This window comes from Lathamus discolor, chromosome 2 (genome assembly GCF_037157495.1).
Source record: "Lathamus discolor isolate bLatDis1 chromosome 2, bLatDis1.hap1, whole genome shotgun sequence".
NCBI lineage: Eukaryota > Metazoa > Chordata > Aves > Psittaciformes > Psittacidae > Lathamus > Lathamus discolor.
The window spans coordinates 16,723,180-17,698,178 of record NC_088885.1 but is presented as its reverse complement, the minus strand read 5'-3'; the positions used below and the strand labels follow the sequence as shown (position 1 = coordinate 17,698,178).

Genomic DNA, 974,999 nt, shown 5'->3' with positions numbered 1-974,999 from the left:
TGAGTCTGGACATGTCTGATGATGAACATGTGTACCTTTGATGGACAAGCAACTGCTGATAATCTTTATGATAACAGCAGGTATGAGGTTGTGTAATCTCAATTTCCACAACATTGAAAGGTAAATTAATAAAGTTAAATGAACTATATTGCAGATTAAAAGATACTCTCACATTTCAAGACAGGATGGCCTATTTTTGTTAGGAGCAATGAACATAAACCCATGAAATTAGATGGGAAATTACTAGATAAAAGGGGAAACAAATTTTAAAGAAATAAAAGTAGTCTTCTTATGTGTAAAAAGTGCAAATTAAAGACAATGCAATCAAATATCAGTTCTATATTATAGAAACTGTGAATAAATTCTGTCCTAGCCTGATTTGTTCAGGGCCCAGATTCATCCTTGCACAATAACTGCACTTTTATGAGGAGTCCAGCTTCCCAAAGTTTTGAAGAACTCAGAGAAGTGTCACTTCCCTATGCAGGACCTTAGAAGCTCCTCATGGATGGACATTGCCAATGACGTTAACAGTAACTTGCAAAGGAAAAATACCAAACTGTGTGCTTTGTATTACGTGTCAGAAGGATCTGAAAGTTCTCTGGTTTTCATTCCTGGGGGAGATTCCTTCAGTATTTCCTTGCTTCTAGATTGGTTCAATGCAGTTTTTACTGACAGATTTTCAACGTCTGCTTTTTGGGGGGCTCCCCCCCCCCTTCATTTTTTTTATAAAGAAGACATAAGGGAGTTTTACCTGAATTCCAAAATAGTGACTGCCTGCCTCAAGCTAAAGCCCATCTAGCAACATGATATTTGAAATAGCGTTTAACACACTGCAGAACAGGCTGTTGTATTCCAAAAGCTAATAGATGTGGGAGTTGGAAGATTAAAGGAATCCAAAAGCGTTGCTGCTTGTTTCCAAAGAAATCTAGGTAAGTATCTAAAAGGTTTCTCCAAACTTTCAGTGTATTAGGTTATTTCTGTACCCTAAGTATCCAGTCTTCTGCATGGTAGGATTCCTATTCAAGTTAGAGCCTATACACATTTTGTTCTCCAATAGCCAAAAATGAGTAAATACCATGGAATTACAACAAATAAGTCTTACATCCTAAGACCTGTTGAACCCAAGAGGAAACTAAATGGAATTACATTTGGAAGGACCTATCTTTCACAGTTGAATTCTGAACATGTTGTTGTGTAAGTTTATGCACAATTTCATCGTCACATGAACTGTGGTGGAATGATGTATTTTGGTAAAATTTTAGGTATAAGCAGAATGAGGACCTGCATTTGGAAAGCCATCAGTGCAAACCATAGTGACTTTGACAGCTGGGGACATACCTATGTTGCTTCTGTGCTATAGAGTGGCCTGTGGAGTGGCCTTGCTTCCCCAGCCAACTGGCAGGTACTGGTTTGTGTCCTTATTTCAAAATGAAGGCTTTGCAGAGCTGACCAGCCCCCTGCCTACTGCACAGTCATAAGTAGCTTGCAATGACTTTGTGAAGGCAAGGCAAATTCTAGGCAATAAATAGGTTTTTATGTTCCCATGTGATAAAATCAAGCAGCAAGTCACCCTTCCCCAGACAGCAGGATGAAAACCTAGAAATAACAAATAAAGGAAAGCGGGCAGGACTGCTCTGTTTTTCTTCAAGAAGCCAGATTTTTCCCTTTTGACCAAATCGCTTATTGCCTATCTAAGCATCCACACATATTTAACGTCCTGGTTTCCTGTCATTCAGCTTTAGACATAGTAGGCACTTTCACTGTGGAGGCAAAGACCTCTGCTTAGAACTTCTTTCATTTTATTGACTTGTCAGAATGCTTCCTGCTGCAATAAAAACAATCTGAAGTACAAGTATAGATGAAAAAAGATATAGGTAGGTCACTAGATAGGGTCTGTAGCAACATAAATCTCTGCATCAGCCTGGCTTACTCAGTCTGAAAGAAATTAATCTTAGGCAGACAATCATTTATATCGCTACCTTCCACCTGCTGAGGTCTCCATTATACAGGAGCCCTTCCATAAGAGACCTCCTGAAAGAGTCTGGCCTGAAATCAGTGCACCTTGAGCCTCTTCAACCATAAGCCCTCCCCATCCAATACTACAGCCAAGCTTCATGTTGACTCCTAGCAGCCAAGCCTCTGCAGATGGCTGCAGTACAATCCTTCACACCCTTCTAGTCACGATATCTCAGGTCATGTTTCTGGAACCTGGCATAATCCACTCTGTCAGACTGCTGGGTCATTACAGCAGAGTAGCAGTAGCCCACTGTGCACCGTAAACTTCTGCCTCACAGAGAGGACAGAAGTTTGAGACTTAGTTAATGAATTGATTTCAGGATGAAACTGGCAGGTATTATTTCAGTGTGAGTGTAGATAGCTTGGGAAAAAATCGGGGGTTTACTTAGTTATGCAAATTAGAGGAAAGTAAAGATGCTTGGCCCACTTCTGTGATTATGTAATACGTATAGAAATATAAATGTTCTGCACAAGACAGCAAGACATATGACACAGAGATTTATTGTTGTCAGAGACCTAAAATGCTAATCCTTCCTTTGATGTTTATATTGCTTAGCTGGAAAGGGAGGAAATGCATTATTCATTCTTTGATGTTACGAAAGGGAAAGGCCTTTATAAGCAGTATATAATCCATATTTATATACTCTCCACAGTACGTGGAAATTTTGCTCAATAAAAGCACAAGCTATAATAAGGAAAATAACCCAAAATATCAATAAATAGCAGATGCACACTGTATTTGGATATGAATAAATTATGTGAGTCGAAATGGTTGCAACAGCAGGTGGTGGTGTAGTTCAAGACTCTCTGATTTTTCGCTTTTTTTCTTGTACTCCAAAGAGGAAGGTTTGAGACCCCTAACTCCTTTTTTAGGTGCAATTTTTATGCCTGACACTTTCATTTGTGAACAAACTAGAGGTATCCACTGAACTTTATTAGCTCTGCAAAAAGCATAGAGCAAATAGGCTGGTTGTCACTTGTGAGTGCTAAACCTGCTGCTATGACTAATTTATGAACATTCATCCTATTTGTCCTTCCATCTTTCTTCCTGTCTCATACATCCTATTTTAATTAAATCTCAGATTGAGAGTTCACTGGGGCAGAGAATTTCCTTGTTATGTTGTTTTCAAAGTTTTCTATATAGTAGAGCTCCAATCTGTAATTGGAAGCTGATAAAGATTTTGAAATTACTGGAGTCAACAGCGTAACTGCCATCAGACCTGATTTAAAAAACACAGTTGTACAGAAAAAAATCTGGTGAAAATGAACTTTAACGTGTTTCTTCTTTCTTAATAATAACCAACAGCTTTCAAATACTTTGCCTCAAAGAACAGGATTTAAAAGTCCAACCTCCTTGCAGTGTAGTTCTCCTTTACATCATGATCAAGCTCTTACTTTAGAACATGACAGCATTTTGTTTAATTTTCTCCAGGGATGGAACTCGAGACTACTAAATATTTCAGTAGATGTCTAATTTTTTAGTAAACCATAAACATTCATGATTTTGGACAGTGAATCCCTTTCACTGCAAAATCCTTTTGCAGTGAATCCAGTACAGACAAGAAGCATCAGACAAGTCCAACATATATAGGAAAAGAGTAATTTTCTCCGTGTTTCTCTACTGCCTTTCTCTGAACAGAATGGGTCACATTTTAGTGTGAAGGTCATGTTTGTATAAAAGCTAGTCTCAACCTCTCTTCTATAATTATTGGATACAATAGTGCTACTGTGTAATTTGATGTAAAGTAGAGATGAAAAAGCAAGAATGGAAACAATTCTGAAGAACTTAACAACAATCAGTCTTTTCTGGATATTCTGACTTTCATGTTACTATATATTAACAAATTCAATGTGAGATATGGGCATACAGGTACTAAACTGGGATTTTCATATAGAATTGTTCCAAGCAGATCATACTTAAAACAAAGCTCCATGACATACAATGCATAGCTTTTATTAGCCTTTGGCCTTTTATCTAGACTGACATTCAAATATATTCTTTTCCTCATAGTTCAACATCTCCTCTTTCTTGAACTTATGGTAAAGTCATCATGTTGAATTCGCAGCTTCCCAATTACCATGACAATGCAGTAATACTAGAGCCCCAGCTTTACTCTTTCTTTAAGATGGAAAAAAGAGTGGGGCTCAGAACAGAGCTGCTTTAACTCTTATGTCATTTTTTTTCCTTGCATGTGAATTGTATGGGAACCTAAGAAGATTTAATTACTGAACTTATTTGCTGAACTTATTTACTGAACTTATCCAGCGTTCTCACTGCCTTTTTGCTACTAACAAAATTTTGGCTAATGGACTAATTTGACAACTGCTCAATGCAAAAATGTGTTTGAATACTCAAAATTCATAAATAATGGTGGAGCTGTGAGAATTTTTGTCTAAGTCACATGTTCTGAGCCTTTAGAAACAAAATCAGCTGTTGTCCGACATAAATTTTATTTCATCCACTGAGCTGATAATTGTGTTCATCATACTCTTGCAAAAACAAAGCTTTGCTCATTTATTTGTCAAAAGTAAATTAGTCAAACTATCTATTTGGAAGTTATTTACTTCAGATGTTCATGAATTATTTATCTGAATATTTCCCCTGTTTAACTGTGATATCAGATTCTCTTAATTTGCTACAAATATTTTAAATTATAGAGGGGCAGCTACTAGAGGAGAGTTCCCATCTTAGTGTGTTTTTTAGTTAAAAATAAAATGGTTTTCTGATCCTTTATAAAATTCTGTCTATAGGTAATTTTGTTTGCTTTGTGGTTTACTCATATAGACTGGGGTAGCCTCAAGCTTGGCTGGTTTGTTCTGAAATATGTTCAGATATGGATACTCTGTATTACATACATGAACAGAAATCTTAGAGCCTGTAACAGTTTTGCGCTTGGGTTCTTTTTTCTTCATTTATAGACTCGGGTCAAATGTAGAGATTTTGGATGTTTCATTGGACCAACATACCATTCAGCTATGTAATGCAATTTTGTAAAGGCCTACTGATATTAAGCATCCTAGATTCCAGATGAAGGCATTTCTCTTATCTTATCTACAGTTTCACCTAGAAGATAAAATCAATATATGGCTCCATGTTTCTTCCTTAGTGCTTGGACTGAAACCTTGCCTCTGCTGAAGGCAGTAGTAGTTTTTCTCACTGACTTCAAAGAGGCCAGTGTTTCACCCTTCATTTCCCTGCTGGATACTGATTTTCCCTTTAAGCTACCATGTATCATAAAAAGTGATATGCTTTGGAAACTGTAATGCACCACATTACAAACTGTAATGCTGCAAGGCAATGTCAATATATATTTTTATGTAGTAGTGGAAGGAGGAAATAAACCAGGAGATACAAATATTCCTACTCACAAAGCTCAGAGTTTTTGTTAGAAATGAAAATACACCCTTTCAAGAAATAAAAGCCCTGTACACCAACTTAGTACCATTCCACCTAAGCAGCTGTCAAATAAGCACAGGTATACCTACAAGCCTATTCTTTCCATTTCTCAGCCACAAAGAAGGTTAGAAATGGGATTTTGAGCTCTAATGGGTTTGTGAGAAAGGGATCAGTAGCAAAGTAGTTCTGCAGATCTTAGATATTGAAGCATGATCCTAAAGGATCCTAAAAGGAATCCTGGATTTTAGTAAGTTCAGCTTTAAGATATGGCATCATGTATTACTTTGCTTTAGTTCATTTTTCCAAGCATGTATATGCTTTCTGAGATCATTTGCTGTAGTTTTAAGCATCAAGTCCAAAATATATAGGGGATGATACAATGGAGTTCTACCAGAAAGTTAAAAATAATACTACCTGTATCCTGTAACCAATTCTTATTCAAATTCCCAGGAAAAAGAAGGTAAGCTTTGTCTTCCATTCAGAACTGGATAAAATTTATCTTGTAAAAGAGTATAGATTTATAGCGATGCTAAGCAATAGGGGCAGGAACTCTTACAATTTGGGCTGTTTCTGAAGTCAGGTCAATTTTAAGTATATGACAGCCCTGATTTGGAAGGAATGTTTCGTCTAAGTCCAGTGCAGTTAAACCAAAATCCTTATCAAATTCACTACCATCAAATCCTTCCTTTTTGAAACTCCCAGTAATACTTTACCAAAATCTGTATTTATAAACCTGTTAGTTTTGATTTTGGGGGACATATTTGGCCTGAAAAGCTAAAAACACAACTGAGGAAACGTTTTAATGTAATGGTAATAAAGAGTATGTCTATACAGTAAAGAACTTGATGTATCTATACATATATGTATAGTCTTTACCATAAGTAGAACTTTGATAATGTAACTGTCTAAGACTGGCAATGGAAAAAGCTGACAAAGTAAACCAATGCAAAGTCTCCAGTTCAAAATCAGCATCAGAGGTAAACAACCATGCCAGGAAAGGAACAGATATCTCCCAGTAGTCAAGCCAGGATCCTATCTGCAACACATGTCATGGCTTTCTTCTGGTTTGTTTCAGTTCAGTTGGTTGGTTTGTTTGTTGGGTTTTTTTAAGGAAAAAAGAATGCTTGATTCAGCTCATTCTTTGGCTTTACTCCATTTGGTGCATAATTAACTGAATATTGAATACTCATTTTGCATGTTATATAAAATCAGCTTAAGTGGACAGGAAAATGTTCAGGTACAAATGAGCTTTCATCAGTGACTGAAGATTTTATTGTACATGACTCAAAAGGAAAGTAAACAGAGGTGCCCATGCCCAACCTGCCTTTCATTCCCCGGGTACAAAAACAAAACAAAACCCTGGAAGTCCTTTCTTCATTATTATGCTGACATTTTGAAACAGGCAAAAACATCAAGTGAAATGCAAATTCTAGGGAATTTTATCAGAGGCAAGTGCCTCAAATGATATGATTCTACTGAATTAACGATAAAATCAGATGAAAGGGATGTAAAAGAGCTGTAAATATGTATCCGTGTGCAAATAACATTAACACATCATGAGCTTAGCTGGACAGAATGGGGGCTGTAAATATGTTGAGGGTGATTAAATTCAAGAGTCCAAGTTCTTAGCTACAGAGAACGTACAGTGCAGGATTTCAAGGTCTGGGCAGTTCCCCAGGGAATGCTGTGCAAAGAAAGTTGGATGTCATTCATTTAAACTCCTGCTGTGAAGACCAATAGAGGAATGACGACCTTTTCAGGCTCTACAGAGGTCCCATTTACAATGGTGAGTTTCCCCAAGAGCATTAGGAACACTGTGCTCTCAAAAAGTTCAGAAAATGAAGTGAAAGAGCTTACCACAGAAACAACAAAGTGCTTGTATATCTTCAGAAGGAAATGCCCTGGAAGAATGCAGCCATTGGTGGAACAACTTACTAATGACCAACCTCTTTTATCAAAGTTCATCCTGGAATGAAAATGGAAGGGGCAGGTACAAATGTTGACAAAGCACATCCGTCTACTGGAGTGCCACTGGGCAGCTGAGGAAACTTGCCGGTGACTAACCAAGATGAAACCTCTGCACTCACCAGAGTTAGAATTAAGGCAAAATGTGGCGCAGGGCATATAAGGTTATCTACCATCCCTTATTGGTTCTCTCAGCACGTTAGATCACTCAAATAAAAAAATAGGAGTTAAGCAAAATTTATCTTTCTTTATCCCTAATTGCGAAGAGCAGGCAGTGGGAAGAGCAGCAGAATTTCAGGCAGCCCTGGGCCAAGGATCAGCCTGGTTGGAAAGAAGCAACAAATGAGAAGGATGTGTTTGCATGAGTCTGTGAAACATCACCCGTATACACATCTGTGAGTGTGTGTAACACTGCTCACATACATACATACAGCCTTGGGAAAGCCAGGAACATTTCATGACTGGCTGGATATGAAGCCATTTTTCTCTCTCCACTGGCATAGAAAAAGAAATAATTTCTGTGGTCATTAGAAAGCTGCAGATAATTTTCTTGCAACATTTTGCCACATCTGGGGGTCTATTTTCCTCTCCATAGGCTGCTTAACTCTTATTAGTATCAATGGGCGTTATGCACACATGCGGAGAATAAATTAGATTCTTCATTGTTTCCTTCTGATAAAATTAAATGTTCTTTCCACATGTTAAAATTAGCTCACATACTGTTGTTTTCATGGTATTGGAAATAGAGAACATCAGTCATTAAATGAATCTTAAATTATTTTGCCTCTTAATAAAAGACCTATACTATTACTTTTAGAATCAGAAACCAGTTGTCAAAATCTTCAGACAGAACTTGATTGGAACATCAATTTTGGTATGGTTTTGTGGCTATTGATTTCATCATTAGGCTGTATGGAAAACCTTTTCTCCCAGTATCGTGCATTATACAGACTAGATTTGCGAGTAGCAATTGTTTCATACTAAACATTCAGATAAATTTTTATCTGTAAATTCTTATTTCCTTTTTTTCTTAATTTACAAGCATTGGAAGACAAATGTTTCTATCATGGTCTGTATCAGGACTGTCTTAACTCATTTTCCTCTGATGCCTGTAAGTGAAAAATACTAAATGAATTTTCACTGACACCAATTTGAGTTGCAATTTAATGCTGTCATTATGCAGGAGTCATTGTGCATGATCTGGTATATGTAAGATGCTGGGATGGATTTTATACTCTTTGAAGTGCTTTTTTTCTTAGGGCAAGTGCTTATATTTATAGCAGACCTATTAATATTTATCCTTGACATTGCATCCAAGAAATAGCTACAGAGATTATTTTGTAGACCTTTTGACATTTTTAGAATATGGAATGCTGATCATTAACATTCAACTCAGTCATAAACGCAATTCTCTGAGGGATGAGGACATCAAACAAATTGGACCATCTTCTTAGTAACTGCATCCTTTATGGATTGCAGTATCAGAGAATGATTCAGCGTTATAATTTCCTAGGACAGAACTGGAGATGCAGCTGCATTCGCAAATGGAAGAGTAGTGTGTTGGTAACATCTGCCTAAGTGTGTCAGAAGTGGTGTGAGATGGGGGAATGTCTACAACTGGGGCATTCTGTAATATTAGAAACCTCTTGTTGTAGATACACCCTTGGAAAATAATTTGACAGAACTCTATTGACTAAAACCTGTGTGAACTCAACTCTAAGCTACAGTTAAGAAAAGTGAAGAAGTCAAAAGGACTTGTACCAATGCCATAGATGGAGCCAAGTAATGGGAGTCAGTGAGGTTACTTGGTGCAAGAATCAAGCCAGTATTATCAGAGAAAAATGAATAATCAAATTATCAGAGAAGAAACTGTATAATAAGAAATAGGTTTACCAAAATCCAGAATCAGCATTTTTTCAGTGTTATTTCTTTTAGTGCTTACTAACATGAACAGTAGTTTTCCACTTCAATTTATAAGCAATTTAGACTTCAATTTTCTTCCTCAGAACTATATTTACCTGTCCTAAGCTGTAGGAGTTTGGTTTTTATTCTAAAGTCATTATGCTTCAGAATGTCTTTACAACCTTGAAGCAAGGTACAATCTTTTTGATGTCTAGATGTACTTAGTTTCAGATTTTCTTTCAGTTTTTCTTTCTAATTGCAATAATAGATCTCAAAATATGTTGGAAAAGTCAAAACTATAGTGTGTGGCTAAACAAACTATAGTTTGTGATATTAATTTTTGCTCCTTGATTTGACTTCTGAATGTCTTTCAGGCTTAACTGGGGTTTGACATGCTTTCTAGGTCATTGAATGCTCTTGTTTGAGAGATTATGACTGTGAAGTCTTGCTATGAACCATTCAAATCACCCTGTAGAGAGTGGGATCCACAATATAAGGACAGATACATTTAGACACCTAGATGTTTTAATGACTTATTTTGTCATTAAAAGATTTTGTCAGTATCATCAATGGATCTTAAAGAGCCATTCAGCTGCCCAGGTAACAGGTATTTATTTTAGAGAGAGAAGCTGATTCTGCTCTGCTGCAACTGAATCCATCAGCAGCCGAGTCCTACCCAGAGTTTTAAAGAAACTGGATGTTCTTCTAAACCTTCCATCTTATTAAACTCCAGCTATATAGCCCAGACAGCAAGATCTGGTTTACTGACTTTTGTCCACTTGGTTTACAGGGATTAGAATTAGGGATTTGTTTTATTAACCAGTCTAATCTCTGTACTGCATTTTGTTTCAGGCAATTGCCCTATGGTGGTCTTAGAATCAGAGAGGTAAGGTATGTTTTGTGCAGTCTCATTTCCTCTATTTGAGCCTTTTCATGATTGAGAATAATCTTAACCTATTTAGATGTGTTTATTTAGGGATTTGTGCCATATACAGGGAAACAGGATCCTTCACTGGCTGAAACCTCTGGGTTTGAGGAAGAACAGTCTTGGTCAGTTCAATGCCATTCCAAAACAGACATTGCTAACGACTTTCTCAGGTACTTTCCAGGTCTTGTGAAGCTCCCTGAGTCAAAGAGTTTTCAGGCCTGAGCCTGTGGTGAGAGAAGGTATTTCCTTTTCTCCACTTAAATTCTGTCCACACAATCACTGGAGTCCTGTATCCCTGTCACTTGTTTCATCCCATTGTAAGTGAAGGAATGAACTAATGAATCTTAAGCCCTGCTTAAAAGAAAATGTTTCTACCATTTTTAGCATTCAAAAATAGAAGCCGGCCAAACCTTTCCAACCAAAGTTATTGTGGAATTAGCTTTGCAAATAAATCCCAGGATGCAAGTCTATTATGAGCTTAAGGGGAGAGAATTCTATTTCAGTCTGTCCTGACAAAAAACAGCCTGTGAATGTGTTTAGAATAGAATCATAGAATAGTTAGGGTTGGAAAGGACCTCAAGATCATCTAGTTCCAACCCCCCTGCCATGGGCAGGGACACCTCACACTAAACCATCCCACCCAAGGCTTCATCCAACCTGGCCTTGAACACCGCCAGGGATGGAGCACTCACAACCCCCCTGGGCAACCTATTACAGTGCCTCATCAGCCTAACAGGAAAGAATTTCCTCCTTATAGCCAATCTAAACTTCCCCTGTGTAAGTTTTAACCCGTTACCCCTTGTCCTGTCACTACATCAAGATATATTGCAACAAGTCTGGAAGCCAACGTACCAGTTAAGCTGGTGCTGGCATAGTCTCTTTATTAATGTCACTGTCTGGAGATACCTTTCAGAGAAGAATCCTGGTACTTTGCAGAAAGTATGCAATTTTAAAATAAACAGTGGGTTGATAAGGCCTTTCCTGTCAAAGAGTCTCCACTGCCCAGAATGACTTCTTAAGTAAAGAAAGGTGGGTACAAAGTCAGGGCAGAGATCGAGAGCTTTGCACAGGAGTCAAAGCCTCCTTGTGTGCTCTACGAATAAAAAATGGTACTGGCATCTTGTAAGCTATTAGTTTAGTCATTGCTTAGTAATTTTCTCTGCACCTCTCACTGTCATATTGGGTATGTTTTGCAAGCTGATAACAAATACCAAACATGTAGCTCCAGAACCTGCAAGCAGTAGTCTATATACTTTTCTGTTCTTTCAAATGCAGACTTTTTCAAACAGATTAACACGTAAAAACAAATATAATCAGTCATCCTTGAGGGGTGAACTATTTGGTTATTGTGACCTTAATTTGAAGCTATTCTGGAGATCTTTGCCGCAGAATTACACAATAATTTCATTGCTTAAGCCTTTCAGGTTTATGCTGAGGACACAAAGCTGTGCAGTTTTGTTTATGAATGATGATTTTTGGGTTACTGTGACTTCCTCATTCAAGAAGAGCAGTTGGCCACATGCACTGATGTTGGCCACTAAGTAAAGTATTTTGGTCTTTCCTGAAGGCATGAAGAATTGCCGTCAGATAAAAAGAAGAGTAAATGATGCTGAAGTATTGCACTTAAAGATTACGTCTTAATTTTGTTATGGTTAATAAAATTCTAATTTGCAAGTCCTGATTCGCTACAGTTGATATGCGTGCAGGCAACATGAAATTCCTCTGGTTAGAGCTGCTCAAAGGAGAGGTCCAGGTGCCAAATATATTACGCAGGAGAGAGATTACTTGCATTTTTTTTTTTTTAGTTGAGGTTAATCTATACTAGCTTTCTGTCCACCAGGTATGTTTGGATTTATAACGTTGTGCTCCTAAACCCCAATTAATTATGGGCAGTTCAAGTATGTTCAGAGATGATATTGGCCCTCTGATTATTGAGCATACATTGAAACACGAGATTTCAACAATCTGAATGGATTATTTATCAGCTATACTGTAAATGTCTCCAGTGTATACTGTAAAAAAGAAATAAAAACAAGTTCTAAATCAAATACATTGAAGATTAGAAGAAAGTTTTCAAATGAAGTGCAATGCAGTGCCTTGAACTTCTTGATGCTTTTAGTATCCATTAAAATGTGTAAAATGCATTTTCAAGAATAGAGAATAGCTTCTTGCTCTGCGTTTGCATATGGCATAATGCACAGTTATGAATTATTTCTGCAGATGGATTTTAATGCACATTATCATACCTACTTTATGTTATGACTAAATTATCCTAATTCTGCAGGCTTAAACCAGAACTTCTGTAAGCTGTAGTGCAGCTGTAGACTGTCCCTGTCACTGCTGCCTTTTAGTCGCATGTCTTAACCACAAGATCCTTCCTTAATTAGAGTAGTACTTTCGCAGGGACAAACATGTATGATGACATTTCATAGTCTACTTTTTTCCGAAGGAAATAGATTGGTTCCAAGTGCAGTATCAAACTCCATGGCTGTGGATTTAACTATATAGAAACTTAGTTTCCATATGATGGATTCTTTGTATTATTTAGGACTGTGGATGGAGTGAATGGAATAGCATTTATGTCAGAGCTGTGAACTGACGGTAGTGCAGCATGCCTACCCATTTTTCACTGTGCCGTATCCACTCTCAACACAACTTTCATTTTAAGAGGTAGTAGTCTGTCATTCATATGGAAAGCCAAGGACTTCTCTGTGAGCTCATTATTTGTAGGTGAAAGGTACAGAAATCCTTAAAACAGTTGCTTAAACCAGCTTCTTGCAAGACCCCCCCATTTTGTTCTTTCCTGAGAAACATCTTTGACATAGGTAAGAAGTGTTTTGGCTTGCACTTATCTTGAGATATTCTGTAAAGTTGAAACAGTTTTGGATGCCAAATTCTTACCCTCTTCACCTTCGCAGAAGTGCTCATGAGACATGTCACTCAGTTGTTTTTCCATACCCTCTATATAGTCACATAAAAACAACAGTGGAAATAACTATCTTTAAGCAAAAAATTGGGGAACACAAAGGCTTGTGTGGTCACTTATGAACAGACTGTGTCCGATGTCTATTATCTACTGTCTTAACAGTATTTTGGTTTGCACTCATCTGAAAGACCTATTCTGGAGGAATTTTATCAGTTTTCTAAGCCAAACTGTAGCTTACTGCCCACCAAAACTTCAGAGCATTTACATGTCACTTAATGGCAATAGGAAAGACCCAAACATTTTTCCTGAAAGTCACTTAATTGATCCTTCTGTAATACTCACCTGGCACCTGCACTCTGAGATGAGGAAACCTGAATATCAACAGTTCAGTCATCTTGATGCACTTTGGCAAAACACTTGGCTGCTTTTGCTGAAATGGCGTGAAATTTCTGATGTCTTAAAGCTGAAACCAGAAATTGCTTTAACTGGAAGGGATGACAAACCACAGCGGAGGATTTTTGATGTATCTTCCTTTCCACCTGAACCTGTTTGACCTGATAAACAGCTCTAAGCTTCAACAGTGGAAGAGAATGGGGAGACAGGGATGACATTATTTAAGGGACTGAATCTCTGCCTCATGCAAAACCTTAAATGAGATTAACAGGGGAGGACAGAAATATTCATTACCAACAAAGAGGCTGAGACTGTGGAATCACCAGCCATGGTAACTGATTTATTCCTCTGTGAGCATCTCAAAGGTGACAAGGGGAAGTCTTACCTTCTAGCAGCTGTTGTAGGAGCAGTAGAATTTTGTATAGCAGTTGTGTTTAAAATTAAAGGAAGTGTTTTTTTCCAGTGACCTGGAGTCAGTCAGAGTACAAAATCCACATGCTTTCTTTTTGTGCCAAAGTAGGAGAACCAGCAACTATGAAAGGAAATTATGTTCCCTCACACCTTTCCTGCCTGTTTTCTGAAAGTAGATCTTCCACCCTGCTGGTTACAGCCTGCCAGCTTTTATTTGTGTTGGTTTCCCTTAACCGGTATTAGAGCTGGTTTTGGTGTCCCCTTCACGCTGTTACTGCATTCACACAATTTCCTGTGACTTGCTCCTGCTATGTTGTGGAAACAGTAACTGAACCAGACTGGCACATGGTGGTGTGCTGTAGCAGCACTCCCAAGAGCGTTGATGGCACCTCCCACAGACGGTCTGCTCAGGGTTATTTTCCTCATATTTGTGCTTCCAAGAAATCCCTGTCAGCCACCAAGAAAGGAAGAAATGTGGTCCTTGAGAGTGCAAGGGTTGCGTCTGCTCCCCTCTGACGTGCTGGTGTTTGTTGCCAAACCCTGCTCCGGGGGTGCAGTGCTGCGACCTCACGGTCGGGTGTAAATCCGTAATGTAAACTGCGTAAATCTCTGCCATGCTTGTTGCTGTCTCAGCCTTCTCTGAAGGGATTAATGCGCTTACCAGATGGTTAAAACACAAGCAACACACAAACACCATGCTGTCAAAATATCTAGCTGACATATTAGACACACATTTTACCCAGGTCAGAAAGCATGTCTTTAGGTGGACTGCTGAGCTAAGGGCTGACATTTTGGTGTGCATTCCACTTGCTTCCCTAACTTTGCATCAGGGACTTTATAAAATAGTAACATCTTCAGCGAAAACATCTTGCTGCATCCTTTCTTCATAAGTCAAAAGGCTGCAACAGTGTCAAATGGATTAAGAGGTAGAAGCCATATAACTTGTGTTGACCCAATAAGGTACTTACTACATGTGATTTCTAGTTTGGTGCATTCATTCAGGCCTCAGTGTTTTCCTATGACTCCCTCCCGGCCACTCCAGTCTCTAAACAAAACTATCCCAGGCTTTTCAGACCACTGCACCCAGTACAACACAGGCTTGCAACTGAAACACCACAAAGTGAATGTATTGCCACACACAAGATTAGATCAAGAATATTCAAGAAGTCACTTTATGTATTCTATACCCAAAGTGGTACTGGGCCTGTACTTCTCATACTGTTGCAAAAGCACAGTTTAGCCTTATTTTCTGATCCATCTCACTTACAGGAGTCTACAAGTAGCACGACCTTGCTGCATGGCTGGGCAAGGGGCATTTAAACAGCTTCCTGCTCACCTGCTTTTCATCAGGTATCACCATGCTGAGCTGGAGAGGAATTTAGAAAATGCTTAGAAGAACAAAAATGAACACTGGACTCATGTATGCATGGTCTAAAATTCAGCCTTTGGGAAACTCACACAGGAAGAATGCTGGGTTGACAACTCTGAGATGAAATCAGCATGAGAAATGCATTTTAGGATTGCTGGCATAAGAAAGCCACGTTGCCAGTTTGGTCTTTCTGAGAGACAAATCAAAGTGGAAAGCAATAGCTAGACCCCAATGTGTAGCCGAGCAATGCAGCATGCTGCTCTCAGTGTGTGCTCAAGCTGATGGGAAGCATGGCTTTGCCAGATCTTCTGCTCCTGTCCTGAACACCCAGATGCAGTGAGCTCATGGAGGGAGAGCTGTATGGCTGCCTCTGATGTGTGATGAGCACGACAGTCCTTAGAGCCCATTTGCAGGCTTTGTAAGGGGATAGGAAGGCCATTATTGCAATGCTGCTATCCTTCATTTGTCAGATGAAGACCGTTTAATAGACTACACTAGCAGGAGAGTAGCAAGTAGCTGCTCTGATTTGAAGAATCTGGTCTACAGTACTAAGTATGTAGCTCCATCATATTCAGTGTGTTTTACAGGGATTTGTCAAAAATAAAAAGCTGCACACTTGAACTTGAGTATCTGAAAAGATATTGCTTTAATAGTGTGACTTTAACCTTCCCTTCACATGTAACGTTAGCTTTCAATGCTGATGATGGAATAAGTGATTTGCTTAAAAAAAATATCTGCCATGTATGATTATGTTATGAGATCATAATAACTTTTAATATCTGATAGCATTAATTCATATCACCTGTAAGCAGCTGCTCCAGGAGAGAGGCAACAATATGCACTAATGTTTCTGCGGTATAGCTACAGGGTACCGATGTCTTACTAATCACACTAACCAGAGAGTTGTATTTTTGGACCGTGGTCAAGAGGATCACAGCAGGTTGCTTTTGCTGTCAAATTCTTTTAATATCAGTTAACTACCCTATGGGCAGTTATTTTCAAAACCAGGCTTCTGTGGAAATAGTGGGTCAGCAAAATCAGTCTGAGCACTACAAGAAGCTTGGTCAGAAATTAGATGTTTCTTTGAATTTTATTGTGTGACTGAAATTCCAGGAGACTGATTTCCAGCTTACTTTTGTGCCCCTATGCTGCAAGAAGTCCTAGCACAAGGGTTTGCTCTTAAAAGTCTTCTTCCTGTGGTCTGTGCAGTGCAATTAGCATTAAGCCAGTGATGAAGGACGTGACTGACTTGCATTAAATATCTTTGCAGAGCATTCTGTGCAATAGTCATGTTGGAAATTAGAATGCACTCACACGTTAAATTGTAATGGTTTGGGCTTAGTGAAAGGAGCACTCCACATTGATTTCTGCCTTGTAAAGAAGTGGGGGAGTGAACAATGCTTACTGAACAGTTAGTATCATCTTCAAATGAATCATTTCCACTAATACAGACACAGGAGCAAATTTTTTTGCAGCTTTTTCTCAGTGTTTAGAGATGTTGGAATTCAACTGCTTTCTCCTGCAATGTTTTTCTTGAAGACTAAAAATGGGAAGGCAGATCAAGTGAACAATATAAGCTCATTCTTCTGTGGCTGAGAAATATATGCAGGTGTAACCACAAACTTACTTCTGCTACAGCCTTTACAGTCCAAATGGATACTTCAGTAGGTTTTGAAACATAAAACACCTCTGTTCCAACATAACTGCTGAACCCATATTAATCTGCTGATTAACCAAGGCCTCTGTCTAACCTTTCTAAGCCTATAGCATAATCTATAAAGAATAACATGAAAGAAACAGCTTTGTTTGGAATACAGTCCAGCCTTTGTATGAATGAGGCTCCATCCACAATATTATGTAAATTTGTGAAGGTTTTCTGTAGAGTTGCAGATTAGTGAATTTTTTGTTTTTCTTGTGATGTCTCTGCTCCATGGAGTTAAAAGAGTAAACCTTGATTTCTGTTTTCTCTCTCAAATACTTGCTTGCAAACTATTTTAGAGTATTCAGTGCTGCCTGTTGTGTTCCTTTTGTATGGTCAGAAAAATCAGGACAGATCTCTCCTGCAGTACAAACAATACTGGTTTCAGCCTCTGAAAGTGGGAGAATCAATAAAATCTGGCACTCTTCTCCTGGCTTAGAGTTTTAACTAATGAGTCATTTAAACAGCACCAGCAACTGTGCAAATCCAACCTTTTCTTGAGATTGTTTCTTTTGATTCAGATCCAAAAGGGCTGAGGCTGAATGGACTATCCTGTGTCCAAAATCACCGAGTGACCATGCTTACCAGATAGTTCTTTCAGATTTTCATTTCAGCAATAGCAAATACCTTTTCCTTTTCTTTTTGCCCAGGACTTAGGCAGTCTCCAGAAGACTATCAGTTATTCACAGAGCCATATCACTACATTTTCAGGCTGTTGCCACCTTCCTTCCCATCCTCTCTAACCTCACACAGTTTTCTTGGCCCTTTGAATTAGCACACGTTTATCTGTTTTCTCTTAGCCCTCTTTGTTTTCTGGGAGGGCTGAAACAAAGTTCTCTTGGTATTTGTTCCAGCCCTCCTGTAGCATATTTTCTGGTCTCTGTTATAAATGTAATTAAAGCCTTGAATGGACATGTTAGGGTGTGGGTGAAAACTTGTGATGTTGGTTAGCTGGTTTATTTTGCAGTGTTTCAGCTCAAATAAACAGCTGCACCTCGCCATAGTTCCTGTCTTCAAATGAACAGCAGGTTTTAGTTTTTATTGCCAGCTTCAGGCATGTGGTGGTGTGGAACTACATCCATCTGTGAATTACTTTTGCCCGAACCCTGAGCTGTGAAAATGTTGGACCTTCTGCAGGGTCTGGTGTCCTGTAGTATTTAAATCCTTGTAGGAATATAAATGAACTTAGGAAAAATCCTTCCTTCTTTCCCTCTGCAAAATCTAATGTCAGAAGGCCTTAAGGAAGAGTTACTATCTATTCTTTCTTGGAATAACATCTGAAGCCAAGCTCTACAAAATATTTGCTTTCATTTGGAGGAAGTTTTTGAGCAGTCAGAAGGGTTTCAGGTTTAGATGAAACTCTATTTAGACTTTTTTATTTGATAATGTCAAAATGATGGAGCTCATTTTGCTGTATTAGGTGAATATTTATTTGAAACCAACATATGTTTGAAAACTGTGTTGGTGCTTTACATGGGAGGTTTTTTCTAAAATGTTCCTTCAGTATTCTTCCCACTGTGTCAAGGTCCGGAGCAGAGGATTGTAAGGTATTGCATACACAGAAGAAAAAGACTTAATGACCTGAATATCTTGAATCATAGAATCATTTAGGGTGGAAAAGACCTTTAAGATCGTGGAGTCCAACCATTCACCTGGCACTGCCAAGTCCCTAATCATCACATCTACACAGCTTTAAATACCTCCAGGTATAAATACTTCACCACTTCCCTTGGCAGCCTGTTCCAATGCTTGACAACCCTTTCGGTGGAGAAATCTTTCCTAATAGCCAATCTAGCCTGCCCCTGGAACAACTTGAGGCTGTTACCTCTTGTCCTATCACTTGTTACTCCTTTCAGGTAGTTGTAGAGAACAAGAAGGTCTCCCCTCAGCCTCCTTTTCTGCAGGCTAAACAACCCCAGTTCCTTCAGCCATTCCTCATGAGACTTGCTCTTTAGACCCTTCGCCAGCTTTGCCGTTCTTCCTTGGACCGGCTCCAGAACCTTAATGTCTCTCTTGTAGTGAGGGGCACAAAACTGAACACAGGATTCGAGGTGTGGCCTCACCAATGCTGGGTACAGGGGGATGATCACTGTCCCGGGAGTGCTGGATACGCTATTGCTGATACAGGCCACATGGGCACAAGCTGGTTCATGTTCAGCAGGCTCTTGGCCAACACCCCTAGCTCCTTTTTCAATACGCAGCTTTTCAGCACTCTCAGCCTTCCCAAACTTTGCTGCTTTTTTTCCTTCTCATTTCCCATTGTTTGGGAAACAATTGTGACATCAACACACAAAACCTTTGAGAAGTGCTGTGTTTAAAATTCAGAATTAGCTTGTAATGTCATGGAAAAGCAGCCTCAGATCTGTATCTGAGAGCTGAACAATCCCAAAGTGCAAGAGGTTCAGGGCATAAATGCAAATTCTGTAGCTCAGGCCTTTCTGAAGTTACAATGTACAGTTTCTGATCTTGGCTTTTAGAAATGTGTTTATGAACACTTTCCGCTTCTCCTTTAGTGATGCCAGGGGGGCACGTTATCTGCTTCCTGCTGTAAATCATCAGAAACTTTCTTTTCCTGTGCTGTATTACTGTCAAAGTGAGAACAACTTAAAGAAGTGAAGGCAATTTCGTCTGTAGGAGATACTAGATAAAGGGTGCCTAGAGGATTCTTCATACCATATTAAGATGTGGATTAAATGGAATGACATGCTAGACCATTAAGCAAAGTAAACACAGCAGCAAATACCTTTGTTGTCTCGGATCTGTGATACATTTTCCTACCTTGGATGATTAAATGATGTCTAAAGCAACAGTTTTGTTGGCTTTGCTGGGCTGGAGTGGGACCTTAGAAGTCAGCAATGGTCTGTGTTCAAAGAGATTAAGCATTGCAGGCCACCAAGAGGAGAGCCAGGGCAGCTGCTTCTGCTTACCCCTTCTTTTGAAAATGGCAACACAGTGAAAATAACTTTATAGACTCCTTGCCTAGCCTTCAGTAGGGAATTGGAGGCCCCCATCTTGCCAATTTCTGAATTAAGAATGAAAGCGAGCGATTAAATGAGTCTGCAATGATATAGCTTCATGTACTGCTCATATGGCACTAGCCGAGTTCATTAACTGTGTTTGTGCTTGAAATATTACCGAACACACTGTTAAGCAATTCATTTTTAAGGGAATTCTTAGAAACATGGGACCTCTGCTCTGAAAACTCTCTGAAAACTTGGAAAACAAAATCACGAGAGTTACAATTTGCGTTGAGCAAAGAGGTTTTCAATTTCATCCTCTCTCATAACAAGTTAAAAAGTGCTTACATTTTCCAAATTACTACTAAATATCTAGCAAAACACAGGATCCTATAAAACTAGTTCAAGTGAAATACCTCATGCCAGAAGAAATAAGATCATTAGTAACCTAAATTACCTTCTCCTTTCGCTGCCCCCCATATTACATGTTCTGTTTTAAGGGAGAATCACTTCTACTCCCCTTCTGGACCTCAACTGTTGTGCACAGTTGGAGCTGGGATGGGTAAGGATGACAACTGCAGTGATCCAGGAATGTGCTTGAGGAACAGGACCTTTCCTGGATAATATTTTCTCCAGGGGAGGTTTCGGCTGGATCCCAAGTGCTCACTGCAACTTTCACTGTACACTGGGCTGGGCATCCCACAGATGAATGGCAATAGAAGTCTTGGCACTTACCCTAAATTAAGATGTGGGTGGTGTGGATTTTTCCCTAGTCTCCATTTACTTGTAGTCCCTAAAGAAAGGATCAGCTTCTTTAAATGTGGATGCTCAAACGGTAAAGTTCGCTCAGGGAATAAGATGCAGGATGTTGTTCTGTTCCCTTCTTCTTCTCATTCCATTCACCATTATTATCTGCTGAAATCAGAGCTTTTCTTCACCTAGCCACTTTTTTTGTGGTGTGAAGTCTGAATCATCGCTGTCCCCTCAGTTAGCAGAATAAATCAGAACAAGTCTTGAGGTGGACAATGTTGTGCACAAAGAAGTGCTCGAAACTGTAAATATACTGAATTTTCAATTATGAATAAAATTGATGATGCTCTGAAAGCTTTATCCCAGTAATGTATGTGTGTGCCTTAACTAAAACTGACTTTCTCACAAACATTTTGAGCATATACTTTACTCCTTTTAAACACCTGTTTTAATTTCCTCTTGCTCTTTGGGAAGGAAATTAAGTTTGTTTGGTCCCCTTCAAGGGATAAATCTGAAAAGTTACTCTTGCTTCTCTAAACCGAGCAAGACTTGAAACAGCCGTCTCTTCTGAGTAGTCTCTGCCAAGGCAGAGTTATCTTGCGAGAGGCTGGCAGAGATAAACCCTACGGAAAAACCCCAGCCCACTCTCAAACCTCAGCATGGCAGTTCATTCACTGTTCACAATAGGAAGATGACATTTCAGAAGAAAAGCACTATACCTTAGACACCAGCTATCAAACAAGCGCAGAGAATAGTTCAGAGTTAACATCTGTGTAACGGAGACCAGATAATAGCAGCAATTCCTCGGGAGAGGCTCACTTGCACCTCATGTCCTTTCTTTCCTACCCATTGTATTCTCGCCAGCTACATGTTGGCTCCGAACTGCTGCAGGTCGATTTAAGAGGTCCAGGATGATCCCAGATCAGCTGGTGTGCGTCCATCAAACTTCGACGACCTGTCTCAGAGGGCTCTCTTTTTTTTAATAAAACCCAGGTGACAGCAGGAACAAAAAGGCTATGAGAACCTTACATTCCTTTGTGCTAATTTCCCACTGCTAATTATCTATTCTTGCTGCTATTCTCTTCCCTGCAACTCATTTCACAAACATCCTTTAGAAATTCCTGTCTTCTGTTTCTCCGTTAATCGTCCCATTACTATTCTTTAGGTGGGAATTATCACACCGTACTTGTCTGGTGCCTTCCAGGCCTTATGTACCTTTTCTCAAAAAAAAAAAAAAAAAAAGATGGGTGATTGATCCTGGTTTTTAAAGAAAGAGTCATTTTAGCTTTCCAAAGCAAGCTTTTGCAGTGCACTGTATCCTGTTACATCCTGTTAGGGTAGTGGGGTGATTCATTTAATGATGTGTGATTACAGTTTTTCTCTCCTCCTGAGTACTGAAGTAGAATATTTCATCTCATAAAGCCAGCCTTTACCAAACTGCTAGCAAAATAGATCCCTTATGAGAAATATCTAATGTGTGCAGTCTCCAAGGTTAAAGAGGAAAATAATGAAAAATAACCAGTTAGTGCAGTCCTATTGCATTTGTCCCCAAGGATCTTGATGCCCTGCACCACCGGGAGAACAGAGCCTAGCAATGACTGACTCTGGGGCAGGTACTATGAAGTCTTGAAGGGCATTTAACAGGCAGAAGCCACCACAATAAGAAGTCCTCAGCTTCTTGAAAGTGACTGACTCCACCTTAGCCCTGCCATTGACTCATTTCAGAAGTTTCTCATCTGTATGAGTCACTGTCACATGGGGGCAAAAGTGCTTGGCAACACATTGGTATCCTTAGGTTTGAAAACAGCAAAGCTGCATGTCCCCACAGGGATGGAGCTGACTCCTCTGAGCCTCATGTACTGCAGGCTTCTCCAGTTTTACCCCCATATTTGGTGTTACACTTCTCCATGCTTCATTTTTCTGCCTAAATAGGTCAGTGAGAAGGAATCTAGAACTGTTTTGCATTTTGCCTGTGCATATTGGAACAGGAAGGACTGCGTATCAGTGTGTTCATGAGGCAAGCTAAAATGAAAGCAGCTCTATTTCTTAATAGAGTAGGTATTTCGATACTACCTACAGGGCTTTTTCCTGCGAGGATTTATGCTATCCAGCATGGCCTGCAGGGGGCATCAAAAGAATTCAGTGGACACTAAACATCGTTTTCTGACTGCAACTCTTGATCTGCAGTGACCTTTAAAAGAAGTATTTTACCATTCCGTTAAAAAAGCTGAAGAATGCACTTTATTAAAAGGGAGGATGGCATTTCACTGCATCTTTTCTGTTTTTCCTGGCTGCTTGATAAAGAGGGAGTGGATTTTAAAACACATTCATCCTTCAAAGCCTTGCTATCAGAAGACTCTAAGAGAAGGCCATAGGAAAGGGAATCCCTGAATATTTCATCCACCTTTGACATTAGGATTTAGAAGATTTTAACAGTTTCTGGGAAATAAGGCAGACTATTTCAGAAATTCATGTGTTTTCTTTATATTGAAATAGGCTGCCTTTGAGTATTAAAGAATATTATTATCTCGGCAGAATCCTAGTTAAAAGAGTTTTGTTGCAGTTATGAGTGAGAAAACAACACTGTTGGTAGCATCCACATTTATTTACTGCACTGTGAGTTCAAGTATAGTGAATTTGATGAGTAACAATTGAAGAAAAATTAGCCTACACTTTCTTTTCCTGAATCTTTGCTGTTAGTTCTACCCCATACTTCAGATAACTTCCAGTCTTGTTGGTTTATTTTGGGCTTTCTTGACCAGACTTTCTCCTGACTCTGTGGTGGCCCCGAATCCTAACAGTGCCAGTAGATAGGCTTTTGATGCAAATCTTAAGTATTCGTAATGCCTTCAGATATTTTCTCTGTACTTTTCTGCAGCTTGTCAAACTTTCCTAGCTCTGCAATACCTTCTTTTTTTGGTTTTTTTTTTTTTTTGCCTACCTCTAACATAAATCACAGTTACATTTTGCCTTCAAGTAGATGTCTCTGCAGTGTGCTTCTTCCTGCCTTCCATTGTGCTGCTTGCTGATTTGTTGTTTGATACAGGTTGTTTCTTATTTAATTCTCAGGAAAGGATGATGCTGTTGATGACTTTCACTTACCTAGAGTATACCTTCTCTTTTTTTTTCCTTTTTTTGCAATGAACTCTCTCATACCTGTTTCTCTGTTACTTTTACATTTTCCCTAACATTATCGCTCCTTTGTGTTTTCTCTGCTGTACATGGGCAATCATGACGTTTCATATCCCTTATTGAGCTCCTTTTAAAATTAACATTTATCTCTGATACAGCTGGTATTAGGTGTGATTTGGGACGGGTATCATTGTACAGGAGACTAAAGGTGAAAGACATTCAGACATCCTATTTTGTCTGGTTGTTTTTCTAGCAAAATAGATTACGGCTTGTTCAGCCTTTTTCTGATTTCCTTGATTTTCAGGAAGTGCCGTGAAAGCAAACAGTTGCTAATCTGAGAGCTGTGATAAAAATACCCCAAAGAAGAGTGAGCCAGGGTTACACAGGCAGTCTTAATCAGAAACTTTATGCTTTTAAGCTTTTCACTTGACAATAACATTCTTTTAAAAGGCAGCTGTTATTTTGCCAGCGAAGCATAGGTTCTTCTGATACCTCTTTCTAGCCCCAAGTCTGACCTTCTGCTCTACCTTTCTCATCCCACCTGTTTCTTTGCCAGACCTGTCTCTTCCATAACTTTGTATCTTCCTCCACATTTTTCCAGCTTCCAGTGTAATTTTTCTTACCCACCCAATCCTTTCAGGCTTGCCATCTGAAAATTCCCCCCTGGTTATCCCAGTCTCACATCAGCATGCTCTGGGCTCCTCAGCTGCTACTACACTCTTTGTTCTGTCACCTCCACCTTCTCCCAGTGCATTGTTCCTTGTCTGGTATTTTTCCTTTCCCACTTGGCTACCTCCTTCCCAAAGTCTCCCTCCTACAGATTCTCTCCAGTTTCAGTGTTCCCCATCCCAAGACACTTTCATATCCTGCCTTACCAGGGAGAGGGACTGCTTCCACTCTCCTCGTCCCAACCACCAGTGTATTCTCTTTTTCCTTTCCCCATGCACCATCCAATCTTTTCCCATCCTCAATCCTTTCTGCATTGGCTTCATCTCCTTTGCTACATTGTGGACAGACTAACCATCCTGCCAAAGTACTTGTTTTGAAGTCCAGAATCACAGGATCTGTTTAAAACAAAAGTCACCAGTATCCTTTAAGATGACTCTTGGAAATGGTTGAACAAGTGGAGCTGAAAATGTTCTCCCCTGAATTGTCTTGGGTGAGAACCTTTTCTTGGAAAATTTCAACAACATAGCTGAAATTAGGCGACTGAAAACAGGTCTTATAATGGCAAGGGCCCAGCACTTCTAATAGGGAACCTACTGTGAAAATACAGTAGCTGCTCTGTTTTTTGTGCCCATTTTCCATGGCCATATTAATTTTATAACTGGTATTATAGCTATAGCCACTGAAATTAGTGACACACATAAGAGAAAACAGGGAAATATCTGGCTTTCGGGGATGGAAGGAAACATCTACTGCATTGTTCTGTAGTGGCATTTTTGTAGAAAAATTACTTTATTAAAAAAGAGACAAGGCTGCCAAAAAAAAAAAAAAAAAAAACTGTTAGCAGTGAAAAAATGTTTCCTTGTACATCCAGCTTTTCCATGCTTTCCATTGATAATCTTGTAAGTGCAAACACTGAATACGTATTTCCTCATTCATACCTGAAAGTAAATGGTCTATAGTTGCCAACTACCCTTTAGCAATAAGCTCTTAAGACACAAAGAAACCTTTGGAGGCAGATTGCTTTCTGAACCATGTGCATGCACAGGGAAAATGGCAGTTGCGTGTATGCTTTTACATCTATTGATGAAAGTACAAATCTATTTATAACCATCTAACCATTTTTTTGAGCACCTCTTTGGCTAAATGAGCGCCTTTAACATGCATTATTCACATGTGACCCAAAGCAGTTTGGGTTTTACTGTTTTTCAAAAAAGGCTTGATAAAATGAAATATGGATTCCCTTCTTCTTGGGCTTGTGTGGAATGCCAAGTGAGAAAAAGCACAAGTGTATCTTGACTCTGTAAAATTTATTTTCCCTGAGTATAATTTATTTTAATTTTAAGGAGCAACAAGATTCTATTTCCCTAGCTGGTAAAAAAAGAAAAGTCATCAAGACCCTACAAGTAGGGTTAGTAGAACTAGGAGCAGGCATTTCTTTTCCATGTACCCTAGATTTTCTTTTGTTTTCTGATTGGGATTTGCTTTAATTACGCTAATGCAACAGGATGTGAGGTAAATGAAATGGACATGGGAAGGGGTTTGTACAGGTAAATGCTTCTTCCTTGCTTGTATTACTTCTTTTGTCCTCAGGACTCCCAGAGCTGGTTACTGCTAGCATCTCCTCCTAAAAATCTTTTCAGTTCATATTTTTCTCCTTAACATTTCAAAGAAATTTATGTAAAAAGGGGCTGTAAAGAAGTTACTGCTTTTAGTGATAATCACTGGTGTTAAGAAATCTCTCTGGGGCACCAAATTTTCTCTAATACGTGTAATACAAATTATTATCTGAAAGAAAATCAGAAATAGAAAAGGGAAGAAAATAATTGTTAAATAATGATTCAAAATAGTAAAAGAAAATATCCATTGCTTCATACTACATTATCCTCATACTACCTGGTTCCCACAAACAAGGCGTCAAACAAGTTATCTCTAGCGAAGAAAAATAATCGATTTTTCCAAAGATATGTCTGATTTATGTCTTCAAGCTCTTCTGCTACCATCTTGATGTGTACGTTTCCTTTTTTCTTTAAAAAAGGAATTCTCCACCAGCTTTCTTGCAAGCATCTGCCTTGATCTTTTATCTAAATAAGCGCACTGTGTGAAAAGCCCACTTGTGGACTTGAAGCTGGGATCTTTACAGGCCTGTTTGAATGGCTTTCAGAACAAGACTATGATTTCAGAGTGTTAATGGTTTCTTCAGAACGGATATCAACTGTTGTCATCTAGTAAGATATTTTTGTTGGTTTGGTTTTGCTGTTTCCTTTCTTCATTCCTAGTTGAAGCAGATAGTCACCTGCTGGTTTGAGGCTTTACTGGTGTTTTGGGGAACAAAATCTTCAACTGGGTGGATTGAATTTACTGTATTAGATATATTTACTTTCCTCTGGATCTGTTGCCTCCCTGCATACCTGAGCAGCAAGATGTGAACCTGGGGGAGGCTGAATGCTGAAGGAAATAGGTTGGAAGCATTGGGCTGCACGGGGACAGAGTCTGGATTCCCCGGCAACACCATATGTTCAGGTACGTTTACACTGTGGCTGTTCTCCTCCATTAACAAACGTTTTACTCACTAAATTAACAGATGCCTTGATTTTAATGTGTCTTTTCTTAATCCCGAGGATGCTTTTAGCTCTTATTTTCCACCCTTAGATTTTGTTGCAGATTCCGACTGACCTTCTGCGTGGCTATTCACTGCGGGCATGTCACTCCTCTCCTCTTGCATGACATATGAAGAGAAGCTAATTCAAAGCGCTCATTGTTTATGGCTGGGTTTTTTAGTTCTTTTAGCTTCAGGGTTTAGAGCTGGAGAACAGCTAATCAAAGGCTAGTGCAGAAAACTGTTTTCAGCTGTCTCTTTATAGGTTTCACATTTTTTTCAGGCATATTCCCCCTCTCTAATCCAGTCCCCTTCCCTAGAACCACAAGGAAAGCAAAGGCAAGTTTGAAATTTCCAGAAAGGCATATCTAGCTACAGGAAATTAAGGGCTGGTAGGCCACTTTTAGCTTTATGCCCTCCATTCTTTCACTTAGGTATTCAGTCATTGTTGATAGTTGCTTCCAGGATTAACACACTTGGCTCACTCATAACCCCAGGGCTGTTCTCTCCAACCTTAAACATGTTTACTGCCTACTTGTAACCAGGGAGGTACATATAGCACTTCAGAGAGAAAACAGCCCTCTTTATGGCCAGGGCTTAAGCCAAAGCCAGCTACACTTCTCTCTCTGTCCTCTTGAAAGGAGAGATCTGTTTCCTAAACAATACTGTTTATAGCTTCACCAGATGAAAACTGTCTTACCAGTTTCCACTGAGACTCAGTGATAGCTATTGTCTTGCTACAGAATTAAGAAAACAGAACTTAGTTCAACTTAAATGCTTGCATAGACACCATGTGAATTTTCTTCAAATGAGCCAGGAAACTCTAAATATCATCTCATTGCAAAAGTATTGCTGTCTCCAAAGGTCAGTTTGGAAATGTCGTGACCTGCGATGTCCTGTAAAATTGGCTGCATCTCCCAGAAACTGTGTGAATTCTGGAGGGGATAACTCCTCAGGCAGGAGTTACATATTCAGCACAAAGAGAAGTTTTAAAACTACATAAACCTAGCAAAACGAGTTTTCTAACAATCAGACTACCAATCCAAACAATCATGTCCTGCAAATTTTATATGGAATACTGCTGCCTATTTCAAGAAAATGTACTTTGAAATGTGTTGCTTGAATTGGATGAACATCTATATAAGCCTGATTTGTATTTTAATTTATAGTCTAGTACATGTAGCTGGTTTTTCCAATGATTTCTGGGCTAGCAGAGAAATTATTCCTGTGTTACTGGGGAAATGGCTTCGGATAACACTGTCCCCAGTCCCTGGAAACTATCTTATTTTTTAATTACTTGGGAGCTTGAGTAATCAGTCTTTATTTCTTTACACTCAGTGACAAGGACCAGTGAGCAGAATGATGAAAGGGAAGATTTAGGATCTTATGGTAAAAAAGGGTATGAAAAATTTTCTATTGTAAACCCTATATTTCTTTTCTTAGGTGAATATGAAGCATTTGAAATGCAATGTAATAATCTGCATCAGAGTCCGCTTCTTAAGGTTTCTATTGGCATATTTCAGTTTTGTTACAAGGTTAACAAAAGTGAACCTGACAAAAGGGTGGATGTAAATTCTCTACATACCTCAAGGGGAGAGCAGTCACATGCATATATCTTGTTTATCCACATTCCTCCCAAGTTCCTTCAGAAAATTATTTCAGAGAAGCAGCCTATCAATGGATGCTACCATTACCTTTAAAGTATATGAGATAAATTACCAACCAACTTCCCCAAACTTATCCTAGATAGATTTTAGATAAAAATCTGCTTTACTGCTTCATTACTCACAGGATTTACACTTTAAGATTAGAAACCTGCCTGAAATAGAGTTTTTCAGTTTAGCTCCTTCATAGGATGTCTTTTTACAATAAGTCCATGAAACTGTCAGAGCTTTTATAATATTATCAGATTTTCATCCCATTCCCATTTTGGTAGAGCAGGCGACAGCTCCTGCTGTTAGACAAGCTTGGATCGTGAAACTTGGATTTCTGAAGCTAGGCTCCCAGCCATATTGGGAAATTAGTGAATTGTCCTGAGATCAACTAAAACTTGCTCGAAGGTGCTGCTAGACATTATGTTTGGAAATAATTTCCTCTGAACAATTTCTTCTACAGGCTGAAAGTGTATTTTGTTTTTTGTTTTCCCCATCATTCACTCCATAGGGAAGGCATATTCTTCAAGGCTCTGCTGATCTTCCTGTGTCTGATTAGAGACACAATGATATGCAAGAGTGGCCCAGATGTGTACAGGTATTTATCTAACTGTTTGACCTTAAAAATGCTGGCAGAAATCTATATGAAAAGCTGAAGGATAGCTTTTCTGTGGTCTTCACCCCATGAACCACCGTTCTTTGCACCCTGAGCACTGCCTTCGCTCACATTGCAGGCCTGGCTGGAAACTAATAATCTCCTGCTGAATGCTCCTTAAGGACTTCAGGCAAAAGCTGAGACACATCTGAGCATGGTCTGGTATCACCACTGCCTTAACAGAAATAGGGAAAAACAGGTTTCATTTGCTAGGGCTGCTACTTTGTCTCTTTTATCAACCCGCCTTCAATTCACTTTGATACTTTCTTACTCTCCTGCACCAAATTGGCCTTACCCTTGATTCATGGCATTGCAGAAAACTCTTAACAAGAATGTGAGTCCTTTCTGAAAATTTTTCAATTATTTATTTGTGAATTTAAAAATGAATTTAGTAGAATTAAGTAGAATTAAGTAGAATCAGGAATTGGTCTCTGTAGGGGTCCCTGGCAGATTGCTACGTTCTTCTGAATCCAACTGCACCTGCTAAGTTTTCTTAATTTGATTTCTAAGTCCTGTACCAAGTTGCTTACAAGAAAAAAGTGGTGTTATTTCTGCTGAATATTACCTCTATCTCAGATATGGAAAAAAATTAAAGATGCTTACTTTTCCCAGGTTGGTGTTAAAGTGAGAAAGCTGGTGTTTTAGAAGCACTTTTCAGTGCCAGTTTTGCATGGGTAAATGGAATAAGTAGATTCCTACGACATTATTTCAACTTACTTGTCTAGTATTGTCTAACACAGGCAAATATCAGGTCCCTACTGAAAAAAGGACCAAACAATACAGCGCAGCTCTTCATAAGACACTGATAAAGAAACATAAGTAATGGGAGGATTGTTCTCCAGAGAAATTTAGTTGCTACAAGCCCTATTTTTTCTTTTATTTCTTGTTGGCACCCTCCACTTACACTGAAAGCATGTAGCATTTTAATCTACCCAAAAGGTGTAAATTAAAAAGAATTATTGAATTTCCTTTGCTGACACTTCATTACCTATTTTCACTAAACACACTGAACCTGCTTTTTATTTTTATAGTAACTTAATAAGAGAAAGTAGGCTTACTACATTTCAATTAGATTTGACTAAAAAGGGAGGTAAAGAAAAGAGAGTAGTAAGCATAGGAAATAATTGAATAAAAGATAATGGCAAATAATTTTCCTTAGTAAAATCTGGTACAGAGACAAAACTGAATTTCCTTGTATTCTGAGTAAAACCTCAAATGAACCATTGCTGGGTGAATGAGAAGCTCGCTATTTGTCTATTTAAGCCTGTGCTGGGTTGTTACAGTGAATGGATTCCACAGGCTATGTATTTGAGAGCATGTGGTCAGTCCTGCGTGCTTTTCACTGAGAGAACAATGCTTAAGTAATAAAAATCCATTGAAAATAACAGTAAAAAAAATGCTTTAGGCAATTCCGTAGTAGAAAACACTATTTTCTTGAATTAATTGTAATCTCATATGAAGTGCTATAAGAGGGTACAGAATTATAGGTTCATGTTGTTTATTTAAAGTATAGAGTTATGTCAGGGTAAAGTCTAATCAAGCGTGTGGAGATTAGAAGGAAGAGTAAATGTTTGCTTTCATTTGTTATCTTTTGATACTACTGTCAGACAACTCAAGATAATACGCAGGGTCCTAAGTGGTGTTTTGCTTCTCCGCACCATACTGTTTTGTCTCTTTTTTTTTTTTGTAGAGACAAATGCACATCTTTAAATGTGTATCTTTGCACATGTAAAGATATTAGCAAGCTGCAGAAAATTCAGCCGTCAGTCGTAGCATAGCTCTGTGAAATGTTCACGAACTAACCAGCTGAGGGAGCACAAGCCATCGGTTTTGCAGCAACGGCGCAGTGGATTTCAGGGGACTTCTAGAAGAAACAATATGGCAATCGTTATGTCTGCTTCACAGACCTCTCCAATGAGACATCTGAGGGACTTTTTTTTTTATGTGGGATAGTTTGGGTCAGAGTTGATTTGACAGTAGTGATTTTTAAAGGATTGGTCTGATTTGCTCCTTTACCTAATATTCTTGCCAAGAATATATATGTATATATTTAATTGAAACTCATTCCCAGACAGCAGTGTTTGATTTTAAAGGTCTGAGGTGAAATCCTGGAATACCTGAAGTTAATGGGAAAGTATAATTTATGGGAAAACATAATTTATGGGATTAGAGCAAAGTGTTCAACCCTCATCTAAATACAGAGTCGTATCACCAGGTGAATATAGGAATCGTTGTTTCATACCAGACCTTCAGCATGCACAACCCATGGTCCCGGGGACCATGCAAACTGAGGTCTTCTCTTGAGCTTTAAACTGCTGAGTGTCCATGCAAGGGTGTGTTGTGCTGTAACTAAAGCAGTGCATGTTCCTACATAGAAAAACCCACTGAACTCCCTTTGCAGACCATGATTATGTAGATAGGCAGTACTGAGAAAAGCAGCCCTAGTAACCACTAGCACATGTGAAACACCAGTGGAAGGATATTGTTTCCATTATAGTTTTATTCTCTGCAGCTACTCTGACTCTGAAGTGTCGGATTCCAGTTTGATTTCTTCATTAGGAAAGCTGCTGTTTCAGTAGTAATGAGCAACAGAAAAAAAAACAAACCCACAAAAAAACCCTGGCAATGGTTGTTTTGTTTAAAAATGTTAGCATGGGTTAGACAGTGTCTAACGCTAATGCCTGAGATGGGTTCCTTTCATTACACTTTGCATTTATGGAAAAAAGGTCTGCCTGTTTTCACAGAAATTAGTTAATTCATCAGGACAGAAAAGACACATACACTGGTAATGCTTCTTCTTTTCAAAAGGAAATGAAATGCAAACTCCACTCTTTGTAAAGAAGCTAAGGTGTGCCTTCGTTCTGCTTAGCTACCACTATCACCCATCATTTTACAGTGACTTAATATGAAATTGGTTTCCTATTTCCTGAAACAGAAACAGGGTCTCATGTTGCTGTAAAGCACAATCCACCTACAGATCAAAATATGATGCCTTCATATATTTTGGTCATAGGAAGTATTATAGGATACCTGCATTTTTATAGTATTGAACTTATATAGCTTTCTTCAGATTTATGAGAATAAATAAGCTCCAGTTCACTCTTCTTTGTCTTTCCCTTAAGGAAATCATGCTTGAACTTATTTTTTGCTTGTGCTTCAGGAAATTTCTTCTCTTCCTGCCTTGGGCAAAAGTGGAGTTATGGAAATGAAAATATGCACATAATATTAAAGGAGAAAATCTTTGTCCAAAAGGAAATGATAAGGAATGCTTTAAGGGTAGATTAATTGTGTTTTAACTACTAAAACTTTACTCCACAGTCTCTGCTTGTGAGACCTAAACTCCTTTTGATAAGAAAAGTGCTTTCTTTAGGTCTTGTGTAATTAGTCCGGGAAATGAGATAGATGTATTTTGAGGTGACGGTGGAATGTGCAGGTTAAATGTTGAAATCTGACCAGCAGTGTTTGGAAGACAAAGAGGTGGCTGAACAGGAGGGGCGTCTGCAGCTGCCAGCACAGGTAGGCTGCATTTTTCTGCCAGAATGAGGCTCTCGACCACTGCCCCCACTTTTCCAGCATCACAAATGATGAAGCCATTGAGATCAGATCTTTGTTTACAAGGAAAGTCAAAGGCATATTTTGCTGATGCTCTAAGGATTTTATAAACTTGATGAAGGGATTAGCATGACGTAGGACCTGCATGCTGACATGAGCAGAGAGAGAGGCAAGGGAAGATAACATTTATGTATCACATACTTTTTGAAGCATTGCTTTTTCAGTCTTGACCAGAATGACTGCATTCCTGTCAGATTCAGCCTGTGCCAGATGCTTCTCATTCAGCGTTTGATTTCCTGAAGATGCTGTGGTTGAGTCACTAGATGAAATAGGAAATTTATAATAGAGACAAGTAAGTCTCACTCTATTATTTGGTGGCTCATTGATTCTGATTGTAACTGAGAGTAACAGCAAAACTTTCCTATCAGATAACCCAAAGTGTAAGTTAGGGAGGAAATAGTGGACCCCTTGCATTTTCTGCCCATGGAAGACTGTGAAATGAGATGCATGGAAGATGTGCACACTGTACTCTCATAGGAATCTGGTACAGGGACTCCATTGGGCTGTACAGGGACTCCATTGGGCTATTGGCCTTGGGTTTTAAGCAAATAGGGGCAATAATTCTCCTAAATGACAGCGATGTACGATACCATGGGAAGGTGATGGTCAGTAAACTTACCAGTGGAGTGTAGAAAGTGCTGCTGGCATAGTTACACCATGAAAGCACACCTGCACACATTAGGAATATCTCATGGGCTTAACCCCATCTAAGGGTGCCAAAAAGAGCTATCCAATCCAGTCCAGTTCAGTCCTGCTCCATCCTTGCCCCTGGATCATGCATCTCCTGACTGGGCAAATACAGGAATGAGTGTTTCATCAGGGTACTGGTGGGCACCCTCAGCTGCCAAGGAGGAGATTACAGGTATAAGCTTCTCGGAGAACTGCAGTGTACAGCATGTTATCCCCAAAATGCCCTTGCAGCACAGCAGCCTCCGTGTTAGACCAGAAGGAAGCAAAGTTCCAGGTGAGGTCCTGTGTCAGTGCAGTTCTGGAGCATCCCTCTTCCCCTCTGTCCAGGTCTGTTCCCTGCCTACTGAAGGCAGGGTCTCAGGGCAGAAGAGCAGCAAAATACTGCCGTGGCTAATGTGCTTCTGAGACCTGTTCCAGTGCACCATAGGTATGTTAGCACCATCAGAGCTTGCGCAGGGGCCTTTAACAAGGTGACTAGTATTTATGACTAGAAGGGTTTTAATTGTATACTGAGCCTTACCTAAGAAGAGAAATAACTTGCCAGATTCATACATTTTCAGGCTACAGGTTTCAAAGCTGTTTCTGTTCATCTTCTCAGTTCGTGGGGAAGAGTCTGTCCTTTCTTTCTTCCCTCTTTTATGGGATAGATATGGGTAGGAAGGCAAGTTTTCTTCCCTGTCATTTCCCTGATCTGCCTTACTCTGTGTTCAAGCAGATGCCAGAGCTGACTCTGGAAATAGTGGAGGAGGAGAGCAAGGTCGGTTTGTGAGCAGTTTGCACGTGGAGAGGCTCAGCTGTATCGTAAAACTACACCTTGGGCTCACTGGGATGAATAGGGCAGTTCAGTGGTCCTAGTGCTACTGTTCCAGGTGCTCTGCACCTGTTATTTTGCTCAGACATTGGCCTTTTTCTTTGCACCCATAACCATTATAGATGCTGGTTAAATAGACCTAATATTGTGAGTGGTGAACTAGGAGTTCAGGGAAAAAAGCTGGTTTGTCATTCCTCTGTGTTCCTGGATAATGACATAAAACCATTCAGCAAAAAGTACTTTTAAAGGTTCATATTTCTGTGTGGTTGGACTGCTCAATTTCCATTGTAAATAATGAGATTTTGTTAATCAAATTCTCCAGACAATTCAAGAGCTTTGCCCACAGAATCTTGGATCCCTTTGGTTATTATATTAAGTATATTTTTTGCTCGTTAGGAGCTGATTAGGTGAATGCTGCAAAGAAATAGAAAAGAAAAAGACTGGAAATCTACGGTCACCGTATGAAAGCTGAATTTAAAAATATTGCTAGGCAGCCTTAAAGAAACCCTCCAGCCCTACCACACAACAGACCATGCAATCTCATTTCAAATCTCATTGAATCAGTCATCCTAGTGCCCCCTCCAATCTTAGGATGGAAAATATACACCTACTAGCAGGTACCATATTCACACCTATAACCCTTACTCTCAAGTTATGATCAGCTTCAAAGGAATTGCTTATGGAGGCGGGTGGTATGTGCTTTACCTTTTCTTTGTTTCTCTATTCTCTTCTTTGCAATTAAGCAGACTAATTTGTCCTACTTTGATAAAAACCATCTTGCAAATTATTTTCTAACAGCTTTAAACCTCTAGTAAGTGCCACAAATATCCAGATGTCACCGAAGCAATTATCTGTTTTGTTGTCTAATACAAAATGTGTTCTAACACATTCCGTTTTTTGTTAGAGTTACCAAAAGCAAACAGAAATTGTCTTTGAGAAATAAAGTATCACCAGGAAGCAGTGCCAATCTTGCATGCAAGTCTGAAAGATGATGGCTACAGAGTCTCCTCTGCCATTGGCTCATGGGACAAGAGGCAGAGGGGCACATCCAGCAGCCAGCCGAGCAGATGCTTATAAATATATCCAGCAGAAGAAATGGAGAGATGCCACTAAAGTACACACTGAAGGACCTCGTGTTGGCCTTCTGCAATTAAAACCAGCTGGGCGGCTGGGGGTCAGAAAGGGGCATGGGGGAGGTCAGGAGTCGTCTGGCAAAGGTGTCCCTTGCAGTGGCGCCGTCGGGGGGAGGCAACTGAAGGGAAAGGAAGAGCTGGCCACAGCGTTTGCTTTGGCCTAATTTCAAACAGAGAGCCTTCAGACTCTGTTTATACAATCCTGTCTTTCATGAGCTGTTTTAATTTCTTTAACTAAGGGTCTGCAAGCCCGAAAGGTCTGACTTATCCCATGGAAATCAGAAGAAATGCAGTCCGGGGAGCTGATGTGGACTTGACCACATGCTTTAGAAGTTTCATATTCAAGCCGGCTCTATTTTAAGGCACAGTTGAGCAAGGACCGCATGGACGCATTGCTGATGGATACCAGGCCACAGCTTCCAATAGGGTTGTGGCACAAACATTTTCTAAGCACAAAATAATACACTCCTGATAAGTTACGGCAAGGTCTACTTTAATAATCTTATGATTTGTATGCATAATACGTAACTTTACTTTTTGATAAGTACTTGCACATCGTAAGTATATTGCCCATCCCTTGTAGCTGGGGCACTACCTGTTGAATATGCAGAAATATGTCCCTCATTAACATTTGTAAGACAAGATGGAGCTAGGCTTTTTTCAGTGATATCCAGTGATAGGACAAGGGGCAATGGGTGTAAACTGGAGCATAGGAAGTTCCACGTTAACATCAGGAAGAACTTCTTTACTGTAAGAGTGACAGAGCACTGGAACAGGTTGCCCAGGGGGGTTGTGGAGTCTCCTACACTGGAGATATTCAAGGCCCGCCTGGACAAGTTCCTGTGTGATGTACTGTAGGTTACCCTGCTCTTGCAGGGGGGTTGGACTAGATGATCTTTTGAGGTCCCTTCCAACCCTTGGGATTCTGTGATTACACTTCTTTTAAGAAAGGTGAAACTCTTTTAGAAGTCTGCTTAGAGGTCTGGCAGTACACTGCTCACTTTGGAGAGGAACACTTAGATAGTTTGATAAGGCTGGAGCCTGAAGTGTAGTCAGCAGGCTGAAAATTTTTCAATCATATGGGTGCTGAGAGCTGCACACCTACATCTTCTTGAAACTGCATGTTTGATCTGGGCCCATACATGAAGGCTCTGCTCAGAGTAAGGCTTGAGAACACCAGCCTCTTGATATCAAAAGTACCTTCTCCTGCCCTAACAGCACAGTGCTTGCGGTCTCAGCAGCTGGGCAGGGCATCCTCCGAATGCACAGCCAGCCCCAAAGCATCCCATCCATAGCACTTGCACAGCTGTCCCAGGGACAATGAGAAGCTGATATGACCCTGCCACTTGGTTAGGAGAGGAAGAAAATAGCCCAGCAAAACTGCATATAGGCTAGAGGCTTCTGCCAGCTTTTATTGCTGTGTCCTGTTTGGCTTTGGAGGGATCGCTTGCATAGGGCACACGTTTTACTGATGCGTCTGCCTCAGCACTAGCATTCCACTGTAGTGGCCCCATGTTTCAAAACCTGTAAAATCTTTCCATTAGGCAAGGCATAGATTCACCTGACCTAAATTCCCTCTCAGTCGCAGTGCTGGCTGTTTCCAATTACCTCAATGCCTTTAAAGGCTTGCAATGAGGCCATAGCCCCACACATACTAATGTCCCTGCTGTGAAGTAGGCAAAGCTGCATGTTTCATCTCATAGGGACGCTACGAAGATGAACTCTTCAAAGACAATGAAGTATTCAGACAATGTAGAAACAAGGTCAGATAAATACCTCTACATCCACATTTAGGTAACCTGTCTCTTCTGCAAAGATGAAGTGTCACTGCTGCCACTTGTTCACCTTCAGTGATATTCATATCGCTGAAGACAAAGTCTGGCTCCTCTTTGAAGGCTAAACTTTGGGGTGTCCAACTCTGAAAGTGTGAGGGGATATTTTCCAAAGGCCTACACTTTTGTTTGCATTTTTACTCACAAGAAACTTTTCCAGTAAAGGATTATACCTTTCCCAACAAATTTTGCCTTTCTTTGCTTTAGACTAACACTGCTGGAAAGTTTCCATATAGTCAATCAGATTATTCCAGAGCCTGGACTGAATCTGGATCAGTAAATTTAAGGATAATGAAATCAAAGCAGTGTGTCAAAACTCTCACAAATGCCTGTTTGTGTGGGGCCTGATGTTGTTCTCAACATCTCTGAAATAAAATGTAATCTACTTCTGTGCTTCACCATGGGGTAGTGTTTGAATCCAGACAAAGAAGGAAATTATTCTGAAACCAGATATTAAGATGCCCCAGGAATGCCAAATCCTGTATTTCGTCTCAAACCCAACAACTTCTTTATCAAAACAGGGTAGAAAAGCATCTTAGGATAAAATCCTGAAAGGTGGTAGAAGAACAGTATTTCATGATATGACTAGAAGGACCTGGTTCAGCTTTGTTGCCCTCCTCTGGATGCATTCAAGGACCTTCATGTCCTTAAATTGTGGGGCCCAGAACTGCACCTAGTACTCAGGGTGAGGCCACAGCAACGCTGAACACAGCGGGATAATCACCTCTTCCGACCGGTTGGTCATGCTGTGTTTGATGCACCCCTCAATGCAGTTCCCCCTCTTAGCTGCCAGGGCATTTTGCTGACTCCTGTTGAGCCTGTTGCTGACCAGTACCCCCATGTCACTTTCTGCAGGGCTGCTCTTGCTTTAACTTAATGTCACAACACACAGAAAAAATGAATGTTTCGAATAACAGGGTGTCAAGTAGAAAGAAAACAAATGTTTGAAGGTGGCTTTCATAACCTTGCAATAAAAAAAATGATGGACTACAAAGCTGATTTACACTATCTGTTCCATTAATCTTTGTCTCGGTAAAAATGAAGTAATGTGTGAACCTTTAAATGTAAGTAAGAGTTTTTGTTTCTGATTTAGTATATTCAAGAGATTCTTTCACATATTACACCAGTGTGAGTAATAAAACCCATCACAGTATGTTAGAAAAGGGGTATTTGTTCAGGCCAGAAGTTCAGTAGCTGTGGAGGTATCATTAATCTATTTTTTCTGAGCTTACTGGCTGGCTCAGAAAAAATAGATTAATGCTGGCTGTCATCTTAAGTGAACTACCTTGTGACAGAAATGTCATAGAGCAATACAAGATATTCCAGACCAATTCTAAACCCAGCTCAGTGATTTCTCATACAACCACAAGCTTTGGTGCTTAGAAATGGAAGCCCTGCTGTGGGATCTGAGGTGAAATACTGAACAATTTTAGAAGAGATTTAATGTGTCTGATAAGACCTCTGTTAAAACAGTGGAATAAATTGCACCATCATTCAGCTTAAATTTCAGATAATCGCAAAGACTGAATTTAATCACAATGAAAGACTTCACAGAAATGCATGCCAGACCATTTTACAAGACAAGTTCAAACTTAAGGATCACTTCTTTTTTATGGTAGAACTTTGGGGTAAATGATAATTCAGCACTTACTGGTTGCTGTTAAAGAAAATAAATTGCATTGCAGTTACTTTGAGTGACAAGTTTTGTGATAATTAGCCAACACCCAATGCAGTTGAACTTTTCTTACAAGCACAATGCATGGATACCATAGAGACTTACAAAATAATAGCTGTAAGTACCTATAAACCTATTTTTCAGCCTGTAAAGTAGTGGAAAAAACTGCATTTTTGCTCTTCACTTGCACTGTGCCTGGCATAATGGGATCTGACTCCTAATGAGTACTTTTAACTGCAATAATAACACAGGTAAAGATAGTCCACTTTCAGCCCTGCAGGCACTTGTTATTCATATGCATGTGTAAGACTTCTCTTAGTCCTCCTCTTAGGGGTGGAAACAAAGCAGAGATCCCTCTGAAAGAGATCAAGATAGTTCAAAAGGCCTCAAGCCTTTTAAACTAAAATCCAAATTGGAAAGCTTCTCTAAGAACACCTTGAACTGGGCATGAATTCAAGGGTTATTGAATGGAGGCTAAAACATGTCATAATGTCTTAAAGATCTGTATATTTCAAATTGAATTGTACCCAGAAACTAAACAGAATCTAGAGCTGGGGAGAAGGGAGGAGAAAGTGAAACCCCATTATTCATGGGAGAGCAGAGTAATCCAGTTCAGACTGTGTTTTCTCTGTGGTCCAGCACAGACTTCAGTCCCCCATAGGAAATGAAAGGCAAAAACGGAATGTTTAATGACTTGTTAAATGCAAGTAGTTACAAATATTAACAGACCTGTCCTAGAGGTGCAAATAATCCTGAATTAGTTTCTGTGGAGAATAGATAACCTTTGACTCCTCTATACAAGAGCTAGGCTGTAAATTTGAAACTTCTTAAATTAAAAAGTAACACAACTCCTTCCAGGTGTGAGGGAGCACTTTGTACAATAATATGAAAGCACGCTCCTCTCTCACTGTGGGTTCAGTAAAAGAAATATAAACAGTCATTTCATATTAATACCTGAAATGAGATTCGGATTTAAACTTCATTGGAAAATGACCTAGAAAACAAATTCAAGCAGAAGAAAATTTTTATTATAGGTTTTGTATTTTAAATACAGACATCCATCTAGATTTACAGTGATTGTTTCTCCAGATAGTATCAGTTTGGCTATATAATAATATAAACCAACTTCCTTCTCTCTCTAAGAATGTTACAGAATATAATAACTTCTATAATTCATTTTATTGCCAGGCAAACTCTCAGTGTAATTCAAACAAATGACCTTATTATGCCACTCTGTGTACAAGCAAAATAAAATAGTTTACTGTAAATAAATGTTTTATTCTTATAGCAGCACTAGAAATAGCCGAAATGTAGCTAGTGTAAAATGTAGTTTATCCTAGCCATCTACTCATGCATTTCCCAGGATGTTGATTCAAGTGTAGGAACAGCCCCACTGATTTCAAAGAGGCTGCTCATGCACATAACATTTGGCTTATGCACTCATTTAGGTTAAAGCTTGGACTATAAGACATCTTTAGTAAGGACATTAGGAAACATTAATGAGTTTCTCTATAGCTCTTGTATTCAAGCCCAGTCATGTTTTGCACTAGAGCTTTGTCTCTAGCTGGAGAGGAATTTCTTTCCATGCAGATCAGAAACAGAAACAGAACAGCTTAATTGCATGGTTGTGATCTCACTTCTCCTTTATTTCAGTTTTTGTCAAGGCATTTTCCCTTATGGTAGGGGTTATTTGAGGGCTGCAATGGACTCACTCACAAATGTGAACAAGCTTAAATAATGGGGATTATGACCTGATCTTGGTGCCTGCAGTCAAAACTGATGCTCAATATTTTTTGGCAATTGGATATGAAATTAGAAGGTGAAATGATGTATCTGATTACACCCTCCATAACTGGTGTGATCCCTTCTAGGGCCAGGATCTTTTTGGGTTCTCACAATAATGAGCCAAAATATTTGATAAGAGTATGTCATAACTGGGTGTTTGGACCCCATGTAAATGCTCTTTGAAGAGGCTTTGACACTGATCTTACAGGTATCGTTTGTTGATTACTGGTGCATTTAAATCTGTCTATGGAATTATCTGAAAAGGGGAAAACAAATTCTTGAAAGAGCCTTCATTGTACATGCTGCATCTGGGAGAAGATCAGTTATTTCATATGGGCAATAGCAGGTTTTTATATAAATGACTGAATGAAGATACAAACAAACTCTGCTATGTTTGCTGCAAAGAGCTATTTGAACAACAAAAATTTTAATTTAAAGCTCAAGTGGTTCATCTGTTTTGTTTAAAATGCATTTTTGCTTCCAATAATGCAATCCATAATGAAAGACTTAATCAGACCTAGTGAGCATCGAGTTCAAATGGCAAAGAATATGCTGGGAGAGGGTTTGATATGATTAGCTTCAATTCATTGCCTTGCATGCAGAAATTGTAAATCTAAGTAGCTATTCACTCCCTTTCTCACAGAGGGGGAGCAAAGACAGACTATGTGTGACACTTTCGCTTCATGTGGCATTTCGTCTTGAGAGAAAGTGGGATTGCAGATGTGGTGTCTGAAGCATGACTGGTTTGCAAAGACAATCTTCCACCTTCTCTTGTGTCAGAAAACATGTCATCCTTTGGCCCATGGGAGGTGTTTGGGTTACTTAGCTTTTGTTGTTTCTCCCTCTTCAGACACAAATATGATGAAATGCTTCAAGTGATTTAGAACTTTGAAGTGCTAAAAAAAGACAACAAAAATCAGAAGAGGCTTTTCTTTATTTATGTGGTAATTTTCACAATATGACATTGAACCTCTGCTTTGTGATGTTGAGAATAGGTGCTGACTGTGCTGTTTGGGGTACTTTCTATGCAGTTTACAGCAGCTTTCCCAGCAAATTTCCCTTACAGCAGGAGCCTGAAGACTTTTCATTGCTCCCAGAACTGAATAAATTCACTGATGTGAGAAACCACACTTCCCACAATGGGACTGTAGTTGCATAGTTTTTAACTGAAAATATAATGAAGACAATAAAGCCTTGTTAGCTGCATTAATGCATACAAGAGCTTTTAACCACGTAGTCTCTGGTCTTGTTTCTGTGCAGAAATAAGTTTCCTCACTGCTTACATGCTGCCTATATCCCATCTCCTGGCCCCCCACAAATCATTGATCCAGACACTGGGAAGTTTCTATCAAAGGTACTGGTGTACCACAAGGAACAGATCAAAGATCAGGTGGTTTTCCTTGATCTGGTAACCTGTTCTCTTCACTATTAAGAAAGACAATAAACTACTTGGTAGATTAATCTTGCTGGAAATTATCCTGAAAGAAATCCCACCTCCCCCAAAACAGTAGATGGGATTTGCAGTCCTGAGGTTTTTGAGTGAAATGTCTGGAAAAAGAGTTTCTAGTTCTTAGGAGGAAAGGGGGGAATAAAAAACCTCCACCAAATGAACTCTGACCAGACTCAGCTGTAGTCAAGCGGCCACTAATGCACCTAAAAATACAGCTGGATTTATAATACAGCTCGCTGTAATTCACTGTGTGGGATATGTGAAGGAATGTCCTGTAATAACTGCCGTGATGGGTCCTGGGGCCCTTGCTCTTTTATCAGGGCATAAGCAGTTGTGGATAAACTACATGCCTGGTGCTTTTTTATTTGGTACTTGAAGTTACATCAGAAAATACCCACGGCATTCTCTGGCAGGACCGCTGCTTGTTGCACCACTCTCTTTGCAAGAAATGATGTTTTTCTTTGGGGGGGTTTATATAAATAAAGTAGCTCTGGGTTTAGGTGAAAGCTTAAGCCTTCCCCCTCCCTCGAATACCCCTCAGAAAGCTGCAGTGATGTGCTTGGCACAGTGAAATGAGGGCAGGGAGGAGGCAGCAATGCAGCCCAGGATGCAAGGGGGAGCTCTGCGGAATTCAGTCCCCTGAACCATCAGTTCTGGTGTGGAAGGTGCAGCAGGACCCACGTCGCATTACGGTGATATAAATACACAACTCAGCTGTGCTCTAGGAATGCAGGATCAAATCCATCTGCTCAGTCCATGCATCTGAGAGGCCTGCCCTATGAAAATGGTTGTTCTCTGCTCCTCAGTTGGTGATGAGGAGGACCAGGCTCACCCCAGAAGGTGATGTGGGTGTCAGGTGAGTGTGTCCCTAACACACATCTTCCAAGCAGTCATCTGCCTTTATGCATCTGGGCCAACAGAGATCACTAATCATCCTGAAAGATAGACTGTAGTTATTGAATATATTGGCCACTGTTTGTGTTTTTAAGAGTTGCAGAAATACAATCATATATAAACCTAGTAACATGCATGTAATCAGCAGGCTAAGCAGTCATTCTCCCAAGACTAACCTGGCTAATGTGGTTTTACTGGAGTTCTTGTTTTGCAAAGAGTGTTCTTCCAGCTGACCGTCTTGTTGCAAAGCTATTACACTTTGCCATTGGCAGTGTGAGTATCCTGAAGCGTTTCTGGCTTCCGTTAATTGAACAGAAGAAACTAATTTAAATTTAAAAAATATAATTAGTTTGACTTCCTCTACCAGGAATTCTGTAATTGACACTATGAATAAATTATGGAATGCAATTGTGAGAGTTCTTAACTACAAAGCTTCTTAGCTGCACAACTGGTGTGCTGACGAGTGATATATGTTTTGTCCTCCAAAACGGAGCACGATCCTTGTCATAGAATAAATCTTGCATGCAGCAAGCTGGAAGTGAGAGACTGAACCTACCGCACAAATCCTGACTGAGTACTTGGTGAGGCAGGTAGCGCTCAGCTTATCTATGTAGAATGAAAATACAAAGTGAAGTAACTGGTCCAGGCTTGTCCAAAAGCCAGAAGGGGCTTTAACTTAGTTATTGCACTTAGCTTAAGCCCTGTGCAATATGCTTCAGTTTTCCATGTCTGAATTAATTTTCAGCTGTTGTCATGCTTTACAGCTTCTGAGCATGAGTTTCTTTCCTTCCAAGAAAATCATTATCTAAGAAATAATTTAGCCACTTCTCTCTCCTGTTCATAGATCAGTCACTTCCTCATCTATAAACCAAATTTTGCTTTCAAGCATTTCGTTAAGAACAAATGACATTGCATATTTGCCCTAAACTTACAGAGAAAACTTCAGAATATAGCTGCATTTAATAGTTATTAGGGGTAAAAGTCAAACAAGAAGAAATAAATCTCTCTAATGAAATGTAATTTTATTTACTATAAATGTCTTTGATCTGAACAACAATATAGAGGTTTAAACATCTCATTTAGTAAAAAATCAGTGAAATCTCGTCATTAACTGCCTCTAGGGAATGTATAATGCTTGTGTTTCCAATTTCTCACTGAGATGAAGCTACTGTTTCACAGACTTCACTTCCCATGCAGCAGACTTTATTTCTTAATCCCATGTAGAATTACCTCTTTATGTACTCCCTAGACTCAAGCTAGCATTATTGGATTGGAGAGGCCAGAAGCTATTCAATCCCTGCAGCAGAGCATCCTAACTCTTGTATCCCTATACCTTTTATCTTTTTCTCTCTCAAACCATGCGGCTGCCCCTGAACTACCCTCCTAGATAGACAGTACCGAAAAGGCAATGTCAACCAGGCAGCTCCTCCACAGGACTGACCCTGCTGCTGGAAATTGTACCCAGCTCTTGATTCATAACAGGGATGTAGCTACTGAATGTGAAGTTGAGAAATTTAGAAACACAAGGATGTCTTTTTATTTGAAAGCGGTGTTAAACTGCAGCTGAGATTGTGTATAAATCAGTCATTTAAGATAATTATCACAAGAATAAACATTACATCCTCAGGAAATCCAGACTAAGATTAAACTTCAAGGAAAATGAAACAAATATCGAAGTACATAAACAACCTTTGCATTGCCTTGGAGCATATAGGTGAAAAATGCCTTCAGTTCAGCACAACAGTTGGGATTCAAGCTCCACGCATCTGCTGATCGTAGCAGAGTATTCACTGCGTGGCAGCAAAACCAACTGAATTTAATATGAAAGCTGTTTCTGTGGCTAGCAGCATCATGCAGTCGGTTTTGAAAATTAGATGCAAGAGGTCTTATTGGTGGAGCATTATCAATATATGTAACTGTTTACTATATAAGAATGCAATAGCATTACTCAGCTAAAGAGATTCTGGGAAACCATTTTTATCTATAAATCATATTTCAATATAAATCTTATTTTTAAGAGGACTACTGGAATTACTGGAAGAAACTGGAGGGAACAGAGGGAAGGTGATTGTTTCCCAATGGTTACTCACTCTTCACCATGCACAGCTCATGCTGGAACAGGGAATGTAAAATTTCCCTCAGTTTATCTGTTTGATAAATTGCGGTTACAATGAAGCTGCTGCATTAGAGGGAACTTTGGCTGAAAAGTCTTGCAAAACAGATGACTAAATCAGACTTGGTCCTCTGAAGGGATCAAAAACCTGGTGAACTCCTTGCTGCTTCATCTTCTCCAATCATGTTAGATTCCAGCATGTTTCAGAAGGGTTTTTAACTAGTTCAATATTATTTCACTGAAGATTAAGGATGCAAAACCTTATGAAAATATTTTCACTGCCTGGGCATAGGACAGGCATTTTCTTTCTTCAAGATACTTTTCTGTGCTATGGAGGCTAGGCTGTGTTTTCTCCCTTTTACTTGGATGTATGATTGTATCAAGCTGCCTTTAAAATAGAATTTGGTACCCTTTTCTCTTGCAGCTGCTGAAAAATTTCATTGCATTGTTTACAGATTTTTATCAAGCTTTTCTGGAAGGTGTTTTATGCTGCCATTTTCAAGGAAATATTATACCAACAAGTTTAGACAGCTATTACAATATGGCATATGAGCAAACGGGCCGTCTTTCAAGGCTATCCCGCAACTTTGGCTGCATTGTTTATACTGAAATCAGAAAAAGACCTCAGGAATTAATTCACATGTATTTAATCTTCTTGCATTAAGTGTTTGGCTGCTGTTATTATAATTGAAAACAATATTAAAACAAAAAAAAAAAGGTGAATGGTACACTGTAGTCTTTAAATCCCCGTGACTGGCTGAGAAACAGGTTTTATAAAACAACATTAACAGCAAACTCCATGATTGTGCTGTGCCACCAGTATATGAGAACTGTAAAAAAATCCAGGTACTATGAGGAACAAGTAGTGATTTCCTGGTCTGTGGCCTGCCTGTGAATTGTGTGACTTTTCTGCTTATCTTCCAAAGACTGGTGGTAAATCACTTTTGAATTACTTGGCAAAAGATAATCGTACATGTTGTGGCAGTTATTTAGGAATATATTGGAATATATATTTAGGAATATGGCAGTTATTTAGGAAGTTGGATATAATCATTAGTGGTGCTTTATTCCATGGCCTTTGTGTTCCAGATTGAATTATTCAGTTGGGACATTACATGACTGTTAAAAGCTTTTGTCATAGTTGGATATTATGCACCCATCTCTGAAAGCTGTTTTGCGGAGTCTGAGAAATGTGCAAGCAAGTGGCCTGTAAAGATAAGCAAGGAAATAAAGAAAAGCAAGGCCTATCAGCAGTCCATTAATTCTGATTTTTGTGAGGGTGCATTAGGAGCAAACAGATAGACATGCCAGGGTCAAAGCTAGTAGTAATCACATGTCTCAGGTCTTTTGTTGCTTCCTTTTCCCACTCTTCCTCTCCCTCATAGCACAATGCACAGTGCTGCTGGAGAGCAGATTCCTCTTTACAAACCCTGTCCTGGGCTGGAGTTCTCTAGGCAGATGGATTATGGCCCTGCCTTTCACCCAGAGATACTTCCCAGTACAGCACGCTATTGGGCATTGCGGCCCGCAAGACTGCAACTAAATCTATGTCCTTCTCTAGTCCTGCTATTTGCCTTTGCCCACTTTCAGCTAAGAAGATAATGAGAGGCATGTCCCCAGGGATAAGGTCACTACAGAGGAACTGTGTCCTGGAGCCCTGCATGCAGCCTCCCTGTTTCCCGTTCCATCAGTAGGATGAAACAGAAGGAAGTTTATTATAGGAGAATTCCACAGCAAAGCACTTGCAGTCTTTAAATGCAAAAATCTTGCATAATCATGTGCCTCCTTGCCTAATTAATTAAATATTGGTGAGTGTGTGGCAATTTTGAATAGCTGTGGGTGTTAGTGATAGTGCAAATGAAGCATCAGTAATATTTGTCCGCGGCTGGGCCAGCTTTTCAGCACAAAAGGTAGCTGGTAATTAATTCCTAAGGATGTTAACTGAGTTGCAATTGTATTTGACTTCTTTCACAGCTAGATAAGGCCATGGTTCTCACACAGCCTCATTACACGTTATTCTTCAGATAGCGAAATTTTCTTATCGTAGTCCTCCTCCTTTGTCACATCAACTGTGCCCTTTCTGCTGCACAAACATGACTACCTGTCAGCCAGGCTGGGCACCAGATCAGGAGACAGTGTAGATAAAAAAGCAAAGTAAAGTAAAGTTTTGCTGTCTGTCCCAGAAAAACAAAACCATCCTGCATGTCAAGCCACTGGGGAAGCAGAGTGGCAGGCAGTAGAGAAAGGCCTGGTAACACTCCTGAGGATTTCCATGCCACCACACACTTCACAGCCCCAGAACTTCTGAACTACATGTTAGAACAAGTATGATCTCCTTGGAACTTTTGAGAAGTATATAGTTAGCATAATATTGGTGGCTTTATACACCCACTGTAACAGTAGAGATAACAGACGTGGCATTTGGGGAACACCATGTTTAACCTGTTTTCTTCATCACGTCCTCCCTTGCCACCCACTTTCAAAGGATGTTTTCAATTTTGAAGTCCCAAGCAGTGCCTTGCATTGTGTATATATGTGGTTTGTGTACACTTTCCATGGATGTGACCATGCCGCTGGGCTTTCTGCCAAATCCCGAGTGTTCAATGACCTACACAGAAATCTTGGACCATGATCAAGTGCAAGTTCAACCCAGCCTTTTGCTGAATGTACAGGCAGGCAGTGTCAGAGTCTAGCGAGGTCTAGGGTGCATCTAAGAACATGTGTTGCAGGAGAACAGGCTTTTTATCATTCTTATTGATCCAGATACTCATATTCTGCCAAAATCTCAGTATAGGCAGAACCTACATATTTCAGAGTTTTCCACCCATTCTTTCACTGCAGTATGTCTCAGTCTTGCTCACAATAAATTCTGTTAAAATGGAAGGACAAAACAGGGGATAGTGGCTGAAAAGAAGAAAGGGGTAAAATTCAGGCCCTGCTCCATGGAGTACCTATTGGTCATGGCAAGTATGTTCTGTGTTAAAGGAGGCAAAAGAAAGAAGGAGTTAAAAATTGTAAGTGATTGCACAGGTATGGCACATGTTACAGTTTATCTATCCTAGAAAGACTAAAAGTTAAAAGAAAATGAAATCTTTATTTGGTTTTGAGAGCATTAGGAATACCTTAGTGCCTCCCATAGGCAACCCAAGGATTTAATGATCTTCAGATAACTTTTTTATCTGTAACATTCTCCATGTTGAGATTGGCAGCAAGAATTTCAGTTGTGAAAAGTCATGGACAGCCAGAAGCAATTAGTGGTTGGAAGACAGTTGATTTTCAGACCCATACTTTCTCTAGTAGACTTTGTCCTTGATCTTCATGAATGTTACAAGTGGAGTTTTTCTGATGTTGGGTTAGCTTTCTTTCTGGGATTGCATTTCTGGTCCTCTTTTATGAGGTGTTTTATAATAGGCTTTCTTTGTGCATCCTCTCCATCACCCAAACTGTATTTGACATGGCTGTGGATACTGGATATCCTTGATATCCTATCCAACTGTGGCTACTTCAGAGGATCGTCTTGTCACCAGACAAACTCTTCTAGCCACATAAACTAGACTATAAGGAGCAGAAAAAAAGTTTAGACTAGCACAGAAAATGACGCTTGCTCTGATCAGAGTGAGAAATTGTCCTGAAACTGTAGGCATTTCCTGTTGCTAAAATATTGTGTAGGTCCTAAAAACTTTGCAAGCAGTTGTTTCTCCTCTGGGCAGCTAGAAAGGTCAATGTGCCTTGGGGTAGGATGTAGGATTGCAGTGTTTAAGAGTTCATCTAGTCAGGAAATTATGGCTTTAAAGTTACATAGCCCTGTCACTTATCATTACACAGCTCATTAAATCTCAGCTAATTGCACCTTCACCCTGCTACCCGGGTTCTAATGTTTCTGAGCCTAATTAGTGCAGTGAAATCCTAAAATCCAAGTGATTCGCCTTATTTTAGCCATTTCTTGTACGGAAAGAAATGGTATATATGGTTAAACTTGTTCAGAAAAGTAAAAATTGCATCCTCATTTTTCAATCCCGTGGTTCAATTTTTGAAGAGATAAATGCTTATTCACTGAAGTGGCTGGAAATTCAGAGGAAATTATATTTTTCTAGTGTGAGATATTCCAGTTTGTGCATGAAAGTTGATTCTTTTTCATTTATTGTTCATTGTATTTCTCTTGCTCCTCCTATTCCTTCCCATGAATAACTCTCTATAGAATTCTCTATAAATTATCTATCACATTTTTGTCATCATATGATTTGCTTGGAAGAGTCACATCTCTCTGACAAGCAAAGAAATATTTCCTGAGCAAAATCACAAGAAAAAAAAGAAGAGTGATTATTTGCTATAAATGACACACTCTTACACAGAATCACAGAATTATTAGGGTTGGAAGGGACCTCTGGAGATCATCTAGTTACATTTCAAAGTTTATTTTCATATCCAAAAATTTTTGCTGATGTCCAACTTAAAAAGCACGCTGGAATACATCATATCTTCTATTTGAAATATAAATAACATTTTTTCTCAGATGCTTTAAATAAAACTGAGTATTTTCAATTATGACAAATTAAAGCAAAAGTCATAACTCAAAATCATTTATAATTTCACATGACTTTACTTCAAGAGCAATCCATGAGTCAGAGTTGTGGCAGAGTGCTTTTTTTCTCCAAAAAAGGTCTTTTGAAGGTGGAGGTAATGTGCTCCAAACTTAGGATCATCCTCATTTGCTTTTATTTTGCAGTTAAAGAAACTGATTGCTTTTAGTCCTTCATACATGATAATGAGGCAAATATAGCTTTTTGCTTATTTTCCCCAAACTGCCTATTTCAACTGACAGAAGTCTTTTTTGTTTGTTTGTTAGTTTTTAAAACCCTGTCAATAGTACATACATTTATTATACATGTTTAAGATTTTTTTTAGCAGTGGGAATAATTCCAGTATAATTTGCATTTAGATCCTGGAAATAAATTTGAAATTCTTACATTTTTGAATGAAACTTCTGCTTTTTTAACATTTTCATAGTCATTATTCCACCTTGATATGCGAGATTCGAAGTCTCTCTTCAAATGAACAACCTCGGTAAATTAATTCTATTTGTAGCTAAACCTCCTGTTCAATGTATCTTCTTATTGTGATTCTTTGTTAAGAGCTGCACTTGTGAATAATCGTGCTAACATGTTAGCTATTGCTGTTGGGTTTGCTAGGGTTTGCTGTACTTGTTAACCTAGATTGATTCTGTTAATTACATTTTGCTTACCTGTAGGCTATCTTTTCAGGATCTCTATGTTTTTTGAAAGCGATAAAGATCACTCCTGAAGGGGGAAATCTCATAAAGTGAGGGGGAAAAAAAGGCAGTTAATCTAAAAACCCACCAAACACAAGAAGATTTCCCTAGGCTGTAATGCCGTATGCATTTAATTTTTACAGCGCTACACTTCTATGTGTAGAAAGTGGCAATGCAGTTCTGCAAGACTGACCATGAATCTTCTGATACTAAATACTGATTCCTGGATAATGATTGTTACTTGTTCCAAGAGGATCTCAGTACAGTTGTTCCTATTCAGAAACTCTGGACCCCTGATACTGTCTCATGCGATGTACATTTTCCATACCAGAGCAAGTTCATTAGGACTAACAAAACAGGTCTTGAAGAACTTGAGTGATGTATAGAATCTCTTCATTTTACAGGTGAAGAAAACCAGGAGCCTGAGAGGTTATCAATGGTCAAATTACAGGGAAAAATGTCAAAGAGCTGGTTCTAAAGCTCATGATCTAAATGCAGAGTCATCTCCTGCCACTCTTGGTGTCACATTCTCAGCTTTTACGGACCCAGAACAAAAGATGGTCTTGTAAATTGTGACACCAGATCCCATGCTTGCTGATGTGAACAGCACTAGTGTGACTGCTACTTTTAACCACTAGTCACTGTTTCAGACCCATATATGAAATATTGCTATCTAGCCATCATCAGAACAAATAAGTCTTGTAGGTTACATCTGGAATAAATGAGGCAGTGTTCCAAGCTCCCGGGAAAGCCTACAAGGCCTTCAGATGGCTGTTTGATTGCTAGCCATCTTGGAGGCTTTTCTCCTTCCTTTGTTGATTAATGCTGAGGCACTCTGCCCCTGCATACCTCCACATAAAAATACAATGTTCAGCCCTGATTTTACAGTTCATCACAGATCAGTTATTAATTTGTATGAATTTGTCATGTGCTGGAGGCCAAAAATCTTCCCTCAGACCTCCTTCTTTTTTTCGTTATTGGCTATTATGAAGGGGGCATATCAGTTGAACACTCTGGAAAAGATACTCTTGGTGCAGCCTGTTTGATATACTAAAGCACACTCATTCTGTTACTCTTCTCAAAGCTGACACTGCTTGATCTTGCTGAAATGCCTCTATTTGTTGATAATGCTGCAGCTGTTAGATAATGTGGAGAATTTGAAAGTGGTGGATCTCCAACAGACAGGTTTGTTCAACTGCCAAAGTCCCACTAGCCAGAGTGTCAGACTGAGGGCTATCTGGGTTTCCTCTGCTCTTTCAGGCATCACACTTTGTGTTGCAAAACTCTCTCCAGATGGAAGCAGTGCTGCTCAACATGCTGGTCCTCTAGGGCTTGGAAAGCCCTCAGTGAATCCTGTGCCAGGCTCCAAGGGCTGCATATGCTGCTTACAGCCTCCAATAGTTATAACAGAAATGACAGCTTTGGAGCACAGCAACATTTACTTGAATGATGGACATTTGTTACTTAAACTTTCCTGGACTTGAATCATGCAGGAATATTTATCATCATTATTTCTGAATGAACCTGAAAATGTTAAGGCTATTTCATGGTTACCTTGCTCATTAATTTCCAAAGGACAGAATCCATGATGTGCAACTGCCTGTGACCATGCACATTATTCTGAACTCATCCTGTGTCTCAGGACTGTTACTGCATTGCCTCTGACTCATTGGAAAACAATTAGCGGAAGCGTCTCTTTTTCTAATTAGGTCAGGCACTCGGGTGTCTCATTTCAAATTTTGGATCTAGCTTTGCATTTACTATAGCACTTAGGAACACATTGGTGAAAAATTGTAGAACTTCACTTTCAAAAGTCCAAAGTAAAACTAGAAGCTTTTGTGGGCTTGTGCATTTATTTCTGTTTTGGGAAACAGTGGACATACGAGATTCAAACTTGATAAATGCATTGATCATTTATTTTCTGTGTAAGAACTCCCTCTACAAATGTATAAACTCTTCCTGCCTCTGAAAGCAGATGAGTCACTAAGAAGAAAAGGTTTTGAATGGAAAGATTCAAAAGCCTGATGTTGTTTCAAAACCCCTCAGAAAGTATGTCTCTTGCCTCCTGAATGACCATAGTCTGCAGCCTTGCTTTCCTTAGAGTATTAATTCAGGTTTCTTTCTCCCCAGTTTAGACACAGCTTTTCATGAACATTGGGTTGAAGTCAGCGAGTGGGCTCAGAAGTGATTGGGTAAGGTGGAGAGAGCCAGATGGATGATGCAGCTGCAGGGGTCCCAGATCCTTCAGAAGTCAGTCTGAAAATCAAACTGCTGCTCTCCTTTACAACTCACACAAACTGGGTATTATTTGGTATTGCTTGTCAAACCGAAGCATGATCTATACATCAGTGCCTTCCTCTAAACATAAGCAGAAAGTCAGTTTCTTTGATTTGACCACATTTTTTTCCCTGAAAGGAGGAAGAACAAAGCCCTCTGCTTATTTTACCTCTTCCTGTTTTCCCTCGCTGGCCTGTCTGTGATTGTTTAGATAAGGCACAGTGTGGCCCAGTGCTGCGGGCTGGCATTTAAAAAACCAGAGGTTTGGTCTGCTCTTTTCTGCTGGCCCACCAGGTGATCTCGAGTCAATCATTTAGTCTCTTGACCTGTATTTTCCCTTCTTGTTCAGACTGTGGCTCCTTTGCATGGGTGTTTGTGGCTTTGCAGGAGGGGTGAGTCTGCGGGTGAGATGCTGGGTCTGTGGGAGGAGGAAGAGGGACAGTGAGATGAAAGTGCTGCGTTCTGACATCAGCAGGCTCTTAGACCAGCTCAGCTGCTCACCAGACTACACTGTTAGGAGTGTTTAAGAGTTTAATTGTTGATTTTAACTTCGGTAGACATCACTCACAGGTGGAGGAGAGCGGTTCTGCACAACTCCTTCTATAAATTCCCCTTAGCTGGCATGTGCAAATTTTCAGATACTAAATTTTCTGTGGAGAAATTGAGAATTTAGTTTAGTTGAGAGAGCTGGCCTCATGTGACCTAAATTACTATGACAGATTTCAGGTTTTCCATGTAAAAAGATCTCCAAATTTCTCCCATGAACTTCACCAGAGAAAAGTTTTCTGGGTGAAGAGCATCTTAGCAACTAGATTTAAACATTGCTTTCAAAATGATAGTGAGCTTTAGCACAGAAGAGATTTTTTAGCAATGACTGTTAGGAAAATCAGAGAAAGGAGATTAAAAAAAATACAAAGAAGCTTCCAGCTCTGGGACATTGTCTTTTCTCAGCATCTCGTTTCTAGTCAAGCACTCTGAGAGGGGTCAGAAAGAGTGATGGGAATGGAGAGCTATGGCAACCGGCGATATTTTGAAGATGAATTTCCAAAAGTGAAAGGTTATGGTTTATCTCTTTGTTACTAAGAGACGTGACTATAAGGATTCAACAGAGCCTTGGTGACCTAGAGGTTGCAGTTATGTTTTATCTTCTCTTGCTATTAAAGTTTTAGCTTCTTTTCAGAATATCAGAAATAACTTTCCGTGGATGGATAAATATTTTTGTTACAATATTTTTGTTTGTCCATGACGGCTGAATGCATACCTATCTTTGTTGATTTGTCTGACATGGCTCAGTGCCTCTGATGAACTCCCAATCTGCAGCTTATCTGAGGGTTTAACTGCAAAGAACTGACATTTTAAGCTGAAACTAATCTTGAACCTCTATGAAATGCCTCTAGTACAAGAGAAAAATGTAATTCAAACTTGCCATTTTTTCTGCTGTACATCTTCATTATGAACTTCTGATAAGCTTTAAATTCAAATACTCAAAACACTTGAGTTATGCAACCTGTTCCTCCACCTTTCAGAGCTCTAGGCTGAAAATGCACAAACTGCTGGTAGTGATGTATCTAAAATGCACATAATCTTAGATAGGTGACCATAAATTTGGGGTTGAAATAATTCCTGAGATTGTGTCTTCTTAGGGAAGACCATTTTGCATAAATCGGAGACTGCACTATAGCATCATTTGTCTGGGTATCACAGGTATGTGTGTACACATGCACGCACATACTTATACCCATATCGCACTTTAGTGCAGCTCTCAGAATCTGCTGTCTGATATGGCAAAATCTTGAAATTCTACCTCTAGTAAACCCACTGCAATATTATGCAAAGCCATTGCTGGTTGAAAACTGAAAAAAGAGAACCTGGACCTTACCTGACTTCTACCTTCTTAAAGCAACATACCTCAGCAGACCCAGTGGTGTAGCATGCAACTTGGCAATAAAGACAAGACAACCGCTATATAGCTCTTGTAGAGGACTTATGAAAGTCTTCTCACATCTCTGTCAGCCTTAGAGGCAGCCTGGATACGCAGTACAGGTTAGACATCAAACTTCTTGGTTGCTTATAGGCCTCTGGGAACACAAGTTTACTTTATGAATCTAAATAAATAAGAGTTATAGATCCATATGCATGTGTGTAGGTGCTCTCCTGTTGTGCTCATGAAGCCATTTCTGAGATAGTGCTGCCTGAAGCATCAGATAATATTTTGTGCTTAGTGAGGAAAAGAACCAAAGTTCACATTCATAGGCACCTGGGCCTCTGAAAGTGTTGTGAATGCTACCTGGGTCATTTTTAACCAGAATGATTGTTCTGAAAGTTCTTGAAACTGTGAGTATTCCATAATGTCCATACCCTTCTCCTTCAGACTCTTGCAAATGCAATTGCTATAGAGGCTGAATAAACCTGTTCTTGCAGTGCTGGCAGATGCAGTGCAAGCAAATGTTAATTCTGGAGGGACTTTCTTTTCTCTTATAAATTTTATGGGAAAGGAAAAATTTTATCCAGAATATTTTATTTTTCTTAGGATTGTCACATAATATAACTAAAAAAAATAATAAATACAGTTATGCTTTAAGCAAACAAACAGTAAAAGTATTGCAGGTTAATTGCTGTATTTGGTAAGATCTTCCTTGTTACACGTTCAGAGTTTGGCTCCAGGTTTAGCAAATGTTCTTTTAATACGTATTTATGCTCAGAAATTTGAGTGACTGTCAAGTACAGTCACAGGAACCAAATCTTTGCTTTAGTATTGTCGGTTCACAGCCCACTGAAACCTTAGCTATAAATCCCTAACAGCACTTTGCCGGTCCTGGTACTTTAAATTAGCCTTAATGAGGTAAATCAAGCCATTGCTGTCTAATTGGGCTTTAATGAACCAAATTCCTCAAGAAGAGATTAATGGAGAGTTTACCTGACACAAACATTGCACGAGGGAAAGCTCCTTCTCCTCTCCTTCCTCCTCCTGTACAGCAAGTCAGAACCACAGGAGGCACAAAAGAAGCTGAAACTAATTCATTGCTGTAGCCAAAAGTTCCCAATTATCCAGGGATCTCCAGCAGTAGGAGGAAGAGATATGTGCTCTTCCTTGCAGATGTCTCACTGCCATCCTGACTGTTGGCTTGCTTTGGTCAGTGATCAGAAGGTCATTCAAAAAGCAGCTACATTGCAGTCAACTGGGATCAATCTGCTGAAAGAGACGAGGCTGCTGTTCTAGCACTTCCCCATGCAGGAAACCACAAAACTTTAGAGGTTAAGGTCACTGGATCATTATGAAAGGCTCACAGTTTTGTCTGCAAACTGCTGTCATCTCCTAGAAATAGACCAAGATACAACAATGAAAACAGTTTAAAACTGCAGAAGGTGAGAATATGGATGAGTAAAACCTACTCTGCAGCAAACAGAGCCTGAACCAAACTCCAGCTGGTTTTGTATGGGTGTAGCTAAGGATGCTCAGGAAGATGTGACTTCTTTGCATGCTTTGGCCCATCACCTGCTTTCCCAGGCCATGGCTCCTAATTTCCTCTTGCTAGCTGCAGTTTATTTCAGAAGGACACTTTATCTCATAGACACATTTCAAAACTCTTTACACCAATGCTTCTGAATCTTAAATTCTTTGTTTATGCTCCAGGTAGGGCTTTATCTCCTTCAGTATACAGATTACCTTATTGACAGTTCTTATCCTCTAAATGTCTGTGGCTGCATCATAAGTAAAACTATCCATGCAAAGGCAAATCCAAATGAATATAACACGTATTTGCATGTGTGCTGTTAGCTGGTGATATCAAATGTTGAGCTAATAAATTCTTTAATCAGAGCTCCAAATACAGGCACTGTATTTCCTATCACCTAAAAGTAAATGAAGAATTCTTACTGGCAAGGCTGTCCCTCTATCTGTCTTCTAAATGGTGAATTGTGTGTTAACCTAATAAAGGTTTTATAGCACATCACAGCCTGCTGTGGATACCCAAGGATTTCTGATATGCCACTGAGCGTTCAAAAATCATGAGCCAGGCTTCAAATGTAATTGGATTGTCATAGGCTCAGGAGGCTTTCTAAATAGCAAAGGAAAAGCAATATGTGACTTGTGGCTCTTTCAATTTGCTTCTCTGTTTTTGACCTTCTCATTTACAGCAAACTTAACTTTGCAAACACAAGGGCTAAGAAAGTGTCTCCATGAAAGAGGGAGGGAGGGGGAAGGAGGGAGACTGGAGCTCATCATCACGGGATCCTTGAGCTCTGTGCTTTCAGAAAAAAATAATATCATCATATTGGACCCTGCAGCAGTTTCAAGGCAAAATGGGGATTTCCTGGTACTGCAGCAAAGGGTAACTCCTGCTACAGTAGGACGATTTTGAACAGCATGCAAAGAACCATGAGTTTTTCTGCTGAAAGGAAGATGATCAGACCTTCAGTAGCCTTCTCTTTTACTTTTTTTTCCTGGCTCAGTGTCTCCGGGCCATAGAGGAAGTTTCTACTGTGAAAGTGTGCAATAAATCTAAACCCTTTTTGCTTCAGATAGCAAAACTCCCCAAACTGCTTAATATTAAATACCTGGCATCAGACAGAGTGCAATTTGAACATGTCTTCAATCAAACTTTATTACTATTAGGCGTGGAAGGCAGAATATCTTTAATACAAGCATTACTACTTAGAAGCTGACTTGCTGCCAAGCTGCCTCAGACTTGCCTTTCATATGGTTGGCTTTCCTCGGGTCTCAGCTTTCATATGCAGCCTCAGGATAACATCCCCACCAGTGACTGTGTGCCCTCGATGGCTGGCAACACGGGAAGGAACTTAAGGCTGGAATGGAGCCCAGCCATAATACTGAATCTGCCATAACTTGGCTGCCATGAACATGTTCCCCTAAATTCCTCATCTGAAAATTAATGGTGTATGCATGGCTCAGTACCTGCATATCTAATACACATTTATATTGCTAGGGGCCAAAATACTGATATATTAATAATTACCACTGAGCGATCCTAGAGCCTTTGGAGGAGAAGAGAAACAGAAAAAATATTATATCAACTGAAAATAAAGTAAATTCTGGTAACTGATAATGCATTTAATAAGTCTCTGGCTGCTTCTGAATAACATAGCGTTAATGAGAAAATGGTTTATATGCACTGGAATTGTCTAGCTCATCTTCCCATATTGTATTCTTTTAATGAGCTGCTTAACACATACAGACCTGCACATTAGAGGTCTTGCTCTTTTCAGTAAAAATCATTAAAGTAGCATTTCAGTCTTCTGTGTCAAATAAGTTCTTATTGCAACAATTACTGATGGAGAAAATGACAGAGAAAGGCTATGATTTCTATCTGAATTGTATTCCAGTCCCACATGTGTATTACACTGGAATGCATCTTATTGTATTTTCTATGTAGATAAAGCTATGTACACTGTAATATAAACATTTAGCAGCAGCAAACAATAGAAGAAATTAATGCTAACAATGAATGTAATCTGAGTGCTTGTTAGCGTTTCAGAAAGAATGTTTTACAGAAGAATATCACCGTTAAAATGCATAACTTTGGGTATATAGTAATTTTCATTGTTCTTACTCATAAGGGAGGCTGTGAGTGCTCCATCCCTGGCAGTGTTCAAGGCCAGGTTGGATGAAGCCTTGGGTGGGATGGTTTAGTGTGAGGTGTCCCTGCCCATGGCAGGGGGGTTGGAACTAGATGATCTTGAGGTCCTTTCCAACCCTAACTATTCTATGATTCTATGGTTCTATAATGTAGTGCATAACACAGATATAATGGTGTCTATGGTGGTAAATGTAGCAAACACAGAAAATTCTCTTAAAGTTACGAGGAATCCAGATCTCTTATAATCTCTTACATATATACGCATTGCAAATATTCATTCACTGGTTGGAATGAACCTTTTCTAAAAAACTTGTGTGCCTCTCTTGGGAGTTTTAGTAGCTCCTATAGGAAAGACCTTCATATTCAACACACAAAAAGATCTCTATCTTTTTTTAAATCCTACAAAATTGCTGGTGGCTCCTGATTGATACAAAATGTAAATACTACTTCAGCCTGGAATTTAGAAAGGAATATCACCCAGTGTATTGGCTTTTGACTATTGATAAAATGCTTCTTCTAAAGTGATGTGTGCTCTCAGCATAAGCGTACAGATTTTTCTTTACTCCTGCTCCCTGGCCAACATAGAATAAAAAGCATCAGCCTCCTTCCCCCAAGCTTGGTAGAGTCCATCCGTGTTGGAGTCCAAGAACATCCGATTCACACATTTACCACAATGTCTGCTATGGATTTATGGGTCCTCATGTTGCCACCATGAACCTATACCAGGAAATGCTCAGACACACAGTCCAAGGGTTAAGTGCATTTTTTACTTTATCAGCCTCTTTTGTAAATGGTGGTTTTGAGGAAACATTAAATCTTATAGGGTGTGTAAATATTTTAACAAAGTTTTCACCCTGCTTTATTTATATGCTGAAACAGTTATATACCATGTTTTGAATGACAGTTCATCAAACGATTTCTTTTTGCACCATAATGCACTTACAAGAAGACAAGGTACCTTTTTTGCTCACTTAAATGTGCTAAGGGCATCAAAGGGTAATTTTTCAGACACAGTATTTTGTTGCTTCTACAGAGGCAATTAATTACAAAAATCTTTTCAAACACTGAAATTCTAGTTCAATTACAGTTATGAAAAAGTATGGTGAGACTGCCTTAATGTTTTTGTTTAATTAATGGCTGCATTAAACTCTCTGATTTCCTAACTGCTGTCATATGCAATCTTTCGCATTGACATTTAGAGGAGTGTTGATGGAAGCTAATCTCTCTGCGTTTCCTCTACAGGCACTGGAAAGAAAGGGGCTCCTTCAGAGGTACGATTTAGAGTGTCTGAAGTTAAGCTCCTGCTCTAAATCACCCTCCAAAACTCCCTATTGTTGACGCACCTCCCCATTGAAGTGAACCTTTGTGAATTCCTCATTTGTCATTGAAATGTGGAATGTATGAACACTATACAGGAAAATGAATATCCAGATAAAATGTTGCCATTGAAACTTCTCCAAAACAACGCTTTCTGTTTTATACATCTCTGGAGATTGTTAGAAGTCTATGGAAAATGCTGGAGCCGAGCATGCCTTGCAATATCTGGATTTTTAGTTATTTCTGATGGCAATTTGGGTCTAGCACAGTCTCTAAGAATACACTAGTGATCATCAGCTAATAATTCCACACTCAAAAAAGAGCAGGGCTAGGTACTGATGGCTTGCAGAAGCCCCAGTGAAGACAGAGAAAGGCGAAGTATACAGGCAAAGATGTCTCGAAATTATTCTCACCTTTGAAATTTTAAAGGTTAAAAAAGTGATAAAACTAATAAAGCAATTAAGCAGGAACTGGTAATATTCCCCCAGGCCCTCTACTGGGTCAAGTACTGTTCAACATGACCTGGATGATGGAGCAGACTGCACCCTCAGGAAGTTTTGCTGATGATACAAAGCTAGAAGGAGAGCAAACTGTAAAGATCTATAGCCAAGAAATTGCTTAGGATTCAAGCTTTTGCAGGTATGACTAAATGAAATTTAGGACAGGTGACTGACATCAGTTCAAATTTGCCTCTTGGTTTTGTGCTCTTTTGTAGCTTTGTTTTGGGATTGAGAGTTTAATTCACTGCTGCTCTCTGGTATTCTTTAAGGTGGTTTTCTGACAAGTGGCTTCTCAAGAATTCCGGAAAACACAGAGTGCTTTCCCAGGAAGCAAAATGTATTTAGTGAAGCCACTTGGTTTTAAACCCCCCTCCTTGAAAATGAAGGCAAGCCTGGATGGTCCGTATTGAGCCTGTGTTTGCCGAGAGCAGCGTCTTCTTGGTTTGGGAAAAGGTGATTGCAGTTCAGGCAGAGAAATCACTGCTGAGAGTCATTGACCAACACAGCCCTGGCAGAGGGCAGAAGACAGCCCACCACTTTGGACACAACCCCGCTGTGTCCTGTCCCTGCATTCAGCAAGAAACTTGTTCTCTTTCTCAAAATTAAAACAAGAGTTTGGTCCTCAGTTGAAAAAGTATTTAATAAGAAGATCCATATTAGTTTCTTTAGATTCTTCACTGCAACTCCAAACGGAATTACGGAATTAACAATGGAAAGACAAACTTCAAAATAATCCAAGCTCTTTACAAGTTTGAAGCATATTCATAAGGTTCCTGTAATATTTTTCTTCTTAAATATGATCTGTTTGTGGCCCTTGTTGTATTTATTGTTAGCTGAAATACAGTTTTAACTGTAAGTAATTTCTTTACAATGGTACAAGTGACTTGTGGATAGCTGGAGAGCAGCTGCAGAGGTGCTTAAACATTGGATATTGGGGACAAGCGCTAGCAGCTCACAGTGCTGGATTTTGCCATACTTCAGTTTAGAAACTGGAAACTTGCCAGTTTGTGAGAACACTCTAATTTTGGAATATAGCTATGAAAGCTGAGAGTCTGAGGCCTCTTATGGTCATGCTAAGAAGCTGGCAAAATGCTCCATTAAATGTCTTTAAATATGAAAGACAAGCTCTCAAAGGGGGCTGGCAACAGATGGAGATTCATATCACAGTTGATAGCTCCTCTGAGCTTTTAAGTGACCTCTCCTCAAACCCCCAGAATATATACAGGGCTTCGACAGAGGTGAGTTCAAGTTTGTGAGAGTGGAAAAAAACACACCTATTTTCTTAAATAACCCCCCAAAGCTGTTTTCTTTTTCCTTCTGAATATTCTTCCTGAACCCCATCTTGCTACAATATGCTTTAAATTGTCTGTAGTTTCTTTCTGGTTATAGTGAGAAAATTAAAACATGTTAAAAAAGAAACTTGATTTGACTCCATTCCACTTACACACAAAATGGTTAAGAAGGAAAGAGCCAGAGCACAGGCTGATCCTATAGTTAAAGCCAAGAATAATTTTGTCTGTGACCTTCAGGATCCAATTCAGAGAGGCATAAAAACAGTGTCTCTGGAGAGCACAGACATCCTATGGATTTGAAAGTGCTTTGGATTGAATTTAGTCTGTACCTACGTTTTTTATTGTGCAAATTCATGTAATCTCTTTCGAGAACTGGTCCCTAACTTTCTGTGCTGCCTGCTCCTGTGAGCTTTCCACGTGTCTCTGCTCTCCTTTTTGACCCATCTGCCCCTCCAGCCATGCAGTCTTCTGCTCCAATTCCATTTGCCACCAAGAGACAGCACAGCTCTTGGCTGAAGGCTGCTGAGTTCCTTGCCTCTGGCAAGTCACAGAAATGCCTTCTGAATGTTTTATTTGATAACAGGTCCACTCCAAGAGGAAAGATTTGTTGAGCAGCTCATCACGCAGGGTGTATTGAGCAGTTGCCCTGTCACCAGCCGTCACTCCTTGGCAGGAGGTGCTCCTGCCCCTGCTTCTGCCCTAGGAGAACATCACACTTGCAGTACATAGACAATGTACATCATGCTGGTTCAAGCATCTTCATCCTCACTGTGAAGCCCCAAGGCAGCCTGCGAGGTTGCTGTGTATCTCTATTACAACTGTTCCCAAGGGTCTCCCCAGTCACATCAGTGGTTCTTTGTAGGGCCATGGATCTACTGTTGGTCAGCAACTGAAGGATTAATAGAACTCTCTAGCCTGCCTGAATGTCCCTTATTGCTGTGTACTTTTGAGTGAAACATAACTAAGTCTTCCTAGAGTTTAATCTATTGCAGTGAGTGCAAACCATGTATTTTAAAGTTGGTTTTGTGGGGGGTTTCCCCCGCATTGTTTTGTGTTTGGAGATATATATTATGTAGAACAACAAGCTCCCTTTTGAAAACAAGGTCTTAGGAAGCCCTCAGTTTTTCTCCTGTATCTTGTTTCTGTGTATGCACCCTCTCATATTTCTGCCTGGTTTTGTGACAACTATGACAACTCTTGAAGTATTCAGCAGCCGGGAAGGCGGATCCAGTTTAAACCAGAATAAACGAGTTGCAGGTACATGAAAAGACAAGCAAATTAGTTTATGGAAAGCCTTATCAGAAACTACTGGTAGACTACAGGGTGCAATTAATTCTTTCCATAAATAAAGCACATAATCATAAATCAATACACTCTAGCTGGCTTTTTTATCATTACATTTTTCTGATGAAAATCTTGCCCAGAAAGATGCAATAGGATTTTCCCTCGTGCCTGTAACAAAGTTAAGGATGGAATATCTGGGTCTTAGAAGTCTAAGCTGAGTGATTTACCCAATAGACCACACTGCTTGTACACATATGTTGAGAAGAGATTCTAACATTTCATAACACGGAGAAATCAGGCTTAGAAGTCTAAGCCGAGTGATTTACCCAATAGACCACACTGCCTGTACACATATGTTGAGAAGAGATGCTAACATTTCGTAGCATGCAGAAACGGGGAAAAAGAGACTTACATGTGTTTGCGATAAGTAAGAAGTGTTTAGTTCTGTATCCAGGCCTTTGCATTTTTATATAGGTGATTTAAAAATTCTGGCAGAGATCCTGTCTTCTCACTGCTCAAAATCAAACAAACACGATTGTTGAGCAGTAACAAAAAAGAATTCTCCATGAAACTTGGATCTGTGGAGACTTTACAAACAGCAAACGTGTGGTAAGGGAAAAATGGGCTGTAATTGCTGTGGACTTTAATTTTAGCGTTAGTTACATAAAACAGAAGCGTACGCTTGTGTTGACCAAAATGAAAACTTACTCTGCCAAACCCTTTGGCTCATAACTTTAAAACAAACTACAGTATGACAGATGCTTACTGTCTGTGCTCAGTGTGTTAAAGAGAAGGGAGAAAATGTTATCCTAAAAAGAATCCACACAATTAAGAGCAAAGAAACATGAATCCAAGTAACTGGTTATAATTAAGTTTTGATCTTCAGTGCAGTGCAAGTTTGTTAGTTGAATGAACCAAAGGTAGCATATCATAAATGTAAGCTGTACTGGGAGAAGTCAGGCTCAGTGCAGGTAACTGTAGGTACACTTCTGGAATTCCCACAAATGGCTGATTCATTTTACAATGTATTTTACCTGTTAAAATCTTCTTGTACAGATGACGTCAAGGAAAGAAGAACATGAAGATATAAGGACATGCTCCAGCCATATGTGTTAAGTTGCTTGTCATCATCATGGCTTGACTTCGCGAACGAAGATTTGGAAGGGCTTTACCCACGCTTACTACAAGTGCACTGATGACTAAAAAGGCCAGTGTGGGATAGGCAAATCCAGTTGCAAAAAGCACAGTGAAAGGTCTCCTTGGGTGGTACAGGATTCTTTCTACGTTGTCTTTTCTCCTCAAGACTAATTCTGCGTGAGTTCTCAAAGGAGACAACAGCGTTATGGAGTGACCAGTGTTCTGGACCGCTTGCATGCAGGGTTGGGTCTGCGACTCCCAGTGCACCTTATCACCTGCAGTTTCATCCCTTGCCTGTCGCTACAGGGCTTTGCAAGTGTGGGTACACGCTTCAGGCCTGCACAGTGGATTTTTTAGGTGAGGCACAGCGTGTGCGGAACTGGCTCCAGCCTTTAAACCTGAGGTTTATGTGCCACGGCCTAGCGAGCTTGGATGGTGACAGCAAAGTCCCCAGGTCGTAGGTTTGATTAGAGTATCCTTCCTTAGATGGATGGCCTTACAGAGTTAAATGAGCTCTACCTGCCCAGGTTTGAAGTTAGAGCTGTCCTTCTCCTAGGATGGTTGCCTGAAGTCTAGTGAGCCCATCCTGCCCATGGACACACTTTGTCTGACCCTTCAAATGAGACCTGTCTGGCATGGGAGACCCTACCAGAGGCATATACCAGCATAGCTCCCAACCTCACAAGGGCACGCAAGCTCTTTCCCCACGACAAGGGGGTGTCCGTGAAAGAGCAGTCGCTTGCATTGACAATAATATGAATCTTAACACATCTGATGAGTGCATGCATCAAGTGGCACTATTGAAACTGGGTAAAACTAAAGGTCAGGCTAGCCCAAATTCCTGCCTCTGACACTGGCCAAAAGCAGATTCCCAGCAAGGGCTGTCCCACCCTGCAGCCACTGATCATTCAGGGACTGCGTGAATCAAAGGTGATGTCTATGCAATCCCTTTGACTCCCTATCAGTTTCCAGTACTCAGAGTACTGTGAGACAAAGAGACACGTACCTATGAGTTACATGTTTTTTTTTTTTTTTTAACTTTGCCTCATATCAGCTTTATTAAATATTCTATACTGCTTGCACTGAAGGCAGGGAACAATCGATTATTCTACACTCCCTTTTTGTCTCTCATGATTTGCTAGATACGTATCTGATTTCAACCATCTTCTTTTAGACTGAGCAGACTTGGTTTGTGCAGCCATGCCTTATGCGGACACTGCTCTGTTCCTCTCATGGCTCTTCCTGCTCTTCTCTACACCTACTTTAAGCCTTTCAAGTGGAGGAGGGAGTAGAAGGTAGAAAAATAAACTCATGCAGTATTCGACCTTCATGGTAATACGTGACAGAAATGGAAAACAGTTACACAGTTGTCACATGCCAATACCTTGGTAAAGTAAGAAAAACCCTGTGTAGAATGATTACACACTGAATGTCAAATCATGTTAGGGCATATTTTAGTAATAGGCTGCTACACTCGTACACTGAAAATGGGATTTTGATTAATCTTGCAGTGTCAGTTTATTAAACCAGACTAGAACAGGTCTGGATATATTGGCCTGACAGCAAACCAAAACCTAAAATTCCCCAAACAAATCCAAAATCTTTTGCCTAGACAGTTCAGTTTAATTTCAATGAAGCAACTGTGATATTCATCAAACCTTAATATTTGCAGCATAAATTTTAAAACCTAAATGTTATTGTGTGTAATGACCTTAGACCTTAGGAGGCAGCCGTGAGTTTTAACCAAAGCAACTGCATAAATAAAAGCAAATGCTTAGTAACTTTCTAAGCAAGGTCTTTTAAAGACGAAATGTACAGGTAGAAACCCAACAAATCCCAATCAAATATTTCTGCTTTTCCCCATTGCATTACATCATGTTAGTCAATCTGCAAACTGCTAAATAGATTTGGGATAATTATTGCTGGAGCACCTCTTTCTCAGGAAGAAAACCTTGATTTTATTGTGGTCATTGTTAAATTAAAAAAGCAGATGCCTGCTCTGCAAAGCATGGAACTGGATTCATATTCGCTGCTTTGGCACAGCTCTTTGAAAAGAAAACTTGGTAGATAATTTGAGTACAGCACATAAGCAGCATAGGCACATGTAGCACATGAGCTGTACATGCTGCACATATATGGATGGATGCATATTTTGTCATCCTTAGAGTCTCCTTTTCTCCCCCTGAATGTAATCCTCGGCATATGTTCATTTTGCAGTTCCACCACCAAAAAACTCAATCATGTGTACCACAGGCTGAGTGCAGAGAAGCTTAGATTTTGTTTGGGTAGTCACATACAATAGAAATTAACCCATCTTCTGCATTCTCAAGATAGCAGTGATTTTGAACAGGAAACAATTACGTTTATTAAGAAACGTCGGAACAGTAGCTTATTGTTACCGACCATATCACCTTTTAAATTTGGATTTTGAAAGTGTCTTTGGTGGTTGTCCATTCTGTCAAAATCTGTGTTTTGTTTTTTATTGTGACCCTGCTGATTTTCACAGCCTTTGTAACCCTAATGTGTTAAATAAACACTTCTTGTCCAGCTCCTGAAAAACTAACATGCCAAATGATTTGTAGCTTTCCACCTGAACTGTTTCTCATGAAGCTGGGATTATATGCCTGCAGGCCCACACATGGCAAATGACTCGTCTTGGATTCTTGGACTTCTACAGCAGAAGCTGAGGCTTCCAAGAGTAGTAAAAAGGGTGCTTACATGGTTAACACTGACATGAAACTTAGTAGCTTAACTTTCACCTTTATAGAGGAAAATATAAAAATTGAATTTTTTTTGCTGTCAATTTCTCTTTCATGTTTTCACCCCAGAAGCGGATGCAAATATCTTGCTTCAGCTACTTAAACAGATGCAACTTAATCACAAGTTACTCACATGTACCTAGAAAAACAGCACAGTCCTTCTTTCCTAGTTTCTGGTTGAGGTAAATAGGCAAGTAAACATGCAGCAAATGTTGAAAATATCCTGAAAAGACAGGGCTAATTATCATCCCATCACACTGACATACTGTATGAAACTGATCTGCTACAAGTCCTTTAGATTGGACTGAGAATTGAGTCCAAGGACCTGCTGTGGACTCTAAATAAATACTTACGCTTGTAGGTCTGTAATATGAGAAAAGTGTGCGACGGTTGTAATTGCAGTGCTTAGTTGAGCTAAGCACTTCATAAGCATTACTCTAAAATAATATTTTATGATTAAGTGATCCAGTTCTGAATGATATTCACGTAAAAAGGATTGACCTCAGTCTAGCTGATAGATGGGAGCTTCTTCGTAGAGCAAGCAAACAACTGCTCCTCTCACCTCCCCCCCAAGATTTTTATTGCATTTATTTAAAGTCGATTATTTTAACTAACTTCAAACAAGTTCTTCGTAACCTCAGTTTTATTTTGAAACTCTAGATTCGCTCAGTTAGCTGCTAAACCACCAGGGACTCCTCTGTCCTGGAGCAAGACTGTGAGTGATGCAGCTGACACAACTGCCACATACAACACAAGCGTAGGCACAATGAACAGCTTATGCAGTGTGTTCAAAACATGGCGTGTGCTGCCACCAGTTATGTGCAGAATTAAGAACTGCTACATTCATTTCAGCTGGTGAGGGTCAAACTGGACAGGCACAAGACACTGATGTATGGAAAATAGCTGAGAAGACACTTTCATTTGTGCTGGTGGAGAAAAAAAGGGGCTTTTAAAGGCACAATTTTCTTTTTCATAGAAATAAGTAGCAGTAAACAAAAAGGGTCTTTATCTTGCCTAGTATTCACAGCTGACACAGAATAGATATTGCCTTTGCAAGTTCTGACTACAGTCGGTGGTGACTCCTCTGGGAAGCAACTCCTCTGGGGTATGCTGCGGAGAGAGGAGTGAATCAGTCTTGCACACTCTTCCTTAAGGAGAGAAGGGTCCTCTTCCATTGCAATAACTCTTGCAAATAGTGAAGGAGCAAAGGAAAATAACTAGTCCTTTTCCAGTGCTGATGCAGTGAGTCAACAAAGGAAACATACTTGCTTGGTTCATAAAATATTGCCCTTGCTATTTTAAAAGGTACAATTGGTTTAGATTTTACAATGGTGTTTGACTGATCAGGATGCTGTTTCATCTTTTCCTGTTGGGTATGTGAGTCAGTTCTAATTAAATTCTCACTGTCTTTATTGCAGTGAAGCTGTTGCAGAAAGTTCAGGGTATATCCTTCAGAGAAAAGCAACTGCTGTTGTTGTATTTGAGTAGAAGTTTAAACTGAAGAAAACTTGAATATGTCTCTGGAATATTTCATACAGCTTTATCTAAAAACCCCAAAGTTTTCATAGTGTCAGTATGCAAAGATTTAGACAAAATCTGGTTGCAAAAACCTTAGCATATGGATTATGTAATGTTGATATTTATTGATTTGGTACTCTGGTTTGGTTTTCTATACCTACTGGGAACCACAGACGAGACCATAAGCCAAGACACCCATTCTGCTTATACAGGGTTATTCCAAAATCAGTCTGAGCGCTCTTGGTCATTTTTCCCTTCACACTGAGTCTCTCTGCTTCCTGAAGTTGCTAACCATCTGCTGAGGAATAAAGCTGTCTCTTATCAGAGTTTGCTCTCCAGTTTTCCCTATGCAAGGCAGGTTGCCCTCTGAGTTTTGGAGCAGAGCTCACTGCTTCCACAGCACATCCCAGCCAGGGAACAATAATTCCACATCAGGAATCCAGCTGCTCTCCCAAATGACATTGCACTGTATTACCACAAAGCCACAGGGCTGCTCAAAACACCCACTATCAGCCAACTCCATTCCCCTGCCAGAGATCAGAAAACAGAAACACACTCAGCCTTCTCTGCTCAGTGCTTCCAGCAGTTCCCCTGCCCCATTATGCTGGGGTCTGTCCACATCTGTTTTGCAGTACTCCTCTCACTGGCTTAATTGTACATGCTTACCGATATCCCAGACAAACCACAAGGAACCACTTGTATAAAGCTAGCTAATGAAGAAAGGAGAAGTATAAAGAAATATCCGCATTTAACAAAAATAAATGTAAAATCATCTTTAGTTCTGCATCATAGAAATAAATAATTTCTCTCTTTGCAGATGTTGCTAATTATACACACAAGTACATTTATTATATTTTTTTACTTAAAAAATCTGCAATCCTCATTCTAAATCTCAGACTTAGCCCTTAGCAACGAGGTTTTCTTTTTTTTTCGGGAGGAAAGGAAGGATGTCAGTGAGAGCTTGTTTTTGGTGAGACCCAGGACAAACATACTGCCCCTTTAATAATCCATTAATTCTCTAATAATATCCTTTAGGGAGTCTGGCTACTTCCACTGATTGTTTTACTACTTATTCTAAACAATACACTTACCCATTTAACAAATAATGTTAAACTTTAGAAGTCATCACTTGCAGGATGTTGACTTTGTTGCTCGTCTACGATGTGAGACAATGCTGCTCTGTGTTGGAAAAGTCCAGTGGGGAGAAATACTTTCCTCTAGCTCTTTCTTGTGCAGTGCTGCAGAAGTGCCCCAAAGACTTTCCAAAGCCTTCCTGACAGCAAGCCACTAGAGACAGCTGTTAGGACTCAGTCCATAGCTGAGCTCAATAAATAACAATAGCACTTATGCCCATAATGATCTTGGTTTCTCTACAGGAGGCATGTTGTGGATACTTGCCCACTCTTCACTAGAGCAGCACTGATCACAACTATTGGGAAGGTTCAGTCAGGTGATAATAGATGTCAAAAGTATTGGGACAAAGGAAGGGATAGAGAAATGGATATTAAAAAGATAGCTGGATGCACTTTAGACAGGAAAGGCAGACTGAAAAAAACAGTAAGAAAAAATTAGAAAAAAGCATCAGTTTCCTCTTAAATTGTGCTATTTATAAAAGAGCAAAGGCAGCTTTAAGTAAATGAAAGGTAAACATACAAGCCAGGAAAAAGCACTGGCCTGACAGTGTGCCACTGGCTGGTAGGGTCATCATGCACCAGGTCAGTAAGCTGTGGTAGGTTCCTTCATAGATACTAAACCTGTTGTCTGTTCTTGCATGTGGTAAAGCTGACATGTGGTGAAAGCAACAATTTCTATATGTAGATCCCTCTTCCTGACATACGTATGGTTTGCCACATGCAAGGCAGCATACAATCTCTCCTGCAAGTCTTAACACAACTAAAACCAGAGACGAGACTATTTTAGTCAGGATTTTTTTAAATTGGACTGTACATAACAAAAGCACAAGCAGTGAGACACACCAAAATGATGTCATTCAACCAAATTGACGTTTGTTGGTCTTATTTATATTCCTGACTATCCCCAATAATAAAATCATAAATCATAGAATTATTTAGGTTGGAAAAGACCGTTAAGATCATGGAGTCCAACCATTAACCCAGAGCTACTAAGTCCACCGCTAAGCCATGCCCCTAAGTGCCACATCTACACTTCTTTTCAGTACTCACAGGGATGGTGACTCCACCACTGCCTGGGGCAGCCTGTTCCAACGCTTGACAACACTCTCTGTGAAGAAATTTTTCCTAATACCCAATCTAAATCTCCCCAATGCAGCTTGAGGCCATTACCTCTTGTCCTATCATTTGTTACTCGGGAGAAGAGACTGACACTCACTTCAGTCCATCCTCCTTTCAGGTAATCGTAGAGAGCAAAAGGTCCCCCCTGAGCCTTCTCCACACTGAACACCCCCAGGTCTCTCAGCCATTCCTCATCAGACTTATTCTCCGGACCCTTCACCAGCTTTGTTGCCCTTTTCTGGGCCTGCTCCAGCACCTGAATGTCTTTCTTGTAGTGAGGGACCCAAAACTGAACACAGTATTCGAGGTGTGTCCTCACCAGTGGTAAGTACAGGGGAATGATCACTGCCTTATTCTTGGTACAATTCCGCATTATTGATATATTCCCACACTATTCTTGATACAGTAACACAGCTGCATCCTATATCCAGCGCTCTTCTTACCAGCGGCACAGAGGTCAAAGAGGAAGCCTGGGTCACAGCCAAGGTAAGCAGGGACACTGCATTGCACTTGGCATGAGGGTGTCAACTGCAGCCAAAGCACGCGGGCTCTGCTGGGGGACCCTCTCCTGGCAGGCTATTTCAGCAGAGCCTGCAGCAAGGGAGCTGCAGATGTTTACCCGTCTGAGCCAGCTATTGTCTCATGCCTCGAGTTCCTGCAGGCTGGTAATTAAGGCAGATATCTGGAAACCCACAGCACAGTTAGCAGCTTCTGGTCATGGTGGTGATTGGATTAGGGGAGAGAGCCCTGTCTGGAAGGATACAGCACTGGCCGCTCTGGGGGTTTAAACTGAGCCCCCAGCCAAAGGAAAATGCGCGTGGTGGCTGTGGTTTTCTTTCCGGTAACATTATCTTACAGTTTATGTCCTAAGAAGAAAGTTGGCATAGCTGGCAATACTGGAAGCAAGGCCCAGAGCTGATTTAGCATGAAGCCTGAACTTTCTCTCACTCTCTGAAGTCCAGGTTTTCCTCCTCAGTGTCAAGGTGAAGGGACAGAGAAATGCAGTACTGTTTCTTCTCCTGCATTTTCTTGTTTCGTGTGACTGTCAGAACTCCCAGAATCTAGTTATTTTTAAATAAATCTACTAATCCTCCCAAGGGAATACTTATACATTTTAAACACGTCTCCACAAAAGAGAATCTCATACCTTAGAAAGTCAGATGCAGAATTTTTCTTCTTGGAATTTAATTAAACAGATAAAATGAGTTGGAAAGAAGTAATTTATTGTTTGTTAAGGTGAAATTTATGACTTGAAAGTAATATTTTGGATTAGAGTCTTTTTTGCCAATATAAAATATAACATAAATGATAAAGGATTTAACAAATATGCTGTTGGACAAAAAAATAGCAGAGAGGTTAAAAAAAGCTGTAATTCTATAATATAAATCAGATTTTCTCTTATTTTAATTCAGCGGGCTTCACTTTTCTTTAAGCAATAACTATTAGCTAACAGACCCCCTTGCTCATTGGAAGAATCATTCAAATGTCATTTGATACTGGATATGTCTAACTGTGCTGAAGCTGTATACAATCTAATACGTACTGAGTTAACTGTACTCATTTTTTACATGATTAATCCATTCAAATTCTTTTAGCAGAGCAAATGGTATAGGAGTAATTAATTTGCAAATGTCTACTTGGTAAAGTGAATTGTAAAAGTATCTTAACCATATGAGGGGAAATTTTCAAAAGCCACTAACACCCTATTCTCAAAAGCAAGTTGGATGCATAGCATAAATCACTCATTAAAAAACCCCCACAGAATTTCAGTCTTTATATTGTTTAAAGGCATTTGAAACCATTTTCCTAATTGCCACTTCAAAATCCTCCCCTAGCCAATCAAAGAAATTCAGAAACTTCAACCCATGCCCTTTTTGTGCTGGATGGTGTTTTGGAGGGAAGAAAAATTTGCTCTGTACTTTAGCAGGCTGCAAAAGACATATTCAGTACTGTGCATTAAAAAGCAGCTCAGCAGGAAAAATCACCCATTGAATCAGAAAGATTCTGCCCCTGATTAACGCTTAAGGAGTGTCTCTGCATGATCTGAGGATGTCTTAGTTACTAACACCTCTCAGACAGAGTGAAAGATTTGTGGCTACACTTCTGAGCAAAGGGGATTTAGGAGAGGACTGGATTTCACACCAGGATGGATGGGAAAATTTGGGTTAGTAAAGATGGGGCCATCAAGGTATGTTTAGAGTTGCTACAGCCAGCTGACTGCACGTAATCGCAGCACTCATAAGAGATTTTAGGCTGAAAAATGAATATGAGAGAGGGCATAGCTCTCTTAGAGAGTTTGGGCTGATAAAAACTAGTGAGCTGCAATCCCTGCAGCTGGAGAAAGGCAACTTATTTTTGGGTGGATGGAGAGTTGTTTGCTGGCTTGTAAACACAGAACTGCTGCAGAGCTTGGACAAGTTGTCAAGCTCTACTCAGAGTAGTGATTAACAGTGACACTAATTCACTGCCCTCTGAATACAGCAGTTTTAGGGAGACTTCAGGGTTAATTAAAGGATATGGGTTGCCTGATTAACTTGATTTCTTGCCCAGCCTACAAAAAGCTGCTGAGGACCAGAGCAATGTAGCTGTAAGTACTTCTGGACTTGATGAGTGTCACTGCTTTGATTTTAGGAATGGAGTCAGCACTGCTTTCCAATGCGGACCAAAATCCTAACAGAATCTATGAGCTATCTTCAAGTATATTGGAAATCACCCACCAGTGCCTCAGCTGTGATGCTTGAGAGAAACAACAGTCTCATCCTGAGCTTCAGCCTGGAAGGTTAAATACAAGGGCTAGTTGTTATGAGCAGCAACAAACCTATTGCACACCATTTGTAACCTGGAACACTTCTTCCTATTTACATCTTCCCTTGGCAGGGGTTTCCCATAGAGTCCTGTCACTGAGCTTCCCTCAGATGAAATGGGCGATAAAGCACAAGGTTACAACTTGGAGAAGCAGAACCTTCAAGTCTTGTTACATGACTCAGTTTAAGGAAAAGGCTTTTTGTTACACTTAGGGCCAGTGTTTGCATCCTACTGTCAAAACCACAAATCTGACCTCGCTGATCTGATTAGACCAAAGAGCTGTGGTCTTGCCTGCTCATGCCAGCTTGAACACTAACATTAACACTAATCCTGAAATAAAAGCTACACCTACATTAGTAACCCCTGTCAAACTTTGAACTAAGCACAGCTCAGTGCCTCTTGCTGGTGATGATGTAAAAAGACATGTTGATAACACCCGGATTGCTATGCAGCAACACTGACTCAGTGATACACATCACCTGATCCTTCATCTTGCCCCTCATTAAAACTTCCTGTACATGAGTTCTTTACACTTACCAGCAACTCCTGCCACACCAAAAGCTAAGTATGGCTTACTAGCTCCCATTTAAAACACATTAATAATACTCTAATAGTCCCTTCTAAATTCTACAGTAAAGCGGGAGTCACTATTTAGCATCAAATCATCAGACTATTCTATATTCTTAAAACTGATAATTAATTTTGAAAAGGTACTTTTTGATGCCAAAGAATTAGTATTAATCCATCCCCTACTACCTCAAAGGTACTTGCTCAAGATTAAGAACATGTATTACCCCAGCAGCCTGAAAGAGCACTGCATGTGATGGACAGATTTGGACTCGAAGAAGATAGTGCAACGAATATTAAAAAGTATTAATCAGCCGCCCTTCCAAGTGTTTCAGAGAAATTATGACTGAACTTTAGAGAGAGCGCTGTCATGTGGAAATATCACTAAAATGAGAGAGACTAATTAAGTGGACGGAAGAGTCCTTTTCTTATTTCTTTATTCTTTGATGAAAATGCTTAAATCTGAAAAAAGAGAATCTATCAAAAGATAAAGCCCGAACGTCTGCAGTTGTATGATGTCAAGCATGGATAATTTTGAAGGCAATATAGTTTGTTCTATAGTTGGAACTTTGGCCCTTAGTCTGAGTCTGTAAACTGAAGTTTGCAATAAACTGACTTGTCCCTCAGGGATCGGTGTTGGGACCGGTCTTGTTTAACATCTTCGTCACTGACATGGACAGTGGGATTGAGTGCGCCCTCAGCAAGTTTGCCAATGACACCAAGCTGTGTGGTTCGGTTGATATGCTGGAGGGAAGGGATGCCATCCAGAGGGACCTTGACACGCTTGTGAGGTGGGCTGATGCCAACCTTATGAAGTTCAACCATGCCAAGTGCAAGGTCCTACACCTGGGTCGGAGCAATCCCAGGCACAGCTGCAGGTTGGGCAAAGAAGAGATTCAGAGCGGCCCTGCGGAAAAGGACTTGGGGGTGCTGGTCGATGAGAAAATGAACATGAGCCGGCTTCAGTGTGCGCTCGCAGCCCATAAAGCCAACTGTATCCTGGGCTGCATCAAAAGGAGCGTGACCAGCAGGTCAAAGGAAGTGATCCTGCCCCTCTACTCTGCTCTTGTGAGACCTCACCTGGAGTATTGTGTGCAGTTCTGGTGTCCTCAACATAAAAAGGACATGGAACTGCTGGAACAAGTGCAGAGGAGGGCCACAAGGATGATCAGGGGACTGGAGCACCTCCCGTATGAAGACAGGCTGAGGAAGTTGGGGCTGTTCAGCCTGGAGAAGAGAAGGCTGCGTGGGGACCTAATAGCAGCCTTCCAGTACCTGAAGGGGGCCTATAGGGATGCTGGGGAGGGACTCTTCGTCAGGGACTGTAGTGACAGGACAAGGGGTAACGGGTTAAAACTTAAACAGGGGAAGTTTAGATTGGATATAAGGAGGAAATTCTTTCCTGTTAGGGTGGTGAGGCCCTGGAATCAGTTGCTCAGGGAGGTTGTGAGTGCTCCATCCCTGGCGGTGTTCAAGGCCAGGTTGGATGAAGCCTTATGTGGGATGGTTTAGTGTGAGGTGTCCCTGCCCATGGCAGGGGGGTTGGAACTAGATGATCTTGAGGTCCTTTCCAACCCTAACTATTCTATGATTCTATGACTTGTTATGACTCACTATTTAATCACAGAATCATAGAACCATAGAATGGCTTGGGTTGGAAAGGACCTTAAGATCATCTAGTTTCAACACCCCTCCATGGGTAGGGATGCCTCACAGTAAACCATGTCACCCAAGGCTCTGTCCTACCTGGCCTTGAACACTGCCAGGGATGGAGCATTTACCATTTCTTTGGGCAACCTGTTGCAGTGCCTCACCACCCTCACAGCAAAGAACTTCTTCCTTATATCTAACCTGAACTTCCCCAGTTTAAGTTTAAGCCCATTACCCTTTGTTCTGTTGCTACATTCCCTGATGAAGAGTCCCTCTCTAGCATCCTTGTAGGCCCTCTTCAGATACTGGAAGGCTGCTATGAGGTCTCCATGCAGCCTCCTTTAACATATTTCCAAAAATGCTTAAAAAAAATTATCTTATTATGTCCACTTAGCAACAAATTTTCAGGCTACATATCTTGACTGAAGTCTACGTATCTTGAGTTTGAGAGACTGGCAAAGTTCTGAGTGCATTCACAAACTCCCCTAGACCCTCATAGGCTGAAGTAATTTGTGTGATGAGGAGAGAGGCAGCATATCTCACCAGATATTTATTTGGTCTGTCATTGTAGAACAAAATCCATCCTGCACTGCCTTCCAGATTCTTCACATTTATCAAGTGGAAAGCAGCCCAGTATATTCAACCAAAATATTTCCTACATCAAGCTGGAGCTCCCAGCTGACAGAGAACCAGTGCAGTTGGTTCCCATTCAGCTATTCCTTAGCTTATCTGACAATTTTTACAGGCTTATTTGGAGCTGTGTTGTTACAAAAAGAAATTTTCACAGATCAGAGTAGTAATATATATATAAAGCTCTAAATCTTTTAGATTTTAAGCTTTCATTTCCCCAGTGTCCAGGTCAGTCTGATACACTATAGTAAATAGTAAAAAGACCTTTTATTACTTAAATACAATGTTAACATTGACAAGCAGAGGGGAGAACAGGAATTACACATAAAGATGAAAAGATATGGGAAATCTCACTGTCTTCTTATATGTTCTTCATAATCTAGAAACATGGCATCATGGTCTAGTTAACAGCAGTTGAGTGCCAAGGTAGACCATGTGTGTTCCTTCCCCTATCACTTTAACAGAATCAGTTTAATAAAAGCAGAGGATCAAAGAATTTCAGATGAGACAAAAAAGAACCAAGAAACACTCACTGTCAGCCAAGTCACACAGATCTGTTACACAAAATATATAAGCAACCAAAAATGAGAAGAAAAAATGTTTGCACTAACCCAACGACAGTCAGTTCAGAAAGTCAATTACAAAAGCTTAATTGATGAGTTTATTATGGTTTATTGTGCAAGTAATAATTCATATTAAAACTCTTTGATTTGCAAAATTAAGTTTGAAACAAACGTATAAATGTTAAATAGCTTTAAGAGTAAATTAATTTGTACTAAAATAATTATTATTTTAATTTAGTATTATCTCAATATTATCTTAACTTACCAAACAGTCCAAATTCCTATAAGGGGACACTGTAGATACAAACGTTTGCAGTAGTTAGGCCATCAACTTACTGCTTACCTTGTTGGAGACTATACCATAAAAATTAGTGTCACAGGTGATGAATGAAAGTTCAATGTCACACTACATGATGAATCTTTTTTTCTCTTCACTAAAAAAAGGCTGCAAGAAAAAGAACCTAAATAAAGGTGGAATCCTTGAGACAGAAGATTCGTAACAGACATTGCAACAATACCTCCTTGGATGTGATATCGGCTATCGATTACAGTGAGTCCATGCCAAGCATCTGTGAAGGACATGACACTCAGCCTGTGGTTTCAAGCAATTGAACTAAATGCAAGTTTGTCCCATATGCAGCAACTCTGTGTTCTCAAAATAGTATATGTTTTTCTCTCTGGAAACAACTTCAAGACTGTGCTCATTGCACTTCACTAGAAATACACTGAACAGAATGAACATGTGCTAAATAAAGAAATCATACAACTGCAATAAGTTATTCATGATTATTAAAACATTAGGACCGTGAAAGCGAATAGAGATGTTTTTGCTTCAAAAAAAGATGATTAGACTGAGGGGCCAATTACCTTGTCCTAGAATGTAACTTAGTTCACATAACTGGTAACAAATACTGAATTAGGTGTCTTTACTTTGCAAGTATCTGTAGAAACAAGACTGGTGGAATCACAGTTTACAAATAACACCAAGTAGCCCCTCCTGCAGCAATATGACCCAATTTCCTCCCTAAAGTCAGCCAGCGTATTCTTCAAAATTCTGTATTTAACTTGTTGGCCTCTATTTCACATGGAGCACTAGGCATCTTATTTCTCACACTCTTACTGATGGATTGACAAATTAGTTCATCTTCTTTAGCTACTAAAGTAAAAGGAAACAGAGAAATATAGGCAAGATTCAAACAACAAAAGACTTGACTAAGCTTCTAAATCCACAGATTTTTAAGTTGTTCAATAATGATTCCCATATACCAAACAATTTAATTTTTTTATAGAAGTTTATAATGTTATTGTGGAATAGCATGAAGCAGACTCTGCACTCCCCTTATTTACAGGGAACAAAAGCTGATTCTGAATGAACCTGACAAAGCAACATGTGTGGCCAAAACCAGAGCTGAGACCAAGCATCAAGGCTTCTTTGGACAGAATACACATTAAGAGAACATCATTTGCAGATGTTCTTTATCCAGTTGGATTCCCTGGCTTTTCACTATCTCTGCTGACATGAGCCACAGCCAAAACAAACAAGTTGTCCTTTCCTAAGCAAAGTGCATTTGATGGTGCCGCGCGGATGGGAGGCTTCCAAAGCAACAGTTCTCAGCATTCCAGCTGATTAACTCTTCTGATTGGCTCTCTCTCCTCCCATCCTAGGATCTTCTCACAATAAATCTAGTTAGGAAAAGATGCATAAACTGCAGTATCAAGGAAGTACCAGGGAGATGATGTGAAAGTAACATTGCTTTTCAAGCTACATTCCTAGCATAGAAGACCAAGAGTTTATTTCCTCTTGGCAGATGTAGAATGTAAACAATCTTTCTTGGTCATTTTGTGGCTTGATCATCTGTTTTTATGCGTCTTATATCCTGTCTCGTCATTAGCAATATTAGGATGGAAAGCACAAGAAGAAATAAACACATTGGGCTGTGCTGGTGCTCCTCAAAGTATTAAAATCTCTACAGCCTATCTTGCCTTGCTCACATATCCCTTTAAATAAGTCACCTGAATTCAGATGAGAAGTCCTGCAGGGAATATTTTGCCTGTAGCATGTAAATATACACTATATATATATGTACACAAGATCATGAATAAACTATTGATCAAAAATTGATACCAGAAGATCCCAAGACATTTGCAATGCTTCATCTTTCTTCTTATGGCCGCCTTCTTCTTGGCCTTTCTTACAGGTTTTATAGAGTGTGTGGTGGCAAGAGGTACACATGGCACCTTTTAGATGTAACACCTATTGCACAGTTACCTACAATCACTAAGACCTGGAGCTGTCAACCAATGCTGACCAATGCTCTACTCCTTTGTCCTTATAAACGGCCAGTGCAAGTCATAGACTTTTCTTTCAGAGGGGTGAAGACAGCAGAAAGAATCAATGCTTTAGATAAACTGCAGAGTCTCCAGTATTTGAGTGAAATTATGTAAGATTACTACAAGGTGGCCCACGTGTATTATAACACTATTATAACTTTTAATGCAGCTCTGGGACCCTGATCCACAACAGCTGCCTACTAGATAAAAGCTTCTTTAGATAGCTGAGGTTTCTTGCCTTTTTCAATGAGATATAAAAGCCTTCCACTTCAGAATGGGCTCAGTTAAAGCAAACATACTTGTCTGATACAGTAGAAGAAAAGGAAATTACAATTAAACAACTGTGAAAAGGCTGAACCAGTTTATTTGATTCTCTAAAGTCCTTCATGCAAAATAAATGCATGTTCTCAATAAAAGTTTGCAGCTACGAAAGCTCAGTTTCAAATAAGAACTGTAATGAATTACAGTATTTATACATGAAATATCTTCAACAGTAAATCACACATTTCTGAACTTGAAAAAAGCATGTTAAATGTAATATTGCACTAGCCATACAGGTGGTTCCTGTGAAACTTCGAACAAACTTACCTACAGGAATCTCCAAAGGGCAATATTGTCTGAGATAAAATTTCCATGTTTTAAACAAATTCCCTTTAAATAAGTTACGTTTTCCAACACAATTCACCTGTGAATGTAGCTGTCAATTACATCAAGCCTATTAAAACTGGTGTTTATTTTGGATAGCAGTTATTTCACAGAACTACCTCTTTGTTACACACATCACTGACAAGGCATAATGATTGCATACAACCTTGGTACAACGAATAAAGAGTTTGCATTTTTAATTTCCTGTACCTCTCTTGTATTTTTCACTTGGCTATTTGGAAAGCTGATACACATAAACGCTGAATAACTTGGCATGAAAAGTGAATCAAATTCAGTCATACCTAACTATCAGAAAAACTGAACACTCACGGACTTTTTAAGAAAGTACTTCTATGTAGGGTATTTGAAATGTGTTTGCAGTTCTGACTAAATAAGAAAAAATGCAAGGACTAGTCTATAAAATCCCTTCACCACTTCGCTGATCTCTCCAATTTTCCTGATTTTCAGCATGCGGAGAAGCAGCAAGGATTAAGGAAGGGCTGAGAAAAGTCTTCATGAAGGAGAAACGGATATTTAGCCACAGAGCTGTTTGCCCTACTTACTCATTCACTTCATGCAACTTGGTAACTGTGAATACTTGATGAAAAAAAAGGGGGGGGAAAAAAAAGATAAATCCTCTCTCGAGTTTCCAGGCTTGGGAGTTGGCATGACAACTGTAAGCCGGTAGTCAAGTCAGGCACTGACTGAGAGTAAGAAGCTGAAAGAAACCAACAGAAACACAGGAAAACCAGGAATACAGAGAAGGGCTGGGAAAAGAAATGATAAAGTGCGGACATCATAGAGCTTTAGAGGTGTGGGCACTAGCACAAACAGTGAATAAATATGCTCCTGCATAGCAGTAGGCAGAGTATCACATAGCTGAGGTGGTGACTAGCTGTTTCTCCAGCGAATAAAAAGATTGTGCTACTCTAGGCAAAACTCCAGCTCTGTTGTATGCCAGCAGAAATAGCTGATCAGGCTGCACAAGAGCAGTTTCATACTGAACTGCAAGTAGCGATACATAAAGAGCTTATTAATTTTCCTTTACCACTGAAGCAAGTTTAACTTCCAGAAAATAGGTATTTATATCTACATCAAAGAAAAGAGTTAAGAACGGTGTCAAAAATAAGAATATGACATGTTTATGGGTAACTTTAAATGAAAAAGAATAGGCAGGTTTGTGAACAGAGGAAACATTTGTCAATGGGGTAGGACAGGTTATTCTACGTTTTCCTCTGTGATCTTTTTAGTTTGTTATGGTTACCTGTACTTTGACACAGTAAATCCTCTTCTGTCTCCAGCTTCCAGGCAAGTTGAGAGTAAAGCAACAACCCTACTCCGCAACACTGTACACATAGCCTTAGATTGGCCTCTTTTTATGTACTGGCATCATTGCCACATGCAAGGACAATTAAGGCCAGATTAGCCCACAGCAGAAGTCTTCAGTCTCATATTCCCTTATCCAAGGACAGTTTTTTAAATGTCCTAATTTTAATAATCTATTTCAACTGAAATTATGACCTGAAGTTGTTTGTACACAATGACAATCTTATTCCTTGCATTATTTTTTTTCTTTCAGAAACCCAGTCATTATTGTGACGTTTGTGAATTGACTAACAACATCTGTGTATTTTTATTCCACTTTTAATAATGTATCTATTTTAAACACAAACATAGCAGTGGCTTAATGTGTATTTTACTCTTTCGTCTACCAAGGTCTTCTTCGGTTTTGGTTTAGGTTTCTTCTTCTGCCAGAAGTGTGCCTTTTAATAGGAGCAAGACCAGAGGCTCTCACTGTTATTAAAATAAAGAGGGTGGACTGACCCCACTGCCACTGGCATTTCCTACTTGAGCTGAAGAGTACAGTCCCGCCTGTACTCAAGCTTTCATCCAAGCACCCTATTTTGTGTTTATTTTGCTGGTGGACTTGACAACTCTGAAATGGGAAAAAATGAATTTCCATTGAGACGGGGAAGTTTGAAAGCTTCTCACATGATAAAACAAAAGAAGTTACAGCCTTTAACTTGCAACAGATGGGAATTCTTCCATTCCTTCTGCTTCAGATATTTATTCCTGACTTATTAATACATCATTCTTTTAAGAACTGATATTTGCTAATTTAAACTTGCAAATTTCTAAATCTATTGTATTCACAATTAATTATGGCATAATATAAAATCACATTGTTTGAACTAGCAGGAAAAGAGAAGGAGCACATCCCAAAGGTTCTTCGACACACAAATTCTATTTCATGTGACATTTCAAGTGTGAAAATAACAAGCAGCAGTCCACAGAGGAAGGCTTTGCTTATTTCAAGTAAAGCCGTATTAAGGAGGAAAGCTGGAGAGGACAACCTCAAAACACAAAGTTGTACTTAACACAGATAACATTGGAGAAAAGAGGAGGAAGTCCTCTCCTTACAATTTTGAAGTAAAGGACTAATTAGAAAAGGTTGTTTACCTCACAAAGATTTACTACTACTTCATCTTTTATTAGAACCATTAAGAATTTTATGTGCTTAAACAATTCTATCGCTATATACATGGCTTTTGTGCCAGCTTGGGAAATGCTCTCCCCACAATACACATCACAAGATACTTTTATCCAGACAAAAAAAATGTTTCAATTAGTAATGAAAAAGAACTATCATGGAGGAATTAAAAAATAATCAGGATACTCAACTCACATGTTGCATCATGCAGATAGTATTTGGGGCAAAAAGAAAACATTAATAAAGTAATTCTAAGAATTTAGAATTAGGAATTAGAATTTGGATAAGAGAAGGCTCAGGGAAACCTTATCACGCTCTACAACTACCTGAAAGGACGTTCTAGTGATGGGGGTCGGTCTCTTTTCCCAAGTAATAAATGAAAGGACAAGAGGAAATGGCCTCAAGCTGCACCGACGATGGTTTAGACAGGATATTAGGAAACAGTTCTTCACTGAAAGGGTTGTCAGGCATTGGAATAGGCTTCTCGGGGAAGTGGTGGAATCCCCGTCCCTGGAAGCACTCACAAACCATGTAGATGAGGCCCTTACTGACATAGTTTAGTGGTAGTCTTGGCAGTGCTGGGGAATGGTTTCACTTGATCTTAAAGGCCTTTTCCAAACTACTTGATTCTATGATTCTATGATTCTATATATATAATGTATGCTATCACTAAAAGTGCATAATGGTTATTATACACAGTGAAGTCCTCAGCAAGTATAACAGAATGACCTGCTTCAGACACACTTTTGTCCTACAGTATGAACAAAATTGATGTTACAACTGAAACGTTGCAACTGTACTTTGCTCACCTTTCTTATTAAATTTCAACTTTGCTGGACATATTTCATTGTTATGTTAATTTGGCCTCATACATAACTCAATTTCTCCAGGTTATAGAAGATTCAAACTGTTTACAGGAGGGATTGAGTAAAAATGTAGCATGCCGACGACGAGCACTTTAACTGGTGCAAAGCTAAGCCAGTAATGGTGCAACAAATAATATGAGCTGAAGATCTGGCCTCAAACACAGGGCATATTCAGCTTAACAGAGGAGTCACTGAGGCAGAGAAATCAATACAGATATTCTGTGCTTACTGCACTTTCCCTTTAGAAAAGTATGTGTATGTTATACCACAGGCACAACTGTATTGTTTCATTAGAGAATCCAGCCAAACGGTACTTTTTAAAAAGACCAGTCCAGATCCTTTCAGGCTGGATAGCACTGGTTTGTGTTAAGCAAGTATCCTGGTGGCACTAGTGTTTACTTTCTTTTCTCACACGGACCAAATGATCAACAGTAGGTCAGCTATAACTAGTCACTGCAATATAAAATAATTTATGAAAGGACAATTAAATAAGCCACAGTAATAAACACAGATCAGAATGACTGAATTCCTGTCTTGTTGACAAACTATGTCTAGTTCTTCCTTCTACCCCTATGCCCTTCCTCTGCCTCTGAAACTTACTTTCTGAATCCACATTGAATAAGAATGAGGTATCTGTAACATGATACATTTGCACTGATCCTATAGATTGCTGTTAAGATGCAGTCCATCACAAATGTGGCTTCTATTAAGTTTCATTACTTTCAGGATGTTAATTTTGGTACAGGCTTATTATTTTTGTGATTTTGTGCAAAACCACTACCCATCACGTTAAACAAACAGAGGTAGAAGAAAAATAGGAGTTCAAACAACACTGACAGAACAATGCCCATGCAGATAACTAAACATCCAGCATTAATCTGAAATAGTTTCTTTTTGACATTTAATTTTACAGTGACTAATAGAACAAAGCCCTCTCAAAACCCTACATGCTATTCTGTTCATATTATGAAAGGCTAAAGAAATAAAAACTATATTGTATGCAACTATAAAAATTAATACTCTAACACCTGTGTGCTACATGAGAAACTTGTTAAAGTTCTAGAATATTACTTTACATCCACTGTCCAAGTAACTTCAGACTTCCCAGAGACTGTGACTTTCAAGCAGGACCATTGCGGTGATACCTGGAAGCAGGTAAGGATTGCTCTCCACAATCTGATATGGAAAAGAAAACTAGCTAATATTTAGATATTTTTCTTTTACAATGAAGAAAAATATTCTGCCACCATAGTTCACAGGAGTATTAGGGTACTTCAAATGTTAAGAACTTACTTTAAAAAAAACATAAAAAATACATTAAAACATACAATTGATTCTAAAAGTTGAACATTTACCCATGAAGAAATTCCAGAATTTAGGTTGCCATCACAACTTTGTCAGCACTTATGTATATACATTTTAACATACATTCTGATATTAAGTATTGCATAAATCTTTACGAGTAAGCAGGGGTCTTGGGGTAGTGGCATGGAAACTCTAAGGCTCGAGGAGATTGTTATCCTCAAGATAAAAGAACCTAAGAGTGTGATTGTACAGGAGACAAGAACAGGAAGGGTTAAGGAGAAAAAGGATTTCTTTAGTCCAAATACTTAAATGCTGCCACAGAGAAGTAGATTCTATCTTTGTCTCTATCACAGAACAACCCACAACCCCCACAACTTTGGAGTCCTTTATTTCATGGCTGTGTAATTTGAAACATCTGGGAAGCCTGGCTTTCAAAAGAAGTGACCTCTAAATTAAAGGTGCATGTTTAGCTAGGCAGAAGCTATATGCTAAATATTTAAATACTACATAAATTTTAATTACTGCAAAGCAGGTGATAAGCCTCCCAAATTAGACACTCAAAAATTAATCGGCTTTGATCTTCAATTAACCACCCCAAACCCAATACTTCCTTGTCTCACCAGCGTGTTTTTAAGATAAGACTTCTTACTTACAGTGCTGAAAGCAACAGACACATGCATTACACCAGCCTCTATGTCCTCTTCTACTACGGAAACTGCTGTAGCACTCATCATCCTTGCTGTCCTCCCTGCCTACATTCTACCATTCGCCATACCTTTTTTTGGGATTATGAATTACTTTTTTACTCAGACCATCTAACTGACAAGTTAATTTTGAACTCTGGCCCTACCCTCTAATATCTGCAGCTTCTCCTCTGTTTAGCATTGCCAGAAAATCAGATCAGTGTATTTTACTCCATCATCCAGATTTTTAATGACAGATAATAATGCACAGCAGCCACAGGATAAAACCTTGCAGAACCAAAGCTTATAAGCATGACAAGTTTTAGAGTAATTACCAACATAGATCAGGTGCAAGTTTTCCACCCACTTTTAGCCACACTTTAGAATCATAGAATAGTTAGGGTTGGAAAGGACCTCAAGATCATCTGGTTCCAACCCCCCTGCCATGGGCAGGGACACCTCACACTAAACCACGTCACCCAAGACTCTGTCCAACCTGGCCTTGAACACCGCCAGGGATGGAGCATTCACAACTTCCTTAGGCAACCCATTCCAGTGCCTCACCACCCTTACAGTAAAGAACTTCTTCCTTATATCCAATCTAAACTTCCCCTGTTTAAGTTTTAACCCATTACCCCTTGTCCTATCACTACAGTCCCTAGTGAAGAGTCCCTCTCCAGCACCCTGGTAGACCCCCTTCAGATACCGGAAGGCTGCTATGAGGTCTCCATGCAGCCTTACACTGTTATCATCTAGCCTACATGTTCTTAGACTCTGAGAATATCGGAGTAATTTCTTATTTATACTAGGTGTTCTTATTAACTCTCTCCTCACCAGGTCTATACATTAAACTATATGTCATAGCAAGCCCCTCTTTTTTCCACAATGTTGAACAGTATCATGTACTCTTCTTTGGAGCTAACTGGAACATATTCAGCTACAGTAATTTGTAACCCAATACTATGAAGTATAATGGAACACTACCAATAAGTCAGCCATTTTAAACAAGTCTCAGCTCCAGCACGGAGCAACAGCTTTGATCCAGGATCACATTTCATCATGTGGTATTAAGTACAATGTAATCAAAATGCAAATATTTATAAAAATAAAGAATGCAAGGGCTACGATGCTTTTGCTTCTACTTCATTTTTCTAGATCCTCTCATTTTAATTGGTAAAAGTTTAGAAAAACTCCACAAACACTTTATCAAGGTACTTACAGGACGAAGTGACTGCACAGAGCAATTCCCAATAAAAGACTGGAAATTTGTATTTCTGCTTCAAAGGCTCACTGCCTGCAGTGTTAAGAGAAAGATGTTTATGTCTGCCCCTCTAAATACACAAATATCCACAGGTCAATTTATATAGCAGTGTTCAGTGCTTAAGACTGAAGGATTATGTAACGCTGCCTTATTGCCCATTTTCACTAAAAATGATGACTCTCAGTACCACATATCGCCATATATAGCAAAAATGTGGTATTAAGAAGCAGTGACAATATTTCACAGATTTTTTAATTAAATCTCGAGGTGTCAGTGCTGACATATGACACAAATGTACAGGTTAGTGAAGAGCGTTGAATGAAATCGCCTCAAGTGATTTCAAACAGCATAATTGTAAGCATATGAAACTCTCTCCAGGCACTGAAGAGACTTCACCTGGAGCTGGGTGTAGATTTCTATCACTCATATGCAAGGAGGAGTAATTAAAACAGAGATGAGACATAGTGGCATCTACAGGGGAATCAAGAGTCTATCTGTCTATGGCAGCTTCAACCAGCTTGGATTGTTTATCACAGTAAAACAGCCTTAAGGGATAGGACTGGGCTCTTTCTAAATACCAGAACACTAACCGCCAAAAGATTAAGTAGAGTTTTTGACATTCAAGGATAATTTAGACCCCACAAAGAAATGCATATTAAACAGGAAGAAGTTATGTCTGAAATTGGAAGGTTGCCTCAAAAGATGTTCTCAAAGGATGCTTCCAGCAGCAGCAAAAGGAGAAAAAAACCCTCACCAAACTGAAATAACTTCTCAAAAGGATGTGAATGGACTCATATGACATACTGTAATAGCAGATGACTACACCTGATGATCCAGCCTTCCTGATCAAAATGTAGTCACGTGCTTAAATGGTTTCTTAAAAACCATTTAGGCCTTGAGGCTGTATCTTTGGGTGAAACACATGAGCACATGGCTCTATTAATGTCAAACATATGCTGAGTCATATCAGTTCAGGGTCTAGCATGCAATTTTCAATTATTCAAGACTCATGTACCCTAATTATGAAACAGGAGTGGGAGCACACGTTGATGAAGTGTGTTGATGACAACTTTTTGATGGCTGACAAGCTAAGTAGGTGCCCTGTTGAACCTGCTTTCATAAACAAGCAAGAATCAGTTGGGTTTGAGAAAGTTGAGGGGAATGTCAGCTGCAATGACCATTACTTTGTGGAGCTTAAAATCCTGAGTCAAGTGAGCAAAATAAATTATAAAAATTACAATCCTGGCCTTCAAGAAAGCAGATTTTGGTTTGTTCAGGCATCTGCTTGGCAGGACCCATGGGATACCGCCATGAAGTTCAAGAAGGCCAAGTCCAAAATCCTGTATATGTGTCCAGGTGATGCCAGGCACAAACAGAAGCTGGGCAGAGAACAGGTTGAGAGCAGCCCTGAAGAGAAAGACTTGGGGGAGTGCTGATTGATGAGAAGCTCAATATGAGCTGGCAGTGTGCGCTCACAGCCCAGAAAGCCAACTGTCCTGAGCTGCATTAAAAGGAGCGTGACTCCACTCTCATACACCTGCAGTACTGCGTTCAGCTCTGGCACCCCCAACACAAGAGGGGTGTGGACCTGTTGGGGCGAGTCCAGAGGAGGCCACAAAGATGTTCAGAGGGCTGGAGCACCTCTCCTATGGTGACAGGCAAAGAGAGTAGGGCTTGTTCAGCCTGGGAAAGAGAAGGCTCCAGAGACAGGGACACTGTCCAAATGGCTTTAGAGTATCTCCAAGGATGGAGACTCCACAACCTTCCAGGGCAATCTGTGCCAGCTTTCAGCCACCCTCACAGTGAAAGTGTTTCTTGATGTTCAGACAGAGCATCCTGTGTTTCAGTTTATATTCACTGCCTCTTGTTCTGTCACTGGGCACCACTGAAAAGACCCTGGCTCTGTCAATTGTGTACCCTCCCCTCAGGTATTAATATACATTGATGAGATCCCCCTGAGCCCTCTCATCTCCAGGCTGAACAGTCCAGCTGTCTCAGCCTTTCCTCATGTGACAGAAGCTCCAGTCCCTTAATCATCTTAGTGGCCCTGGGGTTTTTGCAGTTGGATTTTAGCACTGACATATTGAAGCAAGTCCAGTGAAGGACCATGAGGCTGAGGTACGTCAATGAATAAAGAGTGGCTGAAAGAAAAGGCTTTGTTTAGCCATAAGATAGCTTTGCTGTCTTCAGCTACCTAACAGGAGTCCCTGTGGTACCTCCATCCTTGGAGAGTTGACAAAGCCCTGAGCAACCAGATCTAGTTGGGAAGCTAGAGTGACACTGAGTGATCCCTTCTAATGCAATATAAGCCAACGGCATCCAATAGTGAGTTTTTTCTATTTTTCTGCATTTCTGTCAGAATGTGTTTAACCAATTAGTAAGAGAAGTCTTCATCCAAGTGGTATTTTGTTTAAGTGTTTTTCTGCTACACTTTCCAAATTACAGGAATAGAAAAGAGCATCTATCACACTAAAAGTATGGCAAGAGAGTATTAGCCATTACGAAAGAGATTAAGTATACATATCCTTTTATGGAGGAAGAGAAGAAGAAAATATTTGCAAGAACACTTGCCTGATTTGTTATCCCATTATGGAAAAAATGGTCTAACAATACTGCAAAGATTCAGTATATAAACAGATAATCATGCAAAAGAATTGCAGACACTGCAACAGCTAATTGGCCCTGCATAAGCTACATAAGCATTTGGTTTACATAAATTATACTACTCTTACCCTGACACATGTAGGTTCTCTCCTTTCTTACCATCACAGATGTTGAACTACACAAAAAGCACGTATTTCCCTTATACAGTTTCTCAAACAGAAAATAAGAGTTGGATAAACCAAAACATAGCAGCTAAAAAATTGGTTAGACTTTTGCAAGTGTTAATTCAGCCAACCTAACTGATGAAAGTTAATTTGTAAGTGATCCATACTGCAGAGATCTCTACACAGAATACAGATACCTAACTCTCCATTTATTGTTATGAAATACTAGTATTATAGCAACAACATCCATTACTTGATTTGCATTTAATTGTATAGATTGAGCTAGCTGATTTTCACTTGCAGACAGAACATGTGAATACATTGTTATCTGTGGATACAGCTACAATTCATTTCACATACTCTACACAGGGAAACACAAAAACCAGATCTGAAATTGCTTGGACAGTAAATTAATATGCACAAAGGGACAAACTGCTATCACCAACCTGGAACCACCAGCCCAGAGGAAGCCTCAGAGGCACAACCTACCCTATGTGAAATTCTGTGGGGTTTGACTGACGGATCATGCACACAATGGTAAAAGCATGTCTAGACTAGCATCATATCTCAAAAAACCAAAAATGCTTTACTCAGATGTTTAATTCTGAAAAGATTTAAAGATATGTGCAATCAGCAGAGACTTAAAGGCCACAAACCTCTATGGGTGATGGGTTCAGATATCTATTAAACATCTGGTAACTTTCATTCTGTGGAGCAGAACAGGCATGTAATATTAACTGCTGGCCTGGGAGTTATGCTTTACTTCTGAAGAACTGGATGTGGCAAGTGACATTTCATTACACGTGAACACAAACCACTGCACCAGGGAAAGGTTTTGTTTAAAAAGTTAGTTACTACAGTAAGTGCAACCAACAAATTATATAACATTGGTGAACTCTGTGCAATTTCAAAGGAGAAAAAAACCCAGCATGCTTTGTTAATGGGGGTTTCTCACTGAGTATTGCCACAGTCCAGGATACACTGGGATAGGCTACACTGAGCACTCTTCTTTCACTCCATTTCGCTTTTTGACTACAAATAACTGTTCAATCTGTTTAAACCACCAGACCTCTGACCAGTGCCTAGATAACATCTCTCGAAAAAACAACAATAAAATCACAGAGGTATTTGGTCTTAGGTGTAACAAACATATGGATACTATTTAGCCAGGAAACAATACCTTATTTAAGGTCACTTCTCTCATAATCATCATAGGGATAGATGTGTATCAGCTGACAGACAGTATTTCTGGTTTTACTCTTTGTTCTTTGCCCTTGAAAATCCTCATACTTCAAATCTTAACCATGAAGGTGTATTTTAAGAAAACTTTTAAGAACAGACTATTTTTTTAATCACCCCTCCAGTTTTTCATAGTTGATTTATGCTTTTTCAGTTGGATTTATGTTTTTTCAATTTGGGGTAAAAATAAAAAATAAAAAATAAAAAATTACTATTTCTCAATAATGCATTAAAATGTTTATTGTGTGCTTCAGTAAAGAACCAAGAACTACTGCAGCTGGAAAGCTCTTATTCCAAAGCAGGAAAACAAATGTGGCATCTTTTATCTGAACAGATGCGTTCCTAATGTATTTTGAATAAATACTTCCTACTTGAATAAAAAAAAAAAATCATAAATCAGCCAAAATCCCATTGTATTTGTTTCTAGTATAAAATATTTCCAGTGTGAGAACAAGTGTGTGATTCTCTTCTTAAGAAGCACTACTAAGATTTTTTTATTAAATTCCTGTCACTTAGAATTCCCCAAACCCAGTGAAAATAATAATGTTGGCTAAGTGTCAGAAAGCATAAATCAAAAGCAATACTTAAGACACAATTTGACTTAAGCCTTTAGTATTTGCCGTGACACGTGACTAGGAAAAGATCTATATTGCCCCTACAGGAAGGACAGTTCATAAATTGCCCTCATAAGCTTGAGCACGTTTCAAAAGAAAAGCCCAAAGGAACAGAAAATAAGCATACCATTATGCAGAATGTTTTTCTCAAATTCCACTATTTAATGTATGCCACGGTGAAGCAAATTTGTTGAGGGGAAAAGTGACCAGTCAATTGGGCTTTGCTCAGAATTAAAGAAAACTTGGAGAGCATGTCTGCCCTTGCACTACAGTGGTTTTGAGAATGAGCAAAGAAACACACAGGTTTTGTTAGGTGAAAAACTTCTACTTTGTCCTGAATATTAGACATGTGATAGATCCTGAAAAGAAAAAGCTGGTAAGTGAAAATATGTTTGATAAGGAAGGGAGGTCTAGAATGACCCATGGACATTCGAATCATGAATGAATGCTGGACGGGCTTCTTTCGTAACCTGAGGAAAGAAGAAGAAAGGTTTGTAAAAAGTTCCTGCTGTGAAACTTATTCAGATTTGATTCAGGAAAAAGAATACTTTAGTAATCAAGTGTGTACTGCTTGAAATAAAGCACTCAGAAATAATCAAAACACAAACTTTCCACTTCACTCAAGAAACAGACAAACTTCTCTCCACCCTCAGAAAACAACGCAGCGACAATTTTGGACACAATTTGAAATCAAGTTAATCTACAAGGACACTTGTTGAATGACAAGATAGTGCACATGACTTTCCTATGATGGTGCGAATATGATTTCCCACATAAGCACTATGGAATATCCACTATGAAAGATCATTCTTCATAAGGCCCAGCCTCAGCTGACTACAAGAGCTAGGAATTAAGAGGCTCACAGTGATGTTCCTTTGAGCCAAGCTTTATCCCTTCTCTTCAAGATTTCTTCAGACTGCCAGTGTGCTTTCCAGGCAAATCACTTCCATGCACAACACTGCTTCATGCTCCAGAGCAGACTCGGAGCACACTTCATATTCTCCCAACTGCTAAAAAAAAGGACCAAATCAGAGTTAGATCAAATTAACAGCTCTCCATGAAAGCAGACAACAGGGACCCAGCACAAAGTACCACACCATGCTACCTGCTCATGTTGACACTGCCATTAAAAACAAAACATCCATGAAAGCTATCTAAATTGTCTTCTGGTGAGAGAAAGGAGCATGCCTTGTAAACTGCTTTCATTCAGCCAGTGCATGCAAAGTGTGTGCAGCTGGATTCGACTTCATGTGATATCATTTTTCAATGCATTTATTACACCTGCAACATGACGTTTTGGGCATTATCTTCTTTCTCTCACCATCAATGACAGCCTTAAATATACACTTCCTATCTAGGCATTTCCTCCTGCCCTTAGACACTTATTTACCCCATTGGTGACATCTTAGGAAAACGAAAAATGCCAACAGGAAAGGCAAGTCATTGAATGAATGGGTATGAGGTCTACTTTGTTTATAGTATGCTTCCCACCACCTTCCTTTCATTCTGAATTTGTATGCTGCTGAGAGAAAATACAATCTTTAAAATGGGATTTATTTCTAAAGAGCATCTTAATCACCCTGGTGAGTCCCTCGTGGAGCTGGAGCTATGTTCAACTGCATCTTCACTGGCAGCTTTGTCGGTAACCTACTGGGCAGGATGGTGCAGAGAAAGAATGAAAGTTCAGTCTTTAATGTACTAGAGGTGGCTTAGTCCTCTGATTGCCGCTTGATTAAAACCAAACGAAGTCCTTCATCCATGGTAAACAGTAACTATTGCTTTTGACAGGTTTCTAAACACAAGCAAAAGGGGGGGGGGGGGGCACGCAAAACTACTTTGGTTGTGCTCCCTTCCCCCTCCCGATGTGCAGCTCTATCTGCAGCCCATGTGGCTGGGAGGCAGTCACAGCCGGTTCCAATTCCTACTTTCCCACTTTGCGCCCCTGCTCGCTGCCGGGACTAAATCGAGCCAGGACCGGCCGCGGGCTTCGTCCCTCCCGCCCCCCCGCCGAGCCGTCCTCCCTCTCCCCCGCTCCATCCGATCCTCCGGTCCCCCAGGGCACAGTGTGGGAAGTACGAATTTCCGCTGAGTTTTCCCGGCAAGTTTCGGAGCTCGTCTTTCTCCGGCTCCCCGCTCCGCCCGCTCCCTCCCTCCCTCCCCCCCCCCCCCACCGCTCCGCCTGCCCGCTCCGCCCGCCCCCTCCGCCCCTGGGAGAGCCGGCGGAGCAGCGGGCAGCCGCTCCGCTCCGCGGCCCGCCCCCCGCGGTACCCCCGGCCCCGCGACCGCCGAACCGCAGCCCGCTAGGGGCGGCCGAGCCCGGGCGGCGGCAGCTGCAGTGCTCCCACCGCTCCGTGCCCTCGGCGAGCCCATGGTGCCGGGCACCGCGACCTGCCGCCACCGCGCCCGCCTGCCCGGCACGGAGCTCAGCCGGGCGCGGAGCAGAGGAAGGGCCGATTAGCAGCCGCGGAGGAGGCGGGGGGATGCCGGAGAAACACAAAGCCGGCGGGGGAAGCAGCCCACGGCTCGTCCCGGGATGGGGGCGCCGCGCTGGGTCCGCCTGATGGTGCTGCCACGGGTGCTCTGGGGCTCCGTCCCCCTCTTCTTCCTGCTGCTGCCCGCGGCCGGGTCCATCTGCCCCGAGCCATGCGACTGCCAGCAACACCAGCACCTCCTCTGCACCAACCGGGGCCTGCGCTCCGTGCCCAAGGCTGCCGAGCCCCAGGATATTCTCACCTACAGCCTCGGGGGCAACTTCATCGCCAACATCTCTGCCTTCGACTTCCACCGCCTGGCAGGGCTCCAGCGCCTGGACCTGCAGTACAACCGGATCCGCTCGCTGCATCCCAAGGCCTTTGAGCGCCTGGATCGGCTGGAGGAACTCTACCTGGGCAACAACCTGCTGCCGGCGCTGGCCCCTGGCACCCTCAGTGCCCTGGCTAAGCTGCGCATCCTCTACGTGAACGCAAATGAGATCGGCCGCCTCAGCGCTGCCTCCTTCTCTGGCCTCAGCAGCCTTGTCAAGCTGCGGCTGGATGGCAATGAGCTGGGCTCGCTGGGCGACTCCACTTTCTCAGGGCTGCCGAACTTACTCTACCTGCACCTGGAGTCCAACCGCATCCGCTGGCTGAGCCGCGGTGCCTTCACTGGCCTGGCTAAGTTGCGCTTCCTTGACCTCTCCGGGAACCAGCAGAGCTCCCTTCGCCACCCAGACATTTTCGGGCCGCTGCGCTCCCTCCACACCCTGCTGCTGGCCAGCAACAGCCTGCAGCAGCTCACAGGGGGGCTCTTCCAGCACCTGCCCGGCTTGGCAAAGCTCTCTCTCAGTGGCAACCGGCTGGCTCACCTGGCCCCCGATGCCTTCACTGGCCTGGGCTCACTGAAGGAGCTGCGCCTGGAGGGAAACCTGCTGAGCCACCTGCCTGCTGCCCTGCTGGAGCCGCTGAGCAGCCTGGAGGTGCTGGATCTGAGCCGCAACGCGCTGACCTCCCTACATCCTGCCACCTTCAGCCATCTCGGCCGCCTGCGGGAGCTCAGCCTGCGAGACAACGCGCTGACCACCCTCCCCGGCGAGCTCTTTGCCTCCAACCCGGCTCTCTACCGCCTGGAGCTGGAGGGGAACGCCTGGAGCTGCGACTGCCGCCTCCGCGGCCTCAAGCACTGGCTGGGGGCCTGGCACTCCCAGGGCCGCCTGCTGACGGTCTTCGTGCAGTGCCGCCTGCCTCCCGCCCTGGCCGGCAAGTACCTCGACTACCTGCAGGACGCCCAGCTCCCCCCGCCGCAGGACGGCGGATCCTGCCACGACGGTGCCTCTTCCTCCGCCGCGTCCCCGCCGCCGTCTGTCGAGGGGCTCGGCAGCAGCAACAGCAGCGGCGCGGGACTGCCCCGCGGGCCCCCGGGGCCGCCGCCGTCCGCCTCCACCGCTCGCCTGCAGGGGGCGCCCGAGGGCCCGGCGGCGCCGCCGAGGGCCGCGGCGGAGGCCGGCAGCCCCACTCCGCCGCTGCCCGCCCGCCCCTCGGCGGCCGGACCGGCACCGCCCAGCGCGGCGTGGCCCCGGCGGGCAGGGAAGCCCCGCTCGGCGCCGGCTGCCGGGGTGCCACCGCTGGTGTCCGACCCGTGCGACTTCAACAAGCTGTTCCTCTGCAACCTGTCGGTGGAGACGGTGGGCTCCACCTCGGTGACGGTGCGCTGGGCCGTGCGGCCGCACCGCAGCCCCCGCCTGCTGGGGCCGGTGCGGTTCCGCCTTCTGTTCGACCGCTTCGGCGCCGCCGTCAAGTTCCAGCGCTTCGTCTACCTGCCGGAGCGCGGGGAACCGGCCGCCACTCTGCGGGAGCTCCGCCCGGACACCCCCTACCTCGTCTGCGTCGAGGGCATCCTCGGCGGCCGCGTGTGCCCGGTGGCGCCGCGGGACCACTGCGCCGGGCTGGTCACCCTGCCCGAGAGCGGGGCGGCGGCGGCGGGCGGGGCCCGCGGCCCCGACCAGCAGCTCCTCACCCTGGTGCTGCTGGCGGTGAACGCGCTGCTGCTCTTCGCGGCGCTCGCCGCCTGGGCCTCCCGCCTGCTGAGGAAGAAGGTGCTGGGGCGGCGGCGGCGGAAGGCCGCCCCCGTCCACGTGCGGCATCTCTACTCCACCCGCCGGCCCCTCCGCTCCATGGGCACCGGCGTCTCCAACGACTTCTCGGGCTTCCAGTCGCACCGGCCGCCCCGCGGCGCGGCCTGCGCCCTCAGCGAGGCCGACCTCATCGAGTTCCCCTGCGAGCGCTTCATGGACAGCAGCGGCGGTGGCGGCGGACGCCACGGCGACGACCACCTGCTGCAGCGCTTCGCCGACTGAGCCCGCCCAGCTACCGCTCCCGGCGGGCCCCGGGCGGCCAGGCGCACCAGGAGCAGGCGAGGAGAGGTGGCTCTGGGTCGGTGAGGGTCTGGCCTGGGCCCCGCGGGGTCGCGGCCTCGAGGTGGCGAGCTGTCGCGCAGTGGGTGAGTTCAGCCGCCCTCGCTGCAGGCCGGGGCTGATGCTGTGGTGAGGCGGGCTTGCTGGGTCACCTCTGCGGGGATGGCACCGTTTTCTCAGAAACCGACACTAACCCGAGCAAAAGCCTCGATTTACGGTAGCCATTTTTTGTCATGAGGAGAGAAAAACAGCGGGAGCCACTGCAGACAGCAGGTGATTCCTGCTTATGTGGTCTCGGAGCCATAAATTTAAGTGTGCTTTTCTACACGTGGATTTTCCCAGGCTGCAGTTGCAGCAGGTTGGAGGGAGCAGCCTGGTCCTGTGTGAGGATGCTTTGAGCAGGCCTGTCAAAGGCACTGACCCTTCTCAATCAAAAATTGGACTGGGGGTCATCTTTGAATGTTACTGTTGAGCTGTGTGTGACCAGTGAGTTATTTGGAGGGCTGGAAATGTACGATATACTCTGAACTGTTTGAAGGCTGTGCTGTTTAACTCCAAATGAATGTGAGGCCATTTACTGTGCGCGAGTGTGTTTTCATACCTTTTTGTAAACGAGAAACGATAATGCAGCTGGTTAGTTTTACAGGAATATATTGCTGACACCACTAGGAAAAACTAACAAGAGTTTTATAATATGTTTACAAATGGGCTATTTTTGAGTTGGTTTTGAATAAATACTGCTTGGTACTTGTACACAGTAATGTGTGCTGTAGTTGTCTGGGTCCACAATGGTCAGTAAGTACATCACTGACTCTCACATAATCCATCTTAATTTCTTAAATGGGTGGATGCAGAGGTGGACTGTTGATGGATAAATAATATTGTTGCCTTCCTTCAGAAACAATAATAGGTGAGAATATTTCAGGAATGTGAAACAGTCTTTATCCTAACAGGCAATTCTCTCCTAGCCTTAGCCTACTAAAGTTAGAAGCTTTATGTACCACACTGTGAAATAACACGTTTTGTATATTAATCTAGGTTCTGTGTTTTGTGTAGCTGAGTGAGTAATGCTAAAGTTAAACCCTTATGCAGTAGTATATGATGTTTGAGTTGGGTTCGTTTTTAATTTGAATTTTGCTTTTGTTTTTAGAGCAATGCTAATCATTTTATGGTCAGTTGCTCTTTACTTTCTTGGGACTTTTACTTCCCTAAATATTTACTTACAGAATGTGGTTCTGATACTACAAAATATGGTGGTTTAGTTTACATTAATAATTCTTTCAATGTGGTCTAGAAACGAGCTAATTAAAGAGGTCCAAACTGGGGCTACACTTTAGATGCAAATGTTTTAGGTGGAGTTTGGTAAATTGTTGAGAGCATTGATAGTACTTCTGCTCCTTCGAATTTAATGTGCAACCTCACATGAACTCTTGTGGAACTGAATGGCTTGAAGGAAGTTAGCGGGTTATGGAGATGCTTGTCTCAATATCATGCATTCATCGCTGACTCGGGGTGTTCGTGACTACAAGTTGTTTATTACCATAATTGCAAGTAAGAAATTTGGTTGGTCTGGGAGCCTTTTTGTGGTTTGTTTTTTCGTTTTGTTCTTTCTTTATTCCCTCCCTCCCCCCCACTTTTTTTTCAGATGAACAAGTGTTTACAAAAGACACCATAGTAACTGGTACCTTCAATTGGAGTTTGGTGACTGAAGGGAGAGACAAGACTTGGCATTTCTGCCAGAGTTTTGTTCAGTCCTTAAATTCAAATGAGAGGAAAGAAGAGAGCGTAGAGATTGTTTGCCTTAATCTTGTTGTTTTAAATGGAGGGGAAAAAAAGGTATTGTTGCTTGAGTCAGTGGCAAAAAGTCCTTAGGGATTTCATTTTGACAGGGAGTAGTTTTCACAAATATCAGAGGCCAAACTCCTTTGTCAGTGTATAGATTAAAATTCATAACTCTTGTAATGTTGAATGGAATTAAAGCTGAATGAATCTAGGATCAGGTTTTATTTTTTGTTGATGTTAAATTTCTGTTCTTCTGGACACATGGGTGCTTTCTGGCCATTTATGACTGACTGTGGAATACACCACTGTTTGTTGTTAAAAATGCAGTGGGGGTTATTGAGTAAAGCTGTGTATCACACTAACATTAGCTCTATCACTGGATATTCTTCCAATGGGAGATGCATAGATGCTGTACATGGTTATAATCAATTATGTCAATAAATCCATTTGCTGAAAAAAACGGGTGTCTTAAATTATATCTCAGAATACATCACTCTTCAGTTATAGCCTGGCTGTAACTTCTTTGTATTACTAGCACTGCTGTTTCATAGGACTGTGGAGAGTGCTTCATCATTTGTTCTCTCAGGTCTTTTCACCATACATTCCATTTTCTATTTTGGTTGTAACATGTTTGGATAGCGCAAACAGTAAAATACTTAAAATGGTCTGTTCTGAAGCAGGTAGACCACTGTTGCAAGACAGACTAATAAGGTGCCATTATGTCAGTGAACTAACAATCCTTCATAAGCAAAATAAGAAATAATGATTTCTTGGGGATAGTATCAATATTTTATGCTCACTGGAAGTTATACTTCTTAGGGCTTTTCAGTATTAGCAGGCTAATGATTTCAACATGTCCTGTTGAGCATATATGTTTTGTTCTAATTAAGAATTCGCTGCTTCTTTTTGCATTTATGCAAACGTCTGGAGAATTGCTAGAATGAAATGGAAATGGCTTTTTGTTCCAACCTATGAGAAGTAGATACACAGCAACAACAAAAACATGGTTAACAGAATGATGTTGGTGACTTCCTAAGAGTTGCAAGTTCTGTTAATCTAGGAATATTTAGGCTTTGTGTGCAGGTGTTACTTGCAGCTTTTTTTTTTGCAGAGAGGTGAGCTGTACTAGCAGGTGGTTGAGGAAAGAAATGTGACATTCAATGACTGAATGATGTAAATACTACATGGCTCTATTTTTACCAGTAATAAAGTATTTATATATGTTTGTGTCTTCTTTGAAGCAGGCTCCTTTCTAAAGGATGACTGTAAAACCAGGCCTTTCCAAATGGCTAAATCTGCCATCAGTTTGTGCTCAAAATATTTGTCCTTCTAGCAGAAATAGAGTTTTACTGCCCTGTCGTTTCCTGGAATCCATGCAACTTGGGGAAGAGTGAACAGAGTGCTGTTCTGCAAAGTAAACACCAAGCATGTTATTTTTCACAGACTGATTATCACCACAATACTGTCCCATCAAATTGAGTGGACTATTGTTTGGGGGTCTGCAGAAGGCACAGGGACTTCCCTGGTGGCAGCGCTGCTTGGTTTCGGCAGCCTCTGCCCACCTCCTGCTCTCCCCTGCAATCCCTGACCCTTCTCTGCAGTCAGCTGGCATGGTTGGTTGTGCAGCTGGAGGGTGAACTGCAGAATCGATCCTCCTGGAAAATAACCTTCCCTAGTACCTGCCCTCTCCCCTATTTTTCAGTCAGCTCCGTTTCTTTGATTCTGTTCAACTCACAGAAGCATTGGAAGTGGCAAAATGTGGGGGTGCAGTGCAGAGGCAGGGAAAAACACCCAAAGGTTGGAAGCTGCTTAAACAGGCTCAGGTAGTCTTGACACCCAGTTTATCTGCAGCCTAAAATACTCTAGACAATTCACATTAGACAAAAAACCTAAGTAGAGGATGTACCTGTACCAGAAAATTGTTAATGATCTGCAAAAGTGAAAATGCTTAAAACTTATCTGTAAGGTCCTAGAAATATTGATGTTACAGGATAGGGCTAAAGAGAAATAGTCTGAAGAGAATAGTACTATAACGTTGCCAGTAAAGGTGTACATGTGCATGAAAAATCCTTGTTGAAAAGCACCCCTTGACTATCAGGGACTGTGTTAACACAGTTGGACTTAAAAAAATACTGGTTTCTTTATGCAGTGATATCTTTAGTTTTCACAACGCACTACGAACGCCACATTTTAAAATACAGTCATCATGTTATTACCCTCACAAAAAGGGACCTGGTAAATTAAGTATGGCTCTCGTGCCTTTTCCTTTCTGCTCTTTCCTGGGAGAGATTTGAAAAATGAGGAATTGGGAGGAAAAAAAGAGTCTACCACTGTTCCATCAGGATATCTATTTAACTATAAACTTAGATTTAGATTGTAGTGGATGAGTCCACAAAACCTCATTTGTTTCCATGACAATATATGTATTTGTAGAAAACTCCTTCAGTGAGCAAGAGAAATACTACTTCATTTCCAGAAACCTGGCTGCTCACACTCATTTATGTTTCTCTGGCCACCAAGAGCATGCATATGTTGCATGAGGTCCACAAAGTGAAGCTTTGGTTTAAAAAATGATTTTTAGAATCAGATCAGCCAGATTATGTGTACACACTGATGCACTTGATTTTTCATCTGTGCAGCTTCTTTGAGACGAGTTGCTATATAAATACTGATCTATAATCTGATATTTGTTAAGTAGAAATGGGAAATAAATGTAAGGAAACCGTGTGTATGCTGGGCTTGTTCTTTTTGCTCCATGCTAAATATAGTATAGTTCTGGCAGTCTGTCCAAATACTGCTGTTGTGTTTTTCTCCATAAAAAGTTGAGTTTTCTCAAGAGCATGCTTTAATTCCCATAGAAATTAAATTCCCATAGAAAAGGTCAATTATCTTTAAAAAAAGTATTTATCTTAATATTGTTATTTATTAATTTATTTATATAGATGCTCCTTGATATGTTCTTTTTAAATAAATCTGTATCTAATTTGGTTTTTTTCCAAACAAGGCCCTAAGAATTAAAATGAATAATATAGTGTTAATAAATGGCTGGAAGAAAATGGCCTAAAAACATAATAGAGATGTTTACGTACAATGAAGAATCTGACACTTTAAAGATAATCTGACTATTATCTCTGCCCAGAGAAGCTGTGGCTGCCCCGTCCCTGGATGTGTTCAAGGGCAGGCTGGATGGCGCTTTGAGCAACCTGGTCTAGGGGAAGGTGTCCCTGCCTGTGGCAGAGGGGTTGGAACTAGATGATTTTTAAGGTCCCTTCCAACCATAGCCATTCTATGATTTTGTGACTTATACTGTGACGTAGATCTTATTTGTGGTTGGATTTTTGAAGGTACATTTATTTTGAGTTCAGTAAACTAGGTGTAATAGGTTTATGTTGTGGAAATAAGCTGTTTGTCCAGGGATGGGGAGGTCCCCACATATATGTATCTTGAAAACTGTAAAGTGCTGCAAAGAAAATTAGGGTACTGTTAAAACTCTTAATTCTTACTGAACTATTACTTGTTTTTTTCATTGCAAAGCACATTTGAAGTTGCTGCCAGGTAGAGCATCTAACACATTACATGGTGTCTCTTGATTTCAGATAGGTAAGTGTAATCCTATTCCTTACTTTACCAAAGACCTTAATGTTCAGACAAACATATTCTTAAATCACTTTCCTTTCTTTTTTTTATATTCAGGATTTCGAAATACTTTACTGGTCTTTGGAGATCCACCCATGTGGAGGGTGTACCAAAAGAGAATCTGAACAAACATTGGAGCAATCTGTCTGTCAACATACATGTACCACTTTGTAATGTAGCAAGTGCTCAGCGTATGTGAATTGAGGAGGTTTTTCTTACCATTTTGACAGAATGAACGACCAACAGAGCATTCACGCAGGGCCGCAGCTGTGCCTTCTAGCGATGGCAAAAGTATTACTGTAATATAGCACCTTATGCATCAGTCTGGTCTGGTCTAGTTCATTTTATTTTGCCATGTAAGCTGACAGAAAGGACTTGATTGTGAGACCTGAATTTCAAGGATAAGGTTTTTGTGAAGTCCTTGGCAAAAAACCTGGTAGCCAGGGTTTCTCTCACTTAACTTCTCATGTATGCAGTTTATTTCATTATCATTCATCTAGTGTATGTTTGTTCAGTTATAGTAAATATTTAGAAGTCATTTCAGTATTTGAAGAAATCCTGGATACATGTAATAGGTAAAGATCATACACAGAAAGATGAGACAAATTTTCTTATTGGAAGACTGATTTATCTCATAAGTGACAAATACTTCAGGGATGTTGTCTTGAAAATAAACCTGAATGCCAATTTTAAGTCAGTAAAGGAATTCTCTTTCCTTGGAACATGAAGATAGGAAGGTTGTAACTAATTACATGACTCTTTAATTCTTTTCCAGTAGGAGCAAAGATTGGCGTTATGTTAACAAATCATGTTACATGGGGATATGCATGTATCCTGCCTGGATACAGAAAAGTCCACTGAAATGTCTGTGCTGTCACTTTTAAAGAAATGGATTCACTGTTACGCTGCTGTAGTTCACCCTGACGGTGAGAAAGATCTCTTTTAATATGTCCAAATCCATGTTTTAGTACAACCTTTAGCTTCATCTGTCATTGTACCATTGCCATATCTATCATTGTACCATTGATACTAATTTTCCTCCTATCTTGCTTCATATTTAAGTGTTGAAGTTAAAATTCAGTTTAAATACCGATATTACTTAGCACTGTAGCAGCCTCTATCTGGCTACTGTAAACCAATTTGAAATAAGAGTGAATACTCAGTGGTGATACCTATCAGATGAAAGGTCAGAAATAATCTTACTCTAGAGGAACACACTCAGCAAAAGCATGCTTTCAGAAAAAAACCCCACCAATAATTATTTGTTTTGTTTATAACTGAAGGATAACATGGTTTATTTGTCATTACTATGTTGTGATCCAAGTCCTGAACAAATATGCTGCAAGACAAGGATCATATGTTAGATTTATGAGACAATTTGTAGTGTTGTTGAGTATATACAGCAGATGTTTAAGCATGCAGCAACAGCTTGATCCTTCTTCTGTTTTTACTCTGTGAGAGTGAAAAGATTTCAAGACTCTTAATTTAATTACCTATTGATAATATATCTGTGTCAATGGAATTAATTGTATTGCAGAGCTGTGCTCTGAGATTCAGTGTTCATCTTTAAAAAGAAAAAAAAAAACTATTTAGTTCTTAGATCTGATCAGCTTGGAGACATGAGCCAGAGTGTTAAATGGCATGGAAATGTCTGTCATCTAATAATTACTGAGGAGGCGGAATCCTTCATGATCATTGTAGTAAGTTGTTAACTCTGAAACTTAAAGATGCCAAACCAAACACCAACTGTTTCATTGTTGATGACATTACCATAAGGACCCAGTTAATTCATTTTCCCCAAAACCAGACTTCTCCACTTCTTCTTGTTGCTTAAAACGATCTACTTACTATTTAAAATATTTTGTCAATACCTTCAGTTTTTCTGATTCTTATCTCATTTTTTTAAATTCTATATGAGGGGGGTTTGTTTGGGTTTGGTTTATGAGGTTTGAAATAAGAGATAACAGCTGTTTAAAATAGTCTGTTCTTAGAAAGAGAAGGAAGGAGTACATGAATGTTAAATAAATCCTGTTTAAACAAAAGTTATTTTATTCCGGAACAGTTTGTGATTGGAATGATTCACTGGGATCCCACTGATACTATTCTGCTGGCACAAACGAAAGTGCAGAGACTTCTGGTTTTCCTGCCAGGATGTATCCCTAAGAACCTGAGACTGCAGAAGTCCAGTGGGAACTGAAGACATCCCTCACTTCCATTTCTGTGGCTCAAATGGAAAAGAGATTCAGGGTCATCATGTTTTTCACTGGAATGGCTAAGAACTGTATTTGTTCTATAACATGTATATTAATCTAAGCTGATTTTTCAACTGGAGAGTTATAAATAGGTGTCACTCTAAAGGCAGCATCAAAACCCTGATGTTTTTGGAGACAAAACCTCCTTACTTTTCCTCTGTAAAACTGAAGTCAGCACAGACTGAAGTAACTGGCAGTTTGCTGAAGGTGTTAACAGCAATTTGAGGTGTCTGTAACATGCGACTGGGCACGCTTTATTCTGTTAAAATAGTATCTCGTATATCTTAGTTAGAATATGTCCCAGGCAAAAAATACTACTGAATTGCAAACTGTTAGCTTGTCATGATACTGACCTACTTAGATTTTGGATTCATTTGTTGTTTATATTTGCACTTGCAAATGCACCTGAGGCATTCCTGAACTTCAGTCTGATTATATGTTTTTATTCAACCTGCTAAACTCACCTACCATTCCAATTACCTGGAGAACTGCTGCCATTCTCACTTACAGCTTTTTACTTTTAGCCTCTTTATTTATACTACGGTAGAAAAATCATCTTAATCTACAAGCTCCTAGGCCTTGAGATATGCAATTGCTTATGCAACAAGAGAAACAACAGTTTCCCCAGCCTTCCAAACACAGCCAGACTCTAACAACTAGAACAGGTTAGTTGGTTTTGGTTGTTGGTTTCTTTTTTCTTTTCTGCTGTAGTAAATAATGATGGATTAGAGCTTTGCAAATATACTGTAGCCACCAAAGTCTATCAGTAGTGAAAGTAGCAGCAGGACTCAGATGTGCATGCACTAGATAATCATTTGGCTGTTCAGATTGGGAACTCCACAAAATTTGGACATGTGCAAAACATTGCTAGAATTGGTTTTAGGATTTACCAGTTAATTTATTGTGTTGGGTTTTTTTTTTCCTAAAGTGTTCTTTGACTTCTGTTCTGGTTTCCCTTTCCATCTAGGTAGAGGATTTTAGATTAATACAGCAGAAGTGACTGCAATATGTGTTTAATAATGTTGAGTATTCAAAGTGTCTGAGAAGCTGCAAGTGCTTGGAAAATATGCCTTAGAAAACACACAAAATACAGTCTTCGAGAGGCATTCAAGTTCAACATTGTGGGATTACAGGGGTAGCTGTCCAAATTCATGCGTTATCATCCCTGTTTATTCTCTTACCATGGTTATCTGCCTTTTGTTTCTCTTTGTGATCTGTGATTGTCAAGTTTTGTACCTCTTAGATTGTGTTGTTACCTGGTCACTCTAGTGACCCAGATTGTGTTTCTCTCTAGAGCAGCTAGTACGTGTATTGTGCATTAGTTATGTAGTATCACTGAAGTACAAGAGAAGAAGGATTACGGATTTAGAAAATGTGTTTCTTGCCTAAAGCTTTACCATTCAACTGATGATAATCCAGGCAGAAAGCCCCAGTGATCTATAATTTGGTTTGATTCTTCAGAAAGCCTCTCTCCTGAGAGGGGACGAGCTGTCAGACTTCTCCTGTTCTGTGTTCATGATCTTTCCAGTTCGCTTTAAACTAGTTTCCTTAGTTTCTTTACAGAAGGAGGTAAAATCCTGACACATGGGCCAGTGGTAGTGTTTTTATCACCTGTATATATTTTCGCATCAAAGAGTTTGTGTAGCTGCCTGTTGTTTAGTACCCTTTGGACTAAAGCAGTTAGAATCTAACAAGAACAGTCAGAAACCAAATTTTTATTCATTAACCTGAATATTCAAACCAAGAGTAATTCATACTTTACACAGAGGAATTCCAAATCTGGCATGATTCTTCTCAAAGGCACTAATCTTGTTTTAGCAAACCTTGTCTTTCTGATCCCTAAGGAAATGCCCTGCAGAGCAGTCCCTCTCTCCTGTACCACCCCTCTGTGCACCACTGGGATTAGCCTGTATTTTTCAAAAGCCTTCTGAGGGGTTTTTTTGATTCTTGTTTTGCTTGTTTCCTGTTGTATAGAAGGCCCCATCCATGCTCCATCTTTCTTTCCCTATTAGTTTTTTAAACACCAGGATTATGGCAGCTGGGTCATTGCATCAGAGCTGCTGAAACTGATATTATGGCCTCTGAGTGTTTTGAAGTCAGGAGTTAGAATCAATGTTTTAGCTGCTTAATTCAAATGCTGAAAAATTTTAAACAATCTTTGTTTCATAATTCCTCTGCCCTTTTTGGGTCCTCAAATTCTTAGTCTTCTAAAAAAGTGTTTTTCTGACTCATCTTTTCCATGTAAAGTCATTATGCCTGACCCATAAATATAAACTTCCAAGAAGTAAATACTTTGCATCTGGAAAGGTCAGAATGGCATATATTTTCCTGAGGGGACAGAAGCCCTCTCAGCATATTCAGGAAGACTTTGTTAGCCATCCATTTAAAATTACATAAAGTTAATTATCACTTTGCAAAAAGGATTGTTTTGGAGAACAGCAAGCATGTAACTATAAGGAAGAAGTTCTTTACTGTGAGGGTGGTGAGACACTGGAAGAGGTGGCCCAAAGAAATTGTGGATGCGCCATCCCTGGCAGTGTTCAAGGCCAGGTTGGATGGGGCTTGGAGCAACCTGGTCTAGTGAAGGGTGTCCCTGCCCATGGCAGGGGGTTGGAACTGGATGAGCTTTAAGGTCCCTTCCAACACAGACCATTCTTTGATTCTAAAACTGTGTTTGTTATTTATTATTAACAAATTTAAACCACAAGATTATAGCATAAAGCCAAAGTGGTTTACTAGTTCTCCAGATTAAATTGTTATTCCTAGAACTATTTGTTTTATCAATGTAAATACATTGTTCCAAACTGGTGTAGCACAATGGATCCCAAGGCAGCAGAGTTTTTTGCTAATTTCAGTGGATCTGCATCAGACCTGAGCGTGAGCCAATCTTTCTGTTTTCCTGCTTCTGCTGCAAAATTTAGCTGTAGATATTAACAATTGGAGGTCTATTTAAACAGGACTCTGATTAAACAAATAAATTATCGATCTCTTTTACGAAACCAAATTATCATTTGTGACATAGTGTGTGAAACCAAGTAATTTCTGGAAAATGGTCATCTGTGATTTGGCTACGCCCATTATACTTCTTGGAATATCACTCGGAAAATGAAGCTACCAAAAGGAAACATCTGTTTGTATCTAAAAACCCAAACATTTGTGAAGTTTAGCAACATGCATTCTTTTGGGGGCTGCCACCTATTATACTCAGCTCTAGAGCAAATACCAAAAGGATACTTGAGGTGACCTTTTGTATCAGATTAAACAAAATGAGGAAACACTTGGCAATCAGACTTCCTCTGCTAGGCCATGGGAAACAGCAGAGCAGAGGAACAGATACAGTAAAAACATATTAATTCAATCTCATTTTCTTTAGAAGAATCCAGCAGTGAAAAGAACAACTAACTGTGAAAAACCTGAGGTCTCTGTAATTTGGCACCCCTTGAAGTCTGTCTAGATTCTCCTGACAACGGCTGCCCTAAGCTGCAATAAAACAGGAGGAGATGAAGAAAAACAAAGGATTAGAAAACATTATGTGAGAAAAAGTTTTCTTTCAAAAGCTACTTCTTAGGAAGAAAATATCCCCAATGGACTGCAGTTTTGGTATCAGTGTTCCTGTTGCATGTTAACGCACACTGGTTTTGAGTATTTTTTCCACATATGTTTTTAAAACTGTGTGGATTCTAGGGTTCCCTGTGCTTGTGTAAATTTGTGGCCCCCTTGTTTGTTGATGTGCTGAGCAAAGCTGGGGTGAGGAAAACAAACTGTAGTTTCCCAGTGAGGTTAAGCTAGCGCAAACCACAATGTTGTTAAAATAACTGTCCTGGTTGCTGGTGAATTCTCATCCCTTCCATCTGTCCATGCAGCACAGGCTGGGTAATAGCATAGTATATGTGTAATAGGTAGTATATAGGTAGTATATATTGATGCTTCTTCCTGCAAGATTAGATTATTTATTTGCATCTTTGAATGGCAATGCATGACTAATAGGAATAGTCAGCTGTACTAAGCAAATGATAGATCTGTGATCCAAGGACATCCCACTCTGAAAGGTGAACAGATAAAGCTGTCATCAGGGAAGGGAGGATAAATGCAAATGTTTAACTGTTGTCATGATTAGGATTATGCAGTAGGTCTATATGCCAAGGAGCTACCTAAGGAGGACCAATTTTAGTGCACTGGGGGTAGTTTGGTTTGGTTTGCTCAAACTGATTGTTCAATATCACAGGTGATTCTCTAACTGTTGCAGCCTGCCTCCAGTGTGCCTCACTGATTGCTGCTGCTGCTTTCCATCCAAGCAGTTCCTTGTGCTCTGAGCTTGGAGTCCTTCCCTGTGTGCAAGCACTCAACCCCTGCAGGCTTCTCCTAACTGGATGGGACACAAAGAACATCCTTCCTCAGCCTTCCAGAGGGGAGCAGCTGCAAGGAGAGTGGGAAGGCATGAGGACATAGAAGTTTCCACCAGAGCCATGTGTGGGCAAGAAGCCCAGAAGACAAACTGCAGCTTCAAGACCAGTTGTGTAGCCAGTAGGCAGGGATGGGGAAAAAACAGAGAGGGAGATTTTGCCTGGGGACAAAACTGCAGTGATGACATGCATGATGGCCAAACAAGGGCTTGGTAAGGAAAAAAGGTTGCAGTGTGCAGAACCTTTGACTGGGTTATAAAAATTCAAGGCCAGAAGTGGTCTTAGTGTTCTTTTGGCCTGCTGCATTGTTCCAGTCTAACGGCCAAGAGATAGAGCTCTGAGCTTCGCTTTTTTCAGAATGGAATATGAGTGTTTCAACACTCTCCTGCCCACAACCGCCATTCCCCATCTGCACACTGAATAGTCAGAGGTCACTGGTGACAGAAGCGTCCCTGGAAAACAAACTGGCCCCTCTGTAGTCTGCTGTAGGGTGTAGGCTGCTACCTCTATCAGCAGAGTCTTATTGTTTAGCTGTAAGCAGGTCTAAAAGCAGCTGAAAGGGGATCACAGACTCTTCCTGGCTCTGGGGAAGCTGGAAGAGAGGCACCACAGCCAAGATCCACCTTTGCCAAACAACATTGCTGCTGCTCCGTTTCTCCCTGCACATGTTGCAGTACGTTGCGCTCACTCTGCCAGGCGCCTGGCATGAGGCTTACAGCTGTGGGTTGATGCTGTTAAATCAGAAGTAATAGCAAATACCACATTTCTTGGAGATAAAGCTTCTGAAAGTCATGGGAAACTTGCGCTGCTGAATGAGCTGTATGTGTGAGATCCCATCAGGTCAACCTGTGGTGTTGGATGGATGCTGCTGTATAATTTTTAGCACACGTAGGTGGACTTTGCATGCAGATGGTCATATAAGAGAGCTGGTGATATGTGGGCAGGTACATAGTATTAAGCTCACTTAGCCACAAAACAGGAAGGTAATTGAGTCCTGCAGGTGCTTTTCCAGAGTGAACGGGATCTTCTTCCTCTGCTCTCACTTGGAGGCCCCATGCAGGGTGTTCAGGGGTATGAAGCAGTTCCCCACCATGGCTGACCTGCCCAGCCTGGTAGAAAAGCTCTTGGGGGATGATTTGGCCTCTGGACAAGGAGGTTGCTAGACTAAGAGTTCAAATGGTGGTGGTGTGTATCCCTGGAGAACCTGGAGGGCTCAGCTGTGGGAAGAGTTCAAGGCACACAGTTACTTGAGCATCCATTTAAACAGTTGGGATACTTGCACTATGCAGACTTTCTGCATCTACCTGTCCTCCTTGAACTTCACATCTTTTCTGCTCAGAGCCAGAGATCAGTCAGAGACAAAAACCCCTGTGGACTCTGTAGGGCCAGAGAAGCTGACTGAAAGAGATGGCTGTAACGGATGCCCAAAATAGCTGCCATTTTGGAATGAGGGAGAGAAGGGGACACAAACATGCATTTCTTAAAATTTAATCCTTAAGAATTTTGTCTTTGTATCTTTATTTATCTATTTCTTCTTTTATTCTCTCTCTTTCCTTCATTTCTTATATTCACACATTTTTCTGTATTTTCCTTCTACTTTTAACTCCCTGCTACTGATATTGTTCCCACACATCTGTTAGAGCTCTCACAGTGTTCATTCTGGCTGTTTATTACCTGTTTATGCTGTATTGCAGAAAAAAACCTGATTAGTTATATTTTGAAGATACCCACCATCTCTGCTGACAGATTTTCTCGTGTTAACTTTGACCTGTTTCCTGAGCACAGCTTCTCTCTTCTTCCTCCATAGAAAATGTGAGGCTTATAAATCAACTCGTTTAAGCCCCTTGAAAAAGTCTCATTTGAAGCATGCTTCCACACAAGTTCATCCTTCGGGATGCACAATTAACCTCCTCAGAATTCTGATGTTGTCACGCATAATTACTGAGCTGATATAGTAGGATTATAAACAAGCTAGTCATTAATTTGATAATATATGTAAAAAACTGAATGATACAAAAAATCTTGGTGTATGTACTCTCTGCCTGAGTTGCCAAAGCAGCCTGCAATGTCCATGCCTCCAGGCCTTTTCCCACTATACATGGTTCCTCCTAAAAACCGTGGAGCATTTCTATGGCAGCTACTTTTTCTTTGACCCTTTCCTCCCTGTTTTACTTTGATCCCTTTTCCCAATATGAAAGCACACTTACCTCTTTCTTTCCCTGGTCCAAACATCCTTATTTGATTTGGTGAATGAGTTTATATGTCTCCTTCATAAAACTTGGAAGTATATTTATTCTAAAATTAGTAATTTTCAGTCTCCAACCACTTTCATGGACATAGAAAAGAAGGTGCTTTATTAGGTTCCAAGCTCCCTATTGCTTGAGGCATATCCAGTTCAGTAGAAGATATTTGGTTTAAAGACTGAATGTAGACTCCTGTGTGGCAAAGTCGTGAAATAATCCTGCTCAGATATTGAATGCTATTCCATAATTACGTCATAACTTCAACTAGAATAGATTTCCACAAGTTATTTCAACAGGAAAACATTTTAACATGTTAACATGCCTGAGATCCTTAGGGCCTGCCTACCCTCATGGGTTATGTTGAAAGGAAGCTGCTTTCAATAAATAGTAACACACCTCAGCTGAAAACTAGTTTAAGGTTGTTGGTTCTTCTGGGTTTTCACTGTTAACATTAACCAGGCGGATGAATTCTGGGGAAAAAGTGGAACGAAAGAAATTAATACTGCTTTTAAACTGGCTTTGGTAGTTGAATATGTATTTGGGAATGCATCTACTTGTTAGGATATGTAGGTGTAAACAGTATTGACTGCATGTCTGAGTACCCACATACTAGTCATCACATCAGATCCCTTCAGCTCCCTTCTTCAGCTGTCAGCTCAGGCTGAAAGCCTTATGGCCCTTCTCATGAGAAGGGACACTGCCTTCAGGACTTACCTCCCCACTTAATTGCGTTGTTTCTGTGACAATAATTTTTGTGTTACTTCCTGACCCAGTTTTTCGCTAGCACCTAAATAGCATCATCCCCTCTTTCAAAGTACTTAGAGAAACTTAATAGTTTTGCTAATAAGTAACATCTGACTGACTTTGTCAAACTAAAGAAATTAAATTAGTGAAAAGTTGACTTCAAAACCATCTAGACACAGTCAGAAATGGTCTAGACATGGTCTGGGTCAACTGGCTCTATATGGCCCTGATTGAGCATGGGGGTTGGACCAGATGACCTCAGAGATCTGCTCCAATCTCACCTCTTCACCTTACGTGATTCTGAGACTTTCAGCCATATCCGTTTGAATTATTTAAGTAGTAACTAAAGTTATTTTTTCCCAAGCTACAAGAAGAACTGCTAGTTGAAGGCATACAGTTTTTCTCCTCTAATCACATACACCCGAGTGAGTATATGTGCCGCTGAAGTTCATTAAGTGAAAATCAGATACATCCATTGTCTAGACTCTCTGAATGTCTAGCAACAGTGGGGTTGGTGAGTTGTTCGTTGTTTGGTAGCTTGTTCTTTCTTCGGCAGAATGCAAATGCCCTTTTCATAGTCTTTGATGGATTTTAGCTTTGTGACTTTTAAACCTGTTCAGATCACTTTCAGCAAACAACATGTGGTAAATTAAATCATTCTTCCTGTCTATCTACTGTCCAGAAACAGTCACTGTTTTGTCCGTACAACACCTGAAACAATTCAGTAGATTTTTATTGTGATCAAGCTTTCATCTTCTTTGTCAGTGAATTTGAGGATTGACCTTTGTTTTGTTATTCAAATATTATAGCTAAACCCACGGTCAGTATTATAAATAGCCACCTAATTAACATGGAAATGTCTGATCAGGTGGCCCCACCTTTGTAATTACTCTTCCTCCTTGGAGTAATCTTATCATCACAACAATTACAATCACCTTTGGTGAAAAGTGCATAGACAATGACTGACACTTGGTCACATCCAATTTAGAAGTTACCAGAGTAATTGCCAGCAATTTACCCAGCTGCAGTCATCTGTGCTTTCAATTTAATTTTTTTGGCGTCAATTCTCCTTGTACTTTCACTTTGATCAGTGTCTGGGAAGAAGAAGTAAACAGTGATCGCACTGGTCTGCACTTGCAGTTGTGCTTCTTTGTTGTGGAGGAGGGGTTTGCAGAAATACTGAAGAGAATACAAAAATGGTTTTCATTTACACTTCCCCCATGCCCCTTTAGAACCCCCTCACAATGAATAAAATACTCTTTATTTTGTCCTCCCTGGAGCCTGGAGCACCATAAAGAAGCCTCAGCAACACTGTCAATTCCAGTCATACAGAAACTGCAAGCATTTGCAAAACTGGATTTGATGTTCATTCCCATTTGCTTTCACTAGTTCAAATTGTACTGGTTTCCATCTTAAAAAAATTCCCTCTAACTGAGGGGGCTGGAAACATACTTAAAAAAACTTAAAAAGAGGGACCAAAAAAGAAATACCTGTTGCAAAAATGTGGTGGATCAACACTTATGTAAAGCTGTAAATCTGAAATGCTGTCATGAAAATCAGACTGTAAGACTCACCCCCAGATATAGTGCTAGAGAAAGGAAGCGGCTTGGGTTTTCAGAGGAGGCAGGTCTTAGATGCAAACTTTAGTGTTTAACTTCCTGATCAGAAATGCGGACTATAATCTTAGTGTATGTGATTTTCTGGCTTGGTATAGGGGGTTTTGGGTAGTCTTGACAGTCCCTCCGTATGTTGTAGACTTCAGAAACAAGTCCCTGAGTTGTAGATAGAGCTTTTCTTCCTGTTAACCATCTGATAAGGCATATTTGGTTGTATAAAAATGTTTGTGAATAACAAGTTCTGTAAATGGAAAGCAAAATCAGTGACCAAACTACACACGATTAAAAAAAAATTGTGTTCAAGGGAATTAAGCTTCTGAAGTATTTTTACATGTGCATTTGTGCTACAGTTAAAAAATCTAGCTGTCTTGAAAAATCATGTTCAAACATAAAACATTTGAGGTAATTTAATAGTTGGCACTTAAGTAACTGCAATTTGATGTTCAATTCAAACCAGATGTTTATTTTTTTGCAAGAAGTCTATTCTGTTGTCAGGGGAGAGAAAAAGCATTGAAGGTTATGGAGCAGGCATTTCTTACTGCAGTTGATTAGAACAAATTACCAAGAGCTACACTTCACGTTTGAAAGACTGAGGCGTTTATGATCTCAGGCCCCAACAATTAAAGAAAACAAAAATAAAGGGATTGAAAATATACATACTGTGAGCATTTAAATTGCAAGAATGTTGTGGATCCCAAACAGCTGGATCCCATTTGAACTCAAAAAGTTTAATAGCATAAGCCTGCACATCTTCTTTTCCACTTCTGAGGATCATCTGCCAGATGGAGAAGCCCCCCTCTCATTTCCTTGTACTATACAATTGTGTTACAGAATAAAATGACTCGATGTGCTGGAGCAGAACCAGTACTTTCAAACCAGGGAAAGATGTATGGCTCTTAGAGAAGATCATTTTGATGTAAAGGAAACAAAGGTAATAAAAAATCCAGCTTCAGTAGTTAAATGCTTGCGGAAAGTTATTTTATTTGAGTACCAAGCAAACTGATAACGTTGATATAGTGGGGAGTGGGATGCATTAGTGAGATCATGTTTTAAGATCATGGAATCTTAAAATGTGCCCCAAAGTTATTTCCTACTCATCATTTTGAAGGCTAGGTCTCCTGTTGTTACGTTAATTGGACACTGTACAATGACTCCTCTGTACATTGTCCAAACTTACTATTTTAAAATAACTTCAGTGAGGAAAGAAATAGGGCAAAAAGTAATCCTTGCTCAAGACAGTAGTGATCCAGCACCAGGGCTGAAAGAAATCAACAGCTTATGAGACCTTGCTCTAAGAGGAACTGCAATTTAATGCTCTTCAGACTCTTGCTTCTGTCTCCAGTCACACACAGGGTCTGCAGAGACTGTCTGTGGTGTGTTAAGGAATGTACAATTCCTGTCTGATGTCATAAAAGTTTGCTTCCCAGGAAGATACTGGTTCTGCTGTCTGTGGGACCCTTCATGCACATGAAAAGAGAAGAAGAATTGCTTTTTGACATGTAATTTAACAACGCTAATTAAATAAAGATATCCACGGTGCACTGAGTAGCATTAATTACAGCCCTTTTTTTCAGAGAGTGCATGTGTAGGGAGGGAATTGCACAGAAGCCAAATCACATAAATGCGTTTTAAGTACATGTACTGGAACTCCACCAACTCTCGCTCTAATAGCAGCTCAAAAAGTCCTGCTGCTGACCCTGGGCACTTCGGGGGGAGCAACTGAAAAAAGTCTTTGGACCAAGCTTAAATTGCAGGCAGGGGCTGTATGAGACAACTTGGCTTTCAGATAGCCAGCTTCCCTTAAGTGCAACTCACAATCTCACTGTCCAGAGATGAAGGGGAAGCCAAGATCAGTGAGATGGTCGCAGGGTTTCTGTGCTTCTTCTGGCTTAGTTTACCAGAAGCAGCACAGCAGTGACTCAGCAGTGGACAAACAAATGCATTCTGCAGTAGAACAAAAGCACATATGGGTTATCTTCAGCTGTAATGCTGAATATCAGCCCTGAAGCTTAAGCATGCACAGCATGAGCAGTTGGTGCTTTAAGCATCAGCTAACTGACCTATGCTAGAGACGATGCTGAAACTTTGGTGTAGTTAATGGATCAAGATAGCAAGGTCACAGAGCTGCTGTGACAGATCACTACAACAGTTCACTGGCTGCTAATCCAGCATCTCCCTGTTGCTAAACAAACCACTCCTTATATAGTTCATGGTTTTGCGTTTGTTTTGCTCTGTTTTTTTCTCCCAAGTGTGTTGCTTCTTTCAGAAAAAAAGTACTTGTATGCTTAGCTTTCTCCAGTCATTCTAGAACATTTTTTTATTCAGTTTACAAGTAGAAAGATGCCTTTGGTAACTGCTGGTCCCAAGCTCCAGCTGTGTTCGAGATAAACTTGTGTCTTTCCAGCTCATCTATCACTAGGAGTAAAATTCCTGCAAGCTGAAAGACACATGTGGAGCCCTATTGACCCTACTGGGTCCAAGCATAGCTTACTCGGTATTTCTGCTTGTGAATGTGACATTGACACCATCTGCTTACAAGTGGTAGTGAGCTGTGTGTCCAAACTCAGCAGTGGATAAAATAACTGAAGGTATTGCTGCTTGGCTTGCTAAAAGATGTACATACTTTCTAAAGAAGTTTCTTTGGGATTTTGTATGTGACTAGGAAGATTTTAGAACAGTGCCAATTATGTGTGTTAAGATACTGAGGTTGCAAAAATGTGAATAAAAGCATATGTGTCTACATTTCTGTGTATTTCACCGGGACTACCATATGGGAACATCTTTGCTCATGGGATTCCAGATAATATTTGTCTCTAGAAAAATTCTCTTTTTTAAATTGGAAGAAGAATGTCTCAGCTGTGCTGGGACCACCAAACGTGCATAGAAGCAGCAGTACCTGTACATTGCCATGCTCTGCCCTCTCAAGAGGAACTAGAGCGTACACAAGTGTCAATTGAGCATCTGCAGGGCATCATAGAATGATTTGAGTTGGAAGGGACCTTAAATCTCACCCAGTTCCACCCCCCTGCCATGGACAGGGACACCTTCCACTAGACCAGGTTGCTCCAAGCGCCATCCAACCTGGCCTTGAACACTGCCAGGGATGGGGCAGCCACAATTTCTCTGGGCACCCTGTGCCAGTGTCTCAGCACCCTCAAAGGGAAAGTTTTTTTCTTAGTATCTAATCTAAATCTTCTCTCTTTCAGTTTAAAGCCATCCCCCTTGTCTTGTTACTCCATGCACTTGTAAAAGCTCCTCGCCACATTTCTTGCAGGCTGCTTTTAGCTACTGAAAGGCTACTATCAGGCCTCCTTGGAGTCTTCTCTGCTCCAGCCTGAACAACCCCAGCTTTCTCAGCCTGTCTTCATAGGAGAGGTGCTCCAGCTCTTTAAACATACAGACGTTTAAACACACAGCTGCGGCTGTAGTAAATGGTGGATTTGAAAAAAAATGTTTTCACGGGGTGAAAACCCGTGTGGTTTGTACGGTCTAGGAAAAGGCGACCGGCCTCCGACTCAGCTCGGCTTCCCACCGCAGACAGCTAGTACCACCCAGTGGTCCTGGCGATTATTACAGGTTGTCAAAGGACCTGGCTTACAGCTCGTAAAAATGCCATCGTTTTCTTGTAGTGGAAGAGGCGGCGAGAAGCGAGGCCAATAATATCTATTCAGAATTGGTCTGAGCTCACTGCGATGAAACGTCTTTCCCGGGGCTGGGAGCAAGAAAGCAGTAAAGGGTCTCAAAAGTGTGGGGTATTACCTTCTTTGCGTGCGAATGAATTGCTCGTGTTTGAGGTCTTCCTAGTCCCATACAAAACCAGCCACTTTATTTTATTTCAGCAAGACCTTCATTACAATCTAAACCATTTCAGACTTGAACTAAAGATGTAGAGTCTGGAGGGTGCCAGAGAACCTACCTAAGATCTTTGTGTGGCAGCAAGGTGGTGCCTTAGATGATCTAATGAGGTTTTTTCCATCTCTAACTTCCAGCAGCTTCATGGTTGAATTTATTTAAATAGGAGAACTTATTCATGCCCCCAACGTGTCACTAGGGATGTGTGCAGACAGGTAGGGCTCTGGAAGACGCTGTGCTTTTCATTAGGCTTTAGTCCAGGCTTTTAGCAGACTGGGTCCTGAAATATTTTAACATGAGCCATGGTGTTATAGTTTAACTTTCTAGTTTGGCAGTTTAAAAACAAAACTCAACCAACCGAAAACAAGCTAAGGAAAAGGAGAGTTCTTCTACTACACCAGAACAGAAGATACCTGTGAACCTCATCTCTTTTAAATATAGGACTGTTGATCTGAAATTGTTATGTGTTGAATAAAATATTTTATGTTTAAGTATGCAATTAACATTGACCTGTTCTTTTCAATGTTCCAAAGTCTATTGATTCCCCTAAGAATGGCAATAATCTCCTTTGAGTTTGCTGATGTGTTCCTGCTTTTGTGCTGTAGTTAAGTGATGCTCGTTTTAGAGCTTGGATTGATATTTCAGCAGCTGACCACAGGGGAGCTACAGGGGACTTAACAACAGTGCTGAAGAATGCTTCACGAATACATCATGCAGCATATTCACAAAAGGACTAGTCCAACTAGACAACTGGTAAGAAATTTCCTTAAAACCTACTTTCTTGTTACTTTCGTAGGTTTTTTGCTTCTACTACAGTTTTATAAATCCAGGTGGAGTTATCCTGTTCAGCCTTTAAACAGCTGGGGACTAAGAATGTGGAAACATAGGAGTCTCTACTTATTTTTATTCTGCTCTTTTTGGAGCTATATGTCCATTTGCAAGCTGTGTAACAAATTGCTATAAAGGCTGGCAAGTTACATTGAAATGTCATAATTTTATTATTTGGTATATTTTTCCCTTTGAGATCACTAGCTCACAATAATCCACAGCTGGATTATTTTACTGTTTGTTTTTTTTTTTTTTCCAAGTGGGAAAGGATCTCTCTTGCAATTCCCAGTTAATATTTCACCTGTTACTGTAGATCAAATTTTCCCCCTTTCTGTCCCTTCATTGTTTATTTGTGGTTTAGCTCCTTCCTCATCTGTACCACCTTGTGCCACCAATATCTGTGCAGGAGAGAGGTTTGGGAACTGAGCTGGTTGATGAGTAAAACATGAAAAAATGTGTGGTTTTCAGCTAGATCTGTTCCACAGAGCCACCTTCGCATGAGAGAGATGGTGAAGGCAAGTGAAGGCAAGTGGCACATAGAGGCATGAGGGAGGGAAACATCTGTTTGCAGCAGGATGGACTAAGGCAGATACTGAATCACACTCTGCCTTAAAATATATACAGGACAGGTTTTCATAAAAAAGAAAATAAAAAATCTTTGGGGTCTTCTTTTCATGTTAATTTCCATGCCAAAAAACCTTATTCAAACTTCATCCTTACAGCTCTTTATATCTTTCATGTCTCCCATCACCTCTTTGTCCATCTGTTTTAACTGTGTACTGGGGTCATAAAGTCCAGTACCCTCTCAAATCCTCTTTGTGTTGCTTTTAAATAAGTCCTTTGTATATTCATTTATAAATGCTTATTTTGGTAACAATGTGCACAGAAGATTACCCAGTTCCTCACTTCAGTGATGGAAATAAGATTGATTGCAGTAAATGACAACAACGACAGCCAGGCTAGGGAGGCTGCCGTGGGAGGCCTCTGTGAAATTTCTTTTAACTTTGATGAGAACAGAGCCTGGGACTAAAATGGGTGATGCTGACGGCAAGGACCGCTATCCCGGGAAAGGGATAACCCCTTGCGGGTGAGCAAGTGAGGGCAGCTTTGTGCAGCAGTTATCATAAAATGAATATTCCCTTCTTCTCACAATAAATGCCCTGGGGCTTGATTCCTGTTATTATTTAAGAGAATTTTTTTCTGCTCACCCAGATATTATTATTCTCATTGGCTTTAGCTGAACCATTTGGGCAAGCTGGAGCTGCAGGATTTGTCTTTTTGGCATGTACAATGCACATTTAATAACATGACATAATTTTAAGGCACTTCACAGACGTTAGTGAAGCCTCCTGCCACCTTTATGGAGTTAATGGGTGTGATAACTTGGGAAAGGGTGGAGAACAAGGACCAGGAGTGAAGTTTATTATTGCAGAAGTGTCCTTCCATAGTCCTTCCTAAGAAGCCACCTCCCTGCTTTTGCTGTGTCCTGTGTGGGTGACCCATGTCCTTCTCTGTTCACCTCCCACATCTGCCTGCTCGTTCTCCCAGACCTGCCCTTGGTGGTGGCTGGATGGTGGCAGTGTGGATGATGCAGGTGTCTCCTGCCACAGAGTCAAACTGTCTCCAGTTTAAGGATAATGAAATACGATAGCTTTGGGTCAACAGGCCATGCCATTGACTAAATCAGTAGTTGTAAATGTTTACTGGGAGGGTGAATGATGCCTATTGGTACAAGTAACAGTGGTTGTTGAAACACCTTAAACCGTGAAAACATTTTTCATTGCTTAAGTTTACTGTATTCTGTTTTTCCATTGTTTATACTTGCAAATATATTACTTGGATTTATTTTAACTCCTTTTTCAGGTCATCTCACAGAATGATACAGTGTTGCTGGGACATAAAAGTCTTTTCATGCACTGCTTTCTGGAGAGATCGATTTTGTTTTAATTTCTAACTTGGAAACATTTCCATGGAGTATGGGTTTAGACTGGCTTCGATTTTATGAAAATAAATGTTTTGTGGGTAAATTTAACTGGTTAGCTTTTCTTTAAAATAATCCTCACCATTGCCAGCCTGGTGAAACTTTCTTGAGGGGGTTTATTGATTGCCCAGGAATCATAATCCAGGCTTGTGCTTATATGTGACAGACTCATTAGGCTAATTATGCTTTTAGTGTTTGGTTTAGTGTGATCTTTGTTAATTGGATGGATTAATTTGGTGCTGTTTTCTGTTACCATTACAGTCCTTGTTATGAGTACCATAACTGTACTTGCTTTGTAGACTCTGAGTAATAATTCCATGCTTTCCCTCTCTGACATGTTTTTTCTGCGTTTTTCTTTTTGACATGGCTGGGCATTTCTATCCCTTTCTCACAGGTTGGTTATTATGATTATTAGCAAGGATGTGTTGACATGGCCAATAAATCAAATTCCTGGCTGAGGCAAATGGTCAGAAACAACACATTTGGAGCCCCCATGCCTCTCCCACTCTTAGTTTCCCCAAAGAATAGAAAGGACATAAAGACATCATAAATATCTTTACTAATACTTACATATTAAAAACAGGAAGAAGCACATAATAAATCAGTTTTGAAATGACAACTAGTGCAAAAATAGTGAAAGTTACAAACCTCTTCCCATTGTAGAGCTTATGATTTAATCGCCTGTGTCCTGCTTGACAAGAAGGGAAGGTGTGAGAATCCTGCATCGGCAAGCGTTGGATGACTCGCCTCCGTCATTAGAGTTAGCCTCTAAGGATAGGCTTAACCTCAGAAGTGTGAATTCTAATATACCATCCAAAGTTATCATCATTAACGATGATTTATCCACATGAATATGTGGTTCATTTTAGACTCTTGCTAAGTTCATGGCCTTGACAGTTTCCCATTGCGGTGAATGCTGAAGCCTGTTTGCACATCATGCGGAAAGGTGTTTTCTTCAGCCAGCTCAGAGTTTTGTCAACACTTAAATTTGACTGAATGCCTCCTTCAGTTCATATTATGAAAGAGATTAGGAACTTTTCTTTAGCTTCTTTTCTGTGAATAATGCATTCTTTTATTTACCTTCCCAATGCCTCTTTTTTTACTTTTCTTCTAAGATGCTCCCTCAGTGCTAAGTCCCGATTCTCCTGCAATTCTAGTACATGAGGCTTTTTTGGTTTAATTCACATATAGGAGCCAAGTCTATTACTCTCTGACACTGATCAACAGTAGATGCCTGGGGGAGAGTTTTGGGTAAAGAAAACGTGAAGTGATGCTTCTCTGACAGACTCTCCTAGCCTGCAGTTGTTCTTGCTCAGGAATTGCCTGGACCCGAGATGGTGTAGATTTTTCTCTATAAATTTGAACTCCAAAATGACATAGGTAACTCTGGACATAGCACAGTCCTACGGCTTAAGAATATATTGAATGAGAAAATTATTTCCTTTTGCGTATCTGAACTTGCTGCTTGCTTGTATCTTTATATGGCTTTTAGTTCTTGGATTAGAAGACAATGAACGATCTTTCTTTCCCTATTTACCTTATTCATGTCACTAATGGTTCAATTAGCCTGCAGTATAACACCCTGCAGTCAGGTCTAGAGAATCTACCTCACTATTCATCCATTTATGACATATATACCTTAGTATTGACCACCAGTTGCCTTTTCCACACCTTTTCTAGGTCTTTTGTAATTTCTCAGACAGGGCAGAATCAGAACTGCACACTTATATGCATTTTGTAGGTGTTCTGGCGTGTTCTCCATTTTATTCTTTCCCCATTTCCTACTATTTTATGTATTTTATGTAATATGATCTGCCTGTCTTAACTGGTACACTTTCATACAGCTATTTACACTTCAAATTATGTCTCCTGGGTACTCATGAATTGTTCAGAAGCCTCCACCATGTACATAATATATATGTGATATCTGGTTTTCCTGCTGTCTGGAGAAACCTTCCCTCTTGCTCAGTGACAGTTTAGCTTCTTCTCAAGTTTTTGGTGAGAGACCTTACCTAATGTCTTTCAAAAATTTAGGGAAGCAATCAGTTGTAGCTGCCTTGACCATGGGTTGGCTGGTTTCCTTAATGAGCTCTAATATATTTCAGAGGTATCAGAAACTTTTCTCTCCTATTCCCTGTGGAATTATTCAGCTGATCAAAATTTTCCTTAACATTACTTTATTGCATCTACCACTGAAGCTTTCTGCATACTTCCTCAAGCCACAGAATTGACACCTTATACAATACTCTGTGGATGCAGTCTGTATGGCTGTTGACTGGGAGAGTCAGGTTTCTACTTCTCCTTTAGGACAAGAGATGAGTTTCCTTCCTACTTTATTCTCTACTTCAGAGTCTAGTTCAGGTCTTCTTCAGAGTGTATCTCAGAATTCTTGAATTCAAGTCATAAGAGTCCTATTACTAGAATTCCCATAGTATTATGGATGTTGCTGTATGAAGCAGATATATATACCCACAGAGGCATACTAATTTGAAAGTAGAAGGCAGTACCAAGCAGAACAGTCTATAGTTGAGTTTAAACCAAAGAGAGCTTTCTTCTGCTAATTAGATTTTTTTTTGAATGAGCAGTTGAAGTCATGTTGGTGAAATCTGGATGGGTGTCCCAGAACAATGAGGCAAAATGAACTACGAGCGAAAATTGGCCATCGTCAACAAGGTCAGGGGAGCAGCTATTTTCATGCCGTATGAGGCTTGTACAACAAAGAGGCTGTGGCATCCTTTAAGCTATTTATATTGAAAAATTGTCTTGGTTTGGTTTCATAACTTAGCTGCCCCTTTTCTCTATGAAATTCTCTTTTGCTGTCTGCACAGTCCCAACACTTGAGCCCCGTAAAATGGCCATGTTTCATGTGATTGTGGGAGGGGTATGAGAGCTAAGGGACATCTAAAAGAATTACAGCAGGTTAGCGTAAAACCCAGGAATTCCTCAGACAACGTTTTGGCACTGGGGAAGATTATGTAATTTACCCAGGGGTCGGATTTAGCTTTAGCACTTCTCATTGTTTCCATTTGCTTCAATCTTCAGAGGAGAGACTATGGTTATATATCACCAGATTAATTCTCACACATTTCCGAGAAAAAGGATCTAACTGGGTAGAACAAACCCAGGCATTTAGCGTTTTTCCCTCGTCAAGCCTGCAGCTAACCCTTGTGAGTTCATGTTTGCGCGCAAAATGCTCAACAAAAATATGTGAGCTGTCTCCAGACTTTCTGGGCCATTTAGGATGAATAACTGTAGCTATTCTTGGAAAAAACCTTGTGGCATGGCCAATGTAGACCTCTAAACGTCCATCAGCAGGCGAAATTGTTTGAGTGCTGTCAATGGCATTCTGTGCGGTCAAGGGGGGCTGCGACACTGAGCCCATTGTGGGACCCAGGCCTTCCCCCTCTTGCAGGATCAGATCTATTTGAGGACCAGGCACTTAACGCAGTCGAGTTTGCAGGAGGTAATGAGTAACCTCTCATCCTGCTCTCTAAGGCCCCCTTTAGAATACGCTGTCTCTGAAGTTTCAGTGTAATGTCTGGAGGGGCTGGGGAGAGGAATATCCATAATCAGTTGCCCAAGTATTATTTTTATCAAGTGTTAGGAGGACTGAGGGAAGGAATGCTGTGAACCTCAGTATGGTCTCTTCATCGGGCTAATCCACGTAGGGATAAGAGGGGGAAGGTACAAATATGGGCTCTCTTCGTTGTTCAGATGAACCCCATGCTTTGCATATGCTTTGGAGGGAAAAGAAAAAGACTTTGGATTTTAACCTCCATCCTGTCACATTCACTGGTTGCTGTACTTCAAATGCTTATGGAAGAACAGCTAGAGTTGTCTGAAGATATGCAGATAAGCTATGTGCAAAAATAATAACAACAGTTTATTTAAAAAAATCAAATCTCTCTCTGAGTGATGTGGAGACACTGAATCTTTAATTTCCTCCCTGAAAGGCTATAAATCCCTTGAATGGGGGTTTCTTTACACGAAGAAACACAGCACAAAGAAATTAGAACGAAAAAGAAGGGAGTAAAATGCAGGCCAATTATGCTCTAGCTCTGGAGTGTTGCTGCCAAGGCTATTTATTTTCACAGACCGTGTTAATTTTGTATGCACACACACAGCTTTGCTTGCTGATACCACAGTGAATTTTAATTTTGGAGGAGTCTCTGGTTCTTGTCACCCTTAAATTCACCTCCCCATTTACTGGATATGAGGATGTTTTTGACTGGAGATCTCCAGGTTATTTTCTTACATCCGTTCTTTGGGTTTAGTTATTTTTTTACATCTGTTTCTTGGGTTTAAGTGTCACCATCTAAAAAGTTTTGCAGGTGATCCTAACAAAATATTTCCTGAACAGCCAAAAGGGAGTTGAAGCCTTTCCTCTGGGTCAAGACATAGGCAAAACAACCTCTCTGATTTAAAGTGCGAGGTGAAGATGAAGTCTGAAAGGCAGGCCACTGAGGTGATAGTGACACAGCATGAGGGTCTGACGCTTTCTCACCAGCTGACTTGGTATCGCTGCTTTTCAGATAACTACAGAAAGAACCTAGCTAAATGATGCTGTACATGCCTTCTAAGTGAATCATTGTGTAGAACATGTCCTGAACCTCTCTTCCCCTCAGTGGAAAATGAGTTTTTGCACTTGTGGTGCAACAATTTAAAAGGACCTTAGCAGTTAGCATCTGGCATTGGGTTCTTTAGTTGCAGCAGATGTTAATTATGAATTGGCAAGGCATAATGCTGACAATCCAAGAGTGAAGGTACAATACATGAAGTTTTGCTGCAAGGCTTCGCTAAGTATTAAGTCTCTCTTGGAAGGATTGTTAATAACTCCCTTCTCCTTTGTTATAAGACATTCTTTCTTGTTATGATGATGTCCAGTCTTCTGTGATTTAATGAACCTTGTGAAGTGAGAATGACAAAAGCAGAGTCATGTATTTGTATATCTTAGTTTCTCCTTGAGCTTGATTGCTTAAGTGAAAAATTAAAACTTATATTTTGGAGGGAGGACAGCAAAACACCTGTTAAAGCTCAACTTCGTAAATAAAGTTAATCTGCATAAATCACTGCATTGGATTTTATGTTAATTAAGGCTTTTGTGCCTTCAGAACACTAATTGAGGTGTGGAATGTCTCATTCTCCAGCCTCCTTTGCAGGGGGAACTGCAGGTGCTGAGCATTTTTCAAAGTAGGCCAGCATTGTGCACCCAGAATCAGAAACCTCTTTGAAATGCTTGTTTCTATTTACTAAACAAAGGTCTTATTTTAATCATGGTTTCTCAATAAATTTATCCTTGGGCTTTCCTTAAGAGCTCAGTGAGGCCAATAGAAGATTCTTATGAGCTAGACCCCTAGTGAGGGACAGTGAGGTGAGGAATAATATAAGTATCTACTAAAGTATCATAAAAATGTAATTTTGCCCTTTCTGATGAATAAATTTACATTCTTTAGCAGAGTGTCCAAAATGTCAGTTGAACATGACGTGTATGTTTGGGAAGCTACTGTTTCTTTTCAAAGGAATCACACCAAAGCTTGGGCCACCAAATAAAGTTTTGCGGTTTAACTTTCTCCAAGCGTGACAGTGTTTCAGTTTGGGAAATCTGATTTCACAACATGTGAATTGTACAAATGGAGTTCACCAGGTTTTAGGTAATTCTGAAACTGAGGGGTTTTGGGGGACTGCCCTTTGAAATGTAGAAAGCTTCATGAATTCTATGATAGCAGTCATAGGCGGGAACTGTGAGATAGTTTGAATGGACCCTGGGTGTACGTGTGTTCTTATTTGCTGTTATCTTTGGTTGAATCTCACTGTTACTTTTCGAGGAAATAGTAAATAATTGCTGCAATTGTAAATTGGGAGGACACTAGTTTTAACATGGTTTATACACTTGTGAAAAGCTCAATGGAATACTTCATATCCATACACCCTGTATATATTTGATATATTCAAGACCTTCTCTTCAGATACATGAAACCCTTGTGGCACTAGATTGTTACAATGGGTCTATGTTGTTTTATAACTGTAGCACTGGGATAATAGGTGTTTTGTTTTGAGATTTCTTTGGCACTTCTTGCAGTGAAATCGCATCCAGTCTCTTAATCCTGAACCACAGGTGAGATCTGGTGATCATCTGGTCAAGGTTTGATAATAATCTGGATTATTAGAGAGTATTCAATGGTTTCTTTAAACATGAAACATGTTTCTGAATTTCTGTTCTCTGTGATGCCTTTGAAGCTTCATGATCAAACACTTCTTCAGACATCAAACCTCTGTGCTGAAGAACATATTGTTTTGTAAGAGAGCATTGCTGTCAAGGCAGTGTAAATAAAAGCTCAAAAAGTCAGGTTGTGTTTCAGTAATATTTATGTAACTTGTGCTTGATGGAAGGCAATTAAATCTTTCGTGTTATTTATACAAATGAGGTTAAATAAAGTGTGGTTCAGTAAAACTGAAAACTTTTATACTGCAATCTCTGTGATGCCATATGGAGCATTATCTTATCTAGACACCTTATCTAACTTCCCTAAACACTGAGTTAACTATAAATAAAATTGTGGAAACCCATTAGATCTTACTCTTTTTACTCTCATAATAAAAGTATACTGTAGTTTTTTCTTTCCTTGTTTTGACTTTGGTTATTCGTTTGTCAAATTAAAGAAAATCGAGTCCTTTTTCAAGTTTGAAACATACACAACAAATTGTCCATAGGAAGCAGAGGTATTATGCAATGTACTTGGCTCATGTGAAAGGTACGAAGTGACCTCACAACCACCCTGAAGTCAATGGCAGTGCTGTAGTGGACACCATGAAAGCCAAACTGTCTCTCTTTTGTTTCATCTACTGATTTCCATGGGGGTAGATGAACTATGTCCCACCTGGCAGCAGCAGGCAACTGCTGCCTCCTTAACTGTACAGGAAAGGGGAAAATCCTGTCTTGATTCAAAATCTGCAAAGTGATGGCTGCTGTAGGCCATTTGTAGCAAGACAACAACCCCAGAGAGCTGCAACCACGTGCAGTTTGTGGGAGTAAATTGTGGATATGGTACTGGGAATAGAGGAAGCTACAGTGGCATGTGTGTGTAAGGAAGGGAGGCATTAATGACATGATCATGACAATGACACCGAATCAAGCTAGTGTGTTGGGGTTTTTTTGTAAATAAATAATTTATTGAAGTGACTCTCCTCTCAAGTGAGAAATAAACTCTTTATGACCCAAATTTGAATGGGAGAATTCTGTCCTTATGCTCCTCTGTACCACATGAACAGTATGTAGATAAGAGGAGAGTCTTTGAGGTTGATAACCGATGGCTCCCCAGCATTATACATTTAATTTTGGCTTTCGGGTCAGTTAAAGGTGACAAAGACAGTGAAAATTTCCTCTTCAAAGCTATACCTGCCAGCCTGGAAATCTAGAAGCTGCAAGTGAGTCACTGAAGTTAGGTATATGTTTTTCCCACAAACAGGATTCAAGACTAAATCTCAGCTAAGTATTGACTGAAAATTGTCACCTCTTGCATGCGATCTTTCAAACAACTCAATGTTCTCTCTCCTGTTACAAATGATGTGATGTTTACATCCCAGAAGACCACCACCTCAACAGGTATCTTTCCCTGGATGAGAGGTGTCATGTGGTGGCCAGATTGAACAATTCTTTTTGCTTCCTGGACCAAGGGATTTACATTTACCCTGTATCATACTTAGTCTTCTACATCATGTGAAATGAATGTAGTGTGTAGTGGACGTGTTTGAGTCTTGTGGGGGAAGTTTTGAAGTAGGTAGGTTTTGAAGAAAACACTTCCCATATGTTTCCACTATCTGGGTGGTGAGTACTGTGTATTTCTGCTGTAGCAGAAGTTTTCTTCAAGTGCTTCTATGCTTTGTAACTTATTTTGCATATCTGTTTTGCTACGTTTTAAAGCTCCATCAATCCTATAGTACCTTTTGGCCTTTGAAGAAATTAATGCTTGCTTTTCAAAGCTTATGACAGAATCCAGCTTTTAAAGAATTGTAAAATACCCGAGCAAAAAGTCCAGTGGTTACAACAAAAAGAAAAGAAACAGCTCTGGTGTTTCAAACAAAGTTAAAAAGTGAGTTAATTTCCTCTGTACCTGAGATGAAGGACTGAAGCTCTCCTCTATTTCTTGATTTGTAAAATGCTTCTCAGTTTTCATTGATATTAGAGTTTTTCCAGAGGACAGGGGCTGGCTGTTCAAGACAAAAATAAAAATAAAATAGCAGAGAATCTCAACATGAGATTTATTGAGCACTCCCCAGCTCCAAACTCCAGCACTGCCCTGAAAGGTTTCTAGAGTATTCATCACTCTAAAGACTGGGATTGTTTCTAGCATGTGGGTGGTGGGAGTACTGGAGTCTGAAAAGCAAAGTGGATGCAGTTTGGATCCTCAGTTTGCTTGAGGTGCTCCCCTTTCTTCCCTGCCCTAAAGTCTGTGGCTGTTAGGGTCCTGTCTGTGGGTCCCTCTTCCCTTGGTGTTCATGGCAGCACTCCCAAGCTTAAGCAGTTCCTTGCCCTCTTTCACTTTTGTGTAGCTGGCACAACAGATGGCTCAGGAACATACGTGCTTTGGGGCCTCTCACATTCCATTTCTCCCTTTCGAAATCCAAACCCTCATCTAATATCCATAATCCTTCATGTCAACTGTTTCACATTAAAAAGAGATATATTTTCATTTTGCTAAACAAAATTTCCTAAAGGCAGACCTGCTAATGATTAGCTGATATAACAATACCTAATAAAAGCAACTTGTAGTGGTGAAGTAGATATTACTGCACCCAATAACCAATGGAGTAATTTCATTGTTTGCTGATTTGTAGAATTCAATTGTGAAAAGTTTCAAGAAGACTAATGATGTAACTCTTGTGTTCACCTCATGAACACTTCAATAAGTTACTTGGATTTTACTAGCAATAACCCCTCTTTGAATATTTGCAAGTGTTTTAGAAACAAGTCTCAGAACACCTCGACAGCACTAGTTTTTCTATGCTGTCTCCTTAGTGTACTGTTTATTTCTTCTCAGATCATTCAAATGAATAGGCAAGGGTAATGGCTTAAGACATGGAAAAAGTACAGTGGAGCCATTTCCTTCCTTCTTTACACTAGCCCTTACATTTCTTTGAGTGTACCTGAACTTGTCTACAACTCACTGGGACATGAGGTGTGACATCAGCATCAGGTACAGCAACACACACGGTGGTGTCAGTCTGTAAAGAGGGACACTGGGAGGGGGGCATTACGAATGTGTTGTGCTGGGTGACCATAATGGCCAGAGAGCCCATGCTTTAGTTCCAGTTTTCAATCTGTGGCTTTCTCTTTGTCTAAATGATGTTTGCAAAGGAGAACACTTTTACAAAGGCCTACCTGGAAAGCATGGTATTTCATTAGATGTTGCTCTAATGGGATTTCTGTAAACATATGGGCAACAATCAGTAGTTTTAAAATAGTGGGTTTTGCCAAATCTCTGTTGGCCTTTAGACTTCAGGGTAAATTTAAAGCTAGTTCTACCTGAAATAGGAGAATTACTAAGCTTTGTACCAACCTTTATCCTAAAAAAAAATCTTTGTGCATCTGCTTTTCTGCAACCATTGCAATCAGCCCTGTCATAATAAAAATAACTGTCACATACTCATTTCTCTCTTAAGTTTGGGCAGGATGTAACTTACCTCATCTTTAAAGAACAACACTGCCACTCTTGCTCCCACTATCGCTGTCTCTTTGGAGACCAACATTCAAATGCAAAAAGTCAGTTCTAACTGCCATACAACTTTTTAATGAAAGATCTAAGTACCAAGGGTGAAACGCATACCAAATTTTATTGAACCTGGAAAGAAAGGTTTGCTCATTGAGAATGCCCAGAATAGGTTTCACTTGGGCAAAATAATTACCTACAGTTGTCACAGGTGAAAAGTGTTAGCCAAGGAAGCACATATGCCAGTCTATTAATTTGCCGAGAGACTAAGTAGGCTGCTTCAAACTGTATTTCTCTGCCTATCAGAGAAAAAAACTGAGTATGTCCCTTGACTGATTCTCAAAACCGTATAATTAATGACTCCAGAGAGAGTGAGAAAGTTAGAAAATTCTTTGAAAAGGTATTCTGAGTTCTGAAATGCCATAGTTTAACATCAAGTAATCAGCAGACGAGATTCCCCAGCCCATTTAAATATTCAGCACTTTATGCATGATGATATCAATCATTCTCACAAAGCACAAGCTCCTGAAAATCTGCTATGTTTCTCCTTATCACCAATTTTTACAGTAAGTATGCAGAGTGATTTACTACATAGGTCTGTGCATGGAATTTCTATTGACACTGGTGAGGAATGTGTGTGCTCCCAGGCACCGGCACAGTTTGGCCTCTGGGCAGTTCTCCTCCAAATGAGACCACAGGGAACAGTACCACACTGGGCTCCCAAAGGAGCTCTAATTTCCATGATTTTGTACAATTGAGTACTCTTCTTTGCAACCTTTCAAAAGCAAAAAAACGTTTTCTAATCAAAATGCGATTCCTAGGACAAAAAGAAGCTGAGGGTAGTTTTTGAAGTACTACTCCAATAGATTTTGTTTGAAGTTACTTTTGTTTTCTTTTCAAGCACATAGGTTTTACTGATCTTGAGTTTCTCCAAGATAACGCTTTCACAATTGTTATTTTGCTGTAAGTCCATGCATAGATAGTCTTGTTCTATACAATTCTAATTTCAACTCAGTTCACTTTGGGTAATTGCTGCTAAGGAGACTTACTCTGGAGTAAGTATTTCACTAAATGCTTAACTGTAGGGAACCCCAAAAACATTTTATTCCCCCTCAGATCACAATGAAGGTGGTAGACTGTTGTCATTTGGAACGTACTTGTTTCATAAGGTAACTCAGATGAAGCCAATGCTCCTGAATTTATCTTTATGCCTTTTAGCATACTTTACTTCCCTGGCTTTGCTCTGTATTTCCCACCTGCAGTTAACCCCTGATGGATCTCATGTTGTCAATAAGATTGAAGGAGAAATCTAGTAAATGCTATGGCATCTTTTCTATGCATCTCTTGCTCACGTCTACTCTAGAGTCACTATTGTGTAAACATACTCTGTCCAATCTACTTGCTATTCTCTTCTTGATAGAGATGCTATTTCCTCTCCCATTTTACATCGACTTGTATTCTCTCCAACCAACATAACTTTAACCCCTGCCTTGTCAGCAGCTTCTGTTGCCTCTGTCTCCATATTCTTTCATAAGTTTTTTAGTATCTTCGTTTTCTGAGAGTGCAATTTAATGACATTCCAGCTCAATTTCATCCTTTGCTTTTGTCAATCTGCAGTTCAGTTGCACTTTCAAAGGCTTATGCTCCTGTAACTTTTAAATAAGCACCTGTTGGTCACTTAATCACCAAGTGTTAGGTACCATGCTGTGCTGGGAAAAAACATCAGAGTAGGTGAGTATTATCTGATGTAGTATAAGATTACTTGCCTGCATTAAAAGATGTAATGTTTGGATTTGTGATGAATTACTGAAAGTAACTTTGCTATAATAGACACTTTTTAGCATGGTATTACAGAAGAGACCCCGGTCTACACCAGAACTGACTTTATGGTGAGAGAGAGAGTACGATATTATAATAGGTAAGATGGAAACGCGTGCTGTCTTGTGTTTTCCATTGAGTCCAGAATAAGAGGAATTTCCTATGCAGGAATATGCATAGCAATACCAGTGCCTAAGCAAAGGTAACCAGTGACCTTTCAGACACCCTGCCTGCCCTTCATCTGCCTTTCCAGAGGTTGCAGATGTGCTGCAGAGCCCTATGTCACATTTGCCAGCCTCATGCAGAGTTCTTGGAACCGTAGGGTGTCAGAGGCTGCTTTGTAACTATTGCATTAAGTACAAGTGCTTTGGCACTTGAATTGTTCTTTATGTGCCCTGGGTCCCAGTTAAATGTCTTGGCTGTGAACATGGTTTTTTTAAATGAAAATGAAAATTCTCCTATCATTACAACTAGCACTGAATTTAATTCTTCATATCAGAAGGTATTGCCATGGAAGCAAATTCTCCTGAGTGCTTCTCAATGACATAATTAAAGACATAACATGAACATGAAAATTGCATGTCTGCAAGACAAATTGAAAACTTTCTCTCCTCCCATCCCTTTGAAAGAAAATGTGGAGTGAAACATTAAAATTCTCAACAATCCCTGTTTTGTAAGATTGCAAACATCTTAAGTGATTTATTATCACTCTAGGTATTTTCTTTACCACACTTGGCTTTGAAACACTTTTAAATACAAACATGCCCTCTATTACTTTGCATGGCGTAATACCGTAAGCACCAGGGTGCAGCGCTGGTGGGTGGGCTCTTTTCTTTTTCTTACTAAACACAGGAATTCTCTAATGTTGTAAGTACCAGCGCACACGAATGATCCGTGTGGGACGGTCCCATTCTCCCACTCCTCTGCTTCCTCTCTTTCCTTTCAGTTAATTCAGTAAAGCCTCATGAGTGTTGGAAGGTGGAAGATGAAGTCATGCAAATCAACACACCTTAAATCATTGGGCAACAAAGGAACCCTGTTGATCTCCCCAGACTTTTCCGACCAGGAATGAAATCCCACGTGAGGCATACCAAATGCTTCTGCTTATAACAGAAGTGCTGATTCCTCTTTCTGGGCCAAATGCTACTCTTAGATGCATATGTGAGACCCAGCTGTAGAAAATGGAAGCCAAATGGAGCATCCACTAGCAGAATTTGTCCCAGAGATACCAGGGAAGTTCCTAGTCCTGTTAATTGACTGCCGTGGTGACACTGAGGTCATTACTTACATCAAAAAGTGATGCTACCCCTGTCCTTGGTAATTTCACTGTGAAGAAACCTCTCCTGTATTTCCCCCTCGTCCCACCTCAAGCAACCAAAGTTGACATGTCTGATGCGCAACAATTTTTCTCCCTAAAAAATCTGTTTCAATGTCTCTGACTGTGATTATGAACTCTCAATAAATGGGACATGCAGCACATTTTTTTGCTGAAAACTATTAGAATCTGGGAGAGATGTGAACAGCCAGATTCTCTGCTGCACTGAGACATTTTGTACTGTTAGAACAATGGGACCAAAATGAGATGGATCTTCCCACCGTGCAATTTATTCTGTTGTTGGGAAATCTTTAGCCCCAGTGGCTTCTGCAGCTGGCGGCAGGCAGAATGCTGAAGACAGGAGATGACAGGAATAGTATTGCTGTTCCCTGCCCTTGCAGGCTCTTGATAAACAGCTGGTTTAGCTTAGAGCAGCTCCAAGGGTTTTTTTTTTTTTTTCAAACTGCTCATGATCTGGTTTAGATGAAATTAGAACTGGGAAGCAGAAGCCAGCTCCATTGTAATCCTTCTACCTTGTAGCTGCAATTGGCAGTTGTAGGGTACTGCTAAAAATGCTGAGGGACTTGCCACAACTAGGTGGTTGGTGACAGCAACATAGCTTCGCTAAGGGTAAGTCCTGCCTGATCAATTTGGTGGCCTTCTATGATGGGGCTACAGAAGTGATGGATAGGGGCAGAGCAGTTGATGTCATCTACCCGGACTTGTGCAAAGCATTCAACGCTGTCCTGCATGACATAGGACAAAAGTTAATGGGCTCAAATTTAAACAGGGGAGATTTAGCTTAGCTATAAGCAAGAAATTCTTTACTGTGGGGGTGGTGAGACACTGGCACAAGTTGCCCAGAGAAGCTATGGCTGCCCCATCCCTGGCAGGTTGGACAGGACTTTGAGCAACCTGGTCTAGTAGTGGAAGGTGTTCCCGCCCATGGCAGAGGAGGGGAACTAGATGATCTTGGGGTCCTTTTCAATCCTAATCATTCTATGATTCTATAGTGCAGGGGCAAGTGTTCTCCCCCTTCTTTATCCAGTCCTTTCTTTTCATGAAACTGGTTGGAGATTTGTGACTGCTGCCCATCTGACTTTTTTAAATTCTCGGCAGTTTCAAAAGATATTAGGGGGGAGATAAAGATGCGCAGTCACTCCTCTGCATACAGCACATATGCATTGTTTCCTTAGGAAACTAGATCTAACATCAAACCAAGAAATGTAGCTAGTTTTAGTCATGTTCTTAATGATGGATTTACATCTGTGTGATGCCACTTGTTCATAGAGATATGACAACCCCAAAGGTTTACTGCTTTTTTTTGGCACCCCTGAAACCACTTACACCAGGGCCAGCAAGTTTAAACTGCTATTAGTTGAAAATAGTAGCATTTTAAAATCACTTTGTGGGGTATGTATCACTTGAGAAGGTTCTGAGTAACCATGAATCAAGCCTCGAACCTCTTACTGTATGTTCGGAGACCGTCTAAATCTTCCCATCCTCTCAGTGGAGAACAATAGCTTTCATTCAAAGAGACACTATTAATGGCAAAATGGTTAAAAAAAAAAAAGGGGGGAAAAAAAGAGGGAAAAGGAATAATAATAAAAACCCCTTCAATCACTCAGCTTACAGATGCAACTAATTGATTTGAGGGCTGGCGGGGGAGTGCCATGGCTGCTAGCTTGATGTAGTAATTAATGCAATCATCCTTCTTTGTTATTACTTTAATAAGGTAAACACCCTGTTAAAATAAACTGAAACAGTTGTCTCTGGCCAAGAGCTTGCAGTTGTGGTGAGCAGCATAATAACCCCACAATGTAAAACTTGGACAGGAAAGAATGAATTACATTAATCCCTGAAGGTTCTTACTGCAGACTTCTGAAGCTTTAACTTTAAAGTCAGAGTGGAAAGGAGATCTGAAACTTGGAGGCTATTCACGCTGTGGCTCCTGAGAGAAAGCAGTGTGTGTCTGCTCGAGTACCCTGAATCCTGCTAATACAGGCTGAAGATAAGCTCAGTTTCTGCAAACACTCATGCTTGTGCTTATCTGCACTACCACAAAGAGTCCCACGGTACTAAAAGTTGGGCACGGGCATAAAAATAGGCACTTGCACAGGTAGCTTTTGTACTCTGAGTATCAGCATGAAGAACAAGGGTTTCAGTTTGGGTTTTAATCTAAGAACTGTTTTCTAGAAGCAGTTTCCAGCAAACCCCACTTTCGGTAGCCTGATTCAAACAGATGCTTTATTTGTTTGTGTTGTCCACTTCAGATGGTCATTCTAAACAGCAGCATTAAGAAGGAGAACAGTGCTATGTTTTGAAGCATCCCTGTGATAAAAGGGAGTTGCTGGAACACACAGCAAAATGGAGAAAACAGATTTTGCAGTGAATACCAATGATTTTCTCTCCTGTTTAATTACAATGTTTTAACTGCAAGATGTGTGCAACTCAGAGTTTTATTCAGATAGTCGAGATTCATCTGCTTCTAAATACCTTGTTTTATTGGTTTTACCTAAAATGCATGAGCACCCCACTGGACTAAAATCTTTGCTCGTGGCATGTATTTTAGATATTTTTATACAAAACCTACCTGGCTTCCTTGAGAAGTCCCATCGGACCAAAAGATTTGGATTTCTTCTCAGTTCCTGCTGTTGCCATTGAAGCCTCAAGCATCAATTACCTAGATGATAATTCGCCAGATTCCCATAAGATATAAGCCCAAAGATGAATTATACCATTGGAAATGCATGAGTAACTTTTGTGATGAATAATGTAGTTTTCAAGATGGTGAGTGCACAGTATGTTGTACTAGGGTAGATTTATGGTGTGAATGGGTAATAAGGGGTTATGGCCTCCTTATTCATGTCAGCCAGCATAATGTGCTGAGGGTATCACGGGCAATATAGTCTGAATTTGTGGAAATTTTACTTTGTTATTTATTGCCAATTAATATGAATTTCTGATTAAGGTAATCAGTAATTAGGCTGAAAGAAACCAAAGTACCAACAACAATTACATCCCAAAGTAAACAGCTTTATTCCCCCTCCCAATGATCAGCTCCCCTAGCCCTGCCTCATTAGAGCTTCTCTGATTTCCCAAATACGTCACACTAGGTCTGTCCCACTCCCTTTAGTGAGGCAACTGTTTTCTGCCATGCTGGGTGTATTGGTTGCTTTTGGCTTCTGCATGCTTTTTGCTGGTTTCCTTCTGCTGTTCTTTGTCTCTTATTTAGGTCACCCTTGGCCATAGTTCCTCAGGGTTGTCCCTGGCCCAGCGTGGGGCCTTCAGAGATGTACGCTTCTGTGGAAGAGAGTGCCTCCAGCGAAAAGCCCGTCTCTCCAGTGGGCTTCTCCACAGGACCTCCATCCCCACATCTCCAAGAGCATCACTCATCCCTGAAGGCTCCTACTTGCTTTCTTAAATATGCCTGAGCCAGGACGCCATGTGCTCCTCAGATGGGCAGAAGTGTTGGCAGGTAACAGGATGTTTTCACGTGTTTCAGAGATGGATGTGCCTGAACTCTTCATGGTTTCCTTCCACACTGGTCACTCCCTGCTACCAAACCCCTACCATTTATGCCCAAGGTACCAGGTCCCTTGGCAGGCTGGGGTGCTCCCTCTGGAGAGACCTCCACAATGCTCCTTTAATTTCTTTCAGGATTAGCATTTTAACAGGAAAAGCTTCAGGAAGCTCAAGACTGCCCTTGCCCTTTGCAGAAGAGAGGGATGCATTATTCCCAGCACATGGATGTGATTGCTCTGTGTATGCCCCGGAGCTTTAATCCAGCTGAGAATTTTCTTGAGAGGACAGTGAAAATTGTCAGCTATCAAACAGGAAAGGGGGAAAAACACCAGTGCAATTCCATTCCACTCGCTTCTTTTCCCCCTTCCCATAGCACTTTGGGAAGAGCAAGATGCCAGCCTATTGAGCCTATAGTGGTTTTCCGTGCTGTTTGCCAGAGTTGCCCTGAAAAAAGATGGCCATTACACACATTGTGCAGCATCACTGCCCCCTGAACTGGTGAACTCTGTTCCCTGTTCGTGAAACAAAACTATTGCACTGTTTTGACCTTGTGTGAAGCCTAGTGACTGTGCAGCAACGGTGTTACCCGACATGGTTAGGAAACCAGTCCATGCCATGTCAGGAGCTGGTGTAGTTATGACTTCGCTGGGGCCGGATGAGTTTTTAACCGGATCAGCTCACGGGACAGTTGTTCTGTAGCCACCTGTGTGAGGGCAGGAAGGAAAAACAGCACCACTGCTCCCATAGCGACCCGTGCACAGAGCGGGCTCCTCGCCCCGGCTGCCCGGGGCCAAGCGGCGGCGGCCGCCTGAGCTTCCCGGGAGCGCCACAGGGGGGCACGGCTGGACTAGGAACGCACCGCGCAGAGCCGAGCCAAACGCACCGAGCCGAGCCGAGCCGAGCCGAGATAGCCAAGCCACGCCGCGCCGTGCCGTGCTATGAAAGCCGAGCCGAACCGAGCTCTACCACCGCATCCCGCCGTGCCGGAGCTGGCCCCGGCAGGTCCCGGTTAGCGCGGGCTCAGCACGGCCATCAGAGCACAGGTGCGGCCGCCCCGTCCAGAGACAAGCCCAGTCTGTGACGACCGCCCCGGGTTGTCTCGGGCGGTGCGGCGGTGCTGGGCTGCCTGTCCGAGCTAACGCATCTGCCGCAGACCCTGCCACGCCTGGGGCTCTCCGACTTTGCCCTCGGGCACCCGCCTGCTTACCCTGGACGGGAGCGGGCCTTGTGCCCTCTGGGGCTGGCAGCAGGGAGGGTGCACCAGGGGCTTGGGGTGCTCACGCTCGCTGTCAGCCTGAGGGCTTGGGCACAAGCGGCAAAGCCCTTTGCAGTGCCCATGGGGAAGCTGGAGGGAGGCAGAGAAATTTCTCCCCGCTCTGCTGCCCCAAACTTGCAGACCCAGGAGATGCTGTCTGCAAAGCAGACCCTTCTCAGGTGGCTAAGGCAAGCAGAAAGGTGTTTCTTTTCCCCTCAAAATCTCATGTACTTTACTTGTGGGCCACAGTCCTGCGTGTCTGTATTTACATATGGGGGTGAACAACCGAGGGCTTCAACATGTGGCCCGCGGGTCAAGGGAGGTGATTCTGACCATCTGCTCTGATGAGACCTTGCCTGCAGTCCAGTGTTCAGCTCTGGAGTCCTCAGCACAGGAAAGACATGGAGCTGTTGGAGAACGACCAGAGGAGAGCCACAAAAAGGAGCCCCTCTCCTGTGAGGAATGGCTGAGAGAGCTGGGGTTGTTCATCCTGGAGAAGAGAGGGTTCCAGAAGGACCTTAAACCAGCTTCCAGTGCCTAAAGGGGCCTCTAAGAAAGATGGGGAGAAGCTTTTTTAGCGGGGCCTGTTGCGGTAGGATGAGGGATAATAGTTTTAAACGAAAAGAGGGGAGATTCAGTCTGGACATGAGGATGAAATTCTTTACAGTGAGTGTGGTAAAACAGTGTCACGGGTTACCCAGAGAGGAGGTAGATGCCTCATCCCTGGTGACATTCAAGGCCAGACTGGATGTGGTTCTGGGCAACCTGATCTAGTTGAAGATGTCTCTGCTTATTGCAGGGGGATTGGACTAGATGACCTCTGAAGGTCTCTTCCAACCCAAACCATTCTGTGATTCTGTGATTCTATGTATGCATGCATTTGCAGGGTGAGGGTCTCACATGTTCCCGTTCCGTTATTACAGGTGAAGCCAAGGCAGAAGGGGCCCTTTTAAAACTGGGGGATTTTATGGTGGAATGAGTGGGAATGGGAGAGCAAACGTATGTCTGAGGAGTGAACGTGGAGAGGACGCTGTGCCAACTATAATAATCAGTGTGACTAATAGGGAACACCGAGAACTGTTCCATTATATCATGAGACATTACATCGTGCTTGAAAAAACAGTCTTTGATGGCATGTGAAGGATTGGCAAGTGCATTTCAGGGAATCCTCCTTTATTTCTTCAAGGATTTCAACCCATGTTCATCATGTTATGCGTAATTTAAGTTTCTCGGCCGTTACATGGAACTTGCTGGTACGGGTTTTACATGCTCGTCATTTAAAGTTTGGGAACAGAAGGTGTATGAACTTATTTTAAAAGTTACTCATTTATAGTTCCTTGGAGGAATTAGAAACCGGGGCTTTACGATAATTTCGCCATGTATTTCTAGACCTCGCCCAACGTGCTATGGCTTTGCAAAATGCCAGATATTAGCAACACACATTGCATTTGGTCTCGTGGAGCGTACAGAGGAATATTTGTATATAAAGCATTGTGATATTCATTCCCACGTTTTTGTAATTTTAATATCGCAAGTGCCAATCGGGAAGGAGATTGTTCCCTTTATTGCAACAACTACAGTGGAGAAAAACAAAGAACTTTTTAGAAAATGAATATGCTCAGGGGAAATTCAATAAATCTTTGTTAGAAGAAAAAAAAAAAGGTCTTATATATAAATATATAAAAGCTTGCTGTGCATTGTGCAAAAGTTGCTTACTGCTGGAGGAGTAATGCATTGTAAATCAACAGTGGGTCCCATAGCACATTATGGTGTATTTTATTGGGTTTTTACCTGAAGGTAAGGTCTTTTATTAAGAGTATATAAGAGCACATGCTGCTGAATACCTTGTTTTTCACAGTGCTCTATACATAATTTTTTTTTATTTGCTTCATTAAACATTCCTGTAATTAATGCATTTAATGGGAATCCAGCAGTAACAAATATAAAATTTATTGTGGTTTAAAAAAAAAACCCAACAAACCACTTTGCTTACTGGATTTTCCATTAGCAAATGGCGATGACCAAATTCCTCAAAATATCCCTGCACTCACCCCAAAAATCTCCTGCTAAAACAGGTGATATTTTCAACTGCGTAGTGGGAAAGCAATGCCACATAAATAATCCTTGTGAAGGACTTGGTACAAATGTAGAGAAAGAAAGCACCAAAAAAGTGTCTTTAAAATAATCCCCCAAGCCCTGTGTTTCAAGCTTGATAAGAAGACGTCTGTATTAGCACTGGAGCTTGCCGGGTGAGTTATTAGGTGTTGAAAGACACCGTCTAGGAAGTCTGACCCATCAGAATTTGAATGTAAAAGGCAAGTGACAACTGAATACATGAAAAGCCTTAGAGCCCGGTCCCAAAGCCCTCTTTCCCTGTCTGAAAAGCCCGTTTATCTTCGGATGAATAAGAGTTACAGAATTGGAACCTAAGGAAAAAATCGGTGGTATCCGTGGCCAAGGGAATGTTTCCCTCCCACCCGTTTGATTAGAACCATGTGCAAGTTTGGCTAATGAGACAGCAGGGCTTTCCCTTCGCCTCTGTGGATGATTGTGCCATTTTATTTGAATGCTGATATGGTTTCCCATTCCTGTTCTTCACAAGCTTTTGGTCTGGGCAAATATATAAAAAAAAGAGATGTCAGAACTGGGGAATCTTTTCACAGCATATAAAAATCTTCCCATCTAATCCAAAAGGAAATCGTAATGTGAAGAACATAAGTGTTTTAATGGCCTCCTAATGAGGATGAGCTTGGACAGAGCTTTGAAGAAGACAAATGGAAAGCAAAACAGCTCATTTCTCCTTGAGGGTAAGGATTACAACTTCTAGAGAGGACTGTAAGGATATGCCTTCTGCAGGTAAAGCTTTGCCTGCCTGAACTCTCCTGGCGAGGCACTGATGAACAGGCTGTTGGCAAGAGCAGGAAAGGGAGGTAGGAAAGTGAGGGGTGCACTCACATTTCCTGGTTTCTGTCAGTCTATTCCTTTCTGTGTGCTGCTGGGAAAAATGAAGACAATTATATTTACCTGAATCCCTAGGTAAGGAAGGCACCAAATTAAAGCCTGGGAAGCTCTCAAAACCCTCTGATGAAAAAGCCTGTACCTGGACGGCATGCTTATAACCCTACATGTCTGGGGTTCTCCCTGAGGTACAGGGGATACACAGCAAACACTGTACAGCCACAAATAGGTGATCACATCTAATTTGAAAGCCCTCATTACTCCCTCCTGACAGGCTTGGATGTTTGCCTGCCGAGCTCCAAGGCCAGCGTCGATCCATTTCAAATTAATATTTTTCATTCCTCTCTCCACCGCATGCATTTAAAAGCTGTCCTTGGCTTCCCCTCCTGTGCTGCTGGCTCCAATCAGCCCAGCAGCAGCTGATGGAGCAGTGCTTTGCAGCACCGATGGGATCCTACTGCTCTCATACCACGTTAGAAACAGAGCTTTCCTGGAAAAGGGACTGCCTTGCGCTTGATGTCTTCCATGGCTTCAGCAAGCCAAGTGGGCTTAGTTTCCACTTGGGAAAAATGGGCCTTTCTCACCCCATCACAGAAACAAGCTGTGAGTACCTGGGCTCCACGGGTGTTGTGCTTCCTCCTGTGGCACCCTCCCTCAGCAGGGCTCGGCCAGGGAAGGGAATTGTTTCTCTAAGAATCATCAAAATGGTACCAAGGTTTGCTGCTGTAAAAAGGACTTGGTGTGATTCTCCTTGAGTTACATGTGAGAGAACACAGCAGAGGAAATTGCCCTCATGAAGACACTCCAGAAGCTCTTCCTAAGCATTTAAAAATGTGGGTTCTGCTCTGTAAAAAAAAAAAAAAAAAAAAAAAAAAAAAAGAAAGAAAGAAAAAAAAAGGAGAAAAAAGCATTGTTTTAATCAGCAGCTTGGGTTTTCCTCTATCTATCCGCAAAGTAAGGTGTGCTGACTTGGAAGGCAGACAGCAGGTTATGTTTTAAAGCTACTTTGGGCTTTGTGGGCTTTGGAGGGGAAGGAGAACTCTGGGTGAAGCCTTGCTTGTGGGTCAGCACTAGAAGTGCACTCAGGTGGATAAACTTAACAGGGACAACAAGGCAGCAACTCCACCACCTTCCTTGCTCTCTGCTCACTCCCTGCCTACCCCCCTGCCCTCAGAGGTCTCCATGGTTTGCTACACAGTCAATGCAAAAATTACCTTTCTTGCTGTTTTTTTTCCCCTGGTTTTAGTCAGTCAGGTGGGCTTGCAGAGCAGCCAGGTGAGCGGCAGGACCTCAGTTTAGCTCAGCTCCTACAGTGTGGTGGCAAGAGTCACCAGAGCAAGTGGGTCAGCACAGTGGGACCCCTGCGAACCTGGCCAGCATGGCCAGGTTGCTACCATGTTGTATTGCTGTGGAAATGTGGGGCTGTGGATGTCCCTGCAGGCCCTCCCCCTCATCCCATGGAGTACTACCACAAAGAGGTAGCAGGAACACCCTGGCAAAGGGCAAGTAGTCCCTCAGCTATATTAGGGGATAAGTTCAGAATTGTGGGAATTAGGCACAAAGGGGGTGTGAGTCAGTGTAGCTTGCACCTACTCCAGCTGAATGATAAAAACTGTCTCTAAAGGCAAGCCACCATTGCAGCAGGACAAAGGCAAAGCTACTGCTCCCCCATCCTCCCTATTCAGCTGGTGAAAAATGCTGGGTTTTAACTTTAATTCTGACAATTTAACTTAGCAGGGAATAGCTACAGCAAAATGCCAGCAACAAAAAACCCAAGCCAAACCAGTGGCTGGTGTTGTGGTACCAAACACAATCCTGCATAACCAAAGTCTGCAGCTGTGTCCCACTGTGGATGGTTCCTTTTTCTCATCCATGGCTACATATTGTCTTTGTAGCACAGCTTCTTGAAACTAAGAAAAACTTCTACTAAGCTGGAATTGGCTCAGCCTCCTTATAAAATGAAATGAAAATTATTAGTGAAACTAAAGAGAAAGTGCAAGGAGGATATATAGAGTCCTTCCATACAAAGCCTCCCATCTTCCTATGTGATCCACTATAATCCAAAGGGCCCCAGATTTAAACTAATCTGTTTCTGCCTTTATTTATTTTTACTTGACTCAAATTTCCTACATGAACTGGCCAGTTATGTCAAGTATTTTTCTTTCTTTTAACTTGACTTGGTGTCAGCTGAATGCAGTGCCCTATGAAAACACCTGCTGACCCACTGTATATACAAATACCCATGCACACATGTACTCTTCTCTGCCATCTGCATCTATATATCTATATCACCTGTATGTAGGTATCTATGTCTGCTTATCTATATGTCTAAATCTAAATCTAGATCTGTGTCTATGTCATTTGCTTTTAGAGCGTGGCACACAGGTTGCAAATTCCTCAAGCCTCTGGCAAAATATACCTTCAAGCTCCCCTCTCTGTTGGGAAAGACAGCTGCCCCATAGCTTCTAGTTCAGGCTGTTCTGGCTTGCAAGAGGCAAGTCCTAGGGGAATGAGCTGATCAGGTTCACTAATGGTCGGGCTTTCGTGGTATTTGCTTACCTAACACAATCAGAACATGCGTCTTAAATATTTTATCAGCTTTGCGGGGTCATTCTCATACTGTGGCATTGTGTTGCACTGGAGAATAGAGCAGACTGGAGGAAAAATGGTGCTCAAGAGTGCTACAGAAAGAGAGTTTTAAGCAAATGGCAAGCACTAACGCCCTGCTTAGCCCCACTAAACCAAACATCCCCATTGCAGCAGGGTAGATCAGAGGCAAAAAAGAAGTTAGGGCAGTGGCAGTCACAAAGCAGACCAAAATAATTGAGCAAATGGCCCCAAACCCTCAGTTGCTGGCTCTGATCTGACGGGTGATGGTGGTCCTGGTTTAACTCTGACCCCTTCTTTCTGACTCTTGATCGAACTCTCAACTATCTTGAAACTGGGTTCTTAGGAAGTTTTGTGTTTAGTCTTGTGCTTATTCCCTGTGGGCCAAGCTGCAAGCGACTGCAAAACCTTTCTGTAAAGACAGTGGGTGCAGCAGGGTAATTCTGGGGGTAGTCCTAGGGCTGGAGAATCCTGTGGTGGGTGGGGCCTGAGCAGCCAGTAGCTACTGGGGAGAGGAAAACTGGTCTTCCCTCTAAACTGGCCCATTGTCAGCGGAAGCATATCCAATCACCCCATTTCTCAGACCATCCCCAGTGCTGCGTGTGGGGAGATTCCCCAGGAGGGGTTCAGACTCTCTTTGGCTCTTTTATGCTGAGAGGCAGGGTAACACCAGAGAGCTTTGCATCTTTGCACATTCACTGTTCCCTCTACTCCAGGATTTATAAAAGAAACCTGACAAAAAAGCACTCAGCACTGCTCGCTTCTCCATCCCCCCATTCTTTAGCACCAGTCCACTTCCCTTTTCTCAGCCCTTTAAATCTTGTTTTGTCCACACCCCTCTTTTCAGGAGGTGTCTGCTTTGTCCAAATTGCTGTTGCTAACCTGTTGTTATACTGTCTGCTTTGTGCCAATGCCTTTGGGTACGTACAGTACCCTCAGTGCTAGCTTACTATCCCTACCCAAACTCTGTGCTACATGGCCATTAGTTTGAGTGCTGTTACAGTAAGTAGCTGAGACTGCAGCCTGGGTTCAGGAGAAAGCTGGGGGCAGATTGAGAAGCAAAGTGGGTCCAGCCAAAGCAGAAGGGGCTGGTGTGGCAGGAAAAAGGAGTCTTTCTGCATCACTGCTCCCACTGATGTAAGCTAGGGCAACCCTCTCACTTGATGCAGTGTCCTCCACTCAGTCTAGTTCTGGCTGCAAAGGAGAGGGGAAAGCGCATGCACTCACACTGATTCATTTTTTTCTCTAATAATAACTTTGTTACGGTGTCCAGAGCAGCCCAGAGAGAGCAATAGTAACAGTGGACTGCTTGGAAGAGAAACAAGTATTGCAATCAGGTTTGGGAAACCATGAATCAGCTGTAAAGGGCAGTGTTACCTCAGCCTGAATGCATCTTGCTTAGCTCATACTGTCAGGTGTAAATATAACTGTGGACAATAAAATAGTCCTGTGATAGCCTTCATGAGAGGTATCTATTTTTACGGATATGATGATCCTCTTTCAGTATTTGGTCCCAAGGCAAGAGACAAGCTGTATAAATACAGGTTAAGCTGTGGCATGACAGACCTGCTTTAAATACGATGCAGGATTATCTGGCCTCAGAAATGGATCCAGCTAGTGCCATGTCTTGAGGTTTGGGGAAAACATCTGTTGTACCCCCTTAAAGAGGGAGCCATGTGTGCCCACTACCCCATCTTTCAGTTTTTCCAAAGGGAGAATGAGAACAGGGGTATGGCTCTGCCTTTTTCCTACCCATTTTAGGAGGGTGAATGCTCTTGGCTAGATTTAGCCTTTTGAAAATCAGGGAGAGAGCAGCAGGAGCTGTGCCCGTGCCAAGGCCTCCAAGGGAGCAGCATGGTCATGCCGCACAGGGTTGGTCTGCAGCATGACACCAGTACCAAGCACTTGTGGGCATACCGGTTCCCCGTAGCTGAGGCTGCTCTCAGGTCTTGGACCCCATGGGATCAGGCCATTGCTCCAGGACTTCCAGCAATGTCATCAAGTTGCATGAATCTAAAGCTGGCTTCCCTTCTGGAGAGATGGGCTCATCCTGACTAACTTCAGATTACAGTTTATTTCTTATTGTGCCAGGGTCTGTATTGGACCAATTTATAGTGAGAAATGAGGTTGGCAAGATAACAGGGGCATCACAATTAGAGCTAATTAGCCCAGCAGGAAATCCATTTCCAGGCAGCTTTTGGCAAGAGGCGAGGCTGGCGGAATAACAAGCATAGAGTGTATTTTGATATAAGCACACTCCAGCTGCAAGGAAAAGTAAAATAGCAGCTTGTCTCATCCTTATGCAGAGGCCTCACGTCGGGCTCCACCACGTAAGCCTTTTTGTTCGAGGCTTTACAGCCTCCCTGCTTGGAAAAGGTTCAAAGAACTTGTTCTTGCAAAGTCACCTCGGCTGCTGGAGGGCAGCGGTGGGCTGTAAGGTCTGCACAGCCCCTCACTCCCAGGGCCAGGCAGCAGGATGCCCAGCACTGCAGTCCTCCTCTGATTTCGGGGGAGATGAGGGGATAGTGCTTAGAACAGAAATCAGTGAAGAGTAGCTTGGTTTAGTTGCAGGAGTTATCCACACTATAACATGCTGAGGGTTACAGACACAACCAAACTACTGGAACTATTTGTATTTGAGTGCTTTATTATATTGGAATTGCGGTGATATTATTAACATTTGTACAAATGCACAAAATTCCTGTCTCTTCTAGCTAGAAAGAGATGTAAAAATCTGACCTAGTTGAACAGTCTCAATGAACTCATTGTCCATTTGTAACAATAATGGGTTCACAATGCGACAAAAAAGCTTAACATAAAATTAAACATATTAAATGCTGCAGCAAGTATTTACACTTATGTACCAAAAAAAAAAAAAAAACCACAACAAAACAAACCAAAGAAAACAAAATTATCTCCCTCCGGTAAGGAAGGTGGTTGCTTTACAGAATAAAACAGACAAACAAACACAAAACCTTTGCATACAATACAAACAACCTCAAGCCCAAAACTTACTGTGACAGCACCTTTTTTTTTTAATATAATATATATATATTTATATATAGACTTCGATAGTTTAGGCTTACTCCAAGCAGTGCTAAATGTTCCTTAAAACCAGGACAACAACGGCAATAGTCCGAAGAAGCAACGTTCACCGATGAGTACTACCCAGTGTTTGAATGGAGCTGTGGCAGAGAGGGGTACAGAGCTCACGGCCATGGGATGAGAAACACTTGGATCCCAATGATAAAGTCCTTGGCAAAGCTCTCAGTGGCAATTATTATTATTCAGAAGAGCAAATACACCTTTTGTGCAAAATAATTTGTCTTGTGGAAGCATAGTAAAGGCTGTCTCTGACAGGCATCTCCTTGCAATCTCAGCTCCGAGGGGTGGGGAAAAAACGTTTCTGGAATTTCCTAAATTCCAGCAAGGAAAACATTTCCCTTGAAATGCCCTATCAGCCCCCCCACCTCCCTTGCTTCCTGACACTGCTGCAGTCTCTGCAAAGCCAGAAGGAGCTTTCAGTGTCCATTTAGAAGGCTGTTGCACAGATTTTCAGTCAAGCAAGAGGTCTGGGTCCAAGAGTCTCACGGCATCAGATGGCATGGCCATACCATGGGCTTTGGGAACAGTTCCATCAGGTGAAACTCAACATCACTAACATTTAATCTGCATAAATATGGAACCGCAGATCCTGAATCCCAGGTATTACACATTGGTCTAAATATAGCGAGTTGTAATTATTGATTCAAGTCCAAGGAGAGCCTGGGAAAGGATCAGATTTCCACTTAGAGAATCAATCTTGTCTGTGAGTGTGTGTGAACACTGACATTTTTGGCCTCATGCAGTTTAGGATTTGCTATAAAGTAATTTTAAAAGCTATGGAAAACCAATAATGGTAAGCAATTTAGCTCTTACGTGTAAAACCGCTGATAAAACTGAGATAACTGTAAGCTCTAGGGAAAAAAAAAAAGGAGGTTATGGATGTAAACAGTCTCTTTTGTCTTTGCAGTAAGATTATTATTTCAGATGTTGAAAAACTGAACAAATTTGTATGTGTGTGGTCAAATCACTTGCGATTTTATTGCTTTTGTTTGTCCTTAAAAGTTTTTAGCCTCTTTTCTTATTTTTTTTTTAAAGGTGCTGTCCCTAGTCAAGTTATAAGGCAACATATTTTATTGATTCAGAACTCTAATACATAGTATGGCCACTGTTATCACTGCAGCTTTGCAGCTACTGTGAGTTGGACAACAGTCAAAGTGCATGACAATGCACAACAGAGCCAGTCTCCTGACCTTACAATATACAGGACACTTTGGTTCTCAGGATGAGAGATTATAAACGTAGCTTAGATGCTGCCTCACACACTTTGCATAATAAAACATTTATATGCTGTCATGAAGAGGGTGTAAAGTCTAAGTCACACTGCAGACTGGCTGTTCTCAGCTTCTCCGTTCGGGCAGGTGTGAGAGACAAGTTGTAGATATGCCACCAGTGAAAGCATATAAATGTACCTGGTGCAAACGTTTTACAAGAGTATTTATAAATGATTCAACAAGGGAGAGCAAGAATGAGAGTGAGAGCTAAAGTGCAATTTTAAAATAATATAAATAATTGAAACGTAGAAATAAGATGCTAATTAGTTGTAACTGGTTTTGTTTTATAGGCACAGTTTAGTTTTTATGTCTACAGATCAATCTTTTTCTCTTCTTCCCCCTCCAGTAATTTTCTCTGATGTATAATGGAGTTTCAATGGTGTAAATCTGAGGAACACTGCTTAGTAAGAGGACAGAAGAGGCAATGATAAGGCAGTATAGTGCAACTCACTATGTGATATTAGAAAAGAAATAAGGATGGGGTTAGATCTTCCATGGTGATGTATAAAATCAGCCTTAATGAAAAAAAAAAGGAGGGAAAAAAATAGACAAGCTTTCCAGTTATATGTTGATCCATGCTTTCTATAATGAGAGAGCATGTTTTCCAATACAAAGGAAACAACTGAAGGTTTATCATTTGTTTTGTTGTTACCAAAAAAAGAAGGGGGAAAAAAAGAGCAAAAAGAAAAAGCAGATGCTGCTTTAAGGAAAACATTTAATTCTAGGAATTTCTGTACAACTGACCTCAGCAGGCTTTTCCATCTTGGATGGATGACTTCTGCTTGAGACCCTGAAAAACTAAGATGCACACACACCTAGAGTAGTTTATTGCAAAACTAATATTGTAACTTAAAAAAACAAACAGATTCTGTACAAGAATACTGTTCAAATGGAATGTGTTAAAATAACATTTATTAATAAATACTTTATAAAATTCTATGTGAATACTAAATTAATAGATTCCTGTTTTAAAATTGCTTTGGTCCTCATGAATTTTCATAAATTCACTCTATATGCTTTTTTCTTAAAAAAGGTATTAGCTGCTAAAAAGCACATTTTGCCTAAACTAAAAGGCTAGTTTTCAACACTAGATATTGTTGCTTAAAAAAATATGAATCCTCAAAAGTTGGGCATTTAACAACAGTTATAGCTGGCTTGTTAGTTAACAGGACAGAGTCAGTTAACACACTAAATCCACACGCACTGAGGCACTGAACCATTGACTTTCCACTATTCAGAAGATGGGCAGCAGACATTTAGCTTCGTAGCAGGAATTAACTCCCAACAGTGTGAAATTCTCCATAAATCACCACCATCATCATCGTGGTCCTTATAAAACACACCATGATAGCACACAAACTACTTGTCTCCCACAGGCAGCATTAGGAATATGGCTTGCATATATTCAGGGAATGGGGTGGGGCAGGGATGAAGGAACCGCATCACAACATCGTTTCTTTCCGATCGGAGTATTGTAGTTGTCCGTGGCTGAGATTTCCGACATGCTTTCAATGTTGTGCGATGAGAGATACTGTCCACAGAAATACTTCCTCCTGAGCAAGGTGCCAAATGGGGCTCGCTGCCCTGCTAGTGCCCGGGAGAGCAGGCAATGGAAGAGGTCCGAGTCATTCGCTGGTAGTGGGATAGGGCATGGAGCCTGGCAAACCCAGAGACAGACTGGATTGGTGGGGCAGGAGGACAGCGGAGCAATCTCCAGTAGTAGCTCGTGGAAAAGCAGGATTTCTTCTTGATGGAAAGAGACTAGGAAGTGCATTTAGAGTGACATGCTTAGGAAGAGGCCACTGCCACCAACTGTGCAGCAGAGGGACATCCTGGGGACAGACGGGCAGGGGCTTCTCCCGCAGCCCTTGCTCAGGCAGCCTCCAGTGCCCAGCTGGACCGGCAGCTTGAGGAAAGGCTGCAGGATCATTCCCCTAGAAAACAAGAGCATTTTAATGTGGAAGCAAATCTGATTAATAATATAAGGTGCCTGGTACAGTTGGTCCCTTTACTGATGATATAGCCGATATAAATATGCTGCGTGTTGTCTTGGCCTGTGAACCTGCGACAGAGTTACAAGAAGCAATAGCAAGTAGCTTTTCATCCTTTACTTATTTCCACATCACTAGCAAGGATTATACCTAAAGGCCAATAGTATAGAGAGGAGACATTTCATTGTAATTACACATTTAGGCCAACATGTGTAGTTGGCTTGCCTAGTTAGCATTAAAAAAAGAAATAATTGAGCTATATATAATACACATCAGTCAAACTCTCAAGTAGCTGAATTTAACAAAACTTAGGCAAGGTTTTTGTATTTTTTCTTTTTTTTTTTTCTTTTTTTTTTCTTCTTTTTAATGTAGAGGCTTTCAGTTTAACAGCTAAATATTTTAATTGAGGAGACTGAATAAAATGAAGCTAAACCGTAATTCTAGTGCAGTGTAGCTCAACTGGGTATTCTAATATTACCAACAACTTTGATTTCTATTTTTTAATGTATTTAAGTGCTACCCATATAAAGGGAAAGTTTTTAAATTAACCCTGCGATGACATTTTCTTTTTCATGGTGAATGATGAAATTCAGACACAGGGGGAATGGCTTATTTGGCTTTTTTTTACATAGCGGATACTCAGCTGGAATATTTTGCTCGACTGCATATTTGAAAAAAGTTCCCTTGGGAGCCATGATGAAGCAAAACCATTTAGCTATTACAACTGGAGGTTAACAAAAAATTATAGATTCAGTATTTAAAACACTTTAAAAGTATTTGTTTGTCTAAAATATAATAGAAAATCCTTTACATTTGTATTTTTTTTGTAACTTTTTGGTTCTTAGACTATATAATCAAGTCAAGATTTACACTGTACATTAAAAATCTTCTTTTGAATGTACTTGCATAAATGGAAAGTGAGCTGTTAGAGAAAAGAATACTGACAAAAAGTTAGTCAGCGAGATAAGAACAAATTCAGAAATGAATGATCCTCAGAATTTTGCTTTCCCTTCCAGGCCTGCCCTGCTCCTTACAGTGCCTCATGCTTCAGTTTTTTCATGCTCCCTCCTGCACGGAGATGAGCCACCCTTCTCAAACCCAAGACTCGTTTAAAGCCCAAAGACACAGTCTTAGAGGAGGAGAACTTTGCTTCAGAACAAAGCATGTTCATGGCTAGAGGATTTGCCAGGAATAACGTCAATTAGGTTTTGCTATTAAAGATGTAGCTCAAAATGTTTGAACATCTATCACCAGCTTGGAGCCTGCTCCCTGAGTAAGCAGCGGGAGGTTTTGCCGCTGACAGATTTGAGAGCAAAATCAGGTCCCAGTATAAAGCAAGGCAGCATAATTAACTGGCATCATCTCCGTCTGATTTTCCCATCAATCACTGGTACCACTCGGGGATGCAAATCAGTCACGCTGAGGGGCAGGCCCAGAGTCCAAACAAAAACCTTAATTGTGGCATAAGGCTCTTTTCCAGACCCTCTTTGCAGGACTGAATTTTATCCAGAGTGCAGTGGGATTTGCCATTCCTGCAGTGCTTTTTAGCGGCTGCATGCCTTCTAAAAATTATTTAGCGTCCTAATGAGACAATTCCTTACCCACGGTAAAGGGGTGTTAAGTGCCATTAAAGTCAGTGAAGCTACACTGCTGTCTGCCAGGTCGGGATCAGTCCATGGATGCTTAAACGAATGCCTGCAGAGAGCAGGTCTTTCCCTGGGAATTGAAACTGGCATTTTTCCGGCTGGTCAGAACCATTACAATGATTTATTTCTCATTTATAGCCTGTGAAACCTGAGGCTGTTAGCTTTTGTTGCTAGAACAACGCAACCGGGTTAGGGAACAGAAGTTTTCTGAATTATTATACACTACATGGATTTTTCTGTGTTAATGACTGGCAGTGCAAAAGAATTCCTGTGATTCTCAGGTGTTGTTCACTACGCCTGTACCTCACCGCAGAAGCTCACAGAGCTGCTAGCATCAACACAGCTGGCTCTCAATCCTGCTTCACCTGGGGCTGCACTGCTTTTGCCTTTCACTGTTTATTAAAAACACTAAATCAGGAGCATTTCTTTTTTTTAAAAGCCAAATGCTCAGCACAGCCCAGCTGCGGGTGAAGAGCTAGTGAAAGCAGCAGCCGCGCCGACAGTTTTTAGCTGGGCTTGAAGTTTTTGCTTGTTCATCACCATTCTTTCAGAAAAAGAGAGGGAAGTGAGAAAGCCTTGGAATGAAAAAAAGCAGGGTAGAAAAAGAGAAAAAGCTGAGGATGAAAAGGTTTTGGGAAGGGAAAAGGAAGGTGTGAGAATAACTGAAGGAGAAAAAGGCCAGGGTAGGGGAGAGAGGAGAAGGGGGAGGTCTAGTCAAAAGAACATGTTATTTGGGCTTGATTTTGTCCTGATAGCCACATCCTATATAACTGCTTTGAAAGAGGCTCTGAATGCAAGACGGGGTCTGCTGATAGCACAACGCTAACTCTTTTTCTACTATGCTGTCAGCAGATCCCTTCTCTCTGTATTTATAGCCTAATTACTCCTAGTTACGTACGTATGATTCTGTTTAATACTTTTCATGCCTCACGCTGTCTAACAAGCTGCAGTTTAACACAACTCGGTATTTCTGAGGCTTCAGGCTAGATTGGTGAGAAGGAAACATGACTATGTACAGAAACAGTTAGGTTTATAAACAAGTAACTGGTACCAAAAAAACTGGAGAAAGCACCAAAGCATTTCTCAAGCTGATAGCATATTAATTGCATAACTCCCTTTCATGTAACTAAGTATAAAAGACATTTTAATAACTATAAAAATGAAAGCCAGAGTCTTTCAAGAACTGAGGAATCTTCCAGGCTTGAGTTACGGTTGCAAATGTCCTTAGCACAGAGGACGCTTTCATACGCTACCACACTCCCCTAGCAGTTTCTGATCAACCACCTTTAAAGGATGGGGTTGATGTCTGTTCTGTGGCTGGCGAGCTGGGTGAGAGTGGAGCTTCCCACGACGTCGCTGACAGAGGAGGAGGTTGTGATGGTGTTGTGTTGGATGACTTGCTGCTGGGAGCAAGCTGGGACCGGGCTCGCAGGAGGACTGCTCTCGGGACCTGGGAAGGGGGTGAGGGCACAGAAACAATGCACATTCATATTTCCATCCGAGTGACAAGCCCAGGCTCGGTGACACTCCTGGAAAAGGGATGTACTACTACAGCAGAGCTACTAACAACCTGAGGCATGCACAGTCCCAGGATTTCAAAGTACACAGTTATCCAACACTCTCCATCTTCTGATCTTTTGCAGCTTTTGTTATGATATTCTTTTTTTTAAGACAGCTTCTCTGATATCAACCTGACTTCAGGAGCTGAGACCTTGAAGTAAGTCCAAGACCTTAAAGACTATAAAACCAATGTCGGAATAAAAAATCTGATATCTTAATGTCTATAAAATCAGTTGGGATGCTTAAATGCTTTATTCACTCCAGCAGGAACCAAAATGAGTGCAGTGCACTGCAGCACAGAAAATCTTATTCAAGCAACAGTTGACAGGCATGTAATGTAATTATATATTTTTTGTCTTTGAGTGCTGTTAAAAAGCCAGATGCATAGTGATGCAGAGGAGACAGAAATGGGCTCTATTTTAAGGGAACACCGTAATCTAGCAGATATTAACCCTGAGTCTCTTTTGAGCCGTTCTAGAGCCAAGCAAAGAGTTTGTCCCTAAATTACCACACTCATAAAATGCATCAATGAGACAGAATCAATCCAACGTCTCCATTAAATGATAACTTTGTGGAAAAAAGAAAGATTAAGAGTTAAGAAAGAGTTAACAAACCTTGAAAACCTGCGCCACTCCTGGTCTGTGCCACTGTCAGAGCACAGGACCATTTTCACTGGAGGGAACTGTAATATTTTCCTTTATAACTTTCCTTTTGAGAGTTATTTTAAGGTTCTGGCAGTGCTGTGCCCAGGAGGACTCTTGCAGGTTTGGAGCTGTGAGTTCAAGCAGGATCCTCCACAGGGGAGCGAGTGTCCATCCATGTGTATCTCCTTGCTGAAGGGAGGGGTGGGGAGGGCTAGCTCTGCTAACCAGGGCTTTTTTGGTTTGGTGCGGGGCTGGATAAGTAAGGGCAGGAGACTGGATGGCTTGGATGATGTTTGAGAAGACAGGTTCAAGAGATAATATGACCAACAAGGGGTTCTGGAGGGAAGAATTGGAAACTTTGCTTTCCTGTGAGGAGTGTGGAGACAGTGCAAACATACCAGCTACTTACTTAGATATCCTTGCGATTCTTTCTGCATAGCTGTTATTGGACAGTCTTTATGTGTTAACAATAACTGTTTCAGCTGTGCTACCTCATTTTTCAGCATGGAAACCTCGTTCTAGAAAAGAAAGAGAGAGTTTGGTTTGCCACAAAGCTTAAAGCAGGCTCTTCTGCAAAGTTATAACCCAAGAACACAGAAACTGTGCCACAACTTCAGCAGAACTGAGCAAACTGGCACATGGTGCTCGTGTGCTGCGTTTATGATAACATTTGTCCATGACATTATTTTATAACTTGTTCTGAAGGCAACTTGGCTTCCTGGAAGCACACAGGAACACCTATGAATGGGGCAGAACTACTGTGCCCACCATAAGAAGGGCAGCACTGTAAGAAAGGCTTTTATCATCATACTCAGGGTATTTTCATCTATTCATATAATTTTTCTTACTGTTAGACTGATCTATTTACGCTCCTATCTTGCCTGCTTTGACTGAAGGTTTAGTTACACGCCCTTCTCTAAAATAGTCTTTTACAGCCGAGTTAATGGCACTTCCAAAAAAATCCCCCTGAAAAGCAGTGACAAGAAAAGAAAATAAGTACAACTACATCTAGTGAAGGCTTCTGAATTCCAAGACAGCTTTTTCCTGGCTTATCCCACTAACATGTAATTATTTCTTTAATTGAAGCACACACATCTTGATTAATGGACTTTGATTATGCCCCTGCTCCTGCTAGGAGCCGGCTGTATGGGGGCAGCCCCAAAGGCACCACCAGCCCCTCCGTGCACAAAGAGCCCCTCTGTGTCCTCAGGGGCGCAGGCAGTGTCTCGCACCTGAAGCTGCATGTTTGTCTGGGTGAGCTCTTCTGCTTTCTTTTCCAGTGACATCACCCAGACCTTCCTCTTCTGTCTGCAGCGCGTGGCGGCGGCTCGGTTCCTTTCCAGAAATTTCCGCCGCCTCTCATCCGGGTCCTCGTCTACCACCCTCCTCCTGCGGCCTCCGGTCGGCTGCGGTGGCTGTATCGTCTGTGTGGGCTGCATCTGCTGCGCTGCCGGCGAAACCTGGTGAGAAGAAGAGGTTTGGCACAGGGTGGTGAGGGGGAAAAGTTACCGAGGGGGATGCTGAAGTGGGAAGGGAAGTCTCACATGCCCGTCCTGCTGCCCGGCGAGGTCTGCAACAGGCGCAAGTTAAAAGGCTGTGCCAGTTGCCACTGAAATTAGCTGCTGGCAAATGTCTGCCGTAGTCAAAAGGGGCATTTTCTGGAAGCGATCCTCTGAATATTAGTAGGGAAAATATTTTTCCCCTTACAGTTAGTTATTGAAAACGTTCACGTAGGTACTTTCTCTGCCACCACCTATTTCAAACCTGAAATATCAAGTTTCTCTCAGCAACTGTTTTAATCAAAGCAGGGGACTGTAGTAGCCTTATTTCTGTCTCTCTTTTTTTCCCCAATTGCCTCCACAGCTTTAGGACATTTCTATTTCCCAGACTTCCCCATCTCCGTCTCATGCTTTACCACCTCTGGAGATGGGAGCTGCAACACTCTTTCCACCGGAGTGGAGCTGGGAAGCCTCAGGCTGGGATCATGCAAGGCCAGCAGACCTCAGTGCCCCTCATCTGGGACAAAAGAAAGGATTTAGGTATCTGAACTTGAACCCGTGTTTGGGTATCCCTGCACTGCATGGAGAAGGGTTATTCCCCTTACCAGGCATTTTCTTTTGACCCCCGTGGATGCTATGCTCCCTTTTATTCAGCAGCCTGGCTTTGACAATAGAGGCACACTACATCTATTCCTGCTGCTATGAAAATATGGAAAAATATGTATTGGTGCTTTTTCAAGTGCAGGAGAGTATCAGTCCTGCTCCACAGAGTAACTGGTGCGTTACAGAAAAGGTGTGTGGTGGGGACAGTCCCACATAGTCTGTACTCCACTCCTGGGTGGATGAAACACATACCCATGTCCCTGTCAGGAAGAAGCATCCAACTTAACATTCAGCTACCCTGGAATAACCAGCTTTTGGACTGCTTTCCTGCCTTCCCAAGGTTCCAGGCCATGGGGTCTGGACTGTGTTTGGGGCTTGGGAGCCTGACCCATGGGTCCCATTGCTCAAACCCAATGGGAGCCGCTGCTGCAGCTCACATTGCTGCCGCCGCTCCAGCACAGTCTGGAATAGTCTGGAAACCTGAATTGTTGACTCAGAATTAACCCTCTTGTCCTGGCAAAAGCCCAAACCTCCAAGGTGCTTCCTTTGACTCCAGGGAGTGGACGTACTCAGCGCTTTGTCAGACTGAGCCCTGAATTTCAATTGCGGCAATTAACATGTGTTTGCCTAACACTTCTGTCTGTCTCAATTAAAATGATACTATCGTCTTGCGTCTTGCGAGGTCGCTTCTCTGTCTAGAATCTCGCCACAAACTGTGAAGAAGACTTTGCTTCCTCCCCCAGCTGACTTGTGCCAATTAAAGTGGCAATTTTATGTGTAATTACTCTGTGCATCTGATAACTCTTTTTGCATGAAGCCAAATGTATTCCCAGCTTTATGTTGCATATGCTGCACAGTCAGGGAATCTCTCTCACAGAAGCAGAAAAATGTTTTAAAAAAATAACCATCTAAAAATAAATAAGCCGCCCTGCACTTTCTGACTGATTTTTAAAGTTTCATCCTGTATTAGCTCCATATGTTTGCTGGTAAAATCTCCAGCCCCCTGTCCACACCAGGGGCTGGTGTCCCAGGACTATGGCAGCTGTAGTGGCTGCAGCCACCAGCATCATAGGACCGCTGTCCGTATCTCCCATTACCACCAGCATCCCAGGGCTGCCACCTGGAGATCATTGCCAAGGGATGTCAGCTGCTCCCCATACACCTGGGGCTGAGCACACTGCCTCTTTAGCAATATGCCTAAGCACAGAGGCCACAGAGATCTCTTTCAATGTCAACATGACACCAAAGGCCCCTCACTTTCTCTCTCACACACACACCTTTCCAGGCTTGAGAGATCTGTTATTTATGTTTCTGGACACCAAAAGCTTTTCTTATGCCACTTCTCTCCTTTTTAATTCAGCTTTAAAAATTCTTGTTTCTTAACTCTCTCAGTGGGGACTGCTACACAGGCAGAAAAAGGTAACCGTACGACTCTTTGGGTTTTTTTCCTCATACAGTCATTTTCTCCTGAATAACTAGTGAGTCATTCTGGTTTTAGAATGTACCAGCTAGTCTTTCAGCAGCCAGAGCGCATTTTCAGAACAACAAAACCTCCTCTCTATCTCTGGCAGATATTAATTATAAAGGTTGCCATTACGTCACTAATAATGTCACGTGAGATAATTAACTGACTCTTATTAGATAGCTCTTGACCCTGAAATCTGTTAGGCTAGATCTGAGTATCTGTCCTAGCATCTTTCTCTAGCAGGATTTCACTTCACTGCCCTGCCCAGGGACAAAAGAGAGAAAATTAACATGTACTGAAATTGAAGTTAATGTTTTTCTTAGAGGATGCTAATCACATCCATAATGAAGACAAGTATAGGACAGCTAAGAGAATGAAACAACACCCAAACTCTGCTTAAGCTATTGCTGTGGCAAGTCTGATATGAAGAAACCTTCATGGGACCAACAGAGGAATCATTTCTGTAGTGGCTGAGGCAACATAGCTACAACTTGATAAAATACTTCACTTTCTCAGAAAGTGGTTTCTACTTTTATGCTTGATCCAATTTCTCTCTGTTCTTTGCTACTTACCATAAAACTAATACCCATTAACTCATTCTATGAAAGCATAATTCATTGGGCTCCTGTGTATCAAAATGAAAGCTGAAAAGCATGAAATGAATTCCAACATTACAGAAGGGTGTGGTGTAGAATAATGACAGTCTCAGCATGGGAGCACATGGCTTACAGTAGCGTGGACCATGCTGTCATTTGGCAGGTGGTTTGGAATGAAAGAATCTGGCTCAGAAGAATAAGGAGGTCAATAATTAGTAAATCACACCATAAAATTAAAGTCTGCTGGAGCAATATGACCCCCAAAGAGGCCATTGCCATGGGGACTATGGATGAGCTTAGAAAGTAATAACCATGTGATTATTACTCAGCAAACTCTCCTTTTCTCCCCACTAACACATCTCATCAGAGATTGCTATTGCCTTCACTCCATGGGAGCAGACATGCATCAAGAGCTCTGCTGCCTGGGGAAGCTGCTGATCCTAGAATTCCTACTCCATCACCCTCCATTCCCAGGTGAAAGAACGGAGGAATGACACACCTATGAAAAGGTGAAGACCTCCTTGATCCCCAATGGGGCCTGTTGCCTCCAGGGGCATGCTGTAGGTGGCAAAGATCATCTGACTGCACAGGCCCAGCTCCAGAGACTGTGTGGTGCTGGGACACGAGGGTAAATCTGACATAGCAGTGTGGCTGCCAGTCAGCCCACATACCCTGGTGCCTGTATGTCTTCTTGAATAACTGTGAGCCTTTTGGGCTGCGTAGCTAACAGGGAATACAAAGCACAGAAGTCTAGGCTGTCCTTACAGGAAGGAGTATAAAAAAGACATTGACCTGCCCGAGCAGGTCCAGAGGAGGGCCCGCTCACTCATTGACCTTACCCTAAAACTGGGAGATTTTTAGTTCTCTGGTAACTGTTTTCTCCTCACCTGGTAAAATTGGAAATGTGGATGTTTTACAGCAATGTTCCGTACCATGGTATCTGACTCACCTGCATTACCATGTTTATCCTCCCTCACCCCAGTGAGGTGTCAGTACTATTACCCTTGTTTTAAAAGCCTCAGAGAGGTTAAGTGACTTCCTTCATCTCATCCATGAAGTTCTTAGTCTGCTAAGCACAACTTTATCCTTACTCTGTCATGGATCTCGAAGATGGTCATCAGGTTACTTTTGGTTTCTCTGTTATGAGATACTTTTTATTGGAGGTTTTAAACAACTCCAAGGAAGATAACTCATTAACAGACGAGAAAATAATTTAATTCACAAAGTAAAAACTGAACTAAACTTAGGAAAGCTCTGGACATCTTCTCACAGGGGAGTCTGCTGCTTTCTTATTTAGACTGTTTCTCTAAAGCTGACAATTCATTTTACATTAGCAAATGCTTCAGGGAAATCCCATGTGCTTGCAGCCTCTGCAGTAATAAAGCTAGATGTTAGTAAATAGTTAATGTTGTGGGACACTGGGATGTCAGCCAAATCCTCTCATTTTCTTTAATGTTTTCTAAGAGCTTGGCTGAAAGGTATTTTCAAGCAACACAATACTTCACAGATTGAACTTCTTGTGGCTGGCACTCCTTTTTGTCCGCATTCTATGCACTGCCCACTTGTCTTCCTTAAATTTGCTCCCTAGACCTGGCATGTTACAGTCACTGCCCCAGGGCTTTACATTTCTTATAGGAACCTTGATGCAGAAGCCTGTCATCTTGAGACATTAATAGAATTCCTCTTAAAAATGACTCTGCTGAAGTCTGTGCTTACTAGTTCATTAGTTCAAGAAACATACAGTTCAGATATTGAATTGTGCAAATTGCTGAAGCCAATATACTTGGTCCAAAAATTGAGATCTTCATCTCATTCAATGGAGACCTTCACTGAGTTATCATCTGAATCCAATTCAGAATTGCCTTCCTGGTTTAAAGCTCTCTCCTTGGACTGGTTTCACCATCTTTTTCTCCTATCACAACATCCACCAACTATTGCCTGCACACTCAGCCAATTTTGTCTTTCTCTCATACTTTGCAGATGAGGGCTTCTCTCCGCTTCACAGGGTCTGGATCCTTTCTTCTTTTCCTCAAAGACAGTGTATCTTACCTTAGAACTTCCCCTACTATCTCCAGTTATGAACACATATACACACACATACCAGTGCCGTTTCAGAGGTGGTGCTATGTTTCTGCAGGTAGAACACATACAGCTCTTCAAATCTTGGCCTGAGAAGTTCAGGTTCAAGCACATTAAGCAACATACATAATATGCTAATCTCCACAATAAATCTCATCCATAAAAGGATATGTGGCAATTCGCAGAGCTCACAGCACTGAAAAACCTTGGAGCTCCTTATAAAGTAAGATATTACAAATGTCTAGCAAATTAAGCAGCAAAACAAGTTGTTGCTTCACTCCATTTTCTGAATAAAATTTGGGCTTCTCCACCGCTAGTAGCAGACATTTATGAGTAGCCTGAGGGGTTTGTATCTAACAAGATGTGTGCATGTAGAAACAACCCAGGGATCAGGCTTTAACTCCACATAACAGCACAACTCAGCGATGCAGCATGGCAGGAAGGTCTACCTGTGCTTGTCCACTGGAGTGCAGCGGGGGGTGCGGCGAGGTCTGGTGATGTGCCGGGTGTGCGTGAAGGTGCGAGTGAGAGTGGTGGTGGGGATGATTCTGCTGGTGATGAGGCTGAGGATGAGGATGGTGCGTCGGGTGCTGGTGCTGATGCGGGTATGAGTGATGAGGTGGCAGTGTCTGGTGCTGATGAGGATGTGAGTGCATATGATGGTGTGGCGTCTGGTCCTGCCGTGAGCTCATCATTTCCATCATGTGGCCCATGGTGTTCATATTCCCATTCGACATGGCGGCAGGATGATGAGTCAGCGCTGCCTTCAGTCTCTGGAACAGAACAAGGCAGAAAATTCAACATTCATACAAGATTATCTGAGCAACCAGAACAGGATTTCTGCTGCTGTAGAAGTGGTGCTTGTCCTGTGTTTTGAGATTTATTTAGTTTTTTCCTTGCTGTTCCCTTGAAAAAAAGGCATCTTATTTCAGTTTGAGAAAGAACATATTCTGGTGCTTTAATCTAGTTTTCCACTATAAATATGTGAAGATATAAACATCTCAACTGAAATGTAACAGTTACACATTTCCTACTGTGCTGCTAAGGAAAAATAACTGGCTATTATCCTCTTCTCTTTGGCCAGCTCACTAGTGTTAGCTTCATCAAGCATGTATTCTTGCAACTTTTAAAAAGGAAAGTCTGATTAAAATATAAGTGAGACAAAGTTCCCGTCTTGTTTTTACTACAGATACTATTTAAGAGACTCATTGATAAATATATTGTATTCATGTGTTTTGCAAATTCAGGCTCAAATGTATTCTAGCACCCAACCTGTTTTTTCATCAGAAAGACAGGAAAATAATGAGGGTGGCCTCAACCTGATCCTCTTTCTCTGCTGGAAAGTTCAAACACCTGCTGTGTTGTTATTGCATGCCAATCCCTCCTTCTGTTTTGTACACCTCACGTTTGTCACTGGTTTGGGCCCTGGAGACCCGATGAAGACAAAACTCTCCTTAGTATCAATGGGATTTGTTCACTTTTCCCTGAACACCACCAGAGGGCATTGGGAAGGGCTGCCACATTTTGGACTGCAGGATAGGGCACTTGTGTACTAAAGCTGTAGCTGGAATACAGAGGGAAAAAAAAAGGTTTCCTTTCAGTGCAGTTACAGGGTCATCCCAAGGCTGTGAGCTGTCCTGGTACAGAGACACCTCACTGATGTCCCCTGTATCTTGTGAGTTACAGATGACAGTCAGAAGATCCTACAAGCCAACATGGCTAAAATCTGCCAGTGGAGAAACAATGACCAGATTAAGCTGCCTTTTGGTTTTGTCTTTAAAGTAAAGAGAATGAATGCCAGCACACTCAGAACCTATAGATGGGAATGTCAATCTGCTTTATATTGAAATATCATCTGTTATTGCCTGTGCAACTCCACTGCAAGGCCAGTGGGAAAGGTAAAGGCTCCTGTGTTCAAAGCTGGTGCCTTATTGTGTTTGTGTACCTGGCAGTGAAGAAGAAACAACTTCTTACAAAGAAATAAAAAAGAAAAATATTAGAAAAAGCTCCCAACAAACAAACAAACAAAAAACCCCAAATGAAACAAAACAAAAGAAGGTTGTGGCAGGCAAAAAGAAATAACAGGGTCAATTTCAAGTGTCATACTCAAATTTTTGTATCCCACATGTTTTTTGCAGACTTCATGAAGATCATTCCACTGAGACACTGTAATAGATCCATTAATCCAAATCTGGTGGTTTATTTCACTAACAATCGATTGGCTGAACAAGACTTAAGGAAAAAAAAAAAGAAAAAGAAAAGATACATTTGTAAAACATCAGTGCCTCGGTTTGTGTGAAGAAAAGCTAGATTGATGACTTTTAAGAAGTTTCCTTAAGAAAGCCTATCAAACCATGACCATCAAAACCTGATGATCTTCTCAAAGCAAGATTGAGGCAACTATGGCAGTGGAGTTAAATATGCCCTTCCCTGCCTCTAAAGTCAGAACGGAGCTCAATCTAGTATCAGTAGCAGTAACTCATCCTGGGTGTAACATGGAAGACTTTAGCAGCTGTTGCCCTTAATGTTTTCAAATTGAAGTGCTACCCTGGTAGCAAGCAGCAATTCACAATGTTCAGAATAACTGGTGTTACTCAGGAGTGTATTAGGAAAAATATGGAAAACAACATATGAATAAGTCAAGTCATTCCGCATGTCATTCTTCTTCAAAACTAAGACCTTTTTTATGCAGTTGAGCCACCACACAGATCTAAGCCAAAGCACCAACAAAAGCTGTTTTAACTTTGTTTTCTGAATCAAAACGCAAAATAACCAAGCTCTCATTAGCCATCAGTTTTATGTGATGAATACCTAACAAAATCTACCCATGCTATATTTGTCAGAGACCTCTGAGGCTGAACTACAGCATGTCTTATTCTAAACTGCAGACTTTCAAAGCTAAAAAAAAGGAGGGAAAAACTTAATCTGCGAATAAACATTTTTTTTCAGCTGTAAAAACTGTGGCTTATTAGTGTGGCACAACTTCAAGGAGAATGAATTATTTTGTTTTCTTTCCATAGCCCCTTCTACCACATCCATTTATTTGAGATAGCAAATCAAGAGAGACAGTGAGAGGTCTGACATGCAGCTGGTTTCAGTCAATAGGGGTCATTTCCATTTGGACTGTGTATTTTACAAGCTCCTTGTTCACTGTTCCCAATGGGAGGGTGGGCCAGCTGCCCTGGATCCTAGTCCTGGTAAGAAACCAGCTCTCTACCTCATCCTGTCCTAGCACAGTAACGGCCATCGCCTGGCCCTCGTCTCCCTTTAACGTTGTGCTTAGAACAGCTTTGTGGCAGCGAGAGCCGTGCCTGCACACACACACCCAGAGCAGCGTTTATCTTCCATCAACCAGTCGCTCCTGCCCATCAGAAACATTGGGGGAATGATAAACATTTTCTTTCTGTTTGGTCTTCAATGAGATCAACTGTTTGGGATGTTTTAGTTAGAGAACAGAGAGGGAAAAGCACCAGAACTTGGTGAACTCTTTGCATTGAGTATGTGAAGAGCTGGAAGGGCAGGCTGCATTTTTGTTATTGTTCTTTTTATGCGGTCTAATTGCAAACAGCTGCTTTAGTTTAGTGTCAAATAAAATGCCATGGCATCAAAATTGAGCTTACTGGACTGACTATGTTAGCAAATCCCTTCTAGAATGACGTGATAACTTGGGACCTGATCCTGCAGCCATTCGGTTTTTCAGGAAATGTGTGACTGACTTCGGCAGGTACCCAGCAGTTCACAGACCAGAGCTGAAACAGAGCGCTCAGTACTCAGGTCTGCTCTCACCAAACCCCAAATCCTTGCCAACCTCACTGCTGTGTTTCTTAGGGCACAGTTCCTCTTCTCTCCCTCTATACTGCAATTTTCAATACATTCCCCACCAACCTCAAACCAAGAGGAAATGCAGGTGCTCGTCTTACCTGGCTTTTGGCCCTTATTGATTATTATTGCATCGAAGTGACCAACAGCAGTTACAGCTGACTTGATCATGACATTTCCATTAATGGTTGCCAGTGACACAGACATGAGAGATTTTTCATAGAGAATGGCCTACTTTGCCTTTCGTAAAGTGAATAAAGAAAATTCCCTTTTGATCCTACAGTAAGCCAGGAACACATAAACTCTCACCTTTGATGCTTAGGAGGAAATAGAAACAGTGGATACTAGTGCTCCACAGGTAGGAGTGTTGTGCTCCCTGCAGTCCCCCTAACTGACACACATACCCTGAGTTAACACCTTGAAGAAGTTATCATCGTACCTGGAACATTGGGGTTTTTGGAAACAGTTTTCAAAGTGTCTTCTCTATCTGAAGCTGGACATGGTGCAGTGAATTGCTTGATGTTTCCTTTTGTCATCATAGATCACAATTTAGTCTCTGAACATCTTTGGGAAAACCCTAAGTCTGCCAAAAACAGGCTACAAGCATTTGAGATCATGATGTAAAATTGTATCAGCTTCCCTAACACCTATGCAGCTCAGGATCTTGCTGCTTTCTGAGTTTACTCTATCATGATATGTATTTAAAGGTTGCCATGGCTTTTGCTCCACCTTTCTTTCTCCCATATTGCTGGTGAAAACAAGACAGCATATTTTTTAGTTTGTCAGAAGAAAAAAAGATAAATTATACTGCAAATTGGGAGGTTGCTGATGCTTTTCCCACAATGAAAAACCCAAATAATTTTGGGGTTTTCATATGTATGTAAATATTTATAATATCTATAGTGCGTTAAATTTATAGTGCAACAGGCTGTGAATATTGTATTATATACCATAACCTGTATATGACAATAAACTACAATCTTTTCCCATTTATTCCTCAGTGAAGAAATGACAAAAATCTCTCCCAGTTTTACAGATGTTATTACCTGTGTTTCCATCAAACAATAAGCTCTTATTTCATCCGTTTGAATTTTAGGTTGGGACAGACATGGATTGCTGGCTTTTAATAGGACTGAATTGTTCTGAATAAGTACACATTGCTGCACTCAGAAAAAACTCTATTCCCCTTCTGGTCTGCATGTCCAAATCCTACTAAATTAGAGAAGAGACAAGACCAGTGCAGTATCAGCTTAATGTCTGGCATATTCTTATCAGGAGATGTTATCAGAACCCTGTAGGCAGATGAAATATGATCTCAAAGATATTTTCTTGCACTGTGATTCTAGTCCCTGTTATATAGGGGTGTAATAAGTTCTCCCACAGGGGAAAGAAGACACTAGAGAGGAGTGAGAAGTCAGAGAAAAGCTCCAGACATCAAGCATCCCCACACATACGCAATTAGATAGTAACGTCAGGGTAAAAATCCTGACTACCCAGACTTCAGGGCAAACATAGCACTCACTAATGGCACTAACACTGTTTTCTCATTTGCAATGGTCAGGTTTTCTTTTTTGCTTATGCTCGTCTAAGCGTTATACCCGATAGCAGCCTTCCAGTACCTAAAGGGGGCCAACAAGAAAGCTGGAGAGGGAGTTTTACAAGGACATGTAGTGACAGGACAACGAGTAATGCCTTTAAAGTAAAAGAGGATAGATTTGGATTAGATATAAGGAAGACATTAAGACATTCTCTGCTGTGAGAGTGGTGAGATACTGGAACAGGTTACTTGGAGAAGCTATAGGTGCCCCATCCGTCAAAATGTTCAAAGCCAGGTTGGATGGAGCTTTGAGCAACCTGGTCTGGTGGAAGATGTCCCTGCCCATGGCAGGGGCCTGGAAGTAGATGGTCTTAAGGACCTTTCCAACCTAAACCATTCTATGATCCTATGATATGATTCTACTAATAGAAGGAGTTAGGCGAGTGGCAGCTATAGCTGCGAACAGAACTTCACCCAGTGTATTTCAGAGTATCGCATTGATTTTTATCCTTTCCTCCAACTATGACTGCAGTGAGAGAGCTTAAGCATGAATATCACTCAGGTCTTTTATAGTTGGCTACTTACAAGCATTTCACAGTGTAAATAACAGAAACCACCCTTTGCAAATGTTCCACTCACATTCATAAAAGCAAATTGGAGGCGACACATCCCCATGCAATAACTGCAGATACTTATGAGCACATTTCAGAGACTGGTGATTAGAAAGTCTCTGATGCCACATTAAATACTGACTCCTATGTTTCTGGTGCAGTAAAATACAGTGCTGCATATTGGCTGAATGACGTGTTAAGAGGTGTGCAAAGGACATGAAATCTAGCGCCAAAGTGACACACTAATGTAAAGAGAAAAGGGGGATGCATTTAATTCACAACTGGCCAGTAAACAGTGCCAAACTGATAATCTTCTAATTATTCTCAGGCTGTTTGGCAAATCTGAATTATACTTTTCCCCTCCTTTGTCCTTTCTTCCCTACTTAGTTGGATTTTGTAACAACATGAACAATGGATCGTTATCCAGCCTTCAGTGCAGTTTAGCCTCTAATAAAAACAACAAATTTGCTCCCTTGTCCTTCCAAACACAAACTGAATTAAAGTTCAGCAGAAAGCAGCAAGAATCAACTGCAAACAATACAGCAGCAATAAAGCTAATAGACATCATGCTGCTCAAGGATGGGTCAGATGCAAGGGCTGCTTCAGTGTCCCTGAACCCAGGGCACGGAGGAGTTCCGAGCAGCCACGCTGGCTGGTGACCTCAGTCCCAGCAACACCTCTCCTGATGACTGCATTTTAAGTAATCCAATGCAGGTTGCAGCCAGGGTGGCCCAAGGGTACTCTGCCAGAATTGGCATCTTCTGGTGATGACATTTCATTGAGAACAGCCATGGCTTCAGGGACAGCAGAAAACACAAGTGAGTTTACATCCCATCTCCACCTAGCAATTCCCTTCTCTTCATTTCAAAGCACCTTGCAAAGGAGATGAGCACCATTATCCTTGTGCAGTGCACCACCTTTTAAAGGATTAGAAATAGAAAAATACTAAATTCCTACCTTTTTAATGAACAAGAAATTATAATCAAGACAGAAAATACAGTGAAAATACGGTTTGTGCTTTTTACTATCTGCTGTTTCTTGCACGAACCATTTCTCAGTGCAATGTTAAACAACTGGATTTGATTTGCCCAGGAGTCAGGAAATGTAAAGTTCAAAAAATCAAACCCCTAATTCCCACCAAGTCTAAGTCAATCCCTGCATGTGTATCCACGACAAGGGATATTTAATTATGTAATCACACAACAGACAGCAAAGTGATTTATTACTGGCAAATGGTGTCATATAATTTCAACATACAATACCAATGGAAGGATCCAAAAAATACAACCAACTTCTGCCTGATTTCCCCTCTGTGTGCTGGAGTCCAAAAGGAAAGCTGCTACTTAGCTGCTACCTACCCCTGGAGAGGCAGGTTTCTGACAGCAAAATGCCTGAAACTTTGGGGATTAATTGCCTGCTATCAGTAGGCAGGCACATACCTAATCATCCTCTTAATTCTCCAGATAGACGGTCTTTTGCTTAGTTACTCTGCCAGATTAATCTATTGGATATTGCCATGCATGTTAGGTTGTCACCCATGGAAAATGCAGAAAAAGGAGGTGGCAATAAAATCATTTAGTGTCAACAGCACCCTGCAAGGCAGTGGGAAAACTGGGGCTTGAGGGACCTGAGTCAGTACTGCCTGTCTTCCATATCTACTCTCTTAATACATATAATACATGAGCTCATATTACAGCTCATTCCCAAGCAGAGAGACCATGGACTCTTTCTTCACATTGGACATAAAACACTTCGGCAAAGCCTCTGGCAAAAGGGGTGGAACTCAGGTACTCCTCACTCCTGCAAGCAAACACTGTAACCAGGTTCCTAAAATCATGTTCCCATCTTCTAGTACAATGCAAGCGGGAAGTGCTTGTACAGTGCTTGCTATACATACATCTTTGTCTGAGCACACAATGAACATTTTTGAATGCATTAAATGAGAAAAGGGGGAATCTATTTCAGAGGAAGTCTGGGAATTTCCTATACAAGCCAGACATGGAGAAAATCCTCAAATCACAGCACTCCAACACTGGAAGAAACACTGTGGGTTTGGGTATTTTAATCTGTACTCAGAGATCAAATGGGATTAACACTGCATAAGTCTCTCTCTGCAGAATACTGCTCTGAAGCCTCTTGAAAGAGTGACTTCAGTTTCTTGCCGAGAATGCAAGTTGCTTGCTTTCTTTTTCCCTCTCACAAGCATAATATACACACTAAGGACATGAGAAAGGTAGGTTCAAAGTCTTCTTCTGTCAGAAGATTTCTGAACTTTCATCGCCCACTCTCACTAAGGCTGATTATGATTAAGTCATTCATATTCAAAGAAAAATGCCATCCAAGTACATAAAACTTGGGCAGCTTTTTTTTTCCCTTCACTGGTGTGATTTTTGAATACTCTTTTTTCCTGGATTAAGCCCAACACGTTTAAAGGGCTACCAGCAAGCCAGAAATGGAATACATGTGCACTTAAAAGTGCTTTGATTTTATCCCAGATGTGCAGTGCTCAAGGGCGTACACACACACACATACACACGTGCACACATGCACACACACTCATACACACACTGGCTGTGTAGAAGATACGATCTGATTTGTATATTTTGTTTCAAGATTATACCAACTTGACTCTGAAATGTAAAACCAAAGCCCTGACCACTTACAGCCATTAGGGATCCCAGGGCTCTCTGTGAAAGAGTATTATGTTCATTAGCCTATTGGCCTGACTGGAGAATTCAATGCAGGTAATTAGATGTAGTCTCATTACCATGTAGTTTCAGGTGAAGTTATTTTCCTCCTTTGTTTCTAAAGCTGAGCGATTCCTGAAACATTTTTAAAGCATTCATGGATTATTATATTTTTTTCTGAAGAAATGACTAGAACTTAAAAGTGCAATATGGGGACATATAAAATAAGAATGTTCATATGGGTTATTTCACATTTTTTTAAAGATGAATTCCAGCATTGGAATTGAATGAAAATAATATTTTAATTCAACAAACAGCTTTCAATTATCTGCCTATGAAAACCTAGTGACTAGTGACTTTTTAAATACATGCACTCAGGTATGGCACGTAGCGCATAGATACAAACCATAAAGAGAGTGAACAGAGGTTCATTTAGTGTAAATTTTCACTGTTATAAAATAAATATATACTATGCTGAGAGTTATCCACATGAGTATCATGAGTATTCATTATACCAGTGCTGATATGTACTGCCCTTTTACACCCTCATGCTAGCTGTCTTACGCTTCTCCCACCTTCCCCCATATTCTGCCCCTGACTTCATCCCTCAGGCTGCTGCCCTCCACTGTGCCCCCTTTGTTTTTCACCTGCAAAGCCATCCCCCTGCATGAGTACACAGCTCAAGTTGCTACCCTGTTTTTCACCACCTCACATGTATCAGCTGCTTTTAAACAGCAGTGTCTTGGGTCAGACGCATTGAATTTCAAAGCCACTTGAGGCTCCAGAAACAGCAGCATCTCAACCTTCTACCAGATACCCAGCAAGCTACTCTATCAGCGCCACAAGATTTTTTTTCACTCTTTAGGATAGCTACAGTGTGAAACAATAGATAAAAAGAATCAAACCCCAGCTATTCTTTTTTACTGGAATTTGTGATTTACACTAATAGGTTTTACTTTGTGTTTGACGGGGCTAGGAATGCATCCCATGGCTTGGCTGACAAGCAATAACTTATTAAAAGGCAGTGTATCAGCTGCTCATTCTCTTGCACATGGTAGGCTTTTTTTTTTTTTTTTGGCAAAACCGCTTTTCAAAGCAACATGTCAGAGCAAACTAAAAAAACAAGGGAAGGATGCTGCCTGCTTGGTAAGCCATTGACTCATCCTGCCGTTTCTGGACAGCTGGATTTGGCTTTCCTATGCCATGTACCACAGGATACAGAACAGATTTGCACAGGTCAGGGGCCTGGCTAGACCCGCAGTTGCAGCGGCTGTCACACAATCAGGATTTCCTTTCCAGCTTGGAGTGACAGGTAACGGGTATCCTGCCTCACTTGATTGCGGACTCTTCCCTGTCCCTCCTGCCCAAGGGAAACAGGGCAGAAAAAAAACCCACTTAAGGGCAAATTCCAGCAGAAGTACCCTGACTGGGGAACAGGAGGGCAGAGGGTCCCCACAGCACCCTGAGGGAGGCAGAATGAGTCATGTGTTGGGTGAGCATCCCCCACAGGGACAGGGTGATGCTGGACCCAAACACCTTCCCATGTACGAGAAGCAGTTGCCAGGATCGCAGGAACAAGCAATTCCTGCACACCAGTTACCCAGCCATGCTCACCGTCCTTTACAGCAGCGACGTGTCTTCTGAAGAGCACGTCAGGGATCCAGCTGCTCCTTTTTAGTATTTCTTGTGTACTTCTGTTGGGTGCGGGAGAAAGGCATAAATACCGACTTGTTTTGGTGCTTAACACATCTTCCTGTCTCCTCTCCCAGCCTTGCTGACAGCATTATCCATCTTCCTGACACCACCGTTGTCTGATTCATTTGACATATGCACCAGAAAAAAAAGTCATGTTCTGAACAAGAACCTAATGCTGTGATCTCATTCCCATCTCAGACTCCTCAATGACTCCAAAGCACCTCCCATTTCTTGCTGTTTTAGAAAGAGGGGGACTGTGAAGCCTTTCCAGATTGCTCACTAGGAAGCTTGTAAGAGGAGATGTAGTGAGGGAAACCAGACCAGCAAAAGCACACAAGTACTTACACAAGTATGTTAGAAATCAAGGTAATGCCATAGAAACTTTAGCTATTTACCTACCTAGAGTGAGAAGCAGCAAAATCTTTCTAGTCCCCTGCTATTCAGGGCTGTTGAGGGACTTGACATAGATATGTATTATTTCCAAAAGGGAATAGCACTTAGAGAGGTGATGGCAGGGACATCCTGACTGTATTATGGAAATCGCTGAGCCCTTCTGACTCATCAGTTTCCTCTCTTTTGAAACAAAAAAGCCTCATGCACTATCCATCTTTGTGACATTCAGGACTAAGGGTTATGATGAAGTTCCCCCTTTTAACTGGCACACCAGCAAGTCATTGTAAAGCTTCCTGATGCCTTGTCACATAAAATCATAGAACCATAGAATAGTTTGTATTGGAAGAGTTCTTTAAAAGTCATCTAGCCCAACCCCTCTGCAATGAGCAGGGACATCCTCAACTAGACCAGGTTGCTCAGAGTCATGTCCAACGTGATTAGGAATATCTTCAGGGATGGGGCATCTACAACCCCTTTGGGCAACCTTTTCCAGTGTTTCATCACCCTCATTGTAAAAAATTTCTTCCTCACATCCAGCCTGAATCTCCCCTCTTTTAGTTTAAAACTATCACCCCTCATCCTATTGCAGCAGGCCCTGCTAAAAGGTTTGTCTCCATCTTTCTTACAGGCCCACTTTAGGTACTACAATAAGCTGCAATAAGGTCTCCCTGGAGTCTTCTCCTCCAGGCTGAACAACCCCAACTCTCTCAGCCTTTCCTCATAGGAGAGGTGTTCCATCCCTCTGATCATTTTTGTGCCCCCCTCTGAACTCACTCCAGCAGGTCCACGTCCCTCTTGTGTTGGTGGCCTCAGAGCTGGATGTAGTACTGAGGTGGGATCTCATGAGAGTGAAGGGGCAGGATCGCCTCCTTCAACCTGCTGGTCATGCTTCTTTGGATGCAGCCCAGGATACAGTTGGCTTTCTGGGCTACAAGTGCACAATGTCAGCTCATGCCCAGTTTTTTCATCCTCCAGTAGCCCCAAGTCCTTCTCCTCAGGGGTACTCTCAATCCCTTCATGCCCCAGCCTGTATTGATATTGGGGGTTACCCTGATACAGGAGCAGGACCTTTTACTTGCCCTTGTTGAACCTCATGAGGATCACAAGGGCCCACTTCTTGAGCTTGTCCAGGTCCCTCTGGGTGGCATCCTGTCCCTCGTGTGTCAACTGCACCACTCAGCCTGGTGTTGTCTGCAAACTTGCTGAGGGTGCCTTCGATCCCACTGATAAAGATATTTACTGTCACTGATAAAGATATTAAACAGCGTCTCCTGTTTGGTCGCACGCCTTGTTGCCCTGCATGTGTGGCTTCTGTCACAGCCACAGGAGCTCACAATTTAAGGGCAACCAAGAGATTGCTATGCACTGGCAGCTAAGGCATGGGCAGTCTCACCCCAAAGATGTGCCCCATGCTCCTGCAACCTCTGACCCTCTTTCCAAGTGAGCCACAGGAACGTCAGTATCTCCCACTGCTGCCTACAGCCTTAATAACCCATTAGTGGCCTGGCCAAATGAGTTACTCTCTCAGAGCTACTTGTGTTTGGAGATCTGCCAAAAGAGAGAAGAAAAGGGGCAAGGAGGGTAGAAGCAAACCAAACTGGGGAGCTTGGGTGGATGGGGGAAGGGGAAAAGGAAGAGTTAGAGAGAGAAGGTTGAGGCAGCTAATTTTTTCTCTTCTTCTCTGTGGTTAAAGTATTGACAGATAATGTATCACACATTTTGATGGCGTTCCAGCTGGCAGGGAAAAGAGCTATCTGTTTATTAATTCAATTAGTCTGCTTATTTATCAGTGGAGGGTGAGAAGGTGCAGTCACAGGCCAAACTGTGCCAACCTCAGACTGCCTGCTGGTGGGCTGAGAGGACAACTGGGAGTGGGTACATCCTGCCCTGGCTGCTCCGGCCAATGCACTCATCATCGTATTATCTCAGGCCTTCTGAGGTAAGAAAGGATATATAAAATACAAAATATAACAATACATTTGCACACCAGCGAACGTGCAAGGCAGCCTTACAACTGGAGCTGCACAGCTTTGCTGCCACCAGATTGCTGCCCTAAAAGTATTCGCTAATGTCTGACATTCTGCCCAGAACTGATTTTTTTAATTCATTAAAACGGATGAATGCACTTCGAATTTCTAGTTCAATGGGGATAGTGTTGAAACCAACACATTAACACAGCACTGAGCTGCTGGAGGGGGAAGGGCAGGGCAGGGAGGATGCTGCCCAGGTACCCACCAACACTTGTCATCTTTGAAAAGGGGGTGTTTATGAGGGAGGAGGAAAACAAGGGGGAAAAGACTGGCCTTGGAACAGCAGAGAAATTACCTTAACTAAAAAAGCATTTCACAGGACTGGAAGAATGGTGAGACCTACTGCTTTGCTCTGCCTATCTAAGACTACTAGATTTCTTTCCTGTTTGTTGAAAAGTCCAAGGCTTCCGATTGTTGAAGCTCCAAATTCAGAAAACTTTGTCAAAATGCTGCTTGGAGCTATCTGAGCTGTGGTGTTTCTAAAAAACACAAAATATGTAGGAAGTCCATGATGCTAGAGTGCAATTTCCCCTTAGACAACCCCCCTCCCCAGCCCTAGAACCTACAGACCATAAATTCTATGTGATTTCAATGCTGTCATAAACAGTGTTTATTTTTCTCTCGCTGCTTCTGTAAACAACCCGGCTTCCTTTTCTATCATGCATAAACACAGTCACCATATAGATGTACTGGCTTCCCATTTAGTCCTTAGAAGACACTGTGCGGCCTCCCATTCATACAAATAAATCCTGTGATGCTTTGACTTAAAAATGAAACTGCTGACAAGGATAGAGGGGTCTCTTTGGGCTAAGGCTAGGATGTACATGCTCTCAAATGCTCCTATCATTACTCTTCTCATTTTGTTCCTCCACCACCAGATGTTTGAAAAAATGTGCACGTTTAAATTTTCATTTTCTTTTCTGTAAGTTTCTTTAGAGGCATTCATTCACTTTCTGAAATCTTGTAGGATGTTTCAAGGCAGGACAACATATCAAATTAGGATGGCAGTGAATGTCTCCCTGCAGACAGATGAGCTCACAGGAGCCTTTAACAAAAAGGATCGCTAGAAATACACCCCCTCCACCCAACAGCTCCACAGCCAAGTTTGCTTTTCAGCCTCTTCTGGCTGATGATTAGTTTAATACTCTGAACCAAGATCCTGCTTGACAGATGATTCCACTACCACTGATAGTTTAGGCCACATATCAACATTTTATAAATTCTTAATTTTCTCACTGCAGCCATATTGAACAGTTTTGTGCAAATGAGGCTTATAATTACCCAGATAAATCAGCCCAATGCAGTATTTCTTAGGATCTTTCTCAATTTTCTCCCTGGAGGATGGGATCCCATCTGCTTTGCTACATTCAGGCTAATTGAAGGGCACTGACTTTTCGAAATGGATTCATTAATTACTCTAGCCTGATTCTCTGTGGGGTTCTTTGTTCAATGGGTGACACTTGGGCTGTACTGTACCATCCACCCATGTTTAGCAATGTTGCTCCGATTCTCGGCTATGAGCTAAAACATTTACAGATGCGCTGGCAGCTACAATTCTGGCCCTAACTGTACAGTATTACAAAACAAATGTAATTTTGCTTCTCCTTTGCTTCTAATTTAGCATGCATTCAGAATCTATAAATATTGTAACCATGACTGTTTCAATATGTTTTACTCCTTGTCATCATAAGCAACCATCCCAAAGAAGAAACCATAAGTTCACAGGTATTGCATTGCCAAGAGTAGAAAAAGAAGAGAAATAAGCATTTACATTGAGGAAAATCTGTTATGTGTGGCAGCATAATGTGAAATTAAACTATTGAACTTAAATGCAAAGATGTCCCATATAATTCCAGGCCTGTGTTGATTTAATGTAGTACAACAGCAGCCTGGGTTTTCAATAAACTCGTGTAATCATACTGCTCACCCAAATGTCAGACAGACACCATAGAAAAATAAAGGTCCATCTAGCAAAGACCTGACTTATGTGAGAAAGGTGGTGGTGGCAATCTTCAGATAGGAGCAGGCAGAAGGGAACCTGCCAGCAGTCGCAGAGTCTGGCTCTGCTGTAAGGTTTATCAGTTTTCCCCAATAGCAGGCACAATTTCATGCTACTTAAAATATTTCATATTCCAAGCACTTGCTTGGTTAATTCAGGTCTATGAGGCAACTGGCCTGGGAAATGGTGACACAATCTGCTGTGAGTGAACAACAAGTCTTCACGCTTTCCAGGAATCCCAAAGCATTTGCAAACACTGGACCCAACTGTGGAAGTTGTCCAGACTCTTCGCATGGGTCTGCGCTGCTGCACCTCACACTGCTTTAAAAGATGAACCCAATGTCACTAAATGTGAGGGGAGACACAGTTTACAGATCAGTGAGGTAAAACTCTGCCCCAATATCATAGAAACCCTTAGTGGCAGAACCAAAAACATAGTCCAAGGGCTGCCTTGCTTACAAACAGGGAACAGTCCTGCTCCCTTTAACTTATTCCTGCTGATGGCATTGTGAATCTTCAGGATGCAATAAAGGGCTACTTTCTTGTGCCACATTAGAGGCAATAACTCTCCTCATGCCTATGAACAGACAGCATAAAAAACTACATATGTATTTTAGCTTTTAACTATATGGTTGCTTTGGGCAGTTAATGTCACACAAGCAAACCTCATGATAACTCATCTAACAAATCAGCGAACATATAATTCTCACATAATATGCCACAGACCTAAGCAAATTATTCACATAAGTAGAACATGTACATAGGACGGCAGATGGAGCTGGGGGGTGTATGTAGGGAAGTACTTTGCCCTGCTATCCTTCTTAGGTCATCACTGCTTCTCCAATGCTCTGACAAAGATGGACTTGATAAGGAGCTTCATTTTCTGGAACAGAAAAAATCTCACAACTTTTCCCTCTGATTTCCAGGTTCTCCGTTCTAAATGAGGCAACCCTGCTCTCTCAGCTGCTAATAAATTCACTCTTTCCCTGGCCAGTACTGCAAGCTATGTACCGTCAAGAGAAAGTCTGAAGCAACTCTGTCATCACCTGGAAGGACAGGTTATCCTGAATTTGAGTGGCTGGCTATTAGATTGTTGGGTTGTTTTTTGTTTTTTTTTCCCCTTCTTATGTTGTTTGTCTCTCATCTCTCCCTGGTTCATAAACAACTGCTGAGTGGTCAAAAAGCAGTTCATAAATTGTTCACAAAGAACAGAAAAGCTAAGCAAGGAGCCCGTACCTTTTGCTGCTTATTTGTTTTTTTCTCTAGAGCCAGTGCTGGCAGATGAAGTGCGGCAGGCAGGCAGCAGGCAGTCCCCTCCCCTGCCCTTCCCTCCCAGCTGGATGATGGCTAGCTGGGTGGCTGCAGGGGAGCTACGCTGATATATGTCAGCTGAGAACCTGGACCCGTCCATCTGACTCCATGCCAGCGCCGCTGGTTAGCACTGCATCTGGTTGTGTTTGAGTTCTCAGAAGCCAGCCAGAGACATTTTTGTTTAGGTTAATACATTTTATCACCTTTATGACAGTGAAAATCTATAGCTGAAGTGCTCCAGTTCTCAAGGGGGGTGTCCAGGATCTATGAATCCCGTGGAAGGTTTTGCAGAGAGAAGGACACTCCACGTGTTTTGCAACATACGAAATCAGTCTAGACATTACCAGCTTTTAAAAAACATTGTTGAAAGCAGCACACTAAGACTTTTCTGAATTAATTTTTTTTTAAATTCAAAAACAGCTCCACATGTTCAAATGAACTTGATCATGAGCCAAAGAGACAGTAAGCTAGTCTCAGCCCTAACTGCGGCAGTGCTACACCTTTTTATTCTGGAGCCACATTATATATACCAGTGAATTGTAAAGTAGTTAATTTTCTGTGTGGCTGGTAGCAGTGATCGATTAGGCTCACTCCTTACAACCGCCTCACCTCCCTTCTCACTCCTCCCTGCTCCCTCCCTACCACAGAAACAGCTCAGACTACAACATCCATCAAGTCACATACGCAAGTTTAGCAAAGAGCTCCTCACAGGAGAGCAAGCTGAGCTTTGTGTTTGCGCCGCATTTAAGTATTACAGCCAGTTTTGCCCTGCACATCTCTGAACCCGACCATAATACGATTTCTTATCTCAAGCTCTGTTTTATTTCACATTATGTTTGAGGTGGAGGGGAAAATGCAATGGGATTCAGCGACAGCTAAAACTCCCTGCAAGTTGTTTAAAATTTTCCCTAATTCTTTCCTGTCAATTTTGTCCGCATTATTTTCCCATTATAGCAGCATTCTGAAATATTTTAGATTCAGTGACGACCTCACTCATTTAACATCTTTATTTTTCTAAAAGGGGGTCCAGTATAATTTCACGAGTCTTCAAAGTCCATACTTCCAAAAGGCTGGTTTTTTTTCCATTATCTTTTTCTGACAAAAACATGAAGGCACAGATGAATGTGTCTTTTTGACCTTAAAATCTCTATATTTTGAGTAAGAAGTAATGTTATCATGAGCAACATGCATCTGACAGGATTTGCCCACAAAAGGAATAATAATGATTTATGTTAGCAGTGTTTCATAAACTGGTACATGCTTAGGTAGACCAAATTATATCTTTCTAGGCATATACCAGTTTAAACTAGAATTAGACAAATCTCAGTAGGTGCTTCCAGAGGGTACTATTATTAGCCATGTTGATTTAAAAATGAAACTCATCTTTGCCTGTATACTACACCTACTATGATTTATTTTTCTTTGGTGTTTCGCTCCTTTTGATTCAGGAGGTTTAACTACTGGAAAACAAATAAGAATATACTTTGAAGCAACAAAATCTTCACTCATGATGTCAAACTACACATCTAATGTTACAGCCTATCTGCAGTGTAGCATCTGACATGAATCCTACTTTCTCCAAAATGTGTTTCTCCCACACTGTGGCAAAATAGGATAAATGAAATATACCACAGCAGAGATACTGGAAGAATTCACTTCATGTATGCAGTTGCTGCCCGGGGACAGCTGAGTAAACAGCTTGCAAAAGTCTGTTTGAAGGCTGCCAGCTAGTTACGCCCATAATTTCATCTCTATTAACAAAAACAACTCAAACTGTCGCAATGCCCCAAGTTGATTACCGAGCATCTAAATTATAGAGTGTTGCTTAAGTAACCCTCTGCAGCAGCAGGGGCTCTGTTTTGATACCCATTCAATGCTTCCCACCTTGCTGATTAGTAGAATATCCATCAAAACCAGCAAATGCATAGGAAAAGATACAGAGAGGTTTTGGCAATATTACCCCATGACTGACAGAAAAATAGTTGTGTAATTCTGTTCAACTTAGTGAGTCAGAATAACAAGTCTTATAAATATGTCCCTCTGAGCTGGATATAGGACAATCTGAGGAACGAGAGAGTGATCTAGAGGGGGGAAAGTCCATAGTAACTCTTTTTTGCAAATAATGCCATCGTCATGTTCAAATAGCTGGTGTTTCTGATGTGGTACTCAACACCAGATTGTCAACACAGATACCTGCACAGCCCTACTGAACTTTAAGGTGATGTGCTGACAAAAAACAGAAGGCTGCTTTGACTGTGGTACCAGAACTAGAACGGAAAGTAACAGCTTGCTGGTGATCCTCTTACTGGAAATTTGAGAGTCTACCTGAGTTATTCCACACTAACATGAGGGTCAAAATGTGGCCAGAAATCGGTATCGGCAGCTCTGCTTTGTGACTGTAATGCACAGAAAGAGCTGACCAAAGTGTTAATAATAAATAAAAAATAACTAATAAAGAAGGAAACTCGGTTACACACTTCAATCTGCCAATGGAAATTATCTGGAGTGGGGGTAAATACAAAAGAAATGCCTGGAAATTATCAAAGAGTGGCTTCAGTAATTTTCCAAATTAAAGTGATGGCTTTGTAGGCTTTTCATATTTCAGTTCGATTTCTAGTCTCCCTTTAAAGCTTCAAAAACCAAACTAAGCAAAAAATTCTTGTATGAGGACTTCAAAGATTCACATAATACTTCAGACTTAGGTTAGTTGACTGTGCTGGATGAAAAAAGGCTTCACTAATACAACATCACACTAAATTATAGAATCGGAAATTTAGGCCAAGGAGACTCACATTTGTGCTTGTGGAAACAATATGATGGCTACTGTGTACTGCAGCAAAACATACATACACTGAAATACATTTAGGCATGGTATTACATTTAAGCACATGTTGTGATACAATACATTGAAATTCATTATTGTGAATGTATCAAACCCTTTGTAACATGCAAACAAGTGGGGAACTGCAGATACCAAGCGAGCCATATGTTGGGAATCCCTGATTTCAGCACTGGTTGATACAGCTACAGCAGACACAATCTATGCTTCAGAAAAATATGAATGACCATCACTCTCAATATTTGTAGCAATTTCCAGTTCTTTTGATGAATTGCCCTTATAAAAATACATATTTTTAATTGTACTGAGTTTGATTAAGGTTTTAACTGCAAAAGGCTTGGCAAGACAAATGAAGACTTCAGACAAAGATTTAAAAAATATGCATTCAAAGAAACATGCTCCCTCCTGTTCAAATTTGTCTTTCTACATTGTCTTAACATATTAAGAAATCTTAACACATTAAACAGAAATTGTGCAATAATTTTAGAGATTAATGACAAGAGTGGGAGAAGACAATGACTTTTCTTTGAGAAATTATCTGGAGGCACTTTGCCTCCAGTCTCCAATTAAAAAGAAACCACAGAACACCTTTTATCTTCAGCTATTTCAATTTCTCCCTCAAAATACTGTGCTAAAGCAGTATCCTGGACCAAAAAAGCAGGAATGAACTAGATAACATGAGCAATCTGGGTAATAGGCTTTACATAGTCCACAGAATTCGAGCATGACTGTGCTTATTTCACAAAAGCTACATTACATTCTGAATTGTATACAATATATGCAAGAGGTGCAACAAACTGAGCAGAATTATGCATGCCTCCGCGTGTATCATTCCCACCAAAAACAATTTTCTAGGCTATGTTATGGTTCTCCAATACAGATGTCCCATGCAAGCCCAAGATCAGCCTGATGTACTAGCAAGCATCCCAGAAATTCACTGTTCATACTAATGATGTGACACAGAGTTCACATGCATTTTCCAGGTCACCTTGCACACTGCTCTGATGTGGTTTTACATTAGCATTGGGAGGACAGTGAGACACAATATCAGATTGCAAATGATGATTGTGGCATTTAGGACAGTGAAGGAGAATGGGTGGGGGATTTATGCTGTCAGATTCTGCATAGAGATTACGGAGGTGAATTGCTGCACACACGTCTAGCAGCAGTTGAGCTGAGCCCCTGCATCTTTCCCTTCATGCTTTTATTGACTGGACTCAAGATTGTACATTTATACACACACCTACATGTGTGTGCTTTATTAATGTATCCCCTCTGACCTGCCCACCTGTAAACCCCTCCTGTGTGCTGCTCTTCAGCCCCCCACAGGCCCCTTGGACAGGGCTCCTGCCATCTCAGCATCTCACTCTGTAGCCACTGCAAAGCAGTTCAAGGTCACTAGGTGGACAGCAGGCTGTGTGTTATTGCTACCATGGCAGTTCAAGTGGAAATATCTGTGAGGTTCTTCACAAGCCCAAAATTTCCATAAGGTTCACTTCCAAGCTAGTATAGAGTATATGGAGAGAGTATGAAAACAACGGGGGCGCTTGGTAACGTTTATAGTTGTTGTGAAGGCAGCAGCTGAATGAGAGCTCAAAGAGTTGGCACAGGATCTCCTCCTCCTCCAGCCTAGCAAGGAAAAGACATTACAGGAATGGGGGGGGGGGGAGAAGGCAGGGATCTACCACTGTGGAGGAGCTCAGTGCTTGAACCGTTACAAACATGCTGCCCATCAAGGGTAGGACTGCTGTTAGACACACTGACTGCAGTGACTGAAGTGATTAATCAAAGTCACAAAATAAGGAAAATACAGCACCAAAAAGCTGTGACCCACCCACTCAAACACATATGTGAAACTATAAATCAAACACTAACTGCCCAGCAAATTGGCAGCTGGCAATATAACCTTACATGCAGTGCCAGCTAAAGGCTTCCTTATATGTTTCGGGTTCACTTTGTTTTTTAAGGTCTTTGCCATAAAAGAAAAGCATTAAAAATATATGTACATGCAGCTGAATTTAAGAGAGAAGTACAAGAATAAAGAAACTCTAAGAGAGCAGCAACGCCACCCTGTCACCTATCATCTCCCACCGTCACCTTCCTGTAAAACCCTGGTGAAAAGACTAAAGGGAATTGGGTTCAGCATCTCTGCCAATGTATCATTTAAATAGGAAGCACTTTCTGCCATGCAGTAATAAATGTTTCTTGCTGGCAAATTCACTTTTTTACCACCTCTAGCGTCTCACTAGGACTGGCGGCAGACAACTTCACCAAACCTTAAAGCCAGTCTTTTATAGCATCTACATAGTGTCTTCTATTCTAACAGTATTTACAGAAAACACACCAAAACCCCGACAAAACAACAAACCTTTCAAGTTCTCTCTTTTCCAGTGCCATTGGTGAACTTTAATGAGATTCGTGGTCCAAAAAGCGAGTTTTGTTCTGAATTTCCTACTGAATATATTGGCAAAACAACAGCTGTTGTACAGTGCTAAAGCTGTCTCCTACCCACCCCCTGCTTTGGCACCGCTTGCTTGGATGTGTTGATTCATACGTAGGAGAAGGGGAAAGCACTGGATCTACTGGCTGTAGAGCGTAGGAAGGAGGTGCGTCTGCCAGCAAATCTCTAGACTTTGATCACTCCTACTTATTTGCCTCTGTCTCTCTACTGCACTCATTTTGCCTACAGTCATCCCACCTTGGCAAGGATGTTTGCAAAAGCTCATAAGCCAAGCATAGTCAAGCCTAGTTAGTATAGAGATGGGAAACCTCCAAGGAAAACCTAGCTACCGCAGGAAGATATCCAGCTGGCATGCTGCTTTCGTTTTTAGCAAAAAACAGTCACCCATCATTCTGTGGTGGGTGAAGGGGCAGGAATTCAGTGGTGGAAAGCATTTTTTCCTTTCTTCTGTCAAACCAGAGCTTGGGTCACTTACAGCCACAGACGGACCCTAAGAATATACCTGGGAACACTTAGAATCATAGAATAGAATCATAGAATAACTAGGGTTGGAAAGGACCTCAAGATCATCTAGTTCCACCCCCCCTGCCATGGGCAGGGACACCTCACACTAAAAACGCTTGGGTGAAAAGAACTATCCAGGTTAAATGAAAATCTAACCTGATTGGTATCCTACCTTCTTAAAATTATGCCTGCAAATGTAAAATCTAAAAGCCCTTTCCTGCTTTAAGATATTGACAAATTTGATTCTCAAAGAAGCTACAACATTTCACCTCAGAGAGTTTTAGTATAAAAAGTCATACAGGCTCACTAAAGGCTTTGCCATGAAATACACCACTTCTAACTCTCTTTGCATCTTGTGTAGGCATTTGGACCCATGTAAAATGCAACATCCCACCATGTGTGCAATGAAGATATCATTTCATTTAAGTGTTAAAAGTCAGTGCCAGATGCCCATAGAGTGAGACCCAGTGTACCTGGAGCAGTATTACTCAACTGCCTACAAGGCATCAGAAGGTGGTCCTTGAAATGCGTGGAAACACATACACATGTTCCTGTGCATCTGGGAGGTCAGTATCTATAGGCAGGGCTCTATCTGGGAGCTGGTGCCCTATTTGCATCAGTGTCTAATTAACATATTTGTAATCAGAGCAGCAAAACTGTAATTTAACAAAATAATATTTAGTTTACAATAAGTGCTGCATACCTATCACACCGCTGCCACCACTGCCTTCCCTGCTCAACGGCTAAGTAAACAACAGTGGATGCAATATCTATGGAGTTTGTTCATAACAGTAAGATGCCCTTCCAGTTTAAAAACGTGAAAAATCATTGCTCTAAAGAAATATTTGGGGGATGGTGTAGCAAAGGTTTTTGTTCCTGGCTCATCCTGCCAATATGAACGCCTCCCATTTTATGGGATTCACACCTCTGGGTTTCTGTTCTACCACCCACAGTTACTGTAATTTCCTATTACTTCAGCATCCACCCACAGGTTCTCTGAAAAATATATTGGGCTCTTCAGGCACTTAGACACTACTGATGCATAATAATTACACTAATATATATTTGCATATCCTGCCTTCTCCAGCAGATCCTGAGCTGGGGCAGCAAAAATCTGAGCTTTACCAAGAGTCGCACTGCGACCAACTGAGGATGCTACTTTGGTCCTGGTGGCAGCAGGTGATGCGTGTACAGAAGAGCCCAGCACTGTTCTTACTGGATACATTTTCATTTCCATCAAAGTGAGAAACATTATATTTTCAGCACAGCGTGACTCAGAAGCCCACTTCTTGATAAAAGGGAGACTTTCATTTTGGTTTTGTCTAATCAAAACCATGAAACAGCTACATTTCACCCAATTTGCTCAACACCATGTGAAAGTGTTTGCAACTGTAAACAAAGCATTAAAAATATCATGAAGATTAGCAAGGGGAAGATGGGAACAGCCTGGCAGGATGGTGGCTGACAGCTGATGTTTATTAGGACTGGATGGAGCAGTAAGTTAACAAAACCTGCCACTTCAAAACAACCAAAACCAAACATGTTCTGAGGATCTGAATCCAAGCTGGGAAGGGGAGGGGGTGACAGAGCAGGCAACCCCTCCCTGTGACTGCTTTGACAGCTTTTGCTATAGAATATAGTGAATCTTAGCACACAATGTACCAGAGCCTCAATATTGAAAACATCACAGCATGTTGAGAGCTCCAGTACATATAGTTCTGGGTTTATAGTAACTCCATATTCCTGAGGAGTTCTTATTAGTAATTTTACTGCAGCACTTGCATTACAGACCTATTATTAATAAACTACCTACTTATAATGCTAGGGCACCTAAAACAACTCAATCCCTTTCTGTCTAATACAGAGCAATGCTAAGCATGAGAATTACAATGATATTATCACTGTTGCTGTGTAGTAGCGAGGAAAAACACTGACTTTCACTGATCTCAGATTGTTAAAATCTGTGAGTAATGAAAATTAATGTGGAAATTTCTGCTAGACTGCTTAAGAAATGAAGAAGCTCCTTGCTAACTCTGCTGACTCTGATGATAAGTTACAAATTTGCTGAGGACATCAGACCATAAGAAAAAGTGGCACATGCACAGCCTGCCATGGGCTGGCACACTCTCATATGCAATATTGTCTTTTAGAAGCTACAGTTTTCACTTGATCTTTTAAAAAGAACTTTAGCTAAAATCCCAGCTGGGGGAAAAGCATTGATCATAACATGTAAAACTTAATGGAAACAGAACTTTGACTTAGTGATACTGCAAGGTTATTTTAAAAATCTTTTTACTGGCAAATGTTGCTGGTTATAGGAAAATCTTCCCTTTTGTAGAAACGAAGAATAAAATTGGAGGTAATATATTAACTAATCACATGAACCAGAACCACAAAATAAATAGAAAAAGTAGCATCTAAGATTTACCCTCTCAAAAATCATTTGATCCAATTTCAAAATTTGGACCAATTCATTTGGAAAGAGTGACCTGTTTTTGCTTCCATCCAATCAAGGACAAAAATTCCCAGTAGGGCAAGGGTTGAACCATTTTACTTTTAAGTTTATTTTTCCTTGTTGTATTTAATGGTCTAACCAGACGTCCTACAAATAAACTACAACGAGCTCGTCTGGACATTAAATAAGGGCCAGATTCAGCAAACACCAGCTAGTAAATTTAGCATTTAATGGGCACAATTCGTTGGCCCTATTTTATAAAAAGAAAGACACATATTCAGGGAAGGATATTACATGCAGAGGTGTCTCAGAGAGATATTGCTTAAGGTGTACATCAATTTTCATTTATATGGCTTAATTCTTGGATGTGATAACTATATTATGTAGAGACTTGCACCATTTCAACTATTTTATTTAATATTTCCAAATAGATAATTCCAATAGAATTATTCCAGTGTGGCATTTTCAAACTCTGAGAGAGTTCACCCAGGGACTTTTTGATTTTCGGCTACAGAGGTCAAAGCAGGACATGGTAAAGACCCAAAGTACCCATTTCCCTTCTGAATGTCATTAGAGTATTTTTGTACTGTATAATACTTAAACAATTAGATTGTCTGGAAGATAAATTTCTTCATTATTAGTAGTATTAATCTATCTCCATTGGTCAAAAGAGCCAAGCTAAAGAACGTAAAAGAACCTAGCTAATACAAAGACATGAGGTTTCAGTGTTTTTGTTCCAGGCTGCATGGAACGATGGCTTTACAACTGGCCATGAAACCACACAGCTAATGTGGCCTTGAGGACATGATCCCACTCCCAGTAAAGTCAGTGGAAAGACTTCAGCAGCATTTGCACCAAGCCTGTTATACGAGGTGAATGAGTAATAAGAATAATACACAGAATGATTCATATTTAATAGGACTATTGTCAAAATACAATGGAAGCAGGAGTTTCAGATCCCTTGAATGTCTGTCAGTGCACATTTTTTCGCCTGATTCTCCCTCTCTACTTCTTGCTGAAAACTAGATGGCGAAGTAAGAGCTGGCTCAAACTACTGCAGATCACCAACAAATGACCAAACACACAGAGTTAAGGATGATGCTCCTTCCTTAGCATAAGCTATGTTTTGCAGATCCTGGTAGGGGATAAGGAGAATGCAGAGGTGTTGAACAGGGATGAAGATGCAAGGTCAGACCTGGGCGTTGTGATCAGATGCTCTGCTCAAGACTTTGTACATACACTGTCCTGCACTGCCCCTGGTGCATTCTGGTCCTCATAAGTCAATCCTTTAGTCTAGTGTTGGGAATAGGAAAGTAACGATAAAGTTTGCTCAAATCAGGGAAGACTGCAGAACTGGGCTGTAGAGGCATTGCTTTCCCATCTCTCCCGCTAGCAAATGTGTTTGCTTATGTGAGTCTACACTGCCCCCAGAAAATTTGTGCCATAGTGTCTGGGCAAATGGTAGTAAAACACAGCTCAGCTAGACATCAGATCCCAGGCCAAGGACAAATGTGTAAAATTGAACTGGTGTAAGAATCAATCTGTTTACCCATTTGCTTTGCTAGGATCAGAGTTATAAAAGAGATGGTAAAGACCTTAAAGGGGACTTTCTGAATTCACTTAGGTAGGAAAAGAGTAATAAAAGACAGATTTTCATTGCTTACATTTGAAAGAAAAAGATAAATTAAAAAGGAAGAGCATAATCAAGTGCACTGCAATGGACATTCAACAAAGACATTCAAGGAATGGCCACACATTCTGCACCTTATACTGTTTTGATTTTTAAAATGCAATTTTGACAATGCATTGCTTTAACCATCTCTAGTGACAGTAGGTGATTACAGCCATTGCTTGTATTAGAGCAAGGGCTCTTTTAACATCTGAAAACAATAAATAGAGCACTGCAAGACAATCTATGCTTTCAGCTCTTTTTGATTTAACAACCCCAAGGAGCACTCCAATAGTAATACTGGAATAGCCAAAACCTTATATTATCTCATGTTGTTGCCATTATCTAAATAAATAGTATATACTGAATTTTATAAAGAGAATATGAATAGTAACAGACTGTATAAAATATTTACCTATGATAGAAAAGGTAAAAGCCACATGATACACAAATGGGTAAGGGTGATTTATATAAAGCTCACTAAGTGTAAATGACCCCACTAAATCTCATTATCCTAAGTATAGATATAAATTCCTAGGTGACAACTGAAATGTGGAAATAGCAGGAACATTATAGATCTCCAGTCTCCAATTATTCTAGGTAAAGTATGAAAGAATTTTTTATTAAATGACAAGAGCATCAGAGAAAATAGAGAGTAATATGGTAGGTAAAGACTTTATAATCTACTGCTTTGAACTTCTCATATTAACAGGAAGTGAAATCTGTGTCTGAACTCCACATAATAAACTTGACTTTGTTCCCACTGACATCAGCTGCAGTTTTGCTTCCAGCCTTCATGGGAATGGACTAAGTGAAATAACACATGAAACAAATTACGCTAAATATGTATTTACCATATTTTTTTTAACACAGCCTTTCTGAGGTGCTGAGAAGTGATAGCAGAATTACTGCTGAGACAAGAGTGACACTGACTCTTCAGGATATACACTCTCCTGCATGCATGTGCATACAGAAACAAACAAAAAACAGGTTCAAATTTTAATATAAATGCACAGCATTCACTCTCTCTAAACTCAGGAGACAGATGAAACACCTAGAACTTCAGTGAAAATGAATGTGTGATCACACTATACCCCTAAAGGAGACTCCAGCAAGAATCATCACCTGCATAGACATCTTCCATATTAACAGTTAGGTTGCACAGATGTAAAATGTACCAGTTTGGCCCATTTTATTCAGCAGCAGTCCCATGAAAATAGTACTTATCTTACTCCATTTCCACAAGAAAATTTATTTAACCTTGTCACCTAAGCACCCTTTATACCAATGCAAGGGATAGGCTCTTTCAGACAGTGATTAATCCCACCTCATTTCTGACATTTCTTTCATCCCATAATGCCTGGGACATCTGCACATGGAATGCAGCAAGTCAGAAGGTGTGCCCAGCTACACAGCAGAGGGAGGACTAAGGAGGAGGATCTGGCAGCTACTTTGGTCAGTTATAATTTGCCTGTGCTCACAAGCACACGTTTGTACAGACCTTCTGCATTGTTGCCTAGCCTGAATAATTTTGCCTAGTCTTGTAAGTATCAAAATTTCTCCTGAAGCCAACAAATTAAAAGAAAAAGGAAACATCTCTTTTTATGAGAAGATTATAACAGACATGGGTTTTTTGCATTTCTTTCACATAAATTAGAGAGGAACAACATCCCTGGGTTTCTGTCTGTATTGAGGCCGATAAGCATCAGCCTCTCCTGTCCCCCAAAATAAAGCAAGCAGTAATATTTTCATCTCAGTTCATATCACAAATATGATCTGAATTTTAGGTACAGTAGAACAAATCCCAAAGAACTGCAGCAAGGCTACAAGTATGTAAAACCAGGGTGAGACCAAATTTTGTCTCTACATATTCAAGCAAGGGTGTAATCAACTTCTATCTACCTCGAGAAGTTTGAATACAAAACACAGCTGTCCCACAGATGCACTCAGCAACCTCAACCTATATTTCATGTGCCACTGAGTCAATCTGTCAAGATCAGGATAAATCCCCATGAGAAGGTTGCTTTCAATTAAAGTGCCCAACAAGCTCTTCCAGGTAGTTTCGAAACAGACACAAGAGTAATTCTTAAATTGAATTCCCTTCCTGGGTTAACTGCATTCTCCTGGATTAGCCTCTGGCTATCTATATCTGTACCATACAAAGTTTGTGAAATAAACATCCAAACTCCCCATTTACCATTCTGGCTCTTATATAAACAAGCCTTCTTCACTTAATCACACACATTGTTTAGATTGACTTAGTCAAGCCAATAATTTGCAGAGGTTTATTCAGCTCTGGCAACCACTTATCAATTTGCAAAGAAGTTTGGGGGAAAGGAAGAGGGGTTGGGTATGTAAACAGGGCTTTGCTGTCAATTACAAAAGAAATTTGGGATTGCAAAGAAGAGCAGAGATCCAGCCCCCAGAAAGGACTTGAACTGTACAGCACCAACTGCTCCAAAAAAGGACAGCTCAACCTGAGCAGCTTTACCATGACTGCATTAACCTGCACCTCCATCGAGCTACACAGAGGTAGCGAGGTGGGTGCTGCCTGCCTGTGAGCTGGCTGTGAGTCAGGGCAACTACCGTCTGTCAGGCTAGCGATGCTTCAGCCAGGGCTTGCAGTCAGTTCTCAGAATATGATTTCAGGGACCTGCCAACTGGAGCCAGGGGCCAAGTGCCCCTCAGTTGATGCCCCATTACTTGCAGACTTTTGCCTCCCTTGTTTGATTTTCCCTCAAATCTCCTTCCTCAGGGGGGACCTTAGGTACAAATGCTCCTGCCTGAGCAGATTTGAAGGGAAGGACCAAGTCAGACTTACCCCCTGTTAACTCTTTAGCACACTGCCCTTTGCACAGGCCCAATCACAACAACTGCACAACAGCAGATACAGGAGACACCCACTGCTTCAGGACTAAGAAACCTCCAAAACACCAGCATGGTCCCAAGGACAGGAATTCCCCTTTCTACTTCCACATCACCTCATCACTGCTCACAAAGCCAGCACCCAGCACTAACCTCACATTGGTCCTGGAGCTCCAGCGAGGGGAAAGGGCAGACATGGGGCTCCCAAACCTCCCACCATCTGTGCATCCCCCGAAGGGACAATCAGCAATCAGGAAAAGGCAAGGGATGACCATGGCCTCTGTTTTTCATAAGGCAGAACTGTTGCTTAAGAGGAAATCATTTTATGGATCATCTAGGCCTGGTCTTGAAACCTTGGCAATGCAGCATTTTAGGCCAACTTTCCTAATTTAAACCTTTTGCCAACAACAGAGATGTTTCCATGAAACAAAAGGAAAAAACACACCTCATGCATAGTTTAAACTCACTTATAAAAGGAATGTTTTTGGCTTCTCTCCCAGTTACTCAATATGTGAGCTCTACAACTTGATCAGAAAGAAAAAAATAGGGGAAAATAGGGCAATGTATTGTAGTTACATTCCTGCTTTTGCCTTTTGGGGCTGTAAGAAAGAACAATTCATGATTGTTCCAAATAACTGTTGTCAAAATACTTTCCTTTTTTTGGCAATGTAGACATTAATTAATTACATCTGTGTGATTCAGGGGGGATCTCTCACTTGCCTGTAATACCTCTGTTACTTGAACTAAACATTGTTAGAAAGACATCAGCCCCTGTAATTTGATTTCTGTGCTGGTATTGTATATTTATTCAGTAGCTTTGCAAATAGACTTAAGCTCCCTTGTGTTGGAAATATTATTTACAGAATGCCTTATAAGGGAACAGTTTGAACAGATGTTTGCAAAACTGTGTGAAGTTAAGAAAACCAGAGACCTCTGGTTGAAAACATCTGCATAAGTTTCCCCATTTCCCACCTTGTCTAAGGTCTCCCATGGAAAACCTGAGCTGGGCTAAATCTAAAACTCATGAACAATTCCAAAGTCCCAGTCTCAGTCTCTTCACTGAAAGAGCAACTAATACAGTGTCCTCTTAGGGCAGAGGCTCACAGAGAGGCAAGCAGGGGATGCAGCCCATGCTTAGAAAGTACCAATGCCCTCCTTGTGCCTCTGGGAAAGATACCAGTAAAAAGGAAACTAGAATTAAATGATTTTTAAATGGCAGTGAACATCAGTTAGGGAGTAATATCTGCTGCTCACAGAGGTCAGAATTAATCTAAAATTAGGCTCAGTAGTCTAAAATACGTATCTAGATTATTTCTGCACAAGGCAAACCATCCCAGGTCTTAAGGATGAACTACTCCCTGAAAGTGATTACAGCTTATACAAGAAGTTTAGTCCAGATTGAATGAGACAGCTAATGCTAGGTGACAAGAGGCACACCTTTCATAGCTCAGCTGGCTTCGACCCTTAGACTCGTCAGTGACAAGTTCCATGTCCCAGTACCCCAAATTACACCGTCTAGAGGTCTGTGCTGTTTTAAGCAGACATACGTGCCATAAAATCTAACCTGACATTAGCCTGCACCACATGACCTGATTTGCTGCTGTGCCTAAGCGTACCTGCAGGCTGACATGTTTTAATGCTTCAGGTGGCCAAAATGATACAGTAGCTTTTATTAACAAAGTTAATGGCAATTCATGCCAAGGAACGTTGGAACTATTACCCGTACTCACTTGAATCCCTTGGGAAAATATCTGAACTGGTTTAGTAATTAATGGCTCCCCATAATGCAAAATGATAACAAAGACAAGGGAAACTTGTGTAGGAAATCACCCTTGAAATAAACTTCTCCTGAGGAGGTATGTTTGTTGTTCAAAACACATTTTCCACAAATAAAATCAAAACAAACCCAGAAGTTCTGCGTGGGAGGATAGGAAAAGGGAGGGGGAACATATCTGGCATTTTCACATTGAAGCCCATCAAATAATGGATGAGGAATCAGAGCTGACATCATGGCATAACCAACAGTCTGGGACCTATTTGCATGTGGTTAAGAACTAAATTCTCCTCTGCTGCTGATGTCATTTGACAAACTTGCACTAGTGATGTGGATTGGCAGGATTTCCTTTTTTTCCACATAATAAACACCCATGGCATACCGCAGGCCTACGGGAACCTGGGCATGTCAGGAACACTTGCAAGGATGCGAGCTATTGGAGAGGAGAACAATTCATGCTCCAGGGCTGCACATGCACAGGCAGGGAGCGATGACACCCGCTGCCATCTTCCATATGCATGGGCAAGCACTCCTTCAGCCCACATTCAGCAACAGCAAACTGCATGACATCTATAGAGTCAACATATTTAGTAAGCAAATGCTACAGTTAGTATGGAAAAGAAACAAACAGGGTGATTCCTCTTTCACCCCTCCAGGCAAAATAGCTCAAGCCACATGAATGCGTACAGCATGTAAACCAATTAGGCACGTAGTGCAAAAGCTGCGGTATCCAAATACCCCTCTGCATGACATAGGAGCAACCAACTCTGATTTACAGTCACATTTGCTTTCCTGGGCAATTAAATGAATCAGTCTTTTAAGTTTAAAAAATCAGTTAATGGTATAATTGAAATTTACTGTGTTTCTTGTTTCTTTATAGTTTTATTTTATGCATATGTACACAGGGACTATGTACCGTTTTTTAACATCTACTAGAATTATACACTGGAACCTTTAAACCATCCTGACTGCTTCGTTTTCAGTGTGCTGTGACAAGGAAAAGCTATGTAATTAATCATGCTAATTCAAATGAGAATTACTTTTTGGTTGAACTAGTGTTTTTACAATTGCCTCCAGACTTCGTGCTTTTCATTAATACTATTAGTGCTATGGAATTACTTAGTCCTCATTTTATATGTGCTTTTCTGTAAGTCAACTAACAAAACTAATTAACAGCTGTGAAAGAGCATATTGATAGAATAAAAATATATAAAACTGTTCTGAGAATTCTCAGGCTGAACCCTATACATCATGAGGTTTTCTTAGTACTCCAGGCCCTTTTCCCTAATATAAATAAACGTACGTAAAATTGAAGGTTCTTAAACTTGCCTTTAAGAGACCATACACTTCCTGAACGAACCATTTTTAAATTACACATAAACACATGTAATCAATCTTTACCATGCAGCTAGGAATTTAGCATACGTTCGGGGGCTGATGTTTTTGGTTTTTTTAAAGCAGGCACTTGGCATCTACAGATGAAAACGTACAAACAGCAACAAAAACCTTTTTCTCGGTCTAAAGCAAAAAGCAAATTTTACAGTATCCTGCAATGACAGCACTACAGTAAGGGTTAAATAAATCCAAAAGCAGCGGCCGTAACCGGTGAGGCCCAGGCAGAATCTGGATGAACAGCTTCAGAAAAGCAGAGCAAAACTGGGGAACATTTTCTGAGTTTGTTTTTGCTGTTTTAAAGATTATGGGGCAGAACTGCACCTGGAGTGGACGAGAGCACGCTGAAGTCAACCAAACAGTGACAATTTACATTTGCCTTGGGAATATAAAACCGCGTATGATTTCTGAGAGCAGCAGAAGATGTTGAGTGTATCACATGTGGTATTTCCGAGCGCTCTCCATTACTGTAATGCTCATACACGGCTCTTCCCAGATAATAGGCTGCTCCACCATGTCCCTAGCAGAGTTCTGAGCTGCATGGCACATGCACAGAACACTGTGAAAGTTCTTCAAGCACTCCCAAGATGAGCAGGGGACTATGAGCTCACTAGGATTCATTTACTGCTCATCCTGATTGCCTTGAGGTGGGCTAGGCAACAGAGACCTGTGCATCAGGGCCCGGGGACTTACTCCACTGTTCTCCCTGTGAGAACAGAGACTGGGCAGCTCTCATGCGCTACAAACCTTTCACCCTTACACCCTGCTGCACTGCCTGGGGGCACCGAAGTCTCAGGGAATTTCATCTAGGCCAGGGAATTTCATCTGGGCACCGCTCACACTCTGGAATCCCACCTGCAGCAACTATGTGACCTGTTGACCATGAAGGGTATTGGTCAGAAGAAGGACAGGAGGGTTATGCAGCAACCAGGCACCGCTAAATAATGCTGTATTCCTCAGCAACAGTCTAATACCGTCTCCTACTGCACGATTGGTGGGCTTGGAGGACTCCAGTACACAATTCTGCACCTGCATACCTGCTCTCATTACAGAGCAACATAACACAGCCTCATGCACCCGATTTACAGGGATTTGAGAAGTCTATATAAATACAAAAGCAAATAAAATGGGGAAGACAAAGGATGCAAGTACACATACCAAAAATAAGATTCCTCGAGGCTTCCAAAGGTGCATTTAACAATTCTACAGAGCTTCATTTTTTGGAAGCTGCTATAATGCAAGCAGAAACAGATAGATGGTGCAGGAACATCACGGACCAAGACAAATCCTGCTAGAAATTACATTAATTGATCCTGTACTAGTGCAAGTGATCACACTGAAGTAGGTTAGCTGGGTCTGTTTGGTAGACAAAAATAATTTAAATTGTCCTGGTCAGAGGCTGTTCCCAGTAACACCAGTTTATCCATTTCCACCATTCCTCCCAACTTGGGGCACCTCCGTGAACTGCCCCTTTCTAAATTTAGTTCTAGATTCCTAATCCATTAGTTTCTTTAAAGTTTAATTATTTCAAGGGTAAGAACAAAATAAATTAAAATCGGAACCTTTTTCAAAGTGAAATCAAAGCCGCAGGAACAGCTCTCGAAGCTGAATATCCCTGATTATTTACAAAGCAGGTACAAGACAGACAACAGCAGTCTGAGTCCTCCCTGGACACCTTGCCAGCTTGTTTTAACGACAGCTTAGGAGGACCACCCAGGCGAGGGTATCGTGGGCTTGGTGCCCATGCAGTCTTTGGCCCTGCTTCTACAGCTGCCAGCTAAGATGCCAATTAGAGCCAGCAGCAATTCGGACACCTGTCCGAATGAGACCACCAACTAACGCTTTACACGCTGGCTCCAAAGCAGCTATCACTTTCCAGCTCGACTTCTGTGGGCTGGATTTGAACTACTGACCTGGAAGCAAAAGGCTCATTTATCCTTGGGCTGCAAGAGCCGAAATGCCTCCCCCTCCACTTTCCGACTCAGCCTTTCCAAAGTCAGACAAAACCAGGACACAGACTTTTGGGAAAGAAGCAACGGCCACCAGAAAATATAATTAAAGTAGAACAAGACCATGCTTTAAAATGCACATTAGCACAAAGGGAGGTTTTGGCGGGAGTGAGGATGATGGGGGAGGTGAGGGGATTGCTGACAGGTGGCCAAGGGCAGAAGGAGGAGGAAGAAGAGGGAGGGGAAGCAGAGCGCCCGCTCCTTCCGGCAGCCCTGCAAGCTTCCTCTTGCTTCTGTCCCATAACATTTCCTCTCCTAGAACAGAGTCAGATGCAAGTTACATTAAAGCACAGAATTGGAAAGAAGCACAAGCATTTACTCTTTTGTGTCACATTTACTGTGTTATCCCAGTAAAGGCAACTTGTACTGCAGGTCCAGCTCCCAGAGACCGAATGTGACTATCTGAAGCACTGTCCCGATACTTGATTTTTAACCACAGCTCTCCAGACACCCTTTTCCTTTTGCAGGGTCTTAATACAATTCTGGGTTTGTTTTGTTTTGTTTTTTCTTTTTTTTTTTTTTGTTTGTTTGTTTGTTTGGGTTTTTTTGTGTGTGGTTTTTTTTTTTTTTTGTGGGTTTTTTTTTTTTTGGGGGGGGTTTGCTTTTCTCATTTCTGCTTTATTTATTCCCCTACTTCTATGTAATTTCTCATCCCACTATCGTCTATCACCCAGTCTCATATCTCTCCCTCCCTCTCCCCTCATGCTGCCACAATCCCAAACTCCCAGCTGGGGCAGAGAGGCTGAGAAGTGCAGATGTTAGCATGCACAGACCAGGGCAGCAGCAGCTCTCAGCCTGCCATTTGTGGCTCCAACACTTGAAGTAAGTCAGATGTTGTGGGGACAGAAAAACAGAAATTAATGGTGCTTGGGGAAAGCACAGAGCAGAGATAAAAGAGCCTCTGAGCTCCTTTTTCTACACAGCACACACACACACACACTATCTTGCCTGGCAACCCAGGATGAACAAGGTCTTGGATCGGGTAAACAAAAAAGAGAAAAGGCTCTCCAAACTTCTCCATCTGCCTCACCAGCTCCTACCTGATATTTCTGTGCTGGACAAGGACGAGGGCACTGAATGAGCCACAAAATCATTCTAAAATCGTCACAACTTTACTTTGATAACACTTGTGCCTCAACCCACTGTGTGTGAGGTGAGGAAAGAAAAAGCCCAATGTGTGAATAAATCCTGGTGCTGGCTTGATCAGAAGCTTTCTGCAGCAGAACATAGCACTGACTGCCCTGCTTCTTGAAACATGAGATGGCATACTGTCTGACCTCAAGGTTATCAGTGGCTGCTTCAGCAGAAGAGTTTGATAGCTAAGATAGGAAGAGGCTACTCCTATCAGTGTGGGTCAAGGGGAGTGGTGGGTTCACTGCTACATGATGTGGAAAAGGCAAAGATGAACAAGAAGGTATTTCTATCTGGGACAAACTCATTGATAACTCATGGAGCACTGGGAAGCCAAAGCAGCTAGAGGCAGTGTGGGATGAAAACAGAGCCCCTTTGGCTCCCACACTGGGTGGTGAGGCTGGGATGGATAGTCTTGTTTGAAATAGCAGCTGCGCCAAGTCTGCCCAGGTTTGTGAGCTTGGAGAGCCTTGTGGAAAAAGGGCGAGAAGGGCTTGCTCACTAGTCAGGTTTTCCCAAGTCCTCAGAGCTCTAATAATGATGGTGGGTGAGGAGAGGCGATTTGCCAGTGTACCCTTGGCAGCCTGTTTGTATGGCCTTTAAAGTTAATGCAAGGAATAGGTAAAATATGAACTGACGTACGGATTTAGCAAATCTCGCGCTCCTTCAAACACCACTTTGCTATGTCACCCTCCCACTGCCGAGCTCTCTGATGTGCCCACCAGGATCTGCCATACTGTACATTTGTAAGAGTTCCCATTAGGTACAGAGGTGATGCCAATAGGAAGCCATCAGTCTTTATAAAGTTGAGTCACTTCTTTTCAAACGAATGATGGGGAAAAAGCCCTTTGATGGGCCAAACGCTGCTCTCCAATGCTGGCATAAACCCTGAACATCAGTGAGTATTACAAAGGGGCTGCTCAGGATTTATGCCACATAAGTCAGAGCAGAATGAGGCCTGATAACTGTTTGGGGTTTTTTTTAATGAAGGCTTTAAAATAAACCATATGGATTTTCACTTTTATTAAATGTGTAAAGAGGTCTCTGAAGAGCAGTTTGTAAAAGCAGAGGAAACTGTATACTGTGCATCAGACCATACAGTAGAGCCAGGAATGCATCTAGAGCCCTGGGAGAGGCATTCAGCTCTGCAGGCAGTGCCCACACTGGCTCTGGCCTGGGCAAAAGCACTGTATTCCTTTAAGCACAAACTGGTGCACCATGTAGCAGAGAAGCTGTAGATTCAGCTGTGTTCTTACCTCACTTTCCCTTCTGCAGTGACCTCATCCTGTTACAATGCCACTATTCATACAGATGGGGTAGAAGACTGCATACAAAAGTTTCATTTAGGCACATAAACATGAATATTTAGCCTGTTTGATTAGAAATGAAAGCCAAATACTTCTACTTCTTGCGATCTGCAAGAGACTTTTTTTTTTTTTCAGTAATCCTGATTTTACAGGCCAGCATTGAAAAACAATATAATGAACCGCATGTAATAATTCCTTTGGTAACCACGTTACTATCCTTGTCCTCAGTGATCTCACTGAACCTTCTTTTGCTTAAAAATATTAGCAAGAGAGGGAAAGACAGCAGATGCAAGCATGCACCAAGAGAAGACAGGAGATGGATTTTAGTATCCTACTGTTGAACTTCGTGAATCTTGGGGTGTGAGTGCTTACTCATACGACTTGAACAGTCACCTGGTTGGGAAGTCTCAGCTGCTCCCAGTCCTGTGGTACCACCAAAGAGCCATTCAGAGAACCTAACCCCAGGCTGTAATTAGCTCTTAAATTAAGTGCTCCATTAACTCTATTAGGAGCTTTGGCTCCTGATTTAGACAGGTGTCTCAAATTGCGCTATAGTTTCCATAGCTAGACCTGATGCTCCACCAATTTCAAATGAAGATGATTAAATAATTTTGCATCCTATTTCCTCTGCTCAGCAGTTCTCAACCTTAGTTCCCTCCCTGCCTGTCAACATCTCAGTGTTGATTCTGAACAACTCCATGGGGCATAATCATTTGTGTTGTCTGTATCTCATGTACTTGGGTGGTTACTACTGCAGGGCTTAGGTGTTCTTAATGAATTGCACTGCTCATGGTCTTTGCTGTATCTCTTTATAATAAAAGAGTTTCTATCACATGCTGCCCTGTATAAGCAATCACACAACACAGCTGGTGGGAGCAAATCACAGGAAAACAGGATTATTTACAGTAATCGTGACACTTGTCACTGCTCCAGAGTAAGAGCACTCCAGTTTTGCTGGGATGTCCGGTAACACTTAGAGCTGAAGTTCAAATAAACAGATCACAATTTACACTCATAGTGCATTCACCATGACAGCTATTATAAACATATTAAAATCATAAACATATTAAAAGTAAAAGGAACTATTTAATTTGACTTGGGAAGTCCTAGGGGTTGTTCCCATCATTGATACATAATTTTCTTTGCCACCTTCAAGTGAACCCTGATGCTCTTCTGTGTTCACCTGGCCTTGTTGCACTGTAACATGTCTTAGCAAATTCCCGTTCTCCTTCAAAGGCCACATTTCCCCCCATAGCTGAGATTGCTCCCAAGTTTCTGCCTTCCCTTTTGGAAGTTTCCTTGGTTTACATCCTTCTTTGAAGGACTTTAACCTTCATCCTCCCCAGCTTGTTAATAAAAACAGAGAAGTGAGATGAATTTCTGTCCTGTGAGCAGTTCAGGGACAGAAATGTCCACCACAACTCAGGAACTGTGGTCTGTCAACACCTTAGGCATTGCTGGCTAACACTGGCTAGGGAATCATCAAAATATTTTGCCTCTTCTCCCTGCTCTCCATCCATCGTAATCTTTTGCTCCCTTCCTAACTACAGTCTTGCACCCTTAGACAGCCCCATCAACATCTGGAATCTACCATATCCTTTGCAGCCAAATCCCAATCTGCTGAAGTGTCTCAGGATCATGCAAACATTGCCCATATCAAGGTAACAATAATAGTTAGTTCCCAAATGGAACCTTGATGTCCATAGAGACTAGCACCCAAAGCAGACTGAGGCTGACAGTGGGTAAGTGCCAATATGAAATATCCCGAGAAAATTATCTGCTGTGATTCTGTTGTGGTTTAAGCCCAGCCAGTAACTCAGAACCACGCAGCCACTCGTTCACTCCCCCCGTTCTGCCTCCCTCTGCTCCCAGAGGGATGGGGAGGAGAATCGAAAGAACGCAACTCCCACGGGTTGAGATAAGAACAGCCCAGTAACTAAGGTATAACACAAACCACTGCTGCTACCACCAACAATAATAACGATAAGGGAAATAACAAGGGAAGAGAACAGAATCGCTCACCACCCGCCGACTGATACGCAGCCTGACCTGAACAGTGGTCTCGCCCTTCCGGGTAACTGCCCCCAGTTTATATAGTGGGCATGACATACTGTGGTATGGAATACCTCTTTGGTCAGTTTGGGTCAGGTGTCCTGTCTCTGCTTCCTCCCGGCTTCCCCTCCTCCCTGGCAGAGCGTGAGACTCAGAAAGTCCTTGGTCAGAGTAAACATTACTGAGCAACAACTAAAAACATCGGTGTTATCAGCTCTGTTCCCAGGCTGAAAGTCAAAAACACAGCACTGCACCAGCTACTAAGACTGAGAAAAATGACTGCTAGCGCTGAACCCAGGACAGATTCACCTGCTAAATCACAGCTCTTACATTTTTTGCTTCCTGTTTGCAGTTTTCCCACTTACTGTCAAGGAGAGACGGAGTTATGATGAGAAGCAAGAATAGCAGCCTTGGACTCTGCAAAGCAGATCTGAGAGATTTTTGCTATAAATTTGCTAGCCAGTTAATTAAACACATCTTTACAGGGATCCGAGTAGCTATTAATCTCAAACCAAGGATGTTTAGAATTTTACAAGCGATTTAGTTTGATAATTTACACAGACTCCTTCAGCTGTCTTACTGAAGCACATCCACCAGTAGCATTTATGAATTCATGTTTCTGGATGGATTCTGCAGTGCTTTTACCCCAGAACAGTGACAGTGTCACAATTTCTGTAGTCTCATTTTGCTGTAATTTGCTCTCACTGGCTGTGTTTTGTGACCACTTGTACACAGCGACATGTGATAATAACTTTTCTATTATAAAGAGATAGAGTCACAAAACCCCCTTTTCTTTTCATGTTTGTCAGCATATGCTGAGGCACTGAGGGACACCTAACCATGTGGTGTGCGTTGCAAATCAGCTTTCCTTCTTTCCTGGCTAGCGGGAAACATTCACTGGCTCCCTACACACATTTTGGCATCTGGTAAAGGTTTAAGAATTCCTCATCTTCCACCCAGAGAATCATCTTTCAAATCGAGATGAGCTCTCAGAAGATGACAACTCTGACCCAAAAAGCATTTCAAGTGCTGCACTTTGCAGAACCCTGACTGTTGCAAGATTCCACTCTGATGACTAAGAGAATGTTTGGGAAGACCCTGAAAAGTGCAAAACCAAAAAATCTGGCGTTGTTATTCCATGTAAATTCATCCCTGACAGATTAGATTTTACCCAGTGGCACTTTCAATTACATGACTCAAATAAGGTTTTAATTTAGATTTAATAAGACAGTTATTGCATGCTAATTAAATAGTAATGGATTATTAAAAACATATTTTCTGCAGGTTTAACAATCCTGTAGTATGCACATCTATCCAAACCTGAATACACATGGTTTTAATCAGTCATTGGAATTAAGTTAAAACATAATTGCTGAAAGTTGAAGTATGTGATTGAATTCAAGAAGACAATTACAGTATGTCTATTACACAAACATGGATTTGATGGAAGAATTAATAGGTAATAATTATATTTATCTGCTAAATAATTGTATTGATTTAAAAGTATGCCCGTGACATTTGTATTAACTGAATTTAAGAATTTAAATGAAAAAGGAATATAAAAGAACAATTATATTATATTAGTTATACATATATTAGCAGACTCATATACAGGACAGGACAGTGAATTGCATTTCTTTCAAAAATTATTCTTAACTAAAAGACTTTACATTATTCTTAGACACAGATTTTTGCTTAGAAGTAGTGTAGTGCACTTTTTACATAATGTCTGTTAACAAAAATATATCTTTATCACTTGCCAAGAATGAGGTCACATTTTCAGTCTTTGGCCAACTCCTTAGCCAATTGGAGTCTACTTCTGAAGCGTGTAAAACTATTTATCTTTCAAGAAATCTGGCAGTCTCATTGAACACTTCTACACATATTGATGTATTAGGTATCCCTAGCAACCCAGTAAACAGAAAATAATCTGGAGGATTATCTTAACTAATGACATGATTTAATAATTACAGGTATTTTAATTAGCAATGGTAAAGACATCCTTAAAAGAAATTGATTGTTTAATGACCAGCTGTTCTTTGTTGCTCCAGATCACAGAAGTCACAGTAACCAGCTTAAGCCCCACTTAAGTCCTTACCATGCCTGAGTTCATGCCAAGAGGATATAGGCGCTGGAGGAAGCCCTCATCCTGATACTCTTAATTAATACTCGGAACTGTAGAACAACAGTTACTGAAGCAGACTGTATGCACTGAAACTATTATCAGCTTTTTAGGATATTTTAACATTTCTCTGCGCTATTGACACAAGCCTACAAATATAAAGCAGTCAAGCCCATCTTTCTGCAGTGCAGGAATTACCAGCTTTTGTTAATCTATTCAGACTTCCTGCTCTTTGCAGATCCCTCACAAAATCTCTCACAGAATGATCAGCTTGGGAAGGGAATAATACCCTTTTAGCTGCATCAGCACAAAAGTGGAAACAAGGACTTTCACAGCAGGAGCTCCCTGTTAAATACCCTGGCACAAGAGATGCCAGCATAGCAGTAGAAAACTAATCACATCAAAAAGGAAAATTCATTTGGTGGTCTCACTGCACACGTCAGCTGTGAGCACTCTCAAGCTGCTCTCTGGTTCTGTGCTATGGCAGCAGGACAACCACTGGAAAAAAAAAGGTGTTGCAAACCAGACTAGAGGTACCTTGGCAGGCTGTGTGGGTGAGCTTGCTTCGCTCCTGCCAGCACTACAATTATTAGATGCTATCATCCCCCTGCATTCACTAGTACATGCAAACTTTTAAAACAAACAAGCAAATCAACCACACAATGAAGTAATGGGCTGGTTTGCATCTCTCCTGGCATGGATACAACCTCATTCATCTGATAGCCACGCTACTGAAACCAAAGCATAGAAAACCCAAAGTCAAACAAATGAAAATGCATAGACTTATTCTTGTACTCACTCTCCCAGACAGCACAGGAAAGGGGAGACAGTACAGAACATTTGCAGCGGTATCTATGAGATGACAAGCACTTAAAACCATTCCACAGCACAAGCTCAGAGCTAGCACTTGTGCCAAGTTTCAATGACATGCTTCAGTAACACAAATTGCTTACTGTTGGGCTTCATTTAACCATCCTTTTTCTAGCAGTTCTCTGAACTATGGATTCTTCTTCCCGAGAATACAAAAGCCCAAGGTATGAGTTCATTGCTAAAGAACGAAAGCATCTCAGCAGCCCAGGCTGCCTGGTGATTTGCTGAGCTCCTCTGCGCCAGTTGTGAGTTTTCTTCTAATTTAACTGTTAAGGTTTAAGCTAAAAAGAATCCACTCAGTGAAGCTCTGTATCTGTGCAAGCATGATCCTAATCCAAGCCAGGAAAAACTCTCAAGTATGATTTTTTGTTATTTAATTGAGGAAAAGTGGTGCTCCTAAAACACTACAGTGTTTGCAGTAAAGACTGAGGTTATTTGGGTTTTGTAGAAATGCTGCGGTTTGGTCTCACCTTTAGAAGAGATGCAACTAAAATGCCTTTTTTCACTTTTTATGAATCACTAGACAGGCAACAGGCTTTTTCCCACAGAAACCCACATTTGCCTCAGTGCTCTAAAGCAATCTGTAAAACTTGCCTCTGTCGCTGACTAATTATTACTGTTAAGCAAATGTTTTTCTAATGCTTATATCTGAAGCCATCTGACAAACTATAATTTGTGACCAGCCTTTGTATTTGGTAAGAGCCTAACATGGCAGAGTCAGAATCCATTCATTAGCTCTGGCAGCCAGCTCCAGCCTTCTGTGCAAGGAGCAAAGATTAATGCAGACATTGTACTTGGGGTGGGCCTCGTACTGCAAACCCCATGGTTTCAGCTTCATCTACAAATCCAGAATCGTAATGTTTTTTTTTTTTTGCTCAGGAGTAACACTATTAGTGAGTTAAAGCAGTGATATTTGTAATGAAATTTAACCATGGGAGACATCCCTGATTTTTATATCACATACATATAAACTAGGATATTCACCCTGTCTAGTTTAAATTATACGCTGCTAGCTGTTCTCCACTCTCCAAACTGCACTGGGACAATTTTTTGATTGGAATGTGACTGACAGGGGTGGGAAAGGAAATATTCCAACACAGCGATGAGAGTAACACCTAAATGTGAAATAGTAGCATATTTCCAGCAAACAAATCACAACTGATGAAATTCAGGCATGTCCTTTGCTTTGTCTTCTTCAGAATAGGCAACCCCGTACTGTACTTTCCTACATTTCCAGTTTGTACTTTGTGTTGTTAGTTAAGAATTTACTTCTGGCTTTTTGAGGTGGTTTAATTTATGACATACTTTTCATCTTAAACGTTTGTTCCTTACTGTAAATTTATCTTTTGACACTGAAGCTCATGCTGTTAGGGAAAAGTAATTTAATTGAGCAATTTAAAGCATGATTCCCCAACATACTTGAGCATCTGCTTAATTAGATTCTGAAATCACACTACAAGGAAGCACAAAGACTCATAGTCTAACTGTTAACTGGGATGCTTATTGTCTGGATTCTTTATGTTTTCATTTCTCCCTATAACTGCCATCTATTAGCCAGGCATAATATGTAAACATAAGTAAACATTATCTAAATTGAACTGTAAATACAACACACAATTATTCTGAATTAAAATTTAGTAGCTTGCAAGAAAATGAGATATCCCAAGAATACGATGCTTAAACTATCCTTTTGAATGTCTTCATTTAGTTTAAAAGCAATAAAGAGATAGCATATCTCTTTCAGAGCTCATCAATGACACCAGACAGACTATCCAACATGTCTTCAATAGCATCTTATTTTACTGAAACAAAAGGACTGAAGAAAAAGAAGGCATTCAACTCCATTCCTCCTTCAATATAGAAAATAAATATTCTCAAAATGCATATAATTTGGAGAGAAATTGTCAGCAAATTATGAGCTTGTCCACAATTTCTTAAATTATGTGTTTGTTCATAATTTCTTTATGTGTGGAATTGATAGGAGTTACACCACTGCAATAAATGTACTTCTTCTCTTCTTTCTTCAAAGCAAAATAAATTAAATTCCAGTCACAGTTATACCTTCAGGGAATCTAGGGTTTTGCTAACACAATAGCAGTGAGTTTATACAGTCCAAGACACCCCAGGAAAGCCATGAATAAATGTCAAAATATCCTAAAGAATTACCGTGTATGTTTCTCTATCTCATAGTAGCTTTATTTCAAGCAAATTTCATACACAGGTTCCTATTACTTTGAACTCAGTTTGCATCACTTGAAGTGTATCTGTAAAGTCTAGAGTGCTCCCCTATTGTCCCTCTGCATGCACACCCCCATCAGTCCCTTGCCCCTGCACATAAGATTCCCACCATCCTAAACAGCCTCCCCGGAGGGTGGGGAATCTTTCCATTGCTCAGGGCAGAATTAATGTGTTTGGGAGGCCAAAAAACCCACACACCTTAGTGCTATCCAAGAATAATGCCCAAAGAAGTAATAGCTGCATCCCCCATGGCCACACGAGATGACATCACGGGTCCTTCTAGACCCAGAGCTGCCGGTTCCCCTGGGCCTCGCCAATTCAGAGGTCTTCCTGAATTGAACATACAAGTGATTTCTGCCCTCCAAACGTGACCAAAGCCATTAATCATGACCTCATGGTACACACAAGGAGGAAAAAGAAATAGAAAGTGCCAAACTTGTCTTCTAAGTGCCTTTTGCTCTTTCCAAACATTTCTAATAGAGGCAAGACAGTGCCTACTTCTCCACTACTGTTCTTTTAGCAGTCACCAAAGAGGCTACATATATGGACATATCTACATATTATTACAAAATGAAAAGTAAGAGGATTGATCTAAAAGCATCAGAAGTCAAGAAAGCTGAGCTTTTAAGCCGATGAGGTGTTGAAGCCTGCTTGACATTTATACTGTCATAGCAGAGCTCAGAGCGTGGACTTGCTCAGGAGTGGAACAGGGAGCAAAATTAAACTAGGAGGACCGTATGTCCAGTGAAGTTCATAGAAAGGCTTTGTGCATGCCACAGTGCATCAATAATACACCTTTTATTAGATGTAATAAAGTCTTGGCAAAGACAGGTGATGACTCAGGAAGCACAAACAAATAGAGAACGTCCCTGAAAAAGTAAGCAAACAACTCCAGGCTGTTTCAAGTTTAAAAGAAATATTACCAAAATCAGAAGCAACGTCTGGAGACTGGTCTCCCCAGCACCCCAACTGAATTCTGACTGTGCTCCATTATTGTTCAGAGATGGCTTTAGCAAAGTCCAAAGGCCACCAAAGACAGACAGTTTGGAGCTCCTATACTCAGACAGCTCACGGATCATTTCTCCCCTAAGGAAGCTTCTGAATATAGAGCAGAAACACAGTTTACGAAATTTCCAGAATGGAAACCAAAATATTTCTCTGAGGCTATTTTTCCTCTACTCTTGAGCTGGTAACCTGATATGCACCTTCTCACTTGAACTTTCTTCTTTGGGCACTGGCATAGACACAGCCTGTTGGGTTGCTGACCATGTGGAGGGTCTCAGAGTAGCCAAAGTGGCTGGCTCACCTCTGAAAGCAATGCAGGCAAATCTGATTGATTCCGCATTGTAAACAGACCATGAACACAAGATGGACACAAGAACGTACCGCATCTTAAGCTGTCAGAATGTGCAATTCAGCCGCCATCCCAAGAGTGTGTCTGACTGTGCCTTAACGAAAAGGCTCCACCATGCTGCATGGGGGAGTGTTGAAAACCTGAGCCTCTGCGGGTGCTGTTAGGACTGACACAGGAGGCATTAGCTTCAACTGTGCTGTTAGGTCTCACGCTGCAAAAGGGTGTGGAGATGGCAACCAATGTGGAAAGCACTGGTCAGCATTGGGCGTTCTTCATCTCCTAAGCATTGCTAATGCGTGGTATTGAAAACAAGGTCAGATATGTGAACTCAAAGTCATTTCAATGTGTTCTGGAGGGGGCTTTTACAGTTACCATAACTGAAAATTTAGCTTTTCATATTCGTTTGAAGAAAACAACACATATACTACTAACAACTTAGAGTCATCAAAAAAGACTAGGCTATTAATATATCACATTGACATGTCTCACTAAAGCTTTGGAGACAGAAATACCAGTGGAAGACAGTTAGGTTTTATGGTGGTGGTGTCCCTAGGCCAAATCTATCCTTCACAAAACTGTGCTGACACCATTAAAGACACTCCAAGGATGAATTAGACTCATTACATCTTACATTACATAATGAGATCCGTATAGGGGAATTTCTTACAGTTTTACTGTTATAGCTTCTAGCATTAAATAGGGTTTGTACATCCCTAACTTAAAATAAAGTTTCCAAATTATTTTAAGGCAAACATCACCTAGACTACATAAAACTAATTTATGAAACAGGTTTCCAAAACATACATGCTTCAGTCTTTGACCTGGGCTGTTTCACAGCATTGCTATCTGCTGTCAAATTGCAGTCAAAGTCTCACTCAAGACAAAACCGTACTTCCCAGATGGAAGAAGTGAGCCCTAAGAGATGAGACCACAAAAGCTACTGATATCTAGAGATCTCCAGAGAACAAAAAAGCAAGTATGGTCCCCATGGCCAACAATAAAATAAGACATTCACGCACTGAAAAACTCTTCCCAGCAAAGCTATTCTAGCAAATTAGCAAAAGCTATTCTTTTAGCTACCAGAGAAATAAAATGCAAGGCACACGACTTGTCCTTCCTGCTATGGGTTAAACCAGGGTGAAATGGGGTATATCCAATGAACCTGAAGGAGGAGGTTTAGTGAGACTTCCTGTACGGTTGCAAGCTTTGTGCTGCTTTCAAGCCTCCGGAATAGAGCTCATCTTGACATTGAAAAGCTTTGTAGAGGTTGGTCATTCTCTCAAACTTGACACAGTCATAAATCCAAGACACTGTGTAGCCAGTCACAGAGTTGGGTTTTTTCCAGGATGAGAACACATCTGAAACAACACGCTCAGACAGTATGGTATTATTTACTTACAGCTGAGCTTAGGAGATCGGGTAGCAGCCTCAGAAATTATCCCAATTATTTGAAATTGCAGTATAGTGTAAGAATTCCATCAGGAGGGAAGTGCAAGAGGCAGAGCAGTGGGAAAAATTAAGATGGCTTTATTTTTTTTAATAAAGCAAAATGAATCAAGGCAAGTATTCAAAAATAAGTTACTAAAAACCATTTTATAAACTAGCTTTAAAATCTCTTAATAGCATTAGCTTACCTTCTGTTGTGTCTGAAGAAATATATATGAACCAATAATGTTCTCATGAGATTTCATTACTGAAAAGGCTCATTAGAAAAGGCATTAAAATACTAATTACCTCATAAACTATTTAGTTGTGTACCCACTGGGATAGTACTTAGGAGTGCTCAAGCTCTTCATAGATCCAGCTAATCAATTAATGCTCATTACAACCAGAAAGAGTATGCAGTCTGCAGCATGCAGGAGAAATAAATAAGTCAGAGGTTAGCAAAGAAAGTGACTTGGCTGTAATTGAGCCTTCCTTTGTAACACAACTGTTGTCTGCTACGATTTAATTTTAATCAGCCTTTTTGGTACTTCTGGTAACGTGACTCTTCTCGACCCAAGAATCTCAGCTATTGTTATTGCTCCTTAAATTACATAATTTATTACGGGAGATACATCGAATGCTACGTGCAGATTCAAGCAGACAGGTAGAGTGTTCACTGATACCATGCTAATATTACCTACTGAGTGTATAAAAGAAGAAGAGAGGGGCTTGGGGGTGTGTCTTGGGTGGTTTTCTCCCTCAAAGAAGAGGAGCAGCCACAGAGAGACAGATACACTGCCAGCTTTCTGGCAAGTGCTCACACAAAGCAAAGCACAACACCAGCACCTCTGCTGAAGGTTCAGGAAGGGGCAGGAGATGTCTGCCAGTGAGAACTGGGCTCTCATTGTGCTTTACAAACACCATAGTGGAAGGGGTCCTGCTTTACACCCCACAGGGACATCACATACACTCCTTCACTTCAGGGGCACCAGGATTGTGGACACTCTCTCCTCTCTGGACACAGCAGCCCAGTATCAACATGTGAAGGGCTCCTCTCCTGGACTTTTGCCTAGGCCCCTGCAGGGAGTCTCCTGGCACATGTGCTGTTACCATTAGCCTTGCCTGGTCCATTGCTCATGATGCTAACATCTCAATAAGAAACAAAGGATGGAGATTGACCTGCAGGCAGCCCATGACTCCAGGCAAATGCCATTTCCTAGCCACATGCACTTCATGATTTCTCCTGCCCAGTAACAGCCAGGAGGTTGGCCATGCGTTTCTGAAAGATGTACACTTTAGTAAATGTAGCCCTCAGCACAATTTACAGCATCTCTGGTACAGCCAGGACTTAATCATGGTTGCTTATCATCCCCTTCATACATGCAAATCAAGAGAGCTTCACTTTTGCTTGAGACCTTAAAAATCTCAGCAGAAATATCTTACATGCTCCAGAGAAACCTGTGTTCATAGTTGTTTTCACTATGAAGGGGGCAAGCCAAAGATGAGAACTATGAAAATAAGGAACTTTAGAGCTACTTCATCCAGCTGCTCATTGCCCAGGTTGTGGTGGTCAGGAGCCCTAGGGTAGCCTAACTCCTCATCCAGGAGGAATGCACATGCCAGATGGGTACTACAAGTCTCAGCTACGTTATTTGGATTTTTGTGGGCAGTATTAAACTAGCATCGTACATACGAGTTTTACTAAGACTAGCATAAACACATCTTGAATTTTAAGTGTAGTAGAAAAGGAAGTTTTACTTTCTAAAATATTTAAAATTGGATCAAGCTACCTTGTTTTCTGAAATGAAGCATTTGGGTATCATTGGACAAACCAAATAACCACAAATTTCACCAAGGGCAATTAATTCCTACTTGAATTCTCAGCACTAACACCGCCATATACTAGTTTTCAGATAAACCCCAGATTACCTCTGGGAACTTTTTATGCAACTAACTCAAGCACTGCTTGGATCAAATTTCCAATCAAACTAATCCACTTCTAACATTATTTAGAAGACTGACAACTCTGCAAATAGATGTAGCAGAACAAATTTCCCATTCTTTGTGCAAATGGTATTCATCCTAAAAGTTTGTAAGTGTTTTTTGGATAACACATATGGATTTTTAAATATTTATTGTTCTTCCACATTCTGAAGTATTTCAGGAAAAATAATTTCTTAACAAAAGATAAGGTAATGCATAAATAAATACGCAAAGTTAGCCAAACAGGCATAGATAAGATTATGCTTGCACAGTAAAAGTGCATGGGATGAAGGAGGGGAAAAAAACACCAAAACCACAGAAAAAGAAAAAAAACCTTACACATATACATATGTGCAAAAACATACACACCTGCAGACTTCCAACAAAGCTGGAGCTCTTCAGATTGTTAGCTGTTAGCATCGCCTACCACTGCCTCTTGTTTAAATGAAGTACTCAGAAAGCCCAGACTTTGTACACATCCAGATACTAATGTTTTGGCAGAATTTTTTAATTTAAGAGGATTCCTAGAAGATGAAGTTAGAGCAATATCTGTTACAAAAACCCAAATACATAGTTTTCTCTCTGACACACACACTGCACACCAACCCCAGCCTTCAGAGCAGCTGCACACATCCATCAGATTGAAAGCAGATCAGGGCTTCACCCACCCTTATCCTGGGTATCTCTTGACTGCTCTGTTGGCAGCCAAAACAAAGTTCACGCTTAACCTCATGCTAAAGAGTCTCTGTTAACAGTTGGGGAACACAGTCTATCCTCTTTGCATATATTTCTCCTGAACCACAGCAGCACATAAAGCAGACTCTAGTCAAACCCAGTAATGATGCTAGGTATTTTGGGAAGAAAAAAAAAGCAGAAAGTTGGCACAGTAAGGCAAATGTCATACTTTGGTGTATAGTGGTGTTCTGTCAGAAGCCAGACATATTAAAAATATTTACATAATTTAAAATAATTTGTACAGGTCTAGTAAAGTCTATTTTGGGCTTTGGGCTTTAATAAAAGTTTAAACGTTTGCTAGATCCCATTAGGCTTCATGTGTAACCTTGGCATTTGAGGGCAGTATTGAGGATATGCCATTACTAAACTTTTCATATTAGTATGAGCGTGAACTGAAATACCATAATAAAAATACAACAATATTTCTTGTGACTTGAAAACAGCCCTGGACTTTGTGTGTATTTCCAGATGGGAAACTAAAAATGTACTCTGTGTTTGTACATGTATACTTAGAGGTGGCTTTTAGTCTAATTTAAACATTCCAGAATAATGTGGCCTAAATATAACAACATGAATCATCCATCAGTTTCAAAGAAATATCTGGCAATTTTTCATTATGAATCATTAGGGACACGTACCAATACTTGTCACTGGCTGATATAGGAGAGTCAAAAACTCCTGGTGACTGCTTGGTATGATGAATCAATTATAAAAATCTCCTGATATTATTTTGGGGATTAGTGAAAATTATTTATCTTTAAATATCATGTAATGAACACCTATAGGAAGCAGAAAGGAAAAATTAAGTCGGAAAAAGTTCATATAAGATGCTGGAAGAGTTGGCAAAACACCAATGTGCAAAAAGAAGAGGCAAAGATGTACTGTATTCTAAATAAAAGGATAACATTAAAAGCAAAAGCCAAAACCAACAAAATGCTTGCCTGGCAGTATCAAACTGTGGAAGGGCCAGAGCTTGCCTAAAGGAAAATTTTGAGGTTCAGAAGTATAAACTAGGTTCTCAGTTTATGTAAAACCCACACAGTTTCTTTGAAGTCAATGAATTTACACAGATTTACAGCAGCTGAGGATCAGGGCTAAATTTTAAAAGCAACCTTTGACTACACCAAAAATGTTGCCTCTATTTTTTAAACCTAGAGGATTTTTAAATTCTATTTTAGGCTTCTTATGGGGTTTGTTTCGTTTCTGAACACTTATTTTGGAAAATAAACGACGAGAGGAGAAGAGAGGAGAGGAGAGGGGAGGACAGAAACGGCTATTTTGTTTTAAATCATCTCCACTAGACTGAAAAACAAAGCTACAGAAATCCTGGCTGCTATTTTTCTGTTTTACAAAAGCTTTCTTACTTTTTTTACAACATACTTTTAAGGCCAAGCTTTCTGAATGCAAATGTAATATAACAAAGGCAACAATTCTAAAGCAAAGAGTACTTTATATCAGTACACACTGATATTATAACTAAATGAAGAATTTGATACTATCTTAAGATTTTTAGAACATTTTTTAATAGAGTAATGAGTTGGCTTCATTGTGACTTTAATATACAAAATATGGGAAAAAGTAGTGCATCCATCAATTGAAGAGGGAGGTTTTGCATAAATTAAATTCTATATCTAAAAGACTGATGGTCTTTAAATCAGATCTTTAAAGTTCATCTTTAGCTGATCAAAGTTCATGTTCTCCCTGTAATACTAATGGGAAATGATTCCCGTTACATCAAGTATTTTGCTGTATTCTTTGTAACGTAAATCACTTAAAATGGGGTGAACTATCTAAAGCAGAGTAACTTGGAGGTGCCTACACTGCCAGAGAAATTGCTATCAGTCCACAGAACATGAGCAACAAGCTGTGAGTAAAGACTACTCAGGTCCTTTGTGGGGTCCAATAAGTTGGGCTACACAGTAATTATGGTATAAGAAGAATACAGAGGGCAGAGGACACAACCAACTAACTATACCACATCCCATGCAGTCCAACTAGAGAGCACAGATGGGAAGATTATTCATAGTATTCCATACACTCAAATCTCAGATAAACATTACTGGCCAGCAATTTGCTAGTAAAAACCGCAAGCGGAGCAAAGTTTGTTGTGCAAGTGTTTCCAGGGTGGGAGACCCAGCCTGTCCCAGTTTTTAACTTACCTCCCCGAACATAAATAAGAGAAGTTGCACTAATGAACATCTGGAAGACAGTATATAACCCTCCCACTGCTGAAAAGTGTCACCGGCCGTATCTGACAGAAGAAACAACAAATGCTGTGAGCATTTCCTCAGACTGAACACAGCTTGTAGCAGTATTTCAAATATGCCTGTGATCTTAGAAGGAGCTCTACAGGGGTATTCATTAGTCCTGGTTTGGATATGGTTGACATTATGTGAAAGTAAGTGCTCTCCCGAGATTTCAGTGAAAGCCACGATGCCAGGGAAGCTGATCTCACAAGGCTTCCATCATCTCAGATGACAGAAGTCTCAGAAGATCAGTTAATTTTTGTCATTCTGAGCCAAAATCTCATCAGTAAAGTTCAGGAAATTTCAGGGGCATTAAATCCAAACACAAACTGTCTCCTTCATTTGGATTTGAATCCTAAATTTGAGCCTGCACCCACTGTAAGCTTGAGGAGTTGAGAGTCCCCCCAGTCTCCCACTAGCCCTGAAAAACCACTATGTTTCAACCATTATATCGACATAACCAATATTAATAATTAATATTAACTTCAAAAAATACATATACATAAATTGTACTCAGACAGAAGTTGTGTTTTCTGGAAGCGGCAGCCAGAAATTCTTCTGCGCTTGTTTCAGCTCTTCCACTGACAAATTGTGTGGCCTCTAGTGAGTCACTTCACTTTTCTCTCTCAGTTCACAGTCTAAAATTATTTATCTCACAGGAACACTATCATAATTAATAAACTGCTTCATTAGCTACTGTGTAGTTTTTAGAAAATGCTTTTTAAGTCTGTCCATAAAGAAAAGATTTATTGCCATGAGAATTTTGCTTCCAGCTCTTGTGTCCTTAGTGGTTAATATATGGAGCTGGTAAAGTGTGTAACACCATCCCCTCCACCCCAAAGTCCATCTCTTGTCATGAGCTGCACTCATACATTCCAAGCAAATGCCAGGCTTAATGTGCAACGGCCTGAAGTATGAAACAACTTCCATCATTCATGGCTCTTGCAAAAATCTTGGAAAGTGAAAGCTGTACATATTCCAAGCAAAAGACTGAAATATATCTATGCGAAGCAGAACTTCCCTGTAACACAACCTTGGTTTTATTTTTATCATTTCCTTTTTCCCTGGCTTCGCTATCATAAGGACTTGCTTTTACTTGCACCAGCTCCCACTGACACACAACTTTACACAAACAAAACCTTTTCTGGAAGGGGCGGCTCTGCACCAAACATTCACCCTCATGTATACAGATGCATCTGACTTAAGTTTCAAAACTTTACAACACACAAAAGCCAGCAGTTCATCTGTTGGGCTACATGATAGCTACAGCAAGCAAATATTAGGATTGTATTTCAATTATTGCTATGGTTACAAAATCAGGGTGGACACTGGAGGGAAGAGGAGAAAGAGAAACAGATCTACAAAGACAGTAAATCCTCAGAGGAAAGAGAGGGTGGTGGAGAAACAGAGGGAAAGAGAAAGGATGAGGGCTGGTGGGTGGGGGATAAAGCGAGGTCATTTTAACACCCAACGGAATCGAGGCAAACAAAATAATAAAAATCCAAATTCTTCCCGGGAAATAGCATTGATAAGATCACCGCAGGATAAAGTGACACAAAGAAAGAAAAATGCGAGTAATTGTTACAACTTGTGTCTGCAACAAGCAACGCAATTCGTATGCACTTGGAAGAAGCAAGATCAAATATTCAGCACGTATTCACAGCAGCTATGAGTAACTGAGCCGCCGTCCTTCTCTATTGCACTTAGTGAGCCACCGACAGCTTAAGAAGTATTAGTTCCTACCCAGTCTAGTTCATAATCCAGAATTTAGGCATGACGGGTACAAGGTCCTGTTTCAGTACACAAAACAAAATATGATTAGCTTCACCCATCACGGTAATACCTTAATCCACAGCAAGGCACACTGTCTGCAGGCAAAGCTACTGCCTAGGGAGGATTTTAAAGCACAGATCAGGAGCACACTGAAAGGTTGGCTTTGAGGACTTTAGAACATAAGCGCAAATGTAACAGGAGATACAATTTCAGAACAGTGAGTTTGTCAGCAGTTGCAGAAGCACTGTATTTTTTTAACTATTTCACAGTCCCCTCCCTGAAAACATTTCTCAGTTACCAATGCAGGAAATCTTGTCACACTTTCTTATATATATATATTGGAAAACTTTGCTTTGCACATTTTTTTTCTTATGCTGCTTTCATTGCTTTATTGTGAAAGGCAAGATGAGCAATTGCTGTTGAAAGCTCTGCCGAAATGCAACATTTTTCCTTCTGCTCAGTAGTCCAGAATCATGCAAAGAAAAACCTTCTGGCCCTGAAGCAATGTATGTTGTTCTGCTAAAGCGACTCATTTCTCAGCCAGCTTGATAGGAAGACATGGACTTCAAACCTTTTTACTATATTAACAAATTATCTTCAGTCATGAAGTGTTAAACAGCTAAATCTAGAGCTTCAGTGGCTCTGACCCTGACTTGACTGCCTATGCTAGCCTCCTGCCCGAAAACAGTATGGAAACCTCGCAGACCTGGGCCCAAAGAGGGATGTCCTTCCCAAGTCCACCAGCTGTCCCAGGATAACACTGCTCTTGGGACAGTGCTCTTGTATCTGCACCCAAGGGTTACTGCAACAGCTGAGCCAAGTACCAAACTGGGATGGAGGGCAAGAGCTTACTCCAGCCATTTCTTGCTTTGCAGCAGTCACACCATCACAGCTCATAGGCATGGAAACACACGTTATTTGTAAAACAAGAAGGAACAGAAGACTCCATCCAAACACAGACCCCAACCTGTATCTGAGGAAAGCCATCCACCTTTGCAGCCAAGGCTTTCCCACTTGGCTGACGTGCTGTATTTCTGGACAAAGCAAGCACTGCGTGTCTGACAGACATACGAAATGCACCCAGGTCCCTGAAACCAAGCCTGACTTTCCTCTGTGATGGAGAGCTGGGCAATGCCTGGACTGGGATTTTCACAGCCACCAGTAGGTTCTGCACCCTTAAGTCTCATTAAGTCAAACAAAAATTAGTGCTGACGACAAATGGCTAACTGCAATTTCTACCACATCTCTCCTCCTCCCCCAAAGCTGTCCAGCATTATTAGGTAAATTACAAGGTTCAGTTAATATCGATATTTAACCATTATAAATAGCAACATGGTCATTACTGGCCTGTTTGCTTTTCTGGCTATGTTTTCACTGTTACATCTGATAGACACTTTCAGATTAATTTGCTTATTATTACTGTTCAACCTAGTAATTCATACTAGGCAAACCCAATATCCCACAACCCTACACAGTTCTGATATGGAAATAATTTATTTCTTTTTTAAAGCGCTGTACAGATTCTGTCAGGAAGACAGGCACAGCCAAGCCACACATATTACATTTTAGTTAAATTTCATAAAATTACATATCCAGCAAGGGGTGGATGGAGACGGTAGAAGAAAAAAATAACAGGTCAAATTGAAAACTGTATATTTAAGCTCAATTATTTTCATCACCTGCCTGCCTTTTATACCTCCTTTCAGAGCTCGTAAATCTCTAAAGGTAAAGATCAATGCCCTGCAAAATTGAGATAAAGAGGCATCAGCTCCACTGAAAAGAACTGCTGTGACACAGCCTTCCAGTGGTTCAGTGCATGCTATTTATCTTTCACTCTGGTATTGCACTTCCAAGTTATAAAACCTGCAATACTCTAAAACTTCAAAACCAAACTGTAAGTAAGCAGTATATTAAGGCAAAGGCATCACCACCAATTCCAAGTTCATAATATTCTCAGCCTACTGAACCACGTTAATATGCTACACATGCTATTCTGCATATTTTTACCATGTACACTTAGAGCTATATGTTTCCTCCACTTTTTAATGCAATATATTTTAATACAAAATCAATGTGTGTTTTTGGTGGGCAGCATAAAGGTTTTATCCACTCAGCTCTGGATCTAAGAAGAAAGCAGTATTGATTTAGATGTTCACTCATTCATTTACTAGGACAGTTTTAAAGCAGTAAGTGATAACCTGACTGGGAGGCACACTGTGAGAGAAACTGAGACTGTTGTGATAAATTAAATCGGTTCTGGGATGTCATCTACAATACTTTAATATTTGAAGGAACAGCCTTCTGAAAAAAACTAAACCAGGAAACCAGCACCTTGGCTTTCTATAAATGCCAGGTAATACGAACATAGATAAATAAATTGATTATTATCGAAACATAATATGAATGAATCACATATCCTATTTGTGTCTGTAGATGTGCTTATACATCAGACAATGTATGTACTTATCAGAGTGGCTTTCATTTCCTGCTACAAAGTGATTATGAACCAGTCAAGGGTGTGAAATATTTTGCCATCTATCTACTTTCTCTAAAAACCCTAGTATCAGACAGTATCCATACTGGTATCATTTATTCGTATTTATTTTATAGAAGCAAATGAAGTTACACATGTCAACAAACAGCATTATGACTGCTGTGTGCCAAATCATGCTTGCATTGCTCGGGTACATACTTCCATGAGGCCACAAGGATTTGGTCTCACATCTGGGTCTCACATCTAGAGGAGACTGTTCTGCACTCATTCATGTAGGCACAAAGAAAATGCTGATCCATCTGTCATGGATTTGGGCAGGTGATGAAACAGGCCCAAAGTCCCCCAAACTTCTTTAGTTACCGCAGTCATTAGCTGAAGGAAGCTTAGATGACTTTGTCTAGTGCCTAACACGTATATTCTTCGGAGAGTAGGGACAGCCAAACAGAATCTAAGCGGTGCTGGATGCACCAGCAGTAATAGCATTAGCAGAATCTGGGGAAATCTGAAATTCCTTCCTAAGGCAGGATGCAATCCGGTTAGAGTTACTAAGCACCCTTGTTTTCAAATTTATAAAAAAACATTGCCAGAGTATGAATGAAGCAAAGTGATATAGTTAATGATAAGAAAAAACATGCCTATAATAGAGATAATTCAGATTTAAAATTCATGAATTTATGTGTAAGAAATAATTTTGCTCTGAATATTTCCTACATTTTTTCCACTTTGTGCTCATGCTGAGTATTGTTAATAGATTTGTATTCCTCAAAGAGGTAGCTAAACAGAGAAGCTTTTTACATTACATGCATGCTTAAACAAAGTACAAAAGTAGCATATAGAATGCTAAAAACCACTCTGCATTTGAAAACGAGGAAAGGTCCTGGAGCTCTGAATAATGCCTCTTACTCTTAAAGAGTTAATGTATGTAGAATTTTTCTGGAAGAGCGGCAGAAAGCCCCTGAGAAGCAAAGGTGCTGCTTGTTCACCATACTGCATTCTGGAACTGATTGCCATTTCTGTTTGAAAGGACTGTGCCTTCGTACATTAGGTTTAGGGACAAACCCTGCTTATCCAGATTAAAAAGTAATTTGTATTAATGTACAGTTTCAGCTATTAAAGCATGGAATTCTCACCATATGCATCAATAATTTAATCTTGTTCTTAAGTAGCCTCACACTTCCAGTAAAAAAAAAAAAAGGCAGGGAGCGCAGGGGGGAGAGCAAACTACAGAACCTTTAGTCCCCAAAACAGATGCCAGTTTTAGATTTATTCAGCCAAGGAGTATTTAGCTTGGCTCAGCTATGCTTACGTTGAAAAAACACTTGCCTATTCCAAAAAGTTTTTAACAAGCTCTGCTGCAGATGCTGTTGCCATTTGGCATGTCACCGTCACTGTGTGGTACAGCAGAGAGAGAACTCTTGACCACAGGTTTTCCTTGGCAGGGGGAGACTGTTTTTGGCTATTGCTCTTCTTCTGGCCAACTGGCTGCATGTTTACGGAGTGTGGTTTTAGACGGGGTGTTAACAGAGGTTGGGTTAACAGCCTAACCCATACCAACAGTGAGGCAAAGGCATGACCTATCCAATCTAAGAAAACAGACAGAATAAGCTTGTATATGTTGTTGCTCTTAACCCAGAGTCTCCTGCATGCACTATACCTATAGACAATAAGATGTTTTTCTTTGCCTCAGGATAGATGATAACAACTTTAAAAGCTGTACCAGTCATGCAAAGTAGAAATATATAAAAACATGTGGTTGCTTAATCTTTGTCGGCTTGATTTCATTCTCGCACTCATGACAATTTTACCTTGGCAAAATGCCACTGAAAGAAGTTCAGTGAAGTTACTCCTGTTTTCCACTATGATGAGGTATCTTGAGAGGATAAAAAGCCTACAGAGTTAAACTGCAAACTTCTGTCCTCGTGTTTCCACTAGCTAGGAATTTGCAATTCTGAAAATGAAAAAGCCTAAGTGTTTTGACATTGATGAACTCAGTTCCAGTGATATTAGTGCCAAATACCTCCATCAGAGTGCATCTAAAACTGGGGAAAATTTACAAATGCCCACTTGTAGCTTAGTTTACCTACATTAATACTATACGAGTACATATGCCTGAGAAGTCTCGAACTAGTAAGACATACAATAACTTTAAAAAACACTATGACATTTGACTCATATAAATAAATTACTTTTGTCCAAATTCTGACTCTTTTTTTTTTTTGATGGTGACACTTTTCTTGCACTTGAGCACAAGAAAATATCCCAGTTTTGTACACATTGTTGGTCTGCATTTCTAGCACGGCCGTTACTCTGACACACCATGCACCTATCTGGAAAAAACAAATACTCTGTGTACTCTCTCCACATCAGACACTTTTTACTTCACTCTTCATTAACTGACAATTTTCTTTAAGCCAAGTTATGGAGCACGGGCATCATCAGAGAACCAGCCAGACCATTTACTTAAATTCCACTAATCTGCACCAAAATCCTATTTAACACAGTACAGATCAGATAGCCAAACCTGTACTCCAGTTCCCTCCCACCGAGAGTACTAGGACTAGGAACATCTTGAAATTTCATAGACATAGTTCAATTTACTGCAGTGTATTAAAAAAAGAGTATAACATATGACTAAGAATGAAGTAAGCAGTGTCTGGCTACATCCCCCACTGTCTGGGTAACCAGTACGCAAGAGCAATACAAGAAAAGCATTTTATTATTATTATTGTTTTCCTTTTTTACCATTTTGGCTTCTGAATGCATTGGGGGGACTTGAGGTGAAGCACATGGATTATTGAGGTTCGGCCCCTGCATCCCCATGATGTTGGAGTTCATTGACATTTGTCGCTCCATCTTTTAAAAGAAAAAGAAAGAAAAAAAAAAAAAAGAAGGTTTGAAAACATCTGGAGACATTTGCAAGAATTTATGCTCAGTTTCTATTTAAATGGACTCAGCTTTATTTCTTCAAGTCATGACTGGAAAAATAACAATCTGTGCCGCGAATTGCATGTGTGTATGCACGCAGGAGTGTGTTTCATCAGAATCGACCCTGAAAACTCACAGCCAATTACAAAGAAAAAGGTTCTTTACTAAACAAATGTAGCAGCCACCCAGGTTTGCACTTTTTTGTAATGATTTTCTCCCTTTCAGTATAACAACAGTCAGAGTTAAGTGGTTTTAAAAGCATCACTTGTATAAAGTTGCAGCTTCCCCTGTCAGTGTAGCTCAGCTTATCTTGTTAAAAACATAAATAAAAATCTACAATGTCGGGTATATGAAAAACAAGTTGGCTTTTTTTTTTAACTCACTTGGACTGCTCAGCTGAGAAGAGGTTTCCATGTGTCTTGTAAGGGAAGCTTTCATGTACTGCTGAGATAGCAAAAACCAAAGCAGAGCTCCTCTTGGCTATTCAGAGTCCTTTCTGCAAGCCCTTTCTGCAATTTCACTAGGCTGGGAGGGAGGGATGCAATTTTCAAACAAAACCTAATGGTAGTAAGGCCTGGATAAAATAATTTCCTGGTGTATCTGCCCTGAAAAGAGGCAAGCCCTGTTACACTGCTAGTCATTGGCAGGGGTAATAAGTAGGGTTATGGCGCTCTTTTCAACCAGAGCTGAGCATCTTGCCTTGCTTTGGACCAGTCCCCTGCACCTTTGGCTCACAGAAGGAAGAAGCTTTTGAATCTTCCTGAGGCCTTCCAAGTAGGGAAACTATTTTTTGTGCCCTTTGGTGAGGTCTTGGCTTCCACCCTCCACGATCCCAGCAAGAAGAGGTGATGGGTGATGGGCCTGGGAGAGAGGACAATATCCTACTGCCTGCTGATAGGGAGGAGCTGCCTCTGCCGGGGCCCCTCACCCTCTCCATGGGGCAGGAGCAGCTCCCGCTGCCATCTCTGCAGCCCTTTCAGGAAGGCTTTGGGGCAGGAGCTGCAGCTGGGGCAGCCAGCACTGATAGTGTCTGTTTTGCTTCTGTGTTCATGTCTCAGGGGCTCTCAGCTGGAGCACACCTGCTTGTCTGCACTCAGACCTGCCCAAAGGTCTCTCCAGCAGCAACCCGAAGCCCCTGAGCTTACACTGAAGCAGGATGTTTGCTCCATTTCAGGTTCCTTAGGAATCATGCCAGAAAAAAACTCCCACAGTGACATGTCTTGTATTTTTTCTGTTGAACTTCCTGGTCGATATTCCAGGAAAGCCTTATTGACAAGTTACTAATTACTTGACATTAATGACTGCTCAAATAGCAGCCAAACCTGAATCTATGCAGCCCTCTGGAGTTTTTCCCTTGCTCCAGCAAAGCCAGAACAAGCAGTGCTTTCCTCCCTCCAATAGTCAATCACACTCAGGTTTGTCTTCCAGACTGATCATCATGGAATGAAACAGAAACTTCTCCTGTCAGAGTCTCCTCTTCTCTGTGCCATCCTTACTCATCTCCACCCCAACCTGCCCAAATGTATTATATTATTGTTAAACTCATTTAAGAATTTGAAGCTACAATTGCAAAGCACCCCTTTGTCTCCCAGAAGATGGGAAATATTCCCATCTCTGTAGAGATGAGTGGAAGGTGAGCAGTGATCATGACCCAATTCTAATTAAGTGCAATTACCAGGCCAGAAAAGTAAGCCACATTTCTTTCTTGCTAGCTGGTTATCTTCACAAACAAGAGGATTACTTAGAGTTCATTGGCATAATTCCTGTACATGGCTTTTCCAGTTTTGTCTGACTTGAGAAAAATCTTTTTGTTCCAGCACAGACATACTGATCTCACCTACATGACCAAGTGTGAGAACCAGAAATTGTAGTCTCATGTAAACTGTTTCTAATCACTCTCACACTAATTAACATGCCATTAACTACAACAGACTCTTGTGTAAGATGAAGCAGTGAAATAGGTCCAGCTTCCTTAACTCGTCACACTTTGATTTCTTCAGAAAATCCTGCAGACTTTCACCTCTGCATAGGCTGAATTGTGCAAAAAAACCAACTCCCCTTGCTTTCCCCCCCAAAAAAACCCCAAACCAAAATACTTACAGGCATGAGTACAGCAGAAGATCCAGGCATGGTAGGGTTGGGCAGGGTGCCAGGCATAGAGGCAGGCATAGGCTGTCTTTGTCGGTTGTGTAGGTGCAGTAGTGAAGACAGAGAACCTGGGACAGGCCTAGAAGAAAAGGAAAGAAAGCTGTCATAGGCTGCAGAGACCAAACAAGCCCTACCGTGCCAGCCATTGCTAGGCACAGGCAACTCTGGACAAGCAGGCACAAATAATCCAATCCAGCATTTGTCCTCTCCTGCATAAATCAGTAGAACAGAAAGTTTTCAAGAAGCAGATGAATCACCTTCCCTCTACTATTTATCTACTATTACCAGTATAGCTCATCCAACTGAACATGAATGTAAAGCTAACAACCAGTCTCAGTCTACACACCTCTGTATTTTACAGTGGCTCATGAAAGATTTCTACAGACAAAGCAGGAAAATTTCCAGGCATTCCACATTAGTGCACTGCCGTAAATTCAGTCCTCAGGAATAAAAGTATCTGGACGATGGACTGCAAACTATGACAGAAAGTTAAACACTCTTAAACTAATTTTGAGGTTTTATCACCTGTAAATAAACTACTCTAAAATTAGTATTTCATCTTGCGCTTGATATTGTCTCCTGCACAGCTCTACCAAGCTTTTGTTCCACAGTAAGTTAGCTGTTACCAGGGCACAGAAAATGGTGAAAAAAAGGAAAGAAAATTAGCAAAATTACATTCAGATTAAGTAGCTTGTAAAGGCAAAAAGTGCAGACTATAAAAAGGCAGAATGAGTTATTTTGGCATAAGGAGTTCAAAAGATTTAGAAGGATTTTTCTAAGTACAGCATGGGGAAAAGAGTGCATGTGAGAAAGCAGGCCCACTCACAAAGAATCATCATAAAATTAATGGATTAAACAAAGCTGGGACTGCTTTTTGAAAACAGCTTTTAAGAATGTGGTCTTGGGAGTAGTTAATCAGTTTTGAAGAAGGTACGAGTTGCTTGAAATTTGTGATAAATGTAACTTGCTACCTTTTCAAACAGCACGAAAAAAAAGAAAGCTTTCATATATAGTACCTCAACATTGCTAGTATAAGTTAGTACATTAAATTCTCACAGAGCAGGTTGCTCTGCAGTATAGCATGTGGTTTACACTGTTCATTAGGCAGGAGAGGTATGAGAAGGATGGGAGAGAAGGAGGTATAGTCCATGAGCTTGAAGGGCCTCTGCAGCAGGGAGCATGGAAAGAGTCTCAAGATGTTTGGAGCCTCTAAACATCAGGGCTGATTATCAGCCTTGGCAGAAGCATCCTTTGTTTCAGTGATGAATCCATAGCTAGCCAAAAAGCTTCAAAATCAGGCTGGGCTGGTCAGCGAAGCAGAGTCATAACCACAGAGCTGTGAGGAGAAAGACAGTCACTTCTCCCACTTGGTCTGAACCATATCACACCCAATCATAGAATCGTAGAATAGTTAGGGTTGGAAAGGACCTTAAGATCATCTGGTTCCAACCCCCCTGCCATGGGCAGGGACACCTCACACTAAACCATGTCACCCGAGACTCTGTCCAACCTGGCCTTGAACACCGCCAGGGATGGAGCACTCACAACTTTCCTGGGCAACCCATTCCAGTGCTTCACCACCCTAACAGGAAAGAACTTCCTCCTTATATCCAATCTAAACTTCCCATTTCAGTTTTAACCCCTTACCCCTTGTCCTATCACTACAGTCCCTAATGAAGAGTCCCTTCCCAGCGTCCCTATAGGCCCCCTTCAGGTACTGGAAGGCTGCTATGAGGTCTCCATGCAGCCTCCTCTTCTCCAGGTTGAACTGCCCCAACTTCCTCAGCCTGTCTTCATATGGGAGGTGCTCCAGTCCCCTGATCATCCTCGTAGCCCTCCTCTGGACTTGTCCCAACAGTTCCATGTCCTTTTTATGTTGAGGACACCAGAACCGCACACAATACTCCAAGTGAGGTCTCACAAGAGCAGAGTAGAGGGGCAGGATCACCTCCTTCAACCTGCTGGTCACGCTCCTTTTGATGCAGCCCAGGATACAGCTGGCTTTCTGGGCTGTGAGCGCACACTGAAGCCGGCTCATGTTCATTTTCTAATCAACCAGCACCCCCAAGTCCTTCTCCGCAGGGCTGCTCTGAATCTCTTCTCTGCCCAAACTGTAGCTGTGCCTGGGATTGCTCTGACCCAGGTGTAGCACCTTGCACTTGGCATGGCTGAACTTCATAAGACTGGCATCAGCCCACCTCACAAGCATGTGAAGGTCCCTCTGGATGGCTCTATTGATAGGGCTTTATTTCTTGCCCCTCCAATTTCAAGTGATTCTGTCAATCATGGATACATACACCCCTTCTCTAACTTTAGCTGTCACTTTCATTTATCTAACAACAAGCAAAAAGGCTGAAGACCTTGAACGACAGGATTCACAGAGATCCCTTATGGAGAACATCACATCCAGGCTCCCAGAGCAGAGGTGCCTGTCTTATGGCAGCACCAGCTTCTTCTGACCTACAAATCTCATTCTCTTCTGCCCAGGGCTCAAACCATCTAATTATCTCTTCCCTAAAACTCCCCAGTATTTTCCATCATTGGACTGTCAGTTTTCCAACCCTCCTCTCTTTAAGCCCGTTCTCCCCTGAAAAACATTTCTGTCCCAACAAATGCCACCTTGAAGCCCTTGCTCTGCCTACTCCCTTGTGCCCAGACACCTCTGCTCCTCCCACCCAGCTGCCCTCAGCTGCCCTCTCTTCAGCAGCTGCGCATTACTGAACCCATCCTTTTGTCTTGGCTCTACATGAAGAGAAGCACCCTGTGTCTTGAAGGATGCTTTAAAAATATTCCCAGACACATACAGTACTTATTCAGAAGAGGGGAAAAAAACCCCAAAACAACAACAAATGTATCTCAGATACAGAAAAGAATCTCTTCCCATGCTTCCCTGGTTAACCGCTGATGGAGGAATATGATGTGCTTTACATTTTCATACCTCCCCAAAGAAACTCAAGAAATTACTCCCAAATACAGGGTGTAACCCTGTGAGCGGGTGCAAGAAGCACTGTGAGGGAGCATGAATCAGCTTCTGGGAAAGGGGACTCTACGGTCAGCTCAGCACAAGGCTAAGCCTGGGGAGCTGTGGAATAGATGTAGTGCAGGAAAACCGGGCTCAGAAAACCTACTTAAAGTACAGAGCCCCTGACCCATCCTACTCTCCACATAAAACACAGCTGCTCCATGTATCAGCACTCATTCACACAAGACAACTGACGAATCATTAGGACAGGGTCAAAATAGCACAAAAAGGCAATTCAGTGATCCTTTGACAAGAAAAATGTGAGAAGATACCAGTTTGAATGTGAGAAGAATGATCTCAGTTTGGTTTCCAGAGGCTGTGGTGACCCCCACAAGCACAGTTCACCTCCCACCAGCCCATCTTCACTACAACTACAGCCTGGCAGAGCAGTAGACAACAAGCTCAAACAGGTCGTCTCTATCTTGTACTTTGAAGTCCACAAAACAGCTGCCAAATTAAAGGTTGAGACCAGCACAGTGGGGCGGCTGTGGAGCAGAACAAAGTGTGCTGTATCCCCTGCCAGGGATGTACCCTGGGTTTCCTCCCAGGAGAACAGGCAGTGAGGAGTGGACAAGAATGGAGAAAGTGCTGGTGCACCCTCCTGCCTGTCCCGGGACCAGAGTGAGGTGTGCACCCTCCCGCACAGTGGAGCTCTGGAGCCCTCTGGGTCCACCAGCTTAGCCACAGCCTATAGGAACGGTGCTGGCTAACAGAGGCAATGCATTCAGTAAAAACATCGCTTGAGTTTTCAGTGGGACCAAAGTAAAACAAGTGCTGTGACACACCCCCACCCCCTAAATTCATTCTGAGACTGTCCCACGTACAGACCCTTTGTACAAGTCACCAGTTTCATAATAAGCTTAGGTGTTAGGCTGTTTGACAGAAACTTATTTTGGCCTGACCTATGCAATTTGTGCAAGTGATTCTCAAGGGACTGCACGGTTTGAGTTTTGCTTATATGTTCCAGAGCCAAAAAAATTCCCAAAATTGCTTTAATGAGTTTGGGAATACGGGACTTGGGCAAAAGGGAATTATTGGTATTTATTAAAAAGGTAAAGAAGCTTCTTTGCTGTCCCCAGTTTCACCTTTAATACTGTGCTTTGCTTTAGGGGTCTGCATGTGCTTTACACTTAGCTAGAGGAAAAAAATCCTCAGTACTTCAGGTATTTTTTCTTGCTACACTCCTGCTAACCTGTTCCCAAGTGTGTTTTTGCAGGGAGATGCAGAACAGTCAGAGAAGCCTTGTGCTTCCAGGTTGACCCTCTTTGTTGAAAAGTCTGCACCACTCCTGCCACCAATAAAAGTGCTACATAATGCACACCAGATTCCACTCCCCATGGGGAAACTGATATTGGCCAGTACTCATGGATACTTCTATTGCTTCCATATTGAATACAGGTCATCAATCAGCATGTGCTCATGCACACTCACTTGCACAGAGCTCAGGGAATGCGTATAGCACAGAACCAAACAGGCTGAGATACGCAATTTGTCTAAGACGTTTCTTCTTCTTCCAAAGACAACACAATCTCTTTTGTTGTTGCTTTCTATCCTGCAGCAAAGACAGTCAGTGAGAGTTTGTAATTGTTATTTTTAATGTTGGACATGTCAACTCTGCTCCTCTCTTTGTAAATGCTGAGAAGGTGCTGCCTGCAGCCTGTCAGTCAATATTGCTGACTGAGCGATTTTCATTTCTTGGCACCTGTGTTGCTAAATAAATAGGATTGTTGGGCAAACAGCCCACAAATAAAGGACAGATAAGATAGAGAACTGGCAAGGGCTCAACCTCACTGAAAATCTGACCATCCATATTTTTCCCAAATATTAGAATTTTCACTGTGTTCCAGCAGAACCTTGCTGTTGCACATAATGGGGTCACAGTCAGCATTTGTACACTCTTTGGTCCTATGTGGCCTGGATGAATAGCGCTATGGTAGCTTAGTAAAACACCACGTTAGACAAGCTGTTGCAACTGACCACGTTGGCTCCTCTCCCTCCCTATGACACTGTGAGTCATCCTCACTAACATTTAAACAGATGGGCGGTACCCCACTAAGCCATGGTGACTCGATCATGTTCCATCATATGACTCTACCCAATCAAAGATAACTCCACTAATGTAATCAAATATCTACGCTACATACTTTGCTATGTGCCTTCTTGATTAATACCAAATATTCTGTCTGCTATGATGCAACACCTATCTGACCTAGTTTTCTAGATTTGTCTGATGACTAAACACTGCATTCGCCTATTAAAAGACCCGCCTTCCCTTAACTTGTAGTCTTCAAGGACAATTTCTGCACATGGCAATTTGTTGTTGAGGTCTCAGGAGATTAGGATCATGTTGGCCCAGACCATCCAGGGCTATGTGCAAGAAGGACTGAAGCTATTTAAAGTATCACTGCAGTATGTTTTCTATTACGGTAAAGCACTCACGGTCAGTGGGTTTTACCATGACCTCTTTCCTGCTCCTTTCTCTCCTGCATATAGCATTCATGCAAGGTCAGCAGGAATATCTACACCACAACCCAGTTAATTCTACTTCAGTTAGCTCTGGTGTGGAAAAAGTAAATCCATAAGTAAATGGAGCTGCACTGGAGCAAAGGGACTCATCTCTTGACTTTCTCTGGCCTCCAGACCCAGCCAGTGCACACTGGAGCAGCTCACAGGTGGCTGGTTGTGCCATGGCAATTTGCCATGTTGGGTCAGCACTTGCTCAGGGATTTCTGCACCACACTCCAGTTATGCAATACAGACTTGCCCAGGCTTTCATCCTTTTTATATATATGTATGTATATACACATATATATATGTATATGCATTTATTATAACAGTGCCCAGAAGTCTTGGTTTAAAAACTGGGTGAGGTCCTGCCCCAAAAAGCTTATAGACCAAGGACAAAACGAGGAAGAGCGAGTGAAAGCAACAGGGAGACACGGGTGAGTAAGGCAGCAATGATACCATTATGATCAATGTAGTGAGGAGCAATCACTGCGTACCAGCAGCATGGATCTTTTCAAGATATGTCAGCATGTGCATGTGGTTTGGGTGACTGACAGGCTGAAGCAACCAAGGAGCCTACCCTGCTGAAAATGAGCCTCTGAATGTCTCATGGACAGCCAGGTATTTTTGCAATTAAACTTTTAACCGCTAAAAAGTAAGTTCACAGGAGCACATGGTGCTACATGCCAGCTGCAAATCTCTTCCATAGCAGCTGCTGAGGGCAGAGCACCTGACCCAAGTGCTGTCCTTGGCCTTCATGATTTGAAAAATTCAGAGGGCAAAGATGTGGAGGGGATGTTTTAACCTGAGGAAAGTGCACTGACTGCAGGGGTTGCCTCACTTACTGCTGACCTGCTGTTGTTTAACCCACAGTGCCATTATTTAAGCCTATCAATCCAACTATAGCTTTCTTCATTTGTGGCCCATTATTTGAGCTGTTCCCTCCACCCCACAAAAGTAGGGCAGTTCTGTCTAGTTTCAATTCACTCATTTGTCATTCAGAGGAGGAAAGAGAAAAACAAACACAAAGGAAAGTAACAACAAAGCACTGGGCAAGTACTCCGAATACCTCACATAGTTGCAGGGACCTCACCTGACCTGCGTATCCCATGTTTAACAACGTTTTAATCACCGCATCACCAAAGAGCCAAGCTTTCCAAGAAGTGGGAGGTTTGTGTCGCCAGGTTTTTCAGGGAGCCAAACCATATTCAGGGGAAAAGAAAACTGGCACCTAAAATTAATGGCTCTCTGCCAACCCAGTAAAGATCCTTGTTTGTATTTCTCAGACAATTCAGACATCTGCATGATATGGGTAGATTATTATTATCAGTAGCAGACATTTATACTGTGGTGGTGCCCAAAGGTCCCAGTCAGGACTGGGACCCCATTGAGCCTGGCACTGTACAAACACAGATAAGAGACAATTCTTACACAGTGTGTTTACAATGTAGAGACACAAAACAGATGAAAAGTAGAAGACAGAGATAGAACATACAAGCAAATAAACACGCTAAGGAATTGGAGACAATTCAGTGGTGCTCCTCTGGTTGCTTTTTTGTTTCTTCTTATGTTTTCTATTTAACTTGTATGCTCAGAATGACAGGATTGAGGAAGTTTGCAAGAGGAAGGGAGTAACTAAGATTGAGACGCAGGAAGGGCAATACTCCAGAGAGGGAAAATTGTGGCTCATAACTCAGAGGATTTGGTGAGCATCCAGACAAAGCTATGGTTTCTGTAGAGGTTTTTAAACAGAGTGTACATGTATTTTCACATATGTGTTTCCTTAAGGTATTTTCCCAGTGTCGGACAAGAAGAGATTTCAGCCTGGGAAAGAGAAACTAGCGGATGGTAAAGACACTGGCAAAGTGAAAGTGATGCTTGACATTGTAATGAGCAACTGAAGGACTGAGATAAGATAAGGCTAAACTGCGAAAAGTCTTAAAGACAAGAAGCTTGATTCAGAAGTGAAGGGAAAGCTCATGTAAGTGTTTGCGGAGAGCTGGCACAATTAAGATAACAAGCTATTCACTGGCACAGAGGTAGAATTCAGCAACAAGCATCACAAAAGGAGCAAGATGCAGCATACAGATATGAAATGATACAGACGAAGTCAAAAGCATGCAAAGAGATGTTACTTCTCAATTCACATACCCTTGATGTCAAGTGAGAAGCTGTTCACTGGGAAAAAAAAGCAACTCCACAGAGATGCATTCTTGTTCACTTGCATAAAGTCACAGGGACAGAACATGTAACTGAAGAAAAAGAGTAAGGAGAAAAGAAAAAAAAGGACAGGGGATTGTTGCATGTACAGTAAAACACTACAAACCTGTGGAAAAATGGCCACAAATTTTGTACGGAATTTTGTAATTTTCACCCAAGCTTGTAGGAGAAAAACCCTGCAAATCATCAGCCCCAGTGCAGTAATATATTTAGTGGAACAAACTCTATTTTAGTCAATGATAAATCTTTCCTTTAGAAACTCCGATTGTGCTAATGCCACCTATATTTCCTGAACACATGTTTAAGGAACCTCTGCAAATTCAGCATAAGTACCAGGACCAGCAGGTCCTTGGAAGCCTCACAGAACCCATTAACATTTGCCTTTTGGCTCTTACAGGTCTTAAAAACTGCTGGTTTCAATCTTCCCCTCCCTCTAAATATTTCACTGGGTCTTATTGCATGACCCATTACAAGAAAAATAAGAAATGCTAGAATGGTTTCTTAGACTATAACCTCCTCAGAGAAGTTTACATTCAGCACAGTGTTATGCACACAGCTGGAACCCACAAATGATACGTGGAGGATAATGGTGTAGTTAAAGCAAAACAAGGAAACACTGCGAAAAGCAGGTTCAAGGGAATATAAAGAACTAGCTCATTTAAAAACACATTCTTGTAATGAAATCTAAAAAGTGGGATAAAACAAAAAAAAAATGCAGGATAAACATGATTTGATCATAAAAGCAAGCAACGATGTCAAGCTGATTCCACTGTCAACATGGTCTCTCAGCTCAGACAGGACTAATCTTAATTCTTCAGGAAAATAAATGATTTTTCGTCACTGCAAATGAAGGTGTATCAGTTTTCATTGAAGAAAAAAGCTACCAATAATACACAACATACCAATGGCAGCTGACTTAAAACCAGGAATAATAACAGCAATAAAGTTTACACAAATGCTTTCTGACATGTTCATTCTTTTTAAGGCTCAGGCTTAAGACTCCAGCCTAGCAAGCAAATTCAAAAAAACCTGAAAATTTAAGGCTCACTGAAGAAAAACGTCAACAGATTAAACAGCTGGAAAGAAACCTAACCCCAGCATTCAGATAAAAGTGACAACTGAACACCAAGTAACTTCTGCAAGGTTTGTGCTATCTAAAGGTACTCATTGGCTCAAGTGACTCCATTGACAAGCAAACACTACTGCATCACAAATGGCTTTTATTTGACCTTCATAACTTTGCATCTGAAGAGAATGGCAGGTTGCAAAAAAAATGGAGAAAAATCCCTTTTTACTCTTAAAGGGCTATGAGCATATTTGGAGAGATCTCTGTGAGCACTCATGACCAACAGACCCCTGTACTGGAAACATGGTAAAGCAAATATCTCAAAACTCTCTATTTACCCTTATATTTGTGCCAGTGCAATTTAGTAGAAATAATAAGATAAAAGAGCTTTGTAAACCTGGCTTTATAGTAAAAATGAAAAAAAAAAAATCTTTTTGAAGTGATTTATTTTTCCTTTTTTTTTTTTTTGTTCTTTTTTTTTTTTTTTAAACTTCCCAAACAAAGCAGAAGTTTGTCTCTGAAAATAAGACGGTGAATTACAGCAAAGTCATGAAAACAAAGAACCAACAGTTTCTCCAGTGCAGGCTTGTTACCATGAGCTAATAATTCCAGACTTTAAGCAAGCTGAGCCTCTTTTTTAATAACTGCATGCCTCTAGGCAAAGTATTTCTACTAAAAATTATTGAGGCATGGAACAAGGCAAGGTGTGTGAGCTAATGTTGGATTGTTCAGTTACTAAACCAACTCCTATAGCAATGAGCCTGCTCTGAACTGACAGATTATTTCTCTGTATACACTTGTATAAACACACTGCTTAAGGTCGAAATCTGTGTAAGCTTTCTTTTCAATTAAAATGTCAAAGATGACAGCACATGTTTTCACTGTCCTCCACAGGATGATGGATGCCGCAGCAGCAGTTTCATGCCCCTGTGTTTCAGGGAAGTTTGCCTGCCTGGGTGTCTAAGAAAGATGTGCTTGCTGATCTCCTGTGCCTGCAGGCGGACAGGGCTGCTATGGAGACTTTATGCTTTGGGTAGCTTAATATCTCTCGACTTTTTCTTCTTCAACGTCTCCCCGTGTGCCCCCACATCCGATGCTGTAAAAGTTAAAGCGGGAAGGTTGTTGTGCCCAAAGGGGTTGGGAAATGGGTCCTGAATTAAAACACTGGCTTATTGCTTAAGTGACAGGCCAGGCTGGTTTTTGTTCATGGCCAATTCATTTCAGGCACCTAACTTCGGTCCCCACAGAAACGTAGTGGCAACAGAAAGACATAGTGCACCCCAAAAGGTGCTTCCAGCATTTTTATTCTTTTTTTAAGGGATTAATCTGAATCTTTATATTTCTTCAGCTCCATGAAAATTAATAGGCTTGTAATAAATTTTCATCAGTCTACAACTTGTACAAAGCCAAAGACAGTGCCTTCAATGGTTGCTGGGTCTCCAGACCATGTGTCAATACAACACATAGCACACATAGCCATAATACTATGGTTGGTCCTAGAGCATCAATTTGGTCACAATTTTACTACAAAAAAGACTGACTAGTGAAAACAGGCTCAGTGAGAGAAAAACACTCCAGCATCTGCCATTGGCAAATTCTATCTCTTTGATGCTGACAACACAACCGTGCTCTATACACTATGTAAAGCAGAGTCTGCCCACAGTCACTTGTGAGGAAAACTAATAGGTATATACATGTGACATGATTCAGTTACTGAGATTTCAATTCTACCCTCAACACCAAAAATACAGTAAAAGTAACACATAACGTAAAAACCTTTAAGAAATAAATTATATAAGAAAACACATACATGATTTCTTAAACAAAATAGCAAATGAGTAAAATAGAAAATTAGAAGCTTGGAAGCGTATCAGATGACAGAGTATTACGAAAAGTATCAGCGGCAGACCAAAATCCAGCCCTTTAACAAAATCCTTTAACAAAACTACCACAAAAGATACTCTACTTTTTAACGCTCATTGTTTCCCTAGCACTTGTGCCATCAGCACATGGTTCTGCATTGCCAAGCTCTCTCTACAGCCCGGAGAAAAGTTAGCACTAGAGCATGGCCCACCACAGTCACAGCCCCAAACGTGCTCAGTGTCTCAAAGCTTGTGGTTTTTTTAGTGGGTGGCAATGGGGAGGAGGGAGAAGAGTACATACACGAAGGTATACTCTCAATTATCTGTTTAGCAAGTCACCTCCAGGTATAAAAATATCTTAGAGCTGCCAAATAGCTATATATCTTCAGTGACCTCTTCCCACCCCCAACTCACTTCACTGATTCCTGTCAAATTTTCATAAAGATCAAAATGAATATTTGCCATTTCCTGGGAGGAACCTTTGTACGCACTTCATCTCTTAAACATGCTAAAAATCCCAACTGACAGCTGTATTAGTACAAATGATGAGAAGCACAGGGAAGGGGTGAATCTCAAGGCAGAAAGAACAAAGTAACGGAGAACTGCTGCAGCTGTACTTCAACAGAAATTAGCTCCAAGCCAGCGTTGTCCGCTCTCATTATTTAAAGAGCTCATGTTGCCTTCTCTGCCTGCATCTCAATGGGATTCACCACTGACTGAGAGCATCAGTCGAACAAACGGTAATCCCAAACTCATCTATCGCATTTTTTACATAACTAAGGGAAATTTCACTGAAGCGTGGAAATCATGTTAGCTGCTATTTGCTAATAAAGTCCCCCAGAACAGTCCCCCCGAACAGCGTGCACCAGAAATGCCCCACAACAATGACAGAAGTACTACAGGTAGCAGCTGCTGGAGATTTCATTGATGCCAACACAGGCCAGCAAAGGTTTCCAGCAGTCTGCAAAGGGAAGTGATAGCTAGTAAAAAGCCACTGACCGCTCATGTGCAGCCACAGATACATGGGAAAATTTCTTTCCCCATGCAGGCATGCCCACTAAGAGAGACAGCAAAAAAGAGCAGGCATTGAAAAAAGGTTATTTTATTCTTCCAACAAAGTGTACATTGTCGTCGCAATTTCCAGTCACTATCCATGCCCACTCCTTCCCTTTTAAGTACTGGTTTGAGCATGAACCTGCAGCTAATTTTGAGGTTGGACTTCATTTGTTTTCACATCAATGCAATTAATTTCCACTGGAAAATGCATCTCAGGCATTCAGTCAAAATAGGCCTAAAATAATTCTGAAAAGCTCATCTGTCTCCAATCTATATAATGTTTTAAAAATTGGATGCATGCCCTGCAATAACATTGCACTTCACAAAGCTTAAAGCTCTAAACTTGAGGGTATCAGTTACATTGAAACTGTAGTAAATTAAAACATCCAGTTTCTGGTTTGCATTGATTTATAAATATCGGGAAAACTACTATTGCAGTCATTACCACTTTGGTGCTCCAAGTTGAATTTTCAACAGTTCAGGGTTATTTTCATTCCTATTGTGGCTACAGTAGCCTTTCAAGTCATAGATCAAATTCCCAGATAACATGTAAATCTTAAATCTTAGTTTTAAAAATATGCATCCAATACTAATAACAAAAAGCAGGAAGCCTATGTGGCCAGTAATGTCAGATACCAAGCACATTTTGTTAGACTCTACAGCTTAAAGCAGAAAGGATACTTACTATTATAAAATGTTTTATATAGAAACAAGTGGAAATGGGATTTTACTGGGAACTTGCTGTTTTCTTTTGAATCATTATTTCAAATGAGAGGATCAGAAGCATATTCAAAACTTCTCTCCTAGAGAGCTTGCACATTAGGCTACCTGGTGACCTTCAAACTGTGCTTGTTTATGAGCAAAATATCACTAAGGAAATATAAAACTGAAAAATCAAGAGAGCTCACGAGCTGTAACTCAGTTAACACAATAATTTGAGAAAACAATAAAAAAAGCATGAACACATCAACAGCAATAGGGCCAATTCTCAATGGTATAGAGCACACAGCTTTGCCAAAGACAATGGATTTAAACCAACTGGGAATCTCACTCATACGCACACATGCACGCACACTCCATAAACACACAGTATATAACATGCATTACATCTAGCTGTAATATAAGCTTTGACAGTGATCTATGTCTTATGCTTCAAAAGAAAACAAAAAGGCCACCTTACACCTTGCCATCTGTGAACTACTACTGAGGATTTTCTCCTGACCCCTGGTGGTGATTAGCTTATGAAGGAAGCAGAAGGGTCACCATAATATTACAGCATTTCTTCTGAAGGCACTGGCTAGATTCTACCCTTGTTGCCCTTGATACTATCACTGAAGCTTGTATGCTGATCTGCAACCCAGCTTTCCACTATTCTTTGCATTCATCATATTTGCCTTGTGCAGCATGTACAGTGCGGTTGAGAAACACAAGAGGTTGATCCTACTGGTCATGATGTCCTTGCCATTGAAGTTCACACGAGTTCTGTTAATGCAGTCACTTAGAACAGAATCACAGAATCAGACCCATAAAAATGTGTGACACCTATGAAGATATTTTCCTAAATTTTATCCTGAAATGCTTACTGATGCATGTTACTGATTCACTACATTGCAGTAAGGAAAAAAAAAAGGAAAAACTTGTACATCTTTACCTTCCAATTTGTACTGATGTTTCTAGTTTAGTGTTTCTCAGCTGTTTGGGGTTTTTTGGTTTTGGGTTGGTTTTTTTTTTTTCTTGTCTTGAGAGACATGTTTCCTTAAAGAGGAAACATTCCCCCAAACCAGAACTTTGTGTTGAAGATTAAGACATCCACTGTACCAGTTTAAAGTAAAGGGCTTATTAGTCAGTAGGCAGTCATATAAAAACTCAGGTCACCCTGTCAGCTTCCAAGAGTCTGCAGTATGAACTAACACATTGTTAATTTATTTCTTTTTAATTATTTATTTCATGTCTTCAGCATGAACTGTAAGTGTTCATGCATACCCCATGAATAGTTTTGGTTTGCATTGTTTCTTTTTTCCTCCACTTTCCTCTTGAGAACCACCACTGAAACAGTGGCTTAGCAAGAAAGCTGTCATGCCAGGGGAAGAAATATAGCAGCATTTTGATCAATGGAGTCAAAAACTGAATTAGGTGAATTTTGGAACTCTGAGAGTATTGGATAGCTTAAAGATTTTGCACCTCACAGTTTTCAGCATTAGAATTCAGCAAGGAGGAGTCATTTTTGCAAAGAGCAGCTTAAAAAAACCCAGGCCAACCAGGCTACAAAGGTCTTTCTAGCTGCATTTGCATCGTCGAAGTAATGCCACTCATCTAGAGACGGCCCAAGTCTCCTGTAGACACACAGGTCTGAAAACAGCCCTTCCAGGAACACGAAAGTCATTTCAACATGCACTGACTGCCCAATGATGCGAATACCAACCTGCAAAGTACCACTTTTCAGTGATGTGCCACTACAGCCATTGGAATCAACTGCAGCATTTGTATTAAGAGTTTCCAGATTTAAACTGTGGGAACGGGTACCCTGGAGTTGTCAGTGGAAGGCCTCTGACAGTGTAATTTGTTTCTCCTGCTGGCCTGACAAAGCCAGAGCATGCTGACGTTCAAGAAACATTAGTTAGTTTTGTTTTGTTTTTCTTTCTTTTTTTCTTTTTCTTCAACTGTTTTCTTGGAGCTATTGGGAGGGCAGAGGAAAGGACTGTCAGCTTAGGAAGGGGAAGAGGCTGAAGAGGGAGAATGAAGACATGCCCTCTTCTCGATGTCTCCTATAAGATAAAGTGTTTGTCACTCACTTTACTGAGACACACTGGCACAGTGCAGGTGAATATGCGAAAAACATGTTAACTTTACCTAAACAATGAAGTGGCAGCTCCACTCTGTTTCAAACTGAGCTCCACTCAAACATCAGATCTGTTTGATTTGCTCTACAGGGAACCAGACATTTAACTGGTCTGGTTAAAATATCTCAACAATCACATAAATGGGCCTGGTCAAAGCCTGTTGCATCACCTGCATTTATTTTTTACTGTTAATATTTAGCAATGGAAGAAAGATACAGATCTGTGTTCTACACACTTGCCATCTCCAACAGTATGATCTCAGCTCAGAGAGCAGCAGGAATTTGCACAGCAGTGAGTATGGCCGATTTCCAGGGGTCGGAAGCCATGGCTTACTCACTCCACTCTGTGTTTTGTGTTGTTGTTCTGTTTCTTTTTTTTTTTTTAATAGGAAAGGCAAACGTGATGAACATTAAGAATAGAGGCAAAATCAGATTGCAGGTCAGCATGGTTTGTATTTCTCCCCCTGGTCTCTCTATTGCATGGAGCACAGATTTAGCCCTCGTATCAGCCTACCAGATAACAAGTTCTTAAAATGGCTCATACATAAAATTTGATGAGAAACCGAGTGTTTAGGAGTAATGATTCAGATGTATACCTTTTAGACCAACATGGAAATCTGCCTTTATCTCTTTCTCTATAGCAACAAACCATCTGAATCAACATCACACCTCATATAGACCTGGCCCAGTCTATGTGGTATATGCAACAAAGGTAATATCTGGCTTAAGAGGAAAAGATGCAGCAGTATATATGCAAGACACTTTGTATTTGGCAGACACATGCAACCAGCTGTTTGTTCTTTAGCTTGTGGGCTATACATCTACTGGGACACCCCCTCCCATCTAAACCTTGCTTAGCTCCTGGTCTTATTTCCACTGCAGATTTATCCCTAAAGCCATGGACAAGCATAGTGTTTGGGGTTTAAAGTTAAGTGTCATTTAGTATCATTTCTGACATCTCCATACATTATAATGAGCCCCTTTTTCACAGGGGACTTGGGATCTGATTTTAATTTGCGGTAGTGTTATGGTCACAATAAATGTCTATTTCAGATATTCATGAGAAATCCCTAATGCAAGTGGAAATAGAAAGTGGCTGTTTTCTTGTCGTTTCAAAGCCATGTATAAAACACACAGTACAGATCTGCTCCACGTGCAAAGCCATTATCAACCCAGCGCTGCACCCTGGTTCTTGCCCTGGTAGCAGGCACCCGTATGCCAAACAGTCTCAGCAGGTTTTATAGCTTGCATAAGAAAAGAACAGGTTATGAAATCATTAGCACCTCAGCTGAGGCTGCCACAGGGATGCCCCTCTGTGCTCATTGTGAAACGTTTCTTTGGCAGCTGCATCCTAGAAGCATATTTAGATGTTGTTGCTTCAGTATCGCCACAGACTGGTAAGTAAATCAGTATTTTCATGCTCTCAGCTCACGTGGTGGGGGTGGAAGTCTCTTTGGTACACCTCAAGGCTAATTCTCTCCATTTACACACGCCTAATTCTAGGCATGAGGACCTCTAGGAAGCCCAGATGTCTATAATCACACTCCCAGCCCTATGAAGCCGGCATTGCCAAGGACTTGGGCCATGCCTTGGGAGGCTGGAAGAGACTTCAGCTTTGTCAAGCACCACAGGTTCCAACTCCCCTCATCCTGCAGGCAGCCACTGCTAGCAGTGCAGCTGAGGGCTGCCCTCCCCTTGGCTGAAGTCCTGGCTTGGGGTACAACGCACAGCCCGTTGGCACTTTCTCCTCTGTAAATGCAAGCTCAGGTGAAACTGTCAGCTCAAGCAGGTGAAGCTGAACTTGTTTGCCCTCCACAGGAGAATCCATGTCCCTGACAGAAAGAAACAAAACCCACTGCTGGTCACCGAGCAAAGCATCTAGATCCCTTTGAATGCTCCTTGGGACCCTACTTGCAAGGTTTAGAACCTTGCCCTTGCAAATGAGCAAGGTAGAACCACCATGATCTGGCTCAAGGACAGTTGGCGGCCCTAAATACCTAAGAATCCAAATCTTTTAAAAGGGAAAATTGTGCAGCTTGAAGGAAAACACTAGCACCAGGTGGGGAGGGAAACTTGTGAAATTTTACAGACTTGAGTCACCCACGGATCTGGTCCACCGGTACTTGCAAATCTGAATTCAATCAGTTTTACCACCTGCCTGAGACAGAGCACCCAAAGAAAGGAGCTATGTCAGGTTCCTGAGCATTAAGTAAAAGCTAGCTTGTGTTGCTGTCTTTCTGAATCAATGCACGGGGTCATGATTTAAGTAACTGAGGTATTGGAGCTTTTTAAAGCAGTGTAAGTAAATAGCTAAGCTTGATGTGATATAAAAAGCACCACAACAGAAAGGAGAACTTAATGTAGTAATGAAAATCACTTACCCTTAATCATCCCTGAGACAGTGTTTTTACAACGCTTTGTGATTTATTCAGCTAGCAAACATGCCTCCTTTGACTTTTCTAATAACAGGCTATCTTAGCCATGCTTGTTGGGATTTGAGTTTGGGGTTTTTTTCAATCAGCATCTCAAGTACATTATTTAAATGTCTTTGATGCTTTTTCTTTAAAAGGATTTGTGAAGCAATAAATCATATTTATATGCAAAGGAGACAAAAAAAAATAATTTCCCAAACAACCTAAAACTTTATTAGGAAACTTTGGAAAAATAAGAGGTTGGGTCACAGGTATGTAACTGGTGTTGCACATTTCTAGAGCACATTATTGCTTAAAGATTTACTGAAGCCCACATTCATTGCTGCTGACAATTGTGCCACTTAGTGTATGAGATTGTATGAAAGGTTGTTTGCTGCATGACTTACGATGGTGCCCTTACACTAAATAGGAAGGGCTGTAAACTACCTGCGCTCTGCTGAGCAGCTACACGCTTCCTCTTCACATGGAAGGGCCTCAGCCTTTGGAAAAGCTGGACAATTTCTTAAGTGAGTACACTCTTGTGACGCTGAGGCTAGCCAGACCACAAACTATTTTATTATGTTGTGCAAAAACCTATGTGCAAAAAAACCCTCTTTAATTAAGATAGAACAACCAGCACTGCGGTTGTAATTACCTTGGACTGCTTTACCCACGGGCATAATGAAATAAAATTGGGCCCTCTATATTCTTGTTTTTAAACTAAGTAAACCCAAATTAATTTATTCAACTCAAACCAGACAGGTTTCTCTTTTAAAGGAAGGCATATACGGTTGGAGGGGCTGGTGCAGGAGGCAGAGTGACATGCAATGATGACTGTGAACTGCAAACTGCTGGCAAAACATTTGGCTTGCCGTTGGTCCGTGTCCAGTATTTTCCTTTGTTAATGAATCCCACATCTTTTCTAAGTTAAGCATTTTTTCTTCTCCCCCCTCATTTTATTTGAAACATATTTTAAATATTTTTGTTTTTATGATGTCATGGAACACGATACAGCCCCCTCCTAACCTCCAATATGGGAAAATCAATTAAAATCTTGACATTAGGAGCTATGATATAAACATATGGTTCAACTGCTCTGACTTCTTTTTTTTTTGAGCAACACATCAAGGATCAACGCAAAGAGAAATAACCAAATGAGAAATCCACATTACTGAATAAAATTGATACCAACCGAAAGGGTATCACAGTCAGAACCTTGCTACTCACCAAACACAAAAACGCCTGCAAATCTGGCAGGTTTTGACAGACTTACTCTCTGTTTTAGGAATACATATTTTTCATTTGTGTCCTTTTTTGAGGAAAATGCCCATTTAAAAGAAGCCATCCTGAATGCTGTGTTTAGTATTTAATGAATTTTGTCTCACCCAAAGTACCTTCATTTTATGACTTAAAGAATGCAACCTTAAAATGGAGTTTTATCAGCTTCCTCATTAATTTCCGACTCTTCCCTGAACAAAATAGAAGAAAAAAATAATTGAGGAATTTCCCATCATAACAGAAACATAATTTTCAAACGCAATGATCATTTTGGGCATTCAGTCACACCTGCCTTACTGACCACCAGTCCTCTGGACTATGTGACAACAAAAATCCTTCCAGGTTCCTTTAGTATTTCAAATCGTCAAAACCCCAGACAGACTAAATGATAAGTCACTGAAACTCCAGGGAATACAGGCACCAAACAGATTTAACTCTCTAGGTCACTGTGCACAATGCTCCCGCTGAAGCAAAAAGCTCTTTCCCAGAGGTCTTGCAAGACTGGAAAAGGTGTTACAGGCAGCTTAGAAGTGGAGAGTTATTTTTAACCTGTCACTGGCATGAAAACAAGTTTTCTCAATCATCTTCTATGGACATCTGGTCTCCAATCCTGCGAGCATCTAGCTGCATGAATTTACATGCCCTCCTTTAATACATTTGAGTTTTACAAAGCTTGCAAGATTTCTTCAGCCACTGTAACTCATAGCTAGTACTACCGATGGCAAGGATGATGAAAGTATAGCACAGTGCACTGCTGGTCCTGCAACCCACACTGGGTGAGGACAAAGATACATCGGAAAAAATGAAGTTGCAGAAGCCTTCCCTGCACCAACCCCCTTAGTTTTTATAGCATGAATGGTGCTGAGCTCATGTTAGAAATGCCCAAAACCTTTTTCTAGACTGTCCTGATATCAGCTCAAACTCTGAAGTTATATAAGGTTAGAGACTTCAAACATCTACAGAGTGTGTGCAGATTAAATATACTCTATCACAGCGAGTTCACTTACATTGTAACTGACGTGATTTATGCAGAAAATTGCAGCCAAGCTCAAAAGCTAGAGCTGAACATTTTTTCCCCCCAGTCAAACAGAATATTTACCAAAAGCAGCACTTCCAGGTTGAGAAAAATTATTAAATTCACTAATAAATAATATTTAATAAATCTTGTAAGTGGAAAAGACTATACATTTGGAAAAGCAGAGGGCTTTAACATTTCTAAATGTTCCAGCTTGAAATGCCATGTTAATATGAAAATTTATCCATCTCATTTTAAAGAGTTAATTTTCTTGTAAACCTGAAAATGTCTTTCCTTTTTTTAATTTATTTGCACAATTCAGGATTTTATCATATCAAATTAACCTAAATTACTATATTTAATTTCAGTCACTAAGTCAACAAGTTTGTTATTCACATAGAACTAGTTACTGTTACAGCTCACCTGCCACAAGCACACCAGTGACACAAAAGAAACCTTAAATCTGTCAGTTTTTCCTTCACTTCCTGTTCTATTAAAAACAACCTAATATTCCAACTCATTCCTCTCTCTTATGTCTTCTCTCCTAGATTTTTCCTAAATGATTTTAACAGCTAATTAGAAACCTGAACATCAATATCTATGTATTAATGAAAAACAGAGCACTGGTACTTTCAAAACTATCTTACTTATAGACTGATTAGGTTCATTAATAAGTTAACCAGGTAGGAATGCTGTTTTCGAGGCAAAGAGAAAATAGTACTTTCTACAGGAAAGTATGGGACTTTTTGTTTTGTTTTCCAAGGCGATTAACTCTTCCAGCCAGGAAGTTTTTACCACACGTTCCAATTCAGTGATTTGCTCTCTGTCTGACAGTACTGCAAAATCATCTTTGACATTTACCAAAGCGTCAGGAACAGCATTTTAAAAGGACAAAGCTTGTTTTGATTACAAGAAAAGAGGACGCAAGTAAGGTGAATGCATGGCAATAAAGCACATGCCAGTGGACTACTGAGAGTCAGGCTGTGTGCTCTAGGACTGCACTTTTGGAAAGGTCATGAATATGAACAATATCCTTCTCTAAGCCTTTTAGCTCAAGATGAATATAATAGTGAGTCAGCGTCACCACACAGGCTTTTGCCAGTGAAAACTGATGTCCAGTGACTGTTTCTCAGTCTTTACGTTATATTCCATGATAAATTATTAATTTTGCAGTAATAAAGTAACTGAGCATGCAGAAGGGCAAAGCATGAGTTTACATGTGATATTAGTGACAGCATATTGGATAGTCATTAGTTAATGGACAAACACAAACGCAGGATAAGGTACACAGGGAGTTCATTGCAAAAACGCATTAATGTGCCATTACTTTTATAGTGAGAACAGCTTTTGCTAGCTAAGTTCCTGTAAAACATAACTTTGAGCTTACAGGGATGTTAGCAAATGGATCCCTCACATGGTGATGGACAAAGATTGTCTCCTGGTTTTGCAAAGTATGCTGAAAATTACCACAAAGGCCCAAAAGTTTTGTTTATTATGGTTTAATTCCCCTATTTTTGTAAAAAAAAAAAAAAAAAAAAAAAAGGGGGGGGGTGTATTTTAAACAGCTGACTGGTTTGGAAATACCTCAGTGATGGATTTTCTCAGCATTTCAGAATCCTCTTGTAATTTTTGACTATAAGCATAAAACACAGATGCTTAGTTCAGCAGGAAACAAGGCTTCATTCAGCAGTTTATAAACTGAAAAGATATTTGGCTTCATTTTGGCTCACATTTCAGCCAAAAATGGCTGGTTGTCAGGATTCCTGTTTTATCTTTGCATTTTTATCTGGCATCTCCTAAAACTTAGGTGACCACGACCTTCAGTGCAGTGGGAAAGCAAGGAAACAGAGCACCTTGAAGCGTAATTAATTTTCTCCCCAGTAGCAACAATTCAGAGCCCACAGTTACACCTCATACCTGAGGTGCATACATTCTTCTCAAAACAAGGTTGACACAAGCCGGCACAGGATATGCTTTAGATGACATTATGTTCTTATCTTGCCATTTGCTTTTCTCATTGCTTTTTCCCCCATCAAAATTCTTCCTGCTTCCCCCTCTGTACAGATAGCCAGGACTGCCATCATTGCCCAGTGCAGAACCAGAGATCCCTTTCAGTTAGAAGGCACCTCTCTGAAGGTCACCCTTCTCCAACCTCTTACTCCAAGAAAGGCTAACTGCAGTATTAGAGCAGGCTGCTGGGGGCCTTTTCTAGACAAAGTGTGAGTCTCTATCAACCACCTCTGCAGCCTGTTGCTGTGCCTTACCACATTCCTCCTGCAGGAGCCTTTCTTTCTTCAGGTCCCATAGGAATTTCTTTCACTGAAACTTGTGCTGTTGTCTTTTGTCTTCAGGCTGCAAAGTGGGGCAAACACTGTCTCCTCTCTAACTACCCTTTAAGTACCTTAAGGTTACAATTAGATCCTCTGTAAGCTGTCTTTTCTTAAGCTAAATAAACAGAGTTCAGCTGCTCTCTGCTGTCTTTCTTCAACCTAGTGAAGATGTCTGTGATGTCATCTGTCCTCTGTCCAACTCACCCACCTTCCTCTGCTACAGTATCTAAAGTCTTTGCAGGCTCACCCAGGAACATAGGTGCAGATTTGAGGTAATCACTTGCTTGGAGTTATTCTGAAGTCCAAACAGACTTCACCCTAAATTGACCAAGACTTGGGCTGGGTGCAGAGATTTTTTTATTCTCCCCACAATAGAGAAGATCTTTCTAAGTAAGTCCTCTGGGGATTGCTTGGGCAACCCCAAATATCTGACCCTGGGCCAATCAGTTAGTTATTATATCTAATGTTTGTCCTATTTGATAATTACTGTCTGCAAGAGACACATGCCAGTGCAGAGGTACTGCCGGAATCCAGTACTCCTGCTCTCAATGCTACATGGGGAAACAACAGAGTCATACCCCTCCTACATCCAGCTCAATCCAATTTACGTTCCAAAAAGTGTTCTTACTGGAGCATTGCTCCAATACCTCCCTAAGATAAAAACCTACCTTTTAAGGAATAAGAAAAAGGAGATATTAGATAAAGTTTCTGCTGGCTGTGCTATCAGCCAAGAACTTGTCTTGGGTACCAGGTGAGACCTGCATTTAAAACTCTGAAGAGTAATATGTGTGATTGCAGAGTATTACTGGCTGGTTTATCATTTGCTACTCTTCACACTTTCTGGGCATTTTCCCACAGAAACAAATTGGAAGTAACAGAACCATTTATTTAGAAGAGACACTAGCCATCAAACAGAAAATGAAATAGATAAAGCTTAATGACCTTTCAGTGCACGGCAAGTGAGAAACTGTTTTTCTTTCCCGAGAACTTTTTTAAATAACAAAAAAAAAAAATATTTCTCAGCAAAACCAGCTAGCAATTTGGAAAGGAAAGTATTTTCTCTTGAAACAATTACCAATTTCCCTTGAAACCATTGTTTTTTGTCAAAAGCTCAGATTTTAACAGTTATTGAGCCTTGCTGGAAACTTCAATCAGGCACATTTCACTTTTCTAAATAAATCTGTATAAATCCATGATTTTTCCAACTATCTACCTTTTTTCTGTAATATTCATCTATTTTTGCATTATATTTTTATAAATGTTGCTGGTAAGGTTTAGTATATGCTACAGCTCTTTCCTAGGGCACTACAAAGTCTTGTCAAAACAGTTTAAACAGAAAAAAAAAAAAGGCTAAATTCATTACTGAAAGGGAATTTGCTACATACTGTTTTTTCACTCAATATATTACAATAGCTACTGAACTGAAGTAGCTGCATCGGGTTTTGCTCTGAATGGAAAAAGTTCTGTACTGTTAAAGAGCAGCTGGTGAAAAGCCAAACACTGATACAGAGCAATGTCACCCTATAACTGTTGTTCAGATTTTTGCCCTAGATTTTATTTCTCCATATGAAAAACCTTGAAATGCAAAGGAGAGATAAGGGGTGCTAATACAGTTTCAGTTTGAAAAGAAAGAAACTGTCATTCAAATGTATATACCCACATCACCGCCTTAAGTCATGCAACTTGGAATGTTATTCATGTAATAAATTCTTTCTGATAGGATTGCTTAGGAATAACAGAAATTAATTTTGTCTTGCAGTCTTAAATATATTGGTGCACAGGACACCCTATACACACATACAGACCTATGCATACAGAGATTTCTGTACTAATCTGCACTTGGTGCAACACCTCTCTGTTTCATTTGAATGGCCACAGGAGATATTTGTCAACACTGGATTCCAATGTCAAGGAATCTGTGCATTCAGACAACCTGTAACCTGAACCTTAATTTAGACTTTATTTTGATTTTTCAGCCAATCCTATTTCTACATGAATTTACAAAAGAAACTCACTTATTCAAAGTATGTCAGAAAACTAGAAACTGTTCAGAGCAATAAGAATTCCTGCAATACTGCGAGGGACAGCACACGAGAAATACGGCTCGTATCGTTCGCTGCAGTGAAATAAAAGTTTACTTTGATCTGGAAACCAAATGACAACAAAAAACACAGAACTGGAACTTCTTTTTATGTGATACTGGGTGCCCTTGAACTGAGGTCAAGGGAGGATCTGGTCTCATAAGATTTTTCTGTTCTGGTTCTTAAGAGTCAGTTTAGAAAAAAATAGCTAATGTTAAAACTGACATATGAAGTTACTGGTGTGGATGGGCTTTTCCAGTGTTCTAAAACATTCTACTGGTATTATTTTTGACAGGGCTTGTGATAACTAGTTGGTATTTAGAGAAAATGTAATGAACTTTTATTACTATTATTTTTCTGCTGCTAATGGGCATAGATTTATTGATCTCCAGAAAATAGCACTCATCTGAACCACACTGCCCATATTCTTTACAGTCATAGAGGAGCACAAGAGCTGTAGATACCTGCAGTAAACCCCTCCATCTTGATATTTATATGACTACCTCCTGTATTCATACTAATACAGAGCTTTAATACGTTTGACTAATGGCTACAATTTGGAAAACATCGTATGATGTTCCTGAATGAAAGGTATGTTGAAATAAAGACCACAACATGTATACGGTCTGCGCTGATCTGAGAGACTACAATTCTCACTCTTGACTAGCAGTTTTTACCAGATAGTGTCTAGTTTTATTAGACGATGAAGAAATCTTTCAGTAAATTAGAAGTGAGATTTTTTCAGTACAGTTATTCATTTTAACATGGGATGCTGATGCTACAAGGACACATCAGGACATAAAATCAAGAATGGAAGTGGGGATGGAATAAATATAGAGTTCTGTTAAGTAAATGAACTTTCCTGGCTCTGTCAGGATCCAAAAGCCCTAAAAAGCAAAATGTGTGTCACTGGGGTGAAAAATATCTCATGCTATTTGACAATCAAGGCCTTAAAAATGTGTTTGGAGGAAGCGGAGAGGGAAGGTGGCAAGCACCATAACACAGAAATTCCATGCCACATTCAAAAACAAACACAGGCACCCACGTAGAGAGGAAATCATCCATTAATAGGGATCCAAGGTTCATCAGTCTCTGGGATCACTGTGGCTGAACAAGTAGTTTCCCAGGAGGGCACATCCCAAAGCTAGAGATGTTGAAAAATACGTGGGTCCTCAAAGGAATGAAAAGTTTTATGTATTTTATCCAGAATCCATCAAGGCAGCACTCCTATTCACTGCAATAAGCTTTGGATCAGGTTCAACATCCAGACGTAGTCCTCCCTCACTAGAACTGGCTGGTCACGTCAGAAACTGTTTGGGCAAGGTACCCCACCCATAAACAGAGCACTCAGGGAGGGTACAGGAGCAAGCAACAACTCATTTGTCTCTTTGCCAAGATTAGGAGTTGTGTCTCCTACTCGTTCACCCTCTGAGACAATACAACAAGGGCTATAGTAAGGTAGTATCTCTGAAGCAATCTAGCAAGGAATGCCACATGAATTAAAACCAAGAGAACAAGGGTTCCTTCAATTTTGATGTTCAAAGTGGAAGAAATGAGTAAGTGACGGGGTACGGAAAGCTACTAGCAGGCGGATGCAGTGTTTCCAATCAGATCTCTTCTCTGTGATCATATAAGTAGAAAGAGGAATAGAAAGAAAATACAAACCTGAGTGTGGAAAGAGAGTTCCACCATGGGAATTGCCACATCAGCTAGGTGGAAGATAGAGATACGCAAGTCCATGTGCAGGAGAAAGAGAGCATAAACACAGTTAAGTGGATATTAATGAACGCTAAACAAGGATGGCAAGCCTGCTCTGAACTTACAAATCACATCCGCATTAATACCAAATGAGTTCATTAAGATTAACATTATTATGATGAGTATCAAAGGGATTAAAAGAGATTATGGCAAATAAGAGAGTCAGATAGGAATGAGATGTAATTACCTTCATATCTGGTTTATCTATAGCTGCAGAGAAAGACCCAGCAGTCACTTCACACTGGAGGAACCTAACTCACATTTTGATCTGAAGTGTAATTTTCGGCAAAGCTGATCTCAACAGTTTGGGCTGAACGCGGCCCAGGCATGTGCAGGACGAACAAAAGAAGGGTGGGAAGGCGAGCAGAGAGAGATGGGGAAGAGCAGAGGAGGCCCGCTCCTGCCCCAGCACCCTCACCCAAGCACAGGACACAACCCGGTTTTTGTGCCTCTCCATGTCCAAAATGTGACGTGAAGGCTGCCCTGCCACCACCTCTGCCTAACACATGGCCTACCCTGACCCCAGCACTCACCACACCGACTCCAAAAACTTCATTTGGCTTCACAAATATTAGACAACCCTTCCAAAATGAATGTTTAAGGGAAATAATCTCATTGTAGAGCTAGGGGTAGCGGATCACATTCACTGAAATAAAACTAGACTGTCTGATTTTTACCTCTTGCTTTGCAACTGCAGAGCCAGTTCTTTGGTGCATGCAGAGACCAGCTAAGGAGCACCAAATTATGGCTCAAAATCACACAGCTTAAAGAGCAGATATCCTGCCAATGCACACATTCAACAATGCAGGCGGAAATGTTACTTGGGATCTTGGTGGGGAAAATTTACTGGTACTCTTCCAGCCAGGCTTTGAGAGCAGATTGCCTTTCTTCACAAGCAGACTGTGAGCAGTCAGCTCTCCAGTGCAAACATCACTTCCCAGCTTGGGAGTGTTTGGCCTCTGGTTTGTTTGACAGGTTACATGTGCTTCTGAATATATCTGCTGATGCTCATTTTCAGAGTGCTGTTAGCATTTCTTTCAGCTGCCGTTTAAAAATTAGGCCTAAAGATATCATACTTCAATGAGAAAATCCTCTTGCCAGAAGGCCCACTTTCAAATGCATTGAGACCTGTTGTCAGAGTGGTTGGCCACCGACCATGGAGCTGCAGGGCCACCGGCATACCTGTACACTGGCCCCAGAGTAGTGCAAGATGGGCAGCTAGCACTGAAGGAATCCAAAATGGGCAGCTACTTCCCTTTTTTTGTTGTCCAAGATGAATGCACATTGCAAAAGCACCTGTCAAGCACAACCAAAGCCGCCTGGCTCTCCTCAGGATAGTTATACCTCCTTATTTCTACGCTTTGTTGCTTCAATAGGAAATGTCTATACAAATATACACGCACGCACACACGTGTGTATGCGTATGGAACTTACAATTGCAAGTTTTGAGAGAAGCTTTTGAAATTGTCTTTTCTGCAATGCTGTGTTGAAATCACTTAAGAAGCAGAAGTAAGTTAACTTAAGAGTTGCAATGCACTTCTGGAAGGGAAAAAGGATCTCCATTTTTGTACTTTCTACCTAATTTTAACAGGTATGAACCACCAGGGTGGAGAGATGAACTTCCTCTTTGAAAGCTGTAAGCACAACGCAGGGTCATCGGTCTGTTCACATTGACTACAGCACCAAGATGTTTTTGCTGTCCTTGCATCCAGGTGAAATGTTAATAGCTAGTACTAGACAAGTAAGACTCTGATCCCTCATAGAATGCAGCACAATGCCCAAAGACCTCCAGACCATGCTGCACAACTTATTTGATACACGTTTTTGTAAGAGAAATAGCAACGATGCATTTCTGCACAGGCAAAGATGGAGCGTGACAGTCTGTCATTCTCTGCACAGTATCTTGCCAATATGGCTAGACACTATCCTAGGACAACACTGATGGACTTTTCCTGCAGAAAGTCTCCAGCCAGAAAAGGCAGGAAGGGAAAGAGTGAAGACAAGTCCACTCCAGCATCTGAAGCAGGCAGGCAAAGGGAAGAATCTACTCTGCTTTACTCTAATGGTCCGTGGGACTGCACTTCCCAACATTTCTAGGAGAAAACATGAGTCAGAAATCCTACGGGAACTCCTGCAGCAGCACAGCTCCCTCCACAACCCACACATCCTCAAAAGAGCACTGCGCAATCTAATCCATATGGTATATCTGCACTGCAACATGGGCCAGAGTCGGGTGCGGCCTTATGTTAGCCTCTCAAATGATAAAAGTTTGGCACATGAGCAATTGTTTGTGCTTGAGCAGTTGACTGAGGAGCCTGGAAATCAGGGCATTTAGGAAAAACCTGTGAGTAAAGTGTGGGGATATAACAGCTAGACAGAAGATGGTTTAGCAGAGGGCTAGTGCAGGGAAGGGAAGCAGGAGCTGGTCAGGGGCTCTTGTCTTGCTCGAACGAAGATGGGAAGGTTTTGCCATCACAACAGAATAACACCATTCGGTATTTTGCTCAGTCAGGCCCCAATACAGGTTGTAAAAAACAAAAAAAAAATAAATCACCAAACCCTTAAGAGTGTGTTTAAAGCTATATTTACTCAGCCAAGCAAAGCTGTGATCCACTGCTGATCCAGTGGACACCAATACAGTGTTTCCCTCCAAGACAGAAATTCCCCGACAGGGGCACTTCTGAGAGCAGCATCTTAAGAACAGCCAGCTCTTGACAGAGAACCTGATGCAGAGCTCCTCCAAGCAGAATGGGTATCCTGAGGACACCAATACACACCTGGTATCTCACATTCATCCCACATCTAAACACAAGGAATGCCCAAGCAGGGGCTTAGGCAGTGTTAAACTCTGCGTGGCCCACCCTAAGGGTAATGTACTCACGATGAACTTGAGGAAGAGGTACCTTTTCTCCCTCCCTCCCAGACCTAGAAGCTGTTAGCTACATGAAAAAAAGACTAAAAGGTCTGTAAGAAGACAAACAGACATAAGAAAATCACAGTGCTGTGTCCCGCAAAGGAAACTACTTTCCTATTATGTGACTATTCCCAGGTAGATCTCAGGAGCAGAACCATGACAGGAGGGGATTTGCCATGCAGGGTCAGGACTTCAGCGGTCCCAGCAACAGCGAGAGGGCAGCCCATTGAACAAGCAATGAGCCCAGGGCAAGCGGAGGATCAGAATGCTGCTGACAAGTGTTAGGCATGAAACGCTGATGATCCTTGGGATGAGTTCTATGAACTGCCTCCCTTAAATGCTTTATTTTCTACAGTGGATTTCCAACAGTAGGAGCTTTTACACTCTCCCAGGCAGTGGCTGAACTGCTCTCTTTGGACCGTTTCAAATTCGCCGAAGAACCACCCTTTTTTGCCTTTCTCTTTTCTTTTTGCTCTCACCGGGCTTTTTGTGAAAGAGACACCCAGTTTCAAGCCATTTAAAAAATATCAAAAAACCGTGGTGGAAAATAATTTGCAGCTGTGATAATATCACATTTTTTAAAATATCGTAATATAGTTTTACTTTTAATAATAAAAGATAAAAAAGGGGAGTCTGTGAATAATTAGAGAGTGCAGTCTGAAGCCAGTTACAGTCACTGCAATTGATAATAAACTTAAAGCCCCTTGACAGCAGGTAAATGCTTTGCAACCCTGACCCCCTTCCTCTCACATTACTTAACAACCCTGCAGTTCCAGCATTACATCACCGTCCAAGCGATTGGTTCCTGCATTTTAACTCTCTCCTTGTCTCCTCCGATTAGGAGCACCACCATGATGGGGGGGCGGGTTAAAAAACCAAAACACAACAAACCACCAAACTTCTCTCAAGTTTGCTGTGCTCCCTTTCTGGGTTTGGTTTGGTCGAGAAAACAGCTTCTGCTGCTAAGAGTCGAGGTTACACGAACCAGAAAACAAACTCTGTCGAAGTGGAAAAGAGAGTGGGAAAGGGAGACTAGGGAGGGGAGGAGGAGGAGGAAGGCGAGGGGCAGAGAGAAGTATATAGAAATCAGAAAAGGAAAAGAAAATTAAAAACAAACCTCATGGACATCACTGAGCCTGAATTCCCTGCTGAGGTGCAGAACATGAGAGCCCTGGAATGAGTGTATGTAGAACTTGAGCCAAAGCTTAACTAGCCCGAGTGAGTCATATCCTTCCCATTTGATTCCTGTCCAAATGATGATGTAATGCTCTGGCCCTCTCCCTCGCTCGCTCCCGCTCCCTACACTACCTCCCTCCTCCCCTTTTCTCCTTTTTAGCTCAGTGCTGGTGAAGTCACCATTTAAATCTGGCAGAGCTGAAGCAAAAACTTCAATGTAACCAAAACAGCCCCAGGCCAAGTTCCAGACGTACTGAGACTCGGTGGTGCAATTGCCATTGGAAACGAGTAAACAGAGAAAGAAACAGTGCCGCCTCTGAAGGGCCTGCGCAGCTGCCTGCGGATCACAGGAAAACCCAGGGACCCGGCTGACATGATTGACTGGGGCTGATCAGAAGATACTGCACACAAACGCGCTCGATCCGGAACGCCAGCATGGTCCCGGCTTTAGGAAGATCCGGCAATTGGAAAAGGAGGGCATGGAGCCGGAGACAAGGAAGGCAGCTGAGAAACTGTGAAACGGATGCAGTGTGTTTGCGTGGGTCTGGGCAGAATCGATAGCGCTGCTTTTGCAGGTTATATGTTAGACTGGGATTTCTCTGCCTTAGCCATGCGGGGCTGAAATTGAGCCCCGCGTTTTTGAAGGATAACTACAGGGCTGTTTCTTGATACACTTGCAAAAGCACAGGTGCAAGGCGCTTTCTTTCTCTGCTACTTAAAATGTACAAGAAAAGTCCCAAGCCATAAAGCACTACAAGTTTACAAACTAACTCACTGCGCTGCTGCTGCTATTGCCTACCCTGTGTTTAAAACAATACACTTCTGGTGTTTATCTTCCAAGTCTGATAGTCATGATTTTTTTAAAGATAGAGAATGTTTCTAGTTGGAACTTACAATAATTTTCCACGTGCACAAGCATAAGCTGTTGTGGTGCAAAGCGCTCTGCTCCATCATATTGCAGTTTCTAATTCCTCCTGATGTTAAATGCTACAGTGACAGCGGCTGAAATACCTCCTGTGTCCTCCCCACAGAGGGTTTTTTCACTGTTCATCACTCACAATTAATTATAATCAATACAGTGCGAAACAGTTGCTCCACAAAAAAATGCAAGTCCTGAGCAATAATAATACGCAAAAATGTTTAAGCAGACATACAATCCCTCGGCAATACGAAGACTTGCAGCTTCAACGCCAGACTGCAGAGATGTAATCATTGATGGCACCTGAAACTCTGGAGGGGTATTTTAAAGTGAGTCCTTTCTTTATAGATCAAGAACTATTTTACAAGGTCTCTTCACCCTCTGGCTCGGTGTGAAATTCAGTTTCCCAACAGTCTATGGACACACCTATCCCCCAAAATTCAGAGAACAATAGGAAAACATCAAAGCAAATGTGTTTTCTTTGCCTCCTTATAATGATGTGAGTTTATGAAAAAGCAATTTCTATTGCCTAGCAGCATTTTAACGAACAGGGTTTTTTGGTGTGGATTTATTAATTGATCAAAGCAGCGATGCAACAGAGATTATTGCTAAGTACCAAAGTCTCCTCCTGAGGATATTCTTACGGTTATAAACTACCTTTGGAGTATATTTCTATGGATCAACACCATTAGCTTCAGTCATACTTATGTAAGAGTAAACCAGAGTCATGGTTTACACTTAAATTCAAGTAGTTTCAGTCATTAATTCAAATTATTTTTAAGGTATATATGACTTTTAAAGACAGAATGAGAGGAGGGGAAAACCAAGGGTTTATCCTATTCAATTAAACAACACAGTTCTCCACAGCAGACTGACCTGCTGGATGACATCCTCAATTGATATTGATGCTGCAGCCACTCAGAGTGACACCTTTATCAAGCAAGGCAGCTCTGAATTAGAGGTGATCAGCCATAATTATTACTGGCGCCACTGAAGCCTGTGGCTTGACAGCATCAGATGTGGTTGTTACAAAGTTTGGTCCATTGTGTCAATGGCCTGTATAACTCATTTATGTCTGAATTACCAGCTATTGATTTTTTGTCTTCTGTCATGTAATAAAATAAAAGTTAGATCATGCCTAAAGCTTTCTTTTAATTCCAGCCTTGCTGATGGTCTCATATTAAGCTCAGCCCACTTCTCCCTCTCCATTAAAAAAAAAAAAAGTGACTTCCAACCCTTTTTCCATGCATGTCTAAGAGGTCATCTTCCCTCCCTCCTTATTTTGTCCTCTTTCATTTACACTGCTGGATTACATAGCTTCTGCTCATCCAGTTATGCCACTGGCTTTGCTGTATACTCTGTCATGAGCCCAGGACAGATCCCTGGCTCAGAACAGCTTCAAACTGATGGGGAATGTGGCTGCAATCAAAGCACGAACTTAAATCCCCAGGCCCACCTTTGGAGGTAAAGAAGCCGCTAACAAAGGCCAAAACTATTACCCTAGGGAACCCAGGTTACATTGGGTCTGCTTATGCATTTACATCCGTTCCTGCAGTCTTTGTCAGGGAACCAGACTTTTTTCAGCCTTCTGAAAGAACCACATTTACACCAACTTGCTGTATTCAGAGCAAATTGCAACCAAAAAGATGATGCAGGAGCTACAGGATATTTCATTGTCTTCGTGGGGCTTCAAGGCCAAGGCCTGGTAACGGTGTTCTTTCAGAAAAAAACCTTGGTTTTTCAGAAGCAAGAGCAGACCCACTGTCCACCTGTGAGCATCTTAATCAAAATACCACAGGAGTGACTGTGTTTGTATGACAAATGTCCCTTTTAATTATTATTAGCTTCATAGACACAAACTCAGAAGAATTTAACAGCCTTTGTCTTTCAGAAGATAATTCCAGGAATTAGAGTATTTTCTGAAACCAAAAAAAAAGAAAGATCCAAGCAGCCTTAATGGCCGATCATTTCTAATTACGTGTTTACACTGAAGTCCCACTTCAAGAAGCAGAAGTCCCACTTCAAGAAGCAGACTACTTTAAAACAGAACTCGTGCTCCAAAGGAGTTAAAATCTTATTTGTGCTTGCTGGTAGGAGTACAAAAAAGTTCTTTCCAGGCAGGTATTTCCAAGGCCTATTGATTTTTTCTTCCCCCCCTAACAGGAAACACTGTTTTCCCATTTTCCTTCCTGTGACAGACCAGCTAATGATAAAGAATGTCCTGTGCTCAGAGGAAATTCCACTTGCATGCAAGAGCTCCCTCTTTATCTGTTTACTTGTCTATCTTTTCTTTCTCCCCCACTTCACCCACATCCTTAAATTTCCATGTTCAGCCACACTCAAGAATAGGGCTGCTGTGATGTGAGTTGTGGGATGTTTTAATTCTAATGGGATCCTTCTTCAAACTAGCGCCCTGGCCAGCACAGTTATGACTCCAGCTTAGCTGTCTAGTTCAGGAATGCTTGCAACACCCTCCCTGCAGCATGTTTCATCCTTGGGGAAAGGGTGGTGGGGCACACCACAGATGTTTGGTGTAACAGAAACTTGACAAAAATCACTGCTCCTGCTGAAAGTTTCCAGTCTGAACAACCAGAAAGCTCTGAATTTCGAGAGCCCAAATGTCAGAGCGCACTGGGATTTATCTCAAAAGCATATTATAACAAGGAACTGGGTGTACTAGAGTTGAGGTTGCGGATGGACAAATCATCAGTTCTACATGCATTTTAGGTGAGTGTGTCACAGCCAGCCTTTGGAACGAACTTGTGCTTTTTTCAATCAGTGCCCCAAAGCATCGGCAAAGACCCCGTGGATGAAAGCAATATAGCCTGATTATTTTTTTATTCCATTACTTGGCTCTTAAAGAGGCTTGATTAAGAAAATGTTCTGTAATAATGGTCCTACACTCAGGAAAGTCTCATTTTCATTCTGACATTATTTTTCATTTCTAACCCAAGAGCCTTACAATCCCTGTGGAATTAAAGAGGCCAGATAATTTCAGGGTTAAATAAGCTTTAATGACTATCACATGTATGGAACCTTAAACCTAGTATTAAAAATTATTTTTTTAAAGTGGCATCTCTTCCTTTTTTAATTTAAAATAACCATCCAGGTGGTTTCCTAAGGATTTCTTTGCAAATTGCTTCCAGTGAACCTTTTCAGTTACAGAGCACTGCAAACCCATGTGGTGGTATTTAGTGTTCAGTTCAACTTGGGTGTCCCATGGACAGAGGGACTGTCAGCACAAGTGTCTGCACAGAGAGACTGTGAGGTCTGAGTGGGCTAGCTGTCACTAGCAAGGACACAAGAATGTATAGGTCCACCAATTTCAGCAGAACTAAAGCAGTGTTAAGAGAGGATATTTCAAGTTGTTCATAAGATAATGGGACACGTGTTCCCAAGTCAGGAAAAAGCCGTGCTCCTTTAAAGAGACTTAGATCAAAGTGCTCAGTATTGAATTCTTTCAGAGACAGAGCTGTTTTTTCTAAATGAAAATCCTATGATCCTATGAGCTAGAGGTACCCCTATGTACACACACATGCACAAATGTGCCACTAAGTTAGAAATGCCCTACTGAAAATATTTAAGGAAGAAGAATCAGGAGAAGTTTGGGTCCAACAGTTCTGGAGACGAAGATGTGCAATGTGCATGACGGCCAGTAGACTTCCTCACAACATTTTAGCAACAAATCTTAACCCAAATCCTCAAGAACAATCTCAAGGTAAGAAACCGCTTCCCTGGTGACAGTTCTAAGCACGTTAATGCCACTTGGGAAAGATGGGTTTTGTGTTGGGGCACTCAACTACTAGGAATAGCCTACTTATTATATACTTGCCAAATAGCCCGTGGGCTGGTGATGAGAGAATGACCTGGAAGTGAAGATCTCTGTATCCAATTACGTATCACTGAGTCATACAGTCCAAGTAGTCAGCTATTTTATTACAGCTGCAAACCACAAATACCCAAGACAAATAACGTAGCAATTTATGCAAAATAACAAATAATGCTTTACATTTTGGTAGAACTTTTCACCCTGAAAAATCCTAAAGCACCTTGCAGGCCAGCCGTAAAAAGTCATGCAATGCAATCAACGCTTGACACAGGAGAGCACAGCTGGCCAGCAAACAGCACAGGAGTGCACAGGGTAGATGCTTACTAAGGTCAGAAGTAAACAATTTTTTTAAATATGCTGTGTAATCTTTATATGTTCATGCATAATGAACAGGAGGTTCCCTTCCCCCAATGTGACTCTTAATTACACTTCTAATGGATAATTAGAATGTTCTCATTGAAAGTGATGCCACTGCTATTTTTAGAGTTGCTTAAAGAAGGTTTGCCATCCATGTACCAGAAGTATTTTGACCTCAGATCTCAGATATCTTAATCTTTAGTGTGAAACTTCAAAGGCTTTATCTTGGACCCAGTTTAAAACTTGTATCATATATAGTCACATCTCAGCTCTTGTAACAAAAAAAAGGACCTGGTTTTGATGTTCTTTCCCCATTGTGCTTCCAACAGGCAGAAAAGTAAGCTGAAATTGCAAAAGCTCAACTAAAAGAGCAAACTCATATGCTGTGATTAAATATGTGCTGTGAAGCATAGTACGGCAAGCACTGAATGATAGTACAGATTACAACTAAAGCAAATTTTAGTGTTCTCCTAAATTTTCGTCTTCATGCATTTTTGTTAGCCTTCATCTTTATTTTTTACCATGATAACAATCATTAATATTCTAATGAAACTTAAAAAAAAAAAAAAGAAAAAAGAAAAAAAATAGGCAAAGATTTGGAACTCTATTCCAGTTGCAATAGGAGAGTGCTGGGACTTAGATATACACTGCTACCTGATAAAAACATACACAAGGTAACATGGTTTTCAAGATCCTCTTTTTGCTAGTAATCCAGCTGACAATACAATATTTCCTTCATGGAAACAAACAGCTATAACTGACCACTAAGAAATGTTTGCTGGACTCTTGCTGGACAAACTGACTTAAGCTTTATAATTCCATGAATTATGGAGCCAAGTAATTCTTCTCATCTGGCTCATCCTCAGGGATGATCTGAATTTAATTTACATCCAGCATCTTGACACCTAAACTCCAGCCTCATTTAGTACAGAGGAATTTTCCAATGTTCCTTAAAAACCAAAGAAGTCTGCAGCACAGAGACTGAGATGCAGCCACAACTGAGGACCAGCCTGCAATTCCCTGTTTGCAGTGACTCCCTCTGAAATGTAAAGTTTCCAGTGTAACAACAGCCATAAGTATTAAAGCTCTATTTTGATAACAGAAAGCCATTGCACAATTAGACATTTTGATGTCTATTTTAAAAGGGAAAAACTATTCTTTTTCCCACTTATTTTTTTTTAATTGCAGTTAAACAGGAAATCCTAGTTCAGTTTCCTCATAATTTCATCAGTCACAGATTCATTGTCTGAGAGATCCTTTCTGAAATCAAGTGAGGTCCATTTCTACCCACTTATGTTTTTAGGATTTACGTACTATGTTTAGCTCTCCACTCCTTTACTTCAGGAAAAGTATGGCTGTTATTTCTAAACATATTAAAACCAAACAGATCTCTCACAGACACTCAGATCCTTTCAGGACTCCGAAAGGAAAACATCTGCATTTTACTAATATCAGTGTCAGAGTTACACCACCAGTTTTACTGTAATTATAAATGAAAGAGAAATTGTTTCTAACTTCACTTTCACGTTCTGTTGTGCAGGATGCTCTTTTGCTTTTAACACCTGTTTCTATGAGTCAAAACATATAGTTTTCCTACTCTTGCATAAAAATCCAAAACAAACTCCAGAATAAAAAACTCTAGCTACAAAACATGAGTGTACACTGCAACACTCAGTGATAAAGCGTGTATTCCACACAAACTGTGCCTAGGTTTACAGATGGAGCAGTCATCTGCTTGGATGCCTTCTAACGCTAGCCTGTCCCTGCTGCTGTACAGAAACCAAATGGTTGTGCCTGTCCTTAGTAACTGCAGCCTATGCCAGTGAGGCACTTCAGTAAATTCTGTATTAGAAAAATCACACCCTGTTGAAAAATGAACCAGAATCAGATCAATTTTAAAAATCCCAACAAACTAGACTTTTAAGATGTCTAAAAAAATAAGAAATAAAAAAAATGTAGAAACAGGATAAACAGATTAAAACCTTGATGATTAACTCATCTGAGAACCTGCAGAGTCCACTCAGAGCCCAAGATTGCCTCTATCATAATCAGACACCTCTGTGAATATGGTTGAATAGTTTTGATATAAAAGAAACAGTGCCCACATCAGTTTTCCCAGTTAACTGGGATGTGTCCCTTTAGTTTTCAGCTTTCCAAACCTCAAGCCTTTACTGCTTCTCTCTTGTCTCTCTTTCACTTTTTTTCCTCCTTCCAAGTAGCACAAATTTAATTTCTTAGGATTTAGAAATTTTCTACTGTTTTCATCCCTCATGTTCAAGCTTTTGTGTGTTAATTATTCTGCATGGAGATGCCAATCTGAATTGAGCTTGAAACCACTTCAGGGCTTATATATTCTTGTAATTGCTTCATAACTGGAACATATGTCTCACCACCCTGCACGTCAATAGTTGCAACATCATTTTCTCTGGCTTTTACCAATGCAATTTTACCTCTTTCATATCTGTCCAGACTCCTGCTGCAAAGACCTTTATCCCAGCCCTTTGTGTTGAACATGCTAATTTTCTCGAGTATCCCTTTATCAGTTAAGTCTTTCCTCCTGCAGTCACTTTCTTTCAAGACCCTTACCAATGAACCTCCCCCTAGCATGTTTTCACCAGTATTAAAAGTTAGATCCAGATCAGTCCACCACACCAGTCTAATACCTCCCAATGCCTCTGGAAAGCCAGCTTCCTGTTGCATCATTATTTAAGAGTGCTGGTATATCGGAAATGAGCAGACCACCACCACAGGAGCTTGCTGCTACTCCATGACCACTTACCACTGTCCCTGAGCCCTCCTCCTACATAGCTGTTTCCAGATGATGAGCTCCCAGCTTCTTCTTCTAGAAATTTTTATTAGTCCCCCCAGGCATAGCCTTGCATTTTTTAATATTGAATTTCATTCCATTGCCATTACTTCAGTACTCAAAACTCATCCAAGGCTTTTTGCGTGTGTGTTGTTTTTTCCTTTTCTTTTTTTGTATGATATCCAGGTCCTTCTTTAAATTGCCAATGTCTTCAAACCCTGCGTCACCAGCAGTACTTATTATACTTACATTACCGTCATTAATGAAAACACTAAACAAAATCAGAACTGTACTGAGCATTGTGTAGCTCCACAAGCAGCCTCCTCCAACCTGAGACTTTCCTTTTCAACACCACCCAGTTCTTTCCCCTCCAGCAACCCCCACACTTAAGCATGCTGAATGAAACCTACCTGCCCTATTTCCTAGAGCAGATTCCCCCACATTAGCTGTAGTTGTTGAGCAGTCCATAGCTGTCAGCAGCTTTTACGGAGTGGGAATTTGTCAGTGCAGGACAAAGTTTACCCTTATTTACTAATTCACTCCCAGCCCTGCCTGAAATTTCTCTTGGCTGACAGAGCAACCTTTTGAAAGCTTTGAAGCAGAGAAATGTTTTAACTACAATAGGGATAAGTAGTACTGATCCTACTGAAGTATTTAAGCAGTATTTCAGATGTCTACTGACTCTTAAACTTTTATCAGAGAAATTTTGCCTCTGTGCCCCACGGACCTGAGAAGTCCCCGTGTCACTGTGTGCAGTTCTGCTCCGGTTACGCTCGTTATTAGGCGGTATCATTATGTAGAACTTTCGGTGCTCCTAAAAGGGATTTCAGGAATGCCGCAGCAAAAAATAGATGGTTTGTTTACTTGATTAATGCCGTGATCTGTGATTACAAATCTGTCTACTGTTGCTTTCACAGGAAATTATTTCAAGAACTTCACTTCTGGGTGTTGCTTAACACCGAGCACCAACTCCACTATAAATTCATACACATGATTTATCTGGTGGCCAGCATGTGTGGGAGGAAAGATCTAGGAGTCTGACAAAACTCCTCGCTCCCTCTAACTTTCAGGCCATCAGATGCAGAAATTTAGACTGTTACACTCCTAAGCTTGTTTGTAAATCCTCAGCCAATGCAAACTATTAATATTGAGCTAAGTGAGTGCAAAATGAAAGTGATTAGGCACATCCTTTAAAAAAAATAAAAATCATACGCACATGCTTTACTAGCTCTAAATGTTAAACCAGCCGATTACATCATACCAACACAGTAAAAATGACTCCAAGGTAACCTAGGAAACTGTTTTTACTAAATAACAACTGAGTCCCTTCATTTAATCTCAGTTCACACAAAATGCAAGTCTAGTTTAATCTCCCTTCACAGCAATCTCATGCTGTATTTCCGCGCTGTCTGTTCAGACCAGCTGGGATGCTCTTGCTGTCAGTTCGCAGGGCAAAGCTCTCTAGCGACTGCAGCAAGGCTTTCTTAGATGAGGGGCCCTTGTCTGTTGTAAGTGCTATACTTGGTGGGCTGCCAGCAGCCCCAAATTTGGCAAGGTTCAGAGTACAAGTTACAGTCCAGTTGCTTGATTATCATGAATGTTATTATTTTTATTGGTCAGTTAATATGTGTTCACTTTGCTGTGTTTTAATTTTGCTTTGATTGTCCATGTTGGCTATTCTGTGCCTCCAGCCTAAAGAGACATAAGAATGGGCAGCCATCACAATCATCATCTCTTGCCCAGGATGGCTGATACAGTTCTTTTTCCTCTATGTTTTAGAGGCCACATAATGAAATCTCCATTCAGTTGCATCTGATTCCTTAGCTGATCAGCACTTCCATAGTGCTCAAACAAAAAGGTACTAAATCTTTGCAAGTACTGTTAGAAGAAATGGAAGCTGCAGGTGCCCAAAAGCAGCTTCAGGGATTTAGTCAAATGGGAGCTGAGGAGGTAAATACAAAGCAAAACCAGAATTAATTCTAGGATGTGACTGGTGTGATTTTACCTGCGTTACTGCTGTGCTCATAATACGCATATGTAGGGGAATATATCTCTCAAACACACACCTAGATAACAGATATTATCATGTAGAAAGCATTATGTATATATAATAAATGTGACTGTAAAGAAGATAAAGCTGACTTAAAAGAGTATTGCAGGATGAATGACATTAAAACTTGTGTTTACAGTTGCATCTTCATTTTCATTCTATCTCCCCTTTTTTAGATACTTTCAAAACCTTCCAAAACTTTCCCTTTTTAGGCTGAAATACTGCAGGCCTGGTCTTTGCCAGATAATGAATATTTTACAAAATATTTCCTTAAACCATTTTGTCTGTTTTTTATAAGGACAGTGAAAAGTGTAGAGAGTTGTAGGCAGAAACCCTGGGAACTGAGAGATGAACTTTGCCATGAAAACAGTCCACTGAAAAAATGCTTCAGAGGGCATTGATAAAAATTACATTTGATTTGGTGAAGCCCTTCAAAGTTTTGTTTTGTTTAGGCCAATTATATTTTCCACAAGTTTTCTTGCTAAGCTTTAAATCATGCACCTAAGAAAAACAACTCTATTTTTCCTTTCAGCTAACCTGGCTTACATAAGAAATTTATAGGGACTAAGAAAAAGGTCTGTAAAGTGCAGAGTGCTAGTGAATTTAGAAAGAAGCACAGATGAGAGACAGGCTGATATACCGTCTGGAACTAGGCTCAGGTCATTCACAAGAAATGTTTTCATATAAGAGCTTTCTGTTTTGTCTTCTTCACACATACATTAGATCTAATCTGTTGGCTCTCCTAGTCTATGATACCAATTTTATTCTTCCTGTTCTCACTTACTCAGCCTACTCCAGGCTACATCTGTGACCTCCCTAGTCCTTCTGCTCCCTTCCATCCCATCTCTTCTCATGCAATAAAAATACCACCATATAAAAATATCCTTGAAGTCTCATTCCTGAGGAAAAACTCCCAACTAGTACACCAAACCACTACTCTTCTTTTTTCAAATCCCACTTAACTCATGTCCTTCATATTGCCTATCTATGTAGAACTAATAAGCAGCATATCCAGCACATGGAGCCATCTGAGTTATCTTCCCTGCCTAAAAGTATTTCCACTGAGCTAAGCTTTCTTTCTTGTATACAAATCTGTTCTTGCTCAGTAGTCTTGCCTCTCACTCAGTAGTCTTGCAAACAAAACTATCTCATTTGGAAACAGCCAGGCCCACTGTACCTTTACAAACTCCTTTAAAAAACCAAGGTTTTAGTATGTGCCGGGTGAAACTGTAGGCAGCAGGTAGGAAATGGACTGAAGAGTCATAGTGAGGATATAAATAGAATGGAATAATGAGGATCCTTTTTTTCATCAGAATAGTCTCAGTGACTGAGAAAATTCAGATTTTATGTTTTACAGTCCAAACTGTTGCTAAAAATGTTTTTCAAACATTTACCACAAGGTGCCAGCAGTTCTTTAATGCTTTTTTATTTTCAATTCCTGCGTGTACACTCAAAGCAGGGGTACAATGAAGCCGAGAGAGCGAAATCATAAGGGGTATTAATGCCAGGGTCAGAGACCATTTATAGAGAACCAGATCCCAGGCATGTACTAATCCCTTCAAAAGAAAAAAACAAAGAAGGTTTAGTAATTTGTACAGAGGTAGAAAGCACACCAGTTTGTGGCAGTCTGGGGTTTATTTGTACTTTGGAAACCAGTATCTTCAGATTATTACCCCTCCTATATATATATAAGAAGACTTACACAATCCTGCTGTAAGCTACCTCCTGGAGGGGGTGTGTTTCACCTAGAGTGAGAATATGAGGTGTGTTATGCAGAGCAATCTACCATTTGTAAATTTATTAATAATAAAAGATCAATAAGGACTTACTGCAGTCAAGTGGAGCTGTATTCCATTTAATATTAGCCGGATAGTGTTGATCTTAGTACTCACTATGATTAGATTTAAACAACCATGTTGGTGAGGATTTACCAATATTTAAGCATCAAAGCTGGGCTTTCAACAGTGAAGTCAGAATAATTCAATACTAAAATAGGAGATCTTAAAAGAGGCTGCCTTCCCACTCTGTTTTATTACATTTTCAATCACATAGCTATAACATGAAAGGTTATTATAAAAATTACCTGAAAGTGTCCATACATGTTATACACACTCCATTAAGTCTCAACATTTTATACATAAGCAGTTCTTTCCACTCAGACAGGGTCACAAAGCAAGTTACAAACAATATATGCAGAACTAACTTGAGACATTTAATGCAATATGGTCTCCCTTCACAGAGATACATGACTAAACATCCCCAATGAGTAATATGGCTAGCAGCCATAACAGCCTCAGGCTGTGATCTGGTCTGCTCCCATAAGCTAAACAGGGTTGGTCTTGGCCAAATGCATTTGGGAGCCCTCCAAGGAAACCCCAGGGTGCTTCAGGAAGCAGAGCTGGTGATTCAGTAGGTGGCACACTTCCCCTGGAGACAGCACTGAACCAACCACTCCAAAGGAAACCTTGGTAGGTGTAACACAATTAACCAAATGGGATTTCGGGCAGGATCTCTCAGCTGAGACTGGTCATTTGTCACCCTGTCATGATTTATTAGTGATGGTATGGATTCTGCAATTAAAAACAAAGAAATCACTGCTGCTGAGCAGTTCTCTCTCTGCAGAGCTCCTTCAGCTTGGAGAAGTTCAAAGAATTTCTTTCTAGTTTTTTCAGTTGTAAACATTTTATTTCAAATGGGAACCACCTGTAGGTGCTGCTGGACTTCTTGGTCCTAACCAGTACCAAGCACATTTTTTGCCTCCTAACCACATTTTTAAACATAGGTGTGTGAATCCCTTCCTTTGCATCAGTAGGTCCCATCTGAAGTACCACATTGCTTTTAGGTGCTGTTCCTAGCTAAGGGGGGGTCAGCTAGAAAGAACCCACTGGATAGCTAGATAAACTCTTTGAAGTCTAGAAGAGTAAGGACAGACCAAGCAAGCTGGTTAGTCTACAGAAGACAAGACAGACGGTGGACATAATACATTTTCAAATACATAAAAGGCTGTTGAAAACAGAAAGAAGAAATAATATCTTTCTTGCTATCTATTTTGAGTAGAACCAGAAATAAAATGCATGTTTATTTTTGCATCAAGGAGGTTTCAAATTAGACTGAAAGAAAAACTTGTCTCAAACTGCATACAGTTAAGCACAGCAATAGGATATGTGCTCTGCATTTCTGGAGGCTGTCAAAAACACATTAGAGATATTTCTGTCAGAAATGATGTAGATGTTACTTAATCCTACTTTGGGCAGAGGATTAGATGAACACTTGAAGTCCCCTCCAGCCATATAGCTCAATGATTCCATAATTTTTATGAAAGCCAAAGATTTATAGCTTTGGCATTACAGATTTCTTCCTATTTATATTAAGTTTAAAATAATAAATCCACCCCATCAAAAAAAAAAAAAAAAAAAAAAAAAGAAAGAAAAAAGCCTCAATCACATCACATTTGGTTGCCTTAAAAAACTGTGCCATGATTTTAGGCAGCAGAAGTTACACATTCTTAAAAATTTTATGCAAAATGAGCCTCGTGATCTTGCCCTTCTTTTATACAGACATAACCAGAGCTTTCTACTGGTCTTCTCTTGAACAGTCACAGAGAAGAGCTGAATTTCACATCTGAGTCAATAAGCAATGCCATGAACGATGAAGAGTCTACTAATGCCTGGTGAAGTGTCATTTCTTATTTAAAGAAGAAAAGGGGGGAAATGGGGAAAAAGGAAAACATTCCTTTTATATGGACCGCAGCAAACACACCAACTTTTCCTTGAGGCTTCCACATTAACTGGATACCTGTTTAGCTACTGAGTTAAGGGCAGTTTGAGTCTCCACCCTGGAGCTTTATTATGGTATTAAATGATAACCCTCTTAGCTGATGGGGACTCTTACACCCTGCATTAGGAAAAGCTAAGAATGAACATAGTGCCAGAGAATATATTGCTAGAGTCCAGCTTAAACACCCTTGAAACTTCCCTTTCTTTCTCTGTTGTTTCTCTTTTTTTTTTTTTTAATTTTTTTTTCTCTTTTTTGAACAAAAGAAAAAAAGTACAAAGCTGCTCAGTAATTTGGATGATCTGGGGGAAAAAGTTTTTGCCAAGTTATTTTTTAGGGAAGGCCATGTGGGTAGATCATTGTCACATGGGAGAGAGATGAAGAGGCAGCATATAAATACAAGAAAGGTTTAAAACAGCCTGATCAGTACTGGCATGTGGCCCTGAGAAAAAACATGCTTTGGGGTCAGGATGCTGAGTACTGGGGTCTGGGGCTGCAGAAGGGAGTCCATCCTTGGTCCTTTGATTGTTCCCCATGCTCATGAGAAAAGGGCTTAATTTCCTGCAGTAAAAATATATACTTCAAAATATTCCTGATCCCTACAACAATTCTTTTTCTAATTCAGAACTACAGTACAGCCCCTCAGGTTTTGCTTGGCAACCTGAGTCAAAGCAGACAAAAACCCTGAATATCAGTATACAAAATTTCTTATAAACCTTAAAACGTGTTTTTCCTACAATTTAGGAAAACAGTTTCAAAAGGTGGATAGGACAACATGCATCCACTAATTGCCTCTGTTAGTTTGCAGGCACATAATCAGATTTGTTAGAAAAATAGCCTCACAGAAGAAGGCATAGCTTATTCTTCAATGAATGGCTCTTAACTGAGATTTACAGTACAGACAGATTACAAGCTTTACTTTCTCCACAGAAAGAAACAAAGAATGGAGCCCTTCTAAGCAAAATATTCAAACAGTTCAAGAGCCTGAAGAAAGAAAAGTCTCTCTTCTTGGCTAGACAGTTTTGATACCTTAATGACTGTAACATTTTAACAGCTGTGGGAAAACTGATGTTAAAAAAAAATACCCAGCCCAGAAACACGGTCTGTGTACAACATCTTTGAGCTCTTACTTTCTGTTAGCAATTTGGATTCATTACTGTTTTAAGGAGGAAGGAAAGGAGGTAGATGTTCCTGAGAGTTATTTCTCTAAATGTATTAGCCAGAGATTTCCAAGCACGATTTAATATAACACAATGTGATCCTCAGAATCTGACTGATGGGTGAGATGTCACCATTTATCCCTTCATTGAAATTCATGCTCCGACACAAGAGGTCAAAGCAGGTATTTGAGCAATCTTCCTTATGAAAATGAGATAACCTCCTTTCATCCCAAAGCCTGCTCTGATCTTGCTTCCCCCTCCCTTCCAGCCCAATGCTAGGCAGCAGCTCACGGTTACCACACTGTCACCTTCCTCTTGAATTATGATGATCTGAAAGAGCGCTGGAGTATTTAATAGCCTGAGATCACAGGCTCTCCTGACACAATACTTAACCATGTTCTGCCTTTCTTTCAGTGTGCTCATTATTTGCACATGGTCTATGACATCCAGGGAGAATATGTTATCACACAAGTTCTCTTTTCTCCTACTGTTTGCTCTTCAGTTGTATTTATCTCCCTTACCTGACAGGTTCTCGACTGTGCTGTCAATTTTGTCCAAAAAGAGCCTTAGAGCAGACTTGGGAGGCCATGTTCACTAATCTTGTAGGAATCCTAAGGTGCCCTTTAGGATTTAAAACAAACACTGAAGCCTGAAAATGACTTATGTTCTGAAGCTCAGCAGCCACCTCCTGATTATCCCATTAGAAATCCTTCGAAGTCTGTATTCAGACTTCATCAGTCTCAACTAGTCAGACCTCAGGGTGGAGAAATGGACATGATGAGTGTTCAGAAATATTGCACAGGGAGACACTGAGCCAATGTCTTAGGGTAAGAGAGTTTTAGGGGAGTAGTTCTGCTTAATTACAGCCATATTGAAGCTGTGCTTTTGGGAGGAATATCAATAAGGTAGTTAACAAGCTGAGACACAGAATGCACTTCTTTTGCCCTTATAGGCTCTGACATCCCAATTTTGTTACACATAAAAGGCTCTGCTGTTTTATTTTTTTATCTAGCTTCCTCTCCCATCTCCTTTCCTTGTTTGGATAGGACTGAAGAGCAAAATAAGATTTAATTATTTCAATATATTATTATTTTTTCCCTAGGAGGAAGGCCAGCAATTAGAATTTTAAGTAAGCCCTACAGCTGTCCAACATAGAAAAATCCACTTCTTTTAATAAAAGTTCACATCAAGACCACAGGTATTATATCTTCTTGTGCTAATCAGAGGGCCCTTCATGGAAGACCACAGCTCTGGATCAAGTGGCGTTGATGATTACCTGGTCAGGACAGTTCTAAAAACACCAAACAGACTTAGGAGATAGTCCACATCAATAGGAACATCCTCTCCTTGCAGCCACCCATGTATCAGTTAACAAACTCAGTTACTTTTCCAAAATACAAATGCAAGCTCCTGTGATTGGTATCAATGACAGTTTAGGTTGCTACATTCATCTTCTTTCAGAATTATTTTGCAGCATACGGTGTTAATTTTCTAACATATGCTAGATGCTTCAATATCTGAAATGATGATCTCTATACCAGGGCAAAGGTCTGCAACTGAAGTAGTCAATAAAACAGCTCTTTCTACAATTATCCACATTATCTTCTCTTTGTGTGCATGCCGGCGCTCCCTCAACCGAACACGTTTTCGTAAATGAGAAATGGTTACTCTTCTGGCTTCAAAAACTATCTGAAAATTAGGCAAAGGCTACAAGATCTGACATATGGACTGTTATTTTAAATCTTCCACCTCAGCTTCAAATCAGCAGGAAAGAATACTTCACAGCCACCTCCCCCATGAACCTCCATCATGCACCTGACTAGCATCTGCTTCAGTACCCTACAGAGCAAAGAAACAGATGACTGCAATAGGGCATTGAATTTGAAGACCCTCACAGAAGCCTCTCTCACTGCTATCAGCCCAGCCAAGTGGCATTACAAAGTCCATTTCCCTTCCTTTGATACTAAAAAGTTTTCTCCCTCACTAATAGCTAAAGAGGCCTTAAGTGTCATGCTCAAATTGCCCTAATCTCACTCTGCTCTCACCCTTTAAAATCACTGTTAGTGGTTGGCCCCTGGCAACATAACAGCATTTTAACTAAAACTTTCATGCAATAAATAGCTCAGATTTCCTTTAAAAGGAACTCATACACACAACAGACTAAGGGTGCACAGAAGTTTTATGCATCTAGCAGTTTTTACATATTTCACTGTTATTCATTTAAGGCTGACCAAGTGGTCCTCAGGGGATGGCATGCACAAGCATAACATTATAAGTGTTAATAGGAAACGGATCTGAACAAAGAACCACATTTCCCCATTATATTGTGTTTCTGCTTTAGTACATCATGTTAGTTTCCTTCACAGCTGGCTGGCTTGCCTGTTGTTTTAGGGGCAGCTATCATTTGTTCATAACTTTCCTTTTTTCGGTGTATTTTATATGCATGTATAGGCATGTAGGATTCTTGCTTTGGTTTTAATACAAATGGCTTATCTTACAACATGCTTTGTAAGAAAGCTCATACCATAAAATGGGTAGCAACTCAAAAATGACAACAGAAAAATACGACCTGTGCTGACACGCTGGGGAGAAAAATAGAGTCCAGTGAGCATAAAATGTGATCATAAATATAAATCAATTAATTGGTTATTAATACAAAAAAAATAACTAGGAAGGTGCAAGGTAAATTCTTTTGCTTTTTTAAAACAACTTAAACTTGCTTCAGTAATACTCTGTTGTTTATGAGCCCTTGAACTAATTTCCTCCCTCTAAACATGTATGCAATTTATCTTACACAATAGCTTTACCCTTCTAGTGGTGGAGGAAAAAGTCCTCAAAATAAGCAGAAAGAATGCCAGAACATGCACTTGGGAACTGCCTTGTAGAGAGTCAGATGTATTTTCAAAGACACCAAAGCAGCCAGGTGAGTATGCATTCTCCTGGTGGTTCTGTAGAGAGTCACTTGTTCAGGCAGTGGTGGAGTCCATGTGTGGCACCCCCACTGCCCGCTCATTCTGCAAAAGCAAATGGCGTGGCATGCCTAAATTGCTTGCACTGGTATGAAATGGCTAATACAGATGTACAAGACCAACCATATACTGACAAATCAATGACTATGCTTCCACACTTCAATATATGATGCTTCAGTCATAACTTTATTTTTTGCTTTATTATTATTTTAAAATCTTGTTCTTGCTGGGTTTTCAAGAAATGGGTACCACCCTTTCCCATTGCACGCTGCAGTGAAGTTACACCCAGAGCATGACGTGACTGCAATTATTTTCTCCCAAACATAGGCCATGTCAATGTGCAACTTGGAAAGGAGGAAGGTCTTCCTTATGCTCAAAGATTTTTAACACCGCATTTGTAGCAACGCATTTTCATAGGAGCAAGATTTATTTCAGCCTCCAGAAAAGTTCCATTGAAGACAGAATCTCCCAAGCTCTTCAAAGCAACATTCAGTTTCTCAGCTCTGTTTCAGCCTCTTTAATACTCTGTAAAGTCCAAGGTGTGTGCTTTCCCCCACGATCCTTGCTTTTAAAGCTCTATTTCCTAAATGAGGCATGACTCCTTTCAGGATGACAGCTTGTAAAAATCACTTTAGGGTATATTTTCCCTTTTAAGGGAGCAGCTTAGCCGCTCCTTTATCCCCAGAATACGGACATCCCATCCCTGCAGGCAGCAGTTCTCATCAGCAGTGTTTCCCATTCCTCACATCTGCTTCTGAGAGAAATCCCAGCCACATCAATCAGCCTCATACAAGCATAGACTAGGCAAAAACATTTGTTGTGCTTTCAGAGCGTAGTATCAGGAAAGATATGAAGTTGTCTGGGAAGATATTAAGCTAGAAAAAAAGTGTTTCGTCCACATTGTCCACCACAAGATACCATGGAGTCTATCTGATGTCTAAAGAACCCACACCAATATTAATAACAGTATGGGTAAGGGATGGTTAAAAATATTTTGCTAAATTTAGGACTAGAAAGGGACCTTCGAAAATCTTGAACTTTTGTGATTTCTCATTTTCACAGAAAAAGTTTGCTTTCTACAAGAATGCTGATTTATTTTCCCAGCCCAGCAGAAAATTTACACTGCAGTACTGCTGGGTGTTGAACAAGAAGTCAGATACTCCTCACTGAAACTTCTGGCTTTATTTTATTCCTAAGAAAAATGTTTTTTCCCTTAGAATACAGGGAAAACACCACTCTGCTGAGACAGCTTGGTTGATACCACAGCTCAGATTCAGCTTAGGAAACAACACTGTCTGGCAAGTTTTCCAAAAATTTCTTACAGTTAATGCTTGAGAACGCTATTACCTGTCATGTATGCTAGTTTGGAGCATTAGTAATGCTAATAGTGATCCTATTACAGGGTTTGCAGCACCAAATTGCTCATATTTCAGTGTCAAAAGGGTCTTACATTAAACATGCAAAGCTCAACTGCAGTTTGAAAAGTGTTTTGGAACCTGAAGTGGGTAACAGAAGTGCGTGGAAAGTACAGTAGATATTTGCACTTAAATAATTTTCTTTTTCTTCTAAGTATCAAGAATTCATTGCACTAGCAACTCGTCTTTAGAGCCAATGGTTTGATTATGGATTTTTTTTTAAATATATTTATTTTTAAAAGAGTTGACATGAAGCTTGCTTAATTAATGGTGGAATAATTCTAGAGTTCACTATGATTTTAGTGAACTATAGAATGGAGAAAGAAGTTTGTTATGAACCTAAGTTCCTGCAACCTGACAGAGCAACTACTGATCCGCTTGCTACAAAAGACATTCAAGCTGTTGTGCTCATTTTCAGCAGCTCAAGGCACTTCATTTTATAAGTAGCCAATGAACAAGAGGTTAGTGGAAAGAGGTGGCAGTCAATATTCTTCCTCTTTTCCATTATGTAGTTAGCTAAAGGACCAGGTAAGATAATTAAAGACATAATATGCTATCCTATGCAATGCATTGCTTAAGTTAAACCTGGGCTACAGGGGTGATGAGTTAAGCGCAGGACTACAGCCCAAGTGACTTCAGCCCATCCTTAACTCCAAACTGTACAGTTATCTCACAGAAGTCACATGATCTTGAATTTACCTTTTAAAACAATCTTCAGAGCAGAAAATGTAAAGGACATTGGCAAAACAGGAAAGAATACTTTCAAAATAATGAGCAAGTCTATTGTACCTTTTGGAGAAGCTGTATCATATGGTCCATCATAATTAAGTAAGTTAGGCACCAACTTAAAAAAACAAAAGAAAAACAGCACCAAAAACAAGGGATCAAATTCAGAGATGCTTAACTTTCTGTGTAAGTCCTATTGACTGAAGTCACTGATGAGACTCTTATAAAGTGCATAATTGCGAAGTCTGACAAGTAGTATTTGTTAGCTTCACATCCTAGGCATTACAGAATCAAAATCCTTTCTGAAGGCCCTCTGAACTTCATACATTCCTCAGATTCAGCATTACAAATTCTCAAAAAGATTCTCACCTTACAGGACGTAACATGAGCTAAACCAAGCATAAAACGTTATTCATACATTTTCAACAGGCTTCAGTACCTGCTTTACAATTCTGCCCAGAGCTTTAGTAACTGCTACCAGGCACTTTGCAATGTAACAATGACATTTTAAGAGAAGAGCTGTAGGGAAGAAATGCAATTAAAAGAAAGCAAACAAAAAAAAAAACCCACCAAAACCCCCAAACCAAACAAAACTGTGTCATACTCAGTAAATTTTCAGATTTGAGTTTTCTGGAACACGTATGTTTTAAGGCCCATGACCACCACACTTTAAGAAGGTATCCTAATTATTCCCGGTGAGTTCTGTTTGTCAGACACTGCTTACGTTACAGGGACTTTAGGACAGGGGCTGTCTATATCATGTTTTCTACAACACTATGCACTCATGGTGTTAAGTTCATTACTATTATTTATACTTAAAATTCTTAAAACTTGCTAACCCTGAAGAAAAACACAGGCATACTAGAATTTAATTTCTTCTTGAGTATCACTCTCTAAAGTTGATTTTCCCACACTTGTGGCTGCTGTGTCCCTTTTACCTCCGGTTGCGAGACAGCTGTCAATTTCTTCCCCAAAACCCAGAATAGCGACTTGATATGGCCTTAGCATTGCCTCTTGTTTTACTGAGCTTGGAGCCTGAGAAACCCAGCCTATGTCCTCCTGGGAGCACTATGAGCTGCCTGTGGGCCAGTGGGCTAGACCTCATCTAGCTGTCTATCTGATACCGTCTTCTATATTTCTGTGTGAATCAGTGCAGACGTGCTCTTTTTGGTCCATGCCAGAGCCCTCCAGCACAGCTGTGAGATCTGAATGATCTTTCATAAAGAAAATACAGAATGGGTAAAAAAGAAAAGATACATTAAAAGCACATGCACTAGGTGCAGAACAAAAAACGAGCAGGACCTGGCATGACAAGGGGGCACATTTGAGAAGTATTTCCAAAAGCATTCTGTACAGAAATTTGCAGCCACTGTTATCCATGGCTGCAAAATATTCTGATGCAGCCTTTGAAATTGGGCTTACTTTTGGAGTCCAGTACATGAGATAACCAATGTATCTCAGTACAGGGAAGCATGTGGTTGGACCACTGCCTACAGAGGTGGTGGCAAGCTGACTGGCATTACGTTGTATTCTTTCACTAGCAGTAACTACTGGTAGCGCTCAAGTTGCACATGACATGGTCTTGTCCACACGTTATTTTTTGCTTATTCATTAAAAAGGTGATAGGTTCAGAGTAGCTTATTTATAAGCATGAGAGAGTCATAAACCAGGGGAATATACCTGCTCAGTAAACATCCCCCAAAGTGTAGTAATATATAATTATGAACATAAAAATATATAATAACTAGCAGTTTATCATTTTGCTTAATCATCATTCAATGTGTGAAAAAAAAAAAAAAAGATTTACAAACACAATAAAGCAAGAAAAACATCTCCCAGAATATCTGTGTGTGTGTGTGACTGCACTAACAGCTATGCCACCATAGATCCAACCAGCCAGTTTAAAATGGCTGATTGGTTCCACTATATTACACAGGAGACCAACCAGCTAGAATTTTGCAAGATGAAATATTCAAGCAAAAATTCAGAGCCTCAGATGACGATTAACTATCCTGCCATCACTATAACATGAGACAGATGCACAGTCTGAACTAGACTTCAGGATGCTAAGGGTGAAATAGTAGGAGGTATGAACTGAGGCTCTATTTTAGATCGTTTACGTATTAATCTGGCAAGCTGTATTTGAAGATCAGTATTCGCTGATCATTTATACTAGCCATTTATCCTGCAAGATATGGAAAAAAGCCTAAGCTGCCAAACATGTTGCACTGCAATGATGGGGAATCCTTATAAAGAAAGAGATATTGAATATATGTCAGTACACAAAACACAAACACGATCCTCATGCTCTGATAGCTGAAAAGGCATGTCATAAAATTACAGTAAAGAAATAGCTTAGATATGACAAATAACTTGGGTTTAGAAGTAACAATTTCAAGGTAGAAAGCTACACTGATGCCAGACTTGGACTCCTTTGGAATTGGGATTGATCCAAGTAGTTCTCACCATAGTCTTGGACCAAGTCTCTACTGCACTGACTGTAACTCACAAAGGATGCCGAGTCGTTTTGATGCTATGTAGGTCAAGCTCCGTAAGCAGCAGAGTCATGACAGTAAAGAGGTTAGTACGAACTACTTCCTCGACGTCCATGTGGCACAGCCTGCAGAGATGACAGGAGCTCAGACAGCCTGTTGAAAGTAGTATGAACCACAGAATTGGTGTTCCCAGCCCACAGATAACAGTCATAGCTGGACAACAGCTGCAAATAGTGGAAAAGTAAATCTTGCAGTCATCATAATTCATAGCCTAGAAAGTCTAATTTATTAGCCTAGATCTGATGGCCAACTATGTTCTAACAGGCTCAAGGAAATCACAGCATACAACATCATGATTTCATCATATTTCATTAGATACTGCACTGCTGTGCAAGATCACATTTTTGGCTCAGTGGCCTCCTAGGAAAACCAAACTGCTCAGTGCTAACAATTCGGTCAGTAGCACTCTACCTTCTGAGTCAAAACTGGCTGACTGTCAACTGACTACAAGTCAAATCCTTGTACTGGCATTGGGGGCTTTCTGGCAGGGCTCTGCAAGATTGCATTTGAATTTCACACCACTTAGAGTGGCAATTATACTCTTCCACCATTATTTTTCGTCAGACTAATGATTAGCACTTTATTCTCAGTGTTAAGTACCAGTTCAGATAACTTTCTGTCTTCACAGAATCCTATAGATAAATTACGTACAATATTACCCTTAATCCCAGATTTAAAACTGTTGATGCTGACTGGCCTACCATAAAAATAAGTTCTTCATATCAGATAAGAGTAGACAAATATAATTCAACCTAACATACATCTTTGAAGACAAAGGAGTTCAGTGCACAGCCCAGCTTGTATTAATATCACATGTGTAATTCAGTGGGTCAAACCTCCACCTGTTGCACATGCACTAACACATACAGGCTTCCTAATTCCCTATTTTAATGCAAGCACAGATGGACCCAAGTAGGCAGGGTTGAGGTAACTTCATATGTAAATTACTTGTGCATTTTCACATTCATTTCCTTTGTATACAGTCACAAACGTTTTTGATTTTAACTCAACCCAACAACAAAAATTTTCAGGAATTAAGTAAAAAATAAAAATAAAAAAAATACGAAAATCCTGTCAAATATGTTCTTTGTTAAGTAAAAATGTTTTTGCCTCCACAGCTTATATTTTTGGATACTGAACAGCATTTGCTCTCTAAGTCACATAACTTTCTAAATAAGAATGTTTTCTTCAGGTCATAAATAATGTGAAGGGACATGATAGCTCAAAGCCTTCTAAATGAATGTGTCTGTAAGAGGAGCAGAAGAAGGAAGCATTTTTTTCCTTATGATAAATTAAATGAATTGTAATCATGGACTAGAGCACAGTAATAGAAAAAGGATGTGTAAAGTTATCAACTAAATGCTGACTCAAATCCTTATTCTCTTCTAGATTTGAATAAAATACCCCTTCACTCTGTGATTGCATAGCTGTGATTATCTGCAGCATCATCTACAGTGACCGAATGAAGAAAACAGCTACAGGAAAACTCTGCTTTGAAGTAACCTGAACATTTTAGTAAAATTGTTGTGAAGTAAAATAAAAGATTGCAGTCACCTTCCAATTAGACTTTCTAAATGAGAAGAAGAAGTGCTTTCAGATAAGCAAACAGGATTATAACAGAAGATCAAAATAATGTCACATGGGAGTTTAAACAAAAACTGGTAAAAGGGCAATTAAGCTATATAAAGATGTCTTACCTAGATAAGCAGGCATATCAATAAAGGCGCACTATATAAACATTGAGACCAAGCATGCAAAAATATGGTTAAAAGATTGCTTGCCTTTATTTTAGGAAGCTTTGGTTTATAGAATCCCACCCTCAGTCTGGTTTTATTTCATTTCACCAGTAAAAAGATGGCATTTTTCCTTACTTGTTTCTTACAGATTTCACATCTGCAGGTATAGCTCATCTTTTTTGGAAAGCTGTTGATTGATTTTCTAAGCACATAAATAATTCTTTTTTTTTTTTGTCTTAGTTTAGTAGCAGAAATACATTACAAAATAAATGGAGAAAAAAAAACATTAAAAAAAAAAATCAAAGTTCCACAGGGTATTAATGAATAAGCTTGGAAACAGAAATTAGATATATAAAATAGGCAGCAGGCTACTTTTTTTTTTTTTCACTAGCAGAAAGACAATTTTTACGGGTTAAATTAGCCAGTGGGTGGGTTTCCTACTGTTCCCTACATTCAGTAGAAGTACCCTCAGAAGTGAAATAAAAAAAAAATCATAAAATGAAATAGAAATGCTGTGGAATTAGTGCAAAATGTGTTGCTTTGTTCACAAACTTTTACTGCCTGTATGATTTCATGTAAAATAAAATGAATTGTATATTTTGTTTCTCCAATAATAAAGTAAAATAATAAAAACAAAAACCTGTTAATAGCTTCTTCATACACAGAGTGCCATTTATTTCCTTTTCTCATTTCCATTGTTAAAAATAAAATAATTTCAACACTTGATGCTTTCAGAACAGTGCGTGTGCTACTCACCACCGAATGTGATTTAATCCAGATACTAATACGCATGTTTCATTCAGGTCCAATTGGACAGTTGGACATACAAGCTTAACTTTGCTCAAGAAAATGTCGTAACTGAAGTTAGTGAATAAAGCAAAATAATATCAGTACAAGTGCACAAGTACCACAACCTTTACCATGTCGTTAAGTAACAGTGCAAGTCAGTAATGGAAAAACTGGAGTATCTTGAGATACTTGCTTGGCATATGTGGAAAGATATTTATTGGAAAATAAACTTATTTAACTTGCACAGGCCATCTTTTTTAGGCTTTGCATGTAACACATGGCAGATGTGTTTTCATTGTGGTAGACTTCCCTAGCTGGCTCTTGAAGATATCGGGGATCCAGGCACAAGATGGAAAGCGGGCCCTAACATATACAAATACCAATGAAAAACCATTTAATTGCAAATCCTAACTTGAAAGAAAAAGTTATTTGAATGTGTAGTTTTACTTTGGCACAAAAGGTTAATGTTAATGGATAGAGGCTTTTAAACATAGAGGCATGGCAGCTGTCTGAGCCTCTTCAGCAGAGTAACAGTAATGTCTTATAGCCACTATACCTCCTATAAGACCAGCTTGGCTGACATCCTTTGATACCACTGCTGATTAGATTTCTTTATGTCTGTCCTCCAAACTACCATCCTTTCTCCAGCTGCTATTAGCCAAAGGTCTTGTCCTGCTACAATGGCACTGCTCTGGACATAATGGACTGCTTAATACATAACAGGAGACAGATTACAACACCTGACTAAAGGATGGAAAATAAACAGAAGGCGAGTAAAAACTCCAAAAGACCACATCATTCTCAGTTACTTTGGCTGTAAAAGTACACTGAAGCCATGTCTTCTTCAAGCTTTAGCAGTCAGATTTCTGCTAGACATTTAACAAATAACAGCCTTCACCAGGAAGTGATAGCACATGCTAACCCTTTTTTCTCTGGAAAACATTATTCTTTGTAGGGTCTTCATCATTCCCAGGAGCAACAAGAGAGTAGGCTTGATCCTGTCTTGCTTCAACCGGACAGCTGTTTCAAAAAACTATAAAACCAGCCTCCAGTCTTCACGGTCTACTTGGATGCAACAGCAGCTGGGCAGCCAAAGGAGTCTACGGCAGAAAAGTCTCCTTCCATGTCCTCACTGAGCCAGTAGAGGAGATGGATTGCAAAACCACACAAAAGAAAGACAAGAGAAAGGTCCTTTCAGGCAAATGGTTTTGTCCAAGTGCCCCTGTCTTGGTGCCCTAACACCTTCCCAGCAGAGTTTTCCAGCAGAAACAATAACCCTCTGACATGGAGAAAGACTGTTTCCTTACTCAGCTTGTCCATGACTTCCACGCTTATTATCTCTTTCCTGTTATTTAAGGAAACATGCAACAAATGGAAGATTAGGTCTGCATACACTGCAGCCTAATTTCCTTGACTGAACTGACAACTGTTAACCTGAGGGAAAGCACACAAATTGAGAGACTTCATAGTTTCAAGCAAAAAGGAGCCAACCACCTCAAAGTCCAGCTGCATGCTTCAGACAATGCTCGAGGTCCAAGAGTGCTAGATTCACATTGCCATTTGAGGAGTGCCCTTCAGGGAGGGAATGTTCTTCCTCCATGCACACATGGGACATGATGGGGCACGGCTCCTCCACCTGCTGCCTCTCTGTGTTCAAGGGGGAGATGAAGAAAGAGATGAAGAAAGAGCATCTTGCCTGTCCCCACTTTTAAGGTAGCAATTGTGCCTGGCTCCCAGGAGGACTGCACAAGGTCTGGAAAGGCTCCTTGTACCTCCTTCTCCACCACACACCCTTGTAAGGCCAGATGGAGGCTGGTCCTTAGCTGGGGATTAGCAGTGCTTAAAAATAGAAGCTGAGACGTGCAAACAGACAGAGTTATAACTACTAAATTCCACTGTGAAAAGAAAGTGTCAGCTGGCATTGCTGGAGCTTTGCTGTATGAGCAAGAAAGGTGTTGGGATGTCAATCCAAGCACCATCTCCTGTCATGGCATGTAGATGAACAGTCCTGGGAGCTTGGGATGTACTACTGTAAATGGCAGTAGAGACTGCCATGTATACTGCTGCTGCATTGCAGAGTAAGAAGGAGCTCAGCAATATTAGGGAATGCACTAACATCCTCCATGATGGCATACATTTAAACATTTAATACGTTTTGACAAGGATGAAAACCATCAGAAAATGCCCATGCAGCTGCACCATAGAACCATAGCTGTGAATTCTACACCAGGTAGAAATTGTTAATAGTTTTTAAAGATATATAGAAATGTAGGATGTCTCTAAGTAAACAGCCTAACTTTTACCTTATACTAACATAACACAATTGGCTTCAGAGGAGTTCCACCAAGCACACACTGGTGTGTTTATTATTACTTATACTATACTGGTGTCTATAGGTCACAAACCATGAAGACATCAAAGAAGTATTCCCAACTTCTGACATCAAGCGAGAGAGAGAACATCTGGCCCTCTGACCCTACCCTCAGGAATCAATAATCAAGAAACCAGAGATCAAACTGGGAGCAGTACAAGAAGCTGAAAATACTTTAAAAGTATATAATCTGTTTACTCAGTATGGATACTTATTTGGCTTGTTCTGAGGTTTTAGAAACAAGTGCACTGTGTCAATACACCATTTGAGATATTTTGTTTGAATTTAAAATATTCTGTGATAATAAAGTTCACTTTGTTTCAAAATGAAAATAAACATTCCCTAGGATAGCAAAAATGCATCTGGAAGTTGGTATCCTGGTCTGAATTTCACTCTTATTAAAAATGGGTGAATGGCTATTTGTAGAAAATGAGCATGAGAAAATAGTACTTCCAGAAGCAATAGCACAGGTAAATTTCTAAAGTAATTCTATTCTCTTCTTCAATCTTAGTAGCTAAACTAATAAAAAGCACTTATATTTAGGCTTTTATCTTATAATTGAATGCAAAATTTCAGTTCTACCTTATTAAATATGGCAACAGATACACTCTGGCATGTTATCTAGACAACTAGGGAGGAAGTACTCTTTGATTTCACAATTTCGTGCTCTCTGTAAGCAGCTTGATCTAATAGTCTTTGGTTACTTGCAACATATAGAGAAGACATAGCCTTTTGAATGAAAACAAGGCAAGCTTTCTCCACAATTCACATTTCTGGTGTACTGGAGAGACAGCAGCATCAAGGAATACTGTGAGGATGGTAGCTGAAGTAGTACTGTCCAAAGGTGGTAGCTGCATTTCAAGAGATACTGCTCCTTTTTCATCTACACATCAGGGTTCTTGCATAGGCAAGGGGTCTTCTTGTAAGTCCAAGAAAACCCTTGCATTGCAGTAAGCCATGGGAATGGCTTATCTAAATTCTGTGATTTAAAAATTGAGATCCACTCTGAACAGTATGCACTTGGGTGAACTGAAGTCAAAGTCTTTCCAGGCTTTCTGAGACCAAAATGTAGCTTATCCCATAGACAACACAAGGGGGTGAGGGGGAGGAAGGCAACACGAATGTCTGTTAAGAACTGAAACGTATCTACAGCAGGAGGGAGACTATGTTTTTTTAATCTACCAGTTCATATTACCTTGGGCTGAAATCACACCAGGCTGCAAGGTCAGAGGTGGTCGGTTGCTTAACAGATGACCTTAAAAGGGCTCTGTATTTTAAGAAACGGCAATGGCAATCCAACAGGTGCCAATAATTCTTTCTCCTCCACCGAGAGATTTTCCAAGGATCTCACTGACCGATTTAAACTGCTGGTATTTGTGCACGGGAAGTATAAGCTCATACACTGGAGTCTCAGGACTGAGCAACACCCTTCCACCTCGGTTTGTCTTAGAATCACCTTTTACTAAGGAATGGCTTTCTAAGACCTGTAAGTAGTTAACTTAAGACATGACTGGATATAAAGACTTGTAAATAACCTCCTTCAGCAGGTACTCAAAGAAGCCCTGTGTTGATAGAAAGTCTTACAAATGAGTCACAAGACATTCCTAAGCACTAAAGAAATGGCTGAAAGCAGTAACGCAAAATCGTAAACTCCTCTCTGACTTTACCCACCAAATTTACCAAGTCCGGTCTGAGTAGGGGTCTTCTAAGTAACCCTATATAGTGTTTTCATCCTGGAAAAGATGGGTAATAATAATAATAATATATTAAGTAACCATCTTTTCAGATCTGGACAGCTCTCAAAAAGGTATGAAGGGTAATTAGGTCACCTCTGTGTCCAGCTAATCTCTTGGGAGAAATCCTTAAGCAGTACAAAGAACAAGAGATCATCTCCAACATTTTCAACTTGAGAGCCCTAAAGTCACATCTGATTAAAGTGCCTGATTGTTTCGTGAGGAGATAATTATTGTCAGGCTGCTGAACAAGGTGTTTGTTTCCATAGTTGTTATACATGTGAAACTCTCAAATCAAATTAAAAGTTTCAGATTCAGAAAAAGCCCTCAGAACACCAAATAGTAAAGTAAAATTTCAGCTTGACCTATAAAAAATGAAATTAAATAAAAAACACAAGTCAGTAAATGCATGATTCTGTTGTGCCAAACCGTGTGTTAGCATTAGTAACAGTTTCTCACTTTCTGGAGTTTTAATTATGACTCAAGGGACTGAGAAAAAGGGAGGGTGGGGGAGAATGTAGCCTTTAACAGCCTCACTGGTTGCTGTCCCTACCTTTACTGCTGTTGAACTAAAAATCTCCACAGGCTAAAATTCCTTACATTGCAAATAAAATAGTTTTTCCCTGGTTTTTATCAGCCCGGGTCCCACAAGGAACTGACAGCCGGTTTATGTCAATGAACAAGAGTTATTGTTTTCAGATATTCCTTGTTCCCCCCACATACCCCATGCAAAAAATGGTGAGGAACTGAAAGCAAATGTTACTAATAACAAACAGAAGGCCCCAAGGTTGGGGGTTCTACTAAAACAGCATTTTGGGGCATAACATATGGTACAAATAGGTTTGTGGAAGATGCTTTTCCACTGCACTTCTTTATTGAAGTCATTCATCCATGTCACTGACGCTAGACCTACCACCATGAATCTGAAGTGATGTGACCAGACTGTCTAACCCTCCAATCTTTCTTGGATTCAACCATCTATGAAAGGAAAGAGCTGTGTATTTAGAGGCTGAATCTCAAGAAGATAATACCACACTTTCTCTCTGCCATAATACAGTAGTTCATAAAAGATCTGACAGAAGATGGGGAAATTCACTCAGGCCTCAGATACTTCCTCTAAAAGTGCTTGGTGCTTTCAAAATCCAACTTCAGACTCTTTTTCAAGAGATTAAAAGCAAATGTAAATAGCCTAAAATATTAGAAACTCTTGTATCAGCTTCTCACATCTGGGAGGAACCTCCCCTGGCTGGCTTACCTATTTGGCACTGCTGATCTTGTGAAATACTACTGTGCTAACCTATTTAGTTTGTAGAAGAACAAAGTAAGAGTCTTCACTGGATTTCCTGTGACCCTTGGGGTCCATCCCAGTGAGACTGAGTGATGACCTTCAAGTAGATACTCAGTCAATCACTGTTATGTCATGCATGTGATAAAGTATATAAACAACTGGGAAGCCCCGAGGATGTGTTCTAACCTATTGTGAGACAAGTCAAAAGCAATGTTTCAACTAGAAACAGTTCAGATACTGAGTCTAGAATGTCTTGTGACTCTTATGGGCATGAAAGGGTTGCTATTTCATGGACTAAGCCCTGTTTCCAGCAGCCACTAATAAAACACAATGAAATAGATAGTAAGTCAGGTAGATGACAGATCTTAGAAAAGAAAAGGGACTACGATAGACCATAGTAGTACATGAATATTTTCTTTCTGTTTACTGAAAACCCCTAACTATACGGCAGGGAACTATTTCACGTTCAGCAAGGAAGGAAAAATCTCTGGTAATTTCCTTACTGAAGCATTTTTAAAAATATATTAGAGGTAGTTACGACTTTTAGTCTTGTCTCCCAGAAGCTTGTTCCTGGACTTTGACAAAACAACAGTCTTGCTCTTCCCTCCACCCTGTTTCCTTGTTCTGTTGTGTGACCATTTTATCTCAAGCATTACAAGCCAAATCTGAATGGGAGCCATATTCTCAGTATCGATAATAGAGAACCTCATGAAGAAGCACGGAAATCTTGGCAAAATTATTATTTGGTCAACACTACTTGGTCCAACCCTAACCATTCTATCATTCTACTACTACCCTATGTATTCGTAAATTCCTGTCTAGAGATTCAACAGCTTATGAAACCTTGAGAAGACAGAAAAGAATGAGAGATAACATGATCACTGGGCAGGGAGAAGTTTAGATAAAATTTCTATTGATTTTCAAAGTATATGAGCTTTTATGTACTTTCAGCACCTTTATTTAAAATGCCCAGAATAATCAAAGGTTATCACCATTTTTCTAGGGCATTCAGCTTGTAGGTTAAAATAACAAAACATATGGTTTTCAAAAATGGAAAATAAGTTTCACCTTATCAAAGCTTTTTAAATACTTCATAAGTACCTTTATTCTCCCAGATCAGCATTCAAAACATCACACATTAAAAAGAAAGAGAGAGTGCTCTAGACGACTCTATTCATCAGTATTAGAGGATAAAGTTGTCGGTTAACTCCAGATCTGCTGGTATTGTCACCAAAATGAAAGAATTTCTTTGTTTCTGCAGTGTTGTATCTTTAGATATATTGAATAGCTGCAAAAACAATTTTGCAATATCCTCCCTCCTCTGAAAAATGCATATCTTTGTTTCCTTATTTTTTTTAAGGAGACAGAACTGAATGGCATAATTTTAAAGGCAAAAAATTTTAATCTAGAACAGAAGGACACAATTGTTGGGATGATAAAGTTTAATAAGAACAGAAAAGTTTGCATTGCTGTAATGAAGAAAAAAATAGATTTGCGCTTGATAGCAGCATAAATTTGAAGTCATAAAATTGGGTATAAGGAAAAATGCTGAAGCTCTGCTTAAGAACTCCAGTAAGATCCATAAGAAGTGTGCCAGCATATCTATAAAATAATAAAATTCCATGCTGTAGGTGAATAAAATATAGAAGATTAAATAGACTGTATAAACAATGTAATGTATTTCTGAGGTTTAGATTTTTAAAAATGAGTTTTCTGCTAACAAAGGTGATTTCTTTTTTCCTGCTGTCTCAACAGCATCTCTGTTAGCCAGCTGAACAGTCCTGTTTATTACCATGTATCTGAGAGCAGCATGTTTCAATGTAAGTGGAAATGTCAGTCAGTGTGTGGCATCGCGGATCAAAGCCCTGCCTCGGTACATGTACCTTCTCATCTCTTCTCATCGGGGCTTCCAATTTGAGATGGAACAGAACGAGCGCAAAGTCAGCTTCAAACAGATGTTGTAAAATGTCTGGTGGGAACAAGCTCCCCTCAGGAGCAGTCTGATTGTGTGGAGTAGCATCTGTTAACTCTCATTTGAAAGTCTCTACACTGGAAAATCAGAACAAAGCAGAGGAAAAAATAATAACAGTAATGGAAGAGGTGGAGTAAAGGATTGAGGTGTGTGGTTTTTTACTGAACTGTCTTGTTTTTTTGTAATCTTCAGCATACAAAAATGTATTTAAAAAAAAATTATATTATTCAAATCGGTTATTGCAAGTAAAATCATTTCTTTGAAGTGGTCATAAGGCTTCTGTTCAGACTGCTTTAATTTTTCACTACTTGTGTAAAAACCAAAGGTCTTCTACTTTCATTTACACAAATAAGGCTAAAATCCGGTTAGAATCATATTCTAATATTGAAGTCAAGAGTAAGCCAATGATGCCAAACTAAGCATATGTGTTAAAAAAATAGCTTTTTGTAGTACGCCAAAAGCTGAGCCCGCTTGTTTTAAGATATTTTTTCACAGGTATATTTTCCAGAAGGCATTTAAGTACAAATCACATTCATTAGATTCATACACAACGGAGCAATCTGATCCTAGATCGAAGATCCATGAGCATTTCTGCCACATGGGTGAGATTCCTTGTTCCTCTTAACCCTCATATCAATATAAAACTCATTTCTATCGCATCTTTCTACCTTCTTTGTTTAGAAGCTTACATTTTTCTGTTACCCACTGAAAGGGTGCTTCTAGCTCCAAAGCAAGCGTGTATGGTAGCACTTTAGCACACTGAAATCAACAGCCATTGCGTTTCAGCTAAGGAAATAATCTATATACCTGTTTTTCTTTGCTACTGGACTCTCTCTGCTCACATCAATACCATTACTAATCAGGCCAAGGGATATATTTTGTTATAGAACATCACTATAATTTGATACATACAGAAACACAGATTTATGCATCTCAGTCAACACATAAGAAATTGAGCAATTGAAATTTTAATGACATAACAAGAGAGAAATCCCCCAGCCAAGAGGAGACAGTATAGCCATTTCAGAGGGAAAGCCTAAGCTATAAAATAAAATTCATCAAATTCCTTTCCCTCCTGGCTGTTACACTCTCAGTGTAAAAGTTAGCTGGGAGACCTAAGAAACCCCATTCTAAACATTATTAATTTAGTGGGTGCATAACCTAACTTTGTGTAAACCAAACTCAGACTAATTTCTACCTGTAGAAGATCTTACCCTCTTTTCCTCTTAATTCTAAAAGCCATTGTGGTGTGTTGACCCTAGCTGGATGCCAGGTGCCCCCTAAAGCTGCTCTACCATTCCCCCTCCTCAATTGGTCAAGGAAAGAGAAAATATATCAAAAGGCTCGTGCATCGAGATTAGGACAGAGAGGGATCACTCAACAATTATTGTCATAGGCATAACAGATGCGGCCTGGGGAAATTAGCTTAATTTATCAGAGTGGGATAACGAGAAATAAAACCAAATCTTAAGAACATCTCCGCCTACCCCTCCCTTCTTCCAGGGCTTAACTTCACTCCCAGTTTTCTCTGCCTCCTCCCCTCAATTGGTGCAGGAGTACAGGGAATGGGTGTTGTGGTCAGTCCATTACATGTTGTCTCCTGTCAATCCTTCCTCCTCAGGTGGAGGACTCCTCGCACTCTTCCCCAGCTCCAGCAGGGGATCCAGCCCGTGGGAGACAGTGCTCCACAAACTGCTCCAGCACAAGTCCCTCCCATGGGATGCAGTCCCTTAGGAACAGATTTCTCCAATGTGGGTACCCTGTGGGGTCGCAGCAAACCTGTTCCAGCATGAGCTCCTCTCTTCATGGGGCCACAGGTCCTGCTAGGAGCCTGCTCCAGCACAGGTTTCCCACAGAATCACAGCCTCTTATGGGCATGCCTAGGCTCCAGCATGGGGTCCTCCATGGGATGCAGAGGGACAGCCTGCCTCACCATGGGCTGCACCACAGGCTGCAGGGAATCTCTGCTCTGGTGCCTGGAGCACCTCCCTGCCTTCACTTCTTCGTAGAGTTGTTTCTTTCACATATTCTCACTCCACTCTTCATCTGCAGTTGCTCCAGCACAGTAACTTTTCCTGTTCCCAGGGGCACTACCACTGTTGCCGATAAGCTCAATCTTGGCCACTGGCAGGTCTGTCAGACACTGAGGAAGCTTCTAGCAGCTTCTTGCAGAAACCAGCCCTTCAGCCACCGCAAAAAGTCCCTCGCCATGCAAACCCAATACAACCAGTAAATTCATATACTGGATTTTCCCAATTATTATGGTTTCTGTTGGGCAGAATATGTGGAAAGGATGTGTAATCACAGAGTTGTATCTCAATTTGGCCTACAATAATCATCTTTTTGTTAAGGCAATAATGATACTGCAATAAATTAAAAGTAATTTGAAGCATGTTTGCTGCAGGGTGCTTAAACTAGACTGATACAATACCCTAAAGGTATTAAAAAGACAGAAGCATATGGAAGGGGGGGCTTCATAAACACAGCTGTAGCACCTCCTTTCAGTCAAGAATTCAACACAGCACTAGCCAGACTGCTCAGCTGCAGACATCAGTGTCCTGTCATTAGTCAACTTCAGGAAATATTCAGCATTTGTTACCCAATCTGCAAAGACAGGAAGTAGAGGAAATGGAAACGCTGGGGGAGGGAGAAGGTTCTGCACTTTAGTAGGTGATGGAAAACAGTGAGAACATTACTACTCTGTTTGTTCAATCTAGTCATCTAGGGACTTCTAGAGGAACAAAGACCTTTATCTCTTTTTGTAGGAATAAACATTGCAAAGAAAACATTTGAAGACAAGTTTTGACCTGAGGACAACACAAAGGAAACCCCAGAGCCAGGAAACGTAAGCTGTGTTGCTCTCTTCTTCCAAATATTCAACGGTTTAGACTTAGCTTCACTTACAGTGAAGAATACAAATCTAAAACCTATTGAAGTAAGTGGAAAGACTCCCATTCACTTCAACAGGCTTTAGATCACAGCCAGAGGAACAAGACTCAACCACTACCACCACCTTAAAAGCTGCCCATAGTTTGAAGATGTTAAAGGACTTTTTTCCTAAGCAAGTCGCGAAGCTTATTGGTGATGGTCTAGAAGTACACCACAGGCAGAAAAGGATCACAAATATTATCAAATAGTTCACTGCAAGAAACAAAGATAAATTCCATAGGCTTAAAGCACTAGCACATGGGTAGTAACTGAATTTTGACCATTGAAAAATACCACAGTCTAGGAAAGAACAAGATCTTCTTTAAAGAGTTCACAAGCTTCCTAACCTTCCCTCTCCTCCATTCCCATCTCCCACTGCCTACAGTTTAAAATACAGGCAACCTTGTAAATACATTAACTTGTTTCAAACTTCAAAGAGCTTTCCCTTGCTCAGTTATTCCTCACATCCTCCTTTCCATTGCCCTTGTTTAGAGTTAAATTCACCACAGTTGCTGTCTTGTACCCTGACCTCCTTAAACCTCTGTGATTTTCCTCAAAAATCAAACTCAAAAATCAGTGTAGTATGTGACAGGAAGTCTTACTGAATTGTGGGCAGGAAGGAAGGTGCCCACACTACTCTATGAGTGGCAACCATTGCATCATGGAAGATTTAGTCCTCTGAGGGGAAGCTGAATTGCTTGTTGAGGGATCTCAGTTCCCATTTTTAATTGTGCAGAGGGAAGGAGGTGGTTGTGGTAGGCCTGTTGGTATATATGAGGCAACGGTGATCAAGAAGGATCCCTGGATGTAGCTGCCCACAGAGCACACATGTGAAATCCCATTTCAAGAATTCCAGCAGGCTTGATGTGTAGAGGCATACCTACAGTTTCAACACAACTCAGCAGAAGCTCCAGGTGTTCACCTCCCTTTGAAGTCATATCCTAAATATAGATTTGAGAACCCAGTGTATTACCACACACACTCCTAAAGTGATGCATCAGCAACTGGTACAGAGATAACACTACTCCTCTCAGGCTCTGCTGTCAATTCAAATTCAGCTTGGATTGGTAACAGCTGGACAGCAGATTGATAGCCTCATTTAAATGACTTCTCACAGAGGCAATGCTATAATAGGTATTAATTAGATTCTCTTGTGGGGATACACAAAAAGGCTAAATGCCTGGAGAGAACGTTATCTCTTACAATTAGCTGAAAAGAGCATAGGGAGTAAACTACAGGGATAGCCTAAGAACAACCCTAACGCAGCCAAAATTCCTCCTGGGTTATCTGCAGAGCACGTGTTGCATGATGCCCAAGTGCTTCATTCTGACCTCACTGACTGCTTGTCAGCATGTGGCAGCATGGTCCTCAATCCAGACATGTGGGTACTTAATAATAGGACAGCTAGAAGGGAATAGCTTCTGCAAGAGCCAGAGGCATTGCAAAAGGCTTCTATACAAGAATGCAAATCCATATGTGCTCTCCCTCACATGATTAAAAGAAAATCTGTAAGCAAACTTTTTGTAGGTGTTCTGTTCTTTCTTTTCTAAGGAAAACAATTGCTTTCAAAAGTCGTATTTATCAGACAAGTGTGTCTCTGCGCTTCTGCTCATGAGGAAAAGGTAGAGCTGGTTTTGTTTCCTTCCTTCCCTTTCTTCAAAAAAATAAGAAAAAATAAAAGACAAACTGTTGTCTCTTTTCATTCCTTTAAAAAAAAATATTAAAACTTACTTCGCAGTTGCAGCAAGCTCAGGCTGTTGATCCTTGAGTGTCTCCCTAGTATTGAAAGTGCTCACAAGTCAAGGCTGAAGCAGGAGTTGCCACAAGAGGTAAAATTAAAACTAACCCTAACTTGTGAGAATAATAATAAGATATACCGCCAGGATACAAGAAGTTATACTTGCATTTTACTGTTGAAATAAGTCTCATTGTAAGGAATACAACGTAGTGTAACAACAACTTCACTGGCAGTAAGGTGAAAGGTGCCTTTTCAGAAAAACAACATTAGTAAATCAAGGCCTACCTGAACAACTACAACTACTGCTTCAAGGCCAGGTTGGACGTGGCTTTGAGCATCCTGGTCTAGTGGAACGGGGGTTGGAACTAGATGATCTTTAAGGTCCCTTCCAACCCAAACTATACTATGGTTCTATGATGATTCTATGAAATACTGTTACAGCATTCTTCACACCCTTCAACAGCACAACACCCTCAGCTAAGACAGAGTGAGGGTCACAGGGCTGTAATCAGAGTTAAGGCGCTTGTTTTTTTAACTAGATGTGTACATGTTTTTTCTCCCCAGTGGGTCAACTGCATAGAATCACAGAATCATAGAATAGTTAGGGTTGGAAAGAACCTTAAGATCATTCAGTTCCAACCCCCCTGCCATGGGCAGGGACACCTCACACTAAACCATGTCACCCAAGGCTCTGTCCAACCTGGCCTTGAACACCGCCAGGTATGGTGCATTCACAAGTTCCTTGGGCAACCCATTCCAGTACCTCACCACTCTTACAGTACAGAGTTTCTTCCTTATATCCGATCTAAACTTCCCCTGTTTAAGTTTTAACCCGTTACCTCTCATCCTATCACTACAGTCTCTAATGAAGAGTCCCTCCCCAGCATTCTTATAAGCCCCTTTCAGATACTGGAAGGCTGCTATGAGGTCTCCACGCAGCCTTCTCTTCTCCAGGCTGAACAGCCCCAACTTTCTCAGCCTGTCTTCATATGGGAGATGCTCCCATCCCCTGATCATCCTCTGGATTTGTTCCAACAGTTCCATGTCCTTTTTATGTTAGTCTCATGCACTGTATGGGATCCAGCATGCATACAATCCAGAAACATCCAGAAACATCCAATCACTTATCGGCATCTGGATGGAGCTTGGCTGAATGTTAGAGGTCTGCAGTAGGTAGGTCCAGAGACTTCCTCCTTTCTGACAGTAGCAGCATACTGTTACTTTACCATGCATGCTAACACCTTCTTATTATGAACTTCTTTAAGAATGGAAAAGACAAAAATTAAAGCAAAAAAAACAAACTATAAAGGGGAATATTCCAGGTAGTGGTGATGTTGCATCAATCGGAACTCTCTGCAATATCTACTGTCCTTCCAAAAGACAAAAAAAATGTCAGGTAGTGTACAGTGAAGCACTAACTAACCACTTCTCTCAGGGAGGACTGAGTGAGCACAGAGTGCACAGCGGTGCTTCCAACCACTTTTGAGTAGGAAAACAAAGAAAGCCACCTTCAAAACTGCTAAATGCTGAGTGACAACACTATTACAACAAAGGTTTTGGTTGGAATTCTTTCCCTCCATACACATCTTCCCTCTTAGAAAAAGAAAATTCACAAAGCATATAGGAGCAAATTCTTCCACCCCTCTGGGTTGAAAATTACCTTGTCTCTAGGAAAAAAAGCAGCAAACAAAACCTCACATGCCTCACAGGACATGGGAGTGTCTACATTTGCCCATTTTTTCCCTTAAGCTCATCACAAAAAGTTTGCAGAAGGGTGCAACAGACATTCAAACAGCATGAAACAACTGTGAGAGGGTCCTATATTAAGGGTCGAGTTGAAAGGATATTCCCTGTAGCAGCATATTTCGGTTTGGAGCCATCTCTTGATCAGAAACAAATGCTCCCCGTAGGATCTGTTTCTTTGAGATTCTAAAAATAAATGGATCTGTAAGTGACTGTACTGTAGCACAGTGAGTCAGATCAAGGAGTAAGAGCCATTTTTAGGCTATGAAGTAAACCTTACCCTGAACTAAAGGCTATCTCTGTAGACAGAAGAGACAAGTTTTCCCAGTGTAATAATCCGGGGACATGGAGGAGAGGGAGAAAGGACAGAAAAGACCTTCCGTAAGTGAGGGGATGAAAACCAGCACTTTTGAGAAATGTCTTGCTCTTCTATGGTGAAAATGCAGCAACAGTAGAAAAATATAACAATAGTGATAAATAAGAATAATAACTAATCAGTCTAAGGTTCTTTAAATTTCATTAAAAATGAAGACACAACGATAAACAGAAGCAATGCTGTGGCAGGAGCTGCAATGAAACAAAAGCAGAGGTACATGCATGAGGCAGAGGCCATGTGGGACACAGCAGGGGCAATCTCTCCGATTCTGACACAAGCCTGTGGCTCCTCATCATCCTTTACTTTATTCCTTTGCTGCTGGTCTGTGAAAGATTTCCCTCTCCTATCTTAAATTATCCCTCTTCAGAATGGTCAGTAATGTGTGTAAGCAGGATTTCAAGCATACAAAGTGGTTAAAAGATGTATAACCTGGCTCATGCTTGCAGAACGTGTTTTTACACCTTTCCTGTGGCAATCATTTCAGTATAAGTATCAGAAATCAGGCATTTCTATTTTACCACTTACACAGGCAATACCAGCATTAAAAGACAATAGTTCTTCAGCTTTATCAGGTTAATAAATGGAAACCATGTCTTGTGACACTTGAGAAGTCATTTCTCTAATCAAGGCACAACTTGTTTCTACAACAAATGAAAACTGTATCTTTGCTTAACATAATATGGTATTCATTGCTATTATAGGAGACACCATAGGACACCTGATAATTACCAGAAAAGAGTGATTATTGCATGTGACTCTTGATTAAAAGGGTTCAGATTCCAGAACCAGGTGTACTGTCAAAATCCAAAACACCACGTGAACTTCGCAACAATACTTTTTCAGATCACCTAACATGAATATATGAAGCTTTTTCATAGCAGACTGTGGCACCATAGTTAACATATTACTAACTTTAAAAGCATATAACTTATTGTGTTCACTTACAAGAAAAAATAAAATTTCTCAATATGTAAGAGTATTGGAAACTTCATGCAACATAGCCAGTTCATATATGACCTGTGTTCTTAGATCCAGAGTGTTTTTCAAAGACTATAAACTGCAATACTGTTGTCTTTAGTTGAAGAGCTATATATACATATTTAGAAAACCACAAGGGGGGGACCAAAAGAGAGAAAACAAAAGCTAGCTTTAAAGGTTAATTTGGTGCAAGGTCCGTTACCTGTCTCCCAAGTGCAATTCTCAATCAGGCAGTGATTTAACCACATGCTAAGTATTCACAACCCAAAAGAAGTTTGCCAGAAAAATCACCTTCATCAGACAGGCCAGCAGGATTTTGGTTTAATGTATTTTGAATACTGCCAAGTGTTTGCAGGATAATTCAGCATCCTTCTGTGCTGCTGTAAGCACAAATTAAGCATAAACTGAAGTGCAATTATACAATGGGAAGTGCTGAATATTTCATCATGAATTAAAGCAACAGGTGCCTACCATATTTGCACTAACAATTATTGAAACTTCTAGATTTTACAGAAAGAGACCTGAAAACTGTGACAACCTGTAAAATTTAATAAAGAATTCTGCTTGGAACACAAAACATTCTATAGGCCAGATTTTTGTATATATTTAAGTACCTTTCATGAAACCAAAATGGTGTACATGGGACATTGATATAACAGAAATTTTATCCCATAGGTGAATTCTAAAAATCTGTGGAGAAATCACTAATCATGATTAAATGCTACAGTTCTTTGAACAGAGGTTTCATGAGAAATACTTTTATTATATCAGGTGCAGATTGCCCTTCCCTGGTACATTTATTGATGCATACTCTATTTATTACAGAGTTATTTTTGCAAGAAATTTTTTCATTTAACTTTTGAAGTATGACGTTAAAAAGAAAATCTGACTTTTTGTTGTTACAGCTGTGACGTCCAACAGCCATCCAGAAGCCAGTTAACATTAGTTCATTTGCACAGAACAGAATGATTAAAAGAAAAAAGCCAACAGCTTTCTTGATCTAACTTGTTGAGAGCAGATATTAGATATGATTCTGGTAGCTGGCACTAGGATTTTGTTCATATCTAACACCAACTACAGGCCAGATAAGTCCAGCAGTTTGGCTGAATTCCTTGTATGACACCAAAGTAGAGGAAAGGTTTGGGTAACAGTTTATTGGCTTCACTCACAGGAACAATGTGGGCATCCAAAATTCTCTCTGCATCCTCAAGTTAAAGCATGTGTGAAGTTTTAATGCTTCTTTTATTTACAAAAAGGCTCTGAGCACTGGGTAGCGCCAATAAGAGAACTAAAAAGAGCTAGAACTAAAAAGCATTTGCTAAGGAACAGTTTCTCAATTCCTCTGATCTACAGACAACATGGATACAGTGATGTTCTGCCAACAACAAACAAGGGCTTCCCTCAATATTTTCTATCCTGATAAGACCCCTTGAGCTGAAATGCATTTTGGATGTCATCTCCAAGTCACACTAATGGAGACATCCCACAGCTCACACACTGTGAAGCTCCTCTATGCAAAGACTCAGCCCCCTCAGCTCCCATGTTTCAACTGATTCCCATACTGTTTCCTAAAAAACATCCCACATACTTCTGTCACCTAACTGCTAACCCAGATTTCACTTCTCCCCTAGACTCCTGTGTTGAGGAAGGTGATGTGCACCACTTTCATGCACATAGCATAAGTGGGTCAGAACTGCCATGGTGACAGAACAGGATGACACATCCAACAGGGAACCATTGGCATCATCGACATGTATAAGGACAGTACACTGTAAGCACTACAAGTGTTAAGCATGACAAGCTCCAGATGTAGTTGCCATTTTCTGACCTAGCACAGCAAAAACCATGGAGCTGTTAATTGATACATCCCACAGAAGAGAACATTACATTGACTAGCTTCTGAGACTAAAATCCCAGCAAAGTCTGTGTGAATGTTTTGTATGTCTTGTATGTCTTCTTTTCAATATAGGCTGCAAGCATTCTCTCCTTCTACGAATGTATTTTGTATGTCATTTCCCATTAGTAGTAATTTCCATTTACTTCAAAGGATTCTCTACAGCTTGCAATGCAATGATACAGGTACATATGCAGGAAAGAGGAGAAAATATAAATGTCTAATTCTCATTGTTATCTGGGGGAGTTTCACAGCATCAAGGGCAGCGTAGCTCTCCTTAGCTGATTGTAAGAGTTGGAGCAACCACTAAAATGTGTGGATGTTATTGAAACACTTAGGGTGTCATAGGCCAGCTAGAATCACACCAAGTCAAATACTAGGTTTTATTGCCAGTATATTAAAAGCCATAATCTCCAACAACCACACAGTCTGGCATGGAAATAGGCTTTACAACAAAGTACAGCCCACTTTCTTCAGGCATCCAATGTCAATTTAACTAAAAATATACCTTGTGCATCTCTGTACAACTAGGCAGGTGGTGGGAATTAATGTGATCAAGGGTTTTCTCATGTCTGCATCCATGGGATGTCTTTGTTATATTACCATACTGATTTTATACATCTCTTCCAATTGTTTCTCCTCTCCAGAGCATAAAGTAAAGCCTTGAAAACATATCTCTATACTACAGCCAGCTGCTTCAAGAATTCACATTCATGAATTCTTTGTAGAACATCTGTTGGATTTTCAGGGAGATACTTTCATGGATATGAAGAAAATGGCCACACAAATCCAACTGGAGAGACATTATAGGTAGGCTGTAACCTAAGACTTTAATGTAGCATTCACTGCTCTCATGTCCTCTCCTCTTCACACACAGTCCCCCAGGAAAACATGCATAACTTCAAATGCAGAGTTTATAATTTGGATTGATCTCCAGGATCCTGAATACTCTTGATCTTGAACTCAGTCAGAAGCCAGTTGTGGACCACCATAAAATTACTACCCACCCAAGGAGAAATGTTACTGCACAGACTGGACATCAAACAATAAAAAAATGCAATTGCTCCACCCAAACAATCCTATGTCTGCCCAGCAGTCACACAACAAAACTTCTGAAAATATTAGTTTTTCTGATGCTGCCTGCACTATCCAAACTCTTAAGCAGATTTCTCTCACTCCGAATCAATATAATCTGATACAGAATCATAGAATAGTTAGGGTTGGTAAGTTCCAATCCCCATGCCATGTGCAGGGACACCCAAGTCTCCATCGAACCTGGCTTTGAGCACTGGCAGGGACGGTATGGGATATGCAGGTATCTCATTCTGAATAACTGTTACACGTACTTCTTCAAACCCATATAGGAAGGTTAGAAGCATAAAAGGTTAATGCTTTACATACACGGTGATAAAAGCATGGATCCCTCCCAGGGCAAAAAGCCAAAGTTCAAAACCAGATTATACTGTTTACCCTTTAATAACCCTGTGAGTGAGGGCAGTGGTAGTGATAAAAGAAAGCATTAACTGTACTTAACACCAACCAGCAGAAAAAAGCAGAATTAAAGCTGGACCAGATAACCACAGGGTGATAAACCACAAGTCAAGAGTGTTCCGAAAGGGTGAAGGGCCGGGAGAATTTCTTTAAGATCCTCGGGCACAGCTGAAAAGTCTTCACTAAGGAAAAGCACATGGTAAGCAGTATCATGACCATTATAGCAGAAAACTGGCAACCAGCAGTGCTGTAATTATGACAGCTCTCCCATGCTTAGATGGGAAGAAAACAGTTAAAAAAGAAATAGCTTTTGCACGTCCATCCTGAACTGCACTACAGGGTCTTCAGGTGTCATCTATGTAGATTCTGGCAAAGCCTATCCTGCTTTCCCTCTGTGATTTTGTGGAATAAGGCTTAAAACTCAGCACAAGCAATGAGCAGAACACCATGGAGAATAAAACTCTGAAGAGAGAAACTATCAGTTAACATTAAATACTTCTCAAAAAGTCTGCACAGAAGCCGAGCATGCAGAAGGATTTATGACTGCATCATGTCTTTGCTCAGTATTCACAAATATGGGGAAGTAATCATTATTTATAAAAATCCCATAAAAGGTATCTATTTTTTTTACTCCATAAATGAGTAATGGCTCGATCATTTAGAACCCATGAGTCATAAGTTTTCTCTTGTAAATAGGATAAGATCAAATCCCATGGCAACATGTTCAGTCATATTTAAGTCTTAATTGTGTACTTTTCCCCTTTCTTCCTCTGCCTTCCACCTTTACAGCATTCTCTGCCCTATACTGTTCTCTAATTTACAAGGACTCAGTCTCATCTACAATACATCAAAACACAGACCTTGATTTTTTTTAAGCAAGGAGGTTAGGTCAAAAAAAAATCCCCAAACCCACACCAAGACCCCTTTACTGGAGTCCTCTCATTCAAAATGTTCACTGTCCTGCTGAATTTTTAGGCAGTAATGTTCCCCCTTGTCACAAGTAATGACATGTCAAATCTGTTTGGTGCTATTTTTTGTGGTTACTATTATTTCCCACCCCACCCCTGAGCAGGAGAAAAGGACAATTGCCTGCAGCCTTTAATCATGATGCAGTACACACAGGCTGCTAGTGAGGTACTCTGTGTCTGGAAGGTAATAAAGAAAAGAAATCTTGAGAGAAAATATTTGGATTTCATTGCTCCCTTGCTATGTCTATGCTTTTGGGAAGAACAACCAACAGCCGCATTTTTCAATGCCATTTGAGGAGGGTTGAACACACAAATCCCATTATTGTTAATGGGATTTGTGCACATAATTCTGAATACTTTGAACACACTCCCGTGAAGTTTCTCTCGACCCCTCAAGAAGCAGGAACAATTCTACGTTATTTAAACATAATCTCACTGACAGGTAATTTTGTGACACAAAATTTATTGCTGGCTTGTCCTTTGAGGGCATGTTTCACCATTAATGTTTCCTTTTAAAAACTCCAGCATACATTAAATGCTCATACCAAGCTTCCTGGTGTTTTCCTTGGAAAATCTTGCTTTCTGTGGTATTTCACATTATCCAAATCCCTCTTTACTTCCCCCTCCCGCTCTCTGAATACTCAGGACACCCTGGAAAATGAAATATTTGATCTCCAAAGACCCTACTGGTCAAATATTCTTTTAAATAAACCCTTTACAGTATTCACCTATTACCTCAGACATTCATGTGGTATAAATTTTAAATAAACGTCTACCAGCTTGCAATTGATCAAGTGAGCTAGAGGCCATGAATTTAACATGACTATTCCTGCAGGCTGCCTCTTACAACCTACCATTTGCCACTAGACTTTAATGCGGTCATTAACAAAGCGAGCCACAGGCTTACAGTCCTACAGGCTAAAAGGCTATCTTGGATATCAAGATACTCTGCTTTAACTTTCAGCCCTTCTGTAACACAAATGGCTTTAGCTCATCTGCATTTATGTCAGTGAGTCATTTGGAGATCTCAGGCATACCTTTGAGATGGCGAATTGCTGAAACAGGTCATGCTATCAATTAACACGAAAAACAAAGTAATTTCCTACACGCTAACAGACGATGGGACTGGGAGGAGGAAATTAAAAATGCCATTATGTCACATGGCCCAGCAAGGCTGGAGCACAGCTATTGCACGGATCACAGTCATAACACATTAGAAACGTGCAAGCTAGGACTTGATCACGGAGAGTTAACATACATCATCATTACCTTAGAGGGAAGGCTCTCAAGTTCTAATAAGAAAAGTATCTGATGAGATGAAAAGTTAAGAACAGGACCTACGTAGCTAACCTAAAATACTTGGGGTGTTCTCATGGCCACAGTGCTGGAAAGCGTTTCAACTGTCACTCTGCCAAGGATGTCCAGTGTTACTCTGAAATAACTGAAATCAGCAAACAGTGACAGCATGATCCTGTGCTTATGATCTTTCCAAGAGACCTCCTTCTGCTGTTGGCCAGGCTTTACACCCCTGTGGATCCTAATGAGAGGTTTGCTTAATTGCTGTCTTCACATTCAATTAAAAAAAAAAAATTTTGTTTAAAGGATTATTATTAATAGTATCAAGAAATTGCCCCAGGGCACAAGCCATCAACTGTTTCAATACTGTGTAACCAACTAACAAAAAGATGGGGAGGTAAGTGTACAGTGGCAAAGGGAAGAACTTGACTTCACCTGCAGAGAGGACAGCTCAACAAACAATATGGCAAAATGGGACTCCTCCTAGATCTTCTCTCATGAAAGAGCAGGAAACTATACTCCAGTAGAGCATATTTAAAAGAACGTAGTCCCATTTTCTAGAGTACAAGCAAGGCTCTCATCAGTTTGAATGCCTCATTTCCCCATTGCCAGACACTCTTAAAACCAGTTCCGGCAGCTGAGCTAAGTCCTGCCCTTGTAGTTGTCCCAGCTGTTGCCCCCACCACCATGCATTGCTTCTCTGCAAGACGTGGAGGAAAACTCCACTGTAATCCTACCTAGATGTTTCTGTTCCTGCTGCCCAGAGACCACTGGAAAGTGGAGGATATAGTCCTCAGGCAAAGTGTGATAAAGTCCAAAAAAGTACCAACTAATGTGAGAGAAAGAATTTTACGGGTTTGCTGGAGGGACTCACGTTGCTGCTTATGGCTTGAGGAGCAGCTGCTGCTTCAAACTCTCAGAAATGCTGGTACAAGCCTTTTAAGACAAATCTTACACCAAACACTGGAGCTAGGTACAGTTGATTTTACTAGATCGAATTTAAACTTAAATCTTCCACTAACATAAATGCAAACAAGACCAAGTCCACAATTTATTAGCAAGACATAACACTGAATGAACAAGTAAAATACAATAGATTTTATGACAAGGTGTTTCCTCCTTTGTGGGAAAAATTGTTTCCAGATTCAAACCCATCATAGTAATGTACATTTCTACAGTAAATACCATCTGAGGATCTTAACTGCAGCCTGCTGGCAAACCTGCTTTCCAGAAATCATTGCCTTTCCCATTTAAAGGGAGTCCTAAAAGGCTGACTCCAGAAAAATCACACAGTATTTCCATTCTATATCATCTTGATCATCTCCATCATCACCACAGAGCTATTAGTGCATACACACACACACACATGCAAAAGCACACCAACACACACACATGCATAGGGCAATGGAAAATATGTTCTGTCTTTGCTCATTTATTCCACAAACAGGCTAATTTCTAAACCACAGGGGAGCAAATGTTCTATAAAGCCCTCTTATCCTACAACCAAATACCCTTGCTAACGAAGAGTTAGCAGCACAGCCATAACTATCAAAAGCACTAACTTTTAGATTAGTAGCAGTTGCCGACTCAGTCATTCATTTTTCATTTTAAGGACACCTTTTTAAAACTGCATTCTTATTTTCAGGTGGACTATAAATGCACTTCTCGTGTTTTTATTTTATTTATTCTGCCCTAGGGATTTGGGTCCCTCTTTGCAAGCTATAAATTTTTCTTTAAATCTTTTTGGTAATAATAAATTTTAAATCTAATCGGGCAAGGGGAGCAGGTCTCCTCTCCAAGAGTTTTTGCAAAGCATCACTGCTACGCAGTGTTTGTAATCAACTTGTGGTCACTAAGCAGAGTGCTAACTACCTCTGCAAAAAAGGAAAGCCACATGTGTCAAAACACAGCTCTCACCCCTCTGGTCTGCACCACTCCACCCCCCACGCACAGCCCCCTTCCCCTCACCACCATATAAATTAGTATGGAGGAAGGCAAGATGGAAAGACAGACAGACAGAAAGAGACACTATGGCAGCTTTTAAAATTGTTGCTGTAAAGGATTTATCTGAAGGTCTGAAGGGACAGCACTCAGTACTTGACAGAATGAGTTACAGCAGTTAGTGGGGGAAGAAGGAGGAGGAGAAGGAGAAGGGAAAGCAGCCTGGGAGGAGAAAACCTCGCATCTAAAATGCTCTTGGAAAAATTCCAATTACCAGTTCAGAACAATGTTGACATTTAGCCTTTTTCTAATCAGCATTGTCTGTCACCCAGGGCAGAGATTCCTGCTGTATGACGGAGCTCTTCTACAACTGGCAGTGGCGTCCTCTCGCCAGTCTGCTCCTCTCTGCCTTCTGCCACCATCCCACTAGCATTCAACCTGGCACCCTTGTCCCACCCTACGAGTTTTAACTCCCTAGCAGTGGCTGTGGCCCACATGTAAAGTAGAGTACAGCACAAGAGTTATAGCTGCCTGCAGGAAGCTAAACCACCGCTGATGCTCCACAGTTGGGATACCTGAAGGAGGGCAGAACAAGTAGAAAAAAGATTCATTTTAAGACAGGCTCTGTTTAAAGAAATTCAGTAGATGCTGTAAACTAAAATATCTCATATGGCAACTAAGCCCTTAAAGAAAGTTAAATTCAGGTTCTGGGTATTAATTTCAACAAAGTGATGCTGTAGAAATCTGCAGTTTCACCTGTTTACCTGTTTCTGGTTTTGAGCAGAAAAAAAGGTGGGGGGAAGATGACAGAACTGCAGGAAAGAAAGTATCTAATTGCTATTAATAACTATTCCTATTATTTACAAATCAATTCAACACTCTTTGACCTCTGACAAGTTCAGTGTCATTCACTGTGCAGATCAGAGGAGCACAGAGCATGGCTGAGCTACATCATGTTTTTTCCATCATCACAGAACAGAAAAAAAAACAGCTTGGCACGAGCTAGACCTAAGCTGCTGTCAGCTCAGAAACATCAGGGCTGAAAAAGTTCAGAGAGCACTGTGGAACAGGTACTGATAGAGCAAGATAAAGTGTGCTGCACAGTGATAGCTTGCTTTGGCTATCCCAAAAGCAAGGACAGTAGAGAGGAGGAAAGCACTGCCAGCACAAGGCAATGTGCTCTGCAGCAGCTGGCTGTCATCGTGGACACTTAGGTACCAATCCCACTGACATGTCAGAGGGAGCTCCTTTGTAACAGGACACAAAAGATTTTGCTTTCTATACATTTACTGCATTACCCTGCTTAAAGACAGTGGTTAGGCAAGTGACTGATTTAAATTCGGTTCTCTAGCTGCAGTGATTTCAACTTTCATGTGGAAGTAGATAAGTAGATGTGACTACATGAACATCAAATTAGGTAAAGACAGGATTAGGGTTATGGCTCAGTAGACATAAGCAAATTAATTTTCAGAAGTTGTATAGGAATACAAAAAATTAATTTTCAGTGAAATTTGAAAATCTTCTTTAAAACATTGTAAAGTGTCTCAAGAATATCATTCAATCCAGTGTTTTGAAAGCCCTCAGGCAGTGACACTATTCACAAGTAAGTTTGTACATCTTAAATTCTTGCAAAACAGTAGAATATGGCTGTGAGGCAGTATGTTATTGCAGCTTGGGTTTTGCTGCAAGCAGGTAAGTACTGCTGCAAAGTCAGCAGAATGGGTAAAGTTTGCACATCCCAAAGTATTTGCAGTATCCTGGCGAGATGTCCTGAAACTGAAAACAGCCAATTTCAGCTGCATTGGACATGGACATGGACCTAGCTCTGGCAAAGTCTGGAGGAAAAAAAGCTCCTGTAGAACATAAATTTGCTACAGCTTCAAAAATAGTTTTGACTTAAATGTTTCACCACTTTACACTTGATTCCCTTCTTCTGACAAGTGTCAACCCATGAAAAAATTCTTCTGAAACTTTCACCAAGCTTTTGACAAAGCAAGACACAGATCAAAACCAGTGAGTCCAGTTAGAGATTTCAAGCAAAATATCAGGCACAGTTAGAGATACAGAAACAACGTTAAATGGGCAGTGGTGGTAAACAGGGGAGAAGGAAGTCCTGTATTGACTTAATCGTAATCTTCAGACATAAGTCCTGATGCTACAATAAGCACTACATACATTATTCCTTGACTTGGGCTTTGGGGAAGGGAAAGAGTAGGTCTCAATATGATTTGAGAGGAAGAAGTGAGCTGTGGCAAACTCAGTCACATCTCAAAAGTAATTCTTTAGAAGAACATTAGTTCTTTAAAATTTTAATTTTGTTCCCAAATCAAAGTCACCTTTTAATAAATTGTCAAGAATTCATCTTCCACTTTCTAAAATTTAAAACAGTAACTTAGCTTCATTCTGCTCAGGATAACATATTTAATTCCATATTTTCATTTCTTCCAACTTTCAGATTTATCAGCCCTTTAAAGAAGCAACCAGAATAAAACAAAGGAATAAAGCACATCAAAGGTACTTGGAAGAAATCCACATCCTGATTCCAGCTAGAGAAGGGCAGACACAAATAGAGAAGAAATGCAGAGGGTGTTCAGGGAAATCTATCAAGGACAAGATCAGGAAATATGAGAAAATATCTATGTCTCTGTGTCAGAACTGACAAAAAATTCTCTTGACCAGTGACATAGCCCAAAAAATCCTGTGTCCTGTGCTATTTTGTATTTCACAGAGCGCATTCAGTTTTGAAAAAAAAAAAATAAAATAAATTGTGGTAATTCTGCTAAAGAAAAATTCATTTATGCAGCACAAAATGTTCTTCTTGGGTGCACTGCCTTTTAAAACGCAGATGACAGTGCTCAGCTCTCACAAAAATTGATGTTCTTGGTAAATTTGATTATAGCAACTTGCTCCACAAAAAATGATATAGTTTGTAACAGAGAAGCCCTAGCTGCGCTGAAACCAATAAAGTTTTGCAATAGCTTCACCGGGACTAAGAACCAGCTGAAGAAGTTGACTTCCAAATGATTTCTTCAACAAAACACTGAGATGTTTATTGGATCTACATTAGTTGTCCTTCAAAGTCTCCACACACGTTTTAACACATACGTTCATTAAAAAAGAAGTATTAATTTATGTCCCAGCCAAATTTTTTGTAATATCTTTATGCATTACTATGTGAACACCACACACATGGGACTTTGCTTTTCAAGACTTTTCCAAAGCTGAGAGGTGGAAGCCTTTTACCATGTGTTTGCTAGGAGGCTGTTCCTCTCTCCCACCCATCCCCAAAGGCCTGATGACTCTCCCAGTCAATTCCCCTCCAGCCAAGGGAGGTTGGACACAGGTCCCTCGGCAGACTGCCAGTGCCAGCGTGTCAGCCAGACCACATCCCTCCCTGCCCAAAGGGGTAGGCTGTGCTCAGCTGCAGCACTGCAGCCATCCCTGCGCCAGGGCAAGGATTATTTGCAGTCTTTTTTTTCCCCCTTTTTCTTTGAAAGACCACATGTTAAAACAGGGTCACTATCTTTTCTATTCTGTCATGTCCTGTGGGTGGAAAGTTCATTAACAGGGGTAGGCAAACGAACAACAAAAAGCAAGCACCCAATTTCAATGAGATCTACTTCTCATGCAAATGCAGGTGGCAGACAGGCTTCCTTGGGAGTAGCTAACATAATTTATATTCACCCCTCCCTGCAACTGCAGTTTTCCACTATTAAATACAAAGAAAACACATACACATCCTGCACTTACAGAAATATCAGGAGTTAAGAGGTACCAGCATTTGTAAGACACATTATTTTCTTCATGTATAAGTAATTGCTGGTGAAAACAGACATCTAGGCAGCAGCCCTTCCAGCCACAGCTCCCTTAACACAGATGGAGATGGCTGCCACCACCAGTAAAGTGAACCCAGAAACTTTACTGGAAGGTCCACACCAAAACTGTAGAATAGTATCATGAAATCTCAGTTAAGTCCCACCATTCAATATATATTTTTCTATCACTCATCGATAATAATTCCTTTGGTTTTGCCATTTGTGAAAAAGATGTGAAAAGCTACACAAGTAGATCTGGAAAGTAACTGCAGTAGCATGACAGACATTGAGAAAAGAGATAACTGAGTATTGCCAAGATGATAAGAGACCCTTTCTGGCCTTCCGTTATTACCTCTTCAGTTTCAATGTTAGCATTACTACCATGAGCCTCAACGTAACTTTCTTTTCTTCAAATACCAGTAGGTCCTGGAAGAATTTAACACTCCGCTTAAAAAGAAAACTTACATTACTCATGGACAGAGAAAGCCTTGATAGCATGACTTGAAAGCGTGTCAAAGCGTGTATCAATATACCCCCACAAGATGAAAAAACTTTTATTATCAATTCTACTGTTTGTGCCTCACTCTTGATTAGAGCCAGAAAAATTTTAAAAACTACTTTTTTTGCTCTTCTTAGAGAATTTTTGAGTCAGGTTTTCAAGACTTTTCTCTGATTGTGAGAGTGCTAAATGTCTTGAAAATGGGAGATAAACATCTAGAGGTGCAGAAATGTGAAAGCTGGCACTTCAGTAAATGAACCCCATATTACGAGGTATGCAAGGGAATCGCTTGTGGGCAATGCTGCGACAAGGGGTACCCTAGTTTGTGCAAGCATCTCAGGTGTCTTTCTGAGACCTCTTACATTCTCAGTTTTGGGTTTGTTGGGTTTTTTTGAGATCTTGCATATCAAAATGTAATAGCTATTTTAATGTCATTCTCTTTACCTTTATTGGAAATACAAGTAAGCACTTAAATGACTAGGCAACACAGCCATTCAAGTAGCCAACATCAAAGGAGTATTGCAGTATTGCAGCCTGTATTTGTAAGCCCTGCATCCATTGCACCATGGCTTTAGCTGAGCATGAGCTCTTCTCATATTCTCATGCTGGTTTACTATTTCTGTATTGTACAGAAATAGACAATGGACCACATTCAATCCTATTGTGGGTTTTTTTTCTGTGGGCTGACTTTGGCTGATTTTGTTGCACTATTGGCAATTTTACTTATCCAAATATATTAAGAAAGAGTGAGAACGTAAATGATTGATAGCAGCGCTCATTCAAACACTAGCAGTGTTAGGAATGAGTGCATTCTCTGTGTCCTTATAATGATCCAAAATTCAAGACTGTGACAAAGAACAAGCACAAGGGAGGATCTGGCTCGTGCCTTCCTTTTCAGCAGATGCATCCTTGGGAATAATTTGAATATCATATTTCAGCCTTGTTTTGCACACAGAGTGGAAAGTAACTGCTGGTTCTGTATCGAAGGCAGGGGGTACAGTGGGAGAATAATTTTGCTAATCCTTCATTTCATTCTCACTGAGGCTCCCTGTATTCGTGAACCCAGAAAGGGCTATTGCCTGCTTCCCACACTAAATGACCTGACTTTACGGGAAATCTTTGAAAGGCATTTCTTTCAGCACCTCTCTAATACTGCCTTTTGGCAAGCTGTCCTAGCTGAGTCCTAGTGCATTTAAACATTGCACTGAGACACACAGGTTTCTACAAAAAGAGGAGGAGGCTTCCTTCTTGCCTGGATGCCTGAGCTGAGTCTCTGATTTTTATGTGGAGGGAGTGGTGATGGGGTGGAGGGTGAGAACCGATAAATGCATATGGTTGTGAAACATTTGGAAACACTTGAGCATGAGCACTGTTCCGTTCTTACCCTCTGCTGCTTTCTCCCAGCACAGAGGAGTGGTGGGTGAAAGGCTGAGATGAACTCCTGAAGTTTCCACTTAGTGAAAACAAAGAGACCGTTCCAGGAAAAGCCCAAAGAAAACATCTTTTTTAGCTTTGTTCCCATCCTTTCCTTTCCCCTTTTTTTGAGCTCAGCCATCACCCTATGAAAATAAGTTTGGATTCATTGTTCTTTCCTGCTTCCAACATAAACCTTTTTACTTACTGCCAAAGCCAGTATGTCAGTCCAGTGTACCCCAAGTGCATGGGCCCTGCTCCCTGACACTTAAATTGGTGCCTCCCCCCCATCCCTCCTAAGGGATGTAAGGGAAGAGGACACTTCCCTGATGGGCAGTAGTGTGGTGAGTTAACCTTGCTGCCCTCCCTTCTCCAACGCTGGTGCTTGGTGTGGGGTATATGAACTTGCAACTTTCTATTGTTTGAAAGGAGTGAAGTGTAGCTGCCAACATTTGGCTTTTACACCCAATACATTCATCTTACTACAGAGGTAACAAATTCACAGAGTCTAAACAAAGCTGTCAGGTAATGCGTTCGGCTAAAGCCTTTCTCTTTTTTTTTCTTGAGTTTCTTTTTTTACATTTTCCTTTCTCCCAACTTTAAATAAAAAAGCATGCTTAACAAAGTGGGATGCTAGACTACACCATTGCATCACTCTACAGTGTCCTAAACACAGGCAGAGCTCACAAACAGGCAGATGCAGGTGTGCAGCATCCCTCGGGAGGGAGGGCTGTGCAGCGAACCAGGTCCGTATTGTACAAAATACAGCCCCCCAAAAAAATAAAGCCCCCAAATACCCTAATGAGGAAGTAGTTCAGTAATTTCTACCTGGAGCATATTTGAAAAAGATAGGAGACCTCATATTCAAGTCTTACTGGAAATCCAGGGTCTGCATCGGTGCAGCATGTTCCCCCGTCCCAGGCTGAAGTGCACAGTCAGCGCTGAGATTCACTCCAAGCCTTGCTGGGGAACTTGAACCCCTTGACCTACTGGGCCACAGAGAAGAGTGCAACCAAGTCCTTCTGACAATAAAAATAGAAACTATTCATAAGATTAATTCTCTGGCACCAGGAAACCCAGCATCTGTTTTAGACAGAAAGAGGATGCCTGGTGAAAAAATATAGTGGTGACAAAGGGTTAAATAAATGTGAACTGGGCAGGATCCTGCTACTGGATTCTTTTCTATTGTTTGCTGATGAGGTGCAGGCACTTGGCTGAGCAGAGAGAGAAGTCTTTTAAGAGGACCCAGAATCTGGGAATACACTGCTTTTAAATAGGGAAAGCTGATCTCTAGAGAGAGTGTCCCTCAAGACTTCATTTTTTAATACTTCAAGGCATCCATATTTTATGTAATCTCAATTTTAATATCAGCAAAACTTGGTTACAGAATCTCTAAAATGAATCTGTAGAAAAGGAAAGTGCAGTCTCCTTGTTTTTGTAGTCTTGAAAAAAGCAGGGAAGGGAGGGACTGGCAGCCAGCTGGCTAAAGGCTGGCATAGCAAATAAGTACTAAAGAAGGTTCTTACACTGGTGTAAATGCTGCACAGACTGTTACCTGTCCAACTGGGACATCTTGAAAAGGATGCCCCCTAGAAGGGGATTAGGACATTGTAGCAGTTGGTACTGTTTCCAAAAGCAGCAGCCTGGCATTCCACATTTAATGTAAGAAGTCATGAAGAGCACAGAATTAAAGCTGGTAACCCAAAGGAAATGCACTCTCCTTCTTAAGATTGCTACACTTTCCTAGAAGGACACCAGTAAAATAGACAGGGTGACCAGCAAAGGCACTCTGACAGCCAGCATGTCTGAGAGGTCAGATTTGATTGAGCACTTAGTCTTCATCCATTAGCAGAAGCTAATAAATCAGGAATACTAGCAATATCCAAGAAATAGCTGTGTCTTTGTAACATAACCATGCCTTAAACCAGATTGAAAGGGCTCCAGGAAATCTGAGGGCTCTAGATAATACTTTAGATAATGTAAGAGCTGCTTCTCAATGACCTATTTGATAACCTTCCCCACATGAGGACGTTTACAGGCTGGGTGGCAACTAAGATGTTTAGCTATGCTGAGATGACAACTTTATGAGGTAAGAAAAATAGCACAGCATTTTATTGTTGTTGTCATCGGATGTGGGTGCAGCTTTGAAAGGTTGCTGCAGCAGTTCTGTCAATAGGACTTTTTGGAAATAATGATTTTTCTGGTTAGGCCCCAGGCTGCATTAATTGTTAGGAGGGTGTTATTCTTCATCTGCTGTTAATAGCTTGTCAGAAAAAAACAAAAGGCATGAAGTGTTCTTGGAGGAATCTGTTCTAAGATCCTAGAAAGAACACTAGGTGGAAGTTAGTTCAGAAAGGTTTTGACTTTGAAGGGTTGCTGGACAATGTAGGGTTTCTCTTTGGTGTGTCCCTGCTCATAAAAGCTGGGTATTTTCAGGGTATGGCATAATGGATTTCTTCTCCTACCCCAATGAGAAGCTCACATTTGTTGGTATGAGAGCACATGCGGTACTTTTCTATAGTCTCTAATAATTTTTCCATCTGCCCTGTGAAACTGTTGCAGACTGACCACTGAAAGCCATGGAGGAACTCATGGAACTCAGCAGGCTCTTTCCATTAAGGGGAAGCAAAAGGACTGCCTTCGGATGTATGGGGAATCTTAATTGTCTTCCATCTAAAACACATTGTCTGATTTTGTTTGCATGGATATGCCTCCAACATTTGCTGCCATAGTGATAGTTTTATCTGTTGCATGTCCAACTCACCCCATTGAAGAAGGGGGATTAGGGAAGTGTATTGCTTTCATTTTACTTCTGTTTACAGACAGTATGCACGCTGGCAGTGCTTCGTAACTTCCATTAATGAAAAGGAATTAGGATGGAAAGCTTCCTCAGAGTCTGTCTGCCAGCAAGACAGTTTGCATAGCCCAGTCTAGGGAAAACAAGGAAAACACACACACACACACACACACATAAGATGATGAATGAATGGATACCTACTAAAGAGACAGAAGAAAGCATGCAATAGAGAGATCCAAGAACAAAGGAGAGAATTGTAGGCTTGTACTTCTTTGAACATGAAACTCATTTTTTGAGTATTTTGCAAAGAATGGAGTCTGTTTTAGAGTCTTTCAGGGATATTGTAATACAATTAATTAACCAGATTGAAAAAAGAAAAAATAACCAAAGCATAATACTTTTTCAAAAGAAAAATCAGTGTTTGCAGGATTTGTGAATGTCTGATTCAACAGGACACTAGCAAGCACATTTTAATTGAAAAAGAAAAAAAAAAGAAAAAGAAAGAAAATTGAAGTCCTTCTACGTTTGAATATGTTGATTTCTTTTAAAACAAATAATGTTTATGAGCTCATGTTTTATCCTGATTCTGAAAAGTTAAAGAAAATTACTTTTAGTTATGTTTCACATGCATATTAGCATTCTACTGCTTTTACAAAACACATCTGATAATAACTCGGATGTAAATTTGTTTTCTATGAATCATAGAATAGTTTGGGTTGGAGGACACCTTTAAAGAGCATCTAGTCCAACCCCTCTGCAATTGGAGATGTGAGACTAGATTACCACAATGTCTGGAGAAGGTCTAGTATAAGCATTCTGGTTTTTCTTACTTTGTTTAAAGCATCTTCTGAAGTACATTTAGCTTCCAGGAAATTAACAGTACATTATTTCAGCTGTGATTACACAAAACTATAATTCTTCTCTATTTCTGTGGCAAAGAGCTATACACTCAGAAAAATTCCTGTTGTATAGTTACATCAAATGATCAGGACATAGTATCAGAGGAACCTATTTACTTTAACATTCCTGTAAGGTGAGGAAGTATCTCTTTGTGAACCAAGAGAGGACAAGAAATCTGCCAAAGATCATAAAGGAATCAGTGATGAAAAAGAAACTAAAGTGAACTCTCCCGGTTCCAGGACAGCAACTAAACATTTTCTGACATTGTTTTCTGTCCAACATCCACTCGATCTATTTTTTAATGGATTTTCTGTTGTTCTTATAATCAGAACTTAAGTGCCTGTTCTCTAAAGAACTTGACAAAGTGTTTCGTTTTTCTTAGTGAGAGCAATAAAGGGCAGTGTTACAAGTAGCAGCCGTTTTCCCATTTTAACCTTCCCAGGATATACTCCTCCTCCTTTCCCACTTCCATGCAAGCCTTGAACTACCCTGCTAAGCCCAGTAGGTAACAAAAGCGAGAAGTGAGCAGGAAGTGCATCTCCTTCCACTCCACCAGTTCTGGTCCTCATATATAGAGGCGTCTGTGAATTGGTGCTGATGGAGACTTTTTTTGATACTACCACTCCTAAGAATTAGCAACAGTAGCCCCAGCTCCCTGCGTTGACGTTTTGAAACAGCTTGCATTTCATGAGCGGTACATCACCCACTGCCTACGAATAGCGATGCAAAGGATATTCCTTTACAGAAAACAAGTGTTTTGCTATGTTTTTAACCAATATTTTTTAAAAGTAAGAAAATAAACACAGATCTTTGCTCTATTAATTGTCTGCTTCTGAAAAGTATGCATGAGAGCAGATCTTCAAGCTGTTCACCCCACAGGGAGGAGGAGAGCTTTTGAATTGCTGTCTGTGGCCTGTGGAAAGAACAGCAGCCAAAAAAAGTCTTGGTCATACAGAACTTTTGGTTTCATGCCAAACTGAGAGCCTTATGCTTGAAGGCACTCCCTGCCATATCTGCCCCAAAAGCTTATGGGAAAGCAGGGGACAAAGACAACAGAGTGGCCAGCTCCACAGACGGAGCAGTGAGGAAAGCTGTTTTTACACAGGCACATCAGAACAGCTGATGGGGGAAAGGAGCTATATCCACTCAGGACTGTGATGGTGCTCTGAATTCAGGAAGCAGGGCTCTATGCCAAAATCAGAATGGCACAAGGTTTGCATTTCAGTGTCTTGGAGATACTAGAAAATGGATCTAGGAACTTCCTGGGGTTCTAGGAAGTTCTTTCTTCAGGATAGAATATACGCAGACAAGAACTGTGGGCCTGATCTCTTTTCCAAAGACCAGGAACACCTCCCAGAATCCTGGGAAATCATTGTTATGGAACAAAAATGAGGAAACTGATATGAGTGAATGATTCTAGTGCTAAGCAAGCCAGTCATTCTGCTCCCTTTGTAAGTAAACTGCAACATTTTCCTGAAATTGATGCAGGACATAGGCATATTTGGCACTGTCTACCTCCAGCCATGTCTTCTGTGGGGTCCATAACTCCCATCCAGTCTCTTTGTTCAGCAAACAGAGAAACTGCAAACATACCAGTCTGTACCAGTTGAACCTCTATATGGTCCATGTGTAAAGCCTGTCTAATGTCAGCAAGGAATGAGTATTGTGAACTAAAAGCTGCACACACATATATAAGTTTTAAGAAAGAGGACTGCAATTAAAACACTTATTTTCTTATCGTCACACACTTATGATCTTATTCTGCCAAGTATTTTAAATGTCAGCTCCTCAGGATTATCTCAGAGCTGTATGACAAATTCCAAACTATATGCATCAGAAGGAATATCAGTGGTTCCACAGTGCATCCAGACTCACCCTGAAACACCGCAAATGAGACATTGTGGGTTTAAGACTGCTTTTTAAACCAAACATTTATTCTAAAAGATAAGAGAATGGCTATTGTCATGCTAAAAGCTGAGGACAAAATTACTATATATATGTGGCAGTTTTTAAATATATCACTCATTTATATTTCTTTAAGAGGAAAAAAATTTGGCTGTAGTTGCAATCAGTCTTAATTCATTCTTTATTGCTGCTCTGGTTCTGTGTTATTTGAGCTGGTTTAACTGTTAAAAGCGTTTCAAATGTTCACATGGTCTGCATTAGGTTACAGAATAAAAGTAAGTACAGCCCACCAAATGTAACTTTCTGAAATGTAAACCACATGAATTTGATTTCTTTGTGGTACAACTTTAATTGGGTTCAGAGGTCTTTTGGTCTTACCTGTCTATGTGCTTTCTGATGGCCCGACCTGATAAAGCTAATACAAAGAATCTGCAAATGTGATCCGAACTGATTACCCTCAGTTACAGTACATGACTTTATTCCTGACAGTAAAGGCCCTTTAGCGTAGTTCATTTTTAGGCTGCAATTCTGAACCCTGGAGCCACCACTGAACTGGGACTAGAAATGTCGCAACTTAAAGTGAAAGGTCATGTCCCCTTGAACTCTGCAGAACTAGAGAACCAGAGGAAAGGAGAATGTCTAGATGCGACTGTAAGTGATGCAGTGCTAGAAGAACTGCATGAGCATAAGCATATGCGTATGCCTTGCACAGTCACAGCAAATGTCAAAAACAGAGAGCGCATCCAGCACACACTACATGATAGAGAAGTGACAGCAAACAGAAATTATAACAAAGCCTCAAATCTCCAGAGACTGATCTTCAACTGATTTTGGATTGTATTTTTTTCCTTTGACAATACACTACATTGCCTTAATGACAATGAGTCATTATTTGCTCATCAGCTCTCCTCTCTGTTGCACCATGTTGTGCCATATGCCTTTCTGGAGTGAAACAACAGTGCTTCTGCTTCCTACCCAGAATAGCACATCATATCTCAGCAACTACAAGGAATGCATTGTACAACAGGTATACTCACCTCATACCCTGTGACCCAACTTGTGAACAGACTTGTATCAGCCTGTGGGAGCAGATCTGGAATTAAGTAGGCAGCTCGGGAGAAATGGAGGGAGAAAGGGAGCAACATGCTGAAATTTCAGAAGTCCCTCTGCTTGGGTAGCTTGTTTTCTTGCTTTTGGAATAGACAGTCTCAATTTTGAAAAAGTAGCATGAAAAAGATTCATAGTGCTCATAGTTCTTGGAAGAAAACACTGTAGAAAGGAACACTCAGCAGACCCAGTAATAAAATAAACCAATATTGAAAATTACTCAACTGAAGCTTCCACTGGAATTCATAAGTTTCATTGAAATAAGTAAATCAGTAACAAGTGAAAACATTACAAGTCATCATCTAGTTCAGACAAGAAATTTCAGGAAGAAAGTTGACTTTTAAAGCCAATGTAGTAAATTTTTTCGCGTTATTTTTTCGTCCTATTCCACCAAAGCTGTTATTGCCTTTGTCATTTTTCTACAGTTCTGTTACAGAGCGCTGTACCAGTAGAACTCTTCTCCCAAGTAATTTCCACCGGCAAACATATGAGGACTACCAAATGAGGTCCCTTAATTCGTTCCAGGTTTTTCCAATAGCAGTGTTGGTAATACAGCTTTTCGCTCTCTGTCTATCATACAAATAACAAGGCACAGCCTATAAACATGGCAGGGGTGTCCCTATTTTGCTTTTTATATACCAGGCAAGCAGGAGGAGAAAGAAGGAAACGTATACCTCAGTGGTGGGGTTTTATTATCAACATAGAATTGGTTTTTTTGGCTTGCAGTCATTTACACTCTCTTCAAGAGCACATCTTATAGATCCGTGATTCAGTCATATGGAAAACTGAACATTTCCACGGATGTTTCCTCAAAAAAAAAAAAAAAAAAAATTTGATATTTTCCCCTTAAGGTTTGAAATGTGTTTTCTTGCTTTTGTTCTTAAACTCTGTTTTCCTTTATAGATGAGGTTTTTGCTTCCCTCCACATTTATGGGTTCTGCTTGTGTCCAATATTGTTTCTAGCATTTGCTTTATTTAGGGCCCCACAACCCTTGATGTTTCATTAACGTGCAAAAAAAGCTCCATGCTACTAGGCTGTGTACAGAAAAAGACCAGACTGGAAGGGACCCCAGCTTTCCCCACAGAGAAATATAGTTCCACTTGACGACTTCTGGAATGAACTTTGCCTATTATGTTTTATGTAGAATTTGAATAAGTCCTCTGAGTCACAAATTTCTCATTGGAACAATAGAACTACATAGAGGCCAGACGAAAATTTGGAAGCAAGTATGGATTTTCTTCCCTGTTGTGGAGCCCAGAATCCTTATTTTTCTCCACAACCATTTAGCATGGCATTCACTGACTGCTTTCTTCCAGCTTTCTTTGCTACTTCACGGTAGAAGTATTATTCCGCTTCCTATTTTATTTCCCTACAGATCAGAAGTAATTCAAAGACACTCTAGGTCTCTTTCCTCCGTGGGCCTGGAATGGACTGCAGAGCAAGAAGAAATTAAAACAGACTAAAAATGAAGTTAACTGTAAAGATGTGAAGTTTTATACGCAATTCTTTGGTGTATGTATTAACCATCTCTTGTATAACTTACTGACCACACATTTCAATATGGACTTAGTTTAATACCTGTGTGGTGTAAACAGACAAAACCACTCTAGACAAGCACAGACTGAGATAAATAATAAGAAATTGGTTCATATTTGGTCTCCTTTGTTCACCAGTTCCAGTTCACATCTTCAAATGTTGTAGCAGTATTTAAACCAGAAACAGCCGTCCATAACTACCTGTTGAGTTTAACAAAGACTCTAGTTTGACTTAATATTTTAAAACTACTGCTGCTTTTTGCCCACTTTCATAACGCACGCTCACTTGTGCTGCTCCAAAAAATTACACCAACAACTTGCAGCGGTAATGAATTAATGAAGTCCAGCATAACCAAAGAGATTCCTTCAGGCACATTAAGTCCATCTCTCCAGGGACAGTTGCTAGTAACAGCACAGAACACTTGCTGCGAACACAAGCTTTACCCTTGAGCATATCAGGAAAACTTTCTTCATGCAGCTCTGCCTAGATGCTCCAGGAGAGCATCACCATTCAGATCAATGCACCTCATAAACCACTTCCTATGCATTTTGTCAGACGACTTTACTGCATGTTACAAGCCAGGGATATGTGGTAAGAGAATCCATCTGTCAGAAAAGGAAGATAGATATTCAACTGTAGCTAGCTCTTGCTTCACAGTGCTTAAAGGACTAGAGGGCCACCCAGACAGCACCTTGCATCTGAAGTGGAATGGCATGGTCACTCTCTAGACACCAAAGGCAGCAGCCTAAGATAAGACAAGCAACATCTGCCATACAAGGACTAATTTAAACAGAGAAGCTTTGATGATATGTTGTATAAATGCCCAGCTACAGTGTGAAAGTGGATGCCCACAGCAGTGTAATCTTCAAGGCCAAGCAGCTGAGATTTAACTGGAAACCCAGTAACTCAATTCATTATTCTTTAAGACACTTCTCATTATGTTATCTATTTGTATTCTTTTTAGGTCATCTTACTTCAAAAGGTGGGGTTATCCTGTCGTTGCCTGGGAAATCACAGATATTTTGGGGGTCAGGAATTAAAAAATGTTAGTCATGATTAACGTATCTGACTTAGAACTTTCAAGACCTGGTTAGAAGATCCCTAAAGAAAACTTACAAAGACCAAAAGCTACTATTTTCATTACAAAAATCAAGGGACTAAAAGCATCGGAATTTCTGTCTAGGGTCATTTGATGCTAACCATGCCCCTTTTTTTTGTTTTAATCTGGCAAAAAAAAAAAGAAAAAAGAGCAAGAGACAGGGGAGAAGGAAAGTACAAAGACACAAGCAAGAAAAGGTAGAAAATCAACAACAGACACAACTTTTTTCTTCTATCAGATGTTTGACATGTACACATTGTATTTCAATTTGCATGCTTAAAAAAGGAGTAAGAACATCACTTTGAGCCCTTACATTTACAGCACTGGTCAGCCTGGATGCTATAGTTAGAAGTAACATAATATAAATCAGAATTCCCCAGGAAGTATATACAATTCTCTAACAACTGTCAAATAAGCTAGGGGTTTGGATTTCACGCATTTGGAGAATTGTCCAGTGAAAACATTTTATTACTTCTCCAAGTTTTTATGGACCCTATCAGAACAGCTGCGATTCACTTCACTTACAGCAGAGGAAGCTGGTAATAGTTCAGAGATTGCCCCCTTCATTTCATAAACCAATTAGGACCTGGATCCTACAAGCAGAGTAACACAACCCCTTCTTTTACTGGCAAAATTCCACTTCATTCATGTGAGCTCAGAGTAAATGTCTCTGTTGGCAGAATTCAGATGCTCATAACAGCATGTTTCTAAAACACATTTTCTAATTTGTTCCTTCTTCCAAGGAACACTCTTGCTGCACTCATCAAAATAAGCATGTCTCAATCTACCTGCAGGTTTTGTCTAGCCACCAGTTCCTTGTTCACCTCAAATTTTTTACTAAAAATTGCTAAGAGAATTTTAGATTATGATTTACCATGCGAAACTTTGCTAGAAAAATCTTCAAAATGACAGATGTATTTATTTTTTCTTCTCAATCAAGCATCATTTCATTTGCTTAGAGGAAGTCTTTTTGGTGGTGTTGTCAGATTTATCTATACTTTTGACTTAAATTGTATTTTTTTTTTTGTGTGTGTTTTGAGGTTGGGATTGGATTTTTTTTTTTCAAATATACGTACTGGCAAGCTAAATATGCAAATAAAACCCTATATATGCCTTACATGGGACCATACTGTACCACTGATTTCTAAACCTTAATTTGTCAACTAATGGGGAGGCCTACTTTTACAGGTGGTAAAATAGGATCCATACATTTTACACATAGTCTGTAATTTATGCATTTTCCCTTTAAGCTATTTTTCTCTGAAATACTGTCATTGGTTTTCAGCCAGTGCCAGCTGGCACATCAATGACAACTCCCTCATTGAAACAGATATAATTTTATCAGTTCTTCGCACATAATGCGCTTTATTTTTTATTCATTCATTATAGCCATCGTGCCACCCCCAGCAAACATTTAAGCTCTTCTCTGAACTGACATGGTGTGGGGCAGCATCGAACCTTTGCTATTTCTCTGGAACACGCAAATTACTCTCTTAAATATAGAAGAAAATAAATAAATTTTTATAAAGCCTTACACCAGACAAAGCCTATACTGTTTGAGTTAGTGTTGTACTGTGGCTTAGTTACCTGTCAAACAGGCTGACGCTTGGATAAAACACATACTGGAATCATGCATCAGAGCATGTTAAATGCAAACCTGTGATGAAGAGCAGAGCTAAGCAATTTGGGCATGCAAAGCTCTAATGATCATTTCTGGACTAAGAAAGCTCAATCAGTCACATCAAACCATCCAAAAATGATTTTACATCTGTTTTAGTTCAGAGAGTTATATAAATCAGACTATAAATTTTGATGACACCTTTAAAGATTTCTACGGTGTGCATTATTTACACAGATATATGTCAGGTACGTAACAGATACCAACCACTAAAATTGAGCAATCAATGCTGTATTCTCCAAGTTCCATATATCATATTTAAGTCCTATTTATGGCTTACTCTGATGCCAGAGCCAGCCTATGCCTATGAAGGCTTAGTATTTCTGTTCAGGTACGGTTATGGGTGCAACACACTATTCTGACCTGTCTTTCCTACAGTTTTGGGGCAGAATAAGCTTTCCAGAATGGAAATGTCAAGATCCATTTCTTAGAAAACAATTGAATAAGAATCAGCTTGTGTGGTGCTGCTGCCTATTTGAAACAACCACCAGGAGAGGGAGGGGTCTGGTTTCTCTTCATAACAAAAAATAACAATCCTAATAAGAGTCAGTGGCTAGCAAGTCACACAATATCCTTGACACCTATTTTTATCTTCTGTTCTTGCTGTGAACAAGCAACATTACTAATAAGCTTAGGACTTTTGTCAAGTAGAAAGCATGAGGCGTAAAATACTGTGTTCATTGATAAATTTAACCACTATGTATAACAAGCACATAACTTTAGGATAACAGTTGACTTCAAGTGAGATAAGAAACACACTAAACTTTCTCCATTCCTTGTTGACAGGCTATTTATTACCTGGCTAATGATTCTCCTTTCAGTCCCCTGAAAGTCATCTTGATATATGTCAGTACTTTCCAACCCCTCCCCTAGACCTTACAGCAGAAAGAGTTTCTGGAAAGGCATAGGAGTATATGGTTTGAGATGGAAGAGAGATGTCATGAACAATCACCCCTTTGTGCTATGTCTGACACATAGACTGGTGCTGTTCTCTCTTTTTCTTCCTGACTCAGCATGCTCAGGAGAGACTGAGTCAGCAGCTCCTGAACATGCTGATGCAAACAGCAACAGGGGAGGCTGGGGAGCAGACAGAGTTTCCAAACGTCACACACAGAGCAGCACAGTTCCATCTGCAACATGCAGATGCAGACCTAGGCAGTGGCTGGTTAAAAGGGGTGAAACCGCTTGAGAGGATCCATCAGTCTCCTTTACTCCCTAATGACCCTGCCTACTAGCCATGAGCTATGAGACAACTTGTTTCTGTGAATCGCTCGCTTGTAATAATTTCCTAAGTAATTCACCTGAGCTTCCCAGAGACTTGTGGCTGTTGCACACATTTGACTTGATGGGATTCCATGTTATGGTTGACTGAGGTCAGTGTGGTAAAAGGGACTACAGAAAACATGCCTTAGCACAAACAGAAGAAGAAGCAGGTTCATTGAACAGGACATAAAGCCCACCCTTGAGTACAAAGACAGGGGGAAAAAATACCGGGCTAAAATGACACAGTCAGATGTTCTTTCTTCCCACCTCTCCATTTTCCTCCCCTTCCAGTGATGTTCTTGCATCCTGTACAGCCAAGGCTATGGAGTGGATCTGATCTAGTAACTGAGAGGTTATTTGATACTTCATCTCTCACTGCACATTTCTTCTCATCTCACAATATACTGTGGTGTTTCAGTTCAAATACATGAGTTGTAACAGAGGCTTTTATCCAGGTTTCCTGGATAGGGAACTAGTATTTGAATTAAATAAAAGCACATCATTCCATGGCCTGTTTGATGCCATACACTCCTCCAACTTACTAGAAGCTTAAAGAAAAGCTTTATCTGGCAATGTACAAAGACCCTTCAGAGTTACCAGCCTATTCCAAGAGCCTTCCAGAACTAGCTGCGTTATGGAAGGGTTTCTACCTGGGAAAGTCTCTTACAGGAGTCTCTTCTGTTTCTTCGAGCTATAAAGGATGATAGCAGGATACTCAGAGCTGAACCAGCAGCTACAGTCTCAGATAGCTTGCTGCTATGGTAAAAACCCTGTGTTTGCCACAGAGGAGCCTTTTTCTTCTGCCCTCTTAGGTGCCCCTGATTAAGACTACGTCTGAGAAGATTTCTCTTTTTCCAAATCCCCAAGGCCAGTCACAATGAGTCTGTTGCTTTTCTTTATGTCACTGAACCTCTGTTAGTCCCATGTGTGACAACCCTCAATCCTCTCATGTTCCCTTTCAGCTCCAGAGCTTTACCAGTAAGTTTCAAGCTGGAATAATTAGCAGTACTGTCTGCTACTAGTTTGAAAAACAGCAGCAGGTTACTTTCTCCAGCAGCGCTGAGATGTTACACTGCAGCCACCTACAGTCTTTGCCAGTCTGAAAAAGACACCTTACCTAGCAAAAGACATGTCCAGATAAAGAAACCAATGTACTGTGCTGTCACCAATTTGTCTGACCATAGTTTTCACATACATAGCTGAACTCGGTCACTGAAAAAAACAGTCAAAAAAAAGAAGACAAGCACTGCTATTGTACAGCCTAGTTCACAGTCCCATATCTTAAGCTGATTCAGCTTATCTGCCTTTCTATATCTTTGACAAATGTGTGTCTTATATCATTTTTTCTTCCCTTCCTCCATACGCCTTACTGTTTTTCCTCCATGTATCTTATCTCCAAATGATGTGCTATTAATCAGCCAAAGACACCCTTCACCGCTAAGTGTTCCTCAACTGATTTTTCATCAGCACAAGTAGTTACTAGTTACAGCATTCCTCCCACGTGTTAAAGGCTTTGGGGGCAGGGAGGAGGTATGGCAAGGAGGTTAGAGGCTGCCTCACCACATAAATACTATCTGGGACCTTTTTTACCGACCTGCCAGTCTGCTGTAATAACACTGCTGTTTGTTCTCAACCAAGGTACACGGTGGGAGGAAGTGGGACTGCACCCTGTCTTATTTTCTAAGTTATTAACCTTCATGCTCTTCCCTTTTTCTGATTAATCTGGCTGGATGCCTGTTCAGTAGTAGCTGAAGCTTAATAGCTGAAACAATGTGTGTATATACACTGTGCCAGTAAGGCTGGCCCAACAACGCTCATTCTGTCGTGTTTTCCCATGCCTGTTGTCAATATCCCGTTTCATACACAAGCCCCCAGAGCCAGAGTAGGGCACAGGAAAAAAGAGAGGCATGGAAGGATGGAGAGGAATGGAGGGAGATGGATGAAAAAGAAAAGGGAAGAAGAAAGTAAGGGAAAATTACATCCCTCGGGAATGTCAGCTGCTGTGAACTCACCCACTCCTCACCATGCAACCAACTGTGTGCGGGCACAGGTGGGTCCCATTCTCTGTTACCAGAGCACAGCCTACAAGCAGGGTCTAAATGAGGACTTTTCATTGCTGTTCCCTGTTTTTGTTGGAGTAAGGCCATCACAAACATTTGCAGGTGGCTTGGCCATAGTCTGACACTAAAATATTTGTGGTTGTGATAAAAATCAGAATATTGCTACAAGATGGCTCTATATAACCTTTAGGGCTTGATCCTGCTCTTACAGAACTCAATGAGAGTTTTACCCAATTGCTCTCTGTTGGTTTTATTGCTCATTAACAGGCGTATTCCCTGGCACAATTCTCCATGGTAAGGACTTATCTACCCTTTGGGGCAGCTTCAGATATTTAAAACAGAAAAAAAAAAAAGGTGGGAACCCAACCCAAACCCACTGATTTGAGCACCTCAGAATTTGGGCTTGTTAAAAAGCTGAACCATCTTAACTTTGTGAGGCCAAACCAAAACCAAACTTTTCTGAACTCAAAACATTTTTCTGAACCCATCTGCATTTTTATTCATTGACTTATACCAAAACCATTGTCCAGTCTGTATTCCTCATGAATGAGTCTTGGATATAATTCTTAGGACTTTTAGAAGGATAAGATGAAGATAAATGGAAATGACAAGATATGTTCTTTGAATAAATAAAACAGGCACCACAACAAAAAGACTGAAGGAAAAAATTACAAACAAGGATGCTCAACACTTTGGCAACAAGATGAAGCTGAAAATGCAGCAATTATCTCCTAGGACACACCATGAACAAAGAACAAAAGCTCCTAGGAAGAGGGAAGAATGGTGAACAGAGTATGCTGGAGGTCACACCATAAGTCTCATTCACATACCAACTCACACGGAGTGGTGTGTGCTGACAATTGCTTCCCAATAGAGCAGCTTTAGACTCAGATTTAGGAAATGTTTGTGTGATTCAATCACAAGGGAGAATTAAGATATGTCATGACAAAGTTTCCCCAATGAGACACTCACCACTGAGTAGGAAATAGGTATTTTCATGCTCAACCCCTCCAAGTTTGGAGATTCTAATCACCATGGCCCTGAACCAACGCAAACTTAAAACCTGACTGACAGGGTCTTGCAAAACCACATGCAGTTTTTTCCTCATTACATAGAAACAATTGTTTGGAAGCCAAGTACAGACCCATATAAAATACCTCACCACTGACTATTAAAAGTTGTTTGGTTTTGAGGGTTTTTTTTTTTTGTTTTAATTAGGATCATAATTACCACTAGACCTATTAAGTCACAATTTGAACAGGAGTTTAATCGTCCTTACCCCAAATAAAGGCATTAGCTGTTTTTCTTTCTAAAACCGAAAAATAAACTTTCTTCCTTCCTCCCTTTCTCCCACCCCAATCTTTGAACAGAATGGGATACATATAACACAACAACATTCCCGTATTCACAGGCAAAGAGTATTGCACTGAAATCTCAGTGAACACTGTTTTGTCAATATGTGACAAAGGTACATCTATCAAGTATATTTACCTGACCCATACTATCAGATTTCTATACTAAGAACCAAATCCTGAAATAATAGTAAAAAGGAAAATAGATGAGAAGGAGCACAAAATGGGGCAGTGGATGGAATCAGTATCCTGTGCATAGCTGGGCAACCCTTCCAGAGCAGTCAGTGCCACAGGCTATTCCTGCTTCCTTGGCACTGGGAGATGGAGAGCCAGTGGTCTACATCCTCCCCCAGCCACCAAGAATCTTGAAAGAAAACTCAAGAATAACCGGATTTTGAGTTTTAAATGCCAGGATTTCACTTTTCAGCTTTACTCTGAAGAGGCTCGTCAATTTATTTAGACAATGACTGGCGATAGAGACTGCTTTTGCACTTAGCATATAATAGATGTGACCAAATTACAAATGACAGATAATGAATCTAGACTGTGGCTTCTTAGTCCACTGATATATCTTCTTATCCGTTTGTTTTCATGCGTAAACACACACACACAAACCAAATTCAGAGTTGTGTGATGAAAAACTATACTCTCAAACCATCTGGGCAGTTTCTGTATAATCAAAAACAAACATGAGGACCTCATGTTTGCTGGAAGTAACCATGTGTACAAAACATGGATGTTTTTGTTCATACAGTTCTCCAAACAGGAGCACACAACTGGCACTGAAGCCAATACAATAAGCATCCATGCTGTCAATTTATGAGAATAAATATGGATCCATCATCACAAATTGAACAACTGTTTGCAGAGGTCTCTGTGACAAAATCCATTCATCTTTATGGTCTTTTTATTTTGTCTTCCAGCATTCCTCGGTTAAACAGAGTATGCACGAAATAGCCCAATCCCACTGAGCACACAGAAGGAAGTGAAAGGATTAGCTTCAGAAATACTCCATCTTTCTTCCCAGAGCAGTCATAGAAGCAACATGAATTTCAAATGTAAGCAGGTAAAAACAAAAATCTGGATGGAGAAACTGGGGCTTCCCGACAAGTAAAGCACTCTGCCCTTTAGGAATCAAAGTGCGAGGTTCAGAGTAGATGTAGTAACCTGGCCATTCCCCCCCAGCCTGCAACACATTGCAAGGGTCCTTACTGCATGCTGGCAGGATCAAGAGCAAACTTCAAGAACCATGAGAACAACATCTGGTCTGCATGCAGCTGAACCTTAAGAACCACAAGAACAATATCCATGCAGCTCCTGGAACCAGAGAACTGGAGAAATGGGAACATGGAAATGGACTCACCCAATCTGTCGATTTGTGGAAGGTGCTTGTGTAATGACCGAACTGGACTGTGGAGATGGCATGGCTTGTTGAATCACAACGCTGGTGTCATGGTTTGGCATCCTTGTGTTTGTCAGCTGGTGAGATCCAGGTCCTGCCATTGCTCCTCCAACTGTGTTATGCATGGAGATATTCTATGGAAAATAAACAAAATGGGAGATGGTGGAGGAAAATTAAGATAAATGCTTTATCTTGGTTTTCTGTTGTATAGGAGTACAACTAGAAATCTGAAAATATCAACAATAGGAAGTTACCAGCTACTGGTAAATCCCAAGTCAATAGAACTTGTAACAAAAAATGATTTAAAAAAATGAAAAAATAACGGTTTACTTTTACAAGGCAATATAAATGGAAAAATACCCACAAGTTGACTAATCACTCTTCTGTAATTCAGACTCATGATTTATAGTGGGGATACTTAGCACATATTCTCCTAACTGAACAAGATATATATTTAGTTTGAAAATTACTTTAGTGGTAAGTGCAGGGCACCTTGATTTACCACATGGGTGTTTGCTGTGTACTAGGTCTGCTTAGACTGACAAGCGAATCAAGTTTTATAGTCCCAAAGTAATATACAGTGCATGGTACGTCATGAAACAGCCACTTCTATTAGCTTCCATATATTTTGCAGAGCAATAATATCCCAGAGGCCTAGAATAAGAGCACTGTATTTGCACATATATAACCTTTGCTTCAGGTAATTTGGAGTCCTTAAAAAGTTCTTAAAAAAAAAAAAGTTTACAGATAACTCATAAGCACAGAGTGAACAAGCCACAAGAGACGAGGATACTACTAAGGAAGGAACTATGGAGTGAAACTTCTATTACGCCTGCACACATAATACGCATTGCTGCTAAACCACAGGGTTTGACTTGGCCCATGTTTAAAAACAAATCTCTCAAGCCAGAGATAACCCACAGTGTAAACATACGAAATATATGGTAACCTCAAGAGCGTTATTTTTCCTATCAGGCATTAATGTGTGGATCGTTAGCAGTAAGAGGAAAAGAAACTTTACATCGTCACCTCATACTAAGCTAAGGAAAAGGAAAAAAAAACCCACACTTTTACACACACACTTTGCCACCAAGACTCACACAAAGCATCTTCCTGACCACTGCAGTACTCAGGATTGAAAACTAAAGTTAAATTTCATTTAGTATTCCAATTTATGAGCCAGTTTGTGTAGGAAACACATAGAAACCATAAAACAATGTTAAATAATGCTGGTGAGAAAGGACTCTCAGATCTCTGACTGAATGTGGAGAACAGAAGTAGGCAACATACTGAATCCCAGACCTAAAAGGAAGATTGCATTCTGAACCAGAACAAGAATAAACCCTTTAGGTGACATCATGGAAAAAGAGCCAATCATTAGAGGACCTAACATTGAAAGCCTTAGCTGTCACCCCCCTGTCTCCCAAGTCTTACATATTTCAGGTGATTTCTCAGGCTAGTGTGGACGCAAGAATCAATGTTTCTTTAACAGGAGTTGTTCGAGTCCTCCTAAACAGATAAACACAGAGGCACTGCCTGCAGCAGCATAATTCTACCCACAGCCACATGGTTAGACCAGTATGAAGAATCAGCTCCAAGTTCCTCTTTAAGTAAATAATTTACATAGTATGAATCAGGTCCAGTATTCACTTATTTTTCATAGATTTTCCATGATTTTTTCTAGATTACAGACTCCAGACCGCAGATTTCCAAGAGCTATGAACACTGATCTGCTATATAGGACGATCTTTAAGGAAAAGTGAATGGTGCCATGAGTCCACGATGTCTGGGAAAGGACAAGGTGTAAATCCATCATGAGCTTTAAACTAGTGGTACCCCAGCAGTTGCCCAGATTTTGACTGGATTTTGTTGTACCATGGCAAGGTAGAACTTGAAGATTTTATATCAGTACTCTTAGATTCAGTATTTTAATTTTCTTCTCTTTCTCTCTCACTTTCCCCCTATAATCCCAGACCTCTCTAAGGTACAAATTGTGTGAATTATGATGTTATTGTGCTTGCACAGAAGACATTGTAATTGTTCACTTACATACATAAACTCGGTGTTTCAGAGTTTTAATAATTTCCAATAAGCTATCTTTTCAGAAAGTAGGCTGAATATGTGATGCATGGAAAGCAAAACCAGAATGAAAACCTGTCAATGCATCCACATGTCCATTATTCTCAGTAATGCAAGCGCTGTTGTTGGGCAGGAACTATAACATTATACTATGCTGCCAAGAAAAAGCCCACGATTTCCCAACAAAACATCAACCTCAGCATGACTCTCAATTCACAAGAAAGGGATTTGGCAATCTCAGAATAATTTACATTGGTGAGATGCTTGTGAATTTACAGAGAAGTTCAAGCAAGTTGGTACTTAAATGGAAACACGTGTGCTTTGAAAGATGGCAGGTAGGTAATGCACGATAGATCTGACACTAAGCCTATCTGATCTAGTCATATGCACCATGACATGCAGAATGACTCTAAATCACCAGCACAGCAAGACTAGGCCCGTTGCATGTGTCATGCAGACGGTCTTCAGAAGAAGTCCTAAAACAGACTTGTCTGCACCTGATGCTGAATGGATCTGGACAGGATATTAATGACCTCCTTGCAAACTTGTCTTTGGGCCCTTATAAGAGCAGGACAAATAGGGCAACATTGGCTGAATTTATAGTCGAACTGTTAGTTGGCTAGGCTGCTTCCAGCTATACTTTTAAGGAGTTCTGCATGCTCTTCCATCAGGGATCCAAGAGGAACATCTCACTTTGACTTGTCTTTTCATTCTTCTCCAGCTTTTGAGACAACGATTAAGATTAACTGATACTAGATGGGGAGCTCCCTGCACTCCAACCCAGAAAAGTCATCAACAGGAGTGATGACGTGGGTAGATCTCTCCTGCTTTTAGCACTCCAAGACCCATCCATACTACAAGAAAAGTATGACACAGTCTTCTCAGAGATCTTTACAGCTGTCCTTCAGCATTACAAGACATGTGAGCTTATTATTATTCATTTTATTAAACTGAGCCTAAATATTCACACAGGGAACAAGCCACCTGCATACCAGGAGCTGTACAGACATGAAAAACATTGTCCTTAAAATTCATTTAATGGATCTTAAATAAGATCCAATAAAGAGGAATTTATTTCCTCTAGGATTAAGTTTCATCCTCAAAGTTCCCAGTCACTCCCACTGAAGCAGAAAGGAGGATTATAACACTAAAAACTTTTGTAGAAATGCTTGCCTTGCCCATGTGCTCATACTGTATTTTCCAGCAGTATTTAACATTCATACAAATAAAACAAAAACCAACAAGCTATATCCATAAACCTCTTTTAAATCAACATGCTCATTCTCAACCTTTCCAGCTGCAAGAGGAAAGGGAATAGATCATCAGCAGCTTGACTTCTCCCCAGTTACACTGTATTCTGCATTTTAGCTTCAAGAAAACATTTGAGCATTTTTCTCCCACATGCAACCATTTAACTTTGGATAGGCAACACACTTGTTTTTTTCTAAAGGGTAAAAACTTCTTTAAGTCATGCTTCCATGTTCTGGTGGAGAGGATTACACATCACAAGAACACACACCCTGTTGGCAAGCACAGCAGAGAAATGACGGCTCCACAGACACAGGCGAAATACACCCCATGACTCTAGGCAGTCACCATTTCCATTAAACCTTGGTTCTTCCAGAGAAACACCCATCCATGTCACAGAGCACCACCTGTATCACATATCTCCATCAACTGAAGGCAAAGGATGAGGAAAATGGAGCCAACCTTTCCGATTCATTGTAATCTCCTGAGTTTCAAGCAGGGGTTTTTTGTGGCTTTAGACTATAATAGCAGGTTTCTGAACCAAAGCCAGCTTATATTTTTTTCTACTATTCCTTCTTAACTGTGAGGTTTAATGAAAATTACAAATACCAGTTTTGTACAAACTAAAAATTCATTCAGGATCGTTCTGAAAGAGCTTTTAGATCATTAGAGCTGCCACCTATAACCAACTGTACATAAATATGCTTTGCAGACTACTATATAAGTTCTAAAGTAAGAAGGCATTTGGCATGAAAAATGAAAATCCAATTCATCTAAATAAAGACAAAAGCACTTTCTGGCATTTTTTCTGTTTTCTGGAAGAAAAAAAAATATATAAAACCAACCAAAAACATGTAACTATTTTCCCAAACAACAGCTTTGTATATTTTTCAAATAATTTAAAACTGAAAAAGGCATCAAATAAATAAATAAAAAAAAAAAAAAGTAACTGCACAGGAATATTTTAAAATTCCTATAGCTTGGCCTCTCGCTATATCTTTAACAAGGATAAATATTCTAACCTGCCCCACTTTCAGACATTTTATGAGGAAAGAAAACATTTATTTCTAACCTGAAGTCTTCTAGAAGGCTCTACAGACACACAGTATTCAAGGCAACCAACAACACATTTAAATGACAGCTACATGTGCACATTTAACTAGTTTACAGTAGCATCTTGCCCGATTACGGAGATCATAATTTCACCCACTGTACATGCTGCTTACACAACCAAAGAAGCTGCTGGCTTAAAAACTTGAAAGACATTGTTGTAAAGAAAATTATAGACTAAATGTGTCTAATAATGCAAGATTTCAAAATTATTTTGATCATTTACAATCTCCATCAAAATTAGTGAACCTCTATGGATTCTCTCCCAACAGAAGAAAATGATCATCATAAAACCAAAGTTATCAAATTTCCCCAGAAACAGCACCAACTCATTTATTATCTCATTATTCAGATTGATGTGCAAGGAAAACACACTCCCACCAGCCCATCACAGCTGTTAGTAGCATGCATTATCTACACTTCCATAAGCACAGAACTAAGCTTGCTGTCCACACAAGGCAAGCAAACATAGCAGAGAAACTAGGGAAGAAAATTGAGATGAAAAAATGAACTAATACAGTTGAAGGATTACAGGAAAAGGAAAACCTATTATGAAAATTCAAATTTAAAAACAAAAAGGAAAAAGTTCCATTATATGAAAGATGGGAGAGTGTAAACTTGGAAGAGACTGAAATGCAATACCTTTTAACCTATAACATCTGTATAGCTTGAATGAGAAAAAGCACTAAAGCGGATAAAAGGACACAGAAAAGAATTGCTGGAAAATGCTGTGTAGTAACATTAAGTAGAAAGACAAAGCACTAGAAAGATCTTATTGCAGACCGCTAAGATCTATTTAACTCCCTTACTTGGCAAGAGGCATGAAGTCACTTACAAGGTTGACACATAAAAATACAGAACCGATGCCAAAGGATCTATCCCTCAAAACATTTCAAAGAAAGGCAAATACTCACTTAACAGCTACTTAATAAAAAGGGCACATTATAAAGAAAAAAAAAAAATACCAGCAGGCATGATCTATCCCAGAATGCAGAAGGAATCTTCCTGGCCCCCAAGGCCTGTCTAACATCTACTGGTGAACTGGACACAGATGGCTATGCACACAATGTTGGAGACTCAAAGGCCAGAAGCGGTATGAGGACATCTGACTTCTTGAACCCTGGGCACCACTGCTCAATCAAATGTTATCAACCTGATCTCCTTAGGGGTAGAAACATAAAGAAACATTAAACTCCTTACCCAAAAATGACAAGTAATGATAGGCAGATGGGGGAAGAAGGGAAACACTGCTCTCACCAAAATCATAACGCTTTGAATCTGTACTTATCAGTCTCTACCACTGGTTTCCAATTTTTTGGATCACAGACCTCTGTCAGCCCTCTGAATTTCTCACAGAGCACTCTCTGCTCTTATCATAAATTGTGTAATTAAGGCAAGATGGCTCCACAGACCAGCTGCAGATGACTTACCACAGCTTTGTGACCACCAGCAGTTCACAGACCAGAGTTTAACCACCACCCAAATATCTTTTCAGAGCACCATGTCTAGAATTTCTGAATTTCTCAACAAAAAGATAACATTTCTGAAGGTATTTACGGGCTTCAGTAGCCCTGGTCCTTTTATTAAAATGTCTTCAGTCTTCTGGAGCCCTAGTGAATAGTCACCATTAATTAATAGATCAGACTCGTGTAGTGGGGATGGCACGAGCTTTGCAAAATTTTATCCTAAATATCTATGCTGAAACATGCAGAGAAATTTCCTTCTGTTTTCAGTTAAGATTAATTATTCTTATATGTAGACATGCTGGCTGATCCTGAGGAGTCACAAACAAAAAGAAAACACCTCAATCTTTTTATCCTGTTTTCTATCAATAGCTGTTACTATGTTATCAGAAAGACTGAGATACACTGAGTGTTGCAAATGAAACCTCAAGTTGGTTAATCTCCAGCAAACAACGCACTGCTGCTAAGAAGCATGGCACAAGACACAGGAGAGACATATGAAGTGCTAAGCCAGGTATAAGCCATCTCAAGGCTGCAGCAGTCACTACTATAACTCAAAGTCCCAAGAGCCCATTTAAGCCCTACTAATCCTCTTAAGCCCACTGCCTGAAGGGTGATAGCCCTGCACAAAATCTTCACAACACAAGCACTTTGACATGCTTCCCCCTGGCCTCTGCCGCTTGGGTACCCAGAGTGTACAGTCATCTCCCCTGGACTTTTCCTCCCATCTTCTGGGGAAACTGCACATCAACCTCTTCCAGAGGCAAGTTAAGCCTCCCTGTCTGTCCTCCACTTTGGCTGCTGGTGTAAGCAAATGCTCAGTCTTCTCTGATATTATGAATGAAATGCAAGAGATTTAGAATTTTTGGCCTTTTATCTTAATTTTTCTGACATGATCTAATTACGGACATTCAGTGGTGCCCTCTAATTACCAGTAGAAATGAATACTGAAAGATGACCCTTGTCTTCCACGATTCCCTCCCCTCTTCCCTCACTACCCTCCTTATGCCCTTTTCTGCATGTCTGTTCAGACTATGCTTTTGACATATGAAGCCTTCTTTAAACACACAGTAAGTAATATACGGTACCAGATGTACCCACGATAAACCATTTACTAGGGGAAAGGAAAAAAAGTGATATAAAGGAGATGCGCGGAATGTATTTTAAAGCAAAAGAAAATTTTGTGAGACTGGTCTCACCAGAGTTTGAAAGGAAATAGCTTTTCTACTGGAAAAGATGACATCAGATTGCATGCTTATGCTTATGTCCTGAAGTTTCCTATAGATATCTCCCATTTTCCTCAGGGTTGCTTGTTTCATACACAATTACTTGCCCAAGATAGCCATTTAAGAAACATAGCACAAAGAGCCTCTTCTGTTCAAATAAATGTCAGTAACATTAAGTGTGCATAACCCAGTTGGGGTCACTCAGGGTGTTTTGCACAGCTAACGCCACACTACGTCTTGCTAATTGGGAGGCTGCAAAACAGGGGGAGCACAATCGGCTGCCTGCCTCTACCCAGTTCTGTCATACTTTATGCAAAAGCCATAAACTGACTTTTTCATTTCTTCCAACTTGCCTATTGTGACATTTATAAACAGGAACCTGGCAGCATGTCAATGGTGCAAACTGATTTCCTTTTCTAAATACAATTTAAAAAAGCAAATAAACAAGGTTATGCCTGCTAATGAAACATTATATGCCATGCTGCAGCTAGTTTTTCTCAAGTGTATTCTCTAGAGCAGATGGAACACCAATAAACACAAAACAACAAACCCTTTTGTAAAAAGCGTGTTTGTCAGAAAATACATTCTCCATAGAACTTTGTCTAAGGAAAAACTGGCTTATATCTGTAATGTTATCTTGGGGACCCAATTATGGTCCCATTAGATTGCTGTAAACAAGGGAGCTTGCCATGAATTCCAAATGGAGAATTGCTAGTAAGAAACTTGAAAAGGAAGAAAAAGAGATTTGACAGTATACTTACTAGGTGTAATTCCTAGAGGCCTCAGTTGAAATCAAGGCCTTATTGTGCTAAGATCTGTATAGACACATTGATGGACTACACTTGCCCACAAGCCTTAGAGTCTGGAGACAAAGCAAGGAAAGGGAAAGGAATTAAAAGAGAGAAAGTGATTTGTGCAGCCAAAAATCAAGACTCAATGGAAGGGCTTTTTTCTCGCAGGCCAGTATCTTAGCCATTATTTTGCCCTGTTTCTCTGCATCTAATGCTTATCCATGAATTCATAAAACCAGAAAACTTTATTAAAAAAAATGCAAACAGAAAAAAAATATATAATTGTAAACTCTACTCTGAGTTTTTTCCAGCACTATCATTTCATTTCAGCAAGTCAGATAGAATGCATGTACAAAGTGGGTACTCAAAGAACCTTCTCAAAGTAGGTGCATGTCAACTTTTGCAGGACAAGCAATTAGACATCCAAAAGCAGCTGCCAGATCTGGAGGCCAGTCATAGGGTAGTTGGAAACCTGGCTTTCCTTTCTTTATTGTAAAGAGTTTTGTTTTTGTCCATCGTGAAACAGAAAGCTGGGGGAGAGGGCGGCAGTCCTCCAGGAATTGCTTTAAACAAGCCTTTGATACTGCTGACTGAAGGCACTGGGCTTTTCAACATTATGCAAACCATTTATAATCTGTTAATAGCAAACTCACAGAGACAGCGCTTTGGCACTTAAATTTGTTATATTTTATTTAAAGCTTCTTTGAAACTCTCATCATTGATTTCACTGGCATAAGTTATTGGCATCATGCATGAGTTACAGCAATGGCTGCTTGACCGCATTCAATGACCAGAACATTTTTTAGACAGAGCAGTTGGTAAAGGAGAGCATAGATGGTAGCAACAAAACAGCCAGTGATTTTCCATTCAGGCAGTTTCAAGCAGAAAACCAGCAGGCTTAACTTTTCTGCTAAGAAGTCAAGTGGAAATGCTGCTACCCTGGTAATAAAATGCATTTCCTAAATATTCTTTTAACCCCAACCAACTGCAACAATATTGGGCCAGGCTGGCTAGCAATACATGGGAACTAAAACAAAGTGCTGGGAACTATTGAGGAGTCAAGGCCAACCACGATCTCAGAAAGCACCCAGGCATACCATTTGCTACATACAAGGGATCATAGGTCAAATCAATGGAGTGGGCTGACAACTGAACAGTTTCAGTCAGCGAAGATCACATACAGAAGCATACCAAAGCATCAAGCTAGCATCAAGTTAATTCACCAGACTTCCTGGAAAGTAATCACAAAGGTAAGCATGCAGTTTCACAGCATTCACAATTGTTTCAGTCAATTGTGTTTTGGAAGAGGAGAGCTAGGTTAGTCTAGATCTTGGACTGAAAGAGCTCAGAGAATTAGGTTCATCAGTTGGAAGCATTCAGACAAAATTAACACTCTTTGTAGCCATAGAGTTTAAAACATTAAGTTTTAGAAGGCAAACAGACTGTCTACATACAAGGCAAAAAAGGTTAAATACACTTCTAGATAAGAAAAGTTCACTTCCAGTGAGAACAGCAAAGGCTAAAGAGGTATTACAACAAAATGTTCTCCGAATCCTCAAAGATTCTGCCCTTGTCCATCTCTGCCTTTCAGCAGATTTCAGCAAGTGACAGGCAGGCAGGAAAAAGCACTACAGAGACTAGGAGAACAAACTTGCTTGGAAGAAATCAGTAGTGGTCCCCCTGCAAAAAACAGAACTGACCATCCATTGATGAAGGCATGACTTTGGTCTTGAAGAACAGCTTGCTGGGGATCATTTAAAGAAAAGCTACTCTTAATAGAAAATAAATGAAGTAAGCAAGCTGGTGTGAAGTTGGGACATACAGTTTCCCAGGACTGGGAAAGCAGAAAAGGTCAGAAATATAACTACTTGGACTCAAAGGTGTTATGCAGGTCAGACACACCAGGAACTGCACAACCATCCTTTCCCATACTGCATGTCTTGGAGCAAATTATTTTGCATTCTTCTGCTTTACATCTAAAATAGGATGAGTACCTTCAACAACTACAGAGTGCTGGGAACTGACAAGAGAACAGCTTTTGGAGACAACACAGTATACCTAGGAAGGTAATACAATATTGCAGTGACAGAGCAGATGAGCCTCTTGGGTAAGAGAACAATCTCATGGGGCTTCAGAGTAGCATGCATTTGAATTTCAAGTTCACAGAAAAGACAAAATAGATCATAATAATCAAAATCATAGAATCACAGAATCAACTATGTTGGAAAAGACCTTTAAGATCATCAAGTGCAACCTTTACTCCAGGACTGCTAAGACCACCACTAAACCATGTCACTAAGGGCCTCATCTGCATGGTTTTTGAGCACTTCCACTGACAGTGATTCCAACATTTCCCTGGGCAGCCTGTTCCAATACCTGACTACCCTCTCTGTGAAGGAATTTTTGCTAATATTCAGTCTAAACCTCCTCCGGTGCAGCTTGAGGCCATTACCTCTTGTCATATCACTTGTTACTTAGGAGAAGAAACCGACCCACACACTTTTCAGTAGTTGTAAAGAGTGATAAGGTCCCTGCTGACCCTTCTCCAGACTAAACACCCCTAGCTGAGCCATTAATGAAACAAGGAAGGCATGCATCCTTGAGGAGCAACCTAGCTGCGCATGGAGAACAGTTATTCTCAGTGCTTACCTCCACACAGCAGCTTTTGCCCAGAAAGTGGATGTCAGTGGGATGACTACAACCAAAGCAACTTGATACCTGAAGGCTGAGGGACAGAGGAGAAGATGGGGAATGCCACCCTGGCACAAGCAGCACCACAATTGTGTTCTCAAAAGCAGCTATCTAACAGGGTATCAGCATTAAAGGAGAACATATTACGCTTGAACACAATAACACTGCTCTTTTTAAACCGACCTAACTTACAGTTAGGTTGGAAGCTATAATCATTTCACAACACTCAAAAAATACAGCTGTTGTGAAGTCCAGGAACTGCTGCCTGGTTTTTGTTCACCAGAAGATGATCACAGAAAGGACTGTGTTTCAGAAATCCACTTGATCACACTGTCTAAGCACAAGGAAATAGGTTTTCTAATAAGATAGTGCTCTGAAGGTGATTCTGTGCATGTTTTAGACTGTCTGCCAGTTCTCTAGGAAAATTACAGTGGCAACAGCTGGTCATAAACAGTATTTTAAAAGACTTAAGCTGAAGATAGCTGTTAAATGGCATAACTTTCAGTATTCCTGGTGATATATCGGAAAAGGCAGTGCAATCCCTGTGTGATATTCTGAAAGCCGCTTCCCAAACACCATGTAACTGAATGCTTGAACTCATTTCAAATCCTTGGCACAGATTGTCAGATTGGAGATCAAAGGCTGAACACCAGTGCTGTTTGCGACCCAGTGCAAGGGCTCCTTCAAAAGGTGGGACGCCACCTCACATTTCTGTGAGAAAGTTTGCAGAACTAAACCCAGTGAGTCTGGATTGCTAGAGCGGGCCCAGAATTTTGCCCAAATCTTCACACTTTTAGAAGATCCAAACAAGGAAGCTGATGAGTTTGTCTGGAATTACTAATTGTCTGCCATGTAGTAAGACCAGAAATTTTAGTCCTCGCAGATTTAGTGGGTATTGGCAGGGATGAGTATTTAAGTTTAGAATTCTTAGAAAAGTGATACAGCAGAGAAAAGGAAAGGGAAGAAAAAGAGAAGGAAAAGAGAGAGAGCGCGAGAGAGAAGGAAAAGAGAGAGATGTGTAAACTAGATGTTACTAGATGTTAACTAAACAGGCTTGAAAGGAGAAAAATTTGAATAAAGATTTGTGTGATAGCAGATATTCTTTGTTGTTCTTTTAGCTTATTTACTTTAAGGCAGAAATATGATAGCCTGAGTTTTAATAAGATATGGTAAAGAGTCTGTGATGTAGGGAGTTCAAAATGATTATTCTTCCTTCAAAAAGGACAGACAGCGTACTACCCCACAATACTTGGTCTGTCTCTTCTTACAGTAAACATTGCTAATGCTCCTGGAGAGGGGCTGACCTTGCCAGCCAATTACATTATGCTAATTTGTCTGTTACTATAACTCCTACAGAGGCATTCACAGCTCAAAGCAAGACAGAGATTTATATTGTCTCTTCCAAGCTGCAGACTATGGACGTTAATCTCTCTCTTTCCGTCCAGTTACAACTCTACATGGCAATATCTACATGCAGTGCCACTGCACACTCAAAGCAACAGTTATTGTCAGCTTTATTCAACTTAAAAGACAAGCCAGGGTCTTACCTTGCCCTTTTAATAACTGTCACTCTATCTAAGAAAGCATATGCTTAGTAACAGCTGTTTTCCTATGAAAACATATGGTTTCTCATATGCTTTTGAAAACACCACAGGAATGTATTCGCTTGTTAGATGCTAGTGCCATGCACTATATCAAGCAACAAAATCACAGAAAGGAACTGCAATAGTTTTCTATGCTATACTCATGTATTACAAAAGTACCTATTATTTTAAAGCAATAAAAAAAATCATCCAGCTGAAAAGACTCAATGTAAAAATAAGACCCATAGTTTAGGAGTTATGTGCACTACTACGGTATTACTTACAGATAGGATCAAAACATTGGTCTTTTACAGAAATAGTGTGTAGCAAATAGCACATTTCATATGAGCAGTTTACAGTCCATACTGTATCACGAAAAAACTCATCTTGAGACGTGGCTCTTCCAACTGCTGGAAAGATCAGAAGCTTCCCTAACATCTTGCAGTTGAGATATGATAAACAGAGTATCAAAAACAATTGAGTCACAGCTGTTTATAATAAACTACTGTCCATCAAGTAAACCACGATAATGACCTCTACATGCTTTTCTCCCTCCCTCTGTAATATTTAGGGCAAGCTAAGAGTATTAGCATGGCCAGTTGCATGTCAGAGGAGATAAAAAAGAAGCTAACTTGTTAGGCTACTTGAACTCAGATGTGTTCATCTAAGGCCAGGCTAAACTAAAAGCTAATATTTTGGCAAACAAAAGCTCTGGCTGTAGTTTTGAAACTGATTTCAACATCAACTGATGGAGAAACTGACATAAAAATGCAGAAAGTTTTCAAAGTGCTAAAAAAAAATAGGGAAGTTACAGATCAGCAGGAAAACAAGAACAACTCCAGAATGTGGCTTATGAGGTGGTCTTCGGAAATTTCTCATTGGCTCTAAAAATAATTCCACTGAGTTGTTTGTAGAAAAGAAAGAAAAAAAAATAATATTTAATCAAGTTTACGCTCCAGCATCAGCATCAAGAAAACCACCCAAGCTTTACTGTAAAACCTTGTGAACATACCAGTATCTCTAGGTGGTATTCCAGAGCTTCACACATAACTCCAAAAATTTTACACCTGTGTATTTATGGCAGTTAAACACGGGGTCACAACAGAAACCCCCCCATCACGCTGAAATGTTAGTGGTTTATTACCTATTAACAGTGAAAGGGCACACACAGAAGTCCACAAAAATCTGTGTCGCTGACTTTACAATTTCCAGCAGATCACGTTGCGCTACTGCCTGCAGTTAATGCCCTGAGCCACAGTCTGACTTTTAAGAAGGTGCTTACGCACATGATGCACAGAGGTCAAATAAGCCAGTAAAGAGCAAGAACTGGCGAAACACCTGTGACAGCTCGAGGTATGGCCCTCACATGTCTGGTTGGCCCCTTTCTATGGGTTATGATTCCCCCTGCACAGGCTGTGAAAGGTAACACTTGCCTGGTGGGCACATATGTCACTGTGAAGATCTAGTATTTTGCAAACTACTGGCAGATGTGCAGTAAACCCACATGGACCTTCTTTCTAAAAGCAAGCAGCAGCCAAAGACTTAGTAAGATGTCCTGGGCATAGGAGACATAAGAAAACAAGCAGATCTCCTTGTGCAACTATTCCTACCAGTGAGGAACTAATGCACCAGGGACAAAACTGAAAAGCCCTCAGAGGAGATTAATACAGGATGTTTCACTGGGAATGCAGTGACAGTGTCTGAAAGTGATATAAGACAAGGGAGGGAATGGAAAGATACCCTCATCTGACAAAAGGACACTCTGCTGTTAGCAAATTGAGGCATAACCTTGTTACCCTAGTCAGACACCATGAGGAAATTATGAAACCAGCTTTCAATACTAACCTCTTAACAGCTCCCAGTGCTCTCAATCCCAGAAGGAAACCGAGAGCACCTTTAGCCTAAGGTGACTCTTTCAAATTTAAATGAATAGCAAGGTCAAGAAGAAAAGAGTCTGTGTCATGGAGGCAAAGAGTTTGTGTGTGGCACCAGTCAGATCTGCAACATACAAGTCAAAGGTTCCACATGAATTCAGACTCACTTTTTCTGTACACTAAAGACTCAGGGGAAAGGAATTAAAAATAAAATAAGCTATAGAGTGCCATTCAGAAGTTTCTTATCCTATCAAAACCAACAGTAACATACTCTTGTTTGACTTCAATTTGATATCCAGCTCTTCATTAGAAAAGGAAGAAAAGGCTGATTTACAAATCTATGTCCAGTCTTTCCAAATGTATCACACAGCTTTGTGTGATAACAGGTATTTTCAAAAGGCACAACAGTGTGAGATGACTTAAATGTACATACAACAAAAATGAAATCACTGATATCACTCAGTACATAACATGAAAAAATAATAAAAATTATTTATAGAATTATATTGCTCACCTACATTTCACTTTGGAATCAGAAATGGCTCGTCCATGAAGCCAGTTAATTTCCTGGCAACAATCAACATATATTTCTGAAGTCTCCAAAAGTAAATTTTTTTTTTTTTTACACTTTTTCCAGTTGATGAACAAAAGGATAATTTTCCTTTACAATTAACTTAGCTTATACTCCTACCATGAACAGTCTACACAAGGTTATATCTCTCCTATCTATACCACGAAGTTTCATCTATGACTTTGCTATGAATGGGATGGTGCAATCACATTGCAGACTCCAACAACTGCAGCAAAACTGACCTCATACCAGAAGTGACCAAAGATTTCCTCATTTTACATACAGATAGCCTCTATTAAACATTTTCAAATGATTCAGAAAAAGAAGAACATAGTATGAAAATATGAAGCTTAAGCTTTCCAATCAGTTGAGTGGGTTTACATGAGCAGATCTGGTCCCTTTGTGAAGTTTTTAGAATTTCTGCATTGAAAGTATAACTTCTGGTTATACCTTAATTTTTTTATTTTATTTTTTTAAACTATTACTGGCAGAGGCTTATCTGTTTGACAGGAGAGAGAAAGAGCACCTAAAATTACCAGAGTACCACATAGCTTTACATCCCAAAAAGGGTGAGGGTGTCTGTCTGGCACAGCTCATGGGAGTTGGAGTAACAGGGATCTGATCCAGACAATTCTGTACAGACAGCGCTGGAGTTTCTTTAGGTGCTCGGTGCTTTCACACCATATTGGTAGTCTTTGAATGCATCAACTCTGGAACAAGCAGAGGGCTTTTTATTTTCTTGGAAAACATGCTGTGGTATTAGGTTAGTAATTTAATCTTCTTGGCAATATAATAGTTATGGTATAATCCCACACATTATAAAAATAATTGCCATAATCATAACCTACATTCAATTATTTATTTTGCTACAGTGCAGCTGCAGTGGTTTTCCACTCCCAACCTGCTGTCCTATCAATGAGGAGACAAGAAGGTGCAGAAAGCAGAGATCAACAAACTCGACTCCATCCCATCCCTCTCTCTTGCCTAATAGCAAGTGACTTCCCATCCCAGTTAATAAAGAGCTCCTTGTCCCTCCATTATGCAGTGTAATCTTTAAAAGATTACATTCTCATTTGGGAATGAGCCAAGAGCCAGTGGGAAATTCTCTAGTAAATTGGATAGGGAGACAACAATATGAAGGGCAGCTGGAAGGGAGCACATTTTTTTCAGGGCATTCCTATTCCTGAGGCCCTCCGGCATTGTTAGAAGTCCTGCAGTCTCGGCTCTTTTCACTGCTTCTGTTGTCAGGATAATGCTATTCAAGAAGGGGATACAGATTAGCTGTTTTGAAGATCGAATGTGTGGAAATGAATATTGAAAAGTAGTAAGAAAAGAAGGGAAAAGCCAATTATATTTTTAAGTCTTACCACCTTACATAAAAACACGTGAAGAGCACTTTGTTTTAAAACACTGTATTAAGTGCATCACCTACAATAGTATAATAGAGGGGTTTTTTTCCCTGTCTTTAGAAGACAATTTGAGCACTCCATCACTAGAACATAAACGCATAGTAAGATGTACTTTGAAAGGAACTTTTCCCTCACTGCCTCCTTCCCCTTGCCTACACATTCCAACAGATGCCTTTGCTCTATGGAGCCTACTTTCCAGCCCACCCTACCTGTGAACCGGGATATAGAAAACCAAAACAACACAGGACAAGAAATGCTATCCCATTTATCCCTGCATATGGAAAGACTTAAGTGAACGAGAAAGGCAACTGGATTTCTATTGTGGGTTTCTTGTTGGGGATTTTTGTTGTTCTGTTTTTTGCTTTGGGGGGTGGGGGGATTGTTTGTTCCTGGGTGGGGATTTTTTGGTTGTTTGTTTAAGTTTTTTTATATATCTGTAAAACCCACACTCTTTCAGTATTCTTTAAAAGTACTTTCTCACGAAGTCACACAATTTTATGTATCCAAAAGACTAAATAGGCACCTCAGGTTTATTTAGCCAGTAATAGCATACTTATACTCCCATTTTAGTGCCACCTTTTTAGAAAATACAGAAATTTCATTTTAAAAAACAAAGAAAAAAGCTGCAACATGACTTAAAGAAAAAAAAGGGGAAGGGAAGGGGAGGGAAAAGGGGAACAGATCTTTTTAAATTCCTCCAGAAAAATAATTTTTTTTACCATCACATGAAATTCCAATCATTATTCCTTTCCATGTAACATAATTAAGTTATTTATTAAGAGGAAGTAAAAAGATAGTTGTCACAGCAGGGTATCAGAAAGATTGATTTTACCCTTAAATTACTGTTCAACCAACTACAACTTTCTGCAGGACTCAAGTAACAAGAGTTACCTATAGTCCACAGGAGGCAGTAATTAAAATACATTAAAAGAGAGGATTGTTTGCAATTTAAAATCTTAGTGTCAGGAAGTCCTGATTCAGCAAACTATCTCTATTCAGCAAACCCCTACACACATGCTTGAAGTTAACCACATGTTCAAGAGCTATTGAAGTACATGGACTTTGGCCCCATTTCAGAAAGTCAGTTATATACACATTTAACTGGCTGAGATAGATGAAGCAAAGAAAAGAAATTGGGATAAGAGAACTGTACCTGAAAAAGATCCAGCCAAACAATAATACACAAAATAAGAACTTATGTGCAGAGGTGTAATACCCTTAATAGTTTTCCTGGTTTTCCTGAAACATGCATGTTGGCATTTACAGTTGCATGAGTTTATTGTACTGGAACAAAAAAATAGCATAGGTGGGAAGAGAACTATGGTAACTTCGCAGTTAAAGAAGCAGGCCTTACGTATAGATGTTCGCATCCCAAGGGACATACACAGATCTCAGAGATAAGACAGGAGTGTAATAAGAGAAATACCATTTTGTGAAGACCACTGCAAGCAGAAACTGCAGCACCCATGGTGACTCTGCCTCTTTTTCAGGGAAAATCTATTCTAATACCCAACATCAACAGAGCACGTTCATGTCTCCTTTTCTACAGCCACATCCCTTGACATCTCAATTCAACATTAAGAGGAAAAACTAACTCAATTTGCTTGGTTTGGGGGATGGAAAGAAAAGAAAAATGGAACTTTTTACACTCTTCTATCTCTGCTCAAGCAATTCTGCTAACAAGTACAACACAGGAGTATTTTAATGCCCCTCTTCCCAGAAACCAAAGAACAGCCTTTTTAATGTCTGCCTCATGTGAGTGCTGTTCTTTCTTTCATTTATATTTCTCTCTCACTTCTACTGCCTCATGCTAGTCCCTCCTCAGTTTGCTTCATGTCAGAGCAATGCCACTTTTCCTCCTCTTCTTGTGTGAATTTTCCTTTCCGTTTGTCCCACCAAGTCTGACCTGGGGTAGGAATAAGTCCTTTATATAAGTAAAATGCTTACTGAAAAGTGATGTGGCATTAAAGTAAAGCACCTCCATCATCACATACACTGCACTTGCATAGCTTAGAGTTTGACATTGTACCTTAATGTTTTTTACTGCACTTCATTTTGCAGATGTCTTTATTCAGAAGGGGAATTTCTAACCTTTAATAAGAAATACTGGAGCAAGCTACAAGTAATGAAAAGGGACAACACAAGGCTTACATGACAAGCCAAGAAATTTCCCTAAACACTACATTGTACATTTTTACACAAGAAACAAACAAAAAAAAACCCAAAAAAAACCCAAAAAAAAAACCCCAAGCAAACAAAAAATAAAGCAGCAAAACCTTCAGAAAACAAATTTCCAAATAAAAACAAGCATAAAATCACAAGGGGCAGTAGTCATTTTCTGGAATTCCAAAGAAAGAAAAAAATACCTCTCTAGGCTCACAATAATTTTCCTATACCCATTAAGCGCATTTCTCCTTCAAGAAGATTTCTCTTAATAATGGTATGCCACAAATGATCATTAGGCAGGAAAAACGGGTCAGGGCAAGGATAACAAAGATGAAAAGAAAACTGCTGGGAGTTCACCTCTGCTGCTTATTTTGATGCACACTTAAGATTCAAGTCGAACTATTCTATTCTAATTGTGTTCAAAGATTTAGTTCTCTAAAGAACATAAACAAAACTAGCAAGGGCCATCAGCCAGAATAAAGCTTTCCTCACAATCATAGAGTAAGGTCAGATTTTGTGTGTTCTTTTATATGATAATATCAACTCCTCTGTGTTGACTTTTTAATTTAAAAAAAAAAGGAGAAAGTAAAGGTTTTTTTTAAGACTAATGGCCTATTTCTGCAAGGGCAGCTTTTTTAACGTGCTCACGCATATTCTAACTTCTTTTGGCTCTGCTTTCTTTATCAAGTATTTTAAAGCTTTTGCACCTAATCTAGGTTAGCATGCTCTGGTTAGCAGCTTGTATCCATTGAAAGGAAAAGCAATAATCCATCTAGGTTTAGGGCATTTCCACAGAACTGATGCAGAGCTGTGTCAATTTTAATGTCATGCTATGGAGAGTGCATGCAGCTCTCTCCACTTTAGAGGATTAAAAGTGACCTCTCTTACCAAAATCAATAAGGGCAGCTTGCTGTGACTAATAGGTTGTAGAAATTCAAAAGAGACAGTTTGTAACACTGAGTTCATTCTCCCTGTGTCTCTCCCCACCCAGCCCCAGACTGGCTGGCAGAGCTGCACTTTGACATGAACATTCACATGGTGAACCGATGTCTGTTTGCTTCCCAGGGACCAGATTGAGCCACACACGGTTTACTCACATTTCATGGAAGAAAAAAGGTTGATATTTATTTTATAAGAGTGGATATGGCAATTTCTGTAGAGAAACATGTGACAGAGCAAACAGAATAAGTTAAAATGTACATTTTTTTTCTCCCATGTATGGTTTTTGAAAGACCCTACTTTTATGTATTATCAGGAGATAAACAAGTACACAGATACTTCATATCACTCCGCCACCATGGGATGTTCTTTTTTCCTTAGTCTCTGAGCAAAGACTTTTCTCCCTTCGGATCTTTGCGTCGTTATAATAGGCTAAAAATTTAAATTCCATTACAGTCAATGGAGCTGCCCCAGAGATATGTGAAGCTATACATCCAGCTCCAGCATTCATTAACTGCCACGGAATGTGCTCAGTTGTTCTGGCTTCTTTCTTTCTCCACTATTCCTTTTGTTACCCTGAAGTACTTCAAATTTAACAAAGTTTGGGGACTTTTAAAAGTACAGTAACTTTGTACAGTACTAGAAACGAGTCATGCTACAGAGCGCACACCACTGTTGCAAAGCAAGTTTTCAGTTTTTCAGTTTCATATTTTGGAAGACTAAAGAATCCCGGTAACTCAGATCAGGATCTCCTACCTTAAGGTGAAAATACCCTTCCTCTTCTGGATATCTGTAATTTCTAATTTATTTTGGTTGAGGTACAAATTAAAAGTCCTTACAGTTCATAGCTTGTGGGCATTTTCTGCACATAACAATCACCGTCATTGTCTTTATGCCAAAAAAATAAGACTTGCCTTGGGGGAGCAAGGGAGAAAAGGGGCTGAAGTAGTGGGAGGAACCCAACTGTAAAGGTTTAGGAGTCCCTATGGAGGTTTATAAATAGACGACTGCCATGTGCAAAATGTGAAAGAAACTCAGCATAAGAGCTGTTGCTGTTTTGAAATCTAACAACATCCATTTAGGCAGTAGACAGAGTTATAAACAAACAATAAATCAAGAAATTATTAACATTTGAATTTTGGCAAGATAATAAAATGTGTAGGGGCATAATCAGCAAATAATAGGAAAGATCTGCAAGTGAGCCCACCAATTAATGATAAATAGGACTTGGCAAGGAGTAACTTCACCAATGTGGATCTCATTAGATGGCCATGGAACCTGTTCCTGCAGCAGCCCTCTCCAAGTGAGGGAAAGGTGAGGTAACCGTCATGTCAGCATACTCACCCCCTTGCAGCTCTCGGCCTTTGGGATTGTAACCACCTGGGCCAAAATGACAACCTTATGCTGCTGTAAAGGGCATGCCATGGTTCTCTAGGCTTTAAGTGATAGGTTTCCTTGTCTCAGCTTTTGGACCTTTGCTCTGTAATTCCATCACAACAAAGGTGACTGAAAACACGCAGGTTTGTTTACTCTGGAGAGGGGGAGCCCCTCACTCCTCTGTTCACCTTGCTTTATTAACAACACCTCTCAAAGAGGAGAATGCCCCCAAGCAAGCAATATCACTTAAACAGATAAATAGTTCACACACCAGGCAGCGGGGGACGGAGAGGGGGAAGAGACCCTGCCTTATTAGACTGGAAACAGATACACCATATTAATACAAAGAATCAGCATATGGTTCTAATAGGCTTTCTTAAAATGATTTATCAGCTGTGATTAAGCCCTCGACCAGCATGTCTATCTTCATAAATAAAGTAAAAGTGCACCTTGCTCTGAAATATATCAGCAGTATCTGATTACCTACCCAACTATATAGGCTTCAGTCCACTCTGGGGAGCAAAGAGCTCATGTTTTATAGCAGAGTGTATGCTCTAAAGAGATTGCCAAGATTTAGGGACTTTACTTAAGAGATAGCCTTATAAAAATGCCACTACAAGGAAGCTTTATCTCTTCATCGTGTGCCATTCAGTCCATGCTGCTCAAATCTGAACTGGCAACAAGAAAGCTGTGTGACTGAAAACATTCATAGGAAGACCAAGGCAAAATGCTCAACTATGCAATGGGGTTGTGAAAGAAATGTCAGAATGCAATCAGGCAGGCCTCCTTTTTTTGGGGTAGCCAAAATATACAAAACATAACAAAACCCCAAACATTACAAGAGGGTGACTCAACTTCTTTGGGACAGAGACAATATGAAGCAGAAGGAAAGTGGACTGTCCTGACTGAGCTCTGCAGGATGATTCATCAGCCGGAACTCTGAAGAGCATGGAAGGATTATGCTTAGGGAGGGTTAGCTCAATCAGAAACGTATGCCTTCAAGACATGACTTTCTGCATGATTTAGGCACTTACTGCTGAAAAAACGATCAGGTCTTCTCTCAGAGTATGAGGATCTAAACCCATAAATCCATTCAAACACAGTTCATTGCTACAGAAGATAAGACAGACCTGCCTGCCAGCAGAGCATAAGACATTGTACTATCAGTAACGAGCCTAGGTTAAAGCCTATTCTTCTGAATATTTCTGCAAGGTCATGATATGAACTCTGTTGTCTTCCTAGGTTTTCTGCACCACTAGGCAGGAAGATTCCCTTTTGTAACACAGTTCAGCATGGCAACTAAGTGTCTGGACATAGATACACGCTCAAAACAGGACTCACAAAATCAGGGGACTAATGTGCCAACTGCAGAACTGCCATATAAAATACAACATGCCACCACATGTCTATCATCAGAGCTCTGCAAGTTAAGAAAAGCAGTTAAAATCTAGCAAGCCTACCCATCTGGAGAGAGGAGGAGAGCATTCTTCCTGTCTTTAGCAACACTGAACAACAGCTGATAAATCTTTAACACACATGGTTTGCGGGATGCCCTATGCGGAGACCGAGGAGATATGGAATCAATCCGAGGCTCTGCCACAGACTTCCTGTGTAATTTTCAGCACGTCACTTAAGCCCAGATCCTTTATGGTAGCTCACCAATTCGCTTCTGCTTTATTTCAGTGAAAGCAAGGCACCAAAATGCCTTTGAAGGTGTCTATCAATCTTTTGAGGCCAGATTGCTGAACTTATTTTGGAACCAAAAGAGGCAGATAGATGCTTGGTAGAACGGTGGAGAGCACCCAGCTCCCCTGCAATTCTCATTCCATGTGTGTGATTCCTTCAAGAGCCTGGTGTCTCACTACAAAGGAGCTTTGGAAAATAATGTTCCATGGAACCTGTTTTTCCTTAGAAAATAAGAGACAAAGCATTTACCTTCTCCATAGGAATGCTGCAGAAGCTTGTTATGAAGGAAAAAGGGGGTTAATAAAGCAACAGTGAGCCCATAAAGCAGATCAATAGCCTGATGCAATTACTGCATATAAAACCTCAGAATAACCCACTGGAAAAACTCTAATACAGAGTTATAATGTATTCTTACACTACTTCAATGCATAACACATAAGAAGTGCTATGCTGTGCACACATCTTAACAGATACAGATGTTATATCCCTGGTAGTGTTTAAGGCCAGGTCAGATGGGGTCTTGGGTGACATGGTTTAGTGTGAGGTGTTCCTGCCCATGGCAGGGGGGTTGGAACTAGACGATCTTAAGGTCCTTTCCAGCCCTCACTATTCCATGATCCCATGACTTAGAGTATAGGCACTATAATGAAATCTTTGGATATGGGGTGATATTTTGGGTTTTGATCTCAAGAGTTGAGCTGTCACCTTGACAACAGTTTAACTGATTAACAAAGTAACGGCTTGAAGTTATTACAATACCTACAGCCACAGTACCCTGGTCGTTAAACACTATATTAACATAAATCATGCCTAGTCTTATTTTGTATCTATTACAATATACCATATAAGATACTCAGTCTTGGTGGAAGAATAAGAAGTCAGAGGGACCTTTGACTTGAAAAAAAAAATACGGACTTCCTTACATCATATTTAGACAAATGCAGGGAGAACGCATATATGTGTATTTATGATTGCATAATTAAAAAGAAAAAAATAAAAAAATAACCAAGCACTTAAAGATAGGTCTTTGCTTTCTTCTGCTGTACAGACTGTCAGTTGAGCCACAAGTGCACAAGGAGCAGGCTTACAAATTTGCTCATTTATATTACTTCACTAGTGAAATTCAGCTGTTTCAGAGCACTTGCCTCTGAAATATCTACCACCCCACCATCCTTCTCAATAACCCCACTAGGGTTTCAGAGTATTCACAAGGGAAAACTGATTGCTGCAGAGGCAGGGCGCACACTCAGAAGTCATACAGTTCTACACCAGCACACCGTAGCATTGACACCACCTCCCACAGGACCATGTTTACAAGGAAATCAATCTGCAGGTGTCCTGTCCTGCATTACTACAAAACTGGACACAAAATGTACACATATTCTTGAAGCATGGCCCTGTGATGCACATTAATCATGTGAGGGGGGGAAAAGTCAGATGAGTGCACTCCTTGGGAAGGGAGCTGGTTTCCGTAAATGGCCAGCATTGAATTTTTTATCCACCAGCCACACCAACCACCAAAATGAACCCTCCATCCTTGTTCTTCTCTTTCATCAACAGAGCGTGTTGCCACCACTATATAGCCTATTACCATACAATACAAGCCTCTAAAATCCAAACATTTGTGCGATGTGCTTTATCAACATACAGATATCTTTTTCTTTTCATATATGGGTACCGTATCACTCTTTCCTGTTCAAGAGTCCCCTTTACTGCACTGCTACTGTATTGTCGATGATTAAATGTAAGCATGAACCTTCTGCTTTAATGGAATGATGGACCAGATTAAAACAAGGTATGAAGTGTTTTCTGATATCCAACCAACACAACTCTTGCAAGTTCTCCTATTGGGAAAGTCAAAAGATTTCAAAATGGCACCTTCTGCAAAAGAGCAGCGTGTCCCCCAGGGCCTGCCTCTGCTCCCAGTGACATGGCTGAACAGTATCAGCCCCTCTTTTGGTGGGTTAATTTAAATTAAGCTTAAAAAAAAAAAAAAAACAAAAAACAAAAAAAAAAACACGCAGCAAACCCTACTAAGTTTGTGCAACAGAAGAAATGTTTATTGGGCATTCTTATTCCATCAGATTTAGGTGAACTGATTTGGTATTTACTTTTTATCTCCTTGTTTCAATGTAAGAGGTTTCCTTTTTAAAAAACACTTAAATCAAACAAAAGCCATCATGCTTTTTTCTGCAAACTTTTCAGAAGGCAGACGGGAAGACCTGTGGGACAGGTTTAAATTTTATGTAATGTACACAAGGTGCAGAAATCACGTTAAATTTTTCACCAAACTACACTGCTCAAGAGACAGATTCTATCACTTCCATCTTGCCCTGAATTAGATCATCTTAGCCATACTCACAGGCTACAGCACAGAGCTATGACATTCAGAAAAACATTTGCAAGAATTCCCTGCTGGTAGTCAGAGAGTCACTGAGTTCAGCACAAGTTAATACCTTCCACATACACATCAGACTGTAGCATCATCCCTTGTTTAACACAATTAGGCTGGATATTTGGGCTTTTTGATCATTGTGTAGACTGAACTTATTCAGCCACCAAATGCTCTATATTTGTTTTTCTTCTATTTTTTTACTGGACTACTTCAATTCACAGATGTTTTCCTAGCAGTGAGGTGCCTGCAGTGGGATAGTATACTTAGAACAGGAATATTAAGCCGCGCAGAGGAATTGCTGGCCACAAGTTTCCTGAATTGACATTGAACAACCCCCAAAAAGCATTGAGAATAGCCGTTTCCCTGACCCATTTGCACAGTTTACATGTTATCATGCAGCATTGAACACTGGCTAGAAAATTTCAAAGTTGCAGGATAAGCCTTAGAAAGTGGTGCATCCAAATTCTAGCATAAGCAGAATCTGATGAGAAAATGCCTCACATTTAAAATACTCAACTATTTCAGAGTACTCTAAGTGCTATACTGAGCATATTTCCACTTTTTCTCATTTCATGCAGGGAGGTCAGGCTAGATGCATTTTAAGGAAGCAGGTCCAATTAGTTATTCACAAACAGATCCTGACCCTTCCTGTCTGACATTATCCTCTCAGCCTCAATGCTCAAAACAAGATGCAACAGCAGGGCCTATCCAGTAGCAGCAAAAGTCATGTGTTTGCATTTATAACCCACTACAAATATTTTGGATACTTAATGCTCCCAGCAGTGTAAACCTAAAACCTGCAACCAGTAGGCTAAAATGGTCATCTGATCTGGCAGTACTACCTGCCTTGTTGATTTGGGCTGCAGATTTTGTTTAGGGCCAAGCTGCCGATTGCTGCCTGACTCAAGTTCATAAAAGCTGTAATATTTACACCTTTCCAAGCAGAAATATAGTATAGGTATGCTTTTACCTGTGCTAATTTTGGTGGTGAAATTGACAGATAGGATGCTTATGTCAGGAAGAGTGCCATCAAGAGGATATAAAAAGCCTCTTTCTCATACGCTTATCAGTATGCTCGTGGCTGATCTATAGCATCCTTTGCATTTAAGGAGTAGGCCTTTCTCAAGCTGATGAGAAAGCTGCAAGTATGCAGCTAATATTTGATGGTAGAGGCAACAGAGGAGCCAAACAAACTGACAATCCCACTTCAATTTATAACTTCTTTCTCATTTCAATTTAGATCCTGGAAGTAACCAGCATTATTACTACTTGCATCCACTCAGTCCCCAAGCAGAGGCTAACCAACATATACTGTAAGAGATGGTCCTTGACATGAGTTTACGACCATAGGACATATCAAGTATGGAAGGCAGAAAGACAGAGTACTCCCACTTAACACATGAGCAAATATGGCATAAAGTTGTTAAGTGATTTGTTCCTAGATAAGCAGCTAGGATATTCATGCAAGCGCTTTCCTCTCAATACTACCTTTACAAAAAAAGGTACACACGTTGTTCCTGAAAATGTGCGCTCAGTGCTTCACAGTTACTTTGGAATGTCACCAGTTCACATAACCAGCTTAATCACAGCAAGTTCTCATGGATTATCCATGAGCTCCTGCTCAGAAGAAAAAAAAAAAAAAAAAAAAAAAGAACAAAAGGAAGAAATAATGCAGCCAATTAAACTTTATCCTTTGAGTTTTCAAATGATGACTCAAGGAGGAAAAAAAATAGAATGAGTGTTTTTCTGTTAGAAGATTTCAGCGTCAAGCTGTGCGCTAAGCCACAGCGATATACTAAAATAAACAAAAGTATTTCTTTCAGAGTCCAGAGAAATTAACACAACCAAAAATATTTTTGGATTACTTTTCTGAGCCATGAGTAAGATTTCCATGCAGCTAGTCTTAGTCTGCAAGGCTTGGTAGGTCCGGCACTCACATTCTAGGGACAGGCTGTTAGAAACATTTTGTTAGCAATAGCTGCAGCTTGAGGAGTCCCTTTCTGTCATGGTCTTTGTCTCTTGCATTTGCATAAAGTGCTACTGGAGCCTGCTTCAGGTTCCTATCTGGCAATCAGTTGGTAATGTAAGAATGAGCATACAGCAGATTAATTGGAAACACAGAGCAAATGTTACAGGTTAGTCAGCTTTTTGGACTTTCTCCCCCCCCCCCCCCCCCCTTTTTTCTTTTAATTTTTACGATTTCCCTCCCTGCCACCACTCATTTGCTCATTATCAGAAAACTTGATGCCTTTGTCTAGGTTTTAATCAGATTATGCAGCAACCACATGTAAACTGAAATGGACTCAGCCACAGATTGCAGTTCTTGATGTTGCAAACTGTGCAGAAGTCTACATCAGTAGATTTCTCCTCACCTCCCACTTGTGCAAAATAAATACCATGCAGAAAGAACTGCTTAAGAATCCTCTAATTTGTGAAGAAGTAGCAGTGTACAGAAATGTTCCCCTTGACTCTGCCTAAGACTCCCCACTGCAGTACATAAGACAAGTTTTAACAAGTTAAATCCAAAATTAGACACACTTATCCCATTACACGGCTGTTTCCTAACATTCATCCTGTACACAAAGCCGTGAGGGCAGTCAGGGCTATTTTCCCAGTCCTCAACCAAAACTTGGACTCTCACCTTTGGACGCTCTTTTCCTTTGTTCAGCATACCTTTCCTCTACCTTTCCCAGTCTCTTTCCTTACAAGCCACAAATAAACCATCCCTGGACTCTGTTCCTTATAAAACCAAAGCCAAACCACTCCTAGACTCCCTTCTCACCTTCTTTTTACAAGCCTTGCATCCCATTCTGTACCTCAGCAACCAGCTTTACCTCTTCTTCCCCCCCCCCCCCCCCCAAAAAAAGCCCTCTTGGCCTTTACTTTGCAAGTCTCAAGATCTTTAAATGCTGCTGCCTTTCATAAGCCCAGCAGCACATATGCCTCACATGTTTGAATTTTGAGTGGGATAGCAATCACCAACAGGCAAAGGAAATGACAATACAGGAGCCATAAGAAATAGGACCTACAGAGGAAGCCCTTTCAGTTTGGGAGCACAGACACCCTGAAAGGCAAAATAATGCTGAGGCAAGCTAACAAAAAGTCCCCTCTGGCTTCAGCACCATAGCTGCTTCATAGCAGCCTTTTCCTACTTCTAGTCTGTGGTCTCGGTTAATGTTCAAATTAGACAAATAGAGATTACCGTGAGAACTAATTCAAATAACACACTGTTCAATAACTGGGGAACTCCTATGGCAGGGGACACATTACACAGGAATTTCCAAGAGCCACAGAAATGGGAGAGGGGAAAACAGGAACACAAAGAGAACGTTGTGAAGGGGAAGCATTGGGCAGGTTACTGGAGGGCTGCAGGGAGCAATATGCTGAGGTAGGAAGTTGCACATTACTCGTGTTTTAGTCCTCAAAAGCAACCAGAACTTTGGATCTTATTTGAAAAGTTAAAATTTCGTGCATTAGCTCTTGCCGGCCTCCATAGTGCATTAAGCTGTTTTACTAGTCCCTGAAAATTTTAACAGCTCTTTAGGATCCCTCAAAATACCTTAACAACCTTTGGGCACAAGAGTACACTTAACCTCATATAAATATATCATTCAAGCAAAACTTACAAATACTGAAACTAAAAGAATACTATTTGAGAACAGGATACATTATCTACTAGGTATTACAAGTTAAAGTTTCTCCCTTCAACACAAATACTTTATGAGAAATACAGAAACAGTAATGATGACAAATAAATCCAGGGCCCCGTCATGTTGCAGAGGAAAGAGCAAAACTTTTTTTCCTTTTTTTTTTCTTAAATAAATGCTCCTTCATTATCCACATTTCTCTATCATGCATTTGAGCAAGTTTGCAGTCCTCACTTCAAAGATGAAATAATTTTCCCAAGCCTCTCCCTCAAGAGGTGTGTGGTTTGTGTTACAGTTTACTTAAAGGCAGAGACTTGGAATCAAACCCTGGCAAACACAGTTACACACTTCTGGAAATGCAATGCTGGAGTTTTGCTGGTTTGGGGGGTTTATATTTGTCAACTGTTTCAATAGTTTAAAAAGTATGTCACATCTTATAGTGCCACCTAGTTTCTAACCAAAAGGTTACTACCAGGTAGCAGAGCTCAATCTGCTTTCACAGATAGTGATATTGAAACATGTCCTTTAAAGTTTCAAGAATATAAAAACAGGAGGAAGGGTTCAGTGTGCTCAAACTCACCCTTTTGTTGTTCTCTTCTTCTTGTGCCTTCCTAAACTCGTGCTCTAGGGAGCAATCAATGTCATTGAAGAGGCCCACTTCCTCACAGTTCTTCAGAAAGCGTGTTGGTGTAGGAGTCTGATCTGAGAATATGACAAGAAATGATCATTGGTATTTAATACTAAAAGGAGGAGGAGACAATTATATTGCCTTCCAGGGAAAAAGAGGTTCTAGCTAACCTCTCCATGCCTTCCCATCAATACCACACCATCATTAAAAACAAACCACATGGCGCTGAATTTCAACACAATGCACTGCAGACAGCCAGTGTTTGCCAGCAGTGTCTGAAAACACACAGCACTGTTCATCATTCAACCAGGAAGACAACAGGCCAGATTTTCACAAGGCACATAACACAAGTACATAACCTTAAAGTGTGCAAGTGGTCATCGTGGTCATCGTCATTGTTTATAAACCTTCAATAATAGGTGCATGCAAAACACTGCACAGTGCGTATCACAAAGCACATTTACATCACAGCACACAGGTCACTGCTGCAGATACATGTTAGTTAACACCTTCAAGTGCTTGAAAACCACCCCAAACATACACATTCTTTGCAAAACCCATGAAGTTAGCCACAATGAGAAGTCTGCTTCTAACAGAGTTTTGAAAGAGTTAAATGACATTTAGAAAAACCAATGAAATGTTAAACTTTGACCACAAAGAAGCATTCTTATGTGTTTTACACCTGAAAGTGCAATACACATAAGGCAAGAGATTTGGAGTCAAAATACTTTTAATGCATGCCTTCATCTCTAGGAACTCTTTCGCCTTCTCGGAAATAATGTGAGGAAGGACAGGCATCTCTAGCGCCACAGGCAACAGGGACTCAAGAAAGCACAAGATTTTCCCCCACCTCTTCAAAAACCTGTCAGATAGATGAGCTGCGTTGCCCTGTGGACTCTATTTTCAGTGATGACCTTGGGCCTTCTTCAGGAAGTGCAAGTTTAAGAGCAAACTTGGGAACTCCTGAAAGGTCAAGCTCTGAGGCACCTCTATTCATTCTTAGGCAAGTTCTTAACTACTACACCTCACCTTTTCCATCTCCCGCTCAAAATTACAGTACAGAACCATATTAGCAGAAGGGGGGGAAAGTCCACATGATCCTATCAGTTTTACACACATTTAAGAAAAAAATAATAAAAAACTCTTTCCTTACCTGTTGGTTCCTTTTTTCCAAGCCCTCATTCCAGCTCAAGCTGCTTTGTGCCTAATCTTATGGAAAGACTGGATTCACTCTCTTCAAAAATAATCTTCTGCATAATCACAGAATCATAGAATCACAGAATCCCAAGGGTTGGAAGGGACCTAAAAAGATCATCTAGTCCAACCCCCCTGCAAGAGCAGGGTAACCTACAGTACATCACACAGGAACTTGTCCAGGCGGGCCTTGAATATCTCCAGTGTAGGAGACTCCACAACCCCCCTGGGCAGCCTGTTCCAGTGCTCTGTCACTCTTACAGTAAAGAAGTTCTTCCTGATGTTAACGTGGAACTTCCTATGTTCCAGTTTACACCCATTGCCCCTTGTCCTATCACTGGATATCACTGAAAAAAGCCTAGCTCCATCATCCTGACACCTACCCTTCACATATTTGTAAACATTGATGAGGTCACCCCTCAGTCTCCTCTTTTGCAAGCTAAAGAGCAACTACCCTATTGTTTGAAATTCATTCTTTACAGAATGAAAACTCTGCCGCACTAACCCCAGTGGCCCATATTGGGCCAATTCTGACCTCAAGAAAAAAAAAAATAATCTTCCTACACCATTGAGCTTGAGAAGAAAAAAAAAAATCAGTTTCTTTCACCTAGCTAAGCTGGGTCAAGTTCTAATGTTTCTCCTTCAATCAGCATAGAAACACACAGCAACCCTCAAACAAAAGGCAGCACAAAAGCAGTGCATGCAAACAGAAATACAGTTTCCACTTGGAAACTTAGAGGGAACATCAGCCTCCTCCATTATAAAACCAGCTGAAGCCAATTTCCACCTGTGTCAGGAGTGGCCCTGAAGGTTTGAGCTTCTCAAGTAATCAATGGGCAGACACACCCATTTGCATTTATGTTCCTGATGGAACATATTGGTGTAACATGAAAAGCAAGTCCTTGAAGTTAAAATTCTGCCTTATTTGTTTTGGCTTGGGCATCCTACTTGTGAGCTTAAGGGAAACAAAACTCAAGTGTTTGGGAATGCACACATATTTATCTATTAGTCTTTCACGGCTAACTACCGTCTTACCAGAGTCAGAAACATAAGACTTTCCAAGAATCTTGAAAGAACTTAGCACAAGGAGCTGAGTCAACGAGGTGCTGACATTGATGGGTGCTGACATTGATGGGAGCTGAGGACACTCAGCACTTTACAGGTTCATATACTAAACAAAGTAGTGTCAAACTAATCTCTAGGGTAACCTCACTGAACTCAGTAGATTTACACCAGGGTTGTGTTTGGCCTTTGGACTGGAGTTTGTGCTGGAAATGAAGTGTACTAAAAAGCAGGAGAAATATATTTGATTTCCAAAAAAGGATTAAATATTACTTTAGTGAACAACACAACTGTTTTGTAGGAAAACCAAGAGAATCATTGTCAAGCCTTCCTGGGCATAAAGGGTTTGTTAGTATTTGAATGCGAGGCAAATACAGGAAATGTTTTATTTTTAGAAGTGGTATATCCGTATCAAATAAGCAAGGTAACAATTTCATCACCAAAATGAGAAACCAGGTTTTCATTAACAAGTTGATGGCGCCACTTTCACTGAAATCAAAAATCCTATTTTTTTTTCCAGAGTCAAAAATCTGGGGACAGAGCAGAAGAGAATACACTAACGTAGATGAGGTTTTGTTATTTTCCATCAAGGTACACAGCTGATACAGAAATAAAGCATTACTACAACAGCTATATTAGCTCAGAAGCATCTTAATGGGTTTCAAGGTGGTGCTCAGGCACATGTAGCTGAAGTTCCAGATCTGTTCAGCATCTATTTCATGAGTGTTAGACAGACACACACAAAAAAATTTATCTCAGTGAAGTAACAGTGAAAACAAGCAACGCAGAGCATGAATGTGACTTCAAATGCACAAAGGCCTCATCAGCTTTTCTCTGTACATAGTGAAAGTGTATCTCCTGCACTAAAAGCAGTCTGAGATAATCAAATGTGTTGCCTACAGCTGATCTTTCCAATCCACTACTTTATTATCTAAAAGCATCAACACTGATAGATTAATGACACCTTTTACACCACCTACATCTTGACATGGTGAACTTAAATTACTACTTCAGTCTCCCCATATGGTTACTGTAGTTTCTATGATCCAGAATGCAGAGACAGGAATTCACAAGAAGATCTGTTAGAACAGGCAGCCCCTCTTTCCTCCCAGTTGGGAAGGGAACACACCACCAAGCACCTGGCCCAAACTCCATTCACAGATCTGCTGGAAGCCAGCTCAGCCAGATGCAAAACAAGAGCTGCCTCTCCACTTTAAAATACTTCATCCTTCAACATCCACACAAACAACCTTCAACAACCACAAAACTTCTGTGTTGTATGAGAGCAGAACTGATAAAGATCCAGACTTTCAAATATTGAGACTTTACATATTACAGTAGTTATACTGCACATACACTACACTTGCTGATTTCAGGACTTTAGGGCTACCAATTCCAGTGGGCTTTCTTTGCTTCTCAGGAAACCAACTATTTTGCCTCTGCAAAACACTAATTCTCCTTCAGGAGGTGAGCAAAGGGGTAGCAGAATATATTACTCTCAACATCACAGTAACCCTTTAACCTAGATTAGGCAAGCCTTTGTGGTTTAACTGGGAACAGTATCACAAAGGAGACCCTAGCATAAATTGCATATTCAGGTCTCCCAGAATTAATAAAATATTCCTAATTCTCAGCACTTAAAAATGCATTAATAGTTCCAACAGCTTGTGCCTGACCTCACTGTTCCCTGTTGGTACAAACAAACCTTTTGTTGCTATCACCAGCGCCCACAACTATTGCAGGCTCACTGAGAACAGGGCTCTGATTTGTTGTACTTCAGCAATTGAATATGCCAGACCCGACTGGACCAAAACTCAGACAGATGTAGCACCGTCCTCAGCATTCCTTCCTGTGTGTCCTCAGCATTCCTGCTGAGGACACACATTACTGTAAGAAGCTGTCCTGCAGGCACACTGTTACCCATACAACCCAGCACTTTTAATGTCACAAGCTGCATTTTGGACTGGGCAGCTTGGGATAAAGGTGTGTCTGGGTTAACCCTAGGTATCTGGCTGTTATACTGAGCAGCCATTCTAACCCAGTCCCGTACTTCAACATGTAAAAGTCTTTCCATCCACAACTGCTACTATGCTTTGAGGTATCTACCTTTAGCCAGCTGTCACTTCCCAAGTGAAACTGTGTCATCTGACAATTACTTAAGAAGTTAACACGTATCTCGCCTTTAGCACCAGGTTGAACACAGAACCCGTCAAGCTTCAGACTAGGCAATATATAGTCTCTTCAGCCTATTACTTAGGTAAATATTTTGCCTCTCTAATGACACAGTCATGTCAAGAAAAGCTGCAAGAAACAATGAGTTTAAATAAACATCAATAATGTAAATAGATAATATAAAAGCCCCAGAGCAAGATCAAATGATCTCACCTGTGCAGATCACAAGTTAACCTACTGTATCGTATAAGAGAGGATTTCAGAAGCACTCAGCAGATTCTGACCAGAACCTGGTATATTGAGTGCATTTTGGCTGCTGTTTTGAGAAACTGTCCTCAATGTCTGAAGTGATGCCTGATCTTCTAGACCCGCTGAAAAATATATGCTGTAAGGCAATGAAGAATTTGAAGTCTTCAGTAAAGTAAAAAGATTCCATTATATACTCATTATGCTTGGTGTGGCATGGGGGTTTCATTGTAATCTCATGGGGGGGGGGGGGGGTGGAGCGCAATTACAGACATAATAGCCTCAGAAAGGACAATTAATCTCAACATACTGCTTTGAAAACAACAGCTCAGGAAATGCAACATTAGTTTGCTATAGAGAGAGTTTATTTGAATCATCCAGAATGCATTTTGTAAAACTAGCTTGGATCCTATGATTTAATCTCTCAAAGCACAAATGAAAACTTTAATGCATGATACCAGTTAAAACTCCCTGGAGAACCAAAGGACAGTTATGTGAAATAAGCTTCAATTTAAACAAAGAAAAATAGAATTCCAATTCAGAAAAAGATACCCAACAGCACAGCTCCACGGTGTGTAACTTGATTCTTCATCTTTCAAAAGAAAAGTTTAGTCTGATGTGCAGTAATAACAGGCATTTGGCTTGTTCAGCTGTGGGCTCTGTTGAAGTTCTATACTTACCCATGTTATACTTTCATACAATGAAAACAAAGTCAGAGTAATAGCGCTAGCACTGAAATTTGCAGGGCTGCCCATCAAGCAGCCACAAGGAAAAAAGAATGTCCTGAGAATTTCTTTATTAATTTGACAGGTCACTACCCAAGTGCACCCAGAAGTTCAAGGTCACAACACCTCAAGCAGATGATGGAAGAGGAGATGAATAAGAGGTGCACCTAGTTGTACCTGGTGGAACTGCCGTCACCCAGGGGCTCACAAATGAGCTTAAAGATGCACTGTTTGAAGAGCTGGTTGGACTTCTTTTGGGGCTACACATACTGGGTCCTACACATCCATAATGTCTTCTGGTCACTCAGAACCTGACCAGTTGTATTTCAGGAGCAAACAAGAAACCAAACAAAATTATTGGTCCTTACAACCAATCATTTTGCATTCCACAAAATTCATGCCTAGATAAACCTCCCTGAGTAAACCACAAGAAGGAAAAAAATTAGCAAACTAAGGATTATGTATGTTACCTCACTGACATAAGCATTACCTGGGAAAAGTAATACATTTGCACTACTTTTAGCACGTATACTTTTTCATCTAGGGAAGAATGTTTCTATCATCTCCACTGTCTGCTTTACCACCAAAAATCTAGATTGGTTTGGATTTCAGTAAATAGTATCATGAAAAAAAACAAGGTTTCTTTATAGGTAATTCTGCACTTGCTAGCAGCACTTTTGGAAAGACTTTCCCCACTCCAACAATGGTGTGGTATCACCCCTTCTCAAACTTGATACCACAGGAATTCTCATACCCCCAGCTCCCAAACTTCAGTTCCATGTGGCTTTTAATACTTACCTGGAAGGAACAATTTGTCCTGCAGGCATTAACACATTATTTTCAGTGTTAAAACAAAAAAGCTTTGACACACAATGTATTACAGAGTTTCAAAGCAATGCAATCTTCAGTTAGTACAACAGCAAAAAGATTACATTTATGCCATCAGCCTAGCTACAAAGTTTCCTCCAATGATGACTAGCATGCAAAACTTACAGAAGATATTCTGTGTTATCTGCAACAGCTCTTTTTTGGCTAGGAAAGATGGAAATGGAAACCATCAGTGACTCTCTATCCATACCTATATCAAGACTTTCTAACAGGAAAAAAAATTAAAATAAAATAAAAAATACATGCACAAAAAAAGGAACAAATAACATTAATTAAAAAAAAAGAGAAAAAAAGAGAGAGAAAAAAAGTAATGTCAAATTTTTATCAAAAAATCGCGTTTTAATGAAATGCCTTTGGCAGATTTCCCTCCCATTTATAGAGAGAACAGAAAGCTATTTAGCGTATGTAGGTATCTGGAGTATCTGAATTAGCTTTAGAGTCACCAGATGTAATAAAACTTCTTCTTCAGCCAGCATGAAAAAATGGAAGAAAATACAGTGGAGCTAGTTGATAACAAGGCAACTCTTGGATAGACATACCTGATAAAGCAGCGTAACACCAATAGTTTCAATCAGATTACGGAATTATGTTTATTCAACATTAACTGTCCCCACCTAACATGTAACTTTACATATGATATAACTTTGCCTCTCACTTACAAATTGCTATTTCAGACCTCAGCACAGCTTTCACACAAGAAACGAGTTCCTACTTCCAAAGCGGTATTTTGCTTAGTTGCTAAGACATTGGTACAAGACCAACAGACCCTCAGTTTTAGCACCTACCTCCAATAATTTATAGAAGATATGCTTAGTGTGTGTTAAATATTATTGGTATTATGCTGACTCCAGACTGGAAACAGAGTAGATAATTCTAATGGTCACCTGAGTGCATACAGCCCACTATTTTGCATAATTACTAATAATGACTGGATAAAATACAACACGTTAAAAGATAGTATGCAACATACTGGAGAAAAGGAGAAAGCCTGGCCGCTAGGCAGCCTAACGAAAAGAGGGTTAAAAAACACCACGCTAACACAGCACCTGGTTTGTTACAGGGCAATTGCTGCTACAATTCTTTGAACCTACTGATGACAGAAAAAAAAAAAAAAAAAAAAAAAAAGCAAAGTCAAATAAGCAAAAATGACAGAAAAAAAAAAAAGCAAAGTCAAATAAGCAAAAATGACAGAAAAAAAAAAAAAGCAAAGTCAAATAAGCAAAAATGCAAAAAGCAAGAAGGAAGACATGAAGACAAATGTCTAAGAGAAAAGTCTGTCTCTTTTCCCCATATATCATTAATTTTTCATTATGAAATCCAAGAATAAAGCATCTTAAACTTTAAGGTATTTAGATTTCCCCAGGGTTTCGGTGGGTAATGAAACAACTATTTTTCAATGTCTCCCTGCAGAGAGCAGATGATCTATGATGCTTCCAAACTAAGGACTGCAAAATGCCAAACAAATCCATGAAACAAACACAGGAAGAAAAATCAATGCATGGCGATACCAGGTTGCCAGGCCATCACAATCAGATGTACTTGCAGCTTTTTACTCTCTTATTACTACAGAGGATTGTCATGCACAAAGCACAAAGAATACATTCATCAGAAGCAATCTTGGAGCCTTTCTGGCCACAAAATTCTGCATTTCTTTATACTTAGTTAACTCTGGGTCTAGGGACTTCAGTAATGGTCGTAGTGGCGAAAGCCAGTCAAATCCTTTTGCCTGGGAAAGCAACCCATTGAAATGAGCAGGACAGCTAAATCATAGAAGTTGTCGAATATAAACAGAGTACTCTACCCAGGGGACTCCTGATGACAGAATATACTCCTTAGAAACTGCCCCCAAGCAAAAGCCTTGCCAAACAGAAAGCCATAACAAAAGCCAGCACTTTCACAGGGTGAATGTGCCCACAGCATAGATGTCCTCAAGCAGTTTCACTGCCAGAGGACATGACCAAGTGCAAGAGCAGCATTTTGTCACTTGTGCTTGCAAACACAGGATTCTGTGGGCATAGCTTGCACACAGGCAGTTTATGAGCCCTACTCTTCAATGTGCTGTGTACTGTCCTTTTCTAAACTTAGTCCACTATGGCATTTATAAGTGTCAGAGAGAAATAAATTCTATCTGGGACAAGGTCTGTTTGATTTCTCAGTGGTCCTTAAAGTCCCAATTAAAAAAAAAAAAAAAAAAAAAAAGAACACAAATCAAATATGCGCAACCCATTGACACACAATTATCATTTCAACTAAAATAGAAGTTGTTTACCCATAAAAGTGTTAGTCTGCTGGAGACCCTTTAGTCATTATGCATTCACACTTAAACCAGCACAATTTACCTTGAAGAAGCCCATTTCAAAAGATAAATATCAAACACTGGTTAACATACGTACATTTGCATCATAAGTTTTTTCTACAATTATTTTGAAACCTGAAAAATCCCAGTGATATTATTCTTAATAATACGTTACTATAGCCCAAAGTATATACAACAGGAAAAGGAATAGGAGAGGAGAGAAGCAGTGAGATTAAGGCTAGCTTGACTTTTCCCAGCACTTTCTGAATGCCAGCAAGCCACCGATGTGTGGTTACTCAGAAAAGAGCACAAAAAGACTATATAAGAAAAACCTACATAAGAAACTGAAAGATGTAATTACACATAATACCAAATAACCTCTGTGTATAACGAGGGAAGTGCAGAGAGAGTTAGTTACCTTTAGGGGAAAAGTACTGGATATTACCCACTGGTTAACCTTTCTGGTTATGGCTATTTACAGTGGGCAGGTCTTAAGCTACAATAAAGGGGGCTCATATAATGTGGCCTATTACAGTTGCTGAAGTGAGCCTGTCAAACTTAAGTAGCTAGTCTTGTAGGAACAGTACAAATGCACTTCATTAACACACTCACTGCTGGGCTCCCAGGTGACATGCACTTAAGTGCCTATATTTCACTGGCATGTTGACACCAGAGTCAGTGATAGAGCTGCCAGCATGGCCGAGGTTCAGCAATGAGAATTCTCTCCCTCTCATGCCAAATCTGTGGGAAGACATAAGAATGGCAACTGTCTTTTTGTTCAGAGATAGGCATTCTAGTTTATTCCATCTCTACTTGTTATTTAATTGGAGCTGAGGTTTTTTTAAACCAATCTTGGAGGTATTTTGCCAGTAGCTTTCCAGTAGGAGTCATGCTTTTAACATCATCTGAATAGTTATCTTGACTCTTGAATTCATGTCTTCTTACCTGATAACATATTATCTGTTTTTATTGAAGGAAACTTCAAAGTCATTTCATGTTTGTGCCTGTGAATCATCAGATGATCCTCTGTTGGAAAACGCTGTCAGGCAAACAGAGAGAGAGAGAGAGGAAGAGAGAAAAAAAAAAGGAAAAAAACAAAGAAGAATTTAATTCTCTAATAAACTTTTGGCATTGGACAGAATTTAAAAATGAGAGAGAGAAAGAAATGTATCCAGCTAGAAATGTGTCCAAATGGCACCAGGAACAGAATATTTGAAAATGCAAATGGGCATGAGTAGCAAATCACTGTACTCTACTTAGAAACCTATTTGCTGCTGTGCTCTATGAGGTTGCAAACTGCAAGGTGTCATGCATTTGCCTGAGAAGGCTGCAGACCAAGCTTTGAATTCTAAGGGTCTCAGACACCCGCTCCAGCTACCACAGCCTCACAAGTCACCACGTGCCTGAGGATCTGCGATAACCACTGTTGTACATGCTCTTAGCCCACGGCAAAAGCAAAGTAATGCAGCATATCTTAAATCACTTTACTGGATTTTTCTGCTTTTGTGTCTTTCTGCAATATGTAGCTGCTGAACAGCAATAAAAATAATCAAATAAGCCAGCTTTTCCCTACACAAAAGTATTCAGGCAAAATGCATCTTTTGGAAACCTTTGACACTTTGACTTGATTCAAAGCGGCAGTGCAATGGTGCTCAGGACATAACAACTATTTATGACCCTTTATGATACTAAATGAAATTCTTTTCCTTTGTCAAGCAGAGAAGGTGAAGGGATGTGCTTTGCAAGAAACTAATCGGTGTTCTAAGTTTGTTTTACAGTCTGATACCAATGAATAGCTTCTTGAATAACACAAAGAGACAAGCATGAATAAATGTTCAAGCACTTGGGCTCAAGGAGCAGACTGGTTCTGTTAGGTTTCCTTCACCAGGAGGTGCATACACAGAACTCTGCTCTGTAGCACTTTGAGCAAGGTTATTTCAGGAGTAGCAAAAGGCCAAAAATTGTATCACCAAAGCTTGAGGGAAAAATAAAAAAAAATTAAAAGCAGGTTTTTAAAGCAACAGGTACACATGAGGCTGTAGAAAACTGGCAACAACAGAGTTAAAGTGACTTAATGCTTTCAACACAGTATGTTCTTGGCTCAGTGACTTTGCTTGTGGCTATAGTATAAATAGTTGCAGTATGTTACACCTTCTGAAAATCTCTCTAAGCCCATAGACAAAGCAGCATAAATAATGGGAATGAATACTCTGGAAAAAAAAAATAAAAAATCCCAAAGACCTTTTCCTCACTGTGAAATCCTGGTTCATTGCTTACTCATCTGGAAGAAATGCAGCACTAGAAATTTATGTTAAGAACAAAAGGAATATGTGAAAGACCTTGCTCAATGAAATTGCGAGGGGAAAAAAATACCCATGTTTTGTTCTTGTGGAAATGGATTTTTCCTCCATGGGTGCCACGCTCTGTCTTCAGGGTGAAATCAGCCAACTTAAAAGACGGCATGGGGCAACTGAGGAGAAGCTGTTCCTCTAGCGCAGACTCCTCTCTTTTCTGCAAGTCTACTTTTTCCCTTATGCAGAAGGCCAGCTCCCCCAGTCCTCAGTACACATCTGCACTGGCTGATAGAGAAGCCAGTCACCAGACAGCTTAGCTGGATAGCAGCACTACACTGTGCACTTCTGTCAAGTCGTCATTTACAATAAATGAAGGTCATGTCTTGAAATGAGAAATTATTATTTTCAGCTACAGTTCTCGTCTCTCCACATTGTAACAGCATACAACCATTCTTCTTTTCTGAACGCTTGAATGAACTTGCTTGGATCAGCTTCTCCTCCACTGAGGAAATTAATTAATAGCTGACATGAAAACACCCAAGACCACTGATTTGAGTGAAAGTTTGATTTAAGATTCAGCAAAAAGGTAAATAAAATTTTACTATAAAACTCAGATACTTTTATTCTACCTCTGTGACAGAATGGTGAAAGTTTAATTCTGCATGTCAAGATCTGAAGTGATAAATCCTCAATCAAAAGGGCAGTCCAAAGGATGCACTCTAATGTAAAGCTTCTCAGCCAGTTGTTAACCAGACCCCAGGCTTCTCCCTTTCCTTATTTCAGCTCTTGGCAAAATCAGGATCTAAACTCCAGTAACAGTCACCCATAATTCCACCAGAAGAACCTAAAGTCTTGTAAAAATATGAGCCAGCTGAAAACTCCCAACATACATTTAAAGCAGGGAAATATTACCCTCATTAGGAGAGGAGGGCTCTGGGAAATGGGTAGGCTAAATCACTTGAATCAGATGCATACAGGAAGCCTGTGGCAAAAGCCCAAAAGAAGCCCTTGCTTGAAGATTTGACTCACAAACTCGTCACTTATCTGAATTAGGGAGAGAAATGCCACATGTGGAACTTCCTTCATCGTTGCAGGGGGGGAGCTTCCCTCACCACTGCAAAATCATTGAAACAACACACAAATCCCAATTCAGAATCTTAGCAGGTAAATCCTTGTCAATTCAGGTTTTTAAGATCATTAAACATCTACTGTTACAAGTCAGATTATAGCCTCGGAGACACATGGCAGATCACCAGTCAACAGGAATCCCAAATGTACATGCTGGGGCAGAATTTATCTACGGGCTGCATTTTCTATACAGAATATTTTGTAGGGAGATGTCAGAGAGAGAGAAAAAAAGAAAAAAGGCTAATAAGGAATTGTATTTAAGTATTTAAACAAACACAAAAAGAAAAAGCAGGAGGGTTACCACATCCAATAAGAAACATAGTGTATTCCATCATACATCTAAGCAGAAGACAAACAAATGTGCCCTGTCTAGCGTGTCCTCTCTTGCCCTCTTGCTAGCCACTAAAAGAATTTGTAATACCTGTCTTGGAACATTAGGCCTGGGGATGAGGGAAGGCACAGAGGCAGCTGGAGAAGCACTTCTACCAACTCCCTTTTGACTATCTACCTGTTGTATTTGCTTTAAATATTTTGTAATAATATCTTGTGGGGTAAAGGAGGGAAGGGGGGGGTTGAAAGGGGGAAGACTTGAAAAAAAAACCCAACACACTCATTATTATTAGACATGCGTTAATATATCAGGAGGCATTATACAAGCCAGAGCTAGTGCTGAGGACTCAATATCACTGCTGACTCCACTCACCTGTGAGCAGCCTGGGGCACTGCAGACAAAAGGCCTCTCCTGCTCCAAGTTCATCTTTGATTCCTCATAAATCTACATGTTAAAAGGGGGAGGGGGAAAGAAAGGGAACCTATGAATATATACGTTCTAAACTTCACACATACATGCAACATACAATTGTCACAGTTTGTGCTTTGATTTCAAACTTCCCAAACAGATCAAAACAAAGTTTTCATCCTTGGAGTACTAAATTTGCTAATATTGAGCAGGCTCCCTGCAGTCTCAGTTCTTATTACTTCTTCATGAGCACATATTTACTTTGAAGGGAGGAAAAAAAAAACCTATTAGGCTTTCACAGCAGAAATCTGCCTCAGAAAAAAACATATGTTCAGTGTTGTTATTAGATAAGACCGTGTCTGCTCAGAAATATCTCAGATTAAGGGTTTTTACCTTTCCTCCTTCAGTTCCTGCTGAACAACATTAAAACCAGACAGCTAGGTTACTTCTGAGAAAGAACCCACTTTTTGAAGTTCTTCATCTATACTGTTTGATATTAATAACTTCAGTACATTACATACGTGCTTTCTATACACACAAGATAGCTCTTTATCCGCATCTTTTAAAAGGTCAACTAGAGCTTCAGGAGCTTGAAAAATGAAGTTTTACCTAAAACTTTAGCTTCCCAATGGCAATTCCAGCCCTGTAACCTTGTGCTAAAGCCTGGGGGAGAACTCCCAGCTTTCAAATGAAACCCAAGGAGGAAACATTCACCCTCTGAACACATTAACACAGCTGACTTTGTGTCCATATTATGGCAGTGTCCCTAACCAACATCAACAAATCATTTTTTAGTAACATTTTAGGATGCAAAATAAATAAGTCACTTCTTTCAGAAATGTTTTGAGCCTGTTGGTACAAGTGGCTTTACAAGCTAGAACATAGCAACTGACCTACCTTAGTGCATAACATATGACTTCTGCATTATGCCTCTAAATTCCCTTAAAATTCAGCCTCTCCGCAGCCCCACGTAGTCAAAGTTAAGTGAGTTGTGTTTGTGTTATTTTTTCATTAAAAAAAGACAAATACCTTGGTGGGGAAGCAGAACTTGGTTTTAAAACTGCAAAATATCGGCAGGACAAGTGATAAAATTACTTGACCCTGTTGTCATTTTTGTAAACTACAATTCATTACTTCCTATTATCAGGAACAATCTCACCACACTTATACATGTTCAAAAAGCTTTAATTTCAGAAGAGTTGCTACAAATACCTGCAAACAATAAAAAATAAAAAATAAAATAAATTAAAATAAGATAAAATCAAATAAAATAAGAAAAAAAGGCAGCAGAGCACAGAGAACCCTTTACCTGACTCTGCTGACTCCCAGAAGCAGCATCCAGAAATTAGGAATTTCTATCTTTATTTGCCCTTTAACTTCCACAAGAACACTACCCCCTAAAGGCAATAATTAGCCTCAACTGATTTTCTTGATGTGGACATCTCTACTAACATCTGGCCTGAAACAAGTGATTTATTGCACCAAATACAATCAAATGTCAAGAAAGACCCTAAGTCAGGATTAACCTATCTATCTACACAAGGCTAGAACTGAAATAACTAAAATTGTACCAATTTACTCCTGTAAGATTATTCATATCCTGTTTTGATGTAACTTACAGCTATGTTAAACTGAAATAGGATACTCATAATCAGAAATGAAAGAGTATGTTCGCATAAAGACTTATACTAAAATAACTAAAGGTGTTAAATTACTTCTAATTTCAGTTATTTCAGTTCCAGACTGTGCTTAGACAAGCTCTTCAGAGGTGAAGCAATAAAAATGCTCTGAACTATGCTATCCTGTCTGAAAGAAACACAAGCAGCAGAGAGATAACTGACTAAACAAACAAATCCCTGCAAAAACAAAACCAAAACCTCCAGCTAAGTTTGATTTTTAAATCCACCTCTATTTATGGGATGTGACCCTGGAATGTTGTCTTTCCTAAAGACCTTCTCACAGAAAGAAAGGAGGGGGAAAAAGCTATGTGTGGATAATGAAAGGCTTTATCTGATATCTCAATTACTCCTGCAACTGAAGCACTGCCAAAGATTTCTGTTACCCCTTTTTCCCCTCCTCAGGGGAGAGTGACAACTGCATTTTCAATAGCAGAACAACAGATGAGACTCAGTTAAAGAAAACAAGATAACAACAGTTCTGGTCCCATGTGTCCAAGTGAATTTCAAAACGTTACCAGGAATTATTTGAGGTTTGTTTTCTTATGGAGCATTGCAAGTCTAAGACTTCCCTCCCTGCTCTGAGCTTGAGTTTTAGTCCCTAAATCCATTAGTGAATGCTCTGATAACAAATAAATGATTCTCAAGGTTATCTAGATAGATAAGCACAGACTAAGCACCAAAATAACATACTCAATGAGGACTAGAACCTTGAGCATGGGGATTGACTCCAGGAAAACATGGACTTGGGCTTTATTCACAGTGCTCTGAAAAGGTGTCAGATTCACCGTCTAGTCATTTACCACAAATGTACAAGCAACTGCTGGTTCCCACGAGAATCACTCTTTGCAGGCAATCTGCAGACGCTAAACTTAAAAAAAAAAAAAAACAAACAAAAAAAAAAACCAAGAAAAGAAGTAATAATCCAGAATGGCTGTATCATGTGTGCCCTCCAGGATACTCTCTAGCATAACTTGACCTATATAACATGTTACCAGATAGTACAATGCCCTCAAGAGAAATTGCACCATGCAGAATTCATATTTACATGCCATGCTATCACTGCAGTTGTGACTGTAGCACTACTGACTCTCTTACAATAGTGAAAGAAGCTGCTTCTGCCTACGATATTTGAGAGGGTGTCTGGTGCTTGGATATCTTATGGCAGTAATTCAGGCTTTAGGGCTGAATGTTGACCAGAAACAAGCAGCTGAAAATATGGGCTGTGTGACTCTCCTTCATCCCCCATTCCTGCTGAACTTCACAAAAGCTGCAGATGCAGATGTAGTGATAGGACAAGGGATAATGGGTTAAAACTTAAACAGGGGAAGTTTAGATTGGATATAAGGAAGAAGTTCTTTGCTGTAAGGGTGGTGAGGCACTGGAATGGGTTGCCCATGGAAGTTGTGAATGCTCCATCCGTGACGGTGTTCAAGGCCAGGTTGGACAGAGCCTTGGGTAACATGGTTTAGTGTGAGGTGTCCCTGCCCATGGCAGGGGGGTGGAACTAGACGATCTTAAGGTCCTTTCCAACACCAACTATTCTATGATTCTACGCACAAGTAATACAGGATCTCACCCTAGGTTTGCAGCAGGATGGGAGCGCTCAGCAACAGAGGTGTTTTGGTTGTGCATAACTCAGTTTGCACAGCATCTTTTCAAGAGGCAGGCATACAGCTCCCATCCTTCAGTTCAGGATATAGACAGTTGCACACTGCCTCTGGCACATAGTTCACTTCATACAGCTCATGCATTGCTGGCCCACACAACCCATGTCTCATTTTTCCACAGTATGTGCAGGTGGTTCTGCATACATGAAGGAAGTAACGCAACCAGTGGCAGCATTTCGACTTCACCTAATAAAAATAAATCAAAGCAGCCTTTCCATCTAAATTAAAGTGCTTATAAACCTTTGTGATCTTAAAAATTCAAGTTACACTTGCGCACCTCTCATGGTACTATATATGACTCCTGCAATTAATGTACATGAAGAGTATCAGGCAAATCTATGATGATTGAAAAGTTAAAAAATTGCTCACGCCTGAATTTTCTACTTCTGTTACCAACAGATTAATTTATTGCAACTTTGTGACCTCTTCGAAGAACCAAACAAGGATTATAAATATAAGCGAGCACTAATATTGATATGTCAGCATTAGTTCTGATATTATTAACAATAGGCATGAGTGCATTATACACAGAAAAGGGGGCTGAATTTTAATAGACATGTTAACAACATCTGTCAGCATTTATTGCCCTATTGCAACCACGTAAAGAGCCTTATTGGCAGAATGTGTAAGTGAGGAAATCTGCTACAATGGTGTAGCCTGCCATTCTGAAATATCACTCTGCTCAGGAGAAGTCAAGGTATTCTAATTAGAAAAATACATAAACAAAAATGCAGAAGAAACATAGAAAGGCTTCTCCAAGCCATGTCACATGGAGGAGAAACAAGTAAGTTCTGCATCGAGCCAATTATTTTCTTCTATTCCTTGATTTCTGCGTGAGATACTTCTAATCATTTTTAATTATAATTAATAAAACTGAAGCCCACAGCAAGGAATGCAGGAACAAAGAAAGAAAAAGAAAACAAAAGAAACAGAAAACCCCTCAGAACATAGAAACTGACTGCATTCCCTCTCAGCAGCATCCAGCGGGAAGTACACCACGTCCTCAGGCTCCTCAAGGAGATCTTGCAGAGCCCCATGATCATCCTTTCTATATCAGAAAAATAGTTTCAACATCTCCCACCAAGAAAGCATGCTCCTTTCCGTCTCTCTCTGCCGCTTTTTAAACGCAGCAGTAATCTTACTGCCATACTGGTAAAAACATCAAGCAGGCTTGTTTCCTGTTTCAATGTTATTCTTGAAGTAGGCTGCAGTAAGAATCTGATTTTCATTGGGCTATTATTATTTGCAGCTGCGCGACCTTTTTAACCCTCTTTTAAAAGTGACATTTCAGCCTTCAACCTCAAGCTGTCTAAATGTTGCAAGGTTTTCAGCCCTCTGATTAACAGTGAAAAAGAACCGATGGGGAGGTGTACACTACAATGTGTCTAATACAGGTCAGTGCACTCATCCTGCCATTTGCACAAGTGAGTAATTACACTCTTATAAGCAACCTGTATGTTGAAATTAATCACCTGGGCACATGCTTGCAAGACAGGTTTCTTCAGCCTGGTGTGACTAAGGTCACTGAGATTTCCAAATACAAGCACAAAACACACAGTCGCTAGCATTAGCAGCTGTATGCAGGGACATGAGCAATAAATGAAGCATCACCTATTTTTTAGGGTCATGGCCACAATGTATATCTCTGAGAGGAGATGTGGTTGTGCTGTACTTGTGAATATTAAAGAACCCTATTAGTATATACAGCACTTTAAACTGTTAGTTGTGGCTATTCAGTACAGCACTATTTATAGATAATTACAGTTTTATTACAAGTGCTATTAAGACTTGTTGGTTTTGGAAGTATAGTACATGCAGGGTTAATGCCTACAGTTGTTCCCAGTATGCTCTTGCATGAGCGAAGCCAGTTTTAAGTACCGTTGTGCTGAAACAGTGCATGGGGGTTTTTTTCAGCACTGGCTGTTCAGTGGAAGAACTTGTTTTCTGAATCTAGCATCATGCTTTCCACATGCACACATACAGGGCTCATTATCACAGCCCTGCCTGCTTCGGCTGCTACAACGAAGGGTCTGTCAGCATTTCCATTAGAAACCCCCTCGTTTCAGGATTAAAACATTTCCAAATGGTTCTCGATGCTGGAAAGTAATTTGTGTCTGGAGTCCCCAAGAAGGACTTTAATATGATGCACATTTGAGCTGGGGCTCAAGCCTTCACTGGTACTCCAGTGAAGTTTTGTGATTGCACTTATGACATTTATATGTGGAAAAACACTCAGCTTGGGCCTTTATTCATTTGTTTTAAAAGAAGAGAGCCCCATAAATCTTTGGGCAGAGCCAAATGCTCTCAAAAAGTGGTTGATGTGTGAATTGCCTCAGCATCAAGCAGCCTTCAGTTCGCTCCCCATGGCTGGCAGCAGAGCCGCTCAGCAGCAAGCACCCTGTGTGGCATGGGGTGGGGGTGCCTCATTAGTAGTTAGCCCCTTGCCACCTGTGAGTTGCTTGCTTAAGGATTTTTTGCAAAAGGAGTACCAAAGAGGTTCTTGTTTCATGATGTCAAACACCCCACTTCTTTTTAAACAGCCACTCAGTTTGCTTACTGCCTCTGAGCAAAATCAAGAGCTGGAAAGACTCCCCAGCAGTCCTAAAGTTTTGTCCCATCTCTCTCTTCCAGGTATACTCGTCCACCTCCAAACCAGCTGAGGGGAGAGAGTTTCTACTCTCCCACTCAGCATTTGGCTGCTAAACCCCACCATTTCTGTTATCAAGGAAAACCAAATAGCTGCTTCCTGTCTTTCTTCTGCTTATGCATAGGTGCTTTCTTCTCAAGAAAGTAAGAACAGAGCTGGGGATAATTTTAAAAAGAAGGGGCAAAGATAGGAAATTTCAAAAGGGAACAAGAATTAAGTTTGTAAAACTTTGAAATTAAGGAGACGAGGAAGTAAGAGGAAGAACAGCTAAAGGCCTGAAGGGTGGAAATGGAACATAGGGAAAGTGGAAGTAAGGACTACAAACAATTGGGGACTGGGCTGAGGAAGAGGAAGGTAGTAAAAGGATACCTCTGGAAAAGAAACTCAAAATAGAAACCAGATGACCTCCTGCCTTCCCACTTAACAGCAGCCTGCAAACTCAATACTGTATATCATCCATGCAAGATGGAGTATTTAGTAGAGGGCACAATTTGCCCTCTACGCTGGATGAAACTATTGAAAATACAGAAGTCAAAATGATTATTCTACAGTTCTTGGGTTGTCCATTTCAGTATAGGAAACCCATCATGGCTTTACTTGGTATAGGGCAAAAGGATTTGCTGTTCTAAGGAAATAACCATGCAGTTACAAAACACAGACAATAGAAGACAAAAAGAATAGGAGAAAGGAGGTAACGAGTGGATTTAAAACAGAAACACACACATACACACACACATAGAAAAGAAAATATAGCAGTTTTGAAACACAGTTCATGAAAGTTATCTCAGCACAGAAATATTCTATAGAAGAAATCAGATCTTTATAGGGCAAGATGGCTATTACTTCAAGTCTGGAAAAACGCTTTTAGGAATAACGCGGTTATTTTGCACCTTGCGATTGGCCAAACAGGGCCAGCCTGACCTGGAAGCAGCCCAGGCTTGTAGCTCTGCAACTGTCCCCCAGTGATGGCATTTGCAGAACCACCCTAATACCTACTCTCCCTAGTTACAAGACTGAAACGACACAAGAGACCAGGCTGTAACCTCGCTGACAGCACAGAGGTTTGCTTCACAGAATATGCAGCAGCAGCACAAGCTGTAGCGATATAACCCAAAGTTAAGCAACGCAAGGAAAAGGCACTATTTGACAATGAATATTTTGCACACCGACAGGAACAACACCTACACCATGTCTCCACTTTCACTACGTGCAATTTTTCTGCAAGGTTTTCAGTAATGGCAATTCGACAGCTAACCCAGACCTACTGAAGCAAAACTAGTATCCGCGTCTATGGATTTAACATGTCAGATGTTAGGTAGAATGTCAAGTGTCTATGGACAAACTGCATCAGAGTTTCACATTTATCTCAACATGAACCAATGCTGTCCGTGTTCTGCATCATCAGGCATTCAACTTCAGTGCTCATGTTAGAAGGCTAAGTTAGACTTGAGGGTCTTGGGAGGAAGGAAAGCAGGGAAGAATGGAAGAAAGGAAGGAAAGGAAGGAAAGCAGGGAAGGGAGGAAGGGAGAAAAGGAAGAGCTATGTTAACCCAGGATTCAAACAGATGCTTTAAATTGTCTGTTACAGAAGGACTCTCCACTAGCTACCTCAAAAGCTTCAACACTCAGATTTCTTGGATTGGAGCATGTATGTGGTGATAATATCTGCCCTTACTCAACTCACTGTCCGTCTGACAAATTTCTCTGCATAAAGGGAGGGGGAAACTGCAAAACAACTGCAGGGAACAACAACACAGGAATCTTGCTTCAAGAGACAACCACTAACAGCTAGGATTTTAAAGGAAAAACATATTTGCTCTGTTCTTTATGAGCAAGTCTTGTCTTCTCCCTGTTTGGGACACAGTCCCTTGGGGCACAGAATGTGCATACAGAAGTTAAAACCACCATTAGCTGAAATCAATATTTGTATTTACTACCAAACTCTTGAAAGATTTAAAGGAGAAAATACATGCAGAGAACACCATTCCAGGCTCTTACAGTCATTATTAACATGGATTTGATAGCACCCGCTCTCTATCACTACTAATTTTAGTGGGTTACACACTTGCTAGCACTACAGTACAGTATTTGCTGCCCTACCAAGTGGCTAATAATATAAGAACAGTCTGCTTAAAATTGTATCTATAGTTATTTTCCAGGAAAAGGGTAGGAAAGAAGATGTTTAGGCTGTCAGACTGCCTCAATTTTCACTCATCTCCCAAGAGCTAACAGTATTAAGTGAGGTGGGTCCTCTGTCTTCTACAAACCCCTTCACAAACACAGCCCCATTCCCAGGGCTGTGAAAGTCACCGGGCTTCACATCAGTGGTTCCTATGCCAAGAGTATTATTGTGGGTGTATGAAAGAAAAACAAAGAGTCTTCAGATCATCTTCACAACTTAGGATGGTTCCTCATGCCTATTGCTGTGAAATAAAAGAAGTACTACTTCAAGGAAAAAATCCAAGTGCTATGCACTAGAGAAGATCTCCAGGAAGCCTGCAAAGGGCAGAAAAGGCAACTGCAACTGTGGTGAGAGATGAAGCCCATGAAGCAGAGGGTGTCGATGATGAACTCCCAGTAACATCTGGCAAATAAGCTAATCTTTTGGGACTTTCCAATGTTGGCAGATAAGTGTGTTGTCTGTCCCTTCAAAGGCTGACCTCATTTCTATCCTTGGGTTAATGGCATGCAAAGCTCTCTGCTACACTTATTTTTTCACTCTTCCCCCCGCCCCCAACAGTTATTATTAAACACCAAACAACTTCGCCTATTGTTGTAGTTTGCATACAATTTAATTAAGAGTTTTCCCTCCAGGAATAATATTGACTGAAGGTTTTGAAGGGTTGTTTTGTTTTTTAAGTGTACTGTAACTGCAGTATGCTAATTGCTTTGGTTTACGATACACAAATAGATAAGAGAATTCACCTACCTTGCATGCAAATAAACACTTGGATTTCTAAGGGGAAGGAACTACAAAAAAAAGAAAGCATAAAAGATATCCTGGGGGAAACAACAACACAAGGCTGCTTAGCTGACTTTCATACCAGAAGCAGTTAGGGGCTCTAATGCAAGCTTTGAAAATTCTGCCAGCCCAAATTTTCCTTCTGGTTTATTATATAAAATAATCCCTAAACCAGAACTCTGCAAACCAGCTTTATACATTTTATGGATAAGACTCTGCAATTCTGTGTATTTCAAATTATTCTAAACTAAGGCAAATCTTGCTTTTTACTTTTTTTTGTCTTGATAGTTAACACAAAAGACAGCTTCAGACTTGCATTAGAAAAATGAGGCCATTAATAAATCAGCTACGAGCCATAAATTATTGACATTCACCGATTTTTAATTACAATTTTTAAAGATTTTTTGGGGTTTTTTTTATTGGGAACTTCTTTTTCTTCAAAATGACAAAAAAATTCTGAATCAAACCTTCAACATTCACCGGATAAGATAAAATCCTCTGGGGTAACAAATCTTTGCTGAGAACGCTGGCAGCCTGCACGTCCCCTCAGGCAGTACTCAGCACTAGGGTTTATTAGACAGTAAGAACTAAAAACTGCTTTTCAGCCCTGACAAATCAAGGGCAGGCTGATTTGCAGTACTTTGTATGTACAAAGCTAATGGCAATCTCCAGTACACACACCTTCTCATCAGACACGTTGTTTCTCACTGTCATTTAGCAAGTTTTACTAACAGCAACATAACAAAATATTTTGGGTAAGTTTCATTTGGATTTAGGATTTTCCACGTGTTTTTAGTAAAACAGATGGAGTCAACTCACTGTTAAAATACCTTAATTGAAAGAAGAGGTTCTGAGTTTTAAAACAAGGTCAAAAAGGTGTTTCCAAGTCATACTATTTGCATAGAATATAGCACAGCACAATTGGATTTTAAAAGGGTCATACGCAAGTAAAGCAGTAAACAAGGATTTTCTTGAACTAACTAGTAACTCAGAAAAAAAGATACTCTCAGGGAAGCAGCAGATACTAAAACAAAACTTTCTGCATTTTGGTGGCCCACTTACACATTACGACCAGCTTATTCTGGAAACTTTTGTTCAGACTGGAGGATTTATCTTATCAAAACAGTTAAAATCGTGGACCAGAAGAACAACTGACAAAAGTTAATGAAAACCTTTGTGGGGGGACAGGTATTTTATCCTCAGACTCCTGGAGTACCTGAGGTGACATCAGTAATTACAGGACATGTCCAGTGTGGGTATCATCAACAAGTGATGCCCTGCTGCAGACAGAGCACTCCCCACGGCTCTGAAATCAGGAGGCACTACCAAGGCCTGGAGCCAAAAACGCCAGGAGAGGCAAGCTGACACCAGGGGCAGGCAGGCTGAGTGCCAGAGTCTGCTTCTCTCCCCCCATTACACAGGCCAGTGGTACAGAGTCCCCTACAACACCAAAGGGCTCCTTCCAGCTAGCACCAGAGCAAAGGCTGAGGACCATGTGTCCAGCAATTCAGGTATCTGACTTGGAAAGAGCACAGTATGGCTATAAACCGCTTGACAGACACCCAAAACAAAACACCAAACCCTGCCCTCCCATGGACCCCACAGCTTGGTTCTGGCATCCCCCTTTGCCCTGAATGTGTCCGCAACCCTTGGGTCAAGTTTCTCAATCATTACAAGACTGGACCTAAGAGAGGGGTAGCTTTGATGGCAATCCAACACAGGACTTCAAAGACGTTTTGCAAATGTGTGCCTGCTCTGAACACAGAAGCAGTGATCCCTGTCTTCCCTGCAACTCCAAGGAAAGTGAGAGTGCCACAGAGGTACTTGTGAAGGCCAGAGAAGCTTCTCTGCACTAACAACACCCTGTAAATGCGTTTGATGCGTGTAAGAGGCAAACAAAAGTCTGCCTCCCTCTCTATGCCCAGAAAAGCAGTTCAAACATCAGCATCTCAGAGGAGCCCCGGGGTAGGCACAGATGTGTCAATGCTAGGGGCTGGGGCTGCTCTGGCTGCGCTGCTCCCTAGCTGAGGAGTTGGGATAGATCCTGCCCTGACAACCCTAGGAGCCCATTGAGGTCCCATCCTCCAGGGAACCCCCCTAACCCTCGTGATGCCTGACATACAGCTTTCTTGGTGGTCTACAATGGAAGGGTCCAATGGGGTTAAACAGCCCAAGGTAATGTGGAGAGGCTGCTCAGCTAGTGGTCACTTGGGAGTACTCGCAAGCCAATGAAGTTCAGAGCTGGACCCAGAGCTCTGCAACAAACCCCGACAGATACAGCTTGTGTACTTCTGTCCAGAGAGACCTCAAGTCCTGCCTCAAGGAATGAGAGATTTGGGATGAGGAGGCAAAGGGACATAAATGTTGTCATTGCTCCACTGCCACTTGACAAGCAGAGGACATCTGACATAGGTTGCCACTCTGCTCTTGACCAACAGAGCTGTTGCAAAGCCAACTGCTATCAGCCGTTGGGCAGGGGGCTGGGTATTGTTTCCAGAATTAATCAAAACAGAGCCTGTCATTAGGCAAAAACTCACATGTAAACCACAGGAAACCCTCCCAGGAGCAGACAGACAGCAGAGAGATCTGCTCTGCAGGCACTGAGGAGAGCTCTGCACTGAACAAGTTGGTGTGGTGCCTGTATGCATGTGCGAATCTGTGGGGTAGGTGGGAGTGTGCAAAGGGACATTTGTTTCCCTCCTAAAGGGCTGCAAGTACCTCTCAGCAGTACCAAAGTCTCCAGAACTCTTCTCAGAAGACCACTGTATCACATTAAAAAAAACCAAAACAGCCTTTCTGGCTCATGGATTGTTGCCTCTGTTAAGGAGGCAGTATATCAAAATGAAACAATTCCCAGCCAGTGACTAGCCACAGATTTCTGGCAGTGACCAATCCACAACTACAAACAAGAATAGTAAAAACTGACACACACGAAAAAAAACCCATTACTTTTCCTAAAGAGAAGGAGGCAAAGTAAGGAATAATTCTCCATAGGCTGCACATTCACAATCTGCGAACAACTCACAGCAACTTATAACATACTGCAAGTGCAAAGCGGTGAAATTCAAACATCTCTAAAAACCACAGATTTGTAACTTGCGCTTATGTAAATACACAGCTTTCAAGCCTCAGCCATCCTGGCCATAGCTCTTCTGGGAAAAATGAAAAAATCTTGGCTGAGGTTCTCACGAGCAAGTGGTGATACTGAGCGCCTCCAGCTTTTAGGTGTCCAATCAGAAATACTTTCAGAGGCTTCATTTTCTACTCATACTGCACACACCCTCTTCCAATCATATCCCTTCAGGGAATATTTATCTTTAAAAGTAAGCAAATAAGTAAAGGTCAGACGCATACACATTATTTTGTTCATTCTTCTCTCAGTATTCTCTCTGACATGACGATATAATACTGTGCCAAAATTAGAGACAAGAGGCTAAAGAACACACGTTTGAAGACTGATATATTTTTTTAACAGACCTTAAAGGTGCCTCAAATCATAATTACCTGCAAGGAGCTTGAAGTATCTTATCTTAAAGGGTCTTTTCCAACCTAATTGACTCTATGATGCTATGATTTTACATCTGTAGTAAACAATCCTAGCTTACACGATCTATCTCAAGTCATGCAAAGTTGGTGGCAAAGCCAGGAAATAAATGTATATATTTATAGTTACAATGTACTGCTTAACTACAAGATCATTATTCTGGGACTGGACTGCATAGACTGACCCAGCTTTTTGAGTTTTTAATTCATATGAGAATGAAGACCTTGGGCCCACTGTAGGAGAGGATCTGGTTCGAGACCATCTTAAAAATCTGAACGTGCACAAGTCCATGGGACCTGATGAAATCCATCTGCGGGTCCTGAAGGAGCTGGCAAATGAAGTTGCTAAGCCACTGCCCATCATATTTGAAAAAACATGGCAGTCAGGTGAAGTTCCCGATGACTGGAAAAAGGGAAATATAACCCCCATTTTCAAGAAGGCGAAAATGGAAGACCCAGGGCATTACAGACCAGCCAGTCTCACCTCAGTGCCTGGCAAAATCTTGGAGCAGATTTTCCTGGACAGCATGCTAAGGCACATGAAAAACAACAAGGTGCTTGGTGACAGCCAGCGTGGCTTCACTAAGGGGAAATCCTGCCTGACCAATTTGGTGGCCTTCTATGATGGGGCTACGGAACTGATGGACAAGGGTAAAGCAGTTGACGTCATCTACCTGGACTTGTGCAAAGGGTTTGACACTGTCCCACACGACATCCTTGTCTCTAAATTGGAGAGACATCAATTTGATGGATGGACCACTCGGTAGATAAAGAACTGGCTGGATGGCCGCACACAAAGAGTTGTGGTCAATGGCTCAATGTCCAGCTGGAGACCAGCAACAAGTGGTGTCCCTCAGGGATCGGTGTTGGGACCGGTCTTGTTTAACATCTTCGTCGCTGACATGGACAGTGGGATTGAGTGCGCCCTCAGCAAGTTTGCCAATGACACCAAGCTGTGTGGTTTGGTTGATATGCTGGAGGGAAGGGGTGCCATCCAGAGGTACCTCGACACGCTTGTGAGGTGGGCTGATACCAACCTTATGAAGTTCAACCATGACAAGTGCAAGGTCCTACACCTGGGTTGGAGCAATCCCAGGCACAGCTACAGGTTGGGCAGAGAAGAGATTCAGAGCAGCCCTGTGGAGGAGGACTTGGGGGTGCTGGTCGATGAGAAAATGAACATGAGCCGGCTTCAGTGTGCACTCGCAGCCCAGAAAGCCAGCCGTATCCTGGGCTGCATCAAAAGGAGCGTGACCAGCAGGTCTAAAGGGGTGATCCTGCCCCTCTACTCTGCTCTTGTGAGATCTCACCTGGAGTAATGTGTGCAGTACTGGTGTCCTCAACATAAAAAGGACATGGAACTGCTGGAACAACTGCAGAGGAGGGCCACGAGGATGATCAGGGGACTGGAGCACCTCCCGTATGAAGACAGGCTGAGGAAGTTGGGGCTGCTCAGCCTTGAGAAGAGAAGGCTGCGTGGAGACCTCATAGCAGCCTTCCAGTACCTGAAGGGGGCCTATAGGGATGCTGGGGAGGGACTCTTCATCAGGGACTGTAGTGACAGGACAAGGGGTAATGGGTTAAAACTTAAGGAGGGGAAGTTTAGATTGGTTATAAGGAGGAAGTTCTTTCCTGTTAGGGTGATGAGGCACTGGAATGGGTTGCCCAGGGAGGTTGTGAATGCTCCATCCCTGGCGGTGTTCAAGGCCAGGTTCGATGAAGCCTTGGGTGACATGGTTTAGTGTGAGGTGTCCCTGCCCATGGCAGGGGGGTTGGAACTGAATGATCTTGAGGTCCTTTCCAACCCTAACTATTCTATGATTCTATGATTCTATATAGTGTATTTCATTTTGAACTAGGGTGCAGGGAGTTATGAATAACGAATTCTTTGTATGAGAACTTAAAATAGGACTTTAAAAAATGTAAAAACCTATCTCGACATATAATTGCCTCCGTTTCTAAAAAGAGGATTTAATATATAAGCTGTTTTGGTGGTCTAGCATGTATATATATACATGTGATTCCTTTCTCCCCCCTTTGCAGGAATGGATTACTGAGATTTTTACCAGGACAGTGAAAAAATACCCTTATTTTTAAAATAATCAGAATGTAAGTGCTTACATTCCCTAATAATATAGATACTATAACCCACTACACAGAAAACCCAAACAGCCATACTCTTTGCATACAGAATCATTAATTTCATTGCCATCTACATGCCTATACAGCAAACGTGCTATGGATATCTTGTACAAACTGACCAGATCTACCAGTGTTTCACAGTACCAGCTATAGAAGAAATATAATTACAAAATAACAGTGTAATTCAGGTGACAGAATTTCTGTGAAAGGAGATTTTACAGGTTAATAATATCAGTGACTACAGCCAATAAAGGGATTATAAATGTGGCCTTCAGTATCTGAAACTACAGAGCATTTTTTGAAAGACACTTTCATCCTAAATGCTTGAAAGATCCTCTCAGTGCACCATCTGCTACCGACTGGGTACCTGAGGAGGGTCAGGAGTTCTTCTCAGAGAGATGTATTACAGCAGGATACTTATTTCCAAGTATATGCTAACAATATGAAGGCCATCAGGTCTGTATACTCCAGTTGTCATAATTTTGCATGACATACTATCCAATATTTTTGTAGATAAGGCTGGGTTTTCTTCACAGAGAAAGCTATTTATATGAACAGTTTTAGATACTGAGTCTTGCTTTTGCATTTATTAATGCCACAAATAGCTTTTTGAATATTAATACTACTAGATTTTTCTGTCAGGACAGTTATAGGCAATTATTAATAGGTTTGGTTCTCCATCTTCTCGTGTCAAAATAGACAAAGGAAATGCTTAACACCCATTTTGGTTGGATCATCCAAATAATACAATTCTTTGAATAATTCTGCAGAACAAGAAATGTTTGGAGAGCCTTGAGAACAAACGGGACTATCTTGAGCCTCCTTCAAAGGACTACCAACCACCTCCTCTAGCAGACTCCTATGCTATGCTTCCCTCCTTCCCCTATCATGGTGTCTTTTGTCACACACTGCCTCGGTCTCACGTGAAGAAGCTTCTGATCTTGGACCACTCATTTTGAATTTACATATGTAACAATTTATTTTATGCATTTTTGTATTAGTTCATAGCATGCATCAGGCTGTAGTACACAATGAGTTTTAAACTTTTTGTTGTTACAGTGTTTAAAATATAAGGTTCTTCTCTGAGGCACTTTGATACTACACCCACACCTTTAGTATTGCCTTGGCTGGGCTGTAGACCTAAGAAGTTAGCTCCATTACGTAAGCAATGACAAGAAAAGTGCCAAATATCCCTATTCATTACAGAACATCTGGGCTAACTAACCAATCTAAAACACAAGTATTTCCCCTGGTGTAATTTCACAAATAACAAAGAGCATATGTGGAGATACAGGCTGCATCTTCTATTTGAAGCTGACCTGGAAAAAATTTACTGAGCATTATCTAGGCTGTAACAAACATAAAAGAGTGAAGATTGATACATTGAAAGCTTATTTAATTTCAGTTGTTTGTGAGAAGTATTTACAGGTTGTTTTGCTTCTAGCACCAATGCTTAGCTTTTTGAGTAGATTCTACTATTTTCTGTATAGATTTCAGTCTTAGGTGTACAAGGGAGGAAATTAATCACTTTGGTAGGTGAGTATCAGAGCAAAGGAAAAGAAAAAAAATCAGTCGTTGTGGTCCTTTATACTAACAAGAAACTCCACTTTTTGGAGAAAGTTCTCTATCTTCTTAATGGCTTTCTCTGGAAGCCTCATTCCCATTCTCCTATTTTCCTACTGAAAAAGGGAAAACAAAACTGAAACCACAATGAAAAAAAGTATTTTGGGAAGGGTGTTTGTGTGATAGAGTTCAGGGGAGAAATATGAAATCATTTGGGTTTCATCCCCAATGCCTTAAATGCCTTAAAGACATTTTACAATTCCAATCAGCTCTTATGTTCACTCATGATGGGACTGAAAATAAAGTCCATTTTGCAGGAGTTGATAGGGCAACCTTAGTAAGGCCATCCCAACTTCCAAACAGAGACTACACCATTCAAGCAAACCTCATAGTACTGAAGATCCCCGTTTCAAGACAGGTCAAGCCCATTTCACTACTAGATACGACTCCGTATTTGGAGGGCAGGGAGAAGGAAGAAAAGAAAATCTTATTTAAATCAAATCCCCTTTTGAGGGCTTTACCAGAACAGTTCTGCCTGCAGATCTGCCATAAGTGCGCCTGGGTAGCAAGGCTAGTTCAGGCACTTGCTGAAGGAACATGAATGTGGAAACACATACCCACCATGGACTGTGATTGTAAAGTAACTTTAAAGAAGCATGGCTAGAATATTGCAATACTACTCATTTTCGTGTGTGAAAATCCCTTTGGTGTTTTCCAGTTAATAAGGATGAAAGGAGAAGAAAAAAAAAAAAAAAACAACAGAGAGAGAGAACAGAACATGGGAAAAAATTATAGGGCTGCATAGGCAGCCTCGAAGGAACGTGGATTGAACAACCTTTGAAGTACCCAATTCTAAAATGAGATCATATGAGAAATTTTTAAAGCAATAAAAGCGAACCCTCAGAAACAAGTGTAAGTTACCGCCTGAAGTGCTTTATCACAGCTCCACAAACCGTCTTCTATAAACCTTAGTTGTTTGAAAAGTTTATTTACTTCAAGGCAAAAATTGAACTGATTGAGGGGGAGGGGGGTGTGAAAGGGTGGGAGGGATCTGTACTTTTCCCAAAGGTGTGTTGATAAATAAGGCCTGCATTTCATGGCATCAAAATCATTACAGGAGGTGACTTGTCTTCTGCCAGCCTGCAAGGAGGCATTTTCTACTCAGGGTTAAGAAGAAAAAATACCAGCGCCTTATGTGCTTCTTCAACAAAACTCCTGCCCTCTGGAAAGCAAAGCCTTTAATTTAACAACATGCCTATAGGTATGTAAAATCACAAACTAACTTCTAAGTCTGTTGCCTCACAATGTTATGCCTGGGCTAATGGTAAAACTGCTGTGCCACACAATATACCTGAGCTGATTTGGGGGAAACATGCCTGTTTACACAGCACTATGCAGAGCCGGGCAGAGATAAATAGCTCACATTGTGGAAATAATATCAGCATAACATCACGCTTGAGTTAATCAACCATGTCTTTCAGTGGGGCTAACTAATCCACACACAAAACTCTGCTGATGTGGATATGCCCCTTCCAGATAGAAATCTGCCCAGCCACACTAATCTGAGAGGCTTCTGGTTTTTATGGTGCACATAAACTTGACTATAAGCGTCCTCAGCATCTCCCTCATCCCAGGCTTCATCCTTAATCAATGGAGAGAAACAGGCACATGAACACCATCCACTTGACGTAAACATCCATATAGGGAAAAGGAATGATGAGCTAGAATAGCCAATTTCTCTCTGCTGACTCTGGAAGAAGCCTGGAGGATTAGCTCAGACACCACACAAGTGCCTCTATGTGGTCAGAAAAAAACCCATTCCTCCACACCCAAAGTTACCACAGCTGTCTGAGCTAGGGCAATGCTGGCTGCCTCTCTGTACAGTGTCTTTAAACCTATGGGTAGCAGCACACTGAAAAAATAGAAATGCATGGCACTGTTGCTATTCATATTCTTCAAGCACAGAATAGAGAGAAAGTGATAGGTTACGAAAGCAGCCAAGAAGGGTCATGTGTTTTTGCATCTAGATCATGTTTTGCTGCCACCAGAGCAGAAGGCTGGCTGCAGTCTCAGCACTTCCATTCACATGGCACTGCCCGACCACAGGACGGGTTGGAATTAGCAAGAGGAAATAGCCCTCACCACCCCAGGGGAAGGCAGTGCTTCACCCTGCACATGGTGACCTGCCTGGTCACTTAAGAACAACCCTCCACCTGAGTACATGCAGACCTTCCTTAGCTGGAAAGCAACCATGGCTCAGGATCCCAAGCAGACTGGGGTACCTCATGCTATGGGGACAATCCAGTGCAGAGACTGCCTAAACCACTGAAAACAAGGCATGTTTGCTCATCCTTCTTTCCCCAAACTTCACCTGTGTTCAGATAATAGCTGTAGAAGAGATCACTTTAGATATTGCTTGAGCTTGTGTGCTATTGCATACTGAAGTTACTTTTAAATAGAGTTAAATGGCAATGCTAGCAATATAACTTGTGTAGGGAAACTGTAACAGATTCGTAACACTTAATTTCTGTTTCCAGCCTTATAGTTTAGCTGACACCAGGTTCTTTAAGACCCAAATTTTGCACCCTATACATGTGACTATTTATTATGTAGTTTTAAGGTAACCCACAGAAGCCCTGGGAAGACATATAGCTAGGCTGCTGCAGGAAAGAAATTGCTCAGCCTGGAGACTTGCTCAGAGCCATTTAGAGATCTGTCCCGATTTTACAAATGAGATAAGAAGTACAAATTTTAAAATTACACAAATGCTGAACCATTTGTTTTGGAAGATTTAGCAAAATGAAGCCTTTAAATTCAATTCTTCAAGTTACAAAAGACTCCATCCAGGGCAGTTGTTACGGTACGTTGACTTCATCCTCTAAGGCAACTTTCCCTCTTTATTCCTAAGCCCTGTAACACCCTGCAAGCCCCAAGGGCACCCCTGCAGCAATCTTTGGAGAAAGAAAGACAGAGAGGGAAAGTTGTCCTTGGATTTATTTAGCGAGAAAGAGGCCAAATCTGGGACACGGAAAAAGGTTTGCATAGAATCAGAGCTCTTGTGGATTTGTAAAATCATCCATGCACATGGAATATATTGAACCTTGAACCTAAACTAAGGTCATGCAAGTTTAAGGCTCGATACAGATGTTTCACAGAACTCTGGTAAACGAAGGTGAATGTTACTGTTAAAGCAAGAGAAAAAACAAGCTATAAAAATGGTTGGTAGATTGTTTATTTTTCTTTTCAGTCCATTGTCGAGTTTACTTTGTCCCCCTTAAGACCAGCACTGGTATTTCCTGCATCTGGGTGATGACAGCAATCTCTTATACACCACATAAAACATATTCAGAAGTTTGAAAGTCACTGCTGGCCTGGTTTCTCCCCGGAAATATAACCCTCCAGCACCAGGGAATATTTGCATTTTCCTCATTTGTCTTTAATTTATAAAAATACCAATTGCCTTCTGGTGCACCAACAGACAAAAAGATAAATTCATTAGAAGAAAAGTAGCAGCCCCTCCGTAACCAGCAAGAGAGCTGCTGAACCAAGATTACTTCTTTGTCTTAATTAAGTTACAGAACAATCCAAAGAGAAGTCCCTCAAGGAAAATTAACACAATGACTGCTAAAAAAGATACTATGATCACTTGGGTTTAGCCAATTACTTTTCCTCCTTTGGCATGAATAGGTTTGAAACGATGCGCGGAAAAGGGGCCAAGACTTTCCAAGTGTTCAATGCCATGACGGAGCATAGGCCAATATGGAAAAAATCCCCTTTCCAAGCAAGTTCTGACTAATAGCAATAATGTTATCGGTTCTGAAACTGGAATGAGTCTCCAGCTTTGGCAAAGGCAGGAGAAAAGCAAGTTCGGAAATAATTTGGAAAACTTCAAAACTTTTAGGAAATCCGCAGTAAAAGAAATTGCTGTAATAATAAGTTTTCAGTTGAAAAAAGCTTCGCATAAATGATCTTTGTGTTGGTTTTGGTTGGGATACAGTTAATTTCCTTCATAGTAGCAAGGATGAGGCTATGTTCTGGATTTCTGCTGAAAACAGTATTGATAATACCCGGAGGTTTTAGTCATTGCTAAGCAGTGCTTACACAGTCAAGGCCTTTTCTGCTCCTCACACCGCCCCACCAATGAATAGGCTGGGGCTGCAAAAGAAGTTGGGAGAGGGCAGCTGATCCCAACTGACAAAAAAATATCCCAGACCAGCATTGTGCTTAATAACGTAAAGTTGGAGAAAGAAAGGGGAAGGAGGGATATTCAGAGTAATGGAGTTTATCTTCCCACATAACTGTTGTATGTGATGGAGCTTGACTTCCCTGGAGATGGCTGAACACTCACCTGCCCATAGGAAGTGCTGAATGAATTCCTTGTTTTGCTTTGCTTTCACTCAGCCTATTAAACTGTCTTTATCTCAACCCACAAGTTTTCTCACTTTTACTTTTCCAATTCTCTCCCTCATTCCACCAGAGGTGAAAGTAACTGAGCAGCTGTGTGGAGCTTAGTCGCAGGCTGGGGTTAATCCACAGTGGTCCTTTTTGGCACCTAATGTGGGGCTCGAAGGGTTCAAGATAACGTATTTGATCGGAATGTGCTAGATCGAATTTATAGCTGTTGTTGCTATTCAGCAACCAATTGCCAGGCTCCTGTGCTTACCATGGGGCTTGCTTTCTTTACTGTATATTAGAGTCTAGTGCTTGTTAGTGGCTGCTTTTTGCTTTCACTGCTAGCTGTACTGCTTATCATCTTACTGTGCCTGGGAACATTTTGATAACAGCAGCGGTGATGTGCCTGGGCTGGCAGATGGCCAGGGAATAGCTGCTGTTTCTGTGCTGCTGTACTGGACAGGCTGGAATTCCAGTGTGGACTCGAGTTGAAGGGACATTGACCTGTAGATGAGCCCACGTGGGTACAGGACAACCCAAAGCATCTGTGGCTGTGGTTATGTCTGTGCTGCACCAGGTACACCTCTGAAGGGATTGTGGCCCAACGATAAATCCACGCTGGAGAAGGTACACCTCAAAGAAACTGCAGCTGTAAGTCTACACTGCAGCAGGTATACCCCTGAAGATGATATTTTGGCTCATAGATAAAGCTCCACAAGTTCAGAAGATTAAAGAGGTATTCTGTGGCATTTTGCATTGACAAGAAGTCTCAGGCTGTTTTTCACTTTAGAAACAGGATCCTCTAGCACCAATAATCAGCACCGAACGTACTAAAACCATAGCAGCAACCAGCCTAGAGGGATAGTTGCAAGGAAGTGAGTTTAAAAAACAAAGGAAGACACAGCTAGCTTTTAGAAAGAACTTGCAACATGGAAGGATTCAGACTACCAAATAAGTGAGCTTTTCAGACAAATAGGAGCAAGATCTGAATTGAGAAACTCATCTGCATAGTCATAGGAGCAAGACTGAATATGACTTTTTGAAAGCTTTACTACTTCATCGTTCCGTCATTCCCCCAGCCTAACAGTGAAGACCATATGGAAAAAATAGACAAAACATGAATAAGAATATTATGTTTAAAGTGCTAGAAATTTTGGAAAAAATTATAAAGTGTGTACAGTGAGTTCCATGATCCCGAATAAATTGATACTGTATACAAAAAAAAAATCAACCTGGTGCCATGAAGCATTGAGAAGCAATAGAGGTGCTTGCATTAAAAAACTAAGAATGAGGCCACCCACTTCAAGTTTAGAGAGACAAAATCATTATTTAGGGCAAGAGCATTTGTAGAACAGTCAGTAGAAGGAAACAAATTTAGTCCAATGTAAATAGATACAAACAACACAGGCAGCTGAATTACACAAGTAAAGGATAAAACCAGTAATAAGTTCTAGGGAAGGTTAAGTATATCGAGACACATTTGAAGAATTTAGAGGGCAGAACAAAGACTAACTGAGATTGCTGGCACCCTGATCCTGTGCACAGGATCTGGAAAGCATCAGGAAAAGCTGAAAGAAAAAAAATGCACAGACTATGGACAACTCTGGGAAACAGAACTGCTTTATATACTAATGCCACAGTAACCCTGGAAAGGGGGGTGAGTAGTCCATGTAGTTGTACAGGCAAAAGGAATGAGGACAGAAAAATTCCCTATAAGAAGAGAATATATGACAAGTAACTTAAGCAAGAGACTGTCTGTATACAAATACTATGCAAGAAAACTGTCAACTGTGTCTGCAACTGTGCCACCGGATCAAACAACTAGCTAGATTCCATCTGGATTGTGGAGCCAGCTGCAACATGACCCCTGCGATTGTGATGAGCAGCAATATTAGACAGGATAAATGTGATCGAGTGCTGGTGGTGCACGAAGCTGCCAATAAGAACATCATGAAGCTAAAGATGCTATCATTTGGCATTTATAGTAGATGACTCAGAGGAGTACCGCCCACTGCTGGGCAATGGGACATGGCAAGACACTGATTTGAATGCAATACAACACCACAACTCCTCATCTAATACCCTGAGGATGAACAGGCACTGAGGGTCACGCAGTGATCTGGCTGAACATATAGACTAAGTTTCAAAGACAAGAACACCTAGAACACAAGGTAGAGCCAAGGGAAAACATGCTAAATACAGAGATTTTCATGCTTTAGGAGAGCTGTTGAATCCAGCAAACCTGCAAAAAGGCACTCTACATGTAGAAACTAGTAGACTAGATCAGCTGCCTCAGCAAAAAAGAGAAGAAAAAATACCAGAGGACATACACCAATTCAAAAATGCTTAGAAAAAAACCAAAGCAAAGAAGTCAAAACCCATTAGCACCAGCTGAGGCAATACTACTAAGATATATCCAGGGCATCTTTGTTTATGGTGATAAAAGTAGGCCTGGCACACTGCCACATCTATTGGTTACCAAATATAAATAACATCAAGGGCACAAGCCTTTCCTACACTATATTGAACCAGAGATGAGAAAAGACTCATGTCTTAGTGTTGCTCCCATTGTAGAGGACGATATTAAGGAAAAGGCTTTTCAGGACTGTTAAGAACTGGTTTCAGTTATTCCTAAACACAAGTGGAGTAGGAGTCTGAAATGGAAAAGTAATACAACTTCCTGCTTTGGACATGGAAACTCAACCATAAATCCTAAGAAATTCAAGACCTTCAAGAAACACCCAGCCACAAGTGGAGGGAGTGTTTGACCATCGTTCCAGATTCAATATGCATCAGTGATGTGATGCTTGTACCCAGTTAATATCCAGCAACACTCAGGAGGTGGGGGTGGTGGGCAGCCTGGAAGTCAAAGCCCAGACAGTGAAAACAGGCAGAGGCAGCCATGAGATGCCAGCTATAAGGCCCTACAAGCATGAGGAGCAACCAGAGCAAAAACACCAACAGGGAAGCCCAGAAACAAAGCTAGCCACCCATAGGCTTCTATCAGTAATGCCTAGCAGACACGTTATAAACTAAAAAATAAACAATTAAAGAAGAGTATGTCAAATTGAGAAGGATCTAGCAGCTAAGACAGACTAGAGCAATCCCAGCAGCTCACTCCCAAGCCATGAAAGGTCACCAGTCATAAGGGAGCAACAATCCAGCCTCCCCCAGATGAACAACAAAAGCCCCAAACCCACTTGTGAGATCAACCAAGTGGCAACAGCTCATGCATACTGTTTATGTGCACCTGGATTTAATGATAGCCAAAGCTGCAGTGCTCTTATCTTACTAAAGGTAGCTTCTCTTACCAACATGGTGTCCACTCATGTTAACTGTGCATTGCTAGAATATAATGGTTTTTATATGTGTTAATTTGAGAGTCCTGCACTAAGCTGTGTATGACTAACACAGTCCCTTCAGTTTTCAACCATGTGCCTGGCTTCACTTTGAAGTTTCACATTCAAAGTTATCAAATTTCCACGTGTACTAATAACATTATCAAAAGTACATGGATGCTTACACATAGTCTGCTAGGATGTCAGACACATATTTTGTGTTCAAACTGGGCGTAGCAATAAAATACACAGAATTACTTCCCCAAAAAATTAAACTGCCCTTGTCTCGCTAGGAAAGATTTTCGACCTCTACGAGCATGGCCCAGCTGTTACGATCATAATTAGACTAAAATGTAGATGTTACATGCTTCAGAACAGCAGTTATGGAAACACCAGCACTTCAGTCATAGGCTGACTTTGCAGGAAGCTGGGACTATACCTCGCCAGAGCTCCTTCAGAGAAAGGCTTCCAGGCTTCCAACACCGAGCAAGTGGGTGGTGGATATAGAGACTACAGTCTCTTGATGCGAATGAATAACATGACTTTACACTGGGGAAGAATATGACCTCCTCTCCATCCTACTTATTTCTCTCACCACCTTCTCCAGATCTGAACCCTGCAAGCAGGATGGAGTGACTGCAGCAGGTAATTACATGTTATTATTGTTGCATTAGAGTAGCTGTTCAGTAATTTAGTACGTAATATCAACTAAACCTATTCACTTGAACAACAGAAGAATCAGCCTCAAAGTAGTAATTAACAAATTATTCCTGAACAGGTATCACTGAAGAGTAAGTCAGGCTATCATTTTTCTATAAATCACCAGCAAAATGCTGACTTCTATATAGTAAACACGATTTAAGCAGATGATATGGTCTCAAAAGACATGAGACCTATACTTAAATAAATCAGTGTTGCTGGATGTGAAGCCTTACACTGCTAGTCAGCAGAATTTCTGGAGCATCTCCTTAGGATTTAAGAATGATTCACTACTATGCTGAGTGAACAAGCCCAAGATCTAAATATCACTGATTAAACTCCACACACTCCTGGGGAAGAAAACAGAGCTCTTGTTTATATGTGCAAAATAATCACCGACACCTACGATGCTCTGGTTTTGTTACAGAGTAGCGTGCTATCACAAAAGCATTGGGATCCCTGTCAATGTACACAGCAGTTTTAATCGCCCGTGGCATAAAAGGACATTAATTCATTGCCTTTTCATTTTGATCTTGCAAAGCCCCCCTGCTCTTCAGAGACATTTATATGCGCCTGACTTGAGTCCCTCATATTACAGGTTATCAAATTGATCCATAGAAGGTTTTGCTTGAGAGCAAATACTGGTGCAGAAAGCATAGAGAGAATGAATGTAAAATTTACATAGGGGAAAATATGCTCAAACTTCCTGAAGTTAATTCAACGGCTCTCTTCATAAGCCGCATTTCACTGGGTGGTTTGGGGGGTTATTTAAGAGAGCTTTTCCATAGCAGGTAACATTCTCCAGGGAAACGGCGCTGATCCGTTTTGGCACCCGTATTTGCATCTGCCCTGCAGGGTACAGCAGGCACCGCGGGTGAGTCGAGCCCCGCAGTTCCCCGTTCCGGGGAGCGAGCCAGGCCGCCCTTCCTGCTCCGCTCCCGGACACCTGCACGGGACGGGCCGGGACGGGCCGGGACGGGCGGCGGTGCCGGTGCCGCCGGAGCACCGCCCACCGCGGCTGCCAGGCGCGGGCTGGCAGCAGCCTCTGGTGGCGGGAGCGCGCAGGGGCGGCCGGGCGCGGCGGTGCGGAGCGGGGACGGCAGAGAGGAGGGCGCGCTCGGCAGGCACCGGCCCTTCAGCCGGTACCCAGCGGGTTATGCGAACCCGAACTGAGCATCTTTGCGTCTGGGGGTGGGGCGGCGGGGGCTACGCAGCGTTACGAGCCGGGTAAAGCACGCTCGCCCTGGCGAGGAGCGGTGTCTGGCTGCGGAGTGCTATGGTTTTCTTCCTTCCGACTGCTTAGAAAAGCACTCGAGAAGTTCCTCCAGGTTTTCAAACTTTCATCTAAAGACACCTGCAAAAAAGGTAACCAAAACTGTGCTTAGCGACGTGAAGAGGCACCACTACTGTGTGTAGCCTGGGTCACTCTTAAAAGCATAGGTAGCAAAGACAACAAACTCGAACTTTTACTGGATAGACAACAACAAATTACAGCTTAGTCATACAGACACATTTTTACATACGCCACACCACTGAGAAGAAAAGCCCTCACACAGAGGAAGAGAAGATGCACCCTTTGGTTTGAGGCAGAACACAAAGCGAGAGCCCACGAGAAGTTGCTGGGAAGTAAACCCGGTCCCTAACACCAACGTGCTCACTGGCTGTCTTAATCTCCTAGTGAAAGAGTTGCTGAGTGAAGATCATTTTCCAATCGATGTGATCAGCATAAACAATTTTAGCCTTCATTACCCCCATGTGCAGTTTTTCACTATAGTATTTTTCCAAGCCTTTGGAAATGCGGAAGTTACAAGCACCTTAGTGAAGAGTCCCAGCACACCAGCAGCAATCTGATCTAATACCATACCAATTTACTGCAAGGTTTTTTACCCAGCTGGCAGAGGAGAATCTCCTAACCTGAACAATTTATTCCATAAGAAATCATTATTACCACACAACCAGGTAAAGAGAATGTTAAAAAAAAAATAAAGTATTTAATCATCTTGAAAGTAAATTTGTTCTAATGGGCAAGAAGTTAAAGTATAAACAACAGTATTATATTGTTAATAGTGTAACAATGTTTACAGCCTGAAAAGAACTTGTCTTTTGACATGAAACACCTTCACTGACTTACTGATTGATCTGAACTCGCATTTTCCCTTTGCTTTGAAATTAAAGCCAATGTTTTTCAGAGTATTCTTTTCATTATAAGAAAACCAGCCTTATGGCAAATGAACTTTGCCCTGGAGATGTGGGAGGGACTGAGAACATCACTGGCTGGGAAAATATCACATATCTGCACTTTCACCCCTCTTCCAATTCACCTGGGGCTGTTTCCTCCAAATTTTTCTCAGCAGCCTTAAGAGACAGGGCACAAGAAGACACCAGAAGATACTGCTCAAGGAGCACAGAGCTGCTCTCCTTGTAAGTATGGCCTGACAGAAAGGAAAAATTCCATCTTCCAAACTGGCTCTACCTGGTGGGGAAGGAATGCTCACTCACCTACCACAACTCCTACCACCACTGAATACCTCCAGAAACCTGCAAACACCCTTCCCGCTTTGGTAAGCTGGTGTCTCCTGTCAGAAACACTGCAGCACACCATGTTTAGACAAAATTTTGGTGACCCTGAGGGAATTCCCTGATGTCCGTGCCACAGCTTGCGCTCACAAAGGGAGCCCAGGCAGACTGCCTACTGAGAATGTTACAGGAAAAGGCAGGGCAAGAGATTTCTCTTCCCCCTTTCCAACAGGGACAAGTGAAGTCAGAACATATGCATTCTCCTCAGCAGGAGTCAAACGAATGGCAAGAGTTAACATGGGTGAAACTCTTGATGAAGAGCCTCAGCTCCCAAGTTTCTGCTCCAACTGATGCAAAAGGAGCATGTGGTCAACCACCACTTGAAAAAAAACATACCCATGGTGACTAGCAAGCTCCCAGCTAAACCAAGTAGACCTCTCTTGTCCAAGTCTGAAGCAGAACTAGCAACGAAAGCAAAGATTTTAAACAGAAAGCCCTGTAGCTGCTTTTTTTTGGTCTCGTTAGAGTTATCAGTGGAGGGCAGACAGTGAGCTGTGGGTTTCTCAAGTGCTAACAGATTTGTAGCTGCAATTTCATCTGCATAAAGTTGACCTTCACACAGGTACCTTGTAGAAAATCTAACACGCATTTAAATTGAACTGAATTCTCCTGACCAGTCTCTGCACAAATGAAAGTTAACAGTCAAGGGAATTAATCTTCTCCGTCACCACACCCACAGGATTCATTGGGCCTTTGCCTCGTTTCTTTCAACTCCTCTAAAATTCTTTAACCTTTACCTACCAGTTCAAGTACTCACTCTCTATATTTACAGCTTCAGAGTTCTCTACACTTACTTAGGGGTTTGGTAGTGCAGCAAAGAGACTTTCCAGCCATCAGACTGGGGGCTGGACACAAAGCCAGGTGCCAACTAGAATCTGGCTAAGGGAACTGCCAAGCAGCCGTTTGGCTTTAACTGATAGTTCGCCCATCATGCAGAGGCCTGTCTTGTCTGAAGCAAAATGTAAGATGCATGCAAGCCCACCTTACAGTATTAATGCAACAAGAATGGGACATACTGTTTCTAATACTGATAATTTAAAACCTTGAGTAAAAGGAAGCATGAAAGCAGATATGAAGGGGAGAAAGAGACAGCATCACCTTTTTTTCTCTTACACTACAGGTTCTGCATCTTTTTGGGGTGGGGTGGATGGTTGTTTTATTTTTCAGTTATACCCGGAATTCCCCTTTCAGTCAGTGCAGTGTTCTACACTGCTGAGCAGTAAGGCTTTTGTGGCTCGTTTGGGGAGAAAATAAAAGAAACAAACAAAGAAGCATATATATGAGCTTCTCTGACAGAATGTAAATCAGATGTTACTTATCACCTGTGAGGTATCATATCATAGTCAAAATAGGGTAGAGAGAGTAATTCCTTTCTATCCTGATAACACTGCGGTGGCTGGAATTTAAAATGCACAAATCCCAATATTAGGATTGTTGTACTAAACTAGTATTAAGGCTTAGTTTTACTGTAAAAGGTCAACAGTTTCTAGCAGGGACAGGTTCTACCTGGGCACACTGACTTCATGGCTTTTTTCAGAGACTCCACAAAACCCTAAGGCTTTGAGAGAGAAGCAGATTTCACTTGGCCATCGGCTGGCCCAAGCCTGGCTCTATCCCACCTATTGTCCCAAAGCACCTACCAGACAGTCTTCATCTTTCTCACTCAAAAAATGGACCTGAAAACTGGCTCCCAGCTCTTCCACCTCTCTATTGGTAAGGATTTGCTTATTCCTCTCCTGCTTTGCCATGTTGATGAGTCCAAGCACCTTACAGCCTCTTGGTCTCATTCTCTGGGGTTCATTCCCAAAGAAATATTCTGCAAACAGTTGCTCATCTGAGCAAGGACAAAGCCCTCACTTTGCCCACGAGACACAGTTGTTAATTTTAACAGTTAAGCTGAAGGCCCATATGCTTGGTAAATTATTACATGTCCAGCTACAAAGAGTTTAAACTGAAAGGGGAGATACAATTAAAACATAAAATTAAACATAAAATTAAAAACACACACACACACCTCCATAAAAAAACAAAAAGTAGAAGGAAGACTTGTCTGCATGATGAAAAATGAAGAGTGAATTTGGCAAAAACGAATATGCCAAGACACTCCAACATGTAAATTCTTAGTGAATGTAGTTTTTGGGAGGCTGCTGACACAGGAAACAAACAGAAGATAAGGAATCAGAATCACAGAATAGTTAGGGTTGGAAAGGACTTTAAGATCATCTAGTTCCAACCTCCCTGCCATGGGCAGGGACACCTCACACTAAACCGTACCACCCAAGGATCTGTCCAAGCTGGCCTTGAACACTGCCAGGGATAGAGCATTCACAGCCTCCCTGGGCAACCCATTTCAATGTCTCACCACCCTCACAATAAAGAACTTCTTCCTTTTATCTAACCTGAACTTTGCCTGTTTAAGTTTGAAGCCATTACCCCTTGTCCTATCACTACAGTCCCTAACGAAGAGTCCCTCCCCAGCATCCCTATAGCCCCCCTTCAGATACTGGAAGGCTGCTATGAGGTCTCCAAGCAGCCTTCTCTTCTCCAGGCTGAACAGCCCCAACTTTCTCAGCCTATCTTCATACAGGTGATGCTCCAGCCCCCTGATCATCCTCGTGGCCATCTTGCAGAAAGTTGGGGGTTTTAGCATTAGTAGTATGTATTTTAACCTCTGTGTGAAAATAATGAAAAAAAAATCATTAATTCTCTTAATTTTTCATTTTCTTGTTTGAAACAAAAGTATATATTTCATATTTACACCATGCTCTCCCTATATACCTTTAGATAGCCTCAAGACAACTAAGCCGTATTTCTGTGAAGGGCTCAGCCCCAGCTGCCCATGCCATAAACATACAGTAGTCATCTGGCAATCAGTTCCCATTAGGTAAATCAAATTTAAATTCTATCCCAAGACAGAGCACTTCAGTCACTGGCTGCATGATTGATAGACTCTGGACAGAAAGTGAAAGCCACGTGAACAACAACGTACCCTGGGTTTCAGTGTTTGGGGATGAGAGGAAAAAACCTTGTGATTTATTGTTAACCCTCAGATAATGGGTTTTTCCCTCCTGTACTATAGCTATTTGCATCTGAAAGGTACATCAGCAGTTTTTGTAGGTTTTACATGTGTAGAAATCACAAAGAATCAAGCTGTGGTAAGTAAATGATAGAATCGAACTAAAAAAATCATCTCTCTTCATTGACAAAACCTCGGACTCGGGTATTTTGATGCTTCCTAGAAAGATTTTTCATTCATTTTGAGAGGACGCATGCAGATAACTTGACTATGCTTTTATCTTTTAATTTCATTTCAGATACCTCTGGGATCTGTCCTAACTCTCCTTTGTAATTCATTCATGAGAAAGTACTTTTTCTCTGATTTCTAAGATTTTGTATAGAGGCCAAAAGGATCTTGTAGTTCCTCTCTTGACAAAGTAAGATTGTGCAGTCTGTTGGGTTTGGGGTTTTTCTCAAATCAGAAAGAGGTAGTTTTTGCATCTTAATTTGGTTAAAGAAACAGACAACACTGACCCCCAATTAGAAGATCCTGAACTCTGACAGGAGGCGTAACCAAATTACCAATTCAATACTTGCAGCAGCAAAAGTCATTAGCATTGGTCATGAAGCTCAATTAGATGGATCATACAAAAACCAACAGCCTGAAATCCTGTTACCCTTGAAGCTGACAGCAAAAACCTCACAGATTCCAGTGAGTGCATCAGTCGGCTACAGCCTTGACAGAGAAACAACCTGGAACTTTGTAATGTACATAGTAACCACTTTCCCAAAGACATATGTTACCTACATACAATCATATCCAGTCATAAATGTAATATTCTTTGTGCTGCAGAGGTGGGATCCAAACTGATTTGCAGACGGTGCTGCCAGAAGAGATGGACAAACCACCAAAAGACTTTACAGCAGTCTTCTAATAATGCCTGCCTTTTACAGAGCCTGACCTCTTTTCACCTTGTTAAAAGCAGTAAGTAGTAAGTAATAGATCTTGTCAAAGGTTACTCTGTAGAATAACCTCTGGAGATATTAGATAGAGGTGTCCAGAGAAATACCACAAAAAGGTGCTGACAAGGAAACCAAGGGGATTATGATTAGGAAGTGTGAATAAGCTAAGGTTTCAAACATACTCAGATTTTGGTTAGAAATACTAAAGTACAGGAAGGAAATGTTCTACATACCATCAAGCCACCAAAAAACACACTTGAAAAGACAAGTTAAAGAGCCACCACATGGAGATTAATACTCCACAAGATCTAAGAAAAGCTGCAAGAAATGCAATTCCACACTTAACTAGGAAAAGCAAGAATTTCTTCCTCCCCAAAACCCAGTATGTATCATGATAAAAATTGAGAAAATTATTTGCTCAATGGCAAGCTAAAAATCTGCACCTATAAAACATTAATTGTTCCTTCAGCTCCCTTTTAATCCATCCTTGCGTATTCAAATTAATCTAAACTTTTATGAGAACTTCCACCAGATAATTCCCAATAGCAGGTTTCCATTTAAGACATCCTCAGTTCCTCTAAAGAAGACATGATTTTTAAAACACCTTAAACACCTAAGCCAGTAGCATAACCAAGACAATTTCTCTACTTACTCCAGTTTCTGAATTTAACAATCATGCAGTGATTTAATTGAAAAAAATTCCAAATTATTTCTGACAGCATCCCTAGAGGACAGCCTCTAACAAATTCTTCTCAGAAGTTGCCATACAAAGACTTGGTTTCTTTCAGCATTTTTTTTTCTGATCCTATCAGCTGATGAAGACAATTCTGCACTGCTCTCCAGGGAAGGCAGTCATCTCTGTGCCAGTCAAATCAGACCTTAGTCTTAGGAAATATTCATGAGATCTGGCCAGTAAGAGGCCCCTAGCCAGCCATTTGAAGTTCACAACCCACAATTTTCCAGGAGCTCGCCCTCATCTTACATGCACAGCATTATATTGTGCAGACAAGAAAGGTAAAGAGACCCAAGTCCCCAAAACAGGGTAGACAAATAAGGATAGGCATCAACCTGAAAGACTTCATTCAGCACCAAAGGGAAAACAGACTCATCTCCGAGAGATTCAGTGCCTTGTATCTTCCTTAATATAAGTCAATTTTCCAAGGAGATGTATCTCATTTTCTAAAAAACGTTGAAATTGAGTATTTTGACTTTTTGCCATATTTTTCCCCCCCCCTTCATTCTGGCTGGAGCTAGTCACAAAATCCGATCTGTAAGTGTGAACACATTCAGGCCTCTGCATTTCACAGTGAATTTCTTTGTGTGAAAGTCTGTGGTATTTTTTTCCCCTTAAAAAAAAAGTCACCAGCCTGTCTGCACAGGAGAGGTGAACTCCCCTCCAAAGCTACTGCTCACAGGACACCCTCCTAACCCTTCAGAACTGCTACTTGATTTAGCTCAGGATTGGATGGGGCTGAAGAGAAAACCTGTGGCCCAACTGTCTTCTCTGCCCAACGGCAAGGAAATCCCCTCTGTGCTAAATATGGGGCTTGGCAAGAGACAAGAGGTTCTGCCAGGACCTTGCCACTTTAGAGGCCATCTCACATACACTATACTTGAGCGCACAGATGTCCTAAAGCAGAGCTGGTCTTTAGATGGAGAAATAACCAGCATTTTAATGTGGGCATCAAAAGGATAGCCCTTTTTTAGCATATATTTTGAAGATAACTATTAGGAAGATGCTGAGTATATGAGGAAAATGCTATCTGCAGAATTATAAAAGGCTAAAAAAGTACCAGTACTTGCATTTTCATTTAACTCTTTCACAACCACACTTTATCAAAGATCAGTTATTTCCACAGCACTGAGCACTTACTTTTACCTTTTTCTGCCCCAGCAATAAGCTACACCGTTCGTTGCTATGCATCATCTACTATGTACACAAGAGTCTGTCCATACAAACCATTTGTCTGATTGTAGACTTTGTTTTGCTTTTAAAATTCTGTGATGTCAGGCTACAAATCATCAGTATTTTACAAAATATGTCCTCCATGCGATACGTGCCCATTTCAGGTCTGCACTGCACTAAAGCCTCTGTAAATGTAGACACAGGCATCTCCCTGTCCAGTATTTTCTAAGCACTAGAGCTAAGAGATTTATTTGAACTCTTTCTTGGGTTTTCTGAAGGCACCTGAACCCTGGTGACAGACAATTTTATTAGTCGGGAAAGGCATGAGGTGTCTTCCACGGCCACATTCACACCCACTGTGTGGTGCACGCTCACACACCATGTAACGTGGCCACATGGCTCAGCAGCACTCCCAACGCCACATCTTCCAATGTATGAAGAGGGTGTTTCCTCGAAAGAAGAGATACAGCGGGAAGCTCATTGTACAAAGTATGCCAAGCCAACGCTTCGCTGCAAGGCATGCTCAGTACACTTAAGCTATCTGAAACCAACACAGAAAATTCTAATAAAAAAACCAAAAACAACAAATAACCTATTCCCATGACGAGCTTGATAAGACAGTCATCATCATATCTCTTATTGTCCTCATTATAAATTAATTTAGCATCAATTACAGTACTCAAGTATTTCTGCTAAGATTATTCTGCCCCTAAAAATGTTCAGTCTGCTGAAAAGCATTTGGCTGACGGTGCACTGACTAAAAAATCTGAAGTGAAAACTGGAAGACTGACAGCATAGAAATACACTGTCTTAATGTTTTGGAATACCAGCTTTTTGGTAAGAAAAATTGTATCGAAGTAGACAGCATGAGAGAGAAAATACAACATGTAGCATCCTAACTGCTACAGAGGGAGTGATGTTTTTGAAAGTGTTTCCTTGTGTATCATGCAAACTCAACTCAATTCAGATAATCCAGTAAGAGGTTCAAATGTAACGCCACAGTACAGCAGTAAAATAAACTATCTGGAATACCTTAATTTTAGGGTATTATTAAGTTGATTGACTCATTGATTTATTGACTTTAACTGTCTCAGTTAAGAACAACCCACCGTAATCTTTCACTCAGGAACAGAAAAAGAAAAAAGGTGGGGGGCATGCGTGCCATTCAATCGCCCATTTTTCACAGCACCTATTTGACAACACATAGCTGCATTCATTAGCCCCAAAGCTAATGGGGAATACAAAATCATTCTTGATAACTCTACAGATCATGCTCAAAAGATTAGAGTAGGAAGCTGTCTCCTTATTTTGTGTAATGTAGCAGAGGCCAGAAACGTTTTATACCAAAGCAGAATTCTTGTACCATTAAGGTATGTGCAGAATATCAACTCTTATTGTCGCTCTTCGTGTCGAAGGACTCCTTGAATTAGAGCATGTACTACAGAATTAGAGCATGTACTTTTTTAGCTCTCCATTGAAGAGATGGAGGGTATCTCCATCTTTTAACAGGAGAGTTTTTCTCCCAAGGACTTGCTAGCAGTTTGAATTAATGAGGAATGAAGTTTCATCTCAGCAGTTCTACTAAACTTTGGAGAAAAAGGACACAATGCCACTAGTCCCCAAGTGCCCTCAGTGCCCGTTGACTTCAATGGGCATTGAGATGGGTCCTTCTTTTAGTTGACACAGCACCTTGCAGAATTAGATCCAATCTCCTTCTCCTCCTCCTAAGAATGTATTTTTCCCACTAGCTGCTTGATTTTAATTTTGCTTTGACCAGAGATGAAATTAATGTGGATGTTTTGGTGCTGACAACCTCCCTGTCAAATTATATAGTGACTTCTCATGCTAAAACTTGTTTGTTTTCACACACCATCATCACTGATGATCTCAGCACAGCAGTGCTCCGAGAATAATGGTTTAGTCAAACGCAAAGCCAGCAGAAGGAACATAAAACAATGTGTGCTTATATAGGGCCTACATAAATAGTGCTTTTTAAAAATGTTTGGCAATGAAATAATAGTTGTGGGTTTGTTTCATTTTTTTTTATAAATTAACCTCTGGATTGTTAATGGTCCGGAGAACCTTTCCACACCAGAGCTGTCATGAGACCTAAAACTTTTTGTTACATCCTCCCACAAAGATTATATGCAGAAGTTGCCCATTGTCTGCCATTAATAAAGAACCGTGGTTCATACCCACACTTCACACAGTTTCAGAGAAGTCAGTGGATTTATACCAGTTTCAAAAGTTACAGAGCTGACAACACATACCCTGGGTCAAATGAAGAACATTGGAAGCAAGTGTACCTGATTAGGGCTGGGGGAGGCAGGGGTTGTACAGTGGACACTCTCACTCTTTACGATGTTTTTATTTGAAATTCCCTTTTGATTGCTGTTTAAAAAACATCAGAGTAGCTCAGGCAGTGATGAGATTTTTCACAATTTCTGAAAGACTTTGCTCTCACTCACACGTCAGCCTGGGGACTGTGCAAGATGCTCGAGCAGCCTGGGCTTTGCTTTCCAGTACTGCAAACAAATACCTCAATTTATTAAAACTGCAGGGTATTAAAACTGCCCTCCCACTTCTTTCTCCCTCCAGCTCTTTTTTTCGAAAAATAAAAAAAAACAAACCACAAACCACACAAAACTCCATAAATAAAACATAGCTAAAGTCTAAGGTGCGACTCCCAATTCACAAGAGCATCGTTAAGAGTGAAAAAGCACATCATATTTAGGAGCAGAATTAATCCTGCCATGTTTAACTGAAAATCTTGGTGGGCTTTTCATCTACATCGTGCAATCCTGAGGCCAGAGTGGTGACTGTCACAGCCAAAGAGACACAGACAGATAGATGATGGAGAGTGCAGACTGCGCACCCACACATAAAGCGCGTGAGAGGAAGGAGAGTGCACGGAAGGAATATTAATTGAGCACAAAATAAGTATTCTAAATATCCCTCTGCCCCCTTAAAAAGTAGTCACAAGATGAGGAGAGCTACAAACATGTTCATCTTGGGGAAACAGCCGTCCTTAACGTGACATGCCAGGCTATTACTTTAATAATGGGATTTGCACAGCTCACAACTGATAGGCTGCATTCAGAATAGACCCATGAATCTAATTTTCTTCTCAATGAGTGTTCTTGCAACTCGTAACTCCACAGATTTCAATAGAGTTGCTCCAGATTTCTATCGGGGTGAGTGGAGAATTAGGCTCTACTATGATATTTTTAAATCCACAAGAATGTGATTCTCCTTACCCAGTCATAAAACCCATGGCTCTTTTGATCCTTTCTACTTTCATAGAAAGTTATTTAGAAGGGAACTTTTCTTTTAAAGATTCACATCTAAATAGTTAAATTACTGCTTTCTCTCACTTTTTGTGATACACAGCAATTACTCGAATTTATCCTATTTTCACGCTCGATTCCATGTGCTGCTTTATTAGCACCAAAGAATTAAAAAGCAGGACAAGAACTGTAGGAAGTGGTTAAGTTTTTACATCATCCATTTTTTTCCCCACTGTCTTTTTTTTAAACACTTTTCCCCTGCACAGCTAATAAAAGAAACTTACACTGACCTTATTTAATAACAGGTATAAGATAACCTCTAGGTGCCACAGAGATATATTCAAGGATATGGAAGTAAGAAAAGAAGGAAAATTCCTTAACTTGTTTTAAACTACAAAATCTCCTCTATTTCCTCATTTTGTGCCCTCTCTGGGAAATGATGGAAGACTCTATGTATGTTGAGCCTGATCACTTTAACCTTAAAAAAAAAAGGTTCAAATGCCCCCTACCAAGCCCATCACCAGCAAAAGGAGCTTTTTAAGTCACAAAAGAAGTTGTTTATGTGGTGGTTGAAATCCTCACAAGCTCTTAACAAAGATTTCTCCTTTCTAAAACATTCACTCAGTAATGAAATTAAACAGTAGGTAGTAAAAGATATTCCTGAACAAAACAATTTATTACTTTTTTCCTACTCCATTGCTCAGTGTTTAGTTTGTTCAGGTTGTATTTTACTACCATTCTAAGAAAAGAAGTTTCCTATAAGTGAGGTATTGGCATACCCGTATGAGATAGCACTCATTTCTGGACAAGCACAATTCCAGGCTCTTTGCCATCACACACTCAGGTCACCTTTGGAATTCTTGCTGGGCTCCTAAAAGCATTTAGTGACAAACTCATTCACTGACCTGACCAGGACCAAAAGCAGGGCCAGCTTTGACCAACCGGCTAAAATTAATTCAGAGTAGTACCTATAGAGGTATGATTTACTATTCACATTTTGAAGATCCTCTCCTGGCAACTGACTATTGCTGTCGAATATGTTTCTTAAAAGTTAAGGGAGAAGTGCATTTGGACTGGGAATAATGGTAAACTAGTTCACACATGACTGAATTACTGGCAGTTTGTTTGCAGCATCAATGCATAACCAAGTGATCCACTAATATCACCATCCATATCTTAGAGCATTCCATTACTGAGACAGAAAACTACTATAAATAAAGTACAATATGGTAATGTCCCAGTTTAGTGCTTACTGTTGTAGCTTCTCCATCCAATGGATCCTAAACCCAGTCTCAGTTTCCATTTATTGTGCTACAGAGCCCCCTGTGTTGAGCTCTGTCAAATGTCTCATATTAACTAGCATTACTTACATTTGGCAGAAGGAAAATAACTCGGATGTTAAATCTAGAAACCACTGGTCCAGTTTAACATCTCACATGAGCAAAATTAATTTCTGACCACTTGCAAATGGCTCAGAAAAAGCTGGCTATGAGCTACGCTGCCTTCCATGCAATGAAAGAGTAACTGAAAGCACAAGTCCATAAAGTAAATAGGCAAAAAGGCAGCTTCTTCCCCTAAATGAGAAAGAGATCAGCCTAATTAAATACTTTAAATACATTTATCTATGTTAAATTTAGGCAGTATGTTCAAGGATTACCAGTTTAAATTCAGTACATCCCTAGATAGAAACAGACAAACGTACTGAGACTGGGACCAAGTACTTCAACCTCATTGAAACGTTGACTGTGTGGTAGCACCCAAAGATGAGGCCCTCAGGAAGGAGACAGAAATTGAGATGAGAGCAATGAAAGCTGTTTGAGAAAATACTGCAAAGGTAGAAACTATTTGTAGAGTTTGTATGGGGTAGAAAGCTGAGGGTGAGATCAAGCCATGCCCAGTTCCTGAGCTAAGAGAGGCCTCAGTACCCTAGTAAGAGTCATGAAAACATTCATAGCCAAAGAAAAGCAGAATCAGCTCCTGAGGCTGGCAAAGGTTATAGAGGATTTGTAATATTTTTCCCCAATTAAATTCAAATCTCATTCCTCCTGGCTTCTTCTAAAGATGTCGCCCTTTTTCTCACCCTCTCAGTGAAGCTGTCTGGCCAAGCAGGGCTGCACCCTCCCCTTGAATTCACCTGTCATGGAAGGGTGTCACGAAGTGACATGAGCTGTCTCGAAGGAAGAGATTATTAAAACCGCACACCTAGACAAACACTGCAGATGACAGTGTTTCGGGGCATTTATTTTGAAGTTGTGTGAGGGACTGACTTCTTGAACAAATTCTCCAAAAAATGTAAGGCGGAAACAAGAACCAAAAGCAAAACATCTCTTAAGCTAAGGAAATTGTCATAAGCTTTCAATGTTTTACTTCGAAAATCCTACAGCCTTCAGCAAAATCCTTGGAAAATCTCTTCGTGTTTATAAAATAACATTCGATATCACCATCTAGAAACCTACAAACCAGTGCAACCAACCCGTTCTGAACTCTCTAAAGGCAAATAACAGCTGCATTTCCCATGTGATGGCTAGTAAAAAAGTGCTGACTCTCAGTATTTTTAATTACAGAGTAAAATAACACCTCAGTGAAAAATCGTGGATGTACTATTATTTTAAAGTGTCAGGGTTGCTCCTTCAACCTGAGCCATAATTGGAGCAATCAGAGCATAACCCAACAGAACAGCTCCTCAGGTGTAACAAGGCACAACAGCATATCGGCTTCAACAAGCCTTTTCACCGCATCACTGAAATAATTGGTTTATGTATGTCATGTTGTACTTGTTATGTACACCTGAGAATTTAAATAATTTCTACAATTATATGCATAACAACAAAAAAAAAAGTATTTCCATAGCAGCATTTTGCTTTACAAGTCTGAAAAAGCAGATTTCTGTGCTTACTGCTCTAATGTGGCCAATGTTTAAATACAGCAGGATAAGATATTGCCTGAGATCATTGTTTCGTCTATGTCAGAGAATACTACACCTTAAAAATTGTAAATTAGAGCAGGAATATAAATTTGGGTACAATGAAAAAGTGTTCTCATAGTTCTTATTCCAACCTGTTTCTTCAATTTTGTGATCAATAATTTCTCAACTCTCAACCAAGAATGCCCTAAAAAATACTTTTTTAAGGGCAGAGCCCTCGAAGCCCTACAACATTATAGTGTGCAGAGCAGAATATATCCTTTCCTGAGAAATCAGGGGTACTTTTTAGGGGTTAAATAGAGCATGGAGACAGGGAGAGGAAAAATCAACAGAAATTGTTTTGAGATACTCTAGAGTGACAACGACCTACCAAGCGGTCTGATCGGCCCTGGCATTAGTACTTAAAACTGACATATTCACAAAGCATTTAAAATATTTCCCCTTGGACTCCTATGTATTTGTTGCAAGGAGAGTTTATACCGGAAAAATCAAGCCAAGTAAGCTATCTTAATTAGATATGTCTACCTGTTAATTTGGTTAGTATGAGATAACCAAAACCAAATCAAAGCAAAAGAATCACCTGGAGCTATGAAGCAAAACTGAAAGACCTGTTGCTTTATACGTGTATCCATGTTTCCAGCAACTGCCTCTACTGAGTAGAGTTTTCCTGCAATGAGTTACAAGAAAAGTCAGTGTTTGAGGGTCTTGAGAAAAATTTACAGTTTGTTCCAATAATAAATCATTCCAATAAATGATAAATCATGTGGATAATAATAATAATAATAAAGTTTTAAGTAGAAGCAGATTTGCTTTTCTTTTATTACAAAATCTTGTCCAGAAATAATTTTCTCATAGTAAAGGGTTTATAGGAAAGACAGTCGCTGGATAAAAATTAAGCTTGAAAGACGGCTAATAACACATAAACACAGGTATAAGTCTTCAAAGCAACAGGTTTGTAGAAAATCCAGTAAGTTAACTAATGGCAGAAATCAGAGACACGGGAAGACAAGATTAGAGGGAAAGTCTTTGATTAAATAAATTGGTTTAAAAGCAGCAACAACAACCTTGTAAGAATTCTGCTAATATTTAAGATCCTCATGCCTTGACTAGGGGCACAGAGACAGGTTTTTGGAGGAGGCCATGAGCAGGCAAGTTAATAACCAAGCTGAAATCATTCTGCAGGATTTACAGAACTCACAGAGATTCTGCCCACACAAAGCTGAAAGGTTTAGCACAGAAAAGCTGCCTTCGGAAGGCACTGTGAGATTGCCTCTCTCTTATCAACTCAGAGTGAACTCCAGCTCTCACTGAAACCATCTTTTACAGAAGACTTCTCTGCAGTGCACAGGATAAATGTGAGAGACTGCAGCGCATTTTAGATTCTCAAAGTGAGGAAGTGAACATCAAATTTAAAAAGCACGTATTACTCTTTATCTGCAAGGCTTTCTGCTAAATGGTGAAATAAAATGACATGCACAACCTCACTTCTATCTTTTCTTTTAATCTGTATACATGATTTGCTTCCCTTTACATTCCCCAGGTTAAATTACCAGAGGTAGATTTTGATAAATTGAAGCTGAACTATAAATGGGTATTTTTGGTGAGGGGGGAAAGGGTTCTGCCTGTTCTAAATGTGTAAACTTTCTAAAATATTGCCATTTTAACTGCTGGAAGGGTGCCATCCGGTATCCCAGAGTGGCAGGCAGGGCTTATTGCCTTTTTTTATATGCTATTACAAAACTTTGGATTTTAAGCATTAGCCTGACTACTCCTAACAGTCTCCAATTAAAGATGTAACAATAGGAGGCTACAGCAGTTTCTTTTTCATGCCATAAGTTCATTATTACAATTTCCTGTTTTATTCAAGTGTTTCATTTAAAGTTTTGAAACTTTGATGATCTGCAGAAATGCAAACAAACATAAATCCCCTGTAAGTTAACCAGACAGCAGAAACATCCCCCGGTCTATGGATAGCAGTAGACATCAATTCTTCCCAATCCATGCATGATAAAGAGTAGTGAGAAATCCCTGGTTAGTTGTCATAAAAACAGACTCCTTACCATTATCAGGTATGCAGAGCACAATCAAGTCCGAGTTGTTCAACCACCACGCCAACTGTTCTTTCTTTTTAGTGACTTAAAAAACCCAGCACCTCACTGCCAGTGATGGCTGGAGAAAAAAAACTCCCAAGAGCTTTTAGGCTTCAGTAATTCAGGCCATCAAACTGTACTTCATTAAAGTGGTATGAAACAGTTCAATCGAGAGTTATATCCCAGGCTCTAGCTATTTGCCCCTCTCTCCTTCTCTCCTTTCTCTCACTGTTTCTTTCAGTAAATGAGACTAATTTTTCCAGTAGCCTTTAACTCACTAGATTAACTGCCGTGGAAAATGTGACTACGAACGCGTAGCACTGTCTAGCCTCCAACCCAGCACAGAATCAACTTTGTTGTAAGTGTTGAAGGACACCTAACAAGCTGCTACTTGCTAAGTTCATAACCCAGCACTATAGACCGGCGAAGAACAGGACTGCGCCATCTAGTTAGCTGCCAGCAGGCTCTGCTCTGCCTGTCGGGAGCGGATGCCTCGGGATGCAGGGCTTTAGTACATGGGAATGTTCACTTTCTTAAAGATTCAATTGTGTTGGCTTTTTTTTTTTTTTTTTAATAAAATATCACTACCGGGATAATCCACATCTAGTGGATATGGGAAAATTTAGGCTATAATAGCCCAGCGAACTTCTACATCTTTGATTTACAAGATAAAAGCAACTTTTAAATTAAAGAGCCTTTCTGCTAATAGAGCTTATTATGCCAGAGACAGGAATGATTTTCCTAGAAAGTTGTCCCTGTGTGCATGCCTATTATCTTTGCTTTCCCCCTTCCACTAATGAGCATTTATCTAAAGAGCCTGTTAATCCTCTGATGTGTGCTTCTGGTCAGAGGTAACAGTTTGAATAAAACCACTAATCACTTATCACTAATCACTGATCATTAATCACACTTTTCCCTAGTGCTTTGCGACCTGTACAGCTCCCTTTAGGATTAAGGAGTCACAAATACGGATTTTAGCCATTTTTTATAAAGAATTTCCAGCTTTTGATGCCAACAACTTCATTCACCACATGAAAGTTGCAAAGTACAGAGCAAAGACTTTCAACACTACACTTTTCTACTGAAAATAAACCATGCCCTTATGAAAGTGTCCCTCCTTCAGCAAAATCCCCACAAATTACACTATATTTTTGCTTTCGGCTCTCACCTTCCACCTCTTAATTTGCTTTCAGTCCCGTTTCTGGATTATTTCTGCATGACAGTGTCTTACAAGAAAGTTTTCCTCCACCACTGTTCCTTGACGCACTGCTGCTTGTCCAAATGGCCAGACAAGGAAAGTCTGGTGCAAGCCAGCGGGTGAGTGTCTCTCTGCGAACTGCACGGTCTCAAGGAAAGCTCAAGCAAGATGCTTCACAGTAATTACCATGCATCAGTCCCAGCTCTAATTTCATCTAGCTAAGCACTGTTTCTTACTGATAATATATGGAAATCTTCTAATCTTGCTGCTTAAGATACTCCTAATATCGTTCCGGATTAAAAAAAAAAAAAAAAAAAAAAAGAAAAAAGAAAAAAAAAAAGAAAAAAAAACCACCGACCCACAAATCAAACATATGGACATTTCATTTTCTTTTATTCCTACCCCCATCTTTGAACGACCTCTCGCTTTCCGATTGTAAAGCTTATATTAAGCCCTGGAGATGAAGGATCACTCACCATGCTTGGACATAAATAATACAGGAGGCAGAGTTTAGCAAGTATTCCCCTTACACTCCTGAAGCTCTTATCGTCCTGAAAACTTCGCTGGGAGAGAGAGACCCCTGTAAGAGAGGACAGTGCCGGGGGGGCGCGGAGCAATGAGCGGAGCAGCGGGGCTGGAAAGGGAGAGCGGAGCTGCCCCGACGGGACCCTGTCAGTGCTCTCCCCTCGCCCCGGACCAGCCGGCAGCAGGAACGGAGCATCAGCCCCGCACCGGCCCGCAGCATGACGTCAGGGCCGGGAGCAGCCCTGCACCCCGAGTGTCTCACGGGGACAGGCGGCCGCGCACCGCGCATTGCTCCGCTCAGCGCTGCCGGCGGGTCCCGGCTCGGAGGGAAGCCCTGACGCCGCCGTGAAACTTCTGCAGAAGTTTTGGGGCTGCGGGGAGAGGGGACGGCGGGGCAGCGCGCCGCAGAGCTGTCACTGCCCGGGGCCGCCGGGGCACGCAGGGACGCGGAGCCGTCCAGCCCGCCGCGGGGAGCGGGGATACCGCTGCCTCTCCGCCGGCTTCTGCCGGCACCGCTCGGGCAGCGCACAGCGAAGCGCTGCCTGCTCCCCGCAGCAGCCTCCCCATCCCATCCCGCCCCATCCCGGGAAGCCGCACGCAGACACTTCCCAAACTGCCCGAGGTGCGTGCGGGGAGCTCGGCTGCCCTGCCGCCGTGCACCCCCGGCTCCCGCAGCCTTGCCCGACCCTCTGCCGGGCGGCGGGGCACGGCGAGGACGGGAGGTCGGCGGGATCCCCGCGCCCAGCAGCGGCGCGCCGGCGGCCAGCGCTCCTGCCTCCGGAGCAGATGCGGTGGCGGAGGGAAGAGCTCCGCAGCTGCGGGCTGCCCCGTCCGCAGGCGCTCAGCCCGGCGCTGCTGCCCCGCTCCGCTCCGCGCTGTGCCGAGCCGAGCCGAGCCGAGCCGTGCGGCGGAGCGCGGGGCGCACTGCGCGCCGGGCGCCTTCCCGGGGCTGCCCCGTATTTTTAGGAACTTACCGCCCGGCGCGGCGGGGACGGGACCGGCAGCGCGGCCGGAGGAACCACGTTGGACTGAGGGACGGTTACAATACGTTCTATTTAGAGAAGCATTACATCACCCTCCGTGACGTCACGTGGGATTCCTGAACTTCTAAATCATTGCGGTCCGTGCCGGGCGGAGGGGGGGGGGGGGCGGCAGGGCCCGCGGGGCGGGGCGGGGCCTGAGCCAAGCCCCGCCCCCTCCGACGGGGCAGGGGGCGGGTGCGGGGTTGAGTCAGCCGGGAAACAACGTCCCGCCCCTCGGCGGGACTGCTCGGGGGACCGGGCGCTCGGCGCTGAGGGCGCGCAGCCCGAGAGGGGACGGGGTCCTCCGGGGACTGCCCCCTCCGCCTGCCTCTCTCAGGCTGGCAGCTTGGCGGAGCGCAGCACCGGTGCGGCGCTGGGGGCTTGGGGCTGTAGGGAGCCGGTTCTCCGGCCGTGCGCAGGGGCTGCCCCCGCTAGACGACAGCCGCAGGAGAGGACCGTGCTCGGCTGGAGCTCGGCTCCTGCAGTCCTCAACTCTTTGGGGATCTTGTTTGATTTCTCTCCAGAAACTGGTTAATAAATAACGGGGTGTTCGAGAAGGGAGGGAAACCTCCGTCCCGAGAGGCAGCCCTGCGAGGGTGCACCTCCTCAGCCTGCTCAGGTGTTGCCCTGTCCATGCATGTCCTTCTCAGCTGCTCCCGGTCCGTGCGTGCCCTCCCGGCAAGGCTTGGGAGCCGGACAGGACCCAGGGGCACATGGTAGTAAAGAATCTGAACTGAACTAGGTGATCGTTAAGGTCCCTTCCAAGCGAAACTGTTGTGTGATTCTATACAACCAGGTATTTCACTGCTTTTTCAAGGCTTAACATTTTGCATCTACTTGGCGGTGTGTCTGCCACTGTCTGGAACATTGCCAGTGACAAACGTGTTATTCCACCCTGTAACTACTTCAGTGTCTCCTTTTCTGTGTTTTCGTGTACTAAGAATACTTTCTCACTCTCAGCCTAATGCTCCTCAGCAACGCCTCTACCACATGGGTCTGGAGGTTCTGATAGCACCTAGCTGTCCATTGCTGTAGTTACGTAGGAGGCATTCTTATCAAAGACACAAGTGGTAATTAACTGGATTTAGCTGCTGATTCATGCCAGGAGGTATGACTTAATTTCGATGCAGCGTTTTAGTACCTAAGCATGGAAGGACTTGTGAGGAAACCTCAGTGTTCCAAGGCAGGGTCTTAGACTTTTAAACGTATCACTTCATTTATTTTTTTCTGATAGTCAACTAACGGAAGAGAGAGTAATATAACATGTACTGCCAAAATCAGGCACTACTTTACAAATGACAATAATACAGCACTTTACTCCCAATAATACCATTATTTTGCAAGCTTATATTAGGATATCTAATAGTCGTCCTCAGCTTTTAACAATTCACTGGCACTTTATGCAGGATTTAAGCAGATAGAAGTGGATCCTATCAGTGACTGATGATAGGCTTTGAACTCATTTAACTACTTAAGATAAGGCTCAATGATGCTGTCAGTGTAAGCCTTCGTTTTGTCTGGTATTATCCTTGGAAATTGCATATGGAGTGCAAACTGCCTTACCTCTAAATGTCCTGAAATTATAAGCTACAGAGATGACTAAACTCATCATTGCAGTTACTTCTGTCACACAGGAAGGGTTTTAACATACAGAAACGCTGTGGGTTTTTTAAGGCCATGACGAAAAGATTTAAGTGCAGGAAGCAGCTCTGCATCTCTTATTGAGATTTCATCATAAAATTTATGTACTCACACTTTACAGATACACAGCTGGGACTGTGGCTGATCAATGAGTTTTCCTGGGGTAGGCATGGCGGGTTTTTATCCAGGTTTCTTCATAAGACCAAACTGGAACAGGCAACAGAGAATTCAGATGCTACTAAAGGATCACAGGGCCCAAATCTTCCAGGTACTTGTGTAGCAAGAATCAGTTATGGCAAATTTGACACAGATAGAAGCAAAGAAAATGCTAGGTGAAATATTAGCCACAGTTTTATGTTATCAGTCTAGTGGCGATGCTTTCTTATGAATTATATTGTAGACCCCGTGTTACTTGTACACAGATTATAGTGAGTAAATAAGTGGACCCGCTGTGGGTGTGCACTGTGCTATAATTTAACACATTTTGTTTAAAGTTCCTGACATGAATAATCTGCATGTCCTTCTGCCCTGTCAAGAGTGTTATGCAAAAAGACACCCTAAAGCAAGATGAAAAAGACTGCCACAGTTGTCAGATCAATAACTTTATGTGCCGCATACCTATTTGGACAGATCTCTACCACTTAATGAGAAAGGCAGCTTGCAATAGTGGTTTGTGTATGTCTGACACTGTAAGAGTGATGACAAATGCTCTGCTCGGTGGTTATGCTGGGTTTTGCTGACAGCAAAGCGGAGAGATTCTGGATTCCTGAAATGAGTCTCAGGTCCTGAGGGAAGACTTCTGACTCTTGAAATGAGTTATAGTCTGGGGGGGGTGGGGAGGAAGAGTACAGAATAGAGTCAACGGTTCCTCTTGGGCTTGAATCTTCTGCAGTATGTGTCACTATCATTGCTTCGCTCCATGCCCAACTTCTGCTATGCTTGTCACCCTCAGATCCCATTCCTCTCCTCCCTCTTCCAGCTCTTTCCTTCACCATTTCCACATTCTGCTTGCCAGTTACCAACCTTCTCTCCATCCTAAGGCAACCACTCTGGTCTCTGAATGGGGATGTGAAAAGGAGCACTGAAAGATGCAGCTTTGTTTTGTTCTATGTTCACTTCAGTGCCTCATGGTTGAGCAGTTTACAGAGGAGAAAATGTGTTGATCCCTCCAGTCTGAGGACACTGAGCAGAGAAGAGACATTGAGAAAGCATAACTGCAGAGTTCTTTCTTGATGCAAACTGTGGAATGACAATAGGACAAGAGGAACTCCGCTGCCTGCAAAGCTGCTGCTTTCAAGCTGAGCTGGTATCTGTTTGTGTGTTGGGACTATGAGGAACTACTCTTAACATGAACTCCCATAAAGGTAGTTTAGATTAGCATATTCTACTGAGCAGATGAGGACTATGCCCAGAGTCAGTTACCACAGCTCAGCTGACAAGCCGTAACTTGAGAACGTGCTCCATATGGAGGACAAATTTGGGCAAATCTTAGAGGGTGTTCAAAGGCGTCTCCAATGACAGCAAGACGATCATTCTGCAGAGCTTCAGGTTCCTGCTCCAAAAGCACTAGGTGTTTCCAGCAAAAAAAACCAGCCTTGTGAGAAATGGGATAATGTTGGCATGGTAACTTACCTTTTCTGGAATATATTTTCTGGAATCATTGAATTTTGGAAGTGGCTTTCCAAAATACTCCCTCTTAGGGCAGGCACCAGGCATGGAAAACTCCATCCTGAATGGTTCAAAACTTGGCAATGTTTTTTAAGTGATTGAAGAAATGTTTAATGAAAAATACTGAGCAACAAACTACACGAGGCACAACCTGTTTTATCTATAATGTTGTTTCATAACTAATTTCAAGGTAGAAAGCTTTTACAAAGCTGTTTTCTTCCGATGGAAGAATCGCTGTTTACGTACTTTTCTGCATTATATGTTCTAATAATTGTTTTCCAGATAGGTCTTTGTTAGTTTTATTCTTTAAGTATAAAAACCACAAAGAGCACACCCCTTACAGCAGTAGCTTAATTGGTATGAAAACTACTCAGGCTTTTGCGGTGGAATGAGTTAGAATGACATTTTGTCTGATTGATGGTAAATGGCAGTAGTGCTGTTTCAGCAAACACCTAAAATCTTTGTCATATCATTAAAATCATTGGGAAGGAAAGATATTAAAATAATTACAGGAGTTTTGTATGTCAAATATCAGTCTCAGTAAGACACTATTGCTGTCACATAAAATTAATATTTACTGCTGGCACAGTGGAATATTTTACATACCCATTCTTACTATAACATCATTAACCACATGTTTAACTAAGCTGCTGCCAGTGTTGAGTGTTACTCTCAGCTTTGGCACTTGCAATTATCTCGTTACAAGTACTTTGCAGCAATATCTTTTTAGCTAATCGAACAGTAATTTATTCACCTCCTTACATGCTACTGAAAGTTTAGATCTCCACATTTATCATGTGAAACTATCTGCACAAAGTAGAAAAAACAGCATTCAGCACTCTCTCTTTTTAGTAAAGATCTATACTAGTCACACAGAAGTGAAGCCTTCAAAATGAAATGTTAAGGGGAAAAATTGATTTCTAGATCTTAACATATGCTTTAATCCATGATGATAGTAAAATGTGTTTTAAAAGGGGGTATAACTTATGCAATTTAATGTATAATAATTCGAATGCTAGCCTGAACAAATGTAAATCTGGTGTTTTTATGAAACACTCAATTCCTTCATTATTACATCTCTGTTCAGATCTCTACTTCTTTTAGGAACAGACTGAAAGGGATACAAGCAAAGGGAACCAAGTACTCTCTATGGTTTGAGAGGCTCACTAAGAAGTACCAGATTAGTCTTAAAACTGGGGCAGAAATTGGCGAATAACTAGAGTTGACCAGAACTTAAGTAGTATTCAACATGTAAAAAACCCCAGACCCTTCTGTTGGCTGAAATATAAACAGTAAGTAATGTGCCTGTTTGACTGTGGAGTTTTACGCAGTGGGCTGGAGAAGAGAGAAGTGCGATACATCACAGGGATGGGAAACAGCCCTGTGGGATACCACGCAAGCCGTATCTGTGGTTTTTTGCTCTAAGTACATCTCACCCATTCATCTGGTCTCACATTCCTCTGTCTTAAGCAGGTGACATAAAATAAAGGGAGTGAGGTCTCAGTAGGAGCATGTGCAAGGCAAAAAAATGCTTTGTAAAAGGGGACTAAAGGGTCCTGTTTCTTCAACACATGTCTACAGTATAGATTTATATGACAGCATATTTGCTCCCATAACTGTTGATTGCCACAGTTCTATGCTTTCCAGTTTTTAAAACATCAAATAGAAATCTTAATTCTCTCCTGTTTCTGAATTACGTCCTATACACTGGCACTCCTACAGATACTGTGTGAAAACTGATCAAATACGGCATTCATGTTCTCTTTGGCAGTGTTTATGTGCTAGGGCAAAGTGAATCTGGATGAGCCAAACAGGAGCTGTGTTTCACCATATATAGGTTGCAGAATCCACAGCCCAGAAATGCTGTCATTTCTTTTCCCATTTCCTGTAAGGTTACCTGTGAAGTAGCAAATCACTTCATGCCAAACTCCCCTGACTGAATTGAACGTCTGTAGGACAAAACCAGTGTGCATTACTACACAGAAGAAACAGAGCTAGCTGGTGGAATGAGGCTCACTCTAGCCATGCAGGCCTTTAACTAACGTTAATCAGGTGTATCTAACTGAGCTTTAACCAAAACTTAAATTGATGGCTTTTAGCTCTTCCCAAGTTAATCAGAATTAGTCTTATGCCATGTTTCTCCTTACTCTTGGTAAACTTAGGAGAAGCTGTGGGTTATGCTCATGCCCCATAAAAAGAATGTGCATAAGAATGGAGAGGCACAGTCCTTCCCATAGAAAGGACCCTAGTAGAAACTAATCCATGCAGAAAGGTAAGTGCTGGCCTCCTCAATCCAGGGAGAACAGTCAGGGTGCACACAAAGTCCAGAACTGCAAGACAGATTACTGTGCCTTCTCTTTCACCATAATTTCTCTTGCTATGCTCCTGAGAGATCCCAGTATGTCAGAAAGCATGCTGTGTTTGTCCATCCTCCTCTCCTTCAGATCTCAGTGTACATTTGTTCTTGACGCCTGTGCTGAGCACACATGTTCTCTCAGCTCTGACTTACAATGTCATTTAACTCCTCACCTTTTGTGCATGAGTGGGTATGCAACAGTGGGTCTGATCTCAGATGCCAGAACAATCTCTTAATCATCGTTGTGTGCCCTGTGGTCTATTCCAGGAAAACAGTAAGAAGAGACCAGGTATTCCCTTCTCTATCCCCAGTTCAAAGAAGTTGTTTTTCTTTTCTCTGTGCTCAGACACTATTATTTCATGCTTTTTTGGGATGAGGTAAAAAAATTATTCACATTATTATTCCCCCATAGAGCTCCTGCATTACTTCTTTTATATTTAATTTACCTTTTTTGATGTTATGCTTGTTGGAATACTCCTAGTTATAATTTGTGTGGTGCATGAATATGGAAAACTGATTTGATACACATTTTTTGGATAGCATAACTCCAGTCAGACACATATGGAGGTTTATATAGATTTTTGCTGTTTGACTGGGCTTTGAGGTCTGTTTTTTATTGTCTGAGTTGTTGGGGGTTTTAGTCTTAGGATAAGAATGAGAAATAATAGGTGCACAAGATGACATTTTTATATGTTTCTGAGAGTCTACTTCAGAAACCGTATTTAAACAAGAGAAAAAAAGTGCAAATTCTTCCTCAAATTTTAATCTGCCTCATTTGGCCACATCTGATTATTAATGGTCTGGAATAACATAATATTTGTATTTATGCCTACAAATTGTGGGGCCATGTAGCAAAAAGATATTATAGATATTATAAGTGAAATTAACTTCTCTTTTAACAGACTCTCCTTTATCAGTTCTCTTCTTGAGAACGTCAAAAATGTCAGATACAAACCTTGGTCTTCCTCCTTTAAATGTGCTATAAAAATGGCTCATTTACATCTTCATATGACTCACTTTAAGTTTTTTTCTGCTTGAAACAGAAGGGGAGAAAATATTTTGCATGAGAACCCTCAGATACTCAACCTTCAGTTTCAAACACTTCTACTAGCACTGTCACTTGCACCAATATGCTTAAAAACCCAAGAGACAAGGAGAAATATGTGAACTGTCCTTACAAAGACGTCCCATGGACATTCAAGTTATGTTGATTGAGGGTAAAAGTGTAGATTGTCAGGGGCTGGTTTTCTAGACCACAGGTGAGGGCTGCGGCGGAGTTAGAATGAGGACTTCCCACCCTTAGTGCACTTATAATGCCTCTTAAAGTTCTCTGCGTGGTCTGTTTTGTTAGGCTTTGTGCAGGGAGAGGCAAATTTCTGCGTTATTTTCTAGCCAAAAATCTGAGAAGGAGACTGTGAGGAATAATTCCAGCAGTTCCCATGTAACTGCAAAGTTCATAATTGTGACAGTGCAGCAGAAGTGTTTACTACTGTGCGGCACTGCCAGTGTTTCACACAAACAGCAGTAAAGGAAGTTAATAAAGCCTTTTTAGTGTGATTGGGTTTGAACACTTGTAAAGAGCAGCCCTATCAGGAAGAAATAAGAAGCCACAGCAACTGAAGGGTTAAAATACTTTTTTCAAGAAGAAAATTGCTAAAAATCGCATTAAGTAAAACAAAAATCAGTCTGCGCTACTAAACCTCATCTGCCACCTAGAACTTACATAATATTCTGCTGACATCATGACTATATAAATTACACGGTACTTTCACATGTGACAGAGAGATTATATTACTAGTGTATGAAAAAGACCTTTAACTTCCGATTTTTTAATTCAGGACGAACTACTGCAGTATGTATTATAAAATTAGATACACATACCAAAGCATCGGCAGCAGTTCTGACTTTTTATTACTCTTACTCCAACAGGTGCAAAAACATTCATTTAATCAACAGCTTATAGGTGCACAAACTCATTTTTAGAAAGGGTATAGCTTTGCTTTCATTCTTGTAACAAAGAATACGTCATGTGTTTCATTTTAGCTGAAGCACAGAATCAGGTTTGTTGCATTTTGCTGCCGTAGATCCATGAGTAAAATCCCGTCTTCACTGAAGTCAGTAGGAAAACTCCCATGGATTCAGTGAAGCTAACATTACATCCCGTGTCTGTAATCAATCATTAAAATGTAGCAGGGTCCAATGAATGACTACATTGGAAAAAAATGACAGCAAAATACTTGGAGTAGTTCGCAAATATTTTGGAGACTTGAGACTGGGGCATTAATGCCTCTCCTAGTTACTCCTAGAAAAACATTTACAAAACTCGCACTTGTAGATACGTGAATTCCAGATTGGATTTTGAAGCCTGTTCCATATTTGACAATACAAAAACATCAGTTTTAACTTCATCTCTTTCTCAATGATTTGCTCTTTATTTTTGCAAGTTTCTTTTGCACATTTTATTCTTCAGTTGAAAAGGAGAAACATTCAAATGTCTTCTCAAGTGGAGACATTCATCAATCTTAGATGATAATGCAAGAAAAAAAGACAGATAAATACTTGCAAGTTATGTATTTTATTTTGCAGTGCATTAGATTTGTCTCTGAGCTTCAACACAGTAGTATGAAAAAGAAGAAATGACACATGAGAGTGACAGAACATCAAGAAGTAGGACAACAGACACAGTACCTGGCATGAACCCTGATTTCCTCTTCTCCACCTCCTCTCATGGATCAAGCAAGGCACTTTTTGCTCCAATGACAGTTATATTTGCAATATAATATTCAATATGAGCAAATTAAAAAGCGTTTCTAAAATACAAGGTAGATACAATGTAGTGAAAGCACCAAGAAGAGGTTTTTCTTACATATAATACAAGGTTACAAATAAGACAATTATTCAGATATTGCTGAACTTTAGCAAATAGCAACACTAGCAAACACATTAACCTGTTATGTAAATAAACAAGAAATTCCAATTCAGACTTACCTGATAGAGAATGAATAATAAATGAACTCTTTCCTTTGGAAGTGCTGTATTTCATTTGTAAGAGCAACAATAAAAGCAAATTCCCAGTATATCTGTCATCATAAAAGTCTCTCAAGGCCCCATCAATAAATTACAAGCAAGCATGTGTGGATGGGGTCTCTATATGAGCAAATAACAGAGAAGCATAAAAATTAAATCTCATACTTCTGGCTCAGTAAAAGCCCACCTTAAATTCAAGGGAATTTTACCTGAATAACCACCACATGAACCAGGCACAGAGTACCCAACATCCCCACTTGTACAGCTGAAACGGATATATCATAGTCTGAAGAAAAATCATAATGGGGAATAAACCAGCTTTGTGTATTCTCTGCTGCCGGAAAAGAAGAATGTACTTAAATATCCAGGATGGATTACCTAGCTCCTTTAAGCAAATAGCACCATTAAAAATCATTCATCTATAGCAAGGTTGGCTACAAATACCTGTAGGAAATAAAGGTGCACCATAGAAAAAGAGAGAACTTATTTTTCTGAAATTCTAATCCTAAACAGTTTCAAGTACTGTTTTAGTAGCAAAGATAAATAGCTAATGTCAGGAGAGAAAATTTACACAGCTCTTGCCAGAAGATCCGGTGACACTCAGCACAAGGTAGCATGAAATAAACAGCATTGTAAAGATCGCAGGGTTAGAATGGAAATTAAATGGCCAGAGAGTGATCTTCTTCAGCAAAAAATATCTGATTTTCTTCAGCAAAAATACCTGGGAAAATATGGAAATGTAACAACTTATTTGCGTGCAGAGCAGAAGAAAAGAACGCAATTGCGACTGACTGAGACATCAACTTGTTTGTGGAAAACCCTAAGAGATGGCAAAAGGCCTGCTGGAAACACACAAGGAAAAAGACTTATGCTGAAATCCTAGACTCGATGATGCTCATTCAAGATTCACTATGAATTGCTGACTCAGTGTTTACATCCCAGTTTTTCCCCACTGGGGAGGACATACAGGACACACCAGGTAAGACGATCGGAGGCGATGAAGAAGGGCTGTGAGGTACAAAAATATACACACAGATAAATGTCGAGGCTGACGATGACTCAGGCATGAAATTACAAAGAGAAAGTTTGTCCAGAAGTCTGTTGCTGTTAAATATTTGTAAAAGAGAAAGACTCTGGACAAGAATAATTTTGGAACAGGGAACTAAGGATTTCCTAAGGAGTTTAATTTCTTTGGGAAGAATTGTGCTTGAAAGTGGAGCAGAAAACAGCCAGGCAAACCGTGAGACATCTTTGTGGGGACATCTTTGGGAAATCAGAGAAGGAATACAACTGATCAGAGCTCACGGAGATACTATTAGATACCTGTTCTTACCAAAGTTGTACCTAAGTTGTACTCTTTCAAGGGTGGTGAATGCTAACATCTAGTTCTATTTCTGTTTACTATCTAAAAAAAACAGAACAATTTTTCATGCTCTGCAACTGAGAACTTTTTTCACTGTATTTAAGCACTAGCTTGTACTTTGTTAGAGTGTGTTTAAAGAGAAATGTAGAACCAGAACCAAACACACTGAGTTGCACCCGTTGAGATAAGTTTTAAAGAGAAAACATCTTTAAATTTTTGTTTCAAAACATCTCTTAAAAACTACAATCTCATCTTGCAGATTGTGTTTTTGAACATATGGTATTTTTAAAAAGTATCTATAGACTGTGCCTGCACAGACACAGCCCATACAGGGTAATGCAAACTCTGAGCCAAGCCTACAATCAGAGATATTAACACAACCGATTATGCTGGTGGAGTGAAGCCACTGTTTTTATCTTAGCTGAGATAAGGCACACAGGAGATAAATTGGTGTTCGAATGGCAAAGGATAAAATTTTAAAATTAAAAAAAAAAAAAAAAAGAAACATTTTTCTTTAAAGGTACGGCAGCAATAAAGACTAAAAGGGAGGGAAAATTGTATTAGCCACATTCTCTCTCTCCACAGAGGACCAGAAAGACATAGCAGGATGGAAACACGCCACCTCCACTGGGGTTGGGAGCTACAGAGCCAGATGGGGCTGCGCAGCTACATGTGGGACTGCCTGTGGCCCAGGGCACCAAAGCTGAACCAGCTTCCATCCTAAAGCAATTAATAAAACCTCTTAATCCCCTTTTCCTACAGAGCACTCAAGGCATGTTTGCCAAAGACACCTAAAACAAGCCCGCTGGCACCATTGCTGCCCCTATGACTGGTGCTCCAAATCCCACACCCTGCAGGGAGGCACCACCAAAGCCTGGCAACTATAACAGAGTTAAAGTTTGGGAGTTGAAAAGTTTTTGACCAAAAATCACTTTCTTTTATCTTTGGTGCCTTCCCGCATCATGAACATTAGCTAACACATGTGCCTAAAGACCAAGAGCTAGATCTGTTTGATGTCTTGAGCTTTTGTCAAGAGGGTTGTGTTTAACCTTGACAAGTCCCACATTTTCAAGGCATATTTGTTGGTTCAGATTTTGTGAGGCTCCTGTTATGAAGCAGAGTTTGAGTTTCTCTACATCTACCATAGCTGGGATTGAAGATGAAAATGTGCAAAAGTTTGTATGCACAGCCCACCATGAAGCTGACAGGCATTTGGCTGGCATGTAACCCCTGTGATACCCAGATTGCTGGGATCCCTTGCTGCTGCCAAATCTAATGTCTGAAAGTGAAGTTCTGGCTCCTCTGAAAACATCAGTAACATTTCTGGTCGTTTGGATGGGGGTAAGTTTTCACCCCTGAGCTCAACGATAGGAATACTCACTGACCTACCTCAGCTGCTGACTACAGACACAAAAACCTGCAGGCAACAGTCTCATTCTCGGCTCCTGATGGAGTGACATAAGGCAGACTTTTCAGCCATGAAACATTAGCTTTATTGCAGTCTTCAGACCAAAATGTAACTCTCCACTTTTGTGTTAGCTTTCCTAAATTAATTTCTTCAAAGAGAGGAAATAAAAATAAAAATACACAAAATAAAATAAAATAAAATAAAATACCAGATATTTTCAATCTTAGCCTAGATATAAAAGTCAAACAAAACCACACTAAAAAAATCTGCTAGGAAGTGCAGGGTGAAACTGTCTGATTGTTATGTGATGTTGATTTTTAATCTGGTGTATATAAATAAGCTCCTCTTTTAATTGTTAGCCTTGTTGCAACATCTTATTTCTGACATTTCCAGAGATTTCACTAACCAGACTAGCTAAAAGAACTGCTGTTTTTAAGCTAAAATGTTAATAATAGTTGGATCAGAGCCTCAAATACAGAAGCCAGAGTTGGTCCACTGATTTCCACACAGCAGTTATAACTACTAGCCCTGATTAATGTACTGAAGTCACAAAACAGTTTTCATTAGATAACTTCCTACTGATCTTACAGGCTTGCCTTCATCTAAGACAGAGAACAGTGGTGAAAAGTTGAGAATATAAACCACTCATTCTCCCTTTCAGAAATAGTATCTGCTGTGCTTTCAGCACACGCTACATCCCAGCATGTTTCACAAACACAAGGTATTCTAGAAGGCCATCCCTCCCTGGCTTCTCCAGTAAAGCTGCACAACGTACATGATTTATCTCCAGGTTATTTGGGAATGTCTTTAATAGGTGCATCTTCCCATTTTCAAGATACAGGTTAAGACTCAGGCTCTGTTTCATCTCCAGTGGTAACAAGTTCTGTAGCTCCAGGCCTTCTGTTAAGAATGCTTGTGCTGTTCCCCACCAGTTACATCACCCTGTTCATCCCAATTACTTACACTGCAGCTGATGTAGTGCTCTAATAATTTGTTTTATTTGTGCACTGATTAAAAATTTCTAGATCAAACATTTAATGAAAAGCTCTCCAACCTGACAGGTTTGCTGCTGAATGCAGTCATTTACAACTCCAACCTTATAATAACCAGAGCAAGTGTTGGAAAAGCTGTTCATGCCAAATGCTCAGCAACTGACACATATAATCTTATATCTTTTCATTTAGACCTTTTTTTTTTGAGACCTAATTATATTGGTTGTAACTGTTCTGAAATGAATGGTGGCAGGAACTAATACTTGTTTATTTTCTTTCCTGACAAGTGCTCTGAATAAAAACAGTTTCTAGACATGATGGAATGACTTTTCCTATGACTCAGACACATTCAATGAAAAAAGGCTTGAAGAAACTGGAGCTTGTTTTCTGTCTAACAATAGTAATTGAAAATACACAGAAGTTGTAAGTATTTATACCATTTAGAAATGTCGGGCTAAAAACTACATAAGGAGGCCAGAAATTCTTCAGAAAACAAGATCTTTCACTATGCTTTTTCATTTGAGCAAGATACTGCACTTATTCATTCAGGCATATTCCAAATTAATGAATTCTTCTTTTCAGTTTGATTTTCTATTTAATTTTTAATTTACAGGTGCCACTTAAAGTAAACAGTCATATTTCCAATTGGCAACATATTTCATGTTCTTCACAACTCCAGGGCAAACTGGGCTTTTAAAATATACTGCTCAATAATATAGGAAAGGCACATACAACTTCATGTTTATTTCCATGTTGCAAAGCTCTAACTAGCACACGTTTACAAGCTGCTTAGCTCCCAGTACATCAGTTTTTTCAGCTTTTCTAAGAGTTGGCTACTTGGTTTGGCTCTGCCTTACAATCAAGTTATGCTAAAATTTTGTTACTGCTCTGCAATAGCTAAAAAAAAAAATAAATATAAGTAAATATTATTTGAAAACTCGGTAAAATGTCTGCTGAGGATACAGATACGGTAATTTAAGTACCATAACTGCAGAGACGTGAAAACCTGCTCAGAATTCACTGTAAAAAAACCCACCTAACTCATGAAATACCTTTGTCTATATTCTTCCCTTGCTCCTGGTGGTACGAGCACATTTTCTGATCCCAGGAACGCTGTCAGGCTGCCAGTGGTACCCCTGCAATTGTAATTAAAGCCACTTGGCCTTTCACCTTACATCTCATGCTCAAAACATGCAAGATGTGTCAGCTGCCATGTGCACCCCGTTGTATTTCCTTGCTAATGCTACCTATGGCCCATCTGCTCCGGCAGCAGCATCCCAAGGGTCATATTCACATATACAAATGCCCTGTCCAAGCAGCCTTTTTGTGGCACGTACTGAAAAACTCTAGCAAAAGAACTGAAGTCGTGTCAATACCCCCAGTTTGGGGTGGTTAGAGCATGCTGGCCATACTCCTTAGTAAGTAAAGGATCATAACGCTGTATATTTTACTCGGAAGGGACACGCTCACGGCGGGGCTCAGAGGCTTTCGTTTCTAAAAGGAGGGAGGAAAGCCGAGCAGATGCGCCTCGGCTCTGCCCTGCCTCCCGGGCCGTTCATTCCGCATCGGAGGGCTCCCTCTAGAGGGGTCCGGACCCGTTGCCGGTGGCCAGGCCGTCCCCGCACCGCTGCTCTCCTGCATCGCCCATCCGCGGCACACCTGGCTGCACTCGGCCGGCGGCTGCCCCGACCCCCCTCCGCCTGGCTCGCGACTCATCTCCTCAGTGAAACTCAGCGGGCAAGAAGCCGTTAGCAGGTTTGATGGGGAGGCAGAAAGGAGAACCTGAAGGAAAGCTAATTACTTTTTATAAGAGCAAGTAGTGACAGGACAAGGGGGAATGGCTTTAAACTGACAGAGGGAGATTTAGATTAGATATAGGGAAGAAATTCTTTACTATGAGGGTGGTGAGGCTCTGGCACCGGCTGCCCAGAGAAGCTGTGGCTGCCCCATCCCTGGCAGTGTTCAAGGCCAGGTTGGATGGGGCTTGGAGCAAGCTGTTCTAGTGGAAGGTGCCCCTGCCCATACCAGGGGGCTTGGAACTGAGTGATCTCTAAGGTCGACTCCAGCCCAAACTATTCTAGTTAGCCCAAACATACTTCACCTATACAGAACACACACTCCTAATCACAAACCAGAACACATCTACATTTTAGACTGTTTCTTTGGGTCTACATTCATAGTCAGAATGGCAGTACTTAAAATACTATTTTTACTAAAGTACCTGAGGTACATTAAGGTCTGATGTAATAAACAATGTTTAAAGTAATGAAAAAGCATGTTATACCTACAACACCTGAGGCATTTTCAAGTAACTAAAAAACTGTTTTGAAATAGCAACATAACGCACCATGGGTGTCTACTACTCATGTGGTAATTCATCCTATGGAAGAGCATCACTCCCTCCACCAACTACAGAGAAGTCTGGATAAACAGCATAGATGAGCTTCATGAAGGCTGCAGACACACAGGGTAGCAGAGATGAATCTCACCTGTAGTTTGTATAATAATTGCAGTTAACTCATGTGTTCCTTAAATCTGATCTCTCTATACTTTGCCACTCTCACTTCCAAGTAAGAAAGCAACAACCCTTAGAATACGTCTCCCCTGTGCAATGGAAGGGCACAAGGTAGGCTAATCCAGCCAGCATTAACTAAGCTGGTGTGCCTGCATGGAGGGGGACAGAACCTATGCAAGGTTCCCAGCTCTGTCCTGAAAGCAAATGTATGCTCTGAGTTCAGCCTCTTACTAGGATATTTTGGCTCAGGCAGAGCATAATGTCGACATGACTAGGCTGTCTGATTTTGCTCATCCTTAGACCAAGCATCTGCAATATACCTGTATACAGCCTAAAGCAGACTTAGAGATTTGGACCAAAATTGCTACTTTGAGTTTAGGAAGCTGACAGGCTTGGATCAGTGCGGTTGATCCTGTATGTAAGCAACACCACAGAAAGCCACAGATGGAAATACTCTGAAGACCATTTCAATAGCATTGTTAAAAGAAAAAATAGAACCTCAAAAATAAGTTTAAGTGGTCCTAACTTATTTTCTTATCTGTATTTAATTAAACAAGTGCAGTTATTTCCTATTTATTTATAGATGACATATAGATGACATTTTTGTTATGCCCGAGTTTTACAGCCTTCACAGAACAAAGGAGTGTGTTTATAGAGCTCTTACCTGTAATTAGTGTCACCCAGTTAAACAAGGCACCTCTGTTTTATAACTGCCAAAGCTGTCACACTTTCTTCCAGAATGAATTTCAGTGATGGACTACTTGAGCCACAGTTTCTTTAAGAAGTAGCATAAAAATGTGTTACTACTCCAGACCTGCAATTCTAACCAACTGTATCAGGTGGCAGGCTCTGCCCACAGTGCCAAAGCTCAGAAAAAGCCTCCTCCATTATATTTTCACTTAATTATTCTTGTACTTCTCAATAACTTTGTGTCATAAAATTATGGCATATAGTCAATTTGGATTAGCTTTATCCTACCAGGTTATGACAGACTTTCAGCCTAGTCATTAATCTGTCATTACAAGTTTTGGAATCATATAGATGTGAGAGCCAGCCATATTTAAATTGGGAAAGTATACTTTTTTATGAGTCTACATTTAATTAGAATTCCAATAAAAGTGACACATCCATTTGAGGCAGGCTTAATATGCTGAGTTTAACTTTTCTTCGAAACACCTTTCTCTTAAAGAGAAATGTCTGCAAAGAAAAGCAGTAGTTTCTCCAGACATAAAAATCTTGGCTTTTCCCAAGGCAACATGGCCCCAGGGCAAAGGCTCAAAGTGATACTGCAGCTCGGGAGGAGACATGGAAAGTTGTTGAACTACTCAGCCTCTTAGTCACTTACCTGCTCTTGCGTTAGATTTCTCCATGACCTACACATTCTGTTTTCTCCTCTACATACCTCTCCTCCCTGCTTCAGATACATCTCAGACAGCCCCTGGCTGATGCTGCTGCATCACCCACTGCCCAGGATGCTCCTTGCAGATGAAGGAGGGGGGAAGAGGTGATGAGGTTGAGTTTGGATGGCAGGGGGCACAGGCAGAAGAGGCAAGGCACAGTTAGAGAAGTGATGCACAGGTAGGCTCTCTACCAACCTGCTTCCACAAGCCACCATGGCTCTCACAGGGCATTCCTTTGTTCTGCAAATGAAGATGTGGTTTGGTTTCCAATCTGCTCAACCACTTCCTGCAGGGAAGATGGGATTGTGATCCCCCTGGGAGACGAGGAAATAGCCGCTGCTTTTCATGGCCAGTCTATCAGCTTCCACAACACTTCCTTATTTTCCCAGCCAAGGCAACAAATGGCCTCTCTGTCTAAGGACTTCAACTTGATCAGAATCCATGCTTGAAATGCCCACACTAAACTCACCATTTAACTACCAGACCTTTCATCCCTTGAGCAGGACAGGGGCTATCAGCAGCACCAGCCTCAGCCAGCCCGATAAATTTTAATTTACGTGAGCCAAAATAACCCATAAAACTGATGCATTTTTAAACAATCCTAACAGGATGGATAACATTTGCTGCTTTATAGCAGCTAGTAATTTTTCCTATTTAAACATATTTTTATTATAAAAAAATAGGCCTGCTTAAAGTTACATTTGGTTTTATAACACCCTACATTAAGGCCAAGATTTAATACCTGAAAACTGTTTACGTACACTTTAAAAATATTCTGAATCAATGAGCTCTCCTTAAACTCCAATGAGATAAAAGGTGCTATTCTTTACTTATATGCAGTTGAGGAAACTTTTGAGGTCAGCTCACCTTATAAATATGTTGCAAAGTCATGCACTACATTAAATATTTACATTATTTTCAGTCCTTGCAATTGAGCAAGTTCTGATATTTACATTTCTCCCAACTGAAGGCACTTTCAGACTGTGTTGTACATTAAAAAAAAAATAAAAAAGAAGTTTGCCTGATTTTGCCCTGAGCATTTAAGTGAGCTCACAGGAGCAGAAAGAGTCTTTACTTCATTTGCCCTGCTGAGAAATGCATGAGACAGTTCAGGAAAAAAAGATTTAAAAGAAAATCCATTTCCCTGTTGAGATCATGGAGCAGAGTACACCCTTCATTAGGATCAGACCTTGCAGAAAAGGCACCCCCTTTTCGGAAGCATGAGAAGACACAAAGGTGTCAGAGAATTTGATTCCCATTGATTCTACAATCAATCCCGTATTGATTATAGAATCATAGAATCATAGAACGGTTTGGGTTGGAAAGGACCTGAAGACCATCTAGTTCCAACCCCCCTGTCATGGTCAGGGACACCTGATACTACTATGAAACCACGTGGATGAGGCCCTCAGTGACATGGTTCAGTGGTGGTTTTGGCAGTCATGGGGTAACAGTTGAACTTGATGCTCTTAAAGGTCCTTTCCAACCTATTTGATTCTATGATTCTATGAAAGCAGCTGGGCACTGAGCTGGCTGGGCACTTTCAGGAATCCTTCTGATGCCAAAGATTACCTTACATGACTTTTAGACATCACACCTGTGGTGCACAGACCTAGCTTGTGATATATCACTATGGCCTCTTTCACAGAGTCATTATCATTACCAGAGAAGGGCAACAAAGCTGGTGAAGGGCCTGGAGCACAAGTCTGATGAGGAAAGGCTGAGGGACCTGGGGTGGTTTAGTCTGGAGAAGAGAAGGCTCAGAGAAGACCTTATTGCTCTCTACAAATAAAAGAGTATGACCTCAAACAGCTCCAAAACCATGGGTTATAAGAATACCACATGCTGCAATGAAAACACTAAGAATGCTCTAACACTTTACTGACAAACCCAGAAAAACTTCCTGCTATGTCCCGTACACAAACATTTATCCCCCAGTACTACACTATTCCTATACGTAGCTGTCTCCTTCTGCAGCACAATCCAGTGGCCTTAAATATCCATTTTTCTTCAGAATCGAATGTTCTCCTGATCAGTTATTTGTGTGATTTGCGTTAGTGTGATTTATTTGCTTGCAAAATGTAAGCCTCCTTGAAAGGGTGTACAAAGTTTTCATTAGGATGCTTTCCCTCTTGCATAAAACCTCAGGTGAGTTGTGCAGCTCTGCCCAGACCTCACAGGCCATGGGAATGAGGTTCTCTTGTATCTCCAAAAGCTGTATTGAGCATCACACTTTAGATACTCTTAGCCCAGGGCTGTTAACTGAAGGAAATGACTGGTCCAACATAAATAAACCCCAGTTGAGGAAGAGCTGCAGGAACTAGCTTTGAACAAAGAATCTGCCTATCCTATCCATGAGGTGCCTTGACTCATTCAGCAGGAAGTCGTATCCCAAGTGATTAGGCAGCAGTGACACCTAATGCACAAGCTGGTAATTCCTTTTAATACAAAAAGGCCCTTCTGCCTATTTCTAGAATCAGGGTGTACCCTCATGGACAGTTTGCAGGTTTTAGTGAGCTGCCAAGTGGATGGTGGATGCAAGCCCATCAGCACGATTTCTGAGCACTTGCTTATTATCAAAGCCAACAAACATTTCTGAATAATAGCGAACACGCTTCTGCCACAGAAATCTGGTTTCTATTTAGTGCTCTCCTTCCAAAATTTTAACTGCTTAGTTTGGAACTATGGCCAACTACTTATCTCTTTTAAATTTAAATCTTTTAAATTATTTTTAAAATAATCATAATAAAGACATATCTGATGCTGAAGCTTTTTCTTTTTTTTTTTCTTTTTTTTTTTTTTAACAGATACCAAATACTGAGTTAAAAGAGTTTTTTCCTTACCCCATGGAAACTGAATATGCTAAGGGATAAACTCACAACTGATACAAGCTCTTCAACAGAGAGAACATCCTCCTCATTTCTATTTATTCAGTTTTGCTAAGTCAATAATGGGTTCATTCAAACCGAAAAAGTGATCTGGGTTTGAATGGTATGAAAAATTGTTTTCCCTTTCCAAGCCATGAATAAAAAGTCTGAGGGGTTTGGACATGCAAGTTCTAATATTCTGAAGGACTGAATAAGCAGAAGGAATAATTTGACCATTTATTGGTGAAATTTCTTTAAAAAAAAAACCAGTTTTAAATGAATCTCATTTTAAAAATGCATCCAGCACATTCCCTTTTTTTTCTTTTCTGGCTGATCAGATTGTTTTCAGAAAGCTGGTTTTCTCCACTGTTACTTGAATATCTTTTTCTATCTAAAGGCATTTCTACACAACACTGAGTAAGAACAAGTATTCCAATAAATAAAAGGTATCATTTATAACAGTAACTTACAGGAATTTTCCTTCAGTTTTAAAAGGCAAGTACTTTTTTCACTTACTTATACATGAAAGCAAAACATTCTGCTTAGCAAAAAAAGAAATATTAGATGAAGAATAAAAGCAATACTTAATTATAAGTCAATATATATTAATATTTACTTATTAAAATCCTAACTTTCTTAGGAAAAGAACTAAATTATCCAAAGGCAAACCAGGATGAATGTTGCTTATTAAAATCATGGTCTTCTGAAGGTTACAATCTTTTCTTCAAAACAATGAGCTCTGCTTATTAAAGTGAGCTATTTGGGAATAAAGGTATTTCTCTGGGCATTGCTATATCCGTTTCTGTGGTTCTTTATACTTCAGTTTGGAATTTTGAAGGCTGGTGGTGATTTTGAAGGTTGATCATGATACAAGGTTTTCCTCCATTATGAACTATTATGTAAACCTAGCTTGAATAAGCTACATAATTTTGCCAAATGATTCCTGAATCTGAGCCAATAATCTGATTAAAGAGAGCAAGAACTCACTTTTTATATTTAAAAAGCGTGTTTGGAGAAACTCCACTGGTCATTCAGATTTCATTAACCTCCAAGTTAATAATTCACATTTTGTCCATTATATTAAATTCTGTCTTCAGGCCAAATTCACCCTTGCTATGTTCAAACTCGGAAAAAGTCATTCAGAATGACTCTATTTCTCAGAAATGAGTAAAACTAGAACAAAAAGAAAGAAAACATTACATTGCATGTCGTTTCCTTAAACTGCTACAAATGCATTCTGCTGCAAGTCTCCTCTATATGGCTAACATAGCAGCAGCTCTCGTTTGAGAAGAATAAAGAGTGACTTTAGAAGCATAAGACGACAGCACAGGGCAGGAACTGTAGAAAATAGCTTTCTTACCTAATGTGTACCCAAAGCATTACCAGCTATGCTGAACTGAATTCTGCACTGTTAGAGGAGCAATGATGATTCATAGAAAGATAATACACTGAGCTATCTCCGACAGAGTCCATAGCAGATCTTAACAGATGGGACAGATCTCCCAGTGTGCTCCCCTGCCAGCATCCATTACCTCTATTGTAAATACTGAGCCAAAACATTACTCAGTGCGTGACCTGTCCATTCACAGAAGTCATATGCTCCTTTGAGAAGACCCAGGGAGTAGAGGCAGGAGGGAAGGCAGATTTTACGTAATTCCTTTTTTTTTTTTTTTTTGAATGATGCCTATAATTTCCTCTGCCCTGAATCCCAAAATGTGTTGCTTCCGTGTTCCACTTCTGCACAGTGCAAGAAGTATTTGGCCTTGCAGACATGCTGAGCCTTTTGCAGAAGAACAGCTCCACTTATGCTCATCTATTTGTATAAATAAGATGAAAGTTCTAAAGGCTCAAAGATTATTTTGTAAAAGAAATCTAAATGTTTATATGCATCTCCAAAGTCTCAGACTGGAATTCTGTCCTCTCTCCCTGGGGTTTCCTTGTTCTCACCCAACCCCATCAGTGATGTCTCATGCTGAAAGTCCTCAAATGAAGGAAGAGATTCAGTTTATCTATCTGTTCTAACTCACTTGTGCAAGAGCAGGCCAATTCTCCCCTCCCTCCCTGTCTTTGAGCTTCACTTGTAGATATATCACAGTGAAAACAAAACAACAGGTCTTGATTTTTCTGATGGAAGATAACCAACATCTAGGCGATAGGTATATCCTACACACTTCTTTGAACGACTCACAGAAACATTGTAGTCCCTACTAGCTAGAAAAAAAAACAGCAGGGTTTTGCTTATTTTTGCTGATTAGATTACAAAAAAACAAGGCACTACATTCAATGGAGAAAAGAAACCAAATAATCTTCAGCCACCATTTCTGATGGGCTAGACTTGAAATGGATAACATATAGTTTGAGGCTTGTGATTTTTTTTCATTTGTCCACTCCCTGTCCAAACACTCAAAGTCAAATGCATCCATATAATCTACTTATAAATGTTTCCAGACTTCCAGACAACGCAAAATGATACTCATACCCAGCTCTGACAGCCTTTTTCAGACATTGCAGAACATTGTCCAAAATGTGCTGATTTGCAGACACTTTTCGTATTTCAATCAAAGCAATTTCACATCAAATATTTCTTGCAGGTCTAATTTTAGAAAAATTCCTGTAGACTACTACAGTGTAACAAAACCTAAAGTGAATTAATATGGCCCAGCAAAGTGAAGTGCAAAAAGCCTGTATTGATATTCAAAAGGCTGGATATTCAGTTCTTAGAAGTCTTGCTTCTCATCAGCTTTTGTGATGCCTTAAAAAATGAGAGTAAGAAAGACCAATAGACAAAAGTTAGAATGTTGGGATTTTTTTCCTTTTCAATAGGTAATGTGTGAAAAAATATTAATGGATGCTTAATACACCTCAATGAAGTATTCATACACATGGCTGCCTTATGTTTCTGTAGAGATCCTCCTCTCATGGGAGTCCATTTTGTGCCTTTTTCGGTGTCTGGCTACTGACAAATCTTAGTATCAGGGCAAGTCTGTTTTACATTTTTAGTGCCAAAGACCTTAAGAAACCACAGATGGGAAGAAAGTAGTATGTTTGATAACATATAAAGTAATATGTTTGATATTTAGTGACCATAAGAAATTTGTGTTGTGCTGCCCTTTTTCATTTTTTATTGTAATGTACCAGTCACAAAAGCGAACCATCAACAATATTATTTCATTGGGAAATTGTACCAGAAGTTACCTATTTGGATCTAATATAACACTTCTAAATACAACATGATCTTTAGGTCCTTTCCAACCCTACCTATTCTATGATTCTGTGATTCTATGATGGTAAGTTGATGGTATCCTAAGACCATTGACAGAAACCAGCAAATCAGTTTTCAAAAATATTTCCTGTCCTTTCTTTCAAAATTCCTTTTTATGGTATAGATGCTACCAAAAACATAGAACAATGAAGTTGGCACACATCACCATAACTGCCCATGTGGCTGGAATTATCAGCCTCTGAGTGGATTAGCATGAGCCGAGTGCTGATGTGCAATCCATGCTTCTGTAGGGTAGGGACCAGGAATTACAATCTGAAAGGCGGTCAAGCACTCTAGCCAGACTGCCATTGGTATTCAGAACATGTGTAGGTCTTCCCAGTTTTCTGGTTTTACACTTTGAACACCAGGTTTCTTCAGCTACTTTCAACATCTGGACTCTGCCTTTTGAAAGGGATGAGGGGATTTGTCTTGGCATAGTTTGATATGACTTATTAGTTTAACTAATCTCAGGAAAAGGAAAAGGCTAATACTGGAGAAATGTTCAAATGCAGGGCTGATTTACAGGATGAAGAACAATAAACCAACAGAAGTGGATTATCCCAGCAATGGAATGGAAAAAAAAATCAACACTAACCTAGAAATGAAGAAAAAAACCACAAACAAACAAACAAACCCCTTTCATTTAGCAACATATTCAAGTATTATCAAAGACTGTGTGCTAATTTGACTGCATGCACCCCGCATCAAAACATGCAAGAACAGTTAACTAGATGTAGCAAGGGAACCCTACTAAGTGGTAACACTTTTGTAAGATCTGACAGAAGTTCTGAGAAAGATTCTGTTAAACCTAGAGAAACATTTTCCCCTTACAAAAGTCGTATGAAGACAGCAGCAAGCACCATAAGAAGGGGTGAAGAACCAAGAAATCCCGACCCTGCCCTGTTCTTTCCTCTGCAGAAAGATAAAGTTAAAAAAGAAAAGGGGAGAACTGAGGAATAAAGGAAATCTCTCCAATAGTTTGTAATGAATGTTCTACAAATATTCATTACAATAATTCTAACAAATCCCTTGTTACTCACCTGCTTGCCTACAGGGAGCTACATCAGAAAGTGTCACTACATGAAGAAAACAGGAGACAAACGCATGGATGGCTGAGAGATCCTATGTTCGGTAAGAAACACAATGATACTTAAGAGCAGGAGGAAAAGTTGTTTATTGAAGAATACTCACTCCATATAGCATCTGTATGCCTTTGTCCTAAGACAATGACCTAATAAAATAAAAATTTAAATAAATAAAAAAGCCTAGAGAAAAAAGGAGGATGGGGGAAAAGCTAACAACCACTAAGATAATATCTGTTCCCGCTCAGCCCGGACTGGCAGGTCGACTACGAGTCCTATTCCTGGCGGAAGCTGGACCCAGAGAGCGAGAAATGCTGGACGCTGGTCAAATACTTCACGTGGGAAGGGGAACTCCAGCACATCGGGAAACCCTTCAACCAGGGCAATATCTTCAAGTGATTCCCCAACTGCTTCACGGCTCCTTCCTGGAAATAAATAAACCTGCGCTGGCCACAGTGCGGCTATTTAAAAAAAAAAAAAAAAAAAAAAAAAGTATTACCAGTACAGGTTGGGGGTTGACCTGCTGGAAAGTAGCGAAGGAAAAGGGACCTGGGGGTCCTGGTGGATAGGAGGATGACCATGAGCCAGCAATGTGCCCTTGTGGCCTAGGGTGTATTGGAAAGGGAGTGGTTAGTAGGGCAAGAGAGGTTCTCCTCCCCCTCTATTCTGCCTTGGTGAGGCCGCATCTGGAATATTGCGTCCAGTTCTGGGCCCCTCAGTTCAAGAAGGACAGGGAATTGCTTGAAGGAGTCCAGCGCAGAGCCACAAAGATGATTAAGGGAGTGGAACATCGCCCTTACGAGGAGAGGCTGAGGGAGCCGGGACTCTTTAGCTTTGAGGAGACTGAGGGGTGACCTCATCAATGTTTATAAATATGTAAAGGGTGGGTGTCAGGATGATGGAGCTAGGTTTCTTTCAGTGATGTCCAGTGATAGGACAAGGGGCAGTGGGTGTAAACTGGAGCATAGGAGGTTCCATGTGAACATCAGGAACAACTTTTTTACTGTGAGAGTGACAGAGCACTGGAACAGGTTGCCCAGGGGGGTTGTGGAGTCTCCTACGTTGGAGATTCAAGGCCCGCCTGGACAAGTTCCTGTGTGATGTACTGTAGGTTACCCTGCTCTTGCTGGAGAGTTGGACTAGATGACCTTTTGAGGTCCCTTCCAACCCTTGGGATTCTGTGATTCTGTGATCTGTTAGACAGGGACCATATATGAGCCTTTACCATGAAAAATAAGGTTTATTAAGAATTATAAGATTTTGCCTTCTTTTTCTTCGTCTATCTATAGATGGATAATTTTTTTTTTTTTTTTTTGTGAACAGACAACACATTAACGGACTAGATCATAGGCTTCTAAAGCAAAGAGGACTTTTGGTGTCATATGCACATGGGATACTTGTAATGACTGGGAAGCAGGAAAATTGCTGTTCAGTGACCCAGTCCTAGGACAGAGAGGTGGAAGGAGCATAGGATTCCTCCATCTCATTGGGAGCTGAGCCTGTTACCTGACAGCTGAACTCTTGATGGAATAAAAACTTTGTCTATAATTATGGCATGCGTCATGGATCAAGCAAGTGTCCCAGATATGGACTCATGCACTTTAAAAGCTTTGGTGCAGCTTTTTTGAAACCTTTGCATTTTGGGCTAATGGGCATTCTGGGGAGCAATACTGTTAAGATAATATTTCATTTATTTAATTTTTTAAAGCAGAATGGCTGTAAAAACTTTCAAAATTTAAAAAGAAAGTTTCATCATAGAAATGTATAGAACAGCCATGTTTTCAGATTTAAAATAGCTATGCCATTGTGAATTCAACAAAGTGTCCCTGATAGGATTTGGGTTAATGGGGAGTAAGGGACCTGCAGTTACAACATAGGACACACCGAAGACTGGAGTTTGCACTGCACAGAAATAGGGAGGAAGTTTGTTCAATATTTATACTCACAAAAAATGGTAACGTCCTCCCTCCAGTACAGAAATTGGTTAATGACAAGATAAATCAGTCAAAGATGTACAGATCTGAGTCACTGGGAGCAGCTGGTGTTTAGCAGCCTATGTGTTAGATACCAAGGAAACCCTAAAAACAGGAAATATCAAACTCAACTCAAGAGAGTAGAACTGTTGTGAGTCTGTGCTTCTCTGATTCATTCAATGATTTGCAGATGTCCTCCAAACCTATGTCCAATTTAGAAGAAGCTAGGCAAGGTCTTTAAATGAAGCTGACCCATCAATCACTAATAGCAGATCCAAGCTGCCAAATAAGACGAATGAGTTTCTAAGAAGTTTCAAATTATTTTGCTCTTAAACAAACCTGCATCCCAAAATCTGCTGGTTAAGGAAGGGCTAAAGCATCTGTTATTATTTTTAGAATTTCAGTAACTAATTACATTACAGCACACCAGCCAAATTCAGACCTGCAGCCAAAATCTGCTCTGCTACGTTGGAGTAAATTTGGAATAGTTGACCTGCTTTCAGGGAAAATTTAAACTGATTTCACTAAGATCAGACTTTGCCCCCTAAAATCAGCAAGTGCAACTTTTCATCAGCCCAGTTTGATCCCTTGCTGTCAGAAAGGTTGGGCAATTTACTCCCTTTTTACCTAGGAAATGTACAATAACATTGAACAATTCGAGGGCATTGTACAAAAAGGGCACCACCAAACACCGCTGGTATCAAGAAAAGTCTCACCATTACTGCATTGCTAATCCTTAGAGAAACTGAGTAAGCAAATACATACATGACAAAGGAGCTTGTTCTTCCCCACCTGCACCCCTAAAACAATGTTAATGAAAAAATTCCTGCCATAGGAGAAGGAATTGACACGCTACTCCAATATTATGCGTTGGGAATAGAAATTCCCTTCAGGAATGCAATTCATTTACTGTGCTTTCAGTTGCACAGAATTTGTTTCCCCTGTATTCTGGGAATAAAACCACCAAACTTTCTCTGTGATACTTGAAGTGGAGATATGTGCACACACATGAAGGCTGGTAAATCCAAGTGTCTTTTCTTCTTCTCCTCCCCCATGGCAACCAAACTTCAAAAAAATATAAGATCGTAATTTTGTAATTAACAACTACACAGGAAAACAATAACCTGAATGTTTTACTTTGCGAATGAGCAATTGCTGACCTAAAACAACCTTTGTTTTAATGTCTGAGGGAACAGTACGCTGCATTAGAGCCTAGTACAGCGCTACCACCCTCATACATAATGCTGTTAGAAAACTTCTTAACCTACAGAGAATAAAACATTCTTCCTTTCCCTGGAGTAAGTTCTTCCCACCAGCTCAGCAGGTTTATTGACGAGTTGTTGTGAGAAACATTAAAACTCTTATGAAGCTTCTTAAGCAGTAAATAAAAGAACAATCAAGGAATTTTGGAAGAGAGCCCACCATCCATGGGCAGCCAGATTTAAAAATAATTCCCTAAAGACTACTGAGTTCTAAATTGACAGTTTTATTTAAAGAGAGGGACCCAGACATTGCCCTGGACAGCCAAGTCACTCCAATGCCCAGATAAGGTCAAAAAAAGCAAACAAAAGGTAAGAGGGCACAAAAAAAGGAGGAGTGAGAAATGTTGCCATATGAATGATGTTATTATTTATATCAGGAGTTCATGATCCTCTGCAAATACAGTCAGTACTATGAATGCTATCTCAATAAGGGTAGTGCAAAATTAGATGGAATTAAGAACTAGGAGAGAATATGAAGAGACAGCTCACATAAAGACAACTTGAAAATGTTGGAGTTTGCTTCAAAGAGAAAACTAACTACGAGCCATCATAGGAAAACAGCAGTCATTTAGGGGGGAAAAATCAAACAAAACAGACCTTAATTTACATTATATATAACTAAGTAGGCAACCAGTGAAAAAAACAAAAGGTAGTAAGTCTAAAGCTGCTAAAGTGGACATTCTCTATGCACAATTCATCTGCAGAACCTTCTGAAGCCAAAAATTCAGAAAGGAAATGGAAAGAAAAATGCGAGACAAAATTATAGAAGTATTTTAAAGCACAAACGCTTCATTGATACTCCAAAGAACACAGCACAAGTCCTGATTCAAAACTTTCTGAAGTCAATGGAATGTTTTTTCATTCATATTGAACTCAGATGAGCCTATTGTTATGAATTCCCATGATTTGTGAGAGGGGATATAAATCCCAACTTTAAAAGAATACAAATGTAGTTTCTGTGTTGTTATTATTTCAAAAGTATTTGTCTTGGCTTCTCCCTTGGGATAGATAATGGAAATGGTATAAAAAGAAGCATAATGAAAATGAAATTTGGAAATAAAGTTTACCAGAAAAAAGAAGCAATATCGAATAACAGCACTCCCAAAATTGAATACAGTTATGGAAAGTTGCCATCTGAAGAGCTGACTTGTTCACATCCATTACTCAGAAATCACTTCGAAGATGGCAGATGCCTAAATGTGTGATACTTAGTACTTCATAGAAATCTACAGTAGACGCAGACACATGTAAGAAGTATTTCAGCTGTTTAAACAATCTGTTTTGCACAGAAAAGCCTTTGATCTTTTGGCTGGTAGTTTTCATGAAATATGGGGAAAGAACTTAAATGTAATAACACCATTAGTGAAAACAGTACTTGGAGGCACCTGAAACAAAAACATATTGGTAAAATTAACACACACACACGCAGACACACACACACACAGAAAAACTGGGATCGAGAACAAAATAAATGTATTTATGCAGCTCCGTTCACACAGCAGCCAGACCAAAACCTTCATTATTTCAAATACCTGCAACATCGTCCACAGTGAGTCAGACGTGTGAAAACTGTCTTCGTGAGAGCTGGGATCTATTCGTACATTAGTGACTAATAGCAAAATCAATGCTCCTTTGTGCTTGTAGCAAGCATCATGTGATGTGGGCCCTTATCTCCAGCAGCGATAAGCCAGGAGAGCAAGGTGGAGAAAGACAGCAGATGGAACAAAGGAGCAAAAAGCACAAGAAACAGGAAATGGAGGAAAGTGAGAAGAAAGGAAGGAGACAGCAACATAAGTAGAAGACATTAAAAAATATAAACTAATATAATATCTACAGATGAAGTGACATTTCATCCTAAACTCCAGTTTTTGAAGTCAGAGAGGGATTTCCATGGCCCATTGACCTTGTGCTCCTCTTTCCCAAAGGGCCAATTTTCATTCACAATCACTACGAGAACTCCCAAGTTTGCTTAACAAGATTTTGCAACAATGCTAATTACTTTCCAACTTTTTCACCGTGTACTGAAACCATTTTAGCTACAGAAGCTGTTCTCCACCCTTATTTCTTTTCCTAACTTATATTGAGAGAAAAAAAAATAGCTATAACCAGAGAAAACTGTTCAAAAATACAAATTAAAAATATTTGCAGAAGAATGAACACAAATAAACACACTCAATGAAATAAAAAAAAGATTATCGGAGGGGAAGAAGTCTTTCATAGAAAACAAAATACGGAAAAAAGACAAAAAGTGCTGTGAAAACTAGAAGAAAAATAAAATATAACACAAGAAAAAATACAAGGCAACAGCTAATTTCATAAGCATCTGGAAATAGGATAAATATTGTAGCTACCAAAATCTGAGATAATCCTGAACCTGACTCCATAAATTTTCCAGCTTGATTTAGGAAAATGTTTTAAAATGGTGTTTAAAAAACATTTTCAATCAACGCAAGGCATACAATCCTGAGTTGCCTTGCAGTTATGGACGAATAATAACAAGCATCCAAAGTGGCAAGTTACTGCAGCTTGTTCATTCCCATCCTACAGCCCCAGCCAGAAGCAGGGTAGCTGTGGGGTAGTGGGGATGGCTCCAGCCCTGGCCATGAGGCACCTCCCTGGGGTCAAGGATGGGCTAAGGCTGGAACAGATTGCCCACCCATGATGGGGGATCAGGATCAGCAGGGTCTGCGGCCCAGCAGGACTTCCAAGGCTTTTCCAGGCCTTTAGCAATGGCTTGGAAAACAAGATTTACTTCTCCATTGTAACTTCACACACACAAAAGTGATTGCCTGTGTAGGGCGGGCACAGAGCAGGTGACTGCATTAAAGGGAAGAGATGGTTCACGATCCTTGCAGAAGACAGACTGAAGAGGAGGTTCCATGCTCCTGACACAAAATTAAAAGGGGGTCCCTTTTTCTTTTCCCTAGAAAAGTCAGAAAGAGAAAGCTTCTTGAAACCCCCAAATCTGTCAGCTCGCTGACTTGTCCACTCAAAACATTAATAACTCCACCCAGTCCATTCCTGCAGCAAAATCATAATGCAAAATTTTGTAGCCCTTCCACGAACAGTGCAACAAGAACCCTCATAGCAGTCCCAAATCTCCCTTCCTTCCCCAGTCTCCTTTACCTGCTCCAAAACTTCTCACCCACCACTGCAAGACTGAGTCATTATGCTGCTGAGAAACTTTGAGCCAGCTCTGGGACCGGGTCCAGCAGCAGTGCAGCTGCTCTCACACGATGCTGAACCTGAATCATTAAGCTCTGCCAGACATGACCCACAAGGGTATCCTCAGCACACAGATCCCCAGTGCTCCCACTTGTCAAGAGAGTTTATTAGACCAGGCAAAGTGCCAGACCTTGGCAGACCCATGGGTCTGTGGGGTGCAAAGTTTCAAGGTGTGGGAATACTTCATACTTTTCCAGGTTTTCCATTAATTGAGATTAAACTGAATTTACCAAAGGGTGACTGATGCATAGGTTTTTTTCCCTTTTGGTTATTTTCTCTACAAACAAGTTGACTGAACTCAACCTATTATAATTATTTCTGTAATAGGTTATAATACAGAATTCATGGATTATCACTGAAAAGTTTTGTATCAGTCTTTCCACCTGCTGCTCTGGTATCTGATTCAGTCACACTTTTGATCAAAGTGGTAGCCTAGCTGGCATCTCCAGTTCAAACTGCTGCACCTACATGAGCAATTCAGTTGTTTGAAAATAACTTCGAGGCTTCTGAAGCAATCCATGTAATGGATCCAGTGAGCAGATCTCCTTCTGTCAACCTGGTGTCCAGTCTCCAAGTACACTCGAAAAACCAGGAGCCTATGTCAGGTTAATGACTTGTACAGGTATGGTAGAGTAAATACTTGGGTTATCAAGCTGTGGTGGTTCTCAAGCCTTTTATTCAATTTCCATATCAGCCCAGTCAGATATTATTTGGAGTAATTTGGTTGTAATACACTCAGATCCAAGGGAAAACGGTGTAATCATCAAAGAATGAGTTGTCAGTTTTCTTTCAGAGGTTACTAGAAAAGAAGTCTTTAAACTCAGATGATAAACACAAAAGATGTTTTGTTTCTCCCAACAGATAGAAAAGTGGAGGACAAACTCAAAACATAATCTGAAGTTACACAAATAATAAATACAACAGATATTACATACCTCTGTGTTATGTCAGAGAAAGAGTATATGAGAAGCAGTGAGCCATTAACCCCTGGAAAGACTAAGGAAACTATATATGTCATTGATTTCGTGAACCAGGTTTAATTAGACAGAATATGGCTTGCCTAGGATTTGAGTATGGATCCATAGATTTTGCTTTACCTTGAGTGCTAGAGGCTAAACTGACACATCTTTTGAAAAGGAGGCAGAGGCAGTATGTTCACCTGGTGAAAGAATGAAAATCTACTGGGTAACAGTGTTCTTTCTTTAAAGATCCCTTGTGCAGTCACAAAATACACACCTCGTTATAATTTCTAGATCTTTCCTTTCATGGTCCCACCAAAAGCATATGGTTGAAAGTAAGTAGCATTACCATCATAGAAATAGAATTCATCAATTTTCAGTCTGAAAAGCATTTTAGTAAGATTATTCAGTCATTATGGTAACGCTTGTTATGAGATTCAAAGTACACCAACTTAGTCTAGAAAGGTGACTTTACCACCCTTGTGTATAAAAACCTATTACATTTTCTTTTGTTGGTACCTTGAAAAAAACCCTAATCCCTAACTTTTAGAAACTTAGCACTTTTTCTCTCCTGAAGTTTTATATTACATTTATCTCCATGGTATCCAAACACAAAAGACTTTAAAGCCCTGTAGGAGCTTTCAGTGTTCTGCAGAGAACAAAATGGATGGCTTGTGAGTAGAGGAAGGGCAAGAACCGCAACACTAATGATGGCACCAGGGAAAGGTGGGATTTCAGGGCAGTGTATGAGAAGACAGACCCCTCTGTGTGCCAGTTTTTCCACCTGCATAAAGAACTTACAGACCACAACCATGTTTCTAGAGTGCTTTGAGCTTTACAGAGAAGAATTATTATGAAAACAGAGAAATTATTACCCTACCAATAAGAAGATAATGACAGGAAAAAGGCATAAGAGCCCTTCTTTGTTGAGATTGAGCTGAGTTTCGAGTTTTCATGGTACTGCTCATTGTGAATCTCCAGGCATCTACTCTCACTTTTTCTCTCATTTTTACTACTTACATTGAATTAACTGCTGCTGGCCTTTACATCAGACAAAACAACAAATCAAACTGTACTTTCTATCTCAGTTTTTTCCTGAGCATTATACTTTGGATGACTACTGCCTACTGGGTACAAAACAGAGTTCCAGAGTTTTCACTGACCACTTTATATTCTCTGACTCACTCCCTAATAACTGTCTTCCCAAAACCAATATGGCACTGCAAGATAGTCCGCAAAGTAGACTTTCCCAAACACTTCAGGGGAAGCATATTAAAAAGCTTTTGCATGCCAGGGAAAAAAAATAAAGTTATAAATAAAAGAGGAGGAAATGTGACTACTGGAAAATGTGCTGGAACTTGTCTCTTGCAAAGTAACCTTTGTGGCATCCTTGCCTTTGGTGTTATAATCCAGATATCTACTTTTCAGTGGCACTATGCCATCTTCTGTGAAGTCATTAGAGGGAGAATGCTTTAAGCTATATAAATAGTGGGCTCTTGGAACATAGGAGGACATCATTACACAGAATTATTATTACATAAAGTGATCTTACTCTTTTAACTTAGGACATAACATAAACTAACACCCTATATTGTCAGAAAGCTAAGGAACATAGCAGACTGGGCAAAAATGTTATTTCTTTCTGGAAAGGAAAAAAGGAAGATAAAAATTAGCAGGTAAGTAGATGGGTGCCTTTTGTTTGACCTCTGTAGGACTACTTTCATTTGCCTTTGTCTAGTTAGCTGGAGAATTTTGGCCACTTCTTATTCTCTTATTTACCAATCACGAAGACACATCTGTTTTCTTTTCAACTGAGACATTCCCGCTCTGATTGACTACCAGTCACCATGTACCGTCACAAAGCAGCATCATACAAGCTTTTTTAACAACACTATCCCAAAACTGTTCCACAACAGTGACTTTCAAGAGAAAAAGAGGCTGTAATTCTAGCCTTCTGTCTTTGCTGAGACTTGTAGAAGAGTAATTACTGAATGGAACAGCTGCTGGCTGAGAAATGGAACTACAGAAGCATATGATACACTATCCATACAGCCAGCCATCATTTTATTCCAGAGATTAATTTAAATTAAGATATGATTCTCAGGACAGACAGGAGGTGGAGATCTAAAGGCAAAAAGCTTTGGAGCTTATAGAAATGATGCACCTTTTTGCTGCATAAGTAATAAACTATACAATGGACATGTATCTGACTTCTGGAGGAAGGACCAAAAGCATAGCAGCACATTTTGGCCAAATAAAGAATGCAGCTAATAGGAATACAGAATTCATAGCTGTGCTGTAGCTCAGAGCTTAAAAGCATTTCAGGGTAATTCTCCCTGTATTCAACGGAATCAAAGGAAGTATAATTCTTCCTGGGAAACCAGAGATCTCATGTTAGTTTGGTTTTTTGCTAAGCACATACTCCTGTCATCTGATATTTTGTTATTAGTGGATCCCAGAGTTATCCTGGAAAGGTAATGGTAAATCTTTAAACCTTTTTCTTTTTTTCTTAATAAGTAAGGGCTGATTTGTTGCGGTTTGCTACTGAAAATAACTTTAAAAAATCTTTTTTTTTTTGTTTTCCTTACTGATTCTGCTTTATAGCTGAAATGATACAACCAATATTATTACCTCTCGTACCACAATTGTTGCTTTCCACAAAATTTGCAATCCAGTCTCTGAGATTCTGCAGTTGTCTTCCTCCAGGCGATGTCTGCAATAACTGTATGTTACTATAACTCTGCATAAAATCAAAGTCAATGATAAAATGGAAAGTGGAAATGGAGGAGGAAGGAACAAGAGCAGATCAAGCATGCTAAACTGTTGATTTATTAACATACAATCCTGAAAACCTTCTTTTTGAAAAAATGGTCCACAAGGTCTGGTTTTGATAATTTTGCCTAGAAAAGAAAACTGACATATAGGGATACATTTTCAAAGCACTGCACAAAGTTTTAACAACATGATTCCCATTGACATTAATGAGTCACATGGCTGAAATCCTGCACAGTGCTTTGAAAATATACCCTACAGCCTTTTAAGCCTGCTTTAGGGAAACCGGATCACTTGCCTCCTAAGTAACCTTTTGGTTGCAAGTCCTGATTACAGCTAGGGGCTCCGTTCTTCACCCGCCGGAGAAAGTTCCCCCCATACTGTGTGAGGGTTGCCGCAGCAGAAGTGTTTTGTGGGTGTGCGTGGAGCTGCTCCAGTGACAACCCCATTCCTCCGTGACCAGAACGGAGTGTGGGTAGGAAGAAGAACGCGGCCCAGTGGCAGCTGCCATAATTGGAAACAGCTTCCAAAATGGTTTTAATTATGAGATTTGCCCTCGCATTTCATAGAATCATAGAATCATAGAATGGTTAGGGCTGGAAAGGACCTTAAGATCATTAAGTTCCAACCCCCCTGCCATGGGCAGGGACACCTCACACTAAACCATCTCACCCAAGGCTTCATCCAACCTGGCCTTGAACACCACCAGGGATGGAGCACTCACAACCTCCCTGGGCAACCCATTCCAGTGCCTCACCACCCTAACAGGAAAGAACTTCTTCCTTATATCCAACCTAAACTTCCCCTGTTTAAGTTTTAACCCATTACCTCTTGTCCTGTCACTACAGTCCCTAATGAATAGTCCATCCCCAGTATCCCTACAGCCCCCTAGGGCTATTACTGTATTAATCTACTGTATCCAGACTCAAGATTGCCCAGCCCTCTGTCTTAAGCTATGCTGTCACCATTGTAGCGCAAGATCTTCAGACATGTCAACATGCTCAAGAATTATGATCTTTTTTTCCCTTTTCTCTACTAAATGGTGCTACAAAAGAAAACAAACACGAAAGTTTGTAAGGAAATGTGGTAATTGTATTCTACCAGCTGCTAATTTATCCCTTCACACAGTCTCGCCTGCCTTATATCCTTAGTCCATCATAGCACTTCTTCACCACTTTCTCATCAATAAAATGAACATTTGAATTGAAACAGTTCCCCTCTAGTGAGAAACAGCAAGAAGTTTCTCCTCTCCTCCTGAAAAAAAGAAAAGAAGGATAAATTTATTTTGGAAAGCTTAACATCTTGAAATCAAGAAATGGAGAAAGCCAGTAACAGTAAATCTATTTGCAGCATGCCTTTGCTGATGTTAATTAAACTGAATGCTATTTATATCCTCTCAGACATAAGGAGAGGATCTTGCAAACCTTTGAAATGTTAGACCTGAACAATCCATAGACACTAGAGGAGTGTGGGTTTTGTTAAGCCTGAAAACATTTGGTCATGCAAAAACTGTAAATGCTTCAGACATATATCAAAAGATGACGTAGTTAATGACTAAAGGGATGCAGACTTTGGCTAAGCTCCATGGCCAAAGTACAGAGCATTTTTCTGTGAGCTGCTTAGTTAGATGGCTTAGCAGACCAGCAGAGAATGCAGATAAGCAATATTGTCCCTGCACAGGACACGGGCACCTTTCAAAGGCTGTCCCAGGATTAATTTCTGTGAAAGGCATAGGTTGGGTTAAGGCAAGAAGCAAATGGACTTTTGGATTTTTGCTGTATTCTCTTGCCAGCAGATGGCTGACCAGTGCTGTTCACGTATTAGAAGCCTATTTTCTTTATTAAAAATAATAACATTAAGCTTGCACAATTAATCATAGAAAAAAATACAGAATTGGTAGGTAACACTGATGACATCTTTCTGAATGTGAACTGTAAATTTATACTTTGAAGATAGATTAATTTTGCTATAGTTATGTTATATAGTTATGCATACATAGTTTAAAAGTGCAGCACTACTCTTCCTAAATGCACATGAAGCAACTAAAAAAAGTAATTCACGCTGACTCCCAGTCCACAACTAATGCAGCATAATGCAACTTAGCTTAGCTCTCAATAGGCATGTTACCTTGCATCTGCTGAGGTCCTTGTTGGGCGAACAAGGACAATCACTCAAACTCAACTGGGACTTGATAACAGGTTACCTTGGTCATACATTGAGAAATTGGAGAATAAATAGCAAGGCATGTGCACAACACGGTGGAGATTAGTAATAACCATTCAGTCCTGCTTCTTTGTCTCACAGGGTAAGCTGCACACGTAAAGTAATAACATAATTTTCACAGGGCAGTGTCATTTGCTTGTATTGCAAGCATTAACTCTTCTTGTGTGAGCTTGTTTTAATAAACTGCAGCTAACACCAAATGGTAATGTACAAATTAAAGCACTACTTTCCTCCACAAGAGTATTTTTCCTTTCTATTTTATTTTTGAGTGAGTCTGGTTTTGTTTGCTCAATACACTCAGTGGCATATGCCCTGACATACAAGATTATGAAGGGTTGCGTCACTACCAGGAGACTTATTTAAAACCAAACCAAAACAAAAAAAGAGCCCACTTTCTTTTTTTAGAAAAGGTTCTATAACGCAATAGTCAGACTATTTCGTTTCCATGTTGGCAATGCCATTTCCCCCAGCAAGCTGCGGTCAGCAAAATGCAAAGCAGACCAGGAGACCGGTGACAAGACTTGGAACAATGCATGAAGTTACCCCATTTAACTGTCAATTACTGCCTTTCAGCAGAAGGTTACTGCTTCCCAAGACACGGGGGCTGACAGCACGAATACTCAGTCTTCTCACTAGAGAGTAAAACACATTAATTTTGGTCATCATCAATGGAGGAGACCATGAAATTCTTACAAGTTCTGTTTCTGCTTGCAAATAAGCTTCATCTAAGGTAGCAGTGCCTGTCAGTTTTAATAGCAACTTTACAGCGCTACTGTGTTTAAGACTGATATGGCATAGACACATTTACAAAATAAGTTAAATATTTCATCTGTGATATCATTTCCTTTAAAATTTCTCTGATTTTTTTCATGTTTTGGCAAAACCTGAATGTGAAATATTTCCTTCTGCTTTAGATTTTTTTATTCAGTATTCTAGGCTGAGTTGAAGGAATAAACAAAGGAGAAAATTAAAGAGGAAAAAAATACACTGCTGGCTTCAGGCTTGTAAATGCAAGCACACACAAAAACAGATTCACTACCTAGCTTTACACAGAAGACACTGCCACAAAACAGATTTTGCAGATCATTTGTTTTAATACTTTGAGGAGAGTCAAGGACTGAGCCCAAAGTCTTAATTTTCTAACAATTCTACGGTCCTGTGTAACAAAATGTTTGATTTAGGTGGTTGAAGTACAGGAAAAAAATCTTCAGAATGATGGGTGTTCCTAAGATGCGTTCATTCTGCCTATTTTGAAATAGCATAACAAACTTAATAAACTGTTAAAAGTAATAAGGACATCATATTTCTCATGTGGTTGAGAAAGCAGAAAGAACACAGCAAGCTTTGACTTTATCACCTGAAGAAAGTTGCAACACATATTCCTGGTGAGTAATCTTCATGCCCCTTTCCAGCAGCATTGACATGTAACAGTGTGATTCTCTCATTTCAAGAGTCCCTTAAACAACAACCAAAGAACTGAAGATGGAATCAAGAGAACTGGCCACTGAGTAAGGCCTGCCATTGTAGAATTTCATTAAAAATATTACGCCCAAGGATTAATACAATGATGGTGTTACCAAATCTGTCAGTACAAATCAAGGTACAGAGCTACTAATAGCTGAAACCATGATACAGAACCACTAATAGTTGAAATCAAGATACAGAACTAATAATAGTTGAAGTAATAGCACAAAGCAAACAAAGAAAATTCACACAGCTCCAGAGATCTCCAGTCCTGAGCTTTATCTTGCTCTTCTAAAATCTTCAGAAATAAAAAAAGTGTGCTGTTTTGTCTTCCCTGCAAGTCATTGGCTTGGAGTACCCTGCAGGCAAACACTGGTTCACAGATCCCTTACAAATCCTTGGGAAAAGGAAATTCCTGTGGGTACCAGACACCACCTCTGTGCCAAATGAATGTCCAGCTTATTACATGCACAGAGCAACTGCAGTGAGCAAGTGCAGGCTGACACTGATACCCACAGCTGTGCTGACTTTAGATATCCATGTCCTTGCACACATCCTAAACCTGTGCAAGGGCTTGAGCTTTTCATGAAGCTGAAATGTGTTGTACCTGGCAAATTTTCCACTGCTTTGGGTAGTAGCTTCATCTGAAACATTTTATTAAGCGTCTGTGCTTACCACTCCTTCTAACAAAAGGTGCAGCCATGGGTGGACACCAGCTCATTCAATCTGACCCAAGCCTGTCCAACTCTGAGTCTGCTATAAATCATTTGCAATACAAATAATCTATGGTTTAGTCAAACCTTTTGTCATTGCCCATCTACCATAACCTGTGGCCCACCCAGATTTCCGTTCCTAGCTAGGCAACTGTTTCCAATGGCAAAGTTACAACATTATAAAGTACTGAATAACACATTTCAGTTGCCTTTCAGGTGATTTATGACACTAATACTTTTGAATCCCTCCTCTCATAAATAGTGGAAATTGAAAATTTTTATTTTTCTACCAGATTTAACAACACTAATATGTTCAAAGAATATCTGAACTGGTAAATAAACTATTCAGAACAGCATGCATTTTTGGTTCAGACTATAAACCTTTAATTAAAGTAAAAAAAAAAAAAGACAGTTAACTGTGTAGGTCCTGCCTGATTAGATGCAGATATCACTAAATGATTATGATAAAATGGGGGTTATGTTATGGGAGGTTAGGAAGAGAAGACAGTGGTCATTATCCACTGAGTGAGACTTCAGGGACATGCAAACCATTAATTTTTCCTGCAACACCAAATGCAAACAGCAATATTTTTTTGACATATTAAATGGATATCTGAAGGTTTTTTTCTACAGTCTAAAGCAGTGTTTCAGAACTATACAAAAGCAAAGAGAAGGAGAAAGAGCACACAAATAACCTGAGAAACCCGAGGACAGTCTGCCTTTGACTGGATCACCTCCATGCAGAAGGGAGTTCAGCAGTATGTCCCACAGAAACACTCATGAAACAACATACTGTCAGACGTAGACAAGAGCTGGCTCCATAACTTCAATAACTGTTCCAAACACAATGAAGATCCAATCCTTACTTGCTGTAAAAACATAAAATAAAAGACATTTCCTGCCCTAAAAAGGTCGCCATTTAAGGAGACAAGACAGACAAAAAAGCTTGGGCAAGAATAATGTTTATGCTTCCCTAATACAGTTGGAAACTTCAGCAATAACTGATGGAATCCATTGTAGTCCTAAAACACTATTCACATTACAGCCTACACCAGGTCAAAACTTTAAAGTAGCTTGCTTGGGTTTGGCATACCATACTTAAATATTGTGGTATACAACACTTAAATCACAATTGTTACCTACTGAATGTCTATTCATAGACTCAAAAGGATTATGGCAGTGAACTGAAGTTCATGCTGTCATTCTCAACAGTCATGACTGATTGAGCTAATTTAAAGTCAGCCCACATAAGTAAATCTAAGCTGCAATTACACCTCCAGACAGAAGTGTACCTATTCTCAGTGACTTACCCAGTGTAGGAAATAAAGAGACTGCAATAAAGATAAGACCTGTACAAGGATATTTGAGTCCCAATCCAGCGTCTCCCAAGACTACCCTTGCCTTCTGGGGCTTTTTCAGGTGTAGAAGTTAATTTCTATATTAGTAAAATTCAGACTGTGCTAATATCTCTGACTGTGGTGTAGGAAGCACATAAAGTCAGCAGGATAACCTCCACTCCTTCCCTCAACACTCAAGACAAAAACAGCTTCATTGCCAAGAAAGCCATATAACACACGTATGAATGCCTGAATAATTTGGGTGCCTTGACCCATGTTAGACCCAGTTCTGGATTTATATGGCATTGAAATGGGAGGAGGGGAAGGACAATAAAAATTAATTTAGGTTGCCAGTGACTGTTCTGCTCTTGGGCACTTGTACTCTTTACAGTTTGGTGCTACTTCTAAATACATGAAGTTAATAAACTCCATAAAAAGGCATGACTTTTAAGAATAAGCTTCCTTTAAAAGAAATTAAATCTCATGGCAGCTTGTTGATTAAGCTTTTAGCTTTGTGGAACACCTGAGCAAACAATAGCAGCACATTTCTGACACCAATATAAGCAATCTTCTCCAGAATAGCTGCTGAACTACACTGGGTGATAAATTCCATCTCCCCAGTGATGGCAACAAAGGCATTTTCCTGCACACCACAAGGTGTGCTGCCCGGTGGCAATCCTCTTTTGGTGACCCCCTGGCCTCCTCCCTACCAGCACTGAAGCAGAAAACACACATTGTTTGAAATGTCATTCTAACGTAGCTCACCAACAGCCAACCAGAGACGTTTTGCAGAAATATCATCAGCTTTAACTATGTATACTACAGCCAACTAAAATCATCAGCTTTAACTATGTATACTACAGCCAACTATACAACCAACTAATGCTGTTGGTTGCAACATTTTTCCCAGCAGGGGACTGGGGGTCAGTATCCCCCATCAGTATTTTGACAGCTTGTGGGATGTGAAGATGGCTGGACACCATGTTACCATTTTGCAGACCTGTGTGAAGGGAAGGAATTTAACATTTTGCATGACTGCACAACGCTCCATACTGGTGGCCAAAGGGTTAAAGTGTAGATTAAAATCTGATAAAGAATGAATTAGGTCATTTGAAATCACAACTATATTTTATATTCAAGACCACTCCACAGATTCACTTTATTCAAGCAGCATCAGTTTCAGCTGGAAGTATAATAAATAGTGACCAGGCCACTGAAGATTTACATGCTTAGTTTTGAAGGCTATTATCCTCTGGGCATATTGCACAGTTTGACTCGAATGAGTGATAGTAAACACAGACAATCAAGACCTCTATACTGATTTTGCAAAGCTGTTAGAAAGCACTAAAATCTGTGTGTTTCTAGAAATAAAAAGTGATTTAATAAGGAGTAACTTCAAGTAAATATGTTGCTGAGTACCTAAATCGTACCTGCATTCAACAAGTAGTTTTGCACAGCTTTTCAGCTTCTTGTGACATCTCATGTGAAAGAGGAGAGTAGGTATTCAACCGTCTCTGATGTAGGAGGATAAAAGATAAATACAGTAAACCCAAAGACTTTTCAGGCAGGATTTCCTTCAGTGGTTTCCAAACCATGTACAATTGAAGGAAAAGAGCAATTGGGATCAACCCATATTTAGATATGCAGCTGCAGTGACTTGAAGCTTATGCTTCTTCACCTGAGAGGTAGTATAGTGTCCTCACTCCTCCATTCTGAATGACTCATACTGAAGCAAGTTCTTCATTCAGACGTGATCCTCTGTGGCCTCTACACTGTTCCGTAGATTTGTCAAAATCTGTCCCCTTCTATAATGAAACAATGCTGTGTGTTCATGATCATTCATGAGTGATGTTGGAAAGTTCAACCATACCTCTTGTGATGGAAGAAAGCTGTCCGGTAAGGGTTGATGAATGAGGTACACAACACTGTACTGGGATGTTTACTGTTTGACCACACTGAAGCTTATGTGGCAGGTTTTGGAAATCAGGGGATTGAGTTAAAAAGCACTGAGTTGCTGACATGTTCCTTAAGGAAAGTGAGGTGTGTCTACACAAACATACCTACTCCCAGCCCAACTTGTCTGAAGTGATTAGGCTGCTCAGAGGCCATGGGACCCTGGGAGAAGACAAGGGGAGGAAGCTAATGTCTGTAGGACAGACATAAGTAGTGTGAACTGTTGTGTTAGACTGGACTCCTTCACCCAAGTTTCTGTCTTCTTAGCACTGAATTTGGTCCTGAGATGGCCTTTTGCTGACTCACTTGACTACTGGCAAAGACTGGCCAAGAGAGATCCACAGGAGTAAGAACTCAGTCAGATTCTCCTAGGAAGTGTGAAAAACAATTTGGAATCAGCCTAAATAGAAGAGGTATATCCGTCTTCCCCACTGGAGGTGGTGGCACAATACCAAATGCAAAAGGGGTGCATGTTTATAAAAATCAGGATGTTTTTTATGAAGATAGCCCAGTTGTTATTACACTACCTGTCTTTATCTATTCAAAATTGTGGCATTTACAGTGGCAAACATTAAAAATACAATACTCAATAGTGACCAATGTTCGTGCCCCACAGTATTCGGAGAGGACAGAAGCTCCTTCAGACGGTCTGATGATTGGCAGCAATAACACTTTCATTTATACTGCTTCTTTGTGTGAATGTATCAGCTGGAGAAAGTCTTTGACTGGTGTTCTTGAGACTACAGACTCCAGAAGAGAAAAGCATGGTCATAAAAGGAGATTTGTTTTGCTGCACTGCCAATATGACCACTTTTTACTACAATGACTAAAATTGTTTATAGAAAAATAAATGCCATTCTCATTTCTTTGCGTGTGACAGATGTGAGTTCCTCCTGTCTCTGAAGGCAAGGCTTTCCAGTGATTCCTCTTGGGAAGGCACAAGGAAAAATCTTCCACTCTTTCCAGTCTACTTTAACTATAAACTGACCTCAAATTTTGATGAAAGAAGAGTGGTTTTCTGAGGACCATTCCATGTTTGATTTCTCTGCTGAAATTGCTAGCCTTTCAGGCTGGCTTTTCCAAAGATATCTCTATGCTCCAGATTTTATAGGACTATTATTCTCTACCAACCTTTAGTTTGCTCTTGCTTGTTTGGTGGTTTTAGACTTTCTTGGGGTGTTAATAAACTCAGCGAAGTTAACCCAAAGTACATCATACCAGCATCAGCACCTGATATAGCAAATGCTATAATTCAGGTGACCTGAAACAAGGCTGGAAAGCAAAAGGAACATGGTAGAGGTTATGTTGCCTATGCAGATGAGACATGGATCTTTCAACAGCACTTGCCATGCATTTGGAGGAGGTTATAAGACAAGACCTGCTTTGGTGATTTAAAAAAGCTACTGCAAAAATCCAGTTCCACTAATGTTGCTGTTACATACCTGTGCATCTTTAATAGTGAGATTTAAAAATTACCCTGATGAAAATAATTGGTTTCAATACACCACTTGTCCTAAAACTTACTGAAAACAGAGTAAGTATAATTTAACTGTTCCATTGCCAATCTTCTGAGACAATTCCAGAATAATCTGAATATGTATCGCAGAGCTGAGCTGAAAATATTAAGTATCCTAATAACTTGATCAGCCCATCCAGTATGGGTCTAGAAGGTCCTGCTTTGTCCCTCAGCCTAACGGAGAAGGAATGAGTCATCTGGGAGAAGTGAAAGGTTATGAGGAGGTGAGATGAAAGAATTAACTTCTGTGAAGTGCTAGGAGATGTGAAGTATCTCAAGGAAATGGAAAAGGGTGATCTATGGGAACCTTTTTGGTTTTGTTACAGGACATCATATGTAGAAAAAATTGCATCATTTTGTTTGCAAGACAAACTCAAACCACAAGCAGAAGGCTCAACTGGTTGTTACACTAGGTATGTAACTTGGTTCCTCTATAGCTACCAGAGTTACTTTTTATACGATTAGAAATGACACGAAATTCTCAAAAAGAAAATACACTTTGTTTTTCAGCTACCCGTCTTTTCTTCAAGGTGTTTTTGAATCTCGGTAGGTAAAAAAGAAAGCAAAAACCACAAAAGCACAGCTCATGCTCCCTCTTGTACCAGCTATTTTTTAATTTCCATCTGTTATTACAAACATGCATAACACTGTACTGAACACGAAGTGCAGTCCAGTTCCTCCTAAAAACAACAGGGGTTTTCAACATTTGGTTAGCTTACAATTTTACACGAGCAGGTTTAAAGAACAGTACTTGACACAGTTTAGATGTCAGCTAAATTTAAAGGTCGTCTGTGGTAAATTATTGCAGTCCTGCCAGTCAGTGATACCAGTTTAGGCTATCGGATAATAGAGCCTTTAATATTCTTAATAGTGCAAGTTGATTAGAACTGACCTGCAGTCATCTGATTTTAATTTTGCTGTTCTAAAATCACTCTAACTTCGCTCTGATATGCATAATATGAATGAGATGGGTCCCAACAGTATCGCACTCTGCTGCTTCTTGGGATACCGGTGCATTGTCAGTGCTGCTGTTGGTTAAGGTATTTGTGGTTTTCTTATCTTTAGGTCAGGTAAATTCCAGGTATACTGGTATAGTCTCACTTCAGAAACAGGACTCTTTGTTTCCATACACATGCCTTATGAGGGCAAGGCTTCTGCTATTACCAGATCATATTAATTCTGTAATAATCTTGCAATTCTGCTTTATCTATCAGTATTTGAAAAACCTAACAGTAACGACACTAGTGTGCATTAACAGAACCATTTCTGTACACCACAATCATCAGCAGAGAAGCAGCAGAACTATTACTCTAATCTTGAACTATGATATTAGAATGTTATAATATTTGTAACATCATATGAGTATACTAAGCAACACAAGAGCTATTTGCCACTTGCATTTTCTTATAAATATTACTTCTGCTTAAACTCAGAGATAGTACAGTTGAAAACCAAAACCATAGCACAAATAGTTCAGGAGCCTTTAATTCTTCACACACAGTCCCAAGCACAATGCAGAACAGTAATTTGCCCTGCTTTATCATACTTTATTTTAATTCCCTCAGGCATTTCTAAAAAAACCACAGCCTGTACCTGGAATCCTAGTTTACTCCTCTGCAATGGCTTAGGAAAACTAACGTTTTAGTAACTAAATTTAAGTGTTATACAATCTACCTAAACATAGGCTTAGCCAACAGACTGCCACAGGACAAATTAAATTTTACTACAATTCACTTTTGCTTAGAAAGAAGTGTTACATTTCACAGAAGCCACATGAAGATTCTTGTTTAAAAGAAAAAAAGTCAGGATAGGTTTTCATGGTAGTAACCACTGGTGAGTTTTCACAGAAGTTACTAGAATGGAGCCAGTTACTTCATCACAGAATTTAGCCCAGAATTTCTAATTATTATGCTAACTGTTGGGTAGCATTAAGTAACTCTTTTGCCAACCAAATTTATTCTCATGAAACCTCTGCAGGTTAAGTCTGGTTAAGTGTAAAATTTAATTATTGGAAAAAGTTTAGAATGTCAACTGATGTCATATTTTGGAGGCCAGGTCTGGGACATAAAACTGGACTTTTGTCTTAAAATGAACAGAAAAATCTTCAACTTCTTTTGACAGTTAGGTTACATGGGCTTTCAGAACAGATTGAAGAAATGAAAATACTTTCTCTTGGTTCCCTCTACCCCCCAGCTTCTGAGGGAAACAACTGAGATTTATGGTAACAACTAACTTCTCAGAGTCTGCAGGATAGGGTTTTGTTTTGGTTTCCTTTGCTTATTCCACAGACAGCATACTTCTTTCCCCACACTTACACAATTTGAGCATCTGTCTGTTGACAGAATTGGCTGTACTTTATAGCTCATGCCAGAGTTGCTCCATTTAGAAGGGTGTACCACCCTGATGCCATAACTTTATTTTTGCTTTGTGGAAGAAGGGCAAGAGTATCAATTATGTTCTCTCCTCCTGGGTCTCGATATACAAGCCCTCATTCTGAACAATAAACAATCACAGATAGCAGACACCTATGATTTATTAAAGTTAAACCAAATTTGAGGCATGGTAGTGTATGCCTGCTAGAACTCATGCTAGTCTTTGTAAGGCTAGGCACTGTCTTTGGGGAGCTGTATTTTGTCTGCTTGGCAAGAATTTGACCCTATTAATAGAGCAAGGGATAAATGTACATACAATACAATTATTTCTTTATTTCTGTGGATTCAGAAGTTCTTCTGTGATAAATCATTATTCAACACTCAAATATGCTGGTGGGTGAGAAACCCTGCAGTAAGTAAGCTTCCTTTAAGAAAGAAGAAGAGATCCTACTCTTCTGTTATCAGACATATCCTTTGAGATATGTTTAGTGAAGCCAGAGTGGTTTTCAGTACGCAAGCAACTGAAGAGTTCTTGCAGTTTTGCTTTCTGTCACAGTTTTGCATAAGGAAGTGCAGCAGGAAGGCCAGGAGACCTCCTTGGATGGATAAGGAGCTGCTGAGGAAAATTCAAATTAAAAAAGAGGCTTATAAAAAGTGGAAGCCAGGACAGGCGGCCTGGGAAGAATACAGGGATGTTGTCCGGGAAGCTAGGGACCAGGTTAGGAAGGCTAAGGCCCAGTTAGAATTAAACTTGGCCAGGGATGTTAAGGATAACAGGAAGGGATTATACAGGTACGTAGCAAACAAAAAACAGACTAGGGACAATGTAGGGCCCCTCTGGAAGCTCTCGGGAGAACTGGCTACCCTGGATTTGGAGAAGGCTGAGGTTCTGAATGACTTCTTTGCCTCGGTCTTCACTGGCAAAGGCTCTGACTGCACCACCCAAGTCTTGGAAGACAGACTCAGGGACTGTGAGAATGAAGACCTTGGGCCCACTGTAGGAGAGGATCTGGTTCGAGACCATCTCAAAGATCTGAACATACACAAGTCCATGGTACCTGATGAAATTCATCCACGGGTCCTGAAGGAGCTGGCAAATCAAGTTGCTAAGCCACTGCCCATCATATTTGAAAGATCATGGCAGTCAGGTGAAGTTCCCGATGACTGGAAAAGGGGAAATACAACCTCCATTTTCAAGAAGGGGAAAATGGATGACCCAGGGAATTACAGACCAGTCAGTCTCACCTCTGTGCCTGGCAAAATCTTGGAGCACATTCTCCTGGAAGGCATGCTAAGGCACATGAAAAACAACAAGGTGCTTGGTGACAGCCAGCATGGCTTCATTAAGGGGAAATCCTGCCTGACCAATTTGGTGGCCTTCTATGATGGGGCTACGGAACTGATGGACAGGGGTAGAGCAGTTGATGTCATCTACCTGGACTTGTGCAAAGTGTTTGACACTGTCCCACATGACATCCTTGTCTCTAAATTGGAGAGACATCAATTTGATGGATAGACCACTCGATGGATAAAGAACTGGCTGGATGGCCACACGCAAAGAGTTGTGATCAATGGCTCGGCACGCTTGTGAGGTGGGCTGATGCCAACCTTATGAAGTTCAACCATGCCAAGTGCAAGGTCCTACACCTGGGTCGGAGCAATCCCAGGCACAGCTACAGATTGGGCAGAGAAGAGATTCAGAGCAGCCCTGCAGAGAAGGACTTGGGGGTGCTGGTCGATGAGAAAATGAACATGAGCCGGCTTCAGTTTGTGCTCGCAGCCCAGAAAGCCAACCATATCCTGGGCTGCATCAAAAGGAGCGTGACCAGCAGGTCAAAGGAGGTGATCCTGCCCCTCTACTCTGCTCTTGTGAGACCTCACCTGGAGAATTGTGTGCATTTCTGGTGTCCTCAACATAAAAAGGACATGGAACTGTTGGAACAAGTCCAGAGGAGAGCCACGAGGATGATCAGGGGACTGGAGCACCTCCCGTATGAAGGCAGGCTGAGGAAGTTGGGGCTGTTCAGCCTGGAGAAGAGAAGGCTGCCTGGGGACCTCATAGCAGCCTTCCAGTATCTGAAGGGAGCCTATAGGGATGCTGGGGAGGGACTCTTCATCAGGGACCATAGTGACAGGACAAAGGGTAATGGGTTAAAACTTAAACAAGGGAAGTTTAGATTGGATATAAGGAGGAAATTCTTTCCTGTTAGGGTGGTGAGGCACTGGAATAGGTTGCCCAGGGAGGTTGTGAATGCTCCATCCCTGGCAGTGTTCAAGGCCAGGTTGGATACAGCCTTGGGTGAGATGGTTTAGTGTGAGGTGTCCCTGCCTGTGGCAGGGGGATTGGAATTAGATGATCTTGAGGTCCTTTCCAACCCTAACTATCCTATGATTCTATGATTTAGTTTTTAGTGGCTGTGAGAGTAGCAACTTAAAAGGAGAATCTTCTGAAAGGATCTAAGTCTCTCTTCACACAAGAACCTGCTGTCCCAGACAGCATCCTAGCCAAAGCCCAGGACTGTATTAAAATAGCAGTACCTGGCCCTTGCTCACAGCTGGTTTGCAGCCAGCAAACTTAGAGTGTGGGTTTAGCACCCTCCGTCTGTCTGCAACTCGCTGTACAGATATACCCTGAGGCTTCCTGGAAGCAGCTTCCAGCTTCCTCAGTTTTCAAAGCTTCAAAATGCCTATGGGATACTTTTAGCAATGATATTTAGCTACTCTTTCTAAGGTAAGGAATACAAATGCATAGCAGTGGTCCATTCTTCTCTCACTTTCTACACTCTTCTGGGAACCTCTCAAACGGTGTTTACAGCACTGAGCTTCCCCCATACACACACGTCACAAGTCTCATTAAGTGAGATACAGGGTCATTTTGCAACTCTCAAAGGAGCCATAAGGAATAGGAGGAGCTAACGGCATTGTGCAGGGGGGTTTTGTGGAACAGGGAGGTGAAAAGCAGATCATAATAAAGGACTCCTGGAAACCAAAATATGAAGAAAATGAATGTCAAATTAGTCAAGTGTTAGCATGTCATTCAGCAAATTTTAGCACACACCTTAGCCAGCTTTAGTGGCTTGACAAAAACCTTATACAACACAGTGTTTGGAAGAGAACCAGTGAGAGACCTTGTCCCTTCTGAGGAGCTGCAGAACCCCCTGGCTCTGTCCTGCCAGCTACCTCCTGCACACACCTCAGCTGCACCGTCTGGGGAGACAAATCTGAAAAGCATTTAAAAAAGGTCAAAACTGCAAACACCCAGGAAACAAATCCTTGATTTCTCTTTGGTGATCTATGTCCAGCATCAAACACTGGGAAGCATTTTTCTTCTTAAACACACTCTTTGATGATGGCAGATTTGAGATTTAGTAATTACTCCATTCAAAGAACAAAGGATAACCATTCTGTAATTCTATGATTCTAATGGGAAAGAAGACAATTCTTCCCCTTTACCACCAATACAAGAAGCATCCCTAATCACATGATACAATCACACACCACAAAGTCCTCCTTTTATTCTCCTGCAGTTTCATTTACCAAGATGAATGCAAAGCACCCTTAAAAAGCATGTTTTTACCAAAGAGTCCTATTGACATCAATAATGTTAATGCATAAGATATCAGGTTAAGAGTAACACAGGCTAGGAGATCATTACATCTATTTCTCAGTTAAAGGCTCTATTTCCAATATAAAATGTTAGGACTGCTGTCTATCTGCCATGCATCTATCTCTAATCCCCCCCAGTTCATCTCTCTCAGAACTGTACCACTCAAAACTCATTTGCCACCCCCAAAAGAGATGAGTCAGCTGAGAAACACCTTTAAAATCCACTTGAAACAGAGAACTTCTAGAATTAGGAGAAAGGACTTTCCCTTCAGACTGTCAGAACAACTGGGAAAACTCCTAAGAGAACTGACCATATTGTTTATGACACTTGATGTCTTTCCAGGGCTGCAACTAATTCCCATCTTCATCTAACACTAAAAATGGATTTCGTTATTACTCAGACTAGGAAAATACATTGAAGGTGAAACTTGACTCATGAGCTCATCCCACATTTAGAGAACAGGAAATATAAAATAGTCAAGAAGTCTCTGAAAAATGCAAAGTAAAAGTGGAAAGATCAAAAAGGAAGCCACAAGAGGGCAGATGGACTACATAATGAAATGATTATATGCAGAAGGAAAAAAAAGACGGTGTCCTATCTCTTAAGAGAAACCTCATCTTGGAAAGCAAGCATTTTATGCAAAAGATGAGAAGTTAGGAGCACGAAGGGAATTCTACTTTTCCATTTAAGGACTGTGGAATTTTTAGTAGCTGAACAATGTTATATCAATGGTTATGGAGATTTGGAGGTTCTTCAGCTATCCATTGGAATGACTGACATATACACCTTTGCTCCCACATACTTTAGACTCTCTGGAGGGACTGTCGAGCAAAGTGATAATTAAATCCCTGGTCTTGTGACAGAAACTTTTAAATACTTGCCAGCAATGAAATCAGAGCTCAAATGATAGGCCAAGTCTTTATTCACATAGAAAGTCACTGAAAGCTACCCATTTGGAAGGAGACCAATTAGGAAAGGGTCTATTTGCAGGAATAAGACATACATGGCTGGGACCATATGCTTACAGAGACTTTCTTCACTTACGGATAACACCATGATCTTCTTGCAGTCCATGTTAAAGTGCTTCCTTACATCCACTAGGTAGCATCCACCTGTATTTACCCCTAGAGGGCTAGTCAACCACTGTACAGGAAGTTATTAGTATGTTTTTGCTTTCCTTAATGTGCTTGCAATCTGGATCAGGTCTTTTCAGATTCTGAATTCTCTAGGGGACATTCAGCTTTGGGGCACAGCAGCTGGGATCATCCAGTTCCCACCAGCGTTTAGCTCAGGGAAAAGGTCTGGACTCAGAGCTTTCCTGCTAAAGCATTCTGGCAATTCTGAAACTTCTTTAAGAAACATACAAGCAGTGTTGCTAAACTGGGGGGTACTATGATATGAAGAATAAAGAGCAGGCTCAGTTTATAAACTGAAAGATGTAGTTTAGATGCCTGCTCAGCTATTTCCAGTGTCCTTGACTGGAAAAGCCTAAAACTGCCAGCTGCCACTTCTACGAAACGCAGATTTGTTCCTCTTTCATTAAATATGGCTGTGTTCCCTACATTAACACATTATAAAAAGGACCCAATCACATTTCCTATCTGCTATGTAGGTTATTGTGAACATATTTGAGTAATCTGTAAAACATCTGATTATCTGATTTCAAAGGTTATTTTTCTTTTTAATGTTCACTCTGCTGTCTTTTTTATTCTTATACTCATTCCCCTTTTAATCTTAAAGACATACAATAAAAAAGAAACACATGCCTATGCTAAAGCTTTGGCCCAAGTTCTGCTTCAATTCACAAGAGTTTTCTGCTGACTTCAGAGGGAAGAGATCAGATTCCAAAAGAGAAAACAATGTTTAAGAAAGAAACATTTAGTTAGATTAAACCCCACATTTCTTGACATCAGTTCACATCGCTACACAGATGATAATATGAAGGTCGTGTGCTCTGAACTATACAAATACTCTCAGCATGGCACAGTTTACGGCAGCAACTGTGTTAATATCAAATTCTGCAGACAAATTATTTGGAAGAGCTTGTACCAGGTGTAAAACCAGGAATTATCCTCATTAGGAATGTGTGGTGCCTGTTACAGATCTAGATCTAAAAATGAGACTGCAAACACCATAGGAGCAGAAGGCTGGGTTCTTCTTTGGTTTATAATATTCTGAATTAACAGCTTTCATTTTCATTCGGTTTATACTGGCTTAACCAAGAATCAATGTTGACACAGAAAATTTCAGAATGTAGCACAGCTTAGTTCTTTATAAAAAGTTGTTTATGCGATGTATTCCCAATGTCATATACAAAAAAACCAGCAACTGATGGAATGCAGGCTTTACATCACAGGTAGGGGACCTGAGACACTTCAGCTCTTAGCTGCTTGTTCCAATCTAGCCTGGCTAAGTATGATCAAACACTTACCAGCCCACAGTTATCTCATGATCTCCATAAAAGGAGCTTGTTGTTAGCTCAGCTAACGGGTATTTGACAAAAATACCACCACACCTAACATTTTTATTGTTAAGTTTCAGGTTTGCACTTTTAACCTTAGAGATAGCCTCCTCAGAGAAGACTTGAGATACATGAATGGAGTAACACAGAAATCCCTGGTCTGCTGATGTCCACATTCATATGATCCATGTCAGAGGATCACAGATTTTAGGGGCTATCACAGTGGCATGTCTGACGGAACTGATGAAAAAAGGAAGCTTAAATAATCATATATATTCTAGGGCAATGGAAAAAGCTAAGGAATCTGAGACAGTTAAGCTTGCCTCAATGCTAGCAGAACAAAAGCAAGAGCTCCTTGGGATGCTGTTCCTCATACCTTGCTGACACAATTTTTCTGCAGAGCCCTCAGGAATCACAGCTGCTCCCACACAGAGCACTTCCCAAGTGGGAAAGATCCACACAGATATCTTTCTCTATCAAGCAGTACAGAAAAACCATCATAACTTCTGATCCTCCATCCAAAGCTGAGGGAAAAGGAAAGCTGGAGAGAAGACTGGCATATCGTCACTCCTTAGCTGATCATACATGACTTAGTTCAGGAAACAAACTAAGATTTGGATCCATTCCAAGTTACGGGATATCACTTGAGTGGTAAACGTAGTTCACTAATTGAACTGCTATACTGGGTGTCTTTTTCTGTCTTTTTTTTTTTCCTGCAGGGCTCTGACAAACAAGTTTATACACAACCTGAATACTCTGTTTCAAATTCTGGCTTTCAGTTGTTCACAATTTTGCTGCAGTCAAAACAATGTTAATTAAGTTAAGTTGCCCATGTAATAAATACTAAAAATGTCAGAAGTAACTCTGACCCTCTATGCATAGCAGAAAACAGGCTATCACATAAAATATTTTCTCTGTAATTCATTTATTGCATTGGGCAAACAGTAAGCTATTCTTTCTAAGGCACTGGACAAGTTCTAGGAGATCTGTTTCTCGCCCCAGTTCTGCCACAAAGATGCTATATGAAATACCATCATAAAGGTGCTATGTTCTAGTCAAAGGACCACCTAAACTTCTTGAAAAAATCCTGGGATCATCTTTTCCAGCACTTTCATGATTGTTTCTTCTAAGTAAATAGCTAAACATTCAAACTTTGGTTTCGGACATCTTGCTTGTTTTGTTTTATGTACAGGAATATGGGATCAATAGTTTTGGAAGCCTTATAGTCCATCAGTAGTCACAGACCATGAGTTTAAAAGCATGGTGTTTAGGATTGATTTAAGCCCTAATTTTAACATTTACTTAATGAGGCAAATTTGACTTTGAAAGCTTGACATTTTAATGTTTCCTTGTATGTTGTCCAGGGATTTCCCTACAAAGTTTGTAGGTAACCGGGCTTGACCCCAAAACACTGTCTCTTTAGCTGTTTCACTTCTGAAGTAATCAGGACAGCCTTTTCCTCCAAGTTCTTACATATGCATAGAATTAGTTTGGCTTTGTGCAGTACAGTAACTATCAATGAAAATAAAATTGCTGCTTTGCTATTGTTTCCTATAGTTTCCTATATTCCTGTCAATTGATTTTTGCCTTCTTTTTTTTTTCTTTTTTAATCTGATACAACTACAGAAGACTTTTTTCCAAGAGGAGGTGAGATAAGAATGAGTCACTGTGATTCCACATTGCCTCTGACTTCAAGACTCCCCCAAGTCCCTCATTCATGAGGTGAAGAAATCATGTTCTAGGGGATGGACTGTATCCCTTGAAACCTTGCTGTAGGGGGTAGATTGTATCCTTTGACCCACTGATCACAGAAAATCCTTCCATCTCAGGGATTTTTGTAATTACAGAGGAAGCATCCAGGCAAGATCATGCTGATCGTTGTTATGCAATTTGTAGTGCAATCAACCACATACTCAACTATACCTCTTGCGCCCCACACAACTTACACACAAAAGCCCTCAGGTCGTGGGACATACCATCTTCTCCCTCAGCATCCTTGAATTTAAATACTCATTCCCCTGTGAATTAATGCAATTATTTTGTCTCTATGAATCTAATCTCATATTTTACATACAAAGCTGTAGCAAATAGCTGTGTGACTATCAGAAGACTAATCTATCTCAGGCTGGAAGTGTAACAACAATTTATAACAACCTTTCTTACCCAGAATGTTAAAAGTGGTCTTTTTCTATCACATAACTTACAAAAAAACATCTTCAGGAATCAAAAAACCCCTACAAAACACATTATGCTTCTTTAAAAGTTCATGAATTATTACTCACATTGAGTTGTGAATCAAACTGAAAATTGGAATTAAAGTGCATGATCTCTCACGTCAGACAGCTTATATTCTCAATGTATGAATAAAAGAAAAAGTAAGATAATGCAGTGCTTTCACACCACTTTAAAGAAGATTCCAGCAGATCTAGAGTCAGAACCAAATTAAATTTAATTCTGTTTGTGTGTACCTAGGTTAGCAATTTCTATGCAGAAACTTTCTTTTTAGATTTCTATTTCATATGTAACCTTCTTTTTAGAAGTTACAGTGAGGCATACACTGAATAAAAAACATACTGCACAGTGAATACTGAATATACTATCTTGTTGATGTTATAACTTGGTTATTTTGTAAGTAACTTCCTATCACATATATGCAATCCATCTCTAAGAATAACACGGGACTCCTAATTGTACAAACCATTTACAGAAGACAACAAGGTCTTGGTTATGTATCCATGAGGTGGATTTTGCAAACACATATAAAAAAAAGCAAAGCTTGTATTAAGAAACCTGTATTTCAAGAAAGCAATGCAGAGAGAATAAAGTTAGCATTTACTTGTGGGTGTTACGTGTTAAGTACCGCAAGTGAGGTATAATTTACTAGTTTGAGTCAAGCCATAACAGCAAGCCTACTTTATTAATTTGGTGCTTTCTGTTCCATCTAGGAGATACAATAGTTGTGGAAGCCAAAATGGAGACTTTATACACAAAGTTTTGAACTCTTTAACATGTTCAGCAGACAGGACAAAATTCTGCTGAGATTAAACTGTTCCCATAAAGAAGGTTCAGGCATGCTGTCAAGGCAGCCAGTATAGCAAGTTTAGTGCAACGGCTGCCCTGTAAGTAGAGGACAATATTTTCCAGGGATTTGATATCTTCACCAGCACTTGTCAAGATGGACTTTGGTCCACAGAAAAGCAGTCCTCTGTAACAGTGAAATATTTTTTTGCTCTGGACTACATATATTTAGTTATCCAGACAAGTCTGAGTTTGCAATACCCTCTGCTGCCTTTGAGAAATCCATTGAATTAATGGTGTTCTTGTACTACGTGCTGTTGACCCTCCAACATTGAGTATGCTTAAGTTACCTGACATGCATAGATAACATTAGTTCATTTTCCTGATCTATTCTTTTCACCTTTCTTGCAGCAAACATGGACTACCTTTTTCAGCAGTGAAGCTGCAGTAATTTTTAAGTGAAGATTAAGTTACTATATGCAGTTCATTTGTAAATCCACAAAGCAGCAATGAAATGGTTCACAGAAAAATTTATGGATCAGCAGTTATTTGCAAAACCCCAGGCATAAAAATGGAGCCACATTCATCTTCACAAAAAAATAGAAAAGAAGAAGAATAAAAGCAAAATAAGAAACTTAAGACCCTAAGAATCTAAGAAGTATCCTAGCATCCTAGCATAGAGGCTTAAAGCTCCCATAGGCCTTTAATGCTCTGAAAAAAGTTATGTAACTTATTTACAGTAAATTACATTTTTTGTTTCAGTCATACTGCCATTCCTAGATGAAGGAGATAAAAGGTACTGCTTAAAAAAATCCAGCATAGCTGTTTGGTAAATACTGAAGATCATCAGGCCTTACTCAATGCATTTATAGTCCAGTTTCTATATTACAGAATCTCATTCAAAGATAAATATTCCACAAGACATAATCTTAACTCCTTTAGAAAACCAACCAGGATTTTAGTTTTAACTGCTACTTGCAGTGAAAATATAAAAGGCAAGAATCTATGCTTACAAAATGTTTGAACTGATATTCTTAGGCCATATTGCAACCCAAACTCTCATGGTTTCCAGGGGCTACAGCATGAACAACACTTCAGGAATGTGAAGTATACTGAATGTACTATTTCAGACATCTCAAATAAAATTCCATAGGCCAGCTTTTCAATTGGAAGGAAAAAAAAGATTTTTTTCTGTAGGAAAATGGGACTTGATGAAAGAACCCTTGCCCATGTAACTTAAAGGATGCCATCACCTGTCTCAGTAACAGACTGACAAAAGTTACTTCAGTAGTTGCAACTCGTAACAGGACTTTTGAAAATAATAACCACACTTTTAAAAATTATAACCCCATGCTGCATGGTGTAAACTATTCATATTTTTTCCGGGGTCAGCTTTACTGTACAGAGAAGAATCACAATCTTCTTTGCTGGTTTTGAGATTTTAAAAAACTTTTCAGAAGGAGAGGAGATGGGTAGGACCGACTAATTATTCAGTCTGGGAATTTGCTTAGAGCAGTTGAATTAAAACCACAAAATCACAGAATAATTCAGGGGAGAAGGGATCTCTCCTAGCCCAATTCCCTCAAAAGGGCATGTTTCTCACAGCCTTGTCATGCCAAGTTTGGGCTCTCTCCAAGGATGGAGATTCCTATCCCTGTACACCAGTCAGCATGGTCTGTCTCTGCTCTGCAACCTCTCTCCTATGAGAGAGGGTACTCCGTTATGAGAGTAGCAAGATCCCCTCTTAGCTTTCTCTTCCACAAGCTGAAGAAAGTGTCTTCTTGTACATCATATGCACCATTCGTTGATCATCTTGGCTGTGCTCCACTGGACCCTCTACAGTATGTCAGTGTCCTTATACTGGAGAGCCCAATACTCACAAGCAACAAGTGAAGGCTCTTATATATTCTACACCATACATGTGCTACACATGCACACATATGCAACAGGGGGTGGGAGAAGGCAAATATACTTTGCATTCCAAAATAGTATTGTCTTTTGATTAGACTTTCAATTTTAGGCCCTCATTAATTATTTTAACTGAAAATTTAAATGTAATTACATTTAATTGCCATATAAATAATTTACTGTATCTGAGGTAAAAAGAAAAAGAAAAAAGGTCAGTATCTGTGGGTCTTAAGCTGCAGGCACATTTAATTCTGGGTGAAAAATCATAAATGCCAGAGCTGCTTTTCCCTGTTGAAGGCAGAAAGGTAGAAGCCAAACTCTGGAAATGCCCAAATTATTTAAAGAAACAGTAAGTGTTTGGGAAATTAGCATTAACTACACCGTTATGCAGGAAAGCACGCACAGTGAGTATTCATACAGTCACAACACATAACAAACGAAACCAAAAAACCACCAATGTTCAGTCATGTGGGCTGGCAGCGACAAGCTAGAGCATTCTCCTGCGGAGAGAAGGCCCTTTCTGAAGTTTACTTCCTTCTAAGATAGAATGGCTTCTTGCCCCTGCAGGCAGCAGATGAGGTCTGCCCAAAGAGCTTGCTTCCAATTTTGTGGTTAATATACTTCCAAGAATTATTATCCCAACTGTGAGGGAGAACTTTTTTCTTAAGTGATATAAATTACCTAGTGCAAAAGTGGTGAGGACAGTCTAATTCTCGCCCAGGCTGGGCTTAGCTCGGTTTGTGTCACATCAACTGCTTTAACCAACTGGAGAGCAAACCATTCCTAAGCCAAATAAAGTGCCTTTGTGGAGGTTTGCAACTGCATAATCTACGCAGAACAATTTGGGGTGGATATAATACAGCAGCCTAGGTTTTTGTGAAGATTTACATAGTGGAATAAAAATAGAAATGATTGGGGGGGTGAATTATGGGGGAAGTGTTATGCTGCCATTTTGCTTTTTCTTTCTTTTCTTTGCTATTATCATTCAGCTTAGCAAATGAATCAGAACACTCCTTACACTGCCTTTTTGAAAAAGTCAAGTACCTCTGAGAGATTTTATTTGAACAGACATCCTTTTTAATTTCTTCTTTATCATCCATGCATCACTTCCAGTGATTTAAATGGGGCTAGAATAATATTGCAGGTATCTGCAGAGGTGCTTTGCTTGGGATAGAAATATAAGCATTTTTTACAGGCAGAATTCTGGTTTCTACATGTGTTCATTATTTTACTTCTCTAATGCCTTTTTCTCATTCTGATATACTAGTAACCCAGCCTTCATTAATTTTACAAGGAAAATACTTCTGAATGTTATTGCACCTTGCCTGGGTACTTATTAACGCTTGTTCTTGCTCAGTGATTATACAAAGATTGTTTGTACAAAGAAGTTGCACTGGCTTGAGTTAAGTGGGTTTTTTCTTTTTTTTTTAAAAAAAACAGCACAATGTATTTAGGTCAGTACAAATTCCTAGTTGGAAACCTCTAGATAATCTTAAATCTTTAGCTATATAAACTTTCAATACTTAACTGTGCAAAGCAATGTCCACAAGAAAAATTGTGCTAAAATAACAAGGTAATTCTAAGAAACCCCGTCGCATTTTTAAGTTAAATCAGGCCTGGCAAATGCCCCCCAGCTAATTTTATTTTCAGAGAAGGAAGCATTATCTTTGGAAGGAAGCACCTCTTCCCCCTACTGAAGTTTTACCACTGTAACCAATTGCTTCATGAGCATGCAACCTGATTACATTTCTTTTGTTTGAGATGGCATTGAAAGGAACAGTTTCAGCTGTAGGTGAACTCAGTTGCTGTTTGCCAAGATTTAGTGATTTTTGTTTCTTATTTAAGGGTTTGGGATCTTGCTGAAGGAATTTTTTAATTACTAAAATTAAAAAATAGGTTCTCAGAGAGACAATGATAATGGTGTGTTTCATCTGTATTACGTAACATATACACACAACTCAACAAAAACATTAGTAGTATAATATACAGACTTGTTAATAATAACATGTTTTGTAAGTTTTACTCCTACGCTTTTTGCTGTGTAGAACCACTGCATCACTTTCTTTCAAGTTTTCCTAGCCTCTGGCATTATTGAGGCCTTTCAAAAGGATTATTTCTTGACTCTCCAGTTAGCACTGTGAGAAGGAGCAAGGCACTGTTCTGCAGTCCAGAATTACAAACTAAGATCCCTTCTCCCTGTTAGGTTAAATGGCAGTTCCACTCTTGGAACACAAAGTTGTCACAAAACCCAGGCAATCCACTAAGCAAATAAGCAGACCTATCAAAAACCTATCACAAATAAACTAAGTATATGTGCCTGTGTGTGTGTGCATATGTGCATATTTTTACACATATATATGTATCTGCATATACGTGTATATATAAAGAATGTGTGTGTATAAACACAACATAAAACCCTCTGACTTTATGAGCAATTCCTAAAATCCCGAACATCAAATCCCTCAAGCAACACTCAGCTTCAAGAAGCAATAAGCAATGGAGAAAAGGTAGTCCTGAAATACAATAAGCTTGCTCTACTATAACCAAGAAAAGAAGATCTAATGGCCCAGGGCCCTACAGAAGGCTGGCTTGTCACAACTCTCCTTAAAACATTCACTCTCAATCCACTTTAAATTTAGGGACGCCAAAGAATCCTTGTGCTACTTCTGATGAATCCAAAGGAAAAACAAGGCCTTTGTTTGTGCCTCTGTTAGAAAAGCTTTAAGGGATCTGCAAACACTAAAAAATTATGGGTTTCAAGCCAGGCACCTCAGCTGGCCTCAGGCAATTTCACAGAGTTGGAGAATATATCTCAGCTAAGCAGAACTCTGGTCATTTATGGTTTTACAGATTACAGCCAAAAGCTAGAAATGAGCCCAGAAGCCAGAAGGCAGAGAACATAAGAAAGACTTATAATATAGCTGGGAAAGAGATGCTCCTTAATAAGTAAACCACCCATTTTTTCCACAGTGGCTCCAAATTGTTTGAGATCAAGTTTTCTAATGGAGTAGTCTACAGAAAAATAACCAAGCATGTATAACATAACAGAATTGCATTGTCCTACAGAGTCACAACACCCTCACAATCTTCTTTGTATTAGCTGCTCTCCTTTGCACTGGATCCTCTGTCCCATGGGCTCATGACGGGCTCAGCTCAAGATGGAATGAAATTGACCAGCCCCCCCAAAAAAACCCTACGGCTTTGCCACCCTTCAACAGGCAGCTTCTATCCCTCCTGACAAGAGAGGAGAGAATGAATAGCTAAGTGTCTAACAGGGTAGTCAAAGACCTTGTGAAATCAATGAGATAGAAACCATGATTATCTCTTCCAGTTAATGGACCACCTTGCTTTTACCTTGACTAAGTCACAACTGCTGATCCTTTATCTATCCCAACCACTTTCTCCTGCTACTAATAAAGTCAGCTTTGTCACAAAGTCTTGAAATGAAGTACAAAAGACTGAATGTATACTCTAATGACCACCTACATGTATTACATGAGGGGAAACAAGCAGATGCTGTTTGGAACATCTGCTGTTCGTACGGAACTCAGTGAGGAGACAATCTTTGGCCATTGGAAATGCTCAGCAAGGTGAGAATGCCACCATCCAGTGAGTACCTCATTCATTCTTAGTAGCATATGAGACAGAACCACTCTGTGATCCAAGGCAGAGAGAGGCTTAACACCACCAGCACAGATCTTAACTCATCTCCAGGAGGAGATGACAACGTGTTTCTATTCTATTCACCACTTAGCAAACAAAATGATGTAGGTAAGGTAGCACTGTGGCCAAAAGAGAGTATGTTAACTGTCTCCATACACCTTCAAAACTGAAACAGAAAAATACTAGACTAACATCTGGTAATAAGAGTATTGTGTAATAATTAGCAATAGATTATCAGTAGACAGTAAGGAAACTCTGCCTTTGTTCAAGCCAAGTTGAGAGTTTATGGTCCTTAAAAAAGCACTGACAACTACCGTCCTACTGTCACCATGGGACCCGACACTTGACCATACACTTCCAGAAGTAAGAAGGAGATGAGTCTCAAACACAAGAGGAAATTAGAAGTGCTCCTAAAACTTGTTATGCCAGTGAAAAATGCTGGCAATGAGGCTGTGGCCCTCTTTGCACTTCTACTCCTCCCCTGCAAATGAGCAGTCCTGACAGAACTGAGCAGCATCACTCACAAAGTAAGAGGCAGTTTTCTTGCAGTGAAGGATATTCAAACAGTTTGGATGAGCAATGCTGGTCTGGACTTACTTAACCTGCCCAGGAAAATCGAATCTGCTGATTATGATTATGAAGGTGCTGTGGTGAGAGCATAAACTTCCCCATTTCTTAAGGATGAGAAGTCTGGCCTGATGACTCCAGAAATAGATTTAGCTTGGAGTTTTCTATGAAATAGACCTCTCATCTGAAAATACCCTGCACTAGCACAAGTCTACTCTGTAAAATGAAAAGGGGCACTGGAAACATGCTTAAATCAGTAACAACAGTAGGTTTGAGGGATAAATAGTCCTTAGATTCACTAAGGTCATTAAGACAGGTCCTTAAAACTCATAACCACGTCAAATGCTCCCACCTGGAACTTAAGCAGTAGTGAATAAAATAAAGGCCATTTGCTTCCACTTGACCAAACTTTCTACATTTCTTGTACACCAATAAACTGCCCTTCTTTCTGGTTTTGATTTGTCCTGGCTTATTAAGGTGACACACAGCAATTAGAGAAATACTGTCACCTACACTAGCCTCCTGTGGCCCTCCAGATATCATTCTTTTTTCTCTTAGACACACTGCTGTGAGGTGGGGGAATACGGTGTGCAAACCCTTCTCAGGGCTCACCACCATCACTTCACCAAGAAAATCATGCTCTCAAAAGTCAGGTTGAGCCACCATCATTGCTATTCCCTAACATCAAAGTTGCAGAAGACAGCCACTGCAGAATTGAGGATACTGCCTGAGTACCTTTAATATGTTTGTCAAACTGACATCCCAGAGGAAGGAGGGAAAAGTATTTGGCTCCTGCTTTCCCAGACAGCAAAACTGAGAGAAAACAGGAACAAAACGAGAACAAAGTGAATTATAAATTCCACATTGCCAACCTTGACACTGCAGATCAGACAGAAGAGCTGTACTCAGAAAACACTAATGCTGCAAAGCAGCTGTGAACTGCAGGTAAACCCACATAAGTGCAGAACTCCTCTGACTTCAGCTGGGGTTAGATAAAGGACAGGGAAAAGGAATCTGTCTGCTTTCTATGATCAGAGCTTAAATCAGCTGTGGAAAACCTGAGGTATGGAGGTAAGGGTATGGCCAGAGTGCCACATCACACAGTCTGATTTTTCTACTGTCTACTCTTTTCTCTGAAATCCTACCCCAAATGAAAGCTGCAACTTTTACAGATCTAGGATAGTTCACTTCATCTGAAAGAGTCCTTCTAACCTACATAATAATACATAATACATGAAGTTCAAAGGTTTAATTATTCTTTTATCCATATGAAAATTATTGTGACAGTGCTCAAAGGACAAAGCAATTGCCAAAAAAAGGCCAACCAGCAACATCTGAATACTAAACCAAACAGAAGATTGAAAGAAAATAGTTACATACTAACAGTTTTTAATTAAATTTTATTTTAATATGTACGTCAAAGAATCACTTCAGGTGTAAAATTTAAGAGGCAATATCTGTGTGTACTTTCAAGACAACACAATGTGAAAAATGCAATTTCTCAAGCTACAGCTAAACTGGAAACCGTAATCCAGTTGAAGGCAAAGTGTGAACCTGCAAATGCCTGAGTACATTTCTACTGTCATCATGATGAATCATATCCGTTAAACACATATGAAGCCTCTAATTCTACTATTCGATAGATTCACACATCCGTTTACCCCAAATCTCTACAAAATGAAGTATTAAAAATAGATTTAGGGGAAAAAAATCATCACATGTATGCATTGGCAAACCTTTTTTGGAGAAAAGCTAAGCAAGTTTTTCATTTATTAAAGCTCCCCAAGTCTTTTTTCTGGTACAATTTTGGGGGGTTAAATTGTATGCTGGAAGACAGATTGGTACAGGAAATTAATTAAGCACAAGTAATCTGAACCTGAATTCCAAACAAGAGCAAAAACAAGTGAATGAGCTCTTGCAAATAATATCTGTTCTGTTTGGTCCACGTACAGGATAAAGATCCTTGGTTCAATACATCCTGTGATACTTTTGAAGGGCTGGCCATGTTCTAGTTACAATATAAACACACAGAAGTGGGAAAAATAACTGAAGATGTTTGTTTATCTGTACATATACACAGACACTACTACAAAGATATATTGCCACTAAGAGTTTTGGAAGAAACAAACTGGAAAAGAGTAGAGCTGAGAATATGCCTTCTTTGTTTCTTCTGCAAGATTACATATCTCTATGCCCATGGAACATTGTTTTCTCTTTCATGTACTGTAGTTTGAAAAATATGTTGGACATTCAGCAATTTGTTTAGATTGAAATATGGTGAATTTGCAGGATGCAGATATAAAAGCTGGAAATAAGAAATAAGATACTTTAACATTCTACCAGGGCTTTATGTACCTTACTATGATACCACAGATCTATCCTTTCTCATTTCACACCTTCCCTTACTAGGAGGTCCTGGCATCTAACATAGAAGCAGGTGAGCTTCTTTTGTTTCATGCAAGATAACTGAGATGTTCTGAAGAGTGAATAATGTCCAAGTTTGTTTCTAAATACTGCATTATGCATAAGCATTTTTGCTTGTTTGTTTATAAAGCAGACCCATGACTTTCTGAGACTACAATGAGCAGTTTTTTTGTTTATATAAAGCAGGAGCTTCTGCAGCTGTTCACAGATGAATTTCTGCAAAGTGCTGCATACCTAAAAATCACACTGAAGTCAATGGGCATACAGAAGTCAGAATACATGCAAAACCAGTGGGGATTTCAAGTAATTTTACATTGTTATGCAGATGAGGATAAGGATAAATTATGTGGAAACATGCCAACTTTTTGTTGGTTTTTTTTTTTTTAACATAAGATTTATGATGTAATCTACATTGAAAGGTATCAAAAGAATGCTTAAAGCCTTCACAACTATGCATCCCTCTAAAGGAAACAAGGGAGTTATGGGGTCATCTTGGCAGTTTTCTTCAGCAGGCATTCTTATTTTCTATGTTAGAGTTACATTCCCTGCCTACAGCAGCAAACAGCAAATACTGTCTTTGTGGAAGTGTTAGATCCTCATTCTTGATCATATGCCCTTTCCCATGTTTCTTTCAGATAACAGTTACCATATTTTTTCCCAATTCCTTTTTATTTTTTCTTACTACTGTACTATTCACCTGTGAGTTTTACCATTTTGGATTTTTTGCATGGCACCATTTTAATATCCCATTTCAGTATTCCAGATATTTTGCTTCCTTTATTCCTCTTCAATATTTACTTCCAATTGAAGTGAATTGGAACAGGTGGATTTGAACAGGTGATTCCAAATAAACCATGAGTAGCTATCTGCTCAGTGGAAGGCACAGTATCTTCATAGGTCCTGCTACTGGAGAACTACATAAATTGTCACTAGTTGATGTTCTTTTGTTCTTTTGTTCAGAACTGCAGCAGCCATATTCAGTCCTCATGATTCATGAGATGGTAAGAGGCATGTTATTTGTATCACTGATTTAAACTGTCAGAAGAAACACATGTTTATTTGACAAACCACTCTCAGTGGTGATTTGCAATATGTTTGCAGCTGAGCTTCTGACAGTTTGTTCTCCACAGAAGATCATTTAAGGGGTTTACTAAGGTGGATGTTTCTTTCGTTTGTAAATGCTTCTCATTCTGAACTGTGAGTCTCCTTTCCAATGATGTCAAGCTGCACAGTCAATGATTCCTGTTACATGATTTCCTTTCCTTAGAAACAGCAAACCATTCCTAGTGCTGTAAGTAACATTTATGTCAAAGCCACCTTCTTGCTAACCTAACTTGATAATGTGAGAAAGGCATGTATTTTAAGAATGGGAAGAATTCCCTGTGGAATTGCCTGCCTGAACACTGGGGATTCTCCAACCCTATGTATGATTTAGCAAGCAGATTTTTGCTGGCACCTATGCCTCAGTGCAGAATTCTCCCTGTCACCGGTATTCTTGGCTCAGTGAAGAATTTTTAAATGGGAAATTCTCAGGCTAAACAGAAGACGGTCTGTTCTGAATTTGCAGACTCTAAAATACACAGCTCCCTGCGACTGGGAAATGCAGAAAGGAAGGACCTGGATTATCCTAGGTGAATTTTGATTTGGGGCAGAGAAATAAGTGAATAGGAAGGAAAACATAAGATGGCATCAAACAACGTAGGACTTGTGTCCCATGTCTTTACACACCAGATCACTGATGTAAGTTAGAGCTGCCTTAGCATTGCTTTAAATCACCCTCTATCTATAGCATCCTAAATGATCTTCAGGGTCAGAGGATAGGAGAGTTTGACATAATTTGTGATGCCACTGCTACTCCAAACAAAGAACACTAGGACGTGCTCGTCCTAATTTAGGATTCTTTTGTGTGTGTATGAAAATGATACTATCTCAATACATTTTTGAATGAATGTGCCTTTTTAATTGACTTAATGAATTATTATGTCAATAGATGCTATGAAATCTGGTGACAAGTTAGGAACTGAAAGTGGAAAAGGCAAAAAAATCAGAATTATAGGCTTCTGCATTTTTGAGATGCTGTAAAAGCTATTAAATTGAAAGCTTCACTCTATACTTTAACTTCCATTAAAGAGTAAGTTTACCTTTCACTGAGATAAACTTACAAAACTCTGTTATTTTTCTAGCCAGTTATTTTAAAACATATATATGGACTATCTTCACTTATCTGAGTGAAATAACATAAAAGGTTTTAGTAAAGTATTCCACTATAACCCATAGTAAGAATAGAGTAGGTTACTTACTATGTAATTGTAGATTCTTACAAAGGACCACTGAAATAGCTTGCATTTTATAAATTCAAGGCAGACTAACATTTGTACAGTGGTTTGTCCTAGAACATCATGTTGGCTCCCAATTTCTTGAAGTAGTCAAAAGAATCATAGAATCACAGAATAGTTAGGGTTGGAAAGGACCTTAAGATCATCTAGTTCCAACCCCCCTGCCATGGGCATGGACACCTCACACTAAACCATCCCACCCAAGGCTCTGTCCAGCCTGGCCTTGAACACTGCCATGGTATTATTAATGATTTTATTAATTTATTATTGATTAATTAATTTATTATTAATGATTTAATCCAGCCAGTTCTTTATCCACCGAGTGGTCCATCCATCAAATTGATATCTCTCCAATTTAGAGACAAGGATGTCGTGTGGGGACAGTGTCAAACGCTTTGCACAGGTCCAGGTAGATGATGTCAGCTGCTCTACCCCTGTCCATCAGTTCCGTAGCTCCATCATAGAAGGCCACCAAATTGGTCAGGCAGGATTTCCCCCTAGTGAAGCCATGCTGGCTGTCACCAAGCACCTTGTTGTTTTTCATGTGCCTCAGCATGCCTTCCAGGAGAATGTGCTCCAAGATTTTGCCAGGCACAGAGGTGCGACTGCCTGGTCTGTAATTCCCTGGGTCTTCCATTTTCCCCTTCTTGAAAATGGGGTTATATTTCCCTTTTTCCAGTCATCGGGAACTTCGCCTGACTGCCATGATTTTTCAAATATGATGGCCAGTGGCTTAGCAACTTCATTTGACAACTCCTTCAGGACCCGCAGATGGATTTCATCAGGTCCCTTGGACCTGTGCATGTTCAGATTTTTGAGATGGTCTCAAACCAGAGCCTCTCCTACAGTGGGCCTAAGGTCTTCATTCTCACAGTCCCTGCATCTGCCTTCCAAGACTTGGGTGGTGTGGTTCGAGTCTTTGCCAGTGAAGACCGAGGCAAAGAAGTCATTCAGAACCTCAGCCTTCTCCAAATCCAGGGCAGCCAGTTCTCCTGAGAACTTCCGGAGGGGGCTTATGTTGTCCCTAGTCTGTCTTTTATTTGCCACGTACCTATAGAATCCCTTCCTGTTATTCTTAACATCCCTAGCCAAGTTTAATTCTAACTGGGCCTTAGCCTTCCTAACCTGGTCCCTAGCTTCCCAGACAACATCCGGGAAAAGAAGTCAGGATAATTCCTTTTTCCCAGGCTACAGGTAACTGGAAATATAGAGGCAGCTTTGATCTCCTATTTATCTGAAGCTTTGTCCTTCTGAAAATGTGGAAGTCTCTCAAAAAGTTCAACTAAGCAGGATTTCTATCTATTGTTTTGGGGCATCTGGAACTAGTGGGGAATACACAGCTTTTCCAGCTTAACATTTTGTTTTCCCATTGCACCCTGAAGCTACACAGTGCACTGCCAAGAGAAAACTAATTCAGCAGTATGAATTAAAAATAAGATTCTTGTGACACAAACTGCATAAATACATTTCACTTGTATAATTATTTTGCAGCAGTGATATGTCTCTGCTATGAAATCTTCCCAAATCGTGCGACATGTCTTACATGGCCAGTATGCAGATGCAAGCTGAAATACAATGATTAAAATTGTTATTCAGAAATGAATCACTAAATTTTTTTAGAGGAAGGTGTTGCCTATCATTTCTTTATAATAATCAATTATCCTAGGTTTATTTTTTCTTTAGAACCAACGTAAGTATTTTCAAGTATAACTCAAAAATGTAAAAATCAGAACTGTAGTAAGACTGTAATTTTAAAGTTTCAGATTCATATTGTCCTTGCACAAGAGTCATAAGAACCATCTCAGTAATGCTCCCCATTATAAATAAAGCTGAAAACAAGCACTTAAAACTATGCTTAAAGAAGAGCAAGTATTAGCTTTTCCTTACTATTTGACAGAAGGGTGGTGTCTTCAATAAAAGCCTTATCACCCTCAAAGCACCAAGGGCAGCAACTACAAAGTTTTTCAGATTCAGATCTTGTAGCCCTTCAGAGAGCATTAGGGCAGAATAATCAAGTTTTGTGAATCCAGAACAGTATGAGTGGCCAGTAGCAAACTACCTTCAGGTAAGGCCCAGCAGTTAGGGCCGTTAATTACCACAATATAACTACTAATTTATTAGTAAAAATTGGTTATTAGAAAGACCATCAGTCAAAAAATCATCGAAAAAGGTCTAAGAGCCAGACCATCCAAGGAGACAATGGATCCAAGACTATAAACCATCAGTTTAAGGAGTAAGTGAATTAAAATCACTCTAAACATGCTTCTTACTTTATCAAAATGGACTTAAATTTAAGCACAAAGATACGAAGTTAGTGAAGAAAAGACACAGCCCTAACATACGCATTTATAAGCATATAATCAGATGACTGAGAAATCTACTCAGTTGATCAGCCCTCAGCCTTGTACAGAGGTCTGAATAGTAGCACATCCTTCTCACACGCAATCCTGCTCTCATTTGTGCTTAAGAGTCTGCCTAAGCTGAAATGATTGTTGAAGTAAAGGTCTTAGGGGCCTTCAAAACAACTTCTTCAAAAATCAAATAAAACAGCACCTACCAGCCATTTGACCTTTTTCTCAGCTCCACTTATTTAAAGTATCCTTTAAGATAGCTATTACCACCTCTGAAATACATTTACTCAGCAATTAGCCCTGGCTAGACAAATCAATGTGTCTAATTTCCACTTATTTCTCCCACAGAATGGCAGGGGCAACTTTTGAGTACTATCGCTTGGTTTGCCAGTTTGTCACATGGATACCCTAGTTCTCTAGTCTAGTAAAGCTTGAATATGAAAATGATCATTCATAAGAAAGAGCTTTAAAATACATTGGATTGAGTAAACGACTGCTAAGTTTGATAAAATTACTCTGTTTCCCAAGTACTTGAAAAAAGAACAAGCACGTAGAGTACGTGATCTTTCTACAAACATCACTTACTACCAAGACGTAATGTATTTTGTCTGTAATACACAGATGGTAACACGACAGTGGTGAATCAGGGATGAGAAGAGTTAAATTTGGGTCATTCTTCACTAGGTTTCTCCATTCCTGTTTGTCATGGGCCTGGTCCCTTGCCCTGACACCAAAACCAGGGGCAGAAAGCCCTTGACTGTGCTGGGAAGAAAACTCTCCTGATTCTAAGGAAGTAAAAACCCAAACAAAACAAAACAAAACAGGGACACTGTTCCAAGTGCTTAAATCATGGAGAAAATAATATTAAGTGGTTTAAGAATTTTAACTTCCAGTGAAGCCATCAAAGCTGAATATTGACAAAACTGGGCCCTACAGAGTAGGACAAGTAGTTTCATCACAAGATACTGACCTGACAGCCAGCATGGCTTCACTAAGGGGAAATCCTGCCTGACCAATTTGGTGGCCTTCTATGATGGGGCTACAGAATTGATGGACAAGGGTAAAGCAGTTGATGTCATCTACCTGGATTTGTGCAAAGCGTTTGACACTGTCCCACACAACATCCTTGTCTCTAAATTGGAGAGACATCAATTGGATGGATGGACCACTTGGTGGATAAAGAACTGGCTGGATGACTGCATGCAAAGAGTTGTGGTCAATGGCTCGATGTCCAGCTGGAGACCAGTAACAAGTGGTGTCCCTCAGGGATCAGTGTTGGGACCGGTCTTGTTCAACATCTTTGTCAGTGACTTGGACAGTGGCATTGAGTGTGCCCTCAGCAAGTTTGCCAATGACACCAAGCTGTGTGGTCCGGTTGATAGGCTGGAGGGAAGGGATGCCATCCAGAGGGACCTTGACACGCTTGCGAGGTGGGCTGATGCCACCCTTATGAAGTTCAACCACGACAAGTGCAAGGTCCTACACCTGGGTCGGAGCAATCCCAGGCACAGCTACAGGTTGGGCAGGGAAGAGATTCAGAGCAGCCCTGCAGAGAAGGACTTGGGGGTGCTGGTCGATGAGAAAATGAACATGAGCCGGCTTCAGTGTGCGCTCGCAGCCCAGAAAGCCAACCGTATCCTGGGCTGCATCAAAAGGAGCGTGACCAGCAGGTCAAAGGAGGTGATCCTGCCCCTCTACTCTGCTCTTGTGAGACCTCACCTGGAGTATTGTGTGCATTTCTGGTGTCCTCAACATAAAAAGGACATGGGACTGCTGGAACAAGTCCAGAGGAGGGCCACGAGGATGATCAGGGGACTGGAGCACCTCCCGTATGAAGATAGGCTGAGGAAGTTGGGGCTGTTCAGCCTGGAGAAGAGAAGGCTGCATGGAGACCTCATAGCAGCCTTCCAGTATCTGAAGGGGGCCTACAGGGATGCTGGAGAGGGACTTTTCACTAGGGACTGTAGTGATAGGACAAGGTGTAATGGGTTAAAACTTAAACAGGGGAAGTTTAGATTGGATATAAGGAGGAAATTCTTCCCTGTTAGGGTGGTGAGGCACTGGAATGGGTTGCCCAGGGGGGTTGTGAGTGCCCCATCCCTGGCAGTGCTCAAGGCCAGGTTGGATGAAGCCTTGGGTGGGATGGTTTAGTGTGAGGTGTCCCTGCCTATGGCAGGGGGGTTGGAACTAGATGATCTTGAGGTCCTTTCCAACCCTAACTATTCTATGATTCTATGAATCCTTACCCTGACTTTCTAGCTCTTCTTGACTGCTGCTAGAGTTAAGTGCTTTCCAAGATCAGGTCTCAAAAATCCAGAGAATTTAGCAAACAATCAGTGAAAAGAGACTTGCAGCTAACTGCTCAAGATCACACATCAGAAAGCAATCATTACATTGTCTATTAATAGCAGGTGGTTAACCATGAATGTTTATTAGTTGACAGCTACAACACCACTTTGATTTCTTTGTAGGTGACCAGTGTTCTTTGTTAATAGCTATTAAAAGTTACTGATATCAACCCAATCTCCATTACAGTTTTGTTTCATAACAAATCGGCTAAATCATGTATCTGTTGACTGTGATGGATCAGCCATATGAAATTCTTATATTTAATCCTCAATCTGATTAATCTTGATTTTCTGCCTTAGAAGTTTCCTTTTTGAATCATGCTGGTGATCAACACTGAGTGCCTCCTCACATGCAATGTAAAATCTACATTTCTGATATTGCTAATGGTGCTGAGGGTTCACGCTTACCAAAACCACTACAAGTTCAAAAAGGCCTATGTGTTTGACTAAACAAATGAGTCTCCGAACCCGCAACTTATTAGGGAAGATGCTCAGCTTACAATTTTGCTCCTCTGCCCCACTCGCTATTTATTGCTTTATGTCTTGATCACACAGGCACTTGCACAAACCCGATTTTGTGGTTTTCTTCACAACAGCAGCTTGCATGGCATAAGTTTCCAGGATCATGGTCTTAAGCAGGAACAACTCCTCCACTGAGTCAACTCGTAGTTGAGCAAGTTCCTTAGATAACACCAGAAAGACACTGGAGAAATTAGAGTAGCAACCTGTGAAGTACCTATGCTTGAAAAAGGTGGATCAAATGACATATGTCTGACAGTAAAACCCTCTGTATCATTCAAAAGAATGACACATTTCCATGAACCGCCTAACAGCAGCAGCTCCTCAACCCTCTAGGCTACATGTTGACTGCAGTCAATGCTGAACACGTACTGTGAACACGTAATGTGTCCATGTTACCATTGGGTTTTTTAAGTGTAAAATCCACAAGATTGTTACAGTTCGGCGCTTCAGCATTTCATAGCTATGCAAAACTCTAGCTCTGTGTGTTGAGGTAAGAGAAGGCTCCTTCACACAGTATTTTTCTGGAAAGCAGGGTTTGTACTTTCTGAGTTTTCTTTGATATAAAGTAAATGGAGTGGATTCACCATACATCAAGAAAAACACAGTTGGATGAAGGTGAAACATCATCATGAAGGTGAAACATGGTTTAGTGGTGGTCTTGCAGCCTTGGGGTAATGGTTGGACTTGATGATCTTAAAGATCTTTTCCAACATAGTTGACTTGATGACCAGCAAAATATTAAAGTGAAAGTGTATGAAAACAACTAAAACAACCTTCCAGATAAAGCTTGCTTTCTCACCCCAAATGACAGGTTAAATGATACACAGGACATCAGAAACTTAGCTTCAAGATTCTTCATGCTTTAAGCAAATGTGTAAATAATCACCTATCTATTTGAAAGATCATGGCAGTCAGGTGAAGTTCCCGATGACTGGAAAAAGGGAAATATAACCCCATTTTCACGAAGGCGAAAATGGAAGACCCAGGGAATTACAGACCAGGCAGTCTCACCTCTGTGCCTGGCAAAATCTTGGAGCACATTCTCCTGGAAGGCATGCTAAGGCACATGAAAAACAACAAGGTGCTTGGTGACAGCCAGCGTGGCTTCACTAAGGGGAAATCCTGCCTGACCAATCTGGTGGCCTTCTATGATGGGGCTACGGAACTGATGGACAGGGGTAGAGCAGTTGATGTCATCTACCTGGACTTGTGCAAAGCGCTCGACACAGTCCCACACAACATCCTTGTCTCTAAATTGGAGAGACATCTATTTGCTGGATGGACCACTTGGTAGATAAAGAACTGGCTGGATGACTGCATGCAAAGAGTTGTGGCCAATGGCTCAATGTCCAGCTGGAGACCAGTAACGAGTGGTGTCCCTCGGGATCGGTGTTGGGACCGGTCTTGTTCAACATCTTTGTCAGTGACTTGGACAGTGGCATTGAGTGTGCCCTCAGCAAGTTTGCCAATGACACCAAGCTGTGTGGTCCGGTTGATAGGCTGGAGGGAAGGGATGCCATCCAGAGGGACCTTGACACGCTTGCGAGGTGGGCTGATGCCACCCTTATGAAGTTCAACCATGCCAAGTGCAAGGTCCTACACCTGGGTCGGAGCAATCCCAGGCACAGCTACAGGTTGGGCAGGGAAGAGATTCAGAGCAGCCCTGCGGAGAAGGACTTGGGGGTGCTGGTCGATGAGAAAATGAACATGAGCCGGCTTCAGTGTGCGCTCACAGCCCAGAAAGCCAACCGTATCCTGGGCTGCATCAAAAGGAGCGTGACCAGCAGGTCAAAGGAGGTGATCCTGCCCCTCTACTCTGCTCTTGTGAGACCTCACTTGGAGTATTGTGTGCGGTTCTGGTGTCCTCAACATAAAAAGGACATAGAACTGTTGGAACAAGTCCAGAGGAGAGCCACGAGGATGATCAGGGGACTGGAGCACCTCCCGTATGAAGATAGGCTGAGAAAGTTGGGGCTGTTCAGCCTGGAGAAGAGAAGGCTGCTTGGAGACCTCATAGCAGCCTTCCAGTATCTGAAGGGGGCCTATAGGGATGCTGGAGAGGGACTTTTCACTAGGGACTGTAGTGATAGGACAAGGGGGTGATGGATTAAAATTGAAACAGGGGAAGTTTAGATTGGATATAAGGAAGTTCTTTAAGGGTGGTGAGACACTGGAATGGGCTGCCCAGGGAGGTTGTGAGTGCTCCATCCCTGGCAGTGTTCAAGGCCAGGCTGGACAGAGCCTTGTGTGGGATGGTTTAGTGTGAGGTGTCCCTGCCCATGGCAGGGGGGTTGGAACTAGATGATCTTGAGGTCCTTTCCAACCCTAACTATTCTATCCACTAACCACTTTACTGCATTTTTAGGCTTTGCTACCCTTCAACTCCCACAGCAACACTGGGCACATCCTCACCTGCAATACAGTTAACAAAATAGGCAAGGGTTCTCCTTATTCTCACACACGTGCTTAATTTTAGAGATAAGAACAGCCTGGGATTGTTATCAATCAGTAGAATAACTTATGTCTGAGCCTTACATAGATTTTGAGGCTTTTTTAGCCACACTTTTGCTCAAAATCATTAATAATACTGTAGAACCCTATAAGTGCAGAAATAAAAGAAGGATGATTATAAAACACAAGTGGGGGGAGGGGAGAGAAAAGCCTTACTGACAAGCAACCTCTACGGTTTTTCTTTTTCTTTTAATTTTAAATAAAGCTGTCTGCGAATTTGAGCCTAGGGAGACCTTCATTAAAACCAATTAATCAGTCAGCCTCTCTGCTGAATAGCTTTCTGGAGACAAAATCTCAAAGTAGGGCTTGGGAGCGAGCTGTGTTAGCCTCCTGCTAATTGTCTCTGCAGGGTTACAACCTCACACCCCTGCCCCACCTCAGCAGGGTCAACACCGGCTGAGAAGGATCTGGCCCAACGGCGGTAGGCAGCTGCCTGGGCGGGCCGGAGCCCACCTGGGGCGGGGAGCCCTTGAGGCCTGGCGCGGGTGCCCCGGGCCTCGGGCGCGCCGCCGGGCAGGTGAAGGCGAGGTCTGCGGCCTCGGCTCCCCTCAAGAAAAGAGCGACCGCCCCTCGGTTTAGTGCCCTCGGTGAGGAGCTGGTTGCTTCCCTCGGGGTACAGTGGGGATGACGGCCGCTTTAGAAGCCAACTCCCGGCGCCCGGGAGAGCTCCCGGTCCGGGTACCACCTCCCCGGCCCCAACATCTCTCCTAGGAGCAGCTTCCCCCGATCGCTACGGCAGCCCCCGTCCCCCACCGCTGCCTGCGAGAGGCTGAGGGGGAAAGTTATCGGCGGGGCGCGCCCTACGCTTCTGCCGTCCCCTCACGCACCCCGCTCGGTGCGGGACGGCAGCTTCCGCCACCCCCGCGGCGAGGCGGCGCGGGTGTCCCCCGGCGGCGGCGGCGGGCGCAGAGCGCGGCCCGGGTGCCCTGCTCCTCCCGCTGCCGGCGGCCGCCGCCGGGGCAGCACAGCTGTTACAGAGCGGCGCTGGTCCCTCCTCCCAGCTGCGGCTGCCTCATCTCCCCCCACCCAGCCCGTCCCTCCCCTCCGCCGCTCCCGACGCTGCTGCTGCCGCCGCCGCCACCACTACCACCTCCTCCTCCTCCCCACCCCCACCCTCTTTCTCGCTCCCCATCTTTTTCGCTCCGTCCCGTTCCCCCCTTGCCCCCGCCTTTCCCCGCCCTGCCGCCGTCGGCACTGGCAGAGCAGGCACCGCAGGGGGATCTCGATGTAACACCATGACAGGCATCGCCGCCGCCTCCTTCTTCTCCAACGCCTGCAGGTTCGGGGGCTGCGGGCTCCACTTCCCAACCCTGGCAGAGCTCATCGAGCACATTGAGGACAACCACATCGGTAAGTGCCCGGCGAGGCTGGGGCAGGGGCCGGGGCCGCGGCAGGGCAGGACGGCGGGGGGCGTGGGGGCCGCGTGTTGCGGCGGCGGCGGCGCGGGGTGGGGGTGCACAAGGTGCAGCGGGAGCCGGGGCGCGGCGGCGGCCGCCAGGGGAGGGAGGTCGGCGGGCGAGGAGGGGCAGGAGCGGTCCTGCGGGCGACGTGGAGGGCTCCTCGGGGAGGCGGCGTGCGGCGCGGCGGCATGGGTGGGTGCGGGGGAGGCGTGCAGCTCGCCGGCCCTGGCGAGGGGGAGTTAGTTTGCATTGGCAGGAGGGAGTGCAGCAGCCCGGAGGAGGCGGTGGAGGAGGGAGGAGGACGGGCACAGCACGCCGCCTGCTGCTTCCGCCCCGGCTCTGGCTGTCAGGGCTCCGGGGAGGGAGGGAGCCGCCGCCGCGGCAGCCATTCCGCTTCCTCCTCCTCCCGCCGCCGCCGCTGCGTCCTGTCAGCGCTGTTGCTAGGTGTGGTGGGGAGGACGGGTCGCGCTCCGGCCGCACCGGCCGCCGCAGCGCGGGTGGCGCTTCTCGGCGGAGGGACGGCGTGAGGGAGGCCGGGGCCGGCGGCGCGGTGGGCGTGGAGAGAGGGTTCGGCGGCGGGCGGGAGGCCAGGCGGGGCGGGCGGCCCGTGCCGCCGGTGCAGTGCCCGGGGACGGCCGGGCGGGAGGCGAAAGCGGCCGCGCTGGGACCCGCTGCCGTTATCGGCGCAGCGCAGCCCAGGCCGCGGACTGCAGCGCGGGGAGCGCTGCCCGCATCGCCACCTGTGGGCTCGGCCCGGCGCCCCCCGCTCCCCTCGGCCGCCCGTCCCGGCAGGGGCGCGGGGGCGGGACCGCCGCCGGGCCTGCGGGGCGATGACTCGTCAGTGCCTTCCCGGCGAGAGCGCCTCATGGGCGGCGGGCGGGAGCGTGCGCAGGGGCCGCCGGGGCCGCCCCTCGGCAGCGCGGGCGGCGCCCAGGGGAGGAGGGGACGGTGCGCGGCGCCCGGCCGGCCGCGGGCGCCAGTTTGCCTGCTATCCCCCTCCGGCGGGACCGCGCGCGGCCGGGCCTGAGGCGCTGAGGCGGGCAGGGTCTGCCAGCCGGCACCGCGCCGCACAGCCCGGCTGCTAGCGAGGCATCGTGTCCCCAGCCGGGCATGGCACCGCCGCTGGGCCGCGGCCGTCCCGCGGCTTCGCTCTTCGGCATCGCAGGTGTGCTGTCCTGGCTCCCAGGCCACTTACCCTCTCAGACTTCTCGCCTGTCTCTCGTTGCTAATAAAGTACAGTGCTTAAGCTGTCAAAAAATGAGCGAATTCTTTGAAGCAGTCCGAGTTTTAAAATCGGGTGGAAAATACAGAAGTTTTAAGTACCCAGAGCATGGAGACTCCTGTGTTTCGCTGGAAGTACGAGGAAACAACACGCTGCTACAAAACAATGAAGCTAGCGTGCATTTGCGTTTATTAAGTTTTAATAGGCAGGCCTGAATACCTGAAGAAAATCTCTAAAGCTCAAATTGCAAGTGTAACCTTACATTAATGTAGTGTTGCAGGTCAGTGAGATGAAAGGTGTGGTTCTCATAATTATCCCGGTGCCTGGTATGAGGTAACAAAACCACGTACCGCAAGACTCTGTAATTTATGACTCGACGTGGGTGCAAGCGTACTGTTCTGATATTGCTGGGGTTTTTCTGAATCTTGGGCTCCTGGCTTTTGCGATACCGGTTATCCACCCCATTCCACCAGAAAAGCCATGGGGAAATAGTTCTCCAAAACGAAAGTTCACAAGTCATCTTCTGTGTCCCTCAAGTGGATTATCAGCCCTTAGATGCCATGGCCCACAGGGTGTCAGAAAAGATACAGGCAAGCCCACGTGGCCTGAGCGTTGCTGTTTGATCCGTGATCAGCGGTCCTGAGACTCCTCTGAGGAGAGGAAAACTTCATGCTTTAATGTCTTTAAAAATGCATATTCTGTGGCCAGTATTCATTACTTTTTTTCCCTGTCTCAAAGTTTAAGTATTACAGCTTAAACACACACATACATTTAATTGAGAATGGTGTTTGCCAAGACTTGCATGGCACACAACTGGAACTTGGCATGTGTGGTGCCACACATGCAGCTGATTGAGCGCAGACTGGTGGAGAGTGACATAAGGTTGCTCATGCTTCGTCTTCAGTATTTCACCTCAGTGTGATGGCAGGTTAAACTTGACCAGCTTGCAAATACATGAAGTGGTGATGTTGTGTTATTTGCTTGTATCAAACACTGGAAAAATCAGGGAGTGGTGCCACTGAGTATGGATGCCAGTTCTCGCATGGATGCTCAGCTGCATGGTTTTGTGTGAGTGTTTGTGTGAGGGTCTCCCTACAGGCCCTGAAGAATGAGAATCTATGAAAACTGAGCATGTAAGCGCTTGGCCAGAAAGTGATTAACCTTTCCAAAGACAGCTAGGAAATAATGGAGTAAATGTCTGAATAGGAGCTTACATTAGAATTACTTTCTCAGTAAGTCTGATGCAAACAGTATTCAATTTTTTGCTGTCATACAGGTCTACAGATGTGCCCTGAAGTTTTTTGCTTTAAAAATTGACTGTATTTTTTGGCTAAGAGTAACATGTCATATAAAAATATATTGCTTTGGCCAATCTGTGTGTGCTGCAGGAAAACAACTTGATTGAGTTACATTCCATTATTAGTTTAAACAGTTTAAACTGAAGCAGTTGATTGCTGGGCAAGGTGGTGTTACAGCACTGATCACAAACTTGGTGCTGCAAACAGCTTTGTGAGGGAAGGTGTGTATGGCATGGGCTCTTCGTGCTCTGGCTGCTGCAGTGCTGCTGCCCTGCCACGTTTGGATGGGTTAGTACTGGCTCATATCGTCAGTGGAGTGCTGGCAAGAATTTGGTCGTTCTTCAGAGCTATACTGTGTCTCTGAAAAATGTAGGAACAAATACTTATTAAGGGATCTTTTTTGGTCAGCCTAGCACATAAAGCTTAACTTAGTGTAAGTAAACACTGTTGGGGTATTCTGGGGACACAGTGTGTTTGGTTTCTGAGGGATTCTGTAGGTGCTTTCCTAATAACGCTGATGAATAATCATATGGTTATGAAATAATTCAGAGTACAGTGTTGGATTTTTTTCCTCTAATGTTAGTGGCTGCCTGATAAATTGCCAGTTATTTAAGTACCAGTGCAGATAACTTGGGAGAGTTATGGCCATTGGATGAAATACGCAACTCTGAGGTGGTGCTATGTGCCCATCAGCATTTCAGCTGCTTTCTGGGTTTAGCATTTCTGTACTGAAGACTTGTGAAGAATTAGGCTAGTTGAGGAATACTGCTCTGGGGTCTTTCTTAAGGCCCTACTGGTATCCTCTGCAGTGAGATGTCATTCCGCAGGAGGAACTCTTCTAAGAAGTCTGTAGCAGTACTATCAAACTGTGTATTCATGTTTTGTGTAGCTCACAGCTGAAAATAGCCATTGATTTTTGAGCTGCTGGTTAGTAAATGTTTCTCTGAGGTTTTTCTAGCAGCGTGTTGTCCAAGCAACCTGAAGTGCTGTCACCCTCTCTGTAATTGTGCCAAGAAGTGGGGCTTTTAGCCTGCCCTGCTAGGCTGTCTCCCTGCCTCTTGGTTTTTTTGGCTGCTCCAGTCCCTTGCAGATAGTTTAGTTGGCTGATGTCTCTAGTCTGGGAGCAAAAGGCCTAATTTACTGCTCTTTGCTGGATTCACACTGTAGAATGGAATGGACTTAATCCAGTCAGTTCCTGAGAGTACTGCCAAGAGAAGAGGAAAAAGTAAGGGGACACACACACACATGACACCAAGCCTGAACTGCTGAGTATTCAGCTGTGGCAACATGGCAGATTTGATTGCCTATCTGCAGTCCTGGTTGTGTCATCAGCTGTGATGTTAGAAATGGCACCTCTGGTTCTACAGTGCTTCTGAAATTGCATTAACTCTTAACTTGGTGTAAGTAGTCTTCTGGGGCATTTTCAGCTGTTTGTTGGAAGTCCAGACGGTCACACACTTTGGTTTCTGGGGGCTTAGGGGAGTTTCCTCCACAATTATTTGATTCTTCTTCAATCTACCCCTAGTTGAACTGCATCCTTTAGAGTGGGGTTCAAGCAATTCCGTGAAGCTAGTTGCTGATACTAAGTTTACTCCGATGCTGAAGGGCCAGTATTTAAACTCAGAAGATTTTGACAACACTTGGTGCATGATGAGTACTGACAGGATGTATGCACCTGTGTAGCTCTATGGCTGATTTGAGCCTCTTGTGAGGCTCATCAAGCACTGGGGAAATGGGTGTCTGAAAAATAACAGTGGGTGAACTCAAAGTGACAGAAGAGTGGACAGGAGGAGATACAGAAGGTACATCTGGAGACACTCTTACCTTAGTGGAAGTAGAGTTTGTTAATTTTGTTGCACTGAAACTGCTATAAGAATGTGGAGGGAAAAAAAATGCCATCTGCTTATATAGTAATTACACAAACTAAGATGGTTTACTGTTGAACGCCTCAACATAACTTTGTAAGAAGTCCTGGTGTTGGATAGTTTCTAGCAAGGTATTTATGTAGTATTACTGTCAGAACTGGGAGTTACGTATTTCCCATCAAAGTTGACCAATTCCCAAATATTAGGATGGGTCCCACAAACACAGAAGGCATTGGAGCCTGCAGTGTGTTGTGTAAAATGAGCATAAACAGTTGCAAGCCTTCTGTGTTGCTAAAGATGAGGATGAGGGACTACACACCAGCATTTATGGAAGGCCCAGAAAACTAAAGTCTATATGAAAGAGTTTGTTCGCTTAAAGCCAAGCTCTTCAGAAGAGTGCGAACATCATTTAAGTGGTTACTGTCATTTAGCGTTTGCTGAAAGTGTAATTTAACATTTGGAGCTGAGACTGGTGGTTTTGAAGAGGTGATAGATCTTAACTCAAGGCTGTTTACACTGAGAGCGAGTGATGTGGCAAATAGATATATGGGATGGTGTTTGGAACAGGTGCAGACAGACTGTGCTTAGTTGCCAGTAATGTGCATGAACATGTGGTCTTGCAAAATAAATGAACAATGACGTGTATTTACCTCAGCAGGAGCACTAATTATCATTCATGGAAAGCAACTTTCTACATTTATGGCTACATTTATCTGAAGATCATCCTCTGCCCAGTACTTCTACAGCTGTGATTTTTGTTGTTTATTGAAAATGCATTTCACAGTGACGTGGAAGGATGTTATGTTCAAGGATATTGGTTATTGACTATGCAGGCTGGTGTGATGAGGAAGGCTTTTCTATTTCATGAGGGCTTTTCTATAACGTAGTCTCTTTTGACTAACAGTGCTAATCCACAGTTTTTTCCCAACTTGAGCAGAGCAGGTTTTTGGATTATTTTCCAGTTCGAAGTCTGGTTTCCTTTCCTCTTTGGGTTTGAATTTAAATTGTGATAAAATATAAGTGCATATTAGAAAAAATAATTTAGATTATATTAATCATATGAAGGTAAATAGAGTTGACATTAAATTTTACCTACAACACGATTTTGGTTATTCTGTGATGAGAAATTTGTTCTTATGAGGTTACCAAGCACATCAAGGCTAAGGCATAAAGTGCTGTAAGGATGTAAAGCTTAAGTGGTATATTTTCTAGGAAGAAAGAGCTGAAAACAAACATCTGTGAACATGCTGCAAACTGGTTTTTCCCTTTTAAGACTGAAGGCCTCACATAAAGCCAGTAGAGATCTTTCCTTTTTCCTCTGCCAGCTTGAGTGGCTTTGGGTGAGGCCCGTTGCAGGGCTGTGTCCCTACCATTAGCAGGGATTGCTCCTCCGTGCACCAACAGACCTACACAAATATGAGTCAGAAAATGAAAACTGAAGATACGTCAGGTAACTTGTCGCAATAGCATTATGCTTCAGTTGTGTAGGGCATGCTTACCTTTTGGGGAAGAGAGGAATTTACAGTGATTATCATATCTACTTTCCAGTGCATGAGAGGATGTTTTCGTAGCTAACCTGCAGCCCTTATGGGATCAGGTGGCTGCCGGTCAAATGATCTTTTTTTAACTTCGCCATTTATTTGGGAATGTGAGAAGACCAGGAATTGTGTAATAATGAAATAATTTGAGGAAGAGGTGATGCTAGAAGATGAAGAAATGTATTTGTTCAATCTGGAGACAATCCTATCTTCCATTCCTTGCTCTTAGAAAATATACTGCAAATATAAACAGTTAATCAGAAATACTTTGTGCCAAGCTGCAGAATACTTTAATGCAAAATAAATAAGCACTGGAGGCCTGCTGCTTCCAGTGTACTCTCTGTTGCCCCTGAATGTGCTTTTTTTTTTTTTTTCTGTCTTTATTTAGAATTCATGACTTAGCTTTGTTTCACTGAGAATTCATTTTATTTGTCTTTAGTAAGCACCAGTAATTAAAAATTCAGATGATAAGCATTTAAGTAAACAGCAGCTATATATACTTTGAGAAAGGCAGAGGCAAAGATTTTTGTGTTAATTTGTAATGGCAGCGATTAGAGAATCAATTTGATAAATCGGCTGTTGTTTAACAAAAGAGAACCCTTGGTTTTAAGGGACTGTCTCAATGAATAATTTCACAATTAAAATTAAACCACCAATTCTTGTTACAGTGTAATTCCATCTTGAGACTTTTGGAAATGCTTTGAGGGAGTACATACGGTTTATTACACTTTTCTTTAGTTAGAAGTAGCTGCAGCAATATTCTGATCCCTAGAATAGAATAAATATTGCAGTTTACAGTTTAATGATTTTGCTTTGCTGTTTAAATTTGTGGGTTTTAGCATGAATTCTTAGGAGGCTTTTTCTTACCTTTGTGCCACAATAAACAAGGGGAATGGATTTCTTCACTAGAGATGCTGATGACACCACGGTGCTGTTTGTGTCTCTGATGAGTGCCCAGGGTGGAGTGCATTACTATTGTACAGTTTCATTTAAGGCACTGTAATTCATTAAAGAACAAATTGACAGGTGTTAGTTATATAGGAGCAAGTCCAGAGGAGGGCCAGGAGGATGATAAGGGGGCTGGGGCACCTCCCATATGAAACCAGGCTGACAAAGTTGGGGCTGTTCAGCCTGGAGAAGAGAAGGCTGCGTGGAGACCTCATAGCAGCCTTCCAGTATCTGAAGGGGGCCTACAAGGATGCCAGAGAAGGACTGCTCATCAGGGACTGTAGTGATAGGACAAGGGGTGATGGGTTCAAACTTAAACAGGGAAGATTTAGGTTAGGTAGAAGGAAGAAGCTCTTTACTGTGCAGGTGGTGATGCTCTGGAACAGGCTGGCCAGGGAGGTTGTGAATGCTCCATCCCTGGCAATGTTCAAGGCCAGGTTGGACAGGGCCTATGTTACAAAGGATGGAGTAGACAAAGAAGAATTTATCAGTTTAAGGGAAAAAATTGAGTGGGATTTTGAATCCAAGCTGGTCAGTTCTTTATGGCCAAAAAAATTTGTGGGTAAATTATGAAACATTTCTTCCGATTTTTGGGAAAGATTTCACTGCATGCTGATAGAGCCCTTCTCAGTTTTAGGAGCCTTTTGTGAAAAGCTGAACACTTCCATTTTGAAATGTTGGCATTGCTGAAATTGCTTTGACGAATTATTTATGTATTAATAATTCAGAAAATATTTGGACATTTCTGAGATTTCTCTGCCCTCTCCCACCCAACTACTTTGTCAGACTTGAGGAAGCTGCAGATGTTACTGTTGTTTTTGAAAATTACTTCTTTTCCCCCACATATTTTGACAGTAAATATTCATTGAGCAAAACCAGAACTGCTGAATATCAGTGGAAAGGAGAAATGGATGTAAAGTATCGCTTATTTCTTCAGCAGTGTGTAGTGTAGTCACCATGTTACTTTCTGGGAGTTATTCCAATGGAAGCAAGTGGAGCTGTAAGCCAGAAACCGGGAGGTAGTACATTTAAGACGCAAGAGATCCGATTTCAGTGCTATATGGGATTGGTATGGGTACATGAATGTGAACTCAGTCCTGTATGTGGTAGATGACAGTGACATTCAGTGAAGAAAAGAACACTGAATCATTATTTCAGTCATTTATTTTGGTGCAGTGCTGCTGTGTATCCTCACCAGAGTGTGTGTGTCTGTGTGTTAGTGTTATGGGAGTGACCTCAAAATTAAAGGCTTCATGTAGATTCAGATGCTTGCTGGCAGGTGAAAGCTGTGTACCAAATTACTGAGGTCTAACCTTGTTTCCTTTGTATTCAGATCAGAGGACTGACATTGATCCAAGTAAATTTGGTGACAAACCTTGGAAGTTTACATATTTTTCTAGCAATCTGTTGGAGAAGCATTGCAACTTCTGTAGCTTGCTGAATAGAATAGAGTGTCAGCTACCTTGCAGGCATCATTGATGGTTGTACTGGGTTAATGGCGCAATATCAGAGTTGTTAAGGTCCACTCCTGAGCCTTTCCCCCTTTCTGTGCTATCACTGCTGCAGATTTTTTGCTCCCCTTCTACAAATCCACCCTTCTCACATCAGAACACTCATTCAGTAAGTCAGGAAGTTCTTGTCTACTCAGGCTGGGGATTATTCATCTGAATGCAGAGTACCATGGATGTGGCAGGGTGGACCAGGCAGTTGACAGCTTCACTAACAGTTAACAGTCACTAAAAAGTGGTAAGAACTATTATAGTACTTGCAGGGAAGAGGAAAGCTAGAAGGTGTAGTTGCACAGCCGTCCAAGGAGGAAATAGGATGATCTTCTCTTCTTAATATGGGTTTTCTGTAGTTATGAGTGCTCTGCACTCCTGGGAAGATGTGGGGCAAGGTAGTGGTGTGGTTGTGGAGAGTGGCGTGATGATGTTTCTTGAGTTATTTTGTATGTACTTCCATTTCACAGGACTATGCAAGGCAGTCTTCCTTTTCCCAGGCCCAGTGTAAGCACTTGGTATACTTCAGAGAGACTTTCCAGTGGTGTGGCGGACTCTTTCCACACAGTCCTAGCATTGGTAATAACTGCATTTTCCTTACACCTCAAAAAAATCTCTTAAATCGACTAAATAACTCCTGAACTATGGGAGCTCTTACAGATGGGAAATGCTGATACTGTAGCTGTATCAGTCTTTCTACTTTATCTAAAGCGGTTGTGCTTAACAGTGGTTAGAGATACTGGTCTCTGCCTTAGGGCAGTTATCCAGACAATTAGCTACCTGTACCTAACATCTTGTTTTCATTTCAGCTATACAGAATAACCCTTCTTGCTAGTAAGTTTTATTTGTGAGATTGTGAAGAGCCTGTCTTCAGAACAAAAAATGCCCCGTTACCTTGGGGCACTTGCTCAGGGCTCTCAATAGACCCGACTCAGCAGGGAGATAAAGTCTGTGTTGGACACCGTGATCTGGAATGTAGTTATATGCTAAGCAGTTTTAATGGCTTGCTCAACCTGCTTCCAGACCCAGGGTAAAAATACCAAGAGGCTGTTCAGGTATGCAACAATAATTGGATGCCCAGGATGCGAAAAAGGTATTTGTTGCTGTTACATGCTGTGGATATTTTTGATTGCATTCTTGTGTTTTAGTATTAAGTGATTAGACTTTAATTAAATAAATAAAAAGCCTTTAAACCATCTTTACTTGGGGAATTTTAGTACTGTAGCAGTTTTCATATCTCTGAGTTAGAAGTCACTGTGAACGAGGAGAAATTCTGTACCTGCTTTTGCTGTACCTGAACTGTACATATGACCTCAAATGCATTTCAGCGATTGAAACAAATATAATACAAATGAGTGTTCTGGAGATACGCTGGGTTAATTGAGAGCTGCATTATTTTTTCTCAATGGTGACATGACTTTCCTTTCTTTCCTCTTTTAAATAGTAAGTGCCGTTCCTGTAGCAGTATCTCCCTAATTCTACATTATTCCACTGACCTCTGAAATGTGAGGGGTGTACAGCCAGTGACCCCTTCTGTTCTTGCTGCCAGCACAGTGTGCCAGCTACAGGATTGCTTACTGCCACCAAGTGTTCTGGAAACGAAGGAATGCCTTTTCCCTAACTCTGTCCATATGGAGGCCATACCATTTGCATTTGGAAACCAAATCCCCTCACTCTGCCCCCCAAACCTCAACTCCTTAATACTTGGAAAGGTGTTGAGTTTTGCCTAAAGTAGTGTAAGTGGCTGCTGAAGATACTTGGAATCTCTCTCTTGATACTCTGAATTCAAGTTTGAACCCAAATACATAACTTTGGAATTGCTTGTATGTAGCAGGTATGTGTAAATACTGAAGGTGTGTTAGTTACTTGTTTATAATCTGGTGATGGTGTGTGGCTAGAACCATGGCATGGAATTGAGTGTACAGTTTTTTAGAAAGTGTTGTTAACTAATGTGGTGTAATGATGTAAAATTTACTATGCAGTTATTGTTTTCCATTAGAGTTGTTATATTGATAATTAGGAGCAGTAATTCATGCTGATCTTTCTGCATGTGTAATTTTAAAACATTAATTGTAATTGAAGACCAAGTAAATGTTTCTTGCAGATGCCTGCAGAGATGCAGGTGGTTAGGGCAAGAAGTGAGAACTAAGAGCGATGTTCAGGAAGAGCCATGTGTTTACTTTGGTTTTGGCAAATTGACACAAGGTAGTAAACTGCAGAGGTAAGAAGAAAAAAGGCCGTCAAGTAACTGTATTCCAGAATATTGTCGTGTGGGATCAGTCATCCTTTCATGACTGAAAAAACAACATGCAAACTGGGGGGTGGAATTAATTCTCTTTTTTACATGTCCGTGTTGACCTGTGGGACAAAGACAGCCCTTAAGATCTTTTCTTTGCTCTGTTCTGTCCTAGCCTTGCTTCCTATACCAGGAGAATTCAACTCCCCTCATCACCTGCCACCTTTCTTCTTATCCACTGATCCCTGGCTAGTGGTAGAAAGAAAGGGATTATAAATTCCATACCTACCTGTCCGTGGAAGAAACTCTGGCAGTGTTTAGCTTTTGTTAACAGTTATGTTCAGCAGAGCATTCTGCTACACATACACACAGGCCACAGTCTTTGTTTCTGGGTGCCCCAAAGGGGTTTGCCCTTTGCATAATAAATATCCACCTAGAAAGGTGTTACTCCTGTATTCTGTGGTAGAATTGGTGGGTACTGGTTCAGGCTTTTTAGGAAAATCAGAAATTGCCTTCTGATGTGTTACTGCTTTGAAAACAATAATCTGCAGCCAGAGTCTGCTGGCCTGCTGCTGACCCTTTGGACTGCTCGTTCTGTTCTCCTGCAGCTCCACAGGTGAGTGGTTTATTGGAACCTTTCTGTCACAGCTGCTGCTCCTCTGTCCTGCAACCACTGAGCCTCAAAGCTGCCTTTTCTTGTGAATGCTGATGGTTCTAATTTATTTCTTTTTGATGCTTTGTAGGGCATGTGTGGCTTAGGAACGGGATAGTTAGCACGAGCACAGTAGTATGGTAGACTGTGTGCTTATGTTGTTTAGGCCCTTGTGGTAGTAAGCTAACCATATAAATGCAAAAGGTGCGTTCTCTTTCTGTCTTTCAAACTGAAAAACTAAGGTTGAAGCACCAGGTTTCAGGGTTGAGGAGACATGGATTTGCACATATTGACTCCGTACTCTACTAATGTCTGATATCTTTTTCCTAATTTTCATTCTCTTCCTTTTAGAGAAAACAAAGCAGCAGAGTATAGCGAGGAGTGAAGATGAAGACATCTGAAGTGAGGAAGAAAAGGAAGGGTGTTTGTTGAAAGACTAAGGGATCTGGGTTTTTTCAGTGAGCTCTTTAGCAGGAGGTTTTGGTTGGTCTCTCAGATCTCAGAAGCTGAGCTGAATAAAAGCCATGTGTTTTCCTTGCTCTTCAGAGACATCCTTAATTCAGGAGCCAAGTATACAGGGCACCTGCTTTCTCCTGACTCACTTTGGGTTTGGATGCTTGGGGTTGTCCATGTAGTCCATTTGAGGCATGTCCTGGATGGGATTCAGAGCTCTTAATGGATGCCAAAAGTATCCTCAGTACACTGCCTGCAAAGTCCTTATCTAATTTACCTTGAAAACCTCTCATTCATATTTATTAAACACCTCCTTATTTCAGATAATTTCTGTAGGTTGTTATAAGTACCTTTTCAAGTTGTCTCAGTTCCTCCTAGTATTTTGAATTTCCCTCCTCTGAGGGTGACCTGTCATGGTGCTGGTTTTAACTCATTTTATGTAGATCACACTCCTGAAGAGCAGCATTAGTGATGTGGATGTAAGTAACTCCCGTCCATATTTCCATTTTGAAGCAGATGTTATGTATATGAAACTTGAAGCTTTTTGCTTGGCTTTGCAGCTCAGGATGCTGAGAACTGAATGCTCAATCCCAAGGGCAGGGTTCAAAGCACTGGTATGTTGAAGCACTCCTAGTGAAGCTGTCTCCTCAGATAGGACATATCCTCTTCCTGTTCTTCCAAGAATACTGTAGACTTTCTCTTAATGTCAGTTTTAAAGCCATGTGGTTTGGAGTCTTTGGATTCGTTAAACATTGGGCTGGTGGCCCCTCCCTCCTAAACAAATATTGTCTTGTTGCTGTTGCAGCAAAACTGCTGTTTTTTTTATTTTCCTTTTCTTCTTTTTTATTTTTCTTCCTCTTTCCCCTCCCAGTGGCTCCACAGCAGAACAGATCTCTTTTCAAAATCATAAGGTCCTTCCCTTCTGGGTGCCCTTTGGTTGCTTTCTACCTTGTTGTCATGGGTAGTTGGCTTAGAACAGACTTCCTAAAAATAGCTTCTCTGGTAGGCAGCCTGCAGCTAATTTTGAGACTTTCTGTGGAGCTTCTCTCCTGACTTGTACGCTGTTTTACTCACCATGAGCCCATGGCAGCTTCCTACCTTTGAACCTCTGGAGTTAAGCAGTTGCACATCTTGCCTGATGGCAGTTTTTAGAACCAGTAGGCATGGCTAATGACAAGCATTCAAGAAGTCAAAGTTGTTAGTTTGTTTTGGGTTGGGTTTTTTTTTTTTACTAAGAGCAGAGCATAAACATGAAGACCCTTACCAGAAGGTTTCACGTTTGTATTTGGGTAGATACAAATCTGATTTGGATTCCTTTCCAAGATAGACTTCTATCCCACAAGCATCTAAGACAGGAAATTATGTCCCATTTTAAAACAATGCACCAAGTTGGACTGCTCTGTATTGTGTATTTTGAGCGCCACAGTGTCTTACCACATGGCACAGGAAATTTGCTTTCTCTGTTGGTATCCTTGCTGTGGACTATCCTATTTTGTTGATGATCATTAGGTAGATGCATTTGAAGTTTCACAGTCTTCCTGTTTTCTTGCTCTCTGCTAGTTGATGCTGTGGTGTCATGGCTGTGCAGAAGGACCTGGAACAGGATTCCTACACAAAACAGCTAGTGAGTCATCATGTCCTAAGCAGTATGAGTTTATCTGGGCAGAACAGCATATTACCACTTCTGGTTGAGCATATATCCATGTAGTCTGACAAAATAGGAGCTTGCCTGTATGCTGTCTCATAGACTTATCAAGTGTTGGCTGACACTGGGACATGTGCATTGTTTGGTGCTGCTGGTTGTACAGGTGATTGCTGGGCTCTGCATCCCAGAGAAAAGCACAACTGTGATACTGTTCTGTTTGTTACACTTTGACTGTCATATATCCATACATACACCCTTGAGTTTTCTTTACTTTGAGAAGGGAGAACTAGCGATTTGGGGGATGACAACACTTAGCCTAGTTTTTGCATGATCAGGTATTTTCTACAGGAGTTGATATTTAGGATGTGCTGAGCTGTTTACTCTCTGAAAACTGATGGTCTTTTGTGGTGTCTCCTTTTGGTACTGAGTGCTTTTTAAAACTGATATATGTGGTTTAATTAAACAAAGCTGATCAGTTGTTACATGGAAAACTTGTAGTACTTACACTGAGTAAACCAAGTGTGGCATCTCTTCCTACGTGATGCCCTGAGGAAGGAGAAGACTTAGTGTCAAGAAGTAGATCTGTGTAGAGGCAGATCCATTCTCCCTTCTAGGATGCTGTCTCTGGAAATGCTGCAAGGGTCGGCACAGAGCTGTTTCTGTGCTGCAGTGCAGGTTTGAGAACACTGCATTTCTAGTGGTTTGATGGACTTGTTAATATAGAAGGAACTTGTTTAGCTGTCATTTTGTTTCTGTTGCTTAGGATGTGTGTTAATATGAAAGACATCCAGTAACGATGATGTGACCTTGCAAGAATGGCTTGAATAACACATTGGCTGGCTTGGGGAGATGCAGACTTTAGCAGATATCTTGATTGGAGGAGAACAGAGAAAAGCCTGTATGTTTGCCTGCCACCAAAATGTAGTAATAATGAGATGTTCATCAGTTGTGTTCAAGTGCTCAGATAACTGCAGTGCTGGTCAGAGTTTGAGGGTTTAGATAAGCAGCATAGTGGCTTGCGGTATTCTAATGTTCGTCTGGGGCTTGGGTTGATTGTGGGCATTTCCTGTGTTGAGAAGGAGCAAGTTCATACAGGTTTTGTGATCTGCAGGTCTTAGGCTAAGTGAGTGCATGTATGCGGTCGGCTGATTTTTATCAGTTCCAGTTTTGAGGGAGCAGCTTATACAGAAGTCTTCTGATGAGGAGTGAAGATACTCAGATAAATAGAGTTTTCCTGCTGACGGACACTTCTCAGCTTAATGATAGCATTTTGAACTGAATAGAGGAAAATTAAGCCAGTGCTTCTCGTTTCCTGAACATAAGTTATCAGCACTGCTGCATGCCATAGCTAGCTGTGATTACCAGGTGTTGGGATTAAGTTTTCCTCTTTCAGCATGTATCTAGTGTTCCCAAGGAACTCAAACTGCCAAAGATGACTTCTAGAAATCAGTGATGCCTTACCACTAGATAAGTGTTTTTGCATTGTTTCTGACTTCATGATTTCTTCTCTGCATCCAGCTTTGAAGTTAGCTGATCTGGATTAAGGATTTGGAGTCTGTATTTTTATTTGCAATTTCCCACTGCTTTAGCTGACTGCAGGTGAACAGATAAAGCATTGCCTGTAAGAGATAGCTGGCACTTTTCTGTGTATGTATCTGCATCACAGAGGAAACAAGTCTGTTAATTTGCATGCTTTTGTCTTTAACTCTGAGCCAGCATTACTGGTGCAGATTCTATCTGGTGGATTTAGGAAAATAGGAAGGCCCTTTGCAAAGCAGATTGATGTAAGATACAGAATATTTTTTTTCTACCCAGTGCTAATAGGTCTGGGGTCTTGCAAGCTTTATATTGCTTGTTTTGCCCTCTCATCTCCCTTCATGGCTCTTTCACTTGGTGTAACAGATCTTGAACTTCTGCTTCAGCAGTAATACTGTGAAAGAGAAAAGAATAAACTACCAGTTCTGTGTGGTGGTGGCATTGGGTGCTGCATTTGGGGGTGTGGAAGTTCTGGGGTGTTTTTGAAAGCTCTGCCACCTTTCCCTCTTCTGTGAAATCTTTCAACCAGTCTTAAAGCTGGTGAACATGCTTATTCTCAGCTTCCCTGCATCTGGTCATGTCACTGTAGAAGTGAAGATGTTGTTCTGGATCTTGGTCTGATTCATGAGCGTTGACCTTGATAAAGGTGGAGAGGAGAACGGGAGTACTTCATTATGAAAGAAAATGTTTGAGCTCCTCAGTAATAGAGTAAACATACCTTGCACTTAAGCAGGAAAAGTGCTGGTGGATAACAATGGTAGAATTATAGTTCAATTGATTGACTGTAATAATCAGTATTAATGTTGGCAATGTATCTTTTCCATTTAGAAGTGAGCTCAGGGATTACATGGCTCAGCAAACCGCAGAGGAGAAGAACCAACCTGGAGAGGTGGAACCAGTCCTGGGCTGGTGTCAGGGCTGGGTCTTGTCCTTCTTACAGGAGTTGTGAGATGCCAGGGAGGTGTGTGGGTAGGAAGGATTTGTGCACTGAGGACACAAAGAGCTAATCTGCACCTCTCAACAGCAAACCTTTTGGATGATCCCTGACCTTTCAGATTGCACATGGATGATTTATCTGCTGAAATGATCCCAGTGAGCATGTTGGGAGATGTATCCTCATTAATAAGCCTATACATAAATATATAAAACCAAACATACACATGCATGAAGGATGTTTACATTTCCTTTGTCTACATGTAAATATGTTACATATAAATAGATAGTTTGGTTTTGCTTTGGGTAGGAAACTGGAGCTCGCATTCCCCTTCAGGGAGGCACAATCACAGAATTTAAAATGGGTTTTATTCCTTCTAGAGCAGATAAATACCTTCTATTTCTGATTTTATTTTTTAAAAACCAGGTATTTACAATAACTGTACTGCTGCCATTGTTTATCTGTGTCACACAACTCGTGCTGCTGAGGCTTTGGTAACTGTCTCCTCCTTTGATTGCAAAGGCAAGTGAGGTGAACGCTAAATATATATCCCAGCACCCAAGTATTTTAACTTGTAAGCTTCATGTTGCCTGTGAGCTTTTACTTCAGAGCAGTGTCTGTGAGACCATTTTCGAGTCCAACATTTATTAAGTCCTCCAAGGACTTACTGGTTTTAATGTTCTGTTTGTTTCTTGTTGTCTTCTGAATATTCTGTTCTTATGTTTCTGTGTTGCTGATCTTTTTCTTTCTTTTTTGATTTTCCTAATCTAGAGTTTAGGTTGTTAGACCTTTTGATGTGGCAAATGTTGAACAACTTTACATCATCTGACTACAGTAGGACTTAATGACTCTCTTACATGTTCTTACTTGTAGCTCCATGGATTTGGCAACGATTCATTGACTCTTTGACGCTGGTAACTAGAAGCTGCTGTAAGATGTGTGTTAGTAGTACTTGGACCTGTCTTGAAAAAAATAAAAAGTCCTACCCTGGAGGAGATGGAGAGTATGAGAGAACTTAGAGCACATCAGCAATGTAGAAGACCGGCTGAGTATTGTGTGTAAAAGCTACTGAGACTGGTAGAGTAGGCAGGGGTGTGCTGAATGCAGCGACAAACAATTTCAGGGTGGATCATGGGTTCTTGGAGCGCAGAAATGGCTGTGAGCTGTATGTCAGTGGAGATAAACCACTTCTCTCTCTGCCTCTGTTTTTCTTTCTGTGAAGTGATGGGATCTCACACTTCCATTATGTGCTTGGAAGCCCTCAGAAGATGAGGGAGAGATGGAGACCCTAAGTTGTGAGAAGGTTCTTTTTCAGAGTCTCTTACTAGAGTTGGAGGAATACTTTATCCCCTTGACAGTTATATTTTACTTTTGGTTGAGCTTGTAGGTCACCATTCTGTTCCTGAGCAGCACAAACAGCCACAGATGTGGGTTTTATTATTTTTGTTTTCTTCTCTTAAATCTAGAGAGGTTTGCCTGCAAGGTAAAAGATGAAAAAGCTTGCCAGGGTCATTTATAAAAACATGTGTGGTTATAATCCAGTTTTTATATAACTTCCAGTTGTGGCCTTCCTCAGGCCTTGTCACTTCTTTCACATGAGTGCTCATGTCCGAAGGCCAAAGAAGGTAGAGTGAGAGTAGCACTACCATTACCGTATTTACCTCCCAGATAAGAACAGGATTTTGTTTTGAATCTGTTGGCTGTAGGTGCTTAAAACGGGACTCTTTTCTCCTATAGCTCACTTAGGAGAGTTAGGAACTTGCATTAATATTTTGCAGTCATTTAATTTTTCTTCCCTCCATTGAGTTTGCTGCTCCCCACCCTGAGCTGCTCTTGCATTGGTCTGTTCTTAATTCTTTTGGGCCTCGGATTGTGCCTTGTTCTGCACATAGGACTGAACGAGATCTTCTGGATCGTCAATGTACACAGGTAATTGTGTCTCATAATCCTGTTTATAAGCATTTTGGCTTCTGTTTTAAAATACATTCTGATACTGCTTCCCATTAAGAATACAAAGTGTTAAAAACTTAGTTTTCTGTAATGTTTGCATCTCTTACTCAAATTTCCTGTCTAAATCTGGGCTAGCTCTCTTTTATAGCTTTTTATAGCTTCTTTTTATAGCTTTCCTCTTTGCTATTTTAGCATTGAGCTTACCACGTTTTCGCACTCTTATCTGTTGCATATGAAGCTCAAGGAGGAACATTAACTTGGCCTGCTCTGGTCTTTAAGAGCACGATGAGTGGTAATACAGCCTTTTTTCAAGTCAGCTTTGGCATCTGTCCTTGTAAGTATACTGAATGGAATGCTGGCACTAAGCATATATGAGAGGCAGTTATATGTACAGCTATGGACTTAAGGTGTGTTTTATTCAAAATAAAGCTGTTTTTCTGTAAATTGGGACATTCTGATTTTCTTGAAACGAGGGACCCTTGTGCATCATGCGGGTTGACTAAGCATACTCTCAGCTTCTAAGAGTCCTCACAACAGCTCGCCTGGGGCTGAACAATTCCTTTGAGACTATTTCCAGGAGGCTGTTTCTCTCTATTAAGGTCTCTGTACAGAAGTAACTGTTGGTTGTTGGTTCTGTCTGCATTCAACTAATTTCTGCTGATGTTTATGCTTCAGATGTTTAAAATCTTCATCTCTGGAACTTTCTTGGCAGTGATAGTCCATATGGTGTGGGATAACTTTTTGTGCGTCTTGCCTTTGTTTTGTTTACATAGTTTTCTTCTGTAGCAAATGTTTCTCATGTTACTTGTAAATGTGCCTTTTCTCCAGGAACTTTGTATGCTGCATAAGAGTCAGTTATTTTAGTTCCCAACTGCAAATGTCCTGCTGGTTCAACCACTACTGCTTTATCTCTTTTAGTTGCTGTCATGGGTAGGAGCTCTCAACTCATTGTATCATGGTCTTGAGGTGGGAGTCCAGTTAGCTCATGATCTTTCAACACAGAGCTGTCATGTTACACTGACGGTACTAATGGAACATCATGCAGTCAATGATGTAGGTCTTTCAGATTTTTTCTTTAAGGTTCCATCTAAAAACACTTTGGAAAAATCTGGTTGTTAGCCATCTATTCAGAGAGAGTCACAAGATCAAAGAGTGTTTTGCTGTGTGTTTAATTACAGTACCATATGGTCAAATAAAGTTACTTTTTCAGTGCAGTGGATTGTTGGAACCCGGTGTGACTGACCTTTGCTTTCAGACTGTGGAAATCAGTTGAAAGAATGTATTAATAAGGAGAGAACAGTATTAATTTTCATGTGTATAAACTACACTAAAAGGGTTTCTGGAAAACTTCCAAACAAAAGTGGAGTATTGCAGGGTTTTCCCAAAAGTCTGCGTTACTCTCCTCATTTCTCCTACCATAAGCTAGATTTAAATGGGGTAGCAAATATGCGGCATAAGGGTGAAGGATCAGTGAAGGCCTAGAGCTCCTGCTGCTTCAGGCTTTGCCAAAGAAGACCAGCTCATATGTGATAAGGATGCACCTCCAGATATGAGCTATATCTTTGAAACTGGACTCTGGCTTATCCTTTAGTGGCGTGTGCAAGACTAAGCAGTGCAGGAGCAGGCAGGAGTTGGCATGGGAGCATGAAGTATTCGTGTGTGTCATCCTGGGCTTCCCTCCCTTACCAGGTGAAGCCCAGAACTCACTTCATCTGTGTCCCAGATCCATGATTTTGAGGTGGGACTGGCTTTCTGAGAAGAGAAAGATTTCTGCTTAACACGGTTGTAAACATTTTGCTGATCACGCTTTCTCAATGCTCACCTGTTGTGCTCACTGATTTCTTTGAAAGTCTTCTACTTCAGCTTTTAGGACCTGGCATTGCTAAAGTTTGCTGCCCCAGGCTGTAGAGGGAAGGGGGTTATGACCTGTCTAAAATACTGAAAGTAGCAACTCTTAACCTGCGATGGAAAAGATAATCTTCAACAGGTTTGTAATAACTACATTAGACAAGTGTGCGGTGGAAGAATAAAGTGCTTCTGCTTTTCTTTAAAAACGTAGCACCATAAAACATTAGAAGATGGCTTATGTGTGTTAAAATACCTTGTTTGCACTGATGTAGCTGATCCTGTGCAAATCCTGATAGTGTAAACGTGCTGGACTAGGACATGTGTGTCTCGGTGAGCTATCAAGGCACCCGCCTGCATCAGCACGGAAAGTAAAACCTTCCTTGTTGCCAAAAGCAAGCCTTTGTAATGTCTGTGGGTATATATCTTAGGTTTTAGCCTAGTGTCCTTGAGATGATTAAGAAGGAAGGGTGAATATAATATTCTCCCCTGAAGAGATTAATTCGGAGTTCTTGCTTTGTGCTGAAGAAAAACTGCATCTGTTCCCAGCTTCCTGTTGACTCTTGGTTAACTAGTGGTAAATCAGCCTGATGTAATGTAAATATTATAAAACAATATATTTTAATGCCTTTATTGTGGAATGCTGCAATAAGAGTATCTGTTTTAAGGGTGCTGTGAAGTATCTTCTATTTGCTTTATGCAAAAATAATGTGGCCCTGAGTGAATGCATACCCAAGTAGGGTGTTTGAATCCCAGAGCTGAGGAACTGTGCAACGAACAAACTTTTACACTCTGGGAATAATGTATATTCATCTCCCCCCCTCTTCCTGTCGGTGTTTTTTCATGCAACCATTTCAGCTAAAAGAGAAAAGAAAGCTTGCAAGCTGTCAATGTCTACATGGTATTAGAAGCTTTACAGTCTCCCCTGTACTATATGTATTTCCTATAATTGGCAAGTTCAGTGACTAAGAAATAAGACAGAATTTTTCACTCTGTTTTTGCTAGTGACACAAGGTTTATGGCATTCAGATACAGCTCGTGTTGCACTTTTAAACTGTTGGAATTTTGCATGCAATCCAAAAGGCTTTATGTTTTTGTCTGTTTTGCTCTTAAACAAAGCGGGAAGGAAGGAGATGATGGAGGTGATTCTTTATCCAATTTCCATTTCCTTCTGTCTTTAGAAGGTTTGTAATAATGTTGCTGTGTACATGCAAATGATGTTAATCAGGAGATTTTCCTATCAGCTTTGTCAACGTTTACATTCACTTTACACATTGAATTTGCATTTGAAAAGGCCTGTTATAATCAACATTTAAGGGATAACATAGTCAAATTTACATTTGATTGAGTAGAAATGTTAAGTGATTTTAGCTGAGCTGTTGCTAGGAAACAAGCCAATGTTTTTGTATTATATTTTTTTCCTTAATCTATACTGTCTTTCTATGTAATTGGCAATTCATCTGGTGCTACAAGAACACCAACACTCCAACAGTATAACTAATGTCTTTACTACATTCTAGATGCATAGATTTCTTACTCGTCAGAACTTAAGGTGAAGTTCTAGAGAAATATGCTTGTAAATGGCCTAAATGTCACCCATGACTACTTTGTGTGTGTGCGCGATCATGGGGAGGATCAGTTGTTTGACTTGTTTGAAAAAACACACAAATTCTGGATGTTTTTATGAATAGCTGTCATCTTGCAAGTACACTAACTCATTTTCTTTTTTCATGGTTGATGTTTATAATGTTAGTCACCATTCAAAGAACATCACACAGCTGCCCAAGGATTGAGCTGAGTTTTCTGTATGACTCCTCAAGGTTTGTGTACTACAGTTCTTGTCCTCATCCTGTTGATAATCTTGATATCTGTGTTACTTTTGTTAAAGTGGGCAAAACGAAGTGTAGTTGCAAAAGGAAATCAGATTTTGGGTATGCTCTGGCTGTTGGTTGTGTGTCTCTTGGAGGACTGTCATTTTGCAGCAGTGTTCATCTGGCAAAAATGCTAATTAAAGGGAAGAATAGTTCCTATTCATACCAGTCCCGGAGTATTTCAAGTGCATTATCTGTGTGGCGCATATAAATTTGGTGATCCCCTGAAACTTGGTACAGGGCAGTTGAAGGAATGTGGCTCCTTACAAGGCCAAATAGAGACACTCTTGCCTCCCCATCCCACCAAACCAGACAGAATACTATTTTCCAGTAGATGTGCTATGCTGCTTGCTCCGTGATCCCCAAGTCAGAGACTAGTGGTATGGCAAGGACAGCAGCTGTTGTGCACACATTGAGGCTTCACAAGCATTCTTGGGCACATAAACTTCCGCAGACCTGGGAAGAGGGCTGCACTGATGATATCCTGTTTTAATCCCTTCCAAAAGCAGTGGTAATTCTCATCTTTCCACCTTCATGATCGAGCGGGCAGATGGGCTTCTACCTTGCGCGCAGAACTAAAAGGATTTAAATCTGTGTGACGTGTAAACCTTGTGGCATTCTGGCCAGGGTAGGAGTTTTTGCTGGCTTTAATCATACTGACAGTAGTTTTGGGGCTACTATTATTGTAATGCTACATAAACAGTACAGGCATTCCAGATCCATGCTGCAGGAAAGACCACAGTTTCCTTATATTTTTATGTTCTCCCAGTGGTATGGGCTGCATTCCTCAGATTCTGAGTAATCCATGCGTGTGCAAAATATGTATTATAAAATCTGATCAGGCGGGGCCTACCGTCAGAGTGGAGCAGATGTGGGTTTCCTTCAGCTTGTAGCACCTGTTGCATTCCTTACTGGAAAATACTGATTAAAATAGCTTTTTCTCACTACTCATTTTATTTATCTTGATAAAAAGAGGGAAAAAAAGGCCTTTGTGGTGCAGTGTGATTGGAAAGAAAGCTCAGGCAGCTCATTCTCACCTGCATACTCCTGATTTTCATGTGTTGGTAGCTGTGAACATGCGGTTTTTCAGTGGCTTTTGGAGCCTCTGACTCTAGGAAGAAAGGCATACAAGCTATGTAGATTGAGCCCCACTGTGGAGCAACTGAGAGCTGCATTCATGGATTAATGGGAACATGGATTAACTTGGTGGACAAAGGTGGGTAAAGAATAAAGGAGGAGCCTGTCTGCATCAACATAACAGAAAGAGTTCTTGTTTGTACAACACGAATAGGAAGAACAAAACAGTGATTAAGTGTGTCGAATGAAGATGCACAAAACACGTTCTTACCTGATCAATTCTGTATGTTAAACTTTTATTCTGGGTGCTGGAGTGAATTTTTTGTCATGCTTGAATTTGTCTGTTGCCCACCCCTTTTCTGGGAAGGGTGAGGGTAGCCTAAAGATGAACACACAAATGCAGCTCATGTTACGCTCCTTTTCTGTCAGAAGATTTCTTGACCTAGCAGAGTCTCTTTAAGTAGGCGGACGTACCTGTTCACTGTTCAGTTTTCAGTATTAGTAATAATGTATCCTTGTGCTTTCTTTTTTCTTAATTTTTTTTTTTTAGTTGATCTCAGTACCTTCTCTGGCTCTCTGTATAGTTCTTTCCCTCCGTATACAGCAGTAGTACTTACCTACTCTTTTGTTCACTGTGCTTCATCTTAAGGAAGGAAGCCCAGGACATGGTAAGTCTTCTTAGCTGTGCTGATCCTTCAGTTGTTTCCTAGGTGCATATTATTATGTGCTTGTAGAGCCATTTGTTTTATTACTTCCTGCTTTGTTTTAGCTTCAGAGAATTCTCCTTGCTATTCCTCTTACAAATTAGCTTCCACTGCTATAGTTACTACTGAGATTGCTGAGTGTCAAATGATGGTGATGGATTTACTTTCTGCCTGTGCTCACTGTATGGTTGTTTTCATTATGTTATATTCCCAGGTGTTTGTATGTACCTGCTTCATGAGAGTTCTCAGTGATGGTACCATTGTCAGCCTCTGGCGGGTAGAAGTTTGCATGATTTTATTAAGGCTAATTTCTTTGTGGGTATCTTTCTGCAGAATGAGTGAAAACGCAGCAGCAGTGGGCAGCCAAAGGGGACTCCTAACACACCTGAAAAAAACACCTAGGTTCTTGAATGTTTCCTGCAGCGATCAGGTTTTTAAGAGTCATGACTTCCTGCATTTATTATAACAGCACTTGGAATGTGAGAGAAGCGATTTTACTTTTTTTATGAGTATGCAATCTTTGTATCTATCTCATCAGTGTATTCTTTTGTGTTAAGTCTCTTTGCAGGAGGTAAGCATGATTGCGTATCCCTAAAAGCAGATATTTGTCCTTCTTGGTGATAGATTAACTGTTAACAGCAATTTAAATGTATTATGGAACTGTGTACGGGTTGAGATATCCAGTGTATTTCACTTGAAAGTCAGACATAAGTACTGAGAATAGGCTCAAAAAGGGAGGGAGGAGGGGGCAGAAAAAGGGCTTTCTTTTTTCTTCTGTCCTCTTTTCACAACATAACAAAATACTGTTCATCAATTGTTTCCTGTATTCAAACATTGGTGGGTATTTGGGTTTGGCTCCCTAGGTCATTATTTAAAACTTAGTTTTTCCAGCTTCAGTCAGGAGTTCACCAACTTAATGTATAGACGCGTGTGTGTGTCTTACGACGTATTGTTAAGTCAGCATAATTTTACTTGTTTCTTTGTAGGAGCTCTAATTAAAGCCTGTACTTTTATTAGGGGACAGCTGAGCTGGTTGCTGAACTTGATTTTGCCAAATCATCACTTGTGTCATGCTCTTGCTGTATTGCCAAGAGAGTGATTTTTGGCACCCCGGTATGAAAATGGTTATCTAACAGTATTTTTATATCCAGTTTCTGAATGAGGCTGTCTGAAGGCATTCTGTAGAGTTGGAACACTCCATAGTGTGTGTGTAAGGACAGAAGTGTGTTTTCATACCCATGTAGCAGAAAAGGCAGCCTTTTCAATTACCTGCTGTTTTGGGAGCTCTGGCCACTCTCACACAAGGGCTGCTGCCTCTTCTGCCTCTGCGTCAGTGGAGAGGGACAGTTCCCTGTCCCTCCTGCCTCGCTGAGGTGCTTGAGTTGCACAGTTGGTCCTGACATGTGAAAGGGTGGAAGAAATGTGATGTGTGAGAGGGAATGGCAAACAGTAGCTCATGCACACAACCTATATCGCTGTTAAATGCAATAGGTACTGTCCAGAGCTTGAGAGAGGGCTTTGTGCTCTGTGACTCCACGGCTGGAGGCCCTGACGTGGCGTCCAGTTAAGGATGATGATCACTTGAAGGAGCGGAAGGTTTGTTGGCACCATGGCAAAGGCATGCAATGCTGCAGCATTGTCCAGCAGCTTGTCTCATGCATATCCCTCTGGATTCTGAACTTCTGTGCTTCAATGTGTATCACTGTGCTGTGAAACAAAAGTACCTCTTACCTTAAAACATATCCCTCCATCCTGTTGGTGTCTGCACCTGGGGCTGCCTTTTGCCACTGATTCTGAATACAAAAGCAGAATCTCAGACCCAAGGGACTTTGTTGCTACTTTTATTCTGATGTTTCTGCACTCATTTCAGTTGTCACTGTGAAAGGCCACTGCACATTGCACCTAGAACATCAAAGCCCGGCATTTCAACCTTTTCCAACAGCATGTGGAATTTTTGTTGTGGGATGTCGATGTGCTGTTTGATTTTGAGTTTTGTTTTGTGGGTTGGGGCATTTTGGGGGGCGAGTTGTTTTGTGGGGTTTTGATTGTTCTTTTTTGTTTTAAGCCACTGCAGAATGTTGCACTAGAAATCTGTCAGGTTTGGCACCATTTATTCCTAGGTGTAAAAAAAAAAAAAAAAAAGCAAATCCCTGTAAGTCTGGGTATGTGAAGAGTCTGCCTTCCTGTTGGGTACCTGCCCTCTCTGCCAGTGAGATGTTTCAGGCAGAAACTGGTATCTTTTGTCTTTTAAATACACAATACACACTTTTAAATACACAAAACACACTTTTAAATACACAAACTCTTCCTTCTTTGCAGCTCACATTATTTAGTCTGTACTGATCTGTAAGTGCATTCTCACCCTGCAGCACATGGTGCTGAAGCTGCCACTTGACACTTTGTAGGCAGCATCAGAACTTTTGGGAGGTGGGAGAGGGTGTGGAGGTGAAGCCTTTTTACAGCAAAGCATGTTTCAAATAAATGGTTTTATAGGGAAGAAGCTAGCCTTCCGACATCGGCTCCTGACATTAGTGGTCTGACACCCTGACTTACAAGGGCACTGAACTAAAATGTGACAGCAAACTGATGTTCTTGTGGACAAGATCTTCATGTTCAGTTTTCTCTAGAGCAGTATGAAATCATACAATCACAGGATGAGCTGGGTTGGAAGGGGCCTTAACAACCATCCAGTTCCAACCCCTTGCCATGAACAGGGACACCTTCCACGAGACTGGGTTGTTCCAAGCCCTCTCAGGGCTTGAACACTGCCAGGGATGGGGCAGCCACAGCTTCTCTGGGCAACCTGTGCCAGTGTAATCACCATCCTCACAGGAAACAATTCCTTATATCCAGTCTCACTCGTCCCTCTCTCAGTTTAAAGCCGTTCCCCCTTGTCCTGTCAGATGCTTCGTAAAAAGCCCCTTTCCAGGTTTGCTGTAGGTCTCCTTTAGGCGCTGGAAGCTGCTCTTAAGTTCTCCCTGGAGCCTCCTCTTCTCCAGGCTGACACGGTACATCTGCCCCCAGGACCCTGCCCGTGCCTGCGTGCGTCGCTGTGCCCAACTGCCCGTTCATTTTCAGAGGTGCCGGTGGACAGTCACTGATCAGGAGCGCTTGGTTCCCATCTCCTGTGCAGGATTTGACGGGTTGTTACTCTTCAACCCGCACACAGGCTGGAGCTCCCGCGCGGGCTGCGCAGCGCGATTCCCGTTTACCCCGCCGCCCTCCCGTTACTTCCCGGTGCTGCGGGGGGCGGCGGGAGCCCCCTCGTGGTGAACGGTGGCAGCGTCGCCTGGCACCGGAGCCCGGCTGAGGCTCCCCCTGCGGTCCCAGCGCTGGCGCTCACCCCCGTCCTGCCCGGGGGTGTGTGTGTGTGTGTGTGTGTGTTCGGTAAGCCAGCATTTACCTGTTGTTGCCAATAATTTGGGTTTGCTCTCTTGGCTTCGTCACATTCGCGGCACACTGGTAAAGCAAAACATCGTTAAGCCACCTGGAGATTTATTCCCTTTGCTTTCCATGCAGACTAGTTTTACAAAGCGGGAGCGTGTAATTTCTTTGCCTCAGAATGCTCATTATATTTTGTCTTTGTGTGATTTATTGCAGTGCCTGTGCTAGGTATGAATATTAAAGCAATTTATCATAAATCGAGCATTGTGAAGCCAACATCTGGTTTAGATAATGTGCATTTTTTTTGAGGCTAAGCTTCCACTGTACAGTTCATAAACTACACACGGGTTTTAAATCCCTTTCTTTAAACTCGGGTCTTTCATTCTGTTGTTGAGTGGACTGACACTTGCAATATTTATTAGAGTATTTGTAGGCACTGTCGTGGCTTTAGTGTATGTTTTCGGAGCTGAAATGTTAAATTCCCCAGCTAATGCATAAAGATGCACTTTTATAATGAGGTTGCTGGGTCCATTGCTGCTTTCTGTCTGCTGTGGCTGTTTCATGTGAAAGGTTTTTCTCTGGGATACTGGGTTGGAAGATGGGAGGGTTTACGTAGCTATGGCATTACCATAAATGCCACCACCACCCTTACCCCCCACTTCAGTTACACTGGTAACATCCAAAGGAGAAAGACATCATGTAGTTTTCCATTTGTATGTTGTGAATCTGTTTAATAACTTAAGAAGCAGAGTTTCAGCTTTCCTGTGTCTCCTTTACAGGAAGAAACAGGCAGTTGGATTGACAGTTCAATGCATTACAATGGGTCCTTCCCCAGATTTGAACTCCTGTAATGGAACAAGTGTTTCTGTCATACGCTGTAATCCTGTGCTCTCCTGAGATACCCTGAGAAACCTCAGAAATAGTATATCAAAATTCTAAACCACAAAGCACAACCCCTACTATAGCCCTGGGGCAAACCTCTGTCTTCTGAATTGCATGGCACAATGGAGATCATAGAATAAAAGAATGTGTTGCCTTGAAGGGGTTTTCCCTTCCTTTTCCCAAGCCAGTTCTAATATTTACAGTATCTCTGCTCTCTGCAGATTTAATTGAGTCAATTAAGATTCTTGGGCTCAATTCCCCCAGGTGTAGGTTAAAAGTTTCTCTATTTTTTTCGCTCCTCTTTCTTTCTTACCAGCTGCTGTTTCTTATTCCTGCCTGGTTAGAGATGAAGCAGCGAGCTGGGATTTTGGTACTGAAAAGCTACCTCAATTGCAACAAGGCGATCAGCCGTACATGCAAGCATGAATAATGCTTGTCTTTATTTCTGCTTCCTTTGCTGCCCTTCACAGTGTTTCAGCTCTTTGAACTGTGTCTTGGCAGGTTTTTTCCTATGTAGAAAAGTGTCTCTTTTTCATTAGTCTTCTCACCTTTAACAGTTCTGATTTCTTGTGTCTTGCTGCAAGAACTAGCAGTGGGCATGGCAATATTTCAGCTTTTCCCATATTCAGTTCTGTTCTTACCAACAGCATTACCAAAAAGCTAAATTATTAAGTCCATGCAACTGTTGATGACTACTGATGTTGAAGCCGCAAACCTTTCTGAGGTTGGTACTTTGCGAGCCGTATGTGTACCTTTCAGACATTTCTGTGCTGTGTTAGTGATGTGGTATCTGTCACTTCTTATTTGGCTTCATGCTTTGCTTTTGGGCTAGCTGAAAGTACTCAGGTACACCCACAAGCTGTATTTTCTTACACATTCAGACATGTGCCAGGCTCCTGCTGAAGTGTAGCTGTCAGAGGTTTCGCTTTAGTTTCTCTGAGGATGTTTGGTGGGCACCCACGTCTTGTACATCAGATGGGATGCTGCCAATGAGCATTTTCTTGGAAGCCCAGGGTAAGAAGTGTTGTGACTGTGAGTACCGGGAATGTTGTATGTTCTGCCTAGAGCTTTAAGTTCTCTTAAAGGACCACGTTCATGGGAGTGAGATGACTTCTGGGAAGGGGAAGCATTGTGCAACCAGTTGGGTCTGTGTGGGAATGCACAAGCAGAAAGATGAATGTTTGCAATGGATTTTAGCCCCAATTAAGTACTTGTGTGCAGACATTCATGTGTCACCAGTGGCATGGGAAGGGTCCAGAAGCATGGTGAGGTTGGGTGGGTTTTGCCTGTGTAGGGTGAGGGAGCAAGAGGTTTATGCCTGTGTGATGTGGGTTCTTGACTGTTTTTGTTGTGGTGATGTCTCACATTGAGAGAAAAAATTGCGTGTCGCAATTGTAATATTGTACTATGCCTGTCAGGTTGGCTTTAAAAAGGTGAAAGTATTTATTTATTTCTTGGTTTGGAATTCGTGTTGCTGCAGAGGAGTCTCAGCTCTTCCAGGCTGACTTCATGCTCCAGAGAAATGAGTTGTGGGGTAAGAATTTCCTGGGCTTGATAGTGTGTTTGAGCAGCAGGAGGTTTAGCTCTGTTTGACGTGCTTCTGTAGATAATCCTGGCTCAGAAGAACTGATAAAAATGACTGTGTACAGCTGTGATTTATGTTTGGACTTCAAGACACCAAGTACTATCCAGCTGTCTGTCCTTCCCTTGAGTGCAGCAGCTGTTCCAAGTTTGAAATTTTTGTGTTTAAAAACCCCAACAAAGCACTGCTATCACAATTTGGTTTGCAGACCAGGGAACTTGACTGTGTTCATCTGTTCTGAGCCTCTCAGCGCTGCTTACAGGACTTCCTTGCCTTAATACTTTTCTGAAAGCATGCATCAAGAAAGGTCTTGAGCTTAGCATCTCTAGTATCCAGTCATCCTAATATTTGGTAATCTCTTCCAGGGGCTTATTCTCACTATTAAAACCATGTGCTTTATTAGGAATTTTGACCGCTGTGAACTAAAAATTGAAATCTTTCTATTTCACCCTTTCCACCCCACTGCCCAGTAGCTATCCACCTTGATTCCTTAGTCTTTCCAAACCAAATGTATCCTGGATAGACATCCTCTGTTCATCATGTTGTTAATGTCACAGGCATTTCTTAGGTGACCTCTGACACATGGACCAGTTTGCGTCTCTTTCATGCTGATTTCCATCAGCAACATGCTGTGATTTCTCTCTATCTCAATATTTGTATCCTTGGCAAACATGTTGAGGATATAATAAACATAAACAGACTTTAAAAAGTTGCATGATAAGGGTCTAAGAACTAGTACAGCAATGATACTGCTATAAGCTCATCTGCTTGTGAGGGACTTCTCAGGTACAAGAACCTTTTCAGACTTGGAACTGGTCTTCAGTTTAGTGAAAACCACATCAGTTAGTGAAGTGGGGATTTGTGTTTACAACTCTATTCTAAAATTTATGTAGTACTGTGGTAAGATGTTAAGTGAATAACCAGCATCCTCGAATTCTGAGGGTAAGAGAAGGTGTAAGCTTTTGTGATGAGCAGTTAGGGTTTTTTTTTTTTTTTTTTGAGGGGATGGGGAGTGTGTGTATGTGAGAGAGAGAGAGAAAGAGAAAATGAAGACTTGCAGCATAGGTGAAGCAAGTAGGTTTTGGCATCTTCTCATTGATGGAAGAATAACATGGTTTCAGTTCCTCGCCCAAGAGCAGCTCTGTTCCTTGTCCCTCCATGCTGGTGAGTGGCTGTGTCCTGCCCTGGGTGGCCAGGAGCTTGTGGCTGTGTTGGGTGTCTGTGCCTGGCTTGACTATGCAAGTCAAAGGAGCAGGCAGAGTAGTCAGCCTCTTGGCCCAGGTTGCCCATCCCTGCTTTAGTTGCTGCCAAGGAGGGCAGGCACCATGATTTGTGCACAAGAAGGGGTCAGCAAGTCCAGTTTCATGGATTCCCTGTACAAAAGATCTGCAGTCCACCCCTCACCCCATGGTGAGGAGGAGGGGATACGCAAGCTATAGCTGCGGAAAACATTGTATTTGGTGTTCAGGCAACTGTGTTCAGGTGGTGCTACACTCATGCAGTGAGTGAAGGATGCTTTGTTGGGGTTGCTGGTTTTCTTTTTGTCCTCCCTTTCCCACACTCTTGGTACCAGCAGAAGACCCTATTACAGAGTTTCATTTGTGACATAAATGCTGTTGACTTTATCAACAACAAATTTGACTTTGTTAAAGCAGTGAGAAAGCTGTTCAGTAGTTGTACCTTCTTTCTGTATGTCTGTAGTGATTGGGATCAGTTGTATTCCTTTGTATCTCTACATACAGAATGCTGCTTTAGTCAGTGTCAGCAATATGTTAATTACAAATGTTACCCTTCTTTAAACGTTTTCTTTCAAATTTTCCAAAACTTTTTGTGATCTTCTTTGACTTGTTGAAAATAAATTTCACAAGCAGGCATTGAAAAAAGGCTTGAGGTGCTGCTGCAGTCTGATTGGTTCCACGTCTCCAGTGAATAAATGAATACAGCTGTGACATTAGTAGCAATTAGGAGAGTTTCCAAAAGAAATTTCCTGAGGACTACATTGGAGAAGAGCATTTCTGAAATGAGTTTCTGTAGCTTTCAGCAGAGTTTCCACCAAACCATCTCTTGGTGACGCCAGTGCACGTTGATATGACAGGAGAAGGCTCTCAGTTGGGTCAGGGGCCATGTGGGGTGGTCACCCTGCTCCCTAGCTTCATGTTTAATACCTGATGCAGTGTGGCGTGCTGGTTTGAACAGGAACTAGCAGTCACTCTTTGCTTACTGCTTTCCCTCTAATGTGAATGAAATTCTACTTTCTTGCTTCCATATTAGTCATGAAGAAGATGAAGCATTAGATACTGAAGAGGGTTGTTACTGTTTGTCAGCTTTAAGAAGGCATGGTTGTAAAATTGGTTCGTGTTTATAAATGCAAAGTAAACAGTGTAGAAAAACTGTCTTGGATATAGTTGTACCATGTTTTTGTACTTTAATGTGCTCTCTGTATGCTTCCAGTCTTTAAACAGCTTTATTTCCAAAGGCAAAACTTCTCCATTTTGCAGGGGTGAGGAGAACTACCCTGCGTTATGCAGCTGTATGGTTTTGTAGGGGACTGAAACATCTGTGCATCTGTGTTTTGGTCCATTTGGTGTGAATTAGTACAGTTTCAAAATCTAATGGAATTGGGCAGTAAATAGTATTGTGTGATAATGTTTTGGTTTTTTAATTATTCTATTTATAAATTTGAGAAGACCGCTTCCAAGTTTTACTGTCTTAAAAGAAAAAGGGGAAAAAGGGTGATGAGACACTGCACGGGGTGCCCAGAGAAGCTGTGGCTGCCCATCCCTGGCAGTGTTCAAGGCCAGGTTGGACACAGGGGCTTGGAGCAGCCTGATCTAGTGGAAGGTGCCCCTGCCCATGGCGCAGGGGATTGGAACTGGGTGATCGTAAAGGTCCTTTCCAAGCCAAACCATTCTGTCATTCTCTTGAAATACCTTAACAGAAACTCCTTTGATTAGAGTAAAAGGTGGACAGGAAAATGCTGACGCCAAAGAACAGATAATGCTGAAAGTCCAAGTGTTTGCCAGTCTTTCTGACAGTCATCCTCTGAGTGTTGGAGAGTAATCTGACAGTTCTCAGAGCATACAAAAAATATAACAATATAAAAAATATTTCAAGCTGCAGTTAGTCACTTTAGATTTATTGTAATGAAATTCCTGATCTAATGTTTGTGGTTATCATAGCATTAGTTTTAATTCCTTAAAAGTTCATGAAAACTGCTCGCAACTCCTACTTTTGAGATGATTATTCTTATCTGTAATGTACCGTCTTCATATGTAGCTTATAGCCTCAGCTTTATGGGAGAAAAGAAAGGGAATTGTCATGCAGAGCTGCTTTCCCACATTCATTATTCTCTGGGGAAGATGCAGAAAAATCTCTTCCTGCACTTTTGAGGATAATGTATTTCAGACAAGTATAACCATGCCTCTCAGTCATTGCCTTCCTTTCCAGGCTCTTCCTCTGCTTAGCCTGGGTTGGTGGACGCTACCAGTAAGCTGGATGTTGTGCCTCAGTGCTCAGAAGAGGATGTTTTGCACGGTTCTTCAAAGTGGCATTTGAATAACATGCATTTTAGTGCCTGCGGTGTTAAAATGTGTGTGCTCTGTCACATAAATGGTGGATTCTTGTATTTTACTTATTTTTTGTTTCTTTTTGGTGGCCCACCAAAGTCAGTGGCATTCTTACAATTCCTTAATGACCATTTTAGAACATTATTTTTATTTTTCTTCTATTGTTGAACTGCCTGCATGTTCACAGTTACAAAATACAAATGCAATGATTGCAGTTCATCTGACATTGCTAGCAGTTCTGTTGTCTGGCTTACAAAGATTCTGTCATGTTTTTGCTGTCTGGAATTATGAAGAAATACTGAAATAATACAATTGAAAAGAATTATCATAAGAGAAAGAAACATTATTTGAAAATACTGGGACATCTTTCACTGAAGTGGAAAAAGCATTTAGTGGAAATACTTGTGGCAGTAATCAAAAGACACGTTTCATGTTTCACTAGATGCACAGTTTAAGAAAAGAAGGAAGAAACGAAGCAGAACTAGGAAGAGACCTAATACTAAGAGATAACTTAGTAATTTCAGTTCAGGTTGAGCAATTTGGTTATTCCTGAAACCTTAAATACCCGCGTCTGCCATGGCTTGCACCTTCAAGTGCAATTTGTGATTTGAGAATCTTCTGGTGTAACTAAACTTACAAATACTGTTCTTTTTCTTTTAAAGTTGTGTTTAATGCAATAGGCTTAGCCTGCTGTGTAGTCAGTTGTAACACCGGGTAATGATTAGTGGCTAACATCTCTGCTCCAGCCTTGGTGGCAAAACCCCGGTTAATGTTGAAAAAAATATGACCTTCCATGTAGCTGCAGAAAACTTGAGATACACACAAAGAAATTTGTGTGAGGTCATTTTTAATCTGTTTTTTTTTTAATGGTTGCTTTGAATGCTCATAGAATTATTCATGATGGAAAAGACCTTTAAGATCATTGAATTGTTCATTTAAATTTTATTTGGGGGTGGGTGTAAAATCACATGACTGCCATTGCCATAAAGTATTCCTAAATTTCTCTGGTTAAGGTCATGGGTGTTCATCGGTCTTTTAGTTGGGAAGAAGATGATTGTGTTCTGTGTAGCTTCCAAAAGCTATAATAAAGATGGGACCTGGAGTTTTGTGAACAGGTGGAAATATAATTCTGACCTTTACTCATTGTATATTTTTATATTCCGGGATAATTTGATGGATGGTCCTTTTTCACGGAACAGTTGTGCTGTAGGTTTATATTTCCTTGTGGAATTTTGTTCAAGTGTCGCCTTGTGTGATTTAATGCTTTTCCTACAGTTACGCTCTTTACATTAAATATGTGCATGTGTGATTGTATAGAGGCTGCAGAATTTTCGGCTGGGGTCTTTGACACCCATGCTTAATTCTCTGGCCGGGAGAGCTTGGGTGCACGGAGATGTTCCACTTCTGCAGGAGCAGCACCAGAGGGCACTGCAAGGCAGCAGATGGCCCTGCACTCCTCCTGCTCCTGGGATTCTTACTTTTGCTGCCAGCTTTGTAATTAGCTTTTAAAATGCTGGTAGCTTAAATATATTAACTCTCTCTTGGAAACTGCAGTGCTGTTTCAGTGCTGATACTGCCCGTGCTTCCGGATTTCAAATTTAGGTGAAGCTTCAAAAATAAAGAATGTGTAATTAATTAGGAAAAATATCCCCTCTATTTAGAGTCCAGTTTTAATTATCACCTCAAAATACCATCATGAAGCCACAGACAAAAATCAGACTGGTAGGAAAAGACAGACTGAGCAGCTACAACGATGCCATATTAAAAGCCTTAAAAACACTGCCTTTTTATTCATGAACAGAGCAAATCTGTAGTGTGTTTGTAATTTTGCTTTCGTTAAGCACTGTAACCACTTTTGAGAATCTTTATAACTGGAAATCATATTCCTTGCTGTAATGTTTAAGACAGCATGACTGAATTGGAGATTTAATTAAGTAATTGAGAAAATTATCTGGAAGCTGATGCCTTTTATTGTTTTAATTTATTTTAAACTTGTTTTGTTTTCATGAAATTTACACACCAAGTCTGACTAAGCAACTGAGTTTTAAAATGTGCCCAGTTTTGGGGAAAGGGTTTTGGGGATCACATATATTATCACCTGTGTTATCAAATTGACTTAAATGAAAACTGAATGGCATTGTTTTAAAATTGGATCCTTTTAAAAAATAGATCTGGTTTTTGCATATTCTGGTAATTGCTCCCATTTTACTTGTGCAGTTTGGTATTAGACGATCTATTGCTTTGAATGTCTTGATTCAGTTAAACACATTTAAAATTAGATTGGCAATGCTTTAGAGCGAAGAAATCGAATTATTAAAGATGCTGAGAATCTGTTCCTGTTGATACTCATGAAAGCAAGGTCTTTGGCATTTTTTAGTGAGCTTTGGTTTAATATCCTGCTGTCTTTCTGCCTACATTTTATGATGATGTTTGGCTGTGTGTGTGGTACTTCACTAATCCCTTGGAAGGCAAGGCAGTTTTAGCAAAGCATGCGACTGCAGACAGTTCTGTGCATATTTAAATCCGTGCCTACATGCTGCCCTCCTCAGGGTGCTGCTCACTTGTGGGAAAGCACAGCAGGTCATTTTCTGTGAGCTCCCTGCATGCCTCTATCTGCGTACTGCACTACACTTGCATTTTGACTGCAAAGGAATGCCTGCAAAAAAGTAGATGTATGGCATGCTTAATTTCAGATTACAGTCATAAGAATTAATGATGGCTTTTTAAATTGGCACATAGAATTATACTTTTGTTCTGGTTTCAAAAACCTGTTACTTTTTCCCCTAGGCTCAAATCTGTGTAAAAGCTACAGAACGACTGGAAGTTGCAGCTTCATTATGTATAAATTGTATCCATTTCAGTCATGCCTTCGTGTTAATGCTGTTGGACCATCATAGATTTTTTAGGTTATATTACTGACTGGGGTTTAAGAAAGAGTCCAGAATACAAATCTGCTTGTCAAAGAGTGTGGTAAGCTGAACTTGGGACGTTGGGAAGGAGAAAAATGTGTCTCTACAGTCACCCAGCCACCAGCGTGACATGGTTTCGTCAGGGCCGCTTTGCTGCAAGCTTTCATGCAGGAGTGGCTGTAGTCAGGCAGGCTTAAGGTCCCTATTAAGCAGCATTTTGGTACGGGCTTCACTGAGGATGCCTTTCTGGCCGATAGGAACAGGGGAAGCTTGTGTTGATCCTGCTGGAGAACATTGTCCCAGTCACCTGTAAATTGTGACATCTCTGTATGGTTTACAGGTAGAAAATGAAAATTAACAAATGCTGCTGTGAGCTCCGAAAAATAATCCATGTTTCCATTTTCCAGAAGTAAAGACTGATGTGAGAGAATGAATTCACAAGGCAGTGGAGAAGCTCAGGGCTATCTATACAAGGCTTTAAGACTCATCTGTGTGGAATGAGATAGCTCTTCTGTTCCCCAGCTCCTCCAGTCGCTGGCAGTAGCTTTGCTTTCTGAGAAAAGCGTTTGCCTGGTGAGAAGCATTGGAGGCTTCCTGATGCCTCTGGCCACAAGCTGTGTGATGCTCTCTGTGCTCAACTTCAGGCTGTGCTTGAGTAAGATTCACAGATGAAAATGTGTAGAGGTCAGGAGGGCAGGAAGATGTATGTAAGTGTGCATGTGTACACACACAGAATGGCTGATTGCAGTGGTGTCACTTCAGAAAGCCTTCCTTCTCTGACCTAACCCAAGGGCACTGGCAGTACTCTGCACATCCTGCATACACTTCAATAAAAGCACGGCTTTTAAAAGTGGTGTAAATGATGTTAAGTAGGTTTGATTAAAAGAAATTAAGTTTTCAAGTAATTATAAAAACCATGAGATGTTATGGAAAACACATTCACAACAGTCTGGACTTTCAGAGGAATGGAGGGAGTGAAGATGACAATAGTTGCACTTCAGTTCTTATTCTGGATTTATATATAGCTAAGGACATTGCAAACCAACCCAGATTTTCTGTTTTCAGACCAGTTTCACTCAAGCCCAGCTAACCCTGTGGCTGAACCATAAACTTCTGCAAACTTACAGGATAGTTTCTTAGTTTTTCTATTGTGCTGCTCTGAAAAGTTGAAGAATTAAAGACATGGGGTCTTGTGAGTAAGGGGTGCGTGTAAGCGAGTGGAAAGAAAAAGTCTGTGCGGGTTATCGGTCAGTAATAGTCAGGCCATGGAACAGCTGAAAACATGGAAACAATTTCCTCCCTAATTTGGGCAGATTGGAATGCATCCCCAAAATCCAAACGGAAATAGTAAAATTTTAAAACTTTTTATTAGTACCTAACCCAGCTGCACCTGGCCGGCCTAATTGCCTTCAACCTGGTCATTACTCAAAGGCATGAAGTTTAGCCACCAACAGCACTTATTAATGTATAATAGGAATTTACTTGTAAAACAGAATTATTGGAACGGTGTGATATCATAAAGACTGAGGTGCTGACATTTTAGATTGTTTTATATGGGGATGTTGAGTTATAATTTAGGAGTTGGGTATTCTTTGGGTGATTAATCATTCTTGGGTATTATTTTAAATGGCTGGTGGATATACATAGAATTAATGTTTGTAATGACCAGCTCATGAAGCACATGTATGTGCATAAGGTCACATTTGGTTTCTGGACAATCTACTTCTCTAGCAATTTGTGTGAAAGGTTGGTGCAAACCCCAGAAAAGCTGAGGCAGCAGATGAATGAAATGTTTCAGCAAGACAGCCCCTCACTGATTTCTGTAAAGATGTCAAAGCCTAAGCCCATAAAAGTGCCTGCAAATTCTCCCCTTCATATCGATGGTGTGAGGAAACTGAATACATTAATTCTGTTGGACCTCAAACTTAGAATCTGTCAATATGATTCCAGTGATTGATGGTTACAGACTTTCACCTACCTCATAAATATAATGTGCCCTGATTGCAGAGGCAGTACTAGTGCTGCTATAGTTAGTTATGTCAGCACTTCCATTGTAAACCCTGTTTCTTTAGGGGTTTATAACTCCATCATAAAAATTCACTCTGGGATGAAATTTATACCATGGGCTTCTAGACTGTAAGCAAGTCATTCAAAATACAGATAGACTAAAAAAATCGGCAAAACCCCAGCCTTGCTGGTTTTTCATCTGTAAGTGCTATTTCTGTAGCTGAGAAATTACTTTGGTTTTGAGATGAAAGGTCACTGCCTTTTGCTGCCTCATGGAAGTCAGGCTCTGTGTGTGTCTGTATGTAGGCACATACATATGTGTATATGCATCCATCATAAATATTTTTAAAACACGGTATGTGTGCAATAGCTGTTTAAAAAGAAACAATTCTTGTAGTGTTAATACCATCGAGTATTTATTCACAACATAAACCAACACTAAACACCAATTTATAGATAAAATATAATTGCTGCAATGGAGTGTGAAGGTCAGGGGGAAAAGCATTAAAAACATATTCTGTTAAATGCAGGGATTTGGGTGTGATCCTCACCTGGGCTAAGTTAACTTCAGTAAACATACATAGACTTCTGCTAGCCAGATATCACTGACCCGGTGTGTGATCTTTTTTTAAAGGATTATTTTTTTAAAGGCTTGTTTTAAACAGGCTCTAATGTGTTATCTTAAAAACACAAAATGTTTTTAGTACTTTCTGATTGCCTGCTAGAGGTTTTGCTTTAGTAATGTTTTCTGTTTCTTTTGTCTAATGCAGTAGAACAGTCCTAGAGAAGTTTCTGTGCTGTTGGTGGTAAACAGCTCTGTCAGATGTGATTTTTCTTCAATTACGGTAGAGTTTGGAATGCTTTTAAATGGTCTTTCTTAGTCATTAATTCAATATTAAATGGGTTTTGGTTTTTTTTTTCATACACTTTTAAATACACATTTGTGGTTTGGAGATTTTTTTTTCTTGCTTTTACACATTGTAAAGCTAGTGTTTGGCTTTCAAAGAAAACTGAAAACAGTATATATAGCATACCAGAGTGATGCCGCCATATTTAAAACTGGCAATATGGTAAATAATGATTGGATCTTATGTGACACATCTTCCCAATGGGGATGTATTTTGAAATAGTGTAAAACCTGACCCATTACCATATAATTAGTTAATGTGTCCTAAGTTTTATTAGTCTTTTCTTGCTGTACGTATAACTGCTTTTTCAAAGCCTACTGAAAGAGAGAAGGAAGACTTCATTACTTCTTTCCCCTATTCTTTTTCCACTGCCGGCTAAATTAAGATACCTAAAAAATAAAGATGTCTAGCTAGCTATCAGCTTTATGAATTATAGATAGAAATAGCTGAGGAGGAATCCATTAAAAGATATTTGTCTAAGTACCTAAATACCTTTAACAAAATCTAGATGAATCTGAGATGTTGGTGTTTTCCATTACTAAACTGCTGTTTTGAAATACCACAGCTTTTGATAAAGAGTCAAACCTACCTTCTTTTTTCATTTTAAAGATACCAGTTATCTGCAGATGGTTACCTTCATTCTTTTACTGTCTTTGGCTGTGCAGTTTGTTCACTGTTGGGTTTTGGCATATAATTTCTAGCATGACCGATATTTTTAGGAGCCTACAATTTTTTCCATTTGTAATAGGAATTGAACCTGTGTAGCTTTGATTCTCTCCCCTCTCTCCCTCCCTCTTCTCCCTACTCCCACCCTATCTGCAAATAAAAAGCCCAATCCTCCCAAAAAGCAGCTTGGATATGTCAAAGAAGGAACCTGGAATTTGAAATAACTTTATTTTATGAAAGAGGGAGTGGGTGGTGGGAAGCTAGCACTAAACCTTTTGAGGGTGGGCATCCGGCTCTCACAGTTTACTTGGCTGGTTGGATATCTTGAAAGCCTTAATTTAAAAGTTACCTTACAGTCCTTTTTAATTGGCTCCAAAGTAAGTAGTAGAGCATTTGTTCTGATAAGGAGGTTTTTGGCTCTATGTGTGCCATAAAATCAGCAAAAAGAGGGATCTGTTTAATACAACAATGATGCGGGGCTTTTTTGTTTCTAGGGTTTGCCCTAAACAGGATTTACCCCTTAAGGCAGCAGTAGCACACCATAAAAAGGCCATTCTTTTACTCCACAGCAGTGAGGCTTTAACTTTCTGGTTTTCAGATTTCTTTTTTTAATAGGCAGCAATAACAAGACTTCCATAGGGTGGTTGCTATAAGTACTGTACATGGTGTCTGAGATCAGAATGCTTTGCCTACAGTGTTTTATTGCTTTTGGTTTATAAAGGCCTGGGAAAGAGCATCTAACAAACTTCAAGGTTCAGCTTGTGTTTCTGGAAACTTTCCTGGGTGGGTAAAGCTTGTAGATGGAATAAAGTCAACCCAGTTTTGCAGACTTACATTACTGCTTCAGAGTTTTCAGATCTGTGTACTCCCAAACCCTGACAAATAGGCTAAGCAATTTGCATTGTAACAAAAAAAAAAAAAAAAAAAAAACAAACCAGTGAAAGCCAGAAAATGTAACTGAAAATGTGGAATTAAATACTTCCATGCACCATTAAGTCTGTCGCTTTAGAAATGTCAGCCCTTTCTTTGCTCCCACGTATCTACTCATTAAATAGATGTGGTTTTTATCTGAGGATTTGTTCCTGCTTCCCCAGGAACTCAAAATCTAGTTTACAGCTGTGCAGAGTATTTATTTGGAGAAGCTAGTTACTTTGTACCACCCTCTTAGTTCCTTTTATCATCTGTATTTTCACAAGGTTTTTAAAGCCTCTTCCTGACTGAGCTGTAGGCGGTCTGCTTTGACAGGTATCATGTAGAGCAGACACACACACGTACGCACCACTGTCTAGTTCATGTGTTCAGTGTGTGTGATGTGAAATTTCCTGCAGTCCTATAATGTTATAATTTGTTTGCATAACAAGATTGTTTTATGTTGCTTGTCCAGCAAGTTGGTCATGGCTGTTCATTAAAATTCCATTGGTAAGCTCTCCGTCTAATAGCAAATGAACACCATGAGTTGTTTGACTTTGAGAAGTCCAACTTCTCTGGAATCTTACATTTTTCTGACACTATTTTAGTGCAGTGAGCACCCTGTAACGTTCGTGGTAGTCAGAAGAACTGTTCCCAAATGCTGCTGAAGCCCATTTGAAGGCGCAGCCGTGCTCTTAAGGATAGGGAAGCTTCTTCCTTTGTAAGCCCTGTGTGCTCATGGTGCTGATAAAAGAACAATTTCAAAGCGGAAAGAGACGAGCATTAGAAAGTGGTCCTGACCCAAGGTTTCCTATTTGTCCACTTGCTGAATAATCCTTAGAAATATTTCAGCTTTCTGGCAGTTACCAGGAACTCCTTTTAGGGCAAATTGTTCTTGGCTGTTGAAGCTGTATGGGTTCCTGTCTTCTGGTGCTTGTTTGTTCCTTCACACCCAGTTTCTCATGGTTTTCGTTTGTACTAATTGGTTCAGAAAATATGGCAGACTTTTTCTGATGTTTATTTGAATTGGGTCATCTTGTTCATGAAGTTCTTCAGAAGCAAAAGACTATCAAGTCAAAGGATGAACATTCAGACTTGTAAACATGAAACAATGCATCTTTCCCCTTCTCTCTCCTGTCTCCCCTAATCCCCTTAAAGTATTAGTGTGTCTGCCTTCTTTGCACCTAGAGGTACAGGACTGGTTGGGTTCATTCTGGCAATCTTGGAGAATTGCGTGGTGTGTGCCCTGCTTTTTGCTGTGTGATGGGGTGTAAGCTGAGCTTGCTCCTCAGAAGAGATGAGATTATTCTGTGGTCATGTGCCAAACTACATGTGAGGTCTTGGAAAGTGGTGTATCAGTCTGCATTCATTGAAACTGATTACTCTGGGAAAAGCTGGCCCTTTTTAGGAACCTAGGTGGTAGTTACAACTGGGGAGCTGCCCTCTAATGCAGTCCATGCTGCCTGTTTTCTCCAGCTCTCTTGACCTCTTAAAATGCCCTGCGAAACTGAGGATGCCGGGAGCCTTGAGCTACATAGAGTAGTGGCCTTCCTCAAAAAAGGACAAACTATGCAAGATACCAAAAGTTATGCTGCACTGACTAGGGATCAAATGCTTTTTCTCTCTTTCACTCACTTCCTCACCTCCAGCATAACGTAATTCTGTTGCTGTATCTAGTGACAAAATGGCCTGTCAAAATGTCTTCTAGTGACACTTAACTTGAAAAAATTTTGGTAACATTTGGCATGCAGTGTTAACAGTGAAACCTGAAGAGCATATCTGAAAGGTCATTTGGATATATAAGAACAATGTGTCAGAATCTAATGATCTTTCAGCCGATTGTGAGGGGCTCAAAGAGTCTGTAGGAAGGTAATCTGGGTGCTAATGAACTTTACAAACCGTCCAGCTCTGCAGAGGTTGCTTTAATGCCCCAGTTAACTGGTGCATTTCTGTTAATTCTGAAGTGTGGATGTCACTTGAATGCTGACAAAATACAGGGGAGAACTTTGGTGGCTTTTGAGGCTTTTCTGTATTCTTTTTCTTAAATCGGGGACTTTTTTCAGCAAGTAACTCCTTCATTAGCTTGATGGACTATTCTGACATTCTTAACTCAGGAATAACTGTGTCCTTTTCCCCTCTCAGAAACTGTTCATATGCAGTAGATTCACAATGACTTTTCAAGCTAGGTGGGGGTTTTTTGGGAGACCTTGGGATGTGGAATTCTTGAAATGGCAAAATAATTAAATCCTGATTGCCTTATCTTTTAAAAGGAATGAGGATGTTTGCATATGTGCATGTGTGCATACATGCACAAAACCTGACTTTCAGATCATTTAGAATATGGAAATACTACTCTGGTGTCTGTGAAGTGCACATAAAAATTTTGAAGCTTTTAGAGAATCACGGAATGGCTGAGGTTGGAAGGCACCTCTGGAGGTTTGCTCGTCCAACCCCTCTGCTCAAGCAAGTTCCCCTAGATCCAGTTGCCCAGATCCATGGCCAGGACACTGAATATCTCCAAGGCTGGAGACTCCCTGGACAACCTGTTAGTCCCCCCCACAGTCAGAAAGTGTTTCCTGATGTTCAGACAGCCTCTTGTGTTTCATTTTTGTGTCCATTGCCTCTTGTCATGCCACTGGGCACCACCAAAAAGAGCCTGAATCCACCTTTATACCCTCCCTTCAGGTATTTATACACATTGATGAGACCCTCCTGAACCTTCTCCAGGCTGAGCAGTCCAGCTCACTCAGTCCTTCCTCGTAGGAAAGATGTTCCTGTCCCTTGATCATCTTAGCAGTCTTTGTAGGACTCTCTCCAGTGTGTCTATGTTTCTCTTGTACCAAAGAAGCCAGAACTGGACCTAGTACCCCAGGTGTGATCTTACATGGCAAAACTTTAATGCAACCCAGGATACCATCTGCTGGTTCATATTCACCTTGGTGTCCACCAGGACCCCCAAGGTCCAGCTGCTTTCCAGCTGAGTGGCCCCAGCATATGTTGGTGCATGGAGATGTTCCTCCATGGGTCCAGAACTTTGCACTTCTCCTTGTTGAACTGCATGAGGTTAAAGATTCTGTGAAAGACCTACGAAGTTTCATGTAACTGAGCTGAGAAATTGTTTTCAGCTTCCAGTATGCTCTCTTTGGCTTCATTTTAGTATGTCCAAATGTTAAATAATGTGACATTTGTCAGTTTATCTGGGGTGAAGGAGAAAGCATGAGCTTTCCCTTTGTTAAGTAGTGCTGTAATGAAAGTTTTTAGCAAGCTAGAGATGTGCACTGTATCTTTTTCCTCATGCAAGCAGACTGTTCACAAATAAATCCCATAGGATCTGGCCATAAATGTTTTGCTTTTAAACTGGCACAACTTAATATTTTCAAGCAGAGTAGGCATACTCTTGTGACTGCCCTACCTTCAAGTTTCAGCATGTTTCTCAACAAGCAGGTAGCTGCTGAAAATTAACAGTCACACAGAAGTAAATGTAATACAGTCCTTTTCATCCTTGAATGTTCTTCATATTGCCTTTATTTTGTACCATGTCTACTGGTGTTTTGTAAGTGTGAATTTTCTAAAAGCTGTGGCTAGCAACAAATTGTAGGCATAGGTCAGACTATGAAAATCAGAATAGTCTTTGATTTTTCTTCCCCTGCTGTTCCTCCTGGTAAAGGAAGAAGGAACTTCTGTTTCATAACTGAATTTATTTAGAAGACTTCTACACGCCACAGTAAAATTTGTTGTGTGTTCCCAAATGGACAGAGCTCTACAGGCTTTGTCATACTGTGCTGTCAAAGGGGTAGAGATGCCAAACAAGAAAAAAAAGATGAAGTTAGATGAATTTTGTTAATACTCTTACATATAATTGTTTTACCTTTGAGTCCAGTGTTGGATTTTATCCACTGTCATCTGTTCACAAGATGATGGCAAGAATCTACTAACAGTTGGTAGTCCAAAGATCTGCTCAAAACTTAGACTGGAACTGCTGAAGCTGGAGGTAAAAATGTGGCATTCGTGCTTTTTCTCTAAAAAAGATGGATGCTTTTTAAAAATACAGAAGATGGAACACTTCATTAAAAACACATCAAATCTATAGGTATTATATTGCAAGAATTTGTTAACGTGTTTTTTCAGGTACTGTGGCCCATAAGAATGTTCCTTGCAAATTCTGAAGCACATTACTGTTCATGGCACTTTTAAGAGTCAAACATACTAGCTACTTTAATCAGGATAATAATTTAGCGTGTCAGAAGGGTAGTGTACCTTCTCAGCATTTCCATTTGGTATTATTTTACTCCTTTAATAGTACTTTATAGTTCCCAACCTTACCTCAATTAGCAGTACTGACAGATGCTAGTTCAGCATTTTACCTCTAGCCAGTAGGGCTTTCTTTAGAATAAATGTCAGTAATTTTATGTTGCTAATTTGAGGTGATATACCTACATGTAAAATTACGTTTTAACTTTCTTGTTATACTTGCAGTGAGAGATGGCAGCATAAAGAAATGTAAGTGAATGCGCCTGAGAGATAGTTCAGGACTAGAAGGTTCATTATGGAGCCTTTATAGCTCATTTTGAGGTGTACTGCAGTTTTTGTTAACTCTTTCTTCCACTGTCCATCCACTCCTCCTGATGTGTCTTCCCTCTTTCCCCACAAGATTTTCATTGTTATTTTAAATACTGTTTATTCATTAGAATCTTTGTGGAAGAATGAGGTTGGAATTTAGATTTTTAAAGATTTTTAAATGCTGTTACGTGCTGATTCTCAGTAAAAATCATTGCTTATTCAGTGAAAAGAAAACGTCTGTCAGTACACTAAAAATTCCTATCTGAAAAATGTCGGTGTGTTTCGTAGGTCAAATAAGGAAAAGCGAGGCTGTTCTTAAGAGACACACGTAAGGGAAGTTTGTCCCTGTTAATAGGAAGCAAAAGAAAGAAAATATTTCTGTGAAGTATGCTGCTGGTCAAGCACAACATCCAGGGCAATACTAATGACTGGTATCAGCAGATGCCGTCAAGAAAAGTCTGTGTTTGGGCATTGTTCTCTAATTCACCATGCAGAATAGAGGGGAAATTGCAGAGCTGCAGTAATCTTAATATTACAAGAAACTGCAGTATTAACTGTTCCATAAATTTGTTGGGATTTATTTTTAAAGATGGTGTATTTTTACCTGTGTAGTTATGTATTTCAGTCTGTCTTGAACAAGGTCATTTTTTAGTAGTTTCAATTGTACTGCAGATTCTCTCAGTTACTAAATTACACTTTTATCTGTTTGGTAAAGAAAAACAGTACATGTGTGCATGCTAATAACTTCATATGAGGCAGCGAATCTGGCCATACATACTGATTGGAAAGTAAGCCAGTAATTGCCAAATAAGAAGAAATAGATGCTTTCTACTGCAGTATAAAAGCCAGTTTACTGATTAAAGAATTTACTTTCTCTCTTTCAGTACATTCTTATACCTGAATAGAAAATTCCAAGGTGTAGAACTCAGATCTTTGTTATAAATAGTATGGTATTACTTACTGTAGAATAATTTGTTTCTTGTTTATGCAACACACATTTAAAATTGCTCCTGAGTGTGGTTATTTATAAAGATTTAATTGACCCTTCCTATGTCATTGCAGAGTTGTGAGGTTTTCTGCTTTACTTTGCTATACTGTATGATGTGCCTTGATTACTGTGAAGCAATTTCAGCATTTTAATTTCTGAAATGAAAGAAATAATAGTGCAGCATCTGATCTTCTGTTATTCTGTGCATGAGAAGTCTTCTGTAAATTTAAATAATGACTGTAATTTTAATTTAGTTGTAGCTGCAGAAATAAAATTGGCCTAATTTAGAATTGAACAGGAGTGTCATGTTCGTAAAGGTTCAATTGAAAACAGCAATGGTATTTTTCAAAGAGATTGAGGAAAATGATTCAAGACTCTTAAACACCGTAATAAATTTTGCTCATCTCTCACTACTGATATGAAGATTTTATAGTATTACCTGTGTGCATCTCCCCCTGCCCCTCGAGTCAATCTGATTTTTTTATATTGAGGCAGGAAGAGGGGCACAAACTAGAAAAGTTAAAGTAGAAAAGCTTTATGTTTATATCACTTGTTATTCTGCTAAAGCTGAAATGTGTCACCAATTTTGGGTGAAATGAGTGGTACTACTTGTAGTATTAATTTCATATAGGATGAAATTAAATATGCCCTTTCTAGTAAAGGGTCAGCATTTCTTTCAAAATGTTATAGAGAGGTTTGGGGTTTTTTTTCTTCTTCCAAGCTAGCTATGCAGATTTCTTCTTTTCTCTGCCTTGAACTTTCGGCCTTGCCCTCCAGAATATGGGTGGTATATGTTTTAAAATTGATACATTAATGTTGAATTTTTATTGTCACCATTTCTGTTTGTGCGCCTTTCAAATCCTTCATTTGTTTGTTTCTGAACTTTGGATGTATCGTAAAAATGTCACTATTGTGGCTGAACATTAAGCACCTTCCCATTTTGCTCTGGGCCGTTGAAATAAATTTGGACCAGGTGCTCCTCTCATAACAGAAGTCCTTGATGTGCCCTGATAGCGAGCGGGAGAGCGGAAGCTGTCAGCCTTCAGCTGGCTTGAAGAATGCAATTAGAGCAGTTTTAATACTGTTGAGGGACCCCATCCAATCAAAGCTGTTTGAGTTAAGCCCAAGTCTAGGATCCTAAACATGTACTTTAAGCATGTCAACTCTGTCTTTTTAGTCAGAGCAAGTCTGTCATTCCCACCCATTATGTGAGAGTGGGGAGGTTTTTTCCTTTTTTAATACTAGGAGAGACACTCCCATTCCTTACCAACTCGCTGTTATTTTATCTGTTAGCTTTGTCTTTATGGCATTGTTAATGCTGGTGGTTCAAAGCATTTATTGTCACATTAAGGCTTAAAATTAATTTTTAAATGTCAAAAGTGCCTGTGCCTTTACATAAACCCTGTATTAGGTAAATTCATAAGCAGTTCATCACTAGGTTTTCCAGGTTTGTTTGGTGAAAGAAAAGGAAACATCAGTGCAGATCAAAACATGTGAAGTATGTAGAAAAAAACCCTAGAAAGCACATGGTACTAAAGGAAGGTTCTATTAACTTAGCTCAAGTTAATTTCAAAACTGGATGTGATTCATTGATACCAAACGGAAAGGGCTGGAAAACTTGCAGGCTCATCCTTTACTTAATTAGGATTTTTTAGTTTGCTTGTTGCTTCCTCCATTGCTCATTGCCTGTTCTGAGCCTCAGTAGGCTGCAAAGTAGATAACAAAAGTAGATACGTGCTCTCTGCTTCTGGGATGCTTTTTTTTCAGTGGTTGGGTTTTGGGGCAGACAGAACGTTTTTTTGCGTAGTCTGACTTAAGTAACAGCTGTCTGCTCTGATGCCTCCCCAGGTAAATTCTAGTTTTTCAGATGAAGATGGTGAAGGGAGTAGAAAGTAAACTTAGTTTGTGTGGGGATTTTATAGATCAAATTGTGGTTTGCTATATCTTTGGTCAAATCAGTGGCATTAGTGGCTTGAAAATACATGGTTGTCTTACACTAAGCAATCGTAACTCTTAATGAAAACTCTTTAACTGCATTCATAACTTGCTGCATGAACACCTTTCCGCAGGGAAGTACTTTGTGCTTTTTAAGTAACTGTCACCCATTTCAGGAGTTTTTACAGATGTGAGTGGAAACCATAAAAAAGCCCAACTTACTGTCTACTTGTTAAAAGGCTGAAAGGAGGAATTACAGACTGGTTATCTTAGTTTTCGTCCTTTAGAAGGTACTTGAACTGTCCTGTTACTTTGTTATGCAGTGTGATGGAGAGGTGAGGAGTGCTGTTAAGTACAGAGATGTATTCAGGAGGAATTGATGCTGTGCTAAGTATGAAAGAATGGACTTTGCAAGCAGTGTTCCACCCCATACTGATCTTCTGGTGTTAATTCAAGTTTTCGTTTCAGTCAAAATTTCTTCTGCCACTGGAGAGGAGTTGATGTGAAGTTTTTGTGTCTCACTGGAGCTCATGAAGCATGTGGCTTGTTTACTTTTTGATGCAGAGAGCCTGACCTTTGCAAGAACTGTCAGGCTGTACCCCACAGGATTGTCTTGAAACCAGTACTATGAGCCTAGCTTGGGCAAGACTACAGCTGAAGTCAACAGTCCATTTTTTTAGTTCTTCTGGATAAGGCATTGCCTGGCACAGTGCCTAACAGGGCTGAAGTAGCTGGAGAATTGTTGGAGCCAGCACATTGCCCACAGGGGTAGTGCCTAGATTGAAAATGTGTTATCAATCTCCCATTTAAAAAGAAAAAAGGAAAATAAAGAGTATGTATTAAAAGTTCATTTTATCTCCCTAAAGCAATTACTTTTTAAAGTGCAGGAGTCAGATTTTTATTATTTTTTAAGACTAATATCATTTAAACAAATATTAAATTACAGAATTGGATAAATTTTAGTCAATGGTAATATGAAATGTTTCATTTCTGTGGAAGAAAAAAATGACTTGCTGCATTTGACTTGACTTCCTTCACTGCAGTAATTACTGAGGATTTTAAATATGCAAGAGCTATGTCCCATCTGTAATTACAATTATTTGCTTTCTTGATGCATTGAGTATGGTGAAGGTAATGATTCTACTGCAAATTTAAAGTAGGTTCTGCTCATAAATTATTTTCCTTCTCTTTTGCTGATCTGTCCTTGCAAGCCGTCTGCCCTTTGAGCATATTTTTGCCATCACTTGCAAGCACTTTAATCAGCCCTAAGTGTTGTCACTGTGTATTAGAATATTTTCAGTGCAGGAGGGCATGAAAAGAAGAAAGGAATTACAGGAAAAACGTTTGAAAGCAGCAGAAAAGTACAAGTAGCTTTGACAAGTTATCAGTTCTTCTATGCTCCAAAGCAGATACAGCATTGGAGCTCTGCAGAGAAATATGCTCAGATTCTGCTGTAATAACTCGTTCTCAGTAGGAGCTGTATAGCCACCTCTCTGGTTGTTGCCAAACTGCTGCTTGTCAGATGCAGAGATGGGATGTTTTCCTGAGTGGCAGAAACGAGGAAGTTGTCGGAGAAGGCAGCCCTCTGTGCCTTTTAGCAAGTTAAGATAGAAAAGCAGAAATTCCCTTCCTTGCTGAATATGAAATATGGCTTAGAGTGGTTGTTTGCCTATTATTAGTCAGATGATGGATGTCAGTACAGGGTTTTACTCTCATATTAGGAGTGGTTCCTGTCTAACACTCATGTGTGCATGGGAAATGGTTGACTGTCCTGTCTTTAATCCCTTTGCTTGAACTTGACAGCAGTTAACACGGTCTAAGCAGTAGCTGTATTTTATGGAGGATAAGTAGGGAATAGCTTTACGTAACATTTAACATTGTTTTTCTGCAGGAACAGAAAATCTGACTGTGCCTTATGCTTTGTGCACAACACAGCTGGGTAATTCTGTGCCTCTGCTGTTGTATAGCTTGATTAAACTGCCTGCGGAAGTACAAGCACTAGTGATTTAATGTTTGCAGGACAGCCAGACCTTGATGAAATGAGCAATACTACTACTGTGAACTGTATCTCTGAAACTGTAATACCTAATGTATTGACTTTCCTCCACACACGCAACCCTACGCAATGTTTGAACTGTAAATTCAGTTTTATGATACCTCTGCAAAAGCTGGCAGTTACTGAAATACTAAAACTAGGAATCTTCAGTCTGTATTTTCTAAGGTTCTACATTTACATTATGTCCTTTGTTGTGCACAGGAATACTGTGTCCTAATGCATAAAATGCCATCTGTGTTCCTGTAATTCTCTTCATGGTGTCCTGAAAACATAGGGTTTATGAAGTAATCATTTACCTATGAAGTAATCATTTACCTATCATTTATGAAGTAATCATTTACCTATGAACAAATGTGTGTGTGCATGTGTAGATGTCTGTAAATATAGATACATGTCTAAGTGTACATATATATACATAAATGTAGTGTATGTGTGCCAACATAAGTATGTGTGTGTGTGTGTAGATATATATATATATATCTACACACAGAGAATTTGCTACCTAGTGGAGAGATAGTATGATATTCAGTGTTTTATATCTGCCTTTATATACGGGGCACTGAGAATGGAAGCAGGGTAGGACATAAGAATATGATCAGGTGAGATGACTCTAGAAACCTTTCTGTTTGATGGCTGGGTAAACAAGGAGCTTACTTCATTCATCAGTGTAAGTTAAGTGGAACACAATGCCCATAGGCTTAATTTGGTATCTCAGAAACTAGAATAACCTCCTTCAGCTGTGATATACTGTGCACAACAAAAACAAATGAAGACTGTCACTGTGTTCAGCAAGCATGGGTATAGGCAGTGCCATTGCATATTGAAAGCACCTGCTGGTGTGCATAAGGGGTGAATTTCTGTGTTTTTTTTTTTTTTATTTCCCCTACATCAGATAAAGAGTTGGAAACTTTGTACCTGCCTGAATATAAACTGAGTTTTCAGTTCCTGGATTTCTGAAGTATCCTCTTCAGATACCTCTTTACATTACGTGAATTCAAGACTCAGCAGGAAATTTCTGACCTCTTGAAACTCTGAGTCTTGAATTCAGATCATTTAGACTGTGGAATCATTCCTCTCCCTGGTAAAAGTTTAAAATTCTTCCAACTTAAGGTGAACAGATTTCTGCATATTGTGTGTCAGTGACTGCTCACTCTTAGAATAAGTCCCTTTATTTACTGTTCAATAAAAGATGAGTAAAACAAAAAATCACAGCCTTTTCATGGAATAGTGGTAAATGAGATTTTTCTCTCAGAACAGGTAGCAAGGTCTCTAGTTGTGTTTGGCTTTGCTGGTGCTGTCACTTTGAGACTCAGTTTTACCACAACGGTAATTTGATCATCTGTCAAAATAAAGTTGTATGAATGTATGGCATGTATTCTTATCAGTGGTAAACCAGTAAGAAATTTAAGTGAATAATAAAATATAAGTAATAAAAGTAAGATCAGTACAAGTCTAAGAAAAAAAACCAAAACCTTAACTCCAGCAGCATTAACTTTTAGATTTTTTTTTTTTTACTGTTAAAACATAAAGTTGTGGTTCTTACTCTGTTATTTAAAAAGAGTAGGAGTCCCATGAGGAAATACTGCTGTCAGTGTCACTCTTAAAATAAAAAGAAACATGGCTGTTATGCCTTATAATCTGCAGGTTGAGGGTTGGTTTTGGGTGCGTATGTGTGTTGTATTTGTGTTTGTTTGCTTGTTTTCCCCCCAGGGTCTACTCTGCAGTGAGTATCTTTGATTTTAACCCTAGAAAAGATACTCAAGAAGTCTTTCAAACTGTGGACTGATTTAATATTCTTGCTTGGAACCTTTTCATGCTTACCAGACTTAGGGGTACTGTATGCACATGTACTTACGAAGAGACAGCTCATCAGCCAAATTGACCCTTTAAGACCACTGTGGACTTCAAAACATAGGAGACGGTCTGTGGTTTTGTTTATGTAGTTGAACACAAATACTAATCTTTATGGTAGGAAAAGTTCCTACTGGAACATGTATAGATGGTTCAATGTGGCTTAGTAAGATCCCTCAAGCATTTCCATGTAGAGAGTTTAAATGTTTATCTTATTTTCTCTCTGACCAGAACAAAAGGATTCAGTTGTATACATATGCCATGTACCTCATGTGAGCACATGGAACTCTGGCCCCGTGGATGAGAGCTGAGCTTTTTAGGTGGAAAATGCTCCTTTGGACTGAAAGAAAATCAACCTGACTAAGGGGCAGGCAGAGAAGCTTGTGAGTTACAAGCTCACAAGGGAGTGGAATTAGCGAAAGTAATAGGAGAGATCTGAATGGGAGAGAGATGTTGATATTTGGAGGCAAAGACCCATATTCAAGTCAAAGACAAGATGGTTATTTTAGGTGTAAAATGCCAGGGGTCAAAACCAAGGTATCAATGAGCAGGATCAGTTAATAAAATACTTAAAATCATAGAATCACAGAATGGTTTGGGCTGGAAAGGACCTTAAGATCATCAAGTTCCAACCCCCCTGCCATAGGCAGGGAGGCCTCACCCTAGACAGTGTCACCCAAGGCTCTGTCTAACCTGGCCTTGAACACTGCCAGGGATGGAGCATTCACAACTTCACTGTTGTGAAACCAATCTGAAAATTAAGAGTGCAGCGAAATACATTCTTTGTAACAAAGTTTACTCCAGTTATCAAAAGATAGATAGACATGAATTAAAGACATGCTCCTTTGTTAGTTATTACAACAGCCTGTCAATTTAAGAGTATTCAAACTCCAAAGTTATTTCAGAATACCAGGAAGTAGCAGGTTTGCCAAGATGCATTAAAGTGATAAAGACACTTGAAAGAAATTCAGAAGGAAAGGTAACCTTCAAGGCAATAAAAAACATGCATATTGGTGTAACTCCAAAAATAAATTGTATGGATATAAATATGTATAAGGTCTTCCACAGACCTGTGTGGACGAGTACTTTCATGGGAGAGCACTGGTATGTGACAGAATCATAGAATAGGGTTGGAAAGGACCTTAAGATCATAAAGTTCCACCCCCCCTGCCATGGGCAGGGATACCTCACACTAAACCATCCCACACAAGGCTCTGTCCCACCTGGCCTTGAACACCACCAGGGATGGAGCATTCACAACTTCTTGGGCAACCCATCCCAGTGCCTCACCACCCTTACAGTAAAGAACTTCTTCCTTATATCCAATCTAAACTTCCCCTGTTTAACTTTTAACCTGTTACCCCTTGACCTATCACTACAGTCCCTAATGAAGAGTCCCTCCCCAGCATCCTTATAGCACCTCTTCAGATACTGGAAGGCTGCTAGGAGGTCTTCATGCACCCTTCTCTTCTCTACGCTGTGAACAGCCCCAACTTTCTCTGCCTGTCTTCATATGGGAGGTGCTCCAGTCCTGATCATCCTCGTGGCCCTCCTCTGCACTCGTTCCAACAGTTCCGTGTCTTTTTTATGTTGAGGACACCAGAACTGCACGCAATACTCCAAGTGAGGTCTCACAAGAGCATAGTAGAGGGGCAGGATCACCTCCTTCGACCTGCTGGTCATGGTCCTTTTGATGCAGCCCAGGATACGGTTGGCTTTCTGGGCTGCGAGTGCACACTGAAGCCGGTTCATGTTCATTTTCTCATTGACCAACACCCCCAAGTCCTTCTCCGCAGGGCTGCTCTGAATCTCTTCTCTGCCCAACAAAGTGGGGCAGAGAAGTTGCCCCAGTGATCTATAAGTACATACTCCAGATTGCTGTGAAATACAGTTTGCCCTTTGTGAGAACTTTGAGTAAACACACTAGCAGAAAAATGAAATGTAAAAAGAAGGAAATAAGTACAGGCATGTCTTGTGCAGAATTTACTGGTAGCTTTTACCTGGGGAGCAGATTCTCTGCTAGAAGAGTAAAAGACGTTTTTAAATGTATGGATACTTGTTGTCAGAATTTGTTTGCATTGTAAAAACATTTATTCACATGTTAATTTGAAAAATACTCCTGAGAGGATAAATAGATCCCTAGGTGCTTGGGTTTTCTTCCATTGAATGAATATGGCATCCTGAATGGTACACTTGCCTTTGCTAATAAAGAAGCCTCTTGTTGAACCTCTTGTTACTTCACTGCATCACATCTCTTTTAGACAGAAATAAGCTCTGATAGCCTTTTTTTGTTTTGATATTTAAGTAGTAACAATATGTGTATCAGTTGACTTTGCTTTGGAATAGCTGGCTTCTTTGGTTTCATCCATCCATTTTCACCTCAGGAACAAAGACACAATAGTGGATGGACATTAGGTTTCTGCTTCTTTCAAAAAGGTGTATTCAGATGAAATTATAAGGCTGCTTAGAATTTTGTGTTAAATTGTGTGTGGATGTGTGTGGTGTTAGTGTTTTGCAGCTGGCTGGTACTTAAACTTTGCCAGCATTGTATTGCAGCACCTGAACCTATTTTTCTGTCAGGTAGTACTACTGAAAACTACTGGTCCTTCTAAGGAATCATCCTTTACCCTTAAACTACCATTTCAAAGCTGTGACATTGCTTTGAAGTTTCCTCTTCATATATTATCATGGGGGAAGCTGCCATGCAGTTTGGCAGTGACTGTGGGGTGAAGGACTCAGGGTCAGGGAACTGCTTTTTCTCTGGACGGTATTGCACCTCAAATAAACATTCTTTTCCTGATTACTTTTGGGGCACTTCTTTGAGAGCAATTCATAGTAGGCATAAAATTCCAACACAGGCTATTAAAATGCTGGTTTTATTCTTGCCTGTTAACTGACAATTGAAACCCTAAGGAATATTTGAAAAGCGCTGGTCACAATTTCACAGGTAATAGGATCATAAATAAACATCTATATGCAGATAAGGACTTAACAGAAATCCGTTCCTGAAAGGAAAGCCTACTGTGCTGCTCTAAATTGCTGGATTTATCACAATAGCATGCAAAGTACTATAAAATACATGTGCACAACACCCCCTAAACAATTAGAGACATGTATCCTGTTGTGGTGGGATTTAGGATTGGAAAGCTGAGGTTAGCTTGTATAGTTATTATGGGGGAGGGGGAATCTTGAGAATGTGTTATGTTTGAAGTGATTTATTTATTTATTTTCCTCCTGGAGATGATAAGCACCTGCAGTTTCCATTGAATTGCCCTGTAAGAATTGCTCTAACTAAAATATGACTTGATTTATATGTACCCCTCCAAAAAATACTTAAAAGCTCTGCATAAATTTTAATTCTGGTGTAGTCTGATCATGTTAACATGTAGATAAGGGTAAACTTTCACGTACACACATGGACAAATAGCAAAAAATTGTAACAGTTTAAACTGTATACTGACTACAAAGGAAAAAACGGGATGAGTGGACCTTGAGAAACGGGAGACAACAGAAGTTTATTTGATGCCATCGGAGGAAGGTGAGGAATAAATGTACAATGTTTTTTTTTATCCCTTTTTTGCCAAGTTTTGCATGGAGAAAGTGGGTAAATTTTGGCTCCACTCAGCTCTGACAAAATGAGCAACATAATTATTGTTGGTGTGTTTAACCAAAATACAGGTACCAAATTAATCTGACAAGCACCCATGTGCCATTTATTCTGTGCAGAAGAAATTATTTGGTTTTAACCAGGGAAAAAGAAAAAAAGAGCAAGTTAAAGCAGCTCTGCTGAACAGCCTGGTTTATGCCTAAAGTGAAGGGGCAGAGGGTTTTCTGCGTAAGAGCCTCAAAAAGATCATAAAAAAATCTAGGAAGGTAGAAGATGAAGGGGAGATGGTCTTGGGGTTTTACTGCTGTTCCCTTTAAAATACTGTTAATTTGTGTATAGCTTCTTGTCTGCTGGGAAGTGAGTCTCTCTGTTCATGATTTTTTTTCTTTTCATGACAAAATCACCATGTTAAAGGCTAAATTTTAGTCTCTGAGTGCATGTGTTGGTAGTGATAATGGACTCGTTTGTGAACTCTCACAGACACCAGTAATGTTTTCAAAAGCATGCAAATGGAATTTCAAGGCCATCCTTCTGTTAGAGAAGAAATACTTCTTACTTCATGTTCAGTATTTTGTATCGCAGCAATGCTTGGTGGTGTAAATGCCGGTCACACAAAAAGAAGGTGCCGGTTTACTGAAAGGAAGTCAAACGTACGTTTAACAAGTGCCTCTGAAAGAAAGTTGTGATCTGAATTTGTAGGGAGCTACGTTAAGCTGCTGTAAATCTGTCTTTGGTTGGTCACACAGAAGTAATAGCAGAAATCACCATTGCTCAGATTTTCCTCTAAATATTTAGAAACTGTTCGCATAGCTGAAATTCCAGGTCTATTTTCCTTGATTATTTTTTTTAAAGGTGGTTTTAGATAGATAGTATAAAATTGCACCTATATACTGTATCTATGGGTTGGTGGGGGTTTTTTTGGTTTACTTTTCTGCTGGCAGATAGACAAGCAAAAGGTATACTTTCTTAAATGCAGCCAGCCAGCCAGAAATAAGTGTGCTTAAAAAAGCTAAAACAAACACGAATAATTGTTGCAGTTTTCTGTGACATTACTTGGTTGCAGTTATTTTTGGCATTTTTTTGCTCTGTGTGTGTGCTCGTTCTGTGCCTGTTATTTCATACACTACCCAGACTTAATCCTACTATTTTTAGTACAAATCTCTTTCCACTTGTAGTGCACTTCCACTTGTGCTATCTTGAGAGAAGGAATTTTCTCCTGTCATTCTGCACACCTAAAAGCCAAAAATTTAGCCCTATTTTCAACCCTTCTTGCATGAATGTTTCTAGATTACTCCGCCATGTATTTTTCGTTGCCATTAGCAGAGGTGAGTAGGCAGGAGGTCATATTTTAGGATATAGTAATTTCATCACATTACTTAAATACTGTTTACAACTGCAGTGATTATAAAGACCTCTCATATGTAGGCTGATTTTCTTTTGAGATTTCACTTGGTCCTGAAATATTACAGCAACTTCTATAAGATATTTAAAGCAATTTTAATTTCTGTATACATTAGATACCTACCTTTCAGGTCTGTAGTATTTGTTGTAATCTTTAGTACTTCTAACATTTCTCTGTAAGATAAATATTTACTTGAAATACTTAAGTTTAACAGTGTCATTTACAAAATGAGTTCTTGCAGGTTTCTTCTTTCATGCTGCGACTACACCTGAGTCTTTCAAAGTACTACTTTTATTCTCTTGTTCTGGCTCTCTCTTGAGCTGAGACTGCCAAATAGTTCAAATTCCTCCTCTGTTTGACTGTAATGCAGTACACTGCTTCTAGCTTTCTGCAGTCAAGTCCTTGAAGGAAATTCCCTCCTTTCCTGCTCTCTCCTGGATACTGTCAGTACACGGATAACTTTAATATTTGAAACACCAGGCAAATCCATGCCCTGTTACAGGCTGGAGTGATGGGAGCTGTGGTGTGCTTTCCAGACAGGCTATCCCATGCCCTTCTTTACTAGCTGATCTGCGTTGTAAGCAATGAAAACAGTGAGCTTTCACCTGAATCCTGAGAAGATCTACCTTCTAACTATAGTTAACAGCTGTTTTAAGTCTGTAGTGCCTGTAGCAGAGAGTGCTGACATCTGCAGTAGGGCAGGGTATGGACCCGAACCCCCATTTTACAGTAGTACCTCATAAAAAGTTTCTGAGGTGTGCTGTGTAGCTTTCTAGTATGGAGCATTAAAATGGGAAGAAGGGAAGCATTAAACATGTCTACGCCTGTGATTTAGGGCACGTTTTGCCCAAAATAAATAAAGCATGCATGTCTTGGGATAATTTTCCTACTCACAAGAAGCAGCATATTCCCTCCTTGTAGAACACCTGTGTTAGTAATGACACTATTTCAACTGAACCCCGTGGGCTGGCTGGTTGGAATCTCCCTCGTTAATGCTTTGAAGGAAAATTAGACCTGGAATCTTCTTTGCTCTGAAACTATCAACAACATTTTAACAGAGCATTTGTTTTGTTGGGTTTTTTTATGGTAAGTCTATTTATGTAATGCACTTATGCTATTTTCTGCATTCAAATAAAAGGGAATGTTCCTATATAATATTTTATTCTGAAAAGTATGTTTCTAACCTGTGAAATCTCCCTTTTCCCAGAAGAACTCTAAAACTCCTACACTATATATAACCGTCCAATACAGAGTAGTCAGTGTATGTTTGACATCAACAACTGTTGGCAGTTTTCATATTATTACAGCTGCTCCAACTTCAGATGTTGATTTTATTAAACAAGTTTAATACTTTTAAAATAAAATTAATAATGAAATACGTTGCCTTTTGATTTCAAGGAGTGTCCTTATGTCCTGGGGAGGGGGGGGTGTAGAAACAAATGTTCAACTCACATAGCGTGGTGAGGCACTGGAATGGGTTTCCCAGGGAGGTTGTGAGTGCTCCGTCCCTGGCGGTGTTCAAGGCCAGGTTGGATGAAGCCTTGTGTGGGATGGTTTAGTGTGAGGTGTCCCTGCCCATGGCAGGGGGGTTGGAACTGGATGATCTTGAGGTCCTTTCCAACCCTAACTATTCTATGATTCTATGAGTCTAACTCAGTTTGTTTGTTTCATGCCCTAGATGGTATATAGTAGCACAGTTACATTACAAATTGCACCAGGTTCCTGTTTGCTTGTGTTTTTTTTGTATAGGGAAAGTCAAATTCACACTAGAAATGCTGGTATTTTAAAAGTGCTATGGTAGAAAGGTATCTTTCTGTGATCAATATGTTTAAGTTGTTAAGGCATTTCCATCCAGTCTTTATTCTATGAACTTTTTGTAACTTGCTGTCTAACCAAGCTCATTAAAAATAGTTGCTGAAGAGCTCTGTTTGAACCTGTAATAGATGAATCCTGTAGATATTTTTTGCAAAGTAAGATTTGCAGTAACAGCAATCTCCTATGAACACTGCGAAATACAAAAATTGTCTTTTATCATGGAATGGAAATTTCAAGTATGGCAGACAACACTGGTAGCTAACTAGTGCTATATTAAATTGGTGGTAATACTTCAGGTTACTATCTTTCCCAAGTTGTCATTGTGATGGATGATTATTTTTTGAGATATACATGGTAGCTGTATGTCAATTCCTGTTAATTTTATTGTGTATTTGGAATTCAATTAGTATTGTGCCCTTGAAAATGTCCATAATAAAACACTCCCGTTCTGTATATGCTTTGCAAAGTAATATATGGTAGCACTTATAAATGGGACTGCCATATGGTGTATAAGAATGGGGCACATTTAATACCAGTATAGTGATTTCTTTTTGAATTCAGCAGCTTTATTCAGCATCTACATTTTGCCATTGTTGATACTAGAACTGGAATAATTGTCAAATGGTGCACATTTTTTACAGTACTGTAAGAGGAAAGTCCCCTTTATATTAAAATACAGTGTTTCTGGAGATAACAGCCCAGTCTTTCTAGGACTACCTGCCAAACAAAGCTTTTATGATGATGACAGGGTTGTAATAAATTCAGTATGTCTGTATTTGCATACACTTCTAAGAAGTTAGGGACTTCTCTGTGCGGGAGACACAACTGTTACATTTGTTCAGCAGTGAGTTTTAGCATTGACTCTAACCACCTAGATTCTGTATATGCATAACATCTTGTTTTTGTCTTTGGAGCTACTGCTGGGGGAAAATGTTTTGGTTTCTTTTTTTATTAGATTGGATTCTCTACACAGCTACCCATGGATCTACCTCAGCATGTAAGGCAAACATCTCTATGTGAGAGGAGGAGCTTGTGTAAGATACCTAGATGCTATAAATTCACAGCTAATGTGATATGATGGCTTTGAAAAGCTCAAGTCTGTATCTTTTACTTCCATGGGAATGATCACAGATTCTCTTACTGAATAAATTAAGACCCTAAATTTCCAAGCCATTAAGGAAATGCATCGTTGGTCTTCTGCTGGCAGAAGGATTAACAGGACTGTTGTCTAGGGCTGAAAGGATTGTGACTGTTTAACTTCACAGTTCCTGTTCTACAGTGTTTTTCTGGTTTGGTTTGGGGTGGGTTGGTTTTTTGTTTGATTTGGGGGGGTTTTGGAGTGGTTTTTGGGTTTTGTTGTTGTTGTTTTTATCTCAGAAGATAAGACAGAGCATGCCATTAGGTAAAGTCTAGAGGCTTGATGTGGAACTACCTTGAATATGAGCTTGGAATAATACTAATTTCCAAGGCTTGTAATATGTGACCATTGTTAACCACACTAGCAAGCTAGCCATCTTTCAACATTGACATGATTTGCAGTACTGCTATTAAGCTTTGCTCTATACCAAAGGTAAAGGTGATTTATCAGCTTTTAGTTAGGATGTTTTTTTCTGATTATGCAAGAAATATTTCATATTCTGTGACAGACTAGGGTGAATCGTATTTATCATTAGCAAATATTTCCCTCTTAAAAGAAAGAGATCAGTCATACCAGGAAAGATACCCTAGCAAAACAATGTAAGTGGAAAATGTGATATGAAACAAGATTCAAGGGAAATACTGGTAATTTAGAGATTGATGAAAATCACCATATCTAAACTTGGGTTCATTATCCATAAACTGTATTGGTGCTCTGAACAAGTTTAAAGGAGTTTAATAATGAAATTACCTGTTAAGCGAGCTGGTTTTCAATATTAAATTACTCTTCCCTTTCTCTTCAGTTCTGCTGAAGGTAATATTTAAAAAGGTTGAACATTATCATTTATGAACAGCTAAATTACCATAGATTACTATTAAGGTTTGATATCAGGCCAAGATTAATTTTTACTTGATGTCTAGTGTTTAAGAACAAGAGATGTCTGATGGGGTACCCACTCTTTCTTGAGTGCCTGCCAAATCTTGTATGTCAGCACTCCCTCTGATCTTTTAATGGGGGTTAAAAGGAGAAAACCAAGGTTTTTATTGCAAGTGGAAAGTAGTTTGCAGTAGAGAGATTTAGTTTTTTTTCAAGTTATAGTAGTGATGGTAGTGCATCAAATACCACTTTATAGGATATTTTTCTCCTTTTTAAAAAACTCTGAAATATGGTAGAGAATAGAAAGAGGGAAACACAAGTTTTGTTGCATAATTAAATGTTTTTTAAATGTTCTTTGAAGTTTACAAATGAATGTTGGATTGAGCTTCACAGTTGTTTTGGGATACCATGAAAGGCATCAGTTTGGCACCTTTTTCAGATAACTTTCTTAGTGCTGGGGATGTGTTATCTGGTATCTGCACCCAGTATGGTCACGGCAGCTGTTTGACCCCTTCAGTGGAATGTGCTGGGAAGCAGCCAGTGCACTGCAGTTGAAATCTCTGTGTCTTTTTTCTCCGTACTTTCTCTTATGGCAACGTCCTGGGCAAATTAACAGTGCATTAGATGCACTTACTGAAAAAATTATGCTATCTTTCCCTATAGTACTTGAGACTATAATCCCCTCAAGGAGTTAACATATTTTTAAATCTGTTAATACTGTTTTAATTTCTATTACATTCTATTTCTGTATAATATTACTGTTTCATCTGAATTAAATCTTTCAGGTTTGGGTGGATTTGGTTAGTTTCCCTCTGCCTAATTATGGGACTACAGATCTGTCTTCCCTTGCACATGCTGTTGTCTTCACTTTCCTCAATAGCCAACTCAGCATTAACAGTGCCATCAGGAAAGAAAGCAGACTGCAAGCCTGCAGCTCTTCCTGGGAGCTACGGAAATCCATGATCTCATTCTCTGACCAAATGACCTGAAATGTGAGAGAGCTGAAGTTGTTCCTGCAAGTGTGTTTTTCTTTTGTGGAATATAACAGCTCTGCTTTGTTAATTCAAAATTCACCTTTTCAGGCAAAAATGTGGGGTTTTTTAGACTACTAGTGAATAATAGATGAGAGTCCACTATGTGCTCTTAGAAAACTGTTTCTTACAGCATCAGAATTAATGTGGAGTATGTAATAATTTAGTCTCTGTGTTGGTGAATGGTGGAATCACCCACATAGATTCCTTCCACAATTTTTACTCTTGTTCATTTTCTCTTTTCAGATGAGGTAGGAAAACAATAGCCTGCAATGTTGTGTTTCCCAAAACTACATATGCATATTCCCTCTTCTGGTCCATTAGGCCTGAGAATAAACATGGCAGGTTTCTGAGAATTTTTACAAGCATTTTGCTATACCTTATTGATCAAACCACTAATGCTGCAGAAAGCAGTTTGGATTATATCTCTGGTTAAGCAGTTCAAATCGTATCGTATCCTGTCCTGTCCTTCCGATAAAACCTGTGTATGTAAGAGGACTGTACCCTTCATAAGAAGCCTGTTTGAAAATCTGTTGGTAGGATCCATTAATGCTACTAATGCTACTAATGACTTTGAACCTTGTCAGTTCATGGAGTTTTAATACCTACACACTAAAATAATCCCGCCTACATCTCATGACACTACTTATTCCAGTAAATATAAAATATAACTTGTAATACAAAAAACCCATTGAATGCAGTTGCTGCTGCTACTGCTTGATTTCAAGGGGTAGAGAGGGATAGCAAAAAATTTTAAAGTAGGAAGCAAACACAATGCATTGGAAAGCCTTGGAAATACCTTTGAGGGGCAGCAGTGACTCAGTTCATTCAGGATGGGGCTGTAATTCCCCTGGGGACTACTCTGTCTAGCCAAGGTTTACAGAAAGCACCTTAATTAAAAAAAATTAAAAATAGCAGAATGAAAAGCAGAACAACAGAGATGTTTTAGCTCTTGGGAAACCTTGTCTTTTCTCTTGGGGTCCTTTACTGCTGCTGTGTGCTGACCTGAGCAAGCAGATCTTGGGCACCTTTTGCATTTGCCTCCCAAGAAGCTGCTGGAATAGCTGCTATGCTGCCCTTCCTGCAGCTCTGGTGATGATGGCATGGTTTTATTTTCTATGGCAGCTGGACTGCTTGAATCTGTCCTGCTGTCAGTCAGCTTCTGTGTCTTCCTTTGTTGGTACATGGCTAGGCAAGAGTCATTTGTGTGGATAAAGAAGCTGTATAAAGTGCACAGATGATGTAATGTAGGTCAAACCCCCACAGAAAGAGGTGTCAGAAATGTAATGTTGATTTTATGTGCCATAGTTGTTGTTTTGGGTTTTTTTTGGGGGTGGGGGTGTAGTTCCCATTGTACCAAGTTGGGAGGAGTAGATGCCTAATTTTTAATACGAGCAGTTTACAACTATTCACAGTTAAACAGTTTATAGGATTCTTGGTAACAAAAGGTGGTCTAACTACAGAGGAAACGAAAACAATATAGTGAGGATATTTACAATGTGTGACCTGTTTGAATTATGATCTTGTTAACTATGCAAAAATGACAAAAACCAGAACCATCCCAGTGAATTAAATGTTTAGCCTTTCATTAATGAACTTTTTAATATAGAAGATATGGAGGAGGTTAATTCTTTTCCCTTTAACATCAAAAGAAGCTTGCACTTTGGGTGAACCTGTTCTTTCTTAAGATTCAGCACACTAGACTTCAAACTAGAAAAAAAAAAAAAAGACAGTATTTTTTCTTTACAACTAGCCCACACTACAGTGTTTAGTTTCTGCCAGTAAATCACATGCCAGGGTTTCTGCTGCCGTTTTAAATCAATAGAAGGTGTGATTCCTTTCCCCATGATTTTTGTTTAACTTCCCTTTTGTAGTTGATCTTAATTGTTCTTATTTGCAGGCTTTAAATGTTGATGGACTGTGTCATTTATAACCCTTTTTCATTGCACAGTGACCTTCATAGGGAAATTTCATATATGTTTTCTTCGGGCTTTGGTGGCATTTTTGTTTTATGCATGTAACTGAAACTGGCAGTAAAAATTAGTATGCAGAAGTATTCCTTTTTGATTAAAGCAGTATTATGAAAGTCTGGTTGCACTATAGATAGAAACATTTCAAGATGTTTTGCAAACCTACACTGAAACTGTGCTAACACAGATTGCTAAACATAATGTCTCCAGTGAAGGAAGTTTGGGTTTTTTTCCTAGGCAAAAGCAACCAGCTGTGAATTTTGTCCCTGGACTAACACTTCATGTCTCCTCAGTTGCAGTTCATCTACTCATTGCATCTAATTTCTGTGCTCGGTGGGAGGAGTTGTACAGAGGTGCAAAGAAACCCCATGTCCCCTCTTAGAGGATTTATTGATCACCCTGTGAAGATAAGTGAGTTTCACCCAAGACACCCTCTCTCTGCAATGAAGCTTTTGCTGCACTAATGAGGTGGCAAGGGTATGAAGAAATGATGGAGAAAGGGTCATAGAGTTTGGTACAGTGCAGTGATAGTCTGTAATGCAGTTGATTGCTTTAGATGTGCTCAAGTGTAGTAACAGCAGTCTACCTATGTCTGCATGTGGCTGGGCATAAGCTTCAGAAGTGTAGAACAAAGCAGAATAAATTAGATTTAACCTCCAGGGTAGTCACAGCCATCTTCACATTGGCTCTTAGGTTAAATTAGACAAGGAAGGCTAGGACTGGTAGCTTGGTCTGATTATTTTCAGTAGCAGTGGTCAAAAAGACAAGTTTTGTATGTTCTTGTTTATTTGCCTTAGTCGGATATTATCTGCCCTTTTCAAGAAGATATGAGATAGGTAAGCATGACAGTCCTCTTTTTACTTTTTTTTATCCCCATCCATGCCATGTGATTTTTTGAATCCCAGACTTTGTGGCATATAAGGCATATCATGTGAAAGCTGTAGCCCTTGGACTGGGATGTTGTAACTAGCACAGATTTGCTCTCCTTGCTGAAGGTTGATAACATCAGCAGCTCATCTCTGGGAACAAGATGACCCTCTTTCCATCTTGGAAAGATGCAGGTCAACAGTTTGAAGTTAGAAAAACATGAACTAGTTTGTGTTTAGCTAATTTATGGCTGTACAAGAACAGAACTTTCATCATCTTAGTTCTTCCTTGCTGTACTTTTGAAAAGCTTGTTCCATCCCTTTCTTTTTTTGGCCAGGTTAACATGAGCTGACTGTTTGTGTTCTCTTGGTTTTGTTTGGTTTTCTGATTTTTAGGAAGCAAGGCAAATCACATGCTTTTTCATTCCTTTTCTTTTTCTCCTTCCAATTGTTAAATATATGGTCTGGTTTCAATCAGCCCTAATTCAAAAGTAGAAATATCAGAGATAGTTACATTTAATTTGGTTGGGGTTTTTTTAAAGGGGATAAAGGAGAGAGAGAGATGGTGTTTTCTTGGATGAAGACACTGTAGGAGAAAGGAAAAGACAGTAGCATAAACCTAATTGTATACCAGAGAATCCAAGATGGGATAAGCATCTGTGGCACAAAGGAATAGAGGATTCTCCTTTTACTTTAAGTGTTCACAAATATCCTTGAGCTTTTCATTTGTATTTTCTTCATGGTTGCTGTAACAGCTCTGGTATGAGCAGTGTCTTCTAGGTGGCTGCTCCAGACATTTTATGTTCCAGTACAAGAAAGACAAGGAGCTACTGAAGAGGGTCCAGTGGAGACCACATGGATGATCAGGGGTCTGGAGCATCTCTCTTACAAGGAGATATTGGAGGAGCTGGGCCTGTTTAGTCTAAAGAAGAGGAGACTGAGAGTGGATCTCATTAATGCATATAAATATCCCAAAGGTGGGTGTCAGCAGGATGGTACCAGACTCTTTCAGTGGTGCTCAGGACAGGACAAGGAGCAGTGGCCATAAACTAAAACACAGGAAGTGTAATCTCACCATGAGGAAGAACTTCTTTACACTGAGGGCGGCAGAGCACTGGAACAGGCCGCCGAGGGAGGTTGTGAGTCTCCCTCTCTGGAGACATTCAAAACCCACCTGGACACGTTCCAGTGTAACCTGGGCTCTAGGCGGCCCTGCCTTGGCAGTGGGGTTGGACTAGATGATCTCCAGATGTCCCTTCCAACCATAATGATTCTGTGATTCTGTGAAACAAAATCCTCACCAGTTTCTCTATGACGAAGTTCTGTGCACTGCTCAAGAATAAATTAGATTGTAAAGACTGTGGTTTTGATGCTTGATTTCAAGTGAAAGTATCACTGGTAGCTTAAATCCAGCATAAAAAAAAAAAGGCAGAAATGGACTATTTAGGCTGCAAGTTATAAATAAGTGTTTCTGTCCCACTAATTAAAGGGATGGCTGCTTTCTCATACATTAAACAGAGTAACTTCTGACAGTAATTTGGAAGAACAAATTCAAAACTGGTAGAGATCTGTTCTTTGGTATGTGAGCTAAGTGGTGAAGAGGCTGCAGTGTTCTCTGTTGGGTATGAATGCTGTCAGTAGTGCCAAGAGAGCAATTTAGGTAATAAAATACTGTTCCAGTGCCCATTACTGCAGCATGACATGCACAGTTAGTCTATTTTTACTGCATTAATAAACAAAACTTTGTCCTCCGATGGCTGTTGATGCTGCTTCTGAACTTAAACAGAAGATATCCTTTAGGATTAAAGGGAAAATTAAGGATTTGAGTCTGCTGCTGCTTAAACTGGTATTGCGTTTCCTGTTGAATAATCTCCATATTTATCTGTGTTTAAAAGAAAAAAGCTGGCCTGCTGTTCTGTCACAGAGCAGGTTAGAGGGCAACATGAGAACTCCATTTGGTCTCTCTGCTCCCCCCATTCTCTCTATTCAGTAGCTTTGCTCTGTCCTGTTATTCTCCCTTTTCCTGATGGGAGTGTGAGCATGTTATATGTGAACATTCTATGTTCTGAGGATACAGCCAGTAGTGCCAGCAGTTTAGCAAAGCTGAACTAACATATTTAGCTTATAATAGCATTTTTTTCTATGATACGGTCTCACTCCATCCATCCTCTCTTAAATTCAGTTCATTTTGAATAGGGTAGCTATCATTTATGACCTTTCTGAGGTAGGGCAAATACAAGAAGTGTGTCTTGGCTGTTTAGAATGGGCAGATTAAGACTGAACCATGGTCTTCTAATTTCCACACTAGTTCTGTCTCACTGGAAGGTCTTTTCCTCATCTTCCTTGTACTGTTGTACTTTCTTCCATGCTGACATCTTTATTTTGCATTCTGCTGAGGTAGTGATGAGGATTGCATCATATGATTTATACAAGGTCATTTCATTTCAGCTAAGAGACTTTACTATGTGTTGTTTCCAGACTCAGGAGACTTACCTAGACCACATGGCTGGATTTTGTTTGACACTAGTTGAAAACGTAAAGGTTTACACTATAGGAGTGAGATTGCTAGAAAGAGCTGAATAATCTCTGATGAACCAACTTAAAAGTTTCAGTGCTTGGCAAACAACTACTCATCTGTAGTTCTGACTAGAAAAATCCTGTGGAGGAGTGTAATAAATCATCAAAATTAAATATGTTTTAATCAGATTTCTAATGAAAATCATAGAGGATTCATTCACATGTATTGCACAGTAGAGTGGTTCTTTGCAGTGGTGGTCTTACAAGCATTCTGCTATTGAACAGCACTGCAGAAATCAGGATATAGCAAAGCGCCATAAGATGCAAGAAACCCTGATTTGTTCTGAGTAGTTAATTTAAAAATCATGTACAACTGTAGTACGTGTCATAGATCTTGAAGTATTGTGTGTTAAAGAAACAACTGAATATAGTTTTAATTGTGCTCTGCCTTAGTTCAGAACATAAAGAAGTTTGCCTTAAGAATTAGGTGTAATAATTAGTCTTCCAGGTAATTTTAAATTTAATTGCTTATACTGCTTCATATTGTGTTGGTGGTATGATACTAGGTAGAGTCCTAATGGAGAGCTTTTATAGGACTCAAATTTTGACTGTGAGGTCTTCTACTTAACCTCAGGGTCTGAATTGCTGAACCATTAACACAGATTGCTTTCCCAAAATGTTGATTAGGTATTACATTTGGAAAGAAGAAGAAAGCAGTGAAACAGAGCTTAATTATAATTCACTCTGGTGCTTCTTCATACTGTTTCACTAGTTCTTTGTCACAGGTCTGCTATAATAGACAAGACCTGAATTTTAAAACTCAAATCATGATCCCTCTTTTCCCACAGCTTTCCATCAGTTATTTAAGGGTATAAGAGATTGTTACTTTTTCCTTAGTGTATTGCTCCTAAAGCTGAAATGTTAAGCAAGAGAAGTAAGATGGAAAAAACTTGCTAGAGCTTGTAGCATAAATACCCTGTAACCTTTCACACAGTCTAGATGTTCTGCTTCTTCCCTTTCCCCAAGTCTGTTTTGAAATCGTTCTGAGTTTGGTATGTCCGTAACAATCTGGTGGCTTCCCATGTCATTCTGTAACTAAGACAGCTGGAAGCATGCCAGGGCTATTAGGAATCATACGCAGCTTCATAACCCTGGCATGTGTTTCATGAGTGTTTGTCTCCCATCAGCAGTTTAACCTTCCAGCACCAAAAGGCTGAATTATTAGAAGTGATTTGCAACAAGCAGCAGTTTTGTCAGTAGATACTTGTTCCGTAATTACAGGAAGTGAATCTGGTGTATGAGGACAGTGAGAGAAAGTGACTGGAAACAGATAATAGCTGGAACAATTTCTCAATTTTAGTATGGCTGAGCATTCTGTTCTGTTTGCCTTTAAAAACAGGAAGATTGGTCTTGCTGCATTTGCACCATGCTAAGGAATAAAATGCTGCATTATGCACACTAGCAATGGAGGCTGCCTGCCACACAACAGCAGGCATACAGAAAAGCATCCCCAGGATGGCAGTCACACCGCTGCTAAGATGCTTCGGAAAGAAGAGGCTGCCAGAGCAGGCTATTGCAGGTTTTAAGGTTTTGAGTGTTGCTCCTTTTGTCTTTATAGTCATGCTACAGTAGGTCATGGGGGAGTAGAAGAGCGGAAGACACATTAGGGTTGAGTCACCATTGCTTCTACATCCTCTGCAAAGCTTACAGCTAGAGGAATTAATCAACCATGGAGGTGGTAACATGCTAAACAATAACAATGTCTGTGTTTTTTTTCTCTTTAATAAAATGTATGCACACATTTATATCAGATCTTACCCAGCTCTTCCTGGAAGATAACGGCAGTTGGTTACTTTCCTAGGTTCACTAGGAACAAAGTTTAAAGACCACCATCATCTCCTAATAACTTTTGAATGTGTTGGCAGGTGTACACTACAGTTCAACTGTGGGGTTGAAACCTCAAAGATAATAAATTTCCAGAAATTTTATGCAGACTTTGGGTGCTAGGGAAGATAATTGCCTCTACAGAGTAAGTGACAGGGAGAACTGTCGAGGTTCCCTTCACTTGGTGTAAGTTGATGTGCTTGGAGCTCAAACATGTTTTTTTCTGCCTGGCCAGTAACAGGCATAGGGTTGCATATTTATAGCAGTGGGATGTCCTGGGGATACGTGTGGAAGCTGAGGGTAGCGTACCTGGGATTTAGAGTTCATGCTTTGCTCAGGACAACTGAGGTAGTACTATGGTAGACAGGGTGGCCACTGAAGTGAAAACAGAAGATATAAGTGACATACAAGAAATACAATGGAAACTGGTTTAGATTTCCGTGTTCATAAAATAGTCAATCTTCTAAGCTGAATTTTTGGGATAAATTCATGTGGGTTTAGGTTAGGGAAGTTTTATTCACCACTCCAGAAGTAGCTATGGAGGTGCTTTTGAGAGTTAATGATGAATGAAGGCACAATTTGGTCTCTGAAGCAAGAAGTGGGGTATTGTCGTGGTTTAAACAAAAGTCATCCATAAATATATGGTGGATTAAAGTGCTGTGAAATCCTGCTGTTGAGGGATACAACTAGACTGCTCAGATTTGACAGAGTATTTGGAAACAAATCATGGTTATTTTCCTGTATCATTGCTGGAGGTCTGCAAAGTGAGATTACTGGTTATAGGCTTTTTAAATAATAGAGCTACTGCTTTTTGAGTCACAGTTCCCAGGTTCAAATTCTTACAGAATCTCTAGATTACAAGTAACCTGCTCAATTGATGCTGTTTAATTAGTTTTGTAGAAGAGAAATTGCAAAACAGTCTCTTGAGAACTGCTAGAGCATGGTTACAGAAGCGCAGAATCCATTAGCCTTATGAGAGTTCATGGAGGTAAGGAGCAGTTCTTACTGTGAATGCATTTTTCAGCATCATGAAGTTAGTAACTACAACTGGCATTTCTTAGCCTGTTGATATCTGAAAAGAGATATTATTTATGACACTTGTAGTTGGAGAGTTCAGGGTTGGGGAATGTAAACCACTTGATTAAAACCTGCTGTGCTAATTGTTCTTCTCTTGGGGAAAAGTACATTAATGTTTTACTTGAAAATATTTCCTTTAAAAATGTTAACTTTCAGAGGAATGTTGGATGACTTTAAGTAAATAAAACTGAGCTGTGATAATTGCATCTTCTATTTGGCTCTTGAGTGCATGTATTTCAGTTTAAGATGGCTGCAAATTGAATCTGAGCAACTTTTAGCTTTGCTTATGGTAATAACTGTATCTTATTCCTTCAGAACTTTTATGTAGTTGGTTTAAATAAAATGAATGCAGATTTCCTTTAATAGCTTTCCAATGTATTTAACTACTATTAGACTTCTCTGAGGCTTCTTGATGTGAAGTTCCCTTTCACCATCATTAATATAATTGCAACAGAGAATTACTATATTTAGTGTTCCCTAAATTGTTTTAATAGGTTTGGAGTATGTGTTTGTTCTTCTTGAAGTCCATTTGAATTTCTAACTTCCTTGGGCAACTGAAGAGAGACTTAATAACTTTGTAAGTCTCCTGAGGCATGATCCCAGGCTGATAAAAAGCACTTGCTGACTTTGAGTTTCACACCAGACTGCTGTGGAAGAGTTCAATTTTTAGCTGATAGCTTTCCTACCTTTTTTGTGTATGTCATGGTAACAGGTATGAGATTACTTAGAACCGGAAACAGAGACCTTACTCATTTGTTATCATAGCTTACTTCTGTAGCATCTTCTCTGGGAAATAAATGTTTGTATTAGTCTATCCTGTGTCACATAATACATCAGTATAAAATATATACATTTATTTTAATAGTATAATGGTCGTCTTCAGTTTGTTACAACTCAACCTGAAAGTGTCAGATGTGGTAATGATAGTGGGTGAGGAGAGAAGAGTCAAGGAGCAAACAACACAAGTGTTTGTTGTTGTCTCTGTGGCTTCTACAGTAGATGTCTAATTTGATTTCTCCTTTGTCTCTCTTACCTTGTGCCCTTTTAATAGCTCTTTGCCCTGATTCAGTTTGGAGTCTTGAGCTCTGATGTACAGCAATGTTTTTGTAAGAAATGCTGGCAAGCAAGTTGCAGCTCTTTGTGCTTTAGAAATTGAGATAAGTTTAACCTTGGGTGCCATATAATGTATTTATGTAACTGTATTCTTTTCTCAGAGACAAAACCACTGTTCCTTTATACATGTACTGAGAAGCATCATATTGTGTCTGTGATGTGGCTTCTAGCTCCGTTAAATTACGACTATGTGTTTTATAATGTGTATTCCTCTGTAATCTGTTTAGAACAGATTATGTGGCTCCCCCTAAGAGTATCTGGTACAGACAATGGGTTATCTCTACATCATGATTCTTAAAAATGAGGTCTGTTCAGCATCCTAAAAGGTCTTCTCATTCCTAAGGAGAGAAGGTGGTGTTTGTAGAACCAGTTGTGTTTGCTCATTGCTAAATTCTACAAACTAGTTACTTGAGGTATTAATCTTGAAAAAAGACCCATATGAAAGAGGAAGGCTATTGCATATGGTATGACCTCTGGATGACTTTGGGGAAGGGTTCATAAAGAGAACAAATAAGCTGAAATGAGATATTGTTTATATGGCATTTTTTTCCTACGTGGAAGTCAGGCCCATGTCATGTGGATATGGAGCAGGACATACATAGCAAGATGTCTAATGGAAATCAGATCAGTGCCCCTAACAGTGAAAATTCCAGTAATGAACCTTTCTGAAAAGAACATAAGCAATCGCAGTGAAAACACTTTCTTCATCTAGGGTGTGTGGTCTTGTGACTTCCACAGCTGCTTGTTTTCTGAGCCACTGGTAAAGCAATGCAAAGTGGGACCACTCCGGATACATCTGTCCTCTGGCTTTATGTGAAACAGTTGCAATCTGACTATTTGTTGACAGCAGGTATTTCCATCTTTGCAGTGATTCATGAAACCCTGCAGTTCCCTACTGAGAGTCTTGAGACAAACCATTTAAACTCAAAAATACTTTGCTGAAAGATACCATAATCCTGTACTGAAAGGTGTAAGGCCATGGCAGGAGTTTAGGCAGCTGTGGCACGCTATTGTGAATGAATACACAGAGGGGTTGAATATATGGACTTTCTCACTTTCAGAGGAGTGGTTCTGTTGAATACCTAGGAAGTGGGAAATTAGTGGGAAGTATGAAAGTGGGGCAAAACTTAACACTTTGTGCAAAAAATCAAGATGGTGATAACTGATGAGGTGAAAAGATTTATGGGCACAGTCATGTATCTCAGTGCTTGTATTAGCCTGCTGTTGTCCCTGATGATCATTTCCTTGACATTTGGGGGGGGAGGGGGGGTGTGTGCTACTAGTTTCCTGTTCCTTAGTAATGAAATGCTCTCATTTTCTTGTAAGTTCTCATCTGCATCACCTTTCACTGTGCAATCACTTAGCGCAAATGTAAGCAGACGTAAAAATTTTAACTTTCGTCTTGGTTGAAACTTTTGAGTGAATTCTGACTTGGAAGTTTGTCCTTAGTGGCACTGCCACCCTTGTCCTCTCTTAGTCACAATGTATTATGTATCAGAGGTCTTGTTTTTGCCTCATGAACTTTTCACAGAGCAAATTACCATTTATCTGAGGCTTCGTAGGGTACAGTTCCTGCATGCTTCATTTTACCCTGGCTGATAAACTCAGTAATGACAAATTAATTGCTTCCATTTTTGACTGCTTTGCTGGAGAGGTCTGACCTCAGAGTCCTTTTGCATGACAGCAGTAATATTTCGAAAAGTTAAATCTCTGCTCTGTTTCTGTAGCTGTGGCCCAGTGCAGTCTTACCTATTTGCCATTGTGGAAGCTATTTCAAAAGTTGAACTTTTACTATGCTGTTACCGATATGCTATGGTGCTGCCTGGCTTGCAGCTTGTGGAAGGCAGTGCCTAATTTCACAGGGCAGCCTGAGTCTGTCTGCCACTGCTGCTGTGATTATTTCAGAGAGTGGGAGCATCTGATAAGAGTGTTCTCTAACTTCGTCTTCTGTGTTCTGCTGCCAGTGCTGTCATCATGGCCTGACAGCCCAAATGATGAATGTAATGCATCACAAGAATTCTAAAAACAAATGTCTTCGGTCCTAATTGCACCTAGTTCTTAATCAGTTAGACTCAGTTCTTCTTATACCATTTTCACTTTGGTATCAATCTATCTGAGTTATTTGATCTCAGGGCCTCCACTGTTTATCCTGTTATCATGTATGTTACTCCTCAAAGGCAGTAAGATTAAGCTGTGTGAAGAAGGGTTGCAGGATCAAGCCATTTGTTCTTTTAAGCTTATGCTAGAGGCTGTAGCATATAAAACAAATCAATCTTAATAACTGTCTAGAATATCTGGGAGATTGTTTTGTAAATATCTGATCCTTTCTTACTTCTGAGTTCATTTTGGTTTTGAGTAGTATTGCTTACTCTCTCACACCCTAGGCAGGAAACAGCAACGAAGATTGAGAGTTTTCAGTGTGACATGCAGAAATGTATCCCTATCTATAGCATGCTGTAAATTGAATTTGCATAGTTACATTCTTTCCAGACTTATGATGAGGAAAGTACCAAATTTAGAACAGTTTTTCCACAATATGTTCTGCAGTTTAAAGTTGGTATGACATACTCTGTGATTTCGAGAATGAAGGATAAAATCTTATGCTCAGTTTCAAATGGTTTACTTTTATGAGTTAAATTTGGCTTTGCAAAATTATTAAATTCAGAAAGACCTTTCCTCCCCCTACTTGTGTACTTATCCAAGGCTCCAGCTCTTGCACTGTTACTGTAGCTTTTGTTCCTGTCCAGCATTTTGTCTGGTTTATCTCTGAAGTCTCAAGAGACTGGTTGCTCATCTGAACAGGCAAGCTGCTTTTTGTCCTGGCAGTATTTGAGAGTTCAAATAGCTAGCTTGTCTTTTGGTGAAAGTACCTGTTCATTTGGCAGGTCAGATACAGACTTGAATTTTGTTATTGGAGATCATTTTTTATTGGTCTTCAGATTTCCAGATTTCCTCTGAAGTTAAAAAATAACTGCTGCATAGCTGCCATAAGAGGTTAGAGGGGGGACAAAGGGAGAGAGACAAAGGGAGGCACATTAGAATGGGTAAAAGAAAGAAGAGTTATAGCAGTTCCCACATACAGCAGTGTTTTCTGGTTGAACTCTTGAGCCAAATGCCAGTAGCTCATCGGATATGTAAAGTTCCAGTCATAGCAAGACTGCAGCAATCACACCGAATGTACCAATTCCTGAAACTGGGAGTTCTCACAGAAATAGTTGGGAAGATGTGGCTTGGGGTAGGGGAGAAGAAATGCTGCTGCTTGTCCAATGGAGTGGAAAGTTCCTTATGGCCAGATATTGCTGAGAACATGGGAGAACCTCCATGTTATTCACCATGATGAGAGTTATGGCCAGATATTGCTGAGAACATGGGAGAACCTCCATGTTATTCACCATGATGAGAGTTTAAGAATTTACTGCCACCTGGAAGATGCAACAGTCTTCTCGGACTAGTGTTTTTCAGCAGTTCTGTTTGTTTCAGTAGGCTGACATTCCTAGCTTAAAATTTCTTGATGCTCTTGAACTAGTTTTAGGAGTATATGTTTTTTTAAGGACTTCTTTAAAAAGGTTTTTGTGTGTGTGGTCAGAATATCCAAATAAACTGTTAAAAGCATTATTTTTTTAACTGAAGCAGTGATTTTTGCAAAAAACAAATGTGCCATGATTTTGGAATTAAAGATATAATATAGTTCCTAGATAAATCTCTACATGTAACCAAAAATCCTATTCAAAATACTACTTCCATATTAGTCTATTCCGTTCTTCCTTCCCTCACCCATTTTTTTTTATTACTTCAATTTCAGTCATCCTTCTCACATACAGGCGGGTGGTGGTAAGTTCTATTCTGTGGCATATTATTTGGGAACCTTATTAAAGCTTTAATACAAGTCCAGCTGATTTTAAAAGGAGTTGAATTGATCCTTATGTTGCAGAAGTAGTAGTGCAGCTGATTGTGAAGACAAAATAACCATCAGCTGAGATCAGAAATAACATATATCTAAGAACTTGCTGTTCGTTTGGTCTTCACTGATTCCCTTTGTAAACTCTGTACTTCAAAGAATGTTTCAGATGGTGTGCATGGAGGTAGCTGAAATTATGGGTCTTGCAAAAAAAAGACAATCTTGGGGAGCAGTCAAAACATTAAAGGAAATCTGGAAAACTAGAACAAGAAATAAATGCTGATGGTGCCAAAGGCTGGCATAAACTAAGCTGGGAAATTCTGAACTGGGAAGGGTTTAGTTTTCCCTTTCAGAGATTGGCTTCTGTTAAATAGGTGTAAAAGTTACCTGGCAGGTTATTTTTTCCACTCTTGTTTCAAAGTAAAGGAGTGGGGTTAAAGAAATACTTAGAAGAGCAGAAGAAAGAAAAGGTTCAGCTAGATAGTATCTCCTTCCGCATTCAGGTTGTTAAGATGCTCTTGTTTTGTCAGCATGGCTATTTGTTTATGATAGTTCTTTCTTCTGTACCTGTGAAGCTAGTAACTTTTAAAACACTGAGCCACCTGAGATCTGTAAAGACATTGTGGTAAGATCTCTCAATGAACTTCCATTTTCTGGTTCAAAAATGTTTCTAATTCTACCCTTTCCACATCTAAACCATTTGGACTGGTGTTTCTGTTTCCATGTCTGTGTTTGGACACTTTCTTTGTTTGTAATTTTAAATAAAAAGTTCCGTGTGATTTTTAAAGACAATAAAGGAAAAAAAGTGTTAAGAGAAGGGATCCCCCTGTCATTCAGATGATCTGTATTGCTGGTTTTGGAGCAAGTTTTAGAATTTAACAGAGGACAAAGAGGATTTTTTTTATGAAAACTTCAAATTTGGCCAGGTTACAGGTCTCTGAAAATTGTTCACTGCTTTAGCCTAGTAGGTCTTTGTGAAGAGATTATAAAGAAGCAAAAGTACCTGAAAATTCTTGGAGTCTGTGAAAGGCTGTTTGTGAAAGAGCTTTGTAGGCTGCTGGAGTCTCTTGGGCTCCAAGATGAGGGAACTGAAGGCTTTCTCTCATTTCTCTGTTTTCATTTGACCAAAATAAGCGTATAAGCACAAACTACCTCATGGACTGCTGACAAGCAAGGAGACAAGAAGAGGAAAAGTTTTTCAGTCTTGGGTTTAAAGGAGGATGGAGGTCCAAGGAAACAGGCTAAGGTTTTAATTTAATCTAGTGCTTTTCAAATCATGAGCTTTGAGTTTTGTAGGCCCGTAGCTTCCAAACTCTCTGTACATAGTCTTGATATATCAAACTTGTTAAGTTGGCTTCACTGGGATAAAAATCTGGGAATCAGATTTTTCACTTGATTGATTTCTAGATCTGGCAAACAGGGGACTCCTCCAGCTTTTTCAGGAGTTGTCAGATTTACCTCACAGAACAGAGACTAGCTCTTACTAACAGCTATGAGTTTTCTTTCAAATTAAAACTTCAACAAACAAACAAACAAACAACCCCTCCAAGAAAACAGCAGAAAAACCCAACCACCCCCCAAAAAACCCACATACACAAAAAAACAAACAAGCAAACAAACAAAAAACCTTCCACAAACCAAACACCACAACCACAAACAACAAAAACCACACACCTGGTTTCAGATGTTGTCGTGGTTTAAACTCTGTCAGCAAGTCAGCCATGCAGTCCACTCCCCCCGCCCCGCTCCTGGAGGGCTGGGGAGGAGAATCAAAAGAATGTAACTTCCACAGGTTGAGATAAGAACAATTTAGTAACTAAGGTATAACACAAATCACTACTGCTACCACCAGTAATAATAATGATAAAGGAAATAACAAGGGAAGAGAATACAATACCACCCGCCGACCCATACCTAGCCCAACCCAGCAGTGAACTAGCCCTTCTGGGTAATTCTCCGTTTCCATCCTGGGCATGACGTGCTGTGGTATGGAATACCTCTTTGGTCAGTTTGGGTCAGGTGTCCTGTCTCTGCTTCCTCCCGGCTTCCCCTTCTCCCTGCAGAGCATGAGGCTCAAAGTCCTTGGTCAGACTACACATTACTAACAACAACTAAAAACATTGGTGTTATCAGCGCTGTTCCCAGGCCAAAAGTCAAAACCACAGCACTGCTCCAGCTACTAAGGAGAAAAAATTACTGCTACTGCTGAACCCAGGACAGATGTGTATCTTATATTAATAGCTATCCGTATCAAAACTGATTTAGAGTTTTTTCTCAGGTTGTATCTATTGCTTATCAATGAATAGTTTTTAAACCTCTGAACAATACACAAATCAATTAAAGAACAATTAGCAGTGCATTTTTCAAGGTCTTCTAAAGGCTTCTAAGCATCATGCTACTTGATTCCTCTGGGTTTACATTAAACTCATTGCTCGAAGGCATTTTTTTCAGTCACACAATGTAAGAACACTTCAATATTTTGTGGCAGATAGAAGTTTGTAAGATAAAGCTCTGTGCACGCACCCACACCCTCCAGTACAAAATAAATGAAAACTGAAGGTTAGATGCAATAACTGCCATTACTTATGCAGACGTATCCATAACAACTAGTACTTACCTCAGTGCTTTCTGCTCAAGGATGATGAGCTTATATATACACTGTTTTTTCTCACCAAGGCATACTGTATCCCCTGTGTTTTCATAAACCACTGTAATTGGAAATAGTCTGACAGAAGCCTCCTAAGTCTTCATCTTGGCACTGAATCTGGCTGCAAAGGGATTCTAGTTCTACAAAGCATTTGAAACTGTTTATCTCTCACTGCTGGTATTCATTGATTTGTTTGTATTTCTTCAGTGTCTCCTCCAGGCCCATAAAAATCTCTGTAGTTCTTCAGCAGACATTTTGCCAGAAACATGAGAGTGAACTCAAACTGAGTGCTTCTTTTTGATTTTCAGGGTGGTAGTGGTGGTTTCGGGTGTTATCCTCCCCACCCACCCCAACCACTCTGTTTTGGTGGCTCCAAGCACTTGTAGATCATTGAATGTTTGCATACAGGCAGTGAAAAGGTTACATATGTTGACAAGACAGAATCTCTTTCATTTTCCCCTCAGTGTTGTACTTTACAGCTTGAGTTCTTTGTGTCTTTATTTACAATGGTACTGTAAAGTATGACTGTCTTAATACTGCTGGTAATAATACAGGCAAATGGCATTTTGTTGTTGTTGAAACTGTGAGAAGTGTTTATGGCAAGATTTTTAAGTACAGTTATGCTCCACATCTCATTATAGATACTTAGCTGTACTAGCAAATGTAATGTAGCATAAGGAATCTCACTGTATTTTATCCACAGCAAACAGAAGAAGGGCTGAGGTGTGGTGTTAAGCAGTCTGTGGCTGAGCTGGAAACAGAATTTGCAGCCTTTGATCCTAGCCAGTGTAGAACATTCACTCTATTATTTATGGAATAATACTTTGTGTGCAGTATTTTTCCAGTTGCCTCATGACAGTTCTATTTCATCTTTGCTTTATATCTGGAGGAATGAAGCTGCTTCTTGTTACTTGAAGATCTTATACCTGGACAGAAAAAAAAATTTAGAATGTCTTGGTTATGCTGGAGACCAGGACCGTGTGCAGACTTGCTGTAAAATGCAGAGAATGATATAATATTCTGTCATCTCCTAATCTGTTCAACAGAGTCCATAAAACTCTCACATCTTTTCTCAGGGGTCGTGTCTTAGAAGTACATGGCATAGCTTGTTACTGTCTCCATGTCTGCTATTCCAGACATTGTGCTAGCTAGTAGGCTCCTTTCTTTGTTCATGTTGAGCATAAGACTTAAAGAAAAGTAACTGTGGTTCTTTTACTGATGACATCCATTCAGATTTCATAACATGCTCTTCTCACATTCAGAATTGAAGTCTCAATGAAAGCACTGAGCAATAATTGGAGCTATTAATCATTGTTAGCCAGAGAATTCAAGGATGCTTTAATGGTCATGGCAGATACTATGATGTTCCTTTCCCTTTTTACTCTAAACTTGCTCTTAAATAACCAGGTCTACTGTACAGCAGAGGTGGAATTTGCATAGGAAATACATGAGGGGAACTACAGCTGCTGTTGAGTTGCAGAAAAAGTAGTTACTTTCCTTTTTGGTAAATTAAGTGATCAGCTGGAGATTAAGAGCCATCTGACTTCATATGAGAAAAGAAACTGATTAGCAATGACATTTTCATGTCTGTGTGAGAAAGAGCTTTTGTGTGGATTCCCCCGACCTCTAGTTAGTGTGATGATCCTTTTGACAAATACCTCAAACTGTATCCCCACCGCTAACTTCACATGCATTAATAGCAATGGGGAGAAGACACCTGGAGATGTTCTTCAAACCAGGTTTTTGTCTTAATTCAGAAATGCCACATAGAATATAAAATGAAGTCTTTTCAGGAACAGAATTAAAACCTTTTGTTTAAGAGCTGAATTTTTTTCCTCATGGGTCTTGCTGGCTTGATCTGTTAATTAAACAGTTCATACAGATCTTTTCCATCTCCTGTGAGAGAAACTAAATTTGAAGCAGCTATTTTACAGCTGTCTAGCTGTTTTCAGGAAAGCCTCGCTACTGCCTGATGCTGTTCAAAGGTGCACTGAAAAGAATTTATGGTCTTGGTTCCTTTGCAGCTGGAGTGGCTTTTAGTATTGTGAAGCATGCTGATTTATAATCTTAGCTGGTAGTTGCAGAGAGAAGGCCATTTATTGCATAGACATGGAGAATGGACTATTGTCTTTCCAGCAGACACTACCTCAGGCTGCATCATGACTAGTGTAGTCTGCCTCCTGTCATTTACCTCTGTTCTAGTCCACTGATGATTTAGACTGAGGGATGTTAAAGCATGTTGTACCTTCCTGTGCCTGCCTTCTGCAGCCCATTCTACCAGGGCTCTTTCTGTTGAAGTCAGATTGCAATGGGTTGTTGAAGTATTTGGGACTGATCCTTTACTGGAATGATGTGCCAGTATATGCCTTCCAGATTTGGAAGCTGGAAAGTGTTTATCCCAGTGATATAACAATAGAAAACTTTGCATTTTCTCTGTTCATACTGGAATTATGCTTACCAAGGTAATACAGATGGCATTTTTTGACAGCTGTCAGTCTGGTACATTTCTTTGTTACTGAATTTAGTAAAGTATTTTCTGAATATGTAAAGGAGAAGTTAGACTTAATTAGGAGAAGATTTAAGCAAGGCTAATTATCTCATCAGATTGGCAACCTTGGCTTCAGAGCTGATGCAGTGGAGAGCCTCTAGTAAGGAGTCTCTGAAGCTTTTTACAGGTCAGTGAAATTGTAGGACTCGTGTTACCCCTTTCAAAACAAGAACAAGAAATCTTCAACCCCCGCATTTTACATCAGTACTTGGTATGGACAAATTTCAACTAGCAGTAAAATTAATCTTCTTTAGATACTTTGTTTTGATTTCAACTCCCTTCCCCTCCCCAGAAAGGAGAAAAGCAGAAGAAAAGTTATTAATGTTTCTGGCATCAGGGGTGGTGCTGACATGGGAACCCTAGAAAAATATGCAGCTCTTTCTTTGTTACAGGGCTTCTCTAGGCATGTTGTGTGCAATTCATTGGCAGACAGGCAATGCCAGTCTCCCACTGAGGTGGTTTGTTTAAGGTGTTTATTTCCATACTCTCTAATTCATGCCACCTTCCCCACAGTTGTCTGTCATAGATGTTTGTCTTCATTTTGACTGGGCTATTAGGTAGTCTACTGACTGCAGTGAAAAGCTTTAGAGCTAGAATAAATTATGGAGGAGTTTCTAGGGATTTCTCTGCTTCTTACTGCAAATCAATACCACTCTAGAGCAAAGGGTGAGCACACTGACACTGCATTAAGGAATAAATATTAGAAGCTGCTAAAATCTGAACTGAATGGAGAGAGAGATATTTCACTTAGCCGTCTTAAATGTTTCAGAAAGAGGAATAGGGAATATAAAAGGCTTATTGGGTGGGGCAGGGAAAAAGGCTGTAAGGGAGAGGAGTATTCTTGCTGGTGGTCTTAATTTCTTCTTGTAATCCAGCCACTATGCTTATTTACTCTACTGTTAGTCCTGAATACAAGGAGTTCAAAGCAACTTAAGTTAAATATCATGAACTAATCCTAGCAGGCATGCAGTTATATTGTCATGATGCTGATATGCAGGTGTCTGCTGAACCTGTAGAAAGGTGTTTTGTTGTTGGGTTTTTTTTTTTTTTGCCAAATGGATTCCTTTATTAGTTTGTTTAGAAAGAGCAAACCAAACAAGCTCTTCCTCTGAACAAGTACCCTTTTAGTTGGCCATAGCTTTTAAGTGTCTGATGGAAACATTTTAAAGAGTTTGGTTAAACTTTTAAAACTATTTCTTGAAAAGAGAGAAACAGATTACAAATGGGAAGCCATCTGCTGTTGCAGGTAGGTAACAGACTTGGAAAGGTGATGTTACTTTTTTCTGTTATGTGCAGTTACAGTTGTAAGATGATTATCCAAATATGTTTTAACAATAATTATTTTTAAAGTTGAAAGTGTCTTTCTATAGAATGCTGGTCTTTTGGAGTCAAATTATTTCATTCTCCTTAGAGAATTTTAAAAATAACTCCAACAATAAGTAACAGCATAGCTGTGAAGTTGAGCCAACTTCATCAGTTTAAATTGTCATAAAACTCATCATCACAACCTTTATCTACCATTTTCATTTTATGATATCCCTTAAATAATTTTGATAAATGTATAATGTGCTTTTTATTTCATAATCAGATGTTGATCAGAGGAAGGAACAGTACAGAATAAAAATAGTATTTATTGCTGTAAAAATTGGATGATGCTATCAACCTCTAAGAGTTAACTGCTGTTTAGTAGTAATAGTAAAATTTAGAAGGTCCTAAACTATCACTTTAGGAAGTAAACTTTTTTTGCAGCAATTAAATGTAAAATTAGCAGTCGGATTGTTTACAGAAACATGCATCTTTCCCTTAAGACACTACGGAAATTGTATACGTACTGTAGATACTCATGTATCATGATCTGAGAAGGCCTTGCTCGAGTTTTCTACATCACTGATGTCCCCCTTTCCCCCCTACCTATTTCCAAGTTCTTCTAATAACTTGTAACAAAACAAACAAAACAAACAAACAAACAAAAAAAAAAAAACACCCCACACCAAAACAAACTGATGGTTTAGTGGTTCAATACTTTCAGAACTGCAGTACTACCCTTTGAAGTTGTACTGAGCTAGGTATGAGGCATTGCTTGTCTGCATTCTTACAGGACATCAGAAATACACAGTATTTCAAGCTCACCTGCAGAAATGGTTGAACAGATTCTCTTCATACAGCATTCCCTGCAAGGAGAAATTTTACTGTTTGTTTGAAATTCTCATTTGTATCTTTTGCCTTATCCTAACTTATTTTAAAAATATTTTTGACATAACCAGGGCATTTATTAGATCCCTTTATTATCTTAGATGTTCTGAGCAGAAAATGAGCTTTCTCTCCTGAGAAGCCTTCCCGAGCTTGACTTACATGAACCACGAGCACCAGTTGCACCTGTGCAGTGAAAAGTGTAGTTCCCTTCTTTTGCTTTGTATCACATGAAACGTGAAGAAAGTACAGACACTTCAGCTTACGTGAATATCAGGCAAAACTGTGATAGCCAAAGCAGGGAGTGTTTTCTGAGCTTTTTAAGTGAATAGTCTTCCTGTTGTTGTAACTGTAAATTATTTATTTTTATTATAGTAACCTAACTTCATATTCATTGATGTGCCTATTTGATTAATAATTCTGTATTTGAATTCTATGTGAGGGCGAAGGGAGTTAGAATTTTAAAGGAATTGGTAACTTACTGCATTTCCTTTGTGTTCGCACTGGGAAATTCATTTGTATTTGTTCACACAGCATGATTTTCATTGGGGATAATAAAGTAAAAACAGGATGTGTGAGAACATGCATTGCACTTAAAACATCATTGATTATTAAGCTCATTGATTTCCTTAAATCTCTACTCACTGTCATAATTTTTAGGCTTATCTGAATTTATTTTCTATTTTAAACTTATAATTCACTTTTTAAAATAATCTTTATTGCCCTGCCATAACTTCTTGCTTTCAAAGACATTGAGGCTTAGCTTAATTCAATCTGAGTCAGGTTTTCTCTACATCAGAGGTATTGGAAATAGGAGTATCTCAATGCCTTTTTGCTTTGAAGGGAATGACTGGAAAGAAGTGGCTAAAGGGGAGTGACACACTCAGTATTTAAACAGGTGATACCATTTTAAGTTGAAACAGGAATATTTTAACGGTACTGAGTGGCAACAAGGCTGCAGCATGCCCCTCTCCTTTGCAGGTGAACAGTGTACCTGCCACGTTCATGAGGAAGCCATTTTGTGTGCCCTGCTTCAAAATGCTATGGCCTGCAGTCACAGAGCCAGGGCTTCCATGTGGCACTCGCAGTGCCCCATGTTTCCATGGCAGGCTGCCATGCTCTCCGTCACTTGCTCTGACTGACTGCTTTGGCTTCCCCTGTCAGGAACAAGGTATTTATTATGTTGTTAAATGTGGTACCTCCCTACCATCTTTCCCCATCACCACTGGCATATAGAATACCTGAGGGACTAAACGCCTGCCAGAAACAACACGGAAAAACTCGCGGCTGCCGCTGGTGCCTTGTGAAGAGGAAACTCGGTGGGAAACGGTTCGATCCCGCCTCCTGTTACGGGAGGTGAAATTAACGCTTTCCCGAAGGGCAGCAGTTTCAGCTGCGCTCGAGAAGGTAAATGGCGGCCGAGCGGGGCCGGCGGCAGGGGCGCGCTCTCGGCACCGCCAGAAGGGGGCGCGGCGGGCCCGGCTGCCCTCAGGGCAGCGGCGTCTGCCTTTAGGCGGGCAGCTCGGGCGGGCAGGGAGAGATGTGCTTGTCCGTGCGGGCAGGAAAACGGGTGGTCTGCAAACGCTGTGTTGAATCCTGCGTACACTGACCCTCGGCTCTTCAACGACCCCCCCCGCCCCGGCGGTATAGCTTTTCACTCCAAAGCTGAATATCGCGTACGAGGCTTTGCTTTGCATTTGTGTCTCCCTGTGAAGGAGTGGCCGCAGCCGCCCGTGTGGGAAGAATGTTTCCCCTCCCTGGCTGTGCGGTAAAGAGTTAAAAGTGGCGTTCTCTCGGAGTTCCAGCTGTGCTCCCATTCCGCTCCTGCCCCTGCGGATGACACACCACGGTGAGTCAGCGTGTGGAAACCATCACTGGGCTTAATGATGAGGAAAAAGCCATTTGGCCACGCTGAAAACTTGGAAGTTTTCTTACCAAGGAAACTGGCACAGCAGAAAATGTCTTCTCAAATCCCTCTGCAAGCCTCAGTCCATGAGTGGTTGATCAATTGTTGTGTTGTATCAGTTCAGGCCATCATGGTGAGACTGCACTGACATGATCCAGTTTTGATAAAGCTGTGAGATCGCTTCCTTGCTCTGCAAACCGTGCTTTAGGAGCTGGACTGAGGTAGCCAGATGTCATTCATGGTGGTAGGCACCTGACCACTTACCACACTTGGCTTCCAGAGCATGGAGATACTGTAATTGAAGTGGTAACGTCAGCAAATGAAATAATCTATTTCACTTTACTGGTTCTCAAGATAATTTTAAATTCTGTTTCAAGAACAGATGTCCAAGGTACAAAAGCGCAGAGGTTCTGCTCCACTGTCAGTACTTAAGGGCAGACAAAATAGTCTTGTTACTCAAGGCTGACGATTAACAGCACTTTCAAATGCCAGTCTTTGTCATCCCTATGATTGACTGTTAGAGTTCTAAAAGGCGCAGTTTGGGATAACTTTTCTATTTAGGTTTATTGTCAGTTTGTTTGCAGAGAAGTAAATTTTTCATCTCACAGTATTAGGCTTGTTTTCCTGTTATGTTTTCAGCGATGATGTCTTCCTCTTAAAGGGAGACCCTCACACCTCACCCCACCCCTGCTCCCTGCAAGAAACGTACTGATAGATCATATGTGTATGTGTGTGTTTCTTATTGCCTGAGGGGCAGGCTTGTTGCAGGATGTTTCATGTGTAGCACCAGTGACAAATGTGGAGTTGCTCATAGTCTTGGATAAGGCATATTGGTAGTGAAATTATTTCCAGTGAAACAATAAAATTGTGTAAGATACATTAAGTATATCCAACCGAATTTTGGAAAAGATCTTTCAGGAGATAAAGGTTATCTTCTTATGCACCTGACAGTGTGTAAGAACACAGCTGGTTCCCGCCCTTGCTCCACCGGTCATGGTTGCCATCTTCAGGAGGGAGCTTCTCTTGAGTAACCCTAAGTAATGGTGCCATTCCCTTCTTCCTTACAAGAAATTGCTTTTGTGCACTCCTTGTTCCTGTCAGCAGGAAGTGAAGATTAAGAATCCAGTCTGTCTCCTGCAAGACTGAGCAAAGTAGTAGGCCAGAAGATAAGCTTCTAATAGCAATTCTAGTGACTCACAGGAAAAATATGTATTGTTTCCTTCTAATACAACCCTCCCTCAAAATAAAATGAGAATTCCCACAACCAGTGTTTGCAGAGGAGTGACAACACAGTAAATAACTTACAGTAAAAAGCTTTCCTTTTTGATTCCTGGTAAAGATGAAGAGATTTAACTTGTGAAATACTAGCTGCTCTGCCTATAGTGGTTCATTTAGCATTTTCAGCCAAAATTAGAAGTGGCCTGTTTTCAGTGACATTTGAAAATTTAGTGCTATGTTGATAGTCTGAAATGGAGATCTTCTGACACTGCAAATGAAATATGTGCCACTGCAGTTCGGTTGTGGTTTAACTGGCCATGGAGTTGGGATATAATCATATTATTTTTACTCCTGGAGATCATTACTACTTTGGGAACTAAAACCCTCAAACATCGGAACTGTCAGGATATATATTTTGAACTTTTATTTAAAGTAATACTAGGTTTTACTTGTTTTGGAATGTTTAGTCAGGTTTTCATTAGTAGAACTAGATGAGAACAAGGGTTTGAGTATTTGAGTAATAATAAAAAAGCAAAACACAAACCTATAAATTTTCCAACTTTTTAACAGGAAAACTGTCTGTTTTGAAATAATTGCTTGCTTTATGCAAAACTGTTTATCCTAGATTATGGATTTAAGCATGTACTCACCTCACATGCTTGATTTGAAAAAGCACAGACTTGTGGTTTATGTAAAGATTGCTTTTCTTCTAGTAGTTACCAAGTTTTGCCCAAAAAAGACCAAACCTCCCAATGGATTTACCCAAGCCAGGCCTGGGTACAAACTCTCTAAACTCCCAATCAATCCAGTGCCAACTCCAAAAATTATTTGCTCATAATTTTGGCAAAATGCTGAATGCAAAATGAATGTTCCTTATTTTTCTTTTAAGTCAGCTTCTGAATGTAATGGGTAATGATGTGTATGACCTTAGAGAGTGGAGAAATGTGTGAATTTTGGAAACGGAGGGTTTTGACTGAACACCTAGAAAATCTGCGCACAGGGCTGGGTCTGTACTGGGAAGCATCTTCCAGCCCTTTTCCTCCTTTCTCTCTTGTCTGTCAGCACAGGACGAGAAACACATTTTCCCCAACAGTCATCCCCGCACCAGCTCACATCTGGGGGGATCACAGCGTCTGGGGGGATCGCAGCCATGTGGGCAGAGTGGTTTTTATTGGCCCTGTGTGTCGTCTGGGGAGGTGATACAACTATGTCAACAAGGGAAGTCCTTTTGATGTCCTCTTGTTGTGTCCCCGTTAGAGGGCTCTCTTAGCATAGCTGTGGTGTAACCGCTGGTGCACTGAGTGTAGTCGGGATAAAGTAGTGATTAAAAAGACCATCGTGCTAGGGTGTGTTGGGGCAGTGGTACATGCCATAAGGTAGTTTTATCATTGTTTCAGTATAGAGTAATATCCCTCTTAATAATTTTGGGGACCTTCCCCAATTCGTGTGAATCGAAAGTGAGTGCCTTTCCACAGTGTATGAGGTTTTAATACTCTCAGACAAAAGAAACATCATAATGTGGTAAGGAATTAAAATACTCATTTCGTTGTTGAAATGGGATCATTTCAGAAATTACTGATAATATATATTATGTACTGCGTGCTTGACTGTTAAGTGCGAATGGACTTTTTATTTTAACACTCTCCAGCAGCACCTCATGAGATTATTTTATTTCAATTAAATGTTGGGAAATTCTGTGAAAATGCCATTCTATTTTTTCTCTATTTCAAGCTTCAGTAAGTAGATTTGCACTTAGAAGTTTCAGTCAAGATGTTAACATTCCAGATGCTTAAAAATTAAATGCATCTCAATTTAAAAAGTAAAATAAAAGTAGCAGCAGAGTCTCTTTTTTCTTCTTCTCCACGAGACCTTTCTATCACTCTGCTGATCTCCTGTTGATTTGATTAATGGAAATTTTACCTATTAAAAGTAACCAGTAATTATTGCATTGGTTGCAGCAGTAATTGTATGTTTCAAATGAAAACTAATTAACATAACAAATGGAAAGGCATCATGACACATGAAGTGTGCTTGCAGTTCACTACGTCTGAAAGATCACAAGGCGCCTTTTTGACATTTGTAGCTCTGCAGCCAGTTACCAGCAGTTATGTTCCGTTTGAATAGAAATTAAGTATCTGATTTACAGCATTACTTTTTATATTGAGACATGAGCTAATGAGAATATTATGAGGATGTCTGCAATCACAGTGCACAAATAATATTCTCATCATGAATTACAGTTATACCCTCCTACACAGCTCTCTGCTTCATAGTTGCTGCTGGAGTTTTAGTTGTGTTTTTGGAGGTGTGGGTGCATGGGAGATGGCTTAAAAACTGGTTGATAGGTGCCATTTCTTCTGCCAGAGGCAGCTGCAGGCTGTAGCTGGTGGCCTGTTGTTTAGCTGTGCTGGGGGTCTGAGGAGACCCATGTGAACTGGGCTGTACCTCTAATTTGCACTGCTTCTAATGGGACTGGAAAAGGCCACAGCTTGAATTTCTCTGCTGAGAGGGAGTGCTGGTTGTGCTGTCTTGACAGAATGAGGGGGTATGTGAAAGTGACGAGAATACAGGATGTCACACAGAGCTCTCACATCTTGTAAGCACAGGAAGGAATCTCTGATGTTGTTTGTCACAGGCTGCACATGACCATCAGCTTCTCACTGAGAACGCTTACAGTAAATGATCTGTTTATTTAAGTAAAGAATTTCACAAATTCTGTGCTTGGTTTACAGTACTGTAAATTGGTGTAAAACAAAAAAGCAAGCTTTGGGACAACCTCAGGCAAGTTCTGGTCAACCAGATTGTCCTGCTGAGGAACAAAGGAACATACCAGTTGTTTGGATCTGTCCGCTACCTCGTGGGTATCCTAGCAAGTTTGCTAGCATCCAACCTTGGTTAATAAAGATTATTTTGGGAGCAGGGGAATGGAAAGTCTTTTTCATTTCTGGCAAGGGAAATATCTTCTTAAGGCAGTAAATTGACTTTAATAAGGACCACAAGTGTAGCAAAGTAATATATTTTCAAATAAACAGATGAAGGCATGACTAAGTTGATCAAGTGTTTGGTTTGAGAACTTCTGTCCTGTTCTTATTTGTGTGTTGTATTATTTATATATAATATGCAGCACTGGAAAGTTATGCACACTCTCATTTTTCACTTTAATTGCCTATTTAAAGACAGCATGACAGATTCAGAGGTTGCTTTCAGCGTCTGAGGAGCACTGTGGTCACTTGCTAGTGTGCAGTAATTATCTAAATTGCAGAAATAAGAGTATTTTAAAGATCTAGGATCGTGACTGGACTTCATGCATTCTTCTCTGTTCTCTGTATCTGAAATAATATTTTTCTTACATATAGTTATATTACAAATACTTTTATTTTAAATGAAAAATACTTCTCTAAAGATTTGCAGATCCTTGTTTTTACATTTACTTGGCTATTTGGTTTTAAGTTAAAAACTGAAAATGTCAAATGATCAGTTGTGTTGCTGAGCTACCATTTTAACCTGAAATTCTTTGCGTAATTATGCGTTAAACCATGTGAAGGTGTAATTAGAACCTTGTTTTGGCTGGCCAGTGGGAGGTAAGGGATGGCCATTTCTTTCAAGAGTTCACAGTCTGAATTAAATAGTGGCAGCTTGCAAGGATGAAACATGATTGCTCAGTAGTAGTGTTCTGTAGCAAAATGTTCTACTCTGCTGTAAGACCAAAGCACAGATTTGTTTCTGTGGAGGTTATCTGAAATACTCTCCCGGCCAGAAAGATACCATTTTCTGGTACAACAAAATTCTTTGAGTTGTTGTGTCTGACAGAGTTTGAGTTTCACATGTGGTGGTCTGCACTAGTGAATAGGTGCTGTTGGTTGTGGTGTTCTTGGAGGGTTTTGTGCTTTGATTTTTCAGCTGGCTGCTGTTGGATTTCTGTGACTCCCTTCTTTATACGTTGTCTCTTGGCAGTGATATCCTCCGACTGTTTCTTACAGGTTCTGCAGTTGTAATACTTAGCGAAGGTATTCCTGGGATCAGGGTGTGTTTCCTATGAAGAGGCAGTTTTTACAAATTCCTGCTGCTTTCAGGAACTTCTATGAACACTGCCTTGCTTCCTTGTGAGGAGCACCTATATGAGAGGCTGGTGTGTGCTAAACCAGGGTGTTAAGTCAGCAGATACTGCTTTCTATGCCTTCCAGCTTCCTGTGTGTGCATTCCCAATATATACCTGTCACTTTTTTCCTGAGGCACCCTTCATTAAAATAAACCTTTCGTTTCATTTTTTCCTTTTTTATTTCCTTCTTTTTTTTTTCTGATCACTTGCCAACACATGTAATAAGTCATTTGCAGTTGTTAAGGTTAATGCTAACTTTTCTTTCAGGTTTTAGGAGCAGTCATAGAATAGTTAGGGTTGGAAAGGACGTTAAGATCATCAAGTTCCAGCCCCCCTGCCATGGGCAGGGACACCTCACACTAAACCATGTCACACAAGGCTCTGTCCAACCTGGCCTTGAGCACCGCCAGGGATGGAGCATTCACAGCTTCCTTGGGCAACCCATTCTAGTGCCTCACCACCCTTACAGTAAAGAACTTCTTCCTTATATCCAATCTAAACTTCCCCTGTTTAACTTTTAACCTGTTACCCCTTGACCTATCACTACAGTCCCTAATGAAGAGTCCCTCCCCAGCATCCTTATAGCACCTCTTCAGATACTGGAAGGCTGCTAGGAGGTCTTCATGCACCCTTCTCTTCTCTAGGCTGTGAACAGCCCCAACTTTCTCTGCCTGTCTTCATATGGGAGGTGCTCCAGTCCCTGATCATCCTCGTGGCCCTCCTCTGCACTCGTTCCAACAGTTCCATGTCCTTTTTATGTTGAGGACACCAGAACTGCACACAATACTCCAAGTGAGGTCTCACGAGAGCAGAGTAGAGGGGCAGGATCACCTCCTTCGACCTACTGGTCGTAGTCCTTTTGATGCAGCCCAGGATACGGTTGGCTTTCTGGGCTGCAGGCACACACTGCCAGCTCATGTTCGTTTTCTCATTGACCAACACTCCCAAGTCCTTCTCTGCAGGGCTGCTCTGAATCTCTTCTCTGCCCAACCTATAGCTGTGCCTGGGATTGCTCTGACCCAGGTGTAGGACCTTGCACATGGCATGGTTAAACTTCATAAGGTTGGTATCAGCCCACCTCACAAGTGTGTGATGGTCCCTCTGGATGGCATTCCTTCCATCCAGTATATCGACTCAACCACACAGCTTGGTGTCATTGGCAAACTTGCTGAGGACGCTCTCAATCCCACTGTCCATGTCTCCGACAGAGATGTTGAGCAAGACTGGTCCCAACACTGATCCCTGAGGGACGCCACTCGTTACTGAGTGTAACAACAGTCAGTTGCAGGTCTGAGCAGCAGCAGAGTGCCAGTAGAGCACTGTCGGCCCAATAGAGCAGTCTCCTAGTGTGCCAAAAAGAGTTCAGTTTCCTGACCACCTTGTCATATTTATGTGGCCTGTGTCTTCCAGGTTTTAGGTTTTTTTCATGGTTTCATGCATTTACAAGCAATTTGACAGGGAAATAAACTGTTTGCAGCTGAGTAATTTTTGCAGCTCTGGGACAGACCAAACAGGGAAAAAGTTGTACTAACAAAAAAATATCCTGAAGCCTCTAGTGTTCATTGAAACTGTGAGAGTTGAATTAAATGCAGTGTTTTCTTGTTGTACTTGCCTGCATGTAGCTTCCTTAGTTTTCTATTTAATAAGAGCTTAATCTGGAAATATGAAACAGTTAATTATCTTATCTGTTTCACACATTTTGATTAATCTATCTCTGTGGCAATAATACCTTGATCTTGGAGAGAACTTAAACTTGTGTATAAGTATAAAAGATGATCTTGAAGTCAGGAGGGTTTAAAACTCTTGCAGAATCATGATATTTATCCTCCAATGTTCTGTGTTTAAAGTGAAGAGCATCATCTTCTCTTTGGAGATGAGGGGAAAAGAATTCTATTACAGATACAATTAGGGGACTGTGTTAATAAGTGTAAAATCTTATTCTTTGAATTCACAAGAAGACGTGAATAACACTGCTTTGGAACTGAAACTGAAATTCATAATGGCTTCCTTGTAATGGAGGCTTTGGAAGGGAAACAGTTTCCAGTAACATTTAATTTATCTATTTCTGGCTTTTAAAGCTACATCCATGTAAGAACAATTGTGGAGTTTTGAGGAAGCCAACAGAAATGTTTGCCTTGGCATCATTAGTGAAGGGAGCTGGTTTCAAGGAAGTGTAGGTTTTAATTAACTAGCTGTGCTGACTTCTATCAGCCAGTTTCAAGGCCAAGTGAAATACAAGACAGGCACTCTGTGAACCTGGGGGTGGGCAAGCGGAGCATGTCTATGGATCTTCTGACGAAGCCGGTTGTGGGTCAGGGGGAACCCCTGTGTTGGCAGTTCACCTCAGCGAGATGTTGCACAAAAAGGCAAGATTATTGTGAATGTCTCCCAAGTGACTTGGGAGATAGATCATAGTGTAAGTCCTTGGTCCTTGTAAATATGAGGTTTAGCGCCTTTAAAATCCTTTGCAGGGCCATTATTTTCATAACATTTAAGGAATTTTGTTACTGTTTTTGAGATTAAACAGAAATGCAACACCCTTGGGTTGGCAAGGGGAATTTTGTGGTTTTGCTTTTGTTGCAAATATAAGTAATGTCATGGCTGATAGAAGACATGTTTTTCAAACCTAAGTCTTTTTATGATATGGACACCTACCTCCAGCCCCCACCCCCTGAGTGTAATATCTACAATATCATGAAATCTGTTGGAGGGTTACAGCCACCAAAAAATCTTGACAATACAGTTGCTTCATTTGTACGTGAACAGGGATTCGTATGTCCTTCTTCAGGTATCTGGACTCTTGCCAATCTTGACCTCAACTTTGGCTTGTTAAGTGTTGGAACAGTGGGGTAAAAGGAGCACTGGCCATTTCATATTCAAGACATTGAAGAGGAGTTTAAGTTTTACCTCTTAAGTCATTATTTCTTTTCTTCTGAGGTTGTCTTTACCACTTTGCTAGTGGTAGTGACCTTTCCTAGTCCCTGTAAGAAGAAATCTTGCAATTGTGAAATAATGCCACTGAAACTTGTTAGCACTTTTCTGTGTGCCCTTTATAAGGTCAACAGTGATTTTTCACAGTGATTTAAATGCAGAGACTTTATGAAAGTGAAGTTCTCATGTGAAGCTGCTTATAATAACTTCCTTGTGTCTTGTAGGGCAAAACTTATTGCTCCATTATGTAGTAATGAAGATGTGGCATGTCATTTTGTGCCGAAATACTCATGTTGAATCAAGTCCTATAATTGTTGAAGGCTGAGGGATGTGCATGCCTTTTTTATTATTTTCTCTTAGGATTTTGCAGCTTTTTAAAGCTGCAAGTTATTTCTGCACAGAGTGAGTTGATATAGCAATCGTAGCTTGGTTCAGTAGCCCGTGATTCATTTTGTCAGGACGTGCTCCGCAGAAAATGCCTGGCTTCATCTGAGTAGTTCAGAGATGGCACAGTGCAGTTGATGGTCTTACCCTTAATGACACATTCATACTACTTGTCTAGTTGCCTGGTATGAAGCAGGTTGTGGATCTGAGAAATTGGAGGTATCTAATCCTATAGATGATTAGTTGAGTAACTGTCGTGGTTGTTAGCACCCACACTTCAGTCTTTTTAATGGTAAAGAACAAAACCCTGAGGTAGTTCAGATGAAATAAAATTTATTTTAATACCATTTCATTAAAGAAAAAGAGAAAGAAACAGCTATTGTGGTGCTGAAACCAGCACACCATTGTTTTCAAAATCTAACATCACAGTAAAATGAGAGGACACAGTTAAAAAAAACCACCAAACACGTCATTACAGAAAGTACGTAGTGCTTTTCTTCTCACTGTGGGACATAATGCTTACAAGAAGAGACAAATACTGAAGGCAGCTAATGTGTAGTGGATGTCAATTTGTTCTAACAGATTTAAAGTGTTACAGCAAAACTAATGAAGTAATGAACTAATGAAGTAGCAAGTCTTTGGTAGCCTGTGTTAACTCAAGAAGTGAGGGTAACTAGTTAATACTAATCAACCAGTCCCTTCAAAATCTGTAGTTTGCTTGTGTATGCTGTCTGGATGTTTCTCTTATAAGAAGGGAAGCTCAGATTAGTCCCAGGCTGTACTTAAATGCTTTTCAGGAAAAAGATTTGTCATCTGTGAGTGTTTAATCAATTATAGGTGTCTGTTTGGAAAATATTTAGGCTACTTCTGGCTGACTTTGACCAGCCTATGGGTGCTTGAGGAAACATCGACTAAACATTTAACACTACACAGGGCCATTGTGTGAGACTGAACAACAGATTTTTGTCTCCTCTGCTCCTCATCCGAAAGTCAGACAGTTGGGAGTGTTGATTGATCCATAACATCCTGGTCAGTGGGGTAAGGTGTTTGGAGACTGTGGCTTTGGGCAGCATGCATGGTGTTAGATGATTGTGCTAGAGGCTGTATGAATGTGCTTAGGTGTGAGAGAAGCAGAGCACTGGTAGTCCAGGCTTGAAAGTTCAGCATCAGGGAATACTGCTGTTTAATCTCATTGTAGCTGTGTTGACTGTCTGAAAACAGAGAGATTGAAAAAAATGCTTCTTATTGTAATTTTATTTCTTTATTTTTCCCCAAGCCTGGGATGGTTGTGGTCTTTCTGTAGTTATTAACAATAATGTATGTTAGCCTTGTACTTCAAAGTGTACTAACTAACATTAAGAAAGTAAGTAGAGACTGCCTAAATTGGAAGTAAAGTACCCTAAGGGAGGTGGAGATGCTGTCAGAGGCTGCAGGGGAGAGGATGTAGGGGAAGAATTGTATATATGTTCAGTCCTGTGGTACAAGAGTGAACAAGTGGTTATTGACTTCTCCATGTGATTTTTAACTTCTTCATATGTTGGGACATTTCAAGGGGAGAGGAATGGGCAGGTTTGAGAGGAGAGGAATGGGCAGGATGAGTAGTGAGAATTGGGGTTAGGAAGGGGCACGAGAGAGAAAATGCACTGAGGTGAGGCAGAGGATGAGGAAGAGGGACTGGAGGGGGGAAGGAACAGCCCAGTGGTGTTTTTAAGAGGGTGAGAAAAAAGGTAGCACTGGTGAGCCAAATATACATGTGCCCTAGATAGCAGGGTTGTGCAGGTTTTAGGTGGGGCTGCTGGTGCTGCCATCATGCCCCTCCACCTGGGGAAGGGTTGCTGGCACCAGAGGCACAGCTGGCCTGGTCGCTGCTCTTTCCTCTTCTCTGAGCTATGCAGTGGTCCTAGTCGAGTATCTGTACTTTCTTTTTATCTTCTGTTACTATAGCTGAGTAAGAGAAATAGTATCCATAGTGTTACCTATAGTTCTGCTACAGTGCAGAACTGAAATGTGACCTTCTCATGACTGGCAACCCAACAACTGGTTTCAGGAGGAATAAAAACGTGTGAAGCATTATGAGTGCCCTGAATTTAGATCTCAGAGATGTTCTTGACCACCTCCTAGATTTATTTTTTTTTTTTTGGTGGAATTGGGATACACAACACAATTGACTGAAAATACATGTGAACTCTGATACATAGAGTTGGAAGGGATAGAAATACTGAATAGACTGTGTGCAGTGTGTTCCTTGTGTGTCAGGCAGCATGTGACTGAGAGGTGGGACTCTGCAGGTGCCAGCAGGCAAATTGCTCTGTGCTTTGGTACCATGCTCCTCTGATACCAGAAGTTATGGGGCTTTGGGGTTTTTGTCTTTGTGTTTTCATCTTCAGCTGGCATTATGGTGAGCCAGTGGCAAGCCGCGGAAGGGTGGTGAACTCTTCGTTAGAACTTTCCCTTGCTCTCTCCCACAGTTACGTGCAGCACTGATGTAAAACAGCCCCAATTTTGTCTCCTTTGGACGTTGTTTATAGATGGAGGTTAATCCCATTTAAGAACAGGATTAGCAAAAATGCAGTGATTTAACCACTAAGCCTTGGCTTGAGTTGAGGCAGTTCTGAGATAGTCCTGGTTGGGATTAATGCTTTGCAGACATTCGGGATTGAGATAGTTTCACGGCAGGCCATGAACCACTGAGGTGTAAATCTAACGGAGCTCACCGTGACAGCAGTTATATGCTTGGCCTGCTAAATGACTGTGGGTTTTGTAGAAACAAAGACAAGCAAAAGATCTTTGTCTGTTTCCTGAAGGTAACTTCCTCAGAGAAGTGAATTACAAAGATAACACAGAAGATAGCTGATGCTTTGCTGTCTTTGGTTAGCTTAATACTGAGCATGGTGTGCTGGTGATTACTGCTGATTTTCCCCAGGCACGCAAGGTCTGCTCCTTTTAAGGATGACAGGCTTGGGGTTGCTGGTTGAATTGGCACTTCTGCTTTTAGCCCTCTTCTCTGAACTTCCTTAAAGGTACTTATCTCTTTAGGGATGTACTGATAAAGGCCTGTTAGCAAAATCCTAAGCTTTGCAGGAGCAGATGTAGGAAGAAAGATCAATAGGATCAGTCTGAGCTTTGAGGGGGTGGGACAGGGGATTCCCTGCTCACTGAATAAGGACATAATCTGCTGTGGACAGTGGCATGACAAATGCACCTACCTCAAGCACAGTCCCCATGCATTTCAGTTAAAAATCTTCCTTAGGGCAGCAGAGACAGATTTCAAAATAATTGTTTCATGGTTTGAAAACAAAACAAAACCCACAAAATGCACCAGAAGCAACTGATCAGGTCAGACAAATGTGTCTAGATAATGAGCTTTTAATAATGCTTGAAGTTGTAGGATGAAGCAAGAACAATCCGAAATACGGATTTTGTTTGGGGTTCCTCCCCCCCAACACAAAGTAGATGCTTCTCAGAAATAAAAGATGAATAGCAACAGTACTATGGGGAGCAATTTAGTAAAGGCAGTTTGTATTCTTTGTAGTTAAAATGCAGAAATTGCACCCAGAATTGCTTTTAAAGTAATGCATAAAATGTTAATGACAGTGTAGTAATCTGCACAGGCATGATGCACATTTTCCGTTGGGAACTTTTGAAGATGGTTTATGCTCAGCTGCTAGGGTGCATTTCTACAATGTAGGGCAAGGCTGTATTTGAAACCTCTATATATAGAATCATAGAATAGTTAGGGTTGGAAAGGACCTTAAGATCATCAAGTTCCAACCCCCCTGCCATGGGCAGGGACACCTCAAACTAAACCATGTCACCCAAGGCTCTGTCCAACCTCGCCTTGAACACCGCCAGGGATGGAGCATTCACAGCTTCCCTGGGCCACCCATTCTAGTGCCTCACCACCCTTACAGTAAAGAACTTCCTTATATCATTGTATTCTTTTCTGTAAGAAAACTGTGCAAACTGTGGGCATACTCCCTTAGTTTTGGTTTCAGAAATTGAAATCAAGACAACTACTTTTTAGATAAAAGCAAAACTTAACTGAAAAGGACAATGCCAACAGTGATTGAGAACATATTCTTTCATTTGAGTGAGAAAGTTGGCACTCCAGGGAACTGGATTGTGTTTGCTTCAGGGCTTTTGGTGGGCAATGCTCTGCTTGGCAAGCATTTTGTTTCCAAGTACATTTTTGTATGACTTTTCTGATTGAGAGCTTCAGCAAATAAGCTGTAGAGAAGGGAGAAAGCAAAACTCAGAGTTGCAGAAGTATCAGGTCCCAGCTGATGAGATTTGATTGCTCTTGAAACATCTCAAAACGTGTCAGCCATATTTAGAAACAGCTACATTAAAAAAGAAGAAAGCTTGATCCCTTTAACACTGTAAATCATGGAAAGCAGTGAAAACTGGTATTTGTGAGGGGGATTGTGAAAGCTTGTGTGACGCCTGGAAGTTACATCACTGTTGATGTTTCAAATTCTTGTACAAAGTAATGCAATACTGTTTACAAATGAATGAGCAAATGATTATGCTGTGCTGAACACACACTATATGGTTAAACTGGGTTGAGCTACTTTGTGTCTCGTTTTGCAGTATACAGTCTCATGTTTCAAAGTCAACATAGAAAACTCAATTGTCTGCTTGTATTTTTTTTTATTCCAGATACAGACCCACGTGTATTAGAGAAACAAGAACTTCAGCAGCCAACCTATGTTGCTCTAAGTTACATAAACAGGTAAGTGTGGTTATTTTTTGGGTATAAGTGATCTTGGTTTGTGCAGTATGTGTCTCTATGCGTATGCCAAAATGGTATGTTGATGCATGCACTCTGTTTTGTTTCATATTATGTGACACTCTGATAACACCTGTTTTGGAAAGACAGTTGAATTAAAATTTAACTAAATTTTTAATCAGTTTTACAGAGGTCACAAGCAGCCCTTCAGCTGCACTACTCAAATAGTTGGGGGCTGAGGTTTAGCCTTTATGTTCAAGCTAAATCTTAGTCGAAACAAAACTGCTTATTTTTCTACTTTCTTGTACTCAAGTTGTTGAGTACAAGAGTACTCAAATTGTTGAGTAATTTGTTGAGAAGAATTCTTTTTTTTTTTTTTTTTTCAATGAAAAGTGGAATTTAACTGATAATAGTTCCCTACATAAGAATTCTTTACGGTACCTTGGAGGTTTTTCAACCACATTGTATATCTTTAAAAATCTTGCTTACCAGCTCTACATAACCTAAACCTGGAAAATTTTAAGAAATAAAGCCAAGTTTTAAAGCATTTAAATAAATAACAGAGCTTTGGCTTTTCAGTCATTGACTGATGGCAGAACTAAAATCTCCGGAGTACTCCAGCATAGTCGAATAGGAGGGCTGCTTGTGTCTCAGGCTGTGTATGGTAAAGACTAGCCTGAGAGGTGCTCTTTATTTTCCCTCTCACCTAAGCACGTCGCAGAATTCAGTGAAGGTAGCTTAGCTTACTTTTCCTCTGGGAGGAGAGTGAGCCATGGAGCACACTGTGTGGGAGGGAAAGATGGCGAGGTTTTGTGCCATGCGTGCCTCCCTTGTGACAGTGCCCCCTTTTCAATATGTTTGCCAAGCTGTCTTTTAATCCTAAATGAATGCTGTACAGGAAGTGTAATTTCTTGTTATTTCCCCTTCTTTTACATCGTACTGATTTTTTGATCAGTTGTACTGTGGTTGGAAGTTCCAGTTAGTTGCATTTTGGAAATGCGCTTCTTGGAAAATATTCTGTACGAGATGATTGTTTTTACATGGGACACCAGTTTCCTTTTGTATCTTTGCTGTCTGGAGGATGAGATGCAAATTCACAAGCCTGGAAGATTAACCCCAAAATCTAATTCAGGATAGGCTGAGTTGATTCAAACTATCATGGGTCATGCATAATGCAAAACTCTTCTTTCTAATTCTACTTCAGATTAAAAATTAAAACAAATCCACCCAGCCCCCAGGAAAATCTCCCAGCACAACAAACTTTTTTCAAACACAGAATCCATACACCATTTGGCTTTGGATAGTGTTTGCTGTAGAAAAAGGGTGTTGGTGGGGGAGGAGGGGAGGGGTCTTGGAGGTATGAAAGTAAGAAGTGGTGTTCACTTGGTCAAATGACTCAATTTTCTCCACTACATGAGACTATGATGGTTAAGAATAGCTGGTATTGGTTTCCTACTTGGCAAGTAACTCCTGCTCTTCCTGGAGACAGTTCTGCCCTTTTAAAGCATATTTTGAAATTAACCATGACCGTTTTTAACACTTTTTTTCTGTTGATCTCATTCAATGTAGAAAATGTTTGGGTTTTTTTATTTCAGTATGTAGGCTTGATATATTGTTGTGTATGTTGGTGTGTTTCCCTCTTTCCATTATATACTTGGGCGTTTTCTCTTGTTGCTCCTGTGGTTATTTTACTCAATGTGAAGGGGAGGGAAGTATTTCTTGAAAATTAGGGAAAGGGTGGTTTAAGACCTCAGAAAATACCATGGGTCTTGATTGTCCAATTTGGAATGAGACTACTTTCAAGGGAGCTTGGAAGTGATACTTCCGCTGGATTTCACAATTTTGTTATCTTTTTTAAGCAAGTTCTGAGACAGTTTTAGTTACTGTGACTAGAGACAGTTTTAGTTACTCACTACGTATTTTGTCCAAACATTCTTACCCTTTCAATTCTGAGAAATAATTTTGCAGAATTGAACTGAGTTGTTCCTACAGCAGAATCCAATCTGAATTGGCTCTTATTTAAACCAGCTGCTATTTAATTGCTCTTTTAATTGTATTTTAATTTATTCCAAAGTGCTGATGTCTTTCATTGAACCACCTGCTCTATGCAGCTTCAGCTCTTGAGGGAGCAGCAATATCCATTACACTACAAGACATGCCTTCCTATTTCCTTCTACATATGCCAGAGCCGAGTTCTGCTTTGTTGTCCCAGGCTATGAACTCAGATTTTGTAGCCTAATACATGTCATAAACATGTTGTGTACTGTCAGATATCAAACACCAGATACTGTTGCACTTTTTTTAAACCCATGTTTTTATGGCTTCCAAGTGCAACTGAACTTAACTCAGTTCCTGCTGTGAGTTCCAGGCCTTAAAACAATCTTCCTCTGTAGATTTGTGTATTCAATATGTTCTGTGTGGGCTGTACGCTCTCATGAAGCCTGGGAAAATATGGACTTCTGATTCTCAGGGACTGTCAAAATTATATGATAAGATGTACACTTAATATATGTTGTGGTAGGAAGATTGAGTGGGTGTGCTTTATACTCTGCCTATTGCCCAGTTGTATAGTGGCCATTATGATCTAAAACAAAACAAAGCATGAATCTGGGTTCTCTGGTTTGATAGCTGGGATGATAAAGTATCCATAAAGCAGGTAGTAGAGACAGAAGGGTACAGAAGTCTTTGTTTCCAATCTGAAACATAATGTTGTTTCCATTTCCCTCCTACCCCTGCTTATTTTCTGAGGCATATTAATACAGCAGTATTGTATGTGCTTGTAAGTTCTGAAACATCCTTCAGATTGTCAGTGGCTGAATCTATAAGGCTCCATCTCTTTCTCTGCTGCAGATCTACAGCCATTACAGCTTTCAGTAACTACACACAGATGAAGCTTCCATAATGTGTGATCCTCATGTAGACAGCTAACATTAGTTTTAAAAGTGGAGGATAAAACATAATTTATAGGTCACAATGGTGTATTATCGCTACATCAAACACTTGCACCAGGCACTGACTGTATTGCCACAAATACTTTTCTCAGACAAAGTTTAGCATAGCCTTAATGCAGTCCCCAGTATTGATGATTGTTCCCTACTTACTTTAGGTTTGCTTTCTTAAAAGGCAAAATTGGGAGTCAGTAAGACACACTACTGCCAAAGCAGATGCAGTTCATCTGCTTCCATTCTATAAATATAGAAGCAGTTTGTCTGCAGGAAGTTCAATGGTGCTACTAGGCTGAGAAAGCTGGGGCTTTTGAGCCTGGAGAAGAGAAGGCTGCGTGGAGACCTCATAGCAGCCTTCCAGTATCTGAAGGTGGACTACAAGGATGCTGGAGAGGGGCTCTTCACTAGGGACTGTAGTGATAGGACAAGGGGTAATGGGTTAAAACTTAAACAGGGGAAGTTTAGATTGGATATAAGGAGGAAGTTCTTTACTGTTAGGGTGGTGAGGCATTGGAATGGGTGGCCCAAGAAAGCTGTGAATGCTCCATCCCTGGTGGTGTTCAAGGCCAGGTTGGACAGAGCCTTGGGTGACATGGTTTAGTGTGAGGTGTCCCTGCACATGGCAGGGGGGTTGGAACTACATGATCTTGAGGTCCTTTCCAGCCCTAACTATTCTGTAATTCTGTGGTTCTACTACATGAGTGGGATACTGGCTGTAATCTGCCAGGAGCAGTTGCAAATGAGCACTTGGGCCAACACAGTACTTTCTAGAGGTATTTCCTTTGTATATGGATCAAGAAACCTTTATATTTTGTATTGCATTGAAATGCAGTGATTAGCAGCAATAATTAATATTCCTTATGCCTCTTCTTAGATACTGTATTTATAGCCTTAAGTTAATTAAAATGACTATGAATTTTGCTTGTTGTTTATCGGAACCTACATAGTGCTGTCTGTGCCTCTGAGTCTTGTTGGTCTGGGGCTTTGGAGGCAATGGTTCTTGAGTTTGCTGTATTATCCTGGCATTTTAGCATACTGCCAAGGCTTTCAGGCTTGTGCAGTTTAATGGAAAGAGACTCCTCAGTATTTTTGCATATGTGAATTTTTTTTTAATGTGGATATTGCTTGTTACGTGTTGGTGATGAAAGCAGCTCTTTTGGGAATGGTTTAGTTCAAACAAACAAACGATCCCAGCATTAGTACCACAAGTGAGAAGACAACAGAGGCATACAAATACTTCCTCCAGCTATAAAGATAACACTAAAAAGTAAAAATCCTTGATTCCAAAACTTCATGATTTAAAAATCTTTTACAATTAATTTTTAAAGCATGTATTGTAACTTTGAGCTGGTAAGTGCCAGAAATAGGAAGAAAGCATAATATATTGGAGTAAATTCTTTCACCTAGAAAATTGAAGGTGGGAAGTCCATAGTAACTTGTATTAGTCAAAGCATGTGTCATAAAAAAATAAAATTAAATGTGCATTTAATACATTCTACAAAATGAATTTTGCTTAGATACAGAAATCACTTTGATTAAAAGAATTTCATCACAGTGGAGAAAAAAAGGAAACTAGAATGCACCTACAACTGAAATTAATCTGCCTTCATTATGTAGTGTTTCTACTGCACATCTCATAATAGCTACATTAGGGAACTGTTGAAAGCAAACACTATTGTAATCTTAAAATCTTTAAAAAGTTACCAAAATTCTTTTAATTACATGAAATCTAGTTTCTTTAATGGTGTTTTTTTTACTGATAATTGAGATCATACAGGAAGAGTTTTGAATGAGTCTGTTGGCTGTCTGTAAAGTTTACTCTGGTGCACAACTGGGAGTACAAATGAAGCCTGTGATCAGAACTGGATAGCATTCTTGGGTGAATGGTCCAAGATTGTCCTTGCACATCTCTGAGCCAGTCCTAACATTTTTGCACCTCCCTTCAGATTTTATTTTTAACTAGAAAGATTTTACCCCACTGTTACCATTCTAAATTCCTGTAGGCTCCAGGTTTCTCCCATTTCCCTTTTAGTTCAGTGGTCATTGACTTCTCAAGAACAAATTCCCCTACTCTGCTTCCCGTTTAACACCACTACAAGTAAAATGAATCATTCCTGTGAGCATATATGCATTTGTGAAAGGAATTAATTGCATGTAAATTTCTAACCACTATAAACTCCCTGTGTCTTATCCAGGTCACTAACTCTGGTTCTACTGCTACTATCTATTTTTTCCAGGACTAAAATTAACCGCCAACACCATTTAACAGTGAACCATTCGAAAGTTTTTTTTAAAAGTGGTAAGTCTTTAGGTAGTGATAGATTTAGTGTGCACTATGTTACTGGCGCAGTAACAAGAAGAATGTTTTGGTTTGGAGGCAATGACCTTTGACTAAATCCATGTGGTTTCTTAGTAGAGCATCCAAGCCACATGATACTGGCCCTTTATTTCTTTGGCCTTAACTTTTTATTCAAGGTACCATGATCAGTGGTGGATAGAAATTTAAAGTGCTTCTTACTCTTTCTATACAAGGTTCATTCTTGCCATTGGCCACTTCCATTCATATCTGTTCTTTATCACTAGGGCTATCTTCAGCCATGTGTTTGGTGGTTTACCTCTAACAGTTGACTTTGTGTATTCATTTAGTTGTAAGTTAAACATGCTTGCAGTAGGTATAGTGATTTATGTTAAAGCTACCTAACAGCATCCACAGCTTTTTCCTGTGGTTCTGCTGTGATAGATTTTCCTGGGGTAAGCTATCAGCAGCAGTTGAAGAAGAAGCTAGTGAAAGACTGTAGCCTCTCAGAGGGTCATACACAGTAAGTGGATGTGGCACCCAAAGGCTCTATAGAACATTTTCTCAGCAGCAGTGCGTATCCTGTTGCTTCTTTTTTTGTAAGAGTGTGAGCATTAAGTTGTTTGAATAATGCGTGGAAGACCAAAATTCAGTTTCCTCTTATACCTTAGGAGCATTTTAATCATAAGACTATTAACTGACTTGGGCAGGACATGCTTTCTCCTCTTGATGTTTCTCATCTTTACCTCTTGATGTCTGTGTACTGTCATTGAAATGGCTGTTGGGGCACAGTTTGAAATAAAATTTAAGGTGAAAGGGCTGGAGAGAAGTAATTTTATTTCTCCTTTCTTGCTTTCTTAATGGCTGCTTTTCCAGAAGGCATAAGCAAAATACAACAATTCTGAAACAGTGACCGTCTTCCTATAAAATAAATATTCCCTGTATCATTCACCTGGTAAGCATAAGATCAGGCTTGAAGTCTTTCTAAATCAGTCCTGAGTTTTCAGCTTTGAAGGTGTATTATAGTGGTACTTCACATTACAAGCTATATAAAATAAACATAAAAATATCCCCTTAAAAACAGATGTTTAATCTCAAAATAGTTAATTTGACTTCCTGAATGGAAAAGCAGAATTTGAAAAAAAAAAAAAAACAAGCAACAAACCTAAAACCCCACAACTAAAAGTCATCGTAGCTTTTTTTCACTATAGCACTAACTGTCTTAATTCTCATGTAAAGAAGCAGAAGGATAGAGACAAGAAAGATGTTTCCATTTTAGGAATCCTACTGGAGATCAGTTTTTCTACACAGGAAAATCCAAGCCAGTGGATCTGATAAGCTATTGCTGTGCCACCTGTTCAGACTTGCTGCGTTTTGTACTGCCTAGTACCACAGGTCTTGCCCTTTGTCTTAAAATTTAACTTTTCCTTTCTGTAACATTTCCTTTCTGTAACTGTCTTATTTGAATTTAGTATCGTAGCTCTGTAAAAGTGCAGCACTTCTGTCAGACTGTTGATTCTCATCACGCTGAAGGTGCATACCAATGCTTCCAGTAGCTGCTGGATTGAATGCATGTGACAGAGCACAGAAATGAAGGGATCAAAGAAACATGTCAATTGCCAGATAATGTTTTTCTGTCTGAGCTTATTTTTAGCTTTGCAGTGACTAAGTAGGTCATGTGTTTTTATTCATGTAGCCGTATCTTTATGCTCTGCTGTTTGACTTGTTTTAGAGAGGGAACAAGACAAACTTCAGATGATAATGCAAACAAGATGTGCAGAAATGGAAGTTAGGGAAAAGGGAATGCCTTTTGGTTCAGAAGGATTTATGCAGTTGGCTTTGTTTTCTCTTTTCTCTTTTTATCAGCTTCAAGCTAAGCAAAACTTAGATTTATAGATTTATATAATGTACAGCTCTTTTATTTCATGTCAACAGTAAAGATCAAAAAGCAGATTGGCATTTTGAGGAAAAGCCCTAATGCCAGGCTCTAAAATAAAAATTACATTATGAATTAAACATGTAGGACACTGAAAGAATGTAGTTGAGTTGTGAGGTTGTTTGGGTTTTTTTTTTTTTTAATTGAGAGGTAACTAGCTTTCTTCTGGCAGTGCTCATATGGAAAACTCGGGCAGAAAGAATTCTGTCTTGTGAATATCAAGTGAAAGAAGCATTACCATGTCAGTATTGTTCCTTGCAAGTGTGCATATATATTGCCTGTGTGTGTGCAGTTTAGTTGGTGAGCACTAGAGCCCTTAGTGTAAATCCTCAAGACTTTTAAGTTCTTGTCTTTATCTGTATTTTTTCATCTTTTGTCAATGTGTCATGCTGAAATTGATGAAAAAATCATCTTTCTGTCACTGTTTTTTGCCTTGATATTTCAATTCCCAGCTTTCTGCATTGGCCTCTTGCACAGGTAACTTTATTTTGGGGAGGGAGGAAAGAAATTCTCCTGTGTCCCCTGCTTTGAAAAGGAGGACATTTTTTTTTTCTGTGGTGTTCGAACCTGATCATAAGCAGTAGCAGTGCTCACAGAAGGATTGTATGTTTACTGTACTAAAAAAAGGGATTCGGGTATTTCACTGTCAGCTATGTGGAGTACCAGCATTTTCAGTATCTGTTTCTGTGTATCATAGCACAATGAGATCCTTATTAGACTTTGGTAATATGTTCTTTATGTGACAGTTATTTAACATACTCACAAAACTATTTGAGAAACACTCTTGTGTGGTTTCAGATCCTCTGCAGAAATAAGAACTGTGGAAACTCTTATGCTTTGATTTCAGAGTGAAGGATGAGCAAAAATTTTACATCTGTGCATTAGTTTTCTTTCAAGTACAATCTGAGATAAAATGGCTCAAAGCAGTGGCTGTTCTTCCTGTCTTCACCAGTGACAGAAATAGCTGCTGTATACAGCTAGTTTACTGCCTATCCTGATACTTGGGGTTTCTATCTTTAAATCACCATCAACACCAGCAGCAAAACATTACATGCAGAAGAGAAAATTACAGGCAGAGTAGATAACATTTTAGGAAAAATCCTTGTGGATCAGCTTTGCTAAAAGCTTGTCGTGACCATCTGAACTACATGTGATAACTTACAGGTTGGCAAACTTAACATCCCTAGGGGGATCCAGGCCAGCTGCTGGTGATATTCATTGACTGTGGCCTGATTTCACTTATTTTTTTAATCTAAAGTTTACTTATCACTGATCTTTTGTACAAAAGTAGTTGTGCTGCTTTTTCATAATTTTACTGATTTCTTTGTAAAGAGTAATATCTCATGGTAATGATGTCCATTTAGGTTTGTTCCAAAAAAGCATGCCTAGGATTAATCTGCAGTTAAGACTAAAAATGAGATTTTGAAATAAATTTTATAGTTAGAAATGCAAAGTATTGCATTATTTATTTTGTTTTTTCTTTCCTGTGTTAGCTTTTAGGTATGTTAGTACATCACATATTCATAGATTCCTTCCAAGTAATGAATACCCCACTAATTTGTAGCTAACAAACTGCGTTCTGGATAATTCCTGAAGTGTCTGTGGGCACTTTTGATGCATCCCTCCCTTCTCCTTCATTCTCATTTTTTGCATATAACATCTCCAGGTGAGGGTTTTTGCACATCAGTTGCAAAATCTTGCTAGTATTCAATGAGGGATGGAAACTGTATGCATAAAGACCACACAATGAAACAGAGTTGCAGCACAAAATATGTCTTTGTATCATCTTGTAGACATTCAGAAGTAGGGCTGCAGTTTTGAGGTAGCATACCAAGTTGCCCAAGGCATGCTTTGGGACAGCCTGTAGCCTAGTCTAGAGATTAAGTGCAGATGAGAGAATATTCTTAATGCTGGAGAACTTGGCTCGTGAGGAAAGAATATTGATGTCATCTTCCACTGCATAAAGTCTACTCCAAAGTGTTAGCCTTAATTTTCATAAAATATTTTTGTGATCGGCTTGACCTCTCAGTTTGATTTTAAGCCAGAAAATTTTGTATATCCTGCAAAGATGTATTCATTACCCCACCACTTCCTCTGCAATACTCCAGTGTCCCAAGAAATGGAGACCAGGTGGAGAGCTTGACGTAGTTGGCTTCTTTGCTTATGTTCCTAATGAGGCCAGGGGTGTGTTCAATAGGCCAACAAGGGAGTTTTGCAGTCCATTAGCAAAAGACTCTTGGAAGATGGTTCTCCCAGATCTGTGGCTGGAATAACGTAGTTTATAATAGTCACCAAGCACCTTCAATACAGAGCTGAAAGGAACCTGTGCTTACACACTAGAATCCCAACTAGGCTTCATGCCATGGAAATGCAGAACAAAATGAAGGTTAAAAGTGAAGTCACCTGAAACCAATTGGTGGATATGAAACACCAGATTAAAAGAGAGCAATAAGGAATATATATTATGATAAGGAATTAGTGAAGCTTGACTGCATTGATTGTGAGCAGGTGTCATATAGTAAAGGAACTTACAATATGATCAAAACAGAAATACAAAGAAGAGGTTCCTCTGAAACTAAATTTTATTTGGTTTTTGATTTTCATTTGGAGCTGCTCTCATAAACTTGCAAAGTGCTATTAGTGCTAAGAGGAGGAAGCCCTGGTATGTCAGCTGTGATTTTTTTTTTTTTTTAACTAGTTATTTTTGCTAAGAGAGTATGGCATCACAGAAAATACTTTTTCAACAGTGTAGAGATGTGCAAAACCACGGGGCTACCTTCTTTTCCTTGTTGTTAAACATGTACAAACTGAGGATAGCTTGCTCTCTGATCTTGTATTTGTTTCTTTCTGAAACTTCTTGTCCACCCGTCAGAAACTGAAGACAATTTACAAGGCTGTAAATGTGAGAATTTGCACACTGAAGTAGAAATAAAACCCTGAAACTCGTACACATAAATGGGCTACTTCTGATAAACAGCTGTTGAACATGTTTGTGAATGCAGGTGGACAGTGACATACTTTTGACTTTTGAAAGTCTAACACTAAAATCTAATCCAGTGCCTTATAACAGTATTTGTGGTGTACGTTGGCAATACACACTGTTCAAGTGACCTGTATTGGATTAAGGTGGCCTGAACCAGTCCAAAAGCTGGCTTGGTGCAATCAACAAAGGAAGCAAGCCTTTACTCAATTAATTTGGCTTGGTTATAGTACTATTAGTCAGGAAGATTTAATACTTTCTGAGTCTTGCTTTTCCTAAAGCAATGCGCTTGCAGACACTAGATTTCTTGTTCTAATTTCCTAGAGAACTGAGAAAGGTTTTCTTTCTTCATTGTTATTGTTTTTTCTTAAATCAGGCACGTCTTTTTTCCCCAGGTGGTATAATGAGGATAGAGGCAGAGATGCAAATAATTAAAACAATAATTCCATCTACAGGTGTAGATGGTCCACAGGGGTAGACGCTGCTGATTTAGCCTTGATTTACAGAGAAATTGCGGTGTATTTGCCTTGCATGGCAGTTTACTATCTAGTCATTTCTAATTAGAGTAGCTGTTGTAATGTATGTGAAAGACACTGTAACAGAGAAGGAAGGAGTTGTGGATTGTGGTACATGTTCTACAGCTTTGGCATTACCATCTGTACCAACATGGAGATGCATTTTGGTGACACTAGCCTAAGGTGACATCATCCGAAGTTTGCACGACAACCCGTGTTAAAATCTCTCTGTAATAGTGAGACCTTTCTTTTTCAATATACCATTATTTCTTTGGTGTCTGCTGCTGTGGTATACTACTGGGAATAGTGAAGATTTGAGTTAATTTCCCTCTGACTTTCTTTTAATGCTGTTAGACTGTGATTATTGAATCTGGGGGACTTGGTGTGCTTTTTTTGTTGTTTGTCCAGCTTTTCCTCCATGTAATCTTTTCCTGGACTTTCTTAATGTGTCAGGTTTGTTAACCATAATAATGAAACTACTACTAATGAAACCATCATAATAAGGCCTACAGCATATTTGGTTTGTAACAATGAAGCTCATGGATCACTGATACTTTGTAGCTGGCAGATTGTCTCCTCTCCCTGCTGCCCCCAGCCTCTTCAGGCTTCTGCCGCTGTCTCTTATGTCCCACTCTGTTCCTGGGTGAGCAATTCTAGCAGTTTATGGCCTTGAGGAAGGTGTGTAATCTTGGTGCCTCCTTACAGGCTGATGAAGAGGCACTCTGGATGGAGGTGCAGAAAAGGCGGGTCATTCTACAGTGACACATAAGTTAATATTTCACGTTTGCCACATCCATGTTGGAGATTGACCATGTGCCTTAAATCAGTAACTTTTCACAAGAACTCTTGAGGTAGGATAGGTAAGGTTTATTACTGGCTTTTGTAGTGTGGATAGTAAGACCATTCCTGTTAACATCCAGTTACCTGTAGCTCCTGTGGTGGTGGGGCATTCCATGGCAATTTGTGTTAGTAAGTTGCTGCTGCTGCACACAATGTAAAGCAATTTCAACAAACCAAAGTTTTTGTTGAAAGCAGTTTCCTTCCCTTGACAAGCATTCAGTGTGAAACACTGTTAATAGAGGATTAAAAAAAAAAAGTCACAAAACATCCTTCTGCTCAAGGTGAGTCTATGCACTTATGAATGACTTCGTTTTCTACTGTCTCTTACTTCATTTGCTCACATGCCATTTCTAAAAGGCCAGTATTTATCAAAAGTTCTTAAGCAGTTTAAACCAGGTCAGTTGGGCAATGCTGTCTGCTAAAGGTAACTGAACAGTTTCTGCCCTCTATATAGAGGATTATCAGGGCTGATGCTGACTTTTTAACCACAGAGCTTGAATATAAAAGCCTGTTTTGAATATTTCCAGTGTTCAAATTTTGTGCTTATGCTTTTGATGTGATCTTTGGGATCTGACTGAGTACGGAAATACTATCTGTTACCTAAGTTGAGATTCTAGAAATGCTCTGAATTTGCACTCAGTGCTATATAGCAGCTCTTAACTAAAAGAAAACCAAGAGTGTTACTGTTTTCAATAATGAAAAAATACTTCATGCTAATTGTAGTTCTCATAATCTGTTAAATATACTGTAAAAATTACATTTTGTGGGGGATTTCAAGTACACACAAGGTAGTACGTAGTTCTCCTGTTCCCATTATTTTTGCCATACAAAACATATCCCTTTATTTTTTATAATTTTTCTACTGATTTCTCTTCTGCAGTTCTTTATGCACACAAAGATTGCTCTTTGTTGTTGTTTGCTGTTTAATGTAAAAAGCTTAAAAAAAGGTTTATAGAAACCAGCAGTGCAGTTATATAAAATGAAAATTTTCTTCTTCGTGCTAGTAGAAGAAACATACAATCAATAGGTAAGAACTCCTAATTTGTCTTTTAATGCTCCATGTAGTGCAACCTCATTTATTGGCATCTAAGGTCCTGTGCACATAATTAATCATTTGCATAGTACGTTTTAAGGGCCTGTGAAATGTTGCTGGTAGTTTTGATTTCGTCCGTCTGGTTCAGTGAGAACTGTAACTTGGCACAGCTAGGCTGCAAACTGTAGATAGTATCACTGCTTTACTGGAAACCAGTGCGCATCCCTTTCAGTTAATAGTGCTTTCCCATTAGACTTGGGGCCAGTAAGGGCCTTTGACTGGAATAAACATTGTTTTCAGGTGTATCCACCTTGAAATCAGTTACAGGAAACTTCCTGTGACAGTTTCTATTTTACTTCTCTTACAAATCACATCCTCATAAATGAGGACTACAATCATCTCAACAGCATGTTCCTTGTGAGAGATCAGAGTTGATGATTTTCCTGCATGACCTGGACCATTGATATTATGAAGCTTATGTCTTCTTTAGCAATATATTTTGCAGGGATTAAATCATTCCCAAAACTGAATGTAACGGAGATTTAGGTTTTATTTCAGACTACAAAATTTACAAGGTTTTGCTTACATGATATGCAATATAAAATAAGAACCTTCATCCCTTCCCAAAACTATAGTAAGTCTAAAGATTTTTATTTTAATTATTGTTTTAATATGATCTAGAAGTAAGGAAACGTTGCCAATAGTACAGGCTTTATAGGAAAAATGTTGTATGTTCAGTGAGCTAGGCAACTGAGTGGAATTTGGCTTTGTATTCATTTGACACATAAAAGATGTTCAGTTTCGTCATTATTATTTTCCTTTCCCATTGCTACCTTAGTGATGGTACATGCAGGCAGAAAATACTGTTTCATTTGGGCTTCATCATTTCACATCCTGAATGTCTACAAAGCAGCTGGGGGTTTTGTGTACATGTTGTAATGAAAAGGCTTACAGTTTCTTAGTAAATGATTATGATGTGGAAAGGAAAGGGCTATGACACAAAGGTATTCCATCCACATTTCTTGAAAATAATTTCTTGGCAAAAATTGTAATAAAGTAGAAGTCCATTAACTGAGAACAATGTTTGATTTGTACTAGCAGTAATTGTGTGCATACTGCTTGTCAGTGCCTGTTCTCACATATGGCATAAAACTAAAACATTGCTATCTGAAGAGTTCTTCATTTTTACTGATGTCCTCATTTTGTTTGAGACACCATTTATTGCGGCAGCATGTAAGGCACAGTGAAACTTTCACAGTGAAACCTGAAACTGGATGAAACAAACTTGAAGGCTGGGTCGAGTTCACAAGAACATTTGCTGAGGTTTGTAGGTCTGGGTTGAATTTGCAGCCAATCTGCGCTCACTTACTGTGCATTGAAAGTACCACAAGAAATGTATTGGTTTCATATGGTTTCAGCCTTCAGTCATTTCACACCACTGGTGACTTCAGTAAAAGCTGGACATTGCTTACTCAAACAAATGGAAGTGCATTGAGGCCTTTGTAAAGGGATTTTAAAAATTCAGCTGGGATAAGTGGTTTGACATTATCATCGTGTAGAAGGGAGACAGAAAGAAAGAGACTTTCGTGCTCCAAAAGTCATAAAGAGGAAAGACAGGAGTAGGCAGGATCTTCCATCACACTTGAGAAGGTCCCTCTTAGTTGTTACTGGGCTTCAGTGGAAGTGTCAGGATCAGACTGTCCATGCAAGGTGGGGCTTTTGTTGATAGGGAAGAGAGGGCAAGGAAAGGCCAATGAGTAAAAGCGAAGATAGCTTCCCTGTGCAGGTACACGCATGAGGATTTTGTGGAGGGTTTCTTCTAGTCAGGGGAAAACGAGGGAGAATTTTTAAGTGAGTTTGGGGGGAATGAAAGACTGGATCAGCTGAGTTATAGGATGACAAACATACAAAGAAAGGGGAATTCAAGGGATGGGTTACACAAACCAAGTTCAGTGTGATGTGTGGGGGCCAGTATTTCATTTTGGCAGTTAGCGAAGGGTGACACTATATTTCTCATTGAAGGGTTATTTCTGGATTGTGTTGAGTAGATGTAAAAGGAAAGCTTTCTATTTTGAATTGTCTCAGTAAATGTAATCTTCTCAGTGCTGGGCATCACTGAAAATCATTGTTTCCTCATCCTTAGAAGATACTTGCTGATATTGGTGCTTTCAGCTCTCCCCTGTGAGCACTGTGTCAAAGGATAAGGCTCATGATTCGTGTTTGAATATCCAGGACTTGGCATCATTCTTCTGAGGTGATGCCGCTAACAAATAGTTCCCATCTTATTTCTCTGTCAACAATGCTGAAATCAAAGTAGCTAGCACTTGAAGATACTGAACGTTGGTTTTAGTTCCAAAGTATGTGGAAATGTACTTGGCAAAAGAAAATTCAATTACAAACAAAAAGTGATCTCCCAAAACATGTGTAAGAAGCCTGGTTTCTGGGAGCCTGCCATACTCCATACCAGTCAGAGTTGTGGAACCTGCTGGCCATTTTTTACTGAGCTTAACAGTAGGGCAGAAGGTCTTAAAAGTTAGATAAATTAATGTAATCTTCATCTAATAAGTTATTGGCTGGACAAGCAAGACCCAAATGAATGCTCTGGTTACTGAGGGAAGGGACTCAGCTGCGAAATGCTGTCTGGCAGCCAAGTGCTGGAGTAGCCTTGATGGAGTTGTTTAGAGAAAGCAGGTTTCCATTATTTTTGCTGGTCATAGGCAGTTTGTTTTCTGTCCATATCATCTAATAGAAAACTCTCTGCAGCTTTCTGTTTGGTGCTCTAACATTTCTCAAAGTACCTCCCAGAACTAATGGTTAGTCCCTGGGGAATTCACTAAACATCTATGAGAAATCAAGTGCTTTGCTATAATGCCAGTTCAGTGGGAATTGTAAGGAACAGCATAAGGTAGAAACAGTTCTAGGAGGAGCTTAAAATAAGACTAATCACTCAGATACCCAGGAAACCTCCCAAATTAAATCTTGGCACCCATCTTACTGTAGATACAAAGTGCTGCAGACAAAGGCAGGCAAAGTCTGTGGAGCTGAAATTGGGACTGGAGATCTCATGGCAAGACAGTATCTAAAGGGATGAATGCTGTCAGTCTTGCACAGCAAGTCTTCAGATGGATCTGTGTGCTTATTTCACATGTAGGCAAAAGTTTTCTGCTAAGTTTCAACAACTAGTCCACAGTATCTGAACTATAACCCCAGTTTTCAAGTGACAGATGCTGAAGACTTGGCTAGATAATCACATTTATACCTTTGGGTATGGAGCCTGAAAACTGTACATACAAAATGAGAGCATACTGGCAAGGCTTTCACTTGAGAGTGGCAGTTCACAGAAAGTAGCATTCTCATTATCATCTCTGTGGTAAAACTTTGAGGACAAAACTAGATAGCCCCTGAGGAGCAATTTAGCCAGAGCAGCTCAGAGCTGCATGAACTATCTGCCATTAGCCTTGTAGCTCTTGCTGTCTGCCAGCATATTTGTACTCCATTTTTTTTCCTCCTCCTGATTTCCTGTGAAAATTGAATTAATGTCGCTCATACTGTGCCTCTGTGGTGTTTTTTTCTCTGGATAACTTTAGAGTATTTCTAGTTCTCACTGCATTGAGGCAGTAGGGACAGGGCTGATGACTTAGATTTGATTTGGTGAGATGCTGTTTAAGATGTGATCTAAGAAGTATCATGTAGGTTAAAGAGATGTTGACAGGATATCAAAAATTTGTTGCTGTGGGGAGTAGCGTAGGGTATCACCAGATAGAAGGGAAGAATGAAAGGAGAATAAAGTGAGGCCTACAAGGAGACCATATTTGCTCTTTACCCCTATTCACACATTGTAACTTTGAGACTAAGAATATGTATTTTTTAAACAGTGTCAGGTAAGCTGTAGAGGAATGGAGGTGTTTTGCATGAAATACCTTCTGTCATACTTCTTTCGTTGAAGACCATTTCAGTCACTGTTACTAAATTGAAAATCACTGACAGGAGCCAAGTTAAGATGAATGTACACTTTCAGTTCTGTTTATCTCATGTGGGGATGAAATGGGTAATATTTTTCTGTGGAAATGAGAGGACAAGTATAATAAATATTCCCAGTAGCATGTGAAATGCCTAGATGTACTTTTCCTCAAGTACTGTCTCTGTTAATGTAGCACAAGTTACAAACTGCTCTTTCCTTCCATCGTTTGATTTTTGGGAAAGCTATTAGGAAAAGTATGAAGCTGTGAGTCAAGATGCACAGGTTCTGTTTCCTATCCCATCAGTTATCTGCTTCATGATCTGAGGCAAGTCATTTTTAGACCTGTGTCACTTCCTAATCTGTCTGATGCTTTGGCTGACTTGACAGATCCCTCCATGTCTATGATAAAAGTACTTTATATCAGACAGGTGGTGTTGTCAACTGCATTGCTCTAGTTGGTGTCTGTTCTGCAGCATATTGAGAATTATAGTTAATAAGCTAATCAAATAGAAGTATGTTAATTTAATTTCAATGAAACAGATGTTACTTAAAATTCCATAATACATAACATAGAGATTAGTTTTTCAGGACTGGACAAGATGGGCAATTTAATGTGAATTAAATGCAGAAATTTCCACTCACATAAGTGGTGACTCTGCTGTGGTTTATTAAAGACTTGGTTAGGGTTTTTGCCCTCAACTTTTCGTACATATTTCTTCTGCTTTGATAGCCTGATTTAAACAAGAAACAAAATTGTCAAGGTGCTCTGTTAAAAGTAGTCTTCCAGTAAAAGCCTGCACAGAAACATGCAGTACTGACAGCTGTGTGAAAATGTATATGCTGGGAAACATCTTTCAAGTTTCAAATTATTTGTGCTTGGCATTCATGTAATAGGTTAGATCTGTTGGCTCCCTGAACTTGCCATTTGTCAGAAAATGGGCATTTATGAACTTGTATGTATGGTATGTATACAATACAGCTACAGCTAGGTTATGTATGCTTCAAAAATTCTATTCCAAGAAAATACCAAAATTGGTTTATAGTCTGTTCTCTTCTTTTTCTAAATGGTGATTGATATAAAGCCCACGCCTCAAAATGTCATTGTCCGCACTTAATATATTGTCCTTAGTTCTGTGGAATTAGTGAGCTTGAAATCCTACTGACAGGAGAATATTTTAGGCCAGATGGCCTCAGCTTTGTGTACTTTACCTTTTAATGTATGGCTTGCCAGCTGGGACAACTTTGCTTTGGGTGAAATTTGCATAGCCATCAGATGTTTGTTACATGCCTGGAAAGAAAAGTGGGAGCAAGTTCTGGCTTATGCTAAATGCTTTGCTATCACCACATGCTACCACTAAACCAGCAAAAAGGAATTACACTTTTCATTTGTTCTCAGCAGTTAAATTATGAGTCTCTGCCTTATAAAGATTAGATATTTTTCCGTGAGCTTTTTAGTACTGATGAAGCAGCTTTAATTGGGAAATTGTTTCACCTTGTTAAAATACTGCCCTTCTTATTGAGCAAATTGAGTTATAAAATACTGAATACGTGCACCAGGCATTTCCAGACTTCAAATAAATTTTCAGACAAAACAAACTGAAACATTATGGGAATTCACTTTTTAATGCTTGCTTTTATTCTAGTTCTATTTTTCTTACAGTAGGTTTAAAAGATTAGGCATTACTGGTTCTAAAATAGTGCCACGCTATTCTTGTAAATGTCCCAATAGCAACAATAATTAATATCCCCACATTTGCATTTCAAGTCACTCCATTTCCCCAGTCACCTATTACTTGAATGTAAAAAATAATTTCTAGTCAAAACTTGGCACAAAATACCCGAATTCCATACTTTTTTTTGCCAGATGTAAAAATAAAAGTGGACGAATTCATCTTTTTTCCACCCAGTTAAAGGGTTCAATGAAGTATTAGTGAAATTTTGTCCTTGTTTTGATAAATGGTTTTCATTTTTGAAGGTTTAGAGTATCTCTGATTAAAAAAAGGAGGGGGAAGGAATTAAAAAATTAACAGTGGTGGTAGAGAGGAAGGGGGATGTGCCTCACAACTGTTCGTAACATGAACACTGCTGCCTTCCAGAATGCCAACAGCCTCAGCTCCTTGGTGATGTCAGAGGGACTCTCCTTTTTTACTGTGGAGTACCGTATGGAAACAGTAACCATCTCCATTTGGCCACCATCTAGTTGTGTTTGCTTGCAGGCTGCGGTAGGGTCTTGATTGTGTCTGTCCCAAAATACTTCTGAGTGGTTAATTCAGGCCAAGGGCCTTGCCAGAGGTGCAGTTGCTTCAGAGTAATGTGTGCCCTTCTCTTCCCTGAGAAAGATAATAAACATTTTTCACCTACATCCATTTCTTAGGAAGACCCTGGTTTGCCCAAACCAAAACTTACTACAAAAGCCCATAGCTTCCTACTGAACCTTCTCAAATGAAACTTCTCAAGCCCAGGGTGAAATTTCTGGATATTGAGAGAAAGACCCATTGAATCATAGATTTAGAATGATACCTGGTGAGATGAAAGCTTTATTTTGTTTCACTGTTACAATTTTAGTTTTCACTGGGAGAAAGTTGAGAGAGTTCGAGACTCTTCAGAAAACGGCAGAAACGTCTCAAGGTTAGTGGTCACACAAAGCCCACCAGTGTGCCAGCCAGAGCACTACAGTATGTCACTGGGAGTACATGGCTGGTTGATTCATCCAGAGCTGAGAGGTGGTTTTCCTGATCAGTTGGCAAAAGGCTGTTATAATAGTGCTGGATTTATGCCAATGAATCCTCTCTATGTAGTTAGAAAACCTGTTTTCTTCAACCCTGACTTCATGCAAATATCCCCACTGTGTCTCCCATCAGGGGAGTTGCACAGTTGTGACAGATTTCTGTCCATAAGTGCTGGCTTGCCCAAGGCTTAGGTGTTAAAGTTGCACATAATTCAAGTGCACTGTTTTCTCTTTGATTAATGTACATTGCTACCACCTTGAAAAGACTAGGACAAACAGTGGCATGTAATGATGGACCAGGTTTGAAGCCTGCTGTAAATTTGCTGTTCTTATTACCAGCCTGGATTTTTTTTAACACTTTGGCTTTGTTCCAAATGGAGTTGGAGTTTCAGGTCTGTCTTTGAAAGTGGGTATGTTTTGAAAGCCATAAGCATGTGGATATACCCTCGTGCATCTGCAGAAGGAGGAGCAGGGAGGGAGGGGAACAGTGTCAACCTGGAAGCTCATTCCCTCTGAACATGAAGTGCAAGGTGCTCTGCCTTTCAAGTCCCCACTACTTACCTTGACAGAGGACAAGTTGCTTGCCCTTGATGACTGGTCTGCTTCATGCCTTGCATGGAAGAGGACAGAGGTCTACTAAGGCTGTGTTACATTGACACAGTCTTAGTGAGTGTAAAATACTCATTAATTTAAGTGGGTGGGGAGTTAGGCTGATCCTGAGCTTGAAGAAGGGGAAAATAGCCATCCTTTGCCCTAAATATGTAGATATTGGCATGAAGGAATAGACATATAAAGTTTACCACAGAAGTGAAAGCACTTTGCAAGGCAGTGCCTCGTCAGAATGACAAAAGAACAGGCATGTTTTGTAACTTGAAACTCAGGATTCCTTCTCATTTCTGTCTCTAGCGGTTAGAGTTCTTCAGTGTTGCTAGATTACAAGTCCACGGGGACTTTTAAAACTACTTATTCAGACTTTACTGTTTTGGATGTACAAGAGTTCGTTGCATTAAGCTGTAGCTTGGAAAAAAACTGAAACCATTTTATAGCATTTTTAAAATAACGTTATTAAAGGATAGCATAAAAGATCACAGTTTCTCTATTTTTACAGCTCTGCTTTGAAAAGATAATAAAGCTACTACACAGGACATGTATTAGGCTGGTGATTAATGTGTCTGTGTGTTACAACTCCAAATACTCTAAAACTTACTTTATATTGGAATGAATGAAAATGTCACATAATGAAACCTCAGAGGAGTACAGTGCTAAAAAAATAATGTACACTTGTCTCTCACTAGGTAACATTTTACATGTATTAGAGTAGGCTAAAGTTTTTTTTGCCTTCCATATGAGGACCTTAAAGTATTTAACATCAAAGGGGAACTTTGTTTTGATAGAATAATTGATAGAGCCCGGGTAATCCTGTAACTTAGACCTTAGCAGGCAACTGGGCTCTTGACATACTGAAGAATACAGTGGAAGTTTTAAAGTAGATTTAATAGCTTGGTTTTAAGATGAGATCCAGCATTGAATATCTAAATAAATGTTGTTATTGTGAGGGTGATTCTAAGACTATCTCTTTTTTCTCTAAGGAAGAAAGGATAACTGCCCTCTTCTATTGCGTCCAGTTCTGGGCCCCTCTGTTCAAGAAGGACAGGGAATTGCTTGAAGGAGTCCAGCGCAGAGCCACAAAGATGATTAAGGGAGTGGAACATCTCCCTTATGAGGAGAGGCTGAGGGAGCTGGGTCTCTTTAGCTTGCAAAAGAGGAGACTGAGGGGTGACCTCATCAATGTTTACAAATATGTAAAGGGTAGGTGTCAGGATGATGGAGCTAGGCTTTTTTCAGTGATATCCAGTGATAGGACAAGGGGCAATGGGTGTAAACTGGAACATAGGAAGTTCCACGTTAACATCAGGAAGAACTTCTTTACTGTAAGAGTGACAGAGCACTGGAACAGGTTGCCCAGGGGGGTTGTGGAGTCTCCTACACTGGAGATATTCAAGGCCCGCCTGGACAAGTTCCTGTGTGATGTACTGTAGGTTACCCTGCTCTTGCAGGGGGGTTGGACTAGATGATCTTTTTAGGTCCCTTCCAACCCTTGGGATTCTGTGATTCTGTGATTCTAGATACTGAATAACTTAGGTTGGAAAGGATCCAGAGAGGTTTTGTAGTCTGGCCCCTGACCCCAGGTAGAGTTAACCTCAGAGTTAAGTGAGGTTGATTAGGATCTTGTCTGTTTGGGCAGCCTTTTCCAGTGTCAGGGTGCTCTTGTGAAACCTTTTTTCTTCACACAAAATTGAAATATTCTGTGCTAAAACTTTTCTGTTGACTTTTGCCCCTTCGATGTGCACACACCTCTGAAGAGAGCCTGGTTAAACCTCCTAGATAGATAAAACCAGCTAGTTTGCTCAGCTTCTTCATGTCTTGCATTGTCCAGCCTCAACCGTCTTAGTTCTTCCCTGCTGAGCTGGGAACCCTTCCTAGGGTTGCAAAAGTGGATTCTTCCAGATCTGTCCTCATGAGTGCTGTGTAGAGGGGAGTAATGGCTTCACTCAACCTGCTGGCTGCTGTTGTCCTAAATATGATACAGGCCAAGACTAGCCTTTGCTGCTGCCACGATGCACTGCTGACTCCTTTTCTGCTCCTTGACCACCCGAGTCCACCGGTGCTTTTCTGAAGAGCTGCTGTTCATCCAGTTAGTGCACAGCCTGTACCTCGGGATAAGGTTATTCTGTCCCATATACAAGACTTTGTAGTGGTTTTTGCTGCCCAAGAAACCTTCTGGGATCAGTGGGAAGGGAGGTCTCTTTTAGAAGAAAGCATGCCCTTTAGTGGAAGCCAAAGTTAGGACTGTGTGAGAGTGCTCACTAAGAGATTGATTAGAAGTACCCAAGCTCTGGCACTGCTGCGGAGAGACTTCACTAGCTGTGGCTTTTTCCAGATCTGCAGGGAAATGCTTCAGACAGGAGAACATTGTGAAGGGAAATCTGTGGTTTTACAAGTGGCCAGTGGGAGAAATTCGATGCCCTCCTGTCATTCTCGAGATGATGTCCTGTACTTAACAGCCATAAAGAGTGGGAGAGATGGAGATAGCTGCTGCAGGGCTGTGGTGGTTTCCTTTGAAAGGAGGAGAATGTTGTTGCTTGCGAAGGGCTAAGATTCTTCTCTTCCGTTACCAATTCTTTACTAAGAGGTAGCATTTCCCAAGACCTTACTCCCTGTGATGATCTGTAGTAGCAGTACTGTACTTCAAATAAAAAAATAGAAGAGGGAACTCAGATAGGTATAGATTAATCTCTCAGATAGGTATAGATGACTCTAATCTGTCGTGTATGGCTGTCAGTTAAACACCACAAGTTGGAGTATCAGTCACCAAATACTTAGTTGCTGACTAACCCAAATTCATGTGAGGCATTTTTCTTTGGTTAGTGTGCATCTGAGGGTTTGCTTGGAGAACAGCTCAGGTAACCTAGTTACCTCATCTTCAGTGAAATTTACCTCCATTACAGATACAACCATGAAGTATTTTAATAAGTATATCACTAATAGTTTAGAAAACCATGAAGGATTAAGAGCCATATGTTCTCCCAGGCATGTGAACTTAACAAATGCAGTATTTTGCTGTAAAACACTTTCTTGGTATGTAGCCACTCCATCCTTTGGCAGAAGCATGATTCCATACAGCATATGTACAGGCAAGGGTGTGTGGTCTTACAGCAGCATGGGAGGAGTCAGGTCAAAGGCAAACTTTTATATTTGCTCTGTGCTACTTAGGGGAAAGGAAGCAGTAAAAACCAGAAAGGACTGCCTTCCTTCAGTACTGGCCCTTTTGGTTTCCCTTTCTGCAGCACAGGAATCCCCCTCCCTTCTCTGCCTCTCATGTGAGAGCACAGATGCAATATTAAAGAGGCAGTGGAGCTGTGCTAATAGGTTTGAAGTCTAAATGAAGAACCCATCCTGTGGAGCCGACACTGTAGATTTCATTGCCTGAGATGCATTATGTGGAATACAAATTGGTTTGGATGTATGTAGTATATTGTATATGAAAAATCAAGCAGTGAGGGGAACAGCATGGCATTTTCTGGACAGATCTGCACTTCTGGATGCCAAACATGGTTACAGTAATCTCATATTTAAGGAGTACAAATTGAAACCTGCTTTGAGCATAGCCTGACAGTAGAAGTATTTTAATTGACATAGCTACAGTTTGCTGCACAAATTCTTCTCTTCCCTGCGTGTGAATGTGAATTGAATATTTTGGTTATCCCTTTTGAATGTAAGCACAAAAGAAAAGGGAACAGCATAATATGTTTAGTGTGATGTTTGGTGCTAAACTTCAGGATGGATATACTTCCAGCAAGAGTATAAAAGATGCCTAGTTACATGAATTCCATTGTTCTTTCATACTGAATGGTTTTATACTACCTAATACTCTTGGGTCAGCTATGCTGGAGGATGTGGAAATTCTATAGCACTACTGTAGTAACTAGTTCAGCTTCCAAAGAACGAAGGGAAATTCTGTTTTTAAGTCAAAAGGCAAAATGGTGTGAATCTTCCAATCTGGAATCAGCTTCATCTGTTTCAAGTGTGGTGGTTGTGCTTGGTGCTCTCTAAAGCTACAAAAAACAGCTAGTAGTTCAGCAAAGGAAGCAATTAGGTGACCATTAAAAAGCAATCCAGAACAGTTTCTTTATAGGAAAGCAAAGAGTACTTTTAGAGGATGATCACTGAAGGTTAAATGCAGCCTGAAAGAAAATCAGGCCATATAGAACTTGCAAACACTTGATTTCAGTATTTGCTATATTAATCTGACATACTATTGGCACAAAGATCAAGTCATTATACTGAATTCACTTACAAAAGAAGAAATAATGCTGTGCTGAAATATCTTCTTTCAAAGCCTTTTATTTTTTTTTTTTTCAAAGTTTTTGGAGTTATTTCATTCCATTTGCAGCTGGAATTGCAATCTCCTTGCCTCACTTCAGAGAACCATCATGTCTGAACCAAATATTCCTCTCTGCTGTGAAACTGTTTCAGTGGATATGTTATTGGAAGAATGTTAGGCAACTTGATATAGACATTTGAATCTGTTCCATCATCTTGATTTATAAACTGACACAGTCTTCGCAAGTTTTTCATATATGGTGAGATAGAGTTGTTGCTCAGCATTTGGAACCATTTAAATGAGCACAGAACTTACAAAATAGTGTGCAAGACTGGACAGTATTTTAGTTTTGCTTTGTGAGTATAAATGTTGGTTGTCAGTTGATTAAGGTCTTTATTCCTGTAGTTGCTGATGCTGTGTTTTGTAGGCTCAAAACTGAACAACCTTGGACACAGTGACCATCACAAATAAGGCTGTGGACAAAAATTGAGCAAAAAGTTGTTTTTTTTTTTTTACTTCAGGAGTTTTTCTTAAACCCACATCTTAGTTGAAGTATTCAGCATCCACCTTTTGTCAATTTCTTTCTTTCTGATGGGATTCATAGGTTTCCTATCTGCCCTGTAAGTTTTCTTTTTCTTACTTGCTTCTGTTTATGGTAAGAAAATACACCACAGTTTGCATGTTTATCATTCACTTTGAAATCAGTCCAAAGGATTCATCAATCTTTCACTTTCTTCAAGAAGATACAGGTTTTACCCTACTTCAGAATAGCAAATGCATATTGGGAATTGATTGAATGGAAACATTGCCCCCATACACCCTCCACTTCTTACTTTTCTCCACGGTGCACACACCTCTTTTGCAGGAGCTGATGACATGGGAATGCTGGTTGTCAGAGTCATATAAGAATATCTTCCCAAAATGCAACACATCATCATAGTTTATTTCTTTCTTGTACTGTTTAAATAGCCATATCCTTGGTAATGAGACTGTAGGAATTGTAGCTCAGCGTGCACTCCCCAAATATCTCATTGCATGCAATTGAGAAAATCCTAAGTAATTTTAGTGGGTAAGTTGTACTTTCAGAAATAAGTTGTATTGCAAAGCAAATATGCATCAGCTTCTTAAATGACAGCGTCTGAATGATAACTGCGTCCTGCAGAGCGTGATGCTTTTATCAATTGCAGAAGGTAGCTGGAATGGAGTGACTAGTGCCAAAATCAGAGCAGACTTTTCCAATTTTAAATCTCTAGTGCAACATCTGTGGGTGTGTTGTAAACTTCTTGGATGATATTCTGGTGTAGGGGTCCCTGGAAAGCTCTGAGGGAGCTGGAAGATTGAACTGTGCTGAACAATTTTCAACTCGTTTTTCACTCTACCTTACTTGTTAGCCTTGTATGTGTATAGTGTTTTAATGGAGGCACTGCAAGATGTCATGAGTTTGTAAGATGGTTCTGGAGACTGAGCTGTATTTATCCACAAAACACCTGTACACACAGATACAAGTGTTTTGCAGAATCCTGATCCTGTTAGATAATCTTTGTGGATGAAAGGGTTACTTGCTTTTCTTGCTTTTGGTACTTGCTTACTTTTTGTCTGCCTTAGTAATTTGCCAAGGATGGATGTCCTGGACTCTGAATCCAGTTCTCACCTTAAAGTTTTCAGTTCTGATTAAGATTTACGGTATGGTCAGGCAACAGGGGGGAGCTCTGTGTTGTTTCAATCTGTTTGATGCTTTTTAGTGGAGAGTATCTCAGTTTAGTAAGTTCTTGAAGCAGACAATTCTTTCCCAACACTTGTATAATAGTTTCTTGAGTCTTTTTAAAAACAAAGGCATCATACTGAAGAGGGAAAACAAAGGAAAGAAACTCTACTTCTTTGGGTCAAAATTACAGTGCTGTTCCCTTCTGATGTGAAATCAACGCTAAACCTACCGGTTTGGGTGACCTGTAAGGTCCATTGTTGATCTGCCATGCACTGGAACTGCAGTGGATAATTGTCTAGTAGTGGGAGTTTTGCCATGACTAGCTTTATCATTTTGTCAGTTTGCTAATAAAAGGTCACCAAGGGTACAGAGCATCTGAGATTTACATATGGCAGATAAGAAAGCATTCTGGGGAGCCTGCTTTCTGAGGGGCCCAGGCATTTGTTGCAATTGACACTCATGCTTTGATTCCAGAATTGACAAGAAATCCTATTACTAAGCGGACCTGCCGAGGTAATTAGGATTCAGGGTTGCATTTTTAATCTGACTTGAGTCAGATAATTTATCACAGCAGTAGCAAGCTGTCAGGGTCACACAATAAATACTGATTACAGAAGAATAAAGATTAAGTGCGGCCTTGCAAAAAAAATAGGCCAAGTAGTACTTAAGAAACATTTTTTTTCAATATTTACCATGCTAATTTCATGTAATATTGGCAAAAAGATCATACATCTAAAATGAGATTCTTTATGAAAGAAGATAATGCTGTGCAGGAGTGTCTGTACTCGGTAGCTGTTTAAATTTTGAATTTCATTCGTAATTGATTGCAAAGAAATATTAATTTTAAAAAGGTGATTTAGCATAACTGTTCCATTCCTATCACCACCATAATAATTTGACATGTTAAAGAGAGAAGGCAGACCTAATTTGTTAGCATTAATAAGATGCTGCACTTTTAATTTAACACAGCTCTTGTTTTTTATTCACACATGGACAGTTTATGACACTTTTATTTAATTAAAGAGATCCATTTATTAAAATCTGCAACTTTGAAAAAATGTTTTTGAAAGCCATTTGCAAACCAGTATGTTAAGGCTTCAGCACTTCCATATTCACCTATAGCTTCTTAAGGACACAGAATCCATGTTTATGAACATAGAATGTTTTCTTGAAAAAAGCTAGTGCAAAGGTTAATTATAGATGTATGTTGTATTCAAAAAAGTTTCAAGAGATGCTGGGATGCAGTAGCTACTTAGAGAATATGGTTTCCCATTTAGGCATCTCACACCTCTTTAGCAATACAAAGCACCTTCAGCAGCCATGTTTAGACGATGTGTGCTATTTGCTACATTGCTTTCCTTTTCTTCTAGAAGATCTTACTATTTGTTTCTGTAAGAATGCTTTAAATAAGTAGTTATTACTGAAATGTCTACATCTGAAAGCTGTCAACTCTGCTCAGCTGAAAAAAAAAAAAAAGTGTTTTGAGATTAGCAGACTTGCATTTTAGAGTCCTTTTTCATTTGCTTTGTGGCATTGAATATTTCATGTTGAGTGGCTGATGTTTTCACTTTCCTGTTGGCAGCAGTTGTGCTTAACTCATTATTTTGGTTCTGGAAACAGAGTTTATGGTTCTTTTTTATAATGATAGGACTCTAGTAATCATCTGCTTAAGGAGAGCACTAATTACTGTGAAATTCCCTTAGGTAAAATTGAGAGAATGAGGCATGGATGAATGATACTTTTAAAAATAAAACATTATAAAATCTTAGGAATATATACATTTTAAGGGTAATTGAAGAAAATGTAAAATATGTTGAAGTATTATTTCAGTTCCAGAAAGTAAGATAATTTTCATTTATTTAAATTTAATAACCTTTGTGCATAGGTTTTCCTCTAAATGGGTGTGTGTGGCTGGTTGGTTTTTTTTTTTGTGGTTTTTTTTTTTTCCAAGAGGTACTCTGTGTTTGTCTTAGAAGAGGCCAAGGGAGGTGTTTGTGTTGCTGTGTGGGAGCAAAGCTTTTGGATCAGGGATTACAAAATTTGTCAGTATTGACTCTAAGGCACAGCTAGAAAATGTTTTCCCTTGAACCCATGAAAAAGGTGAATTTTAGTAGACACATCAATAATAAAGTATGTTGTTTGTGGAGAGTAAAGCATTTTAATATCTTTTGTCATGCAGGTCTCTCTCATGGCAAGCACTTGCAATATTTTTTTTATCATTATTTAAGATATGTTTCTATATAATGAAGTGATCTGCTACCTTGAGTAACGGAGCAGAAATGTTATCACTGTAGTATTTAGCCTTTTGCTAGTGGGAGCACAATGTGTTTGGGGCTCTGATGTTTGGGGCACAGGATATTAAGGCTAGAATTGAGGCCAACAAGGAATGCAGAGCACTGTGTTGACTGCGGCATTTAAATAGTTTGTTTCTATTGCCATCAGGCAATGAGTGCTGAAAAGCACTAACTTAAGCCACAGTTTTTAGGCACCCAAACATCTGCCCTGCCCAAGTCTTGGGTAGAGTTTTCAAATTAACACTATTAATGTATTGTTAATTTTGTGTTAATAACATAAACCAATCCTGGGAAGGTGTGAGCTTCAATTCTGCACAGGGAAGGGGCTGTGTTTGCAAGCAGGTTGGGAATCACATTTGCTCAGAGGGCATTATTTAGGAATTTGATTTCAAGTAGTTCCTTTCATAGTCTTAACTACAAGGGACAGTGGCTGGAGTTGTGCCTGGAATAAAATAGGGAAAAGAAGGGAGGCAAATCGCTCGAAGCCTGAGAGCTCTGCATCCTTGAAAACCTCTGGGCTGCTATTTCCCAGGTGTGTATCTGTCAGATAAGGATAAGAGGGGGCAGGCAAAGAGGGGTGCTAAGTGCCAGGACAAGGAAGAGAGCATATTAAGTCAGGCTTGTTCGCTTTCTCTTGGGTACCTTTTTAAGCAGCCCTCTCTCCCCATTTGCAGCTCTTAGAGCTGCTGTCTGCTCCCAGTAGTCCATAGCTGATGTGGTGGTGCATTAAGTACTCCCACCTCAGTGGCAGTGTGAACAAACACCCTCAGTGACTTAGTTTTCTGCATACAGCCATCTCTGCAAATACTGTTTCTGACAACATGAGGTTTCACAGCTGCAAGCTGAGCTGCACGCAATAACCTCTCCAGTACAGATACTAGCAGAAGATACGGTGTCAACCTCCCTTTTCATTGTGATTACCTATTAATAATACAGCTCTTACATTAGCAGAACTCTGTGTAACTGCATCATTTACGTGCATGTTTGTCAGAAAGGTCGCTTGATTTTGTTAGTGTCATGTTAATTTACAGACAAGGAAAGACAGATCAGAGTAAGAGGTAACACTTGTCTGTCTTCTGTAGTGGTATCTTACTTATTAATTAGTGAAGTCTTAAACTTACATGATGCCATATGTTGTGACAAATTAATTCCTTATAAAATAATACGAGAGTAAAATAGAAAGCAACTTGAGCATGCTTGTGTTCCTTACAAACTTTAATCATATTACTGAACACTATTCAGTGATCCCACAGTGCAGCAATTGATGTCAATGTGCAAGTCATAAAAGACCAAATGTGATGTGTTGGAAGCGTACTTCCAGTGGAAATAAGGTGAGAACAGTGCTGTTGCAGTGAGTATTGGGGCTCATTTTGGGGTGGGGTAAAGTGAAGGGAATAAAGTTATGTTTAAGGGGAACTTCAGTCTCCTTTAGAAGCTAACCAAGGCTAGCAGAGAACAGCTTAGTTTTTATAAATGTTAAATGAAAAATAAACAAGTAGAGAAGGGAATTATCCAAAGTAAGGAATCATATAGCTAGCAGAACAAATGGTTATAAATTTGTTCATGGATCTACTGAGGCTGGAAACTGGAAGAAGGTTGTTCACTTTAAGAGTTGTAGTGACCTTGATACCTTGGTTACTTGAGGAAATAGAAACTCTGTGTCTGGGGGTACTTGTGTGCTCCAAAACTTGGCCAGGGGTGACTAGGCTAGATGATTTGTCACATTAATTTAAAATGCTTTAAGAAGGTCTCTTGTCCATGATGTATTTGAAATACAGTATCACTTAAGAGTGGAAAAATCAGGAGTGTAAATGTATTTAGCAGTTGAACCCACGCCCTTTGATTCATACAGAACTGTGAGCTGTATGGAAATCTAAATGTGGATAAATATGTATCAGGATTTGGTTAGCCAATACTCAAGCTTTGAAGAAATACCAAGCTACAATTTTATAATGCATGTTACAGCTGTATAAATACGAATAAAGAATCTGTAACTTCTCATATGGCTTTTTGCAGTGTCTTAACTGGGCCTTAGGTGGTGCTGTTGCATTTTTTTTCTTTCGGCTGTGGCTGGTTTTAGAGCTTCAATCATTTTTGTTTTGCTTTGCTTTCTAGATCATACTGGCAAACTAAGAATAGTTGGCTACACCATATTTGTAAAATTTACCAAGGTGGAACACTAAAATGCAACCACTTGTAGGATGCACTTCATTTCCTAATTTGAAACACTTTAGCACCTTCATATAAGAGCTAAGTAATATAGAACTATGCTCATAGCATAAGGCGTATCTTGTTCTACGTGTGTTATTTTGTCTAACGGTGTATAAATGTGAGTATAAAAAATAAAGACTCAGGATTGAGTCAAACTTCTCATAAATTAAGCTCAACATGTGGGATTGATGCTGTAAGTTCACAAGTCTTTCAACTTTCCATATGGCTAATTAAAAAGAAAAAAGTGTCTGAATTTTAGCAAAGAAATGTGTATGTCACATTGGCAACTTGCAGAGTGCCTCCTCTGTTAAAGGACCTATGCACAAGTTTTACATCCAATTTCCTGCCCTTATCTTCCTTATGCCAGCTCACAGTGTGGTTCATTGGGAAACAGTTTGCCTTTTTTTTTTTCCCTTTTTCTTTTTTCACAACATTAAAAAAAAAAAAATTCCCATGAAGGTTTTTTCCACTATGACTGCCTACCCTTTATGTTCTGTAGCCTGCCAAGCTTGCCAAAACTCAGCAGGTAGCCCACATGGTATGCATGTCTGTGTGAGAACGCTCCCCTGATGTGGACAAGATGTTGGTTGTAAAATGAAGCCAACATCTTGTCCACAAGTGTGCAAAAAAATATATTCAATCTGGACAGACATGTTTTTGTAGGCTGAATGCATTGACTGTACTAATTCAAAGACTAAACCTTTTAAAACCAGGGAAAATAATTATATCATTACAGTACTAATAATGCTATCAGTTGTAGTAAAGCTGCAGACATATTTGTTAATCTGAGACCATTTTGTTAGACTTACTGCTGCTTTATTTACAGTAATTCTTTTGGCATCTGTAACTTCAGGGGTTTTATCACTCCTATTTTAGGCTCTAAAACCTGGGCAGCTAGTGTAACCCCAAGGCTGTGGGCTAGCAAAGAACAACCCAGGAGTTAAGAGGAGAGATGCTGTAGGTTCAGTCTGTGGTTAGCCCAGAACTCCCTTTGAGGTGGATATTTTTGCTTTGTACCTATTCTCTGTGGGTTGCACATGAGGAGTGAGGGAAAGAATAATGTATAGATGGGGATGGATAGCAGTGACAGATAATCTTAAATTAGACTCAAACTGACAGAAATGCCTGCAGCAAAGTTGTTTGCACAATAAACGAAACCAAAAAAAAGTCCTGCAGGGCTATTCCCTGGAACTGTGTACGCCTCATATTTTCCAAACTAAAATTGTCAAAATGTTCTGATTAGTTTAAAACTTGCAAGTATTAAAGTTGTGTTTTTCTTACAGGAGCAAGCCAAAAAAAAGGCACAAAACTTAAAGCTAAACATTGGTGTTTTCACTTATTTTAGGCTGAAGTGTGAAAAAAAGACAAAATTTGGTTTAGTTTTAACTTTGATCTTCCCAGTTTAGGTTTGTGCTTTAAGCTTTTTTAAGCTATCAGATTTCGAGTACTTGTGTAAGTTGAAGGTGTTCGACATTTCCTGGGTCTGTCTAAGACTATTTGTTTTCTCTGATCCATGTTAAGGATTTTTTTTTTTCCCTCAGAAACATAAACCATCACACCAAAGGGTGCACAGGGATCAGGTGTATTTACGCTTTAGTTCAAGACCAGAACTCCGCCTGATCCATACAGCTCACCTGCTGAGCACATTAGGGTAGAAAACCAGGATTCACTTTCTGCTTTAAAAGGTGTGTTCCCTATGACGTGGTAGTCCATGCTTAGCTTAGTTGTTTCTCTCATCTGCACTTCTAGAGTGTGTGTTAGGGCTTGAGACACAGACTTGGTCTCCAGAGCATTTCCTGCATGAGTGTGGGTGCTCTGCAGAGGTAACCGTGGAGCTGCAGTTGATTCCTCTAAATTCCTACCTGAAGTTAGTGGAATATGGGGATGCTTAGCATACCTGGACATTTCCAGTGGTACAGATTCATGGCACTTACTTCAGGCATTTCATCTGGCTTTTTGTTTTGATGTCTTTATTTAATAAAATGTCTTTGTTTTTTACCTGGCAAAGTACATACTGCACATTCGCTATTTACTTGCACTACTGAGTAAAACCCCATGAAGGTTTAGGCTTTCTAAAGCTAGCATACGCACACCTCTTTTCTTGCAGACAGAATGGCCAACAACTTTGAAAGACTGTTTGGCTGTTTCAGGTTTGCAAATTAGTGAATGTTTGGGCATGTTCTTCCACACAGTGCTTTTCCTGTCTGCATCATCAGGGTACATGGATGGTGTGTGTCTGGTTTAAATAGCTCCTGGTTTTGTCTTGATTCATTTTGGTTTGAAATTTCATGTTATAAAAGGTTTCTAATGGAAAGACAAGATTAGGTAGAAATTCTGTTTTGGATTTTATTTTTTTTTTTATTTTATTTTATTTTATATAAAGATGCACCCTTTTATATGTGTACAGATTTTCTTAAGAACATTTCATGCTGTGTTTCAGGGAGCTAATTTTTTTCATTCTTGATGCACTAATATGCATGACTGTCTTGAAAAATGACTGCAAACTACTGCTCAGTATGCAAGAAAAATTACAGTGTGTGTAAAACTTCTTCTTAATCGTGCATGACATTGCCCATTTTATGAGATCTTGCGACTAAAGAGTAATCTATTTTTAAGGACGTAATTGGTTTTGGCAGGCAGGTATTTCAAAATACATGACTTAAACTTTCTTCCATTCTGAGTCTGCTGCAGGCTGTGTGCAATGCCCACTCTCGTGGTGGAAAGGGCTTTTTCATTTTTCTTCATAAATGTCAATTTTGAAGTTTCATTTCAGTCCATTACAGGTGAATATGGCTCATAATTTATGTGTTACACTGACAGACTACAAATAATAATGTCTCTTGGAAGAGCAAGTCAGAAAATCACCCAGCATGTTAATTACAATTGTCAAGCAATGACTGGTCATAAATTTAATATCAAAGACCCAGACTTCTTAAGAAAGCATCTTAAATGCTCCATTAAAAAAATTGCCCTTGAAATTGCATGTTAGAAAGTAGGTATTGAAGTGTAACAGGGATTTTTTTTTTCTACCGTGGAAAAATCTTCTAAAATAACAAATTGGTAGAAAAGGGGGGGGTGGGGGGGGTGTTTTATCACTTTGTTATCTACCAGTACAAGAATTCTACATCTACATGTCAATAACAATGTATCATTAAAGGTAGATATTGGGTTTGATTATTTAATATCACTTAAGAAGCACTTAGAAGGCTTATCAAGGCAGAGAAAAGGACAGCATTCTCCATGACAGTGTATAAACATGGTGTGTGGTACAGTGTGGCTCCCCACAGCCTTCTCTGTGCCCTGGTGTCTTAACATTGGTGACCTGGGAACTGCACATCTTTGAGGAGCAGCACATGTGCCCTGCTCGAGGGACATCCCACAGATCTGCTTGGCTTCAAGGCCATGCAAGGTCAGCTTCTTCAGGGAGAGATTCCAGTTGGACTTTTCTGCCCTTTGTAGACCTTTGATCTATCAAAGGCGGTACATGGTAGGGGATTCAGGCATGGTGTATCTTGACCACCTCCTCCATGCCTTACAGGTGAGTCACACTTGAGTTCTGCATGTGAAAGTTGCACATATTTAAACTTTTCCCTCCCTACTGTGAGCTGGAAATTTGCTGCCGCCCTATCTGCACTGTTTCTATGTGCAGCCAGAACGAGAGTCGAGGTCTGGCTTTGGGTGCAAACTTCAGCCCATCCTCAGAAGGTTTCCCAGGGGTACTAGTTGAGGTGGGTGGGAGTTCTGGGCCCACTACCAAGAGTCAGGAGTTTGCATGACGATTTCTAAGTAACCACCAGTTTGAAGGACCAACTGCAGAAGCACTTGCATGGGCCTCATTTTTAGAGAACATTGCAGTATTGAAAATCAGTGGGATACAGTGAATACTTCCAAGATTTGTCTGAGGTTCCAGTTGTGGTTGAAACAGCTATAAACACTGAAAGAGGATCTGGGCCTAAATGTGGAGGAAAATGGGTCACAGAGGAAAATTAAGATGAGAGGAGGGAATAGCAGAAGTAGCTGGTGTTTATTGCAGTAGGAAGTTGAAGGAAGTAGTTTGCATGTCCTCAGGAAATCCAGCTTCATTAATTCTGTTCTTAGCTTTTTAATTTAAGCTGGATGCGCAGTGGACTCACAATTGGGGAATGACATGGTGACAAATAGCTTGTAGGTTTTCATACAGTTTAGGTCCTTTCGTTTTCTCTAGTGTATCTCGGAAACCGCTCCCATGGTGTATGTCCAGCTCAGTGTCTAGATGAGAATATGGGAACAGGCAACGGAAAGACTTGTCATGCAAAAAAACTTATTTAAGGAATATTTGGAGAGATTCTGTGATGAGGCAAGTCAGCCTAAAGTTGTCATCACTTTTGTTTGGCATAAGTCGGGGCTGCTGCAGAGAGGGGTGATTGCCTCTCCCTGCTGAGGCTGCCTGTTCCCTTTGTGTGCTGTCTTTGTGCATCTGACGTGGTTTTGGTTGGGTTAGCTTTCATTTGGACCACGTCCATGTTCCAGCTTGCCCACAAGCGCACAAACACTTCTGCTGGGAACAGACGGTGGTGAGAACAGGCAGGTTGGTGTGGAAAGAAAGGTGGAACCGTCTGCCTTGCCTGACAGCAGTGGGGAGTTATGCCAGGCAGGGGGATTGCAAAACCATCACCTTCACAGGGACAGCGAGAGAGTCACAGGCTGAGTCTAGGAGGTCTGGTAGGGAGGAAAGCCTGCAGTAACCTTTTCAAGGATGTCACAGGACTATTATAATAACATGTTGTGTCACCAAAATTATTTTTCTTTCAATAATTTTTTGGTTTTATAATTATTCAGTAATTACAGTGTCATTGACTTCTGACAGTCAATATTGATAACATACTGGGCCTTTCCCTTCCACCCCCTTTACTTTTTTATTTACATTTTTACTGGATCCCATTACAGCACTTATTTATGATTAGGACCATTGCACTTGGGGTGCATGCCTGTATTAAAAGACGTTCCTTGCTCTGGGAGCTGAGTACTTTGTGTAAACCACAGTGCTGAGGAGGGGCATGTGGGAGCTGGTAAAAGACACTTGGAACATCCACATAGATTTACCAGCAGGCATTAAACAGAGATGACTTTCAGTTTTTACTGAGATGAACTAGCTTGAAAACAGCAATATCCAGGAAAAATAAGTAATATTTGAGATGTTATCTTTTACCTGGGTCCAAGGCATACTTGAGAATGAGGCTGAGTTTTTGGAAAAGGTAAACATACTAAATTCAGTATTAGCTCTGAAATACAGGCAGACTTTGCTTCATCATATTTGGAATCCAGAATACCTCATGGAGAAGTGGTCATTGGTTTTTACTGTCACTAACCAAAATACAAAGAATTGCAGTAAACCAAGACACTAGCAGAACATGTGCTTTGGTTAGTGTTACTCATTCTGTATTTCCACACCCATATAAGATGCCTTCTCATGGTACAGATGTCTGTCTGCCACTCACTATAATGCACAAGTTACCAGTGGAACATCCATCAGAGAGTGGATGTTATCCTCACTTGGGGGAGATTTCTTGTGGCCTGATGCTTTCTGAGTTAGGCATTTGTTACTGGCATTTGCAAGGACTGTTAGGGACCTGATTGCATTAAGAATGTCATTAGCTTTGGCTGTTTCATTATGAAAAAATATCAGGTCTGTCAAATGGGAGGTAGCAGTAAAATCATGAATTTCCACAATTTAACTTTATGGAAAGACTAGAGTTACAGTGCAAGAATGCTTACATGCTTACAAGAGCATGTAATCTTGCGTTTTTCTACTGAAAGGCAACATGAGAAAAAGCAAGACTGGGTGCAGAAACCTGTACGCTGTTTTCAGCTTTTCTTGAGTGACTTTTTGCAAGCATTCATCTTTTCTTGCTTGCATAGCAGAATGCCAGTAATCACAAAGCCTTGGCTGATCATAAAGTTTCTGAATCTTTAAGATTCTAATCTAATTCTTTATGATTCTGATTCTGAAAGATTTTGTGCCATTCCTCACTGGCAGAGCATGAGAGTCTGAAAAGTCCTTGAATAGGGTAAACATTACTTAGTTACAACTAAAACATTGGTGTGTTACCAGCATTGTTTTCAGACTGAAGTTGAAAACACAGCACTGCACCAGCTACTAAGGAGGAGAAAAATAACTGCTACAGCTGAACCCAGGACAACCAGTAAAACTAACATAGTGCATAAAAGTAGCTTGGGTTTTGATAGGTTTTTTTCAGATTTACCCTCAAAATTGCACAAAGGCCTGTATAGAGCTGGCTGAGAGAAAATAGGGAGGACAGAAGCAGTCTGAGGCTGTGCTCTTACCTATCCTGTGTTGCTTTCTGATGTGCCCTGGCTGAGGGAGTTTACATGAAGAATGTATAACCTGTCCTGGAAGTTCTATTAATTTCCCTAAAAGTAGTCTGGCAATCTTCAAAGATAAATGCTTTTGGTTTGTTTGTTTTAAAATCCGTTTTTGGTTAGCCAGCCCAATTGCCTGGGCAATGATGAGAGCCCTGCCATGCCTTTGGGTAAGTGAAGGACCGCATAAACAAGTGGAGAAGGAACTTGGAACCTGAAAATAGATATACCATTGCTTAGTTCCAGATGCAGTGTATAACATATGAGAATAATCAAGTCCTGAAAGGGTAAAAACAGAACAAGGGGTCCCCTTTCATTCTTTACAGAAATGCATTGTTGATGTGTCCTTTTGCATTTAAACAGCTATGGGATTCTAGATGGGAAGCTCAATACTTAAGAGTCAAATAAAATCTATTGTAGTGGATTAGGCTAAAATGTACTAAGAGCGGCCCCTGTTAGAATTATGTTTTATTTGTCATCAGAGTGTAAATTGCAAAGGATTGACAGCAATAAATTCGGAGTTAGTTTGATAAAAGACATCTTCTGCAACTTGCAAAATCTAATAAAATTCATTAACATGCCATGAATCAAGAATTCTATAAAGGTTCAGAAAAATATGGCTAAACTTAAATGCAATATTATTAATAATGTGTTTATCCCAGAGTTAAGCCACGTTAGCTATTATATTTGCACTTCATTGTTCAGCAGTTGCAAATGTACCAAAAAGTATTGACAGAAGACTGTTCCTTAAGTAAAAACAGATAAGTCTTAAACTCAGGAAAGACCTGAAAAAAAATATTGAACTGTTAAATATATAAATAAACCCATTAACGTTAGAGAAATCAAATTATTCTTTCTAGATTCGTTATGACCTTGCAATTTAATGCATGATTTTAAGCACTGCAGAAACTGTACAATGCAAATTGTGACTTGGAGGCCAGGAAATTTCCTGCAAGAGCTTGTTATTTGGACAGTAAGTTTGTTAACTTGCCATTGAAGGTGGTGAGTTGTTTGGTGTAGACTTTGTCTTCTTGGCTTTTAAAAGAGAATAGAAGTGGGTTTCTAGAGAAGAAGTGCCTTACTGAGGAGCCAGAAGAAACCTACAACTGTATAAATAAACGAGGAAAGTGTATCTGGTTTTATGAAAGCAATACAAAAGTACACAGGTTTGTATGTCAGCTTAGCCGCTACTCCCAAAACCTCAACTGAATGGGTTATTACTGAAAAAAATGAACAAAATAGAATCATAGAATGGTTTGGGTTGAAAGGGCCCTTAAAGATCATCTAGTTCTACCCCCTGCCACTGTCAGGGGCACATTCCACTAGACCTATCCAACCTGGCCTTGGAACACCGGCAGGGATGGGGCAGCCACAGCTTCCCTGGGCAACCTGTGCCAGTGTCTCCCCATCCTAACAGCAAAGAATTTTTTCTTAATATCTAACCTAAATCTCTTCTCTAAAAAAATAAAATGCTGGGTAAATCATCACAGAGTTTGGTTAGGGTTGTTTGTTTCACTGTGGTTTTGCCTTCAGCTGCCATGTTTCTGCAGCACAGTTGGAGAGCATTCTGCAGCGGCGTTCAGCATGTAGGAAAGGGAGATCTAGATGCTTCCTTGTATTGCAGTTTTGCCTGTAAGTAAATAAAATAGAAACTACTTTGTCTGAAATATCAGCAGAGGTTTCCCTAGCAAACATGAAGTTAGTTGCTTCTTTCTCTGAACCTGCATCTCTCACGCTGTAAGAGGTACGCTCCTGTTTCGCTGGCAGAATTGCATGTGAGATGAAACTCAGAATTTACCAGATTCAGTTTAACCTTTATACCAAATTTCAAACTAGTCTTTAACGCCCCCACCCCCAATCCCCTTCTCTCATCATAGTCCTACATGTCCTGGTTTTAATTATTTAATGTTTTTTTATTTTTAAAAGAAGGCAGTGAGATAGTATCTTATGAATGCAGAAGTGATTATTATCCCAACAGAGAAACCAGTTGCGAGCTCTTTCGTCAGTTCTTGGATGATGATGATAGAGGAATGGGAAAAGTACGTTCTGATTCAGCTGTTTATTCCCACATGTAGTTACTAGTTTCTTAGTGATGTTCGTTTCCTTGACTAAGAATTGCAAAACCAAGAACAACAGTGGTGAAATAGCCAGAATATTTGAAAGCAGTTTATTTCCAAGTGAAAATAAAAAGACATGTAGAGAGCTAAATCTTTATGGTTCTTCATGCTGATTGTCTTGATTATCCTCAGGTTTTCAGTTAAAAAAAGATAAAAGTGAAACAAACCCACCACAGAAGCAGCTATTCTTTCTGTTTCTTAAAAGGCTACCTTTTGTACATCAAAACATCTCTTCTGTTCACCTGTTATATTAAGTCCGTATGATGACAACAGAGTCTATAATGACAACAGAAAACCACCATGTTGCTCATCTTATGGAGCAGCAGCTCTCTGAAATGGCTCTAGATAGGTAAAATGAAAAGCTGTGAACAAGCCCCATATCTGTTGTCGTGTAGCAAGGTTTACAAAGCTTTTGATGCAGGATGAATGCTTATGGTTACCTAGCCTTACTTCAGGTGTAACGCAGCCAATGAGGTTCCCTTACCACTCCTGCAGAGGAGTTGTACTCTTTTGCAATGTAAGCATAGCCCAAACTTGTGTAACTTGTGATTTGAAGTAGAGCACATATTTTAGAAAAACATGCAATATTGGTTTGTAGCCAAATGGCAAACTTGGTTTCACTTGCTAAATCTTCCTTACTGCTAACTAGGTGTTGGGTTTTTTTAATTTGAAGTCAGAATGTTTCCAACTCCCATTCATTAGATAATGTTATCCCTCTTTTTATTAACAAGTAAGGGGTTTTATGCATGTTTAGAATCCACAGTGAATGGATCATTAAGTTACTCTTTAAAAAGTTAAAAGCTTTTTAAGATGCCCATCTAAAATAAATTTTCAGACTCTGTTCTGTGGCTGTTGTGGTGTTTGCATGCTCTGGCGAAGACTCCTTTTTTAATGGGTAAAAATTATGACGAGTTATTTTCTAATTTCTAACTTGCTGTGACAGCCAAAGGCTTAAGAAGACAAGTCAACCACTGCATCAGCTCTTGGAAAGGAAATCAGCTGAACATGTCTATCTGGTCTAGCACCAGATTTTGGCAGAGATGCAGCATTTAAACTGATTAATACGGATAATAATGTTTAGATTGTATAGGTTGTTTTTTTAGAGTGTTCCCAGCTAATGATAGTCGTTAATCTATTGGTAAAGTGAGTCTTGAGCTTTCTGTTCTCATCTCGATTTTTGTTTTGTTTACTTGAATGGATTTTTAATGTGATAATGGCCAGATTGTTTTTGATAGCCTGATGTAATGGCTGATTGAACTGTTCTGTTTCTTCCATTAGCTCTCATCTCCTCATCGCTGCCAATATTACTCTGAGTAGCTGCCCTCCTCCACTCCTACCTCAGTAGTGTAGGTTGGGGGGCAGGAGGGTTAGTATTCAGGGGGGTTGGTCATTTTCTGCCAGTTTGCTTTAAATTTTATGCTGTTTGTGTTCATGTATCTGCCATTAAATCATGGCACTGTGGTGTGGGTTTCCTCTGCTATGCTGAAGATAACTCAAATTTTATTTACTCTTAATCCTCATCACCTGTCCTCTCCCATATTCTGAATGCATTGGTGTTGTTGAAATACACTCTGGTACGTAAGAGTTAGCAGCAATACCTCTGGGAGGATGTGAGAGCAGTCTGTGATGTAGCTGGGTCTTTAACCCCATAAACTGTGCCAGCTCTCATGCAGCTCCCATTCTCTCAGCAGTCTGATACACTGAGGCATACAGTATACTAAAGCCTTTCTCCAGTTGTGCAGTGTCGGATTAGACTAAGCAAGGGTGATGCTCCCTTCCAGTTGGGAAGTTCCTGGAAGAGTCAGATGATCATCACTGAAAGAGTTTTCTCAGTGCGTTTCCTGGGCTTTTGACTACTGTTAACAGCAACTACACTGTTGCTTTTAACTAGGGAATTGGGCAACATCTTCCTAATCTTGATGATTTAGGGACAGTTAAATGAGGGTAGCTGTTTGGAATAAGAATGTCGTTTTATCTATTTATTTCTTAGCACTGAGCTTCCATTGTGGTAGCTGGGTTTTAACCAACCCTCCTTTTCTGGTATCGTGAAACTATTGTAAGTGAAAAACCCACCTTAATTCTCCTAAGTTTTCTGTATCCTGCCCAGTTCTGCATATTTTAATTCATCTCTGAAACATATTGTACCGTCAGGTTGCCATACACTGTTTTGAGTCACTGCTGGCAAGAATGTGTATTGAGTACTTCCATGGTAGCCGCTGCCATCTCACTCGGCTTAGCTTGGCTCCTACTCGAGCGCTGCAGTGAGCCTGATGGTTTCATTGTGCTGCATTGCAGGATTTGAGCAGTGCTGAAGCTTGCTGGTGTTTGTATTTGATTTTGGTGAGCCCCTCATGCAAGTGTTTTCAATTACTCCAGTGTCAATGGGAGAGAAAGATAAAAATGGTGCTGAGTAGCTCCAGCAAGGTGTTGCTATGTCACCCCCAAAAACAGATCAGCCACTGTCACTGTGAAGTTTATTACCTAAGAGAGAAGGGGTTAACTTGGGGGGCGGGGGGAGTGTTACTTTTTGGTGTTAAGTGTCACAGGTTGTACCACAAATACAGTATTTCTCACTTTTCTTTTTTTTCTTTTTTTTTGTAACTTTTCATTTAGGTAGACTACAGTGCTTTGTAATCATTTGCAGCAAAACCAAATAAAAATACTGCATCTGTTTAGTCTTGATGCTGGTAGGGTAAAGACTGCTCCTACTCAGGAGTATGTTCAGCAATATCCCGCTTATTCTGATGCATTTATTCTGAAAATCTCATTTAGTGTTATCAAAGTAGGGTCAAGTGTTTGACGACTTTGTAGTAATTACTCCGTAGCTATGAAGAATTCACTCAATCTGTTTTCAAGGAACAAACAGGGCTTTCGGTAAAATAACAAAATCCATGGGAAGTTGGTTTTGGTTTTCATTTAAATTAGTAACTCATATTTTCATAGTTGTCATTAATGCTTTTATTAAAATCATATTTTGTCTTGAAGAAACGAGACGTTTATGAGCCTTCTCTTTAAAAAAAAGGTATGGACCCGCCTCTAGGATTTTGTTGTTACTTCCTCTCAATTATGCAGCACAATAGGCATGATTTATTGGGGTGTGGTAGAGAGGAGGTTAAGTGTTCTAGTTGATTATATGTGAGTGTTCATGTACAGCTTACCCAGGAAAATGCTATAAAGGCAATTTCAGAATTCTTCCCTTTATAGAAAAGGGTCTGCATCAAAGTGATGCAGACTGGTGAGTGATCCAGAAAATCCCAGTAGCTTTAGAAGATTTTAGTAAAATCTGTTGCAAAGTACTGTCCCTTTATTGTTTAGTCATGCTGAGTGCCTATTATAAGGAAGTGTCAGTTCAAGTAAAAATTGGCTTCCATGAATTAAAACCTGGTTTATAAAGATAGTTGGTGCAGAAGAAAGGACAGTGACATTGAAGGAAAAAGATGATTATGGGGAGACAGTTCATCACACAAGTTTTGCATTTGCAGGTGTTAAAAATAATCCTTCTTCCTTCTTTGAACTGTTTCTTTGTCCCCCTCTACTTCTGAAAGACTGATGAGAACTGTCTTTTGGAGTTTCTGGGAAGTCAGCTCCAAGAAAAAATGTGAAATATTTATTATCATTGTATTTCATCATTTCTGTAGAAATTAGGTTTTAAAAATCCATGCCAAACCGTGTTCTTAGCTCTACCTTGATCCTATAAATAGAACAGCCTGTAGAATTGTTTTGATTGATAAATACAGAAGTGGGGGAAAAAAATCCATTTTAAAGAAATAGCGAAAACATTTTTGAGGACATTGATTAAATTATTTTTTTATCAAAAGCGCTTGCTTAAAGAGGTGCAAGAAACAAAGCTTTTTGTGTCAGCGTACTATACTAAACATGGTTTTTAGCATAGGTGTTGATTGATGGATGAAAAGTGTTAGAGGTAGCTATTATTGACTTACATTGACAGCAGTCCATAGGTGGTTCTACCACAGGTTCTTTTTCAGGTCTGTAGGTTGTAAAATGACTTCTGGTGCTTGACAGAGGTTTTCAGGAAAAAAAAAAAAAAGAACAGGAGGCATATCTCTGTAGCCTTTTGGTATTTGATGGGTAGTTTCTGTGGCAAGATGTGCCAAGGCAGATTGGAAGATAGACCAGGAAGGGGAGAAGGAAGGTTTAATAGACTTTTAGCCCCAGTGAACAAAATTAAATCTGAAAACCAATATCCCAGAGATTTGGGGTTTTTTTAAAAATACTATGTTAATGTGTAAAACTGATGTTTGTGAAATACTTGTGACAAGCAACCAACAAGAAGCTATTTCATTGTCTGCCTTTTACCACTCTCTCTTTGTAATGTGATGTTGCTAACATGAGAGGACTGCCACTCACCAAAGGTTCACTTGGCCCAGGTTAGGCTTTGGGTGAGACTAGCAGCTAAGAAATATCCTCACAGAGGTCCGTGTATGATGCTAGGGGCCGAAGCAGGAGCAAACCATGGCCCTGTGCCTTTCAACCAGGACAGTGATTCTCCAGTAGGGCAGTTCAGCAGGCCAGTCAGCATCAGTATTTTCTCAGACCAATGCACCCTATTTTACCCTCTGGCTTCTAATGAACTACTGTTTAATGTAATTTTGTAAACCTTCAAGGAGCCACTAAGCATACACTTGTGGGAACCACTGTGCGAGCTGAGAGGGCCAGAGGTTTCAAGGCCTGCTGCTGGTCAGCTCAGCTATTAAACATGGCTAATGTTTGCACACAGGTTGTTGGTGTGGTTTAGGATTTACATAGGATGAACAGTAATTTGCATTTAAACCATTTTATTAGACTAGCTTTTTGCAAGTAGTTGAAATAAAACAGGAATTGGATATGTATTACAAGATACCAGAGCACTGACTGAGGATAGTGGTAGCAACATTTTGAGGCTGTTTCTGAATTTTCACTGCCACGTTCCCCTCTGTTTGCCAGCCTTTCCAGAAGCAGAAGGGGTTGCAGGGAAATGTTTTGTATGCATGGTATCATGTTTCATTATTAACAACCTCAGAAATTAAAAAATCATGTCAGGCCTCATCACAATTTATTGTGGTATTACAGAGTTTGAGTCATAGTTTTGCTTTTCTTACTTTCTGTTTTGTGAGCTTTAAGGATGTTCTCAACATGCATTTGCAAACTTTTCTGGAGTTTAAACCACATTAAAAACTTATAGGACTTAGAACATTTCCCTTCTTCATGTAAATGCTGCGGTCCTCTTCTGTAAAAAGATTGTTTAATCAGGGCTTACCTTAGAGAACCATCAGGAATCAAACAAATTGATAACTCATTTGTGTGTGCTGAATCCTGTTAGGTATGTGCTGCTGGGTAAGAGGTCTCCCAAAGCCAAGTTTACAAAGTTTGTGGCAAAGGTAACATCATTATTAAATTGTTTTGACCCTCAAAAGCAGTGTTTTCACTTGGTTATTAAAATGAAAATAAGAATATGCATGTTTAATATAGATGCATATATTTAATTCATGCATATACATATAATAGTCTCTGTATATACATGTGTATATATATACGTGTGTGTGTGCATGTGTGCATATATAGGAGCACATGTACAAGCAATAGTACAGTGCTACTTAAATTCAGGACATGAATTCTTAATCAGGACAGAAGACCTAACCCAGAGCAGAGGTATGAAACAAAGAGGGCTGAAATCAAAAGGACCCTAAGTCAAAAAGAGTGATGGAATGATACTGATAATGCACAGTATGCACATCACTTGGGTGTAACAGAGATGTTGGAGGACAAGGCAGAAATGCAAGTATGGATTAATAATATATCTAAACATAATCGGAGTGTGAAGAAAGAAGGGTAAAAGGTTGAGCTCTGATCTTTTCCAGAAGACTGGTAAATGGAAATGATGATGGTGGAGATTCATTAAAGAAAGTTCTCCGTTTAATTATTTTTCTCTTTACGTATTCATACAGCATCAAAAACTGCAGAAAGATCAAGGAAGTAGATAAATTGTACATTTTGGCACACTAACTTTAATACAGAATATAGCAAGTGCTGGTTACCAGCTGGTGTTTGAGCTGAGGTAGACATTGCTTCAGGCAACACCATGTGCACATGCCATACGCGTGTGTATATGTATTTTATACACGTGACATTGTAGGAAGACATATTTTGTGTAATTGAAAATAAAATGTACGTGCTGGTGCCTTTGGATTCCTCTAGAGGATATGAGAGTTCAGGTAGTTTTGCTGTTCCCTCTGTGATGGGCGCTGCTGGTGATGTTTCTGAAGGTAAAAGTAGGTGAAGATTCTAGGGTTTCTTCCTCATTACTGTTACTGACACAGTTTCACATTACAGACTTGCATGAGGCCAGGTTATCTAAAGTATCCTCGGGGTGTCCAAATTTACCATGGTACTTTTGTGGCATGCAGGCTGATTGTGGTTAGTACCCATGGTGTGAGGAGCCTGTTGGGGCTCTCCTCCAGCACCGAGTCCCCTTTAGTTACATCACCATACTTAGAAAAAGTGAGATCATTGGGGCATCCCGAATTCACAGATGCTATTGACACTGACTTTCCACCTTCCCGCAGCAACTGCTTTCTTCCTCTGCTGGCCTATAGCCTTTTCTGGAAGAGGCAAGCCCTAACGAAGGGTGAGTGAGTGGGCAGCGTGTTTGGGGCCGGTGTCCGTGAGGTGAGGCTGGCCGGCGGCGGGGCGCCGCCGCCTGCAGAGGGCTCTGTGACACCGCGTATTCCCCAGCCAAGTGCAGCCGGCGGCGGGGGAAGGGAGCGCGAGGATAATGCTTCCAACAGTCTGGTCTTAGTCTGGTAAACAGACTAGGAATTGTGGGCTAAGTCCTTTTCCTCAGGCTTTGCACCAAGGCTGAGATCAGATGACTCAGTGCGGACTCATTATTTTAATAGCCTACAGCTAGTTCACATAGCAGCGGGAGTCCACAAAAAAGGCATTTAATTGTTGAAACTCAAACTGGTACATTGTAACTGCAGATTATAGTATTCAGATTTAAGTGATTCAAGTAATTTATAAAGCTTTTGCACAAGCAAACTGAAAGTTAAAAATATTGATATTGTAATAAAAAGTAAATAAAACATACTTTTGTGCATTAAGACCCAATTAAAGAGCATGATTTCATTTAACAAACTTAAAACAGGCAGGTGATATTTGCCAACATTACTACAGCTGTGTTTTACATTAGGAAATTAATTAAAATAGTCACTTATGCTTTTTTCCACTTGCAAGTCTTGAGCCTTTCTGTATTACACCATCTATTTTCTCTTCAGTCATTGTGTTACAGTGCATTTGTAATCTCGCTTAGCAGGCTGCATCACAACTTGGGGTTTGGAATTTTTTTTCCTTACCTAATGAAAAACCAGCTTTCTTCAATAATGCCAGTGAAGCAGATCAAACAGTGCTGAAGGAACTTCCCTGCTGTCTGCCTGAGAGGCAACGCATTGTTAGTTATTCAGATGTCAGTCCTTTTCTTCCGCATCCTAGCAGGGTTTCACTGGTTTCATCAGATTGCTCCGAGCTGGAGGTGGGAGGGTGGCTGCCGGCAAGAGCCGTGAGGGAATGGTTTCGGTTAGACTGAGCGAAACTGGAGGATTTACTGCTCTCACATACGTGCTGCCTGGGTCTAGTACAGTAGCGCACCCTGAGATTAACGGGGGCAAAAATTCAAAATGCAAATCAGTGTTCTGCTTTTATACCTCGCAGATGAATAATGGGGCCTTGGGAGTTATTCTTGAGTCTTAGGTACTTCCCCTCCTCCCCTTCCCAAACTACTAATACAGCTATTACATAATGAACTGCTAACTTCGTCAGTCATTTGTTCCTTCAGGCAAATCAACTTAAAGTGTAGAAAGGTACATTTTTAAAATAGCTCTGTCATTACAGAAACAAGAGTTCATTCTTTCTCCATGAAAGAGCAAAAACACTGTATGGTTATTGTCTTCCTTTTCCACTTTCCCTTGCCTATCTTCACCTGAACTTTCTTGCCTTTAGGAGGAATCTTTTGTATCAGCTATTTTCTGGACATGTGACTCGTTGCAGCAGGGACTGAAGGACTGGGAATGTTCAGTTTGCCATTTTAGTGGGGCTGGGTTGTTTGCAAGTTGCTATCATCCTTCCAAACAGCTCCCAATGCCTGAAAATTTGGTTTATTAAGACCAGACATTTCACATTCCTAATGCTAAGATTGCTGCAATTTTCCATTATAAGCTTTACCCCACCCAGTCCTCTGAAAACAGATTTATAAATCAGTTTTTAAAAACACTTCTTCATCTAAATCTTCACTTAGATCTGAAGCTCGGGAAAGCATCATTTCAGTTGAATGCTCTTTCCCAATGGGAGGATCGTATTTTGTATCGGTGTTCTCTGAAACAGATTTACTCTTTCTTTAAAAATCAAACAGTGAATGCATTGCAAGGGACATTGGTGTCTCTATTTGAAAGAAAATCAGCTTCTATAGGTTTTAGGAATTAATGTATTATGCAGGCCATTTTCTATTACTATCTTTTTACTGAACAGGTATTCTGGATTGGTCACTCTACTGATACTGCTGCAGGAGCCACTGCAGGCAGTACGTGATACATTTTTGAAAGACTGAAAAATTTATTTGTTAATGTGTTTGACTACTGCTGTGTAAAATACCAAAGATTAGCTTATTTATGCAGATTGACATTAGACTTCCTGATAACTAGTATCAATGTTTGGTGATAATATCTAAATTCTTGCTTGATGAAACTGTCTTTGGGTGTTGACTTGAATTCTCTGAAGAACTCGGTATGAAATGACACAAGAATACCCAGACTTAAATGGAACATTACAGGAATAAAATATCTGACATTTCAGCTCTCTGCTTCTTAAAGCTGAAAGTCCTTGAGGCATCAATAAAACCAAACCAAGTCCAACAGTAAAACTGCGTTTCATGCATACATAGATCTATTTCTATGTAAGGCTGACTGAAAGAAATTGGTTTTGCATAAATAGTTATAATAAGCTCTTCAAGAAGGAAAGAGGGTGGACCAGTAATGGAAAAAAATACGATATTTTACATTAAGCACATCTGAAAGTAAACCATCATACTGGAACTAGGCATTTTGACAATACTGGAGCCTGTGCAGGGAGCCAGAGCAGGGCTGGTACACTACTTAGTCTCACACAGGAACTATTTTGAGATTCAAGTGAAACTTAGGAGATACAGACCCCTTATTTTTATTCTATGAGCAGCTTAATTCCATCTTCTCCAAGGAGATTGGAAATTTATTTAAGTTCACAGTTGCTACAAATAAAAAGGCAAATACAATTTAGCTGTCACCACACTTTCCTCCCATTAAAATAAAAGATTTTACTTTGCCTTCAAGAATTTTCACTTCATTCCTGTGGAAGCATAGAGTAGTCTAGTAAGTCATATAGTGAGAAATAAGAATGTTTAAAGTATTTCAGTTGAATAACTGATAGGTTAAGTTAGAGTATTACTAAAAAGATACCATTGGTACACTTTCATGTGAGACCCTCTTTACTCATTATAGTAACTTCATACTAAGATTAATTTGGGGGGCTTGTATATGTGGTGCAAATTCAAAAACTGTCACCATGCACTTTTAGAATCATGTGTTAAAAATACTTTAAATGTACAAATACTCCTTTGTGTTTCATGTTACCGATGCCTGCTAAGATTCTCATTTTGATCTCTTAACATTTTAGGGCTCTGTGACATTGCAATATTCCTGTAGGATATGAACTGAAATGTAAGGATTCATGAAGTTATCGTCAAGAATTAATTAAACAATAACCTGTTGTTAGCAGCAGGCGATGACTGGTGTGTTTGCTAATGGCTGTACGTGAAGCCACGGCTGATGCATGTCCTAATAAGCCCATTAGTAAATGCAGGGAGGATGATGTCTGAGCCAAGGATTGCTCCGTTGTGCTAAAGGGTTTGCTGCAGTGTTTGAAAATCTAGTCTGCAAGTGTGTGTTTGACACCATCTCACTGCTTCTTTTTTATGCCAGTAGCAAAACTCTGAAATTAATTGGATGAGAAATAAGCTGATGTGGCAGAGCACAGCACATTGAGCACTTTGGATGGATGTGCTTGAGAAGCTTATCGCAGCTTCTTAAACTCTTATGTATTTGTTATAGAGGTGACAACATCATGCCAAACAGTGGTTGCCTTCTTGCTAGTTGCTTCCTTCAGGTTTGTCTTTTGCTTAACTCTTGCCTCTCACTCCATGGAAGTTACATGAAGTTGCAGATAAGTTGTAGCTCCTTTCTGAAACTCACTCGTTTACTTCAAAATAGGGTAGAAAAAACTGGGGAGGAAGTGGGAGGGGAAAGGAAGAGAACTAGCAGTATGTTTCTAATGCTTTGGAAATGAATGTTGCTCTCAAGTTGATTTGGGTGAGCTCTAATTTTATTCCTTTTAAACACAGAAATGTCATTTGTTTATTTTAACAAAGATAGAAAGACGATGTGGGCTTTTCCTTGAGTCCCAGTTATGAGTCTAGGGGATAAGTAATGACTTTTCATTCTGAGTGAAAGATCTAAAATGAGTGCATCTGTCCTGATCACATTTCTAGTACTTTTAATACTGCTTGTATTGATCAACAGTGAATGAACACACATGTTCCACTGCAGGCAAATGTATTGTTTGGTATGGTTAAGCAATTGCTGCTTTGTTTTTATTCTGTTTGGGTATTAATAGATTATTTGGCATATCACCATCCTTTAGCTCCACTTACATATGTTTAAATATGAAATTACTCACTCTTCTGAATCAATTTTCCATGCTAAAAGCGCAAAATATCTACTTGGTGGCTATTTTATTGTGCCTTATTGTATCTTGTAAGAATGTGTGAAGAGCAGACAATTAAAGTAAACCCACTGAACTCTTGCTCATATTGAACAGTTTTGCTAAGGCTGCACCCTTGAGTCTACTGTCAGCAATGTGAGTACAACTGCACATTGTGTTCCAGTCTTTTTCAGCAATGAGGCAGAAACGCAATGTGAAGTCTGCTTTAAACTATTTGTTTTAAGGTATATGTGCATCCTAATAATCTCCACTACATCTGTCAAAGAAGCACATATTCAGAAGAGTGGGTATTACACTATAGCTGATTTTGTGGTGACATTTTTACATCTTGAGAAAACAGGTTGAATAATGGAAATGAAACAATTGTACCAGCAATAAATTATCCCAAAGACGACTAATAAAAAGAAATCTGATTCCGTCCTGTCTCTCCAAGATACTCATCAGTTTGTCATAAATATTCCTTATTTTAGGACATAGGGAAAGCTTTCAATTGATGAGTCTGAGTATGACTGGCACTGAGAGTGAGCGCTGAATTTCTTTGTGAGACCTGATTTCAGATGAGTTTCCATGTTGAAGGCCAGCTTAGATGAGTGGCGTTCCTGCAATGAATATTGGGCTGGAAGAATTCTTTCCAGAAGCTTAAAAATGCTCTTTACTGGTTTGTTTTATCTGGTTAGTGCCTGTTGTGAAATGTGATACAGGTTCGGGGGAATAATTAAGAGGGGATTATTAAGAGGGGCAATGAAGAGAGACTACAGGGCCCTGGGACGGCTGGTTAAAGGGTCTGGAGCGCAAGTGGTGTTTGCCTCCATACCTGTTGCAAGCGAGGGTGAAGGGATATATAAGAAGACTCTGCAGGTTAATGTATGGCTACGTGACTGGTGCCAAAGGCAGGGGTTTGGGTTTTTCAGTCACGGGTTGCTGTATGGGACACCTGGTTTGCTGGTGACAGGCGGGATACACCAGTCCCAGAGAAAAAAAAGGGTTTTGGGGCAGGAGTTAGCAGGGCTTATTGACAGGGCTTTAAACTAGTTAGGAAGGGGGGAGGGGATTTAACTGGGCCTGTTGGGGACAAGCCCAAGAGGAACATGCTAGGGATTGAAGGGTGGCGGGCTAAGGAGGACTATCAATCTCTTGTTTCACTTGTGGGAAAGGATAGCTCTTTAGACCCTGTCCCGCAGGGGAAAAAGAGTACTAGGACTGGCTCCCTGAAATGCCTGTACACCAATGCACGCAGCATGGGGAATAAACAGGAGGAGTTAGAAGTCTGTGTGCGGGCTAAAGGTTATGATCTAGTGGCGATTACAGAGACATGGTGGGACAGTTCACATGACTGGAATGTGGTCATGGATGGCTATGTCCTTTTTAGGAAAGATAGGTCAGCGAAGCGAGGTGGTGGAGTTGCTCTTTACGTGAGAGAGCAACTAGAATGTATTGAGTTCTGTCCGGGGTCGGATGAGGAGCAAGTGGAATGTCTGTGGGTACGAATCAAGGGGCTGACTGGCACGGGTGATACAGTTGTGGGGGTCTATTACAGACCTCCTGATCAGCACGAAGGAGTTGATGAGGCTTTCTACAGGCAACTGGAAGTAGCCTCGCGACTACATGCCTTAGTCGTCGTGGGGGACTTTAATTACCCCGATATTTGCTGGAAGACTCACACAGCCAGTCATTCACAGTCTAGGAGGTTCCTCGAGTGCATTGATGATAATTTCTTAATGCAAATGGTGGACGTACCAACTAGGGGAGCAGCGCTGCTAGATTTAGTACTCGCCAACAAGGAGGGTTTGGTCGAAGTGGTGACGGTCAATGGCAGCCTTGGCTGCAGTGACCATGAGATGGTGGAGTTTAGGATCCTGTGTGGGAGGAATAGAATACCTAGCAAAGCCACAGTTCTGGATTTCCGAAGGGCCAACTTTGGCCTCTTCAGTCAACTGCTAAGGGAAGTCTCATGGGAAAGTGTACTAGGCGGTAAAGGGGCTCAAGATAGTTGGTTAGCATTCAAGGACCGCTTCTTCCAAGCTCAGGATCGGAGCGTCCCAATGAGTAGGAAGTCAAGTAAGGGATCTAGGAGACCGGCGTGGTTAAACAAGGAGCTGCTGGGCAAACTCAAGTGGAAAAGGAGAATCTATGGATTATGGAAGGAGGGGCTGGCCGCTTGGGAGGAATATAGGACAGTTGTTAGAGGATGTAGGGAGGCAATTAGGACAGCTAAGGCCTCCTTGGAACTCAATCTTGCTAGTCGGGTTAAAGACAATAGAAAGGGCTTCTTCAAATACATAGCAAATAAAACTAAAACAAGAGGCAATATAGGCCCACTGCTGAACGAAGTGGGTACCCTGGAGACAGAGGATATAAAGAAGGCAGAGGTGCTGAATGCCTTCTTTGCCTCTGTCTTTACTCCTGCAGACTCTCCCCGAGGGCCCCGGATTTCTATAGCCCCAGAAGGAGTCAGGACAAAGGAGGAGTTTGCTTTGGTAGATGAGGATTGGGTTAGGGATCAGCTATGCAAACTGGACATCTGTAAATCGATGGGTCTGGATGGAATGCACCCACGGGTGCTGAGGGAGCTGGCGGAGGTCATTGCTAGGCCACTTTCCATCATCTTTGGTAAGTCGTGGGAAACGGGCGAGGTGCCTGAGGATTGGCGGATGGCAAAGGTCACACCAATCTATAAGAAGGGCAAGAAGGAGGACCCGGGTAATTATAGACCGGTCAGCCTTACCTCCATCCCTGGAAAGATGATGGAACAACTTATTCTTGACTCCATCACTAGGCATATCAAGGATGAGGGGGTCATTAAGAACAGCCAACATGGTTTTATGAGGGGGAAGTCATGTATGACCAACCTTATAGCCTTCTATGAGGAAGTGACTAGGTGGAGGGATGATGGTAGAGCGGTAGATGTAGTTTTTCTTGATTTCAGTAAGGCATTTGATACTGTCTCCCACAGCATCCTCATAGATAAGCTGAGGAAGTGTGGGCTTGACGATCAAGTAGTGAGGTGGATCGAGAACTGGTTGAAAGGAAGAAGGCAGAGAGTTGTGGTCAATGGCGCAGAATCTAGCTGGAGGTCTGTGACTAGTGGAGTTCCTCAGGGGTCGGTGCTGGGACCGGTGCTGTTTAATATTTTCATCAATGACCTGGATGAGGGAACTGAGTGCACCCTCAGCAAGTTTGCTGATGACACAAAACTGGGAGGAGTGGCTGACACACCAGAGGACTGTGCTGCCATTCAGCGAGACCTGGACAGGCTGGAGAGTTGGGCGGGGAGAAACTGGATGAAATTTAACAAGGGCAAGTGTAGAGTCTTGCATCTGGGGAAGAACAACCCCATGTACCAGTACAGGTTGGGGGGTGACCTGCTGGAAAATAGTGAAGGGGAAAGGGACCTGGGGGTCCTGGTGGATAGGAGGATGACCATGAGCCAGCAATGTGCTCTTGTGGCCAAGAAGGCAAATGGCATCTTAGGGTGCATTAGAAAGGGAGTGGTTAGTAGGTCAAGAGAGGTTCTCCTCCCCCTCTACTCAGCCTTGGTGAGGCCGCATCTGGAATATTGCGTCCAGTTCTGGGCCCCTCTGTTCAAGAAGGACAGGGAATTGCTTGAAGGAGTCCAGCGCAGAGCCACAAAGATGATTAAGGGAGTGGAACATCTCCCTTATGAGGAGAGGCTGAGGGAGCTGGGTCTCTTTAGCTTGCAAAAGAGGAGACTGAGGGGTGACCTCATCAATGTTTACAAATATGTGAAGGGTAGGTGTCAGGATGATGGAGCTAGGCTTTTTTCAGTGATATCCAGTGATAGGACAAGGGGCAATGGGTGTAAACTGGAGCATAGGAAGTTCCACGTTAACATCAGGAAGAACTTCTTTACTGTAAGAGTGACAGAGCACTGGAACAGGCTGCCCAGGGGGGTTGTGGAGTCTCCTACACTGGAGATATTCAAGGCCCGCCTGGACAAGTTCCTGTGTGATGTACTGTAGGTTACCCTGCTCTTGCAGAGGGGTTGGACTAGATGATCTTTTTAGGTCCCTTCCAACCCTTGGGATTCTGTGATTCTGTGATTATTCTTTTGTGCTGTTTCTTCCACATTTTTAATGCTTTTTTTTGCGATATCAGAAAACGTAAGATAAAAGGGAGTTTTGTATAAACCATATGTTTTAGCATTATGGAAATACGCCGTAGTCTAAGTAGCGTGGGCATGTGTGTGATTATGGATGCATCCTAATGCGGCTTTTTCACACTGACATTGCTGCTTGGGGTTTTGTTAAAATTGCAATGGAAGATCTCTAAAGAAAAAATGCTTGATAGCTTCTGTGAGGCAAGATTGGTTTGTACAGAACTGCAGAATACTTCTGTCTCCCCCACACTACAAAGAATGGAATGTGAAAGTGCTCAAGGGTGCTCATCAAATAATTTGAGTTAATGGATGGTATGAAACTTGCTTGTGTATTTCTTCCCTCATTATCACATAAAGAGTGTGGCGAGGCGTTACTGGGGACATGGATTGGCTTTGCTTTGGCCCAGTTTTGTGAACTTCAACTGAGAAAAGCCTTTCATCCTTCCCAGGGGACAAGACAGCCTGCTGCTGAACTCCTACCATTTAGATTTCACCAGATTTCTCCTGAACCCAGTAACAGTTCAACTTAACAGTTGTTCTCTCTTCCCAGCGTTAGCTGAACCAAACCACGTTGCTTTGTCCTTGCTTGCAGAAGCAGCAAAACATGCGGAGGACAATTCCCTGATGGGTTCACTAGTGCATGTCAGAGTCCACAGAGTCCTACCATACTGAAATGGGGTCCTGCCTTGAGAAGGTGATCCTCTGAATCCCTCTTCAAAGTGGAGGTGGTCTGAAGTTTTAAAATACTGCACAACTAGAGGTGCTTTCCATCATAGCCTGCTTGGTGTTTTTTTCCCCTGAACTCTGATAATGTGATGAGGAAGATGGGGAGCTAAAATTGCTATCCCTACCTCCTTATTTCTCTTGGTGTAACACTGACAAAGAATTGTACAAACACCTTGAAACCAAAGTGGGAAAAGGAGATATAACCAGCACTTTGCTCTGATAGGTGTAAAGAGTAACAGGGGAATTAATGTGTGGCTGTCATCTATGTATGTGATTAAGTATGTAGGATGTAGTTAAGGTAGTGTATGTCCAATCTGTCAAGTAAATTCCACCACTTTTGATCTAAATATAATACAGCCAGAAGATAACACGATGTGGGAGCTGCAAGCCGCACAGATGCCACACACTATGGATTTATTATTCTCTTTCCAGTCAGTCTTGAAGTTGACCAGGTGTTGGGTTAAGGAGCAGTCTGCTGCAATATGAGTGGTGGAAGCTGAGCAGCATTTCTCATGTTCTAGTGAAGGTGATGGACTTTTCCCAGTGCAGATTAGCCAAATGAGGCAAACATGAATATGAGCTGAATGTTACTATGAATGTTCTTCCATCATTATCTGTGTGATAATGAAAGACGGTCAGAACTAATTTTATTCTCCCATTGTGGCCAGTGGTGAGGCACAGAACAGGGTATATGTGTTACTGTCAGGTAGCATAGTTGGTTTTTTTGAGCATACATGCAACCAGACAGTGCTGTGGAGCAGTCCTGGGCTTGAGCATCTCTGTAGTGTAATCTGCTTGTTTTGCAAGCTTAGAATAATCCCCCTCCTCTCTCGTGTGTGTATGCAGTAACTGGAGAATGACAGACTTGTGATTTGCACTGTCTCCTCTGTTGGTCTATGTTTTAGAGTAGATCATGAAGAAGCCAAATGTAGCAGGTTAATACTGAGATCCAGCAGGGTAGCTGCGATGCACCTTCTTCACTGTCAATATGAATGCCTGTGGACACAGAAACAGGTCTGGTCCAAGTAGGGCTAACTTCTTGCATCAGCAAGCTGTAACAGCGGGGAGAAAGCGGAAAGGGCACCTCATACCCTGAAGGCCATTATTAGCAAGATACATTCCAAATAGCAACCTGTTTTGGTTTTGTTCTGTTTTCTCTCAAGTGAGAACTCAGGTAAAATCTTTGTTTATTTGCAACTCACTTTCATAACTACCGTCACCCTCAATCTGGATGTGGTCACCCTCAATCTGGATGTGTGAGCCCAGAACTTGTAAACTGTCTTTAGGATTGTGTGTAGTAAGAGTTTTATGATAAACTAACTCTGACATCCTTATGTGAGTCACGCTGGGGCACAATCCTGAAACAGTCAGTGCATGCTAATAGCAAATAGGGGATTTCTGTTAGATTGCATTCTGCGTCTGTTCATTCTCTATCCCAAAGCTTTTGGGGATGACAAGACTTAAGAATACTGCAAAGGTTTGGTTTGTAAAAGGCTTTTTTTTTTTTTTTTATTTGAACAACAACTGTGCTTTTTTTGTGACTTTATGTTGGTAACAGCTAACGCTGTTTGTATTATATTGCCACCTATATGGAAGGTTGTGCAACACTTTCCATTATAAGAGTGTTTCAGTTGCTTATTATGTTGCCAACATTCAGCTCTTTGGGCTGAAATTTTCCATGCTGGGTGTCTCCTTCAGGCTTAATTTCTTGGGAAAGTTTCAATAAAAATACTTGAACCATTCCAGGGAATGAGAGGAGGGGGAAATACTGTGTTTTGCTCGTGTTTATTAAAGTTGCAGCAAGCACTTGGTTCAGAAATCAATGCACCTACGTGTTTTGCAGCAGGGAGTTGAATTATTAGGAAGGTGAAAGGGCAAGGAAAGGAAAAATGGGGGAAGAAGCGATTTCTTTCCAAGGAGTGGGCTTCTCCCTGATGTTATGAACCATCTACAAGAAAGCACCCAAACACTACACCTTTCAAAACAGAGTCAGTGAATGGCTGGGAACTGAATGATTTTCCTTACTTCACTGCACCTATGTGGTATATTGGATTTGGAGAGAGAGAGGTTTATGAGGTGCAAACACAATCCTATGCTGCAGGGAAGATGAGTAAAATCTGCATTGTGGTGGAACTGGAGGGATGGGGTTATGTAGTTAAGAGCTGAAAAGAGCAGAGGTAGATTTGCTCAGCAAGGAGATAGATCTGAAGGTGGTAAGAGACACTATAAGCAGGGAGGGTGGGATTTAACCAAAGCAGTCTTACAGCAGCCTTTGTTGGTTATAGTTCATATGCTGTTTCCCACATATCTTGTGGATTTAAATGAGGCAGGGAAAATTGTGTGCAACTGTGTAATTTAGAGACCAGTATTGTGTGTTAATTCCAGCATAGTTCATTCCTGAGCACTTGATGTTGCAACCATAATGTACTTTCAACATGAAAATTAAAGCCTTTGTTGCGAATGTCATTCTATACCCATCATTAAAATGCTTGTATTGTGAGCTTTGAAGAACACCACCATAGTTAGGCACAAGTATAATACTGCATTTCAGTTAAAATAATGAAAAATGTTTTATTTTCATTCACTTAGATGAGTTTCTTCTTCAAAACCCTAGTGCTGCCAGTGCTCCAGCAAAAATATATGGGACTGTTTGGCTCTGAAAAGGTTAATTCCGTATTTGAGATATCAAGCACTGAACTTCGCAATGGACTCTGCCTTCCATCTCTCTCAGGTTCACAATGTAGACAACAAATGACATTTTGGAATATAGCCAACACGCTCAGCCCAAATGGGAGCGAGTTCACAGGACAGGGAGAAGTTTCAGCTATAACTTCAAATTTTCCTTATTTTTATGGCCTTCAGCCAGACTGGTTATACCTCTATTATTTTAACATTGTTATTTGTGGCTGAGTTTATTAAATAGCAGTGTTCATGCTGCTGCTTTTAATATCTCACAGTTGAGGTTATCTTCCAAGTTTTCAAGGATTTATAATGTTGCCATAACATTTTCTTAAGGAATAAGGCTTCCCATCCAGAAGCAAGCATACAGCATGGTACAAATTCCAAAAACAATGAATTAGGTGTTTCCTAGTTAGAGAAAAGCAAATGCGTACTGAATACCCATTTTACTGAGATCCTTTTCCTTCTTTTTCTCTTCAATGAAATTTAGATTTTGGGGACCCATTTGTCAGTAATATCTGCACCCTTTTTTAGAGAAATTTAAAACTGAACGGTTACTATAGATATCTGTTTTTTAAATATTAACTTCATAAAAATGTCATCTCTGGGTTTGACATGATATATTGGCTCTGTTCAGCAAAGATAAGCTGTCATGTCATTTACCTGTTTATTAATGTCTGCGGGTTGTGTGCTGACGTTACGTATCATGGCAAAAGGTTCCCTTATTAATAATGCCTTTGTGGTATAGATAGGCAGGATACATCTTTATTTCTCTGATGGTTATCCGTGGCTAGCAGCTAAGTAGCCACATAGCCACTTGCTCACTCACCCCCACAGCCGCAGCCCCAGTGAGAATGGCGGGGTGGGAAATAGGAGGAGCAGGAACAAGAAAACTCATGGGCTGAAATAAAAGTATCACTTATGAAGTAATATCTCACGCAAAACAGACAGCCTGGGGAATTTAACTTAATTAAGTTTAACTTTGCCGATAGCATAAATATATAATTACTGTATCAAGTATTGGTTATTGAGAGAAAGTCAGCTTTCCTCCCACTTTCCCAAGCTCACTTCACTCCAGACTGCTACTGCTGCAGACCACACTCAGTCCCTTCGGTGAGGGAACAAGTGGTGCAGGGGTTGGTGTCCGATTGTGTCAGTTTCTCTCTGCTTCTCCTTGTTTGTCACCACTACCAAACTTTTGCCACCTACCCAAAAGAAAACAACTCAGTATCTTTGTTATTTCCTCCACAGGTTTGTTTTCTGTGGCTGCTTCTATGTGCACGTCTGTCTCTTTCTCTTCTAGGCTCCTCTGAGGGGATTGTGACTCCTGAAAGAAAGCCAGATCACCCTCAGTCCAATACAAATAATGGCTGGCAATTTTTGTCATTCTGTTTCCTTACTGGTTTGGAAATGTGAGTTTCTAGGTGACAGCTGGCTCCAAGGCAGATGCAACGTACTGGCTGCACCACATCCTCATGTCTCTGAATGCATGATTTGCTAAGGTTGCAAGAGCTGATCATGTAAAGATTGTGTCTTGGCTAAAACGTGGTTTACTCTGTCTAACCTGGTCAGACAGGTGTCTGGGTGTAACTTAACTTTTTATTCTGTATTGTGTGCTAGCAAATATTGGTTTATTCGCTGACAGGTGTAATTTGTACTTTAGCATGGAGGACAGAGGACTGTGTAGACAAGGTGGTCTATCTTAAGTCTGTCTTCTTAGGAATCCTTCAAAATGGCTTCATATGCAGTGGAGGGGTAAGACAAAGGATTAAAATACTGCTCAATATCCCACAGAGATGAACCCTGAGTTGCATTAGGCCTTCAGCAGCATGTACCAAAGCTCCACAGAGAGATCTCATTTGGTTTTCAAAGTTGTGAACTCTGGCTTGAGGAGTTGCAGTTCAATTGGACATCTTCTCCGTGAAGCAACATTGTCTAGAACCTGCAGAGAAAGAATGCGACTATCCTAAGTTGGAAATAATGTATCTACACAGTGTAATTCATACTATCCCTTTGGCCTTCAGATTCAATAGGTTTGCCCCTAACATTTTTCTCTCAGCTCCTTTTTCACAGAAGGATTGAATGTAGTTATTGTAAAGTATTGAGTATAGGTATTATAATATTGTCTGCAATGCTGATCTCTGGTTGGAGTTTTGAGAAAACCCCATGTGTTTGCACATGGTACAAGTGTCTAATGTAAGTTCTACTGAAATCTGAAGAAAATGGCCCAGACCTTGAACACAGAAATAAAGCTGTTGATGAAGAAGTCTGTATTCTTGAAATCTGTGTGTTGCAGAGGAACTTGTTGTGGCTGGGTCTGGAGCTCTGTTTGGTCACTGAGGGTGAAAAGTACTTCACCTGCAGCTTGCTTGTGGACAGTGTTTCAAGCCTCTCATCCTCGTGATTGTCCTCATTCTAGATTTATGACCGATGCAGCTCGACGTGAGCAGGAGTCTTTGAAGAAAAAGATTCAGCCAAAACTCTCTTTGACTTTGTCAAGCACAGTGTCCCGTGGGAATGTATCTACTCCACCTCGCCACAGCAGTGGAAGCCTTACTCCTCCAGTCACCCCTCCAATTACTCCCTCCTCTTCATTTCGCAGTAGTACTCCTACAGGTAAGCACCTACCATTTAGTTTATCCCAAATAAGATGGCAATTTTGCTACATGGCATTTGGAGAAAAATAGACATACTGAGGCACTGGGAAGAAAACCCCTAAAATTAAAACAGAATAGCTTTGGGCTTTTTCATTTGCATTTGGTTTGCAATCTCTAAAATGTGTTTTTTCTTTGCTAAAGCAGAGAAGGACACTAACTTTACTGAAATTATTACACAAAAAACTTAACCTCACGAGAAACACCAAATGTTTCAGAAGACCCCTGATATATCAGTAGGAGAGCTATGCATGTGGTATACAGTGCCTGTTTAAGGTACAAGGTTTTTACACTACTTGGAGAAACTGAAAATTGCTTGCTGTGCTGAACCAGGTTCTTGGCCCAAGTCAGTCTGGTTTACATTAGGTAGAGATCTTGTCAGATGGTTTTGATACACTTCAGACTAAATACCAGTTATTTCCTTCCAAAAAGCTATGTATATAATACATCTGTTCTATTCTGCAATAAGTAGGCTCAACATACTCTTCTTCATAGGAAGTCACATGAGCATCCTTGCCTTGATAAAGGGTTATGCCGTGTGTTTTATAGAAGCGATTTAATGTTTTAGTATCAGTGATTAAATGGAAAAGTTGTAGCATTCCTCATAACACTTTCTGGAAGTTCTGAAATTAATTGGTTGTTTATATATCCCTGGATATGAAAAAGGGGAGCATGTTGAGAATAGCTCAATGATAAATTCCTAATGTAATTCAGAAAATTTAATAGATTTTCTTAATTATCTCCTATTTGAAACAATCTGATTTGTTTCCTTGACATCCTACAGATGCCAAGGAATTTCTGCTTTCTTCTGTTTTGCTTTTGCGTAGCTCTTCCTGAGAAGGCCAATTCATGATGTGGTCAGGTAGTAGTATAACTGCGCATCTGTCAGGAACACTGGTTAGCGATGTACTATTTGAAACATGTTCCATCAAATGCTAAAGAAAAAAGACAGCATCTGTCTACTGAAATACTTTTTATTTTTTATATATTTTTCAAACCTTTTAAGTTACTTGATGTTGTTTTACCTTTAGATAAGAGACTCAGCTTCTCATGGCTGAGTTTCTAGAGTCCTGCCTGCCAGGTTATAAATAATACCACCTTCCACTTTCTTCAGACTCTGTTCTGAGTTCCCCCTTGGAGCCCTGTTGCAAAGTTAGGGCTTGTAATAGCCTGGTAGAAAAAAAAATATATTATTTATTGATGGATTTGGGTTTTTTTTAACTTAACTATCAACTAAGTTGCATTTCATCAGTCTCCACCCAGAATTTCTTTTTTTGTCATCTTAAAAGCTTTTATGGGCCTAAAATAAGCATTGATGTTTTTTCTGATAACTACAAAATTTTTCCCAGTGTTTGCTTGGCATAGGATTTTGGTCTCCGCAGTGGTTCTAACCTATATAGGTGAGGTAGGTGCTCAGAATCATGCTGTGGCTGAGTTTCTCGTTCTGCTCGTGCAGTGCCTGCAGAGGGAGCCCAGGAGGGCCAGCAGACTAATTTTAGATGGGCAGCTCACATCTGTTGTTGGCTGATGCAAATCTTTTTCCCTCAAGTGCAAGTGTGTATGGCAATTAACTAGCGAGGTGATAAAACCAGGGATAGTTAGGCAAGATCTGTTTCAGGGAAACAATTTGGAGTATGTAAATTGTCCTGCATTTCAGCCTCACAGTGCCTACACAGCTTCCAAGCCCTACAGGCATACCTTCCACTGCATCCAGTCAGAATGAAGAATACTGCTGTATTCCTTCTGTGAGATCCTGTTTGATTTGTACTCCGAGCAAACTCTTGTTAACTCATCTTTGAATACAGGTAAACATGTATGTTGTGGTAACTTAAGAAAATAAAGAAAATATTTTTCCTTAGGTTGCCTGAAAGGGCATCATCTGGGTTGATGTTAAGTACTTGTTATAATACAAATATAATTCTTGTCCTCATCCTTCTCTAGACCTATACTTTGCCAAGCTATTAATGAGAAATTCAGAATGGCAGTTTCTCTTTTATTATCTTCCATCTCAGTTGTTTGATACTGTGTTAGGATACCAGACTTCAGCAGCATGCCTGGCATTACTGTTACTGCACAAGGCGTAACTCAAAGCTGGTGCTGCTTCAGATGCCAGAGAGAAAGCGGGCCTTGCAAACTGGTGAGATGGCATATACATAGGCATGTCATTCAGCAGAGTGTCCTTTGTGGCTGTTTGCCATTCTTGCTTCAGGTAGAAAGCAGAAACCTCACTCATCTTTTATGTCCCATTTTCCACATACTGTCCTCCCTTTAGGTATGCTGCTCATCTTGGCTTTCCTAGGTATGGTAGTCTTATCTTGGGTGAAGCCAGCAGCTACCTGAATCCCGGTCATCTTTGTGCACATCGTTACAGCTAAATCCTGCCATTTCCTGATGCTGTTAAGCTACTGTTGCCATTTTTCAACAAAGCAGAATTTCATATAGTGATCTCTCATCCGCATATTAACCAGACGTGAACCACTTAGCTTGTGAAATCTGATAAGAAACTGTTCAAGGTGGTTTGGCTATGGGGAATGTTTGTTAAGTTTTGCAGTAAAAATCCCTGCCAAAAGACTATAGGCCAAATTCACAGGCAGAGCTGAGCAGCTTCCAAGCTGACACACATATATGCTGCAAACGTTGCATGCATATGTATAGCACCTTCTTCTGTATAAATGAGATCAGTCATGTAGAAGCAGAAATATTCAGCAGAGAAGTGTGCTCTTGAAGGCTCTTCTCAGGTAATGAGGCAGACATGTATTTATCTGCAGACTCTGTGTGTGTTAGTCCCCCAGAATGGCCCATTTGTGGTTTTGGTGGGTAGTAGAAATGTGCAGCAGTTAATTTTCTGTCCCTCCCCTCTGTTCCCTTGGGGTGACTGGCATGTGCACTCTGCTTACATTTGGCTTTTTGTTCCCTCCCCTATAACAAGTTTTCTCCTCTTCTTAAGACCTGTGTCCTCTCAAGATTGCAGAAAGTTCACTTGAAAAGCTTGTTCCAGTTTTTGTTTTAACAATATTGTCTCCCAGGAGTAAGCTTAAATGCTCTCTTTAGAGTTTTCAGGCAGAATTTAGCAAAAGAAATGGCTTCTATTAGCTATATAGGCTCCTTAGGGTGATAGGGAAATATTGCTAAGTAGCACCAGCACACAGCTTATTTTGGAAGGACGTTAATGGTCTGCAAACATTGAAATATCTCTTTATTTAAGGAGCGCTCAATTAAGTCGCAAAAACTTATGTCGCCTTTATATTTAAATGTCAATTTTAAACCCACAAAACTAATGAAGTCTAGTTATGGATAAAACTGGGGCTGACATTGCATCTTTAACATACGCTGTTGATTTTTTAAATGTTTTCATACATCAGTGTGGCTCACAGATGAAATTTGCTGCCCCAACTTCCTGGCTTTGGAGTGTAAGTCAGAGCATTGACATTCCTTTGAAAACTATGATGTCTCTTCATACTGAAAAGCTTTAAAAAAGATTCTGTGATAGTAGCTTATTAGTAATTAATTATTAAAATAACCTGGTCCCAGTCTTAAGTATTAAAGTAATTCGTAGTAATAACTCTCAGACTTCATTAAAAAATAAAGCCACTTTTGCATTGAAGGAGTGCCAAAAATAATCTGAAACCACTGTTTTGTGTTTGTTTGGTTTTTCTTCCATATTTATGACTTTTTTATTTCTCTGGGTTTTTTACTTTTTTTTAATTATTATTATTTTTATTATTGTTTAAACTGTTCCAGACCTGGGATAGTAAATTTCAGCCTGGAGTGAATTTTTGGCCTTCTTATAAATCCTAAAGCAAGAGTTTAATACTACCAACTGGCTTTTTAATGGCTCAACCCTAAGTCTTGCCCACCCCCAGAAAAAAGCTGGGATATTTGAAAACCTTATAATGAGCATTACATTTTGCTCTGAAGAAACTGGCTTTCAGACCTCCTTTCATGTTTATTTTGATTTTAATAGATGACAAGTTGTAACATTTATGCTGGTTTAATAGGTTTATAGACCTACTTACTGCCTGATCGTCTTGGGCAGTGGGTGGCAGCCAGTCCTGGCAGTGAGTATTGAGGATGCTATGGTTGGCTGAAATGGCTGTGGCTGTTGGTCAGTCTTTCCTCTTGTAAAGCAGATGAAAGAAGGAAGTTTTCATGGGTGGTCATACCTGAGCCCATGAGAGAACTGGCCAGTGCCATTTTGATTTGCAGCTGTCAGTTAAGTAGGTGACTAACTATTATTAATTAGGATAAATGCCTTTCTGGGGAGTTATATTTGTGCAGTCATTTGACTACATCTGAAAGATCTTACCTTTCCTTAATATGGCAAACTTCCTTGTAATTTCTACTAGCCCAATGTCAATATTTGCGGAAGTGACCCCATTTGCTGCTCACAGAAAATTAACCTAATTTCTCAAACTCTTTTTTTCTTTTTCCTTCTAGTAAAACATGAAAGCAATGAGTTTTAATTTGGAGTAAAAAACACGTTGTAGGATTGGCCATAACCTTTAAGGAATCTAACATGTAAACAGGGATATTGTAATCATATATGCCTAAAATTTTCAGTACAGGAATATTTTAAGACTAAAAAACCCCTATGACTGAGGCTTTCAAGTTAGTACTATTGGTGTAGAAACCATTACATTTACCATCTGAGGGTATTATTTGAATGATGATTTAGTAGATCTATAGTAACTGTATAGGTATATGGAGCATATTCTTAAACTGAAGTCAAGATGGCTTAATAGCTGTGTCAATAATCCTAAAGCTGCACTGTTTCAGCCAGTTAGAATGTATCATGTGAAATGAGCCATTTTTCAATATAATATATTATTAATATATTAATATAATATTCTTAGTAACTCGTACTAGTAGTGAACCATGACTTTATTTAATATGTGATTTAAAAACAGAAAGTGAAATAAAAAAAAAATCCAATTAAAAAAAAATAAATCAGTCTTCCTCTAGGATGTATTTTCAGAGCCTGGTGCAGTTGGAAGTAATTATGATACCTGTTTTGACTACAATGACTTTAATTATGTTTGGGTTTGTAGGTTTGGCTAACAAACTAAACTGAAGAGAACTGGGTCCCATTTACATCATTAGGGACTATAGTGTATATATAAACTTTTATTCAATAAAATCAATAGATTCTTACAATTCAGACAATCTTTCTTCTTATTCAGCTGGATTTTGTTCAGGATTCAAATGCAGCTACTGGCAAAACAGTGAGCAAAAGATTACAGCTTCCTTCTTGTGTTAACGAGTGTTCTTGCTACTGATGAAATAATTTAGAGCTTTATTGTTCCCTCTTACGGGTGACTAATTTACAGGGGAGGAAAGTCTGTGTATTACAACTAAATATTTCCTTTCTCCTCCTGCCAGAGGCAGTTGGGATTTAGAAATGAATCTGTAAGGATCCACCTTGCTTCTGGTCCATTAAGCACTTGTCTGTGGTGAGACCTTTTATTTTGGGAAGCAAATCACTGTGTGGCAGTTCATGAGTTTTCCCAATAAACCTTGTTATCTCAAGTAATGTTATTTCAATGGCATAAGATACCATTCCTATAATTCCACTTGTATAGCATTTGCCTTCATGGATAACTCATGAAGGAATCCCAAGGGCATCCTCTTCAATCTATTCCTTTTTCTTTCCCAGGAACACAAAAGCTGAAGAAAAGCCACCCACTGTTTACTGGCAATAGCAGTCAAAAACACAATAGTAACCACCTATTGAAATTGGGCATTGAGATAGAGTAACAGGCATGTTGGAAACTAATATGGTTTAGATTCTAAATGTGTGTTTCTTTTTTGTTACTTTAAGTTGTTTAAAAAATGTGCTGTCTTGTTGTAATGCAAAAGCTCATTCCTCTCCATAGGTATCAAAGCAGCTAACATTTCAGTGTAGTTTCCATATGCTACACTTTCAACAATGAAGTAATCATATGGCACAGACAGCTGTTACGCAGTGCTATAACAGCACGTTAAACAAAAGCCAGTGACAAAAAGAGATATGCTCTGCTAAGCTATTTTGTAAGTTTAAAGTGGATAGTACAAATGTAAAGCAAGAGGGTTGTGCCCCCCCACAAATGAAATGAGGACTGAGAGAAGGAGTTAGGTGCTCAAACTTCTTTTGTTTATGGATGTGCTATTATGTAGCCAAATTGATCTGAATTTATAGCAGAACTGCAATTCATATCAGAATGTTTTTGATTTCTGTCAGCAGGTGGCATTTCTGAACTCCATGTTAGTTTGAATCAGAGCAGACTGTAAGCCATTAAATGCGCTATTCATTTGATAATCTGCAACAGCTTTTCTTTTGGGCAGTGCAGATTGGCTCAATACTGCTACAGCTGGAGAGAGCTTGTTCTTTTGTGGCGGGCTTCTTTCTTTAAGGCTAGTGCACTGCAAAATATTCTTTGATTAAGATTTTAAAGTTGCTTTGAATTAGGCTTGAGAGTTAGGACAAGTTAGTGGAAACAAGTACATGTTGATGGAGTTTTGAAAATCAGGCTACAAATGCAGGTTACGTGCACTTAAGACATGATTAATGTGAAGCAATTAATACCGAGGAGGTGAATGCCTGACTTTGAGCACATAACAAGTGTTTTGTCAGACTGGAATGAAGTATTCTGCTCTTGCAGAGTTGCAAGTTCAAGAATTTAATGTAGGCACAAAAGCCTAACTTTAGCCATTCACTTCAAAAACTCTTCACCTGTGTTAGCATATTGTAAATGCTCAGGTTTAATTATTACATCTTACATTAATGCAGTGTAGTATCATGGAGATGTAATTGAAAAAATAATGAAAAGTAGAAATACGAGATCAAATCCCAGGGCTCTTGCATTAAATCATTGCAGAGAAGTGGGCTGAGAGTGCTACATTTTTGTGTGTTTGACTTATGGGGTGTGTAGCAAGTTCTACTGCAGCTTGAAAAAACACATTTCAGATGTCTGAGGAACCATCTCATTAGTTGTTCAGATTGACAGAAGTTTCTACTCACTTAATTGCCTGTTCAGAGACTGAAGAACTTGTATGCTGTGTTTTTATTAAAAATTAGATATATAGACCCACTCTTGTATAAACAGTATGGGCAAATAACTAAGCTATACTTAACAAAGTGAAGACAAAAATCTGTTCTCCAACATAATGAAAGTTTGAATGCAGTTGATATTACGGGACTGCAAGTTATGATAAAATCTATGATAAAATGTCTTGAGGGAACCGTGTTGTGGTCTGTGGCAAAACTGCCTCTAAGGGACTTCACTGGTGCCAGGATTTCACATTTCAGTTCAGATGATGAAAGAGAACTTTTATAATTTCTGGAGCCAGAACAGGCCCATCTAATTGCAGGTTTGGGGGCCTATATGAATCCTGCACACTAATTAATATCTGCATATGTTTGCCCAGCATTCAGCAGTCTGAGGCACCTATTCTAACAGAGTCTTATGGGTGTTCTTGTAAAAAATAAATGCATAAATAATAATTAAAATAATGAATGGCATTGTGCAAAACAGTCGATCAACAGATGACTTAACTATAATATATGTGTGTGCTTAGACATGGTATGAGATTTTAACACTAGCTTTTGGCTGAGGTCGTGACTGAGCATGAATAATAAGTATAATCTGTGCTAGTTTCTAGTTTTTGCCTTAAGGAATAAAGCTGTAGTAAGAGGTTTCCAATAACAATGAAAAATAATAAGTAAAAGTGCAATTATTTCCTGTAGGGGTTTTCTTAGCACAGGTGGGACTTGTTCCCAGCAACAGTTAAAAGATGTTGGGTTTTTTCAGCACTATATACCACATTCCCTTCCTAGGGAGCCAGGCTTTAACCTTGTACGTATTCAGCTCTTTTTTCCAGAGTGAAAAATGCGTAAGTGCTTATCACTGCGCTTGGCTAAGTGCTTCAGAAATGGATCTCCTTTTTTTTTTTTTTAGAAGACATCTGCTCTCAGGTGGTGTCCAGGATCCTTAGAGAGGCAAGAATATGCATTATATTGGTTACTCATTGACAAAGCTGAACCAGAGAATTAGGTTCCCAGAACACTCGGAAACTTCATCTTGAAGGATCTGTGGAACAGAGATGTTCTTGTACTGCATGCACAGCAACAGTGCTGTTGTTGTGTCTTGGGTGTGACTACATGGCAAGTAACAGTTACTAACTTACAGCCCCAGATCACACACCTTGAAATTATCATGAAGACCAAGGGCATTATTTTAGTCAAGCCTGAACAAATTGGTGGTTCAGAGATTTCCAGGTACTCCTAGACTCTATGGAAGTAACTGTATCTTGATGTCCCAAAGTGGCTGGAGGTCTCTTCTGCTGAGGGACCACCAGCAGACTACTGTAACTCCTTTTGCTCCTATTTTCTTGATGAGTTTTTCATGGAATTCTGAGTACAGGGCTCCAGTAATGTGACTATGGTTCTATCAAAGTCCTGTAGCTTTGTGGTACAGATCCTGGAGTATTTCTGCAGAGTTGTCCTAGACAATCCAACACAACCTGTGAGCATCTTGCTTTTTCAGAGGTTTGGGGTTCCCACTGATCCAAGACTGTAACCTTATAAATATAGAGCAAAATGATAGGGATTCTCCTGTAATTAACCTTTTCTATGATTTTCACAGACACATGCCACAATAACCTCCCCTGCTTAGTCCTTCTTTTAACTCCATCCTGAACTAACTTAAAACCTAAGTGCAAAAAGGTCTGTACTACATTCAAAAATGAAATAATTTTAAAGTGGTGCTAAAACAGTTGAAATTGCTTTTAAAGTTAAAAGGACATTTCTAAGTGTATATGGAGGAAAGATATTGAGGTAGAAATAGCAGATGGGGGAAAATAGAGCTGTGCTATCAGGGGAAAATACACGAAGGCTTTTTCTCTTTAATCACAATCCTTCTCATAGCTTTCCTCTATATTTTCTGGTTTTCTTTCTTTTCCTGCTTTAAGGGTGCATTTCCCTTATAATTCTGTTAAATTTCTCATTTGCTCTTTAACATGGCAGTAAAAATGTGTTGAGCCCCGTTTGCCATAAAAGTACATTCTGGGACGATTGACTCAGTTGTTGGATTTTGTGCTTTCCAGTAGAACTCTCAATCTTGCCAGAGAAGAAGGCGCATCAGAAGTTTAACACTGCAACTTACTTATCTCACTCACTGCAGGTAACTTTACATGTGACCTTCCATTTGTTGTACTTCGTCTTCCCAGCCCCTTCAGAGCATTCTTGTTTGATACAGACATAAATTGCACTAGCAATTGTAAAGCTACTGTGCTGTAGAATTGTATTTTAATTGCACATACCTGTAATTAATTGTATGGGAATTTTCACAGTACTCTCCCCAAGGAGCAATTTCATTGAAAAGTAACCGAGTTGTCTAGACTATAGCAACTCATAAAATCATCGCTAGTTTTGGGGTTTGAGCTACAAAGCAGCAATAGAAACATGGCTTGTAGATTTAAAGTACTTCCAAGCACAGGAACTGTTTTATAATCCTCATCATAGTAGTCTAACCTGGCAAACCCTTTTTAACAGCGTGGAGAACAGAAAATGTACAATAAGCTTAAAATAAAGATTATCTCTGTGTTAATTTGTGATAGGGTTGTTTGGTTTTTTTTTAGCATAGAAGCGTACCCGCTATACATGAACCTTTCTTACTCCAAATGTATAAAAATGAGACATTTTGTAGCAGGCACATTGTGCCTGCCTTTCACAGCTTGTTGAATAATACCTGCTTTAATGTAGAAATAGTGTGACAGCCAAAAGGAACTTCAGTAGTTCTGGTAACAATGACAGCATTCATGTTTGTGTGTTTACACTGCAAGGGCCAGTTGGTTGAAGGATTTCTTTATTATATTCTTTTTAGCTTTATAAGCAATCTGCTAATTATGTTGAAAATTACTAACCAGAAGCACAAATGTGGTTTAGAAAGCTGGAAACTGTAGTTGGGCACATGGAACTTCTAGGTGCTTATTTAAATTGTGTGTATGGGTATGCACATATATAAACATATCTATATATAAATATTACACTACAAGATTGAGCAGGATTTAATTGTACCATTGTAGTGCCTCAAGGACTGAAAAAATCACTAGATACATTAGTGCTGTGTATCTTCATACTGAAGGTAGTTACAGTTTTCAAAGAGGTTTTACAGTGCCTAGCAGAGAAAAAAAAACCATACTTATTTAGGCCAGTGCTTCAGTGTACTGAAGATGGTGAAACTTGAGCAAATGTTTGAGTTTTCCTTGCATTGTAGCCTGAGTAAATCAGAAGCAGAAAAAGGCAAGGACTAATGTACCATTTCACACTTGATGGCTTAAAACACACAGAGGTTTATTTCACAGGGGAAATGCTGTATTGTGAGTTGATGTTAGCCAGTACATGATCATCAAAATGATGTAAAATTACAGGAAAACCAGGGTTGTTTGTAGCTCTTGTGTATTACCAAGAGAGCCGAAGGCTATGAAATATTTGTTGACCCCCAGAATTACATATTCCCTTGTCTTTTTAACATTTGTGGCCTGGCAAGTAAAAGACACCACCCTAATTCTTGCTGAAGATGAAAGCTGGTGCTTTGTCCATGCTAGCATGGGCTCCCTCCTGTAAGGTTTTGCCATATATAGTCAGCATCATTCAGGGCAGTTTCTCAGCACTTCTGCCTCTAATGCCAAAGGATACAAGAAGCCAAGGAGCAATGGAAAATAACAACTTGAGAAGTATTTTAATTTCAACTTCAGCCCAGTGATACATCATCTGAAACAACTCACACCTGGTAACATACATTTTGTACACCTGATTGGAACAGTGATAGCCTCAAAGAAAGGTTTGTGACAGCATACCAGACACACTGCAGATTTTATTTTATAAGAATCTTTGGTCTGGTTTTTTTTTTTTAAAGGAGAGGAGACACAACTCCCCACTGAATGTGTTCTTATGTCTGAGTGCTACAAACATGTTTCTTTCTCAGAAACACAGAGTAGGATTAATTAAAAAACATGTTCTCTGTAGATACTGTGTCTAGGCAGGATGAGAAACTCCTTGATTCTGGCTCAGTAACCAGTAGGCATTTTAGTTCCTACTAGTAATACTGAGTATTGTTACTAGGACTGTCTTTCAAATTATACTGATGGAGTTTTTTTAAGTATAGGTGGGTCAGAGCATTTACAAGCAGGTAGAGAGAAGTGTTACATATATTTTCGTGCAAAATAAACACTCTCGCCCTTAAGTGCATTGAAGTGGAGAATCTGCCGTTGCCCCTCTCATTGCTGGTCAGGGATTTGTAGCCCTCCTGGGGCTCATAAACATGAAATTCCCTCAGCCCAAAGCTGCTGGAAGAGCTCTGAGCTGCCCTGGGTCTCTGCAACACCTTGGTCCTCCATGGACAGCCTACTGTTGTAACCTGTTGGCATGATTCAGCCCGACAACACATCAGTTCTGAGGTCCAGCCCAGGAGCATCTTGGAAATCCACATGTTACTGAATCCCACTGAAATTAGTGTCATTTCTCACATAGTGAGTGCTACGGGCACAGTGATAGCAGTTCCTTGGATGGGAGCCTGGTCATAGCTTGGTGCATCCTTGCTGGGTTTGTGCAGGGATGAAGGCACAGTACACGGCAGTCAGGGTGGGTAAGGACTATGTGCATTAGCAGTTTTATGGCCTGTACTGTAAGTGGCTGAATAGCTTTTGTACAGCTGTAAAGCATGTTTAACCCGACGTTATAAACCATGTCTCAAATGTATTTTCATAGCTTCATAAACTCTAGTTCATTTATGTAGGTACTTTTTATTGTAATCCTTTATCTTAAACATGAAACTGTTTCCTGATTCTGTTTCTAGTTTTTCTGTTTTATGAAAAATGGGGGAAAGAAAAGGAAAGCTGCCTTTTTGTTACACGCATCAGGAGAGTCCTTAAGTACAGTAATAGTGCCTTGAACTTGCATTTTTATACTTCTAACCTCAGAATGCAGGCCTAGTAACTAAAAAGCCAAAATAACATTAATTATGACTGTTCTTCGCTGTGGTTTTTGGAGTATAATTTTGGAACAGATGTCTGGGGGGAGAAGAGAGGGGAGGAAGGATGGGTTATTTCTTAGCCCCAACTGGTTTTAATTCTTTCTTGAACATTTTGAGAATAGCTTTAAACATTTGCCAGAGTTCAGTTAACATCCTGTGACTAAAGGTGGAAAATGTCCTACTTTGTTTTTCTTCAAACATATACCTGCTCTTGCTGCTCATGCCAAAGCCAGAGAAAGAACGGATTCCAGCTGGCATGGCTTTTATTACCGTTACATTAATTTGCAGGTTAAGGCTCAAGTTGGGAGGGGTCTGCTGGATTGATTTATTTATTTGCTCTTTTTATTTTCATTATTTTAAAAAAGTGCCATGTAAAACATGACCATTTAATTACAGGAAGGTTATGCTCTTTTGGGGGGAGCCTTTAACAGCTTATTCTTGTTTACATGAAGTTGTAGAAATCGCATTTTAAAATATGTTTAAAGTAGAGACTGTGTTCTTGAGTTTATCATGTTTTTCCTGTGCTGTGTATAAACAGAAGTTTGTACATTATTGAAAGCCCTTTTTTGTGGAAAACAGGATTGGGAAAAAAGTTTATATAAGAATGCAAAATAACTTCCCGAGACTATTGGCGCAGTGTGACCATAAAACCTCAACAGCACATTGTGCAGTGACATTATAACAATTTGCTTTAGCACCTCTGCAGCACTCTCAGAAAGTCCTGTTCTACAGAACACATGCCGTGGTATCAGTTGACTGTTTTTTTCCAGGATCAGTTCTTTACATGCATGTTTTTGTGATTAGTTGCTGTTTCATGAGGAATTGAAAGTGCAGATTTTTTCTTCTTATTTAGCTCATTACATGCATGTTTTATTTGTATAAATTTATACTCTTTGTAGTGTATCTGCAAGTTCCTTTTAGTGCATTTGTAATCTCTAGAGTTGGAATTTTTGTGGTTTAGTTTTAGAGTATTCTTTGATATACCAATATCAAGATACAAGATAGATCAAGATAGAAAATGGCACACCATTGCTGCTAAGGCCAGATAGAGTCCAGCTGTTCCACCAGCCTCTATATTGGCTCTGGAGGACTATTTCTTTCTTAACCTCAGTGTTACTAGTTCTGTTTCTCTTGTAACCCAAAATGGTGAGCAGATCTTGTGTGTAACTAGTTCCAAATTTTACTGACAGTGAATAGGAATATGTCATACTAATAGTACTTTAAATAAAAACATTTGTGTTTATTTTGTACCTTTATCATTTTAGCTTTACCTCCAGGATTTTAGGGTGATTTCCCATATAGGCTAGTTCATCCAAAATCATTGCATACCAAAATACAGTATATTTGGTTTTGTGTTTTACCTATAGGATCTGCAGTGTTTGCATGCTTTCCAGAGTGGACTCAAACCTTGCAATTGAATACATTTTCAGTCACTTAAATTTCAGCATGAGCTTGCACTGAGCATTTAAATGAAAACTAAGGGTGATTTGAAATGTTGACTGGACCTATGTAGTGTTGCATTTAGAACACCAAGTGTAAAACCATGTACCCATCCATGGGTTGGATGCAAGGTTACTTGTGGGTTCATCCTGTTGAGGTACCACCCTTCAAAATAACTTCAGAAAGTATCTTTTCAGACTGTCTCCAAGACTGTAGAAGTTACAGTTGCCATTTCTTTGACTGTGAGATTGTGTGGAGGATGTCCAGAAACATCTACCTACATCCTTGCTTGCTCTTAAATGTTTCACTTCCTCAGTCTAGCAGGCGCTATTGGCTGAAAGCCACTCTTTGAATGATGCAGAAACCCAAGAAAAAGTATTTTCTTGTCTAACTTCTCTAGTGTTAAAAAAACCTATCATGCTTTGAATCCATGTTCACCTTACTGCATGAGGTGCATTTTTTTTAAATTCTCTTGGTGCTTATTTGCTCACTGAGCCTTGCCTTCAGCCAGAGACAATAGAAAATTAGTGTTTCTGAGCAGTAATAGCTCCTAAACAGCTTGTTATTTAGCACTTGATACTTAATCTGGGCTAGGAGAGGACTGGAAGGGAGGGTGGTTTCTCGAGAAGACATTTTTGTGGCCAAATCCTGCTCTGACTGGTGTCATGAGGAAGAGTAGGATGCGGGCAGCAGCAACGGCTGAAGTGCGAGATGAAGGACATGCTCCTGGCATAAGCGTGTGTGTGAGCAGCCCTGCAGCGACCGCCACAGACCACACAGCCTGCAGGACCCGCTGCTCTGCTCAGTGCAAGGCCAAGTCAGTAATGAGTTGTAATTGCTATTTTGATGGCTCTTTTGTGATCGTGCAGAGGGATGGAGGTCTCTGCCAGCCTTGGCAAGTGCCCATTTGACAAACCATAACCATCTCAAGCAGCTCCCTCAAGTGACAGCAGAGCTGCCAAACATGCAGTTGGCTTTGAGAACAGTTTTGCCTCTCCTCTCCCAGGAATGAGGCTCAGAGATGTTTACTGGGGTAAGAGAAAACTTTATACTGTGTGTGCTTAAGCCTGTTGGCTGAAGAACCATGGTGCACCTAGTGCTCGCTTTATGAAGGAGCTTAATCTAAACTCTGGAATTGCACTTGCAATCTAAAATACCAGCATCTGTAGCACTACACAGTACTCTGTTTAAGCTACCCTCAGTTTTCTTTAGTTCTGTTACATAAGTGTTTACATCATCTCTCTGGACATGAAAGATAAAAGTGTTTTTACAAATAGAAGAAGTTATTCTGAATGGACTTTCCACAATGGCTGAAATCCACTTTCTCTCCTCTTGAGCTCTCTTCTCCCCCAATACCCAAAACAAGCAAGAAAGCAAAGGAAAAACCCTGGCTTAGTCTGTTTGGTTGATCAAGCATGTGAAATTTCTTGTCTGAGTTTGCAGAACCAATGCATTGTGCTGCCTGCACCAGCTCACAGCTCTGACTCCTGCTACAGCTCCTAGACTAAAGACTTGCATAGCAGCCATGATGCATGGTATTTAACTGTTTTGTATTTTATTGCCTCTAGCATTTATTTCCTGTGCTTTATGTAAAGGAAGAACATTTCATTTTGAATGACTTGATATGTCTTCAGATCAGCAATGAGTATCAGCTGTGTGAACATTCCCCCTGATAGTGAGCGTGGAGGAGGCTGTGTGCAGAGAAGCTGTCACAGTACATGGGAATGCAGACTTCTTAACAAAAGTGCTCTCATGAAACTGCTTCTATGAAATACAAACTGCAAGTCCCACATGGGACAAAGTGTGAAGTTGAATTTATGAGAGAGATCATTGGAATTACCATGAACTTTCAGTGACACTAGCAATGTTGGTTCCCACTGCAGTAAGCTATTTACTTATAGTTATTCATTGTATACTTAATGCATGCTTTCTGGTCACAAAAATAATTGGCAAGGACATTTTGGGTTTGTTTTCCTTCATGGGAGGAGAAAGGAAGAACTTTTAACATTCTTGATCAGAGATAAAGATAGATCGGATTCATTGCAATGGCACACACAGATTGTGCTGGTTTTAATCAGCTTGGTCTTTTTTATATTTCAGGATGTAACTACAAGTGATATGCACCTGCTAGCTGAGGGAAAAAAATCCTTTGTGTAAATCTCATGGTGGAATGAATTCATTCATGCAAAAGACAGAATTTATGTTGGCTTCTGTGGTGTGAATAGCAAATAATCCCCAGAAACATAAAAGATAAGGCTCCAGATTTTCAGCAGTGTAGCTGGGATGTTGTCAATGCCAGACTGTCAGATGATTAACTCTTTGCGAGATGTTTCTGATAGATTTACTGACCTCATCTACTGGAAAAATTAAAAATAGTAGATGAGAATTCAAGAGATCTTTGCTATAGGTTTAAGTGATATTCTCACTGATTTTGATAGGAAAGCTGACTGGAAGAAGAGATAGAGCAGGTCTTTATGGTGCAACTTTGCTTTTCTTTACACGACAAAGACTTCTTAGTCTTACTACATGGGCAGTAATCATAATCCCTTTTCGTGCATGCGTTTACTTTTGGCAGATACGCTGCTGTGATGCAGACAGCTTTCTCACTTGTGATGGGTTGTGTTTAAATGTGTTTAAATAAAAATTAAGAGAGAAATGACTTGCTGGAAAACTCTGGGACCGTGTATGTTTCATAACTAGTAATTGCTTGTAATACCTGGCTCTGGTGTGGCATACTGTGTGAGATTTGCCTACTGGTGTCCACCTCAAGTCCCTGCTCCATCAGTGGAGTCCACCTCCTTTTTGAGAAGCAGTAGTGTTATTTCAGCATGTAAAATTCCAGGAGAACAAAATCAAAAAACTAGCATTCTTTCTTCGCCTCTCTTTTGATTTGTTTCATGTTTTATGCTGCTGGGGGCAGCACAAATGAAGTGAGCTTTTTGGCAAGGCCACTGGAGTGAAGAGAGGGGAAATGGTTTTGTGGGCCAGGACTGAGAGAATATTGTATGCGAGGGTGGGAGCAATGTTAGGAAGATGTTACTGAGTCATTTGGACAATAAAGCAGTGGGTTTAGGTTAGGCTGAGGTAGAATTATGTAGGATCTCTGAATGAAAGCCAGATGATGAAACTGGATATGGTACAAAGCAATGAGCCTCAGAAAGACCACTGGCAGAGGAGAGAGGTGGAAAAGGCACTTTTCTTGCTATTGTAGAACTACTATTCAGTTACAGTAATAATATTGTGTATTTGTACACTGCCTTGCTGAAAGCATGTGCTTCTCTGGCAGCCTTTCCCCTCCAAGTGTTTAGACGCTTCATTATAGAGAAATGTATGCTGTAGAGTTTTGGGGGAGGTTTTTGCTGTTTGGACTTCTGATTCCTAATTCTGATTTTTCTTGAGTACTGATGGGGGAAATGATCAGTCAGCCTTCCAAGCATTACGGGAAATGGTAAAGCCATTAGCACGCGTGCTACAGGGACTGGCTCCACTCTGTCCCCCAGAAGGGCAGCGTGCCCCAGCAGAGCGTCCTGTTTTCCATGTGTATGGCAACGTCCAGGCGGAGATCAGTGAGCCAGCTCCCTTGGAGCTCTGTTCAGAGTTATTACAAATACTTCTCCAAGTCACGCAGTTGTTACTCCCTGGAACAGGCTGTAGATTAGATGCAAAGGTGCTTAATTTTTATTTTTTCCTTTTAAAAAGTAAATATTTACAGTTATTATTGTGAAACACCAACCAAGCTTAAATGAAGCAGAGCAAGCAAGCTGTGTCTTGATCAAAATTCACTGCTGTGTGCTTCTCTTTCAGTGCACTGCTGGTGCCCTGGCAAGCTGCCTGAAGGAGCCCACAGCAGCCAGTGCCTCAGGTTGCAGTTTGTACACCTGATGTGTACTGAGGGCCAGGGGCTTCTGCTCGGGGTGGGAACTGCGCCACAGAGCCACCATCCTCAGCCTCAAAGTACTTAATTAAAATACCTCATCCAGGGGCTGTTTATTATGGCAGCACCAACCTGTGTGTTGTGCTTTTTGCTTCTCCCTGCCTCTGATGTGTTGCATGCAATCAGTGAGGCACCACATGGGTTGCTGCTCTTAGACACTGACAACTGAGGAAATTAAATTCTGAAGCGGAATCAGTTAAAAGCTGGACTAAATCGGTGTTGTTTTTCTATGACAACTGAAACAACATAGTTATTGAAAGGGTAGATATTTATTGCTAATTTTTTTTAAGACATTGAGGTTTTGTACATGTTGTTTATACCAGCACCCTCTTAAATACATTTGGGAGTTTTCTTTTTAATTGTTTTTTTCAAGAGAGTACAAGCAATTGAGTTCAGTAGCACAGATAAACTGCTGTCAGATAAGAACAGTGATAGACTGCAGCTCCAGCTTTGTATAAAGTGATGTGCCTTTCAGGTACTTGGCACCATTAGTATTACCATTTTGTGCAAGAAGAAATACATCTTTATATGCTTATTCATGCTTGAAAAAGCTCATCATGTGAAATCTGTAGTGACAAGTCTGGATTCAGAAACTTAAGACAAAGAAGCATTTGCTTCTACTGTTCTAACAACTCTTTTGACTACTCTAGACAAAATCTTGCATTTTTGTGCAGGTAAGCTAATTAAAATAAAACCATAAGGCTTGTCTGACCTCACAGATGCTTACACATGTGGTTTGGTCTCTGCTGTCTCCCTCCTTCAGTGAGTCTACCTGCAAGTAAAGTACAGGAAAAAGTTCTTATAGAATTGGGTCTTACTGTACAAAGTTATTAGAAAAATTCAAAGGATGTACAGGAAAATGTATGGAAATGTATCATGGCAATGTTTGTTTCTTCCCCCCACTGTACTGTGTATCTTTTCTCTTATATACTATATTGCATATTACATTTTATAGAACTCTGATTGTTGTTTTATAAAAGCATGCTCCTTGTTATCACTAAAAGTAGTGATATCTTTAGTAGATGTCATACAGTCTCACGTTTTCTTTAGGTGGATAAAATCCTTTAAGGGAGGAAATCACCCCCCTCTGAAGGGGACTTACTAGGGGGTGATTATAATGGCAGAAATTGTTGGTATCGGTGTTTAGAACTGATATATATTTTCGTATCCTAGGAGCGCATATGTATATTTACAATAGGGTTTTCTGTTGCATTTGCTTAAAAAACTGTACTGAGCTGAAAAGTTTGAAGGGAACAGCTTGAGGAATTTTTTCCATCAAGATACAATCAAGGGCAGGAAATCGTAGATGCAGAGTTGTGGCTTTGCCTCCATTTTTTTATTAGTTAATTAAACTATAACAAGTCTTAACTTCATTTTAGGTTAACTGTTTTCCTAGAGTTCGGGAATCTTTTAAGAGGTCAATAATGCTTTCTTTGGCTTGCGCTCATTGGGTGCAGGATGAGGAGGCACAGTCGGCAAGGCAGAGTTCTGCAGATGTGCTGCAGAGCGTGTGTGTGTGCATGCACACATGTCGACAGTTGTTGGTGGTGGGAAACCATCCATCTTTCCTCATCTGTGCACCACCCTGTACGGATGGAAACTACAGGAAAGGGACGTGGATGGCCTGACATCTGTAAGCGAACTTACAGTATCCGATTAAAGCTCAGGAGCCCTGAGTACTTGCAGCTACCAGTTGACATGCGTTTCTACTCAATGATGGAGAGGTGCCGAGTCTGAGTGAGAGTACCAGGGGAGGGGAAGTACAAAGGGAAAAAATTGAGACCATAGGTGTGCATTTAGCTTTACCAGAAGGAAAAAAAAAACCAAACCCAAAGACCCCACTGTACATTGCAGCATGGGTTTTCTCTGTGAGGTCAGGGTGCTGCTTTATTTAAAGTGCCGTGAGGCATCTGGCTGCATTTTCTTCTCGGCACGTAAAGCTGGCTGGAGGCATGCATTTAAAGGGCATATGAGGGAAGCAAATAGAGCCATGCAAGTGTCACATAACTGTCTTTAACAACGGGAGCTATTCCAGCGCTCAGAGCCAAATCGGCTTTCAGCAGAAAGGATAAAATTTAGCAGAGCTGGGAAAGGGAAGGGGAGGGGAAACACAGCACCACCTCCTGCTGACACCACAGAAGTTTCTTTCAGCTTTCCCTCTCCCTCCCTCTGTGCATATATTTTCTTTTTAATCAGCTGGGGCTCTTCCCTCCCTGGCTTCTTTTTTAGATTATTATTTATTTAAAACGGTATTTTTATAGTTGGAATTCTGCTTTCCTAATTTCTCTCATTTCACATTTAACTTCTTCAGAGGATTTCATTGATAGTTATTGCAATTAAAAATAATAAATAAACTCAGCACCAGCTGCTCAAATGGCTGTCGTAGTATATCTGGAACATAATGCGGTCTGTTCAGGGCAGCCACACAATGCAATTTATCCCCACACCTGAGGGAATGAATTTCACAACTATAATTGCTACAATATAATTCTTATTAATGTTGTGCTATAATTCCTATTAATTCCAAAGGGCTAGTAAATGCATTAGGACTTGTCAACATATTATTTTACACTGTTTATGATCTGTAGAATTACGCTCTTCAGTGTTGTATTGCATAAAGAAAAGCCTTAAAATTAGCTTTTATTGCAGGGGGGTGAAACCACATATTCTGTTCAGGCACTGGGAAAGACAAGGATCCTGGTGTTCAAGGAGGATTGAAACTGCATTTTAAAATCAGTTCTTTGAACTTTCTGTGCCACGCAGTTAACAGTTTATGAAGATATATTAATAGTGCCTGTCTTGGTTATTAGAAAAAGAACCACTGGTGTCTTTATGAAGGAATAAATAGCTATAAGAAAGATAGGTTTATAAAATTAAAAATAACTGTCTTCCAGCAAAGACAAAAGTGGGGAAATTACAAGTCATTGTAACTGATGTAATAAATGCAGAATGTGTTATCTTGCTGTGCTCTTATTTATTCTTGTTTTATCTCACTTCCCCGCTTTTCTAGGTAGTGAATATGATGAAGAGGAAGTAGACTATGAAGAATCAGACAGTGATGAGTCCTGGACTACAGAAAGTGCTATCAGCTCTGAAGCTATCCTTAGTTCAATGTGCATGAATGGAGGGGATGAGAAACCTTTTGCCTGTCCTGTTCCTGGATGTAAAAAAAGATACAAGGTAAGCAGTAGTGCGGACCTACCTTATTTCCTGCTGATATAGTGAGGAGAGGGGGAAAAAGCCTCTAAAATCGGTTTGTACCTTTCTTGTTTCATAGACTTTTCACATTTATGTATGTGGTATTTTAGCAGAGTACTTAATTTACTGGTTTCCTCTCAAACACAGCCAAGATACCAGTTTTACAAAGGATTTGTGGCCTTCTGTATCCCTGTATATAATGTCAAGAGACATTATATATAGTGACTGTCTTTTAACGTTTTGACTAGCTCTCTGTTACTTAGACAAATTAACTACAGAATGCAGGAGGTACTACCGGTGAAATAATCTCTGGGGTACCTTTCACAAACACTAAATAGAGAGCTTCTGCCCATCAGTGCCAGAATTCCTTCTGCTTAACTGCTAGAGATGCTGCCTTTCCTTTAGTGAGGCTGTGCCCAGGGTACTTTTCCTGGTCAAGGTGATGTGCAGAAGGTGGTGGTTTATGTTTTGCAAGTCAGAGGTCACCTTGGAAAGACAGAGCCTCAGAGAAATTCCCTCATTATTGTGTCCTGGGTCCGAGCCCTGTGCCTGCACAGCTGTCAGCATGTCTAGCCTCACATGCAGGGCTTGCATCCATCCCTCTGCGTGACATGCTGGGTAACAGTTCTCCTCCCCCCTTTTTCAATTACTTTCCAACATGAGAAATTTTTGTCTGTTTATGGAGTGAAACATCTTTAACTTTGAATCTTGAGCTGGCCAGAACAGAACATGTTGAGCTGTTGTGAGGACAGTAGTATTGCTTCACATGAACCAGTGCAGAGACAGATGAAACTATTGAACAACTTGGATTTCAGTATGGTATTCTATAGCTATTGACATTTGGGAACAGAAATAATGTGTTGGCACAGTTCTCCTAAATCACTTTCTGAAGTTTTTGTAGGAACTACTGGAAAGCTCAACCACTGACCTATACCCTAGAAAAATCAGTGGGGGTTGGGTTGGTTTTATATTAGTTTTACTTTATGGCTTCTCCTTTAAATAACTGGCAAGTAGGGACTTAAAAGAGAACAGAAATATGAAAGAGAAATATGGGAAGACCAATAACATTTGAGATAAAACAGTTGTGACAAGAATGAATAAACCATGCATGAAACTGTGTAGAGGATAAAAATGTGTTTCACTGACGCTGCAGCTGTTCTGGACTGCGGTACCTCCTGTACAGCAAATCAAGACTCAGATTCCTACACAGATCAGTTAATACTGATCATACCTTCTTAAAATATGAGCAACAGAGCAGTGTGCTTCCTTATTCCTTAGTAACATACAAGTCTTTTTTTGCAGAGAGTAGCGTATACTATGTCATGGTTATTCCTCTCTTTAGTTGCAGGAAAAACTGAACGCCATCTCCAGGGGCAGGGCAGAGGAAAAGATGTTTTCAGACAATTTGCAAGTATTACTTTGCAGCTGTACACGTATTATTCAAGATTAATACTCTTCTTGTGTGTGGTAGAAGCTGTGCCGGATGAAGGGTATAGTATAAAAGCTAAATCCCTAGCTCAGGAAGCAAACAAGCCATGGTGATTGTTAGAAGTCACAGTGCCCACAGGGCATCTATGCATTGCAGAAAACATTCACTTAATGGCAAAGGCTAGAAGGAGAACCCTGTAATTTGCTATATCCTGTCTGTTCTCTGTTTGACTGCCAGCCCTCTGTCTTTTTATTGCTCAAATAAGCAAGCTGTTTCTGCCTGCTTCTGCTATCTCACTACCTTCATCTCAAATGCATGAGGACTGTCTAAGGGATATCTTGTACACCATTAATGTTAGCACAGTTGGACAGGGGACAAATTAATGACCTATAGAGAGGGTGACAGACAGAGAGCAGCAGCAAATAAAAAAGTACCACATTTTCCTAAGAGACTCACCTCTGTTTAGTCCTGATAGGAAAGCACATTTCCTTAAACTCTGCCTCACCTCATTTCTCTTTTCCGTGGGCTCTGTTTCCTCCCTTTTTTCTTTTCAGCCTAACTTTTTCTTTTTACATTTTTATCTTTGTTTCCTTCCTTTTAGCTTTGTGTCAGCTGTGTTTCTGGTTTCCTCTTCATCTTCCTTCTGCTTAACCCCCCTCCTCTGATGAATTATTTGCGGAGTCCGGGCAGGGAGTCCTGTGATCAAAGCTTTGGGATTTTGTGGTGGGTACTGGATAATCACAGTCAGGGCTGTAAAACAATTATAGTGCTCCAAACAGGAACACGGACATGTACATACAGTAATTGCCAGGCTCACTTTACGGCTGAGAAAGGATGCATTCCTTCAGGGAGTGAGGAGGAAAGGAGGATATACACAGTTTTCTTTTGTCTGGCCTTAGGTGACGTATGTTCGAGAAGCAGAAGTGTTATATTTAGGTATGTTATTTGTATTACAGTACTGCTTAAAGGACCCAGTAGGGATGGGGCTCCTTTTTGCAAACAATGTACAAGGACAAAAGATGGCCTCTGCACTGAAAAGCCATTATGGAAAGGTAAATAAGACCAGAATGAGAACAACAAATACGCCCAAGGAATGGGCTGGGGCAGACAATGGAAACTGTAACAAGAACATGTTTATACACAAGCCCAGATGAGTATCAGAAGACCCTGCTGGCCTCCTGCCCAGCTGCTATCTCTTGCTGCTTTCCCATAGGCAGTGCAGTAGAAGTGAGTCATAAAACATCTAGTTCTTCAGGAACTTTATTTTATGAAGAAATAAATTTGCTCACTTATAATTCATATTGTTACTCTGTGTAGCATGGCTTAGGTTTTCTTGAGGAGCTGAAGGTTCTGGGGGAAAAAAGACCCAACTTTTTTTTAGTGATATGTAAATGTGTTTCTAGGATAGTCAGAAACAGTGAAATGAATCAGGACCATGCTGACTTCTGGAAGCTTAAAACACAAACCTCTGAACTAATTTCTGAAGCTTGCTTTCTTCTTCTCTAATTATAGTTACTGACCTAGAGAACAAATTACAAGTATTTTATAGTTGCCATTTATGGATTTTTTTTTTTCTTCATATGATTTATATTTGATGCCTGAAATCTGATTTTTAAAAAATCATCTGCATGAATCAACAGAACCCAGAGATCTTGGCCTTGTTTCCATGGACTTCACACTCACCAGATTTTGCATTTACATCCGCATTTAGATGTCCTGTCCAGAGTGTGTGGATAATAAGCAGTTATCCTGCTTTGCAAAATGCCACCTGTAAGAGCTAAAGCACGCATTTATGAACATGGCAGTTAGTTTTCCTTTTATTCAATACCACCTATGTGTGCCAGTTATTTGGTCTCTAGCTCTGGAGAAGAACCATTCAAAGTGTGTATCTGATACAGGTAAACTTACTCCAAATAGCAAATGAAGTTCGATACAAAATGGATGGATACAAAACCCACAAATTTGCCATAATTTTTCTAGTTTGTGCAAATAAAAAAATAAAAGAGCAATAGATTTCCGTGCATCCAAGATGTAAGCTTATATGCATGAGAGCTTTTTGGCCATACCAAGAGGAGAAATGGCACCTTCCAAGAATGCAGAGGCATTGGGCTTGTCTTTCTGGCAGGCAGCAGGATGAGGGTTCTAGGCCTGTCAGGTGGGGCAAAGCCCAGGAAGGCTAATTTAAGAGCATTGAGACTCAGCAGAGCTAAGGGAGGGAGAACACTGATGTGAGAGGGAAAATAAAGGAATTTGATTGAAAGAAGGGAGCAAGCCAGAGCTTGCAAGTTGAGCAAAGAGGAACCAGACCCACAAAGAAAATTTCAGGAGGAAGAGCCAGGAGATACAAAAACATACGAGTTTCCATGTCTGAAACAGGACATCCTACCAAACCATCCTTGGTGTCTTTTCCCTCTTGAAGGGGGTGGCAAGCTCTCTGCAGTGTAGTGGCTTCATGACTATTGCAGTGCAAGGGGCCCTGCCCAGCAACTGCTCTTGTGCCCATTAAACCAGGTAGTGCCAGTCTAAACTTCTCTATCTGGTCCTGATCTGGTCCCAGGTTAATAATTGTTTCCTCCTGTTTAAGATTTTAGAGTGCCCTTCTATGCTACCCTCTTCTTCCTCAATCATTTGTGAGAGTTAAGTAATGAGCAACCTAAGTAACCAGAGCAATAAAAGTGATGTATGGGTTTGGCAGTGGGTTTTGCCATACCTCAGCAAACTCAGCCCAGACATACAACAAAGTGTTTACATTACAGCAGTGGAAAAAGTGCTGAAGAGTTGACTGTAATTCTAACAACAGTTTTCTTGTAGCTGGGAGTGCAGATCCAGTTTCATGTTGTACTGGCTCCTCAAACCTTCCATGGTCCAATTCATTCCATGTAGGTTTCTGGTTTAGCATTTCCTTAAATTTTTCTGCCTGAAAGTACTTTTGCACCTTCACCAAAGCACATGGTGCACTTGAGGCTGAGCAGGTCATTGAAAAAGCTGGATGAGGAGAAAGAGTGCCATTAGTATGGAACAGTGAGAATATCTGTGATTGCAGGTTTAGAGCATCTGATTTAAATTGATACTGGTTTGAAAGTATCTTAAATTGATTTCTTACAAAAATTGAAGTCTAGACAGGTTTCTGTAGTTTCCAGTACATATTATGTATGGTTTGGGGATAGTTTTGTTTTTCACATTCTACTGCACTAGCAAACGTTTAGCCGGTCACTTCAGGATTTTCTCTCCTTTGAAGGCACTGGTCCTTCTTAACAGTACTTAGATGTTGACAGATGTCTTACAACAGCCCTCATGCCACCCACTGGCATTCCGGCCCCCTCACCCCAGCAGTCCTGCGGGTGCTGAAGGTTGTAACTATGTGCAAAACCATCTCAAAGCTGCCTCAGGATCTCAAGTTACTTGCAGAGAACTCACTTGACTGCTCTTGAGGATGATGTGTAGCTTTGATGTGCTCTTGTCTGTCTTGGTGGTACAGCATTTGACCTTCTCTGAGTGCTCTTCACCCAGAGTAACCTGCACTAAAGGCTCATATTTGTGTGTCTGCTTTGTATTGGAGACTGAAGATTCTCATCTCCCGTATCTCAGATGACAGCTGTGCAAGAGTATTTTTAAGGGAGTAAAGGACAATCTGGGGCTGGATTTGCAACTTTAACAAAGCAAGTGCACTAAATTGTGCCTGGATTCCCCAGAGAAGAGAAACATGAGTGTGTGGGCAGAGCAGTCACTTGCAGTCTTGCGCTATGCCCTTTTTCCAGGGTGGACGTTGTATGCTGAGTTTTTCTTCTTAAAGGATTTTAACAAATCAACCTCTCCAGACACCCAGGCTGCCCTAGAATGCCATTTCAGCGGTACAGACTACACTGGGCATGGTGAGTTATGGCAAGTACAGTACCACGCTCAGCTTCATGAGTGAAAGCAAGGAACCGGTTTTGCTTAAAGATTAAAACATGTCACTGCTGGGGCGCGGTTTACGCGCAGTAACTGAGGACCAGCATTTTACATGGTAAGATGAGAACACCGCAGCTCGCTGGGAGATGGGTGGTTTCTCTTGCCATTACAGTTCTCCCTACTTGCCCAATGGGAGCTGCAAGTGCCTTACAGTGCTTTTGCTCACTGTTGTGAGCTGTGGTTAGAACAGGGCTGTGGAGAAGGGCACACAGGGGGACTTCCTCTAAGGAGTGGGACAGAATAGTTGAGGTTCTGACTTTGAATTAATTGGATTAGGAAGTAGGGGAGGAGAAAGGGACACATTGGCAGGAGGGTGGTATGGAAGGTGTCAGACTTGTATCTTGCTGGGGTTTGCTTTCTGATGTATCCAGAGTCTTTGGAGCCGTGGCTCTGTTCTGTTTACAGAGGGCTTTTTCTCTTTCCTTTGTTTTTCAAACCAGATTGTCTAATGTGTGTAATTGCTGTAAACTCCAACCTGGAGTTTACGCTTACTGGAAGCTGCGCGTTGACAAAACCAAACTTGTTGCATGAAGAGCCAAAGCAGGGGATTTGTTATGTGTAACACGAGGCAGTGGTTCAGCAAAGGCAAACTCCCTGACACTTAACTCAGTGGGTTAATTCGTACCCAGGCTGCTAATTAATTTTAGCTCTTTTCTTTAATAGTTTAAAAGAACCCTGAGATTCATAGCTAAAAACTTTGAAGGGGACACAATAGGGCCTCGGAACTGTATCTTTTTGTCACAAATGGTCTTGGCATCTTTGGTTTCTTCCTAGGAGAAGCTGTAACAAGAGGCATTTTGCCTTATTTATCTAAAATCCAACCTTTTAGTGGAAGCAGTAAGAGAGACTGCAGGAAGGTGATGACTCCTGCATCAAGCAGTATCACAACAGCTATTGAGAGCACAACAGCTTCCCCCATTTTGGCCAGAAAGAGGTGTAAAGGAGGACAGGGCTGTGATTTTGGTTAATGTTAGCAAGATGTTTGATTAATGTAGCAGAGGTGTTGCCTGTTTGCTGACCTTGCCGGTGTACCAGTGCATTGTGGTGCCATCCTGGCTCTTTGTCCTCAAACCAGTGGAGATCAGTTCTCAAGTTGTAGCAGTAGAATATTCCCAAACAATAGCTGTTCTGCAGATGGCTTTTCTGGATTGTTTTGAGTGCCCTGTGTAACTCTTTGGGCTGAGTGTTCCCTGCAGTTAATTCTTTGGAGACAATGTGCAAACTATCAGGATTTGCTGGTGCCTAAAGACATATCTCAAAACAATGACACAGAACGGAACAAACACACCATGGGGGGAGCTGCAGCCTTTTGAAGAAGTGTGACTTGAGTCTTCATGCCAATTCTTTGTTTGCTTGTAAATGAACCTCTGAATAACATTTGTCAGTGCTATAGGGAAAAAATGTCAGGAAGGCAAAAGAACATCCGTGTACGAGGCCATTAAACGGTGTTTTTTTGGAAAGTACATTATGAGATGATGATCAGAGGGCTGAAGCACCTCTGCTACAGAGACAGGCTGAGAGCTGGGCTTTGTTCAGCCTGGAGAAGAAAAGGCTTTGGGGAGACCTTAGAGGTTCCAGTATTTAAAGGTGGCCTATAAGAAATCTGGAGAGGGCATTTTTACAAGGGTGTATAGGGACAGGACATGGGGGAATGGCTTTAAACTGACAGAGGGGAGATTTAGGTTAGATATAAGAAATCCTTCACTGTAAAAGTGGTGAGGCACTGGCACAGAGTGCGCAGAGAAGCTGTGGCTGTCCCCTTCCTGGCAGTGTTCAAGGCCAGGTTGCACAGGGCCTTGAGCAACCTGATCTAGTGGAAGGTGTCCCTGCCCCCCTGGCAGGGGGGTGGAATTATATGGTCTTTAAGGTCCCTTTCGACCCAAAGCATTCTATGATGATTCAATGAGACAGAAGTCAGAACTAGGCAGGCAGGTAAGTTCAGTACGTTAGAACCACATTGTTTTCCTTCTTGTCCCATCTCGTATCTATCTTGAAAGCGCGACACCCCGCAGGAGTTCCAAGCCGTTTGTGTGATGCTGCCTGTGCCGTTAACAAGTTTTTGCTTTTTAAGTGGAATCTCAGCTGTTCCCTGCCCACACGACCACTAACGTTTTCCTTTCTCACTCACAGAATGTGAATGGTATAAAGTACCATGCCAAGAATGGCCACAGAACGCAAATCCGCGTACGTAAACCATTCAAATGTCGCTGCGGAAAGAGTTACAAGACAGCTCAGGGCCTGCGGCACCACACAATCAATTTCCACCCCCCCGTGTCTGCTGAGATTATCAGGAAGATGCAGCAATAACGTGCTGGTCACAAACGTGCCAAGAAATCCTCACCAGCAGTTGCTGATTTTGAGAACAGCCACCTTTTTCAGGGGAAGCATTCAGCAACCCTTTCAAAAACAAAAATTAAATGCATGCTTTAAAATTTTCTGTAATTTTGGAATGATGTATCTTTGTAGAGTTAATGATTTTGTACATTTGCACATGTAATCATCATACCCATGTTCATTACTTTGAGATAAGGTGCTATCAAAGCTAGAGGTTCTCCAGAACACTTTTCTCCAAAACAAAACCCAGAGGAAGGGGGGTGGGTTGCCTATTGAGTTGTCCTGAGGCGGGACTCGGTGCAAGAGGAGGCGAGGGGAGCTTGGCATTGGCACCCGTTGGAGATGATTGTACCGTGACAGAGACTTCCAGTGCGTGCAAAACCAAACTGACACCACCCGCATCAGACTAGCGCTAACATGCCTTACGTAACGGAGCTAGCGTGGAGTAGCAAGTCTTTTAGGTAACGGGAATATAAATAAGAAAGAATGTTTAACATAATATGCTAAAAATATTTTCATACTTAAATAACATACATACGAAGGTGCGCTTGCTGTATTTTATATTATCTTGCAAATCTCTTTTCTTTTCTCCCTCTTGAAGTGCGGACACCCTTTGCCATTCCAACTAGTAAACGATCACTAGCGTTAGAAATTGCTCCTTTTCTTTTGTACGAGATTCATCTTACATTCACGCCCATCCGACTTTTGAGGACCAATATCCCAGTCCAACGAAATACCCCTGAACTATCTATTAGAAAGACACTTGGAAATACTTAAGTGCAAATTTATGTGTGTGTGAGAAACAATTATCTTCATCGCAGATGAAGTTTTAAAGCACTTTGTAGTTCTCTATTGCCAACAGATTTAATGTTTTATGTGTTGCCAATTCTTGCAACTACTGTACAAGCATGTGCCTGTGGTTGCAAATAAAAATTACAAAGCCTATGCCTGGTTTAAGGAGGTCCATTACTTGTGCAAGGGAGTTCCTAAAGCCGCTCCCTCATGCTCATTGTTTTTGAGATTTTCTTTGTGTGTTTTTTGTTTTGCTTCTCATCATAGGTCACTGCATTCCCGTTGGAAGTGTCTGTTTAGCTTTACTGTTAATTTGCTGAACTATGACATATGAGCCTTACAGAAGGATTAAGTGCTTCTTGCAGCAGGTGGTCAGAGACTGACTTAAAACAAAAGTGAGCGCTTCGTGTCTGGACCACACCTGAGCACATGCTGCTCACCAGCCTGCCACAAGCATTCCGCTCTCACACACATGGTTCCTGCCATGGAGCTGCCCCAGAGGTGAGGTGGGCATCCCCCAGCACGGAACAGGACCAGCTCACAGCATTAACCACAGGGATTGCCTTTGCTCAGTTCCTGTTAAGTGCAACCGCATGCTCAAATGAAGGAGGAATGAGCTTTCCCTCCGTTTTCCCCCAAAGTTAAATGAAAACTCCGTCAGGATGACAATTACCTGTGCTCCTGCAGAGTAAAAGTCTCATTAAAACACGTTGGCATCAGCCTAATGCCCAAGCACATGGAACACCCTAATTGAAACAGAGCATCACTTTGTCAGACCCTGGAGAGGCGACTGTGGTTGCATCGTGCAGGGCTGTGAGACACGTTCAAGGGGTGATCCAGACACGTGAGGCCCTGGGCAGCTGCTTCTACCTTCTGCAGCTCTGGCCAACAGCTCAGCCTCAGCTCTGCTCCTGGCGCAAGAAACCACAGGCTGGGTAAGTTCCTCCAACAGCTGAACAGTCGTAAAATGTCCTTGTTGCATGTAAATTCCTTTCGACTATAAAACGAAATTCCACTTTCTATTTACCTACTCATTGTGACAGTATTATTAAACAGGTAAAGATGGGACTATTTTGTTATACTGTGTATAGTGAATGTATTGTACTGTGTCTGTGAAAAGTGTGCTTTAAATTATATTTTCATATGTTTTGTTGGGGACAAAGTACTTTAAGTTTGAAAGTAACAGAGGTTTGTTTTAGAACTGAAGGCAACTTAAAGAATTCCTGTCAGGAAAGCTGCTTATAAATGTAAATCAAATCACATTTAAAATAAACTGCCTCTGACCTAAGAAGCCTGCTCTGCACTCCTTATTAATGTTATTCAGGGTTAAGTTCTTGGGCTATGTATAGTCTTTTATCTGTGTATTTTGCTTTGGTAGCATTAACCACCATCAGGGCCCTGGTTACCTGAGAGTGTGTAGGGATGCCACAGGCCACCTTCTAAGGGCAGAATACAGGCTGCCTTTCTCCTGGAGGTTCATCAGCAATGAAGCAGCTATCACTGTGAAAGGAGGATTGTTAACACTGTAGCTGGGGGAGGCTGGGCCAGAGGCTTTTGGCTTCTGCCATGTACCTGCAGCCTCCCTGGGTAAGTTAATGCAAGCAGGCACATCAGAGCAGCTGTTTCATGGGGAAGCTTTTGAAGTAGCTCCCTGTACACACACACACACACACAAAGGCATCTCTAGGCGAAAGCCCCACTTTGGCACAGCTCACTGAGGGCCCCCAACCTGAGATTTCCTAAAGTCTAATATGATGATTAACAGTAGTTTGGGTTTAGAACCTGTTCTAACTGCTTCCATATACTGCCACGTTACAGTGAGAAAGTCTCTCAGTCCTTCCACACCTTACCTCAGACCATCTCTCAACAGGAGGCTGACAGTTACAAACCCCTAGGGTTTACAGTGGCACAGAAGGAGTGACGCAGTAGCTGTTGCCCAAGACACTGTGATTTATCCGTATCAGGCAGTTTGCAATAGCCCCTGCATCAAGCCAGGATAGTGCATGTGTTCACAGGAGCACTGGAGGCAACAGATCGTACGTACAGCCTCCATCCCCGAGTCTCTCAAAGAACATAAATAGACATGAGCAACAGTTTCTTTGCCATGCAAAGCTGAAACATCATTTACTACAGGTACATAAAGGCCAAACTCCCATTTTATTTCAAAACAAGCAGCAGGAAAAAGAAGGGACTGCCACCTCCATGAATTAATTTTGCTTTTAATGTAACAAGACTACTGTACAACAAGTGGAAAGCAAATTTACTTAATACAGTTAAAGTAAATACAAAATGTTGAGATATACACACATGGGTTTACTTCCTGCAAAGAAATACATGAAGTTAAAAGGCAGGAGGGTTTAAAAGCCCTAAGCCAAAAGGAACACAAGTGACTGGTGAAAACAGAACAGTATTTCCTACTGACAGCAGTTGCACTGTAACAGCGATGACTTTTATTAAACAATTACTTATAGGCATTTAAGCACAGCTGTTTCTTCCAACTCAAAAATACTGCCGTAAGGTACAGCTGAACTGAATGCTGGCCTTAGGGCAAACATTCTATACCTGAAGTATTTGCCATTCCTTTTGCTGCAAGCATGTCACCTCACAGTACATGCACCTACACTTCAGAAACGTACTAGAAAACTATGTTTTGGTAGGTTAAGTCATGGAACTTCTGATTTAGCTGTTACTCAAAATAAAACTACATGGGTTTGCTAGGAGAAACACATGTTAATTCCATTTTTAATCGTGCTTCAGTCACCATGGTCAGGAGAAACCACAGATGGTTTGGTGACTTTATTTTAAGGAGCTGAAGAGCATTATGAAGCCAGTCTTGTCTTCTCTGAGGCTAAATCATTCCCATGTCCTTGCAAACTCTGCTAAATAGGAGAATAAATAGCTACAGCCACAACATGGGGGGGAGTGGGGGGGTGTTGTGGAGTTTTTAGTATCATCTTAGGGTGAGCAGCTCACAGCCCCCATCTATCCCAGCTCCCCTTGGAGTGGACCTGCTTTGACTCAGAAGTTTGCCCTGTTACAGAAAAGCTGCACTGGTTTTGCTCCATTGATGGACTACTTGGGGTGGGGGGGTGGGGGGTTAAAGCTACACCACAAAACACGAGTATTTAGTCAAAATTCAGTACGTTCTGATCGAAGTGCGTCTGGACGTGCCGCTCGAAGCCCTGCTGGTCATAGTCGGGGGGGAACTGCTCGCTGCACATGGGGCACACCTTCCAGTGGCTCTCCACATGTTCCTCAAACTTGCTCTGATCGTAGTTGGGTGGAAACATCACATCACAGAGAGGGCACTTCTTGTGGACGTAAAAGCTGCAAGAGGAGGCGGAGGGAAAGAAGGACATGGTTATTTAATCCGTTATTGCAAAACAAAGCAGCAGCAGGGCCTTGCTGCTGCCGCCGTGAACAGCTTTACTAGAAACCTAACTCCGCTCAAGGATCACACTGTTACTGTAAGTGTCTTTGCCGAAAATCCTCCGTGCAGTTCCAGTAGTTTTACACAGGAATTCCAGAATACCCCGGCATTTTAAACGTGACACAATTTTGACCTAACTCCAGCTACTGCTGAATACAAATCTATTGAATGTCTTAATGGCAGAGCAGATTCATGGGAAACCACTCTCCCTGCTCATAAATGCTCTCTCTTAGCAAACATAACACTTTATAAAAGCTCTAAAACTTGGGTTCACAATTAGGTTGCAAAGAAACAGAAGTTATTCATTCATTTACTACAGAAGTTATCTAAATTCTGTCAAAATGAGGTGCAGCACAAGCAGCCTACCCAGCCACACAGCATAATTCTCTCTTAGCTGTAACCCGAACATGCACTGAAATTGCTTTTCATCTCCATCACCTCCACCGAGAAAGGATCCAGTTACGGAGGAACCCACCCATGCCATTAAAACCAAAGATAACATTTACCTGGAGTCAAAGCAGAAACCCGCTCCCCGTTCATGCAAGAGGAGACTCGGGGGATCGGGAGCAGAAGGTGCGCTGTTGTCATCATCCTATTAAACAAACAAGTAGTAGTATTTTAAATAACACCTACTAGAAACAGCTTTTTTCTTCCTCCTCCTCCTACTTTTTTGTTAAAAACACAGATGAAATTTACCTTTCCTTTTACCATCCCTGCAGCAGTAGTTTTACTTTGCTGTACAAACGGGGGATGTGGTTAATGTACATGGAAAGCTCAACCTGAGTTGCCTTTTGCCAGGTACCCAGAGCAGAGACTGGTGCTGGCAGGGCCCAAACGCTGCTGCTCACAGGGCAGCTGTGGGAACACAGAACCCAGGGTACGGGCAGAGCAGGAAAACCTGCGTTGAACTGGACGCAGGGCACCGTGCTACAAGCTCATCACATTGAGAACACCACCTGCAGTCCTGCATCCAGCTCTGGGGGCCCCAGCACAAGAGGGACATGGACCTGCTGGGCCAAGTCCAGGGCAGACCACAAAGACAATCGGAGGGCTGAAGCACCTCTCCTATGGAAACAGGCTGAGAGAGCTGGGCTTGTTCAGCCTGGAAAAGGCTCTAGGAGACCTTAAAGCAGCTCCACCATCAAAAGGGGACCTGGAGAAACCTGGAGAGGGACTTTTTACAAGAGGCTGCAGGGACAGGACAAGGGGGAATGGCTTGAACCTGCCATAGGGGAGATTGAGATGAGGCATTTGGAAAAAAATTCTTCCCTGTGAGGGTGGTGAGGCGCTGGCACAGGGTGCCCAGAGAAGCTGTGGCTGCCCCATCCCTGGCAGTGCTCAAAGCCAGGTTGGTTAAGGCCTTGAGGAATGTAATCTAGTGGAAGATGTCCCTGTCCATGGCAGGGGGTTGGAACTTTAAGGTCCCCTCCAACCCAAACCATTCTGTGATTTATCAAAGGCTAAAACTCAAGCCCTACACAATCAAATGTCATGTCAGGCTTTAAGAATCTGTCAATGTGAATTTCAGCAAAGGGAAAAGATGCTGATATTCATTCATATGTTGGCCTCCTGCCAGTCGGTTCCCAGCGATCTTCCTACACCACTCCCACCAGCCAAACACATCATAGGTTTCACACTACCATCGGCCCATCAGCTCAATTGTGCTCTTTGTCTGCTTCCTCTAACACCCCAGAACCTGCTGCTGCAGCCACACTGAGCAGGGTGGCCCCACTGATGGACAAGCAGGTTTGCACCTCAGGGCAGGAAGGCAGGTCAGGCTCTGGGGAACACGCTGCTCCTCACATCTCTCGGAAGGAGAAAGAGATCTGCCAGCAACAGGAAATTCTCAGGCAGGACAGTGAAGAACACCTACGGAAACGGGATTCTGAGAGCTGCCTTCTGACGGGCAACGGTCAGAGTACTTGGGCTTGCACGTTTGGGGGGTGGGTTTTTATTCTGTGATGACATCATTAGAAATTAAGGTTGAAATAACCTTAATTAAAAAACAGTGATGCACACAGACATTGTGAGGGGAAGAAATCAGCACAAGAGGAAAATAAACTGAAGGAGGAGTTACAAAATCAGAACTGTGTTTGTAAACCCATTCTGTATGCAATATCAACCTACTTATTACACAGCACCTTGGGTCTGGTTCTGCCAATGATAATGCACAGCACAAAACCTGCTCAGGGTGGGAATATAGGTAAATCCAGCAAGATTTTTGTAACTCCAAGTTCTGGTTATTTTTCCTTTTCATCTCAAAGACACCTCACATGCAGGAATTAGGAATTACTTAGCTGATCTTCAAAATTGAATGTGCATGGGACCATCTATTCCAGCAGACATGCTGCATCTTTTCTACATGTAACTGATGCATACATTCAAATATAGGTCATTTTTAGGCTAACATGCTTTGGCCTTTGAAGAGTTAATGGAAACAGGGCAGGATGGGGAGATTCCCTCAATATTTCTGTTCTCCTGACAACAGCTGTTTAGTTTCAACCATTTAACATTTCCATTAAGCAGAGTGGGGCTTGCAGTGACAGATGCTAGCAACAGACGTATTTCCTGTCTAACTTGCTTGCTTTGCACCTGCAGTAAAAAAGGCATATGGGGTTTAAAGTATTATTTGTTCCTTTGGGCACAAAAGAGATGGGGATGTACGTACTGAAGAAGAAAAACTACTCCAAGTGCTACAATGCTACAGCTTATATAGCACCAAAACCACAACAAATGTGCTGAATACCAGACTAAGCACGCCAGGACTTCTCTGCAAAAACAAACGTGTGTCTTCCTCCAAAACCAAAAACAGTTCGACTACAAACACAGGCCTACCTAACACTTAAATCCTTACAAAATACTTTCTTACACATCTTTACTGTTTGTCACTCAAACACAGGGCAGTTTTATCACAGCACTTCCTAATACCTGGGTACAAATTACAAGGTATATGAAGTGTTTCTTCAGCAAAAGGGCCTTTCAGACTCAAGCTCCTTAAGTTATATATTCATTTGGTATATAAGGGCATTAACCCAAATTCTGTGGCTAACATGATGCAGATGGGTCTCTTTTCCCCTTCAGAATTACTAAGGCATTCAATAAACCCCAACTTTTAGAAAGGTTCTTTGCACAAACCTGAAAGAACTGCTGACCTGAACTGTAACAAACCCAGAACTCATCACCCCTGCAGTGAGCTGCCTTCTACACAAGTCTCAGAGTACCACAGAAACTTCCGTTTCCCCACCAGAAAAGCAAACCTGTCTTTATGCAGGCATCACACAGAGATTAAAACGTACTGAGCAGCAAGTGAAAGATGTTCACATTACACAACTGGAAGTGCTCTCACCAAAGCGGCCTCCATCTGTATCAGCGGTGGCAGCAGAAGCAGACTGCTTTAGCATCAGCTGCCCCACAGGCATGTTCCTGCTCTACTACCACAGTCCATGGGAAACCCAAGATTTTAATTAGAATTCAGAGTCTTGTGGATTCCAGTTAAAATCTTTGGATGGGTTTATGGATTTATGCAAAACTCTGCCATTTAAAAAGCTTATTTAAAAAGAAGTCAGCCCTGCCTGTCTACTTTATACAACAGGTTAATAGCCTGGGGGGTTAGTCTGTTCTGGGTAGGTGTTTCACCTTACTTACTCCAGCTCATTTAGCTACTAGTCAGAATTTTGCCCCTCCTTTTGTTAAAGCTCAAAAGAACACATTTAGGTTACTGCTAGTCACTTGGTAAGATAAAATGATTTACATCATTTGTCCTTTCCTTCAGCATCTGGCAAGTGTGATGCCCTACCAGGTACAATATCACATTCCTCCTCGTTCCTTTCAGAGGAACTGATGTGAACAAGAGTATGATGCTTTCCCCTACATGGGCACTATCCCACACTGCTACCTTGTTGGCACGTGCTTCAACCAAAGGCAAACACAAGTTACTGACATCAGAAAAGGCTTTTTTCAAACTGTTGAAGTGACATTTAGTTTGGTATGCTCTAAGAATACAGCTGTCTCATGACCCAGTTCAATTAACTGTAAAAGACATACAGTGGGTTCCTTATATAGTAGCTTCTGACGTGCACCATGTGACAATGACAACACCAAATTCATACTACCCTGTTAAGATAGGGAAAGTCTGTTTTTTCAGTGTACTTCTGCTCTTCACCAAGTATATAAAGAAAGATCACTTCTTAACCTTTTGTTATGCTTAAACCCAAACAGGAACAACAGAAATCCACGTTAAGCATAGATAAAGGTGCTTATTGCGGAGATTACTCTATAATCAAAGAATGGTCAAACAGTAACAGTGAGAACCTTACCTTAGTCTGAAATTTCACAGCCATTCTAATTACAAGTTACAGTAAACAGTAAACAAGCACCAGTAACTAAAATTGTAACTCACTGCCCTGGGGCAACTGGGAACTTCTGGAAAACACAGACCACGTCTCATTGTACTGGGCTCTGACAGCTGCTTTTCAATCCACTTTTTGCCCATTTCAGATGGACAAAACTCCTGAAGTGTACAATGTAACACAGAACTCTACAAAGGGAGGAGGGGTCTTACTCATCCTGGTCCACAATCACGTAGGTGCCCAGTTTCTTCCAGCTAGTATAACCAATGATACAGTATTTATTCTAATGATGTTGTAAAGCATATGCTTTTCAACCTGACACTTAAAAAACAGTCACTCTCCCACAGTAAAACAAGCCACCCCCAAAAGATTCAGAAGCCAGAATGAGAAGCCACTAGCTGAAGCTGCTTTACATAGGGTCAGACAGTAACTGCCAGGACACCAGGCCTCAATGGCTTGGCCTATGCTGTATTTTAAGCATAGGCATCAGCTTACTCTCAATACCCCATGGTCAAGTCATCCAAGTTATTTGGACAGAAGCCCATGCTTCATATTTTGAGAGAGAGACACCTTAACCTGCCCTTTGCACACACCCAGAGCCAGCTTTCTAGCACTCCATTCTGATGATTAGAGACATAGCTGCACATACTCGATCCAGGACCCCTACAGTGCCCTGCAGTGATGTAACACAGTAGGTATGTGGCCTCAGCTCCTTCCAAAAAGTCTGCTATCAGGCACCCACCACCTGGCACTGTGGTTATGTAGCATGACAAGTGCCAGGCCTTCCAAATTCCAAAGTTTGGATAATGAGGTTAACAAATTATAAAGGATGCCTTTAACATCATGACTTAACTATTATCACTGGACTGTAACTCTGACTCTTTAACCACAATGAGTTCCACAGATTATATGTATCAAAGATAAATATAAGCATTCCGCAATAAAGCATGACAAAAAAAAGAAGAGGGTTTGTCACTCAACGAGGGAGAAGGGAAAGCCAGACATTGCCTGTCAGAAACAAGCACAACTCACCTAGTTTTACCAAAACTAACCAATTTTGTCTCAAGTACTGCTTTCATAATCGCAACTGCAAGCAGTTCCAAGATTGCCAAACAGAATTAGAACCAAAGCCATGTGATACTGTACAAAACCCACAGATTTAAACAATCCACATCTCTGATTTCTACAGAGCATTTTAACATGCCACAGTAAGCGAACTGATACCCATCTTAAGATTTAAACAGTAAATGAACAGACGCACTGCTGATGTATATTATGGGCAAAGTGGAAAGACTAGTACATATGTTTTCTGTCTGTGATTCAGCTCTGCTGTGGGAGTGAAATCAATCCCCTCTGCAAGCAGTCTTGTCTTCCAAGAAGTACCCAGATACCAACTGCTCCTTTTATGTCTACCCTATATGGGAGATAGTAATTGGCTGCCAGGGTAAGATTAGGCTAATGAAGTGGAGTGAGGGTTTTTTGCTGGAAGAAAGGCCATTTTGGATTCCTGTCCTGGTTGTCAGTGCCCAGAAGTTACACTTTTCATCCCCCACAAGCTTACTGTGACTAACAACATTGTTTAAAGGTCTCAGGATAATTATTCCGGGCTTACTGCCAACTGTAATCAGGACCACTTTTCTCAAACTCTCACTTTCATATATGTAAGTTTTGTTTATGGATCTCTCCCGTACGTAACTGCTTCTAGAAATTATTTGCTCCAAATGATTACATTTTGGTCAATTATGGGAGCATGAGCAAATGGAAAGCTAGTGCTGAGTACACGATGGCAGGAACTTGTGGCAAGGCCACTATTCTACACAAAACTGTCACTGTGTGTGTGCTCATCTGGCATGATTAACACACCTGGCTTATCCCTCTCAAAAATCGCAGTTCAACTGGCTGAAGAGTTCAAAAAGCTAAAGCTACAAAGAAATCTGGAAAGTCTTAGAGTCACACAAAACTGATGTTTTTTCTCATCAGCCAAACACATGGCAGTTCCCATTCCCAAGAAACAAAATTTCAGGAGAAACAAGAATCGGAACACAACAGCAACATTAAAACACAATTCTGATGTGTTTGCATACGTATCCTTTCTCAGTCTACAACTCAGAAACTGAAGACAGTTTCCCCCTGGTTATGGTCTTTAAATACTGCACTAGAGCTGGTTTATCTTTGGCATATTATTAAGTCTCTCTGGAAAGATTCCTGTAACTATCCATTTCCAAGTAAATTTGAACACTACACATACACTCTGGTTTTTCTGGTAGGAGCAAGCAAATGATTCTTACTTGAAAGCAAAAAAATAAAGACCTAAATTATTTTATTTAAAAGCACCTTTTCTCAAGTTGAACTTTATTTAAGCCTGTTATAGTCCACCTCATTACAAAATTCCAAGCTGTGTCTGCAAATGAGCACAAGACTCAAGCACTGTTTCTCCTGGGTTTGCAAGAGGGCAAAGCACATAGATCAGAAAGAACACCCTGCTAATTAAACTGAAGCAGATGACTAAAGAAGAGCTTGTCATATGTAATATCTACGTCAAGAACGATCAGATTAAATATGCAAAATGTGAAGTAAAGGTGGAGAACAGCATTAATCTCGCATTCTAGATCTTGAACAGGCTGCAAAAGTTCTGACAGTTCCTCTAATTATTCACAGTAATGGACATTGGGGGCAAAAGGTAGGAGGGAGAAACACATTTTTCTCCATTATAGGTGCTGAGCACCAGGGCTAAAATCATGCCTGTCTGAACACTGATCAGCTTCTGCAAAGGTTAATAGCAATTAAAAGTGGCAAACTAGACTAAATGAGAAACGGGTCATGATACCACTGTACTTGCAAAGAGCACAATACTTTGCAGAAAGGTATTCCTTGTTTAATTTTTTTGAAGGTGCAAGAGTATTTGGAAAAAGAAAGAGTAATAAGTCTGTTCCTGTTCAAATGAAGACATACAGTCCAGTGTACAACAGAAGACAATTCTTTATACCAGTACAAGCAAGTTAACTGTGCTAAAAAGCTAACCAGTTTCTACTTAAAACATAAAGCCCTAAAAAGGGAATCAGTGAGAATCTGTCACCTTTAGCTTAATCAGCTTTAGATGACAGTCAATTAGTTCTTCCAAGTCCATGTCTAATAGTAAAAACCATTCAAAATGTAGATTAGTATATGCATATTAGCAAAAGAGAACAAAAGATTAATATATAAGAAGATTCTGATAAAAAATTTTCATTCAGCATTCAGCTGAAAATACTAGTGTCAGAACCATTTTAATTTGTATTTGTTCCCTTACAATTCAGTTCCTATATACAAGTTATAAAATGAGTAAGAGGTGGCTACATTTTGAGCCCTCATTCTACCACACAGGAGAGAAAAATCAGAATGAGTTGAGATTACTTGGATTTTTCAACTTTAGTATTTTAAAAGATAAAGCAGATGCTACTGTCCTAATACCAAACAAGCTGTCAGTTACTCAAGAGACTGGAGGAACAAGTATATTATTATCACTTGATGCAGAGTTTTCTCCTTCAAAGCAAGCAAAAATTCATCTAAAACATTCTTCAGGGAAAAGAAATAAAAAAACCAACCTGGAGTTACATAAAAACAGGCTTATCAGATACGGAAAACCAATGTGCAACTCTTGATTACTCAGTAGTAAATATACCAAGGAAAAAATAATAATAAAGAGGTAACTTGCATTGCTGTCCTCAGGATCTTCTAAACCATCAGGCCGACTAAGATTGCGTGAAGGCTGACTACACACTACATCGTCTTCTAGCTCCCAAAAGGAAGTTCTAACAGGTGGTCTTTGGATCTCATCAGGATTGAAAGCACCATCTGCTCCATCTGAAGGAAAAAAAAACAAAAAAAGAAAACCCAAATAATTAAGAGCATCTTTTTTCATTTGAGATTACAGATGTGCTTCCTTACATTTAAAAAGCAAGACTTACACATTTACAGTTTAGATAAGATTAAATAATAGAAATCACCTCTTTCAAAAGGTGCTTCTTTAAAACTTTATCTTACTGATTCTCATCAGTAAAATAAAGGTATTTTATTGATTCTCATCAATCAATAAAGGCTCTGTATACCAGTACAAAGACTGCTGATACTTAACCTGCATTAAACAAGCCATTGCTTTTGAAACGGTAAGAGAGAAATTATATGGGGGGTGAGGAGTGGAGGGTAATTTACTTACCTCTTCTCTCCTGAATTGCATAGGGGTTTCCATATTGCAATACTGGTAGTCTACTTGGCACTGCAGGAACTGGTCCATTTTCCTCTGAATATGGGTTGCGAAAATGTAATGTCTGCTGTGAAATCTGTCCTTCCATCATCCTTCCAGCTTGATTTCCTGGTGTCCTATCAAGTTCCTAAATAATGCAAAGTTTAAGATGTAATTAACCTAGAGAGTCCTAGTAAAGTTTCTTCTTAGTGGGCATGAGAGAAAGGCTAGTTTGTAGGAGCACCCTGAAGAAAATACTGTTACTCTGTGGAAATCTCTCTCAAAAAACAAAACAGCATGGCAGAAAGGGCACAAGTATGCACATTTGAAAATGTAACTCTTCCAAAAATTAGTATACTTAAAACTCTAAGTTCTTGCATATAACCCATAAAGATTATAATAACTATTATAAACTGCTAAAGGGTTTTTACAACTTACAAACCACTGTAAGTCTAAGCCAATATATATGCTAAAAGACAGTAATTAAAGTGACTGAAGTGTGATCACCGCACCAGCTGTAATTGATCCAAAGAAGTCTCTCATCCTCCTGTTTAATAAAACAGGTTAAGGAAAGGAGATCATGTATGCCAAGAACAGCCAAAGGAATATACCATTTCCCAGAACCAAGCAAAACATTCTGAGATGTTGAAATGAAAATAATAATTTAAAAATAGAGATTGTTAAGAGAGAGATGCTTTCGAATCATCTTGTTATTTCTGGTTAGCATTTTCTTTTGGGTTCTCCGGGTTCATGTTTAGCATTTGCTAACGTAATGTTAACAAAAACCTCAAACATGGAAGTGTGCCTTTTCCTCAAGACTTTAAAATGAAACTAAAAGCCAAAACTTCAACTACCCATTTAACTACATGGGAAGTAAAATGTCTCAGTTATTCAAAGGAAAAACTCAATATATTTTTCTTAGGAAACAGGTAATCTTCATCCCAAACCCTAGAACACAAAAATGCAAAAATCAAGTAGCAACAGCTAATCTGAAAACAAAACACCACTCAAATGAAAAAAGATGGAAATTATACATTTATTGCTATATATGTACTATCAGGTTTCAGACATAAAAGGTTTAGACTCCAACAGTATCATCACAAAGACATATTCAAACAGGAAAAAAGTGGTACCTACAAATGGCAAGGCAGCTTACAGAAAGTTTTGGAGCACTGGCCATAAAGACAGTAATATTCATTTTCTTTTAGAAAACCCTTCTAATAACACCCTCAAAGTAAAATATCCTCCTGCAGATATGATATAAAACTATGTTAGCGTTACTTTAGATTTATAGACTAAATTGTACATATGATTTAAATGGTTAGTGTTAAATGGTTAGGATTACATCCTAAAGTTTTAGTGAGCATGTAAAATCTAAATAATTCATCTTCACTCCATACAAAGCAGGAACAATTAATTATCAGTGAAATTAAGATTTTCCTTTCTAAATCCAATTTATTCTGCAATATGGAAACAGTTTAGACTGAGAGGCAGTGGCATTAATATTTTAATTTTAGCATCACATAAGATTAAAACAGAATGTAGATCAAAGTAACTGTAAAAAGGTAAAGTAGCCTTAGCCAGAAGTTGGATAGCAAGGATAAAGACTGATCTTTTTAAAAAGGCCATATAAGTCTGTAAATAAAATAGAAACCAAGTAATTTTATAGGTTTGAAGGGACAACAAATGAACATTTTTAGCATGCTCTGTTTGGTGACATTTATAAACAAACACTGATAATGGAGTATAAATTGAAAAGCTGTTTACTCTACCGTGCTTAACCTTTTAAATCATGGTTCCAGTCTAGCAAGGCACTTTGATTCTTCTTTGTAATGTAAATATCTATAAATTTCACAGATGAAGTTCTAAGCTTTTATAAGCCCCATACATTATTATTACATTTGTTCTTCTTCTGTGGGGCGTTTAAAATTACTCCCTCCAGCTAAACTAGGTTTATCAGAACTCTTATTTTGCTTTGAGTCAGAAAAACATGGGTGATCTATTAAAAACTGCATCGTTAGAATAAAAATGAATAAATACCAGCTACTCGAGCATTTAGAATTTTACAGAACACTTAACTAGCTTAATCTGAAATTTGTTTCATTTCAATTTAACAGTATGCAAATTCCTGTTGTTACCATGTTTCTGTTCATCCTAGATTTTTAAAGTAATCTGAACAAGTCTAACATTTTCACAATGTCATCCAATCCTATCTGAATGTAATAAAGACATTTTATTATTTCACTTTTCAGTAAAACCTAGCTTTGATTAATTGTCATATAGTACCTTAGAGGTACTTCCAGCATTAGCATTACAGAACATCTGATTTAACAGTAATGGTAATTAATCTGATGAGACAGTGAACTCTTCAAAGAAGCAGCCCATTTTCTAGCACATATTTAAAAATCAGAGTACTGTTTGTGTACTGTTCTTTTCTAATAAAGATATTTTTCTGGCTGTAGTTTACCGAAGTCACTACTGTCACATGTCAAGCTGCTCTTACTATTACAAGCAGTCAGTAAAAGAACTGCAGATGTCAAAAGGATTTGGTTGTATGCACACATCATGAAAAACCTGGACATTATACTGCTGAAATGTCTACATCTTTAGCTATAGGACAACACTGGATAAAAGCAAAAATAGTCCTAACCAGTGATGGAAAAAACAAACTGTCACACTAGGTATGAGTGTTCACGTCTTATGCCAGGATTCCAAAGGGAATAACGTTTACTAATTGTACTGCCCATCAGCAAGTAACTCCCGAAAGTATCAGGGAGAGAGTCTGTCTCAAAGGAAATAAATTCCTGCAACTTTTGTTAAATGATGCTCCCTTAGAGCAGAAAGGCTGCAGTATGAGCTTGATAATAACCTTTTCTATCTGGCCAAGCAGCACGTGCACTAAACTAGTATTAGCCTCTAGATGCAACAGGGCTGAACATCTTTAACCAAGAGATAAAGAGAAGCAATGCAGGAAGGAGGCTGGAAGTCCACTGAAAACTTGTACAAAAACAGTGATGCTGCCGATATGAGAATGAAGTACAGGTCAAAAACTTGTAGGAATTGCTACGTGCTGTGAACCGTACAGCTAGCTGCTCAGATTATTAATTTACACAGAGTAATTCCTATCTGCGAACAGAAAAAAATATTTAAGATCCTGGATGGAATAGCATTCTAGACAGGAACAAAGAAATCATTTTTGACACTGCAGCATTTTTGTTAAATCATAGGTAGAAAATATTCTAGAACACTACTGCAGAACAATAAATGACAACATTTTCAAAGGCTGAGTCAGTTTTGATGTACTAGGGTCTACATTTTATTTTTAATGTGTTAGTAGTACTAACAGAATTTGTAGTTTAAAATGCTAACTCACTTTGGCAAAATATCCCAATATGGAAATGTTTAAAGAGTAAACGAATTCTCACTTAAAAATATGTTGCAATTCCTCAAACTAAAGAGCCTCACAAGTGTTAATATACAAAATTTAACAGGAATCCTGACAATACCTTTTCACTGGTAAACAGTTCCAACTGTGATGCCAGTTCCTTTATTCGTCTCTCTTTTTCTGCTAGCTGAACCTATATGAAAAGAAGTTTAAGGTTCCTTATTAGTGAATAGAAACTATTTAACTGCATGTTATATTATGAAAACCAAGTTCATCTTTCAGATGGAAATCATTTTGTCTACTACAGTTACATGCAACTTCTAGTACTACTAGATCAAAACCACCTATTCTCCTGAGTTTATCTACTGGATAAGAGCAGAATGTTAGCAGCCTTTTCTTGCCAGTTTTCAGCAAAAAGTTGTGGAATCAGAATCAACTGACTGGGAAGGAAACCCTGCTTTTCTCCACCACTTGCACCCTCCCTAATGATAGTAAGTTTTGAATTGCAGTCCAAATTATTTCAATTTTGGAACAAATTATTTATTATTCCAGCTGTTGAGAAGTTAAAAAAAAAAAACTAATTTATTTACATTCAATTATGCATGGCAACCAATCGCTGCTAGTTAATGAAACTTAATAAATTGGAAAGAGTCATGCATTTTATAGAATTGAAATTAGAGCTTTGTGTGTCAAAAAAAAGGTCAGCCTACACAGGTCTGATGTAAGCTGTAGAATAAATTCAGCATTTTATAAAGAAAAAGTGCTGTCATTTCTAGTGGAAGGGAATTCCTACTACAATTGATGTGGTAGCACTTCAATTTAATCCTTGTTCATCACAATGGGTAAAAATGTGCAACAGTATTCTACTCTGTCATCTACACTACCACCATTAGACTACGAAAAAGCATAAAAGCTGGTCTTACGGAAATTTGCTCCTCTTAACCTTGTTGTTGACATTTAAAAAAAACCCCAACACTTCAATACATAAACAAAAACCACTTCAATATATGTATTACTATCACATAAACTCAAAGATTAAGGCACCTTGTAAGCTAAAGCTGCCCATTATGCTTGACTTTCTGGTGTTTGTGCTGCAACACTCTAAGACTACAGTTGGAATTCTCCAGATTAAGTAATTCTCTCATGATGATTTCAAAAACAGTATCTTGTATCTCTCTAGTTAGTTCAGATAAAATGCATTAGACATCACCACACTGGTAATGCAGAATGCAATATAAAGATTTTAGACAAATATACCAATCAATAGTCCTCTTAGTACTCTAGTAAGCAACGGGAAATCGGAACTTTCTAGCCCTTTTCTTCCTGTAATACATTAACATCATTTAGAGGTTTGTCTAAATCTGCAATATTAAAAGACTGACAGCCATTTGTAATATACTTAGCAGGTCTGCCTTACTTTAAAAGGAGCATTACAAGACTCTGTTCTTTCTACAAGTGCAAAACAGAGTTTCTATTTACAGCAAAAATACATTCAGTGTTTTCTCCCTATTAAATCTCTTCATTACTTGAGCCACTAGAAATGAGCAACTATGTTAAGAACATGGTACCATTCATAAAAAAAAGTCACTTACTTTATACTGATCTTCCATTGCTGCCAGCTGTAATTTTATACCCTCATTGATTTTTACTTGCTCTTTCCACTTCAGCTCCAGTTTAGCTAGCTCATCAGCGTAAACACTGCATTTCATCTTCTCCTCCTAGAGTAGTTTATACCATGATATGAAATATTTACAATTTTGAGAGCTTTCCCCTCCCACCCCAACAATGACACTAATTCCATGCTTTTACAAGACCATCTATGAATGGCTTCCCCAAGTAATCAAGCCTGACTCAAGGCTCTGAAAACGACACAACCAGTGAAGACTACATAAATGATGTTCAATACATACTTTTTCTTGCCTGAGTGTTCAAGAAGCTGGTATTGTCTTTAGCTTCACTATTTCAAGTTTCTTTCTATCCTAATATTACACTGTAATCGTGATTATCCTTTCAGGAGTCTCACTTTAATACAAAACCTTTCCCTATGCAACTTTTGCAACTTAAATATCTTTCATCCAGAAGGTCAAAGGCAAAGCTTTCCCCAAGTATAATTACAGAAGAAATAGCCAGCAGAAGTTAATACAGGCTCTCCGTAGACAGGGTAATGAGCAGAATTATACACAGCTGTTACATCCTGGAGAGCACATTAAAATAGAATAATCTCATTGTGATAAACAAGAGAAACAAGATGAACAGAGACAAGACAACACCCAGAAAGCATTCCTTAATTCGACAACCAGCATCACTGTTGCAGTACTCCATCATACATATATATATATACAAACTGGTTAAATGAAAATCAAGTCAGGACAGGCATTAATATTTGAAGGGCATTATTTTTGTGGCTACAGCACTACTGGTGCCAAATTTTGTCCAGAGAACCACACAGATGCCTTTATGCACGACTGAGCCAAAGCTAGTAGGTAGCACCCACTCACACATCAAAGCCTCAGACAGTCAGATCTGGAGGAGTTATTATACTTGAACACTACTATACTTGCTCCAGACATAAGCTGGCTTATAGCAACGTGCTGTGTTTGATTTATAAAAGCAATTGCACTTCAAATATAATGAAAAGAAGTATTCAAAACCTCAGACATACGAATATTTTTGTTCACTTGTTTTCCTCCATCTGGGTTTTCCTGAAGAGTCCTTATCTGGATTTTCTAACACAACATGTAAGTGAGAGCTGACTGAATCAGAATGTGTTTCCTTACAGAATCACAGAATAGTTAGGGTTGGAAAGGACCTTCGAGATCATCTAGTTCCAACCCCCCTGCCATGGGCAGGGACACCTCACACTAAACCATGACACCCAAGGCTCTATCCAACCTAGCCTTGAACACTGCTAAGATTTCTACCATAATCGCAGTGCATCACAGAAGTAAGGCAACTCAGCTGGGTAGGCTTCGTGGTTTTAAGACTTAGCACCTATAGCTACTTTCTGTTCAGCTTTCCGAAGCAGCCAATCACTTACTGCCAACATTTGCTTGCATTTCTTATACTTCTCTGTTTTCTCAGCAATTTCTTTATTCATTTCACGTACTTGCTCCTTTACGACGAATTCCGAAACTATGTCAGATGAAACAGGGCTAACTGTGAACATTGAAGAAAAAACAAGGACATTGATTTTTTTTTGCTCCATAAATAAAGTCTGTATAAGAGAGATGACAGGCCAAATTTGACAGTGCATCAAGAACAGTGCTCCATGTTATCTAAGCAAACAGTTAATCAGAGGCAATCAGTATCATGTGGCTAGTAATACACAAGATCAGCAGTGATATCAGCACATCTATATTCAGTTCTCTCATACACTGAAAATGGAACATAAATATATGTATACATACTACAAAGACCAACATTAAAAACAGACACCTCTCCCCTTAGCTCCCAAGAAGGTAAACACCAGAATACATATGATATAATGCTACGTATTTTATTTTCCCATAAAAACATATAGTGCCTCAGCAATCTACTTCATAGAATGGACTGAGTTGGAAGGGACCTTAAAGTTCATCCAGTTCCAACCCCCTGCCATGGGTAGGGACACCTTCCACCAGACCAGGTTGCTCAAAGCCTCAGTCAGCCTGGCCTTGAACACTGCCAGGGATGGGACAGCCACAACTTCTCTGGACAACTTGTGCCAGTGTCTCACCATGCTCATGGTGAAGAATTTCTTCCTTAGAAGAATTATTAAATATATTATTATATATTTGTGTTTTAGAAGATTAATTTTCCAAGAACTTCATAGCTCATAAAAATCATAGCCTAGTTAAACATTTTCCAAGAAACCACTACTGCCTTTAAGTCATGAGAACACTCTATAGACTTGACCTTGCAATCACATAATCAGAACTTTTCAGTAAATTTGAGTTTACAGTAGAATGGTACAGTGGAGAATCATTACAGCATGACTGCAAAATTTGGGAAGTTTTTGGAGGTGTTTTTGGGTTGGGTTTTTGTTTGGATTTTTTACACTAATTACTAGCTTGGCAAAACCATCTCTGTGTTAACGATCACATAGAAATTCAGTCCTACAGATATTAACAAGTATCAACTGTTTTGAAAATATAAATAGAGTAATTTATGAATGATACCACTTAAAGACAAAATTTTTAGATGAATTTTCATATGTCTAATCATTGCTTGGATTAAAAAAGAACAAGTCTACCTACTTCTTACAATAAACACTATTAGGTACTACTCCACATAGACAACACTTTCAGGCTGAGACAGACAAGATTTAAGCTGTTGATACCTGGAGATGCAGAAAACCTTTTGTCTGTAACGACGGCAGTAGCTGTCTCAATGTTAGACGCATTTGTCATTTTCTGTTGATGCCCTGCAATTTTCTTTGTGAAAAGAAATTTTGGTTTGGTATTTAATTAAGTGAAAGCCAAAGCACAAAGTAACATGCATTTTGCATTATAATCTCCTCCAAAATTGGACTAGATGGAATTGCTCATTAAAACAGGAGGTAATAATAAATGTGCAAACACATTTAATTCTATTAAAGCTGAAACTGCCTCAGACTATAAAGTAAGATTATAAAAATCAAAGGGTTTTTTTTTTCTAGAAACAGTCATTTCTAAGCAAATTATCAGAAAAATCTCATTTTCTAGAGAAACAGTTACACTTATATCCATCAACTTAAATCTGATATTACATTAGAAAATGGAGCCTGTATTACTAATGAGTGCTGGGTGTCCGAGTAGTGGAATCTGGTACGTGCTATCAGATGTACAACACAGCCAAAGATGTGGAAGATTTTTTAGGAAAAGCTACATGTGTTCTGATATCACACCTCATTCACCATTGACCTTCTGGATGAGAAGACAACTCTTTAATCTGTAGTAGATCAAAGCTAAGTAACTACCCCACTTGTTTTGTGGAAAGCAGAAATAAATATTGTTTTGCTTAAGAATTTGTGTATCTTGCCACTGCTCTTATGATTTTTCCCCATTTAAGCTGCTTTTCAACTCAGTCACTAATTTTCACAGAATTCTGAAGAACTCTCTCAAGTCTGCTTGAATACTCACTGACACGTTCCACTACCAGGTGGCATAAGACTCACACAATTATTGCGAAAGCCTCATTTATGGAACAAATCTTAGACGAGTGATAAGAATACAAAACACATATGGAATACAATTATACACTGCGTTGTGGAACCTCTCCCAGCTTCACTTTGAAATCCTCCTCCAGGTTCTCCACTTTCCCCTCTTCTGGGTTTGCGTTTGTTTTGTAGGGTTTGGGGAGTTTTGTTGTGGGGATTTCACTTGGGTTTTTTTGGTTGTGTTTTTTTGGGAGGTTTTTGTGGTAATGATGTTACTGAACAGAAGTAGTAATTATGGGTTTTTTTCCTGCTTCAGTTTCAAAATTCTTCTTTGAACAATGTTACGCTTATAGGTTCAGCCAAACTCTGTTAGCTTTCTACATATACCAGTTACTATAATCCTGTGCTGGGTTTCAACAACTACCTAAAAAGAATCATAGAAATAACGTAGCATTACAGAAGAAATGGTAAACTAAAGAGCCATTGCTTACCACATGCTCTAATTTTCTAAAAAGCACTGGGGTTTGCAGAAGGAAATTAATTAGTTGCTGAAAAGTTACAAAAGCAAGGGCAGTTTCTCCCATTCTACTTACTGCCTGTTCTGTAAATTTGTTTACTTGTTTTTGAAGTTTTTGACATTCCTTGAATTTTTCCTTGTAATGATCAGCAGCCATTTGCAGACGAAGCTTCAGATCTTCAACTTCTCTGCGCAGTTCCTGCTCCACTGTGTTTGAAGTTTCCTTAGAATTAAAAAAAAAAAAAGAAACTGTTCTCCCTTTTTGTTCAAATACCACTATTTCCCAAAGAGCCTTTTTTCAATTAAAGAAAGTATACTCTACGTATGTACAGAAGAAGTTCCTATTTTCTTTGTGGGAAAGAAAGGAATAGAGTAGTACAGCAGAGAGAAAAGCAGCTGTGCTGAACTTCATTCCAGTCAAGATACACTGTGGGAGTAAATAGGCACTGGTAGAATCCTCTTCGCCTGCCTCTGGTATTATTATTCTGTGGACTAATGTATATCAGAAGTCTGAACACCTTCCAGAAGAGATGTTCTAGCTACCTTATAGACAGCTATAGCAAACATGGACAGACCACAACTATATTCCATCACACTCACTGTATTTCTACTAGAAGAGATTCAGTTGAGCTGTAACACTGATACATGAGCTATTCAGACTATGTTTACCAACTGGTAACATCAATCATTCAGATGATCTGCTACTTTTTTCAGGATGCAATTCAAAAACCTTGAGTATTACTGAAATTCTTAGAAAAACCCACGTAATTCTTGGATATTTTAAGTATAATAGTTCTTTTGAGGGTTGTACTATTCACTTTGTATTTACTGCACTATTTTAATTACTGTTCTCCACAATGTATTTTTAAAACCTGCTACATCATTATAGTAATCCTAGTAGCAAACTAATCCAATGCAGTTGCAGTCACAGAAGATCCAGTGCAAAGCTCACTTAAGTCAGAATGATGAAACTTGTATTAGCTCACTAGATTTTTATCCAAGAGAAAGAAATACAGTTGCCATTACATTAATATTTTTATACTCACAAACATTAAAGCAAATTAACTTTGACTATAAATAATGCAAGGACTCAAAAGAATCAAGACAGAATCCATCAATGAGGAAAGAGCAGTACAAAAAGAAATTCTACCCATCAATTTACTTATCTGAAAGTATTTTTTAATGCTATTGTGGCTCACATAAAAAAATTCAGACAGGGACAGGATTCAAAATAATACACAGAAATACTGTATTATTCTGTGAAAATACTGGGGGGGTGGGAAAGGAGTTGCTATAAGTAGGAGCCAAAACCTCCTTTATTAACAACCTTCCAAATCAGCTAACATGACCTTGATTTAACATATTATCTTGAGTGCCAAAAGGGAATTTGATAATCATTTGTAATAATCATCCATAAAAATTTTATTCCGCAACTTCAGCAAAGCTAGCTCTGACAGATTTCTTAAACAAAGGTAAACTTCAGTACTAAACACTGATAATTTACCTCATCATTTTTCAAAGCTGTGATTTTTTTAAGTTCAGCTAAAGCATCAGCAAGCTGCTTTTTGCATTTTTCATTTTCCAGGCGTGCACTGTGAAGATCTGCCATCGTCTTATCTCGCACGTTTACTGCATCACTCAGCTCTTTTGACATTAGGACAGCTTCTTGTTTGCTAGCCTGAATGTGATCTTCAGCTTTCCGAAGCTGTTCTTTTAAAATACTTGCATCCTCCTAGGAAAGAGAAGATAGGGAATAGAATACATCATTTTTTAATTCAAAGCTTGAAGGTTGGCATAGGGATTAGAAACATTTGAAAGAAAAATGAGATTTTCCTGGTGGCTTTAGCAAAATGACTAAATCAAGAGGTTAGCACACAAGCCCTACTTTCCCCATTTGCCTTCTTTGATAACAATGGTATGAAAACATATTTCACTATGACATAAAAGCACATTTAAATATTATTTTATCTACACTGGATTTTTGCTGTACTTTCAGCTTTAGTTTTAAACAAACATGCAAAAAAGTCTGTTTTCCAGAATATCTTTGTTCTTATCACCACAGAAGTCTTAACAAGAACAAATGGCCATCCAGCTTCAAAACCCAAGCTCATCCCACAGTAAGATACTGCAGGTAACAGAGTAAGAGGTCTTACAATGCCCACAACTGGTCAACATAAAACACAGTAAAGCAGCTTTTGGATGTTTTCCTCATAGCTCAACTTCCCAAGACCTTGCACAACAAGCTTTTCAGAAGGAACTGAGAATAAAAAAAAATTAAGAGCAAGCTGCAGCATGTGGCACTGGGACTGTCAGCACTGCTGCAGTTCCATACGACAGCCCAAGGGCCAACTGACCAACTTGAACTACTGGCTTCTCATTCCTCTGAAAAGCCCAGGATCAATAATAATGATAGAAATTATAAAAATTATTAATAATAATTTAAACAATACATATTAATGATAATATGCAATTTATAATATCTATTATATATCATACAAGATAATACATATAATGTGACAACATATATATTACAGTATATATAATTATATATATTATTATATAATATGTAATATATAATAGATGATATCATATATTATTGCTATTATACATTCAAAGCTACTATAAGTTACTTGCAGCCTCTAGGCTTCCTGAAGGTATAACATTCTCATTTTCTTGAGTCTAGACATAGATTCATCTCTAGTTCATTATTTGGTAATTTCTGAATAATCACTTAGTATAACAAGTCCAGAGGAATACTAATACTCATTTTGTAAACAAAGATGGATGGACTCCAAAACGCCATACAGTCCTGTCCCTTAGCTATTTTTACAGCACTTCTCCAGTGTGCATCCTTCCCACAGGCTGCAGTTCTTCACAAACTGCTCCAGTGTGGATCCCTTCCACAGGGTGCAGACCTTCAGGAACAAACTGCTTCAGCATGAGTCCCCCACGAGGTTGCAAGTTCTGCAAGGAGCCTGCTCCAGCATGAGCTCCTCTCTCCACAGGGCCACAGGTCCTGCCAGGAACCTGCTCCAGCGCAGGCTTCCCACAGGGTCACAGACTCCTTCAGGCATCCAGCATGATTTCCTCCATGGACTGGAATTGGACAATCTCCCTCACCATAGTCTGCATGGAAATCTCTGCTCCAGTGCCTGAAGCACCTCCTTCTCTTCTTCACTGACCTTGGATTCTGTCACATATTCTCACTCCTCTTCAGCTGCAGCTGCTCTTGCCCAGTTTTCTGGTTTGTCTTTTGGGGGTTGTGCTTCTTTTTATTTTCCTCTCCTTTCTTAAATACATTATCCCAGAGGCACTACCACCACCACTTATGGGCTCAGTCTTGGCTAGTACGGGTTCCATCTCGGAGCTGTTGGAATTGGCTCTATTGGACATAGGAGAAGCTTCTAGCAGCCTCTCACAAAGACACCCCCATAGTCCTCCAGCTACCAAAACCTTACCACACAAACCCAACACAGCTATTCATAGTACCGCACTAAAACTAGTCTGAAGTACACTCACCTGGACCATGAACAGCACAGGTACCAGTTCTTCGGCAATTTCACTCTCCTACTATACCACATTGCTAACCACAATGCTACCACACCACATAGCAAAAGTCACTGCTTCCTTAGAGGTCCTACGGGCACTATGGGTTCTCATAAATTTAGTCCATTTATATGCTACCTTGTTCTTCCTCAGGTTCTGCATCATTGTATCTTGACAGCATGTTCACCTAACACATCCTTCAGCCCATCTCCCTTTTTCTCCTCCATCACTCTCTGCAGTCTCAACATATATGATTAACTTTTCTCCTCAACCTCCTTCCTTTCTCAAGAAGTTAAAAAAGCAACTTAGAGGAGCGTACTACTTTTACTGATGCACTTTTACTGAACTCACAAACTCCTTTTTCACACATAGTTCACCTCACAGCTCATCATGTGAGAGACATCAACAAGTTCAGAATGTGAAGAAATGAAACAGAATTCAATCCTTTGCTCATTTTCTGCATCTACTGAGAATACTATAATCCCCTTGCCTTTCATTCTGTACCACTGCTGGTATCTTCAACTTCTTTCTTTCTCTTGTGAAACACATACAACCTTAGATACACTTATTTTAAATGCTTACCTTGCTGGAGGAGGAGAGCAAAAAAGCTTTCTTCATGTTTTCTCTTTCAGCTATGACTAGCTGTAACTTGTCAACCTCCTCTTTATAATATGATATCATGCTTTCTTTGTTTGAATCCAAATTCTTATACGTCTGGATTTCTTTTACTAGTTTGGTGTTTTCTATTTCTGTATTCAAGTGTATCTGTAATGATGCTAAAAAATGTCAAACTCTTCTTCCACGTTATGAAACCTACTGTTCACGTGTCCATTTAAGTGTTCAGTAAATTCTAACTCATCTCCAAGACAGATTACAACAGCTAAATATAAAAGTAAACACTTGCTATCACTGCCCTCCAGAACAAAGTTTCTGCCTGGAATTCTTTCAGCAAGATCACCTACAACAGCTCCTATCTATACCTAGAAATTAAGGCTCCGATTTCTGTCCACAAATTAAACTATTTTGAATTCACTCCTCTCTTCGTAAATGCTGTACAACTAAGGACAAACAAAAAAGAAATGACCTCAAGAAAATTAAAGATAAAATAAACTTCTAGTGGTATGTACTTGCAATCATCTAAGCAAACAGGTCTGCATCAGCAACATTGCTTTAACAACTCTAGAACTGTTGATGACATTTTAAAATGTCATAAAGTTTATCAGATTATGCCTAATAAAGGATAACTGTTGCACTCGGGTGTTATCTGCCCAAAGACTAGAAGATTTTTGTCACTCATTTTAAAAAGGGATTCCATCCTTGTGAAAGGTATTTTGAGATTTAATGACTTCTGGTACACATGTGCCACATCCTGACATTTTCCTATGAACAGAAATAACCTTTTAAATACACTTGATTTGTTTGATACAAGCTAAGTGTTTTATTTTAGCTTTTTTTTTTTTTTTTTTTTTGTCTTTTGGGGAAGGAGGCACTATATTTCATTTTAATATGGGCGTTTCTCAATACCAGCAAAAGAAAGCAGCCATGTCCCAATACAAGCAAGAGAAAGCAGCCATGCTAGCAAAGATACAGATCCTCCTAAAGCTTCTCAGAGTTATGCACAAGACTTAAGAACAGGGATCTAGGAAACAGTCTAGAGAGAGAACTTCAAAGAGTAAAATGTAATTTAGTTGTGAAAAACTGTGTTAAGAAAAGTAGTTACTGGGTGATGTACTGTATAACTACAGAACTTCCTCACTAGTCTCTATTACTTTTTGTTACTATGCCTGCTTTTTAACAAATTAGTGATTCATTCTGCTTCTTAGAGACCTTTTTATACCATGAGATGAATTCAGATGTTATTTTCCTCATTCACTTTTATATGAGAACATCTATAACTGCCTTAAAAATATGTTCACAGAAGCTACCCATTTCCTTTCTTCCTTAACAAATTCAATTTATTAGACTTCCCCATAAAACATTATTACCTTTATTTCAAACCACTTCATTTCAGTTTTTACAGGTACAAGGAATAAAGTTACCTTATAAAGTTCTTTTTCATCCTTTTCCGTCTTTAACACACATTCAAGTTGCTCCTTCTCAAGCATCACTTTCTTCAGTTTGTGCTTCATACTAAGACATTGACAAATTAACAGTACAGAACTATTAATACAGAAAATCAATGCATACAGTAAAAAACTGTTAGTTTAAAAAAAAAAAAAAAAACAAACACCACCACACCTATGGAAAAAAAACAGCAAAATGAGGAAGGTAAGTAACAAAATGACTGAATACCTGTCTAACTCAGTTTCTTTTGCAATGGCTTTTTGAGTAACAGTCATGATATCTTCCTCAAGCTGGAGAACTTTCGAAGCAGCCTCATCGTGCTTCTTCTTCATATCATCAATTTCAGTTTTAAGAGCTTCAGATGCTTGACTATTATTCTTTAAAAAAAATTACAAATAAAATGTCATTTAAAAGTGTGTATCTTCAAAACTACAACACTACTTGAATTAGTGCTAAAATAAGGTTCTTAGATTTCTTCTCTTCCTTAAAACACACAAGCCCACTTCAAGTATATATAAATAAATAGATATATAAAAAAATATTAAACTTGCTATGCACAGTTAATATATTAATAAGGAGTCAATAAATGAATGCTTGTTTTGGCACGAGCATTCAGTTACACAGAGACTACCAAAGACTTCAGAGTACAGGACAAACAAAGCTGTATTTCGTATCTTTTGCCCATCTCTCCTGCAAACTAACCATCCACTGCTTAGCTTAGAAAACAAAGTTCTATTTCTCCGTTTATTCTCTTTCACTTGAAAAGAAGGAGAGCTTGCATTTGACCAGACAGTTACACCACTCAAACAAGCCAAAATAAAGACAACTGCAGGCAAAAGCGGGAGGGGAAAAAAAGAAAAAAAATGGAAGAACCTCTGATTTAGAGCTAGTTACTACTCTACATTCTCCTAGCTAAAACATGTGGAAGGTATCACAAATCTCATGGAAGCTCATGAAACAATTGAAGGATTTATTTCTTGGATATTGTAAGCTGAGACAGAGAATGATGACAATACCCAAACCAGATTCCTATGTCAGAAAACTGACAGATGCAAAATGGGAAGCCACTGTTAAGTATCACATTATCTAATTACAGGAATGTCCAAGATGTTCTAAGGCAGGGGACAGCTAAGTATCACCTCCACCAAAGCAAAATGGCCGTTTAAAGTCAGTTCATCTTATATAACTCAGAAAAACATTATTTTCAATACAATACTATTTTCTTGAGCAAATGAATTAGTAACGCTAATGTAGAACACACATATTGAAATATTTTTCTACCATTTCTGATATCAAAACAAAATAAAGCTCAGCTTAGTATCAACCACGACAGTGGTATGAACCAAACTGTAAACAAGGTCAAGACAAACCGACGAACATGCCTGGCTACAGCATGACTTACAGTGTTTGTACAGATCCTAAGGTACAAGTTGCCTTTCTGCTCTACATTTGGAAGATTAAAGCACCAGTTCATCTATTCATTGTTAAACAAAACTTAATGTCCTGAAACAACAAGACTGTACTGTTCCATCAAGAGAAACACATCAGCCAGAGTTTACAAAGAACCCCTACTGGCCAGATGCCGACCTAACTAACAATGTTTTAAGTACAATAAAATATAATGAGGACTGGTTTTACTCATTAATTGTCAAAATACACTGTTCACAAGTGTAATTAAGTCCTACTTTTACAAGCAACTAAACAGAAGTTTGGGCATTATGATATTTTTGGGGAGGTAGGGGGTGTCAAATTGTGAGTGGGGGCAAATATAACTGACGACTCAATCACTTCTTAAACAGTACACCAGCACATAAAGTAATTTTTATTTTTGTTATATATGCTATTAGGAAAAAAAAAACTAACACATTAGATCGAAACTCTGAATTATTTTATTATATGCCTTAATATAATAAAGAATTTCAAGTGATCACAAATGTATCATCTTTTTTGAAGACAGCACTGGAGATGACAATACACAATTTTCATAAGGTCTTTATTTTTTAACAAACAAATACACATACTTGGTGTAACGAAGCCAGGATATTTTAATTAAAGTTAGTATTGCAGTAAAACTTGCTACATAATCAGCAGCAACACCACACATTATAACTGCTTGTCCTTCCCTAGTGCAGTGGAGACTAATGACTTGCCCCTGTTTTGAAAGCCTAGCACAGTAAAAAGTCTATTTCAATGCATATCTGTGTTTTCTCTAAACACCACTTTGGCATAACTGTAACTGTTGTAACCCAAGTGCCTTCAAAAGAATTTGATACATTACATATACAAACTGTACAAACAGTTCAAACAGGCTGCCAAATGTAACATATATTAAAAGGAATTAATAGCCTGAAAAAAATTCACTCCACAAACAGCATTACAATTGATGCTGCTTTGCTAGTTATTCTAAGGGGACATGGTATTAAAATGTAAAAGTTCCATACTTAACAGATTCTCACCTAGTAAACTTGTTTAGATACAACCAAAGCCTACAGTTTTGAAAGTAAAAAAAAAAAGCATTAATTTTTAGAGACGACTTGTTATTTTACAGAATTTTTAGCAATTCAACTTAGATGCTGCAATTCTAATCCCATATGCTCTGGTTACAGTGGTTTCAGTGCCTGTAAAATTTAAAATGAGTGCTCTTAGGCTATTTTACAGGTAAAAGTTGACTGTTTTAGAAGGAGCCTAAAAGGGAAAAATATAATTAACAGAGCAACTACGTGTACCACCTCTACTACAAAACAGATCATTACTTTCTGTAATTATTATTTACTTTATTTATCCGGTATATCTCCAAATATTATACCTTTTCCTCCACTTTCTTAACTGAAAGTAAAACACAGCAAGAGCATGAATCATTTTAATGAACTGGTTTTAAAACACTCAACAATTTTAAAGGTTATTTTTACTCTGGATAGTATTTTTAATCTAGTTACAAATACAGTTCTCCCCGTCCCTCCTCCCTAGAGCTGCAGAAACCTTATGGTTGGAAGGAGATGCAAACTGCACTACAAGAGTCAGAATAAGTAGTCAGAAACTCCTTAGGTCAGTTTCACTACTGCAGAACAAAGCTACCAAACCAGAAACTCCTATAACTAACAGGAGACTCACTAGTGAAATGAAACAAAGAAAATCTGATGTAGTTGTCCAGTGAATTTATGTTCCCCATAATCATAATTCCACTCTGAAATTTTTTATGTACCTTCAGATAAGGAATGAGAAGACAGATGGGGGCACGAAAATCTTTAGTGCTATTCTAAAATGGCAGAAGATTCAATATTTACTATTTTTAAAATAATTTTATTGTAATCCCATAAAACACTGTCCTCCCCCTGCAAAGAACTGCTATTACACATAACATGATTTGGTTGTTAGTACATTATGAACAGCTGCTGAAAGAACAGTTTTTACATCAAAAAGTTCTAAATTATAGATCAGTTGCTTTAGGCTTGTGTAACTAATCATAAATACACCAAATGAAACCTCTTATAACTATTATAAGCTCTATCTAAAGGATATGTGAAGATCATGCGTGTGTTCTTCCTTGACACATGTTTAAAATCTATTTATTAAACTTCTACTGCAAATTTACTACTAATTTCCATTTGAGAATGGAACAACCATAAAGTTCCTAGATTATCATTTTTATAACATTAAACTATGGTACAAATCTTTGTGCTCAACAATGAAGAATAACACACTTTCCCTACTTATTTCTTACTTCTAATGGATTTTTGCAACACCAGTAAAACATTTCATAGTAGAGTTCAGCTAAAGGAAGCAAAGCGGCATAGACATCCCTTCCTGTGAATCAACAGATAGATTTTCTCAAGCATACTTAAGGCAGAGAGCGATCCAACAGACAGAATAAAATACTTGAAAAATACAACCCAAGACTATTTCTAGTTGTGACATCTTGCAGGATGTCAACTGGCACCATGGGGTTTTATGCTTCAACTTCCCTTTTCAAAACATGTAAAACTCCCTACCTACTTTTTTAAAACCATTTCACACCTAAAGCATCCACCTTTGATTAATAGCTAATAACTACAATCTTCAGTTTACTTTTACAGAATGCATGCATAGTAATGAAGAAGAATGAGAGGTTAAGAAGGAGCTCTGCAACACCAATGTCAGAGGTAATTCACCAAATAAAAGGTTTTTTATGAAATCTTAAAATAAAACAAAAAAAAAAAAATACAGCAGCACCTTTCAGCTGGACTGATTTATCTGGATGTAATTCACTGTCAGAGAAACCATTATGCTTCATACCCTGCAGAAAATGTAGGGGATCTAGATGGATTATCCGCATCATTTATCATTTCTAAACAGCCTGTTTATCCCATTGACATCATAGCAGCTCCAACAGAATCGTGTAAAACACCTGGCTGACATCATACTCTCCTCAGAGGTCCTTTAAACATGATGAACACAACATAGTACAATTGCAGCCGCTGCAAAATCTGAGTGTGCTCATGACATAAGGCCTGAATGTTCTGTAAGGAAAACTGATGCTGCAATTTTTATTTTCTAAAATAAAATTGTACGCATTCAGTAAAACAGTAAACTCATTCCAAATAAGCTCAAATATATTAAGCTTTTATCTTTGTGATTATGCCTGACATGAGACAGACTGCTCTAAAAACACCAAAGATACTCTATTCCAAAACCCTAAGATATTTCAGTGGTAGTAATATTGTGTTAATCTCTCCAGCTAACATTGTTAAACAGATCAAAGCTCTACAAAATTAAGGCCTATCTCAGTAAAAGCTCATCGAAGTAACATCACTCAGTTACTGCCCTGAAGACCACTGGCACGCAAGTTTTTGCAGGAGGCAGCTGAAGTATTTATACACGCTGATTTTGCAGCATGCATGTACATTCCACAAGGTTAATTTCTTAAAATGTCTTCTAATTCCACTATGTGCTATTGCTTTTGCAAAGAGTCATTCTCATGAAGGCATAATTTGAAGTGCAGAACATCTCAAATGAATTTGCTTAATCACCCAGTGAAATTTCAATTAGGCAGTTTAAGAAATACTCATACATAGAACAGTCTCTAAAACAATAAAACAGGGGTTTCTCTTCATAGGATGCTTATAGCACCTTTGGGTGCTGTAATTGCTGGTGCCAACTTGAACAATTCCAAGTATTTAACTTGTATCTTTAATCATTATTTACATAGAGTCTGGTGGAGAGAAGGGTTGCTTTTTTGTTTGGGGTATAGATTTTTGGTTGATGTTTGAAGTATTGTTTTTGGGGTAGCTTGTTTTTTCTTAAAACAATGCCTCTCTCTAACCATCCGATTTTCACACATGTGGCACACAGAGTATCAATATAGCTTGATTTAAAGAGCCTCTGAAAAAGTACCTGATTCATGCATGAAGTCTGAGCTGGGCTCTTACTTGTACACATCACACTTCACTACAGCACTCCATCACTATCTAAGCAGAGAAACTCTCCTTATAAGATGGCATCAAAAGCCAATTTAAATTAATCCCTGATATTTAAATAAAACTTTTCAATGAATACAGCTATTCTGCAGGTAGAATCTGCCAGCAGCATGTGGATCTTGATGGCTGCCCTATTAAAACTCTCTGCCATATAGATGAATCAGCCCACTTTTGAAAGTTAAATTCACCATTTAACTTTTTTAAAAGCAAGAAAGAACAAGTTTATCTAGTCAGTAAATTCATTTCTGCCTCAATTTCTGCAATGTCATAACAGAAGCACTATTCAAACGTTCACAGAATCAAAGAATGAGCAGTTAACCTGCAAATCTGCTGCTTCTGACTCAAACATTTATAGAAACTACTGCCACAAGGGCAGTAACATTAGCACTGTAACATTAAAGAAACCAGTTCAGAAGTGCTCTCAACCCACTAGAGGGAGACAAATGACTGCAAAAGTATCATTGGCAAGCCCTGCTCTCTACAGAAACCTACAAAACCTGTGTTTACAAAACTGAAGGGTTGCAGAGTGTTGAAGGAGACACTGATGAAAGACTGACACAATAACTATGGCACATTTCCCTTGTTCAGCACAGTAATACTGTATCTTAAAGCAGCAGGCAAGTGCACTGCTGCCAGAGAGCTTATACACAGTTTAAGAACATGCAAAACTGGGAACACAAGAGCAAAAAGCATGAGTTCTTTTTATTTCATAGAATCACAGAATCATTTGAGTTGGAAAAGACCTTTAAGATCAAGTCCAACCATTAACTTATCACGGCCAAGTGCACACTAAACCACATCCCTAAGGTATATATTTTTAGATTCAAGATGCGATTAGAAGTATTTGTATTATTATTTTCTAGATAAAAACAGGCTAAGGTTTTGTTAGTCAATGTTCTGTTTGTTTGGTGGGGTTTTTTTTAATAAAATATATTCAGATAAAAGCAGCTTACTAATGTGATTCAACATACTTGAGAATGTACCATCGAACAAGTTACCTCAATAGGAAACCAAACGAAAAGTTGAAATGTCAAAAACAACTTGGAACAATTCTGGTGACCGTGTACAATATGTCACCTTCTTAAGTAAAATCATCATAGGAAGTAATTACATCATTACTTTAACAGTTATATTAGTAGAGTTGCAAGCTGTATGTACATGACTCAAAGCACACTATCAGGGAACATCATTCTAGTTAAATTAACTCTGAAACACTAAACAGAAGGTTGTAAGAAAAAGATGTGACATTTCTGAAACAGCTCCAATAATTTCATATTTACTCTGAATTCCTACACAGAGTAGTGGCACATTAAGTTAAACCCTCACACCACGTAAGGGCTAATTCAGTGTTACCTGGGGAGGAAAAAAAAAGTCTAGGAATGGTTTAGCAAGCATGAAAATATTCCTGCAGAGGAATATTGCAACTGTTTTCCTGCAACTGAAACTACAGACCTTTTCAGAAGACTAAAAAGAATGTGCATGTTGGGGAGCTGGAGAACGAGAAAGATTTACTTATCCCTTCCCTAACCTGGTCTTCTCAGAACTACTTTCTGCATTAAGCAGCCACTAGCTACAAGAAAAGATAAGCTAAAAGAAATAGACTGAATTTGTCCCAGGTTCTACAGCATCTTATGCTTTGCCAAGGTGAAGTGATTAACACAAGTTAATGGTAATAATCACAGTGCACACTATCAACAGTGGAGCTGGAGAGCACATTCCATCTGAGCGCAAACACTGACCAGCAGAGAGCTGTGTGTCTTGCATGTACTCTTTTCTGTGATGGTGATGACAACCTGATAAAACTATGTCTGCAGAACCATTTATGTGTTGAACACAAAATTACAGTTTGTGAGGTTTTTTTTATAGACTGCTGTATTTTTAAGAGAAAAAAGCTAAAAGTACATCAATCGTTTCCTAATATTTTTCCCAAAGAGCCTCTGAAGGACCACTTACAAAACATCCCAACTAGACAAAAAAGCAGACAAAGACAATAGTTCTGCTGCCCGGAATTCTATGAGACTAACTAGGTAGGGAAGAGATATCAAGTAATCAAGAGTGGGAGGGAAAGACTAATTGGGATATAGCTGTGACACTTTCAAAAACTATCCTGTCTATATTAAGACATCAATGTTGCTACAGATATTTCTCAGTGATCCAAACTGCTCCTGATCAATTTATGAAAGCAAAGGACTGATAAAAATCAATACAAAGATGAACATAGCCTAAAAGCATAGGAAAAAACATCAATAAAAAGGGGATTTTAAGAGGACTATGTTTTTAACAAAACATTTTCGTATCATAAACGCAATATTAGCCTACCTTCTAAATGTTACACTACACAATAAGATAACCAAAGTACTATGACCTCTAACCATACCATCCTGTTCAGTTCTACGATAAAAATACAAGTTAGCATAATAATGTATTTGATCTAAAGACATGAGCTCAGGTACCCATATTATTTGCTCAAAAGAAACTGTAAGATTTTTAGAAAAGGGGCAGATTGATAAGCATTCTGTATGAAGAGGTTCATAACTCCAGGGCCCCCTTACCACAATACAAATGGTAATAACCAAATAGTAGTTGCCAGTACATTAGCAGCCTACGCACCTCTGTACTCCATGAGAATCAAATGCATGTGTCTAATACAGACATATCCACTTCCTTTGCTCACACAATTGCTGCTTTTTAAATACAGTATTTTGTACTACTGTAGTTTTAGAGAGCTCTTTTCTGTGCACTTCATGATGGAAGTACTTGCAAAAAGTAAAAAAGTAAGTATGTTGTTAAGAAATCGTACATAGGTTAAATGTAGCTTAGCATTATCTTTCACAAAGACTGCTATCACTTACAGCTTCCTCAAACTACAAAGGTAATGATATATAGTGTTTACAGTAACTGTATTTTCTGATATGGGCTATTTTGTTTTATTGCTTTTTCTTTAGCCTAATATGCTCTGAAGTACATTGAAAGATTTTTTTTTTAATATAACTCCAAATAGTTAAGCCTTTGCCGAAGTAAAACATTTTTTTAAATACACATTTTTAATTTATCAACTCCACTTTTTATCAATTTCTCTATCAAAAGTTTAATGATCAAAGAGCAGAAATAAAAGCCCATAGAAATATTTAGTTAAAATAACCATTCTGGAACTTAAAGGCAACAAAATCCAACAAGCCGAACCAAATCAACCTAGCTCATAGAAGTAAGCTGTTAAATAGAATAAATATATATATATATTGATTACATAGCATTTCAAAGTTATCCCTTATAGTCTAATATATATTAAAAAAAAAAAATCCAGAGTTAATGCATTGTTTAGGCTTATTGCCAATAATTATTCACATCACATGGAACCGACTACATTAGCTGGGGGATTGCAGGGACTAGTTTTGGAGAGTTTGTTCTGCTGGTTGGTTGTGGGGTGAGGGGGAGGGGTTTTCTGAGGGTTTCTGTTTCTTTTTTAAATAAACACAAGGAAAATAAAACCTAGTTACTGTAATCCAACTGTGCACTGCATAACTGCTGCTCAGGAATCTTTAAATCAATCCATTAACACACTGTATGCGTTCCCAAGAAAGATAAATCATATAATCCCTGACCCCCCACTGTATTTCATGTATTGGGGTAGGGAGGCAAGAAGACAGAAGGGATCTTTAAGACTGTAAAGCTTAGAGAAAGCGACATATAAAGTATTGTTTACTGAACTTTCTAATTAAAAAGTTAACTTACTGCACCTGATTTAGTAGATGCTTATTTAATTTTCAAGAGTAACACTCAACTTCCGTTCTGCTTATGCATATAAAAAAATTAGATTTTTCAATTCAGAAGACTTGTTTCTTTTTTTAAACAAGAACAGAGAATATAATACAAAATATTTAAACTTTTGACTGTCTTGTTTTACAAGACAAAAAAATAATTGCATTAGCGAGAAAACTTCCATAGTATTCTAGGCATGTGTAGGTCTGCATCAGCCTCAGATCAGGTACATACATACAGCTCCACCAAGTATAATTGAGAAGTTTTTCACACTGCATCATTGCTTCAACAAAATACAAGGCCAAAACAAACAAAAAACCCCCAAACATTCCTGAAAATGAATTTTAATTGCTAAGGTCTAGTATCTTAAAGGCGAAACTATTTTTGATTATTTAAATCCACGGTAAAACGTGAGAAAGTATCAAGACATTTTTGTTCCTTTACAGTCTAAATGTATCCATCAAATTAAAACATTTTTTTAGTAAGAACCTCTAGTGACAATGAAAGATATCTGTAGCTCAGATTTATTCACCAAGCTTATGATTCTGTAAATCCATGAAAAGGATGTTTTTAAGTATACAATTTTTGTCTCATTGATTTAAGCTAGTTCTCCCATGTACTTGACATTAAAATCATTCTTTTATAGAAAAATCTTTTCTAAACAAGACCTTATCCTTTCTTTTTTCCTTACCCAACTTTCTAGTTCATTTCACTATGACTGTTCAAAAGTAAACTACAAAGTTTCAACAGTTTCAAATTCCCTCAACAAATTCCTATTAAAGGTGTATCACGCAGAACTGTTGACATATACATACTAGTACTCAGAAATAGCCTATTAACTGCTGTCCACAGCTAAATTATATAGGCTTCATTACTTCAAATTTGTCCATGTCACCACCTCCCTCCCACATGTTTTTAATCTTCTCCTAAAAGTTGTTTTTTTAAAAAGCAGCAGTTTAAAAATAGATTTGGTCCAACTTTTTTTGTGTCTTTTTTATTCTATTTGATTTTCCTCCTTACCATATGCAAAGTTGCAAATTAGGTTTGCTTCGGTTTAGACTAGATTTAAATTTTTGCTATCAACACTGTAAACAGATTTTTAGGTTTGTTCTTCTTTTCCCTTTGAAAACCTTCAGAACTTGCAAAGCCTTTCAGAGACGTGACTAGTTACTTTTCACTCTTGGTATACTCTGGCAGTAGCATTCTTTGTTAAGCCTTGATCTTTGATTTTAATACCAGAGTTTTTTACCATTTTCAATACCCTTAATGGGAAGTTTTTGAAAAGCCTTCCTCCATTTTAAGTTAACGTAAGCGAACTTTAATCAATGAATTCCACTATGAATTCCACAGCTAAATGTCAAACATCTGGTAACAGTTGTCATCGATTATCTTACCAAGCCTGGTACCAAAAGCCTTAATATTTTAACCATTTTACGACATAAAAGGAATAGTGGCAGGAGGTTAATAGGAACTGACCTATTCTAGCGTAAATGTCTATCTAACTACTGAGGGGTTTTGATAGCCGATTTTCACACAGTTTAACTGGTTCTTGAAAAAGGAGGATTAAAGACATTATGAGTCAGCTTTAATCAGTTAAACAACTAACCTTTTGCTCTGTTTGCAGTTGGTCATATCTCTGCTTTTCATGGTTAAGTTCTTTTTCCAGTCTTTCAACTTGATCTCTGAGTTGTGCTGTTTCCTTTTCCAGAACAGAAGTTACCTTTAATAGCTCTTCTTTTTCTTTTATTATTTTTTCAATTTTAAACTGTAAAAACAAAAACATTGGGGTTTAGTAATTTTTCTCCCCATCATTCCTATGCATTAAGTGGCAACAAATTACTCCAGTGTTTAAGTAGAAGCACAAAATGTGTGTCCTCTGGCTCAGCTATTTTACTGTTCTCCTGTTATTCCCAAATTCTTGAAGCTTCATTCCTTTAACTGAACAGTACTACATTACCATTATATAGCACACTTTGCTGTGTTTTAATTTATACTCAGGTTTTAGCTCCTTAAGTGAAGTGCCTTTACCATTCCCAAGTGACAGCAACTATGGAAGAGCTAATTATAATTATGACAGCTTGGTGAAAAAATGGTTGCCGAGTGTAAAGACAAACACACCCTCTCAAGTGATGTTTGGGGAATCTCACAAAAAATAAAACATGAAGAGAAGCATAGCCAAAAGTAAAGACCGGCACATAAACTGCCACCTAATACTGAAAGGGGGCTTATAAGAAAGACGGGTAGAGACCTTTTAGCAGGACTTGTTGCTACAGGATATCAGGTAATGCTTTTAAACTAGAAGAGGGGACATTTAGACCAGATATAAGAAAGTAATTTTTTACAATGCCGGTGGTGAAACACTGGCATAGGTTGCCCAGAGAGGAGGCACAGGCCCCACCCCTGGAAACATACAACGTCACACTGTGCGGGGCTCTGGTCAACCTAATCTAGTTGAAAATGTCCCTGCTCAGTACAGGGAGGTTGGACCTGATGATCTTTGAAGGTCCCTTCTGACCCAAACCACTCTGCAATTCTATCAACCAAGACAATCAAAAACACTTGAAAAATTCTTTTTCATTCATTTTAGTACTATGAGTACATATCTGAAAAGCAAAAATATCCCAGATGTACCCCTGCACTAAGTCTCTTATCCCTAAATTTTGAAAACTGTAAATAAAATGCATGTATATGCCTAGATGCAACTGAAAAACAGATAAAAAGTCTGAGAGCAAGGCAAGGAAACTACTAAGCAATTTTCCAATAAGCAACTGACACAATCAAGTTAGTTTGGTGGTAGGCTTTTTTGTTTGTTTAGGTTTAATTAGTTTTCAGCCCACAGCATATCAAATGGAAACATCTTGTCTCTGGATATAAGCATACAAGCCTAACCACATCCATCTAGCAAAGAACATGACAAACAGAACACTGCTTTAAATAAAACAAGAGCTATTCTAACATACTTAGGCACATGCAATTATTCAGCTTTGCTTCCAAGGCTCTTGTGCACGAATAGAAGTATATTGGTTCTGTAAAGTATGTCCTTAAAACAGGCACTGCCTCACAGGGGTATCTTCACTCCTCCAGTGAGCTGGAGAGCACAGATGTGAGAGACGGGCAACTACCCTCTTACAGTTTCCCAGTCTTTGCTTAGTGCTATACCATACTTGTAATCAGTTTTAAATCTTTACTCATTTAACCTGCAAATGTTCTGAACTCCAATCAAATACTGGAGAGCAAGGCAAAAATATGTACATTACACATACATAACGTAGATTTTTTCATCTTGGTTTGCTCTTCAATACCTGTGAATGTATGTGTATGTGTGTGTGTGTGTGTGTGTGTGTGTGTGTGTGTATGTATGTCTATATTACAAAAAGAAGAAAATATTTTAAGAATTGTTGAATCAAACCTCAAGAAGTCCAGCTTTTGTGGTCACCACTAACATATCAGAGTTTCCTTCATCCTCCATAGTTAGCAATTCTTCAACAGGGGAAGAGGTACGGAACTGGAAAGGTGTGCTTGCTCCACGGATTTCTCCTTTATGAGTCACGTAACAAAACTGGTAAAATTCTCCATCGTCATTTGGTAGATAATATCCTATCAAAATAAATTCATATTTGAAGAAGCATTCTACACAACATACAACTCCCTATCAGGAAACAGATCATCACATCATATCTGCACTATGAATTTCATGCTCATTACCTCAGTAAGGCACAGATAAAACTATCAAAACAGGAGAAAAGTAATCTTATTTAGTAACTTTCATCCCCCAACAACTGCTCCTGTTTTTTAAGACAAACACCATAGCAGTGTCAGATAATAGGTGCTCTATGTACACATCACTTCACATACATTAGGTAATAACTGCTGTTTATATATTTATGAAACAGAATCATTAGCAATCAGATGCCCCGAAGCTGGATCAGGATAACATTACTGTTAACTGTTGCACAATTACAGAACAAAGAGTAAGCAATATTTTGGCCTTGGAATATCATCAATGGCAACAAAGACAGAAAAGATGAAATGACAAGACAACTGCAACTTTACCAGGTTCCATTTTTTGTGGAGTAGCTACAACTTACTTTTGCTGGTTTTAAATGCCAAAGCACATGCTCTGAACGGATGAGACAAGTGCCAAGTACAGAGGATAGTATGGAGAGTTCAACTAAAAACTTATTTGTTAATAACTGAAAAAGAAAAAAATCTTCAAGACTATGCAAGGTAAAAAATAAATCATTTTTCTTGCAGCTAAGTAATACTGCATGATGCCAGCAAATTATTGCAGAAAATTTTCTACATGACTATTCAGCTGAACTGTTGCCCACTAAAGCTTCGTCATTAAGCTTCTTACATCAGCTGGATTCATGTGGCAATATTTGTGGAAGTTAAACAATTGTTTCCAGAACTAATGAAATTTTTACCTTTATTAATAAAATCAAGAAACTACACCTTACCCCATTTAATGGTAAGAAAACCAACTGGCTTTATTCAGAACACTTAATTATCAGATATGCTAGCCAGACTGAGTCTGACACTAGCATAATAAATCCTCACCCAATGTTCGATCCAGCAGGTGATGTCACTCGCTTCTGTTCTTATTTTACTACAATTCAATCTGCTCCCTTTCTAACTTCATCATTAATTTCTATTCACCAACTTCTATTTCAGATTCCTGGAAGACTTCCCAGTACTCTTAGCTATGTTTTCTACAAATGGTAAAAGATTACGGATGCTATACAGACAGCACTTGTATCAAGCACTTCATGTTTCCATAAGTCTTATACCTTATTAACTGTAGTTTAATAAGGAATAGCATCTTAATTTCAAAACTTTAGGATTCTGCTTTTGGACCTGACTACGCTTTCCTGAATAACACTGCAGTTTAGTTTACCTAATTCAAGGCATAAATAAAGTGATGCTATACAGAAACGAGCTCAGAACAATCTACTTTGCAGCTCCAGCAAGTTTTAATACTAGTTCAGACAATCTGATTTTAAAACGACTTAAAGGGTTTTTTCTTGTATCAAACATATACTACAGAGAACAGATTCCTTATTGTTTTCCTCCAGCTTACCTACTTATCATAAAAAAATAAATATTTAAAGCATGCTGCACAACATTTACTATTTATCTCAGCTAATTAAGCTCCTGTAAGCTCTACTGAGCTAATTTCGGCAGCACTAAAATGCCTTGCCAAACACAACTGGGAGCCTGTCTGAATGGAGATTAAATATGGCAGCTCTATAAAAATGAAGGACTGTCAGCATGGAATGTAACAGATGGGACAGTTACCTGCTCTCTTCATGCGTGGCAAAACTTTTAAACACAAAGTTCTGGTAACAGCATGTACAGTTCTAGGTTTCTAGGTCACTTTTTAGTTCCAGTCTAACCTAATTTCATGCATTTGGTGAATCTTGGTAACTGTAAAAGAAACTAATATCCTCCTTCTAGTTCCTACAGAGCACACATACTTTTCACAGATTTCAAGGCTGTAAAATGGGCAGATCACATGGATATCATAGAACAGTTTGGGTTAGAAGGGACCTTAAAGATCATCCAGTTCCAACCCCCTGCCATGAACAGGGACACCTGCCACTAGACCAGGTTGCTCAAAAGCCCATCCAACCTGGCTTTGAACACTGCAAGGGATGAGGCAGCCACAGCTTCGCTGGGCAACCTGTGCCAGTGCCTCACCATCCTCACAGTAAAGAATTTCTTTCCAGTATCTAATATAAACCTCCCCTCTTTCAGCTTGAAGCCATTACCTTTGCCCTATCCCTACATGCCCTTGTAAAAAGTCCCTCTCCAACTGCCTTGTAAGCCTCCTTTCCCCCCGCCCCGAAAAGCTGCTGTAAGATCTCCTTGGAGACTTCTCCAGGATATGATCATCATTGAAAGTTACAGAAAAAAAACTTGGCATAAGAGAAAGAACAGAGCACCCATCAAAGCTACCACTATTTGCAGCTAGTATATGCAGCTTTAACAAGACAACAAGCTAACAGTACTCATTTCAGGCCTACTATTTTTTCTATATATCTTAAGCAATAAACACACATATATACACACAAAGAATAAAGCCAACACCAGGAAGTAAAAAAGATAGTAAGATCGTACATAAAATTCTGCTAGTAAGCAGAAAAGCATTAAGCAAGTTTAATGGAGGTGCTCTTTTTTACGTTCTACTCCAAATGCGTACAGATTTCTGAAGCTCATAATGTTCTCTCTGTGGCAGGAAGTTCTGCATGTTGGTTGTGTTATGCAAGTATCATCTCTATCTCAGTTCTGAAACTGTCACTGGTAGCTTACACTGATGGTTCCTGTTTTTTTAAATACAAACACTAGCTAACACACTCATGCCACAGGTAACTGAACTTAGAGATATTTGTCATTTCCCATTATTTTCCTTTCCCAGGCTTTAAAACCTGGCAGAATTTCTGAAGTACACCTAGTCCAGTTTCCCATTCAAGAGACTGTTGTCAGCACCAGTCTGAGACTACAGTGGCTGTGTCTAAGAAACTGTGTGGAATTCCCATTCTTCCAAACCAGATATCTGTTCAAGTGCTCCACTACTCCACCTTAGTAAAAAAGTTCCTCCTAATGTCAGACAAAAACCTCCCAGGCCACAATCCATGGCCACTGCCTCTTTTTATATTTATCGAGAAGAGTGTGGCAACTCCACACCTTTATATACAGAACCTATTTCTTAATTCTTCTCTTCCTTATGCTTTGTTCATTTATTTTTTTGAGATTGTGAAAGGAAAGGAGGGGTTCTGATCTCCAACACAGCATGGAAAACGTAGTTATACTATAGATTTGTATGGCAGTGTAACATTTTCATTTGTTCTTTATTCTTTTCTTAAAAACTTGAGTCATTTTCATCAATTCCTCACTGTCAAAAGGTCCTCTGCAACTCTGCCTAATGTCAGCTTTCACCAAACCATCATCTACATTATTTATTGATGACTATCACTTTATATTAAGAAGGATTTTAAAGTCCAAAGACTAAAGACAACATACACACAGTGTGATAAGAGATGCCAAGATTAAAAAGCCCTGCTGATTGTCAAAATCACCTTCTGTATTATAATAATTTCCAGCAACACTTCTCTAGCAGTCATGAATATTGTTAATTACTATGTAAAGAAAACCATACCAAGTCACATACTTTCCCTTAAAACTTCTTTGGCATCTGAAATAAGACTGAATATCACACAGTGAAGTGTGAAAATTCTCTTCCAATTTATGTTTCTAGAAGTCTAGAACTCTCAACCCTCAGCATTATAATGAAGAGGTAAATATTTTAAAAGCTGGTTAGGCTGGAAAATACAGGTAGATACTGCTTTATATTCACCTTGAAAAGTCAGCACACAGTTAACAGTTGATCCTTCCACATAATTTTCTGGCATAGGTGACCAAAGAAATGTGTAATAATCTCTTGCAGTATTCCAACCAACCTAAAGTAAAACAAACAAACAAACAAACAAACAAACAAACAAAAACATAAAAAAGGAAAGAGAAAACATTCAGCTGATGAATTTGTTATACACAGTTAAGATACCATAGTCTAATATGCATATTTCTGTTTCAACATGCAATAAAAAGATACTTAATGTTTACAAATCAGGAATATTTTAACAAGCATGTCAAAGATTTAGCATGAATTTTATTAAGCTTGTTACCTAAGTCAATAAATGGGTCTAAGGCAATAAAATGGTCTATATAAATTAAAACAGCAGACAGTTTTCACCATACATTTAACTACTATTTGGTACGTTTTTTCTTTCCAAAAAGATACACATTACTACATCAAAAAGATTAATTCTGAAGTTTACAGTGAGATTTTCTTAGTGTAAGTTCTGCCAAGGGTGATTATTTTGTATGCACACTCTAACAGGTCCATCAGAAAACACAGAGCAAGAAAGAAGAAACACAGCTTTCTCTTCTACTGAAAACGCCAATTTTGAGAAGGCTAAACTAGCAGGTTTTGGACAACTTCTGCAATACTGAACACCTGCATTTCACTGGAATGCTAACTCTTACTTACATATACACTGTGTCTGCAAGAGAAAAAAAACTGCGTGAAAACCTGAGCTAAGTTGGTGCAGTCCTCCCACTAATTTCAGTAAACATACGCTTTCAGACTTTTCATAAGAGTGCAGTTCTGTACAATAAGAAAAGCTATCCTCTGAAGAAACGTATTCCAACAAGCTTGAAATACATCCAAACCTGAAACCCAAAGCAACTACTGTAAAGCAATAAAAAACTCCAGTGGCATTTTGCTCAGAGTTAAAAACAAAAAAAATATTAACATCCTTATTCCTCAGACAAAGCGCACATAAAACTTACATGATGCAACTTCCTTAAACCAACAGAAAAAAAAATAAAAAATAACCCATAAGAAGAAGTAGAAATAAAGTCATTGCTAACCTGGTATTCATCACATTCTTCTTCTTCCCCATTTACCTACATTTAATTCTCCCGAACTCCACTGATGTCAACCAACAGATTAATAACCCAGAAACCAAGTCCTACTTTCACCTTCTCAACCCATATTTTTAAGCCAAAAACATTATTACACATCATGTCTCCTATAAAAATGTCATATCCAGATTGCTACTATGTACAAAGTGTTACTCAAACACCACCCCCTTTATTTAATTCTCCCTCCATAAATGGAAAGTTTTAATAGGCCATTACAGAGTAATCCATTCATGATATTCCTATTTCCTACTTTTGAGCAAAAAGACTTATTTCAATTAGGACATGAATTACTTCTTAGTCATATAAACCAACTCTGCAGTGGAAACGATGAAGTCTGGTAAAGGCCAAGATGTCTAACACCAGGTACTATGCAATTTGGCTGGGCAAGTAGCGACAGTCAACTGTCCTCAATATTCATACCAGACAGGTTTACCTTCTACTAACAAATATGCATACAGTCATCATGAAAGTTCCTTCTTCTTTGTTGCCCCACACATACAAGCCCTTTCTTACTGAAATGCCACACAGGGCAATTAGCTTCCCCATACATGCATTTCACTCACAGTATGATTCCACAAAATCACTAGAATTAGCTAACTAGAAAAACAAATGGGGGTGGGGTGGAGAAAGAATACAATTTGTGTGCCTGTCTGTATGCCAATAATGAGTTATCAAATATATTACTGAGGAAAAATAATAAACATTTTCTTCTGCTGTATCTCCTTTAACGCTCATCTGGTCCATCCATGTACATTCCATACAAAGGAATGTAAGCTTTTCTAAGAAGAAAGTTCTGCCTTACAACTGCAGAGTGCTTACAATCCAAAAATTATTTCAAACTTCTTTTATAATTTCTTGAGTTTCGTCTATGAGATGAACATGGAAACCTTTTTCTGTTTTGTTCCATTTCTTTCTTTTTGTAATGCCTCAGTAAAGTCGACTCAACCTTAAGAGAGAGTGCTTTAAAGAAACACCACTGTAAGGAAAGCTCACTTGGCATTTTCTTCCTTGGCCTCAGAAAGCCATTATGCAACTAGAAGAACAGCAGTGTTCATTCTGCTGCATTAATAGGTTTCACCTATCTACACAGCACATATACACTGGCAGATCAAAGAAGCAAACCCAGGAAATACTGTTTTAGCTGAACCAACTGAGGTATAACCAATGAGCCTTTATTGCAAGCATCTAATACGACCCAATTAAAAAAAAAGAACAAAAAAAAAAAAAGCCACGCCACACCACAACCCAACCAGAAAACTCTGCAGAGTAAAAAACATGACCTTTTTGTAATTCTGCAAGTAAATTACATAGTTTGGAAAGTAATTTAGCAAAGTACCCCAAGTACTGCAAGAAGACAATAAGCTACTCTGAAAGCAAAATTACAGATGGTACACAAGGCTTTGGACATACATTACACAATATAATTATTGTTAAGTCAACAGGCTTTACATATTTCACATGGTAAGAAACAGCTACTTTGACCCAAAACACAGGAAACACAGGTGTCTAAGTGATTTTTTCACAGCAGGGTTGGTTTGTGCCATAACCCTGAGTCCAAGTAACATTAGTTGAAAGTCACAGTAGTGCTAGTGCTACTGTAGCCCATCACAGCCTACTACAGGCAACTACAGGTACCAAGTTCCTCTAAGTCAGTTAATAGATGGAAAGAATAAATACCTAGGGGCAGAGAAGCTCATACAGGGCAAAATTACTCATAGTTTATTGTTAACACTGACATGCCACTCATGCGATATACTTTTGAATGCATACACTGTCATCAAATAACAGTATCTAGATGCCAATTCTGAAAGAATCAAACTATTTAAAAAAAAAAAACTCGAACATGGACATCAGGAAAAATACTCAAAGTATTAAATACACTTCAGTAACATTAAGGCATAGACATTTCAAAGTTAAGTAAGAAAAGCCAAAGCTACAACCTTGTTTTCTTTAGGATGCCTGTAGTCACCTTACATTACTTGCACCTTTGACTTACCCCAGTCCAAGCCATTTAAGACTTCACTTCAGACATGACCTTGCTATTCACACTGAGATAAAAATGTGTTATATAGTCGAAGCCCTAAAGCTGTAATGTTCTGGGATAGAACAAGATACTCTAGACTCTTTATGAAAGGCTGTAATCTTAAGATGTTCTCTTGTGCTCAGACCTGAAGAAGTCCATCTCTGCAGAATGTTACGAACACATACAGGCAATCTTTTAACTTGGGCTATTGAGAACATATGGCATTTGTTGCAATATCAAGGTATTATCTATCTCACAGTTCAGAGGAATATGTCAAAATGACACTGACAGAGTGCCTAGACTATTGGATCAACTTTCTCTATTACGTATAAATCAAAATAAGTATAGAAACAATATGAACTCTCTAAAAGAAAATCTGTTACATATGTAAATGATTGTCCAAGGAAATATTATGACAGATCAAAGAGCAACAAACTTACTGTTTCCTTTAAGAGATAAGCATGAAAATGTATTAAAAAAGGGTGGGTGGCATTTAAGCGAGATATTTGTTTACCATCACATGAGAACTATAAATTAGCACAATCTTTCACTTCAAAATTGTTTACCAGCTACTGATGACTTTGTTATGCCAATTCTGTCTCTGACTACACAAATCTACATGGCAATTATTTTTAGGAAATTACACTTGGTATTACAGGTTATTCAAAGGAAACATCAGGTAAACCCAGATTATCCTTCTCTTCACCTAGTACAGAAACAGTGAACAACACTGCCATGAATTTCTTTTTTTTTTTTTTTTAAGAAAAAGATTATCTCAGTTATTTATTACATGTCTTTCCAAAGAAGGTAAATCAGAAACCCACAAATCACTCTAGTTTGTGATCAGCAACTCTCAAAACATTCCCAATTCCAATAATTCTATTCCTAACTCTTTTAGCAACAGGAAGTACGGTGCAGTACACATTCCTCTATCATGCCCTGCTGTGCAGTGATAATTCCATGCCAGAAAAACTGTAATTCTATACACATGTAGTCAATAACAAATCCAGCTTTTGTGCTGTACTTCACAACGTGATTTGCATATCCGGAAGTAATTGGTATCTTGGAAAAAAAAATGAAAATAATCTACAACGAAATCAGGATATTGAAAAGACTCACACAAGTTGTACTGTTATTTGCAGTCCAAAGGAGACTAAATAACCCAGAGTACTATATAAAAACGTATTTATATTGTCTTGATAAAGCACAACCACCAAGCTTTTTCTTATGTGACGACCATCAAATTCACTGTTAAATTATAATACACAAATTTTTCCCCACAGACAATTTTGAGGTTTGCTATAAATCAGTGCATTGAAAAGTCAGAGATGAAGTTGCATGTAAATACAGTTACTGCACCAATGCACAAACTGTAGCTCATGTGTGACCTCCTAAATACGGAGTACTCTCTCAGGGCAAGCAGGCACTTCTTGCGTTCAAGTAAGTTACTAAGAATCTTCCCAACCTTGGTTATTCAGTTTTTCCAAATGTTAAGCTACTGGAACATCAGATCATGATTTTTAAGTTATCAATATAATAAAAGTGGACATTAAGAGATTAGAAGATTTCTTTTCTTCTCTAAGGATACACTGAGACAGTCAGTATTAAAGCATGTGTGTAAGTTGACAACATCCTAGAAGAATGGCAGTACAGATTACTTGGGAAAACATACCATACAGAACCAAGGAACAGAAAAGTTCCAGTGGAACAGTTAGTTAATTACACAGCAAGACCAAAGTCATTAGCTTCCCATATGCAAGATTACCTGCTGGTATCACAGGTCTTTCCAGCATGCTGGCCTCAGCAAAATTAAATCTCCAGAAAACCAGAAAGTATTATGATATCCCCCACAAACACCCACACCTCTAACACTACTCTCTTTAACCACTATCTTTATTATGCCTGTAACATTCTTTCCTTCTGCCTTTGAGATGTAGTAAACCTGCCTCTCTTGTATACTGAATATCTGACATACCTATTTGCACACGTATGCCCCAGACAGGGTGGTAAGCACTACTGCCTAAAGGCCAAGCAGGTTTTTCAAACACTTTCACAAATCTGGACATTATGCACTACTAATGAAAAAGAAAAGAAAAAAAAAAAAAAATCACATGGCCATACGATTACTTCACTTTATTGTGAAATAAAAGTCACAAGACGCAGACTTCGCCATCTGGAGATCAGGCTTGCCTACTGGATAGACCATTTTTGCAACCAGATGTAGTGCACATATTAATTATTTTTCCTCATTTCAAAGTTTTAGACTTGGATTAGTCTAAGGGTCTCTCCAGATTTTGATCAATCAGAGATAAGCAGAGAAAAATAAAACGGGGACACTGGTCTTCAATCATTCTGGAGTACAGATCTCCTGTGAAATCAATCAAGAATGATAAGCCTTCTCCCCTCTGACTCCACATTAGGAACTATCAGGTTCTTCTGCACAGAAACCCTCACCAAAGGGAAAGCTGATCTCAAATTCTAGTTCCCATAAAACTGCATGAAGAGGGACTCAGGCTCAGGATGCCTATGACAACTACTAGACAGGTACTTATCTGTAAAACTGCCTTTTTTTTTTTTCCTTAGTAACAAGCAAGGACATAACTGATCGAGATCTTTTGGAACTTGATTACACATGAACCTCCAGAATGTCAGAAAAGCAAAAATAGCAGCAATGAAAGACAACAGATTTGAAGACCAAGTCAAAACTAGGTTTTAAGCCTCCTGTAAGAGTGTCCTGGGTTCAGCAGTAGCAGTCATTTTTCTCCTTCTTAGTAGCTACTCCAGTGCTATGTTTTCATTTTTTGGCCTGGGAAGAGAGCTGATAACACTAATGTTTTTAGTTGCTGCTCAAATGCTTGGTCTGGCCAAGGACTTTCTGAGCCTCACTGCTCTGCCAGGGAGGAGGGGAAGCTGGGAGGAAGCAGAGACAGGACACCTGACCCAAACTGACCAAAGAAGTATTCCATACCACAGCACGTCATGCCCAGGATGTAACAGGGAGTTACCTGGAAGGGCTGGTTCACTGCAGGGTTGGAGGAGGTATTGGTCGGTGCTCGGCTGGGGGGAGTGGGGCAAGTTATCTGTTGGCTAGTGTTGAGGTGTTGTATTCTCTTCCTTTGTTATTTCCTTTATCATTATTATTATTGGTGGTAGCTGTAGTGATTTGAGTTACACCTTAGTTACTAAACTGTTCTTATCTCAACCCGTGGGAGTTGCATTCTTTTCGATTCTCCTCTCCATCCCTCCAGGAGCAGGGGGAGGGCAAGAAGGGGGGGAAGTGAGTGAACGAGGTTTGTGGTTGGGTTTAAACCACGACAAAGAGACAATGAAGAAAATGAAAGGTGAATATATACAAAAATAATAGAAACAATGCATATTCAGAACTTCTGTTGTGAAAGATAACATAACCTGCATTATTATACTTCCCACCCCTCCAAGCTTTTGCAAAATTTCCAATCCCAAAAATAGAGTATGCATTTGGACACCTCTTTTGTAAGAAAACTAGTATATCCAAAATAATTCTCCTATATGCAACACTGCCCTTTCAGTTGATGAACCCTGGATTTGCAATTTTCTAAACAACAGAAAATTAGAATCATGGAATGGTTAAGATTGGAAGAGACCTTAAAGACCATGTAGTTCCAATCCCCCTGCCATGGGCAGGGACACCTTCCACTAGACCAGCTTGCTCAAAGCCCCATCCAAATTGGCCTTGAACACAGCCAGGGATGGAGCAGCCACAGCTTCTCTGGGCAATCGGTGCCAGTGCCTCACCACCCTCATAGTGAAGAATTTTTTCCTAGTATCTAATCTAAACCTACCCTCTTTCAGTTTAAAGATATTACTCTGTCACGACATGCCCTTGTAAAAAGTCCCTCTCCAGATTTCTTTAGGTCCCTTTCAGGCACCAGAAGCTGCTCTAAGATCTGCCGTGAGCCTTCTCTTCTCCAGGCTGAACAAGCACCAACTCTCTCAGCCTGCCTTCACAGCAGAGGTGCTCCAGCCCTCCGACGATCTTCAAGGCCTCCTCTGAAATCACTTGAGTAGGTCCATGTCCCTCTTGTGTTGGGGGCCCCAGAACTGAACACAGGACTGTAGGTGGGGTCTCACAAAAACAGAGTAGAGGAGGAGAATCACCTCCCTCTAACTGCTGGTAATGCTGCTGGTGATGCAGCCCAGGACACGGTAGAAAAGTTACTTTCTTGGTAAGAGTTTTAAACCTACAGCCGCCACCACCATGACGTGCCTTACGCTCACAGCATTTAGCAACCTAAGTCACGTGGGGAACAACATAAAACATTTCATTGACAGTATGCACAGACAAGTTGGTAGAAACTTAAGTTTTAGAATAACTGCTATTTGTTTGTCGATTCATTCAGTTCTTTGTCATAATGATGTATGCCACAAATCCCTAGCTCAGGTCTGAACTTCAAGGCCTGTTCTACCTCCCAACAAGACCTTCCTGACGCTTGTGATGTAGAACAGAGAGGCAGTGCTTTATCTCGCCTTAGCTCCTTATTTTAAGTTGCTTTGTAAAATATCCTTGAGAAGAAGGTATCTGTAAATAAACAACTGCAAACATGAAGGAATCTGCTTTGGTACCATCCATTAAAGCTATTACCTTTTCATAGTACAAAATAGTCAGAGATGAAAGTGGCATACTAAGTAGACACAGAAAACTGGAAACACTCCCAGTGAGGAAAGAAAAACTTAATCCGTTAGGTCTACCAAGTGAAAAAATAATGTACAGAAGGTGAAAAAGACTGATATAATGATAAGCAAAATTAAGTTCTGTAATAAATACATAACGGAATAAATAACAGTAAAACGCATAGAAAGAAACTCTTAAAAGCAATTTATGGCTCCTATGAAGGATTCAATTTCTAACATCACCTTTTCTATGTAAACTGCGCAACACTAACAGCAACTACAACAATTACAAACACAAATGTATATGGAATAAAAAGATTCTATTATACATGTAGTACATACTACATAAACATTTTAAAACTCACAAACTAGAAATTAAGAGTCAGTATATGAAATTGGATTTTGCTTCTGGTACTATTAGCTCCACTTACAAAGGAAACAAACTGACAAACCAAACCTTTAGAAGCTGCTCTTCAGAACTGAATTCTCAAAAGATTTGAAAAAGCTTTAATTGTCATCCCACATTAAGCAGCCACGCCAATAAAGCAGGTGTAGCCTTTCTCAGGCACACACCTTCCTAGCTCACTTGTTTTCATCACAGTGATGCCAGCAGAGTTGCCCATTGCAACACAGTGATCATCAAGCTGAGGAACCAAACCAGTTCTAAAGTAAGGTGGTAAAAGCTGGTGGAGCAGGAGCTCTGTTTTTCTGGCAGATCACTTCCCTGATCCATTTCACTGTGCAGCTGCATAAGAAGTCAGACTACCAAAACAAACAGGGTAATACAAGGATACAAATAATCTATACCAACTCAAGACATCACTGCTGCTCAAAAAATTTACTTAGACTTGCAATCTAAATAAAAGCCATTCACTTTTAAAAAGTACCTATCAATTTTGGTTAGTTCAATAAAAATTTCTTAGCTAAACAGTTGAGCAAACACAGGACAAAATACAGTTGAACTCACTGCCTCTTAAAATGGAACAGAAGTCACCATCAGAACCAAAAGCAACACAATGTTCACCAGGGAAAAAGAGGCAAGGGGGACAGAGAGGGAATCAGTTGTTCCATACTTATTTTCTATACTAATCTGGAATTACCATTTTTTTGGCTGGAAGTTTTTTTATTTCTTTTTAAACTAGACGCCTTTTTCCCTCAGTTCAGTATTCACTATTACATCACTAGTAGCTTTCTGTGCAATTCCAGGCAAAGGTTAAATGACACCAAGTTAAACAGGTTTGTTTTCTATGCAATTTTTTCACCTCAGAAAAACAAGGTGGACTTCTATTCCTTCTACATGACCAGTCAGTGAATTGGTGCTTTGAGTTCTTTCATGGAAGCCTTACTTTCCTTGCATACCACACCAACACAGAAGCCATTAATTACTCTTCTCACAATTAGTAAAGATTTGCCTCTTTTTTTTTTTTTTTTGTTAATGCTGAAAATCACTTTACTAAACATGCATCACATCCAAGGTAAACGATAAAACCTATGCTTGTTTCATCAGCTTTCCAACTACCTCCAGGTGGTTTGTTGATTGACCAGGAACAATTAGTTCTCTAGAAGCCACTCATTTTTACACTCAGATGACTGTATAGTACAACTTCTGTCTATTGCCTATCCCAAGATTACATTTTCACAATTCGGTTTACTATAAAGATTACTCATACACATACATATTTGCAGACACAGATGCAGCTGGACATCTGGCTCCATCTAACTAACTGTACTATAATAGGACAGTATATTCATAATGCTTACTCTCAGGATGACATCATCACAGAAAGAAAATAGTTTTCATCTCACAATGCTTCCTTCCCTTGTGATAACAAGAATCAGGTGAACTGGAAATTCAGTTGGGGAACTCCATTAAAAAAAAAAAAAAAAACAAACCAAAACATCCAGTTCCAACATGCTTGTCTTAAACTCAATCAATTCCCTGATTTGATTCATCATACAAGAGCTTGATTCACATAAAGGATAGTAAGCATATGAATTAAACCACCCTGCATAAAAGATGTTTCTTTCAGCAACAGTACTACCTCATGCCAGCTCAGCATGATCCTCAAATAACTGCCAAAACTGCATTACTTGCCACTGCTAAAGTAGAATAAAAACTCAGACCTCAGTAGCTTGAGAAATCCATCATCACAGTCAAGATTTAATCAAAGATATCTGTCCATTGTATACAGCATTTTATATAGTCACTGAAAAACTGGTTTATGTTCTCAAGTTTCTCTAATTGGTATTTTTAGGGTCCTGCCTCCCTCACTGAAATAAACAAAGCCACAACATTTACTTCTCAGTTTAAATAACTTCAAAATGCTTATATGCAATATGAACAGCACCCTCATTAAAAAACATTCATCAAAACTTTAAGCTTCATTAATGGCATTAAAATTCAAGTGTGCTCACACTGTTTGTCAAACCTCTGCAGATAATCAAGATATATATCCACACATTTTTAAAAACTTCCCACCAATGTGCCTGTTTGTGAGTTAAAGCCTCTCACACACAATCTACTGACTCTACAGTCTTTGCACATAGCATTGAAAATGCTTCTGCTTTGTTATGTAGAATAGAGTACTTCTATTTTGCAGAAAAGTAATTTATCTTGAATATACACTAAGAATCCATTGGTAACCTGCAGATTACAATGAAGTCAAACATTTACATTCTTAAAACAGCAGACAGTTCTAAAGAGAAAGGTCCTTCAGTATGGAGATAGTCCATTACCTCCCTCCCCACTACCAAAGCACAATTTCTTTAAAGCCTGAATCAAAACTTCCATTAACCATTCAAGTAAGGAATTTAAGCATCTTCTACTAGGAGCTATACTGACAAAGAAACATGGATCAAGGTCCTAAACAGAAGCAGTTCTAAGAATTAATCAATTTGTATTCCCATAGATGAAGCTTTATTAACCTTTACAAATAATTCCAAGTAACTTGATGTGGCCTTACCCCTCACCCTTTTTTCCAGGGTCTGTTTTGAATAATTTTAGTCACTTATACTGTTCAGCCTGTTCTAGTAACAAAAAATGAGTCAGTGACCTATGTCAGAATACCTCCAGATTAGCTTTTGTTCCTTCCACACACAATTCACTCTTACTGCAGCTCATACTCTTCATATAGTCCTGTTCCCAATGTCAATCTGTGCCCACGTCTTCTCAAATCATCTCCACTTAACTCTGCACAACACCGCCACATGACACTTTCCCTCAACTTCAGCAGCTTTAAAGTGTTCTCGTTCTTCTAATTTTGCTGTCTGTTCTGAGCTTTATTACAAAAGCTCCAGTGTGAGCAGGAATACAATACATCACATAAATGACGTTGCACTTCATTTTATGAAGCGCTTTTACTGGTTTGGGTTTTTTCTTCATTTTTTTTTAACTGGTAAGAGAGAAGACAGTAAACATTTGAGAAACAGCAACAGAACAAGCTTGACTTACCTTGAAAATACCAACCCAGTCTTTCTGATGAGGATGGATAAACTGGGTCAGAGTGTAGTGACATTCAAGGTGTGTGTTCGGAAGGTAACTTTTTGCAACATTTTGAAAAATCACATGTGCAAAATTGGAAGTCTGCAGAGTGTTAGCTGAAGATGGCACTTCTTGAAAGGATGACATGACTGATCTGTAACAAAATTGTAGAAGTTGATAACTCATTTTCACACTATATTGAAGTAAGTTACAAAAATTAATCTATTTGAAATATACAAGACAGAGAAACCTAACAACTAGTTCCTCTGTTGTGAAAACAGATAGCTATAGACTCAGTTCTCCAGAGTGCACTGCCTCAGCATCACTCCAAAACAATGACCTCCCAGAATAAAAGGGCAGTCATTCAGCAATGACATCAAGATGGAGAGAAACCATTGCTTAGCTGAATGCCCTCAGTATTATACCTCAAATATAGCGGCAGAAAGTGGGAAATTAAAGCAGTGGTGTGAAAACAAAGCAGGGTTCTAATTTAACTAAATATTCTCAATGCTTCTGGAAGTGGCAGGGAAGGAGAAATAAAGCTCCATAGTTTCCCTACTTTGAACTTTTCTCAGAATCTGTACCACTCAGTGCTTTTCACAATATTTTTTTAGATAAAGCTTTTCTTCCCCTCTCAATAAGAGGTTTTTTTCTTCTTCAAAAAAGAGTTTTCTTACTTCTGTTTACCAGATTGCGGGCATCTTTTACTGTTCTCACTGTAACACATACACTCCCAGCCCTGCATGTTTAGCTGCCTTACCATAAACAACAGACTTCATTGACAGTGGGAACATTTAGGTATGCATGCAGTTTGATAGATTAACACTAATCAGTCAGACCACAAAAGCTTTTAATCATGCTTTCCATTCACCACCTCATGCAGGATACATCATGCTAAAAATTACAGCAACACAAAATGCTTCACAAGCAGAACAAGAACGCCCCTTCCCTGGATTCAGCAGTATCTGCTAAAAATACAAGACAGGCAACTGAGAAGTTCCAAGTATCTGATTTCAATGTACAATCACAAGTTTGTCAACGTGTTTGGTATTAGGAGGATCAGGGCCTTATACTTCTAACACATTTCTAGAAACATAAGCCATCCTATTCTTGCCTCTACTATTAAAAATAATTTTATACTGACCAAGCAAATTCACACCTTGAATGAGGGAACTGCCAAGTACATGACACAGTAATTTCCATTAAAAGATACACATGAAAACCAATCCCAAAAAGGGTCACTGCAAGCCTCAAGAAGTTCAAAGATTAAAAGGCTGTCTGTGTATTTCCTGTAGCCTTTTAAAGTTTCTTTTCACCAGTTAAAAAGCAAGCAGCAAAGAGCTTGTATTTTCCGAAATAAAATGCACTCCGAATTAAACAGGTATACACCATTCAAAACAAAGGTAAGTAAGGTTTAGACCCTCAATGTTTTCAGCTTACTACTACTCAATTTTGTGTAACACATGAAGTACACATGTGCAGTTCTTATATTATTTTGATGTATCAGATATTAGATGAGAGCAGTTTTGTGCCCTGAACACCAGCAACATGACAAAATGCCAACGTTGTAAAGATTAACATATATAAAGGACAAAACCAAGAAATTACATGAGCCAGAAACTGCATAAAGACCAAAAGACAGATTCTTAGAGACAACAGGGTACACATAAATCCCATCTGTTATCCAGCTTCAGAGTCCAGAAGTGCGTAGGAAATGTTACAGCATAGTAAAACCCTGAAAACTCCCACACCTCTCAAAACAGAGAATTACATTTAAGACACCTCTCCAATCCACTCTTAACTATAACTGCTATGAAGCAGCAGTTTCTACAATTCTAGAAAAAATACTGTCCTGGGTTCAGCAGTAGCAGTCATTTTTCTCCTTCTTAGTAGCTACTGCAGTGCTGTGTTTTGACTTTTGGCCTGGGAACAGAGCTGATAACACAAATGTTTTAGTCTGACCAAGGACTTTCTGAGCCTCATGCTCTGCCAGGGAGGAGGGGAAGCTGGGAGGAAGCAGAGACAGGACACCTGACCCAAACTGACCAAAGAGGTATTCCATACCACAGCACGTCATGCCCAGGATGTAACGGAGAGTTACCTGAAAGGGCTGGGGGACTGCAGGGTTGGACGAGGTATCGGTGAGTGTTTGGTCAGGTGGGGTTGGGGAGTTATCAGTCGGCTGGTGCTGCGGTATTGTATTCTCTTCCCTTGTTATTTCCTTTATCATTATTATTATTGGTGGTAGCAGTAGCGATTTGTGTTATACCTTAGCTACTAAACTGTTCTTATTTCAACCCATGGGAGTTGCATTCTTTTCAATTCTCCTCTCCGTCCCTCCATGAGTAGAGGGAGAAAAAGAAGGAGAGGAATGAGTGAACGAGGTGTGTGATTTTGTTTAAACCACAACATATATAATAGCCCCCTTTTTATTATTATTTTTAATAAATAAAGCCAAATATTGACATAAAACAGTTTCAGTTTTCATTACCCACGGTAAGTACAAAAAAAGTAAATAAAGCGTTAGTAACAAAACCAACTGAATTTAACTTTTTTAATAGGAGTATTTTTAAAAATTTATAGTTTATTCTAAGAACATATTTTAAAAAAAAAGGAAAAAAAAAAACTAAAAACACTACCGAAAAGCCACCAAAAAAAACCCCAAACAAACAAACAAAAAAAACCCAACAGTACAAAACCCAAACATTCCTCTCTGCACACTGGTTGCCAGCTACCACAGCTAAGTACCGGCCTTAGTGAAACAAGTAAAGGGAGGCTGGTTTCCAAGCCCAAGGCAGAACTATTCACTAATATGAACTTGTGCAGACCAGCAGAATCATCTGGGATTACTGTTCCCCGGCAGGAAAATCCCGGGGGCTTAGGTGAAGCTGAGATCTACTTACAGTTCAAGGGTAGTTTAGGGGATGCTGGGTGCTTGCTTACTTAGCTCACAGATCCCGGCTGGGAAATAGGACAGGAGGAGGAAGAGCTACGATTCGGCTTCCTTAGTGACAAGACAAGAGATTCCCTCGGGGAGGCTGACTGACGCGTTCAGTTTTACGCACCGCAAAAGGACGGGAGGACGAAAAGCTCGTCGGGCAGGAAACACAAAAGCAGCGCAGGACGAGCCACGCCGCCCTAGCCAGCTCCTCCAGCTGCGGCCCCAGCGAGACACGGCGCACCTGACACCCCCGGCCCTACCTGCACTGCCTCTCCCTGTCCCGCGGGGCAAGCCTAGGCCCTTCCCTACGCTAAACTCCGTTCCGCAGCGGCCGGCGCGGCCTCACCTACCTGCCACGGACCACCTTTGCTCCGGGCCTCCGCAATGCACACGCCGCCACGGCGGGAAGGGAAGCCCCACCACCTCGCACAGCTAGGCCGCCCGGGTCCCCCGCAACGGCCGCCGCTCCCCCACCTTTTCCCCTCCCGACTACGGCCGGCCCAAGACAACTAGGAGCCGGGCGGGGAGGCGGCTTCCCAGTGGCGCAGAACTGAAGGCCGCGGCCTAACGGGCCCCCCCGCCCCAGGAATCGCCGGAGGCCGGCAGGCAACGGGGTGCCAGGCTTACCTGTGCCACCCAGCCAGGCCTGGGACGAGGAAGGCCTCTTACCTAGATAGACGCGGAGAGCGCCGGGGACATCAACATGGGGCCTCCACCACCAGCGCCGCACAACCCCGCCCGCTCGCGTCACTTCCAGCCCAGCCCTGCCCATGTGTGGGCGGGCCGCCGGCCCGGAATGGGCTCGGAGCCGCGGCCGGGAAGGTCCGCCCGTATAGGCCGTGCCACAGGCGCTCGCGTTCAGGAGAGCGAGGAGGGCATCAGCGGGGCTAAGTTCGCAGGGTGTGCGGAGCCGTGCGGCTGTTACCGCCATGAAGTGGATTTGCCCAGTATCGCGCTGACCTCCCTTCATGTCCGTTATTACAACGTTACCTCTGTAATGCCTTAATTTAACCGTAAAGTGGTTTGGGTTGGAAGGAACCTTACAGACCACCTGGTTCCAGCCCCCCTGCCATGGGCAGGGACAAAGTGCTCCTCCTTGGTCCCATTTCCAGAACGCTGGGTGCTTGCAGCGTGTAGATTGCCGCCATTAATCTCCCAGCCTTTGCAGGTCTTCCCAGGCTGATAGAGAGGTGAGATAAGAGTGGCAGTAAATGTTTACACAGTTTTCCTGCTTGCATACGTTGGCAGATCGCCATGAGAGTACACTACCTCGTAAATACACTGACTCGACTTGATTTTCATCCAAAGTCGAGTCACAGATCGCTTATCAGAGTACTGGGATTGAGTAACAACAGTGATGAGTAACTGTTACTGGTATGCGGGACTTCTCCCAGTACACCCAGCCTTGGGTACTACCACAATCTGCCTTCAAGATCACATTTACCTCTCCGCTACTACTGTTCATCACGTTTCTATATATATTCTCAACAAGCAGGTCATATGGAGAGACATTATTAGAATTAATATTATTAGAATTAATATATTCTAATATTAATATAATATTAGAATTAGAACTAATTACTAGAATTCTTCATTTGGTTTTTGACAAGTTCACCAGCTTTTCATGGTGAGTCCTAGAAGAAATTAAATCATAGAAACATTAAAGCATAGAAACTGGCCTTTTAAGTGAATTGAAGTTATTCATTGTACTTGCTTCTGGCTTGTGCTTCTTGTTTCTAAAACAGCCTTATGTCATCGTGTATCACAGGTTACCAAGTAATCTTTCTATTTGTATGCACAACGAATAATCTCTGATATCATCCATATATTTAATTTCCCCTGGAAAGCAAAAAATTCCCTGCATTGTACTAGTAGATCACTTTAGAAGATGCAAGAAGTGTATGTGCAACACTCTCTCCTGTAAGATCAGATCAATTTTTGCAGTGGAATATGAAACTAGTACCTTAATCAGAGAAGCAATAAATATTCCTAAGGAGGCGGGGAGAGCTATTTCCTCTTATCTCTATCCTCCATTTCTGTGCCTCTCTGCTCTTTGCGCTGTATGACATGATACAATGCTGCCATAAGAGTCACAAGACACTTCTCACATGAGCTGGGACTTGGGAAGAACTTGGAGGTTACAGTCACTAGCTGGGCAGTATCAATGCTGGTGAGACTAGTTTTGCTCTCATTATCACCATGATAATGCTAGTTTATGGGAATATAAAGAGAAGATTGTTAATGGCTAATGAATAATTTCAAAGTTTTTATAGTGAATGTCTGGAAAGAAACTCTGTTTCCCAATTTAAAGAACAACCTAATTGACCCCAGTTCTGAGTTTTTTCAGAAACCTGAGGTGTTTCCATGCTCAGTTCGTAAATATTTATTCAATTAAAATAGTTAATTATGGTTTAGTTGTAATTCAGTATTTAGTTATTTATTTCTACTGCTTAATATATATGTAAGATGTATAACAAACTACATAGGCTGGTTGTCATATATATTGTATAAATATTAGGACAAATTAGAATAATCTTGTCTTTTTTTGTGTTTATGTTAACCATTTTCAAGAAAAAAATATTTTTAAACTCTATATCCTAACCACATATTTATAGTGGTTATAATATAGATAACATTAAAGTATTTCAATTACTCAAGAACATTTCTTACTGGAATAAGTGTGTGATGTACCAAGTGTTCTCATGTGTGTATTTGTATTCTAAGCTTAAATGCCAGTCTTAGCCCTCCAGAATTCACAGCTATGCTACAGAAAACGGTGCATAGCCTTTTTTCATTTTGTTATTGTCCCTGTGAGAAATGAAGTACTTCACCCAAATGGACAAGCTGTGCACTGTGATTTCAGGATCAACAATCAATATGCTTGTACTGCTACAAAGATTTGAATCAAGAAAAATGTGACTGGAGCTGGTGAAAATTGCACTTGCTCTGGGAACTAATGCCTGAGTGCCTTAATCGGTCTGGATTTTCTAGGCAGGGATCATGAGATACTATCTCCTGAAATTCATCCATGTGATACAAATCTTTTGGAAAACTTGCCCTTGAATAAAAAAAAAAACCAAAAACAAACAAACCAACAAAAAACCAACAAACAACCAAAAAAGCCACTATTTCTCTATCTTTGCCTACATTCTCCACAAAACATGTAAAATTGTAAAATAAGAAGTTTTATATCAGCATTTGTAGTGAATCCTTAGTCTTGTGAGACTTGCTAACACTAATACACTAATTCAATTGGAAAAGCTTATTACAGGTGTGATGGCAATGATCCCATCTCCTTCTGACTAGATTTCCAGCTTTCCAACCCCACTGATTGCAGTAACACGAAACTGTTTTCAGTCAAGCCAGTATTTTTCAACAAATGGCATACTCATCATGTATACCAAAATTGTACTCTAAGCATTGGTGTTTAGCCAATATTTGGGTGGTTTTTAAAGGAAAAAATGGTGAATGGCAAGTATCTTTTTCATGCAATTCTCCCTATATATGTCATAGAATTAGAACCATGGAGGCTGCAAGAGAATTCTCTAGATCAGGTCAAAGCAGAATATGTTGTTCAGGGCCTTGCCCAGACTTGTTTTGGATGTCTCAAGGGATGATGATTCTATTGTCACTTAGAAGACCTCTTCCAGTGGTTAAAAACTCCCAATTTTAGAAAAAGTTTCTTTAGATTAGATTTGAATTTCCCATGTTTTAATTTTGTCTCTTGCCTCTTGTCCTTTCACCCTGCACCTCTAAAAAGAGTTTGGTTCCATCTTTTCTACACCCTCTGCTTAGCTGATTGTACATAGCAATAGGGTCTCCCTGTGGCTTTCCCCAGGCTGAAAAAAATCAGTTCCCTGTCTTTTTGTGTCTGCATGTACAACTCCCTAAGAATACATATCAAATACATTTCACCAGGGTATTTATTTGGAAATAAAAAGCTGGCAGAATCCTTTTCTTAGTGTCTCAATTTTTGAAGTGCATAAATATGAGGACAACTATACAATGGCCAATTATAATTGTGCTTTTGATAGAGATTTTAAGTAAGTTTAAAAATATATGTGAATGCAGTATGGATTTGAATATGACTAGATTCCCATGAAGTTTGAAATTCAGTCTGGGAATTACACCTGCTTTGTAATTATACTAAGTCTTTTATTCTGAGGATGAGACTAGTCCCTCTTCAAGCATGAGATGAGCAAGGAATAAGAACTGTAAGCAGCTAACCAGAATTGCAAAAGGAAGTGTGGGGCAGTTGTGGGCTCCCAGGCAATAGGTTCTTGCATGTTTGGAAAACATTTACTGTTTTCATAACTACACTATCTCTTTAAACCTGTGAGCTCCCTTGGCAATTCATAGCCTTGAAATTAGAAATATGGCCCCATCACATCTGCTTAACCTTGGATATATCTGAACTTTTGTTCAGATCCAGAGCCTAACATTTTTTCTGTTTAATCTCTGTGTTACAGCCTGAACCAAAGCCGTGATGAGTTTTGGATCCAGCCCTGAATTCTCCCCTTGAGGCCCATCTTTGCTTTGTATGAGTGACAGGAAAATTACATGTTTCTAGATTTTATTACCAGAGAAAGGTACTTTATGTTGTGGATATTCAATCTATTGGCGTGACATGATGATATTGATGAAGTGTGGTGAGGAAATGCTTCAGTTCTAATGATTTGATTTCATTTTGGTTTGACTCCTATTTCAACACTCCCAACATATCGATGTCACTAATCGGAAGCTCTTTCTGGTCACATTGTAAAGCACACTTAATCAACTTCTTTAAGATCATGTTACAGAAAGCTATTAACTATACTCTTAAAACAGTTAAATAGTTATAAATAATGTTTTATATCATGGCTGACAACACTGAATTGCCCAGCATTTAAGGAAATCTAATCAGAGTATGCAGGCTTTGCCTTCCAGTAAGATGGTGTGGCAAAACTTTGGAACATATTAGAAATTACATACTATTGCTAACATTCCTATGAAGGAGAAAGTCTCTCCTGTATATTTTGGATTTCTTTTCCAACACTTAATTGCAGCTGATGAAGAAAAACTATTCAAAAGCTGCCAGGATTTTTAAATCTGTATGAGTGAGATTGATGAAATTTGTGGGTTTTCCCAAAAGAGTATAGGTGAGAGCAGACATGTAAATTTTGTATGTGTGTGCATGTACGTGTGTGACAGAGGAGAGAGCAAGAGCTTACTCTAAAGGTGTGAGACTTGGCAGCACTGCACTGTACAATGGGCACAAGAAACCACATGCCTGTAAATGAGTGCATTTGAATTGCTGTTATTTCACTGTTGGGTTACTGTATTGTTAAAGTGGAAAGGAATGTTTTTAATAAATGCCAATAATGAATTAAATGCTTGCACACACTGAGGCTTTACTCTCTGGTGTGTAATTAATATATGTGCACTGGAGACCCAGGTCTGGGGGAGTGTTTCATTTCTTATTTATGATGTTTGCAAGGGTTTTTTTTCCTTCCAGCATACCTCTTACTGGCATACACAGAACTGCATGTAAATGACCACTGAGTAGGTGTCACTTAAATCTTAGCAGATATAGGACAGGTAAATACCTTTTTTCGGTATGCTTTGGTAGCTTTACCATTTCTCCCAGCCTTTTATCTTTGCTATCTGAAAGTAAGAGGAAGCTCCCAAATGACCAACATTTTGTTTTCAGAGGCAGGAAAACTGCATGTGGCAGGAAACAAACAAGCAATGAGATTTCAAAGTTCTTGTACCTCAGGGCACGGTGCTTAACCCTGAGGGACTGAGAGTAGAAAGAAGCTTTCCATAGCTACCTAAGTCATGCTTCTTGTATCCCCTTCTGGGTGCCCCTCCAGCACTGCTGCAGAGCACAGAAGTGCCTGTATAGTGTATCTACAAGCAGTTGGCAGCTTTCCTATTTTCTCATAATGTACATGTTTTCTCAAAGGATCTAAAAATGTCTGAGCCTTCATGATAATGCTGTCTCCTGTACCCCTGCCCTGGCTCTAGCAGTTCTTGTGTCTCCACCACTTTACTGTTCTGGCTCCTTTGCTCCCTGAGCAGCTGTGCTCAAACTGGGGAGCTTGATGCTGCCCCACAATTCCCTGCTGAGGCTGATACCACCTCACTGATGCAGGAGTTTGTGCTTGTGTGTGACTCAGCACCCAGAATAAGAGCTGTCGGGCCATGCAGCGCAGTTGTGAGAGGTTGTGCCTGGCCTGGGACTGGAGACAGAGAGCATCTCACACTGCTTTTATCCATAGCCCCACATTCAGCTTGGACAGGGGTCTGAACTTCTTGTGTTGCTATTTGCACAAAAAACATCTTGGGCAGCACATCTTGAGAATAGGTTCCCACTTTCTCCTACTGCTCACATTCTGAAACTCCTATATTATGAGTTCTTAAATTCTATGGAAAAATAATAGCCATCTTGTTACATACATTATGTACATATCAATCACTAGGAAGCACAGTGCTAAAATTAAAATTTGTTTTTAATTCACCCCCATGATTATTTGTCATTCTGTTCTATTAACACTGTACAGAGAAGAGTACATTGGATTTGTTGTGCAAATTTACATACCAAAAGTCACGCAGTCTTAGATTTTATTTGAACAGCACCACTTAGAAATGCAAACTATATTTTTACCACACATATCCTATCATTGTTTCTCAAGTTTCCATACTTTTTCTTATTTCACAAATGAATTTCCTTGTATGAGAAATATTTTTAAAAGGCAGACTTGCATTTCTACAACTTTCTACAAAAAGAAACGTATTTAATAAATGGCTTTGTCTTTTGCTAATAAATACTTTACGTTATAAGGTAGCAAAGTTAGCGATATTGTCCAAAGTGTGGTTGTGTGTTGTTGTGTAGAACTGGAATCTTTCAATCAAAGTATAATTTACATTATTAATATGGGTAACAACTCTTTTAAAAACACAGTTAATGTCACAGCCATGACATATGGCTTAGTTCACTACATGGCAAAGGATCTGTTGGGCCTGTAATAAGTGTTTTGTACACAAACACCATGATTAAAATCTATTTTTACAATGTGTATTTCTGTTACCTCTACCAGGATATGTCAGTGGGCAGCATTTGGTCTGTATCACTGCATATTTTGAATATACCATGTTTGTGCTGAAGCAGCCTTTTTAAGTCATTATGAAATTGCCTGCTTAAATGCTACCACTGAGACCTGACTGAGCTTGTCAACAGTATCTGTTACTAATACTGCCTGTAAGTAGTGCAGCTGCAGCTTTTCCTGAAAATTGGGTGATAGAGATGTATGAGTCTAAAAACCACTAAGTTATCTTAACAGTTTTTGAGAACTTTACCCATAATAAACCACACATTGATATATATATTTATTTTAGCATTCCCAGAATCCAGACATTTTTCTCCCTGTTAGAAGAGATGCCAAAACCAAATTTGATCTCTAGTTCCCCCTCTTTCCCAGACTTTTCTTGACTTGTGGTCCCCATTCTGCTGCATTTAGTCAACCAGCAAGTGAGAGTTCATTGACTGAATATTTTTCCTAGTCTTCTTCTAAATTCAAATACAGTTAGCCCCAGTTTTTGTTGTATTAATCTCAGGGTTGCTGGGGCCAAACCAGCTAATTCTTCAACAGGAATTTGCACAAGCTTCCAGGTGGCGTGACTTTTTTCCCCACAAAATAGCAGATCTTATGAATTGCACCCATTGGATGTCTAACATCATCCCTATTTGCCATTTTCATATTGCTTTTTGATCACTTTACACTCAATAATTCACTTAGAAATCATTTATACCACAACTGTACTTGGCCCTCACTATTATTAGGTAGCATGAAATATACTTGGTGATGGTATGAAAGTTATTTCCAATATGGCTTATGAAGAACAGCTGAGCAAGTACAACCTCCTGACCTCAAGGTGTTTGTTTACTGGGAACTGTATTCCAGTTCTCTATATTCAGTCCGTCTTGGACCAGGCTGACATTCCGCTGCTAGATTTATTGTATCTCTGGAGGCTATTGCGAATACAAAATTGTCACTCTTATCTAATAAAATAATAATAGGATTATGTTACTCTAGTGATAACAATATATTTATGTTAATTTTTAATAGTAACAAGCCAAGGTTTGATTTCATGTTCAATGAAGATTGTGTGTGTGTGTGTGGAGGGGGAGGGGTGGGAATAAACCATTCAAAAAGTATTTTTCTTTCAAACAAATCTGTCATGGAAAATATTTTTATTTCATCTTATTTGTAAATCAAAGCACCAGTTTGTATACATGAGCAGGCACACTATGCAGATTTTACAAAATAATAATAACAATAATGAGAAAGTCTGACTCAGAAAACTGCTTCTCCTAAATCGACAGCTTTGGATTTTGGAAGCTAGTCATTGCAGTTTTTCTTGTGCATCTTTTCCTAGAACTGGTCAGATCTCAAAAGGCAGGCAAAACACACCAGACTTGTATTTCAGTTATATTTAATTATATTTAAGGTGTCCTGAGTAAATTCATTTGCTATTAGTGGTGGTATTGCTATTGTTATTTTTATTATTACTAGTGGCACAAATTATTATTACTGGTAGCGTTAGGCTTAAAATCACAGCCATGTTTTAGTTTAGTATTGTGTGCTTTTAGGGGAGACTCTTAAATGTATTTCTTAATTAGATTTAACTGGTTACTTTTAGTATAAAAAAACATCTCTTTGTGTATAATGTAAGCTCTTGCATTATCTCCCAGCTCAGACAGCAAAAATCAAACTACTTTTTAACTTCACTAAATTGTACATTTACAAAAGGTTAGCCTTATCTTATTTTGGTAAAGCAAATTACTGCATCTCCCCCCTTTTCTCCCTTACCACATAGCTTTCCCACATTCCTTTTCCCTGTTGCCCTATCATGTTAATTTTCTTTACCCCATAAGTGGCAGAAGGGCATTGAGTGACAATTTTGTGCAATTCCCACACTGATCAGTATGCTCTATATGTAGTGCATTGCAGGTAGAAGTAAAAATAAAATGACTATGACTGATACCAAATAGTTACCATATGTAGCAATACTTCTTTTGGAATTTGTCTCCTTCTTCAGTTGCTTTTACAAAAGCTGTTCACCTAAATCTGAACGAAAGTCATCTTTCTCTTTGCATTTCTATGTCATGTGAAATAAGCATGTAAAAATAAGCTATTGTACACAAATACTGACATATTCTAAATCCATTAAAATAATACATATTTTTTCACTAAAACACAACCCCAAATTGCTATGGGCTGCTATACAGGCCCTTACATTTTATTTTTTTGTGTGTGTGTGAATTCTCCAAATGGAACAGCTTTATATTGTTCATGGTGCAACCTATATGCAGTCACCCACAAACAACATCCTACTTATTTGTAAAAAATTTGCAATGGTCGAAGTTGCTCCTGACCAGAACTGCAACACATTTTATTTAGCAGAGTGCTGTCATTAAAAGGACTGGTTCTTTGGATTAAATCTCCTCAGGGACTTTAGGAAATCCACAGTATTATCCATCAAATTCAGCTAGACAAAGCTTTAAAATCCCACCCATTATACTTGGGTGGGATTTTGAAGAGAATTTGAAAGGGATGATTGAATTGTAGGAAATAGGTACTTGAATCCTTTCAGCTCTTCTGAGAAACCCAATCAGCAGTTTAGCCTAAACTAATGGGATTTGTCAGAGCCAAAAAGAGGGCAAAACCTCAAGTGCTTAACTGAACTTGGTATCAATTAGTACAAATACATATGCACTGTTACGGAGTAACCTGCCCATTCTAACATTCACCTGATGTCCCAGCTAGATGCAGCCACTTTTAAAACTATAGTACAACTGCTTCTGACAAAACAGTAAGTCTTCATACTAAAACAAAGTTTCTATGTTCCCCTGAGGCACTACACTCCCACAGAAGCCTGGAATTTGCTTCCCCTTAAGTATATGTGCTATTCCAGATATCACACATACCCAGTTCATGGTTAATTAGTAAATAACGTACTGCTTCAGAATATGTTATATGATTCAGTGAGACATAAAGACGTTAAATTGCACAAGGGGTTTTTCTGTAAGCAAAAATAACCACTGGCATTGCTGCTTATACATTCCAGTTAGTTAGCAAAGTGTACACAGCTAGGAAATGAACACTGCTCTGAGAATCCCAACTCGGATATTTGCAAGAGTGAAGAATGTCCTACTATGTTGGAGTCAAGGTCCCTTTAGCCCTGTAGTCTGTATTCCACAGTAACTAGTCAGAGAGGAAATATGCAGGGATATTTCTCTGGAATGCTCTCCCAGCTCCAACTATTTGCAGCTTAGGGATTCCTGAGCAGCTCCACTGCACTTTTAACACATTTTACAAACATTATGAAAGCTCTCCAACAAAGAGAAGTAAACTCAGCAAGTGCAAGATGAAAGGTTAGAAGGAGGAATGAAACACTGTTGACTTGGCTGCCAGGACATTTTGACTCAAGTCTCAAATGTGCTTTTGCATCCACTGTAGTTTCTTTTGGCTACACTAAGTAGTGTTAATGTTAAATTTAAATATTCTGCAGTGAAGGTCCCATTTTATAGGTGTCATATGCCTGCAACTCTCAATAAATTCAGTGAAAATTGTGCTTAGTTATCAGGGCAGACTGTAACATTCTGTGTCCTGAAGAGGACATCTCCCAGAAGTAATAGAAAATTAAAAATTATCCTGCATCAGTAGAGTTAAAGTCAGGGGCAAGCACTGAAAGCGAATCCAGGAACCTTTAGTTAAATTTGACACAGTGCATATATTTCCCTTTAATTTCAGAGGTTCTTTATTAAAGGGGGGAAAAAAATCATTAAATCTAGGAAAGTGCAAATTGATGAAAAATACTATAAATATTCTGTGGTTGTAGGGGTGGGGTTTTTTTAATTCTTTATCTTTTTTTAAGAGACCTTTAGAGCAAACTAAGATGGCCACATTTTCCATACTAAGAATGAAGAATAGCCTTCTTTTCATTCTTTTCTGTTTATTTACATATTTGTGTATGGTTACTCTGAATGTAGTGGGTGTAATGTACCAACAGGTAGAAAACTACTTACCTATTGATGTACTATCCTACATGACCTAGCATCAACAGCAGCTGCTTTCTGTATTATGACTGCTGTGACAAGTTCTTATGTTTTAACATTCATGTTACAACATCACAAATGTGGAACATCCCTAAGGTCTACCAATGCTTCTTAGAAGGTAAGAAAATAAATCTCAGTCTCTTAAACACAAAGGTCTATATTTACGTCACGAAGCATTCACCATTGGACATGATATAAATAAATATACACAAGTTGATGTAACAAACTGGGATAAAGGTATACAGGACCATGCAGTATAAAGGTATTGTATCTTTTCCCCCACATTTCTCAGATCCTACAGGAATGTGTAGTAGCAGTCTACAAAGCAAGATGATATGGTAACTATGCATTAATAATAGCAAGGCCGTGTGGCTTAATGAACATGGTAACAACAGTTATGACATGGTTATATGATAATGAGAGTCAAGAAAGTTGTATTTTCTTTCCCTTTTCTGTCACTGATGAGAGGTACAACACTAGGAACCTCACTAGCCTTCCCATTACCAAGAATTTGATTTTACATTTCCAATGCTCAATAGTTTAGGAGCTGATTTAAAAGGGTTTTGTCCCACTCATTCATTTCAGCTTGGTCCATTCAGCCCCTCCAGAGTAAGGAACAGTGTGGCAGTGCAAACATTCGTTGGGGCAGACTGTAAAAGAGATGAGTGAAAGAACATGTGTTAACAACAGTTATAACAGGATACCTGAGAGGGCCCTAAATTGTAATGCAAGGATGGGGATGAGTAGCTGTGGCAAAATCAGTGGTTTGGGGTTTTTTAGACCTTGCTCGTTTCACAGGTCCAGTATAGAAAGCTGCCAAAAAGCAACTGAACTGACAGAGTTGACTGGGGCAGCTCCTGGTATACCTAGGTTTGTGGAGCAACAATGATTTAAATGGGTTTGGCAGCTAAAAGATCAGTTCTTTCAACTCTTTTTTATAAAGCACTATAAGATCTACCAATGAAAACAGATATGTACAAGTTATATGTTTATTATTTGTCATTCTCATATACAATTTTTATACTGTTCTTTTTGATGTGTTGTACAAATCGAACTCTACCTACACTAAAGCAATAAGTAGGTTGGCAAGTTTCCTTCAGAAAACAGTTCCTTCCTGCCATAATCAGTCAGATATTTTGAGATCCCATTTCATGCCTAAATCATAAGGTAGGCATTACTGCTTCTAAGATACAATACAGCATTGACAGAACAAAACTTTAAAGCCAATTAAATGTTGGCAATCTTCCTACCACTGGCAAAGGCACACTTGTTAACAGTTCACCTTTGTGGCATGTTTGCAGTGTAATCACTGATTTCTGGAAAGCTTTTTTGGCACTTCAAGATATTTTAAAATAGCTAATGAATTTATTTTTATAGACAATTTTAGACTTTACTCACACTGCTTTAAAGCATTTTACTGGAAAATGTAGAGCTTGTATGCACTCAAATGAGGTATGTATCTCCATTCTTAACACAAGGAAAAAATAATAATTTGTAGAATCAAGCTATATAAATAATAGTTTATTTGCATTTTTAACTAGCTACCAATTTCAGAAAACATCACATGCAAATCTTTATGAAACACTACCTTACTAGGTGTAAGTAAGGCGATACTGCTGCTTTGTTGAAAAAAGGCAACATTTTAATCCTGTGTTTTAATGTAAGTAAAAGCTTTCATGTGTGTTTAATCAAAACAGAAGTATTTTGAAGTTAACAAAGCTTTTTTTCTTAATTTTGTGTGGAAAGAATGTGATTATGTTGGCAAAGAAATAAACACACAAAACAAAATTAACTAGTAACTAGGAATGCTTAATTTATAGTGAGATAAAACTTTTACAAAGGGCAAAATTATTTTTAATAAAATGAGCTAACTTTACTGTAAGGCTACTAAAAGTTCATCACTAGAGGGCATTTTTGAGAAAATAAAAAACACAGCAACATTATTAGTTTAATTTTCTCCCTTCTGCAAATGCCCTGCAGTATGTATGGTAGCACTTCACCATCAAGTCCCACAAATGCTTCCCTCTCATACTGACTACCTTAGAAGTACTAAACTACTAATATCAGTTGTATCAGGGTTCATTACATGAGCAGAGATTCCATTTAACTGAATCTCAAGGAATTTAATCTGTCTGCAAAAGCATGTTCTGTATGAAAGCAGTGAAAACTATAGTAAGAAAACAGTGAATATGTCTGCAACAATAGAGTTTATTCACAGATATATTGGCAAAATAATATAACACTAAGTCTACTATATTTTTATCAAAAGGACTCTTCTTTTTTCAGTTTCTTGTGCTTTGCTTGAAAGTGATTATCGTGTAGTTTTATTATGCTGGTACAAAGTTAAATTCTTCTGATATAGCTTTTAAACAAAGAACGCTTTATTTACACCTACACAATTAAAATCCTCTTAGACATAATAAAGGTCTAGAGAAGCTATGCAGGTAAAGCTGCATCTTATAATGAGAGTTAAAACTCCGAAAGCAGGGACCACAATGAGTGTTGCAGCAGACTCTCCACTTGATCCACTTATCTATTCCTAACTCCACCAAAATAAAATTAATCACTTTTCTATCTCAGGTCAGACTTGATAGCAGCCTACAGCCAGCTGGAAAAGGGTCAGTGACTGAAGATGTAAGACAGTGAAGGTTAAGACTGAAAGGCAAAAAAATCCAACATGTTTTCAAAGTTCTGTGAGATTATGCTTAAAATTCAGGTTTTAATGACCTCCAAAGACCTTATTTGGGCTACACCTCAGTACAGATTTCTGCAAGCAGAGCTGCCGCTATGAGGAATCACACCTCTTCTCATCCCAACAAAATTTATGGTCAAAGTGTGTGTCAGCCTCATCACCATTGAGGAGAAAAGCAAACATAGCTCAGTAGCTTCATTTACTTGGCACTCTTCAAACAGCAAAAGTGGAAGAGACAAGCAAGCTTATGAAAATGTTGGTAAATATCAGTCTCTGGTACTTCAGATATTTTGCAAAGTGCTAACAAATGAAAGTGTTTCTGGGTTTGTGTATCTCTTTCCATTGCCTTGGCTGCAAGGCAATGGAATCTGACTTTTCTTCTCAAGTCAGACTCTGTCTCACTGCTCAGCTGAGAGGCAATGAGAGAGGAGCGACTGGGTGAAGCTATGAGAACAGCCTGTTGAGTGATTGTGCTCATGCATGCCAGAGTAAAACTACTATATCATCACAGCCTCCTCCAGTGCCCACAAAATTCCTTTATGTTGAGCCTGGTTAATTTAACTGTGTATTACCCATTGCTTTATAGAGGCAAATATAAAAAAATATATATCATGGTACCGGTAGATGAGCAAAGCTCCTATATGAACCTATTCCTTCCATGCTAATATGTAACTGAGTGAATAGCTGCGTTTGTGAGACCTGAGCTCTACTCCTGATGACTACATTCTCCTCAAAGTCTGTAAATTATACCACAACTCTGACCAAACAATAATAACCTAATGACTGCTGCTGGAGTACCCAGAATTCCTCCAAAACAAACTAAGGCAAGTTTTTCTGTGATGGAAAGGTATTATTTTGTTAAGAGAGCTGAGTGTGGCAGTTGCAGGACTGGAGCTGAAGCCTTGCCCCAGGGAGTCAGCATTCACAGGCCTCCAGGCTGCCCTCCCTCAGAACCGGGCCTGCTCCCACACACCCCTGTGAGGGCCCGAAGCTCTCCCCAGTCTTCCAGCAAGGTCTCCAGGGCCTGTCAGATGGTGGGCTGCAGGTGTGCTGCACAGCTATCGCTAGCTTGTTCAAATACAAATCTTACTGGGGGTGTTAACCCTGTGATTAGGCCTTTGGGAGCTGCACCCTGAGCACGACTGTATTGGGTTTGTGTAGCAAGGTTGTGGTAGTGGTGAGGCGACAGAGGTGGCATCTGTGAGAGGCTGCTAGAAGCTTCTTCTGTGTCCTATAAAGCCAATGCCAGCCAGCCTCAGGACAGACCCCCTGCCTGTCAGTGACAGTGGTACTGCCTCTGGGATAACATACTTAAGAATGGGGAAAAAACTGTGCAATGGCAATTGCAAAAAGAGAAAAGAGTGACAGTGTGCAAGAGAAAGAACTCTGCAAGCACCAAGATCAGTGAGGAAGGAAGGGAGAACATAGAGGTGCCAGAGAAGATATTCCCCTGCGGCACATGGTGCAGCCCATACTAAGACATAAATAGAAAAAGCGGCAGCAGAGGCAGGGCTGCGGTGGGCAGGGCTGTGGGGGCCCCGTCTCCCCCGTGTCATAGTGCCAGCACCCGCCAAGGCAGCATCACAATGCTCCCGGGCAGTATAAGAACAGCGCCCTCCCGCAGTGCTTTGGAGCTCCAGTGCCAGGCACTGGAAGGGTTCTTGCTCCCAGGCTAGAGCAGGCCAGCGGCACTTTGCTGCTCCTGGAAGCCCCTGCGGTGGCTCCAGGTGGAGGCAGAAGAGGTAGAGCCAGTGTCCCCTTGTCCCCTTAGAGGCATAACCAGCCCGTGGACCAGGAGCAGGTCTCGCTCACGTGCTCAGGGAGTAGCCGATCGCCAGCGCTGGGGTCAGGAAGGAATTTTCCCCTGGGGCAGATTGGCACCGGTCCCCGGGGGTTTTTTGCCTTCCTCTGAGCACTGAGCATGACCACTTGTCAGGGCTCCTCTGGTCCTGGTGCTCTGCGTTATCGCCTGGTGCTCATGCACCACAAAGGTAGCCCCTCGTGTGCTGCAGTTGGGGGGGGGGGGCGGAGGGGCAGCAGGGCTTCTAAGGTAACCAAAAGTCTAAGGTAACCAAAACTCTAAGGTAACCAAAATGTTTAGGTAACCAAAAGTCTAAGCTAACCAGAAGTCTAAGCTAAGCTAAAGTCTAAGGAAAGCAAAAATCTCAGGTAAACTCAAAGTGTAAGGTAACCTAAACTCTAACATAAACTCAAGTCTAAGCTAAGTTAAAGTATAAACTAAGCTAAAGTCTAAGCTAAGCTAAAGTCTAAGTGAAGCTAAAGTATAAGCTGACCTAAAGTCAAAACTAATCTAAATCTAAGCTAAGCTGAAGTCGAAGGTAAACTAAAGCCTAAGGTAACCTCAAGTCTAACGTAACCAAAAGACCAAGGTAAACAAAAGTCCAAGGTAACCAAAAATCTAAGGTAAACAAAGGTCCAAGGTAAACAAAAGTCTGAGGTAACCAATACTCCGAGGTAACCAAAAGTCCAAGGTAACCAAAAGTCCAAGGTAACCAAAAGTCCAAGGTAACCAAAAGTCTAAGGTGACCAAAAGTCTAAGGTAACCAAAAGTCCAAGGTAACCAAAAGTCCAAGGTAACCAAAAGTCTAAGGTAAACAAAAGTCTAAGGTAACCAAAAGTCTAAGCTAAGCAAAAATCTCAGCTAAGCTGAAAATGAAAGGTAACATAAACGCTAAGCTAAACTGAAGTCTAAGTTAACCTAAAGTCTATGCTAAGCTAAAGTCTACACTAAGCTAAAGTCTAAGCTAAGCTAAAGTCTAAGCTAAACTAAAGTCTACAGTAATCGAAAGAGTAAGGTAATCTCAAGTCTAAGTTAACCAAATGTCTACGGTAGCCAAAACTACACAGTAACCAAAAGTCTAAGGAAACAAAAAGTCTAAGGTAACCAAAAGTCGAAGGTAACCAAAAGTTCAAGGTAACAAAAATTCCAAGGTAACCAAAATTCCAAGGTAACGGAAAGTCTAAGGTAAACAACAAGCCAAGGTAACCAAAAGTCTAAGGAAACCAAAAGTCTAAGTAAACCAAAATTACAAGATAAACAAAAGTCTAAGGTAACCAAAAGTATAAGGTAACCAAAAGTTTAAGGTAACAAAAAGTCTAAGATAAACAAAAGTTTAAGGTAACCAAATATCTAAGGTAACCAAAAGTCCAAGGTAACCAAAAGTCTAAGCTAAACGAATAAGTAACCAAAAGTCTAAGCTAAGCAAAAATCTCAGCTAAGCTGAAAATGAAAGGTAACATAAACGCTAAGCTAAACTGAAGTCTACGTTAAACTAAAGTCTACAATAAGCTAAAGTCTAAGCTAAGCTAAAGTCTAAGTTAAACTAAAGCCTAAGGTAACCTCAAGTCTAAGGTAACCAAAACTCCAAGGTAAACAAAAGTCCAAGGTAACCAAAAATCTAAGGTAAACAAAGGTCCAAGGTAAACAAAAGTCTGAGGTAACCAAAACTCCGAGGTAACCAAAAGTCCAACTTAAACAAAAGTCCAAGGTAACCAAAACTCCAAGGTAAACAAAAGTCCAAGGTAACAAAAGGGCCAAGGTAACTAAAAGTCCAAGGTCACTAAAAGTCTAAGGCAACCAAAAGTTTATGGTAACCAAAAGTCAAAGGTAACTAAAAGTCTAAGGTAACCAAAGGTCTACGCTAAGCTAATTCTCAGCTAAGCTGAAAGTGTAATGTAATCTAAACTCTAAACTACGCTCAAGTCTAAGCTAAGATAAAGTCTAAGCTAAGCTAAAGGATAAGTTAACGTCTAAGCTAAACTAACTTCTAAAGTAACCAAAAGTGTAAGCTAACCAAAACTCCAAGGTAACCAAAAGTCCAAGGTAACCAAAACTTTGAGGTAACCGAAAAGCCCAAGGTAACCAAAACTCCAATGTAACCAAATCTCCAAGGTAACCAAACCTCTAAGGTAAACAAAAGTCTAAGGTAACCAAAACTCCAAGGCAAAAAAAGTCTAAGGTAACAAAAGGGTCAAGGTAATCAAAATTCTAAAGTAACCAACAGTCTAAGATACCCAAAAGTCCAAGGTAACAAAAGGGCCAAGGTAACCAAAAGTCCAAGGTAACCAAAAGTCTAAGGTAACTAAGAGTCTAAGGTAACCAAAAGTCTAAACTAAGCAAATTCTCAGCTAATCTGAAAGTGTAATACAACCTAAACTCTGAGCTAAGCTCAAGTCTATGATAAGCTAAAGTCTAAGTTAAGCAAAAAGCTAAACTAGTGTCTAAGCTAAACTAAATTCTAAGGTAATCGAAGTGCAAGCTAACCAAAAGTCTAAGGTAACCAAAAGTCCAAGGTAACCAAAAGCCTAAGCTAAGCAAAAATCTCAGCTAAGCTGAAAATGAAAGGTAACATAAACGCTAAGCTGAACTGAAGTCTAAGTTAACCTAAAGTCTACGCTAAGCTAAAGTCTAAGCTAAGCTAAAGTCTAAGGTAAACTAAAGCCTAAGGTAACCTCAAGTCTAAGGTAACCAAAACTCCAAGGTAAACAAAAGTCCAACTTAACCAAAAGTCCAAGGTAACCAAAAGTCTAAGGTGACCAAAAGTCTAAGGTAACCAAAAGTCAAAGGTAACCAAAAGTCTAAGGTGACCAAAAGTCTAAGGTAACCAAAAGTCAAAGGTAATCAAAAGTCTAAGGTGACCAAAAGTCTAAGGTAACCAAAAGTCAAAGGTAATCAAAAGTCTAAGGTAACCAAAGGTCCAAGGTAACCAAAAGTCTAAGGTGACCAAAAGTCTAAGGTGACCAAAAGTCTAAGGTAACCAAAAGTCTAAGGTAACCAAAAGTCCACGGTAATCAAAAGTCTAAGGTGACCAAAAGTCTAAGGTAACCAAAAGTCAAAGGTAACCAAAAGTCTAAGGTGACCAAAAGTCTAAGGTGACCAAAAGTCAAAGGTAACCAAAAGTCTAAGGTGACCAAAAGTCTAAGGTAACCAAAAGTCAAAGGTAATCAAAAGTCTAAGGTGACCAAAAGTCTAACGTAACCAAAAGTCAAAGGTAATCAAAAGTCTAAGGTAACCAAAGGTCCAAGGTAACCAAAAGTCTAAGGTGACCAAAAGTCTAAGGTGACCAAAAGTCTAAGGTCACCAAAAGTCTAAGGTAACCAAAAGTCCACGGTAATCAAAAGTCTAAGGTGACCAAAAGTCTAAGGTAACCAAAAGTCAAAGGTAATCAAAAGTCTAAGGTGACCAAAAGTCCACGGTAAGCAAAAGTCTAAGGTGACCAAAAGTCTAAGGTAACCAAAAGCCAAAGGTAATCAAAAGTCTAAGGTAACCAAAGGTCCAAGGTAACCAAAAGTCTAAGGTAACCAAAAGTCCAAGGTAACCAAAAGTCTAAGGTGACCAAAAGTCTAAGGTGACCAAAAGTCTAAGCAAAGCAAAAATCTCAGCTAAGCTGAAAATGAAAGGTAACATAAAAGCTAAGCTAAACTCAAGTCTAAGCTAAGCTAAAGACTAAGGTAAACTAAAGCCTAAGGTAACCTCAAGTCTAAGGTAACCGAAAGTCCAAGGTAAACAAAAGACCAATTTAACCAAAAGACCAAGGTAGCCAAAAGTCCAAGACAACGAAAACTCTAATGTAACCAAAAGTCTAAGCTAAACTAAATTCTAAGCTAAGCTAAAGTCTAAGGTAAACTAAAGCCTAGGGAACTAAAAGTCTAAGGTGACCAAAAGTCTAAGGTAACCAAAAGTCTAAGGTAACCAAAAGTCTAAGGTAACCAAAAGTTTAAGGTAACCAAAAGTCTAAGGTAAGCAAAAGTCTAAGCTAAGCTAATTCTCAGCTAAACTGAAAGTGTAATGTAACCTAAACTCTAAGCTGAAGTCTAAGCTAAGCTAACGTCTAAGCTAAACTAAATTCTAAGGTAATCGAAAGTGTAAGCTAACCAAAAGTCTAAGGTAACCAAAAGTCTAAGGTAACCAAAAGTCTAAGGTAACTAAGAGTCTAAGGTAACTAAAAGTCTAAACTAAGCAAATTCTCAGATAATCGGAAAGTGTAATACAACCTAAACTCTGAGCTAAGCTCAAGTCTATGATAAGCTAAAGTCTAAGTTAAGCAAAAAGCTAAACTAGTGTCTAAGCTAAACTAAATTCTAAGGTAATCGAAGTGCAAGCTAACCAAAAGTCTAAGGTAACCAAAAGTCCAAGGTAACCAAAAGCCTAAGCTAAGCAAAAATCTCAGCTAAGCTGAAAATGAAAGGTAACATAAACGCAAAGCTGAACTGAAGTCTAAGTTAACCAAAAGTCTACGCTAAGCTAAAGTCTAAGCTAAGCTAAAGTCTAAGGTAAACTAAAGCCTAAGGTAACCTCAAGTCTAAGGTAACCAAAACTCCAAGGTAAACAAAAGTCCAACTTAACCAAAAGTCCAAGGTAACCAAAAGTCTAAGGTGACCAAAAGTCTAAGGTAACCAAAAGTCAAAGGTAACCAAAAGTCTAAGGTGACCAAAAGTCTAAGGTAACCAAAAGTCAAAGGTAATCAAAAGTCTAAGGTGACCAAAAGTCTAAGGTAACCAAAAGTCAAAGGTAATCAAAAGTCTAAGGTAACCAAAGGTCCAAGGTAACCAAAAGTCTAAGGTGACCAAAAGTCTAAGGTGACCAAAAGTCTAAGGTAACCAAAAGTCTAAGGTAACCAAAAGTCCACGGTAATCAAAAGTCTAAGGTGACCAAAAGTCTAAGGTAACCAAAAGTCAAAGGTAACCAAAAGTCTAAGGTGACCAAAAGTCTAAGGTGACCAAAAGTCAAAGGTAACCAAAAGTCTAAGGTGACCAAAAGTCTAAGGTAACCAAAAGTCAAAGGTAATCAAAAGTCTAAGGTGACCAAAAGTCTAACGTAACCAAAAGTCAAAGGTAATCAAAAGTCTAAGGTAACCAAAGGTCCAAGGTAACCAAAAGTCTAAGGTGACCAAAAGTCTAAGGTGACCAAAAGTCTAAGGTCACCAAAAGTCTAAGGTAACCAAAAGTCCACGGTAATCAAAAGTCTAAGGTGACCAAAAGTCTAAGGTAACCAAAAGTCAAAGGTAATCAAAAGTCTAAGGTGACCAAAAGTCCACGGTAAGCAAAAGTCTAAGGTGACCAAAAGTCTAAGGTAACCAAAAGCCAAAGGTAATCAAAAGTCTAAGGTAACCAAAGGTCCAAGGTAACCAAAAGTCTAAGGTAACCAAAAGTCCAAGGTAACCAAAAGTCTAAGGTGACCAAAAGTCTAAGGTGACCAAAAGTCTAAGCTAAGCAAAAATCTCAGCTAAGCTGAAAATGAAAGGTAACATAAAAGCTAAGCTAAACTCAAGTCTAAGCTAAGCTAAAGACTAAGGTAAACTAAAGCCTAAGGTAAGCTCAAGTCTAAGGTAACCGAAAGTCCAAGGTAAACAAAAGACCAATTTAACCAAAAGACCAAGGTAGCCAAAAGTCCAAGACAACGAAAACTCTAATGTAACCAAAAGTCTAAGCTAAACTAAATTCTAAGCTAAGCTAAAGTCTAAGGTAAACTAAAGCCTAGGGAACTAAAAGTCTAAGGTGACCAAAAGTCTAAGGTAACCAAAAGTCTAAGGTAACCAAAAGTCTAAGGTAACCAAAAGTTTAAGGTAACCAAAAGTCTAAGGTAAGCAAAAGTCTAAGCTAAGCTAATTCTCAGCTAAACTGAAAGTGTAATGTAACCTAAACTCTAAGCTGAAGTCTAAGCTAAGCTAACGTCTAAGCTAAACTAAATTCTAAGGTAATCGAAAGTGTAAGCTAACCAAAAGTCTAAGGTAACCAAAAGTCTAAGGTAACCAAAAGTCTAAGGTAACTAAGAGTCTAAGGTAACTAAAAGTCTAAACTAAGCAAATTCTCAGATAATCGGAAAGTGTAATACAACCTAAACTCTGAGCTAAGCTCAAGTCTATGATAAGCTAAAGTCTAAGTTAAGCAAAAAGCTAAACTAGTGTCTAAGCTAAACTAAATTCTAAGGTAATCGAAGTGCAAGCTAACCAAAAGTCTAAGGTAACCAAAAGTCCAAGGTAACCAAAAGCCTAAGCTAAGCAAAAATCTCAGCTAAGCTGAAAATGAAAGGTAACATAAACGCTAAGCTGAACTGAAGTCTAAGTTAACCAAAAGTCTACGCTAAGCTAAAGTCTAAGCTAAGCTAAAGTCTAAGGTAAACTAAAGCCTAAGGTAACCTCAAGTCTAAGGTAACCAAAACTCCAAGGTAAACAAAAGTCCAACTTAACCAAAAGTCCAAGGTAACCAAAAGTCTAAGGTGACCAAAAGTCTAAGGTAACCAAAAGTCAAAGATAACCAAAAGTCTAAGGTGACCAAAAGTCTAAGGTAAACAAAAGTCAAACGTAATCAAAAGTCTAAGGTGACCAAAAGTCTAAGGTAACCAAAAGTCAAAGGCAATCAAAAGTCTAAGGTAACCAAAGGTCCAAGGTAACCAAAAGTCTAAGGTGACCAAAAGTCTAAGGTGACCAAAAGTCTAAGGTCACCAAAAGTCTAAGGTAACCAAAAGTCCACGGTAATCAAAAGTCTAAGGTGACCAAAAGTCTAAGGTAACCAAAAGTCAAAGGTAATCAAAAGTCTAAGGTGACCAAAAGTCCACGGTAAGCAAAAGTCTAAGGTGACCAAAAGTCTAAGGTAACCAAAAGCCAAAGGTAATCAAAAGTCTAAGGTAACCAAAGGTCCAAGGTAACCAAAAGTCTAAGGTAACCAAAAGTCCAAGGTAACCAAAAGTCTAAGGTGACCAAAAGTCTAAGGTGACCAAAAGTCTAAGCTAAGCAAAAATCTCAGCTAAGCTGAAAATGAAAGGTAACATAAAAGCTAAGCTAAACTCAAGTCTAAGCTAAGCTAAAGACTAAGGTAAACTAAAGCCTAAGGTAACCTCAAGTCTAAGGTAACCGAAAGTCCAAGGTAAACAAAAGACCAATTTAACCAAAAGACCAAGGTAGCCAAAAGTCCAAGACAACCAAAACTCTAATGTAACCAAAAGTAAAAGCTAAACTAAATTCTAAGCTAAGCTAAAGTCTATGGTAAACTAAAGCCTAGGGAACTAAAAGTCTAAGGTGACCAAAAGTCTAAGGTAACCAAAAGTCTAAGGTAACCAAAAGTCTAAGGTAACCAAAAGTCTAAGGTAACCAAAAGTCTAAGGTAACCAAAAGTCTAAGGTAACCAAAAGTTTAAGGTAACCAAAAGTCTAAGGTAAGCAAAAGTCTAAGGTAAGCAAAAGTCTAAGCTAAGCTAATTCTCAGCTAAACTGAAAGTGTAATGTAACCTAAACTCTAAGCTGAAGTCTAAGCTAAGCTAACGTCTAAGCTAAACTAAATTCTAAGGTAATCGAAAGTGTAAGCTAACCAAAAGTCTAAGGTAACCAAAAGTCCAAGCTAACCAAAACTCTAAGGAAACCAAAAGTCCAAGGTAACCAAAATTCTAAGGTGACCAAAAGTCTAAGGTCACCAAAAGTCCAAGCTAACCAAAACTCTAAGGAAACCAAAAGTCCAAGGTAACCAAAATTCTAAGGTGACCAAAAGCCTAAGCTAAGCTAAAGTCTAAGGTAACCTAAAGTCTAAGCTAAGCTAAAGTCTCAGCTAAGCTGGACGTGTAAGGTAACATAAACTCTAAGCTAAAGTAAAGTCTAAGCTAAGCTAAAGTCCAAACTAAGCTAAAGTCCAAACTAAGCTAAAGTCTAAGATAAGCTAAAGTCTAAGCTAAACTAAAGTCTACAGTAATCGAAAGAGTAAGGTAATCACAAGTCTAAGTTAACCAAATGTCTACGGTAGCCAAAAGTCCACGGTAACCAAAAGTCTAAGAAAACAAAAAGTCTAAGGTAACCAAAAGTCCAAGGTAACCAAAAGTTCAAGGTACCCAAAAGTCTAAGGTAACCAAATGCCTAAGGTAACCAAAATTCCAAGGCAACGAAAACTCTAAGGTAAACAACAAGCCAAGGTAACCAAAAGTCTAAGTAAACCAAAATTACAAGTTAAACAAAAGTCTAAGGTAACCAAAAGTTTAAGGTAACAAAAAGTCTAAGGTAAAAGTCTAAGGTAACCAAAAGGTCCAGGGTAACCAAAAGTCTAAGTTAACCAAATGTCTAAGGTAACCAAATATCTAAGGTAACCAAAAGTCCAAGGTAACCAAAAGTCTATGGTAACCAAAACTCCAAGGTAACCAAAACTCCAAGGTAACCAAAAGTCCAACATAACCAAAGTCTAAGGTAACCAAAAGTCCAAGGTAACCAAACGTCCAAGCCAACGAAAAGCCTAAGGTAACCAAAAGTCTTAAGGTAACCAAAAGTCTAAGCGAAGCTAAAGTCTAAGGCAACCAAAAATCTAAGCTATAGTCTAAGGTAAAATAAAGTCAAAGCTGAGCTATAGTCTAAACTAAGCTATACTCTAAGCTAAGCTGTAGTGTAAGCTAATGTAAACTAAGATAAAAGAACTTTATTTATAAATAAAGAAAATACTCTTTCCACCTCTAACCTTACTTGTGACTGATTCGTTTCTGAATGGAATGGAATAGAACGGAATGGAACGGAATGAGATGTAATCAGATGGGATGGAATGGAATGGAATAGAATAGAATGGGATGGGGTGGCGTGGAATGGGATGGGATGGAATTGGATGGTACAGAACAGAATAGAACAGAAGAGCTATGATATGTTATGCATATAGTTCTGCATGACAAGCTATGACCTAGGTCTGAAGGGCTATCTGCAGTGCAGGTCCCACGGGAGGCTGGTCCTGGGCATTGAGGCCAACGAGCACCCTCTGGACCCTGACAGAAGCAGACCTGTGCTCCTCACATACTCTCCTTCAGAGCTGCATGGAGTGCCGCAGTAGAGAGAGTATTGGGCCAGAGGCACTCCTGATGGAGCGCTGCTGTTCTCAGGCTCTTGTGTTTGGTTCTGTTTCTCCCAAAGAAACAACTCAAGCATTTTTAAAAACCAGCATTTGGGGGAAGGGTGGGGTTGGGAGTGGGGGCAAATCACAAGGAAATGAGCAGCTATTGCCCACGTAAAGAACATTTGCAACCACTGAGTTCAGGAGCACACCCTGCTTCAGGCTGAGGGCTTCATCTTGGAGCCTCACTGAGGTCAGAGACGTGGCCTTTTGCTACCCTCTGGAAACCCAACTGAGCACGACTGTATTGGGTTTGTGTAGCAAGGTTGTGGTAGTGGTGAGGCTACAGAGGTGGCATCTGTGAGAGGCTGCTAGAAGCTTCTTCTGTGTCCTATAAAGCCAATGCCAGCCAGCCTCAGGACAGACCCCCTGCCTGTCAGTGACAGTGGTACTGCCTCTGGGATAACATACTTAAGAATGGGAAAAAAACTGTGCAACGGCAATTGCAAAAAGAGAAAAGAGTGACAGTGTGCAAGAGAAAGAACTCTGCAAGCACCAAGATCAGTGAGGAAGGAGGGGAGAACATAGAGGTGCCAGAGAAGATATTTCCCTGCGGCACGTGGTGCAGCCCATACTAAGACATAAATAGAAATGTACATATACAGATACAGATAGAGTGATATAAATGATATAGCTATACCTACAGATAGGTAGTGTGTGCTTCACTGTTCCTTGATGCTTTCCTTCTGGAGCACACACTTCCCTTTTGGTGCCAGCTCAGGACACCATGTGAACTGGCATCAAGCTGTCCCTGCACAGCTGCTTCTGTTTCTGCCTTCACTTAGGAAAGCTTTAGCAACAGCATCGCTGCAGCAGCTCCCTCCAGCTCGTCTCCCTCTGCCTGGGCTGCAGCTCTGGTGTTTCACACCGGCGTCCTCAGCACACGCCCTCCATTGCACTTACCAGGACTGCTGTGATGTGAGGAGTTATTTGCACTAGCCCAGGAGATAGGAAGAGAGGGAGAGAGATGTAGACACAGATGTAGAGATAAAGAGATAGAGATGCTATAGCTGTAGACATAGCTAGGAACGCAGCTGGGGCTGTCTTCTGCAGCCTGCACCAGCATCTCCAGTAACAAACTCGGTGACTTTCCCTTTTCCCACCCCGACAGACCACTCGAGAAATGAACCTATGGGAGAGAGACCAGCGCTCATTCTGCATGTCAAGGATCTGAACAAATGGGCTGGGGGGATTTGTTGCCAATCTCTCAGTTTCTGCCCCCCAAAAAGTGCCCTTATGTAATGCTAAGCTGAGGGCCTTGAGACAGTGACTTGTTTTGCCCAAGTGTTGCAGGGAAAAGCTGCTCAGTCCATGCGGTTTAAACCAAATTGGGATCAAAACACTTTATTGAGCTATCAAGAACATGCAATTAGGCAGCAGGAAGGGAAGTGCTGCATTCAAGTAGTACTACCAGAGGTAAACCTCCAAACTGGACACATGAGCGTTACTAAACACAAGCAAATATCCAAGCACCCTGTGTAACAAACGCAGAAGAGATCCCTCAAGTTCTTCTTCTTTCCAAGAAGAAGACCTCACCAGCAGCAGCGCAGCAGCGAACGCCACGTGGTTCATTGACAAGGAATGGTGAGGAAATCCTGTCTGCTCTCTACGTTTCGGCAAAGTTCATGCACAGGGAACCAAAACCCTGTTCTTCCACCTCTGGGATCGCCACGCTCAGAAGACCGCAATGGTATAAAAGCCTTTATTGATGCAGTCTGAACACACAGATTCATTTACAGGGACACCCCGCAGCGGTGCCCGCTGTGTGGCCGCCATGCGCAGGGCCAGCAGCCCCTGGGCCTCCTGGGCACAGGCACTGCCTCCGGGCCAGCAGCCCAAAGGCCTTTCTCCAAGGCATGCTGGGCAAAGCGGCAGCAGAGGCAGGGCTGCGGTGGGCAGGGCTGTGGGGGCCCCGTCTCCCCCGTGTCATAGTGCCAGCACCCGCCAAGGCAGCATCACAATGCTCCCGGGCAGTATAAGAACAGCGCCCTCCCGCAGTGCTTTGGAGCTCCAGTGCCAGGCACTGGAAGGGTTCTTGCTCCCAGGCTAGAGCAGGCCAGCGGCACTTTGCTGCTCCTGGAAGCCCCTGCGGTGGCTCCAGGTGGAGGCAGAAGAGGTAGAGCCAGTGTCCCCTTGCCCCTTAGAGGCATAACCAGCCCGTGGACCAGGAGCAGGTCTCGCTCACGTGCTCAGGGAGTAGCCGATCGCCAGCGCTGGGGTCAGGAAGGAATTTTCCCCCGGGGCAGATTGGCACCGGTCCCCGGGGGTTTTTTGCCTTCCTCTGAGCACTGAGCATGACCACTTGTCAGGGCTCCTCTGGTCCTGGTGCTCTGCGTTATCGCCTGGTGCTCATGCACCACAAAGGTAGCCCCTCGTGTGCTGCAGTTGGGGGCGGGGGGAGGGCGGGGGGGGGGGCGGAGGGGCAGCAGGGCTTCTAAGGTAACCAAAAGTCTAAGGTAACCAAAACTCTAAGGTAACCAAAATGTTTAGGTAACCAAAAGTCTAAGCTAACCAATAGTCTAAGCTAAGCTAAAGTCTAAGGAAAGCAAAAATCTCAGGTAAACTCAAAGTGTAAGGTAACCTAAACTCTAACATAAACTCAAGTCTAAGCTAAGTTAAAGTATAAACTAAGCTAAAGTCTAAGCTAAGCTAAAGTCTAAGTGAAGCTAAAGTATAAGCTGACCTAAAGTCAAAACTAATCTAAATCTAAGCTAAGCTGAAGTCGAAGGTAAACTAAAGCCTAAGGTAACCTCAAGTCTAAGGTAACCAAAAGACCAAGGTAAACAAAAGTCCAAGGTAACCAAAAATCTAAGGTAAACAAAGGTCCAAGGTAAACAAAAGTCTGAGGTAACCAAAACTCCGAGGTAACCAAAAGTCCAAGGTAACCAAAAGTCCAAGGTAACCAAAAGTCCAAGGTAACCAAAAGTCTAAGGTGACCAAAAGTCTAAGGTAACCAAAAGTCCAAGGTAACCAAAAGTCCAAGGTAACCAAAAGTCCAAGGTAACCAAAAGTCTAAGGTAAACAAAAGTCTAAGGTAACCAAAAGTCTAAGCTAAGCAAAAATCTCAGCTAAGCTGAAAATGAAAGGTAACATAAACGCTAAGCTAAACTGAAGTCTAAGTTAACCTAAAGTCTACGCTAAGCTAAAGTCTACACTAAGCTAAAGTCTAAGCTAAGCTAAAGTCTAAGCTAAACTAAAGTCTACAGTAATCGAAAGAGTAAGGTAATCTCAAGTCTAAGTTAACCAAATGTCTACGGTAGCCAAAAGTCCACAGTAACCAAAAGTCTAAGGAAACAAAAAGTCTAAGGTAACCAAAAGTCTAAGGTAACCAAAAGTTCAAGGTAACAAAAATTCCAAGGTAACCAAAATTCCAAGGTAACGGAAAGTCTAAGGTAAACAACAAGCCAAGGTAACCAGAAGTCTAAGGAAACCAAAAGTTTAAGTAAACCAAAATTACAAGATAAACAAAAGTCTAAGGTAACCAAAAGTATAAGGTAACCAAAAGTTTAAGGTAACAAAAAGTCTAAGATAAACAAAAGTTTAAGGTAACCAAATATCAAAGGTAACCAAAAGTCCAAGGTAACCAAAAGTCTAAGGTAAACGAATAAGTAACCAAAAGTCTAAGCTAAGCAAAAATCTCAGCTAAGCTGAAAATGAAAGGTAACATAAACGCTAAGCTAAACTGAAGTCTACGTTAAACTAAAGTCTACAATAAGCTAAAGTCTAAGCTAAGCTAAAGTCTAAGGTAAACTAAAGCCTAAGGTAACCTCAAGTCTAAGGTAACCAAAACTCCAAGGTAAACAAAAGTCCAAGGTAACCAAAAATCTAAGGTAAACAAAAGTCTGAGGTAACCAAAACTCCGAGGTAACCAAAAGTCCAACTTAAACAAAAGTCCAAGGTAACCAAAACTCCAAGGTAAACAAAAGTCCAAGGTAACCAAAAATCTAAGGCAACCAAAAGTCCAAAGTAACAAAAGGGCCAAGGTAATTAAAAGTCCAAGGTCACTAAAAGTCTAAGGCAACCAAAAGTTTACGGTAACCAAAAGTCAAAGGTAACTAAAAGTCTAAGGTAACCAAAGGTCTACGCTAAGCTAATTCTCAGCTAAGCTGAAAGTGTAATGTAATCTAAACTCTAAACTACGCTCAAGTCTAAGCTAAGATAAAGTCTAAGCTAAGCTAAAGGATAAGTTAACGTCTAAGCTAAACTAACTTCTAAAGTAACCAAAAGTGTAAGCTAACCAAAACTCCAAGGTAACCAAAAGTCCAAGGTAACCAAAACTTTGAGGTAACCGAAAAGCCCAAGGTAACCAAAACTCCAATGTAACCAAATCTCCAAGGTAACCAAACCTCTAAGGTAAACAAAAGTCTAAGGTAACCAAAACTCCAAGGCAAAAAAAGTCTAAGGTAACAAAAGGGTCAAGGTAATCAAAATTCTAAAGTAACCAACAGTCTAAGATACCCAAAAGTCCAAGGTAACAAAAGGGCCAAGGTAACCAAAAGTCCAAGGTAACCAAAAGTCTAAGGTAACTAAGAGTCTAAGGTAACCAAAAGTCTAAACTAAGCAAATTCTCAGCTAATCTGAAAGTGTAATACAACCTAAACTCTGAGCTAAGCTCAAGTCTATGATAAGCTAAAGTCTAAGTTAAGCAAAAAGCTAAACTAGTGTCTAAGCTAAACTAAATTCTAAGGTAATCGAAGTGCAAGCTAACCAAAAGTCTAAGGTAACCAAAAGTCCAAGGTAACCAAAAGCCTAAGCTAAGCAAAAATCTCAGCTAAGCTGAAAATGAAAGGTAACATAAACGCTAAGCTGAACTGAAGTCTAAGTTAACCTAAAGTCTACGCTAAGCTAAAGTCTAAGCTAAGCTAAAGTCTAAGGTAAACTAAAGCCTAAGGTAAACTCAAGTCTAAGGTAACCAAAACTCCAAGGTAAACAAAAGTCCAACTTAACCAAAAGTCCAAGGTAACCAAAAGTCTAAGGTGACCAAAAGTCTAAGGTAACCAAAAGTCAAAGGTAATCAAAAGTCTAAGGTGACCAAAAGTCTAAGGTAACCAAAAGTGAAAGGTAATCAAAAGTCTAAGGTGACCAAAAGTCCACGGTAAGCAAAAGTCTAAGGTGACCAAAAGTCTAAGGTAACCAAAAGTCAAAGATAATCAAAAGTCTAAGGTAACCAAAGGTCCAAGGTAACCAAAAGTCTAAGGTGACCAAAAGTCCAAGGTAACCAAAACTCCAAGGTAAACAAAAGTCCAAGGTAACCAAAACTTTGAGGTAACCGAAAAGCCCAAGGTAACCAAAACTCCAATGTAACCAAATCTCCAAGGTAACCAAACCTCTAAGGTAAACAAAAGACTAAGGTAACCAAAACTCCAAGGCAAAAAAAGTCTAAGGTAACAAAAGGGTCAAGGTAATCAAAATTCTAAAGTAACCAACAGTCTAAGATACCCAAAAGTCCAAGGTAACAAAAGGGCCAAGGTAACCAAAAGTCCAAGGTAACCAAAAGTCTAAGGTAACTAAGAGTCTAAGGTAACCAAAAGTCTAAACTAAGCAAATTCTCAGCTAATCGGAAAGTGTAATACAACCTAAACTCTGAGCTAAGCTCAAGTCTATGATAAGCTAAAGTCTAAGTTAAGCAAAAAGCTAAACTAGTGTCTAAGCTAAACTAAATTCTAAGGTAATCGAAGTGCAAGCTAACCAAAAGTCTAAGGTAACCAAAAGTCCAAGGTAACCAAAAGCCTAAGCTAAGCAAAAATCTCAGCTAAGCTGAAAATGAAAGGTAACATAAACGCTAAGCTGAACTGAAGTCTAAGTTAACCTAAAGTCTACGCTAAGCTAAAGTCTAAGCTAAGCTAAAGTCTAAGGTAAACTAAAGCCTAAGGTAACCTCAAGTCTAAGGTAACCAAAACTCCAAGGTAAAAAAAAGTCCAAGGTTACCAAAAATCTAAGGTAAACAAAGGTCCAAGGTAAACAAAAGTCTGAGGTAACCAAAACTCCGAGGTAACCAAAAGTCCAACTTAAACAAAAGTCCAAGGTAACCAAAACTCCAAGGTAAACAAAAGTCCAAGGTAACCAAAAATCTAAGGCAACCAAAAGTCCAAAGTAACAAAAGGGCCAAGGTAATTAAAAGTCCAAGGTCACTAAAAGTCTAAGGCAACCAAAAGTTTATGGTAACCAAAAGTCAAAGGTAACTAAAAGCCTAAGGTAACCAAAGGTCTACGCTAAGCTAATTCTCAGCTAAGCTGAAAGTGTAATGTAATCTAAACTCTAAACTACGCTCAAGTCTAAGCTAAGATAAAGTCTAAGCTAAGCTAAAGGATAAGTTAACGTCTAAGCTAAACTAACTTCTAAAGTAACCAAAAGTGTAAGCTAACCAAAACTCCAAGGTAACCAAAAGTCCAAGGTAACCAAAACTTTGAGGTAACCGAAAAGCCCAAGGTAACCAAAACTCCAATGTAACCAAATCTCCAAGGTAACCAAACCTCTAAGGTAAACAAAAGTCTAAGGTAACCAAAACTCCAAGGCAAAAAAAGTCTAAGGTAACAAAAGGGTCAAGGTAATCAAAATTCTAAAGTAACCAACAGTCTAAGATACCCAAAAGTCCAAGGTAACAAAAGGGCCAAGGTAACCAAAAGTCCAAGGTAACCAAAAGTCTAAGGTAACTAAGAGTCTAAGGTAACCAAAAGTCTAAACTAAGCAAATTCTCAGCTAATCGGAAAGTGTAATACAACCTAAACTCTGAGCTAAGCTCAAGTCTATGATAAGCTAAAGTCTAAGTTAAGCAAAAAGCTAAACTAGTGTCTAAGCTAAACTAAATTCTAAGGTAATCGAAGTGCAAGCTAACCAAAAGTCTAAGGTAACCAAAAGTCCAAGGTAACCAAAAGCCTAAGCTAAGCAAAAATCTCAGCTAAGCTGAAAATGAAAGGTAACATAAACGCTAAGCTGAACTGAAGTCTAAGTTAACCTAAAGTCTACGCTAAGCTAAAGTCTAAGCTAAGCTAAAGTCTAAGGTAAACTAAAGCCTAAGGTAACCTCAAGTCTAAGGTAACCAAAACTCCAAGGTAAAAAAAAGTCCAAGGTTACCAAAAATCTAAGGTAAACAAAGGTCCAAGGTAAACAAAAGTCTGAGGTAACCAAAACTCCGAGGTAACCAAAAGTCCAACTTAAACAAAAGTCCAAGGTAACCAAAACTCCAAGGTAAACAAAAGTCCAAGGTAACCAAAAATCTAAGGCAACCAAAAGTCCAAAGTAACAAAAGGGCCAAGGTAATTAAAAGTCCAAGGTCACTAAAAGTCTAAGGCAACCAAAAGTTTATGGTAACCAAAAGTCAAAGGTAACTAAAAGCCTAAGGTAACCAAAGGTCTACGCTAAGCTAATTCTCAGCTAAGCTGAAAGTGTAATGTAATCTAAACTCTAAACTACGCTCAAGTCTAAGCTAAGATAAAGTCTAAGCTAAGCTAAAGGATAAGTTAACGTCTAAGCTAAACTAACTTCTAAAGTAACCAAAAGTGTAAGCTAACCAAAACTCCAAGGTAACCAAAAGTCCAAGGTAACCAAAACTTTGAGGTAACCGAAAAGCCCAAGGTAACCAAAACTCCAATGTAACCAAATCTCCAAGGTAACCAAACCTCTAAGGTAAACAAAAGTCTAAGGTAACCAAAACTCCAAGGCAAAAAAAGTCTAAGGTAACAAAAGGGTCAAGGTAATCAAAATTCTAAAGTAACCAACAGTCTAAGATACCCAAAAGTCCAAGGTAACAAAAGGGCCAAGGTAACCAAAAGTCCAAGGTAACCAAAAGTCTAAGGTAACTAAGAGTCTAAGGTAACCAAAAGTCTAAACTAAGCAAATTCTCAGCTAATCGGAAAGTGTAATACAACCTAAACTCTGAGCTAAGCTCAAGTCTATGATAAGCTAAAGTCTAAGTTAAGCAAAAAGCTAAACTAGTGTCTAAGCTAAACTAAATTCTAAGGTAATCGAAGTGCAAGCTAACCAAAAGTCTAAGGTAACCAAAAGTCCAAGGTAACCAAAAGCCTAAGCTAAGCAAAAATCTCAGCTAAGCTGAAAATGAAAGGTAACATAAACGCTAAGCTGAACTGAAGTCTAAGTTAACCTAAAGTCTACGCTAAGCTAAAGTCTAAGCTAAGCTAAAGTCTAAGGTAAACTAAAGCCTAAGGTAACCTCAAGTCTAAGGTAACCAAAACTCCAAGGTAAACAAAAGTCCAACTTAACCAAAAGTCCAAGGTAACCAAAAGTCTAAGGTGACCAAAAGTCTGAGGTAACCAAAAGTCAAAGGTAACCAAAAGTCTAAGGTGACCAAAAGTCTAAGGTGACCAAAAGTCTAAGGTAACCAAAAGTCTAAGGTAACCAAAAGTCCACGGTAATCAAAAGTCTAAGGTGACCAAAAGTCTAAGGTAACCAAAAGTCAAAGGTAACCAAAAGTCTAAGGTGACCAAAAGTCTAAGGTGACCAAAAGTCTAAGGTGACCAAAAGTCAAAGGTAACCAAAAGTCTAAGGTGACCAAAAGTCTAAGGTAACCAAAAGTCAAAGGTAATCAAAAGTCTAAGGTAACCAAAGGTCCAAGGTAACCAAAAGTCTAAGGTGACCAAAAGTCTAAGGTGACCAAAAGTCTAAGGTCACCAAAAGTCTAAGGTAACCAAAAGTCCACGGTAATCAAAAGTCTAAGGTGACCAAAAGTCTAAGGTAACCAAAAGTCAAAGGTAATCAAAAGTCTAAGGTGACCAAAAGTCCACGGTAAGCAAAAGTCCAACATAACCAAAGTCTAAGGTAACCAAAAGCCAAAGGTAATCAAAAGTCTAAGGTAACCAAAGGTCGAAGGTAACCAAAAGTCTAAGGTAACCAAAAGTCCAAGGTAACCAAAAGTCTAAGGTGACCAAAAGTCTAAGGTGACCAAAAGTCTAAGCTAAGCAAAAATCTCAGCTAAGCTGAAAATGAAAGGTAACATAAAAGCTAAGCTAAACTCAAGTCTAAGCTAAGCTAAAGACTAAGGTAAACTAAAGCCTAAGGTAACCTCAAGTCTAAGGTAACCGAAAGTCCAAGGTAAACAAAAGACCAATTTAACCAAAAGACCAAGGTAGCAGAAAGTCCAAGACAACCAAAACTCTAATGTAACCAAAAGTCTAAGCTAAACTAAATTCTAAGCTAAGCTAAAGTCTAAGGTAAACTAAAGCCTAGGGAACTAAAAGTCTAAGGTGACCAAAAGTGTAAGGTAACCAAAAGTCTAAGGTAACCAAAAGTCTAAGGTAACCAAAAGTCTAAGGTAACCAAAAGTTTAAGGTAACCAAAAGTCTAAGGTAAGCAAAAGTCTAAGGTAAGCAAAAGTCTAAGCTAAGCTAATTCTCAGCTAAACTGAAAGTGTAATGTAACCTAAACTCTAAGCTGAAGTCTAAGCTAAGCTAACGTCTAAGCTAAACTGAATTCTAAGGTAATCGAAAGTGTAAGCTAACCAAAAGTCTAAGGTAACCAAAAGTCCAAGCTAACCAAAACTCTAAGGAAACCAAAAGTCCAAGGTAACCAAAATTCTAAGGTGACCAAAAGTCTAAGGTCACCAAAAGTCCAAGCTAACCAAAACTCTAAGGAAACCAAAAGTCCAAGGTAACCAAAATTCTAAGGTGACCAAAAGCCTAAGCTAAGCTAAAGTCTATGGTAACCAAAAGTCTAAGCTAAGCTAAAGTCTCAGCTAAGCTGGAAGTGTAAGGTAACATAAACTCTAAGCTAAAGTAAAGTCTAAGCTAAGCTAAAGTCCAAACTAAGCTAAAGTCTAAGCTAAGCTAAAGTCTAAGCTAAACTAAAGTCTACAGTAATCGAAAGAGTAAGGTAATCACAAGTCTAAGTTAACCAAATGTCTACGGTAGCCAAAAGTCCACGGTAACCAAAAGTCTAAGAAAACAAAAAGTCTAAGGTAACCAAAAGTCCAAGGTAACCAAAAGTTCAAGGTACCCAAAAGTCTAAGGTAACCAAATGCCTAAGGTAACCAAAATTCCAAGGCAACGAAAACTCTAAGGTAAACAACAAGCCAAGGTAACCAAAAGTCTAAGTAAACCAAAATTACAAGTTAAACAAAAGTCTAAGGTAACCAAAAGTTTAAGGTAACAAAAAGTCTAAGGTAAAAGTCTAAGGTAACCAAAAGGTCCAGGGTAACCAAAAGTCTAAGTTAACCAAATGTCTAAGGTAACCAAATATCTAAGGTAACCAAAAGTCCAAGGTAACCAAAAGTCTATGGTAACCAAAACTCCAAGGTAACCAAAAGTCCAACATAACCAAAGTCTAAGGTAACCAAAAGTCCAAGGTAACCAAACGTCCAAGCCAACGAAAAGCCTAAGGTAACCAAAAGTCTTAAGGTAACCAAAAGTCTAAGCGAAGCTAAAGTCTAAGGCAACCAAAAATCTAAGCTATAGTCTAAGGTAAAATAAAGTCAAAGCTGAGCTATAGTCTAAACTAAGCTATACTCTAAGCTAAGCTGTAGTGTAAGCTAATGTAAACTAAGATAAAAGAACTTTATTTATAAATAAAGAAAATACTCTTTCCACCTCTAACCTTACTTGTGACTGATTCGTTTCTGAATGGAATGGAATAGAACGGAATGGAACGGAATGAGATGTAATCAGATGGGATGGAATGGAATGGAATAGAATAGAATGGGATGGGGTGGCGTGGAATGGGATGGGATGGAATTGGATGGTACAGAACAGAATAGAACAGAAGAGCTATGATATGTTATGCATATAGTTCTGCATGACAAGCTATGACCTAGGTCTGAAGGGCTATCTGCAGTGCAGGTCCCACGGGAGGCCGGTCCTGGGCATTGAGGCCAACGAGCACCCTCTGGACCCTGACAGAAGCAGACCTGTGCTCCTCACATACTCTCCTTCAGAGCTGCATGGAGTGCCGCAGTAGAGAGAGTATTGGGCCAGAGGCACTCCTGATGGAGCGCTGCTGTTCTCAGGCTCTTGTGTTTGGTTCTGTTTCTCCCAAAGAAACAACTCAAGCATTTTTAAAAACCAGCATTTGGGGGAAGGGTGGGGTTGGGAGTGGGGGCAAATCACAAGGAAATGAGCAGCTATTGCCCACGTAAAGAACATTTGCAACCACTGAGTTCAGGAGCACACCCTGCTTCAGGCTGAGGGCTTCATCTTGGAGCCTCACTGAGGTCAGAGACGTGGCCTTTTGCTACCCTCTGGAAACCCAACTGAGCACGACTGTATTGGGTTTGTGTAGCAAGGTTGTGGTAGTGGTGAGGCTACAGAGGTGGCATCTGTGAGAGGCTGCTAGAAGCTTCTTCTGTGTCCTATAAAGCCAATGCCAGCCAGCCTCAGGACAGACCCCCTGCCTGTCAGTGACAGTGGTACTGCCTCTGGGATAACATACTTAAGAATGGGAAAAAAACTGTGCAATGGCAATTGCAAAAAGAGAAAAGAGTGACAGTGTGCAAGAGAAAGAACTCTGCAAGCACCAAGATCAGTGAGGAAGGAGGGGAGAACATAGAGGTGCCAGGGAAGATATTCCCCTGCGGCACGTGGTGCAGCCCATACTAAGACATAAATAGAAATGTACATATACAGATACAGATAGAGTGATATAAATGATATAGCTATACCTACAGATAGGTAGTGTGTGCTTCACTGTTCCTTGATGCTTTCCTTCTGGAGCACACACTTCCCTTTTGGTGCCAGCTCAGGACACCATGTGAACTGGCATCAAGCTGTCCCTGCACAGCTGCTTCTGTTTCTGCCTTCACTTAGGAAAGCTTTAGCAACAGCATCGCTGCAGCAGCTCCCTCCAGCTCGTCTCCCTCTGCCTGGGCTGCAGCTCTGGTGTTTCACACCGGCGTCCTCAGCACACGCCCTCCATTGCACTTACCAGGACTGCTGTGATGTGAGGAGTTATTTGCACTAGCCCAGGAGATAGGAAGAGAGGGAGAGAGATGTAGACACAGATGTAGAGATAAAGAGATAGAGATGCTATAGCTGTAGACATAGCTAGGAACGCAGCTGGGGCTGTCTTCTGCAGCCTGCACCAGCATCTCCAGTAACAAACTCGGTGACTTTCCCTTTTCCCACCCCGACAGACCACTCGAGAAATGAACCTATGGGAGAGAGACCAGCGCTCATTCTGCATGTCAAGGATCTGAACAAATGGGCTGGGGGGATTTGTTGCCAATCTCTCAGTTTCTGCCCCCCAAAAAGTGCCCTTATGTAATGCTAAGCTGAGGGCCTTGAGACAGTGACTTGTTTTGCCCAAGTGTTGCAGGGAAAAGCTGCTCAGTCCATGCGGTTTAAACCAAATTGGGATCAAAACACTTTATTGAGCTATCAAGAACATGCAATTAGGCAGCAGGAAGGGAAGTGCTGCATTCAAGTAGTACTACCAGAGGTAAACCTCCAAACTGGACACATGAGCGTTACTAAACACAAGCAAATATCCAAGCACCCTGTGTAACAAACGCAGAAGAGATCCCTCAAGTTCTTCTTCTTTCCAAGAAGAAGACCTCACCAGCAGCAGCGCAGCAGCGAACGCCACGTGGTTCATTGACAAGGAATGGTGAGGAAATCCTGTCTGCTCTCTACGTTTCGGCAAAGTTCATGCACAGGGAACCAAAACCCTGTTCTTCCACCTCTGGGATCGCCACGCTCAGAAGACCGCAATGGTATAAAAGCCTTTATTGATGCAGTCTGAACACACAGATTCATTTACAGGGACACCCCGCAGCGGTGCCCGCTGTGTGGCCGCCATGCGCAGGGCCAGCAGCCCCTGGGCCTCCTGGGCACAGGCACTGCCTCCGGGCCAGCAGCCCAAAGGCCTTTCTCCAAGGCATGCTGGGCAAAGCGGCAGCAGAGGCAGGGCTGCGGTGGGCAGGGCTGTGGGGGCCCCGTCTCCCCCGTGTCATAGTGCCAGCACCCGCCAAGGCAGCATCACAATGCTCCCGGGCAGTATAAGAACAGCGCCCTCCCGCAGTGCTTTGGAGCTCCAGTGCCAGGCACTGGAAGGGTTCTTGCTCCCAGGCTAGAGCAGGCCAGCGGCACTTTGCTGCTCCTGGAAGCCCCTGCGGTGGCTCCAGGTGGAGGCAGAAGAGGTAGAGCCAGTGTCCCCTTGCCCCTTAGAGGCATAACCAGCCCGTGGACCAGGAGCAGGTCTCGCTCACGTGCTCAGGGAGTAGCCGATCGCCAGCGCTGGGGTCAGGAAGGAATTTTCCCCCGGGGCAGATTGGCACCGGTCCCCGGGGGTTTTTTGCCTTCCTCTGAGCACTGAGCATGACCACTTGTCAGGGCTCCTCTGGTCCTGGTGCTCTGCGTTATCGCCTGGTGCTCATGCACCACAAAGGTAGCCCCTCGTGTGCTGCAGTTGGGGGCGGGGGGAGGGCGGGGGGGGGGGCGGAGGGGCAGCAGGGCTTCTAAGGTAACCAAAAGTCTAAGGTAACCAAAACTCTAAGGTAACCAAAATGTTTAGGTAACCAAAAGTCTAAGCTAACCAATAGTCTAAGCTAAGCTAAAGTCTAAGGAAAGCAAAAATCTCAGGTAAACTCAAAGTGTAAGGTAACCTAAACTCTAACATAAACTCAAGTCTAAGCTAAGTTAAAGTATAAACTAAGCTAAAGTCTAAGCTAAGCTAAAGTCTAAGTGAAGCTAAAGTATAAGCTGACCTAAAGTCAAAACTAATCTAAATCTAAGCTAAGCTGAAGTCGAAGGTAAACTAAAGCCTAAGGTAACCTCAAGTCTAAGGTAACCAAAAGACCAAGGTAAACAAAAGTCCAAGGTAACCAAAAATCTAAGGTAAACAAAGGTCCAAGGTAAACAAAAGTCTGAGGTAACCAAAACTCCGAGGTAACCAAAAGTCCAAGGTAACCAAAAGTCCAAGGTAACCAAAAGTCCAAGGTAACCAAAAGTCTAAGGTGACCAAAAGTCTAAGGTAACCAAAAGTCCAAGGTAACCAAAAGTCCAAGGTAACCAAAAGTCCAAGGTAACCAAAAGTCTAAGGTAAACAAAAGTCTAAGGTAACCAAAAGTCTAAGCTAAGCAAAAATCTCAGCTAAGCTGAAAATGAAAGGTAACATAAACGCTAAGCTAAACTGAAGTCTAAGTTAACCTAAAGTCTACGCTAAGCTAAAGTCTACACTAAGCTAAAGTCTAAGCTAAGCTAAAGTCTAAGCTAAACTAAAGTCTACAGTAATCGAAAGAGTAAGGTAATCTCAAGTCTAAGTTAACCAAATGTCTACGGTAGCCAAAAGTCCACAGTAACCAAAAGTCTAAGGAAACAAAAAGTCTAAGGTAACCAAAAGTCGAAGGTAACCAAAAGTTCAAGGTAACAAAAATTCCAAGGTAACCAAAATTCCAAGGTAACGGAAAGTCTAAGGTAAACAACAAGCCAAGGTAACCAGAAGTCTAAGGAAACCAAAAGTTTAAGTAAACCAAAATTACAAGATAAACAAAAGTCTAAGGTAACCAAAAGTATAAGGTAACCAAAAGTTTAAGGTAACAAAAAGTCTAAGATAAACAAAAGTTTAAGGTAACCAAATATCAAAGGTAACCAAAAGTCCAAGGTAACCAAAAGTCTAAGCTAAACGAATAAGTAACCAAAAGTCTAAGCTAAGCAAAAATCTCAGCTAAGCTGAAAATGAAAGGTAACATAAACGCTAAGCTAAACTGAAGTCTACGTTAAACTAAAGTCTACAATAAGCTAAAGTCTAAGCTAAGCTAAAGTCTAAGGTAAACTAAAGCCTAAGGTAACCTCAAGTCTAAGGTAACCAAAACTCCAAGGTAAACAAAAGTCCAAGGTAACCAAAAATCTAAGGTAAACAAAAGTCTGAGGTAACCAAAACTCCGAGGTAACCAAAAGTCCAACTTAAACAAAAGTCCAAGGTAACCAAAACTCCAAGGTAAACAAAAGTCCAAGGTAACCAAAAATCTAAGGCAACCAAAAGTCCAAAGTAACAAAAGGGCCAAGGTAATTAAAAGTCCAAGGTCACTAAAAGTCTAAGGCAACCAAAAGTTTACGGTAACCAAAAGTCAAAGGTAACTAAAAGTCTAAGGTAACCAAAGGTCTACGCTAAGCTAATTCTCAGCTAAGCTGAAAGTGTAATGTAATCTAAACTCTAAACTACGCTCAAGTCTAAGCTAAGATAAAGTCTAAGCTAAGCTAAAGGATAAGTTAACGTCTAAGCTAAACTAACTTCTAAAGTAACCAAAAGTGTAAGCTAACCAAAACTCCAAGGTAACCAAAAGTCCAAGGTAACCAAAACTTTGAGGTAACCGAAAAGCCCAAGGTAACCAAAACTCCAATGTAACCAAATCTCCAAGGTAACCAAACCTCTAAGGTAAACAAAAGTCTAAGGTAACCAAAACTCCAAGGCAAAAAAAGTCTAAGGTAACAAAAGGGTCAAGGTAATCAAAATTCTAAAGTAACCAACAGTCTAAGATACCCAAAAGTCCAAGGTAACAAAAGGGCCAAGGTAACCAAAAGTCCAAGGTAACCAAAAGTCTAAGGTAACTAAGAGTCTAAGGTAACCAAAAGTCTAAACTAAGCAAATTCTCAGCTAATCTGAAAGTGTAATACAACCTAAACTCTGAGCTAAGCTCAAGTCTATGATAAGCTAAAGTCTAAGTTAAGCAAAAAGCTAAACTAGTGTCTAAGCTAAACTAAATTCTAAGGTAATCGAAGTGCAAGCTAACCAAAAGTCTAAGGTAACCAAAAGTCCAAGGTAACCAAAAGCCTAAGCTAAGCAAAAATCTCAGCTAAGCTGAAAATGAAAGGTAACATAAACGCTAAGCTGAACTGAAGTCTAAGTTAACCTAAAGTCTACGCTAAGCTAAAGTCTAAGCTAAGCTAAAGTCTAAGGTAAACTAAAGCCTAAGGTAAACTCAAGTCTAAGGTAACCAAAACTCCAAGGTAAACAAAAGTCCAACTTAACCAAAAGTCCAAGGTAACCAAAAGTCTAAGGTGACCAAAAGTCTAAGGTAACCAAAAGTCAAAGGTAATCAAAAGTCTAAGGTGACCAAAAGTCTAAGGTAACCAAAAGTGAAAGGTAATCAAAAGTCTAAGGTGACCAAAAGTCCACGGTAAGCAAAAGTCTAAGGTGACCAAAAGTCTAAGGTAACCAAAAGTCAAAGATAATCAAAAGTCTAAGGTAACCAAAGGTCCAAGGTAACCAAAAGTCTAAGGTGACCAAAAGTCCAAGGTAACCAAAACTCCAAGGTAAACAAAAGTCCAAGGTAACCAAAACTTTGAGGTAACCGAAAAGCCCAAGGTAACCAAAACTCCAATGTAACCAAATCTCCAAGGTAACCAAACCTCTAAGGTAAACAAAAGACTAAGGTAACCAAAACTCCAAGGCAAAAAAAGTCTAAGGTAACAAAAGGGTCAAGGTAATCAAAATTCTAAAGTAACCAACAGTCTAAGATACCCAAAAGTCCAAGGTAACAAAAGGGCCAAGGTAACCAAAAGTCCAAGGTAACCAAAAGTCTAAGGTAACTAAGAGTCTAAGGTAACCAAAAGTCTAAACTAAGCAAATTCTCAGCTAATCGGAAAGTGTAATACAACCTAAACTCTGAGCTAAGCTCAAGTCTATGATAAGCTAAAGTCTAAGTTAAGCAAAAAGCTAAACTAGTGTCTAAGCTAAACTAAATTCTAAGGTAATCGAAGTGCAAGCTAACCAAAAGTCTAAGGTAACCAAAAGTCCAAGGTAACCAAAAGCCTAAGCTAAGCAAAAATCTCAGCTAAGCTGAAAATGAAAGGTAACATAAACGCTAAGCTGAACTGAAGTCTAAGTTAACCTAAAGTCTACGCTAAGCTAAAGTCTAAGCTAAGCTAAAGTCTAAGGTAAACTAAAGCCTAAGGTAACCTCAAGTCTAAGGTAACCAAAACTCCAAGGTAAAAAAAAGTCCAAGGTTACCAAAAATCTAAGGTAAACAAAGGTCCAAGGTAAACAAAAGTCTGAGGTAACCAAAACTCCGAGGTAACCAAAAGTCCAACTTAAACAAAAGTCCAAGGTAACCAAAACTCCAAGGTAAACAAAAGTCCAAGGTAACCAAAAATCTAAGGCAACCAAAAGTCCAAAGTAACAAAAGGGCCAAGGTAATTAAAAGTCCAAGGTCACTAAAAGTCTAAGGCAACCAAAAGTTTATGGTAACCAAAAGTCAAAGGTAACTAAAAGCCTAAGGTAACCAAAGGTCTACGCTAAGCTAATTCTCAGCTAAGCTGAAAGTGTAATGTAATCTAAACTCTAAACTACGCTCAAGTCTAAGCTAAGATAAAGTCTAAGCTAAGCTAAAGGATAAGTTAACGTCTAAGCTAAACTAACTTCTAAAGTAACCAAAAGTGTAAGCTAACCAAAACTCCAAGGTAACCAAAAGTCCAAGGTAACCAAAACTTTGAGGTAACCGAAAAGCCCAAGGTAACCAAAACTCCAATGTAACCAAATCTCCAAGGTAACCAAACCTCTAAGGTAAACAAAAGTCTAAGGTAACCAAAACTCCAAGGCAAAAAAAGTCTAAGGTAACAAAAGGGTCAAGGTAATCAAAATTCTAAAGTAACCAACAGTCTAAGATACCCAAAAGTCCAAGGTAACAAAAGGGCCAAGGTAACCAAAAGTCCAAGGTAACCAAAAGTCTAAGGTAACTAAGAGTCTAAGGTAACCAAAAGTCTAAACTAAGCAAATTCTCAGCTAATCGGAAAGTGTAATACAACCTAAACTCTGACCTAAGCTCAAGTCTATGATAAGCTAAAGTCTAAGTTAAGCAAAAAGCTAAACTAGTGTCTAAGCTAAACTAAATTCTAAGGTAATCGAAGTGCAAGCTAACCAAAAGTCTAAGGTAACCAAAAGTCCAAGGTAACCAAAAGCCTAAGCTAAGCAAAAATCTCAGCTAAGCTGAAAATGAAAGGTAACATAAACGCTAAGCTGAACTGAAGTCTAAGTTAACCTAAAGTCTACGCTAAGCTAAAGTCTAAGCTAAGCTAAAGTCTAAGGTAAACTAAAGCCTAAGGTAAACTCAAGTCTAAGGTAACCAAAACTCCAAGGTAAACAAAAGTCCAACTTAACCAAAAGTCCAAGGTAACCAAAAGTCTAAGGTGACCAAAAGTCTAAGGTAACCAAAAGTCAAAGGTAATCAAAAGTCTAAGGTGACCAAAAGTCTAAGGTAACCAAAAGTGAAAGGTAATCAAAAGTCTAAGGTGACCAAAAGTCCACGGTAAGCAAAAGTCTAAGGTGACCAAAAGTCTAAGGTAACCAAAAGTCAAAGATAATCAAAAGTCTAAGGTAACCAAAGGTCCAAGGTAACCAAAAGTCTAAGGTGACCAAAAGTCCAAGGTAACCAAAACTCCAAGGTAAACAAAAGTCCAAGGTAACCAAAACTTTGAGGTAACCGAAAAGCCCAAGGTAACCAAAACTCCAATGTAACCAAATCTCCAAGGTAACCAAACCTCTAAGGTAAACAAAAGACTAAGGTAACCAAAACTCCAAGGCAAAAAAAGTCTAAGGTAACAAAAGGGTCAAGGTAATCAAAATTCTAAAGTAACCAACAGTCTAAGATACCCAAAAGTCCAAGGTAACAAAAGGGCCAAGGTAACCAAAAGTCCAAGGTAACCAAAAGTCTAAGGTAACTAAGAGTCTAAGGTAACCAAAAGTCTAAACTAAGCAAATTCTCAGCTAATCGGAAAGTGTAATACAACCTAAACTCTGAGCTAAGCTCAAGTCTATGATAAGCTAAAGTCTAAGTTAAGCAAAAAGCTAAACTAGTGTCTAAGCTAAACTAAATTCTAAGGTAATCGAAGTGCAAGCTAACCAAAAGTCTAAGGTAACCAAAAGTCCAAGGTAACCAAAAGCCTAAGCTAAGCAAAAATCTCAGCTAAGCTGAAAATGAAAGGTAACATAAACGCTAAGCTGAACTGAAGTCTAAGTTAACCTAAAGTCTACGCTAAGCTAAAGTCTAAGCTAAGCTAAAGTCTAAGGTAAACTAAAGCCTAAGGTAACCTCAAGTCTAAGGTAACCAAAACTCCAAGGTAAAAAAAAGTCCAAGGTTACCAAAAATCTAAGGTAAACAAAGGTCCAAGGTAAACAAAAGTCTGAGGTAACCAAAACTCCGAGGTAACCAAAAGTCCAACTTAAACAAAAGTCCAAGGTAACCAAAACTCCAAGGTAAACAAAAGTCCAAGGTAACCAAAAATCTAAGGCAACCAAAAGTCCAAAGTAACAAAAGGGCCAAGGTAATTAAAAGTCCAAGGTCACTAAAAGTCTAAGGCAACCAAAAGTTTATGGTAACCAAAAGTCAAAGGTAACTAAAAGCCTAAGGTAACCAAAGGTCTACGCTAAGCTAATTCTCAGCTAAGCTGAAAGTGTAATGTAATCTAAACTCTAAACTACGCTCAAGTCTAAGCTAAGATAAAGTCTAAGCTAAGCTAAAGGATAAGTTAACGTCTAAGCTAAACTAACTTCTAAAGTAACCAAAAGTGTAAGCTAACCAAAACTCCAAGGTAACCAAAAGTCCAAGGTAACCAAAACTTTGAGGTAACCGAAAAGCCCAAGGTAACCAAAACTCCAATGTAACCAAATCTCCAAGGTAACCAAACCTCTAAGGTAAACAAAAGTCTAAGGTAACCAAAACTCCAAGGCAAAAAAAGTCTAAGGTAACAAAAGGGTCAAGGTAATCAAAATTCTAAAGTAACCAACAGTCTAAGATACCCAAAAGTCCAAGGTAACAAAAGGGCCAAGGTAACCAAAAGTCCAAGGTAACCAAAAGTCTAAGGTAACTAAGAGTCTAAGGTAACCAAAAGTCTAAACTAAGCAAATTCTCAGCTAATCTGAAAGTGTAATACAACCTAAACTCTGAGCTAAGCTCAAGTCTATGATAAGCTAAAGTCTAAGTTAAGCAAAAAGCTAAACTAGTGTCTAAGCTAAACTAAATTCTAAGGTAATCGAAGTGCAAGCTAACCAAAAGTCTAAGGTAACCAAAAGTCCAAGGTAACCAAAAGCCTAAGCTAAGCAAAAATCTCAGCTAAGCTGAAAATGAAAGGTAACATAAACGCTAAGCTGAACTGAAGTCTAAGTTAACCTAAAGTCTACGCTAAGCTAAAGTCTAAGCTAAGCTAAAGTCTAAGGTAAACTAAAGCCTAAGGTAACCTCAAGTCTAAGGTAACCAAAACTCCAAGGTAAAAAAAAGTCCAACTTAACCAAAAGTCCAAGGTAACCAAAAGTCTAAGGTGACCAAAAGTCTAAGGTAACCAAAAGTCAAAGGTAACCAAAAGTCTAAGGTGACCAAAAGTCTAAGGTGACCAAAAGTCTAAGGTAACCAAAAGTCTAAGGTAACCAAAAGTCCACGGTAATCAAAAGTCTAAGGTGACCAAAAGTCTAAGGTAACCAAAAGTCAAAGGTAACCAAAAGTCTAAGGTGACCAAAAGTCTAAGGTGACCAAAAGTCTAAGGTGACCAAAAGTCAAAGGTAACCAAAAGTCTAAGGTGACCAAAAGTCTAAGGTAACCAAAAGTCAAAGGTAATCAAAAGTCTAAGGTAACCAAAGGTCCAAGGTAACCAAAAGTCTAAGGTGACCAAAAGTCTAAGGTGACCAAAAGTCTAAGGTCACCAAAAGTCTAAGGTAACCAAAAGTCCACGGTAATCAAAAGTCTAAGGTGACCAAAAGTCTAAGGTAACCAAAAGTCAAAGGTAATCAAAAGTCTAAGGTGACCAAAAGTCCACGGTAAGCAAAAGTCCAACATAACCAAAGTCTAAGGTAACCAAAAGCCAAAGGTAATCAAAAGTCTAAGGTAACCAAAGGTCGAAGGTAACCAAAAGTCTAAGGTAACCAAAAGTCCAAGGTAACCAAAAGTCTAAGGTGACCAAAAGTCTAAGGTGACCAAAAGTCTAAGCTAAGCAAAAATCTCAGCTAAGCTGAAAATGAAAGGTAACATAAAAGCTAAGCTAAACTCAAGTCTAAGCTAAGCTAAAGACTAAGGTAAACTAAAGCCTAAGGTAACCTCAAGTCTAAGGTAACCGAAAGTCCAAGGTAAACAAAAGACCAATTTAACCAAAAGACCAAGGTAGCAGAAAGTCCAAGACAACCAAAACTCTAATGTAACCAAAAGTCTAAGCTAAACTAAATTCTAAGCTAAGCTAAAGTCTAAGGTAAACTAAAGCCTAGGGAACTAAAAGTCTAAGGTGACCAAAAGTGTAAGGTAACCAAAAGTCTAAGGTAACCAAAAGTCTAAGGTAACCAAAAGTCTAAGGTAACCAAAAGTCTAAGGTAACCAAAAGTTTAAGGTAACCAAAAGTCTAAGGTAAGCAAAAGTCTAAGGTAAGCAAAAGTCTAAGCTAAGCTAATTCTCAGCTAAACTGAAAGTGTAATGTAACCTAAACTCTAAGCTGAAGTCTAAGCTAAGCTAACGTCTAAGCTAAACTGAATTCTAAGGTAATCGAAAGTGTAAGCTAACCAAAAGTCTAAGGTAACCAAAAGTCCAAGCTAACCAAAACTCTAAGGAAACCAAAAGTCCAAGGTAACCAAAATTCTAAGGTGACCAAAAGTCTAAGGTCACCAAAAGTCCAAGCTAACCAAAACTCTAAGGAAACCAAAAGTCCAAGGTAACCAAAATTCTAAGGTGACCAAAAGCCTAAGCTAAGCTAAAGTCTATGGTAACCAAAAGTCTAAGCTAAGCTAAAGTCTCAGCTAAGCTGGAAGTGTAAGGTAACATAAACTCTAAGCTAAAGTAAAGTCTAAGCTAAGCTAAAGTCCAAACTAAGCTAAAGTCTAAGCTAAGCTAAAGTCTAAGCTAAACTAAAGTCTACAGTAATCGAAAGAGTAAGGTAATCACAAGTCTAAGTTAACCAAATGTCTACGGTAGCCAAAAGTCCACGGTAACCAAAAGTCTAAGAAAACAAAAAGTCTAAGGTAACCAAAAGTCCAAGGTAACCAAAAGTTCAAGGTACCCAAAAGTCTAAGGTAACCAAATGCCTAAGGTAACCAAAATTCCAAGGCAACGAAAACTCTAAGGTAAACAACAAGCCAAGGTAACCAAAAGTCTAAGTAAACCAAAATTACAAGTTAAACAAAAGTCTAAGGTAACCAAAAGTTTAAGGTAACAAAAAGTCTAAGGTAAAAGTCTAAGGTAACCAAAAGGTCCAGGGTAACCAAAAGTCTAAGTTAACCAAATGTCTAAGGTAACCAAATATCTAAGGTAACCAAAAGTCCAAGGTAACCAAAAGTCTATGGTAACCAAAACTCCAAGGTAACCAAAACTCCAAGGTAACTAAAAGTCCAACATAACCAAAGTCTAAGGTAACCAAAAGTCCAAGGTAACCAAACGTCCAAGCCAACGAAAAGCCTAAGGTAACCAAAAGTCTTAAGGTAACCAAAAGTCTAAGCGAAGCTAAAGTCTAAGGCAACCAAAAATCTAAGCTATAGTCTAAGGTAAAATAAAGTCAAAGCTGAGCTATAGTCTAAACTAAGCTATACTCTAAGCTAAGCTGTAGTGTAAGCTAATGTAAACTAAGATAAAAGAACTTTATTTATAAATAAAGAAAATACTCTTTCCACCTCTAACCTTACTTGTGACTGATTCGTTTCTGAATGGAATGGAATAGAACGGAATGGAACGGAATGAGATGTAATCAGATGGGATGGAATGGAATGGAATAGAATAGAATGGGATGGGGTGGCGTGGAATGGGATGGGATGGAATTGGATGGTACAGAACAGAATAGAACAGAAGAGCTATGATATGTTATGCATATAGTTCTGCATGACAAGCTATGACCTAGGTCTGAAGGGCTATCTGCAGTGCAGGTCCCACGGGAGGCCGGTCCTGGGCATTGAGGCCAACGAGCACCCTCTGGACCCTGACAGAAGCAGACCTGTGCTCCTCACATACTCTCCTTCAGAGCTGCATGGAGTGCCGCAGTAGAGAGAGTATTGGGCCAGAGGCACTCCTGATGGAGCGCTGCTGTTCTCAGGCTCTTGTGTTTGGTTCTGTTTCTCCCAAAGAAACAACTCAAGCATTTTTAAAAACCAGCATTTGGGGGAAGGGTGGGGTTGGGAGTGGGGGCAAATCACAAGGAAATGAGCAGCTATTGCCCACGTAAAGAACATTTGCAACCACTGAGTTCAGGAGCACACCCTGCTTCAGGCTGAGGGCTTCATCTTGGAGCCTCACTGAGGTCAGAGACGTGGCCTTTTGCTACCCTCTGGAAACCCAACTGAGCACGACTGTATTGGGTTTGTGTAGCAAGGTTGTGGTAGTGGTGAGGCTACAGAGGTGGCATCTGTGAGAGGCTGCTAGAAGCTTCTTCTGTGTCCTATAAAGCCAATGCCAGCCAGCCTCAGGACAGACCCCCTGCCTGTCAGTGACAGTGGTACTGCCTCTGGGATAACATACTTAAGAATGGGAAAAAAACTGTGCAATGGCAATTGCAAAAAGAGAAAAGAGTGACAGTGTGCAAGAGAAAGAACTCTGCAAGCACCAAGATCAGTGAGGAAGGAGGGGAGAACATAGAGGTGCCAGGGAAGATATTCCCCTGCGGCACGTGGTGCAGCCCATACTAAGACATAAATAGAAATGTACATATACAGATACAGATAGAGTGATATAAATGATATAGCTATACCTACAGATAGGTAGTGTGTGCTTCACTGTTCCTTGATGCTTTCCTTCTGGAGCACACACTTCCCTTTTGGTGCCAGCTCAGGACACCATGTGAACTGGCATCAAGCTGTCCCTGCACAGCTGCTTCTGTTTCTGCCTTCACTTAGGAAAGCTTTAGCAACAGCATCGCTGCAGCAGCTCCCTCCAGCTCGTCTCCCTCTGCCTGGGCTGCAGCTCTGGTGTTTCACACCGGCGTCCTCAGCACACGCCCTCCATTGCACTTACCAGGACTGCTGTGATGTGAGGAGTTATTTGCACTAGCCCAGGAGATAGGAAGAGAGGGAGAGAGATGTAGACACAGATGTAGAGATAAAGAGATAGAGATGCTATAGCTGTAGACATAGCTAGGAACGCAGCTGGGGCTGTCTTCTGCAGCCTGCACCAGCATCTCCAGTAACAAACTCGGTGACTTTCCCTTTTCCCACTCCGACAGACCACTCGAGAAATGAACCTATGGGAGAGAGACCAGCGCTCATTCTGCATGTCAAGGATCTGAACAAATGGGCTGGGGGGATTTGTTGCCAATCTCTCAGTTTCTGCCCCCCAAAAAGTGCCCTTATGTAATGCTAAGCTGAGGGCCTTGAGACAGTGACTTGTTTTGCCCAAGTGTTGCAGGGAAAAGCTGCTCAGTCCATGCGGTTTAAACCAAATTGGGTTCAAAACACTTTATTGAGCTATCAAGAACATGCAATTAGGCAGCAGGAAGGGAAGTGCTGCATTCAAGTAGTACTACCAGAGGTAAACCTCCAAACTGGACACATGAGCGTTACTAAACACAAGCAAATATCCAAGCACCCTGTGTAACAAACGCAGAAGAGATCCCTCAAGTTCTTCTTCTTTCCAAGAAGAAGACCTCACCAGCAGCAGCGCAGCAGCGAACGCCACGTGGTTCATTCACAAGGAACGGTGAGGAAATCCTGTCTGCTCTCTACGTTTCGGCAAAGTTCATGCACAGGGAACCAAAACCCTGTTCTTCCACCTCTGGGATCGCCACGCTCAGAAGACCGCAATGGTATAAAAGCCTTTATTGATGCAGTCTGAACACACAGATTCATTTACAGGGACACCCCGCAGCGGTGCCCGCTGTGTGGCCGCCATGCGCAGGGCCAGCAGCCCCTGGGCCTCCTGGGCACAGGCACTGCCTCCGGGCCAGCAGCCCAAAGGCCTTTCTCCAAGGCATGCTGGGCAAAGCGGCAGCAGAGGCAGGGCTGCGGTGGGCAGGGCTGTGGGGGCCCCGTCTCCCCCGTGTCATAGTGCCAGCACCCGCCAAGGCAGCATCACAATGCTCCCGGGCAGTATAAGAACAGCGCCCTCCCGCAGTGCTTTGGAGCTCCAGTGCCAGGCACTGGAAGGGTTCTTGCTCCCAGGCTAGAGCAGGCCAGCGGCACTTTGCTGCTCCTGGAAGCCCCTGCGGTGGCTCCAGGTGGAGGCAGAAGAGGTAGAGCCAGTGTCCCCTTGCCCCTTAGAGGCATAACCAGCCCGTGGACCAGGAGCAGGTCTCGCTCACGTGCTCAGGGAGTAGCCGATCGCCAGCGCTGGGGTCAGGAAGGAATTTTCCCCCGGGGCAGATTGGCACCGGTCCCCGGGGGTTTTTTGCCTTCCTCTGAGCACTGAGCATGACCACTTGTCAGGGCTCCTCTGGTCCTGGTGCTCTGCGTTATCGCCTGGTGCTCATGCACCACAAAGGTAGCCCCTCGTGTGCTGCAGTTGGGGGCGGGGGGAGGGCGGGGGGGGGGGCGGAGGGGCAGCAGGGCTTCTAAGGTAACCAAAAGTCTAAGGTAACCAAAACTCTAAGGTAACCAAAATGTTTAGGTAACCAAAAGTCTAAGCTAACCAGAAGTCTAAGCTAAGCTAAAGTCTAAGGAAAGCAAAAATCTCAGGTAAACTCAAAGTGTAAGGTAACCTAAACTCTAACATAAACTCAAGTCTAAGCTAAGTTAAAGTATAAACTAAGCTAAAGTCTAAGCTAAGCTAAAGTCTAAGTGAAGCTAAAGTATAAGCTGACCTAAAGTCAAAACTAATCTAAATCTAAGCTAAGCTGAAGTCGAAGGTAAACTAAAGCCTAAGGTAACCTCAAGTCTAAGGTAACCAAAAATCTAAGGTAAACAAAGGTCCAAGGTAAACAAAAGTCTGAGGTAACCAAAACTCCGAGGTAACCAAAAGTCCAAGGTAACCAAAAGTCCAAGGTAACCAAAAGTCCAAGGTAACCAAAAGTCTAAGGTGACCAAAAGTCTAAGGTAACCAAAAGTCCAAGGTAACCAAAAGTCCAAGGTAACCAAAAGTCCAAGGTAACCAAAAGTCTAAGGTAAACAAAAGTCTAAGGTAACCAAAAGTCTAAGCTAAGCAAAAATCTCAGCTAAGCTGAAAATGAAAGGTAACATAAACGCTAAGCTAAACTGAAGTCTAAGTTAACCTAAAGTCTACGCTAAGCTAAAGTCTACACTAAGCTAAAGTCTAAGCTAAGCTAAAGTCTAAGCTAAACTAAAGTCTACAGTAATCGAAAGAGTAAGGTAATCTCAAGTCTAAGTTAACCAAATGTCTACGGTAGCCAAAAGTCCACAGTAACCAAAAGTCTAAGGAAACAAAAAGTCTAAGGTAACCAAAAGTCGAAGGTAACCAAAAGTTCAAGGTAACAAAAATTCCAAGGTAACCAAAATTCCAAGGTAACGGAAAGTCTAAGGTAAACAACAAGCCAAGGTAACCAGAAGTCTAAGGAAACCAAAAGTTTAAGTAAACCAAAATTACAAGATAAACAAAAGTCTAAGGTAACCAAAAGTATAAGGTAACCAAAAGTTTAAGGTAACAAAAAGTCTAAGATAAACAAAAGTTTAAGGTAACCAAATATCAAAGGTAACCAAAAGTCCAAGGTAACCAAAAGTCTAAGCTAAACGAATAAGTAACCAAAAGTCTAAGCTAAGCAAAAATCTCAGCTAAGCTGAAAATGAAAGGTAACATAAACGCTAAGCTAAACTGAAGTCTACGTTAAACTAAAGTCTACAATAAGCTAAAGTCTAAGCTAAGCTAAAGTCTAAGGTAAACTAAAGCCTAAGGTAACCTCAAGTCTAAGGTAACCAAAACTCCAAGGTAAACAAAAGTCCAAGGTAACCAAAAATCTAAGGTAAACAAAAGTCTGAGGTAACCAAAACTCCGAGGTAACCAAAAGTCCAACTTAAACAAAAGTCCAAGGTAACCAAAACTCCAATGTAACCAAATCTCCAAGGTAACCAAACCTCTAAGGTAAACAAAAGACTAAGGTAACCAAAACTCCAAGGCAAAAAAAGTCTAAGGTAACAAAAGGGTCAAGGTAATCAAAATTCTAAAGTAACCAACAGTCTAAGATACCCAAAAGTCCAAGGTAACAAAAGGGCCAAGGTAACCAAAAGTCCAAGGTAACCAAAAGTCTAAGGTAACTAAGAGTCTAAGGTAACCAAAAGTCTAAACTAAGCAAATTCTCAGCTAATCGGAAAGTGTAATACAACCTAAACTCTGAGCTAAGCTCAAGTCTATGATAAGCTAAAGTCTAAGTTAAGCAAAAAGCTAAACTAGTGTCTAAGCTAAACTAAATTCTAAGGTAATCGAAGTGCAAGCTAACCAAAAGTCTAAGGTAACCAAAAGTCCAAGGTAACCAAAAGCCTAAGCTAAGCAAAAATCTCAGCTAAGCTGAAAATGAAAGGTAACATAAACGCTAAGCTGAACTGAAGTCTAAGTTAACCTAAAGTCTACGCTAAGCTAAAGTCTAAGCTAAGCTAAAGTCTAAGGTAAACTAAAGCCTAAGGTAACCTCAAGTCTAAGGTAACCAAAACTCCAAGGTAAAAAAAAGTCCAAGGTTACCAAAAATCTAAGGTAAACAAAGGTCCAAGGTAAACAAAAGTCTGAGGTAACCAAAACTCCGAGGTAACCAAAAGTCCAACTTAAACAAAAGTCCAAGGTAACCAAAACTCCAAGGTAAACAAAAGTCCAAGGTAACCAAAAATCTAAGGCAACCAAAAGTCCAAAGTAACAAAAGGGCCAAGGTAATTAAAAGTCCAAGGTCACTAAAAGTCTAAGGCAACCAAAAGTTTATGGTAACCAAAAGTCAAAGGTAACTAAAAGCCTAAGGTAACCAAAGGTCTACGCTAAGCTAATTCTCAGCTAAGCTGAAAGTGTAATGTAATCTAAACTCTAAACTACGCTCAAGTCTAAGCTAAGATAAAGTCTAAGCTAAGCTAAAGGATAAGTTAACGTCTAAGCTAAACTAACTTCTAAAGTAACCAAAAGTGTAAGCTAACCAAAACTCCAAGGTAACCAAAAGTCCAAGGTAACCAAAACTTTGAGGTAACCGAAAAGCCCAAGGTAACCAAAACTCCAATGTAACCAAATCTCCAAGGTAACCAAACCTCTAAGGTAAACAAAAGTCTAAGGTAACCAAAACTCCAAGGCAAAAAAAGTCTAAGGTAACAAAAGGGTCAAGGTAATCAAAATTCTAAAGTAACCAACAGTCTAAGATACCCAAAAGTCCAAGGTAACAAAAGGGCCAAGGTAACCAAAAGTCCAAGGTAACCAAAAGTCTAAGGTAACTAAGAGTCTAAGGTAACCAAAAGTCTAAACTAAGCAAATTCTCAGCTAATCTGAAAGTGTAATACAACCTAAACTCTGAGCTAAGCTCAAGTCTATGATAAGCTAAAGTCTAAGTTAAGCAAAAAGCTAAACTAGTGTCTAAGCTAAACTAAATTCTAAGGTAATCGAAGTGCAAGCTAACCAAAAGTCTAAGGTAACCAAAAGTCCAAGGTAACCAAAAGCCTAAGCTAAGCAAAAATCTCAGCTAAGCTGAAAATGAAAGGTAACATAAACGCTAAGCTGAACTGAAGTCTAAGTTAACCTAAAGTCTACGCTAAGCTAAAGTCTAAGCTAAGCTAAAGTCTAAGGTAAACTAAAGCCTAAGGTAACCTCAAGTCTAAGGTAACCAAAACTCCAAGGTAAACAAAAGTCCAACTTAACCAAAAGTCCAAGGTAACCAAAAGTCTAAAGTGACCAAAAGTCTAAGGTAACCAAAAGTCAAAGGTAATCAAAAGTCTAAGGTGACCAAAAGTCTAAGGTAACCAAAAGTGAAAGGTAATCAAAAGTCTAAGGTGACCAAAAGTCCACGGTAAGCAAAAGTCTAAGGTGACCAAAAGTCTAAGGTAACCAAAAGTCAAAGATAATCAAAAGTCTAAGGTAACCAAAGGTCCAAGGTAACCAAAAGTCTAAGGTGACCAAAAGTCCAAGGTAACCAAAACTCCAAGGTAACCAAAAGTCCAAGGTAACCAAAACTTTGAGGTAACCGAAAAGCCCAAGGTAACCAAAACTCCAATGTAACCAAATCTCCAAGGTAACCAAACCTCTAAGGTAAACAAAAGACTAAGGTAACCAAAACTCCAAGGCAAAAAAAGTCTAAGGTAACAAAAGGGTCAAGGTAATCAAAATTCTAAAGTAACCAACAGTCTAAGATACCCAAAAGTCCAAGGTAACAAAAGGGCCAAGGTAACCAAAAGTCCAAGGTAACCAAAAGTCTAAGGTAACTAAGAGTCTAAGGTAACCAAAAGTCTAAACTAAGCAAATTCTCAGCTAATCGGAAAGTGTAATACAACCTAAACTCTGAGCTAAGCTCAAGTCTATGATAAGCTAAAGTCTAAGTTAAGCAAAAAGCTAAACTAGTGTCTAAGCTAAACTAAATTCTAAGGTAATCGAAGTGCAAGCTAACCAAAAGTCTAAGGTAACCAAAAGTCCAAGGTAACCAAAAGCCTAAGCTAAGCAAAAATCTCAGCTAAGCTGAAAATGAAAGGTAACATAAACGCTAAGCTGAACTGAAGTCTAAGTTAACCTAAAGTCTACGCTAAGCTAAAGTCTAAGCTAAGCTAAAGTCTAAGGTAAACTAAAGCCTAAGGTAACCTCAAGTCTAAGGTAACCAAAACTCCAAGGTAAAAAAAAGTCCAAGGTTACCAAAAATCTAAGGTAAACAAAGGTCCAAGGTAAACAAAAGTCTGAGGTAACCAAAACTCCGAGGTAACCAAAAGTCCAACTTAAACAAAAGTCCAAGGTAACCAAAACTCCAAGGTAAACAAAAGTCCAAGGTAACCAAAAATCTAAGGCAACCAAAAGTCCAAAGTAACAAAAGGGCCAAGGTAATTAAAAGTCCAAGGTCACTAAAAGTCTACGGCAACCAAAAGTTTATGGTAACCAAAAGTCAAAGGTAACTAAAAGCCTAAGGTAACCAAAGGTCTACGCTAAGCTAATTCTCAGCTAAGCTGAAAGTGTAATGTAATCTAAACTCTAAACTACACTCAAGTCTAAGCTAAGATAAAGTCTAAGCTAAGCTAAAGGATAAGTTAACGTCTAAGCTAAACTAACTTCTAAAGTAACCAAAAGTGTAAGCTAACCAAAACTCCAAGGTAACCAAAAGTCCAAGGTAACCAAAACTTTGAGGTAACCGAAAAGCCCAAGGTAACCAAAACTCCAATATAACCAAATCTCCAAGGTAACCAAACCTCTAAGGTAAACAAAAGACTAAGGTAACCAAAACTCCAAGGCAAAAAAAGTCTAAGGTAACAAAAGGGTCAAGGTAATCAAAATTCTAAAGTAACCAACAGTCTAAGATACCCAAAAGTCCAAGGTAACAAAAGGGCCAAGGTAACCAAAAGTCCAAGGTAACCAAAAGTCTAAGGTAACCAAAAGTCTAAGGTAAGCAAAAGTCTAAGGTAAGCAAAAGTCTAAGCTAAGCTAATTCTCAGCTAAACTGAAAGTGTAATGTAACCTAAACTCTAAGCTGAAGTCTAAGCTAAGCTAACGTCTAAGCTAAACTGAATTCTAAGGTAATCGAAAGTGTAAGCTAACCAAAAGTCTAAGGTAACCAAAAGTCCAAGCTAACCAAAACTCTAAGGAAACCAAAAGTCCAAGGTAACCAAAATTCTAAGGTGACCAAAAGTCTAAGGTCACCAAAAGTCCAAGCTAACCAAAACTCTAAGGAAACCAAAAGTCCAAGGTAACCAAAATTCTAAGGTGACCAAAAGCCTAAGCTAAGCTAAAGTCTATGGTAACCAAAAGTCTAAGCTAAGCTAAAGTCTCAGCTAAGCTGGAAGTGTAAGGTAACATAAACTCTAAGCTAAAGTAAAGTCTAAGCTAAGCTAAAGTCCAAACTAAGCTAAAGTCTAAGCTAAGCTAAAGTCTAAGCTAAACTAAAGTCTACAGTAATCGAAAGAGTAAGGTAATCACAAGTCTAAGTTAACCAAATGTCTACGGTAGCCAAAAGTCCACGGTAACCAAAAGTCTAAGAAAACAAAAAGTCTAAGGTAACCAAAAGTCCAAGGTAACCAAAAGTTCAAGGTACCCAAAAGTCTAAGGTAACCAAATGCCTAAGGTAACCAAAATTCCAAGGCAACGAAAACTCTAAGGTAAACAACAAGCCAAGGTAACCAAAAGTCTAAGTAAACCAAAATTACAAGTTAAACAAAAGTCTAAGGTAACCAAAAGTTTAAGGTAACAAAAAGTCTAAGGTAAAAGTCTAAGGTAACCAAAAGGTCCAGGGTAACCAAAAGTCTAAGTTAACCAAATGTCTAAGGTAACCAAATATCTAAGGTAACCAAAAGTCCAAGGTAACCAAAAGTCTATGGTAACCAAAACTCCAAGGTAACCAAAACTCCAAGGTAACTAAAAGTCCAACATAACCAAAGTCTAAGGTAACCAAAAGTCCAAGGTAACCAAACGTCCAAGCCAACGAAAAGCCTAAGGTAACCAAAAGTCTTAAGGTAACCAAAAGTCTAAGCGAAGCTAAAGTCTAAGGCAACCAAAAATCTAAGCTATAGTCTAAGGTAAAATAAAGTCAAAGCTGAGCTATAGTCTAAACTAAGCTATACTCTAAGCTAAGCTGTAGTGTAAGCTAATGTAAACTAAGATAAAAGAACTTTATTTATAAATAAAGAAAATACTCTTTCCACCTCTAACCTTACTTGTGACTGATTCGTTTCTGAATGGAATGGAATAGAACGGAATGGAACGGAATGAGATGTAATCAGATGGGATGGAATGGAATGGAATAGAATAGAATGGGATGGGGTGGCGTGGAATGGGATGGGATGGAATTGGATGGTACAGAACAGAATAGAACAGAAGAGCTATGATATGTTATGCATATAGTTCTGCATGACAAGCTATGACCTAGGTCTGAAGGGCTATCTGCAGTGCAGGTCCCACGGGAGGCCGGTCCTGGGCATTGAGGCCAACGAGCACCCTCTGGACCCTGACAGAAGCAGACCTGTGCTCCTCACATACTCTCCTTCAGAGCTGCATGGAGTGCCGCAGTAGAGAGAGTATTGGGCCAGAGGCACTCCTGATGGAGCGCTGCTGTTCTCAGGCTCTTGTGTTTGGTTCTGTTTCTCCCAAAGAAACAACTCAAGCATTTTTAAAAACCAGCATTTGGGGGAAGGGTGGGGTTGGGAGTGGGGGCAAATCACAAGGAAATGAGCAGCTATTGCCCACGTAAAGAACATTTGCAACCACTGAGTTCAGGAGCACACCCTGCTTCAGGCTGAGGGCTTCATCTTGGAGCCTCACTGAGGTCAGAGACGTGGCCTTTTGCTACCCTCTGGAAACCCAACTGAGCACGACTGTATTGGGTTTGTGTAGCAAGGTTGTGGTAGTGGTGAGGCTACAGAGGTGGCATCTGTGAGAGGCTGCTAGAAGCTTCTTCTGTGTCCTATAAAGCCAATGCCAGCCAGCCTCAGGACAGACCCCCTGCCTGTCAGTGACAGTGGTACTGCCTCTGGGATAACATACTTAAGAATGGGAAAAAAACTGTGCAATGGCAATTGCAAAAAGAGAAAAGAGTGACAGTGTGCAAGAGAAAGAACTCTGCAAGCACCAAGATCAGTGAGGAAGGAGGGGAGAACATAGAGGTGCCAGGGAAGATATTCCCCTGCGGCACGTGGTGCAGCCCATACTAAGACATAAATAGAAATGTACATATACAGATACAGATAGAGTGATATAAATGATATAGCTATACCTACAGATAGGTAGTGTGTGCTTCACTGTTCCTTGATGCTTTCCTTCTGGAGCACACACTTCCCTTTTGGTGCCAGCTCAGGACACCATGTGAACTGGCATCAAGCTGTCCCTGCACAGCTGCTTCTGTTTCTGCCTTCACTTAGGAAAGCTTTAGCAACAGCATCGCTGCAGCAGCTCCCTCCAGCTCGTCTCCCTCTGCCTGGGCTGCAGCTCTGGTGTTTCACACCGGCGTCCTCAGCACACGCCCTCCATTGCACTTACCAGGACTGCTGTGATGTGAGGAGTTATTTGCACTAGCCCAGGAGATAGGAAGAGAGGGAGAGAGATGTAGACACAGATGTAGAGATAAAGAGATAGAGATGCTATAGCTGTAGACATAGCTAGGAACGCAGCTGGGGCTGTCTTCTGCAGCCTGCACCAGCATCTCCAGTAACAAACTCGGTGACTTTCCCTTTTCCCACTCCGACAGACCACTCGAGAAATGAACCTATGGGAGAGAGACCAGCGCTCATTCTGCATGTCAAGGATCTGAACAAATGGGCTGGGGGGATTTGTTGCCAATCTCTCAGTTTCTGCCCCCCAAAAAGTGCCCTTATGTAATGCTAAGCTGAGGGCCTTGAGACAGTGACTTGTTTTGCCCAAGTGTTGCAGGGAAAAGCTGCTCAGTCCATGCGGTTTAAACCAAATTGGGTTCAAAACACTTTATTGAGCTATCAAGAACATGCAATTAGGCAGCAGGAAGGGAAGTGCTGCATTCAAGTAGTACTACCAGAGGTAAACCTCCAAACTGGACACATGAGCGTTACTAAACACAAGCAAATATCCAAGCACCCTGTGTAACAAACGCAGAAGAGATCCCTCAAGTTCTTCTTCTTTCCAAGAAGAAGACCTCACCAGCAGCAGCGCAGCAGCGAACGCCACGTGGTTCATTCACAAGGAACGGTGAGGAAATCCTGTCTGCTCTCTACGTTTCGGCAAAGTTCATGCACAGGGAACCAAAACCCTGTTCTTCCACCTCTGGGATCGCCACGCTCAGAAGACCGCAATGGTATAAAAGCCTTTATTGATGCAGTCTGAACACACAGATTCATTTACAGGGACACCCCGCAGCGGTGCCCGCTGTGTGGCCGCCATGCGCAGGGCCAGCAGCCCCTGGGCCTCCTGGGCACAGGCACTGCCTCCGGGCCAGCAGCCCAAAGGCCTTTCTCCAAGGCATGCTGGGCAAAGCGGCAGCAGAGGCAGGGCTGCGGTGGGCAGGGCTGTGGGGGCCCCGTCTCCCCCGTGTCATAGTGCCAGCACCCGCCAAGGCAGCATCACAATGCTCCCGGGCAGTATAAGAACAGCGCCCTCCCGCAGTGCTTTGGAGCTCCAGTGCCAGGCACTGGAAGGGTTCTTGCTCCCAGGCTAGAGCAGGCCAGCGGCACTTTGCTGCTCCTGGAAGCCCCTGCGGTGGCTCCAGGTGGAGGCAGAAGAGGTAGAGCCAGTGTCCCCTTGCCCCTTAGAGGCATAACCAGCCCGTGGACCAGGAGCAGGTCTCGCTCACGTGCTCAGGGAGTAGCCGATCGCCAGCGCTGGGGTCAGGAAGGAATTTTCCCCCGGGGCAGATTGGCACCGGTCCCCGGGGGTTTTTTGCCTTCCTCTGAGCACTGAGCATGACCACTTGTCAGGGCTCCTCTGGTCCTGGTGCTCTGCGTTATCGCCTGGTGCTCATGCACCACAAAGGTAGCCCCTCGTGTGCTGCAGTTGGGGGCGGGGGGAGGGCGGGGGGGGGGGCGGAGGGGCAGCAGGGCTTCTAAGGTAACCAAAAGTCTAAGGTAACCAAAACTCTAAGGTAACCAAAATGTTTAGGTAACCAAAAGTCTAAGCTAACCAGAAGTCTAAGCTAAGCTAAAGTCTAAGGAAAGCAAAAATCTCAGGTAAACTCAAAGTGTAAGGTAACCTAAACTCTAACATAAACTCAAGTCTAAGCTAAGTTAAAGTATAAACTAAGCTAAAGTCTAAGCTAAGCTAAAGTCTAAGTGAAGCTAAAGTATAAGCTGACCTAAAGTCAAAACTAATCTAAATCTAAGCTAAGCTGAAGTCGAAGGTAAACTAAAGCCTAAGGTAACCTCAAGTCTAAGGTAACCAAAAATCTAAGGTAAACAAAGGTCCAAGGTAAACAAAAGTCTGAGGTAACCAAAACTCCGAGGTAACCAAAAGTCCAAGGTAACCAAAAGTCCAAGGTAACCAAAAGTCCAAGGTAACCAAAAGTCTAAGGTGACCAAAAGTCTAAGGTAACCAAAAGTCCAAGGTAACCAAAAGTCCAAGGTAACCAAAAGTCCAAGGTAACCAAAAGTCTAAGGTAAACAAAAGTCTAAGGTAACCAAAAGTCTAAGCTAAGCAAAAATCTCAGCTAAGCTGAAAATGAAAGGTAACATAAACGCTAAGCTAAACTGAAGTCTAAGTTAACCTAAAGTCTACGCTAAGCTAAAGTCTACACTAAGCTAAAGTCTAAGCTAAGCTAAAGTCTAAGCTAAACTAAAGTCTACAGTAATCGAAAGAGTAAGGTAATCTCAAGTCTAAGTTAACCAAATGTCTACGGTAGCCAAAAGTCCACAGTAACCAAAAGTCTAAGGAAACAAAAAGTCTAAGGTAACCAAAAGTCGAAGGTAACCAAAAGTTCAAGGTAACAAAAATTCCAAGGTAACCAAAATTCCAAGGTAACGGAAAGTCTAAGGTAAACAACAAGCCAAGGTAACCAGAAGTCTAAGGAAACCAAAAGTTTAAGTAAACCAAAATTACAAGATAAACAAAAGTCTAAGGTAACCAAAAGTATAAGGTAACCAAAAGTTTAAGGTAACAAAAAGTCTAAGATAAACAAAAGTTTAAGGTAACCAAATATCAAAGGTAACCAAAAGTCCAAGGTAACCAAAAGTCTAAGCTAAACGAATAAGTAACCAAAAGTCTAAGCTAAGCAAAAATCTCAGCTAAGCTGAAAATGAAAGGTAACATAAACGCTAAGCTAAACTGAAGTCTACGTTAAACTAAAGTCTACAATAAGCTAAAGTCTAAGCTAAGCTAAAGTCTAAGGTAAACTAAAGCCTAAGGTAACCTCAAGTCTAAGGTAACCAAAACTCCAAGGTAAACAAAAGTCCAAGGTAACCAAAAATCTAAGGTAAACAAAAGTCTGAGGTAACCAAAACTCCGAGGTAACCAAAAGTCCAACTTAAACAAAAGTCCAAGGTAACCAAAACTCCAATGTAACCAAATCTCCAAGGTAACCAAACCTCTAAGGTAAACAAAAGACTAAGGTAACCAAAACTCCAAGGCAAAAAAAGTCTAAGGTAACAAAAGGGTCAAGGTAATCAAAATTCTAAAGTAACCAACAGTCTAAGATACCCAAAAGTCCAAGGTAACAAAAGGGCCAAGGTAACCAAAAGTCCAAGGTAACCAAAAGTCTAAGGTAACTAAGAGTCTAAGGTAACCAAAAGTCTAAACTAAGCAAATTCTCAGCTAATCGGAAAGTGTAATACAACCTAAACTCTGAGCTAAGCTCAAGTCTATGATAAGCTAAAGTCTAAGTTAAGCAAAAAGCTAAACTAGTGTCTAAGCTAAACTAAATTCTAAGGTAATCGAAGTGCAAGCTAACCAAAAGTCTAAGGTAACCAAAAGTCCAAGGTAACCAAAAGCCTAAGCTAAGCAAAAATCTCAGCTAAGCTGAAAATGAAAGGTAACATAAACGCTAAGCTGAACTGAAGTCTAAGTTAACCTAAAGTCTACGCTAAGCTAAAGTCTAAGCTAAGCTAAAGTCTAAGGTAAACTAAAGCCTAAGGTAACCTCAAGTCTAAGGTAACCAAAACTCCAAGGTAAAAAAAAGTCCAAGGTTACCAAAAATCTAAGGTAAACAAAGGTCCAAGGTAAACAAAAGTCTGAGGTAACCAAAACTCCGAGGTAACCAAAAGTCCAACTTAAACAAAAGTCCAAGGTAACCAAAACTCCAAGGTAAACAAAAGTCCAAGGTAACCAAAAATCTAAGGCAACCAAAAGTCCAAAGTAACAAAAGGGCCAAGGTAATTAAAAGTCCAAGGTCACTAAAAGTCTAAGGCAACCAAAAGTTTATGGTAACCAAAAGTCAAAGGTAACTAAAAGCCTAAGGTAACCAAAGGTCTACGCTAAGCTAATTCTCAGCTAAGCTGAAAGTGTAATGTAATCTAAACTCTAAACTACGCTCAAGTCTAAGCTAAGATAAAGTCTAAGCTAAGCTAAAGGATAAGTTAACGTCTAAGCTAAACTAACTTCTAAAGTAACCAAAAGTGTAAGCTAACCAAAACTCCAAGGTAACCAAAAGTCCAAGGTAACCAAAACTTTGAGGTAACCGAAAAGCCCAAGGTAACCAAAACTCCAATGTAACCAAATCTCCAAGGTAACCAAACCTCTAAGGTAAACAAAAGTCTAAGGTAACCAAAACTCCAAGGCAAAAAAAGTCTAAGGTAACAAAAGGGTCAAGGTAATCAAAATTCTAAAGTAACCAACAGTCTAAGATACCCAAAAGTCCAAGGTAACAAAAGGGCCAAGGTAACCAAAAGTCCAAGGTAACCAAAAGTCTAAGGTAACTAAGAGTCTAAGGTAACCAAAAGTCTAAACTAAGCAAATTCTCAGCTAATCTGAAAGTGTAATACAACCTAAACTCTGAGCTAAGCTCAAGTCTATGATAAGCTAAAGTCTAAGTTAAGCAAAAAGCTAAACTAGTGTCTAAGCTAAACTAAATTCTAAGGTAATCGAAGTGCAAGCTAACCAAAAGTCTAAGGTAACCAAAAGTCCAAGGTAACCAAAAGCCTAAGCTAAGCAAAAATCTCAGCTAAGCTGAAAATGAAAGGTAACATAAACGCTAAGCTGAACTGAAGTCTAAGTTAACCTAAAGTCTACGCTAAGCTAAAGTCTAAGCTAAGCTAAAGTCTAAGGTAAACTAAAGCCTAAGGTAACCTCAAGTCTAAGGTAACCAAAACTCCAAGGTAAACAAAAGTCCAACTTAACCAAAAGTCCAAGGTAACCAAAAGTCTAAAGTGACCAAAAGTCTAAGGTAACCAAAAGTCAAAGGTAATCAAAAGTCTAAGGTGACCAAAAGTCTAAGGTAACCAAAAGTGAAAGGTAATCAAAAGTCTAAGGTGACCAAAAGTCCACGGTAAGCAAAAGTCTAAGGTGACCAAAAGTCTAAGGTAACCAAAAGTCAAAGATAATCAAAAGTCTAAGGTAACCAAAGGTCCAAGGTAACCAAAAGTCTAAGGTGACCAAAAGTCCAAGGTAACCAAAACTCCAAGGTAACCAAAAGTCCAAGGTAACCAAAACTTTGAGGTAACCGAAAAGCCCAAGGTAACCAAAACTCCAATGTAACCAAATCTCCAAGGTAACCAAACCTCTAAGGTAAACAAAAGACTAAGGTAACCAAAACTCCAAGGCAAAAAAAGTCTAAGGTAACAAAAGGGTCAAGGTAATCAAAATTCTAAAGTAACCAACAGTCTAAGATACCCAAAAGTCCAAGGTAACAAAAGGGCCAAGGTAACCAAAAGTCCAAGGTAACCAAAAGTCTAAGGTAACTAAGAGTCTAAGGTAACCAAAAGTCTAAACTAAGCAAATTCTCAGCTAATCGGAAAGTGTAATACAACCTAAACTCTGAGCTAAGCTCAAGTCTATGATAAGCTAAAGTCTAAGTTAAGCAAAAAGCTAAACTAGTGTCTAAGCTAAACTAAATTCTAAGGTAATCGAAGTGCAAGCTAACCAAAAGTCTAAGGTAACCAAAAGTCCAAGGTAACCAAAAGCCTAAGCTAAGCAAAAATCTCAGCTAAGCTGAAAATGAAAGGTAACATAAACGCTAAGCTGAACTGAAGTCTAAGTTAACCTAAAGTCTACGCTAAGCTAAAGTCTAAGCTAAGCTAAAGTCTAAGGTAAACTAAAGCCTAAGGTAACCTCAAGTCTAAGGTAACCAAAACTCCAAGGTAAAAAAAAGTCCAAGGTTACCAAAAATCTAAGGTAAACAAAGGTCCAAGGTAAACAAAAGTCTGAGGTAACCAAAACTCCGAGGTAACCAAAAGTCCAACTTAAACAAAAGTCCAAGGTAACCAAAACTCCAAGGTAAACAAAAGTCCAAGGTAACCAAAAATCTAAGGCAACCAAAAGTCCAAAGTAACAAAAGGGCCAAGGTAATTAAAAGTCCAAGGTCACTAAAAGTCTACGGCAACCAAAAGTTTATGGTAACCAAAAGTCAAAGGTAACTAAAAGCCTAAGGTAACCAAAGGTCTACGCTAAGCTAATTCTCAGCTAAGCTGAAAGTGTAATGTAATCTAAACTCTAAACTACACTCAAGTCTAAGCTAAGATAAAGTCTAAGCTAAGCTAAAGGATAAGTTAACGTCTAAGCTAAACTAACTTCTAAAGTAACCAAAAGTGTAAGCTAACCAAAACTCCAAGGTAACCAAAAGTCCAAGGTAACCAAAACTTTGAGGTAACCGAAAAGCCCAAGGTAACCAAAACTCCAATATAACCAAATCTCCAAGGTAACCAAACCTCTAAGGTAAACAAAAGACTAAGGTAACCAAAACTCCAAGGCAAAAAAAGTCTAAGGTAACAAAAGGGTCAAGGTAATCAAAATTCTAAAGTAACCAACAGTCTAAGATACCCAAAAGTCCAAGGTAACAAAAGGGCCAAGGTAACCAAAAGTCCAAGGTAACCAAAAGTCTAAGGTAACTAAGAGTCTAAGGTAACCAAAAGTCTAAACTAAGCAAATTCTCAGCTAATCTGAAAGTGTAATACAACCTAAACTCTGAGCTAAGCTCAAGTCTATGATAAGCTAAAGTCTAAGTTAAGCAAAAAGCTAAACTAGTGTCTAAGCTAAACTAAATTCTAAGGTAATCGAAGTGCAAGCTAACCAAAAGTCTAAGGTAACCAAAAGTCCAAGGTAACCAAAAGCCTAAGCTAAGCAAAAATCTCAGCTAAGCTGAAAATGAAAGGTAACATAAACGCTAAGCTGAACTGAAGTCTAAGTTAACCTAAAGTCTACGCTAAGCTAAAGTCTAAGCTAAGCTAAAGTCTAAGGTAAACTAAAGCCTAAGGTAACCTCAAGTCTAAGGTAACCAAAACTCCAAGGTAAACAAAAGTCCAACTTAACCAAAAGTCCAAGGTAACCAAAAGTCTAAGGTGACCAAAAGTCTAAGGTAACCAAAAGTCAAAGGTAACCAAAAGTCTAAGGTGACCAAAAGTCTAAGGTGACCAAAAGTCTAAGGTAACCAAAAGTCTAAGGTAACCAAAAGTCCACGGTAATCAAAAGTCTAAGGTGACCAAAAGTCTAAGGTAACCAAAAGTCAAAGGTAACCAAAAGTCTAAGGTGACCAAAAGTCTAAGGTGACCAAAAGTCTAAGGTGACCAAAAGTCCAAGGTAACCAAAAGTCTAAGGTGACCAAAAGTCTAAGGTAACCAAAAGTCAAAGGTAATCAAAAGTCTAAGGTAACCAAAGGTCCAAGGTAACCAAAAGTCTAAGGTGACCAAAAGTCTAAGGTGACCAAAAGTCTAAGGTCACCAAAAGTCTAAGGTAACCAAAAGTCCACGGTAATCAAAAGTCTAAGGTGACCAAAAGTCTAAGGTAACCAAAAGTCAAAGGTAATCAAAAGTCTAAGGTGAGAAAAAGTCCACGGTAAGCAAAAGTCTAAGGTGACCAAAAGTCTAAGGTAACCAAAAGCCAAAGGTAATCAAAAGTCTAAGGTAACCAAAGGTCGAAGGTAACCAAAAGTCTAAGGTAACCAAAAGTCCAAGGTAACCAAAAGTCTAAGGTGACCAAAAGTCTAAGGTGACCAAAAGTCTAAGCTAAGCAAAAATCTCAGCTAAGCTGAAAATGAAAGGTAACATAAAAGCTAAGCTAAACTCAAGTCTAAGCTAAGCTAAAGACTAAGGTAAACTAAAGCCTAAGGTAACCTCAAGTCTAAGGTAACCGAAAGTCCAAGGTAAACAAAAGACCAATTTAACCAAAAGACCAAGGTAGCAGAAAGTCCAAGACAACCAAAACTCTAATGTAACCAAAAGTCTAAGCTAAACTAAATTCTAAGCTAAGCTAAAGTCTAAGGTAAACTAAAGCCTAGGGAACTAAAAGTCTAAGGTGACCAAAAGTGTAAGGTAACCAAAAGTCTAAGGTAACCAAAAGTCTAAGGTAACCAAAAGTCTAAGGTAACCAAAAGTTTAAGGTAACCAAAAGTCTAAGGTAAGCAAAAGTCTAAGGTAAGCAAAAGTCTAAGCTAAGCTAATTCTCAGCTAAACTGAAAGTGTAATGTAACCTAAACTCTAAGCTGAAGTCTAAGCTAAGCTAACGTCTAAGCTAAACTGAATTCTAAGGTAATCGAAAGTGTAAGCTAACCAAAAGTCTAAGGTAACCAAAAGTCCAAGCTAACCAAAACTCTAAGGAAACCAAAAGTCCAAGGTAACCAAAATTCTAAGGTGACCAAAAGTCTAAGGTCACCAAAAGTCCAAGCTAACCAAAACTCTAAGGAAACCAAAAGTCCAAGGTAACCAAAATTCTAAGGTGACCAAAAGCCTAAGCTAAGCTAAAGTCTATGGTAACCAAAAGTCTAAGCTAAGCTAAAGTCTCAGCTAAGCTGGAAGTGTAAGGTAACATAAACTCTAAGCTAAAGTAAAGTCTAAGCTAAGCTAAAGTCCAAACTAAGCTAAAGTCTAAGCTAAGCTAAAGTCTAAGCTAAACTAAAGTCTACAGTAATCGAAAGAGTAAGGTAATCACAAGTCTAAGTTAACCAAATGTCTACGGTAGCCAAAAGTCCACGGTAACCAAAAGTCTAAGAAAACAAAAAGTCTAAGGTAACCAAAAGTCCAAGGTAACCAAAAGTTCAAGGTACCCAAAAGTCTAAGGTAACCAAATGCCTAAGGTAACCAAAATTCCAAGGCAACGAAAACTCTAAGGTAAACAACAAGCCAAGGTAACCAAAAGTCTAAGTAAACCAAAATTACAAGTTAAACAAAAGTCTAAGGTAACCAAAAGTTTAAGGTAACAAAAAGTCTAAGGTAAAAGTCTAAGGTAACCAAAAGGTCCAGGGTAACCAAAAGTCTAAGTTAACCAAATGTCTAAGGTAACCAAATATCTAAGGTAACCAAAAGTCCAAGGTAACCAAAAGTCTATGGTAACCAAAACTCCAAGGTAACCAAAAGTCCAACATAACCAAAGTCTAAGGTAACCAAAAGTCCAAGGTAACCAAACGTCCAAGCCAACGAAAAGCCTAAGGTAACCAAAAGTCTTAAGGTAACCAAAAGTCTAAGCGAAGCTAAAGTCTAAGGCAACCAAAAATCTAAGCTATAGTCTAAGGTAAAATAAAGTCAAAGCTGAGCTATAGTCTAAAGTAAGCTATACTCTAAGCTAAGCTGTAGTGTAAGCTAATGTAAACTAAGATAAAAGAACTTTATTTATAAATAAAGAAAATACTCTTTCCACCTCTAACCTTACTTGTGACTGATTCGTTTCTGAATGGAATGGAATAGAACGGAATGGAACGGAATGAGATGTAATCAGATGGGATGGAATGGAATGGAATAGAATAGAATGGGATGGGGTGGCGTGGAATGGGATGGGATGGAATTGGATGGTACAGAACAGAATAGAACAGAAGAGCTATGATATGTTATGCATATAGTTCTGCATGACAAGCTATGACCTAGGTCTGAAGGGCTATCTGCAGTGCAGGTCCCACGGGAGGCTGGTCCTGGGCATTGAGGCCAACGAGCACCCTCTGGACCCTGACAGAAGCAGACCTGTGCTCCTCACATACTCTCCTTCAGAGCTGCATGGAGTGCCGCAGTAGAGAGAGTATTGGGCCAGAGGCACTCCTGATGGAGCGCTGCTGTTCTCAGGCTCTTGTGTTTGGTTCTGTTTCTCCCAAAGAAACAACTCAAGCATTTTTAAAAACCAGCATTTGGGGGAAGGGTGGGGTTGGGAGTGGGGGCAAATCACAAGGAAATGAGCAGCTATTGCCCACGTAAAGAACATTTGCAACCACTGAGTTCAGGAGCACACCCTGCTTCAGGCTGAGGGCTTCATCTTGGAGCCTCACTGAGGTCAGAGACGTGGCCTTTTGCTACCCTCTGGAAACCCAACTGAGCACGACTGTATTGGGTTTGTGTAGCAAGGTTGTGGTAGTGGTGAGGCTACAGAGGTGGCATCTGTGAGAGGCTGCTAGAAGCTTCTTCTGTGTCCTATAAAGCCAATGCCAGCCAGCCTCAGGACAGACCCCCTGCCTGTCAGTGACAGTGGTACTGCCTCTGGGATAACATACTTAAGAATGGGAAAAAAACTGTGCAATGGCAATTGCAAAAAGAGAAAAGAGTGACAGTGTGCAAGAGAAAGAACTCTGCAAGCACCAAGATCAGTGAGGAAGGAGGGGAGAACATAGAGGTGCCAGGGAAGATATTCCCCTGCGGCACGTGGTGCAGCCCATACTAAGACATAAATAGAAATGTACATATACAGATACAGATAGAGTGATATAAATGATATAGCTATACCTACAGATAGGTAGTGTGTGCTTCACTGTTCCTTGATGCTTTCCTTCTGGAGCACACACTTCCCTTTTGGTGCCAGCTCAGGACACCATGTGAACTGGCATCAAGCTGTCCCTGCACAGCTGCTTCTGTTTCTGCCTTCACTTAGGAAAGCTTTAGCAACAGCATCGCTGCAGCAGCTCCCTCCAGCTCGTCTCCCTCTGCCTGGGCTGCAGCTCTGGTGTTTCACACCGGCGTCCTCAGCACACGCCCTCCATTGCACTTACCAGGACTGCTGTGATGTGAGGAGTTATTTGCACTAGCCCAGGAGATAGGAAGAGAGGGAGAGAGATGTAGACACAGATGTAGAGATAAAGAGATAGAGATGCTATAGCTGTAGACATAGCTAGGAACGCAGCTGGGGCTGTCTTCTGCAGCCTGCACCAGCATCTCCAGTAACAAACTCGGTGACTTTCCCTTTTCCCACCCCGACAGACCACTCGAGAAATGAACCTATGGGAGAGAGACCAGCGCTCATTCTGCATGTCAAGGATCTGAACAAATGGGCTGGGGGGATTTGTTGCCAATCTCTCAGTTTCTGCCCCCCAAAAAGTGCCCTTATGTAATGCTAAGCTGAGGGCCTTGAGACAGTGACTTGTTTTGCCCAAGTGTTGCAGGGAAAAGCTGCTCAGTCCATGCGGTTTAAACCAAATTGGGATCAAAACACTTTATTGAGCTATCAAGAACATGCAATTAGGCAGCAGGAAGGGAAGTGCTGCATTCAAGTAGTACTACCAGAGGTAAACCTCCAAACTGGACACATGAGCGTTACTAAACACAAGCAAATATCCAAGCACCCTGTGTAACAAACGCAGAAGAGATCCCTCAAGTTCTTCTTCTTTCCAAGAAGAAGACCTCACCAGCAGCAGCGCAGCAGCGAACGCCACGTGGTTCATTGACAAGGAATGGTGAGGAAATCCTGTCTGCTCTCTACGTTTCGGCAAAGTTCATGCACAGGGAACCAAAACCCTGTTCTTCCACCTCTGGGATCGCCACGCTCAGAAGACCGCAATGGTATAAAAGCCTTTATTGATGCAGTCTGAACACACAGATTCATTTACAGGGACACCCCGCAGCGGTGCCCGCTGTGTGGCCGCCATGCGCAGGGCCAGCAGCCCCTGGGCCTCCTGGGCACAGGCACTGCCTCCGGGCCAGCAGCCCAAAGGCCTTTCTCCAAGGCATGCTGGGCAAAGCGGCAGCAGAGGCAGGGCTGCGGTGGGCAGGGCTGTGGGGGCCCCGTCTCCCCCGTGTCATAGTGCCAGCACCCGCCAAGGCAGCATCACAATGCTCCCGGGCAGTATAAGAACAGCGCCCTCCCGCAGTGCTTTGGAGCTCCAGTGCCAGGCACTGGAAGGGTTCTTGCTCCCAGGCTAGAGCAGGCCAGCGGCACTTTGCTGCTCCTGGAAGCCCCTGCGGTGGCTCCAGGTGGAGGCAGAAGAGGTAGAGCCAGTGTCCCCTTGCCCCTTAGAGGCATAACCAGCCCGTGGACCAGGAGCAGGTCTCGCTCACGTGCTCAGGGAGTAGCCGATCGCCAGCGCTGGGGTCAGGAAGGAATTTTCCCCCGGGGCAGATTGGCACCGGTCCCCGGGGGTTTTTTGCCTTCCTCTGAGCACTGAGCATGACCACTTGTCAGGGCTCCTCTGGTCCTGGTGCTCTGCGTTATCGCCTGGTGCTCATGCACCACAAAGGTAGCCCCTCGTGTGCTGCAGTTGGGGGCGGGGGGAGGGCGGGGGGGGGGGCAGAGGGGCAGCAGGGCTTCTAAGGTAACCAAAAGTCTAAGGTAACCAAAACTCTAAGGTAACCAAAATGTTTAGGTAACCAAAAGTCTAAGCTAACCAGAAGTCTAAGCTAAGCTAAAGTCTAAGGAAAGCAAAAATCTCAGGTAAACTCAAAGTGTAAGGTAACCTAAACTCTAACATAAACTCAAGTCTAAGCTAAGTTAAAGTATAAACTAAGCTAAAGTCTAAGCTAAGCTAAAGTCTAAGTGAAGCTAAAGTATAAGCTGACCTAAAGTCAAAACTAATCTAAATCTAAGCTAAGCTGAAGTCGAAGGTAAACTAAAGCCTAAGGTAACCTCAAGTCTAAGGTAACCAAAAGACCAAGGTAAACAAAAGTCCAAGGTAACCAAAAATCTAAGGTAAACAAAGGTCCAAGGTAAACAAAAGTCTGAGGTAACCAAAACTCCGAGGTAACCAAAAGTCCAAGGTAACCAAAAGTCCAAGGTAACCAAAAGTCCAAGGTAACCAAAAGTCTAAGGTGACCAAAAGTCTAAGGTAACCAAAAGTCCAAGGTAACCAAAAGTCCAAGGTAACCAAAAGTCCAAGGTAACCAAAAGTCTAAGGTAAACAAAAGTCTAAGGTAACCAAAAGTCTAAGCTAAGCAAAAATCTCAGCTAAGCTGAAAATGAAAGGTAACATAAACGCTAAGCTAAACTGAAGTCTAAGTTAACCTAAAGTCTACGCTAAGCTAAAGTCTACACTAAGCTAAAGTCTAAGCTAAGCTAAAGTCTAAGCTAAACTAAAGTCTACAGTAATCGAAAGAGTAAGGTAATCTCAAGTCTAAGTTAACCAAATGTCTACGGTAGCCAAAAGTCCACAGTAACCAAAAGTCTAAGGAAACAAAAAGTCTAAGGAAACCAAAAGTCGAAGGTAACCAAAAGTTCAAGGTAACAAAAATTCCAAGGTAACCAAAATTCCAAGGTAACGGAAAGTCTAAGGTAAACAACAAGCCAAGGTAACCAGAAGTCTAAGGAAACCAAAAGTTTAAGTAAACCAAAATTACAAGATAAACAAAAGTCTAAGGTAACCAAAAGTATAAGGTAACCAAAAGTTTAAGGTAACAAAAAGTCTAAGATAAACAAAAGTTTAAGGTAACCAAATATCAAAGGTAACCAAAAGTCCAAGGTAACCAAAAGTCTAAGCTAAACGAATAAGTAACCAAAAGTCTAAGCTAAGCAAAAATCTCAGCTAAGCTGAAAATGAAAGGTAACATAAACGCTAAGCTAAACTGAAGTCTACGTTAAACTAAAGTCTACAATAAGCTAAAGTCTAAGCTAAGCTAAAGTCTAAGGTAAACTAAAGCCTAAGGTAACCTCAAGTCTAAGGTAACCAAAACTCCAAGGTAAACAAAAGTCCAAGGTAACCAAAAATCTAAGGTAAACAAAAGTCTGAGGTAACCAAAACTCCGAGGTAACCAAAAGTCCAACTTAAACAAAAGTCCAAGGTAACCAAAACTCCAATGTAACCAAATCTCCAAGGTAACCAAACCTCTAAGGTAAACAAAAGACTAAGCTAACCAAAACTCCAAGGCAAAAAAAGTCTAAGGTAACAAAAGGGTCAAGGTAATCAAAATTCTAAAGTAACCAACAGTCTAAGATACCCAAAAGTCCAAGGTAACAAAAGGGCCAAGGTAACCAAAAGTCCAAGGTAACCAAAAGTCTAAGGTAACTAAGAGTCTAAGGTAACCAAAAGTCTAAACTAAGCAAATTCTCAGCTAATCGGAAAGTGTAATACAACCTAAACTCTGAGCTAAGCTCAAGTCTATGATAAGCTAAAGTCTAAGTTAAGCAAAAAGCTAAACTAGTGTCTAAGCTAAACTAAATTCTAAGGTAATCGAAGTGCAAGCTAACCAAAAGTCTAAGGTAACCAAAAGTCCAAGGTAACCAAAAGCCTAAGCTAAGCAAAAATCTCAGCTAAGCTGAAAATGAAAGGTAACATAAACGCTAAGCTGAACTGAAGTCTAAGTTAACCTAAAGTCTACGCTAAGCTAAAGTCTAAGCTAAGCTAAAGTCTAAGGTAAACTAAAGCCTAAGGTAACCTCAAGTCTAAGGTAACCAAAACTCCAAGGTAAAAAAAAGTCCAAGGTTACCAAAAATCTAAGGTAAACAAAGGTCCAAGGTAAACAAAAGTCTGAGGTAACCAAAACTCCGAGGTAACCAAAAGTCCAACTTAAACAAAAGTCCAAGGTAACCAAAACTCCAAGGTAAACAAAAGTCCAAGGTAACCAAAAATCTAAGGCAACCAAAAGTCCAAAGTAACAAAAGGGCCAAGGTAATTAAAAGTCCAAGGTCACTAAAAGTCTAAGGCAACCAAAAGTTTATGGTAACCAAAAGTCAAAGGTAACTAAAAGCCTAAGGTAACCAAAGGTCTACGCTAAGCTAATTCTCAGCTAAGCTGAAAGTGTAATGTAATCTAAACTCTAAACTACGCTCAAGTCTAAGCTAAGATAAAGTCTAAGCTAAGCTAAAGGATAAGTTAACGTCTAAGCTAAACTAACTTCTAAAGTAACCAAAAGTGTAAGCTAACCAAAACTCCAAGGTAACCAAAAGTCCAAGGTAACCAAAACTTTGAGGTAACCGAAAAGCCCAAGGTAACCAAAACTCCAATGTAACCAAATCTCCAAGGTAACCAAACCTCTAAGGTAAACAAAAGTCTAAGGTAACCAAAACTCCAAGGCAAAAAAAGTCTAAGGTAACAAAAGGGTCAAGGTAATCAAAATTCTAAAGTAACCAACAGTCTAAGATACCCAAAAGTCCAAGGTAACAAAAGGGCCAAGGTAACCAAAAGTCCAAGGTAACCAAAAGTCTAAGGTAACTAAGAGTCTAAGGTAACCAAAAGTCTAAACTAAGCAAATTCTCAGCTAATCGGAAAGTGTAATACAACCTAAACTCTGAGCTAAGCTCAAGTCTATGATAAGCTAAAGTCTAAGTTAAGCAAAAAGCTAAACTAGTGTCTAAGCTAAACTAAATTCTAAGGTAATCGAAGTGCAAGCTAACCAAAAGTCTAAGGTAACCAAAAGTCCAAGGTAACCAAAAGCCTAAGCTAAGCAAAAATCTCAGCTAAGCTGAAAATGAAAGGTAACATAAACGCTAAGCTGAACTGAAGTCTAAGTTAACCTAAAGTCTACGCTAAGCTAAAGTCTAAGCTAAGCTAAAGTCTAAGGTAAACTAAAGCCTAAGGTAACCTCAAGTCTAAGGTAACCAAAACTCCAAGGTAAACAAAAGTCCAACTTAACCAAAAGTCCAAGGTAACCAAAAGTCTAAGGTGACCAAAAGTCTAAGGTAACCAAAAGTCAAAGGTAACCAAAAGTCTAAGGTGACCAAAAGTCTAAGGTGACCAAAAGTCTAAGGTAACCAAAAGTCTAAGGTAACCAAAAGTCCACGGTAATCAAAAGTCTAAGGTGACCAAAAGTCTAAGGTAACCAAAAGTCAAAGGTAACCAAAAGTCTAAGGTGACCAAAAGTCTAAGGTGACCAAAAGTCTAAGGTGACCAAAAGTCCAAGGTAACCAAAAGTCTAAGGTGACCAAAAGTCTAAGGTAACCAAAAGTCAAAGGTAATCAAAAGTCTAAGGTAACCAAAGGTCCAAGGTAACCAAAAGTCTAAGGTGACCAAAAGTCTAAGGTGACCAAAAGTCTAAGGTCACCAAAAGTCTAAGGTAACCAAAAGTCCACGGTAATCAAAAGTCTAAGGTGACCAAAAGTCTAAGGTAACCAAAAGTCAAAGGTAATCAAAAGTCTAAGGTGACCAAAAGTCCACGGTAAGCAAAAGTCTAAGGTGACCAAAAGTCTAAGGTAACCAAAAGCCAAAGGTAATCAAAAGTCTAAGGTAACCAAAGGTCGAAGGTAACCAAAAGTCTAAGGTAACCAAAAGTCCAAGGTAACCAAAAGTCTAAGGTAACTAAGAGTCTAAGGTAACCAAAAGTCTAAACTAAGCAAATTCTCAGCTAATCTGAAAGTGTAATACAACCTAAACTCTGAGCTAAGCTCAAGTCTATGATAAGCTAAAGTCTAAGTTAAGCAAAAAGCTAAACTAGTGTCTAAGCTAAACTAAATTCTAAGGTAATCGAAGTGCAAGCTAACCAAAAGTCTAAGGTAACCAAAAGTCCAAGGTAACCAAAAGCCTAAGCTAAGCAAAAATCTCAGCTAAGCTGAAAATGAAAGGTAACATAAACGCTAAGCTGAACTGAAGTCTAAGTTAACCTAAAGTCTACGCTAAGCTAAAGTCTAAGCTAAGCTAAAGTCTAAGGTAAACTAAAGCCTAAGGTAACCTCAAGTCTAAGGTAACCAAAACTCCAAGGTAAACAAAAGTCCAACTTAACCAAAAGTCCAAGGTAACCAAAAGTCTAAGGTGACCAAAAGTCTAAGGTAACCAAAAGTCAAAGGTAACCAAAAGTCTAAGGTGACCAAAAGTCTAAGGTGACCAAAAGTCTAAGGTAACCAAAAGTCTAAGGTAACCAAAAGTCCACGGTAATCAAAAGTCTAAGGTGACCAAAAGTCTAAGGTGACCAAAAGTCTAAGGTGACCAAAAGTCAAAGGTAACCAAAAGTCTAAGGTGACCAAAAGTCTAAGGTGACCAAAAGTCTAAGGTGACCAAAAGTCCAAGGTAACCAAAAGTCTAAGGTGACCAAAAGTCTAAGGTAACCAAAAGTCAAAGGTAATCAAAAGTCTAAGGTAACCAAAGGTCCAAGGTAACCAAAAGTCTAAGGTGACCAAAAGTCTAAGGTGACCAAAAGTCTAAGGTCACCAAAAGTCTAAGGTAACCAAAAGTCCACGGTAATCAAAAGTCTAAGGTGACCAAAAGTCTAAGGTAACCAAAAGTCAAAGGTAATCAAAAGTCTAAGGTGACCAAAAGTCCACGGTAAGCAAAAGTCTAAGGTGACCAAAAGTCTAAGGTAACCAAAAGCCAAAGGTAATCAAAAGTCTAAGGTAACCAAAGGTCGAAGGTAACCAAAAGTCTAAGGTAACCAAAAGTCCAAGGTAACCAAAAGTCTAAGGTGACCAAAAGTCTAAGGTGACCAAAAGTCTAAGCTAAGCAAAAATCTCAGCTAAGCTGAAAATGAAAGGTAACATAAAAGCTAAGCTAAACTCAAGTCTAAGCTAAGCTAAAGACTAAGGTAAACTAAAGCCTAAGGTAACCTCAAGTCTAAGGTAACCGAAAGTCCAAGGTAAACAAAAGACCAATTTAACCAAAAGACCAAGGTAGCAGAAAGTCCAAGACAACCAAAACTCTAATGTAACCAAAAGTCTAAGCTAAACTAAATTCTAAGCTAAGCTAAAGTCTAAGGTAAACTAAAGCCTAGGGAACTAAAAGTCTAAGGTGACCAAAAGTGTAAGGTAACCAAAAGTCTAAGGTAACCAAAAGTCTAAGGTAACCAAAAGTCTAAGGTAACCAAAAGTTTAAGGTAACCAAAAGTCTAAGGTAAGCAAAAGTCTAAGGTAAGCAAAAGTCTAAGCTAAGCTAATTCTCAGCTAAACTGAAAGTGTAATGTAACCTAAACTCTAAGCTGAAGTCTAAGCTAAGCTAACGTCTAAGCTAAACTGAATTCTAAGGTAATCGAAAGTGTAAGCTAACCAAAAGTCTAAGGTAACCAAAAGTCCAAGCTAACCAAAACTCTAAGGAAACCAAAAGTCCAAGGTAACCAAAATTCTAAGGTGACCAAAAGTCTAAGGTCACCAAAAGTCCAAGCTAACCAAAACTCTAAGGAAACCAAAAGTCTAAGGTAACCAAAATTCTAAGGTGACCAAAAGCCTAAGCTAAGCTAAAGTCTATGGTAACCAAAAGTCTAAGCTAAGCTAAAGTCTCAGCTAAGCTGGAAGTGTAAGGTAACATAAACTCTAAGCTAAAGTAAAGTCTAAGCTAAGCTAAAGTCCAAACTAAGCTAAAGTCTAAGCTAAGCTAAAGTCTAAGCTAAACTAAAGTCTACAGTAATCGAAAGAGTAAGGTAATCACAAGTCTAAGTTAACCAAATGTCTACGGTAGCCAAAAGTCCACGGTAACCAAAAGTCTAAGAAAACAAAAAGTCTAAGGTAACCAAAAGTCCAAGGTAACCAAAAGTTCAAGGTACCCAAAAGTCTAAGGTAACCAAATGCCTAAGGTAACCAAAATTCCAAGGCAACGAAAACTCTAAGGTAAACAACAAGCCAAGGTAACCAAAAGTCTAAGTAAACCAAAATTACAAGTTAAACAAAAGTCTAAGGTAACCAAAAGTTTAAGGTAACAAAAAGTCTAAGGTAAAAGTCTAAGGTAACCAAAAGGTCCAGGGTAACCAAAAGTCTAAGTTAACCAAATGTCTAAGGTAACCAAATATCTAAGGTAACCAAAAGTCCAAGGTAACCAAAAGTCTATGGTAACCAAAACTCCAAGGTAACCAAAAGTCCAACATAACCAAAGTCTAAGGTAACCAAAAGTCCAAGGTAACCAAACGTCCAAGCCAACGAAAAGCCTAAGGTAACCAAAAGTCTTAAGGTAACCAAAAGTCTAAGCGAAGCTAAAGTCTAAGGCAACCAAAAATCTAAGCTATAGTCTAAGGTAAAATAAAGTCAAAGCTGAGCTATAGTCTAAACTAAGCTATACTCTAAGCTAAGCTGTAGTGTAAGCTAATGTAAACTAAGATAAAAGAACTTTATTTATAAATAAAGAAAATACTCTTTCCACCTCTAACCTTACTTGTGACTGATTCGTTTCTGAATGGAATGGAATAGAACGGAATGGAACAGAATGAGATGTAATCAGATGGGATGGAATGGAATGGAATAGAATAGAATGGGATGGGGTGGCGTGGAATGGGATGGGATGGAATTGGATGGTACAGAACAGAATAGAACAGAAGAGCTATGATATGTTATGCATATAGTTCTGCATGACAAGCTATGACCTAGGTCTGAAGGGCTATCTGCAGTGCAGGTCCCACGGGAGGCTGGTCCTGGGCATTGAGGCCAACGAGCACCCTCTGGACCCTGACAGAAGCAGACCTGTGCTCCTCACATACTCTCCTTCAGAGCTGCATGGAGTGCCGCAGTAGAGAGAGTATTGGGCCAGAGGCACTCCTGATGGAGCGCTGCTGTTCTCAGGCTCTTGTGTTTGGTTCTGTTTCTCCCAAAGAAACAACTCAAGCATTTTTAAAAACCAGCATTTGGGGGAAGGGTGGGGTTGGGAGTGGGGGCAAATCACAAGGAAATGAGCAGCTATTGCCCACGTAAAGAACATTTGCAACCACTGAGTTCAGGAGCACACCCTGCTTCAGGCTGAGGGCTTCATCTTGGAGCCTCACTGAGGTCAGAGACGTGGCCTTTTGCTACCCTCTGGAAACCCAACTGAGCACGACTGTATTGGGTTTGTGTAGCAAGGTTGTGGTAGTGGTGAGGCTACAGAGGTGGCATCTGTGAGAGGCTGCTAGAAGCTTCTTCTGTGTCCTATAAAGCCAATGCCAGCCAGCCTCAGGACAGACCCCCTGCCTGTCAGTGACAGTGGTACTGCCTCTGGGATAACATACTTAAGAATGGGAAAAAAACTGTGCAATGGCAATTGCAAAAAGAGAAAAGAGTGACAGTGTGCAAGAGAAAGAACTCTGCAAGCACCAAGATCAGTGAGGAAGGAGGGGAGAACATAGAGGTGCCAGAGAAGATATTCCCCTGCGGCACGTGGTGCAGCCCATACTAAGACATAAATAGAAATGTACATATACAGATACAGATAGAGTGATATAAATGATATAGCTATACCTACAGATAGGTAGTGTGTGCTTCACTGTTCCTTGATGCTTTCCTTCTGGAGCACACACTTCCCTTTTGGTGCCAGCTCAGGACACCATGTGAACTGGCATCAAGCTGTCCCTGCACAGCTGCTTCTGTTTCTGCCTTCACTTAGGAAAGCTTTAGCAACAGCATCGCTGCAGCAGCTCCCTCCAGCTCGTCTCCCTCTGCCTGGGCTGCAGCTCTGGTGTTTCACACCGGCGTCCTCAGCACACGCCCTCCATTGCACTTACCAGGACTGCTGTGATGTGAGGAGTTATTTGCACTAGCCCAGGAGATAGGAAGAGAGGGAGAGAGATGTAGACACAGATGTAGAGATAAAGAGATAGAGATGCTATAGCTGTAGACATAGCTAGGAACGCAGCTGGGGCTGTCTTCTGCAGCCTGCACCAGCATCTCCAGTAACAAACTCGGTGACTTTCCCTTTTCCCACCCCAACAGGCCACTCGAGAAATGAACCTATGGGAGAGAGACCAGCGCTCATTCTGCATGTCAAGGATCTGAACAAATGGGCTGGGGGGATTTGTTGCCAATCTCTCAATTTCTGCCCCCCAAAAAAGTGCCCTTATGTAATGCTAAGCTGAGGGCCTTGAGACAGTGACTTGTTTTGCCCAAGTGTTGCAGGGAAAAGCTGCTCAGTCCATGCGGTTTAAACCAAATTGGGATCAAAACACTTTATTGAGCTATCAAGAACATGCAATTAGGCAGCAGGAAGGGAAGTGCTGCATTCAAGTAGTACTACCAGAGGTAAACCTCCAAACTGGACACATGAGCGTTACTAAACACAAGCAAATATCCAAGCACCCTGTGTAACAAACGCAGAAGAGATCCCTCAAGTTCTTCTTCTTTCCAAGAAGAAGACCTCACCAGCAGCAGCGCAGCAGCGAACGCCACGTGGTTCATTGACAAGGAACGGTGAGGAAATCCTGTCTGCTCTCTACGTTTCGGCAAAGTTCATGCACAGGGAACCAAAACCCTGTTCTTCCACCTCTGGGATCGCCACGCTCAGAAGACCGCAATGGTATAAAAGCCTTTATTGATGCAGTCTGAACACACAGATTCATTTACAGGGACACCCCGCAGCGGTGCCCGCTGTGTGGCCGCCATGCGCGGGGCCAGCAGCCCCTGGGCCTCCTGGGCACAGGCACTGCCTCCGGGCCAGCAGCCCAAAGGCCTTTCTCCAAGGCATGCTGGGCAAAGCGGCAGCAGAGGCAGGGCTGCGGTGGGCAGGGCTGTGGGGGCCCCGTCTCCCCCGTGTCATAGTGCCAGCACCCGCCAAGGCAGCATCACAATGCTCCCGGGCAGTATAAGAACAGCGCCCTCCCGCAGTGCTTTGGAGCTCCAGTGCCAGGCACTGGAAGGGTTCTTGCTCCCAGGCTAGAGCAGGCCAGCGGCACTTTGCTGCTCCTGGAAGCCCCTGCGGTGGCTCCAGGTGGAGGCAGAAGAGGTAGAGCCAGTGTCCCCTTGCCCCTTAGAGGCATAACCAGCCCGTGGACCAGGAGCAGGTCTCGCTCACGTGCTCAGGGAGTAGCCGATCGCCAGCGCTGGGGTCAGGAAGGAATTTTCCCCCGGGGCAGATTGGCACCGGTCCCCGGGGGTTTTTTGCCTTCCTCTGAGCACTGAGCATGACCACTTGTCAGGGCTCCTCTGGTCCTGGTGCTCTGCGTTATCGCCTGGTGCTCATGCACCACAAAGGTAGCCCCTCGTGTGCTGCAGTTGGGGGCGGGGGGAGGGCGGGGGGGGGGGGGGGGGGCGGAGGGGCAGCAGGGCTTCTAAGGTAACCAAAAGTCTAAGGTAACCAAAACTCTAAGGTAACCAAAATGTTTAGGTAACCAAAAGTCTAAGCTAACCAGAAGTCTAAGCTAAGCTAAAGTCTAAGGAAAGCAAAAATCTCAGGTAAACTCAAAGTGTAAGGTAACCTAAACTCTAACATAAACTCAAGTCTAAGCTAAGTTAAAGTATAAACTAAGCTAAAGTCTAAGCTAAGCTAAAGTCTAAGTGAAGCTAAAGTATAAGCTGACCTAAAGTCAAAACTAATCTAAATCTAAGCTAAGCTGAAGTCGAAGGTAAACTAAAGCCTAAGGTAACCTCAAGTCTAACGTAACCAAAAGACCAAGGTAAACAAAAGTCCAAGGTAACCAAAAATCTAAGGTAAACAAAGGTCCAAGGTAAACAAAAGTCTGAGGTAACCAAAACTCCGAGGTAACCAAAAGTCCAAGGTAACCAAAAGTCCAAGGTAACCAAAAGTCTAAGGTAAACAAAAGTCTAAGGTAACCAAAAGTCTAAGCTAAGCAAAAATCTCAGCTAAGCTGAAAATGAAAGGTAACATAAACGCTAAGCTAAACTGAAGTCTAAGTTAACCTAAAGTCTACGCTAAGCTAAAGTCTACACTAAGCTAAAGTCTAAGCTAAGCTAAAGTCTAAGCTAAACTAAAGTCTACAGTAATCGAAAGAGTAAGGTAATCTCAAGTCTAAGTTAACCAAATGTCTACGGTAGCCAAAAGTCCACAGTAACCAAAAGTCTAAGGAAACAAAAAGTCTAAGGTAACCAAAAGTCTAAGGTAACCAAAAGTTCAAGGTAACAAAAATTCCAAGGTAACCAAAATTCCAAGGTAACGGAAAGTCTAAGGTAAACAACAAGCCAAGGTAACCAGAAGTCTAAGGAAACCAAAAGTTTAAGTAAACCAAAATTACAAGATAAACAAAAGTCTAAGGTAACCAAAAGTATAAGGTAACCAAAAGTTTAAGGTAACAAAAAGTCTAAGATAAACAAAAGTTTAAGGTAACCAAATATCTAAGGTAACCAAAAGTCCAAGGTAACCAAAAGTCTAAGCTAAACGAATAAGTAACCAAAAGTCTAAGCTAAGCAAAAATCTCAGCTAAGCTGAAAATGAAAGGTAACATAAACGCTAAGCTAAACTGAAGTCTACGTTAAACTAAAGTCTACAATAAGCTAAAGTCTAAGCTAAGCTAAAGTCTAAGGTAAACTAAAGCCTAAGGTAACCTCAAGTCTAAGGTAACCAAAACTCCAAGGTAAACAAAAGTCCAAGGTAACCAAAAATCTAAGGTAAACAAAAGTCTGAGGTAACCAAAACTCCGAGGTAACCAAAAGTCCAACTTAAACAAAAGTCCAAGGTAACCAAAACTCCAAGGTAAACAAAAGTCCAAGGTAACCAAAAATCTAAGGCAACCAAAAGTCCAAAGTAACAAAAGGGCCAAGGTAATTAAAAGTCCAAGGTCACTAAAAGTCTAAGGCAACCAAAAGTTTATGGTAACCAAAAGTCAAAGGTAACTAAAAGTCTAAGGTAACCAAAGGTCGGTAATTAAAAGTCCAAGGTCACTAAAAGTCTAAGGCAACCAAAAGTTTATGGTAACCAAAAGTCAAAGGTAACTAAAAGTCTAAGGTAACCAAAGGTCTACGCTAAGCTAATTCTCAGCTAAGCTGAAAGTGTAATGTAATCTAAACTCTAAACTACGCTCAAGTCTAAGCTAAGATAAAGTCTAAGCTAAGCTAAAGGATAAGTTAACGTCTAAGCTAAACTAACTTCTAAAGTAACCAAAAGTGTAAGCTAACCAAAACTCCAAGGTAACCAAAAGTCCAAGGTAACCAAAACTTTGAGGTAACCGAAAAGCCCAAGGTAACCAAAACTCCAATGTAACCAAATCTCCAAGGTAACCAAACCTCTAAGGTAAACAAAAGACTAAGGTAACCAAAACTCCAAGGCAAAAAAAGTCTAAGGTAACAAAAGGGTCAAGGTAATCAAAATTCTAAAGTAACCAACAGTCTAAGATACCCAAAAGTCCAAGGTAACAAAAGGGCCAAGGTAACCAAAAGTCCAAGGTAACCAAAAGTCTAAGGTAACTAAGAGTCTAAGGTAACCAAAAGCCAAAGGTAATCAAAAGTCTAAGGTAACCAAAGGACCAAGGTAACCAAAAGTCCAAGGTGACCAAAAGTCTAAGGTAACCAAAAGTCTGAGGTAACCAAAAGTCCACGGTTATCTAAAGTCTAAGGTGACCAAAAGTCCACGGTAATCAAAAGTCTAAGGTGACCAAAAGTCCAAGGTAACCAAAAGTCCAAGGTAACCAAAAGTCTAAGGTGACCAAAAGTCTAAGGTAACCAAAAGTCCAAGGTAACCAAAAGTCCAAGGTAACCAAAAGTCTAAGGTAAACAAAAGTCTAAGGTAACCAAAGGTCTAAGCTAAGCAAAAATCTCAGCTAAGCTGAAAATGAAAGGTAACATAAACGCTAAGCTAAACTGAAGTCTACGTTAAACTAAAGTCTACGCTAAGCTAAAGTCTACACTAAGCTAAAGTCTAAGCTAAGCTAAAGTCTAAGCTAAACTAAAGTCTACAGTAATCGAAAGAGTAAGGTAATCTCAAGTCTAATTTAACCAAATGTCTACGGTAGCCAAAAGTCCGCAGTAACCAATAGTCTAAGGAAACAAAAAGTCTAAGGTAACCAAAAGTCGAAGGTAACCAAAAGTTCAAGGTAACAAAAATTCCAAGGTAACCAAAATTCCAAGGTAACGGAAAGTCTAAGGTAAACAACAAGCCAAGGTAACCAAAAGTCTAAGGTGACCAAAAGTCCACGGTAATCAAAAGTCTAAGGTGAACAAAAGTCTAAGGTAACCAAAAGCCAAAGGTAATCAAAAGTCTAAGGTAACCAAAGGTCCAAGGTAACCAAAAGTCCAAGGTGACCAAAAGTCTAAGGTAACCAAAAGTCTAAGGTAACCAAAGGTCCACGGTAATCAAAAGTCTAAGGTGACCAAAAGTCCACGGTAATCAAAAGTCTAAGGTGACCAACAGTCTAAGGTGACCAAAAGTCAAAGGTAATCAAAAGTCTAAGGTGACCAAAAGTCCACGGTAAGAAAAAGTCTAAGGTGACCAAAAGTCTAAGGTAACCAAAAGCCAAAGGTAATCAAAAGTCTAAGGTAACCAAAGGTCCAAGGTAACCAAAAGTCTAAGGTGACCAAAGGTCTAAGGTAACCAAATGTCTAAGGTAACCAAAAGTCAAAGGTAACCAAAAGTCTAAGGTAACCAAAAGTCCAAGGTGACCAAAAGTCTAAGGTGACCAAAAGTCTAAGGTGACCAAAAGTCTAAGCTAAGCAAAAATCTCAGCTAAGCTGAAAATGAAAGGTAACATAAAAGCTAAGCTAAACTCAAGTCTAAGCTAAGCTAAAGACTAAGGTAAACTAAAGCCTAAGGTAACCTCAAGTCTAAGGTAAATGAAAGTCCAAGGTAAACAAAAATCCAAGGTAACCAAAAGACCAAGGTAACCAAAAGACCAAGGTAGCCGAAAGTCCAAGACAACCAAAACTCTAATGTAACCAGAAGTCTAAGCTAAACTAAATTCTAAGCTAAGCTGAAGTCTAAGGGAAACTAAAGCCTAGGGAACTAAAAATCTAAGGTGACCAGAAGTCTAAGGTAACCAAAAGTCTAAAGGTAACCAAAAGTTTAAGGTAACCAAAAGTCTAAGGTAAGCAAAAGTCTAAGCTAAGCTAATTCTCAGCTAAACTGAAAGTGTAATGTAACCTAAACTCTAAGCTAAAGTAAAGTTTAAGCTAAGCTAACGTCTAAGCTAAACTAAATTCTAAGGTAATCGAAAGCGTAAGCTAACCAAAAGTCTAAGGTAACCAAAAGTCCAAGCTAACCAAAACTCTAGGGAAACCAAAAGTCCAAGGTAACCAAAATTCTAAGGTGACCAAAAGCCTAAGCTAAGCTAAAGTCTATGGTAACCAAAAGTCTAAGCTAAGCTAAAGTCTCAGCTAAGCTGGAAGTGTAAGGTAACATAAACTCTAAGCTAAAGTAAAGTCTAAGCTAAGCTAAAGTCCAAACTAAGCTAAAGTCTAAGCTAAGCTAAAGTCTAAGCTAAGCTAAAGTCTACAGTAATCGAAAGAGTAAGGTAATCACAAGTCTAAGTTAACCAAATGTCTACGGTAGCCAAAAGTCCACGGTAACCAAAAGTCTAAGAAAACAAAAAGTCTAAGGTAACCAAAAGTCCAAGGTAACCAAAAGTTCAAGGTACCCAAAAGTCTAAGGTAACCAAATGCCTAAGGTAACCAAAATTCCAAGGCAACGAAAACTCTAAGGTAAACAACAAGCCAAGGTAACCAAAAGTCTAAGTAAACCAAAATTACAAGTTAAACAAAAGTCTAAGGTAACCAAATGTTTTAGGTAACAAAAAGTCTAAGGTAAAAGTCTAAGGTAACCAAAAGGTCCAGGGTAACCAAAAGTCTAAGTTAACCAAATGTCTAAGGTAACCAAATATCTAAGGTAACCAAAAGTCCAAGGTAACCAAAAGTCTATGGTAACCAAAACTCCAAGGTAACCAAAAGTCCAACATAACCAAAGTCTAAGGTAACCAAAAGTCCAAGGTAACCAAACGTCCAAGCCAACGAAAAGCCTAAGGTAACCAAAAGTCTTAAGGTAACCAAAAGTCTAAGCGAAGCTAAAGTCTAAGGCAACCAAAAATCTAAGCTATAGTCTAAGGTAAAATAAAGTCAAAGCTGAGCTATAGTCTAAACTAAGCTATACTCTAAGCTAAGCTGTAGTGTAAGCTAATGTAAACTAAGATAAAAGAACTTTATTTATAAATAAAGAAAATACTCTTTCCACCTCTAACCTTACTTGTGACTGATTCGTTTCTGAATGGAATGGAATAGAACGGAATGGAACTGAATGAGATGTAATCAGATGGGATGGAATGGAATGGAATAGAATAGAATGGGATGGGGTGGCGTGGAATGGGATGGGATGGAATTGGATGGTACAGAACAGAATAGAACAGAAGAGCTATGATATGTTATGCATATAGTTCTGCATGACAAGCTATGACCTAGGTCTGAAGGGCTATCTGCAGTGCAGGTCCCACGGGAGGCTGGTCCTGGGCATTGAGGCCAACGAGCACCCTCTGGACCCTGACAGAAGCAGACCTGTGCTCCTCACATACTCTCCTTCAGAGCTGCATGGAGTGCCGCAGTAGAGAGAGTATTGGGCCAGAGGCACTCCTGATGGAGCGCTGCTGTTCTCAGGCTCTTGTGTTTGGTTCTGTTTCTCCCAAAGAAACAACTCAAGCATTTTTAAAAACCAGCATTTGGGGGAAGGGTGGGGTTGGGAGTGGGGGCAAATCACAAGGAAATGAGCAGCTATTGCCCACATAAAGAACATTTGCAACCACTGAGTTCAGGAGCACACCCTGCTTCAGGCTGAGGGCTTCATCTTGGAGCCTCACTGAGGTCAGAGACGTGGCCTTTTGCTACCCTCTGGAAACCCAACTGAGCACGACTGTATTGGGTTTGTGTAGCAAGGTTGTGGTAGTGGTGAGGCTACAGAGGTGGCATCTGTGAGAGGCTGCTAGAAGCTTCTTCTGTGTCCTATAAAGCCAATGCCAGCCAGCCTCAGGACAGACCCCCTGCCTGTCAGTGACAGTGGTACTGCCTCTGGGATAACATACTTAAGAATGGGAAAAAAACTGTGCAATGGCAATTGCAAAAAGAGAAAAGAGTGACAGTGTGCAAGAGAAAGAACTCTGCAAGCACCAAGATCAGTGAGGAAGGAGGGGAGAACATAGAGGTGCCAGAGAAGATATTCCCCTGCGGCACGTGGTGCAGCCCATACTAAGACATAAATAGAAATGTACATATACAGATACAGATAGAGTGATATAAATGATATAGCTATACCTACAGATAGGTAGTGTGTGCTTCACTGTTCCTTGATGCTTTCCTTCTGGAGCACACACTTCCCTTTTGGTGCCAGCTCAGGACACCATGTGAACTGGCATCAAGCTGTCCCTGCACAGCTGCTTCTGTTTCTGCCTTCACTTAGGAAAGCTTTAGCAACAGCATCGCTGCAGCAGCTCCCTCCAGCTCGTCTCCCTCTGCCTGGGCTGCAGCTCTGGTGTTTCACACCGGCGTCCTCAGCACACGCCCTCCATTGCACTTACCAGGACTGCTGTGATGTGAGGAGTTATTTGCACTAGCCCAGGAGATAGGAAGAGAGGGAGAGAGATGTAGACACAGATGTAGAGATAAAGAGATAGAGATGCTATAGCTGTAGACATAGCTAGGAACGCAGCTGGGGCTGTCTTCTGCAGCCTGCACCAGCATCTCCAGTAACAAACTCGGTGACTTTCCCTTTTCCCACCCCGACAGACCACTCGAGAAATGAACCTATGGGAGAGAGACCAGCGCTCATTCTGCATGTCAAGGATCTGAACAAATGGGCTGGGGGGATTTGTTGCCAATCTCTCAATTTCTGCCCCCCAAAAAAGTGCCCTTATGTAATGCTAAGCTGAGGGCCTTGAGACAGTGACTTGTTTTGCCCAAGTGTTGCAGGGAAAAGCTGCTCAGTCCATGCGGTTTAAACCAAATTGGGATCAAAACACTTTATTGAGCTATCAAGAACATGCAATTAGGCAGCAGGAAGGGAAGTGCTGCATTCAAGTAGTACTACCAGAGGTAAACCTCCAAACTGGACACATGAGCGTTACTAAACACAAGCAAATATCCAAGCACCCTGTGTAACAAACGCAGAAGAGATCCCTCAAGTTCTTCTTCTTTCCAAGAAGAAGACCTCACCAGCAGCAGCGCAGCAGCGAACGCCACGTGGTTCATTGACAAGGAACGGTGAGGAAATCCTGTCTGCTCTCTACGTTTCGGCAAAGTTCATGCACAGGGAACCAAAACCCTGTTCTTCCACCTCTGGGATCGCCACGCTCAGAAGACCGCAATGGTATAAAAGCCTTTATTGATGCAGTCTGAACACACAGATTCATTTACAGGGACACCCCGCAGCGGTGCCCGCTGTGTGGACGCCATGCGCAGGGCCAGCAGCCCCTGGGCCTCCTGGGCACAGGCACTGCCTCCGGGCCAGCAACCCAAAGGCCTTTCTCCAAGGCATGCTGGGCAAAGCGGCAGCAGAGGCAGGGCTGCGGTGGGCAGGGCTGTGGGGGCCCCGTCTCCCCCGTGTCATAGTGCCAGCACCCGCCAAGGCAGCATCACAATGCTCCCGGGCAGTATAAGAACAGCGCCCTCCCGCAGTGCTTTGGAGCTCCAGTGCCAGGCACTGGAAGGGTTCTTGCTCCCAGGCTAGAGCAGGCCAGCGGCACTTTGCTGCTCCTGGAAGCCCCTGCGGTGGCTCCAGGTGGAGGCAGAAGAGGTAGAGCCAGTGTCCCCTTGTCCCCTTAGAGGCATAACCAGCCCGTGGACCAGGAGCAGGTCTCGCTCACGTGCTCAGGGAGTAGCCGATCGCCAGCGCTGGGGTCAGGAAGGAATTTTCCCCCGGGGCAGATTGGCACCGGTCCCCGGGGGTTTTTTGCCTTCCTCTGAGCACTGAGCATGACCACTTGTCAGGGCTCCTCTGGTCCTGGTGCTCTGCGTTATCGCCTGGTGCTCATGCACCACAAAGGTAGCCCCTCGTGTGCTGCAGTTGGGGGCGGGGGGAGGGCGGGCGGAGGGGCAGCAGGGCTTCTAAGGTAACCAAAAGTCTAAGGTAACCAAAACTCTAAGGTAACCAAAATGTTTAGGTAACCAAAAGTCTAAGCTAACCAGAAGTCTAAGCTAAGCTAAAGTCTAAGTGAAGCTAAAGTATAAGCTGACCTAAAGTCAAAACTAATCTAAATCTAAGCTAAGCTGAAGTTGAAGGTAAACTAAAGCCTAAGGTAACCTCAAGTCTAAGGTAACCAAAAGACCAAGGTAAACAAAAGTCCAAGGTAACCAAAAATCTAAGGTAAACAAAGGTCCAAGGTAAACAAAAGTCTGAGGTAACCAAAACTCCGAGGTAACCAAAAGTCCAAGGTAACCAAAAGTCCAAGGTAACCAAAAGTCCAAGGTAACCAAAAGTCTAAGGTGACCAAAAGTCCAAGGTAACCAAAAGTCTAAGGTGACCAAAAGTCTAAGGTAACCAAAAGTCCAAGGTAACCAAAAGTCTAAGGTAACCAAAAGTCTAAGGTAACCAAAAGTCCAAGGTAACCAAAAGTCCAAGGTAACCAAAAGTCTAAGGTAAACAAAAGTCTAAGGTAACCAAAAGTCTAACCTAAGCAAAAATCTAAGCTAAGCTGAAAATGAAAGGTAACATAAATGCTAAGCTAAACTGAAGTCTAAGTTAACCTAAAGTCTACGCTAAGCTAAAGTCTACACTAAGCTAAAGTCTAAGCTAAGCTAAAGTCGAAGCTAAACTACAGTCTACAGTAATCGAAAGAGTAAGGTAATCTCAAGTCTAAGTTAACCAAATGTCTACGGTAGCCAAAAGTCCAGAGTAACCAAAAGTCTAAGGAAACAAAAAGTCTAAGGTAACCAAAAGTCGAAGGTAACCAAAAGTTCAAGGTAACAAAAATTCCAAGGTAACCAAAATTCCAAGGTAACGGAAAGTCTAAGGTAAACAACAAGCCAAGGTAACCAAAAGTCTAAGGAAACCAAAAGTCTAAGTAAACCAAAATTACAAGATAAACAAAAGTCTAAGGTAACCAAAAGTATAAGGTAACCAAAAGTTTAAGGTAACAAAAAGTCTAAGATAAACAAAAGTTTAAGGTAACCAAATATCTAAGGTAACCAAAAGTCCAAGGTAACCAAAAGTCTAAGCTAAACGAATAAGTAACCAAAAGTCTAAGCTAAGCAAAAATCTCAGCTAAGCTGAAAATGAAAGGTAACATAAACGCTAAGCTAAACTGAAGTCTACGTTAAACTAAAGTCTACAATAAGCTAAAGTCTAAGCTAAGCTAAAGTCTAAGGTAAACTAAAGCCTAAGGTAACCTCAAGTCTAAGGTAACCAAAACTCCAAGGTAAACAAAAGTCCAAGGTAACCAAAAATCTAAGGTAAACAAAGGTCCAAGGTAAACAAAAGTCTGAGGTAACCAAAACACCAAAGTAACCAAAAGTCCAACTTAAACAAAAGTCCAAGGTAACCAAAACTCCAAGGTAAACAAAAGTCCAAGGTAACCAAAAATCTAAGGCAACCAAAAGTCCAAAGTAACAAAAGGGCCAAGGTAATTAAAAGTCCAAGGTCACTAAAAATCTAAGGCAACCAAAAGTTTATGGTAACCAAAAGTCAAAGGTAACTAAAAGTCTAAGGTAACCAAAGGTCTACGCTAAGCTAATTCTCAGCTAAGCTGAAAGTGTAATGTAATCTAAACTCTAAACTACGCTCAAGTCTAAGCTAAGATAAAGTCTAAGCTAAGCTAAAGGATAAGTTAACGTCTAAGCTAAACTAACTTCTAAAGTAACCAAAAGTGTAAGCTAACCAAAACTCCAAGGTAACCAAAAGTCCAAGGTAACCAAAACTTTGAGGTAACCGAAAAGCCCAAGGTAACCAAAACTCCAATGTAACCAAATCTCCAAGGTAACCAAACCTCTAAGGTAAACAAAAGTCTAAGGTAACCAAAACTCCAAGGCAAAAAAAGTCTAAGGTAACAAAAGGGTCAAGGTAATCAAAATTCTAAAGTAACCAAAAGTCTAAGATACCCAAAAGTCCAAGGTAACAAAAGGGCCAAGGTAAAAAAAAGTCCAAGGTAACCAAAAGTCTAAGGTAACTAAGAGTCTAAGGTAACCAAAAGTCTAAACTAAGCAAATTCTCAGCTAATCTGAAAGTGTAATACAACCTAAACTCTGAGCTAAGCTCAAGTCTATGATAAGCTAAAGTCTAAGTTAAGCAAAAAGCTAAACTAGTGTCTAAGCTAAACTATATTCTAAGGTAATCGAAGTACAGGCTAACCAAAAGTCTAAGGTAACCAAAAGTCCAAGGTAACCAAAAGTCTAACCTAAGCAAAAATCTCAGCTAAGCTGAAAATGAAAGGTAACATAAACGCTAAGCTGAACTGAAGTCTAAGTTAACCTAAAGTCTACGCTAAGATAAAGTATAAGCTAAGCTAAAGTCTAAGGTAAACTAAAGCCTAAGGTAACCTCAAGTCTAAGGCAACCAAAACTCCAAGGTAAACAAAAGTCCAACTTAACCAAAAGTCCAAGGTAACCAAAAGTCTAAGGTGACCAAAAGTCTAAGGTAACCAAAAGTCAAAGGTAACCAAAAGTCAAAGGTAATCAAAAGTCTAAGGTGACCAAAAGTCTAAGGTAACCAAAGGTCAAAGGTAATCAAAAGTCTAAGGTAACCAAAGGTCCAAGGTAACCAAAAGTCTAAGGTGACCAAAAGTCTAAGGTAACCAAAAGTCTAAGGTAGCCAAAAGTCTAAGGTAACCAAAAGTCCACGGTAATCAAAAGCCTAAGGTGACCAAAAGTCTAAGGTAACCAAAAGTCAAAGGTAATCAAAAGTCTAAGGTGACCAAAAGTCCACGGTAAGCAAAAGTCTAAGGTGACCAAAAGTCTAAGGTAACCAAAAGCCAAAGATAATCAAAAGTCTAAGGTAACCAAAGGTCCAAGGTAACCAAAAGTCCAAGGTGACCAAAAGTCTAAGGTAACCAAAAGTCTAAGGTAACCAAAGGTCCACGGTAATCAAAAGTCTAAGGTGACCAAAAGTCCACGGTAATCAAAAGTCTAAGGTGACCAAAAGTCTAAGGAAACCAAAAGTCAAAGGTAATCAAAAGTCTAAGGTGACCAAAAGTCCACGGTAAGCAAAAGTCTAAGGTGACCAAAAGTCTAAGGTAACCAAAGGTCCAAGGTAACCAAAAGTCTAAGGTGACCAAAGGTCCAAGGTAACCAGAAGTCTAAGGTGACCAAAAGTCTAAGGTAACCAAATGTCTAAGGTAACCAAAAGTCAAAGGTAACCAAAAGTCTAAGGTAACCAAAAGTCCAAGGTGACCAAAAGTCTAAGGTGACCAAAAGTCTAAGGTGACCAAAAGTCTAAGGTAACCAAAAGTCTAAGCTAAGCAAAAATCTCAGCTAAGCTGAAAATGAAAGGTAACATAAAAGCTAAGCTAAACTCAAGTCTAAGCTAAGCTAACGACTAAGGTAAACTAAAGCCTAAGGTAACCTCAAGTCTAAGGTAACCGAAAGTCCAAGGTAAACAAAAATCCAAGGTAAACAAAAGACCAAGGTAACCAAAAGACCAAGGTAGCCGAAAGTCCAAGACAACCAAAACTCTAATGTAACCAAAAGTCTAAGCTAAACTAAATTCTAAGCTAAGCTAAAGTCTAAGGGAAACTAAAGCCTAGGGAACTAAAAGTCTAAGGTGACCAAAAGTCTAAGGTAACCAAAAGTCTAAGGTAACCAAAAGTTTAAGGTAACCAAAAGTCTAAGGTAAGCAAAAGTCTAAGCTAAGCTAATTCTCAGCTAAACTGAAAGTGTAATGTAACCTAAACTCTAAGCTGAAGTCTAAGCTAAGCTAACGTCTAAGCTAAACTAAATTCTAAGGTAATCGAAAGTGTAAGCTAACCAAAAGTCTAAGGTAACCAAAAGTCCAAGCTAACCAAAACTCTAAGGAAACCAAAAGTCCAAGGTAACCAAAATTCTAAGGTGACCAAAAGCCTAAGCTAAGCTAAAGTCTAAGGTAACCAAAAGTCTAAGCTAAGCTAAAGTCTCAGCTAAGCTGGAAGTGTAAGGTAACATAAACTCTAAGCTAAAGTAAAGTCTAAGCTAAGCTAAAGTCCAAACTAAGCTAAAGTCCAAACTAAGCTAAAGTCTAAGCTAAGCTAAAGTCTAAGCTAAACTAAAGTCTACAGTAATCGAAAGAGTAAGGTAATCACAAGTCTAAGTTAACCAAATGTCTACGGTAGCCAAAAGTCCACGGTAACCAAAAGTCTAAGAAAACAAAAAGTCTAAGGTAACCAAAAGTCCAAGGTAACCAAAAGTTCAAGGTACCCAAAAGTCTAAGGTAACCAAATGCCTAAGGTAACCAAAATTCCAAGGCAACGAAAACTCTAAGGTAAACAACAAGCCAAGGTAACCAAAAGTCTAAGTAAACCAAAATTACAAGTTAAACAAAAGTCTAAGGTAACCAAAAGTTTAAGGTAACAAAAAGTCTAAGGTAAAAGTCTAAGGTAACCAAAAGGTCCAGGGTAACCAAAAGTCTAAGTTAACCAAATGTCTAAGGTAACCAAATATCTAAGGTAACCAAAAGTCCAAGGTAACCAAAAGTCTATGGTAACCAAAACTCCAAGGTAACCAAAAGTCCAACATAACCAAAGTCTAAGGTAACCAAAAGTCCAAGGTAACCAAACGTCCAAGCCAACGAAAAGCCTAAGGTAACCAAAAGTCTTAAGGTAACCAAAAGTCTAAGCGAAGCTAAAGTCTAAGGCAACCAAAAATCTAAGCTATAGTCTAAGGTAAAATAAAGTCAAAGCTGAGCTATAGTCTAAACTAAGCTATACTCTAAGCTAAGCTGTAGTGTAAGCTAATGTAAACTAAGATAAAAGAACTTTATTTATAAATAAAGAAAATACTCTTTCCACCTCTAACCTTACTTGTGACTGATTCGTTTCTGAATGGAATGGAATAGAACGGAATGGAACAGAATGAGATGTAATCAGATGGGATGGAATGGAATGGAATAGAATAGAATGGGATGGGGTGGCGTGGAATGGGATGGGATGGAATTGGATGGTACAGAACAGAATAGAACAGAAGAGCTATGATATGTTATGCATATAGTTCTGCATGACAAGCTATGACCTAGGTCTGAAGGGCTATCTGCAGTGCAGGTCCCACGGGAGGCTGGTCCTGGGCATTGAGGCCAACGAGCACCCTCTGGACCCTGACAGAAGCAGACCTGTGCTCCTCACATACTCTCCTTCAGAGCTGCATGGAGTGCCGCAGTAGAGAGAGTATTGGGCCAGAGGCACTCCTGATGGAGCGCTGCTGTTCTCAGGCTCTTGTGTTTGGTTCTGTTTCTCCCAAAGAAACAACTCAAGCATTTTTAAAAACCAGCATTTGGGGGAAGGGTGGGGTTGGGAGTGGGGGCAAATCACAAGGAAATGAGCAGCTATTGCCCACGTAAAGAACATTTGCAACCACTGAGTTCAGGAGCACACCCTGCTTCAGGCTGAGGGCTTCATCTTGGAGCCTCACTGAGGTCAGAGACGTGGCCTTTTGCTACCCTCTGGAAACCCAACTGAGCACGACTGTATTGGGTTTGTGTAGCAAGGTTGTGGTAGTGGTGAGGCTACAGAGGTGGCATCTGTGAGAGGCTGCTAGAAGCTTCTTCTGTGTCCTATAAAGCCAATGCCAGCCAGCCTCAGGACAGACCCCCTGCCTGTCAGTGACAGTGGTACTGCCTCTGGGATAACATACTTAAGAATGGGAAAAAAACTGTGCAATGGCAATTGCAAAAAGAGAAAAGAGTGACAGTGTGCAAGAGAAAGAACTCTGCAAGCACCAAGATCAGTGAGGAAGGAGGGGAGAACATAGAGGTGCCAGAGAAGATATTCCCCTGCGGCACGTGGTGCAGCCCATACTAAGACATAAATAGAAATGTACATATACAGATACAGATAGAGTGATATAAATGATATAGCTATACCTACAGATAGGTAGTGTGTGCTTCACTGTTCCTTGATGCTTTCCTTCTGGAGCACACACTTCCCTTTTGGTGCCAGCTCAGGACACCATGTGAACTGGCATCAAGCTGTCCCTGCACAGCTGCTTCTGTTTCTGCCTTCACTTAGGAAAGCTTTAGCAACAGCATCGCTGCAGCAGCTCCCTCCAGCTCGTCTCCCTCTGCCTGGGCTGCAGCTCTGGTGTTTCACACCGGCGTCCTCAGCACACGCCCTCCATTGCACTTACCAGGACTGCTGTGATGTGAGGAGTTATTTGCACTAGCCCAGGAGATAGGAAGAGAGGGAGAGAGATGTAGACACAGATGTAGAGATAAAGAGATAGAGATGCTATAGCTGTAGACATAGCTAGGAACGCAGCTGGGGCTGTCTTCTGCAGCCTGCACCAGCATCTCCAGTAACAAACTCGGTGACTTTCCCTTTTCCCACCCCAACAGGCCACTCGAGAAATGAACCTATGGGAGAGAGACCAGCGCTCATTCTGCATGTCAAGGATCTGAACAAATGGGCTGGGGGGATTTGTTGCCAATCTCTCAATTTCTGCCCCCCAAAAAAGTGCCCTTATGTAATGCTAAGCTGAGGGCCTTGAGACAGTGACTTGTTTTGCCCAAGTGTTGCAGGGAAAAGCTGCTCAGTCCATGCGGTTTAAACCAAATTGGGATCAAAACACTTTATTGAGCTATCAAGAACATGCAATTAGGCAGCAGGAAGGGAAGTGCTGCATTCAAGTAGTACTACCAGAGGTAAACCTCCAAACTGGACACATGAGCGTTACTAAACACAAGCAAATATCCAAGCACCCTGTGTAACAAACGCAGAAGAGATCCCTCAAGTTCTTCTTCTTTCCAAGAAGAAGACCTCACCAGCAGCAGCGCAGCAGCGAACGCCACGTGGTTCATTGACAAGGAACGGTGAGGAAATCCTGTCTGCTCTCTACGTTTCGGCAAAGTTCATGCACAGGGAACCAAAACCCTGTTCTTCCACCTCTGGGATCGCCACGCTCAGAAGACCGCAATGGTATAAAAGCCTTTATTGATGCAGTCTGAACACACAGATTCATTTACAGGGACACCCCGCAGCGGTGCCCGCTGTGTGGCCGCCATGCGCGGGGCCAGCAGCCCCTGGGCCTCCTGGGCACAGGCACTGCCTCCGGGCCAGCAGCCCAAAGGCCTTTCTCCAAGGCATGCTGGGCAAAGCGGCAGCAGAGGCAGGGCTGCGGTGGGCAGGGCTGTGGGGGCCCCGTCTCCCCCGTGTCATAGTGCCAGCACCCGCCAAGGCAGCATCACAATGCTCCCGGGCAGTATAAGAACAGCGCCCTCCCGCAGTGCTTTGGAGCTCCAGTGCCAGGCACTGGAAGGGTTCTTGCTCCCAGGCTAGAGCAGGCCAGCGGCACTTTGCTGCTCCTGGAAGCCCCTGCGGTGGCTCCAGGTGGAGGCAGAAGAGGTAGAGCCAGTGTCCCCTTGCCCCTTAGAGGCATAACCAGCCCGTGGACCAGGAGCAGGTCTCGCTCACGTGCTCAGGGAGTAGCCGATCGCCAGCGCTGGGGTCAGGAAGGAATTTTCCCCCGGGGCAGATTGGCACCGGTCCCCGGGGGTTTTTTGCCTTCCTCTGAGCACTGAGCATGACCACTTGTCAGGGCTCCTCTGGTCCTGGTGCTCTGCGTTATCGCCTGGTGCTCATGCACCACAAAGGTAGCCCCTCGTGTGCTGCAGTTGGGGGCGGGGGGAGGGCGGGGGGGGGGGGGGGGGCGGAGGGGCAGCAGGGCTTCTAAGGTAACCAAAAGTCTAAGGTAACCAAAACTCTAAGGTAACCAAAATGTTTAGGTAACCAAAAGTCTAAGCTAACCAGAAGTCTAAGCTAAGCTAAAGTCTAAGGAAAGCAAAAATCTCAGGTAAACTCAAAGTGTAAGGTAACCTAAACTCTAACATAAACTCAAGTCTAAGCTAAGTTAAAGTATAAACTAAGCTAAAGTCTAAGCTAAGCTAAAGTCTAAGTGAAGCTAAAGTATAAGCTGACCTAAAGTCAAAACTAATCTAAATCTAAGCTAAGCTGAAGTCGAAGGTAAACTAAAGCCTAAGGTAACCTCAAGTCTAACGTAACCAAAAGACCAAGGTAAACAAAAGTCCAAGGTAACCAAAAATCTAAGGTAAACAAAGGTCCAAGGTAAACAAAAGTCTGAGGTAACCAAAACTCCGAGGTAACCAAAAGTCCAAGGTAACCAAAAGTCCAAGGTAACCAAAAGTCCAAGGTAACCAAAAGTCTAAGGTAAACAAAAGTCTAAGGTAACCAAAAGTCTAAGCTAAGCAAAAATCTCAGCTAAGCTGAAAATGAAAGGTAACATAAACGCTAAGCTAAACTGAAGTCTAAGTTAACCTAAAGTCTACGCTAAGCTAAAGTCTACACTAAGCTAAAGTCTAAGCTAAGCTAAAGTCTAAGCTAAACTAAAGTCTACAGTAATCGAAAGAGTAAGGTAATCTCAAGTCTAAGTTAACCAAATGTCTACGGTAGCCAAAAGTCCACAGTAACCAAAAGTCTAAGGAAACAAAAAGTCTAAGGTAACCAAAAGTCTAAGGTAACCAAAAGTTCAAGGTAACAAAAATTCCAAGGTAACCAAAATTCCAAGGTAACGGAAAGTCTAAGGTAAACAACAAGCCAAGGTAACCAGAAGTCTAAGGAAACCAAAAGTTTAAGTAAACCAAAATTACAAGATAAACAAAAGTCTAAGGTAACCAAAAGTATAAGGTAACCAAAAGTTTAAGGTAACAAAAAGTCTAAGATAAACAAAAGTTTAAGGTAACCAAATATCTAAGGTAACCAAAAGTCCAAGGTAACCAAAAGTCTAAGCTAAACGAATAAGTAACCAAAAGTCTAAGCTAAGCAAAAATCTCAGCTAAGCTGAAAATGAAAGGTAACATAAACGCTAAGCTAAACTGAAGTCTACGTTAAACTAAAGTCTACAATAAGCTAAAGTCTAAGCTAAGCTAAAGTCTAAGGTAAACTAAAGCCTAAGGTAACCTCAAGTCTAAGGTAACCAAAACTCCAAGGTAAACAAAAGTCCAAGGTAACCAAAAATCTAAGGTAAACAAAAGTCTGAGGTAACCAAAACTCCGAGGTAACCAAAAGTCCAACTTAAACAAAAGTCCAAGGTAACCAAAACTCCAAGGTAAACAAAAGTCCAAGGTAACCAAAAATCTAAGGCAACCAAAAGTCCAAAGTAACAAAAGGGCCAAGGTAATTAAAAGTCCAAGGTCACTAAAAGTCTAAGGCAACCAAAAGTTTATGGTAACCAAAAGTCAAAGGTAACTAAAAGTCTAAGGTAACCAAAGGTCGGTAATTAAAAGTCCAAGGTCACTAAAAGTCTAAGGCAACCAAAAGTTTATGGTAACCAAAAGTCAAAGGTAACTAAAAGTCTAAGGTAACCAAAGGTCTACGCTAAGCTAATTCTCAGCTAAGCTGAAAGTGTAATGTAATCTAAACTCTAAACTACGCTCAAGTCTAAGCTAAGATAAAGTCTAAGCTAAGCTAAAGGATAAGTTAACGTCTAAGCTAAACTAACTTCTAAAGTAACCAAAAGTGTAAGCTAACCAAAACTCCAAGGTAACCAAAAGTCCAAGGTAACCAAAACTTTGAGGTAACCGAAAAGCCCAAGGTAACCAAAACTCCAATGTAACCAAATCTCCAAGGTAACCAAACCTCTAAGGTAAACAAAAGACTAAGGTAACCAAAACTCCAAGGCAAAAAAAGTCTAAGGTAACAAAAGGGTCAAGGTAATCAAAATTCTAAAGTAACCAACAGTCTAAGATACCCAAAAGTCCAAGGTAACAAAAGGGCCAAGGTAACCAAAAGTCCAAGGTAACCAAAAGTCTAAGGTAACTAAGAGTCTAAGGTAACCAAAAGCCAAAGGTAATCAAAAGTCTAAGGTAACCAAAGGACCAAGGTAACCAAAAGTCCAAGGTGACCAAAAGTCTAAGGTAACCAAAAGTCTGAGGTAACCAAAAGTCCACGGTTATCTAAAGTCTAAGGTGACCAAAAGTCCACGGTAATCAAAAGTCTAAGGTGACCAAAAGTCCAAGGTAACCAAAAGTCCAAGGTAACCAAAAGTCTAAGGTGACCAAAAGTCTAAGGTAACCAAAAGTCCAAGGTAACCAAAAGTCCAAGGTAACCAAAAGTCTAAGGTAAACAAAAGTCTAAGGTAACCAAAGGTCTAAGCTAAGCAAAAATCTCAGCTAAGCTGAAAATGAAAGGTAACATAAACGCTAAGCTAAACTGAAGTCTACGTTAAACTAAAGTCTACGCTAAGCTAAAGTCTACACTAAGCTAAAGTCTAAGCTAAGCTAAAGTCTAAGCTAAACTAAAGTCTACAGTAATCGAAAGAGTAAGGTAATCTCAAGTCTAATTTAACCAAATGTCTACGGTAGCCAAAAGTCCGCAGTAACCAAAAGTCTAAGGAAACAAAAAGTCTAAGGTAACCAAAAGTCGAAGGTAACCAAAAGTTCAAGGTAACAAAAATTCCAAGGTAACCAAAATTCCAAGGTAACGGAAAGTCTAAGGTAAACAACAAGCCAAGGTAACCAAAAGTCTAAGGTGACCAAAAGTCCACGGTAATCAAAAGTCTAAGGTGAACAAAAGTCTAAGGTAACCAAAAGCCAAAGGTAATCAAAAGTCTAAGGTAACCAAAGGTCCAAGGTAACCAAAAGTCCAAGGTAACCAAAAGTCTAAGGTGACCAAAAGTCCAAGGTAACCAAAAGTCCAAGGTAACCAAAAGTCTAAGGTAAACAAAAGTCTAAGGTAACCAAAAGTCTAACCTAAGCAAAAATCTCAGCTAAGCTGAAAATGAAAGGTAACATAAACGCTAAGCTAAACTGAAGTCTAAGTTAACCTAAAGTCTACGCTAAGCTAAAGTCTACACTAAGCTAAAGTCTACGCTAAGCTAAAGTCTAAGCTAAACTAAAGTCTACAGTAATCGAAAGAGTAAGGTAATCTCAAGTCTAAGTTAACCAAATGTCTACGGTAGCCAAAAGTCCACAGTAACCAAAAGTCTAAGGAAACAAAAAGTCTAAGGTAACCAAAAGTCGAAGGTAACCAAAAGTTCAAGATAACAAAAATTCCAAGGTAACCAAAATTCCAAGGTAACGGAAAGTCTAAGGTAAACAACAAGCCAAGGTAACCAAAAGTCTAAGGAAACCAAAAGTCTAAGTAAACCAAAATTACAAGATAAACAAAAGTCTAAGGTAACCAAAAGTATAAGGTAACCAAAAGTTTAAGGTAACAAAAAGTCTAAGATAAACAAAAGTTTAAGGTAACCAAATATCTAAGGTAACCAAAAGTCCAAGGTAGCCAAAAGTCTAAGCTAAACGAATAAGTAACCAAAAGTCTAAGCTAAGCAAAAATCTCAGCTAAGCTGAAAATGAAAGGTAACATAAACGCTAAGCTAAACTGAAGTCTACGTTAAACTAAAGTCTACAATAAGCTAAAGTCTAAGCTAAGCTAAAGTCTAAGGTAAACTAAAGCCTAAGGTAACCTCAAGTCTAAGGTAACCAAAACTCCAAGGTAAACAAAAGTCCAAGGTAACCAAAAATCTAAGGTAAACAAAAGTCTGAGGTAACCAAAACTCCGAGGTAACCAAAAGTCCAACTTAAACAAAAGTCCAAGGTAACCAAAACTCCAAGGTAAACAAAAGTCCAAGGTAACCAAAAATCTAAGGCAACCAAAAGTCCAAAGAAACAAAAGGGCCAAGGTAATTAAAAGTCCAAGGTCACTAAAAATCTAAGGCAACCAAAAGTTTATGGTAACCAAAAGTCAAAGGTAACTAAAAGTCTAAGGTAACCAAAGGTCTACGCTAAGCTAATTCTCAGCTAAGCTGAAAGTGTAATGTAATCTAAACTCTAAACTACGCTCAAGTCTAAGCTAAGATAAAGTCTAAGCTAAGCTAAAGGATAAGTTAACGTCTAAGCTAAACTAACTTCTAAAGTAACCAAAAGTGTAAGCTAACCAAAACTCCAAGGTAACCAAAAGTCCAAGGTAACCAAAACTTTGAGGTAACCGAAAAGCCCAAGGTAACCAAAACTCCAATGTAACCAAATCTCCAAGGTAACCAAACCTCTAAGGTAAACAAAAGTCTAAGGTAACCAAAACTCCAAGGCAAAAAAAGTCTAAGGTAACAAAAGGGTCAAGGTAATCAAAATTCTAAAGTAACCAAAAGTCTAAGATACCCAAAAGTCCAAGGTAACAAAAGGGCCAAGGTAAAAAAAAGTCCAAGGTAACCAAAAGTCTAAGGTAACTAAGAGTCTAAGGTAACCAAAAGTCTAAACTAAGCAAATTCTCAGCTAATCTGAAAGTGTAATACAACCTAAACTCTGAGCTAAGCTCAAGTCTATGATAAGCTAAAGTCTAAGTTAAGCAAAAAGCTAAACTAGTGTCTAAGCTAAACTATATTCTAAGGTAATCGAAGTACAGGCTAACCAAAAGTCTAAGGTAACCAAAAGTCCAAGGTAACCAAAAGTCTAACCTAAGCAAAAATCTCAGCTAAGCTGAAAATGAAAGGTAACATAAACGCTAAGCTGAACTGAAGTCTAAGTTAACCTAAAGTCTACGCTAAGATAAAGTATAAGCTAAGCTAAAGTCTAAGGTAAACTAAAGCCTAAGGTAACCTCAAGTCTAAGGCAACCAAAACTCCAAGGTAAACAAAAGTCCAACTTAACCAAAAGTCCAAGGTAACCAAAAGTCTAAGGTGACCAAAAGTCTAAGGTAACCAAAAGTCAAAGGTAACCAAAAGTCAAAGGTAATCAAAAGTCTAAGGTGACCAAAAGTCTAAGGTAACCAAAGGTCAAAGGTAATCAAAAGTCTAAGGTAACCAAAGGTCCAAGGTAACCAAAAGTCTAAGGTGACCAAAAGTCTAAGGTAACCAAAAGTCTAAGGTAGCCAAAAGTCTAAGGTAACCAAAAGTCCACGGTAATCAAAAGCCTAAGGTGACCAAAAGTCTAAGGTAACCAAAAGTCAAAGGTAATCAAAAGTCTAAGGTGACCAAAAGTCCACGGTAAGCAAAAGTCTAAGGTGACCAAAAGTCTAAGGTAACCAAAAGCCAAAGATAATCAAAAGTCTAAGGTAACCAAAGGTCCAAGGTAACCAAAAGTCCAAGGTGACCAAAAGTCTAAGGTAACCAAAAGTCTAAGGTAACCAAAGGTCCACGGTAATCAAAAGTCTAAGGTGACCAAAAGTCCACGGTAATCAAAAGTCTAAGGTGACCAAAAGTCTAAGGAAACCAAAAGTCAAAGGTAATCAAAAGTCTAAGGTGACCAAAAGTCCACGGTAAGCAAAAGTCTAAGGTGACCAAAAGTCTAAGGTAACCAAAGGTCCAAGGTAACCAAAAGTCTAAGGTGACCAAAGGTCCAAGGTAACCAGAAGTCTAAGGTGACCAAAAGTCTAAGGTAACCAAATGTCTAAGGTAACCAAAAGTCAAAGGTAACCAAAAGTCTAAGGTAACCAAAAGTCCAAGGTGACCAAAAGTCTAAGGTGACCAAAAGTCTAAGGTGACCAAAAGTCTAAGGTAACCAAAAGTCTAAGCTAAGCAAAAATCTCAGCTAAGCTGAAAATGAAAGGTAACATAAAAGCTAAGCTAAACTCAAGTCTAAGCTAAGCTAAAGACTAAGGTAAACTAAAGCCTAAGGTAACCTCAAGTCTAAGGTAACCGAAAGTCCAAGGTAAACAAAAATCCAAGGTAAACAAAAGACCAAGGTAACCAAAAGACCAAGGTAGCCGAAAGTCCAAGACAACCAAAACTCTAATGTAACCAAAAGTCTAAGCTAAACTAAATTCTAAGCTAAGCTAAAGTCTAAGGGAAACTAAAGCCTAGGGAACTAAAAGTCTAAGGTGACCAAAAGTCTAAGGTAACCAAAAGTCTAAGGTAACCAAAAGTTTAAGGTAACCAAAAGTCTAAGGTAAGCAAAAGTCTAAGCTAAGCTAATTCTCAGCTAAACTGAAAGTGTAATGTAACCTAAACTCTAAGCTGAAGTCTAAGCTAAGCTAACGTCTAAGCTAAACTAAATTCTAAGGTAATCGAAAGTGTAAGCTAACCAAAAGTCTAAGGTAACCAAAAGTCCAAGCTAACCAAAACTCTAAGGAAACCAAAAGTCCAAGGTAACCAAAATTCTAAGGTGACCAAAAGCCTAAGCTAAGCTAAAGTCTAAGGTAACCAAAAGTCTAAGCTAAGCTAAAGTCTCAGCTAAGCTGGAAGTGTAAGGTAACATAAACTCTAAGCTAAAGTAAAGTCTAAGCTAAGCTAAAGTCCAAACTAAGCTAAAGTCCAAACTAAGCTAAAGTCTAAGCTAAGCTAAAGTCTAAGCTAAACTAAAGTCTACAGTAATCGAAAGAGTAAGGTAATCACAAGTCTAAGTTAACCAAATGTCTACGGTAGCCAAAAGTCCACGGTAACCAAAAGTCTAAGAAAACAAAAAGTCTAAGGTAACCAAAAGTCCAAGGTAACCAAAAGTTCAAGGTACCCAAAAGTCTAAGGTAACCAAATGCCTAAGGTAACCAAAATTCCAAGGCAACGAAAACTCTAAGGTAAACAACAAGCCAAGGTAACCAAAAGTCTAAGTAAACCAAAATTACAAGTTAAACAAAAGTCTAAGGTAACCAAAAGTTTAAGGTAACAAAAAGTCTAAGGTAAAAGTCTAAGGTAACCAAAAGGTCCAGGGTAACCAAAAGTCTAAGTTAACCAAATGTCTAGGGTAACCAAATATCTAAGGTAACCAAAAGTCCAAGGTAACCAAAAGTCTATGGTAACCAAAACTCCAAGGTAACCAAAAGTCCAACATAACCAAAGTCTAAGGTAACCAAAAGTCCAAGGTAACCAAACGTCCAAGCCAACGAAAAGCCTAAGGTAACCAAAAGTCTTAAGGTAACCAAAAGTCTAAGCGAAGCTAAAGTCTAAGGCAACCAAAAATCTAAGCTATAGTCTAAGGTAAAATAAAGTCAAAGCTGAGCTATAGTCTAAAGTAAGCTATACTCTAAGTTAAGCTGTAGTGTAAGCTAATGTAAACTAAGATAAAAGAACTTTATTTATAAATAAAGAAAATACTCTTTCCACCTCTAACCTTACTTGTGACTGATTTGTTTCTGAATGGAATGGAATGGAATAGAACGGAATGGAACGGAATGAGATGTAATCAGATGGGATGGAATGGAATGGAATAGAATAGAATGGGATGGGGTGGCGTGGAATGGGATGGGATGGAATTGGATGGTACAGAACAGAATAGAACAGAAGAGCTATGATATGTTATGCATATAGTTCTGCATGACAAGCTATGACCTAGGTCTGAAGGGCTATCTGCAGTGCAGGTCCCACGGGAGGCCGGTCCTGGGCATTGAGGCCAACGAGCACCCTCTGGACCCTGACAGAAGCAGACCTGTGCTCCTCACATACTCTCCTTCAGAGCTGCATGGAGTGCCGCAGTAGAGAGAGTATTGGGCCAGAGGCACTCCTGATGGAGCGCTGCTGTTCTCAGGCTCTTGTGTTTGGTTCTGTTTCTCCCAAAGAAACAACTCAAGCATTTTTAAAAACCAGCATTTGGGGGAAGGGTGGGGTTGGGAGTGGGGGCAAATCACAAGGAAATGAGCAGCTATTGCCCACGTAAAGAACATTTGCAACCACTGAGTTCAGGAGCACACCCTGCTTCAGGCTGAGGGCTCGATCTTGGAGCCTCACTGAGGTCAGAGACGTGGCCTTTTGCTACCCTCTGGAAACCCAACTGAGCACGACTGTATTGGGTTTGTGTAGCAAGGTTGTGGTAGTGGTGAGGCTACAGAGGTGGCATCTGTGAGAGGCTGCTAGAAGCTTCTTCTGTGTCCTATAAAGCCAATGCCAGCCAGCCTCAGGACAGACCCCCTGCCTGTCAGTGACAGTGGTACTGCCTCTGGGATAACATACTTAAGAATGGGAAAAAAACTGTGCAATGGCAATTGCAAAAAGAGAAAAGAGTGACAGTGTGCAAGAGAAAGAACTCTGCAAGCACCAAGATCAGTGAGGAAGGAGGGGAGAACATAGAGGTGCCAGAGAAGATATTCCCCTGCGGCACGTGGTGCAGCCCATACTAAGACATAAATAGAAATGTACATATACAGATACAGATAGAGTGATATAAATGATATAGCTATACCTACAGATAGGTAGTGTGTGCTCCACTGTTCCTTGATGCTTTCCTTCTGGAGCACACACTTCCCTTTTGGTGCCAGCTCAGGACACCATGTGAACTGGCATCAAGCTGTCCCTGCACAGCTGCTTCTGTTTCTGCCTTCACTTAGGAAAGCTTTAGCAACAGCATCGCTGCAGCAGCTCCCTCCAGCTCGTCTCCCTCTGCCTGGGCTGCAGCTCTGGTGTTTCACACCGGCGTCCTCAGCACACGCCCTCCATTGCACTTACCAGGACTGCTGTGATGTGAGGAGTTATTTGCACTAGCCCAGGAGATAGGAAGAGAGGGAGAGAGATGTAGACACAGATGTAGAGATAAAGAGATAGAGATGCTATAGCTGTAGACATAGCTAGGAACGCAGCTGGGGCTGTCTTCTGCAGCCTGCACCAGCATCTCCAGTAACAAACTCGGTGACTTTCCCTTTTCCCACCCCGACAGACCACTCGAGAAATGAACCTATGGGAGAGAGACCAGCGCTCATTCTGCATGTCAAGGATCTGAACAAATGGGCTGGGGGGATTTGTTGCCAATCTCTCAGTTTCTGCATCCCAAAAAGTGCCCTTATGTAATGCTAAGCTGAGGGCCTTGAGACAGTGACTTGTTTTGCCCAAGTGTTGCAGGGAAAAGCTGCTCAGTCCATGCGGTTTAAACCAAATTGGGATCAAAACACTTTATTGAGCTATCAAGAACATGCAATTAGGCAGCAGGAAGGGAAGTGCTGCATTCAAGTAGTACTACCAGAGGTAAACCTCCAAACTGGACACATGAGCGTTACTAAACACAAGCAAATATCCAAGCACCCTGTGTAACAAACGCAGAAGAGATCCCTCAAGTTCTTCTTCTTTCCAAGAAGAAGACCTCACCAGCAGCAGCGCAGCAGCGAACGCCACGTGGTTCATTGACAAGGAACGGTGAGGAAATCCTGTCTGCTCTCTACGTTTCGGCAAAGTTCATGCACAGGGAACCAAAACCCTGTTCTTCCACCTCTGGGATCGCCACGCTCAGAAGACCGCAATGGTATAAAAGCCTTTATTGATGCAGTCTGAACACACAGATTCATTTACAGGGACACCCCGCAGCGGTGCCCGCTGTGTGGCCGCCATGCGCAGGGCCAGCAGCCCCTGGGCCTCCTGGGCACAGGCACTGCCTCCGGGCCAGCAGCCCAAAGGCCTTTCTCCAAGGCATGCTGGGCAAAGCGGCAGCAGAGGCAGGGCTGCGGTGGGCAGGGCTGTGGGGGCCCCGTCTCCCCCGTGTCATAGTGCCAGCACCCGCCAAGGCAGCATCACAATGCTCCCGGGCAGTATAAGAACAGCGCCCTCCCGCAGTGCTTTGGAGCTCCAGTGCCAGGCACTGGAAGGGTTCTTGCTCCCAGGCTAGAGCAGGCCAGCGGCACTTTGCTGCTCCTGGAAGCCCCTGCGGTGGCTCCAGGTGGAGGCAGAAGAGGTAGAGCCAGTGTCCCCTTGTCCCCTTAGAGGCATAACCAGCCCGTGGACCAGGAGCAGGTCTCGCTCACGTGCTCAGGGAGTAGCCGATCGCCAGCGCTGGGGTCAGGAAGGAATTTTCCCCCGGGGCAGATTGGCACCGGTCCCCGGGGGTTTTTTGCCTTCCTCTGAGCACTGAGCATGACCACTTGTCAGGGCTCCTCTGGTCCTGGTGCTCTGCGTTATCGCCTGGTGCTCATGCACCACAAAGGTAGCCCCTCGTGTGCTGCAGTTTGGGGGGGGGGGGGGGGGGCCGAGGTTCAGCAGGGCTTCCAAGGCAACCAAAAGTCTAAGGTAACCAAAATTCTAAGGTAACCAAAATGCTTAGGTAACCAAAAGTCTAAGCTAACCAGAAGTCTAAGCTAAGCTAAAGTCTAAGGTAATCAAAAATCTCAGGTAAACTCAAAGTGTAAGGTAACCTAAACTCTAACATAAAATCAAGTCTAAGCTAAGCTAAAGTATAAACTAAGCTAAAGTCTAAGCTAAGCTAAAGTCTATGTGAAGCTAAAGTATAAGCTGACCTAAAGTCAAAACTAATCTAAATCTAAGCTAAGCTGAAGTCGAAGGTAAACTAAAGCCTAAGGTAACCTCCAGTCTAAGGTAACCAAAAGACCAAGGTAAACAAAAGTCCAAGGTAACCAAAAATCTAAGGTAAACAAAGGTCCAAGGTAAACAAAAGTCTGAGGTAACCAAAACTCCGAGGTAACCAAAAGTCCAAGGTAACCAAAAGTCCAAGGTAACCAAAAGTCCAAGGTAACCAAAAGTCCAAGGTAACCAAAAGTCTAAGGTAACCAAAAGTCTAAGGTAACCAAAAGTCCAAGGTAACCAAACGTCCAAGCCAACGAAAAGCCTAAGGTAACCAAAAGTCTTAAGGTAACCAAAAGTCTAAGCGAAGCTAAAGTCTAAGGCAACCAAAAATCTAAGCTATAGTCTAAGGTAAAATAAAGTCAAAGCTGAGCTATAGTCTAAACTAAGCTATACTCTAAGCTAAGCTGTAGTGTAAGCTAATGTAAACTAAGATAAAAGAACTTTATTTATAAATAAAGAAAATACTCTTTCCACCTCTAACCTTACTTGTGACTGATTTGTTTCTGAATGGAATGGAATGGAATAGAACGGAATGGAACGGAATGAGATGTAATCAGATGGGATGGAATGGAATGGAATAGAATAGAATGGGATGGGGTGGCGTGGAATGGGATGGGATGGAATTGGATGGTACAGAACAGAATAGAACAGAAGAGCTATGATATGTTATGCATATAGTTCTGCATGACAAGCTATGACCTAGGTCTGAAGGGCTATCTGCAGTGCAGGTCCCACGGGAGGCCGGTCCTGGGCATTGAGGCCAACGAGCACCCTCTGGACCCTGACAGAAGCAGACCTGTGCTCCTCACATACTCTCCTTCAGAGCTGCATGGAGTGCCGCAGTAGAGAGAGTATTGGGCCAGAGGCACTCCTGATGGAGCGCTGCTGTTCTCAGGCTCTTGTGTTTGGTTCTGTTTCTCCCAAAGAAACAACTCAAGCATTTTTAAAAACCAGCATTTGGGGGAAGGGTGGGGTTGGGAGTGGGGGCAAATCACAAGGAAATGAGCAGCTATTGCCCACGTAAAGAACATTTGCAACCACTGAGTTCAGGAGCACACCCTGCTTCAGGCTGAGGGCTTGATCTTGGAGCCTCACTGAGGTCAGAGACGTGGCCTTTTGCTACCCTCTGGATACCCAACTGAGCACGACTGTATTGGGTTTGTGTAGCAAGGTTGTGGTAGTGGTGAGGCTACAGAGGTGGCATCTGTGAGAGGCTGCTAGAAGCTTCTTCTGTGTCCTATAAAGCCAATGCCAGCCAGCCTCAGGACAGACCCCCTGCCTGTCAGTGACAGTGGTACTGCCTCTGGGATAACATACTTAAGAATGGGAAAAAAACTGTGCAATGGCAATTGCAAAAAGAGAAAAGAGTGACAGTGTGCAAGAGAAAGAACTCTGCAAGCACCAAGATCAGTGAGGAAGGAGGGGAGAACATAGAGGTGCCAGAGAAGATATTCCCCTGCGGCACGTGGTGCAGCCCATACTAAGACATAAATAGAAATGTACATATACAGATACAGATAGAGTGATATAAATGATATAGCTATACCTACAGATAGGTAGTGTGTGCTTCACTGTTCCTTGATGCTTTCCTTCTGGAGCACACACTTCCCTTTTGGTGCCAGCTCAGGACACCATGTGAACTGGCATCAAGCTGTCCCTGCACAGCTGCTTCTGTTTCTGCCTTCACTTAGGAAAGCTTTAGCAACAGCATCGCTGCAGCAGCTCCCTCCAGCTCGTCTCCCTCTGCCTGGGCTGCAGCTCTGGTGTTTCACACCGGCGTCCTCAGCACACGCCCTCCATTGCACTTACCAGGACTGCTGTGATGTGAGGAGTTATTTGCACTAGCCCAGGAGATAGGAAGAGAGGGAGAGAGATGTAGACACAGATGTAGAGATAAAGAGATAGAGATGCTATAGCTGTAGACATAGCTAGGAACGCAGCTGGGGCTGTCTTCTGCAGCCTGCACCAGCATCTCCAGTAACAAACTCGGTGACTTTCCCTTTTCCCACCCCGACAGACCACTCGAGAAATGAACCTATGGGAGAGAGACCAGCGCTCATTCTGCATGTCAAGGATCTGAACAAATGGGCTGGGGGGATTTGTTGCCAATCTCTCAGTTTCTGCATCCCAAAAAGTGCCCTTATGTAATGCTAAGCTGAGGGCCTTGAGACAGTGACTTGTTTTGCCCAAGTGTTGCAGGGAAAAGCTGCTCAGTCCATGCGGTTTAAACCAAATTGGGTTCAAAACACTTTATTGAGCTATCAAGAACATGCAATTAGGCAGCAGGAAGGGAAGTGCTGCATTCAAGTAGTACTACCAGAGGTAAACCTCCAAACTGGACACATGAGCGTTACTAAACACAAGCAAATATCCAAGCACCCTGTGTAACAAACGCAGAAGAGATCCCTCAAGTTCTTCTTCTTTCCAAGAAGAAGACCTCACCAGCAGCAGCGCAGCAGCGAACGCCACGTGGTTCATTCACAAGGAACGGTGAGGAAATCCTGTCTGCTCTCTACGTTTCGGCAAAGTTCATGCACAGGGAACCAAAACCCTGTTCTTCCACCTCTGGGATCGCCACGCTCAGAAGACCGCAATGGTATAAAAGCCTTTATTGATGCAGTCTGAACACACAGATTCATTTACAGGGACACCCCGCAGCGGTGCCCGCTGTGTGGACGCCATGCGCAGGGCCAGCAGCCCCTGGGCCTCCTGGGCACAGGCACTGCCTCCGGGCCAGCAGCCCAAAGGCCTTTCTCCAAGGCATGCTGGGCAAAGCGGCAGCAGAGGCAGGGCTGCGGTGGGCAGGGCTGTGGGGGCCCCGTCTCCCCCGTGTCATAGTGCCAGCACCCGCCAAGGCAGCATCACAATGCTCCCGGGCAGTATAAGAACAGCGCCCTCCCGCAGTGCTTTGGAGCTCCAGTGCCAGGCACTGGAAGGGTTCTTGCTCCCAGGCTAGAGCAGGCCAGCGGCACTTTGCTGCTCCTGGAAGCCCCTGCGGTGGCTCCAGGTGGAGGCAGAAGAGGTAGAGCCAGTGTCCCCTTGTCCCCTTAGAGGCATAACCAGCCCGTGGACCAGGAGCAGGTCTCGCTCACGTGCTCAGGGAGTAGCCGATCGCCAGCGCTGGGGTCAGGAAGGAATTTTCCCCCGGGGCAGATTGGCACCGGTCCCCGGGGGTTTTTTGCCTTCCTCTGAGCACTGAGCATGACCACTTGTCAGGGCTCCTCTGGTCCTGGTGCTCTGCGTTATCGACTGGTGCTCATGCACCACAAAGGTAGCCCCTCGTGTGCTGCAGTTTGGGGGGGGGGGGGGGGGCCGAGGTTCAGCAGGGCTTCCAAGGCAACCAAAAGTCTAAGGTAACCAAAATTCTAAGGTAACCAAAATGCTTAGGTAACCAAAAGTCTAAGCTAACCAGAAGTCTAAGCTAAGCTAAAGTCTAAGGTAATCAAAAATCTCAGGTAAACTCAAAGTGTAAGGTAACCTAAACTCTAACATAAAATCAAGTCTAAGCTAAGCTAAAGTATAAACTAAGCTAAAGTCTAAGCTAAGCTAAAGTCTAAGTGAAGCTAAAGTATAAGCTGACCTAAAGTCAAAACTAATCTAAATCTAAGCTAAGCTGAAGTCGAAGGTAAACTAAAGCCTAAGGTAACCTCAAGTCTAAGGTAACCAAAAGACCAAGGTAAACAAAAGTCCAAGGTAACCAAAAATCTAAGGTAAACAAAGGTCCAAGGTAAACAAAAGTCTGAGGTAACCAAAACTCCGAGGTAACCAAAAGTCCACAGTAACCAAAAGTCCAAGGTAACCAAAAGTCCAAGGTAACCAAAAGTCTAAGGTGACCAAAAGTCCAAGGTAACCAAAAGTCTAAGGTGACCAAAAGTCTAAGGTAACCAAAAGTCCAAGGTAACCAAAAGTCTAAGGTAACCAAAAGTCTAAGGTAACCAAAAGTCCAAGGTAACCAAAAGTCCAAGGTAACGGAAAGTCTAAGGTAAACAACAAGCCAAGGTAACCAAAAGTCTAAGGAAACCAAAAGTCTAAGTAAACCAAAATTACAAGATAAACAAAAGTCTAAGGTAACCAAAAGTATAAGGTAACCAAAAGTTTAAGGTAACAAAAAGTCTAAGATAAACAAAAGTTTAAGGTAACCAAATATCTAAGGTAACCAAAAGTCCAAGGTAACCAAAAGTCTAAGCTAAACGAATAAGTAACCAAAAGTCTAAGCTAAGCAAAAATCTCAGCTAAGCTGAAAATGAAAGGTAACATAAACGCTAAGCTAAACTGAAGTCTACGTTAAACTAAAGTCTACAATAAGCTAAAGTCTAAGCTAAGCTAAAGTCTAAGGTAAACTAAAGCCTAAGGTAACCTCAAGTCTAAGGTAACCAAAACTCCAAGGTAAACAAAAGTCCAAGGTCACTAAAAATCTAAGGCAACCAAAAGTTTATGGTAACCAAAAGTCAAAGGTAACTAAAAGTCTAAGGTAACCAAAGGTCTACGCTAAGCTAATTCTCAGCTAACCTGAAAGTGTAATGTAATCTAAACTCTAAACTACGCTCAAGTCTAAGCTAAGATAAAGTCTAAGCTAAGCTAAAGGATAAGTTAACGTCTAAGCTAAACTAACTTCTAAAGTAACCAAAAGTGTAAGCTAACCAAAACTCCAAGGTAACCAAAAGTCCAAGGTAACCAAAACTTTGAGGTAACCGAAAAGCCCAAGGTAACCAAAACTCCAATGTAACCAAATCTCCAAGGTAACCAAACCTCTAAGGTAAACAAAAGTCTAAGGTAACCAAAACTCCAAGGCAAAAAAAGTCTAAGGTAACAAAAGGGTCAAGGTAATCAAAATTCTAAAGTAACCAAAAGTCTAAGATACCCAAAAGTCCAAGGTAACAAAAGGGCCAAGGTAAAAAAAAGTCCAAGGTAACCAAAAGTCTAAGGTAACTAAGAGTCTAAGGTAACCAAAAGTCTAAACTAAGCAAATTCTCAGCTAATCTGAAAGTGTAATACAACCGAAACTCTGAGCTAAGCTCAAGTCTATGATAAGCTAAAGTCTAAGTTAAGCAAAAAGCTAAACTAGTGTCTAAGCTAAACTATATTCTAAGGTAATCGAAGTACAGGCTAACCAAAAGTCTAAGGTAACCAAAAGTCCAAGGTAACCAAAAGTCTAACCTAAGCAAAAATCTCAGCTAAGCTGAAAATGAAAGGTAACATAAACGCTAAGCTGAACTGAAGTCTAAGTTAACCTAAAGTCTACGCTAAGATAAAGTATAAGCTAAGCTAAAGTCTAAGGTAAACTAAAGCCTAAGGTAACCTCAAGTCTAAGGCAACCAAAACTCCAAGGTAAACAAAAGTCCAACTTAACCAGAAGTCCAAGGTAACCAAAAGTCTAAGGTGACCAAAAGTCTAAGGTAACCAAAAGTCAAAGGTAACCAAAAGTCAAAGGTAATCAAAAGTCTAAGGTGACCAAAAGTCTAAGGTAACCAAAGGTCAAAGGTAATCAAAAGTCTAAGGTAACCAAAGGTCCAAGGTAACCAAAAGTCTAAGGTGACCAAAAGTCTAAGGTAACCAAAAGTCTAAGGTAGCCAAAAGTCTAAGGTAACCAAAAGTCCACGGTAATCAAAAGCCTAAGGTGACCAAAAGTCTAAGGTAACCAAAAGTCAAAGGTAATCAAAAGTCTAAGGTGACCAAAAGTCCACGGTAAGCAAAAGTCTAAGGTGACCAAAAGTCTAAGGTAACCAAAAGCCAAAGATAATCAAAAGTCTAAGGTAACCAAAGGTCCAAGGTAACCAAAAGTCCAAGGTGACCAAAAGTCTAAGGTAACCAAAAGTCTAAGGTAACCAAAGGTCCACGGTAATCAAAAGTCTAAGGTGACCAAAAGTCCACGGTAATCAAAAGTCTAAGGTGACCAAAAGTCTAAGGAAACCAAAAGTCAAAGGTAATCAAAAGTCTAAGGTGACCAAAAGTCCACGGTAAGCAAAAGTCTAAGGTGACCAAAAGTCTAAGGTAACCAAAGGTCCAAGGTAACCAAAAGTCTAAGGTGACCAAAGGTCCAAGGTAACCAAAAGTCTAAGGTGACCAAAAGTCTAAGGTAACCAAATGTCTAAGGTAACCAAAAGTCAAAGGTAACCAAAAGTCTAAGGTAACCAAAAGTCCAAGGTGACCAAAAGTCTAAGGTGACCAAAAGTCTAAGGTGACCAAAAGTCTAAGGTAACCAAAAGTCTAAGCTAAGCAAAAATCTCAGCTAAGCTGAAAATGAAAGGTAACATAAAAGCTAAGCTAAACTCAAGTCTAAGCTAAGCTAAAGACTAAGGTAAACTAAAGCCTAAGGTAACCTCAAGTCTAAGGTAACAGAAAGTCCAAGGTAAACAAAAATCCAAGGTAAACAAAAGACCAAGGTAACCAAAAGACCAAGGTAGCCGAAAGTCCAAGACAACCAAAACTCTAATGTAACCAAAAGTCTAAGCTAAACTAAATTCTAAGCTAAGCTAAAGTCTAAGGGAAACTAAAGCCTAGGGAACTAAAAGTCTAAGGTGACCAAAAGTCTAAGGTAACCAAAAGTCTAAGGTAACCAAAAGTTTAAGGTAACCAAAAGTCTAAGGTAAGCAAAAGTCTAAGCTAAGCTAATTCTCAGCTAAACTGAAAGTGTAATGTAACCTAAACTCTAAGCTGAAGTCTAAGCTAAGCTAACGTCTAAGCTAAACTAAATTCTAAGGTAATCGAAAGTGTAAGCTAACCAAAAGTCTAAGGTAACCAAAAGTCCAAGCTAACCAAAACTCTAAGGAAACCAAAAGTCCAAGGTAACCAAAATTCTAAGGTGACCAAAAGCCTAAGCTAAGCTAAAGTCTAAGGTAACCAAAAGTCTAAGCTAAGCTAAAGTCTCAGCTAAGCTGGAAGTGTAAGGTAACATAAACTCTAAGCTAAAGTAAAGTCTAAGCTAAGCTAAAGTCCAAACTAAGCTAAAGTCCAAACTAAGCTAAAGTCTAAGCTAAGCTAAAGTCTAAGCTAAACTAAAGTCTACAGTAATCGAAAGAGTAAGGTAATCACAAGTCTAAGTTAACCAAATGTCTACGGTAGCCAAAAGTCCACGGTAACCAAAAGTCTAAGAAAACAAAAAGTCTAAGGTAACCAAAAGTCCAAGGTAACCAAAAGTTCAAGGTACCCAAAAGTCTAAGGTAACCAAATGCCTAAGGTAACCAAAATTCCAAGGCAACGAAAAGTCTAAGGTAAACAACAAGCCAAGGTAACCAAAAGTCTAAGTAAACCAAAATTACAAGTTAAACAAAAGTCTAAGGTAACCAAAAGTTTAAGGTAACAAAAAGTCTAAGGTAAAAGTCTAAGGTAACCAAAAGGTCCAGGGTAACCAAAAGTCTAAGTTAACCAAATGTCTAGGGTAACCAAATATCTAAGGTAACCAAAAGTCCAAGGTAACCAAAAGTCTATGGTAACCAAAACTCCAAGGTAACCAAAAGTCCAACATAACCAAAGTCTAAGGTAACCAAAAGTCCAAGGTAACCAAACGTCCAAGCCAACGAAAAGCCTAAGGTAACCAAAAGTCTTAAGGTAACCAAAAGTCTAAGCGAAGCTAAAGTCTAAGGCAACCAAAAATCTAAGCTATAGTCTAAGGTAAAATAAAGTCAAAGCTGAGCTATAGTCTAAACTAAGCTATACTCTAAGTTAAGCTGTAGTGTAACCTAATGTAAACTAAGATAAAAGAACTTTATTTATAAATAAAGAAAATACTCTTTCCACCTCTAACCTTACTTGAGACTGATTTGTTTCTGAATGGAATGGAATGGAATAGAACGGAATGGAACGGAATGAGATGTAATCAGATGGGATGGAATGGAATGGAATAGAATAGAATGGGATGGGGTGGCGTGGAATGGGATGGGATGGAATTGGATGGTACAGAACAGAATAGAACAGAAGAGCTATGATATGTTATGCATATAGTTCTGCATGACAAGCTATGACCTAGGTCTGAAGGGCTATCTGCAGTGCAGGTCCCACGGGAGGCCGGTCCTGGGCATTGAGGCCAACGAGCACCCTCTGGACCCTGACAGAAGCAGACCTGTGCTCCTCACATACTCTCCTTCAGAGCTGCATGGAGTGCCGCAGTAGAGAGAGTATTGGGCCAGAGGCACTCCTGATGGAGCGCTGCTGTTCTCAGGCTCTTGTGTTTGGTTCTGTTTCTCCCAAAGAAACAACTCAAGCATTTTTAAAAACCAGCATTTGGGGGAAGGGTGGGGTTGGGAGTGGGGGCAAATCACAAGGAAATGAGCAGCTATTGCCCACGTAAAGAACATTTGCAACCACTGAGTTCAGGAGCACACCCTGCTTCAGGCTGAGGGCTTGATCTTGGAGCCTCACTGAGGTCAGAGACGTGGCCTTTTGCTACCCTCTGGATACCCAACTGAGCACGACTGTATTGGGTTTGTGTAGCAAGGTTGTGGTAGTGGTGAGGCTACAGAGGTGGCATCTGTGAGAGGCTGCTAGAAGCTTCTTCTGTGTCCTATAAAGCCAATGCCAGCCAGCCTCAGGACAGACCCCCTGCCTGTCAGTGACAGTGGTACTGCCTCTGGGATAACATACTTAAGAATGGGAAAAAAACTGTGCAATGGCAATTGCAAAAAGAGAAAAGAGTGACAGTGTGCAAGAGAAAGAACTCTGCAAGCACCAAGATCAGTGAGGAAGGAGGGGAGAACATAGAGGTGCCAGAGAAGATATTCCCCTGCGGCACGTGGTGCAGCCCATACTAAGACATAAATAGAAATGTACATATACAGATACAGATAGAGTGATATAAATGATATAGCTATACCTACAGATAGGTAGTGTGTGCTTCACTGTTCCTTGATGCTTTCCTTCTGGAGCACACACTTCCCTTTTGGTGCCAGCTCAGGACACCATGTGAACTGGCATCAAGCTGTCCCTGCACAGCTGCTTCTGTTTCTGCCTTCACTTAGGAAAGCTTTAGCAACAGCATCGCTGCAGCAGCTCCCTCCAGCTCGTCTCCCTCTGCCTGGGCTGCAGCTCTGGTGTTTCACACCGGCGTCCTCAGCACACGCCCTCCATTGCACTTACCAGGACTGCTGTGATGTGAGGAGTTATTTGCACTAGCCCAGGAGATAGGAAGAGAGGGAGAGAGATGTAGACACAGATGTAGAGATAAAGAGATAGAGATGCTATAGCTGTAGACATAGCTAGGAACGCAGCTGGGGCTGTCTTCTGCAGCCTGCACCAGCATCTCCAGTAACAAACTCGGTGACTTTCCCTTTTCCCACCCCGACAGACCACTCGAGAAATGAACCTATGGGAGAGAGACCAGCGCTCATTCTGCATGTCAAGGATCTGAACAAATGGGCTGGGGGGATTTGTTGCCAATCTCTCAGTTTCTGCATCCCAAAAAGTGCCCTTATGTAATGCTAAGCTGAGGGCCTTGAGACAGTGACTTGTTTTGCCCAAGTGTTGCAGGGAAAAGCTGCTCAGTCCATGCGGTTTAAACCAAATTGGGTTCAAAACACTTTATTGAGCTATCAAGAACATGCAATTAGGCAGCAGGAAGGGAAGTGCTGCATTCAAGTAGTACTACCAGAGGTAAACCTCCAAACTGGACACATGAGCGTTACTAAACACAAGCAAATATCCAAGCACCCTGTGTAACAAACGCAGAAGAGATCCCTCAAGTTCTTCTTCTTTCCAAGAAGAAGACCTCACCAGCAGCAGCGCAGCAGCGAACGCCACGTGGTTCATTCACAAGGAACGGTGAGGAAATCCTGTCTGCTCTCTACGTTTCGGCAAAGTTCATGCACAGGGAACCAAAACCCTGTTCTTCCACCTCTGGGATCGCCACGCTCAGAAGACCGCAATGGTATAAAAGCCTTTATTGATGCAGTCTGAACACACAGATTCATTTACAGGGACACCCCGCAGCGGTGCCCGCTGTGTGGACGCCATGCGCAGGGCCAGCAGCCCCTGGGCCTCCTGGGCACAGGCACTGCCTCCGGGCCAGCAGCCCAAAGGCCTTTCTCCAAGGCATGCTGGGCAAAGCGGCAGCAGAGGCAGGGCTGCGGTGGGCAGGGCTGTGGGGGCCCCGTCTCCCCCGTGTCATAGTGCCAGCACCCGCCAAGGCAGCATCACAATGCTCCCGGGCAGTATAAGAACAGCGCCCTCCCGCAGTGCTTTGGAGCTCCAGTGCCAGGCACTGGAAGGGTTCTTGCTCCCAGGCTAGAGCAGGCCAGCGGCACTTTGCTGCTCCTGGAAGCCCCTGCGGTGGCTCCAGGTGGAGGCAGAAGAGGTAGAGCCAGTGTCCCCTTGTCCCCTTAGAGGCATAACCAGCCCGTGGACCAGGAGCAGGTCTCGCTCACGTGCTCAGGGAGTAGCCGATCGCCAGCGCTGGGGTCAGGAAGGAATTTTCCCCCGGGGCAGATTGGCACCGGTCCCCGGGGGTTTTTTGCCTTCCTCTGAGCACTGAGCATGACCACTTGTCAGGGCTCCTCTGGTCCTGGTGCTCTGCGTTATCGACTGGTGCTCATGCACCACAAAGGTAGCCCCTCGTGTGCTGCAGTTTGGGGGGGGGGGGGGGGCCGAGGTTCAGCAGGGCTTCCAAGGCAACCAAAAGTCTAAGGTAACCAAAATTCTAAGGTAACCAAAATGCTTAGGTAACCAAAAGTCTAAGCTAACCAGAAGTCTAAGCTAAGCTAAAGTCTAAGGTAATCAAAAATCTCAGGTAAACTCAAAGTGTAAGGTAACCTAAACTCTAACATAAAATCAAGTCTAAGCTAAGCTAAAGTATAAACTAAGCTAAAGTCTAAGCTAAGCTAAAGTCTAAGTGAAGCTAAAGTATAAGCTGACCTAAAGTCAAAACTAATCTAAATCTAAGCTAAGCTGAAGTCGAAGGTAAACTAAAGCCTAAGGTAACCTCAAGTCTAAGGTAACCAAAAGACCAAGGTAAACAAAAGTCCAAGGTAACCAAAAATCTAAGGTAAACAAAGGTCCAAGGTAAACAAAAGTCTGAGGTAACCAAAACTCCGAGGTAACCAAAAGTCCACAGTAACCAAAAGTCCAAGGTAACCAAAAGTCCAAGGTAACCAAAAGTCTAAGGTGACCAAAAGTCCAAGGTAACCAAAAGTCTAAGGTGACCAAAAGTCTAAGGTAACCAAAAGTCCAAGGTAACCAAAAGTCTAAGGTAACCAAAAGTCTAAGGTAACCAAAAGTCCAAGGTAACCAAAAGTCCAAGGTAACGGAAAGTCTAAGGTAAACAACAAGCCAAGGTAACCAAAAGTCTAAGGAAACCAAAAGTCTAAGTAAACCAAAATTACAAGATAAACAAAAGTCTAAGGTAACCAAAAGTATAAGGTAACCAAAAGTTTAAGGTAACAAAAAGTCTAAGATAAACAAAAGTTTAAGGTAACCAAATATCTAAGGTAACCAAAAGTCCAAGGTAACCAAAAGTCTAAGCTAAACGAATAAGTAACCAAAAGTCTAAGCTAAGCAAAAATCTCAGCTAAGCTGAAAATGAAAGGTAACATAAACGCTAAGCTAAACTGAAGTCTACGTTAAACTAAAGTCTACAATAAGCTAAAGTCTAAGCTAAGCTAAAGTCTAAGGTAAACTAAAGCCTAAGGTAACCTCAAGTCTAAGGTAACCAAAACTCCAAGGTAAACAAAAGTCCAAGGTCACTAAAAATCTAAGGCAACCAAAAGTTTATGGTAACCAAAAGTCAAAGGTAACTAAAAGTCTAAGGTAACCAAAGGTCTACGCTAAGCTAATTCTCAGCTAACCTGAAAGTGTAATGTAATCTAAACTCTAAACTACGCTCAAGTCTAAGCTAAGATAAAGTCTAAGCTAAGCTAAAGGATAAGTTAACGTCTAAGCTAAACTAACTTCTAAAGTAACCAAAAGTGTAAGCTAACCAAAACTCCAAGGTAACCAAAAGTCCAAGGTAACCAAAACTTTGAGGTAACCGAAAAGCCCAAGGTAACCAAAACTCCAATGTAACCAAATCTCCAAGGTAACCAAACCTCTAAGGTAAACAAAAGTCTAAGGTAACCAAAACTCCAAGGCAAAAAAAGTCTAAGGTAACAAAAGGGTCAAGGTAATCAAAATTCTAAAGTAACCAAAAGTCTAAGATACCCAAAAGTCCAAGGTAACAAAAGGGCCAAGGTAAAAAAAAGTCCAAGGTAACCAAAAGTCTAAGGTAACTAAGAGTCTAAGGTAACCAAAAGTCTAAACTAAGCAAATTCTCAGCTAATCTGAAAGTGTAATACAACCGAAACTCTGAGCTAAGCTCAAGTCTATGATAAGCTAAAGTCTAAGTTAAGCAAAAAGCTAAACTAGTGTCTAAGCTAAACTATATTCTAAGGTAATCGAAGTACAGGCTAACCAAAAGTCTAAGGTAACCAAAAGTCCAAGGTAACCAAAAGTCTAACCTAAGCAAAAATCTCAGCTAAGCTGAAAATGAAAGGTAACATAAACGCTAAGCTGAACTGAAGTCTAAGTTAACCTAAAGTCTACGCTAAGATAAAGTATAAGCTAAGCTAAAGTCTAAGGTAAACTAAAGCCTAAGGTAACCTCAAGTCTAAGGCAACCAAAACTCCAAGGTAAACAAAAGTCCAACTTAACCAGAAGTCCAAGGTAACCAAAAGTCTAAGGTGACCAAAAGTCTAAGGTAACCAAAAGTCAAAGGTAACCAAAAGTCAAAGGTAATCAAAAGTCTAAGGTGACCAAAAGTCTAAGGTAACCAAAGGTCAAAGGTAATCAAAAGTCTAAGGTAACCAAAGGTCCAAGGTAACCAAAAGTCTAAGGTGACCAAAAGTCTAAGGTAACCAAAAGTCTAAGGTAGCCAAAAGTCTAAGGTAACCAAAAGTCCACGGTAATCAAAAGCCTAAGGTGACCAAAAGTCTAAGGTAACCAAAAGTCAAAGGTAATCAAAAGTCTAAGGTGACCAAAAGTCCACGGTAAGCAAAAGTCTAAGGTGACCAAAAGTCTAAGGTAACCAAAAGCCAAAGATAATCAAAAGTCTAAGGTAACCAAAGGTCCAAGGTAACCAAAAGTCCAAGGTGACCAAAAGTCTAAGGTAACCAAAAGTCTAAGGTAACCAAAGGTCCACGGTAATCAAAAGTCTAAGGTGACCAAAAGTCCACGGTAATCAAAAGTCTAAGGTGACCAAAAGTCTAAGGAAACCAAAAGTCAAAGGTAATCAAAAGTCTAAGGTGACCAAAAGTCCACGGTAAGCAAAAGTCTAAGGTGACCAAAAGTCTAAGGTAACCAAAGGTCCAAGGTAACCAAAAGTCTAAGGTGACCAAAGGTCCAAGGTAACCAAAAGTCTAAGGTGACCAAAAGTCTAAGGTAACCAAATGTCTAAGGTAACCAAAAGTCAAAGGTAACCAAAAGTCTAAGGTAACCAAAAGTCCAAGGTGACCAAAAGTCTAAGGTGACCAAAAGTCTAAGGTGACCAAAAGTCTAAGGTAACCAAAAGTCTAAGCTAAGCAAAAATCTCAGCTAAGCTGAAAATGAAAGGTAACATAAAAGCTAAGCTAAACTCAAGTCTAAGCTAAGCTAAAGACTAAGGTAAACTAAAGCCTAAGGTAACCTCAAGTCTAAGGTAACAGAAAGTCCAAGGTAAACAAAAATCCAAGGTAAACAAAAGACCAAGGTAACCAAAAGACCAAGGTAGCCGAAAGTCCAAGACAACCAAAACTCTAATGTAACCAAAAGTCTAAGCTAAACTAAATTCTAAGCTAAGCTAAAGTCTAAGGGAAACTAAAGCCTAGGGAACTAAAAGTCTAAGGTGACCAAAAGTCTAAGGTAACCAAAAGTCTAAGGTAACCAAAAGTTTAAGGTAACCAAAAGTCTAAGGTAAGCAAAAGTCTAAGCTAAGCTAATTCTCAGCTAAACTGAAAGTGTAATGTAACCTAAACTCTAAGCTGAAGTCTAAGCTAAGCTAACGTCTAAGCTAAACTAAATTCTAAGGTAATCGAAAGTGTAAGCTAACCAAAAGTCTAAGGTAACCAAAAGTCCAAGCTAACCAAAACTCTAAGGAAACCAAAAGTCCAAGGTAACCAAAATTCTAAGGTGACCAAAAGCCTAAGCTAAGCTAAAGTCTAAGGTAACCAAAAGTCTAAGCTAAGCTAAAGTCTCAGCTAAGCTGGAAGTGTAAGGTAACATAAACTCTAAGCTAAAGTAAAGTCTAAGCTAAGCTAAAGTCCAAACTAAGCTAAAGTCCAAACTAAGCTAAAGTCTAAGCTAAGCTAAAGTCTAAGCTAAACTAAAGTCTACAGTAATCGAAAGAGTAAGGTAATCACAAGTCTAAGTTAACCAAATGTCTACGGTAGCCAAAAGTCCACGGTAACCAAAAGTCTAAGAAAACAAAAAGTCTAAGGTAACCAAAAGTCCAAGGTAACCAAAAGTTCAAGGTACCCAAAAGTCTAAGGTAACCAAATGCCTAAGGTAACCAAAATTCCAAGGCAACGAAAAGTCTAAGGTAAACAACAAGCCAAGGTAACCAAAAGTCTAAGTAAACCAAAATTACAAGTTAAACAAAAGTCTAAGGTAACCAAAAGTTTAAGGTAACAAAAAGTCTAAGGTAAAAGTCTAAGGTAACCAAAAGGTCCAGGGTAACCAAAAGTCTAAGTTAACCAAATGTCTAGGGTAACCAAATATCTAAGGTAACCAAAAGTCCAAGGTAACCAAAAGTCTATGGTAACCAAAACTCCAAGGTAACCAAAAGTCCAACATAACCAAAGTCTAAGGTAACCAAAAGTCCAAGGTAACCAAACGTCCAAGCCAACGAAAAGCCTAAGGTAACCAAAAGTCTTAAGGTAACCAAAAGTCTAAGCGAAGCTAAAGTCTAAGGCAACCAAAAATCTAAGCTATAGTCTAAGGTAAAATAAAGTCAAAGCTGAGCTATAGTCTAAACTAAGCTATACTCTAAGTTAAGCTGTAGTGTAACCTAATGTAAACTAAGATAAAAGAACTTTATTTATAAATAAAGAAAATACTCTTTCCACCTCTAACCTTACTTGAGACTGATTTGTTTCTGAATGGAATGGAATGGAATAGAACGGAATGGAACGGAATGAGATGTAATCAGATGGGATGGAATGGAATGGAATAGAATAGAATGGGATGGGGTGGCGTGGAATGGGATGGGATGGAATTGGATGGTACAGAACAGAATAGAACAGAAGAGCTATGATATGTTATGCATATAGTTCTGCATGACAAGCTATGACCTAGGTCTGAAGGGCTATCTGCAGTGCAGGTCCCACGGGAGGCCGGTCCTGGGCATTGAGGCCAACGAGCACCCTCTGGACCCTGACAGAAGCAGACCTGTGCTCCTCACATACTCTCCTTCAGAGCTGCATGGAGTGCCGCAGTAGAGAGAGTATTGGGCCAGAGGCACTCCTGATGGAGCGCTGCTGTTCTCAGGCTCTTGTGTTTGGTTCTGTTTCTCCCAAAGAAACAACTCAAGCATTTTTAAAAACCAGCATTTGGGGGAAGGGTGGGGTTGGGAGTGGGGGCAAATCACAAGGAAATGAGCAGCTATTGCCCACGTAAAGAACATTTGCAACCACTGAGTTCAGGAGCACACCCTGCTTCAGGCTGAGGGCTTGATCTTGGAGCCTCACTGAGGTCAGAGACGTGGCCTTTTGCTACCCTCTGGAAACCCAACTGAGCACGACTGTATTGGGTTTGTGTAGCAAGGTTGTGGTAGTGGTGAGGCTACAGAGGTGGCATCTGTGAGAGGCTGCTAGAAGCTTCTTCTGTGTCCTATAAAGCCAATGCCAGCCAGCCTCAGGACAGACCCCCTGCCTGTCAGTGACAGTGGTACTGCCTCTGGGATAACATACTTAAGAATGGGAAAAAAACTGTGCAATGGCAATTGCAAAAAGAGAAAAGAGTGACAGTGTGCAAGAGAAAGAACTCTGCAAGCACCAAGATCAGTGAGGAAGGAGGGGAGAACATAGAGGTGCCAGAGAAGATATTCCCCTGCGGCACGTGGTGCAGCCCATACTAAGACATAAATAGAAATGTACATATACAGATACAGATAGAGTGATATAAATGATATAGCTATACCTACAGATAGGTAGTGTGTGCTTCACTGTTCCTTGATGCTTTCCTTCTGGAGCACACACTTCCCTTTTGGTGCCAGCTCAGGACACCATGTGAACTGGCATCAAGCTGTCCCTGCACAGCTGCTTCTGTTTCTGCCTTCACTTAGGAAAGCTTTAGCAACAGCATCGCTGCAGCAGCTCCCTCCAGCTCGTCTCCCTCTGCCTGGGCTGCAGCTCTGGTGTTTCACACCGGCGTCCTCAGCACACGCCCTCCATTGCACTTACCAGGACTGCTGTGATGTGAGGAGTTATTTGCACTAGCCCAGGAGATAGGAAGAGAGGGAGAGAGATGTAGACACAGATGTAGAGATAAAGAGATAGAGATGCTATAGCTGTAGACATAGCTAGGAACGCAGCTGGGGCTGTCTTCTGCAGCCTGCACCAGCATCTCCAGTAACAAACTCGGTGACTTTCCCTTTTCCCACCCCGACAGACCACTCGAGAAATGAACCTATGGGAGAGAGACCAGCGCTCATTCTGCATGTCAAGGATCTGAACAAATGGGCTGGGGGGATTTGTTGCCAATCTCTCAGTTTCTGCATCCCAAAAAGTGCCCTTATGTAATGCTAAGCTGAGGGCCTTGAGACAGTGACTTGTTTTGCCCAAGTGTTGCAGGGAAAAGCTGCTCAGTCCATGCGGTTTAAACCAAATTGGGATCAAAACACTTTATTGAGCTATCAAGAACATGCAATTTGGCAGCAGGAAGGGAAGTGCTGCATTCAAGTAGTACTACCAGAGGTAAACCTCCAAACTGGACACATGAGCGTTACTAAACACAAGCAAATATCCAAGCACCCTGTGTAACAAACGCAGAAGAGATCCCTCAAGTTCTTCTTCTTTCCAAGAAGAAGACCTCACCAGCAGCAGCGCAGCAGCGAACGCCACGTGGTTCATTCACAAGGAACGGTGAGGAAATCCTGTCTGCTCTCTACGTTTCGGCAAAGTTCATGCACAGGGAACCAAAACCCTGTTCTTCCACCTCTGGGATCGCCACGCTCAGAAGACCGCAATGGTATAAAAGCCTTTATTGATGCAGTCTGAACACACAGATTCATTTACAGGGACACCCCGCAGCGGTGCCCGCTGTGTGGACGCCATGCGCAGGGCCAGCAGCCCCTGGGCCTCCTGGGCACAGGCACTGCCTCCGGGCCAGCAGCCCAAAGGCCTTTCTCCAAGGCATGCTGGGCAAAGCGGCAGCAGAGGCAGGGCTGCGGTGGGCAGGGCTGTGGGGGCCCCGTCTCCCCCGTGTCATAGTGCCAGCACCCACCAAGGCAGCATCACAATGCTCCCGGGCAGTATAAGAACAGCGCCCTCCCGCAGTGCTTTGGAGCTCCAGTGCCAGGCACTGGAAGGGTTCTTGCTCCCAGGCTAGAGCAGGCCAGCGGCACTTTGCTGCTCTTGGAAGCCCCTGCGGTGGCTCCAGGTGGAGGCAGAAGAGGTAGAGCCAGTGTCCCCTTGTCCCCTTAGAGGCATAACCAGCCCGTGGACCAGGAGCAGGTCTCGCTCACGTGCTCAGGGAGTAGCCGATCGCCAGCGCTGGGGTCAGGAAGGAATTTTCCCCCGGGGCAGATTGGCACCGGTCCCCGGGGGTTTTTTGCCTTCCTCTGAGCACTGAGCATGACCACTTGTCAGGGCTCCTCTGGTCCTGGTGCTCTGCGTTATCGCCTGGTGCTCATGCACCACAAAGGTAGCCCCTCGTGTGCTGCAGTTTGGGGGGGGGGGGGGGGGGCCGAGGTTCAGCAGGGCTTCCAAGGCAACCAAAAGTCTAAGGTAACCAAAATTCTAAGGTAACCAAAATGCTTAGGTAACCAAAAGTCTAAGCTAACCAGAAGTCTAAGCTAAGCTAAAGTCTAAGGTAATCAAAAATCTCAGGTAAACTCAAAGTGTAAGGTAACCTAAACTCTAACATAAAATCAAGTCTAAGCTAAGCTAAAGTATAAACTAAGCTAAAGTCTAAGATAAGCTAAAGTCTAAGTGAAGCTAAAGTATAAGCTGACCTAAAGTCAAAACTAATCTAAATCTAAGCTAAGCTGAAGTCGAAGGTAAACTAAAGCCTAAGGTAACCTCCAGTCTAAGGTAACCAAAAGACCAAGGTAAACAAAAGTCCAAGGTAACCAAAAATCTAAGGTAAACAAAGGTCCAAGGTAAACAAAAGTCTGAGGTAACCAAAACTCCGAGGTAACCAAAAGTCCAAGGTAACCAAAAGTCCAAGGTAACCAAAAGTCTAAGGTGACCAAAAGTCTAAGGTAACCAAAATCCAAGGTAACCAAAAGTCTAAGGTAACCAAAAGTCCAAGGTAACCAAAAGTCCAAGGTAACCAAAAGTCTAAGGTGACCAAAAGTCCAAGGTAACCAAAAGTCCAAGGTAACCAAAAGTCTAAGGTAAACAAAAGTCTAAGGTAACCAAAAGTCTAACCTAAGCAAAAATCTCAGCTAAGCTGAAAATGAAAGGTAACATAAACGCTAAGCTAAACTGAAGTCTAAGTTAACCTAAAGTCTACGCTAAGCTAAAGTCTACACTAAGCTAAAGTCTACGCTAAGCTAAAGTCTAAGCTAAACTAAAGTCTACAGTAATCGAAAGAGTAAGGTAATCTCAAGTCTAAGTTAACCAAATGTCTACGGTAGCCAAAAGTCCACAGTAACCAAAAGTCTAAGGAAACAAAAAGTCTAAGGTAACCAAAAGTCGAAGGTAACCAAAAGTTCAAGATAACAAAAATTCCAAGGTAACCAAAATTCCAAGGTAACGGAAAGTCTAAGGTAAACAACAAGCCAAGGTAACCAAAAGTCTAAGGAAACCAAAAGTCTAAGTAAACCAAAATTACAAGATAAACAAAAGTCTAAGGTAACCAAAAGTATAAGGTAACCAAAAGTTTAAGGTAACAAAAAGTCTAAGATAAACAAAAGTTTAAGGTAACCAAATATCTAAGGTAACCAAAAGTCCAAGGTAACCAAAAGTCTAAGCTAAACGAATAAGTAACCAAAAGTCTAAGCTAAGCAAAAATCTCAGCTAAGCTGAAAATGAAAGGTAACATAAACGCTAAGCTAAACTGAAGTCTACGTTAAACTAAAGTCTACAATAAGCTAAAGTCTAAGCTAAGCTAAAGTCTAAGGTAAACTAAAGCCTAAGGTAACCTCAAGTCTAAGGTAACCAAAACTCCAAGGTAAACAAAAGTCCAAGGTAACAAAAAATCTAAGGTAAACAAAGGTCCAAGGTAAACAAAAGTCTGAGGTAACCAAAACTCCGAGGTAACCAAAAGTCCAACTTAAACAAAAGTCCAAGGTAACCAAAACTCCAAGGTAAACAAAAGTCCAAGGTAACCAAAAATCTAAGGCAACCAAAAGTTCAAAGAAACAAAAGGGCCAAGATAATTAAAAGTCCAAGGTCACTAAAAATCTAAGGCAACCAAAAGTTTATGGTAACCAAAAGTCAAAGGTAACTAAAAGTCTAAGGTAACCAAAGGTCTACGCTAAGCTAATTCTCAGCTAACCTGAAAGTGTAATGTAATCTAAACTCTAAACTACGCTCAAGTCTAAGCTAAGATAAAGTCTAAGCTAAGCTAAAGGATAAGTTAACGTCTAAGCTAAACTAACTTCTAAAGTAACCAAAAGTGTAAGCTAACCAAAACTCCAAGGTAACCAAAAGTCCAAGGTAACCAAAACTTTGAGGTAACCGAAAAGCCCAAGGTAACCAAAACTCCAATGTAACCAAATCTCCAAGGTAACCAAACCTCTAAGGTAAACAAAAGTCTAAGGTAACCAAAACTCCAAGGCAAAAAAAGTCTAAGGTAACAAAAGGGTCAAGGTAATCAAAATTCTAAAGTAACCAAAAGTCTAAGATACCCAAAAGTCCAAGGTAACAAAAGGGCCAAGGTAAAAAAAAGTCCAAGGTAACCAAAAGTCTAAGGTAACTAAGAGTCTAAGGTAACCAAAAGTCTAAACTAAGCAAATTCTCAGCTAATCTGAAAGTGTAATACAACCTAAACTCTGAGCTAAGCTCAAGTCTATGATAAGCTAAAGTCTAAGTTAAGCAAAAAGCTAAACTAGTGTCTAAGCTAAACTATATTCTAAGGTAATCGAAGTACAGGCTAACCAAAAGTCTAAGGTAACCAAAAGTCCAAGGTAACCAAAAGCCTAAGCTAAGCAAAAATCTCAGCTAAGCTGAAAATGAAAGGTAACATAAACGCTAAGCTGAACTGAAGTCTAAGTTAACCTAAAGTCTACGCTAAGATAAAGTATAAGCTAAGCTAAAGTCTAAGGTAAACTAAAGCCTAAGGTAACCTCAAGTCTAAGGCAACCAAAACTCCAAGGTAAACAAAAGTCCAACTTAACCAAAAGTCCAAGGTAACCAAAAGTCTAAGGTGACCAAAAGTCTAAGGTAACCAAAAGTCAAAGGTAACCAAAAGTCAAAGGTAATCAAAAGTCTAAGGTGACCAAAAGTCTAAGGTAACCAAAGGTCAAAGGTAATCAAAAGTCTAAGGTAACCAAAGGTCCAAGGTAACCAAAAGTCTAAGGTGACCAAAAGTCTAAGGTGACCAAAAGTCTAAGGTAACCAAAAGTCAAAGGTAATCAAAAGTCTAAGGTGACCAAAAGTCCACGGTAAGCAAAAGTCTAAGGTGACCAAAAGTCTAAGGTAACCAAAAGCCAAAGATAATCAAAAGTCTAAGGTAACCAAAGGTCCAAGGTAACCAAAAGTCCAAGGTGACCAAAAGTCTAAGGTAACCAAAAGTCTAAGGTAACCAAAGGTCCACGGTAATCAAAAGTCTAAGGTGACCAAAAGTCCACGGTAATCAAAAGTCTAAGGTGACCAAAAGTCTAAGGAAACCAAAAGTCAAAGGTAATCAAAAGTCTAAGGTGACCAAAAGTCCACGGTAAGCAAAAGTCTAAGGTGACCAAAAGTCTAAGGTAACCAAAGGTCCAAGGTAACCAAAAGTCTAAGGTGACCAAAGGTCCAAGGTAACCAAAAGTCTAAGGTGACCAAAAGTCTAAGGTAACCAAATGTCTAAGGTAACCAAAAGTCAAAGGTAACCAAAAGTCTAAGGTAACCAAAAGTCCAAGGTGACCAAAAGTCTAAGGTGACCAAAAGTCTAAGGTGACCAAAAGTCTAAGGTAACCAAAAGTCTAAGCTAAGCAAAAATCTCAGCTAAGCTGAAAATGAAAGGTAACATAAAAGCTAAGCTAAACTCAAGTCTAAGCTAAGCTAAAGACTAAGGTAAACTAAAGCCTAAGGTAACCTCAAGTCTAAGGTAACAGAAAGTCCAAGGTAAACAAAAATCCAAGGTAAACAAAAGACCAAGGTAACCAAAAGACCAAGGTAGCCGAAAGTCCAAGACAACCAAAACTCTAATGTAACCAAAAGTCTAAGCTAAACTAAATTCTAAGCTAAGCTAAAGTCTAAGGGAAACTAAAGCCTAGGGAACTAAAAGTCTAAGGTGACCAAAAGTCTAAGGTAACCAAAAGTCTAAGGTAACCAAAAGTTTAAGGTAACCAAAAGTCTAAGGTAAGCAAAAGTCTAAGCTAAGCTAATTCTCAGCTAAACTGAAAGTGTAATGTAACCTAAACTCTAAGCTGAAGTCTAAGCTAAGCTAACGTCTAAGCTAAACTAAATTCTAAGGTAATCGAAAGTGTAAGCTAACCAAAAGTCTAAGGTAACCAAAAGTCCAAGCTAACCAAAACTCTAAGGAAACCAAAAGTCCAAGGTAACCAAAATTCTAAGGTGACCAAAAGCCTAAGCTAAGCTAAAGTCTAAGGTAACCAAAAGTCTAAGCTAAGCTAAAGTCTCAGCTAAGCTGGAAGTGTAAGGTAACATAAACTCTAAGCTAAAGTAAAGTCTAAGCTAAGCTAAAGTCCAAACTAAGCTAAAGTCCAAACTAAGCTAAAGTCTAAGCTAAGCTAAAGTCTAAGCTAAACTAAAGTCTACAGTAATCGAAAGAGTAAGGTAATCACAAGTCTAAGTTAACCAAATGTCTACGGTAGCCAAAAGTCCACGGTAACCAAAAGTCTAAGAAAACAAAAAGTCTAAGGTAACCAAAAGTCCAAGGTAACCAAAAGTTCAAGGTACCCAAAAGTCTAAGGTAACCAAATGCCTAAGGTAACCAAAATTCCAAGGCAACGAAAAGTCTAAGGTAAACAACAAGCCAAGGTAACCAAAAGTCTAAGTAAACCAAAATTACAAGTTAAACAAAAGTCTAAGGTAACCAAAAGTTTAAGGTAACAAAAAGTCTAAGGTAAAAGTCTAAGGTAACCAAAAGGTCCAGGGTAACCAAAAGTCTAAGTTAACCAAATGTCTAGGGTAACCAAATATCTAAGGTAACCAAAAGTCCAAGGTAACCAAAAGTCTATGGTAACCAAAACTCCAAGGTAACCAAAAGTCCAACATAACCAAAGTCTAAGGTAACCAAAAGTCCAAGGTAACCAAACGTCCAAGCCAACGAAAAGCCTAAGGTAACCAAAAGTCTTAAGGTAACCAAAAGTCTAAGCGAAGCTAAAGTCTAAGGCAACCAAAAATCTAAGCTATAGTCTAAGGTAAAATAAAGTCAAAGCTGAGCTATAGTCTAAACTAAGCTATACTCTAAGTTAAGCTGTAGTGTAACCTAATGTAAACTAAGATAAAAGAACTTTATTTATAAATAAAGAAAATACTCTTTCCACCTCTAACCTTACTTGAGACTGATTTGTTTCTGAATGGAATGGAATGGAATAGAACGGAATGGAACGGAATGAGATGTAATCAGATGGGATGGAATGGAATGGAATAGAATAGAATGGGATGGGGTGGCGTGGAATGGGATGGGATGGAATTGGATGGTACAGAACAGAATAGAACAGAAGAGCTATGATATGTTATGCATATAGTTCTGCATGACAAGCTATGACCTAGGTCTGAAGGGCTATCTGCAGTGCAGGTCCCACGGGAGGCCGGTCCTGGGCATTGAGGCCAACAAGCACCCTCTGGACCCTGACAGAAGCAGACCTGTGCTCCTCACATACTCTCCTTCAGAGCTGCATGGAGTGCCGCAGTAGAGAGAGTATTGGGCCAGAGGCACTCCTGATGGAGCGCTGCTGTTCTCAGGCTCTTGTGTTTGGTTCTGTTTCTCCCAAAGAAACAACTCAAGCATTTTTAAAAACCAGCATTTGGGGGAAGGGTGGGGTTGGGAGTGGGGGCAAATCACAAGGAAATGAGCAGCTATTGCCCACGTAAAGAACATTTGCAACCACTGAGTTCAGGAGCACACCCTGCTTCAGGCTGAGGGCTTGATCTTGGAGCCTCACTGAGGTCAGAGACGTGGCCTTTTGCTACCCTCTGGAAACCCAACTGAGCACGACTGTATTGGGTTTGTGTAGCAAGGTTGTGGTAGTGGTGAGGCTACAGAGGTGGCATCTGTGAGAGGCTGCTAGAAGCTTCTTCTGTGTCCTATAAAGCCAATGCCAGCCAGCCTCAGGACAGACCCCCTGCCTGTCAGTGACAGTGGTACTGCCTCTGGGATAACATACTTAAGAATGGGAAAAAAACTGTGCAATGGCAATTGCAAAAAGAGAAAAGAGTGACAGTGTGCAAGAGAAAGAACTCTGCAAGCACCAAGATCAGTGAGGAAGGAGGGGAGAACATAGAGGTGCCAGAGAAGATATTCCCCTGCGGCACGTGGTGCAGCCCATACTAAGACATAAATAGAAATGTACATATACAGATACAGATAGAGTGATATAAATGATATAGCTATACCTACAGATAGGTAGTGTGTGCTTCACTGTTCCTTGATGCTTTCCTTCTGGAGCACACACTTCCCTTTTGGTGCCAGCTCAGGACACCATGTGAACTGGCATCAAGCTGTCCCTGCACAGCTGCTTCTGTTTCTGCCTTCACTTAGGAAAGCTTTAGCAACAGCATCGCTGCAGCAGCTCCCTCCAGCTCGTCTCCCTCTGCCTGGGCTGCAGCTCTGGTGTTTCACACCGGCGTCCTCAGCACACGCCCTCCATTGCACTTACCAGGACTGCTGTGATGTGAGGAGTTATTTGCACTAGCCCAGGAGATAGGAAGAGAGGGAGAGAGATGTAGACACAGATGTAGAGATAAAGAGATAGAGATGCTATAGCTGTAGACATAGCTAGGAACGCAGCTGGGGCTGTCTTCTGCAGCCTGCACCAGCATCTCCAGTAACAAACTCGGTGACTTTCCCTTTTCCCACCCCGACAGACCACTCGAGAAATGAACCTATGGGAGAGAGACCAGCGCTCATTCTGCATGTCAAGGATCTGAACAAATGGGCTGGGGGGATTTGTTGCCAATCTCTCAGTTTCTGCATCCCAAAAAGTGCCCTTATGTAATGCTAAGCTGAGGGCCTTGAGACAGTGACTTGTTTTGCCCAAGTGTTGCAGGGAAAAGCTGCTCAGTCCATGCGGTTTAAACCAAATTGGGATCAAAACACTTTATTGAGCTATCAAGAACATGCAATTTGGCAGCAGGAAGGGAAGTGCTGCATTCAAGTAGTACTACCAGAGGTAAACCTCCAAACTGGACACATGAGCGTTACTAAACACAAGCAAATATCCAAGCACCCTGTGTAACAAACGCAGAAGAGATCCCTCAAGTTCTTCTTCTTTCCAAGAAGAAGACCTCACCAGCAGCAGCGCAGCAGCGAACGCCACGTGGTTCATTCACAAGGAACGGTGAGGAAATCCTGTCTGCTCTCTACGTTTCGGCAAAGTTCATGCACAGGGAACCAAAACCCTGTTCTTCCACCTCTGGGATCGCCACGCTCAGAAGACCGCAATGGTATAAAAGCCTTTATTGATGCAGTCTGAACACACAGATTCATTTACAGGGACACCCCGCAGCGGTGCCCGCTGTGTGGACGCCATGCGCAGGGCCAGCAGCCCCTGGGCCTCCTGGGCACAGGCACTGCCTCCGGGCCAGCAGCCCAAAGGCCTTTCTCCAAGGCATGCTGGGCAAAGCGGCAGCAGAGGCAGGGCTGCGGTGGGCAGGGCTGTGGGGGCCCCGTCTCCCCCGTGTCATAGTGCCAGCACCCACCAAGGCAGCATCACAATGCTCCCGGGCAGTATAAGAACAGCGCCCTCCCGCAGTGCTTTGGAGCTCCAGTGCCAGGCACTGGAAGGGTTCTTGCTCCCAGGCTAGAGCAGGCCAGCGGCACTTTGCTGCTCTTGGAAGCCCCTGCGGTGGCTCCAGGTGGAGGCAGAAGAGGTAGAGCCAGTGTCCCCTTGTCCCCTTAGAGGCATAACCAGCCCGTGGACCAGGAGCAGGTCTCGCTCACGTGCTCAGGGAGTAGCCGATCGCCAGCGCTGGGGTCAGGAAGGAATTTTCCCCCGGGGCAGATTGGCACCGGTCCCCGGGGGTTTTTTGCCTTCCTCTGAGCACTGAGCATGACCACTTGTCAGGGCTCCTCTGGTCCTGGTGCTCTGCGTTATCGCCTGGTGCTCATGCACCACAAAGGTAGCCCCTCGTGTGCTGCAGTTTGGGGGGGGGGGGGGGGGCCGAGGTTCAGCAGGGCTTCCAAGGCAACCAAAAGTCTAAGGTAACCAAAATTCTAAGGTAACCAAAATGCTTAGGTAACCAAAAGTCTAAGCTAACCAGAAGTCTAAGCTAAGCTAAAGTCTAAGGTAATCAAAAATCTCAGGTAAACTCAAAGTGTAAGGTAACCTAAACTCTAACATAAAATCAAGTCTAAGCTAAGCTAAAGTATAAACTAAGCTAAAGTCTAAGATAAGCTAAAGTCTAAGTGAAGCTAAAGTATAAGCTGACCTAAAGTCAAAACTAATCTAAATCTAAGCTAAGCTGAAGTCGAAGGTAAACTAAAGCCTAAGGTAACCTCCAGTCTAAGGTAACCAAAAGACCAAGGTAAACAAAAGTCCAAGGTAACCAAAAATCTAAGGTAAACAAAGGTCCAAGGTAAACAAAAGTCTGAGGTAACCAAAACTCCGAGGTAACCAAAAGTCCAAGGTAACCAAAAGTCCAAGGTAACCAAAAGTCTAAGGTGACCAAAAGTCTAAGGTAACCAAAATCCAAGGTAACCAAAAGTCTAAGGTAACCAAAAGTCCAAGGTAACCAAAAGTCCAAGGTAACCAAAAGTCTAAGGTGACCAAAAGTCCAAGGTAACCAAAAGTCCAAGGTAACCAAAAGTCTAAGGTAAACAAAAGTCTAAGGTAACCAAAAGTCTAACCTAAGCAAAAATCTCAGCTAAGCTGAAAATGAAAGGTAACATAAACGCTAAGCTAAACTGAAGTCTAAGTTAACCTAAAGTCTACGCTAAGCTAAAGTCTACACTAAGCTAAAGTCTACGCTAAGCTAAAGTCTAAGCTAAACTAAAGTCTACAGTAATCGAAAGAGTAAGGTAATCTCAAGTCTAAGTTAACCAAATGTCTACGGTAGCCAAAAGTCCACAGTAACCAAAAGTCTAAGGAAACAAAAAGTCTAAGGTAACCAAAAGTCGAAGGTAACCAAAAGTTCAAGATAACAAAAATTCCAAGGTAACCAAAATTCCAAGGTAACGGAAAGTCTAAGGTAAACAACAAGCCAAGGTAACCAAAAGTCTAAGGAAACCAAAAGTCTAAGTAAACCAAAATTACAAGATAAACAAAAGTCTAAGGTAACCAAAAGTATAAGGTAACCAAAAGTTTAAGGTAACAAAAAGTCTAAGATAAACAAAAGTTTAAGGTAACCAAATATCTAAGGTAACCAAAAGTCCAAGGTAACCAAAAGTCTAAGCTAAACGAATAAGTAACCAAAAGTCTAAGCTAAGCAAAAATCTCAGCTAAGCTGAAAATGAAAGGTAACATAAACGCTAAGCTAAACTGAAGTCTACGTTAAACTAAAGTCTACAATAAGCTAAAGTCTAAGCTAAGCTAAAGTCTAAGGTAAACTAAAGCCTAAGGTAACCTCAAGTCTAAGGTAACCAAAACTCCAAGGTAAACAAAAGTCCAAGGTAACAAAAAATCTAAGGTAAACAAAGGTCCAAGGTAAACAAAAGTCTGAGGTAACCAAAACTCCGAGGTAACCAAAAGTCCAACTTAAACAAAAGTCCAAGGTAACCAAAACTCCAAGGTAAACAAAAGTCCAAGGTAACCAAAAATCTAAGGCAACCAAAAGTTCAAAGAAACAAAAGGGCCAAGATAATTAAAAGTCCAAGGTCACTAAAAATCTAAGGCAACCAAAAGTTTATGGTAACCAAAAGTCAAAGGTAACTAAAAGTCTAAGGTAACCAAAGGTCTACGCTAAGCTAATTCTCAGCTAAGCTGAAAGTGTAATGTAATCTAAACTCTAAACTACGCTCAAGTCTAAGCTAAGATAAAGTCTAAGCTAAGCTAAAGGATAAGTTAACGTCTAAGCTAAACTAACTTCTAAAGTAACCAAAAGTGTAAGCTAACCAAAACTCCAAGGTAACCAAAAGTCCAAGGTAACCAAAACTTTGAGGTAACCGAAAAGCCCAAGGTAACCAAAACTCCAATGTAACCAAATCTCCAAGGTAACCAAACCTCTAAGGTAAACAAAAGTCTAAGGTAACCAAAACTCCAAGGCAAAAAAAGTCTAAGGTAACAAAAGGGTCAAGGTAATCAAAATTCTAAAGTAACCAAAAGTCTAAGATACCCAAAAGTCCAAGGTAACAAAAGGGCCAAGGTAAAAAAAAGTCCAAGGTAACCAAAAGTCTAAGGTAACTAAGAGTCTAAGGTAACCAAAAGTCTAAACTAAGCAAATTCTCAGCTAATCTGAAAGTGTAATACAACCTAAACTCTGAGCTAAGCACAAGTCTATGATAAGCTAAAGTCTAAGTTAAGCAAAAAGCTAAACTAGTGTCTAAGCTAAACTATATTCTAAGGTAATCGAAGTACAGGCTAACCAAAAGTCTAAGGTAACCAAAAGTCCAAGGTAACCAAAAGCCTAAGCTAAGCAAAAATCTCAGCTAAGCTGAAAATGAAAGGTAACATAAACGCTAAGCTGAACTGAAGTCTAAGTTAACCTAAAGTCTACGCTAAGATAAAGTATAAGCTAAGCTAAAGTCTAAGGTAAACTAAAGCCTAAGGTAACCTCAAGTCTAAGGCAACCAAAACTCCAAGGTAAACAAAAGTCCAACTTAACCAAAAGTCCAAGGTAACCAAAAGTCTAAGGTGACCAAAAGTCTAAGGTAACCAAAAGTCAAAGGTAACCAAAAGTCAAAGGTAATCAAAAGTCTAAGGTGACCAAAAGTCTAAGGTAACCAAAGGTCAAAGGTAATCAAAAGTCTAAGGTAACCAAAGGTCCAAGGTAACCAAAAGTCTAAGGTGACCAAAAGTCTAAGGTGACCAAAAGTCTAAGGTAACCAAAAGTCTAAGGTAGCCAAAAGTCTAAGGTAACCAAAAGTCCACGGTAATCAAAAGCCTAAGGTGACCAAAAGTCTAAGGTAACCAAAAGTCAAAGGTAATCAAAAGTCTAAGGTGACCAAAAGTCCACGGTAAGCAAAAGTCTAAGGTGACCAAAAGTCTAAGGTAACCAAAAGCCAAAGATAATCAAAAGTCTAAGGTAACCAAAGGTCCAAGGTAACCAAAAGTCCAAGGTGACCAAAAGTCTAAGGTAACCAAAAGTCTAAGGTAACCAAAGGTCCACGGTAATCAAAAGTCTAAGGTGACCAAAAGTCCACGGTAATCAAAAGTCTAAGGTGACCAAAAGTCTAAGGAAACCAAAAGTCAAAGGTAATCAAAAGTCTAAGGTGACCAAAAGTCCACGGTAAGCAAAAGTCTAAGGTGACCAAAAGTCTAAGGTAACCAAAGGTCCAAGGTAACCAAAAGTCTAAGGTGACCAAAGGTCCAAGGTAACCAAAAGTCTAAGGTGACCAAAAGTCTAAGGTAACCAAATGTCTAAGGTAACCAAAAGTCAAAGGTAACCAAAAGTCTAAGGTGACCAAAAGTCTAAGGTAACCAAAAGTCTAAGCTAAGCAAAAATCTCAGCTAAGCTGAAAATGAAAGGTAACATAAAAGCTAAGCTAAACTCAAGTCTAAGCTAAGCTAAAGACTAAGGTAAACTAAAGCCTAAGGTAACCTCAAGTCTAAGGTAACCGAAAGTCCAAGGTAAACAAAAATCCAAGGTAAACAAAAGACCAAGGTAACCAAAAGACCAAGGTAGCCGAAAGTCCAAGACAACCAAAACTCTAATGTAACCAAAAGTCTAAGCTAAACTAAATTCTAAGCTAAGCTAAAGTCTAAGGGAAACTAAAGCCTAGGGAACTAAAAGTCTAAGGTGACCAAAAGTCTAAGGTAACCAAAACTCTAAGGTAACCAAAAGTTTAAGGTAACCAAAAGTCTAAGGTAAGCAAAAGTCTAAGCTAAGCTAATTCTCAGCTAAACTGAAAGTGTAATGTAACCTAAACTCTAAGCTGAAGTCTAAGCTAAGCTAACGTCTAAGCTAAACTAAATTCTAAGGTAATCGAAAGTGTAAGCTAACCAAAAGTCTAAGGTAACCAAAAGTCCAAGCTAACCAAAACTCTAAGGAAACCAAAAGTCCAAGGTAACCAAAATTCTAAGGTGACCAAAAGCCTAAGCTAAGCTAAAGTCTAAGGTAACCAAAAGTCTAAGCTAAGCTAAAGTCTCAGCTAAGCTGGAAGTGTAAGGTAACATAAACTCTAAGCTAAAGTAAAGTCTAAGCTAAGCTAAAGTCCAAACTAAGCTAAAGTCCAAACTAAGCTAAAGTCTAAGCTAAGCTAAAGTCTAAGCTAAACTAAAGTCTACAGTAATCGAAAGAGTAAGGTAATCACAAGTCTAAGTTAACCAAATGTCTACGGTAGCCAAAAGTCCACGGTAACCAAAAGTCTAAGAAAACAAAAAGTCTAAGGTAACCAAAAGTCCAAGGTAACCAAAAGTTCAAGGTACCCAAAAGTCTAAGGTAACCAAATGCCTAAGGTAACCAAAATTCCAAGGCAACGAAAAGTCTAAGGTAAACAACAAGCCAAGGTAACCAAAAGTCTAAGTAAACCAAAATTACAAGTTAAACAAAAGTCTAAGGTAACCAAAAGTTTAAGGTAACAAAAAGTCTAAGGTAAAAGTCTAAGGTAACCAAAAGGTCCAGGGTAACCAAAAGTCTAAGTTAACCAAATGTCTAGGGTAACCAAATATCTAAGGTAACCAAAAGTCCAAGGTAACCAAAAGTCTATGGTAACCAAAACTCCAAGGTAACCAAAAGTCCAACATAACCAAAGTCTAAGGTAACCAAAAGTCCAAGGTAACCAAACGTCCAAGCCAACGAAAAGCCTAAGGTAACCAAAAGTCTTAAGGTAACCAAAAGTCTAAGCGAAGCTAAAGTCTAAGGCAACCAAAAATCTAAGCTATAGTCTAAGGTAAAATAAAGTCAAAGCTGAGCTATAGTCTAAAGTAAGCTATACTCTAAGTTAAGCTGTAGTGTAAGCTAATGTAAACTAAGATAAAAGAACTTTATTTATAAATAAAGAAAATACTCTTTCCACCTCTAACCTTACTTGTGACTGATTTGTTTCTGAATGGAATGGAATGGAATAGAACGGAATGGAACGGAATGAGATGTAATCAGATGGGATGGAATGGAATGGAATAGAATAGAATGGGATGGGGTGGCGTGGAATGGGATGGGATGGAATTGGATGGTACAGAACAGAATAGAACAGAAGAGCTATGATATGTTATGCATATAGTTCTGCATGACAAGCTATGACCTAGGTCTGAAGGGCTATCTGCAGTGCAGGTCCCACGGGAGGCCGGTCCTGGGCATTGAGGCCAACGAGCACCCTCTGGACCCTGACAGAAGCAGACCTGTGCTCCTCACATACTCTCCTTCAGAGCTGCATGGAGTGCCGCAGTAGAGAGAGTATTGGGCCAGAGGCACTCCTGATGGAGCGCTGCTGTTCTCAGGCTCTTGTGTTTGGTTCTGTTTCTCCCAAAGAAACAACTCAAGCATTTTTAAAAACCAGCATTTGGGGGAAGGGTGGGGTTGGGAGTGGGGGCAAATCACAAGGAAATGAGCAGCTATTGCCCACGTAAAGAACATTTGCAACCACTGAGTTCAGGAGCACACCCTGCTTCAGGCTGAGGGCTTCATCTTGGAGCCTCACTGAGGTCAGAGACGTGGCCTTTTGCTACCCTCTGGAAACCCAACTGAGCACGACTGTATTGGGTTTGTGTAGCAAGGTTGTGGTAGTGGTGAGGCTACAGAGGTGGCATCTGTGAGAGGCTGCTAGAAGCTTCTTCTGTGTCCTATAAAGCCAATGCCAGCCAGCCTCAGGACAGACCCCCTGCCTGTCAGTGACAGTGGTACTGCCTCTGGGATAACATACTTAAGAATGGGAAAAAAACTGTGCAATGGCAATTGCAAAAAGAGAAAAGAGTGACAGTGTGCAAGAGAAAGAACTCTGCAAGCACCAAGATCAGTGAGGAAGGAGGGGAGAACATAGAGGTGCCAGAGAAGATATTCCCCTGCGGCACGTGGTGCAGCCCATACTAAGACATAAATAGAAATGTACATATACAGATACAGATAGAGTGATATAAATGATATAGCTATACCTACAGATAGGTAGTGTGTGCTTCACTGTTCCTTGATGCTTTCCTTCTGGAGCACACACTTCCCTTTTGGTGCCAGCTCAGGACACCATGTGAACTGGCATCAAGCTGTCCCTGCACAGCTGCTTCTGTTTCTGCCTTCACTTAGGAAAGCTTTAGCAACAGCATCGCTGCAGCAGCTCCCTCCAGCTCGTCTCCCTCTGCCTGGGCTGCAGCTCTGGTGTTTCACACCGGCGTCCTCAGCACACGCCCTCCATTGCACTTACCAGGACTGCTGTGATGTGAGGAGTTATTTGCACTAGCCCAGGAGATAGGAAGAGAGGGAGAGAGATGTAGACACAGATGTAGAGATAAAGAGATAGAGATGCTATAGCTGTAGACATAGCTAGGAACGCAGCTGGGGCTGTCTTCTGCAGCCTGCACCAGCATCTCCAGTAACAAACTCGGTGACTTTCCCTTTTCCCACCCCGACAGACCACTCGAGAAATGAACCTATGGGAGAGAGACCAGCGCTCATTCTGCATGTCAAGGATCTGAACAAATGGGCTGGGGGGATTTGTTGCCAATCTCTCAGTTTCTGCATCCCAAAAAGTGCCCTTATGTAATGCTAAGCTGAGGGCCTTGAGACAGTGACTTGTTTTGCCCAAGTGTTGCAGGGAAAAGCTGCTCAGTCCATGCGGTTTAAACCAAATTGGGATCAAAACACTTTATTGAGCTATCAAGAACATGCAATTAGGCAGCAGGAAGGGAAGTGCTGCATTCAAGTAGTACTACCAGAGGTAAACCTCCAAACTGGACACATGAGCGTTACTAAACACAAGCAAATATCCAAGCACCCTGTGTAACAAACGCAGAAGAGATCCCTCAAGTTCTTCTTCTTTCCAAGAAGAAGACCTCACCAGCAGCAGCGCAGCAGCGAACGCCACGTGGTTCATTCACAAGGAACGGTGAGGAAATCCTGTCTGCTCTCTACGTTTCGGCAAAGTTCATGCACAGGGAACCAAAACCCTGTTCTTCCACCTCTGGGATCGCCACGCTCAGAAGACCGCAATGGTATAAAAGCCTTTATTGATGCAGTCTGAACACACAGATTCATTTACAGGGACACCCCGCAGCGGTGCCCGCTGTGTGGACGCCATGCGCAGGGCCAGCAGCCCCTGGGCCTCCTGGGCACAGGCACTGCCTCCGGGCCAGCAGCCCAAAGGCCTTTCTCCAAGGCATGCTGGGCAAAGCGGCAGCAGAGGCAGGGCTGCGGTGGGCAGGGCTGTGGGGGCCCCGTCTCCCCCGTGTCATAGTGCCAGCACCCACCAAGGCAGCATCACAATGCTCCCGGGCAGTATAAGAACAGCGCCCTCCCGCAGTGCTTTGGAGCTCCAGTGCCAGGCACTGGAAGGGTTCTTGCTCCCAGGCTAGAGCAGGCCAGCGGCACTTTGCTGCTCTTGGAAGCCCCTGCGGTGGCTCCAGGTGGAGGCAGAAGAGGTAGAGCCAGTGTCCCCTTGTCCCCTTAGAGGCATAACCAGCCCGTGGACCAGGAGCAGGTCTCGCTCACGTGCTCAGGGAGTAGCCGATCGCCAGCGCTGGGGTCAGGAAGGAATTTTCCCCCGGGGCAGATTGGCACCGGTCCCCGGGGGTTTTTTGCCTTCCTCTGAGCACTGAGCATGACCACTTGTCAGGGCTCCTCTGGTCCTGGTGCTCTGCGTTATCGCCTGGTGCTCATGCACCACAAAGGTAGCCCCTCGTGTGCTGCAGTTTGGGGGGGGGGGGGGGGGGCCGAGGTTCAGCAGGGCTTCCAAGGCAACCAAAAGTCTAAGGTAACCAAAATTCTAAGGTAACCAAAATGCTTAGGTAACCAAAAGTCTAAGCTAACCAGAAGTCTAAGCTAAGCTAAAGTCTAAGGTAATCAAAAATCTCAGGTAAACTCAAAGTGTAAGGTAACCTAAACTCTAACATAAAATCAAGTCTAAGCTAAGCTAAAGTATAAACTAAGCTAAAGTCTAAGATAAGCTAAAGTCTAAGTGAAGCTAAAGTATAAGCTGACCTAAAGTCAAAACTAATCTAAATCTAAGCTAAGCTGAAGTCGAAGGTAAACTAAAGCCTAAGGTAACCTCCAGTCTAAGGTAACCAAAAGACCAAGGTAAACAAAAGTCCAAGGTAACCAAAAATCTAAGGTAAACAAAGGTCCAAGGTAAACAAAAGTCTGAGGTAACCAAAACTCCGAGGTAACCAAAAGTCCAAGGTAACCAAAAGTCCAAGGTAACCAAAAGTCTAAGGTGACCAAAAGTCTAAGGTAACCAAAATCCAAGGTAACCAAAAGTCTAAGGTAACCAAAAGTCCAAGGTAACCAAAAGTCCAAGGTAACCAAAAGTCTAAGGTGACCAAAAGTCCAAGGTAACCAAAAGTCCAAGGTAACCAAAAGTCTAAGGTAAACAAAAGTCTAAGGTAACCAAAAGTCTAACCTAAGCAAAAATCTCAGCTAAGCTGAAAATGAAAGGTAACATAAACGCTAAGCTAAACTGAAGTCTAAGTTAACCTAAAGTCTACGCTAAGCTAAAGTCTAAGCTAAACTAAAGTCTACAGTAATCGAAAGAGTAAGGTAATCTCAAGTCTAAGTTAACCAAATGTCTACGGTAGCCAAAAGTCCACAGTAACCAAAAGTCTAAGGAAACAAAAAGTCTAAGGTAACCAAAAGTCGAAGGTAACCAAAAGTTCAAGATAACAAAAATTCCAAGGTAACCAAAATTCCAAGGTAACGGAAAGTCTAAGGTAAACAACAAGCCAAGGTAACCAAAAGTCTAAGGAAACCAAAAGTCTAAGTAAACCAAAATTACAAGATAAACAAAAGTCTAAGGTAACCAAAAGTATAAGGTAACCAAAAGTTTAAGGTAACAAAAAGTCTAAGATAAACAAAAGTTTAAGGTAACCAAATATCTAAGGTAACCAAAAGTCCAAGGTAGCCAAAAGTCTAAGCTAAACGAATAAGTAACCAAAAGTCTAAGCTAAGCAAAAATCTCAGCTAAGCTGAAAATGAAAGGTAACATAAACGCTAAGCTAAACTGAAGTCTACGTTAAACTAAAGTCTACAATAAGCTAAAGTCTAAGCTAAGCTAAAGTCTAAGGTAAACTAAAGCCTAAGGTAACCTCAAGTCTAAGGTAACCAAAACTCCAAGGTAAACAAAAGTCCAAGGTAACAAAAAATCTAAGGTAAACAAAGGTCCAAGGTAAACAAAAGTCTGAGGTAACCAAAACTCCGAGGTAACCAAAAGTCCAACTTAAACAAAAGTCCAAGGTAACCAAAACTCCAAGGTAAACAAAAGTCCAAGGTAACCAAAAATCTAAGGCAACCAAAAGTCCAAAGAAACAAAAGGGCCAAGGTAATTAAAAGTCCAAGGTCACTAAAAATCTAAGGCAACCAAAAGTTTATGGTAACCAAAAGTCAAAGGTAACTAAAAGTCTAAGGTAACCAAAGGTCTACGCTAAGCTAATTCTCAGCTAAGCTGAAAGTGTAATGTAATCTAAACTCTAAACTACGCTCAAGTCTAAGCTAAGATAAAGTCTAAGCTAAGCTAAAGGATAAGTTAACGTCTAAGCTAAACTAACTTCTAAACTAACCAAAAGTGTAAGCTAACCAAAACTCCAAGGTAACCAAAAGTCCAAGGTAACCAAAACTTTGAGGTAACCGAAAAGCCCAAGGTAACCAAAACTCCAATGTAACCAAATCTCCAAGGTAACCAAACCTCTAAGGTAAACAAAAGTCTAAGGTAACCAAAACTCCAAGGCAAAAAAAGTCTAAGGTAACAAAAGGGTCAAGGTAATCAAAATTCTAAAGTAACCAAAAGTCTAAGATACCCAAAAGTCCAAGGTAACAAAAGGGCCAAGGTAAAAAAAAGTCCAAGGTAACCAAAAGTCTAAGGTAACTAAGAGTCTAAGGTAACCAAAAGTCTAAACTAAGCAAATTCTCAGCTAATCTGAAAGTGTAATACAACCGAAACTCTGAGCTAAGCTCAAGTCTATGATAAGCTAAAGTCTAAGTTAAGCAAAAAGCTAAACTAGTGTCTAAGCTAAACTATATTCTAAGGTAATCGAAGTACAGGCTAACCAAAAGTCTAAGGTAACCAAAAGTCCAAGGTAACCAAAAGCCTAAGCTAAGCAAAAATCTCAGCTAAGCTGAAAATGAAAGGTAACATAAACGCTAAGCTGAACTGAAGTCTAAGTTAACCTAAAGTCTACGCTAAGATAAAGTATAAGCTAAGCTAAAGTCTAAGGTAAACTAAAGCCTAAGGTAACCTCAAGTCTAAGGCAACCAAAACTCCAAGGTAAACAAAAGTCCAACTTAACCAAAAGTCCAAGGTAACCAAAAGTCTAAGGTGACCAAAAGTCTAAGGTAACCAAAAGTCAAAGGTAACCAAAAGTCAAAGGTAATCAAAAGTCTAAGGTGACCAAAAGTCTAAGGTAACCAAAGGTCAAAGGTAATCAAAAGTCTAAGGTAACCAAAGGTCCAAGGTAACCAAAAGTCTAAGGTGACCAAAAGTCTAAGGAAACCAAAAGTCAAAGGTAATCAAAAGTCTAAGGTGACCAAAAGCCAAAGGTAAGCAAAAGTCTAAGGTGACCAAAAGTCTAAGGTAACCAAAGGTCCAAGGTAACCAAAAGTCTAAGGTGACCAAAGGTCCAAGGTAACCAAAAGTCTAAGGTGACCAAAAGTCTAAGGTAACCAAAAGTCTAAGCTAAGCTAAAGTCTAAGTGAAGCTAAAGTATAAGCTGACCTAAAGTCAAAACTAATCTAAATCTAAGCTAAGCTGAAGTCGAAGGTAAACTAAAGCCTAAGGTAACCTCAAGTCTAAGGTAACCAAAAGACCAAGGTAAACAAAAGTCCAAGGTAACCAAAAATCTAAGGTAAACAAAGGTCCAAGGTAAACAAAAGTCTGAGGTAACCAAAACTCCGAGGTAACCAAAAGTCCAAGGTAACCAAAAGTCCAAGGTAACCAAAAGTCCAAGGTAACCAAAAGTCTAAGGTGACCAAAAGTCCAAGGTAACCAAAAGTCTAAGGTGACCAAAAGTCTAAGGTAACCAAAAGTCCAAGGTAACCAAAAGTCTAAGGTAACCAAAAGTCTAAGGTAACCAAAAGTCCAAGGTAACCAAAAGTCCAAGGTAACGGAAAGTCTAAGGTAAACAACAAGCCAAGGTAACCAAAAGTCTAAGGAAACCAAAAGTCTAAGTAAACCAAAATTACAAGATAAACAAAAGTCTAAGGTAACCAAAAGTATAAGGTAACCAAAAGTTTAAGGTAACAAAAAGTCTAAGATAAACAAAAGTTTAAGGTAACCAAATATCTAAGGTAACCAAAAGTCCAAGGTAACCAAAAGTCTAAGCTAAACGAATAAGTAACCAAAAGTCTAAGCTAAGCAAAAATCTCAGCTAAGCTGAAAATGAAAGGTAACATAAAAGCTAAGCTAAACTCAAGTCTAAGCTAAGCTAAAGACTAAGGTAAACTAAAGCCTAAGGTAACCTCATGTCTAAGGTAACCGAAAGTCCAAGGTAAACAAAAATCCAAGGTAAACAAAAGACCAAGGTAACCAAAAGACCAAGGTAGCCGAAAGTCCAAGACAACCAAAACTCTAATGTAACCAAAAGTCTAAGCTAAACTAAATTCTAAGCTAAACTAAAGTCTAAGGTAAACTAAAGCCTAGGGAACTAAAAGTCTAAGGTGACCAAAAGTCTAAGGTAACCAAAAGTCTAAGGTAACCAAAAGTTTAAGGTAACCAAAAGTCTAAGGTAAGCAAAAGTCTAAGCTAAGCTAATTCTCAGCTAAACTGAAAGTGTAATGTAACCTAAACTCTAAGCTGAAGTCTAAGCTAAGCTAACGTCTAAGCTAAACTAAATTCTAAGGTAATCGAAAGTGTAAGCTAACCAAAAGTCTAAGGTAACCAAAAGTCCAAGCTAACCAAAACTCTAAGGAAACCAAAAGTCCAAGGTAACCAAAATTCTAAGGTGACCAAAAGCCTAAGCTAAGCTAAAGTCTAAGGTAACCAAAAGTCTAAGCTAAGCTAAAGTCTCAGCTAAGCTGGAAGTGTAAGGTAACATAAACTCTAAGCTAAAGTAAAGTCTAAGCTAAGCTAAAGTCCAAACTAAGCTAAAGTCCAAACTAAGCTAAAGTCTAAGCTAAGCTAAAGTCTAAGCTAAACTAAAGTCTACAGTAATCGAAAGAGTAAGGTAATCACAAGTCTAAGTTAACCAAATGTCTACGGTAGCCAAAAGTCCACGGTAACCAAAAGTCTAAGAAAACAAAAAGTCTAAGGTAACCAAAAGTCCAAGGTAACCAAAAGTTCAAGGTACCCAAAAGTCTAAGGTAACCAAATGCCTAAGGTAACCAAAATTCCAAGGCAACGAAAACTCTAAGGTAAACAACAAGCCAAGGTAACCAAAAGTCTAAGTAAACCAAAATTACAAGTTAAACAAAAGTCTAAGGTAACCAAAAGCTAAGGTAACAAAAAGTCTAAGGTAAAAGTCTAAGGTAACCAAAAGGTCCAGGGTAACCAAAAGTCTAAGTTAACCAAATGTCTAAGGTAACCAAATATCTAAGGTAACCAAAAGTCCAAGGTAACCAAAAGTCTATGGTAACCAAAACTCCAAGGTAACCAAAAGTCCAACATAACCAAAGTCTAAGGTAACCAAAAGTCCAAGGTAACCAAACGTCCAAGCCAACGAAAAGCCTAAGGTAACCAAAAGTCTTAAGGTAACCAAAAGTCTAAGCGAAGCTAAAGTCTAAGGCAACCAAAAATCTAAGCTATAGTCTAAGGTAAAATAAAGTCAAAGCTGAGCTATAGTCTAAACTAAGCTATACTCTAAGCTAAGCTGTAGTGTAAGCTAATGTAAACTAAGATAAAAGAACTTTATTTATAAATAAAGAAAATACTCTTTCCACCTCTAACCTTACTTGTGACTGATTTGTTTCTGAATGGAATGGAATGGAATAGAACGGAATGGAACGGAATGAGATGTAATCAGATGGGATGGAATGGAATGGAATAGAATAGAATGGGATGGGGTGGCGTGGAATGGGATGGGATGGAATTGGATGGTACAGAACAGAATAGAACAGAAGAGCTATGATATGTTATGCATATAGTTCTGCATGACAAGCTATGACCTAGGTCTGAAGGGCTATCTGCAGTGCAGGTCCCACGGGAGGCCGGTCCTGGGCATTGAGGCCAACGAGCACCCTCTGGACCCTGACAGAAGCAGACCTGTGCTCCTCACATACTCTCCTTCAGAGCTGCATGGAGTGCCGCAGTAGAGAGAGTATTGGGCCAGAGGCACTCCTGATGGAGCGCTGCTGTTCTCAGGCTCTTGTGTTTGGTTCTGTTTCTCCCAAAGAAACAACTCAAGCATTTTTAAAAACCAGCATTTGGGGGAAGGGTGGGGTTGGGAGTGGGGGCAAATCACAAGGAAATGAGCAGCTATTGCCCACGTAAAGAACATTTGCAACCACTGAGTTCAGGAGCACACCCTGCTTCAGGCTGAGGGCTCGATCTTGGAGCCTCACTGAGGTCAGAGACGTGGCCTTTTGCTACCCTCTGGAAACCCAACTAAACTGGATGAGCACAGAAGAGGTTCAAAAACCAGTTCACACATGGTTTTTTGCAGATCTCTTCAGGTCCTCAAATGATCCAGAGACAATCAACATCTCTCACCCCCATCAAAAGGCACAGGCCTCCTTTCCACAAAGTGACAGAGCATATGATGGGACATGATACCCGTTCAATGCCTTCCACTCGCGCAGGGCTGGGAAGAAATGTCCTCTGGTATTTCCTCAGCATGTACTGTTAGGGAAAGAAGTGGAGAAAAAAAAATTGGAACTTGGAAGAGACCTACAATGATCATCAAGTGCAACTGCTTGACCACTGCAGGGCTGGCCAAAAGTTAAAGCGTGTTTTGAAGGGTGTTGTCCAAATGCCTCTGAAACACTGATGGGCACAGGGCACTGGTCACCTCTCTAGGAAGCCTGTTCCAGCTTTTGGCCACCTTCTGGGTAAAGAAATGTTTCCTAGTGTCTACTCTAATCCTCCCTTCACCGTAACGGATTCTTACATAAGTCTAACATAATCTGACCTAAACTAAACTAACCACAACTAGCCTAAACTAACCTGAACTAAGATATAAGAACTTTATTTACAAATAAATAAAACACTCTTTCCTTCTGTAACCTGACTTGTGTCTGATTTGTGTCTGAATGGAATGGAATGGAGTGGAATGAAATGGAATTGAATGGAATGGGATGGGATGGGACGGAATGGAATGTGATGGGTGGAGTGGGATGGGATGGGATGGGATGGAAGCCTAAACTAACCTAAACTAGCCTAACCTAACCTAATCTAATGTAACCCAAACTGAGATAAAATAACTTTATTTATTAATAAATTAAATGCTCTTTCCACCTTTAACCTGATTTGTGTGTGATTTGTGCCTTTGATGGTGTCTTTGGTGCTGAAAACCTCTTAGCATTTCAGGTAGATAATGGTCTCATCATGATACTACTCATGACTGTGAGTGCAAGGAATGGAATGGAATGGAGTCATTTAATCATAGAATAGTCAGGGCTGAAAAGGACCTTAGGATCATTTAGTTCCAACTCCCCTGCCATGGGCAGGGACACCACACACTAAACCATGTCACCCAAGACTGCCCGACCTGGCCTTGAACATTGCCAGGAAGAATGGAACAGAATAGAACAGAAGAGCTATGATATGTTATGCATATAGTTCTGCATGGCAAGCTGTGACGTAGGTCTGAGGGGCTATCTGCAGTGCAGGTCCCAAGGGAGGCTGGTCTCCTGAAACACTGTGCCCCTGCAGCAAATGGAAGTCTATGAGGAGCAGGTATCTACCTGCAGCCCCTGTAGGACCCCACGGTGGAGCAGGTGGATGCCCAAAGCAGGCTGTGATCCCATGGGAAGCATGTGATGGATCAGGCTCCTGGCAGGACTTCTTACCTTGTGGAGAAAGAAGCCTGAGCTGCAGCAGGTTTGTTGACAGGAGTTGTGACCCTGCAGAGGACCCACACTAGAACAGTCTGTTCCTGAAGGATGCACCCCATGGAGGGGACCTACTCAGGAGCAGCCTGTGAAGAACTGCAGCCTGTGGGAAGGATTCACATTGGAGAAGTTCATGGAGGGCTGTCCGCTGTGGGTGGAAGAAGTTCATGGAGGGCTGTCTCCTGTGGGTGGGACCCCACATTGGAGCAGGGGAAGAGTGTGAGGAGTCCTCCCCTGAAGAGGAAGAAGCAGCAGAGAAAACATATCATGAGCTGACTGAAACCCCCATTCCTGTCCCCCTGTGCTGCTGAAGGAGGGTGTAAAGTTGCACCCGGGAAGGAGGAAGGGGTGGAGGGTATTTTAATTCTCATCCTACTTTGGGATTTGTATGGCAATAAATTAATTCCCGCCCCACCCCCTTCCTCCTGCCAAGTCGAGTCTGTTTTGCCCATGCTGGATGATCTCTCCTTTTCCTTGGCACACGAGCCTTTCGTTTATTTTCTCTTCCCTGTCCTGTGAGAGCGGCTTTGATGGGCACCAGCCGTCCAGCCAGGGTCAACCCACCACAACGACGAAGCCAGTCACAAGCTCCAACGCCTATGTGCTGACTCGGCAAAAGCAGTGCGAGGTGCCCTTTTCCCTCACCCCGAGGGCGCAGTTTACGCCATGCTGCCCGGCCCGGGCGTCCCCGCAGATCCACACCAGACACCGGACCCTCCCCACCCCTCAGCGCCGACACAGGAAGGGGAGGCCGCAGCGGGCAGGCGCAGCCGAGGGGGGCTGCGCCCCAATGAGCAGCCTCCGCGCCTGCCCGGCCCCCGCCCCGCCCCGCTCCACTCACCGGCAGCGGGGAGAGAGCCCGCCCCTATCCGTCACCGGGCGGTGGGCGGGGCCGGCCGGCCGCGGGGACGCGGCTTTGTGCACCCATTGGCTGGGCTCCGCTAAGGGGAGTCTGTGGTTGGCTGAGGCAGCTGCCGCTCGCAGCGCGCTGGCGGTGGCGGGCGGTGGCGGCGGGCCGGGAGGTGCCGGGGCGGGTGGCGCTGGCCGGAGGTCACTCGGCGCGGGGCGCAGCATGGCCGCGGCTGTGGTGCGCGGGGGACCTGCGGGCTGGCGGCGCTGGCACAGGCGGGTCGCGGCGATGGGTAAGGACCCCTCCCCTCGGCACCGGCGCGTCCGCTCTCACCGCCGGGCGCTCGTTGCCGGGCGGGGAAAAGCCGGGCCTTCCCCCGGGCTCGGCCGGGGAGCGCTGCTGCTGCGCTCCCCTTGGTGGCCACGGGCCCTCCGCACCCAGGGGCCCGATGGCGCAGCCGGCCCCGCGCCTGGCGGGTCCTGGAGCCGCCTGGCTGTGCAGGACGCCCGGGAACGGACCCCACAGGGCAGCACCGGGGGTCGTCAGTGGCCCGGCGCGCTCCCGCGAAGCGGCCCCCGCAGCTGCGTTATGTGGGGCCGTGCTGGAGCTTCGGAGTGGCGCAGCTCAGTAAATGTTTTCAGTCATTTGCTTGAAATAGCGTGCCTGGAAATTATCAGAGCCCACGAGTGGTTCCTGAGGCACCAGTGATGTGTTGGCAATACCTGTTACCTAGATTTGGGGTGTTCAACCCTCTCGATCATTGTATATGATTATTTTCCTTAAATTGAAGGTAAATCAAGCAGCACTTCCCCCTGTTCCAGCTCCACAGGCAGTCACTCGCATATATGGTTGGTTCACAGGCAGTGGAAGGAGCAAACACATTTAAATGTCCTGTCAGTGTAAGTGAATGAAGAATACGTTTGCAGAGCTGGGCCTAGATGTTTTCCCTTTTCAGAGTCCTGAAAATCACACTATTGTTTTTTAGCACTGTTTCCACTGCTGAAGCAAATGATTGAAAATACACCTTTAGTAGCCTTTTCAATATCATTTTGATAGCAGCCTGTGGTTCATGTATGCCGCTGTATAGTTAGGCTCCACAACAAACAGGTGAAAGTTTTGCAAGGAGCAAAGAGGAGGAAATACGTATTTTTAATGGTACCTGGTTCTAAAATCTTGACACTTAAAAAAGTGTTTCAAGAATTACACAATTACTTTTAAGTAACTTTTAAACATTTGTAATTCTCCTTTAAACCTCATTTAAACTGATCAGTGAAAAGTGCTTGACACAGTTTTGAAATTAGCTTTCAGTGTTATCTTTGCTTGACTCTTTCATTAATGCATGTTTCTTATGGCCTTTTTTACCATTGTAGCTCTGGTGTTGTGCTAAGTAATAGCTCAGGTGCAGTAGGCATATTGGTCACATGTTAGTAAAGTTAAATACAGGAGACCTGTTTGTGTATTTAGTACTGTCTGTGATAACACAGTTCAAATCAGTAGCTTTCAATGTATTTTGAACTTTCGGTGCGTGGTAGCTGTTGGAATTTTCTGTAAGAGCTTTGAAATATGCTGTCTTTTTCAATATCCCAGTGGTCATATTTAACGTAGAGAAGATGGAAGAGATCTTGTTTTTTGATGGTAAGCGCAGGTGTGAGAAGCAACTGAAAACACTACACTGGCCCTTAAAGTTGAAAAATACAGTTTGTCTTTGCCTGAAGACCTGGGTGAGAAACTGGCGGAGTCTAAGCAGAAATTGTGACTCTCCCAAGAAACTTCCATAGAACAGAATTTCACTCACAGCATTTATCTTCTGGCTTAGTAGTGACTGCTGAAAGTCCTGTTGGCTCTGACAAGTGTTTATGGGATGAAGATCTAAGCATTAAGACTGCTTAACTGCTAAGCTCTACTGCTTAGTTATATGTTGAGGTTTCCCCATCTCTAATGCGCTTATTAGGCTTGCCATCCTTTTCTTTAGTTTTGAATAGTCTAAAAGTTGTCTTTAGATCAGTGTTTTCTTCACCTGTCATTCTGAGTGAAACACCATCCTAGTGAAAGAACTCTGCCAGACCCGAGAGCTGTCCAACACCACAGCTTGGTTAGTGAGCAGACTGTCTTCATTCACTTACAAATGCTCCTCAGTTTCTTGTCAGTTGCTCTTTGCAGCTGGTGCAGACCATGATGGTTTGTTTCTTCTGTATGATTGTACTAGAGACTGTTAAATCTCAAGAAGAAAAATAACAATGCAGATTTTGGAGGAGTATCTGAAGTGTGTATGTTCGTGTATTACCTAGTTAGAGACCTTGTATTGTGATTTGCAGCTGGCAGTCACTGGCAAACGTGCTTCATGGAGAAGGTGTATATGACCTTACTTAGAAATACATTTTTGGTGGATGTGAAAAAATCCTTCCTGGGGACTACTAGAGGGGATAAAGTGGGGGTTAATGAGGTATCATGGCTGAGAAAGGAAGATTTTTCTGATACATGAAGATTCATCAACTTAGGAGCTGTTCATCAGAGGAGACAGTACCCTGCTAGGGAAAGAAAATGTCTTTACAAGTAATTTTGAATGAATAGTAAGGGCCCATTCAGTTAATAGTTAAATAGTACTTTTGTGGGTGCAGGAGCTGTGTTTGAACTGTCAAATGTTTGCATGGTCTGTTGCACAGAAGCTTTAATTACAAAGCAAGGATTATGACAGAAAGACCTGCCATGACAGAAGTCAAGCACATTACTAAATTGCGGGATCAAGTGTAGTGTACACTTGATACTCTTTTAGACAAAAAGTACTTCCTACATGTTTTTGTCCTTAATGTGTTAGCAAACACTTAATGAGGTATAGCTACAGATAAGAAAAATGAGGTAAGAAGAGTCTGACTGTTGCAGGATTGCATGTCTGGTTTTCATCAGCAGACCTTTACGGAGGCAATGAAAAGTAAATTGGATGTTTTCAGTGTAAAGCTGGCCAAATTTTGAGTTGGATAATCTTCTTAAATTATGATTTTTGGCAGAGTGCAGTTCTGAAAATCATTGCATAACCTTTAAAAGCCTGTGACCCTGGGGCAATTTAAATTCCATTGGCAAAGCTGCTAGGAGCAGAAAGACCTAATTCTGCCTGTGTTCAGCTGGGCTCTCTTAACTTCTATATTTCTCCATCAAGTTCCCTCCAGGATCTAGATCAGTAGAGGTTTTGTAAGTTTTTATAGAAAAGTGTGCACAGAACACAGAAGCTCTCTCTTTTCATTTTTTTCAAAACAGGAAGGAGAAAAGGGACCATGTCTTCTCTTGTACCAGACTGAGGATGCTAAATCAGTGGCAAAATCCTTTGTTTAGTGGCTTATATTGAATTATGTCCCTCTCCTTGTTAAGGTACTTCATACGCAACTGTACTTCCTGAGCAAAACCAGTGACATCAGTAGCTGAGCCTCTGTGAATCTTCCCGTGCTCCTGTTAAATGTCTCCGACTGGGTTGGGAAAGAGCTCAAGTTTGATGCAGAGAGATCAAGAATATTAATGCAACTTTGATTAGGAAATTTGTATGGGACAGGAATGCGTGGGTTATTCTCTCTTGTGCCAGATTTATTGGTTTCATTTGATTGTGGAGCTACGGATTCTATCCCAAGAGCTAGAAATTTTGGAGAACATAGTTCAAAATAGATTTTATAAAGCCAAAAAGTAAGCAATATAGTTGAGATTACAATTTGAGAGTTGCTGGTTTCTCAGTTCTGTCCTTGGCCAGTTAGGCTGTGCTTTCCCTCCAAGTACAAGCATGTTGGACCTTCTCCAGCTCTACTGTCTGTGGTCCTACCCAGCTGTTAGTTCCATTTTGTTTAAATACGAAGAGATTTCCTCTGCACTGCATATTGTAGTGGCTGTGCAGTCTGGTATTTGCAGTGAATTCAAGGCACCACTGGAGCTGAAATTTCTTCTCAAAACTGTAAGTCATTAGGTTGGGAGACAGTGTAAAATGAAAGGTAAACATCTAAACTTGTAACTGTAATCATTCAGATTAAAAATGTAATTGTTTTCAGTACCTTTATGTAGAAGCTTGAAAAGACAAGTTTTAGGTCATCGACAGGCCAGGTATTCTATGGTCAAGACTGCAAACTGTGCATTTCTGAATTTACTCTCTTAATGAATGTGTTCTATTCAAGAAAAGGCATTCAAAGGTTCATAAACACTTAATGATTTTTTAATCTAATTATTTTTAAGGTAAAATTCTTATGAAATTGTAGATTAGGTTAAGGGCTACTATTGTAGGCTGACTTTTCAAAGGAAAACATTCTAATCTGCATTGTCTGTAAACCCCAGTATGCAAGAGGGTCATAAATTAATTCTCCTCATCAATGGAGTCTCCATAGTCATGGGGCTCTGTGAGCACATGTTCCCTCAAGAGTGTGATGAAGAATCTCCTGGGAAAAGCCTGAACTCTTTGGAGTCAGTGTAGCTGTAGCTGGTTCTGCTATCTGTTAACTTGATCTATAGATTAACCTGTGTTGCTGGTTCTGTTTCCAGTGAAGGAGGATTAGTTGCACATTGTATCAGTGCTTATTTTGAAAGTACATTCTGTTGCTTCTCTGTCCTCTGTTAGAAATCGAATGTGCACTGGGCGTTTTTCCAGCCATGTGATTGCAGCAGGTTACTGTAAATTTTATGGTTGAAGTAAAATGGACTCAATGCCACAGAGACAGTTTCTGCAAATGCTTATACAATTGATGGGATTAGTTAAGCCTATGTGTACGTGGCTTTGCAGAAAACCAATTTTGAATTATACATTTATTTCAAAACTGATCCTGTGCCATTTATCAAATGCTAAACAGTGCCTGGATATTCAAGTTGGACATCACTTTCCATGATAGCACCTGTGGAGTTTCATTTAATATGAAGATGTGAAAAATCATGTCTTCTTAAACATCCTCTGTTTGGCAACCCCCCACTGTCTTAAGCAGTCATTAAAAAATATGCCATGATTCTAAATGCAGTTGATTCAAATTTAATTGAAGTTGGGTATATCCGTGAGCTAATTTTGTCACTCCTTGAAAGCAGTTTTTCTCTATTTGAGTACCTGGGGATCTGGAGTTTTTTCAAAGCTGTTTATTGAATTATATAATTGTAAAATGACTAATTTAACAGTGGGCTGTGAAAAGTTAAACCACACTAAGAAGTCAGAAACTGAGTCAGGAATAGGACTATTTCTCTAACAGGACCCAATTCCTGTGGATTTCAATATGCTCTAGTTAGCACAGACAGAAAATGGTCCCTGATTGAACTAAGACAAGAGAAACCAGAGACAGACAAAGGGGAAAATAATAGAATACAGTGACTCAAAACTAATAATACCAACAGCATGTTGCCTTGTATTCCAGCTTAGCTGTTGCTATGCCTTGTGGGGATACTGCAAAATTATGATTTTTAAGAAAAGTCTTACAGTAGAAGAATGAGTTGGTTTCGTGGATATTTACGTTGTGAACAGCTGCCTGAGAGAAGTAATAGAAATGCTTGTTGGCAATAGACCTGTCATTGCAGTCCAATTACCAGTTGATGTCTTCATAGTAAGATGTGATGATAGCCATGAAAAGTTGTCAAAGCAAAGCAGTCTTAGGTGACATAATAGAGAAAAGTGTGGCAGGATGCACAGAAGGAACAACAGAAAGTAGCATGGGCAAAATGTTCTTCTGAATTCCCAATATTTCCATGAAGATCAAGGCAAGATTATTTCTATTAAGTTGACCCGGATGACCATGTTCTGAAGTAGCTGAGATCTCAGATATGATGAACGAGGAATTGATCAAATGTAAGCAGATCATGGATGGATCTTCTAAGCTTTAGATGTGAGTGACAGGCATCACTGCTGGTGTTCTGATACAGAAAAAAGGGTATCAAGAAAGTTTTCTGAAGATGATGAGGAGATTTCTTGATGTTTAGCTTGAGGTAATGGTTAGATGTCCATGAGATATTATGAGAAAAGCAGCGATCAGGATAAAAGTGTAGAGTCTACAAGAATGAGCCTAGACATGGTAGCCAGATTTATGCTTCTGATAAGGTTACTTGGAATTCACAGAGAAGACTGAGGTTTCGAAGCAAGGCTGTCTTTAAAGCTAGACCAGGTTGCTCTGGGTTCTCCAAGGTTGCTCCAAGGATGGAGGTTCCACCACTTCTCTGTGCAGCCTGTTGTAGTGCAGAACCTTTCTCCTCATCGGGGATGCTTTTCTTATTTCCAACTGGAATTTTCCTTCCTGCAGCTTCTGGCTGTTGTCCCATGTCCTATTGTTGTGCACCTCTATGAGGAATCAGGCTTCATTTGCCCTGTAACTCTTCTTTCCTCTCACTCTATACATACTAGAAGACTGCAGTTAGCCTTTGCTTAAACAAGATAAGCAAAAACAGTTCCCTTAATGTCTGGTCATACACCATATCATCCAGCTCCTTGGTCATAATACTTGATATCTGCTGGGCTGTCAGCAGTTTGACCTCATCTCTTGTGTATTGTGCTGTGTAGGGTAGAATCACCAATTTCTTTGACTTGTTCGGTATGTCCTTGCTAATGTTGCATGTTATGTCATCTATCTTTTGCTGCATGGATGCACTACTTACTCAACTTGCTGTCTATGGGAATCCACAGGTTCGGCAGAGCTGCAACCTGTGTAGCCAATCCTCAGTTTGCCATGACATCTTCTGCCCCAAGCACAGGACATTGTATTTGTCTTTGTTGAACTTCTTAAGGCCCATGTCCTCAGCCTTTCTGAATGGTAGTCTTGTCCTGCAGTTTTTCAGCTATTCCCCCCATTTGGGTGTCACATGTGATCTTGCTGAGGGTGCTTATGCCCTGTCACCAGAGTCACTGATGAAATTTATAAACAGCAGCAGCCCCAGTATTGACCTATGAGGAACATCACACATAATTGACTTTAGCTAGTCTTCGAACCACTAATTACTGTTGTTTAAGCCTAAGAGTCCAGACGGTATTTCATCCATCAGTCCAGTCCAGTGCATACTTTCCACATTCGGCTAGTGGGATATTAGAGGAGACTGTTCTGAAAGCTTTGCTGAAGTCACGGTAAATAAGATCCCCTGGTAGTAAGGGGTGGAGAAAGAAAGATGCTGAAAACCAGGACTTGAACCTCTTCAGGAAGCTGGAATCTTTGGGCCAACAAGAGAAGCAATTTTAGAGTAGTGTAAGTGATGTAGTGGGTAAGACTGACTCATAGAAACTATGAGAAGAAAAGACTCCAAGATGATTACTATGGCTCATGGTGGTGGCTTAGGCTCTTAGTTCATTTGTTTCCTAGATCTGACATCTAGCACTTCTAAAAAAGGCAGAGTGCTCTTTTTGTGACTTATCTCAGTTTGTACTCAGCATTTTCCCAGTGCAGTTTTCCTTTAAATTATGCTACTTCTCTAGCTATGTAATTGCTGCAGGCATCCGTGGAAACTGTCTCAGACCAAAGTTCTCTCAACGAACATGATTTATAAAATGTGACACTTCCAGAATAGTGCTGCAGATCAAAGAGCATGGCCATTGCTGGCTAAGAAGGAGCTTGAAGTCAGAAAGACTTTAAAATGATTAATCAAGTGTTATTGGCCTAGAGAGGATTCTTTGCTAAGCATTGGGACCTCTTAGAGTCTCGATCCAGCTTAGACATATTCGCTGTATGTGCGCTTCAGTTACAGTAGTTCTGTAGTTAGTTAGCCGCCTTTCTGGCTGCTTAGATGCCACATTCCTTAGTGTTTATTCTGCATAAACTTTTCCTTTGTTGTAAAGGAGAAATTATTTTATGAATTGGCAAAAATATCTCAGCACTGCCAAATTGTGCCAATTTGGAGTGATGAGATGGTAATTGCAGTAGGTGAATACCTGCAGTGCTATTTACTGTCCAGCAGTTGATACTTGCTACTACTTGTAAAAAATGACTGAAACTGTAGCATTTTCCACAGATTGTAGATTATGCTTTATAGTTCTGTATTGTTAGTACAGCAAATAGAATGCAGGACTTATTCCTGTAAAGACCTCATAATACTGTGTTTATACTATAGTTTGTTTCAGTTTTCAGTATTTACATGGCTCAAAGGATTTGCAGTGATTTATTATGAAGACTGTCACCTTGTATCTGAGTGCAGGATCAGAAGAGTCAAGTTATTATCTGTGAGGAGCAGCATGAAATAAAGTGACAGCCTTAGTCCATTTCTAGAGAAGAGGTGCTATATCCTAAGGCTGCAACCAAAGTTGCAAAGGAGTCTGTAAATTATATATAAAATTTAGTTTTGCCTATCCAGTTTAGGATTTAGACACATAAAAAAATACAGCCAAGCCTGCATGTTTTAAGTCTGTGTTTGAGCCTTCTAAGACCTTAGCTTTCAGGGATGTTGCTGAAGTTTGATTATTACTATACTTTGTGAAACACCCACATAAACTTTGATACGTAGAAAAACCATTCTGGGATGGTTTAAATTATGTAGAATAGGATTCACATTTCCATCGTTTTAAGCATGAAGTTGATTAAATCAATGAAAACAGATAACATGCTAGCTTTTGTTTCAGCATTGTTACACATTACTCTAAAATACAAATATATTGATATATATTGTTTTGAAATCAGTGTGTTCTAGGGCAATGGCTTCCAAAACCCCAGTTGGATTCATTGGGCTGGGTAACATGGGAAATCCAATGGCAAAAAACCTGTTAAAACATGGATATCCAGTTATTGCATATGATGTGTTCCCAGAAGCTTGCAAAGAATTTCAAGACTTGGGTGCTCAGGTATAGTAATAAACTTTCTTTATTCCAACAATAAATGTATGTGTTGAATGGTTCTTGCATGCAACGCAACTAAATAATCTGGTTTTTTTCTTGATTAAGATCACAATTGGAATTAAAACAGCATAGTCAATGCAATTGGAACCTGGGAGGTTTCACTTGTGGGCAATGACATGATTCTAACCTAAGTAATTTTCATGCTGTTAGCCAGAATTGCTACCTTGCTGGACTTCACTAGCTGTTTTGTTTTTTTTTTTTCCCCTCCTTTTTATGAGTAGGTTGATGGCCTGTTCTTTCACCTCCTTCTTTCTCCTGCTTCCTCCTCCCCCAGGTCTAGATGTCCAGTGGGCTGCTTTTCATCTGGTTCCTACTTTGACCTTTTCAGGTTAAATGACCCTAGTTAAAAATTCCTGCTGGCATAGCTGTAAGGGTTATAGGGACATATGAGCTTTCCTGCTGCTTCAAGGTGCAGTCATCAGGGGTAGGGGAAAAATCTAATTATTTAAGTGCTTATTCTCTTGGAGGTGAGGAAGGTTATGGTGAGAGAAGAGGAAAGAATGAAAAAGAAAAAGGAGGGAAGGAAATTGATCACATTAAGGAGCTTTACCTTCCTGCCACTTACCCTGCAAAATCTTGGCCCTGTTCCAGTCAGTGCTATTGCTTTTGTTGATCTGTTAATACACCTAGAAACCCTTTCAGTCTCTCAGATGGTTGGGTTATTTCTAGGTGTCTGAAATGTATTTGAATGTTTTGAACATGCTTCAGGGCTATAGCAGTTTAGATGGTTGTGAGTGGATGGATAGGTGCATAAAACACTGAAACAAAAGCATACTCGCTTGAGGAGAAACCAATGCAAGAATAATACTCTGATTTGACAGTGCAGAGGATGGGAAGGAATTCTCAAGCAGTGGCAGGAAATTGTAGGTAGATCTAGACAGAGGAACTGCATGCCTTGAAAGTCTAAACTGTTGAAACTTATTGCAGCTGTTTTATAATAATGAGGTAATCTCAAGATTCCCAAAAGATGAAATTATAAAGTGTACCTGTTGATAATTAATTGCAGCTCCCCTTGAATAATTACAGAATCATGGCCTCAAGTGGGAAACTAAGCTTTGCAGCTTCTTTTCCTAATTACTCTTTTTATTTTGTTAAAGCAGCTGAGACCCTCAGGAATGAACCAGACCCTTCTTGAGTCAGAGACTGGGCAAATGGAAAGGAATTCTGTTTTGAACGATTGGTTGTATTTTTAATCTGTATTCTGCAGTGGGATCTCTTTGCTGTGGCTGCCCATTTGGATAGCTTATTGCCATAGTAATAGAATCCTTGGCATCCTCTGCAAGACTTAACATGTAATATTAAAGCTGAACTGTAGTGCTTTTAAAAATAAAGCCCAAAGTATGTTTTAAGATCGTAAATCACTAAGAGAATACATGGGTAGGCTTAAATACAAATAAAACACACTTAAAGAAAATATGCAAACATAACTTCTTCTTCTTGATCTATAGGTGTAAATCCTACCCTGACATTTTTTTTCAGGAGTTGGAAAATTGTGGGTCCAGGGGGCCTTGTAGAAAGTGCTGTAGAAGGAATATTGGGCTCCAAGGGCTGCTTTCTCTTTAGTCTGGCTGGTAGGGTAAAATCATCAGGAGTGTTCCAGAGGTGAAAAGATTCCCCCCAGGAGACAGTAAAGTTGTCAGATGTCCATTTTTAAAGTCAGTGCTACTACGAAGGCATATGGAGGGTGATGGATGCTTGATCATAATTGCATATATTCTGTGACTCCACTTTCTTTATCTTCTAAAGTAAAGAACTGGGAGGTAATGTATGTCAGGAGGCAGCCACCTGCCTGCTGATGGTGAATAGTAAGGGAAAAACCGGCTGAGCAGGAGCATATGGAACCACTTGCGGTAAAACTTGGAGAAAGTTGCAAGGCTACAAACAAGGGTGAATACTGAACCGTGCTGTGAGTGAGTAGGCTGCCTCCACACTCTACTGTCTTTCTCCTTCCTCATAATTATCACTTTCTTTCTCACACATATGTGTCACACAGTTGCTTTGCTTCAGTTTATGTATGTATTTGACAGTTTGAGAATGTTACTGAAGTCATCTGGTGCATAAAGCAGCATAAGAACAGAGCTTTCTTCAGTGTATTCAGTAAGAATGGCATTTCAGGCAAGCAGAATTATTAACTGACTTATCATAAATATAAAAAAAAATTAGGAAAGCATTTTGGACAGATATAAGCAGATGCACATGCTGAAGGGCATAAACCAATGTCCAGTTGAAGAAAAGTCTCCCCTGCCTAGTTGCCTACTGAAAAAGTTTGCTTGAACTGGCAAGTGTCAGAACATACAGGAAACTTGGGGAGTATCACTTGGTAATACTCCAAGCCAGTATGCTCTGTGTTAGTAATCAGCAATTAGTATTTGGTATGTTTTCTAAAGTTACACACATATTCATAATTATTTCAAATGCTTAATGTTTCTTAATAGCTTTCAAATAATTTAACTTGATTTCTGAGACAGAAAGTCCCAAATAAAATAAAAGAGGTTGTGTATACTACATGTTGAACCAGGTATATAGGTTTCCTCTGGAATTATTAATCGTATTTGTTAACAGTACCAGAAAATGGCAATTCCACTTCAATTCCCACTTCTTTTTTTTTTTTTTCTACTTCAAGGTAGCAAAATTATTTTCCTTTGTATGGTTGTGGAAGTACTGTCCTAGTCTATGTACATTTTTAATCTCATTTTCTTCCTATAAAAGGCATGTCAGTATTTTGAAACACATGGATGGAATAAATTAAAGACACTACTATGTCTTTTGTATATCTCTGTTGCCTAAGAATTGTTTAAATCTGTAACCAAAAAAGCATCTATATCCTGTCTAGCTGAGTGCAAATGTGAGGCTGATGTAGTTTTTAAGCTGTGTGTCCAATATAGTATGTTTTTCAGCTTATGGTTGAAAGGTGAAAATGCGTCACAAAGTCTTCAGCTGAAAATTTGTAAACCTCTAAGAATACTGGAGAAAATATTTTCAAATAAAAAGGATGTATATAAATGCAAGTTCCAACTACACACATCCTCTCTCTTTCTCTAATAATACACCTTGGGAATGAACCAAACCCAAGATACTCAGACCTAAAGACAAAGGTTTCATACTCTTATATAAAGAGCTAGGTTCTCCGGTCTCCAGGGAAGCAAGTCATAAAATTAACTAATCAGATATAGAAGCTTTTCTGCTTATAATTGCCTCATTTATTCCTTCTAAGCTTTGTTCTTTAGACTAGGGTATGTTTCCTTTTATAACTGTGTGGTATACCAGATGTTTTGTGTACTATTATTCTTTCAAAACAAACCCTGCCTCTTTCTAAGTCCCATCTATGCCAGTTTCTTTTCCTTTTTTTTTTTTTTTTTGCGAGCGAGCTTTGTTCGGGGAATATATATATTCTTTTCTTCTTTTACTCATTTTATAGTCAAATAAAAGTCAAGAAAGTTTCTTCTATTGTATCCCAGAAGTCCTTCAGGATCGTATTCAGCATTTCGTACAAATGTGTATATAACATGCTTTCTTTGATGCTGAGCCCTTATAAATGCATTTTATCTAAAAAGAGAATGTATTTACGTAGGGCCTTTAGTATCAAAACAAACAAAAATGATAACAAATACCTGTAGTTATCAATAGATAAGGAATGGTGAAATGAGGTCATCAATTTGTTATTTATTTAGCTGCCAATACCTAATGATACATTTTGAAACTTGATCAGATCTTTTTGGTGAAGGATGCTTGAGTTGATAATTTTCCTTTTTAAAAATGTCAACTGTAACATTGTGAAGAACATCAGTTAGTTCATCTGATTATTTTTTTTAAGGGGAGGCTGAAAGGTGCAGTAAGTAATATTTTCTTTTACCTCAGTCTTCCTCTTCTCCAGTGTTGTACATAAGACAAGAAAAAAAGCAAGATTTTTGTGATCCTTCCTGTTGTCCCTCTTTAGAAACGTTCTAGAGCAATATTTCATGTAGAGGGGTGGTTTATAGTGAATTGAAGAATCATGAATGGATTGGTGGGATGCAAGCATCCCCACTGACGTGTTCTGGAGGAACTTCTGTGATAGGACATCCTTTTCAGATTTTTTTTGTTTTCTGTTACTGGATCGAATTAATCAACATTTCCATTAGTAGGGCAGGTTTTCCTGTGTTATATTTTTTTACCTAGCTTAGTTGTGACCAGTGCCCTGTGAATACTAAAAGCAAACTCAGAAAATGTGTCTGACATCTCTTTGTCAGGAAGTGTAAGCTTGCATATTTTTAATATGGGTTTGTTTGGGTTTTTTTTTTTGTCTTTAAAAGGTAACAGATTCCCCAGCAGATGTAGCAGAAAGAGCAGACAGAATTATTACCATGCTGCCTTCAAGTCCCAATGCAAAAGAAGTTTACACAGGAGCAAATGGAATTCTAAAGTAAGATATTTTTGCAGTTTGGAGCATTCCCAGTCCTGCTCAAGGCTGTATTATATTGTTTGTCTAATGATCGCTGTTGCTGTGACTCTTGCTGTGCCTTCAGGGCACTTCATGTTTTCCTTTGCTTTGTCACTATTGATATTTCTAATTACGTGAGTTTTCTTAATCTGTGTTTGCATTTGAATGGCTTTTAGCTAAACTCTTCATTTATTTTCAGTAGAATAATAGCTCATCTGAATTTGAGGCAACTTAACTGTTATCTACCTTCTCAGTTGCATGTTTCTTTTACTGTAATGTACTACAGACAAGTATAACTAGAATATTTGCTGGCAAAAATTACTTGCTCCAGTGCTTCTTTCTTTAACTTCAAATTCTATAAATTAAATGTTCTGAAGAGATGTCATTTTGTCTCATCGTATTATAATGCATTAACATGGAATACCTGACAAGGCTTTATTGATTTATACTCTTATTGTCTGTTTATTACACAAGGAATTATCTGAAGATTTTGTTTAATGCAAAACCGTCCGTTTTTTAGGTTTTGTGGAGAGATTTCCACTGAGCATAAAATCCATAGTTTGTGGAATTCTAATACTCACAGGTTTTGGACTTTTCAAATTAAAAAATAAATAGTATTTAAAAGGTTTTTCTGGCCACATATGTGCACTGCTCCTGGCAGGCTGACTAAGGCTACTCAATACCTCTGAGGATTATGTAGGATCTCACAGCTATCCAGGTTAATAATGTAAAGGAAGAAACATACGGAAGACAAAAATACAGTAGATTGTCTAAAACTGATGATGGGCAATATTAAGGTGGACTGATAAGAACATGAAGTAGAGGAGGAGTATTTCTATTCTTGCAATATCAGAAATAATAGCTGCTTCCTTCCCTTACAGTCCAAAGTTAATTCCTCACAAAGTAGGACTGAGCAGAGATCTAAGTATCCATAACTTAGACTCTTCAGGGAAGGGTAATTGGATCAGTCCCACAATGCTGGGCAAGCAGCTGCAGGAGAATTGTATCCAGGATGGCAGTGCTTTGAAGACTTAGCAGTACTTACTGATATAATACAGCCAGTTAATCTTTTGAGGACCTAGATGTGGAAAAGCACGGGGGAGCAGGGAATGTGGAAAGCAGTCCTGTGTTGCTGCAGTTTTTCAGCCACTGTATTCAAGAGAAGAAAGCGTAATTTGACAGTAGTGGTTAATTGTCACACTAGAGTAACCTGGTCCTTGGTGATTGGTTTGACTTTGATCATATTCTGAAGAAGTCAGTTTCTTTATCTGCTGAAGAAAACACTGAGGCTCTGAGTGTTTAAAGGTTAACTTTCTCATCCTGCTGTGTTACGAAGGACCCTGTGGAACTGTTCCTTATTCCGAACGTTAGGGGAGATGATGTAGTACTGTATCTACCACAGTGGTTTTCATTTACATGTGTTCAAACTAACTGCAGCAGCTCATCCCACCTGTGGAAAAGGACAAGTTCTACCTAGTTTGTGGCACTCTTTGAATCTGAAGCTGCAGTGGGGTCCATGATTGTATGTATGTGTTCAGGGACTATTTCCAGCAATCTAGGCAGTTTGATTCGGTGAAATTCACTGTACTGTCAAGAGCACACAAGGTGCAGCAGAGCTATTCATGTTATGCATAGCTTCAAATTACTTGCCTTTTTATGACAAAAAAATTATGCTGTGTGATTCCATTGTGGTTGCTGGTCCAGTGGACATGAAGTCATGCAACTGAATGGAAAGAGGGATAAAAATATAATTTTTTAATTATTGTTGAGGGCATTAGAAAATTTTACTTTAATTGCATTTTTTGAACACATATACAACTTTCTGCGTTCTACAGTTTGGGGTACAATTCTTCTGCCTAAATTTACTAGCTATTGGTGGGAAAATTTAACATTTTTCCTCCTACTTCGCTTTAAAACTGCAATGGGTTTTTGTGATGTTAGTTATGATCTTTATGTTGAATAAATTTTAGCAATGATTAAAAGAATGCAGTCAGGCTATTCTGATGAGTACTTAAGATATTGTATATATAGAGAAAGAAAATTGTATTAGTATATATTAAATTTTAGGCTGGTTTACCATTTAGTTCAGTTGCTTGCAGTACATCTTAGATGATCCTTATGTGATATACTGCTCAAACTAGATGATTTTGATGTCCTTTCCAACCCTAACCATTCTATGATTCCATGGCAAGTTTTCCTAAGGCACCTTTTTTTGTGTAAATTTTTTAATAATAGTGTTTAAGAAGCATATCCTTTCTTGTGTTCAGATTTTATTGTGTTTTGAGTCATTCAGAACTGCGGTATACATACTCAGCAGTGTACATACTGAGCAGATCTTGCTCAGTAAAGTTTAAAACTTTCTGTTTATTAGTGTACCAAAAAGTGTCTGTACATTTATCATGCTGAGGAAAGCCAGTACCGTGATAATAGTTGCAGATGTCTTTTACAACAAATAGTTAACAATAAATCTTAATTTTAGGAAAGTGAAGAAAGGCTCATTGCTAATAGATTCCAGTACTATAGACCCTGCAGTTTCAAAAGAATTAGCCAAAGCAGTCGAAAAAATGGGAGCTGTTTTCATGGATGCCCCAGTTTCTGGAGGTAAGTCTTCATTAACAGTTTGCCTCATATTGGACATGCTGTCTCTTTGTTTGCAATTTCAGCCATCAGTTTGTACCGTTGCTGGTAAAAGTTGCTTTTCTTTGCTATATGTACAACATTCTTTTTTTTTTTTTAAGAAATGTGTGTTATTGTAGAAATATTTTTAAGATCGAAGAATATGCTTGTGTGTTAGACCTGGGAAAACTGAGCTTTCATATGATGTGGTACAGTGGTCCTTTTAATTTAACTTATTTTGTAAAGTTGTATTTTTATGCAGGTATTATCATCTCTTCAGTCTCCATACATTTTTTTTCTGTTAGGGAAAGACTGTTTAGTTACCATTAAGCAGTTCTGCTCCTTTTTCCATTAATTAACAAGGAAATAATGAAGAGGGGGATGAAGGATTTCGTTGTTTGAAAAAAAGAGAGCTTTCCTCTGGTTTTATAACAGTTGAAGAATGTGGGTGATACTTATATATTCTTGAAGTTGCTGATTACTATCTCTGAGTATTTCATCTCTTGTAAGAAATAACACAGGGCAGAGAGGTCTTTTATTTTGTGGAGAGAGGAAAGCAGAAGCACCAAATTAATGTTTTGAAAACAGAATCGTCATTGAATTCTCCTCTAAAACCCCTAGAATTAGAAGGTGAGGAAAACTCATTTTGTGTGGGAAAATCTTGGGGTATTTACAGTCCACTCTAAAATTTAATGTTAGTGGCATCATCAGAATTCTTCATTTTCCTGTCTTTAATGAGGTAATTCAGATAGTTGTACCTGAAAGAGAATAAAAATGTGAAGGGTAAGAGAGAATGTAGCCTTACAGAATTTATAAGAGGTATGATGCACAAGCTAGAAAGAGCATAGCCTGAATTTCAGCTCATGAAGATGAGTGTGGGTGAGGAGCAAAAACTAACCATCTTTTTAATTTTCAACTGAAAACTGAGGCAGGATTTGGCTACACACTACCAGCCAAAATTTTCATCCAAATTCTAATGTAAACAGAAAGTTGGAAGACTCAGGTAGGCAATATTGAAAAAGATAATGGGGAAGACAAGATTCTTGCTTCTCAGACAAAATATTAATCCTTTTTTTTTATAAAGTTAGATAACTTGTCAGCCTGGGAATAAAAACCACAGGAAAAAAGTATGTTGTGGGCTGATTATATATATCTGTCTGATCCTTTTCTAAACACAGCATGGCCTTCTACTTATCATTTGGGCAAGTATGACATCTTCCATGTGGTTCTTTTCAGTCCCTTTCCCCCAAATACATTGTTTACCCAAGGGAATTATTTACCTTTTAGAAATCTCTGTAATTGGTTTTTAACTGTGAGGCTTTAAGGCTGCTATAACTACAAAGAATGAAAGAAAACTTTGATTCCAAACAACCCTACCTGTCTTGGGGGTTTTGTTCCTTGAGAAAATGGTGATGTTGAGGCTGGGTTTAATATACAGTGGACTGGTCTGAATACAAATTGCCCTTTTGGCATTAGTGGTTTATCTGAATACAAGTTATTTGGTGTTTAGTGTCAGTTACAGATGGAGTGATATTCTGAAGGAGGGGGAAAGAACTGAGATTTAGCTTTCTAGTACATCATATGTTTGTGAATGCCAAGGAGCGCTCTGTACAAATTGTGTTTGAAGTGGGCAGTTGCTAGAAATGTGGAGAAGTGTGTTGGAAAGAGATTTTGTTATGCTTTGTTATTTCCATCTTTCAGGACACAACACATCAAGTCTTTGGGGTGTTTTTGAATGTCCTGACTGGATTGTTGGCCTTCAGACAAAACACTAAATGGAGATGTATGCTCAGCTCTCTAGAAATTGGCAGGCATTATTCTGTTGCTGTAGACTTGGCAGGAGTGTGAGGAAGGGCGTTTGTGGGCTGCAGTGAGGAGGAAGAGAAAGCAGCATGCCTGAACTGTTGTCTTTAGATCTGTCTGTTTACTAGCTGTTATTGGCAGACAATTCCACTTGTGTTTTTAGGTATTTGGGCGTTGCCTGATGGATGCTCATGTTCATCTGCGCTGTGAACAAGTGGTTTCTCAAACTAAATAATATTTTGAGTATTGCTTGGGCTATAAACCTTATAGAGAAATAGTGGTGATTTTAATCCTGTCTTGGTATTGCAAACAAAGTATCTTAAGGCCTAGTGTTAGTGCCAGATTTTAGTGGCTTGTTTGCAGCCCTTAGCCCTGAAAGATTCCCTCCCCTGATCTTTTTCAGATGGCCTGTGCACCAATGCAGTAGAGATGTCTTCTTCATATGATTCATCAGCAGCATGTACTTGCAGCTTACAGTCAGGATTAGTGGAAATTGATGCACCAAGTTATTTTGTATTAACTGACTTTGGAAAATACTTCTTATCCCTGTAGTTGCATGCAGATTATGCTGCTAATGCTGTCTAGAGATAGCAATCGGTTTACCCTGGGATTAGGATCTCTTGCAGGTCCACATGAGAAAGTTGTGTCACAGTTACCAGCGCTGCCCTGATTTGTGAGCTTTGTGAGCATATAACAAATGAGGAAACATCTTCAAAATCTGTGGGTTTAGGTTTTTTGTTGGTTTGGTTGTTTGTTTTTTTAAATCTGGAGGAGTATATCTTTTTGCAAAGATTGGATTCTGTATCTTTGTATGTATGAAAAGCTCTTAAAGCACACGTTATCACAGAAGTATATTTAAAACTGACTTCTGGTGGTGAAGATATTGCTGGTTGAATAAGGGATCTAAATTTAACCTTCAAGAATTGTGTCGAGTTTGTCCTTCCACTGATTTCACTGACAGTATGATACAGATTCCCACCTTGCAATCCAGAGCAAGCCTTACTAGTGTTTTCACTGATGCTACTGTAATATTTCTCTCTTTAATTCAGTATACAAAATGTGCATTGTCTAAAGTACAGTTGGTGAAATGGCTTTTTTATTCCTGATGTGATACTTTCTTCATTGTTTCTGCATTGTTAGTGTTCAGATACTACCTTTTTAACATTTTTTCCCTTCCACTGACTCTTGAAATTACATCAGCTCCTCTTAGGCTCAAAATACATTGTACTGCAAAAAGGTGTGACAGCTTGATTTACTTTTCTGGTTTTGGAGGTACAGATAAACTGTTTTCAATTCTTTTGTAAGAGCAGTTCTTTAGATCTGATAATGAAACTTACATAGATATTTCATTGTTTCCTTTAGTCAATTAAAAAAATCAGACTGCTAATTGTTAGTAACAGCTGTCATGCAGAGAACTGGAGTCATGCTACAATGGTAATAAACAGTAGAATGAAACATTTTTTTTGTAGGAGCCATGGCTTGGAGCTGGTTAGAAAAGGTTGGAGTTTCTGTTGCAGCTGTCATTTCAAACTGTTTGATCTCATAGTACTACCTCCTTAAGCTCCAGCTAGCCATTAAGTGATGGAAAGAACATTAGTAGTAGCACTTGCAAATTGAGATTTCAGCTCTCTGGTAATGTAAAGTAAAATGTGAGTCCTTGAAGGGCGAATTGCCGATTTATGCCCTGTATGACCAGATACGTGCTTAATATGGAGCAAAGAAAAATAATGTTTATAAATACTGTGAAGATCTTCTATTTCATTTCAAAGAGCAATATATTTCAATATTCCAGCTTTTTTATTAAAAATTAAAGAGGGCACCTGCTCAAAACTGAGACGTGAATGTATTTCAGTGGCATCATCACAGTGATAGCAGATTAAATAGGCCAAACAATAATTGGTGAATGTGATTCTCTTACTTGAACGTTGAACATTTACTGCAGTGTCTTTTCAAAGGGAAGCAGAAGAGAGGGTCTTGAAGAAGAGTGAAGACTATGTATATGCACACCAGTGCTTGCAAAGATGATTTGAAAGATGTTTTCAGACTAGACTATATAATAAAAAGTAGTAATTAGTGGTTCAAATGTTGTATCTCTTAGCTTGTGAATTCTGTTGTAATAAGGAGGCATCACTGATGTGTTTGCCAGATGTTTTGTTTGGTTTTGGTTTTTTGACCTGCTAATTCAGTGACTGGAATATCTCTTAGGATCCTTGAAACACTGTCATGATGAAGCAGGTTTATGACTTTGGAAGTGATAATTCTGACCTATCACCCTTGATGGCAGGTGTTCTTGTTGGTGAGGAAAAGATCTAACAGCATAACAGTATTTGCTCCATTGTTATTTCTTGATTTATGCTTTTATGCTTTCCTTCTAAAGCCTGAATGCGTGTGCTCAGAATGGCCGCAATGTTCTCTGTGCTCCTGGTACTAAGCATATAATTTTCACATCATAGCTTCTTCAGCTCTTCCTCAGCCACTCCACATCTTGCCTAATCTTTTCTTTCCTAACATGTTTCTTAATTTCTGCATGTTCATTTTTTCTGGGTATATCTGATCTGATTAATTTTTTGCAAAATTGGTGATGTAGGGTATGGTGGTAGAAATTACAATGTACAACCTTGATGTTAAAGGTCATGAAAAATGTTGTTGAGTTATTCTGAAATTTAAATGAGGTAAAAGTAATGCAGGAAGTAACTGATTAAAAAAAAAAAAAGGGAGAATCAAGTGAAATGAGGACAAAGAAATACTTTGAGATGCTTAAAAACCTTCTGATTCCTAATAACTTATGTTTTAACCTCTTTAATAATACTTATGTTTGTCAGAATTAAGCTGGTTTAATAGACCTATTTTGTTGGAGAGAAGATGGAAAGGAATTAAGATCTTGAAAATGTTGCACATTTGATGAGGATGCAAAAGGTAGCAAGAGGCAAGGAAGAATAAATAGGTTTGTTGAGAGTATCATCTAAAAGTGTTCACTGAGGTGGAGGCAATTATCCTACTATGACTAAAAGGATGAAATGACTGATTTTATTAAAGTATAGTGTATTTTTTGGCTGTGCAATTGTGTGTAGTCTGGCCAACTAGTGACCAATGTGTAGGAAATATATCTGTCTCCATTTATTCAAAGGTGTAAAGATGAGTTATTTGTGATGACCCAGTGGGATATAACTAGGAATAATAGGCTGGAAATCGTTAAGGAAAGAAAAAAATGCATGCTGTGTCTACCAGGAAAAACGTCCTAATGACATTCTTAATGCATTGTGGAATCATTTTCCAAAGGAGGTAGTTGAAGCCAAGTATCTCAACATGCTTTAAACTGTACTGGGCAGAGTGCTAGGAACTATTCTGTAGGGAAAAATCTTTCACTGGCAGGAGGATGGCTACATGATCTAATAGGTCTTTTCCATCTCTGATGTCTACAGTTCTGTTGTGTTCTCACACATGGTGTTCAAAAACAGTTAAAGGAACACTGTCCAGATGGAAGTTAAAAATCCCTGTGGCACTCTTTGAAAAGGAGTAAGGGATAACTGCGGAATTAGAGCCAACATTCCTTTTCTCAGTAAAACTGGTTCTAATATCCATGGCTGTATGTGAGCTGTTACCACATTCCTAATAGCTGCTCTGTTTGCTTGTGGTTACTTTAATGCTAGTATCTGGCTCATCCTGTCATGTGTTCTGTGATACACAGATTAAGAAAGATCTTCACATTTTAGCCTGTCCTAAATCCTAGGGAATAAAATAATTTAATTTCATCTTTTAAACATTGATTTCTTCTTCTTGAGAACTTTTAAAGTTAAGGAATTGCAGGTGGTGGTTGGAAATGTTTCTGGAATGCGTGATGACTTTGAAGCTTTCTACAAAGTTTGTTTTAATTTTTCATGTCTGTAAGATTCTTTTTCTCTCTTTTTGCTCTTTAGATGGAGCCTTGTGTTTAAAGTGTATATTTTTCATTTAGTCAAAAAATCTAGTATGACTTCTGTGCTTGGGACAGTGGGGATAATGAGCACCAGACTTCAATAACCCCTTGACTTCTTCTGAGTCCTCGTACTATACTATGCTAAATGTGGATGGCGCATGTGTCGGCAGCAAGCCCAACACCACACACACCAGAGCAGGAAGTACAGACTGGAAGGTACAGCACAGAGTAGAACTGGAAGAACACTGTACCAGCGCAGCAGCCTTCAGTGTGAGGACAGTCCCCACCAGCTAAAAGCATTGGAAGTGCCACTGGAGAAAGTGCAATTTATTCTGAATCCTAATGCATTGAAGTTATACTTGCAATTCAGTGTTGCCTTAAACAGACTTTTTCAGTCTGTGGGTGCAACTCCTGTTGTTTAAAAAGAATCCAGAAAAGTAATCCAGAGAAACCTGACTTACTGTCTTGATTTTGGCTGGGAGAGAGTTAATATTCTTCCTAGTAGTTGCTACAATGCTGTGGGTTTTGGATTTAGTCTGAGAATAAAGTTGATAACACACCAGTGTTTCAGTTGTTGCTAAGTAGTGCTTATCCTGGTCAAGGACTTTTCGGTTTCCGATGCTCTGCAACAAGGAGATGCATAGGAAGCCAGGAGGCAGCAGACAGGACACTTGACCCAAAGTAGCCAAAGGGATATTCCATACCGTGGAACATCATGCTCAGTATATAAAATGTGGGGAGTTGGCCAGGAGGGGTCGATCACTGCTCAGGGACAGGAGTTGGTCAGCAGGTGATGAGCAGTTGTATTGTGCATCACTTGTGTTTCTTGGGTTTTACTTCTCCCTCTCTTTTTGTTGTCTCCCTTTTAATGACTATTATTATTATATTTCATTTAATAAACTGTTCTTATCTCAACCCACAGATTTTACCCTTTGTTCCAGTTCTCCTCCGCATCCCACCAGGTGGAGGTGATGGTGTGAGTGAGTGGCTGTGTTGTACTTAGTTGCTGGCAGGGGTTAAACCACAATACTTACTTAGATGGATTGAGCTACTGAAGACTTAGAATTACATGTTTTATTTTGTCTCTGTTCTGGTTTCAGATGGGAAAATGTTAATTCTTCCTAGTACTTCTTGGTACTTTCTATCCCAGTAGACAATGGGATAAGGACAATCCCATAAGAACAATGGGATAAAGACAATCTCTTAATCAGGAGGGGAGATCTGCAGATTTTAGACTAGACACATGAGAAGAAACATTAACATCCTAAGTAATAAAACCCAAAAACCACAACAGATGGGGGAAACTATTTGGCAGTCAGGGACAACTGACCTTGCTTTTGAAAGTAAATTGTTTGTTGATCCCCTAAATGGCTAAATCCAGGATCAGCAGGAATGGATACTGATCTTCTATAGACTCCTATCTGGATGATGGTTATTCTGGGTTATTTATGTTTTCTTTTTTAAAGTCATGAGTTGGGCAAGGATGGGATTTAGGTGTGACAATCCAGAGCCATTGTAGGTCACTGGTTCATTGCAGAAAGTTCTCTCATAGAGGAGGACATCTTTATATTTTGACAAGTTTCTTACAGCGTGCTAATAAGGGGAGAATGTTCTGTCGGAAGTACTCTCTCTGTGGTTTAAACAAATACCTAAAAATTTTTCCATATTTATAGTGCTTACTGTAGTACTGCCTGTTGTGAAACTATTCAATAGCTTGAGCTTTTGTCCTTGGCAGGACTGCTTGCAATTAATCCACAAAGAGCACATAGAAATAACAAGATTTCCCAATTCGTCCTCCTCCAACCACAGTTTAAAAATCCTTACTGTTTATATGATTAAATGAAAGCATAAGAGAAACCGTATTGCTTTTTACAGTTGATAAGCATTTAGTATTCAGCTGTGAGCATAAAATCTATGTAAACATTCACTTTTCTGTTTTAGTCCTGTTGGCTCACCACTTTGATCTACCGAAATGCAGGGGAGAGAGGAGTCACATACAGTTTTTTCATGCCAAGCACAACATAGGACCTGAAGTGAAAACAGAATTACTTACTGCACTGTAGTTGGCCTACAACTTTAAACCTTAAAACTTAGTTATCCTTTTCATTGCTGTAGTTTCACTGGGACAAAGTTTGTAGAATTTCCTAGACTTTAGACGGCTTTATTCTCTATCTATTCATATTAATATGTATTCAGATATTCATATTGATATCTATTCAGAATTAAAGGGTGGCTTGACAGGAACGCAGTAAGGCATGGAAATATCACCTTAATGCTGTTCCTGGTTCTATAAGCAGTTGTATTTTAATTATTTTGTATTGTGAAAGAATGTTAAATTTATCTGCAGTAAAATGGGGGGTGGAGAGGAAGAAGGTGAATTGTGTAATACTGTGTAACACTTTATTAAAACCTGTACCTATTTTAAATAAATCCACATAATGATGTTATAGTATCCCTTTAGGTTGTTTAACTGTTAGTAAATAACAGGGATTTTAGAAGTGTGGTTTAGGTCAGTGTCAAAAATACAAGTCTGACATACAATTATTATCCATTTGCTTTATTTGATATGAGCTGCTGCAAACTGTAAGATCCTAGGTACTCAGTAACTACATCATTTAGCCATGTGCAGTCAGAAACAACACATTTTTGCTGTCATTTTGTTTTGCATCTGTGTTTCCTTTGCTTCCTGAAATTGTGCAGTCGAACGCATGGCCGGTGTGGAAGTACAGAGAAAGTCACATTGACTTTTAGCTCTGGCTGGGGAGCACACTATTTACCTTTCATTTGTGTTATATTTCTTGGTTTTGCTTAAAGTCATGACTTTTCAGAAATCAATATAAAAGCAACTCGTAGATCTGTACGTATATATGACTATACATAGTTAGCTCTTCAAACTCAGTTGATTTTTGATGTTGAACATTTCTCTGATTAAACTATTTCCCAGAATCGCTACAGTTGCCAGAAGTATAAAAGCAGTACTTGGGAGCAGCTAAAGGTTTTTTGTCTTGAATAAGGCATTTTATATTGAGTATGATAGAAGAATAGAGATTTCTTCTCTCTTTTAAAAGTTGAAGGACAATTGGGAAAAGGAATTTTCAGTAGTGTAATCAGCATGTGGTACGTTGTAATAGAGCTCTCGTCAGAGTGTGTGTAACTTCCTATTTCTGCAGACACTTATCTTAGAATTTTTATTAGTGGGGAGTTGGGGGTGATGCTGGGGCAGTGGAAAGGTTTCATAGCAGAAGTGTTAAATGAGAAGCTGATAGGAATTTGGCAAGCAGGAGAGTTTCCTGAGATGGAGCATCCTCTTAGCAGCCTTGGGCTGAACCCTGGCTGCTTCTTAGGGCTCCCACCCTGTCCAAGATGGAAGTTCCTGCAGAGAGCACTAATAGCATCCCTTATGGCCTCAGTGTATTATGCTAAGGCGTGGGGCTTGACTGCTGTGAAACAATGCAGTAAATGTTTCCCAGGGCCAAAATGAACATGCCGGATCACCTAAATGCAGAATTCCTGTGCTAGGACAAACTGGACTGTAGGAAGGTATTTCTATTCGTGGCGCAGTGACTGCACACCTAATAAAGAAGGTGATTAATCTGTTACTGTTTGGTCACTGGCACTTTTTTCCCCACTGTATTAACATGCTTAGCAATTCTTAACACTAAATAGGTGCACGTAGTCACATTTAGTATGTTGTTTTCCTTAGCAGACAATTACACCAAGCTTGAGTGGAGCATATTTTGGTAACTGGGTTAAAGGATCCTTAGAAGATTGAAACAGTAGGCAGCAAAGCTTGTTAAGGAGTTTTTATTTTACAAGCCCTCAAGAATTCAGAATATGGCTTGCTTACTACTTAAAAAAGTCCAAAAGTCCCTTAAAGACTCCATTTCAGAGCCAGCATCAAATCTATGCTGTACTTGTCTAAAAATCCAAACATGCACTCTTGGCCGTTACTGTTTACTGAATCAGAACCCTACTGTTTCCACTTGCACTGTATCTAATTTATCCTAAGTGACCACAAAAACTAAAATTATTTATATGTTGGCACCTAACAGCTCCACCATAGTTAAGGGTCTGTTGGCATTTCCATTATAAACCTTCCCTTTGAGAGGTTTATAGCTTGGTGGTTTTACTTTTGCTTCAGGCTCAAATGTGCCATTTTCCTCCAATTCTTCTACAGAATTTCATTTAAGCCAGTTTGGCCATTATTTATTTTAGACTGTGTATGTTGGGGAGAGGAAGGGAACACACTATTTAATTTTGGTTTCAGAAGCTTTTTGGTCAGACTATATAATGAAAGGAAAATGGTGCTTTTTATTTTATTTCATAGGTACTTAACCCTTCTTTGCATGTGTCCAAGTTACTAAAACCATGCTTTTTCGGGTTGCTCCCAGTGTTCATGTGCCACACACCCACTCCCACCTGCTCACCCATCTTGCCTGCCCCTACCCGATTACATGCTTTGAGGAAGCATCCCCTTGGCTTCTGGCAGTGAAAGGTTTTGGGGGGAGTGGATGCAGTGGCATAGAGTGGATGTCCTGTTGAGATGCCTCAAGCCAACCAGTCCAACCGAGAAAACAGATGGAGCTTAATTGGAAAAAGACAGGCCAAATGCAGTTGTCAGTCACGTGTAACCCTGTGTGGTTAAGAGTGGCATTTCCTATGGCTCTGCCATTTCTTGTGGGATGTGTGTAAATTGCTGCTTGGGTGCAATAATCCTCCGAGTCTAAAAGTGGAGTGAGTTGCCAGTTTCCCTTAGTCCTGAATGCTGAACCACAGAGGAATTTCAACACTTTTTAAAGTAATAAATTCTTACCACAGTACTCTGTTATGATGATAATTAAATTCTTGCCACATAAATAATACCTATCTATAATGTTTCAGTACTAATCATAATAACACAGTATCAGTGTCCTTTTACATTGTGGTTTAAGAATACAAAGAAGGGAAATTGCGTGCAGAGAGGTAGAAGCTTTTATTAGACCAAATGATACAGCTGAAAATAGAAGACAAGTTTCTGAGTCAGTTCCTTCATCACATGGTGGAATAAGCTGGAAAGTACAATAATGCTTACTTTTTTTTTTTTTTCCCTTTTGCTATTGAATTACTAGAAAAAGCTACTCAGTGGAAAACAAAGTGGGGAGAGGATATGTGGCTTGACAGTTTCTTGTATGCTCATCATTGTGGGGTCTTCTTTTTTCAGGTGGTTCATGCAGATTAATCATTGGACAAATAAGTAATGAAACTCCTTTGTTGTATTTTGTCTTCTGTTTTATTAACAAGAGGGAGAAGGGAAGCAGCAGATACCAGTAGCTCATTGAACCATAGGGCATTAGATCCCATTGAAGTATTTAAGTCTTTTCCATCTTGGCTTTTTCCCCCCACCCTAATTCCAGATGTTAATGAGTTCATAGGTCAAACATTCCAAATCTTGAATGTTTTAGATTTTATTAGTTTAGTTTGTTGGCATTAACATTTAAAAACACTGAAGGCTGAAACTTCATTATATATTCAAACCCACTGTTTTCAGCTTTGGACTCTAGAAACAGAAGCTTACAGAAACAGCAAATGTCAAAAGATGCATGATTACTTCATCACTATCAAAACTTCAATTTTAAATACATTTTCACTGGTGTCCAGTTATTGCTAAGGATCAAGAAATTTAAACTATATGCAGTCACAGGAAAGAAAATCATTAGAAGTACTTTAATAGAGCACATCTATAAAGCTCCAATTCCAGTACTTAAGCATCTAGTGAAGACTATCCATTACAATGGGAATTTAGTCCAAACTGAAGAGGTATGTCCTCAGTGTCTGTTCAGTGTCCAGGGTAATCTATCTGTCTTATACTTCTGAGTTACTGCCTTTGAAATTTAAGGATTTCAAAGCACTACGTAGAGCTGACATCCTGGGCATGATTTGGGTGGAGTTTTCATGCAGCTATAAGCTAATAATTATTTGGAAATATCTTTCATCACAAACTAAACATAGAGGATTTATTATTTGGTGTCAACTAAGTTCAAGGATTTATTGTTTGCTATTTTCAGAATCTAACCTCACCAATACATTGCTTAAACCCTGTTAAATTAAAAGGTAGCACAATGACTTATACTCCTTTCTGCCTTTCTTGGAAATGGAATAGTATTGGGTTAAAATATTTTGTGGTTATTTTCAAAGCAGCATCTCCTGCAAATACGACCTTGAAGTAGAACTATGTATTTAGGCTTCACAAGTTGTTATGTTTCGTTACTACTTCATTTATGTCTCTTCAGCACAACAAACACTGACTCACTTTAAATGCTGTCCATCTCTTCCTAACTCTCTAATTGAAGCAAATAATGTCCATCCACTCTAGTAGGTGTATTGCAGTTTCTCATGAGGTAGCAGCTGGGTATGAGCATTCCTTAATCTCTATCACTTTACAACAACTTGAGTATCCTCTACACTGGCTGATGAAATAAAACACATTTTCTAAATTCCAGTTGTTGCCCTGGATTTCCAGTGACAAAATATGTGGGGAAAAAGAACTGGAGGATTGTTAGCTGAAATGTACTTGTCTGTAAGTACCTGGTGTAGACTGCAGTTTCAAAGGAGTGTTTCTTTTAGTGGTGCATGGCTTTAGTGTAGTTATAACTGTTCTTAATGCTCATGTAGGTTTGCTGAAACCACTGAAGTTTGTTTGCAGCTTTGCCAAGTATTATTAGAATATATACCAACAGCTCTCACTAGGACAGTAGCTACCTGCTCTTGGTCACCTGCATGTGTTGCTTCAGCTGTATTTGAACTTCCCACGCTGAGGATGTGTTTTTGAAGGGCAATAGGATTTAGATACCTTAGAACTCTAGAGATTGTGCAGACAATCATTACTTTGCCTCCCTCATCAGATAGTTCTGATGAAAGCCAACAGATTTAATTGTCACTGTGAATAAGTACTCATTATGGTGAGACGGAACTCCGCAGTTTTTATGTATTTAAATAAAGCCCTGTTTATGTTGCACATAGGCTCTCAACATTTTTCTTTTCCTTAAAAAAACAAATGAAAGCAAACAAACTAAAAATGGCCACAAAGATGTAAACATGATCCAAAAAAAGCCAGTTCCTGATTTTTATTTTCTTGTGTTCATTTTCATATATATGTGGAAATTTCTGTAATTTTTCCACAGTATTTAGACATTGTCAATATTCACTCACACTTACCTGTGTTTTAGTGTGCATGTTCACTATAGAAGGATATTCAAAAGTGCACAAGGTACATATTACATGCAGGTGCTCCTGTTAACTCAAAAAAAAAAATCTAAAATTTTTAAATCTAAATCTTAAATTTAAAAATTTAAATCTAAATTTATAGGAGAGACATAGGATAAATCTGATGTATTTAACTGATGATAGTGGAAATGGTATCGACAAATACAAATAACTGCTGCCCCTTCTAAAATATGAGATTATAAGAAAGTGACTTATATTACAATACAGTAAAATCATATAACTTTACATGTATTAGTGTTTCAGTTATTAACAGTTAATATTTGAATGTTTCATTTTCTCCTTCCTCTCTATGTTGACTCCATGTACAACTCAGTCAGCAGCAGTTTCTTAGTATGAGTTTCTTAATGAGTAGAGATGTTGCACAATTAGTTTGATGGACTTTTCTTCTTTCTTTCTCTAGTACTGTTGTGTATTTTAGACCTCTTACTCATGTAGAAAAGTAAATAAGGATTTCATTGCAGTTCTTCTCTCAATGCTAAGCCACATATTTGGCATACAAATGTCATAGGGGTTTCCTTTCTATGCCTTAGAATGACCTTAAATTGACCTAAAATGACTAGTTTCTGCAGGGATTGGAATGGCTGAGGCTCAGAAAGGTTCTTGTCTGTCACTTGATTACTGGTTCTTGCGTGTGTGTTTTAAATGACATCATAGTGTCTGTAGTATCGGTTCCTAACAAAGACAGAAAAACTAGTTCCACATTTTTTAATGCAATCTGCATTAAAATGCTTCCATATACTTAGTGGAGCATTAGAGATATCTATAGACACCATGGTTTTCTTTTTAAATGATATATGCTGGAATTATAGTAGGTTTAAGATATCTGTCTGTTTCATTGCAAATCCATCTAGAATACTGATCATAATTCGTGTTCCCTCATTCTTTCCACATTTAGGGGTGTTACCTGGGTTTGGAATAGCCAGCTGTCTCAAACACTATCCGCATTTTTAAAGGAATAAGAAGTCTTGGCAGACACTGGAACAATTAATTGGCTTTTTCAGCCAAGTCAGGTTAGGAAAGTATTTCGTGGGGAGGGGGCTGGGTGGGAGGGGAATACAATCTCCTGGTTTCAAGATTGAGGTCTGTTAACCCTTTAGGAATGGTAGTCAGACTTTGCTACGCACAGTTCTCCATCTCTGACATTTGTGAAATTTATTTCTTAAGTGAAAAGATTCTAAACTATGAACATACAGGAAAAACATGTTTTATTAGGGGGAGATGCCTGGGATGAGGTGACAAGTATTGAATTTAAATCATGGTGGGTTTAAAAATCTCTGAGGTTAAATAGAATTAGCATTAGAATCTGTATTACAGAGCACTAACCTCCTCCTAGTATATACTTTTAGAACAGAAGGAGAAAGGTGACATCCGAGCACAGGATGACACTATATTCCCATTGAGTTAAATGAAATATTTCCATGCTGGACTTGCTCACCACATTCAACACCTTGGCTTAACCATGGATGCTTAGTTAATATTTCATTTCCAGCTCCATAGCTTCACTTATTTTCATTCTAAACCAGAACAAGTACTAAACACCACATTTTAGTTAAATGTATGTCCTGAAATGTTTAGTTTGAAGTCCTGGAATTGTTACTCAATCTGCTTTTTCACAATTCTGTGTACATTTTAGTGCCAATGAATCAATTTATGGCAAAGAATTTTCAACTCAGTTGCTTTTAACAGTTGGCAGCCCTTGTTCCAAAGACTGTTTGTTTGTTTGTTTCAATTGTCCTTTACAGGGTAAACTGCTAGCAGTTTAGACTGGAAACTGTAAAGTTAAACTTTTTGGAATCGTTACTGCCCCAAGTGGGAATATAAACCATATTGAACAAAATTTATTTAGCCTATTAAAAAGTCAGCCTAAAACTGCATTTAATTAGTTTACACTATTACATCACTTCTAGTGGGGAGTAGAACTTAGGCAGAGTAAAAGGAGCTCTATCAGGTGAGCTGACTGTGGCCCATATGGGGCTTTAAGATAATGATGAGTTTAAATTTCCTCTTAGAGCTAAGTGAGAATAAAACTGGAGGCAATAAATACTCTTGGCCAAAGCCATTAAATGAAAAAGCTGGGAATTCTCCAGCTCTTGACTTAAATTGTTTGTTTATCAGCTGGCGCCTAGTCTGGAGTCAAGAGCTGGAGATTTCTATCTGTGACAGAACTTTGAAACTCTTGCAGGACACTTTCATTTTAACTTAAGGTAACTTGAGTTTATAGCTTTGGCTTTAAAGATTACTAATGATTTACTCATTTCCTTACCATTTAACCAGAGAGGACTTTTTCCCAGGAAGGGATCTGTGTTTATTTAGGGCCTTTGTCTGCGGAGGGATTAAAAGGCAGCCCACCAGCATTGTGAACTTGATGGTAATAAAAGGTCACCAACACACACCATAAAAACATTCTTACTATGGAATTAATTATACAGTGTAATTTTACAAAGCATTTCAGTAACCTTCCTTTTAAACTTCTGCTGTGTTTGATTTTTCCTCAAATGGGGGAAATTCAACTTTGGCATTAATTGTGTGAATTAGACTTTGTGTGTATGTGTACAACTGTTTACAGTATAATATACTCATCGGCAAGTTCAACTCACAATTGAAAACAATTGTAAAATTCCAGCTGAAGTTAGACCTAGACATGTGAACTTAAAGACTTAAAATACTGCACACTGGGAGCAAAAGAATGAACAAAAGACCTGTTAGCTTAGAAATGCAAATGGTTAACTTAAACATTGTTGCCATGTTTGGTATTTTTATAGAATATCACATATTTTCCAAGCCATTAAACACTGCTCAAACAAAATCCTCTTATTTTTTCTAAGCCACCAGGTGGCATTGCAGCCCAGCCTGCTCAAAATAGGCAATTGATAATTTATAAAGATTAGTGCAGAAGACATTTCTCCCCTCCACCTCATTCATTTTATTTTACTTTTAGGGCTCAGCTTAGAATATCTATATGTTTAATATTCCTTAAAACCAAAGTGATTTCATTCTAGGTTTTGTTCACAAAGGTAAAAAGTGTTAAAATTGTCATAGCAGGGTATTGGCAAAACCTTTTTTTTTTTGCTTCAGTAAGGTGATAGCAACAGAATTATGTTCCTGTTTAGCTTAGGGAATGAGCTTAGATTCATTGGCAGTGAAGTTCACAGAAATGTCTTAGAAGCTGTGGAGTAGACAGGTGTAGAAGAGTATGTAGTGTAATCCATGCGATTTTCTGTATCAAGTGCAATTATATCTTGCTATAGTCAGAATAAAGATGAAAAAGTACAATTATGAAGTTGTGTTTTTTCTCTTTTTCCTTAGAAGGATATATTTCCTCTATTTTCAATTAGCATTTTATTATACCTCCATACTCTTTTATAAATGGGCAAAAGAGATTACATACCCATGAAAAATAACTAGAAAATCGCCTTTCACCGATTAACTGAAATACTAAATAGCTCGTAATGTGTCATGTAGCCTGTTTGACAAATCTAATACAATCGCATAGTCAAAAACATGATAAATCTGTAGCATGACTAAGGACGATTCTTTTTCCCCAGTTTTGTATTTTTTGAATGTGTACTTTTATTCTTTCTCCTGAAACAGATGAATTTAAGGTATTACTGCAGTAACTTATCTGCAGTTGTACTAAATGCCACTCCTCTTGTGCTGCTGCCCTTTTTCTTAGGCCGTTAAATGAGCATAACCCATTTTAAGAAATGTATATGTTTTCAAAGTAAATGTCTCTTACCTCCCACCTTGTTGAAGTCCAAACGTACATGTTCTGCTGTAGTCTGAGTATCTGAGATGCAGCCTAACTGAAACACCAAAAATTCAGATACTAGGGGAATAAGAAAAACCCCATGTGGTAATTTAGGTGATGCTTTCAGCAAATCATACTTCAACATCAATTTCTTCACTAAGGAAAGCAGTACCTAAGAATAGGTAATTGAGGCTTTTGACCCTGGATATTAAACTTTTAAACTTGATACAACAGTCTGCCTCTAAGCTTTGTTGTATACTGATATTGCTACTTACTTAACATCAAAAAGCTGTGGTAGTTTGCCTTTATAGATTGTGCCTGTGTTCTGGAATTGCCTCCTGCTGTCCTTGAACTGTTTCTTAGTTTAACGTGTTAGATTTTCTCATCAAAGCTTTTAAGCACAGTGTTTAGTTAACACTTGTTCTATCAAATCTGATACAGTAGACTGGTTTGGAGTAAAACTGTTCTTTTCATTAACAAACACGATAGCCTCTTTCCCAGCATATCATGGGGTTTTTGTGTAATGATATGCACATGCAGATTTTACATTGCATGTAATCTTTATGTTTGCCCAGTTTGCAGTCATTGCTCTAGGACTAGAGTAAATGACTGTTCTTTGCCAAGATTCCAAAAGTAAACGGGCCTCATTAAAAATAATGGTTGCTGAGGAAAGAATCTCTGTAAGTTGAAGCGGCTTGCTTGAGGACTTGTTTAACCATAACGCAATTTTGATTCTGTCTGCTGGTTCAGTTCGGTGTGACACCACTGCTGCTGAGAGCTGTTAGGAGATTCATGGCACAGAGGTGAAAAACAAGAATGTCTGAATAAAGGAAAAAAAAGATAGATTTAAGATCCGAAGCATTGTTTGAGCTGGATAGATAAAAACTGGGGAGTGGGGAAAGAAAGGAGAAGAACAGAGTAATAAAATGTCTTTTAATGACTTCAGAAAACAGAATTCTCTTTGACTTTCCATTTGACATAATATGTGCCTGTGTACATATTGTGTCAAAACCATGGCAGTGCTGTGGATTGCTCTACCCATTTCTTAAGTAGTTTGAGAAACATGTTTTTTTAAATAAAAAATTCAATAAAAGCATATAATGGGAATGTTTAATTACTACAGTGAGTTACAGCTACAGTCATTTTAGAATGGGTGGATTTTATAGTATTTGTGTACTTACTGCTTTAAACTTTACCAGAGTTATTTCCTACATAGACACTTCTCTTTTTTTTTTTTTCATCCTTCTGTTTGTAAATGTTTTGGCTTGCGTCAGTGAAAATGGAAAAAGCTTAAATATGCAGCCTGTGATCTTTAGAAAATTTGGAACATATTTGGCTACTTTCTTGTCAAAAGTTGGCTTTTTCTAAGGTGCATCTACACGTGCACAAAGGATGTGGCTTTGCGCATGATGTTTTGCAGTTGAAGTTCCTAGTAATATTTTGGTTTAACCCTATGTGAAATTTCAAAAGGTACAGAAAGCCCTTTTCTTAAGGGGGGAAAAAGTCTGCATATTCCTGAAACCTCTTAGATTTGTAGCAGATGCACTGAAATGCCACTGCTGAAATAAAACAAAATCCAATTTTTTATTTTTTCAATTTTTTTTTAACAAAACACTAGTTAGTGGCCAAGTAAAGATACCACACTAATGCGAACATGTAAAACTCGTAACCTCTGGTTTATACTCCAGGTCATACCTGCCTGGAAAGTAAATATAGAGGAAGAAATTAAAGCTGCTTCTGTAGAAGAGCCCTCAGGCTTTTAAAATAGATGCCCAGAACATTAGTTTTCACCATTTTCTGGGATTAGAGAATGATCATTTCATAAATTGGGGGTAAAATAGTTAAGTAGAGAGATTATAAGGTAAAACCCTTAGAAGTCCCAGCAAGTTTTGGAACTGAAATCTGCAGAATCTACTTTGGAAGCAGAATTCGCAGCTGACCTGTGTTGGATAATGGAGCAGGACTGAGAACAGTTCAAACAGTGTCTTCAAGAAGGTTAGTAACTTTTCAAAGGTCAGTCGTGTTACTCATAGTTATACTTTCCTGTACCTTTGCTCAGGGCTGTGCCTGACTGGATTGCAGAACTTCTCCTTCCAGGACACCAAGTAACTATTAAGAAAAGCTATTCTGTGGGAGAAGTGGGGTGTAGGCTGGAGTGTTTGTGAAACAAGTGTTAAACAATGAGGAAAATACGGCTGTTGGAGTAAAAACCATTCTACAGCAACAGGAATATAAAATCCTAATTCTTACATGGTCTTCATGTGACCCACTTCATTTGATGATAAAGAGGGACGAGAAGGTATCAGGGAACATCTTTTAAGTGCGTGTTTGACTGTTTCATATTATTACTCTGTTGAAAAAAAATAAAAAAATACTCATTAGTGCAACAGGCAAGGGGTTTCCTCTCCTGGAGAAGTAATGCACATCCTGAAAAGCATTTCTGTCCTTTCCTGGTTTGTGAACAACGTGCCTGATATAAATGCTTTCAGAAGTTTTTGTTTTCTTAAAAATGTCTGTTAAGTAAGGTGACAACCAGTAAGTTCAGAATATTCAATCTTGAAATTTTAAGTACATCATTGCTTATTCCTAATTTGACTTTTTAAAATTACTTCAGAAATAATGTTTTAAGCAAGTAATAAACTGTTTGAAGTTCTCACCTCTGGACTATATACTTTTTAGGTGCTAGTAGACAGGACATATTAAATAGCGCTTGTGTGCACGTTTATATCCATGTTCTTTTCTCTTATCTTACAGTGCTCTACCTTACATATCAGAAATTACCCAATAAAATAAATGACGAAAAGTGTAAAATTTGCTTACAACAACAAGAACCTAAAATAACCATTTTATAATGCCAATGAGGTAGCTGACTATGTGTGTTATGGGGTAATAAGATATTCTCTGATGTGTTTACTGCATTCAGACTTCCACGTTAACATGTATTGAAGCCATAAAATGACAGTAATTGTAGTAGCATACACCTTACCTTCTTGCTGAATTATTTCTGTTGCATTCATGATTATTGAGTTAAACAATTCTTGTTGCAACTATAAACATTTTATGGAAAGGAGAATTGATAGATTTTCAGTTTGTCAGTAACCTAAGTATGCTGTGATCTCTAATTTTTTGTCTGTGTAAAATCATGTAGTGGTTAAAAGTTGCAGCACTGCACTCCCTCACAATATTGAGATAACTTTGAAATTATTTACATAAAAATATAGTTTATTACATATGTATGATGTATAGTGTTATAGGAAACTCAGATTAATATGATTAGACAGTGGAAAAATATTTGTTACTATTTTTTTCAAAACTGGCATTCTCTGTCATTTCCACACAATGTGTTGAATGAGGGTGGTTGTGTTCTAAACATAGTATCAACACTTTGCCTTCTTTAATAGTGTCAGGTTTTATATCATATGGATTTATTTATATGGATTCTTTTTTATAGGAATCCATTCCCTTTTAGTTTAAAAAGGTTTTAGGTTTTTATCCATACTAATAAACAGTAGGAAAATTGTTAACATTTTGATGGTTTTGAAGAAAAATTAAGCAGCATAGTGCAAGTTGTAACTGTTACATTAAACTACACTTTGTCATGGATTTAGATTTTATTATTTAATACTTAACAATCTTCCTTACATTTTCCAAGGCTGACTCACTGTTCCTCTGTTAACTTTATTTTTCAAGTGACACACTTGTGTCTTACATAATGAAAATAACCTATATCCTTTAAAAACCATTAGAGTAACAATAAGAGTAATAAACAGTAAGAGTACCAAACAGTAGGAGTAATCAGTATATGCATGAGAAGCAAACCGAAGGTAGCAATTGAGACCTGTAGATACTGGATGACAATGAACTACCGAACCATGTGCTTTTCTTCTACTAACAGGACAATTTGCATGACTGAGAGCCTGAATGTCTATGGTGAAAGAAAGTGAGGATGGAAAGGTATGTGCTTCCCAGTGAAAACAGACGGGCAAGTAAGGTGTTGGAGACAGTTTTGGGGCAAGAATGTTCTCTAAAGGAAGGAATTAAAAAGGCAAAGAGAAGTAAGACTGTCCTAGAAGTCTTAGCATAGTCTTAACATTTTCTCCTAAAATTTCTTGGGGAACAGGAGGTGCCTGACTCTTTTGAGGGAAAGTTCTTCTGAAAGTGAAAGTAGCATGCTGAAGATGCTGCTTTAATTCATGTTTTCTTCATGTAGCCTCTGAATCATGCAGCTCTAGACAGGTGAACTACGAAGAGAAGTAGCTAAGTAGAAAATGTTGTAATGAGTATTGGGGGAGACTGTGACACTGATGGATTGTGGACTGCCCAAGAAAAAGGTGAAGTGTCACCTACGTACATAAGACAGAACCAGAGTTACTAAGGGGAAGCAGGAAGGGGTCACGGGGACCCCTAACTTTGAGAGTTCTGTACTGATTAACTCAAAGTGCCAAGGGTTTATGTCTCTCTCCAAATGAAGAATGTGATGCTTTTACACCTTGTTTTTGTGGGAGGAGTTTGTCTGAATGAGTATATTATACCATAAAGGAACAGCTTTGTTAATGTTAAGCTGAAAGTGTTCAAGGACAGGCTGGATGGGGCCTTGAACAGCCTGGTATAGCAGAAGGTGTCCCTACCCATGGCAGGGGGGTTGGAACTAGATGAGCTTTAAGGACCCTTCCAACCCAAACCATTCTATGACTATATGATTCTTGCTTTGACTAATGGAAAAACTATAGACCTATTGGATGAAGAATATGATTTCCTCAAAAGCACATACAACCTGAGCATTGCAAAACTATGAAATCTAGAAAGTAATATGGGTTAGCACATCCTAGACTACTTCCTGCATGTCAGGGCTGTTGTGAAATCTAGTCTATTTAAAGGGGACAAATTCTGTCACTCATTGGGAAGGAAGTATCAACATGCTGTACTGTCCTGGTGTCTCATTTTCATAGGAGTTCTGATTTATAAGGACTTTTGGGGGTCATCTAGTCCAGCCTCCCCCTTGAAGCAAGACTGTTGCAAAGGTTGGATGAGGTACACTGTGTGGCTTTCTTCTGTCAAGCCTTGAAAACCTTCAAGGGTGGAAATTCCACTAACCTGGTCTGGTTAACCAGATTTATTGACCAACTCCCATCCCAGCAAAATAGTTTTGTAGCCATTTTGCAGAGATCAGATACATATTCCAGAGTTATATCTCAAAATGTTGGGGAAAAGAAGCATATAGAAGAAGTAAAGCCCTTTGTAGGTATATTTTTTTAGTCAGTCCTTATATTTTGTGTCTTGTTTCATGAACACTGTACCTTAGACATGTTGCTGGAATCTTAAACAAAACAGTTCTGAGAGTCTCAGAATTGGTCTTAAAATATTAAACAGTGACAGTAATCCAAAGACACATGTAGCTGGATTTAAGATTCTCATTATCTACGTAGATTTGAAAATAGGCTTTGCATGTCAAGTTGGGTTTGGGTTCCAGAATTCAGACAAGTTGATAGATGATCCTATAATTTCTTCAAGCATGTGGTTTTCGCTGTATGGATTCAGTCACAAATTTGGTGGCTTGTCTTTGCTTGGGTAGATAGTGACAAAGCCAGAAGAAATTAAATAGGCAATACAGTTCTTTTTCTAACTTTGCAGCCTTCAATAAATTGTTTATATATTTAGTCAATCAGCTCCTTGGATGCTTCTGTAAAAATGAAAAATAATGGTATGATTAGGATGTCTGTAGCAATCCCATGACAACACAGTTGTTAAGTGATCTTTTATTGTCTGCATGTAATCTTTTTCTTAGAGGTGGGTCCTTTTATCACAGGGAAAAAAGCTTATGTTCTTTGATCAGTGTTTTTCTGTGTGCTAACATTAATAAGTCCTGGGAATTCCTTAAGAGTAGAAGCCTAATAATTATCTCTTTGCTGTCAAAGAGCTAGTCTAGTTGATGCTTGGTTTTTGCAATGTCTAATGTCAAGGTTCTATACCAGTAATTAGTACCAACACTTCCCACATACTGAATTTATGGCAGTGTGACCACATTTTTACATATGTTGAGGGATACTTCAGTAACCCTCTTAACATGAGGATATTAAGAAATATGCTGTTATTTCTCCCTAGAAATTTAGTTTGCTCTGTTTTTTGGTTTTTGCTGTCTGGCAGCAAGTGTAATATTGTGGTATTCTGTAATGTTTTTCACCTAATTATACATGATATTTTATAGAAGCATCCTTTCCATCCTGCCAATGCAAAACAACTTCTGTTGAAGACCCTTTTAACTGGTAGAAGATATTAAGTGGCCAGATAAAGTAAAAACGCAGGGGGCCTACCAGAATGCAAGTTACTAATACTGAATCTTTAACCTTTACGGTATTCTAGGAATGAATGAACAAAGGAATAACTTTTTCTCAAAAACTGGAGCAGGAGTAATCGAAAGTGGGAAAACATTTTTATTTTTTTTTAATGCTGCATGAGACTACTTCTAATAGGGTCTTAGGAATTAATTTCTGTTCATTTCTGACTGAACTAGAGTTAAGGGATTAGAACCTATTTTGAAAAATGCATAGCAGAAGCACTGTCAGCAGCACACATGTATGTGTTATCAGTCTTACCAGCAGTACCAATGTATTTTGCTACAGGTCAGATGGTCAAGCCTTTTTCTGACTATGAACATCATGACTATCATCATTATGACTATCCATCAGCTGTAAATCCTTATGCCTAAATTTCAGTGTTACAGAACTCCTCTGTCCATTGCCATAATAATTGAGCTGTTTCTGAGTGGAAAATACTATAAATATCTTCATTTGAAGCTTGCTTAGTTTTTAGAGGATTATTTTTATTTGTATGTGGGAAAACCACACAATCAGTTTTGGCTTGGAATGTGTTATAGCTAGTGGGTGACTTCATATTCTTTTTAATTTTTCTTTTCATAAGATTGAAATGCATAATCTTGAAGTAATCACCATACAGTTTTCATAACTTGTATGCATACAGTTACTCTTGGTAAATGAATATGATAGATGGTATTTGTTGGCGGCTGAATTTATCAATGGAAGGAAATGTGTCTTGGATAGCTAGATCCACAATTAGGAGCATCACTAGAAAGAATCATAAAGATTGTGAAATCAGCTTAGGTTGCTGAGGGACTAATACAATGCAGTGGTTATGGGAGAGGAATAGGCATGTTTGCTTACAGTGCTTTATGCCACTACATAATTTTTTAAGTGTATTTGGGAGTTTCTGCATTGTGCTCTATGGTGGGCATTTTTTCTGTGGCTGTGCTGGACCTTGCTCTTTCATTGTCATCACTTCACTTCTGTGACATGAAAATTCTATCCTGATTTGTATCTGCAGTGTGTTATTACAGTGTGTCCAAAGCCCAGTAGACTGGTAGACTTCTGGCTAGCCACACATTGTGCGTACATGTTCTGCTGCCAGAGATGGCAGGATTTGGTATCTCTGATCCTCTCCTTTACTTGTGTCCTCTACTGCACTCATGCCATGGAATGTAGGTTCTTCAGCTCTTTTCTGCATTTTGATGACTATAATACTTCTTGCTAGTGGCATTTATTTTCAGTCATCTGTTTTTCATTTGAGCACTGATTCTGGTTTGCCCTCTTTTAACTTTGAAAAAGGTGATTGTCAAGAATAAATATAAAGAAAATGTAGTTCTGAGCTTCCCTTCACGTATTCCTGGTGCTTCAGCCTACGCTGTTTCATTGGCTTTCCTACAGATCATAAATACTGTTTGAGTGAGAGCTTTAGAGAATGACATTGAACATTATATAAATGATCAGTGCTTTATTATTCACTGAAAAGGCCAAGGAGTAGCAGTAGATAAGGATTAAACTCATGGGTCTTCTCCAACTCTGGAGTTAAAGTACAGAACATAGAGATGCTTTTTCATACTTTGTGATGAAAAGAGTTGATGTCTGAATGGTTTTATGAAATCAGTACAAAATCAGTTCAGGGATCTTATTTCCCACTTGTTCTCATGGGAAATAATCTCCCTGGGAGATCTGTAGGAAGGAGCTGATATGCCTCTTTAGCTTAATATAGTCAGTGCTATGCATACATATGGAGATTACTGTAGGAGTTTCCCGTAAAAAAAACTTTGCTTTAGGGGTTTGAAACTCTTGCTGAAGAAGTACTGTTTGGGTGAATGTCATGACTTAAGAGGGTGATGAATCTTAAGGAATATTTCAATTCATTCCTCCTGACATAGCCTTCAGTTCTGGTACCTGCCATTTAGCAGCATTTCCAGAGGACCTAGGGTACCTAGGGTGCACAAGCACCCTTGTTTACATAACTCATACAATTTTACTGTAAGAGCTAAGGTGACTGTACCAAAGTTCATCTACTCCCTTCTCTGGTGGCTGGGAAGATGTTTATAGAAACATTCCTATGGCTTCTTTTTTTGCAGTGGCTCTACGTTATCGCAAGACTATCAACTTTGAGTCATTAAACATGGGAGAAATTGATTTAGAATGGGGGCAGATTTGGAATGTTGCTGTTGAGAACAGAGAGAAATAAGTGATGAATAAAAAGTGCATTTCCATCTCCATCTTTGTCTTTTCTAGGAGTGCAGAAGAGCATTTTTCCTAATGATTATTATCCTTTTGCACTTGCTGCAATTAATTAGAGTATCCAGTGTGGCTGGGTGTGGGACTGGCCAGAACAGCTATTCTTTTGAATAGATCCCTCGGTTAATACAGCTAAAGGAGAGGCTTGATCAACATAAACAGGATGACAGAGTGCCAGGACAAAAGGAGGTGGACATGGCTGCTGTAATGAAAGGGGTAGTATCAGACCGCTGTTGTGGTGGGCTTGTTGCAGTAGAGGTTTGGGGAAAATTGCAGGAGGCTGGCACATGGCTGGATGCGTAGTACTACTATCCTAAACATGTGACCCAGCCTGTGTGCTCAGCAGAACTTTAAAAGGGAGTATATTAAGCGGTTAAGAAATTTAATACAGTGCTTCCTACTTTGAAGCTAAGACAAGTCTGCTGTAGGGTTTAATTTTGCTTGGAAACTGATGCAGCAGGCTGTGCAACACAGCAGAGTAGAAGCAGACAGAGTACAAAAACTTGTAACACGTGACAGTCAGTTGTGAAGAAGCCATTCATGGGGCCAGAAGGAAGCTTTCTTTATCTAGAATTGTTGAAAATTGTGACTGAAAAGTTCCTGCCTGTCATTCCATGAGATTAAATTCTCTGACCCACCATCCTTTTTTGTTTTCCTACTGGGTTATCTTATCTGTGGTATAGCTATCTCTTTGATGGTTTAATTTTATGTGTCTCTTGACCTCTTTAATGATAGCCTTCTGTTGGCCTACTCTTACTTGCCTTGATCAGGTGACTATATGGCATCATGCTAACTTCCTCCAGTGAAGTGTTTCAATGTGAGACTTCCTATAGTATAAATATCTCTTCTGCTTCTCCCAGGGTCTCCTGTTTGTGGCTTGGGTCTCATGGGTCTCAATGTGACTCTGCATTTTCCTTCCCCCAGTCTCCTCTTGGCAGATCTGCTTCATGGCATCTCTGTAGTTTGCCATCATCTTTTATTCCTGATATTGCAGATTTTTCCTTCCATGTTTGTCTTCTTATTCATAGGTTTTGTGACTCATAACTTCATTCCTACAGTTCATCAAAGTTCAGTAGGAGATGCTGGGAGCAGTTGAGAAAGTGTTTCCTTTGTCATGAAGAAGATACGGCTTGTCAGGTCTGGGAAGTATACTGAGAGTAGTTTCACTTAAATCTTCCATTAAATGGTTGAAACACAAATCTCAGATAACAGCCTGCTTGGCCAAAGCAACTGTGCCGAGGAAAGTGTGGCTTGTAGTTTTTGCTCAAACAACAAAAATAAATGCCAAATTCAAATGCGTTAGATTTAGTTAGCATAAACATCTTTTCATATGAGACCTCAGAGCCTCTCTTTGAAGGAATTGTTCCAGAGAACATGATTGAAATTGAAGAGATTTATTGCTAAGTGGCATCAACCTCACAACTGGGTGATGTTTCAGTTTGTGAGTTAACTAGTTTGTCTGACGTGAAGTGTAGATTCTGCTGTAGACATGCTCAAAGCAGAAATCTGGTGACATTGGCACAAGGTTAAAAACTGGAAAATAGTTCAGTATGATCATGGAGTTTTTATTATCTCATCTTGATAATATTTAAATGTAAAATCAAAGGGCAGAGCTGAAAGAAACAAGAAGTCTGTGTACAGAGTGAACTTGTGTATTTCTTGCCCAGACTTCCTTTTACGAAGTAATAAAGCTGCAGTAGTGGTGTACTATTGTTGTGTCAAAATTACACAAATTAAAATTTGGGACAAAAATAAGTTCAGAATTTCATCAAGGCAGATCTACATCCGTAGCACGCATTTTTATTAAATACTACTTATGGTAATACAGTCTGTATCCACAGAACAATTTGCAGAGATATATCTGTAGTAAATGTTCTTGTACCCCTGTGTTTTAGTCTTTTTAAATGTTCTTTTTATGTGGTGGAATGGGAGGTAAATGTAAATATCAAATTTTATGGAGAAAAATATGGTGAAAAAAAATCTTTCTCTGGATGTTCACCTAATGGTAAAGGAGGGAGCAACTGCTGATTTTTTGGCATATTAGAGAGTCATACACATTTTGGACAGGGCCATTGTAAAATTTGGTTTTGTTTTCATAATAACACTAGCCAAATAATTTTTGTCCATTGCCACCTCTTTACAGGTGCCTCTGTCAGGCCATGTCCTTGCCTATATTTGCAATTATTTTTTTCTTTCCAAAGGCTGAAGTCTACAGCTCATCTTTTGTGAAGTTCTATGAAAGGCTGGAACTGTTAATTATTTATTCTTTTACTTGGATCATGTGTGTTAAAATCTTGCAGTTTAACTGTATTTGTGTGTTTAGTGGGATCTGGATGGAAGCTTGCTATATGGAAATAACGGCTCCCATCTGTTTTGGAATAAATTAGTTGTCATAGTGTCTTTACAAGGTGAACACTTGTCATAGATATCCTTCTGTTCTGCCTTGATTATATTTCTGACTTGACCACTTCAGTTTTCAGAGAACTTGAAAATTGCTGAAGAATGACCTTACAGACTCCATTATTAATCTCACGTACATAAAGGAATGGTTTTCACAGAAAACATTCAGCACTTTGCTCATAATGAGCTGAGGCAAGGAACATATTTGTTCCGACTTTCTTACCTTCCTCCTTTGGCTTGTATTTTGATAGAAATGGATAAAGTCTTGTAAAAGCAGATGAGCTAGGTTTTTACACCGAGTGAAATACTGATAGAATTGCACTCAGGTCCACATATATATTCTCTTCTTCTGGGCCAATTTGATGTCTGCTCTTAATATTTGTGTACACATTGGGTCTAGTATGAATTCCTTTATGAGAACAGGCTCTGAGAAGAGGCGTAGTGATTGCTGGGAATGTGGGAAAGGTACAGCAGATACCAAACAGCTGCTGTTGAAAGGAACCCAGTACCATACAGATGACACCTTCAATGCGAAGGATACTCTCAACAGTATTTCAGTGAGCCTAGGAAAAACCCTAACTGCCATCAGTAAGTAACTGGATGCAACAGGCTGGGTAACCAAAGTGAATCTTTGCAAAAGGATAGGACCAAACGTTTTCCAGCAGCCTGGATGAATGATAGCTCTTCCTAGACATAAAGCTTGCCCTTTTTAACCCTTTAAAATGCCCTTGAATCAGTGTCAGTGGCCCTAAGTGAAACAATTCTGATCTAGTGAGGTTTTCCATTCTAATCCCTCTGAAATCTGCCCCTGCTTTCAGGACAGGAAAACTAAAGCTATCTTATTCTTCCTTTCTGTTCTGCACCTTTCACTACCTGCTGCCACTCTTTGAAACTAGAAATGTTATGGATGGTAGAGTTGCCTCCCACCCCCACAAATTTATCTCCACATTGTGAACTGATTTTCTGGGAAAAAAAGGAAAAAAACATATTCAGAAGTCCTTCAAAATTGTTTTGGTCATTTGAGAGTAGAAGAGACCAAGATACATTGGCTTTTGTGCGATATGATTACAAAAGAACGTCCAATTAAATTATACAGCAATAAATTAAGATATGTGATCAGGCAGCATAGGATCAAATACAGTTCAGTGTTAATAAATATAAAGTGGTACTCACTAAGGAAAAAACACTTGATTAACTCCTCATTGCTGCCTGATTTTGAATTAGCTGAATGCACTTAAGACATTTTCTTTTTTTAGGCCCCTTACTGTATATCCTTGCATGCTAATTAGTGAAAGCTTCTGTATAATGTGAATGGGTGCAAAACAAATAAATGTGAGCATCTATGAGAAGCAGGTCTGAAAAAATGATACTAAAATGTTAATCCAGTATAGAAATGAGTGATGTGTCAAACAGCTTTATGGATAATATATTCTGGTTGTACTGCTTTCACAAGGATGCAGCTAAAATGGGGAGACTTTCAGACTGTTAAAATGGAATATAAAACAAAGGAAAAGAATAAAAATAATAATAGTTTACTTTTCAAAGTTAAATCTCTGAAGGTAGGCAGTGGTGGAAGTATACACTGGCACAGTGTAGGCTGAATAAAGAGCTTGTCCATGCTTGACTTTTCTCAAGGTACGATGATAAAGGGATATTCAACCATATTCTATGGCAACAAAGTAAAAACTAGCACTCATTTTTTTTCTCATGCAGTGCAGTATTAATCTATGAAATGAATGCACTGGTGTAAGTTATCATTTAGGGCAGAAGCTTGTTAAGATTAAATTAAAGAATTAAATCAGCGTATCTACCAAGATTTATCAGTATAAATCTACCAAGAACACCCACAGCTTCATTAGACACAATTAAACAAAAATCTAGGAGGCATATACATTTTCATACTTCACTGCATCAGGCACCTAGGAAATGAGAGAGGTTAAGAATAAATTATTTTTATGTTATTCTCATGTAGGATTTCAGCCTTTTAGAATGAAAAAAAAAAATAAACCCCTGACTGTTAACTGGAATTTTTGAGTGTGTGTGTGGGGGGAGACTAAGTTGTTCAACCAGTTTTAATGAGAACTTTGCACCACTTGAGCTTTAAAGCTGATGTTTCATATGAAACAGTGCAGAATCCTGCATAATTCAGAAGTAGAACTTGCCATGTAAACGGCATGATCAGACTTTCTGATTTCTTTAACATTCTTGAAGGAAAACCACAGTGTTTTTATAACTTGGTCTAGAAAAACCTGTGAGGTGCACCTCCTTACTTCTGGTAGGGAATGAGATTGGGATGAAAGTGTCAACAATAAGCTATTTCTCCAATGGCTGCTTACATTCATTCTCTTGGGAGAAATAGTTATGCCCTTTTTCTTAGCATGAAACAGAACTATTAGGAGCTTGGTTGTCAATTCTGTGACTAAGGAATATAAAGAGTGAAATTACTAGTTAATGTAGTTAGGGTGGATCAGTATTGGGTACTACCAGGTGGTGGAGTCCTGTCATCTTGAAGGTACTTTGCAGGTGACCGAGTTAGCTGACATTAGATTTTCTCCATTTTATTGAAACACCTGTCTTTGTATTACCTATCCATGGCTTTTTTGCCAACAGAACGTGGGTCAGTATTGCTTCTTTAACTTCCATTTATCTTGATTTGCAATAAATGTAAATGTCATATAAACAGCGAAGAGGCTGATAATATTGACAATATTTGCATTATTGTTACAGAAATTTTGTAGCAAACTTGACTTGGGTTTTTTTCAGACACTAATAGTCTGAGGGTGGTGTCATCAGAACTATCTATATTGTTTTGTCTGGAGGGTGTCATTTAGGATTACTTCAATTAAACAGAACTTTCCCAGGGTATTCATTGATCCCTGCATAGGAGTAATGTGGGTTTTGTGGATGGAAAGTAAAATGAAACTAATTTTAGATTTGGTATTCTCTCAGACTTTCCTAATCTCCCATTTATTTTAGAAAATGCTTTATCATGTCACCTCCTTAAAAAGGCAAGGATGAGGAAAAGGGATGTGAGTTCCATGCACATCCCTCAGTTGATTTTCACAATAATATCTTTGGCTTCGTTAGGAATGAAGCCCTTAAAGCTTCTTCAAAAGCAATGCTCCTAAATTAAAACCAGATGTGCCAATAGTGTGCATTTCTGTTACACTTTTGCTCTTTCACTCTCTTTACCATCTACCCCTGCTCAGTTCAACAAAAATAATTTCCTTTGGGAAATACAATTTTTCTGACTTCTCTGAGGTTGTTTACACCATTTGTTAGGATCCTCCAGCAAGGCTGTGAAGTTTTTTGCTTGTTACCTTGCTTAATTGAATTTGGGTACGTTTATAAGAATTGAAGAGGCTGTTTCAGAATCACTTCTTCTGTCTGTAACAGTTTTGTTCTGAATTCAGACATCCATTTTCTGATATACTTGCCGATGTGTCTTTATTTTCTTCATCCCTCCCCATCAGGAGTACTTTTCCCTTTCACATTCCAGTCCCACTCTCATATTTCACTTTTGTTCCAATTTTTCCAGTAAATTGGGTGTGTTCTAAATACTGCAGCCATTTCACTTAGGTCTGTTTGAGAATCTTCCCATACTATTGGTATGACTATGGTCCATGACCCAGTTATCTCAGGCCTTGGCAAATTGCATATTTTAACTTCTCCTTGGCTTCTCATGATCTTTTGTCTCCCTGCTATTATCTTTCATATAAAGTCTTCATTTCTTGCAGTCTGCTATAATTCCTGGAATCCTTTTCCTGGTTTCTGATCTCTGTCTGCATCACATATCTTCCCCTTTCAAGAATTAATGCAACAATGCCTCTCTCTCAAATACATCTTTCTTCCCATCACCCTGTCTCATGCCAAGCATTCTGCCAGCATGGTGTGCTGTGCCATTTTCCAGTTTCTCCCAAAGCTTGACTCGTATCTTCCTTCACAACAGCTGAAGTTCCTAGGCGTTAATCAACTCATAGTCTTATGATTGCATCTTGATATTTTTCCTCAGTCTTCCAACACTGATTTGTTTTAAATTAGGTTAGCAGTCATTTTTGAAGACAAAACTTTTGAGGGTAAGTGATAACTTTTTGAAGTAATTTTTCCCCTAATCCTTTTCTCTTTACAGAAGCTCATTGTTGAAAGGAGTTGAAAAGATGACTCAACACTTAGAAAGGCTTCTTCATTCCTGTGAAGAGAAAGAGAACTAGGTTAGAGAGACTTGGCTTGATTTGTTACCATCTGCCCTGAGACTTGAATTGGTTGTAAAACACACTGCATATTGATCTAGCTAGATAACCATGCTGTAACCTTGTACTCACTGTAGTTTAAAAAACCTCTCTAGTATTCCTGTTGACTAGCAATATTTCTTTTGCTTGGTGACAGTTTGAAAAACTCGAACATTTTGAAATTAATAGATGCTAGTTATGGATACTTATACTAGTTTGTTCTGACTAACAATGTTTTATCTCCTAACATTTGATATGTCTGCTTTTGAATAACTTCAAAATTAAGGTATACAATTTCACAATGATATTTTTAGCAGAAACTTCTATGTACTGAGCAAATCAACAGTACAATGCTTTCTAAATCTTCACCAAACTTTTCTATTATACATTTTTATACTTATATGATGAATTCTTTATGTAAAATCTTTCTTATCTCTACATCAGGGAAAACTACTAATAGCTCAGACTACATCTAAATTAGAATCAGTAAATAAATATTTTATGAAAGAAGTAGGTGGTTACTGCTGCAGCAGGCCTGCTAGTTGAACAAATCTGAACAACAGCGTGCTAGATAAAATAAGAAATCTTGCTTTTCATTACCTGTATCCCTGTTAAAGCAAGTACCTCAAACACAATTCACTGCTTGCTTGAATATTCTGTTTCACATTTATTTGTTTGCCTCCTAAAATACTCATCAGATGAGCTAGAATTCTGTCAAAGTTTTATAATTCCTGTTTCTAGTGGCAAATTATGTAGATAGTGTGGCTTTAACTCATGTTTGATTAGATGCTGTATGTTTTTTTAAATTAATTTCTCTCTAAGCTCTTTGCAAGGAATAGTAACCCGCTGCAGAGAGGTTACAGTACTATGGACTCTGCCTGTTCTGCCTTAATGATACAAGGGAATAGTTGGGCAAGAATAAATGAGGTACTTTTGGTGGGTAAAAATGTAAGCTGACTGTCAGTGTGAGATTAGTTCTAGGAACAGTTAGCAAGCAGTAATAGGGCACACTTGAGTAATTGAATTTGCATAACAAGGCTTGCTGAAGAGATCTGACAGGCCCAGAGATTTGTCTGGCTGGAGATCTCCAGATGGACGTGACCACACAGCAGCTGGGTGGCACGTTTCTCAGCATGGTCAGCAACACCCAGACTGTCAGCTGGCCTCTGCAATTGCAAAGCCCTGGCAGGCCAGCTGGTGGCTTCTGACAGCCAGTGGCCCCGTTAGAGAATCTTTTCATTCTGCCTGTCAGGGTACAGGACCTGCAGGGACCAGTGGTAAGATGTAACAAGTCACCAGTGAGGGTTGTTAAGATGCTTCAGAAACCTGCTTCTGTTAAATAGCTGCTGCTTTACCGCTGTGAGTGAACCTTCTGAAAGCTTTTTCCATCCTTTAACAAGGACAAGACTAACCTGTTCACCAGCATTTTGTTTAGAAATCTATCATTTCGTGTTAGTTTCTACTTGTTTAGTTTCAATACCAATATTACTGCATCTGACCATGCATGCCCAGTGACAGAAATGCATTTTTATGTGCTTAGCACTTTTGTGAGGCAAAATACTGGAGCTTTTCCCCCAAGTATCCCTTCAATGGGCACTAATGTTGCTATATTCTAGATTTAGCCGGTTCAGTTAAGCAGAGCTGTTTATGGAAATATACTGTAAAGGAACATGTTAGTAACAGTTGAGGCAGCGACTGTATTACTCGGGTAGTGCGCAGAAGTGTTCTATATAGGTTGGGAAAGAATATGCGTAAGTCTAGAAATCTCTTCCTCTCTCATCCTTCAAGAAAGTGATGTAAAAAATTAAGTCTATCCCTCTTTTGTTCCAAGTTGCTTGGTCCTAACATCCTTGAGCCCCGGGCACTAAGGATTAAGCTGTTGTATTTAAACTCTATACCCCCTTCCAAACTTGGGAATATTCCTGTTCACCAGGAGTTTAGTATCCAGGTCATTCCACTCCCAAAAACAGTGATAAAACTCCTACTGGGAATTACATACTCTTACCCACTTATTATTTCTGTCCTTACTGATGTTACTTTTCCCTGTTTACAAGGTGACATAGTAAAAAAAAGTAGGTACCTGCTGCCTAACTTACAGGCTACTGATTTGGGCAGTTTCTTTTCTGATGTATGCAAACTCCCACAAACTGAGGGAACTACGAACAGGTTTTTTATTGGAGGTAGTATCCCTAGCCGTTCTGATCTCTTGATGATCATCTTGCCTCACTGAGTTTATTTTACTTTCTTTTGGGAAAGCTGGAGAGAGACGTGTTTTCTATTGTTCTTCAGCAGTTAGTGTCTGGATTGTTCCTATGGTGTAGTCATCTATAGAGTTCTGTTAAATCAGTAGCCCTAACTTTTACCTGTTTTCTGAGAAATTCTATTTCAAAGTTGAACATCAGGCTCTTCCTTACTGTTTTGTTCTCTATCTTTCTGGCAAGTAGCATTCAACCTCTGTAAACCCGACCAGTTGATTCCGCCACCAGGTTTTCTTTCTTCCTCACTTGATTAGTCATGTCACTTATGATTATGATTTATCACAACCTTATATAGTCCTGCCTTCCACTTCTGAAAGCTTGGGTACTTTAACAGTCATGCCTAATTCTACTGTAGCCATGCTCTATTGCCACTCTCAGGTCAGGGCAACCTGGCTGTAGGCTCATCTCTACTCCCTTCGTAATTTGAAGGTAGCCCGGAGACCCTTATGAGACTCCTCTAATTTAATGATTCCACCTCTGCAAGTAGGCTGGGATTCCCTGCCTGCGCTACTGCATCCTAGCTTTAGTCACACTGCAGTGTTTTTTTGATGAAGGAGGATGTTATACCTAACTGATAGCAGCAAAGGCATTCTTGCGCTCAGAGGATTCTGTATGGGTGAGAGCAGTGTGAAACAGCGTCATGAAGCATCTCATTCATCCTGTCCATGAGCACGCTCTAACATACTAATTCAATGCAGGGTTCTTACTCCGTTTCTCTGCAAGCTGGCTTGAATTCCCCACCCGAGCTACTGCAACCTGGATTTAACAGTCTCATGGTCTTCTGGCAGTGTCTAAAATCAGCTGTATAATGTCCTAATGTATTTTGTCTCTTTAATGCATCTTGTTCTGTTGCAAGATGCATGAGTTCCTTTTTTTCTTAAGAAGATACAAATTAGACTCTAAAAATAAGACCAAAAACTTCAGAATTTGGAGGGATATGTGAGTTTCTTTTTATCAAGAGCATTTTGATACCATCTCAGAGACAGTTCAGAACGGCTTTTCTCTTTTAAAAGAACTCCAATGAATGGAGAATGAATAAGAGAAATTGTCAAAATAAAGACCGCTTTGATTGTTTTATAAGCTGTAGACATTTGTACTTGTATTTTTTTCTTACTGACTGCAATAAATGCTCAGCATGCAATAAGTAATTTACAGAAAGTTTCACTTTGAAAGGAGTGGAATAATGCCATTAAACCTTTTAATTAATTTTTTTATATCTATTCATCAAAGAAGACTGAAATAACAAGTTATAAATTTTGTTGAGTCCTGTGATGCCGCAATGTAAAACTCGCAGGCTGTGACTTGTAGCATGGGAACCTCAAAGCATTTCTGTTCAAACAGCAATGATCACTAAGAAAACCACTACTTTGGGTCCATCAGGTTAAAAAAATAGGCATGTAGAGGACATACTTGACAAAACTGTCTTCCCTTGCCACCCTGAATTTTTGATACGTACATTGTTTCTGAGTGAGGAAGTATTTTAAGTCTGATGTGTATATAATCCCTGTAAGTCCATATGCTTAAGAAGCAGAAACCTTTTGAGTGCACTTTTATCTGATTCTGGAAATTTCCTTTATAGGACATTAACCTGGAATTTAAACTGGTTTTGTATGAAATACCATTGACCAACCAATCTCTCCTGGCACAACAGTGCAAAATCTGTAATCAAAGCACTGAACAGCTACCTCAAGAAGGAAGGCCTGGCAATTTCTGAAAATGCCTACATAGTCATCTTACTGTTTCTTATGTTGAGTTCTAGCTAACCCTTGACACGAGATAGAAAATAACCTTCTAAAACATAAGTGTGACTCTTTGCTTCCTGTAGGTGGTTCTTTCTGATCCCTTTTCTTTTTGTGTGTGTGTGCATTTTGCACAAAGAAAAGCAGGAGTTGATACAAATACATGGAGGCTGCACAAAGATAGGAATGTAGTCTGAAAAACTGTACTTTACACACAGCAAAATGAACTGTTGAATGCCAAAGTGCACCTTATATGTTTAGCCAAAAGTGATTAAGGGGCTGGTATTTCAAACACTGTAGCAGGTATGATTACCTTCCCTGATAAGATCATAATATTAGGCTGTGTTTAGCAGATCTGATTACTGTCTGTGTATAGTCTGTGCTAATTTTAGTAATTTCTGGTGTGGATGCTTTACTTTTATGCCAGTTCCTCAGAAGCTGGTTCAGACATTTAATTTTTTATGTAATTTCAAATTTTAAATTCAAATTTGGGGCAGTAATTTATTAAGATTATAGAGAATTAAATAAACAACTCTTCTTTCTTCCTTCTTTCCTTCACTCTCCAGGAAAAGGGAGATGCAGGTGTCATCAAAACCACTTTTTTGAGGTTTCTCAGTACAGAGAGCACAGATTGGCTTCCTGCTGAGTCTCTGGATATGTAGCCAAAAAAGTTTCTATCAAGTACTGACCTGATAATATTTCTGTATTTTCCCTACTCAAGTCCCCACTGAACTGTAGTTTATCTATGAATAAGGGGTACAGCAGGAGCCAGATTGTATACTTCACGTGCCCGATTCCCATGTTAATCTAAGAGTGTTTCAGAGTGTTAGAATTAACTCTGTATTCTGAAATAAATTGCTGTAGTTCACTGATCATTCCCAGTTTCCTCATCATTCTTTATGAATGAAAGCCCAAATCTCTGGTTGAGCTACATTTGGGGACAAAAAATAAGAATGTTTCCTAATTATAAGACCAGAGTAAGCACAGAAAGACTGCAGGATAACCTCTTAAAAACCTTATTTTCTGTGTTTATATCAGGCAAGTGCTGTTCTTTCTTCATCTACATTCCTGTGTACTTAAAAAGCTAATTTGAAACTGTAATGTTATCTCCCTATGAAGGCAAATGTATTTTTTTTCTTCTCATTTAAGAGCTTTTAAAAGCATACTTAAAATTATTCTAGCCACTGTTTTCTCTTTGCTAACATTTCAGAATTATCTTGGATATTTTATAGATAGCTATAAACCAAGTAAAAAACATGCCAAATTACGTTGTTTATTCCAGGTTCTTGGTCCTTGTTATTTTTTTGTGGCTGAGGAGGAAAAAAAACAGTCCAAGTCTACTGAAGCAGTTACATGCTTGCCAAAGTATCATAGAGATACTTGAAAATGGGAGTGTTTGGACTGTTCTCTGACTTCTTTCTTTAGTATTAACAATAATTACGTCTCTTCAGTGCATGTGATTCAGTGCATTTCCAATGCAGTCTGATTTTTCTAAATAAAAAATTTTGAAAATAGAAAAATGTGTGGCTCAAGATGAGAAAATTGTTTACCCTCAAGGATGGCTGTTTCTCTCCTTCCAGTGTATAAATCATGTACGTTCTATACTTCATTTTCAGTCCTTCAACTATATTCCTAGACAGGATGCAGTTTTGTCCTCCATCCTTGTCTCTCCACCTTTCAAACCCTATTTGTATCTTTCCTTGATTACTTAACATGCACTTCCACTCTAGTGTTGATATCTGCAATGTTACTGAGTTTGTTTACAGTGCTTGAGTTGCAAATAACATACATCGTGTTTTGGTTGTTTTGTTCTCTTATATGACCCTCTTAAATAATGAGGAAGAGTAGAAAGCAAATAAAATAATACAGCAAGTAAATAAAATTAACTGAACTACAGAGAGTTTGGAAAATTGGATTTATTTGGTTGTCACCTGCCTGCCTCTAGACAAGAATGGCAGGTCCATTTTCTCTTGAGGTTCATCAGTTCCATCTTCCATGTTGTGGTAAGCTAAGCTACCACCATCTTCAGGGTATTCCTAAGATGGTTTGGGAATCTGTCCAACATTAAGTAAGAATTCTCTGATTTAATATATTCTGTTACTTAAAATCATGGAATTATAGTATAGTTAGGGTTGGAAAGGACCTTAAGTTCGTCTACTATTTCCAAACTCCCTGCCATGGGCAGGGACACCTCCCACTAAACCATCTCACCCAAGGCTCTGTCCAGCCTGGCCTTGAACACTGCCAGGGATGGAGCATTCAGAGCCTCCCTGGGCAACCTATTCCAGTGCCTCACCACCCTTATATCCAATCTAAACTTCCCCTGTTTAAGTTTTTACCCGTTACCCCTTGTCCTGTCACTACAGTCCCTAATGAATAGTCCATCCCCAGCATCCCTATAACCACTCTTCAGATACTGGAAGGCTGCTATGAGGTCTCCATGCAGCCTTCTCTTCTCCAGGCTGAACAGCCCCAACTTTCTCAGCCTATCTTCATATGGGAGGTGCTCCAGTCCCCTGATAATCCTCGTGGCTCTCCTCTGGACTTGTTCCAAGAGTTCCATGTCCTTTTTATGTTGAGGACACCAGAACTGCACACAATACTCCAAGTGAGGTTTCACGAGAGCAGAGGGGCAGGATCACCTCCTTCGACCTGCTGGTCACGTCGCTTTTGATGCAGCCCCGGATACAGTTGGCTTTCTGGGCTGCAAGCACACACAGAAGCCGGCTCATGTTCATTTTCTCATTGACCAGCACCCCCAAGTCCTTCTCCACAGGACTGCTCTGAATCTTTTCTTTGCCCAACATGTAGCTGTGCTTAATGTACTTAATATGCTTAATGTACTTAATATGTACGTAATACATGTTGTATCTTCAACACTGTTTGTATGCAAAATCTGCCATTTGTGAGACTTGTAGTGTCTACCTAGCACAGCCAGGACTATGAAGGGTTGTTACCTTAGTCTAAATGGAATTCTCAGTTGCTGGACTTTGACTGTGTTTGGATAGGGGAAGAACAAGTCCCCACTCCCTTGTTCTTCTTTCTTTCCAGGAGGCAGAAGTGGTGAAATGATGTTTATTTGAGCAGAACAAAAATTACTATGGCGATCAGAGTCTCTTAAAGGGTTTGTAGTATGAGTAGGCAGTGAGGAGCCATAAAGGCAAAGCAGCTTTGGATAGTGGAAGAGACTCACAAGTGAGCTAATCTGCAAGAGTAAGATGGGACCGTGATTATGAAAGTGGTCATTAGTTACTGATAACAGAAAGGGTTTGGGGCATCCTATCAGACAGGTGTACAGTTTGTGCTTGATGGAGACGTAAATAGAACCTCTCTGTGTTAATGCTTCTTATTACTAGATATAAGGCTTCCAAGAGTGAGCACACCATGGCTGTGCTACTATATGGCAAACCCCTCTTTCCCTCTGTAAGTTCAGAGGAGGGGTGCAGAAGAGGTTTTAAGCTGCTATCAGATACTGTTAACCTTTCAGACACACTGCAGCTAGCAGTATTTGCAGCTGCATAGGACAGCCTTTGCAAAAAAGCCAACACTTATTAGTCAACTAGAATACAAGAACTGTTGGGTTTCTGAATGGAAAAGCAAAGCTTAAACATATGTCTGTGCTGGCAGCATGAATTACTTTCCTGCATAAGTATCCAGAATTCTTTTATTCCTTCTTTACGTTTCCAGCAGAGCTCTGAACTGGGATTTCAGACATTAGGGTTCATGTGTTGTCCAAGTTTTAGTCAAGTCAGTTTGACATATTCTTTCCTTGGCTGCCAGTGGTTTTAAGTCAGTACTTTGAGTGATCATTCTCTTCTCACCCACAGTCATTCCATTCATATGTGGGCAGTTCTGGGGATTTCACTCAGTTCTTTTCCAGTCTCTTGTCCTGAAAATCCTTAACCCTTTCAGTACCAGGTGACAAATGCAAAGTGAGGAGTGAAACCATTGTGATTTTCATTTTAAAAGTAACAGCAGCAATTTTCACCTATTTTGCAGTACTGTGTTAGCTGTAAACCATACTAGTCACTATACTTGTGCCAGTTAATATAACTTGACAGGTAAATGCCATGTAGTTCTGCCAGCTTTAGTCTGGTTTATTTATACACCTTGATATGCAGATTCCTGGAAAGCTGCCTTTGAAGTTCTGTGCTTTCTGCAAGATTACTAGCCAGGTTAAATTAAAGAGATTTGGAGAAGATACAGCAAAATTGTACTAAACTCACTGTTACTGGTAAACGGTGGGGTTTTTTCTTGTTTTCATGGTTTATTCTCCACAGACAATAGATATATTTATAAAAATTGGGTTGAGTGGGGCTGCATCGTAATGAATTACAAAAGGAAAAACCTTCAGTGTAAATGTAATAAAATGAGGAGTGTTGCCCATATATTCATGAAGATAACTGGCACACATTTCTAATCTTCTTGAAGTGTATTGGTCTTACTAAGCTAAGGTAGCTTTCTACTATGAGCTGTGCAGCATCACTCATGCAAACCTTTTCCTACTTACAGATCTGTATTCTTACTGCTTCATTGACCTTAGAAAAGCAAGAATAATTTCTGATCATTTCTTGATACGAATTGACAGTAGCAAGTCTTACACTAGCATATTCTAATTGTTTTTTTCTTATTTGTATCAACCTGGGGTTTGTATTTGGACAGCCATTTTGAAATGTTTCACTGTACATCAAAATAATGGGTCCTAATGGATTGCTTCCTGCTTGACTAGACAGAAGTATATTTTATTTTATTTTAAATTGTGCCATAGTAAGTTAAAAAGAAACAGCAGAGCAAAATAAAATGGATATTCTGTTAATGGCTCTGCTTGATCGGGTATTTATATTCTCTGTATGGTTTTTTAAATATTAAATTCTGACAATAAGGTAGCTTTTCCTCTCAGAGGTCAGTAGTGTTCAGATTAATCAGGCTGACATTTCATGCCGGTGGGTCATGAACTGTTGATAATAGCATTAAATGGTGATTCACTTGCTGCGGGGAGCACAGCTCATTATCCAGTCACTATATTAAATCATCGCCACAAACAGCTAGAATCCTGTGTGAGTGCATGCACGCATCTGCACACACAGACATGAAAACCAGGGTGGGGATCTTTATCCTGTAGTTGTACATTTCTCTGTTTGCAGCAACTGTTAAAGTCGTTTCCAGAATACAGAGGTGATGGATTTCTCCCTGTCTGGGAGACTGGTATAGTTCTCTCTGCAAAATCTGTTTATGTATGAAACAGGAATATGTGGTTTATTTTCTAGCCTCTCTCTGATAAAGGGACACTATCTTTGCAGTCAGTACCATGTTAGACAAAAGCAAAGAAAAATACATGCACATCGTTCCTACAATGTTAGCACTGAAAAAAGAAAATACACAAAATGAAAATGACTGAAATCTAAATCGCTTGTATTCATTGAGTATGGATTTTTATTTAATACTGTGCTTCAGGGGCTTCTATATTAGTTTCAGATGTGCTACTTCCTGTTAAAAACATTCATACTTAGAAAAAAGAAAAAAAAATCACTCTCTAGTGAAGAAAACACGTATCTGTCATAATGGAAAATTTTAAAATAGAAGATTGTCAAAATAGAGTAACAGTCGATTAGTTATGTTTAATGAGGGTAAATTCCACTCTCCGCTTAAAAGATTTTGCAGTTAAATGCAAATCTCAGTTAAATTTAAGTCACATATTTTAAAAAATGAAAGTTGCGTTAATAGCATTGCAAAGTATGTGTTTAGCAATTAATATGAGATGTTGGGCTTTTTTCTCCCACCTGGAGCAGAGAATTGGGGATTTTTCTCCCTCCCTATCCTCTGCCCCCTCCGTCTGGGCTAGTATAATTTCTTCTAGTGGCTGTTGTTCAAAGGCAGTACTTAAGGGTACTTCGCTTTAAGATACAAAGGCTTACTTGAAGTATGAGCTTCTCAAGGTCTTTGTAACTAATGTTTTTAATGTGTTATATATTTTTTTCTGAAAGAAAATGTTTAATCAGCATATAAATATTAATTAGCATGAGAACCATGGTAACCTCAGCGTTAACTTTAAAACTGAGAAGTTGGGGGGGGAGGTTCGCATATATGTACATTTTGATACTTTTATACAAATGGTTACTAAAAGGGAAACCTTTTTCTGAAGCAATTAGCACGCTGTATACTGTAAGAGAAGTAAAAAAAAAATAAAGAATTGTGAAGGGGAACATTTTAAATTCCTCAAATTGCCTTTTCTCTTTTCCTTCTCTTTTTTTTTTTTTTTTTTTTTAATGTTAAATAGCAGCTAAAACTGCCAAGAGAAACAAGGTAACATGAAAAAACCGTAGGCCACTAGAGGTCACTGTTTGGTAATCAACTTCTAATGAACCAGAACTGTCAGGAAGGCCAATAAATTACACTGTGGATTTTTCTAATTATGAATTCCTATTTAATCATTCAATGACAAGTTAACTGTGGCAGCGGCTCTATGTACTTTGCATACACAGTTATGTTAATGTACTATTATATTTCTTAGGATGGAGGTCCTCCATCATTAGAGCAGTTCATTACCAAAGACTCTCTTATCTAATCATAATTACTGATTATGAGAAATAATTAACTTTGTTACCCTCGTGATTCTGTTCATAGGCAAAATGCGCTCTTTTTCTTTATTTTTTTTTTTTTTTTATGGAAAACCAGGGCGTGTACTGACTTTTGATACCTTTATGTTAAAGAAAAGAGATTAGTTTAGTTTTGTGCAACATCATCTAAGTTGTAGTGTTGGAATAGTTACAGGTAGTAGAGAAAAAAGAGGTACACGAGTTATTTTATAGTGGGTGTCCTTAAGTTGTCATTCAATACAGTTAAATGTGAAAATGTGTTTTGTTTCATGAAATTGCAGCGTTTGGAGGATGTAAGGATTTGCAAATTTAAACCATATGATTGCATATTTGCCCATCCTGAAACAATAAAAGTAATTAATAAGAATAGTATCTCTTTTTAAAGATATTTCCATACTAAACTTAGAATTAGTTCATACATAAAGAAGGATGATCTTTAATTAAATTATGAGGGTTTGAACTCATTGGATAAGTGGCATCAAGTACATTTGAGAACACTGAAAAAAGTACATTGCATTTTAGGCTGGAGGGCAATGCTAAATCTAGTTCTCTGAAAGAGATGTACTATCTGTTTTGCAGAGGAGTAAGAATAGAATTGTGCACAGAGGATCCCTAAACAGGAAATAGAACTGGGAAAGGCCTTATAACGAAGGGATTCCTTAAATGGAAGCTGTGTATCTTTCCAATTTAGGCTGCTTTCCTAGCAGTTGTTGTCATCTTGCATTATTATACTGCTTTGCTTTTTCAGTGCCAAATAAAAGCTTTGAGAATTAACTGCAAATATGCTGAAGTGGGGCAGCAGAAAATGCTTTGTTACTCTAGGGATATAGAGTTGGGTGTGCTTAAAAATAAGCATAAATTTTAAAGGAGAAGCTGTGTGGGCTGTTTACTGTATCCGAGGACATGATTCAATGCCGAAGTGCCTTGCAGAACGGACAGACATATCTGAAGCAATGCACTCTAATGGTGGTTCAGGTTATCAAAAGAATCATTGGTTTCATACCACTGATTACACTTTAAGGGACCAGGTTCAAAAGTTTGTTCAAAAATGTTCAATGCAGTCTTCCGTCCTATTATTTAAGCATTTCTTTCCCATTTCAGTTGGTAAAGCTGTGTCAGTTGTCCTGTCATAGACTGTACCCAGAAGAGGTAAAATCAAAATTCACAGCCAGGCAACTCTCCAGCAGAAAATAGTGGAGTTGGATTTATTTTAAAACTAAGAGCCTGACATTTTTTTCTGGCTGTACGTTGCTATTTTATTTTAAAATTTTGTTGGATTCCTGCTATTAAATACTGGATACCTTTTTAATGTTGTGAATGTCAATTTGCCCCTACTGTTTGTGATTGGCATGTGGCATTGCTACATTTTCAGCTCTTAAATAAACCAGAAATTCTTAGGAATAGTTATGCTATGCTATTCCACTCCATTTTAATGCTTTTTGCTTTATTTTTCTATGTTTACAATGCTTTATTTTCTTATATAACAGGAAAGGACTAATGAATGCATCAATAGAAATTTACCTGCATGACTTCAGGCTTCTGCAGCTGGCTTTCTAAGCAAACCTTTTATTAAGGAGAACACTTGAACCCATGCCTACTGAGTAATGCAGTAAAATGTGTACCTCAGTGTGATTATTTTTTTAGCAATGGGCTTAATGCCTTCATTATTCATCAAAAAAAAAACCCATGCTGCAGTGTTTGGTGCTTTGGGGGGCCTATATGAGGGTAGCATGGTAAAGAAAATCATAAAGGATTGAAGTATTTCAAGTATTTTGTTTTTGTAAAAGGGGATTAATGTCTTGTTACAGTTGCACTAATACTAGAGAAATATGTAACCAATAATATTAAATTTCTGGTTTATTTTTCCTTCAAAGATTCTTGGTTTTCTGTTATAATAAAAGGGTTTCAGCTGTTAATCTATTCCACAGTGTTGTGTAAACAAACTTGCTTTTTGCTGTGGAGTTAAGGTAGAATGCAGGAGTATTTCATCTGCTCCCGACAGAGACGTTCAAGTCCAACTAGCAGAATCTGCAAACAGGGTGGTGTATGCCTAACTGCTTTTTGTAATATACAGAGTTCAGCAAGGTTGGCCACGTCTGGTTTTATTGGTCCTGAATTTGTGTGTATGTTGCTCAGTCAAAATAGATGAGATGAAAAGCTGTGATGGCAAGGCAGACTGTTGATGGTATTTGTGGCTTTTGCTATCCCACACAAAAATTAAGCTTTTGGGGTTTGATGTTGTTGTTTGTTTTGGTATTGTCTGTGGATTCTAGTTAGAGCAGTTAGAATAGCTCTTGTGCGATTTTGCCTTCTCTTTTTCTAAGGGGACATAATAAATGTTCAACCTTTTGAGTTTTAGCTCCTATAGTCGCATAGCAGTCTTATTTTCTGATGGCTGATTTCTGCACAGAGGAGCAACGTCTGAAGAAAGTGGATTGTTATGATCTCTGTGGGTGTTAAATGTGCAGCTCTGTCAGCTTTCTAATGCAGGCAAAAGTTATTCTTGTTTTTGTACTATGTGATTGAGAGTAAGTTTTATTTCTAGGACTCGAAGACCTCATCTGGGCAAGTGGAATTGTGCTAGAGCCTGTCTGTCGAATTTCAGTTGTGCAAAGGGTTAACGCTGGCCTACACAGTTAAGAAGCTATGTGCATGTTCATGTTTTATTTTTGGAATTCCCCTAAAATACTAGAAATACGAACAGTAGTGCTGGGCAAGAAGACGTGGGTTATTTTTTTTGTTTCTCTTGTATTTGATACTTCTTTTGTATTTGATACTGTGCTTACTCAGAATCTAGCAGTGGTTAACCAGATAGCTTAGTGCCATGTGCTTTACATTTGGGCTGTCTTGAAGGCTGCTTTGAAACTTTGGTGTCTTGGATACATGGAATGTACTGCTCTTGTTCTACACTGGCTGTCCAACCTTCTTGCTAAGATTCAGATGAAAAATGAAATACTTGTTTTGAGCTGTGCTAAGCTCTGTGCAGTTAGTTTTGCTGTCCACAAGTCTAGATACTTGCAGTTGTTGTTATATTTTAATATTTCTGTATAAGTCTGCAGCCCCAAGTCAGATTTTAACCATATATCTAACTATTAGAAATGGGTAAAGGAGTAGCTAAATCTGGTACTCCAGCAAAAACACCTAAGGGCTTTCTGTGGTCTAGGGCTTTCTGGTGGAGTATGGATTAAAGGGGAGAATAGGAAAGATGTCTGGCATGAACTACTATTTTTAGATGGTTTTGATAGAGTGTTTTGGGTACTAAAAATAAGCAAGTAATTTAATCAATCATACTTCATTTGCTTTCTTATTGCAGTACTGTTAACCCGTTTACTTGCTAACTTTTAAGGTGCTTTGATATTTCTCTTTGACATTACAGTGACTAGAAATAAATGTAATGTTTTTAAAAAACCTGCTGCAGACAGACCAGTCTCACCAGGCCTTTCAGCTTGTACACTGTTGAAAAAGTTAAAGTATCTTCTCTGTGTATTTGTCTTTTGCAACTTATTTTCTTTGGCTAATCCTTTTGGAGGCATCAGTTGCTACTTAATACCATCTTGTAAAATTTTTCTGGTCCATTCCGCTCATATTAAACTGCCTTAATAACAGCTTCTACTCAGTTTTTGAATGATTTATTGAGAAGGGCATAATCTTTTCTATATTTTGGCATCCTTCTAGAATACATCTAAATCAGATTGAAAATTTTTATTCTGGTGTCCGTAGCCAAGTTCAGGTACTAATCCCCATGCAGTTCCACTCAGGACTTCCTTTAAAAGCATAAAGCTGCTCATTAATATTTTGCCAATTTTGTTTAATCAGTTCTTTATCTTTCCTTCTACAGTGCTTTCAACCTTAAGTTCCTGATGATGTTTACATCATTTTTTCTCCTCCCAAAAGGGATATCCTCTGCTACTATAGCACATGTATGTGCCTATTGTTTATATACGTGTATCCTCATGGTTCATGTAAATCCCAAAGTATGTTCTCCTTGAGGCCCCTGAGGATCCTTGCATTTACAGCACCACTTCTCAGATTGGCATGTGGGACTGGGGAGTTTGGTGCTGTCTTTTGTCTTCGGACAGCACCTAGCAAAATAGGGACCCAACATGACAGCAAGGGAAGTGCTAAAGAAACGTTATTACAGCAGTTTCTGGCTGCACGTTCTACCTTCTTCTTATTGTAGGAGGCAAAATCTGTTTAATTACTCCCTCTCATGCTGGGCTGCCCAGAACAGGTAGCATATTGCGCACTTCTCCTGCATCTTTCTTTCAGTCTCTGCTAGTGCTAGGAAAATAGCTGCATAGAGCATTAATGCTGATGCACACAGTCTGATCCGCTTGTCTTCATTCTTGCCTCTGTGTGTGGGAGGGGGGAGTGGACGAGGGGGAGGGAATTATTATTCTGCTGCTGACACAGGGAGAATGAGAGTGGCTTGATGCAACAGAAGATTATGTTCCCTGAGGATAAACAAACAGAAGGAGATAAATTAGGAGAGAGGATAATCCTGTTAATATGTGCATTCCTTAATTCTGATTCAGTTTTTCAAAACGTACAATTTCATGGAGGTTAGAGATTTAATTAGTACCTGTAAACCATCCCTTAAAGTTCACCTTTTTGATTGTGGAGTACCGCTTTGAGTTGGCATTTGAGATGCACAAATTTGCCCATAAATAGGAATTGTAAGTTGTGATATGAATATCATGCGAGTGAATAATCATGTGCACATCACCATCCTTTCCTCAACTGAAAAGAAATAAACTTTTCTTCTCTGGACTTTTTCACAATACTGTTTGTTAGGAAGTCAGAGCAGCTTATCCTTGCAGTCTTCTGTTGCTTTTTCAGCAGAAGCTGGGTCATTGTGATATTTATCTGAATTCAAACAAGGCTAATTAAAAGAGCTGCTGACAGTTGTTGTGATCTGACTTTGACTGGAGCTTGATGGTCATTATGGGTAAATAATGAACCAGGTCTGCAAATGTAGCAGCTGCCAACTTGGGATAGAAGAACAGCTATTGCGTCCAATTTAAGGATCTATCGACCGCTTCCCTTCTCCCTGCAGATCTCCTTCGTAGCAGAAAACTAATGTTTTCTAGTGCTTTGTTTTGTGGTTTCAGCTATTTCTGATATGGTCTATAATTTCCTCTTAAATATTTAACTTAGTCCATTATTAGCTTTCAGAGTTAACAACTTTTCCATTGGGCTTTCTTTGCATTTTTATTTAGTTTTGTTTTGTGGGAGGGGTTTTTTTGCAGTCTGTTTTTATGTACAATGTAACTGCCTAAATAATGATGATAATGTGTATTTAATTTGCCCGCTGCAGCAGAATAAAAATCCACTAGGCTTTTTTCTTTGTTATAGCCATAATCTAACAAATTATATAATTGGATTAAGCTGTAAAAGCGATCCTTCTACTTCCTTAGGTGCGCTTTTGTCTGGAGTAATATTGAATCCTTGTTGAATAAATCTTCAAAGCGCTGACCTGAACCTCCATTTCCATTTTTGTTGAAATATCACTAGTTTATGAGGTACGGTGATGCAAAGCTCTATTTATCAGAAGAGAGAAACAGCAATGACTTTCATTAAGGTGCACTTCCAAGTATGTTGTCACTTCATCAGGAGGTTTACCTTGTCCCATTAGCAAGCAGGGACAGTGCTTTAAAGTGAAAATGGCAAATTTTAGTAATAGGTTAATTCAACTTTCTTCTAGAATCCCTGCCATTATAAATACAGTACAGGCATTTAAAAGCCACCACAGAATTTGATATACACAAGAACTTGCACATCTACCCAGCATTTGCTCAGCTGCCATTAAAGAAGGCAGCGTGCATTATGTAAAATGTACAAAGGCGCGTGTGCATAGTGCATAATGCAGCAGAACTAGGAATCTTGCTGGGAAGAAATGATCCCAAGCGTGCCCCTAAAAGACAAGTCTTGCTTTGAGCTATAATGATGAAAAATTGCCCATTTATTTGTGTCTTTGCATTTCAGCAAAACCGAAACTTTGACTCGTTGTCTGTGGTGCCGCCACAGGGGTTTTGTGCATGTATGTGTACATCCACGGGCGTTTCTGTGCTTGCTCTGGAAAGGCCAGCGATACGTTAACAAGGGGTTATGTTATGCTGGTTTATGTTAAACCAGATCACCCCCTAACATGTGCGGAGCCATTCATCTGTGTCACCAAAACCCAAGAGAACATCTGACATGGACTTTGAAACAGAAACAGTGATCACTTACAAATCAAACATGGCACGCTCTAAACCGATTGTGCACGGCAATCTTTTCGAGAAAGGACAACTAATTGAACATGATAAAGTGTAAAGTTAATTAACACCCTTAAATTTGTTGATTACTTTCACGGGATTATATTGTTCGTTGAGGAGCAGCTTTCCATCCCAGCTGTCGCCTTTTTAGCGAATGTCGCTGGTAAACAATAGAGACACCATAACAAGTCGTAAATGGTCCCTGTGACAGCAGCCCCTTGTGAGGCTGCATCTGTAGAAAATGATTAGAACAATTGCATTTTAAAGACGGCTCACATTGCAGCCGGGTCCCATAGGCCCTCTTCTTTATCTCCACTGATGGCAGACTGGTTAAAACATTTAAGTTCTTTTGAGCAAATTAAGTGATTTACTGTGTTTTAGTTATAGAGCAGCAGAATAGCTTCATAGGTCTAGCTTTGATGCTGATTTTTACAAAAGCCCACTGAGTGGTGTGTTGTGGGAGGTTTTTTCTGAGACTGTTCTGTTTACTAGTATCTTGGAAATAGATTGAGGATGGCAGATGTTGTCTATGAAGCAAATAGAAAAAAATTGATGCCTTATTAATATTTTATTAAATAACTAGTATCCTCGTGGTTGTTCTAAATGTATAGTATGATCTGCTTTTATTTCCAGGAGTGGTTTGTAGCTGATTTTGCCTATACATGTCTTTTAGTTGGTTTTGGATTTATATACGTAGCAAAACAATAGTAACCTTTTCAATTAATCTTTCCTTGTGTATCTGGGTTTAACTTTTTGTGAGTTGCAAAAGACAAAGTATTTCATGTGAGTTGGCAGGTACTTAATAAGAACTTCTCAGTCCTTAAAAACACACACACAAGCTACACAGATGCAGGCTCTCAAGTTCAGCCTATCTGAAAGAGAACAAACATGACAAGAACTTGCTTGTTTGAGGCAACTACAGTCGCTTAAACTGCATTTTTGCAAAAATATTGAAATAAAGGACCAGTGTTCCCTTGCACTTGCATAATAGACAAAGCCTATTACAACTCTTAGGCTTGACATGTAAAACAGGAGAGAGGATTCAAACTCTAGCACCGTTTTTCTTGTTTACTTTTTATCCAGTTTAGGTCACAAAACAAGTTGTTAAAATGGCTCGGTAGAGTACATGTTGAATAGAAAAATTACAGAATAGATGCTTTTTTTCCCTAAGCTTCTTGAAGTCATAGCCCTGATCTCCAGCCTGTCCTTTGGAGTCTCTGAAGCAGCTGTGTTCACATTGTCTCAGTCTTACTTCTCAACTTTGTCTGCAGCAGTTTTTTTTATCTGCAGGTGCAAAGCAACAGTGGTTTCAATATTTTGGCACAAGGGTACACTTGGGTGCTCTGTGTTTTCAGCAGCGTAACTGTTTTCAGTATTAGTACTGTGATGGTGCTGTAATGAGTAGCCTTATAATGCCACTTCTTTTTAACTCATTTGTACTCTGCTCTTCTCATGGAAATGTAATAAAACTGAAACCAAAAACAGATATTTTTGTGTAACATCTTTACATTGGCATCTTTTCTCTAGCAAATTGTATTCTTAATAATCAAACTGAGAACAAGATACTTTAATGATGTAGCTATGGAGGTAAGACTTTTAATCTGGAAACACAAGTGGCAAATTACAAGACTTTTTCCAACGTGTTAAAAACTGTGGTTAATAAGCACAGAAAAGTGAGTATTGAAGGGTAAGTTGTCTACTGAACTGCCTGCCCTGAAGGCTAAAGCTTGTTAAGTCACCTCTAACCTGTCCCAAGATAGCTGCAACCAGTTGCTGTTGTCATATGTGGGCACCTAAGCTTCCATTCGCATTTTCATCTAATATTCTGAACTCAGTAACTGCTCTGCACCAGATTCACTGAGCAATCCATTGGCAAGCAAAGTGAGAAGTATGTGGACTGAACTGTTCCTTGCCCCACAGGTAACTCGGCCAGATGCAACAGGATGCTTTGAAGAGCAGTTGTTTATGAACCTCTTCTGATAAACTAATTTTTCAGATCTTAGTCCAAAACTTTCTATACCGGAGTGGGAAACCCATCTCTAAGTATGTATGCCATAGTGCAGTGCTAGTCTGTAACTTCTCACCTTGCTTTTTCACGGATTAACTTTTTGCATGCCACCTCACTAGCTAGATCTCTTGTAATATTTATCTGCAGACCTGTTCCTGACAGTTTGTATCTCTGGGAAAAATTCTGGTGGTGTTACAACCTTTTGACTTGATGTATGACCAACTGAGCTACTCTATGGGATCTGTTGGTGTGACCTCCTTAAAGGATTCTGCACAAAGATGTGAGGGAGTCATCCTAGAGAGGCCACGTGTAGGACTGCAGCCATGGGCTCCACCAGTCTTGCTTTGCAATGGGAGGGAATCTTACACATGCTAATCACAAATACAGTTCCTCAGAAAACTATCCAACAGTGAGAAGAGGCTTTTAGTATCTTAGAAAGAGCAAATAGATTCTGAAGGACTTCTAACCCTTATCAGCAGTGGTACATAAAGCACTGTCTTAGGTGGTAAGATGTCCTTAAAAAAATCAAAATATGGAAAATAATCGTTAGCTTTTTTAAGTTACATTAGCTGCTCTGATTTCTCCATTTCTGTCTTTAGTGTTAGAAGCTGATAATACTTTACTGGCTTGTGTTGTTGGTATGGAATCTGTGATTGTGAAATAAAGCTGTGCGTTCCCATCTCATGATTTTTTATTTCTATTTTTAGCTGAAGTTAGTTTCTGCACTCCTAGACTCCCTGCCAGTTGTTGGGTTGAGGTTTTTTTAATTGCCAGTGTTACAAATTTGCTGTGTTGCTTGTTTAATTCTGATAAAATAGCTGATAGTTGACAAGGATTCTGGATGAAAAAAATTACCAGGTTTTAAATTTAATTTCAATTTAAATTTTAAATTAATTTAAACAGGTTTTCGGGGTTTTTTAAGGAGAATTTTACAAGCCTTCTACATTATACAACAAATTGCTCTTTTTTTTTTCTACTTGACTAATTTATTTTTTCTTCTTGAAATGTAAGCGTTTGAACAAGTGAGAGAGTGCAGCTGTCAGAAGATTAACCAGCTGAAAACTATTGTCAGCATTAATTTTGCTCTAATAAATGACTCTCTGAAGCTATTTAGCAGTCTGTAATCTAGATACAAGGCTATTGACCTATGATGGATAGTACTGGATTTTGTTTGTAAGCTTTGACTTAAATTGTCTACTTAATTTGCTGCAGGTCAGATCACAGGATTAGTGGTAAAGGCCGTTATGTGGTTTGAATAAAAATAGCCAGAGGAATGGAATGAAAATCATTGTGTTTATTAATGTAGCAATCTTTGCGGTCATGGACATAGTAAACTAGTCGCCAACAAGATGACAATGACCTATTCGTGTTAGGGTTTGCTCTTAGCCCAGTCCTGTGAGTTGCCTGGGGAGGAGTTGTTAAGTAAGATTAAGGATTGGCTACAAATAAGGTGTCTCTCAACCTGAGCAGGAAAAGCTTTATTACTCTAGATATTGCAGTGCCTCATAGACTGATATTTTGTAAAGTTATGGGTCTGACCAAGTTCTTCTGGATGTTCCAGTTCTGGACTCACCAGTGCAAGAAAGATACAGATTTACTGGAGTATGTCTGGCTAAGAGCCATGGAGATGATGAAGGGACTGAGCATCTTTCATTAGAGGAGAGAGTGAGAAAGCTGAGACTGTATACCACAAAGAGAAGGTTCTGGGGGGATTTTATCAATGTCTATAAAAACCTGGTGAGAGACAATGAAGAAGAGGGAGCTGGACTATTCTCCATAGTGCCCAGTGACAGGACAGGAGGCAACGGGCAAAAATTAAACAGATGGTGATCTTAGGAGGTCCCTTCCAATCCCAGCAGTGCTGCAATTCTGTGGTTCTCAGTTGTAATATACGTTGAGCAGCTACTTCCTCAGTGGAAGCCTGTTTCCTCTACTCTGCTGCTTATTTTCTCATAATTGTAGGCTTTTCTTATTTTTGAGACCGTGATCTGTCAAATTTGTCTGAAATTATTCAGTGACTTCAAAAGATGGTACATGTTGGAAAGCAGGATCAGGGAAATTAATGCATAACAGATGCACAACAGGGCATTTGTAGACATAGAGCAGTTGCACAAAGACAATGCATCAAGTGAAATTTTAATGGGAAAGCGAAGAAAAATTCTTAAAATTCTTCACTGTGAGGAGCTGCAGTGTAACTGTCCTTGATGTCAGAAGGGAAGTCCAATGCCAACCACTTCATTCTTTTGCTGTGGTATAGCACTTACCTAATGCTTAAAGTTGAGATAAGCTCTGATTAGCATGCTATGATTGCACACTTTAACAAAATCTTTTGCGCACAAACTTGGTTGCCATGGTGGCTTAGTTATGGACTTATTATTTTATCTTTCTGATGTTTTATACTGCATGATTTCATTTATTAATGGGAAACAAGGAAAACAGAAATGCCCTGTGTAAGTTACTCTAACAGAGCAACTTTCTGTTGGGAAGTTCAACTGTATTTTTTGTTCATTTGTTTTACAAATCTCTTCAACTTTAAGAGTGCACAACATCTAGCTCAGCGAAGGCAGTTCCAGTTGCACTTTGGAAACTATTTCAGTTGAAACATTTCTTAATGCTTATTGTGGTAGCTAGTTCATGACAAAGAATTATGAACCACAGCTGCAGAGCAGCCTGACTTGCTGTAGAGACAAAATGGTCCACCACGTGGAGTAAGAACAAATTTTCACTTGGACATTCTGTTTGTAAGAACACCATACCTAGTTGAGCACATTTAATTTGAAAGCAGGTCATCATCTTGCAGGTGTATATCCTAACAGGCCAAAGTCTGATGCATAGCACAGAAAACGTACAGTAGCTATATTTCTTGACAAAGTAAAAAAAAAAATGAGGAAGCTGGTGTGTTCATCAGTTTGGGCCCAATTTTCCTAGCAGCTAGCAGTTCTATCCGTTAAATGTTGTGGATAAGATTAAGGTTGTATCAGTAATGCATATTAGAATTAGGCTTCTTTTAAGAAATGGTATATTTCATGGAGATTCTAAATATCACATAAAAAAAAAATGGTGGTTTTGTCGTTAGGAACTGTATAATAAGTTCAAGGTCCTACATCTGGGTTGGAGCAATGCCAGGCACAGTTTGGCCAGTGAAGTGATTGAGAGCAGCCCTGTGGAAAAGGACTTGGGGGTGTTGGTTGATGAGAAACTAAACATGAGCTGGCTTCAGTGTGCACTCACAGCCCAGAAAGCCAACCGTATCCTGGGCTGCATCAAAAGGAGCATGACCAGCCGGTCGAAGGAGGTGATCCTGTTCCTCTACTCTGCTCTTGTGAGACCTCACCTGGAGTATTGTGTGCAGTTCTGGTGTCCTCAACATAAAAAGGACATGGAACTGCTGGAACAAGTGCAGAGGGGGCCATGAGGATGATCAGGGGACTGGAGCACCTCCCGTATGAAGATAGGCTGAGAAAGTTGGGGCTGTTCAGCCTGGAGAAGAGAAGGCTGCGTGGAGACCTCATAGCAGCCTTCCAGTACCTGAAGGGGGCCTATAGGGATGCTGAAGAGGAACTCTTCATCAGAGACTGTAATGACAGGACAAAGTGTAATGGGTTCAATGTTAAACAGGATATTTCGGTTGGATATAAGGAAGAAGTTCTTTACTATGAGGGTGGTGAGGCACTGAAACAGGTTGCCCAAGGAAGTTGTGAATACTCCATCCCTGGCAGTGTTCAAGGCCAGGCTGAACAGAGCCATAAGCAGCCTGGTCTAGTGGGAGGTAATCTAGTTCCAGAACCCTAAAATGGTCCTTTCCAACCCAAATCATTCTATGATTCTGTAATCAAAGAGCAGTGGTGTGTGCTTGCTGACCTGTGGTAAAGATAGGGCAGACTTACAGGAACTATATAAGAACAAAACTGGGAATAGTGTGTTTGTGTGTGTGTGTGAGAATCATGTTTACATTGTTTTTTACAGAGTTCTTTCTGTCTGTCTATATGTGTTAAGTTTAGGAAACGTAACACAAAATTTCTGAGATTAAGTAGAATTTTGCTTCAGATTAGAAACATAGCAGACTGCAGAGGTTCAGAGGGCTTGGTTTTATATGCCTGCGTCCTTTAGATGTTCAATTATGTGAAAATCAGGAAGCATTTAACTTTGTGCTATAGTTTGTCAATAGTCATATGTGAAGAGTTGTGTGACGAAACAAAATTTTTATTTAGTAGTTCAGATACAGTGAATTTTGTGGGGTGCGAAGGTGCAGGAAGGGTTGATTGTTTCTTCATGTGGAGCTACAAAGAGGAACTTTGTCAGTTTTCTGCAAGTCTTGTGAATTATCTGCCAGTATGCCTGAAAGATAAGGTGGCTTTATCTTCACCAAATGTTTGAGAATTAAGATATCTGATCCTGTTAAGTACTGGGACTATAGGCTTACTTTTACATAGACTTTGAGAAGTTCAGAATAAGTGAAGTATTGAGCACATAACTTTTACATCATCAGACCCTTACTAGTAAGATAAACTATGTAAGTTGGTTTTTTTTTTAAATAGTGATATTAAATCCAATGTTGTCTTGATTCAGGTGTTGGAGCTGCCCGAGCTGGAAACCTTACTTTCATGGTTGGTGGAGTGGAACAAGAGTTTGATGCTGCCAAAGAGTTGCTGACATGCATGGGTTCTAACGTGGTCTACTGTGGAGCGGTTGGAACCGGACAGGTAATGCTTCCTGAGGCATTGCTAGTTACCTCAATCTTTTGTCACTTTGTTTTTCTTTACTGATGCCTACTCTTTTATTCCAGAACTAAAAGCTTGTTAATGTGTCTTTATACTTGTTTGCTTGTTTACTTGTCTTCAACCATGTGTTTATAAAATAACCTCATGGCACTCTTCTCCACCATGTTATATAGCTTAGCACCAAAACATCTGATGTGGTACTTCTCCACATTGGCTTGATGATACTTCTTAGAGGACACAGGTTTAATTTTGTTTCTTCTGAATTTAAGTTTACTGAATGTTCTGAAGGACAGAGAGGCCCATATGTGCCATTTATACTAACTGATCTATTGTACTGAGGAAAAAAAGGAGCCGTAGGGCAGCTTTCATTGACTTTATATTGTCGTAGATCTGTGCTTACTGCTGCTGCTTTTAGAAGAGAGCTGTCAAAACAGATTTAATCATACTGCCCTGGACCTAGTTAAAGAAGATTCTTACATGTTAGGTCTATGAAAATACAGAAACTAATTGATGGTTTAACTTACTTTCAGGCTGCAAAGATCTGCAACAACATGCTTTTGGCCATCAGTATGATCGGAACTGCTGAAGCGATGAATCTTGGAATCAGGTTTGTTTGATTTATCCTATCGGATTGAAATATTTTCACTGTGTTAACAGTTTTTGTGGTTTATGGTTGACTTTTGCTGGGAGAATGATGGTTAGATGGCATAGATAAACTTTTGCCAGAAGTTCTCTTATAAAACATGCTAAAGGGATTATTTTACATAAAGTATGGCTCTGCAGAACAGGAATATTCTCTTGTATTGGCTTTATAGGTTGTTGCATTCTGCATCTGAAGTTACAAGTTCATTTGTTTTGCTGTAGTGCAATGTACAATAATGTTTATCTTGCATTATAAACATGTAGAGGTAATATAAAGGTGACTATTCAAAGGTAATGTACAGTGTATTCAGAGTATTACACTCCCATATGGCTTGTTTACTTTGCTAAATTGTTCCAAAATATATTGTACAGTAAAATTTCTAGTACAGTGTATATCAAATTAAGTTTCAAAGCATAAAAAAGAATATCTACCTTTCTGTTTGACTTTATCACTGCAGTTTGTCCTAATTGCCAAAACTGCTACTTTGTCAAAAGGCTGGAGTATGCTCCACTACATTCTTGTCAATGCTAAAAGTACCATTTCTTTTCTAGGAGGTAATACGTTTGACTTTAAGTGGCAGCATATTGGAGCAAAATTATTTTTCCTTTCCAATTGTAACCTATTTATTTTGCTGTGGTCTTTGAGATTTTGTTTTGTTTTCCAATAGAGTGCATGCAAGTACCAGTTCAGTATCACAATATTTGAACCTTTCATAAATTCTCTTAGCCAGATCTAAATAATTTGCAAATTTATAAACAGGCAAGTTTTATGTTTAAAGAGATTATCCTGCAATTGTGTATATTTTAAGGGCTCTTCATGAATTATTTATCTGCACAGTTGCGTCCTTAAAGTTGGCCTGCTAAAATTACAGATATAGATACTTACCAACTGGGCTTTATACCATGTGTTCATGTGGATTTGGTACACTATAAAAACCAGCAAGAGGGCATCAAGTGCTTAAATAAATAAAAAAGAAGGCCTACATATGCACACATACACAAGGCAATGTAATGGATTCACATTTCCTCTTAATTACCATATCAAGATGCAGTTGTTTTATTGAATTGCCCTTGTCTCAGATGTTAGACTATCTTGACCTATTAAGTTGTCATGTTGTAATTGAGATAAAAGAGGAATTTGCTTTGCATCAGTGCTAATTGGTTTATCAATATCCTGTACCATTTACATTTTAAAATTGAGAGTCTGTAAGATACTGAAGCATGTCTGCATCAAGCTATAATAAAAACAGTAGCATTGTTTACAAGTGTTGTAGTCCAATGTAGTGTAAAGCTTTCATCAGGTTCTGGTTTAAGTCATTGTTCACTTAATACAGCATATGCAACTGATTTTTCGTTATATTTTTATCTACATTTGTAGGAATTACTAGACAAAATCAAGAGGTTTGGAAGACACATATTATGGGCATGTAAGCCCTGTGCAGAATGAGTTGATGTCTGCAGGCACTGTAGCTTGAGGTGTTTAGAATTTTTGTTTTTCATTTTGTCCTTTTCCAGTTTAAATTTTGACTGAATTTGTATTTAACATTTCTAAACAGAAACCCAATGTGAAGGTGACAATATGTAAGCCTTCCTACCCTACAATCATGGTAATCAAGGAGGAACTGTACTTATTGTAGAAGAAACCTCCTAATTGAAACCCAAATTATACAAAGAGCAGAGTCTTGTTTAGTCTGAAAGCTGCATGAGATTTAAGACAGAGGCAGTAATTTAAAGTCTTATGAAGTAATTTAGAGCCCTTGCATTGATTTTAATGTGCTGTGATTTAAACCCTGGAGAAGATGGCTTCTGCTTATAAGTAAAATAAGAGCTTTCCGCTTCTGGTGTGTACAAATTTCTTATGTACAAGTTCACAGTTGCAATTCTAAGTTTTGCTGTATTAATACATTTATTAGATTTTTTTTTTTTCCAAGTCTAAAACTAGAAGGATAGTGTGGCTGCCTCATCTGGAGAGAGTAGGAAGCTGAACCTGATTTATTAGATTGATGCATATCTGGTGAAGAAACTCTGACTCTGACCTAATAAAGGACACTGGAATTCTAAAAAATTCATAATAGGAATTATGGAGCTTAGACATGCTCTCAACTTTATATAGAGTATAAAATATTGTCATTCCATGCACTGTGTATATCTGCAGCATCATTTAAATCTTGAGGTTTAGGGACTTTAGATAATTAATTATTCAAAAAATTGCTGACTGAACTGGATGTAACTAGAAAGTCGTATTACAGCAGCTTCCAGAAACCAATATATACTCTGAGCTGATACTATCACAATGTCCTCAAAACAGGGTGGTATTAATTCTATTAATAAGCCACCTTTTCTCTAATGTTTTCATAAACCGTGTAGTCTAAATTTTCATATTTTGAAGCAGAGAGTTACTGGTTTATTCATTTCAGATTTTCAAGTTACATCTGCAATTGGTTTATTTATTTCATACTTTAAGTTACAGGGTTTTTCCAAACTTCAACATGAGTAGTAAATAGAATGTGGTGGGGAGGAAGGAAAACAGACATTAATGAGCAAAAATTCCACAGTGAACTCCCAGAAAAATAGTCAATATTGCTGTGTAGCTTCTGAATTTATATTTCAGTTGTTTTTCTACTTTAACATCACCTTTATGTACAAATCATCTTCATTAACAAATGAAGATGTGTGGTTTCATTGGAGGTGATTTTGTTTAAATTTCAAACTAACTTTAAAAAATAAAAATCTATCCTGAGTTCTGACCATTGAAATTCTTGTTTTGTTATAGTTTGGGTTTTTTCCATTAATTTCCTGATGCTTTACCAATTTTGCTACTGAATTTACCAATATTGCTACTGAAAGTTAGAACGTGTGGCAGGCGTTCTGGAAATAAATTCACATTGTCATTTGTATTTTCTTTTTGTTCTAGCATGAAAGTGCAACTTGTCTGTAGAAGAATCTTGAGTAGATTTTGCTATACAGTTTTACAGATAATGTGGATATTGCTAAATGCCTTACTGACCATGTCAAACCAGCGCACAGAGTACATGTAAGCTTCACAAATAAGAAATAAAAACATTAGGTGATACTGTCCACAGCCAGAGACTATTTTTCTTTTTGCTGATCATCTCAGTGTCAGTAACCTTCTTTTACTGAGCCCTGAGTTCCAGTGATGTAATATGAAATACTAGCAAAATAAAGATCAGAAATTAAATATTGTTAATACCTGGTTTGTGTTTAGGTCAGGTGGAAGTTGCTGCCTGCCAAGCAGTTTGCCATCCCTTCAGAAGCTGCCTGCACAGGCACAGGGAAGGGCTTATATGGCAACACAAGGCAGGGCAAGATTGTTTAATACGGTTGGAATATAAGGGACCAGGAGAGGAATAAGGTCTCTATGGCAATAACCTCGCTGCAAAATCACTTTTGTGCTTCCAACGGTACAGAAAGGCTTCTCTGTGAGGAGGGCCTGCAGAGGCACCCAGATTTATTCAGGAAGCTGCAAATACAGCTCTTTCCTAAGCAATTTTATTGTGTATGGATTTGTGCCTGCTTCCTTTTTAAGATATATAAAGTGAAACAATGGTAAAAGAACTTTGTCCTCTGATGCTTAGTGTAAATGTGGTTCAGTCTCTAGATCTCGTTTCTGTGAGCACCCCTGGATTGTAGCGGAAGACATGAGCAGAAATAGGAGTCAACAGCACAGAGAGGAGCATATGCTGCAGGCTGAGGGATGATTAGCCCTGGGCACATCCCCACTGCAAATTTTAGAAAGATTGCCTTGAAAAAAGAGAGCACTGCAGCTCTGCTGTCTTCAGCATGGAGCTATAGCTAAGTCTTGTGAAAGTTAGTAATGACACTTGAAAGCACTTACCTTGTTTAAATTGCCAATGGCAAAGTCATTTTTAGCTGTGGTAGAAGGGTCCTAAGGGACTGCTTGAGTATTTGCGATTTCATATGGTATTTGTCCAAAGCACCTTGAGACAGGAAACTCTCAACAGTTCAGCTACTTCAGTTGTTACACCTTAAAATGAGACAACAATGTATCTCTTTTTTGAGATGCCATTTAATTTTTCTGTCTGTTTCAGACTGAAATATTGGAGGAGTGTATGAAAATTACAGTACATGGTTTTATCAAAGCTCAGCAAAACTTGAGTTTTGAGAAGTGGCCTGAAGGGATCCTATTTTAACCTTTTTTGGGGGTGTGCGTGTATTTGTTGCTGAGTTTCTGCTGTTCGGTTCATTAGGAGTGTTACTGAAGAAGCGCTGATTTAAGGAAGCAATTGTTTTTGCTGTATTATAAGTACAATTATACATGGGTTTCTTTTCTGCTTATAAGGGAGAAGAACATTTTGGTAATTGTAAATTCACACGCGCATGCACAAGCTCTTGCCATGTCCAATGGCAAGTTGTTATGGGGACTGGCAGACTGTCATCATTTTGATAGCTTGAGCAGTATATCTCTTGAACAGAAATGGAGCTCTTATGCAGAGAGTATCGTATGTTCCCAGCCAATTTACAGGGAAACAGCAATAACATTTTATCATGGTTGAGAGCCCAGTAGCTGCTTCCTATTAAACTTGCCCTTTCAGATACCTGTCTTGGATTAATTTGTTGATTTCAAATGGAAACTCAGTCTTCTCCACTGAAGCATGTCTTTCTAGGATAGACTCTCCCTGAATGACAATTACTGTATATTCTAGCTGGTTTCAGACCATTACAAGCTTTGGGCACAGTGGAAGACAGAGGACTTCTTCAGTAACTGATTTTAATATGTGTCTAATTTTAACAGTCAGTTATATATGCACCAGTGGATGAATCCTCAGAAAGATGAAATGCAAAGCACTTCTAACTTGCTGTTATTAATGATACACTTGCTGCAAAGGAGGAAAAAAAATACGTTCAGGTCTCCTGAAGAGAGTCTGTGTGGTGTTTAACAGCAATGAATTTTGAAGAGGCAGGGATTTTAAACTGACACCATATTCCTTTTTCTTTTTCAAGAGCAAAAATATGCCAGATGTAGTGCAGACAATATTTCACATATCTGTATAATACACACATATCTTTTAAAGTATATTTTCACACTGTGAGAAGAGCATTCTTTGGGAAGGTTATATGCATTTTGAAATAAAAAGCTCTCTGTCTTGCATCATACTCTCAGCTGTAATTATGGGCCTCTGCATGCAGTTAGATAGGGCACAGGCAGGCACTACATTGTTAAAAACACTGACCTGGCTGTAACAATGATAAGGAAACTAACAAGCCAAGAGATTTGTTTTGGCCAAAAAAAGCAACCTCTTGTGTATTTGAAAGCTCAGGTATTTCCTGCTCCCAGTGTGGGTTCTTTGGATGACAGTTAAAGCTGTTATTCAGACTGGCTCTTGATGAAGATTTTGTTGCACTGTGTAAGATGAAAGTACAATTCAAATACTGTGAAAATATACTGGTGCTGGAATATTTGGGGTTTGGGGATGGTTTTTGGTAAATAAATGGCCATTGAAAGCATTCAGTTGAGTCAGATGGTTGGAAGAAAGTGAGGAGGAGAATAAAGCTTGATCCCATTCAGGCCAGCAGGGGACTTCCAATTGAATACCAGGGGCTGCTGCAGCAATTCACAAATAAAAGTGCACAGCAGTAATGCTAAAAAGCTACCTTTGTGGTACAGAATGATCCTAATGCTTTGTATTAGAAGGGCAGAATTGTAGGAGACATGTGCTGTCACAGGAACAGGAGCCATGCTGCAGGGCCCACTGTCATAAGTGTTTTTTTCGAATCTGAAATACCTATTGGAATAAATATACATCAATTTTAGCAACTGTTCCATTGATAATGAGCTTTTCTCATCTACAAATTAAAGCCTTGGGTGCTACAGCACCTGGAAACGGTGCTAGGATTGCCATGGCTAAGGAGATCTGCAAAAAGTCTGAGGTTTTAGAGCTAATGTAAAAAGTGTTGACTTATATAAAAAATCTTTATAGAAGGTTGTGACAGATCCCTTTTAAAATGTCGTTTCCTCATCTTGGTGTGTTACTGGAGATAATTCCCTTGCTTTCTGTTTTGTCAGGAGTGTAACTGAATGTTTGTACAGGGCCAGGTAAACTACTGCTGCTTGTCATTGGTATAAATGCAGTTGGTGTAAAACTACACTTGCAACTTCATATTAGCATAAGTATGAATTCATAACAGGGTTAATTTCCTATAATACTGAAGAACTTTCAGGATATACACTGAGCAGCAGTTTACGCGATCAGCTCCGTGATAGAACAAATGATGTTTCTACTTGGACAAGCTTTGTTTTATCGGGATCAGTAACCTTATCAACAGTTGACCCAGAACTATAATGCATGTTTGCGAATAGATAACGTATGTCACAGGGCCAGATTTGCATGAGTATGTAATGATTTAATAATAGCAAATCAAAGAATATACAGATGTATACAGCAGTAATATTTTTTAAGAAGTGTAGCATTCCTGTTCACATTAAAGCAGGATCTTTTGCATTATCTTACATCAAAAATGCACTAGTGTTCACTTATAAACACATCACACAGGTACTTTCATGCTGCCACACTTTCTTGGGCTTTTTTTCCTTTGTTCAGCTTTAGAGAATCTAGTTTTGATAGGAGGAACAGCTAGGTGACCTAATAAGTAGCAGAACAGAAAATGCCTTTTAGTAATTGAAATAACAAGGGAGCTAATGTTCACTGAGGACCTTTATTTTGCTTGCACTTTCAGAATTGCTAGGTGAAGGGGATATGCTTAGTACAAAAGCAAAAAAGGTCTGAAAACCTACTGCTTAAATGGTAAATTGATGCTCTTCAATTTAAGATGCAGCATCCCTACCCCCAATATCAATACTCTGTCATTTTTCATGACTTATAATAAAGGGAGAGAAATGATTGTAGGGTCCTAAGATATAAAACAAGTCACCCATGTCTTGTGCATTTTGACGTTAACACTTCTCTCCCTTGACCTTTGATAGATTAGGCCTTGACCCAAAGCTACTGGCCAAAATCCTAAATATGAGCTCAGGTCGTTGCTGGTCAAGCGACACATACAACCCTGTTCCTGGAGTGATGGAAGGAGTACCATCTGCTAATAATTATCAAGGTGGCTTTGGAACAACACTCATGGCTAAGGTACGTAACAGTTGCATGTAAAGTATGAACAGTTGCTTCTCTCTGGGCTTCTAGCGAATGTTCTTCTCACTGAAAATTTATAATTACAGGGAAATATGCATGCATGAACAGAGGGGAAGACAACCTCTTACGGTGGCTCTGAATTAATGTAGGGGGCTTTTCCTTACCCTCTAGACCCTTTCTGTCCACTATTACTGCTGAGCCAGTCAGTGAGATTATATGCACTGTCTTTTTGAGTTCTGCCTTAAACCAGGAGTCCTGATGGACGCGTGTATAGCAAGCATTCAGCAAGCCATTTATGTACCTTTTCCATGACTGCGCTACAGTTTAGGAGCCTGAGCTCAAGAGAACAGTTCAGGGAAATCCAGGTGGCCTAAGTAGGTGTGAATAGTGGCATAAACACTAAGATTTGGGGCTTAATCTCTTCTATATACCTTAAACTGTGCTACTGGACTCGCACCCCTTTTCCTTGCTAAGGCAACTGCTTATGTGTTTGTCTTTCTGCCTAAGGCCATTTGTAATGCAGAAAGAAGCCAGGTTTCAATGCACACCCTGATTTTTCTGCAGGTATCTGCACCATGCTGTGAGCTCTACTGAATTGTCTTTGTTGGTGACAGAAGCAGTGCTTCTTCTTATGAATAATAGCCTAGTAATCTAAATTACTTGTCCACAAAGTGGGAAATCTGGTCGTTCTCAGTATGAGGAAGTAAGCAGGAAATAAGTCCTTCTCAGTATGAGGAAGTTGTAACCTACAGTTATCCTACCCCAGGATAATGCACTTACTGCCATGCTCTTGGCTGTTCTAGGAAAAGCTCTCTTCTGAGTCACTCTGTGGTCAGGAAAGCAAAGCTCTTATAGGCCAAAGGAAAGTAGGCAAGGAGGTCAGGGCCTGCATCCCACTGATGAGGACACACAGCTGGAGGAAGGAGCTATAGAACTCTGACTGTTGAACTACTTTGTGTTCAGTGCAGTGATTGCTTAAGGTAAATTATGAAATCAACCCTGGAAGAGAGCTCTCATCTAAGCATGTAAGTTCAGTAAATCTTTTCACACTGAATATTAGTATCATGGGGATACTGTCCTGAGGGAAGCATTTGTGTTCATACATAGAATCATAGAACGATTTGGGTTGGAAGTGACCTTAAAGATCATCTAGTTCCAACCCTCCTGACATGGGCAGGGACACCTTCCACTAGAACAGGTTGCTCAAAGCTCCATCCAACCTGGTCCTTGAACGGATGGGGCAGCTACAGCTTCTCTGGGCAGCCTGTGCCGGTGTCTCACCACCTTCATAGTGAAGAATTTCTTCGTAATATCTAATGTAAATCTACCCTCCACCAGCTTAAAGGCATTCCCACTTGTCCTGTCACTACGTGCCCTTGAACAATGCTATGTTACTCTATATGGATGTAAGATTACTTGAATGAGACAGCTGATCATGTTCAGGACATTACTTCATGCAGTGGTGACCTCTGCTATGACACTGCTCCTTAATTTGTGGAAAGACTTCTGCTATGTCCATTTCATCCTGGTATGTGACATATCATGTAGATTGTGAATTGAGTTGGAGAATTTTTTTCTGGGAAATACAGAGCATGCTTTTGCCACTTAAGATAAGAGAAAAGCTGTATTCAAAGGAAAAAGAGGTAAGCACAACCCTGAGGTTGAGAAGAAAATACTTCACAATGAAAATATATGAGTGACTCAGTAACAGTCACTAAACACAGTTACTAAACTTCAAGTTACTGCTCACGTATCAAATATGGTAGAAGTCAAAGGTTCTCTTAAAAATATTTTGTCAGCAATGGATGTGTCAAGCAAAGCCAGAGGATCCTTATTTTAAATGTTTGGGACAGAAACGTTTGTCAGACACCTCAGAAAAGCTCTTTGGTCTTGAAATCTCATACTGAAACATAGAATTTGGTCAACTTAATGTGAAACCTGTTCCAAAGATTTTGCATTTAAAAAATCTAGTTTACTTCCCCTCTCCATCTTTGTGTCCAAGGCATTGAAGGCCAGAAGTTCCATCATCCATTCACAGCACAGTTGCTAATTAAATGTCATCTTTGAATCCTGAGAAGAGGTAGATAATATGTCATACTATTCTTGAGTCATGTCAGGACAGCCTTTCAGCTGTATTCCCAATGGCAGTTTCATTTATGTCAATAAAGGTAAGGAACCAGGTATTTCCAAAGTAAGCATTGGAAGCAGATTCTGAAAGAGAATTTGGTTCCCTATTCCAAGCTGAGAAAAAGTGATTAGAATAGTCGGTACTGAGACATCTGGAAGATGTCAGTTCCAGAGAGTATGAGAGGAGCCATAAACAATTATCTGATTTTTACTTTTCTATAAAGGTCAGCAAAAGGCAAATTTATTTCAGAGCTGTTTTGTACTATTTCACTCGAAGAATCTCCAAACTCAAGACAAAAGGTGCAAAACACTTCACAGCCTGAAAACTAAAGATGAGCTTTACTTACATTTTGTTTGGTTGGGTTTTTTTCCTTCAAAGCTCTTAATTTGCAGAATGGAATTTAAAAAACCAAACCAACCTTCCTGCACTTTGGGATTAGGAGTACTTGTCAATTTCATTATTGATACCTTAGCTGATGTTTCAACCTTCTTGGAGACAGAGTTTCATTATTAAAGTGAACAGACGTGATCTATAAATTTATATTTGTGCTAGCAGTCTATTTATTCAGAATTTTCAGGGATTGCTTCTGTGAGTGTACCTTAAGGAAGAAATATATCACAATCATCCCTACCAAAAACAAGCACCTTCACTAGTTTGAAGCTAGCTATTTTGCCATTCTTCTATTCCATGACATGATTTAAGCTTTTTGAATAAATGGATAATATGGTAATAGGTTTCACATAAAGGGCTTAGAAGAGGCTAGGAATATGTCATGGAATATCTTATTGTAAGTGATGTTAAAGTAACTGTTCCTAGATTTGTCAGGTCATCAGTCTTTCAACAGAATTGCTAGACAAGAAGGAATGATCTGCCCTGATGCAGATGAAGAATATTTTGGACCCTGTGACATCTGATACGTATGTTTTTCCCATTTTCCTAGATCTTGAAGTCATTCGAGGGTAATAGGAAGAGTAACTATAATTCTGATTTGTATCAGAATGACCTTTATAGAGCCGATTTACAGATCAAAGTGACATTTAGAGAGTAGAGTAAGATCTTGAATTTCCTTGTGCTAATTCAAATCCAGACACACAGAAAGTAAAGACCTGTCTTGTAAGTCATCTCTGAGAAGCCAAAGGTGCATTCAGCAGTACTACAGTCACTCAGTTCTTCTGTATCAAAGATTTGTTATTAAAAAAAAATAATTAAAACACATCAAATTTTATAAACCACCATTGTCCTGGATGGACAGAAAATCCAGGCACTTCCTAGTAACACTTGAGAGGCTCTTTAGCAACTTTCTTAAAATGTGGGCCACAGACTGATTTTGTTAGCAAGACACTATGTGCAGGCATTTCTTTCGTACTTAGACAAGAGATCTGTTTATATATCTAAGCCCTTATTAGCTTTTCCTTCTTTGCTTGCTTTCATGTCTGATTCAGGTTAGACTTCAAGGCATCCTCCAGCCTGGCTTGTCATTTCTATACAGCATGTGTGAAGCTGACTGTTTCTAGCTAACTATGGTTTGTCATAGTTCCTGCTACTTACCTTTGAGTTCTATCCTATTTATTTCAGATTATAGATGTAGTTGATGAAGGACTCCTGGAGGAAAGGTTTAAAATTCATCCTCTTTGCAAACTCCCCTTCTTCTTTTGCCCCAAATTTAGCATTTAAAAATGCAGTAGAATTATTCTCTATATCCCTTTATCTTCAGTCATTAAAGAAATCTTAAAGTTGTAGCAGACCCAGCACAGTCCCCTAAGGAATTCTTTAATACATCCTTCCGGTTAGGCTGCAAACCATTCATATTCACGAAGTGGCCTATGCATCTCATTTGGTATTAACTAGTCACATTACAGTAAATGTATGTACGCTAAGTGGCTTCAAGTTTGTTGTTATTTAAATCCCTCCAGCTTGATTATTATCCTTTTTTTAGAAAGGAAGATGTTCTCTTGCCCGAACAAGAAAATTATGACATTAGAACCTATGTGGAATGCTTAAGTGAATAGCCAGGGAAACTTAGTTTTTGGAGATGACATAACAAAGTGGGGAAAACAAGTCTGAGTCTTGCTACCAGGCTATGTAGTGATCTAGACCCGTAAAATCCTTCCTGTCCTGAAGGAGATCACCTGCCTTGCAGTTTGGTTTTTATCTGTTGAGTAACATTTAGTTACTGTTTTAAAAATTAAAAACTAAACAAAACTCCCTTCTTCCAGGACTGAAATTTTAAGGCTGGAGTGTTGCCTTTGTTGTCAGTAGAGCTCTCTTCCCCATGGAAACCAAATAACCTGTAATATGTACTGGCTATTTACATCCCTGTTTCTCCCCTGACTTTTTTTCTTTCCCTCTATTCTTTCTGTCTGCTGTCTTCCTCACTTTACTCCCTTCCCACAGGATCTTGGCTTGGCCCAGATTTCTGCCACCAACACAATGACACCAGTTCCTCTGGGATCCCAGGCACATCAGATCTACAGGATGATGTGTGCAAAAGGCTATGCCCTGAAAGACTTCTCAGCTGTGTTCCAGTTTTTACGTGAAGAGGAAACCTTGTGAGCTGTCCTTTGGAAATGGACATGATAACAAACCACATTTTTTTTATCCTTATGGCTCATTTGAGAAGTATGTGAGTTTAATCAGATACTGTACGTCCTGATCCTATACAGACTAATCATCTTTGGTTGTCTAGATCACAATGAACTCCAGGGTTTTTTCATGATTCTTGAAAAAGCAAGCCAGAGGACGGGAATGTTTGGCAATTAGCCAGGCAGTGATTTCTTTTTTTTTTTTGTTTGTTTTGTAAGAAGCATCAAAGTTGGTTTTTTTCCTCACTAGATGCAATAAATAAATACTTTTTTTATTAAACTGTTAAATATTTGCATAAAAAATAACTTACATTATGGCTACAAACTTAGGTGAATCTTGAATAGTAAAAGAATGTTGTATAATGATTTTATGACATATAGTGATCTATTAAAATTAAAAATTAATACTTTATGGAAAAAGGGAATATTTGTTTAATGAAGAAACACAGCTCAAGATGGTTTGTCGGGGTTTTTTTCCCTTGGACCTACTAATCCTTGAGTTGATCAGTAGTGAATTTTTCCTGGGATTCAGGTTGCAGATTAAGTTTATAGGCACACATTTCTAAGTGGAGAGCTGTTACAGCATGTTTACCTGTCAGACTTAGTTAAAATAAAATAGAATATGTGTCCCTCGTGTAAAGCTCCGTTACTGTATTTTGCTAACCCAATTTTATATTTTCTTGTTTTCTGTCACACATTTTCAGAACTCTAGAACAGCACTTATCAGAAGTTCCAACAAAGTGTACTTTTGTTTTAGGTAATTATTGGAGTATTTTAAATCTAAACAAACCCCATTATTTTGAAAAGAAATAAAAATCTATACTGGTAAGTGGTTGCTATATGATTATTTGCTTTTTGTTCTGATGCGCTCCTGTACTCCAACAGTTAACCAAAACTTTGTACTAAGTTACCTCAATTTTTAATTTGCTTCATTTTCTACAGATTATCTTGCAAAATCAAGCTCTTCAAGAGCTCTTGCTGTGAAATGCAGATGGTAATATATTTGCATATGTGTTACCTTAACCGTTCACCATCCCTTTGGTCTTGCAACAGTACAGGTACACGCTTGGCTTTATGAGTAGCAATACTTATGTTGATTTCACTAGAACTACTTACACTCAAACTTACTTATAGACTCTAGGCTTAATGGTCAATTATGCATTTACATTCCTATTTTGGTTCTATGACGAATCCTTTTATATGTGCACATTTGGGTAACAATTGTGTGCTCGAATTAGCTCAAGTCTATGAAAAATCTTCTGAAAATTTTGACATATTTTAACACCTTAGTAACATTATACAGAAGTCATTAAACAGTACTGGTTGATCTGTTCTCCTTTTAGTTTTCTTTGAAAACTGATATTCTCGGTTATTCAGGGATGTAGGGCTCATGAATGTTATCTATGAGTGTGATACTGTGAGCAATCTTATTTTTACAAATTGTCTCTCTTTTGATAAAACTATTGGCTCCTGCCTCACATAATACAAAGGATGGATCTAGTCTCATAATGAATTTAGGGTTGGGTAATCAGAGATGTTTTCGCCAGTAGGATCCTTGTTCATTTAGAAGTCATAATAATGTATGAGGTAAGGAATTGTAGGAGAATCCTGGTTAAGTTTGTCTCTTCTGTATTTGACTTGGAGATCTGACTGGCATCAGCAGGACTGCTGAGAGATGCTTCCTTTACCCCAGCCTGTAGCGGTGTTTGCTATGAATGTGTTTGCTGGTAACACTGGGATTAGCAGTAACCCTGGGCTTCCAGGCACCATAATCATTTGTTTTCTTTATGCATTATATGCACACATAACTGTTGGGATCTATGAGGGAAGAAATACACTCAGTGAGGCTTTCTGAAGTCTCTAGAAGCTTTTAGCTTCTGAAATCATAAAGTCTCTGTTACAAGTGTGGAAACTTCATTGTTACTTTTATGTTTCTCACAAAGGCTTGTAGCTTAAGCTTCCTGGGATTCATTTTTCTTCCCCCACAACCTCTGATCAAATTTTAAATTCCTACTCCAAAGCATAGGGTGCTCAAGTTGGAGAAAGGGCTGCCAGAATGCTATTTTGGCAAACCAGCAGAATGTTTTGTGGTCTCCTTCTTGGAGAAGGATTTTGGCTGAAATTAAAAACAAAACAACAAGAAAAACCCAAACCCCCAGCTTGAGGGCAGACAGCCAGCATGTAAGGTTTTAGAACAAGCGGTTAGTTTGGCAAAGTTAGAAGCAACTTTTAATGATGTCCAGTACCTGAAGCCAGTCATACAATTTATATTAGAATACACATTTCTTTTCCTAATTCTGCAGGGGAATATTGTGTGTCTGGATATTTAGAATGGTGGTGGTATTCATGCTAGCAATGCTATGCTGCATATGCATATAAATATAATGTATCTTTTGCTTGGGGTATATTTCTGGTCTATGGAAATTAAGTACTAAACTTACTGTCACTGCCAGAAACAGGTGTTGAAACCTGTAATTTGTTGAGTTGAACAGAAAGATTGTAAAATTGAATTTCTACACTAATTACCTCCCAGTACATACACACAAATTAGGTGCAACAAATTAACTGCATATTTTGTATATGTCCCAAAGGGAAACTTGAGGTAACTTCTTTTTAAATTAGTTTGAATGTTAAACTAGCCCTCCCATCATGCTTAGTTTGGAAACTCACCTATATCAAATGCATTTATTAACTAACAGGAAAACATTGACAACCAATAAAGTAGTGATGGTTTGAAAAAAAATATCCTAAGCAGCCTTCTCTCATTTATGAATCAGTATAACCCGTCTTGAGCGACTATTTTTGGTGGTCGTTTAACAGAGGAGGCCTTCTATTAAAACTGGTGAGTACTATATTGCTTTAACTTTATTTATGGCTCTTACAAGCCTCAGGAGGAAGAGGTATTCTGACCAAGTATTATATGTGATATTCTGGCTCTGCTTTAATCAATGGGAATTTTGCCATGAAGTGCAATACAGCCAAGATTTCACAGTGTGTGTTGAATGCCCACGTGATTCCAGTGCAGATGTGGCCAAGATGCATCCCTGGAGCAGCTCAAGCACATCCCTCTGGCCAGGGATTGTGCCACATTACTGGCATCAGGAATATGAGAAGTTGGGGTGGTGGCTGTGAGAGGAAGGAGCCAGCACAAGCTGCTGAAATTGAAACTGCCGGTCCCCTTCCCAGCCTTGTCCTGCATCTCCCGGGTGAGAGAGATGCTGAGTGGGACAGAATAGCTACTGTCCCTGCCTGCCTGAGAACAGTGCTACCTGTCTTTTCAGCTGCTTAAATCTTATGGCTCGTTGCCACAAGAAGATTTTATTAAATGGTTTGTGGAACAGAAAGACTGCAGCCACCCCTGGATCAAGTAGAGAAGGGCTAACATCATACAAGGGCTACTGTATTTATTCAATAGATGTCTTTCTATGCTTTCAGTCCACCAGCTTGATTTGTAAGACCAATTTTTTTTTTGTCCAAGCACAACACTGAGGGTACTAAACTGGCAGCAATACCTGTTGCCTTCGATTTGTATTTACAGCATCATCATTGGCTTCTCCTTCATATAAAAACAGATTTAAATCAGCTGTTCTCAAGAAAACTTGTGTATCCTGTCTGTCTTTACAAGGCTGGCTAATTTTGTTGTGGAAACTTCGAAGCAGTTTAAAAAGCTCTGTTGAGTTTTCTTGGTGCACTGACACAACATGTGGAGCTGGGGTTCTCTGCAGTATTTTAGACCTAAGGTTTGCTAATACCCTCTTAAAGTCTGTGGGACTTGTGGGAGGGATGCCTTTTTATTGACTTCAGTATGAAGTTCTTAGAACTCTTACTGCAAGGCTTGCAAAAGTGAAAAATGTATTTCACTAGTGGGAGAAGTTCAGTTCAACATCTACAAATTAGAATAAACAGTGCTTTTGACAAGCTCAGGCTTTCAATGGCAAAGATGTCTTTGCCATTCTGTGCAAGAGCATAATGGATGTACAGTCTTTGAAGGCTACTGGTATGTTTAAGATTTGTTGTTTTCTGTATGTGATTTGTCACAATCCATCCTGCCTGCTGGCACAGTTACACATTCATTTTTTTTCCAATAAGAATAATAGCAACACTTACCAAATTTTCTTAGGTGGACAAAGAATGAATATTCTGGTGGTTGCTGTGTTCAATACATGTATGACATGTATCTAGGCATCCATATGGCAGTGGTTTTTTTGTTGTTGTTTTGGCATTCACCGTGGATTGTGAGCACTTGGGGTAAATTGAAACAGGTGGACAAACCTTTCTAAACTACTAAATGTCTCATAATAACCAGTGTATAATTAAAAGCCATCTGGCTGTTTCTGTATTTACACCCAACTCTTCCTTTTGACCTTGACCCTGAGATGAGGTCTGGATTTTCATTTGAGGACGGAGATAACTCAGTCTGTTTGTTCGTTTAGTTTTACTGAGTCTCCATTAGTGATGACAGTGTCCTGTTTGTCAAAATAAATCCTATATATGGAGATAATGTGCTAACATACATTTTATGAAGTTCACCGATTTCAAAAAGACTTTGGAGCACTGGACAAAAGCAACTGAAACACAGCTGATAAAAAGGGTGAGTTTGCACGTACCTGAAATGCAGATATTGTTATAATACATTTCAGTCCTTACAGTATTTTTAGAAAAGAAATTAATTGTATTTTGTCTCCTTGAAATTCCAAGGAGAAGCCAGACAAGTAAAACAAAAGTAATAAATGTGGTCAGACATAAGCTTTATTTGGCCAGAATCAAGTGTTACTGCTGTCTGTCTTCCAGTTTGAGATTCATGACAGAACTAGCTTGGATTTATGCAGGCAATTTATAGAACCAGCAGCTGTAGCGAAGCAAGTGATGTGGGAAGCAACTTAAATAATACTTCTTAAAATCTCTGAGCTGCCTACTTTCTTCTGAGCACTTTCTTCCAAATGATTTAATGGTGTTAACTGGACTGTAATCACTGAATGCAGGCATGCCTGAGCCAGCTGTAGGCTAGCTTGTTTGCCTACCTGCAGATTTCTAGTCCCAGAGGCTTTCCTGGGAAGCTGGGTAAATAGTGGGGCAGCAGTGCTGTGTAGACAAGCTGTTTCCAGTAGCTAAACTGACTATTTTGTGGCTAGAAATAGTAGGCCATTTTTGCTTTCCAGTCATGTTATTCCATGGCTGTAGACCCTGGAAGCTTTCAATGAAGCTTTCAATGACTGGTATTTAGTAGGCTAATAATGCATTAGATGTTGTAGCTGTTACCTGTTTTGCAACATCATCTTGGCAGTCTGTGCCTTTTTCTCTTCCTCTGTACGATGCCTAGGACAAGTCCCCTTGGTGTTGTGTAATTGTGTCAGGCAGCCATCAGTCTGCTGTTCACAAAACAGACTAACTTCAGTCACTCACTCGTGATTGAAGCTGGAGCTGCAGACACGTGGATTTAAGATATGCTTGGATTCTTCTCCATTTCTACACACAAGGTTTTCAATAAAAGCTCTACCTTGTTTGAACCTGTATATAGCATGGCACCAAGAGTCCGCAGTATGTCAGGTGGTTCTTTTTTTTCCCGAATTTGTCTGTGTCTGGGCTACATTTACTGTTCGTGCTCAGAAATAGCCAATTACTCATCCCTGTCAGGAGAAGGGGAGAAAAACACTGCTAAGCAATTGGAGGTTGGTAGGTCACAGCAGCTGATGCCAACATGTTACTCTCACTGGAAAGCAATTGGGTATTGTCCCTACCCCATATTGCTATAACTTTTTTCCTCTGCTTGTTCCTGGGCAGAGAACTGTCTTAGCTTGTGTGCACGCAATGGAGCCTGTGATTAATAAAAGAGGAGAAGTAGGCAGCATCTTGTGCTGTGTGACCTATCAGGGGAAGATGGTTTCTTGTTAAAGAGATAAGGGAACAACAATCTGCTCCCTCCGGCACCATGATAAAGATGGAGACACCAAGTCTGCAGACATCTTTAGATACCACCACTAAAGTCACAGCCAGCAGAATGCAGTTCCTGTCCTGCACTGCACCACCCAGCTCTGCCGTCTGAGCAATAAACATCACACCAGCCTCTCCAAACTCTCCCTGGGGCCGCTTGTGGCTCTAGTTTTGGCAGCTTTGGCTGCCTTGGCCCTGGCTGCCTGGAATCTACTTCTGCATTTCCTCCCAAAAATTCCTTTTCCAGTGCTGTGCCCGAGCTGACTGTAGGCCTTCAGTGTGCCTGCAAATAAGATGTTAGGTCTTACTCGCTTTCCATATGCTCCCAATAGTGCCAGAAAGCACATAATGAATGTGTCTCCCTTGTTTCTTCCAGACTTAATAAGTAAATGGAGCTATAAACAGTAAGCCAAAAGGATGGGGATGGCAGGCATTTATGGGGTAATAGGAATTTGTTCATTGAACTGGTCGTTGTGCTACTTCGTGACTGCGGTATCTCAGCTTTTTCTGAGAGTGGGAGCAATGTGTGTTTCTTTTCATAGAAAGAGGAGCCAAAACTGGCTCTGTCCACTGACCTGTGGCTGTCATTTTGAAGCAGACTCATTGTTTACATTTACAGTAAAAATGAAAAGTAGCCCTTTTCTTGTATTAAAAAACAGTTGGTTTGCTTTGTTGGGATTTTTTTGGTTTTTTAATCCATTTTCCAGAAATGCATTTGTATTGCTAGTATTTTATTTGCTTCTCTATCTATGTTTGCTAGTATTTTATTTGCTTCTCTATCTATGTAACATCCTGCATGTTATAGGCTACATATAACATCTACAGTCACATTCCGGAATCTATGAGAAACTGAAGTCTTAAGGTACCCCTGCCACGGTGCTGTTAATAACACATTGCAAACAAGAAAGTAGTAAGTGGAAATAATGCACTCATTTAGAAGTAATAAATCCTTTGATCTTTCTTTGAAGCAAGGGTATATGCTTAAACTACCAATTCAGGGACAACCAGATGCCCATAAAGAATGGTTCTTTGCTTTGATAGAAAATCACTGAGGCCTGCCCAGCAGCTCTGGTCTGTAAACAGATTAGTTAAGTGCTCATCAGCTTCGATTTGCATAGGACAGTCATTGCACACAAACCTTACTTTCAGCCTTAACAAGCTATTTACTTGCAGGAAAGCTACTGGGTTCCTTTTAGATATCTCAGTAGAAAATTGCTTTGTGAGGAGGGGCAGGATCCTGATTTGGAAATAGTGCCTTTCCTCTGCATAGATGTTAATAGGCAACTGGTGACTGGCAGTCTGGCATGTTTGCTGAGCCTCTTTAGACCCGGAGTGGGGGAATTAGAAAAATAGCTCATACTTGGAAATTTGGAGAAGAATTACTTCTCATTGGTGGCTTTCATTCTTGGCTGGATAAAGAGTGTACATGGGAGAGGACTGGGAAGCAGACACTTGTGTCTGCTGGAGAAGGATTCACAGAGCTGAAGTGTTCACTGAAGAGGATTTCGCTAGGCTGTAAAATACTCATCGCCTTTGAATAAAAATAAATGCCTCATGGATGCTTGCTGGTTTGTGTGGAGAAATTGTATGCAGCCTGTAAATTTGGCACTTATGTTTTTTCCTCATTTAAACTTCTTTTGATCCCCACAATTACTTTTGTCTAATACAAAGGGAGGTCAGTCTCAGCCACAAACGTAGCAGATGGTGAGATTCACCCTGGGGTGTAGAAGAGCTACAGTACTCCAGTGTCTTTGCATTTTAAAGTGCACTACATCTCAACTGACTTCAGCCTGGCCAACAGTTTGTTTTTCTTCTGAATCAAGAAAGCAGCAAAACTGCAACTTTTTCTGATGGATGGAAAAAGTATCAAAAGGGGAAAAAACATCACAAAAGTGTTGCTGACCAGTGTGAGTGGTTTCAGTGCAAACCTGCTGCAGCTGTAAAGGTCTTTAAAAGGATAGACTAGATTCTTTCTGCATTTCTCACAAACTTTGGAGTGACAGGTATACAAATAAGGTTATAATGCAGGTATGTGTGGTTTAAAACATAATATCGGTGCTAGACATAGGGAATTTAATTGTGTAGTTCTGCCTTACCCTCATAACAGTGAAAAATGTTACAAATGTATTTTTTCACTGCTTACACTATTTCCATTTTGTGGCCCCTTTTGCTTGGAAAGTAAACTTAGCTTTGTGTCTTCGTGCCTGAAAACATAGGGTAGAAGGCCGGGCTGAGGAAAATACATATAATTTTCATGGACAGGCCAAATATAGTTAGAAACTCTTCCCTGGTTCTTACTTATTTATTTCATCAGCCAGATGCTAGTTTTTCAATTCGGCTACAATCAGAACATTACCCAAGCACTTCCTCAAAAAAATAAAACCTGCATTGTTGCAGGGCACTCTGCATTAGCCCATCAGCCGTCTGCCTTTGAAGGCTTGTGTTCAGCCCCTTGGTTTTATAGTGCCAAGATTCAAATATGGGATTGCTAGAGGAAATTAATTACTAGTAAATTTAGAACAAAGGAAAGAACCTGCAATTTCACAGCATGTAAAACACCTTTTGGAATTCTTTGCTCTCTTCTTGGAAACCAGTGTGTCAAATTCTTGGAATTATTTTAAAGGGCTCAGTAAAATAAGTAGCTATCAAACAAGCCATAATAAAATCTTATGTTTAAGGATATAAATAGCAGGAAGAAAATTATTTTGTCTGTAGCCACTTTAGACCACAGCTATTCAACGAGCACTGCAAAGCTGCGAGGCTTGCTTTTCTGGTGCTGAGGGTGTTAAGTATGGCTGTGGCAAAGAGTGGAACCTGACGGGATAAAGCTGTGATCCAAGGTGGAACATCCTCTGTTGCTGTGCCTGACCCCTGAGCTCTACAGCTTCTGCCTTCTTCCCTTCCAGCCCGGCTCCTATCCACCACCAGAGTCCAGCCAGGGGCAGGAGTGGGCTCAGGGACCTGCATGGCTTCACACATCAGATGTCCCACATGTCCAGCAACACCTGCATCTTTCCGAGCCTTCTGGGACCCTCTTCTGTCTTCAGCCACTTCTTAGGTACCTGTATCTGTTCATACTGCTTCATGTCACCTCCAAGGTGGTTAAGGAAACATCTTCATTTTAGTCTGTATAAAACTGGCCTTTTCTGTTGTTCTCTTGATGCTGATTTTCAATTCTCGCTCTCTGACAGTTCTCCTCTATCATTGCATCCAAATCACAGGCTATAAAAAGTGTCTGACTTGCCTCCTCACATAGCCACTGTGTCTTGTGGTCTTCTCCTCACTTCTTCCATCACACCTGAATGTGTAAGTCTTTTTCTGTCTCAAAACACCATCCACAGAGACACATCATTCTCATCCCTAAAGTCAGCATATGATTCCACCCCAACCATTGCTGTAGGTCTCCTTCCTTTTGTTATCTAGCATGTTTTGTCTCCGTTGGCTGTCCTGCTCAATTTGAACTGCATTTTTCTTCTCTTGTACCTTTGCAACCCCTAACACACACAGGTGTTATACACACTGTGTGGTCAGTTTGAAGAGTAATTCCTGAATCATTCTTAAGTCATTAAGAAGGTTGGATTTTATGTCACTGCATTCACTTTTTCTCACATCTTGTACCTTTTCCTTACTCAGAATTGACTTTTTGACCCAGTTAGCATCTAGTGTTCTCTGACTTATTCAAAAACAGCCGCATCACTATCAGTCTTTAAGGCTGTGCCTAAACCAGTGGTGTAACCCAGAGCAGGAACCTGTTTTACAGCTTATTTTCTGACTCTACACATTTACCATACTTGGATTCACATTGCAGAGCAATCCCAGAGTATACAAGCAGGTTTTCTTTCATATGAATCAATGTAGCAGGATGGTGCTCCATTTCTGTTTCAGGCAGTTTGACTTGCTCATGGGCCTTTTGTGCACAGGACCCATCCCAAGGCCAGGTTGGACAGGGCTTTGAGCAACCTCGTCTAGTGGAAGATGCCCCTGTCCGTGGCACGGGTTTGGAACTGGATGAGCTTTAAGGTCCCTCCCAACCCAAACCATTCTATGGTTCGATGATCAGGCTGCATCTGGTCTGATCAAGCTCCAGATACACAACACATACAAGCTTAGACACCAGCTCCCCAAAACCAACTGTGTAGCTTTCCAGATTGCTCCTGCTGTGCTGCTGGTGTAGACAGATCCTGTTCACCCTTTCAGAGGAGCTGGTTTTTCACTGCTGCTGTAAACCTCTGTTATTTTGACATCTGAGAACACCTGTGCCACATCAGGTCAATGTGAGATTGCAAGCTTTAGCCTTCCACTAGTGGGGAGTGGATCCTATTCTTACTTACACTGATTTTGTATCTGAGCACATTCATGGAATTCTGTGGGGATTCTCTTGATGTCATCTGAGGTGAGATTCACACTGAAAGGTATCTTCTGTTTAGTGAAATATCAAGTCTGCAACCATATTCTGCATATTGTAAATGCTTACTCTGGGAAACATACTGATACTGGTCTAGATGTCTTTGTAATACTGGAGTTGCAACACTCAGTTGGCTTTATATTCTTAGGCAGCTAACCCGATTATTATTATGGAAACAAGACATAAATTTGATTTAAAACCTGGTCTCTGTGGAGGCTCTTTTTATGACCCTGGATTTTAAAAGATTTCAAAATGCATTTGTGTTCATGAAAAATGTATTTTAACAACATAATGGCTATCAATCCTGCTAGTTGTAAGGAATTCCTTTGATGGTGAGCTACAAAGTCCTCAGTAGCCCTGGCAGAGATACAGGGTTTCCAACCCATCGGTCTCCCCTTTATTTTTTTTTATTTTATTTGAAAGCTTCCCTTCCCAAAACCCACAAAGGAAGAATAGGAAACACTCATCAGTGTGGAGATGACTCTTCCACTTCCTTCTCTCTCATGTAGTTGTTAACAGTAATTTACAGTTGCTCAGTTACATTGAGAAGGCTGTGATCTTTCTACCTAAAGTAATAAAAATCAGTGTGTAGCTCTTATTAATTTACTGCATGCCATAAAGGCTAACAAATTGTACTGTACTAAAAGAATACTATCAAAGTATTTACTAAAAGCATATTATAGTGAAAGTAATTCTGCTTCCTGTAGGCTTCCTTATATCTAAGGGGGAATTTGTCGTAACATTAGGCATATTCACCCACAAGACCTGAGAAGCGTAGTACTTTTCTGAATATGAAGAAGAAAAACAGCAGCTGGTATTTCTGACACATTGCTTACATCTTCTTTCTGTCTTTGAGCTGAGTTGTGCCACTTGATCATGATTCTGCCTTACGCGAGTAAAAAAATCTGAGTGCTTCTGGAGTCAGTGGAAATGTTACTATTTACTGCTGCATACCAGCTAATGATCTGCCTACAGGACAACATCAGTAGGACAGGACTTTTTCTCCCATGTTAATTTTTTTGGCACTATGAAACTGGAATTGGGTTCTTCAAGTTACAAAATGTGTCAGGTGTTTTATAAAAACTGGGTCATATCATTAAACCAATTAATTTTGCAAGAAATAGTGAATATGAAGAGTGTAGCTGATTTCTGAATTGTATTGATGTATGACAGGATCTCTCAGAAACAGAGGGGCAAGTTGTCCAGATTTGAAAGATGAGTGAGATCAACAAATTTACTGATGAAAGGTAGCCAAATACTGAATAGCCAGAAGTAGGAATTACAGGGTCACAGTTAGGAACCTGGTTTATTTATTATTTTCGTAGATGAAGATGTAAACAAGGACAACCCATTGCTGAAATTTGCAGCCACCACTATGCTGAGCAGCAGCCTGTCATCCCTCTGGTCTCAGGTGTGTGGAAGAATCACAGAATCACAGAATGGTTGAGGTTGGAAGGGACCTGTGGAAGGCACCTGGTGCAACCTCTCCTGCTCAAGTAGAGACACCTAGAGCCAGTTGCATAGGACCATGTCCAGACAGCTTTTGAATATCTCCAAGGGTAGAGACTCCACTCCCTGAGCAACCTGTGCCAGCGCTCAGTAAAAAAGTGTTCCTCTCTACACACCCTCTTCCAAAGCATTACCCACAGACACCCAAGCACACTGATCTGCAATGAGGTGGCTTCGTTCTTCTCGACCCTGTAATGAGGTTAGAAACCTGTGGCTTCACTGCAGCATTCTACCCCCAAAGGGACCACTTCACAACTGCAGAGATTCCAAGCCCTCAGTGAAAGAGTAAACTATCCTTTCTAAAATAAAAATTTCTTGTTCTATTCATACTATAATAATAAAAAGTGGCAAAAAAAAAACAGGCTCTAGGTGAAAGATCTGTGCTGGTGGCCAAACCAGCTGTGTAAAAGAAGCCAGAGTGAAAATAGTTAGAGGTGTAACTCAGAAATTCTTCCTACTGTGTAGCGGTTTTAAATGCTAATTCTTTTTATGGTGGAAAAGAGCTAGCTTATGTCTAATACTGTACAAATTCATTTCTTTTCCTTTGTAGGGTGGCCCTGTGAGTTGCTATAGTCTTTATCAAGGTGAAAGGCAAACTTTGCCAGGCCACCCTGAATGTAGTGGCAATGGCCTATGAAAGCTTTTCTGCTAATGGGTAGAAGAACATACTTAGAATTCAACTGGCAATAATTTCATTTGCTGCAACTTGATGAAGTACAATGAATTTGCATGACTGCCTAAATCTTCCATTGATCTAGACTGAAGTACTATCCCTAATTTGAGATAACAAATAGCAAGCTGATCATAAACAAATAATGAACAGAAGGAAAATCTGAATTGACTGGATAGGCTATTTGCTGTGAAATATTGACTCAACTCTATAAATAACATTTGGTTTCCATCCAGAGGAGGAATCATTTACTTCACCGAACAGGTAAAACAGAAAATATAACAAGACCCTAATACACTGAATCAAATGAGAAAATAAAAACTGTGATAGATGTGACCTTTGGAGAAGTATTCAATTTTGTTTGTCACTGCTTGGAAACAAAAAAATGCACCTACCAGGAGGTAAGAGCCAGTCAGCAGAAATGTCACTGTTTTCTGTTACTATCTTAATTTGGAATGCAAGTTTTTAAACAGATCTAATATATTTTAATAGTTCGATCATTTTCTTTCATTCATAGAGTTTTTGCATGTGGAATCCCTCCACCCCGTGCTTTATAGCTTGTCACTGTCACACATGACCTAAGTATTGCTATAATGTGCAAATGTGTCTACAGTTTTTTCCACAGGATTCCTGAGCCTTTAATGTGTTGATGAGCTGGTTTTATACTTTGTTTCTTCTGATTTAGATCAAAAGAATGACTTGCACATGCGTGAGCCCCTTGCAATACATTTGATGCTCTTCCAAAACAGTGGTAATAAAGCTCATTTTTATTCCTGTGTAAGTCTGCATGTTCAATACCTAGGAATTTTCCAGAGTCTTTATTCACAGACTTTATACCCAAAAAAATAAATCTCTTTTCTCATAAAGACCCTACTCAAATGAGCCCCTGGCTACCTTATGTTCCCTCTTTAGTTACCATCTACCTTTAAGGAGGGAGCATGCTGTGTATTGACATGCAAAACCAAGCTCCAAAGAAGAGACCTTCTGCAATTTCTCTACCAAGTAGCTTTTAAACTAGAGTTAACCTGAAATTTCAGCCAGTCTGCTCATTTGCACATCAATATCCCAATGTTCCTCCTTAGTACTGGTGATGTCCCATTGTTACTTTTAGGATAAGGTGGCTAGCTTTGATATTTAGAGATATGCGCACATTAGAAAGCTGGATGTGATCCTGAATAAACTTTCAGAAGTGTTTTGGATAACTACATGGGGCATATGTTAGAGATCTTTGTAAAAACTACAACTTCGAAAACACTCATCACATGCATGAGCTGTCATTGGGAAAGATGTGTTTTGAACAGCTATAGACAGATTACACCACCAGAAATGCTGGGGAAGCATAAGTCAACTGGGTTTCCAAAGAGGAGGTAAAGAGCAGACCTGGTAATGGAGAGGGAACACGTCCAAGACTGCCCAGCCCTTTAGCCCAGCAGAGATGCAAACTCCAGTTCCATTCCAGAGTTCAACACTGAAGCCTGAAAAATCCAAGTGAGGGAAATAAAAGTGCCGTTTGCTGGCTGACAGCAACAGTAATTAATCATCAAACAGTTCACAAGAAAAAGTGACAAATTCATCCTTGGGAATTCTTTTAACAAACATATTCTAGCTCAGTCACCCAGCTACTGGGTTTCACAGTCAGGATCACTAGAGGATGTGTGACAACATCTTTGAATCTTTGTCGTCTTGTTTGTATTCAATATTAAACAGAGGCTCTGGCCTTGTAATTAGTGTTCAATACATTTGTCCTTTAGGATTTGGGGTGAGTTTTTTAGTTTTTTGTACTAATGATTTGTGGTACAAATGCCCAGTGACAGCTAAATGTGAGATACAGGTGTATTCCTGATGGATTTGGGCACTTACTGCTATTATCATAGCAATAGAAGTTATTTCTGGGTCCATCTTCTCAATGATGTCAAGAAATGAAGTTCTTATTGGCATTAATTATGTTCTCAGCTATGTCTCCAGTTCTTCATTCCCCCCTCTTTAGACTCAACTATATTTGAAATCTGCAAAAGTTTGAAGTTTGCGCCTCAAGCAAATACGGCTGTTAATAAATGCTGTGATTCTTTTCCTCTGTGAATGTCTGCTCATAGAATTTCAGTGAAACAGTTCCTGTGAAACAGTTCTCTTTGAACTGTAGTCTTGTGTGAGAAACAGCTCACGTCCAACCATAAAGCTCTGCCTCCTGTCATACATAGCAATAAGTGATGGAAGCGGAGAGGAGAGTGTGACAGCAAGGAAAGCACACCATGAAATTTCTCCAGTCTGCTCTCCTGCTCTCTTGCTGGTTTGTATACTTTTCTAGTTTTCCACTGGCCTGATCCAGTGAGTAGAGGGCACTCAGCACCTCTCACAATGTGCTTTGCATGACTTCATGAAAGATGTATTAATCTTGCCAGGTCTCTGGCATTTGAGCTGAAAGGTGCGGAGAAACTTCAGGGTTAAGATGGGCTTCCCCCAGAGACAAAAGCCTCAAAAGAAGCCATCATTTAAGATGTGGAGGCAGGTAATACGACTATTTCAATTTTTGCTGTCAGGAAAACTGCTTGTGCTTAATCCCACTTGTGTTACATGTACAGAAATAATCTCTTCAGACTCTGGAAATGTTACATTTCTTTTAAAAGCCCAGGGGGAGGACTCAAGCGCACAATCATTGCTTGTATTCTACTGGTCTTGATTTCCAGACTGTGTTTCCAACTTTTAAACAGCTGCTTCTTCCATTTTGCCTCTATACCTGCTAAACAAGGAGTGACCAACATCTGAGTTGAGATAGTGTTAACAAATTCCACTGGTGGTCCTCTTTCATCAAGTCTAGATTTGAATGCTGTATAACTTTAAAGTAAATTAATCCTTAAAAACAAAACAAAACAAAACCAAACAAACCAAAAATCCCAACAAAAAGCCAGAGGTTTTGAAATTCAAGTAGTATCTTGATATTGCCAAAGCATTGTGGAGTTAAACCTGCTTTCATGGACCCTGTTGTTGTCAGGGAAGGGCCTTATCCTCCATCAGGAACCAATCCTAACCATCTGAGAGACATCCTTTGAGCATGGAAATATATGTTACAATGTTTTCCTATTTAATTGCTCCAATTTTATTTAGAGAGGCGGTTAGGGTATTAGGAAACACCTTCAAAGCAAGTAGAAAAGGTTCGTTGTGGGATAGGTAGGAGGCTGTTTTCTCACTGGGATCTTCAAAAAGCAAAGATTTGTAAAGCTTTCAAGATGACTGGGGACAGGATTGACTTCTTGTTAAATCAGATAGGGACCTAATTAGAGATTTATGAAAGCAACAAAGCACCCTGCAGCAGGCAGTTTCCCTGCTGGGAGAGAACTCACTGAAACATGAGGGTAAGGCTAATAGCTTTTGCTACTAAGAAGAAAGAAAAGAGAAAGAAAAGGAAAAAGAAGAAAAACCAAACACATCCCTTTTAGCTGTTTTAAACCCTGAAGCAGTTGGACATCCCTGTCAGGGTTTAGAGGAGATAGCATAACTTGCCTGGTATGAAGACGGGAGACACAAAACTGTTGCCAAAGGGAAGGGTTGAAAAAAAGACTAAGGTGGTCAGCAGATGAGCAGATATCTCCCCTCCAAGTAGAGGGATGAATTAACTTTACAGTTGTTAAACTCAGCATAACAAATCTGCCTAAAACCTTGCTTCCTCACTGGGAAAATAACCATTGAATGGATCTCTGGAGTAAGAGAAAGAGATCAAGGAAAATGTGTCAATTTGGGATAATAAAGGAAGCAGAAGGGCCATAAATAGAGCAGATATGCATCCCTAGGCAGCATCCACCTTTTTTTCTTCTAGCAGCTGAGAGTAGCCCTCAAGGTGTTGTTACACATGATGGGTTCTCAGCCTTGATACTGCATTTCTGTTATTGCCATCTGCATAATATATGACCCTTTGCTTTTGTATATATGAAACAATCTTGTGATAGAAACGTGAACACATGGGGGAAAATTACCCACACTCCATCTGTTTTGGTACATTCGGATTCAAAATAGGTATTTTTCTGAATGCATTTTTACAAATGGAATACAAAGACTAACCTGAACTTTTGATTTTCCTTTTTCTTTTGCAACCAATAGAGGCTAAAGTCTGGAAACTGGGAAAGCTTCAGGGCAGAAACCTGAATAGCTTCACTTAGAAACTTTCTCTCATAGAAACAGGCATTCATAGCTCAGAAACAACATTTCTGTGTTCAGCAGGAGCTAGGCATTCTGGCATGCTGGACCTCCTTTTGCACTTTCTAAGTGAAAAAAAGCTGGTCACTGTTTTCATGGGTAAAGTTATTATTATTTTAATACACTGCAGCACCAAAAATATTGTCCTGAAAGTTTCTTTAATGGGAAATAGCAAACAACTAAAATTACTGAAGTCATTTGCCACTAAACATGATAAGCTCACTTATTTAGCACTGAAGAGGTGACAGAGGTCATGCCTGTATGTCATATCATTCTAGATGAAAACAAAACTTCCACTATTTTCCCTAATAAATGTTGAATACGTCAGTAATGCTTGCATGCTTAATTTATTCATGCTCTGCTAGTTTAATTTTCATAAACTTGATTGATTCAAATGTTGACTTTACTACCCCACCTTTTATATCCTCATCTAATCAAATTACATGTTTATTATTTCAATTTTACATATTTTAGTAATTGTGTACCTTAATGGTACAACAAGGTTTTGCATTGTTTAGTAAGGAAAAAGCTGACTTGATACTGTTTCTCCTATTCCAGTGCAGTATTCTTATTCTTTCTGGGACAACCTAAGATCTTCAGAAATTATTTTACAGGAAATATGTATGATCAGGTTGAAGGAAATTAAATGAGACACAATTCGTGAGCTCTTGCATCCCTGCATTACTCCTGCTTATCACTTGGGACTCCTCCCCTGCAGCTGTCTTAGCCTGATACAGTGGTCATAGCTTTCCAGATTCATGCAAGTGGATTCAATTCCGATATGATTCTTATGGCCTTCTACTTGGACAATTGAAAACTTTGAAACTTACAACAAATACTCAGTTTTGTCTTCTCCTTCCAATTTCATATCATAGGGACAATCCACAAAAATCATTCCGTCTTTCCTTTAATTTAATTTTCCAGATACAATAATCAAATAGGATTTGGAGTGCCAAGTTCAAGACCTCTGGTGAAAATTAGAGGTGTATCTGGTTGGACATAGGCTTCCCAACTTGCTAGTCAGTCTTGAAAAACTTATATAAACATATGAACCATATAAATATTGCAAGGACTCGGTTTCATCTCCACATATTTTTAACAGTTTAGTAATTTAAAAATGTAACAGCCTAAGTCCAGTTTATCACAATGCAGAAAGAATTTTTTTATAGATAATTTATCATCAAAATATTCAGGTTGATTCAGAAATCTGTTTTTGCTGATGTGCTCTATGTAAAATAGACATCCTCTATGAATTGCTAATGTTATTGGATGAGTCTAGGATTTCTGAGGAGAGGGATAATCCAGGTACCATTTGAAATGTATACTCTTTTCATTCATGTTTTATATTACCAGAGGGGCTGTTATACTTATTTTTAAAACAGATTATGTGATCAATACATGAATTAGTGTAATTTATTGATTAAGCTTTATGTGTTAATAGCTTGACTTCCGTGCCTCAGTAGTATTATGTTTTAAGCAAGTTCCTTTATGTGGTTTTTATAAACAAGATGATAACTGAAAGTAGATCTGACAGGTAGATTGTATTTTGCTAAGAAGAAAGCGTAGATTGGATGGCAAGAATTTTTTCTCTGACATTCTTCTCCCCTTTACCACACTTTCTTGCACTTTCTAGTGCAGGCATATTGCTTAGGTTGGGGTGGATTTGTGGCTGACAAGGGCTTGAGCAGAAGGGCTCTGAGGAATGTGTTGGTGCCACCATGAGTGGCACCCATGACTTGGGTAAGTTGGAATTGAACTGCCAACCCAGCCTGGAGTTTAGGAGGCCGTGCTCATGGAGCTGCTGTGTTTTGTGTGAAACCTAAAACCAAGGTCCTGTCTGTTTGTGGTCATTAGAGACTTTTGGCATATATCCTCTACTAAGCTCCTATATGGTATTGCATTAAGAGTCGTTATTTCAAAATGGATTAAGAGATCCTTTTGTACGGTTTCTAAAGTACTTTAGGATTTGGGGGATAAAAAAACCCTATATAAATGTAAGTTACTATAATAATAAAATTAAAACACTCTCTTCTTCAATGTTCAAACAGGAGCACATCACCTTTGAAAAAAACAAAACCAGATCAATGTTTCTTTAGAATGTAAACTCAGAAGCTGTTGACCAGATGTGACTTAAGATCAGCTTTAAATTAGGGGTTGGGTTTCAAGTTAAAGGCTAAACCTTGGCCAAGTTTCAGATTCTGGCTTAATAGTAGGGAAATCCCATAAGGGTCTCCAGTCTCAACTTTGTGATAATTTCATGAAGTCATCTGTTCTCCTGAGATTCTTGTATTTATCCTCATCTTCAAAGAGGATCCTTCTCTCCAGGCTCTGAAAGTCAGAGGAGCAGAGTGACTAGATTTAAGTCGTTGAGTATGATGACTTAGTGCTAAGACCTGCATGGCAAGGGTTCACGCCTGGTAGTCTCACTGGGGCTTGGATCTAACACCAGACACAGAAATGGGTTTGGAAGGAGAAAGAGGAAAGTGCTATAGAACATAGTGTAGCTTTACTGCTCTGTATGTGGCATAACTCCCTAAGTCTTCACTGGTCACTTTTAAGAGGCACTTGGTAAGCAAAACTCTGTAGGTACTTAGGCAGCACATAAGCTTAGATCTAAACTATCCACGCATCATTTACAAATATTCACAGTTAGCACTTTGGGAACCCATGAAAGCACATGCCTTCAACCCATCACTTTCTAGCTCTGCGGTAATCCATTTTGCTGAATACTTATCTTTGCACAGGTCAGCACATTTCTGTCACACAGGCTGGCAGTGGGGGCAATATAGTAGTAGATCGACATTATCTGTAATCACGGCATGAAACCGCCTGCATGCTTCAAGTCTGTCTTTGCCTCATCTCCTCCATTTACTGTAGGATCTGTTTTGGAACAGAATAAAAGTACTTCCTAACTGTCCAGGTGGGCATGTCAAAGAGAACTTCCCTCTAGAGATTAAAGACCAAGTGGTGGAAAAAGCTAATTTGGGGATAACTCAGACAGCTGCGTCATAGTCTACATTTGTGATAAGCAGCTGTTGGTGGAAATATATAACTGAAGACACAGTTGACTGGTAACCATGAGCTAGAGAAATGAGTTCAGGAAGAAATAGTGTCCAACAAGATAATATGGTATGAAATCAGAAAGCTCATGCAAGTAAAAGATGATGGGATGATCAGTTTTACTCAGGTAAGTGTGACTGTAAAACAGGAATTTTTTCTGGAAAAAAACTCCCAATGCTTGACATTTGCTTTGTCTTGTGATACAACGAGGCCTCAAGCTCTATCAGTTTTAAATGGAATAAAAAAGAATCCAGCTTAGAATATCCAGCACTTCAATAGCTGAAGCAAACCCAGGAAAGGTGGGTATTTAGGAATTCAATCCTGTACATTACCAGCTTACTCTGTTCCCTCTGATGAGCCATTCCATTCTGGATCCCCCAAATCTTTGCAATATTTATGTAAATGATATTTTCTCACAAAATGTTCTGATGGATGGATCTTCATTTTTCTATCAAAAATGGTTTAAAACATTATTTTCCTGATCTTACCTTCATTTTCATGAATAGGTGAGTAGGTGTAAAGGAATGTTTGGATAACAGGACAATAGGACAATATTCTGCAGGAGAAGTTGGCGGTAATAGACCAAAAAAATCAAATAGGTCCTTAAATATGCAACCTAATCCATGTCTGCCTGCTGACAAAATCACGAACCCTCCGAAGACAGTAAAAATCTTCCTGAAAGATGCATCAGGCTCTTGCTAGAGTGTTAAATAACTTCAGTTTCTCTTAAAACTACAACTTTCAACATTGTGTTCTGTGTATAAGAAGCATAACCTTGCAATACTTTTATGACCTTTCCTGTGTCTCTGGAGCCAAGGAAAGTATTTGGGCTGAGAACACCACAAGATTGGGACCAGGAACATCAAAATAGATGCTTGTACTTTAAGTTGTTCCAGGCAAAGGAAACTCTCTTTCATTGAAGTGCTGTAAGTTGATCTAAGTGAGTTTTCTGATGTAATGAACTTTATCACTTTGATCCCCATGAAGAATCCGCGTCAAAGCCAGAAAAACACGTAAATCTGACACTACAATAGGAACATTTGTTTAAAATGAGTAACACATCTTAATATTTTTTTGATA

At 40.3% G+C, this 974,999-nt stretch overlaps 5 protein-coding genes and 4 long non-coding RNA genes across 18 annotated transcripts; 4 read left to right on the top strand and 5 right to left on the bottom strand.

Moving 5' to 3' along the window:
- Nucleotides 1-90,929: 90,929 nt before the first annotated feature.
- LOC136009129 (uncharacterized) lies at nt 90,930-92,784 on the bottom strand. Its single transcript, XR_010610350.1, has 3 exons — nt 92,612-92,784; nt 91,896-92,039; nt 90,930-91,502 (listed from the first exon to the last, which is right to left on the bottom strand). It is a non-coding gene; the product is annotated as an uncharacterized LOC136009129 (long non-coding RNA).
- Nucleotides 92,785-93,188: 404 nt separating this feature from the next.
- Nucleotides 93,189-95,955, top strand: TRIL (TLR4 interactor with leucine rich repeats). Its single transcript, XM_065665959.1, has one exon. The coding sequence runs from the start codon at nt 93,566-93,568 to the stop codon at nt 95,861-95,863; it is 2,298 nt and encodes a 765-aa protein (XP_065522031.1). The 5' UTR covers nt 93,189-93,565; the 3' UTR covers nt 95,864-95,955.
- Nucleotides 95,956-151,571: 55,616 nt separating this feature from the next.
- On the bottom strand, nt 151,572-405,678 carry CREB5 (cAMP responsive element binding protein 5). Of its 3 annotated transcripts, XM_065665956.1 has the most exons (11): nt 405,616-405,678; nt 361,508-361,579; nt 358,328-358,421; nt 348,752-348,873; nt 319,878-320,050; nt 219,707-219,833; nt 217,424-217,534; nt 159,351-159,674; nt 153,892-154,119; nt 153,069-153,177; nt 151,572-151,905 (listed from the first exon to the last, which is right to left on the bottom strand). In XM_065665956.1, exons 2-11 carry the CDS (start codon nt 361,559-361,561, stop codon nt 151,742-151,744), a joined length of 1,506 nt encoding a protein of 501 aa, XP_065522028.1. In that variant the 5' UTR covers nt 361,562-361,579; nt 405,616-405,678; the 3' UTR covers nt 151,572-151,741. The 3 variants fall into 3 exon arrangements, with proteins under 3 accessions (XP_065522028.1, XP_065522029.1, XP_065522030.1); XM_065665957.1 differs by lacking the exons at nt 358,328-358,421; nt 361,508-361,579 and having other exon boundaries at nt 405,616-405,631; XM_065665958.1 differs by lacking the exons at nt 319,878-320,050; nt 348,752-348,873; nt 358,328-358,421; nt 361,508-361,579; nt 405,616-405,678 and adding an exon at nt 249,229-249,298.
- Nucleotides 405,679-479,631: 73,953 nt separating this feature from the next.
- On the top strand, nt 479,632-667,617 carry JAZF1 (JAZF zinc finger 1). 3 transcript variants are annotated; one of them, XM_065665954.1, is made up of 5 exons: nt 479,632-480,079; nt 577,382-577,454; nt 637,002-637,198; nt 657,632-657,801; nt 665,330-667,617. In XM_065665954.1, the coding sequence occupies exons 1-5, from the start codon at nt 479,965-479,967 to the stop codon at nt 665,504-665,506; spliced, it is 732 nt and encodes a 243-aa protein (XP_065522026.1). In that variant the 5' UTR covers nt 479,632-479,964; the 3' UTR covers nt 665,507-667,617. The 3 variants fall into 3 exon arrangements, with proteins under 3 accessions (XP_065522026.1, XP_065522025.1, XP_065522027.1); XM_065665953.1 differs by lacking the exon at nt 479,632-480,079 and adding an exon at nt 480,318-480,573; XM_065665955.1 differs by lacking the exon at nt 479,632-480,079 and adding an exon at nt 563,607-564,033.
- On the bottom strand, nt 555,831-557,550 carry LOC136007755 (uncharacterized). Its single transcript, XR_010609842.1, has 3 exons — nt 557,417-557,550; nt 556,474-556,555; nt 555,831-555,962 (listed from the first exon to the last, which is right to left on the bottom strand). It is a non-coding gene; the product is annotated as an uncharacterized LOC136007755 (long non-coding RNA).
- A 911-nt stretch (nt 667,618-668,528) lies between the features above and the next one.
- Nucleotides 668,529-724,526, bottom strand: TAX1BP1 (Tax1 binding protein 1). Of its 5 annotated transcripts, XM_065665952.1 has the most exons (18): nt 724,418-724,526; nt 720,778-720,961; nt 709,524-709,626; nt 705,576-705,763; nt 703,773-703,931; nt 693,183-693,331; nt 692,930-693,020; nt 691,473-691,655; nt 688,849-689,076; nt 687,421-687,567; nt 686,030-686,123; nt 684,749-684,867; nt 683,304-683,429; nt 681,833-681,904; nt 678,300-678,474; nt 677,799-677,947; nt 670,262-670,347; nt 668,529-669,652 (listed from the first exon to the last, which is right to left on the bottom strand). In XM_065665952.1, the coding sequence occupies exons 2-18, from the start codon at nt 720,952-720,954 to the stop codon at nt 669,451-669,453; spliced, it is 2,448 nt and encodes an 815-aa protein (XP_065522024.1). In that variant the 5' UTR covers nt 720,955-720,961; nt 724,418-724,526; the 3' UTR covers nt 668,529-669,450. The 5 variants fall into 5 exon arrangements, with proteins under 5 accessions (XP_065522024.1, XP_065522018.1, XP_065522022.1 ...); XM_065665946.1 differs by lacking the exon at nt 691,473-691,655; XM_065665950.1 differs by lacking the exon at nt 691,473-691,655 and having other exon boundaries at nt 684,818-684,867.
- A 10,827-nt stretch (nt 724,527-735,353) lies between these two features.
- LOC136009128 (uncharacterized) lies at nt 735,354-870,229 on the bottom strand. 2 transcript variants are annotated; one of them, XR_010610349.1, is made up of 4 exons: nt 870,129-870,229; nt 869,442-869,717; nt 868,207-868,272; nt 735,354-735,499 (listed from the first exon to the last, which is right to left on the bottom strand). It is a non-coding gene; the product is annotated as an uncharacterized LOC136009128 (long non-coding RNA). The 2 variants fall into 2 exon arrangements; XR_010610348.1 differs by lacking the exon at nt 735,354-735,499 and having other exon boundaries at nt 867,877-868,272.
- Nucleotides 870,230-870,503: 274 nt separating this feature from the next.
- On the top strand, nt 870,504-954,985 carry HIBADH (3-hydroxyisobutyrate dehydrogenase). The gene is made up of 8 exons (XM_065665945.1): nt 870,504-870,625; nt 878,925-879,085; nt 883,432-883,541; nt 886,039-886,160; nt 941,529-941,662; nt 942,211-942,287; nt 949,287-949,443; nt 953,969-954,985. The coding sequence occupies exons 1-8, from the start codon at nt 870,556-870,558 to the stop codon at nt 954,125-954,127; spliced, it is 990 nt and encodes a 329-aa protein (XP_065522017.1). The 5' UTR covers nt 870,504-870,555; the 3' UTR covers nt 954,128-954,985.
- Nucleotides 898,381-906,853, top strand: LOC136009127 (uncharacterized). Its single transcript, XR_010610347.1, has 4 exons — nt 898,381-898,450; nt 900,053-900,167; nt 904,814-904,900; nt 906,801-906,853. It is a non-coding gene; the product is annotated as an uncharacterized LOC136009127 (long non-coding RNA).
- Nucleotides 954,986-974,999: the final 20,014 nt, after the last annotated feature.

Excerpts from the sequence above, each read along its gene's own strand:
- TRIL (XM_065665959.1), top strand. The coding sequence starts at position 93,566 with ATGGGGGCGCCGCGCTGGGTCCGCCTGATGGTGCTGCCACGGGTGCTC.
- JAZF1 (XM_065665953.1), top strand. The coding sequence starts at position 480,318 with ATGGGTGGGTGCGGGGGAGGCGTGCAGCTCGCCGGCCCTGGCGAGGGG. Across the intron at positions 637,199-657,631 it reads TCGCAGTAGTACTCCTACAG|GTAGTGAATATGATGAAGAG; the intron begins GTAAGCACCTAC and ends CCGCTTTTCTAG. Across the intron at positions 657,802-665,329 it reads GATGTAAAAAAAGATACAAG|AATGTGAATGGTATAAAGTA; the intron begins GTAAGCAGTAGT and ends TCTCACTCACAG.
- CREB5 (XM_065665956.1), bottom strand. The coding sequence starts at position 361,561 with ATGAACTTGGAGCAGGAGAGGCCTTTTGTCTGCAGTGCCCCAGGCTGC. Across the intron at positions 348,874-358,327 it reads AACAGATAATATGTTATCAG|ATCAGACTCCTACACCAACA; the intron begins GTAAGAAGACAT and ends TCATATTCTCAG. Across the intron at positions 154,120-159,350 it reads ACTCCAGTGGACAAGCACAG|GTTTCGCCGGCAGCGCAGCA; the intron begins GTAGACCTTCCT and ends TCTTCTCACCAG.
- HIBADH (XM_065665945.1), top strand. The coding sequence starts at position 870,556 with ATGGCCGCGGCTGTGGTGCGCGGGGGACCTGCGGGCTGGCGGCGCTGG. Across the intron at positions 870,626-878,924 it reads CAGGCGGGTCGCGGCGATGG|TGTGTTCTAGGGCAATGGCT; the intron begins GTAAGGACCCCT and ends TTTTGAAATCAG. Across the intron at positions 883,542-886,038 it reads GGAGCAAATGGAATTCTAAA|GAAAGTGAAGAAAGGCTCAT; the intron begins GTAAGATATTTT and ends TCTTAATTTTAG.
- TAX1BP1 (XM_065665952.1), bottom strand. The coding sequence starts at position 720,954 with ATGTCATCCTTTCAAGAAGTGCCATCTTCAGCTAACACTCTGCAGACT. Across the intron at positions 703,932-705,575 it reads CAAAAGCTGGACTTCTTGAG|TTTAAAATTGAAAAAATAAT; the intron begins GTTTGATTCAAC and ends TTGTTTTTACAG. Across the intron at positions 684,868-686,029 it reads AAGGTTTTCTGCATCTCCAG|TTAGCCCTGTTTCATCTGAC; the intron begins GTATCAACAGCT and ends CAATGTTCACAG.